The 1,153,433-nt window shown below is 40.9% G+C and overlaps 7 protein-coding genes, 4 long non-coding RNA genes and 2 pseudogenes across 14 annotated transcripts; 7 read left to right on the forward strand and 6 right to left on the reverse strand.

Moving 5' to 3' along the window:
* The first annotated feature begins 11,087 nt into the window (after window positions 1-11,087).
* Window positions 11,088-19,509, forward strand: LOC134291912 (cytochrome P450 9e2-like). The gene is made up of 2 exons (XM_062860319.1): window positions 11,088-11,111; window positions 18,943-19,509. Exons 1-2 carry the CDS (start codon window positions 11,088-11,090, stop codon window positions 19,507-19,509), a joined length of 591 nt encoding a protein of 196 aa, XP_062716303.1.
* Window positions 19,510-20,203: 694 nt separating this feature from the next.
* LOC134291915 (neurofilament medium polypeptide-like) lies at window positions 20,204-46,824 on the reverse strand (annotated as a pseudogene).
* Window positions 46,825-47,184: 360 nt separating this feature from the next.
* LOC134285673 (uncharacterized) lies at window positions 47,185-50,696 on the forward strand. 2 transcript variants are annotated; one of them, XM_062846918.1, is made up of 3 exons: window positions 47,185-48,033; window positions 48,094-48,274; window positions 48,337-50,696. In XM_062846918.1, the coding sequence occupies exons 1-3, from the start codon at window positions 47,544-47,546 to the stop codon at window positions 50,642-50,644; spliced, it is 2,979 nt and encodes a 992-aa protein (XP_062702902.1). In that variant the 5' UTR covers window positions 47,185-47,543; the 3' UTR covers window positions 50,645-50,696. The 2 variants fall into 2 exon arrangements, with proteins under 2 accessions (XP_062702902.1, XP_062702901.1); XM_062846917.1 differs by having other exon boundaries at window positions 47,185-48,274.
* Window positions 50,679-53,925, reverse strand: LOC134285675 (cytochrome P450 9e2-like). The gene is made up of 2 exons (XM_062846919.1): window positions 52,401-53,925; window positions 50,679-51,094 (listed from the first exon to the last, which is right to left on the reverse strand). Exons 1-2 carry the CDS (start codon window positions 53,601-53,603, stop codon window positions 50,717-50,719), a joined length of 1,581 nt encoding a protein of 526 aa, XP_062702903.1. The 5' UTR covers window positions 53,604-53,925; the 3' UTR covers window positions 50,679-50,716.
* Window positions 53,926-74,780: 20,855 nt separating this feature from the next.
* On the reverse strand, window positions 74,781-76,902 carry LOC134287541 (cytochrome P450 9b2-like). Its single transcript, XM_062849452.1, has 3 exons — window positions 76,508-76,902; window positions 75,292-76,454; window positions 74,781-75,232 (listed from the first exon to the last, which is right to left on the reverse strand). Exons 1-3 carry the CDS (start codon window positions 76,726-76,728, stop codon window positions 75,099-75,101), a joined length of 1,518 nt encoding a protein of 505 aa, XP_062705436.1. The 5' UTR covers window positions 76,729-76,902; the 3' UTR covers window positions 74,781-75,098.
* Window positions 76,903-183,989: 107,087 nt separating this feature from the next.
* LOC134285678 (uncharacterized) lies at window positions 183,990-654,585 on the forward strand. Of its 2 annotated transcripts, none has more exons than XR_009996532.1 (3): window positions 183,990-185,566; window positions 208,795-209,942; window positions 653,249-654,585. It is a non-coding gene; the product is annotated as an uncharacterized LOC134285678 (long non-coding RNA). The 2 variants fall into 2 exon arrangements; XR_009996533.1 differs by lacking the exon at window positions 653,249-654,585 and adding an exon at window positions 293,875-294,150.
* Window positions 482,467-493,116, reverse strand: LOC134285676 (uncharacterized). The gene is made up of 2 exons (XM_062846921.1): window positions 491,634-493,116; window positions 482,467-491,573 (listed from the first exon to the last, which is right to left on the reverse strand). Exons 1-2 carry the CDS (start codon window positions 492,273-492,275, stop codon window positions 491,208-491,210), a joined length of 1,008 nt encoding a protein of 335 aa, XP_062702905.1. The 5' UTR covers window positions 492,276-493,116; the 3' UTR covers window positions 482,467-491,207.
* Window positions 654,586-697,921: 43,336 nt separating the features above from the next.
* Window positions 697,922-700,949, forward strand: LOC109429226 (probable cytochrome P450 28a5; annotated as a pseudogene).
* A 54,195-nt stretch (window positions 700,950-755,144) lies between these two features.
* LOC115259710 (dopamine receptor 1) lies at window positions 755,145-1,060,975 on the forward strand. 2 transcript variants are annotated; one of them, XM_062846922.1, is made up of 7 exons: window positions 755,145-756,013; window positions 877,389-877,554; window positions 878,039-878,218; window positions 900,484-900,613; window positions 1,001,418-1,001,672; window positions 1,041,179-1,041,701; window positions 1,060,797-1,060,975. In XM_062846922.1, the coding sequence occupies exons 1-7, from the start codon at window positions 756,002-756,004 to the stop codon at window positions 1,060,833-1,060,835; spliced, it is 1,305 nt and encodes a 434-aa protein (XP_062702906.1). In that variant the 5' UTR covers window positions 755,145-756,001; the 3' UTR covers window positions 1,060,836-1,060,975. The 2 variants fall into 2 exon arrangements, with proteins under 2 accessions (XP_062702906.1, XP_062702907.1); XM_062846923.1 differs by lacking the exon at window positions 1,060,797-1,060,975 and having other exon boundaries at window positions 755,151-756,013; window positions 1,041,179-1,049,862.
* LOC134285679 (uncharacterized) lies at window positions 774,444-794,295 on the forward strand. Its single transcript, XR_009996534.1, has 2 exons — window positions 774,444-774,624; window positions 793,075-794,295. It is a non-coding gene; the product is annotated as an uncharacterized LOC134285679 (long non-coding RNA).
* On the reverse strand, window positions 879,584-889,066 carry LOC134286031 (RNA-binding protein 12B-like). The gene is made up of 3 exons (XM_062847622.1): window positions 889,054-889,066; window positions 887,219-888,226; window positions 879,584-879,591 (listed from the first exon to the last, which is right to left on the reverse strand). The coding sequence occupies exons 1-3, from the start codon at window positions 889,064-889,066 to the stop codon at window positions 879,584-879,586; spliced, it is 1,029 nt and encodes a 342-aa protein (XP_062703606.1).
* Window positions 1,060,976-1,067,856: 6,881 nt separating the features above from the next.
* On the forward strand, window positions 1,067,857-1,068,539 carry LOC134287543 (uncharacterized). The gene is made up of 2 exons (XR_009997368.1): window positions 1,067,857-1,068,009; window positions 1,068,086-1,068,539. It is a non-coding gene; the product is annotated as an uncharacterized LOC134287543 (long non-coding RNA).
* Window positions 1,068,540-1,071,582: 3,043 nt separating this feature from the next.
* LOC134287547 (uncharacterized) lies at window positions 1,071,583-1,072,762 on the reverse strand. Its single transcript, XR_009997369.1, has 2 exons — window positions 1,071,943-1,072,762; window positions 1,071,583-1,071,847 (listed from the first exon to the last, which is right to left on the reverse strand). It is a non-coding gene; the product is annotated as an uncharacterized LOC134287547 (long non-coding RNA).
* Between the last annotated feature and the right edge of the window lie 80,671 nt (window positions 1,072,763-1,153,433).

The following is a 1,153,433-nucleotide window of genomic DNA, read 5'->3' on the forward strand; positions in this document are numbered from 1 at the left end:
ACTTATATTTTTTTAAAAGAATCATGTTAGGGTGATCCATGAAATTCAGTTTTCTTGCAATAACTTTTAATCCAGTTGTTTGTCGTAAAAACTTTGTTGCGAGCACTTTTAGTGCTATCAATGACGCATATTTTTTTTAAATAGCTCAATGTTCTATCACTCATAGTTAAAAAGATATTGGCTTTTTTCATCAAAAAATCACTTTTTTTGAAAAAGTCATATCTCAAAAAGGAGCAAATGGATTTTCAATCGCCGAAATGTATTGAAAAACCCGTACTCTGTTCTATTGATGGTGAAAAAGTTGTGAGTACCTTTTTTGTTTGAAGCTTTTTATTGAATTTTAAAAATACGGTTTTTACATAGAAAATCAGTTGTAACTCTTAAAATCGATGAGATGCAAAGTTGGCGTCTTCGACAATATTGTGAGTTTTTTTATGCTCTGAAAGTGCTCAGAACAAAGTATAGCGAAAAAATTAACGCATAAAATTGTATTGAATAAAAACGGATTTTCATATGGAAACGAAACAATTCAAGCAAATTTAACTCTTCTTTGCTAGATAGATCAAAGTAGCTTGATAAATGGTCATCAATTTCATTTTAGAACCAATGTTGATTTATACTGTCATCAGCATTAAGTCACAATGTTGGTAAGATATCGCGAATTATGTATCTTTGATAGGCTTTTATGTTAACATCAATATTTGCCAGTGATTTACATTTTCGCTATCCATGAATTAAAGAAATAAAATTAAAATTTAATTGACGGAAATCAGCTAAAAATCACTTTTTAAGTTAAGTCTATTGACGGAATGTAGAATATAAACAAGTTTAAACTTTTTCGACATGGTTACTTCGATCTATCTAACAAGAACGATTTGAATTTTCTTGAAATGTTTTGTTTTCCATATGAAAATCCGTTTTTATTCAATATAATTTTATGCGTTGATTTTTTTTTGCTATATTTTGTTCTAAGCACTTTTAGAGCATCTAAAAACTCACAATATTGTCGAAGACGCCAACCTTGCATCTCATCGATTTTAATAGTTACAACTTATTTTCTATGTAAAAAACCGTATTTTTAAAATTCAATTAAAAGCTTCAAACAAAAAAGGTACTCACAATTTTTTCACCATCAATAGAACAGAGTACGATCTTTTCAATGCAATTCGGCGATTGAAAATCCATTTCCTCCTTTTTGAGATATGACTTTTTGAAGAAAAAAGCCAATATCTTTTTAACTATGAGAGATAGAACATTGAGCTTTTTGGATAAAATATGCGTCATTGATAGCACTAAAAGTGCTCGGAACAAAGTTTTCACGAGAAACGAATGGATTAAATGTTATTGCAAGAAAACTGAATTTCATGGATCACCCTAACATGATTCTTTTAAAAAAATATAAGTTAGGATCCATAAGAGATAGAATAATGGTTTCTTCGGCAAACTTGCTCCAAACAAGATCTTTTACAACTTTGTAGAACATTTTGTAAACGTACATAAAACTATTAAAAAGCAGATGTTTGGATCAGCTAAACTAGAGGGACCACCCTAATTTCACAATAATGAGAAAAAAGGTCGAACAATATGAAGAAACTTTCCCAAAGACATCATGTATCAAAAACTTATGGTTTAGGCACAAACATTTTTGTCTCCGTAAATGCGGCTCTGGACCCATTGTGCAGTGCGAGTGCGGTGCAGTTTCGGTTGCTTCGGCTGCGTCCTGGAAGGTCAAGAAATACCTGGCTGATGGAATATCTAGGAAAGTCTTTGGAAGAACCGGTAGAGGTATTCTGGAGAAATCCATTGAGGAAGCCCTGGAGGAATCTCAGGAATTTTTGGAGAATGGGCACGACAAGCTCCTCAACAAATCCTATGAGAAATTACTGCAGGAATCCCTGAAAATTTCGTTTTGAATGAATTCCTGAAGGAATCACCGGAACTTGTGGAAATATTTCAGAGATAATGTCATGAATAATCCCAGCAAGAACTCCTGAAGGAATGCCACGAGAAATCTTTATAAAAATCCATAGAAAATGACATGAATATATTACAGTAAGAAGTTCTTTGGGAGTCCTAGGATGAATTGCTGGTAGTTGCCACAGTTGCAATTGCTTGAGGGATACCAGCTGGAATTTCTGGACCAAATCTATGAAGAGAATCTTGGAGGAATTTTCAGAACTTGACCTCGGAACTGGATTCCGCGAAATCTATAAACGATTCCAAAATGGTCCAGATGTAGTTTAGACATAGTTCGTTACTATGACTTTTTGTTTTGTGGAATGTCTTACAGATTAAAAAACCGTTCCGTTTCATTCGTCCTGATGACCATTCAGCCTAATGACCATACATATGGCCTTATAATCATTCGGCCTAACAACTGAGCCTCTTTCATACATCTTCTTAGAATATTAAGATTCTAACTAGGTATTAAAACAAACAAACAAATTGGTGTTTGTTTAGGAGTTACTTTTTTTTCTTTGTAATAAAGTTGTTCTCCATAACACCGTGGACTGACTGAAAATATGCGAATATACAGAATGGCGTATTCGCAAAGGAAGCTGGAACTGCAGCAGCAGTTGCTCTGGCAGTGCAGCTCATGCACTGCCAGTAGTGCATTGATCGGTATTTATCGTAAACGGCGAGAATTAAATTAATTCGAACAATTTTCTGCACAGTCAGCGATTTTCACTGCCATTCCACTGCACTGACTAGTACATATGTATGTAGTTGACTGTCGAGGTTGGCGGGAGGGGGCATGTGAGCGAGTTTCAATAAACGGACACTCGGTCTGCTGCGGGACGATTGAGGATGGTTTGTGTAAACAGTAGTGGAAGATGCAACAACGCGCCCCGGAGAGCTAGTTTTAGATTGGAAGTTTGTGGGATGGAAAACTGAACACGCATAACTAGTGTGCAGTGAATCTTGGTTGGGAGATGTGGGTGACCAACGACGGGGTGAGATGCTCGGTCGGATGCTTGTTGGGGATAAATAATAGTAAAATTTTATTGCGGTCATGAAGTAAATATGAAGTGTTCTCGGGAAGTTGTAGCATGTGGTGAAAACTGTTGCCGCAGATTGTCGGTTTTGAGAGGTTGTTTAGCATCGAGTGAAGATGATACAAATTGCTTATGGGCGGTCGAGCAGAATGCATAGTTCAAACGTTCCGTTGTTGCGATGCGGTGGATGTTTTTGTTTTAGCAATGTTTTCGTTGAACAATGAACATTTTTAAAACTTGGGAAAATTTCCGTCCTTTATCGACTGTTAATTGTCACACGAGCGGAGATTTGATTAAACTAAGGATAATATTGCTAAGCCAAAAAGCAAAATCGAGGATAATGCTCGCGAAGCTTAGAGTTAAAGTATTCCATCTTCACTATTCGACTATTCTTCTTCTTATTGCCGTAGCATCCCCATTGGAATAAAGCCTGCTTCTCAGCTTTGTGATCCATGAGCACTTCCATGATTCTTAACAGAAAGCTTCCTCTATCAAATACCATTTTACTTGTCTACACATATCGTGTGACGGACACGAAGATTCTCTATGCCCAAGGAAATCTACGAAATTTCTGTTAAAAATTTACGGCTGTGATCATTCAAGGGTTTTTAGCTGCAGATGTCATTCTTAGCTGAGTTGACATATTTGCTTGAAGACGTTTTCATCTATTGTGCTTGTGCAGCTTCTTTTCCGCTTTTCTTTCTATTCAATTTCTTCCATTTTCGTACACCAGAACCTCCATTTGGGTAACGAGTCGGGACTGTCTAAATCGTATTTTTACCAAAATGGATTTCAAGGTTGCATAGAAGTTTGAGAGAGGCAAGTGGATTGCCGATGCAAAGGGGGAGGTCAAGGCTTTCAGATGTAAAGAGGGGAGGGTCAGAGAGATTGCAAGGGAGTTTTTAGGGGAGGGGGGAGTCAGAGGCGTTTCCAGGCGTTTTAGGGCGTTTCAGGGCGTTTCAGGAGGTTTCAGAGGGCTTCTAGGGGGCTTCATATGCTTCACGGGAGTTTCAGAGCGTTTCAAGGCGTTCCAAAGTCTTTCAATGCGTTTCAGGGTGTTTCGGGAGGTTTTAGAGGGTTTTAGGGGGTTTCGGAGGCTTTCAGGTGCATTTAACATGGATTACATTTGTGTTTCAGAGGTGTTTCAAGGCAGTTCAGGGGGTTTCAGAGAGGTTTTATGGGGATTCACAAACTCTTAGGTGAGTTTCACGAAGGTTTTATGAGGGTTTCAATGCGATTCAAGGGCGATTCAGAGTGTTTCAATGCGTTTCAGAGCGTTTCATGGCCTTTCAGGAGGTTTAGAGGGGTCATATATGATAATAACATAGAAATGGCTGTATAAATTCACTCATTCGATAAAACAGAATACTGTCTTCGGCAAAATTGCTGCAAATTATGTCCTCTATTAGGAAAAAATTCATTGTCAACCTAGAATATCCTGAACACCATGCTATTTGGAAAAACGAAATAATTGACATACCAGTTGATCTGAAAGCTGATGTGGGTTACGTTTATATGTATTCATTTTACCTTCGACAAGAATATAAAAAGGTGTGTTGTATTCAGGAATGTTCTAGGTGTTCCAAACTGTCCTATAGTGAAGTCCTTCAAATCTACAAGAGTATTTTTTATGAATTTTCGCCACAAATAATAGCACTGCATAACCTACTGGGATCCGTGATGCTCTTGACATCTACAATGTCATTTAGAGACACTACAGGGATATTCCAGGCCAGCCAAACGGCCTTGAAGTTCAGAACTTCAGGTCTACACTCGTAACAAGAGTCATATCTGTTATACTGAGTAACGTTGCAGTAACCCGCAGTTAATGAAGTAATTTGCAGTCTTCTAGCTTATTACAAACCTTTGGGACATTCAGATTTGTCCAAACTGTTCTATAATAAAGTCCTTCAAATCTACAAGATCAACTTTCTGTGATACCGTCATAAATAAGAGTATTGCAAAATCTGCTGGGATCTGCGAAGCTCTGAAAATCTCAAATGTCATTAAGAGACACTACAGGGATATTCCAGATCAGCCAAACTACCTTGAAGTTCAGAGCTTCAGGTCTACACTCGTAACATCAGCCATATCTGACATACTGAGTAACGTTTCATAATCAATCGCGGTGACAGGACCAACCTGATGTCTGCTATATATTATTATGAACCTTTGGGACTCTGAGAGTCGTCCAAACTGTTCTGAAGTTCAACTCTTGATAGTAACAGTAGTTATTCTCATATTAAACTTAAAACTGTAATCTGTAACTGCTTTTTATAATGAAAGAAGTTACCGTTACACCCGCAGACTTTAGGATCTAAACTCAAGAACAGTTTGGATGACCTAGGATATCTCGAGTGATCTGATACTGTCTATTAAAATTTCAGAAGACTTACTGGACATGATAGATTACAAATCGTAGCTTTGTATAGTGAAAGTAGTTTCCGTTACATCCGTAGACTTTAGCATCTATAACAAAAGTTTAGATGACCTAGGATATCCCGGCTGATCTGATACTGTCTTTTGAATTTTCAGAAGACTCACTGGTTATGATAGATTCCAAATCGTAGCTTTGTATAGTGAAAGAAGTTACCGTTACACCCGTAGACTTTAGGATCTTAACTCAAGAATAGTTTGACTGACCTACGATATCCTTACAGGTCTGATACTGGCTATTGAATTTTCAGAAGACTCACAGACTTTGTATAATGAAAGAAGATACCGTTACATCCGTAGACTTCAGGATCTAAACTCAAGAACAGTTTGGATAACCAAGGATATCCCGACTGATCTGATACTGTCTATTAACCTTTCAGAAAACTTGCTGAACATGATTGATTACAAATCGTAGTTTTGTATAATGAAAGAAGTAACCGTTACACGCATAGACTTAAAGATCTAAACTCAAGAAAAGTTTGGATGGCCTAGGATATCCCGACTGATCTGATACTGTCTATTGATCTTTCAGAAGACTCACTGGACATGATAGATTACAAATTGTAGCTTTGTATAATGAAAGAAGTTACCGTTACACCCGTAGACGTTAGAATCTAACCTCAATAACAGTTTGGATGACCTAGGATATCCCGACTGTTTTGATACTTTCTATTGTACTCTCAGAAGACTTACTGCACGTGATAGATTACAAATCGTAGCTTTGTTCAATGCAAGAAGTTACCGTTACACCCATAGACTTTAACATAGACCCATAGACTTTAATTGACCTTTCAGAAGACTTACTGGACATGATAGATTACAAATCGTAGCTTTGTATAATGAAAGAAGTTACCGCTACAGCCGTAGACTTTAGCATCTTATCTCAAGAATAGTTTAGATGACCTAGGATATTCCAACAGGTCTGACACTCTCTATTGAATTTTCAGAAGACTTACTGTATATGATAGATTACAAATCGTAGCTTTGTATAATGAAAGAAGTTAACGTTCCACCCGTAGACTTTAGGATCTAAACTCTAGAACATTTTGGATGACCTTAGATATCCCGATTGATCTAATACTGTCTATTGATCTTTCATAAGACTTACTGGACATGATAGATAATAAATCGTAGATTTATATGCTGAAAGAAGTTACCGTTACATCCGTTGACTTTAAGATCTAAACTCAAGAAAAGTTTGAATGACCTAGGAAATCCCGACTGATCTGATGCTGTCTATTGAATTTTCAGAAAGCTTATTGGACATGAAAGATTACAAATCGTAGCTATGTGTACTGAAAAAAGTTACCGTTACACCCGTAACTCAAGAATGTTTTGGATTACCTAGGATATCCCAGGGCCCATATAGCCGAGGCGGTAAACGCACGGGTATTCAGCATGACCATGCTGAGGGTGACGGGTTCGATTCCCGGTCGGTCCAGGATCTTTTCGTAAAGGAAATTTCCTTGACTTCCTTCGGCATAGAGTATCTTCGTGCCTGCCACACGATATACACATGCAAAATGGTCATTGGCAGAGGAAGCTCTCAGTTAATAACTGTGGAAGTGCTCATAGAACACTAAGCTGAGAAGCAGGCTTTGTCCCAGTGAGGACGTTACGCCAAGAAGAGGAGGAGAGGAGGAGGATATCCCAACAGGTCTGATACTGTCTATTAACTTTTCAGAAGACTTACTGAACATGATAGATTACAAATACTCAAGAATAATTTGGATATCCAGAATAAATATACTGCATGATATTCTACTCTTTTTTTATGCTATTGAGCACCAAAATAACAGAAACAACAGAAAAGGTTCCAAAATAACGATTGAAAAAAATTCCCGTTTCAAAGGGTTAAGGTGCTTTCAGAGCATCGCAGGTGAATTTGACGGAGATTTCATAGAAGCATTTCAAAGCGTTTCAAGGCATTTCAGGGTTTTTTAAAGTGTTTCAAGGCGTTTTAGGAGGTATAAGGGGGATTCAGAGGCTGACAGGTGAATTTCACGGAGGTTTCATAAGGGGCTTCAGAGGAGTTTCAATGCGTTTCAGGGCCAGAAGGTGTCCGATGAATTGGAGGGGGCTTCAGAGGCTCGCAGGTGAATTTCACGGAAATTTCATAGAGGTTTAAGTGGCGTTTCAAAGCGTTTCATGCGTTTCAGGGCGTTTCAGGAGGTTTCATAGAGATTTTAGTGGTATTTCAAAGCGTTTTAAAGCGTTCCAAGGCCTTTCAGGGCGTTTCAATGCGTTTCAGGGCTAGAAGGTTTTCGATGAATTTAAGGGCGCTTAAGAGGCTCGCAGGTGAATTTCAAGAAGGTTTCATGAGGGTTTCAGAGGTGTTTCAAAGCGTTTCAATGCGTTTCAGGAGGTTTCACAGGGGATTTAGGGGGCCTTAGAGGATCTCATGTATATTTCACGGATGTTTCACATGGATTTCAGAGGCGTTTCAAAGCGTTTCAATGCGGTTCAGGGCGTTTTATGAGGTTTCACAGGGTTTTTACAGGGGACTATAGAGGCTCGCAGGTGAATTTCACGGAGGTTTTAAAGGAGTTTCAGAGGCGTTTCAAAGCGCTTCAAAGCGTTTAAAGGTGTTTCAAAGCGCTTCAAAGCGTTTAAAGGTGTTTCATAGTGTTCAATGCGTTTCAGGTTGTTTCAGGAGGTTCTTCTTCTTCTTCTTCTATGTGGCTCTACGTTCACACTGGAACTTGGCCTGCCTCGTTCTACTTCGTGTTCTTTGAGCATTTCCACAGTTATTAATTGAAGGGCTATCTTTGCCTGCCATTGCATTAATTTGTATACTGTGAGGCAAGGACAATGATACACTATGCCCAGGGAGTCGAGAAAATTTTCCCGACTGCAACGGGAATCGAACCCGCCGTCTCCGGATTGGCGATCCATACCCTAAACCACTAGACTAACTGGAGACCCCAAGAAGGTTCAAAGGGCCTTAAAGGGGCCTCAGTGGCTGGCAGGTGATTTCATGGAAGTTTCATGAATATTTCAGAGGCGTTTCAAAGCGTTTCAATGCGTTTCAGGGCGTTCTAAAACATTTCAGGAGATTTTCGGTGAGTTTGAGGAAGCTTAAGAGGCTCGCCGGTGAACTCCACGGAGGTTTCATGAGGGTTTCAGAGGCATTTCAATGTGTTTCAAGAGGTTTCACTGGGGTTTAAGGGGGCTTCAGGGGTTCTCAGGTGACTTTCAAGGATATTTCATAGCGGTTTTAGAAGCATTTCAAAGCGTTCCAAAGCGTTTCAAGGACTTTCAGGGAGTTTTAAAGCGTTTCAGGGCGTTCAAGGGGATATAAGGAGGCTTAAGGGGGCTTCAGAGGCTCGCAGATGAATTTTACGAAGGTTTCATGTGGGTTTCAGAGGCAATTCAAGGCCAGAAGGGTTCCGATGAATTTGAGGGGGCTGCAAAGGCTCGCAGGTGAATTTTAAAAGGGTTTCCTAGGGGTTTTAGTAGTGTTTCAAAGCGTTTCAAGGCGTTTGAGGGCGTTTAATTGAGTTTCTGGGCGTTTCAAGGCATTTTAAAAGGTTTCCGATAAATCTGGTGGGACTTAAGAGGCTCGCAGGTGAATTTCACAAAGAGATCATAGGAGTTTTAGTGACGTTTCAATGCGGCCCAAAGCGTTTCAAGGCGTTTTAAAGCGTTTCAAGGAGTTTCAGGGCATTTCTGGAGGTATAAGGGGGGCTTTATGGGGCTTCAGGGGCTCGCAGGTTAATTTCACGGAGCCACGGAGGTTTCATGCGGGTTTCATAGGAGTTTCAAAGCATTTTTGGGCCAGGAGGTTTCCAACGAATTTCGAGGAACTTCAGAGACAAGGTTTCATAGAGGTTTTAGTGGCGTTTCATAGCGTTACAAAGCGTTGCAAGGCGTTTCAGGGCGTTTTAATGCGTTTCAATGCGTTTCAGGGCATTTCAGAAGATTTTTGATGAATTTGAGGGGGCTTCAGAGGCTCGCAGGTGAATTTCACGGAGGTTTCATGGAGGTTTCACAGGCGTTTCAATGCGATTCAAGTCGTTTCAATGCATTTCAGGGCATTTCAGGAGGTTCCCGGTTAATTTGAGGGGGCTTAAAAGGCTCACATGTGAATTTCACGGAGGTTTTATGAGGGTTTCTGAGGCGTTTCAAAGCTTTTAAAGGTGTTTCAATGCGTTTCAGGATAAATTTTATTTATAATACTTAGCCTAAATTAAATGCGTTTCAGTATAAATTTCATTTATAATACTCCAGAGAGTCACTGGTTTAGCTTGTAGATCCGATGACCTTGACTCCATAGACTTCTCGAATACTTCTAAACAATCATAGAACCCACCACTTGATAGAACACAGATGCCTGAGGCTGTGGGAGAATAAACATCATTCTTAATTCTTTTGGATACACTTAGTAACCCTCGTAGATTCGATGACCTATCCTCAAGGAAGTTTTTGGAGATCCCCAAGCTGACGACAAACTCATCACTTGACAACACATAGTAACATGAGGCTGTGTAAGCATGAATTTCATTCATAATACTCTAATTGATCACTGATTACGCTTTTAGATCAGATGGCCCTAACTCCAGGGAGTTCTCGGGTACTTCTATACAATCATAGAACTCACCACTTGATAGAACATAGATGCCTGAGGCTGTGTAAGTACAAACCTCATTCTAAATGCTCTTATATACAACTAGTAGCCCTGGTAGATTCGATCACCTATACTCAAGAGAGTTCTTGGAGACCCTTAAATATTCTTTGAACTGAAAACTTGATAGATATAGTTACCTAAGGTTGTGTGAGTATGAACCTTAGTCGTAAATCTTTTAAAGACAACCAAATACGTTAGTAGATGCGATGATCTCAAGGAAGTTCTTGGAGATCCTAAAACTGACAACGAACTCACCACTTGCCAGAACATAGTTGAATGAATTTATGCAAGCATATATTTCATTCACAAAGCTTTAATAGATCACTGATTACGCTTGTAGATCAGATGGCCTTAACTCCAGGGGGTTCTTGAATACTCCTATAGAACCATAGAACCCACCACCTAATAGAACATAGATGCCTGGGGCTGTGGCTCATTCTAAATGCTCTTAGATACAACTAGTAGCCCTCGTAGACTCGATCACCTCTACTCAAGGGAGTTCTTGGAAACCCTTCAAGATTCTTCGAACTAAAAACTTGATAAATCATAGTTACCTGAGGTTGTGGGATTATTAACCTTAGTCCTTAATCTTTTGGAGACAACCAAACATGATAGTAGATCTGATGACCTATATTCAAGGAAGTTTTTTGGAGATCTTCAAACTGACAATAAATTCACCACTTTTTTATCTAGTTCATTTATTTGAGGCTCAATCGCATATAACGCTTTACGGAGCACATAATCAAATTCCATTTAGGTAACCTTACCTAAACGGAGGGTCCTAAATGGATCCTACCTAAATGGAGGTTTCAGTGTGTCTACATTCCCGTGAAGTCGGCAGTATTATCAGTCCCATGGTTCTTGCATGCAAATCTCGTAACCGTGCGGTGCATTATTCGTCTGTCTCAGTCGTCAGCATCATCAGTAGGTACGTATCCAGGAAAATAATGTTCTGCCCATTGAAAAAAAAAAAGGGAAGAAAGCATAAACACGTCCCTTCGACGACATCGAAATGAATTGAAAACGGAATGGAAACGAACGACGACAGCACGGTGAGTAGTGAAGGAATCCAGCTGCTGACAGCAAGTTATGCAAGTTGATTTACTACAGCCAGGTCCTCTCCAATCCTTGCTGTCATCCTCTTCGTTAGACTTGTGTTTGCTTGATCCAAATGGCACGTGGCTGCAGTGACGTCTGGAGATACAGCAGACGACAATAGAGGAACTGAATTTATTCGACAAATTTGTGGAAGCTGTACAATGAGGACAGTTGAGCTACACAAAGTGTGCAATTTTTTTTCCTATGTCTATGTCAGCTGAGATTCTCAACAAGTTGCGAACAGTTTTCCGAATAACACCCAGTCCAGAGGGTGAAAAATAAGAGAAACAGCAAGAAAATACCAAGGAAAGGCGTTTTCCTAGAATAACTACCAGTCGTTATTGTTGTTGTTGTTCTTGTTGTTGTGCACCCACCATGGCACTGCATTGTTCAAGGTGAATGAAGGCAATGAAGGGCAGAATCCTTAAAAAGGACCAGACGGATCTTGTCGGGTCAACCCACATTCACGACGCACGGTAGGAGGGCCGTTATGATGTAGGACTTCGCGCGTTTCTCCTCAACCGGGCAACGTGCAGGATTATTGAATGTTCATTCTCAGACACTTGTTGAAGTGGGTGCAACACTGTTGCAGCCGAGAGGAAGCGTATTATTGGCTGGGTGTTTTATGTAGCTTTAGGTGAATTTTAAGAGAAATGAAAAAAATAATTACTTTGGTAGTGATAAAATGCTGTTCTCATAGACACAATGCATAAACATACTCATTAGGGTTGGCCCACACTCATATGAAAAACAAAAATTTCGAAAAATGCCAGTCTTACCTCCTAAATTTGTTGTTTTGGACTCCCATAAGCTACGTTCAAAATTTGAGCAAAATCGGTTGAGCTTAGAGTGTCCATTTCCCGGCCAATTTTCGTGTCCCGGGATTCGGGACAAAATACTTAGCCAGTCCCGGGAAATCCCGGGATCCCGGGATTTTTTAAAATTTCAATAAAACCCAGAAAATTGATTTGTCTAGCTTTTGTGCAGTTGAAATATTCATTTTTTAAGTTATGGTTATTTCTGTATCCATCACAAGAAGTATTATAAAATGTCTATACAATGTACTGCACTACTACTTGATGTACAAATGTCAATAACGAAATACATATAAAAGTATCAACGTTATGTTCGCCAAGAACAGTCTGTTTTCAACTGTTTAGTAGTTAATTTATTGCAAGCAATTTTCTACCGATATCTAATAGTTTAAGAGAAATCATTATCATAATCTGTATTATATCGCTACGGAAGATGTTTGTATTGTTGATATGTATCGTACAAATCGCACTTCAATATAACTTTAGAGTACCTTTTGAACTCTTAGTTTCCGAATATTTCAATACAAAAGGTTGGACTCTTTTTGCAATTGCGGTTTTCCATAATTTTAAAACTTTTGTACTTGTCATTGAGATTCATTAATTCTCTTCTGAAAAATTCAAATTATTTACATAATATAGTAAAAGTTTGGTCTCAGATTTCCAAAATGACAATGTAATATGGTATGTGGGCTATGTCCAGTTTGTTCTTGCTGCTACTGAATAAACCAATAAATAGAAAAAGATTAATGAAATGCATAACATTATACCAAGTTTATCATTAATGATTGATTTTTTTTTTTTCAAGTATGACCTAGTGTCCAAAGCCCGATGATGGTGTGTGAGAAAACCGCTCATATTTCGATAGTGAAAATGGCCAGATAAAGTTTTTGCCTTGATATTTGGCAGTTTTATCTACAAATTGTCTTCATCCCGGGATTCCCGAGATTGTCGGGATTTCTGAAATGATATCCCGGGACTCGGGAAATCCCGAAATCACTCAAATCCCGGGAATTCTTGTCCCGGGATGTCCCGGGAAGGACACTCTAGTTGAGCTTAAGGGAGTGCTCAAAACGCTTAAAGTTTGTATGGGAAAACTTGGCTAAATGTATGCAGAAATTTTAAGTTTTCGAATTTTGCCGCTAAGTGGTGCTGTAAGCGTTCAATAAATAAATCCTTTTGTATTATTGTAGGTGACTATAAGCCAAAAAACTTTGTCGAAGACCGCGAAGTGATCCGACGGCTGTGGAAAAAGTTATACCCTAGGCAAATGACGCGAAATCGGAGAAATTTTAGCAAATAACCTTAAAATTTCGTCAGTTTTGTGCTTTTAAACATAAATTAGCTGCGTGAAAGTACAGTGTAAAGTTATTTACGGTTCAAAATGTGGCAAAATAAAAATTGTATGCATTTTACATCTACTTATTTTCAGATTTTTCATCATATTTGTTATTTTCTGTAAATTTATGATTATGCCACACAAAATCCAACTGAATTATTCATTTAGCGTTCAAACTTGAGGTTTTCTTCAACGATACGGCCAAACATATGGTGTCGGGAACACCGCCAGAAATGCCTTTGGGGATTCTATCAGAATTATGTTCAATGACTACTATGTGTTTCCGCAAACACTTCTCAAGGAATTCCTCCAGGTATAATATCAGAATTTTTTTCTTGAAAATTTTCCAGGAATTTATCTGACAATTTCTCAAAAACAAAATTCTTGGAATTTGTCAATAGGCTTCCCCAGAAATGACTGCAAAACAATTTTTTTAAAGATGCAATTCCAGAAGATTTTTTTTCACAAGGATTCGGATACCGTTTGGGGTTTATGCACCTTTTCTATGCTCTTAAAATTAAGGAAAGCTGAGGGAGAATCAGTATTATGCATACGAAAATGCAATAATGATGGTAACTATTTATGACAGGGACAAGAGGACAGGGATAGGGACAAAGCAAAGGCAGGTTTCAGGGGCGTTTAAGGGTGTTTTTTTTATCTGAGATTTTTAGCCCTAAGCTAGTTCATCTCGGGACCCATGCTTTACTTCCCTTCCGAAGGAAGAACTCACATTTTGCGAGTTTTGTCGGGAGTTGGATTCGATCCCAGGTCCTCGGCGTGATAGTCAAGTGTTCTAACCATCATACCAGGTCCAGGGTGTTCCAAGGGGTACCAAGAGAGCTCAGAAGCGTTTAAGGGGTCTCAGGGGACACCAGGGGAGCATCAGCGGTTCTCAGGGGCGTTTTATTGGGTTTCAGGGGTATTTCAGGTGGTATCAGGGTGTACCAGGAGGTCTTCCGGGCGTTGAGGAGGGTCGCAAGGGTGTCTCAGGGGTCCCAAGCGGTTCCAAGTGATCTTAGGGGAACTTTAGGGGATCCAAGGAGGTTTCAGGTGATACCTTGAGCTCTCCGGAGTACTTTAGAGGGCTTCCAGGAGGTCTTTCGAATTATGATGCAGATGGTCTCAAAGGGGTCTCAAATCCGTTTAAGAAGGTCCTAGGGGCGTTTCAGGGGATCCGAAGGGGTTTTACTGGAGATTCAGAGGGTATCAAGGGCATTCCTGGGGCTTCCAGGGACCTGGAGTTTCAGTCAGTGGCTCCGAGCTAGGATGTTCGAAAAACTGCGATAAGGTAACTCGGAAACCGGACGTTAGAGAATGTAGTGACATTGATTTTCAGGGAAGGTTTCAGGGGAGTTTTCGGAGGTTTTGGAGACGTTACAGGTGCGTTTTTGATGGCTTCGAAGGGTCTTGTATGAAGTCCAAGGGAGTTAAGACGAATTTCAGGGAGTTACAGAGAATTTTTACCGGATTTCAGAGGCATTACTCCGGAGTAATCGAGGGTGTCAGAGGATCTCAGGTCCTTTACATTGGATCCGGGCATTTTGAAGGAATTTTAAGAAAATTCAAAGTATTTTCGGCGAGTTTCAGATGCGTTACGGAGGCATTTATCGGAGGGTCTCAGGTGCGTTACAAGAGGTACGAGGGGGTTTCGTAGGCATTTCATTAATTTTCAGAGGCGAATCGGCTCAGCTGCGTTACATGAGGTCCGAGGAGGTCATATGGGGATTTCGGAGGCATTTCAGGAAGTTTAAGACGATTTTCAGCTTTGTTACATGGTATCCGAGGGAATTTTACGGGAATTTCAGGAAGTTTTAAAGCATTTTTGGCAGTTTTCAGAGGGTTTAAGGGTTTTGGATGCTTTTCAAGAAGTTCCAGAGGATTTTCGGCGGATTTTAGAAGCATTACGCAGGAGTAATCGAAGGTTTCAAAGGAATTTCAAAAAGCTCCAGAGCATTTCGGCGGGTTTCAAATGCGTATCGGAGGCGTCTTCTGGGGTTTCGGAGGGTCTCCAGTACGTTACTCGGGACCCGCGTGTGGGGAGGTAGGGTTTTAGGGGGATTTCAGAGGCACTTCAGGAAATTTAAAGGCATTTTCGGGGGTTTTCAGAGGCGTTACGCAGGCGTATTCGGGGGTTTCGGAGGTTCTCAGGTGCGATATATGTGGTTCGTAGGGGTATTTCGGATGCTTTTTAGAAAGTTTCGGAGGATTTTCAGCCACCCCTTCGCGAAAACACTTGAAATCCCTCGAAATCCCTTCTAGTAGTTCTCAAGTGCGTCACAAGGGGTTATCTATTCTTTGGCATTTTGAAGAAATATCTTCATGAATATCTGTAGAGGGTTTTCCAGGTATTTTTACAAACATTTCTTCAAAAATTTAATTTATGTTTCAGAAATTTCTTCAGTGTTTATCTTAAGAACTCCTCCAAGATTCTATTGGAATTTTTGATAACGTACTAACAGCCGCGTGCAGCATAGTTGTCCCATGTTCATAGAGATTCCCATAGAACATGGGACAACTATGCTGCTCACGGCAGCTAACCCCTTCCGAAATTCTATAACAAATTCTTTTAAGAATTTCTCCTCAAATATCTCCAGAAGCTCTTTCAAGGATTCCTTCAGAATTTTATTGAGGGATTTCTTCAAGGAGCATCACCACAAGCACCTTCATTTGCCATTTCTGCATACATTTTTAAGAGATTCCTTCTGAAATTCCTATACAGATTTCGCCTCCAGTCTCAAGCACTTCCAATGTTCCTCCACAAGCTTCTCATGATTTTTTTCGTCTAGGAATTGAGGACGTATCTGCAGAAGTTACTTTTGATATTCTCTCAGACATTCATCCCCGTTTTCTTAGATAAGGGAACGTCCATAAATTACGTCACGCTTTTAGGGGGAGGGGGGTTCAGTGAAGTGTGACAACTCATACAAAAATTTCAGAGGCCTCATACAAAAAGTGTGACATAGAGGGGAGGGGGGTTGAAAATGGGCAATTTTTGCGTGACGTAATTTATGGACGCTCCCTTACATGAGAAATTGCTACAGGTATTTTCGTCCAGAAACCCCTCAAGAGAAATTTAACGAATTTCTTCTAGAAGTCTCCAAAGCTATCTCCAGGAATTTAAAAAAAATATACATTCGGACATTCATTCAGGGATTTCTTTAAAAATTCCGTCAGGGGTGCTTTCAAGAATTCTTCCAGTAATGTTCTGTGTAATTTCTGGAAGAACATCTAAAAAAAATCCGTGGAGGAATATCTGAAACATTTGCTGCAGAAATCTAAATAGAAATCCCCTTAAGTATTTGTAACGGAACCGCAACAAAATGCTTGTAAGACTTTCTGCAGGAATCGCGGATAGTATTTCTACAGGAATTCTGAAGGATTAACTCAAGGAATTCTTGGAGAAATCCTTGAAAGAAATTTTCGTAGGAATCACTGAAGGATTTCTGAAGATTTTTTTTGAATGAATTTCAGAAAATTCAGAAAAAGGAATCCGAATAAGAATTTCCGAGAGAATTCCTGAAGGATCCGTTGAAGAGATCTCTAGTAGAAGCCATGTAGAAAATATTCTTCGATGAAACGCTAGAGAAATATTCGAAGGAATCCTAGGAGGAATTTCTAATGAATTTACTGGAGAACCTCCTCTTGGTGAAATTTCTGGAAAAAAATGTTGAAGATTTTTTTTTTTTTGAAAATTTCTGTTTAAATTTTTTAGTAATATTCTTGGAAGATGACAGCATTCCAGAAGCCATCTTTGGACGTGTTTCTAGAGGAATTAATGCAGGAAAAATGACTGAATCACTAAAAGTAATAATGCAAGAATCTTCTCAGAAATGTTTGTAGTATTTTCTTGATGAATCCCTGTAGACATTTCCAGACACATTTCCGGGGCAGTGTTCAATAAAATCCCTTTTTACAGAACAAATATTTGGTGGATGTTTGAAGAAATACCTGTACGAAGTTCTGAAGGAACTATTGGAAGAATTTATGAAATTGAAACTATGAAACAAATTCTGAAAGAATCGCTATAGAAAACCCTGGAAAAAATTCGGAATATTTTTTCAAAAGAATTCCTAAAAGTATTTTTAAAGTAATAACCGGCGAAGTTTTTTTTATCTGTATACACGAGATTTTTAGCCCTAGGCTAGTTCATCTCGGGACCCACGCTTTACTTCCCTTCCGAAGGAAGACCTCACATTTAGCGAGTTTGTCGGGAGTGGGATTCGATGCCAGGTCCTCGGCGTGATGGTCAAGTATTCTAACCATCGCACCAGGTCCGCTCCGCACCGACGAAATTGCTGAAGAAAACATCAAAAGAATTCTTTGAGAAATTACTGGAGAAATTCTTAAGGGAATATCTGAAGAAAGTTCTGTTAAAATTTCTTGAAGAACCCCTGAAAGGATATCTGAAGAAACCCCATTAGGAGTTTCCAGAAATCCCTAGAGGAATTTAGTAATACCCGGAGAAACTCCTCGGCAAACGCATGCTGAAATATCTGGAAAGGTTTATTAAGGAATTTTTAAGAAAAAATCTTGGAGAAAGCTTCGGATAATATTCATGGAGATTTATTTACTGTATCCTGTGCAATCTGTGGACGTCTTTCTAGAGGACCTCATGCAGAAAAAGCCGTAGAAACGTTCATACAAGCTTTCCTAAAAAATCCTGGAAAAACTATATATATAAAAAAAGTTCTAAAAAAATTATATAGAAAGTCATAGGAAATGTTTTAAATATATTTCTTAAATGATCTATAGTGAAATTCATAGTAGACTTTGTGGTGAAATACGTTGAAGAATATCTGAAGAAAATTCCGAAGATATCTTTGAAGGAATTACTGCCTGAATTACTGCAAGTAATAGTAAAAGAATATTCTTGTATTTTCTTCGTGAAGCCCTGTAGACATTCCTAGTCATAGAGCAATTCATGAACAAATCTCTGGTGGACTTTCACGAATTTCTGATGGAATCACTGGAAGAATTTATGAAAGAACCTTTGAAAAAAAAAAATCTGACGGAACCCCAGTTGAAAGCCTTAAAACAATCCCTGGAGAAATTTCCGAGGAATTCCGAGTTTCTGGAAAAAAAAACCTTGGTAGATTTTTAAACCGAATTCCTTGAATGATTCCTGAAGAAATCCATGTAGCAACTTTGGAAGGAATCCGTAAAACCATTCTTAATCCTTAATCCTTGGACATCTTCTTCTTCTTCTTCTGTATGGCTCTACGTTCCCGCTGGAACTTGGCCTGCCTCTCACCAACTTAGTGTTCTTTGAGCACTTCCACAATTATTAATTGGAGGGCTTTCTTTGCCAGCCATTGCATGAATTAGTAATATTGTGAGGCAAGCACAATGATACACTATGCCCAGGGAGTCGAGAAAACTTTCCCGACCGGAACGGGAATCGAACCCGCCGTCTCCGGATTGGCGATCCATAGCCTTAACCACTAGGCAAACTGGAGACCCCAACCTTGGACATATTTGGGGAATTTCTAAATGATTTCCAAGAAGAATCCTTGGACCCATCTCAACAGATATTTCTAAAGAAATCCCTAGAAGAATTTCTGAAAGAAATCTGAACTTTTCATTTTTGGAAGGAATTACTGAAAGCGATTCTTAAGGAATCTGTGGATAATTCAGTTGCTGATATTGGCTCGACGCGGGAGACTGGAAGATGACAAGGATGTAACGGAAGAATCGTATGCAGCTGCTGAGGACCACTACAATGCTGAGACTGGTACTGGGAGTAGAACTTGGAGTGACGACGAGTTGACAGCTCAGGACGTGATATTCTTCGCAGCAGGTTTTGATACCACATCGACGCTTCTCAGCTTTACACTGATGGAACTTGCCCTGCACCCGGAGATTCAGGAGCGGTTATTCGAGGAAATCAATACGTTAGATCGTCCTTACTCAGAAATTACTTACGAACAAATTCAAAGCCTTGAATACCTGGATGCAGTGATATCGGAATCACTGAGGAAGTGGCCTCCTCTGCCCGCAACGGATCGGAAATGCACGAAAGACTACACCATGACCAATCCAGATGACGGCAGTCCCATGTTTTCCATAGAGCAAAACTACTCAGTGTGGGTTCCAATCTATTGCTTTCACCATGAACATCACACTCATCGCGAATCTGCTGGGAAGTTCATCTGCTCAGTGGAAATCATGTTCTCTCGTGACTCTGTGGATGTTCGCTGTTGATGCAGCGCATTGGTACGCTCTCGGGACTCCCACAATCGTGGATGTAACAGAGCGTTACAGTTCGATCGTTTGAGTTCTTGCTCCTTCTGTGCTGTATATTGCTTGGAAGTCCCACCCAAGGATCGATATATTCGCCTCACTCCATTCATATTCACTCCTCTTTGCTGAAGCGAATCGAGAAAGATGCAGCAAACGGATCGTCGTGATCAAATACGCAACCCCATCACCAGTGGGAAGCGATGAGCTAGCTGCTTGACATGAATATTCGTTGCCATTCGTCGCAGTTTGGATCGCAAGCGAATGAATGAATGGCGAATGGTGAAGAATGCTGGTGAGCGATCGAAGCGGCTATTATCATAAGTAGAAGAGAATTTCTGCATGTAATGCATACATTTTTACTGTATTGTTGTTGAAATGCTAGATTAGCAAAGAAAATAATTCGAAAACATCAAAAATTCGTATGCACAATATCAATCGCATCACTCACGAATCGCATTCGCTTGCGATGCGAATGTTGACGAATGAGTAATTTCCAAGTGTGGCTTCCCACCGTTCACCGGAGTTTGCTGTCGTCGCTGACAAGCATACACACGAACTAATGCGACAACCGTTCGTTGCTGACTGTCTTCGAATGTGGAAGAAGATAAAAAGGGGAAATCAGGAACCCTGGTCCCACCAAAGTTGAACGACTTCATCAGCTGATAAATACTTCGACAAACTTTTGCTCCAAGTTTGTACTGTTCACTGACGGAAGCAAGAACGCTTCCTCATGGGCTGAGTCAAGTTCGACAGAACGTTTCCGACGGCGTCGCGTCGACGGTACATCTGTTCAACGTAAGCTTCCGACGAATCTTTGCTCATGTCCTCGTCGGACAATCCCAACGATTGACCTAGTTCTGGCGATGCTCCTAACGAATGATCCGCTAAACTTTCGTTGCTTTCTTCGGGATTCTCTTCATCCTCTCCACCACCTTCTCCATCATCCGTGGCTTGTTCGTCGTACTCCACCTGTCCTTAATCTCCTTCCACCCCTTCCTCTCCTTCCTCCCCTTCAGTTTCGTCACGCAAGCTACTGCCATCCAATTCTCCATCCTGTCGCTTCACTATCGGAACGCTTATCTTGATGGCCTCCTGTATCTCACTAACCTCCATCAGCTCTCGATTGATTGAGTACACTTTTGGCTGCTTGGTCGCTTCTTCCAGATCATTCAGTAGTATTTGTCGGTGAACGGACTCCGCCACTTCCAACTTCGGCCGTGGCATTGGCTGTTCTCGTATGTACGCGATCTCCGGCATGACGAATCTCAAATCCTTTTCCGAAGATGACATCCCCCGAGCAGAGGAAAATATCAAATTAATAACTACGAAATCACATAACCTGTTTTTATATCTTGTTTTGTTATTATTTAATTATCAATACATAGCTTTTCAATAACAAATTTTGTTGAACAATCTAATCTTGTTATAATTTAGCAATTGATATACATTCAATCAGGTACATTTCAATAACATATTTTGTTGAACTACAAGTTTTGTTATTGTTGTACTATTGTTGAACTTATTGACAATAGCACAGCAGTAACAAGTTTTAAAACCAAAGCAACAATTCGATAATAATTACCTGTCCTTTTGTTTTGTTTCATTTTTGCATACAGTTAAGACGGAAATTTCTGAACGAATCCTCTGAAAATTCCTTAAATGATATTCGAAAAAACACTTCGAAGTTCTGGAGAAAGCCTTCGATACCCTGAACAAGTCTTCAAAAGAACTCCTGGCGCAATCTTCTTAGAAATTCCAAAAGTAATTGTTCTGAGCTATTATTAGAATTGTTGGCAAAATCTTTTGAAAAACTCCTGCAGAATTCTTCAGAAAAAACTCCTGGATAAATTATCAAAGAAATTTTCAGAGATATCTAAAGATGAAATTCGGGACAAATAATGACGGGAAATTCTGAAGAAACCCTTGAAGGGATTCTGTTCATAATTCTGGAGGAATTTCTAGAGGAGTCTTTGAAAAACTGTAAATGATTTCGTGGAAGAACTCTCAAAGAAATTTCTGGAAGTTTTGTTTACATTCTTTTAAAATGAATAATTTAATCTGATTCTGAATATGAATATAGTATTTTTCGATCATTTGATACTCATGTTATTGGTGGGTTTGTGAGACATAGTGAATAACTTTAAATAATAAGTATTATAATTTATTTAGTTACGATTTTGATACCATAACAAATTTTGCTTTCCGATTATTATCAATAACATATTAATATCTAAATTTGTTATTGAAATATTTTCCAAATTCACTGTTATTAAGTTGTTATTGAAACTAACAAAACAAGTTATTAAAATGGTTTTCCCAGAACATTTTTTTGTTATCATATTTGTTATTTTGCCGCTTATGACAGACAAGTTTATAACATAATATGTTATGTTAATAACATAAAAATCATCGATTCTATTATTCAGTTATTTTACACAAATAACACAGCTCCTTATGCTGTTGTTATTCCCTTCTGCTCGGGCCCCTTCGACGTTTTCTTCTTGCGATACTTTTTCCGGCTTTGTCTGATTGGCGCTTCTTCGATCGATAGTTCCTCCTCTTCTTTCCCCTTGGAAATTACCAGATGAACGTCACCTTGAGGAAAGCTTGATCGGTTCACTTGCTCTTCGTAGCTTTCTCCAAATACGGGAGGGTGGTTTACTGCTTCTGCCAGCGACGAACGCATCGTCTTCTTTTTTGCGTTGAGCTTCGATGGATTGGCACATCGTTGACGCTTCCGAGACTGCCGTTTCCCTCGCTCTCACAGTGGCCGTCGCTGCTGCTTGAGCTGTCGGCGATCCGCTCGCTTCTCCTTTACCGTATCGTGCGCTCCTTTAACCGATAGTTCAAAATTTGCCTTGGTTCCCCTTTTTCTTTCGATCCACGCTTAGGCTTGGTGTCCTGAAGCTGCCTTGCATCATCCTCCATCACCTGTATCACATGCACCGATCGCTTACGGCGGTGCATCTAAGTGATGTCCTGCTGTCCTGCGCGTTCTGCAATTAACTCCTGCAGCAGTTGTTCCACTGAGTTTTCCAGCACTGTAACACTTCGAGACACCTTCGTTCGGAGGTCTTGGTAATCGTCAAAGTACTCTCGCAAACTTAGATTTGGGACAACCGAAGGCGATTGTCAACGATGGAATGTTCAACTGTAGTCCTTTGAGTATCGGTCGAACTTTGGCGGAAGGTTCCAAGTGAGCTTTGAAGTCGAAGGCCTCGTCGTTCAGCAGAATTCTTCCGTCGACGACAGTTACCACGTTTTAATACAGACAAAAAAAAAGTTACCACGTACTGAAGAACTTCCGCTGAATGCGGCTTCGATGTGAGCTTGATGTCGAACTCGAAGTCTTCCGAGTGGTGGTTGACAGCCATGATGGTGAGAGAGCCATTTCCGACGCGGCTGCAGTATGCATAGATTTGAACGTCATGCTCGGTGATTTGTGGCACTTCGAACAGTTTTGTTCCAACCGTCGACTTGTGCAGCAGAGCGATGAGATATACCAAACTGTATGATTTAACGATTTGAGAAAACAATTGGAAGCTTTTCAAAAGGAATTCTTGGAGAACTCTCCCGGGGGTCCTCAAAAGGAAATTCAAGAGGAATTTCTAACAGATTTCCTGGATGGTTTTTTAAAGGAACCCCTTGAGCGGTTTCGGAAAAAAGTCAAATAAAGGTTTTTTTTCTGAAAGTGTTATCAAATTAATTTCTTTGGTTATCTCTTGAAACTGGAGAAATTTCTTAAGGAAACTAAACATTGTTTAAGAGATTCCTGGAAGAATTCCTGAAGGAAATCTCGAAGAAATCTTCGTACGCATTACTGGATGATTTTCTTTAACGCTGGAGAAATTTTTGAAAAAAAAAAAAAACAGAAGGGTAAGTTACATAAATCCACGGATGAACTTCTGAAGATATAAATGCATATTTTAATAAATTTCTGTATAAACCGTTCAAAGTATGAACTTCTAAAAAAATCTTAGAAAGATTTTTGAGGAACTTCTTGGAGGAATTCCGGTAGTAATCCAATAATAAATATTTTGAAAATTTTTGGAGGAATGGCTAGTGAACTATTAAAATCATTTCCTGTAAGACACAGCAGAAATCACAGAGAAAGTTTCCAAATGATACATGAATAAGTTTCTGAAGAAATCCAGGACGAATTTCTGAAAGAAATTCTGAAATATTTCTTTTATTTAAATGGATATCTAAAGGAATCTCTAGAAGAAGTTCATTCACGATAATGTCAATGCTTCTGAAGTGTGTGCTCAACAAGTGAATGCAAATTCTTCCAAGCAATTAAACAAAAACTATGCTTCTAAATTCAATTCTCTCACCCACCTCATTCGAAACTCCAGTGGACCTTTATTAAACGATTAATCAAAACCAACGGTGGTGGCAGGCAGCTCGTGTTCAACCCGCAAACCGCAACTAATTGAAAGTGCTCCACGAGGCCTTTGGCCCTTTGGATATACTGTGAATGCGCTCTCACTCAGCCACTTTATGATAGGCAACAGGTGTGCTTCACCGCAGCTCTACTCGGAATTGAACCCGTTCCCGTGGTCAAAGTTAATTCCCCAGACAGCAACCAGACGGTTGATATACCTAAATGTATGAATACATAATTGAGATATGGGAGCGCAATAATCCGACATCTCAAGTGCATGATTCTGCTAAATCATCCTCTACTGCCGTGCCGTGGCCAGAGTGAAATCTGAACGAACACTTTGCCTCTGATGGACCGCGTGCGTGGTGGAGGGGCGTCGAGGAAGGTGAAAAGCGATAAATCTATGTTTGGAGGTAATTATCGATGGAAACGCGGACGATTTCAGAATGGTGTTGCCGGCGTGGCAAATAATGGACTGGTAAGATTGAAAACTCACACCAGACACAGAAGGAGGCGAACTGAGTCTGAGAAGTTCTAGACTCCGAGTTGGTCTTATTGGCATAACGTTCCAACTGGGATAAAGCCTGCTTCTACGCTTAGTGAGCTATTAGCACTTCCACGGTTATTAACTGAGAGCTTACTCTGCCTATGGTCAATATGCATTCACCGCAACGTGTGACAGGCACGAATACTCCATGCCTAAGGAAGTCCAGGAATTCGCCACTACAAAAAGTTTCCGGGCTAACCGGGAATCGAACCCGTCACCCACAGTCTTGACAAATACCCGCACGTTTACCGCTTCAGATATGTGGGCACGAAGTTCTAGACTTCTGGTGTAAAAAAGCGAAAGAGATAAAATTAAAATAGATCGTGGAATAAAATGTGCGCTCTCGATTGTGGCGTAGAAAATTTATGGGAATTATTTATGGGTGGGAAACAGTCAATATCACATTTGTGGAAAAAATGGAAACGAATCAAGGGCAGCTCTGTAGTGCATACGTTTGGAAAGTTGCACACTCATTCATTCATCATATATTTTGCAGAAGAAAAATGGTTCTTGCTGCAAAAAAAAAAAATAAAAGTCGAAAGAAGACAAAAAAAACGGTAAACCCCGCACAACTTTTGCGGGTTTTACCGGCTTTTTCGTCTTTTTGGGATATTTCGGCTTGGAAAAACTAGTGTCACCCCGCTGGATCGTGGACATTATCACGCTTATATGAAATGCTTTAACCCTTTGGATACGAACGGGTCATATTAGCTCAGCCGTGAATATCGAGCTTTACAAACGTAATCAACTAGGTAATCAAAGGTATTCCCAAACAAAGTAATCATGAGTAATAAGTTGTATTCATATGAAAATCATAGGCAATCTGAGTAATCAGTAGTAATCTTGAGTAATCAATAGTAATCTTGGTAATCTATAAGTAACCAAGATAATCATAAGTGATCATGGTAATCAGAAGTAATCATTAATAATCGGAGTAATCCGTAGTAATATTGAGTAATCAATAAGTATTCAAGGTAATCACAAGTAATCATGGTAATCAGAAGTAGTCAATCATAATCTGAGATAATCAATTTTAATCAGATGTAATCAACGGTGATCAGATGTAATCAACTAGGTAATCAACAGATAACCAAACAAAGTAATCATGAGAAATTAGTTGTAATTACACACTTTGTCAGAATTGGAATCCGTAGTGAATGTATTAAATGTATCAAAACATATTCATTACTCAATTCATATAACTACAATGATAATCAAAGGTAATCTCAGTAATCAGTAGTAATCTAAACTAATCCATAGTAATCTTGGCAATCAATAAGTAATCAAGGTAATCACATGTTATCATGGTAATTAAAAGTAATCTGTAGTAATCTTGATAATCAATAAGTAATCAATAATCATAGTAATCACAGTGATCAATGAGTAACCAGAGTAGTTTTTAAGTAGTGACAGGTAATCAATTTTTTTGGAAACCCCTTGCAAACAGGACTTCAGTGTTCTTTTTTTATCTTCATTCGATCAGGTACACTCTGCCTGACCTGTTAAACCGTTCGTTGGGTGCTTAACTTTATGCAGCATCACATTTTTCAATTTGTCGTGCAACATCGTTAAGCGTTTGCATCTATCAAAGACCCAAACCTTTCATGCTCGAGAACACAGTAAATCGTTCCTACACAAACAGCTGAAATTTGGTTCTCGTTTATGGAATGAAAAATAAAATTAAAAGAAGTAAAAAGATAGAATTGTGTTCATGTAGTTAGCTGAGACGTGATTTGATCTGTAAAAAAGTGAACTTTCGTGTTACTAGAGAGAGTCATCCATGTAATACAGGGTAAAAAAATATACACGGAACCAGAAATCAACCCAAACATTATTCACTCATATCGGCTCATCCGTGCGAGAACCCAAATTTGGTTACACCGCGTTAAAGCTCTGAGTGAGTAGTTTCCGTTCTTGATCCCGGTAGAAAATTGCGACCCATCGCAAAGTTCTTTCTACCTAGCGTTGACTTTCAAAGTACCCTAGTGGGTTGAAATAAACCTACTTTTGGGTAAAGGGCAAAAAAAAACAAATTTAGCTTCTCGCACGGACATAATCGGCTAGGTAGCTCCTTTTCGCTTTATTTTTGACAACATTGCGAGCGGGAGAGCGAGGAAACAATCCACTGCTGGGTAAAAAGTTCAAGCGGTTTACTTATTTTAACGTATTTTATAGGTAATCTGTTTTTTTCGTGTAAGCTGTTTGTGTTCTATTTTGCAAACTTCGACACTGATTTTTTATTAGGGCCTAATTGACATTTTTGAATTCTCTTCATCGCTCCTCTCTTTGTGTTATTGTAGAATGTATATTGAGTTTTCCAAAGATTTTTTGGTTGAAATGCGAAGAAGACAACTACATCTTGCTATAGAAACAAAAATAATAATGATTTTGTTTGTTTTGATCCAGTTATTAGCGAAAGAGAGAGTCGACGAAGAGAAATCGATCAAGTAAGTTAGGCCCTTATGAAAAACCATTGTCGACTTCATCGCTGTGTTAAAATATTTTACTGTGCGTAGTAAAGTACACACACAGAAAAAAGTGCCAAAAATCTGTTAAAATTAAACCACTTGAAAAATATTATAACGGATTATCCAATGACGAGCTACAACCGGAAATGTTTATACTGTGTCACTTTGATGGACTTACTCAAAGACCAATAAGCATTTTCATATTTCTGATTCAGATTCAAACTTGATGGCTGAGTAAAATACTCTCAGGGTGTACAATTATTGAGTGGTATTTTTTTTTACCGTGTATGCGTTCGTACACTCATGCACGTTAAGAAAAAGGTACTCTAAAATAAGCAATATTCACACAAAGTTCATCGAGAAGTTGCTCTGCGGATTTCTTTAGAAAATCATCCACAGACTTATTCAGAAATTCTTACAAAAATTCCTTCAGATATTGTTCTAGGGGTTGTAATAGAAATTACCTGAAGATTCCTTCAAATTTCCTAATGAGATTCATTCATACATTTGTCCGAAGATGCCAAGTCCAAGGAAATCTTCTTGGGATTTGTTTTTTTTTTAATAAATCCACATTGGCGTAGCTAGGGGGGGTTCCAGGGGTGCCTGGCACCCCCTAGAAGAAATTTGGCACCCTTTAGAATTTTTTCTTTGACAGTCACCTAAAATTTAAAATTTCATACAATAAATTTCAATATTTATTAAAGGCACATTTGAATAAAACTTAAACACACCCGGAATTATTTATACACCTGTTGCACGTTTTGGCGTTTTGGATATTGGTCAGAACAATCAACAGACTTCTCCATGGATTCCTCCAGTAATACCTTTATCTATTCAAACAGTGATTTTTCAAGGCTTCCTTTATGGATTCCTCCCGATATTTCTTGAATAAACTTCTCTCAGGATTCTCCAGGCAGTTCAGATGGGGTCGTACATACTAGACGTTTCAGAGAGATTGATCCAGTAACTTCTTTTAGTATTTCTTTCGAAATTTTTACTATGGTACTTCTTGGAATTCTTCAAGGGATTCTTCAAAAAAAAAATATCTTGGGATTTCCTCAGGAATTCCTGGTGGAATTATTCAGGACAAACTTCCTGGGATTCTTTCAGAAGTTTCTTCCGGTGATTCTTCCAGGAATTCCTTCAGAGATTTTATTCATAGATTCTTCCAGAAATTTCTCATGAAATTCCTCCAGGAGCTTATATTGGCCTTCCTCCGGGAACTGTGGCTAGGATTCCAGCAAATTCTCTTAGAACTCCTCCAATAATTCTCACTGTGATACCTTCAGGAATTCTACTAGGGAAGTTCTTTCGGAAATTCTTCCAGAAAATCATCCTGGCATTTTTCTAAAAATCCCTTCGGTGATTCTTCCAGAGATTTCTTCAAGAATTTAACCAGGACTTCCTCCAGAGGTTATTCCAGAAATTCCGCAGGAAATTTCTCCACGAACTTCTATTGGCCTTCCTCCATGAATTTCGGCTGGAATTCTTCAAGCAATTCCCATTATAACTCCTCCAGAAATAAATACTTCTAGGGATTTCACCTGGCATATTAACATGCTGCAATACTTTCGGGAAATCTTCCTGAGATTTCTCAAAAAAATCCTCCTGCGATTCTATCAGGGATTCCTCCAATATACTTCTACCGATTCTTTCAAGAAGAACTTTAGGTATTCCTCCGGGCACTTGGAAGAGGAACTTCTTTTAGGATACCCCCCATTCCTGATTTAAGGATTTCTCTAGAAATTACTTCTATGATACCTCCCTGAATCATAGAATTCCTCCAGATCCGCGCTTCCCAAACTCCCAAGATCCGCTTCCCAATTTTGGGAAGCGCTGCTCCAGTTATTCCAGCTGGGATTCTTCTGGCAATGCCTGCGGTTCTTCCAGCTATTCTTCCTTAATACATTCTAACTATAGTAGTTCAGAAATTATGCTACGGATTCTTCTTGAGCGTTCTCTTGGCTTTTTTTTTCTGGAATCTTTCCAGGTAATCTTCCTGGAATTTTTACAGAAATTTCTTTGGTTGTCCTACCAGGGATTTCTCCAAGGACTAATTCAGGAATTCCTATTGAAATTCCTCATGGAATTCCTGCAAAAAGTCCCTTTGGCCTTCCTCCAACAATACATCAGACAACTCCTCCTAAGGTTCTTCCAGCAATTTCTTCAGAAATTCTTACTATACGTCCCGATATTCTTCTTGTGATTCCTTTACGAATTTATCCTAGCATTATAGCTGGAATTCTTCCGAGAAATATCGTGATATTTTTTCAGAAATTTCTCGTGATTCCCTTAGGACCTTCTCTAAAGGTTCTTCCAGAATACCTCTACCGGTTCTTGCAGGGACTTCTCTTGGCATTCCAAGGATTTTTTCTTTGGATTCCGCCAGGCATTCCTGTTTGGGTTTATCTATAAATCCTGGTATAGTTTCTTCCAGTAACACCTCCTACGATTTCTGCTGAGATTTCTACAATGATACACCCCTGAATCCTCTTGAGATTTTTCCTGAATACCTCTTGAGATTTTTCCTGTGATTTTCTTCAGAAGCTCTCCGGTGATCCTCCAGGCATTTTTATGGAAGATATTTTATCCAAGGATTCTCTCAAAAATTTCTCATGGGATTTCTGCAGGAACTCCACTTGGTCTTCCTCCAGGAATTTCAGCTGGATTTCTCAAGCAGTTCATACTGTGGTTCCTCCAGCAATTCCTCTTAGGACTCCTCCAGAATTTCTTATTGTAATATCTCCCGGAATTTTTCTAGGAATTATTCTAAGAATTTCTCCAGGGATTTCTTCAAAACTTGCTGGGATTCTTCAAGGCAATCTTTCTAGGAGCATTGCAGAAGTACCTTCAGTGTTTCCTCCTGGAAATCCTAAAGGTTCTCCTGGAATTTCTCCAAATATTTCTTATTGGATTCTTCCAGGAAATCCTCTTGACTTTCATCCAGGAACTCCTCCTGGGATTCCATAAGCGATTCCTACTTAAGTGTAGAATTAGCACAGGTTAAAATACACAATAATAAAAAAAAAAAAAAAAAGATTCCTGCTGTTTCTAATGTTTCAGGAATGCCTCCTGTAGGTCTCGTCAAGAAATTCTCACGGTGATACCTGCAAGAATCCCTCTTGGGATTTCTCCTGGCTTTCTAGCTAGGATTCTTCTAGGCAGTGTTCCTAGGATACTTTCAGAAATGCCTTTGATCCTTCCAGGGATTTTTCTAGAGACTTCCAGGAATTATTCTAGAGTTTTTATTTGTGGATTACTATAGAAATTAATCACGGTATTACTCCTGGAACTCTTCTTGGGCTTCTTAGAGGAATTCCAGTAGAAATCTCTAGAGGAATCCCTAATCGAATTTCGGGAATAGTTGGAATTTTCAGAGAAATCCTAGAAGGTTTCTACTAGAGAAATCTCTAGTGAAATCCTGTAGGAATGTACGGGAAGAAACTTGTTATTAATTAGAAGGCACAGAATGTTACTAATTGACAAATTGAGAGATAAATTTGCGAAAAAAATCGCGTTCTGGTGGGATTTGAACCTACGACTCCGTATTCGCTATACCGTAGTATCCCATGCAACACAAATGTTATAATAAAGTTACGACAGCGCAAGTTTTGGTTGTATAGATGTTTTTGGACGTAATTTTCACATTGTGTTTAAATAACGTAAAATAAACCTCTATGCAACCAAAACTTGCGCTGCCGTAACTTTAATATAACATGTGTGTTGCTTGGGATGACCATTTCTTTGAGGATTCCTTCGACATTGTTATTGTACTTTTTTTTTTAATTTCTGCGATAGTTTCATTAGAATTTCATTAGCAAATTCTTTGGATTTTTTTTTGCTTAATTTCAATTACTATTCCTATGAAATTATATCAGCAATTTCTTTTTCAGTTATTTTGCGGATTTATTTGGCAATTATATTGTGAATATTTTTGAAATTCTTTATGATTTAACTGTATTTATATTCATTGCTTCCAAAAGTTGCTGAATTGGAAAATCTAAAATTCTCAACTGGTCTTGGTCAAAGAAAACCCCATGCAATTCACGAAAAACTTACTGAAGAAATTGTCGGAAAAAAAAATCCATCAAAATTACATTAGAGCTTTCAAAGTAGTTGCCAAAAGAATTCATATAAGAATTACCAGAGGAATTCCTGAATAAAAAATATTAAGACCTTTTAAGGAAATTGGCCAAACCAATCTCAAAATAAATTGCCGAAATATCCTATGTATTCTAACAACAAGACTTTCCGAAGGAGTTTTCGAAGGAATTAGCGAAGGAATACCGGATAGCAAAATTAATAAAAGTCCAAAAATTGACGAAAATAAAAAAAGCAGAATGACTTGCCGAAGATATTAAAAAAATGTGTATTTCCAGAGTCATTGCCGAATGGCTTCACTAAAAGAATTCCCTAAGGAATTACCTGAAGAATAATTTGAGAATTTTTAAAAGCAAATATCAATAGAAGTGCTGACATTAACAAAACAAAGCTTGAAATACTATTTAAAAAATCAGCTTTATACAGCATTCCATTCACCAGATATATTAATATATGGTAATTACCAATTCAGTCAAAATCGGAATTTGGTGCAAACATCAGGATCCCGATGAGAAAAATCGAAGTTCGCTCGCACCAAATTCCGGGTTTCAACTGGATTGATAATATGTTAGTGACGCTTCAGAACGGCACTCAGGATAATCGAGTGGGAATTTTGTAGTTTTGAGCATCATACTTACAATTTTTCTGTGAAAGTATTTTCGTGTGGTAATATTCAAGCAATTAAAAAACGCATTTTAGCCATTAATTTTGTGGCCAAACCAAAAATGCAAATATGTATTCTGATTTTGAAATTTTAAGTATTTATATTTCTTAAAATTGTTCTTGAAAGCTATTTTTATAAGGGTTGTTATCATGCAATAAAACAAAGAGGATGCCACGATGAATACAAGTTACACGCAAATTTGTGGATATTTTATAGTTTCCGAAATTTACACGTCTAATAATTGCTTCGAAAATGTATTCTAATGGACCTGATTGTTTTCAATCCACAAAACATGGGTTGTCGCGATGATTGTTAAGTATTTAAGTTCAAACTGAAAATACAAATTCTATTTTCCCGCGACGCAGTATATCATTATACTAAGAAATTGAGGTCGGATCGGTATTTCCTTAAAAAAATCCTGAGAGCCACTGAAACTGGCACCCCCTAGGCACCCCCTAGGAAAATATCCTAGATACGCCAATGTAAATCCATAGATTCCTTCAGAAATTATTAGAGGAATTCAATCTTAAAATGTACCAAGGTTTCTTTCAAAAACGCCTCTGGCGTTCTTTTTTCAAAAATTATCCAGCGATTGTTTAAGAAATTTCTCCAGGGATTCCTACAGATACCGAAGAATTCCCTCAGAAATTTCTCCAAGCATTATTTCATGTAAATTTCTATGGATTCCATCTGAAACTCCAAATGGAATTACTTGGTTTTTTAAGGGATTCGCTTAAAACTGTATCGGAAATTTCTTCAGGGATTCCTGAAGTTTTTAATTTCAAAGCTTCTTTCATAAGTTCGTACAGTGTTTTTTAAGTTATTTATAGATATTCGTTTTGGCAGTCAATTAAAGATTTGTCAGGAATTACCCTAGGGAATCCATTAGAAATTCCCGCTTGAATGTGTCCAGGAATTTCTTCAATGATTTAAGCGGTCTTCTCACTTTACCGGGCCGGGACCGTGTCGGGCCCCGGCCGTGCCCCGGTCATCGATTTCTTTCTAACGATATTTATGACGTGCTTCTCACTAGCCCGGCCGGGGCTCGACCGAGCCCCGGCACGGTGTGATGTGAAACACGCCATAGTATTCGCAGTAAGAAATCGATGACCGGGGCACGGCCGGGGCCCGGCACGGTCCCGGCCCGGTGTAATGGGAATAGCCCTTTATCCAGAACATTCTACAGGAATTTCTCCAGTGATTCCTGCAGGAGTGCATACAGAGATTCTTCCATGATGCCCTCCAGGTATTGTTTTATGTATTTCCCCAGAAATTTATTCGAAATTTTCTTTAAGGATGACTTTAATATTTATTTCACGAATGCTTAAAAAATATTCGAAAAACTTCTGTAAGAATTTCTACAGAAACTCTTTAAGAAATATCGCAAGAGATTCTACTAAGGATTTCTTAAGAAATTCATTCAGAAATTTATGCTAGAATTCCTTCTGGAATTCCTTTGAGGAGATATTTTAATCTCCAAGATTTTTAACAGAATTGTACGGATTTCTTCAGGAATTCCAGCAAAAGATTTCTTTAAAAGTTTTTCCATGGAATTTATCAGATTTTCTTCTGAAAATTGCTTTACCTATTCTAAGATTCACGTTGTGTTGGTTATTTGTTGGACTTGTTTGGTCAAATATTTGTCATCATAGCAAACAGTCTAATGGCACCTTTTGAGATATGCTTTCTGTGATCCCTGCAGAACCTCCAAAAAGATTTTATTGAGAAAACACTTCTGCGTTTGCAACAGAAAAAATCTCCTGGGATGTCCTTAGTGATAGGGTGACTGTACCAATTATGGCAGTACCTAAGAAAAACTATTTATACAAAAATAACAAGAAGACCAATGAATGCCACCAATATGTTAAAAGATACTTTAGTGTCCATACTTTGCAGGAAAAATATAAAGACGGAGCCATAACTACTTTTAGTATTTATTACAGCGTGTGCCAATGATAGGAACCCTGTACCAGTTATGGCTACATTTTTTAACTTCGGTTCCTTTTCGCACTATTTGCATGCATTTCTTATGGGATTAGCCATAATTGGTACACTATGGCGTAAAAGGGTGCAAAGAAGCCGAAATTTTAAGGAAAATGATTTATTTCTACCATAATTTGAGCAAAATGTGTACTTTAAATGAGTGCAACCATCTTTTGTGAACGTGATCTGTTGTTCACATTTTTTTTATTGTTGATATATATATATATATATATATATATATATATATATATATATATATATATATATATATATATATATATATATATATATATATATATATATATATATATATATATATATATATATATATATATATATATATATATATATATATATATATATATATATATATATATATATATATATATATATATATATATATATATATATATATATATATATATATATATATATATATATCGTTAACGGGTGAAAATCAACTATGGCGAAGAATTGGTACTATAGCCATAATTGGTACACTTACCCTACTTGCAGAATTTATTCCGATATTCCTCTACAATTTTTACCATAAACTGCACAAATATTACTAAATAATTCGTTATAGACTCCCTGAAGTAATTTCAAAGAAATCCCTCGGGGATGAACCAGCCTCGGGCTGAAAATCCCCATAATAAAGAGCCAATAATAATAAAAAAAGAAATCCCTGAAGGATTGTCTCAAGAAATCACTTAAAAATTCCGGAAGATACCTTTGGAAACTACTAGAATAAATTCTTGAACATTCTCTGAAGGAACTCCTGGATAAAACTTCCTGAAACAATACCGAACTTCAGGAGTAATTTTTGGATGAATTCCAAAAATAATACCTTAGGAGAGTACCAGAAGAAACAATACCTTTCGATAATCTAAGGAAAAATGCTAGAGGAATTCTAGGAGGGGTTTAATGAAAAATCCGTTAAAGAATTTCTGAAGAGATCTCTTAAAAACGACTTCACAAATCGTAGACCTGTTAGAATTCTTGAAGAAGTCCCACAATAAACTTCTCAGGGATCTCTAAAGGTTTTCTGGAGCAATCCTTGGAGAAGTTCATGGAGATATATCTAAGGTTTTTTAAGGAATCACTGAAATAATATCTGGAAGAACTGGAGAACCCTTTGCAGGTGTTCATGATAGCATTTCCTGAAAAATTCTTTGAAAAATGCTGGAGAAATTTCTTTAATTATTGTTGAGAGAATTTTTGAAAAAAAAAATTGAAAGAATCCCTGAAGGAAATTCTAAATAAACCAGTGAAGAGAATTGTCAGATAAAAGAGGCACAAAACAAGCAACAAAGAAGGTGCGATGATTACTCTTTATCCCTACTGGTAACAGATAATGACATGATCTCGATTTTTTTTGCAGACAAAACGGAAGCTGAATTTGTTTCGTACTTTTCAACTCGTGAATTATCAATTATTGCTAACCCAAAGTCGAAACTGTTTGATGATAGAGCTTCGCCAGAGTTGCAGTGTTTACCGACTCGAAGTTACCGCTCGAAAATTGCAATGCAAGGCTTAAAAATCCCTAAACTCGTGGTGTACGATGCTAATCCCATTATTTTCAAGTTGGGACAAACTTATGTTGCATGGGTTTGTTTGTCGCAACAAATACAGGTTGCGACATTGTCATTATTGTTGCGCGATGGTTGAATTTTGATTCACTGAAATAAACCCAAAGCAATGCCTACAAGAAAACCCGAAGGAACTTTCAGAAAAACCTATGGGAGCGTGCATTTATGACCTAGCTTTTTTAAAGCGATTTTTAAAACCCCTTTCCCCACTCGTAGCATTTCGTCACAAATTTAGATACCTCGCTCTATAAATGACGTAGCTTGTTAAATAACCCCCTCAAGCAAAAAAAAAACTCGAACTTTGCTCCGATTTAAATTTCAACTTGTATGTTTATGAAATATTTCAAAAACAACAACAATAGCAAGAAAACATTGCCGACTGTCAGGTTCAGATCGCCGACATCAAGACCATGGGTGCATCCAATGGGAAATATCACCAAAGTTAATGACTTTGTCACGTCGTTCTGCTTAATGACTTTGACACGTCGTTCTGCTTGATGCCGAAGAACAGGAAATTGATGATCTCAATACAGTTAAATAAGCCTAAGAGCTCTTCCAAAGATATTAGTTTGCTCACTAATAAATCTATTAAGAATATCAAATTGGTTTCATTTGAATAAAATGCATCACGACATTCGAAGTACTCTGCAGGAGTTTTTTTTCTGAAACTCTTTCGGCAGTTCATTTTGGAATTTCTCAAAGAGCTTTTTTTGGGATTCCCCTTTTTGAGAATTTCTCCCTTTTTAATTCCTCCAGCAATTCTTTCTGGGATTTCTCCAAGAATTTCCTTTAGGATTTTATTTGATAATTCCTCCTTCTTGTATTCCTTCAGGGGTTCCTTCGGAGATCCCTCCAAGAATTCCTTCCAGAGTTCCTTCTTAAATTTCTCCAGGAGTTTTTTTCTAAGGTTTTTCTAAAAGTTTTCTTCAGGACTTCTTTCAATATTTTCTTCTCCTCTTTTCCACCAGCAATTTCTTCGGACATCTCTTTAGGGATTTTAACCGGAATTTCTTTTGAGATTACATCAGAACTTCTTTCTGGGCTTCCTAAAAAAGTTCATTTCGGGATTACTTCACGAATTACTTCTTGATTTCCTTCAAGAATTCACTTAGATATTCATCCCGAGTTCTCTGCAGGAAATCCCTCCGACATTCTTTCAATTCCTCAATGATTTTCTTTTTTTTGGTTTTACCAGGAGTTATATCCAGATAATCTTCCGGGATTCCCCAAAAGTTATTTTCGGTATTCCTTCAGAAATTCTTTCTGGAATTCTTTAAATAATTTCTTCCGTGTTTTCTTCAGAGCTTGAACTAGGAGTTCCTTTTGAGAATCTACAAATATCTCTTCTGAGATTCTTCCAGAAGTTTATTCAAGATTTCTCCAAAAGTTCCATCTAGAATAGCTCCAGGAGCCCCCAGGAGTTCCTTCTGAAATTCTTTTGGAAGTTCCTTCAGAGATTCTTTCTGAGTTTCCTCATGATCCTTCTGGAACATTTTCAGAAGTTTTTTTTTCTGGGATTCCCAGTAGGAATTCTTGAGGAAATGTTATCCTTCTGTTGGGGAAACCTATAAAGAACACCTTGAGAAATTCCTTACAAAGTTACTAGAGGAGCTCCTTCAGAAATTGCTGGAGGAATTCTTCGAGGAAGTCCTATAGAAAATATATTAAGTAGGAACTCCTGGATTAATGCCATAATGCCAAAAACAAACTGTTGGTCGTGAGAAGCATTTGAGCGAAATTAATTTTTGTCCGCATACACAATACATTATTCTTTACACAAGATTTCAAAACCATTTTCTTAGATACAGTTGTTGCGTCAGATAGCTGCATGTCTTATGAAATGAAGCCGGTATTTATTTCCATGATTTGTTATTTACTTTCACGTGAATGAAAAAATAAACATGCATTTTTTTTGCATTTACTGGATAATGATACTTAATTCAAGAAAATTGTTTAATAATTACGTAATACTTTTTTTCAATAGGCTAAGTAGGAAGTTACGTAGCATATCATAAACCCCTACCCCCCTATCGTCATACTTCGTCACAAAATCACAAACAATGAAACAATGAAGAATTGAGAGAAATTTCTGAAACAATCTATTCAGATTTTCCTGAAGATATTTTCGGGAAATTTTGCGAAGAAGCCCCAATGAAATTTCTATTTAAATCTATGCAGGTATTTCTGAAGAAATTTCTGATAAAAAAATCGAAGGAATCTGCGAAAGGATTCCGATGGGATTTACTGAAGAATTTTCTGAAGGGTTTTTCGGAAGTTTTTCTGAAAAAAAAAAAATCGGAAGAATTACTGTATAAGTGTATAGAGGACTCTTTTGCAGAAACCCCTCAAACAGTTGCGTCTTTCACAGCCTGAGGGTTAATTTGAACAAGCGACACCACGCTTGTGTATCACAGGTGCGTTTTTATGTAGCTTGTACTCAATACACGGCGCGACCGCTCCCGGGATAAGTCAGGGCTTAGGAAACTCAGCTTGCGAGAACAGGTGTTGCTCGTGGGCATTTGAGATGGGGCCAAGGTTAGTTCCCGGAGAACCTGAAATCCGACCGTGGTGCGCTTTAAAACGCCTCTGAAATCTCCCTGAAGCTCAACTGAGAGCAGCGATCCAAAATGTATTTGCAAAATCTGTAGGCCCCTTTAACCCGCTCAAAACCTCCAAATCTTCTTGAAATGCCTCGAAAACCCCTCTGAAACTTCCTCGGAACCCATGTAACGCATCTGAGACCCTCCTAAACTCTTGAGAACACCCCTGTAATGTATCCCAAACCTACAGAAAATCGTCTACAATTTCCTGAAATCCCTTTGAAACCCCACTGAAACACCGTCAGATTGTAAAGCACCTTAGATCCTTCGAAACCCTCCAAAAAGCGCTCCTGAAGCCATCTGATAGGCCTCTACCCTTTGAAGCCCGAATATTCCCAAACGTTCGAGTTTTTTCTACGTATTTCTGTAGTTTTGGTGCTCAACAGCATTAAAAGGGTTGAAAATGATGCAGATCATTTTTTTTTTCTGGATATCCTAGGTCATCCAAACTATTCTTGAGTTAGATCCTTAAGTCTACGGGTGTAACGGTAACTTTTTTTTTATTACACAAAGCTACGATTTGCAATCTATCATGTTCAGTTAGCCCTCTGAAATTTCATTAGACAGTATCAGTTCAGTCGGAATATCCTAGATCATACAAACTGTTCTTGAGTTTACATCCTAAAATCTACGGGTGCAACGGTAACTTCTCTTATTATACAAAGCTACATTTGCAATCTAGAATGTCCAGGGGGAGAATACATTACAGTTGGATGTGTAATGTTACAGTTTATTGTGAGAATAACTACTGTTACTGTCAAGAGCCAAATTTCAGGACAGTTTGGACTACCCTTAATGTCCCAAAGGTTCATAATAATCTACAGTAGACTTCAGGTTGGTCAAGTGATCGCGATTGATTATGCAACGTTACTCAGCATATCAAATATGGCTGCTGTTACGAGTGTAGACCTGAAGTTCTGAACTCCAAGGAAGTTTGGCCGACTTGGAATATTTCCTTAAGTGTCTCTAAATGGCATTTGAGATTTCAAGAGCTTTACGGACCCCAGCAGATTATGCAATGCTATTAATGTGGGCTTAGCGGCATCAATCGTTTAGGTGTCTCGTAAGCCTCGGAGTGTGGGTTCGATTCCCACTCCAGTCGGGAAAAATTTTCGTCAAACGGAAAATTCTTCACTGGGCCACTGGGTGTTATATGTGTTGTCCGTTGTCTAATGTTCAATCTGTAGTGGCCGCAAGGGCGAAGACGGTGTTATTGCCTTTTAATTGTCTAAACATTGTGTAAACACATACAGTTAACACTTATTGGTTATTGGTACATAAAGTTATTCTTGTAAATTTGAAGGACTTCATTATAGGACAGTTTGGACGACCCTTAATGTTACAAAGGTTCATAATAATATCAAGTATACTTTAGATGCGTCAGTAACCACGGTTGAATATACAACGTTACCCAGTATATCAGATATGGCTGCAGTTACTAGTGTAGACCTGAAGTTCTGAATTCCAAGATAGTTTGGCTGATCTGGAATATCTCTATAGTGTCTCTAAATGACATTTGAGATTTCAAAAACTTCACGGACCCCAGCAGGTTATGCAATGCTATTATTTATGATAACCTTCAATGTCCCAAAGGTTTATAATAGTTTCTAGTAGACTTCAGGTTGGTTCAGTTACCACGGTTGATTATGCATCGTTACTCATCATATCGAATATGGCTACAGTTACGAGTGTAGACCTGAAGTTCTAAACTCCAGAGTAGTTTGGCTGACCTGTAATATCCCGAGAGTGTCTCTCAATGACATTTGAAATTTCAAAAACTTCACGGATCCCAGCAAATAAAACAATGCTATTATTTATGGCAAAAACACATAAAGTTATTCTTGTAGATATGTAGGTTTTTATTATGAAACATCTTGGACTACCCTGAATGTCTCAAATGTTTATAATAATATCAAGTAGACTTCAGATTGGCCCAGTAACCGCGATTGATTATGCAACGTTCCTCAGTATAACAGATATGACTACTGTGACGAGTGTAGACCTGATGTTCTGAACTCCAATATAGATCCTTCAACTTTACTAGCACATGTTGGAACACCTAGAACATCCCAATATCCCAGAGTATACAACACCTCTCTATATTCTTGACGAAGGTTAAATAAATACACTTAACGTAACGCATATCGAAATTCAGCTTTAAAAACGATCAGTATGTCAATTATTTCGTTTCTCTAAACTTCGGGATGTGTTCAAGGATGTTCAGGATGTTCAAGGTTGTCAATTAAGTCTCAAATACAAATACACTAAAACCTCTTTTTATGCATGTTTTTTTATGCACTTTTAATTTATGCACCTTTTTTTATGCCCTGCATAAAAAGAGGAAGAGCTACTCAGAACCAATATTGTGCATAAGAATATTTAAAAATGCCAGGAACTATTGCAACGGCGACCAGAGGGTATTTACAGATGAGAGCAAAGGAAGGTTACAGGTTCGTTTTTGGGTGTGTCCGAAGGTCTCATGTGCGTTACATGGGCTCCGAGTGGGCCTTAAGGGGATATCGGAGTCATTTCGGGAGTCTCAGCATTTTAGGCTGGTTTCAAAGCCGTTAAGGAGGCGTTTTTAGGGGTTTTGGTTTAGGAGGATTTTTTTAGACATTTCAAGATGTTCCAGATAATTTTTGGCGTGATTCAGAGGCGTTACGGAAGCGTTACGGAGGAGTTTTCGGGGTGTTCGGAGCCTCTCAGGTGCGTTACATGGGGTCCGAGGGGGTTTAAGGGGGATTTCAGAGGCATTTCAAAATGATTCAGAGGGTTCTACCCCATTACCCCGAATGCCATTACCCCGAACGCCATGACCCCGAACGCCACTACCCAGAAAGCCATTACCCCGAATAGGCCATTACCCCGAAAGCCGTTACCCCGAATGGGCCATTACCCCGAACGCCACTACCCCGAATGGGCCACTACCCCGAACGCCATTACCCCGAAAGCATATTTTTAGATGGGTTATTCTGATGATGGGTATTTTATTTTTTTATTAATTTAATAACATTACTGACAGCTTTAATACCAGAAGATATCATTGTAAAGAATAACCTTAAAACAAAATAATGGAGTAATACGTATTAGAGATGATCTTGTATGAGATAGAGCTGTCAGCAAAGGTCCTTCAAATACTGGCTATCGATATTGGCTCATTAGGCCGAAAAGACATTTGGCCAAAGTATCACTAATAAGTCTAATGATCATTAGGCGAGATCAAATAATACAAATTGCAAAATAGGCCCGGAAAGAACATTTTATTGTTAGAAAAAGAAAAAAATCTTTTAAGGAGGAATAGACGATTTGATAATAAAACTCTATGACAGTGTAACTTAAAAAAAACATTTCTTAAATGTGAAAAAAAATGATTGATAGGTTGGCCGCCAATAAGGTCTGCAAGGATATAACAAGAAAGAACAGCATATAAATTAAAGAAGGGCAAATCTCCTATTAGACCATTCATAAACTACGTAGACCGAATTTTGGTCACCTCGGTCCTCTCCCCCTCCTCATCGTAGAATTTTAAAAGACAATTACACCGTCTTCGGCCAGAGGCCGCACAGACTGTACATGTACAATACTGTACTGTACTATAGACAATAGACAACACGTATAACACTCAGTGACTCAGTGGAGTATTTTCTGTTTTGACGAAAAGTTTCCTCGACCGAAGCGGGAATCGATCCCACACTCCGAGGCATGCGAGATACCTAATCGACTAACGCTGCTAACCGCTCGGCCACGAAGTCCACGATTTGTTCATACAAAAATTTGAAAATTTGTATAGAGCTTAGAATTTAGATAGACCCTCTCCTACTTACATAGTTTATGCACGGCCCCTATACATACATCTGCACAGGGAAACATGGCTACCAAACAACTCTGTAACAATATAAGTCGAAAGAACAGCCCAACTTTAAAAGAAGGAAAAACACCAGATGGAATTAATAGAGATATGTCACCAATCAACCCGGTAACGACGTAACTAGAAAGAACAGCCTATAAATTGAAGAAGGGAAAATCTCATATACAGTAAGCAGCTTTCACTCCCAGTAAACTATATAAGTGCAGCTAGAAGAACAGCCTTTCATGAAAAGAAAAGCTACAGTTTTGTCGCCAGAAAAAAAAAATAGGTAATTTGGTCCAACGATGCTGGATCTACCTTGCTAAGTGAACTGAACTGAATATCTGAAATTCAGTCCAGTACTACAAACTTGAAAAAAATATTCAGAAAACAATTTTAGGGCTTGATGTTTTGGAAACTGATTATCAAAATCAAAAGAAAATCAAAAGAAATCTAGTTGCCAGTTTGGTCGCAAGTCAATTCTGAAAAATTTTACTTGAAAGAATTGCCTATTATTCAAAGAAGATCAAATCCGCTATGGAGTTAGTTATTCATCTGCAAATAAACTACATAACACTCAAACTCGAAAGAACAGCTTCTGATAAAAAGAAGGAAACATTTCTATAAAGAAATTAACAGTTTGGCTACCAAACAACTCTGCAATAGTACACGGTTGGCAACTGCAAACTCAAAAGAACAGCCTATTTAAAAAAAAAAGGCAAATATTTGGAGAAGTGTAGTTTGATAACCAGCACAATCGTTTGCCACCAGTTTACAATCGTGCTTGACGCCAACAAACTTTTAAAAGAAGGGAAAATGTCAGTTTGAAATACTTGTAGTTTTTATAGCCATAGCTATAAGTTCAAAAGAGCAGGCTAAAAGCTAAAAGTTCAAAAGAGTGTAATTTACATTCACTTCGTGGAGAGTTGCCTCTGCAGCTCCCTCACGATTTCGGTATGCGTGTGCGACCCATGCTCTATTCGGCAAAGTTTTAGAAGAAATCACAAGGTAAAAGTCGTCCATACATTGTTTCTTGATTGCACGCTTCTGAGTTGAGAAAACTGCAAGTGAGTGTAACTCTTTCCAAGTGAGTGTTCCCATCCTTGAGAGCAGCTAGTTTAAAATATGGAAAATTCGTCTTTACTTGTCTTCTTAATTTCATTGCGTTTGCTGCTTTCGTTTTCACGAACCTTACTTTAGCATGAAGCACAACATACGGAAACCTAAGAAAAACGGAACCTATTTTAAACAATGTGCTCCCATTGTCATGCTTTCTAAAACGAAGTAAATAAGAGCTATTTGATTTGTGTTTTATTTTTATATTTTTACTAGCTGTACCCGGCAAACTTTGTCTTGCCTACTGCGTTTTTTTGACGTTTCGAGTCCCTAGCCAAGCGCCCAAGTCCCCGTTCAAAATGTATGAAAACCCGATTTTCAAAAACTCTCAATTTTCCCATGTTTTGTGCCTCATAAACCTTCCTTGGGTGAAATCTAACAGAACAAAACTTAGACCACCCAAATCGGACCACCCGTTCGCAAGTTATGCGCGGTCCCATGTATGCCACTGCATTTTTATATATATATAGAATAGATTTACTCGTTTCAAAAAGAAAACGGAAAAAATCGGTACCTAAATCGTCTGTTTAAGAATAGAATTAACATAGGGGCATAAAATGGAGAAGAGTATTCATACCTACACTAGTAACTGATTACCCTTTTCTAACTTATAACCATCTTCATCAACTTCTAATCGGTCACCACTTTTTTGGTGATCTCCTGAACGATTCGGGGTAATGGCCCTTTCGGGGTATTGGCTTTCGGGGAAATGGCTTTCGGGGTAATGACCCATTCGGGGTAATGGCTTTCGGGGTAGTGGCGTTCGGGGTAATGGCGTTCGGGGTAATGGGGTGGAGCCGATTCAGAGCATTTTCGGCGTGATTCAGAAGCGTTACGGAAGCGTTACGAAGGAGTTTTCGGGGTGTTCGGAGCCTCTCAGGTGCGTTACATGGGGTCCGACGGGGTTTAAGGGGGATTTTGGAGGCATTTCAAGACGTTTCAGAGCATTTTCGGCGGGATGTAGGGGCGTTACTTAAGCGTTACGAGGAGTTTTCGTGGGGTTCGGAGCCTCTCAGGTGCGTTACATGGGGTCCGACGGGGTTTAAGGGGGATTTTGGAGGCATTTCAAGACGTTTCAGAGCATTTTCGGCGGGATGCAGAGGCGTTACTTATGCGTTACGGAGGAGTTTTCGGGGTGTTCAGAGCTTCTCAGGTGCGTTACATGGGGTCCGACGGGGTTAAGGGGGATTTCGGAGGCATTTCAAAATGTTTCAGACCATTTTCGGCGTGATTTGGAGGCGTTACGGAAGCGTTACGAAGAGTTTTCGTGGGGTTCGGAGCCTCTCAGGTGCGTTACATGGGGTCCGAGGGGATTTAAAAGGGATTTTGGAGGCATTTCAAGACGTTTCAGAGCATTTTCGGGGGATTCAGAGGTGTTACGGTAGCGTTACGGAGAAGTTCTCTGGGGTTTTAAAGCCTCTCAGGTGCGTTACATGGGGTCGCCGTGGGGTTCAAGGAGGATTTTTTAGGCATTTCAGGAAGTTTTAGAGCAGACTCTGAAATACCTTAAATCACCCCTCAAACCTCATGCACCCTTTAAAGTCTCCTGAGATCCCTTGAATTGCCCCTAAAGCCCCTTGGAACGCCCCTGAAACCCACTTAATACTATTGAAATACCCCAGAATTCTCCGTAATCCAATGAAAACACCAAAAAATCTTGACAGAACACCCTTGTAAGGCTCCTCAAACCCCCCAAACAACCCCTTAAAACGCCCCTGAAGCCCCTGAAGCCCCTTGGAACCCCCTTTTTGGGCTCTCTGGGAACATTCTCGAAACCCCCTTAGCCCCACCTCATCTGCCCAGGAGCAAGATCTGTTCTCGCAAGCTAGATTTTCTAATTAAAGCCCAAACTTAATTTATGCATAAATTTCCCTCTTTTTATGCCTTTTTTAATTTATGCACATTTTTAATTTATGCAGTCCCAGCCATGTGCATAAAAAGAGGTTCCAGTGTATTCCTATTTTCCTTTAATAGAGGACTCAATTTGCAACAAGTTTGCCGAAGACAGTGTTCTGTTTTATTGAATATGTGAATTTATACAGCCGAAAATTAAACTTAAATCTAGGCGATTGGGCTCAGATCCAAACTGAGGTCATGAACTGATATAAATAATCGTTTTATTTAGGCAGTCCCGATTCATTACCTCAATGAAGGTTTGGCTGTAGTATGAAGCACCTCCAAAGACCCAACGGAACTCCCCCTCTCTTTAATCTCCCAGAGATCCCCTAAATGCCTTTGAAACCCATGGAATCCCCTTGAGATCCCTTAAAACGTTCCTGAGACCCCCGGAACCTTTTAGCACCCTAATATACCCGTGGAACCCCCCATGAAACCCATTGAGACCCCTTGAAAAGCCCATGAGACCTCCTTCCACTTCCTGAATCCCACTGGAATGCCCCTGAGACCTCTAGGTACCACACTGAAACCAATTTGTACCCGCTGGAAAGCTCCTGTGATCCCCAGAGACCCCTGAAACCCGGTGGAACCCCCTGAAACGCTGCTGCATATCCCTGAAAAGTACCTGTGACTCTCCGAAACGCCCCTTATACCCCTTGAACTCCCCGAAACCCTCTGAAACCCTCTGAGGCTACCTGAAACACCTCTGAAGCGCTTCTGAAACCCCTTAAGGGCGCCCGGTCGAGGAAATATCCGCCATTGCTCTGTTGCAACTAAGATGGTAATCTCAGATTCTACTTCATATTTTGCAACAAAACCCTATCATTGTGCATGCTCACTTGCAGTGTATATGCTGATTGGTTTTGAGCATCTTCAGTGTGATAGAACTCGAGATTACCATCTTCAAAATCGCGAGGCAAATTTTTAGAAAGAGAGGCAAGATAGGAAAAAATAACACGGCGTCCCGTTTCACCTTAAATACCTCTGATACTCATTGAAGCTGTCAGAGACCTCCTGAAACACTCCATGGAACTCTCTGAAACCCCTGGACCCCTGAAAAGCTTCTATAACCTCCTAAAAATGAAAAATCTGGCAAAACCGACATTTTCTGTTTAATTTGTTTAAAACTACAGATTTCAGGTACGAGGGGCATGAGCATTGGAATCGTCAATTTGTTAAATATTATCACTTTCTTTGGATAGCATATCTGCTTGTTTGCGACAATAGTAAGCATTGGTGTAGGAGGTATTGCTTAAGTTTTCGCTATGAGCAAAAGTCTACAGTACATTAACATACAGTAGCATGTCCTCAATGTTCAATAAGCGCAAATAGATTATTTACAAGGCTGTTTTAAAAGAATAACAGTTCTCTAATATCTTTTGTCTAATGATTTGAATTTTTTTTTTTTTTTATCCTAATCTTTATTTTGAAGGCTCATGCGCCCAAGAGCATACGGAGCCGAATCATCATTTTCTTACAAATTTGAAATAAAATCTTTACATACCTAGATTGTTACTAATTTGATCATGTGGACTATTTTTGTCCGAAAAACCTTTTTTCTCTGAATAACTATCAAAACACGATTGAGAGTTATCCACAGATGCCTGACTCGAACACATCTTTTTGCGTTCATTTGCAGCTAGCCTGGCCGATCGCCGTCGCTTGTTGGTGGCTTCGATGCTATCTGTCGATGAGCTATCGGTTGCGTCGCCGTCGTCGTCATCATTGGCGTTATTGTTCTTGCTCGTACTGCTGGATGCTTTCTGTTGTTCGCTTGCCGTAGGTACGATTGTAGAATCGCTTCGATTCTCCTGCGGCGGTGCTATTGGAAGCGGCGGTGCTGAGTTGATTGGAGGGAAGTCATCAGGATTGAACAGTGAATCATTCTCATTGTTCAGAGGAATTGCTTTCGGTGAAGATTGCGAGGTTTGTGGTTGGGTTTGGGTTTCCGTTGTTTTGTTGCACTTTTGTCCAGGGTGCGCCAGCAATTGACACCACCTACAAGTCTTCTGCTGTCCTGGGTACGAGATGGTTGTTTGATGTCCCGAATGATTTGAATTTGATGTCTTAATTGTGTACATTGATCGCTGCATAAATCAAATATTCAATCAACCTTATCTCAATTTCTCATAAAATGGTGAAAGTTTGAAGTTTGTCCAGTCAAATTCCATAGATTTGGTGTTCACCGTGTTTACAACAGAGACATCTCGATTAAATTCTCAGACCAAAATCTTTTACTCCAGAAGAATGTAGAGAGTAAGGTCACCATATGTTATCAAACAATTCGGAGTTATTTTCTATGCCCACACATGTATGCAGGGTTCAAGTAGTAACCAAAACACCACCGCCACTGGTGGTGCAGAGCTCAGCAAAACAACCAACAACCAGTGTCCCGACCGTGAAGTGCGGTCACAGCTTATTTTTGCTGATGCGAACCGTTTAACCCGGGAGCGGTCGCGTCGTGTACTGAGTACACGCACCATGAAAAATACACGCTTTTGGTACATAGCGAGAGCGTGGCGTCGTTGCAGGTAGTCAAAGACGCGACTGCTCGAGGGTTAACTGTTATGAACTCTCGTACCTACACAGACGACACGATACAGCTAGACTCGTCCATTCGTCATTCATCGCATCGTCGTAGCATTGGCATTGGTCGGATTGGGGGACACACCTGGGCAAGTGGAAAAAAGTTTGGAAACTTCGGAGCTACCGCGACGAATCTACCCGGTTCGCTGATGGTAGCTAGCAACCGTCAGTATTCGACGGGAGTTCAACGTGACCGTAAGCTCAGCTGAGAACAATGGGGTGGAATTGTGTGGCGGTGCTTGCACTGCTAGTGGTGCTGGTGGAGTTCTACGAAACCGGCGCAGAAGATCCGATGGCCAGTGTGATGGTGAACCCGCGGAAAGTGATCAACCACATTGCCAGGGAATTTGTGTGTTTTTCGGCGAAACCGCGCAGTGTGTTTGAGGATTCGCTGAATCCGGTCAGTGAGACGACCTTCCAGATGGCGAAGAAGTTGAGTCCGATGTACATGAAGGTTTACGGCGATTCGAGCCAGTTGGAGCTGCAGATGGATGGGTTCGTGGTGAAAGAGGACGATTCGGAGCTGGTGCAGATTACGCCGAATGGGTGGCGAGCGTTTGACAGGTGGGCGCAGGAAGCTGGGCTGGTACCGGTGTTCGTGTTGGACTACGGTGAACACAGCTGGAAGCCGAGAAATGCGCTGAAAGTGTTGACGGTGGCGAATAAGCTGGGGATTACGAACTGCTTGTGGCAGTTGGGAGTTGGTAAGGAAGTTTGGTGTACTCAGAGCAGAGGGGCTGTTCTTAACAAGAAGTTTTTTTTAGGAAACATCACAAATGCTGTGAAGTACATCGAAGATCTTCGGGCGTTCAGGGCAATTACCAAGGCGTTCAAGTATAAAGGAATCGTTGCTTGCGATGTAGACCCGTTGACAGTGGGAGTTGACCAGACCCGTTATTTCAATCTAAACGTTGATGAACTTGCAGACGCCGTATCAGTTATCTAGTGAGTCACGTATTTCCTTATCGAGTCATTCTACATCTAATCGAAAACATTTCTCTTCGCAGTAACCCATCTGTAGCCAACAGTCGCCTGAAGGAGTTTGTTCTGCAACGGGAGTCATACGTCAAGGGTCCCGCTCGTTCTCACCTTCCAATATGGTTGGACGCGAGGGCAACACCGACTGCTACTTCGTCTGGCGAGAGTTGCGACGAACATTGTCTATGGAGTGGCCTTCACTACGCGACGCTTCTAGGAGACGCTGCCCGCAATGGATTCAACACAGTTTTCAAAGAACTATCGCGCCAAGAAGTTAAATCGTACAGTTTGGCATATCTCATCGCTCTGCTGCACAAGTCGACGGTTGGAACAAAAGTATTCGAAGTGCCTCAAATCACTGAGCATGACGTTCAAATCTACGCGTACTGCAGCCGCGTCGGAAACGGCTCTCTCACCCTCATGGCCGTCAACCACCACTCAGAGGACTTCGAATTCGACATCAAGCTAACATCGAAGCAGCACTCCGCGGAAGTTCTTCAATACGTGGTAACCGTTGTCGACGGACGAATTCTACTAAACGACGAGGCTTTCGACTTCAAAGCTCACTTGGAACCTTCCGCCAAGGTTCGACCGATACTCAAAGGGCTACAGTTGAACATCCCATCGCTAGCAATCGCCTTCTGGGTTGTCCCAAATCTGAACTTGCGGGAGTGCTTTGACGATTACCAAGACCTCCGAACGAAGGTGTCGCGAAGCGTTACAGTGGTGGAAAATTCGGTGGATCAATTGCTGCAGGAGTTGATTGCGGAACGCGCAGGACAGCAGGACATCACCCAGATGCACCGCCGTAAGCGATCGGTGGATGTAGAACCAGTGATGGAGGATGATGCAAGGCAGCTTCAGGACGCCAAGCCAAAGCGCGGACTGAAAGCGAAAGTAAAACGGGAACCAAGGCAAACCTTGAACTATCGGTTGAAGGAGCGCTCGACACGGATGAAGGAGAAACGGGCGGAGCGTAGACAGCTCAAGCAACAGCGACGGCCACTGAGGGAGCGAGGCAAACGGCAGTCTCGGAAGCGTCAACGATGTGCCAATCCTTCGAAGCTCAACGCAAAGAAGAAGACGAAGCGTTCGTCGCTGGCAGAGGCAGTGAACCACCCTCCCGTGTTTGGCGAAAGCTACGAAGAGCAGGTAAACCGATCAAGCTTTCCTCAAGGAGACGTTCATCTGGTGATTTCCAAGGGGAAAGAAGAGGAGGAACTATCGATCGAAGAAGCACCAATCAGACAAAGTCGGAAAAAGTATCGCAAGAAGAAAACTTCAAAGGGGATGTCATCTTCGGAAAAGGATTTGAGATTCGTCGTGCCGGAGGTCGCGTATATACGAGATCAGCCAATGCCACGGCCAGAGTTGGAAGTGGCGGAGTCCGTTCACCGACAAATACTACTGAACGATCCGGAAGAAGCGACCAAGCAGCCAAAAGTTTACTCAATCAATCGAGAGCTTATGGAGGTGAGTGAGATACAAGAAGCCATCAAAACTGGCGTTCCGATAGTGAAACGACAGGATGGAGAATCGGATGGCAGTAGCTTGCGTGACGAAACTGAAGGAGAGGAAGGAGAGGAAGGGGTGGAAGGAGATGAAGGACAGGTGGAGTACGACGAACAAGCCACGGATGATGGAGAAGGTGGTGTAGAGGAGGAAGAGAATCCCGAAGAAAGCAACGAAAGTTTACCAGATCATTCGTTGGGAGCATCGCCGGAACTGGGTCAATCGTTGGGATTGTCCGACGAGGACATGAGCGAAGATTCGTCGGAAGCTTACGTTGAGCAGATGTATCGTCGTCGCCGTCGGAAACGTTCTGTAGAGCTGGAATCGGCGCATGAAGAAGCCTTCCTACTTCCTTCAGTGAACAGTACAAACTTGGAGCAAAAGTTTGTCGAAGTATTTAACCAGCTAATGAAGTCGTTCAACTTTGGAGGGGCCTCCAAGGAAAATACGGCTCAGGAGGAGCAAGGACAGCAACGATCGAAGCGTAACGCCCTGTTACATCCACGATCGTGGGAGTCCCGAGAGCGTACCAATGCGCTGCATCAACAGCGAACATCCACAGAGTCACGCGAGAACATGATTTCCACCGAGCAGATGAGGGAAGTTCAGCAGATTCGCGATGAGTTGGCAGCTAGTAGGGTTGACGAACGAAGTACAACCGAAGTTAGCGAAAGGAATACGACGACTTCGAGTCAGGAGGAATCTGATCGACCCGGATTACTGATGATGCGAACCGTGTCTCAGCTCGTCAAAAGTGTGTCTACCGAGATAAGTCGCGTTCTTTCGATGTTTACGTCGAAGAACAAAAAGCAGAAGGATATTTAGGGTAGATGTGATTAGACTAAGTACATGTGTTGCGTAAGTAGTAAATAAATCGTTTATTAAAATCGTTAAAGCTCAAGCTCTTCGTTTCAAGTAAACCCAGTGACCTTTCTCCAACGTCATGTTCATCTTCGTCTTGGACAGCTGTAGCGTCGTATCGGTTTTCGGGCAGACTTCCACGCGGAAGCTGCGTAGCAGCCGGAAAAGTATCATCTTGGCAGACATCAACGCGAAGCGAGATCCAATACAGTTACGAGGTCCGACACCAAATGGCATGTAGGCTGCTTGAGTAATTTGTTGGCGAGTGTTGCGATCGAACCGGTCGGGGTTGAACATTTCTGGGTTTGGGAAATACTGTGGATCATGGTGAAAGCAGTAAATTGGAACCCACACCGAGTAGTCTTGTTCTATTGAAAACATGGGACTGCCGTCATCTGGATTGGTCATGGTGTACACACTTAATCTCCGAATTTGATCTCGGTAAATACGAATGACGAAATCAATCGGTAAAGCTTATTTTAACTGAAATGTCGTTGAAATTTGACAGTTCATCAAAAATAACTTGTCAAAAATAACGAAATTCGGTAACGTACGTTCGTTACTGATTATATCGGCAAACTTTTTTGCCACAGCAATCGGCAATCTAATCATTTCGCTGAATTTCGGTAAAGCGCATCTGTCAAAAATGAAAACGCACACGTTGTCGTCTGGGCGCCATCTCCAAAAAAAAATAGAAGGATTTTTTGAAGCGAGGAATATCTTTCATCGATGGAATTTGTACATAACTCGTAAGTAAAGCAATTGAATTCGCTCTAAGCAAATGCTGTGCATGCTTTTGATATGAATATTCAATAAAAAACCTCTCTTAATTATTTATCTTTTCAGATCGTTGGTTTGGCGAGGAAGCGCTGAAGGAGGAGTGTTTTCTGGTGCTGTTTGTTTGCTGCCGGGATGCTACTTCAATCGTCATGAAGGAGGAAAAGCTCCCAGTAAGCAGTCACAAAGGCCGCCCGCTCGGCCGCCCGCAAAAGTGTTCCCTCGACCGACGCAGTGAAGAAGCCGCATTGTTACCACTCGAGAACGGTAGCGGTAGCTCTGCGAAAAATCCGTCGCTGCTGAAAGCCCACCGAGTTGCTGATCCGTAAGTTGCCGCTCCAGCAGTTGGTGCGTTAAATTGCGCAGGATTCCAAGCTGGATCTGTGCTTCCAAAGTGCCACCGTAGCTGCCCTGCAGGAAACCAGCGAAACGTATCTGGTCAGATTGTTCGAGGACACCAATCTGTGCGCGACCCACACAAAGTGCGTCACAATCATGCCGAAAAATATCCAGCTGGCCCGGCGCATCCGTTGCGACAGTGTTTAAGGAGAGTTGAGGATGTTATCCCGAGGGAAAGTGTGAAGCTCGGAGTGAAGTTGTGTTTTTACTATATTTTTTTTTGTTATTAAAGAGACTTTCAGCCTTTGGTTGGTTCATCTCTGAATAAAATTTTTAACCTAATTATCATTTTTTGTTTCATTTTACTTCTTCTTTTTGATAACAATGAAAGAAAATAAACTTTTACAGTATCTCGGTAATAATGTATGCCGAAATTTTCGGCAATTTACTACCGAGCCACTCGTTAAAGTTTGACAGTTGATGTTTGTCAAGTTTGCAGCCTAGTCGGCAATTTGAACTTTTACCGAGATTTTTACCGAGCTCTCAGCTGTTGGATTCTCGGCGATTTATTTTGCCGGCCTCGGCAAATTAAATTAAGTGTGTAGTCCTTCGTACATTTTCGATCTGTTGCGGGTAGCGGAGGCCACTTCCTCAACGATTCTGATATCACTGCATCCAGGTATTCAAGGCTTTGAATTTGTTCGTAAGTAATTTCTGAGTATGGACGATCTAACGTATTGATTTCCTCGAATAACCGCTCCTGAATCTCCGGGTGCAGGGCAAGCTCCATCAGTGTAAAGCTGAGAAGCGTCGATGTGGTATCAAAACCTGCTGCGAAGAATATCACGGCCTGGGCTGTCAACTCGTCGTCACTCCAAGTTCTTCTCCCCGTACCAGTCTCAGCGTTGTAGTGGTCCTCCGCCGCTGCATACGATTCTTCCGTTATATCCTTGTCATCTTCCAGTTTTCCGCGTCGGGCCAACAATAGCAACTGAATTAAATCCGGTCGACTGATCCCGTCTTTCTCCCGGTTCAACATCGTTTCACTTACCAATCTACGGAACAACCTCTTGTACTTCTCATCGAACAGTTCCATCCCAAAAGCTTTGCAAATCTTCGGCAGCACCATTACCAACAGAAACCTCGCCACCTTCCTGATATCCGACTGACTCATCAGATACTTCGCCGCCCGGTCGAACTCGTTTTCCGGATCGTTGAACGAATCCACCTCGATCCCGAACGCACACGATCCAATCACTTCCACCAGACACTTCGCCAGCAGCTCTCTCACATCCCATTCCACATCTTCCCTCTCCTTTTCCACAAACCGACACAGATCTTCCGCGCACTTCCCCACCAGTGGCACCATCACCCGTATCTTATTCCCGGTAAACATTGGACTCAACATCGCTCTCATTTCCCGCCACTTCCCGCCCTGCAGCGAAATCAACCCATTACCCAGAATCGAATCCATCTTCTCATCAACCGGCGCCATATGGTTCGTAAAGTGATCGAAATCCTTAATGAACACCTGCTTCACAACCCGCAAATCGCGCAGTATAATCGTCGGCCTTCGGAATTCGTAGAATCCGTACACTTTCTCGCTTTCGAACTCCCGGTACAGTTCGGTCAGGTTCGCAACCGGGGTGGCCCGCTGGAACAGTATTGGGCCGAAATTGCCCAACAGGAAGGTCGGCTTCCGGTACCGGATACCTCGCCGGTCAAAGTAATCGGCGAAAGCGGTGGCGTACCGGTACAGGAGAACTAGGGCTCCCAACAGGGAGGTTATCAGGAGGAACGCTTCCATCGTGAACGATTGGTTCGGTGTTGATGGATTCGAGCACGTTCGAACACTGAACGAAGAGAATCGTTCGTGTTGTGTTTATGAATTGCAATGAATTTGAAATTTGGGTTTCGTCACAAGGGGTAATGCTTTTAGATTGGGAGTAGGGTATTGAATGTTCCTGGTTGCTTTCACGCTTGGTTCGAGCCAGATGCTACAATTGTCGAAACCGTTCGATGCCTTGACTCGACTATCTTGGCGGTTTGTTTTCTTCAATGGTATGTTTTGTTTATCTTATCTTCGTTCGGCTTAGAGAGAATTTTCGATATTAGTTGAGAATGAGAATGAGTCTCGCTTCAAGTTGAAACATGTTATGGGGACTGTCGATTATGTTGATATACACTCAGCCAAATAACCTTAAGATTTCCATAAGGCCCAACTTATGAAACGGCCTTTAAATAATTCATAATGTTTCGGATGAATTTCATAAGGTCACTCTATGACGTAAAATCGTCTCACAGCTTGGCTTTTATTCATGTTTAGCAACATGGTATTCTCAAGCGTCGGTAGCCGCGTGGATAAAACACGGGCTCGGTGATCCCGACGTTAATGGATCGAATCCAGTCTGCATCATTTTAAGATTTTCTTGTTCTTTTCATAAGTCTATCTTATGAAATTTGTCATAGCAAGCACGATCATTTTTCATAAGGTATTCTTATGTCATCCATAAGAATAAGTTATAGCAAATTTTCATAAGGTATTCCGATGAATTTCGCTAGTTTTTTTCGCTGAGTGTACCGCAAACAAAACCAAATGTGCGTTCAAGGTATACACCACAGGCACGCATGCACAGGGGAGATCGGAGTAAGACGCTTGATTTTGATCATGATACATAAAAGTGTCCGATATAGGGTTTTGACGCAAGTAATGGAACCTTTTAGTGACTGAATTTAACTCCTACTGCATTTTAGTAATATTAAAAAAAAATAATTGTCCTAATCAAAATAATTGATTTGGTTAAACAATAGGGTGGCCTACACTTATATGAAAAACAAAAATTTCGAAAAATGCTAAGTCTTACCTCCTAAATCAGTTGTTTTGAACTCCGAGAAGCTACGTTCAAAATTTGAACAAAATCGGTTGTAGGCGACTATATGCCAAAGAACTTTGTTGAAGACCGCAAAGTGAGGCAAAGTATTGAGATTTCATTATTGATATTATTCCTTTACATGTATTGGAAAAACAACAATAAAGTTTATCCTCACTTTACCTAGGGTGTAACTTTTTTTCACAGACGTTGGATCACTTTGTGGTCTTCGACGAAATTGTTTGGCATATGGACAATAATACTAAAGGGTTTGATTATTGAACGCTTGCAGCGCCACCTAGCGGCAAAATTTGAAAACTTAAAATTTCGACATACATTTGGCCAAGTTTTCCCATACAAACTTCAAGCGTTTTGAGCGCCCCCTTAGGCTCCACCGATTTTGTTCAAATTTTGAACGTAGCTTCTGGGAGTCCAAAACAAGTGATTTAGAAGTTAAGACTTGGCATTTTTCGACATTTTTGTTTTTCATTTAAATGTGGGCCACCTTATTAAACAATCTTCGCCTTATGGTACCGCAGAACCTACGCCTATTTCAAGTGACCAACAAGAATATTTTCTGGATGCTCACATCAGCTTTTTTCTTCATACTGCTCAAATACTGTTGGAAAACACAGAAAAAGTTTTTTGCATAATGCTTTTGTAGCTCCGAAGGGGCCCCCATATTCGTTCCGGCCCCATGCCTTTACAACCCTTAATCCGGACCTGAATATTGAACATCACTATGTGGATGAATACTTGAAAAGTTTCAGAATTGTGGAAGAGGCCGTCCAAGTCGTAAATAAGATTAATCTCGTTCAATCATGGGGCGGATTAGAGATTCACAATTTGCTATGCAATAAGGGCAAAGTACTGCGGCTTACTGAAGGGATCCAACCAGATTTGTCAAAGGAATTCAACCTCATACGAGCAGAAACAACGGTATCAATGCTGGGAATGAAATGGCTCCCTGAAGGTGATGTGTTTCACTTACTTTACTAAAGAATTATTGGAGAAGGTTCAAGTCTGAAGATCCTCAAGAGGCACGAAGTTCGTCTGGAATAGAGATTGTCAGCACGCTTTCCAAAAAATCAAGCGCATGTTTCAGTCTTATCTTCTGCTCTTCCACCACAAGCGATTATCGTAGCGGGAGATGCTTCCATAATAGGCTTCGGTGCGGTCGTTCTGCATCGTTTCTCAAACGGCTCCATATCGTGGCGGTATCACACGCATCAAGATCACTATCCGCAGCAGAGCAGAACTACACCCAGCTTGCACAAAGTTCCACCGCATGTTGTGGGGTCTTCGTTTCACATGCAAACGGACCATCAGCCGTTGTTGCGAGTGTTCGGATCCAAGAAGGACATTCCCATGCATTTCGCACGACTTCCAAATTCAGTAGTACGTGGCAACGCAAGACTTCGGCTACGCTGACGTGCTGTCTCGACTGATTATCAATCACTAGAAGCCCGAAGAAACATTAGTAATCGCATCAGTTCGAATGAATCATTAAAATAATCAAAACGGCTGCTATGAAATGAACAGATAGCGCAGGACCAAGGTTGTTAACCGATAAATTATCGACAGTTAACTCAACGCAAACTCGATAACGATAAAGGTTGCTCGATAATTTCTCGATAACGATAACCAAACGATAAATCAACGCGAAGATCAACGTACCTTCGATAATTTTGCGATAAATATAGTTACCCTAGTGACGGCATCAACAACGGTTCAGATCGCGAAGAAAATTTTTCGGAGACGTTATCGAGTCGTTAATTTCCACAGTTAACTGTATCGCCGATGACGTTTGCGCCTGAAGACGTTATCGTTATCGACGATAAACGATAACAGACGTTAACTTTATCGGCGATAACGATAATTTATCGATTAACAACCTTGCGCAGGACCCCTTTGAATGAAAGTCGAGCGGAAGAGGAAGAAGAAAAAAAACACAAATCGATAGGATCAGAAACGCCAAACCAAGAAGGCGTGGAAGAGCAGGTGCCAAGTGCGAGAAAAGTGACACGCTCGTCATCAAGACCGAACAGTAAGTACTCAAACGTGCAAGCTCGTGGATCTGGGTGCCGACGTGCGCAGTATTAGACGTACTCGTACGGGTGAAATGATCCTAAAGCTCAAGCGCGATAAGGAACGCAAGGGCGCTGCCTACAAAAGTCTGGTGGAAGAGGTCCTTGGAAAAAGGGGTCGAGGTGAGGGCTTTTACAGCAGAGGCAACTCTGAAGCTGAAGAACCTAGACGAGGTCACTGAAGTGGAAGAGCTCATCACGGCTCTGTAGCAACAGTGCATGGTACAGGTAACTACCACAGCCGTTCGATTATAGCGGGGCCGGCAGGGACACGATACAACTACCTGTGGTGGACGCCAACAAGTCCGTTAAAGTAGGACGATCAAGATGCGATGGTTAGTATGCCATATGATCTTTCATGAGCCCCCGGAGGTTTGCATCAGGTGTCTGGAACCAGGACATAAGTCATGGGACTTCAGAAGCAAGTTGTACAGGAGATGCGGCGCCGAAGACCATAAGGCACAAGGCTGCACAGTCCACCAATTTGTCGCATTTGTACCCGGAAATCCGTGGACAACAAACACCTAACGGGTGGTCCAAGGTGCCCGGTCTTCAAGAAAGCCGCAGTGAACAAATCACAGCGCAAGTTTTTTTTTTTATAGGAAAACAAATCTGAATTCCAGATCGGCATCTTTACAATTGTTGGCTGGATAAACAACCAAGCATAATTTGGCGGGTCACGTCATCAGGATGTCGGATAACAATCCGACTATAATGGTTCTCGAGAGCAGGCTTGATAATCCTCCTCGAAAGCAAAAGAGTTTTGCAATTTGCTCTAGAGCGGTGTTTTGCTTTTGCCTCGCCGCGAGGGAGCGAACGAACCCCAAACAGAGAGGCAATAAAAACTGAGCGAGGAAGAGGGGAACGAAAAAAGAGCCGATGATTATTTCGGGTTTTTGAGTGCGATTTTTGCCTCGAGAGTCTTTCTTTGTATGGGAGTGGAACTCGCGAGAGCTTTTTGAGTGTGAGTGGACGTAAGAAACACAACAAGAAATTATGAGTGTTGGACGAACTCCTCGCTGCACGGCAAGCTCGCGCTCGGTGCTGTTGAGGATTTGTGTTGTGATTTCTGAGTTTTATTTTCCCTCCTCAGAAAATCGCCAAAATCGCTTCCTCATTTTCTCGCGAGGGAGTTTCTGTCAAGCCTGCTCGAGAGTCATCCGACCGGTACAAGAAGACGTGGAGCGCAGCCAGCTAGGTTGGTCGACCAAGTGGAGGATGATCTGCGAACCCTAGGCAAAGTGCGGAACTGGAGACAAACAGCCATGGACCGAGTGGAGTGTAGACGGCTACTATGTACAGCAGAAGTCAACCCGGCCTCAGCCTGATCGGTAAGGTAAGTAAGCATAATTTATTCTGGCGATCAAAAATTGATAGTGAAAAATAAGCAAAACAAATATTTGAAAAGTCAGAAGATGGTTTTATTTAGAAGGTGGCATCGGGGATACGATGAAACTATGATACAACCCGTAATCCTAAGCCGGTTTGCATACGAAGTCCTATAGATCATAATAAGATTGGACCAACTAGCCAGAACGTGGGCCATAGGAAGCCTATGAGAGCTCGAGAGGACTTTCAAGCCGGCATCAATGGTTTTATGGCTAGGCTTTTTGAATCGCTAAAAAACTTCGATAAAATCAAAATTGTTACTTGGGAGTGCAGGTAACGCAGCTAAACCTGAATCACTGTGATGCAGCTCAGCAACTGCTTTGTCAGGCGGTTTCTGAGTGTAGGATGAATATCGCCATCATAGCGAACCCATACCGAGTACTCGCCGGCAACGAATGGGTCCAGAAAAATGACGGCGATACGGATGTCGGGTAAATTCCCCGTCCAGGAGTTGGTGTCTACTGCCAACAAGGGCTTCGTGGCTGCCAAAGTAAACGAGGTCTTCTTCTGTAGCTGTTATACGCCATCCCGATGGTCAATCGAGCAGTTCACGCAGATGCTGGAGTGTATGACGACCGCGCCGACAAGGCGAAGGCCAGTGGTAATAGCGGATGACTTCAATGCCTGGACCGTAGAATGGGGAAACCGTTTCCCGAACCAGCGGGATCAGTCCTGCTGGAGTCACAGGCTACTCTAGATGTCAACCTGGCTAATGTCGGTACCAAAAGTACCGTTAGTCGGAATAGAGTGGAATCGATTGTTGACGTTATCTTTCGTAATCCTGGCCTAACAAGTAGTTCGAACTGGAGAGTCGACGATGACTACACTTACAGCGATCTCCTGACAGTTCGCTATAGTATCGACTACAAGAACAGCAGACAGCGGATAGAGGAAGAGGCGACGAGCTGGTAGCGGTGCTCTCGCGTGCGTACGATGCGACGATGCTTAAGCAAATGTACCCTAGAAATGAGTTACCATCGGCTTACTGGTGAAATCACGCGAGTGCGGCCCTGCGCCACGCCTGCCTACGGGCTATAGCCTATAGGCGGCGGTCGCAGCAAGCAGGAACTGAACGGCAGGTGGTGTTTGCCGCTACCAACGTTGCACTGAAGACTGAGATAGAGGCAAGTAAAAAGGCCTGCCTTGAGGGTCTCTGTCAGAGTGATGGCCGAGACGAGAGGTTTTATGGTTCCTTCAGAGCAGTCTCCAGAGATGTTGGAGGAGTCATCGAGAGGCTTTTTCCTCATCAAAATCCTAGTGCTTGGCTTTCTTTCGTAGGACATCCGGGGACTGGAGCTGGTGATGATGAGAGAGTTACCCATGTGGAACTTTCAAGGATAACAAAGTCCCTTTGCGTAGGTAAGGCCCTTAAAAGTAGCAGCTACAGAGACTCCCAAGATGTTCAGGTCTGCTATGCAGAAATGCCTGGACGAAGGAGTTTTCCCAGAGCTTTGGAAGCGCAGAGCCTGGTTCTTTTGACCAAAGGCGGGGAAACCACTCGGAGTCCCGTCGGCATATAGACCAATATGCTCGATCAACACGGTACGACACGGAAGAGGAAATTGACTGTAGACGCTATCCTGTCGGTTACAAAACCGCCGAGATAGCTCTCCAGAGAAAGAGGAGACTACTGCTACAGTGCAGTAGTGACTCTGGATGTGAGCAACGCGTTCAATAGTGCCAGTTGGGTGGCAATCTCGAAAGTGATCATAATAACGAGTTAACTTACCCTTCCAGATATCAACAACATCGATCAGCCGGTGGACGAGCGTCGATATTTGTTTTGGTCGCAGAAAATGGGAACGTTCGGCGTGTAGCTTTGCCGCGCAACGACGTCGTCTGCTTTCATGCTTCCGATTGACTGCGCGCAACTGGAGCGGAGCTGCACGTAACTGCCAGGCACGTAAATTACGCGACGAAAAAAAAAACTTCACAAAATATCCGCAATAAGTTGCTTCTGACTTTCGGGTGTGTGGCTCGTGTGTTGCTATTGCTTATTTAAGTTCCAACACATTTACAACGAATCTGTTTGTTTTGATTTTAGTTTTATTTTGTTTACAACTTTGTTCGATATTAAGCGTAGCAGCGAAGTAGTGCCGATGTTTCTAGCTCTTTTTGCAGCAAATTAAGCAATAAAAAATGAACAACATCGGACGCCATGTTGTTTACAATACTGGGAAGCTGATACTGGACCATTGCTTTGTCATCACTGTAGTGTATAGATGTTGAATAATGAAAAATTAATAAAACATGAGATAAAACAAGTTTTGATTTTGGAGCATTTGTTTAATCGGGATGCGCATCATGCAAGGGCCTTGCATGTGTATGTAAATCATCAATCATTATCGAACAGGCGGCGTGGTGGCCGACGAAGCGGAGGCCGAAGAAGCGGCGGCCGAAGAAGTGGCGGCCAACGACGCGCGAGCAGTTCATGATGGGCTTCAGCGATGCGCATCCCGATTAAACAAATGCTCCAAAATCAAAACTTGTTTTATCTCATGTTTTATTAATTTTTCATTATTCAACATCTATACACTACAATCACTTGTTTTTCTCGGCGTTTTTCTTTCAGTCTATCAAAGTTTTTTTTTTCGTGGAGATATGCCAGTTTTTTACTGGATACATTCAGGAGTTTCTACCAGCTTCACTGAATCAAATTTCAACCATCGTGCAACAATAATTACTATGTTGGAAGCAGGGATGGGAACACTCACTTGCAGAGAGTTACACTCACTTGATGTTTTCTCAGCTAAGAAGCGTGCAATCAAAAAATATTATATGGACGACTTTTGCCTTGTGGTTTTGTCTAAAAGTTTGCCGAATAGAGTAGGGTGTAACGTTTTGACGTTTTTATTCTGTTTAAGTAAAATAAAGTTTGAATTCAGTTTAATAAATTTGGATAAATACGTTTTTTTTAAATATTTTAGTATTTTAATTCAAAGTTCGTTTCTTTAAATTATTACTATTTTCGTTAATTTGTAGTTTTTGACGTTTTTATCTTTTTCAAGTAAAATCTCATTTGAATTAGATTCGTTGAATTTGACTTTGAGTTTGAACCGTTTCCATTAGTAGAGATTATCCGATTCATGTAAGGTTTGTGTCTAGGCTAAGCTAATGACGATTCATGTTATGTATCTTATAGGGTTTTTTCGATGGCGCAAAATAGGTTTGCAGCCATGTGCGAGTTGAATTTGGCGCACTTGTAAATAATTGTTTGTACATTCAATAGACGACTGCTTCAATAGCAGGAAATTTACTTGACTAGAGAAATCGACTTGACTCCATCACTTTTAGTTTGAGTCGGCTGGAGAACAGAAGTGAGCTTCGGCGACCTTCTGCCAGTTTTAAGTCTTGTAAAGGTGTGTAGTGTTTCTTAGAAATGTAGTTTCGTGAAGTAGTGTCATTTGAAGTGAATTTAACGTTAATTGTCTTTGTTTTTCATTCTGTAGTGACTTTAATTTTGGATTTTGTCGCCAGGGGCAGACACTCTGTTTCCTGTGCGTTTAATTGTTGTAAAAAAGGTATTTATTGGAATTGAATTCGTGTTTAGTGTATGTTGCTTTAATTTTGTGTCTCGTCTTTGGACCTTAGCGTCCAAGAGGCTTTTTATTTTGGACCAAGTCATTTTCGCTGCTCCTCGCCCGCCAAAACTGGCAGCCAAACGGAGCAGGGATCACATCCGGCCTACCCGCGTACGGTTTAAGTACGATCGGGCAGAGTACCGGACCGCCGACGCTCCCCCTCCGCACCTTTAATCCGGCGAACGATAAGGAGAGCGTGACGTCGACGATTGGCCACGAAGATAGCACCGTAAATGACCAAAAACCTGCGCAGGTACGTCAATCATGGCCATGATCATACACACACACACACACACACACACACACACACACACACACACACACACACACACACACACACACACACACACAACACACACACTTGACGAGCTTTGTAAAAATAATATATGTACATTTTAAACGAATTCGATTGTTTGTTGTTCTTGGTTTTATGTTTTTTTTTTCATTTGTTTAATCCATTTAAATAAATTCACTTCATTGATTCGAAATTGTTTGTAGTTTATTCAGCTTCTAGTCTGTTTTTGTGTAAATTTCCGTTATTGTTTGAGTTTATACGTTTTGTATATTAGCTTAGTTCATTTTGAGTTTTGAGTCGGCCGTTCGAGAAAGCCCTTGAGATAGGAGTCGAGTAAATAGTCGGGCAAATCGAAAATGAACCGGTGGTCTCTCGTACGCGAGAGTGGCGCAAAAGCCACCGCGTTTTAGAACATCTCGAGCAAATTCGGCGAACGGTTACAAGGGGTCGCACACGCACATCAAAGTCGTGACAGAGTTGTGAAAGCGACTCTTCACGAGGTGAGTGTAATTTACATTCACCTCGTGGAGAGTTGCCTTCGCAGCTCCTTCACGACTTCGGTATGTGTGTGCGACCCCTACCCCAGCACGGAGGAAGTTAGGCGTTCGACAATGTTAGGCATTTGTTAGTTATGTTGCTCATCGAAAAATTTTCGAGAGCATAAATCATAACCCCGAATTTATGCTGAATGTTCGATTTTTTTCGCGCGTCATTGACAGTTGAGCAAATGGCAGTGGAAAAAAACTTTGTTAGTTGCGGCAGTTTAAAAATCGCGTTCGTCGGTCGAGAAAATGAGAAAAATTTGCGGTCTCAATTAGTTTAAACTCGTAGGAACCATTTCAGTCGTTCCGTCGTCCAACCAGTCAGTTCCTCGTCGCTGCTGCTGGCCAATAAGTTCGGTTCGTTCTCTTCGCACTGTCGCCGGAACCAGTCATCACCAAAACAGTGTCCGATTCCGTTAAGTTTGTCCTCATCGTGTCGGTGAGTCACTTATATTTTAATTTCATTTATTTCTAATTCAAATTTAATTTAATGTAAATTTAATTTTAATTAAATTTTATTAAAATTTCGATGAAATTTTAATAAAATTTTAATTTAATTTCAATAAAATTTTAATAATATTCTAATTCAATTTAATCATAATTTGATTATAATTTAATATTAATTTAATTTTAATTTAATTTTAATTTAATTTTAATTTAATTTTAATTTAATTTTAATTTAATTTTAATTTAATTTTAATTTAATTTTAATTTAATTTTAATTTAATTTTAATTTAATTTTAATTTAATTTTAATTTAATTTTAATTTAATTTTAATTTAATTTTAATTTAATTTTAATTTAATTTTAATTTAATTTTAATTTAATTTTAATTTAATTTTAATTTAATTTTAATTTAATTTTAATTTAATTTTAATTTAATTTTAATTTAATTTTAATTTAATTTTAATTTAATTTTAATTTAATTTTAATTTAATTTTAATTTAATTTTAATTTAATTTTAATTTAATTTTAATTTAATTTTAATTTAATTTTAATTTAATTTTAATTTAATTTTAATTTAATTTTAATTTAATTTTAATTTAATTTTAATTTAATTTTAATTTAATTTTAATTTAATTTTAATTTAATTTTAATTTAATTTTAATTTAATTTTAATTTAATTTTAATTTAATTTTAATTTAATTTTAATTTAATTTTAATTTAATTTTAATTTAATTTTAATTTAATTTTAATTTAATTTTAATTTAATTTTAATTTAATTTTAATTTAATTTTAATTTAATTTTAATTTAATTTTAATTTAATTTTAATTTAATTTTAATTTAATTTTAATTTAATTTTAATTTAATTTTAATTTAATTTTAATTTAATTTTAATTTAATTTTAATTTAATTTTAATTTAATTTTAATTTAATTTTAATTTAATTTTAATTTAATTTTAATTTAATTTTAATTTAATTTTAATTTAATTTTAATTTAATTTTAATTTAATTTTAATTTAATTTTAATTTAATTTTAATTTAATTTTAATTTAATTTTAATTTAATTTTAATTTAATTTTAATTTAATTTTAATTTAATTTTAATTTAATTTTAATTTAATTTTAATTTAATTTTAATTTAATTTTAATTTAATTTTAATTTAATTTTAATTTAATTTTAATTTAATTTTAATTTAATTTTAATTTAATTTTAATTTAATTTTAATTTAATTTTAATTTAATTTTAATTTAATTTTAATTTAATTTTAATTTAATTTTAATTTAATTTTAATTTAATTTTAATTTAATTTTAATTTAATTTTAATTTAATTTTAATTTAATTTTAATTTAATTTTAATTTAATTTTAATTTAATTTTAATTTAATTTTAATTTAATTTTAATTTAATTTTAATTTAATTTTAATTTAATTTCAATTTAATTTTAATTTAATTTTAATTTAATTTTAATTTAATTTTAATTTAATTTTAATTTAATTTTAATTAAATTTTAATTAAATTTTAATTTAATTTTAATTTAATTTTAATTTAATTTTAATTTAATTTTAATTTAATTTTAATTTAATTTTAATTAAATTTTAATTAAATTTTAATTAAATTTTAATTAAATTTTAATTAAATTTTAATTAAATTTTAATTTAATTTTAATTTAATTTTAATTTAATTTTAATTTAATTTTAATTTAATTTTAATTTAATTTTAATTTAATTTTAATTTAATTTTAATTTAATTTTAATTTAATTTTAATTTAATTTTAATTTAATTTTAATTTAATTTTAATTTAATTTTAATTTAATTTTAATTTAATTTTAATTTAATTTTAATTTAATTTTAATTTAATTTTAATTTAATTTTAATTTAATTTTAATTTAATTTTAATTTAATTTTAATTTAATTTTAATTTAATTTTAATTTAATTTTAATTTAATTTTAATTTAATTTTAATTTAATTTTAATTTAATTTTTAATTTAATTTAAAATTTAAATTAAAATTAAAATTAAAATTAAAATTAAAATTAAAATTAAAATTAAAATTAAAATTAAAATTAAAATTAAAATTAAAATTAAAATTAAAATTAAAATTAAAATTAAAATTAAAATTAAAATTAAAATTAAAATTAAAATTAAAATTAAAATTAAAATTAAAATTAAAATTAAAATTAAAATTAAAATTAAAATTAAAATTAAAATTAAAATTAAAATTAAAATTAAAATTAAAATTAAAATTAAAATTAAAATTAAAATTAAAATTAAAATTAAAATTAAAATTAAAATTAAAATTAAAATTAAAATTAAAATTAAAATTAAAATTAAAATTAAAATTAAAATTAAAATTAAAATTAAAATTAAAATTAAAATTAAAATTAAAATTAAAATTAAAATTAAAATTAAAATTAAAATTAAAATTAAAATTAAAATTAAAATTAAAATTAAAATTAAAATTAAAATTAAAATTAAAATTAAAATTAAAATTAAAATTAAAATTAAAATTAAAATTAAAATTAAAATTAAAATTAAAATTAAAATTAAAATTAAAATTAAAATTAAAATTAAAATAAATTTAAATTGAAATTAAATTTTAAAAAATAAAAAAACGGGCTCCGATTTTTTTTATTGAATATGTTTCGTCCAGGTTTCATTCGAGGCAGAAGTGCGGTTGTAGTAGTGAACGCCGATAAAAGTTCACTACTACAATCACACTTCTTGCTCGGATGACAGCTGGAATGAAAACAAGCAGCATAAAATCTATGCCTAACATTCGCCTAACAGCCCATACTAAAACATGTCTAACGTTAGTCTAATGTTAGACTAACAAACATGTTTCGAATTTGCAACATGTCTAACAAAAGTGTGTCATATCTGTCTAATTTTAGACTAACATTAGGCAAAAGTGAGACAAAAAGTTAGCCTAACATGCTGGCCAGTTAGTCTAACATTAGGCTAATGTTAGGCTAACCCTCCGTACTGGGACTCTATTCGGCAAACTTTTAGACAAAACCACGAGGCAAAAGTCGTCCATACATCATTTCTTGATTGCACGCTTCTTAGCTGAGAAAACATCAAGTGATTGTAACTCTCTGCAAGTGAGTTTTCCCATCCTTGCAGTTGGAAGGAGGTATCCATAAAGTACGTCACGCTTGGAGGGGGGGGGGGGGATTCTGAAAAATGTGACAAGTAATATATTAAATATAGGGAAAACCCATACGAAAGGGAGAGGGACGGTTGAAATTTCCCATTTTAGCGTGATGTAGTAAATGGATGCCCCCAGCCTGCATTTGTAGTGACAATCCACCCAATGCGACCAACCAATGCCAACTTGAACAGAATAGGATAAATATTGTACACCACGAGTTTTGAGATTTTTAAGCCTTGTTTTGCGGACGGAATCAATTATGTCTCTTGCTAGTACATTGTTCTGCAAAGTTTCAGGTAAAACAAAAATGAAGAAGTATTCCATACATTGATTTTTGCTAGGGGCAAGACACTGTGCAAACGAGAGCAACTCTGAGAGATTCTGAGTTACTCTTTTTATCGATGATCGACGAAATTTGTTGAAAGACATCCCTAAAATTGCAATTTTCATTCAGCACACGCAACACTTTGCAGTTTGACATTGGTGCCAGATCACACTTTGGCATAAACGGGAGAAATTCTGAGAAACTGTGAGGAAATCTGAACAATACCTCGAGCACTGATTTGCTCACGTTAGATCTGTCCGGAGGAGAACGTACCTCTAGAGCCGACCTACTGATACCTGATAGATCTGTCCTGCCCCTAGGATTTTTGCTACGATGTTTCTGAAGCGAGTTAACACCAAGTGAATGTAAGTGATTGCAAATGAATGATCCCATCCCTGGCAATGATAGACCTACAGGTCAGTCCAAGATCGCTCGCTATATTTGAAATTTGCGACTTTGAAAACTATGAGAGTTGCTGCTAAAAATGTGGAGCCAAGGCAATTTTCTTATGCGAACGGAAATAGAGAGTTGTCGTGAGGATGTCAATCGCGGGTGCAAACATGCATTATGTACGCGTGTTCGACCTGCCACCAGATGCTGATTTATCAACGGTTCTTGGAAAGCTTGGAGAAATAGGGTCTGGGACCATTTGGGCAGGAGCACCTATTTTGGGCACTTGCTGCTATAACTCAGTCAATTTTGAACCGATTGGATTGATTTTTGAGACACGATTAGCTAGGCACAGTAGCTAGTGTACTAGATTTGGAGTTCTCTTCAGAGTAAAGTGTACACCCGTTAGCTGTTGGGCTCGGAACCAGAATGATTTATTCAATTTGCTTTTCATGGCAACCGACCAACGCTCGGTGGCGTATGGTTTATTCTGTTGTGCTTAGTTGCACGATTAAGCAGGCCACACAAAGTGCATAGCCTGTTTGATTGTTATGATACATATAAACATCCGCGTGGACGTTTATTTAACTTTGCCGATTCATCACACTACACCTTCCCCCTTTTGGAAAAGAGTGGCGTGAGGATTCAGACACTCGTATTAATTTGGAAAAAAATGGATTTGGAATTTTCATGACCTTGAGCGTTGTTCGGTTGCTTGCTTAGATTATTGGTTACAATGAATTTCGTCGTATGACTATAATTGAATTGACAAAATATGATTAATTTATAGTTTGACAATGTTCTGTTATTTTATATTTGATGTACTGGAATTATTTAAACAATTATAATATAAGTTGGCTGCCTTCCCATTTTATTTATTTATTTTTTTTTTTACATCTTTATTAATCTATTTTTATGAACTTCTATTTTTTTTGTTTTTGCAAGATCTTCTATGACGCAGTTGCTATTTTTAGTTTCTATAACTTTATATGGTCCTGTATAAAACGAGTCTAATTTTTTCCTGTTTTCCTTGGTTATGTAGACTAAATCTCCTAATGAGACGTCGATTGGGTTTAGATTGATATTTAGGTCAGCAGTTCTTTGAATTTTCTCTTTGATCATATGTTCCCTTGCTATAGTTTGACTTTTTTGTAATTTAAATTTCAATTCATTCATGTATTGCTCAATATTATAAACTGGTTCTATAGTTCTGTTGTTCATCAGATCTTGCGGTAAATTTGGTTTCCTTCCATAGACTAATTCGAACGGTGTAAGATTAGAATTTGTATGCGGGGTTGTATTGTATACAAAAGTGTAGAAGCCAACCCAATCATCCCAGTCGTCATGGTGTTCATTTGAGAATGATCGCAGATACTCGTTTAGGCATCTGTGATTTCTCTCCAATGCACCGATCGTCTCTGGATGATAGGCGGCTGAAAAGGTTTGTTTGAAATTTAAAATTTTGCTGATCTGCTGAAGAACTTCGTTGCAATATTCGGTTCCTCTATCAGATCTTAGCTCCAAGAAGTTACCATATTTAAGGATAAAATCTTCTACTAATGCACGAGCAATAGTATTAGATTCTTTATTCTGTATAGGGATTATTATAACGAATTTCGATAAGTCACATTGTAAAGTGATACAGTAACGATTATTCCTGCTTGTTTTGGGTAACGGTCCGACCGTATCGATAGAGATCACATCGAATGGTTTCTGAGGTGTAGATGTGATAATAGATGCTTCTTTTGTTCTTTTACTGACTTTGTTCTTTCTGCAAAATTCACAGGCCTTTATGAATTTTGCGATAGAACCTTTCATTCCTCTCCATTGGAATAGATCTCGTAGTTTTAGGTACAATCTATGCTGTCCTATGTGGCCTCCAGTTGAGCTATTATGAAAATCATGCAATATTTTTTCGACTTCCATTTTTGACTCTATTTGTCTTGGAGGTTTGAAGAGTAAAATTTCAAAACTATTTATAATTTTTGTAGCAATTGATTTAAATTGTTCTACTGTGATTTGCGAGAATAATGGATCGCTCAATGATAAGGCGATTTGTTTTATCTTTAAATTTGTCATAACTTCATTCAATTTTGAAAGAGCAGACTCGAGTGTCTGACTTTCATTTTTGTAATTGAATTGTATTGCTGCATGCGTCTTTTTATAATTCTCGCTTTTTATTTGGAATTCCATTATATTGTTACTGAGATTTGTTGTTAATTTAAAAGAATTTCGAGCTTCCTTTAAAATGACAGCTTCGCTAACTAGAAGTTGATCAGGCTTCGTGTATGTGGAAACGTCATCTTTGGCTTTAGCTGATTTCTTTTTAGTCATGGATCTGGTGTTAACCATGAGTATTGTTCTATTTTTTAGGTCGTCAGATGACATTTATCTAGATAATGCATCGGCGCCTACGTTATTTGTTCCTTTAATATGTTCTATTTCAAAGTCATAGTCTTCGAGATCCAGACGCATTTGTGTTAGTTTTTTGGTTGGCTCTTTCATACCAAAAAGGAACACCAGTGGTCTGTGATCTGTTCGTACTATAAACTTCCGTCCATACAAATATGGCTTGAAATAATCGATAGCCCAACTATTATACCTTCATTGAAATTGTCTTCAATCATTACATTTACTTCTGCATTGTTAAAATTAAAACTTAAAATCCAATATTCGTAGTTTATTGTGCATTTATACAAGGATAGAAAGTCTCTTCCCAATATTCCATCGGTGAATATTGGGAATTCGTCACCTACTAAATGGAATTCGTGATGCAATGTGAGGGTATTTGAAAATGTCAATGCCGTAACTGTTGTTGCCAGTGTTTCAATTTTTTCACCGGAAATTCCGGAGATACTGCATTTTCTATTTACATCGATTTGATTACTTCGAATTTTGTGTCATCAGGAAGAATTCCCTGATCTGTAATTTTGTGTCCTAAATATGTTACTTCTGTTTTGAAGAATTGACATTTTTCGGGGTTTAATTTTAGATTGTAATGCCTCAATCTTTTAAAGACATTTATCAAATTTTTGATGTGATGCTCTGCTGAACATCCTATTACGACAATATCGTCTATGTACACGAACGCGCACTCAGGTGTTAAACCTGCCATAGCAATTGTCATCATCCGTTGAAAACTATTTGGACTCACATTAAGTCCAAATGGTAAACGGGTGAAGGCATAGTGCCCTGAAGGTGTAGAGAACGCTGTATACTTGCGGGACTCTGGGCTCAAAGGAATTCTGCCTCCACGATAATCGTCGTGGCGTTGTCCGTAGTGATTCATATTGAAATTATTTCTGCCGCGATTGTTATGTCCGCGGCGTGAAGCGAACATTATCGCGTTAGTATTAGGTGTTGCTGTTGTAGCCTCGTTGCTCAGTGTTTTCTCTATTGCTGCGGACAATGTTGCAAATTGTCCGGCTTTTAGAATGAGCCTCGTATCGGGGTTACGAACGCCGGTACTAAGAGCCTTCACTCCTTGCTTTATTGCCATTTTGTTCGCCACATCAACCGGAATTTGCTCCGTGATGTAAGCCTTTTCTAAAAGGAAGGTCAAATTTTCGACCTCCGTGGTGAATTTGTTGACATCACCAGATTGTTTCAATGCTCCTAATTTCGAAACATATACGTCTGAAGACATTGCCAGACCGCATCTATTTTTTAAGTGGTTTAATATTTCATCGAGATCTGCCGGGTTCTCGCCTACGGCCGATCTCGCTTTTCCAATTAGTCTGGTCATCACGAATTTTTTAACGGTAACATCTGCGGCTGTTTTTTGGGCTGCTGTTGCCGTTACAAATTCCGCTTTGACCGTGTCTACGAATAAGCCAACTGAGTCAATAAATGGACTCAGGCCTTCTTGGCTTCCATCATAAACTTGGACCACTGCGGTTCCAAGTTTAAGGTCCACCTTCAGAGTTGTCATCTTGTTATTGCGGTATAATTTTTCGACAATAATGATAAGTTTTACAATTGTTTTAAAACGTATGAGATGTTTGGCCTTATCAAGTCGCACGTCGATAAAAATTTTAATTTCACTAAAAATATCTCTGGATTTTCTTAAGAGGATTTTTTGATTAGAACATTCGAATTCGTCTAAGAGGTATAAATTTGCTTCATAAAGATTACGAGCCTTTACTAACTTGTCTACTAGTGTTTTCCTCAAAAATTTCCTGTTTGGTGCCTTCCTCAGATTTCTCAAAGTAAGTGCAAGTTGTTCTATATTTTTGACAACATTTTTTTCCATTTAACTCTCTTCTTTTTAAAATCGGATGAGGTCACTGTTAGGCTTCCGGATAATTAATTCTCGTACAGGATTTATGAGATTTGGTAATTTACTTTCAAACAAGATCTTTCAGTAAGTCACACATTTTTGAATATTACAATGTCAAACACCACTTGAATACACCATTTTAACTAAATTGTTTCGGTACTTATTTATTTTTAACTATTAAATTAAATCATCACTCACGCTAGTATATCATCTGCAAGTCTCAGCAGCAACGACGAAGCTACGTTGGGGTCGCTCCATGTTGCGCCCTTGTTGGGGTCGGCTCCATGTTGCCGGATGACCCGTTTGTTATGTTGTTTCTTCGTCTGCACTGCCACTAGTAGTGTTCGATTTTCCACATGAGTATGTCCACTATGTCATCTCGAAGTTCCACAATCGAACTCCTGGTGTTCGTTTGCATTCCGTTGGAGATCGCTGCTGCTGCTGCTACTTGGAATAGGGCGTTGCTTGTTGCTCTTCCTTTGAAAATCCTCGGTACGCTCTAGCTTCGAGCTTGGTTTTCACCTCGTACATTTGTGTGTAACACAATGTGAACACTAAACTGTTTATCTTGTGTTCCGTCATTGTATAGTTACTTAGTCACTTGCACTTAATGTTTCCAATAAAAATGTTATTATTTATTTCAACTACTCCACACAGTACAGTAAAGTTCGACACTTCCTTATAACTGTTAGATTGGATGGGCAGCGGCTCGTCGAGCGGCTCTTTCTGCCAGCCGTTCCGTGTGTGATTTGTGCAACTTCAGTAGTAGTTTTATTAGCACGTACGCACCCGCGATAACTGTTAAAATGCAAAGCGCAACCGCTTGTGTTTGATGGTGTTCTTCACTGGGTCCCATTTGATTCGTAGTGACGATCTCGTCACTTGAAAACCAACCCATTTTCAAATGTGATTGGAATACACTTTACCGAACTGTATCACTTTCACACTTTTGCTGCGGAGAAGGCAAAACCTGTCTTAGGTAGCCATGTACTAGATTTGGAGTTCTCTTCAGAGTAAAGTGTACACCCGTTAGCTGTTGGGCTCGGAACCAGAATGATTTATTCAATTTGCTTTTCGTGGCAACCGACCAACGCTCGGTGGCGTATGGTTTATTCTGTTGTGCTTAGTTGCACGATTAAGCAGGCCACACAAAGTGCATAGCCAGTTTGATTGTTATGATATAAACATCCGCGTGGACGTTTATTTAACTTTGCCGATTCATCACACTACACTAGCCATGTTTCAAAATTCAAGTCAATCGGTTTGAAATTGACTGAGTTATAACAGCAAGTGCCCAAAATAGGTGCTCCTGCCCAAATGGTCCCAGACCCTACAACATGTGGAATGGGAAAAGTTGCCACCAGACATAAGCCTGGATCATTATTTTGTACACTGGAATGTGAGGGGTTTAAAAGCGACTATTCCGTCAGCGATAGTTGTCGGTAATATGAAGGCCAGGCTTTTCTACGAGGCTCTGGAAGATACTTTTTTTCTGTGTCATGGATTGGGTCATCTGGACTCTTGCCCTCAACGCCAAGGCCGGAATAAGAAGGAGAAGATACAAGTAAACTTGGGATCCAGTTCATGTGCTGACATCGTTTCTGGGAAAGGCATTACTTCGGATGAACAAAAAATTGTAGAAGTCACGGAGGACGACATCATTGAAGTTCTGCAAGAAGATGATGAGGAAGATTTTGTTAACCACACGCCGCGGGAGAAGATCAGATGCAGAAAACCGTTTTCAATACAGAGGTCGTTTCTGAGAAAGAGAGGCGGTGTAAAGAAGGCTTGAAACACTGGAAGAGGTTGCCAAAGCTATCACGACAACGATGTTATACCCACAAGCCAGCCAACGGCGAACGCAATTCGCACGATCTGATTCTGGCTCCGATTCCGGGCCCAGGATGGGACGAAAGTTCCCTGTCGGACTCAGTACTGAACATGTTTTGATAATTTTAGAACAACAAATTGTTATCTAGATTTTCGGCTCAGTAGAGTTTTTAGTAAACAAGTTAACCCATAAAATAAAAGAACTGGCAAAAAAAGAGTCATTGCCATGCCTTCTTTGTTGCTTGTATTGTGTCTCTTTTGTTCGATTCTTTTCTTCGGCCAGATTGTTATTTATTATCGTCATTATTATTTTGTTATAGAGATTTTCAGCCCTAGGCAGGTTTATCTCTTCTTTCACTGATCAGATTCCATCCAGAAGTTTGCCTGAATTTGCTCTTGAAATACGACTGTATGGTTGACTCTCTTGGTTAACAGCTACGCAGTCGCCAACAACCGTTAAACTAAAAGTGATTCCGAAGTCATGTACCAAAAACGGCACAAAAAGAGACAGTTACAGTTGGACAAAACAAATGACAAAGAACGATAGTAATTATGTTTCCCCTGAGGAAGACACTATCCCCGTGTCGAAACGTCGGGTGAATAAAGCAGCTCGTTTTTAAATCCCAAGACTGCATAGCCGTTAACCAAGAGAGTTGTTTTTATCTGAATTTTCTCCCAGTGTTCCTTGTCCTTCCAAGATTTCTGAGAGCTGTTGCTGGGATTTGTGCAGGAGTATTCCATAGGTTTTATGAAAATTGCTCTGGGTGGTTTTACGGCAAGTCTTTTCAATAGTTTTTTTTTTTTTATTTTCGCGAGACTTCTGCATATTTGCTTCAGTATTTTCCAGAATTTCTAGATTTCTTGAGTTCCACTCAAGATTTCTCTTAATATTTCCTCCTGGAAATTTCCTAAGACTCTGCAATGGATTTTTCCGGAGTCTTTCGCATGATTACACCTAGATTACGATGTTTCTTTGGGAATTTCAAATATTGAGACATTTCAAGGAAAAAAAACTACTACGAAAATGCAAGAACTTCCTGAAGAAAAATCACAAAAAGGAAATCCCAGATTCCTGGGATAATTTCCAGTGGGCATTCCGGGAAGAAGTTTGAGAGCAATGCCGGAAAATCTCTTAAAAATCTCCGGAATATCCAGGAGAATTAAAGGAGAAGGATACTAAGGGAAATACCACACAGAAGAAACCCTGGAAGACATTCCCAAAGGTATCTGTAAGGAAATGCCCTATTGTCTATGTCACCAAAAGGCCTATAGCTACCACCGAGAGCAAAACAGAGGTGAGTCGAGTCCCACTTTACAAAAGGGCGGACATGAAATCTGCAAACAAGCATTAGACTGGAACTTAGCACAATATCGTATCAAAGGCAGACTCAGAAGCTCATGGAGGCGATAAAACTACGAAGCTCATGGAAACGTCGACGAAAATTTGACTTGACAACTATGGGTGTGCTGGAGTTACATACTTCAGAATGAATTTTTGAAACATCTTTTGAAGAAAATTGCACAAAATATTTGTTAAACACCCTTTTGTTAATCGTACTGAAATTTGTCCAAAAACCTGCTATAAGTTTCTTCAGAAATTACTTCCAAAGAAAGAAGAGATTTTTCCAGTGCTTCAAAGGTCTGACGGACATTTTAGATGAAAAGTTTCAGCAAAAATTAAATTTCGTCTAGAAATTTTAACAAACTCTATTCTTTTCCAAAAATTCTGCCATAATGTTTCTTGCTGTTTAGTAGGGTTCTATGATTTTTTTCGGAACTTAAACGAAGGTCTTCATTAGAAATGCTTTAACAAATTCACTTAATAACGCCACGCAAAACCTACTATTTTCATTAGAAAGTGTGGTATGACATAATCTCTACATTCTTTATTCTGACATAATCTATCCATTAGAATTCTGGAAGAATTTGAGTAGATGACTTCCAGCGGTTTCAATCCTGATTCAGTTACTGAATCTCGAGGTTTTCGGTACATATTCGTGTACAGGATCAGCCATGATACAATAAAAACAAACTCTATTTTAAAGTAAGTACGCTTTCGACGATATACAATCTATTCTCTATCGCAGCTTTGAACCTAATCTGTACTGATTCCCCAGTCATCATCGCGGCGTCATCTTCAGCCAGAACCCATCCTCCGGTTCCATGGTTCCATTCCTTGATCCCAATTCGAGTTGGAAATTTCTGACTAGATCCACCAGGGTGACCTTCGTCACCAGGGATGCCAGACGAGTGCCTGAAAATATCAATTCCTTACTTGTTTTCCACCAATATGACGACGACCACTATTCTTACCAATACAACCCCTCGGTCCAACTCCATACGGCATATAGGTGAACGGTTTGATGGTCGGCTTTCTGGCCTCGCTGAATCGCTCCGGATCGAACCGCTCCGGTTCCGGGAAGTTTTGCTCGTCCCGGTGCAACGCCCACACGGAAACCCACAGGGTGTCACCCTTTCGGAACTGCACTCGGCAACCGCCATCGTCCAGCAGGTAATCCTGGGAGCATTCCCTATCCAGCGAAGGGGTTGCCGGCCACTTCCGAAGTGTTTCGGCGACCACCATTTCGAGGCAGGGCAGTTTTTCCACGGTTTCATACACGACCGGACTGTCCTTGAGGGTCTTCTCGATTTCGGAGAGTAGTTTCTGCTGGACGTCGGGGTTTGCTGCCAGTTCGTAGGTAGCGAATGAAAGGAGGTTGATTAGTGGTTCGAATCCACTTCCGAAGAACGCGACGCACTGTGCGATCAATTCCTCTTGGTTCCATTTGCGTTTGGAGAAGTCCTTCATCTGGAGGACTTCGTCCTCTTGGCCGGTAGGTTTCAGTTCTCCTTTGTTCGCTTGGTGTAGCATTTGGATAAGGTCTGGACGGTTGAGGTTTTTCTTCTCTCTCTCGGTGATGGTGGAACCAATGAGGTTCGTAAAGTAAGCGGCATGTTCGTCTTCCATTAGACGGACCTTCATTTGAACCATCCACTTGGGGAACAGATAAAATAGCATTGTTTTCAGTGTTTGCACGGGATTGTTTCCATAAACTAGCGCACATCCATAAGTGCAGAACTTGTCGGACTCATCTTTGAAGGTGTTTAGCTCCAACCCAAAGGCACAGTTTGCAATGACATTGAAGGCGTACTTCTGAAAGATGCCTTTGAACTCCAGTTCCGGATCGACGGAAGCTTTTAGATGGTCAATCAGATCCAGTGAGTTGGTCCGCACGAGAGAACTCATAAGACTAGCACTTCGACCTGAAAACACCGGAGTAAGAGTATGTCTTATTTGTCGCCACTTTTCGTTCTTTAGCAGATGTAGCTGGTTCCCGAGAATCGGGTCTTTGCTTTCGTCGAGGAAGTATGGATGGTTGGCGAAGGCGTTGAACTCTTGGACCCACAGTTTTCTTATCAGTTCTGGGTCACGGATGTAATACACTGGACTGAGGTAGTTGAAGAACCCGAATAGCCTGCAAAGTTTGACTTTAGTAACAGATTTCTCCACATAAACAATTTCACCTACCTTTCATTCTCGAATCTCTTATAGAAACCAGCTATCATTTCCAGCGGTGATAGCTTACCACTTGTTACCTCACCCAGATTCCCGTAGATGAAATGCGGCTTCTCGAAGGGAACTCCTCGGACGCGGAAGAAGTTCCTATTCTTGGTCATCAATTTAAAGGTAAAGAACCCGACAATTGTGACCAAAATGAACGAAAACCAGTACAAATCTTCGGTTTCCATTGCAGCGAGCTAGTTTACATCCGATTTCCTCCAGAAAAATAAAGCTGCAAAACTAATCACGAGAGCAGCTGACAACGACAAACACGAGGTATACCTACTCTCGTGCAAGGTACGGAATGCGTTGATTGAGGAAAGTAGCACCACCAAAAGAAGTGATAAACGGACCAACCATTTCGATGCGAGAGAGAGTTTTCTCTCTCTCAATCTCTTACACAGAATTGCAACAACTCCGGCCGGGAGCGTAGATGCCAACCGATGAACCGATGTACCCCGTAGGGTGTCCGAAGCATTGTTGAATCGTCTCCTGCCGAGGTGGCTGAGAACACGTGATGTATCCTATCACTGATGTCAACACTAGCAGTGGTTGGTTTGTGTTGTTTAGCGTACCGGCATATGCCTCAGCTGAGACTTATCGAGGTATGCATTATCACATGACTCGAAAGAGAATGGAAGAGCAACAGTGAGCAAACTGATAAACGATAAACGCATGATGCAGAGAAATGTCAGTATCCCCTCTCAGGCTCTCAGGCTTATTTCCGAAGCAATAGGGTTGTTAATTTTTAAAAATTTATTTCGTCCAACAACTTTTAGATATCTGGATTGTATTGCTTATAATTATTGGGATTTTTGGTGGTAAAATGAGAATTAGTGACACTCAAGATGCAGAGAGTGAGAAATAGGAACCTCCACACCACCGATTTTTTTTTATTTTACCGTTGATTTATTTTGAACTAGCTGTCCCGCCAACGTCGTTCTGCCTGCCTACTATGTTTTTTGACATGCTGCCCCAAGGGGCCAGACACATATAATTCTTGGCATAGTATATTATAGTATACTAAAATAGATTAGTGCGTCGTAGCAAACTCTGCGGTCGATTTTTTCGATAAACAACGTTTGTTTTTTGATTCATCTGTCACTGCCTTGATTTCAGCCAGTACGATTACTTTGATGGTAATACAGTAATGTACAATAATATACAATAATACATTAATATACCGCAAATATATTAATATACCTCTAATACACTCATTATGCTAATACGTGTCTAGCCCCTTGTGCTGCCCTGAAGAAATTACATGCCCCGCAAAATAGAATTTCAAACTTTCTCGTTTTCGGTGCGTTCTCGGTTGATTTTCATAATTATTTTTTCGTACGAACACGTCGGAGCCCTGCACGAATGAACCACTGAAAGAATGATATAGATCTGTTAGCCCGTTCCAGAGCCCATTTGTGACATACAAACACCATTCCATTTTTGTTTATATAGATAGATAGATGAAACAAAAATGTTGATGAGAGATTCGAGAAGATCTGTTTTTTAGAAAATAGAGAAGTGGAACCATCTCGGCAGGGGTCCTATTTTGGGCACTTTTCTGCTATAACTCAGCCAATCCTGAACCAATTGACACAATTTTTGGAACGCGATGTGATACGTATAGTATCTGGCCGTGTACAAAATTTCAAGTCAATTAGTTTGGTAGCATTTGGTGTACAAAATTTAAAGTCAATCAGTTTCGTAGCATTTCAAATTCACGGTATGTTTTGATCAACAGGCATCATAACTGCTACATTATTGCCATGTAACTGCTAAGAGAGATGAGTGATCCTAGAACCACAACACATTTCTACTTTCTAATTTATATGCCACGGCTGAAGAAGGCATCATCATTCGCATGTCCAATAAATAATAGGTAACAACGAATAAAACCAATGGGAAAACATGCTTTGGCATATTAATTCCACGGTTGGTTTCCTGTGATCGATTTTATTATCATCACCTGCCGAGCTCATAGCATAACGAAGCAACTGCCGGTGTAATACTTACGCCTTAAACAGATCAAAAATCCAACGTACTTTATCTTATAATCTATAGCTTACCCTGTAGCGCGGTCCAGCACCAACGTCGACCCGAGAATCCAGGGATCGAATCCCAATTTGATTGAAAACAGCAAAGAAAAAAAAAACAGCAACAGCAGTTCAGGACATGCCCCAAGCGTCAATAGTTCGACAAGAAAGTGAGAAAAAAAAAAAGGGAAGCCGTAAAATGGACAGGGGAAAATATTTATTTTTATTTTTGACAATCTGGGGGGTAGGAGGGATAAGCATTTAATCAGCCTTATATCGGGCCAAAACCTGCATTTAATGAACACTAATGGAGCATATAAGGCATATTAGCATTTAATGAGCTGCTGTAAAGGCGCATATAGTGCCGCATTAATACCATTTCAACTGCTTATTGGTTACCTGGGAATGATTGTGGATCTCCATAAAGCTTCTAGGTACTTTGTATTTCTGGAATAGTTTACAATGAATTCTAAGGGATGAGGTATGAAGAAATATCTATGTTCATAATATGTCAACAATTGAAAAAAAACCTTGCTGAGCTTGCATTCAGTCGTCGAGAAGCCATGCCTCGGCTATCAGGAAAACGTAAATTATCGGTCTTCCACTGTGTAGGGACTTATAAAGAAAGACGTGCAGTTCATACTCCGGTGTTCTTTATTATGACAGTTTATGTAACGGCAAGGCCTACTACAGTTCGGCCATCTTGATTTTTCGAATCGTCCTCGATATGCATGGCTGCTTCAACTATATTTTCCTTTAAGCTCCAACTCGTCGACAAAGTCTTCGATGTTGTAATGCATCACTTATGCTTACACCGTGTCCAAAAAATTCTCATACAACATACAAATTTAGAAAATATCATTTTATTTCGCATATGTGATTCATATTTTTAAAATGAATACATGTATCGAAAGGCCACATAATACTGATTAAATAAAGCATACGGATTAGAATAACTTTATTTTCTATTTGTTTTTGTAAGCCTAGCATTACGCTTCCGTTTTATGAAATTTGTTTTCTCCGGCACGCAAGAAAAATGTTCGAAAAGTTTTTCATTCTACGGTAGCGAAATCGAGTCCATAAGGATAAATTTTTAATTTGTATCCCAAGTTATATACTAAATGGACATACTAAGGCTAAAAAAACACAGTTTTACTTATGATATGGTAAGAAATTTGCAAGTAAGCTCAACTTGGGTTGATTTTCATGAAAATAACCCTTATATCAAAGATAAATATCATAAAACGTAAATTTTGGACAAAATTTACCACAATAGGAATACAAGCATGTTTTATAAGTGAGAATGGTGTGAATCAACCAGATAAGATGCACCCCCCGCCTTTAACATAACTAATCTCATTAAAACAGGAAAATGGACATTTTTGTTTAATTCACGATATATTTTGTACAAAATAAAACGGCTTCGTACTTTACGAATACAGGATCTCATATTTTTTCTCTTCTGGTCATAGTTGCTACTAGCAATGGGGAGAACGTGAACCTAATTTGTTTTAACTTAAAATCTCTACTCGTTTAAATACGACGAAATTCCAATGAAATGGCGTGCGTGCCAGCTGATTTGGACTTACGACACATAAGCGATCAGCAGAGAAGGATAAAGGACAGTTAGTTCCAAAACATATGCTGTATTTTGTGTGTGTTAGTTGACCTTTCAATAAATAAATTTACTTTGGAAATTCTAATTACAGATGCGAAATAAATTGAATTTGATTTTGTATGAGAACTTATTGGACACGGTGTAAATTTTCTATATCATCCCATCCCGTAACTACGCTCGCCGACATCTTCCGAGAGTAATTGCCAGATAAGATCCGCTTCTAGATCCACTGTCGCTTCGCAGGCATATTACTTATCCATAGGTAATTGTAGATCTTCAAGATTTCGTGATAATTTCTTGAAAGGCAAAATCTAATTTTGATGAACTAGTTCCAGAACGTTCACGGTTTCATCCCACTTCTGAAATGTAGGGACTTATAAAGAAAGACGTGCAGATTCGTTTGAAGATGAAATTTGCCAGAGTAAATGAGTCTCTCATGACATCGCTCAATCCTAGGGTCCATTCTCCAAAATGAAACCCACAGATAACTGACGGTACAGGTCCTTCTATCATCCTTCTCTTACTTTCAGTGGCACCGCGATTTTCAAATTGTCAAGACCGATGAGGATTTTGGACATAACGCGCACATAGTTATGCATCGATAAAGCTCATAGGTACGGGCATCCCGGAACCAACTCCTCATAATCCATGAACTGCGACGGTATTTCATTAATTTCATTAATCTCCCGCACTCTCGCGGCCTACGCCTCCAATATCAACATTATAAAAACAATACGCGCACACTTGTTGTTCGTAGGCCGCGAAAGTGCGGGAGATTGGCATCTAAGAGCCGAAAGAGAGATAAAGTTGTGAAAGATGGACCCGGTTTAGGGTGGTGCTTCGAATCCAGTTTGATTTTCTATTCTGCAGAGTTGTTACTTGTTCTGTAGCTTAGTTGATTAAAGCGCCAGACTAGCGATAACGGAGTCGTGGGTTCGAATCCCTCCAAAACAAGTCGTAAATTTTTTCACAAATGTATCTCTCAATTTGCCAATTTAACGTACTTTGCCTAAAAATACTTCAAGTTTTTACGTCCATGTTCTTGGTCTTTGTATTTTTTTATCTTTATTATCTAGACTAGTTCGTCTCCGCATCTTTGTGGTGTTAATCGTTAGTTCAATCCTCGCAATCTTCCTTTTTAAAGGTATGAACGCCACTTTAACGACCCGACGGTCTATCCCGATGATGTCAATATCATCCGCGAAGCCCTGGAGCATATGTGATCTTGTGACAATGGTTCCGCTCCTTTGGACACCAGCTCTCCTTATTGCTTCTTCCGGCGCAATGTTGAACAGTAAGTTCGAAAGAGCGTCGCTCTGCTTCAGCCCGTCTATGGTTACGAACGATGACGAAATTTCTAACCGTCAAGCATCGCACGAATCAGTCTAATAAGCTTCGTCGGAAAACCATGCTCGATCATAATCTACCATAACTCGTTTCTCTTTACTGAAACGTACGCCGCCTTAAGGACAGACTTGTTAGAATCCCAAAATGGCCGACAGAATGGCCGATTTTGGTACCTACTCACGATTTCGAGGGCACAAATCTCTTCGTAAACAAAACCAGCACACCTGAGCTTCTCATTTTAAGCTTATTACAAGTGAGCAAGAACAGAATAATAAAATGCACTGTTGTTTGAAGCTTGCTTTTTGAGATTTGTGCGTTCGAAGTTCTGATGCACTTTTGAAGCGGGATTTTAAGACGTTTGTCCTTAAAAAAGGAGGTGCGGTTCAAACAGCGTCTGCTCTGGCATCCAGCGATTGAATATGAAATCCTGTATCGTGTCAGCTATACCTAAGGTGGCAGCCCCACCAACGTGATGTATGCAGCGCGACCCCGGTAAGGTAGCCTGTCGAAGCCTACACCATCACGAGAAATGAAAATACCGCGATAACCGCGAACACGTTGACCTTGCATTCATTCCCGTATAAGCTGACAGGTATGGCGTGGTTCTGAAGAGTGGACCACTCATCGGTTGAAGTTCTGCGTAATGATATGATAGCCACATTTGACAGTCCACTAGTAAGATGAAGCTTGCCCTCTGCGGTATGTGAATACCACAAGAGGAACCTCTTGGTGGAACTCTGATCTGGCGAAGCTCAGGAAACAATGTAGTTGGAACAGACAACGTTCGGGCTGGATCGGAGGCTTTCAGGTCGGCTCGCAAGGCCTACCAGAAAACTCTAAACAACTGTTGTTCATCCAATATTGGCCTATGGATGCCTTGTGTGGTGGCAGAACGGCGAAGTGAGAACGATCAATGAAAATTAGGACATCTCCAAAGGATGTGCTTAATGGCGATGTCTGTATGCCTTGGCCCGTGGCGTAGTTGGTCACACGTTCGCTACAAATGAGGACCCCCAATCGGACTGGAAAGGAACAACGGCCATCCATCATCCCTTGTGCTCATCATTCTACCATGTATAGAGTAGAAAAGTGAAAGCAGCAGAAAGGCAACCAGTTCGATAAAGTATAATAGAAAACATCTAGGCGCTGTACAATCTGTAGGTACAGCTGTCAATTGAAATCGCTCACGTAGTGCCCTAGTGGACAATAGAGCTGTAAATTAGGTTAAGTGATTAAGAATAAAAATGGCGATGTCTAGAGCGTTCTCTTCAACTCCTTGGTACGGCAGCGCTCGAAGTTCTCTTTGACGTTGCCCACTACACATTCATCTCAAACAAGAAGCACTTTCTTGCACTTATCGCCTATGGGTACTCGGTTTACTAGAGGAAATTCCTGTGATCCGCAGTTCAACACACACCTCGTTGTTTCCACTTTTGATGAATTGGGATAACGTTGTCCCTGCTCCAAGTGATCTAACAATTGCTTGTAATTATCCATATAGGACATTTTGTCCGGAATTCCCTTCTCGGGATGAGTGGACATCTGGTTATCAGGAGAGAAGTATTTCAGACAGCATCGAGCATGTGCTGGTGTGCGCTCTCGTGAGCTAAGGCTAGGCTAGGGTTTCATTACAGCAATAATCAAAACTCGCAGTTTTATGACTGCTTTTATGAAAACCATTGATAAAATGTTTTATAGTATACTTGAAGATATCCATAAAGACATATTTTAGGAGTAAACAAAACATTCCGATTTGTAAACCTTCTGGCAATCATTATTACCACAATAAAACTGTTAAAACTCTCAACAGATGGCGATCCGTTCGATTAGTTACGACATCTGTTGCAGGAAAAGCAGAACTACGACATTTCTAGGTTAATTGCGGTCATCACAAAAGTAAACTTGCTTTCGTTTTATTTTCGCTCATTATGGTTGTCGCCATATTGAAGAATTAGCTATCGTGAATGGAGAATAGTTAATTTTGCTCAAATTAGCAATGAATTGATAGTTTACCACCATTCCCATAACATGCTCACATAAATAAACTCTATCTGCTGAGTTTTCTTGTGATTCGAGACAGTTTTACTAAATGAACAAATTGATTTATTTCATTCCAAGATGATAATATTCGCTATTTTTGAAGCGCATTAATTTTATGATTTTGTCACCTCAATATTCATGGTAAAATTGAATGCGCATAAGCCTACCAACACAATAACAACTAAAATATTACTTTGAAATGACCGCTTCTACATACGAATGATGCATCGTCCTGAACTTTACGTGCCAACGAAGAAGCTTCTTTGCATCTTGAGCTGTCATAATTTTTGTTGAATAAAAAAACAACAACAATCGAGAATGGGATTTTTTTAACTAGGTTTTAAAACGGTTTTATTGCTACTTTTAATGCGGTTTGCATAGCCTCTCCGAGAGTAGTCCAGTTAGCCGGAAGATGCTCTTAAAGAGGTTATCAAGAGGTTTTGATGTATAAATCAGTTTTATTGCGAGTTTTATAAAATTGGTCATGAAGATCTCTTGTAGAGCTGAACAAAACTTAAAATGTTACTTGGGCAGGCTGCTATTAAAGCACTTGCTTCGTCCAACTCCAGGTCGAAGATAGTTATCGCTTGTCGAACTCAAATCGAGAAGCTGAATTCAGCAAACGCTGTTCATCTTGTATGGGTACCTGGTCATTCTTTCATCGGTGGAAATGAGTTAGCTCGCACTGGAGCATCACATGACTTCATTGGCCCTGAGCCAGCTATTCCGATATCGAAGTGTTGGGTAAAGCTTCAGATTGACACCTGGGCTGTCACTCAGCACAAACAATATTGGAATAGTTTGAAGTCATGTCGTCAAACAAAATTGTATTGATCTGAGCCATCTCCAGGGGTGGCGAAGTATCTAACAAATCTGTCAAAGTAGAATTGCAGCATTCTGGTCAAAGCATTGACTGGCCACTGCAGACTCAGCTACCACATTGCGAATATTCAGCAAGCTGGTTCATTTGTATGTGATAGCTGTGAATCCGATAATGGAACTTCGCATCATTTGATATGTAACTGTCCAGCTTTTGCGCAACTGCGTTTCCGAGTACTCGGTAAATACTTGTGGTAAGGAGCTATAGGCTCTCTTTACACTTTATGCGTTATCACAGTGCCCTTTACCAGGGCGCTGTTTGAACCCATCAGAAGGCTGGCTCAAGAGGCACGTTGTCCTCCATTTGGGACATTTGTGCCATTGTCCTTTTTTCCTTCCCTTCTTCCTTAGGTAAATGATGAATAGGCACGTGTTCATGGCGATGCAACACATTTCCCAAATGGAGGAGAACGTGTGAGGCATGTCGGACTTCGGATACAGAGATATATCTTCACAACGCGACTACTCGGTGTGGAGTTACGAATAGGAATGAATTTTATTTTACTTGACACTTAAGAACTAAGTTTTGAGTACAGCAGAAAATAGGAAGTAGGTAGGTTAAACAAGAATGGCAGAACGACGCGCTAGAGTTGTTTGGTAAACTACTCGAGTCTTGCATATGCGTGTAATTTATTGCGCGCATATGGAAGCACTTTAAGAAGGTTATGGAAACAAGGAAAAGGTTTCGTTACTGACTGCATGTTTTGGTAGGCAAAGAATTTGGATGGAGGTTTCGGGTTTTTTGTGTCACGCTGAGAAAGTGTTTAATTTATGACGGAAAGTTATATTGTTTTATGATGAAGTCCGAGAAATGTTGAAACGAGATTTGTGGGAGAACTGTGCCACGACACCTCCCTCCTTAGGAAGAATGGTGTAACCATTCTAAATTTTGAGACAAATTATAGGCTTTATGCGGTCGTTTTAGCATTCTGTTATTCTTGATTTTTCAGGATTTTTGCTTAATTAATCTTGTTCGATGGACTTTCAAAATATTAGCAGTTGTTTGATGTTTTATAGTAGCATTTGATTCATCTAGATCTATTATTATATAGGGACCATCTTGTACAATATCTAATTTTCTTCTATTTTCCAATTTTAAATACACTTTATCTCCAATGCTCAATTTTGTTGGTGTTACATCTTTATTTGCTTCTTCTGTTCTTGATAGTTTGACATTCTCGATTTTTCTTAGGATTTCATTGTGTATAAACTGTAGTTTATATCTTATTTCATTTACGTATGAGTCGTGGTTATAAATAGGAGTGATTTGGTCTAGATTTATCTGATCAAATGTATTTACGGGCTTTCCAAATACTATTTCAAAAGGGCTGTAATTGTGTTCCGAGTTGGGAGTAGTATTATAACTAAAGCAGTAAAAAGATAACCATTCATCCCAATTATCTTTAAGATCGTTGACAAAGATTCTCAGATATTCGTTTAAACATCTGTGATTCCTTTCCAACGCTCCCAAAGTTTGTGGGTGATATGCTGTTGCTAGAATGCGATCGATATTGAGCAGTTTACAAACTGATTCAAAGATACCTTTGTACTCTGTACCTTGATCTGTTCGAATTGCTTTCATTGGTCCGTATATCAAAATACATCCTTCCACTACTGCTCTGGCAATCGTGTCAGCTGATTTATCCGGAACAGGTATAGCTATGACGTATTTACTCAGATCGCATTGTATAGTAACTGCGTATCTGTTTCCTTTGCTACTCATTGTGAATGGTCCAATCGTATCTATTGCAACTATGTCGAATGATTTGCATGGAGTTGAAGTTTTTATCATTTTACTTTGAACCGACGAAAAATGTTTGTTCCTTTTACAAATTTCGCAGGATTTGACATATTTAGTAACTAAATATTTCATATTTGACCAAATATATAAATTTTTCAATTTTTTGTACAATCGGTTAATACCAACATGACCTCCGATTGGTGTACTATGGTAATGTTGTAAAATAGCTTGAATTTCGTTTGGGTTGTTTATTTTTCTAGGAGGATGATAAATGATAATTTTAATATTTTTCAAAACTTGATTTCCTATTGTTTTGAAATCATTGATACTTATATAATTAAATATGGTATCGCTAGTCGAAATAGCAATACACTCATTTTCGATTTTATTTTGTTTCATTAATTGTAGGGTACCCTTTTCAATCAGCTTAAATATTTCTGGCAAGTTAACATTGTTAATTGTGAGACCTAACGCTAGAGTTAGACTCGTTTTGAAATTTTTTTCGAGAAGAATTGCCATAGTTGATTTATTTTTATTTTGATGTAATGAAAATTGCAATTTTTTTTGTTTATGTATTTGTTCATTGCTAACTGCTTCATACACGTGGAGTTGATCAGGCTCCGGTAATCTGCTTTGTATGTTATTGTTGACTAAACAAGGTTTGCGTAGCATTGACCTGGTCTGTACTTGTAAAATGTTAATTGACTTTAATTTATCTGATGTAATATTAATTCTAGACAATGCGTCAGCCACAACGTTACTTTTACCTGGGACGAACTCTACTTCAAAGTCGAATTCTTCGAGATCAATCCTCATTCGCGTCAACTTTGAAGAAGGGTTCTTCATTCCAAAGAGGTAAACTAACGGTCGGTGATCAGTACGCACCAAAAATTTACGACCTAATAAGTAGGGTTGATAATGCATGATAGCCCAGTGAATAGCGGCTAATTCTTTCTCAATGATGTGCTTATTTGCTTCGCCTTTTGTAAACGCGCGACTGGCGAAAGAAACAGGTAGATCATTGCTTCCATGCATTTGGGACAAAACTGCCCCGCAAGCGAAATCTGATGCGTCTGTAGTCAATATAAATGGTTTTTGATAATCTGGATACTGTAATATTTGTGGTGAAAGTAGCATAGTCTTTAATGTTTCAAAGGCGGACTTGCATTGTTCTGACCACACAAAAACTGTATTTTTTCTTAATAATTTGTTCAAAGGACAACAAATATTTGCAAAACCAGGAATAAATCTCCTGTAATAATTACACATGGCTACAAAACTTCGAACTTGGTCTGCGTTTTGAGGTTGTGGGTAATTTTTTATTACATCAAATTTTGAATTATCAGGCAAGATACCTTTATCAGTGATTTTATGACCTAGAAATGTAACTTCTGCTTTGAAAAAATTACATTTTGAAGGGTTCAGTTTCAGGTTTCTTTGCCTGAAACATTCGAAAACATTCCTCAAGTTTTTCAGATGGTGTTCAATTGAACAACCTACGACAATAACATCGTCAATGTACAAGAATGCACACTCGGGACTCAAGCCACTGAGTGCTATTGACATCATTCGTTGGAAACTGTTTGGGCTTATATTTAGTCCAAACGGCAATCTTTTATACTGAAAATGTCCACGTTCCTGCAACGAGAACGCGGTGAACTCTCTGGAATTTTTCTCGATCTCAATCTGGTGAAAACCTGACATGAGATCAAGCGTCGAAAAATATTTGGCTCTGCCAAGTTGATCGAGAATATCGTCAATCCTTGGAAGAGGAAATTTATCCGCAAGCAATTTTTTGTTCAATTGACGAAAATCAACTACTAATCTCCATTTCTTTTCGGAAGTAGTTGACTTCTTGGGAACAAGTAATAATGGTGAGTTGTAACTAGACACCGAAGGTTCAATTATATCGTTTGCAATTAAATTATCTACTTGACGACAGATTTCTTCCTTGTGACACTGTGCATTCCGGTAGTTTTTAATGTATACCGGTGATTTATCTTTTAGGCTAATTTTTTGTTGATAAAAATTGTTACACGTTAATAAATCATCCTTTAAACTAAATATATCATTGTATTCGTGACATAATTGTTGTAAAGATTGTTTGGCGGATGCAGGTATATCGTTAAAATTTAGTTCTGCATTCAATTTTTCGATTCTATCTGTATTATTACAGTCAATTTTAGCTATGTAAAAGTCGTTAAGATTGGAAGTTTTTAAATTAAAATTTGCAAGTTGCACAGGATATTCATTAGTGTTTATAATTTTAGCATAAGGTGCGGAACTATTCACAATGGCGTTGGCACAAAACACGCCTGGTGCAAGCTCAGCGGAATTAATTATGACATCTCCATGAACATTAAAATTGTTTATCAATCTAAATACTTCAGATCTAGCTGGTATCCACGCAGACCCATTTAGATTATTGCAAATTGGGATTTCAAGTCGGATGTTATTTACGTATGCTGCTAAAATCCACGTATCGTAATTTATTTCACATCGGTATGTAGTAAGGAAATCTCTTCCCAGTATACCGTCAGTTGGTATCGGGAAATCGTCTTCTATCAGATGAAACAGGCTATTCACAGCTGTATTTTGTATATAAGAAAAACAATTGATTGTTCCTCTGCAAGTAGCTTCACCGGGTGTTATTCCGCGTAAAACGCAAGTATTATTTTGATTAATTGATATTGGACGTGAGATACATCGTGTTTTCAATAATGAAATGTCTGCTCCTGAATCTACCAGGAACGAACAGTTTTTATTAGATACGCTAATTGGCACATTAATGAAATTGGAGGCAGCTACATTGATTGTGTATACTGCCCTACTGTTCCAAAAAAAGGTTGATTTGGTTGAGTCATATTCGGTGGTTGTACTGTATTAGCGTTTGCGAAATGCTGACCTTGGCTTTGCACGCCCGGGGGCGGATTGGGAAAAACGTTTTGCATTGGTGAGCTCGATTGATTGTCAGCAAAATATATTCTGTTAAATTGTCGCGGATAACCGCGTGCATGACCACGGTTGTCTGTTCGGTAACGGTAGTTGTTGTTATTTGGGAACGGTCTACTTTGATTGTTATTAAAACGTATCGGGTATGATCCGTAACGCTGATTACTTTGATGGGAACCACGAGGAGCAACATTATAGTTCCCTCGGTACTGAGTTTGTCGTTTTTGCATGATTCTTTTTGAATTTACGTGGAATACACGATTCATGCTGTTACTGGACTCGACACTATCCGGTAGCTCATTTACTTTCTGGATTGCCTCTTCGATTGTCGAAAATGTTCCTGCTTGCAGTATTATTTTTTCTGTCTCGTTAGATGTACTGTTAATCAAAGTTTCCAAACCTGCTTTGGTGGCTAACTTTTTAGCGGTCGCGTGAGGAACATTCTCTCTCACGTAAATATTGGTAAGCTTATTGCAAAGAATTTCCACTTCTTGACAATATTGTTGTTTTGACAATCCGCGTTTGACTGATTTAATTTTTGCCAATATCTGTTCTGCAGTAGTTTTACTTTCACAGGCAGATTTGATGAGATCAATCATCGCATCAATAGTAGTCTCTTGGATATTGTTAGGTAATGCATCTCGGGCTTTACCTGAAATTCTCGTTAAAAGGAATAGCTTTAACGTTCCGTGTTGTGCTTGGGTATACACCTTTTTCAAAAATTTTACACCGTCAATGAAAGCGGAAAGTTTTTCGGCATCGCCGTCGAATGGCATCAAGACCGATGCAGCTAGCTTGGCATCAAAAGGATTTTCGGTGGCCATTTCCACTTGTTTTAAATTATTAATTTTGGTTACTCTCCTAACTCGGACACTTTCTTTAATATATTCTATTGCGTTTCTTGATTGTCTAGTAAAAGTAAAAAATTCTTTATCTGGAATTTCGTCTTGGTTTTCTAAAAGAAGCTCATCTATTTCAGCGAATAAAATGATAGCCTTATTAAAATGTGCGTCAAGAGTAGTACTGGAAATATTTTGATTTATAGATTTTCTAAAATGCTGTTCTATTTTTAGTAGAATTCCTACTTTTTCAATAATGACCCTTTTCGGCATAACATTAGGAGATTTATAAAGATTTGTTCTACTTATCGTTTACTGACAGTGTCCATCGCCACCTGTTGTTTCGCTGCATGTGCTGGTTCTGGAAGAGCGGCGGTTTCAGCTGACATCGGCATAAGTCTGCTCTTGGTCAATGCTACCTTTCCGATGCTTCTCGAGCGGTTTGACACACACGCATTGCACTATGTTCGGGTTCTGGTTGTGTAAATGTTCAACATCGTAAGATGTGAATGTCACTAAATTCTTCCTTTAGGAATACCCACAGAAGGTATCCCACTATTAATGATGTTAGCAAAATTGCTACGCTTAGCCAGATCTTCATCTTTTCACTCATTTCGTCTTATGTTGTCAGTTCACTTAAATCGTTCTTCTTCACTCTTCACTAATTTGACTCCCTCTATGTTTAGCGTCTAAATGTTCGCGTACTTTTGTCCACTGTCTGTTCTTGTTCTTCGATTAATGCGCTGGTGCCGTAGATGTGGTGACGTTATTTAGGCTTATTGCCCGATCAACGACCCTTTGATTTTTGATTCGCTCGTACTTGACGATGAGTCGATACACTAGGAACAAGGTGGCTACACATATCACCGTTAGTAGAATGTATGCGATTAATTCTACCGATTTGGCGGTTTTTTCACTATGCACTTTTTCTTTTACGTTGCTGGCGTTGATGATACTCACGATCTGCTCGTGAGTCACCGGTTTCGGGGTTGACGATTCGTTTCCCATAGCTTAAGCTGCACTTTGACGGCTATTATTTTTGGACGACTTTTGCACTTCTGTCGCATGGATTTTATACGAAGGCGCACTTTAATCACTTATCTCTCGTCACGGTCAGCCATGAGGCATGTCGGACTTCGGATACAGAGATATATCTTCACAACGCGACTACTCGGTGTGGAGTTACGAATAGGAATGAATTTTATTTTACTTGACACTTAAGAACTAAGTTTTGAGTACAGCAGAAAATAGGAAGTAGGTAGGTTAAACAAGAATGGCAGAACGACGCGCTAGAGTTGTTTGGTAAACTACTCGAGTCTTGCATATGCGTGTAATTTATTGCGCGCATATGGAAGCACTTTAAGAAGGTTATGGAAACAAGGAAAAGGTTTCGTTACTGACTGCATGTTTTGGTAGGCAAAGAATTTGGATGGAGGTTTCGGGTTTTTTGTGTCACGCTGAGAAAGTGTTTAATTTATGACGGAAAGTTATATTGTTTTATGATGAAGTCCGAGAAATGTTGAAACGAGATTTGTGGGAGAACTGTGCCACGACACGTGCCTCTGGAGCCTACCTACGGATGCCCTATACCTACACCCCGTTGATCCTTGCTATTGCGACGCCCTCGTTTGACGATTGCTTTGCCTAATCCGCCACCCAGTGCTCTTTGTCGGGTCGGGAGGGATGCGGTATTGGTCCAACAGCACGTACTTGACTCCGACATTGACTGCCACAGCAACTGTTGTGTGGCCTCAAAGTGGCTCAGGTTTAGCTGCGTGGCCCACGCCTCTGGTGGCTCATACATGCTGATCGGGCACACCGACTTGCCAACTCTAATCATGACGACTGCAGTCGCCTTGTTCACCTCCCCTTCTGGGAGCTTCGTCGTGGCGATCAGCGTGTCTGCCAGGTCTTTTTACAGGCGGATCGATGAACTTGGTGCTCCCTCACACTGTTGCTTGAGGGCGGCTGCGAGCTCCTTTGCGTCGGTAATTTCGCCCAAGTTTTTGCACTGGAGAGTCGACTGGGCACTTACCTGCACCTACAGTACCTGCTGTGTTAGTGCCATGTTAGCCGTCATGCAGCTCGAGTCGTGGTGCCTTCTCCTCTACGGCTCCGGCGAGTTGCATGATTATACGCGCCATCGCGATGCATCGTCGCGCTGCCAGCAAAGAAGAAGCTGTCCGTTTGAGGGGACAGCTCTTTGATTGTGGCAAATACGGTTATCGTAGGCGTCCGTGGTACGAGCTGCACATGGGTTGGTGTTTTGGCCTACCTCCCCGAGGTGACCTAATGAGTTTAAAACATGACTCCGTGTTTAAACTGACCTGATCACGATAGCAAGATACGTTAATGCAGTACTGAACTTCGCCAACCAGAGACCACAGACTAACATAACTGTCGGAAGATTCCATTGGCGGTGATACAAATCACTAACATGCAACGAAATTGCTTGCCTAAATTGAACCTTGAAAGCAAAATACTAGTGATGCACATTTCCTAGATATGTACTCCTTCCATCCCGTGTAATTTACTTCGAGAAACAGTTCCAGGGATCCACTAAATTTATATTTATATACAATTAAAATGCATCCCACTAGCAATTCACGATGCATCCGCCTTGCCCAGTGAACAACCGGAGCGCTGCTGCTGCCAGTTGTCAATAATTACCCAATTTACATGCAATCCATCACACCCCTTGTCAGTTGAGCACACGCATCATCTTCGGTGCGCATCAAAGTGCAAACCCTTCACTCTAAAGATGTTCAAAGTTCTCACAGCGAATGTGTAGTGTCCGCTAGTACAACCACTTGCCTATTTCCCCCTACCCCACCGCTCCTCACCAACTGCCCATTGATGCTCGCAATATTAATCAGAATCGACACGAGACGTGGCGAGTTACAATTTGGTGCAAACAATCTGTACATTTTCCCATCCATCCAAAGCACGGGGATAGTCGGAAGCGGGACAGGTGGAGACAGGGGAATGTTGTGAAATCCTACACGTCGTCGTTGTCATCATCCCACTATTCTGCGACAGTCGGTGCGCGCGTTTGAAGGCGAGTGGCACGTTCCGGACCTAATAGCACAGAGAACAGACGTCTATCTTCGCTTTCTGCCTTGTGTAAAACTTTGTAACGGTCATTTCAGAGTATGTGGTTATGCTCCCGTTGCGCGGCGCTAGCGTCCTATCACTTACATTGTTGTGTTGTCAAATTTGTTTCCAGTGCTCGCCGTTTTCAGCCGTTTGGCGCTCGTGTCGCTTTGTGGGCTAGTGTATTTTAACGATGAACACTGCCATCGTGGGGTCAAATCGACTTATTATGTGGGGCAGTCTCCGTTGGTGGCGTTGAAGTACACTTAAATCCTTTACACACGATTTCGACGTACTTTTGTTCGAGCTTAAATGTCTGTTCTCTGTGCTAATAGATTCACAACATCATCATCGTCATCGCCGTGTCGTCGTCAGTCAATGCTCCAGGCCAGTAGATTGCCACACTATACCTACTTCAAAAGCATGTCGATCAACCGTGCAGTCATGTAAACATGCGTAGGACTTGGAGACACGCGTACGTCTCCGTCCGTCTTGCTTGCATCTTCTTCGGAACATGCTTCCGGGGAGCAGTAGCAATCAAGCTGAATCCTTCAGGGTGGGGAATAGGGAAACGGCGATGGTTCACCTGGGAATTGGGTATTGTTTTCGATCAAAATCATGGTGCGGATTTCCCTCTCTTGTTTGGCAGTTTGGTCGAAGTTTAAATCGAAAACATCCTTCTTGGAATATTCTTATTCGGTATTGCCGCAGCATAACGATTGGCGTTTAACAGAAGTTCGCTGAGGAGACCTATGGTAGATACAGCTTTTGGAATATAGTATCGGATGTTAAAGCGTTTAATAAAACAGTAAGGCAGGATCCATTTATTACGTAACGCTAAAATCGACATTTTTGACCCCCCTGCCCCCCTCCGTAACGCTTTATTGTAGGAAATTCCTAAAATTTTTGTATGGGCCGTAACGCTACCACAATAGATCAATTAATGGTCGCAGTGGTTGTGTACCCCTACAGGGAAAAAAAACGCTCGGCCGTACTCCCCCCTCCTTCTAGAGCGTTATATAATTTGTGGATGGCGCCTAAGTTACATGGTTTATCATTCACAATATCTGTTTTGCCAGGACCATTCACATTAAAAGGCGATACAGTTTGAAAACTCTATGAACATCTGAAAACTCAATAATTATCCGAATGCACAAGTATAATCAAAGTTAGAATCAGTCACTCGAAACCCTATTCGGGTAGAATCTATTTAATTCTATATAGAAACCTCCATGCCATATGAGGCTCATGGAAGTTACCCAGTACCACACCAGCCAGTAAACAACCTTGTACTAAAACTTTTCAGTACATGAACTTATCCAGTACCACACCAGCCAGTGAGTATATATGAGCTAGGAAATCTACTTTTCAAGCATTCCAAGCGTGGAAAAAAGATTTTCCGACCAATTTTTCCACAACTAGCTGGTAAAAGGTACCAAATAAGCAAAAGTTGAATTTTCTCTAGAGAACTACTCATTTCATTGAATAAAAATTAAAAATCAATTAGCCGTGGAAAATTTCGCCGGAAAACTGCTCAAGTATGTCAGGAAAAGTGTCCGTGAAAATTCCAGATCACTGGGTTAGATAAAACTCCCAGCCAGTAAGATAATGTGCGCTTATTACTAGAAAAGTTAAATTGTCACACGCCTTTCTTGCTTATTTGGTACCTTTTACCAGCTAGTTGTGGAAAAATGGCTAAAATATAAACGACTCATAGAAAATTCATCATTTTCCATACCAAAATCAGAAATTGCCAATAAAGAAGTAAGGGTGGAAGCAATAATAAACTATAAAATTTCCATAAACAAATCAAAAAGAGCATAAATAAATCAAAATTTCCCATAAATAATTGATTTTCGAGCAATAAAAAATGTCGGAATTTCCACAAATAATTCAAAAATTTCAATAAATAACTACATTTTTTCCACCAGAAAAGTTTAAATTTTTCATAAATAAATCTGATTTTTCCATAAATAATTCAAAAATTCCCAATTGAAAAACATCAAAAAAGCAATTGAAAATTTAGCAATATATACGAAACAATGTGTAAAGTAAAAGTTTCGGCCGAGCCATGCGGCGAAGCCGCATAGAGGATTGAGGAACTGAGGCGGCAGAAGGCCGCCGAAGTTTCCGAAATCCGACGCGCCGTAGCTGCGTCGATTCGGATCTAGGCAATCCACAGATCCAAGAATTTGCCCGGTAGAATGCGAACAGAGATGTTATCCCTCTTTAAAGTCCGACGAGCGCTAGCGAGTTCGGACAGCAAGCGATTGTCTGTTAAATTGCACACATAGTTTCAGTCTTTCTAGCATAATAGTTCTGTGATGTAGTATGTTCGAAATTTTTTGTTGGAAAAAATGTAGTTTTTTATTGCAATTGTTGATTTATTTGTGGAAATTCTGGCATTTTTTATTGCTCGAAAATCAATTATTTATGGGAAGTTTTGATTTATTTATGCGCTTTTTGATTTGTTTATGGAACTTTTATAGTTTATTATTGCTTCCACCCCTATTTATTTATTGGCAATTTTCGAATTATTTATGGAAACTTTTGAATTTATTATGGGGCGTTTAATTGGCTGCCGTGGAAAAATTGGCCGGAAAATCTTTTTTCCACGCTTGGAATGCTTGAAAAGTAGATTTCCTAGCTCATATTATACTCACTGGCTGGTGTGGAACTGGATAAGTTCATGTACTAAAAGTTTAAGTACAAGGTTGTTTACTGGCTGGTGTGGTACTGGATAACTTCCATGAGCCATGACTGTTTATTTTTATTTGCATTCCATATATAATATGTGTAAGCAATTAGACCTGTGCGCCGCCGCGCCACGCCGCCGCCGCCGACAGTTTTTGTCCCACGCCGACGCCGACCGAGGTATCGGCGGCGCGCCGTACGCCGCTGTTTGTCACGCCGCCGCTTTTCATTTTTCGCGCCGATGATCAGTACATGAACAAAATTAAGTTTATATAAGTTGAGATAAAAAAAATCTCACAATCACTATCGTAAGAGATTGATCCTCCTCTCCTCTTGTTGGCGTAACGTCCTCACTGGGACAAAGCCTGCTTCTCAGCTTAGTGTTCTATGAGCACTTCCACAGTTATTAACTGAGAGCTTCCTCTGCCAATGACCATTTTGCATGTGTATATCGTGTGGCAGGCACGAAGATACTCTATGCCCAAGGAAGTCAAGGAAATTTCCTTTACGAAAAGATCCTGGACCGACCGGGAATCGAACCCGTCACCCTCAGCATGGTCATGCTGAATACCCGTGCGTTTACCGCCTCGGCTATATGGGCCCGTAAGAGATTGATCACAATAATTAATTTCTCAAAACACACATTCACATCTCTCCAGAAGTTTCTTCAGAGAATCTTCCAGAAGTCTTCAGCGGAACAAGGATTCAGTGATGCCTCCTGGAGATCCATCTCGGATTCCTCCAGAAATTTGTTCAGGGATGTCTCCAGGATGATTTTTTTTTTCAGAAGATCTCTCAGGAAGATCTCGACAGGAATACTTTCAAAAATTATTTCAGGAGAATTCTGGGATGCATACTAGAGATACATCAGAGATTCATCCAGAAGATCCTTCAGGAATGCTCATAGGATGCCCCTCCAGAGATTAGCCTGAGAGTCTTTCATTAATTCCTTCAGAAGTTGCTTCAGGAGTTACTCTAGGATCTACTCCAGGAGTTTCCTCAAAGATTTCTCCAGGAGATCCATCAGAAATTCCTGGAATTTGTTCAAGAATCCCTCCTGAAATTACTTTGGGGATTCCTCTTGGAATTACTTCGGGATGCCTCAAGAAAAAAATGCAGAGATTCTTTCAGGACTTCTTCAAGGATTGTTCCAGAAGTTCCTTCGGTGATCTCTCCAGGAGTTCGCTCAGGGGTCTCCCTAATAGCTCCAGGAGGATTCAGGGATGCCTCCATGTGTTCATAAGGAATTCCTTCAGAAGTTCCCTAAGCTATTTCAACGAGAGTTCGTTCAGGTATCCTTCCAGAAGTATCTATAAATATTCTTTCAGAAGGATTCATAAATGCCACCATCAAGAATCCAGCAACACTTCACGATGCACTTCCGAAACCTAACCCAAGTAAACCATCAGCTTTAAGTTGCATTTTTAGTTTTAATTTTGATGATTGTTGTTTTTCCTCTTTTGTTTTGTAATTTGCTTTTATCTATGTATGTGTTTTTCTACATCATTAAGACATAGTCAGATGAAGATTGGTATTAAATAAATGAATAAATAAATCCCGTGAGAAGTTTCTTCAGGAATTCCTGCAGGAGGTCTTTAGAAATTAGTCTAGGAGTTCCTGCAGGGATTCCTTCTGAAGCACCATTAGAAATTCCTACAGCAGTTCTTTCTAGGAGTTCCATCAGAGATTCCTCCAGGAATTTCAGGGATTCTTGGGGTTCTTTCAAATTGCAGATTGAGATTTTTTCAGGAAGACCCACGGATGCTTTCAGGAGTTACATCAGAGATTTCTCCAGAAGCTCATTCAGGTCTTCCTACAGGAGTTCTTTCAGGGAATCTTGTAGGAGTTCCTTCAATAACTCCCTTAGGATTATAATCAGGCATATCTCAAGGATATTTTCGAGGGATCTATCATGGAGTTTCTACAAGAATTCTTCAAGCATTTCCTTCTGGAATTCTTTAGAGAATAACTCTTGCAAATCCTTCCCCCTACCCGAAACATCCTCTGGATCTCACTTTTGAGGATTCCGCCTGAAAATTTTGTGGATATTCCTACCGGAATTCTTTCGAGCATTCCCTTGGAATCCCTGCAGGGATTTCTACTGTAATTTCTTCGGAGATTCCTCCTAGACTTCCTTCAGGGGTTCCCCTGGACGTGCTCCAAGGATTCCTCCTGGCTTTTTCCTGGAATTCTTTCAGAGATTCCTCTTGGAATTCTTCCGGAGATTCTTCCTAGATTTTATTTCAGGGTTTCCTCCTAGACTTGCTTCGAGGATTCCTCCTGAAATTCTTTTGGGGATTCCTTCTGATATTCCGTCAAATTTCTTTGGTGGTTTCTCTTAGAATTCTTTCGGAGATTACACCTGGAATACCTCCAGGGATTTCTTCTGCATTTCATATAGGGATTCTTCTTGTATTTCCTTCGGGGATTCCTCCTAGAATTCATTCTGCAATGTCTCCTGGAATTCCTTTGGGGATTCCTTTTGGAATTCCTTCGGGTATTCCTCCTAGACATCCTTCATGGATTCTTCCTGAAATTCTTTTGGGGCTTTCTCCTGATATTCTAACGTGGATTTCTTATGAAATTTCTTCGGGGTTTCATCCTGGAATTTCTTTGATGATTTCTCTTAGAATTCCTTCGGAAATTCTTCCTGTATTTTCTTCAGTGATTCCTCATGGAATTCCTTCAAGAGTCCTTCTGGAATTCCTTTGGGATTTCCTTCTGGAATTGCTTCAGTGATTTCTCCTATAATTCCTTCAGAGATTTTTCTGGGACTTCCTGTGGGAATTCCTCTTGAAAATCCTTCGAGTATTCCACTTGGAAATCCTTCGGAGAATCCTCCCAGAATTCCTTCAGGGGCTTCCCTTTGAGATTCTTGCAGGGATTTCTCCTTTCATTTCTTTGGGGATTTCTCCAGGAATTGCTTCAGGAATTTGTCTAGGAATATCGTCGAATATTCCTGCTGGACCTCCTTCAGGGAATTCTCCTGGACTTTCTTCGGGGCTTCCTTCTGGAATTAATTCGAAGATTCCTCCTTAAATTCCTTCGAGGATTCCTTCCAGAGTTCCTTCGGGGATTTCTCCTGAAATTTGTTAGGGGATTTCTTCTGATATTCCGTCGGGGATTCCCCTTCGATTTTTTTTTTGAGATTTCTTCTGGAATTACTTCGGGGTTTCCTCTAGGAATTCCTGCGGGAATTATGTCAGGGGTTTCTTATGGAATTCCTACGAGGATTTCTCCTGGATATTTTTCGATGGCTCCTCCTAGAAATACTTTGAGGATTTCTTCTCGAATTCCTTAAAAAAAACTGGAATTTCTTTGGGGATTCCTCCTGGACTCCCTTCATTAAATTCTCCTGGTATTTTTTTCGTGGTTTCCTCCTGGAATTCCTTCGGGGTTTCCTTCTGGAATTCCTTTGGTGATTCGTCTTAAATATCCTTCGGAGATTCTTCCTTTCTTTCTTTCAAACAATCCTCATGGAATCACTCCTCCTGGAATTCCTTCGGGATTTCTTTCTTGGTTTTCCACGTTGATTTCTCCTAGAATTCCTTTGGGAATTTCTCCTGGTATTCGAAGATTCTTCCTAGAGTTCCTTGGATTTCCTTCGGGGTTTCCTCTTTGAGGAATCCGCTTGTAATTCCTTCGGAGATTCCTCCCGGAATTCCTTCGGAAGTGACCTCTGGGGTTCCTGCAGGGATTTCTTCTGTAATTTCTTCGGGGATTCTTTCTAGACTTCTTTCGCGGATTCCTTCTAAAATTCATTCGGGGATTCCTCCTGATATTTTGTCGGGGATTACTCCTGGAATTCCTTCTGGGTTTGTCATGGAATTCCTTTGGTGATTTCTCTTCAATTTCTTCGGAGATTCCTGCTGGAATTATTTTGGAGATTCCTGCTGGAATTCCTTCGGGAGTCCTCCTGGAATTTCTGCAGGATTTCTTCCTGGAATTCCTTCGGAGATTCTTCCTAGAATTCTTTCAAGAATTTCTCCTGGAATTCCTTCGGAGATTCCTCCTAGAGTAATTTCGGGTATTCCTTTTAGAATTCCTTCTGGGGTTTCTTTTGAGGGCCTCTTCCTTCAACAATTCTTCTTAAAACTCCTTCGGAGATTTCTCCTGATATTTTGTCGGGGATTTCTTCTGGATTTCTTTCGGGATTCCATCTTGAAACTCCTATGGTGATTCTTCTTCGAATTTCTACGGAGATTCCTACTAGAATTCCTTCGGGGAATTCCTCCGGAGTTGCCGCTTAGAATTCCTCCGGGGATTCTTCCTAGAATTCCTTCGAAGGTTCCTGCTGGAATACCTTTTGGGATTCCTCCTGAAATTCCTTCGAAGATTAATAATGGAACTCTTTCGGAAATCCCTCCTAGTATTCTCTTAGGAAATTCTGCTGGAATTCCTACAGATTCTTTCTCGATATTTTTCGTTGATTCCTCCTCGAAATCCTTTGGAGATGCCTTCTCGAAATCCTTTAGAAATACCCGCTAGAATTCCGTCGAAGATTCCTCCTAGAATTCCTTTGGAAATTCCTGCTTGAATTCATTTGGGAATCCTCCTGAAATTTCTTTCGAAGAATCGTCCCGGATTTCCTTCTAAAATTCCTCGAAAACTTCAATCAGGGATTACTTCAGAATTTTCTGCAGGGATCTCTAAAAGAGATTCTTGAACCGCCAGAGATTCCTGCAGAAGTTTTTTAAGGGTTCCATACAGCAGTTCTTACATAGATTAGTCCAGAGTTTTCTTCTTGAATTTCTTTTAGGCTCCTCCTAGGATTCTTTCTGAGATTCCTTCCTGAAATCATTTGGAGATTCCTTAGTGTAAATAGTTTAACTATATTATTAAGTTTGATAGCTTCTGAAGATCCTGAGAAAACAAAACAAAAATCTGTAACAAAATCAATATTTAATTGCCCTTTCCAATTATTAATATTTGTTATCCCTAACCTCGAAACAGCCGCGAGTACTTCGGCTTTCCAAACTAATATAGTGTTAAGGCAGTTAAAAATTTAAAAAAATGTAAACAACGTAAAAACAAAAATATACCTATCATTTCGTCTCATTTATGCCCAACCCAACAAACATTTTAGCTGTACAGGAATGGAACAAAAATGAATCTTGAGCCAACTTTAGTTTAAGAAACTGTTATTCAACTAGTTTTGTTTCAAAGGTAATTTGGGTTCTAACGTAAAAGATTATGTCATTAATGGTCATGAAAAAGCTCAGACTACAAATTCAAGAGCGCGTAATGACAACTTCTTTGCTTCGCGAATGTTGAAATTATGGTCAAATTTTGGTCACGCCGATTCACGCCGCTGCCGCCGCCGCCGCCGGTCAAAAATGGCCCTCACGCCGCCGCCGAGCAAAATATAGTCGGCGCACAGGTTTGATGTCTTTAATTTAACGTATTCAAGAATTGTTTTTATATAAAAATGGTATATAAAGTTAACACATTTCACCACATTCCAAAAAATGAGGCAATTTTACGTTAAGTTTTAGTACGTTAATTTTCACATATATGTGTGGTTTAATGTCTATGCAGTAAGTACCATTCTTTATATTTCAAATAAGCTAAGAAGAAATGAAACTGAATGGAAGACGACGAAGATATCAACAAATCACTTTTCCATGTTTTACGATAGTGACCCCAAACTTTTGAGCGGTGACCCCAAACTTTTGGTCGATGACATCAAGATTTAATTTACCTGAATGTTATTTTCTTTCTAGGTTCTTAGCAAAGCTCGGTAAAAAGTTGTTGAAAGCATCTTAAAATTTAATCGACCTTATTTCCAGCGACACTGCCGTAAGTGCATATTCATTTTTTAGAAAATTTGGCAACTTTAACTTAAGTTTACATAAGAACATTTTTGAAAAATTTTCATTCAAATCATGTCAAAGTTTCTTAGACTTATTATCTTTTGAATGAGATCTTCGGTTTTGCAATCGGATGCAAATTGGCTGAAATATGGGCCTAAAAAATGACATGTTTTTGAGGGAGTGACCCCAACTGATAATACGTCAAGTTTTTCTCTGTTATACAGGCCTAACGTACTCAAACGCCTTGCGATTTTGAAGATGCAAATATCGATTTGCACTGCACTGACCCCTGGAAAATTAATCGATTGTGCATCGCCAGTGAGCAAAAGAATGATCAAATTCCGAGTCAATACTATGAAGTAGAAGTTGAGACTTGCATCTCACTAACAACAGAGCAATGGCGGACGATTCAACCTCCGGTCTTAGACTTTGAAATACCTCCAAAACTCCTCTCGAGACCACCGCGGGTTTGCGGTGTAATTTTTTAGAATTTCTAGCAGTCTCCTAAAGCTCACTGAAACCTTTTCAAACCCTATTTAACTCAATGAAACGCCTTGAATAACCTTAAAATCTCACCAAACCATTCAGATATCGCAGGAAATTATTCTTAAACCTCTGCAAACTTCCCTGTCCCCTGAAACTCACAGAAATGCTTTAAAACCATCCCCTCTGAGAAAAATGCCTAATACTTTTAAAAACTCTCCTGAAGCCCTCAATGTGAATCCCACTAAAATACCTTAAAACTCATCTAGAAACTTCTCAGACCCCAATACCTCCTTTAAAGTCCTCGAGAGCCATCCTGAAACTTCTGAGAATTACACTAAATCTGCCAGAAACGCCTTGAAGTACATTAACTTTAACTTGATTTATCGTGGAGCGGGGAAAAGCCTGGGCTGCAAAACGGTGAGTCGATAAGGAGAGCGTCCAATATAGCTCTGGTCCTCACAAGTTCCTACCTCATGCTTCCACGGGTCAAGCGATGACAAAGACCGCCAGCTAAGAGTTGTGTGCTTAGTTGGTAGTGCAGCCTGGGCACTGTTGTCCTTCTGACTTCAGCTAGATTGAGGAGGTACGATTCGAGCGTTTGTTCACCAAGGAGGTGCGGCTCAAACAGCGTCTGTTCTGGCATCCAGCGGCTGAGTTAGAAACGCTGCACCACGCCCAGCTAGATCCAAGGTGGTAGCCCCATCAGCGCGGTCGTCCTAGTGTTGGTTGGGACGTTAAACAGAACTGGCACGATGGCCCTCCAGCGAGACAAGAGTGTTGACGTAGGCCCAATAAGCCACCCGTAAAAATCCCCATTGCGAATAACATTGGAGAAAATACGACTCGATTCAATCGGCAAAGACCCACGCGACGAAATAAGGACTACGATTGGAAACTTGGAACATGGAATTGCAAGTCACTAGGTTTCGCAGAATGTGACAGGATAATCTACGACGAACTACATCCCCGCAACTTCGACATCGTGGCGTTGCAGGAACTTTGTTGGACTGGACTGAAAGTGTGGAAAAGCGGGCATCGAGCGGCTACCTTTTACCAAAGCTGTGGCACCACCAATGAACTGGTAACAGGATTTAAAGTGTTGGGCAAGATGCGACAACGTGTGATCGGGTGGCAGCCGATCAATGCAAGGATGTGCATGTTGAGAGTTCTTCAACTACAGCATCATTAACGTCCACTGCCCACACGAAGGGAGACCTGATGACGAGAAAGAAGCGTTCTACGCGCAGTTAGAGAAAACATACGATGGTTACTCGCCGCGTGATGTGAAAATCGTTGTCGGCGACATGAACGCGCAGGTAGGAAGGGAGGAAATGTACAGACCGGTAATCAGGCGAAACAGCCTGCACTCCGTATCGAATGATAACGGCTAGCGATACGTAATCTTTGCAGCCTCCCGTGGTATGGTAGTCCGAAACACCTTCTTCCCCGCAAAGATATCCACAAAGCCACCTGGAGATCACCCGACCATCAAACAGAAAACCAAATCGACCACGTTTCAATCGACGGTAAATTCTTCTCAGATATAACCAACGTCCGCACATACCGCAGTGCGAATATACACACCAAAAATCGATTGAGGGTTTCAGCAAAATTTTGCTGAATTTTGCCGAGCTGAAGGTTTCAGTAAACATTTTGCTGAAATTCAGCAAAATTTTGCTGATTTGTTCAGTAAACTCCGCTGATCACCAGTAACGTTTTGCTGAAATTCAGCAAACTTTGCCGAAAGTTCAGCAAAAAATTTTGCTGAACCCTTCAGCTCGGCAAAATTCAGCAAAATATTGCTGAAAGCGTTTGGTGTGTAGATTTGGATCACTACTTAGTCGCTGTATGCATACGCTCAAAACTTTCGACAGTTATCACCACGCGTCGAAGTCGAACGCCGCGGCTCAACATCGAGCAACTTCGTAACGTAGAAGTGGCTCAAGACTACGCGCAGCAGTTAGCAGTGGCCCTACCAACGGAAGAGCAGCTTGGCGCAGCTAAACTTGAAGATGGCTGGAGGGGCATCCGATCCGCCATAGGTAGTACCTCTGCTACAGCACTAGGCTTCGCGACTTCGAATCACAGAAACGACTGGTACGACGGCGAATGTGAACATTAAAAAAACGGGAAGAATGCAGCATGGGCGAGAATGCTGCAACACCGTACGAGAGCGAATGAGGCACGTTACAGACAGGCGCGGAACAGGCAGAACTCAGTCTTCCGAATTAAGAAGCGCCAGCAGGAAGAACGATCGATGGAAGAGCTGTACCGCGCTAAGGAAACACGAAAGTTTCACGAGAAGCTGAACCGCTCGCGCAGAGGCTTTGTGCCATAAGCCGACATGTGCCGAGATAATAACTGGAATATTCTCACGAGCGAGCGTGAAGTGGTCGAGAGGTGGCGGCAGCATTACGATGAGCATGTTGCAAGTACCGAAGGTGGCGTGGTAACAGATCTAGGAGTATGTGCACAGGACGAAAGACTTCCGGCCCCTAACCTACAAGATATTGAGGAGGAGGTTGGCCGGTTGAAAAACAACAAAGCCGCTGGAGCAGATCAACTACCAAGCGAACTTCTAAAATACGGTTCAGAAGCACTGGTGAGAGCACTACACTGAGTCATTACCAAAATTTGGGAGGAGGAGCTAAGTATTACCGGAGGAATGGATGGAAGGTATCATGTGTCCCATCTACAAAAAGGGCGACAAGATGGATTGCGGGAACTACCGCGCGATCACATTTCTGAGCGCTGCCTACAAGATACTCTCTCAAATTTTATACCGCCGTCTATCACCGATTGCAAGAGAGTTCGTGAGGCAATATCAGGCTGGATTTATGGGTGAACGCGCTACAACGGACCAGATGTTCGCCATCCGCCAGGTGTTGCAGAAATGCCGCGAATACAACGTGCCCACACATCACTTGTTCATTGATTTTAAACAGGCGTATTATACAATCGGTCGAGATCAGCTATGGTAGATTATGTACGAGTACGGATTTCCGGATAAACTGATACGGTTGGTCAAAGCGACGATGGATCGAGTGCTGTGCGTAGTTCGAGTATCAGGGACACTTTCGAGTCCCTTCGAATCTCGTAGAGGGTTACGGCAAGGTGATGGTCCTTCGTGCTTTCTGTTTAGCATTGCTTAAGAGGGTGTTATAATAAGAACGGGAATAAACACGAGTGGGACGATTTTCACGAAGTCCGTTCAGCTGCTTGGTTTCGCTGATTATGTTGATATTATAGCTCGTACATTTGAGAAGATGGCGGAAACGTACATCCGACTAAAATTTCTTAAAAGTGAAGCCAGGCGAATCGGATTAGTCATTAATGTGTCGAAGACAAAGTACATGATGGCAAAGGGCTCCAGGGAGGAATTACGGTGCCCGCACCCCCGAATTTATACCGGCGGTGATGAAATCGAGGCGGTTGAAGAATTCGTGTACTTGGGCTCGCTCAGGCCCGGATTAAGGATTGTGGGGGCCCGGGGCCCGAGCGGATGCGGAGGCCCCTTGGCGAAGGACATAAACAAAATTTCTTCGTTTTCAAACAGTATTTGAGCAATATGAAACAAAAAGTTGATGTGTAATAACCAAAAAAGGTCTTTGTGGGGGCCCCTAAAATGTGGGGCCCCCCGTACATCCGGCCCTGGGCTCGCTGGTGATCACCGACAACGATACTAGCAGATAATTTTAGAGACGCATTTCGGCAGGAAATCGAGCTTACTTTGCACTCCGCAGAACTCTACGATCTAATAAAGTTCACCGTAACACGAAGTTAACTATCTACAAAACGCTGATTAGACCGGTAGTTTTCTATGGGCACGAAGCATGGATCCTACGTGCAGAGGACCAACGCGCCCTTGGAGTTTTCGAAGGGAAGGTGTTGCGTACCATCTACGGCGGAGTGCAGATGGAAGACGAATGAATCGCCCACACCGCGAATATCGGGAGGCTATGGTGGGCGGGTCACGTCATCAGGATGTCGGATAGCAACCCGGATAGCGACCGGTACAAGAAGACTTGGAGTGCAGCGAGCTAGATGGGTCGACCAAGTGGAGGACGATCTGCGGACCCTACGCAGAGTGCAGAATTTGAGACACACAGCCATGGACCGAGTAGAATGGAGACGGCTACGATGTTTTTGGTAACTTCTGGTAATTGTGGTTCTAGAGCATTCTGCGAATAAATATTCAGAATTTAATATGTTATTGTGATTATGTGCTTCTGTACAGTATCTTTGAAATCAATCCCCATTATTATAATCAGTCTAAGCACCTACCTATCCACCAACATTGAGCTTTTCATCTCTAGACTGTTCTAGATAAATTGATTTTATCCTAACACGTGATTACAATCATTGCGCGCCCACACGATGAGGTACTGCGATGATTTTAATTAAATTTCGGTGCAACCAATCACCCATATCATACCGGTCTCCCGTACATACCAACATAATACATGTGTTGTTGGCGTTGAGGTATGCAAAGCCTGCCGCCACTCTATGATGGCTTACTTTGTGGTGGCCAAATAAATAATGCTGACCTCCATGTGCTGGGGGACCACCAGCTCAAAAATTGCTGACGACCATGATGGTGCAACAACATCAACAACAACGGCAGCGTTTAGTTGAGCCAATTGAGCGTGGAAATTGATTCTGGCCTGCCAAAGCTGGCGGTCCCTCTAGGTCTGATACTGTGCGTTTCCACTACCTACCTACATATTTATAATCCTTTGGCATGAATGGCGAAAAGCGAATTGTGATGGCTCCTGTGTGGGTAGAAAATTGGGCTTGTTAAAAGCAATTTATTTCGGGGCGATTGTATAGTGCTGTGATGATGGAGGCTTCGTGCGAAATAGATGAGCATTGATTTTTGAATTTTAAAGGTTGAATAGCTGGAAGCGCGTTCCAAATGCAGAAACGATTTCAATACTTCCTCTAGAATGCCACCAGAATGGCACTGATTTTTTGCCTTTCTCGTACACAAAGTGTACTGGGAAGGCTATATGTTCACTCCAAAAACGACTTTTTGATAGAAGGCTTGGAGGGTCAAGTCACATATACCAATCAACTCAGCTCGACGAATTGAGGTGATGTCTGTGTGTGTGTGTGTGTGTGTGTGTGTGTGTGTGTGTGTGTGTGTGTGTGTGTGTGTGTGTGTGTGTGTGTGTGTGTGTGTGTGTGTGTGTGTGTGTGTGTATGTGTGTGTGTGTATGTGTGTGTACAAATAAACTCACATCACTTTTTGGCAGTAAACCTCAACCGATTTTAATGACCGACGGTTCATTCGACGCGGAATCTGGTCCCATTGTTTCCTATTGAAAATGGTACCCTTGGAAGGGGCCATACATAAAAATGTAACAAACACATACATGCGACACATCAAACTGCAGCATTTTGGATAACCTGATGAACAGTCAGCAAGAAAACAGTCTCAGACCATATCTGAGCCGGTAGTGTTCCGGATCCGGTTCCGGGAGTTCCACCGGAAGTGGCCGAATATAAAAGTGAACCTAATCCATGCATGCGACACATCAAATTGCGACATTTTGGATAACCTGATGAACAGTCAGCAAGAAAACAGTCTTAGACCATATCTGAACCGGTAGTGTTCCGGAACCGGTTCCGGGAGTCCCGCAGGAAGTGGCCAAATATAAAAGTGAACCAAATCCATGCATGCGATATATCAAAGCGCGACTTTTTTGATAACCCAATGAAAGGTTGACATAAAAAAGACTCAGACCATATCTGAACCGGCAGTGTATCGGAACCGGTTCCGGATGTCCCGCTGGAAGTGGTCATATATAAAAGTGATCCAAACCCATGCATGCGGCACATCAAACTACGGCATTTTCGATAACCTGATGAGCAGTTAGCAAGAAAACAGTCTCAGACCTTATATGAACCGGTAGTGTTTCAGAACCGGTTCCGGGTGTTCCGCCGGAAGTGGCCGTACATAAAAGTTGACAAAACTCTTGCATGCGGCAAATCAAATCACGGCTATTTCGACAACTTGATGACCGGTTATGGAGGAAGTAGGCTACCCGAGCAAAGTCTGATAGCAAATTGAAAACTAATTTTGATGTTGTGATATTGAAAATTTTGATAACTCAGGGTGTTATCGATTTGGTCGTTTTAACGGTTGAAACATCAAAAATGAGAGCAGGAAAATGTTCCTGTGACAGCAAATTGAAAACCATTCCTGCTATCGATGATAGCAAATTGATAACTGTTTTTGTTATCAGCGCAAGAAAATTGAAAAATCGCTAAATGTTGAGTTTTTCGATTGATATCAAATCCTAAATGCAATAATACAGTTGCACTAATGGTATATCCCTAGAATTACTTTACATAGTTTATTTAAAGATTTAAAAACTATTGTAACGCTAAATATTTAAACTAGTTTAAAATGACAGCAAACCGAAAGCAAAATTTGAAATCAAATTAAGTAAAGATAAAATGATATCAAAATGTGATATCAAATTGTTGCTGAATACAAATCATGTTTTCGATTTGCTCTAATTTTGTTGTTGGACTTTGCTCGGGTAAGACCACATTATGGACTGTCAGTAGTGCCGAAACTAGTTCCCTCCGAAAGCGGCTAAATATAAAATTTAACCAAACCCATGGCTTTTTTGATAACCTAATAAACTTTAGCAAGCAAATAGGCTCAGACTATTTAAGAGACTATCGGTAGTGTTTCGCAACCGGTTCCGGGCCGGAAGTGACACCAAACTCATGCATGCGATACTTCAAATCACGGCTTTTTAGGAAACATGATGAACAGTTGCAAGAAAATAGACGCAAGCCGTATCAGTGTGTTACGGAACTGATTACGGGTGTCCCGCCAGAAATGATCAAATGTAAAAGAGAACCAATACATGCGACATATCGATGACTTATTCAGTAACAAGATAAACGGTTAACCAACAAATAATCTCTGACCATATTTGGGAGAACCAGTAGTGTTCCAGAACTGGTGACAAGACGAGTAACGCGTCGGAAGTGGTAAAATATAGAAAGGAACTAAACCATAGCGGCTTTTTTGATAATCTGATGAACGGTCAACAAGAAAATAGTCTCAGGCCACAGTAGTTCGGAATCGGTTGCGGGTGTGATTTGATAGAAGTGAACCAAAACCATGCATGCGATACATAAAATCGCGGCATTTTCAAAAATTTGCCGAACGGTTAGCAAGAAAATAGCCTCAAATCACATCAATTTCCGGCTTTTCAGGTCACGTAATGAACAGTTGACAAAAACATAGTCTAATACCATATTTGAGACAACCGGAATCAGTTCCAGGTGTCCCGCAGGAAGTAGTCAAACGTAAAATTTAACCAAACCCATGCAAGCTGCACATCAAATAGCGGAATTATAAAGGTTAACAAAATAAATGTCAAAGCGATAAATCAAATTGTGGCTTTTTTGATAGCATGTAAACGTTGGGTAAGATTATAAATGAAGAAATGATCAAAGTCTTCATATATGTGAGAGAACGAAATCGTGACCAAAGCGATCTCTTCAAATCACACCGTTTCAGATCCCTGCGGTGTAAATGTATAGTAGGATGGATCAACGTTTTATATAAAAATATAATTTAATCGCGTCAACCTTATACAGTTTTTCAATCTCCAATCTCCTTATGCTTCTAAAATTATTGCTCACAATTTGGGTGCTGCTGGTTGAGCCCTCACTCTTCTCATTGCGATTGACATTTGAATGGAAAATCTACATTTTCTGCATTTTCCTCGTAGGAAGGTCAAATTTTACATGAATCGTGTTCCCAATGATAATAAAATATAGCCTAAAGTGTGCTGAAATAAACATTGGCGAAGATCACAAAGTGATCTGTGATTGTGAATAAAGTTAACCTTCTTCAAGCATTAGCTGACGCTCACCCCGCTGCCGTAGTGGATGGAATGGGGTCACAATGACCCCAATACACGACTAGGGTTAAGGTGGTCAAGCAGTCAACTGACAGGTCTGATCTATTTCTGCTCTGTTTTGTTGTTGAACATAACATCGGAATAAGTTTCGAAAATCGATGATGGCTTTGTTAAAATTGTTGCTAATGTGTTTTCAGGATTCAGGAACATTTTGGCTAAAGTCGAAGAAAAGTTTATGAGTACATATTCGACGAGAAAGGCACTATCACCACTAGGTGGATTAATCTTGTTTTTTACAAAGAGTTTCACCTTGAACTTCACCAGTAAATCTGCCAGAATTTAAATCAGGAATTCCTTCAGGAACTCCGTCTACAATATCATTAAGAAGATGAACGGAAATTTCTTTAAATTAAACCCTTTTCGCATTATCAGATTCATCTGCCAACCAGCAAGTTCCGGTGCTGCAGGTTTAAATACATGAACCACCAATCTGCTACTACATGAATGATCCAACCAGAACTACATCACAAGCAATTTAGTGGAGCTCAGGAGCGGACTAGTGCATCTTTGCACATGTTGCCTTCTAGGGTAAGTCCCAGTCAGTCAGTCAGTAGATGTGCAGTGCATGTAGGAACAACAGCTGCCGATGACAAGCTTTCACACATTGTGTCTCAAGATCTTCCTCTGCGCCATTTCGGAGCTTGTCGTCTCCAAACGAGAAGACGAGCTTTCGTGCCAATCTTGCAAAACATACGTATGATGCAAACTAGAGCCGGGGGACCTGAGGGAGCAGCTTTCAGGGGTGGTGCCTGTGGCAATATTCAGTTTTAAATGAACTTGTTAAATGTAAATCCCAGTGCAATCACTAGAACATGTAATTTTGATTTGGTGCCAGGGATGTCGAGTCAAACTATATGTAGTTAGGAAATGAAGAAAAGAAATTTCTTCTATTGCCCAACTCCTTGCTTTTCCCACTCTGATTAGCCGGTTCGCATTCATTTGCTCACGAAAATGAAGACGTTGTACGCGCAGATCGTACATCACGTTGAAATTAATTAATGTTGATGGTTGGTTCACTGCTGCAGTAGGTATCTACTTGTAGGAACCCCAACAGAAGAGCGCAGATGGGGTGCTGAAAGCGGTGTTATCCACATGTGTATGGTTTGGGGTATTGTTGTGTGCGACGACGTGCCACAGAGATGGGAGATCACTGGTAGATATCCTGGGGAGCTTTCTGGCATCTTGTTATTCAGAGATTTCGCCAAGTGTAGTTTCCTTTATATAGATGTACTACTTCCATTAGCGTTTTCACCAGGAATCACAATATTAATTACACCAGCAAATCTACTAGAAAATTCGTCACGAATTCCAAAAAGTATTCTAACAGGAATTCTCACAACAACAAAACATAATTAATGCCAAAAAAATCACCAATACATATACTATAAAAAAATCACCAGAAATGTCCAGCAGGGATCACCGAAAGAATTCCAGGAGGAATCCCCGAAGGAAGTCCAGCAGGAATTCTACGAGAAATCCCCGAAAGAATTTTAAAAAGAATCACCAAAGGAATTCCATGATAAAACTGCGAAGGAATTCCAGGTGGAATCGAAGACGGAATATCAGCAGAAATCCCCGAACGAATTTCAGAAGGAATCCTGGAAGAAAATCTAGGAGGAAACTCCGAAAGAAAATCCTCGAAGGATTTTAAGTGGAATCACCCAAATGAAATCATCTTGAGAAGAGGGAAGGATTTGCAGTAGGCTTGCCAGCTCCTGAAGGAATTCCCGTAGGAAATCCTGGTGGAACTCTTGTAGAAACTCCATGAAAGATTCCTCAAGAATATCCTGGAGACGTGTCTGATTATAATCCTAAGGAAATTATCGAAGGAGCTCGTACAAGTTTACTTGTAAGAATTTCTGAATGAGCTTCTGGAGAAAGCTTTGATTAAACTCCTAAATGCATCCGTGAGTCCTCCTGGAAAAATCCCTGGAAGAACTCCAAGAGCGATCCCTGGAAGAACTCTTGGAAGAATCCCCAGAGGAACTTCTCGAGGAATCCCCTTAGGATATCCTGAAGGAAAACTAGAAGGAACTCTTATATAGGAATCCTTGAATAAATTTCTGAATAAACCGGCTCGTATGGTATACAGTCGTCAAGCTGCTTGCTGGGAGAGTCCCTGAATAATCCTGTAGATATCCTTGGATCCTACTGTAAGATTATCTGATGGAACTGCTGGAGAGATTTCTGAAGTAAGTTCTGTAGGAATCCATGTGGAAAGAAACATCTGCAAGAACTTCTGAATCTCCTGGTGAATCTCTGAAGCAACTCCTGGACATTTTTTTTGGAAAAACTCCTGTAGGAATTCCTGCAGGAAGTCCACCACAAGCTTCTAAAGACCTCCTGAAGGAACTTCTTACGACATTCTGGATGGATACCCTGGATGCATTTATGAATCCTCCTTAAAAAATCTCTGAAGGAACTTCTGGAAGGATTCCTGAGTGATCTTCTGTTGGATTAGCTTAGGGAACTTCTGAAGGAATTCCAAATGGACACCAGATGGCATCCTTGAGTCCTCCTGAATAAACCCCTGGAACTGAGCTCATGAATAAATCCCTGTAGGAACTTATATACGAATATCTGAAGGAACTCCTAGAAAAATCCCTAGAAGAACTTCTGGAAGAATCTCTGAAAATTATGCATAAGGTATCCCGAAAGAATTCCAAGAAGAATCCCCGAAAGAATTTCAGCAGGGATCCTTGAAGAAATTCCAGGAGGGGTGCAAGAAAGAATCCTGTATGAACTTTTGATGGAACTTCAGGAGTGATCCCTGGAGGATCTCCTTGAGCGATCCCTACCAAACCTCAGGAGAAATACCTTGTTGAATTTCTAGAGGAACTCCTGCAGAATCTCCTGGAGGAGTGTCTGAGGAAACTCCTGAGATAATTCCTGACGGAACTTCGGAAGGAAATTATGAAGAAACTCTCAGACTAATCTCTGAAGGACCTCGTATGGGAATCCCTGAACGATCTTCTGGACAAATCTCTGATGTATTTGTTGAAGGCTTCCCTGAATCCTCCTGAAAGAACTTGTGGAGGAATACTTTTCCTGAAGGTACTCCTGTCGAGATCTTCCTGAGAGATTTTCTGAAAAATCAATGGAAGCATCCCAGGCGATTTTTTTCCTGGAGGTATCACTGAATCCTTGTGGAAGAATCTCTGAAGAGAAGTCTGAAGAGTGTAAGTGTTCGCAGTTCAGTGTGGAGTGTTTTTGGGATTTTGTTGAAATTTGTATCGTGTTTGGTTATAAAATAGTGCAGGTAGTGTCCGTGAGTTTCGTGCAGTTTTCTCCGTCAGTTACTGTAAGTCCATAGTTTAGTAGACTACCGTTTTACGCCACCATCAACGCCACTTCCGAAACCCACCACCAGAGAGAAATCGAAATCCTTTTGGTAGCCTGAAAGGGGTGGCCGACGCTGAACCAAGATGGAAGGATGACTGCACATGAACGGGTTAACGGACACGATAATAGCAGCGATGTCCCGGGTCACTGTCCCGAGAAGAAGGGAATACCTTACAAATATCATGCAAAGAACAACCTGTGCTCTAATACCTAAAAGTGATATTATTGAATTATTTTACAAAATTTTATGAGAACATCACAATAACATTTCGAGGTATTTGAGCAGAGTTTGGTATTGTTGTGATATTTGTTGATTTGGCAGTGATTTGACTGAAAAACATGTTTTGCTATTACATCATGGAGCTATCAAACAAATGAACAATTTAATAACAAAACATGTTATTGCTTTGTTATTCAATACCTTATGGATAACAAATACAGCATTCTTAATTTTAAGTATGCATTCATTATTGAAATAACATTACTTGTTATTTTCTAGGTGTTATTCACACAAACTTGTGGTATTCGTTTTTGTTATTTTGCCTCTTATGTCCACCTAATGAAAGGCATTTCAAGGTATGATAGTATTTAAGATTAATACCTTGATGTGTTATTCAGTTGCTATTTCTTTCTGCTCGGGGTCCGAACACCACCCAGACAACCAGGAGTCGTATAAGAAACCACGTTGTACATCGTATAAAGTACTATTTTAAGTCACTATCACATATATGAACGGCTGTCTGACAAATTTCATCGCATATGATGTTATTTTTTGAACTTATTACGATGTATCAGGTAAAGTCATATAAGAATACAAATAAACTTTTATAAGGTATGAGCACATCGTAGTAGATGATATTCTGATGTTTTATTGCGATGAACTTTACTTACTCGCAAAAGCGTGCGAGCGAACTCGCAAAGTGTCAAATGAATTCGCATAATTGCGTACTGCGATGATTATACGACTTCGCTTGGTACTTTTCTTGTTGTGTCAGTTTACCTCACATTCGTGTATGGATGAAATCGCTTAAAAGTACAAATAGACTCGTTGAAGTGTGCATACAAACTCGCATAAGCAGGAAGCGTTTATGTTGGCATTACGCGATTTGATATGTGTAGTCAATGTGAATCCTAATACCATGTCTCGGATTCACAGAACCCCGCTATTTTTGGTTAGAACTTCGGTTCTGACTGCTGAAGGATTCCCCCCCCCCCTACGTTGGAGCAGTCCCGGCAAATCCCGTCGTAACCGAGTCCGGAAACATACTCGGCAACCCAAGACTACAAGGGCCTTTGAAAGTCGCTATCGCTACCCCGAAGGACGCCAAAGCGCAACATTTGGAAGCCCGCCATCGTAGAAGATGTGGTGGAAGCTGGTGGTGAAAGGTGGAAGGTAGAAGGGGCCCCGATAAGAAAAGGAAAGATCAGGTTAGAGTAGATATAAGAATGTGGGAAAGAGGAAAGTGTAAGAAAAAGAAGAGGCCGGACTAGTCCGGAAATAAATGTGTAAAAATGTGAAGTGACGTGAGTTTTTCTGTTCGACAGTGCGAAGATTCCCTGTCCGCGAAATACGGGTCGAGAAGCATGCCGACCCTGAGGTGTTGTTTCAGGGAGTCTCAGGAAGGCTCCCCTCTTGAGCTAGTCGGCAGTTACAAGAGATGTAAATGGTTAATAATGAATGAAATCTAATGAAAAATGAAAAAAAAACAAGTGCCTAGAGTTTCGTATTTGAATGAACACTCTGAAGTTCCATTTGAATTTTTTCAGAAGTTATGAATACGAGTTTTCTGAGGAGTTTGCCTGGGTGTTCCAGGAGTATTCCAAAGGGATCTCAAGGAGTTTCAGAAAGGACAAGGACATTCTAAAGGGTTACAAGCGATTTCAAATGAGTTCCAGGGGCGTTTTATGGGTGTTTCAAGGGCTTGCAGGAGCGTTCCATGGGAATTCCAAGTTTGTTCCAGGCTGTTTCAGGGGGTTCCGGGAAGTTTTGGGGATCTTCCAGGGATGTTATAGGGGAGCCAGGGGTTTGCAGGGGCGTTCCAGGAGATTTCAGGGTGGTTCTGTAAGCGCAAGAAATTTCAGGTGGTTTCAGAGCCGTTTCAGGGGTTTTAAGGAGTTTCAGGAGTGTTGCATAGAATATCAGGGGGTTCCAGGAGTCGTTAAGGGAATTCAAGAGCGTTTCAGAGGTTTTAGGGTCGTTACGGGGGATTTCAGGTAGTGTCGCGGGTGTTTCATGGAGTTTTAGGGGCATTCCATGTAGTTTCAGGCACATCTCAGGGGGTTTCAGCGGCGTTCCAAGAGGTTTTGAAGGAGTATCAGGAGCTTTCCAGGGGATTACAGTCGGTCTCAGATAGGTTCCAGGGTTTTTCAATGGCTTCTGAAGCGTTCCAGGGGTTTTCAGGAGGTTCAGGGGTCTTAATGGCATTGCAGAGAATTTTAGAGGCGTTTCAAGGGTTTTCAGGGGTGTTTTAAATCCCTGACGAGCTAACATAATTCTACAGCGAACCTAGCGTCCGGAAGGTCACAAAAGCTAAAACGATACGACGGGCGAGGCTTGTTGTAAGAATACCGTACAACAACCCTGCAAATCTGCTGTTCACAAGAGATCCGGATGATACAAGAAGACCTGGAAAGCAGCGTGCAGAATGATTTGGCAAATCTGGGACGCGACCGAAGATGGACTGGCGTTCTTCTGCAAAATGACGTAAGTGAAAATGACAATTTTGGGACATATTTGAATGTTATTCATCAAAGTCTTAGTCGTTTTCACATTCCAGGGGGTTCCAGCGGCGTTTCAAGGGATTTTTAAAGAGTTTCAGGAGCATACCAAAGGGTTTCTGAGGCGTCACGTATAGTGTCATGAGAGTCTTGTGGTTTTCAATGAGTTTCTGTGGTGTTCCAGAAATTTTTAGGGGATTCAGTGGTTTAAGAGATATTCTAAGGCATTTCAGGGGCATTTCAGGGTCTTTCCAAGGGATGTCAGGTGCATTTTAATGACTCGCTGCATCCGGAAGTTCGTCCATCGATAGATCAAATAACATAGAGAAAAAGATAGGAAAAAAATACAGAAAAAAAATATTATAATCCTAAGAAAGGATCTATAGAGAATAAGAAGTTTTCGAAAAAGAAAGGTGATCTACATGGGAATTAAAAGATAATTATTATTAAAGACTAAGATTACCAAAATCAAATTATATAGGAGAGAAAAAAAGAAAAAGAGAGACGAAAAAGAAAGAGAAGATAAAGAAAACGATCATTCAAATACAAGATTTGTCCAGGAATGTAGGTAAGCAGCGGTGCATCGTATAGTATTACGAAGACAAAACGGCGGTGAAGACAATATAAAAAAGACAAAAAGAAGAAAAGAACTGTTGAATAAGATACAGTAAGCGTCAAAATAAAATTCGAAGTAAAAACATCAGTGTAAGAAGTAGTACTAGCAGTAGTAGTGGCGGAAGATGATGTACAAGATTGAGAATAAAGAGGAAGGAATTGTCCGGAAGTGAATGTTGGTGATTGTATGCAGAAGAAAAGGAGAAATCGGAAAACAAGAGGATTTTTTGCTTATAAAGTTCAAGATAGAGGTGAATAGTTGAATATATAGTGAAAAATAAGATAATAGTGGAGAAGTATAAGTAAAAATAAAAATAGAATCAACAGTTACGTAGTGAAACAATTTGAAGTAGAAATGGAAGTACATATTTACAAGATCAAGTAGAAAAAGATCAAGAAAGAGAAGGAAAAAGAACAAAAACGAAAAGAAACAGAAGGAATGAAAATAGTAGAAATAGAGGTAATAAACAGGAAGATGTTAAAAATAAACACATAATCAAATAGAGTCATGTTAAATATTGAAAATGATAAATTATCAACAGTAGATCTTAACATTGAAAATCTGCAAAACGTAATAACGCAAATCATCCTGGGAACTCAAAAGCAAAATCTCATCAGATCCCATCCCATCTAACCTGTATGCCACGTGCAACCGCATCGACGACGCTCGGCTGTAGGTCAATGCTCGCAGCGCTTCCCAGCTACGAAATCCAGTCTGAAAGGAACCATAAAACGCAGGAGTAGATAGGTAGGCTAGGTAGGTATCTACGGCTGCCACACTTCATTTCCTGCTTTCCGAGAAAAAACAGAGGCTGCCAAGCGAGCTCATAACGCAGTACACATTCTTTCGACGAAGTTTGGCGTGCTTCTATCTTGTGGATACGCAGAGTGCCAGTCGGTGTGATTATGAGCGGAGTGTATATTCGGAGCTGTTTGCCGTCATCTTTGTGGAACAACCCATTACCGGCCGGAGAAGCCCCCGAAATTTCCGTACAAACAACAAAAGCGTTGCTGTGCACCGGCGATAGATGTTTGTAGCTAGTACGACGAACGACCGGGAAAAGGCGTTCTGGCAGGGAGCTTTTTATAAAGTGTACTGAACCGGGAAATAATTTGTCAAAACGGTTTCTCTCCATGTATGGTGTATCTCTAGGGAGCTTGTTGAACGCGAAGCATACGCATCTAGGCTTAAAATGCTGTAGCTACCCTGCCATATCAGCTTGATGGAACGAGGAGTCTGAAGAAATTTTTCACATGAAAGGATTTTCCGCGCGTGTGTCTGTGTGTATGTGTGTTCACGCACGAGAATAAGTGTGATGGATTTTTGGGGCAAGTGAGTGGATAATTGAATCATTTCTTATTTGAGAGGGATTGCTTTAATGGGATTACAGTGCCATGCTCTGAAGCTGTTCAGAAATTGGAGGAGAGTGGAATGATTTCAATTTCCGACACGATTGGCACTAGAAACTTTTCAATCGAGACCCATTTGCATCGTCCCTGAGAAGTGTCAATTATCGAGGGAAAATTGCTAAACATCACAATGATCAGGCACAGTTCATCACCACCACCGACAGATTTGAATAACTTTGAAGGGAAGAAATTGATTACTGCGAAACAATGAAGATGAAGGACAGCTCACTCAATTTCCTATTCCGAGACAAACCCGCAAACTTTGGTGCCAAAAACGGGATTATGTTTCATCATCATTGCATAATTTATCATCTGGGTCCGTCGACGTGTTGTGGGCTTGTCAGACGACGATGGAGCTGTGCTTAGAAAAAGGCGATCCGTTCGTTCCAGAGTGTATGTCAAGGTGACCGAAGATTGAGGGCTACGTAGATAGAGCTTGCATTTCTACTTAAACTTGTTTGAGGGTTTTCTTTAGAAAATCCTGTAGAGATTCCTTTTAAGAATTTCGTTAAAATTTCAACCAGGATTTTTTTTTACAAATTATTGAAATAAAAAAAAAATCCAAAGATTGATTCGAACATTTCCCATGCAAATTGATTATGGAATTTTATAAAAATCCACTAGAGATTGTTCAAAAAAATTCTTAGCGAATACTTTTAGTAAACCTTGCTATGAATGTTTCTTCAAGAGTTTTTTCAGAAATTCCTCCAGTGTTCTTTTATCAATTTCTCTACACAGATATTATTCTTTTTTTTTTTAATCTTCCAAAAACTGCATCAAAAGTTTCTGAATGGATTCCATCAGAATTTGTTTTCATTAACTCGAGGATTTTTTTGTTTTTCTTCTTAAGCAATCAAAAATTCATCCATAGAATCCTTCTGAAATTTCACTTGCACGCACAAAACAAATTTCAACGATTTTTTTAAATCTTTGGTTAATTTTTATCTCGATGTTTCTTTTTTTTATTAAAATTATTTCGAGGATTGCTTCAGAAATTTAACGAGGCATTCAACAATCTTGAATTGACTATTACATTAATTGTTCCAAAAAAATATTCATAAATCCTCTGCGAGTTCCTTCAGAATTTCTTCAAGGGTTCTTTTACATTTACTTCGCAATTCCTTCACTACTCTTAATTCCCCTCCGAGGATTCTTCGTGAATCGCTCAAGGGATTGTTTTGGAAAATCTTCCACGAATTTGTTCAGAAATTTCTACAGGCTTTAGATTTTTTTCAGAGATTTGTGGCTCAGCCTTAGGTGGATTTTTTTGTTTTCTGACACTACTTACTTTGAAAAATCATAACTCAAGAACGAAGCATCACAGAAACAAAGTTTTTTTTTTTTTAGAAAATGAAAGCAAATTTTCTCAGAAATCAAAAAAAAATATGAACTGGAAAAAGTATTCCACAAAATTTTCTACAGTTGAGAAAATTTGTAGAAAAAAGCCGGAAAAACAATGCCTGAACTCGTGGAAAATTTGAGAAGGTTTCTTCACAAGCTTTACTCGCTGAAATTTTTGGAATACATTTTTTTTTCGTTTTTGAGTTATGGTCAATTTGGCCGAAGGGTCTCAGATTTTCATGAAACTTTTATTACAAAAAAAAAATGAAAAAATCAGGGTCGCCTATTTTTCCGGTAAACCCAGTCGGATTTTTTTATGTTTTCTCCCGACACTACTAATTTTAAAAACCATAACTCAAGAACGAAACATCACAAAAACAAAGTTTTTTTAGAAAATGAAAGAAATTTTCTCAGACATCCAAAAATATGAACTGCAAAAAAAATACCACACTTGCGAAAATTAAAAAAAAAGCCGGAAAAACTATGTCCGAACTCGTGAAAAATTTTCTTAAAAATATTTTTAAGAAGGTTATTTCATAAGCTTTAATCGCTGAAATTTTTGTAATGCATTTTTTTTCGTTTTTGAGTTTATTGCCAATTTTGTTGAAAAATGCCCAATTGTGCCATATAAACATTTTCTATGAAAAATTGTAACTCAAGAACGAAGCATCGTAGAAACAAAAAAAATTAATGAAAATGAAAGCAAATTTCCTCAGGACTAAAAAAAAAATATGAAGTGGAAAAAGCTTTCCAAGAAGTTATCCACCGTTGAGAAAATTCATAAAGAAAAGCCGGGAAAACTATGCCCGAACTCGCGGAAAATTTTCAAAAAAAATTTTTTGAGAAGGTTATTTCATAAGCTTTGATCACTGAAATTTTTGGAAAGCACATTTTTACTTTCCTGAGTTATGGTCAATTTTGTGAAAAATTGCCATGTACCGTCTTACCCCGTTGGTTCGACACGTTTTAATGCGACACTTTTTAATTCGTACCCCGCTTATTCGACATATGTATATCGAATTTTCTCTGTTCGGAACATAAACCACTGCGACCAATATTTGATCTATTGTGGTATATCCCGTGCCATTTGTATAGTGCATGTCGTATTACTTTATCCCCATTGAGAAGTTATAAAGTATTCGGTTTTATTACAGTACCCAGTCAAATGGAAGCAGGTACACATATGGTCTCCACTTTAGCATCCTATTCAACATCATATAAGACTTTGTGTTAGCTGGGTAGTCATTTTCAACTTCATCGCAAGGGAAGATTCTGATTGATAGGTTCCGCTTTGAACACGCTCCTTTTTTAGTCAAAATCGGATCCCCTAACGATAAAGTCAAGAAATGATACCGATATTGACCATGCATCGGAACCCTAGTCCTTACTGTTTCAAACTAGTGAACACCGAATAAAAGATTAGGAATACTAATCCATTTGTCCCTGTTTCAAGGTCTATCTCGGTCACACCTAAAACCGTCTTAGGTCTTATCACTTTCAACAAGGTGTAAAATGTAATAAGGACCAAAGTGTTTTCCTTTGATTTCTAAGTTATGCTGTTCCACTAGTTGGAAGCAGTTAGGACTAGGGTTCGGTTTGGTAGATCTTTCACCGCAACGAAACCCAAAAAGGCGACCTACCCACGCTACGGGCTCCGTTAAAGATCGTGCATATTTTAAACCCCCTCAACCATTCATCCCTCAGCACGGGTCGCCTGACACCTTGGATTGGGGTTACCTGTTTGGTGGACTTTTACAACCGTAGTGCTATTCTAAGCCGGCAGCTACACGGGCAAATGTCGAATTAAAAAGTGTTCAAATGTCTCAGCGATCTACACTGTAAATGCAAAAGAGTTTGATATTGCGCTTATACTAGCACCCGCTAACACTTGAAGCCGCTAATTCCGGAAGTTCTGAGTTGGTGCTATTCGACACCCAAACTGCCTGGAGACCAACCAGAATTAACTAAGGATGGCAACAATCGTAGAAAGAACTAGTGTTTCATTCGTACCACCGCTATATCTGTTGAAATTATGATTCACAATAAATCTGGAAATCAAAACAAAAACAAAAATAGAGTTGCAAAATTTCAATGCGCAAAGTGGTGTCGGGTGACCAGTTTGTCGAATTAAATGTTTACCCCGGTTGTTCGACAACAGTCGGTGTCGTATTAGCGGGGTAATACGGCACGCATATATAATATGGTCATCCTTCACATAATTGGCCATAACTCAGGAATGATAAAAAAGTGTATTCCAAAAATTAAAGATTAAAGCTTATGATATAACCTTTTCGAAAATATTTTATGAAAATTTTCCACGAGTTCGGCCATTGTTTTTTTCCGGCTTTTTTGTACAAATTTTCTCAACTGTGGAGAATTTTGTGGAAAACTTTTTCCAGTTCATTTTTTTGGATTTCTGAGAAAAATAATGCTTATATGCCACGTATAACTTGATTTATGGGATACTGGCATACATTTTTTGACGAGAATATTTTGGAAACTGTTTCAGCTTTTGTTTTGAAAAAATATTTTACAATTTCATTGATAAATTTTCAATATTTCTTTCAGAAATTCCACTACAAATTTCTTAAAAACATTTCCTTCACAATTCTTTTAGATCAGAAATTTTAGAATTTTAGGGGCAATGACTCGGAATACTCCTTGAATCAAATCTTGTTGGAAATCCTTTGGTAGTGGCTTTAGGTACTTCTTCAGAAATGTCTGAAAATTTCTTTAGGAATTCCTTTTCCAATTTGCTTTCGTTTTCCTTAGTGTCTTAGACAAATCTTTTAGATTTTTTTTTGGTAATTACGTACTTTGTGAGTCACTCCGACACTCTTCTTCGCCAATTCCTACGGGAAATGATGGGGAAACTCTTTCGGCATATTCTTTGCAAATTGATTAGGAATTTCTTTGGCAATTTTTGGATTTATTTTTAGTAATTCCTCCGAAAATTAGTTAGGTTTTTCGTTTCAGAATTCCGTATGTTATTAATTTAAAAATTCAATAAAATTGAAAAAAAAAATCCAAGACGTAACAATGAATCAAAATCGCCGAAGAAAATTTCAAAGGAATTTTCAAAAAAAAAAATAATTTGCCGAAGAAAATCACAGCAATTCCAAGAAAACTTTCGCATGGCACTCTACCGGTGAACTTTTCTAAGGAATTGTCAAAAAAAATGCCAAAAGATTCTTTTCAAAAAAAAAAAAAACAAATACCGTTCCCAAAGGCATTTCCAAAATTCCAAAATATTTTGCTGAAATAAGTCTTAGAAGACAGGCCGGAATAATTCCCAAAGGAATAGCCGATGAAATTTCTAAAAGAATTGTAGAAGACATTCCTAAAGGAATTACCGCACGTAAAATGTACGCATATCGCCTCCACTTTAGCATCTTATACAACATCTTATACGATGACTGGTTGACTGGGTTTACTGTCATCTATCAGTCAATTGTTAAAAAAACATATTTTAAATAGAATGATAATTCACATTGATGAAAATTCTATTTTCGGATTTCGCCAAGGACATTCGACTACTCAACTTTAACGGGTAACACATTAATGATTAATTTAAAGGGAAAATATCTCCCCTGGGCTTGGATTATATCTTCCAGGAAGCTTTGATTTCAGGCATGTGGTCGATGGCCTTTGCAGTAATGATTAGAATAGCTGAATGTATAATCAATGGCAAACAATTCTGTAAGAATCAGATCTCCAAGTCATCTGATATAGTTATACTGATCATGACGCTGCATAGTATATCGAACATTTGTCGAAGTCATTTATGTGCCGGGAAAATATAATTCCAAGTTGGAGAGAATATTACAAACTGAGGGAGGGTAATAGGCCCAGTCAGACCCCTGAATGGGCAATGTGGGTTAGTTTATGGGAATGCCATTGAAGGTTTGTAATATTCTCCGAGGCTTTCGAAATCCAACAGGGCGCGTCCCCGGGTTGCGGATAGGGGGAAAAGGAAGATTTTTCACATTTGTACTGTAATCAGCCAATGTGGTATTATCTCCTATGGTGTTGTAGTGCGAATGAATGATCTCATTTTATGGGAATTCGAACCTTGTAATGTATTGTTTATCAACTTCAATTTTCTAAGCTTGATAAGGTTTTGAAGACAAACATGAGATGAGAGAATTGCCTAATAGGAAAGTCACATCAGCAAAGCTTTTACATATGCAAATGCTATCCATGGGGTCATGTCTAGCATTTAATATGTATGGCAATGACTGATTCTTACCTAGCAGGGGTACTACAAGACCACGCGGACAATTCGATTAAAGGCTTAATTGGGGATAATATATTTTCCAGAACTGAAGGGACATTTTTTCCGGGGTGACTGGCGAGTCGGAGAGGGTAGAAATTTCCGTTTGTTATAATTGACAAAATAAACAATCGGGCGCTTTTTCTTTCTATGACTTGCTTGGTATTTTGTGGATTATTGTTTTTTGGTTTTGGAAGGTATGCGATTCACTATTGAGCCTTAAAATTATTTTGCATCTGAATAGCATTGATATCGTCAAGTCTGCACCAACACCCTAATCCCACACCAAAATACCCTTTTCCTATCCCATGGCGTTTATGTGGTCAGCAAAGACTATTCAGCCATTACCCCTCCTTATCATCGGCTTTGGACTGACTTGCGCTCTCATTGCCCCACCAAATGCTGCAAAATGAAAATGAAAATGAAAATGAAATTTAAAGGGAAAACATCTCCAGAAGCTTCCTATTCATTTTCATTTCAAGTTTTCTTGTATTTTTGATTAATATGGTGAATTTGAAATTATAAGGTTTCCTTAAATTGTTAAGGTTATGCTGTATTTTGAAAATGGGGAGACTTGATCCCTCTTTTTATGGTGTGTAATAAAATAACAATTATCTGACACGTTTTATCATTGAATATGCTAGAATTCCGAGTAAAAAGAGGCTTCCAAATGGAATTTTATTTTTCACATGTATAATGTGTGTGTAATCCTCGAGGGATCAAGTCTCCCCATGTCACTGTTGTATATACCAAGCTGCACTTATTAAAATATTTATATAACAGCCTTATTTGAATAAATACGTTTGATAGTAGTTTATTTACATTATGTGCTGTAAAATTTTTACACGATTTGGTTCAATTTTTACATTGTTATTGAAATTTTTTGGAATCGCCTAAAAGATTTCCGAAGAACTGAAAACAAACTATCAGCCATTAAAAAATAATGCAATGCACAATCAAAATCAATTATTACCAAAACATTGTCGTCTGTCAAGATGTAGTTTTGGAAAAAATATGCTAGAAGAAAACTGTTTTTGATTCCGAGAAAATATGGGGGGAACAAGTCTCCCCAGGGATCAAGTCTCCTCAGTCTTCCCTACCCGTTAAGGCTTGTTCCACAAGGCAGCATACTGGGACCAACATTAAAGAATATTTTTACTTAAGTATTGATATATTGCTAATAATCGTTCAAAATTCCATTTAATTTGGTTCACTGATTTCCGAGACATGATAGTTCAAAAATTAGTTGTCTAAAAAATAGCTGTATTTGTTCCAAAGATGCACATATAATAGGTTGATAAACAGTCAAAATTTGAGTTTTTTTGATGCACTCTATAAAAAGTTACAGCTTGTTGAACTTTATTATGAAAGAAAAAAAAGTTGCCTATCTCAAACATTCTGGTCACCCTCTGTATCTGAAAGTATTATCGGAAGAGTATTTGGAATGACTCCTTGAAAAAAAATAGAGAAATTAGAGGAACTATTGTAAAAATGTTGCATGAATCAGTATGTGAGTTCCTAGGAAGATTTCTGAAGGATTTTTGAAAGAAGCTCGAAAAAATCCTTCTAGAAATAAAAACTAAAAAAAAAACCTTCACGAATCTTTGGAGGGCTTTGTTGTGGATTTTCAAAAGGAAGTGCTGGAAGAATGTTTTTAAGAATTCTTGAACGAATATTTTGTAGAATTACAGATGAAATATTTAGAATCATTCCTGAAAGAATTCGTATAACAAAATTGTGGTGGAATATTTGCAAGGAAACCAAGGGGAACCTTTGAAAAACATACCCTGAATATTTTCTTGGCAAGTTTTATGAGCAAATCTTAAGAACTATCCAAGGAATCCCTGGAAGAATTTTTGGAAAAATCTTTCGAATAATGACTTGATTTTCGACTGGAAATTAATTGATTATTCTAACTTGTTTTCTAAGTCTGGGGAAGTTCAAAACGACTTGTTTTGTATTGCCCTACGTTTCGACCTTGTGTATTAGTCCTTTTAGAAGGATAAAACTGTCTGTAGTTCTTCGTTACATTGATAAATGCCGCAATTTTCATTTTGGGCTTCTGTTTTTTTTTTTTTATTCTTAATCACTTAACCTAATTTACAGCTCTATTGTCCACTAGGGCACTACGTGAGCGATTTCAATTGACAGCTGTACCTACAGTATTGTACAGAGCCTAGATGCATTTTATTATACTTTATCAAACTGGTTGCCTTTCTGCTGCTTTCACTTCTCTACTCTACATGGTAGAATGATGAGCACAAGGATGTTAGGTGGCCGTTGTTCCTTTCCAGTCCGATTGGGGGTCCATTATGAGTAGCAGTTCGCCGATGTCCAGGTATCCGGGTCCGTTTGAGCCATGGGGTTCAGAAGAGGGTCAGTGTCAGCCACTCTCGGTGAAGAGCAATTGACGAAAAATTGCAAGTGCCGGAGCTGGGAATCAAACCCATGACCATCCGCATATGAAGCGAACGTGTGACCAACTACGCCACGGGCCCCGGCATTTTGGGCTTCTTGTATGCGAAATAACTATTTGTTGATTTTTGTTTGGGGACACTCGACTGGACACACCTATCATCAACAACCTGGACTGGACAGCATCGAATGATTCCTAGAAAAAGTTCCCGATTGCGGAAAAAAAACTATGGGAACATTTTGGATAACATACTAAAAGAATCCTCAACAATCAATTAAAACCGGCTACGACCAAATTAGTTTCCCCCTGAAGAAGAAACTAACCCTGTGTCAAAACGTTGGGCAAGTAATAAACATCGTTTGTTAGTTCAAGACTGAGTAGCCGGTTTTAATTTATTAGGAAAAAAGCTTTGAAAAATTACGAAAAAAAAACCAGATTAATCCACCTAGTGGTGATAGTGCCTTTCTCGTCGAATATGTACTTATGAACTTTTTGTCGACGTTAGCCAAAATGTTTTCTTGAATCCTGAAAACACTTCATATAGTAAAGCAACAATTTTAACAAAGCCATCATCGGTTTTCGAAACTTATTGATGATACATATTCCGATGTTATGTTCAACAGCAAAACAGAGCTGAAAAATATCAGACCTCTCAGTTGTCTACTAGACTCAAATTTCAATCGCAATGAGAAGAGTGAGGGCTCAACCAGCAGCACCCAAATTGGGAGCAGTAATTTTAGAAGCATAAGGAGATTGAAGATTTAAAAACTGAATGTGTTGATGCGAGAAAATTATATTTTTTCCATAAAACGTTGATCCATCCTTCTATACATTTACACTGCAGGAATCTGAAATGGTGTGATTTGGTCACGATTTTGTTCTCTTGCAGAAATGAAGACTTTGACCATTTCTTCACTTATAATCATACCCATGCTATCAAAAAAGCCACAATTTGATTTATCGCTTTGTCATTTATTTTGTTCACCTTTATAATTCCGCTATTTGATGTGCAGCTTGCATGAGTTTTGTTAAATTTTACGTTTGAACACTTCCGGCGGGACGCCTAAAACCGATTCCGGTTGTCTGAAATATGGTCTGAGACTATGTTGTTGTCAACTGTTCATCGGGTTACCTGAAAAGCCGAAAATTAATGTGATCTTAGGCTATTTTCACACAGAGAGCAAGGCTCCTGAAGCTCTTCATCGCTTACATCACCTACATTAACAACGTTAACGGCAGAGTTGATGTGCAATCATTAGATTTCTATTTGGAATGTGAAATTTGAATTATAATCCTATAATTATACTTTTAGAATTGCCACGACCATTAAATGTTTTAACAAAAAACCCTAATTAATCCACCTAGCGGTGATGGTGCCTTTCTCGTGCTTTAAAATATCCTTTCAACAAAACTCGAGCGACATGTAGATGACATTGACATAAATACAAAATGAAAACTGCTTGCTAAATCTACTCAATATGGATACATTTTATATTAGCATAACATCCAATATTCAGAAAATATAAGACAACGATCCAAAACTCAAACCAAACAAGTGTCATGAAGCCGCAAAATTTTGAAACGTCATTTTAGATTTTCCGGTCATCATTTTATGACTCCGGATATCTACCCCAACTAAACTAACTTGAACATTGAGAGACCATCTTGGATGTTCTGGTATTCATTTTTGGACTCTGCACCTAAAATTACATAAAATAGTCACCGTATTGAATTTTGGCATGTCGTTTATGATTTTCTGGTTACCAGTTTTGGACGAAGACCGGCATTCTTCCCCATTTAAACTATAGTCATAATGCAGACCTTGTGAAACAGCGCACAGCTTGGGTTTTCGGATTACAAATTTTGAATTCTGGACATATTTTCATACAAAATATGCCCATAATGCAAGAATTAAAAATCCTATAAAATAGGCACTAGCTTGAATACTGGGCTATTATCTTGGACTTTGGACCGCTATTTTGGATACTCTGGTGGACTCCAAACAAATTTCCCATACCAAATACACTTATTTTACATAGTTTTAGAGCTCAAAAATCCTTAAAACAGCCACCATCTTCTGTTTGCGCGATCAAATTCTTATTTTTCCATTCAACGTTGACCAATCCTGCTATAACTTTACACCTTAGGAATCTGAAATGGTACGATTTGATGAGATCGCTTTAGTTTTGTCTATATTTTGTTCTCATATATGAGAACTTAGACCTATTCGTCACTGTTGTTCATACCTAATGTTTATCAGGCCATTAAACAAAACCACGATTTAATTTTTCACATGAACGTTGGTTCTGCTACACAACAGCTAGTCTCTAATGTGATCTAAGGCTATTTTCTTGCTAACCATTCATTAGATTATCAAAAAATATGCGATCTGATGTGTCGTATGTATGGGTTTGGTTCATTTTTATACTTGGTAATTTCCGGTGGGATAGCCGGATCTGATTCCATGAGTCATGGACCATGACACTACCGGTTGTCCCAATTATGGTCTGAGAATATTTTATTGCTATTTATTCACCTTTACCTAATCACCGCGATTTGATATATCGCATGAATGGGTTTGCTTCACTTTTACTTCTAACCACTTTCGCAGCCACAGCTGAACCCGCAACACTACCGGGAATCTAATGTGGTCTGACCCTATTTTTCCATCAGGTTGTCGATAAGTCGTGATCAGTCTTCGTTCTTACTGCTCGTGTTGTGTGTAGGTAAGAGGTAACGATAGCGCACGAATGTAACAAAGCCGACTGACACCCGACTACGGCAACGAAATGAAGGTAGTAAAAAGTGTCGAATGCCGTCAAGACTGGTCGTGATTTGATGTACCGCATCCATGGGTTTGGCTAAATTTTACATTTTACTACCCTGATCTGATTCCGGGTAACTACCGGCTGAACCAAATATGGTCTAACATTATTGTCTTGTTAACTGCTCATCGATTAACCAAAAACGCTGCAAATTGAAAGTGTCACATGCAGGGTTTGACAATTTCGACGGGACTCTCTGAACCAATTCCGGACCACTACCAGTGACGTAAGGCTATTTTCTAGCTAACTGTACATCAGGTTATCGCAAAAGCCACGATTTGATGTGTCACATGCCTGGATTTGGTTTACTTTTACATTTGGCCTCTTCCGGCCACTCAAAACCGATTCCGAAACACTTGCTGACTGTTCATTAGGTAATCTAAAAAGCCGCTATTTGATGTGACGCATGTACGGGTTTGTTTCTCTTTCAGATTTAACCACTTCGGCGGGAACCCCGGAACGGGTTCCGGAACACTACCGGTTCAGATATGATCTGAGATGGTTTTCCTGCTCATTGTCCATCAAGTCATCGAAAATGCCGTGGTTTGATGTGTCGCATGTATGGATTTGGTTCAATTGTATATTTGGCCACTTCCAGCGGGACGCCTAGAACCGGTTCCGGAACACTACCGGTTCAGGTATGGTCTGAGATGATTTTCCTGCTCATTATCCATCAGGTCATCGAAAATGCCGTGGTTTGATGTGCCGCATGCATGGGTTTGGTTCAATTGTATATTTGGCCACTTCCAGCGGGACACCTAGAACCGGTTTCGGAACACTACCGGTTCAGATATGATCTGAGACTATTTTTCTGCTTACCGCTCATCAGGTTATCGAAAATGCCGTGGTTTGATGTGTCGCATGCATGGGTTTGGTTCACTTGTATATTTGGCCACTTCCAGCGGGACGACTAGAACCGGTTCCGGAACACTACCGGTTCAGATATGGTCTGAGATGATTTTCCTGCTCATTGTCCATCAGGTCATCTAAAATGCCGTGGTTTGATGTGTCGCTTGCATGGGTTTGGTACAATTGTATATTTGGCCACTTCCAGCGGGACGCCCAGAACCGGTTCGGGAACACTACCGGTTCAGATATGGTCTGAAACTTTTTTCCTGCTTACCGCTCATCAGGTTATCGAAAATGCCGTGGTTTGATGTGTCTCATGCATGGGTTTGGTTCACTTTGATATTTGCCACTTCCGGCGGGACACCCGGAACCGGTTCCGGAACACTACCGGTTCAGATATGGTCTTAGACTATTTTTCTACTTACCGCTCATCAGGTTATCGAAAATGCCGTGGTTTGATGTGTCGCATGCATAGGTTTGATGCATTTTCATATCTGGTCCCTTCCTGGGGTACCGTTCCGGAACACCTAAATGGCCATATCTCCGGAACGGCTGAACCGATCCGAACCATTTTCAATAGGAAACAATGGGATTAGATTCTGCGTCGAATGAACCGTCGGTCATTGAAATCGGATGAGGTTTACTGCCAAAAAGTGATGTGAGTTTTTTTGTACACACACATACACACACACACATACACACACACACACATACACACACACAGACATCACCTCAATTCGTCGAGCTGAGTCGATTGGTATATAAGACTTGACCCCTCCGGAGGCTCTATCAAATTTTCGTTTTTGGAGTGAACATATAGCCTTTCGGTACACCTTGGTGTACGAGAAAGGCAAAAAAAAAAAAAAACCATTCGGCATTTTTTTACAAAAGCCGCGATTTTATATATCGCATGCATGATTTTGGTTCACTTCTATTAAAACACCCGCAACCGATTCCGAAATACTATTACAAGTTCTAGATGTGGCCTGAGACTATTTTCTTGTTGACCGTTCATCAGATTATCAAAAACGCCGCTATGGTTTAGTTCCCTTCTATATTTTACCACTTCCGACGCGTAACTCGTCTTGTCACCAATTCTGGAACACTACCGGTTCTCCCAAATATGGTCTGAGATTATTTGTTGGTTAACCGTTTATCTTGTTACTGAATAAGTCATTGATATGTCGCATGTATTGGTTCTCTTTACATTTGACCATTTCTGGCGGGATACCCCTAATCGGTTCCGAAACACACTGATATGGCTTGCGTCTATTTTCTTGCAACTGTTCATCATGTTACATAAAAAGCCGTGCAAGCTATCACATGCATGGGTTTGGTGTCACTGCCGGCCCGGAACCGGCTGGGGAACACTACTGATAGTCGCTTAAATAGTCTGAGCCTATTTGCTTGCTAAAGTTTATTAGGTTATCAAAAAAGCCATGGGTTTTGTTCAATTTCATATTTAGCCGCTTTCGGAGGGAAACCCGGAGCTTGTTTCGGTACTACTGACAGTCCATAATGTGGTCTTAGCCTACTTCCTCAATAACCGGTCATCAAGTTGTCGAAAAAGCCGTGATTTGTTGTGCCGCATGCAAAAAAAATTGTCAACTTTTATATACGGCCACTTCCGGCGGAACACCCGGAACCGGTTCAGATGTGGTCTGAGACTATTTTCTTGCTAACTGCTCATCAGGTTATCGAAAATGCCGCAGTTTGATGTGTCGCATGCATGGATTTGGTTCACTTTTATATTTGGCCACTTCCGGCGGGACACCCGGAACCGGTTCCGGAACACTACCGGTCAGATATGGTCTGAGACTGTTTTCTTGCTAACTGTTCATCATGTTATCTAAAATGCCGCAGTTTGATGTGCCGCATGTATGGGTTTGTTACATTTTTATGTATGGCCCCTTCCAAGGCTACTGGTCCGGAACACGTAAATGGCCATAACTCCGGAACGGCTGGACCGATCCGAACCATTTTCAATAGGAAACAATGGGACCAGATTCCGCGTCGAATGAACCGTCGGTCTTTAAAATCGGTTGAGGTTTACTGCCAAAAAGTGATGTGAGTTTTTTTGTACACACACATACAAACACATACATACACACACACACAGACATCACCTCAATTCGTCGAGCTGAGTTGATTGGTATATGTGAGGAGGAAATTCCGAGTGAATCTTCGAAGGAATTCCAGTAGGAATCCTAAAGGATTTTCAAGAGAAATCCACGAGGGGTTTTCAAGAAAAAGTCCCCGTACGGGGATTCAGGGGAAATCATTTCAGAAGGATTTCAAGAGGAAATGCCCGAAAACTTTTCAGGAGGAAATCGCGAAAGAATTTCAGGAGGAATCCTCGAAGAAATTCATGTAGGAATCCCTGAACGAATTAGAGAAGAAATCCTCGAAGAAATTCAAGGAAGAATTCCCGATGGACTTCTAGTTGTAGTTCTCAATGGAATTCCAAGAGAAATCTCCGAAGGAATTCTAGGAGGATTTCCTGAAGGAATTCCAGGAGGAATTTTCAGCAGACATTGCTGAAAGAATTCTAAGGGGAGTCCCCGAACCATTTCCAGGAGGAATTCCGGAAGTAATCCCCGAAGAAATTTCAGGAGAATTCCCAGAAAAAAATCCAAGAGGAATCCCCGAAGAAACTCCAGGAGAAGAATCCCTAGAAGCAATCCCGAAGGAATTCCAGGAAGAACCCTCAAAGGAACTACAGGAAGAATGTCAAAGAATTTCAGCAGGAATCCCCAAAGGAATTCCACTAGGAATCCTCGACCGAATTATAGAAGGAATATTTGCTGGAGTTCTATGAGGAATCCCAGACAGGATTCCAGGAGGAATCCCAGAAGGGCTTTTAGTTGTAGTCCCCGAAGGAAATTTAGAAGGAAGTCGCTGTTGGAATTCCAAGAGGAAAGAATTCCAGGAAGAATGGAGTTTCAGGAGTATGCCTTGATGGAATTCCAGGAGGAATCCCCGAAGAAATTTCCGGCGGAATACCCGAAGCAGTCCCAGAAGCCATCCTCGAAGGAACTTTAGGAGTGAATTCCGGGATGATATACGAAGACCTTTATGTACTTGAGACTTAATCTATTTTAGAGGAAGATTTGTAAGCACTTGGAGTGATGGGTACGAAATGAACAGGTGGCATGTGCTCTTTTGATGAAATAAACCACGAGCTCTCAGTGCCCTAGGACGAACTCAGCACCCAGAAGGTTTTGTAAAAGTAGGAACAATACGATGGACAAGGCATGTTGCAAGAAAGCCGCATAGCAACTGTGCAAACATTGTGTTCAAAAGAGACCCGGATGGTGCAAGACGACACGGAGTACAGAGCAGACACAGCCAAGTTCAGAAATAGCTGACGCATTCCATACTCAAGATCCAGAACATTCAGTTATTCAAGTTGGAGCTGGGACGCCACGGAAATTCTACGAGAAGCTGAACCGCTGGTGCAAAGCCGACATGTGCCGAGACAATCACGGGAATCTTCTAACGAACTAGTGTGTGGTGGTCGAGAGGTGGCGGTAGCATTCCGATGAGCACCTCAATGACGACGTTTGCAGGCACCAAAAGTGGTGTGGTAACATATCTAGGAGTACGTGCGCAGGACGGAAAACTTCCAAGAAATTGAGGAGGAGGTTGGCCGGTTGAAAAACAACAAAGTCGCTGGAGTAAATCAACTACCAAGCGAGCATCTAAAATACGATGGAGAAGCACTGGTGAGAGCACTACACTGGATCATTAGCAGGATTTGGGAGGAGGAAGTATTACCGCAGGAATGGATGGAAGGTATCGTGTGTCCCATCTACAAAAAGGGCGACAAGTTGAATTGCGGCAACTATCGCGCGATCACACTACTGAGCGCTGCCTACAAGATACTCTCTCAAATTTTATGCCGCCGTCTATCACCGATTGCAAGAGAGTTCGTGGGGCAATATCAGGCTGGATTCATAGGTGAACGCGCTACAACGGACCTGATGTTCGCCATCTGCCAGGTGTGGCAGAAATGCCGTGAATACAACGTGTCCACGCATCACTTGTTCATCGATTTCAAATCGGCGTCTGATACAATCGATTGATAACAGCTATGACAGATTATGCACGAATACGAATTCCCGGATGAACTGATACGATTGATCAAGGCGACGATGGATCGAGTGATGTGCGTAGTTCAAGTATCAGGGATACTCTCGAGTCCCTTCGAATCTCGCAGAGGGTTACGGCAAGGTGATGATCTTTCCTGCTTGCTGTTCAACATTGCTTTAGAGGGTGTAATTAGGAGAGCGGAGATAAACTCGAGTGGAACGATTTTCACGAAGTCCGTTCAGCTGATTGGTTTCGCTGATGATATTGATATTAAGCTCGTAAATTTGAAACAATGGCGGAAACGTACATCCGACTAAAGAGTGTAGCCAGGCAAGTCAGATTAGTCAGTAATGTGTCGAAGACAAAGTACATGATGGCAAAGGGCTCCAGTAAGGAATTACCGCGCCCGCCACCCCGAATTTCTATCGACGGTGATGAAATCGAGGCGGTTGAAGAATTTGTGAACTTGGGCTCACTGGTGACCGCCGACAACGACACCAGCAGAGAAATTCAGAGACGCATTTTGGCAAGAAATCGAACTTACTTTGGACTCCGCAGAACCCTACGATCGAACAAAGTTCGCCGTCACATGAGGTTAACTATCTACAAAACGCTGATAAGACCGCTCGTCCTCTATGGGCATGAAGCATGTACTCTACGTGCAGAGGACCAACGCGCCCTTGGAGTTTTCGAACAGAAGGTGTTGCGTAGCGTACCATCTACCGCGGAGTGCAGACGGAAGACGGGACTTGAAGAAGGCGAATGAATCTCGAACTGCATCAGCTGCTGAGAGAACCAACCATCGTCCACACCGCGAACATCGGGAGGCTACGGTGGGCAGGTCATGTCAACAGGATGTCGGATTGCAACCCGCCTAAAATGGTTTTTGATGGTCATCCGATAGGTACAAGAAGACGTGGAGCGCAGCAAGTTAGGTGGGTCGATCAAGTGGAGGACGATTTGCGGACCCTTCGCAGAATGCGGAACTGACGACACATAGCCATGGACTGAGTAGAATGGAGACGACTCCTATGGACAGTAGAGGTAAGTAAGGTAAGCTACGATGGCTTGCATTGTGGCAGCCTGTTTCAGGAGGAGCAGTTTAGAACGGTTGACACTGTTGTGACAGCTTTTCAAAAGAGTTTGGAAGTGTCGCGATAGCTCGGTAATTTTGAAAGAATTGTCAACCAAAAATGAAGAGTGTTCAGGGTTTGAACTCCAAAATGCTACTACTTATTTTTCAAATCGTATACATAATGCAATCTACCACTATAAATCAACTTCGATTATGCGTGTTGTTAACACTAAAATAATCAGCGATCAAGGTCAAAAGACAGTTCCGTCATATGTTGCAAACTGTTGCTTCCCAACAGGTTTGTCTTCTCAATAGTAACAATTCATCGGAAGATGAACGCAACACCCGTTCCGGTGAATTCCTCTTTACGCCATATGAGTACCCGCCTTCCAAGGCATGCGCATTACCCCATGCTCACAATTTCCCATCACGTCTTCTCAACCGCCACCGAGATTTCTCTCCGAAATCAGTCCACTCCGTGCTTTCCTTGGATGTGGAACCATTGTTCAAGCTCCGTTCGCATGTGCTACACCAGAACCAACCCAGAACACATCAAAGACATCTAGGTACTGGTTGGCAGCCTTCCGCCTTTGTTTTGGTTTGTTCACACAATTCACCTGTGCGCTGGCTGTGGCACTGTGGTATGGTGGTCGGAAGGATTCAACCCGACCTGCGAACTTCTGCCTACCCGGCGATGCGATGCGATGGGATGATGAATGTGTTCCTCATCGTGTTAGAATGATGCTATTGCCTATTTTTAGAAGACGTCGTCGTCGTCCGTGTCTAACCAGTAGCAGCCTATCCTCGTTGAAGTCCATGACGGACGGGTGGGTAGTCGGACGAACGGTCGGACGGACGGACGACGACGTCGGGTTGCTCAAACCGACCGGAAGTAATGGGTTTCCTTTATGTCATGTTGTTCCCAGGACCGGGGCACACAATGCTGGGACCCGAAAGGGGTGATTTACGTGTTTGTCGGTGTGTTTGAGTGTGTGTGTGTGTGTGCGCGCGTGTTTTCATGAATGTAATTTTGTGGGTATACCTGTTGTTACTGTCGAGGATTGAGAACATTGGCGTGTTGTTTTTTTCTTCTTTTTTTCATTTCAGCATCGTTGACTTAGAGGTAGAGCCACTGAATTGGGAAAGACAAACTCTCTTGAAATAACCGACCAGTTAATGGGAGTTTGTTGGAGGTTCGGTGGCGCGAGTAAAAGCGAACAGCGTAACCGAAATGGGTCACAGGGGGATAATTTTGGGTGATAAAAGTGCATTCATGAATCTCGTCGGATTGGGTAGATGGGAAGTTAATGAAGCTTCATATCAAGGGGTATTTTGTAATGGCTTACGATGTGTGAGAAGTGCTTTGTATATTTTTTTCCCTCCTGGCTCTACCATGGAATAGGCTGTCTTTCATTTTATTGATACTGTTTGAGTTTGTATAATGAAACTCTTAAGGATTGTTCATTAGATATAACGCATCAGAAGGTTGGCTTTTTCATTTGGGAAATTCGTGTCATCATCATACAAAGCCATCCATCACTAACTCTGCATTTTGGCTTAGTCGAGTTTATCGTCAAGCCTATTTTCGCCGTCTTTTTCTACTGACCTGAGATTGACGTTGATGAGATCAATATTTCCGAGGAGTATGAGCGACCGTGTCATGACAGTTTCATCCTTCTGCGCAATGTTGAACAACATATTTGAAAGAGCACTACATTGCTTCAATTGCTAAGGTAACAAACGAAGTGGAGACATCGACTGCGATCCGAACACTTGAATTTGAATCATCCTGCGCTGCACATACCAGTCCCATTAGTTTACTCGAAAAACCATGTTCTGAAGTTATTTCCCAGAGTTATTTTTTTATACTAAATCGTACGCTTCTTTAAAATCAATCAACAGATGATGAACCTGTAAGCCATACTCCCGAAAATTGCCTAGGATGCTCCGCAGGCTAAACATTTGATCCGTCAATGATCGGTTCTCATAAACGCCAGTCTGATATTCTAGGGTAGCAGCAGCGAATGTCAAAAGCCCCAGTCCATTATTTTTGGCGTAACGTCGACATCGGAACAAATCCTGCTTATCAGCTTAGTGTTCTATGAGCACTTCCACAGTTATAAACTAAGAGCACTGGGCAGCAGGAAGTCCAAGGGCCTGACGATAGACCGCCCTCCCTCAGCTTCGATACAGCTGGCAAAGAATAGGCCTACTAACCCCAATTCAAGTTGTTAAGGACAAGGTATTTGGAGTACATTGCTCGAAATTTCAAGAGCACCGTTTTTTAGAACCGTTGAACGGATTTGGATTAAAATGCATCACGCTGTTGACAACCACTGAACAATTAGCGTGATGCATTTTCATCCAAATCCATTCAACGGTTCTAAAAAACGGTGCTCTGGAAATTTTGAGCAATGTACTCCAAATACCTTGTCCTTAAGCGACCCGCGCCGAGGAATGAGTGTGAGACTAAAAATGAGCTAACCTAAAAATAAAAAAAAATAAAAAATAGTGGTACAAGTAGTGGTGAGACACACCCCTTCGCGAGAAGTGGGTTGGTTATGTCTTCGTTAAGGACGAGGTTGCTAGAGTTACAAAATGGCAGGCGGTATGGCGCCCACTGACACCTGCCTTCCTTCTTCCCCTAGCCCTAACCTTGATCGGGTACGGATGTCGACGAACAAATGCATTAGATTTAGCAAACTTACCTGCATAAAATGCAATGCAATTGCTACTGGTGCTACATAAATAGTTTTCTTCTCCAATAACTAAATCTTCATTTCAATATTAACTATTTTTTCACAGATTCGTGTAAAAACGTAGCACTCAAAGCACTATTTTCGTCCACGGGCGCGTACTGCATTTTATTCAAATGATGCTTAAATGCACTTCTAAATACACTAGCACTTCAAGAATTTGATCGAATATTGAAAACACTTTCCTTTTTCATTTGACACACAATTTGTCACCCGAAATCGGTTATTTTTTAACATTCGTGGTCGAAAACCCAATTCCATTTCGATCGGGGTAAGAAAAGCAACAAGAGCGAACTGAAAAGCGTACCGTAGAACTAAGTGTCGTTGTTCAACGCTGCATGAAATATATCCGTTCGATGTCAACGTTTATCAGATAAAACAGCTATCTTTGCCAATGATTGCATATATTTAGAACATTACGTTCAAAGTACACGCGAGCACGTTGTAAAATTGGAGAAGAACAGTTAATTTGCTGTTTGTGCATTCATTTTTGCATTGATCAATATCACCCCGTATCACGGTAGAACGGTTCGAGAGAGACGCAGCAAGAGAGAAATCAGGATTGTCAAAACATGTAAATAAAACGGCGCACAGTGCGATAAGTGCGTTGAATACTGGACCACAACAAAAATTAAAAAATATTTTTGTGAACCCGGTCGTGCTCAGTTATGCGAACGAGTCCACGAAGCCAATATAACGTACGTTAAACTTCTAATATGAAAAATTAATACTAGTAAATTAATCAAAATGAATTTAGCCGAGATTTTCTTTCGTGTTTTTGGCCACCGTATACTACTCTGTGCGCCGCTTGGTTTGTTTTGTTTGAGTGGGTGGTTGGGAGGGTGATTCGAAGGGAGACAGAATGTTTGTTATGATCTGCAGGGAGCTTCAAAATCAGATCGAAAAAAGAGTGTAAAGTTCTGTGACAGATGATGCACATGATTGGAGCGTGGGATATCGGGAGCAGGCCGTTAGGCCGAATGCCGTTAGGCCGAAGGCCATTAGGCCGAATGCCGTTAGGCCGAAAGGGTCGTTAGGCCGAATAGGTTATCATTATATGTGTCTACTGATTTTATCGTTTTATATTGCACAAAACGAAATAAACTTAAGAAAAGTCGACGTCATAGGGGAACTGTAGGGGAAATCAATTTTGAGGCGAAGTAGAAAAATACAGCATCTTGAAAAAGCTTATTTTTAGCCAGAAACAAAGAGTTATGATGAACGGGCACAACCAAAGCTATAGACAGGATAAAGATATTCAATACAGTAACAATGTCAACATAATTATACTACTTGCAAATGAATGTAATACAAATCAAAGAGGCTATAATACCTAACCTAAAAGCATCAACATCATCGTGCTTATCATTCTACCACGAGCAGGATACAAAAAAGGAAACAGCGCAAAGGTAACCAGTTCAATAGAGTGAAATATAATACATTTAGGCGCAGTACAACGTGTAACTTCAGCTGCCAATTGGAATCGCTTACGTAGTGCCCTAGTGGACAAAAAAGCTGTAAGCATAAGTGGTTAAGAATAAATATAGCATTTCGGCTATTAAATTTATCATCGGGGATTTTTCCTTCTTTTAAACATAGGCTGTTCTTTGTAGTTCAACTTTCTACTCATTATATGTATTTCAGCCATAAACTTTTTCATAAGAGTATTTCCTTCTTCTGTATATAAGTTTTCTTCTAGTGTAACAGTTGTACTCACTATAAACATTACAGCTTTTAAATCTTTCATCGGAGATTTTTTCTTCTTTTAAACATAGGCTGTTCTCTCTAGTTTTAGTGTTCTACTCACTATGAGCATTACAGCAATTAATTTTTGCATCAGAGATTTTCCCTTCTTTTGAAAATAGGCTGTTCTTTCTAGTTTAACTATTCTACTCATTATAAGTATTACAATCATTTATTATTGCATAAGAGTTTTTCCTTCTTCTGTTCATAGGATTTTCTTCTAGCCTAACAGTTATACTCACTATAAACATAACAGCTATTAAATTTTACATCGGAATTTTTTCCTTCTTTTGAAAATAGGCTGTTCTTTTTTTCATTATAAAGATTACAGCCATTAACTTTTTCATCAGAGTTCCTTCTTCTTCTGAACATAGGCTGTTTTACTCATACATATACATATTATAGCTATCAACTTTTTCATCTGAAATTTTAATTTTTCTAAACTCTTTCTAGTTTAACTGTTCAGTTTCACGGCGGTAGTCTACTGCTGCTCTTTCTAGTTTAAATGTTTTACTCATTATGAGGACTACAGCCCTCAACAGAGTTTTTCCTTCTTCCAAACATAGGGTATTTTTTCGTAATTTTACTTTTATACTCATTATAAGCATAACGGCTAACAACTTTTTCATCGAAGATTTTTCCTTCTTTTAAACATAGGCTGTCCTTTCTAAGTTTTAGAGAACTCGATTCAGTTGCACTTAATCTTGTTATTATGTTCGTTCTGAAACTCTGAATTTGTACCAGGTGTAACTATAATTTAGACTTTAAAACGCGAAAAACTATTAGTGTGTTTATTAAATTAACCATTCAAAGCCAACCAAAATTTCAAGGTCGAAGACCGTTTCCATGAAACATTAAGGACAGTCGTCTTGAAATCCCGCTTCAACAGTGCATCAGAACTTCGGACCCACAAATCTCAAGAAGCAAGCTTCAAATAACAGAGCATTTGATTATTCTGTTTTTGCTCACTTGTAATAAGCTTAAAATCAGAAGCTCAGGTGCACTGATTTTGTTTACGAAAAGATTTGTGCGCTCGAAATTGTGAGTCGGTGCCAAAGCCGGCCATGGTGGCAGCCATTAGGGGCCGTCCATATACCACGTGGACAACTTAGAGGGGGGAGGGGGTCTGAGAAAAGTCCACGCTTGTCCACGGAGAGGGGGGTAGGGGTTTGTCAAATGTCCACGTGGACAATATTGATTTAAGAAAAAAAAAAAGATTCATCAGTGTAACAAATTATGTTGTATTATTGATGTGATTCTACTTCATGACAGTTATCTATTATATTATATTTATTAAATAACTTTTTTTTAGTTCGCGACGGCTACTCATAGGATAAAATCATAACTTTTAAAACCAATTTTGAAATTATAATGGCAACATGAAAAATTATCAGGATTCCAAACTGTCTAGTGTCTAAAGTTTTCGTTAAAATTGATGATGATGATGATGATGATTGTGTACCCACCATCAGCGCAAGGATTACCTATGGCTGCAGAGTCATACCGGAACGGAATGATCTACCTGATGGTTTGTTGTAGCAGGGTAAGCTAAATTCACTGGAGACCTTCGGAAAACAACATGATAATTGTTATCTCGTGACAAAGTCTGGCCACCCCACGAACATTTGCCCGGAAACCAGTTCATTTAACTTCCTTAGGCTACCCCTCCGAAATCCCCATATATGTCATGTTCAAATATAAAAAGTAATAAGGAACGAACTCACCGGGTAATCCTGACCAGCTGGTTTTCTATATTTGGCTTTGGTCTCAGCATGCAAACGGTCCAACCATATTAAATGTGCACTCGTTCACACCACTCGCTGATTCTCCGATCGTCCATCGAAGAATCCGAAAAAAATACATAAGCGAGAATACCCGACGCACTGAAAAACAATCTCTTGGATACTAGCATTTCCGAACTCGGAATAACGACGAATACGAGCACCACGATGCGGGCAATGTGGTCTCTTGCCACCGAGCCATCGTCGATCGTTTACACAAAGTGCGAACAAAAAACACAAAGAAAAATGCAAAAACGCGGGAACGACGAAATGCGGCATGTTTCAGCCTCCGCGCCCTGCTGCTGCTTGTCACTGACGTCTAAAGTTTTCGTTAAAATTCTATATAAAATATTTTATAGAACATTAGGTCCAAAATCATATCACTATGAATGAGTTTTGAAACTATACTATGCACTTTCAAAATGTTGCTGTAATAAATGTTTTTCGGCAATGATCTAAAAAATACAATCTTTGATATATAGTATCATATACAGGGTGCGGCAGGAAAAAATGCGAAAAGTTCAAGGCACCATTACACGCTAAATATGGGATATGTATGACTATTTTTTCATGACAGTGTATCAGTCAATGTCTATATTCTAGCACTGAAAAATAAAAATGAACATATTTGATGTTTAACATGTGATAATGTAGGCCTAATAAGCGGATATCAATAAACTGCGCGCCCAATGGTCATTAAACAAAATGACTATAACAGTAACAAAATTACTTCAAATTCGATGAACAACCAGACCACACTGATCCAGAGCCATGTAGTTTCCCATACCAGATGAAATAAGTACATATATTTGATGATATTGTAGAGAAAATCAAAAATTTTGTTTTATCAGATGCGAAATTTAGCGACCTGTGCGATTTTCTGCGGTTTGAAAATTCTGTTTGTCTTTATCTTCAGGCGCCGCCCTGTAAAGGTTAGTGACCAAAATGGGAAATTTTTTAATTAACTTTTCAGAAAACTAGCCTATTATAGATCATGGAACGTTGAAACATAGTTTGGTTAATGTCAAATGGACGAAAATAAGGTTTGAAGTTGAAAAACACTTTCGCATTTTTTCCTGCCGCATACTGTATATAGTATAGTAGTATATAAAAGCATAAAAGTCATCTAAATATATGAGAAAATCATGGGTTGAACATTCAGAGAGCCATAGTAGTCTATGTAGATTATTTGTAATACGAAAATATTCGTAATATATAAAATAAAGGAAAATATTTTATTCATTGCATCATTTTCAGAAAAAAAACTATAAAAATTTGAAAATCACTGTTTTTTTTTTTTCAAATAAAAAAAACAAAATATTTTTTTTTCTGAAGTCCACGTGGACATTAGGGGAGGGGGGTAGGGGTCAGTGAAAAGTCCACGCTTGTCCACGGGGAGGGGGGAGGGGGTAAAAAATCACGATTTTTCTGTCCACGTGGTATATGGACGGCCCCTTATGGGGTTCTAACAAGTCATCCAGTTGCCTAAGCAAACCGTTTAACCTTACCATCCATTTGGCCTAGTGACCAGTTCGGCCTAACGACCCGACCCATCTGGCCTAATGGCATATTCGGCCTAACGATCATTTCGGCCTAACGACCCTTTCGGCCTAACGACCCTTTCGGCCTAACGGCATTCGGCCTAACGGCTTTCGGCCTAACGGGGTAGAACCATCACTGAAGTTTACATGACATATCATATAAAGATCATAAAATATCATGTAAACTTCCATTATATGTCATGGGTCCTCGAAGTCTAACGTTAGCAATGACCTCAAGTAGGCCCCGTTGTGACTTCGTTAGTCCATGAAGGAAGCTAATGAAGACCACGAGAATCTCCTGAAAACTGTTGCAGCGGCAGAACCGGCGAAAGTAAGGCTGCGGCCAGAGTGGACGCGTCACGCGACGCGACGCGGTGCGGCGCGTTTTTGACGCGGCTTCCAACGCGGCTTGATAGCCACAGTGAACGCGGTGCAAAGCGTCTGTTCGTAAAGCAAACTGAAAAGTTTTCATAATTTCCACTACCTTTGCACATAAATACTGACCATAACTATTTTATTTATATAGATTATTTTATTAAACTCACCATAATTATTTTATCTTTCAAATTACAACAAACGGTGAGAAGTTTTGATAAGATTTTTTAGATATTGGAACACTTCACACCATCAATGTATAATTTCTAACTCTGGTTGCAGAGACAGTTTGTGACAGGTTCGCCTTGACAACCAGTAGCACACAATCAAAGTGAGCTGTCTCCTCTCTATCGGTTTAAAAGCCATAACATTTCAACAGTTTTCTAGAGTTATCTGATGAAAGATTTCCAGGAGATAGGGTATCGGGATGCTTCGTTGGCATAGTCCTCTCGTTCGGCCTATCTCAACGTAAACCAAAAACTCAAACAAAAACGCATAAGTAGATATCGGAAAGGCTATGCGCCAAACAACAGTAACCTTTCGTTTCAATTTTAGCATTTTGGAGCATTAAAATTTAATGAAAATGTCACTTCGTTTAGCTTTTGTAGACGCCTTGATTTTTCGGCTTAGTGGGAAGTCTATACACATGATCATAAATTGCATGATTCTGGAACATTTCGAATTGACTTTACAATAACTGAACATTTGATGCGACGGTTAAAGACGCTATTTTGAGCTTGTGTAGTTGTTTTCAACGAATAATAACTATTTTACAAATTGAATAGGGGCCGAATATTGAGGACATTTTTTTTCACCATGTACCCAAATCTTGGCCCATCAGTAAAATGATGTCATAACACCGATAAAAAGACGTCAACAACATTTCTTGCGTAAGAACCAGAAAGAACGAACAGGAAGAAAGATTTTGTGTGCGGTGACTGTAAAAATATAACACAATAATAGGGTTGCGTTGTTTTCGTTACTAAATTAAGAAAGAACTTTAGTTTAAGTGATTTATTTAGAGTTTTTTGAAAATTTAGCTTCGAAAACGTAATTTGAAAGTAAGATTGGTGAACAAACAGAGATAATGCTTCAGCAGAAATATTGAAAAAATGAGATATTAGTGGTTCTAGTGCATGGGAAGCAATAGGCCAACGTTGTATCCACTAATAGGCCAATTTTTGTACCATAGACCAACGTTGCATACCATCGCATCGAATCTTTTCAACTGAATTAAATAAATTATTGAATATTTACGTAAGTTTACTTCCAATTGATGAACCATGCATTGCCTAGAGTGTGTAATAGGGTCAACATTATATTTCTAGTGCAATTAATTCATGAGTTATGGTCAAAATTGTCAAGGCGGCTTGCAAATTAGGCCAAGGAATGGTACATATACCCTATGTGATTATTGTGCTCAACCTAAAATTAAAAATGAACCATTTATCTAAATCCAGCTTCAACTGCTATTTATTTCAGATGATTCAGAAGAGGTATACATTTGGGATAATGGTGATTTCCTAACCTCAAATCTACCCGCCCTACAGGTACAAATTTTGAAATTTTATGAACAAGTGAGCTTGCAGTCAGAGCTACCACAGGGTTGTATACGTAAAAAATGGCACCCCTTCGTTTATTTTTAAACAGCAATGCAATGAAACAAGTTGGTAACTCAAAAATAGTATATTTTTATTTTGAAACTATTTTTTAAGCTTACAGCCCTAGTAGAATACTTTGAGATAGTAAAATAATCTAGAGGGTGCCAACCGTTTTTGTGCATGAAACATGGGTAGGGGTAATGTGAAAGCTCTGCTTGTAATGGATGTAGAATGACAGAGATTTCGATTATTTCCGTTAAGTCTTTAGTCATAAATTTGAAGGAATTACTTATTTTGATTCGCAAAATAGGTGAAAAGTGAGGTTACGAGACGCCACCGGATAATAAACATGTGATATTATTCATGTTAATATATTTTACATTCACATTTGAATACATTTGAAAAACAATTTCGTAAAATTAGCGCCATGATTTTGTAAAAACGGACGAAATCCACACAAAAATACAAAATTATCCGCGCGAACCGCATGACTTCCGCATCAAAAACAGTGCATGCACTGTTTTGTCGTGCGTCGCGTGGCTAAACGCTTTCCGCTTCGCATCGTTCCGCGCGCACTCTGGCATGTTATGATTGTTTTCCAAGGGGTAGCCACTCTACACAGTGTGCCTTGGGCACATCGGGCACACCAGTGGCACCGGCTGGCACATAATCCCACATTGAACTGAAATTATGAGAAAACCATCACAGCAAACTTTGAAACCAGGAAAAATGTCCAGCTGTCAAAACGAAAAAATTGCTTCGGCAAGAGTTTGTCTCTATTTTTACATTTCCCATTGATCATTTTACATTATTTTCTTCATATTTTAGGTTCAAAAACGTAAATCAACATTACGGACTGTTGTCTTTATGGGTTTGGTGATATGTATTTGTCAAACGGTCATCATATGAAGACTACGTCGTAGCACAAGTCGTAGCAATAAAATAAATCGTCTTGATCTCAGAAATGATGATCAGGATATTTTGAGTTTGGAGAACAATTATTCCCAATGATAATCAAGTCAAAACCCCGAAATACATTATCATTTCATCATTTGATCTAAGGTTCACCTCGAAGGACTACCATCTGTTTTATCTTTAAAGATTTTTACTCGTTACTCAGTTCTAATACCCTTTGAGGTCATAGTAAAAGTAGTACTACTCCACATCTGCCCTAGAAACCTTTGCGAGAATAACCTGTTTTGTATTCAGCAGATTTTCGTACTTAAGTATTTTTGACAGTTTTGTTCTCTTTGTCATGTCTGGCTTGGGTAATTAGGATCAAAATTGGCTTAAAAACTGAGTGTCGCGGACTGACTCAATATGCTCGCTCAGCGGGAGCCAAACATCGGGAGCCAAACATTGAAGATTGAGGTTATGTTAAACCTTGTTGAACCTGTGTGATTGATTGAAGAGTATTGTTATCTAGGCGCTGCGGATGTAATCAAAACTGTTGCCACGATATCTCCATTTGCCGCTGTCAAGTCGTTGGAAAACGAGGAGAAGGATAAACACCCGCATAGAGAAATACAATTTGTCTTAAACTCCAAACAATAAATTTCTTCTCTCTGATAGGGTTAGTCTATGTCAAATTGTTACTTTGGTGTTGAATGACATGAAACTTAAAGCACTCAACTATATATCACAGTTTAGGTAATTCATACCAAGAGGGAACTATGTACTATAAGGTGCAGACTTTGTTGAACGGTAGAAAGATTGAGACTTAAGCGGGAAACGCAATGGGGCCGGCAACGGAACGGCAACGGAATGCGGAAGCGCTGCGGTATGTACTAAAAAATAATCCGCAACTCTGCCGCTGCGGCAAAACGCAATTAGCGCGGATTTCCTGCGGTAAATTTCAAAACAACTTCAGTTCTGTGAATATGTTTTTGTTTTCGAAAAGAAGGGAATTATGACGAATTTCGCGCCAACTCAACCAGTGGTTGGCAACACCCTCTCAGAATCGAATGAAACTTGGTGGGCATAAAGACTAGGTTTTTATAAGCAACTTTGCATACTTAAATTTTCGAAAATTTTCAAGAGTAACATTTGAAGAGGGCCTAACTTTTTTTCGAAAAATTTTTAAAAATCGATGTAACTCAAAAATGACAAGACCTATAGAAAAGTGTTGTATGGGGGACTTTTAGAGAATTGTCCAAGCTTTCATGAAAAAATATTTTAAAAATTCTAAATACATTTTTACACGCTAAAAAATATATTTTTAAAATTCAAAGTCAATTTACAGAAAATGCCCACTTTTTTATGTTTTGAAATTTTTTTTCCAAGAAAGTCAATATTGTTGCCTAACTTTCCTCCATACATCACAAGATGGGCACTTTTAAGGAAAAAAAGTTTTTCTAACAAAAACTTTTTCATGTTATTTTTTTTAGCGTGTTGCGCATTAACTCGTACAGGATGTATCAAGAATCCTTATACCCATTTAATAACACTCAATGGGCATTACAACTTTGTTTGATTGGGTGCCTTCTTTTTCTTGGCGTTACATCCCAACTGGAATAGAACCTGTTTCTCAGCTTGTTTTGATATCTGAATGCTTAAAACAGCATTCTGTTTGCTGAAATTGTATTATTGTGTGCCTAGAACCAGTGAACTAACATCATTATTAGAAGCGAATGATAAAGAATCGGTTTTATTTCAACAATGGCTAACCACTGATCGATGCAATTTGGAAACTATTACTAAGACTATAGACGAGTTTGTTCCGTATTTTGTAGAAAAAGTTGATAAGCTTATAACTCATGATTTCATTTATAAAGAACAATCCTCATTTTTGCGGGATAAAAAAGAATCTCTTAAACAGGGTGAAGTATTAACAATTTGTGACTTTTCAGAAAATTATTCATTTATCATTCAAAATTCAGCTCAAGGTTATCATTGGAATAATTCTCAAGCTACCATTCACCCCTTTGAAGTGTACTACAGAAAAGAAAATAAGTTGGAAAACTTGAGCTTTATAATAATATCTGAAGTACTTACACACGATACAACAGCAGTTCAGTTATTTATATCAAAACTGCTAGATTTCATTAAACAATCGATTGATTTCTCAAAAATTACTTTCATGTCAGATGGAGCAGCAGCTCATTATAAGAACAAAAAAAAAATTGCCAGTTTGTGCAGTTTTCGGTCCAATTATGGATTGGAAACAGAATGGCACTTCTTCGCAACTTCACATGACAAAGGTCCATGTGACGCTATTGGAGGTACTCTCAAGCGAATGGCAAAACGAGCAAGTCTTGCTCGAGATTATGGAAACACAATCACAACTCCTCGAGAACTGTATGACTGGGCAGTTAAACAGTCAGATATACATATAACAAAATTGAATTTCTGCTTTATTTCAAATGAACTATATGCAAAAATGACGGATGAACTTGAAGAACTATACACATACAGTCACGTAAAAACAATACCTGGTACACAAAAATTTCATTCATTTGTGCCAATTTCTGAAAATCAAATTGAAGCGAAGAAGTTTTCGAATTCAAAAGATAATCCAAAAAAGTTTACTTTGTTTCAGATAGACTAAAGATCTAATATTCAAAAAAACGTTTCAATAGAATGTATAAAAGAAGGATGTATATATTGTAGAAAAAAAAATAATTGAATACACATATACATATGTACATATTTCATCAATACACAAGCGTTTTCATTGATATAAAACCCTAAAAGCAAATTTGTCTTGAGCCCTTTCCAATATCAAGCACGTTTTCAATGTCAAGCACGTTAAGATATTAAAAAAGTAGTTGAGCCCATTGAGTTTTAATGGATTGTCATTAGGATTCTGGATACATTACTGTACGAGTTAATGCACAACACGCAAAAAAAATAAAATGAAAAAATTTTTTTTAGAAAAATTTTTTTTTTCTTAAAAGTGCCCATCTTGTGATGTATGGAGGAAAGTTAGGCAACTATATTGTCTTTCTTGGGAAAAAAAATTCAAAACATAAAAAAGTGGGCTTTTTCTGTAAATTGACTTTTAATTTTGAAAAGATATTTTTTAGCGTGTAAAACATTTTTTTATATTTTTTAAATATGTTTTCTTGAAAGCTTGGACAATTCCCTAAAAGTCCCCCATACATCACTTTTTTGTACAACTTATCATATTCGAGTTATATTTTTTGTGAAAAAAACGGCTAATGCGCAACACGCTAAAAAAACTAACATGAAAAAGTTATTGTTAGAAAAACTTTTTTTCCTTAAAAGTGCCCATCTTGTTATGTATGGAGGAAAGTTAGGCAACAATATTGACTTTCTTGGAAAAAAATTTCAAAACATAAAAAAGTGGGCATTTTCTGTAAATTGACTTTTAATTTTAAAAATATATTTTTTAGCGTGTAAAAATGTATTTAGAATTTTTAAAATATTTTTTCATGAAAGCTTGGACAATTTTCTAAATGTCACCCATACATCAATTTTTTGTATATCTTATCATATTCGAGTTATTTTTTGTGAAAAAAAAATGGTTAAAGAACTTTGACTCTTCTTAAATGTTAGTCTAGGTTAATTTTGAAAAAACAAAATACGCAAAGTTGCTTGAAAAGGTAAAGTCTTGAAACCTACAAAATTTCATAACATTCTGAGGGGGTGCTGCCAACCCCGAAGACGAGTTGGTGCGAAATTCGTCTATGTAAAAGTCTGCAGCATTGCTCTTGGTATGTCTTGATAAATAGAAAGAAATCTGAGGTTTCCTAAGCGGAGGGTAATTAGAGCAAATTCATGAGATATAAAGAAAAGTAATACGGAAGGAAATTCCAAAAAAACCTAAAGGAAAATTATGGTTCTGTGGGATTCTGGGTATTGTTCGAGATTCTACAGGATGCCGGAAATGCTATTTAAATAATAGAAAAGATGGTGTTTTTGAGTTCCTCATGAACATAGTTCTTAATTCCCGGATCAAGCTGACTAGTTCTCGGGAATTCCTAAAAGAGACCCTTCAGGAGTTCCCCGATAATTTCTCCAGGATGTTCACGGGAATTCCTCCAAGAGATCCCCGGAAATGTATATGAGTATATCCAGGTGTTCCCCGGAAATCCTTCCAGGAGTTCTTCGGGAAATTGCCGAAGAATTCTTCTAGGAGTTCATCGGGAAATTGTCAAGGGTATTTTCGAGAATTTCTGCAGAGGTTCCCAATGAATTCATGTAAAAATATCCCGGGATTTCGTGGAGAAGTTTTTCTGGAATTCCCCAATGAGTTTCCATGAAATTCTGCAGAAGTTTCTCCAGGAATTTCCCAGGAACCCATCTAAAATATCCTCCGGAATTCCTCCAGAAGTTCGCCAATAATTCCACCAGAAACTCTCCAGAAAATTTTACAGGAATTCCTCTTAAATTTCTCTAGAAATTTCTGTGAAATTTTTCCAGATGTTCATAGGGAACTACTCCAGGAGATTTTCGAGAATTTATGCAGGAATTCCTCGGAGGTATTCCTGGAGAAATCTTCGGATGAATTCCTGGAGAAATCCCCGGAGGAATTCCTGAAGGAATTCGCGATATAATTTTTGGAGGAATCCCCGAAGGAAGAAGAATTCCTCCGGGGATTCCTCCAGGAATACCGCCGGAGTTTTCTTCAGGAATTCCGCCGGAATTTCCTCTAGGAATTCCTCCAGAGATTCCTCCAGGAGTTCCAACGGAGATTCCTACAGAAATTCCTCCGGAGATTCCTCCAGGAATTCTTCCAGAGATTTCTTCAGGAATTCCTTCGGGGATTCCTCCAGAAAATCCTCCGGGATTCCTCCAGGAGTTCCTACGGAGCTTCCTCCAGAAACTCCTTCGGAGTTTCCTCTAGGAATTCCTCCGGAGATGCCTCCAGGAGTTCTCACGGAGATTCCTTCGGAGACTCCTCCAGGAATTCCTCCGGAGATTTCATCAGGAATGCATCCAAAGATTCCTTCGGGGATTCTTCCAGGAAATCATTCCGGAATACCTCAAGGAATTCATTCCGGAATACCTCAAGGAATTCATTCCGGAATTCCTCCGGAGATTCCTCCAGGAAATCCTTCGGTGATACCTCCAGGAAAGCATCCGAAGATTCCTCCAGGAGCTCCTATAGAGATTCCTCAAGAAATTCCTCCAGAGATTCCTACAGAAACTCCTCCGGAGATTCCTCCGGAGATTCCACCAGGAATTCTTCCAGAGATTTCTTCAGGACTGCATTCGAATATTTCTTCAGGAATTCCTTCGGGGATCCCTCCAGAAATTCCTCCGGGATTCCTCCAGGAGTTCCTACGGAGCTTCCTCCAGAAATTCCTCCAGAAATTCCTTCGGAGTTTCCTCTAGGAATTCCTCCGGAGATGCCTCCAGGAGTTCTCACGGAGATTCCTTCGGAGACTCCTCCAAAAATGCCTCCGGAGATTTCATCAGGAATGCATCCAAAGATTCCTTCGGGAATTCCTCCAGGAATTCATTCCGGAATACCTCAAGGAATTCATTCCGGAATTCCTCCGGAGATTCCTCCAGGAAATCCTTCTGTGATACCTCCAGGAAAGCATCCGAAGATTCCTCCAGGAGTTCCTATAGAGATTCCTCAAGAAATTCCTCCAGAGATTCCTCCAGGAATTCTTCCGAAGATTTCTTCTGGAATGTATTTGAAGATTACTTCATTAATTCTTTCGGGGATTCCTCCAGGAATTTCTTCGGGGATTCCTCCAGGAATTTCTTCGGGGATTCCTCCAGAAATTTTTTCGGGGATTCCTTCAGGAATTCCTTCGGGGATTCCTCCAGGAATTCCCACGGAGATACCTCCAGAGATTCCTCCAGAAATTCCTCCGGAGATTCTTCCAGAAATTCCTCCGGAGATTCTTCCAGAAATTTTTCAGAAATGCATTCGAAAATTCCTCCAGGAATTCCCACGGAGATACCTCCAGAAATTCCTCCGGAGATTCTTCCAGAAATTCTTCAGGAATGCATTCGAAAATTCCTCCAGGAATTCCTTCGGGGATTCCTCCAGGAATTCCTTCGGGGATTCCTCCAGGAATTCCCACGGAGATTCCTCCAGAAATTCCTCCGGAGATTCCTCCAGAAATTCTTCCGGAGATTTTTTTCAGGAATGCATCCGAAGATTCCTTCGTGGATTCCTCCAGGAATTCATTCCGGAATTCCACCAGCAATACTTTCGAGGATTCCTCCGGAGATTCCTCCAGGAACTCCACCGGAGATTCTTCCAGGAACTGCTACGGAGATTCCTCCCGGAATTCCTCCGGAGATTCCTCCAGGAATCCTCCGAAGATTCTTCCAGAAATTCCTCTGGAGAATCCTCCAGGAATTCTTCCGAAGATTCCTCCAGGAATTCCTCCGGAGATTCCTCCAGGAGTTCCCACGGAGATTCCTCCAGAAATTCCTCCAGAGCTTTCTTCAATAATGCATCCGAAGATTCCTCCCAGAAATCCTTTGGGGACTTCGTTCGGGGAACCGGAAGAATTCCTGTAGGAATTTTTGGCTGAGTCTCCGGAAGAATTCTTCCGGAGATTCCTCCAGGAATTCCTCCGGGGATTCCTCCAGGAATTCCTTCGGGGAATCCTCCAGGAATTCCTTCGGGGATTCTTCCAGGAATTCCTTCGGGGATTCCTCCAGGAATTCCTTCGGGGATTCCTCCAGAAATTCCTTCGGGGATTCCTCCAGGAATTCCTTCGGGGATTCCTCCAGGAATTCCTTCGGGGATTCCTCCAGGAATTCCTTCGGGGATTCCTCCAGGAATTCCTTCGGGGATTCCTCCAGGAATTCCTTCGGGGATTCCTCCAGGAATTCCTTCGGGGATTCCTCCAGGAATTCCTTCGGGGATTCCTCCAGGAATTCCTTCGGGGATTCCTCCAGGAATTCCTTCGGGGATTCCTCCAGGAATTCCTTCGGGGATTCCTCCAGGAATTCCTTCGGGGATTCCTCCAGGAATTCCTTCGGGGATTCCTCCAGGAATTCCTTCGGGGATTCCTCCAGGAATTCCTTCGGGGATTCCTTCAGGAATTCCTTCGGGGATTCCTCCAGGAATTCCTTAGGGGATTCCTCCAGGAATTCCTTCGGGGATTCCTCCAGGAATTCCTTCGGGGATTCCTCCAGGAATTCCTTCGGGGATTCCTCCAGGAATTCCTTCGGAGATTCCTCCAGGAATTCCTTCGGAGATTCCTCCAGGAATTCATTCGGGGATTCCTCCAGGAATTGTTTCGGGGATTCCTCCAGGAATTCCTTCGGGCATTCCTCTAGGAAAACCTTTGGGGACTCCTCCAGGAATTTCTTCATGGATTCCTCTAGGAATTCCTTCGTGGATTCCTCTAGGAATCCCTTCGAGGATTTCTCCAAAAATTCCTTCTGGGATCCCTCCAGGAATTCTTTCGGAAATCCGGAGATTTCCGGGAGGATTCCTGGAGCAATCCCCGAAAGAATTCCTGGAAAAACCAGCGGAGAAATTCCTGGAGGAATTTCCAGTGGGATATCCGGAAGAATTTCGTTATGAACTACTGGAAGGGTTCCACAGTTGGGAACTTGTTGGAAAAAGTTCCTGTAGAAATTCCTGAGGAACTTCTGGAGGATTGCGCGATTAACTCCTGAAGGAATTCTGGAGTATTTTCTAGAGAAATTTCCGAGGAATTCCTGGAGAAATTTTGCAGGAGTTCCTGAGGAACTTCCTCCAGGAATTCCTGGAAAATTTCCGAGTAACTTTTGGAGAAATTCCCGAGAAATTCCTGCAGAAAATCCCGAGGAAATCCTGACAAAATTCTCGAGAAATTCCTGGAAAAATTCTCGAGGCGTTCCTTTAAAAATTCCCGAAGAGTTCCTGGAAAACATCCCGAACAGTTCCAAAAAAAGTTCCTGAGAATCTTCTCGAGAAACTCCAGAGGAACTGCTGAAGAAACTCCCTGGGAAGTGCTAAAGAAATTTTCGAGGAGTTCCTGGAGAAATTCCCGAAGAGTTCCTGGAAAATTTTCCGAGGTGTTCCTGTAGATATTCCCGTGGAACTCTTGGAAGAATTTCCAAGGAACTCCTGGAAGAATTCCTGAGTGTATTCTTGAGAAATTACCGAGAAGTTCCAGGACAAATTCTTCGGGGATTCCTCCAGGAATTCCTTCGGGGATTCCTCCAGGAATTCCTTCGGGGATTCCTCCAGGAATTCTTTCGGGGATTCCTCCAGGAATTCCTTCGGGGATTCCTCCAGGAATTCATTCGGGGATTTCTCCAAAAATTCCTTCGGGGATCCCTCCAGGAATTCTTTCGGAAATCCGGAGATTTCCGGGAGGATTCCTGGAGCAATCCCCGAAAGAATTCCTGGAAAAACCAGCGAAGAAATTCCTGGAGGATTTTCCAGTGGGATATCCGGAAGAATTTCTTTATGAACTACTGGAAGGGTTCCCCAGTTGGGAACTTGTTGGAAAAAGTTCCTGTAGAAATTTCCGAGGAACTTCTGGAGGATTGCGCGATTAACTCCTGAAGGAATTCTGGAGTATTTTCTAGAGAAATTTCCGAGGAATTCCTGGCGAAATTTTGCAGGAGTTCCTTAGGAACTTCCTCCAGGAATTCCTGGAAAATTTCCGAGGAAATTTTGGAGAAATTCCCGAGAAATTTTTGCAGAAAATCCCGAGGAAATCCTGACAAAATTCTCGAGAAATTCCTGGAAAAATTCTCCAGGCGTTCCTTTAAAAATTCCCGAAGAGTTCATGGAAAACATCCCGAACAGTTCCAAAAAAAGTTCCTGAGAATCTCCTCGAGAAACTCCAGAGGAACTGCTGAAGAAACTCCCTGGGGAGTGCTAAAGAAATTTTCGAGGAGTTCCTGGAGAAATTCCCGAAGAGTTCCTGGAAAATTTTCCGAGGTGTTCCTGTAGATATTCCCGTGGAACTCTTGAAAGAATTTCCAAGCAACTCCTGGAAGAATTCCTGAGGATATCCTTGAGAAATTACCGAGAAGTTCCAGGACAAATTCTCGAGGTATTCCTAGATAAATTCCCGAAGAAGGTCTGGAGGAATTCCCGAGGAACTCCTGGAGGAATTCCCGAGGAACTCCTGGAGGAGCTCCCGAGGAACTCCTGGAGGAATTCCCGAGGAACTCCTGTAGGAATGCCCGAGGAACTCCTGGAGGAATTCCCGAGGAACTCCTGGAGGAATTCCCGAGGAACTCCTGGAGGAAATCCCAAGGAACTCCTGGAGGAATTCCCGAGGAATTCCCGTGAAACTCCTGAAGGAATTCCCAAAGAACTCCTGGAGGAATTCCCGAGGAACTCCTGGAGGAATTCCTGAGGAACTCCTGGAGGAATTCCTGAGGAACTCCTGGAGGAATTCCTGAGGAACTCCTGGAGGAATTCCCGTGGAACTCCTGGAGGAATTCCCGAGGAACTCCTGGAGGAATTCCCGAGGAACTCCTGGAGGAATTCCCGAGGAACTCCTGGAGGAATTCCCGAGGAACTCCTGGAGGAATTCCCGAGGAATTTCTGGAGGAATTCCCGAGGAATTTCTGGAGGAATTCCCGAGGAATTTCTGAAGGAATTCCCGAGGAACTCCTGGAGGAATTCCCGAGGAATACTCGAGGAACTCCTGGAGGAATTCCCGAGGAACTCCTGAAGGAATACCCGAGGAACTGCTGGAGGAATTCCCGAGGAACTCCTGGAGGAATTCTCGAGGAACTCCTGGAGGATTTCCCGAGGATCTCCTGGAGGTATTCCCGAGGAATTCCCGAGGAACTCCTGGAGGAATTCCCGAGGAACTTCTGGAAAAATTCCCGAGGAACTTCTGGAGGAATTCCCGAGGAACTTCTGGAGGAATTCCCGAGGAACTCCTGAAGGAATTCCCGAGGAACTCCTGGAGGAATTCCCGAGAAACTCCTGGGGGAATTTCCGAAGAAATCTTAGAGAAATTCCCGAGAAGTTCCTGGAGAAATTCTCGAGGATTCCGGAAGAAATACCCGAAGAGTTTCTGCAAAAATTCTTCCGGAGATTCTGTAACTCGCTAGCTCACAGCATCGGGGATGTGAATCTATAGGGTCATTTAAGGACATTGCTATCACACACATACTCAAGATCTGGATTATCAATCAACAGGAGCAGGTTACACAGATACGACGGGCAGGCAAACCAGAAGCTAATAGGAGGTAGGGGGTGGGGGCTCTAAGTACAACAATGATCCTAGAGGAATCTTCGGAGAAATTCCTGGAGGAATCTCCGGAGGAATTCCTGGTGGAATCTCCGGAGGAATTCCTGGAGTAATTCCGGGAGGAATTTCTTGAGGAATTTCTGAAGGAATCTCGGGGGGAATCTCCGGAGGAATTCTCAGAGGAATCTTTGGAGAAATTCCTGGAGGAATCTCCAAAGGAATTGCTGGAGAAATCGCCGTAGGAATTCCTGGAGAAATATCCGGAGGAAATCCTGGAGAAATCTTCGGAGGAATTCCTGGAGGAATCTCCGGAGAAATACCTGAAGGAATCTCCGGAGCAATTCCTGAAGGGAATTTTAAAGGAATTCCTGGAGGGATTTCCGGAGGATTTTCTGGGGAAATCTACGGAGGAAATCCGGGAGGAATTCCGGGAGGAATCTCCGGAGGAATTCCGGGAGGAATTTCCGGAGAAATTCCGGGAGGAATCTCCGGAGCAATTGAAGGAGGAAATTTTAAAGGAATTCCTGGAGAAATTACCGGAGGAATTTCTGGGGGAAACTGCGGAGGAATTCCAGGAGGAATCTCCGTAGGAATTCCTGGAGAAATTCCGGGAGGAATTTCTGGAGGAATTCAGGAAGGGATTCCTGAAGGAATCTCCGAAGAAATTCTTGGAGGAATCTATGGAGGAGTTCGTGAAAGAACTTTAAAGAAATTCCTGGCGGAATTTCCGGAGGAATTCCTGGAGGAATCCCTGGAGAAATTCCTGGAGGAATCTCCGAAAGAATTGCTGGAGAAATCTCCGTAGGAATTCCTGGAGAAATCTCCGGAGGAAATCCTGGAGAAATCTTCAGAAGGATTCCTGGAGGAATCTCCGGAGGAATTCCTGGAAGAATTTCCGGAGAAATTCCTGGAGGAATCTCCGGAGAAATTGCTGGAGAAATCTCAGTAGAAATTCCTGGAGGAATCTTCGGAGGAATTTCTGGAGGAATGTCCGGAGGAATCTTCGGAGGAATTCCTGAAGGAATTTCTGGAGGAATTTCTGAAGGAATCTCCGGGGGGAATGTACGGAGGAATTCCTGAAGGAATCTTCGGAGAAATTCCTGGAGGAATCTCTGAAGGAATTGCTGGAGAAATCTCCATACGAATTCCTGGAGAATTCTTCGGAGGAATTCCTGGAGGAATCTATGGAGGAGTTCGTGGAAGAAATTTAAAGAAATTCCTGGAGGAATCTCCCAAAGAGTTGCTGGAGAAATCTCCGGAGGAAATCCTGGAGAAATCTTCGGAGGGATTCCTGGAGGAATCTCCGGAGGAATTCCTGGAGGAATCTTCGGAGGAATTCCTGGAAGAATCTCCGGAGGAATTCCTGGAGAAATTTCTTGAGGAATTTCTGAAGGAATTACCGAAGAAATCCTCTGAGGAATTTCTGGAGGAATCTCCGGAGAAATACCTGAAGGAATCTCCGAAGCAATTCCTGGAGTTAATTTTAAAGGAATTCCTGGAGGGATTTCCGGAGGATTTTCTGGGAAAATCTACGGAGGAAATCCGGGAGGAATCTCCGGAGGAGTTCCGGGAGGAATCTCCGGAGGCATTCCGGGATGAATATTTGGAGGAATTCCGGGATGAATCTCCGGAGGAATTCCAGGAGAAATCTCTGAAGAAATCTTCTGAGGAATTCCTGGAGCAATCTCCGGAGCAATTGCTGGAGGAAATTTTAAAGGAATTCCTGGAGGAATTTCCGGAGGAATTTCTGAGGGAATCTACGGAGGAATTCCGGGAGGAAACTGCGGAGGAATTCCTGGAGGAATCTCCGGAGGAATTTTGGAGAAATTCCGGGAGGAATTTAGGGAGGGATTCCTGAAGGAATCTCCGAAGAAATCTTCTGAGGAATTCCTGGAGGAATCTATGGAGGAGTTCGTGGAAGAAATTTAAAGATATTCCTGGAGGAATCTCCGAAAGAATTGCTGCAGAAATCTCCGGAGGAAATCCTGGAGAAATCTTCGGAGGAATTCCTGGAGGAATCTCCGGAGGAATTCCTGGAGGAATCTCCGGAGGAATTCCTGGAGAAATCTCCGGAGGAAATCCTGGACGAATCTCCGGAGGAATTCCTGGACGAATCTCCGGTGGAATTCCTGGACGAATCTCCGGAGGAATTCCTGGAGGAATCTCCGAAGGAATTGCTGGAGAAATCTCCGTAGAAATTCCTGGAGGAATCTCCGGAGGATATCCTGCAGAAATCTTTGGAGGAATTCCTGGAGGAATCTCCGGAGGAATTCCTGGAGGAATTTTTTGAGGAATTTCTGAAGGAATTACCGAAGAAATCTTCTGAGGAATTCTTGGAGGAATCTCCGGAGAAATACCTGAAGGAATCTCCGAAGCAATTCCTGGAGGAAATTTTAAAGGAATTCCTGGAGGGATTTCCGGAGGATTTTCTGGGAAAATCTAAGGAGGAAATCCGGGAGGAATCTTCGGAGGAATTCCGGGAGGAATCTCCGGAGGCATTCCGGGATGAATATTTGGAGAAATTCCGGGATGAATCTCCGGAGGAATTTCAGGAGAAATCTCCGAAGAAATCTTCTGGGGAATTCCTGGAGGAATCTCCTCAGAAATACCTGAAGGAATCTCCGGAGCAATTCCTGGAGGATATTTTAAAGGAATTCCTAGAGGTATTTTCGGAGGATTTTCTGGGGAAATCGTCGGAGGAATTCCGGGAGGAATCTCCGGAGGAGTTCCGGGAGGAATCTCCGGAGGAATCCCGGGAGGAATCTCCGAAGGAATTCCGGGAGGAATTCCCCAGAGGGGAACTGCTGGAGGAATTCCCCAGAGGGGAACTGCTGGAGGAATTCCCCAGAGGGGAACTGCTGGAGGAATTCCCCAGAGGGGAACTGCTGGAGGAATTCCCCAGAGGGGAACTGCTGGAGGAATTCCCCAGAGGGGAACTGCTGGAGGAATTCCCCAGAGGGGAACTGCTAGAGGAATTCCCCAGAGGGGAACTGCTGGAGGAATTCCCCAGAGGGGAACTGCTGGAGGAATTCCCCAGAGGGGAACTGCTGGAGGAATTCCCCAGAGGGGAACTGCTGGAGGAATTCCCCAGAGGGGAACTGCTGGAGGAATTCCCCAGAGGGGAACTCCTGGAGGAATTCCCCAGAGGGGAACTCCTGGAGGAATTCCCCAGAGGGGAACTCCTGGAGGAATTCCCCAGAGGGGAACTCCTGGAGGAATTCCCCAGAGGGGAACTCCTGGAGGAATTCCCCAGAGGGGAACTCCTGGAGGAATTCCCCAGAGGGGAACTCCTGGAGGAATTCCCCAGAGGGGAACTCCTGGAGGAATTCCCCAGAGGGGAACTCCTGGAGGAATTCCCCAGAGGGGAACTCCTGGAGGAATTCCCCAGAGGGGAACTCCTGGAGGAATTCCCCAGAGGGGAACTCCTGGAGGAATTCCCCAGAGGGGAACTCCTGGAGGAATTCCCCAGAGGGGAACTCCTGGAGGAATTCCCCAGAGGGGAACTCCTGGAGGAATTCCCCAGAGGGGAACTCCTGGAGGAATTCCCCAGAGGGGAACTCCTGGAGGAATTCCCCAGAGGGGAACTCCTGGAGGAATTCCCCAGAGGGGAACTCCTGGAGGAATTCCCCAGAGGGGAACTCCTGGAGGAATTCCCCAGAGGGGAACTCCTGGAGGAATTCCCCAGAGGGGAACTCCTGGAGGAATTCCCCAGAGGGGAACTCCTGGAGGAATTCCCCAGAGGGGAACTCCTGGAGGAATTCCCCAGAGGGGAACTCCTGGAGGAATTCCCCAGAGGGGAACTCCTGGAGGAATTCCCCAGAGGGGAACTCCTGGAGGAATTCCCCAGAGGGGAACTCCTGGAGGAATTCCCCAGAGGGGAACTCCTGGAGGAATTCCCCAGAGGGGAACTCCTGGAGGAATTCCCCAGAGGGGAACTCCTGGAGGAATTCCCCAGAGGGGAACTCCTGGAGGAATTCCCCAGAGGGGAACTCCTGGAGGAATTCCCCAGAGGGGAACTCCTGGAGGAATTCCCCAGAGGGGAACTCCTGGAGGAATTCCCCAGAGGGGAACTCCTGGAGGAATTCCCCAGAGGGGAACTCCTGGAGGAATTACCCAGAGGGGAACTCCTGGAGGAATTACCCAGAGGGGAACTCCTGGAGGAATTCCCCAGAGGGGAACTCCTGGAGGAATTCCCCAGAGGGGAACTCCTGGAGGAATTCCCCAGAGGGGAACTCCTGGAGGAATTCCCCAGAGGGGAACTCCTGGAGGAATTCCCCAGAGGGGAACTCCTGGAGGAATTCCCCAGAGGGGAACTCCTGGAGGAATTCCCCAGAGGGGAACTCCTGGAGGAATTCCCCAGAGGGGAACTCCTGAAGGAATTGTCGAAAAATTCTGGAGGAATCCCTTAGAAACTTCTGAAGGAATTTTTAGTAACTAATCCAAAACTTCTCGAGAAACTCCTGGAGGAATTTCTGAAAGAATTTCCGAGGAGTTTCTGGAGGAATTCCCGAGAAACTCTTGGAGGATTTCCCGAGAAACTCCTGGAGGAATTCCTGAAGGAATTTGCGAGGAGCTTCTGGAGGACTTCCCGAGGAAATCTTTGAGGATTTCACGAGAAACTCCTGGAGGAATTTCTGAGAAGCTCATGAAGAAATTTTTCAGGTTCTCCTAGAGATCTTTTCGAGGAACTCCTGGAGGAATTTCTGAATAACTCCTGGAATACTTCTCGAGGAACTCCTGGAGGAATTTCAGAAAATTTTCGGGGAACTCCTGGAGGAACTTCTGAAGGAATTTCCGAGGAACTTCTGTAGGAATTCTCGAAAAACTCCTGGAGGTTTTTTCGTGGAATACCTGGAGGATTTCCTAGAGGAATTCCCGATGAACTCCTGGAGGAACTCTCGAGGAACTTCTGAAGAAATCCTCGAAAATCTCCTTGAGGAATTCCCGATGCGCTCTTGAAAGAATTCCCGAAAAACTTCTGGAGGAATTCCCGAGGAACTTTTGGCGAAACTTCCGAGGAACTTGGAGGATTTCCCAAAGAAATCCTTGAAGAATTTCCGAGGAACTTCTTGAGGAATTATCGAAAAACCTCTGGAAGAACTCTCGAGGAACTTTTGTAGGAACACCCGAGAAACTCCTGAAAGGATTCTTGCGAAGCTCCTGGAGATGTTCCCTGGGAATTCCTGGAGAAATTTTCGTGGAGCTCGGCACTGGAGGGATTCATGCATAAATGCTGAAGCACTTCTTGGGCATATCCATAAGGGAATTTCCCAAGGACCTTCTGGATGCCTTCGCACAGCTACTTCTTAAATACTTTTTGAGGACCTTCCAGAAGAACTACAAAGCATCAGCAAGACTTCTCGACGAAATGTCTGCAAAATAGTAAATATTGGTGAAACAAGAACGAATTCCTTAATTAAAATGTGGAAGCGTTCCTAGAAGAACTTGTGGAAGAATTGCTATAAAATCTACTGGAAAGAGGAACTTTCGGGCTATCAGAATTCCATCGTCCTAGGGTATACACTACGGTTCTCTTTAAATTTTAAGATCGCTTCACTCCCGCTCCCAGGAATAAAAATCTTTCTCGGATATCCCAACTTTCCTAATTACCATCTTGCTTCGGAATCTTCCGAGCTTCCTTAAAAAAGGCAGCAAAGAATCCTTCTTCCTATCAGCAACCTTCTGTAGTTTCGGCTTCCGCCCAGAATCGGTTCCGGAAAATCCATCTCCTCCTCGAGTTCACAAGGTTTCTTGATGATGCTTCCATCACAAACTCATTAAATGAGTTTGTGCTTCCATGTCATATTTATCTCGATGATCACTAGCATGCTTCGGATATCAGGAATACGGATTTTTTTTTGGAAATTTCTGCCTCCTTCAACAATTTCGATCTCTCTGAACAACCTTCCGCCCGGAACGCACAAATATATTCAGAATCAAAGTTCCAGCTAATGTGAAACATAAACAAAAACAAATCTCATTGGCTTTCCGCATTCCGCAATCGCAGATTTTGAAAATTTTCAAAATTGGATGCGGTTTTAGTACATTCCGCACTTGCCGTTCCGCACCATTGCGTGCCGTTTCATACACGCTCATGCATTCAAAAGTGACAGCTGCCGCAACCGCACCGTTGCCGTTCCGCAACCGGCCCCATTGCGTTTAGCCCAAGCTGCTTTTGAGACGGTGCTGAAATAGCTGGAGGAGATCTTGAGGAAACCGGTTTTCGTGAAAGGGGTGGCGAATCATGTGCAGTTGAAGTGTGTGAACGACGACGAGGAAATCCGGGAGTATCCACCGACAAGAAGCCCAAAAAGCACAGCCGGGAAGAATACGCGGTCGAAAAAATTTGGAAGTTGGAAAAGGTTATACCGGTCCTACAGTGTTCCTTGCCGGACGACAAAACAAGTTTTCCAGGAATTCGAATTCGCATGCAGACGTCCGGTGTTTAGGAGAGAGGCGACCAATTCGTAGTGAAAGATCATAGTGCTATTTATCATTTGATTCGATCTTTTCCAAACTAACAATGTAAACAAATAATATTTCAATTCAAAGTGTCATTAATATTGCTATTCGTTTTTTTTCTTAAGAAACTAAAGCATCTTGCTGTATTTGAGTAATTGCTTTCACAAACAAACAATTTTCCTAATATAAACTAAACAAGCAATTTTATATGCAAACATTATAATCCAGCTTTTTACGCTTGATGAGGGGTGATTATTTTTTGACGGATGTTGCCGACAGCCCATGCAGCAACACAGTAGCCAAAAATTTCCCGAATTGTCAAAAATTTTCACTATGAACTATTTCAGCTAGTAGTAACGTTTGTAATGAATAAAAACATTATTTCTTTTTAGGATTGTGATCGTTATCCGCCACATTCAACCGTAGAATCAGTTGATACCGAGGAACTGCAATTATTCTTTGTTACGCCCGCTCAGTCCCATGAACTCCCAGGCGCAAACATTCCACCGAGGCTTCGCGAGAAGAGTGAAAACAATGAATTACGATTGATGGCTTATATTGGGAGAATTCTATCGTCCCTACGTGCCCATGTCCGCGCTATTACACCTTTAACTACGGGTAATTCGTGTATGGTGTCAATGTGGAGTAGGGCAGTTCAGATTTCAAACATGTTGAAAATTCAAAGCTCCCATATGTTCATTACAATCCTTAGTGCGAAACTAGAGTCCTGTCAAATTTTCAGCCATTTCGGTGGTGATTTAATGGTGGCCCAAGAGCAAAAAAGGTTTGTATGGGAATTACTATGGAGAATTTTCAAAAAAAGTTCTCCACGTTGTACAACATTCACACATGGATAAAGTCATAGGGTCAAAGTCAACTTGAATTCTTCAGATATCAATGATGAATGTTGCCGAAGACCGGAACTTATTTCGACAATCGGCAAAAAAGATATTTAACAATTTCTCACTCGAATGCGCATCTTCATACACGATGTCCTGTAAGGTGTGCAAGAAGCTAACACGCATACTATGATTGCGTGTCAAGCGTGTCGGTCGAGCTGTGGTCTTCTGTTCAATCATGCATGGATGAATATTGATTAATAACTTCTTTTTCGTGAGTCGAAATGAGTTGCGGTCTTCGGCAACATTCATCATTGTGATCTGAAGAATTCAATTTGACTTTGAACCTATGACTTTATCCATGTGTGAATGTTCTACAACGTGGAGAACTTTTTTAGAAAATTCTCCATAGTAATTCCCATACAAACCTATTTTGCTCTTGGGCCACCATTAAATCGACACCGAAATGGCTGAAAATTTGACAGGACTCTAGTTTTGCACTAAGGATTGTAATGAACATATGGGAGCTTTGAATTTTTAACATATTTCAAGTCTGAACTGCCCTAATGTGGAGCCCTGACGATAATATCTGGTGCCCTGCCGCCCGGTCGTCCAAACTTCCGTTGGGCCCTCGTGGAGTGACTTCACCGTCCGGAAATGAACGAGAGGCTCTCGGCCTCAGCTGTCGACGTGGCTGGCACGATTTGTCCACCGGGCTCACATACGGATACGGGAGATTTTTGCTTCACATTCTACCAGGTTCTCTTCCGAAACCTGAACTTTCCTTCAGTTTCCGTCTTAGGTTGTGGGTGTGTAGTCTCCGAACTCAACTCAGGAGTGTTTAACCTCGCCGTCCGTATAAGATTTCTTTAGTAATTTTAGTAATGATCCAAGAATTTCCGACGTTGTTCTGGGAACTACCACCGAGGGAATCCGGTGGAAATTCCCGGAGTAATCATCGGTGGAAATTCCTGCAGTAATCGTTGGTTTGACTTCCTGATTAAATCATCGGTAGGAATTCCTGGAGAATTCTCCGCAGGGAATACCCGGTGGAATCTCCGGTGAAAAAACTGGGGTGGAATTCCTTTAGGAATTCCTGGAGTAGTCTCCAAAGGGAACTTCTGGAGGAATAATTCTCACTGAATCCTACAGTAGTTTCTTCCAAAAATTTCACCCACTGCCAATGAACCAAAAATCATCAAACAAGTCATTTTGGAGAATCTTTCTTACTGGAGTATCCGCCAGAAGTTGCTTCTGGGGAATCCTCGAGCAATTTCTCCTTAAGCAGTATCTTCTGGTCAATCTTCAATCAGATCCATCCAAAAATCTGCTGGCGATCACTTCCGGGAGATGTTTACGAGGCAATCCCTTTAATGTATTTATACATAATGTTTGTTGTGGCGGTAGCAATGGTAACAACAGGTGAAAATTTTTGACAGATCTGGAGCAGTGAACTAAAATTTTCGGCAACTGTGATGCTGCAAGGGCTGTCGGCAAGAATTGTCAAAAATGAATCACCCCTCACCACAGCGTAAAAAGCTGGATAGCGTCATGCTATCTAATACATTTTTTGTAAATTATTATGGAAATTGTTGGCTTGTGAAAACATTTACTCGAGAACAGTAAGTTGCTTTATAATACGATAACACCATATTCCCGAAAATATAATCAAACAATACAGTATGCTGTTAATTATAACGTAAAGGACAATAAATGAACATTTTCATTGGTAGTTACAATTTTCTTTTAAATTTATGGTTCGACGTCTTTGCAACAACTTGATTTATTGTATTTGTTGCTGAAAATGAACTATATGTCTACAACACAGCTTGTTGTTTTGCGAAAATTTTGTTCGAGAAAAATGCCGATTTTTTTATTGTAACCTAACTTAACCGCCTATTCGCCATATTGTGAATTGGGTTTTTAAATTAAGAAAAATGTATCAATTTTTTGATTTTATACAAAAGAGCACTTTTTTCTGAGCCTCTATGATTTTTTTCAGATTTTTAGAACTTTATTTTGGTACCTAAAATCAATTTCCAAGAGATTTTCTGAAATCACCTTTTGACAGCTGGGTAACTGTTTGACAGCTCCACCCAGTACAAAATGCGACGAGGGGTGATTCGACAAATCGCTCCCATACAAACTTCAAATTGATTTTTAAATGGGTTCCTGGGCACCAAAATTCATAAAAATTTGGATTTCGGCTTAGTTTTGCATGCAGATTCAGAATATGGAATTATCTTAACACCGCTAAAGAAGCCAATTGGCCCATTACAACTTGCCAAATGGTATACTACAATATACAAACATTATTACTTGATGTGCTGCCGGATAACATGTGAAGTTGTGCAGGCATAGTTGTAAGTGGTTGTTAACAATAAGCGACATAGTACGCTTGCAGTTTTCAACTATGCGGGCACTGTTTTGAGCCTATTTCAGCTAATTTTTTAACAACTTTCCATCAAAATTTCCATCGCGAATTGAAAATAATAAACTTTTAACACGAGAACAAAATTGGAATAATGGTGGATTGATCATGTTTACCATTTCCGGACAGCGTCGCGACGGCGTGTTTGACAACCGCACTGAGAAAGGTGGTTGCAAGAAAATTGAACGCTCGTGCGTGTTTACAAGCTGTGTGCCGGGAGTGTGTAGGTGTGTGTTGGCTAACTTGAAAAATAAAACCGTTTCTATTCGCACCACTCAGCTTAAAAACATTCCCAACCTAACTGAATTATACGGACAAGTACAAGCCAAGTACCAGAACATTTGGCCGACAAACTCCCTCATGAGAAAGAAATCAAAACTACCAAAAAAACTCAAGTTCTATCCTCCCAATTAGTTTGCCCTAGGACAAAGGCATTTAACCGGGCCGTCGTGGGTGTAATGTAATTCTGCGAATAAGTTTGTATTAATTACGATGTTTAGTTTCGAAAATATGTATGTTTTATCTCCAGAAGTGAACACCAGACCATGTAAGAGAAAGTTACGGTTTCAGCAGTTTCTTTAACGTATTTTATTCATAGTCAGGAGGGAAATGTAGTCTTTTTTTTGCAAGAAATAAACTTGTTTGTGAAAATGGATCTTCGAAACAATTTTCACGAGTTGGTTTCATATATCGGGGTTAGATTGACAACAGTAATATCACCCTTTATGCATTATTGCTATGATTCTTCTCAATTAACGCCAACAGTGGATTCTAGGGGTTTCATGCTATAGTTATGTGCACCGCTCCTGAACCTAAAATATAAAATAATAATTTTAATTGGAAAATCCAACATATTACCATAAAAACTTGCGGAAGAGATTTTCACGATTTTAATGACAGTGGACATTTTTTCCTTCAATTCAGTGTTTGCTGAGATTGTTTTATTATGTTTTCAGTCCAGTGCATCCGCCATAATGACAAGCGTGAAAATCTGGTCCTAGGTCCTCGGCACTTCGGCACACTAGGGCACACTTGGGCACACCAGTGCACAACGTTGGCACAAATGAAGTGTGTAGAGTGACTACCCCTTGTTGTTTTCCCTGTATTCTAATGAACGGAGTTCTGCCGCGCGTCGACGCGCGACCTGTCAAATGCCGCATTGCACCGCGCCGTGCCGCGTGACGCGTCCACTCTGGCTGGCACCTAAAGGTTACGACGTCTACCCAGACGAAGGTCTTCGCTTTCGCAGCTCGCAGGTAGCCCAAAGAGTATGGCGGATGCGACAGTTTTTGATAAGCACTCGCTGCAGCGGGTGAGGCAACCGTCAGGTGAGGAGCTGCCTGGCGTTGCTCGCAAGGCTCGACGGTTATCCCCGAAGTAAGTCAGACCCCACTCAAGCGTCCCACCCAACAAACATATTAGCTGTAGAAAAGTTGTACAAACAACTCATAAGCAAACTTCAGCTTAAGAAACTGTTATTCAGCTATCTCTGTTTCTTATGTGAAAAGCTGGGAGGGTAAGGCCTGAAAAGGCTGACTCGTCCCGGATAGAAGGGAACAGGAAGTTGCGACCATTGTGAGGACCTTACCAACCACAAAGTAAGGCGGACCAGGGAGCGCCCACTAACAATCGCAGGCCACAAACATGCATGCATGCTGAATTGTTGCTTTATAATAGTAATGATAGCTGAACTAAAATTATGATGTACATTATGATGTTTTTTTAATTATGATGTACACATTACTGTACATATGTTGTTTCAATTGAAAAAGTAGCCAATGTACAAACTTCCGTATCGGTATTAGCAATGATAATATGAAACACTTTTCAAGAGTTTAATAAGTTTTCCATTTAACATGCAGTAATTCCTTTACAAAATAGTTTAACAAGACCTTTTTCTGCTACTTGTTAAGTTAATGTACTGTTACCGTTGCGATTATCTGCGTTTGTTTATTTGTATTTTTCAATATATTGTTAGATTTGATGTTAGTTATTGTTAGTTAAAAATATAATAAAGTATACGACTTTTGATTAGTTCTTCATGTTAATTGTTAGTAAAATTATTATTTGATTGTTAAAGATTGATAAAAATTGTTAATATAGTAAAACACTCCGAGAAAGCTAGAGGCAAAATTTGTTAACTCATGGAAACACATTCAATACTCCATACACCAAAATGTACGGAGGGTTCGAAAAAAGGGGATAAGAAAGTTGCCATATGTATAAGTCACGTAAAAAAAAAAATAAGTAAAAGAGTCCAATGCGGGAAAAGGAAGGAAAAGCGGGGAGCTGGTTATTGGGTCGAATAGTGCTAAAGCTAAAGCCTATCAAAATCTTGAGCTCAATGCGAACAGACACGGAAATCTTACCACCGCATTAAAGTGACCGTTACAGTTTAGTCACAGACAAACAGACGTAACACTCTGATAATTCACATCGTACACCAATTTAACGGTCTTTTCCAAAATTTGATAATTGGCCAACTGCCCAATCGTGGCGCTCGCATCGTTTTTGTTCGAGTTTGACGTTTGCTCACTACCGCCACCTAGTTGGTGATCGGCCAAACATAGGCCTTTTAGCATTGGGCGAATATGTTTTCGTGACTATGATTTGAATCGAAAAATGTTCGAAGTGTCTGTTTGTCTGTGGTTTAGTTGTTAGTACTTGAAAAGTTTTAGTATACCACCTGAATGGAATTCGAAGTTGAAATCAGGTATGGTAGCCGGAAGATAACAGTCATAAGGACCTCCATCAGTACCCAGTAGCCCTCTAACGTTCTCATCCCGCTTCAACAGTGCATCAGAACTTCAGACGCACAAATCTCAAGAAGCAAGTTTCAATCAACATAGCATTTTATTATTCTGTTCTTGCTCACTTGTAATAAGCCTCAAACGGGAAGCTCAGGTGCGCTGGTTTGGTTCACGAAGAGATTTATGCCCTCGAAATCATGAGTATCTGCCAAAGTCGGCCATTGTAGCGGCCATTTTGGGATTCTAACAAGTCTGTTCTTAAATGTTTTCCTAACCTCAATATTAGGATCCATTACTGTTGGCCAGCTAAAGGTCTACCACGAGTCGCCAAATTCCGTGAAGAACCCCAGGAAGTAGGCTAGAAGGTCCGCTTTAGGGCCTCCGTCTACCAAGTGCCTCGTACGACGACCCGTTTTTGAGTCTGTAGCGTCCTCTGACTCCTAGCGCAACCCTGGAAGATTCCAGTATTCCGCAGCATCGGCCTCGATGGTCAAGCCGCGCCCCGGATGACAGTTTAGTGTTCTTCGAAGACTTCAGGGACCAGCGAGGACATCCTAGACCCGTGGACTACCCGAAGCCTCACCATAACTTCCAGAGCCCCTCCACGTACTGCAGTTCCTCCGGCCGGCCGCATCGAGTACACGCCACACCTCCTACACTCACACACCTCGTCAGTTAAAAAAATCAGTTAGAAAGAAGAGTGTGTTTTCTTGGACCCTTGACGAGCTCACGCCGACCCTAAAAGTCTCTCGTGCTAGGGTTGGTCCATCTGACCCGCCGAGTAACAGTACAAATTAGCACATGTACACTCCCGATCAAAAGTTTGGGGTCACCCTCTCAAAAACATGTCATTTTTTTGGGCCCATATCTCCACCAATTTGCGTCCGATTTCAAAATCCTAGGTCTTATTCGAAAGATAATAAGCCAAAATAACTTTGAAGATTGAAGGGCCCATATAGCCGAGGCGGTAAACGCACGGGTATTCAGCATGACCATGCTGAGGGTGACGGGTTCGATTCCCGGTCGGTAAATTTCTTTAGTAAAATTCTTTAGGTAAATTTAGTCGCTAAAATTCGTAAAGGAAATTTCCTTGACTTCCTTGGGCATAGAGTATCTTCGTGCCTGCCACACGATATACACATGCAAAATGGTCATTGGCAGAGGAAGCTCTCAGTTAAAAACTGTGGAAGTGCTCATTGAACACTAAGCTGAGAAGCAGGCTTTATCCCAGTGAGGACGTTACGCCAAGAAGAGAGAGAGAACTTTGAAGATGATTTCGGTGAAAGTTGTTCAAAAATATTTGTATGTAAACTTAATCCAAAGTTCCAAATTTTCTAAAAAATCAATATAAACTTACGGCAGTGTTGCTGGAAATAGGGTCCACCAAATTTTTAGATGAGAGCAGCAATATAACCTATTTTCTATTGGCTTTCAACCGATTTTTTACCGAACTTGGCTAAAAAATCTAGAAAAAAGTTATTAAGTAATTTAACCCTTGATGTCATCGACCAAAAGTTTGGGGTCACTATCGTAAAACATGTAAAGGTGATTTGTTGATATCTTTGTCATCTTGTCATTTTAGGAACAGTGCCTAACCAAGACAGATCAAGTAGAGCTAGCCTATGACCGCCACAGATAAAGACATCACCTTTGGATTCATTCTGCAACGCAGCCTAAACTATGGTGAGTTGCGAGATGTGGCTGGAAAGTCAGTGCACTTCCGTCAAACAATAGAAATACACTAGAACTCTAATGGCGCTGTAGTCACTTTTCTCAATTAATTATATCAATAACTTTAATTGCAATAATTCACTATTTTCAAGTGCCCTTCTTGTAGAGGATCTTTTGTTTTGGTAAACAAAATTAACTTGACACTTCTAGTACCGCTGCTGACGCTGTAAGGGCGTGGCAAACTAGATGTTAGTCACACGAACAGTCCCGACATTGAACTTCTGTGGCTAGTTATTCTACTCGTCAAACTGTCGGGAACTTCGTCCTGCCTCAGAACTAATTCGTCATTCTGCTGACCTGCCTAAACTCGTGGCCTTTGACGCCGAGCCCGACCAATCTGTATGTCTTGACGGTGTTGATACTAGGCCAGTACCTCGTGCACCGTCCTCTAGCTTGCTTCCCTGAACCCGAACTATCTGAGGTACCGCGAACACGGCGTGATCGCTATCAAGAGAACCAAGAACTCCTCCGGTGAATCTGGAAGTGGTGGCCAACTGACTACCTATCTGGCCTTCATCCCCGGACCAGATGGACTTGTTTTCGGGACAACGTCGCTGAAGAAACGATGGTTATGCCGAAAGAAGACGACATTCCGGAGACAGTAGAACTACGGAAAGATTACCAATTTACTAGCTGCAAGCTACACTCTACGGTGAATCCAGCATCCAGAAGGTCGCCGAAGCTGGAAGGATACGGAAGAGCATATTGCGAGAGTGCTGGAGAACAACCTTGCAAAGTAAGTATTTACTACTAATCCGATTTACACCAGAAGGCGTGGAGTACATAGAGCACGATGGCCAGACCAGGTGGAGCGTGATCTGGCAACCGTTGGACATAAATGAAATTAGACATCTGTTATCGTTACTTGATGTATGTAGAACTAGGTACAAATCGGTCTCAATTATCCGGAGTCAGGTTTTGTGGCTTTCCACACATATATCTGAAGAACGGAATGTTGTAAGAAGCTGAAATTTTTACATTCTGTCAAGCCAAATTTGATTGATAACCAGTTAAAATTTTAGCATTGTACAGTATTCCGTTCCCCAGATTATATGTTTGAATAGCTTCAGAACTCGACTACAGATAATCAAGTCCGACCTGTATCTAAAACAGTAGCCATTACTGTATTGGGGAATGTCTCACACGTCACAAACGAAATCATTCAGTAGCAGAAACCGATTTCGAGAACCTTTCTCTTATCTATTCTTACAGTAAAACAAAACAACTTTATCACTTTTCAGCATCTGTTTCTATTGTCGCATACGCAACAAAACATTCTTTCCTTTATAGAACAAACCATCACCAACCGCTTCTACGAATCGCAACTTCTTATCATCTGTAACGTAGCTGATAACACCTCGTTCTCCGCCAGCAGAGTTCTTCCAGTTGCGATTGCGACCGTGGTAGCAGATCCATCCCATTCACAGCTTGTTCATCATCCGGTTCTGGTACTTCAGCTCGCTTATATCATCCCGGAAGCCATCGCCGGCCTGTTTCGCATGCGACCGATTCAGGTTCACGTTCGCTCCCCTGGGGTACTTGCTGTGCTCGAAGTCTCGTGACACGCTGCGCCGACTGCTGTTGTTGCTGGTGGTGTCTTCCGCGTCGAAGCTGTGCTGCTGCCGGAGGCGGTTCTTGAGCTGCTGCTGCAGCTTCCGGTGGATGGTTTGGTCCAGTGGAGTTGGATGGTGATTGTTGGCGTGGTGGTTTGTGGTCTTGGGTCCGAATTGTTCAAGGATCGTTCGACTGATGAGGCGACTGTTGGTGTAGATGTAGATTCCGGACGCTACCGTTAGTAGGAATAGGGTTATGAAGACGCCCGTTAGGATTATCCAAATGGCGTCTGAGCGGGGTTGCGCAATAGGTAGGGGATTCGGGATGGATGTTGTAGGTTCTTCTGTAGTGGACTCCGGTGTGATGGGTTGACTAGTAGTGGTTTCTTGCTGCAAAGTTGTTTGCATTGTCGTTGATGTTGTAGTTGGCGGTGTGGGAGTTGTTACAGTAGCTGTTGAAGTTGGACGAACAGTTGTGGAACTAGTCGTAGTAGTAGTGCTTGTAGTGGAAGTCGTTGGAGCGACAGTTGATGTTGTAGATGGCCTAGGTGTTGTGGATGTTGTAGTGGTAGTTGCTGGTGCAATAGTGGTTGTTGTTGTTGGCATTGGAGTTGTTGTCGTCGTAGTAGTAGTTGGTTGAGTTGAAGTCACCGTAGTTGGTCTCTGCGTAGTAGTAGTAGTAGTACTAGAAGTCGTAGTTGGAGTCGTCGTAGAATCTGTTGATGGTGTACTATAGAATTCATCCAGTTCTTTGCAAAACTGTTCCTGAACCAACGAGTTGAACACTGTGACATACTCAATGGCCACGTTTGCTCCGCTAGTCATGTATACTTCGATTTGCAACTTCGCTCGGCGAATTTCCCGCTCCACTCGTCCGACAAACAAACTCCAGGTATTGGTCGCTTGCTGCGAACTCCAGCGCTGCACTACCATCGGTTCACCGTCCTCCAAATGATCCATATCCAATATTCGAAGCGTCAATGTAGACGTCGTCAGGAACGTCAACTGATAGATCAATCGTATTTCCGTGAACTCATGCATGTAGAAAACATCTTCCGTTTCGCAGCAGCTGATTCCAAAAACTTCATTGCTCAAATAGTAGATAATGTTGTCTCGGTAAGGTTTAAATATTTGTGAGTTGGCGTACGTTTTCAACCGAAAAATCTCGTGATCAGTTCCCGAGCACTTCTGCACTTTGCTTTGCGAGATGTCATTGAAATCAATGCGCTCGCAAATGGCATCCAATGCCGAGACGCAAGTCACTTGCCAACTAATTAAAATTGCAAACAATCCAAATTGCTTCCTGTACATTTCGATTCCTTCCGAACCGGGCAAATTTCCCGACGAAACTGAGTCGCAACCGAGCGGATACGCAGCTCGTATCTTGTCCACCTTCTGCCATTCAGTGTCATAGATCTTATCGATCTTCGAGTACGACACGCCCGAAGTGAGCGCGAAACGGTGATAAACAGTTATGTTCTACACAATGGATAGCCTCTGGAGAACAATCATAGGGGGAATTTGGAAGAACAGTGTTGTCTGGCCAAGCAATATGTATGTGTGGAGGATTGACGGACAGGAGAGTGATAGGTGCCAAATTTAGCCGCATTTTGAAGTTTGATAACGGAGATATGCGATGTATTGCGATCGATTCAGATTTTTTTTATCTTTTTTGTTTAGAAATGGCAGAGTGTGTACTGCACCGTGCCTCTTAGAATATGAGCTGTATCCTAACGAGGAAGGACGTAAGCTCTTCTACACGCAGAAAAATGGCGCTTGTTTAAAACAATAAAACGCATGGTTGAATTACAAACTGAGAATTTACTTATTCCAAAGTTATATTGATTTGTTTTCAGTTAGAGTTTATCATTAAAAACAACCGTTTACCATCATTTCATATAATGTCAAAAATTTCATTTGTTTCAACAAAATAAAAACCATAAACATGGTCCGAAAGCACTCACACATCTATAAAATGCTAACCCCAACATCGCCACAACACGCAGAAAAATAAATTGTAAACACAATTTAATTCTAGTTCAAATCAACCGATTTTTCAGTTTACTATAGCGACAAACTAATTTCTAGTTTAAACTGAACTTTTCTATTGTTTGATAATACAAATATTTTCATTTGTCGAAATTTTTGACAGTTTGTTAAAACAAACAGATATGGTATTTTCAACATGAAATAATGGATTGATTCAAACGACTGCACTTTTGCCATTAACAACCCCGGAATGTGATTGTATTGGTGACGGCAGCAACTGCGGCAGCTCGAAAATCTATTTTTAGACCGTCGGTAAGCGGATGGGGAGGAGAATGACTGAAAAAAAAGACAAAAAAGGCGAAACCAATCAACTTTTGTGGATGCTGTCGTGAGTACCTGCGCGGTATCCATCACGGCCAAAGCTGCACTAGGAAGTTGGCGTGATGGATTTGCTACACCTTCTTCGTTGTGGCGATGTTGGGATAAGCACTTTATAGATGTGTGAGTGCTTTCGGACCATGTTTATGGTTTTTATTTTGTTGAAGCAAATAAAATTTTTGACATTATATGAAATTATGGTAATCGGTTGTTTTTATCAATAAACTCTAAATAAAAACAATTAAATATAACTTTGGAATAAGTAAATTCTCAGTTTGAATATCAACCATGCGTTTTATTGTTTTAAACAAGCGCCATTTTTCTGCGTGAACGAAGAAGGTGTAGCAAATCCATCACGCCAACTTCCAAGTGCAGCTTTGGCCGTGATGGATAACGCGCAGGTACTCACGACAGCATCCACAAAAAGTTGATTGGCGACTTTTTTGTCTTTTTTCAGTCGTTCTCCTCCCCTTCCGCTTATCGCTGTCGCAGTTGCTGCCGTCACCAAAACAATCAGATTCCGGGTTTGTTAGTGGCAAAAGTGCAGTCGTTTGAATCAATCCATTATTTTATGTTGATAATACCATATCTCTGTTTGTTTTAACAAACTGTCAAAAATGTCGACAAATGAAAATATTTGTATTATCAAACAATAGAACAGTTCAGTTTAAACTAGAAATCAGTTTGTCGCTATAGTAAACTGAAAAATCGGTTGATTTGAACTAGAATTTAATTGTGTTTACAATATATTTTTCTGCGTGTATGAGTTTTAAAAGGATATCTCACCATCGCACGCTGTTTCCAAAGACCTTAAAAAATAATTAAGAGGACATTTAAAGAGGATATCAAAGAGAGGTTGTAACACCGTACCTGTCCAAGTAAGATTTTGCTAACCAATTAATCTTGTAGAGGTTTTGAGACCCTCCATAAAACCTTATATCTTTCATTTCGGTTTTACGATGGTTCTAATGATTCTAACTTCTTATAGTCGATTTGACTAAAAAATGTTGCTTGGAAGGAGGTCCCAGGGGGTTCAGAGGGTACCAGGAGATCTCAGGGGCTTTTCAAGAGCGTTCCAAGAGCATTTGATGGATATGGCTATGGGGTATGGCCACTCGGGGTGATATTCTCAACTGGATAACGTGCACTAGTAACGAAAGCGTCCTTTGGAACCGCAAACTCTAACATCTCCTAGCGTTACCCTTGGTCTATTCGGTGTGTTGAAGATTGCAGTTGGCATCCTCTGGGGGATACTTCCTGCCCCGCTGTTTTCTTCCTCAGTTGGTGACTTCTTCTATTGGTGACTTGCCTTCGCGCTTCCGCTGTTCGACTTGTCTCACTGGCAGTCATGGCTGATGAGAGTTGCATCTCAGCTTCTTCGGCTCTTTCTGCCGTATTTATTTTATTTTTCTACTTTTTAACTGCCGATCCAAGAGCTCCTTGGATCATAATGGTCCACTGCACGAATTTATTCTGGCCTGCTTACTCTCACAGAAAATTGGAGTTTGAGAGGTGTCGACACCACCCAAACGTCAAAATTCGTGTGAGAGTAAGCAGGCCAGAATAAATTCGTGCAGTAATCCATACCAAGGTTATTGTGCACGTTGCTTCTTTTATCGACGTATTCGTGTAGCTCATCTACCAGTTTTTGGCTACCTCTATGCTCTGTTCTCCTATTAATGCCTGCTTAATGCCAACTTATAATTGGACCAATGTCCTTTGCGTTGAACACTCCAGATGTTCGGGCTAAGGCACATAGGAAACGGTACCAGGTTTTTTATAGAGACCCCACAGATCCCAGAGTCTACTGTTGAATTCCCGCCACATCCTATGCATCCTTTGCTTGGTCTGTCTGAAAGCTGGACGCTCAGTCACTCGCCGAACGAAGAAACAAAGGGGGTAATTCACACGAGCTTCCCAGCTTCCACCGGTTCTATAACATTTACCCGAAAACCATTTACCCGAAAGACACTTACCCGAATGACATTTACCCGAACGTCATTTACCCGAATGCGACAAATACCCGAATGCGACAAATACCCGAATGCGACATTTACCCGAATGCGGCATTTACCCGAATACGACATTTACCCGAATGCGACACTTACCCGAAAAATAAAAAAAATATGGGGATCAAATATGATTTGTCAATAATAAATATGTTATGGCCCGGTATCATACACTATCAATCCTGAATTGCCTGTTCAGCACTTTTTTTGACGAAAATAGTACAGCAGAACTATTTCGGTAGCTTTGGTAATCGATTTTACTGAGGCTCAGTACACCAACTGCCAAAACTTGGTGCAAAAGGTAAACAATGCAGTACAGCTGTATACAGCTGTTCTATTTTCGTCAAAAATTTACTGAACACGGTATTCCAAATTAAGTGTGTATAGCAGGCTTTGGTTAGACCTAAAAATCATCAGACTGAGTGATCATCAAGCAGTCTAGTACAGGACTAACTGGCCGTCACAATGCTATTTTAATGAAAGGATTTTTGTAAACATGCTGTTCTTTTACGGCTCCATCCAATTAACCCGAACGCCAATCCGAATCAATCAGGAGGTCGCCCAAAAAATGCTCACTGTGAATAGCTTATTAAAAGTTGATGAAACTTAATCAGTTAGAAAAGGGTAACCCTTGGGGAAATCTGTTACAACGTTGTCTTTCATGAACAAGAATGGTTTGTGAAAACGTAAAAAGCAAATGCAATGCATTTAAGAAAACTATGACGAAGGGAGCGGTTTCAAATTCAAACAATTTCCCTAATGTGATCTTTTAAAATTTGCTTGAACATTTGCTGTTTGCGCTGATCACAAATCATATTTAAATAATAAAATTTCCCTTCTTTTTATCATTGGCTGTTCTTTGGTGCTGTAAAATGCTGTTGCAATATAGCTGTAAATATTTATTTAGAATTCTCCTTCTCAAGATATGGCTGTACTTTCGAAATTGTAGTTATTGCTATAAAAATCAAGTATTTAAATCTGAAATGTTCCCTTCTTTCAAATGTTGACTGTTATTTTCATCATAATTCATTTGTTACGGAATATTTGCCCCAGACCTTGTCAACTGGCTGGCTTTTTGATGAATGAGAATGAAAAAAAAATCGTCCAGCCATTCGGCCAAAAAATATTCAGGTCGAAAGTCATGAGGATGAATGCTAAATTGTCATTAAGAATTATGGAATGTTCTTAGCATAACTGAAGAACATCTGAATGTGAGTACTTTTTCATTACCAAGCTATCACATTTTTTTTAACTCAGGCTGCTTTGAGCTACTTATATAAACTTATATACACGGTCACAAACTGGCAGCCATACCGCAAGTATTATCCACTTCTTCTAAGATTTGCCTTCTTTTAAAAATAGGCTGTTCTTTCGAATTTACATTGTCCACCCGTGAACTGTTGATGAGTTGGTCGGCTGGTACTGACTAAACTGATAATTTTTCCATTGAATTTATTCCTTCTTTTCATAAGAGGCTACTTTTTTGAGTTGGAGTTGAAATGTTATATAGTTAGTTGCGGACGAACAACTAACTCCATAGGAGACCCGTGAATCCATCTTTCTACCTATATCCTTTAGGGAACCCATTCGGGGAAATGGCTTTTGGAATAATGTCCTATTCGAGGTTATGATGGCATTCGGGCCATGGCATTCGGGGTAATGGGGTAGAGTTTCTTTTACAGACATAGTATCACTGTGTTGTTTGGTGGCCAAACTATTACCTATCTTTCGAAGATTTTCCCTTCTTCTCTTTAAAGGCTGTTCTTTCGAGTTTCACTGCTGCATATTTTGTTGGCGTTCGAACTAATAACTGCACAACAAACATTGTTGCTGTACAATAGAAGAATAAGCTTAATTTTTGAAATTTTGCTTGAATAAGCTGTTATTCAGCTACCATTGTTAGTTGGGATGCATATAAGTTTTGACCTTCTTTCGATTATATGATGTTCTTTTAAACAAACAGAGATTTCCCCTTCTTTAAATCATAAATTGTTCTTTGCTTATCTAAAGAACAGCTTATACATCAAAGAAGGGTAAATATCTAGAGTGAACGCTAACAGCGTAAACACAACAAATGTAAGCTGCAGTGATGAGTTTTATTCAAGCATATGCCCTGTGAATTCCTATCGCGGATCATTTCAGAGAAAATTTGATAAAATGGGTTCTTGGGGAACTTGATATTCAAAATGCTTTTCTGATCCACAAAACAAAATAATACATGTACTTTTTAAATTGTACAAAATAAGTGAACTTTATTCACAAAATCATAATTATGCATAATAATGAACTATTCGGGTAAGTGTCGCATTCGGGTAAATGTCGCGTTCGGGTAAATGTCGCATTCGGGTATTTGACATTCGGGTATATGTTACATTCGGGTAAATGGATTTCGGGTAAATGTCTTTCGGGTAAATGGTTTTCGGGTAAATGTTATAGAACCGCTTCCACCCGTCTCGCAGAATACGCCTGTACCTCTGAGATCCCAGGATTGCTCATGGGGTACCAGAAAGTCTCAGTATCGTTTCAGAAAGCCTAACAGGTGAGTTTCAGGGTGTCTCTGGGGGATTCTCGGGGATCTTTAAGGCGTTTCAGAGGTCTCAGGGCAGCTCTAGGAGGCCAATAGGGCACTTCAGAGGGTCTCAGGGGCAATCTCAAGGGGGTTTCGGAAGTCTCAAGGGGTTTCAAGGAATCTCTGCGGGACTCCAGGGGGTCTTAAAGGTGCTCAAAGGAGTCTCAACAGCGATTCATGGGTCTTAGGGGCGTTTCAGAGGGAGGTTAGGGGAGCTCAGGTTGTTTTAGAAGGTATCAGAAGATTGAAGAGGGTTCCACGGAGACGGTGCCTCAGGAGCTTCAAGAATTCTCCAGGGGGTCTCAGGGGTATTCCAGGGTGTCTCAGAAGGGCTTTAGGGGGTCTCAGGGGCGATTTAGGGGTTATCAGGAGATTTCAGGGGGCTTCAGGAGCTTGAGTCGCGTTTCAAGGCGCCCCATATGGTTTCAGGTTGTCTCTCTGAGGAATTCCAGAGGGTATTTAGGGCACTTCAGCGGGTCTCAGTTCAGAGGTCTCAGTAGGGCTTCAGACATCATACTTCAACGACGAGGTATTTAGGGAGGCGCTCCGTCGCGAGCGATACCTACTCGCTTCAACCCTCGATCGATCGCGCTGTTGTATTTTGTACAACACGATGAAAAAATCTCGCTTTTTGTATTCAGCATTAGCGTGGTGCTGACGTTGGTGTCCAACCGCGCGAGCTACGGAAGGTTAAACGGAGACGAGCTGATGGCGGTGCTCTCGCTTGCATGCGATGCGACCATGCCTAGGCGGGTCCACCCTAGAAATGGGAGACCACCTGGTGGACTCAAGCGATTGTGCACTTGCGTCGCTCCTGCGTACGGGCTAGGCGGCGGATGCAGCGAGCACAATCTGAGGAAGAGCGAAACGAACGGCGGATGGTGTTCGCCGCTGTCAATGTCGCGCGGAAGACCGAGATATGGGCAAGCAAGAAGGCCAGGTCTCTATCAGAGTGCCAATGCGAATCCGTGGGGTGATGCCTACAGGATCGTGATGGACAAGACGAGAGGTGTAATGGCTCCTACAGAACAATCTCCACAGATGTTGGAGGCGATCATAGAGGGGATGTTTCCCTCCATGATCTTAGCTCTTGGCCTTTATTCGTAAGACTGCCGGCGACTGGGGCTGGCGATGAGGAGAGGGTCACCGATGTGGAACTTGCGGGGATAGAAAAGTCCCTTAGCGTAGGTAAGGCCCCAGGTCCGAACGGAGTTCCGAACCGGCCCTTAAAAGTAGCTATTGCAGCTGCTCCCGAGATGTTCAGGTCTGATATGCAGAAATGCCTGGACGAGGGAGTTTTACCAGAAGAGGCACAGCCTGGTTCTATTGCCAAAGGCGGGGAAACCACCCGGAGACCCGTCGGCATATAGATCAATATGCTTGATCGACACGTTATGTTCAACTCAGGAATCACAGAGTGGCTGTGATTAGAAAGTGTCTAACTGAAAATGTATAAATAGCAAAATCAGCCCCGTTAAGCCTTCTGGCGCATGGGCCTATCAAATAAAGAAAATATATATAAAAAAATACAAAAACCACGACACAAGAGGCGTACGCAGGACTGCCAGGATGACCTCCGTGGTCAAATGGCAGCGCGCGTGGGACAGTTCCACCATAGGAAGGTATGGACCCATAAGTTGATGCCGAGAGTATGTATTTGAATTAACAGGTGCCATGGGTAAGTAACATTCAACCTGACATGCTGATTCTTCCGAATGTTTGGTTTATGCTGGTTTAGAGGAAACGGCGGAACACGTTTGGTTCGTGTGCCCTCGTTTTCGCCCAATGTGTGACCGCATGCTTGCCACATGCGGGGAGGACACAACTCCGGACAATCTTGTCCAGAAGATGTGTGGGGATGAGTTTGGCTGGAACGCCGTTTCAACGGCTATCACCCACATCGTCTTAGAGCTACAGAGAAGGTGGCGCGTGCACTCGGAGAACCGCTAGTTCAGATGCGGTACAATAGGTGGTTCAGCGGTTGGGAGTCGGTTTCGTAGGTCATACTGGTGTCCTGCGGTCGAAATCGACCTTCGATTAAATGGCCGCGGAGAGAAGATCCTAGTAGCGTTGCTGTCGTACCGTCGGTCTACTGGGTTTGATCCGAGCCCGCGGTTGGAGATGGGTCCCCGGCAAGGGTCGGGGCAGGTGATACCCTACTGTTTGCAACCTTCGGGTGCATCTGATAGGCCCTGAAGGGTAGTGATACCCTTCCTTACGGGCAGGTCAGATCGGGTTGCACGTGGGCATCAGTTCTTGATGTCTGCCAAGCAGTTGGGTGCGGGCGGAGTTGACCCTGCCCGCCTTCCGAGGACAAAGGGAGTGGCGAGGACCACTCGGGAAACTGGCTAAGCGTCAGCATGTTACCGTGATGGGCTCTTCAGAGCGAGTCATCGATGTTCGTTGCTGCTAGGCTACGCAGCTGACCTTGAGGGTGCGATGTGCACTAGCTCCTCTCTGAAGCAATGCCTTCTTGGTGGTTCCGGAGAGACGAAGGGTTTGGCGACCATAGGAATGTGTTTTAGTGGGTCGAGGAGAGAGTAGTCCTGGCTTTTACTTTGTTGTAAAAGATTGCCTTACTACCGTAACCTTCCTGTTAGGGCGACTGTTGTTCTGTGGAATTCATTACCAAGCTACATGAAAAATCAACGGTCTATATTTGTGTTCAAGAAGCAATGTCAAGAGTATTTTGATTAGTCAAGATTGGATAAGGTAAGAAGAAAGTGTGTATTTTAATGTGTTATTTTTATTATAATTATGATCAAATTAGTGATGCCCAAATCCATGCCAAAAAGCTGTGTAGCATTTAAAAGACTTTAGTCTTAAGCTATCGGAGAATAAATAAATGAAATGAAATGAAATGAGCAGATTTTTCCTCTTTTGGTTTAGAAGGAAAAAAAAGTCATTTCCGGGGGTATCTAAGGGGATTTCAGAGGGTCTTCAGGTCGCCTCAAGTGGTCTCAGTGGCATTTCAGGGGTCTCAGGAGCAGGGATGTTTTGTATCCCATACAAAAATTGGGTGAAAAATCTGTATCCCATACAAAAATAAAAAAGCCCGCCTAGCTCAAAAATCTGCATTTCATATAAAACGAAATCTGTACGGATGCTCAAAAATCTGTATAATACAGATAAATCTGCTCAGGAGGGCTCCATGAGATCTCAGTGCCGTTTTGGGTGGTCTCGGAGGAAGTTAGAGGGGCCCAGGTGGTTTTAGAAGGTATGTACCAGGAGATCTCAAGGGCGTTTCAAGAGGATTCCAGGGGGTTCAAGTAGGCTCCAGGGGTCTCAAGAGCATTCCAGGGTGTATCAGGGGAGTTGTGAGGTCTCAGGGATGTTTCACATGCGTTTAAGGAGGTACCAGGAGGTTTCTGGGGGTACCTGAAGTTCTCAGGAGCGGTTCAGGGGTACCAGGAGGTCTCAGTCGCGAAACAGGGAGTCTCAGAGGATTTCAGGATGTCTCTGGGGGATTCCAGAGGGTCTTTCGAGCGCTTCAGTAGTTTTTAGTAGTAAATTTGAACCAGGGTTCCTGATTTCCACTTTTCATCTTCTTCCCCATTCGAAGACAGTCAGCAGCGAACGGTTGTCGCTTGAGTTCGTGTGTGTGCTTGTCAGCGACGACAGCAAACTCCGGCGAACGGTGGGAAGCCACACTTGGAAATTATTCATTCGTCCACATTCGCATCGCAAGCGAATGCGATTCGTGAGTGATGCGATTAACATTGTGCATACGAATTATTGATGTTTTCGAATTATTTTCTTGGCTAATCTAGCATTTCAGCGACAATACAGTAAAAATGTATGCATTACATGCAGAAATTCTCTTCTACTTATGATAATAGCCGCTTCGATCGCTCACCAGTATTCTTCACCATTCGCCATTCATTCATTCGCTTGCGATCCAAACTGCGACAAATGGCAACGAATATTCATGTCAAGCAGATGGCTCATCGCTTCCCACTGGTGATGGGGTTGCGTGTTTGATCACGACGATCCGTTTGCTGCATCTTTCTCGATTCGCTTCAGCAAAGAGGAGTGAATATGAATGGAGTGAAGCGAATATACCGATCCTTGATTTGAACAAATTCTAATTTTTCACACACTTCAGTAGGTCTCGGGGGCAGGGCCGTGCACAGAAATGGCGCCAAGGGAGAGGTTTTTCCTAATTTCGGCAAAAGGCGAAGGGGCGCCTTACAGAGGTCTCAGGAGATCTCAGGGGGTTTCAGGGGAGCACATCCTGAGTTATGACTGATAAGGCCTTACTTGCGGGAAGTTTAAATTGCTGTGCACGCGGTATCGATTCTTGATACTTGTGGTGCAGTTGGAAGCAAGTGTGGTGTCGACCCTGTCTGCCTTCTGAGAGAAGTGGTAAAGACCACTTGGGAAACTACTTTGGTGGACTCCCCAAAACGTGTCATCGATGTTCATTGCTGCAGTCTCTGGGGTGTTTCAAGGGGGATCCCTGGGGGTCTCATGGGCGCTTCAAAATGTCTCAGGGACGGTTCAGTGGATCTCAGGCGGGTTTTGGGAGTTTCAGGGGCGTTTTAGAAGGTCTCAAAGTCTTAGGGGGTTTTATGTTGTTTCACGGACGTTTCGGGGGCTCCCAGGGGTTTTCAGGGGGGGACTACGAGGTCTGAGAGCGATCTAGAGGGCTTCAGGGGAGTAGTAGGGGAGCTTCTGGAGGTCCCAGGAGCGTTTCATGGGGTCTCTGGAGGTTTCCAGGATGGTTCCTAAGGATCTTAACGGCATTTTAGAGGAAGATCTCATGAGCATTTCTGGTAGGATATTACGAGGTCTCAGAAGGGTTTCAGGGAGTTTCAGGGGGTTTCAGATGGGTCCAAAGCGTCTCAGGTGCGCTTCGGAGCACTTAACAACAAACGTCCCAGCACACCATGCACTAGAACTTCAGATGCACTATTTTAGAAGAACTTCAGATACACGTTAGAAGAGGTTAGAGAGTAGGTGCAAAAGTCGGCTATTGTGGCGGCCATCTTGGGATTATAACGAGTCTGTCCTTAAGAGCGTTTCGGGGGGCTTCGAGAGCATTTGGAGGGAGGGGTCTCAAGGGTATTTCAGTCCCGTAGGGTTTCAGAGGGGTACCTGGAGGGCAGTTATCATTTCAAGGGGATTTAAGAGGTGCCATCAGGAATCAGGAGGTCTCAGGTGCGTTCCAGTAGTTCCAGCAGGGCTCCAGGGAGTCTCAGTCAGAACGCCCTCAAAAGTTCCTGAAACCCTCAAGTGTAAAATCAAACTGGGATTTCAAAACGATTGTTCTCAATAGGACGCTCAGTAGGTTCCTCAATATATTTCATCATCAAATTGTTCATGTTTGTGTATCATAAGAACCGTGACGTAGATAAAATCGCGCCTCATAATTTGGCATGTTCGCAGAAGCTCTAATGCTCCTAAATGGGTATGCAAATCCCAATCCTGCTGACAACCATTGGAACGTGATCCATTTTCACGCTTTATTTATTGCCCAACTGTTGATCGAATGACCTCGTGCAGGTCAGGATCCAAACTCTGGAAATACTTCCCCTCCAGAGTACGTGACCATCCACATCGAAATATCCTTAAGGTATATCTCACTCTCACCTCGATTCTCTTCTTAACTTCTCGCATATTCATTTCCCGCGCTTACTTCCAGCATAATCATCAGCAACCATCATGACTGTAATCAGTGCTCAGACGGGGTGGAAAACAGCTGGTCCGTTCATCGTTCTACACAGCAACAGAGCAGCAACGTGCAGTCAGTCAGTCAGTGGGGCGTTCTAGGTCGGACTCGCTTTCCCGGAGAGGCGTCCGCTCCGACGAGAGCGACGATGATGCAATTCACAGACTGATTCCATCCCCCTGCTGCTACTGAGTGGTGGAACCCCACGTTTCATCCGACGACGACGACGGATCGCTCCCAGAACCGGGTCGGTCGGGGGGATGTTCGATGATGATGCTTCCCAGCCCCGACAGGAACCGTTTGGCAGTCAGTCAGCTTCAAGCTTTCGGTGGACGATGTTGCGCGCCCTTCTCGGTGGGACCCCAAAGTGCCCAAGGTGCTACTTGCTACTGCTGCTGCTGGTGCTAGTACTACACACCTCCACAGTCAGTGGGGTGCCAGTCAGAGTCAGTGTGCCCGTTGGTAGTGCCGTCGCGGGGTAGGCCGTGTGTACGTGCGTTCCGCTCTTTGGCACCTAATTTGAGGCCAGGAAAATCGTGGAAAAGCGAAGAAGAAAAACGAGTTTAGGAAGGATATTGCTGTATGGCGGCAGCCCACCACCTCAGTCGAGAAAAGGATAACTGTTGCGCCATCGAAAAACGTGGCGGAAGGAATGTCCACGAAATTCTTTTTGCACTGACTGTGGAACCGGAATTTGGGTACCGGGCGAGCCGAGAGACGCACGAGTGGCGCGATTTTTTGCCTCCAGTTCTAATTCCGGTGGCGGATGACGGCAACGGCGGCGGTGCGTGGCAATTAGAGGGAAGAATGTTGCCGATTGCTCCCAAGCGTGTGACTTTTTCGCACTGTGCGGTTCATTTGCTTCGAGGGGTGTTGATTTGAATGTAATGAGTGTGGGTCGAGCCGTCGGTCATCGAGCGGCGGGTGGTTGTCGAATTCTGGTTGCGATGGCGTGGGAAAATCGCGATTAGTTGCCGGCGGTCAACGGCGGACGAGCTGAGCTTCTGACGAGTGCTGCTGTCGAAGGCGTGTTAATTGATTGGTGATTTGTGACACGGGAAGATTGTTTTTGATGTGCAATAGTTTAGATCGTTTGAGAATAAGATGTTTAAATTCAATGTTGAAAATCGATATCAATTTATTGTGGAAGTAAGTGTAAGCCGTTGATGTTAAATGTTGATGTAAGAGTTCTATCACGCAATCATAAATATCTAAGTATTATATATTACCGGAAGCCGGTTTTGATGGAAGAAATTGTGTAACTGTGAAACAAACTTAAGAAACATATAGACATCGTACCAACAGAAAAATGTGAGTATTCATTTTTAAACTAATTTTGAGTTTGCATCACGAGTGGAATCTAGTCTTCAACACATAACTTTAATTTCTACATACATTGAAAATGTAAATCAATATTAGAGAATATTTAAAAACGCAAAAAAACTTTTCAAAACTAGATGATGATAACATGTGATAAAATGGAAGTACAGGCATGTTCCTAGCTAACAAATCCGTCAAGTGTTTTGGTTCATCCAGTAGGGTAAAAGCTCCCTTAGTGGAGATAGTACCAATAGTGGTGGTAGTGCCAATTTAGCACTATTTCGAACAAAAAGCTAGCAAATGGCATTTTTAATAGATGCATTATAACTAATTAATAACATTAATTCAGTTTTGTGTTCAGGATTTACCGAAAACCCTATTTTAAACAATTATTTTCCTTAAATTTTTTACTCCTTTGCACCTATAGTGGTGGAAGTGTTCCTATTGTGGTGGGTCCCATAAGAATTCAATGGGATGCGCCACTATAGGAACCAATGTTAAATTTTACCTCCATAATAGGAACCGTGTACCTATAGTTGGTGCAAGTGATTTATTAGCAAAAACTGAAATAAACAATGGTTTTTACATTTTTCCTAGCAAATTGAGGTGAAAAACTACCGATTAACGTTTTCAGACTTTTTATTTTGTGGTAATATCAATTTTATTCAATTATTTTTCTACAAGGAACTACTAATAGCACCACTATTGGTACGTTTACCCTAATGAACTGATCAAGAGTTTTATTTTACATATGAAGTTCTAACTATTTTCAGAACTTATTTTTCTTATTTTTATATGGTGTTTTTTTGGTAACCAAATTCATTTCCGAAGCTACCACAGCTGCCAGGCTACTGGTTTTTACCGAGGTATCATCGATCTGTTCAAGTGTTGGCCATCTATTCAAGTGATATGGTAATTTTGATGGTTGCCATGGGGCTGCGATTGAAGTTCGCGGCTACCGCAGAGTGATTGCAAATAATTTGATAAATAATTTCGAACGAAATTCCTGAAAAAGATGCATTTAACAAATTCCATGCACAGATGTTGTAGATATAAGCAGCATATTTGCAGTTGTTGTTCCTAGGTTGTAATTGTATAGTTTGTCAACTGTAAGTAGGGTGTAATTTTGGACTACACACCTAGAAAAAATCATGTAATTTTAGGTGTCCTGAACCTGACATATACGAGCGTCTTCAAAGACACAAATTCAGAGGTCAAATCATGTAAATTTACGTCTTCCAGGACTTATATTTTCTTAGCGTCTAGCAATCGCTAAAACCGATCTGATAATAAATCATATAAAAAAATTGACATTCCTGGATTCGAACTCAGGATCTTCTGATTGTGAGCCACGTCTCTTACCTCTCGGCTATTTCACCGAGTTAGAAGGTTTCAGATGAATATGATACTGATTCTACGTTTCTGATAAAGTGGATTTGTTGACATCTAACGAAACCAAACAGTACTTACATGATGCGCGTAAAATTAAGTTCAATTTGTGATTCAGTCTTGAAAATGTTTACGTTCTTTGCTGTTTCTGTCTCGTGCAAATTTCAGAATTTCTAAGTTTGTACTTATTTCAGAATTTTCAGATGAAAAAGTTGGAGCTCAGTAACTCCAGAAAATAACTCGAATAAAAACTCTTAGAAAAATCCAATTACAACAGAAGCCCTTGGTGGAATTACAATGCATCTCTTGGGAAAAAAGCTCTAGGAAAAATTAGTGGGATATTTTTGGTGAAATTTGAAGGCAAAAAAGAGCAAAATTTGTCTAGACATTTCTAGAAAAAAAAAAAGCGAAATCGCTAATCTGGGATCTTTTCTGAGAATGCTTCGAAGAGAAATCCCTGTGATAATACTGAGCCAAGGGCATTCTTTTGTACAATTTTCATTTATATATCATGATTTTCTAGGGTGATAAGCAATAAAATACAAGAACGCAAAAGAATATTTGACAAAATTCTGAAATTAAATTCTGTCTGAAGCTCATTGAGAAATTAAAATTCTACATGTTATTTATAACAAAAATTTTATTGGAAATAGTTTTCAATAGTCTTCCTACCAAGTTTCCTATGAAAATACAAATACCACAAAAATAGCAGACTATTATAAGATTTCCTTTTTTGTAAATTCTGTTAAAATCTCACAAGTTTAGATTTATACAAGACTTCTGATTCGAAACATGCTACAAGTTTGATGAAACATACATAATAAATAAATCGAGTAACAACGTGGGTAACTGATGGCAACGTCAAGCGAAAATCCGGCCAAACATTTCAATTGGTCCTATCTGCATTTGAGAGGCTCTCTTGGATCACTTTCTCTTTCAATTATTGCAATGTTGTACTTTTGCAGTACAAATCAAAAGACGATTGTTTTGACCATCGTTCAATGCAAGGAGACAATCATAATACAAATAAACAGCTGTGATATTAACGAGGAGGAGAGGAAAACCAAAGAGAGCCTCTCTTCTGCAGATAGGACCTTTAGACATGTTTGGCCTGAAATGGCATTTGAACTAGTTCTACACAGACAAAAATAATATGGTTTACACGTCATGTAAACTTCATTTTAGTCATGTAAACTTAGTGTTATGATGGTTTACATGATATATCATGTAAATTTGTGTTATATGCCATGTAAACACACAGAGTCATGCTGAATTACATGACATATAATGGAAGTTTACATGATATTTTATGACTTTTACATGACATGTCATGTAAACTTCTGTGATATCCCACGCTCCAATCATGCGCATCATATGTAACAGAATTTTACACTCTTTTTTCGATCTGTGTAGATTCGGACACTCACTTGGTGTTTCACTAACTTCTCTCACAATCAAGCACTGATGTTCGATTGTTGTGTTTAATTAGATCTAACCTCATTAGCCAGCAATAAAGGTACCGAGAAGCTTCAAATCTCTTTAACCGTTCAGGATGCACGCTGTTGTAAAAAGTACAAGCCTACCAGAAAACTTCGGTCGTCATATAGCGTGGTGCTGTTAAAGGATCGAACAGGTGCGCGCCCTGAAAGATTAAATCACACAGTACTCAAAAGACGCGATTGGACTTGGAACACTTTAACTCGGACAATGTGTTCACCGACTCGAAGACGAGTACCTGCTTGTCATCAGGTCTCAGGTTTCGCTTAGGGATGTAAATGTCCGCCTTCTCGTGGGAACTTAGCTTATTATTTTCAGGTTATGATTAGTTGGCGATTCAGTCATCAAATGGATTGAAAACGATGATTAAATTTTCATCCAATGTTTCGCTTGACACAAAATCAGATAATTCATGCAAAGTAGACCCTATAAAATTAGTGCTTTTCGTAATGCTACCACCCCCAAAAGAAATTACTCAACAAATACTGACATTTCAACGTTTAACAAATCGGATTAAACGAAAAAACGATACAATTCGAGTACCTGAAGAAGTTTCCATACGAAGCGAAACGTTGTATAAAAATTTAATCTTTTCAATCCATTTGATGACTGAATCACCAACTAATCATAACCTGAAAGTACATCTACAGTCGTTCAAAATCATAGAATCTTAGATTATTATTCTGAAATCTTGGAAGGATTCATACCTTTGTTGTCGCCGCTGAGAAACTTTCATCCTTAGCGCAGCATCAAGTTCCGGGTACCGTCGTGCGGGGTGTCATTGGGCCAAAGTGGGGTGACATTGGGGCACTATTCCGCACGTTTAGAATACGAAGGGAATGCATATTGTGTGCTAGACTACTAGAATACATTATTCTAAGATACTTTGCATCTACCGTCGGATTCTCTGGCTTACACTGAATCCGTGGGATCGATGGACCAATGTTACCCTCTAGGCCCAATGTCACCCCGAACGACGGTACACGAAGTTTGTCTTCAACTCGCACACCAGGTGGTTTCAGTTTATTGAACAGATTCTTAAAACTCGTTGAGTCCCATTCCTTCGTCATCCACAATTCTAATTGGCCACCCGTTGGCCCGCTGGTAGTAACCGGTGATCTCCACCGATGCTAAGCTCCCCGGCTGATGTGGAAGCGTGAAATTCGGAAGAGTAGGCTGTTGATAAAAGTGTTGGGAATTGAGCGAAGCTCCGAGATTCTCAAAACTTTTAGAATTACTTTTATACAAAATTGACAAATTTTACGATATGGTTCTCGGTTTCTAGATATCTGATTTAGCTGAAATTTAGACAGCCAATACCAAATTTGTATGATGGTTATTTGTAGTTAATTCAGTAAAAATGTCCCCAAGTTTAAATGGTATCCTTAATTTTAGTACTTGTTTATCAATCATCGAAAAACAGATACTGTCATGGATCCTTTGGTAATGGCAATCTGAAAGTGATCCTACTATTTTGTCGTTTGTAACTTGTGTAGTGAACAGAACTCAACCAATTAAATACTGTTAACTTGTCAGGACGCGCGCCATGAAGCAGCTGAAAGTGTACCGCACTCGTGCTGTATACGACGAGCGAGTTTTTTTTTGTACTTTTTACAACGGCGCGCGTCCTGGAGGGTTAATTAAATCAAAATTTACGTAACTTTATGGCGACTATCAAAATTTCAGCCAAATCGGTTCACTAGAAACCGAGCATCACATCGTCAAACTTGGCCATTTTGTATGAAAAAATGGCTGGTGGTCTTATTGTTTTGCACGACACTGTATCTGCATTGCGGGAGTCAAAACGTCTTTGGAATGGTTGGTTGGGTAGTTCAAAATTCTTACCAGAAGTATGCTTCTGCAGGTTCTCCGGAGAACCCAATCCTTCTAACGCTTATGATCAAGATTGTTTTATTGATGTTATCCTGTAGCTCAGAAATCTTCTGGCGAAGTGTTTGCACTTCGCGATAAGTTTTCTGTGGTCCGGATGCAATGGTGCCACTGTACGCAAGGCCGTTACCTTATTTTCGGTCTACATCTTTAAGTTTAGTCCACTCTAGATGCAGTTCTAGTTTCGCTTTGGTTGACCTATACTTGGGTCCTTTTGATCTTCACCCTTATGTCAAGTAAAACATCGCAAATTACTTCGCCTCATTGGAAGTTGATTAATTTTCGGTGAAACATCCTTTTCCGCGGCAATTTGAGCAAATAACTCCTCCACATCATCTTATTTGTCTTCCTCGGTTGGCGTGAGTGGTTGCTCTAAATCAGTGATTCCCAAAGTGGGCGAAATCGCCCCCAAGGGGACAATTTGAAAAAGAGAACTAATATTAAGGAGCGAAAATACTAAAAAAGGGGATTTTTTCAAACGATTGAAAAATTTCAATAGTATTAAAACACAAGTCCAGAATTTAAACTAAACTATGTAAACTCCCAGACATTTCAACATGTTTTGTTTCTAGGATTATTGGAATAATGCCGCTTCTAATCATTCTTAGAAATCAATTGAATTTTACAGAATTTTTGTTCGTCAAGTGTTTTTTTTTTCGCAAAACTCCTAAAATTACTTGGCAAGAAAAAGTGAGACTGTTAAACGAATTTCCCATGGAATTCCTATGGTTTCTGGTTCAAGTATTGTATATTGAGAAACCTCTATTGAAAATTTGTGATTGATTTTCGTCAAAATAATTGTAGAAAAAGGTTTTATGATTTAATTTGATTTGGAATGTTTATATTAACCCTCTAAGACAACATCGCCTTTAGACGGCGGCTGATACTTAGGACTGTTATGTATATCTCAAAATGGTTTTCGGTGTCTTCCAAAGCGTATTTACATTTTTTTTAAATCATTGAAAAATTGATGTTTTAGTCACCTTTCAGAAGTCATTGATTATTTTGTATTGAATCGCTATAAATAACATATTTTATTTTTTTTCCAAATTTATCTATCATAGTAAAATAGTTTATGGGAATCGAAAACACTCTAAAATAGTTTTCCTTAAAATTACACGGAAAATATTTTTTTTTGAAAACAATTTAAAATAAACATAATTCAACAATAATCACAAAATCTCAAAATGTTTTCGTCTCAAAAAATCCTTTTCCCAAATATGCTTCCAGGAAAACATAAAAAATGTCGGTATACTCAAAAGTAAAAATTTGAAAAATCAAAAAATTAAATTCACAAAATCGAGAATTAAAAAGAATCATTTTCCAAAACATGTAAAAATAGATTTTAGATGACGAAAAATGATATTTGGATCAAAATAAAAAATTTGGGTATTAGAGGGTTAAAATCATGGGCAGATTTTTTTCACGAAATTTTTAATCGAAAACTTTATGTTCAGAAAAGTTTCAGATCACTTTTTGGATGAAATTCGTCATACATTCATAGACAATATTTTAGAGAAGCTTCCTGGAGGAATTCCAAACTTTGCTTTAGAGTCAATTTGGAAACTTTCCAGGAATTCGGCATTGAATTTCATCAAAGCCGAGTCATGATTACTGAATTTCAGCAAAATATTGAAAAAATGAATATGATGGAAGACAGTGATGGCATTTCACTAGAGTTCGGCACTGACGAGCGAGAGAACCGGCCTCTCTGAGGATGCATGTACCGTATCACCAGGGAGACAAAGAGAATGTTTTCACTGGTAGTTGAAACTATTCAGTGCGAGAGAGTGCCGGTAAAGCAAAGCCATAGAGCGAAACTGAACTCACCACCCAAGAGAAATATCTGGACGAACATTTGAAAAGGGCCTATCTGCTTTTTGTAAACAAACATGTTTCTGTCTCTGCAGGGCTTATCTGCATCCACCCACGCACATCAACACCCTTAACAGATAGCTTGAAGAACACTCTTTCTGATAAGGGTGTTGATGTGCGTGGGTGGATGCAGATGGGCCCTACAGAGACAAAATCATGTTTGTTTACGCAAAGCAGATAGGCCCTTTTCAAATGTTCGTCCAGATATACTTTCTGCGCACCTCAGTTCTCTCACACCAACCTACTTATGGGATCACCCACACGCGCGTGTACACTGTAGTGAGCCCACTCCAGAGCATCACTCTGAAGAAATTTTCTCTGGTTGGTGAAAGCAAAGCAGCGAGTGCAGTTTGTTTGCAAGCATCCGCGGCATTGTAGATTCCTGTTGCATGCAAAACGAAAAATGGCGGAATAAAAGAAGCGCGAGGATGATGTGGGAATCTCGGATACTTATTCAAAACGACGTATCAACATAGGGTTTGCGTGTATTATACGTCGTTTTGAAAAAGTATCCGAGGAATGTTTTTCAGCAAGTAGAAAATGGTTGATGATGCTGAGAAAGAAATTAGTATTTCATTATGCATCCTCTGTGGAAACGCACGGAAACCGTTCAAAAGCGAAACCTCGTATAATTTGTTGGCACACAAAAACGAGTTGAGAGGGAACGTGCGTACGGCAGTACGACGTTGGTCGGGACATTGTTTCATTTTAAATGTATTTAGGTGTATTTTAATTCGGGCTAATTCTACACTTTTTTACCGGTATTTAATAAATAATATTATCAACCCAATCGTAATTCGGAATATGATGCGAATAAAAATAGTTTTTTTTTCATATCGCGCTATTTAGCGGTCTTGATGAATTACGTAGCGCACCACTTCCAAAGTTATGTCCCAGGGTTATGAAAAAAAAAATCGATTTTCGCTCGCACCAAATAGCGAGTTTCGATTGTATTGATAATACCAGTTCAAAATGGCAGGTATATTACAAGAATCACTTTATGTAAAATAGTCCAATCTTGCCCAAATATGCACTGAACAAACAATAAAAAATCGGGTGTTGGTGCATTTTATTCATTATCAAACGCCTACAACCCACCGCAAAATCATTAGCGTGCAACGATCGACGCGCCAACATCTTTCGAATGATGGAGGGCATAAGGTACTACATTCTTCGCTTCGTTGATGCTAATTTAAATTCGATTGAGTCAAACCAGTTGTTTGAGCATTGGTTTGTTTTTGGTAAAATATTTGATCCTGTGTAGTACATACAAGCGTCATTACTTTCGGGAAACCGCAAACAAAAGCATCAACTTGTTAGTCGCGAATTTTTGGCACAACGACGACGACGTAAATGTCGGCACGCTGCCGAAGTTATGGTTCGTTTCGTAGAGAAGAAAACTACAATGCTTTCACCACGATAAACCATGCTTCCCGATTCTCGTCAGTGCGCACTGCAGATCGCTCTCTCCAGTGTTCTTTGCCAGAGTTAACTAGGGTGAACGAACACTTGTCCACTCTAGAGAATCTTGGTGCACTCATTTCTCTCTGAAGATTGTAGTCGGCTGTGGTGAGTTATTCCTTTTCTCGCATCACCGATCGTCACAGCTCTCAGCGAGCACGTATGGTGAACGCAAGCCAGTGTGTGGCGCTCTGGCTGGGAGAAAAGAAATGTGTGTAGCATGACACTTGCTCTTTTGTACACAGAGGAAAATGTCATCACTGATGGAAGACATTGCAATACTCTAGTAAGCATTTCTGAAGTTCCATGGTCTTCCGAAAAAAAATGTGTAGAGTGGATTTTTCAATAATTATTAAAGACAAATTCTCCTTCAAGTTAAAGCCGCACAAAAAAAACAAAACGTTGCGAAAAGAAAATTTGGTAAAATGACTACAAGCGTTTCATAGTGTTGTTTTAAGGGTTTTCAGGATTATTTTGTGGACATTTCAAGGAGCATTCCAGTGCTCTTGAAACGCCTCTGACAACTCCTTAAACTTCCTGAAATCACCTTAACGCCATTCCTAAAACGTACCTGAGATCCACTGAAACGTACCTGGAACCCTCTGAAACCCTCTAAATGTACCCACAAACCAACTGAGACTCTCTGAAATCCCTCTGAAACCCCTCTGAGGCTACCTAAAATGCCCCTAGAGTTTCCCTAATACGCATCATCTGAAACATTTAGTGGGCCCAAACCCCTCAGTGCATTTCAATCCTCCTGAAACCCCTTTGATGTCCCTGGGACTTACAGAAATATACCAAGAAAAGCCTCTAAACACCTAGAAAATCCTTGTAGACCCACTGAAATGCCTGTGAAACCTCACGAGGTCTTCTGAAGCGTCTTGACATGTCCCTGAAAATCCTCAAAAATTCTCCTGAATCTTCCTGAAATGCCTCTGAAACCACCTGAAACATCAGATAACATTTAAAATCCACCCTGAAATTCTTATTTGCACATCGTTCAAGTTCAACTAGTTCACTCATTCGCCCCTTCATCCTTTGGGCCTTTCAGAGATCTCTTTAAAACGCCCCTTGGGCGGTTTTGCACATAATAGCGTCATTCTGGAAAAACTTGTAATTAGAAGGCACAAAATGTTGCTAATTGACAAATTGAGAGATGAAATTTGTGAAAAAAAAAATCGCGTTCTGGTGGGATTCGAACCCACGACTCCGTATTCGCTAGACCGGCGCTTTAACCAGCTAAGCCACAGAACAGGTAATATGTCTGAAACATACTGGAAAAACTTGTAATTAGAAGCCGAAAAGAGAGATGAGTTTGTGAAATAGGAGTGTTCACGGTGCGGCTTCGGAGTCAGTTTGGCTTTCTATTCCGCAGAACCATTACCTGTTCTGTGGCTTAGTTGGTTAAAGCGCCGGTCTAGCGAATACGGAGTCGTGGGTTCGAATCCCACCAGAACGCGATTTTTTTTCCACAAATTTCATCTCTCAATTTGTCAATTAGCAACATTTCGTGCCTTCTAATTACAAGTTTTTCCAGACATTCCACACATATTGTAATAGTGGGAAGGCTATCAAAAATAAGGTAATTTTGATGGTACGTAATTTGTCAAACCTACATTAGATAACACATTGTCTCAGCCATCAACTAATTGCCGAGGAAGACAACTGTTCTAAACTGGATGACTGAACAAACACTTTAAATTTTCAACTTAGCGAAAAGTTGTTAGGACACAATTCGAACGCATGATTATCTCATTATTAATTACACGTATAACGACCCAGGTCACGATAGGTCCCAACGTATTCTATTTATCTTTTTTTCAGAGTGCATTACGTTATTATGAATGTTTTCTCCCTTTAGAAGGAACTTGAGAGATGAATCTGACAGGTGATCCAAAATATGTTCCCATCTGATTATGTTGAACATATTTTGGCCAAACCTCAAACCATCATTTTAGTAAATATTATCGAGCCACCGAGCTTAAGAACAGATCTGACAAGGCCCTCACTACATTCACATGAAATAAATGTTCATTTCTAAAATATAATACCTCTTCGAAGCTGTTTACAAATTTGCCACTTTCCTTGTTTTTCCGTGCGTTTCATTGGAAATGAAAACATTTTCTCTGTTTTTTATACTGAACAGCATATTTAGCTGACATCCAATATAAAGCTCACTACATTTTGAATACTTCGCGTTCCAATAAAAAAAATACCAATATTTAGAAGAGATTATAAAATAAATGTATAAATGTAATAAAACTCCCTGTGTTTATTTATTTTTTGTCACTTCTTCTAGAGAGTCGTTCATAAATGACGTAGCATTTTAGGAGGGAGGGGGAGTGTCTGAAATTACTACGATTCATGTATTAGGGTGTTGCGGTTGCGGGAGGTGGTGACGAGATCCGACTCTTTCAGCAGAAAGGAAACATGTCAATTCTCCTGCGATCAGCTATAAAGCTAGAATAATATTTTTATTAATAAAACAATTTATAATATGAACAAATAATCTTACAATTTTGGTGCTTCAGCTCCTTCTACCACCTCTTGGCTGAAGCTACTCATCTTCACTTCTGACTGTGATTTTGTTACTCTTCGCTCTTCAGAATTATTCGTTACACTAGGGGTGCTTAAGTTAAATATAATTAGGATTCTACCCCATTACCCCGAAAGCCATTACCCCGAATAGGCCATTACCCCGAAAGCCACTACCCCGAATAGGCCATTACCCCGAACGCCATTACCCCGTAAACATATGTTTAAATGAGTTATTCTGATGATGGTTTATATATATTTTTCGTAGAGGATATTGAAAGAGAAGCCATTGTTGAAAGAAGAAATAATTCAATAACATTACTGACAGCTTCAATACCAGAAGATACTGTTTGAAAGAATAATCTCAAAACAACATAAAGGAGTTATGCGTACTCTAGTGTGCGCAACTTTTCTTTGGGCTGAAAGTCTCTATTATAAAGATAAATCAATCAATCATTCAACTTTTCTTTTTTTCTCTTTCACTCTCGCAAACAAACACGAGAAAGAAACAGATAAAAGAGGGGACATTTTGCCTCTTCCATCTCAATCTTTCTTGAGTATATCAAAGAGAATGAGCGAGAAAAAGGAAAAAATATGCGCACGTAAGTGAATGCGTGTTAGAGCTGATCTTGCATGAGATATAACGGTCAGCAAAGTTCTGTTAAATACTGGCTGTCAATAATGGCTCATTAGGCCGAAAAGACATTTGGACAAACTATCACTATGCCAAATGATCAAAAGGCTAGATCAAAATAATACCGATCGAAAAATTGGTCTCGAAAAAACAGCCTATACCTAGAAGAAGGGAAAATCTCTTAAGGATGAATAGACAGTTTGGTAATTAAACTCTGTAACAGTGTAGCTTAAAAAAACAACAACACATTCTTAACAAGAGGAAAAATGTGGTTAATAGGTTGGTCGCCCACAAGGTCTGAATGGCTATAACTAGAAAGAATAGCCTATAAATTAAAGAAGGGCAAATCTCCTATGGGTTCATTCATAAACCACGTACACACTTAAAAATGATTCTTGAGCTCGGCAGAAAAAAATGCTGATTTCAATCGGCAACTCAAGATTTTGCTGATACTTCAGCAAATAACTCGCTTTTGCCGAGATTGTCCAAAACGTTTTACCGAAATATCAGCAAGTTGCTTGAAAACTACGAAAACTGACAGCATTTTTTGCTGAACCTTTCGGCAAACACAGATTTTACTGAAATCAGCAAACGAGATTACCGAATTTCAGCAAGACAACTGTCAGTTTTGCAGCCTTCCAGAAAAAAAAAACAAAACCGTGTTACGTGGTGCTGAAGGTGCTACATGAATAATAAATGAAGTAGTGATCTTTCAAACGAAGTGAAAATTTGTAAGAATGTAAGAACTTTCTGTAAGTAACTTATTGCTATTGAATTTCATATCCCCTCAATCTATTTTAGGACCTTTTTGCTGCTGCCCTTCGAGGAGCTGTTCGATTTTGGGAGTTGCAGCTGGGAGTTCAGTGTGTTTGCTTATGGAAGAGAATGAAACCACCAGCAACCAATTGATTATTTTGAAAAACATTCTCTTGGAAAAAAAAAAATGTAAAATACATATACGAGGATAAAACTTCTCTACTGTGTTTCTTTGTGAGCTAAAAATATTCTTTCTATACTGAAAAATAAACAAAAAAAAATGCCGAGATTCAGCAAATTTATTCCCACTGAAAATTTTATTTGCCGAGAATTCAGCAAATATATTTGCTGAGAATCTCGGCAAAATATTAACAGCTGTCAATTTTTGTGATTACCGAGGTTCCCGGCAAATTTATTTTTTGCCGAGATGATTGCCGAGCACTCAGCGGTGCCAATCTCGGCAATCAGTTTGCCGAGATTCGGCGAAAAAATCTTAGTGTGTAGACCAAATTTCGGTCACCTCAGACCTCTTCTCCTCCCTGTCATATAATTTTGTCCATACAAAAATTTTGAAAATTGTATGGTGCGTAGACTATGGATAGACCCCTTCCTCTGAAACTCTACCTAAAAAAAAAGAAAATCGCATTAAGTACTGTTCCTTTGAATTCCACTAAGAATTTGCATCCTTTGACAGATACGTATTCGACCTCAACTGTAAGGTCGTATTCAGTGTCTTGTACTTGACTCGAAGTCGAAGGTCGAAGGTCGAAATACGTATCTGTCAAAGGATGCAAATTCTTAGTGGAATTCAAAGAAACAGTACTTAACGCGATTTTCTTTTTTCTTACTGATATTCCCCTAACAAGCCCAGGTTAATCATCATCAACTATACCTAGTTTATGCACGGCTTCTATACATAAATCTATACTATCTATACTATCTATACTAAATGTAAACGCTGACTCCTAAATCTTGTTCAGGACACGTTTATTTATTTTGTACAAGCCTCTCGTGTCCCATCATCTATATCTAATGTTAGAGCCATTACGGTCGTCCGTGAGAAACTTCCCAAGCACAATATCACGAACCAGGATATCACTCAGCTCCACTTCATTGCTGGCATCCCACGGTCTTTTTTTTTTCAGCAAACGAAATGCGTAAAAGGGACTCCTGTAAAATTCAACTCTGGAAACTTCAAACGGGGTTTATAACTTTCAAGCTGTTTATTTGTCGCTTTACCGGTGATCGAGTGAGAATAACAAGAAATCCAAAGCATATTCATCTGAGATATGGCATCACCACGTTTAAGGCAAATAACTCTCCTTGAATAGACAACCCGCTGACTTGCACGCACTTTGCATCGCAGCGACATTCACGCTGGGTCAAGAAGTTGCAAACTACGAACAAAACCACAATACCCATGCTCCTCTTCTGGGTTGAATGCAACGGATAATCCATCGTACCACCATATCAATCTCGAGCTGTTATCTTCTTTTCTCTCTTTGCTGACTGACATTGTCCACCCGTAGTGTGCATTTGAGTTACAATTGGACACGTTCAGGTGTAACCACCATACATGTGGAAAACCCTTGAATCACGAACGAGCGACATCTCTGACTCTGCAGCGTAGCCTTCGCCAAGCCTTTACTCTGTTACCACGTTTCTCGTGTTTAACAGTTCAACGTCTCTACCAGCACTCCAACATAAAAAGTATCTGCCAGGTTTCCTATACTATTGCACAATCGAATCCTTCATACCTCTCATACACTCACGCCGTGTTCTGGTCTATGCTTGGCCATGGCCACCAATATCTGTCTAGCAAACGTCTCTTTATACTCTACTGCTACTACCATACGCATTTAAAAGCCGACAGAACAAAACATTTTAAACCTCAGATGACAAGGTTGTTTGCATACGAGACCATTATGGAAGTGGGCAGAAAACGACTCCACCTAAACCGACGTCTAATACCACCCTGTACCACCTAGGCATAATACAGTGATCTCACTCTAAGTGGCCCCAGCAACCACAGAAATGTCAATTCGAAGCAGCTTTTTGGCAAGGGCGAAAAGCGTATTCGACGTCCTGGTCATAACAGCCTCAGCCTTCATTTCCGAGAATTTAGCCAGCGTTGAATCACACCCCAATGTATATTTAACGATCATTATTAAGAAACGATTTAGATACGACATTTCACGAACATTTCTCAATGGCCGCTTTATACAAACAATTCTGAATCCAAACACCTGCAACGCATACAACCATCCTACAACCATTGCTGATGACACGAGACAGACTGTCCTTCCACTGTAGCAGCATCGACCTGAGTTTCACACCTGAAGCTTCAAACTACCAATATTGTTTGATATTGTGGATAACAGCATCTTAGATCCAATAGACGTTCCAAGTCTGAGTTCCGCAGCTTTAGCTTCCCGAAACAGCTGTCACGATGCGGCAGCCGTTGGAAATTGATCAACTTTTTTTCAGCTTCCTGTTGAAAAGTTTAAAACGACGCGAGAACCATATATAATTAGCATGAGAATAGTGTAGAGTTCTTCCCAAATCCTTGGTGATCGACACTCTGATTGAACGAGAAATATCATTTTAGACAATCAATGTACATGGTACTGTACCTCTTGGTGCTGAAATTTGCATCCGCTGACGTAGAAAGACGGGCAGACAACGGCCAGTGTATGTTTCACCTCTCTACATGTTCAATCACAAAGTAGAGACACTGTGCCATGCCTCTTCTCATGGTTGCAATCAGCCATCTTCAAGATTTCCAACACAATCACACAAGATTCATCGTCACGAAAACATAATCGTCCAATGTCATTCATTCTGTGGCCTAGAGTACACGGGGTCAAACACTTGACAAGGAATGAACTCAAGAACAAACATCTGTTTGCAACTAATGAAAATTCGATCTAGTCAAACCAGATATTTGCGCATTGGTTTGTTTTTTCTCAAATTTTACCGTGTGTACTAGTGGCTTATGTTTCACAAAGCACCAAACGCAGTAGTGAGTAAACGTCATACTGGAGCAGAAACCCCGTTCATATAGCAAGTACTTCCGCATTCTGCATCAGACCTACACAATATGTGACAACGATGATTAGTTATATCCAAAGCGGAACATCTACCACTGGCTGATGAAATCAACATCCCGCCTTCTGAGCCAAAACTCTGATATCTCTGCAATAATGTAGATAATCTTTATGGCTTCATCAAGGTTGCGACGCGGTCGTTTCAGATCCTCACGAAATAACCTTGTCCTTGACTGCAACTCTACAGCATCGTTGTTCGGCTCGACAAAAAAATCATCCCTCTGCTACCCTCTTAACAGAAAGCCTTCGATGGGTTCATCATCTACTGCAGACATCGACCATGAATGAAATCGCTCAAAACCCCTGTTTCAGAAACATGTTCAGAAAGCTTCTGCTTGTCTGCCCACTCGGATTATGGCCGTCGCTTTTAAATATAATACATGTCAGCTCAACGAGTGCCGTAACAACCTTTGTATTAACTCCACTCCTCCCGTAGCAGCACTTGAGCTTTGAATTTTTTTTTTCGATAGCTGATACTCCTTGCGTTCATCGCACTTTCGAACCATTGAATCCAAATAACTCATGTATTTCATATCTCAGAAAGCGAAAGTGAATGTGACCTGCGGTGGATTGTTGAATGCCGAACTGAAAACGGGTGTCGGTAGAACGTCAAGTACGTCTTCTTTCGCTGACGAATCCATTCAATGAAAACCAAAAGAATCACAACGAACTTACCAGATTATTCTAACCCAATTTCGTACCTCAACTCAAAACACCGCCATAGAACATCTTCTATTGAACTAGTGAATTTAATCACGTTTCCACTTCTTTGCTTAAGTATCTCGTTTATTCATGCTCGTTTAGTGAATCCAATCACTTTTCCACACACCTCAGTGAATCAAATCACATTAGGGCCTGTCCATAAACTACGTAGACTCTTAGGGGGGACGGGGGGGTCTGGCCAAAGTCTACGCTCCATACAAATTTCGAAAATTTTGTATGAACAAAAGTCTACGAGGGGGGAGGGGGGGGTCTGAGATGGCCGAAAAAAAGTCTACGTAGTTTATGGACAGCGCCTTATCTTTCTTATACCTCTCAGTGAATCAAATCACGTCACCTCAAATTCGTCAGTGAATTGAATCACTACACAATAGACGGTCAACAGGTCCAAGACAACGTTTTTTTTCCGCAAAAGTGGAAACGACTAAACCTCAACGACCGGTGAATCAAGAATATTAACATTAAACACTTCTCGTTTTTTTTCGGTGTAATAAATAAAAAAACGAAAATATGCTGCATTTCTGGATCGTCAACCTTATCATAGGCTTTGAAGAAAAACGCTAACTAGCCCATTCTTGCGTATCACTCCAACGTTAAACGCAGCATAGAATGGAAGAAAACTCAACATAGCTCTTGGACTGTTATGATGGCCGCAGAGCGACATATGTATGACCGCACAGAATGGTAAAAGCAAAGCAGATGTACTACCTTCCCGCTACAAACTTAGGATCTACTTCTTTACTAGCGAACACTCACTGCACATTCAAGGCTAACACGCATCATCACATCGGCGCAACACTATCTCCTCCCTTCTCTCACCACAGTGAATTCAATCACGATGACCCTCAAAAACGCATCTTTCGTTCCAATTGGATTTGCTTCCCAGCGTCTAGCGCTTGGTCTCGCCAGCAGGGTGCAAAATGTTCATAGTCATTGACTGAAAACAGCACGAATTTGAATGATTCTGCACTGAATATTCAAAACAAACAAATTCATTTTCGCTCTCCCTCTTCACATAGTCAGTCAATTCGTAGTCATTGAACATGAAGCCAATCGAGAAACATCTTCATAATTATCTACGTTTATGGCTACAATTCCTTCCAAAAACACTCCACAACAATCAAATGGGAAAAGATCTGTGTAAAGCACCGTTGAATGTAATCGAAACGTTAATATATTATCAGCAATTTAACACTTTGTAAGATGTTTACAAATATTCATTGACTTTCATTCAGTTGACAAACGAGTATCGAGCAGCTGAATATGAATATACACGGTCAGAAAATTCACTCATTTTGGAGCTAAAGTGGGACAACTCAAAATTGAGTAAATTTTTCTTCCAGCGATAGCGCTGGCCCAAGTGCGAAAATCTCATCAGTTTAAGTCGTATAATATTCTTGCCGATGTGAAGAATATTATACGGCCTAAATTGGTTGGAGTTTTACACTTGGGCCAGCGCTATCGCTGGAAATGCAATTTACTCATTTTTTGAGCTGTTCCAGTTTAGTTCAGTTTTGTGTGAATCTTACTCATTTTAGAGTAACATTTTCTTAGCGTGTACAGGCAAGTGAATGAAAATTGCCGCACGGTGAACCTCAACTCGTCTGCTCGAAAATTTTTGCGCCCTGCTCGCCAGTACAGTACGGTGACGGAATCACACGCACCCATTTCAAACTCTCACAAAAAATCTTTCACTCTGCAGAGACATGTCTCTGCTCGTTTCTCCGTCGGCTTCTCGCCCACCGAGCAGCAATACCAGTAGGTGGCTACCAATGCACGCTTAGCAGCACCGCAAACACGTTGGCAGGCTGCGCGGACTGGGCGCGCGCACATTTTTTCATGTGGTGGTGCAGACGCATACGCTTAAATAGGTGCGTTTGAGGACCGATAGAGAGGCTAATGGTCACCAATACCTTATCTGTTCTCATTTACACACTATCCATCGTCTCGATCCGTGGCTAAATAATAGAACGCCATTCCCCTCTCCTCAGAAATGACGCCACGAAAGAAAACTTTTGCTATGTGTCGCCTTCAAATACGAAATAAAAAAGGGTACATACCTCAAAATCAGCAAACATCGCTCAACACCCCCACAGGCTTGAACCAGCTTACCAGAACATCCACCACAACCAAAAATTTCGCTGACTCGGAACAGCCGCATGCGTTTCTCTGCATCCAACCCCATTAATCACTTTCAGTCGCTTCATTCGCCATTTCATTCACATCACAGGGCAAACAACACGCTAACGCCGCTCAGCACTAAAGTGCATAATTTCCAGACTACACCAAAAATGTGTAACCCTTGCACATTCACAAAATCAGCTCCTGAGTCCGCAAAATCGTTAAATTCGCAAAAAAAATTATACAGAAATCTAGCTAGGTTTACTAGTGACCTTGGAGAACAAAAAAACTATCGACATTTCGCATCTAGACGAGTGTACGAGCTGTTTTTGAGAATGTGTAACTGTAACACATTTTTGTGTGGTCTGGAAATTATGCACTTATGAGTAGGGCTTACACATTTTAGTGCTGAGCGGTTTTACTGTGAAGTGAGCGTTTTCTTTAATTTTCTATCACTTCTTTTTTTGACGGGTATATATTTTTTTTTTCATCATTTTTCACTTTTCCAAATATGGCCGGTCGCAAGCGTGGTCGACCAGAATCACTTTCTTCTCGTAGGCTTATTTTTTCATTTTCACTTTCATTTATTATTTATTGCCCGGACACTCAAATTTCTTCTCGTATTTCCATCAATAAATTTGCACTTGAAACTTAATTTTTCACTCCCAAACTATTTTTTTTTCACCCTCGTCGCCAACTTGTGGTACCGAGAACCGAAGCACACGCGTCTAAGTATCAAACTGAATGCATACGGTTAGTCGCACCGTCGGCAGCATGAATGTATCACCAATACACATGCGGCACATTCAAAGCGTAGAACATACTTACGGTTTGAGCTGTCTACCACAAACTGCCAGTAAACTATGTAAGTGCACCTAGAAAAACAGCCTTTGACGAAAATAAAAGCTACAGTTTAATCGCTAGACAAAAAAAGTCCATTTGGTCCAACGATGCTGGATTTACTTTGCAAGTACTGCAAGTACTAAAATCTTGAAAATATTTAAAAACAATTTTAAGGCTTGACGTTCCGGAAACTGATCATCAACTGATACAATTAATTAAAATAAGAAACAAAATATCAGATCATGTTTAAATGTACTAAAATTAATTAATATAATGATCTCAGGTTTTCTTTGAAATATTTTTTTCGAAAAAATGTGGCATTCTGGAAAATAGTATAGAACCAATTCATCATAGTAGGGCCACAGCCAATGCATACTGATAGACTCAATCAAGTTAATGAGTTTATATGTCAACTGAACCGCTTCATTCTAGCATAGCCATGAACTTTGAGGCCGAATAAATTATAGATCGACTGAAGAGCAGGCCTCGGAAGAACAGTCTATCGATCCTCATAAGAGAAAAAAAAAATGGACCAATTTGGCCGCCACTTAATTTTCAATAACTTAATTTGAAAGAACAGCCTATTATTCAAAGAAGAACAAATCCACTATGGAGTTAGTGGTTCGTCTGTAAATAAACTATATAACATTCAAACTCTATAGAAAATGTCTATAGATAAATTAACAGGCTGCCAAACAACTCTGCAAAAGTACACGGTTGAACTCTGCAAACTCAAAAGAACAGCCAATTTTTTAAAGAAGGCAAACATTTGAATAAGTTCAGTTTTACCACTATAGGGAAGGGTGGAGAAGAGTATTCATACACTTGTTACTGATTAGCGTTTTCTAACTTATAAGCATCAACTTCTAATCGGCCATCACTTTTTTGGTGATCTCCTGGATGATTGGGGGTTTCATATGCAACATAGGGTATGGCAAAGTAACCTAGGGAGTGTTGAAAATTGGCCAAAAAATGCTGCATCATTTATGGACAACTCCTAGGAATACACTGAAGTTTTTTTTACGCTGATTTTTTTATGCGGTACCGCGTAAAAAAACCGGAATATTTTTGAAAACTCTTCAGTAAAAATGACAATTTCTTTAGAAACATCCAGGAAAACTCCTACGCCACTTCCTGTGGAAATTAATTACGTAACGTGTTATATTCGTTTCGGCAATTCGTTAGTCATTGTTCTTAAAATTTCATAAGAATTGCCAATTTCTTGTAAATTTATCTTCAGAAAATACTACAATGTTTTCAGCAATTTTTAGATTTTTAAAAAATTGTTTTGGCAAGTTTAGTCGAAAATTTTCTTGTCATTTCTTGGATTTGCTCATTTCCCCACTAACAAATGTAGCAGTATAACAGCCTACGGGACGAACGTTTTTGGTCGAAAATTATCTTAAAGTCTTAAGCTGCAAAAAAGTTAATTGGATTGGCTGTTCCTTTAGAAATGTTGTTGTTTTGTCAATTAATTTGAGCATTATAATTTTTTTAAATGTTGTTTCATTTTATTCGACAGATCAGTGGATTACAATTTTACTTACAATTTGTTCATATCTATTCTTATGTTACGTGTGTCAAAAAAAAAAAAAACAGATGTATTTTACAACTCAGAACTCGTAGTTCAATTGAAGATTTTTGGGATATTTTATCCAGATTTTTTGACACGAGTTAAACATTTTAAACAAAGCAATATTTACATATAAGTGTACAGATGATAATGGCTCAGTTATGGGCATGCAACGCGCGAGCCTTAAAATATTCTATTTGGGCTATCCTCCGATGTTTTTTTTTTTTGAAAATAGTTTCGAAATTTTTCAGTTGCGTTTTTTGGAAACTCCTTCGAAAATTTAGTTGGCAGTTAATCCGACAAATCTTTATTTTTAATCAGGATATCATTTGAATTTTCTTTAGCAAATTATTTGAGAGTACCTTCAGCCATTTATTTGGTCAAATCCTCTGGGCACATTTTTCGTCACTTACTTGGGGAATTCTTTCTGAGAATAGGTTGGAAATTTATGAAACAATTTCTATAATTTTTTTCCTTTAAATAAATTCGCAAAATGTTTAGGCAATTTTTTTTGTTTTGTCAATTCTTCTGCACATTCGATTGGAAGCAATTGCAGACAATTAAAATAAGAATTCATACGAATGTTTTACCAAATTTCTTTGGTAATTCATTCTGCAATTTTGTTGGGAATCCCTTCAGGAACATCTTAAGACATTTCTTAGAAAATATTTTTGAGATTTCCTATGTTGAACTCTTGGAGGATGCGTTTCATTGAGAAGTTCCTTTGGCAATTTCTTCTTTATATTTTTCCGGCTATTAAATAGAAAATACTTAGTAATTAGTTTAGAAATTATTGCAGGAGTATCTGAAGAAAGTCCTTTGGCAATTTTCATTCTTCAAGAATTGGTTTTTTACTTCGTGTGGTTTTCTTGGTTATTCATTCGTGTATTTCTCTGGGCATTCTATCGAAAACTTAAGAGCACATTCAGTAAGCTATTTATTTTTTTTTCGTAGTCGTTTGGCGTCAATTTATCAAGCCTTTTATTCGACATTTGGTTACCCCTCTTCCTCTGGACATTATATCTTTGGAGATGTCTTCGTTAGCCTTTGCAAATTCCTTCAGCAATTAATTTGATAATGTTTGCGGTAATACATTCATTCATCGACATTTTTTTCGGAAATATCTTAAGAAACTCCTTTGCCATTTTTTATTAGGGAATTACTTCTATCAACTTCTTAATATTTTTCTTTGCATACCGAAACTGCTTCCCAAATTTCTTTGGGTTTTCTGTTCATAATTCATTTTCAGTTTCTTCAAAAATATCTGCGGAGAATTTTCGATATTTTTTTGAAATATTTTTCTTAAATTTCTTCAGTTATTCAATCGGTAATCCACCGGTAATCGGAAATCGCCCAAGGATTTCTTCAGGAAGACTTTCAAGGACTCCTTCAGGAATTCCTCTAAGGATATCTTCGGGAAGATCCCCAAAAATTTCTGCTGGAAACCCTCCAAAAAATTGTGCAAGGATTCCTTCACAAAACCCTCCAAGTCTTTCTTCAGGAAGTCCTCTAAAGATTCCTTCAGAAAGTTCTCCAAGGATTTTTTTCAAAAAGCCGTCCAAGGAATCCTTCAGAATGCCCTCCAAGGCTTTCTTCAGGAAGTCATCTAAGTATTCATTTAGGAAGTTCTCCAAGGGCTTTTTTTCGGAAATTCTCTAAGGATTCTTTCAAGAAGTCCATCACGGATTCCTTCGGTAATTCAGAAGAATTTCAGGGGGTTTTTAAAAGTGTTGAAATGCTCAAATAACAACGCACCCTCTATGAAACATTAGTGAACTAAAATGCGAAGTGGCACCACCATAATTGATTATCGATTATACCGGTAAAATAGTAATCCAACAATAGTAGTGCCCTAGGTAATGCCCCTTTCCACTTTTATGATGACTTTTATGATTTAGATGCGGTAATGCATGTTAATACAGGCCGGCCTTGATTATTCCGGAGATCTGATTATTTCCATACAAATATCTGTCGAACGGTATGCTGAACAAAGCTTAAGTTTTGGCATTTTGTCAAACCGTTGGGTTTCAGAGGGCTTCAGTTCAGTAGGAATTCAGGGTGCTTCAGAAGAAATTAAGGAAACCGTTGGAGAGGGTTCTAGTAGGTTTCGGGGGCTATGAGCGATATTCAGAGGGCCAGCCGAAGTTTTCGAGAAGTTTGTAGGAGCTTCAGGGAGGTTTTATATGAGGTTCAAAGCATTTCAGGTGTGGGAGTTCATGGGCCTTACGGGTTATTTTAGAGGCTTCAGGAGTAATTTAGGGATCTTCCAGATAGATTAAAGGAAGTTTCAGAGGGCTTGAGGAATTTTCAAGGTTTCCCGAAGGTTTGGAAGAAGTTTCAATCTTGAAGTGTTTTCAAGTCACATCAAGGCGTTTCAGCTGGTTTTAATGCGCTTTTTGAAAGTTTAAGAAAAATCTCACTGGTCACAAAAAGAAGTTTGTGTAACTATGATTTAAGGGGTTAAAGGAGGCTTTCAGAGGAGTTACAATGCGTTTCATGCGACTTTCAGGAGATTTTTAAGGGGGTTTCAGGGAGTGTTCAGAGGAAACCAAAAACCAAATCCCAAATAATTGAGTACTTGAGTGCTCTCACATAATGCAATGCAACACAAAAAATAACTATATCTGGAATCTCTGTTTGGAAATGATGCTACCACCCCGGCGCTTCTCGGTATAATTCAAAATGGTGATGATTTCAAAAAACAAAAAGTAATTGTTTTTGGTTGAAATGACAATTTGACTCAAAAGGCAGGCAAACTAATAACCGTAAAAATCAATCAAACAGAACTTAATGGATTGAATTGATTTTTCTCTTTCAGATTGACACCACGCTTCATCGGAACCCATTTGTTCGCTCGATTCGACTTTTTTTGTGAACACCAACGATCATTTAAATCCCGCGGCAAAACTGCCAACCAGGAGTTATCAAAGCAATATCACAAACATCAGCTCCCCAGAAAAGCCGTTCTCACATTCGGGAGTTCGGGAAAAGGGGGAGAAAAAGTTGTTTCAGCAGGAAGCTGAAATCTGAAATGCACCGACACCAAATCAATCGGGTCAGAAAATTGCAATTGTACAATTCTTCACCGCACCAAAACTGCACAAAAACAGTGTGTTGCTCGATTTCCGGCGGGAACAGGTCGAATCCCATTTGAAGGACACCGACGACGACGACGACGACGATCGACCAACCTGTCCGATGTGCAAGAAAAGTTTTAATTGAAGAAGGAAAATTTTATCCTTCTTGGGCGCACACAGCAGCAGCAGTGCGCCCAACAGTAGTGTATTCGGTGCTTCCGGTGAAGCTTTCTGTGAGTGGAGCAAAAAGAAGAAAATCGTTTGAAAAATGAATTTCAATGTCGACAACTTTGACGGACCATCAGCAGTTGGACCGCAGTCCTTCGTCGGCAGCATCAGGAAGAACTCAAAGTGATAACGATCATCATCATCACCGGAGTGAGAAGTTGATGCCAAATAGGAGAAGTTTTTTTTCCTGGTTCGAAAGTTAGTTCGGTGGTCTCCCGAGTGGGGCTGGTGGGTCTCAAGACCCGGTTTTTTGTGCGTTTCTGAAGATTTGCTCACGTTGTGAAACTGGCACTTTGTTTGGGTGCGATTTTTCCGGTTCAGTGGTTGTCCGGTCGGTGAGTTTAGCGAAAAAAAAAGTTTTGTGCTTTTGTGCCGGGGAAAATCCAAAGGACAACCAGAAGAAAACCAGAAGGCCCCTGATTTGCATCGGCTTTCGGTGAGAGTTTTCGTGTCGACTGCAGCAGCTGAAGCGGGGCATCATCATCAATTCAGAGTAACAGCTGGTTAGAGAAACTTGAATTGGATTGGAAATTGGAGTTGTGTGGTGATTAGTGAAAGTTTTTCCAGCGTTTTCCCGGTTGGCGCGCAGAAGCGGGCTCACAGAATGGACATGGATATCATCGACATCCGGACGTTGGGATATCTCTCCAGCACTAGCACGGTAATTGATTTTCTGGTTTTGGGGGGTTTGGAAGTAATTATTTATACATTCGAAATAGTTCGTTAACTGAGAGAAGACATATCATGTGAATGTCGGCATAACTCCTATTTGGGGGTACATTTTAGAATAATGAAGTGGAAAATAAATCAGCACCACAGTTATCAGTGCCTGTAGACCCTTTCAAGTTTAACTGCGTAGACGCTACCCTTTACTATTAAAATTAAATTTTTGCAACATTTTTTATCTACGAAAGAAGCGTATGATGAGCTTGATTGAGGTGGTCTAGTGGCAGAAGGTCCTAGGTTCAATCCCTGGCCTGTCCCTTTCAATCTACTTTGAACCTTTCTACCGTATACTCCCGTTGGTTTGAACGACACCTCATGGGTTCAATATTAAATTGAACTTCTAGTAACCCTGTGGGCATCGAAAAACACACTGATGGTAACCCTTTTTGCTCTACATATACATATAGGATAATTCGCTAATTGTTGAACACCACCCAAATGTTGAACAGTTTCTGAAAATTTTATTATAAATCTAATATAAGTAATTTTCGCTCAACGTAAACGTATGATGTAGATGCGTATACATGTGTATCACGTTATAGATCCAATTATGTTACAAAATTATACATATTTTACGTTAACAATATTGATTGCAAATTTTGTACCGCTGATGATACGAAAACTGCACAATTCTTAAGATTAATTTTAAGAAATTGCTCTTAAGAAATAAGCTTTGCTGGCAAATTGACCACAAATATCAAAGTCACACCATAGTTACAAGAACTGGAAGGATGTCCTTAACAGTTTAACATTGTTTAGAATCACATTTTCATTGTAATTTCATTAAAAAAAAAAACATTTTTTTTCACACCATCATTATGCATCTAGGATCCAAACGTGTTAGCATGACTGCCAGATTTTTTTCCACTTTACCTATCCGTGCATGTCATGGGGTTTCAAGGGCGTTCCAGGGATGTTCCAGGGGTGTTGCAGAGGGCTTCAGAATGGTTGTAGGGGTTTTCAATGGGTTTCAAGGGTGTTCCAAAGTGATTCAGAGTGTTAAGGTGGTCCCAGAAGTATTTCAGGGCGTTGCAGAGGGATGCGTTCCACGAGTTTGCAAAGGATTTCAGAGTCATTGCAGGGGTGTTCTAGGGGGTTGAGTGGTTCCCATGGATAATGGGAAACCCAGGAGAGTTTCAGGGGCTTTCAAAGGCGTTCTTTTCTTCAATCGTTTTTGCTTCTAGTCAAATCTTTTCAGTCATTTTTTACATCTAATCTAGTCATGTTTAAAACGATTTCAGTCCACTAGAGCTCTTTACAATGAGAAGCGATTCCCTGTCATTTGAATAAATTGCCACACAAATGACTTACTGGCCACAAAACACGGAAAACCCGGAAAAATTCCGCCAGAGTGAAAAATTATCGGATGTCCGGCCAAAGTCGGGTCAAATTTTATCGAATGTTGGACCACTGTTGGACCCACATCGGATAACTGTAGGGTGTATGTTGGGTTTGGTAGCCAAAATAAAACAGGTCAATGATGGGTTGATGTCGGGTTATACGTCATCAATTGGTCGGGGTTCTGCTAAACCGAACCAAAGACCATTTTTTGAAAAGTTAAGCTTTCTTTACCATTGGAAGAAAAAATTGATGATCCTCCTTCCATGTAAAAATGCAGTAATTCTGACAGCTCTTCGTTGAGTAAATTCAAAATTTCTATTGGGCAGAACATACAAAAAATAAAATTGCATCCAACCAGAGTGAACTGTAAACCATTCCATAGAATCAGCGAAATGTTTTAGTGTTGGTTCAGATGAAGAACATTTTAAGTTCTGCTCATCGCCGTTAAATTTCTAACTTCCAACCGACTCATAGTAACAATCTGTGAGAGAATTGAACACATTATTAGAAATACGGATGTTGGAGGATATAATTATGTTTTGATGGCGCTGATCAAATTTTTTCCAGATTCAGCCAGACCGAACCAAGTCCACAGCATTTCAAAATCTATTTATTCTCAACAATACAAGAATCAACTGGTTATAAATACCTACGTTATGTTTATACACCTCATACTGATAATTTAACACAGAAGCCGTCATTGAACAACAAGGCTAATAAGAATAATGAAGCATGAAAAAAAAAAACAAATACTTGGCTCGCTTTGGCTGATCGAAAAATGACATTTTCACGAAAACCATGCTAGAGAAGAATGTTTAGAACTTGATTCAGACTTAACGACTGACCTTCAGCTAGGCAAAATGACCTAGAGGTAACGTGCTTGGTTATCAGATAAAGGATCCAAGTTCGAATCTCTCTAATATTTTCGATTTTTTTGTCTTAGTTCACTTTAGCAGATCATTTTCATGGTTTTCTTCGATCAGTATAAATTTGAATTTGCTCCACTTTCACATCTCAGGAACTCAGGACATGCAAGGACATCATTTTACATAATCACACTTGCTCTGTGCCTGCACATGCACCGCTTATAACAAAAAATATAGGTGGGATGGGCAGAGCTGGGAGGGCTTCCGCCGTTCATATTTCAAACTATTTTGAGACCTCCGTGCTACCATACCGCTTCCTCTTTGATTCATGTAAAGGATTGTGAGTGATATCGATTTCAACTTCATAGACGATGAAAAATCGAGTTTTTTTCACAATCCTAATGGTTTTCTATGAAACAAAGAAACACAGTCAGCCACACTGAACTTTAAACCATATTCCAATGTTTTTGTTCAGCCAGAGTGAACTGAGTGCGAAGTACTGAAAAATTAAATGTAATCATATCAATGATTTCAAATAATTTAATGTCGACGATCCGTCGCAAGTAACATAGAACAGACATACGGTTCATTTCGTTCAACGGTGTACAAAGATGAACTGTTAGGATGAACTATATAGCTAGAGGTGTGATAAGCAATTCAAACTGCACGTAATGTCAGTACTAAAATCGACTAGGCTTTATTGTAATCGCTAACATGCATTCTTCGTCTCTGATGGTTAATAAAGGCTTGTTAGTTACATGTATATTGGACTTTAAGCTTTATTATCTCGGAATAAATTTTTTGGCGCTTAGTTCGGTTTAGCAGAACCCCGGCCACATATCATTAAATTGAGTCCCAGCTTAGGAAGCATAATTTGTGGAGTTTTGGGTTCAAAGCTTTTACCATCGTTGATGACGTCAAACCCGACATGAACCACCAAACCCAACAAAGACATACCAGATGTTCGATATTGGTCCAACAGTGGCCCAACATTCGATAAAAATTGACCCGACATTCGACAATTTTTCAGTCTGGCAGAGTTTTTCGAGTTTCGAGCTTAGCTATTCAAATGAGTGATCATTCATTCAATTGACAAGGGTTCGCTTCTCATTTGATAAGTGCTCTGACTGAATGAAATCGTTTTTTACCATAAATATAAGGAAAAATGACTGAGAATATTCGTTGGTTACTGTTCAAATGTATAAGGGGCTGTCCATAAACCACGTGGTCATGAGGGGGGGTTCGGCCAATGACCATTTTGTATGAACAAATAAAAGAATTTGTATGGACAAATGACCACGCGGGGGGGGGGGGGGGGGTTTTGAAAAGTCTCAAAAAATGACCACGTGGTTTATGGACAGCCCCTAAGATGATTGTTTGCAACACTGACGAGCGATCATTCAAGCTTGAGCTTCAAGCTTATCTGAGAAAGAAGCGTATAAAGAGAACCCTTTGGCATCGCATGGGCCTTCATTGTGTACAACTCAAAAAAATTTTTTCTCGATTTCCAAGCAAAATAAATCAGTCTTTATTATAAAATTGCACTCATAAAAGAAATCGTGTTGGAAGTGGTAGTATAGAAAAATCAGAAGGCCGGTTCCAGAGGCACGTTATCCTCCATTTGGAACATTTGTGTCATCGCCATAATAAAAGCCTATTTCATCATCCATCTAAGGGAAAAGGAAGACAATAAGGAGTAGGAGAGGGATACGGACAGGTAGGGAAATAGGAAAATAGAATAGAAAACAGAATGGACAGGTACCCATGCAAGGTGAACAGCGTTTACTGAATTCAGCTACTCGATTTGAGTTCGACAAGCAAAAGTGCTTCTTGTTTAAACTGAATATGTAATGGGGAAACTTCAAAGAGAACTTCGAGCACTGCCGTGGGAGTTGAAGAGAACCATCCAGGTATCGCTATTAAGCACATCCTTTAGAGATGACCTAATTTTGATTGGATCGTTTTTACTTCGCCATTTTGCCACCACACAAGACATCCATAGGCTAATATTGGCCGAACAACAGTTGTGTAAATCCATTTGATATACCGTTCCTGAAGGTAAAGGTTGGGTATGCTTCGCAATTCAGATCCCATTGTGATCCACTAGCCTCTGCCCAGCAACACCTATCCTTACCTCCTCCTGGTACCGGCCGGAGACTATGAGCAACCCTAGGGAAAGATCGGGACCCCGGTGAGAACTTTGGTCGTAGGCTGACAGGGAAGGGGGGGGGGGTTTGCTTCGGCAAACCTGAGCGTCTGTTCTCCAGGAGGAGCGGCTCACAACAGCTCCTGATCCCCATGTTAGGGGCGGCTGATCTACGTCCGAGTGCCAGGAAAGGACTCTAAGCTCAACTGTGCACTATCGTCCTCCGGAAAGTAGGGAGTTGTCAGGCCCTACGAGTCAGTCGTAAAAAACCATTGTAACGGAAAATCAGCAACAGAATTATACGAACCGAGACAAACGGCAACGACCCCAGCGAACAAAATGGATCTGCGATTGGAAACTCGGTACGTGGAACTGCCGATCTCTCAGCTTCATTGGTAACACCCGCATACTCGCCGATCTACTGAAGGACCGCGGGATTGGCATCGTAGCGCTGCAGGAGGTGTGTGGGGCAGGATCCACGGTGCAAACGTTTAGAGGTAATCATACCATCTACCAGAGCTGCGGCAACACACGCGAGCTGGGAACAGCTTTCATAGTGATGGGTGATATGCAGAGGCGCGTGATCGGTTGGTGGCCGATCGACGAAAGAATGTGCAGGTTGAGGATCAAGGGCCGATTCTTCAACTTCAGCATAATAAACGTGCACAGCCAACACTCTGGAAGCACTGATGATGACAAGGACGCATTTTACGCGCAGCTCGAACGCGAGTACGACCGCTGCCCATGCCACTACCTCAAGATCATCATAGGGGATTCAAACGCTCAGGTAGGCCAGGAGAAGAAACTCAGACCGACGATTGGTAAGTTCAGCGCCCACCAGTAGACGAACGAAAACGGCCTACGACTAATTGATTTCGCCGCCTCAAAAATATGGCCATACGAACACAACCTCCCTTATCGTTACACCTGGAGATCACCACAGCAGTCGGAATCTCAAATCGACCACGTTCTGATTGACGGACGGCACTTCTCCGACATTATCGACGTCAGGACCTATGGTGGCGCCAACATCGACTCCGACCAATATTTGGTGATGGACAAACTGCGCCCAAAATTCTCCGTCATCAACAATGTACGGTATCGGCGACTGCCACGGTACAACCTAGAGCGACTGAAACAACCGGATGTCGCCTCAGCATACGCGCAGGATCTCGAGGCCGCGTTGCCAGATGAGAGCAAGCTCGATGAGGCCCCTCTAGAGGACTGCTGGAGTACAGTGAAAGGAGCCATAAACGACGCAGCCGAGAGCACCATCGGGTACGTGGAACGGAATCGACGGAACGAATGGTTCGACGAAGAGTGCAACGGTTTTGGAAGAGAAGAACGCAACGAGGGCGGTAATGTTTCAGCAAGGGACCCGACAGAACGTGGAACGTTACAAACAGATGCAGAAACAGCAGACCCGCCTCTTTCGGGAGAAAAACCGGCGCCTGCGAGAAGCGCTGCTGTGCCGTTCCCAAGAAACACGGAAGTTCTATCAGAAGCTCAACGCATCCCCCAACGACTTCGTGCCGCGAGCCGAAATATGCAGGGATAAAGACGGAGGTCTCTTGACGGACGGACGGACGTGAGGTGATCGAAAGGTGGAAGCAGCACTTTGATCAGCACCTGAATGGCGTGGAGAACGTAGGCACGGGAGACCACGGCAACGGAGGAAACGACGACGCCAGTGCAGCGAATGACGGAAATGAACCAACGCTGAGGGAAGTTAAGGATGCCATTCACCAGCTCAAAACCATCAAAGCAGCTGGTAAGGATGGTATCGCAGCCAAACTCATCAAGATGGGCCAAGAAAAGTTGGCCACCTGTCTGCATCGGCTGATAGTCAAGATTTGGGAAACCGAACAGCTACCGGTAGGTTGGAAGGAAGAGGTAATCTGCCCCATTCACAAGAAAGGCGATCATTTGGAATGTGAGAACTTCAGGGCGATCACTATTTTGAATGCTAGTTAGCACCACACCAGCCAGCACAGCAGTTAGCGCCAACACCAGCCAGTACAGCAGCACCCATTCCAGCTAAATTAAACAACAAAAGAAAGACTAAACACACAAATGGAATTCAAAACATGATAAATCAATAAAAGGGCAGAGGCTCGCCCGACACTGATTAGTCAGTGTTAGGTAGTTAATTAATTGAAGAGGTTGGTTGGTTATCCGAACGTCATTAGGTTTTTGTAGTTTCTTAATGTAGGTTTTTGTAGTTTTTTTAAAAAACTATTTTAAGTTAAAAATTTATTAACTGGCGCCCGAATAGGGACCAGCGCGAGTATCGTTTAATTCGTCGCGAGTGATACAACATCGTGAGTGTTATCCGAAAATTTCAACTTTACCGCTGTAAAAGTAGCGACCGCCACTATCACAGCAGCCGTGGAGAAGAGCGCCCCTAGTCACCAACCAGCATAGGAGAAACGGGAAGATCGCCGCTTCACCGGGACAGTTGAAGCTTGCGTCTGGTCGCCACAAAAAGGAGTCCCGACGACACTGGACGGAGACCCATCTGGAAGACGAAGTGCTCTCCGAAACAGGGCAGAGCATTCGCAGCAAGGAGTCCCGACGACACAGGACGGAGACCCGATTTCAAGACGAAGTGCTCTCTGATATAGGACAGAGCATTCGCATTATGGTTAAGTTTCTGTAAGTATTACCTAATAATTCATTTAATTTCAGAAAAAGTGTGAAGTTTAAAAAAAAGTTAATTAAGTGTTTAATTTCAGAAAAAGTGTGAAGTTTAAAAAAAAGAGTTACTTAAGTGTAGTGAAAAGTTAATTTAGTGAATTATTTTGGAATATCTTTCCCATTAAAATTCTGGATAATTTAATTAAAACATTCAACAAACTAAAGATTAATATGCCAAATAACGATATGCAAGATATATTAGATCGGCTCGATGCTCTGGAACAAGCAAATGTGATTCCACCGGAATTAGACTATGAAGATCCGATTCTTTATTATCTAAATCCAGATGGAACACCTGCTGATCCATCGTCTATTGAAAAAATTCCAGACTTAATAAACGGAATCCCAAATTTTGAGGGATCATCAGATGAATTGAGCAGCTGGATAAAAGATGTAGATACGTTAGTTAGAGCATATCAAGTAAATTCTTCCAGCAGTGTTGCACAAAAGAATAAGTTTTACGCAATCTGTACGGTGATAAGGAGGAAAATAAAAGGTGAAGCCAATACGGCTCTGGTTAATTCGGACGTGAACATTAATTGGAATCTAATAAAAAAAACACTCCTAACATATTATGGCGAGAAAAGGGATCTGACCACCCTAGATTACCAATTGATGAATATCACACAAGGCGGACGAAACTTGAAAACCTATTACGATGAAATAAATAAACTTCTTTCATTAATTGCAGGACAAATTAAGACGAACCAATCTTTTAGACACCCAGAAGCATCCAAAGCGCTGATTGGTATGTATAATAAAAAAGCCATAGATGCGTTTATTAGGGGATTGGATGGGGACATAGGTAAATTTTTGAAAAATTATGAGCCTGAATCATTAGCCAATGCGTATGCGTATTGCATAACATATCAAAACATTGAGTTCAGGAAAATGATGACCAAACCAAAAAGTCAAGATATGCCTTCAACATCTAAAAATTTCATGTCTTCAAAACTACCACCTCCGATTCCACCAAAAATACCATTTAGGATGCCAAATAGCATCAATGTACCAAGTTATCCATTCTCTAACAGGCAACCAATGATTCCTAACATGAAGCAGCCTTTACCTCACATGCAAAGGTATGTTACTAGACCGCAATTTTATCAATATCCCCAACAAACAATGTTTCCACCTAGAGTTATGCCTCAACCATTTACAAGAGTTCAATCACCACCTCAACAAATATCTCAACCTAAACCACAACCAGTGTATCAACCTAATCCCTTCCAACGTGGACAAGCTCCAATGGAAGTTGACTCCTCGCTTCAAACTAATTTGGTTAATTACGCCAACAGACCACGAAACTTCCATATTGAATCTGATGATTCAGAACAATATTTCCAACAACTTCCATATTTGACAAATAATGAATTCCCCGAAATGCCTTCATTTGAAAGGTATTGCGAAAACTTTGAATATCAACAACCACTTGAAGAACAGTCTGTTAATGATGAACCTATAGGCGAAAGTGAACTGAATTTTTTAGGATAAAATCATCATTACCATATTTTTTACATTATGGTAATGGTAAATTGGAAAATCCACTTCGAATTTTAGTTGACACCGGATCGAATAAAAATTTTATTCATCCAAAATTTGCTAAAATATCCCATGCGGTTCAAAGTCCCTTTTATGTCTCATCGGTAGGAGGAGATATCAAAATTGAAAGTTTTTCTCAAGGTAAAATTTTTGCACCATATTCAAATATCAATGTGAAACTTTTTCATTTGCCAATGCTAAAAACATTTGATGCAATAATAGGTCACGATACACTTAAGGAAATTAAAGCTGTAATTGATACATCAAAAGAAAAACTAATAATTGATTCAAAATTTGAAATCCCTTTATTGCAGCGTAAATTACAAATGATCAATAAAATAGATATTCGAGATGAACATTTGGAAACACATGAAAAGGAAAAACTGCATAATTTGTTAGAACAATACAAGGATTTATTTCAACCACCTAATGAAAAATTGACTTTCACAACAAAAGTGAATGCTGATATAAGGACAATTGATGATAATCCCATATATTCAAAATTGTATCATTATCCGCAAGCTTTGAAAAATGAGGTTTGTACTCAAATTGACAAAATGCTACAAGATGGGATAATAAGACCATCTAGATCGCCTTATAACTCTCCGGTCTGGATAGTTCCTAAGAAGCTAGATGCTTCAGGACAGAAAAAATATAGACTTGTTATTGATTACCGTAAATTAAATCAGAAAACCATAAGTGATAGGTATCCAATACCAGATACCTCCACTATTTTGGCAAACTTGGGAAAAATGAAATATTTTACTACTCTAGACCTTGCGTCTGGTTTTCACCAGATACCCTTGAATGGTAAAGATGTAGAAAAAACTGCATTTTCAGTAAATAACGGAAAGTATGAATTCGTGCGTTTACCGTTTGGTCTGAAGAATGCCCCGGCCATCTTTCAGCGTGTGATGGACGATGTGTTGCATGAATATATTGGTAAAATTTGTTATGTCTATATTGATGACATAATAGTATTCGGAGAAACTTTGGAAGAACAATTGAGCAATTTGAAAATCATTTTAGAAACTCTTCGTAATGCAAATTTTAAAATACAATTAGACAAATCTGAATGGCTAAAACCCGAAGTTGAATTTCTTGGATTTATTGTGTCCAGAAATGGATTGAAACCAAATCCAAAGAAAATTGAAAGTATCCAAAATTATCCAGAACCTAGTAGTTTAAAAGAATTACGTGCATTCCTTGGATTATCCGGATATTATAGAAGATTTGTGAAAAATTATTCAAAAATTGCAAAGCCATTAACTAAATTTTTGAAAGGAGAAAACGGCCATCGACAAATTTCTAAAAATGAGTCAAAAAATTTCAAAATATTATTGGATTATGAGGGAAAGAAAGCTTTTAAATTGTTAAAAGAAATCTTATCCTCAGAAGATGTTTTAGCGTTCCCCGATTTTAGTAAACCCTTTTTACTTACAACCGATGCTTCTAATAAAGCAATAGGTGCTGTTTTATCTCAAAATTTTAACGATGGAGAAAGACCTATTACATTTATTTCAAAAACGTTATCTAACACGGAGGAAAATTATGCAACGAATGAAAAGGAGATGCTTGCAATAGTTTGGGCATTGCATACTCTAAGAAATTTTATTTATGGTCATAAAATAATTATTTATACTGATCATCAACCCTTGACATATACAATTTCTCCGAAGAATAATAATGCAAAACTAAAAAGATGGAAAGCTTTTATTGAAGAGCATGACCATGAGATTTGTTACAAGCCTGGTAAAGCTAACATTGTGGCAGATGCTTTGTCACGTATTCAAATTAATTCCCTCACTGCGACTCAACATTCGGCAGAAGAAGATGACAGTTCCTTTATCCCTTCGACAGAAGCTCCCATAAATGTCTTTAAAAATCAATTATTCTTCAAAATTGGAACAAGATCCAGTTATGGCCTAGTAGTTCCTTTTGATAATTACAAACGACACATATTTATTGAACCAAGATTTTCAAGTGCATATTTAAAAGAACAACTAAAAAAGTTTTTAAACCCAAATGTTATAAATGGTATATATACTGATGAACCAATAATGGCAACAATACAGGAAATTTACAGAGAAATGTTCAATCCAAGATTAATTAAAGCTAGATTTTCCTAAAGCAAAGTCCAAGATTTGAATAATTTAGAAAAACAATTGGAAGAAATAAAAAAGGTTCACCAATTTGCCCACAGAAATTCGAAAGAAAATTCAGAACAATTGTTAAAAACTTTTTATTTTCCAAAAATGACTAGAATGGTAGAAGATTTTGTAAAAAATTGTGAGATATGCAAAACTGAAAAATATCAAAGAAACCCACAAAAGTTTATATCATTTAAAACACCAATTCCTAATCAACCTTGTGAAATTGTACATGTAGACATATTTACGTATGATCAAGATCATCTGTTTCTTACATCAATTGATAAATTTTCTAAATATTTGAAATGTAGAGCAATAGAAAGCAAATCACTTTTTGATATTGAAGATGCTCTATTGGATCTTATGCATGAATGGAACATACCTAGAATGATCATTATGGATAATGAAAGCTCATTTAATTCAAATGTAGTAGAACAACGTTTAAGAAATTTAAATATTGAAATTTATAAAACTCCGATAAACAGATCTGAAACGAATGGACAAATCGAACGTTGTCATTCTACTTTACGCGAAATTGCGAGATGTATTAAAAAAGAATTGCCAGAAATAGATGTTTCCCAATTAATTAGATCAGCTGTTCATAAATACAACAACACAATTCACAGTTTTGTCAAAAACACCCCCCACAACATTTATATTGGTGAAGTAAATAGAAACTTAAGTACACAAGAAATAGACAGAAGAAAAGCTAAAACTCATGAGAATGTTATAAAATTATATAAGAAAAAGAATGAAAATATACAAGACAAAAATTATCCCATTTACGAACCAGGATCCTATGCCTTTGAAAAATCAAAAGAAATTTCAAAAAGAAAAAGTAGATATAAAAAGATACAAGTTAAAGAAAATTTTGATACATTTATTATAGACAGTAATAATCGAAAAATACATAAAATGAATTTAAGAAAAAACTAACATACACATATATCAATTTACTCTATTTGCAGATTAATAATATGTTCCATGTTGTTGGTGCAAGGAGAGATACAAATTCATAACTTGAATAAAAATCCACTGGCAATAATTCCATTGGGAAAAGCAAAACTTACATTAGGATATGTGAGAATAATACAACCAATAGATCTTACGCAAATTCATGATATAATCACCAAATTTGATGAATTGGTAAGAACAAATGTTTATAATAATAACCTTTATAGACTGTTACAAAATAGAAACCATTTGCTATACCAAACATATTTAAAAATTGCACCACACAATAATTCACAATCTCGTATAAAACGATGGGATACTATTGGAAAAATCTTGAAATGGGTTGCTGGAACTCCCGACGCTGAGGATTTGAGTATAATTAACAACACGATGAACGCATTAATCGACAACAACAATCAACAAACCTTCATCAACGAAGCTATAAACTCCCGAATCAAACATTTGAATCAAGTCACCAACGAATTACTAGAACTGGACTTTAAATCTCAAAAACAACATGTTATTGAAATCAACCTTCTAACAATCTTGCTTAACCTGAATGCAGCTCAACATCAAATTGAAATACTTGAAGATGCCTTATTACTCGCAAAAAATGGCATTCCTAGCAGTCAAATCTTATCTATGAAAGATTATTCAAAAATAAAATACTTCCTACAGCAACAGAGCATCCCTGTTACGTCATTTGAAGAGATGTTGACTAAAACAAGTACACAAATTGCCATGAACAATACGCACGTGATGTATATGCTAAAAATTCCACAACTTTCAAACGAAACTTACAACTACGAATTCATTAGTCCTCTGATTCAAAACCAAACAAAAATACATATTGAATCAAGCTACATTATCACTAATGAATCGCATACTTTCGAAACATCTGCACCATGTAAAAAAGATTCCGAATATTTTTTATGTGAATCCAAGTTGATAAAACCTACAAGCCCATGCATCAGAAATTTGATTCTGTCACGACACGCAAATTGTACATTTGAAAAAGTGTATTCATCTGGAGTAATTAATAGAATCAATGATGCAACATTACTTCTGAATAATGTGAATATATCGCTATACACCAACTGCAGTAATTCAAGTAAACTATTGGAAGGATCGTTCCTAATTCATTTCGAACAATGTGAATTGTACCTCGACAACATTCGCTATACAAACATCTTCATGGAGACCCCGAAAACATCATTCAGACCTACAACAGGAATATTAGCATACAAAGAAAATATCATCGATGTTCCGCCACCAGAATATTTGGCAAATTTGACATTGGAACATAGAAGAATACTCAAACATGTGTACTTGCAAAATCATTCTTTCAAATGGAAACTGTACATATTTGGATCAATTACTATCACAACATTTACATTAATCATCGCAGCAATTATAGTCTACGTACTCGTACTAAAAAGACAAGCTAAAAAAACACAAATCGAAATTAATTTACATGAGCAAGAAAAACCATCGGCACCAGAAGGTATCCAAATCAAATCACCGTATCCTGATGTTTCCGATGAAAGACTTCAACAAATAAACAATTACTTGAGAATGCCAACAGCAGATCGATCCATACGACTTTGAGGACAAAGTCATTTAAAGGGGGAGGAGTTAGCACCACACCAGCCAGCACAGCAGTTAGCGCCAACACCAGCCAGTACAGCAGCACCCATTCCAGCTAAATTAAACAACAAAAGAAAGACTAAACACACAAATGGAATTCAAAACATGATAAATCAATAAAAGGGCAGAGGCTCGCCCGACACTGATTAGTCAGTGTTAGGTAGTTAATTAATTGAAGAGGTTGGTTGGTTATCCGAACGTCATTAGGTTTTTGTAGTTTCTTAATGTAGGTTTTTGTAGTTTTTTTAAAAAACTATTTTAAGTTAAAAATTTATTAACTTGCTGCCTACAAAGTGCTATCTCAAATCATCTTCCGTCGTCTGTCATCTAAAACGAATGAGTTCGTGGGAAGTTATCAAGCCAGCTTCATCGACGGTCGGTCGACAACGGACTAGATCTTCACCGTACGGCAAATCCTCCAGAAATGCCGTGAATACCAGGTCCCAACGCATCACCTGTTCATCGATTTCAAAGCGACATGCGACAGTATCGACTACGCAGAGCTATGGAGAATCATGGACGAAAACGGCTTTCCTGGGAAGCTGACTAGCTGATAAGAGCAACGATGGACGGTGTGCAAAACTGCGTAAGGGGGTGAACAATCCAGTTCATTTGAATCTCGCCGGGGGCTGCGACAAGGTGATGGACTCTCATGCCTACTCTTCAACATCGCTGTAGAAGGTGTGATGCGACGAACCGGGCTCAACAGCCGGGGAACGATTTTCACGAAATCCGGTTAATTTGTGTGCTTTGCGGACGACATGGACATTATTACCAGAACATTTGGAACGGTGGCTGAGCTGTAACCCGCCTGAAACGCGAAGCAGCAAAGATCAGACTGGTGGTGAATACCTCAAAACCAAAGTACATGCTAGTAGGCGGAACTGAACACGACCGGATCCGTCTGGGTGGTAATTTTACGATAGACGGGGATACTTTCGAGGTGGTGGAGGAATTCGTCTACCTCGGATCCTTACGGACGGCTGACAACAACGTGAGCCGTGAAAATCGTAGGCGCATCATCAGCGGAGGCCCGACTTCCCGACTACGGGCTCCAGAAGAAACTGCGGTCAAAAAAATCACCCATGCACCAAATGCACCATGTACAAAACGCTAATAAGACCGGTGGTCCTCTACGGATACGAGACATGGACCATGCTTGAGGAGGACCTGCAAGCACTCGGAGTTTTCGAGCGACGCGTGCCAAGGATGATCTTCGGCGGTGTGCAGGAGAACGGTGTGTGGCGGAGAAGGATGAATCATGAGCTCGCTGCACATTACGGTGAACCCTGCCTCCAGAAGGTGGCCAAAGCCGGAAGGATACGGTGAGCAAGACATGTTGCAAGAATGCCTGACAGCAACCCTGTAAAGCTGTGTTTGCTACTGATCCGGTTGGTACAAGAAGGCGTGGAGCGCAGAGAACACGATGGGCGGACCAGGTGGAGCGTGACCTGGCGAGCATTGGACGCAACCGAGGATGAAGAGCGGAAGCCACAAACCGAGTATTGTTGCGTTCCATTGTTGATGATGTCTTGTCTTAAATGTGATGTTGAACAAATAAATGTATGTATGTATGACATACTTGCCGTTAGACTATGAGGAGTCAGAAGCTTTGACTTCCAATCACTTCCTTTTGGGGAGCTCTAGTGGGGCTAGGCAAAGTAGTGTAGGCATCGAGGAATCGCATGGCACGTGGGGAGCAATACAGAGTCAGCTGGACATGTTTTGGCAACGCTTTTTGGTAGAGTATCTACCAGTCATAAGATGGAAGTCGAAATGTTTCAACGAAACTAGACCCCCTTGCAGGTTGGCGATCTTGTCCTTGTCGCAGACGGCGCTGGTGAGTGGATACGAGGCAAGGTTACGCAGAACTTCGAAGGAGCCGAAGGTCGAATTCGCCAAGCTCTTGTACAAACTCGTCAGGGAAGCTTCAGAAGACCAACGACTAGGTTGGGTGTACTCGACGTTCATGGACAAAGTGCTACCCCAGGACTCTAAGGGGAGCACCGGAGGGAGACTGTTATCGGTACCGTCGAGATGGGAACCCTATCCCAAATGGTTCAACCACTTCAGTGACAAGTCGTCATTGTTGGTATGACATCAAGGGCTATCAAGGGAAGGGGGTAAAAACAAACCTAAAAACGAGTTTGACAGTGCCAGGGTCCAAAATTGTAAGGAACACTGGAAAGTAAGATAACTTACTAATATTACTGAAACATTAAACTTAACTTAACTAAATTCACAGCTTTGAAGCGATAATAAATTAGCTGCAAAAATCAGGTCGTCGTCCTTTCTTTCCTGTCGGAACACCCTCCATTACGGAGATATGCAAATAGATGATCTCTCAACGACAACACTAATCACTATGCAAATCAATTCATCTTTAGGGTAAGGGAGGTATTTTGGACCGCTTTAGGAAGTGGATGAACAATTCAGCGAAAAAAGAAGGTCCCCACTTCTGAACATGGATAATTTCAGTAGGCATTACGTAGAGCAACATGTTTTCTGTCGAAAAAGGCCAAACAGAACTCAAAATTGTTGTAGTAAATACAAGAAATATCAAAACTCCTGAAGGATCTCGGGCTTCTATTTTGGACCACCTGACTTTATTTTGGACCACCAAGTGCACATATTTTGGCCCACCAAATTAAACTTCAATTGATTGATGAAATGAAAGCCACCTCAGCAAAAATTTAAACATTGTTAAAACTACGTGAAGATTACATCTTTTCTATTCATTTTTTGAAGCAGGGAACGTTTAAAAATTACGTAACGGTAAAAAAAGGTGAAATTTTGTTGCTATTGCCAGTTTTTACGCATTGTAGTATGATGTTTCATTAAAAATTTTACGCAAAACGTGTATTTATTAACTATTGCATGACGTAAGTCACCATGTATAAATTACGTAACACTTCATAGGAAGTGTGAAAGTCTAGTGATTTTGCTAAATATAAAGGTGATCCACACATATTGTAATGAGTGGAAAGGCCATCAAAAATAAAGTAATTTGAATGATACATAATTTGTCAAACATACATTAGATAACACAGTGTCTCAGTCATCAACTAATTGCCGAAAAGGACAACTTTTCTAAACTGGATGACTGATCACCTGAAAACTTCAACTTGTGGAAAAGTTGTTAGGGCATAAATTGAATCGAAACGAAACAACTTGGCGAAAATTTGTTAGAACAAATCGAACCCACAACAATCTCATTGTGAAATAAACGTATAACAACTCAGATCACGGGAGGTCCCAACTTATTCTATTCATCTGTTTTCAGAGTACATTACATTGGCATGAATGTTACTCCCTTTAGAAGGAACTGGAGAGATGGATCTGGCAGGTGGTCCAAAATATGTCCACATCTGATTATGTTGAACATATTTTGGCCATACCTCAAACCACCATTTTAGTAAATATTATCGCTCCACCGAGGTTAAGAACAGTTTATTTTGAGTTCTTACATGGCCCTAACTACATTCACATGAAATAAATATTCATTTGTAAAATTTAATACCTCTTCGAAGCCGAATACAAATTTGTTATCTCTTTTGTTTTTGGTGCTTTTCCGTGCGTTTCATTGGAAGTGAAAACATTTTCTCTATTTTTGATACTGAACAGCATATTTAACTGACATCCAAAATAAAAGTCATCACACAGTTGAATACTTTTCGTGTTCCAATAAAAAATTACCAAGATTTAGTAGAGATTATGTGATAAATATCATAAAACTCCCTAGGTGGGCCAAAATACCTGCCCGGTCCAAAATACTTCCACTACCCTAGTTCTCAATTCCACTCACTCCACTTATTTTTCTTCGTCCTATCCCAAATGAATACAGCCACAAGAGCCAGGTCACAGAGCAACATTTTTCGAGTGCAGAATTTCTAATGTTTTCCCAAGAACAACGAAACCATTTTCTCCGGGGTACTGCGGAAGCTTTTAATAATAAATGCTTATTAGTGTGAGATGAGTTTTCCATCACCCGTACCCCAAACCAGACAGACAGACAGACCGCACACCACAGCCATCACTTGGAAGCATGGTCCTAATCCAACTTTGGGTCAGGGCAATTTCAAGTGGCACTCGAATGCGTGAGCTCGCATCTCGGTCTCGCTGACGGTCGGGTGCCGGGCCGGGTGTCAGACGGGTGGATTACGGCACATTAGTAAGGTACCTACCGAAGGCGCAGCGCGCGCGGGCCAAGGGAAGGAAACGACAATGTTTGTGATACGAACGAATCTGCTTTTCTTCGTCGCCACGCGCTACTTGCAAAGGAATGGTGATGCTCCGTCTTCGTCGCCGTCGCCGTCGCAGTCGTTACTGATATAGCGAGCCTCAGATTAGCAGTGGGTCTTGGGCCGGCAGCGGCAAGCAGGCAAAGTTGGGAAATTTATTAGGAAAAGTTTCGATGTTTGCTTTGAGTGGATGTTTTTATTGTGCTTTTGCTTGTTTCGGGATAACACGCGGCGCAAAGTGTCAGAAGTGAAATCGCAGGAAGATTATGGGAAGTATAAGATCAATTACTAGGATTTGGGAGTATTACATTGTCCCTGAAGAATTGATTTCAGTCAGGTGGCACGTTGTGTCTCATAAGAAACAGAAACCAGAAGTTTGCCTTCTAGAATGGTTTTATTGGCAATCAGGCAACCAACCAGAAAAAAATGGAATAAAGGTTGCTTCCATCCAGATCTGTAGGCTTCTTTCGACCCTGCCACTCGTTGCTAATCGTAAAACAAAATTTCAAAAGCATAACTCGTTTAGAAACCGCGATAAAGTGTCCCGCAGCTGGTATCAAATAACGTCCCCAAAGCTATCACTCTCCTTTCTGTGGTAATGGTTATGGCAACGCACCAGGTATACGCGACTCTACCTAAATAGGGCAATTTGTTCGACACCGGGGATGGATTATTTATTACCGAGTGAAATCTGCGCAACTGTTTCATTTGAATCCACCGGCCCTGCTACCATTCCTTTACCCATCCGTCGCATCGCATCGGTGGCAGACAGATTAGTCATGAAAAAGCCACGACCACCACCAGTACATTGAGTGAGAGTGGGTGTTGGTTAGTTCCGCTTTTAGGTGGTAACAAACGAGAGCTGGTTGGAGCAGCCTATCGGGACCTTTTACCACTCACAAAATATTATCCAGCGGCCATGACAGACGATGGCATCGCGAGTGTAATTGATGGTAATGGCTGAGGTCTGGCACCTCGGTTAGTTATTCCATCAACCCATGCCGTAAAATTTTATGAATGAATTGTGCGGGGCAAGGTGAAATATTATTTACAGCCAGCCAGCTTCAATCTCTCCTCAATTTTGGGCTCTTGGAATGGACAACTTGTACAACCCGAGGAGTGTTATGTATACGACTACGGTGCAGATAGATTTGCCGAAATGGATAATAACACTAATTGGTCGGGAGAGATTTGGTAAGGTGATTGCAGCACGTCAGCACGAATAAATTTTACAAGATGGGCTTTTCACGGCTGTTCGAGTCCGTATGAAGTTGATCATCAATATTAACTTCTTTTCTCGATCAGCCTAGATAACTGTGTAGTGTCGGTAGCGATTGTCTCAATTGGCTAAGAATAACACTACGTACCGCGACCGCCTGTTCCGATGGTAAGAATCCACCAACAGGTGACCCCTATCTCATGGTGTAATGCGGCTTTATGCTTACCGTGTCTAGAAATAAATGGCTAGGGGGGTCTAATAAAAACCTAACCGCTAACGGAGCCTGTGGAGTACCAGGGCGCCCTCCACAGTATGTAGCCCTTACTGCGCTAACCGGAGCAATGGTGCAGTTGACCTTGTGTTTCTCCGAGACAATCAGCTGCCCTTCTTTAGTCTCACTTGAGGCTAAATAAGGGCGGGATTATGAACATGTTGTTAATTAGTTTAAATTTTCACCTATATGGTTTCGCATTATGCGATTTACACAGTGTATTCTGTGTATCCTCGCCTTTGGCGTTTTCCAATCGATACCGATTTGGTTTTATTGTTGCTGTTCTTTGTTGTGCTGCTGTTGCGAAGAGTTTAATCTTACCTAGTTTGGGTAGTGGCTACGGTTAGGATAGCTCAGATCAATCTTCAGCATAAAAGAACAGCAATGATCAATCTTTGCAGACTTATGCAAAATGGTACAGCCCAAGTGGCCTTGGTACAAGAACCTTACTTTCGTAAGGGAAATTTCTATCTAGGAAACCTTGTGAACCCGGTTTTTGCTACTTTCAGTAAACATGAAATGGCAAACTCGCGTGTCATGCCTCGAGCCTGTGTGCTTGTCAACAACGCAATAGTTGCTACACTCATCTCTGAACTAACCACTAGAGCTGTAGGGTCTGGGACCATTTGAGCAGGAGCACCTATTTTGGGCAATTGCTGCTATAACTCAGTCAATTTCAAACCGATTTACTTGAATTTTTGCACATTGCTAGATACTGTGAGTATCTGATCGTGTCTCATAAATCATGTCAATCGGTTCAAGAATGACTAAGTTATAGCAGCAAGTGCCCAAAATAGGGGCTCCTGCCCAAATAGTCCCAGACCCTATGTGCTATCACAATTGATGTATCTGTTGGAAACCTCAACAGGAAATACGTATATTGTTCGGTTTATTTACCGCATGATGAACCTACGGATGCTTTCAAACAAGTCGTCGCATACTGTACTTCAAAAGGCCTTCCGCTAATTGTTGGCAGTGATGCTAATGCTCACCATATCATCTGGGGCAGCTTAGACATTAACTTGAGAGGCTTCAGTTTGATGGAGTACTTAAGTAGTACAGATCTTGCATTACTTAACATAGGCAATCGCCCAATTTTCATGGTATCTGCTAGAGAGGAAGTGTTAGATACAGGGGATACTCAAAATAACTGGGACAGGTGAAATTTTCACTTTTCAAAAAATGTTCAACTCGCTGTAACTTTTCGAAAAGGGTATCAAATATTCTCAAATTTTTACTGTGAGTTCATCAACTAGTTGTGTATCAGTGGTCAAAATTTGGAAAAGATCGGGCCATTTTACACAAAGTTATTAAGGTTCTAGAAAAAGGTATAATTATCCAATAGCCAACTTTGAGCTGTTATATCTCCGGATTCAATGATCCGAATGCAATGAAATTTTGATCATTTATGACTTATATAATGAGCTATTGAAAACATTTGACTAAACTTAAAATTCTTCACACGAAAGAAAATTATTTCGATTAGTTTATTTTTCTAATATAACACCAATTTATCCAAAACTTCATCATCGTTTCAAAGTTCGAGATAGTAGGTAATTATAGTTCATTGAAATTTCTTCTTATTAAATTGAATATATTTATGTTTCAAAGGAAAGCAACCAAATAGCCGGCATTAAATTGAAAAAAGTAATGGGATGCATATAAAAAATAGATAAATTTACTGAAAAACATGGAATAAATGAAATCGCCATAACTTTTTTCTTATTAATAATTTCAAATTAAGTCAACTGTTTTTTAAAGTTCATTATATAAGTCATAAATGATCGAAATTTCATTGCATTCGGTTAATTGAATCCGGAGATATAACAGCTCAAAGTTGGCTATCGAATAATTATACCTTTTTCTAGAATCTTTATAACTTCGTGTAGAATGGACCGATCTTTTCCAAATTTTGACCACTGATACACAACTAGTTGATGAACTTACAGTAAAAATTTGAGAAAATTTGATGCCCTTTTAAATTTTACCTGTCCCAGTTATTTTGAGTATCCCCTGTATAACGCTTTGCTCTAGCAGAATTAGTCACGAGCTGACCAATTGGCATGTGTCAGATAAAGAATCTCTATCTGACCATCGTTTTATCTTTTTTGAACATTTAAATGTTACTTCGCAAACATTGCGTTTCAGGAATCCTCAGTCAACAAGCTGGGATCATTTTACTGAATTGGTTGCGGCCAAATTTCATGGATACTCACCATCCATTGACACTCCAAGTGATTTAGATGATGCCGTTGATACTACAACGGCCCTCATCATGGAAGCTTTTGAAGAAGCATGCCCTCTACGGTCTGTGAAGATCACAAGAGGAACCCCTTGGTGGAACTCTGATCTGGCGAAACTCAGGAAACAATGTAGAAAGAGTTGGAACAGACGACGTTCGGCTGGTTCGGAGGCTTTCAGGTCGGCTCGCAAGGCCTACAGGAAAGCCCTCCGGTCTGCTGAACGATCCGGCTGGAAAAACCTTTGTACAAATGTTTCCAGCTTGAGTGAAGTCAGTCGGTTAAACAAAATCCTTGCGAAATCTAAGGATTTCCGGGTGAACGGACTTCGATTGCCAAATGGCGATCTGACTTCCTCTGATGAATGCTTATTCAGCACACACTTCCCTGGATGTGTGGATATTACATCTTCGGATGAACCTGATGTCTTTTCTTGTAGTTATGATTCTTTAGCTTTGGCTCGGAGTATTGTAACTATAGAATCGATTGAGTGGGCTCTTAATAGCTTTGCTCCTTTCAAATCTCCTGGGGCAGATGGGATTTATCCTATTTTGCTTCAGAAGGGATTTGATTATTTCAAACATGTTTTGAAAAAACTACTTGTTTGCAGTTTTGCTACAGGGTATATTCCCAAATCCTGGCGGGATATTACTGTAAAGTTTATTCCGAAAGTGGGTCGTGCGTCGTATGAAGAAGCAAAGAGTTTCAGACCTATCAGTTTGACCTCTTTTCTTCTGAAATGCTTAGAACGCATTGTGGATCTTCACATCCGTGATGTTCATCTGGCTAACGTGCCTCTTCATGTGAACCAACATGCCTACCAATCTGGTAAGTCCACTGTGACTCTTTTACACAAGGTTGTTTACGATATCGAGAAAGCATTCGCACAAAAGCAATCTTGTCTGGGTGTTTTCTTAGATATCGAGGGTGCCTTTGATATTGGAAGCCGCACGGAGTCATGGTTTATCTCCAATGATTTCCAATTGGATTCATCAAATGCTCAAAAACCGACATCTCTTCTCGACATTGCGTCTAGCAGGGATTAAGAAATTGAGTGTTTGTGGATGCCTCCAAGGGGGAGTCTTATCGCCGCTTTTGTGGAATCTCGTAGCAGATACGCTATTGAGGCAACTCAATAATAGCGGTTTTCCTACTTATGGTTTTGCCGACGACTACCTAACATTGTTAGTTGGTATGTGCATCAGCACCCTTTTCGACCTGATGCAAAACGCCCTTCAGATAGTTGAGGGTTGGTGTCGCCAATATGGTCTTTCGGTAAATCCGAGTAAAACATCTATTGTTCTTTTCACGGAAAGGCGAAACCGTAACGGCGTTCGACCTTTGCGTCTCTTTGATTCTGAAATCGATGTGACTGAACAGGTAAAGTACGTTGGAGTCATTCTTGATTCCAAGCTTTCCTGGACACCTCACATTGAGTTCAGAATCAAGAAAGCTTGTATGGCCTTCGGGCAATGCCGGCGTACTTTTGGTACAACTTGGGGTCTAATACCCAAGTATATCAATTGTGGTTCGGCCAATATTGGCTTATGGATGTCTTGTGCGGTGGCAAAAGGGCGAAGTGAGAACGGTCCAATCAAAATAAGGCCATCTCCAAAGGTTGTGCTTAATGGCGATGTCTGGAGCGTTCTCTTCAACTCCCACGGTAGCGCTCGAAGTTCTCTTTGACGTTGCCCCACTACACATTCATCTCAAACAAGAAGCACTTTCTTGCACTTACCGATTACGGGTGCTCGGTCTACTAGAGGAAACTCCTGTGAACCGCACATCAACACACACCTCGTTGTTTTCACTTTTGGTGAATTGGGACAAAATTGTTCTTGCTCCAAGTGATCTTACAATTGCTTGTAATTTTTCATATAGGACATTTTTCACGAAATTCCCTTCCCGGGAAGAGTGGACATCTGGTTATCTGGAAAGAAGTATTTCAGACGGCATCGGATGAATTCTGCAAATGCTGTTCACCTTGTATGGGTACCTGGCCATTCTTCCATCGCTGGAAATGAATTGGCTGATGAGTTAGCTCGCAGAACTTAGTTGAAGACCGCGAAGTGATCCGACGGCTGTGAAAAAAGTTATACCCCAGGCAAAGTGAGGCAAAGTATTGAGATTTCATTATTGATATTATTTCTTTACATGTATTGGAAAAACAACATTAAAGTTTATCCTCACTTTACCTAGGGTATAACTTTTTTCACAGACGTTGGATCACTTTGCGGTCTTCGTCAAAGTTGTTTGACATATAGTCACCTACAATAATACCAAAGGGTTTGATTATTGAACGCTTACAGCGCCACCTGGCGCCAAAATTCGAAAACTTAAAATTTCTGCATACATTTGGCCAAGTTTTCCCATACAAACTTCAAGCGTTTTGAGCACCCCCTCAACCGATTTTGCTCAAATTTTGAACGTAGCTTCTGGGAGTCAAAAACAACTGATTGAGGAGGTGAGACTTGGCATTTTTCGAAATTTTTGTTTTTCATATAAGTGTGGGCCACCTTACCCGAGCAGAAGGGAATAACAACAGCATAAGAAAATGTGTTATTTTGGCAAAATAACTGAGTGATGAAATCAGTTATTTTCATGTTATTAACATAACAAATTATGTTATAAACTTGGCTGTCATAAGCGGCAAAATAACAAAAATCATAACAAAAAAATGTTCCTGGTAGACCTATTCAATAACATATTTTGTTGGTTTCGATAACAACATAATAACAATGAATTTGTAAAATGTTTCAATAACAAATGTTGTTATTTAACAGTTATTGATAACAATCCGAAAGCAAAATTAGTTATGATATCAAACTAATAACAAAGTAAGTAATGATGCTAGGGTCCTGTACCATTTGGGCAGGTGTACCTATATTGGGCACCTGCCGCTATAACAATAATAATAATAATAATAATAATTTACTATGATTATCAATACGTTTGAACTCTGAACTTGCCTCTGCTGCGACGTCCTGATGGGCTCCAGTCTCGCTTGATTGCAGATGTTATTCACGCTTTTGTTTCTGTCCTTATCGATTCTTGATGAGAGATCCAAGTTCTGAATCCAATTGTGAGCTCACTGTCGAAATTTGCGATTCGTCCTATTCCTCTATTCTACAGCCACCATGCACGAACAATACACCGCAGGCATCCAAAATCGCCCGCCATGATATGGGTCGATATTTCTTCAAAAATAAATCGTATCTAAAATTAAAAGAAGTTAATGGGCCGCACAACTCCACAAGCGGCCCGCATATTTTAGTATTATGTTTATAACGTTGCTAAAAATCACAGAGAGCCCAATTATCGCACATTAGGTTAGAGCATATGTGGTCAGCCGAGGGTTTCCTGAACTGTTACCTGATCTGTACCTGTTTGTTCATTCAAATCTTACTTCGCGCTTTCTTCACTTTATTGAATGAACAAACACTAACCATCACGATAATACTGAAGATCGTGACCAGATCGGAGGTAGAAACCACCTCAATATTGCAGTTTTTTTGTTGAGAAAATCTGAATTTATTAGCAATCCGAAGCGACCATTTTAGTACCGTCAAACGGGGTGATACTCTCACTACGACCATTTTGAATGGTTCAGATGCAGTTGAAAAGATCATCCCTGCTGACTAGTAGCGTTTATCGAACTCAATGGAAAGAAACACTTAAAATATACGAACACGAAGAAAGAAAAACCAAATGAACGAATATTCACTGTGTACAAACCGTTTGATGATGAAAGAATTTTAACAAAAAATGCCAAAAAAGTGGCTATGCCACCGCCCAAAAGCTTTACTTAGTCGGTAGCCATATTCCGTAGGGAACTTCCATAAATCACGTCATGCTTTGCTTGAGCAAAGTTCGAGGACTCTTATACACATTTCAGAGTTCTTATACAAAAAGTGAGGCATAGAGAGAGGACCTTTTTTTCGTTACGTAATTAATAGACGTTCTCCCTCATATTCAAATTTAATCCTCCCTTACTTAAAAACACAGGATCAAATATTAGGCAAGCAATGAGCTGTAGGACCAACATTTCACTAGCACTATAATGAAGATCTGATTGAGTCAAACCAGATGTTTGAGCATTCATCTGTGCTTGGTCAAATATTTGTACACACGCATTGTAGGGGCCATGCATAAATTATATTACGCTTTAAGGAGTAGAGGGTTAACAAAACATGACGACCCATATAAAAATGATGATGTCCCATACAGAAAGTGTGACATGGGGGGTGTTTGAAAACGGTTGATTTTTGCGTGACATAATTTGTATATCACCCCTTAAGATTTTTAGGGACATGTTATAAGTACTCACTCAAACTGCTTGAAAGCCAAATTCGATGCAAAAACGTTGATTTCGCCAACCCTCCACTGTCGCTTCCTGCCGTAATCCTTGAGCGTCAAAGTATGTATATTCATCCCGGTGCATTCCGAGAAAAGCCGAGTATGTATCGCGCCCGGAATCGCTTGCCCAGCGACTGCATTTCGTCTGCGCAATCGTTCGCCAGAATCTCCTCCAGGTCCATTTTCCGCCTCGGTTTACACTGTTCGAACACTTCCAGCTCCTTCGTGAACAGCTTCCCATGCTGAAAAATCGTCCCGATTATCCGTCAGATTCATCCGATCGATCGCCTTCTTCGTCTCGGCTTCTTTTTCTATGCCGGAACAATTTCGATGTCCGTCACACCTGGCAATCATCGATGTGTCCTGACACCGGCTGGCACCTGCCCCATCGCGGAACAAATGGCGTTTTGGTGGCCAACTTCCGATGAACCGTCTCCTAGTGATTCTTCAATCAGGCTTGGCTGTGAACAAACACCAACGTCAACAAAATCCTACAGATGACTATCAGCAACGACAACGACTGCATTTCAATAAATATTGCACTCGCGTAGAACTATCACGGCCGCAAGGTTTTCTTTTATAGTTTTATACTAAATTACTACTGAAAGAATGGTCCTAAAATACCTTACAGGCGATCGAAAATAATCAAAACAACGAGTTCGTCAAAACAAATAAACACTATAGATACTATAGATACCATAGACTCGCGGAAGCAAAAACAACTGAAGTCAAATGGACTGTCAGTTCGTGTAGCCGGTGTAGCCAAACGAGCATGACGTCACGTTTTGGGTTCGTTCAAATATTACGTAGGCGATATTTGATCTTTTTGGACCCCCTTCCTCTCCCACGTAACAGCTTTTGTATGGTAAGTTTTGTTGAAGATCAAGTAGGCATTGGTGATCCCGACATAGTTTGACACATAGTTTTTCATTTCACTTCTTGTTAAACCTCCAACCAAGTTAGATCAAATAAAGATTTGTTCCTTACGTATACCGAGATTCCCAATAGGTTATGGGCTCGACCAGTAAAGACGCAGCGGTTAACGGAATCCCGCAGTTCCGGGGAGGACCTGGGTTTCATAACTGGAGTTTCCGTGTGTGCGCTTACCTGGAAGCAATGGGAGTAGACCATACGTTGACGGAGGACCCTCCCGCGCAAGATGCTTTGAAGGCCAAATTTGCAGAGGCGGATAAGAAGGCAAAATCCTTGCTGATCGGATTCCTCGCTGATGAGTGTCTCGAAGTTATACGGGAGAAGAAGTCGACCAAGGCTATGTGGACAAGCCTGCAAAACACGTTTGCGAAGAAGTCCTTGGGAACGCAGAACCTGGTGCGGAAGCAGTTGAGCCGTTTGAAGATGAAGGAAGGTTCGTCGATGCGTGAACACCTGGTGGCATTTGAAGACTTGATCCGCCAACTACGTGTTGCTGGTGCCAAGCTGTCGGATGCGGATATGGTGGTATCACTGTTCGGAACGCTTCCAGATTCATACGACCCTCTAATCACGGCGCTTGAAAATCTGGGGGACGATGAAATAACGCTGGACCACGTGAAGCAGCGGCTGCTTGCGGAGGAGATGAAGCAACAAGAACGGCATCATGATCCATTTGAAGAGGTACCCACGGCGTTTTCTGGAGAAAAAGCTAGGCTCAAGCAGACGAAATTCGGTGGCCGGTGCCACAGGTGTGGAAAGAAAGGCCACATGAAAAAGGACTGCGAAGAAGAGTTCAGTTCGGAATCAGCAGCGGCAAACAGGAAGGCGGTAAGTTTCATGGTGGATCGGCACGGTGGTCAACGGAACGGCTCCAGCAAATTGACGTTCAGACTGGATTCCGGCGCGAGTGACCATGTAGTGAACGATTTGAAGGCATTTTCATCGGCAAGGCAACTGAGAGCTCCGATCATTTTCGACATTGCGAAGGAGGGACAGACTCTCGAAGCAGAAGCGGTTGGCGTTATTGACGGTCAGAGTAATAGAAGAGTACCACTCAACGTCAACCAGGTGCTCTATGTTCCAGAGCTGCGGGAGAACTTGTTGTCGGTTAAGCGTTTGACGAAGGCTGGCGTTACCGTAATATTTGAGGGAAGCGTTGCTGTGTTGAAGAAAGGCAATATTGTGATTGCGACGGCATTGCTGAGAGGAAATCTCTATGAATTGGACATCAAGATATCAAATACTAAGCACTGCGAGGATCAGATAAGCGAGCCAGAGGGGGAAAATGATGTCCCGCATGATGGAGATGAAGCTGAGAAGATTGAAGGCTGCATGGTTGATTGTCCGGATAAATTGAAGCCCTCTTCCCGGCTTCCGGTGATGCAGTGTGATAGGCGTGTGCAGCGATATCAAGATTGGCAAAGCGAAGGAACCGGTGACAAACCCAAGAAAGGCATACGACGTGTTCAAAAATCGAGCAGTGGTTTCCTCAAGAAAAGTGCTAATACGCAGCTGCTTGAATCTTGGAGGACTAATGCGAACTCGACCGTGAAACTTCGTGGTGTATGTAACCGGAGAGGAGCCTATGACCTGTCCAAAGGTGTCGGATCAAGAGGGGGTGTTGAAGATCAAGTAGGCATTGGTGATCCCGACATAGTTTGACACATAGTTTTTCATTTCACTTCTTGTTAAACCTCCAACCAAGTTAGATCAAATAAAGATTTGTTCCTTACGTATACCGAGATTCCCAATAAGTTTTGATATTTTGTATGAAGCGTAACACAGCGCTAGGCCCCTCCCACCCCTCAAGCGTTACTTAATATTTGAATGAACCCTAATAGCCACAATATGAGCCATTTTACGAGACGTTACAGATCAGCTGATCGCTCATTTTATGAATGAAAATTTGACAGGAGGTCGCGTCCAAGCCCGTGAGCGTGAATAACAATGAACCATTTTACGAGGCGCTTCGGATCAGTTGATCGCTCATTTCATGAATGAAAATTTGACAGGAGGTTGCGCCCAAGCCCGTGAGTGTTAATATCAATATCATCACTGTTGTCGTTTCGTAAAATAGACTATAGACTATGACACTATAGATTGCCATAGAATCGCGGAAACATGGTTGAGCAATGCGATTTTAGTGTGTTTTACCGTGAATTTAGAGTGTACCGAGCGAATATGACGTCACACAATCCATTGTCGCTATTGAACTGGTGACGTAATCCTCGTTTGGCTACAGTTGTCTTCGCCTCCGCGAGTCTATTGTATCTATAGTGTCTATAAGCGAGATATGTCTATCTATCTATCTATCTATCTATCTATCTATCTATCTATCTATCTATCTATCTATCTATCTATCTATCTATCTATCTATCTATCTATCTATCTATCTATCTATCTATCTATCTATCTATCTATCTATCTATCTATCTATCTATCTATCTATCTATCTATCTATCTATCTATCTATCTATCTATCTATCTATCTATCTATCTATCTATCTATCTATCTATCTATCTATCTATCTATCTATCTATCTATCTATCTATCTATCTATCTATCTATCTATCTATCTATCTATCTATCTATCTATCTATCTATCTATCTATCTATCTATCTATCTATCTATCTATCTATCTATCTATCTATCTATCTATCTATCTATCTATCTATCTATCTATCTATCTATCTATCTATCTATCTATCTATCTATCTATCTATCTATCTATCTATCTATCTATCTATCTATCTATCTATCTATCTATCTATCTATCTATCTATCTATCTATCTATCTATCTATCTATCTATCTATCTATCTATCTATCTATCTATCTATCTATCTATCTATCTATCTATCTATCTATCTATCTATCTATCTATCTATCTATCTATCTATCTATCTATCTATCTATCTATCTATCTATCTATCTATCTATCTATCTATCTATCTATCTATCTATCTATCTATCTATCTATCTATCTATCTATCTATCTATCTATCTATCTATCTATCTATCTATCTATCTATCTATCTATCTATCTATCTATCTATCTATCTATCTATCTATCTATCTATCTATCTATCTATCTATCTATCTATCTATCTATCTATCTATCTATCTATCTATCTATCTATCTATCTATCTATCTATCTATCTATCTATCTATCTATCTATCTATCTATCTATCTATCTATCTATCTATCTATCTATCTATCTATCTATCTATCTATCTATCTATCTATCTATCTATCTATCTATCTATCTATCTATCTATCTATCTATCTATCTATCTATCTATCTATCTATCTATCTATCTATCTATCTATCTATCTATCTATCTATCTATCTATCTATCTATCTATCTATCTATCTATCTATCTATCTATCTATCTATCTATCTATCTATCTATCTATCTATCTATCTATCTATCTATCTATCTATCTATCTATCTATCTATCTATCTATCTATCTATCTATCTATCTATCTATCTATCTATCTATCTATCTATCTATCTATCTATCTATCTATCTATCTATCTATCTATCTATCTATCTATCTATCTATCTATCTATCTATCTATCTATCTATCTATCTATCTATCTATCTATCTATCTATCTATCTATCTATCTATCTATCTATCTATCTATCTATCTATCTATCTATCTATCTATCTATCTATCTATCTATCTATCTATCTATCTATCTATCTATCCTTTCATTTGACACATTGGTAGTTTTCATGTGACTATTTTTATAAAAATGATTTCCCTTAGACTGGACAAAACCGGTTCCCGTACCCTAGGTGGCGGTAGTGGGCAAAAGTTAAAGTCGAACAAAAACGATGCGAGCGCTACGGGTGGGCAGTTGGTCAACTAACAAAATTCCAAATAGACCGTTAAATTTGTGTACGATGGGAATTATTGGAGTTTTACATTTGTTTGTCTGTGATAGCAGACTACCGTTGTCAGTAAAATTAAAATTACAAAACAATAAAAGTCAGTTCAGTGGTTAAAAAGTTACGATTATTTGAAAATTTAAGGAATTTTACGAAACGACAACAATTTTGATGATGATATTGATTTTCACGGGCTAAGACGCGAGCTCCTGTCAAAATTTCATTCATAAAATCAGCTCGTAAAATGGACTATGAGCCATTTTACGAGACGTTTCGGATCAGCTGATCGCTCATTTCATGAATGAAAATTTGACAGGAGGTTGCGCCCAAGCCCGTGAGTGTTAATATCAATATCAACACTGTTGTCGTTTCGTAAAATAGACTATTGGAAAATCTTGTTCTGGGCTACACTTTAAAACATTCCTAGACCTAAAGCCTGGAACACATACCTAGTGTCCGTTCCGTCGATGTCTGCGCTTTTTCACAGTTTTACCATGGAAAATCTATCAAACTACTGCCACGCACACGCAAATGTATGCATTGGGTGGAGCACTTAATCCTAATGACGAATAACAAAAATATAAGTCTAAGTATTTTTGCTGAACTACAAACTCATCAAGTAGAACAACATTTTTAGGTCAACTATATCGAATTGCTATGGAATAGCTACGAATATACGTAACTAAATACTAAAAAAAAGAAACATAAAACAAATCATAATTATCGAAGAGTTTATAAAATGATAAGCGCAAAAGCTCGTTCAGTTACAATTAGAATAACTAATTAGATGAACCGAACGGTATGCTGTAAACAATGTAAATCTTGAATGATGTAGTTTCGATTTCAAAACTTGTTATTGTTGTGCTATTGTATATTAAATATTTGTCAACATTATAATAATAACTACATTTGCTCGATAACAAAACCTATTATTAAAAGATTATTTTATGGGTGTATACCAATAGCTTGATCATAACAAAATAAGATTGTCAAACAAAACATGTTATGGAAGAGTAATGCCTTGATAAGTTAATAATAACAAAACAAGATATAAAAACAGGTTATGTGATTTGATAGTTATTGATTTGATATTCTCCTCTGCTCGGGTAACCCTCAACAGGATACCTAAAATAAAGGTCTGTTTTTGGACCCTGGGGTCTATTGGACCCCAACATATATTCTTGCGTCTCTCGTAATCCTTACTTTTTAAAAGGGTGATGTTTTCATCAAAGATGTTGGGTAAGTCAATGCCTGTTTAGTGATGAAAAATTTAGTTCGGGAAATTTCCGCCAGGCGGCGCTAGAGAGCATTCAAAGTGCCTCTAATCAATACAGTGGAACGTACCCAAGCAAGCGGAGAAGGTGTACATAACAATAGGGTAAATCGCACTTCTGTAGATGGGTACATATACATATATGTCTGTCGGCCCAAAAAGGTTCGTTCAAATATTACGTAACGCTATAAAAGAGCAAAGTCTAGCGCTGTGTTAACAAACAACAAACAAACGAACTGGTTCGTTCAAATATTACGTAACGCTATAAAAGAGCAAAGTCTAACGCTGTTTTAACAAAATTTCATAACTTCCTACACAAAACTTGATACGTGGGATACGCGAGAATATATGTTGGGGTCCATTGGATCCCAGGGTCCCAAAACGGACCTTTATTTTAGGTATCTTGTTGAGGGTTAACTATCCACCAAATAGGAAGTATTGGTATTGTTAATGTAAGTAAATATATTGTGTCAAGACATATTGTATCAAAACATTTACCTCAAAAGAAGTTTGCTTTTTGAGAAAGTTTGTATCTCGGGTATCTAGGATGCTGTGAAACATTAAAATAATTGTTATTCCCAAATAGTTCTTGAAGTAGGTATTAAACACTTTTGCCGAAGACACAAACATTCTATACATTCAGAATATCAAGATATTCAAGCTAAATATAACTTTCACTCCGTAATTTGAATGCACATTAGCGCCGTCTACTGGGCTAATTTCGATTCCAATGGACCCCAGGGGTACAAAATCGCCCGGTTCAACTTTGACATCGAAAATAATCCATAGTACGGCATAAAGCTATTGGTTTTTTTTTTGCACAAATAACTCATTGCGGTGTAGTTTAAAGATACTGTAAAAATGGGGCTGACACATCAATCCAATTTTTTTTGCGACCACGTCAAAGTGGCTCTGGGGTCCAATGGACCCCAGGTATCCATTAGAGGGTTAATGAACAGTGTTGCCGGTCAGCCGGCCCATCTTTCCACTCCAGCGCTTATGGAGGAACGCAAGCGGCTAGGAGAAAAAGCCCAAGAGGACATTCTCAAGAAGCCAGGGGCCAACCAGATTATAGAAGGTAGAGCCTTTTGATCACGGTAGGAAAGAGAAATGCATTAACCCTTTGGAGCCAAAGGGGACACCAATAAGAAGCGGCTGTATAAATTCAAACATTGAAGAAAACAAAGTATTGTCTTCGACAAAGTTGTTGCAAATTGAGTCCTCTTACAGGACTATTAAGGAAAAATGGTAATTTTTGTATTTATCCCTCAATTTTTTTTGTTCAATTGTCTAAAACTTGAATAATTGGACAACTTATTAAAACATATCGGAAACCGAATTTTGAAGATCCAAAGTGTATTTCAGAAACTGTATGCCCCCTAAACCGCCCTCGAAATCCCCGGTAACACCCTGAGACCCTCCAAAACCCCCGAAAACGCCTGCGTAACGCTTTTGATACTCGTCAAAAATTATCTGAGGCTTTCTGAAATGCCCGCGAAATCCTCCTAAAACCCCTTCGAACCCCATGTATCAGGTATCAGAAGGCCGGCTCCAGAGGAACGTTATCCTCCATTTAGGACATTTGTGCCATCGCCATATACATATAAGCCTATTTCATCATTTACTTGAGGAAGAATGGGACACGGGATGGGAATTAGGAAAGGGAAAGGTGATGAAATAGGAAACCCAAGAAGAGGGAATGAACGCATAAGCGCAACGAGAGCTCATAGCCCATACCACAATGGGTTTAATCAGTGCCCTGAAAAGGACATTGTACGCATAAGCGAAAAGAGTGCCCTTACAAACGTGTTCTAGACCGACGAGGTTGCATCCTGAAAGGCGAAAATACCGTCTCCAAAGGGTTAAAGCGTAAATAGTAGAGCATTATTAAGGATGCAGTGCACTCAGTTTGTGAAGATCGGAATTGCAAAGTTTTTTAAGCTGTGATAAGTTTGGAGTTACTATGTAATATGTAACAATCAATTATTTAGCAGTTTTGCAAAGTTCAGTGGTATCCAACCTAAGATCAAGAGCCAAACGGCATGATTTTTTTTCGCGATTCTACACCTTAGGGAGCACTTCTTACAATATAGTTGTGTTGCGAAGCTCAGTGGATCTCAGGGACACGGTATTCCAGGGGATCTCAAGGGCGTTTCAGTGAGTTTCAGGCGGTGTTCAGGGATCTTTGATGCCTTTCAGGAGATTTCAGGGAATTTCAGGGGGTTCCAGGAGGTCTCAGGGGCTTCAGGCGGCTGCGGATTGAGTCTCAGAGGCGTTTCAGGAGGTCTCAGGGAGATTCCCGGGCGTCTCCAGGGGCCTGCGGGAGCATAAAGGGGGGGGGGGGGGGGGTCCCAGGATTCCAGGGGAGGGGGGTAACCCCACATCAAGGGCGATTCTGGGGATCTCGGGGAGATACGAAAACCCCAAATTTCGAAGACACATTGTGTGTTTAATTGACAAAATGAGAGATAAATTGGTAAAAATTATCATCCTAAAGACGGATCCAGTGGTGCTTCGATCCCCGTTTGACATTCTATTCCGCCAAATCGTAACTACGAAAATTTTCTAAACCGTTCGGGAATCGCATGGCCATGCTGGATATCCACGCGTTTACCGCTTCGGTCGGGTCCTCAACAACAATGCGTGATGCCAGTATACCATATAAATCGCTGTGCATGCATGGTTTCAGCATTGCTTATTGAACATCAATGATAGACGTCCTGCTATATCTGATTGGTAGCTGCATAGGATAAGTTTTCTATCAGCTTCGCACAACTAGTAATATTAAGCTTCATGCCAATGAGCAACAGTGCCTGCTAGCTTCTGTATCTCTCTCTCTCTCTTCAATTTCGCTTTGTTACAATAAAGACCTGTGGCCATAGGACACCAACGTACAACTGTGTATCGACATGAACAAAACTTGATTACACCATACCGTAGCTGTGCTCCCCTAAAGCGAACATCAAAACAAGAACGCTCCCGATACTTCCCCTACACATCCTTCTTTTCTTACCCATTCGCACACTGATATCCTCACAAACGCACACACAAAGCGTTCCTGGTCAGTTGGAGAATGAATACACTTCGCAATTCTCCCCCAAGTAGATAAGCGAATTATCACTCCCATTGTAAGCACATTTACACCAAACTATGGCTCTCTGCTGTAACCGAGTTGCCGAGCTTCAGACTCTAGGTACCGAACCAACAACCGAAGTGCTGACGACGACGGCGATGGCAGTCCAAGTAGACTTGCAACAGTCTATTCTATTCAAATCAACTCAACTACCCCTAATGATAACGAACGACTTGGCTGAAACCTTATATGTGGTATGGGCAGGGGTTTCCAACCGAAGGGTAAATAACATCTGAAAATCGGATCCTTAGTAACATTTCCAAGTCTAATAGATTCATTGGAATCAATTGAAAACTACTTTAGGCTTTGTGATGGTTCTCAGAACCTTCTTAAAACTAGTTAGGTCTCAAATTAGTGTTTGGGATTGATCCTGTTTTAGGGCACTTGCTTTGGATACACTATCCGGACTCAGTTATTGGCATGGTTACAGTATAGTATTGACAACCACTGTTGCAGTGGTGAACACATGGTTCGAGTGTTCTGCCATGGTTGCACCTCGGGAACTTTGTTCCGAGTGAGTAAGCTTTAGTTGTGGAACTAAACAAGCGAAGAATGGCTCTTGCGTCGTCGTCCTCGCCTCTGTCGGTCGGACTAAGACTGACTCTCATATGTACACACGCACATACGTTTCACCAGCAGCAGAGATTCCTTTTTCCGGTGAACGGTGGATTTGAGGGAAAGAGAAATGCCTCGCAAATCGGAAGAAAAACGCACGGAAAATTGATATTCCTCTGAAGAAGCTAGCCAGTCATCCGGATACGACACGGCGGCCCCACGTTCTAGTGGGTAATCGTGTAGCACAATTATTTATTACGCTCGAGGAGAGCTGAGCAGTGAGCACTGACTGGTGGGGTAGGGATTTACTGAGAACTTGGTTTTGATGGGTTGAAAAAGGGGCGAAAAATGACCGACATCAATCTCAATAATAGTTCGCAACGGGATGGAAGGGATTGATGCTGGGGACAATACGAGAAACGCCACTGATTAAACGAGCTTGTGTTTTTGAAGTGGTTCCTTGATTTGTGCTCTCTCAATGGGAAAAGGTAAAATCTTTAAGGCATAAAACAACAAAAGCAGACACCTGGATTACAATCCACGCACATACGTTTCACCAGCAGCAGAGATTCCTTTTTCCGGTGAACGGTGGATTTGAGGGAAAGAGAAATGCCTCGCAAATCGGAAGAAAAACGCACGGAAAATTGATATTCCTCTGAAGAAGCTAGCCAGTCATCCGGATACGACACGGCGGCCCCACGTTCTAGTGGGTAATCGTGTAGCACAATTATTTATTACGCTCGAGGAGAGCTGAGCAGTGAGCACTGACTGGTGGGGTAGGGATTTACTGAGAACTTGGTTTTGATGGGTTGAAAAAGGGGCGAAAAATGACCGACATCAATCTCAATAATAGTTCGCAACGGGATGGAAGGGATTGATGCTGGGGACAATACGAGAAACGCCACTGATTAAACGAGCTTGTGTTTTTGAAGTGGTTCCTTGATTTGTGCTCTCTCAATGGGAAAAGGTAAAATCTTTAAGGCATAAAACAACAAAAGCAGACACCTGGATTACAATCCATGAGTTGCATCATCATTTAATTTAGCAGGGCTTGGTCACCCATCTTTTTACTCTTCCTTCGCTCCTTTCTGTCTACTTTCTCCTTCTTCCCTACGTATTCATCTTATAATGGATATATTCTTAGCCAGCGCTAAATCCAGAAATGGATTGAAAGGCCATTAACCTTCCTTCCAACTTTACATCACAGTGTCAAACAATCATATCAAGCCTACAAGTATGCAACGAACGATTTGTGCCACATCATCTTCATATTAATCAACATACAATTTATCACCATACGCCCGATATCCACACACCAACGTGAACCCTCTGCTACAAAGCCACATTCCAAATATAATCCAGCATCTCAGCAGGAAACTACGCAGGTGCAGTGAATTGCATTAACATTCCCTTTCTCATATTGAGTTGCGATCTGACGTAGCAGACGCCATTTTAGCTTAAAAATGGAAGACCACCTGCACTCACACACTAACAACGCCTGTTAGTACCACCTAAGCAGCTATCTCTTTGGTTCCTTATGGCTCAATTGAGAATGGCAAATGTTCCAGAACTAAAAAAGCACTTTTTCTCAAAATGATCAACAAATCGAAGAAAATTAGAATGTCCGATTATTTATTTGGTCAATCATGACAATTGGACACGCTGGTTTTGTTCGCTTTTTCGTCATTGTGGAGAAAAGTGCATTTCCAGATTTGGATTATATGCGATTTTCATTTGAGCCTTATGTGAGTGTAGCTAATCGAGCAGTCAATCAAGTTCATGCTCCAGCTAGAAAACTGTAAGTGATGCAAGATAGATACCGTTATTCTAAAAGCAGAACAGTAATGCGTACTTACATATCTCAATAAAAAGTCACTATATGCGAAGCTCAGTTTTCTTCAGAAACAGATGTTTATCATGGTGACAATAATGAGAAAAAAAACCCTAATTAATCCACCCGCGGTGATGGTGCCTTTCTCGTGCCTTCGGAAACACATTTCAACACAACTCAAATGAGTCCAGCAGCTTGGATATTCTGTTCGCTATTTTTGGACTCCAGACTTCTTCCCCATACCATCTTGAATTTTAAGACGCGATCTCGGATATTTTTGTCGCCATCTTGAATATTTTAATTGTCATTTTTGGACTCTAGACATCTTTCCAATACCAAATATACATATATTGCATTGTTTTAGAGCCTAAAACTCCATTAAACAGCCGCCATATTGAATGTTGAACCGCCATCTTGGATATTCTGGTCGCCATTTTTTGAACTCTGGACAAGTTCACCATACCAAATATACCCATATTGCTTGGTTTTAGATCCTAATACTCCATTAAACAGCAGTCATCTTGAATGCTGAACCACCATTTTGGATTTTAGACCGACTTGGATATTCTGGTCGCCATTTTTGGAGTATAGACTTCTTCCCCATATCAAATATACCCATAGTGCATGGTGTCAGGTCCATAAACTCCATTAAACAATCGCTATCTTGAATTTGGAGCCACCATCTTGTATATTAGACCGCCATCTTGGATATTGTGGTCGCCATTTTTAAACTTCGGACATCTTTTTCATACCAAATATATCCATATTGCATGGTTTTAGAGCCTGAAACTCCATTACACAGCCGCCATCTTGAATTTGGAGTCGCCATCTTGAATATTAGGCTGCTATCTTGAATTTTGGACCGAAATCGTGGAATTTCTCTGCCGTAATTCTGCAAAGTGACGTAAACGACATTCATAGTTTTGGCCCATTGTTTGGTTATTATGCATAAAACTCTTGCTCATTCTCTAAGTTTCTTTCCATAGATGATAGACTACGACAAGATCTTGCATTCTAATACTGCAGGCTTACCATGGTGTTATTTTTACACCAGATGTTAAATATAATATACCAAAAAATATCGAAATTTTGAATGGCGCTTACGTCACTTTGCAGAATTACGTCAGATTCTGGTCTTCAGTGTTCAATCCGCATAAAATTCGTAAACCATGCTAAAGGTTACAAAAATCGCCGCAGTTTAATGTGTCGCATGATACGTTGGTTCAGTTTTATATCGGCAGCTATATTATCGCTCAATTAAAAATTGGAAATTAGCAATAAACTTGAAAAAAATCGCCTAATACTTTGTATGGGCGAAGCAATAAAAAATCAGGATTTTGCTAGATTACTGGAAGACTTGTGGATATTTTTCAATAGTTTTTGGCGCAGATGATAAAAAGAAGGAACATCTCTCTGTTATCAAAGACTTTGATTGTTTTAATCATTATTTTCTGAGATATCGGCTATTGCTAGTTTTTGCCGTTTCAGTGCTCGTTAATATTTTAGTCGTCTTTATATCCCTTTCGTGACGAACCAGCGCAATTGTGCTGTTGAGCGGTAACATGTTTGCATATTTTTTATCTGTTAGGACTTTGTTTTAAGTTATGTTAACTGTTACAATAATTCAACCATTACTTGTATGTGTGTAAACAAACTTTTGTTTACGTTGCCTGTGGGATTTACCACAACAAAGTAAGCAAAAAGTGGACGAAAACCGTTAAACATGAAAAGTTTTATCTGTCGCATATTTTTTATTTCCGATTTATCTAGGTAGTCAAAGCAAGAAATCGAAAAATTCGTCAATGGGAAGTGCCTTAAAAATGAGTGAACTTTTTTGCGCACAGACACTCATACATACACACATACAGACATCATCTCAATTCGTCGATCTGGATTGATTAGTATATGTGACTTGACCCTCCAAGCCATCTATCGAAAATTGATTTTTTGAGTGAACATATAGCCTTTCAGTACACTTCGGTGCTTGAGAAAATTAAGATATTTAAGGCTCAAATGAGAATCGCATATTATCCGAAACTGAAAAAGCACTTTTCTCCAGAATGACAAAAAAGCGAACAAAACCAGTGTGTCCGATTCTTATAATTGACTAAATAAACAATCGGACATTCTTATTTTCTTTGATTTGTTGATCATTTTGGAAAAAAGTGCTTCTTTAGTTCTGGGATATTTGCCATTCTCAATGGAGCTTTAAGGACAGACTTGTTAGAATCCCAAGATGGTCGCCACAATGGCTGACTTTGGCAACTACTCACGATTTCGAGGGCACAAATCTCTTCGTAAACAAAACCATAGCATTTGATCTTCTTATTTTAAGCTTATTACAAGTGAACAAGAACAGAATAATAAAATGCACTGTTGTTTGATTTCAAGACGTTTGTCCTTAACTAAACCGATAGATTGAAAGATTGATAGCAAGTTCAATAAACTTTCGAATGACTCATTCAATGAGACAATGAGCAGAGATGGCATGCTCCTCTGAGTGCTAAGTGAGAAGATAAAAAAAAATACACATTACAAACAGCCTGCATGATGAGAAAGAGTGCGTGTAAAGAATTATCTTCTGCGTGGTCCGACTGCATGCGCTCGGCATCGTTGTCGCATCGCGCACGAAGTTGAGCGCAGGAAAGCAAGAAAAGGTACAGTCCAACACACAGCTCACATCGCAGCGCTGCGCTACTCTGTACTGCCGAGAGCCTATTGTGCCTTGCAAGATAAATCCGCAAAACGCGTTTGTCTTTTTCTTTTCCATCAAGTTGTCAAAATATGACCGCACCACTATGAGCGACCTGATGGTAAGAAATTCTGCATGCGGCGCTCATATCAAATTCACATGAGGCTGCGGCGATATGGCCGCGAAGAGATGCACGCGATACAGACGCAATGTGGAAATGGAAAAGATGAAGCCGCATCCTCCTGCAGCATCACTAATAATATCCCGATTATAAAAATACAAAGCCGACGAGGTGATGCGTATGCGTTTAGTGAAACAATATCGCGATAAATATTATTACGATTTCTGGCCACTTGAGATGCCATTGTACTAACTTTTGTTTTGGTATGAACGGCCTGAAGGCTGCTGCGATGCTACTGGGTGGGTGACAGTATCTGTTCGATTTTGACATTGCGTCTGTATCGCGGGAATCTCCTAGCGGCCATATCGCCGCCGCCCAATGTGGATTTATTATAAGTGCCGCAATACAACTTGCAGCTCAGACAGCGCAGATGTGTAGCACATTCCTAGAAATGAGCGAAGCTCACGCAGAAGAAGTTTGAGCTCTGCGACGTCTCGCGCAGCTGGTGTGGCAACTTACACATTCGCACTCTCACGCAAAGATTTACGACTGAGCGGTGTGTGTTTGTCGCCAGTCCACATTCGTAGCAAAACAGAGCGGCGCGCATTTGATTGAAGATGTGTACGCAGAGCTGTTTATCAGTGTATCATACACCAGTGACGACAATTGTCAAATTACGGTCGTCTGCACCGACGCCCAGTGGCGCCAGCGTCGATGATTTGTTTTTGTTTTGATAGTCGTCTTGACAACCCGAGCGGCATTCTCAGAAACGCATGCTTTCGAAATTCTTTTGACCGCTGTCTGCTGAACTTCAACAACCTACTGATACTCATAGTCAGTATTTTCAATTTCAACTGATTCGTTTTAAATAGGCAAGATGCAGAAGCAAGAAATGCATTTGTTGTGCATCACTCACCAAAAGTAACTATAATGCATGGAATTAAGGTAACATATCGGTATTTGCATGCCTAAAACCAAAATAAATTAATTCCAAAATGAAATATTCATATTCGAATTCATCGAGCTGAAGTTCAGCTGAACTGAACTTCAACTACAGTGGATGACACCACAAGACGCCGCTTTCGTTGCCTCGTCTCTTCTTTGTCATGTTCATTCTCGGCCTCGTGTCTATGGGTAACTGTCTTTGTTTTTTGTGTTCGTTTTCGCACAAATTGAACATCATTGTACTGATTTTTTTCGACACTGAGTGTATCTATGCCATCTCTGCGAATGAGGGTAAAAAAGCTGCGATAAGTTTTACCATTTTCAAGTTATAGCCAGTTCGAGGCAAGCAAAGTCAAAAACATGTAAAGTTCAATTACTACGTAACGGTTGAGATTTGACCATATGCGTTCACATTTTTTTCACCATCATCCCTTAACTCCTTAAAAAGTTTGCATTCTCCCATCGGGACCCCCCGGAACCGGTTCCGGAACACTACCAGTTCAGATATGGTCTGATAGTATTTTCCTGCTAACCACTCATCACGTTATCGAAAATGCTGCGACACATCAATTACATGGGTTTGGTTCTCTTTTATATTTGACACTTTCCGGCGGGACATCCGAAACCGGTTCCGGAACACTACCGGTTCAGATATGGTCTGAGACTATTTTTCTGCTTACCGTTCAACAGGTTATCGAAAATGCCGCGGTTTGAGTTTGGTTCTCTTTTATATTTGGCCGCTTCCGACAGGACATGCGGAACCGGTTCCAGAACACTACCGGTTCAGATATGATCTGATTCTATTTTCCTGCTAACCGTTCATCAGGTTACCGAAAATGCCGCGGTTTGATGTGTCGCATGAATGAGTTATGTTCAATTTTATATTTGGCCACTTCCGGCGGGACACCCGGTTCCGGAACACTACCAGTTCTGATATGGTCTTATACTGCTTTCCTGCTAATCGTTCAACAGGTTATCGAAAATACAGCTGTTAGATGTGTCACATGCATGGGTTTAGTTTTCTTTTATATTTGGCAACTACCGGCGAGACATCCGGAACCGGTTCCGGAATACTACCGATTCTAATATGGTCTGAGACTATGATGCTTACCGTTCATCAGATTATCGAAAATGCCGTGGTTTGATGTGTCGCATGCATGGGTTTGGTTCTCTTTTATATTTGGCCACTTCCGGCGGGACATCCGGAACCGGTTCTGGAACACTACCGGTTCAGATATGGTCTGAGACTATTTTCCTGCTTACCGTTCATCAGATGATCGAAAATGCCGTGGTTTGGTATGTCGCATGCGTGGGTTTGTTGCATTTTCATGTCTGGCCCCTCCCAGAGGTACCGATCCGGAACACCTAAATGGCCATAACTCCTGAACGGCTGGACCGATCCGAACCATTTTAAATAGGAAACAATGGGACTATATGCCGCGTCGAATGAACCATCGGTCATTAAAATCGGTTGAGGTTTACTGCAAAAAAGTGATGTGAGTTTTTTTTGTACACACACATACACACATACGCACACACACACACACATATACACATACATACACACACACATACATACATACAGACATCACCTCAATTCGCCGAGCTGAGTTGATTGGTATATGTGAATCGGCTCTCCGGGCTTTGTATCAAAAAGTCATTTTTGGAGTGAACATATAGCCTTTCCAGTACACGTACGAGAAAGGCAAAATCCACAGAATGAGTCTGCGAGATGAGAGCTGACGCAGCCTACGCACTTCGGTGGTAAATTTGCTGACATTTGGTGGAACTTCGTCAGAGTAAACACCGGTCATTTACTTACCGTGTGCAAACAAGTCGGTATCCACCAATGCTGATTCAGTTTCCAGAATGTTGTGTGGGACAATGAGAAGGAGGAGGAGGAGGAAAAGCGTGTTGCATGAGAAATGAGTTTTGTTGTGGTTGAGGAAGAAAAATCGGAATGATTAATTGCTGTTTGGGTGGCGGGTAAAATGAATGATGATTCTTCTGTTCCGACCGTTCCGACTAAAGGTGCTCGGGTACCAACATTAGCAAGGTGGACATCTAGCATAACCAGTGTCTCTAGCAGCATCTGATCTCGCTGGTTCCTAAAACGGCTTCCCCATTCCACGGCCCAGGCATTGAAGTCACCTGCTATTACAACCGGCCTTCACCCAGTCATCATGGTCGTCTTACTGTCCAGCATCTGCGTGAACTTCTCGATCGTGCATCGCGGGGGCGAAAGCCGCCTACAGAAGAAGACCCCGTTTACTTTGGCGACTACAAAGCCCTCATAGGTAGTAGACACCACCTCCTGGACGAGTAATTTACCCGTTATCCACATCGCCGCTGTTTTTCCAGACCCATCCTCAACCCAATTGCCGTTGCCAGCGGGTACGCGGTATGGGTCCGCTATGATAGCGATATTCATCCCTTACACATATATGTACTGCCTGACAAAGCAGTTGCTGAGCTGTGTCATAGTTGTTCAGGTTCAGCTGCGTTACCTGTACTGTGAATTGTCAGCTACGGTTCTTCTGAAGGCCGGGCACCTTGAACCAACCGTTGGATGCTTGTTATTTGTGGATTTTCCGGAGCAAATCAAACAGGCGGGTGGACTCGTGCAGCCTTATGCCTTATGGCTTTCGCCGCGGCGTCGTTTACACAGCTTGCTCCTGTCACGGCCTTTACAGTCCCATGACTTGTGTCCTGGTTCCAGAAACCTGAAGTAAACCTCCAGTGGCTCATGTAAAGTAAGTTGGGATACTGTCCATCCCACCTTGAGCTTCTCTTCTTTGGTGAACTTGTTAGCGTCCCCAACAGGCAACTGTACCAAGGCCACCTGTGTCCCTGCCGGGCCCTTCAGTAGCCGAACGGCTGTGGTAACCATCTGTATCTTCCACAACTTGCCACAGTGCAGCCGTGATGAGTTCTTTCTTCACTTACGCAATCTTGTCTAGGTTTTCTACCTACATAATCACAATCACAAGATCTTGGCGTCGTTCCTTGTCGCCTTCAGGACTTCCGAGTAGTTGAACTCTTTCTTGATGACAAGCGCGTCACCCTTCTCGCGTTCGGCACCAGCCCCTCTAGCTTTACTTGGCCCACTAGGGTCCGGCGGGCGTCTTTCCACTGATCCACCCTAACCTGTCGAGGCATAGGACCTACCAAAGGTCACAGCCCCCTGTTCCCTTCGATCCGGGAGGGGGCCGGCATTTTCAGGACCATCCTTCACAGATTTTCGGCCTGCGCTGGGCTGAGGTATAACTTACTGGCATTACTGCCCTTCATTCTAGGGGTCAACAACCTCCTAGCCTTGCAAGTGCCGCCTGATGGCTGCCTCAGATGCATCGGAGATTACCCGGCGTACTCTTAGGGCCTTGCAGGGCTATCCGCGAACATCTTGTCGGTTACAAAAACCGCTGAGAAAGCACTCGAGCCTAAGAAAAGGGGGATTCGCTACTGTGCAGTAGTGACTCTGGATGTAAGGAATGCGTTTAATAGCGCCAGCTGGTCTGCTATTGTCAATGCGCTCTTGCGTCTGGAAATACCCAGGTACCTGTATGAGATTGTCGGAAGTTACTTCAGAATCGAGTACTAGTTTACGACACAGAGGTGGGTCAGAAGTGCTTTCACCTTACCTCAGGAGACCCGCAAGGTTCCATCCTGGGTCCGGTGTTATGGAATGTCATGTACGACGAGGTGTTGAGTACCCGTTGATTGTCGGATTTGCCGACGACATTACGCTCGAAGTCTACGGTGAAACGATTGAGGAGGTGAAGTTTACTACCGACCACTCGACCAAGGCTGTGGAGGCGTGTATGTGGTCCAGGATACTGGAGTTGGCTTACCACAAGACTGAGGTGACGGTTCCGGTTAACAACCGGAAGTCGGAGTAGCAGGCAGTGATCAGTGTAGGTGAGTGCACTATCCCGTCGAAGCGCTCCGTCAAACACTTGGGCGTGATGATCGACGATAAGCTTACCTTCGGTAGCCGCATTGATTATGCCTGTGAAAGAGCCTCCACAGCTATTGCGGCACTGTCCCGGATGATGTCCAATAGCTCTGCGGTCGCGGTGTACGTCAGTAAGCGTAAGCTTCTGGCTAGTGTCGCTACGTCCATAGGTATGGCGTCCCGGCGTGGGGCACTGCGCTAAGTACTAAATGGTATCGACGGGAGCTGGAAAGTTCTTACAGGCTTATATGCCTGAGGGTTGCGAGCGCGTACCGTACCGTGTCACATGACGCTCTCTGCGTCATTACTGGTATGGTGTCTATCGGCGTCCTTATCAGTGAGACCATGGAGTGCTTCGAAATGCGCGGCACAAGAAGCATACGTAGGACTGCCAGGATGGCCTCTATGGTCAAAGGGCAGCGCGCGTGGGACAGATCCACCAAAGGAAGGTGGACCCATTGGTTGATACCGAAAGTAGATAGTTGGATTGATAGGCGCCATGGGGAAGTTACATTCCACCTGACACAGGTCCTTTCAGGTCATGGTTGCTTCCGACAGTATCTACACCGTTTTGGGAATGCAGATTCTCCCGAATGCCCAGTGTGCAATTGTTTAGAGGAAACCCATATCGTCTGGGAGCTACAGAGAAGGTGGCGCGTGGACTTGGAGAATGGCTAGTTTAGATGCAGTACAAGAGGTGGTTCAGGGGTTCGAAGTCGGCTTCGTAGGTCAAACCGGTGCCCTGCGATCGAGATCGACCCTCACAGTGATTAAGTGGCCGTGGAGAGGAAGTCCCGATAGCGGTGCTGTCGTGGCGTGGCGTCGGTCTACTGGTTTAGATTCGAGCCCGCGGTTGGAAAGGGATCCCTGGTAAGGGCCGGGGCAGGTGGAGACCCTGCTGTCTGCAACCTTCTGGTGCATCTGATAGGGCCTGAATGGTAGTGATACCCTTCCTTACGGGCAGATCAGATAGGGTTGCACGTGGGCATCAGTTCTTGATGTCTGCTAAGAAGTTGGGCGCGGGCGGGGTTGACCCTGCCCGCTTTCCGAGGACAAAGGGAGTGGTGAGGACCACTCGGGAAACTGGCTATGCGCCAGCATGCTACCGTGATGGTCTCTCCAAAGCGGCTCATCGATGTTCGTTGCTGCAGGCTACGCAGCTAACCTTGAGGGTGCGATGTGTACTAGCCCCTACTGAGAGCAACGCCATCCTAGTGGTTCCGGAGAGATGAAACGTTTGGCGGCAATAAGAATGTTGTTTAGGAGGTCGGGGAGATGGTAGTCCAAGCTTCTACTTTGGTTGTGGACAATGATCCCTAACCCCACACTACCTGAACCTCCTTGTTCAGGTGTCTGTTGAGCAGATTATCCGCCCATTGCATTGCTTAGAATAAAATCCTTCCTCTTCATAAAAAAGTTGGACGAAATATTTGAACGTTCCTTTACAAAAAAAAAAAACTAATGAATATTTAAAATCTGCAAGTAGAATAGGATATCCAGCTCTTCACATTAAAAGCCTAGAGAGGCTAAATCCATAAGTAAAATCACACAATCATGTTCCATTTCCAGTTTTTGGAAAAGAACCAGATGTGCATACATGAGCAAGGTGTCGATCCATAAATGCGACAAGGCAACGTTAGTGCAGTTTTTTCCAATCATCCACAGTCCACACTCAATGCGAATCTTCAAGCCACCAAGGAGAGCTACCACCATCAACCATCATAATGGATTATGGAATGGATGTAGCCCCGACTGACTGACTGAAAAAGCAGCAGATTTTGACGTTTTTTCTGTCGTTCCGCCCACCACCAAAGGCGGAATGGCCCTCGACAACTGAGCACCATTCCCCGTTCATCCGGATTTTCCGTTCACCCACCACCACCAGCACCGACTGACGGTGACGACGGTCGTTTCTTGTCCCCCGAAGCTGTGCGCGCATCATCAGGAGACGACAGCAAAGCCGTTCACTCTCCGGCACCGGCACCACTTCTGCTGACTGTGAGTGAGTGGATTGTATGTGAAGCCATGTGTCAAGGCGTCTTTTCGTTTCATTTTCATCTTTTTTTTGTTATTAGGACATTTTCCCGGCACTACTAACTGGGCTGACAAAGGAGCCACTTTCGACCGGCTGCTGGGGGGCTACGGACGGAGCATTGCAGCCAGTACATAGTGGCCATTCTTCCCTGAATGTTTGCTCTTTACAACTGAAAGTGTCGAAGAAAGCACACATCTTCTGAAGAGTTGACGTTGATGTAAAATGCTTCAACAGCCAGTCAGTGGATGCAAGTGGCCAAACTAAGATTGATACCCGCTTTGTGAATGGAATACTGAAGAGTGACAGTCGATTTTAGATATACATTTTTATTTAATGCCTGATTTGAAATGCATTGGACCATCTATGAGAGTTATGTCTATGTCGTTGATAAGACTCGCACGGTTGCGACTTAAGCGTACCACCCACCCACCATCTCAATCAGGGTGCTGATTGGTCCAATGATAAAAGTGCAGTGCCCAACCCTAATGAAAACGACATTTCACCGTGTTATCAACACGATATTAACAAGTTGATTAATATCGAGCCGTGATGAAGACTCCAACCACAAGATCGAAACGTAGGCAATAGTTTTTGAATAAATAACTCTTTTCTGTGAATGAATGCCGAAAACATACCAAGTTAGTGTTGATTATTTAGTGTCGCGTGCAGAGTTTAAAATTTTCATTTTCAAAGAATGAACATACATTTATTTGTATAACATCATTAAGACAAGACATTTTCAACAATAGTACGCCACAATACTCGGTTTGTGGCTGCCGCTCTCCATCCTCGGTCGCGCCCAATGCTCGCCTCGTCACGCTCCACCTGGTCCGCCCACCCGAGCAAAGGCGGACAACTAAGTGATATCACTTTGATAATAAACTATGTTATCGGTATTATCATCTTGTTATTTTTGTTATCATCTTTTCCAATTGATGATAATCAGATGATAACAAATTTAGTTATCAATAGTTTTGGTCTATCACGATAACACAAAAATACTAAATAATAACAAAATATGTTATCAGTTTCAGACGCACATTTCAAAGCTTTCCCGGAACTGAGGGTCTGGCGGACCTCGAATCTAAAAATAGATTCCGCTTTCCATCTTCAATGCGACTGCAGTACGAAAGCGTAGCCTTCAGCCACTCTCCCTCTCATTGAGTCCCGTTGGTATAGGGGCTATCGGCTGCGACCGATAATCACTCGATCAGGGTTTGAGACCCACTGGGCGCAATAGTTGAAAACATGGGTTATAGTTATAAGAAACTTTTTTCAAATGCAAACCATGTCGGTAAAGTAGATTTTTACTATTTTCGTCGATAAAATAGCTCGGAATGATAACTAAATGATAACAAAACCTGTTATCAATCAGCTGTATTTTTTCATGCTGGTAGCTAAATGTAATATTGAATAAAATATTGTATAACACAATTCGTTATCAACTTGAACTCAATGATAACCTAACTTCTTATCATTTTGGTATTCGTGGAGTAAATTTGAGTTATCATTTTTGTTATATTGGCTCTTAATTCAACCTAGATGATAACAAACTCAATTATCAAACGAATGATAACCAGGTAACAGAACTTGTTATCATTTTGTTATCCGACTTTGCTCGGGCATCGTGCTCTCTTCGCTCCACGCCTTCTTGTGCCAACCGAATGAGTTGCAAACACTAGCTTTGCAGGATTATTGTCCGGCATTCTTGAAACAAGTCCTGCCCACCGTATCCTTTCGGCATTGGCCACCTTCTGGATGCTGGGTTCGCCGAACAGTGCAGCGAGCTCGTGGTTCATCCTTCTCCGCCACACACCGTTCTCCTGCACACCGCCGAAGATCGTCCTTAGCACCCGTCGCTCAAATACTCCGAGTGCTTGTAGGTCCTCCTCGAGCATGGTACATGTCTCATGTCCGTAGAGGACCGCGGGTCTTATTAGCGTTTTGTACATGGTGCATTTGGTGCGTGGTTGAATCTTTTTCGACCGCAGTTTCTTCTGGGGCCCGTAGTAGGCCCGACTTCCGCTGATGATGCGCATCCGAATTTCACGGCTCACGTTGTTGTCAGCCGTCAGTAAGGATCCGAGGTAGACGAATTCCTCCACCACCTCGAAAGTATCCCCGTCTATCGTAACATTACTACCCAGACGGATCCGGTCGTGTTCGGTTCCGCCTACCAGAATGTACTTTGTTTTTGAGGCATTCACCACCAGTCCGACCTTTGCTGCTTCGCGTTTCAGGCGGGTGTACAGCTCTGCCGCCGTTCCAAATGTTATGGCGATAATGTCCATGTCGTCTGCAAAGCACACAAATTGACCGGATTCTGTGAAAATCGTTCCCCGGCTGTTGAGCCCGGCTCGTCGCATCACACCTTCCAGAGCGATGTTGAAGAGTAGGCATGAGAGTCCGTCACCTTGTCACAGTCCTCGGCGAGATTCGAATGAACTGGATAGTTCACCCGAAATCCTTACGCAGTTTTGCACACCGTTCATCGTTGCTTTAATCAGTCTAGTCAGCTTCCCAGGAAAGCCGTTTTCGTCCATGATTCTCCATAGCTCTGCGCGGTCGACACTGTCGTATGCCGCTTTGAAGTCGATGAACAGGTGATGCGTTGGGTATTCACGGCATTTCTTGAGGATTTGCCATACGGTAAAGATCTGGTCCGTTGTCGACCGGCCGTCGATGAAGCCGGCTTGATAACTTCCCACGAACTCATTTGTTTTAGGTGACAGACGACGGAAGATGATCTGGGATAGCACTTTGTAGGCAGCATTCAAAATAGTGATCGCCCTGAAGTTCTCACATTCCAAATGGTCGCCTTTCTTGTGAATGGGGCAGATTACCCCTTCCTTCCACTCCTCCGGTAGCTGTTCGGTTTCCCAGATCCTGACTATCAGCCGATGCAGACAGGTGGCCTAGGGGCGGGACAGCTCTAATATTCATTAGCGGTATTAAGCAGTATTAGAGGTATTAGGAGATATTAATTCCTGAGGAGATCCATTTTTGAACGAAGTAAGCCTTGAACTAGGCTGATTTAAAATTTCAAAAACAAGAAATGCGTGCTTTCATCGCGGATGATGAATGAATATTATCATAAAAGTAAATCGAAAACGGTGGCATATCTATGCTTTATTGTGGAACCTTGCACTTTACATCTACGTCCCAAAAGTGTGTATCTATAAGAACACAGACCATTCCAACTGATACCTACAATACCGTAAGTCCTCCTGCGGATCAATATTTGATGGCCAATACAAGCTCACCCTATAATTTGAAACTAACAGTGGCATCCAAGCTCAAAGAGGCATTGGAGTGAAAATTGTCATAGATAGCAATGTTCCCCATCCTGTTATTGCCTATTTTTCCCGTTATAGATTTTGATCAGCTCACACGATTGTCTAAGCGAAGCTTTTTTGCATAAGGTTTATTGGCAAACATTAGAACAAACCGTTATATGATAAACAGGAGTTTTAAAAATGTAGTCAACTGTTAATTTCAGTTTTTCCTTCATAGTTATCGAGTATCTACATTTGAAATTATAAGTTTCCACGAGCTATACGCCTTGAACGTATATTAAAAGCGCATCTAATAACATCTGCTGAAGCCTCCTTCTAGAGTTTTTCAACAGTAAGTGGCACGGTCTTTCGAAAGCCATCGTCTCTCTAGCGTATTTGAAGCTATTTTTTTCACAGCTGAAATAATCAACAGAAATTCTCGGATACTTTTTCAAAACGACGTATAATACACGCAAATCCTATGTTGATACGTCGTTTTGAATAAGTATCCGAGAATTAGAATTTTAAATTGAACATATTCGAGAAAATCAAACACAACCCGTTCTTTCACTTTTCGTGTTTGTGACAGTTGATTGTTGCATGAAAAGTCATGACATACTACACAATAAATGATTCGGTGAACGGAAATATTAGGAAACTAATATTTATTAGATGGTATTAGCGGCGGTATTAGGAGCTGTCCCGCCCCTAGCAGGTGGCCAACTTTTCTGGGCCCACCCTTACCAGCTGATTTGTTGGTTGCTGGTGAATGGCATCCTTAACTTACCTCAGCGTGGTAGTTGGTTCATTTCCGTCCTCCGCTGCACTGGCGTCGTCGTTCCTTCCGTTGCCGTGGGCTCCCGTGCCTACGTTCTCCACGTCGTTCAGGTGCTGATCGAAGTGCTGCTTCCACCTTTCGATCACCTCACGTCCGTCCGTCAAGAGGCCTCCGTCTTTATCCCTGCATATTTCGGCTCGCGGCACGAAGCCGTTGCGGGATGCGTTGAGCTTCTGATAGAACTTCCGTGTTTCTTGGGAACGGCACAGCAGTTCCATTTCTTCACACTCCGCTTCTTCCAGGCGGCACTTTTTCTCCCGAAAGAGGCGGGTCTGCTGTTTCCGCTTCTGCTTATAACGTTCCACATTCTGTCGAGACCCTTGCTGCAGCATTACCGCCCTCACTGCATTCTTCTCCTCCAAAACTGTTCTGCACTCTTCGTCGAACCATTCGTTCCGTCGATTCCGTTCCACGTATCCGATGGTGCTCTCGGCTGCGTCGTTAATGGCTGCTTTCACTGTACTCCAGCAGTCCTCTAGAGGGGCCTCATCGAGCTCGCCCTCGTCTGGCAACGCGGCCTCGAGATTCTGCGCGTATGCTGAGGCGACATCCGGTTGCTTCAGTTGCTCTAGATCGTACCGTGGCGGTCGCCGGTACCGTACATTGTTGATGTCGGAGAGTTTTGGGCGCAGTTTGACCATCGCCAGATAGTGGTCGGAGTCGATGTTGGCGCCACGATAGGTCCTGACGTCGATAATGTCGGAGAAGTCCCGTCAGTCAATCAGAACGTGGTCGATTTGAGATTCCGTCTGCTGTGGTGATCTCCAGGTGTAACGATAAGGGAGGCTGTGTTGGAAAAAGGTGCTACGTATGGCCATATTTTTGGAGGCGGCGAAATCAATGAACAGTAGGCCGTCTGCCGGTGGGCGCTGAACTTACCAATCGTCGGTCTGAATTTGTCCTCCTGGCCTACTTGAGCGTTCAGATCTCCTATGAAGATCTTGACAACGTGGCTTGGGCAGCGGTCGTATTCGCGTTCGAGCTGCGTGTAAAATACGTTCTTGTCAACATCAGTACTTCCGGAGTGTGCACGTTTATTATGCTGAAGTTGAAGAATCGGCCCTTGATCCTCAACCTGCACATTCTTTCGTCGATCGGCCAGCAACCGATCACGCGCCTCTGCATATCACCAATCACGATGAAAGCTGTTCCCAGCTCGCGTGTGTTGCCGCAGATCTGGTAGATGGTATGATAACCTCTAAACGTTTGCACCATGGATCCTGTCCAACACACCTCCTGCAGCGCTACAATGCCGAACCCGCGACCCATCAGTAGATCGGCGAGTATGCGGGTGTTCCCAATGAAGTTAAGAGATCGGCATTTCCACGTACCGAGTTTCCAATCTCAAGTCCTTTTTGTTCGCTGGGGTCGATGCCGTTGGTCTAGGTTCGTATTGTACTGTTGCTGATTATCCGTTACAATGGATTTTACGGCTGGTTCGTAGGGCTGGACACCAACCCCCTACTTTCCGGAGTACCATAGTGCACAGTTGAACTCAGAGTCCTTCCCTGGTACTCGAACGTTGGTCAGCCGCCCCTAACATGGGGATCAGACGCTGTTATGAGCCACTCCTACTGAAGAACAGACGGTCAGCTTTGCAGAAGCAAACCCCCCTCCCCTTCCCTGTCAGCCCACGGCCAACGTTCCCACCGCGATTGCTTACCCAACGAAAGCTTTATCTACGCAGTTCACCACTTTTTTAACGGGATTATTTCTCTCTGTCCAGATTGCTTCTGCTAAAGTTTTATCTGCTGTCATGTTTCCATTTAGAGGGAGAACGTGACTTCGATATGGTAGCCTAACAATTACAATAATATGGAATGTTACTAACGAAATACTTTTATGAAACTTATTTCAGGTACACAACTTGTTTCTTCGTCTGAATGCTGTAGGTATGAACAGCTCACCAGGCACCAATGGAGAATAGCTCCAAGTTGTTATTTTTGAACCCCAGCTGAAAAACGAACACACAATTTTGAAGCTGCCAGCATGATATCAACTAAACATCCCAGATCCAATTCCAAGAATGACACACTGCATACCAAATTAGAGGCCCGGCGGGGACAGGTCTCTATTATAGTGAAATCTTCCAGTATCTAAAGGACGGCAACAACGACGACGACGACGTCGGGCAGAATAAATTAATTCAGAAAAGCAGCCTTTCCAAAAGGTTTCACACACAATACGGCCGAGTTTGATAGTCGGAGATGAATCCATCCCAACGAACCGTTCACCGAGTTCGCAAAATCCCATTTCGCTCTAGCAATCCAGAACCCAGTAGCGCATTCAGAACTCGTCTGTTGACTGGTTGGTGCACACAACACAATACGCAATACTCTGGTGACATGGGCGCCCAATAACCCAACCATTAGCCGAAGGATGCGTTTGTCGGAATTTCCAAGCTGCATGAATGCAACAAACCCGGTTGGTGGTGATAGTTTCCAGAATGACTCTGGCTGGGAGCGATATAGAGTTCCCCGTACATACCTGTGCGCTGCTGGACGCTTTTTTACTGCTGTTTGTTGTTGTTAGGCATTAGGTGGAATCGTTCGGGCGAAACGACAAATAGGTGCACAGTGAAAAATAAAATAATATTGCGTTAATCAAACTACGACTAGACTACTTATGCAAAATAAAATGACAAACACTTCATGAAACTTGCTTTTAACAACTTTATGGCATAAAACATTGCAAACAATTGGGGCACCGTAAGGCATTGTAGCTACTGTGCCCATAAAATAGTCAAGTGACAGAACTTTCCCGTAGAGGCATGATGTTCAGTTACGAGCTTTTTTTTCTCCTGTGAATTTTCCAACTATTCATCAACGGTTGAGCACCCACTCCGATCGGGATTAGGAACAGACGGCTCAACAGACAACTGACTGGCAGACAACCACTGTGGACAATATGCGCGAATATTGTTGCAATCCTGGAAAAGCTTTCCCAAACTGGTCGCGTCGCGCTGGTCCACATGGTGGTGATGTTGATGATGATGTTTGTTCCATGGAGAAAATGCCAAAGAATTTAATCCTCTTTTCGCCCAAGTTGATGGTCCCCAAGCATGGGAATCCTTTCGGTTCTTTTTTTTTCCGAGGGTTTGTGAATTTTCCAACGGAGAGTATCGTAGTTTCTGCTGCTCGGTGAAAGCTGAGGAACTCAGGAAAATTAAATTCTCAACTTTACCACGCGCGTTGAGGGTTTCAAGAATGTATATTTTTTGTGTCGTGCGGTTACCACTGCGGATCATGCGGATTTAAATGCAGCTCGAAGAAACTCATCATCTGAGTATTTGCATAAAATGTGTACTTGGCAAGAGACGACTACGGCGATGGTGGCTTTGCTGTAATACGAATGTAAACTGGGTCATTAGGGAGATTCAAGAGCAGTGGTCGTTTTTCGGTACTGGTACTGGTTTTTGGTAGCTGATTGTAAGATGAGTTATAATGTTAACAAAATTCCAAGCGATATATATTTTTTTGTTTCGATAACTAATAAGAAGGCGAAAAACCCTGACAAAAACGGGCTTCCTCGGAAGCTAATCAGATAAAAACCAAGGTAAAGAGGAACGTTATGCATAAACGCTTTAGGGTTACGGGTAAACTATCAAGTTCATTGGGCTGCAAACTGGTAAGTCGACAATGAGCGTTCAAAATAGCTCTAGGTTCTCACAAGAACCCACATCATGCTTCCACAGATCAATCGATGACACAGATCACGAGCTAAGAGTTGTGTGCTTAGCTGGTAGATCAACCCAAGGCTCTGTTATCGTTTCAACTTCAGCTGGATTGAGAAGGTACATCCAGGAAGGAAGTTCGGCTCAGTGTATGTTCTGGCATCCAGCGGCTCAGTATGAAACGCTCCTGCGACGGAAGCTTTACTTAAGGTAACAGCCTTCTTCATAGGAAGATTTCCTGGAGGAGTTCCTGGAAGAATTTCTGAAGGAATTTCTGGAAGAATTTCTGGAAGAATTCCTGGAAGAATTCCTGGTAGAAATCCTGGACGAATCCCTGAGAAAAATCCTGGAGGAATTATTGGACGAATTCCTGGAAGAATTCCTGGAGGAATTCCTGGAAGAATTCCTGGAGGAATTCCTGGAAGAATTCCTGGAGGAATTCCTGGAAGAATTCCTGGAGGAATTCCTGGAAGAATTCCTGGAGGAATTCCTGGAAGAATTCCTGGAGGAATTCCTGGAAGAATTCCTGGAGGAATTCCTGGAAGAATTCCTGAGGAAATTCCTGAAAGAATTCCTGGAGGAATTCCTGGAAGAATTCCTGGAGGAATTCCTGGAAGAATTCCTGGAAGAATTCCTGGAGGAATTCCTGGAAGAATTCCTGGAGGAATTCCTGGGAGAATTCCTGGAGGAATTCCTGGAAGAATTCCTAACCGAATTCCTGGAAGAATTCCTAACGGAATTCCTGGAAGAATTCCTAACGGAATTCCTGGAAGAATTCCTAACAGAAATCCTGGAAGAATTCCTGGAGTAATTCCTGGAAGAATTCCTGGAGTAATTCCTGGAAGAATTCCTGGAGTAATTCCTGGAAGAATTCCTGGAGGAATTCCTGGAAGAATTCCTGGAGGAATTCCTGGAAGAATTCCTGGAGGAATTCCTGGAAGAATTCCTGGAGGAATTCCTGGAAGAATTCCTGGAGGAATTCCTGGAAGAATTCCTGGAGAAATTCCTGGAAGAATTCCTGGAGGAATTCCTGGAAGAATTCCTGGAGGAATTCCTGGAAGAATTCCTGAAGGAATCCCTTGGAAGAATTCCTGTAGGAATCCCTGGAAGAATTCCTAGAGGAATCCCTGGAAGAATTCCTAGAGGAATTCCTGGAAGAATTCCTAGAGGAATCCCTGGAAGAATTCCTAGAGGAATCCCTGGAAGAATTCCTGGAGGAATCCCTGGAAGAATTCCTGAAAGAATTCCTGGAAGAATTCCTGGAGGAATTCCTGGAAGAATTCCTGGAGGAATTCCTTGAGGAATCCCTGGAAGAACTCCTGGAGGAATCCCTGGAAGAATTCCTGGAAGAATTCCTGGAAGAATTCCTGGAGGAATTCCTGGAGGAATTCCTGGAGGAATTCCTGGAAGAATTCCTGGAGGAATTCCTGGAAGAATTCCTGGAAGAATTCCTGGAGGAATTCCTGGAAGAATTCCTGGAGGAATTCTTGGAAGAATTCCTGGAGGAATTCCTGGAAGAATTCCTGGAGGAATTCCTGGAAGAATTCCTGGAGGAATTCCTGGAAGAATTCCTGGAGGAATTCCTGGAAGAATTCCTGGAGGAATTCCTGGAAGAATTCCTGGAGGAATTCCTGGAAGAATTCCTGGAGGAATTCCTGGAAGAATTCCTGGAGGAATTCCTGGAAGAATTCCTGGAGGAATTCCTGGAAGAATTCCTGGAGGAATTTCTGGAAGAATTCCTGGAGGAATTCCTGGAAGTATTTTTTTTTTTTGTTTTTTTTTCTTTTTTTCAAAACATTTTACAATCAATATGCACTTCCAGTGAGGACAAATTCTCTTTTAAGGAAGTGCAACCAGTAACTACCAATTATATCAGCTTAAAATCTAAGTAACTTATACTAATTCTGGGATGATAGTAATTATTCCTTGGTGCCTGGTATCAAACACGCAAGACTAGTGTTGTTCCTTGGGTGCTGACAGGGAGACTGGCGCTGCTTCTGACCAGACGATGATTAGATGGGTTACCAGTGGTTTTGGGTCCAGCTGACGATTACTTTGTTCAAGACTCCCGAAACAATCCATGATTGCTGACCAAGCGTCCATTGAGGAGGCTAATCTGCAACGGTTATAATCTCCGTTACGGGCGTAGTATCATTGACTTCGGCCAGACATATACCCGGCCTTTCTTACCTGACAAGAAAATTGGTGTAGCTTCCGACCGAGTGATGGGTACGTGGCTTGTGGGTTGCGGTTATCTGACAAGGAAGCTGGCGTGGCTTCTGTCCGAACGATGAATACGTGGGTTGTGAGTTTGCAACGACGGGAGGCTTAGATGTATTTCTCCAGACTGACAGGGGAGATGAGGCTGATAGAGGGGCTAGCGTAGCTTCCGACCGAGTGATGGGTACGTGGCTTGTGGGTTGTAGATATCTGCAACGGTTTTGACCTTCGTTACGGGTGTGGCATCATTTGCTTCGGACAGACATATACCCAGTCTTACCTGACAAGGAAGCTGGCGTGGCTTCCGTCCGAGCGATGAATACGTGGGTTGTGAATTTGCAACGACGGTAGGCTTTGATGTATTTCTCCAGACTGACAGGGGAGATGAGGCTGATAAAGAGGCTAGCTTCCGTATTGCGACGAGTTATGTATAAGTTATCTCTACTTCTAGTCCTATGCAAGTGTCGAGATCGCCGTATGATATAGTTGTGATGAACCAATGGATTATGGAGAAGATTTTGCATAGTTACTACAGTTTGAAGCTCTCGTAGGGCCAATATGGGATTGATGGAATTCGCGGCGGTTTTATAAAGCTGCAATGTTGGATACAGACGATGCTTGCCGTAGATGGTTCTTAGGCATCGATTTTGCGCAGTTTGTAATGTCTTCAACACATTTTTTGATGCAGCTCCCCAAATGGATACTAGGTATTGCAATTTGGACTGCACAAACGCTTGATACATGATAATTAATTGTTTTAAAGGAAGTAACTTTGAGATTCTCCAGAAGAGCCCGCAGAATGAGCTGATATCGCTTCTAAGCTTGTCAACATGGGAGGTCCAGCTCAAGGTAGAATCAAATATCAATCCAAGATATTTATAGACCTCGACTTTCTCAACTACCGTTCCACCCACTATCAGGTCTGCATGACGATCAACTTTTTTTTGCCTCGAGTGGAAAATCATGTAGTTTGTCTTTTGAAGATTCAAGGACAAAAGATTTTCGGCGAAGAACTCTTGTAGCTTATACATATCTTCCTTCATGAGTATTATCAGGCGAGCAGGATCGGTTGTAAGGTACGTTACAGATGTATCGTCCGCAAATAATCGTGGTTTTCCATGCAAATGTAGTTTTGCCAGATCATTAATATAAAGCAAAAAGAGTAACGGCCCTAAATTGCTCCCCTGTGGAACTCCAACAGTGATTGCTCTCTTTGAACTTGCGACGCCATTGACTGAGACAAATTGGGTTCTCCCGGTTAGATAACTCCTGAATAGGGCATTTGCAACACCACGAATCCCATAGTACTCCAATTTTCTCATTAGTATATCGTGGTCTATGGTATCGAAGGCTTTCTTTAAGTCCAAAAACAGAACTCCTGCAACGTTACTGGTGTCCATAGCCATATAGATATCATCTACGAGTTCGCTGGCAGCTGTCCATGTACTGGAACCAGATCGAAATCCAAATTGGTGGTCGTAAATAACTTTTCTGTCATTCAGGAAGGTGGAAACTCTATCGGCTAAGAGTTGCTCGAATAGTTTACTCAAGACCGAAAGAATAGATATTGGTCGATAGTTATTCACTTCCGTTTTATTGCCTGATTTGTGAACTGGAACTACGCGTGCAACTTTCAGTTTCTCTGGGTAGCTACCCGATGCAATAGATTCATTGAAGATATCTGCTACCAGTGGTGCAAATATGTCATGGTGTGTCTTTACGAAGAACGCTGGAATTCCGTCATAACCGGGTGTTTTGTTGATGTTTAATTTGTTGATCTTAAGGATGACTTCTTGTACAGTAGCAGGTCGGAGAAATATTGACTGATTGACTCTTGTTAATGTTCCAAACTTATTGATGTCGCGGTTACTAGAGATAGAGGAGGCTAGCTGGGGTCCAATCGCACAGAAGAATTCATTGAACTTATCGGCAACCGCTGGTCCATGAGTCGTCAGTTGGCCGTCAATAGTCAATTCTATACAGTCGTCCCTTTCCGGTTTGCGCCCAAGGACATGATCAATATTACGCCAAACAGTTTTTTGATCAGCGTTTTCAAACAATTTGGAGTAGTAGGTCCTTTTAGCACGCAGTTTTTCCTCTTGGACTTTTCGTGAGATATGTGTCAATAGTTGCTTTAATCTTTCATCATTTGGTCGCCTTCGTGCACTTTTTAGTATGTTGCTCTTCATTCGCATAAGCTGCCATAGGTCAAAACTCATCCATGGACATTGAGATTTTACTCGTGCCGATACTGATATTGTTTTAGAGAAACGTTGCTTTAGAGTATTGTATGTGTCTATGACATGATTCAATTTTTCTTGGGATGGAACATCAATTGCATTTTGCATGACTGCTATGAATGTCTCGTTCAGCCTTGTATGGTTTACGATGTTTTTTTGTAGTTGCACAAGTTGTATTGGTTTGTTGAGCCGGAATGTTGAAAGAACAAAACAGTGGTCGCTTACTTCCGATGGCATTGTTTCATTCATTACGCAGTCTCTTAATGCCTCCGAACAAACAACGTGGTCCAGGATATTGACACTGGCTGGTCTAGTCGCAATTGTGTTCGTTACTGAGAAGTTATAAGAGTTCAACAAGTCCAGATATTCTCGAACAACTCTGGACTCACATTGGTTGACTGGTATATTCATATCCCCGACAATGACACTGGATCCGTTGGGTTTGAAATTCGAGCATATTGATTCCATCTTATCATAAAACAATGACTGGTGGTAGCTAGGTGGTCTGTAGACAGCATGTACATCGAATTCCGAGTCCTTAAGCTTTAAACACACATGGATATAATGGAAGCCTAGTTCGTGCATGTTGCTCATTTCTACAAAGCTGATGCCTTTCCGGACGTACACCACCAATCCACCTCCAGCGGAATCATTACGACAAGAAAAAGTAGCATTGTATCCTTCTAGCCCAAGCAATTGAATCCGATCCGACTTCAGCCACGTTTCACCAATTACAAGCACATCAACACACCCATTATATGAATCCAAAAGTACCTTCACTGCATCAATTTTCTCAAACGTATTCATGCCTCGTATATTAAGTTGCAAGATTCTCAAGGAAAAATGATTACTTATTCGACTAAAGTTTTTATTTAAAAGTTCAACATTTTCAACAAAAAAATTCTCCATTTCAATAATAAATTCAGATACATTTGATTACAATTCAATTTTAACGTGTACGCTTTGTTGGCTGATGGATCTGCGGTGACGTCCGAGGTGAAATCATCGTTGAAGAGTCTCCACAACCAACTGAAACATCTAGAGGGCGCTTTGCAGAGTTGCATGTTAGTTGTTCTAGTTCTAGCTTCGTTCCAATTTTTTCTACTTTGCCTCCCTCGTGACGTCTGATGAGAACCCTCCCGTTTCGTCCTGGCCAAACGTATTTGAAGCCTAGTGTAGTTTGTGCCTCTTTGGTGTAGCGCAGCAGATCGCGTCCGAAGGCAGTCATTTCATCTCGAACTGATACACGGTTAGCCGAATCACTAAACACTTCCGAGACGGTGGAGGCTTCCAGTACTCCATGTTTCCGCTTATGCTCAAAGAAATCTTCCTTGCATTTTTCTTCTCTGAATGACACCAGAATTGGCACACCTGTTTTGTTCGCAGTTTTTCCAGACATCCGTCTAGCAGAGGTGATGTCTGAATCCTTTGGTGAATAACCAACAGCGCGGCATATTTCATGGACAAGCTTGATGGTATTCTCGCATTCGGTTAGAGGTAGGCCCAGAACAACAGCATTCTTCGCTAATAGTTGGCGGTTGGCCTTATCCAGTTCAAACTCCAGGGAGTCTACCTTAGCTGACAGATCCTGATGCTTCGTTTGCCATCCCGCAACTTCACTGCGAATTTTGCAATTCTCCGTCTTCAATGCAGCCATATCATCCTTGAATTGTCGAAAATCGGTTTGAAGCTTATCGAATTGGTTCGACAAAAACTGTTGAGATTCCTCTATTTTGCCACTAGTTTTCACCAACGATGCCAGCTGAAGTCGTGATTGCTCCACAATGTACCGCAACTGAGATGCCTCCTTTCTCGAATCGTTCATACCTTCATTCTGAGCGTGTAGCTCAGCAACCACAGCATCTAGACTCACATTCTTTTGATTGCTATGTGAGCTCATCTCCGAACACTCGACCGAACATAGGTATGGTTTTTTCTTAACCTTTGTAATGACATTTCCAAACAGCTTTTTGCATCGGAAATGGGCAAACCTTCCACAATAAGCGCAAGTAACGAGTCGAGACAAATTTGGCTCCACTTTCTCGCAAACATAACAAACCGCATCATTTTCGAGATCAGACATGACCGGTTTCAACGTACAGAGTAATGAAGCAATGTTTTGATTGACAAAATTACCTCAAACACAATAGCTGTGACGACCGTTAGCACCAATCGATTCAGCAATTTATAGCACAAGAAACAATGTACGATAAATCGGCGGGGTACATTAGTATGACAGCTATTCTCACTTCTTTAAAATACGTATAAATTGAATTATACTTATATTTCTGATGCGATTTCCTTGTGGACCCCAGCGCACTTAGTTGCCATCCAATATGCCACCAAAATCAGCTATTCTACTTTGTTTTTCCGATCACAGAACGATTATTAAAAACAGGAGCTAAAACACCGTATTTTGGCTGATACAGTGCTGCCAGATGCTCATTCCTGGAAGTATTCCTGGAGGAATTCCTGGAAGAATTCATGGAGGAATTCCTGGAGGAATTCCTGGAAGAATTCCTGGAGGAGATCCTGGAAGAATTCCTGGAAGAATTCCTGAAGGAATTCCTGGAAGATTTCCCGGAGAAATTCCAGGAGAAATTCCTGGAGGAATTTTTGGAGAAATTCCTGGAGAAATTCCTGGAAGAATTCCTGGAGGAATTCCTGGAAGAATTCCTGGAGGAATTCCTGGATGAATTCCTGGAGGAATTCCTGGATGAATTCCTGGAGGAATTCCTGGAAGAATTCCTTTAAGAATTCCTGAAGGAATTCCTGGAAAAATTCCTGGAGGAATTCCTGGAAAAATTCCTGGAGGAATTCCTGGAGAAATTCCTGGAGGAATTCCTGGAGAAATTCCTGGAGGAATTCCTGAAGAAATTCCTGGAGGAATTCCTGGAGAAATTCCTGGAGGAATTCCTGGAGAAATTCCTGGAGGAGTTCCTGGAGAAATTCCTGGAGGAATTCCTGGAGAAATTCCTGGAGGAATTCCTGGAGAAGTTCCTGAAGGAATTCCTGGAAGAATTCCTGAAGGAATTCCTGGAAGAATTCCTGAAGGAATTCCTGAAAGAATTCCTGGAAGAATTCCTGGAGGAATTCCTGGAAGAATTCCTGAAGGAATTCCTGGAAGAATTCCTGAAGGAATTCCTGGAAGAATTCCTGAAGGAATTCCTGGAAAAATTCCTGAAGGAATTCCTGGAAGAATTCCTGAAGGAATTTCTGAAAGAATTCCTGAAGGAATTTCTGAAAGAATTCCTGAAGGAATTTCTGAAAGAATTCCTGAAGGAATTTCTGAAAGAATTCCTGAAGGAATTTCTGAAAGAATTCCTGAAGGAATTTCTGAAAGAATTCCTGAAGGAATTTCTGAAAGAATTCCTGAAGGAATTTCTGAAAGAATTCCTGAAGGAATTTCTGAAAGAATTCCTGAAGAAATTTCTGAAAGAATTCCAGAAGGAATTTCTGAAAGAATTCCTGGATGAATTCCTGGAGGAATTCCTGGATGAATTACTGGAGGAATTCCTGGATGAATTCCTGGAGGAATTCCTGGAAGAATTCCTGCAGGAATTCCTGGAAGAATTCCTGCAGGAATTCCTGGAAGAATTCCTGCAGGAATTCCTGGAAGAATTCCTGCAGGAATTCCTGGAAGAATTCCTGCAGGAATTCCTGGAAGAATTCCTGTAGGAATTCCTGGAAGAATTCCTGCAGGAATTCCTGGAAGAATTCCTGCAGGAATTCCTGGAAGTATTCCTGCAGGAATTCCTGGAAGAATTCCTGCAGGAATTCCTGGAAGAATTCCTGCAGGAATTCCTGGAAGAATTCCTGCGGGAATTCCTGGAAGAATTCCTGAAAGAATTCCTGGAAGAATTCCTGGAGGAATTCCTGGAAGAATTCCTGGAGGAATTTCTGGAAGAATTCCTGGAGGAATTCTTGGAAGTATTCCTGGAGGAATTCCTGGAAGAATTCATGGAGGAATTCCTGGAGGAATTCCTGGAAGAATTCCTGGAGGAATTCCTGGAAGAATTCCTGGAAGAATTCCTGGAGGAATTCCTGGAAGAATTCCTGGAGGAATTTCTATAAGAATTCCTGGAGGAATTCCTGGAAGAATTCCTGGAGGAATTCCTGGAAGAATTCCTGGAGGAATTCCTGGAAGAATTCCTGGGGGAATTCCTGGAAGAATTCCTGGAGGAATTCCTGGAGGAATTTCTGGAAGAATTCCTGGAGGAATTCCTGGAAGAATTCCTGGAGGAATTCCTGGAAGAATTCCTGGAGGAATTCCTGGAAGAATTCCTGGAGGAATTCCTGGAAGAATTCCTGGAGGAATTCCTGGAAGAATTCCTGGAGGAATTCCTGGAAGAATTCCTGGAGGAATTCCTGGAAGAATTCCTGGAGGAATTCCTGGAAGAATTCCTGGAGGAATTCCTGGAAGAATTCCTGGAGGAATTCCTGGAAGAATTCCTGGAGGAATTCCTGGAAGAATTCCTGGAGGAATTCCTGGAAGAATTCCTGGAGGAATTCCTGGAAGAATTCCTGGAAGAATTCCTGGAGGAATTCCTGGAAGAATTCCTGGAGGAATTCCTGGAAGAATTCCTGGAGGAATTCCTGGAAAAATTCATGGAGGAATTCCTGGAAGAATTCCTGGAGGAATTCCTGGAAGAATTCCTGGAGGAATTCCTGGAAGAATTCCAGGAGGAATTCCTGGAAGAATTCCTGGAGGAATTCCTGGAAGAATTCCTGGAGGAATTCCATGAAGAATTCCTGGAGGAATTCCTGGAAGAATTCCTGGAAGAATTCCTGGAGGAATTCCTGGAAGAATTCCTGGAGGAATTCCTGGAAGAATTCCTGGAGGAATTCCTGGAAGAATTTATGGAGGAATTCCTGGAAAAATTCCTGGAGGAATTCCTGGAAGAATTCCTGGAGGAATTCCTGGAAGAATTCCTGGAGGAATTCCTGGAAGAATTCCTGGAGGAATTCCTGCAGGAATTCCTGGAGGAATTCCTGGAAGAATTCCTGGAGGAATTCCTAGAAGAATTCCTGCAGGAATTCCTGGAAGAATTCCTGGAGGAATTCCTGGAAGAATTCCTGGAGGAATTCCTGGAAGAATTCCTGGAGGAATTCCTGGAAGAATTCCTGGAGGAATTCCTGGAAGAATTCCTGGAGGAATTCCTGGAAGAATTCCTGGAGGAATTCCTGGAAGAATTCCTGGAGGAATTCCTGGAAGAATTCCTGGAGGAATTCCTGGAAGAATTCCTGGAGGAATTCCTGGAAAAATTCCTGGATGAATTCCTGGAAGAATTCCTGGAGGAATTCCTGGAAGAATTCCTGGAGGAATTCCTGGAAGAATTCCTGGAGGAATTCCTGGAAGAATTCCTGGAGGAATTCCTGGAGAATTTATGGAGGTATTCCTGGAAAAATTCCTGGAGGAATTCCTGGAAAAAATCCTGGAAGAATTCCTGAAGGAATTCCTGGAAGAATTCCTGGAAGAATTCCTGAAGGAATTCCTGGAAGGATTCCTGAAGGAATTCTTGGAAGAATTCCTGAAGGAATTCTTGGAAGAATTCCTGAAGGAATTCTTGGAAGAATTCCTGAAGGAATTCTTGGAAGAAATCCTGGAGGAAGAATTCCTGAAGGAATTCTTCCAAGAATTCCTTCAGGAATTCTTCCAAGAATTCCTGAAGGAATTCTTGGAAGCATTCCTGAAGGAATTCTTGGAAGAATTCCTGAAGGAATTCTTGGAAGCATTCCTGAAGGAATTCTTGGAAGAATTCCTGAAGGAATTCCTGGAAGAATTCCTGGAGGAATTTCTGGAAGAATTCCTGGAGGAATTCCTGGTAGAATTCCTGGAGGAATTCCTGGAAGAATTCCTGGAGGAATTCCTGGAAGAATTCCTGGAGGAATTCCTGGAAGAATTCCTGGAGGAATTCCTGGAAGAATTCCTGGAGGAATTCCTGGAAGAATTCCTGGAGGAATTCCTGGAAGAATTCCTGGAGGAATTCCTGGAGGAATTTCTGGAAGAATTCCTGGAGGAATTCCTGGAAGAATTCCTGGAGGAATTCCTGGAAGAATTCCTGGAGGAATTCCTGGAAGAATTCCTGGAGGAATTCCTGGAAGAATTCCTGGAGGAATTCCTGGAAGAATTCCTGGAGGAATTCCTGGAAGAATTCCTGGAGGAATTCCTGGAAGAATTCCTGGAGGAATTCCTGGAAGAATTCCTGGAGGAATTCCTGGAAGAATTCCTGGAGGAATTCCTGGAAGAATTCCTGGAGGAATTCCTGGAAGAATTCCTGGAGGAATTCCTGGAAGAATTCCTGGAGGAATTCCTGGAAGAATTCCTGGAAGAATTCCTGGAGGAATTCCTGGAAGAATTCCTGGAGGAATTCCTGGAAGAATTCCTGGAGGAATTCCTGGAAAAATTCATGGAGGAATTCCTGGAAGAATTCCTGGAGGAATTCCTGGAAGAATTCCTGGAGGAATTCCTGGAAGAATTCCAGGAGGAATTCCTGGAAGAATTCCTGGAGGAATTCCTGGAAGAATTCCTGGAGGAATTCCTGGAAGAATTCCTGGAGGAATTCCATGAAGAATTCCTGGAGGAATTCCTGGAAGAATTCCTGGAAGAATTCCTGGAGGAATTCCTGGAAGAATTCCTGGAGGAATTCCTGGAAGAATTCCTGGAGGAATTCCTGGAAGAATTTATGGAGGAATTCCATGAAGAATTCCTGGAGGAATTCCTGGAAGAATTCCTGGAAGAATTCCTGGAGGAATTCCTGGAAGAATTCCTGGAGGAATTCCTGGAAGAATTCCTGGAGGAATTCCTGGAAGAATTCCTGAAGGAATTCCTGCAGGAATTCCTGGAGGAATTCCTGGAAGAATTCCTGGAGGAATTCCTGGAAGAATTCCTGGAGGAATTCCTGGAAGAATTCCTGGAGGAATTCCTGGAAGAATTCCTGGAGGAATTCCTGGAAGAATTCCTGGAGGAATTCCTGGAAGAATTCCTGGAGGAATTCCTGGAAGAATTCCTGGAGGAATTCCTGGAAGAATTCCTGGAGGAATTCCTGGAAGAATTCCTGGAGGAATTCCTGGAAAAATTCCTGGAGGAATTCCTGGAAAAATTCCTGGAGGAATTCCTGGAAGAATTCCTGGAGGAATTCCTGGAAGAATTCCTGGAGGAATTCCTGGAAGAATTCCTGGAGGAATTCCTGGAAGAATTCCTGGAGGAATTCCTGAAAGAATTCCTGGAGGAATTCCTGGAGAATTTATGGAGGTATTCCTGGAAAAATTCCTGGAGGAATTCCTGGAAAAAATCCTGGAAGAATTCCTGAAGGAATTCCTGGAAGAATTCCTGAAAGAATTCCTGAAGGAATTCCTGGAAGGATTCCTGAAGGAATTCTTGGAAGAATTCCTGAAGGAATTCTTGGAAGAATTCCTGAAGGAATTCTTGGAAGAAATCCTGGAGGAAGAATTCCTGAAGGAATTCTTCCAAGAATTCCTTCAGGAATTCTTCCAAGAATTCCTGAAGGAATTCTTGGAAGCATTCCTGAAGGAATTCTTGGAAGAATTCCTGAAGGAATTCTTGGAAGAATTCCTGAAGGAATTCTTGGAAGCATTCCTGTAGGAATTCCTGGAAGAATTCCTTTAGGAATTCCTGGAAGAATTCCTGTAGAAATTTCTGGAAGAATTCCTGTAGGAATTCCTGGAAGAATTCCTGTAGGAATTCCTGGAATGGATAAATTCCTGTAGGAATTCCTGGAAGAATTCCTGTAGGAATTCCTGGAAGAATTCCTGTAGGAATTCCTGGAAGAATTCCTGGAGGAATTCCTGGAAGAATTCCTGTAGGAATTCCTGGAAGAATTCCTGTAGGAATTCCTGGAAGAATTCCTGTAGGAATTCCTGGAAGAATTCCTGTAGGAATTCCTGGAAGAATTCCTGTAGGAATTCCTGGAAGAATTCCTGTAATAATTCCTGGAAGAATTCCTGGAGGAATTCCTGGAAAAATTCCTGGAGGAATTCCTGGAAGAATTCCTGGAGGAATTCCTGGAGGAATTCCTGGAGGAATTCCTGGAGGAATTCCTGGAGAAATTCCTGGAGGAATTCCTGGAGGAATTCCTGGATGAATTCCTGGAGGAATTCCTGGAAGAATTCTTGAAGGAGTTCCTGGAAGAATTCCTGGAGGAATTCCTGAAAGAATTCCTGGAGAAATTTCTGGATGAATTCCTGGAGAAATTCCTGGAAGAATTCTTGAAGCAATTCCTGGAAGAATTCCTGGAGGAATTCCTGGAAGAATTCCTGGAGGAATTTCTGGAAGAATTCGTGGGGGAATCCCAGGAAAAAATCCTGGAGGAATTCCTGGAAGAATTTCAGGAAGAATTCCTGGAGGAATTCCTGGAGGAATTCCTGGAGGAATTCCTGGAGGAATTCCTGGAGGAATTCCTGGAGGAATTCCTGGAGGAATTCCAGGAGGAATTCCTGGAGAAATTCCTGGAAGAATTCCTGGAGATCCTTGGAAGAATTCCTGGAAGAATTCCTGGAGGAATTCCTGGAAGAATTTCTGGAGGAATTCCTGGAAGAATTCCTGGAGGAATTCCTGGAAGAATTCCTGGAGGAATTCCTGGAAGAATTCCTGGAGGAATTCCTGGAAGAATTCCTGGATGAATTCCTGGAAGAATTCCTGGAGGAATTCCTGGAAGAATTCCTGGAGGAATTCCTGGAAGAATTCCTGGAGGAATTCCTGGAGGAATTCCTGGAAGAATTTCTGGAGGAATTCCTGGAAGAATTTCTGGAGAAATTCCTGGAAGAATTCCTGGAGGAATTCCTGGAAGAATTCCTGGAGGAATTCCTGGAAGAATTCCTGGAGGAATTCCTGGAAGAATTCCTGGAGGAATTCCTGGAAGAATTCCTGGAGGAATTCCTGGAAGAATTCCTGGAGGAATTCCTGGAAGAATTCCTGGAAGAATTCCTGGAAGAATTCCTGGAAGAATTCCTGGAAGAATTCCTGGAAGAATTCCTGGAAGAATTCCTGGAAGAATTCCTGGAAGAATTCCTGGAAGAATTCCTGGAAGAATTCCTGGAAGAATTCCTGGAAGAATTCCTGGAAGAATTCCTGGAAGAATTCCTTGAAGAATTCCTGGAAGAATTCCTGTAAGAATTCCTGGAAGAATTCCTGGAAGAATTCCTGGAAGAATTCCTGGAAGAATTCCTGGAAGAATTCCTGGAAGAATTCCTGGAGGAGATCTTGGAAGAATTCCTGGAAAATTCCTGGAAGAATTCCTGGAAGAATTCCTGAAGGAATTCCTGGAAGAATTCCTGAAGGAATTCCTGGAAGAATTCCTGAAGGAATTCCTGGAAGAATTCCTGAAGGAATTCCTGGAAGAATTCCTGAAGGAATTCCTGGAAGAATTCCTGAAGGAATTCCTGGAAGAATTCCTGAAGGAATTCCTGGAAGAATTCCTGAAGGAATTCCTGGAAGAATTCCTGGAGGAATTCCTGGAAGAATTCCTGGAAGAATTCCTGGAAGAATTCCTGGAAGAATTCCTGGAAGAATTCCTGGAAGAATTCCTGGAAGAATTCCTGAAAGAATTCCTGGAAGAATTCCTGGAAGAATTCCTGGAAGAATTCCTGGAAGAATTCCTGGAAGAATTCCTGGAAGAATTCCTGGAAGAATTCCTGGAAGAATTCCTGGAAGAATTCCTGGAAGAATTCCTGGAGGAGATCTTGGAAGAATTCCTGGAAAATTCCTGGAAGAATTCCTGGAAGATTTCCTGAAGGAATTCCTGGAAGAATTCCTGAAGGAATTCCTGGAAGAATTCCTGAAGGAATTCCTGGAAGAATTCCTGAAGGAATTCCTGGAAGAATTCCTGAAGGAATTCCTGGAAGAATTCCTGAAGGAATTCCTGGAAGAATTCCTGAAGGAATTCCTGGAAGAATTCCTGAAGGAATTCCTGGAAGAATTCCTGAAGGAATTCCTGGAAGAATTCCTGAAGGAATTCCTGGAAGAATTCCTGAAGGAATTCCTGGAAGAATTCCTGAAGGAATTCCTGGAAGAATACCTGAAGGAATTCCTGGAAGAATTCCTGAAGGAATTCCTGGAAGAATTCCTGAAGGAATTCCTGGAAGAATTCCTGAAGGAATTCCTGGAAGAATTCCTGAAGGAATTCCTGGAAGAATTCCTGAAGGAATTCCTGGAAGAATTCCTGAAGGAATTCCTGGAAGAATTCCTGCAGGAATTCCTGGAAGAATTCCTGCAGGAATTCCTGGAAGAATTCCTGCGGGAATTCCTGGAAGAATTCCTGAAAGAATTCCTGGAAGAATTCCTGGAGGAATTCCTGGATGAATTCCTGGAGGAATTCCTGGAAGAATTCCTGGAGGAATTTCTGGAAGAATTCCTGGAGGAATTCCTGGATGAATTCCTGGAGGAATTCCTGGAAGAATTCCTGGAGGAATTCCTGGAAGAATTCCTGGAGGAATTCCTGGAAGAATTCCTGGAGGAATTCCTGGAGGAATTCCTGGAAGAATTCCTGGAGGAATTCCTGGAAGAATTCCTGGAGGAATTCCTGGAAGAATTCCTGGAGGAATTCCTGGAAGAATTCCTGGAGGAATTCCTGGAAGAATTCCTGGAGGAATTCCTGGAAGAATTCCTGGAGGAATTCCTGGAAGAATTCCTGGAGGAATTCCTGGAAGAATTCCTGGAGGAATTCCTGGAAGAATTCCTGGAGGAATTCCCGGAGGAATTCCTGGAAGAATTCCTGGAGGAATTCCTGGAAGAATTCCTGGAGGAATTCCTGGAGGAATTCCTGGAAGAATTCCTGGAGGAATTCCTGGAAGAATTCCTGGAGGAATTCCTGGAAGAATTCCTGGAGGAATTCCTGGAAGAATTCCTGGAGGAATTCCTGGAAGAATTCCTGGAGGAATTCCTGGAAGAATTCCTGGAGGAATTCCTGGAAGAATTCCAGGAGGAATTCCTGGAAGAATTCCAGGAGGAATTCCTGGAAGAATTCCAGGAGGAATTCCTGGAAGAATTCCAGGAGGAATTCCTGGAAGAATTCATGGAGGAATTCCTGGAAGAATTCCTGGAGGAATTCCTGGAAGAATTCCTGGAAGAATTCCTGGAGGAATTCCTGGAAGAATTCCTGGAGGAATTCCTGGAAGAATTTATGGAGGAATTCCTGGAAAAATTCCTGGAGGAATTCCTGGAAGAATTCCTGGAGGAATTCCTGGAAGAATTCCTGGAGGAATTCCTGGAAGAATTCCTGGAGGAATTCCTGGAAGAATTCCTGGAGGAATTCCTGGAAGAATTCCTGGAGGAATTCCTGGAAGAATTCCTGGAGGAATTCCTGGAAGAATTCCTGGAGGAATTCCTGGAAGAATTCCTGGAGGAATTCCTGGAAGAATTCCTGGAGGAATTCCTGGAAGAATTCCTGGAGGAATTCCTGTAGGAATTCCTGGAAGAATTCCTGGAGGAATTCCTGGAAGAATTCATGGAGGTATTCCTGGAAAAATTCCTGGAGGAATTCCTGGAAAAAATCCTGGAAGAATTCCTGAAGGAATTCCTGGAAGAATTCCTGGAAGAATTCCTGAAGGAATTCATGGAAGGATTCCTGAAGGAATTCCTGGAAGAATTCCTGAAGGAATTCCTGGAAGAATTCCTGAAGGAATTCCTGGAAGAATTCCTGAAGGAATTCCTGGAAGAATTCCTGAAGGAATTCCTGGAAGAATTCCTGAAGGAATTCCTGGAAGAATTCCTGAAGGAATTCCTGGAAGAATTCCTGAAGGAATTCCTGGAAGAATTCCTGGAGGAATTCCTGGAAAAATTCCTGGAGGAATTCCTGGAAGAATTCCTGGAAGAATTCCTGGAAGAATTCCTGGAAGAATTCCTGGAAGAATTCCTGGAAGAATTCCTGGAAGAATTCCTGAAAGAATTCCTGGAAGAATTCCTGGAAGAATTCCTGGAAGAATTCCTGGAAGAATTCCTGGAAGAATTCCTGGAAGAATTCCTGGAAGAATTCCTGGAAGAATTCCAGGAAGAATTCCTGGAAGAATTCCTGGAGGAGATCTTGGAAGAATTCCTGGAAAATTCCTGGAAGAATTCCTGGAAGAATTCCTGAAGGAATTCCTGGAAGAATTCCTGAAGGAATTCCTGGAAGAATTCCTGAAGGAATTCCTGGAAGAATTCCTGAAGGAATTCCTGGAAGAATTCCTGAAGGAATTCCTGGAAGAATTCCTGAAGGAATTCCTGGAAGAATTCCTGAAGGAATTCCTGGAAGAATTCCTGAAGGAATTCCTGGAAGAATTCCTGAAGGAATTCCTGGAAGAATTCCTGAAGGAATTCCTGGAAGAATTCCTGAAGGAATTCCTGGAAGAATTCCTGCGGGAATTCCTGGAAGAATTCCTGAAAGAATTCCTGGAAGAATTCCTGGAGGAATTCCTGGAAGAATTCCTGGAGGAATTCCTGGAAGAATTCCTGGAGGAATTTCTAGAAGAATTCCTGGAGGAATTCCTGGATGAATTCCTGGAGGAATTCCTGGAAGAATTCCTGGAGGAATTCCTGGATGAATTCCTGGAGGAATTCCTGGAAGAATTTCTGGAGGAATTCCTGGAAGAATTCCTGGAGGAATTCCTGGAAGAATTCCTGGAGGAATTCCTGGAAGAATTCCTGGAGGAATTCCTGGAGGAATTCCTGGAAGAATTCCTGGAGGAATTCCTGGAAGAATTCCTGGAGGAATTCCTGGAAGAATTCCTGGAGGAATTCCTGGAAGAATTCCTGGAGGAATTCCTGGAAGAATTCCTGGAGGAATTCCTGGAAGAATTCCTGGAGGAATTCCTGGAAGAATTCCTGGAGGAATTCCTGGAAGAATTCCTGGAGGAATTCCTGGAAGAATTCCTGGAGGAATTCCTGGAAGAATTCCTGGAAGAATTCCTGGAAGAATTCCTGGAAGAATTCCTGGAAGAATTCCTGGAAGAATTCCTGGAAGAATTCCTGGAGGAATTCCTGGAAGAATTCCTGGAGGAATTCCTGGAAGAATTCCTGGAAGAATTCCTGGAAGAATTCCTGGAGGAATTCCTGGAAGAATTCCTGGAGGAATTCCTGGAAGAATTCCTGGAGGAATTCCTGGAAGAATTCCTGGAGGAATTCCTGGAAGAATTCCTGGAGGAATTCCTGGAAGAATTCCTGGAGGAATTCCTGGAAGAATTCCTGGAGGAATTCCTGGAAGAATTCCTGGAGGAATTCCTGGAAGAATTCCTGGAGGAATTCCTGGAAGAATTCCTGGAGGAATTCCTGGAAGAATTCCTGGAGGAATTCCTGGAAGAATTCCTGGAGGAATTCCTGGAAGAATTCCTGGAGGAATTCCTGGAAGAATTCCTGGAGGAATTCCTGGAAGAATTCCTGGAGGAATTCCTGGAAGAATTCCTGGAGGAATTCCTGGAAGAATTCCTGGAAGAATTCCTGGAGGAATTCCTGGAAGAATTCCTGGAGGAATTCCTGGAAGAATTCCTGGAGGAATTCCTGGAAGAATTTATGGAGGAATTCCTGGAAAAATTCCTGGAGGAATTCCTGGAAGAATTCCTGGAGGAATTCCTGGAAGAATTCCTGGAGGAATTCCTGGAAGAATTCCTGGAGGAATTCCTGGAAGAATTCCTGGAGGAATTCCTGGAAGAATTCCTGGAGGAATTCCTGGAAGAATTCCTGGAGGAATTCCTGGAAGAATTCCTGGAGGAATTCCTGTAGGAATTCCTGGAAGAATTCCTGGAGGAATTCCTGGAAGAATTCATGGAGGTATTCCTGGAAAAATTCCTGGAGGAATTCCTGGAAAAAATCCTGGAAGAATTCCTGAAGGAATTCCTGGAAGAATTCCTGGAAGAATTCCTGAAGGAATTCATGGAAGGATTCCTGAAGGCATTCTTGGAAGAATTCCTGAAGGAATTCGTGGAAGAATTCCTGAAGGAATTCTTGGAAGAATTCCTGAAGGAATTCTAAGAAGAGATCCTGGAGGAAGAATTCCTGAAGGAATTCTTCCAAGAATTCCTTCAGGAATTCTTCCAAGAATTCCTGAAGGAATTCTTCGAAGCATTCCTGAAGGAATTCTTGGAAGAATTCCTGAAGGAATTCTTGGAAGAATTCCTGAAGGAATTCTTGGAAGCATTCCTGATGGAATGCTTGGAAGAATTCCTGAAGGAATTCTTGGAAGAATTCCTGAAGAAATTCTTGGAAGAATTCCTGAAGAAATTCATGGAAGAATTCCTGGAGGAATTCCTGGAAGAATTCCTGGAGGAATTCCGGGAGGAATTACTGGAAGGATTCCTGGAGGAATTTCTGGAAGAATTCCTGGAGGAATTCCTGGAAGAATTCCTGGAGGAATTCCTGGAAGAATTCCTGGAGGAATTCCTGGAAGAATTCCTGGAGGAATTTCTGGAAGAATTCCTGGAGGAATTCCTGGAAGAATTCCTGGAGGAATTCCTGGAAGAATTCCTGGAGGAATTCCTGGAAGAATTCCTGGAGGAATTCCTGGAAGAATTCCTGGAGGAATTCCCGGAGGAATTCCTGGAAGAATTCCTGGAGGAATTCCTGGAAGAATTCCTGGAGGAATTCCTGGAAGAATTCCTGGAGGAATTCCTGGAAGAATTCCTGGAGGAATTCCTGGAAGAATTCTTGGAGGAATTCCTGGAAGAATTCCTGGAGGAATTCCTGGAAGAATTCCTGGAGGAATTCCTGGAAGAATTCCTGGAGGAATTCCTGGAAGAATTCCTGGAGGAATTCCTGGAAGAATTCCTGGAGGAATTCCTGGAAGAATTCCTGGAGGAATTCCTGGAAGAATTCCTGGAGGAATTCCTGGAAGAATTCCTGGAGGAATTCCTGGAAGAATTCCTGGAGGAATTCCTGGAAGAATTTCTGGAGGAATTCCTGGAAGAATTCCTGGAGGAATTCCTGGAAGAATTCCTGGAGGAATTCCTGGAAGAATTCCTGGAGGAATTCCTGGAAGAATTCCTGGAGGAATTCCTGGAAGAATTCCTGGAGGAATTCCTGGAAGAATTCCTGGAGGAATTCCTGGAAGAATTCCTGGAGGAATTCCTGGAAGAATTCCTGGAGGAATTCCTGGAAGAATTCCTGGAGGAATTCCTGGAAGAATTCCTGGAGGAATTCCTGGAAGAATTCCTGGAGGAATTCCTGGAAGAATTCCTGGAGGAATTCCTGGAAGAATTCCTGGAGGAATTCCTGGAAGAATTCCTGGAGGAATTCCTGGAAGAATTCATGGAGGAATTCCTGGAAGAATTCATGGAGGAATTCCTGGAAGAATTCATGGAGGAATTCCTGGAAGAATTCCTGGAAGAATTCCTGGAGGAATTCCTGGAGGAATTCCTGGAAGAATTCCTGGAGGATTTGCTGGGAGAATTCCTGGAGGAATTCCTGGAAGAATTCCTGGAGGAATTCCTGGAAGAATTCCTGGAGGAATTCCTGGAAGAATTCCTGGAGGAATTCCTGGAAGAATTCCTGCAAGAATTCCTGGAAGAATTTCTGGAGGAATTCCTGGAAGAATTCCTGGAGGAGTTCCTGGAAGAATTCCTGGAGGAATTCCTGGAAGAATTCCTGGAGGAATTCCTGGAAGAATTCCTGGAGGAATTCCTGGAAGAATTCCTGGAGGAATTCCTGGAAGTATTCCTGCAGGAATTCCAGGAAGAATTCCTGCAGGAATTCCAGGAAGAATTCCTGGAGGAATTCCTGGAATAATTCCTGGAGGAAATCCTGGAAGAATTCCTGGAGGAATTCCTGGAAGAATTCCTGGAGGAATTCCTGGAAGAATTCCTGGAGGAGATCCTGGAAGAATTCCTGGAGGAGATCCTGGAAGAATTCCTGGAGGAGATGCTGGAAGAATTCCTGGAGGAATTCCTGGAAGAATTCCTGGAGGAATTCCTGGAAGAATACCTGGAGGAAGTCCTGCAAGAATTCCTGGAGGAACTCCTGGAAGAATTCCTGAAGGAATTTCTGGAAGAATTCCTGGAGAAATTCCTGGAAGAATTCCTGGAAGAATTCCTGGAAGAATTCCTGGAAGAATTCCTGGAGGAATTCCTGGAAGAATTCCTGGAAGAAGTCCTGCAAGAATTCCTGGAGGAACTCCTGGAAGAATTCCTGAAGGAATTTCTGGAAGAATTTCTGGAGAAATTCCTGGAAGAATTGCTGGAAGAATTCCTGGAAGAATTCCTGGAAGAATTCCTGGAAGAATTCCTGGAAGAATTCCTGGAAGAATTCCTGGAAGAATTCCTGGAGGAATTCCTGGAAGAATTCCTGGAGGAACTCCTGGAAGAATACCTGGAGGAATTCCTGGAAGAATTCCTGGAGGAATTTCTTGGAAGAATTCCTGTAGGACTTCCTGGAAGAATTCCTGGTCGAAATCCTGGAAGAATTCCGGGAGGAATTCCTGGACGAATCCCTAGAAAAAATCCTGGAGGTATTATTGGACGAATTCCTGGAGAAATTCCAGGAAAAATTCCTGGAGGAATTCCTAAGGGAAACCAACCTAACTGAATTGCTAGAGGATACTCTAGAGAAATTCCTGGAAGAGTTCCTGAGGAAATTCCTGGAAAAAATCCTGGGGAAATTCGTGGAAAAATTCCTGGAAGAATTAATGGGAGAATTCCTGGAAGAATTCGTGGAAGAGTTCCCAGAAGAGTTCTTGTAGGAATTCATGGGAGAATTTCTAGAGGAATTCCGTGAAGTACTAATGGAGAAATTCCCAGAAGATTTCCTGGAAAAAAATCTTAAACGAATCCTGGGAGAAATTCCTTGGAGAATTCCTTGAGGAATCCCTGGAAGAATTCCTGGAGGAATCCCTGGAAGAATTCCTGGAGGAATCCCTAGAAGAATTCCTGGAAGAATTCCTGGAGGAATCCCTGGAGGAATTCCTGGAGGAATTCCTGGAGGAATTCCTGGAGGAATTCCTGGAGGCATTCCTGGAGGAATCCCGGAAAGAATCCCTGGAGGAATTCCTGGATAAACTACCCTAGGGAAAGAATCCCTGGAGGAACTCCCAGAGAATCCCTGGAGAAACCCGCGGTGGAATCCCTGGATGAATTCCCGGAAGAATCCCTGGAGAACCTCCCGGAGGAATCCCTGAACAAACACCCGTTGGAGTCCCTGGAGGAGCTCCCGCGGAGGAATCTCTGGAGGAACTTTTGCAGGAATCCCAGAAAGAACTTCCAGAGAATCCCTGGAAAAACTCCCGAAAGATTCGTTGGAGGAATCCCAGGAGGAACTCTCTGAAGAATCCCTTGAGAAATTCCCGGATGAATCACTGGAGGAACATCCGGAGAAACCCCTGGATGGGCTACCTGATAAATACTTGAATGATCACCCGGAGGAATTCTTGAAAAAAAAAACCTGGAGAAATCCTGGAAGAAGTCCTGGAAGAAACCCTGGTTGAGTTCCTGGAAGAATTCCTGGAGGAATTCCTGGAAGAATTCCTGGAGGAATTCCTGGAAGAATTCATGGAGGAATTCCTGGAAGAATTCATGGAGGAATTCCTGGAAGAATTCATGGAGGAATTCCTGGAAGAATTCCTGGAAGAATTCCTGGAGGAATTCCTGGAGGAATTCCTGGAAGAATTCCTGGAGGATTTGCTGGGAGAATTCCTGGAGGAATTCCTGGAAGAATTCCTGGAGGAATTCCTGGAAGAATTCCTGGAGGAATTCCTGGAGGAATTCCTGGAAGAATTCCTGGAGGAATTCCTGGAAGAATTCCTGGAGGAATTCCTGGAAGAATTCCTGGAGGAATTCCTGGAAGAATTCCTGGAGGAATTCCTGGAAGAATTCCTGGAGGAATTCCTGGAAGAATTCCTGGAGGAATTCCTGGAAGAATTCCTGGAGGAATTCCTGGAAGAATTCCTGGAAGAATTCCTGGAAGAATTCCTGGAAGAATTCCTGGAAGAATTCCTGGAAGAATTCCTGGAAGAATTCCTGGAAGAATTCCTGGAAGAATTCCTGGAAGAATTCCTGGAGGAATTCCTGGAAGAATTCCTGGAGGAATTCCTGGAAGAATTCCTGGAGGAATTCCTGGAAGAATTCCTGGAGGAATTCCTGGAAGAATTCCTGGAGGAATTCCTGGAAGAATTCCTGGAGGAATTCCTGGAAGAATTCCTGGAGGAATTCCTGGAAGAATTCCTGGAGGAATTCCTGGAAGAATTCCTGGAGGAATTCCTGGAAGAATTCCTGGAGGAATTCCTGGAAGAATTCCTGGAGGAATTCCTGGAAGAATTCCTGGAGGAATTCCTGGAAGAATTCCTGGAGGAATTCCTGGAAGAATTCCTGGAGGAATTCCTGGAAGAATTCCTGGAGGAATTCCTGGAAGAATTCCTGGAGGAATTCCTGGAAGAATTCCTGGAGGAATTCCTGGAAGAATTCCTGGAGGAATTCCTTGAAGAATTCCTGGAAGAATTCCTGGAGGAATTCCTGGAAGAATTCCTGGAGGAATTCCTGGAAGAATTCCTGGAGGAATTCCTGGAAGAATTTATGGAGGAATTCCTGGAAAAATTCCTGGAGGAATTCCTGGAAGAATTCCTGGAGGAATTCCTGGAAGAATTCCTGGAGGAATTCCTGGAAGAATACCTGGAGGAATTCCTGGAAGAATTCCTGGAGGAATTCCTGGAAGAATTCCTGGAGGAATTCCTGGAAGAATTCCTGGAGGAATTCCTGGAAGAATTCCTGGAGGAATTCCTGTAGGAATTCCTGGAAGAATTCCTGGAGGAATTCCTGGAAGAATTCATGGAGGTATTCCTGGAAAAATTCCTGGAGGAATTCCTGGAAAAAATCCTGGAAGAATTCCTGAAGGAATTCCTGGAAGAATTCCTGGAAGAATTCCTGAAGGAATTCATGGAAGGATTCCTGAAGGCATTCTTGGAAGAATTCCTGAAGGAATTCGTGGAAGAATTCCTGAAGGAATTCTTGGAAGAATTCCTGAAGGAATTCTAAGAAGAGATCCTGGAGGAAGAATTCCTGAAGGAATTCTTCCAAGAATTCCTTCAGGAATTCTTCCAAGAATTCCTGAAGGAATTCTTCCAAAGAATTCCTGAAGGAATTCTTGGAAGAATTCCTGAAGGAATTCTTCGAAGCATTCCTGAAGGAATTCTTGGAAGAATTCCTGAAGGAATTCTTGGAAGAATTCCTGAAGGAATTCTTGGAAGCATTCCTGATGGAATGCTTGGAAGAATTCCTGAAGGAATTCTTGGAAGAATTCCTGAAGAAATTCTTGGAAGAATTCCTGAAGAAATTCATGGAAGAATTCCTGGAGGAATTCCTGGAAGAATTCCTGGAGGAATTCCGGGAGGAATTACTGGAAGGATTCCTGGAGGAATTTCTGGAAGAATTCCTGGAGGAATTCCTGGAAGAATTCCTGGAGGAATTCCTGGAAGAATTCCTGGAGGAATTCCTGGAAGAATTCCTGGAGGAATTTCTGGAAGAATTCCTGGAGGAATTCCTGGAAGAATTCCTGGAGGAATTCCTGGAAGAATTCCTGGAGGAATTCCTGGAAGAATTCCTGGAGGAATTCCTGGAAGAATTCCTGGAGGAATTCCCGGAGGAATTCCTGGAAGAATTCCTGGAGGAATTCCTGGAAGAATTCCTGGAGGAATTCCTGGAAGAATTCCTGGAGGAATTCCTGGAAGAATTCCTGGAGGAATTCCTGGAAGAATTCTTGGAGGAATTCCTGGAAGAATTCCTGGAGGAATTCCTGGAAGAATTCCTGGAGGAATTCCTGGAAGAATTCCTGGAGGAATTCCTGGAAGAATTCCTGGAGGAATTCCTGGAAGAATTCCTGGAGGAATTCCTGGAAGAATTCCTGGAGGAATTCCTGGAAGAATTCCTGGAGGAATTCCTGGAAGAATTCCTGGAGGAATTCCTGGAAGAATTCCTGGAGGAATTCCTGGAAGAATTCCTGGAGGAATTCCTGGAAGAATTTCTGGAGGAATTCCTGGAAGAATTCCTGGAGGAATTCCTGGAAGAATTCCTGGAGGAATTCCTGGAAGAATTCCTGGAGGAATTCCTGGAAGAATTCCTGGAGGAATTCCTGGAAGAATTCCTGGAGGAATTCCTGGAAGAATTCCTGGAGGAATTCCTGGAAGAATTCCTGGAGGAATTCCTGGAAGAATTCCTGGAGGAATTCCTGGAAGAATTCCTGGAGGAATTCCTGGAAGAATTCCTGGAGGAATTCCTGGAAGAATTCCTGGAGGAATTCCTGGAAGAATTCCTGGAGGAATTCCTGGAAGAATTCATGGAGGAATTCCTGGAAGAATTCATGGAGGAATTCCTGGAAGAATTCATGGAGGAATTCCTGGAAGAATTCCTGGAAGAATTCCTGGAGGAATTCCTGGAGGAATTCCTGGAAGAATTCCTGGAGGATTTGCTGGGAGAATTCCTGGAGGAATTCCTGGAAGAATTCCTGGAGGAATTCCTGGAAGAATTCCTGGAGGAATTCCTGGAAGAATTCCTGGAGGAATTCCTGGAAGAATTCCTGGAGGAATTCCTGGAAGAATTCCTGCAAGAATTCCTGGAAGAATTTCTGGAGGAATTCCTGGAAGAATTCCTGGAGGAGTTCCTGGAAGAATTCCTGGAGGAATTCCTGGAAGAATTCCTGGAGGAATTCCTGGAAGAATTCCTGGAGGAATTCCTGGAAGAATTCCTGGAGGAATTCCTGGAAGTATTCCTGCAGGAATTCCAGGAAGAATTCCTGCAGGAATTCCAGGAAGAATTCCTGGAGGAATTCCTGGAATAATTCCTGGAGGAAATCCTGGAAGAATTCCTGGAGGAATTCCTGGAAGAATTCCTGGAGGAATTCCTGGAAGAATTCCTGGAGGAGATCCTGGAAGAATTCCTGGAGGAGATCCTGGAAGAATTCCTGGAGGAGATGCTGGAAGAATTCCTGGAGGAATTCCTGGAAGAATTCCTGGAGGAATTCCTGGAAGAATACCTGGAGGAAGTCCTGCAAGAATTCCTGGAGGAACTCCTGGAAGAATTCCTGAAGGAATTTCTGGAAGAATTCCTGGAGAAATTCCTGGAAGAATTCCTGGAAGAATTCCTGGAAGAATTCCTGGAAGAATTCCTGGAGGAATTCCTGGAAGAATTCCTGGAAGAAGTCCTGCAAGAATTCCTGGAGGAACTCCTGGAAGAATTCCTGAAGGAATTTCTGGAAGAATTTCTGGAGAAATTCCTGGAAGAATTGCTGGAAGAATTCCTGGAAGAATTCCTGGAAGAATTCCTGGAAGAATTCCTGGAAGAATTCCTGGAAGAATTCCTGGAAGAATTCCTGGAAGAATTCCTGGAGGAATTCCTGGAAGAATTCCTGGAGGAACTCCTGGAAGAATACCTGGAGGAATTCCTGGAAGAATTCCTGGAGGAATTTCTTGGAAGAATTCCTGTAGGACTTCCTGGAAGAATTCCTGGTCGAAATCCTGGAAGAATTCCGGGAGGAATTCCTGGACGAATCCCTAGAAAAAATCCTGGAGGTATTATTGGACGAATTCCTGGAGAAATTCCAGGAAAAATTCCTGGAGGAATTCCTAAGGGAAACCAACCTAACTGAATTGCTAGAGGATACTCTAGAGAAATTCCTGGAAGAGTTCCTGAGGAAATTCCTGGAAAAAATCCTGGGGAAATTCGTGGAAAAATTCCTGGAAGAATTAATGGGAGAATTCCTGGAAGAATTCGTGGAAGAGTTCCCAGAAGAGTTCTTGTAGGAATTCATGGGAGAATTTCTAGAGGAATTCCGTGAAGTACTAATGGAGAAATTCCCAGAAGATTTCCTGGAAAAAAATCTTAAACGAATCCTGGGAGAAATTCCTTGGAGAATTCCTTGAGGAATCCCTGGAAGAATTCCTGGAGGAATCCCTGGAAGAATTCCTGGAGGAATCCCTAGAAGAATTCCTGGAAGAATTCCTGGAGGAATCCCTGGAGGAATTCCTGGAGGAATTCCTGGAGGAATTCCTGGAGGCATTCCTGGAGGAATCCCGGAAAGAATCCCTGGAGGAATTCCTGGATAAACTACCCTAGGGAAAGAATCCCTGGAGGAACTCCCAGAGAATCCCTGGAGAAACCCGCGGTGGAATCCCTGGATGAATTCCCGGAAGAATCCCTGGAGAACCTCCCGGAGGAATCCCTGAACAAACACCCGTTGGAGTCCCTGGAGGAGCTCCCGCGGAGGAATCTCTGGAGGAACTTTTGCAGGAATCCCAGAAAGAACTTCCAGAGAATCCCTGGAAAAACTCCCGAAAGATTCGTTGGAGGAATCCCAGGAGGAACTCTCTGAAGAATCCCTTGAGAAATTCCCGGATGAATCACTGGAGGAACATCCGGAGAAACCCCTGGATGGGCTACCTGATAAATACTTGAATGATCACCCGGAGGAATTCTTGAAAAAAAAAACCTGGAGAAATCCTGGAAGAAGTCCTGGAAGAAACCCTGGTTGAGTTCCTGGAAGAATTCTGGGAGGAATTCTTGGACGGATTCCTGGACGAATTCCTGGAAGAGTTCCTGGAGGAATTTTTGGAGGAATTCCTCGAAGAGTTCATGCAGGATTGCATGGAAGAATTCCTAGAGAAATTCCTGGGAGAGTTCATGGAGGAGTTCATGGAAGAATTCCTAGAGTAATTCTTATAGGAAATTTTGGACGAATACCTGGACGCACTCCGGGTGAAATTCCTGGAAGAAATCCTGGAGACGTTCCTCGAGGAATTTCTAATGGAAACCCTGGCTGAACTCCTACAGAAAACCCTGGAGGAATTCCTGGACCAATCCCTGGAGGAAATCTTGAATAAATTCCTGTAGGGATTCCCAAAGGAAACTCTGGAGGAATTCCTGCAAGGATCCTCGGAGGAATCTTTGGAGGTTTCTCTGGAGGAATCCAACAATTCTCATACAAAAACAGTCAAAAAACATACAACAGAAGGCTCCAATCAAACCCACAGATTTACCAGTATGCTAAACATCCGTACAAGCATAAACTCCCCGAAACAACAGTTTTCAATGGGTGCTTAAAGTCCCACAAGGGTTCACCATTATTTTGCGACATCATCATCTACAGATCCAGCCCATCACCTATTCGTCGACATCCAACCGAAACACCGACCGAGCCGAGCAGCTCTAGGATGCTAGCTCAAAACCCACTCGACAGATTTATTTCCTGCTAACAACTAGAAAATTAAAATCTTCACTGCTTGTCACCTGTCCTCGAAACATGCATTCGAAAGTAAGAGGGGGAACTTGTGCGGAATGTCTCTCCATGGAACAAAAAAATGGAAGTCCGCTTAGTTTTGAAGAGGCAATAGAAGAGATCATTTCACTGAAAAGGCTTAGTTTTAGTTTTAAGAACTTCTTCAAGCTTAGAAACGTTCACGACCAATAGTGGTGCATTTGAGTCCATTATCCCCTATGAAATAGTAGTCACCCACATGCTGTTGTTGGTGTTTCACTCCATCAGAGTTGTAGATGCTGTGGGGCATGTCTCATCCTACTCCTGTCACCTTCGCTTTCACGACCGCAACCCCCCAAACTGTCCTTGGATAGAACGACATTGAAAATCCCCTGCCCAAGCTAGATTTACCGTACATTCCATCTTATTCCTCCGTGCACCTACCTGCTACATATCTAAAGTTATTTATGGCTTTGACCCCTCCGGCAATGCCAGCAGAGGCCTCCCTTTCCCATTTTGTCACCAACAACAACTACGTGTGGATACATTTCTGCATTGGTACCTACCTAGTGCTGCTGCTGGTCCAGAAGGCCAACACTTCACACGCAACATCAACGCTCCGACTGCTCCGTAGTCAGGACAGAACAGGACAGGACCCATGACTTGCAGAGTTTTCGTGGAATACATTGCCCAACTGCTCGGGCTGTACAGTACACGTCCCGTACCTATACTGTGAGGGAGGACGACATAAGTAAATAAATTTTGATGATGGAGATGATGTTGATGGGAACTGATGACCATATTGTTGGCGTTGTTGTTGCTGTTGTTGTAGCTGTAGTTGTTCTTTGGGAAGATTTGTTGTCTTGCGGGAAACCAGAGTCCACCAGCATTGCTGCGTTGCTGTGGAGATGGACGACATCAGGAAAGCCGAAATGAGCTTTCTGGTGTTGGCACGTTCGCATACACGTGGGCGTGCTTTTGTACTGACTGGATTGGTGTGGGTGCAGGGAAGGCCGGTGCGGTGGTGTGTTCTACATATTTTGACAATATTGGGTTGTTTTTGTTAGCACGTGTTATGAACAAAAAAGTGTTTGGGCCAGAAGAAACATGGCCTCTGGATTGCTTTTCATTGTTTATTAACTGAATGAGTTAGAGTGAGTACAGCTTTTTACTGGATTGAATAGATTTCTTCGAACAATACTGCTTGTCAAGTTATCTGAAGCCGACAATATGGGAGTTACTCTTTGTGGATTTTGTAAACATCCAAGCTATTTTAATTGAGCTGAGTTATGTTCATCAGAATCATAATAATGAATTATCGAAAAATAATACTCAACTAAATCAAAAATTATCAAAAACGAATGCACTTTATTATAAAATTGATTGTGACCACTTTATCACTTTTTTCTTTCTTCCAGGTAATTCATGAGTACGGATCTGCTATGGACAAACCTATATCAAATGCATTGATTGACTGTAGGTATTCATGATATTTTGAAGCCGATCGTTCGATATCCTCGCTCGAGGCCGTACTTACAAACGAGATATTAAAAACAATGTCTACCATTGTTGTGATACGGGCAGGTTTACACCTACATTGCCATTTTCTCCCTAAATCACTAGAAGAGAATCTTCTCAACAGGACTGGGGAAACTACGAAAAGCTCAGGTAGTGGACGACTAAGAGCAACTCTAACGCCAACGGAGAGACTACTTTTCCTACCTAAAACCTAAACCTTTCCCATCGTCTCTTAGGGACTACCAGAAGGTACTCGGTAAGGGACTAATGCAGTTCGCACCCTAGAGGTCAGTTGCCTAGTGTTGCAGCTACGAACTTCTACCCAAGAAACACACATGCCACACGAGACTCACGGCAGCGCAAGTTTTGGCTGTATAGAAGTCACAGTTACTATAGTCGACAGCATATACCAACGGGTGTCCGGGAAGTTTCCCCATCTTTGGCGATAGTACCAGGCTCCGCCGCTTGCAAATCTCTGGAAAGACTTCCTCGCCAGATTTCCGCTCCCACCAGAAGCTTTAACCTCTACACCTCATCTTAAATACATGACATTTCAAAACACCGGACTCAGGATGCCACAACGGAAATTCCGCTAGACTTCTGAATTATTTTAAAGCACTTCCGACCCATCTCTATGTCGAAAACTAGCACTCGATTCTGGAAGTAATGTCCGAGAATCTTGTGCAGGTATCCGTGTATCATGAACGCGTTTCTTGCATTCAGAGCCACTACAGCAAAGTAGCGAGTCCCCAACACTTTTACGCTGGAGTGTCATCTTGGCAGTTTAGGTTCCCCTTCCGAAAGACGAACTGATTGCTCGAAAGCTTATTTACACCCTCGTTGTGCCGCAGCGGGCTGTTGATGATGATATTCTTAAGGAACATCCCTGTTGTATCAATCAAGCATATTGATCAACATGCCAAAGGGGGCTCCGAGTGGTTTCCCCGCCTCCAAACCTTTGGAAAAATTCCTTCATCCAGGCATTTCTGCATAGCGAACTTGAGCATTTCGGGAGCCTTTGCAATAGTTACTGTGGCGTCACCTTTCCATTCTTCGGCTGAAGAACGGAGGGTTAGGTTCCGCGTATTCGGGGAGCTACTTACGCTGACGTCCTGTCCGTCCGATGGTCCGAGAAGTAAAGAGGCAGAGTCTACTTCGTGTGTATCCACGTGCCTCTGTAGACCAAACCGGAGAGCGAGAGAATGTGAGAGTGAGAGCCGATGGTGGTTGTCTTTCAAGAGTATCGTTCAACGCAGGGGTGGATAAAGGTAACATATGATATCCACGAGGGACTCTCACATGAACTCTCAATCATCAGGGGTGTTCATAATAATAGGGTAGTCCAATATCCCACAGTTACTTTTAAGGCCAAGTTCAGAATTCCGTTCGAACCTGGGGCCTTACCTACGCTAATAGACTTAAAATCTTTAAAATTTGTTTCGGAGCGGTCGAAGAGATACGTTCTTCGTAGCAGCAAACGCAGCTTTAAAGCTGTAAATATATTGGATTTTAGTATACACAGTAGTCTAGCATATTATAATTTCAAAGAGGTCGTACATTTTCGTACTTATCTCGATGCTACCTAAACTGTTTAATATCCTATTTGAACGTTTCTGTTCTGGGCACTCCTGGATATAACGAATTTGATCAATTTCAGTTCATTTTAGGTTTAGGTTACTTTAGGCTATAATTTACAACAAAAGAAACCGACGCAGTATGTCTAACAGCTGAATAGTTTAATAATTGGAACTGTAACAATTGTTAGGATAGATAAAGAATTACAAATTTGGGATAGCTAGTTTACCAATTATTTCACACAAACCCGAAACAGGAGAGAATTTTCAATAAAGCTCCCGCATCAATTTATACTCGATGGTTAGCTGGCTATACAATTCTCTACTACACATTTCAATTCCGCCTTCTCATTGTTGCTGACGTTTCTCATGCCGACGTCAAACGGACAGTAGCGGGTGACACTGAACTCACACAAAGCGTTACTGTATGCGGCTGCCCTGTAATTCCTTTTCATTCCCCCGCCCGTGAAGTTCCGAAGAACCTGCCTCTCTGGAGCCACCATCTCCCTGTTTGACGTGTACGTCCAGCAAAGCCAGCTTTACCGACGGCCGTATTCTTACTCCTTCCATAGTGTGGACCTTCGCACTTCTAACCTGTCCTTCCTTTCCTTGGGACACTTCGATGATGCGGCCTCTTATCCATCCGTTCCGTTTGCTCTCGTCTACAATGAACGCAAGGTCTCCCGGTTCTAACGGCTTCGTCGGTAGAAACCACTTAGTGCGTCTGCTTATCTTTGGCAAGCATTCACGGACCCATCGTTTCCAGAACTGATTTGACAAATATTGAGTGAGCTTCCAACTATCCCTCAGTGTCGAGCCCTCAGATAAGAACGCTGTCCTGGGTTGGACGATCCCTGGGTGCCGTACAGAAGAAAGTGGTTCGGCGTGAGAGCCTCTTGGTCTGCGTCGTCCAGCGGGATGTAATTTAACGGACGAGAATTAACAATAGCTTCGGCATCCAACACTACCGTCTCTAGTACTTTATCAGTGGGATGACGAGGATGCTCAGCGATGGCCGCCATAGCAGCTTTGACGGAGCGGACCATCCGCTCCCAATACCCACCCATGTGAGGCGCCGATGGTGGGTTAAAGTGCCAGGTTGTTCTAGCATTTGTGAAGGTGGCTGAACAATCCTGATGTATGGTCTGAACCTGTTCTACCAGCATATTACTGGCCCCCTTGAAGCAGGTTCCGTTGTCGGAGTAGAACGCCGATGGGGAACCTCTACGATTCACAAACCGACGAATTGCCATTACGTAAGATTGCGTCGACAGGCTGTGGACGATCTTTAGGTGTATCGCACGTGAAGTCAGGCACGTGAATAATACCACCCAACGCTTAAACAAGCACCGACCCTACTTGACCATTATAAGGCCGAAATAGTCAACGCCAGTGTAACTAAATGGACGAATATGAGGAATAAGTCGAACTACTGGAAGTGCTGACATCATTGGAATATCTTGGGAGTTATTGGAACATAAAGAGAAGTGGTTATTATGATTATTGAAGGATCGGTTTTAGACAGTCGTATAAGGATTCAGGTATTAGAGTTTGGTTATTGATTTTCTGCAGCAGATTAGTTTACAACTGAAAAGAGCGAATACATAGTACTACTGGAAGTCGTAGACGTCCCTCAGACTAGCATACCAGTAGGCTCCATTTCTTCTCTGGAGAACGTTAGGCGAAACATTTACGAAACAGGTAGCTAAGTACCTTCTGGCTTAGGGACGGTACATACACGGAACCGCCAAACTACCCAAAATTGAGTTCTTTTGAGGCAATTCCATAGTTCTGCCCAATAAGCCAAAAATTGAGTAAATCGATTAAACTCACGCTAGGTAGATTGCCTTTATCCCCAGCTAAAAAATATACTCAAGAGTAGGTAAATTCAACCTCAGACCCCCCTCATTCAACTCAATATTGAGTAAACCGACAATTACCCAAAATTGGCTTATAGGGGTCAAGAACCCCCTTTGGGTAGATGCATCTCTGTTTGTTTTTGACAACATCGGTGAGCCAGAGAGAGAAAACAATCTAATTTTGGGTAACGAGTTTATTCGATATACTCAATTTTGAGTAAAATCGACCCAAATATTAGGTAGTTTAGATTTTCCGTGTAGGGATAGGCAGTCATTTCCCCTTTATACGTTTGCTCAAATTCCACAAGTTTGATAGGGACGCTCTTTCTCTGGAAACCAAGAAACCTCTCGCTAGCAGCTGACTGTTACAGCAGCTGCTAGCGAGAGGTTTCTTGGTTTCCCGAGAAAGAGCGTTCCTAACAAACTTCAAGAATTATAGTCTGATGGTTGAAATTCTCGAGTCGCGATCCTCCTAACAACTGAACTACTGCTTACATGCTAAATGCTCATATGAGCTCAGAGGAACTCGGAGCTCACCATACACTGAAGGAAATTACGTAGTCTTGAATTTCCAACAACACAGGTACTCTTCGATATAACGTACAAAAGAAAATTCTCTTTCTGAGTTAAATCGAAGTGTACGATACATCGAAGCAGAGAAATAATAATATTTTTTATGGTTGTGTTGATGTGTTCGACGTGAAATTAACCCCAATTAATGATTTCGGGCTGCAAAACGATGAGTCGATAAGCAGAGCGTCCAATATAGCTCTGGCCCTCACAAGTTCCTTCCTCATGCTTCCACGGGTCCAGCGATGACAAAGACGGCCAGCTAAGAGTTGTGTGCTTAGCTGGTAGTGCAGCCTGGGCACTGTTGTCCTTCTGACTTCAGCTAGATTGAGGAGGTACGATCCGAGCGTCTGTTCACCAAGGAGGTGCGGCTCAAACAGCGTCTGTTCTGGCATCCAGCGGCTGAATAAGAAACGCTGCACCACGCCCAGCTAGATCCAAAGTGGTAGCCCCATCAACGTGGTCGTCCCAGTGCACAATGGGTCCAGAGCCGTGTTTACGAAGACAAAAATGTTTGTGCCTAAACCATAAGTTTTAGATACATGGTGTCTTTGGAAAACTTTTTTCTTATTTTTCGACCTTTTTTCTCATTATTGTGAAATTAGGGCGGTCCCTCTAGTTTCGCTGATCCAAACATCTGCTTTTTAATATTTTTATGTACGTTCACAAAATGTTCTACAAAGTTGTAAAAGAACTTATTTGGAGCAAGTTTGCCGAAGAAACCATTATTCTATCTCTTATGGTTCCTAACTTATATTTTTTAACAGATTCATGTTAGGGTGATCCATGGATTTCAGTTTTCCTGAAATAACTTTTAATGCGTTCGTTTCTCGTAAATACTTTGTTCCGAGCACTTTTAGAACTATCAATGACGCATATTTTTTCCAAAGAGCTCAAAGTTCTAACTCTCATAGTTAAAAAGATATTGGCATTTTTCTTCGAAAAATCACTTTTTTTCAAAATGTCATATCTCAAAAAGGAGCAAATGGATTTTCAATCTCCTGGTTGCATTGGAAAGATCGTACTCTGTTCTATTTATGGTGAAAAAACTGCAGGTACCTTTTATGTTTAAAGCTTTTTATTGAATTTTGAAAATACGATTTTTTTCATGGAAAAGCAGTTGTAACTTTTAAAATCGATGAGATACAAACTTGGCGTCTTCGACAAAATTGTGAGTTTTTGGCTGCTATAAAAGTGCCCAGAACAAAGTATTGCGAAAAAATCAACACATAAAATTATATTGAGTAAAAACAGATTTTCATATGGAAAGCGGAACAATTTCAGCAAACTCGACTAGTCTTTGTTAGATAGATCGAAGTAACCATGTCGAAAATGTTTAAATTTGCTTATAATCTATAATTCGTCAATGAACTCAACTTAAAATGTGATTTTGAGCTGATTTCCATCAATTTAATTTCAATTTCATCACTTCAATGTATGGATAGTGAAAATGTCGGTCACTCGTATATGTTTAAGTTAACGTAAAAGCCTATCAAAGTTACATGATTTACAATATCTTATCAACATTGTGCCTAAATGGTAATGACAGTATAAATAAACATTGGTTCTACAATGAAATGGATGACCATTTACCAAGCTACTTTGATCTATCTAACAAAGACGAGTTGAATTTGCTTGAAATGTGTCATTTTTCATATGAAAATCTGTTTTTACTCAATATAATTGTATGTGTTGCCTTTTTCGCAATACTTTGTTCCTGGCACTTTTATAGCAGCCAAAAACTCACAATTTTGTCGGAGACGCCAAGTTTGTATCTCATCGATTTTAAAAGTTACAACTGCTTTTCCATGAAAAAAATCGTATTTTCAAAATTCAATAAAAAGCTTTAAACAAAAAAGGTACCTGCAGTTTTTTCACCATAAATAGAACAAAGTACGATCTTTCCAATGCAACCGGGAGATTGAAAATCTATTTGCTCCTTTTTGAGATATGACATTTTGAAAAAAAGTGATTTTTCGAAGGAAAATGCCAATATATTCTTAACTATGAGAGTTAGAACTTTGAGCTCTTTGGAAAAAATATGCGTCGTTGATAGTTCTAAAAGTGCTCGGAACAAAGTATTTACGAGAAACGAACGCATTAAAAGTTATTTCAGGAAAACTGATATTCATGGATCACCCTAACATGAATCTGTTAAAAAATTATAAGTTAGGAACCATAAGAGATAGAATAATGGTTTCTTCGGCAAACTTGCTCAAAATAAGTTCTTTTACAACTTTGTAGAACATTTTGGGAACGTACATAAAAATATTAAAAAGCAGATGTTTGGATCAGCGAAACTAGAGGGACCACCCTAATTTCACAATAATGAGAAAAAAGGTCGAAAAATAAGAAGAAAGTTTCCCAAAGACACCATGTATCTAAAACTTGGTTTAGGCACAAACATTTTTGTCTTCGTAAATACGGCTCTGGACCCATTGTGCAGTGTTGGTTGGGACGTTAAACAGAATTGGCACGATGGTCCTCCGGCGAAACATGGAGTGTTGACCACCCGTAAAAATCCCCATTGCGAATAACATAGGAGAAAATACGACTCGATACAATCGGCAAAGACCCACGCGACGAAATAAGGACTACGATTGGAAACTTGGAACATGGAATTGCAAGTCACTAGGTTTCGCAGGATGTGACAGGATAATTTACGACGAACTACATCCCGCAACTTCGACATTGTGGCGTTGCAGGAACTTTGTTGGACTGGACAGAAAGTGTGGATAAGCGGGCATCTTTGCCGGGGCCCGTGGCGTAGTTGGTCACACGTTCGCTTCATATGCGGATGGTCATGGGTTTGATTCCCAGCCCCGGCACTTGCAATTTTTCGTCAGTTGCTTTTCCCCGAGAGCAACTGACACTGACCCTCTTCTGAGCCCCATGGCTCAAACGGACCCGAATACCTGGACATCGGCGAACTGCTACTCATAATGGACCCCCAATCGGACTGGAAAGGAACAACGGCCATCCATCATCATCCTTGTGCTCATCATTCTACTAGGTATAAAAGTAGAAAAAGTGAAAGCAGCAGAAAGACAACCAGTTCGATAAAGTAGAATAGAACCTAGGCGCTGTACAAAAATGTAAGTGCAGCTGTCAATTGAAATTGCTCACGTAGTGCCCCAGTGGACAATAGAGCTGTAAATTAGGTTAAGTGACTAAGAATAAAAAAAAAAAGCGGGCATCCAGTGGCTACCTTCTACCAAAACTGTGGCACCACCAATGAACTGGGAACAGGATTTATAGTGTTGGGCAAGATGCGACAACGTGTGATCGGGTGGCAGCCGATCAACGCAAGGATGTGCATGTTAAGAGTTAAGGGCCGTTTCTTCAACTATAGCATCATCAACGTCCACTGCCCACAAGAAGGGAGACCTGATGACGAGAAAGAAGCGTTCTACGCGCAGTTAAAGCAAACATACAATGGATGCTCGCCGCGAGACGTGAAAATCGTTGTCGGCGACATGAACGCGCAGGTAGGAAGGGAGGAAATGTACAGACCGGTAACCGGGCGAAACAGCCTGCACGCCGTATCGAATGATAACGGCCAGCGATGCGTAAATTTTGCAGCCTCCCGCGGTATGGTAGTCCGAAGCACCTTCTTCCCCCGCAAAGATATCCACAAAGCCACCTGGAGATCACCCGACCACCAAACAGAAAACCAAATCGACCACGTTCTAATCGACGGTAAATTCTTCTCGGATATAACCATTGTCCGCACATACCGCAGTGCGAATATAGATTCGGATCACTACTTAGTAGCTGTATGCATGCGCTCAAAACTTTCGACAGTTATCACCACGCGTCGAAGTCGAACGCCGCGACTCAACATCGAGCAGCTACGTAACGTAGAAGTGGCTCAAGACTACGCGCAGCAGTTAGCAGTGGCCCTACCAACGGAAGAGCAGCTTGGCGCAGCTACACTTGAAGATGGCTGGAGGGACATCGATACGCCATAGGTAGTACCTCGGCTACAGCACTAGGCTTCGCGACTCCGAATCACAGAAACGACTGGTACGATGGCGAATGTGAACAGTTGAAAAACGAGAAGAATGTAGTATGGACGAGAATACAGACAGGCGCGGAACAGGCAGAACTCAGTCTTCCGGATGAAGAAGCACCAGCAGGAAGAACGAGATCGCAAAGCCTAGGCGCGGAACGCCGATTTGAAATCGATGAACAAGTGATGCGTGGGCACGTTGTATTCTCGGCATTTCTGCAACACCTGGCGGATGGCGAACATCTGGTCCATTGTAGTGCGTTCACCCATGAACCAAGCCTGATATTGCCCCACGATCTCTCTTGTAATCGGTGATAGATGGCGGCATACAATTTGAGAGAGAATCTTGTAGGCAGCGCTCAGTAGTGTGACCGTGCGATAGTTCCCGCAATACAACTTGTTACCCTTTTTGTAGATGGGACACACGATGCATGGAAATTCCTCCGGTAATACTTTCTCCTCTCAAATCTTGTTGATGACCCAGTGTAGTGATTCTCTTCTGTACATATTTTAGTAACTCGTTTGGTAGTTGATCTGCTCCAGCGCCTTCATTGTTTTTCAACCGGCCAACTTCCTTCTCAATCTCTTGCAGGTTAGGGGCTGGAAATCTTCAGTCCTGCGCACATACTCCTAGATCTGTAACCACGCCACCTTCGGTGATTACGTTATGTTACGGTCACCTCTCGACCACCTCACGCTCTCTCGTGAAAATATTCCCGTGATTATCTCGGCACATCTCGGCTTGTGGCACAAAGCCTCTGCGCGAGCGGTTCAGTTTCTCGTAGAACTTCCGTGTGTCCTTAGCGCGGTACAGCTCTTCCATCGCTTCGCGATCTCGTTCTTCCTGCTGGCGCTTCTTCATCCGGAAGACTGAGTTCTGCCTGTTCCGCGCCTGTTTGTAACGTGCCTCATTCGCTCTCGTACGGTGTTGCAGCATTCTCGCCCATGCTGCATTCTTCTCGTTTTTCAACTGTTGGCTTGATGTTCTCCATGGTTCGGTCAGCGGACTTCACCAGAGAGAGATTTATTGCCGAAAAGTGCATTTGTTGATGTACTGAGATTTACTGTTTAATTATTTTAGGTAATATAAAATTTCCATCAGTATAGAAAGCTATCGTCCGCACAGCATGTCAGAGCGTTGAGAACTAAACTGTTGTGTTTATTAAGGTCGTTAAACGACCATAATAAGGTGCGAGGAGTTCCAGGAAATACTAATTAAAATCATCGCTCGACATTCCGCGAAAAATAGGTAACTGCTCCCCATTATTGTCAACGGCGATTTCTAAGATGGATCGTGATGTGGAATCGAACTTCGTCCTATAATGTTCTCAACCTCACTGATGGGCGTTAAAAACTTCGTTTATTATTCACAACCAGAAGTCCCATGTGTTCCACTTTTCACCATTCTCATTAAAAGTGGGCCAAAAACTCCCATCAAACTATGGCACCGACGCGACGGCCATTTCCGTCATAATTACCTTCATACCGAAGTGGGCGGCCGGTGGGCCCTGGTGTACCGAAGATGGCCAAGGCGGCAAGGTGCACATAATAATGTTCAACTTTCGCTCAAGTGTGCTAATGAACAGAAACAACTTTTCCAGGCGAAGCTCTAAAGAAGGGGCTGCTGCATCAAGAGCAGCCAGCCAGCAGCGCATCAAAGCTCGGAACCTGACCGTCCGGTCCGGTCCGGTCCTCGATGACGGCGATGGAAGAACAAGTATCCCTCCAGAACAAAAGGAAACAACTTTCCGTCTGGCATTATGTATTTATATCAGCGGCAAACTTTCTTCCAGGTGAGGTGCTCCGGATGTTTTGCATTGCACTCTCCGTCCACTTTTTCTTTCTGTTTGAATAGTTGCTTTTCGGACGGGCCGGCGGCGGCCTGACATGCTCAGCTTTTCGGACGGTTTCGCAAGAACTCAATCGAGTAACTTACGCTCCAGCTCTAGCAGCAGAAGGTGAGCTTAAAATTCTGCAAATATTTTGAGCGGCTTGGTTATGCTTACAAGCCCGCCGAGCCACAATATTCTTGACTATGTCGGATATTTAGGTAAGTACTTCGTGCTGCTGCGATACAAGGTCAAGGGGTGCCTGCAAACTTTCTGTGCCAGGGGAGATGAAATACGTTTGTATCGAATCTCGGATCTGCTGGATTCAGCAGACTTGGAGCGAAGTTTTCCACAAAACAGGAAGGGGGCAACGTGTCAAGATGGAAAAGAGTAATCAACAGCGTTAGATGGCATGCTTTGCAATCAAGGTTGGCATGAGGCAGGCGGAAGCGTTGTATTTCCAGCAGTAGTTGCAGCTGGTTCCCTCCGGCGAACATTTTACAAAAGCCGTTGAAGCGATGTAGTTAGGTGGGTTTCCTGGTGGATGCCTGTGGGGTATGTTCTAAGTAGTGATGGTTTCAAGGCTGTAATGAAGATACACCGTGTCCAATAAGTTCTCATACAAAATCAAATTGAATTAATTTCTCATCTGTAATTAGGATTTTCAAAGTAAGTGTACTTATCGAAAGGCCAACTAATATTGATCAAATACAGCATATGTTTTGGAATTAATTGTCCTTTATCCTTCTATGTTGATCGCTTAAGTGTCGTAAGTCCATTTCAGCTGGCACGCTCGTCATTTCATTTGTGATGATGATTAACCTGGGCTTGTTAGGGGAATATCTGTAAATAAAAGAAAATCGGGTTAAGTACGGTTCCTTTGAATTCCACTAAGAATTTGCATCCTTTGACAGATACGTATTTCGACCTCAACTGTAAGGTCGTCTTCAGTGTCTTGTACTTGACTCGACTTAACCCGATTTTCTTTTATTTATTTCATTTGTATTTTGTCTCATTTTAACGGGTAAAGGTTTTAGGTTGAAACAAATTAGGTTACTGTCCTCGCCATTGCTAGTAGCAACTATGACCAGAAGAGAAGAAATATAACATTCTGTATTGGTCAAGTACGAAGCCGTTTTATGTTGTATAAAATAAAACGTAAATTAAACAAAAATGTCCATCTACCTGTTTTAATGAAATTTATTGTGTTAAAGAAGCATGGCTGCATATTATCTTGTTGATTCACATTATTCTCACTTCTAAAACATGCTTGTGTTCCTGTTGTGGTAAATTTTGTTCAAAATTTACGTTTTATGATGTTTATCTTTAATATAACGGTCATTTTCAAGGAAATCAGCCCAAGTTGAGCTTACTTGGAAATTTTTTACCATACCATCACTGAAATTGCTTAAATTTAACCTTAGTATATCCATTTGGTACAATACAGGGGATACAAACTTAAAATTTAACCTTATGGACTCTATTTAGCTACCGTAGAATGAAAAACTTTTCGAACATTTTTCTTGCGTGCCGGAGCAAACGGATTTCAGAAAACGGAAGTGTACTACTAGGCTTCTAAAAACAAACAAAAAATATCGTTATTTTAAACCGTATGCTTTATTGAATCACTATTATGTGGCCCTTCAATACATGCATTCATTTTGAAAATATTAATAACAGATGAGAAATAAAATTATATGTTCTAAATTTGTATTTTGTATGAGAACTTATTGGACACGGTGTAGTTGAGGAGATATTTTTTTTTCAGTACAGTGAATATATTCAAAGATTGTCAGCGGTTTACTGGTGGAATCCCTAGATGTATTTCGGAGGAGAGTTCTTGGCATCACTGCCAAGATCGTGTGAATGTTGCGTAACTCACTGGAACAATTCGTTCCCATCTATCTTAGCAAACTACAGGAGAATTACTTGGGGCCTGTCCATAAACTACGTAGACTCTGAGGGGGGACGGGGGGGGGTCTGGCCAAAGTCTACGGTTCTTACAAATTTCGAAAATTTTGTATGGACGAAAGTCTACGAGGGGGGAGGGGGGTTCTGAGATTCCCAAAATTGAGTCTACGTAGTTTATGGACAGCGCCTTGACATGATGCGGGACCGCTCGATGGAGACGACTTGCTCCGCCAAAGTTCTATTCCTCAATGAGGTAGCATCACTGGCCACCTCGTCATGATGCTTGTTGACATAGACGCTTGCCACACGGAGAAACTGAAAAACTCAAAATTAGATACTTTTAAACTTAATTTTAAGTTCTTTTTCATCTTCCTTTTTATCCGCTCTTTCTATTATGCTTTTGGTCGAAATCCGAAGTGCCCAAACGTGAAAAAAATGATTTTTAACCTATTGCGACATTCACTGAGAGGAAATTTCATTTTGATTTCACTGGAAAAAGTCAAATAACCGTTCAAAAAACATTTTTTCAGTGAGTTCACATGAGTTAAGTGAAACCCGCTTGAAAGTATAGTGAATCTCTAATGGAAAGTTATTGGAAATTTCGCACTGTATCGTATAATAAATTGTATAAGGTTTTCAAGTGGATTTTACTGCAGTCGAAAGTATGCAAAATAGAAGCATGTAGCTGTCAGCCATCACTAACGAACCATGCATGAGTGTGATGATGGCAATATGTTCTGTGATCTGAATTCAGATGTTTCCTCTTTGTCAAGGGAATCATTTGGTGGTCTCTGATGGCATGGAGATGAACCAAATTTTTGAATTTACCTTCATATAAAATAATAATAAGAGCAAAAATTAGTGAAATAATACTAAAAAAATATTTTAGATTTATATGATTTGGCAGTGAAAAATTTCACTTAAATTTTATTGGATTTTTTCAGTAGAATATTTTCACTTACTAATCATTTAAGTTTCAAATGTTAAGTTAGATGGAAAAAATCCACTTTAGATTTCCAGTAGAATTTAAGTGAATTTTTCGCTCAGTGTTTGCACCCATTTAGACTCGGCCGAAATTCATTATCATCACAGTCGAATTTCACACACGACTTCGCAGCGGCTGGCATATACATGGAAAGATCGATGTACACAGAGCAAGGAGTAACTTTCACGCAGCGATCGAAAAGACAAAAGAATTCATGCAAACTTGTGTGAATTTTCACGCAAATTTGTGTAATACCGGATCGGCACATTTTTTGTGCTGATCCAGTCGTACGCTAATATGAGTGAAAAATCCTTTGTCTTTTCGCAAGTTACTCATTCGCTGTGTACTTTCGTTTAAGGGTGTACACTAGTTCGGTTGAGTTCATCACAGGAGCGTCGGATACACAACAAGTAAACAAAATAAGTTTGATTAGTGTGAAGTGTCGCTGGGGAATGATGATTCAAAGGATTCTCAAATTATCACAGTAGTCCAAACATTGATGAGAAACCTAATACTTAGAAATGTCGCAACTCAATTTGGATGAGTGCATATTGTACACTGAAATAAATTTTGTTGTGGAAACTACCGATTCCATAGTAAAATTACTAACCGTACCTATGATCCTCAAACGATAACAATTTCCAATTAATTCCACTAAAACACTGCCAACTTAACTAACAGTACAGTTAACATTACCAAAAATAATCTTAATTAAACAAATGAGCATTGTATTTTTAACCATACTGTGTTGTAAAATGTCCAGGAAAAAATAACAATGTTTTGTTGTTGAGACGACTACGCTTTTAGTTGAATTTACTACAATGCATAGTAATTTCAAGCATATTTCAGTTACCTTAACAGATTTTGTTCTCGGTTGAGAATCATAGGTACGGCTAGTAATTTTACTATGGAATCGGTAGTTTCCACAACAAAATTTATTTCGGTGTAGCTTTTAATTAACTTAATGATGCGCAACAGAAAAAAAAATTCATATTTACTTCGCAGCTGTAAAGGCGACGACTTCGATTTGGTGATGCGACGATAATATTGTTGTCAGAGAGTGAATAGAGAAACAGCCCAACTTTTGCAGTTCGAGTGCGTTATCCCAACACTGAGTTTCTACACACTTAGAAATTCTGAAATTTGCACGAAACGGAATCACCAAAATACGTAAACGTTTTCAAGACTGAATCACAAATTGGACTTAATTTTACGCGCATCATGTAAGTGTTGGTTGGTTTCGTTAGATGTCAACAAATCCGTTACACCAGAAACATAGAATCAGTATCACGTTCATCAGCCACCTTATATCTCGGTGAAATAGCCGAGAGGTAAGAGATGTGGCTCACGATTAGCAGATCCGGTGTTCAAATCCATGCATGGCAATATTTTACTTTTCTATGTTTTATCAGTCAAATCGGTTTTAGCGATTGCTAGACGCTAAGAAAAAATGCGTTTTATTTTGGGGTGTCTTGAAAGACGTAAATTTACATGTTTTAACCTCTAAATTTGTGTTTTTGAAGATGCTCGTATATGTCAGGTTCAGAACACTTAAAATTACATGATTTTTTCTAGGTGTGTAGCACAGTACTCAAATTTGAGTGAATACAACCTAGTCGGAATTTCGGTTGGGTGAAAAAAAACTTTAAATAAGCTATTTTTTTTACTTAGAAGCAACATCAGTAGGTCGGCTCTAGAGGCACGTTCTCCTCCATTTGTGAAATTTGTGCCAAAAGCATAAAGCATAGAAGCAAGCATACATAAACATCGAATCCATCAACTCAGAATTGGTTTGACGCACGTAACCTCGAAGTTGGATGGAAAGAACTCACTTTTGGGTAGTTTCGTTTCTCAGTGTAGGGGAAGGACACGCAAGGGTAATGTCACTAATCTTTGTTCACATCCCACAGATCGGTTGTGTAATTCCGAGTGTTACGCGAAAATAAAACCTTTTTTATTGGTAAAATTTGTGTGCGGATGAATTAGAGTTGCACCGATCGATGATGTATTGCGTTCGGGAAAAGTGATGGAATACATGGGGTGTGAACAACGAAACGAGAGTGTTATTCTCCTTACTTGCCCTTCCCCATGCCCTAGTATCAACCATCAGTAACAACCCCTAGTATCCCCATCAGTAACAACCAGGGATGTCAGATGTGAAGACATGTCTTCAAATTGAAGACATTTAAAGTTCCGAGAAGACATTTATTTTTGTGAAGACATATGGAAGACATTTCAAATTTTGTGAAGACTTTTTGAAGACTTTTGAAATCTGAAAAATAATATTTATTAATGTTGATAATCTGTACCTACCAATAATTCAAATCTTGGAACAATTTCAGATGAAATGCGTTTCAATTTTCGTAGATAAAATTTTAAACTTTTAAAACCTTAAACTAACAAATTCCTAATTTTTCGGTCTTCATATTGGCGGAAATTTAGAAGCAGTTTTTAGTTAAAATACGAATCAAATTATATGACCACCATTTCATGGAAATTTAAGGAAGCATGCTGATCTATTGAATTAATTATTCATCAGCAATTGTTTATAGAAAATAAAATTTTCATCAACAAAATTCCTCTGGGAATTCAACTGAGTATTCTATTTTATTCAAAAATCTCCAAAAACAGAGGTTGCTTCTAGAATATTGTTTTTCGGATGTTCTCCCCAGAACTTCGTTTGAATTTTTAACAGACGAATGTTTTAAGCAAACTTTTCCGAAAATTTGTCCAAGCCTTTTAAGATTTCTCCGGTAGTCCCTCGGGAATCTCTCTAGAAGTTTCATTGGAATTGCTTCAGGATTTCATCAGGAATACCTTCAAAAGTTTGTCAGGAATTCTTCTAGGTACTCCTCGGATATTCAACCTGGAGTACCTCAGGAATTCTTTCAGTTCCATGGGAATTCCTCCACGAGATTGCCGATTTTTTTCCAGCAGTTCCTGGGGAATTTCTCCAGGAGTTGCTCGGGAATTCTTCCATGAGTTCCTCGAGAAATCCTTTCTCGGGAATTCCTCCAGGACTTCCACGGGAATTCATCCTGGAGTTCCAAGGAAATTTATGCGGGAGTTTCTCGGGAATTCCTTCAGAAGTTCCTCGAGAATTCTCTAAGGTGTTCATCGAGAACTATTTTAGGAATTCCTCGGTATTTACTGAAGCAGTTCCTCGGAAATCCAGGAATTTCTCGGGAATTCCTCCAGAAGTTCCTAGAGAATACCTTTAAGAATTCCTCGAGAATTTCTTCAAGGAATTCCTTGGGAATTCCTCTGGAGCTCCTTGCGAATTCCTCTACAAGTTCCCCGGGAATTCCTTAAAGGGTTCCTCAGTTAATCCTCCATGAGTTCCTCAAAAATTCTCCCAAAAGTTTCTCGGGAATCCATCTAGAAATTGCTCGAGAATTCCTCCAGGAGTTCCTCGGGAATTCATTCTGGAGCTCCAAGGGAATTTCTCTGGTAGTTCCTCGGGAATTTCTTCAGAAGTTCCTCCAATAATTATTTCAGGAGTTCCTCAGAAATTCCCCCGGGAGATCCTCGATAATTCTTCCAGGAGTTTCTCGAGAAATCCTTCATAAATTCCTCAGAAATTTCTCCAGCAGTTCCTCGGGAATTCTTCCAGGAGTTCCCAGAAAATTCCTTCATGTATTCCTCGGGAATTTCTCCTGGCTTTTTTTATTGAGATACCTCCAGGAGTTCCTCCAGGATCCTTTTAGCATTTTCTCGGGAATTCTTCCAGAGCTCATCGGGAAATTCTTCCGGAGTTCCTCCGCAAATCCTTCAAGGAGCTCCTCGAGAATTCTTCTGGAGCTCCTTGGGAACTCCTCAAGAAGTTCCTCAGGAATTCCATCAGAATTTCCCCAGGAATTCCACTGGTTGTTTCTCGGGAATTCATTTTGGAGTTCCAAGGGAATTTCTCCAGGAGTTCCTCTAAAATTACTTCAGAAGTTCTTCGAAATTTCATTAGGAGTTCCATGAGAAATTTTTTAAGAGTTCCTCGGGAATTCTTACAGGAGTTCCTAGATTTTTTTCCAGGAGTTCCTCGAAAAGTTCTACATAAATTCCTCGGGATTTTTTCCAGGAGTTTGCCAACAACTTTTTCAAGTGTTCCTCAGGAATTCCTTTATGAGATCCTCTAGAAGTCCCATAGGAATTGCTAGAAAATTCCTCTGAATTATTCTAGGAGATTTTTTTCGTAGAGTTTTTTGGGGATTCCTCTAGGAGTAACTCGGAAACTCTTCCAGTGTTCCTCGGGAATTTATCCTTCAGTTACTCGGAAATTCTTCAAGAGATTCTCCTGTACGCCTCTAGGAGAATACCTCTAGAAGTTTCGGAAGTTCCTCCAGGAGTTTCTTGATAATTCTCAAAGGAGTTTTTTTCGGAAATTTCTCTAGGAACTCCTTAGAAATTCCTCCAGAAGTTCATCGAGAATCCCTCTAGCATTTTCTCGGGAATTCTTCCAGAAGATTCTCGGGAAATGTTTCGGGATTTTATCAGAAATTCATCTGGATATACCTACGAATACCTCCAGGAAATCGTCGGGAATTCCCAGGAAGCTCCTGGAGTAGGTTTTCTGGATACCAAGAGTATATCCCGAGGATCTGCCGGAAAAGAACCTCGAGAAACTATGAAGAACTGCTCGTGGAATTCTTGGAGGGATTCCCGAGAAACATGTAACTCCTCAGAATATTCCCGAGGAATGCCATGCGAAATTTTCAAGGAACTCCTGGAGGTTTTCCGGAGAAATTTCTTGAGGAATTCCTGAAGTAATTGTCGGTGAACTTCTGGAGAAATTCCCGAAGAACTCCTGCAAGAATTCCCGAAGAACTCCTGGATGGAATTTACCGAGGATCTCCTGTAAAAAAAATCCTGAGGATCTCTTGAAGAAATTCCTGAGGGTCCTTGGATGAATTCTAAAGGAACTCCTGGAGGAATTGATGAGGATCTTTTGGAGAAATTCTCGTCGATTTCCTCCATGAATCTCCTGATGGAATTTCCGAGAAACCTCTGGAGGAATTTTTGATGATCATCTGAAGGAGTTTTCGAGGATCTCCTGGAGGAATACTCGTGGAACTCCTGGAGGATTTACCGAGGTTCTCCTGCAGGAGTTCCCGAAACTCCTGGAAGAATTCTCGATCCGATTCGATTTCGATTCGATTCGACCTCCTAGAGGAATTCCCGAAGAGGGCCCAGAGGAATTTCCGAGAAACTCCTGTGGGGGCATCCATTAAGTACGTCACGCTTATAGGGGGGAGGGGGTCCTGAAAAGTGTGACATACAATGTGCAAGGTATACAAAAAACCCGTACGAAGGGGGGAGGTGGGGGGGTTCAAAAATTCCTAAATTTTGCGTGACGTACTAAATGGATGCCCCCTGTAGGAATTTCCGAGGAACTCCTGGAAGAATTGCCAAGGAATTCCTGGAGGAATTGCCGATAAACTTCCGGAAAAATCCCGAGGAAGTCCGACAGAAATTTCCAAGGAACTTCTGTAAGAATTGCCGAGGACTTCCTGGAGGATCTCCAAGGATCTCCTGGATGAATTCTCGATAAACTCCTGAAGGATTTTTCGAGGATGTTCTGGAGGAGCTCCCGAGGATCTCCTGGTGGAATTCCTAAAGAGCTCCTAGAGGAATCCAGGATGAACTCCTAGAGAAGTTCCCGAAGATCTCGTGGAGGTATTTCCTAAGGAGGAATTTCCGAACAGCTCCTGGAGGAATTCTCGAGGAACTCTTAGAGGAACTTGTAGAAGAATTCCTGGGAGAATGCATGGAAGAAAACATTAATCTGAAGGGAAAAACGAGGTTAGGACCGCTCAAATGTTAATGGATTTAGCTGGACATTTTATCAGAGTATCATGGCGTCGTTAAAAATTAAATGAGAAGGAGCCTATCGAATTTATGGACATGTGCGTTTTTTTTTGTCATACAGGCGTGAACCGGGATGGAGAGGTATCCCCGGAATAATTTCTTACACTGTAATTGTGTTGCATTTAGTCGGTTGGCTCTGTAATTTCGGAATATTTTACTCATCAGGTGATTGTTCCACTGTCCACATTACACAAAATAAATTATTGCAAAAGCTATATCCGGGCGCAATGAAGTAGAAAAATAATATGCCTTCATGAAATCATCACAGTGAGGACACAGCAACACTTTTCCAACAACTTGTCAATCGATTACATCCAGCAGTTCCAGAGTCCAGCTATCATCTCGGCTCGCTATACAGGGAACTGCGGTTGGTAATGGTGACCAAAGCAAGCACTAGAGCTGAAATGATCGACACACCCGTCAACAAGCCTGCAAACACCACTTGGGCTAGTGCGCACACGTCCATCCATAGGCAGCATGCTACCGGCCGCAAAATCATCTCATCACCGACTGGTACCGGGCCGTGTAATTCAATTGAAAAGCTATTTTCACACCCAACAGCTACGCTACGCAACGCATCCTGCAATGGTGCTGCCCGAGTCGAAACTGGCCGTGTTTGTCGACCACCACTATCCAGTACCAGATGGTAAGTGGAATGACCGCTGAGGGCTCTCACAGCATGCGGAAGGTCTGGGATCCGGTTGCGATTGCGAACATTTTCAGAACCGACCCCGATCCCATTTCTCCGGACAACAACAACCAGCACGGACTGACTGATGCCTGTCGAACCCCCGGACGTTATTAGATGGCGATGCACGGTGTCAAAATTTTGATTATTATCGAACTTTCATGTACCTCGGATTTTTCTTCATAGAATGTTAGAATTTCGGCTATACTGTATAAATGCAAAATTTGAAAATATTCTATCGGGGAAAATTTGAGTTAGGTGAGTTTTTGGCTATTTTCCTTACTAAAAATCAATAACTACTATTTTAGTCCAAAAAACGTCCCATATAAAATGTATGGAAAAATTTTCGCCGAAGAAATATTTTCTAGTTGTCCGATTATGACTATATAGCCCAAAAACTAATCATTTTCGAAGAAAAATCCGAGGTACATGAATGTTCGATAATAATCGAAATTTTGACACCGTGCGATGGTGGTGGAATACGATTGCCCGGCCATCAAAATTTGATCGAATAGCCTGGTTGGCGTGGATGCCTACCGAGTTCCCATGGCTGGCTTGTTGGTGGTGGACGGAAGTGGAAAATCATTTCGGTGTGAAATTGTCCCGGCACGTGCGACTGCCCCCGAGGCGATGAGTTTGGCAGCCAATCAACAGGTTCTAATCGAAAAATTTCAATATATGTTAAAATGGAAGCGTTCAGGGTGCAGGGACAAGTACGCTGTGCTGGCTGACCGCGTTTAGTGAACGAACCTCGCGGCAGCAATTGGGAAAAAGGCAATAACATTGGAGTGTTCGGTTTGCTAGGAACATGCGTTTGTCGTGTCGAGTAGCAATTATTTTCCGGAATGGTGTTTTCCCACGGAATCGATTTGAGGTCTCAAATCAGGTAATGTATATTGATGGGAGAGTTCTATTTACCGTGGGAAGGATCAGCTTTTTGAGGTGACTTAAATTATAATTGGTTTGTTATACTAAATTACAAAGTTTTACCTACTTTTATATGTTCAAGCATTCAGAAAACAAATGTTTTCCAATCAAATGCCTTTTCTAGTATTGGCGCAGTCTTGTACCGCGCACCATTGGCAGTTGTATAAAACCTGCGCATATCGTGCCGATCCATGCTTTGTTGCGTTTTAGCAATTCCACTGTACCGCTTTTTGTTGAGCTAGTTACTGGCGACATTTTTCTCGTTTTTTTCTCGTTACGTACCAACTACGTTCAATCGGTTACAGTCCACTCCCTCTTTTTGTGTGTAACGACTGACTGAATGAGGTTGTCCAAAAGTCGATTACTGTCACGCAAATTTTAATTATCTGATAACAGCTCGCGGCTCAAACAACGGAAGATCTAATTTACCTCGTCAGCCATGAAGGAGGGAGCTCATCAATCACTATCCCAAGCCATGAAAAAAAAAACCTGTTCAATCACTTCTAATCAAGCTCGGAGCAAAAATCTTAATCGAGAAAGCCATTAGGTCCATGCGCCTCTCGCGCCCAAGTCTCCCACACCCTCATTCCACTTCCAGAGCTGTGCTAATTCTTCAACAGCCCCCTCCAAAAAGTCACCCAACGTCGGGGAAACCGTTTATGATTGATTATTTTTATGTTGCCCACAAAAACCAAGTACAACAAGTATTCGGGCGCCGCACAGGGTGATGGGTGGCAAGCTGTAAAAGATTGCTCGAACAATTTTCGACAAGAAATGAAATATTTTCCAGACCACATCAAAACCAGCAGTAGCGAGCGAGCGAGCGAGCGTTGGCAACCAGTCAGGGTTCGTATGTTCGTACATACTCTTAGGAACCGTAAGTTGATTGCAACAACATCATCGCAACGCCACCCGCTTTCGGGTGCTGGAGGAAATGACGACGGCGTCGTTCATTGGGGAGTCTTAAAACATCCTAAGTAAAAAGCAAATTTATCCATCACACTTCCACGTTTTTCCCACCGCTCGCGGTGTTTTTGCGCCGCCACAACAACTGCAGCTGGCTGCCAGGCTGATTCTCTCGTTTCATGCAGTATTTAGGTACTTCAGCAATCAACCTCGAATGTCAAAAGTGTGGAGGGAGGGCATGTCGTTCAAATAAACCTTTTTGTGCCTGTTTCCCACACAGTTTGGCCCATTTTCCAGTTGGCATGTGTGGAAACTGGCATTGAAAGAGAAGGCACATAACGAGTAACGGTGGTAATTTAAATTTACACACAGAACGAAAACGACTGCATTGAATTAAATGGTTGCCATTACAGTTAATGTGAACCAAGAAAGGCTTCGACGTCAGCATGACTTTTGGTCATCGCGGCTCGCGGCACGAAGCTGTCACAGGATGCGTTGAGTTTCTGATAGAACATCCGTGTTTTTTGAGAACGGCACATCAGTTCCATATCCTCGCACTTCGCTTCTTCCAGTTGGCGCTTTTTCTCCCGATAGAGACGGACCTGCTGTTCCACTTATGTTTGTTCCACGTTCTGCCGGGTTCCATGCTGCAGCCTTACCGACCGCGCTGCATGCTTTTCCTCCAAATTCGCTCTGAACTCCTAATCAAACCATTCACTCCGTCGACCCCGTTCCACGTATCCGAAGGTTGATTACGGAAAGTTTTGAGCGCAACTATCACCAGGCCACGATACACCTTGACGTCGATAATGTCGAAGAAGTAGGCAGTCTCTTTCGGGGGAAAAAGCGCCGCCTGGAAAAAGTGAAGTGCGAAGGAATGGAACTGATGTGCCGTTCCCATGAAACACGGAAGTTCTACCGGAAGCTCAACCCATTCCGCAACGACTTCCTGCCACGAGACGAAATATGCAGATAAGGACGTGGGCCTCTTCACGGACGGACGAGAGTTGATCGAAAGGTGGAAGCAGCACTTTGATGAACACCTCAATGGCGAGGAGATCGTAGGCACGGGAGACCACAACATCGAAGGAAACGACTTCGTCAATGCAGCAGAGAACAAAAAATGAGCGAAGTCCCAAGCTAAGAGAAGTTAAGGATGCCATTCACCAGCTCAAAGCCAACAAAGTAGTAGCTGGAAAGGATGGTATCGCAATTGAAATTACCAAGATGGACCCAGATAAGTTGGCCAATCTGTCTGCACCGGTTGATAGTAAGGAGCTGGGAAACCGAACAGCTACCGAAAGAGTGGAAGAAAGGGATAATCAGTCCCATTGACAGGAAGGCGACCATTTGGACCTCCAGAAATGCCGTGAATACCAGGTCCCAACACATCACCTGTTCCGGTTTCAAAGCGGTATACGACAGTATCGACCGCACAGAGCTATGGAAAATCATGGACGAAAACGACTTTCCTGGGAAGCTGACTAGGCTGATTAAAGCAACGATGGACGGTGTACAAAACTGCGTAAGGGTTTCGGGTGAACTATCCTCTTCATTCGAATCTCGCCGGGAACTGCGTCAAAGTGACGAACTCTCATGCGTTCTCTTCAACATCGTTCTGGAAGGTGTGGGTATTGCGACAAGCCGAGGTACGATTTGCACACAATCCGGTCAGTTTGTGTGCTTCTCGGACGACATATAGACATTGTCGCCAGAACATTTGGAACGGTGGTAGAACTGCACACCCGCCTGAAACGCGAAGCAGCAAACAAGAAGTTTCTTCAAAGATTCTTTCAGAAGATTCAGTGATGCCTCCAGGAGATCCTCCTGGGATTCTTCCAGAAAATTTATCAGAGACGCCTCCTGGAGTTTTATCATTTATTTTAGTTTCAGTAGATCTCTCAGGAAGATCTCGACAGGGAAAACAGAAGGTGTTCCTTCAGAAATTCTTTCGGAAGGTTTCAGGGATGCCTCCTAGAGATACATCAGAGATTCATCCAGAAAATCCTTCATGGATTCTCATGGGAGGTCCTTCAGAGATTAGTCTGAGAGTTTGTTCATGGATTCCTTCTGAAGTTCCTTGAAGAATTCATACAGGAGTTTCTCCAGGAAATAGTCCAGGAGTTTTCTTAGAGATTCCTTCAGGATATCTTTATGAAATTCCTCTAGAAAGCATTTTCTCTTGACGTTTTGTAGGGATTTTTCAAGAAGATCCTTCAGGGATCACTCCGGGAGTTTCATCAAGGGTTTCTACAGGAATTTCATCTACCATCCCTCCTTGAATTTGTTCAAGAAACCCTCCTGAAATTCCTTCGGGGATTCCTCTTGGAACTATTCCGGGATGCCTAATGAAAAATTTTCAAAGATTCTTTAAGGAGTTCTTTCAAGGATTGCTCCAGAAGTTCCTTCGGTGATCTCTCCAGGAGTTCGTTGAGGGATCTCCCCAATAGCTCAAGGAGGATTCAGGGATACCTCCGGGTGTTCATTAGGAATTCCTTCAGAAGTTCCCTAAGTTATTTTAACAGGAGTTCGGTCAGGAATTCCTCCTGAAGTCCCTTGAAAAATTCCTCAGGAGGATTCATTAATGCCACCTGGAGATCCATCAAAAATTCCGTGAGAAGTTTCTTCAGGAATTCTTGCAGGAGTTCTTTAGAAATTAGTCCAGGCGTTCTTGCAGGGATTCCTTTTGAAATTCCTTTAGATATTCCTAGAGGAGTTCTTACAGAAATTAGTCTAGGAATTCCATCAGAGATTCCTTCAGAAGTTGCAGGGATTCTTGCGGATGTTTTTTCAGAGATTCCTCCTGAATTTCTTCAGTGATTCCTACAGAAGTTTCTTGTGAAATCTCTACAGAGTATCTTATAGGAAAATCCAAGAATAATTCCAGGAGAATTCAGAGATTCCTCCAGAAGTTTATTCAAGGAATTTTAAAGGGTACAAGACTTTGCCCACCCTTTAAAATTCTGCTCTAATCATCGCCACATCATCCACATAAAATGGAGTTTGTATGTAGAGGGCGAAAACTAGAGCAGTTGCAAAGTCTAGTGCTTTCATCCTACAAGAGTTCCTTCCAAGATTTCTTCAGAGTATCCTTAGGGGATTCCTCGACAACCCAAGCAACACACATGTTATAATAGAGTTACGACAGCGCAAGTTTTGGTTGTATAGAAGTTTATTTTACGTAATTCTAACATTGTGTTGAAATAACGTAAAATAAACTTCTATACAACCAAAACTTGCGCTGTCGTAACTTTTATATAACATGTGTGTTACTTGGGAAGTTTCTTTAGGGATTCTTCCAGAAGTTAATCAGGGGATCGCTCCTGGGGTTCTTTCAGATTGTAGATTGAGATCGAGATTTCTCCAGGAAGACCCACGGATGTCTTTAGGTTACATCAGAGAAGCTCATTCAGGAATTCCTTCAGGGAATCTTGAAGGAGTTCCTTCAATAATTTCTTTAGGATTATAATCAGCCATATCTCCAGGATATTCTGGAATTCTCCCCCCTATCCAGAAATTTCCGCTGAAAATTCTTCAAGAATTCCGCTTGGAAATCATTTGGATATTACAAGCGGAATTCCTTCGTGCATTCCCCTGGAATCCCTGCAAGGATATCTCTTGTAATTTCTTCGGGGATTCCTCCTAGACTTCCTTCAGGGGTTCCCTTGAAGTTCTTTCGGAGATTCCTTTTGGAATTTCTTTGGTGATTTTTCTAGGAATTCCTTCAGGCGTTCTTCCATAAATTACGTCGGTTATTCCTTCTGGACTTCCTCAGGGATTCCTTCCTGGCTTACTTTTGGGGATTCCTCCTAGAATTCCTTCGGGGAATCCTCCTAGAGTTCCTTTGAAGGTTTCTCCTGGACTTTTTCGAGGCTTCCTCCTGAAATTTCTTCAGTGATTTCTTCTGGAATTTTTACGGCGATTCCTCTTGGAATTCTTTTGGTGATTCCTCCCAGGGATGTTTTCGATCACCTGGCAATCGTTTGACTCATTTGTCCATAACTCAGTTTAGAAACCCAATATTGAAATGTGGTGTTCGACAAAGTTGTAGATTAGTGTTTTTCCTACACTTATCACTAAAGACGCCATATTCTAACTATAATATAAACGGCGCTTGAGCGCTAGTATCACCTACTCATACTAAACGATCGAAAAATCCGACCATTTAGTATGAGTAGGTTGTACTATCGCTTTAACGCGGTAAATATTGGAGTCAGAATATGGCGTCCTTGGTGATAATTATAGGAAAAACACTAATCCACAACTTTGCCGAACACCATATTTCAGTATTAGGTTTCTGAACTGAGTTATGGACTAATGAGTCAAACGATTGCCAGGTGATCGGAAACATCCTCGATTCCTGCTAGAATTCCTCCTGGAACTCCTTTAGAGATTTCTTCTGAATATTATTCGTTGATTTCTCCTAGAAATTCTTCGGGGATTCTTTCTTGAATTCATTTGCTGTAATTTCTTTGGGATTTTTGCTGAAATTCCTGCTGAAATTTCCATGTTATTTGTGCTGGAATTTTTTTGGGACTTCCTCTTGGAATTCCTGCGGGAACTTGCCTTGGTATTATTTCAGAGGTTCCTTATGTCACTCCTACGAGGATTTCTCCTGAATGTTTATCGATGGTTCCTTCAAAAAACTTTCTGGAATTTCTTTGAGGATTCCTTCTGGACTTCCTTCATGAATACCTCCTGGGATTTTTTCGGAGATTCCTGTTTATATTCCGTCGTGGATTCCTCCTGGAATGCCTTCGAGGTTTTCTCCTGAAATTTCTTTAGTAATACTTTATGGAATTACTTCAGGATTCCTCCTGAAATTCTTTCAGGGATTGCTCCTGATATTTTTCCTAGAGTTCCTTTGAGGATTTCTTCTTGAATTACTTTGGAGATTCCTCCTGGACTTCCTATGGGGGTTGCTGTTAAAAAACCTTTGATGCTCCGCTTGGAATTCCTTCAGAGATTCCTCCCGGTATCTCTTCGGTGGTGCCCCCTGGGATTCCCGCAGGGATGTCTGCTGTAGTTCCTTCGGGAATTCTTTCTAGACTTTCTTCGAGGATTCCTGCTAAAATTCATTCGGGGATTTTTCCTGATGTTTCGTCGAGGATTCCTTCTGGATTTCTTTCGGGATTCCCTTTTGGAATTTTTTTTGGTGATTTATCTTCAAATTCCTTCGGAGATTCCTCCTGGAATTCCTCTGGGAGTCCTCGTAGAATTCCTGTGGGGTAATTCTTCCTAGAATTCTTTTGAGAATTTCTCCTTGAATTCTAGCGACGATTCCTCTTGGAATTTTTTCGAAGATTTCTCCTAGAGTTCGGGGACTCCTTCTAGAATTCCTACGCGAATTTCTCCTGATATTTCATCGATGAATCCTTTTGAATTTCCTTCGGGATTCCCTCTTGGAAGTTCTTTGGTGATTCCTCTTCGAATTTCTTCGGAGATTTCGCCTGGAATTCCTTAGGAGATTCCTCCTGAAATTCCTTAGGAGATTCCTGCTGAAATTCCTTACGGGATTCCTGCTGGAATCCCTTACGGGATTCCTACTGAAATTCCTTCGAGGATCAACGAGGAAATTCCTCCTAGTATTCTCTCAGGGATTTCTCCTGGAATTCCTCCAGAGATTCCTCCTGGATATTTTTCGTTTATTCCTCCAAGAAATCCTTAGGGGATTACTTCTCGAATTCCTTTTGGAATTCCCACTGGAATTCCTTAGATTTCCCCTGGAATTCCTGCTGTGATTCCCTTGGGATTCCTTCTTGAATTCGTTTGTGGAATCCTCTTGGAATTTCCTTCGAAGATTCGTCATGGATTTCCTCCTGAAATTCCTCGAAAACTCCAATCAGCGATTTCTAAAGAACTTTCTGCTGGGATCTCTCCAAGAGAGATTCTTGATCCACCAGAGATTCCCGCAGAAGTTTCTTCAGGGTTTCACGCAGCAGTTCCTACAGAGATTAGTCCAAAATTCTTTTCATGAATTTCTTCAGGAGTTTCTTCAAGGCTCCTCTTGGAATTCCTTTTGAGATTCCTTCCCGAAACTAGCCCTAGGCTAGTTCATCTCAGGATCTACGCTTTACTTCCCATTCGAAGGAACAACGCTACATACTTCATGGGAGTCAAGCATAAGTAAGCTGGATGAGTTGCGGCAGCTTTTCATCGATCAAACGTTCCAGGCTTTAATCGACCGTGGAACGATCGAGGATGGTATAGAGTTTCGCTACATTTCGGCAAGATCTCTCAGTTTCGGTGGTCTTTGGGAGACCGCCGTGAAGTCCTTCAAGAGTAATTTCTAGCGTACCATTGGAGGCCGTGTGCTGCAGGATGACGAGATGATCACCGTGATGGCACAGATTGAAGTGATCCTCAATTCACGACCACTCACGCCGGTTAGTTACGATCCGTCAGACTTTGAGGCGTTGACGCCAGTTCACTTCTCGGTTCAGTGACCGTTGACAGGAGTTCCAGTGCCATGCCTATAAGACCTGCATCGGAATCGTCCTTCAATGTGGCAGCAAGCGCAAGACTACGTCTAGTAAATCTGGACCAAGCGGTCCACTCAATACCTGTCCAATTTCCATAACCGGACCACATGGACCCGGAAACGGGACAACGTCTCTTTTGGGACTTTAGTCCTACTCAAGGAAGACAAGCTCCCGCCAGGAAGGCTCAGAGGCCTCCACTACTCCAGCATGTCATTTTATGCTTGGGTTATACTGGTGAAAAAGCACCCTCTCATCTTTCAAGAAAGCCTTCCCATCGTAGATCTGACCGTTATGATTGTACCGTTCATGAGTCCAAGAGATCGCCGGCGATTTGTCTGTGGGACACCCATCCAGTAAACTCACGTCCGGTCACCCGTGTGAAGCAACCACAACCGTGGTACATAGTCAGTATGAGATCTCGAGCGTATCCGTGTTGACAGAACCGTAGTAGGTAGAAGGAGCAGCAGCAGTAGGTATTCAGCAGTTGAGCAATCGTCAAGCATCCGTAGCAGAAATACCCTCCAGTATCGTTATTCGGTCATCGGTCTCCTGACCATTGGCGGACAGTACCAATAGAAAAAAGTGCAGCCGTCGGTTTTGCGCCGCAGCACCGGTGTCGTCGTCTTGGGCGTTCAGTGCCTTTATCCGAAAATCGGTCGAAGTTTGTCCTATCGGAACAGTACCATAAAAAATCCTGGGAGGGCAACGAAGATAGGTTTTAAAAAATAGCCGTACTAGCGTGACTGTAGTGTTTGGCATCAAAATAGAAGTTAGGTAGGCTTAAATAGCGCATCCAATAACTCGGTCATACCTGATTTAACTGCAATAATAAGCAGCATTTCTGGAATGATTTTTGGTCCGTTGTTTTAGATTTTTCGATCACAAAGTTTATATAAACTTAAGATAAAAGCAGCATTTTTGCCAAGTGGATTGAATAGGAGGGTTTTTCAGCCCACATGCTTTGCAGAAAACTTCTTCCAAATTCAAGAATTTTTCAATATATTTCTAATTTTTCTGTAATGATGTAACGGTATCAATATTACACAAAATACTATTCGGTGCTCACTCGTAAGCCATTACCGCGCTATCGATTTCACTGACATTGTTGACATCATTGCAGAAACTAACTGCCACCAAAGCTTGATGCAAGTAAACCTTTTGGGAAATGCATATCCCAGCATTCGCAATTTCATTCCAACATACACGCACACCGCTAATATGCACACGCTTCAATGAGCACGCATTTTTGCGCTTCTACATACTACCTACTCTCTGCGTTAAGCTCGGCGGAATGATGCCATGCGAGTCCTGGCACGCCTAGCTCGGCGGAATCGGTTGCAGCAACTATTGCAAAGTGCAATTTGTGCTTATTCGTCGTATGCTTTGGAAACATATTTTCCGACAACTTGATTGGATTGTGGGCTTACACACTATGTATATATGAACACTGGGAAAGAGTATGTATACTGTCAGATTTAGTACCTATTCCCTATTCCCGATCAAAGTATGACGAGAGTAGTTGACGGCATTAAGCAGCAACATTGATCGTTGGTTTAAAATTGGCTGTTATTTGATTGATGCTCCAATAGTTCGATTGAGCTGAGCTTTTGAAGTAAGGATAACTAACATGGGGTAAACGCCACCGTGTTTCAACCCGAAACGAATGTGTCATATTATATTCACATTTACTTGTGGTACATATTATGCATACTGAGGATAAAGCAAAATTGTCCTTGTTTAATCTCACCACAAAATTGACTGGCAACAGCGTCAGCGCGAAAACGAAGACTAACTTGTCAGCTGCAGCAGAATAATGGAAACGGAAAATATCTGCCAGGGACATTAATGGACTTCCGTGAGCCATAGAGCCCAAGACATACACATAGCCATGGCGAAAGAGCATTGACGTGGAATGTCCAAGGTCCTTCAGTATTCTGCTAATGGGTCAGAAAGCGTAAATGACAGAATTGGCAAATCTCCCTCTAAATGTATTATGGTCATTAGATAATGTCTGCCATCATCGCCATCGGGGCATCGTTGGGAAAATGAGGAAAGCTATTAGAGATAATGCACTTGTTAGAAATGCGGTCAGATGGGTTTCCCTTAGGAACAAAGGAGAGCTGCTTTCAATGACATCCGACTCTAGTTTAAAACATCAAAAGCCAGGAAAATTCACAAACCTTTTGCAGAGAGAATAAGGAATTCCCCCCACCTTCGATTGTATTTCAGTCCCTAATTGAAATTTCCACGAAACTACTACAGCAACCGCAAGTCGCGTAAACTTCATCAATCCCGCATTCTCACCGGCGGGATGTCACAAGCGCACTCACTAACGATGATCGAAAGCGTCGAGTTTGCGTCACGTTCGTTTCGATTTCAGTATGTCGGTCGGAGAGCATAGCTTTCCGTTCGGGATCCGGCAGGAGACGCATCCGCTGTCAACCACCGACCGTCAGTCAGTTTGATGAGGATGCTATTTCCTTCAAACAAGTACGCGCTAAGCGAAGACGACGACGAAGGTTTCAAGACGTTCTTCGAGCACGATTTCAAGTGCTGGTAAATGGCTAGTAGCTCGCACCCGGAATGTTGAGAATGCTATTTGCAAACCCGGTTCCGTTGCTCACCGATGAAGGGTGTACCTGCACGAAAGGGAGTTGATGGTTACAGTGGTATAACAGCCACGTTAGATAATTGCGGGATGCTTATTCAGAGAAATGGAAAAAGAAGAAAACAAGAAGACAAGAAGACCAGAAGACCCAGAAGACCCAGAAGACCCAGAAGACCCAGAAGACCCAGAAGACCCAGAAGACCCAGAAGACCCAGAAGACCCAGAAGACCCAGAAGACCCAGAAGACCCAGAAGACCCAGGAGACCCAGAAGACCCAGAAGACCCAGGAGATCCAGGAGACCCAGAAGACCCAGAAGACCCAGAAGACCCAGAAGACCCAGAAGACCCAGAAGACCCAGAAGACCCAGAAGACCCAGAAGACCCAGAAGACCCAGAAGACCCAGAAGACCCAGAGGACCCAGAAGACCCAGAAGACCCAGAAGACCCAGAAGACCCAGAAGACCCAGAAGACCCAGAAGACCCAGAAGACCCAGAAGACCCAGAAGACCCAGAAGACCCAGAAGACCCAGAAGACCCAGAAGACCCAGAAGACCCAGAAGACCCAGAAGACCCAGAAGACCCAGAAGACCCAGAAGATCCAGAAGACCCAGAAGATCCAGAAGACCCAGAAGACCCAGATGACCCAGAAGACCCAGAAGACCCAGAAGACCCAGAAGACCCAGAAGACCCAGAAGACCCAGAAGACTAAAAGTCCAGAAGACCAGAAGATATTTTTGTGGAACGTTATATACTGGATTCAAAAAACTCGCAAAATCTTGTCAGTTCGAGACCATTTTTTTTTTTCAAAAAATTCTGTTCATGAAATCGACCTTTTTCGATAAATAATAGGAAGACAGTAGGAAAACAATTAGAGAACAACAAGAATACATGACAACTGTAAATAGCAGAAAGATAGCACGAAACATCATGAAGACAGCAGAAAAACAGCAAAACAGAAAAAGATAGCTGATGAACAAGAAGAAGACATGAGAACAATAGAAAGACAGAAAGACAGAAATATAGCAGGAAAACATCACAAAAACAGCAGAACAGCAGGAAGACATAGGGAACGCAGCATGAAGTCAGTAGGAAAAAAACAGGAAGACAATATGAACACAGTAGGAAGACAATAACAACAACAGGAAAACATCTAGAAAACAGCAAAAAGACTGCTGAACTGCAGAAATACAGCAGGAAGACCACAGGAAAACAACAGGAAGGCAGTAGAAAGACGGTAAGAAGAGATAAGGAAGACAGAAGGAAGATAACAGGAAGCCAGTATTAAGACTGTAAGAAGACACCAGCAAAACAGCTAGAAGTCAGCAGAAAGACTACAGAACAGCAGAAACACAGCAAAAAAAAACTACAAGAAGACATCAGGAAAACAGTACAGAGATAGAGAGAAGGCAGTAGACAGACAACAGGAAGACAACTGAAGAATAGTAGGAAGACGGTAGGAACTTGGGAGACAGCTGAAAATCAACAATAAGACAGAACAGCAGATACACTAAAGGAAGATAGTATAAGGATAGCAGGAAGACAGAAGGAAGACAACAGGAAGTCAGCAGGAAGACAGTAGAAAGACAGAAAAAGGGCATCAACGAGATAGTAGGAAGAGAACAGGAAGACAGCCGAAAAACAGTAGGAATTAAGAAGTCAGCTGAAAATCAACAGCAGGAATGGAGCAGGAACAAAGCAGGAAGACCACAGCAATCCAGCAGAACAGCAGGGACACAACAGGAAGATGTTATGAGAATAGGAGGAAGATAGAAGGAAACAACAACAAATCATCAGGAAGACAAAATAAAAACAGTAGAAAGACAGCGGAAAGCAGCAGGAACATAGCAGGAAGACAGAAGGAGAACAGCAAAAAACAACAAGAAGACAGTAGAAAGACAACAGAGAGACAGTAGAAAGAAAAACGAAGACAGAATGAAAACAATTGAAAGACAGTGGAAAGACAGGGGGTAGTCAGCAGGAATAAAACAAGAAGGCAGAAGGAAGACAGCATTAAGACAGTAGAGGAACAGTAGGAAGACAACATGAAAACAGTAGAAAGACAGTAAAGATACAGTAAGAAGACAGGAGAGAGGGAGTAGAAAGCCAGGAGGAAGACAGCGAAAAGACAAAAGAAAGACAGAAGGAAGACATAAGGTAAACAGTAGAAAGACAGTAGGAAGAGAGTGAAAACACAGCAGGAAGACGGAAAGAAGGCAGTAGAAAGATGCGGGAAGTTCTGTCATACAATAAAAAGACAGTATAAAAGAAGTAAGACCATAGGAAGACAGCAGAGAAACAGAATGAAAACTGCAGCAAGACAGCGTGGACTAGGCAGCAGAAAGAAAACAGGAAAACAACAGCAAAACAGCTGAAGATAGTAGCAGCAGGGAGTGTGAAGAATTAGCATTAAGTTAAAATTCACAAATTCAAAGAAAAAAAAAAGCAGCAGGGAGAGTGCACAAAAGCAGGAACGCAGCAGGAAGGCAGTAGGAAAACAGCAGAAAGACTGTATGGAAATATCAGGAAGACAAAAGTAATACAGTAGAAAGGTAGTAAGAAGAAAACAAGAAGACAACAGGAAAATAGCAGGTAGTCAACAAGAGCACAGCAAGAAGATAGCAGAACAGCAGGAACACAGCAGGAAGGCAGCAGGACGACATACGAAGACAGCAGGGAGGCAGCTGGAGGACAGTAGAACAGCAGAAACACAGCAAGAAGACAACAGAAAAATAGCAGAAATACATTAGAAATACAACAAGAAGACAGTAGGAAGTCAGTGAGAAGATAGCAGGAATCCAGCAGAAACACAGCAGAAAGCCAGCTGAAAGAAAGCACAAGGACAGCAGAAAGACAGCTGGACAATAGCAGGAAGACAGCAGGATCAAAACCAAAAGGCAGTAAGAAGACAGCATGAGAACAACAGAAAGACAATAGAAAGATAGTAGGAAGATAGTTGAAAGATATCAGGAAGGCAACAGGAACACAGTAAAAAAGTAGAACAGCACGAAAACAGCAGAAAAACAGCAGTGAAACAGAAGAAAGAAAACAAGAAGACAATAGAAAGATAGCAGAAGCATAGCAGGAAGATAGCAGAACGACAGCAGGATGACAACAGGAACACAGTAGGGTGACAAGAGAAAGAGAGCAGGAAGACAACAGAAACACAGAATAAAAAACAGCAGTATGGTAGCAGATCAGCAGGAACATAGCTGGAAGTTAACAGGAAGACAGCAGAAACCAGCAAGATAGCAGGTAGAGAGCAAAAGTCAGCAGCAGACAGGAAGATAGGAAGACAGGAAGACAGGAAGACAGGAAGACAGGAAGACAGGAAGACAGGAAGACAGGAAGACAGGAGACAGGAAGACAGGAAGACAGGAAGACAGGAAGACAGGAAGACAGGAAGACAGGAAGACAGGAAGACAGGAAGACAGGAAGACAGGAAGACAGGAAGACAGGAAGACAGGAAGACAGGAAGACAGGAAGACAGGAAGACAGGAAGACAGGGAGACAGGAAGACAGGAAGACAGGAAGACAGGAAGACAGGAAGACAGGAAGACAGGAAGACCAGAAAACCAGAAAGAACAGAAGACCAGAAGACTAGAAGACCGGAGGACGAGGAAATCTTAAATGCCATTCTGTCTCCCAGCGTCTCAATTCGAGACTACTTTCCACCTTCCTAATGCATCCCGGCGAAGGAAGTCATAAGTTTGCTGTCACACACGTCTGCGTTGTCGTCGTCATCGTCACCATCCTCTTCATATCTTCAACCACAAAATGAGAACGCTATTAGCAGCCGTTTAGAAAGAATGTTGTGCAGCTCCGGCTCTCGGTCGGTGCATGCACGCAGCAGCAGCCCGGTAGAATCGTAAAACCACAATCAACTCGGAGTGCTAGAATTTACAAGGGCGCATAAATTCTCGAGGATTCGACCACACCGAAATGCCTCTGACTTTGTCACTCACGACCACAGCAAGGCAACAGCAACGCGTGCGACGTTTGCATTTGTCAGACCTCAACAATGGCGGAAATGCGAATGCGGTTTCGGACCAAGAGGATGATGGTTTCGAACCAGCTAGGAGAATCTTATTAATGGAACCCGATTAGGAGAGGGAAACAATATTCAGAACAGAGATTACATTCAAGAACTCTGATTAATCCACTTTGCTGTGATGGTGTCTTATATGTGCATCTTGATAAAAAACAGTAACCGAATTTGAAGATTTTAGTTCGAGTCATGCGTGCTAAGGACGATCACCATGTCATTCCTTCCCAATCGGGAAACTCATCACATCTGGCAGTTATGAACGGACAACAAGTTCACCAGAATTTATGTTCGCGTCCTTGTCCCGTACATTCCTCGAACAGTGGCAACAAAATTCCAAATTTGCACAACACTTGCGCATTTTCAATAGTTGCTCATCGTCGTCATCGTCGTCGTCATCGTTGGATGTCATGGGTCGACCGACTGCCACAAAATCCCACTTCATTGAACCCCCTATTGTTTCGTTCAATTAAACACGACCTCATCCAGCCCGTCAGCATCGCAGTCGGTCGGTAGTGAGTGCTCTACCATACCAACAGAGACCTCAGAGCACCAGAAAGCAGCAGAAGGAGACGACGACATGCATTCCAGTGCGTGTGGGAAAGCTGAGCTGACACAAGTCCCTCGATGCTTGCACTTATAGCTGTCTGGATTCTGTCGACTCGGATGCGTATGTCGAAAGGCTGCCTTTCTATTCCCTCTGTCTCTCGAACGATGTTCGGATAAGGACCCAACAAGGGCTCATTGCTGCTGCTATTGCTGCAGCAGAGAGTAGCTCTGCTCGTTCGAAGCTGCTCAAGAATGTGCAATAAATTGATAAAACTGCATTGATCCGGACAAACGAGGATACATACATCCACCCACATCGGTAGCGTTGTTTCGCACCCATTAGGGTGGATAAAATTTGCACATTGTCAGGAAGCATGGGGCTTAAATTCTACCTGATAGATACAAACATTTTTGAACTGCTCCGACTTTCGATTGTTCACAACTTCCACCTCAGTTTTGTGGAGAGCCAACTTCAGTTTCCTGGATCTCATCCCGAGCAGAAGGGCATACCTTACAAATACCATGCGAAGAGCAACATGTGTCCTAATACCTAAAATTGTTATTGCTGCGTTATTCTACAAAATGTTATGAGACCATCACAATAACAGTTGGAGGTATTTGAGCAGAGTTTGGTATTTATGTAGTATTTGTTGGTATAGCAGTGAAAATAACCCAAGAACAAGATTTGCTATTACATCATGAAGTCATCGAACAAATGAATCATTTAATAACAAGAAATGTTATTAGTTTGTTATTCAATAACTTTGGGATAATAAATACAGCACTTGAAATTTTAGGTATGCATTCATTATTGAAATAACAAGACTTGTTATTTTCTAGGTGTTATTTATACAAAATTTTGGTATTCGTTTGTGTTATTTTGCCTCTTAGGGGTCGTACACAAATTACGTTACGCTTTTAGGGGGGAGGGGGGGTTTTGCAGAGCGTGACGACCCTTACAAAAAATATTGAGGTCCCATACAAAAAGTGTGACATAAGGGGGAGGGGGGGGGGTGTTGAAAAACGTCGATTTTTGCGTGACATAATTTGTGTATCACCCCTTATTACCACCTAATGAAGGGCATACTAAGGTATGGTAGTATGTATTTAAGATAAATACCGTGTTATTCTCTTGTTATTTTCTTCTGCTCGGGATCCACGCCTCCACAACCTTGATCGAGTGTACAGGTACCCGGGCATCCCCAGACGCAGGAGCGCATCGGCAATAGCCAGCCAACTGGCGCTATTGAACACGTTCCTTACATTCAGAGTCACTACTGCACAGTAGCGAATCCCTCTTCTCTTACGCTGGAGCGCTATCTCGGCGGATTTTGTAATCGACAGGGACAGGACGTCTACGGTCGACCTCCGCTGCCGGAAGCCGAATTGGCTGCTCGAGAGACCATTTACACCCTCAGCCCTCAGTGTACCTCAACAGTCTGCTGAGGATTATCTTTACGAGCACCTTCCCCGCTGTATCGATCAACCCGAGCAAAGGCGGATAACAAAATGATAACAAGTTCTGTTACCTCGTTATCAATCGATTGATAATTGAGTTTGTTATCATTTAGGTTGAATTAAGAGCCAACATAACAAAAATGATAACTCAGATTTACTTCTCGTATACCAAAATGATAAGAAGTTAAGTTATCATTGAGTTCAAGTTGATTACTAATTGTGTTATACACTATTTTGTTCAACATTACATTTAGTTATCAACATGAAAAAATACAGCTGATTGATAATTGGTTTTGTTATCAATTAGTTATCATTCAGTGCTATTTTACCGACCAAAATAGTAAAAATCTACTTTACCGATATTGTCACCTATTGAAAAAAGTTTCCTATAATTTACAACCAATGTTTTCAATTTTTGCGCCCAGGCGGTTCTTGAACCCTGATCGAGTGATTGTCGGTCGCAGCCGATAGCCTCTATACCAACGGGGCTTATTGAGAGTGAGAGTAATAAAAGGCTACGCTTTCGTACTATAGTCGCATTGAAGGTGGAGAGTAAAATCTATTTTTAGAATCGAGCTTCATCAGACTCTCAGTTTTGGGAAAGCTTTGAAATATGCGTTTGAAAACCGATAACATATTTTGTTATCATTTAGTATTTTTAAGTTATCGCGATAGACCAAAATTATCGATAACTAAATTTGTTATCATCTGGTTATCATCAATTGAAAAAGATGATAACAAAAATAACAAAATTATAACACCGATAACACAGTTTATTATCAAAGTGATATCACTTTGTTATCCGCCTTTGCATGGGAATCATATTGATCTCTATGCCTTCGAATCAGATCAGGATCTCCGGGTGGTTTCCCCGCCTTTTGCAGAAGAAAGAGGCTCTGCCTCTTCCATACTTCTGGGAAAACTCCCTCGTCCAGGCTTTTCTGCATAGCAGACCTGAACATCTCGGGAGCCTCTGCAAGGCCAGGTTCGGAACTCCGTCCGGATCTGGGGCCTTACCTACGCTAAGGGACTTTGCTATCCCTGTAAGTCAAAACAGAGTAAGTTTCGCTCACGGCGGAGCGCCTCCCTAAATACTCCTTCGTCAAAGTATGATGTCTTCTACTTGCGAGGACTTTGCCTAGTCGCCTCTACAGTAGTCGATACTGTAGTGAACCACCAGATGATCGCTGTGAGTGTCTACTCTCCAGTTCAAAATACTTGTAAGGCCTGAACTACAAAAAGTAACGTCAATAATCGGTTCCACACCGTTCCGAATAAAGGTACTCTTGATACCTACATAAGCCAGGTCGACATCTAGTATTACCAGTGTCTCCGGCAGGATCTGAGCCCGATGGATGGTGAAACGGCTTCCCCATTCCACGGTCCAGGCATTGAAGTCACCGTTGTTACCACCGGCCCTCGACCTGTAAGCACGGTCGTCATATGGTCCAGCATCCACGTGAACTGTTCGATCAGCCACCGCGGAGGCGCATAACAGCTACAGAAGAAGAACCCGTTTATTTTGGCGACTACGAAGCCCTCATAGGTAGTAAACACCAACCCCTAGACGGGGTATTTACTCGTCGTCCATCCGAGACTCAATACCCGTTGCGGGCGGGTACCCGGTGACTGAGCTGCGTCACAGTGGTTCAGATTCAGCCGCATTACCTGCATTGTGATTTGTTCACTGCGACTTTCATGAAGGCCGGGCACCTTGGACCACCCGTTGGGTGTCTATTGTTCACGGATTTCCCGGAACAAATCAGAACTCGTGCAGCCTTGTGCTTTACGGCCATCGGCGTCGTATCGCCTGCACAGCTGGCTTCTGTCAGGGCCTTTACAGTTCCATGACTTGTGTCCTGGTTCCAGACACCTGAAACAAACTTCCGGAGGCTTTAACGGACTTATTTACATTTGCTACAGGTAGCTGTACCAAAACTACCCGTGTCCATGGCGACCCCTTCCGTATCATAACGGCTTCGGTGGCCACCATCACCTCGCAATGTTACCGCAGTGCAGTGACGAGCTCTTCCGCTTCAATGACCTCTTCTAGGTTCTTCACCTTCAGAGTCGCCTCTGCTGTAAGAGCCCTTACCTCTACTCCTTCACCAAGGACCTCTTCCGTCAAATTTTTGTAGGCGGCGCCCTTGCCTTCCTTGTCGCGCTTGAGCTCTACGATCATTTGATCCGTATGAGTACGTCTGATACCTCAACTAGCGGTGTTTTCTTCATCCTCTTCCACTCAACCTTCATCCAAGGGTGAACCTTGGTTCACTCCGAGGTTGCTGAGAGCCTAACAACGGTCGCAACCCCCTCTGTTCCCTTCCATCTGGGACGGGCCAGCCTTTTCAGGCCCCCCCATCCCAGCTTTCCGAGTCGTCTGGCTGGGGTCCGAATTGACGGCATTACTGCCGACCTTCGGGGCTAGTCGAAAGCAGTCGCATCCGCCACACCTTTTGAGCTTCCTGCGAAAGCGAAGGCCTCCTTCTGGGTCCTTTCGTGACCTTTGCTTTCGAAGGTTCTGCCGCTGCTGAAGTTTTCACGTGTCTTTCGTGATGTTGCTTGGCATCGTCCATCGACTTATGAAGTCTCAATAGGGCCGTTATAAGGTCCCTGCTTATGTTGGACTTCGTGGACGCGGATAGCTTGACACCTTGAATTGGGGTTAGTAGTCCTACCCAGGTAACAATTTGATGCTGTGCAAACGATTTTTCTACTATTTCAAAGCAGCCTTTATTTGAACAAAAGCTGAGCATAAGAGGTGCAATTCTCTGTTCAGCTTTTAAACATCTAGTTTTGGTAATTTTATTCGATCTTCAACTGATTTGTAGTTCATTAAAGGCCGATTTAAGGCTTAATGTGCGCTTAACCAGTCAAAAAATAAAAATAATGAACACTTTTGTAAGCATTATTTACCATTTGTGCGGCTTTCCATTTCCAGAAGAGATGTTTTGGAATGTAAGAATTAATCTATGGAGAAACTGGGAATTGAACTCGCACCTAGTGATTTATAGTCACTCACTTAACCACCTACACCACACCCAATTGTATACATATAATCGAAAACGTGAGCAATTGAGCACTACTTGTAAGGTCTAAAATATCAATATCAATTTGCAACATACTATAAAATATGAATGTGTAAGACAGTGTAGATGCAAATAGGGACGATTTTATTTTAAGATAAGAGCAGTAATGTAGCTTTCCACCAATTCTTAAAATTCAGATTTTTTTTGAAATTTTAGAATCGATTTTGAAATATGTTAGGTAGTGCCTTCAGGCATTATCGATTTTTTTTAGTGTAGCCACTGTCATAAATTTTCAATATTAAGGTGAATTTTCTCACTTTTTGGTTTTTGATTTTCTATTAAATAACGAAGCAATATTTTCAAAATCAGTTTTCGTACACAGTTAGAGGAAGGAACAAGGTATCTCCTGATTTTTTTTTTCAAATGGAAAATGTTTTTCAGTTTTCAAGAAACCATTTTTATATAAAATTTCAAAAAAATATGGATTTTGAAAAATTTGTCAAAGTTTTACACCTGAAAAATTCAGGAGATAGCTCGATCCTTCCTCTAACTGAGTATGAAAACCTATTTTGCGAATATTGCTTCGTTAAAAATCAAAAACCAAAATAAAGAAAAAATGCGTCCAGTTTTGCCTTAAATAAAGTATTCAGAGAACTCTTCTAGAGAGTTTCTTCGAGAATGCATTCAGGAGTTTCTTTACGAGTGCTCTCAGAAGTTAATGAGGAAATTTTTCCTGAATTTATTCTTAAAACTCTCCCGCAAACAGTGCAATAGCTGTTTTTGGTGCCGTTAAAAGACTGCCAAGGCAGAAAAGACCCCCTCTGCCGGTTCTATCAGAAAGTCATGAAGATATGCATGCGAAAATTCTCCTAGAAATAGCAGAAGATTTTCCAGAAATCCATAAAGACATTATTTCCAGAGTTTTTCCAGCAGATCTTCAAGATATTTTGTTTTTCAAATATTCCGTGAATTATTTCAGAAACTTCTCGGAAAATTCTGGAGTTCTATAAATTCTCTGCTCCCCTGAAAATTGTGCAGAACGTAGTTTCGGGAGTCCTTCCATCAGTTGCTCACGAATATCTTCCGGAATTTTCTGGGAATGCTTCCAAACGTTCCTCAGGCAGATCTCTCGCCGGATATTCTTTTAAAAATTCAACCAGTATTTTCTTCGAGAGTTCTTCCGAATGTATTTTTCTTGAATGCCTTCAAAAAGTCATCGATTTCGAATTCTTCAAACAATTTCTCCGCAAATTTTTCTAGAAGTTCCTCTAGGAATTCTCTGGAAGGTTTTCTGAAAACAAAAAAAAAATCCGGAAATTACCTGATCATTCTATCGGAAATTTCTCACCGAAGTTCCGTCGGGAGTTTATCTAATAGCTCTTCCGAGAATTCTTCCAATTTTCCCACTTCAGAATCCCACTTCAGAAGTTTCTGCGGGAATTCTTCACGATTTTTCTCCGGAAATTCACATAAGAGTTTCTTCGGAAAGTCTGCTTCGAATTCCATTTGAAATAATAAAAAAAAATCGAAAAATAAATTTGAAGAACAAAAAAAAAATCCTAAAAAATAGAAATACTGCTATTATTTTGATTATTTTCACAAAGTACGTAATTTTTTGCAAGAACTTCGAAAAAATCTCAATTTTGCTCTAACAAAATTGGCCATATTTATAGTTCGCTGTCAGTTTTTGGTTCAATCGGTCATAGAGATCCAGAATGTCAAAGTTGGCTATTTTGTATGGCAATTGACTTCCACTGCTTTATCATGAACACAGCTGTAAATTTGAAGACTTTTTTTAGATTTTTTTTTGTAAATCCTCAAATAACTCCTATAGGAAGTCCTTCAAGAGACTTTTTTGGGAGCATCCATTTAGCACGTCACGCAAAATTTTGTATTTTTCGACACTACCTCTCCCCCTTTTTGTTTTTTTTCTTCTTTTCTTTTTTATTTTTTATTTTTTTCCCTTCGTGCGGGTTTTTTTGTATACCTAATGCATTGCTTGTCACACTATCCACAACCTCCCCCCTTCCCCCTTTGAGCGTGACGTACGTAATGGATGCCGCCTTTAGGAATTAAAAAAAATCTACTTATTCTTTTTATTCCTCCAAGCAATCCTCTAGGACTTTAGGCGTCCTTGAGAAAAATATTCTGAAAGGAGTTTTTCCAGGAAATTTTCAATGCATTTGAAAATAAATGTTTCAAAACATTTTGCCGATTTCCCTTCGTATTTGTTTGACTATTTCCCCACGATTCCCCCATAAATCCTTTCAAGGATTACCCCAGGTTCCAAGGACTTCCAAGAGTTTCTCCATGTATCCCTCCAAGTATTCCTTCAAATTTGTTTTCGCATTCCTTCATAAAGTTTGAAATAAATATCCCACAGGAAGTCCAAGGATTTTTTTTTCAAGAAATCTACCAAGGTTGCTCCTAAAAACCTTTTAAAGGATGCAGAAATTCCTCTAAGATCTACGGATTTCTCCATGAATTCTTCCATGGATTTCACAAGAAATTCCTCAAGGATCCCTCCAGACATTATTCAATGAATTCCCCCAAAAGTTCATCCAAGGATTTTGGGAAATGCTTCTTACACTTTGGAGCAAATTCCCTCAGCAATTCTCCTACAATTAAACTCCATAAATTCCTACACGGATTCCCTCAGAACTTTTTTGAAGAATTCCTCCAGCAACATCCCCAAAGATTGTAACGAAATATTGTTCCACCCTAATATTCAGCCGTTTTAGTTCGAAAATGCACAACCTGAGCTTTCGGTAAGTTGGTGCTGCCATCTAACGAATACTAGGAAAACTCTGATAGCTTAAATTTCGTGCACTTTTATCGAGTTCCACTCACATTCGTTCATTCATCTACTCGATCGTGCGATAGCACCCGATTTTGAAGTTTATTCGATTGTGCTCGAACAATATGGGTTGTGTGGAGCGATCGAATGCGATTATTTGAATTTTCAAAGGAAACTTTTCATGCCTGGGAAACCCGAGTAGTTTTCCACTCCGGATTGAAAATCAATACCTTGTTGGGTACAATAGGTCTTTTGATTGGACTAATGCGCCATTTGAGCAGAGTGCTTAGTTAAAGACAGACGTACTATTGTGATTTTTAAAAGATAAGTGAAGCCACTACATATTGTATGTACTTCAAACTAGATTGCAACGAAACTCGTTTGTAAAGTTGTGAAACTAAGTAAGTGATAATATCAATAGTGCCGTTAAACCATTTGCTAATGCCCAATATCGTATTTGCAATAGATTCGAGAGTTAGCATTGAAGCACATGTTAGAGCCCAGTAAAGCCTAGTTGTGAGTAAGATCAGGGCAGGCTTAGGTAAGCATAAAGCATTACTCATAATGTTCAAATTGGCTGAAAATATCCCGTTGAACAGGATTCCCTACTCAACGTGGGGTGTGGGTGTAGGCTCAACTTTTGGTGATCACGTGCTCCTCCGTCAACCAATTTGGGCACAGTTCGACGAGCATTCAACGTTGTCTCGACGATAACGACACGGTGCTTAATCCCAATTGCCCCTCTGTGAATCAGTGCTCGAATTTCAACGTTTCGGCTGCCCACTGGCGGGTTCATTTCAAGCTATACGCATACGCAGCCCGGCCACTCAAGAAAATCTGCTCGATTGAAAGGCGTCATCAATCTGCCTTTCGTGGCGTTCATTGGCGCAGCAGCGAAACCTTCGAGCACCGGGGAGTTTGGGTCGAGATGTTTTCCTAGTGAATGCGGCGTCGAGGTTTGAAAAGCTGATGCTGCCCGAGCACGTTGATCCACCCACCGGAAACATTGTTATGCGATCGCCAACGAGCAGTTTCTACCGACACGTGCAACGCTTCGAGGGAGCTCCCGTCAGCCAGGTATAGGGAAGAAGATCAGGTAGGAGTAGATTACCTAAAACGGCCCCTTTACGAATGTATCCCCTAAAATAGAAAGCAAAAATTAATATAAAGCTGATTTTTTTGGGTTAGTCTTTACATAATTTCCCAGTTCTAATGGTATCATTAGTCCTAGTTTTTTTAAATTTTCGTTTGTGCGGTTTGTTGATGAGTAATTTCCAGTTGGGTTTTGAAAGGTTTCGCTACATAACTTGCTTCGTGATTTGGGTGTAGCCAGTGAACGAGAGTGTTTGAACCACTTTAACCCGCCTTAAGATTGGAGTCTCAGCCGGACTCAGACGCACGTCGGCAGTCTTCCTAGTTCGGGAAGTGGCGCTTAAGCTGCCGAACGGTTGTGAGTACATACAAATTCGTTACAAGATAACTTGGAATATTTTACTAGGAATTCTTTTAAGGATTCTTCCAGGAAGTATTCTAATGACACCTGCATAGATTTATACGTGCTAATCTTCAAAAACTCTTCCTATAATCCTTCTATGGACTCCTCTAGAATCACATCAAACGATTTCTCCAGGAATTTTTCCAAGGATTTCGCATAGATTTTTTAACATATTCCTTCTGGATTTTTTTTAAAGAAATCATCCGGGAACCTTTTATGGATTCCTCTAGATAATTTTTCAAGAACTTTCTCAAGATTCTTCCAAGGTATTTCAAGATCTACTGTTAAAAGTGTCATCGGAGTATTTTGAAATGATTCCTTTAGAAAATTTTCCGAGAAATCCTTCACAAAGTCCATGATTTTTTTTCCATCTCTTGCAATGGTTATTACACTTTCATTTCTTCAAGGATAGGTTTTTGCGACTAAAAACTTGATGGAAAGGGGGATGGCTTTCTCAGTCTTCGAATCAAGAACGATTTTTATCTACATTCCCGACGTTTCGATTTGGTCTTTTTCAAGGGTCGTAGTGCACACCGTCTATCGTTTACCCCGTAAAAGACCAAATCCCTAGGCCGAAACGTCGGGAATGTAGATAAAAATCGTTCTTGATTCGAAGACTGAGGAAGCCATCCCCCTTTTCTTCAAAGATCCGTCCCTGGCTTGCACTAAAAACAATCAACTTGTTCACTGAATCCCCATAATTCTTTTTACATCACTAGGTTTTTTTTATTCACCAGCTTTCACCTATGATCATCCGCTGCTTAAAAATATCCCATAAAGCTTATATCGTAATGCAGTATTTTTTTTCTCTTCAAAAACCAGCTTTTTTCCGGAAATTTTATATGGATAAACTGGATCTCTTTCCATAATGACCAAATGCCCGCAAAGCTGCAGCATCTTTCAAGCATTCATGGATTCTCTCTGGATACACTGGATTTTCTTCATAGTTAATTAGTTAACTTCCAAAGTACATTATCTTTCCAATTTCGTATATTCGCGTTATGAATTATTTTCAGAAACTGCCGACCCTATAACGTTTCCCGCACCAGGGGTTTCAAGAAGTGGCTTCATGGTCGTTTTGGGGGAGGGGTTATGATTCGCTTTAGGGGCTGCATGGAGTTCCAAGGGAGTTCAGTGGACTTCAAGGAGTTTCGAAATCTGTTTAGCAGACATTAAAAAAGTTTCAAGAGAGCTTTAGGGGGTTCAGAGGAGCTTGAAGGCGTCGCGAAGGAAATATTTCAGGGCATAACAGGGATTTTTTAGAGGATTTCGGGGCATTTTTTTATCTGTATTGACGAGATTTTAAGCCCTAGGCTAGTTCTTCTCGGGCCCCACGCTTTACTTCCATTGCGAAAGAAGAACTCACTTTTTGTGAGTTTATTGGAAGTGGGATTCAATCCCAGGTCTTCGGCGTAAAAGTCAAGTATTCTAACCATCCCACCAGGTTCGCTCCCTTCAGGGCACTTTCAGGAGAGCTACAGGGGTTTCAGGGGGCTTAAAGGCGTTACAACAGGTACCAGTTTATTTCAAGGAGATTCGAGAATGTTTAATAAGGTTTTGGAGGTTTAAGAACCGGGAGTTTCAGGAAGGTTATAAATAATTTCAAGAAGTTTCAGAAGCTCGAACCCATTGGTCAAAAGGGGTTCCGTGCCTTGATGTTCAGGGAGTTTCAAGTGGTATCAGAGTCTTTTAATTTGTTTTTTTCACGGAATTTTGTTGTTTTCGGGAGCGAATGTGACCTACATGATGTTGGCATTGGAAGTGCCATGAAGGAGGTGGGTCTTCACAGCAAGAGAAAAGAATTTCTAAAATGAATGAGAAAATAAATATTTCCAAAAAATACAATAATTTCTAACTGAACCTGTCAGAAATTAATAGAAGATATATGTGCCCAGAAACCAGAAACCTTAAAGTTTTATGACGTCGTGTGAAACGCTCCTATAATTTCTTGAAGCATCTTGAAACGCTTCTAATACCTTGTGATATTTTGTGAAACCCCTAAAACTTAAAAAATACGTTACTCATTGAGGAGGAAAAAAATAAACTAAAAAAATGAATAAATAAAAACCCCTAAAAGCCACTGAAACACTCTGAAATCCCTCTAAAGTCACCCTGAAATCCTCCATAAACCTCTGGCTCCTCTGTAACCCTTTGCAATCCCTGTTGGGAAGAATAGGATCATATCACCTCTAAAATATGAACTACTGTGATTCTCCTAAAAGGCTTCTGAAATTCTGAAGGCTTCTTGTGTTGTGTGCCTATCACGAATTGTACGTCTTTTTTGCCCTGCTGATTGCCAGCTAATTACTGTTGACTGTTATCGCGGAAAATAGTTCTATGTGTTCCTCGTGAAACGTTGTCAATCCAAGAATCCGCTTGTGATAAAGTTAATTTGTTAAAAAGCTCTGAAGAGTCGTTAAATCTACCGAATAACCGAAATTATTCAGGCCGATAATTGCGCCAAAAGCCATTACACTTTGTGAGTGGCAGTCATGGAGTGCAACAAGTGTACACTCGCAATCGATCGCAAAAATGATCGGTACACAATTTGTGAAGGAAAGTGCGCCAAACGTTTCCACGCTTCATGTGTGGGATTAGCGGAGCCGACTATGTGTGCATTGTTCACGAACAATATTTTGTGGATGTGTGATACTTGTTTGGATCATTATTGCGCGACCCGTGATGCAGATAATTCCATATCAGCAGAGATCGATGACGACGCAACTAGGCCAAACAATCAAATTGAATCGGATATTGCGGACTTGAAAGCTAAAGTGGAAGAAATCTTCGACACCCTTGCTACATTAGGACCACATCATCAAATGCAGCTCAGCGAGAAACTGCACTCAACTGCTGTATCATCATCTCCGAACGCAAGAACTAACCATAGTTGCAAACGAAATGATACGTTTTCTCTGTTTCTTACTCATATCGATTGTCGCGCAACGGATGAGGATGTAATTCAACTTGTATGTGAATGTCTTGATATCAGTGATAGGAGAACTGTGAAAATAAGGAAATTGCTACCCAAGGGATGTTCAATGGATGATTTAGATTATATTTCATTCAAAGTTGCACTCGTAACCCCTTCAAAAAACACTTCGTCCAGCCACAAAAAGACGCCGCACGGAGGACAGTGCATTGGGAGGGCACATCCATCCTCCGTCAGCATTGGATGGTGACTGAGACAACTGACCCTCTTCGACGACAACAAGCCTGATATACGATTCACGGCAAACGAACCCGCGGCACACACAATGGACTGGATGGAAATGTATTGGAACCACACGCTGCTGTAGCACAACCGTAGCGACAAGTACGGCATGAGATCTCTCTCCTACCTACTGCGAGGACGGTAGATATAGAGGCACAAGCAATTGTCAATAGAACTAAAAATAGACTCTGTATCAAAGTGTAGGAGCTTAGGAAAGATATAGATAAACTATGGTAATCGGCACAGTAGAGGCCTAGGTGCACAGGGTGCCTACAAAATAAATAAATGGATAAAAAAAAAAAAAAGTTGCACTCGATTCAAAACACAAGTGTTTGGCAATGGATCAATCAACTTGGCCTGTAGGACTTACCCAAGTAACACACATGTTATATAAAAGTTACGACAGCGCAAGTTTTGGTTGTATAGAAGTTTGTTTTACGTTATTTCAACACAATGTTAGAATTACGTAAAATAAACTTCTATACAACCAAAACTTGCGCTGTCGTAACTCTATTATAACATGCGTGTTGCTTGGGTAAGTATCGTGAATTTGAGAACCGTTTCACTGTTTGGGCACCAGAATAATAATGTAAAAAATGTACCTAATCGAATATGCTGCTGACCTCACTTCTTTGTTTTTGTGTTGTAAATTTACGATTGTTGATTGTTAAATTAAGTTTGTCCGCGCGTTGTAACGATGTTTGTTTCCGAGTTTAGTATTATTGATTCAAGTAATGATGTATTAGTCCAGTCCAATTAGTTATAAGTATTTCAATGAGACCAGGTAAGTCAGTTGAAATTAAATAAATAAATAAATAAATAAATAAATAAATAGTCTGAAATCGCCCTAGAACCCCAAATGATACCCTGGCTCTAAAGCATCACACTCTATTTTTGCAAATCTCCTGAGCAACCTAACGCACCTTGTCAATCGTTCCAACGCAGGAATTAGGGTAAATAGTCAATTGTTGCACAGCTTAGAACACCTCATAAGAAAAGCATGTGCAACAGTTGTCGATTTATCCTATGTCACTCACTGCTAGATGACTGCCTCCAATTATGCCCAAATAAAGGTCAATTGGTCAAGCGGCTGGGTCTCCAGTTAACCTAGTGGTCAAGGCTATGGATTGCCAATCAGGAAACGGTGGGTTCGATTCCCGTTCCGGTCGGGAAAATTTTCTCGACTCCCTGGGCATACACGCAACCTGAGATTGGCAGATTCTAATACAATTGGGTATGAAACATATACAAATATTGTATTAGGGCCTTGCAAATACAAAAATTGGTAGGTGGCAGTATACCAAAAATTGTATTGGCTTCCTAGAATCTGGAAAAGGAAAATTTCGCATGTGTGCGTGTGCTCTGTCGCACTGGTTTCTCATTATTTGTTCTATTTTTAGACTGATCATGGTAGCAGCGGCGGCATCAAATACCAATACATGTTTAAAAAGAAATACGGGCGGCGGCGGGAATCAAACCGAGACACTATCATGGTGATACACGGTATCCTGCGCTCTAACCAGCACGGCTATAACTGCACACGAATATATAAGAGGCTGAAAGCCATCATCATCAACACAAACGTGGCTTGGTGATGGAAGTGATACAGCCGCCACACTGCACAATGGGTCCAGAGCCGTATTTGCGAAGACAAAACTGTTTAAGCTTCAGCTTTAAGTTTTTAGACACATATTGTGTTTTAGAAAGTTTATTTTCAATTGTTGACCCTATTTCCTATTATTGTTATGTTAGCGTGGTTCGTCTGGTTAAACTGATTCAAAAATCTGCTTTCTAATAATTTTATTTGCGATGCCATGATGGATGGTGATGGATCGTTTAATTAGAAATTCCACCAATAATAAACGGCAAATTTTAAATTTCATATATCTCAGGACTCTCACCACTTAGAAAGTTGGTGTCTTCGACAACGTTGTTAAGTGAGTCAAGGGCTTACAGTTAATGGTCCACTAGGTGACGCTAGTTACACATTTGCAAAATCATTCAAATGATTGATATTTTTTCGTGAAGTAATCAACAAGCTGTAAGTTTGTTTTCTTTGAACGTGTCTAAGTCAAGTCAAAGGTTTTTCAAAGAGCTATGTATTAGTCATAATTGTGCAATGTCGCATTTCATTCGATTCACTTGATCCAGAGATATAGCAATTAAACGAAGAACACTCAAATATGAACTACTTTATTAGAGTTGTTCCAATTTTATGTAAAGTTATCCAATCGAGCCCAAACTTGTACCGTTTATAGCTTACTAGTTGGGCAACTGGCAGGAAAAAAGAATATTTGGTGCATTATTGAAAAAGTTACAGCTTGCTGAATATATTTGAAATAATAAATAAAAGTTGCATGCTTCAATTAATTCGTAACTAGCGCCGCCTACTGACAGAACCTTGAACCAATCAGCTAATCAACTGAGCGGCCGTAACCAATCTAACAACATCGCCGAAGACATCAACTTTCTAAGTGATCTGAGTCCTGAGATATATGGAATATAATATTTGTTTGCTCACTAGCGCCGCCTAGTGGTGGAATTTTGAATCAAACGGCCCATCATTTGTTAGTTCTTGACCAGCCAAATAATATTGCCGAAGACACCAACTCCCTAAGTAATCAGGATGATGAGATATTTGGTATAAACATTTCATCAGTGTTACGTCTGTTTGTCTCTGGTATGACAGATATCACAGACAGCAAGACGTAGCACTGGCGAAATTTCCATACCGTACATCTTAGCACCATGATTACTTAAAGATTTGGTATACTTGGCAAAGTTGTTAGGCCAGCCAAGGTTTTACTGGTGATGGGCCGTTTGATTCAAAATTCCACCACTAGGTAGCGCTGACGATAAATTAATTATTATATTCCATATATCTCAGAACTCTGATTACTTAGAAAGTTGGTTTCTTCGGCAATGTTGTTTGGTTTATTAAGGCGTTTCAGTTGATTAGCTGATTGGTTCAGGATTCTGCCAGTAGACGGCGCTAGTTGCAAATTAGTAGAAGCATGTATCTTTTACTTATTATCTCGAATATATTCAGCAACCTGTAACTTTCTATAATGTGTAGGGAATATTCTCAAATTTTATCTGCTAGTTGTACAACTAATTAGCTATAAATGGTACAAATTTGAGCTCGATTGAATAGTTTTACTTGAAGTTGGAGCGACTCTAGTAAAATGTTTCATATTTGAGTGTTCTTCGTTAAACTGCTATATGTCTGGATTAAGTGAACCGAATGAAATTATATTTTGCACATTTATGACTAATATATAGCTCTTTGAAAAACCTTTGACTTGACTTAAATATGTTTAAAGAAAACTAAATTACAGCTTTTTGATTGCTTTACGAAAAAACATTCATTTCCATAATTTTGCAAATGTGTAACTTGCGCATCCTTGTGACAAAATTTCGAAACAAGTGGACCATTAACTGTAAGCCCTTGACCTACCAAACAACATTGTCAAGGACACCAACTTTGTAAGTGACCAGAATTCTGAGATATATTAAATTTAAAATTTGCTTGACCTCTAGCACCGCCTAGTGGTATATACAAAAGCATGCTAAGTTTTAAAATTTGCCTAAAACATTTTTAGCAAGTTGTATCCTTTTATAAAGTCCACCAAAACTATTCAAATTTTGATTACTTGTTCCTCAACGAGTTTTATTTAATTGGTGCAAATTTGGGCTTGATTGATTATTCAACTTTACACGAAATTAGAGCCCTTCTATCTATATCTAGTTTTTGACTTCCGTTTATCAAATTACTGTACCTTAGGACTAAGCGAACCGAATTAAATTAAATTTTGAAAGTTTATGACTAATGTATTGGTCTTCATGTATCGTCGGACTCGACTAAAATATGACCAAAGGCAGAAAAGTTGCAATTTATTGAAAACTTTTCGAAAAGTTCTAATGATTCGAATGTTTTATCAAAGGGCTGAAAGTCTCTTTAATAAAGACAAATCAATCAAATCAATCGAATGTTTTATTTTTGAAAATTTGCTATAACTTTGTAAAACATTCTGATATTGTATAGAGAATAATTAATCAGCAGATTTTTGGATAAGCCACATTTGATTGACCGTAATCATTTCACAATAATGAAAATAAAAGAAATGGCAGAACTTGACAGAAACATTTTTGTCTTCGTAAATACGACTCTAGACCCATTGTGCACTGAAAAGCCCGCATCCAGCAGGTTGCTGTTTGCAAGTGGAAAATTCCATGTAGACAATAGGACGCGAAGCTCAGCAGCGAAGCGAAAGTTATTTTTAGACGCAACCCGGTTCAACTTCTCGGGTTTGAATGGAGGTGTTTGTGTGTAGTGGTATGGAAGCTATGGAACCGTGTAGCGCATCTTAATACAACGAATGGATTATGATTTATCACACTTTCTGTACGTTTTTAATACATAAATTGGTAGAAAAGGCATATCTCAATTTTTGGTAGCTTTTCTTGTTTTGCGTGTAGTGTAGTCCTCCAATTAATAACTGTGGAAGTGCTCAACACTAAGTTGGAGAGAGGCAGGCCAAGTTCCAGTGGGAACGTAGAGCCACACAGAAGAAGAAGGATGGTTAAGCGGCGGTCCAGTTACAACGTAAGGCATTATTTCTGATTTTTCAACACACCCTACCCTTTGGATTTTTCAGAACAATTCTTCCCCCCATAAACCCTTACGTATCCAATGAACAGCCCCTAAGTTGTGTTGCAAAACGCAACAAACACAAACATTGCACGCCGCATGGATATTTTTTTTTATTATTATAGAGGTTTTAAAACCGCATGGATATGAGTGTGAGACGTAGAACAAAAAATCAAGCAGTCTGAGCTTCGTGTTTCATCGTGTGTTTCAAGAAGAAGAGACCAGAGAGGCCCATATAGCCACAGCTGCAGAGGCGTGGGTATTCAGCATGACCATGCTGGGGATGACGGGTTCAATTCTTGGTAGGTCCAGGAACTTTTCGTAAAAGAAATTGCCTTGACTTTCTTGGGCATGTATCTCGTGCCTTCTTATTTTACAATTCATCACCCTAATACTCACTCAGTGTGGTAGCTCAGCTACGAAGAACAGAATGTATGTAGCTTGGGGTTTGCCAACAACGACTGCATTGTACGACGACGACGACGTCGACGATGACGAGGATGATGATGATGATTATGAGACTTGTTCTTCCGTCGTTGTAGTCGTCGTCATTTTGACCAGGGACGCTGATAAAGCAGATTTTCTTCCCTTCGGACACAGTCAATCATCACTGTAGTACCGATGGACATCGGACATGGGGGATTATCTACCGAAAGCAGATGATATGGTTTCGAATTTGTATGATAAATGTGTTTCTGGTAATTGCACTTTAGTCCTGAATTAACAGCTTTATACTGCAGTTCCAGTTGCTGCTCTGAGAGGTGATGACTGTTACCTATTGTTACATATTCCAATTAGTATTTAAATAATAACGAGTCTTAATTTGAACCCTACAGTCCAAATGGGCAGTATGTTCCAAATTGTTCCAAATTGTCAGTCTTACTCACAATAAATTGTTAGATATTTTAGTTCTTATACCTATGATCATAAATCAAAACTTCAAGATTTTCAGATTATTAACAAAAGAATATCTTTCTCTTTTCAGGTAAGCAGTAATGGTTGCGTAACGGTTAACAAACAGCACAGCAGAAGAGTAATTCATCTGTATCACGGTACAAAGTTTCAGCTCAAACAACACACAATTCCCAAATTTCTTAATCTCGCTTCATTGCTTTGTCAGCAAACTAAATTAGTTCTCATCGTTTGTAATTGAAAAAAAAAAACGGAAAAACTGCAACAAACACAAACCAGCAAAACAATCCACCAGCGCATGGAATCACCCAACCATTCTCGAAGAGCAAAAATAACAAGGTGAGAAAACACAACGGACGCAGTTCTGTAACGGGAGCCCAGCAAATGCAATGTGTGAACTCATCAATCTTCCCTGCTAATGCTAGGCAGAGACTGGGTGCTGCTAGCTTTGCTTTAGCCTTTTGGCTAGTTGCAGCAAGAGCTTGATATCACACGACGACGATGTACGGCTCCCTTACAGTTTTACTACCAATCAGCCCAACCCAGTCAGTGCTGTTATTGTTGGTTGCACAAACGCTGTCAAAAGCACTCGACGTAGCCATTGTGCACAATTCTGTACCGTGCAGTTGGGGCATGTTTGAATAGGGTGATTTTTTTTATTTTGAGGAAGCGGAGCGGACCTGGTGTGATGGTTAGAGCACTTGACTATCACGCCGAGGACCTGGGATCGAATCCCAATCCCGACAAACTCGCAAAATGTGAGTTCTTCCTTTGGTAGGGAAGTAAGGCGTGGGTCCCGAGATGAACTAGCCTAGGGCTAAAAATCTGGTTAATACAGATAAAGTAAAAATAAATTTAAAAAATATTTTGAGAAAGTGGCTAACGGAGGTTTTAGAAAGTCGAGGTTTCAGGAAGACTGAAATGGATCCTAAAGGGATTTCATATTTGTTGTAACGGGGTTAGAAGCCCGGCGGTATTTCATAAGGATTCAAGGAGCCTTAGAGCAACATAAAATCTTAAATCTACCCGTGACCTCTGAAAATTTAAAAAATCGGAAATAAAATACCCATAAACAGACCTTATGCTCTCTCCTGTCCGAGAGGCACCTGAAACCCCCTTCTGAAAACATCCTGAAACCCCCTAGAGTTGAAACCCTAGCCCTGAAATACCCAATGAAAACACCCTGAGACACCCTGAATACTTCTGTAACCCACAAGTATGCCTCCAGAACCCCCTGAAACCCCCTGAGAACCACCCCCCCCCTTCCGGATTTCTTTTAAAACTCATTTTAACCTCCGTGTTTAATGGTATCTTAGTGGGGTTTATGTGACCCACTTAGATATCCTTTAACACCCTCGAAACCTGCCTTAATCTCCCTGAGACCCCCTGAAATATATTGTAACTCCCCTGAATCGCCAACAAAACTTTTTGAGAACCGCTGCTGCAACGCCTTTGAAACTCCCTGAGAAATTTAATGATTAAGCATCCTTAACCGTTCTGCATTCCCCTGGAATCGATTAAAAATTCTCTTTGAGACATTTTGGGACTCTCCCCATCATAAGACCAACTAGTTCTTCCATTTTCTCCACCCTCCCGTAGATCTTTCTGACACTGCTTTTTGGTCTCTCCTCTTGAATTTTCCCGGGGGGGCTGTTGCAATGGAGGTCATTCATAAACTGAAATTTGGATATCTCAGACCACCCATGTCAGCACACATGTGTTGAAAATTTACAGAGCTGATTACTAAAGAATTTTCACATTTTCTTGGATTGATTTCTGGAGGAATCCGTGAACGATTTTCTGAAGGATTCCCTGATGAAACTTCTAAAGAAATCCATGAAGAAGTTTTGGAAGAATGTCTAAAAAAATCCATGAAGATATCTCTAGCGAATATCATAAAGCAATTCTTTGAGGTATTTTTAAAAGATTCTATGTAAAAGTTTGGAAAAATTTCATAATAAATCCCAGTAGGATTTTCTTTCTAATCATTGGAAGAATTTCTGAAGAAACCAGATTAATGTGAACATCTGATTTTATGGAGGAATTGCTTGAGGACATTGTGAAGGATTCCTAGGATAATCTTCCGCAAGAATCCCTAGAGGAATTTCAGAAGCAGTCAATGGAAGATTCTTCTAAAAAATGCTTGAAAATGTATAAAGAAATTCATTCTGAAAATGTTTGTTCGAATCCGTACAAGATTTTGTGGAAGGAATCAGTGAAAACAATTCGTGACACATTTCGTAAGTTTTTTTTTACAGAAATTTCTGGAGAAGGAGAAATTTATAATGGTATCCCTCGAAGATTTTGTAAATAAAATCTCTGGATAAATTTCTTAGGGAATCCTCTGAGGAATTCCTTACGCAATCTCAGGAAGATCTTTTTCATTGAAAATTTGCAGAGATACCTAAAGGAATCCAAGGAAAATTTTAAAAAGTAATCCATAGAAAAAAAAATATAACCCATCCCTGGAACTCACCTCTGTATACCTCCTGAACCCCGTAAAGTCTCTCTGAATCGCCCCCAAATACAAAGATTCGGTAGATAATTTTATTGCCTTTTACCGGCTATACCAGTCGGCTGGTATGTCTGGAATAGACGAAAAATTAAAACTTTTTCCAAGCCACAGTGTGTGTTTAATTAACAAATTGAGAGATAAATGTGTGAAAAAATTGTCACTTGTTTTGGTGGGATTCGAACCCACGACTCCTTATCGCTGGTGCGGCGCTTTAACCACCTAAGCCAGTCTTGTAATGTCGTGGTAAATCCAGAGCTCGTTATTCTAGGTCTTCAAATTGTCCTGGATTGGTTTCTGGAGTAATCTGTGAACGATTTTCTTTGAGAACCCCTGCCTCCATGAAGAAATTTCCAAAGGAATCCATCACTTTTTGCTGACATAACAGTCAAATTTTCACTGCCTCACGCTCGGCAATGCAAGTTTCGGCAAAATAGTGCAAAAAAGTCAATCTTGACTACGCGTGTAGAGGAATGCTTGAAAATAAAAAAAAAACTGAAGAAATTCATGGAGGAATTTCTGAATCAATCTATGCAAGTTTTTTTTTTCTAGTATCTGGTAAGTTTTTGGTCGACACCTGGCAAGATTTTCCGAAAGGAATTATTGAAGGATTTTCTGAAGGAATCTGTGCTACGATTTTGAAAACAGTTCGAGGCAGGTTATCTGAAAAAATTCTTGGAGAAGTTTTTGAAGGAACCTCTTGGGACATTTATAGTGAGAAATGACTAAAATATTAACGCGCACTGAAACGGCAAAAAATAGCAATAGCCAATATTTCACAGAAATAATATTAAAAACTATCAAAGTCTTTGATAACAGAGAAATGTTCCTTCTTTTTATCATCTGCATAAATAACTATTGAAAAATATCCAAAGGATTGCCAGTTATTCAGCAAAAACCGAAATTTTTATTGCTTTACCCATACAAAGTGTTAGGCGGTTTTGATCAAGTTTATTGCTAATTTCTAATTTTTAATTGAGCGATAATATAGCTGTCATAGTGAAATCGCTAGAAGAGTTTGTAGATGAATCCCAGAAGAAATTTCTTAAACTATTTCCTTGAGTAATCTCTGAGAAAAAGTTGAAAATAAGCTTCAAAGAAATATCTAAATGAATTCTTGTAAAATTTAAAAAAGTAACCCCTGAAAGATTTTAAGGGAATCGCTGGAGACTTTTATGAATTAATCCGTGACGGATTTTTCAAAACAATCCCTTAAGGTATTTCTGAAGAAATCGTAGTAATATTTTCTATAGGAATCCATGTAGGAATTTATGAGAAAATCTTCGGAGTTCTTTCAATGGAATTCTAGCAGAAATATCTGAACTTCCTGAAGGAATTTTTGGAGGGACCTCCGGAGGAATTTCTGTAGTAATTCTAGAAATAAAAATCTGAAGCACCCCAAGGAAGATTTTTAAAAATAGTCCCTCGGGAAACTACAGAATTTCTTGGTATTGAGGTATTTCTAAAATAATCCCTGTTGAACATTTTCGAATCCCTGAAAGATTTTTTTAAGAATTCCTGGCTTCGTGGCCAAGCGGTTAACGGCGGCAGTCGTTTAGGTGTCTCGTAAGCCTCGGAGTGTGGGTTCGATTCCCGCTCCAGCCGGGGAAAACTTTTCGTCAAACGGAAAATTCTCCACTGGGTGTTACATGTGTTGTCCTTTTTTTGTAATGTTCAGTCTGTAGAGGCCGCAAGGTCGAATACGGTGTAATTTTCTTATGTTTTTCTAAAATTCTAAAGGAATCTTCGAAAAAATTTCTTGAGGAATAATCGGAGAAATTTCACGAAAATGTCGTGCACGATTATCTAAAAATGGGATCCATTAAGTTTTTTTTAAGAAAACCATGAATTGTTTTTCAAAGAAATCCTGAGAAAAACTGCTGGATGAATTCATAGAAGAATTTCTGGATGGATCATTGGAGAAATTTCTGAATAAATCCATATTTTCAAGATTTTTCAAAAGATTTTTAATTGAAATTTCTGTAGGAATCCCTGAAATTTCTGAAGCAGACTCTAGAGGAACTTCCTAGAATATCGAGATTATGCCCAACCGAATCCTTTTAGGAGTTTTACATGAATCCGTGAAGGAATTTTTGGGGAAAATTTCTGCAGATACCCTTCTCGAAATATCGAGAGGAACCCTTGAAGAAATTTCTGCAGGAACTTTTAAAAGTATTTCTGAAGAAAAAAAACCCAGATTTATCCACCTAGTGGTGATAGTGCCTTTCTCGTCGAATATGTACTCATGATCTTTCCGTCGACGCAATCAATCTTGCCTTAGAGTCAGTAATCAGCCTAAAATCTCTGTTCTTTGGTAATGAACGAGAAGGGGGAAATGCTCATAACAGCGATCTGGGACTTAGCGATCTTATTTAGAAAATCAAGAATTTTATCAAGGTCATCATCGAATTGGGGCACTTGTGACTTTATGTTCAACGTATGGGCCTGAAAGTATCAGTACTTTCAGTTGACTGCTTGACCACCTTTCCTGGAGGCTGATTCACACCAAGATGGCAATTACTAGCCAGGATTAAACTTTTTCCACAGAACACTTTGACAAAGTTTTGTCTGCACATTTTATGCTATATTTTATTATCATTGGTTGCAAAATTCATGTAGAATGTGTAATGTAGTAATTTGAATTGCCAATGCTATATCACATTCAAATATCAACCACATTACAGAGCTCGCCCTCCAGCCGCATCAAAATTTTGCGTAGTAATTTTAGACGCAAATAAAGATTTAAAAGAATGTTCCGGGCTGATACGCTTAAATTTTAATTTTTCCATACAACGTTGATCCATCCTACTGTAAATTTACGTCTCAGGAATCTAAAATGGTGTGATTTGATGAGATCGCTTTAGTTTTTTTTTAGGTTTTTGGTTCTCTTACACATAGGGTCTTGTACCATTTGAGCAGGTGTACCTATTTTGGGCACTTGCCGCTATAACTAAGTCAATTCCAAACCGAATGATTTGAAGTTTTGTATAGCGTTAGGCACGTACAGTATCTAACTCTGTACAAAAATTCAAATCAATCGGTTTGGAATTGACTTAATTATAGCGCCAAGTGCCCAAAATAGGTACACCTGCCCAAATGGTACAATACCCTATCTAGCGCTTGCATTCATTTAGTTCACTTTCGTAATTTCGCTAAAGCACCCAACGCTGCTTCTTCAACACCACCGGTAGCCTCTTATGTAATCTGAGTATATTTTGTATTGCTTACGAGACCCCCGGAAATGATTCCGTAACACTACCGGTATATTCAAATGTTATCTGAGTTTATGAAAACTGTTAATCAGGTTACCCGGAACTAAAAACACTACCGGTAGTAACTTCTGTGGACTGTGCCTATTTTCTTATCATCCATGCATCAGGTTACTGACAAAAAAGCGATTTGATGTACCGCAAGCATGGGTTTGATTCACTTTTATGTATGTCCACTTCCAGTGGGACACCCTTAACCGGTTCCGGAAAATTTACATGGTTCATTTTTACATTTGACCAATTCCGGCGGGACACCGGTTGTGGAATACTATCGGTGGTCTCTAACGTAATCTGAGCTGCTTTTCTTGAAAACCTTTCATCAGCTTATCGAAAAAACCGCGGTTTGATGAAGCGCATGCATGGAGTTGGGTTCCCTTCTACATTTGACCACATCCAGAGGGACACCGGGAACCGGTTCCGGGATACTACTAGTTTTCCCAAGCATGATCTGAGATATTTTTTCTTGGTAACCGTTCATCAGGATACCTTAAAGGCCATTTGATGTGTCGCGAATATTTTTTTGGTTCTCTTTTACATTCGGCTACTTTCAGCGAGATACCTCAAATCGATTCCGGAACACTATCAGTAGTTTCTAATGTGGGCATAGCTTATCTTCTTACTGATCGTACAAGTTATCGAAAAGGCCATGATTTGATGTGTCGCATGTATGAATTAGGCCACTTCGGGCGGGACACCAGGAACCGGTTCCGGGATGCTACCGGTTCAGATATGATCTGAGACTATTTGCCTGCTTACCGTTCCTCAGGTTATAGAAAAAGCGGCGATTTGATGTGTCGCATGCATGGGTTTGGTTTACTTTTATATTTGGCCACTTCCGGCGGGATACCCGGAACCAGTTCTGGAACTCTACCGGATCAGATATGGTCTGAGACTATTTTCCTGTTAACCATTCATCAGGTTACATAAAAAGCGGTGATTTGATGTGTCGTATGCAAGGGTTTGTTTCACTTTTACATTTGGCCACTTACAGTGGGACACCCGGAACCGGTTCCGGTATGCTACCGGTTTAGATATGGTCCGAGACTATTTTCCTGTCTACCGTTCATCAGGTTATACAAAAAGCTACAATTTGATGTGTCGCATGCATGGGTTTGGTCCACTTTTATATTTGGCCACTTCCGGCGGGACACCCAGAACCGGTTCCGGAACACTACCGGTTCAGATATAATCTGCGACTATTTTCCTGCTTACCGTTCGTCAAATAATCGAAAATGCCGTGGTTAGATGGATCGCATGCATGGGTTTGTTGCAATTTCATATGTGGCCCCTTCCTGGGGTACCGGTCCGGAACTCCTAAATGGCCATAACTCCGGAACGGCTGGACCGATTCAAACCATTTTCAATAGGAAACAATGGGACAATATTCCGCGTCGATTGGAAACAAAAGCGTTGAAATCGGATGATATTTACTATCCAAAAGTGAGGTGACATTTTTGTACACATACACACATACACACGCACACACATACATACACACAGACATCATCTCAACTCGTCGAGCTGAGTCGATTGGTATATAAAACTTGGCCCTCCGGGGGTTCTATCAAAATTTCATTTTTGGAGTGAACATATAGCCTTTCGGTACACCTTGGTATACGAGAAAGGCAAAACGCAACAATTTCTGAATAAATTTCTGAAAGGGTTTCTGAAGACATCATTGGCGAAATTTCTGAATAAATGTCTAGAGGAATTTGTGAAGGTATCGCTGGGCGAATTTCTAAACGAATCCTTGGAGGAGATAGTGAAAAAAATCATGAAGGAATTTTCGCAGCAATCCAATATTATTGAAAATAGTTTTTAGAATTTATGGGGAATTTATGAAGAATTTTTTAGAGAAGATTATAGTGCAAGTCCTTAACTACATGTTTTCGAATTATTCCATTGAAAAGTTAAAAAAAAACTTTTAAATAATAACGTGGGGCGGGATGGTTATTCTAGAGGAATCCTCGGACAAATTTTCAAAGTAATTTTGAGAATTTTCTGAAAAACCCTCGAAAACATTGATGTAGGTTCCTTAAGAAAATCGTACATCAAATTTCTCATCACTTTCCTGCAAATTTTATCACGGGTTTAAAAAAAATACTTCCAAGAATTTCTTAAGAAATGCCCCCACAAATCTATCCAAGGATTCTTATAACCTTTCAGGATGCGCGGCATCAAGCAACTGAAACTGCACCGCGCTCGCGCTGCATACGGCGAACGAGGTTTTTTGGTAGTGTTGCATTTTCTACAACGTCGTACTTCCTGAAGGGTTGAGCATTCTTCCAAAATTGCCTCATGGATTCCTTTAGACATTCCTCCAGGGATTCTTACAGAAAATATCTCACGAAGATTTTTTCAGTATTTCCTCTATGAATACCTTTTGATTTTCTAAAGGGTTTCATAGACGTTTGTTAGAATAAGTATTTAGAAAAGCTTCTGAGAAAATCCCAGGATGAATTTCTGAATGAATGCATGGAGGAATCCTGTATATTTTCATGGCATAATTCCATTTGTTTCAGGATTTTCTGAAAGTTTAATAAGTTTAAAGTGATGAAATTCTGAATGAATTTCTACATGGTTCTCTAAAGGGATCCATAAAAAAACTTCTGAGAAATTCGTGAAACGAATTCATAAACGAATCTTTTGAGAAATAAGTGAAGAATGTCTACGAGGATTTCCAAAGAAATCCCTGGAGAAATATCTGAACCAATCGTTGCAGGATTTTTCCCAAGAGTTCTTCGATAAAATTATGGAGGAATCCTTTGTGGTGTTTTTGAGGAACACCCTAGAGGAATTTCCTAAATTTTTTATATAACTTCCATATGAATCATTGAGGGAGTTTCGCTGAAAGAATCCTCAGAGAAGCAATTATATCAGAAAAAAGTCTAATAGAAATTTTTGAAAGGAATCTGTGGAAGTATTAATAAAAGCAACTTAGAAGATTCTTCAAAGGAGTCGCTGGTGATATTTCTGAAGTAATTTCCGGAAGAATCCTTGAATGAGTTCTGAAGGAATTCTTGTAGTTTTCTTAAGGAACTAAGGAACATTTTTCAACCTAGTCCTTGGATAAATTTCTGAAGGAATAACTAGAGGAATTTGTGAAGGAAACGCAGGAGCCATAGCCGTAGTAATTCTCACAGGAGTTTTTTAGGCGACCCAAGTAAAATTTTCTGCAACAGCCTCTTGAAAAATTTCAAAAGAACCCCTGGATGTATTTGTTAAAGAATTACTGGTGAAAATTTCCGAATTCAAGAAATATTTTTTGAAAGAGTTCCTAGAGGAAATTCTTGAAGAATAAAATATAAAAGCAAATAATTTGCTAAGATACATTTCGTTAGACTTATTTCTTATGAAACACATAGAAAACTTTCTAACAATCTTTTTTTTAAGAATTTCTTACAGCATAAATGGAATTATTTTGAACTCCCTGACAGTTATAACTAATCAAATAATTATTAATCGACTTTTGCGCCTTAATCAGCCGAGTGGAAGTTTCACTTAACTTCAAAATTTTGAAACGCGCCTATCTAGTGAGTAGGAGTCGTGAGTTTGAGTCTCACCGAGAGGACGAGTAACTTTTTCTCCAGTATTTGTTAAGTCTAGCTTTCGGAATCCCTGTATGATTTCCTTCGCGAAAGTTCTGGGAAAACCTCTTGAAAAATTCTGGAATTCTTGGAGAAATTTCTGAACAAATCATAGATTCATATCTTAAACAATTCACGCAAGACTTTCCAAAAAAGTTCTTCAAGAAGTTTCTGAAAGAATCCCCAGTGAAATTTCTGAAGAAAACCCTTGACGAACTTCTGAAGTTTTTAGGATAACGTTCAAATGAATCCTTGTAGGAATTTTAAAAGAAACTTCTGAATGTAGCCCTGGGCGAACTTCTGAAAGAATCTCAGAAATAATTTGTGAAAATAATCATGGAGAAGGTTTTGCATCAATCGAACCTTTTCGAATAATGCTCACCAATGACGCTTCGCTCGTCCAATGCTCACCAGATCACGCTTCACCTGGTCCATTCATCGTGCTCTCTGTGCTTCACGCATTCTTATGCCAACCGGATCAGTGGCGAGCACCAACTTTGCAGGGTTGTTGACCGGCATTCTTGCAACATACCCTGCCCAAAGTATCTTTCCGGCTTTGGCCACCTTCTGGATGCTGGCTTCACCGTAAAGTGCAGCCAGCTCGCCATCACCTCAAAGTATCCCCGTCTATCGTGACATTACTATCCAGATGGACCCAGACATGTTCGGTTCTACCTACTATAGTATGTACTTTACTGTTGACGCATTCATCACCACTCTGACCTTTACTGCTTCGCGTTTCAGGCGAGATTCAAATGAACTGGGTCATGCAGTCGCAATCCTTACACAGTTTTGCGCATCGTCCATTATTGCTTTGATAAGTCTGGTTAGCTGCCCGTTTTTGTACATGATTTACCTTGCATTCCGTTTATTTCAGGCGTCGTTCTTTTTTCTCTCCGCTTTTGTTTGTATCGTTCCATATTCTGCCGGGTTCCATGCTGCAGCATTACAGCCCGCGCTGCATTCTTCACGTCAAATATCGCTCTGCACTCCTCGTCGATCGCCGGTACCGGACATTATTGATACTGAACTTTCCAAACAGGTCTCTTGTGATGAGTCTGTCTTTGATGGTAGGTAAGAACGAAGTTTTGAGTAAAAAAAATGCAACATAATCTTGAACAGTTGCTTATAATTGCAGGAAAGTTGATCCAAAAGAACAATCTCCCCACAACTGACGGTACTCTCACCCACGGCTGATTGGCTGCTGCCTGCCAGAGAACGAACGTAAACGCAAACCCTCTCGTGCACCACATCAGACTCACATACGTGGATGTGTGCAATTTGTTACCTCGCCAATAAACGCAACGGGTTGTCGGATTGTGAGAACGCTGGGGATGGGAAGGATGAAAGCTCCGTCGGATCGTTGATGTTGTTGTTGGCCTAGTGCGATGAAAAATCGTTTGCTTCGTTACGAAGCAAATAAAAACTCTGCAACCATCGCATCGGGGGCAGGCGAGCTTTCTCTTTGCCCGAGTGAGATATTTATTTCAATTTGCGAATCGTCCGTCGTCGTCGTAGTCCCCGTATCTGGTTCCGATGAGTTTCCATGCGTATATACCTACCTACTGGCTGGGGTGTAGTAGACCAAAGTTAAGCGATTTGTTGTGCTGCAATGGTTTTCGTTTTCCGGAAAGAGATATCAATTTGATGCAGCTTTTCTAGCGACCAGCCCAGCAGAATCGATCGTTTATAGTCACTTTGTCGGTAGTTTGGTTCTATACCTTCTATGCCGGAGGTAGTTGGTTGGTATTATCTTTGCCAGTCAGTCAGTCAGTTAGTCAGTCGTTGTTGGAAGCAAATGGAGCCATTTATGTCGGATATTTCGCTGTATCATCACTTTATTGCTGTCATGACTTGGCTAAGAGTGATGCATCTTGCGACTTACAATGGAACTTTAGGAGCAAGAATTGGAGTTAAAGTCGAAGCGCTTTCATGGATGGATGCAGTGTCTTGCATAATGAATGCAATTTTGTGCATTGATTGGATATTTATTGAAGGGTAGGATGGATCACCTAGAACCGTACATATGTTGCTAGCCAAAGACAGGAACAACGAATGGATACATGAATGATAATACATTGTTAGTACAATAGCAAGTCGGATCATATACAATAAGATAAGCACTGAAATGTTCGACAGGAGTTTTGCAGAACATTTATGAGATATCAAAATATTTCGCAGATTATTGCATTTTTTTTCTGGTAAAATGTGTTACTCCCCGAAATTTCCCTGGATTCAAACATTTAGAGGGTTAGAAGCAAAGGAGATTAAAAGAAAATACCCACTTTCAAGTAAATTTCAATAAATTACAGAAGATTCTTCCAAGAATTTCAACAATTGCTCCGACAATTTCTACGAAGATTGTTTCAGAAGTTCTTTTCAAGATTTCTACAAAAAAATATACTAGGATTCCTCCAGAACTTCCAAGTTTTACCCAATAAAATATGCTCGTAGAAAAATGACGCTTGTTTAAAACATATGGTTGAATTTCAAACTGAGGATTTGATTATTCCAAAGTTATACTCCAATGTTTTTACCCATAGTTTATCGATAAAAACAACCGCCCGAACAACACACAAGTCATATGAGAGTTACGGCAACGCGAGTTTTGATTGTATAGAAGTTCATTTGGCGTTGTTCTAGCGTTGTGTTAGAATAACGTCATATCAACTTTTATACAACCAAAACTTGCGCTATCGTTACTCTTATATAACATTGGGGAATCTCTGCTTCTAACCCTCTAAAGGTCTCGCTCCTCCTCGTGAGCGTACAGTTCCGCTGCAGGATTCGGCTGGTGTGCTCGGAAGTGTCCCTCCGGACACTGCACCGATCAACGACGGAACCGCAACGACACATGCTGCCTCTCCACTAGAGCTCCCAACCAAGTGTTGACGTCTGATAACGTGATCCTTTGCATTGTTTGTCGATGTTTCGCCCAGTCTAGTTTGACAGTTGGTGGTAATCTCTCAACAAGGTGTTTCGGGTGAACCACGTTGCAAAGGTGCTCGTTAACTTGAGCGTAGCCAGAGGGGGCCAGGGGGGGCGTGACTCTTCCCCCGGTCACCAGATTTATTTTTTAATCTCGAGCCAACTCAAAGATTATCCAAAGATTATTCCGAGTTCCAGAAAAAAAATATCTCAAAAATTTAATATTTTAATATTTTAATAATTAAGGTTTTTATCCACAATTAGGCCGGAACAAATCTCATTTTCTTCTTTTGTCACTTTGCTCGTTGACTCGTCAAGGGGGGGGGATTATAAATAATAAATGTATTTCATGAAAAATTACCCAAACAATTAGGCAAATCATAAAACTCATCGGATTTGTTAAGAAATTTTTTCGGCGACTCTAATTTCACTTTATTTTTTTTTAATTTCTTGAATAATTTATTTGTGTCCCCCCTCAAAATGTCGAATTCCGACAAAATTTTTCCGAGGGGGGGGGGGGTGACATTAGAGAAAATCGAAATTTGTGTCAGCCTTATTAAACGAATTCAAACCTTTTTTACTCGAGAACCACACTAAATTTCGCCAAATATTTCAACCACTTCAATCTTATCTTAAATTTTTTACCAAATAACAAGCTTGGTTGAATGGCTAAATTTTGTGATGCTTATTTATGGAATACAAAAACAGCATGCCACATTTTCCAGATATGCCGGAGCCGGTTCCGGTAGGGAAAAGGAAGGGCTTTGTAGAACCATATGCTGTTATAGAGTGCAGTTATGTGCTACTGCAACACGAATTTTCACTAGTATTCAATTCAAACAAACGTCATGCTAAGAGTAAAATACCTGGGATTTCTTTACGAATACTTTCAAGGAAACCTTCAGAAATTCTTTTAGGCATTTATTCAGGAACTTCTTTAAGAAATTCCACAAGGGACTTTTCCAGGAGTTTCTCCTTCGTGAATTCTTCAATGGGCACCTTCCCACGATTTCTTCAGATTATTTTACAGATACTTCTGCAAGGATGCATCGACGAATTCCTCCAGGATTTTTTCTATAGCTTCCTTCAGTGATTCCATCATAGATTGCTCCAAAAATTTTTTCCAGAATACATATTTTGGTTTCACCCAATATTCCTCCGGGAATTTATCCTGGGATATCTATAGAGGTTCAGAGCAGCAATATCTATCAGAAACCCTTACAGGAAATTTTATCAAAGATTAGCTAAAAAATAATCCAGGAGTTCCTTAATACATTGTACAAAACAATCTTTTTTGAGTCCATGCAAAGATTCCAACAATAATTCGACCAAAATTATTGCAGACATGGCTTCTTCCATATTTTTTCCAACAGAAATTCTTCCAGGATTTCCTAAGAAAGTTTTCCTGGGAGTTTCTAAGCAATTCCTCATGCTTCCGAGATTCCTCATGGGTTTCTTCAGGAATTCCTCCATGTTTTCTTCCAAAAATTTCTCCAGAGATTCACCCAGGAATTTCTTCTGTGTTTCTTCCAGGAACAATCCCACAACTTATTTTATAATTCCTCCAACGATTCCCTCAGGAACACTCTTTAAGGAGTTCCTCTTGGAATTCTTTCAGGAATCCCTCCAGGAATTAATCCAGTAGTTCCTCCAGGGACTGTTTAGGGATTCCCTTAGGAATGCCTCTAGGCAAGCCCGTGCACAAGGGGGGGGGGGGGGGGGGGGGTTTGGGTGTTAAACCCTCCCCATTACCGACGCTTCATACACTACGCGCCCCTCCGCCTTTTGCCGAAATTGGCAAAAACCCCTCCCTTGGCGCCACTTCTGTGCACGGGCCTGCCTCTAGGAATTGCTTTCGGGATTCCTCCTGGGATTTCTTCAGGAGTTCCTACAGGGATATTCCTTCAGGAACTGCTACAGGGATTCCTGAAGAAGTCCCTCCAATGAATCTTCTGGGAATTCCTTCAGGTTTTCCTCCAAGGATTCCATCTGCAATTTCTGCAGGAATTCTTCCTGGGATTCCTACAGGAATCCACGAATTTCTACAGAGATTCCTCCAGAAATTGTTTCAGGGATTCCTCTGGGAATTGTTGCAGAGATTTCTCTAGAAATCATCCAGGGATTCCTCCAAAAACTCCTCCAGACTCTCCGTTAATCCCTACAGACATTTCTCTAGGATATCCTCCAGGGATTCCACCATGAATTCCTAAAAGATTCTCTGCAGGGATTAACTCGGGAAATCCTTCTGTGATTCTTTCTGGAACAACTTATTTTAAAAATTCCTACAGAGATTCTCCCAGGAACTCTTCTTAAGATTCCTTCAGGAATTCCTTCTTGTATTCTTCTTCCTCCAGGAAACAATTCAGTACTTCCTCCTGGAACTGTTTAGGAATTCCCTTATGAATTCCTTCTCTTCTAAGGATTCCTCCAGAATTTCTCCAAGAATTCCATCTGCGATTTCTTCAGAAATTATTCCTGGTATTTCTCTACGATTTTTCAAAAAAGATTCATCCACAAACTTCTTCAGGAATTCCTCTAAGATTTTTCCCAAGGGTTCCTTTGGGAATTCCTGCAGGGGTTTCTCTAAAATTCCTCCACGAATTCATCTAGCGATTCCTCCAGAAACTCCGCCAGGAAATCCTGTAGAGATTTCTCCAGGAGTTCCTCTGGAGATTCCTTCAGGAATTCATTCAGACATTCTTCTAGGATATCCTCCAGAGATCCATCCAAGAATTCCTACAAGATTTTTTTTTCAGAGATTCCTCCAAGAAATTCTCCAGGTTTTCCTCAATGCATTCCTTCAGGACTTCCTCCAGGCATTCCTCCAGAGATTCCTCTAGTAATTGCTTCCGGGATTCTTCCAAGAATTCCAGCAGGAATTAGTACAGAAATTTATCCAGAAAATCTTCAAGGGATTCGTCCAGGGATTTTTCCAGAGACTCCTTCAGGAATTTATCCAAAGATTTCTCCCGGAATTGCTTCAGAGAATCCTCCAAGAATCCCACCAGGAATTCTCCTAGGCATTCTTCCAGGAAATTTTCCAGGCATACTTCCAGAGATTCCTCCTTGGATTCTTGCAGAGATTTCGCCAGGATTTTTTTTTCAGCGATTCCTCCAGGAATTCCACCAGATATTCCTCCAGGAATTGCTTCAGGAATTCCTCCAGGAATTCTCCAGGAGTTTCTCCTGGAGTTCTTCCAGGAGTTTCTCCTGGGATTGCTCCAGGAATTTTTCCTGGGATTCCTTCAGATATCCACACAGGATCTTCCAGGATTTCATCTAGGAATTTCTCCAGGGTCTCCTCAAGGAATTTCTCCATGAATTTCTTCAGAGATTCCTTCAAAAATTCTTCCAGGATTTGCTCTAGATTTTTTTTCCGGAATTCCTCCAAGAATTCTTGTAAATTTCCCCTCAGAAATTGCTGCATGGATTCCTCTCGGAAATCCGCTAAAAATTTCCCCAGGAAGTTCTACAGGGATTGTTCCAGGAATTTCTCCATTAATTACTTCAAGAATTCCTCCAGAGATTCCTTCAGAAATTCTTTCGAGGATTTCTCCAGAAATTTCTCTAGAAATGCCTCCAGAAAATTCTCAGGGGATTTTTATAGAAATTTCACCCAGAGTACCTCTAGAGTTTCCCTCAGAAATTCATCCAGTAATTGTTGCAAGAATTTCTCCAAAGATTACTGCAGGAATTTTTTCAAGGATTCTTGCAGCAACTCTCAAAGGAAAACCTTCAGGAATTCCTCCAGGATTTAATCCAGGAATTTCTCCAGGAACTCCTCCAGGAAATTCTCCTGGAATTACCCATGGAATTACTCCAAGAATTTCTTCAGGAATTCGTCCAGTAATTTCTCAAGGAATTGATCCAGGAATTGGTCCTGGTCATCCTTCAGACATCATGTCAGCAATTTCTCCAGGATTCCTTGATGAATCGCTGCAGGGATTCCTCCAGAGATTTCTCCAGGAATTTTCCCAGGGGTTCCTTCAGGAAATCCTGCAGAAGTTCTTCCAAGGATTCATCCAGCAAATCCTACAGGGGTTTCTTCAAAAATTCTTCCAGGAAAATCTCCAGAAATACTTTCAGTTATTTTTCAGGGATTCCTTCAGGTGTTCCTCCAGGAATTTCTCTAGAAATTCCTCCAGGAATACCACAGGAATATCTCTAGGAATTCTTCCAGTCATTCCTCCAGGATTTTATCCAGGAATTTCTTCAGGAACTCCTCCAGAAATTCATCCAGTAAATTTCCTGAGGACATCCTTTATAAATTTTGTTCTAGGGATTTATCCAGGAATTTCTTCTGAGATTCCGTCAGGAATCCCTTCAGGAATTTCTCCAGCGATTTCTGTATGAATTTCTCCAGGGATTTTCCCATGGATTCCTCCAAGAAATCCTTCGAAGATTCCTCCAGGAAATCCTCCAGAAGTTCCTCCAAGGATTCTTCCAGGAAATCGTCTAAGGATTTCTTCAGAAATTTAGCCTGAAGGAGAACTTTTTGGAATACCTTCAGGAATTTTTCTACAAATCTCTTCAAGGATTCCCGTTAAGATTTCTTCAGGGATTCCATCGAGGATTTCTCCAGGAATTCCCCCAGAAATTCCGCTCCAGGAATTTCTCAAGGGATTTTTCAGATCTAGAAATCTCCCAGAATTTCTCTGGAGATTCCTCTAGAGATTCATCCAGTAATTATTTCAAGAATTTCTCTAGAGATTCCTCCGGCAATTCTCACAGGAATACCTTTAGGCATTTCTCCAGGCAATCCTACGCGATTTTATCCAAGAATTCCTGCAGGAAATACTCCAGGATTTTTTTCGGGAATTCTTCCAGGAAATTCTCTAGGAATTGCTCCTGGACATCCTTCAGAAATTATGTCAGCAATTCCTCCAGGAATTTCTTTAGAAAATCCTTAAGGGATTTCTTCGGAGATTCTTCCAGAAAATTCTCAAGGAATACTATCAGGAATTTTGCTGGGATTCCTCCCAATATTCCTCCAAGGAATCCTCCAGAAATTTCTCCAAGGGTTCTTCCAGGAAATCCTCCTAGAATATCTCAAGGGATATTTTAAGGAATTTCTCCAGCAATTCCTCCCAGAAATCCTCTGGAGATTTTCCCAGTATTTTTTCCAATGATTGCTCCAAGAATTCATCCAAGAAATTTCCTTTAGTAATTCTAGGAAGGTTGCCTCTGATTTTTTTTAGGGAATTCCTCCAAGAATTTCGCCAGAACTTTCTCCAAAGAATCCTCCAGAAATTTATGTAGGATTTCCTTATGAGACTCTTCAGATATTTTTCAAGGTATTCGTCCCACAATTTATACTGGAATTCCTCCAGGTATATTTTCAGAAATTTCTCCAGGGATTCCCTCGGGAATTCCTTCAGGGATTCTACAGAGCTTCCTCCAGGCATTTCAGTAGGAATTGCTCCTGAGGTTTATCCAGGAATCTTCCAGAGATTGTTCCGCGAATGCCTCAAATTATTTCTTCAGAAATTCCTCTCAGGTTCTCTTCAACAATTCATTCAGGAGTTTCCTAGGAAATTTTAGAAATCCTTCAATCTTCTTTTTAGGGATGTACCTAAAAACCAGGTTTACCTGATGATATTTTTTAATTATTTTTAAAATTTCAAGAGGAATTCCTCCAGCAAATTTTATTGGAAGATAATTTAAAAAGGACTAATACAAGAACCAGAAAATTCTAGTCATAAAAATCCTTAATCTTCCAGAAATTGCTCACCGCTACCACCACCACGTTGACAAGGCACAAATTTGCTAAGGGTGCTTGCTAATGTCAAATACATGGTTTTAGAACAATTTTATATTTGGCCACTACCAGCGGGACACCCGGAACCGGTTCCGGAACACAACCGGTTCAGATATGATCTGAGAATATTTTCCTGCTTACTGTTTATCAGGATATCGAAAAAGCCAATATTTGATATGTCGCATGCGTGGATATGGTTAACTTTTATACTTGGCCTCCTCCACCGGGACATTTGGAACTGGTTCCGGAACACTGCCTGTTCCGATATGGTCTGAGAATGTTTTCCTGCTTACTGTTCATTACGATATCGAAAAAGCCGCGGTGTGATATGTTGCATGCATGGGTTTAGTTCACTTTTATGTTTGGCCACTTCCGGCGGGACACCCGAAACCGGTTCCGGGACACTACCGGTTCAGATATGGTATGAGAATATTTTTCTGCTTATCATTCATCAAGTTATCGAAAATGACGTAGTTTGATGTGCCGCATGGATGGGTTTGTGGTGTTTTCATATCTGGCCCCTTCCTGGGGTACCGGTCCGGAACACCTAAATGGCCATAACTCCGGAACGGCTGGACTGATCCCGCGTTGAATGAACCGTCGGTCATTAAAATCGGTAGAGGTTTAGTTCAAAAAAGTGATGTGAGTTTTTTTTTGTCCACACCCATACACACATACACACACACATACGCACACACAGACATCACCTCAACTCTCGAGCTGAGTTGATTGGTATATGTGACTCGACCCTCCGGGCCTCCTATCAAAAAGTCATTTTTGGAGTGAACATATAGCCTTCCCAGTACACTTAGCGTACGAGAAAGGCAAAAAGAAATAGACTTGTCGATTTTCATCAAGCTTTCGAATTTCAAATCAGCCATCAGCGTTCCTCATAAGCTTCTCAACTTGTGCCAAAACAACGAATCAAAACCTTCCTTAGAGGGCAAACCCCTTCAAGAAATGCACTTTCCTTCCGCCATAGTTTCAATATTGCAAGAATAGCTGCAACACCGACTGGTACAAACACGAGAAGAAAAGTGGAGCACTTTCAGCGCCGGAAATGGGTGGCACTTTGCTCGAGCTGTCGTCGTCGTCCGATGGAAATGATTGTAATTCCTTACGCCAGACGACGACGACGACGACTGGCTTTGGCCTGCCAGCAGTCCTTGCGCTTGGATGGAGGCCAACTGTGACGACGCTGGCGCTGGCTGCGCTACTAGCTGCTAGGGGACAACCCCAGCTGTAAATAATTTTCTTATCACGCGGCACTTTTTGCAACCATTTAACACGCCTTGCCTTCTGCTTCGTCCTTCTCGGCGGGAGTTCGTGGCGGGGGTGAGTTCGAACAGGAAAAAGGACGGTTCGATTAACACAAGTAACAATGATAGCTGAATAACAGCTTATTCAGTCAAAATTTTTGAAATCAAGCTTAAGAGCGGTTTATTCAGCCATTGTACAGCAATAATGTTTGTTGGGAATCCACGTTTGGGAAGTTTTTTTCTCTCATCAATTCAACAAGTGGTCGATTGCGTATTTCTCATTTATTGGAGAACACCAAGATCAGGCCTTTCGAAAATTATTCTCGTAAGAAAAGTAAAACCCCCTCCGGAGAAGTAAGGATGCTGTTGTTTGCTCGCTGCAAAAAAGCGGTCATAATCGGAAACATGCTTTTCCGGGACGAAACGACACGATGATGGCAGCATGAAGAAGTGACTTGAAGAAGTAGACGGACGACGACGACGACGGTTGAGCTTTTAGCGATCACGATTCGCTTCCTTCGACGGACGACGGTTGGGTTTTAGGCGATTCCACGTTTTTTGCGCTACCCGAAATGAGTTTTGAATTGATTTTCAGGCTGCTTTTTCCGCTCTGCCTCGGATGACTGAGAGTTGTACGTGATTATTCGCTAAGATGGGAGGCTACACGGCTACGGCGGCGGCGATGGAATAAAATAAATGCAAATGAAGGCTCGTTATAAATCGGTCCGGAAATTTTATGAGATCAATAAAACAGGCCCATACGATTATTGGTGGGTTGTTGGGGAAGCAATTTTAATGATGAGATGGGAAATTTCTCAATTTTTGTTACTTTGGCATCCGCTGAAAGGATGCTGAAATAAGCGACTTCAGTTTTCAACGGATCCTTTCAAGAACATATTTAAATTTAAATTCCTCTTCTTCCATATTTTTACATCTCCAAGATGGAGCTGACCAGATTGACATTGGAAGAGCTTCAAGTTTGAGGCGGGAATCAAAGCTCAAACAATGGCGTATCCAGCTTTACGTTCAGGAAGGGGTGGTCGATATCTGAACAAATCTTTAGAGCAATTCATGACGGAGTCCCTTAAAGTATCCCTACAGGTATTCTTGAAGGAATTTCTTAAGGAACATATGGAGGATTTCCTGATTTTTCCCAAAGGGAATCCTGGAGGAGTCTCTGAAGAAATACCTAGATGAATTCCTGAGGAATTCCCTGAAAAAAAAATCTGGAGGAATTCCTGGAGGCATCTCCAAAGAAATTCTGGAAGGAATCCCTAGTGAAATTTCTGAAGAAATCCCTACAGGAATTCATGCAGGAATCCCTGGAGGAGTTCCTGAGTAAATTCTTGGAGAAGATACCGTAGAAATTCCTGGAGGATTTCCTAAAGCAATTCCTCGAGGTATCTGTGAAAGAACAACTGAAACACCCCGTGCAGAAACTCCTTGATAAAATCCTGCAGGAATCCCAGGAGAATTCTTGGCACAGTTCCTGAAAGAATCTCTGGTGGAGTTCCTGAATGAATGCCTAGGAGAATTACCGGTGGATTTTTGGAGGAATGCCTGGAAGATTTCATAGAGGAATTCTAGAAGAATATCTAGAAGAATCCTTGGAGCGATCGCTAGAGGAATTCTTGGAGAAATCTCTGGAGGAGTTCCTGTAGAAATACATGGAAAAATCCTGAAGAAATTCATGGAGGAATTTCTGAAAGAATTGCTGGGAAAATCCCTGAAACAATTCCTGGCCAAGTTCCTGGTAGAGTCCCCAGATAAATTCTGGAAGGAACTCCTGTAGGAATCGCTGGAGAGAGCTCTGGAGCAGCTTCTGTTGTTCTCCATAGAGGAATCCCTGGATGAATTCATGAAGAAACTCCCGGAAGAATGCCTGAAGGATTGCCAGGAGGAATTCTTAGATAAATTTCTAGACGAACTCCTGGCGGATTCCCTGGAAGAATTCTTGGTGGAATCCTTGGAATAATCGTAGCAGAAATCCCTATAGGAATCCCTGAAGGAATTCTTGGAGGAATACCTGAAGGAATTCTTGGAGGAATACCTGAAGGAATTCCTGAAAAATCCGTAGAAAAATCCCTAGAGGGTTTGAAGGAATGCCTGAAATTATGCTTTGAGGAATGATTCCTGAAGAAATTTCTGGAGGGAGCCCTTGAGCAATTCCTGGAAGAATCTCTAGAGAAATTCCTAGACACATGCCTGTAAGAATTCCTGGAGGAATATCTACAGGAGTTGCTGGCGTAATTTCTAGAGTAATTCCTGGAGGAATCCCTAGGACAATTCTTAGAGGAACTCCTGGAGATGTCCCTGAACGAATCTCTAGAGGCATCCGTGGAGGATTATGTAGACAATTTCCAGAGGAATTCCTCGCAAAATCCTTTCAAGAAGCTCTGGAAGAATTTTTGAGTTTCTCAAAGGAATCCCCGCAGAAATTTCCAGAGGAATCCCTGGTGGGTGTGGCATCCTGCTAAATGATACACCCTATTTGGGGGGTTTTAAGTCAGTGTGTACGAAAACGTGAGAGAATAAAGCGTTGGGTTTTGTAGCTCCCGAGTTATTATAATTAAAATACAATTTCATATTAACAAATATCACATTGGCGATCCTGCCAAAATCTAGCAGGGTAGTGATAGTGAATAGTGTTATTTTTTTAAATGAAAGGTAAGGAAGTGGCTCGTGAAAAAGTAAGTATTGTTGTGGTTAAAAAAAAATCATCCATGTTGAGTCGGTGTCAGACCATGACCAACAAACTTTTGAGTCGGTATCACCCCATGACCAAAGAGAAAAGAAAACGTTGAGTCGGTGCAAGACCATGGCCAACAGTTCTAATTGGTTCCGGAATTTGCGAGAAAGATGTTGAGTCGGTAGAAGACCATGGCCAACCCGTTCAAAATTGGGATGCAGGATAATCAATATGGATAGTTGAGTCGGAGAAAGACCATGACCAACAATAATATTGAAAAAAAAACTGAAAAAAGTTGAGCTGGTAGAAGACCATAGCCAACACGGAAAAATATTTTTTTTTGTTTTTGAGTCGGGAAAAGCCCATGGCCAAATTACTATCAAGTTTTGTTGAGTCGGTGTAAGACCATGGCCAACGCATCGAATAATTGAATTGCAGTACGAATTATGGCACTTAGTTAAAGTTTTAGTGTGAATTATATTTAAAAAAAAATAATAGGTACATGTTCCTATAATTGAATAATTTATCATTAACACAAGCCCGCGAGCAAAATTTATCAAGTGCAATTGTTGTTACTGTTTTTAGCGTGTGTTATTTTTTTTTCTGAAGGGCATACATGAATGATGGTTGATATGTCAGACGTATGCGAAGACGTATGTCTGTTGTTAGTTTCGCTTGCCAGTTGTCCACTGTTTTAAAGCATCTGAAACACATACTACTGCAAATTATTTACTTAGATGAGAGTTTTGGTTGAGCTTGCGGGAAGGGCTGTTTTTGTTTATTATTTTCAACCAGAATATCTAATTGATGCAACATATGTAAGTATACTGTACCAATAAGAACAGAACAGAAAATTGTTAGCGGCAGCCATTGTAAGGAGCAAAAATTGTGCATCAATTAATTTAGGAAAATAATCGAAAAAATTATGATTGTACAGGAGATGAGCGGCATCTGGTACGAGAGTGACGTTTCGGCGGAGTATTCATTGGAGGACCGCAATAAACCTGAAGAAAATAACCCGGCTTCGGTGGACAAATGGCAGCAGGCGCATATCGTCACTTGTTGCTCACCCGAAAACGGCGCCAAGAAGAGGACGGAATGGCTCTCGGGTTCGTGGCCATTGAAGGCATTTGACGGGACACTACCCACACATAAACGGAAGGCGGAGTGGGTGCGATTCCGCGACCAATTCGAGCGCATCGTTTCGTGCAAAGCTGCCGTTGACTCGGTTACGAAGCTAACTGGTATGAAGATTTTTGCTGGTGATTACCTACTCAACATCATTGAAATGCAGGAGAAGCTGATTCCAGAGCAATCGAATGATGTTTACGAAGATACGATTAAAGCACTGAATAAATTCTTCAACCAGACTTGCGATACCACCAAAGAGCGGATGATATTTCGAGAGATGCGTATGGATGCTGAAGAAGCTTTCGTCGACTGGGTGCTAAAATTGGAGCTGCAGGCAAAATTTTGTGAGTTTGGCGTAGAGCAACGTAAAGAAGAATTCGTGCAAGCACTGATAAGGCGGTCTGTTCCAGTAATTGCCGAGAAGCTCTACGAGATGTCACACATCTGGGACAATGACATCGAGAAAATCATTAGCTATGGCAAGCATTTGGATTATATGAGAGCCGAGGCGAAAGAGGCGAATGATAAGGTGAAGACCAGAACAGCTTTACCTGAAACAGCAGAAGACGTAACTGGTGGGGAGTCCCAGTATAAGGTGGTCAACGCTCTGCACTCACGAAAGCATAAAACGTTTTCGAACAGATTTGAACCGTACCAGCGGAGCGACGGTAATCGTTATGCATCCCGCTCGCGACCGGATGCTCATCCTCCACAATCTGGACGCCGGAGTGGATTCAACTGCCACAAATGTGGGACATCGCATGGTCCAAGGGACTGTAAAGCGTTCCGAGCCAAATGTTTCAACTGTGGGATAGTTGGACATTTTTCCGAGTTTTGCCGGGCGCCACGCGGTAACCACGGAAAACCAGGGAATTCGAGGCACAACGATCTGAATGGCAACGTTAAGGAACAGGCCCGAATGATCAATCAGGTATCTTTTGAAAACACAGACGACTAACATATATAATCACACACACGCATCAACATTCAACTACACATTTCTTTCGTTTCTCATTAAATAATTATCACTATGGCTGAAGTTCGTTTAAATTTTGGTCAAATAAACCGCGGACAATAAAACGTATTAGTAAATTTTTCTATTGATTTTTTTCTAAATCCTATATTATTTTTCTATTGCAATTTACAGTTATTTACTAGTGATTCCGTGTCTCAAAAGAGCCAAGACCCCAGGTTTGTTCAGTGCACTATTGGGTCCGAGAGATTTCAGTTCTTGATTGACTCCGGTGCTACTGTTAATACCCTTACGAGCGAGAATTGGCGTACAATCAAGCATAGATGCCCTACTGTAATCCATGACATAATTATCTATCCTGAAGAAGTTATTCAAAGTTACGCCAGCCATCAGCCGCTGGACATAGAATGCTCGTTTGGGGCATACGTTGGAGTAGCGGGTGATACGAAACCAATGCGGCTGGCCAAGTTCTTTGTGATAAAAGGTACACGGTTGTCTCTACTCGGTTACGACACGGCACGCGAGCTTAATTTGATACGCATTGGGCCATCGGAAACAGTAAACTCCTTGAATCTGAGTGAGAATACTATTCATTCGATGGCATTCCCCAAAATTCCTATGAGTGCGTTGAGATTCAGGGTAGACGATTCCGTTTCACCAAAGCAGATTATCAGGTACAATATCCCGAAGGCGTTTGAGCCTACTACGAACATGCGATTGAGAACCATGGAACAACAGGGAATTATCGAGAGAGCAGATAAGGACCAAGACGTGATCTCTTTTGTGTCTCCTCTTGTGTTAGTGCCAAAGGGGCCTAAAGATTTTCGCATCGTCGTCGATTACCGGGCAGTCAACAAAGCCATTATCCGCGAGCCATACCCAATGCCGTGCCTTGAGAAAATTTGGACTGCTATTCCAAATGGACAAGGGACACTTTTCTTCACTAAGTTAGACTTGAAGGATGCATATTATCACATTGAACTGCATGAACAGGTTCGTCATTATACTACTTTTATGACAGCCAATGGTTTGATGCGTTTCACTAGATTACCTTTCGGCTTATCCTGCGCACCGGAGCTTTTCCAACGCACAATGGAAAGGTTGTTGAGCAACTGCAAAAACATCATCATATACCTGGACGATATTTTGGTATATGGTAGAACGTTGGAAGAATTAAGGGCCTGCGTAGCTGCGGTCAAGGAAGTTCTCCGAAACAACACGTTGACTATCAACGAAGCAAAATCCGAATACGACCAAACCCAGGTTGATTTCCTCGGTTTTACTATCGACGGTCGTGGAATTCTACCTATGAAGAAGAAGATCTCGGATATCAAGATGTTTGAGCGGCCCAAGGACACTTCCGAGGTGCGTAGTTTCCTGGGGATGCTGACATTTATCAGCCCCTTCATCAAAAACTTCTCCCACAAAACTAAACCGCTCCGTGAACTTGTAACTGGGAATTCGCGATTCAAATGGGAAAACTGCCACCAAGAGGCGTTCGATAATTTGAAGTTTGCTGCCGAGAACCATCTGATTAAACGGGGATATTTTGATGATAAAGACAAAATCATCTTGTATACGGATGCTTCGCCATGGGGCTTGGGTGCAGTGTTGGCCCAAGAGAAAGATTTCCCGCATGAGCGTCGAATCATCGCTTGTGCATCGAAGAGCCTAACAGGAGCAGAAAGCCGCTACCCGCAGCTACACCGAGAGGCGTTGGCGATAGTATGGGCCATGGAAAGGTTCTCGTATTATTTGCTGGGACGAAGGTTTATACTACGATCAGACAGCGAGGCCCTCTTGTTCATGACCAAAAGCGATCAAAAGGACATAGGGAAGCGGATACTATCAAGAGCTGAGGGTTGGCTACTGAGAATGGATCATTTTCAGTATGAGTTTCAGCATGTTATGGGGAAGGACAATATCGCGGACGCCGCTTCTAGAATTGGTGCCAAAAGAGAAGATCAACAGTTTGGGGCGGATCAGGAAAAACATGAGCTCTGCGTGGTTACTGCAAGCCTTGGGGAAATCAACGGCCAGTTATTAGCTTTGACAAACGCTCAGGTAAAAGAGGAATTTTCCAAGGACCTTGAACTGCAAGATGTTGCGCAGTGGCTGGAGAAACCGGAAAAATGGCCTACTCATATCGCGAAGTACCAACCTTTCCAGCAAGATTTGTATATTCAGGACGGGCTCTTGATGAAACGGGAAAAAATGGTTTTGCCATTCAAGCTGCGTAGCCGAGCGCTTTCACTGGCCCACCGTAGTCATCCAGGAATGTCTACCATGAAACATTTTCTCAGGCAGGGGCTTTGGTGGCTGGGCATGGACCGTGAAGTCGAAGAGTTTGTAGCGAGTTGTCCGGAATGTCAACTGGTTGTAAGAACGAGCAAACCACTCCCAATTAAGATAACAGATCTACCGAAGAATCCTTGGGAGTACGTATCTATGGATTTTGCATCCGCTTCGGACTCGCATAATTGGAAAGCGTTGGTGATGACAGACAACTATTCCCGGTTTCTCGTTGCGATACCGATGGAGAAAACCGATACTGAGGCTGTAAAGAGGGTGCTTAGGAGAGTGTTCAACACCTATTACATCCCACGAACTTTGAAGGCTGATAACGGACCACCTTTCAACAGCGTGGAGCTTGGAGTGTGGCTAAAGGACGTATGGGGTGTGAAGCTTATTCACAGTACGCCACTGAACCCTACTGAGAACGGACTCGTCGAAAGAAGCATGCAAGGTATAAATAAAATAACGGCTATTGCAAATGTTCGGAAGGATAATTGGAAAGAAGAGCTTGCGGATTATGTGGCGGCTTATAACTCGTGGCCTCATCATGTCACCAAGATACCACCTGCTGAGATCATGTTTGGTAGACCCATCAGAGGTTTGCTACCAAACATACGTACGGATCAACAACAAAGAGAGGACGACGAATTACGTGAGCGTGATCGAGCAGCAAAATTCATCCGGAATGCAAGAGAAGATAGCAGGCGAGGTGCAGGAGATCCACAAATAAGTGTTGGAGATATGGTCCTGGTATCACACCCGAAGCGCGATAAAGCGGACACTGTTTACAAGAATGCGCTGCATGAAGTAGTGCAAATTACTGGAGAAGGAAGATCTACTCTCAAGGACATGACATCGAGTAGATCGTTTGATCGAAATGTTAAACACTTGAAGAGATTTGTAGAGAGAGGTCCGATACAGGAGGTAGTAGACGGTGAAGATGAGGGTAAAGACTTCGAATGTTGTCTTATTGTTGTATATAAATGATGTGTTTCTAATATATGTTTCCTCTCTATTAGCATCATCAAGGAGTGACCTGACAAGCTCAAAAGGACAGCAGAATAAGGGGCTGCCGACAGCAGGAACTACTGGCGATAGGCACAAGGAGAGTGGAGCTTCGATGAGTGCTGAGCCCATCCCTAAACGACGAGCAACCAGGATTATAAAACGGCCACAGCGATACATAAACAACTTGGAATATATCGATTATCAGGAATAGCTACGAAATCATAACTAAATTTCCTTTATTTTGTGTAAGGGGAGGATGTGGCATCCTGCTAAATGATACACCCTATTTGGGGGGTTTTAAGTCAGTGTGTACGAAAACGTGAGAGAATAAAGCGTTGGGTTTTGTAGCTCCCGAGTTATTATAATTAAAATACAATTTCATATTAACAAATATCACAGTGGGATCTCTGGAGGAATCCTTTGAGGTATCCCTGAAGATTTTTTTTTGTAGAAATCCCATGAGGCATTCTTGAAAAAATCCTTTAGCAATCCTAATTCGTGGAGGAACTCCTAGAGGAATCCCTGTAGCAGTTTCTGAAGGAATTTCTAAAGGAATTCCCAAAGAAACCCCAGGATTAATCCCAGAAGCAATCTCAAGAAGTACTCCTTAGGAAATTCCTTAACAATTCCTGTAGAAACTGGGAATTCCAGTAGGAATCTAAAAAAGGGTTCTAGGAAAAATCCATGCATGGTTTTTCAATCCCAGGAGTTGTTCCTGAAAAAATCCCAGAACAATTTCTCGAGTGAGTCCCTGGATGAAATTCTGAGGAAATCTATGTAGGAATCCTTGAGAGAAATTTTGGAGGAAGCCTAAAAATACCTGAAGAAACCCCGGGAGGAATCACGGAAGCAATCTTATGAGGAATTTCTTACAAAATCGCAGGAGAGCTTTCTAAATGAATTCTAGGATGAAATTCTGAAACCAGTCGGCTGGTATGTCTGAAATAGACGAACAAATCTCAAACTTTTTCGAAGACACTGTTACAAATTGTGAGATAAATTTGTGAAAAAAATTCAAACTTGTTTTGCTGGGATTCGAACCCACGACTCCGTATCGCTAGTCTGGCATTTTAACCAACTATGCCACAGAACAAGTTACGATTCTGTGAAATAGAAAGTCAAACTAGATGCCAAGCACTACCCTAACCGGATCCGTCTTTCACAACTTTGTCTCTCTTTCGGCTTAGATGCCAATCTCCCACACTCACACAGTTGCGCTTTTGAAATGATGAGCGCGAGCGAATTGTTTATACGATGAGATTTCATGTTTTTCTCAGAGTTTTTCTGTAGGAATCCCTCAAAAAACAAAATCAGATGGAATCCATATCTGTAGTAACTTCTGAACGAACTCTTAAAGGAATCCTTCGATAGGTTCCTACAGGATTTTTTGTCCCAAAAAATGACCACGTGGTTTATGGACAGCCCCTATGGGAAAATCTCTAGAGAAATTATTTGATGCAACCTTGACGAAGTATAGTAAAAATTTCTGAAAAAAAGTGTGCGGAGTTCTTGAAGCATTTCTTGGAACAAGCTCTCGAACACTCACTATCGGAACTACCAAACCTACCCCCCCCCCCCCCCCCTCTGCAGCCGACATACTGATACTGTTTGCTTTTCAAGAGTAGAACAAACCACCAACCAACCTGCTACTAACTGCAACTTAAGAAAATGTTTATCAGCTAGTTCTGTTTCCTGGGTAGGTATATCACTCTTTATCCGACGTTTCGGTATTTATTACTCCATCTTCAGGGAATTAGACCTCGTAATCGTTCTCGTTCCGCAGGCTCGATTCATGATATGTCTAAAATTTTCCGATATGGTGTTGGCAAAAATCTCTCTGAATGAAAAAAAAAAACCTTTATGCAATTCAGTATCATAATTTATATTTTATACTACTCATTTCAGTATCATAATGATTTACTTTTTCGTACCGTTTCATTACACAGCGCAACATGTTTTTGTCTCAAGAGCAAACTTATGTGTCTCTGGGCTAGTAATTTATAAGTTTATTGACCAATTCAGTAACAAATTTTGCAAACGACGTATAATCAATGGTGTAGCAATGATTATACGTCGTTTTCAAAATTTGTTACTGTATTTATCGTTTTATTGCTCATAAAATATATTTCCATGCCTCATGCACATAACATAAGTGGAACTCTGGCTCAAGAAGTTGATGCCTTTCCGATTTCGTACACTGGTATACAGGGCATCGAAATGTCAAATGCGTTGGATCAGCTGTTTTTTGTTTTCAAAAATAAATGACATTTCGACGCCTTTTATAAAAGATATAACAGTATCACGTGCTGGAAAAGGATACAACTTTTCCCTTCGCTTTGACCATGGAGTTCCACTTATGTTATGTGCTTAATGGCTTGCAGTCAGAAAAGCCCAAATCGCATATTTTGCCCTATAAATTGAGGTATAGCTCAAAATTGTGAGGTGCTGGAGCAAATCTGAGCCCGGATTCGGATTCAGCGGCCAAAATCCGTCAGAGAAACATAAGTTTGTTCTTGAGACAGACACAAAGTTAATTTTTGTTACGCTGTGTTATGCAACTGACATGAGTTGCATAATGTTCATTACCCAAATAATATTTTATGTTTTGTTCGGCTCTATAAGAGATCTTCATAACCAATTTCATAAAACTTGCAATAAAACTGATTTATACATCAAAACCTCTTGATAACCTCTTTAAGAACATCTCCCGGCTAAGTGGACCACTCTTGGAGAGGTTTTGCAAACCACATTAAGAGTAGCAACAAAACTATTTTAAAACCTAGTTGAACAAATTTCCCTTCTCGCAAAAGAGGTTATGATGATTGTTGTTGCTTTTCTTTTATCAAAAACTTTGGCAGCAGAAGATGCAGAGAAGCTTCTTCGATGGCACAACAAGTTCAGGAGGATACATCCATTATTCGTAAGTAGAAAGCGATCATTTCAAAGTAATATTTTAGTGATTATTGTGTTGATAGGCTTATGCGCATTCAATTTTACCGTGAATATTGGGGTTGCAGAAACATAAAATTAATGCTCTCCGAAAATAATAAATATTATCATCTTGGAATGAAATAAATCAATTTGCTAATTTAGTAAAACTATCTCGAATCACAAGAAAACTCAGATGAGAGAGTTTATTTATGTGAGCATGTTATGGAAATGTGCGGCAAACTATCAATTCGTTGCTTATTTAAGCAAAATTTACTGTTTTCCATTTACGTCAGCTTATTTTTCAATATGGCGATGACCATAATTAGCGAAAATAAAACGAAAGCAAGTTTACTTTTGTGATGACCACAATAAAACTAGTACCGTAATCCGGGGTCAAATAGATCACTTTAAAACAACTTTTGCGGATAACATCAGTACCAATTCAAATATTGCCAAAAGATTTTCTGTAAAACCAGTACCCTGTAGATCTCCATGGAACCATGTGGCAGAATTTTGTTCAACAAACTTAAACTTTAAGTTAAATAACTCCAAATATCAAAAAATTGGAATTGCCACTTTGGGGCGAAATTGATCAGTATACAACTAAGCATCGGTTGGGAAGGAAAATTTCCTTCTCCGCTTAATATTGCTCTTCTTAAACCGAATATTGCGTTTAAAATCTTACAACTAGTGACTTTAATACTTTAAATGCAAAATTAAATTTTGAAATTTTCCCTTAAACGCCTAACGGTAGGCAATTTAATTTGAAATAAGTTATTTCTATCACAATAAATGACTATTTCATCATAAAATGAACATTTTTATAACTATTTCATGTTCTGATTAGCTACAAAACCAAGGTTCCACAAAAATGTTAAAACAGAAAGTTTACTGGAAGTCCTATTAGCAATCGATTGTTTAGTAGCAATGATTTCAGCTAAATGAGAAATACATTGCAAATTACTTAAAAAATTAGGCAAAACTAACTTTTTTTCTAAAAAATTAAAAGTTACACTCATCTCTAGACAGCTACGAACCAGATGACGTAAAAAGTTTAAGATCATCACGACGCTTAAGAGTGCCTAGTATGGAATTACAATGTAGAACCCGAATGATCAATTTCACCCCGCTGATCGATTTGACCCCGGTTTACGGTAGTGTCGTAGTTTCTGCTTTTCCACCAACAGATGTCATTACTAGTCGAACGGATTGCCATCTGTTGAGAGTTTGAACAGTTTTATTGTGGTAATAATGAATGCCAGAAGGTTTATATATCGGAGCGTTTTGCTTACTCTTGAAATCTGGCTTTATGGATATCTTCAAGTATACTATAAAACTTTTCATCAATGGTTTTCACAAAAGTAGTAATAAAACTGTGAGTTTTAATTATTGCTGTAATATAATCCTAATAAAAATCAAACAAACCACTCCAACAGCAACTCATTCGATTTGCTTTATCATCATCAAATCAATGCATGCAATTTTGTATGAAACTCGTTGCATAACACGATATTTTCAACACTCTCCGTATTTATCCTCGACAAGCCTCGTTGGATAAATGAACGACTCGTGCTGAAAAATCAACTTTTTGCAACTCGTCACATAAATAACTATTTTTATCAATATTTGAAACACCTTTAGCAGATTGCCATAACCTTCAATTTTCATAATCATTTACCAGTGATACTCATTACGTCTGCCAATGTCACCACGGAACAACAACCTGCTTGTTGACTTCCCAGGAAGAAAAAAACACCCCAATACTCAAAAAAACTCCACATTCCGCCTCTGTCGGAATTGTTTGCTACCGTCACAAAAATTTATTGCCACTCGAGTACCAGTGTCATAAATATTATTTTTAATTTTGTTGGTGCAAATTAAAAGGGGCGGCACCGGACAAATTGCACTTAACAAGCACAACTTTGAGCCGCGCCGGTGTGTCGTCCGTCGAGCGACAGGGCGATGACGATGTTTTCACGAGCCTCCCGCTCTCTGGCCCGAAAGTTCGTTTTGTTCTCAGTTAATTAATTTTTCTGTAACGATTCCAAATAGCGAGTGATAAATAGCAATTTAATTATATCGCTCCCATTCAGAAACGAGCAGCGCGCGGTCGCTGCGATACCAAAATGGTGCGGGATTCCAGCAGCCCAGCAGCTTCTTTACGGCGACATTGAATGGATGTGTGTGAGCTGCTGCGCTACATAATTGTAGCATTTGACGTGCTTCCGTGTTCGTCTCGTGAGGGAAGACTTCACAAGACGAAACAGCATCATCATGAAGGAAAAACAGATGTCAATCAATCATCGTCTTCTAGCTTCTAGCTCGTGAATGGAGAATTTTCCTGGAGATGATGGTTTTCTGCTTGGATGATGTGTTCTAGAAAACAGTACCATCGTAATCGCGGAAAATTTTATGCGGACGATTTTTTATCGATATCAGAACCATTTCTTAACGTTTATAAGTATGTTATGTATAATACCGTAAGGTGGTTCGTGATTTGACGCTTGTAAATGCCACTTCGCCATCCGCCAGGTGTTGCAGAAATGCCGCGAATACAACGTGCCCACATCACTTGTATGGCGAATCAGATTAGTCATTAATTTCTCGAATATGAGGCATATGAATTTTGTGAAGTAATTTATTTTTGTAAAAACGTTTGAAGACATTTGACTGACTGCAAACGAAACTTCTTTTAGGAAACATAAAATTGTAGAATTTCCAGAAGAAGGTGAAGTACACACCGAAACGTAGGACAGTAGATGCAAAAGGCTTTTAGCTGCTTAATAAGGTCTGAATCTGGTTTCAGAAAGAAGTTTTTCTTGAAGTCGAAACGGAATCGTAAAAAGAACAAATAGTATCAGTGCTTGGATGTATTTGAGAAATTACTGAAAAATTATGTAAAACAAAATGTCTATTGTGATAATATTAGCGAACTTTTGCAAATATGCAAATATGCATGACTTAAGTCACTGTTTTCCCCAAACAAATTTCACGCAGAAATGTAATATTCAGGAAAGAAAACTTCCATCCAGTTCTGCATTGCATTTCCAAGGAGCTTGTAAACTGATAAGGTCTTTATCTGAATATTTCCCCGGGAGATCGTCTTGAATCCTACTTTAAGCTTCTCTAGGAATTTCACAAAACATTTTTGAAAGAATTTGAAACACTTGCTCCTGAAGTTTTTCAGATTTTCAGGCAATTTGATCAGATACTCTTGAAGGCATTTCTGCTCAGAGTCATCCATATTAATTTATTTTGAGATTTAAATGAGAAACTTTCGGAAAATATTCAGGGAGTATATCTTGAGATTTTTCTTTGAAAACTTTGCCTTTGCCTAGATTTTGATTTTCAGAAACTTGTCAGAACTATTGCTACAATTTCTTAAGAAATTTGGGTTAAAGTCCATTTATTCTTGAATTTTCTCATACGTTTATTTGGAAATTTCCTTTAGTTTCTTATGAGATTCTTCGGGAAGTTTATCCAAAGGTTTCTCCAGTAGTTCATTCTTCGAGGCATTACTTCGAATTTATTCACACTTTTCTTCAGAGATTCAAGATTTTTTTCCACATATACTCCCAATTCCTACAGAAATAACTCCAAAATCTATTCATCAGTATTTTTTAATGAATTTTTCAAGATTTTTTTCTACAGTGATAGACATTCGTTTAGCCGAGGCTAAAAAAAATTCTAAGAAGTGTCAGGAAACTCATACAAAAGATTTTATGATAAAACTTTTTTATCGTAGTGATAGTATATCTAGTACTGTTTTATAAAAATGTGATACATCACACTTATATATACACTGAAACAAAAACGAGGGTGAAAACCCTTCAAATGTCATTTTTTGCCTAGACATTCGTTTAGCCGAATTGTACAATTTTTAGAATTCCATAATAAAAACCATCAAATTGCGAAAAATATTCAACAAAGTCATTTTGTATGGTGATCTGCATTATAGATCGACTTGTAAATCATGATTAGATCGTTTTTGCAAGTGTTGCCATATTAATTTTGCATGCATCTCATAATATATCATAATATAGAAAATGTTTCCAAATTGAAATTTGATGTAATTATTTTAATTGGAAGTGTTTCAAAAGAATCTAATGAAAGTTTCATGACCGAAGTAGGTTGAAAATTTACGAAAAACAATGTTTTTAACAGAAAAAAATAACGCAAACCATCAAAAAATCACGTATTTAAGTATTGTTTTGGTGAATAATGATGGTTTCACTTGCATAAATCAAAGCGTTTACTACTATTACGTCTTTTAATAGCTCCCAATATCTTCTAGACTGTTTTCTGGCTAAAATAGCATACATTGAACGGCTCATATATCGAGAAATGGCACCGAAAGTATTAAAATTTCTAGCATGAACTCCTTGTTTCATAATTTAGACATTCTTTTCAAATAAAACATGTTAAAAATGAATGTGGTTCACAATTAAGACTCATTTATAATATATTTCTTCAGATTGAATGAAATAAGCCAATTGTTTGACCATATCTTGCATTTTTGTATGAGCACCTGCTTTTGAATAAACAGGGTACATACAAAAATCTGACACTTCTTGCAGTTCTTTCACTTTGCAGTCTTCTAACTCATGTAGTAATGCTAGTATCAAACAGGTATACTCCACAGGCATTAGGGCACGTCTTTATTTCAATGCAGAACTATTTATTTTAGCTTTTATCAATCCCATTTTAAAGCTTAACCAACCAAAAACCAATATACTTAATTTTGTCATGACATTTTATGCCATAATTTGAACATTTCTTACAATAATTCTGTGCCATATTTTCAAAACTGCTAATCTAGCTTACGTTTGAGTGTTTACAGAAATCATTTTTCTAAAATAAATTTGTTTATCGTCGTTTCTCCTTATCGGGACATTTTTTCATAATATTTCTCTGAATTTCACAAATAAATAAACTTTTAAGGTCAATTATCTTGCTAACACGTCATAAACTAAATGCCTTGGAGTATATCCTCGAAATATACTCATGAAATTGCAAAAAATCTATTGAAAACCAATTTTTCATTTACCTCGGCTAAACGAATGTCTAGGCAAAAAATGACATTTGAAGGGTTCTTAACATCGGTTTTGTTTCAGTGTATATGTAAGTTTATGTACCACATTTTTATAAAACAGTACTAGATATACTATCACTACGATAGAAAAAAATTATCATAAAATCTTTTGTATGAGTTTCCTGACACTTTTTTTGGTCTCGGCTAAACGAATGTCTATCACTGTATAAATTATCTCCAGGTATTATTTCAAAGATTTTTTTCAAAATATTCGTTTTCAGTTTTTCCAGTTTTTCGAATTTTGCAGTTCTAGCAGTGCTCGCAGAAGCGAATTAAATTCTTCCAAGTTGTTATTTTTTTTTGTTTCTGCGGGATTTCCTTTCGAAATTTCTCCAGGTAGTCTAGGGATTTTTGTGTGAAAATCCTTTTTGAGATTGTATTATAATTAGTCCAGCGGTATCTCCAGGAGTTCTTCCAAGGATTTCCTCAGAAAATCCTCCAGAGAAATTTATGAGGGAGTTTATTCAAGAATTTCACCAGCACATTTGCCTGTGGTTTGTGAAATAATGTTTTCCTTGGAATTACTTGCAGAGTAACTGCAGAAGTCTCTCATGATTTTTTTTTTCTGAGAATGAAGGGGATATCGTTAAGCGTTTCTACAGGTATTCTTCTATGTTTCACGCTAGGATTTTACCCAGGAATTTCGTATTTTCTCCTATGTTATAGGGTATCGCGCCACTTGGGCGGTGGCTTCTATATTCGTCTGTTTTCTACTATAGCTCAGTCAATTTTGAACCAATTGACTCTAAATGTTGTACACGGGTAGATACTATACCTATTTCACTGCATTCCAAAAAGTGTGTCAATTGGTTCAAAATTGACTGAGTTATAGTAGAAAACAGACGAATATAGAAGCCACCGCCCAAGTGGGCGGGTGGCTTATTGGGCATACACTAACACTCCTGTCTCGCCGAAGAGCCATGGTGCCAGGCCTTTGTTTTTTTTTTTTGCATCTGTTTTATCGAAACAAAAATACATGCGTAGACTCAGCTTGCAATCGTCTGTAGAATAATCGTAAATCGTCTATATGAAAATATTCTCCTGGCATCCTTCCTCATTGAAATAACCGGTGGATGGTAGATTTATTGCAGGGCCTGCAGCGCGGGTGCATGCACGCACATTGTTGAAAATGACGTTTGGTCGGAAGTAGTGACGAGATTGGGTTTGAACAAAATCAACGATCAGCTCACCTAACGCTTGAAGCAATAAATAACATCCTTTAAAAATTGTTTGAGTATCCTCAAACTGATTTCTTGAAATTAAAAAAAAAAAAAAAAAAAACCCAAATTAATCCACCTAGAGGTGATAAAGCCTTTCTCGTCGTATATGTTCTCACGATCTTTCCGTCGACGTAAGTAAAAGTGTTCCTGACTCCTGATATTTTTTAAGAAAAGCAAGTATTTTATTAAAGCCATCATTGAATTGACTGAAAACTTATTGATGGCACATACTCCGACGTTGTGTTCAGCGTAAAAGCAGAGGTGAATAATATCAGATTTCTCAGTTGACTGCTTGAGTACCTTCACTAACATTGGGAGCTGATCAATATCAAGACGATACTATCAAGCTAAGATATAACTTTTTACACATTCACAGATCACTTTGCGGTCTTCGATAAAGTTTTTTCTGCACATTCTAGGTTATATTTTATTGACCGTTAAAAACAAGAACGTAGTGAGTATCATGAGACGTCTGTATGTGGGTTTAATATGTCAAGATTTTGTTCTCTTACACATATTTATCGCTTGCATTGATTTTATTTACTTTCGCAGTTCCGGCGAAGCATCAAACGCTGGTTGTGCAACCCTACCAGTAGTCTCTAATGTGGTATGAGCCTATTTTCTAGTTAACCGTTTCTCAGGTTATTAAAAAAGCCGTGATGTGATGTGTCGCATGGTACATTTGGTTACTTTCCGGAACAGGTTCCGGAGCACCACCGGGTCTCTCAAATATAGTCTGAGGCAGTATCATTGCTAACGTACATCAGGTTACCTAAAAAAAACCACGATTTGATTTATCTTATGCATGGGTACAAATCACTTTTACATTTGACCACTTCCAGTGGGACACCCAGAACTAGTTTCGGGACACTACCGGTTGTCAAAAATATGGTCTGAGGCTATGTTCTTACGAATCGATCATCGTGTTACCAAAAAAGGGTCTCCAGTTGGCCTAGTGGTTAAGGCTATGAATCGCCAATCCGGAAACGGCGGGTTTGATTCCCGTTCCGGTCGGGAACATTTTCTCGACTTCCTGAGCATAGTGTATCATTGAACTTGCCTCACAATATACAGTGATAGACATTCGTTTAGCCGAGGCCAAAAATTTTTCAAAAAAGTGTCAGGAAACTCATGCAAAAGAATTTATGATAAATCTTTTTTATCGTAGTTATAGTATATCTAGTACTGTTTTATTAAAATGTGATATATATAACTTACATATACACTGAAACAAAAACGAGGGTAAAAACCCTTCAAATGTCATTTTTTGCCTAGACATTCGTTTAGCCGAATTGTATAATTTTTAGAATTCCATAATAAAAAACTAACAAATTTCGAAAAATACCCAACAAAATCATTTTGTATGGTGACCTGCATTATGGATCGGCTCGAAAATCATGAATTTGATCGTTTACGGAAGTGTTGCCATATTAATTTTACATGCATCTCATATAAATATGTCAAAATATTGTAAATGTTTCCAAATTGAGATTTGATGCAGTTATTTTTATCGGAAGTGTTTCAAAAGAATCTAATGAAAGTTTCATGACGAGTGCAGGTTGAAAATTTGGGAAAAACAATGCTTTTTAACAGAAAAAAATAACGCAAACCATCGAAAAATCACGTATTTAAGTATTGTTTAGATGAAATATGATGGTTTCACTTGCATAAATCACAGCGTTTACTACTAATACGTCTTCTTATAGCTCCCAATATCTGTATTCTGGCTAAAATAACATACATTGGACGGCTCACATTTCGAGAAATGACACCGAAAGTATTCAAATTTCTAGCATGAACTCCTTGTTTCATAATTCAGACGTTCTTTTCAAATAAATCATGTTAAAAATGAATGTGGTTCACAATTAAGACTCATTTATAATATATTTCTTCAGATTGAATGAAATAAGCCAATTGTTTGACCATATTGTGCGTTTTTGTATGAGCATCTGCTTTTAAATAAACAGGGTACAAAAATTCTGACACTTCTTGCAATTCTTTCACTTAGCAGTCTTCTAACTCATTTAGTAATGCTAGTATCAAACAGGTATACTCCACAGGCATAAGGGCACGTCTTTATTTCAACGCAAAACTATTTATTTTAGTTTCCATCAATCCCATTTTAAGGTTTAACCAACCAAAAACCAATATACTTATTTTTTTTTCATGACATTTTATGCCATAATTTGAACATTTCTAACAATTTTCTCTGCCATCTTTTCAAAACTGCTAATCTAGCTTACGTTTGAGTGTTTACAGAAATCATTTTTCTTAAATAAATTTGATTTTCATCGCTTCTCCTTATCGGGACATTTTTTCATAATATTTCTCTGAATTTCACAAATAGATTAACTTTTAAGGTCAATTATCTTGCTAACACGTCATAAACTAAATGCCTTGGGGTATATCCTCGAAATATATTCACGAAATTGCGAAAAATCTATTGAAAACCATTTTCTCATTTACCTCGGCTAAACGAATGTCTAGGCAAAAAAGGACATTTGAAGGGTTTTTACCCTCGTTTTTGTTTCAGTGTATATGTAAGTGTGATGTATCACGTTTTAATAAAACAGTACTAGATATACTATCACTACGATAAAAAAGTTTTATCATATAATCTTTTGCATGAGTTTCCTGACACTTTTTTGAAAATGCTTTGGCCTCGGCTAAACGAATGTCTATCACTGTACAAATTCATGCAATGGCGGGCAAAGAAAACCCTTCAATTATTAACTGTGGAAGTGCTCTAAAGAACACTAAGTAGAAGAAAGGCAGGCCAAGTTCCAATGCGAACGTCGAGCTATAAAGAAGAAAAAGAAGTTATCAAAAAAGCTGCTATTTGATGTACTGTCAAACCCCGCGTATTCATCACTCTTTAACCCTAAAAGGGAAACCTTCATGGCCTCAGTTTCGTCACCTCGCTGAGTGTGTTCCATCAAAGACGAGCTCTGAAAGGCGCCTGGGGTCCAATGGACCCCAGGTAACCCTTTTAGGGTTAATAAGACACTTTTTAACTTGTACCCCGCTCATTCGAAATTTGTTGAATTAAAAAAATGATCAAATGTCACAGTGTAATACACTGTAAATACGAATGATACGATATTGTGATGTTACTTACACCCGCAGCGGCTCCTCGTGCAGCTGCTACTTCCTCCTCCTCTTCTTGGCGTACCGTCCTCACTGGGACAAAGCCTGCTTCTCAGCTTAGTGTTCTATGAGCACTTCCACAGTTATTAAATGAGAGCTTCCTCTGCCAATGACCATTTTGCATGTGTATATCGTGTGGCAGGCACGAAGATACTCTATGCCCAAGGAAGTCAAGGAAATTTCCTTTACGAAAAGATCCTGGACCGACCGGGAATCGAACCCGGCACGCTCAGCATGGTCATGCTGAATACCCGTGCGTTTACCGCCTTGGCTATATGGGCCCTATGTGGCCCTATATGGCTGCTACTTCCGAAAGTTCTAATTTGGTGCATTCCGACACCTGATCCGTTTGGTGATCAACCGCAGTGAACCTCGGAAGCCAACAAACGTAAAATGTACAAGCTATCAATTCGTACCACCACAATATCTGTAAGATTTGTGTTCAAAAACAAATCATACAATCTAAACAAAACTAAAATAAAGTTAGTTTATCGAATTGAAAGTTTACACAGGTAATTTGACAGCAATCATTGTTGAATTAGCGTGGTTTTATGGTACGACACGAATGGATTTGATTCAATTTCACATTTACAACTTTCGGTTCACATATTACCACTTACCGATTGTCCCTGATGTGGACATAGACTAGTTTCATGCAAATTATTAATCAGTTTTCCTAAAAAGTCGCAAATTGATGTAATGCATGTATGGGTTTGGTTCATTCGTGCATTTCGCCAGTTCCGGCGAGGCACTCGAATCTGGTTCCGGAACACTACTGACCTGAGACTATTTTCTTGCTGACCGTTCTTCGCGTTATCGAAGAAGCCGTTATTAATTGTGCTGCGTGTATGCGTTTGGTTTTTTTTTATATTTGACCACTTCCATCGGGGCACCTGGAACCGGTTTCGGCACACTGTTGGTTTTCCAAAGTATGGTCTGTGATTTTTTTTTGTTAACCGTTCATCAGCTTACCTAAAAAGTCATTAAATGTGTCGAATTTATGGGTTTGGTTCTCCTTCACATTTGACCACTTCCGATGGGGCAACCGCAATCGGTTGCGGAACACTACCGGTTGTCCCCAATATGGCCGGAAACTTTTTTTTGTCAAATCAAGATGCCTTAAAATCAGCGATTTGATGTGTCGCTTGCATGGGTTTGATTCCCTTTTATATTTGGCCATTTCCGGCGGGACGCCCGAAACCGGTTCTGGATCACAACCGATTCAGATATGTTCTGAAAATATTTTCCTGCTTACTGTTCATCAGGATATCAAAAAAGCCACAATTTGATATGTCCCTTGCATGGGTTTAATTAACTTTTATACTTTGCCACCTCCGGCGGAACATCTGGAACCGGTTCCGATATGGTCTGAGAATGTTTTCCTGCTTACTGTTCATCAGGTTATCGAAAAAGCTGTGGTTTGATATGTCACATGCATGGTTTTATTTCAATTTTATATTTGGCCACTTCCGACGGGACACCCGGAACCGGTTCCGGGACACAAACGGTTCGGATATGGTCTGAGAATATTATCCTGCTTACTGTTCATCAGGATATCAAAAAAGCCACTATTTGATATGTCGCATGCATGGGTTTGGTTAACTTTAATACTTGGCCACTTCCGGCGGGACATTTGCAACCGGTTCCGGAACACTACCGGTTCAGATATGGTCTGAGAATGTTTTCCTGTTTACTGTTCACCACGTTATCAAAAAAGCCGTGCTTTGATATGTCGCATCTGTGGGTTTAGTTCACTTTTATGATTGGCCACTTCCGGCGGAACACCCGGAACCGGTTCCGAGACACTACCGGTTCAGATATGGTCTGAGACCATTTTTCTGCTTACCATTCATCAAGTTTTCGAAAATGCCGTAGTTACATACAAACATACAAACGGACGTCGCACTATACTCACTACCTATCGCTCTTGTTTTCAACGGTCAATAAGATATAGCCCAAATGTTCGAAAAAAAATTTTGTGATCTGTGATTGTGTAAAGAGTTATAGCTTAGCTTGTTAGTATCGTCTTGATATTGATCAGCCTCCAGTGTTAGTGAAGGTGCTCAACAAACTGCTCAAGCAGTCAACTGAGAAGTCTGATATTTTTCAGCCCTGCTTATACGTTGAACATAATGTCGGACTATGTGCAATCAATAAGTTTTAAGTCAATTCAAAGATGTCTGATAAAATGCTTGCTTTTCTATAAAAATATTCGGATTCAGAAACACTTTGGCTTACGTTGTCGTAAAGATTGTGAGAACATGTTCGACGAGAAAGGCACTATCACCACTAGGTGGATTAATTTGGTTTTTTTTTTATTCGTCTCGGGACCCACAATTGACATTTTGCGAGTAGGTCGGGAGTGGGGTTCGATCCCAAATCATCGGCGTAAGAGTCACGTGTTTTACCCACCACACCGGGTCCGCTCCACGTTCTTCCGATTATTTCTCTAAACATTAAATATTTCAAAAATTCCTCAAGACATTTTTTTTAACAATGTATTCAATGATATTTCCAAAAGCAGAAATTCCCCAAAGAATCCTTTGAAAGTTATTCTTATAATACTTGCAGTACCTTGATGGATTCCCCAAGAATATCTCCAAAGGTACCATTACAAACTCCTCAAAAAAATATTTTGGGAATTCTCGCATATCCCGGACTTTTTTTCTGAAATTTTTCTACGTATTGATAACTATATCTTCGAGTAATCAATCAAAATCTCAAGATACAATTATGTTCCGATTTGATCACGCCCTCCGCGCGCCAGTCCTTCATTTTTCATTAATTTACTGTTACAGTTGACTCTCTACATCTCGATATTGAAGGGACCATCAAGATAGGGAGAGATCGAACTCAAGAACCAATTTGTAATTGACACTAGATTGAAAAATCGTCCGTTACTAGGAAAAACCGTCAACAAACAGATGTCACTTCACCTTCCCTGAATGTTTTGCACCTAATAAACGAGATCTAGCAACCTGTAAAAATGGACATATCGACATATGGAGAGAAAATCTCGAACAAAACCACATGAGATCGCATCGAGATAGAGAGATATCGAGATAATGAGATATCGACATGTAGAGAGGTAAAATGTATGCAGATTGAAGGGACCGACCCAACCATCGAGATAGGGAGAGATATCGAGATGTAGAACATCGACATGTGGAGAGTCGACTGTACATTTGGAAGCAAGTGTTTCCCCTTTTCTTCAAGATGAATGCTGAAGGTGCGTTTTGCAACTTTAAAAATATTGGAACTGCAAATAGGTTTTGAGGAATATTTAAAAGCGTTTTTGAAAAGGGGCGTGATAAAATCGGAACAATACTGTAATTGTGATAAAAGCTTCCATGAAGCAACCCAGGAATCCTTGGAAGAATGCCTATGAACACTTTCGACGGCATTCCTTAAAACTTTGAGGAGACGTTTCTTGGCACAATCTGAAAAATGTTCCAAACGAACGGTTTACCCCTGGAAGAAACCGAAAATATTCGTGGAATTTTCTGGTAAGATTCTGAAATAAATTCATAAAAGATTACCAAAAAAACCCTAATTAATCCACCTAGCGGTGATGGTGCCTTTCTCGTGCCATAAAGTATCCTTTCACCAAACACAAGTGATAAATGAAGTCCACTCAATATGGATATATTTTATATGAGCATGATCGAAATTCCAATTGTGGTTTTTTATAATTCCGAATATCTTCCCCAACTATCCAAGGAGAATCATTTTACTTGGTTTCAGAGAATAAATTCTAGAAAACAATCGCCGTATTTAATATTGAGGTATCATATAGATATTTAAGTAATCATTTTTGAAATCTTGACACATTTTCCATGCAAAATATACACAGCAGATAAATTTTTAATATCCTCTGACGTAATTTTTGGCATTTCCGAACGTAATTTTACCTGTTTATATCGTCGGTTTCCAACAATTATCACACTCATCATGTACACCCTGTTTAGCACCGGAAAATGTCAACGAACCTGTTCCAGAAGATAGGGTAGTGGAGGTAATTTAGCCCACCCTGAGTTTTATAATTATCTCTACCAAATCTTGGCAAATGATTATTGGAAGTTCCAATAATCATTTGCCAAGATTTGGTAGAGATTATATGATAAATGTAATAAAAAACCCAGGGTGGGCCAAAACACATGCCCAGGCCAAAATACCTCCACTACCCTACTCGCTTATTTTCGAATAGGATGAATATGGGAGCGTAAGATTACTAATGATGGAACACACATCCTATATGAATTGTCTGTCGGTTTCATTCTAGCGATTGCTAGAACGCGACTTAAGAGTGTACACTGAAAATAATCGACACGCCTCATCCATGTTCTTTTTCACGTTAATTTATCGTTTAAAACAGCAAGCTACACTGAGCGAAAAATTCACTTAAATTCTACTGAAAATCTTAAGTAGATTTTTTCCATCCAACTTAACATTTGAAACTTAAATGATTAGTAAGTGAAAATATTCTACTGAAAAAATCCAATAAAATTTAAGTGAAATTTTTCACTGCCAAATCATATCAATTTAAAATATTTTTTAAGTATAATTTTACTAGTTTTTGCTCTTATTATTATTTTATTCTAAGGTAAATTCAAAAAATTGGTTCATCTCCGTGCCATCGGAGACCACCAAATGGTTCCCTTGATAAAGAGGAAACATCTGAATTCACTGAACATATTGCCATCATCACACTCATGCATGGTTCGTTAGTGATGACTGACAACTACATGCTTCTATTTTGCATACTTTCGACTGCAGTAAAATCCACTTGAAAACCATATACAATTCATAATACGATACAGTGCAAAATTTCCAATAACTTTCCATTGGAGATTCACTATTCGCGACTACGAAGGTTGATGAGCCGGGAAACACTCTTTCTTCCTACGGGGTTTCTTATGGGTGTATGAGTGAAAAAAAAGCAAAAAATCTTCCCTCCTTCACTTTCTCACAGAAAACCGCAAACAAAATCATCACCTTCGTAGTCCCCAATACTTTCAAGCAGGTTTCACTTAACTCATGTGAACTCACTGAAAAATTGATTTTGGAACGGTTACTTGACTTTTTCCAGTGAAATCAAAATGAAATTTCCTCTCAGTGTATATTAATGTGTAATTCTTTTGAATCGGATGTTGAATTGCCCATTGCACGGTGACGTCAACAAGAAATCACTCTTTTTCTCTCCTACGGGAAATTAGAAAACAACAGGACCAACACCTGTCAAATTTGACAGGTACTGGTCCTGTTGTTTTCAAACTCTCTGAAGGAGCAAAAGAGATAGAATTTCGCCGTGAGGTGGTCTATAGGGCTCTGTATTGTTTTGATTTTGTATGGGGTTTTGACGTTTCTTGGCCTTGTTGTTTACACAATTTATGTAAGAGTGAAGGAGAAGGAGAGAATTTCATGCAGTGCCCAATAGTTTAGGTTCTGAACCACTGTCTTTTACACATGATTTTATCGTGTTTGACAGTGTGTTAATGTATCGATAATGGACATGGTTCGCCTATTACTTAACGTACATCAACAGAATAGTCCTAGCATACTTCAGTTTTTGGTGAACAGGGACCCGCAGCTGGGTACCTGTTATTCAAAGCAATTTGACATTTATGATGCCAAACTACATAACGTGTTTTACACATGATTTCGAAAAGTAGATTTATACATAACTGGTTTGGACACGTTAAATTCAGATGTTTCCCAAGTGGTGAAAATTCATGCTTGAAACATGTGGCTCGAACGTGTAGAATATTTTCAGTGTACCATTAAGCTCGGTGAAATAGCTAAACGGCGGCGGCTAATTTGCTGCATTGAATGTAATTTTTTCATCACTACGTGAGTGATGTACAGCTTAAATAATGTGGTATCTTAAGAATATTTTTGTAACAATATTACCTGGTTTACCACTCCTCCTTTGGCATTAGGGTCAATTTGACCCAAACCGTACCCCACACAGCAAATAATTTTGTAATTTCCAGGCGCGTAATTTCTGGCGATGTATCCATTTTTTGATGTAATTTCACTCGGTTACATCGTTTTCCAACAATTTCACAATCTCCATGTACATACTGGTTGACACCGGAAAGTGTCAACAAACCCATTCCAGCAGATACCTAGAAGCAGTATCTTATTTATCATCCATCCTCCAACTCGGAGGAATAGCCGAGAGGTAAGGGATACGCCTCACTACCAGCGGATCAGTGTACGAATCCATGCTAATATTTTTCTTATATTTTTGGAGCTCGATTTGAATAGGTCCTATGTGGTTTTGTCGATATAAAATTCGATCAGTTTATTTTAGTCATTGTAGCAATATGACAGATATTTTGCAAACTTTTAATGATGGAACAGAGAGCCTGTTTTGTGAGAATTCTGCTGTATGTATAAACTTTGCTCAATTTCAACGGTTTTCGCAATAATAAGCGAATCCAACTGATCGATTTTTTAATCGACAAAAGCACATACGACCTATTCAAATCGAGCTCCAGATTTGATCTTTCCGTCACTCCAGTTCTAGCGATTGCTAGACCAACTTTCAAGCTGGGCGGCTATTTTGCAGCGTGGAAAGAATGTAATTTGTACATCACTTTTACCACGCGACTGATGTGCAACGAAAATGATGTGATATCACAAGAATTTTTTTGCTGCACGCCAGCGACTTGTTCCCAACGTGATGCAAAAGGAAGGTTAAGAGCTTAACAAGGGAAGGTTACGATGGTGTCCTCCGGGGATTTCAACCGGACTATTTTTGTTGCAATCTACATCTGGAAATATGAATAAATCCAAAGCCTTTCGGGTGATGGGCCAGTAGTCAGGAGGGGCCCTCATAGGGGCAAATTAGGCAAAATATAACACTATTGAAAATGCTCAAACGTCATCAAAATGTAAATTTCACAATGTATTGAAGTATAGACAGGTAGAATATGCATGACTACATGATTTCGTATCAAATTCAATTTACCATAGGCGTTGCCAGGGTAAGAACCAGTTGAAGTTATTTTAATAAAAATGTATCACCTTGTTTATCACCCATCTCACCCTGGCAACGCCTATGGTAAATTAAATTTATTATGAAATCATGTATTTATGCATATTCTGCATTACATTTTGAAATTTGCATTTTGATGACGTTTGGGCTTTTTCAATAGTGTTATATTTTGCCTAATTTGGCCCTTTGAGGCCCCTGGTGACTACACCACTGGCCCATCACCCGAAAGGCTTTGGATTTATTCATATTTCCACATGTAGAATGCAGCAAAAATAGTCCGGTTGAAATCCCCGGGGGACACCATCGTAACCTTCCCTTGTAAGATCAGTTTAATACGCGCTACCGAGGTACAAAGACCCACCTTAATATCTCCCTGATAACATAATTTTTCATATGACATGTTTACACTAATCGATAGCATTTTTAATTTTCTATCTTCTCAACCAATAAAACTTGGAATTTTACCAACTAATAAAACATTAAAATTAAAAACCGATTTCAGCCATTTCTGATGTAAGAATGCGAAAAGTTTTTCCGCAGATTTGCAGATCGAAATGGAGCAAAGTTGTAAAACTTGCTTGAAAACTTGATGTGAAAATCTCTTTGCTTACTCGCAAAATTTATGATTTGTGCAAGAAGGGCCGTTTTAAGTGTAAGAATGCGTATTTTGTAGTCCAAATTCGCGAGTACTTTTGGGTCAAAATGCGCCGGCCTTCGCCGTAACTCCAAAACAGCCGCTGGCGTTTGAATTATGACTACAGTAACACAGAGACGAAAATCAGAACCTTTCAAATGTGCATTAATTGCGTTATTAGCTGCAGCACTAACGTCGAGTAAACGCCGTGATGCATGCAACACTCAAACCACGTTATTTCTTGGCGTGTTACATTTCGTGGCGCATTTTTCCCGTAAAACGCCTACCCCGAAAAACTGAAAAACACATCTCGCGCTCAGTATCATACGGGCGTATCTACAATGATCGATTTCTCTTCATCGATTTTCTCTTCGGCTTATAATTTGGCCTGCAAATAATTTTTGGTTGTTTTTGTTGTGTTAGATGCTAGTCCTAGTCGTCCTTCACCGAAATACACCGAGAGATCATTCGAATATTGGTCGTATTTTCCGGAATAATCCGAAGAGAAATCGACCATTGTAGATACGCCTGTATGATACTAAACGCGAGATTTGTTTGTCAAGTACATAGCAGAAAGTTGGAATGTACTTTCTGCAACAGTCGTTGAAAAATTCGCAACAATAAATATTTGATACCTAAAACGTATGCGACTCACTGAAAGCTGCGCGAATGCTATCGATCGCGGTTACCAAGACAATCTTCGTTTGTTATTTTGCTCATATTTTATTTATATCCATCAATCTAATTTATTCGTTTCGGTCCATCCGAATGGTCCACTGCACAAATTTATGCTGGCCTGCTTACTCTCACGCGAAATTTGACGTTTGAGCGGTGCCGACACCGCTCAAACGTCAAATTTCGCGTGAGAGTAAGCAGGCCAGATTAAGTTCGTGCAGTGGACCATGGCGCGGCACCACCCAACAACCACCCACAGCCACCCGAACCGAAACCCAACCCAACCGCGCATCACCGCTGGCTGTGTGCGTTATCCTGATCCTGCCCGCGCGCACCAGACTTTCGGTGGGCAAACAACATCATTCGCGAGTGACAACCCTTTCGCTCGCTATCCCAGCATTGATGTTGCATTGGTGCCGGTAGTGGGATGCAAGGTTTATATATATTGTAAGGTGACGTTTAGTTTGTGGAGAAAAGCAGAGGAAGCGAAATTTCAAAGGAATTTGAGGTGGCGGGGGATTTGTTTTCAGAATTTCTCACGGTGAAAAAATAATGGCCGCTTAGCCAGTTTTGACTTCTAAGACTGCCTTAGAATATGTAAATACCTTGGTGGGATCGGGATGCACTTCAAAACTAGGCCCAGTTTCGCGACGAAACGCGGAAAGGCAGTATCCGCGATCAACTATAGTAAATATCCTATAGGAACGTAATTTAAAACGAAAACCTTCGGCTGCCTCTCGTCCGTCACTTAGCATCGCCATCGCTATCGAACCATGAATGGCAGTGAGGTGGGGTGCTATGCTCGGTCAGCACCCTGATCGGACTGATTCGTCATTCCGAAGGGCCTGTTCATAAACCACGTATACCAAAATTTGGCCATTTCAGAACCGCCCCCCGTCCCTCGTAGACTTTTGTCCATACAAAAATTTTTGAAATTTGTGTGGAGCGTAGACTTTGGCTTGACCCCCCCCCTTCACGTGGTTTATGAACGGTCCCAAAACACGATTTTTGAGAATTGGGGCGGGCTGGATGATCTCCCTAATGCTTCCCCTGTTAAAAAGGAAATTTTGGAATATCAGCGTTGCCATCATCACACTCATACGTGGTTCGTTAGTGATGGGTGACAACTCTAGGCTTTTTTTTTGCTTATATGTATAGCACGTTCGCGCCGCTCTTTCGTCGTCGTCGTTTTGTCTCACATTCTCTCTTACTTTCGTTCTCGTGAGTCGTGGTGTGCTGCGGGCTGCGGTGTCCGTCGTCGCGGTCGTCGCGCACCAACTTAAGCAGGCTGCTACACCTGTCGCTCGGGTGAAAAATGCTGGTCCGGATCACTTAATTGGCCATAACTTCGAAACGCCTTGACCGATCCGAATCATTTTTAATAGCAAACAATGCGGTAAAATTCCGGTTCGATTCGAGCTATAATCCGAAAAATCGGCCAATGGGAAGTGCCTTAAAAGTGAGTGAACTTATTTTGTTCACAGACACACATACATACACACATACAGACATCATCTCAATTCGTCGAACTGAGTTGATTGGTATATGTGACTTGACCCTCCGAGCCTCCTATCGAAAAAAAATTTTTTGAGTGAACATATAGCCTTTCAGTTCACTTAGGTGAACGAGAAAGGCAAAAAGTATCAGAGGAAATAATGAAATAATGAGTTTGAAAATCTCAGAAGCAGAAATGTCTTAACACATAGTGAAATCTTTCTCTCTAAAAACTTCGCGTTTCATCATGCCCCAAACCGTTTCCAACTATAACATAACAAAAATAACATTCCCATATATGGGAAAACATTCCATAACTTTACTTCTCAACAGATATTCCAGGAATATCCAGATAATCCGCCCTCCCGAACCCAGGTCAACACGACCTGTGAACGCTGTGTCAGAAATCAGGGCAAATTTATTTAGCAAATTGACAGGATCTAATCTTTCCATCACTACCCCGCCCTTATTTCCGATGCTTCCGGTAAACGGAAAAGAGTGTGTTTTTGCTTGCACTGGAAAAAGGGGTCTCGTAATTTTGATCCTTTCATTAGATTGGTTGTACCTTTTGGCAGCACAGGTGGAGGTGCAGAAGAAGGCGAGGGCCGCAAATGTTTGATCAAGGAAAAAAACTTTCTCCTGCTGCAAAAATCTTCAACAATCACTTCGCTTCTTTCTCTGGCCGGTACACGCCATGCTAGGGGGGCTGCCCGGCAATTCGCGGAAGCTCTTAATTAAAGGATTAAAAAGCAACTCGGTGAAAACGTTGAAAATGACCGAACTGAGCAGATGCTAAGAGTGAACCTATTCATCGCCGAAGCGGGAACCATTTCTTGGCTTCTGACGAGTAGCGTGGTGCCGCCGCATCTTTCACAGGTCAAGCAAGACAGACAGGCAGGGTTTGATAAAAATGACCTTTCCGTTTTTTGAATAGGTGACCGGATGAGATGAAAATAATCGTGATGGGAAAAAGTGCAATATGGCGAGGACGCGGGGATACGTTCTTGCCATCAACGGCGGCGGCGATGACGAAGGACAGCTGCCGCTGCCGGATCATTCTTTGCTGGTCGTCTGGACTCCAGATGGAGGTGGAGCGGAAACGAGCCGAGGCGATCCGGAAGAAAGTGTAATTAAAAAGTTTCTCTTTCAGTTAGTTGTTTTGCTTTGGCGTCCGTCGTCGTTTTCCTGCAATTTCCGGTGCAGTTGAAGCACTTGATAGTGAGGGACGGAAGATGCTATTTCTATTTGTTTGTATTATTGGTAATTATTTTTAACGTGATGCAAGAATTGTGTCCTGTAGTGTACTGGAACAATATCCAATTTTGGTTATTGAAACCAGGGTAATTGCTTTGAGTTGCTTGTTTATAGAAAATGAATAACATTTCAATAGCTCCCATTTTTATTTTCAGTTTTAATTCTTCAATCACTTAACCTAATTTACAGCTCTAGGGCACTGCGTGAGCGATTCCAATTGGAAGCTGTACTCATACTTTCTACAGCACCTAAATGTATTCTATTCTAACTCTACTGTATCGAACTGGTTGTCGTTGCGCTGCTTTCACTTTGATGAGCACGCGGCTCTGTTGTTTGTTCCTTTTTCAAGTCCGATTGGGGATCCATTATGAGTTGCCGTTCGCCGATGCCCATGTACCCGGGTTCGTTTGAGCCATAGGCTCAGAAGAGGGTCAGTGTAAGCTGCTCTCAGGGAGGAAGAGCAACTGATGAAAGTGCCGTGGCTGGGATCGAACCCATGCTATCTGCTTATGAAGCAAACGTGTAACCAACTGCGCCACCTGCCCCGGCCAATCCTATTTTTTTATAGTGAGAAAATTTACTGATCCTAAGAGGTGGTTCCTTGAGTTATGTGGGGATCAACATACTGCAACTAAATTATGTATAGGGTCTTGTACCATTTGGGTAGGTGTACCTATTTCGGGCACTTGTCGCTATATCTAAGTCAATTTCAAACCGATTGATTTGAAATTTTGTAACTAACTCTGTACAAAAATTCAAATCAATTGGTTTGAAATTGACTTAATTATAGCGGCAAGTTTTTTTTTATCTGTATTAACGAGATTTTTAGCCCTAGGCTAGTTCATCTCGGGACCCACGCTTTACTTCCCTTCCGAAGGAAGAACTCACATTTTGCGAGTTTGTCGGGAGTGGGATTCGATCCCAGGTCCTCGGCGTGATGGTCAAGTGTTCTAACCATTACACCAGGTCCGCTCCACATATATAGCGGCAAGTGCCCAAAATAGGCACACCTGCCCAAATGGTACAAGACCCTATATTGATATAATTATGTTATGTTCCTCTAGTCGGGTAGCCATTCAGAATATGTCCGGGCTGGCCTCGAAGGCCGTCTGGATGGCTACAGTCGGAATACCGCCCTGACCCGGAGCTTTGTTCAACTGAAGCGACTTCGCTATCGCGATGACCTCGGCGTTCGATACCGGGGCGACCTCGCTTTGGCCGCTTTGGCCATAGGGAACGGAGGCACATGAACGTGTATCGTAGGGCGGGAACAATGTTGCCATGATCTTCTGCAGCATCTCGGAGGATCGTTGTGGGGGTGCTGACACGCCTTTCGTTTTGGCCATGAGAAATCTGTAGGCATTACGTTTGTGCTGGCTGCCAGGCAGAGATCTTCGAAGCACGCCCGCTAACGCATCTAATCTCTTTGTTCAGTGCCAGTTTAGCCAGTAGGCATCTCTTAGCTCTACTCTGCGCTCATCGGTGGCACGCGTCGTGTGACACGCCCAAGTAACCAAAAGTTTCGATTTCCATGACAAAATGCACTTTCAAGTTCCGCGAAGTTCAGATAAAGTTCCAAATGAAACTTTCTGGCTGCTTTGTGGCTGTCCATAAACCACGTGGTCATGAGGATGAGGGGGGGTGGTTCGGCCAATGACCATTTTGTATGGACGAATAAAAAATTTTGTATGGACTAATGACCGCGCGGGGGGGGGGGGGGTCTTGAGAAGTCCCAAAAAAAATGACCACGTGGTTTATGGACAGCCCCTTTAAAGGCTAACGATGAGCCTTGCTGGAACGTCGGTCACAAGTTGCCTTGCCGGAACATTGTTAGCCTCTTAAGCAGCCAGAAAGTTCCATTCGGAACTTTATCTGAACTTCGCTGAACTTTAAAGCTGCTTGAGATGCTCTGTCGGAACTTTTAAGTTCATAGAAGTTCAGTTCAGTAGCATACACGAATAAAAGACAAATATAAATTTATCAAATCAATGATGGCTTGAGCAAAAAAAAAATTGCCGATCTTCGGATTCGAACCGATAGTCGCTGCGTGAGAACCCTACGCTCCACTACAGTACTACAGTTGCGTTTGAGTGAACAGCAGCTGAAGTCTGACTTGAATCGATTTTCTGTCGGCAGCTAGTTTTGCCCATTTACACAGTAGTGAAGTTGTCAAGTGTTTTCAGCAGCGCAGCGGTAAGTTGACAGGCTATCACGCAGGAGGATCCAGTTCAAATCTACATCATCCGGGACAGTACCGCAATAGTTGTGGAGGCTCTTTTACAGGCAAAATCAACGTGGCTATCGAAGGTAAGCTTATCAACGATCATCACGCCCAAGTGTTTGACGGAGCGCCTGTACACGGAGAAAAAAATAAAATCAAGTAAATCATATTGCGGTTCTAAACAAACATATTTGTGCACTGACTTTTATATAATCCTATTTCGAGATTGTATTGCGCATATTATAATAGGTCGAAGAATAATGGAAGCTTGAATTAAGCAGAATTGATGATCTCTTCAGAACAAGAAGTATGGTTGATTCAATCATAATATGCTTACATCAACAATATTTATGGTTGATGATTTGACAGTTCACTTATTGTCATGGTAGATTCAAGCATGTTTATGTTTAACTTGACCCTTAACTTGAGGCTTGAACTCACTATACCAGATGATTGATTTAAGGTGCGTCAAGCATACACAGGAAATCGCTGTAATTTCATTAAAAAAATAATGAAAATCTTCAAATTTTTGCATAAACGCTTCCATAATAGTAGTATGTGGGTGCAATATGTTCTAACAAGTCTATTTAACGAAAGCTTACGCTCACTTCAACAACAGATAGCAGGAAAATGGGAGAATCTTGTTGAAAGAATGACTTCGTCAAAAAGGCCCTTTCTCCGTTGCAAAGACCACTTTTATCACTTTTTTCTTATCGAAATATGTACCTCAGAAGATGAAGCAAGTCATTTCTTAATATAAAAGTAAATTGTCTTCTAGTTGTGTTTGAATCCGATAGGTACTTGGAAAAAAATGGGGCAAAACTTGAACTTATTTTGGGAATGAAAAATTAAAATTCGATGTATACAAACGATTAACTTTGACTTTATCTCACCATCTCACCTACCGTTTCTACAATGCAGGCGTTTCCTAATTGACATAATAAAATATACATATTGCACTGAAGCTCCATATTAGAGAAACGTTTACACAATTAGCACAACCTTGGAGAACATCGTTGTTGATACTTTCAATTGACGCCGCCATGATGAATCCTTGTGGCTGAGTAGATAGCAGCCAAAGTAATGACATATATGCTTGGTTTAATTGTATTATGGTTGGTATTCACAATTGTTGAATCAAACAAAACTTAAGCTTAAGCTAATAGGTTATCGTATTGCTAATAAATTACAATTACAATTACAAAACTTATGCTTACTATAATCATCAATAATGAAATAATTATACCTAGAATATCAGCGATGCTTAGGCGAACTATCAAAAAAGTTATAATAATTAGACGATATTTCTGTCCGTGTAGTCCCATGCACGGGCAGCGAGCTCCCAGGAGCTCTGTACATTTTGAGACCGAAAGTTGTGCGCCTCATTTTTCTCAAGATGTGTCTCATGAGCTTCGTCTCATGTGCTGATTAAATTAGAAAATTTCACGACAAAAACTTCTTAAACGAACGAGAATTGAAACCTTTACCTTTATATTGAGAGTCTCTAGTCGTATCGTGCAGACCAACCAGACACTTGAGTTGTGTACGGAAAAAAGTTGTTAAGGTTCTTCGTTACCAAGAAGTTGCTTTTCACCTTAGATACCAACAGCTCACGCAGCGCATCAGACGAGCTCCCCGGGAGCTATGTGCCTAGCTCGCACCCACCAGATTTTCGTGAGCCTTCTAGAGGGGCAGCACACTGCGATTTTGAAGAGCTGGGAGACAATTTGGTGAGAGACACGCTGTCACATTTATGTACACATGAGCAATGGGAAGCTCTGGATATCAGTACGTGCTCATTAGGAGGGTGACGCTATTAATGACGTCACAAAACTCTAACGAATTTATAATATTGTGTTTGCTTACCAGCGATCGTTAGGAGATTGTCGAATCGCATCGTCTATTTCAATCTCGAGTGAAAGTAATAGCAACGCAATCGTTCCGGATGCACACCGCGTTCCTGCACGCCGAACAGGACGGAGACGTGGATCGTTTCTGTATGTCGATGATCCGATTCTTCCTCAACATCGAAGATGATGTGTGAGGGATTGAAGAGTTATACAGACAAGGTTGTAGAATGCAATTTTTACTCGGCTCCGTTATGCCAGGTGTGCTTGAGCTTGTTAAATAAAAGAAAACAATTAAATAAATTAATTCCGAGGATGCAAAGCAGCTTAAGAAGGGCGAGTGGTTTGGAGATTTGAACGGAGTCATGCGGGATTTCAGAGGGCTTTCAAGGGAGTTTCACGAGAAAGGGGGAGTCAGAAGCGTTTGGAGGTGTTTCCGAGGGTCTCAAATGCTTTATAGGGGGTCCGGATGGTTTTCGGTGGTATTTTAAGAAGTTTCGGAGAATTTCCTGGGCATTCCGGAGGCGTTACGGGAACGTTTTTTGGGGTTTCGGAGAGCCTCAGAATATGAGTTCCAGGGAGGTTTAGATAGCATTTCAGGGAGTTTCAAAGGATTTTCAACAAGTTTCATAGGCGTTTTAAGGGGTTTGGGAGGATTTCAGGAATTTGAGGGGGTTTTCGGTGATATTTCAAAAAATGTCAAAGGATGTTCAGCAGATTTCAGAGGCGTTATATAGGTGTTTTCGGTAGCTCAGGAAGGTTTCAAGGGCGATACAGGGGTTTCATTGGGGTTGTTGATGGCATTTCAGGATGTTTCAGGGGGTTCCGAAGGCGGTACTGGAGCGATTTTGGAGTTTCGTAGGGTCTCAGTTGCGCTGCATGGGAAAGGGGGGTTCCCGGAGGCAGGTAAGCGAGCTTCAGAGGCGTTACAGAAGCGTTTTCGGATTTCATAGGTTCTCATGCGCGCTACAGGTGACTCGAGGCAGTTTCAGTAGTGTTTGAAGCCAGCTCTGGATGCTTCATAGTATTTTCAGTCGATTTCAGAGGCGTATTGGCGGATTACGGAGGATCTCAGGGGGGCGTTACAGGAGGATTTAGGAGGGTTCAAGGTGGAATACAATCTATGAAAATATATTTGAAATCGCTGCTCTCAGGAGAGCTTCAGTAGGGATTTCAAAGGCGTTTTAAAGCGTTTCATTAACGCTTCTTGCGGAATTCAGAAGAGATTCAGAAAGTTTCAGACTGATAACACTTGTAGATCCTTGGAGCTCTGGGAGATTTTAAAGAAACATTGAACTCACCACTTGACAGAACATAGTTCCATCCCAAGCAACCATCATGGTTACAAAACAGTGACGGCAGCGTATGTAGTAAGGGTTGCGCAGCGCAGTAAGTCACAGTGACTTCTGTGTAACCCTTACATACGCTGCCGTCACTGTTTTGTAACCATGTGTGTTACTTGGGATTAGGCAGTGCATGCCTACCAATATGTGAGTAAACCTAAATTGACAGCCCATATCATAACGTCCAATCCCACCAATCGTTGCTAAATCGGTTTGGAAATGACAACTTACCTTCTCGGTGAACAGTGCATTCATATATTTGGCAACCCAACGCAACCGTTGCTATCTTGGTTGCTATCACCTTCTTTTTGTTTTGGATCTGGACATCAAAAGAAAAACAATAAGTCGTTCAACAAGTAAAACAAAAACGTTGTCGACTAGCTTCCGATACCGTTGTTCCGTCCTGCGTTGATATTGGCGTTTGTCCAATTCGTTTGCCAACAATTTGCAATTATACGTGAAAGACGCGAGAGAAAAATAGAACCTATACGGAAGATGAAGTTCTATGCCAGACATGGTTGGAAGTGTACCGAAACTCGATTGTCGAAACAAAATTAACAACGGAAAATTGAATATTCTAGAAGTTCCTTGAAATATGAACCGAAACAACATCACTGGCGATCCTAAAATGCGTTCCTCAAGCGCAATAAAAAGGAACAGGTATTCTTCCAGAAGTACCATCAGGAGATGCAGTTGACTCAAGGATTTCTCCTGAAATTCCTCTTTGATTCTTCAGGATCCGTTAAAAGCTCCGTCAGAATTTTGCTTCAGGGTTTTTTTAAGCTCTGTCAGGGGTTTCTCCTGGAGTTCATTCAGAAATCTCTGCAGAAAGTTGTTCAATGATTCCTCCAAGAGTTCGTTCAGGAATTTCCACTTGTTTAGAAGTTCCTAAAGGTCCCCAGGAATTCTTTGGGTAATTTCTCATGATATTCATTGGAGGATTTTTTCTGGAATAGCTTGAGGAATTTCTTCAGGAGCTCCTGCAGATATTTCTTCATCATAGCAACATTGTTTAGTTAAATAGACTAGAAGAGGTTCTTAGAACCATCATACCATCAAAATAAAAGGTATTAGATTTTATGACGGTTCTTAAAACCTCTACAAGACTAATTGGTCATGAAAATGTTACGTGGATGGGACTCTTCCAGGGATTTCTTCATGAACTCCTAGAAGGACTCCTCCTAGATCTCTTTCAGAGATTCATCCAGGAACTTCTTGAAGATTTTTTTCCCAGGAATTCCTAGAGGTATTTCTCCTAGAGTTCCTTGAGGCATTATCTATATATATAAAAATGCAGTGGCATACGTGGGACCGCGCATAACTTGCGAACGGATGGTCCGATTCGGGTCGTCTTAGTTTTGTTGAATTAGTTTTCATCCAAGGAAGGTTTATGAGGCGAAAAACATGGAACATTTTAGAGTTTTTGAAAATTAATCTTCCATACGTTTTGTGACCGCGGACATGGTCTTGGATAGAAACTTGAAACGTCAGAAAACGCAGTAGGCAAGACAAAGTTTGCCGGGTACAGCTAGTTTTTTCTAAAATTTCTTGCGGGATCGTCTCTGGTACTCAGGGATTTCTCTAGGAGTTTTTTTTATGGATTTATCCAGGAAGTTCTATGGGCATTTCTTCTTGAAATATTTCAAGAATTTATTCTGCAATTCTTCAAGAAATTTCTACTGAAATTGCAAGGAACTCATTCAGGGATTTCATTTAGAATTATTTGTGGGATTTTCCTTGCAATCTTAGACGGATTTCTTCATAAACTTCTTCTGTGATTATCCCAGGGTTTTCTGTCGTAATTATTGCAGGAATTTCGCGGGAATTCCTCCAGGAATTTCATCTCGGATTTTTCATGGAATTCCGTGAGGGTTTTTTTTCCTGAATTTGTTTTAGATATTTCTTCAGGATTTAAGGATTGCTTCAGGAATTCCTTCAGGAACTTCTTCAGGAACTCCATTCTGGATTTCTGCAGGTGCTCCTTCATTAACTCCTTCTGTGATTCTTCCATGAATTTCATTGAATTCTTTGAGGGATTTCGCCTGGAGTTCCCTGAGGACTTTTTTTCTGGAATTTCTTGAAGGACTCCTCCAGAAATTCTTTCAAAGGTTCCTTATGAAGCTTATCTGAATAGCTGGTTGAACTTTCTTTTGTGATTGCTCTAGGAACTCTGCCAGGGATTCCTCCAGGAGTTCCTTCTATGATTCCTCCATGAGTTCTTTATGTGATTTCTCCTGTAATTGCTCCAGTGATTCCTCCAGGAGGTTTTCCAGGGAGCTCCTCAGGAACTCCTTCAGAGATTCTCCCAGGAGTTCCTTCAGGAGTTCCTCCAGGAGCATTTTTCAGCGATTCTCACTCTCAGTGATTCCTCTAGGAGTCTCTTCGGAGACTACTCTAGAAGTCCTTTCAAGAATTCTTTCAGTGTAAATTGCATTGGTTCCAATTTTTTCGGAGCATGTGCCAATACCTGTCCGCGAGTGCATTCCATCGTTCCTTGGGCACGGAATATCTCGAAGTCAGAGCAAGTCTTGACGAATGCATGTTCAACTATCAATATATACTGCCGTTATTCTGCAAAGTGACGTAAGCGCCATTCAAAATTTCGACATTTTTTGGTATTTTATATATAATTTCTGGTGTAAAACTAACACTGTGGTATGCCTGCTGTATTAGAATGCAAGATCTAGTCGTAATCTATCATCTTTGGAAAGAAACTTAAAGGATGACCAAGAGTTTTATGCATAGTAACCAAAAAAATGGGCCAATACTATCAATGTCGCTTACGTCACTTTGCAGAATTATGGCAGTATAGCACTACCGAAAATATGCCTCTATATGAGCACTGCTTACTTTATGAAGAACTACTACCAACCACCAGTGGGGAGATAAGGTAGTATTTTACCAACGCTGATGTGAACGCGTGGTGTGAAAACGGTTGGGTATCAGAAATACAACCGGTTTACATACCTGATACCTCTACTACTCACCGACTTACTACGCGCTGATGGGGATAGTCTAAGAAAGCTTTTAGGGAACTTTGAATAGTCCCAACCCCTCCTCATCTGCCACCCCTGAATACACTCTAAAATCCCTAAGCTCCACTCGCTTCTTCTTCCCCATAAACCATTCTTATCCCTTATCTTAAGCACCCTAACTCTTATTAACACAACTGAATTCCATTTAGGTAGTGTTAGGTAGTGGAGGTGCCTAAATTGATTTTACCTAAATGGAGGTTCCAGTGTACAAATGAACAGTTACTGCTGTAGAATATTCTCCTAAAAGAAACTCCATCTAACCAATACTTTGTCTCTCATTCGTGGCTTCCACTGATTGCCGCAGCAACAGCACCCATCGGAAATTGGAAATGCGGGAAGAAGAATAAATTTAATATTACGATCGATGCGTACCCGGCGGAGAATATGAAGTAACAACCATTCGCTTCCATCATCTTCCGCTCAAACAGGCTCCACCGCTTTATTGGTACAACTTCTACACCAGAAGAACACGTATGATTTTGTAGCAATATTTAGGCGCGCACTTCTGGAAGTGAGAAATGGCGTAAAATGTATGCACTTCGGAATGTAGCCTCGAGTTTGGTCTTAAAATATAGGTGCTTTTTTTTCGTTTCATCTCATCACTGATTTGTAAGTAAGACGGGCTTGGTGTGGTCTAATAGATGCCGCATCTGATTCGTATGCAGAAGGTTCTGGGTTCAATCCCTGGCCCATTCCTTTCCTCGTACTTTGTAACTTTCTCTGTACTTTCTCCCCCTTTCTTCATATAGAACTCATGTAAATTCATATGTTTGGTCATAGCCATCGCTAGGACCAGAAACGGAGTAAAAACCTGTTTCCCTTCCTTCCAAACTTTCACAGCACCAATCTATCAGATAACGTCTACGAGTTATGCAATCAAGCGAACTGTGCCGCATTATCTTCAGAACACACAATTCTATCATCTCACGCCTGACATCTACGCACCAATGTGTGAACCCTCTGCCAACCCTATCCCACCAACACTCCGACATCCACATGAATTTGTGCAGACGCAGAGGTATATTCGGTCTCTTGTGGTTGCAAACGATTGCAGTCATCACTTCCTTCCTCTTCCCCACATTGACCAGCAACCTGTTGTGATAGGCGTCATTGTCGTCTAAAAATAGCAGATCACACACTGAAAACGCCTGCTAGTTGCCGTCAGATATCTCATTGGTTCCATTGTGTGAGTGTGGCTGGTCTGGCGATTCTGAAGTAGCATCCACGGGCGGTCAATCAAGTTCAAGCTCATCCCAACTGATTTTCAAGCACTGTGTTCTCCTCTGAACCCTGCCACAGTAATTTACCAAGCAATTGATAAAACATACAATCCGAAAAAGTTCTCGCCTGGAGCAGGATTCAAACCCAATCACCCCCAGCGAAATATTACTGAATCTTGTCTCTACGTCCCCACTGGGACATGGCCTGCCTCGCTTCAACTTAGTGTTCTTTGGGCAATTCCACAGTTATTAATTGAAGGGCTTTTTGGCCTGTTATTGCATGAATTTGTATATTATGAGGCAAGTACAATGATACACTATGCCCAGGGAGTTGAAAAAATTTTCCCGACCGGAACGGGAATCGAACCCGCCGTTTCCGGCTTGGCGATCCATAGCCTTAACCACAAGGCTAACTGAAGACCATTTTATAACAGTTGATGCTCAGAATCGATTGCACCGAATTTCCCTAACTGACTCATTTTACCCCGATTCTTCCCAAGTCCTGACTGCTGTATGTTGCTCAGAGAAGAAGGTGCTAGCGCTAGTAAATATCCATCTGGGGTAGACAGACAGGCATCCGCAGCATCTGACAGGAAGGCACGTACAGGAATGCCCGAAATTGGGACGTTGCGTTCGTTGCTCTCCGCTCCACTGTTGGGAGGTTCACACTCACTGGTGGCTTCCTTGACGGTGGCGCAGGGACGAAGGATGCGCACGAAATTGATAAGGTTTTGATAAACTTTTACAACCTGTGTGGGAAGGATGTGGTAGCGCGCTGCCTGTTTGGTTGGTTGGTTGCTCGGTGCAGGCCGGAATGGGCGATTGATTTAAAGCCGATAGCAAGGCTGTGTTGTGTGCTGGGTGGAAAGTTTTACTTTACGAGAGGGATTTCGTCGGTAGCGGATGGTGAAATTTGGCCTTGCGGATCGTAAAGATGATGCGTGAACATCATCACTGTATGAAATGTATATATTTTCCTGTAATTGGGGCGTTATGAATATCAATAACTTACTTGTATCGGTTAGCTGAACGCTCTTTTGCTCCAAAATGGTAATCGAACATTCTAACCTGAGTAGAGAAAAATGGCTTAATAATAGTATATTTTGAAACTAAGATGATATTTCTTGCTATGCACTAGGGTAACAGGAAAAAATTTATGTTATGTGTTGTTTATGATCATATTCTTCTTCTTCTGTCTTCTTCTTTATGGCCTGCTTTTTTCCAACTTAGTGTTCCTAGAGCACTTTCACAGTTATCAATTGGAGGCCTTCTTTTGCATGAATTTGTATATCCCTCTAATACCCAATCACGCCTTTAGACGGGGTATAGTTTGAGCATTTTTGTAATTTTTGTTTCGTGGAAAATCATTTTTTTATATTTTTGGCTGATATTTAGGACTGTTCTGTACATCTCAAAATAGTTTTTGATGTATTCTAAAGCGTATTGAATTTTTTTAAAAATCATTGAAAAATTGATGTTTTAGTCACCTTTTAGAAGTCATTGTTTATTTTGTATTGAATCGCTACAATTAACATATTTAAAATGTTTCCCAAATCATTCTATCCTTGTTTAATAGTTTAAGGAAATCGAAAACACTCTAAAATTATTTTCCCTAAAATTACACGGAAAATAAAATTTTCTGTGAAAAATATTTAAATAATTTATTTTAACAATAATCATAAAATCTCAAAATGTTTTCATCTCAAAAAATCCGTTCCCCAAATTGGCTTCCAGGAAAAATATAAAAGTTTGGGGATGTTTAAAAATAAAAATTAGAAAAATCAAAAACTGAAATTCACGAAATCGAGAATTAAAAAGAATCATCTTCCAAAACATGTTTAAATCGATTTTAGATGACGAAAAATGATATTTAGATCAAAATCAAAAATTTGGGTATTAGAGGGATATTGTGAGGTAAGTACAATGATACGATATGCTCAGGGAAATCGTGAAAAGTTTCCGACCGGAACGGGAAGCGAATCACTGTCTCCGGATTGGCGATCTAAAGCCTTACCACTAGACCAACTAGAGACCCCATGCGACCATATGTGGTATCAAATATATAAAATCCCAGAGTTGTCTGTCCTTCCGTCACGCTTTGAAATGTTTCATCGAAATGTTTCATAGAATGAAAGCTTTAATAATCATTGCACTGCAGTATTGTACCTGTGTTACATGATTAATGAAAAAAGAAAAGCGAACTTTTTGAAGTAGAGCCACTTGGGCTACACACGCTTTTTACGCTGAAAATTGATCTGAGGTTTCCTAGCCGTAGAAACAAGCACAAAAAGGAAACATCAACGACGAACCAAATCGGTGTCAATTGAAAAACGCCCATGGCGAAACCGCAATAAGCGAAGCCATATAAGTAGTAATGTAAGCTAATTTACAACATTTGAATGATCCCGCCCTTATTTAGCCTCAAATTTGAGACTTAAGAAGGGCAACTGATTATCTCGGAGAAACGCAAGGTCCGCTGCACTATTGCTCCGGTTAGCGCAGTAAGGGCGTAATACTGTGGAGGACGCCCTAATTCTCCACAGGCTCCGTTTGTAGTTAGGTTTTTATTAGACCCCCCCCCCCCTAACCATTCATTCCTTGGCACGGTAAGCATAAAGCCGCATAACACCTTGAATTAGGGGTCACCTGTTTAGTGGACTCTTACCAATGGATCAGGCCAATTGAGACAATCGCTACCGACACTAGCGATCTACACTGATCGGGAAAATAAGTTAACCCGTTAACGCCCAAGGTGTCTCACAATTTATATCTTCAAATTCATTTGTTATCAAAGGTCTAGTTCCAATAAAATAAACATGTTTTGACGAAAAAAATGGAAGTCTATGGTGTAGTTCCAAAAAATTCTTCATTGTAGGTCCTCAATATTTGATAATTTTCTCGAGTTCTTTTTCAGCACAAATTCTACGCTATCGTAATATTTTGATCCGTACAGATACAATACAGCTCTAAACAAACGAGAGAGATGATAACCACTCAACAACAATTGGGGCAGAAATATAACCCGATACACGCTTAAAAGTATGCAATGCATGGTTCTTGTAATTTCGACATTATTCAACATGTGTTCAACATTTCTCATTTTTTTTAAACAAAGAGAGCTCACTATGTGTAGCATAATCAAACGTTAAAATACTGTAGAAGTTGGATTTTACAGAGATAATACTGAAATACTGTAGAAGTTGGATTTTACAGAGATAATCATTTCTAATAAAGTAATTGAGTTTTTCCTTCAGCACCCCACAAACTCCCTTTACGTACTCACCATACGTAAACTTTTCAGAAATTTTGCATGTTTTAAAAAGAAAATCGTGTTAAGTGCTTTTCTTTTTAATTTGTATCCTTTGACAGATACGTATTTCGACCTCAACTATAGGGTCGTCTTCGGTGTGTCCTACGTACAGGTATTCAACTTATACGCCCAGGTTCATCATCATTCCATGTTTTGATATAAAATTTAAACCAGATATACTCTACAAGGGCCCATATAGCCGAGGCGGTAAACGCACGGGTATTCAGCATGACCATGCTGAGGGTGAAGGGTTCGATTCCCGGTCGGTCCAGGATCTTTTCGTAAAGGAAATTTCCTTGACTTCCATAGAGTATCTTCGTGCCTGCCACACGATATACACATGCAAAATGGTCATTGGCAGAGGAAGCTCTCAGTTAAAAACTGTGGAAGTGCTCATTGAACACTAAGCTGAGAAGCAGGCTTTGTCCCAGTGAGGACGTTACGCCAAGAAGAGAAGAAGAGGAGGATACTCTACACGGCTTCTCCACTTATGTTTGTACTACTCCATGATTTTTCATTCGTGAACAATGTGTGGGTTTTATGGTATTATTTTGGGCACTATCAAAGTTACATCGAAAAGAAACTGTGTCTTTCGGCTACATGAAAAATGATAAACTACCCAAAAATTCAATTTTATTCGATCTACCAATTGAGAACATTCCCGGTTGAAATCCTCGAAGGAATCCCGGTAGGATATACTGAAGTAATTCTGAGAGGCATATCTGATAAGAGTTCTGAGGAATTCTCAGCTGAAAACATGGTAGGAATCCCTGAAATAATCACAGATGAAATCCCAGGAGGAATTACTGTATAAGTACCGAGCGAGGATCCTGGCTCGTAGAAAGAATTCCATTAGGATTCTCTGAATAGAGTGTCTCAGTGAGATGAGTGTGCTTGCTGTCAAATCCCATATAATGGGATGGAATTCTATTGGATTTGGTGACGCTGTTATGGTTACTAAGTGTCGCGCTTATTTCAGAAGCCGAAGGCAGATTATCGCCATATTCTGATTTTTTCTCGAGAGGCATAATATATTTTTTTTTTCCTTCTAAACCATAGGGGGATAATCTGCTCAACAGACACCCTAACAGAAGGTTAGGGTAGTGTAGGTCTGACAGGCCGTCTTCTACAACAAAAGTAAAATCCAGGACTACTCTCTCCTCGTACCCACTAAACCATTCCTATGGTCGCCAAACCCTACGTCTCTCCGGAACCACCAAGAAGGTATTGCTTCAGAGAGGGGCTAGTGCACATCGCACCCACAAGGTTAGCTGCGTAGCCTGCAGCAACGAACATCGATGACTCGCTTTGGAGAGTCCATCACGGTAGCATGCTGGCGCTTAGCCAGTTTCCCGAGTGGTCCTCGCCACTCCCTTTGTCCTCGGAAGGCGGGCAGGGTCAACCCCGCCCGCGCCCTACTGCTGAGCGGACATCAAGAACTGATGCCCACGTGCAACCCGATCTGACCTGCCCGTAAGGAAGGGTATCACTACCCTTCAGGCCCTATCAGATGCACCCGTAGGTTGCAGACAGCAGGATCTCACCTACCCCGACCCTTGCCGGGGACCCCTTTCCAACCGCGGGCTCGGATCCAACCCTACTGGGTCTACTAGACCGACGCCACGACAGCACCACTACCGGGACTGTTGTAAGGGTCGATCTCGACCGCAGGGCACCGGTATGACCTACGAAGCCGACTCCGAACCCCTGGACCACCTCTTGTACTGCATCTGGACTAGCCATTCTCCGAGTCCACGCGCCACCTCCTCTGTAGCTCCCAGACGATGTGGGTAATAGCCGTTGAAACGGCGTTCCAGCCAAACTCATCCCTACACATCCTCTGGACCAAGTTGTCCGGAGTTGTGTCCTCCCCGCATGTGGCAAGCATGCGGTCACGCATTGTGCGAAAACGCGGGCACACGAACAAAACGTGTTCCGCCGTTTCCTCTAAACCATTGCACACTGGGCATTCGGGAGAATCCGCATGCCCGAAACGGTGTAGATACTGTCGGAAGCAACCATGACCTGTAAGGACCTGTGTCAGGTGGAATGTGACTTCCCCATGGCGCCTATTAATCCAACTATCTACCCTCGGTATCAACCTATAGGTCCACCTTCCTTTGGTGGAACTGTCCCACGCGCGCTGCCATTTGACCATAGAGGCCATCCTGACAGTCCTGCGTATGCCTCTTGTGCCGCGCATTTCGAAGCACTCCATGTCCTCACTGATAAGAATGCTGATAGGCACCATACCAGTAATGACGCAGAGAGCGTCGTGTGACACGGTACGGTACGCGCTCGCAACCCTCAGGCACATAAGCCTGTAAGTACTTTCCAGCTTCCGTCGGTAGCATTTAGTACTTAGCGCGGTGCCCCACGCCGGGCCGCCATACCTAAGTATGGATGTAGCAACACTAGCCAGAAGCTTGCGCTTACTGGCGTACACCGCAGAGCTATTGGACATCATCCGGGACAGTGCCGCAATAGCTGTGGAGGCTCTTTTACAGGCATAATCGACGTGGCTACCGAAGGTAAGCTTATCGTCGATCATCACGCCCAAGTGTTTGACGGAGCGCTTTGACAGGATAGTACAGTCTCCTACACTGATCTCCGTCTGCTGCTCCGACTTCAGGTTGTTAACAACCGTCACCTCTGTCTTGTGGTGAGCCAGCTCCAGTTTCCTGGACCGCATTCACGCCTCCACAACCTTGATCGAGTGGTTGGTAGTCAACTTTACCTCCTCGATCGTTTCACCGTAGACTTCGAGCGTAATGTCGTCGGCAAATCCGACAATCACCACTCCCACTGGATACTCTAACCTCAACACCTCGTCGTACATGACATTCCATAACACCGGACCCAGGATGGAACCTTGCGGGACTCCTGAGGTTATGTGAAAGCACTTCCGACCCACCTCCGTGTCGTAGACTAGTACACGATTTTGAAAGTAACTTCCGAGAATCTTGTACAGGTACTCCGGTATCCCCAGACGCAAGAGCGCATTGGCAATAGCAGACCAGCTGGCGCTATTAAACGCATTCCTTACATCCAGAGTCACTACCGCGCAAAAGCGTATTCCCCTCCTCTTGGGCTCGAGTGCTTTCTCGGCGGTTTTTGTAACCGACAAGATAGCGTCTACGGTGGACCTCCCCTTCCGGAAGCCGTACTGGTTACTCGAAAGACCATTTTCGCCCTCGGTGAACCGCAACATTCTATTGAGGATGATCTTTTCGAGCACCTTTCCCGCCGTGTCAATCAAGCATATTGGTCTATATGCCGACGGGTCTCCGGGTGGTTTCCCCGCCTTTGGCAATAGTACCAGGCTCTGCCTCTTCCAAGCTTCTGGGAAAACTCCCTCGTCCAGGCATTTCTGCATAGCAGACCTGAACATCTCGGGAGCCTCTGCAATAGCTACTTTTAAGGCTAGGTTCGGAACTCCGTCCGGACCTGGGGCCTTACCTACGCTAAGGGACTTAGCTATCCCCGCAAGTTCCACATCGGTGACCCTCTCCTCATCGCCAGTCCCAGCCCCCGGCTGTCCTACGAAAGGAGGCCAAGGACTAGGATCATGACGCGGAAAAAGTCCTCCAATGATCCCCTCCAACATCTCTGGAGATTGCTCTGTAGGAGCCATCACACCTCTCGTCTTGGCCATAACAATCCTGTAGGCGTCACCCCACGGGTTCGTATTGGCACTCTGACAGAGACCCTCAAAGCAGGCCTTTTTGCTTGCTCTTATCTCGGTCTTAAGCGCGGCTTTTGCAGCGGCGAACACCACCCGCCGTTCGTTTCGCTCTTCCTCTGATCGTGCTCGCTGCATCCGCCGCCTAGCCCTTAGGCAGGCGCGGCGCAGGTCCGCAATCGCGTCGGTCCACCAGTAAGCCGGTGGCCTCCCATTTCTAGGGTGGACTCGCCTAGGCATGGTCGCATCACACGCACGTGAGAGCACCGCTACCAGCTCGTCGCCGTCTAAACCGATTAACACTCCCACTGCCATGCTATAAATCACTTACACCAACTGCCATGCCTCAAAACAGTGGGAACGGTATTTTTCAACTGCTAATATCTCAGCCGTTTTTTATCCGATTTGCAAAATTTTTGAAGCTATGAATTTTCCCAGCCTTCTAGATGAATATAAAATTTTCAAACTATGGATTTGACCAATGTTCTATTTTTGAGTACTCAAAAACTCGGAGCAAGTACCTTAAAAAATACTGTTTTTCTGGAGCCATTCCGAATGTAAATTAGTTTCCACGTTTATTTTAATGTTGAATTGCCCATATTAATAAAGCAAAATTATTGCAAAGAAATATATGGAGATACTCATTATTTAAGACTATAAAATCTTCACAAAATTACGTACAATACAGAAAATTTGTATATTCGATTTGAACTTTGTATTCATCGCGACAACCCCTGTGTTTTATTGCTTGAAATCAATCACGTGTACATGAGAAATCTTTTTCCAAACGATTGTGAAAAGTATAAATCTCAGAAACTACAAAATTTTCATAAAATCACGTATAATACAGGAAATTTATCTTTTCAGTTTGAACTTCACGTCTATCGCGACAACCCTTGTGCTTATTGTTTGAAAACAATCACGTGCACATGAGAAAGCTTTTTCCAAACGATTGTGAAAAGTGTGTGTTTTAGAAACTACAAAAGTTTCATAAAATCACGTATAATACAGGAAATTTTTGTTTTCAGTTTGAACTTTACGTTCGTCGCGACAATCCCCATGTTATATTGCTTGAAAATAATCGCGTGTACATAAGAACACATCTACAGATAAATGGGGACAAGTGTGAATCATAAAATTACAAAATCTTCACAAAATTACGTATAATACAGAAAATTTGTATATTCGGTTTGAACTTTACATTCATCGCGACAACCCCTGTGTTTTATTGCTTGAAAACAATCACGTGTAGATGAGAAAACTTTTTCTGAACGATTGTGAAAAGTGTGTGTTTTAGGAACTACTACATTTTCACAAAATCATGTATAATACAGGAAATGTGTCTTTTCAGTTTGAACTTCACGTCCATCTCGACAACCCTTGTGTTTATTGCTTGAAAACAATCACGTGTACATTAGAACACTTCTTCCAATCGATTGTAAAAAGTGTGTGTTTTAGTAACTACAAAATTTCCACAAAATCACGTATAATACAGGGAATTCGTATTTTCATTTCGAACTTTACGTTAATCGCACAATCCTTGTGTTTTATTGCTTGAAAATAATCACGTGCACATAGGAAAACTTTTTCAAAGCATTTGTGAGAAGTGTGAATCATCAAAACCACAAAATCTTCACAAAATTACGTACAATACAGAAATGTTGTATATTCGGTACGAATTTTACACTCATCGTGACAATCCTTGTGTTATATTGTTTCAAAGCAATCACGTGTACATAAGAATAAATTTACAGATCACTGCCAACATGGAAACATGGATTCCTACAATTTTTTTTTCTTCTAGGCAGTCCTACAGAAATTGTTTCAAGAATTGTTGAGAAACTTTCCTGGGATTTCCTAAGTAATTCCTCGGACCTGGTGTGATGGTTAGTTAAAGCACAGGCATTTCACCCCGAGGACCTGGGATCAAATCCCACTCCCGAAAAAACACACAATGTGAGTTCTTTCTTCGGAAGGGAAGTAAAGCGTGGGTCCCGAGATGAACTAGCCAAGGACTAAAAATCTCGTCAATACAGATAAAAAAAAATTCCTCATGGGATTGCTTATGAGATTCCTCATTGAATTTCTTCAGGAATTCATCCTGAGATTATTTCTTCTGTGTTTATTTCAGGAACAACTGCAGGAATAATTTTAAAAATTGCTCCAAGAATTCCCCATGAACTCTTTTAAGAATTTCTTTAGGATTTCCTCTTGGAATTCTTTCAGGAATTCCTCCAGGAATTAATCCAGTACTTTCTCCAGGAACTTTATATGGATTCCCTTAGGAATACCTCTTGGAATTGCTTCCAGGATTCATCCTGGGGTTTCTACAGGAACGCCTGCAGGGATTCCTTCAGGAACTGCTACAGGGATTCATCCAAAAGTTCATCCACTCTTTCTAGAATTACTTCAGGATTTCTCCAAGAATTCCATCTGTGATTTATTCAGGAACTTATCATGGGATTTCTCCACGAATTTGTTCAGGAATTCTTCTAAGAATTCTCCCAGTGATTTCTCTGGGGATTGTTTCAGGGATTCCTCTAAAAACTCCTCCAAAGAATCCTACTGAAATGCCTCTAATTTTTTTTATCATATTCCTCTAGGAATTCCTTCAGAAATGCTTCCAGGTATTCTTGTAGAGATTCCTCCAGGAGTTTCTCCAGAGATTCCTCAGGAAATCCCTACACGCTTTCCTCTAGGGTATCTTCCAGAAACTCCTCCAGGAATTTCTCCAAGGCTTCACTCGGGAATTCCTTCTGTGATTCTTTCTGGAACAACTTTTTTTAAAAGTTCCCCCAGTAACTTTCCTTAGGATTCCTTCAGGAATTTCTCCTTGAATTCTTTAAGGAACTCCTCCAGGTATAAATTCAGTACTTCCTTCAGGAACTGTTTAGGGATTCTCTTGGGAATTCCTTGGGATTCTTCAGGAATTCCTCTAGAGTTTTCTTCAGGAACTGCTATAGGGATTCCTCCAAGAATTCCATCAGGAGTTTCCCTAGGAATTCCTACAGGATTTTTTCCAGTAATTATTCTGGGGATTCCTCCAAGGGTTTTTCCAGATACTCCTACAGGAATTCCTCCAAAGCTTTCTCCAGGAATTTATTCAAGGGTTCCTCCAAGAATTCCACTACGAATTCTCCTCGGCATTCTTCCAGGAATTTATTCAGGGATTTTCCAGGGATTCCAACTTGGATTCATGGAGAAAATTTTCCAAGGTTCTTTACAGCGATTCCTTCAGGGATCCCTCCTGATATTCCTCCAGGAATTCATGCAGGCATTCCTCAAATATAAGAAAATTCTCCAGAAAATTCACCAGGAATTGATCTAGAAATTCCTCCATAAATTCTGTCATAAATTCATCCAAGAATTTCTCTATGAAATCCTTCAGGGATCCCTTCAAAAATTCTTCAAGGATTATCTCTAGGAAGACCCTTTGAAAATTTTCCAGGGATTCCTTCAAGAATTCTTCCAGATTTTCCTCCAGTAATTGCTGCAACGATTCCTTCAAGAATTCTGCAAAGAGAATTCTTCCAGAAACTTCTTCGGGGATTTCTGCACGAATTTCTCTAAGGATTCCTCCAGGGATTTTTCAAAAATTCCCTTGAGGATTTCTTCATGAATTCCTCCAGAAATTCCTCTAGAAATTCCTCCAGGAACTTTTCAAAATTTTTACAAATTTTTACAAAAAAATCTCCCTGAGTTCCTTTAGAGATTCCTCCAGAAATTCATCCAATAACTATTTCAATGATTCCTCTAGGGGATTCCTCCAGGTAATCTTCCAGATATTCCTCCAGAAATTCTCACAGAAATATCTCCAGGAATTCCTCTAGGATTTAGTCTAGGAATTGATCCAGGAACTCGTGCAGGAAAATCTCCAGGAAATGCCCCAGGAATTTCTTCAGGAGTTGATACACAAATTGCTCCTGGACATTCTTCAGGAATTATGTCAGCAATTTCTCCAGGAATTTCTCCAGAAAATCCTTTAGGAATTTCTTCAAAAATTCTTGCAGGAAATTCTCCAGGAATACCTTAAGGATTTTTTAGGGAATCCTTCAGGCATTTCTCCAGGAATTACTCCAAATATTGTTTCAAAAATTGTTTCAATGATTCCTCCTGAGATTTCTCCATGAATTTCTCCAGGGCGTTTCTCAAGAATTCCTCCAGGAAATCCTTCGAAGATTCCTCCAAGAAATACTTCAAAGATTCATCCAGGAAATCGTTCAGAAATTCCTCTAAGAATCTTCTAGGGATTTTTTCAGAAATCCTTCGAGGATTTTTCCCAGGGATACTTTCAGGAATTCCTCTAGAAATTCCTCTAGGAGTTGCTTCAGGAATTTCTCAAGGGATTTTATCAGAAAAATAAATTTTCCAGATTTCCTTTAGAGATATCTCCAAAAATTCACCCAGTAATTCTTTCAAGAATTGCTCTAGAGATTCATCCAGGAATTTCTTCAAGGATTCCTCCAACACTTCTCACAGGAATACTTCTAGGAATTCCTCCAGGCATTCCTTCAGGGTTTTATCAAGGAATTTCTCCAGGAACTCCTCCGGGAATAACTCCAGGAATTTCTTCAGGAATTCTTCCAGGAAATGCTCCTGGACATTTTGCAGATTTCAGATTTTTCCAGAGATTCTTCCGGGAAATTCTTCGAAAATTCATCCAGGAAATCCTCCAGCAATTCCTCTAAGGATTCTTCCAGGAAATCCTTCTGAAATTTCTCAAGGGAGAATTCTAGAAATTTCTCCAGAAGTTCCTCTCAGAATTCCTCTGGATATTTCACCAGGAGTTGCTCCAAGAGCTCCATCAGGTATTTATCCAGGAATTGCTACTGGGTCTTATCCAAGAATTCCTCAGGGGGTTACGCCAGGAATTCATTTACAAGTTGCTCCATGCATTCCTTCAGGATTCTTTCTAGAGATTTTTTCAGGAATTGCTTCAGACATTCCTCCAGGAATTCCTTCACGGATTACTCCAAGAATTTCTTCAGAGGTTCTCTCAGTAATTCCTCCAAGACTCTCTCTAGGAATTCCTTAAGAGATTTCTTCAAAAACTTTTCTAGGAATCCCTCCCATAATTCTTTCAGGATTTTTTTAAGAAATTACTCCAAGGAACCCTCATGAAATTTATATAGGATTTCTTCTAGGAATTCCTCAAGAGATTTCTTCACAAATTTCTCGAAGGACTCCTCCCAGAGTTTATCCAATAATTTCTCTTGATATAGTTTTAGATAATACTCCAGGGATTCCTTCGGAAATTCTTACGGCATTTTTCCTGGATGTCTTCCAGGGGTTGCTCGTGGAATTCTACAAGTGATATCTTCAGAAATTCCTCTCAGGTTATTTTCAAAAATGTAATAAGAAGTTCCTTCAGAAATTTCAGAAATTCTTCAATCATCTTTTGCAAGGATGTACCCACGAATTTCTACAGGATTATTTGATATTTTTTTTATTATTTCAACAATTTCTGGAGGAATTTATGCAGCGAATAGTATTGGAAGATATTTTAATAAAGATGCATACAAGAACCAGGAAATTATCCAAGGATTCTTTCAGTAATCCCTCCAGCAGTTTCTTCAGAAGTTTACTCTGCGATTTCATTAGTAATTCTTTCAATAAGCGAGACTATTAGTCCTCCAGGGAATCTTCCAAGCAACACACATGCCACAAAAAAAATCACGGCAGTGCAAGTTTTGGATTATGCATAAGTCACAGTGACTTATTATAAACATCTAGATACATACATGCTAAAAGTGCTTTCATACATTGCTCCAGGGAATCCTTCAGGGATTCACCCAGGAAAGACTCTTTCGGAATTCTCCCATAAATTGATCCCGAAATTTCTCTCAAAAATGCAGCAGGAATTTCTCCAGGAAATTCTTCTCAAATTCTTCCAAACATTTTTCTTTGAATAAACCCTAGGATTTTTTAAATTCTTCTAAGGATCCTTCTGGAAATACGTTCTTTGACATTTCTGTAGGATTATGCTCTGACATTAGTGCATGCAGTATATGGGTATATAATACCACCTTTAGAGAGATTTCAGCGAGGATGTACTCGGAACAATTAGACTGAAGGTCATTTCAAAATACACCTAAACCTTGATTTACGTCCACTATTGGCTTAGCGAAAAAAAATTCTATCGACAAAATAATGATCAAAATACACTTTTTTATATTTTTGTACACTTCTCCTAATCACGAAGATGTTTTATAAAATATAAAACTATTGAGTTTGCTCATTGTCTTAGCGGTAGAATTTTTTGTCGCTCAGCCAAGCATGGACGTAAAAAAAGGACAAGGTGTAATTATACAAAGAGGGTGTACACTCTCAGAAAAAATCATGTAAATTTAAGTTCACTTGAATGCACATAAAAGGAGCGGCCCGTTTGACACTAATTTACGTCTTCTATCACAAATAAAGTCGAGCTAGCAATCGCTAGAGCTGAAGCGAGAGATAAAACATGTGTAAGTAAAACCCTGTATTTCACGTATTTTATTGAAGATTTTGTAGTTTTCAAGAATCATACTTATCATGCGCACACAGCAAAAAAAATCTTGTGATATCACATCATTTTCGCTGCACATCAGTCACGTCGTAAAAGTGATGTACAAATTACATCCTTTCCACACAGCAAATTTACCGCCGTAGCTTGAAAGTGAGTATAGCAATCGCTAGAACCGGAAGGATAGATGATTCATATATAAGTAAAATATTGGCATGGATTCGTACACTGATCCGCTTATTGTGGGGCATTTCTGTTGCCTCTCGGCTATTTCACCGAGTTAAAAGGTGGATATTTAATATGGTTCTATCTAAAACTTCCTGAAATGCCTCAAAAATCCCCCTTGAACCCCCCGGCGACCCCATGTAACGCACCTGAGAGGCTTCGAAACCCCATAGAACTTCTCCGTAACGCTACCGTAACGCCTCTGAATCCCCCGAAAATGCTCTGAAACGTCTTGAAATGCCTCCAAAATCCCCTTTAAACCCCCTCGACCCCATGTAACGCACCTGAGAGGCTCCGAACCCCACGAAAACTCCTCGTAACGCTTAAGTAACGCCTCGGCATCCCGCCGAAAATGCTCTGAAACGTCTTGAAATGCCTCCAAAATCCCCCTTAAACCCCCTCGACCCCATGTAACGCACCTGAGAGGCTCCGAACACCCTGAAAACTCCTCCGTAACGCTTCCGTAACGCCTCTGAATCACGCCGAAAATGATCAGGAACATCTTGAAATGCCCTCCTAAACCAAAACCCCTAAAAACGCCTCCATAACGGCTTTGAAACCAGCCTAAAATGCTCTGGGACTCCTGAAATGACTCCGAAATCCCCTTAAGACGCACTCGGAGCCCATGTAACGCACATGAGACCTTCGGAAACACCCAAAAACGAACCTGTAACCTTCCTTTGCTCTCATCTGTAAACACCCCCCGGTCGCCGTTGCAATAGTTCCTGTCATTATTAAATATTCTTATGCACAATATTGGTTCTGAGTAGCTCTCCCTCTTTTTATGCAGGGCATAAAAAAAGGTGCATAAATTAAAAGTGCATAAAAAAACATGCATAAAAAGAGGTTTTAGTGTATTAGAATGTTATCAACGTCACCCCGAATTGAAAGTTTTCAAATTTCGACAGAATCCGAAATTTTTCACTTAACACAATTTAAGGACGGTTGTCGATGTTTGAGGTTAAAGAAGGTTAGACCCATGGTTAGACCAAATCTGTTCTTCAGTTATTGAAAATCAAGATGGCTCGACTACCTGCTGATGATAGGTTGGTGACAATTGTATTGGATATTATCCAGCGATTGACCTATGTTGCCAATGCGAAGGTTGACTACTTTCAAGGGTTTCCAACCAAGGTCGGTAATAAGGGCAACAGCCTTACACAAAGAGCAAATAGTTAAGTCAATCAAGTCTGGCTTCAAGACAGCAATTGGCTATTTTTTCAAAGCAAGTTCTTGGAATGCCAGTAGATTGAAAGAAATAGTCAACGAAGGACTCAAACTGGTGACTGAGACAGGGCTCATACCCAAAATCATAACCTGCGATCAGAATAGTAGCAACAGAGCACTCTTTTAATCTTTTAGGGTCACTGACGAGCAACCATGGTTTGTGTACCAGAAAGAAAGGATCTATTGTGCTTTCGATGCTCCACACTTGATCAAATCTACCAGGAACAACTTATTGAGGCACAATGTATGTTTGATCTCGCACTGTCGCCGGCGTCGTCGTTGGCTGCTTCTATCATGCAGAGCGTGTGCAGAAGCAGCCCATTGAAGAGCCACCGCTTTGACACCGCAGCAGCCTGATCATGCGTCGGGCTCCCTATATGCAGCAGAGCAGCGCACGGCTGCTATTCTTCTATTCACTTGATTTGATTTGTATATTGTCCGTACTATCGCTGTCGCCTATAAAAGCGACAGCGTGATCAATGTAACTTTAGTTGTAAGCAATAGAATCACCACAGAGCAGGAGCACTGCCTCTCTGTGGTGCGCAATAAATCTGGAGTAATCAAGAAGAGTAGTTCGTTCTTCTCCTTATCCTCCGGGAGGAAAATACACAACGTGGGGCCCAGTCAACCGCTGGACGAAACATTGGTGCCGTGACCAGGATGAAGGACACCCCGGAGGACCGATTGGATGGACTATCTTCGACGCTGTTCTACAATCAACAACTCGTTATGGGCCGAGCCGTCGCCCACCGGATCGAAGCATCCGCTTCTTGGACCGTAGCGTCCACTGTTGGGCCCCTGCGTCCCCCTGTCGGACCCCTGCGTCCACCCGCCGGACCGTAGCGTCCTCCACCGGATCGTAGCATCCACCCGTCGGACCCCGAGTGTCCACCCGCAGGCCGCGAGCGCATCATCGCCCTGCCGAATTATCCACCGCCGGAAAATTGCCGTCCACCGTCGGACCACGAGCGTCCACCCATGGGACCCCAGCGTCCACTGCAGGCCGCGAGCGTATCATCGCCGCCTGTCGAATCATCCACCGTCGGACCCCGAGAGTCCTCCTGCAGGCCGCGAGCGTATCATCGCCCTGCCAAATCAAGCACCCGTCGGACCCCTGCGTCCACCAGAAGGATCACAGCATCCGCCCGTAGGACCCCCAGCGTCCACCACCCGGCCGAAGCGCCATTCCCCGGACCGTAGCGTCACCATTGGACCATCAGCGTCAACCTCCCAGGCCGTAGCGCCAAAGATTTGGACCCGAGCGTCATTCCCATTCCTCCAAGCTTCATTAATCAAGCCCTCCGTCGTCGCAAATCATCGTTCACCATACGCATTAATTAATATCCGTGCATCAGCCAGACCGGAGCAAGCAGAATTGAAGCAAATTGAATCATCTCCAAGCCACACCACCAGCCAGCAGCGAGCGCATTATCGCAGGTAGTTCAGCACACACATTCTACCTACAGTGCCCGATCGATCGACGAACGCCGCAGCCCGCTCGGCGCAGAAGCAAATTGGAAAACAGTCGTTTTCGGGCGGGAGTATGTTTGATCTCGCACTGTCGCCGGCGTCGTCGTTGGCTGCTTCTATCATGCAGAGCGTGTGCAGAAGCAGCCCATTGAAGAGCCACCGCTTTGACACCGCAGCAGCCTGATCATGCGTCGGGCTCCCTATATGCAGCAGAGCAGCGCACGGCTGCTATTCTTCTATTCACTTGATTTGATTTGTATATTGTCCGTACTATCGCTGTCGCCTATAAAAGCGACAGCGTGATCAATGTAACTTTAGTTGTAAGCAATAGAATCACCACAGAGCAGGAGCACTGCCTCTCTGTGGTGCGCAATAAATCTGGAGTAATCAAGAAGAGTAGTTCGTTCTTCTCCTTATCCTCCGGGAGGAAAATACACAACGTGGGGCCTAGTCAACCGCTGGACGAAACAATGTATTATTTGAAGGTAAGATTTGTTCTTTTGAACACATAACCCAGCTGTTCGACAAAGACATTAAACATATTCCGCGAAGTGCACCGAAGATTTCATATGACCACATTGAATTAGCTCCTTTCACCGAAATGAATGTCGAAAAAGCTGCTCAAACTTTGAGTTAATCAGTCAGTGCATCAGTACGTGCATACAAATAAGTTGTCGCCCGCATGTATCAACACTGCCAACTATTGCGAAAGTTTTGACAAACTTTTTGATTGCGCAAATTCGATAACATTCAAAGAAATCAAGGTAAGACGTTTACCTATAAACCTTACGATTAGCATAACATATACACAAACAAATATTTGATTATATTTTAAAACTTCAAGAGAGCGTTACATGAAAACTCACCGCATTGGGATTTCATGCGATCAATGAAACAACGGCTAAAATCTCTACGATTTATTTCGAATGATTGTTTCGATTTAACAAAAGTAACTAATATGCCATGCACCAGCGCCTCTGGTGGAAGGATCGCGGAAATCAAATAAAATTTAAATTGATCGTTGAGTGCGTGTGTTAAGCCGTTTTGAAGAGTGTTACGTCTGTTTGTCTGTGGTTGAAGTCAAGGCTCATAACCACAATGTCCGAAGACCTACAAGACTTTTTTTTTGCAACCGTTGATCCCAGGGCATTTCTTGGTGGGAAGAGTACTGACTGATCGCACTTCCGGGCGTTTTTCTGTCTACCTCCGTCCGAGCTCACGAGTTGTTCTAGAAAATTGGAGTGTTCGCCGAAGATATTCGAAGACCAGTTCGCGGATCCGTGTTACTGAATCGGAGCCGGTAAAACTCAAACGTTTCACATAACACCATCATCCCCTTGATATTTTCGAACGATACTTATAATGTAACTTCGTTGAACAAATAAATGTATGTATGTATGTAATGTAACTTCGTGAACATGTTGTGCCACTGATGCAAAGCGCAAAACTAGGTTTTAAAAAGCAAAAGCTGGGTTTATAATGAAAATATGCTATTGAAAAAGAAATAGATCTTGGTTGAAGTCGCAACGATGACCTTGATAATACATCCAGTTCTAGATTGTTTGTATTTCAGTGTATGTAATGAAAACATTATTACTGCACATCCACATTTCAGTAGCTATCCGCTGAGCAGCGACATACATACTTTGGACCATTCCACAAAGGTCACATTAAACGGCCTTAAACTTCAACTAAAGTGCGCGTTTTTCCATGGTACTAGTCGGCTGAGACAGCTCCCTACAACAGAATATTGAATTCTGCATAGTCCCATCTCCAGGGCAAGCCAATAGCACAGCAGCAATTCCAGAAACTCTAGAGAATTATTCAACACAAGAAAGCATCCCTTCCCAGAGGGAGATGATTGGCAGTCGGTGGTAGTACCTAGCACCTCCCGCGTCTTGTTTTGGTCCAATTATCTTGGCATACATTTTTAACGAGTTGAAATGACTTCTGTGTGTCGGCTTCCCACTTTCCTGTTTTGTCTTCTTGTTTTCCGCTGCAAGCAGAGCAGAAGGTGTTCCAGCAGGTCTGAGACTTTCTTTGAATTCCATTTGCATGTTGTGCGTCGTGGAGAATCAGAGGAGAACTTGTGAAGGTTATATGGAGCAGTTCAGCAGAGTACGTTTAAATTTTACTGTCGTAAAGGAACTATGTCATGATCATTTAGGTTCATCATCTATTTTTCGGCCAAACGGCATTTGGAGTTCAGTCAAATTACCTGGCATCTCTATGACGAGACGTTATGTTTTCATGACCGAACGTCATATTTCCTTGACTCAACGTTATGAGATTTATGAATATAGGAATGACCTTGTAATAACACTGCTAGCATTCATGATTTTTGTTTATAGAAATTGGTTCATGAACATCAGAAAAAAAATCTACGCATCATAATATCACAAACTATAGTCATGATATCATGAAGCATGTAGTTTAGAAGAATAAGATTATTATGAATAATCCAGTATTAAATGTTTTGTATCAATTTTGTAAATTCCATGTTTTTAACAAATACCATTCCGATTGTGAACTATCTTCAAACAACTCGAACGGAAAAAAACTCAAACAGTAAGAGTCCATGGACAACGTTCACTCTCGGAACGACCAGACCAACTTTGTCCATTCAGTGTAGTGGGACGCTTTTCCTCCCTCTTTCCATTTCAATTGTCTCCTTATTCTGGTCAAGGTCATTGTTGCATCGACTGCCTGCATACTGCTGTGTCAGTTCCGCCGAGGGCTGCACAATGTTTATGGAATACCGTTCGGACTTGTTTGGTCCAGATGCCACCATTCTGTGTCATAGACGACACAGACAGGCAGTCGAGGATGCCATCAGTCACTCCATCGACGGACGAGGACCAACTTTGCTAAGCTCTGACCTGAAAGTTTCTACGACTGAGGGTCTCGGTACCAGCCCAGCCGGTTGAAGTGGTTTGTCCCCCAGTCCTTGCAGATGAACTCGCGTAGGTGGTTTATGATGTACTACTCTGTACACCTTCCCGTCATTTGTACGTACCTATGACTGTGCTGCTGCGGCCACCACGTACTTGCATACGGTGCACACAACATATGGCCGGCCTCGTCTCTCGGCGACGGCTGGGTCTATGCTAATTCTTGGCTGGCGCTGACCAACAACCGGAGGGAGTGTGAAAAGTTGTTTTACTCAGGAAATTCCCTAACTGGCTCACGCCAACAACCGGCCATCTGGGTACCTACCCACCTACGAACTGACACACTACAAACAGCCAAACAGGTGGAAAGGGTCTGTGCTAGGTATTTACCTCGGCAGACTCATTATTCATTCGTCTAATTATTTGAAGTTGAACACCATTACGAGTGCCTTCGGTGGGGTCGGTCGGTCGGTCGGTCGTCGTTGGCGCTGGATAGTCTCTAGAGTTCGGGGCAAGTGCAAATGTTATTCGACGTATCCGTCAAAGTTACGGCGCAGTCATTGCAGATAGGTGAACAAAAGTAAAGAGGTGGAAAATGACCGTTAGAAACTAGAGCAATGTGGGTTTCAGCAAAAATAAGTCGGAGTGGTTGAATGCATTGTAACAGGCCCGTGCACAGAAGTGGCGCCAAGGGAGGGGTTTTTCCCAATTTCGGCAAAAGGCGGAGGGGCGCCTAGTGTATGAAACGTCGGTAATGGGGAGGGTTAAACCCCCAAAACCCCCCCCTTGTGCACGGGCTTGCATTGTAATGTTGCAACCCATGCACTTTAACTCTTTATTTATTATGAGCAGTACCACTACCACATGTTCATTAGGGTACACTACCAAAGCATTTTCCAACATTGATCATTATCATTTGATAATGTTATTAGTGAATTGAGCATGAGCTGAGCATAGATGAGCGCAAAATTCTAATTCTCAATGTACACAGTTCGAGAACTCCAAACTAGAGTAAGGACAATGACGGTCAATGAGGAACCAAAGTGAGGAACATCTAGAAATTTCACCAATAATTCTTCAAGAAAACCTTCCATGCTTGAGAAATTTCTCCGAAGATTATTTCTGAAATTTCAGAGGTGGGTTTCATTCAGAAAAATAACTAAGGATTCCAGAAAGTATTATAGTGATATTTTTCTCAGAAAATCAAAACTGTAGAATTATTTATGAAACTTCTCCAGGTTTTTTCTAATCTTCCGAGCATTGTTTAAAAAATATTTCTAATGGATGACATAACATCCTCTTTATTTTTTTCTAAAGAATGTCAGAAGAGAACCTTCCATGGATTCTTTCCCTGCTTTCTACTCTCCATGCAAGACACACTTTTAGCATGGGACATCCGAAATTTGTTTATGGAGTTATCACACTTTGATGAACTCCCTCTCTTTTCAAAGCATAACTTCCCAGGGGTTTCAGCAAAAAATTCTCCAGAATGTCTTCCTGAAATTCCTCCAACGGTTTTTCAATAAAATATTACAGGGATTTCTTCAGTAATGCGTACAGATACATTATTCACGAACTTCTCCAGAGATTTATTCAGAAATTTCTCCAAGGACTCCATTGAAAATTCTCACAAGAATGTCTCCATGTATTCACGGAAAAAAATCCATTCCCCTAATCATGAATAAAAAATCATGTTCTTATGATGTCTGCCAACTCATAATATCATAATTAAAATTCATAATATCATGAATGAGTTGGCCAGAAATATGAATAGAAACAAGCATTTTCATAAATTATATTCATGGTCGCTTCCTAGCGTTACATTTATCTGCCATATGCAATTATATAAATCGCGCGGTCGTCCAGCACAGACATGTGGAAAAAGTTGAACCTGCTATTTTTGCAAAGTTTTTATTTGGTTAGAGTAATAAATGTGCATATATGAGGAAATGGAACATCGAAACAGTGTGCCCGTAAGATTCGGCAGGTTGTTGGGAGTTGATTGACTAAAAAGTAAACGCGCAAAAAGTAAACAGTGCCTAGTTCGCGTTTTCGTTGTGCCATCCGCCGTAGCTCCGAGTTTATGTACGGAGGGTGAAACAAAGTGAGAATCGCGCGTTAATTTTCGGTAATTCTCTCTATTTTTTTGGTTTATCCATCGTTTGACGAGTTCGGAGACTCAGCAAGTGATGTGAACTAGTGAACAATTGATGTGGTTTGGAGGGCATCCTTAGCCTGTTGGATGTAGGTGCCAAAGACAAAAATAATAAACCAGCTAAATATGATTATCCGGTGAGTTCGATCATTGTTGTTCTCTTTTATATTTGAACATTACATATCTTCACTAACAAGAGGCCAACTAAAAAGTGCTGCTTGCTCATAGAAAAAAGGATGATGAATAGGTCCCAAAATCATAGAAATGGGCTCTGATATCACGTATTTTATTTTCTTATGATTTTAGCTTGCATCGTTTTATTAATCTAATTAAAAGCATTTGGGACCGACGACGACGGAATCATAAAAGTAATTCTTAATTCCATGAATTCTATGCATGGTTCCATCTCCCTCAACCATGATTTTATGAATTTGACTGAGAAACATTGAGGTCCGACGACGACGGAATCATAAAAGTAATTCTTATTTCCATGAATTCTATGCATGGTTCCATCTCCCTCAACCATGATTTTATGAATTTGACTGAGAAGCATATAGGTTCGACGACAACGGAATCATAAAAGTATTTTTTGATTCCATGAATTCTATGCATGGTTCTACCTCACCAAACCATAATTTTATGAATCTGGTGGTAAAGCATCAGGATCTGCATCCAGGTTTATGAAAATTATTCTTGGCTTCATGAATGCTACTCATGATCCCAGCTTATTTAATCATAGCTTCATGATTATATTTTCCATTTTTGGTCGTCGAAAGCCAAAACAATAACGGGTGCATAGCGTTATGGTGAAATCAATCATAAGATCATAAAATTTAATCATGGTGTATATTTATAACATAAAATCATAAAAATATCGGGAAACTATGAGTCATATTCATGGTCTTGGGAATGGATTTTTTTCCGTGTTCCTTCAGAAGTTCATGCATGTTTTTTCAGTGATTTCAGCAGGAATTTATCCAGAGATTCCTTCAGAAGTTCCTCCAGGAATTCCTTGTTGTATTTCCTCTTCCAGGACTAATGCCAAATATATCTTAAGGAAGTTTTAATCGGATTCGTAAAGAAATTCTGAAATTTCTTCAAAAAACATAATTCCTAGAAACTTTTACAGAATTGTTTTTGAAAATTTCTCACGAAAGCTTTCTAGAAATATTTACAGGAGTTTAATTACTTCTTTAGGCATTCGTCCAGGGATTTCTTCTAAAAATAAGTTCACGAATTTCCCTGGGATTTGTTTAAGAAAATCCTCCATTAGTTTTGATAAGAGTTTTTTTCAGAAATTTTTCTACACATTTATTATAAATTCTCATAGAAATTCCTTTAAGGGTTTCCTTCAGTAAATTCTTCTAGAATTCCTTCAGAAATTTTCCTGAAATTCTTTCAAATATTTTTCCAGGGATTTTTAAAGGATATCACCAGGGATTTCAACAGAAATAAGACAGAAGATTTCTTCAAAAAAAATAATACTATTAAAAAAAAGTATTCCATTAAAATTCCTTTCAAAATTGCTTCATGCTATCTCCTGATACTCCTTCAGTAGTTTAAGGATTTCTTCGTGAATGTCAACAAGGAAAAATTCAGATAATTTGGTCATGGATTTTTCTCAGAATTTCATCCATTTTTCTTTAATTTCAGCTTTTTTTTGAAAATTCTTCATCGGGCTTCTCCAAGAATCCCATGCAAATTTCATCAGAGGTAACTGAAAACAATCTCTCAAAGTTTTTTTTTGAATTTGTCTTGCGGTTTCTTCAGAAATATCTCCTGAGATTCCCTCAAAGATACCACTACAAATTCTCACGGATTTTTACAGAAGTATTTTTTTTAAATTACATAAGGAATACTGGAGAAATTCTTCCAGGATTCCCTGAAGAAATTTCTAAAGAATACCCTGGAGAGATTTTTTGGAGGAAAATTTAGCTGCAGAGATTTAAAACAAATCTGAAAGGATTCTTGAAGGAATTACCAAAATAGGTTTTTAAATAAATTGCACTTTTTATGCAATTTCTGAAGGAATGCCTGGAAGGATTCTCTGCAGTAATTTCAAAAAATAATGTTTTGAGGTATTCCCAGAGAAATACCAAGAAATAAATCGTAAAGGGATTTTTAAAAGACTGCATGGAAAATCTTTGAAAGGAATCCTGAATGATTCATGAGATAGTTTCTTGAAGAATCCCGGAATCCCAAGAGAAGTTTATCCCCAGAAGGAATATCCGATGAACTTAGGAAACCCGTCCGAGAGGAGCTTCTAAAAAAATCTTCTAAGATTTCTGAAAAAAAAAAATACCTGAAAGCATCACAGAGGAATTCCTGACAAAAACCCTGGAAGAATTTACACAGAAATTCTTGAAGAAATCTCTCGAGGAACTCCAACAAAAATTTAAGAAAGGCTTGCTACAAAAAAAAAGAATTTCTGAAGTTATCAATTGAGGATTTAAGGGATAAATACCTGGAGGAACCTTTGGAGAATTTCCTGTAAGCATCTCTTGAGGAATTCCTTAAATAATAACTGGATCAATCTTTGAAGAAACATCTGAACTAACCGCTATAGGTACTCCCTTTCAATATGCTTAGGAATCTCTGGACGATTTGTTTTTTTTGGGGATAGTTTTTATTGATGTCTTTGATTTCCTTACGTTCAAAATTATCCCACAAGGATGGCAACAATCGTGCTTTGGGTAGAGGCGTGGCGTCAGTCATCGAGGCGATTCGTAAGCCTCGAAGTGTGAGTTCTATTCTCGCTCTAGTCGGCTAAAACTTTTTGTCAAACGAAAAATTCTCCACTGGACCACTGACAGGGTGTTTCGTGTGTTGTCCGTCGTCTCATGTTAGTGATCGTGTTCAACCTCTGGTTGAAGACGGTGTGTGTCTTTTTTACTTCGTCCTGGCGTACTTCGACCCAACGTCCTTGGGCTCAATGATTTGTACCATTCCAGGGGGTCCCAGAGCGTTTCACAGGTTTCTAGAGGTTTCAAAAGAGTTAACACTGAGCTACAAGGGCTTTAGAGGCAGTCCAAAAGTGTCCCAGAAGATTTCATGGCCATTCCAAGGGGTTTGAGAGGTATCGAAGGCGTTTCAGGGGGTTCCATGAACGTTCCTAGGAATTTAACGAGGTATCGGGAGTGCTCAGGTAGTGACAGGCGTTCCATGAGGTTTCCTGAGGTTCATGGCCATAATATAAGGTTTTGGAAGGCTCATGGGCTTAACATAGTGCTTCAGGAGGTTTTAGAGGCAGTCCAGAAGATATCAGGTGTACTCCATAGTGCTTCGGAGTCCCAGGGAAGTTTACCGGGGTTTCAAGGGGTCCCATGTTCATTCCAAGTGTGTGGATCTCAGAGTTGTTCTAGGTCAGAGGGGGCTGCAGGAGCGTTCCATGCGGTTTCAAGGGGATTTTAAGGGCATTTCATGAAACTTTAGGCAGTTTCAGGGGCGTTACAGGAAGTCTTATGGAATTTCAGGGATGTTTCAGGCGTTTTCAAGGGATTTCAGAGATGTTTCATGTTCCAGGGAGTTTCAAAAATGTTTCAGGGAAATTCAGGGACATTCCTATGGTCCCTGGTACATATTATAGGGTCCCCAGGGCATTCAGGGACGTTCCAAAAAGATTCAAGGGGTTTTTAATTAAAAACCCAGATTAATCCACCTAGATTAATCTTGCCTTAGAGTCAGTGATCAGCCCCAAAATTTGGGGCCCAAATCTCTGTGCTTTGGTAACGGACGAGAAGGAGGAAATGCTCATAACAGCCATCTGGGACTGTACCACCTACGAATTTCTGAATCATGAGAATACTTTATTTAGAAATTCAAGGTCATCATCGAATTGGGGCACTTATTCCTACGTTATGTTCAACGTATGGGCAGAGCCGAAAGTATCAGACCTTTTAGTTGAGTGCTTGATAATCTTCACTGGAGGCTGATTCATACCAAGATGACAATTACTAGTCAGGATTTAACTTTTTCACAGATCATTTTGACAAAGTTTAATCTGCACACTTTATGCTATATTTTGTGATCATTGGTTACAAGATCCATGTAAAATTTGTTATGTAGTAATTTGAATTGCCAATGTTATATCACATTCAAATATAAACCACATTACAGAGCTCGCTCTCCAGTCGCATCAAAATTTTGCGCAGTAATTTTAGACGCAAAGAAAGATTTCAAAGAATGTGTATCCAAGGGCTGAAAGTCTCTTTAATAAAGACAAATCAATCAAAGAATGTTCGGGCTGATGCGCTTAAGTTTTAATTTTTCCATATAACGTTGACCCATCCTACTGTAAATTTACGTCTCAGGAATCTAAAATTGTGTGATTTAATGAGATCGCTTTAGTTTTTTCTAGGTTTTTGGTTCTCTTACACATATCCATCGCTTGCATTGATTTAGTTCACTTTCGTAATTCCGCTGAAGCACCCAACGCTGCTTCTGCAACACCACCGGTACTGGTAGCCTCTTATGTAGTCTCAGTCTATTTTGTATTGCTTACGTGACCCCGGGAATGATTCCGGAACACTACCTTATGTTCACTAATTTATGAAAACTGTTAATCAGGTTACCTGGATTTAAAAACACTACCGGTGGTAACTTCTGTGGACTGTGCATATTTTTTATTATCCACGCATCAGGTTACTGACAAAAAAGCGATTTGATACCGCAAGCATGGGTTTGATCCACTTTTATATATGTCCATTTCCAGTGGGACACTCTTAACCGGCTCCGGAAAATTTACATGGTTCATTTTTACATTTGACCAATTCCGGCGGCACACCTGAAACCGGTTGTGGAACGTAATCTCAGCTGATTTTCTTAATAACCGTTCATCAGCATATCGAAAAAAACGCGATTTGATGAAGCGCATGCATGGAGTTCGGTTCCCTTCTACATTTGACCACATCCGGAGGGACACCGGGAACCGATTCCGGGACACTACTAGTTCTCCCAAGCATGGTCTGGGATATTTTTTCTTCGTAACCGTTGATCAGGATACCTTAAATGCCATTTGATGTGTAGCGAATATTTTTTTGGTTTGTTTTTGCATTCGGACACTTTCAGCGAGACACCTCGTACCGATTCCGGAACACTATTCGTGGTTTCTAATGTAGGCTTAGCTTATTTTCTTGCTGATCGTACAAGTTATCGAAAAGGCTACGATTTGATGTGTCACATGTATGAATTAGGCCACTTCCGGCGGGACATCAGGAACCGGTTCCGGGATGCTACCAGTTCAGGTATGATCCGAAACCGGTTCCGTAACACTACCGGTCAGATAGTGCACTACTATTTTCCTATTTACCGTTCATCAGGTTATAGAAAAAGCTGCGATTTGATGTGTCGCATGCATGGGTTCGGTTCGCTTTTATATTTTGCCACTTCCGGCGGGATACCCGGAACCGGTTCCGGAACACTACCAGATCAGATATCAGACACTATTTTCTTGTTTACCAATCATCAGGTTACAGAAAAAGCGGTGATTTGATGTGTCGCATACATGGGTTTGTTTCACTTTTATATTTGGCCACTTCCAGCGGGACACCCGGAACCGGTTCCGGTATGCTACCGGTTTAGATAAGGTCTTGACTATTTTCCTGTCTACCGTTCATCAGGTTATACAAAAAGCTGCGTTTTGATGTGTCGCATGCATGGGTTTGGTACACTTTTATATTTGGCAGCTTCCGGCGGGACAACCGGAACCGGTTCCGGAACACTACCGGTTCAGATATAGTCTGCGACTATTTTCCTGCTTACCGTTCATCAGATGAACGAAAATGCCGTGGTTTGATGGGTCGCATGCATGGGTTTGTTGCAATTTCATATCTGGCCCCTTCCTGGGGTACCGGTCCGGAACACCTAAATGGCCATAACTCCGGAACGGCTGGACCGATTCAAACCATTTTCAATAGGAAACAATGGGACAACATTCCGTGTCGATTGAAACCTAAAGCGTTGAAATCGGATGATATTTACTATCCAAAAATGAGGTGACATTTTTGTACACATACACACATACACACGCACACACACACACACACACATACATACATACACACAGACATACACACACACAGACATCATCTCAACTCGTCGAACTGAATCGATTGGTATATAAGACTTGGCCCTCCGGGGGTTCTATCAAGATTTCATTTTTGGAGTGAACATATAGCCTTTCGGTACACCTTGGTGTACGAGAAAGGCAAAAACACTAATTAATCTGCTTTTCATGTCCTTCGATAACCCATTTCAACAAAACTCAAGTGACATGTTGATAAATATCGCACTTTCTTACGTTTAACAAAAAACCATTTCATGGCTTTTGATGTTTGAGCCTGAAACTCATGAAAAAGCCGCGATCTTGAATTTGAGGATAACGTCGACTCTGGATTCGACCTTCTGAATCTTTAATTTTGAGCCACCATTTTGGATTTGAGTCCGCCATCTTGAAATTTCTGGTCGTCATTTTTAAACTCCGAACACCTTTTACATATCAAATATACCCATATTTCATGACCCTTAGCCTCCATTAAACAGCCGCCATCTTGAATTTTGAGGCGCCACCTTGGATATTCTGGTGGCCATTTTTGAACTCCGGTCATCTTCTGCATATCAAATATACCCATATTAAATGATTTTAAAACCTAAAAGACAATTGAATAGCTGCCATCTTAAATTTTAGTTCGCCATATTTGATTTTAGACCGCCATATTGGATATTCTGGTCGCCAGTTTTGAACTCATAGTAAGTAAGAATTTATTTGTTAGAAGTTCGCCACAGCGACTTTTGCGCAACAAAACCTGCGCCACCGTGACTCTTCTGTGACAGCAACGCACGTCACACTAACATTCCTTCCCTTCTTTCGATAACCGTTAGGTCGTGGCCGGTGCCATTATTGACTCAATAAAGCTGGAAATTCTCGAAGGTGCACATTGAGAACGGTAAGCTACTCTCAAACTCCGTGTGTTGGTACCTTGTGCAATTTTTATTGTACTGGGTAATCACGGAGAAGCAACTACGAATTGTACGGTCATCTATGCTCATGCTTTTGAGCATAATGAAAATGAATTCTTCAACGAATAGTTTGTTGAGGACACATTTGGACAACAAAAATATCTGCAAAAGCACATTAAAAGATTCGAAATTGGTCAAGTACTTGAAAAATTATCTTAGAACTCGAAGTTGAAATTTTGAGTAAAGTAGTTTTGAGTAAGCCCCATTTTAATGGAAAGGTATGGTAAACTTTTTTATAGAAATAGAGGATCGTTGTATCTTCACGATCTCAGAAAAAAACCTGACGGACTTTCGCCCAACGTTCTTCGGCCCGGTGACCTGATGCCGTTCGAAGGGGTTAGGGGGGTCCCAGGGACATTCCACAGATTTCTGGGGGTTTCAAATAAGTTTTCACGGAACTTCAGGGGTTTAGAGGACAACCTGGTGTTTGACAGAGTTTCAGGGGGTTTTGAAGGCGTTTCAGGGAGTTCCACGAACGTTCCTGGAATTTGAAAGGGATATAAGGAGTGCTCAGGGGATGTCAAGAGGTCCTGAGGGCGTTCCACATGTTTCTTCTTCGGAGGGTTTCAGGAACACTCCTGGGGTTTTATGCGCTTTCCAAGAACAAGGGCTAGCCATGAACGTTTCTGGCATTTTTTTTTGTGGTTTCAGGAGTTCCAAAAGTGTTCCATGGTAGTAAAGAATTAGTAATAGCTAATGTTCACGAATAAAAAGAAATTAATATAGTGTTCCATGGGGATTCGGGAGGTTCATGGGTATAACATGGTGCTTCAGGTGGATTTTGAGGCATTACCCAAGGTTTCAGTGGTGGTCCATAGTACTTCAGGAGGTCCCAGGGGCGTTCCATAGGGTTTAAAGGGGCCCCAAGGTCGTTCCAGAGGTATTTTGTAGATAGTAGAGGTTGGTTCAAGAGCGTTCCATGATGCTTCAGGCGATTTCAGGGGGTCTCAGGACCGTTCAGGCATTTCATTGGGCTTCAGGCGGTTTCAGGGAGTCCCAGAGGCGTTCCAGGGATGTTTCAGGGAGTCTCAGGGGATTTCAGAGGTGTTACATGTTCGATGGAGCAAACGTGCAAAGTAATGCTGCAGCATGGAACCCGGCAGAACGTGTAACTATACAAACAGAAGTGGAAACAGCAGACTCGCCTATTTCCGAATTCAACAGAAAACGCCAGAAGCTGTGTACGAGGAAATGGAACTGCTGAGCCTATCTCAACAAACACAGAAATGCTACCGGAAGCTCAAAGTATCCCACAACCGCTTCGCGAGCCGAAATATGCAGGAATACCAACGGGAGCTTCCTGACGGACGGACGTGAGGTGATTGAAAGGTGGAAGAAGCACTTCGATGAGCACCTCAACGGTGTAGAGAACATGTGAGCTGAGGGCCAAGGTAGCGAAGCAACTTATATCGGATTATATCGCAGCTGAACTCATCAAGATGGGTCCAGAAAAGGTGACACCTGCCAACTTCTAATCTAGTTGGCTGTTAGTCACTGTTAGTCTAGTCACTGTTAGTCTTAATCTAGAAAACTGAATAGGTACCGGATGAGTTGGAAGGATGGGACAATCTGCTCCTTTCACAAGAGAGGCGACCATTTGAAATAGAATAGAATGGATCTTTAAAGATCACTATTTTGAATGCCGCCTGCAAAGGGCTGATGCAGATCGTCTTCCGTCGTTTGTCACTTAAAACGAGAGATACTTACTGAGAAAAACTTCAACATTAGAAGACACAGAATGTAGAATGTTGTGTCTTCTAATCGACCCCAAAAAGACCCCCCCCCCGATCAGAAAGGCATAACAAAATTATAATTGATTGAGTTATTTATTTCAAAAAATTTTCATAACAGAATGAGTTATAAAATTCGCCGGTTAGGTGTTAAAATAACAAAAATTTTATCAAAAATTGCTACAGCCATAACATAATTATAACAGGTCTTGATACAATTTTAACAAATTTATAACAACGTGAGATATAATAAATCTTGGAATGATCGAAAAATTATAACACATGTTGTTATAAATTAGATATAAATATATTGGGTAAAAATTGAGTTGGGTAAATTTTAACTCATTTTTTGGTTAATTTTTATTAAGAGTGTTATTTATTTTTAGCGAAAAGTTTTTTGTATAAAAAACTTGCCCCACACCCAGACGGGAATCGAACCAAGGACGCCAGCCTTCAACTACAATCCGGCGTCTTTATCCATGAGGCCATTGCAGCACTTGAAGTGAGGGGAGGTTTAAGATCAAGTGGTTCTTCGTTTTGGTGGCTGGTCTATAAATAGACTCGTTTGTCCAACGCACAGGCGAGGGAAACTATGACGTCACATAAAAGTATTCTTGATACAATTGATCGCAATTACGTCATCTTAGGATATAATAACAAAAGTGGATATAATTTAGTTACAATTGTAACTCAAGAATGTGCTCTGCATTTTAGCATGTTTTGTCTCGTGATTCAGACCAGAAATAAATGTCGTATCTTCTTTAAAGTGGTAAAGATAGTCAATGGCTCTCAGACATTGAAAAGAGTGGTACAGTAATGTTCCGATTTTATCACCCCCTTTCCATAAATGTTTTCAAACACTGTAAAAATCTATATGCGTTTTCAATATTTTGAACGTTGGAAAGCACGCATACAAACTTCATCCTGAAGAAGAGGGAGGAGATTTTCCCTAAAATGTAACAGGGCATTAATAAAAAATGAAGGTCTGACGCGTGGAGGGGGTGATAAAGTCGGAACATAACTGTATACAATTTCACCTTTTTTTGGCGCTAGCGAGATAATTATCTAATGTTTCTCACCATAAAGGAAGTTCCTGCCTAGCAAAGTTATGCAGTAGTCTTGTGATTGGAAATTACATCACTTCGTGGCGTTAGTATGCATTCCTGGAGATTGTCAGATTTAGGTGGCTTGTGAAATAAAAAAATAAGTGTTTAAAGCCCAATTTAAACATTATATGGTACAAGAATTGACATACTAAAGCAACTTTGTGAGTTTTGCTTTGCCTCGTGATCTCATATAATGTTTTTATTTTCAGCAAAAATACTCACAACAAGCAATTTCCTCAAGTATTCCAAGCTACTAGGTACTTCACTAAATACTAAGTATTCCAACTTCGAACTTCGGTATTTGCCTTGGCATTTGCTCAATATGCATAACGATGTCCATCAACATATCGATAATATTCTGCTATTGATTGGTTTTTCAAAAGCTTTTAACAGGGTTTCTCATTTTGAACTGCTGCAGAGATTATCACATCTATTTGATTTCCGTTGAGATTCTGTGTCACTGAGTAAATCCTATTTGAATAACCGCTTTCAAATAGAGGAAGTTAAAGCAAATCATTCTAGCCCGATCGGTATTCCATCGGGAGTGCTACAAGGATCGGTTTCAGAACCATTGCTGTTAGCCTTATGTGCCAACGGCCTTCCATCATCTTTGAAAGTATGTAATATCTATATTAGCTCAAAAAATCGTTTTTGCTCCACACTGCTTACTGGGGGAACAGGGTCGTTGAAATATGATGAAATTGGAGTCACGTAAAAATCACCAGTTGCGACGCCCTGATTGAACTATTTGATGGGCATCACTGCAATAAGCAGTGAAACATAGTAGCCATGATTTCTGTGTTCTATCTTTGGACCCATATACAGCAGCAATGTTGCCTGCTGGGAAGCTGGAGGATCACTGTTAAAGTTTCTCCAGTTCGATGAAAATCGATAACTAATTAATTAGCCGTCCGATTTCAAAGCGGTCTTCGGCAAAATTGTAGCTAATAAAGTTGCCTATGAGTATCAGGGTTCAATTAATCATCTTAGACAGTTGGGAAAATGTTACGGTCGATTGAATGAAAAACGTCGTTTTCCCGTAGTAATTCCCATATAAACTTTGAAGGGCTTGTGCAGTCTCAATTTTCAACCAAATTAGCTCAAATTTTGGGAGGAGACATAGATTCTGGTTACAAATCGAATAAGCGGTGTGGAGCAAAAACGATTTTTTGAACCATGCTAATCTACATGTTTGCAGATGATCAGCAGCTGTATTTCTACTGAATTATTATGAACGTTAATTGTATGGCATATATTTAAGTCATGTTATTTTACAACGAACATTCACGATAAAATAATAGCATGAAACCAGCTCACCCATTTATGCGAATATGGCTTTGCTGCTGCCGAACCACCGCACACTACTCTATCAAAGTTTCTAATGGTAAACGATTGCAAAAATTATTACATCAGTTTGATTTCAGTAGAGATTTTGTATCATTGCTTTAATCCTATTTGAATACCGCTCTCAAATTGTAAGTGGATGTTAAACGAAATCATTCAAACATGATCAGTGGAGGATTGTGACACTTAAAACTTATTACAGGAATGTTGACAGTTTCGATGAAAATCATCCTTTTCAAATCCCTTTTGATGCCTCACTTATCATATAGATTGGAATTAATATTAAACGCTGCTGTAGCTGCATATAATTGTTTGAGATGTGTCTAGATACTCTAGTACTACTAGTAGCACTCGTGTCCTGAATAAAGGTAGCCAATATCAGTGGAGCACGCTTAATTTTTTTAGCACTAATATATGTGTAACCCTAATAGACCAAATCCGTGGCGCTCAACGAGTGAGTAAGACTTACATAGATCGAAAATCAGCTCGTGCAACCACTTACGCGAATATTTTGCAATAATTTCGGCATGGGAACCACGTTTGGTTTACAAATCACCTTGGAATACCAAAACATGTTGGTATTTGACAAAAATTGACGACAAACATGCCTAAAGGTCCAATCTGCAAAAGAGAGGCTCTCTTTGTTCTGATTCTCATTAAATTATCACGATGTCACATTTTTACAATTTGTTATGTGTAGATCAAAAAAGGGTTGCTTTATCTACCTTCTGACATGAGAAAAATCCAAATTCATAAATACAAGTACGTTGTAATCAAAATAGAGGAGACTTAAAGAGAGTCTCTCATCTGCAGATAACCCCTATAGGCATGTTTGTCGTCAAATGGGAGCGTACGAGTAATTTTGAAAAGCTGAGAAGCTGGATTTGACCCAGTGGGGACGTTACGTCAAGACGAAGAATTAGTATGGGAGTGAAGAGTATGGCTGTACACCACAGAGCGGCGAAATTGCGCACCAAACACCACCTGTAACATATTCATTTGACATACACTTCATTTCCAAAACTATAACTGAGTTTGTTATAATGTTGATATAAAGATGATCAACATGAATTTATTTTGATTATAACTGATCTTGTTATAATTCTGATATAATTATATCAGGTTTTCAGATCAAATCTGTCAAATATATCTAAATATAACAAACGTTGATATATATATCAACCGTTGATATAATTTTGTTACATTTTTGTTATGCCTTTCTGATCGGGCCCCCTCCCGAATGTTGTTGTCTTCACAGCACGAAAGTACGGTACAAAGTAATCGATTTTCTTACGTCAGTTACGCATTTCACTCTATCAATCGATCCATCAACTTTGGTTTAGAAAAAATCCCTGGAAAATGCCAAACTTTTCACGAAGGGTAATCCATTTCTGATTGTTCGTCATACCATCATTAAATCACGGCGAAACCCCCACAGGAAGTGCAGTGCACTGCACCCAATCCAGAGTAATGATAACAATCACGAGTCTGATAACACAGGAAGGATTCAAAAATTTGCATATTTTTCACCCAGCTGCAACGCAAAGGAAAAGCTTGCCATCACCACCTCTCGGAAGGAACGAATCATTTCCCACAATTGCTACTACCAACTAGGGTAACGGTTGAATTTTGGACCCCTAGAGGACATTGGTTTGAATTTAATTCAAAATCAAACAGATTCAGAGGGTATTCACACATAATGATGATGTTAGTATGTTCGTAAAAGCCTCCACTGTCCGTTAAAAATACCCACAAGGTCATTTCTGGCTGAAAATTTGATGAAAATAACTGATTTTTGAAGCATCAGTTTTCACTGTTTTGGACACTCCAATATATTTTGGACCCTCTTCAGTATATATTTTGGACACCCGGTGTTTAAACTCGTTTGAAACTGTTTTGGAAGAATTTGCCGCTTGAATATGTTGGATCACATCCTAATTACTTGATTGACAAAGGCTGATTAGACGAACTTTGCGAAATTAATGCGCTAGAATGATAAACGTTTTTGTTTACATCTGCAAGTTTCCTCAGCACCGCATTCTCTTTTTGTAAACATGATGCGACACTCGTACGGATGACGAGATTGGCAAAAATTAATTTCAAGGCAAATAAGGATATTTCCAGTGAGGAAATGATTGCTGCCCGTGCAGAGCGATCTTATTTAGCGAATGATTCTAAAAATTTCCGTCATCTCATCATTAAACCTGTGTAAGTTGTGATAATAGGACAAAGGGGGTCCAAAATATATGGGGGTCCAAATTATATTGGTTACCCTACTTACCCTCGGAACTGCTACTGAGACTGCACCATCCACCGCAACTACCACCGCACCGCCTCCACTACTCAGGGTGGCGCTGCGCTGGCTGGTGCAGTAGTGCATGCACCACAGCACACTTCAATGATGCACTTCAAACACAGCGCCCTCTCGAACGGGAAACGAAAGCACCCGGCTCGGCTGGATTGGTGTAAGGGTGTAAGTTGCACTGCTGCACAGTGACTGCATTTTCCTTCCAAGACCAACAATAATGGAAACAAATGGCTCACCGACGACGACGACGACGATGACGACGATGCGATGATGAGGATGGCGTTGGCGACTACTGAGAAGGATGCGAGCTGCATGATTATGCAATTTTAAGCTAATATTTTTCTTACAAGCAATTTGCATTTCGATACGATGCTTGCATTTGCTGTTAGTGGGTGCTTGGTGCATTGCTCGATTCTTTGAAGTGAGATGATTGACAGGGGAGGATGCGAACGGGAGTTTTTACATTTTTATGGAGTTATTGATGTTAAATAATGTTGGGGGGAATGTGGCATTTGATGATTTTACGAGTTTTTCATCACGGTTATTCCTCTCATGAACATAATAAATTGGGAATATGAAGTACAAAAATAACAGTGGGTCACTGAATCCATTTCAGCGTTCTTAAGATCCTAGTACAAGATCTGTTCCCTGCATGGTTAAACAGATCTCGCTGAGTGCCGTGGCTCAATCGAGCAGGTTGGGCTGACGTGTTTCTTCTGGACCCTTTCCAGTTGCTTGTTGAAAACAGAATTTGCCGGCGGCCTTAGACTTGGTGAGTCAAGAAGATAAACTTCACTTGACACCGATTGTGGCAGATTCCAAAAACTCTACACTCTCTCGGTGGCGACTTGAAAGTGGCTCAGAAGATTTCACACTGTGTTCTTGTGTTCTTATGACTTCATATAGGACCGACTGGAATGCCTCTTCTTTTGGAATGCCTTTCTGCCATTGGCAGGTGTACAAAACCTCCGTTCCGATCCTTGCTTTTCTGCGCTTCAGCCACCACACTCTTTACGCACTGACGTTTTTATCTGCCCTTGGCACCTTATAACGCTTTCTGCTGAGCCGAGTTTTCGTTCGCAACTCGTTGCGTTGGCACTGTTAGTATAAACTCCGATAAACTGTTGGCGTCGTCAGGTCCGTTGATCTCTCATGTGTCTCTTGTGTAGATTATGATGGTAACGTTTGTACTCCCTTTGGCTGATAAGCTCTGAGATATTGAAATGCATGGTTCGATAGCTTAGACGTTGGATAATCGTTCCCGGATTTTTGGCGACCACAAGATAATGATCCGAGTCAATGTTTAGACTTCTGTAGGACCTCACATCTATGACGCCCGAAGAATGTCCTAGCGTTGCCGGGTGTGTTTTCGGATATTCTTACGTGTGAATTAGATACTGCTGATTGCTATCCCTTTGCACTAGCAAACACCACAAGTCACTGATTATAATTGTTGGTAACGCGTTATGAGCATTATCGTTCGTTGGCACATGGGTGCTGACTGTAGTTGAAGAATTTGTCGATATAGATTTTTGATACTACAAAAATACTTATCGCCAGAATCACGTGATTTTTTTTGCGAAATTGATTATGCTGGAGGGTGCCAGGCCCTCTGGCCACTTCCTATTTAAGCCAATGGTTGCAGGATGTTGAATTACGAGTAGACTTAGTTCGCTTCATCCAAAACGGCTTTTAAAGCCCTGCCATTGACTCCAATGATTTTCAGAATTGAGCGATTCTGTCCCTCAACTTCCTCGTTAACTTGGGGCCAGTATATGGTAGTATGTTCGAGCTTGATGCCCAGCTCCCTTCAAAAATCTTTTATATGATTACTCGAGAAATTTTTCGCATTATGAGAAATTAACACTGCCGGTATGCCCATCCTATAAAACGTACGCCTCAACTGGTCGATTATGTCCCTATTAGTAGTGGTCAGCATCATCTCTGTGGGGCGAAACCGGCTCTGCAAGTCAATGAGTACTAGAATCGACTCATTAGAAGATAGCGGATCTAGCATATCCATGGATAATGTATGCCATGGTTGATGTTGTAATTCCCTTATTCGGCTTTGGAGGTACCATCGAACTTACCAACTGACAATCGAAACATGATTTCACCGTTTTTTGGCATCTCTACCGACTTTCGGCCGCCAAACCTTGCTGCGAAGACGTTGGTTGGTTTGCTCGATTCCAGGATGGCCGATGTGAGGGAGCAGAAACTTTTATCCTTCTCGTCTCATCGACCGGTGTTTACCACCTCCTTCAATTTTACCATTCCGGAATCGTTCAAGGTTTTCTTCATAATATCTTTCACGGAGATTCCTGTAGGCTTAGCGGACTCAAGAATACTGAGCAGCATTGCTTTGCTATCTTGATCATAAAAGTTGAACATTTTCGGAAATGAGGTAGCATTGACAACGGATCGGCGATGTTGGCTATTCCGTTGACGTGCACATGCATACACAACATCGTTGTTGCTGCCTTGCTTTGGTCTAACCACAACACGTGAGAATCCACGGAGAATCTCGTCGAGTACTCTTGATGACGCCCTCCTCCAGCAGTCTGGTTATCACCTTCTCGAACTGTTGTTGAAGAGGAATTGGGATACGGTCGATCTGAACCGTCACTACAACTTCTTTAAGATTCTGAACATATAAAAGTATCATTCTTCAGGATTCCCAATCTGGTACAGTCATGACTCGCTGGTTGGGGGCTTAATAGTTGGGTGGCTTTTTAGTTGGGGCCCCGTTAGTTGAGCTGTCAGCCAACTAAAAAGTACCTGGATGTCATAATTCAATGTCAAACTGAAAATGACAACCAATCTGTAATTGAGAGGGGAGAACTAATGAGTTTTTGGATTCTTAAACTTTACTGATAATCGAGAAGAATTTCTATTTCATATTTCTTAAAAAAAAGAATATGTATAATTAATTACCTGCATCGGCTGTTTTCCTACTCTCCGCATCGACCAATGTGGCGCTAGCTTCTATGCGCGAAAAATCGCTAAAAGTAAATCGCAAAAATATTGTATGGCGAATACCATCTAAAGGCAAATTCTTCAAAGTGGAACACATTATTCGAAAAAATATTTGGTAGTGGTTGTGCACAATGGTGACCATTATTAAGCCTACCAAATATTTTTGCGGGAAAAGCTTTGTATTTCAAGTAATTCAAGTTTAGATGCATTTCGCCATACAAAATTAAATTGATTTACTCCTGCTGATCAACTGTGGCTGCGCGCAAAGCGGGTAGTCCATTACTTCGAAACAAATGCAAAACATCGACAATCTTTATTTTATCGATCATTGAAAGTGTTTTGTGCTTGCTTTTGGTCCGGGTGGTTTCATAAACATCTATATTTTCACATCACCGACTGAAAATGGGTAAAAATAATTATTTCTCGCATTGGCCATATATGTATCTTGCAAAACGTATCAGTTTTGCTCTAAATGTGAAACAAATTGAAAATTTTTCCTTCTTGCTTCCTACCTAAACATGATTTAAGAAAAAACAATGCGCACGCCCCTTGTGCTGCTGTCACTTCACCCAACTAGCGAATCGAATTCGTTGGTTGGGTGGAGGTTGTTGCTCAACGAGCTGGTTCCAACTGTAGCTACTTTGCAACCCAGTAGATTTGAACCTGGTTCCTTCACTACGAAGATCTTATCACTGAGAGTCGACTGCTTTGTCGCAATGTCAGCCACAAACATACCCACTACTCAGTACATTGAGCTGGCAATTTCTGTATGCCAGTGGCCTTCTCTTGACTTTGTTTGTTTGATATTGCACCTTTTCTTTTTGGATCTTCAGATACTCCCACGTAGACTGACTGATAGCGTTGACACACGCTCCTGAGTCCATCATCCACGTTAGCTTGATTCTTCCAAGCTTGCAAGAAACGTTATCGCTGCCGTTCGGCGTTACCGCGAAGACATAACTGACGCTTAGCTCCTCATCGTCGAAGGAATCTTCTTCGTGATTCAGCGGGTCTTCTTCCGACGGACTGAACTATGCAGGTTTCGCGCACTTCAAAAAATGTTTCCTTTTTGTTTTGTTTTGAACGCATTATTTACAGCGATAATGTCTCTACTCACATCTCCAATTTATTCACAGTCTAATTCGTGCAGTTCGTCATTCGTGTTATTCCTCCACCATTTCTTCGGGCACTTTTCCTCCCCCAAATACTGTTCACATATCTCGCATTTTCTTCCGAATGCAATTTTCGCAGTCTTTTCCGACAGAACTTAATCAACAACTCGTGGACCCTATTTCAGAACACTTTTGCAACCATCCTCGTTGCCAAATTTTACATTTAGGGCTTCGGAATTTGGAAACGAATTCCATCAAAACGCACGCGTTTACATTGCTTGACTGCTTATTTATTTCTGTTTTCTTTTCCCGTCCCTACCACCCAGTGTTCCTAGTTCAGTTTATTTTTTTTTTTCAATATAACATGCCGTATCGCCGTTTCTATAGAATTGCATATTATAATTATTCTTATCATTGTTTCTGCTGAGTATTGGGTTTCTCATTAATGTTTAGACTACTGTGATAATTTGAGAATCCATTCAATCATCATTTCCCAGCGAAATTTCACATTAATCAAACTTATTTTATATACCTGTTGTGCATCCGACGCCCCTGGCATGAACTCAACCGAACTTGTGTATGCCAGCCACTGCGAAGTCATGTGCGAAATTCGGGTGCAAATGTCGCAATACAACTTTTCTTCATCAATTTGTGGTTTTAAAACAATCTCCAAGAATACTTGCGAATCAGTGCATAAAACCACAGACACAATAAGAACTATTGACCTTAAAGTCAGTTTTAAGAGGCTTTCGGAGTTATCTTTAATTTTTAGTCGTTCTTGAGCAAGATTAACTGTTCTCGAGTAAGAAGAGTTTGGTAAATTAAACAAAAAAAACTTCATCAGATTCCAAAAGTCGTCGATCCACTAATGCATCCGTCCCGCAACCCGACCCTGAAGCGGTGCATTGCCAAATTTCTTCTTTCAGTATCCAAAAGAAAGATGATTTGGGTATGGGACGTCGATTTACGCTTTTAATTCTTGCTTGAGTTGAAAGGAATTCAAGACGATCTTATGGTGATGTTGATTAAAACCAGCAAAATTTATGACGTCTTCGTGGATTTCATCGGAAGCTATGTTGAGAAAACTTATGAATGCTCTCGTGTCTTGAAATGAATACCAATTCGCCAAGAAGTACAACAGTTCTCTAACACTATCTTAGGATGGGCGTCTTTCGTCTTATGGCGGGTTTATCATTGTTTTGACATAGTTATGTAGAGTAATTTGGTTTATATACTTGGTTTTAAAGAAAAGGTGTTGAAAAAGCATTATAAAATTATTTTTGTTACTTGGGAATGCACCCTGATATGGGCGGCGATTTCAACGCATGGGTCGTTGAATGGGGCAGCTGGCAAACCAACGCAAGAGGTTACAATCTGCTCGATGTTCTGGTACTGCTGGACTCGATCAACTTGATGATCAACGATGATGTTCACTGTTGATCGAACGATGTGTCACTTTTCTTGTGAGATAGAAGCCCTGACCAATTATTCCACGAGGAAAAGCGACATTGCAATGACCCGAAAGGTTCACGCTGCTCGGGTACTGTACGAGATGTATACAACATCCCGCGGATACTGTTGAATTTGTACTAGATGAAGTTGCTTCCGAAATCTATTCCCAATTTTGGAACCATTACAGGGACTGCGCCGTCAGCTGTCGCCGGAATGGACTACTGGATCAGATGCCGTGACTTGAAAACTGAATGCGGAGAGCAACACTGTTTTTTAAAACGAATGCCGATATGTGATTAGCACAACCCAAGAAACATTTTAAGTTTTGTTTGGCTCTACAAGAGATCTTCAATCTTCATGACTAATTTTATAAAACTTGCAATAAAACTGAATCATACATCAAAACCTCTTGATAACCTCTTTAAGAGCATCTTCCGGCTAAGTGGACCACTCTCGGAGAGGTTTTGCAAACCGCATTAAGAGTAGCAATAAACCCGTTTTTAAACCTAGTTGAAATATTTCCCATTCTCGATTGTTGTTGTTTTTTTTTCAACAAAAACTATGACAGCTGCAAAGAAGCTTCTTCGATGGCACGTAAAGTTCAGGAGGATACATCATTCGTAAGTAGAAAGCGATTATTTCAAAGTAGTATTTTAGTAGCTATTGTGCTGGTAGGCTTATGCGCATTCGAATTTACCGTGAATATTGGGGTTGCAGAATCATAAAATTAATGCGCTTCGAAAATAGTGAATATTATCATCTTGGAATAAAATAAATCAATTTGTGAGTTTAGTAAAACTATCCCGAATCACAAGAAAACTCAGCAGAGAGTTTATTCATGTGAGCATGTTATGGAAATGGATGCAAACTACCAATTCATTGCTAATTTAGGCAAAATTAACTATTTTTCATTCACGTTAGCTAATTCTTCAATATGGCGACGAAAATAAAACGAAAGCTAGTTTACTTTTACGATGACCGCAATAAACCTAGCAGTGTCGTAGTTTCTGCTTTTCCACCAACAGATGTCGTTACTAATCGAACGGATCGCCATCTGTTGAGAGTTTTAACAGTTTTATTGCGGTCATAATGATTGCCAGAAGGTTTATATATCGGAAAGTTTTGTTTACTCTTAAAATCTGTCTTTATGGATATCTCAAAGTATACTATAAAACATTTTATTAATGGTTTTCATAAAAGCAGTCATAAAACTGTGAGTTTTAATTATTGCTGTAATAAAACATTAATAAAAATCAAACAAAATCAATCAGCGATGGAATTGTTACTTGGGAAGGGAGGGGTTTTGGGGGTTAAACCCCTCCCTTGCCGCCCTTCATGTGCACAGGCCTGGGTTTACAGGCTTTGTTATTTTTAGAGAATACTCCCACGAGTTAATACGGAAATTCCTACAGGAGGTTTTTCTGACAAACCATCAAAAGCTTCATCTAAGATATCTGCAGGAGTTCCTTCGGAAATTGTTCATGAGTTCCCGAGCAGAGGTCAAGTACTGACGATCAAAATGTGATATTGGTTTGTTTGAGATAAGAGGTAAAAGTACTGAAAATAATAGCAAAAAATTGTTCTTGAACCATCTAACCAATAGCAAAATTTGATATTCGAAGATCAATAAAATAGCTCCCTGCTATTGGTTAGATCTTACAAAGAGCTAAATGTGCTATGATGATGATGTTCCAGGAGTAAAATTGAGATATTTTTTCAGTACTTTTACCTTTTATCTCAAACAAACAAATATGACTTTTTGATCTCCGTATCAAAATATGCTATTATTGAGCTATTTTACTCTGGATTCCTTAAGAAGTTCATTAGGGAATTCATCAAGGAGTTCCTTATGAAAATTCTCCAAGGGCACTTTCTGGCAACCTCCAAGAGTTTCTGCAGGGATTTTTCAATACATGTATTTTTTCCGGAATTCCTCCAGACCTTCCTGCTGGGATTCTTCCAGAAGTTTTATCTGGCAATTCTATGCGTTTTATTTGCAATTCCATGCGTAATGCATCCTTCAGGAGCTCTTTTTACAGCTCCTCCACCTACTGGAGTTTTTATTTTTGAGCTTCCTCTAGGAATTTCTCCGCGAATCCTTTAGAATTTCCTGTTGGGAATCCTTCTGTGCCTCCAGGAGTTACTTCCTGGATTCATCCATGAGTTTCTTGCGAGATCCTTTCTGAGATTCATTCACGAGTTCCTGCTAGGTTACCTCTAGGAGTTCATTTATAGAATTGTCTGTGAAATTTTCTCTTGGATTCCTCTAGGAGTTTCTTCTTGGATTTCTCCAGAGATTCTTCTAGGATTTCTTAATAAACTTTAGGAGTTTAATCTGAGGTTCCTTCGGGTACAATTTCCAAAAGTTGCTTTTTTTTATTTCAATTTTGGGTTCATCCAGCAATTCTGGATTCGTCAAGTACTCCAACTAGGATCTGCTGATATTCCTCCAGGAGTGTCTTCTGCGATTTTCGTAAAAAAATCGATAAAAAAATCCATTAGAAACCCCTTCTGAGATTCATTCAGGATCTTCATCAGAGATGCCACATATACATATTTATCTGTATTATACAGATTTATGAACATCCGTACAGATATCGTTTTACATGAAATACACATTTTTGAGCTAGAGGGGCTATTTTATTTTTGTATGGGATACAATTTGTCCACCCAAATTTTGTATGGGATACAGGTAAGGGTATGCGGTATACCGAAAAGTTTCGCCAAATACACCTCGAAACGAAATTCCGCGGATTTCCACGGAATTCAATCAGGCGAAATTTATGATTTTGAATTTCGTTTCGTTTCGTCAGATTCTAAAAATTTCGCCTTCAAAAAATAGATTTTGACGAAATTAAACGGAATTCCGCGGAATGTCTAATACATTTCAAAAACAAGTTCATTGTGTAAATGCCCTTTTTGAAATAGTTAAAATTTTTAGTGGAACTCTTGAAAAGGATTTACCATTACATCTGCATGACCAGGGCTGGATGTACGGGGGTGGTTATTCGGGCTCCGGGCCCCCACATTTAAGGCCCCCCTACAAAGACATTTTTTGGTTATTATACATCCACTTTATGTTGCATATTGCTCAAATACTGTTTGAAAACAGAGAAATTTTGGTATGCTCATCACCAAGGGACCTTCGCATCCACTCGGGCCTCGGGCAATCCTTGATCCGGGCCTGTGTATGACGAAACGCTATTCACGGTTAAGCTCTTATTTCTTTCGTTAATAAGAAATCCTGTAGAAGTTTCTGTAGGGTATTTTCTGATAAATTCAATCATCTATCATTTATTTTAAAGTTGTAGATTTCAAGCTTTCTCTAGCTTCATTGGTAAACATCTAGTCAAGGGGGAGTCGCTGAGCACATCTTTACTTGCACCAATTATTTTCAGTGTGCCACCGGGTATTGAATTGTGCCTCAGTGTGCCCCGAAGTGCCACTGCTTGATGATTCAGATTTTGCTTGGCAACTACCAAGACAACCAACTGTTTGTTTTCATTTTGCAGGTCAAATGCACATGGTTGCCTAGTTTTTTCACCCAAACTCAAGTGTCAAAGCCCCTTGCATCTAGTAGTTGATGTTTCCACATCATATGCTTCATGTTTCTGATAAACAATCGATATTAGATCATCTCACAGAGCTACTAATTCTGGCACTGCAGTCTTGGGGAGTTAAATGAAAGTTTTAGATAGGGTATCGTGCCACTTGGGCCGTGGCTTCTATATTCGTCTGTTTTCCACTATAACTCAGTCAATTTTGAACCGATTGACTTGAAATGTTGTACACGGGTAGATACTATACCTATCTCACCACATTCCAAAAGTTGTGTCAATTGGTTCAAATTTGACTGAGTTATAGTGGAAAACAGACGAATATAGAAGCCACCGCCCAAGTGGCGTGATTCCCTATTTCCCAACGTTTCGACTCGTATTATAGTCTTCTTCAGGGGATAATTCTGGAATTTTTTTTTTCTTTTGGGATTGCATTGAACCAGGCACATCTAGTCGATTGGTTTGAAGATTGTGGCTTATTTGTAGTTCAAGCATCTTATAGCATCATCACAATGATGCAACGCATTGGTGTGATCTTAAGCAATTGGAGTAATCTTATTCGGTTATTGGTGTAAATTTTGAAATATTCAATATGTGTTGCTAAAAATTTAAAAAAAATATCTGAGATCATTTGGGCATTTTGCGTTCTAACTCAGTCAATTTTGAACCAAATGACTTGATTTTTTTACGCAGTTAGATGTGCAAAACTCCAAGTAAATTGCTACAATATTGGCTGACTTACAGCTCAGTGGTCAGAATCGGTCCAGAGCCCAAATGGTTCTCCACCCTTGTCACGCAAAGTTGGGTACTTATCTGACATGTTTAGACATTTCAAATTATATTTGAACACCTCTAGTCATTCATTCTGCATAAGATGCATGCTAATAGGAATTCAATTGTTAGTTTTGTGAGGAGGATTATTAGGAAACATTAGATCACCGAATTTGTGAGTAGTTCTATTTTTCATGTGTATGTTATTATTTTAGCATTTAAGCTTACCGAACACAAATCCAATGTCGGGTTTGATGTGAGAAACGGTAGAAAAACGGCAGCCCCAGCAACAAACCTAATTGAGCTGTAGCAAATGAAGTCTTGAAGACGAGACTAAACGGAAACACCGCCAAGTCACCGCTAGAAAAAAAATGCAAACACGCAGCATCCATTTCCTGGTCAATTTGATATATAAGTGCAAAATTCCGCGGAACTTTTTCGAAAATTTCGTTTCGTTTCGAAAAATACCGAGTGAATTCGGATTTCGTGTCGATCTCACGAAACATTTTTGAATTTCGTTTCGTTTCGTACCGCATTGCATCAGAAATTTCACATATCGTTTCGTTTCGTTTCGCTTTGAAAAAATCCCATACCGCATACCCTTAGATACAGGTTTTTGGAAAGAGCAATACAGATTAAAATAATCATCTGGCATCCCTGCTCTCTACAGTATTCTGCTAGGAGTTACTTCTTAAATTTTCCCAGGAATTCGTTCTGGGATTCTTCCGGGATTCCTTGAAAAACTCCTCATGGGATTCCTCAAGAAATTCTTCCTTAGATTCCTCCACAAAGTCCTTTAATTCCTCCAGGAGTTCTTCCTGGGAAACCTCCAAGAATTCCTCGAGGAATTCCTCAGGCAATTCCACAAAGAATTCTCCATGGATTCCTTAGGAGATTCATCCTGCGATTCCTCCAAAAGTTCCTTCGGATATTCCTGAAGGAATTCCCCCGAAAGTTCCTCCTGTAATTTCTCCGATGATTCTTTCAAGAATTCTTCCATGAACTCCACACTATTCGCCCAACAATGCGATGCAATTTTGTTATTGTTTGTGACAAAAAGACGGAATGCTTCGGTGGGTGGCAGTGCAGTGGTAGGTAACTAACGTCCATGTCACGGTTGCAAACAGTCAGTGCTTATGTAAAAAAGCCAATTCTGTCTTCCTCCAGAGAGGGGACTCTGATTTCCCAGACTGGAATTGATTGCATGTGGGAGCACAAAGATTTGCCAAGGGCATTCGATGTGGAATTTTACTAGACGGTTAGCTCGATGCTACAACTACATTATTCTGAACTTCAACAAACAGTCATTCCATCTCAAGAGGAGTCTCATTTTCAACCCTCTTATCACGAGCTCAAAGATTAGCATCAATTTCCGACCCAGATGAAGATTCCGGAATCGTCCAATAAAGAAAACTCTTTATTAACGCCCAACCCAGCCCAGATCCTTAACCTTGTTAAAAGGCTGGCAGGCAGGCTAACTCCACTAAATGAATGAGGGTCTGCCGCCACCGCACCGGAAGAGACAATGGAAGCAACAAATGGTCGGGTCCGTTCGACCCAGATCTCTGCACCCATGGAAAGTGAAATCTTAAAGTATTGTTCCTTATCATCTTCCTGTAGCGTGGCGTTGGCGTGGGTGGGTGGCTCTCGAGTTGACAGCTAGAGTGTGGGAAAGGATTCTAAACACTTTTGCACCTTGGAGAGCTAGAAGGCACATGGCCAAGTGCGATACCGCAGTGTCAGTAGTGAGACAGACGATGAAAACGACTAGTTGAGGGGACACGTGGTCGAAGCATCACGAAGGAAGCAGACGACCCTCAACGGATTTTATTGCCGGATGCCGGGAAACATTGTTGTCACCCCCAGGACAGCAGGGACGGACACCCGATGCGATGGTGTGACTTACCGGGTTAAAGATAAGAGTACCGCTGGTGAATGCAAGATGAGGATGATTACGATCAAGGGCAAGAAGTTCTGGTGCTAGCGCTTTATTCTTTTTGGAAACGGGTTCTGCTTTAAACTAGAGTTTTGATGAGAGCGTAAATTAAGATACAACTAGAGGCAAAGTCATTGATGGAGTTTTGAAGAAATATTGACAATTGGGTTTCTCATTAACGCTTCGACTTTTGTGATAATTTGAATATCCACTGAATTATCATTACTCAGCTACATTTTCACTCTTATCAAACTTATACCTGTTGTCAATATGCAGCAGACGACTCTGTTTCAATGCTTAAAATGTTATTTCGACATATGGTCGGGGTTCTGCTAAACCGAACCAAAGACCATTTTTTGAAAAATTGAGTTTTCTTGACCATTGGGCGAAGAAAATGATGATCTTCCTTCCATGTAAAAATCCAGTAATTCTGACAGCTCTTCGTGGAGTAAATTCAGAATTTCTGTTTGGCAAAACATACAAAACATTATTTTGCATCCAACCAGAGTGAACTGTAAACCATCCGATAGAATCAGTGAAATATTTTAGTTTTGGTCCAGGTGATGAACATTTCAAGTTCTCCTCATCGCCGTCAGATTTCTAACTTCTAACCGACTCATAGAAACAATGTGTGAGAGAAATGAACACGTTATTAGAAATATGGGTGTTGGAGGAACCAATTATGTTTCGATGGCGCTGATTACCATTTTTCCAAATCACATTCAGCCAGACCGAACCAAGTCCACAGCATTTTTGAATCAATTTATTCTCAACAATAAAAAAAACAACTGGTTTTTAATACCAGCGTTATGTCGATACACCTCATACTGGTAATTTAACACAGGAGCCGTCATTGAACAACAAGCCTAATTAGAATAATAAAGTTTAAAAAAATGCAAACACTTGGTTCGCTTTGGCTGATCGAAAAATGGCGTTTTCACGAAAACCTTCGTTGAGAAGAATGTTTAGAACTTGATTCAGACTTAACGACTGACCTTCAGCAAGGTAATATGACCTAGAGGTAACGCGCTTGATTTTCACTCAGATGATCCAAGTTCGAATCTCTTTCATATTTTTGAAAACTTTTTTGTACTTAGTGCACTTTGGCAGAACTATTTCATGGTTTTCTTCGACCAGCATAAATTTGAAGTACACGAATTGCTCCACATTCACATCTCAGGACCTCAGGGCATGCAAGGACATCGTTTGACATAATCGCTCTTGCTCTGTGCCTCCACATGCACCGCTATGAAGAAAAAGCATGAGTGGGAAGGGCTGAGCTGGGAGGGCTTCCGCCGTTTATATTTCAAACTATTTTGAGACCTTCGTGCTACCATACTATACGCGTCCTCTTTGATTCATGTTAATAATTGTGAGTGATATCGATTTCAACTTGATAGACGATGAAAGATCGAGATTTTTTTCACTATCCAACTGGTTTTATCTGAAACAAAAAAATACATTCAGCCAAACTGAACTATAAACCATTTTCTAATGTTTTTAATCAGCCAGAGTGAACTGAGTGCAAAATACCAAGAAATAAAATGTAATTATATCAATGATTCCAAATAATTTACATGCATTCTTCGTTTCTGATGGTTAATGTAGGCTTGTAAATTACATGTGTGCGGAAAAGTTTCAAATAATCTTCGCGGTTGTTTATTTGTGAGTGGTTGAACTTTCAGCTTAATTATCTCGGAATTATCTTTTTGGCGCTTAGTTCGGTTTAGCAGAACCCCGGCCATATCTAAATTCGACCACCTACACCTCATTTTAGAAGTTGAATATGAGAAAATGGTTTATGAAAAACTTTTGCGGCTAGACCAGTTCTTCAAGAAAAACGCTCTTTTTCGAGTATTTGAAGTAAATGTTTTAGACTACTTTCGAAAAATGCCATTTAATATTCACCATCAGAGTAATCTTTCAGAAAAGAGCTCCTTTAGGTATCAAGGATTTAGTTTGGCATCCAGGAATTCGATCTCGGGATTTCTCCAAGAACTCCTGAAGGATTCACATAAGAAAGAAAGGATTCTGAAAAGAAACTCTAAAAGGAATCCCAACAATACTGAAGGTTTCCTACAAGGAACTCCTGGAAGATTCCCATAACACCTGGAAGATGTCTATAAGAAACACCAGAAGGGAGGCAGAGATGCCAGATGATTTACCATTTAAAGCTATATGGCGTCAAATATAGAGCCTATCAAAGGCGTAATGGGAACCTCTCAGAGAGTGTGTCTCCACATTGGAGCCTGTCAAGCCTTGGGTGGTTGAGCTGGGGGTCCCATGAGATAAATTTGATCCAGGGTTGAAGTTAAGGGTGGTTGAACATGCCTCAGTCCCGAACAATGGGTATCTCCGGTGTATTTCAAGAGGTCTCGGGGTGTTTCACGCAGAGTTGTCAGATATACAGATTTTTCGGTATTATACAGATTTTTAACCTTCTATACAGACAAGATACAGAGTACAGAAAAAATACATATTTTTGAAGTATGATACAAATTTCTCCAGAAAGCAATTGAAGTTATTTTCAATAAATTCAATGGGAACTTTATAAATTTCTGCTTAAACTTTAACAAATTTATGAAAATTTGTACATTTTCACACATGTTTTAGAAAAATAAAAACCAGTAAAAATTTGAAACCGTCAAAAAGTAGTACATTCTTGTTAGTTTCTTTTGAAATCTAGGACTCTCGGTGTCTGCTATACCCTGAAAAACGGCGATACAGAAAAATCTGTATTGATACAGAATTTTGATAAAAATAATCTGACATCTCTGGTTTCAGGGGCTCCAAATCATTGCAAATGTTGCATACTGCCGTCACACACACTGCATTCATGCTACATTGGATGCATACATACATACATACATACATACATACATACATACATACATACATACATACATACATACATACATACATACATACATACATACATACATTTATTTGTTCAACATCACATTTAAGAAAAGACATAATCAACAATAGTTCACCACAATACTCGGTTTGTGGCTGCCGCTCTCCATCCTCGGTAGCGCCCTATGCTCGCCAGGTCACGCTCCACCTGGTCCGCCCAACGTGCTCTCTGCGCTCCACGCCTTCTTGTGCCAACCGGATCAGTTGCAAACACCAGCTTTGCAGGGTTGTTGTCCGGCATTCTTGCAACATGCCCTGCCCACCGTATCCTTCCGGTTTTGGCCACCTTCTGGATGCTGGGTTCGCCGTAAAGTGCAGCGAGCTCGTGGTTCATCCTTCTCCGCCAAACACCGTTCTCCTGCACGCCGCCGAAGATCGTCCTTAGCACCCGTCGCTCGAAAACTCCGAGTGCTTGCAGGTCCTCCGGCTCGTCGAGATTCGAATGAACTGGATAGTTCACCCGAAATCTTTACGCTGTTCTGCACACCGTCCATCGTTGCTCTTATCAGTCTGGTAAGCTTCCCGGGAAAGCTGTTCTCGTCCATAATTTTCCATAGTTCTGTGCGGTCGATACTGTCGTATGCCGCTTTGAAGTCGATGAACAGATGAGGAGTTGGGACCTGGTATTCACGGCATTTCTGGAGAATTTGCCGTACGGTGAAGATCTGGTCCGTTATCGACCAGCCGTCGATGAAACCGGCTTGGTAACTTCCCACGAACTCATTTACTTTAAGTGAAAGACGACGGAAGATGATCTGGGATACACTTTGTGGGCGGCATTCAAAATGGTGATCGCTCAAAAGTTCTCACACATTAACTTGTCGCCTTTCTTGTGGATGGGACAGATTATCCCTTCCTTCCACTCCTCCAGTAGCTGTTCGGTGTCTCAGATCTTGACTACGAACTGGTGCAGACAGGTGGCCAACTTTTCCGGGCCCATCTTGATGAGTTCTGCTGCGATACTGTCCTTACCAGCCGCTTTGTTATTTTTGAGCTGGTGGATGGCATCCTTAACTTCCCTCAGCGTGGGAGTTGGTTCGTTCCCGTCCTCTGCTGCACCAACATAGTCATTTCCTTCGCTGCCTTGGTCCTCCTTGCCAACATTCTCTTCGCCATTCAGGTGCTCGTCGAAGTGCTGCTTCCACCTTTCGATCACCTCACGTTTGTCCGTCAGAAGGCTCCCGTCCTTATCCCTGCAGATTTCGGCTTGCGGCACGTAGCCTTTGCGGAATGCGTTGAGCTTCTGGTAGAATTTACGTGTTTCTTGTGAACGGCACAGCAGTTCCATTTCCTCGCACTCCGATTCTTCAAGGCAGCGTTTTTTCTTCCGGAAGAGACGGGTCTGCTGCTTCCACTTCTGTCTGTATCGCTCCACATCTGTCGGGTTGCATGCTGCAGCATTACCGCCCGCGCTGCATCCTTCTCCTCCAGAACCGTTCTGCACTCCTCGTCGAACCAATCGTTTCGTCAACTCCGTTCTACGTACCCGATAGTGCTCTCGGCTGCATTGTTAATGGCTGCTTTGATTGTACTCCAGCAGTCCTCTAGAAGGGCCACATCGAGCACACCCTCGTCCGGCAACGCTGCCTCGAGATTCTGCGCGTATGTGGTGGCGACATCCGGTTGCTTCAGTCGGTCTTGATCGTACCGGGGCGGCCGCCGGTACTGTACATTGTTAATAACGGAGAGTTTTGGGCGCAGTTTAACCAGCACCAGGTAGTGATCAGAGTCGATATTAGCGCCACGATAGGTCCTGACGTCGATAATGTCGGAGAAGTGCCGTCCATCAATCAGAACGTGGTCGATTTGAGATTCCGTTTGTTGTGGTGATCTCCAGGTGTAACGATACGGGAGGCTGTGCTGGAAGAAAGTGCTACGAATGATCATGTTCTTGGAGGCGGAGAAATCGATGAGGCGTAGGTCATTTTCGTTCGTCAGCTGATGGGCGCTGAACTTTCCAATCGTCGGTTTGAATTCCTCCTCCTGGCCTACCTGAGCGTTTAGATCCTCTATGATGATCTTGACGTCATGGTTTGGGCAGCGGTCGTACTCGCGTTCGTGCTGCGCGTAAAATGCGTCTTTGTCATCAACAGTGCTTCGGGAGTGAGGACTGTGCACGTTAACTATGCTGATGTTGAAGAATCGGCCCTTGATCCTCAACCTGCACATTCTATCGTCGATCGGCCACCAACCGATCACGCGCCTCAGCATGTCGCCCATCACTATAAAAGCTGTTCCCAGCTCACGTGGGTTGCCGCAACTCTGGTAGATGGTATGATTACCTCTAAACGTTCGCACCATAGGTCCTGTCCAACACACCTCCTGCAGCGCTACGATTCCGAACCCGCGGTCCTTCAGTATATCGGCGAGTATGCGGGTGCTCCCGATGAAGTTGGGAGATCTGCAGTTCCACGTACCGAGTTTCCAATCGCAAGTCCCTTTTCGTCGCTGTGGTCGTCGCCATTGGTATCGGTTCGCATTCTTCTCTTGTTGATTTTCCGGTGCTAGTATTTTTTACGGCTGGCTCGCTGGGCCTGACACCATTATACAACTCATTTCAGTTGCATAATGGACCAGTTCGGAAAAATTGACCATTATGATACCCAAATGAGTTATGTAAATAGAAATTATGATACTGAATTGCATAACATATTTAATATGGTTAAGCAGATCGTGCATCTGAATTTTTAGTTTATGCGTAACTTACTCAAGATTTTCCTATTTTTTTGGTTTCAGGTATGTATGCGCTCCGTCATTATCCTATCCCAACGACAATTTACAGAGCCATAACCAGTAAGTAATCCTGTTATAAGATTAGCGCTAGAATTAGCACAGTATTGGAAAACAAGTTGCTTTTACTACTTCTTTATCGCTCTACGGCCACTGGAACTTGGCCTCCCTCTCTTCAACTTCAACAATTATTAATTGAAGGGCTTTCTTTGCTTGCCATTGCATGAGTTTGTATATTGTGAGGCAAGTACAATGATACAATATGCCCAGGGAGTCGAAAACGGGAATCAAACCCGCCGTCTCCGGATTGGCGATCCATAGCCTAAACCACTAGGCTAACTGGAGAACCAGGCCGAGCTGGTGCTGATGCCTAATTTCGTAAGCTAAGGCTACATCATTCTTACTCACTTGGTAGGTAGACCTTTTTTCAGGCCGAAATCCATGCTCTTGTGAGGAGTGCAATCAGTACTTCAGCATCACGTAATGGGCAAAGTAATATACTTCTGTTAAGATAGCCGGCTAGGCAACTCTAGGTTGAAGTTAGTTGTCAGCCGTCTGATACCTAATACTATAAGATAATTTCTAAGCTTCTAGGACACGATTGGCAACCGAATAACACATTGACTTGAAAAAGACATTTTCCTTTTGCCAACGCACTTCTCGCTTCGGAAGCAGTTTCAATCGCTCCCTGAAAATAGATTCACTGGTATCCAAGACCAGCAGTCTACCGCGCCTTGTTCGCTCGCTACGCTCCGGTAAGCATTCTGAATTCACTTATTGATGATAATCGTTCAAAAACCCAGAAGAAATACGAATACGGCTGGCTGTTAGATAGCACACCGCTGGAAATAAACATTCCTCAGAGCTGCCAGTCGTCGTTGGGTTGGGTTAGGCAGGTACCTACATAAAACGTTTATCGCTGGAAGCCGCCGCCGCTACCAGACACACGGACGGAGACACCCACATCCGATTACGGAGCGGAAAACGATTACGGGCAAGATAAATTTATCTTGCAAAGCTCGTGTGTCAACCGGCGTGGGCCACCCCCTCTCTCTTTTTCAAGCACATTTTCCCACAGAGAGCTACGATACGAGGAGTCAGGAGGGCCTGTGTGTGACTAGTACTAGGTACCTAGTGAAGGTTGCGGTCCTCGTCGTCGTCGTCCTCATCGAACGACTGTGAACTGAATTCGAAAGATTCCCGGATTGGCACGCTTTGATGAACTTCGGTTTCTGATTACAAGGATGACGAGGACGACGGCGCGGCGTACCGAGAGGAGAGTGATTGCAATCTGGGCGGGAAAGAAGGCGGAGGGATTTTATCGAAAAGGCTGTCATATTCCCAGAGGTTGCTCTTTGGTGTAAGGTCCTGTGGTTTAGGGAATCTGTCAGAGCTAGTCGTGGTGTCTCGGATATGGGAAAAGATGAATTTATAAAGTGAAAACTGTGGGATGATGAACTAGGCTAGGATATACTAAGCTAATGTTTGAACTTAACGGAGATTGCAGATTGAAATGAACTGATGTTAAATCGTATTAGGATTAACAGTCGGCTGAATTAGAACTTTGCTTAGAACTTCTTAACAGCCAATCCTAAGCAGAGCACGAAGGTGCTTTGTGTCCACGAAAGTCAGAGAAAATTTTCTTAAAGAAAAGTTCCTGGACCAACCGGAAATCGATCCCATTAACCTCAGCATGGCCACGCTGAATATCCAAGCCGAGCAATCAACTATTCAGAGAAAATTCAAATCTACAAGAAGGAGAACTCATATTTGCCGTAACACAATTAAATTAGTACAAATTTCTGTCTGTTGTATATGGATACAAAAAAGCGTCTCTTTTAACGCCATCAAACCTATCCCACTTTCACAAACCCCACTTCAAATTGTGTTAAAACGAAATTCGATTTACGACTCCCCTCGGTTCAAATCTTGATCCGACCAACCTCAAATTATCTCCGTGGAATTCGATTCTACCGTCCCGGGAAGGCGGCTTTAACTTTTCACTTGGCTGCTTCCAAGACAAGGGAACTGCTATCAGGTGCGCTCCAGAAAGGATCCCCGCAAACAAGGTGAAACGATAAAAAGCCATTCCGTCCTCTGGGATGACGACGACGACGACGAGTGACGAAAGCCCAATCGAACACAACAGTAGACTTTAAGGTCTTACACGCGACACATACGTACTCATGATGAAGAATACCCTCCTTCAAAAAAGGTAAAGAAAGATCCATCCGCTCTTCAAGATTCAAGTATGATTAGCCGCGGCACCGTTCACACCAATCCGGTGAGGGGTGCTTCTTTTTTCCGGCTTTCCATTTGACTTTGTCTTTCCCCCCAACCCGGTCATGAAGATAAGCAACAGTTCCACTTCATATCCTCGTGCGAGTCGAAGACGACGACAATGACGACAACGACGACGACGCGACGTGGGATGACGATGATGACAATGGGAATAAACTCTCGAAAACTCACTCAAGTTCGCACTCGAGTGGTGGGTCGTTTGAAATTGGAACGCCATGAGGTAGAGGCTAGAGAGCCTACTCTCTAGAGGCAACGAAGGATGAAATAGGCCTTTTTCGGGATGAACCGTGACGTGCCGACAGGTTCAAGATGACAGGTTAATGACGGAGATGGCAAAGATGGTTTCCTGATAAAGCTACTCAATGTCATATTTTTATGATAGTGTTTTCGATCCGCTATCTATTATCGTTTTCTTTACTTTACATGTACTTCTGCCTAACACGATTTTTCATTTATTTAATACTAGCTGACCCGGCAAACCATGTATTGCCCATTTTAATTGTTGCTCTTGCACAGTTTTTCTAATGTTTTTTGTTAATTTTCTTAACTTGTTCTACATACGAACATAGCCACCCACCATGAGGACAAATTGATCCATTCAAAAATCTTGTTGATCATTTCATTAAATAATTAGTTGTATGGCTCCAAAGAGTATGTAAACTCATTTGTATAAACAACGGAAGCCCGGCTCCAGAGGCACGTTGTCTTCCATTTGGTACATTTGTCTCAGATAAAGAATGCTGTTTGCTAACCAACTTTTTATTAATGTAAATTAAACGGAAAAATCGACCATAGAATTTACAGTTCAACTGCCATAAACTACACAACAGCGCCATTCGAAAGAAAAACCTTCGATAAAAAGAAGGATACATTTAGATATGTTGTAAATTTTAGCAGTTGGTCCATAAAGAAAATGGAACAGTGTGACTTGAAAGTTATCTGTATGGGAGCCTCCCGTTCCAGAAACCGCATAAGTCTCACACCAAGCTAAGAACCTTCCCCGGCCCAAAAATATCTACCTACAAAATTTCACACCGATCGGATAAGTAGTTTCCGAATGCATAAGGGTCAGACAGGCAGACAGCGCGAGTAATAAATTCCTAGAGAAATTCCCAGAGGTATTTCTGGAGTAATTCCATGAAGAATTCTTGGATGAATATCTGGATGGATTACTGGAGGAAGAATCTTTAGTGGAATCTCTGATGGTATTCCTGGTAAATTCCTCGAGAAATTACTGGAAAAACCTGGTGGAATTACTGGAGGAATCCTTTGAACCAATTCCTGGAGGAATCCCTGGATTCTTGGAATAATGGGTGTATAAACTCCGGGAGGATGATTTCTTGGATAAATTGCCGTTGTAATTTCTGAACGAATTACTGCTTTAATTTCTTTGGGAATTCCTGAAGTAATATCTGCAGGAGTTCCTGGGGTAGTTTCTGGGGCAATTCCTGGTGGAATTCTTAAAGGTATTCCTGGAGAAGTCCCATAATCAAATGCTGAAGAAATGCCTGGATGAATCCCTGGAGGAATGCCTATGAAAATCCCTGGAGAAACTCCTGGAGTAATGCCTGGAGGTATTCCTAAAAGTATTCCTGGAGGAATTCCTAGAGCGATCCTTAGTGGATTCCCTAGAGAAGCTCCTGAAGGAATGCCTGGAGACATGCCTGTGCGAATTTCTGGAGGAATATCTAGAGAAATTCCTCGAAAAATCTTGAGAAGAACTCCTGGAAGAATTTCTGGTAGATTTTCTCGAAAAATCGTTGGAAAACTTTCAGGTAGAATCCCTGGAGAAATCCTTTAAAGATTTTCTGGAGAAACTCCTCGAGGAATCCCTTGTAGAATTTCTACAGGAAGTTCCTGAGGTATCTCTAGAGAAATATCTGGAAAAATTCCTCGAGGAATCCTTGAGAAATCTCCAGAAGAACTTCTGGAGGAACCCCTTCAGAAATTCCATTAGCAAATTCCAGATTAATGTCTGGAGAAATTCCAGAAAAAAAAACTTGGAAGAACATCTGGATGAATTATTGGAGGAATTATCGAAGGAATTCCTGGAGAAAATGCTGGTGGGATTTGTGGAGGGATCCCATGAATCAATTTCTGGTGAAATCTCTGGAGGAATCCTTGGAAAAACTCCTCAAGGAAACTCTGGAAGAATTCCCGGAAAAAATCCTGAAAGAATTACTGAAAAAAAATCTTAAAATAATTTCAAAAAGAAATTCGTGGAGGATTTTCTGGATCAATTCTTGGGGTGATTCCTGGAGGTATTCTTGGTGGCAATCCTGCAGGAAATGCCTGGATGCAATCCAGAATTCCTGAGGTAAATTCTGCAGGAATTCCTGAGTTAATATCTGCAGGAATTCCTGGTGGAATTCTCAAATGCATTCCAGGAGGAGTCCCAAAATTAAATCCAGAAGGAATGGCTGGATGAATCCCTGGAGAAATCCCTATAGAAATCCCTGGAGGTATTTCTAAAAGAATTCCTGGAGGGACTCCTAAAAGAATTCGTGGAGGAATTCCAAGAGCAATCCCTAGAGGAACTCCTGAAAGAATGCCTGGAGGAGCTTCTGAAGGAATTCCAGTAGACATACCTGAGGGAATTTCTAGAGAAATTTCTTGAGCTATCTTCTAAGGATCTCATGGAGAAATTTCCAGAGAAATCCCTAGAGGAATATCTGGAGGGTTTCCTTGAAGAATCACTGGAGAACTTTCAGGAAGAATCCCTGGAGGAATTCTTTGACAAATCCCTGAAAGAATTGCTGGAGAAGTTCCTGGATAAACCCCTGGTGGAATCTCTAGAGAAATTGCTTAAGGTATATCTAGGAGGAAGTTTTAGCGGAATCTCTAGCGGACTTTATAGAGGAATTCCCTGTAGGAATTTTTAGACGAATCCCTGAAGGAATTCACAGAGGAATCCTGGAACAACTCCTGAAGAAATTTCTGGAGGAATCCCAAGCCGAGTGCTTGAAGTCATTTTTGAAATAATCCCGAAAGGTTTTGTACCAGGAGCCTTTGCCACTCTTGTATTGTGGTCACGTGAAATAATTGCCCACCTGAAGTTCGTCTGGAGTCCCGTTGCATTCTGGGCTTTTAGCAAATAGTTTGTCTGGAAGAATCTATGCCTCGTGTTGTCCAGAAGTGCAACCTACAGCACCAGACCATGTATTCTGCCTCGAGTCCAGAGGAGTCCAGCATTGTCTTCGCCGGACCGTCTAGTTCTACGTGGTGCCAGTTACTGGACTGTGGTATAAATCTTCCAACCGGCAATGTTGCTTTCGCAACATTGTATTTTGAAACAACGTTAAGCTGCTATGTTTTAATTCGTTGGTCCAAACAACCGGCACGAATGTAAACATACGCAAGCACTTTTAATCAGGTCACCCAAGTTGACGACCACCCGAGTGCTGTGTTCTCTATGGGTCTCGCGGACTTTAAGCGAAGGAATAAAAATCAATCACCAACTTCACGCCATCGAGTATAGTCGTGTTGAAAGAAGTCCACTGCTTAGAATAAGTGTAAAACCTACGACAGGACACCACTTGACGCCACGACGCTACCACCTATAATATCTGTCACGTCGCATTACCCCCCCCCCCCTTTCTGTTAAAGAAGGGATAGGGATTGTATATCCGGACTACCTCCTTTGAGGTAAATCTGCAACAGCCTCAACCCCATTGGCGGAAAATTGTTATCCACTTTAGGACCTCGTATCCGTTATAAAACGGTCACACATGGCGACTCGGGAGTCGAGATGGCTCCCTAGTCTAATAGCAAAAGACCCGCCATCGTCTACTGTAAGACGATTGCCTCAGGCCATTGGTCTTAACCGTAAAGAAGGGACTCTTCTCGGCACGGTCGTTCCGGTCTCGTCCTGGGTCGGGCCATCCTGGTCCGACAAAGAAGCAAGACGCCTGATACCCGGATCCATCCAGCAACGCCCGCTGGTCCCCGTCGGTCGAGCACTGACCCAACAAACCTGCCATTCCATTCCCGAGCTGCCCCGGCGGTGAAATTCCGGCCACACGGTAGTGTAGCGGCTGCTCCACTACCCAAAGGCCAAAGCAATGAGGCGGTATTCTTCAGCAGCAGGGAGTATTTATAATCTCGCTTACACACTTTTGGAATTTTGATTGTAAATACATAGCCGTCTCGGCAAACGTCGTACTGCCTACTGCCTGCCTACTGTGTTTTTTGACATTCAGTTCCATAGCGAAGTGCCCCGCAAGGTCATTTGTATGGGAGCCCCCCGTTCCAGAAACCGGAGAGGTCTCACACCAAGCTAAGAACCTTCCCTGGTCCCAAAAATACCCACACACAAAATTTCACACGAATCGGTTCAGTAGTTTCCGAATCCATAGCGGTCAGACAGACAGACAGACAGACAGACAGACAGACAGACAGACGGACGGAAATCCATTTTTATATATATAGATTTCCTACTTTCTATGTGTTTTTACGCCAAAAGTCGAATGCTAGTAGCCAGTATCCGGCGCAACACAGAGCGGAAGATGAAAAGGATATTATTGCTGAAATGCAGGAATGCATGGATAGGAATGATATGCGGAAGTATAAAGCAAATGTTAATGGCGCGTGGCACAAGACTGCTCCAGTAATATTGTGGTGGGAACGCGTGGCAAGATTTTCTTTTTGGATTGGTTAAGTGAGGAAAAATGTTCGAGATTATCGTGTTGTTCTTTGCTGTGCATGCATCACTCCTGTATGGAGTGAGTATCGCAGCATAATCGTCCGCGTTCGCAATTATCTCGCGCGAAATCGAAAACATTAGATACGCGGGTGTTTAGTATTATGTTGTAACATGTGATAAATGCATATGGTTTGGTTTATTGATGTGTCTTTTGTTGCGTTCAGTTTATTCCTGCGTAGAATGGTCTTAAAATTTCTACTCCCTGATGGGGTGGAGACGCGCGGCAAGAAAAGTGGACAATTGTGCGCGTAAGTTAGTGTTTATTAATCGATTGTCAAATTACATCACCAACCATAGGTGACTCCAACATTGACAATTTACCCTACCCTACTATTCTATTCTATTCTATTCTAGCGCTTGCACAGCCAGTATTGAAAAGCATTATGGAAATACCAAATGTTTTTCCGGGATTTTCTTGTCAGCATTGATATTTGCAGCATATCAGCGATATCATACAAATATTAAAATGGCCAGGCCCACTGTGCAGACTAATTGGGTTTGAAGGTTGTTCAAAAATATACGGCAATCAGATTGTCCACGTATTAATAGTATGATTGACGTAATGTTTTGAATTTGTTAAAGGAAGAAACGGGGACAACCGTACCAACCGTTTCATATTAAGGGAATGGAGTTTGTACATACAGTGATAGACATTCGTTTAGCCGAGAACAAAAAAAGTGTCATACAAAAGATTTTATGATAAAATTTTTTTATCGTAGTAATAGTATATCAAGTACAGTTTTATAAAAATGTGATACATTAAACTTACATATACACTGAAACAAAACCGAGGGTAAAAACCCTTCAAATTTCATTTTTTGCCTAGACATTCGTTTAGCCGAGGTAAATGAAAAAATGGTTTTCAATAGACTTTTTGCAATTTCGTGAGTAAATTTTGAGAATATACTCCAAGTCATTTAGTTTATGACGTGTTAGTAAGATATTTGACCTTGAAAGTTTATTTATTTGTGAAATTCAGAGAAATATTATAAAAAAATGTCCCGATAAGGAGAAGCGACGATAAACTAATTTATTTAAGAATAACGATTTCTGTAAACACTCAAACGTAAGCTAGATTAGCAGTTTTGAAAATATGGCACAGAATTATTGTCAGAAATGTTCAAATTATTGCATAAAATGTCATGAAAAAAAATAAGTATATTGGTTTTTGGTTGGTTAAACTTTAAAATGGGATTGATAAAAGCTAAAATAAATAGTTCTGCATTGAAATAAATACGTGCCCTAATGCCTGTGGAGTATACCTGTTTGATACTACCATTACTAAATGAGTTAGAAGACTGCAAAGTGAAAGAACTGCAGGAAGTGTCAGATTTTGTGTACGCTGTTTATTCAAAGGCAGATGCTCATAGAAAAATTCAAGATTTGGTTAAATAATTGGCTTATTTCATTCAATCTGAAGAAATATATTATAAATGAGTCTTAATTGTGAACCACATTCATTTTTAACATGATTTATTTGAAAAGAATGTCTAAATTATGAAACAAGTAGTTCATGCTAAAAATTTGAATACTTTCGGTGCCATTGCTCGAAATATGAGCCGTCCAATGTATATTATTTCAGCCAGAATACAGTCTAGAAGATATTGGGAGCTATTAGAAGACGTAATAGCAGTAAACGCTGTGATTTATGCAAGTGAAACCATCATATTTCATCAAAACAATAATTAAATACGTGATTTTTTTATGGTTTATGTTATTTTTTTCTGTTAAAAACGTTGTTTTTCGCAAAATTTCAACCTGCTTTGGTCATGAAACTTTCATTAGATTCTTTTGAAACACTTCCGATAAAAATAACTACATCAAATCTCAATTGAGAAACATTTAAAATATTATGACATATTTATATGAGATGCATGCAAAATTAATATGGCAACACTTCCAAAAACGATCTGGTTCATGATTTACAAGTCGATCTATAATGCAGATCACCATACAAAATGACTTTGTTGGATATTTTTCGAAATTTGATAGTTTTTTATTATGGAATTCTAAAAATTGTACAATTCGGCTAAACGAATGTCTAGGCAAAAAATGACATTTGAAGGGTTTTACCCTCGTTTTTGTTTCAGTGTGTATGTAAGTGTGGCCCATATAGCCGAGGCGGTAAACGCACGGGTATTCAGCATGACCATGCTGAGGGTGACGGGTTCGATTCCCGGTCGGTCCAGGATCTTTTCGTAAAGGAAATTTCCTTGACTTCCTTGGGCATAGAGTATCTTCGTGCCTGCCACACGATATACACATGCAAAATGGTCATTGGCAGAGGAAGCTCTCAGTTAATAACTGTGGAAGTGCTCATTGAACACTAAGCTGAGAAGCAGGCTTTGTCCCAGCGAGGACGTTACGCCAAGAAGAGAGAGAGAGAAAGTGTGATGTATCACATTTTTATAAAACAGTACTAGATATACTATCACTAAGATAAAAACCCAGGTTAATCCACCTAGTGGTGATAGTGCCTTTCTCGTCGAATATGTACTCAACATTTTTTCCGGCCATAAGCCGAAGTGTTCCTGAATCCTGAGAATACTCTAAAACGGAATAAATCTCATTTTCTTCTTTTGTCACAGTGCTCGTTGACTCGTCAATGAGGGGTGGAGTTGATAAATAATAAATGTATTTGATGCAAAAATTCTTTAAAAAATTAAGAAAAACCGCTTAAGGCGAAACTGGAAGCATTTCTTATTTTTTTGGTTTTTGATTTTTTATAAAATAACGAAGCAATATTTTCAAAATCGATTTTCGTGCACATGTTGAGGGTATATTCTGATTTTGTTACGCGGCATAAAATGTTTTTCGTTTTTGCAGAAACCATTTTTTGTGAAATTTTGTTCAAACATGGTTTCTGCAAAAACGAAAAACATTTTTTACCGCGTAAAAAAATCAGAAGATACCCTGATCCACACTCTACATGTGCACGAAAACCGATTTTGAAAATATTGCTTCGTTATTTAATCCAGCTTTTTACGCTCCAATGAGGGGTGATTCATTTTTGACGGATCTTGCCGACAGCCCTTGCAGCATCAAAGCTCATCAAAGCAACCAAAAATTTCAGTTCAATGCTTACAAATTGTCAAAAATTTTCACCCCACCTTTAAACGTTCTCAAAGCTATTCATTTGAATGAAAACATTGGATACGATTCTAATTTTGTTTCTTTTTAAGTTGTGAATGTGTTCCAGGTATAACAATTAATTACGTGTACCAAGAGAAACCGAAATGATTGCCATTTGTTCAATCAGCTCGAATGCCCGGTAGTAAAAACATTTGCTGCATCAGTTCCGAAGCTGCCCGTCTCCGATCAAGCTCGGTTCAGAGTGCATTGTTTTCTGAACGCCGTGAACTCATTACATGGTTAGCAGATTCTAGGTCATACATATAAAGGATTCAGCTTAGAATTTTTGACAAAATAATGGATTTTCGTTACGATCTTGGTTGAACTTCTGAAGAAATCCTTCATAAATTCCTGATGGAGTTGTTTCTCCCATGTTGCCACCCAATTCTTATAAGTATCACGTAAGGGCTCGCCCATAAATTGCGTTAATTTTTGAGGATAGGGGGGGGGGGGTCATAAACTTGTACGAGAGGGAGAGGGGTCTGAGATGGCCAAAAATAAGATCTGTCTACATTTCCCACTAATAATTCTGTTATATCTATGGTTATGTCAAACAATTGAAAACCGAAATTTACGATGAAATCAAGTTTTCTCCCGAACCGTAAGTCGGGCGTACGTCAGGCATAGAGCGCTGGATGAACGACGAGATCCGCTGTCCAGCGTCCGACGTTGCTTCATCCGATATTTGAATAAAAATCGTTTGTCGCGTGTGAGGAAACTTCGGGTTTCAAACTCGAAGGCAATCACGACATTAACTTTCAACGTCTCAAAGTTCCTCAGAAATTATTTACAGAATCATGAGATTTGGTTGTTTCCTTAGTTATTTCAAGCATCGAAAAGAAAAAGCAGAAACCTACAAAGAAAAAAACATTAGAAGTTTCAAATAACAACAAAAAACCAAACCAGTTGCATTTCTGGCAACGATAACAATGGTTGCAATGGTAACATTACTAGGTGAAAATTTTTGACGGTTGAAGAGCAGTGAACTGAAATTTTCAGCTACTATGATGCTGCAAGGGCTGTCGGCAAGATCCGTCAAAAACGAATCACCCCTCATCGTAGCGTAAAAAGCTGGATAGTACATCAAAAACCAAAAAATGAGGAAAGGCTTCCAGTTTCGCCTTAACTTCTGGAAACTTCTGGAAGACTCTAATTTCACTTTAAAATTAATAAATCTATTGGTTTATTTATTTGTGCACTTCTTCAAGATGTTGAATTCCGACCAACATTTCCAAGGGGGGACCCCTCTGGACTTAAAAGAAAATCAAAATTTGTGTCAGCCTTATTCAGAAAAGCAAGAATTTTATCAAAGCCATAATTGAATTTGGAAACTTATTGATGGCTCATATTCCGACGCTATGTTAAACGTAAAGGCCGAGCTGAAAAATATCATATCTCTCAGTTGACTGCTTGACCACCTTCACTAGTACTGGATGCCGATCATTATCAAGACATTTCGGCAATTTTTTTTCTGCGCACTTTAGCCTATATTTTATTATCATTAGTTATAAGATTCATGTAAAATTTGACAAAAAAAAAAGTGCAAGCAATCGAAATTTCCCCTATTAAAGCCCATTCAAATTTCTACCGTGTTACAGAGCGCGAGGACTCAACCAGTTGCATCAAAATAGTTCGCAGTAATTTTAGACGCAGAAGGGGATTGGTGCTATAAAATTTAAATTTTTCCATGCAACGTTGATCCTTCCTACTGTAAAATAACGCCTCAGGAATCTAAAATGATGTAATTTGACAAGATCGCTTAAATTTTTATCAAGATTTTGTTCTTTTACACATATTAATCGCTTGCATCGATTTTGTTCACCTGCGTAATTTCAGCAATGGATCCAACCCTGATTCTGTAACACTGCCGGTAATCTTAAGTGTGGTCAGAGACTATTTTCTTGCTGCCCGTGTAACTGGTTAACGAACATTTTGATGATTTGATGTTTCGCATGCATGGGTTTGGTTTTGTTTTTTAATTGGTCACTTCCGACGGGACACCTGGAACCGGTTCCGGAACACAACCGGTTTAAATACGGTATGAAACTGTTTTCTTGCTTACCGTTCATCTGGTTATCGAAAAACCCCGCTCTTCCATGTGTCACATGCATGGGCTTGGTTCACTTTCTTAATTGACCACTTCCAGCGGGACAGCTGGAACCGGTTCCGGAACACAACCGGTTCAGATATAGTCTGAAACTATTTTCCTGCTTACCGTTCATCTGGTTATCGAAAAAGCCGCTCTTTGATGTGTCGCATGCCTGGGTTTGGTTCACTTTTTTAATTGGCCACTTCCGGCAGGACATCCGGAACCGGTTCCGGAATACTACCGGTTCAAACATGGTTTGAAACTATTTTCCTGCTTACCGTTCATCTGATTATCGAAAAAACCGCTTTTTGATGTGTCGCATGCCTGGGTTTGGTTCACTTTTTTAATTGGCCAATTCCGGCAGGACATCCGGAACCGGTTCCGGAACACTACCGGTTCAAACTAGGCTTGAAACTATGTGTCTGCTTACCGTTCATCTGATTATCGTAAAAGCCGCTGTTTGATGTGTCACATGCCTGGGTTTGGTTAACTTTTTTAATTGCCCAATTCCGGCAGGACATCCGGAACCGGTTCCGGAACACTACCGGTTCAAACAAGGTTTGAAACTATTTTCCTGCTTACCGTTCATCTGGTTATCGAAAAAGCCGCTTTTTGATGTGTCGCATGCCTGGGTTTGGTTTACTTTTTTAATTGGCCGCTTCCGACAGGACATCCGGAACCGGTTCCGGAACACAATCGGATCAAACATGGTCTGAAACTATTTTCCTGCTTACCGTTCATCTGGTTATCGAAAAAGCCGCTCTTTGATGTGTCGCATGCCTGGGTTTGGTACACACTTTTAACTGGCCACTTCCGGCAGGACATCCGGAACCGGTTCCGGAATACTACCGGTTCAAACATGGTCTGAAACTATTTTCCTGCTTACCATTCAACTGGTTATCGAAAAATCCGCTATTTGACGTGTCGCATGCATGGGTTATGTTCACTTTCTTATTTGGCCACTTCCGGCGGGACACCCGGAACCGGTTCCGGAACACTACCGGTTCAGATATAGTCAGAGACTATTTTCCTTCATCCCGTTCATCAGATAATCGAAAATGCCGTGGTTTGATGGGTCGCATGCATGGGTTTGTTGCATTTTCATATCTGGCCCCTTGCTGGGGTACCGGTCCGGAACACCTAAATGGCCATAACTCCGGAACGGCTGGACCGATCTGAATCATTTTCAATAGGAAACAATGGGACAATGTACCCCGTCGAATGAACCATCGGTCGTTGAAATCGGTTCATATTTACTATCTAAAAATGAGGTGACCTTTTTGTACACATACACACATACACACGCACACACATACATACACACACACATACATACACACAGACATCATCTCAACTCGTCGAGCTGAGTCGATTGGTATATAACACTTGACCCCTCCGGGGGCTCTATCAAATTTTCGTTTTTGGAGTGAACATATAGCCTTTCGGTACACCTTGGTGTACGAGAAAGGCAAAAAGTTTTATCATAAAATCTTTTGTATGAGTTTCCTGGCATTATTTTGAAATTTTTTTTAGCCTCGGCTAAACGAATGTCTATCACTGTAGAATCGTTGGAAGTGTCGTCGCTAAGAAGGATAATGCACACTCCTTTCTTGCTGGTGGTTCTTCTCCTGGGATGGGATACAGGTATTTTGGTCATATATCCTGGCTATAAAGCCTAGGGTTGAGCGCCTATGCTCGCTCTCTGAAATGAGATTGAAAAGAACAACTTAAACACACTCTAAACGAAAATATGAACATTTTCAAGAGTATGATCTTTGCATAGAAACCCCAAAAGCAATTAAAAATGATACAAAAATGGCAACGTTTTAAAAGAAGTGTACTACAATATGATTTTCAAATACTATCTTAATACAGGAACGAACTCACCAGCTATATGAAAATGGTTGAATCATCCGAAGAGCAAACAAGTGACTTCCATCACAATAATCTCCGCACAAGCCGCCAACTGACTCACGCACGGAAGCAGATGTACGATGAATTACACAAGTTTACAAAATAAAACGAAAGTCGTGAACTTCTTTCAACGACCAAAATTTTTGAAGCAGAATTTAGTGCTGATTTCGAAACCGTGCTTCAAAAAATTTTAAGTAGAACAGTTTTCGAGTTTTAGCTCAATATCGAGTTTTACAACTTTTTAAAATATGGAATTTACTAAAATTCAAATATCTTGCGTTTTGTTCAACCAATTTAAAATCTTTTCCCATAAATTAAAAGCTGAATATAATACCATTCGATCATCTGAATGCAGGTTTTGCGACAGATTGATGAAATTCAAGATATTGGCGAGTTTTGAGCACGGTCTCCTTAAATTTTAGCAAATTTTCCAAAAATATTGGAAGAAATATATATTTTTTAATAAGAAAAAAACAATTCAAAAATTCTTTCTCAACGTTTAATTGATATGTAGGCGAATTACAATAAAAAATTCAACTCAATCGGAGCATTGATTACGGAGAATGAGATGTGTGCAGTGAGCGACTTAGCTTAAAAATAGAACAAAAATCGATTTCAAATCATCAACTTTGTATGGAAAGTCGAAAAAATGTCCGCTCTACTGTAATTTTTTTCCTTATCGTTTTAGAACTCAGGGCATGATTCTACACCAAAAATGATCATCAGCTTACCGAGTTCAAAAATGCTGTAAACTAGTGTTATTTGTTATACACATAAAATTTTCACAATATGTTTGTCAAAAATCATCACGAATATCACTCTTTCTTCTATTATTAATTCAAGAAATCATTTTACACGACAACTTCGAGAAAGCGCTATGAAAACCAATCCACTTGGTCAATTCATTTTTTCACCAACAAACTCATTTCCGCTGTCCAAATAAATTCCTCCCGTGAATATTTTTTTTCGTACTTGATGTTCCTAAAGCCGTTTCCACTAATTTATCACTTAAAGTTTATTATTTACAAGTAAATTTTAGATATTTTCATTTTCACTTTCAGTTTTGTTCAATGCCACCGTCCAAATCTCACATCGCCCCATGATGGAACGCTCCTAAGTTATCAGCCAAAATCTTCATTTTCACTAACACCACTTGCGCTGGATTATAAATTGATTGTTAAAACAGATTAAAACTATTTCTCAATTGACTCTATTTCAGCCTGTTCACCATTTTCACAACATTATAATTTCGTATACTCTGACAATGAACCCTACCCTACTAACAAAAATTCCTTCCCATTGGCGCATCTAGGATTTTTTCCTAGGGGGTGCCTTGGGGGTGCCAGTTTCAGTGGCTTCCAGGTTGCTTTGCTTTTTTTTTTTGAAAAAGTTAATACCGATTCACCCTTAATTTCTTTTATGAAATAATGATATATGTAGGGTGACATTGGGTATTATCGGCAGGTTTGTTCTCTTCGTCATATAAGATTTTTGTTGGCGAAATTTCCTGAAACTTGGTCTTTACTTGCTCTTGGGTTTCTTTAAAAATTTATTTGGTAATACGTTTGGAATTTGATACTGAACACCTTTCACGCATCCTCTTAAAAATTCATGGGAAATTACTTTGAAGATTTCTTCGACAATTCCTTTAAGAGTTTATTTGGCTATTTTACTGTTTTCTCGGGAGTTCCTTTTCCAATTTTTAGTAGTAATGTAAGCATTGTTTTGTTAATGTCAGCAATTTTATTGATATTTGCTTTTGGAAATTCTCCAATTATTCGTCAGGCGATTCTTTTGGGAATATTTTTAATAAAGCCTTTGGTAATTCATTCGACAATGACTCTGGGAATTTCCTCACAATTTTTTTTTTGGATATGTCGTCAGCACTTTATTCTATTTTTTTTGGGATTTTAGTCAATTTTTTGGACTTTCATTATCCATGCTATTTGGTATTTTTTCGCGAATTCCTTCGAAAACTCCTTCGGAAATTCTTTTATAATCCGCTTTTATAATTTTAATGAAAATGATTTAGACAATTTCTTCTAGATTTCTTCAGTAATTATGTAAGGAATTTCTGTAGCAATTCCGATTGGATTAACTTTCGACGATTCCGATGTTACTTGCATTGAAAATTTATTTAGGAATTTCATCAGCAATTCCTTTGGAAATTTTTTCAGCAAAATTCTTAAAGATTTCTTTCGAGAATTTATTTGAAAAAAATCTTTGGTGGTTCTCTAAAACTTCTGTTACTGTGATACCACGGAAATTACTTTTGGATTTTTTTCTAAATTTTATTCAGAAAATCCTTTGATGTTTTCGAAAAATTCTTTGAGAATTTCTTAGAAATTTGTTTCGTGAATGTTTATGGAAATTTTTATTTTTTTTTTAACCAGTTCATTTATTTGGGGCTCAATCGCGTTTAACGCTTTGCGGAGCCAAAACTCATTTTTTGTATTTTATGTACAAATTTGATTCTTATACAACATAGTTAGTACGGGACGGAGCCAGGATACTCGTGGCAGCTCGAGATTAGTGGGTCACATATGCTTTTAGGATGGGCGTGGTAAGGACTGGGGGTAAGGGTTCTCTGAAGCTCATCCGGGAGGTATAACGTAATGGCGTGTTCGTTGTCTTCATAGTGATTCAGCCCCAGATTGTAGCGGGCTTTTCATCTGCCGGATGGCCAGGAACAACACAAAGACGAAAAACGGAGAAAAAAAAACTGGGGGAGAAAACACAAGAGAATTAAACCTTTATACAAGACAAACGAAGAAAGTCGTAAATGCATAGCATATAAGTGACATCGCGAGTGCCCAACACGTCTCGCACAAGAACAAAGGGTTGTCTACCTCGGGCCTCAAGGGTATCCAAAAGTAGTGCTCTGGAGGCGTCATTATCCGGGCATTGCCAAACTACGTGGTCGATGTCATCATAACCGGAACCGCACTTAGTACAAACATTGCTCAACGCGAGGTTAATCCTGTGTAAATGCGCATCTAGCGAGTAATGGTTGGACATAAGCCTTGACATTACGCGAATGAAATTTCGACTTACATCCAAACCATGCCACCACGCTCGCAAGGAAACATTAGGAATAATGGAATGTAACCACCGTCCCAGCTGGCCATCTCGCCAATCATTTTGCCAACTTTGAAGAGAACTCTGGCGAACAAAATGGAAAAATTCATCATGTGAAATTCTTCTATCATAGATCTCACCTTCCTGTGCGCCCACCTTTGCGAGAGAGTCCGCCTTCTCATTGCCATAAATTGAGCAATGTGAGGGGACCCATACAAAGGTAATCTTGTAGGATCTTTCGACCAGTGCACCCATCTGCTCCCTTATTTTTGTAAGAAAGTAAGATGGATGTTTAACAGGTTTCATCGACCGGAGTGCCTCAATCGAACTAAGGCTATCCGAGAAGATGAAGAAATGGTCTACGGGCATGTTGGAAATCATCCCCAAAGCGAAGTTGATTGCTGCCAGCTCAGCAACATAAACCGAGCAAGGTTCCTGAAGTTTGCGGAAGGCGGCGAAATTTTCATTGAAGACACCGAAACCAGTGGATCCATTTATGCGAGACCCATCAGTGAAGAATCTCTTACAGGAATTGACATTTTGGTACTTTTCGTTAAAAATGCGAGGAATAGATACACATCGAAGTTGATCTGGTATTCCCTGAACAGCTTGTTTCATGGACAGATCGTATTTAACAGAGGAACTGTCATTGGTGAAGTGTACACGAGGAGGATTATAACCTGGGAGGCTAATTTCAGATGACATGTAGAAAAGATAGATTCTCATGAATTTTGACTGAGTGTTCAGACTGAGCATTTCTTCGAAGTTTTCAATAACAAGTGTGTTGCTCACTCCACACTTGATAAGTAACCTTAGCGAGAGCTCCCAGAAGCGGTTCTGGAGAGGTTTCACCCCTGCCAGGACCTCTAGGCTCGCATTATGCGTTGAGTGCATGCAGCCGAGGGCAATGCGCAGACAACGATATTGAATTCGTTCCAATTTTATTAGGTGGCATTTTGCTGCTGAGTGGAAACAGAAAGAGCCATACTCGAGAACCGAGAGAATAGTCGTTTTGTAAAGTTTTATGAGGTCTTCCGGGTGAGCACCCCACCATGTTCCGGTAATTGTGCGTAGAAAATTGATCCTTTGCTGACATTTTTGCACCAAATACTTAGTTTGGGTACCCCAAGTGCCTTTTGAATCAAACCAGACCCCAAGGTATTTCGAAGTCAACGATTGGTCGATTTCTATTCCCAAAAGATTGAGTTTCAGTTGGGCTGGGTTCCGCTTTCTGGAAAACACAACCAATTGAGTTTTTTGCGGAGCAAACTCGATCCCCAAATCTCTTGCCCAAATGGACAGATTGTTTAAGGAACTTTGCAATGGTCTTTGCAACATTTCTGCATGAGGGCCTTTTAGAGAAACCACAGCATCATCTGCAAGTTGTCTTAGCGTGCATTGTCCTTCCAGACAACTATCAATGTCTTTCACGTAAAAATTATAAAGCAAGGGACTTAAACATGAGCCTTGGGGTAGGCCCATGTAACTAATTCTGGAAGTTGTCAGTTGTCCGAGATTGAAGCTCATATGTTTTTCTGACAACAAATTATACAAGAAATTGTTTAAAAGTCCGGGTAGTCCACTATTGTGCAGTTTTTCTGACAATATTTCTATGGAAACTGAATCAAAAGCGCCCTTAATATCCAAGAAAACTGAAGCCAATTGCTCCTTTTCCGCAAAGGCCAGTTGAATATCTGTTGAAAGCAACGCTAGACAATCGTTTGTTCCTTTGCCCTTGCGGAACCCGAATTGTGTATTTGAAAGCAAGTTATTCGATTCAACCCAATGGTCGAGTCGCGATAGGATCATTTTTTCCAACAATTTCCTTAAACATGATAACATAGCAATTGGGCGGTATGAATTATGATCAGACGCTGGTTTACCAGGCTTTTGAATAGCTATTACTTTGACCTGTCTCCATTCATGCGGAACGATGTTGTCCTCCATGAATGAGTTGAACAGGTCTAGTAATCGTCTTTTTGCGATATCTGGGAGATTCTTAAGAAGATTGAACTTTATCATATCGCGTCCCGGAGAAGAATTGTTTGATGAAAGAAGAGCTATAGAAAATTCCAGCATTGAGAATGGTCTGTCCAGAGAACCGTCTCTTGAGATTGATTCCCAAGAAATTGGTCGTGCTGGGACTGAGTCTGGGCAGACTTTTTTCGCGAAACTGAATATCCAACGGTTGGAGTATTCGTCACTCTCATTAGAAGATGAGCGGTTTCGCATGTTGCGAGCCACTCTCCAAAGCGTTGTCATCGAAGTTTCTCTTGAGAGACCCTCAATGAAGTGTCGCCAATAACTACGCTTTTTCGCTTTTAGCAAGTTCCTCAGTTGTCTTTCAAGTTTTTCGTATTCTTGATAAAGATCCGAGGTGCCATGCCTACGAAAAGCTTTGAAGGCATCAGATTTTTTAAGATACAATTGAGTGCAATAATCATCCCAGCCAAGTGTGGCTGGTCTTCTTTTGAAGGTTGCACTTGGAACGCGTCGTTTTTGTGATTCTAATGCACTTCTGTAAATCAGTTCAGACAGGAATCGATACTCATCCAAAGGTGGGAGAGGATTGGATGATTCAACCCCAAAAGATACCGCTTCTGCATACTTTTGCCAATCGATATTCCTAGTGAGGTCAAAAGGAACCTGAATTGGCTCGTCTGACCTTTCGCAATTATGATTTATGGTGGTTATAATGGGCAAGTGATCACTACCATGAGGATCTTCGATCACCTTCCACGAGCAATCGAATGATAGTGAACTTGATCCCAAAGAAAGGTCAAGCCGACTTTCTCTACCGTCGGATGCAATGCGTGTCACTTCACCTGTATTCAAAACGTTCAAAGTGAAATCGTCGCACAAATCATAGAAAATAGCCGCTCTGCGATCGTCATATGGCTCGCCCCACCCAGTACCATGTGAATTCATATCACCCAGAATTAAAACTGGATGTGATAGTGCAGAAACTGCATTCCAAAGATGACGGCGGTTAATTGAAATACCTGGAGGAATGTAAACGGAAGCTACGCAAAGATCTTTACCCTTTACGTTTATTTGGCAAGCGACAATTTCTATGCCAGGATGAGTCGGTATTGGAATTTTATAAAATGAGTAACATTTTTTGATCCCCAAGAGTACTCCCCCGTAATGGTCATCTCTATCCTGGCGAATTATGTTGAAATCGTGGAAATTGAGTTCATCTTCAGAAGAGAGCCATGTTTCACAAAGTGCAAATATATCACAATCTGAGTTGTGAATCAAAAACTTAAACAGGTCTAATTTAGGTTTTAAACTATGACAGTTCCACTGTAGCACAGTGATCATATCTTGCACCTCACTTGATGAATTAGCCATCGAAAGATATGAGCGAAGCAAGGAGGGGCCATGATTGTGTCAAATTCCGAAGATATTCTTCTACTGTTGGGATAAAAATATCAATAATGCCTCGAAGTGTGTCCGGAAGGCCGATGGCATCATATAAGCGATCCACAAGAACCCTGAAAGTTAGCAGTCCTCTTTTGGGTTTGGAAGGTTTAGTTGAAGTTCGAGGAGCTTTCGTAGCCTTTTTCTTGCTACTTTGTCGAATGCTTTTTTTTGAAGTATACTTAACAGTCGGAGGCGGATTCACTGGGTCTTTACTGCAGCATGGAACTGAGTAATCAGGGGCCTGTTTGTTCGGAGTTTTTAAATTTACTCCGCCTCCTTTTGTATTAGGCAAACTTTTGAGGGAAGATTTCAAAAAGACTTTTCGGCGCAATCCCGGGGAAGATGATGACTTCCTTTTTCCAGGTGCGTGTACCTCCTTAGAAGATCCACCCTCATCAGTTTCGTCATCGTCCTGATCATCAGAAGACAACTCGTGAAAGGGATTTTCAACTGGGACAGCTGATTCAGACACGGATTCTGGTGTTTTAAAAGATTTCACCATCTCCGCATATGTCTGTTTGGAGCGCCTTATGATAGAGCGACTCTCATTTTTAATGCGTCTTTTATAGGCCGGGCAATCTTGCAAGTCATGTGGATCTCCGCCACAGTAGCTACACTTTTCAGCTTCCTGTGTGCAAGAGTCCTCTAAATGAGCCTGGTTGCATTTGCCACAACGGGGCTTGTTGTCGCAAAAGCTATCACTGTGACCAAACTGCTTGCATTTGGTACAATTGAATACCTTCGGCCTAAAAAGACGCACTGGGTAAAAAGCACCATCAATGACTACAAATTCTGGGAGGACGGAACCTGGGAAGGTCACTCGAAAAAACGCTGATGGCGAGTACACTTTCTTACTCCCTTCAATGGAAGCCTTAGACAGCCGCTTACAATCTAGGATTGCCACATCGGGGATAGATCTATTCTTAAAGCGTCCGAATCCGCTCTTGATGTCATCGCACGTCAGCATTTCGTCGAGGATCTTCCCCTCCACCTCTACTTCTCGTGCCGGCACATAGATCGTATATTCACAGCTAAACGCTTCGTGCTGAGCAATTTCATTTGCTGCTTTGTAACTAGGTGCAGTTACACGCAGCTTGGTCTGTTTCACTTGGTGAATAACAGTCCCAGGATACTTACGCGTCAGATCTCGAGAGATTGAGAGTACATTCAACGGTTTGTTTTTGCGCCGGAAATAGACAACCCAAGGACCAGGCGAAGATGGTTGGTAAAATCGCGTTCGAGCAATGAGATCTTTAGGAGGCGTTTCGCCTCCATTCGAAACGTCCATGCGGGAAAAGTCTACCGCAGATATATCAGCAAGTGAAGAAAAAAAAATATATATATATATATATATATATAAGAAAAACAAAAGAAAAATGGAAAAAAAAACTTATCTAATGCACCCTACTTGGGTTTAAAACTAAATCGAAAAAAAAAAACAACTATTTTCAACCTAACCCGGTTTTTATCTTGGCGCACCTTAATGCGCAACTGGGAGAGAGACAGAAGAGTGGACAAAAAAACAACCTTGAAAAATAGGCAGTTGGTTTGCAAGCGCAAAGCAAAGAGGAGATGAATAGGTAATAAAACCGTGCTACTTAGCCGTTATTGTTCAGCCGTTCCTGCTGCTGCAGCTACCAGTCCACGGCCGGGGACAACAAAGACGGCAAAATCACCACACTAATTGATGCTTGCGGTGTGCGGTTCAATATGAAGTCGTTCACTTTGATAATTTTAACGACTTATTTCGCGGTGGGACAGTCAAACTAAAAGTTTGCTGCTTCCTTCGGAGAGGCGGTTACCTGGGCACTTTCGGGACTAACGCGTGTCGAAAAAACTACCGTCCGGTAGAGCAAAAAAACGACCGAAATTGCGAATAAAAGCGCCGCGTAACGAGACTGGGAAAACGTCGACCAGCTCACTCAAGCACTCAACAAGGAATGTTGGAAATTTTTATAGAATATATTTTGTAAATTTATTTTGATATTGGATTTGACCAATTTCTTTGAAAAGCCTAAATATTTTCTTCAGGAATTCCATTGGTAATTCTTATGTAAATTCTTTTGGCAACTGCTTTGAAAGTTCTCGGACATATTCTTTGGGAATTTGTCAGGAATTCCATAGATAGAACTTTTTTCGAGCAAGCCCAGTTTAGAATTTCTGAATTTCCAATTAAGCCATTTTCGGAACAATAAATATAAATACAATTAAATCATAAAGAATTACAAAAGTAATCACGATAAAATTGTCTGAGTAATTTGCAAAATAACTGAAAAAGAAATCGTTGAAATAATTTCAGAGGAATAGCCATTGAAATTATAGAAAAAAATCCAAAGAAATTGATGATTAAATTCTAATTAAACTACCACAGAAATTAAAATAAAAACCATGCCGAAGGAACCCTTAAATAAATGGTCATACTGTGGTCTAACGAATACGGAGTCGTGGGTACGAATCCCACCAGGACGCGATTTTTTTTCTTTCAATTTGTTAAATAGCAATATTCTGTGCCTTATAATTAATTACAAGTTTTTTTTTGTATATTCCTATCTCTCTCGTTTGTCGGGTGAAAATCACTGCGTCCAGATTTTAGAACTATTGTGATATACCCTTTTGCTGTGAGGTACGCAAGTTATCTCAGTAACATATTTGTCACTGAGATACCTTGGTATCGACTGAACTCAAGACCATCTATTATTGATGAATAGAGATCCTGAGTTACAGTATGTGACTCCCCCATTCTGGCGAGACTAGCTTTATGAAGCCAACCACGTCCTTGGGAGATAAGATCCATATGTCAGCAGGCCCTAAAAAGGGCTTGCTGAGAACTTTGAACCTACGTTGAGTGAGTGCACTGCAATAGCAGAGGATGTGTTCTGATGTTTCCCTCTCCTCGTCACAGAAGCGGCAATTTGAGGTTTGGATTGCTCCGATCTTTTGTAGATGGTATCTGCAGGGGCAGTGTCCAGTTATTAGACCGGTGTAGATGTTGAGATCCCTTTTGTTGAGACCTAATAGTTGTTGGGTTTTCTTGGGGTTTATCGTTACGAGCCTTTTAGATTGGCTCGTATGGGGAAGTGCATTCCAGTTTGATGTGATTTGACTGACCATATATTTGTTCAGTTCCATTTTTACAGAGCAGTCTGAGATCCCGCAGAAGGGCTCAGGGCCAATGAACCTTTCATTAGATCCATTTCTGGCTAGCTCATCAGCAATCTCGTTTCCCTCTAGACCCGTATGTCCTGGGATCCAATATAGGTAGACTCGATTGCGTATGGATAAGTTTTTCAAAGCCAGAATGCATTCCCACACTAGCTTTGAGTTACAAGTGTAGTTATTAAGCGACTTAAGTGCCGCTTGGCTGTCAGAGAAAATACATATTTTTGCAAACCTATACTTTCTCCTCAGGTATAATAACACGCATTCTAATATTGCATATATTTCCGCCTGAAATACTGTGGGCCACTGTCCTAAGTGGACAGAGATTTTTGTTCTAGGGCCGTAGATTCCGGAGCCTGTCAGATTATTCATTTTCGAACCATCTGTGAAGAAATTTATACAGCCAGTTGGAACGCTGGGTCCACCTCCTTCCCACTCCTGGCGGGAAGGAATGAGCACATCGTAAGGTAAGTCATAATTGACTACCGTTTCCATCCAGTCACTACAAATTCCTATTGCGGGATTTATGGCAAATTCATTTAATATGCTGAGGTGACCCGTAAGGTCTCCCGACAGCAGCGTTTTTGTTCTCTTTAACCTTAGAGCACTTTTTTCCGCTTCCAGCTTTATGAATTGCTCTAACCGGGGCAGGTGAAGCATTGCGTTTAGGGCCAAAGTGGGTGTACTACGAACTGCACCAGTGATCGCTATGCAAGCGGTGCGTTGGATTTTGTTGAGCTTCGCCCTTGCAGCAGCCTCATTAGTTTTAGGCCACCAGACAAGGGAAGCGTAAGTAGTCCTGGGACGAACAATGGTTTTATATATCCACATGATCATACTTGGTTTTAGGCCCCATCTTTTACCCAGGGTTTTTGAACAAACCCAAAGTGTATTGAGACCTTTCTGCACAACTGATTGGAGATGAGAGTTCCAATTCAGTTTTGCGTCGAGTATGACACCTAGATATTTTAATTCGCTTGAATAAACTAGTTGTGTATGATTCAAGAAAAGGGGTTTCAGTTGGACCTTCCTCCGTTTGGTGAAAGGGATAATGGAAGTTTTTGTAGGATTTATGTATAGTTGTTCCTTATGACACCAGGAAAAAGTGTGATTTAGGGCAGATTGCATTCTTTCCACGATAACACTTTCGAATTTGCCTCGTACAATAATGACAACGTCATCAGCATATCCAACCACTTCGAAGCCTCTTCTCTCTAAGCTGTCTAGAAGCTCATCCACCACCAGTGACCACAACAAAGGAGAAAGCACTCCGCCTTGCGGACATCCCCTTGTTGCTTTAACAGTAATGTATGAACCGCTAAGCTCAGAGGAGATTTTTCGATTAGCTAGCATAGCATGTACCCAGGTAACAATGCATGGGTCGAATTTTCTCCTCAACATTGCTGACCCTATAGACGAATAAGAAGCGTTATCGAATGCGCCCTCAATATCAAGAAATGCTACAAGAGCAATTTCTCTTGCATTGAATGTTTTTTCGATCTTTTGAACTACCGTACGTAGTGCCGAGATCGTAGATTTTCCACTTTGATAAGCGAATTGGTTTTTTGACAAAGGCATTGCTTTCATAAATTTGTGATTTATGTACTCGCATAGTACCTTTTCCATAATTTTGAGCATTACAGAGGATAAACTTATCGGCTGTTCGAATCCGTATGAAGTTGATCATCAATATTAACTTCTTTTCTCGATCAGCCTAGATAGCTGTGTAGTGTCGGTAGCGATTGTCTCAATTGGCTAAGAATAACACTACGGACCGCCTGTTCCGGTGGTAAGATTCCACCAACAGGTGACCCCTAATTCATGGTGTGATGCGGCTTTATGCTTACCGTGCCTAGGAATGAATGGCTAGGGGGGTCTAATAAAAACCTAACCGCTAACGGAGCCTGTGGAGTACCAGGGCGCCCTCCACAGTATGTAGCCCTTACTGCGCTAACCGGAGCAATGGTGCAGTGGACCTTGTGTTTCTCCGAGACAATCAGCTGCCCTTCTTTAGTCTCACTTGAGGCTAAATAAGGGCGGGATTATGAAGATGTTGTTAATTAGTTTAAATTTTCACCTATATGGTTTCGCATTATGCGATTTACACAGTGTATTCTGTGTATCCTCGCCTTTGGCGTTTTCCAATCGATACCGATTTGGTTTTATTGTTGCTGTTCTTTGTTGTGCTGCTGTTGCGAAGAGTTTAATCTTACCTAGTTTGGGTAGTGGCTACGGTTAGGATAGCTCAGATCAATCTTCAGCATAAAAGAACAGCAACAATCAATCTTTGCAGACTTATGCAAAATGGTACAGCCCAAGTGGCCTTGGTACAAGAACCTTACTTTCGTAAGGGAAATTTCTATCTAGGAAACCTTGTGAACCCGGTGTTTGCCACTTTCAGTAAACATGAAATGGCAAACTCGCGTGTCATGCCTCGAGCCTGTGTGCTTGTCAACAACGCAATCGTTGCTACACTCATCTCTGAACTAACCACCAGAGATGTATGTGCTATCACAATTGATGTATCTGTTGGAAACCTCAACAGGAAATACGTCTATTGTTCTGTGTATTTACCACATGATGAACCATCCCCTACGGATGCTTTCAAACAAGTCATCGCATACTGCACTTCAAAAGGCCTTCCGCTAATTGTTGGCAGTGATGCTAATGCTCACCATATCATCTGGGGCAGCTCAGACATTAACTTGAGAGGCTTCAGTTTGATGGAGTACTTGAGTAGTACAGATCTTGCATTACTTAACATAGGCAACCGCCCAACCTTCATGGTATCTGCTAGAGAGGAAGTGTTAGATATAACGCTTTGCTCTAGCAGAATTAGTCACGAGCTGACCAATTGGCATGTGTCAGATGAAGAATCTTTATCTGACCATCGCTATATCTTTTTTGAACATTTAAATGTTACTTCGCAAACATTGCGTTTCAGGAATCCTCGGTCAACAAACTGGGATCTTTATACTGATTTGGTTGCAGCCAAATTTCATGGATATTCACCATCCATTGACACTCCAAGTGATTTAGATGATGCCGTTGATACTACAACGACCTTCATCATGGAAGCTTTTGAAGAAGCATGCCCTCTACGGTCTGTGAAGATCACAAGAGGAACCCCTTGGTGGAACTCTGATCTGGCGAAACTCAGGAAACAATGTAGAAAGAGTTGGAACAGACGACGTTTGGCTGGTTCGGAGGCTTTCAGGTCGGCTCGCAAGGCCTACAGGAAAGCTCTCCGGTCTGCTGAACGATCCGGCTGGAAAAACCTTTGTACAAATGTTTCCAGCTTGAGTGAAGTCAGCCGGTTAAACAAAATCCTTGCGAAATCTAAGGATTTCCGGGTGAACGAACTTCGTTTGCCAAATGGCGATCTGACTTCCTCTGATGAGGAAGTTCTGGAATGCTTATTCAGCACACACTTCCCTGGATGTGTGGATATTACATCTTCGGATGATCCTGATGTCTTTTCTTGTAGTTATGATTCTTTAGCTTCGGCTCGGAATATTGTAACTATAGAATCGATTGAGTGGGCTCTTAATAGCTTTGCTCCTTTCAAATCTCCTGGGGCAGATGGGATTTATCCTATTTTGCTTCAGAAGGGATTTGATTATTTCAAACATGTTTTGAAAAAACTACTTGTTTGCAGTTTTGCTACAGGGTATATTCCCAAATCCTGGAGGGATATTACTGTAAAGTTTATTCCGAAAGTGGGTCGTGCGTCGTATGAAGAAGCAAAGAGTTTCAGACCTATCAGTTTGACCTCTTTTCTTCTGAAATGCTTAGAACGCATTGTGGATCATCATATCCGTGATGTTCATCTGGCCAACGTGCCTCTTCATGTGAACCAACATGCCTACCAATCTGGTAAGTCCACTGTGACTCTTTTACACAAGGTTGTTTACGATATCGAGAAAGCATTCGCTCAAAAGCAATCTTGTTTGGGTGTTTTCTTAGATATCGAGGGTGCCTTTGACAACGTGCCTTTCGATGCCATATTGGAAGCCGCACGGAGTCATGGTATATCTCCAATGATTTCCAATTGGATTCACCAAATGCTCAAAAACCGATATCTCTTCTCGACATTGCGTCTAGCAGGGATTAGGAAATTGAGTGTTTGTGGATGCCCCCAAGGGGGAGTCTTATCACCGCTTTTGTGGAATCTCGTAGCAGATACGCTATTGAGGCAACTCAATAATAGCGGTTTTCCTACTTATGGTTTTGCCGACGACTACCTAACATTGTTAGTTGGTATGTGCATCAGCACCCTTTTCGACCTGATGCAAAACGCCCTTCAGGTAGTTGAGGGTTGGTGTCGCCAATATGGCCTTTCGGTTAATCCGAGTAAAACATCTATTGTTCTTTTCACGGAAAGGCGAAACCGTAATGGCGTTCGACCTTTGCGTCTTTTTGATTCTGAAATCGATGTGACTGAACAGGTGAAGTACGTTGGAGTCATTCTTGATTCCAAGCTTTCCTGGACACCTCACATTGAGTTCAGAATCAAGAAAGCTTGTATGGCCTTCGGGCAATGTCGGCGTACTTTTGGAACAACTTGGGGTCTAAAACCCAAGTATATCAAATGGATTTACACAACTGTGGTTCGGCCAATATTGGCTTATGGATGTCTTGTGTGGTGGCAAAAGGGTGAAGTGAGAACGGTCCAATCAAAATTAGGCCATCTCCAAAGGATGTGCTTAATGGCGATGTCTGGAGCGTTCTCTTCAACTCCTACGGCAGCGCTAGAAGTTCTCTTTGACGTTGCCCCACTACACATTCATCTCAAACAAGAAGCTCTTTCTTGCACTTACCGGTTACGGGTACTCGGTCTACTAGAGGAAACTCCTGTGAACCGCAGTTCAACACACACCTCGTTGTTTCCACTTTTGGTGAATTGGGACAAAATTGTCCTTGCTCCAAGTGATCTTATAATTGCTTGTAATTTTCCATATAGGACATTTTCCACGAAATTCCCTTCCCGGGAAGAGTGGACATCTGGTTATCTGGAAAGAAGTATTTCAGACGGCATCGTATGTTACACTGATGGCTCCCTTCTCGAAGGTCGAGCAGGTGCTGGTGTTTATTCTCGTGAGCTAAGGCTGTATCAGTCTTATTCACTTGGTAGACACTGTACCGTTTTTCAGGCCGAAATCTTTGCTCTTATGTGCGGAGTGCAATCAGCACTTCAGCAGCACGTAATGGGCAAAGTAATATACTTCTGTTCAGATAGCCAGGCTGCTATTAAAGCACTTGCTTCGGCCAACTCCAGGTCGAAGATAGTTATCGCTTGTCGAACTCAAATCGAGGAGCTGAATTCAGCAAACGCTGTTTACCTTCTATGGGTACCTGGTCATTCTTCCATCGCTGGAAATGAATTGGCTGATGAGTTAGCTCGCTCTGGAGCATCACATGACTTCATTGGCCCTGAGCCAGCTATTCCGATATCGAAGTGTTGGATTAAGCTTCAGATTCACACCTGGGCTGTCACTCAACACAGACAATATTGGAATAGTTTGGAGTCATGTCGTCAAACCAAATTGTATAGTGCTGAGCCATCTCTACGGGTGGCGAAGTATCTAACTAATCTGTCTAAGCAGAATTGCAGCATGCTGGTCAAAGCATTGACTGGCCACTGCCGATTCAGCTATCACATGGCGAATTTTCAGCAAGCTGATTCATTTGCCTGTGATAGCTGTGAATCCGATTATGGAACTTCGTATCATTTGATATGTAACTGTCCAGTTTTCGCGCAACTGCGTTTCCGAGTATTCGGTAAACACTTATTAAGTGAAACTGACTTCAGAAACCTGAATCTTCAGGATATTCTGTTGTTCTTAACCCGCTGTGGTAAAGAGCTATAGGCTCTCTTTCGCTTTATGCGTTATTACAGTGCCCTTTTCAGGGCGCTGTTTGAACCCATTGTGGTACGCTTGTGCGTTAGTACCCTCTTCCAGGGTATTTTTCCTATTTCCCTACCTGTCCCTATCCCCATCCAAATCCTTTTTCCTTCCTTTTCCCTCAGGTAGATGATGAAATAGGCTGTTATTTTGGCGATGGCACAAATGTCCCAAATGGAGGATAACGTGCCTCTGGAGCCGGCCTTCTGATACCTGATACCTTTTCCATAATTTTGAGCATTACAGAGGATAAACTTATCGGCCTGAATGCTTTGGGGTTGGTTTTATCCCTCTTTCCTGCCTTCGGAATGAAGACAGCCCGGATTTGACGCCAATCGTTGGGTATATGCCCCAAAATCAGACTCGCCCTAAAAATCTCAACCAAGGGTGGAACCAGTGTTTTCTCCTCTTTTTGGATCAACGCTGGGAATATTCCATCCATGCCAGGAGACTTAAATGGCTCGAAAGATCTCACAGCCCTCTCAACCCATCCGTCTTTCGGAGGCTACCCACACCATTGGAGTGGTCTTTTGAAAGAGTTTTTTTGTAGTCTGGCCACTACGGGTGTATTCTCTATGCTTTCACACATTAGAATCCACGATTTCCGTTTGGCTGACCTTATTTCTTTGTTGTAGTTCGTCAGGGCCTTTCTGTATAGGCTCCAATCGCCGGTTCGCTTGGCACGATTGAATTCCCTACGCGCAGTTTTCCTAAGCTTCTCAAGAGTTTTATTCCACCATGGAACGTCTCTGCTCGAACTAATTTATTTAGTTGGACAGCTCTCTTGGTAGGCATTAAGGATTTTGTTTTTAATGGATTTGGACGCATCTTCCAATTGTGTAATGGACTTGATGTGACTTTCTATGATGTACTCTTCAGATTGTAGGATAGCTGAGTAGGATTCCCAATCAGTTTTCTTAGGATCTTTAAACGTTTTTTCTATCGTTAGACCCCCTTCCCATTCGAAGATGATGTGTTTGTGGTCTGACATTGATATTTCTTCAGAAACATGCCAGTTTTTTATTTTATCAGAGATAGACCGACTACATAGAGTCAAGTCCAAAACTTCCTGACGAATGAGGTTTTCAAACGTGGGCTTGTCACCAACATTACAAATGTCAATGTTCTTGGAAGAGAGAAACTGTAACAGGTACTCACCTCTGGTGTTTATATTTGTACTTCCCCATACGGTGTGATGTGCATTTGCGTCACACCCTATGACGAAGGGGATGTTGTGTCGGTGGCTGTAGGCTACGAGCGCAGCTATTTCTGGAGGAGGGATTTCGTCCACGTCACCTGGGAACTATGCCGAGACCATCAAGATCTCTCTACTCCCTCTAGCGGAAGGTACCTCCATCCTGACAGCTACGATGTCCCTTTTTATGAATTCTGAAATTGGAAAGTATTTACAGTTGTTATGTAATAAAATAGCCGCTCTAAGAGAAAGCTGGCTGTCATCATCAGCGATGCCAGATGATTTTCTGTATCACTCGCTCAAAAATCTGTATCCCATACAAAATTTGGGTGGAAAATCTGTATCCTATACAAATGTAAAATCTGTATTTCATATAAACGCCATCTGTATAGATGTTCAAAAATCTGTATAATACAGATAAATCTGTACATATGGCATCCCTGGTCATCATATACCAACTTACATGAGTGTTGTGGAATACCTTGTATTCTGGATTTATTGACCCATGACTCTTGAATGAGGGCCACGGTTAGATTCTCTTTGGTGAACCTCCGACAGAGCACACCCGTGGCGCTCTCAGCATGGTGGAGGTTCACTTGCAGAACTTTAGTCGCCATTTCCGGGGTTACCGCTTTTTTCCGGACGACGACTATCCGGCTTTGGATGTTGCGGATCATCAGGGTGTCGTTTCCCGAGCAGAAGAAAATAACAAGTGAATAACATACCAAGGTATTTATCTTAAATACTACCATACCTTGATATGCCCTTTATTAGGTGGTAATAAGAGGCAAAATAACAAAAACGAATACCAAAATTTTGTATAAATAACACCTAGGAAATAACAAGTATTGTTATTTCAATAATGAATGCATACCTTAAATTTCAAGTGCTGTATTTGTTATCTCAAAGTTATTGAATTACAAACTAATAACATTTCTTGTTATTAAATGTTTCATTTGTTCGATGACTTCATGATGTAATAACCAATCTTGTTCTTCGGTCATTTTCACTGCTAAACCAACAAATACTACATCAATACCAAACTCTGCTCAAATAACTCCAGCTGTTATTGTGATGTTCTCTTAACATTTCGTAGAATACCGCAGCAATAACAATTTTAGGTATTAGAGCACATGTTGCTCTTCGCATGGTATTTGTAAGGTATGCCCTTCTGCTCGGGTTGGTGTTACAGTTTGAGTTGTTTCTCTTCCCTGTAGCGACCTGGCCCGCCAGTTTCGCCTCTGTGGTCAAACTGTCGCTTTTTGCACTCCCTTTGCCCTGTTTAGATACCTTTGGTTTGGTACCACTAGAGCAGGGAGTCGCATGTAAGCTTCGAGCTTTTCCTTTAGAGGCGGACTGACTAGCCTTTATGGTGCTTTTGGGGTGAGATTTACTAACCTCGCCCGAACCGGAGGCTTCCTCAGATTTTTCTTGGGTCGGCCTTCCAGTTAGCCGAACCTTGCCCGAACAGGAGGCCTCCTCAGATTGCTCTTGGGTCGGCCTTCCAGTCGGATTGGCGGTATCGGCAGTCGGTTGATCTGTAATCTTCCTTAGTTGGATTTCACCAAATCGGTAGTTGAGGGTGTATTTGGACTTCTTCAACTTTTCCATCGACGCACCCTCTACTGTGAAGATCCATTCGACATGAATGTCTTTCAGAATGGATCGTTTCACAATACGCCAATTAGTTGTTGTGATGTCATTTTGGCTTTCTATGAGAGCCTTTATTCGGTCGTCGTCATAGCTAGAGCTTTGTGGGAAGAATACTCGGATCATCTCTGGACGTGGAATCGCCACTTCGTCCATTGCCATCAGCTCTGCACCTTCCCAGGGTTTCATGGATGGGGATATTCTCTTTAACCACTCAGCAGTCTCTTGATCCTTACAGATTAGAACCATGTAACCGGACTTGTAGATGAGGTTGTTGAATTTGGGTTTTATTGGCTCGTTTCGTTGTTGAACTACTCTGAGCAGGAGTGCTTCTTGTAGAAGATCTAGCTGGGCTGTAGTGAGTTGGACGGTGGGAAAGTCTTTGGGTATTATCCCGACCTTCACGCTTTTGGCCATATCACTGTAGCTGATACCAGCTGTTTTCCTCATGGGTGGGTTTTGTTGTCCAGACACGTTTTTCTGAGGCGCGCTGTTTGTGGACTGTTGGGCGCGCTCTCTCGGATCCAGATGGTGCTTCACCCTTTTTTTGTTTGGGGTCCTCTGTGGCGGATTTGTCTAGGTCGTTTCTCGAGCGTTTTGAGGAAGTGGGCTCGCTCTCCTTATTCAGGATTATGGACAAGGCCTCATTCCGGTCTTTTCCCTTCTCCCGGAGAGTTCTAAGCTGCTTCCTCTGCGAACGTGTGAGTGTGGGGAATTTCTTACTCGGAGCCCCCTTGGCTTCCGTAGAACCCTTGTTATCTTCGGATCCTTTGCTACTTGCTGAAGATTCTTGGGGGTTGATGACGATCCGTATACCATCATCTTCGTTATCTTCCATGTCCAGCAGGTTGGAGTCGGTCGATGAGGGGTGTTGTAGATCTGGATCAGCTTTGTCGAAACATGTGCTGCTCCGGGAGGTAGGCGTTGAGGGGCAGGATATTTCCATCTTCTCCTGCGAACTACTGAGTAGCTGGTCTTCGGTAAGGCCAAGCTGACTCAGAGTATTCTCCACTTCGCTCTCACACGACTGAGAGAGCCAGTCGTCACTTTGAAGGTTGTTTGTAAAATTTGTACACCTAAACCTTGATTTACGTCCACTATTGGCTTAGCGAAAAAAAAATCTACCGACAAAATAATGATCAAAATAAACATTTTTATATTTTTGTACACTTCTCCTAATCACGAAGATGTTTTAAAAAATATAAAACTGTTGAGTTTGCTCATTGTCTTAGCGGTAGAATTTTTTGTCGCTCAGCCAAGCATGGACGTAAAAAAAGGACAAGGTGTACTCATTTTTGGTCCCACGAGTAGCTAGGGAAATAAATGTCCGCTGCACCAGTGCCCCGCCGTAGTGCAGTAAGGGCTGCTTACTGGGGTGTTCGCCCTGGTGCACCCCAGGCTCCGTTCGCGGTTGAGCATGTTTAGAACCCCCTCAACCATTCAGCCCTCGGCACGGGTCGCATGACACCTTGGCATTGGGGTTTATCCATTTTTTCTTTACACGATGGCCAAGGATGGGAACACTCACTTGCAAAGAGTTACACTCACTTGCTATTTTCTCAGATCAGAAGCGTGCATTCAAGAAACGTTGTATGGACGACTTTTGCCTTGCGGTTTTGTCTAGTAGTTTGCCGAATAGAGTAGGGGTCGCACACGCATACCGAAGCCGTGAGGGAGCTGCGAAGGCAACTCTCCACGAGGTGAGTGTAAATTACACTCACCTCGTGGAGAGTCGCTTTCACAGCTCTGCCACGACTTTGGTATGCGTGGGTGACTCTTACTCTATTCGGCAATGTTTTAGACAAAACCACAAGGCAAAAGTTGTCCATACATCGTTTCTTGATAGCACGCTTCTGAGCTGAGAAAATAGCAAGTGAGTGTAACTCTTTGCAAGTGAGTGTTCCCATCCCTGACGATGGCCATGAATAACAGCCATCGCAACCTTCCTCCTTTACCAGGGCTTAGGACCTGTAGCTCAAGTTCTCAATAGTTTCACGATCTTTCGGACATGCAACTACGGAGAACCATCATTGCTAGCGGAGTTTATTCCTATATGATTTAACTAGAGATTTCTCTAGTAATACCTCCTAGCATTTCTCTGGAATTTCCTACTATTCCCGAAACTCGTTTAGGAATTCCTCTAGAGATTTCTATTGGGATTTCTTTAGCTGGAATTCCTTAAAAAAGGCCAAGAGGAGTTCCGGGAGTAATACTAAGATTAATTTCTAGAGTAATCCATGAATTAAAACTCTAGAGGAATTCCTGGATGATTCTTTAGAAAAATCTCTGGAAGAATCAACAGCATTTTTGGAAGTATCCTAGGAAAAATGCCTAGAAGAATCCCAGCAAGAATAGCAGGAAAAAAGCCTGGAGTATTCCTGAAGGTATCATAGTAAGAATGTCAGGATGAGATCCAGGAGGCATCGCTGAAACATTACAAGCAGCAGCAGCCGCTTATGGAATCCCAGGAGGAGTTCCTGGAGGAGAAATTTATGAAAGAATCCTTGGATAAAATATTTTGGATAAAAATTTCTGGAGGAATCACCGGAGAGCTTCTGAATAAATCACAGGAAAAAACATCAGAAGGTATCATTAGAAGGATTCTGGGATGTATCATTGTAGAAGCCTCAGCAGAAATCCTAGAAGGAATTGCTGGAGGAAACTATACAGGAGTTTCTAGAAAAACCTCATCAGGAATGCCTGGGGGAATCCAAAGAAAAAATCCTTGAAATACCTAGAAAAGTTCCTGCAAGAACCGGTAGAGGTGTTCTGGAAGCATCTATAGCGAAGGCGCTGAAGTAATTGCAGGAGGAATTTCTGAAGGAACCTCAGGAAGATTTCCCGGAAGACTTTCAGTTGACTTCCAGCCACAATGGTAGAATAAATTCGTATAGGAATCACTAGAAGAATTTCTGTACGTATCATAGTAAGAATTTCTGCAGGAATTGCTGGAAGAACCGCAGGAGATGGTGTTTGAGGTATTCTTGGAGGAAGGCCAAAAGGAATTTCTGGACGAATCTTTGGATAAAATCTCTAAAGAAATTCCTGGATGAGTCTTTGAAGAAATCCGTGGTAGAACAATCAAAGGAATTTCTACAAGAATTCCAGGATGTTTGCCTGGAAAGATCCCAGCAAAAAGCTAGGAGAAAGCTCTAGATGAATCCGTTGCATAATTTTTGAAGTACCACAGTTTAAATTTCTGGAGGAAGAATAACTGGAATAAACGCAGGAATTGCTTGAGGAATCCCAGCTGGAATATCTAGAGGAATTCCTATAATTCCGGGAGGAGGAGTAATTTCTAGAGGAATCCTAGAATCAGGAATGCCGGAGGAATATGTACAGCTCTCCTTGAAAGAATCGGTAGAAGAATACTGGAGGAATCCCTGATGGAATCGCAGGAGGGATTTCTGGAGAAATTTCAGGAAGATTTCTCGAAAGTATTGCAGTAAGTAAGTATGCCAGGAGAAATCCCTAGAAGTATTTCTGAAGGAGTCCTAATGAGAATTGCTTGAAGAATTCCAGCTGGAATTCATGGAGGAAGGTCAATAGAAGTTTTTGGAGAAATCCCCTGTGGAATTTTCGGAAGAATCTCTGGAGGAAGTCCTGGATAAATCCTTGAAGAAATCTCTGGAATCACCGATGGGATTTTTGGAAAACCCCGGGGAGATTTTCCGGAAGAACTTCCCTAGTAGAATACCTGAAGGTACCACAGTGAGCATTGTTGGAGGCGTTCTAAGAGAAATTGTTGGAAGAATAGCAGCAGGAGTTGCTTGAGGAATCCTAGCAACAATTCTCGGAGAAAGGCCAATATAAGCTCCTGGAGGAATTCCATGAGAAATTTCTGGAAGAATCTTTGAATAAAATCTCTGAAGAAATTCCTGGAAGGATCACTGGAGGAACTTCTGAAGTTTGTCTTGAATGATACCACCAGTACATATTTCCTGAAGTAATCCCAAGTATCAAAGTAAGGATTTTCAAACAAATCCTTTGAGAAATCGCTAGACCAATCTTTGTAACAATTTTTAATATGTGCAACCCCATCTGGACTGCCTGGAGAATCCTAAGGGAAGTTTATTGAAGAAATATCGAGAGGAATCCATTCAGCAAGCCTAGAGAAATCACTGTATGAATAGATAGAGGTATTTCTGAAGGAATCCAAAGAGAAGTCTGTTGATTGTTTCTACCAATATGTATTCAAAACACTAAAGTGTGCTTAAGGTTTGTTCAAATGTGCCATTTAATAATATTAGTATTATTGTATTAAGTTTTCTAAATTTTAGGTGACTGTCAAGGAAAAATTCTAGGGGGTGCCAAATTTGTTCTAGGAGTGCCAGGCACCCCTGAAACCCCCCCCTAGCTACGCCAATGTTCCTTCCTAAAACAAACGTGGAGATGCAGCGATTCGCGGTTTTTATAACAACGTTTGTCTTACTAACATTCCCTCCCATTCTCGTTGACCGCAAGGACGTGGCCGGCGCCGTTATTGACGTTACTATAATTGAGAGCTCTCGAACTGTGCACATTGAGAATAGTAAGCTAGTCCCAAGCCCTATTCATTGGTTCCTTGTGCAATTTCGATTGCTTTGGTCAATCACGGAGTAGCAACTACGAATTGTGCGGTCATCTATGCTCATGCTCATGCTCAAAATTTGGGGGCGATTGGTTGCTTCCCCGTATTGCGATTGAAATTTGTACATATGGAATTTAGTATGGGAAAACGTGCATTTTTGCATTTTTCTCATAAATTGAAATTTTTCGTCTAAAACATTCTAACCAATGATGGTAAAGTATAGCCTAGGATATGCCGAGAAACTTTGCCGAAGACCACAAAGTGATCCGACACTTGTGAAAAAAGTTATAACGTACAGATTTCCCAGTGGTGCTTAACATTTAACATGTAAAGGAATAACATCAATAATAAAATCTCAACTTTTGGCCTAAGTTACCAGGCGAAAAATTTGTTTCACAAGCGTTGGATCACTTTGCGGTCTTCGGCAAAGTTTTTCGGCATATCCTAGGCTATACTTTACCGTCATTAGTTACATGGTATTGGACAAATGAATTCAACTTATGAGTAAAATGCAAAAAAGTACGTTTTCCCATACTAACTTCCATACAAATCTCAATTGAAATGCGGATTGTCGTCGCCGTCGGCGGATTGTCGCCGGAATTTCTCTAAGACTCCCATCAGGAATTCCTCCGACAGTGTTCCAGGAAATCCTCCGGATTTTCTTTCAGGATTTCCCTGGAAAGTTCACTGAAAAGTTCCCCCGGAACTTCACCATAAGTTCCACCGGGATTTTTTCCATGAAATCCTCCAAGAAATTCTTCAGGAATTCCTGCAGGATCTTCTACAAGAATTCCTTCAGGAATTTCTCCAGGAATTTTTCCAGGAGTTTCTCCAGGAATACCTCCAGGAATGTCTCCGCGAATGCCTCCGGGAATTTCTTCAAGAAAACTTCCGCTTTTTTTTTTTTCAAGAAAATCCTACGGGAATTTCTCCAGGAATCTCTTCAGGAAGTCTTCCGTGATTTTTTTTTCTCAGAAAACCCTCTTGGGAATATCTGCAGGAATTCCTCCGGGAATTCATCCTGGGATTCTTTCGGAAATGTCTTCTGGAATTCCTCCATCTATTTTTCCAGGAATTCCTCAAGGAATTCCTCAGTTAATTTCTCCAGAAATTTTGCTAGGAACTTCTTCAGTAAATCCTTCCAAAATTTCTCTTGGAATTCCACTGGGAATTCCTTTAGAACTTCCTCCAGCAATTTCTCCAGGAATTCCTCTAGGACTGCTATCAGGAATACCTCCGGTGATTCCTCCAGGAATTCCTCCGGTAATTCTCCAGGACTACTTCCAGGATTTTTTTTTTCCAGGAATTCCACCGGCCATTTCTCCAGGAATTTTTCCAGGAATCTCTTCAGGAAATGTTCCGGTATTGTTTCCCGGGAACTTCACAGAGCAGGAATTATTCCTGGAAAATCTCCGGGAATTTCTCCATGAGTTCCTCCGAGAACTTTCTCAGGAATTGCTCCAGGAATTCCGTCAAGAATTTCTCCAGGAACTCCTCTGAGAATTTCTAAAGGAATTCTTCCGAGAATTTCTCAAGGAATTCCTCCAGGAGTTTCCTTGTTTTTGGAATTTCGTCAGGAAATCTTCCAGAAAATCCTCCAGCAGTTCTTCCAAGAATTCCTTCAGGAGTTAATCCGGGGATTCTTCTGAAATTCCTCCGGTAGTTTCTTCAGGAAATCTTCCGGGATTTTCTCAGGAAATCCTCTGGGAGTTTTTCCAAGAATTCCTCTGAGAATTTCTCTAGGAATTCCTCAGTAAATTTTTCTAGCAATTCCGCCGGGAAATTCTCCAGCAATTTCTCTGGAAATTTTTTCAGTAAATCTTCCTTCCTGTCTCCGAGAAAATCCTCCAGAAACTTCCCCGAGGTTTTCCTTAATTATTGTTTTGGGGTTCATCTGACTATTTCTTCTGAAATTCCTCTAGAGAGTAATCCCAATAATTCCTATAGAAATTCCTGTAGATATTCTTTCCGGATTTTCTTTAGAAATTTTCCAGAAATTTGCAGAAAGTTTCCAGGGATTCTTTCAAGAATTCTTCCTAGAAGGTTTTTTTGGGAATTCCTACAAGAACTCCTCCAGGGATTCTATCAAATTTTTCTTGAGGGAATTTTTAGGAATATTTCCAGAGAAAATCTTTCTGGAAATCTTGCAGATATTTTTCCAGGATTTTTTTTTCTAAAGATTGCATCATGGATTCCTTTTGGAATTCCTTCTTGAGTTTCCCCAGAGTTTCCTTCTCAATACAATCAGCGATTCGTTCAGTATTTTATCCAGGGATTCCAAACGGAATTCCTCCTTCTTTCATAAATTTCTTCAAGTGAACTCTAGGAATTTCCTAAGGTCTGTTTTCCAGATATCCTTTTAGGAATATATAAAGAATTCTAAACCGATTCTTCCAAAAAAGTTGTCCAGAATTTCTCTGGAGATTCCTACTTTTTTACATAGTAAAAATACTCAGAAACTTCATTTTAATGTTTTGTACATTGTCTCGAAGCATAATGCACGTTACATTGAATTCGTGATATCGAGGGACCGTCATTTCAAAGACTACCTGTATTATGGTTTACCTCAAAAGTTAAAATTTGATTCCAACCAGTTCACGTGCTATTACTTTTTCTCGTTACCAGGCGGAATCGTGTCGTGTCAGAAATGCAATTTCACCTGTTCCGGAACGAACTTACAAATAATGGAGTTTCATTCTTTTCTCCCACAGCTCATTTTTTTTCTCGCATCTCGCGCGCCAGGTGTTCGAGTTATTAAGTTTCTTATGTTGTTTTCCTGTCCTGAGCGGGAAAAGAAAAGAATGCTGTGTTCTATTGTTAGTATTCTGTTTTGTTTTCCATCAGCAGCTGGAGTTCACAGGAACCACCAAGCCCAGGCTGAAGTTAGCAAATTGAATCAGTCAAATTCAGATGAGGTTTTACTTTTGACTTGGTAGGGGGAATGTCTGTTTGTATGAGTATTTTTTTTTTTTTATTTTAAATTATTCTAGATACAAGTTTGGCTAATATTTTGTGATTGAATCAGTTACATTTCGGATAGGTTTTGAATGGTCTTCCGGAAATATCAATACAGTTTTATCTCATGAATTTCGTTCCTCAGCTGATAAATGTGACCTATCGAACATCCATACTTGAATACAATTAGTTTCTTCAAACGTTGTTTCTACTTCAAACTCACCATCGTTATCGGAAGCCAATACCAAAATGCGAAATAAACCCCCCATTAGTGTCGCTCGATTTCTCCCACCTAATACCTACTCATTCAGCAGCACGTCTCTATTCCAGCGCAAAGTGGCGACACCTTCTACTGAAACCTCGCCGCATCAAAAGCCACTAACATCGTGTTGTCGGTCGCATTAATGAGTGTTAATGCTAATGACACGTCCCATTGCTTTCACCCGATCATCGGTAACCCACCACCTCTCTACGCAGAGACATCCACAGGCTTCCGTTTGTCCATTTTTGAGCTGGAGCTCACCGACCAAGAACATTTGTCCATTGCCATTGGGCACGTTGAAAATAATGGCTAATGCTGTTTTGTAGACTCTCTTGGTCTTGATGTTAGTAAGGGTATGCGGTAGGGTGAACTCAGAAAACTAAAAAAATTATAAAAGTACATAATGAAATCTAGAAAAAAAATCATAACGAAATTTTAAGACTCACGCTTGGCTCCTCTTTGGAGCCACCATCTCAAATGCTTTTGAATTCACTGATAAAGCTAAGCCGAATAAACTGAGAAGCTGGTACATGTACGTTTTCATATTTTTTAAGTCAACGTTTCCTAAATTAAGTCAATGTTTCTTAAATTCGTTTTGCTTCTTGTTTAAATCCCACGACATATACCCTTCCGCGTTGTTGGACGCGACATGCCCCGGGAAGCCCCTTAAAACCAGCACTGTATCAGGCTGCTGTGCTGTGGCTGCTAAGTGATAATGAAAATGACACTCGCATAATGAGTCTGACGAGGCTCATTAAAAATTAACACTCATCGCTACTGGGTTCGCAGCAGCAGCAGCAGCAGCTCCAGAATCAAGAGGCGCAAAAGAAGTGTTGCTCCTATACTTTCTAGGAAGAACGTGGACGACTTGCTACTTTCTAGGACGACTTGGGGAAGGATACGGACGGAGCTCGCCGCCACCAAGATGAGAGTCTTTTGCAGGTCGTTTCTTCTTGTGTTGAGCACGAGACCATCAGGAAGCTATTTTCCATGCTAATGACTTTCCTCGGGGGAACACGATAATCCTCGGACCAACTAGAAGGTGCCTCCAAGCTGCTGCGTGATTTGCTGGAGCAGAGATTGTTTGGTTGTTTTTCTTTCGCAATCGTTAAAGTACGGAACGAGGGCTTTAAGGTCAGAATCAGGGCTTAGGATGGATCCGAACCACCAACCAATGACCGATGATGATTCCCTAAGGATGACAAACGATAGTCTTCTTGTTTAAATACTGAAGAGAAATGCCCACAACATGCAAGAGCACGAATAAATAATGCATTCAACAAGGGAGAAATATCTTCCACCTAGAGCCAGGTCGGAACTCATCTCTGATGCCACTCTCGAACTGAAGTGCACAGTGGGAACGAACCGGAAATGTGACGGAGAAAATTTCTTGGTAAACGTTTGTGATTTTGAGAGCAATTTGCTTCATTGCGTACTCCTGATACTACAGTTTGAGGAAGTGTTTAAGCCAATGGTTCCCAAACTTGTCGGAGCAATCGCCCCCTTGAAGCTGTTGAAAAAAATTTTCGCCCCCCCTAAGTCTGCATTTTTTGAATAAGATTAAAAATTTTGGAATTGTATTAAAATCTACAAATTTTGTCTATTTCGTAGGTTAATGGAACAAAGTTTTCTTATTTTCACTATATTTTTTTGATTTTTTGAAAATGTTTTGACGCTCCAACAAATTTTATTACATTTTCATTCAACTTCCAGTCTATGATTTATAAAACAGAATAGTGACTAAATAACTTTATATTTTATTTATATTTTTGGAGAATTTTAAGAAAATGGAACTCAATATGATTATTTTGAAATATCGAAGAAAGAAGATTGAAAGTAGGGATTCAGCTTTGTAAGTCGTCTTGGTTTTGCTGACAAAAACTTCAAAAGTTCGGCAAAGATTGAAATTTTACCGAAAATTAGATAATCTGTAATAAATATGCCAAATAACAAAACAAAAACCTTTCAAGTAGAGTGGCAAATATAAGCAATTTAACCAAATATGTAGGAGTAAAATGTCATCTTGAATATCAACTTCGAATAGCAACAAATTTGTAAAATCAAACCTGAAATAAAATCATTAAGTTTCGAATTTTGTTTAAAATTCTATCACAAAATCTCAGAATACATGAAGCTTGAAAAACTCTGGTAAAATCAAGATACTTTCATAGTTTTCCTATATCCTGAAATATATGAAAGCTTTAAGAAAAAAATCACGTTTTGAATTCACACCTGAGACAAATCAAGGACAGACAAGTTTCGTATTTCTTGATACATAAGGAATCTATAAAATAATTTTGTTGCAAATTTCCATAATTACTTCATTTTCAAAAAATATCAGATAACAAAAGTGTAACATGCTTTCTCACTACATGAATGGTAAAATTTCAAACATGTATTAAGTATTAAGTGCATTAAGTAGATTTATTATTTTAAATCAGATGATATTTGATATGTTTCCAAAAAAAACAAACAAAAAATTTTATTTTAGGATAGAACTGAAGAGCTTCCACTGAATGGCTGATGACTCAAAAAAAGAACATGATTGAATTCTCTGAAATAATTGGACTTTGGTTGAGATTTGATTTTCAAAGTGATTTTTTCTATAAACAATTATAAACCCTTGAAGGGGAACCTATTCAATTTATTGATAACTGTGTTCTATTCGTCATATATTAAGCCTGTTGAATCCAAAATTGACATAAAAATTTTCCCAATCGAGCTGAATTATTCGACCAAGGCTCGGACAATTCTAATGACAAAAACTACTCTTGACGAAGAGACCAAACTGTCAAAAAATACCTGAAATCACTCTAAATGAAATGGTTTGTGGAGAATCGCCCCCTTGTTGGATTTTTCGCCCCCCAATTTCTAATTTTAAAATTTTCGCCCCCTTTGATATCGTTTTCGCCCCCTAGGGGGCGATTTCGCCCACTTTGGGAATCACTGGTTTAAGCAGTTCAGATGTTGGATTACATAACATAGGCTGTTATGGCACAACTTTCATGGGATCTTCTGGATACGAAGTTTGTAAGAAAAGTTTCACATAACGCTCTGCTCAAGCAGGAATAGTCACGAGCGACCGGTTGACCTTTCGACACATGCCAGATGAAGAATCTGCATCTGATAACCCGATACGTCTTTGGTGAACACTTGAATATTACTTCGCAAGTTTAACGTTTTAGGAATTCCCACACCATCCACTGACACTCCAAGTGATTTAGATAATGGTTTTGCTACTATAGCATTTTTTTATGACAGCTTCTGAAGAAGCTTGCCTTCTGCATTCACTGAAGGGTAGAAGGAAAACACCTAAGTAGAATTTTGGTTACTGTTTCCAGTTTGATTGAAAACAGTCAATCAAACGAAATTCTTGCAAAATCTATGGATTGCTGAGTACAATAAAAATACACTAGAACTTCAATGGCGCTGTAGTCACTTTTCCTATTTAATTTGATTAAATATTTTATTTGTAATAATTAATTGTTTTTAAGTGTTCACCTGGTAGAGGATCTTTTGTTTTGGTAAACTTTTTTTTTTATTTTTTTTTTGACACTTCTGGTACCGCTACTGACGCTGTAAGGGTGCGGCGAACTAGATGTTAGTCACATGAACAGTCGCGATATTGAACTTCTGTGGCTAATTATTCTAATCTGAGTACTCAAACTACTGTCGTCGAATGGCTAATTTCTCTAGCAGGAATGAATAACTGACACATAACTGCAGCATACCAAAGTCAGGTATCATACCTAGACAAGGTATTGGTCGGTTACCCAGATATTGAAAATAATTTATTTTGATATTTTGTAGGTATTGATAAAATACCTCAACGCATTATTGGTTTAGTGTTGAGGACTGCTTGAGGTATTATTCAATTATGGAAAAATCGCTATTTGTAAGGAAAAATCGCCGATGATTGTCATACCTAATATCATTATTTACGTGTATTGCACAGAATACACACCAGTAGGCGAATTCCGGCGCACTTTTTCTTCGAAGCGAAGAAATATTTCTTGCTGGTGGGCAATGGAAGAAAATTTCTTCTCTTCAAAGAAAAAGTGCGCCGGAATTCGGCCATAGTTTTGATATCAGGTAGTCATCTTTTATGCATGACTTTTCAATACCTCATTCAGGTTGTAGGTTTTCGGTTTTCTATACCTGAGTTTGGTATTCTTCAGCTATTTTCTCCTGCTTGGTTTAACTTCTTTCGACGACGAAGTTCTGAAGGCTTATTCGGATGTCTGGATAGAAGTTGATGGGTTTTATTTAATTTATGATACTCTGGCTTCGCCTCAGAGTATATTCTTTTTTGTTGTGGCTTCTTCAGTTCAATTTAGACTAGGGACCTCAGGAGAGATTTATGGGCAACCCTGGCTGTCGAAGGGATAAACGGAACTATAAGGAAGTCCTCCAGTTGTCATACCCGCTATAAATCCTACTTCAGATCGTGGTACCGTTCTGGATGGCTACCATGAAACCTTCTTTTGCGAGAAGAAGTCTCACCCCGCACCAGTCACGCGTTCGACGCCGCCTTAAGGACGAGTGTGTCCCATCCAACTTCTATTGGTTCTTCCACGTCACGATCATCTAGTCGACTGTCTTGATATCGCGATGGGGCTGTTACTCTTTCTTTGCCAGATGCACACAGCTGCTAGTTCTGAAAGGGACATAGTACCTAGATAACCAGGTAACCACTAAGCATTTGGATAAGCCGTACTCGAGCAGAAGGGCATACCTTACAAACACCGTGCTAAAAGCAACCTGTGCTCTAATTTCTCAAGTTGGTATTGTTATATTATTCTACGCAATGTTATGAGAACATCACAATAACAATTGGAGGTATTTGAGCAAAGTTAGGAATTGATGTGGTATTGTTGATTTAGCTGGGAAAATAACTGAATAACAAGATTTGTTATTACATCATGGAGCTATCGAAAAATATTCAATTCAATAGCAAGACATGTTATTACTTGGTTATTTCATACCTTCTGGATATCAAATAGAGCACTTGAAATTTATAATATGCATTCATTATTGAAATAACATGACTTGTTATTTTTCAGGTGTTATTTATACAAAATTATGGTATTCATTTTTGTTATTTTGCCTCTTATGTCCACCATATGAAGGGCATATCGCGGTATAATGTTATTTAAGATAAATACCTCGATATGTTATTTTGTTGCTATTCTTTTCTGCTCGGGTAGAGCAGACCGTAGTAAGCATTTGAACTGCTTGCTGCCCTACATAAGCAGCTCGAATGCATAGCTGCCTTGAATTAGCATAAGCTGTGCTGCTCAAAAGCTTTTTGCTGTTAATTAGCATTTCAACTGCTTGAGGTGTATTCGCCTGGAAGCATTCGGAATGCTTTTTAACTGCTCTTCAAATGCATGAGCAAAGAGTATGGAAGATATGTTACGTATTTGATAACGCGAGTTGTCTTACGTAGCCTATGCCTCTGTTGACATATTTGTACATCTGAGTTCCTTATTCATTTTTCCATTGGTTTTTCCCGTACTCAACCAAAAGCTCCGCAGCAAACATTGCTGCAGATGGTTCAGATTAGGTACATGGATCTAACAATTACTATGTATCATTTTGTCGAAAAGTATATGTACCGAATCAGTGAATGCTTTAGCGGATCATAAAATTATGCGGAAGAGTGAATCATATGCTAGATTGAAGAGGGAATGAAAATGCTTTATGCACAGAAAACAAGTTTTGGGTGTTGGAACTGAAGCTGCTGTCGAATCATTCTTTATCTTTGGGGCTAAATCAGCGCACGCCATCGTAATAAAGCCTGTATCCGCAATAATCGGGACACAGAAATATAGCTGTTACTCTGCAATAGATAAATTAAAATTGCCTAAATTTGACCTGATAATATCTTAAGATGTGTTAATTTCACCGGCAAAATTTCATGTGAATCGGTGCAGTACGTTTTGTTGTAGCAATGAAACAGTAGAACGCGTGCAATTGAATTTTGTACAGCCCCTGGTTTAGCTTGTCAACGCTGTAACTTTTGAATTTGATAAAGGAAATGATTGAAATTTTGAACATAAACCTCTCAATCTACTTTACTTCCATAGATAAAATTTCAGAAAAATCGATGCACTATCAACAATTTTATAGTCGAAACATATAATGGGGCCAAACGTGATTTTAGCCCCTCAGACTACAATTAGTCAGCAGCCCGTATTGTTTTGATTATATTGTTGAAAGTACTCTACCAATAATCATCAAATTTTTCAGGCATAATACACACATAATCAACTACCTTCTGTGAAAATTTCATGAAAATTGGCAGAGACATTCAAAAGTTATGAATGGGCAAACATCGCACATGAAAAACATGAAACATGTTCACTGACACTACCCCCTATCAACAACTACCAATCCAATTGATAAAATTTGATGAAATTTTGCAAGAAAGTGTCTCTATGAGTATCATAACTGCTTACGAAATTTCGAAATTATCCTTACAGAACTTTGAATTGTAGCCGAAAAGAACCACCTATTATGCAAATGAAATTTGGTCATGATTGTACAAAATCTTAAAAACCACGTCTGTTTGTTTCTCATCCACAGTTAAAAGTAATGCATCGATTTTTATGAAATTTTGCACAAATAATAAACATACATTGAAGAGTTCTCAGTTTATTTTTGGCCAATTTTTATCGATTCAGTATAGAGTTACTGCCGTTCTTCTGTGTCCCGATTATTGCGGATACAGGCTTTAGCTGTGGCATATCGTGTAGCGTGGAACAGAAACTTGACCAATAAACATGGACGAATAATCTGTGGATCGTAAGTTCAAATCCAAATAACTAATAAAATATGCAAAAAAGTACTATCTATAAGCGAAGAGCGAGGAGCGGACGTAAATCTATTTTTGTTTTGTTTTGCTCGACGAGGCGTTACGCTTTCTTGACATTTTGATGCAACGTTCCTAAAGGCGCTGCATTGAGACAGCCCGTTATTTTGTCAAAACCTGCTGGCGCATATACGACAAATTAGCATTAAATGCCTTGCCCTACTATAATGCTGGAGTAATGCTATTTAAAATGCTTACTGGTTACTTGGGTATCGAAGACGTATTTTCCTCCTACTGTGTGTAGCAGAGTGACTTTTTATGGGTGATTTACCGTGGTACATTCGGCGCTTGGTGCACACCACTTTTTCTCCTCGATGGTAATCTTGGTTCACTGAACCACCCCAAAGCTGTACAGCAAACGTGTTGATCGCCTTCACCTTGTGGTCAACCGACGGAAAGCTCCTCATAACACAGTTGATAGGATGCAAGAACTTGTACTGCATCTGCTTTGTGATCGCTGTGTGAGGAATACCTCTAAATAGCAGGAGTCCAAAGTATTTGTACACCTCGCCATCATCCATATTCAAAACTCATTCTGTTCGTTGGCGTGGAAACAGCTGACATCTAGGGTATGTGTACCATCTAATAATCTCACGCTCCTATATTCATCCTATTCGAATACGAACGATTACGGCACCGATTGATTCCGTTCTCTTCGTTTTCGTGGGTCCTTACTTCTACAAAAAATACAAAAATAAGAAACAAAACAAACACGCTAACGCCGCTAGGCACTAAAGTGCGTACTTTCCAGACCACACCAAACATGTGTAGCCCTTGCACATTCACAAAATCAGCTCCTGTGTCTAGCTAGGTTTACTAGTGACCTTGGAAAACAAAAAAAATATCGACATTTCGCATCTAGACGAGTGTACGAGCTGTTTTTGAGAATGTGTAACTGTAACACATTTTTGTGTGGTCTGGAAATTATGCATTATGAGTAGGGCTTACACATTCTAGGTGCTGCGTAGTTTTAGCGTGAACAGCGCTTAAATCCTTTGTTTTTCGTAGGATGAAAATGGGAGCCACATGCTTAATGAGAGAACCAATACCATACTACTTGTCCTCGGCGAAGAAAGAAAGGGTGGCATTTTTCCACGATCCAACTGGATGTCGTTGCTGAACACCGTCACAAGTTAAAACAGCAGCCTCTATTCTGATTCCGCATGTCATCCATGAAGAAAGTGTGGGTTATTTTTGTACTTCTTCTCCCACTTTTCAACGGATAGCCACAGTTAGCATTGGTAGCATTGCAAGGCAGAACCATAACGGACTGAAGGTATTGCTGTGTGCGTTCAAGATGCAAACGGTGCCCAAATGCGCTTCAAACGCGGTAACACATGTTACCAAAGGCAACGTAGCAACCATAGCCAATATCACCGCCAACCTAGGATTCGAAAGCTCCCACTGACATCGGGTTACTTGTTAGAAAATCTTACCGCATTTGGTGCTCCCGCATTTGATATTTGCATTTTGAACGCACACAGCAATATTGCCTTGGAGTTCTTGTTACTAGAGAACAATTCCTGTCTAGAGTGCTGAGGCCAGAAGGGCCCTGACACTCGGAATCCCCTGGCTTCTGGTCCAGCCGCGGAAGCCGTCCGGGGTGGGCTAAACCCGCCTCTTCTCAGGGTCGGCTTAGACAACGGATGTGAATGATGGCTGATCAAAAAGCAACACAACTTGATCGGTCTTTTCTGTACACTTTATTTTCACTGTACTAACGCTACGTGTGTGTGGTGTTTTTTTTTTTCCTTCTAAACCATAGGGGGATAAATCTGCTCATCAGACACCCTAACAGGAAGGTTAGGGTAGTGTGGGGTTGAGGCCGTCTTCTACAATGCCAGTAGAAGCCAGGACTACTCTCTCCTCGACCCACTAAAACACATTCCTATGGTCGCCAAACCCTACGTCTCTCCGGAACCACCAAGAAGGTATTGCTTCAGAGAGGGGCTAGTGCATATCGCACCCTCAAGGTTAGCTGCCGTAGCCTAGCAGCAACGAACATCGATGACTCGCTCTGGTGAGTCCATCACGGTAGCCTGCTGGCGCTTAGCCAGTTTCCCGAGTGGTCCTCGCCACTCCCTTTGTCCTCGGAAGGCGGGCAGGGTCAACCCCGCCCGCGCCCTACTGCTGAGCGGACATCAAGAACTGATGCCCACATGCAACCCGATCTGACCTGCCCGCAAAGGAAGGGTATTGCTACCCTTCAGGCCCTATCAGATGCATCCGTAGGTTGCAGACAGCAGGGTCTCACCTACCCCGACCCTTGCCGGGGACCCCTTTCCAACCGCGGGCTCAGATCCAACCCAGTAGACTGACGCCACGACAGCACCGCTACCGGGACTTCCTCTCCGCGGCCACTTAATCGCTGTAAGGGTCGATCTCGACCGCAGGGCACCGGTATGACCTACGAAGCCGACTTCGAACCCCTGGACCACCTCTTGTACTGCATCTGGACTAGCCATTCTCCGAGTCCACGCGCCACCTCCTCTGTAGCTCCCAGACGATATGGGTGATAGCCGTTGAAACGGCATTCCAGCTAATCTCGTCCCTACACATTCTCTGGACCAAATTGTCCGGAGTTGTGTCCTCCCCGCATGTGGCAAGCATGCGGTCACGCATTGTGCGAAAACGCGGGCACACGAACAAAACGTGTTCCGCCGTTTCCTCTAAACCATTGCACACTGGGCATTCGGGAGAATCCGCATGCCCGAAACGGTGTAGATACTGTCGGAAGCAACCATGACCTGTAAGGACCTGTGTCAGGTGGAATGTAACTTCCCCATGGCGCCTATTAATCCAACTATCTACCCTCGGTATCAACCTATGGGTCCACCTTCCTTTGGGGGAACTGTCCCACGCGCGCTGCCATTTGACCATAGAGGCCATCCTGACAGTCTTGCGTATGCCTCTTGTGCCGCGCATTTCGAAGCACTCCATGTCCTCGCTGATAAGAATGCTGATGGGCACCATACCAGTAATGACACAGAGAGCGTCGTGTGACACGGTACGGTACGCGCTTGCAACCCTCAGACACATAAGCCTGTAAGTACTTTCCAGCTTCCGTCGGTAGCATTCAGTACTTAGCGCGGTACCCCACGCCGGGCCGCCATACCTAAGTATGGACGTAGCAACACTAGCCAGAAGCTTGCGCTTACTGGCGTACACCGCTGAGCTATTGGACATCATCCGGGACAGTGCCGCAATAGCTGTGGAGGCTCTTTTACAGGCATAATCGACGTGGCTACCGAAGGTAAGCTTGTCGTCGATCATCACGCCCAAGTGCTTGACAGAGCGCTTCGACAGAATAGTGCACTCTCCTACACTGATCTCCGTCTGCTGCGCCGACTGCATATTGTTAACAACCGTCACCTCTGTCTTGTGGTGAGCCAGCTCCAGTTTTCTGGACCGCATCCACGCCTCCACAACCTTGATCGAGTGGTCGGTAGTCAACTTCACCTCCTCGATCGTTTCACCGTAGACTTCGAGCGTAATATCGTCGGCAAATCCAACAATCACCACTCCCACTGGGGAATCTATGACAAAAGGTCGAAAGACATAAGGTCGAAGGACAAAAGGTCGAAGGACAAAAGGTCGAATGGACAAAAGGTCGAATGGACAAAAGGTCGAATGGACAAAAGGTCGAATGGACAAAAGGTCGAATGGACAAAAGGTCGAATGGACAAAAGGCCGAATGGACAAAAGGTCGAATGGACAAAAGGTCGAATGGACAAAAGGTCGAATGGGACAGAAGGTCGAATGGACATAAGGTCGAATGTACAAAAGGTCGAATGGACAAAAGGTCGAATAGAACAAAAGGTATAATTGACAGTATGGAAGACATGATAAAGTGGTCAGTAAAACGACAACTAGCTTATATGCAACTATTTACTACCGCGTTGCAATTCGAAATAGATGCCTAGAATGATAGAAAGTAGAAGCCAATGAGCCATTTTACGAGACGTTTCGGATCAGCTGATCGCTTATTTCATGAATGAAAATTTGACAGGAGGTTACGCCCAAGCCCGTGAGTGTTCATATCAATATCAACACTGTTGTCGTTTCGTAAACTATACTATAGAAGGATATAAAGTAATGTTATTCATGAAAGTGAAATCCGCCGAAAATGCTTTGAAGCTCTTTGGAATGCCTCCAAAATCCCCCTTAAACCCCCGGAAACCCCGTGTAACGCACCTCAGACCCTCCGAAACCCCAGAAAACGGCATGTAACGCCTTCGTAACGTTTATGAAATCCGCCGAAAAATGCTCTGAAGCTCTTGGGAATGCCTCCAAAATCCCCCTAAAACCTCCAGAAACCCCATGTAACGCACCTCAGACCCTCCAAAACCCCTGAAAACGGCATGTAACGCCTTCATAACGTTTCTGGAATCCGCCGAAAATGCTCAGAAGCTCTTTGGAATGCCTCCAAAATCCCCCTTAAACCCCCGGAAACCCCATGTAACGCACCTCAGACCCTCCGAAACCCCAGAAAACGGCATGTAATGCCTTCGTAACGTTTCTGAAATCCGCCGAAATATGCTGTGAAGCTCTTGGGAATGCCTCCAAAACCCCCTAAAACCCCCAGAAACCCCATGTAACGCACCTCAGATCCTGCGAAACCCCAGAAAACGGCATGTAACGCCTGCGTAACGTTTCTGAAATCCGCCGAAAATGCTCTGAAGCTCTTTGGAATGCCTCCAAAATCCCCCTAATACCCCCAGAAACCCCATGTAACGCACCTCAGACCCTCCGAAACCCCAGAAAACGGCATGTAACGCCTTCGTAACGTTTCTGAAATCCGCCTAAAAATGCTCGGAAGCTCTTTGGAATGCCTCCGAAATCCCCCTAATACCCCGAGAAACCCCATGTAACGCACCTCAGACCCTCCGATACCCCAGAAAACGGCATGTAACGCCTTCGTAACGTTTCTGAAATCCGCCGAAAAATGCTCCGAAGCTCTTTGGAATGCCTCCAAAATCCTATAATGAAAAAAACTATACGGTTCACGGGCTGGGAGGTATGGCTTTCAATCTTTGGAGGAATAACTTATGAAAGCTTAAGAATCCGTTTTTGAGTTATTCTTGCAAAGACTGAACGCCATATCTCCCAACATAATCATCAGCAGTCGAAATTCGAAGAAATTATTTATACTTATACAGTGTAATTCGTCGGAACTACCTATAAATCCAAGAGGGGATGAATCATCCCGGATAATCACTTATCACAAGTAGTAATTTTTTCTGCAGTAGAGATAGAAAGAACAGCTATTGAATTAAAGAAGGCAAAATTTCTGATTAAATTATAAGTTACCTAAATAGTCGATAAATTATTCAGTAACAAAACTTAAAAGAACAGCCTATAAATTTAAGAAGGAAAAATTACTGAACAAAACATCAAACTAAATTGCCATTAAATACTACACCAACACAACTTGAAAGAATAGCCTATAAACAAAAGAAGGAAAAATTTCCTATAGAAATGTCAGTGGCTGAAATACATATGATTACTATAAAAGCACCATAATGTTTCTCTCAATGAGCAAGAACATGAACCATTCGACCTTTTGTCCCATTCGACCTTTTGTCCCATTCGACCTTTTGTCCTATTCGACCTTTTGTCCCTTCGACCTTTTGTCCATTCGACCTTTTGTCCATTCGACCTTTTGTCCATTCGACCTTTTGTCCATTCGACCTTTTGTCCTTCGACCTTTTGTCCTTCGACCATTTGTCCTTCGACCTTCTGTCCTAAAGCCCCCACTGGGTACTCTAACCTCAACACCTCGTCGTACATGACATTCCATAACACCGGACCCAGGATGGAACCTTGCGGGACTCCTGAGGTTATGTGAAAGCACTTCCGACCCACCTCCGTGTCGTAAACTAGTACGCGATTCTGGAAGTAGCTTCCGAGAATCTTGTACAAGTACTCCGGTATCCCCAGATGCAGGAGCGCATCGGCAATAGCAGCCCAACTGGCGCTATTATTGCTGTGTGCGTTCAAGATGCAAACGGTGCCCAAATGCGCTTCAAACGCGGTAACACATGTTACCAAAGGCAACGTAGCAACCATAGCCAATATCACCGCCAACCTAGGATTCGAAAGCTCCCACTGACATCGGGTTACTTGTTAGAAAATCTTACCGCATTTGGTGCTCCCGCATTTGATATTTGCATTTTGAACGCACACAGCAATAAATGCATTCCTTACATCCAGAGTCACTACCCCACAGAAGCGAATTCCCCTACTCTTAGGCTCGAGTGCTTTCTCGGCGGTTTTTGTAACCGACAAGATAGCGTCTACGGTGGACCTCCCCTTCCGGAAGCCATACTGGTTGCTCGAGAGACCATTTACGCCCTCAGTGAACTTCAACATTCTATTGAGGATGATCTTTTCGAGCACCTTCCCCGCCGTGTCAATCAAGCATATTGGTCTATATGCCGACGGGTCTCCGGGTGGTTTCCCCGCCTTTGGCAATAGTACCAGGCTCTGCCTCTTCCAAGCTTCTGGGAAAACTCCCTCGTCCAGGCATTTCTGCATAGCAGACCTGAACATCTCGGGAGCTTCTGCAATAGCTACTTTTAAGGCCAGGTTCGGAACTCCGTCCGGACCTGGGGCCATACCTACGCTAAGGGACTTAGCTATCCCCGCAAGTTCCACATCGGTGACCCTTTCCTCATCGCCAGCCCCTGTCCCCGGCTGTCCTACGAAAGGAGGCCAAGGACTAGGATCATGACGCGGAAAAAGTCCTCCAATGATCCCTTCCAACATCGCTGGAGATTGCTCTGTAGGAGCCATCACACCTCTCGTCTTGGCCATAACGATCCTGTAGGCATCACCCCACGGGTTCGTATTGGCACTCTGACAGAGACCCTCAAAGCAGGCCTTTTTGCTTGCTCTTATCTCGGTCTTGAGCGCGGCTTTTGCAGCGGCGAACACCACCCGCCGTTCGTTTCGCTCTTCCTCTGATCGTGCTCGCTGCATCCGCCGCCTATCCTGTAGGCAGGCGCGGCGCAGGTCCGCAATCGCGTCGGTCCACCAGTAAGCCGGTGGCCTCCCATTTCTAGGGTGGACTCGCCTAGGCATGGTCGCATCACACGCACGTGAGAGCACCGCTACCAGCTCGTCGCCGTCTAGACCGAGTAAGTTTCGCTCACGGCGGAGCGCTTCCCTAAATACCTCTTCGTCGAAGTATGATGTCTTCCACCTACGAGGGCTTGGCCTTGGCCTAGCCGCCTCTTCTTCTATCCGCTGTCTGCTGTTGTTGTAGTCGATACTGTAGCGAACAGCCAGGTGGTCGCTGTGAGTGTAGCCATCATTTACTCTCCAGTTCGTACTACTTGTTAGACCAGGACTACAAAAGGTCACGTCAATAATTGACTCCGCTCCGTTTCGACTATAGGTACTCTTGGTACCGACGTTAGCCAAGTCGACATCTAAGATGGCCAGTGTTTCTAGCAGGATCTGACCCCGCTGGTTCGTGAAACGGCTTCCCCATTCCACAGCCCAGGCATTAAAGTCACCCGCTATTACCACCGGCCTTCGCCCTGTTAGCACGGTCGTTAAGCGGTCCAGCATTTGCGTGAACCGCTCGATCGGCCACCGCGGAGGCGCATAACAGCTACAGAAGAAGACCCCGTTTACTTTGGTGACCACGAAGCCCTCATAGGTAGTAGACACCAACTCCTGCACGGGGTATTTACCCGTCATCCATATCGCCGCCATTTTCCTGGTCCCATCCGAGGCCCAGTTGCCGTTGCCGGCGGGTACTCGGTATGGGTCCGAAATGATGGCGATATCCGTCTCCCACTCAGAAACCGCCTGACAAAGCAGTTGCTGAGCCGCATCACAGTGGTTCAGGTTCAGCTACGTTACCTGCACTGTGATTTGTTGTTCACTGCGGCTTTCTTAAAGGCCGGGCACCCTGGACCACCCATCGTATGTCTGTTTCTCGAGGTTTTCCCGGTACAGATCATACAGATGGGTGGACTCGTGCAGCTTTGGGCCTTATGACCTTCAGCGCCGCATCGCCGACACAGTTTGCGCCTGTCAGGGCCTTTACAGTCCCACGACTTGTGCCCTGGTGTGGGACGTGTGTGTGGTGTGGGAATGTGTGAAGTGTAGTCCTGCTGGCCGGCTGGCGTGATAGATCGGGAACCTCTGGGACGCTGGATCGGACATCGACGAGTGCTCTCGTCGGATGAAGAGAAAGGGGCCTCTCCGGGAGGCTCGGTCAGTGCCGGACTCTCTCGTTGGATCGATGCTTATCGGCCTTGCTCCAATCGTCGCTCGACCCCCACGAGGAACCCACGTGCTCAAAGGGGTAGGTCGCAGCCGAGATTCGTCACTTGATGTGCACGGCTTTAGCACCGTCCAATTCGAACTAGCCGACGGTACTATGGGACCGGCGAGTGCTCAACGCTAAACAGCGAGGTCTTTAACCAAATGGGTCCTAATTTAACGAACGACGGCTTACTTAGACTGCACAAATTAGGGCAAGCATCTATTGGGTTTACCTGATTCAGTTTGTCTTCCGAGTTCCAAACACTTTTCCACTTTCGAAAACTTTAATCGTTGGATACTCCAACGTGGCTTGATCTTGAAGGCTTCTTAGCTCAGCACTTATAAAACTTTTTGGGAAAAACGACTGTCTTGGCTCACTGTCCGTGTGGAAAAGATCTTCTAGTTTCGTTACAACCCAATAGATACCTTCGATCTTCCCTTTTTTTTGAGTCTAGTTCTTTTCGTTCGTCTTTCCTCGTGAAAATCCCCTTTAATCCGATCTAGTTGGCAATATTTTGTATGTAAAGTGTACCTAGTGTTTAACAAGCTGTGTTCTGTGTTCTTTAATTTGACCGTTGCTTTAGGAGTGTTTTACTCAGAGGCATGCCTAGCTTTTAAGTTTACTTTTAGGTTTAAGCAGATGATTTAGGATTTATTGGAATAGTATTCTTAATCTAGTACATCAAACTCTACATAAAACATAATTCTGATTGGAAAAAGAACATAACATAAATATATCGTTTATAGCACTTGTACGTAGCCGTGCGAAAATAGTTCATACCGAACAGCAGTATGGGTCTATCTGCTTGTTCTCTCTGCCTGTTCTCTCTGCCTGTTCTCTCTGCTGCTCAGAATTTGCTATAGGGTAAACCACCCAAATGGTAACATTCTGGACCGCAACACAGCTGCTCCGTCAGTAATTTGAAGGGACTTACGCTACAATCCAATCACGTGCTGTATTAGTCTGATGACATTCACATCTACCTTGAACAACTACAGTACCTTAAGAAGGTACGAGTGTGCTACTGAATCTTACTTCTTCTTGTAGTCGGTGTAAATCATGCTCATGTTCCTCTGCTGTCCACAATAGTTACAACCCCGTCGAGTCAAGTACTAGACACCAGTGCCTGCAAAATTCAGCCCAATGATGTTCAATCAGTACGAAAACTAACACAAATACACGAACGCAGTTACCCACCAGCATGACGCCGAGAATGAACATGACAAAGAGAAAGTAAGACAATGAGAGCCACGCCTCGTAGTGTAATCAGCTGTAGCTGAAATTCAGTTTTGATCTTCAGCGCGGGCTCGGTGAATATGAATTTGACTTTTTTAAATTGGAATTGAATTTTTGTGATTTTAGACTATTTAAGGCACGCAATTGTCGATATTTTGTTCTAATTTTATTTAATATGCTTGCCTTAGGTTAATTATATGCACCAGCAGCACTTTTTGCTTTTAAATAGTGCTTAAAACAAAAAAATATCAATTGAAGATAAATCAAGAGATGAATATGCAGACTTTGAATATCAGCGGGTGGTTGAAATTCAGCAGGCAGCGAGGTAATGAATTTTTCATCGCTTGAACTTCAGAGAGTGGCACATAAGTTGTCGAGACGATAATCAAAACAAAAACAAATCTATGACGCAGCAGCCACTGGGCGTCGGTGCGGATGGCTGTAATTTGACAAATTAAGACACTGCTAGACACTGAAGACTACCGTACAGTTGAGGTCGCAAACCCCGTGTCGAAACGTCGGGAAAATAAAGAACGTCGTTTGTTCAATAAATGACTGCGTAGCCAAACATAATCAATTTCACCAAACAGTCGATTTATCATCAGAATAACTACATATTAGGCGACCTGATCACAAGGCAACAATGGTGTAATTTTGCGACTTTTTGTTCTTTGGTAACCACGTTGTTAACATTGCAGTGGATTTGTATCCTCGTCGCTGTTACCGATGACAGCACAGGTTTGCCCTGAACTGTGTGACGTTGCCAATTTCGTGAAGAATTCCTTCGAAATAAGGCATACCAATTCGGGTGTATAGTTAGGTTGAATATTCCGTTTTATTCCTTCCGCTTCGAACTGTAACAATAAATAAAATTTTCCATAACGCCGTAATCGTTTCGCACATGAGTGACGAGGTTCTCCGTAATGTTGAGTTCTTTGAAGTCCTGGGGTACTGCATTTATCGCTTCTCTAAGGACACGGTTTGAATGCTCCGAGATGAAACAGTGCTACCATCTTCCTCTGGTTCTCTACAAGTAGCCAATTGCGTGATAACACAGTGACATGGTTGCTTTATATCAAAAAGGGAGGAATCCTGCTTCCATGCATGCCAATATGTTTGCAGGGTTTGATGCAAAAAGACGGGGCAGACGATAGGATCTTAACGAGGTCGTCGTTATAGCGTCGTTCCGAATTTTGCCAAAACAAGCCAAATGCATCCCCGGCTTGACAGCAGAACGGTACGTATGCTGCTTGTTATCCAGTATCAAGTTTTTTCAAGAAATCCTATCAAGCGAAGATTCATAATTTCTTCACCTTCACGCAACTCGTAAGGCCAATATTAGACTGACGGCGTCAGATGCAGATCTTGTGTCCCGTTAGCACGTACGCTTCAGCTTTTGCTTCCCATTTTTGGTGCGCGTGCTTCGGAGTGTGCGCCATTATGGCCGTACAAAAACTCGGTTTTGGGAAAGAGTGGGCTTACGTTTCGTCTAGCGTTCTTTCGGCGTTTTATCGTTACCGTTGGTTGGCGACCTATTAATGGGTTGGACAGCTATTGTCACGGCTTTTGTCAGGAACGATTTGAACAGCTTTGCTTTGTAAAGCATGCGTTCCCCTTTCGGCTTTATTTAGCCGAGTGGATAACCTCGAGTTTTTCCTTGACTCGCGTACCAACGTGGTAGTATGGTAGAAATGAAGCAAGTCGGAAAGTTCGCTTCTTCCTAGCTATCTTGCTTTTCAGCAGGCTTGTCCGCACTGAGCGCATGAAAATTCTGCTCTTTGGATTTACACCATCAAGCACATCATAAACTAGAAATCTTTTCATCTTATCAGATAGAAAGATGTTGAAATATTGTAAATGTCATTTCGAACTGTCAAAAAACCGCACCGCAACGCCGTATAAATTCACTAGAGTGTTTTCACCCGGGTGTTCTTTCGGGAGTTCTTTAAAGTTACATTCACGAGTTTCTTCATGGATTCCTTTAAAAGCTTCGTCAGATGTTTCATCTGGAGTTCTTTATAAGTTCTTCCAGAAAATTCTCCAGGATTTCCATCAGGATTTAATTCTGGAAGTTTTTCATGGTTTCCTCGAGGCATTTCTAGGTTAATTCCTCCAGGAATTTGTTCCGGGATTCATTCAGTAATTGTATCAGGCATTTTTCTATAAGTTCCTACAGGGATTCCTTCTGAAGTTTATTCAAGGATTCTTGAAGAAGATTCTTTGGAGATTCCTCCAAAATTTTTTTTCTTGAATTCCAGGAGTTCATCAAAGAAGATCATCTTAGTCCCTTCCAGAAATTTGTCCAGGAATACCTTCAGAGATTTGAACTGGAATTCTTTGAGGAATGTCTCTTGAAGTTCCTTGAAGGACTTATTCGGGAATTCCCTGAGGGTTTTCTCAAGTAACTTTGACAGGGATTTCTCCTAGAATATGGGTTTTTTTCCTGGAATTCCTTGAAGGATTTCTTCATAAGCTTCTCCAGGCATTTTCTCGGCACTTTTCCAATATTTTGTGCAGGAATTTTTACAGGAGTTTTGTTGAGACTCCTCCAGACATTGTTTCACGGATTTTTCATTCTGGAATTGTTGCAGAAGTTGCGTCATGAACTCCCTCAGGATTTTTTTTCTCAAATTCATTCAAGGGCTTCTCCAGGAACACCTAAATTTATTTCTACAGGAACTCCTTTGAATATTTCTGCAGAAGCTTTTTCGTGGAATCCTTCTGGATTTCCTCTAAGAATACTTTGAGGCATTTTTCTAGGAATTCCTTCAGAAAATCCAAAAAAATCCAGAAAATTCAGGGATTTCTTTAGGAATTTCTTCATGGAATCTTTCATAGTTTTTTTTTCTAGAATTCTTTGAGAGATTTCTTCTGAAATTGATGGAGAAATTTCTTCTGTAATTGTTGGATTTCTTCAAGAACTCTCTCTAAATTATCCCTCTACAATTGGCTTTTAAGTCATCATTTATCCGGATGACATGTGTCGAAACGTCGGATGTAATAGAATCACCCCGCTCATAATTTATCCGGACTGAAAAGCCAATTGTAGAGGGATAATTTTGCCAATCAACCGATCGTTTCCACAATGAACTCTCTCAAAGATTCTACTAGGAACTCCTCTAGTGGTTCTTTTGAAGATTCGTCGAGCGATCTTCTGGTTTTTTCCTGGCATTCCTCCTGAAATTGCTAGAGAGGTTTCTGTATAGTACGGGATTTTCCATGTCTGAAATTGACGTCGGCCCTGCTTGCTCGGGTATCGAACGAAACAACCCAACCGCGCTACCGTCGAGTACGGCAGCGAGGTCACGTCATTTAGCATAATCGTCGGTTACAACCGGAGCGTGCCTGGCCCACTCAGGGAGGGTCCGTAATGCCAGGGGACCCAAGTCCAGTAGTTGTCTTTCCCGCCGAGAGGGAAACCGACCGACTCGCTGGTGTAGTGTACGACAGCGAGCTTGCATGTCACCCATTGTCGTCGTCACCCAGCCCTGATCGACACCATCGGTCGGTAGGTACGGGAATATGTCCATGCACAGTGCACACAGCCAGTGAACTGCGCTTCACTCTGTTCACACCCAATCCACCATGATAGATTAATCAAATATTCCTCCTGGAACTCCTTCAAAACTTCCTTTCAGTACCTTGAGTTTCGAAATATGTACGAATATTTAAAAAAAAACGATTCAAAACTCTCAACTAGTTTTTAAGGTATCGTGATCACCGTAAGACGCTGTTCATGAACTATGTAGACTTTTTAGGCCTTCGCAGGCCCCTCTTTGTACCCTCGTAGACTTTTGTCCATACCAAATTTTCGAAATTGTTTGTGCGTGTGTAAGTGATTCAACACCGGCAAGCGGTTGAAATGACGGTTGTTTTAAGAAGCGTTAGGTTCTAAGGCAGCATCCATTTATTACGTAACGCTAAAATCGACATTTTTAGACCCCCCTCCCCCCTACGTTACGCTTTTTTGTATGAAAATCCCAAAAAATTTGTATGGATCGTAACGCTCGGCCATACTCCCCCCTCCCCCTAGAGCGTTACGTAATTTGTGGATGGCGCCTTTTATCATGCAATATGGGTATTAGTATGGGACAAACATCAAATTCTCGCTCCAGTCGACTTTTTAGATTCCATTTAGGTCCCATATGAACTGTACAAAATTTCAGCGCAATCGGTGAAACTATAATTTAGCGCAAGCGGTTCAAAGTTTTCATACGATTTACTATGAGAAAAATTACACTTTCAGATAAAAAATCCCAGAGGTTGCCCTCTGTCTCCTTAATTCAAATCGATCAACGCTTCTTGTAGAAAAATCATTAATGAAACTTTCCTTCGAAGACCATAAAACGATTGAATGCTTGTGGAAAAAGTAATTGATTTATTACCGATTAGTGATCCTACGAACGGGTTTTTGTTTAGTTTTATCAGCAGCACTGTAGCCTCTGCCTTGGCTGCTGCTGTTTCTGGGGGTGGTGATGCTTTCCCCATAGTAAATCCTATGCAAACTTTGAACCGCTTGCGCTAAATTATAGTTTCACCGATTGCGCTGAAATTTTGTACAGTTCATATGGGACCTAAATGGAATCTAAAAAGTCGACTGGAGCGAGGATTTATTCTTTCCATACAAGCGTGTCCCATACTAATGGGTATATTGTTATGGAGAAGATATCCGGAGTTCAAAAATGGCGACCAGTATATACAAGATGGTGACACAAAACCACAAACAGTGGACCAAAATTTAATTTGGCGGTAGTTTTAAGAGGTTCAGGCTCTTTAACCATGCAGTATGGGTGTATTTTGTATGGGGAAAATGTTTGATGTTCAAAAGTAACAACGAGAACATTCAAGATGGTGGCTTAAAATTCAAAATGCGGAGTTTTACCTCTAAAACCGTGCAATATGGATATACAGTAGTGTTCCAATTTGTTCACTGTCTTTGCGCAATAGACCTTAATTTGAAGATAAATCTCTTCTCAAGGCGAACGTATAAAGCGCGTTTTGCAGCGCTAAAAGTATAGAAAACGCGTCGAGATTTTGCACAATGCTCAAAAACTTCAAATAGATTTTGTAATATGTTCCCAAGAACCAAAACTCGTCTAGGACAAAGCGGTCTAGGACTGTACCACCTACGAATTTGTGCGACTCGCTTAATGCTAATGCTAATGTTCCCGAGAACCAAAACTCATGAAAAAATGGATTTCAGCACATTTTGGCGTGCAGGTTTAGAATTGGAAATTAGGCTGACACAAATTTCGTTTTCCTCTCCCCTTTGGAAATATTGGTCGGAGTTCGGTATTTTGAGGGGAGACACGTATAAATTTTTCAAGATATTTATAATTTTAAAGTGAAATTAGAGTCATCGAGAAAATTTCGTAACAAATGCGATGAGTTTGAAGATTTTGCCTAATTGTTTACTTTTATTATTTATCATTATCAGCGGGTAGGATAGCGCTGCACTTCCAAATAACAACTTGGGAGGAATCATGTGTAGTACCTTTCCATCAATTACTGGCCCTCTGTTTCGTTGTTCATCCCACTGTGCACCACCGTCGTCGTCGATTGGATACAAATGTGTACGAACTGAGAAAAAACTCTAAAACCAACAGGACCAACGACAAGCAGAAGGAAGCATAGACTTCATGTTTAATTCAGTGGAGGTCTCGTTTCGTGTGCTTCGTGCTTTCCGTGGTCGATTACTTTCTGTCGTTTTCCGGGTTGAGCCGGGTTTCTCACTCGCAGCCACACTCCGCAGCAGCCATCTCGTGCTTGTCGTGGTCGTTCGTATCGCTGGCCAGCACCGAACCAAACACCACTTCGAACTGACGATAACTGAAGTGATCCGCATAGAAGGTCGGCCAGACAGTTAACCGGAAAACCGAACAACCGTGAAACGGTAAACCGGTCTGACACGTTTGTTCACTTGGCGGCTGCCAGCCAGGTGATGCGTTCCCGGAAGCGCTTTGAAGGGCAAATGGGCCCGATGATGGTCGCCGGCTCCGCACACTTTACGGTTGTAAACATTGTAAAGATGCGGAGAAATTTTCAATGGAAGTGGCTGTATTGCGTTGCGAGGAAATTTCTCGCATTCTCAGGAAAGCCATTTGCCACCATCGGAAATTTCAAGATCGTAATCGCATGAAAATTTGCTGGAATTTTAAAGGTGTCAAATTGACGACTGGTAGCTTCACGCCTTCAAATCAAGTGGTCTCAAAAGTTTCACAGCACATCATAACACAGCGCAACATTTTTTTTTGTCTCAAGAGCAAACTTATGTGTCTCCGAAGGATTTTGGGCCGCTGAATCCGAATCCGGGCTCAGATTTGCTCTAACACGTCACAATTTTGAGCTATACCTCAATTTATGGGGCAAAATATGCGATTTTGGGCTTTTTTGACTGCAAGCCATTTAGCAAGGAAATATTTTTTTAAGTAATCAAAAGGTTAATTGGTCAATTAACATCTAAATTAACGACTCATGCAAAATATTTCGTTTAACCTAATCAAATTTGATAGATTTAAGCATTTTATGTTAGTATGAAAACTTGCATGCAACTTCTGGAGGGTGACTTGTATGGGAAATATCGTACCTAACATAAATCGCTTAAAACTATCAAATTCGATTTGGTAAAACGAAATATTTTGCATGAGTCGTTAATTTAGATTTTAATTGACCAATTAACCTTTTGATTGCTTAAAAAAATATTTTCTTGCTTAATGGCTTGCAGTCAAAAAAGCCCAAAATCGCATATTTTGCTCTATAAATTGAGGTATAGCTCAAAATTGTGACGTGTTAGAGCAAATCTGAGCCCGGATTCGGATTCAGCGGCCCAAAATCCTTCGGAGACACATAAGTTTGCTCTTGAGACAGACAAAAGGTTATTTTTTGTTACGCTGTGAATTCATCATCAGCAGCTACACTACGTCAAGAAGTTCCACGCTTCGTACTAGAAGGATCCACCCTTGCATTAATGGCAATCTTCAACGTGCTGAGGTAAGACACATTTCCGCTGAAGCGGCTGCTGAGAAAGGAGATAACTATCGGTCTTGTGCCTGCAAACGCAACAGATGCAGCAGCGCGGGTAATCGGGTAACGGGTTTCCACTTGACTAAAATGTACCTACTTTTTACGGTGTGCCAGTCGTAAAGTTACGCTTCCTTCGTGCGGAATTTCCACACGACCAAGAAGATGATGGTGGACGGAGAGAGAACGTTTTTAGCTTGATTTTTCTAATGTTCCATAAAAGTGGGACCTCCGGTGGTGGAGGTGGAATATTGGAGGGGGCGGCGTGGTCGGTCGTGGCTGATGATTCTTCAAGCGTAAGTTGATAATGACTTGAGAACGCTGACGGCAATAAAAATGAGGTTTAGCGCCATTAAAAGTGCATATCTTCAGTTAAATCTATTACATTATTTTACTTATTCTTCTTCGTCATAGCTAAATGGCACTGCAGGATATTTGGCTGAAGGTTCTTGTACCACAATCTTTTGAGTATTCTCAATGACTTTTAATAAGACCTTTTACCAATGTTATTTTCTATATAAAGTCGTCATTTACATAAACTACCTTTTATTTGAGATCCAAACTGATTTTGACCACTCTTTGGATGAAGCAGTCCAGACTCCCAAAGTTTTGTCGCGAGGCAGAACGAAATCATTTCTCTCCACACCATAAATTCCGCTGTGATTATGAACTTTTTCCGGTCACAGATTTTCCAATTTGTCACACGTTTCCATCGCAGCGCCACGTTGCTACCTACGTTGTTCATCTGAATGACGTTGACCTAAATGATTTCCTCCACCCAGTATCAGTAGTGTGACGGATTAAACTTTTTTCTCCTACTCCAATAGTAGCTATAGGTAGGAGCAAAACGTGCGGAATTGAACAACAGAACCATGCCGGCAGATGCATCAAACAGAAAACTCGTTAGCGCAGGTTGCTTTTCAGATAGGTCTTCTCCGAAGGACGACTACCGCCGACGTCCTGTCAGCTTTGCATGCTGATGTAGAGAAAGTAAAGGTCACAATATGCTATTGTTTTTTTTTCGGTCCCTAATGATGGGCAGGATGTTGGATGCTGAGCCGTAGGAAGTTTTATTGTTATGCAGTGGGAATTATTAATGCTGCAATATTTTTGTTTCACAGTGTCAATGGCAATCGATTTTGACTTTCTCGTAGATTATGTGCTCTGCAAACGCCATACGTTGGCTAACAACCTAATTAATCCACCTAGTGGTGATGGGGCCTTCAGGAATCAGGTACCAGAAGGCCGGCTCCAGATGCACGTTATCCTCCATTTGGGACATTTGTACCATCGCCATAATAAAAGCCTATTTTATCATCTACCTGAGAGAAAAAGGAACGAAATAACGATAAGGATGGTGATAAGGATAGGTAGGGAAATAGGAAAAAAATACCCTGGAAGAGGATACTAACGCATGAGCGTACCACACTGAGTTCAAACAGAGCCCCGAAAAGAGCACTGTAATAACCCATAAAGCGTAAGAGAGCCTATAGCTCTTTGGGGCTGTCCATAAACCACGTGGTCATAGGGGGGGTTCGGCCTATGATCATTTTGTATGGACTAAATAAAAAATTTTGTATGGACTAATGATCACGCGGGGGGGGGGGGGGGGTTTGAAAAGTCCCAAAAAATGACCACGTGGTTTATGGACAGCCCCTTTACGACAGCGGGTTAAGTACAACAGAGTATCCTGAAGATTCAAGTTTCTGAAGTCAGTTTCACTTAATAAGTGTTTCCTGAGTACTCGGAAACGGATTCACAACTTCATCATCTTCTTCTTCTTCTTTATGGCTCTACGTCCCCACTGGGACTTGGCCTGCCTCGCTTCAACTTAGTAATCTTTGAGCACTCCCACAGTTATTAATTGAAGGGCTTTCTTTGCCTGCCATTGCATGGATTTGTACAATGTGGGGCAAATACAATGATACACTATGGCCAGGGAGTCGAGAAAATGTTCCCGACTGGAACGGGAATCGAACCCGCCGTCTCCGGATTGGTGATCCATAACCTTAACCACTAGGTTAAGGTTCACAGCTATCACATACAAATGAGTCAGCTTGCTGAATATTCGCCATGTGATAGCTGAGTCGGCAGTGGCCAGTTAATGCTTTGGCCAGAATGCTGCAATTCTGCTTAGACAGATTTGTAAGATACTTCGCCACCCTTGGAGATGGCTTAGTACAATACAATTTGGTTTGACGACATGAGTCCAAACTATTCCAGTATTGTCTGTGTTGAGTGGCAGCCCAGGTGTGAATCTGAGATTCTATAACATTTACCCGAAAACCATTTACCCGAAAGACAATTACCCGAAAACCATTTACCCGAATGTAACATATACCCGAATGCCAAATACCCGAATGCGACATTTACCCGAACGCGACATTTACCCGAATGCGACACTTACCCGAATGCGACACTTACCCGAATGCGACATTTACCCGAATAGTTTATTACTATGCCCAAATTATGATTTTGTGAATAAAGTTCACTTATTTTGTTCAATTTAAAAAGTGCATGTATTATTTTGTTTTGAGGATCACAAAAGCATTTTGAATATCAAGTTCCTCAAGAACCCATTTTATCAAATTTTCCCTGAAATGATCCGCGATAGGAATTCACAGGGCATATGCTTGAATAAAACTCATAACTGCAGCTTACATTTGTTATGTTAACGCTGTTAGTGTTCACTCTAGATATTTACCCTTCTTTGATTCATATGCTGTTCTTTTGATAAGCAAAGAACAGTTTATGATTTAAAGAAGGGGAAATCTCTGTTTGTAGGCCAAATGGTCATTAGGTCGAAACGATTAGGAAACAGCCCTCGGAAAATCAACATATCATTAGAAAATAATATTTGACAGAAAAGTTTGCAGATTGTTCACCAAACAGAACATCCCATTATTAAAGGAAGGAAAAAATCTTAGATGTAGACTTGGAATCCATCACTCAATCATGTAAGAGTGTAATTTAAAAGAACATCATATAATCGAAACAAGGACAATAATTATATGCATCCCAACTAACAATGGTAGCTGAATAACAGCTTATTCAATCAAAATTTCAAAAATTAAGCTTATGAATGGCTTATTCTTCTATTGTACAGCAACGATGTTTGTTGTGCAGTTAGTAGTGCGAACGCAAACAAAATATGCAGCAGTGCAACTCGAAAGAACAGTCTTTGAAGAGAAGAAGGGAAAATCTCCGAAAAATAGGTAATAGTTTGGCCACCAAACAACACAGTGATACTATGTCTGTTAAAGAAACTCTACCCCCTTACCCCGAATGCCGTCATAACCTCGAATAGGACATTATTCCAAAAGCTATTTCCCCGAATGGGTCATCACCCCGATAGTAAGTATAATAGTTCCCTAAAGGGTATAGGTAGAAAGATGGATTCACGGGTCTCCTATGGAGATAGTAGTTCGTCTGCAACAAATTAAATAACATTTCAACTCCAACTCGAAAAAGTAGCCTCTTATGAAAAGAATGAATACATTCTATGGATAAATTACCAGTTTAGTCAGTACCAGCTGACCAACTCATCAACAGTTCACGGGTGGACAATGTAAATTCGAAAGAACAGCCTATTTTAAAAAGAAGGCAAATCTTAGAAGAAGTGGATAATACTTGCGATATGACTGCCAGTTTGTGACCGTGTATATAAGTAGCTAATTTTGCATTTTTTGGGCGACTTCCTGATTGATTCGGATTGGCGTTCGGGCTGATTGGATAGAGCCGCAAAATAACAGAATATCAACAAAAAAATTTTGATTAAAATAGCGTTGTGACAGCCAGTTAGTCCTGTACCAGAGTGCTTGATGATCACTCAGTCTGATGATTATTAGGTCTAACCAAAGCCTGCTATATGATACCGGGCCATAACATATTTATTATTGACAAATCATATGGGGATTAAGTACATATTTTTTTTTTCGGGTAAGTGTCGCATTCGGGTGAATGTCGTATTAGGGTAAATGCCGCATTCGGGTAAATGTCGCATTCGGGTAAATGTCGCATTCGGGTATTTGTCGTATTCGGGTATTTGTCGCATTCGGGTAAATGACTTTCGGGTAAATGGTTTTCGGGTAAATGTTATAGAACCGAATCTGAAGCTTTATCCAACACTTCGATATCGGAATAGCTGGCTCAGGGCCAATGAAGTCATGTGATGCTCCAGAGCGAGCTAACTCATCAGCCAATTCATTTCCAGCGATGGAAGAATGACCAGGTACCCATAGAAGGTGAACAGCGTTTGCTGAATTCAGCTCTTCGATTTGAGTTCGACAAGCGATAACTATCTTCGACCTGGACTTGGCCGACGCAAGTGCTTTAACCCGTAAACACCCGGGACGATCTACTTTTGGTAGAAATGCAATATCTTCTTTGTTTTAAAACATTTTACCCCGGATTTTTTTTATAGTCAAGGGGAATAGTTGTGCTAAGAAATGCATGGTACCTCCCCCCTTTGCACCCTCCCCCCTTTTGCGGGGAGCCGAAAATACGTGGCTTTTTTTTTGTATTTTTTATAAATTCTGCATGTTTTTGCTCAAATTTCATTGTTTTGCTAATCATCAATAGTTCTCACTGATCCTAGACATGCAATGTATTACTACCCATCATAGTCTGTTGAAGTTTTGATCCCAGAGCTGTTCTAAGGCCTCCAAAATACTCCGAAGTTTGTGACACAAATGTAACATTCTCAACCGAATTTTATGCACGATGAACGATCACAGAACATAGTCTACGGTACTCAAAAAGCCTCAAAGCACCCCTAGTAAATTCACGGTTCATGACTTGGGTGATCTAGGTCATCCAAACTACTCTGGAATTCATTTTCTCAAGATCTGAGACATCTACCATCGTTTGTGTTCACTCTGTTCAAGAAATTTAGTCACGTTGATGTCCATTAGACCTCACTATGCTATGAGCAACTTGATATTGTGGTAGTTGGACATTCCGTGAAATACAAATGGCCTCCAATACACTTTGAAGTTTGGGTTACGATATCTACACACTGTACCATGCTTTAGTTGTGAAAAATATTCGTGGAATGTAGTCTATACTGATGATGGAACCTCATTGCACATCTATAATGCTTGTGGTACACTCATGGGATATTCCAGGCTTTCCAAACTATTCTGGAGTTAGGAACTTCAAGGCCTACAGGCTCTACTCTTGTTTTTCTTCACTCTAACGGCATAATTCTTTCACGATTGTGTCTGTTGCACCTTATTATATTACGTTTGTTGTTATTTGGGTGTCTGCTGGCATACAAATGGACCCAATGTATTTTGAAGTATGGGTCGCAATATCTGTAAAACTTAGGATATTTTTATTGTAGCGAATGCTCGCGGAATATAATCTCCGCTACTCCACAGAGTACAATTCTGATAACTTAGCAACAGTCACTTGGTGATCTGGGTCATCCAAACTGTTCCTGAGTTGAGACTTTCAAGCTCTACAAGCTCTACTCTTGTATTTCTTTACTTTATCGATGTAATTCTTCCACGATTACCTCTGTTGTATCTCATAGTATGTTTAGTATTTTTTTGTATTCCTTGTGCATCCACTGACATACAAATGATCTTTATGGTATTTGGAAGAGTCGGAAATTACCCAAGAATTCCTCTAGGCGTTCCTCTGAAATTCCTCCAGAAGTCCATCAGAAGTTCATCGTGATGTTCTCCGAAAACATCTACGAGTCCCTAGGGAATACCTCAGGACTTCTCGTGAAATTCATCAGGAGTTTCCCAGCAGTTTCTCGAAAATTTCATCAGGAGCTATGCTGGAATTCCTTCAGGAGTTCCTCAGAAATTACTTCAAGAACTTTTCGAAAAATCCTGCAGGAGTTCCTCGGGGATTCCTCCAGAAATTCCCCGAGGAATCCACGGGAGTATCCCAAAGATGTCCCCAGGCATTCCTTTAAAACTTCTCAAAGAAATTTTCTCGAGAGTTCCTCCAGAAATTTCTCCTGGGATTCCTCCAGGAAGTTTTCCAGGGATTCCTCCAGGAATTTCCCTAGGAATTTCTCCAGGGATTGCTCCAGCGATTTCTCTAGAAATTCTTCTAGGGATTCCTTAAAGGATTCCATCAGGAATACCTCCAGAGATTCTTTCGTGAATTCCTCCATGCACTCATCAAGGAATTCATTCAGGTATTTCTCCAGGAATTACTATCCGCTCCTTCAGTAATTCATCCAAGTTTTCCACCAACAACTAATCCAGGGATTTCTTCAGTATTCAAAGGATTCTTCCAGAAATTCTTCCAGGGATGCTTCCAGGGATGGAGTTTCCTCCAGAAACTTTTCCAGGGAATACTTCAAGAATTTCTCCAGGGAATTTTTCCGGGTTTCCCGGCTAATTTCTCCAGAAATTCCTCCAGGAATACCTCCAGGAATTTCTTTTGGAATAACTGCTGAATAATCTATGAATTCATCAAGGGATTCCTTTAGAAATTCCCCCACGGTGTCCTCCACAAATATTTCCAGGAGTTCCTCCAGGAATTCCTCCACAAAATTATCCCAGTATACCTCCAGCAATTCCAACAGGGGTTCGTCTCGGAATTTCTCACAGAGATTCCTCCTCAGTCTTTCAAGAATTCTATCAGTCATTCCTCCAGGAATTCTTACTGGATACACTCCAGGATATATTTCCGAAATTCCTCCAGCAAATACTCCAGGAGTTCCTTTAAGAATTACTACAGGAAATCATCTAGGAATTGTTCCGGGAAGCACTTCAGGAATTGGTTCAAAAAATATTCTACGAACTCCTCCAGGAATAACTGCAGGAATAACTGCAGGAATTCCTACAGGAATTGCTGTAGGAATTACTAACAGGAATTTCTCCAGAAAATCCCTCAATTCCAGTTCTTGCGGGAAAAACCTAACGTGTATTCGGAATTACTCTATGAATTCTTACAGGAAATAATTCACGAATTCCTCCAGAAAATAAAAATTGAAAAACATAACTTCAAAATTTTCTCGCAGTTCAAGGAAATTGTTAGGAATTCCTCTAAGAATTTCCATGGGAAATTCTTTGAAGAATCCTTCATAAATTACTGCATGAATACTTGCAGAAAGTACTCCAGGAATTCCTTCAGGGTATTCTCCAGACATTTCTTCAAGAAATTATTGAAGAAATTCCTGGAAGTATTCTTGTAGGAATTCTTGGAGGAATTCCTGAAAAAATCTTCAAGGAATTCCTGGAGAAATTCCCAGAGAGATTCTTGGAGGAATTCTTGAAAGATTTCTTAGAGGTATTGCTGAAGGAATTCATGGAAAGGAATTCTAGAAGGGATTGTTGGAGGAATTCTTGGTGGATGTCTTGGAGAAATTCCTGGACGAATTTTTGGAGGATTTCCCGAAGGAATTCTTAGAGGAATCCCTGGAGGTATTTCTGTAGGCATTTCAGGAGGAATTTCTGAAGGTATTTATTGATAATCCCTGGAGGAATTTCCAGAGATATTTGTAAAGGAATCCCTGGCAAAATTTTGGGACAGATTGTTGGAGGAATTTTGACATAAATATTGGAGAAAGGTCTTTAAGAAATTTTTATTAGAGTTCCTGCTGAACTTCTTAAAAGAATTCCTGGAAAAAATCCTGGACGGATTCTTGAAGGAATATCTGGAGAAATTCCTGGAGGAATTTTTGGAGAATGTTTTGGAGGAATTCTTGAAGTATTTCCTTGAGAAATATTAGAGGAATTCTTGGAAGAAGTCTCGGAGAAGTTCTTGGAGAAATCCTTACAGTTATTCTCGGTGGAATCCCTGGAGTTGCCCCGGGAGTATTTTCTTGGGGAATTTCTGGAGGTTTCCTGAAGAATCTAGGAGGTTTCCTGAAGAATCTAGGAGGTATTCATAAAGAAATTTCTAGAAGATTTTTTAAATGAATTTTTGAAGAAATTTCTTGAAAAATCCCTGGAGAAATTTCTGGCGAAATCCCTGAAAGGATTAATGGTAGAAATCTTAGAGGGTTCTCTGGTAAAATTCTTAGGGAAGGTCCAGTAGGAGTTTTTGAAATTCTTGGAGGTATTCTTGGAAGAATTCAAGGGGACTTCCGAGGAATCCTCGGGAAATTTTCGGAGGAATTCCTGAGGAACTTTTGGAGGAATTCCAGAATACCTCCTGATGAAATTTTCGAGAAACTGCTGGGAATCTCCTGAAGAATTTCACGGGAAGTCCTGAGACATTCCCTAAAAACTCGTAGAAGTATTCTTGGAGAACATCACGATGAACTTCTGAGGAATTTCCGAGGAACGTCTAGAGGAGTTCTTGGGTAATTTCCGATACTTCCAAATACCATAAAGATCATTTGTATGTCAGTGGATGCACAAAAAACACAAAGAAATACTCAACATATTATGAGATACAACAGAGGCAATCGTGGAAGAATTACATCGATAAAGTAAAGAGATACAAGAGTAAAGCTTGTAGAGCTTGAAGGTCTTAGCTCCAGAACAGTTTGGATGACCTAGATCACCAAGTGACTGTTGCTAAGTTATCAGAATTGTACTCTGTGTTTCTAAGAGTAGCGTTCGCTACAATAAAAATATTCTAAGTTTGCGACCCATACTTCAAAATACATTGGGTCCATTTGTATGCCAGCAGACACCCAAATAACAACAAATAGAGATGCTTGTAATATAATAAGGTGCAACAGACACAATCGTGAAAGAATTATGCCGTTAGAGTGAAGAAAAACAAGAGTAGAGCCTGTAGGCCTTGAAGTTCCTAACTCCAGAATAGTTTGGAAAGCCTGGAATATCCCATGAGTGTACCACAAGCATTATAGATGTGCACTGAGGTTCCATCATCAGTATAGACTACATTCCACGAATATTTTTCACAACTAAAGCATGATACAGTATGTAGATATCGTAACCCAAACTTCAAAGTGTATTGGAGGCCATTTGTATTTCACGGAATGTCCGATTACCACAATATCAAGTTGCTTATAGCATAGTGAGGTCTAATGGACGTCAACGTGACTAAATTTCTTGAACAGAGTGAACACAAACGATGGTAGATGTCTCAGATCTTGAGAAAATGAATTCCAGAGTAGTTTGGATGACCTAGATCACCCAAGTCATGTACCGTGAATTTTCTAGGGGTGCTTTGAGGCTTTTTGAGTACCGTAGACTATGTTCTGTGATCATTCATCGTGCATAAAATTTGGTTGAGAATGTTACATTTGTGTCACAAACTTCGGAGTATTTTGGAGGCCTTAGAACAGCTCTGGGATCAAAACTTCAACAGACTATGATGGGTAGTAATACATTGCATGTCTAGGATCAGTGAGAACTATTGATGATTAGCAAAACAATGAAATTTGAGCAAAAACATGCAGAATTTATAAAAAATACAAAAAAAAGCCACGTATTTTCGGCTCCCCGCAAAAGGGGGGAGGGTGCAAAGGGGGGAGGTACCGTGATTTCGGGTGAAATTGATCAGTGGGGTGAAATTGATCGACGAGAGGTCCATTTTTATTTGTTAAAAATAACGTTTCAAACCCAAAACAATTTGTGGAAAATGGCCATCATCTGGCTCAAGGGTTATTGAATGATGAGTTAACATGTTTTACAGCCAATTAGTCACATATTTTGTAAGAAATTCAATATTTTCCGAAACTGCCTGTCAGGCGAACTTCAAAGACACTTTCAAACTTTTGTTACCGTAGCTGTATCGCTAATGTAATAAATATTCGAATGAATGTTTCTAGCTGCCAGGTATTCACTAAACCCGATTTTGTCATCAAAAGTTCTATAAATATTGAAATTAATGCATAAAATTGTACTTTTCCGAAAGTTATAACATATTTAGTATGGAAATTGTATACTTTCAGGCGTTTTCTTAAGATTTATTAAACTTTAACCTTAAATATTTAAAAAATTAGTGAACTTGTAATAATTTTGCTTAGCTTTTCGCATTCCGGGGTGGTTGATTTAGGAGGGAAAAATATGTTTAGCACTTACAAAAACATTTCACTGACTGATCAATTTCACCCCGAAATTAAAATTTTTGATTTTTTATTGCAAATGATGTTTGTTGTAATAAAATGATTTGCAGTAGAATTTTTAACCTCGTTGACTGATGAAAACCATGGTCGTACTTGTTTTATTGCATTTAATTTAATCATATCGATAAGTATTCAAAAATTATTCGTCAAAAACTATGAAAAGTGATCAATTTCACCCGAAATCACGGTACCATGCATTTCTTAGCACAACTATTCCCCTTGACTATAAAAAAAAATCCGGGGTAAAATGTTTTAAAACAAAGAAGATATTGCATTTCTACCAAAAGTAGATCGTCCCGGGTGTTTACGGGTTAATAGCAGCCTGGCTATCTGAACAGAAGCATATTACTTTGCCCATTACGTGCTGCTGAAGTGCTGATTGCACTCCGCACATAAGAGCAAAGATTTCGGCCTGAAAAACGGTGCAGTGTCTACCAAGTGAGTAAGACTGATACAGCCTTAGCTCACGAGACTAAACACCAGCACCTGCTCGACCTTCGAAAAGGGAGCCATCAGTGTAACATACGATGCCGTCTGAAATACTTCTTTCCAGATATCCAGATGTCCACTCTTCCCGGGAGGGGAATTCCGTGGGAAATGTCCTATATGGAAAATTACGAGCAATTGTAAGATCACCTGGAGCAAGGACAATTTTGTCCCAATTCACCAAAAGTGGAAACAACGAGGTGTGTGTTGATGTGCGGTTCACAGGAGTATTCTCTAGTAGACTGAGTACACGTAACCGGTAAGTGCAAGAAAGTGCTTCTTGTTTAGGATGAATGTGTAGTGGAGCAACGTCAAAGAGAACTTCAAGCGTTGCCGTGGGAGTTGAAGAGAACGCTCCAGACATCGCCACTAAGCACATCCTTTGGAGATGGCCTAATTTTGGTTGGACCGTTCTCATTTCGCCCTTTTGCCACTACACAAAACATCCATAGGCCAATATTGGCCGAAAAACAGTTGTATTAATCCATTTGATATATTAGGGATTTAGACGCCGGCATTGCCCAAAGGTCATACAAGCTATCTTGATTGTGAACTCAATATGAGGTGTCCAGGAAAGCTTGGAATCAAGAACGACTCCAACGTACTTTACCTGTTCAGTCACATTGATTTCAGAATCAAAGAGACGCAAAGGTCGAACACCATTACGGATTCGCCTTTCCGTAAAAAGAACAATAACTGTTTTACTCGGATTAACCGAAAGGCTCAACTACCTCAACCTCAACTACCTGAAGGGCACTTTGCGTCAGGTCGAAAAGGGTGCTGATACACATATCAACTAACAATGTTGGGTAGTCGTCGGCAAAAACCAAAAGTAGGAAAACCGCTATGATTGAGTTGCCTTAATAGCGTATCTGCTACGAGATTCCACAAAAGCGGTGACAAGACTCCTCCTTGGGGGCATCCACAAACACTCAATTTCCTAATCCCTGCTAGACGTAATGTCGAGAAAAGATATCGGTTTTTGAGCATTTTATGAATCCAATTGGAAATCATTGGAGATTTACCATGACTCCGTGTGGCATCCAATATGGCATCGAAAGTCACATTGTCAAAGGCACCCTCGATATCCAAGAAAACACCCAAACAAGATTGTTTTTGAGCGAATGCTTTCTCGATATCGTAAACAACCTTGTGTAAAAGAGTCACAGTGGACTTACCAGATTGGTAGGCATGTTGGTTCACATGAAGAGGCACGTTGGCCAGATGAACATCACGGATGTGATGATCCACAATGCGTTCTAAGCATTTCAGAAGAAAAGAGGTCAAACTAATAGGTCTAAAACTCTTTGCTTCTTTATACGACGCATGACCCACTTTCGGAATAAACTTTACAGCAATATCTCGCCAGGATTTGCAAAACTGCAAACAAGTAGTTTTTTCAAAACATGTTTGAAATAATTTAATCCCTGCTGAAGCAAAACAGGATAAATCCCATCTGCCCCAGGAGATTTGAATGGAGCAAAGCTATTAAATGCCCATTCAATCGATTCTAAAGTTATGATACTCCGAGCCGAAGTCAGAGAGTCATAACTGCAAGAAAAGACATCAGGTTCATCCGAAGCTGTAATATCCACACAACCGGGGATGTGTGTGCTGAATAAACATTCCAAAACTTCCTCATCAGAGGAAATGAAATCACCATTTGGCAAACAAAGTTCGTTCACTTGAAAATCCTTAGATTTCGCAAGGATTTTTTTTCAACCGACTGATTTCACTCAAACTGGTTTTTCTAGCCGGATCGTTCAGCAGACCGGAGCGCTTTCCTGTAGGCCTTGCGAGCCGACCTGAAAAGCCTCCGAACCAGCCGAACGTCGTCTGTTCCAACTCTTTCTACATTGTTTCCTGAGTTTCGCCAGATCAGAGTTCCACCAAGGGGTTCCTCTCGTGATCTTCACAGACCGTAGAGGGCATGCTTCTTCAAAAGCTTCCATGATGAAGGTCGTTGTAGTATCAACGGCATCATCTGAATCACTCGGAGTGTCAATGGATGGTGAGTATCCATGAAATTTGGCCGCAACCAAATCAGTAAAAAGATCCCAGTTCGTTGACCGAGGATTCTTGAAACGCAATGTTTGCGAAGTAACATTTAAATGTTCAAAAAGATGTAGCGATGGTCAGATAAAGATTCTTCATCTGACACATGCCAATTGGTCACCTCGTGACTTATTCTGCTAGAGCAAAGCGTTATATCGAACACTTCCTCTCTAGCAGATGCCATGAAAGTTGGGCGGTTGCCTATGTTAAGTAATGCAAGATCTGTACTACTTAAGTACTCCATCAAGCTGGAGCCTCTCAAGTTAATGTCTGAGCTGCCCCAGATGATATGGTGAGCATTAGCATCACTGCCAACAATTAGGGTAGTGGATGTATTTTCGGGTAGGTATTTTGTCTCCAGGATTTCCAGGGATTCCCCCAGGAATGTCTCCAGGGATTCCCCCAGGAATGTCTCCAGGGATTCCTCCAGGAATGTCTCCAGGGATTCCTCCAGGAATGTCTCCAGGGATTCCTCCAGGAATGTCTCCAGGGATTCCTCCAGGAATGTCTCCAGGGATTCCTCCAGGAATGTCTCCAGGGATTCCTCCAGGAATGTCTCCAGGGATTCCTCCAGGAATGTCTCCAGGGATTCCTCCAGGAATGTCTCCAGGGATTCCTCCAGGAATGTCTCCAGGGATTCCTCCAGGAATGTCTCCAGGGATTCCTCCAGGAATGTCTCCAGGGATTCCTCCAGGAATGTCTCCAGGGATTCCTCCAGGAATGTCTCCAGGGATTCCTCCAGGAATGTCTCCAGGGATTCCTCCAGGAATGTCTCCAGGGATTCCTCCAGGAATGTCTCCAGGGATTCCTCCAGGAATGTCTCCAGGGATTCCTCCAGGAATGTCTCCAGGGATTCCTCCAGGAATGTCTCCAGGGATTCCTCCAGGAATGTCTCCAGGGATTCCTCCAGGAATGTCTCCAGGGATTCCTCCAGGAATGTCTCCAGGGATTCCTCCAGGAATGTCTCCAGGGATTCCTCCAGGAATGTCTCCAGGGATTCCTCCAGGAATGTCTCCAGGGATTCCTCCAGGAATGTCTCCAGGGATTCCTCCAGGAATGTCTCCAGGGATTCCTCCAGGAATGTCTCCAGGGATTCCTCCAGGAATGTCTCCAGGGATTCCTCCAGGAATGTCTCCAGGGATTCCTCCAGGAATGTCTCCAGGGATTCCTCCAGGAATGTCTCCAGGGATTCCTCCAGGAATGTCTCCAGGGATTCCTCCAGGAATGTCTCCAGGGATTCCTCCAGGAATGTCTCCAGGGATTCCTCCAGGAATGTCTCCAGGGATTCCTCCAGGAATGTCTCCAGGGATTCCTCCAGGAATGTCTCCAGGGATTCCTCCAGGAATGTCTCCAGGGATTCCTCCAGGAATGTCTCCAGGGATTCCTCCAGGAATGTCTCCAGGGATTCCTCCAGGAATGTCTCCAGGGATTCCTCCAGGAATGTCTCCAGGGATTCCCCCAGGAATGTCTCCAGGGATTCCCCCAGGAATGTCTCCAGGGATTCCCCCAGGAATGTCTCCAGGGATTCCCCCAGGAATGTCTCCAGGGATTCCTCCAGGAATGTCTCCAGGGATTCCTCCAGGAATGTCTCCAGGGATTCCTCCAGGAATGTCTCCAGGGATTCCCCCAGGAATGTCTCCAGGGATTCCCCCAGGAATGTCTCCAGGGATTCCCCCAGGAATGTCTCCAGGGATTCCCCCAGGAATGTCTCCAGGGATTCCCCTAGGAATGTCTCCAGGGATTCCCCTAGGAATGTCTCCAGGGATTCCTCCAGGAATGTCTCCAGGGATTCCTCCAGGAATGTCTCCAGGGATTCCTCCAGGAATGTCTCCAGGGATTCCTCCAGGAATGTCTCCAGGGATTCCTCCAGGAATGTCTCCAGGGATTCCTCCAGGAATGTCTCCAGGGATTCCTCCAGGAATGTCTCCAGGGATTCTTCCAGGAATTTGTCCAGGGATTCCTCCAGGAATGTCTCCAGGGATTCCCCCAGGAATGTCTCCAGGGATTCCCCCAGGAATGTCTCCAGGGATTCCCCCAGGAATGTCTCCAGGGATTCCCCCAGGAATGTCTCCAGGGATTCCCCCAGGAATGTCTCCAGGGATTCCCCCAGGAATGTCTCCAGGGATTCCCCCAGGAATGTCTCCAGGGATTCCCCCAGGAATGTCTCCAGGGATTCCCCCAGGAATGTCTCCAGGGATTCCCCCAGGAATGTCTCCAGGGATTCCCCCAGGAATGTCTCCAGGGATTCCCCCAGGAATGTCTCCAGGGATTCCCCCAGGAATGTCTCCAGGGATTCCCCCAGGAATGTCTCCAGGGATTCCCCCAGGAATGTCTCCAGGGATTCCCCCAGGAATGTCTCCAGGGATTCCTCCAGGAATGTCTCCAGGGATTCCCCCAGGAATGTCTCCAGGGATTTCCCCAGGAATGTCTCCAGGGATTCCCCCAGGAATGTCTCCAGGGATTCCTCCAGGAATGTCTCCAGGGATTCCTCCAGGAATGTCTCCAGGGATTCCTCCAGGAATGTCTCCAGGGATTCCTCCAGGAATGTCTCCAGGGATTCCTCCAGGAATGTCTCCAGGGATTCCTCCAGGAATGTCTCCAGGGATTCCTCCAGGAATGTCTCCAGGGATTCCTCCAGGAATGTCTCCAGGGATTCCTCCAGGAATGTCTCCAGGGATTCCTCCAGGAATGTCTCCAGGGATTCCTCCAGGAATGTCTCCAGGGATTCCTCCAGGAATGTCTCCAGGGATTCTTCCAGGAATGTCTCCAGGGATTCCTCCAGGAATGTCTCCAGGGATTCCTCCAGGAATGTCTCCAGGGATTCCTCCAGGAATGTCTCCAGGGATTCCTCCAGGAATGTCTCCAGGGATTCCTCACAGGAATGTCTCCAGGGATTCCGCACAGGAATGTCTCCAGGGATTCCTCACAGGAATGTCTCCAGGGATTCCTCACAGGAATGTCTCCAGGGATTCCTCACAGGAATGTCTCCAGGGATTCCTCACAGGAATGTCTCCAGGGATTCCTCACAGGAATGTCTCCAGGGATTCCTCACAGGAATGTCTCCAGGGATTCCTCACAGGAATGTCTCCAGGGATTCCTCACAGGAATGTCTCCAGGGATTCCTCACAGGAATGTCTCCAGGGATTCCTCACAGGAATGTCTCCAGGGATTCCTCACAGGAATGTCTCCAGGGATTCCTCACAGGAATGTCTCCAGGGATTCCTCACAGGAATGTCTCCAGGGATTCCTCACAGGAATGTCTCCAGGGATTCCTCCAGGAATTCCTTCGGGGATTTCTGCAGGAATTTCTTCGGGGATTTCTGCAGGAATTTCTTCGCGGATTTCTGCAGGAATTTCTTCGAGGATTCCTGCAAGGATTCCTCTATCCCTGGAGGAATTCCTGGAGGAATTCCCGGAGGAATCCCTGGAGGAATTCCTGGAGGAATCCCTGGAGACATTCCTGGACGAATCCCTGGAGGGATCCCTGAAGGAATTCCTGGAGGAACCCCTGAAGAAATTCATAAAGGAATCCCAGAAGGAATAAACAGAAGAATCCCCGAAGGAATTCCTGGAGGATTTCCTAGAGGAATTTCTGGAGTAATCCCAGAAGGAATAAATAGAAGCATCCCTGCAGAAATTTATGTAAAAATCATAGAAGTTATTTCTGGGGATGCCCCCAGATAGAAGCTCTGGGTGAATGCCACAAGGAGCTCCTAGAAGAACATCGAAAGGAATTTTGGGAGGAACCTTAGATTGAAGTCCTGGAGGTATATTCCAAGGAATTCCAGGTAAAATCCCACTAAGATATTCTGGAGGAATCCACGAAGGCATTTCTTGAAGAAAACCAGGAGGAATTTCGGAAAGAATTGCCTGAGTAATCCATGATTTAGTTCCTGGAGGAATCCCAAAAAGAAGCTTCTTGTGGAAGTCCTGCAGGAGCCCTAAAAGGAAATTTCTTAATCTTATTCTTGAGGAGCCGCTGGAGCACCTATATGAATTTCAGACGGAAGACTAGAATGAATCCCTGTAAGAGTTCCAATCATTGCACAAATTCGAAGCATCCGACCATGGCTGCGTTGCAGGCAAGGGTACTGGTGAGTGGTTCGTAACGGTCACTAGCAAAATAGCTCACCTTTATACCCAATTGCGTCCAGTCTCGGGAAACAATCAGGCAGGAAAGAGCTGCTCCAATGAAGTTGTACAGCGGATGCCGATAGTCCCGGGTCCAAATCAGTCAGTCAGATTGTTGGTGAATAGATTATTATTGTTGGTAAACAAATTGTTTCGTCGATTTTTTTTTCTCAAGATCGACTGCCAAAATGACTTTGGAAAAAATGCCCTTTTTCCTAGATCTCATTTTTTGCCAGCTGAGTACTAGGCTTAAGGCTCACCGATTGGAAACCGCAGACAGTTTCTTCAAAACATACACACTAAACATAATCAAAATAAAAAAAAATGTGTGTCACATGATACGGAATGTTTATGTAAAACTTATGTTTTCAACCAGTACCGGAATCATTCTCAAAATGTTTCGAATGGAACCGTACCTGGTCAGTCATAGTTTTTAGTCACTCCATATTATGTATACTTCTATATTCTGTACAAAAAACTATGAAGTTAGATACGTCAAATGATATGATTCGTGCTGAACGGGTATACAGTAGACGTTCCCACGGTGCAAACGCTTTAACTGCAATGCTTTTCAACGGTAAGTCCGCCAAGTGCAACAGTTTTGCAGTTATCGCACCGCTATCCGTCAAAACGAAATGTCAACAGCGATGCGATGTTTTTCGCATGTACTTTTGTTGCAGTGCGATGTTTTTCGTATGCACATTGGCTGCATTCTGCAACAACTGCCAATTCTTTGGCGTCTGTCAGCTGCTGCAGTTATCGAATTTCATTCGCTAAGTGAAACGTAAACATGTTGTAGTTATCGAACGTCTACTGTACGTGAAATCATAATTTTGAGTAATGTATTTACATAAATTTTCCCGGCTAGGCGACATGTTTTTCTGATAAAACTCTGTGTTCCTGACGATTTCTACAGTAGGGCTTACAGTTTTATCACAGCATTTCATGGACTATGTTACGGCCACGAATTCTTTGTTGGTTTTAAGCATTGCCTCACAATTTTGTATATTTGTTTACAAAAAAAATCTCTCCGACAACAACCTGAAACGCAAGTTTTATTGAAATTGTATATAATCAGTGATAAAACCAACTCATGACTACTTGCAAGTCTTTAATTGAAGATGCTTTTAGCAGAAGTTATATGATAGTTTTATGGAATGCCAAAGGTGCAAAGTAAAAAACTACCACATAAAACTAATATAGAACATCTAGATTTTTGACATGCTCGTATAAAACCAGGATAAAACTTGTATAAACCTTCAAGGCATGCTGAATGTTACTTGGGAGCTATCTAGGCTGATCGAGAAAAGAAGTTAATATTGATGATCAACTTCATACGGACTCGAACAGCCGACAAAGTTCATAATTCATTTTCGGCCAAACGGCATTCGGCCAAATGATCCGGAACCTTCAATCCATGGACTGGTGTGTTTATACTGACCAAATGACTTGAATGTCCACTTGAATACTCTTGAATGCATCTCAGCTGAAACAAGTGTTTACATGGTCCAACTCGTGGGTCTCCGGTTAGCCTTGTGGTTAAGGCTATGGATCGTCAATCCGGATACGGTAGGTTCGATTTGCGTTCGAGGCGGGAAAATTTTCTCAACTTCCTGGGTATAGTGTTTCATTTTACATACTTCACAATATACAAATTCATGCAATGGCAATTTAATAACTGTGGAAGTTCTCAAAGAACACTAAGTTGAAACGAGGCAGGCCGAGTCCCAGTGGAGACGTAGAGCCATAAAGAAGAAGAAGATGGTCCAACTCGTGCTTGAAGTCATCTCGCGACAGGTTACTTGAATTCAACTCACACGAATGGCGGGTTTAGACGAGCCAAGTGAGATGCTTTTGTTTGACTTAAAAAAAACAACGTGTTTAACTTTCGTTCAAGTCAAGCGATTTCCTCAATTGAGATGATTAGTGGTGTTTACACATTCAATTCTTATTCAATTGGGCATTTCCATTGGCATGAATCATGTCACTTGCATCATGTAAACCAGGTATAAGACACATTCCACACACTTCTACACCGCGGTTTTTGAACATCATTGAACGATATTTCCGGGCTCTTGCTGTCGATTTTGATTCTTTTTGCACCAAAATGAAGATAGTTACTTATATTATTTGAACAGTACCTGAAACTTTGAAAACTGCTTCAAAAAGTAGCAGATTTCTTGTGGTTCGGTCAAAATTCTTCATTTCTTTCGATGGTGTCCCATTACGCTGTATTTCCTAATTTCTTTCGAAGTACAAAGGTCCAATTCCCAATTTGAAAGCATAAAATGAATCTTCTATTCAAATCTGATCTTTTGATATGCTGGTTAGCATGTATTTAACAACATAACATTTTTTGGAAGCAAAAGTTTGATTCTAGCGCAAAACGTAACGCGTGGAATGTGTCATAAGAAAAAAAAACATGACTGCAAAGAGAGGTCTCAAGTTAACCTAGTGGTTAGGGCTATGGATCACCAATCCGAAGACGGCTGGTTCAAATCCCGTTCCGGTCCGGAAAATTTTCTCGACTCCCTGGGCATGGTGTATCATTGTACTTGCCTCACAATATACAAATTCATGCAATAATGGCAGGCAAGGAAAGCCTTCCAATTAATAACTGTGGAAGTGCTCAAGGAACACTAAGTTTGAGAGAGGCAGGCCAAGTTCCAGTGTGAACGTAGAGTCATACAGAAGAAGAAGAAGAAGATGGCAGCAAAGAGAGACCAGAACGCAAAAGCTGATTACCCAAAGTCCCAATCAAATTCCGTAATCAAAATAGGATTTATTGGTTGGAATGGGAATTTGCTTTCCCTGTAATTTCACCATTTTTTATTAGCTATTCGCGAATTGCTTTTTTCATCTGCTATCAGATTGCATCTAGGTATGCCCTGAGAAAAACACACAAAAAATCACGAACAATCCTTCCACAATCCCAATTCAATCGCTTTTCCATCACTGCACTCTGGCTCGGTGCGTTCAAACGATTCTTCCTTCACCCGGGTGCTTGTCCAGCTAACGAAGCGCGAAGCTTTCGGTCTGAACTCCGAGTCCATGCACCCGAGGCCCGGTGTTCTTCGTCTCAGCCCCCCTATAAACGCGGGTTTGGCGTAATTTAAATTTATGCAGTTGAGTGCATTCACAATTTCCCCCCGGCAATAATGGCGACGACCGATGACGACGACGACGACGACGCGACGGTTGCTCTGAACTGTAGATGGGGGTTGCCGCCGCTGCCCCCGCTGTGGATTCGAATTCAGTGAGAAACGACGTCGGACGTCCTGGTTGAACCTGATGGAAGTGATGGCAGCAAAGTGCAACCAGATTACCAGAGGGACGATAACTGACGGAACGGCGGAGAAACACTGAAACATTGAAAAAAAAAAGAAATCGCGAATAAAAAACACGAGAACTCTGCTTCCGTCGACGCCACTGCACTGACGAACCCTCCTTGGTCGGACAGTGCCGGATGCTTGGTCGACCAAGTGTGAAAAGAAAGTGCACTTGGGTTTGGATTGACGAAAAAAAAACGTTGGAGGAATCCAGTTTGTTCTTTGCTTATCCAGAAGAAAGTGGAAGTAGGTAAATTCGGAGAATTTCACTCAAATGGAAGAACTTCCCTACAAAGGGAAATCAAATAAAAGAACTAACCGGAATTTTGACATTGTATGATTTATCCTGATTTAATTAGTTTTTGATCCACTGTTATGTAGAGCAATCACATAGCCTGGGTTTCTGTTCTTTAACGAAATTAGAGGTCATTTTTTAACTAAGCATTTATACAGACTTTTGGATATTATTGCAGAGGCTACCCCATTTGACATAATGCCATTTGGCATAAAAGCCATTTGGCATAACGTCCATTTGGCATAATGGTATAACAATTATTATGCACATTCTTATCAAGAAGGCAGTTCTTCGTGTTATGCCAAACGCCATTATGCCAAATGGGTTAAAACCCTTAGTGTAGTGAATGTTGCATTACTCCATTGCAAATTAAGGGCAATAGATTCTTCTGGACTAATATCTACAGGAATGTAACCCTCAAGAAACTTTTCCAGGAATCTCTGGTGGGTCAAAAATCCCTCTTAGAGAAATCTTTGCAGAAACTCCTAAAGAAATCCCTGATCGAAATTTTAGAGGAGTTCAAAAGGAAATCGTGGAAGAATCTCCGAAGGAATTACAGCGGGAATTTCTAAAGGAATTTCCAAAGAAATGCCAGCTGGAATTCTGAAAGCAATTCCAGAGGAAATATCTAAGAGAGTTCGAAAAAGAGTCCCCAAAGGATTTCTAGGAGGAATCAAGGGAGAACATCCAGGAGGAATCTCTGAAGGAGTTCCAGGGAAAATCCACGAGAGAATTCAAGAAGGCATTGCCGAAAGAATTCCACAAAGAATCCTTGAAGAAATTCCAGGAGGAACCTCCGAAGGAATTCCAGCAGGAATCCTCGAAGAAGTTCTAGGAAAAATCCTTGAAAATTTTTTAAGAGGAACCCCAGAAGTTACGGTAGGAGGAATCCTCCAAAGGACTTTAAGAGGAATTCTCGAAGTAAATCCAAAGAGAATCCCCGAAGGAATTCCAGCAGGAATCCTCGAAGGCATTCCAGGAAAAAAAAAAACCGGAGGAGCTCTAGTAGAAATCCCCGAAGGAATTCTAGGAAGAATATCCAGCGGATTCCAGGAGAAATATCTGAAGGAAGTCTACGAGGAATTTCTGGAGGAACTACAGGAGAAACCGTTGCATGCATCTCAGGAGAATCACCGAAGGAATTCAAGAAGGAAATCCCGAAGGTGTTCCAGGAGCAATTTCTAAAGGTGTTTCAGGACGAATCTCCGAAGCAATTCTAAGAGGAATCACCCAAAGAATTCCAAGAGGACACCTCGATAGAATTTCAGGAGAAATTCATAAAGGAATTTCAGGAGTAACCCCTGTATGAATTACCGTAGGAATTCTAGGAGGAATCCCCGGATGAATACTCGAAGGTGATTAAGAAGGGAACCCCGAATTCTAAGAGGAATCACCGAAAGAATTCTAGGAGGACACCCCGACAGAATTTCAGGAGGTATCCATAAAGGAAGTTCAGGAGTATCCCCTGTGAATTCATACAGGAGAAGGAACTCTAGGAGGAATACTCGAAGGTATTTTAGAAGGAAACCCCGAAAGAGTTCCAGGAGGAATTCTCGTAGGAATTCCATGAGAAACCCCTGAAATTTAGGGGAATGCCAAGAGAAATTCACGAAAGATTTAAAGCACAAGTCTCAAAGAAATTCCAGCAGAATTCTTAAAAAGAATTACGGTGGAAATTTCCAAGGGAATTCGAAAAAGAATTCTTAAACGATATCTAGGAAGAATCATCGAAAAATATCCAGAAGGATTCTCTGACGGAGGTCCAGGTGAAATTCCTGAGGAAATCGGAGGAACTCTAGGAAAAATTTCCGGAAGGATTCCAAAAGGAACCCCGTAAAAAGTGGAATTCCCAAAAAAATTTCAGAAAAAAAAATCCGAAGGAATTCAGGATGAATCATTGAAGGAATTCCAGAGGGAACCCCGAACAAATTCTAGAAGGAATCCCCAGAGGAATTCTAGGAGGGATTCCCGAAGAAATTCGAATAGAAAACACCAAAGAAATTCCAAGAGGTATCTCCGAAGAAAATCCAGGAGAAATTTTCATAGAAATTTCAGGAGGAATCCCTGACGAAATATCATAAGGAAACCCCGATAGAATTCTAGGAGGAATTCCTGAAGGAACTCTCATCGAAGGAATTTCAAAAGGAATCCCCGAAGTAATTACAGGAGAAATCCCTGCAGGCATCTCAAGGAATTTTGAGAGGAATATCCGAAGGATTTCCTAGTGGTATACTCAAAGGATTTTCAATAGGAAACTTCGGCGGAATTCCAAGAGGAATCCCTATGGGACGTCCAGGAGATCTCCGAAGGGAATCCAGATGGAATACCCGAAGGAACTCTAGGAGAATTCATCAAAATAATTGTATAGGGAAACCCTGAAGGAATTCCAGGAGGACTCCTGTAGGAATTCCATGAGGAATCCCTGAAGGAAATCCAGGAGGAATCTCCGACGGAACCAAAGAGAAGTCATCAAAGAAACTCCAAACAAAGGAATTTCAGGAGAAATCACCGAAAAAATTTCAGGAGGAATCCATGAAGGAAGTTCAGAAGGTATCCCCGAAGGAATTCTAGAAGAAATTACAGAATGTGTTCTAGAAGGAATCTCCGAAGGAATTCCTGAAGGAATCCCCGAAAACGTTCCATGAGGAACCACCGAAGGAAGTCCAGGAGAAACCTCTTAATGAAGTCCAGGAGGAATTCCATGAGGAATTTCCGAAGTACCTAATTTCTGGAGGAATCTCCGAAGGAATTTCAAGAGGAATCCTCGAAAGAATTCCAGAAATTCCAGGAGGTATTCCCGGAGGAGGTCCAGGGAACCCCTGAAGGAAGTCTAGTAGGAATAACCGTAGAAATTACAAGAGAAATCGCTGCAGGAAATTCAAAAGGAGTCCCGGAGGGAATTCCGGTAGGTATCTCCGAAGGATTTCCGGGCGGAATTCTTGAATATTTTTCAGCGAAATCTCCTGAAAGTAATCACCACAAATAATAACATTGCATAACCTACTGGGATCCGTGATACTCTTGCCATCTACAATGTCATTTATATACACTATAGGGATATTCCAGGTCAGCGAAACTACCTTGGAGTTCAGAACTTAAGGCTTACACTCGTAACAAGAGCTAGATCTGTTTGATATACTGTGTAACGTTGCATAATCAACCGCAGTTACTGGAACAATCTGAAGTCTACAAGCTTTTACATACCTTTGGGATATTCACTATCGTCCAAACTGTTCTATAATGAAATTTCAAATTTGCAAGTAAAACTTTATGTGTTTTCGCCATAAATATTAATATTGCATAATCTGCTGGGATCCGCAAAGCTTTTGAAATCTCAAATGTCATTTAGAGACACTACACGGATATTCCAGGTCAGCCAAATTACAGTGACCCCACAGTTTATGTGTTTTCACCATAAATAATAGCATGGCATAATCTGCTGAGATACGTGAAGCTCTTGAAATCTCAAATGTCGTTTAGAGACACTATGGGAATGTTCCAGGTCAGCCAAAGTATCTTGGAGTTCAGAAATTCATGTCAACATTCGTAACATCAGCTATATTTGAGAAAGTAATGTTACACTTTTTTTGATAATTTAGCTGTTTCGTAGTTTCTGGTATTGTTCTGTGAGCTCCAGCAAGTATAATATATTATGCAACATAACTCTATGTAACCAAAAAAAAACTTCAATTGCTGTAGATGCTAGATATGAAACATCATAATAGTTGGGATGGCCCCGGTTGTTCTTATGATGTCCAATGAACATTCAGAAGATTTATAGGACATGATATATTACAAATCGTGGCTTTGTATAATGAAGGAAGCTACCGTTACACCCGTAGACTTTGAAGGGTAATCTCAAGAACGGTTTGGATGACCTGGGATATCCGAACAGATCTGATACTGTCTATTGAACTTTCAGAAAAGTTGCTGGACATGATAGATTACAAATCGTAGCTTTGTATACTGGAAGATGCTGCCGTTACACCCGTAGACTTTAGCATCTAAACTCAAGAATAGTTTGGATAACCTAGGATATCCCAACAAATCTGATACTGTCTATAGAATTTTCAGAAGACTCACTGGACTGGACATGATAGATTACAAATCGTAGCTTTGAATAATGAAAGAAGTTACCGTTACACCCGTAGACTTTGAGATCTATACTCAATAACAATTTGGATGACCAAGGATATCCCAACTGATCTGATACCGTCTATTGAAATTTCAGAAGACTTGCTGGGCATTATCGTAGGTTTGTATATTAATCAATGTTACCGTTTCACCCGTAGACTTTAGGATCTAAACTCAAGAATAGTTTGGATGAAAAAGGATATCCAGAAAAAATATTTTGCATGGTATTGTACCCTTTCCATGCTATTGAGCATCAAATCAACAGAAAAAACGTAGAAAAAGTTTAATAATAACGCTTGGAAAAACTCCGGCTTCAAAGGGTAAAGAAAACTCCAATAAGAATTGCTGAATGAGCTTCTGGAGAAACCTCTGATGTAACTCCTGGAGGCACCCGTGAGGCCTCCTGGAAAAATCTCATTCTCAATCTACAATGTGAAAGTACCCCAGGAGTGATCCATGGAAGAACTACTGGAAGAATCCCTAGATAAACTTCTCAAGGAATCCCCTAAGGATATCCTGAAGGAATCTTGGAAGGGACTCTTATATAGGACTCCCTGAATGAACTTCTAGGATCTAGAATCGCTGTTTTCATCTCTTTGAGGTATCCTTGGATCCTCCTATGAGATTCGCTGAAGGAATTCAGGAGGGATCTCTAAAGAAACATCTGCTAGAAACCCTGAAACTTCTGGATGAATCTGTTAAGGAGCTCCTGGACTAATTTCTGTAAGAACTCATGTAGGAATTTCTAAAGGAACTTCCGAAGGAATCCCTGCAGGAACTCCTAGTCTAATTAAAAGACCTCCTGCAGGAATTCCAAAAAAAAAAACTTTCTACGGAATTCTTGATGGATCTCCGGGGGGCTTTTTCCTCCTGAAAGAATTTCGAAAGGGACTTCTGGAAGGATACCTGAATGAACTCCTGTTGAAATAACTTGGGGAAGTTCTGATGGAGTTCCTAATGAACGCCTGGAGGCATCCTTGAATCCTCCTGGATCTATAAGGGAGATAACTGAACGAAATCCTGGACAGATCACCAAAAGAACTTCTGGAGCAAACCTCTGAGGAACTCCTGTAAGAATCCCCATAGTAATTCCAAGAGGAATTTCGGAAATGATTCTTGAAGAAATTTCAGGGGGATGCTTGGAAGAATTTCGGTAGGAACCCTTGATGAAACTTCCGGAGTGATCCCTGAAGGATCTCCCAGAGAAATTTCTACAGAACGTCAGCAGAAATCCTCTAGGATTCTAGAAGATCTCCTGGAGGAATCTCTGAGGAGACTCCTATAGGAATTCCTGAAGAAACTTCAAAAGGAATTCCTGAAGGAGCTCTCAGATTTATCTCGGAAGGATCTATTATGGGATCTTTTTAATGAATTCTTGATGTATTTCTAGGAGGCATCCCTGAAATCTCCTGAAATAATTTCGGAAGAAAATCCTGGAGTTTTCCCTGAAGGTACTCCTATCGAGATCTACTGAAAAAAAATCAATGATGAAACTACTGGAGGCATCCTTGCAAAATGTTTTGGAGGAATCCCTGGTGGATCTCCTAGAGGCATTACTAAATCCTTCTGGAAGAATCTCTGAAGAAACTTCTAGTTAGATGTAAATTATGAATAATTATTGAAATCTAATGAAAAAATACGTAAAAAAGTTTTAAGAAAAACAAATAATAAAAAATGGACAGACCAAAGTTCCTATAACTTGACTTCAAATTGTAAGAAGGGTTCGAAAATTTAGCTTTGCCAACGATGATGGCCTTCACAAATTCCAAAGGTTTATCCTGCCATTGGCATTGCCACCACAATCCGTGAATGGAAAGAACCCATCAACTTTCCCATCAGCTGAACTGACACAAGTTTGACGAACGTGTGCTTGCCATCATGCCATCCGCGTACTTCTAGCGAAGCGAAAGACAGCGGTCGACCCGAAATATCCGCCGGATTTTCCGTGGCCTCTGTGATGTGGTTGTTTGTTTTGGTTACAAAGCGTTTGTTCGCGTAGCGAACTGCCCTGCGGGGTGGCGAGCGTGATGGTAGGATAGGTAGGCCGCTCGGTGTGTAAGCCTTTGGCAATTTTCACTTGTTACGTAATGCCTGGAAAGTTTCCGAATCCAAATCTGCTAACCGAAATGGCTCGTTTTTTTTGCTTTCGTCGTCAGAGGTCACATGCAACACACGTCAGTTCAAACATAGGCCATCTACTGCCACCCGTCAATCACACACGGGCTAGCTCTAGCTGGCTGACTGGGTGGTTCGTATAAAAGTGCAAACGATGTTGTAGGAGTAATAGCTGCTTTTGGGGCTGAAAACGTTCTATGCTTTGAATGAGAAAAAACTGGTACGGTAGATGACTTTTCTTTCGAAGTATTTTTTTTTAACAAGCACTTTCGTTAAAACTTTGCGTTTTGATTCGCCTGATCAACGATGCGCAAATGTTGTGTAATAAACTTACAATAATAGTCTTTCGAATTCATTTCGACTTGGACGCAATTTCTTGTCATAACATTTCTGTGTACAATGAGATGAGGCACAATTACTTGTACTGTTGTATATCTAGTGTATTACTGGTGTATACACGGAAAATCCAAACTACATAATATTTGGGTCGATTTTACTCTAAATTGAGTATATCGAAAAAACTCGTTACCCAAAATTAGGTTGTTTTCCCTCTCTGGCTCACCGATGTTGTCAAAAACAAACAAAGTTGCATCTACCCAAAGGGGGTCCTTGACCCCAATAAGCCAATTTTGGGTAAATGTCGGTTTACTCAAAATTGAGTTGAATGAGGGGGGTCTTAGGTTGAATATACCTATTCTTGAGTATATTTTTTAGCTGGGGGTAAAGGCAATCTACCTAGCGTGAGTTTAATCGATTTACTCAAATTTTGGCTTATTGGGCCGAACTATGGAATTGCGTCAAAAGAACTTAATTTTGGGTAGTTTGGCGGTTCCGTGTAAATTCCGTGCATGCAATTATCTTCTTCTCTTTCACTCTTAGGGGAAACAGGTATAATATGCCCCCCCTAAGCAGAAATGGCAATATATCTGAAACTGGTGCCTTATTCCATCTATTGTTCACTGCAAATCGTTGTTACTAAAGTTAGTGAAGTGTTGCATGCGAACTTTGCCTTTACAGAGGTGGCTATGGAAGCTTTGAAACGTTTTTCGAAAACGTTCCAAAATTTGCCTTTTCAAAACAAACGGGGCAATACGCCCCATCAAAAGAAAAACGTCCAGCCCCGTGATAAAACTGCCCCAGGGGATAATTCCACCACATGCTTATCCTAGGAGGGTCTTTCAACAAGTGTTTAACTGCATAAAAGTTGCAAGGTAACACAAGCGAATAGAACTAGCTTCGTTTACAATGAAGTCAGCTCAAAAGAGGTAAAATATTACGCCAAAAGCCTCGATTTCAGACTTTTTGATATTTTTATTGCTTTTTTGTACCAATCCACTAACGGACCAGCTTGATGGCAATAAATATTCAATATTTGAGATTTCTAATCGATCACGCATGCGAAAAGTGCTTGAATCGCTAGAAAATGAAGAGGGGCGTTTTGCCCCGGTGAGGCGCATTATACCCTTTTACCCTACCTACATTTTGTAAACAACAAGGCCAAGAAATGTCAAAATCCCATACAAAATCAAAACAGTGAAGTGCCCTATAGGCCCTGGGATCCACTTAACAGCGTAAACTGATTATACTCTATTAAACTGATTAAACGTCGCGATCACCAAGGCAATCTTTGATTATTACATTCGTAAAATAATGAAACATTTCAAATAAGTAGAAAATCATGGCTTACGCAGCAATTAAATCTGTTTAGTGAGTGCAGCAGAAGATTCTGCGGGAATTTAGTTGATCAGTCATTGCACAAGAGGGCGACGCCTTCGTGTCTCCGATTTCAGCACATCAGGTTCTACTTAATATTGACGTGACATACCAACTGGGACAAAGTCTGCTTCTCAGTGTTCTAAAAGGAAGGGACTACCCAACAAACAGATGAATACTTTTAAGCTTGATTCTGAAATTTTTGGCTGAATAAACTGTTATTCAGCCGCCATTGTTACTTGGACAAGATACTCAATGCACAGAGAACAGACGTCTATCTTTGCTTTCTGCCTTGTGTTAAACTTTGTAACGGTCATGTCCGAGTAAGTCGTTATGCTCCCGTTGCGTGGCGCTGGCATCCCATCACTTATACTGTCGTGTAGAGTGACTGGAAGGGAGAGTGGCGTCATGTTCCAATTTTGACAGGTCTCCTGCTCGTTTGGAACGGGAATTTGTATGGATTTGACAGATGATCGCTGTTCCAATTTTGACATTGACGCCACTCTCCCTTCCAGTCACTCTACTGTCGTGTTATCATTTTTGTTTCGAGAGTTCGCCGTTTTTGGTACTTGAGCGCTCGTGTTGCTTTGTGTTCTCTATGCTCAACATCGAAGGAAGTCAAGCAAATTTCCATTACGAAACGCTCCTACACCGATTGGGAATTGAACCAGCATTGTTTTGTTAAATACCCGCGCGCCTACCGCTTCGGATATACATATAGGTCCAGGTAAGATGGCTTAGGATTAATAGGTTTAGGGACTAAAAGAAAATCCAATTGACATTGACTGCTATAAAATCCATTAAGTTAGAATATACTGGGCATGCCATATACGTGGATTCTTCTGGCATTGTTTGTGCTTTTGTTATGCTACGCCGCCGTCCAACTAATAAAAAATGTAACCCTTATTTCCAGCCACACAATAAATCCCTTTGTAATTATGAACGCTTCCGGTCACAGATTTTGCAATTCCGTCGTCACTTGCTGTCTGTGTAACGGGTACAATTGGATGACCAGGCAAAAAAGTTGTACGTAATGCAGCAGAAGGCAATAAGCAACACTTTTTCTCACATCCGTCACATCACAATCGTGAAACGTGAAATTGAAAAACAGAACCCTGCAAATAATTGGTTTTTAGGTTTGCTGCGAAGGACGTCGTGTCTACTCTGATTAACGAATGCTGATGCAGATAAAGTAAAGGTCACAATTTGCTTTTTATCGTTGTCCTCCCTTGATCAGAGAGTAAAAAAAATCGAAGATTGAAAGTGAAGATTGACATTCTCATTTTTTCATTCGAGTTTGGCCACATTCATTGTCAGCTGAATGCCTCTCTTTTTTCACTCAATTCTCTGTCACGAATATTTTTTCGCACGTCGTAAAATGTCCAATTTCTATTAACAGACGCACAATCCGACTTAGTGGACAAACAGAGAACATAATAAATATTCTAATTAACTACTATACACAAATTTTGAGGTGATTGGAAGCATGATCGGGAGTTACGGTCCAGTTTTATTTCTCAGTGAAAATTGTCAGTAACAGAAAAATGAATGAATAAGGTATGCGCACAGCAAAATCTGGCCAAATAAAATCAAGCAGTGATAATTCATTCCAATTTGTTCCCAAACCAAAAGCAATTCATCATAAAAAAGCATTAATTTACTTTAAATCAACATCAAGACATTGCTGATTTGACTTGTTATATCCGTCATCTCGAGATTTGAGCTTAAGTCCTTCCGTAAAGTTTTGCACAGTACCTTCGACCGCATGCCAAGAAATTTTTACCACCTTTGTGTCAAAATCAATCTTATTTTTCGATGAAAGCTGTCGTTCTTGACATTTTTTGAAGGTTCCAATTCACGGTTACTCAATATTTTTCAATTGGGTTGAGTTTTGAAGTGTATGAGATTTTACGTTTTTTGGAAAAATGCAGTACAATTTCTACATAGTTTTCTGCATACAAACGCAAGCATTCTCCGCCAAAAACAGGGAACAAAAATCAATTCAAATCAATACGTAATATCTAAGCTTTTGAATAAGGGATGCCAGCCATTTTTCCCGACATTTCCCGTAGTGAAAAAGATGATTTGCTGTACATGTATTTCTAAAAGTTCGGTTTTTCAAACCACAAATTCATATTGTTGACCAAACTATGTATTTCTTGCCAAACTTCGATTTTTTCTTACTCTTAAGTTGATCTGCAACCTTTCCAGGTTGTAATGATGTATAGAACCGAATACTTGAAAGCTAACTTAGGTCTGCGGGGACGGTCGCTTTAATGTACATTGTCAGATTTTCAGCACGTTTGTGCAAAAACTTTTCGAGGACTTCTTGTTCCCTTGACTCTATTTTAAACACAATGTCAAAATATATCCCGAAGTAAATATTTTTCGATTCCTTACACAATAAGCTTTCATTTGCGCCAGAGATTGCCACGATTCGTTGAAAATGGAGAAATTTCTATCCAAAATGCGGTGGCTAGATTTTGCTGTGTGCATACCTTAGGTGAAAAAAATCATTCACCAAAATGAATTTTATTTTGACCCCGTAGTTGAGAATTTTCAAAATAACGGTGAATTTCACTCATTGAAAATGAAATTTTTTAACTCTGCCCTTGATATCCACAGTGACAGACGATACATTGTTGTAGAAAGTTTCACCGGAATGCATCCAAGTATTACCGGAGCGTTTTCCTTCTATTCCGTGTTGTCAAAGGCAATCATTCATCTTGTCGGGTGGTAAGGCGATTTTTTGGTTTGTTTGTTTTGGTAAGAAAGTCAACATGGTTCGAGTTTGCTTCTTTCATTAAAAAATGTTATGTATCGGTGTCAAAAATAAGCTATCTGCAGAACGACAGAACCAATAATGGAATGAACCCAAATTTATGCATTTTTCATTGTTTCTAATTTCAGGTATGTAATCGCATCTACCCGAACTCGACATCGTGATTTGCTTGTATATGTTCAGTAAGTATTGATGACTACTGTAGTTCTAGACAGGAATTGGACCCGCCGTCTCCGGATTAGCGATACATAGCCTTAAACACTGGGGTCTCCAGTTAGACTAGTGGTAATGCTTTGAATCACCAATCCGGGTTCGATTCCCGTTCCGATCGGGAACTTTTCTCGGCTCCCTGGGCATAGTGTGTCATTGTATTGCTGTGTGCGTTCAAAATGCAAATATCAAATGCGGGAGCACCAAATGCGGTAAGATTTTCTAACAAGTAACCCGATGTCAGTGGGAGCTTTCGAATCCTAGGTTGGCGGTGATATTGGCTATGGTTGCTACGTTGCCTTTGGTAACATGTGTTACCGCGTTTGAAGCGCATTTGGGCACCGTTTGCATCTTGAACGCACACAGCAATACTTGCTTCACAATATACAAATTCATGCAATGGTAGGCGAAGAAAGCCCTTCAATTAATAACTGTGGAAATGCACAAAGAATACTAAGTTGAAGAGAGGCAGACCAAGTTCCAGTTGGAACGCCGAGCCAGAGAGACGAAGAAGAAGAAGAAGCCTTAAACACTAGGCTGACTGGAGACTAGGGTGGCCCACACTTATATGAAAAACAAAAATTTCGAAAAATGTCAAGTCTTACCTTCTGAATCAGTTGTTTTGAGCTACTAGAATCTACGTTCAAAATTTAAGCAAAATCGATTTAGCCTAAGGGGGCGTGTTGACGCCGAGGATAGATGTGACCGTACTCGGGCCTTCTCACAGTAGTATCGGTATGAAGCTGGACCGATAAGGTGCGCGGGCGCGCGCGGGGCGCTGTACAAATGCGCTTTTACGACCTATCCGTATCGGCGATCAACTTTAGTACTGACTAGATGTTGTGATGTTTCAATTCAATCTCAGTCAGTAGAAACCGTAGCAACTGTGATAGAAACGGTGGGGGGGGGGGGGGGTCTCTCAGCTGGAGGTTTTGCTGAGGTGTATGAAAACCACTACTCTGTCTCGTAGTAGTGTACTGGATACGGCAGGCACGGCAGATGTAGATATAGTTCTGCATCAAAATCTGTTGCGAAAGAGCGTGGAAGCAATAGAAAACAGGCGGTTATTGTTTCCATCGACCGTGTATTATCAGCTACTCAACAGCAGACTGACCGCAGCAATCACTGCAGGACAGTATTATTTGCACGCAGGGGACGCACTTTTTGCAAAAAGGAAGCGGCTACTAGTCCACAGTGGTCAAAACACATTTTATGGAGCATAGTTCACGTTTGGCGTGAACAGGGCGCTCAAAACGCTATATGGGGAAACTTGGCCAAATATGCATAAAATTTAAATGTTCGAATTTCTCCGCTAGGTGGTTCTGTAAGCGTTCAATAAACAAACCTTTTGGTACTATTGTAGGTTGTCGAAGACCGCAAAGTGATCTAAAGTCTGTGAAAAAAAAGTTATGCCCTAGGTATATTGAGGCAAAGCATTATTGTTGTTTTCCCAGTACATGTAAAGGAATAATATCAATAATGAAATCTCAATACTTTGCCTCACTTTGCCTAGGGTAGAACTTTTTTCACAGACGTCGGATCACTTTGCGGTCTTCGACAAAGTTCTTTGGCATATACTCACCTACAATAATACCGGAGGGTTTATTTATTGAACGCTTACAGTGCCTTCTAGCGGCAAAATTCGAAAACTTAAAATTTCTGCATACATTTGGCCAAGTTTTTCCATACAAACTTCAAGGGTTTTGAGCGCCCCCTTAGGCTTAATCGATTTGCTTAAATTTTAAGTCCAAAACAACTGATTCAGGGGGTAAGACTTGACATTATTCGAAATTTTTGTTTTTCATATAAGTGTGGGCCACCCTACTGGAGACCCTAGCAGTATGAGAAGAATTTTCTGACTGAGGTGTAAAGCAGTATGAATAGAATGACATGTATAATTTCTACAAAACTGTCAAACTGGTTTGCGGACCAAAACTACGCTGTATTCCGTCATGTACAATGACCGAAAGGGTAACTTGCTGACAAATGTAACTATGGTAGTTTCCACTTCGAGACAGTAAGGCTGCCTGGGGCCCATATAGCCGTAGCTGTAATGGCGTGGGTATTCAGCATGACCAGCAATTCTAACCGGTGTTCCTTCATGGAATATTCTAGGGATATCTCTTGGGATATCTCCGGGCATTCTCGCTGGAATTATTTCGCTGGAATTCTTTCTCTGGAGGAATTCCTGAATCTAAAGACTCATATAAATCTCCGGGAGAATCACCAAAGGCATTTTTGGAAGTATCCTAGGAAGACTGCTCGGAAGAATTTCAGCAAGAATGCCAAAAGAAATCCCTAGAGGAATTCCGGCAGGTATCACAGTAATTTCTGGAAGTATTTCTGGAGGAGGCCTAGCAGGCATTCCTAAAAGAATCACAGTATGAATCGCTTGTCGAACCCCTGCTGGAGCTCCTGAAGGAAGGCCAAGAGGAGGTCCTTGTTTTTTTAGGAAATACCTGGATACCTTGATAAGTCTCTAGAAGAACCGGTAGAGGTATTCTGGAGGAATTCATAGAGAAGGCCCTGAAGGTATCGTAGTAGGAATATCTGAAACAATCTCATGAAGAATTCCCGCAAGAATGCTATTATAAATTCCTATAGAAATCACTGGAAGAACGCCTGGACTTCTGTGGGTACCATAGTTAGAATTTCTGGAAGATGAATTTTTGGAAGAATTGCTGGAGTACTTTATCGGCACTGCTGTCTTGGGAATCAAAACGATTGTTTTAGAAGAAGTCTCGAAGAAGACTCAATACAGAGTCGAAACGTCAGGACAAATCTAAAACAGTCGTTTTGATTCCCAAGACTGCAGCGCTGATAAAGTAACTAGATCACGCATATTAGTCGAACTCTCTTAAGTACCATTGCAGGAGTAGTTGTTTCAGGAATCTATGGAGGAAGGCCAAGAGGAGCTTCTGGAAGAACAACCGAAGAAATTTCTGCAAGAATACCAGGAAGATTGCCTGGAACGATCCCAGTAAAAAAGGCAGGAAAAAGCTCTAGAAGACTCCCTAGCAGAATATTAGAATTCTGGAGGAGTCTTAGCCAGTATAGCTGGAAGAACCGTAGGAAGAATTGCTTGAAAAATCCCAGCTGAAATTTCTACAGAAAGGTCACGAGGAGCTCCTGGAGGAAACCCATGAGAAATTACGAAACGAATTCCAGGATAAAATCTCTAAAGAAAATCCTAGAGGTACACCGGAATTCCTAGAATTAATCACCTTGAAAAAAGTACAAAATATTGCCATGAGTATTCCCAGCAAAAATTCCTGAACAAATCCCAAGAGATATCTGTAGAGAAATCCCCAAAAACAAAACTCCTTAAGCTACTAATGAAGGTAAGAATTTTTGGAGGAGTCCCAGGAGGAATTGTTGGTAGAACCACAGTTTTGATTGCTTGAGCGATCTCAATTGGAATTCCTGGATAAAATCTCTGAAGATGTTCCTGGAGGAATCACTGGAGGAACATCTTGAGTAATCCATGGAAGATTGCCTTGAATGGTCTCACAAGAGTTCTTGAAGGAATTTGCGGAGGAATTCCTAGAATTCCGGGAGGTTTCATACAAGTAACTTATAGAGAAATCCTAGTAGGAATTGCTGAAGGCATGTCGATGGAATATATAGGGAAGTGGAACCATCTCGGCAGGGGTCCTAATTTGGGCTCTTTTCGGCTGTAACTCAGCCAATTCTGAACCAATTGACACAATTTTTGGAACGCGATGAGATACGGTTAGTATCTAGCCGTGTACAAAATTTCAAGTGAATTGGTTTGGAATTGACTGAGTTATAGCGAAGAGTGCCCAAAATACCGGCCGCTGCCCAAGTGGTTCGCTACCCTACCTGGAGGAATATCTAGTTCTCCTTGAAATAATTAGTAGAGGTATTCTGGAGGAATCTATGGAGGCGTCCCCGATGGAAAGAGGCGTTTCTGAAGGAATCTCAGGAAGATTTTCCAAAAGTATTGCGGAAAAACATTATGCCAGGAGAAATCTCAAGAAATATTCCAGGAAGAATCACAGTAAGAATTTCTGGAGGAGTCCTTATAGAAACTGCTTGAGAATTCTCAGTTGGAATACATGCTGCAAGGCCAATAGGAGTTCTTGAAGAAACTATATGAGGAATAACGGGACTGACTGGGTTTAACGGAAACTTGGTGTTTTTTCGGCTTTCAGTCACAGAAAAAGCGTAACTCCAATCCGGTAAACAAGAACAGAAGTGTTCCCAAATGCCAAGTGTTGCAACTCGAACGGTTAAGCGTACCACCCACCCACCATCTCAACCAGGGTGCTGGTTGGTCCAATGCTACAAGTGCGGTGCTCAACCCTCATGAAAACGACCATCCTCCGTGTGATCAACACGATCTTTACAAGTTGATACATATCGAGCCCTGATGAAGATCCCAACCACACGATCGAAACGTAGGCAATGATTTGAAACAATCTACGCTTTTTCTGTGACTGAAAGCCGAAAAAACACCAAGTTGCTATATGAGGAATATCTTAAAGAACTCCTGAATGAAACCTCAGGAAGAATCACTGAAGGGATTTTAGAAATATTTCAGGAAGAATCCCAGCAAGTATGCTTGAAGAAATCTCTAGAAGAACCTCTAGAAGGATTCCTGAAAGAACCGCAGTTAGAATTTCTCGAGCTTGCTGTAAGAACCGCAATTAGCGGCTATAATTCCCGGGGAAGGCCTAATGAGGAATTTTTGAAGGAATCCCTGGATAAAATCTATGAAAGAATTTCTGGAAGAATCATCGGAGAAACTTCTTAAATAATCCCAGAAAGATTGTCTTGAATAATTCCACCAGAAATTCCTGAAGGAATTCCAATAGAAATCCCTAGTAGAATTCCGAAAAGTATTAAGAATTCTTAAAGAAATCCTAGGAAAAATTACTGGAGGTATATGCAGAAATTTCTAGTGAAATCCCATCGGGATTGCCTGGAGAAATCCTAAGATTAGTTCATAGAAAAAAATACCTAGAGTATTCCATAGAAGAAATACCTAGAGAAATCCCTGGAAGAATTCTATAGAAGTATTCCTGGAGGGAGAAATACATGGAGCTAAATGATGTATGTTGAAAAACCACGAAATCTTAAGTGCCACATTATGGTATTTCATTAACATCCGAAAAATGGAAGCCGGAACCGCTAGAACTAATTCCCGGTAATCAGCATGTCAGTTCCAAAATAGACAGAAATATTTCATACTACGCCAAACTAGCACTCGATGGGGTGTTTTGAAAACTGGGATGTCTGAAATGCCGCATGGCAGTATTGTACCATTTTGTAAACCTGATCTGGGAACTGGATTCCAGAAAATCAGTAAAATATATTCAAATATATTCTGAGTGACCAATCATCGCTATAATATGCTATGAATTCCAAAATTATGAAGTTTGATATGTCGCATGATGATGTTTATTCATCTTAAATGAAACCCGGGAACACCGGACCCGGTTCCCGTGAAATCCGCCTATCGGTTCCAAAATGGTCAAATGTATTGAATCTTGAATCACATTAAAAAAATTGACCCCGGAACCGGTTTACCGGAACATCCGTAAAACTGATTCTAAGACATTTGGTGACCAGGAAAGTTCACTTTTTTCCAATTTGGCCAAGGAACGCCCTTAAATTACGTCACGCAAAATTGGACAATTTTTAACCCCCCTCCCCCCTATGACACACTTTTTGTATGAGACCTCTGAATTTTTTGTATGAGTTGTCACAGTTTACTGAAACCCCCCTCCCCCCTAAAAGCGTGACGTAATTTATGGACGTTCCCCAATCCCAATGACTCATTTTGATTCCAAAATAACTCCGCAACTAGGTGGCCATTACGAAAATCCCTAGCAAATCGCTAAATTATATGCATATGCGTTTCTTGTGTAAAAATTTGGTTGAAAAATATTGAAAACCAAATAAGCTATAACGAAAAAAAAGTGTTTTTCGCATTCTTGTTAGGGGGTACTACACGTCTGGACAGTTATCAAATGACCCGGCCTACCGGTTGAAACGCTGGTTCAAGCTCTTTAGAAACCTTTTTCAAGTGTCGGTCACGCCATCAACACCTCAGCATGATCCGCCAAGGGTTCGACGCATTACACGTGTGAACACCGAAGCTTTATCAGTGCAGGAGATAGAAACAGCCATCCATGAAATCGAACAGGGCCCCAAAGGTAGATTGCATATCAGTTGAGATGCTCAAAGCTGACCCCGTAGTATCCGCACAACTACTGCATCAATTATTCTGCAACATACATATGGGAAAACGCGACATTTCCGGCTGACAGGATGCAAGGCGTCTTAGTGAAGATACCCAAGAAGGGTGACCTGACTGTATGCGATAATTGGCGGGGCATTATGTTACTGTGCATCGTTCTCAAAGTCCTCTGCAAAGTGATCCTTAACCGGATACAAATGAAGATTAACGCAACTCTCCGACGAAAGTTAACAGGATTCCGTGCCGGACAATCCTGTATGGACCATATTGTCACCCTCCGTATCATCCTGGAGCAAATAAATGAATTTCAAGAGTCTCTCTAACTGGTGTTCATTGATTACGAAAAGCTTTCGACCGTCTCAATCATGGAAACATGTGGGAAGCCCTCAGGCGCAAGGGCCTCCCTGAGAAAATCATCGGCCTCACTGAAGCACAGTACAGGGCATTTTCGTGCACAAGGTGTTTGGCCCGATCCCATCCGGGTCGTTGCTGGAGTGAGCATGTATACTATCACCGCTACTGTTCCTCATCGTAATCGACGACATCCTGGTAGGTGACGTTGCTCTCCTAGCTCAACGACGCTCTGATATGCAGAGCAAGCTCAATGGTCTAGCCAATCGCTCCTCAGCGGCAGGTCTTACCATCAACGTCAACAAGACCAAATCGTTGGATGTAAACACAGTCAACCCTTTCAGCTTTACGGTAGCTGGGCAATCAGTGGAGAATGTTGAAAGCTTCCAATATCTTGGTAGCCAAATGGCGGTCGATGACGGCACCAAGATCGACATAGGTGCACGAATCAAGAAGGCGAGAACTGCTTTTGCGTGTTTAAGAAATGTATGGAAAAACAACCGGATCAGTCGACGCATGAAAATCCGAATTTTCAACTCGAACGTGAAATCTGTGCTGCTATACGCCAGTGAAACATGGTGTGTATCAGTGGAGAACACTCAACGGCTGCAGGTCTTCATCAATAGATGCCTGCGGTATATAATTCGTTCATGGTGGCCTCACAATTGGATCTCCAACATGGAGCTCCATCGTCGATGTCATCAAAAGCCCGATAGCGACAGAAATTCTGAAGCGAAAGGGGAGGTCGGTCGGCCACACTCTACGTAGAGGCGGAAATGAAATCTGCAAGCAAGCGTTAGATTGGAACCCAGCAGGACATAGCAGCAGAGGCAGACACAGAGGCTCATGGTGGCGCAGCCTCAATAACGAAATCAAGCAAGTCGACAGAAATTTAACCTGGCCACAGGTCAAGGCGATGGCTGGCAATCGCCCAGGATGGAAATCTTTCAATTCGGCCATGTGCACCACCGTGGGTGTCCAGGACTGAAAGTAAGTAAGTTAGTTAGGGGGCGTTGGTAACAGAAGGGTCAAACGATGTACCTGCAAAATGGACATTGGCAGAGGAAGGTCTCACTTAATAACAGTAGAAGTGTTCGTAGAACAATAAACTGACAAGCAGGCTTTGTCCCAGTGGGGTCATTACGCCAAGAAGAAGACAGGTCAAACATGAGCAAGAATGTCAAATGCATTGAAAACTGTCAAACATTTTTAAGGTTAGGTTGAATGTTGTAAATAATTATTGCGGTGACGCCCGTGGAGGTTAATCGGTTGACCCAGAACTGTTCTGATTTGGCATCTTCTTGCCATATCTCTTGTGCCTAATTAAAATCCAAACAATGTCCAGCATCATATATTTTTTTTTTAATATTCTATGCGATTTTAAAGTTTGATTTCCGAATATTTTGCCAACTTTCCTTATTTGGAAAACATCAACCGTATCCGCATCCATTCCAGCTAGCTAAAGCAACTTTTGAAATGAGCTTTAAAGTTTGCCCATTCCTTGCCTCCGTACACTTGAACATCATCCCTAGCTAAATATAGGGTGCTAGGGCAAGTGCACTCGTCCCCATTTCTGTTTTATGTGGTCCATCAGAGACTCTCTTCCAGTTTCCGCTTTTGCTGCAAATGTATGAGAGCTACTGGTGGTAACAAATGTACATGTATGTTAGTGTAATAAATTTTGCACTTTCTCCTGCCAACTGTTACAACGGATCTTCGCCGCCGCGTCGCCATCACCACACTTACTCCCGCAAGGGCTCCCATATTTACTGCTAGACTGTAAGAACACTATCCATATCCACAAACATCATCGCTCCGCACCAAACAAGCACAGGAACCGACACCGCAGAGTACTTGGTTCCCAGTGAAACATTGCGCCATTTCAACGATCCGCGTCCAGCCGACGGCGGTGGTTAGATGAGCTGGGTCATGTGGAACAACACTGCTGGCTGGCTCGGCACATTAGCGGTTACGCCTCGAAGAGCTGTCGCTCATCCGTACCGCCGACCAACAGCACCAGCTTTTCCGATACCCACGGAGAAACCAGCGCGCGAGATTCGAAAATCGATACATTGATGGCGTGAAATGAAGGTTCGAAAGCAGACCGCGGAACGTACCTACCTACATCTAGAGAAAACACAATGGACGACGACGACGACGACACAGTAAAGGATAAGCACTAAGGCAGCGAATGCAAAACCCTTTGAAAATTACCCCACAGCCGATAGCTAGTTAGCATCAACAACGAACGGCTGATGAGTAGACAACGGGCTCTGATGACGTCCGCAAGCTTGTGCTCGGCCAAGTGCCAGTTTGCCCTGGCCTGATCGGAACAAAAACTGATATCCTACGGGTTAGCTCACGGGTTAACCGCGGCTGCTCGCTGCCTGCGCGGAAGGGTGGAGCTTGTCCAGCGAATTTTTGGACGCAAGTGAAGTGGTCAGGTTAGCCAGTATCGCCAGTCAATCATGGTTCACGAGGCGGGCTATTTTGGTCGTTTGTTGATCCAACCTGATTGATGGGAACGCGATACCTTGGGAATGTGGTAAGCTAAATTGGTAGTGTTTTCTTGGAACGGTGAAACGATAGGGACCATCTTGTGCAGCAATTTGATTGCTTTCATTTTGGCGTTTCTATTATATTCTGATTTTCGATCAGTTGAAAATTGTTTGCACTTTTGTTCATTGAAGTCACAGAGAACAGACAAACTAGGCTTCGTGGCCGTACGATTAGTGGCGCGAGTCGTTAAGGCGCCCTAGAGTGTGGGTTCGATTCCCACTTCACTCGGAAAAAACTTTTTGTCGAACGAAAAATTCGTATTGTGTTGTCAGCACAATAGTTATAGTGCAGTCAGCACTATAGTTATAACTTGAAGTTCGGAAAGCTAGACTTACATACGATGTATAATTTGGATTACTTGCAGATCACGCTCCACCTGGTCCGCCTATCGTGCTCTCTGCGCTCCACGCCTTCTTGTATCAACCGGATGATTAGCAAGCACCAACTTTGCAGAGTCGTTATCCGGCATCCTTGCAACATACCCTGTCCATCGTATACGTCCAGTTTAAGCCAATTTCAGGATGTTGGTTTCATAGTAGAGCACAGCGAGCTAGTGATTTATCCTTCGCCGCCACACACCGTTTACCTGCACGCCGCCGAAGATCGTCCTTAGCATGCGTCGCTCAAAAACTCCGAGTGCTTGCAGGTCCTCCTCGAGCGCATGGTCCATGTCTCGTGTCCGTAGAGGACCACCGGTCTTATTAGCGTCTTGTACATGGTACATTTGGTGCGGGAGTGAATCTGTTTTGACCGCAGTACGTAGTACGACTACCACTGATGATGCGCCTTTGTATTTCACGGCTCAGATCATTGTCATTCGTCAGCAAGGAACCAAGGTAGACGAGTTCTTCTACCACCTCGAAAGTATCCACGTCTATCGTTACATTGTTGCCAAGGCATATCGTGTCTCGTTCAGTCCCATCTTCCATCATATACGATGTTTTGGACGCATTCACCACCTCTGCTGCTTCACGTTTTAGGTGGGTGTGTATAGTTCGGCCACCGTTCCAAATATTCTGGCAATAATATCCATGCCATTCGCAAAACAGACAAATTGGTCGCATTTCGTGAAAATCGTACCCCGGCTGTTGAGAACGGCTCGTTGCATAACACCTTCCTGAGCGATGTTGAAGAGTAGGCATGAGAGTCCGTCGCCTTGTCGCAGTCCCCGGCGAGATTCGAATGAACTGGATAGTTCGCCCGAAACCCTTACGCAGTTTTGAACACCGTCCATCGTTGCTTTAATCAGTCTAGTCAGCTTCCCAGGAAAGCCGTTTTCGTCCATGATTCTCCATAGCTCTGCGCAGTCGATATTGTCGTATGCCGCTTTGAAGTCGATGAACAGGTGATGCGTTGGGGCCTGGTATTCACGGAATTTCTGGAGGATTTGCCGTACGGTAAAGATCTGGTCCGTTGTCGACCGGCCGTCGATGAAGCCGGCTTGATAACTTCCAACGAACTCATTCGTTTTAGGTGACAGACGACGGAAGATGATGTGGGATAGCACTTTGTAGGCCGCATTCAAAATAGTGATCGTTCTGAAGTTCTCACATTCCAAATGGTCGCCTTTCTTCTGAATGGGGCAGATTACCCCTTCCTCCTCCGGTAGCTGTTCGGTTTCCCAGATCCTGACTATCAACCGGTGCAGACAGGTGGGCAACTTTTCTGGGCCCATCTTGATGAGTTCAGCTGCGATACCATCCTTACCAGCTGCTTTGTTGGTTTTGAGCTGGTGAATGGCATCCTTAACTTCCCTCAGCGTGGGAGTTGGTTCATTTCCGTCCTCCGCTGCACTGGCGTCGTCGTTCCCTCCGTTGCCGTGGGCTCCCGTGCCTACGTTATCCACGCCGTTCAGTTGCTGATCGAAGTGCTGCTTCCACCTTTCGATCACCTCACGTCCGTCCATCAAGAGGCCTCCGTCTTTATCCCTGCATATTTCGGCTCGCGGCACGAAGCCGTTGCGGGATGCATTGAGCTTCTGATAGAACTTCCGTGTTTCTTGGGAACGGCACAGCAGTTCCATTTCTTCACACTCCGCTTCTTCCAGGCGGCGCTTTTTCTTCCGAAAGAGGCGGGTCTGCTGTTTCCGCTTCTGTTTATAACGTTCCACGTTCTGTCGAGTCCCTTGCTGCAGCATTACCGCCCTCGCTGCATTCTTCTCCTCCAAAATCGGTCTGTACTCTTCGTCGAACCATTCGTTCCGTCGATTCCGTTCCACGTACCCGATGGTGCTCTCGGCTGCATCGTTGATGGCTGCTTTCACTGTACTCCAGCAGTTCTCTAGAGGGGCCTCATCGAGCTCGCCCTCGTCTGGCAACGCGGCCTAGAGATTCTGCGCGTATGCTGAGGAGACATCCGATTGCTTCAGTCGCTCTAGGTTGTACCGTGGCGGTCGCCGGTATCGTACATTGTTGATGACGGAGTGTTTTGGGCGCAGTTTGACCATCACCAGATAGTGGTCGGAGTCGATGTTGGCGCCACGATAGGTCCTGACGTCGATAATGTCGGAGAAGTGCCGTCCGTCAATCAGAACGTGGTCGATTTGAGATTCCGTCTGCTGTGGTGATCTCCAGGTGTAACGATAAGGGAGGCTGTGTTGGAAAAAGGTGCTACGTATGGCCATGTTTTTGGAGGCGGCGAAATCAATGAGTCGTAGGCCGTTTTCGTTCGTCTGCTGGTGGGCGTCGGTCTGAATACCTCCTCCTGGCCTACCTGAGCGTTCAAATCTCCTATGATGATCTTGACGTCGTGGCTTGGGCAGCGATCGTACTCGCGTTCGAGCTGCGCGTAAAATGCGTCCTTGTCATCATCAGTACTTCCGGAGTGTGGGCTGTGCACGTTTATTATGCTGAAGTTGAAGAATCGGCCTTTGATCCTCAACCTACACATTCTTTCGTCGATCGGCCACCAACCGATCACGCGCCTCTGCATATTACCCATCACGATGAAAGCTGTTCCCAGCTCGCGTGTGTTGCCGCAGCTTTGGTAGATGGTATGATTACCTCTAAACGTTCGCACCATGGATCCTGTCCAACACACCTCCTGCAGCGCTACGATGCCGAACCCGCGGTCCTTCAGTAGATCGGCGAGTATGCGGGTGCTCCCAATGAAGTTGAGAGATCGGCAGTTCCACGTACCGGGATTTCCAATCGCAAGTCCTTTTTGTTTGCTGGGGTCGTTGCCGTTGGTCTCGGTTCGTATTATTCTGTTGCTGATTTTCCGTTACAATGGTTTTTTACGGCTGGCTCGTAGGGCCTGACACCAACCCGCTACTTTCCGGAGGACCATAGTGCACAGTTGAGCTTAGAGTCCTTCCCTGGCACTCGGACGTAGATCAGCCGCCCCTAACATGGGGATCAGACGCTGTTGTTAGCCGCTCCTCCTGGAGAACAGACGCTCAGGTTTGCCGAAGCAAACCCCCCCCCCCCCCTTCCCTGTCAGCCTACGACCAAAGTTCACACCGGGGTTGGTTACCTGATCTTCCCTAAGGTTGCTCATAGTTTCCGGCCGGTACCGCGTGGAGGTAGGGAAAGGAGTTGCTGGGCAGAGGCTAGTGGATCACAATGGGGTCTGAATTGCGTAACATACCCAGCCTTTACGTTGCCAAAAATGTGCGATATTAAGAGTATAAAACCCATATTAATCCACCTAGTGGTGATAGTGCCTTTCTCGTCGAATATGCAACAAGATTTTTCCGTCGACGTACGCCGAAGTGTTCAAAAATCCTGAGAATACTCTAGAACGAAACAAATTTCGTTTTCTTCTTTTGTCACAGTGATCGTTAACTCGTCAATTGGGAGGTGATAAATAGTAAATGTGTTTGATGAAAAATTACCCAAAGAATTAATCGCTAAACTCATCAGATTCTTTAAGGAATTTTCTTGGGGACTGTTATAGGGAAGTGGAACCATCTCGGCAGGGTTCCTATTTTGGGCACTTTTCTGCTATAACTCAGCCAACTTTACACCAGTTAACACAATTTTTGGATCGCGAAGAGATACGTATAGTATCTAGTCGTGTACAAAATTTCAAGTCAATTGGTTTGGAATTGACTGATTTATAGCGAAGTGTGCCCAAAATACCGGCCGCTGCCCAAGTGGTTCGCTACCCTATTACCTTTAAATTTTAAAAATTAAGGATTTATTTATTTGTGCTCGTCCTCAAAATGTCAAATTCCTACCAAAATTTTGCTAGGAGAAAAGGGGAGTTGACATACGAGAGAATCGAAATTTGTGTCAGCCTTATTCAGAAAAGCAAGAATTTTATCAAAGCCATAATCGAATATGGAAACTTTGGCTTATATACCGACGTTATGTTAAACGTACATTAGAAGAGCTGGAAAATATCGAAGTTCTGAGTTGACAGCTTGACCACCTTCGCTACTGGATGACGATCATTATTAAGACAATTCGACATTTTTTTTTTCTGTACATCAATCTGATCAGAGACTATTTTCCTGCTGACCGATTATCTGGTTATCGAAAATTTTGGATGATTTGATGTTTCGCATGCATGAGTTTGGTTCACTTTTTTAATTGGCCACTTCCGACGGGACACCTGGAACCGGTTCCGGAACACAACCGGTTCAGATATGTTATTATGTGGATTTATAGGCAATTGTCGGTGCCAAATAACTTAAATAGCTTGTATAGCGTGACGCGTTTCGACCAACTATTCTTCGGTCAACATCAAACGCTTTCAGCTGGATTCAGCCCTTCAACTTCGTCAGTTTTATATATAAGCGGTTCAGATATGGTCTGAAACTATTTCCCTGCTTACCATTCAATTTGATATCGAAAAAGCCGCTATTTGATGTGTCGCATGTATGAGTTTATTTTATTTATTTATTTTATTTATTTATTTATATAACGAATACTTGCTAAGTAAGGTACAACCTTTTAAATTTTAGCAATCAGAATTCAACATTATTCATAAATCATTATTTTTAACTTAACTATACAAACTTTAGTTTAGTTTAGTTCACTTTTATATTTGGCCACTTCCGGAAAAACACCAGGAACCGGTTCCGGAACATTACCGGTTCAGATATGGTATAAAACTATTTTCCTGGTTATCGTTCACTAGGTTATCGAAAATGCCGCGGTTTGATGGGTCGCATGCAAGGGTTTGTAAAATTTGCATATCTGGCCCCTTCCTGGGGTACCGGCCCAGAACACCCAAATGGCCATAACTCCGAATGGATCGATCTGAACCATTTTCAATAGGAAACAATGGGACCAGATTCCGCGTGCAAGTATTGCTTTCATCGTTTAACATACCATGATTTGATAGAGAATTTATCTTTTCATGTGAATTTCTTAGACTTTCAAACTGATTTTTAAAATTCTCACATGGGGTTTGTCTATAACTTTCGGAAATATGTTGTGGTATATTCTAGATTAATTAATACATTTCAGCACTGTCTCATTTTATTTATTTTGCTTCTTCTTTATGGCTCGTCGTCCCCAATGGGACTTGGCCTGCCTCTCTTCAACTTAGTGTTCTTTTGAGCACTTCCACAGTTATTGATTGAAGGGCCTTCTTTGCCTGCCATTGCATGAATGTGTATATTGTGAGGCAAGTACAATGATACACTATGCCCAGGGAGTCGAGACAATTTTTCCAACTGGAACGGGAATCGAACCCGCCGTCTCCGGATTGGCGATCCATAGCCTTAACCACTAGGCCAACTGAAGACCCCATTTTACATAGTATGCAATATTTTGCTGGAAAACAATTTACTTCGAGCAACAAGAGTCTCACATTCACGAAGTGACATCACATAAAAACAATAAACGCAGCGTGATACTTGCTTATGATTTAACGATGTAAAATAGAGACCACTGGCTCGGTTTGACGACAGCGCTCTGCTTTTTTTTTGTTTAAACGACGTGCTGTTGCATGAGTTGTTTGGAGCCCACGGGTGGGATTAGTCTTAGGGGAGCTTTGTTCCACTCTTGTACAGCAAAAATGTTTGTTGGGCAATCAGTACTTTTATCGGAGGGTGTGACTTGGCGTAATTTCTATGGGAAACTCCTTGTTCCTCATCCAAAACACTATTTCAGTAGAGCTACACTGCTTCTCAGACGCCTCTTAACCTTCCAGGACGCGCGCCATCAAACATCCGAAACTGCACCGCGCTCACGCTGTATGTGACAAGCGAGTTTTTTTTATTGTACTTTTGACAACAGCGCGCGTCCTGAAGGGTTAAAAGGCTTGTGGTGGATGCGTTTAAATCAGAAGCTAATATTCAAACGGATCAACTCAGATACGTTTTTCATCTTGATCGAAGGTGACTCCACTCAGATGACAGTCGATCCCAAGACTTGAATAAAGTGGTGCACTTCTCGCCCCACCATTATTCGAGAACGTCAGCGATTCTCTGTATGGTGCACGGTATCAAGAGCTGGTCAATACACATTGGTAAGAGGTTACCGATACAGCCTTACGTGGGCTGTTGCGAGGCTCTACTTACATTTAAAAAGCTTATGATATACACCTCACTACAATTCTTGGCAATTGCCTTGAGGAGCGGGCAAGGTGTGATGGTTCTAGTGCTAGACTTTCACCGGGATAACCGATGTTCTGCGCTCTTCAGATGTTTATCAAACTGTTGCTTCCATCTTTCAATCACTTCACTCAGTTTGAAGAATTGAGATGTCTGTATGTGTGTATGTGTGAATGTATGTGTGTGAGTGTATGTCTGTGCGCAAAAAAAAAGTTTATTCTCTTTTAAGGCCCTTTTCCCAATGGGCATTTTTAAGGGTTATAGCTCGAATCGAACTGGAATTTTACCGCATTGTTTGCTGTTGAAAACAGTGCGGATCTGTCAAATCGTTCCAGAGTTTTTTATGGCCATTTTGGTTATCCGGACTAGCATCAGCACCGGTGAAATGGTCATTTACAGAACTGAAACTGAAAATACTATCACGCGACACATAAAAGTGCGCCGAATTTTGTAAAGTTTAGCATGGTTGCCAAATTCTCTGCGGAATTCATCTATGGAAACCACAAAACCACGATGTAGGCCAAAAATTTAAGATAGCGGCCTCAAATCCAGGATGGCGGCCCACAACTAAAAGAGACGGCTGTTTTAAGGAGTTTAAGGCTCTTTAACCATATAATATGGAAATATGTTTTATGAGGAAGATGTCCGAAGTCCAAAAATAGGAACCAGAATTTCCAATATGCCACCCAAAATCCAAAATGGCGGCTCAAAATTCAAGAAGGTTATGCAGTTTAAGGTTCTAAAACCATACAATACGGATATATTTGGTATGGAGTGGTTTGTTTGAGTTTTAGGCTTTTGAGCCATGCAATAATGGGTATATTTAAAATGGCAAAGAAGTCTGGACCCCAAAAATGGCGACCAAAATATCGAAGATCGTGGTCTAAAATCCTAGATGTTGGCTCCAAATTCAATATGGACTCCAAAACTGGCGATCAGAATATTAAAAATGACGGTCTAAAATACAAGATTTCGGTTCTAAATTCAAGATGGCGGCTGTTTAATGGTGTTTAGGCTCTTAAACCATGCAAAATGGATATATTTGATATGTGAAAGATATCTGTACTCCAAAAATGGCGACCAGAATATCCAAGATAGCGGTCTAAAATCCAAGATAGCGGTTATTTAATGGAGGTTTAGGCTAATAAACCATTCAATATCCAAGATGGCGACTGTTTAATAGTTTTAGACTAAAAAAATATTCAATATGGGTAAATCTGGTACAGAGCAGAAGTCTTCTTCTTCTTCTTCTTCTTCTTCTTCTTCTTGTGGGCTTCGTGGTCGAGCGGTTAGCGGCGTCAGTCGTCTAGGTGTCTCGTAAGCCTCGGAGTGTGGGTTCGATTCCCGCTCCAGTCGGGGGAAAATTTTCGTCGAACGGAGAATTCTCCACTGGGCCACTGGGTGTCATATGTGTTGTCCGTTGTCTAATGTTAGTTATGTTCAGTCTGTGCAGCCTCTGGCTGAAGACGGTGTAATTGGTGGCGGCTCAAAACTCATGATAGTGGTTTTTCAAGAGCTTAAAACTCAAACATCAAAAGCCAGATAAACGATATGGTTTCTGGTGTCTTTAAATGGATTTTGTTATTATTATTATTATAAATGTATGAAAGTGCGATATTTATCAACATGTTACTTGAGTTTTGTCGAAATTCTCCAGAAAGAGACTGTTTTGCCAATTTCACTTCCGTTTGTAAAGTTTCACGTTCGACAGAGCTCCTGCAACATGAAAACTGAGAGAAAAACTTGCAAAACATCCATCCCAAAAAAAAACTAAAACTTTTGATCATATCCATACCATCCAAAATCTCCCTACAAAATAAAAGTTCGCTGCTCAAAAATGTTCATCCAATCGTTCAAGCGGTCATTACACCGAACTGCACAGAGCAGTTTCCTGTTCCCTCCCCAGGTCACCATTCAACCGAAAGGATTGGAAAACAGTTGGCCGGAAGTCATGGTCCCCAGGGCTGTGTCCGATTGCCGTGTCGGTATTAGCATTTCATTTAGAAAAGCTGTTGCGATTCCGCCTCGTTGGTTATACCATCCTACCTAAATGCCTACCCCACCTACCTACATAACAACGTTGAACGTGGTTGAACCGTATAAAATGTCAGGAACAATCCATTCTTCGCGCGACCTAGTGCCCCAAGTTATGCTGGGAACTGTGTGTGTGTGTGGGTGTGTGGTATCATTGTTGCACTTCCTGACACGATGATGACGGCGTGGCCCGGCGGCTGTAACGTAACGATGATGGCCGTGCATGGATGGCATAGAAAAAAACAGTCAATTCCAATGGCGGCGATGACCCGAAAATAAAGTGATCACAAAATTAGTATTTGAAGTTGTTATGAGAATGTGTTTTCAATGCACTAGGTAACCACATAGTTCAGTTGGGGTCTAGGTTCAGGATATTTTGCTAATTTATACATCCTGAAAGTTCTTGGACAAGGAGTATATTCGTGCCTGCTATACGATATACGATTGCAAAATGGTCATTGACAGAGGAAGCTCTCAGTTTATGAAGTGCTAATAGGACAGCTGAGTAGCAGGCTTTTTCCAGTTGAGATGACACGCCTTTATGCTGAATTGGAAATGATCACAAAAGATGCTACCAATGATATTTTAATGTGTAATCCTCTTCTCCTCGGGACCCCACGATGCAAGCAGATTTCGTCGAAATCGTGCATCGAAATGTGTAGAAAGTAAAAATAATCTCTTCTGTTATAGTTACGAACGGAAGTGGAAAGTATAAAACCCCTCATCGGCGCAAATATTTCCACTGTCGGCATTCAGGCATTATTGTGTGCGCCAGAGTGTGGTTGTTGCTCAGATAAACGTTTTCCTTGAAAAGTACCACAGGACCACCATCATCGCATCCCATCGGCAGTGCAATGTTGGAATAACTATATGCGAAAGTGACTGTAATTAACGTGCTGGGGTTGAATTAATGATGCCAAGCCCGGACTCGCTCGTCCCCAGGGGAAACCGTCTCGCCGCCTTTTGGGGGAAGAATTCCAACTACTCCCGAGAGTGGCACACTTACATAGACGCACACTGCACAGCACCGCCCCCGTCAAACTAATAGTACAATCACTTAACGGGATCCTCGCAGGAACGTTGCACAGCGACGAGCACAGTTTCGATGCAGCTTCTTCAGCGTTTGGGAGGAAACTTTCTCTTCGCCTCGCGAGGGAGTGCTTTTCGCTGGATGAAGCATACAGGAAGGATGCCCAGCATCCTTAGGGATGTAGTGAATAGCGTAAGGTGGGGCCACATTTCAAACAAAGTTTGATAACGGGTTCTCACCTTATGAGGGTACTTGAATATGTAAATGGTTCGAGAGTTTACAAGATACATACTCATTTGTTTATTGATCAGATGAAATTCGCTACTTGTGATATAGGGTTTTTGCCATAACTCATTTCTGTGCTCTGAAACTTACGACGCTTCGAAATCAATGAACAAATGATAAGTCTGCAATGCATACTCCCCGAATCAATCATAGAATAGTCGGAAAGTATACATTTGATTCATCGTTGATCGGCCCTAACATTAATCAGATTGGTTTTCGCTGGACAATAACTCTTGCAGTAGTCTCAATCGATTGTAATGTAAGAAAGTTCCTCGATTATAAACGCTCTCTCTAGCCTTTGTCTATTTTTGTACTTACTTAACTACTTACTTCAAGTCTTGTGCACCCATAGTGGTGCAGAAGGCCGAATGGAAATATCTGCCTCCTGGGCGATTGCTCACCATCGCCTTAATCTGTGGCCAGGTCAAACTTCTATCGACTTTCCGTGTTAATGCTGCTCGGCCTTGAGCTTCTGGGCCTGCTACTGCTGCGTTATGCTACTGGGTTCCAATCTGACGCTTGTTTGTAGTTTTGCGCTTCCCTGTGTAGAGTGTGGCTGACCCAGCTCCACTTCCGGTGCCGAATTTGTTTCGCTATCGGGATTTGAAGACTTCGACGATGGAACGATGGAGTGTGAGGTCACCATGCACGAATTATATACCACAGGCATCTATTGATGAAGACCTGCAGCCGTTGAGTGATACATTTCAAGTTTCACTGACGTACAACAGCACAGATTTCACGTTTGAGTTGAGCATGCAGCCCTCGCCTTGCGACCCTTGCGTCTATCTTGGTGCCGCCATCAGTTTTCATTTGAAGATATTGAAAGATTTCAAAATTCTCCACTGCTTGCCCAACTACCGTAAAGCTGGAACGACTGGTAGTGCTTACATCCACCGATTTGGTCTTTTTTAAAGATGATTGCATGACCTATGGCCCAGGATCGATCGACAAGATCATCGAGCTTGTTCTGTATATCATAGAACTCTTGATGGCAGTAGCTCCTCTCTGGAGCCACCATTTGTTGGTGCGAGCACAATATTTCATTTGGCAGCATGATTGGTGTGGTGTTCCTATTGCGGTGGGACTAGACCAAATACTTACTGAAACCAGTAGCACTCTTGTCCTCTATTGCGAAGATTAATCGACGATGATCAGGATGACGAAATCCACAATCGTTCCACGGTACCGTTGCGAAGGGACACGAAATGTGCGCCAACCAACAGACTAGATGCAACGCGTTACTTTCGAACACCAATACTATTCACTCAGAGAAGGAGATTCGATAGGGAAGCATAATTAAAATCGATACGTCCAAATCGTTTGGATAACATTTTGGCCTTTCTAGACTCATGCTAACGTTCTGGCATTCGAAACTTTAGCTTGCCAGAGTGAGAAAAAGTTTGATTGATCCAATGGTTTTTGACTTCCACGATTCTAAGTATCAACGCTTTTGAAGGTTTGAATCAATGCTGCGTTGGAATTGGTTCGGTCCTTTCTGGAGTTGAGAAATCCTAGGGTGGGATACCACATTAGTGGTAGAAACCAAACTTGATGTTTGTTCATTACAACAAGCTCTTCTTCTTATGCCTTATGAACATACCCTTTGCGGATGTATTTGTTTATTTGATTGTGTATGTTCGATCTTAACTCAGGTTTTTTTTTGTCAAATTCATCTCAAAACTTTGTGGACCAAGGCATGGACATAGCCATCGGACTACTATCTGGCAGTTGTATGTTGTCCGACTTACACAACCGTCCAGTTTCAAATCTCTCGTCAACTTTCACCGTTTTTTTCGCATTTTTCGAGTGCGTTTTTCTTCCGCAGGTTCTGACAACAGAAAAGACAAAACCCTCAAATATTTGTCACCATCACACCCACATCTATGAACGCTGATCATTCCAGGGATAACAGAACCGGTCGAGATCGGACCGTAGATTGTCCAACCTAGAAAGCATCTAACTTCAACATTCTAGAAGCAAGAACAGCTCAATATTATCGAGTCCAATCAGAACCTGTGGAAGAGCCTTTTCGATCGGGGCCACTGGGACCTCGCGCAGGTAGGGATATCGTTCATGCAGATTCTCTATCGGCAGACTCGGACAAGGTAGATTGAGAGAGCCTACGATGTGGGCTTAATTTAAACGGTAACACCTTGTTGGCCTCTTGCTGGTGACGACTACCCAACTTACAATCGCCAGCCGCAAATAAGCATGCATGCTGAATTGTTGCTTTATAATAGTAAATATAGCTGAACTAAAATTATGCTGTACACATTACTGTACAAATGCTATTTCAACTGAAAAAGTAGCCACTGTTCAACTTTTCGTATTGGTATTAACAATGATAATTTCAAACAATGTTCAAGCGTTCAATAAGATTATTATTCGACTCGCAGTAAATCCTTTACAACATAGTTAACCAAGACTTTTCATTATACTTTGACTCAGAGTACATGATAAAAAACACGTGTTTTTTACTGAACAACAGCTGAATTAACCTATTGTTCAGTCGTTAACCATAATGTTGTGCTAATTCTCCACTGCTGAATAGGAGTCGAAGTCTGATCATTGTTAAACCACGAGAAGTTTATGTTTTGATTCGAGCGCTGCAATTCATCATCTCTAGGATGGCGCAGATAGGAAGCATGCGGCTGGCAATCGTCGGGTCTCGAGTTTGAATCTGGATTTAGGTAAATTTATGTGTAGTTATTATTTCACAATATTTGTTCACAGCATTAAGTTCCAATCATCCAATCATTTTTGCTGAAGCTGAACAACAGCTTTACTATGTAGTTGTAAAACGGTTTAACAACAAACAGTTTAGTTGGTACACAACACTATGCTTTATAGTTTCTCCAAATTTGTGTGAACAAAATCCGAACAAAGGTTGTGCCTGAAAGTTATCCAAATGTTATTCAGCATCATGCTGAATCAATTCGTCATAAGGTGCTTATAAAACGAGTGATTATTAGTTGGGTATGATTGTACGTTGTGAAGCGTACTGCATTCGTCCAATGTGCGATGTCCATTTCAACTCCAGGGGTTCCGGTACGCCTTCAATTCCTAGCTGATGTGTCAAGCTGTCTTCTACCAGTGTTATGTTAGAGCTTTCATCCAGAAATGCATACGTATCGTAACTGCGAAAACCGTGATGCAGCGTTAGTGGTATGATCCTGAAGAGCACTGATTTTTTCGATCGTTCGTGAATTTGCACGACACTCTGCGAAAGGATGGTCGATCTGTGCAGTAACGGATGGTGTCGTCCTTGGCAATCATTCACATCACAACGGATTTTTGAACAGCACTCCATTTGCCATGATCATGAAGGCGTACGTTGCATAACTTCCATCGTTCGACCACCTTAGCCTAGTTGTCTACGTTCGTTTACTGATATTTGTCGCAATTCCATGGTCGCAATTCCATGATCAGTTTCGGCGCATATTGGACGAGGTTGTCTCTCGAAACTGTCCTAATGCTTGACGGTGGCTGTTTGTCCGATTTAGACGGTCCTTGATTCGGTTGAATCAGACAGAGTGGTAACTTTCACCACTCCATAATTTCTCCACTAGTTATTCAAGGAGTGTGGGGTTGAACAAGTTGTAGTATATAGAACCTAATTGTAGAGTAATTATAAAAATATACGTAAGAAAACAAATGCCAAAAAATTGGTTCGGAATTGCAGTTTTATTTCAGTGCATTTACTAGCACTGACAGCCGATATAACACTTGCACTGGATTGACAGATGTGTTGAATATAAATCGACAAAGCAGGCGAACCTTCAAACTTGTTCGGCTTTGGCTTGGTCGGTCTTCTTTTGGCGGATTTGGAGACGAACGGACGTGTCCGTGTCACGCTTTTTACTGGTAGAGGCCTCTACCACCGGTGATTCGAAAGTAAAATTCTGATCGAAGAAAAGATTGGCTTCATTTGGATATTTGGCTTCCGGGCGGAACGGATATTCACGACACAAGTGTCCTTGCAGATTAAATAGCAGCTTCTAGATGCTGCTAAGTGGCCATTCTGAAGGCCATCAAAGTGTCAAGCCTTTTCAGTTTAGGTATCTCCAAACGTCCGTCGCACTTTCCGTAAGAGGTTTTCCACGAGTAGCTCTGGCTCTCCATATAAACAGCGTAGTGTTTTCATGATCGAATGGATACTGTGAGGAAACATAAGCTTCGTCAGGACTGCTTCTTGAGAGGGATCACGAAGGCATTCTAGTAGTCGAATCAGGTCACAACGACTCAAAACTGCTATAGAACAGCGGCTAGTCTTCTGGATCTCCAGAAAAACTCGATAACTTCTTAAGCACAGATCTTGCCATAGCTGCCGATAGCTGGCTCGACTGTGGGCCCTACTTTTCTCGGTACACTTCTTGCAACTGTACCAGCGAAGCTAGGAGGTCCTTGGCCGAATCACGGACGCAGGTCCTCCTGTTCTTTTTCGCGTTCGGATCTTCCTTCGAGGTTCCGTTGCTCAGGAACAAAATCGGGAATCGCTGATCGTTTCGAACTTGATTCAGAACATAGATCGTATTCTATGGCACCTTCAAGCTTGTGACCGGCTTCGGTTCCTTTTTGTCCTCTGGCACCTTTAAACCTGCACCAATCTTCATCTGATTCGCTTTTAGCCAATCGTTAACTCGGGCCGGCGGCGACACTGAGAGGGGCACTACCGTCTTCTTCCGCAAGGCGCCTGCCTTTCTAGCTCAATTTTCGCTTCGACGAAGTGGTTCTCACAGACTTCGCTATGCCGACATCCTGTGCTGGGTCTTTCTGGTTAAACTCGGCACTTTTTAGCGGAGTTTTCTTTTAGCAAATATGTACATTCTGCGAACACTTTTTCCTTCGTCACCCTTTTAACCAGTTGTGGCGGTTTAGGGGTTCTTCCTGCTCGCTCCGGTGTTGAGTGGAGTCGTCCCGAGTGGGGCAAGGCAGGTTTTACACTTCCACGGTCGATTGGCTACTTCGAGAGATACTCCTGCGCAAGACTAGGGTAATTTTCCAATTGTTGCACGGCTAAAAACTCGCCTATTGTTGCACACTCCATGTTATTCTTATGAGGTGTGCAACAATTGGCGAATTTTTAACCGTGCAACAATTGGAAAATTACCCTAGTGGAATCAGACGCAGCAATCATCACATAAATACTACCATGCCCGCATCTGCAGCATTGGGTTTTTTACAGCCATAACAAGCCTATAAAGGGTGTTATAAGGGGTTCCAGGGGCGTTTGCGGGGATTTATGGGCATATGGGTATTTCAGAAAGTTCCAGAGTGTTGAGCAACGTTTTAAGGGCGTTCCAAGAGCTTTGAAAATGTTTGATAGCACTTCAGGGGCGATTCAAATTGATCGTGATGGTATCAAAGTCGTTTCAATGGGATTACGGAGATTTTAGGGGCGTTTCGAAGCATTTCAGATTAGAGTCGTATCTACGGATATTAAGAAATACTCAAATCAAAAGGGTTTCAAGGGTATTTTAATAGGCTTACCGATGTTTCAGGGGTGTTTCAAGGCATTTCAGGGTCGTCCCAAAAAGTTCAAGGGTTTTTGTGAAGAGATCTCAGGAAATCCTGTGCAACTTTCTGAAATTACTCCGAAATCCTCCTAAACTCCGTTGAGTCCCTTGCAACGCACCTGAAACGTTCAGATACAATCGTAATCGCCGTAATGTTTGACATAACTCCAAAAACTCACTCAGACCCCCGAAAACGCCTATGAAACCTCCTCTGAAAATCAATATCCCCACATTCTCACACTTCCTGTCCTCGAGTTACCCGCATGACTCTTTCGAAGTTCTCGGAACCTCTGCAATTCCAGGTGTGCATTGCGACACTGCCATTTCATACTGAAATCATCTCGATTTTTCTAGCAATCATGGTGCCATATGCTGTATTCAAGGCAAACCACATCCATGCATCGAATGTAGCATGAATGTGGTGTGTGACAGAAGTATGCAACATTAGCCATTATGGTAAAAGCGACTATAGTGGTAACAAAGTACTGTGCGACATGGTGCCTGAAAAGTCCATGAGGCCCCTCAAGGTGCACCTGAGAGCCATGAAATTTCCAATAGAGCTTCTGATACCCTCCTAAAGAAAATATCAATTCTGATAAGGGTCATGCTCCACGTTTATGAATTTCACAACTACTTTTTATTTAGAAATACAGTTGTGGAGTGTGAACAACGATAGTGTAATTCCCCTTACCTGCCCTTTCCCTAGAAGAAAGTAGCATCAGTGCCAGCAAGCATCAAACCGAGGTTGTCAGTGTGGTGCTGCCTCATTGAGGAGTGGAGCTTTGGTGGAATAAGTCGCCTTGATTGTGAGATCAGTACATTGCCAAGCAATAGTACTGCAGTTTGATAAGATGGCTGGGAACGAATTGTTCCGGTGAGTTACAAAATATTCACAACAGTGTTAATCAATCCCTGACACTAACGCACTTTACAGTGTAAAGTGTCATAATAAATAAATAAAAACACTGTTGATCAGGCAATGAAATAATCGATCATGATCGCGATTATAGAAAACTCTCTCACACGCATTATCGACGTAAAAAGACATGCGATAAATTCAGACCCTGGTTTCTCTCGATAATATGTTCTTGCACGTCCCAGCTTCCAGCTTTCTGCTCTTTCTTCGTCTTTCCGTGTTGACGTCGTTACCGTCTGTAGCTTTTATGTATCATATTTCATTACCCTCTTGAGCAGCTTTTGTGGCCGCGTGGTTATGGTGCGCGGTAAGCCATTGTAGAGGGTCTAGGTTCGACTCCCATTGGCGGCATTTTTTTTTATTCAGTTTCTGCTTATTATCGAGGAAGCTTTGCAGGCAATAAAGTTGGATAGCGAAAATAAGAGAGCGATTTCGTACAATTTCTCACAGGAAAAGTTGTAACAGATATGATTGGTTCCTGGAAAAACGCCGTTTTTCGTATCAATTTGCTAATAATTTAATTCCCTGGTGTTGCACTACCTCGAGCCCCAAGCTACACTATCCTTTGGTTACACGCCGCGAAGAATTAAATCGCGCTAAATAAATAATGCACTAATGCGTTTCCATTCCCCTTTCGGGATACAACCATGCAATGGTAAAACTTGTCTCGTTGGACTGGAACTCCAGGCAAACTGATTAAGTTGAAAATGAAGTAAAACGTTTGGTGGAATTTTGGATTATGGTGCACGGATGAAAGAATTTCTATTCGATATGACTTGTCCTGTCTGCTGTTTGAATACCATGAATACTATGATAGAGGGCCCATATAGCCGAGGTGGTAAACGCACGGGTATTCAGCATGACCATGCTGAGGGTGACGGGTTCGATTCCCAGTCGGTCCAGGATCTTTTCGTAAAGGAAATTTCCTTGACTTCCTTGGGCATAGAGTATCTTCGTGCCTGCCACACGATATACACATGCAAAATGGTCATTGGCAGAGGAAGCTCTCAGTTAATAACTGTGGAAGTGCTCATAGAACACTAAGCTGAGAAGCAGGCTTTGTTCCAGTGAGGACGTTACGCCAAGAAGAGGAGGATAGCAAAAACTGAAAGTTGGTTCTATATTGTCCTGAAAGTATATTCACATCAATCTCACTGACTTTCACGTGCGCTCGGAAATAGTGTGATGATTATTCAAATATTCAGGGTTTTGTAGGTATAATCTCAAACTCCTCTAGAGTCGACACTCTTTTCCGAAGCTTCGCTACAAAACTGCTCGTCCAAACTCGGTTTTTCCCATCCACGGCGTTTCGGGTTCAACAGGGTTCAATCCGGGGTTACAACTCCCCCATCCAGCAAACGCATTGTTGTCCAAAGTTTGCGGCTGCCACGGCTGAACAAAAGGTTTGAGAAGGTGGAACATTCCCCTTATCTTCCCTGAATCCGTGTGTTGCAACAAAAATACGTCATCTTGTATCGCTTCCTTCACCTCATAGGGACCTTCGTACACGTCCAGGAACTTTCTGATTATGGCCTCAGCTTCAGATGACATAGGATTAGCCTTTAACAACACCAGATCTCCAGCATGGAATCGTACTGTTTGCTTCTTCGTCCCCTTATTTCGCTTGTCCGCCTTCTTCTGCAGCATGATGCGAACCTGATCATAATCGACGGCCTATGTATCTGAAGATGGAAAGGTGAACAAGTCCTGCAGCGCATCCTTTGCCGATTTGCCGAATTGTAGCTCATACGGGGTTGCACCCGTAGACTCGTGGTAGGCACAATTAATCCAACGGCTGAACATTTGCAGATTTTTCGCCCACGACCGATGATTATTTCGGCAGTATGCTCGACACAGCCTAGACAACTCTCTCATGGTTCGCTCCACTGGGTTGGCTTGTGGGAGGCGCACTGAAGTAAAAACACAAGCTTGATGTTTTGAGTCCTCAACATCCTTACCCAATATTTTGCGGTGAATTGGGTCCCTTGATCACACAACACCGTTGATGATTTTCCTTAATTCGTTTTTCTAATTTTCCCCAAAGCACACAGACTGTAGGCTTTTTCACTGCGTCCAAAGTTACGTATTTGGTGAACACATCATCAATCATAACGAATACATAAGGGACGCCCGCTGGTCCAGAGGGAAGCGGACCAAACAAATCCACTGATAACAGTTCATTTGGTCCACTAGGAAGAATGCTACGTCGAGTACCGTGAAGACGTGAAGTCGGGGGTTTTGAACGTTGGCAGGTGAAACAGGCTCGTATGTAATCCTTCGCGTCCGCCCGCATGCCTCTCCAGTAGACTACCTTGTTCATTGCTTGCACTGTTTTTCATAACCCGTAATGTCCGGATTGGTCATGGTAGAAGCGTAAAACAACACCCACCATATTTCGAGGAACGGCTATCTTCCAATCCGCTTTCCGATGATTTTTGACGAAGAGCACATCGTCGACCTTCGTGTATTCTCCGGTTCCAAAGCCATGAATTTCAACATCAGTTTTCAGGTAAATGTTGTGCAAATCTTTATCTGCGTGCTGTTTCGAGGGTAATTCTCGCATAAATTGACGAAAAAGTTTTTCCTCCGGTGTCCATCGGGCCAGAACGAATTGCCTGTTTGGACGAAGCGACGTAGTGAGACTTTCTTCAGGGTAGCGTGATAAGGCATCCGCTATTTCGTTGTCCTTTCCCCGGCAGTACTGAATGTCGAAATTAAAATGCTGGAGGAAAAGTATCCATCTTGTTAGCCGACCGTTGAGTAGCTGACAACGTTTGAGGAAGACTAGGGCTTTGTGGTCGGTGTACACGGTGAAGTGGGTCCCAAGTAGATACTGTCGCCATTTGTTTAGCGACCACATTACCGCTAAGGCTTCCAGTTCAGTAGCAGTGTAATTTTGTTCTGCGGCTTGTAACAGACGACTGGCATAGGAGATAACCATTCGGTCGTTTTGATTATCCCATTGAAACAACATCGCTCCAAGCCCTTGATAGGAACTGTCAGTTTGTACGCAGAATTCTTTATCCATTGATTAGAGGTTAACGAAGAGTCGTGTGGTGCAAGAAAAGAAGTTTCACAGCACTGAAAGCCTCTTTTTCTTCTTTCAGCCATTTCCATCCAACATTATCACGCAGAAGAATATAAAGTGGCTTCACAATCGCGGCGTACTTGGGAGTAAATCTCGAAACATAACTGGCTAAACCCAAGAAGGATTTTAGGGATCTGCGGTCACGGGGCTCAGGAAACTGCTGGATGGCCGACACTTTATCCGGGTCGATGCTAACTCCATTTTGCCCAACGATATGCCCCAGAAATTTGAGCCTGGTTTTACAGAACTCACTTTTCGACGCGCTGATCGTCAATCCGGAATTCCGAAGTCGCGTGAATAATTTTCGGAGATGTTCCAGGTGCTCGTTAAATGACCTGGATTTCACAAGCAGATCATCCACAGTAGTGCATAATTCAAATGGAAGGACGTTGAACACGTATGATTTTGTTTCGAACAGGAATCCCGTGAACTTCCGGTGACCTGGCTTGATTGGTATTTGCCAATATGAACTGGTAAGGTCTATTAAGGAAAAGATGAGCGTGTCGTTGAACTTCTGGACTATCTGTTGCACATCCGGAGGTTTCTCGTTGTCTTTCTCCATGACTGCATTCAGACGGCGAGCATCCAAACATACTCGGACTTCCCCAGACTTTTTCATTGTGACTACTAACGGGTTGACATAAGGAGTTGGTTCTCGAGAGATGAGGTAGCGGAATGGAATTGGATATTGTTTCTGGTATCATGGATTTCATGCTCGTATTCTGTTGTGAGACCAGGCACATCCGAAAATATATCCGAAAATTCTTCCAGAAGCGAATCAAGTTTCGCCTGCTCTTCTTCGCTTCGGATGAACTCTTCGTCCAGAGGGAAGTCACTCCCGGAGTACTTCGTAGATGGTTCGCGATCCTCCCCCACTTCAATACGGCACAGTGGAACGGACCCACGGTTTCGGTCCCAATCTCCAGCACAAAATGGTAATACGATCTCGTTCCCGTTCAGCGTCAAACAGACCTCACGACGTTGAAAGTCCATCTGAGCCTTCAAGTAATGCAGAGTATCCATATCCATACCGAATATCAACGGAGTACAAAGCTCTTCGACTACTGCCAGCGCCAGGCAAACGTTAACAGTCTCGTTCTGGATATCTACGGGAACAAACACTTGATTCGATATGGACATGTTTCTTTTCCCAAACGCTCCCTGTATGGTAGTGTTCTGCACTGGAAACTCTCCCAACGGTATTCCCCTTGATTTCAGCTCATGATAAAGTGCCTTATCGATGTAGCTTAGCTCGGAACCACTGTCCAGCAAGACTAGCTTTACCAAACTGTCGATGCGTGCTTCAATCAGTGGTGATTTATCATGTTTGGGCTGACCACTCACATCGTCTTCGGCGAGCAGTTCATCCGAACCGACAAATATATTGGCAACCGAATGAACGTCAGCCACTGCCTCCTCTTCAAGCTCGACTACTGTAGCTCGTACATTGCGATTCCATTGTCCATCATTGTTATTCTGCTGACCTCGCCAAGGCCGGTTATTGGTTGCGCTGTTTTGCAATTGACTTTGTTGATTTGCATCGGCTCGGCCTCTCACGACATTTCGGTTGTAGGTGTTGTTATGATGATCCTCCGTCTGTAGTAGAGTATAAGCGGATTGTATATCCGAGCAATTACTTAGTCGTGCGCCGACAATACGAGGGAAGTGTTGTGTTAGGTGCAAAACTAGCTCTAGCTCGCACGGAGCCGTGTCCAGATGGCGCGCTTTAGTGATCAAAGCTAGGAAATATTCCACCATTTTCGAGGGAGTTTTCGCTGTATAGTTTCCGTACATAATCTCTTCACGAACTAGTCTCTGAACGCGTTGTCCCCAATATTGCTGAAGGAAATGGAAGCGAAAGTGGTCGTAGTTCACCAGCAGGTAACCGAAACCTCTTGCCCACGTCCTAGCTTCTCCTTCTAGATAGGATAGGATGAAGGGTAATTTGCAATTTGGGTCCCACTGTACTGACTCTACATATGCGCCCCGTAACGTGGGTAGATCACCTTATAATGGTGCGTTGCGGTGTAAGATCTACCAAATCAAATTTTGATCTTGATATCTTGATATCAAGATCAAAGTTTGATGCACTTTTTGTGTTTTGTAGTTTATTTTGTTTCAATGTACTGCTAATTAACATTTTATTTCAGCAGGATTCAGGTAAATTTATCGCATGATATAAAAAATATTGTAAAATATGTAACTGTGGCGAGCGTTTAACTAATATGTAGCTTATTTGACGTACGATGGTAATATTATTTTATATTTCAGATTATCAATCGAAGAATCTAGTAATTCAACCAAATGCCATCAAGATGACGAGGAAAACAGGATGATTCGGGCAGACAACTGATTCTAAGAAGTCCAACTACGGTGCGCCTGAACGTTGACCAAGCGTATCCTTTGGAGTTTACCCTTCCACTAACAACACCCAAGTTCCCGTGACACCTAGGCCTGAGAGATCGTACACAGCAAAAAAAATTCTTGTAATATCACATCATTTTCGCTGCACATCAGTCGCGTCGTAAAAGTGATGTAAACAATTACATCATTTTTATGCAACAAATTAGCCGCCGCAGCTTGAGAGTGGGTCTAGCAATCGCTAGAACCGGATCTTTAGATGAATCATATTTAAGTAAAATATTGGCGTGGAATCGTACACTGATCTGTTGATTGTGAGGCATATCCCTTACCTCTCGTCTATTTCACCGAGTTAGAGGGAAGGTGATAAATATGATACTGCTTCTAGGTATCTGCTGGAATGGGTTTGTTGATACTTTCCGGTGCCAACCAGGGTGTGCATGGTGAGTGTGATAATTGTTGGAAAATGATGTAACCGAGTGAGATTACGTTCGAAAATGAATACACCACCAGAAATTACGCGCCTGGATATTACAAAATTATTTGCTGTGTAGAGCTGTCTACATCTTTCATAGGTGTCCAAAATTAACCATCCTTTCCCATCCCTCAGCAGTCGCAAGGACGTGGCCAGGGCAGTTCTCGATCATTGGATGATTGCGTCAGTCTTGTCTAAGAGTCAGAGATTAGTCCCAAATCTTTGTGCTTTGGTTCGGACGGGAAGGAGGCAACCCTCATAACAGCGGTCTAGGACTGTACCACCTACGAATTTGTGCGACTCGCTTAATGCTAATGCTAACTGTACTGACTCTACATATCGATCGACGTCTTGCAGAAATTCGACTGGGTGACTTTGTTCCAAATCACCCTTGAAGGAAGGCTTCGGAACGTCAAAAGTTCTAGAGGCTGTCTAGCCAACGTTTGGAAGTCTGGTGCTGTGTGGAGCAGTGTTAACACCCGGGCTCGCATAAACGTTTTGTCCCATATTATTACCAATCTACGGTCTGGCATTGTTTCCGTTGAGCATTGCTGGTGGAAAAACTGCCCACTGAGCTTCGTGCTTAACATTGGCCACCGGCGGTGGCGCTGCATTCCCTTGGCCTACACTTGGTTGTTGAAAAATGCTCAAGTCGTTCCATTGATCGAAACTATTAGGGCAAGGGACCGATGTTGGAGGCTGTCCCGCTATTGAAGGGGCCCAATTCTGCTGCATGCGCTGTAGCTGATTTTGTTGTGCTTGCTGTGTACGCTCCATCGAGTCCAATTTATTATGGAGCGCGTCGACTGCACCCAGCAGATTAGAAAGGGTCTGACCCAGACTGTTTTGTTGAAGATCTTCTGGCGGTGGTGGCTGCTGTCTTTCTGTAGCAACATTCTCGGCCGATGGATTATCGCCAAACTCCTGTTCGTTTGGCACGGACGGACCAGAGTACACCTGCTCCGGCTGCACCGGCGGCGGATTCGCTTGTTGCTGGGTGATCGGTGGCTTGGCGGGTCTTCTGATCGGTGTAGACCCTACGATGCTCGGGATAGGGACTGGAGGAACAAGTAAGGGCATCCTTGGTGGGTTCATGGCTTTAGACGAAAAAATTCGGCTTCCTACAAAGACTAGCGACTGTGATGTCCAATTAAACGATTCTTCCTCGCTCTGCAAGCTGTCTCACATCCGTCGTGTGCGGTAAGATGATTCTGGTGAATAATAAGACCAGGTAGGTCCCAACAACTTAGGTAATATTTCAGCAACGTTACTCACCTATTCAAGGCTTTCGCATGCCTTGTATATAATAAATTATTGAGATGGAACTGTTTGTAGATCCATTCCGCAATCAAACGCCTTCAACATCTCGACTATTTCCATTTATATTATTTCCAGAAAGTTCTTATTCTTCGGAGCATATTTTCGTTTTTTGTCACCACTGCCGCGCACTATTGTTCTCAGGAAAAAGGTTAAATCGTTCTTTTTTCATATATACGGCTTCGGGAGATATAGCATCAATCCCGGTTGAGCCCCCACGATGTGATGATTATTCAAATATTCAGGGTTTTGTAGGTATAATCTAAAACTCCTCTAGAGTCGACACTCTTCTCCGAAGCTTCGCTGCAAAACTGCTCGTCCTCGGTTTTTTTTTCATCCACGGCGTTTCGGGTCCAACAGGGTTCAATCCATGGGGTTACAAAAGGTACACTTCTTCTTCCACTTCTTGGCGTAACGTCTTAACTGGTATAAAACCTGTTTCTCAACTTCTATGGGAACTTCCACTGTTATTACCATTAAATCCATTTAAGTATTGGACTGCTTCCTTTCCAGTAAAAATTAAATTTGTTCAATCCTCACCAAAGTAATGGAAGTTTGGGTGTAATCATTATTGTTACTCCAATTATTCTATCTAATTATCTCATTTTCCGCTTATAATAGCTTGGCAAATGGCTAATCACTTCCACCAGTTGACTGAGTGATTATCGTCTAAAAGTTGCATAAAAACAAACACAACTTAATTGCCATGTCGTTCCATTTCTGTGACGCGATAAGAATCACGAACATGATTCGTTTTAATGAACGACACGCACTCAATTTCCCGGACCAAATAGAACAAAAAAAAAAACTTGGAAACCTAGCAAAACATTCATCGCGGTGCTAATGGCTTGATTTACATTAATGTTGCTGGTACATAACATTTTTTACGAGGACTGCTAATTAATGTAAGTCGATTAGCAAGAAATTCGCTGTAACCTATGATGAATCACTGCCGTGACCACTTGATGAATTGCGTAAGTGCATTTCTGTCCAATTAACCATTGGATCCCCAACGACTGGCTCCAAAATGCCCATTCATTATCCAAATCCTGTACAACCTCAATAACTACCTACTTGATGTGACATGGCCGCAACGCAGTGATTCCACGACACTCAGCGTACAACTTGACTAATGGTACGATAAATTATTCATATTCACACGTATTCTACAGAATTCCGTGTATAGAATATGCTATTTAGTAGCACCGAGAAATGCCATTCATTCTATTTATTGTATGTGTCCGTGGTGGTCGTAACCCCTCGCCACCAATCAATCCACAGTCCACACCCATCCCTGGCGTCGTCGATTGTGGTCAACCACAGTGTGAAAAGCGATGGGTGGCTGTAGTACACTAGTACCCGCAATGGCATCGAATTGTTCATCAAACGAAGCCAATCTGCAGAGAAAGCGAACCGAGGAGCTTTCGAAATGGGTGACCTCGGAATTTCCATGACTGCAGAGGTATTTCTTCCGCATTTCTTGACGTAGTGCGTGCGTGCTTGTGGCTTCGTGCCAGAGACCAACCAAACTGCAGCAAACTACTTTCAAATCAACCCTTCAATGTCACCCGCACAGCCGCCACAGGATAATGGCAGGGAGAACAAGGTGTGACTGACCACCAGGAATCAACCACTATATCTGGTTCCGTGTTCGCCCGGCTCGAGTCTAGTCTGGTCTGGTCTGGTTGTGAAGTAAACAAATTCCCGGACCAAACCAGAGTGAGTGCACACGCTATTGCACTGAATGTCGAACAAACGGAAAACTATGGTGGTGAGTGAGTGTCCTTGAACCACAGTTGTTCGGCAGGCAGCTGTTCTGTTGGTTTGCTTTGGCTGACTTGAGTGCTGACTGCTAAATGCTGGCTGGTCTTGACGTTAAACACGGAAGGTGTGCAGCACGATGATGATGACATCAGTGAGTGAAAGGATCGATTTTTTAGTCTGGTGGCGATGGTAGTGGTGTGTGGAAACTTCCTGAATAATGGATGGGACAGACGGGAACGTGTTTTGGTTTTGTTTTTGATGGAAATGACGAACACATCGATATGGGAAAATTTGGAAGCGCATTTAAAGATACTAGAGCAGTTTTGATTTTTAATTGTATCTACGAAATCGAATTCGATTTGCTATTCATTATACTGTCTTTCCAGTAACAGGTCGAAACGAACGAACCTTGATGACCAACAAATCGAAGCGAAAGGTATTTTTTTTTTTCATCTAAATCATGGGAAATATTTGCTCAACAGACAACAGAACAAGGAGGTCCAGATAGTGAGGGGTTAAGGACCGTCTTCTAGAACAAAAGTAGAAGCCAGGACTACTCTTTTCTCGACCCACTAAACAACATTCCCATGATCGCCAAACCCTTCGTCTCTCCGGAACCACCAAGAAGGTATTGCTTCAGAGAGGGGCTAGTGCACATCGCACCCACAAGGTTAGCTGCGTAGCCTGCAGCAACGAACATCGATGACTCGCTTTGGAGAGTCCATCACGGTAGCATGCTGGCGCTTAGCCAGTTTCCCGAGAGGTCCTCGCCACTCCCTTTGTCCTCAGAAGGCGGGCAGGGTCAACCCCGCCCGCGCCCTACTGCTGAGCGGACATCAAGAACTGATGCCCACGTGCAACCCGATCTGACCTGCCCGTAAGGAAGGGTATCACTACCCTTCAGGCCCTATCAGATGCACCCGTAGGTTGCAGACAGCAGGATCTCACCTACCCCGACCCTTGCCGGGGACCCCTTTTCAACCGCGGGCTCGGATCCAACCCAGTAGACCGATGCCACGACAGCATCGCTACCGGGACTTCCTCTCCGCGGCCACTTAATCGCTGTAAGGGTCGATCTCGACCGCAGGACACCGGTATGACCTACGAAGCCGACTTCGAACCCCTGGACCACCTCTTGTACTGCATCTGGACTAGCCATTCTGTAGCTCCCAAACGATATGGGTGATAGCCGTTGAAACGGCGTTCCAGCTTACCTCATCCCTACACATCCTCTGGACCAAATTGTCCGGAGTTGTGTCCTCCCCGCATGTGGCAAGCATGCGATCACGCATTGTGCGAAAACGCGGGCACACGAACAAAACGTGTTGCGCCGTTTCCCCCAAACCATTGCACACTGGGCATTCGAGAGAATCCGCATGCCCGAAACGGTGTAGATATTGTCGGAAGCAACCATGACCTGTAAGGACCTGTGTCTGGTGGAATGTAACTTCCCCATGGCGCCTATTAATCCAACTATCTACCCTCGGTATCATCCTATGGGTTCACCTTCCTTCGGTGGAACTGTCCCACGCGCGCTGCCATTTGACTATAGAGGCCATTCTGGCAGTCCTTCGTATGCCTCTTGAGCCGCATTTCGAAGCACTCCATGTCCTCCCTGATAAGAATGCTGATAGGCACCATACCAGTAATGACGCAGAGAGCGTCATGTGACACGGTACGGTACGCGCTCGCAACCCTCAGGGACATAAGCCTGTAAAAACTTTCCTGCTTCCGTCGGTAGCATTCAGTACTTAGCGCGGTGCCCCACGCCGGGCTGCCATACCTTAGTATGGACGTAACAACACTAGCCAGAAGCTTGCGATTACTGGCATACACCGCAGAGCTATTGGACATCATCCGGGACAGTGCCGCAATAGCTGTGGAGGCTCTTTTACAGGGATAATCGACGTGGCTACCGAAAGTAAGCTTATCGTCGATCATCACGTCCGAGTGTTTGACGGAGCGCTTTGATAGGATACTGCACTCACCTACACTGATCTCCGCCTGCTGCTCCGACTTCCGGTTGTTAACAACCGTCACCTCAGTCTTGTGGTGAGCCAGCTCCAGTTTCCTGGACCGCATCCACGCCTCCACAACCTTGATCGAGTGGTCGGTAGTCAACTTCCCCTTCTCAATCGTTTCTCCGTAGACTTCGAGCGTAATGTCGTCGGCAAATCCGACCATCTCCACTCCCACTGGGTACTCTAACCTCAACACCTCGTCGTACATGACATTCCATAACACCGGACCCACGATGGAACCTTGCGGGACTCCTGAGGTTATGTGAAAGCACATCCGACCCACCTCCGTGTCGTAGACTAGTACACGATTCTGAAAGTAACTTCCGAGAATCTTGTACAGGTACTCCGGTATCCCCAGACGCAAGAGCGCATCGGCAATAGCAGCCCAGCTGGCGCTATTAAATGCATTCATTACATCCAGAGTCACTACCGCGCAAAAGCGAATTCCCCTCCTCTAAGGCTCGAGTGCTTTCTCGGCGGTATTTGTAACCAACAAGATAGCGTCTACGCTGGACCTCTTCTTCTGGAAGCCGTACTGGTTGCTCGAAAGACCATTTTCGCCCTCGGTGAACCTCAACATTCTATTGAGGATGATCTTTTCGAGCACCTTCCCCGCCGTGTCAATCAAGCATATTGGTCTATATGCCGACGGGTGTCCGGGTGGTTTTTCCCGCCTTTGGCAATAGTACCAGGCTCTGCCTATTCCAAGCTTCTGGGATAACTCTCTCGTCCAGGCATTTCTGCATGGCAGACCTGAATATCTCGGGAGCCTCTGCAATAGCTACTTTTAAGGCCAGGTTAAGAACTCCGTCCGGACCTGGGGCCTTACTTACGCTAAGGGACTTTGCTATCCCCGCAAGTTCCACATCGGCAGCCTCAGTCCCCGGTTGTCCTACGAAAGGAGGCCAAGGACTAGGATCATGATGCGGAAAAAGCTCCTCGATGATCCCCTCAAACATCTCTGGAGATTGCTCTGTAGGAGCCATCACACCTCTCGTCGTGGCCATCACGATCCTGTGGGCGTCACCCCACGGGCTCGTATTGGCACTCTGACAGAGACCCTCAAAGCAGGCCTTTTTGCTTGCTCTTATCTCGGTCTTAAGCGCGGCTTTTGCAGCGGCGAACACCACCCGCCGTTCGTTTCGCTCTTCCATCGGATCGTGCTCGCTGCATCCACCACCTAGCCCGTAGGCAGGCGCGGCGCAGGTCCGCAATCGCGTCGGTCCACCAGTAAGCCGGTGGCCTCCCATTTCTAGGGTGGGCTCGCCTAAACATGGCTGCATCTCACGCACCCGAGATCACCGCTACCAGCTCGTGACCGTCCAAATCACGTAGGTTTCGCTCACGGCGGAGCGCTTCACTAAATATCCCTTCATCGAAGTCTTCCACATACGAGAACTTGTCCTTGGCCTAGCCGCCTCTTCCTCTACCCGCCGGCTAATGTTGTTGTAGTCCATAGGTTCCCAAACTTTCAGGTGCGCGACCTCTTTTGGCTAGCTACCCACCATATAAATTCTCTCATTTGCTGTCTATAACAGTAAAATATTCCAACTGTTCTTCGCGACCCCCTGGGTGAAGGCCGGCGACCTTCTAGGGGGACCCACAGTTTGGGAAATCATGTTGTAGTCGATACTGTAGCGAACCGCTAGGCGTTCGCTGTGAGTGTAGCTATTGTCTACTCACCAGTTCGAACTACTTGTTAGGTCAGGACTACAAAAAGTAACGTCATGAATCGATTCCGCACCGTTCCGACTAAAGGTATTCTGGGTACCGACATTAGCCAGGTCTACATCTAGTATGCCCAGAGTCTCTTGCAGGATCTGACCACCGGTCTTCGCCCCGTTAGCATGGTCGTCCGTCATGCAATCCAGCATCTGCGTGGACTGTTCGATCGACCAATGCGGAGGCGCATAACAGCTACAGAAGAAGACCCCGTTTACTTTGGCGACCACAAAGCCCTCATGGGTAGTAGACACCAACTCCTGGATGGGGTATTTACCTGTCGTCTATATCACCGCCATTTTTCTGGACCCATCCGCGACCCAACTGCCGTTGTCGGCGGGTTCTCGGTATGGGTCCGCTATGATAGCGATATCAATCACCCATTCAGAAACCGTCTGACAAAGAAGTTGCTGGGCTGCGTCACAGTTGTTCAGGATCAGCTGCATTACATACACTGTGAATTAACAGCAGGTCCAAGGGGCTGTCCATAAACCACGTGGTCATTTTTTGGGACTTCTCAACCCCCCCCCCCCCCCCCGCGTGGTCATTAGTCCATACAAATTTTTTTTTATTCCATACAAAATGGTCATTGGCCGAACCCCCCCCCCCCCCCCCCTCATGACCACGTGGTTTATGGACAGCCCCCAAGCTGTGTGGTATATGAGCGCTTGCACGCTGACGTCATCATTGTCTCCTTCTCTTTCTTTCCTTCGGCGTCGGTCCATAATGCCGTCCTTGCCCTCAAAAAAAACTTGAGGGCAATGTTTACAAATCGTATGAGAATTCGATGAGGTTAGGTTTTTGCTGCAAGCCTCTATGTCTGACAATGATCATCTCTCAGTGTGTTTAGAGTCTTGTCCCTCAATATGATAACGCACGCACATTGTCCACCCGGGGTAATACCTACGCTATCGACTGACAGCTGCTGACGAGATCATAGCAGGCCACGGCTCTGACTCTTCTTTCGGTTAGCGTTCGACCACGTTGGACGTGCATCAGGTCGCTGCTCTGGGCGATTCTCATCGAGAACCACAATCCAAATTCCCACACAAGTTTTTCTGAAGACCGGGCACCTTGGACCTCCTGTTGAATGCTTGTTGATTGCGGATTTCCCGAAACAAATCAAACACGTGAGTGGACTCGTGTAGCCTTGTGCCTTGTGGTCTTTGCCACCGCATCACCTACACAGTTTACTAAATACTGTCAGGGCCTTTACAGTCCCATGACTTGGGTCACGGTTCCAAACACTAAAGACACTGTATGCTAAAGACACGAAATCTGATGATTGTTGCTGTTGATGATGATTGGCGCGTCATGACGATGATGCTGTCGAGCAATGCTTTTAAAGCGCGTTTGACAGGTCTCCTGTTTGATTGGAATGACATTGACAGCAAATTAGGAATTCCAATTGGAACATTTCGTGTCTTTGCATATAGTGTCTTTACCAAACACCTGAAACAAACCTCCAGTGGTTCATGCAAGGTCAGTTCAGGGATACCATAAACACAGATTTATCTGTATTACACAGATTTTTGAGCACCTGTACAGATTCCGTTTTATATGAAATACAGATTTTCTTTTGTATAGGATACAGATTTTTCACCCAAATTTTGTATGGGATACAGATTTTTGAACAAGTGATACAGAAAATCATCTGGCATCTCTGGGTCAGTTGGCAGCCCACCAGCCCACCTTGAGCTTCACTTGGTGATCTAAACAAGTTTTTTTTTGGACGACTCCATAGGCATTTTTGGGGGTTTCGGAGGGTTTCAGTTGCGTTACATGGGGTTCAAGGGTTTTACGGGGATTTTTAAGCCATTTCAAGAAGCTTCACAAGTTTTTCAGCGGGTTTCAGATACATTACAGAGGCGTTACATAGGCGTTTTCAGGAGTTTTGGAGGGTTACTATGGGTTCCAGAGGGTAACGCAGCTGAAAATACCCTCTGGAATTCCCGAAAACGCTCCTGAAGCCATCTGTAATGCTTCTCAAATCCGCTGAAAATCGTCTGGAACTCTCTGTAATCCCGTCGGACCCCTTGTAATGTTCCTGAGCCTCTCTGAAACCCCAAAAAACACCTCTGAAGCTTCATTATCCCCCTAAAACTCCCTCGGACCCATGTGTGACATCTCAAAAACCCACCGATAATCTTCTGAAAGTTCCTGAAATGCCTCCAAAATCCCCATCGAACCCCATATTACACCCTTGAAACTACTGGAACCCCCTAAAAGCTCCTAAAATGCCTCTGAAACCTCGCTGAAACGCCCTGTAACCTCCTGAAACGCTCCTAGAAGCCTTCCTGAAACCCCTGAAGGCTTTCCACATCTACCGTGACTAGATTTTTCTACGCAGTGTGGTACCGTCGTAAAAACAACTTCAGTGTAACAACGTTTACCAATTTTCCTAACATACGAATATGATAAATATTGTCACCATTATCGTATGGCGTACCATAATTAATTATCCGGTTAAGACATAACATACAGTTGAGAATATTTTTTTTTGCGAATCAGTTTGGAAGTACACCAACTGCCTCGTTGTGTATTTTTGATGGTGCGTGTTCGCAGTACACGACGCGACCGCTCCCGAGTTTATCAATTTCTGATTCTGGAGATGACCTTCTCTTCTCTTGTATCGCCTTTCTCACGCTTGGCATCTGTCGCATATGTTTCCTGGTGTCCCTATTTTCCTGCGGTTTCTGCTTCTTGTTCTTCTTCCGCTCAACTATGGTCCAGAGGGCGTCATTTGCCTGACCAGCCCTACTTGTGGTTGCTGAGAGCCACTCAGTGGTCGGAACCCCCTGTTCTCTTCGATCCTGGACAGGCCGGCCTTATGAGGCCAACTCTTCCCATCTTTCCGGGACGTCTGCCCGGGGTCCGACTTGCTGATATTACTGCTGACTTTCGGGGTTTATAGCTACCTAGCCTTGTGGGCGCCAACTGGTAGCTTCTCACCTGATGGCTACTCGCTAAAACTAGGGCCTCCGCCTGGGTAGACTTCGAAATCATGAACTTTACGGGCTCTGCCGCTGCCGCGAGTTTCTCATGGTCTTGCTTGACTGACGTCATTTGCTTTTGAAGTCTCAGCAGGGCCTGCTAGAGGTCCTTGCTGATGTTGGAGTTAAAGTACACAAAGTCCATAATAAAGTCAAGCTGCTGCGCTGTCACCTCCTTGTGGATTTTACAAATATATTTTCTATTTAGTCCTTTCATAACTTAAGTATGTACTGTCCGCACCCAATGCAATTTCTGGAAAACTCATTCTAGAATGTCGTATATACTTGTTTCAACAAGTAGGTCGCTAGAAATCCTTCTAGAATCACTTCAAGGAAACGGCTGTAACATAGTAATAATTTATAAGACCCCAATTGCCACAAATCAACAGCATGGCATAAAAGATAACTCCGGCGGCCGCCTTGGAAGTTGCCATTCCACAGCCGTACAGCTTCAACTTCGTCTGGGTCGACTCTCCACATCGCATCGGGCTAATTAGATTCACCCAGGAAACCTCACGAGAGCTTAGTTTATTATGCATTCACACATGTGCTTTCGGTTAGTTTTTGCTCCTTTGGAACTGCCACCGTCCGGTCCGTTTCCCACTGAATCCCGTTTTATTTACTTTTAACCAAGTTCCACACACGGCGGACGGACACATAACTTCCTACTTCCCACGGGAACTACACGTCCACTGGCTGTATGAAGTGGACAGCAGGAACCAGGTAGCTGTCGTCCTGCCAAGGTGTAGTGGATCGTTGCCACTTCCATATTTGCATAATTAATAGTGCGAGATGTGAGCGGAATAATGCGACGCAATGTGCTTTACTGGAGGACAACCCAACGCCAGCTGTATCCAAATGGCGGCTTCGAAGGCCAGGAGAAGAGTTCGAACTGACAATTTGAAAGACATTTTTTTTTTTTAACAATATCCAGCATAAACTTTCCCTATGTTCATGGCATTTTGAACGAATTTTGAAACATTCTCTAGAATACAGACTGCTGTACTCTAGTGAAACGTGGTGTGTATCAGTGTGAAACATTCACTGTGGTATATTTCAAAAGTGCAAGACCGAAATCTGCATACAAGCAGTTCTGCAAAGCTACATTTTTTAAGCATTACTTCCTGGATGCATAGTCATCATAGATTGAGAACCACTGGTGTCGGGCCTACCAAGAGAGAGAAAAAGGTGCCACCTCCGGAAGGAGTTCCTTTTTGTCTACACCGAGCACGCCGCAAGAGCAGGTTGTTGATGGCAGCATTTAATCGTTATTTTCGAAACTTTTACAAGCAGACTTACCAGAACTGTTGTTTGTGAGAGTACCCAAGTTATCGTACAGCGAGCTTTTTTCCTTTTTCTTTCATTTTTCTTAACTGAACGTGCAAGGTTTATGCTTCGATAGTCGTAAATCTGGTGAGTAACAATTTTGGTGGAAACTCTAAAGGAAAGTTTCAGAGACGTTTCAAAGGCGTTTCAGAGTGGTTTTAGGAGACTTCACAGGCGCTCAAGTGATCTTCTCAGGGGGATTACTAGGTCCCTTAAAGTCGTTTCATGGGCGTTTCCAGAAGGGCTTCTAGATATTCCAGACTGATTACATGCGCAGATGCGATGACCTCTATACTTAAGGAAGGTCTTCGAGATTCTCAAACAGATATTGAACTTGCTACATGACAGCTAATAGACCAGCACGTGCGGCTGAGAACAAATTTTATTTTATTTTTTTTTCTAATGTCAGCTTACCTGCCCAGGGGGCTTACCTCCCTCCGCCCCTCGTGATGTATGTAAGCATCCAATACACTGTAGATACATTTATTATATCAGCAAGTACAGTTTAGCTCTGCATGCCTTAAAACTCTCACGAATAATAAAAAAAATGTGGGTTTTCGTTGTTGCAAATTTCACCATAAACTGATCCGAGGCCTGCCTACTCGGATCAGTTTATGGTGAAATTTGCAACAACGAAAACCCACATTTTTTTTATTATTCGTGAGAGTTTTAAGGCATGCAGAGCTAAACTGTACTTGCTGATATAATAAATGTATCTACAGTGTATTGGATGCTTACATACATCACGAGGGGCGGAGGGAGGTAAGCCCCCTGGGCAGGTAAGCTGACATTAGAAAAAAAAATAAAATAAAATTTGTTCTCAGCCGCACGTGCTGGTCTATTAGCTGTCATGTAGCAAGTTCAATATCTGTTTGAGAATCTCGAAGACCTTCCTTAAGTATAGAGGTCATCGCATCTGCGCATGTAATCAGTCTGGAATATCTAGAAGCCCTTCTGGAAACGCCCATGAAACGACTTTAAGGGACCTAGTAATCCCCCTGAGAAGATCACTTGAGCGCCTGTGAAGTCTCCTAAAACCACTCTGAAACGCCTTTGAAACGTCTCTGAAACCCCCCGAGACTCCCGTTAAACTTCCGTGAAGCTCCCTACAACCCTAATGCAACCTTTTGAAACGGCCTTAGATGCCATTAAACGAAAAATTATCAGACCCTCTAAAACCTCTCTGAAACCTCCTGAAATGCCCTGTAATATCTCTGGAATCGCCCTGAAACCCCCATGAAGCGCATTTGAAAGTCCTTTTGAAATCTAAATCGCCCCGAAATTCCCTGAAATGCACTGAAACGCATTGAAACGCCTCTGAAGCCCCTGGGGAATCTCGACTGCTTCCACCACGATAACGAAAGTTACTCTACGACAGCTGCCCGAGTAGCAAGCCATTTGGAACAGTACTGCTTAACAGTATCCGAGGGAAGGCGGGATCAGATATTTTTGTCTGGCAAATATCGACAGCGTCGACTAGGATTTAACCTAGACCACTCCAGCGCAGTTTCCAGGGGAGTAACAGAGGGTCTCTGGGGCATTTTAGAGACATTTAAAGCGATGTTAGGAAGTCTCAGGTGAATTTCAAGGGGTTCCTAGGAGGTTTCAGGTATACGAGGAGGTTTCAGAGACGCTACAGGGTTGTAATAGGTCTCAAGGGGATTCTAGGGGGCTTCAGGAGCACTTCTAAGCATCTCAGGGGGGCTCCATGCGATTCCAGTGGCTTTAAGGAGCGCTCCAGGGGCCTCAGTGCAGTTTCAGGAGGTTTCAAGGGGGTACCAGGAGATCTCAGGGGCGTTTCAAGGGGATCTTGGAGGATTTCAGAGGGTACTATTAGGTCTCAGGGACGGGCATAGGGACCTTCAATCGATACCGTGAGGTTTTGGAGACGTTCAAGGGGATCTCAGGGTTGCCTTAGGCGATCTTAAAGGCGTCTCAGGTTCAGGAAGCAGCAGTAAATCTCAGAAGCTTTTCAAGGGGCCCAAGCTGTTTCAGGGGCATACCAGGAGATCTCCAGCAGAGTTGGTAAACTCACACCCAAAGTACACTCATGAGCTGCTCCTGCGTGAGCAAACTCGTGCGCGATTCTGAATCGTTTTCTCACGTGCGAGTTCTTTCGCTCCCACGAATCAAACGTTTGCTTGTAAAACGAATTCAAATCAATTTGAACGACATTCAATGTTGTTGTACGCTAGATTTGCTTTTGTTCTATCATGCAATTCTAAAAATTTCGATGTAGACAATAAGAGCACCAAAAAATAAAGCAATGAGTTAAATCACGAGTCAACTCATGCATGATTCTTTCAGCGGTGAGTTTGGCGAATCAACACTGAGCTCCAGGCCGTTTCAAGAGGGTCCCCAGGGGTGTCAGTATCTACTGGTACCTCCTGAAATCCCCTAAAACGCCTATGAGAACCCCTGGAAGATGCCTCTGAGACCTTTCGAAGCGTCTCAAATGCACTCTGGAACCTCCCTGAGACACACTGAAATGCCCCTGAAAACCTCAAGATTCCTTTTGAAACCCCCTGGGACTCCCTTAAAACGCGCCCAAGATCACTTGGTAGCCCCTGAAACGCCCTAAAACGCCCCTGAAACCCTGTTAAACGCCACTGAGTCTATCTGGAACATTCCTGCAACTCTCTGAAGCCCTTTAAAGCACCCCTGAGGCCCCCTAGAATCCACCAAAGACCCCTTGGAGGGCCTCTGAGACCTCCCTTTCCCCTTGAAAGCCCCTGGAATCTCCTTGACACGCCCCTGAGATAATATAAGAATAGGATCTTTTTGAAACGCTTCTGCTGGAACCTCTGAAATTCTCTGAAGGTGAATATATAACGAAGCCATCCCTCGAATTTTCAAGAGCACAAATCTAAAGAACCAAATGATTGATTGTGCTGAAAAGTTGATCGATTGGTCACCACCAGCGGGTGACTAATCGATCAACTTTTCAGCGTGGTGAGACATTTGGTTCTTCAGATTTGTGCTCTTGAAAATTCGAGGGGTGGCTTCGTTATATATTCACCTGAAACGCCCTAGAGATTCTCTGGGACGATCTTGAAACTATCACAGATCTTTTGAAGCGGCTCTAAGGGAACCCCCATAACACCCCATGAAAAGCCCTTTAGAACTACTGAAGCACCCCTGAGACTCCTTGAGCCCTCCCAAACTCCCTGGGACTCCCTTGAAACACCTTTGACATATCCCGCAACTCTTCCTGAAACCCCCTGAAATGCCCCAAAGACCCCCTGCATCCCAACTGAGAACCCCTGTTACCCCCTAAAGCACTCTGATATCCCTAGAGTCCCCTAAAACCCCCATGAAGCTTCCTGAAATGCTCCTGAGATACTATGAAGCGCCAATCAGACTTCCTGGTACCGCTTGAAACGCCCTGGGACCCTGTTGACACACTCCAGAAATCTCCTAAACCCCTTCGAAACGTCTTTGAGCCTCCTAGAGCCTCCTGGAACTTTCTAATACCCCATGAGACGACCCTGAGTCCCCTTGAAACGCATCTGAAATCACATGGTATCCCCCTGAAACCCCCTGGGAGTTTTTGAAACGCACTTGACATCTCCTGGAATCCCTGGGGTAACGCCCTTGAGGCTCCCTGGATCTTCCGCGAAACATTATGGGACCCATTGAAGCATCTTTGAGGCCCCTAAAACTCGGTAAACACCTATGCGCTCTACAACCTCCTACAACCATCTGAAACTACATGAGGCTTTAAGACGACCCTGATACTCTTTAAACGCCATTGAGTTTTCATGTGGCCCTCTGAAACGCCCTGGGGATTTCCTCGACCCTCTTTTAAACGCCATGAGATCTGCAGGTGCCTCCTGAAACTCCCATGAAGCCCTCTGAAACCCCCTGAATGGCCTCTGCGATACCCTGAGCACCCTTGAGACGTCTTGCAACCCCCTGGGACCCTGTTGACACACCGCTGAAATTTCCTGGAACCCCTTTGAATCGTCTTTGAGACCCCATGGAGCTCCCTTGAACTCTCTAAAACCCAATGAGACGACCTTTTAACCTTCATCCAGCCAACGTACATTTTCCACCTTCGGAAAAGCACAAAAATGGTCATAACTTTTTTGTTTTTCGATGGATTTTGATGAAATTTTAACAACTTCCCGAAAAACTCTTCTAGTTTATTATGCCGGGGACATGGGTGCCTGGTCCACATGGTTCCGGAGTTATTCCGGATTGTCTTGGGGTACCAAAATTGGCCACATACTTTGCGCAACATATATCTCAAGATCCCGATGAGATAGAAGTATAGCGTCTTTGGCGAATTTGTTCAGCAGGTTAAGAACTAACTGGCAATGGCGACTTTGATTCGCGATTCGGCCGCTAGGCGGCGCCAGTGGCAAAAATGTTCAAATCCTCATATCTCAGAAACCTGCTAAGATAGAATGATGCTGTCTTCGGCAAAATTTATCAGCAAGCTCCGAACTATCTGATAGTAAAGTCTTTGGTTTGGGATTTATCCGCTAGGTGGCGCATTGTGTCTGAAAATTTCAAACACGTTTATCTCGATACCCTAATGAGGTACCGTAATCCGGGGTCAAATTGATCACCTTAAAACAACTTTTGCGGATAACATCAGTGCCTGTTCAAATATTGCCAAAAGAATTTCTGTAAATCCAGTACCCAGTGGATCTTTATGGAACCATGTGACAGAATTTTGTTCAACAAATTTAAACTTTAAGTTAAATAACTTCAAATATCAAAATATTGGAATTGCCACTTTGGGGCGAAATTGGTCAGTACACAATTAAGCATCGGTTGAAAAGGAAAATTTCCTTCACTGCTTAATTTTGCTCTTCTAAAACCGAATAACGCGTCTAAATTCTTACAACAAGTGAATTTAATACTTTAAATGCAAAATTAAATTTTGAAATTTTATGAGATTAAAGTCGCCATTGCCAGTTAGTTCTTAACCTGCTGAACAAATTCGCCAAAGACACTATACTTCTATCTCATCGGGATCTTGAGATATATGTTGCGCAAAGTATGTGGCCAATTTTGGTACCCCAAGACAATCCGGAATAACTCCGGAACCATGTGGACCAGGCACCCATGTCCCCGGCATAATAAAATAGAAGAGTTTTTCAGGAAGTTGTGAAAATTTCATCAAAATCCATCGAAAAACAAAAAAGTTATGACCATTATTGTGCTTTTCCGAAGGTGGAAAATGAACGTTGGCTGGATGAAGGTTAAACGCCTCTGAGACCACATGTTATCACCTGAAAACCCATGGGAATCCTTTAAACGCTCTGACATGTCCTGGTATCTCCTGAAACGCCCTTGAGGCTCTCCGGATCTTCCATGGAACACTATGATACCCATTGAAGTGAACCTGAGGTCTCTGAAACCCCCTAAATAAACCCTGAGACTCATGAAACGCCCCTTAGACCCCCTGTAACCCCCTTAAACCACCTAAGACGACCGTGAGGCTCCCTTATATGTTACTGAGTCCTCATGTGACACCCTGAAACGCCCTTGGGATCCCCTGGAGCCTCCTTGGAACTCCCTTGAGATCAGTAGGTACCCCATAGAACTCCCTGAAACGTCCCGAAACTCCCTGGAGCGCCCCTGAGACCGATGACATATTTTATACTATGCCAGCGAACTGTTCCCCATATGAAACATTAGGAAAGTTAAACGCCCCTGCGTTCTCATGTGACCTCCTTAAACCCCCTGGTACCCCCTAAAACGCCTCTAAGAACTCCGGCTACCCCCCTGAAACCGTCATAAACGCCCATGAGACTCCTTGAAAGATTAATGATATCCTTTGACGCGGATACGCCCTTGAAACCCTGTTAGATCTCCTTGGAGGCTTCAGAATAACCCTTGAAATCCCCTGAGATGACCCTGAGATCACTTTAAACATCCCTGAGACCTCCTGCTACTCCTCGAAACCCCATGGACCCTCTTGAAACGTCTCTGAGATCCCCTGGTACCTGCTTAAACTCCTCGAAATGCCCATGAGACCTACAGGTACTCCTTTGAAACCTATTGGGACTTCTCAAAACGCCCCTGAGATTTCCTGGTACTCCTGCAACCCCTTGAGACCCCCTGTAACGCCCTTGCAACCTCCCTTTGCTCTCCGCTATAAATGACTCCTGGCTACCGATGCCCTAGTTACCATCACTACCCCGTAATCCAACTGAAGCGCCAACCAAACCTGCCAAAACGTCTGAAACGTCCCTGAAGCTCCTTGGAACGCCGTTCTCATGGATTCTCTGGGAACTTCCCCAGCAAGGTGCATAAAAAAAGGGTCCAGTGTAATGAAAATTTGAACTTCTATAACTTCAAAAACCTATGAATCCTCTTGAATAAACCGAAATCACTATCGCAAAATTCTGTGATTTGATTACAATCAACCTGCGCCAATTGGGTCTTCAGATAGCTTAGTGGATCATGTTTTGGATCTTCAATTCGGAAACGATGAGTGAAGATCATTACCGACTTCCTGGTGATAGTTTATCAATATACTTGCCACACAATATACAAATTCATGCAATGCTGGATGAGCGCGACTGTAAATCTGTTGCTGAGTGCTGTGAGTTTTGCTTTGCGCAACGTTTCGGCACTTATTATTGGGCAGGAAACTCCTGTATTTCCTAAATGTAGAAGTGCTCGAAGAATACTTGAAGAGAGCCAGATAAAAGTTCCAACAGGAACGTAAAGCCAAAACTAAATAGGAAAAAACCATCACCAATAACGCAACGACAAAGCTATGCACCAATTTAATCGAAATTGATGGCCGTGGCCACAGCAAGAGTAATGAAAAGCTCTCATCCCGCCGTCCGTGCACTTCAATAAAGCGGAATTTACGTAGCCAAAATTCGATTACAAATCAATATTGTTTCCGGAGATTTGGATTGGATTTTTTTTCTCTCGCTTTCCCTGGTGCCACGCACCTGCCAAACACAAAAAAAAATGGTTGTGTATGCGTGGATTTCGCCTCAGCCAGACACGCAACAATATTCCATCTGCCGGGGCAGTCAGTGAATAATCCCACATGAGAGTTGGGATTTGGTGAGCGCCCGCCTGACACTGGCCTCGGCAGCTGAATCCATTGTTTTTTCCCCAAGCTCGTTTGTTTGCCGGCTTCACGGCGACTGCCACACCGCACGCACGCAACCCATTCATTGTAGTACCGCACCGCACGCCGTAAAATGTGGCAAATGAATGACTCTTGTGACTACATTCAGGCGTTTTTTTGATCACTGGAGTGTCGTCAACCAACAGATGGCACTTTTACAATTTTGCTGGCTCCTCCAAATATTAAAAAGCGATGCCTACAACACGGTGTACGATGTGACGAGCGCAGAACCGCGGAATGGAGAGTGGCACATTACCGGAATGGAGGACCACTGGGAATTCCTCTGCCTTGTGGCGAAAGCTTACGAACGAATACGGTGCACGATGGTGCGGTGATGGATGGCGAAGAGGGCAAACCGGAAGCGGAACCACGGACTGACACTTGGTGGAACTGATCTCAGTGATCCGTCGTCGTCGTCGTAGTCGGTGTAATGAATTAACTTCGCACTAAATCCGGTGGATATTCCCGGGGCTGTGAGCTGTGAATGATGGCAATAATAAATTGCGCCAAGACGATTGCTTTCCGGTCTTGGAAGCTGCCCCGCTTCACGCTACGATTCGCCGTGAAGCGGAGCAAGAGCAGCTAGGGGAGCGTGGGATAAAGTACGTTCTCTTGGATGAGATAGCTGCTTGGGAGTAACAGGCATCTTCAATGTGGGAGTATTGGTGATCTTCTATAGTGAGGCGAGAATGGCGCCTACGTCAGGCTGCAGTTTGCAGCCGCTTGTCCAAGGCACCCAGACAACCAGGAATCACATAAGGATGCACGCTGTACATCGTATAAAATACTATTTTTAGTCACTATCGCATATATGTACGGCTGAGGGACAATTTTCATCGCATATTATGTTATTTTTTGAACTTACTGCGATGTATCTGGTAAAATCATATAAGAGTGCAAATTAACTTTCATAATGCATGACTACATCGTAGTAGACGATATTCCGATGTTTTGTTGCGACGAACTTTGCTTATTCGCAAAAGCGTTCGAGTGCACTCGCAAAGTGTCAATTGAATTCGCATAATTACGAACTGCGATGATTATACGACTTCGCTGGGTGCTTTATGAATTATGTCATTTTAACTCGCATTGGTGTACAAACTAAATCGCATAAAAGTGAAAATAAACTCGTTCAAATGTACATACTAACTCGCATAAGCTAGAATCGTTAACGTTGGCATATTGCGATGTGATATGTGATAACAATGAAAGAGGTGCTGTTGGAGTGCCAAAAAGCTAAAAGAAAATGAGAAGCTATCATTATGGATACAAAACAAGTTATAAAGTCATCAGTTTTGTTTTTTTTGACCTTATAATTAACAAGGGGTGGTGCTAGCAAGAGAGGAGAAGTGGTAACTGTGCGGGAAATCATGCAACGTCATTTTGATTTCCAAAGAGCTTGCCGAACACGTACAGCGCACGGAAACCAAGTGCATTCCAACAAGCACTGAGGCGAGTTAGAATATCATGACATTTAATCAGTGTGTTTCATAAGTGGTGTTTGGTGCTAAGTGTGAAGCGCGTCTCAATAATCCAAAGGTTATTAGTTCGATGCTTAGGTGATTTTTTTATTTCGAATATTTTTAAGTCGCATAAGGTGCTATATTACGTCGCAATAGTGCATACCGTACATCGCATAAGATATCGCTTCAAGTCATATAGCGTCATTATTTTCCCGTCAATGCGCCTCCACTTTTGTACGCACAAGGCACTTTTACTGCATCTTATGCGATGTGACTTTACCGCATAAAAGTACGTATAACATGAATATGAACTTCATTATACGTGCAAATTGGTTGTCTGGGCAGACGGTAACACCACTACTGCGTCTACTGAAGTACACATGTTTAGACAAGGATACCGGAGTGATTTGGCAAATAAATGTTTTGTGTGCCAGAGGGTTCACGTTGGTGTGTGGATGCCAGGTAGATTGAGTGGAGATTATTCAAAATGATGCGATGACGCGGCACTGTTCGCTGGCTCGGCCTTTTCAACCCCTTTCTGGTTCTGGCCATGGCCTTGCACATATGAAACACACTGTAGTTGTATACGTAAAGAAGAGAGAGAATGAAAATAGAAAGATATCAAGTTGGAGGAAAAGGGTAGTCAGGGATTGAACCCAGAACCTACAGCATACGGTAACCACTGGACCACTAAATCCGTCTCCGACGTTCGGGTTGACGTGCAGTTCAGAAGAAAAGTCGATAGTTCCATCTCAAAAAATCAGAAAATAGCATGATTTCATACCAAAGGCGCACTTTAAGCCATTTTCCCTTCCTTTCCTGGAAAATAAAAATCTTAGAAGGATAAAAACAAACCTTGATGAAGAGCATTCACCGGACTGAAAAGCACTGGGTGCAATTCATTATTCGATTCCAGGGTCTCGACACTTGAGTGTTTCTTTTATGTGATGCTTTTTTGTAGCCTTTCTAGTGGACTTTTCTTATTGATATTGTTGTTTATTTCATGGTTGTGTTAGATTTATGCAGTGAAAACGAGTTCTAGCCAGCAGCGACTGTACTCAACTGGATGCAATGTTACAGAACTTCCATTCAAGAATGCTAAGCTCACACGCAGTTTTTTTCCCACAACTAGCAATACATAGATAGTTATGACTATAAAAAAAACAAAACAAAGAAAACAAAAACTGGAATGATTTCCGAAGCAATTCCTGGAAAAAATTTTGGAGCTAAGTCTAATGGAATTCCCGGATAAATTCTTGAGAATTCTCTTAGAAATTTCTGGAAAAAATAAAAGGGAATTCCCGAAAACATCCCTGGAGGTCTTCTGGCTTCAATTCCAGGCGAAATTACCGGAGGCACTATTGGGCGAATTCCCGGAGAACTTCCTGGAAGAATTCCCGGAGGACTTCCTGGAGAAATTCCCGGAGGACTTCCTGGAGGAATTCCCGGAGGACTTCCTGGAGAAATTCCTGAAGGACTTCCTTTAGAAATTCCCGAAGGACTTTCTCGAGAAATTCCCGGAGGACTTCCTGGAGGAATTCCCGGACGACTTCCTGGAGAAATTCCCGGACGACTTCCTGGAGGAATTCCCGAAGGACTTCCTGGAGGAATTCCCGAAGGACTTCCTGGAGAAATTCCCGGAGGACTTCCTCGAGAAATTCCCGGAGGACTTCCTCGAGAAATTCCCGGAGGACTTCCTGGAGGAATTCCCGGAGGACTTCCTGGAGGAATTCCCGAAGGACTTCCTGGAGAAATTCCCAGAGGACTTCCTCGAGAAATTCCCGGAGGACTTCCTCGAGAAAATTCCCGGAGGACTTCCTGGAGGAATTCCCGGAGGACTTCCTGGAGGAAATTCCGGAGGACTTCCTAGAGAAATTCCCGGAGGACTTCCTGAAGGAATTCCCGGAGGACTTCCTGTAGAAATTCCCGGAGGAATTTCTGGAGAAATGCCAGGAGGAATTTCTGGAGAAATGCCAGGAGGAATTTCTGGAGGAATTCCAGAAGAAATTACTGATGGAATTCCTGGAGGTATTCCTGGAGGAATTTCTGGAGGAATTCCTGGAGGAATTTCTGGAGAAATTTCTGGAAGAATTCCCGGGAACTTCCTGGAGGAATTCCCGAAGGACTTCCTGGAGAAATTCCCGGAGGACTTCCTGGAGGAATTCCCGGAGGACTTCCTGGAGGAAATTCCGGAGGACTTCCTAGAGGAATTCCCGGAGGACTTCCTGAAGAAATTCCCGGAGGACTTCCTGTAGAAATTCCCGGAGGAATTTCTGGAGAATAGCCAGGAGGAATTTCTGGAGGAATTCCAGAAGAAATTACTGATGGAATTCTTGGAGGACTTCCTGGAGAAAATTCCGAAGGACTTCCTGGAGGAATTCCCGGAGGACTTCCTGAAGGAATTCCCGAAGGACTTCCTGGAGAAATTCCTGGAGGAATTCCTGGAGTAATTCCTGGACAAATTTCTAGAGGAATGCCTGAAGAACTTTCTGGAGGAATCCCCGGAGGACATCCTGGAGGAATTCCCGGAGGACATGCTTCTAGGATTCCTGGAGGACTTCCTGGAGAAATTCCTGAAGGAATTCCTAGAGGAATTCCTTGAAGACTTCCTCTAGGAATTTCTATAGGACTTCCTGGAGATACTCCAGGCGGAATTCCAGGAGATACTCCCGGCGAACTTCCCGGAGGAACTCCCGGCAGACTTCCTGGAGGAACTATCGGCAGACTTCCTGGAGGAACTCCCGGCGGACTTCCTGGAGGAACTCCCGGCGGATTTGCTGGACGAATTTCCAGGGGACTTCCTGGAGGAATTCCCGGGGGGCTTTCTGGAGGAATTTCCGGGGGACTTCCTGGAGGAATTCCCGGGGGACTTCCTGGAGGAATTCCCTGGGGACTTCCTGGAGGAATTCCCGGGGGACTTCCTGGAGGAATTCCCGAAGGACTTCCTGGAGAAATTCCCGAAGGGCTTTCTCGAGAAATTCCCGAAGGACTTTCTCGAGAAATTCCCGAAGGACTTTCTCGAGAAATTCCCGAAGGACTTTCTCGAGAAATTCCCGGAGGACTTCCTGGAGGAATTCCCGGACGACTTCCTGGAGGAATTCCCGGACGACTTCCTGGAGGAATTCCCGGACGACCTCCTGGAGGAATTCCCGGACGACTTCCTGGAGGAATCCCCGGACGACTTCCTGGAGGAATTCCCGGACGACTTCCTGGAGAAATTCCCGAAGGACTTCCTAGAGGAATTCCCGAAGGACTTCCTGAAGAGAAATTCCCGGAGGACTTCCTGGAGGAATTCCCGGAGGACTTGCTGGAGGAACTCCCGGAGGACTTTCTGGAGGAGTTCCCGGAGGACTTCCAGGAGGAATTCCCGAAGGACTTCCTGGAGGAATTCCCGAAGGACTTCCTGGAGGAATTCCCGGAGGACTTCCTGGAGGAATTCCCGGAGGACTTCCTGGAGGAATTCCTGGAGGACTATCTGGAGAAATTCCCGGAGGAATTCTCGAAGGACTTCCTGGAGGAATTCCCGGAGGACTCCCTTGAGGAATTCCCGGAGGACTTCCTGGAGGAATTCCCGGAGGACTTCTTGGAGGAATTCCTGGAGGACTTCTTGGAGGAATTCCCGGAGGACTTCCTAGAGGAATTCCTGAAGGACTTCCTGGAGGAATTTCCGGAGGACTTCCTGGAGGAATTCCCGGAGGACTTTCCTGGAGGATCTCCCGGAGGAATTTCCTGGAAGAATACTCCACCACCCCCCCCCCCCCCCCCCCCCTTTAGGAATTCCTGAAGGAGTTCCTGAAGGAGTTGCTGGAGAAATTCCTGGAGTAATTCCTTGAAAAATCACTGAAGAAATTCCTGAAGAAATTCCTTAAGGAATTCCTGGAGACATAACTAGAGGAACTTCTGGAGAAATTCCTGAAGGAATTCTTGGAGACATTCCTGAAGGAATTCCTGGAAATATTCCTGAAGGAATTCCTGGAGAAATTCATAGATGAATGTTTGGAGAAATTCCTAAGAGAATTCCTGTATAAAGTTCTAAAGGAACCCTGAAGAAATTCCCGGAGGAGTTCCAAAAGAAATTTCCAGAGAAATTCCCGGATGAATTCCTGCAGGGATTCCCGGAAAATAAAATCCAGGAGGAATTTCCGGAGAAATTTTTACAGAAATTCTTGCAAGAATTCCTGGGAGAATTCCTGGTGGAATTCTCTGAGGAATTCCTGGTTGAATTCTCGAAGGAATTCCTTAGGGAATTCCCTAGAGGAATTCGTAGTGGAATTCCTAGAGGAAAGTCCTCTAGAATTTCTAGTGGAATACCCAGAGGAACTCGCAGTGAAATTACCAGTTCTATTTCCAGTGCATTTTCCAGATGCATATTTAGTGAATTTTCCAGGGGAATTCTTAGTTTAACTTCCAGAGAAATTTCCAGTGGAATTTCCAAAGGAATTCTCAGTGGAATTTCTAAAGGAATTCCCAATATTATTCTTTGGAATTAATAGAGGAATTCCAAGTAGAATTCTTAGGGGAATTCTGAGAGGAATTTCCAGAGGTATTTTAGTAAAATTCTCAGTGGATCCTCCAGAGGAATTCCCACAGGAACTCCCTTAGGAACTTCCAGTGGTATTCTCAGTAGAATTCACAGATGAAATCGCAGTAGAATTATCAGTGGAATTCCCAATGGTATTCTCAGTGGAATGTCTAGAAGCATTTTTAGTGGAACTTCCCTAGAAATTCCCAGTGGAACTTTCAGAGAAAATTCTATAGGAACCAATGTTAAATTTTACCTCCATAATAGGAACCGTGTACCTATAGTTGGTGCAAGTGATTTATTAGCAAAAACTGAAATAAACAATGGTTTTTACATTTTTCCTAGCAAATTTAAGTGAAAAACTACCGATTAACGTTTTCAGACTTTTTATTTTGTTGTATTATCATTTTTATTCAATTATTTTTCAACAAGAAGCTACTAATAGCACCACTATTGGTACATTTACCCTATCAGTGTATCGGATGCAAACATCATGAAGGGCGCGAGGGTGGACATTGGAAAAACTTTTAAATTTGTTTTCAACCTCATATGCTGTCTTTTAGCTGTCAAGTGTCAAGTTCAATATCTGTTTGAGAATCTTCAAGACCTTCCTTGAGTATAGAGATCATCGGTTCTGCACATGTAATCGGTCTGGAATGTCTAGAAGCTTTTCTGGAAACGCCCATGATTTCCTGGAGGAATCCCCGGAGGACTTCCTAGAGGAATCCCCGGAGGACTTCCTAGAGGAATCCCCGGAGGACTTCCTAGAGGAATCCCCGGAGGACTTCCTGGAGGAATCCCCGGAGGACTTCCTGGAGGAATCCCCGGAGGACTTCCTGGAGGAATCCCCGGAGGACTTCCTGGAGGAATCCCCGTAGGACTTCCTGGAGGAATCCCCGGAGGACTTCCTGGAGGAATCCCCGGAGGACTTCCTGGAGGAATCCCCGGAGGACTTCCTGGAGGAATCCCCGGAGGACTTCCTGGAGGAATCCCCGGAGGACTTCCTGGAGGAATCCCCGGAGGACTTCCTGGAGGAATCCCCGGAGGACTTCCTGGAGGAATCCCCGGAGGACTTCCTGGAGGAATCCCCGGAGGACTTCCTGGAGGAATCCCCGGAGGACTTCCTGGAGGAATCCCCGGAGGACTTCCTGGAGGAATCCCCGGAGGACTTCCTGGAGGAATCCCCGGAGGACTTCCTGGAGGAATCCCCGGAGGACTTCCTGGAGGAATCCCCGGAGGACTTCCTGGAGGAATCCCCGGAGGACTTCCTGGAGGAATCCCCGGAGGACTTCCTGGAGGAATCCCCGGAGGACTTCCTGGAGGAATCCCCGGAGGACTTCCTGGAGGAATCCCCGGAGGACTTCCTGGAGGAATCCCCGGAGGACTTCCTGGAGGAATCCCCGGAGGACTTCCTGGAGGAATCCCCGGAGGACTTCCTGGAGGAATCCCCGGAGGACTTCCTGGAGGAATCCCCGGAGGACTTCCTGGAGGAATCCCCGGAGGACTTCCTGGAGGAATCCCCGGAGGACTTCCTGGAGGAATCCCCGGAGGACTTCCTGGAGGAATCCCCGGAGGACTTCCTGGAGGAATCCCCGGAGGACTTCCTGGAGGAATACCCGGAGGACTTCCTGGAGGAATCCCCGGAGGACTTCCTGGAGGAATCCCCGGAGGACTTCCTGGAGGAATCCCCGGAGGACTTCCTGGAGGAATCCCCGGAGGAATTTCCTGGAAGAATTCCCAGGGGAATTCCCAGTGGAACTTCCAGAGAAATTTCCAGTGGAATTTCCAAAGGAATTCTCAGTGGAATTTCTAAAGGAATTCCCAATATTATTCTTTGGAATTAATAGAGGAATTCCAAGTAGAATTCTTAGGGGAATTCTGAGAGGAATTTCCAGAGGTATTTTAGTAAAATTCTCAGTGGATCCTCCAGAGGAATTCCCACAGGAACTCCCTTAGGAACTTCCAGTGGTATTCTCAGTAGAATTCACAGATGAAATCGCAGTAGAATTATCAGTGGAATTCCCAATGGTATTCTCAGTGGAATGTCTAGAAGCATTTTTAGTGGAACTTCCCTAGAAATTCCCAGTGGAACTTTCAGAGAAAATTCCAGTGGGATTCATAAAAGGAATTCCCACAGAAATTCCCAGGAGAATTTCCATTTTTATTCCCAGTGGAATGCTTAGAGGAGTTCGTTGTGGAGTTCCCAGAATTTCCATCCATAGAATTCCTAGAGAGATTGCCAGAGAAATTCACAGAGGAATTCCCAAAGACATGCCCAGAGGAATTTCCAGTGGAATTCTCAGTAAATTTCCCAGTGGAATCATGAGAGGAATTTCCTGAGGAATTATCAGAGGTATTCCCAGTGGAATTCCTAGAGGAATTATCAATGGAATTCCCAGAGGAATTTTAAGTGGGATTCTCAATGGAATTCCTAGTGGAATTCGCAATGGATTTCCTAGTGGAATTCCGAGAGAAATTCCCAGAGGAATTTGCAGTGGAATTCCCAGAGGAATCCCCTGTGGAATAGGCCGTCCCTTATTTTGCAAAATTAAGAAATGTTATAAGTTCGTTAGTGGAAAATGATCGTTTTAGCTAAAAAATGATCGTGTCAAAATTTGAAGTCCGTATCTCAAGGCTAAGTGGTCCCTCAAGGGGCCTAAAGTTGTCAAAAATAGTATGGGACCAAAAAAACATGAATTTTTTTTCGACAAAACAAATACGCTATTCCACTAAAACCGGTGATTTTGGGACCCTACAGGGCCAAAAATGTGCTTAGATTTGCGATATCTCTACTCGTTCCCAAGATATTGACAAAAAACAACTGAGAAATCAGCATTTTTGACCATTTTTTTAGATTCCGAAGGAAACTTACCCTATTTTGTTCAATAACTCAATTTTAGTAGAATAGCGTATTTTTTTTGTCGAAAAAAATTTCATGTTTTTTTGGTCTCATACAATTTTTGACAACTTTAGGCCCTTTGAGGGACCACTTAGCCTTGAGATACGGACTTCAAATTTTGACACGATCATTTTTTAGCTAAAACGATCATTTTCCACTAACGAACTTATAACATTTCTTAATTTTGCAAAATAAGGGACGGCCTACTGTGGAATTCCCAGAGGTCTTCCCAGTGGGATTCCTAGAGAAATTCGCAGTGGAATTCTCAATGGAACTCCCAGAGGAATTTTCAATGGAATTCTCATTGGAATTCCCAGTGGAATTCACAGTGGCCCAGTGAAATTCCAAGAGGAATTTACAGTGGAGTCACCAGAGGAATTCCCAATGGAGTTCTCATAGGAATTTCAAGTGAAATTCAAAGAGAAATTCCCAGAAGGAATTTACAGTGGAATTCCCAGAGGTTTTCCCAGTGAAATTCTTAGAGGAATTCTCAATGGAATTCCCAGAGGAATTCTGAATGGAATTCCCAGTGGAATTCTCAGTGGAATTCCCAGTGGTGTTTCGAGAGTAATTTCCAAAGAAACCACCACAGGATTTCCCAGAGGAATTCCCGAAGGAAATCCCAGTGCAATTCTTAGAGGAACACCCAGTGGAATTCTCATAGGAATTCCAAGTGGAATTCAAAGAGGAATTTCCAGATGGAATTTGCAGTGGAATTTCCAGAGGTTTTCCCAGTGCAATTCGTAGAGGAATTCTCAATGGAATTCCCACAGGAATTCTCAATGGGATTCTGAATGGAAATCCCAGAGGAATTCGCAGTGGAATTACCAGTGGTATTCCTAGAGGCATTTCCAAAGGAATCACCAGAGGAATTTCCAGTTACCAGAGGATTTCCCAGTGAAATTCTCACATAAAATCCCAGAGAAATCCCCAGAAGAATTTATAATGGAATTCCCAGAAGAATTACCTGTGGAATTCACAAAGGAATTCCCTGTGGAATTTCCATAGCTCTTACCAGTGAAATTCCCAGGAAAATTTCCAGAGGAATTCATCAGGGAATTTTCAAAGGAATTCCAAGTATAATTTGTAGAGAGATTGTCAGAGGAAAGCATAGAGGAATTCCCAGAGGAATTTCTCGAGGAATTCCCAGTAGAACTTCCAGTTGAATTCCAAGAGGAATTCCCAGAAGAATTCCTTGAGAAATTTCAAGTGAAATGTCCTGAGGAATGCCCAGTGGGATTTTCAGTGGAATTCCCAGTGATAATCCTAGTGGAATTCTATGGGGAAGAATCAGTGGTATTCCTAGAGAAATTCCCAGTTGATTTCTTAGAGAAATTGCCAGTGAAATTCCCAGAGGAATAGCCAGTGGAACTCGCAAAGAAATTCCTGATTATTATTATTATTATTAATATTTTTCTTTATTATCGAGATTTTCAGCCCTCGGCTGGTTCATCTCATAAATTCCTGATGGAATTTCCAGTAGAATCCACACTGAAATTCCCAGAGGAATTCCTATTGGAATTCACAGTAAAATTCCCACTGAAATACCCAGTGAAAATCTAAGTGGAATTCCCAGAAGACTTCCGAGGGGGATTTCCAGAAGAATTTACAGAGGAATTCCCATTGGATTTCCTTGAAAAAATCCTAGTAGTATTTCCAAAGTCATTTCAAGTGAAATGACCAGTGGAATTCTCAGTGAAAATCTTAGTGGAATTTTCAGATAAATTCCGTGTGGGATTGCTAGAGGAATTTCCTAAGGAATTCCTAAAGGATTTCTCAGTAGAATTTCCAGAAGAATCCTTAGTGAAAATCTTAGTGGAATTGCTGTGTATTACCAGTGGCATTTCCAGTGAGATTTCCAGAGGATTTCTCAGCAGAATTTCTAGTAGACTATCTAGTGGAATTCGTACTGGAATTCCCAGAGAAATTCGTAGAAAAAAATTTAATAATATTTCCAGAGGATATTTCGTTACAACTCAAATGAATTCCTTAAGGATACTTTATGAAAATCCTCTAAAATTTTTATGTTTTTTTTTCAGGAATTCCTGTAGCATAATTTCCACATTTGTTTGCACATTTTCAAGAGGAATTTCTGTTTTTGTTCAAACATGTTCCGAAATTGGGGAAGAAAAATCCGAAAGCAGCAACCTGTTGAACCAAATAATTAAACTTAATTACCATCAGCGAAATTTTAATGTCACGAGTCCCGTGAACCCTTGGACCGAAAATTGCTAATTGCAAATGACGATGCTGACCTGATTACCGTAAATGAGTATAATTATCGTGGTGACCGCAACCAATCAATCAGAACCGATTGATCGAGATCAATGATGATGAAACGTTCGAACTCGGGTAATTTTACCCGGAAAAGGTTTTCATCCAAATTCATCAACGAGCCGTGCCGAGCCGGAGCCGGTACAACCAAACTATGAGGTGGAATGATTGGATTTAGTAATTTCTCACACTTCAACGATAGGATTGCCAATTCGCGCCAGGCCTGTGAATCAATCATCAAATCAAATATGTGCTCAAGCCAAAGCGATTTCAGGTTTCGAACCTAGAAGAGGAAAAAAAACATCAATCTGGTTGGAAATTTTTCATCACTTGAACAATGGGTGGGTGGGATGAAGTTTCCTTGCTAAAAGATACAACGAACGGGTTAAAATTTGCTTTCTCCCTCTGCTCTTGGACAAATTGTTCTACGTTCCGTACCTGCGGAAAATGAAAACAGTATTTCACATTCAGCAGAATAAATTTGCACATTTTATTCAATCCACTCGGACGTCCATCATCCTAGTTTGATTTTGTTAGAAGTACAGTATGCCTTTCTCCTGTAGGGTAAATATAGGTACCTTGTACGATCCAACAACGATTATAGCCGCATCGCTGAAACGATTGCTGTACATACTTCATAATTGTAGGTGTGAGCAGGTGGTTTGAGGTTCACCAATCCGATCGTCACTCCAAACCCGGATTTCCATCTCTGTCGACTAGATGACAGCTCTTTTTTGTCACTCCCGTAACCGGAATGGAAACCGTAGAACCGTAGAATGATAAATTATTATTCCACACTGCAACCTTCCCTGACCTATCTAGAGAGAGAGGCAACGCATTCCTCCGGAACGGGCGTAGCTAGCATATACTCTTTAGTGTTCACCAAAGCCAAGATTAAACAATAAACATAAACCACGTAAGCCACTTTCCATCTCGAGTCGGGTCACCCAGGCCATTGCGGATCATAAAATCTGCTTTCCTCTAGTCCACTGGGATCAAACTGGACTTTAGCAGGCAAGCCACCCCTTCCTCGCTTCGGGCACTTCACCACGCTATATAAGTTGTTTCATGTAAACACTCCGCCCTGGAAACACACTGCTACGATGGAACCCCCTTAGGCCACACTGGAATCTCCCTAATCCGAGGAACCGTTTTGCTCGCAATAAACATTCCCATTATCATGCTTACTTCCTTCTCCTTTTCGGATGGCTTCCGTTCTCGCTGGGAAAGCAGCAAAGAAGAGTGATTTTCTTGCGATTGTGTGGTTTTGTATACATACCGTACCACAATGTTGCAGTGTGGAAGGACGGATTGTTGCTTGCGGGCAAGTACCTACGCATCGCAGCATATCAAGTTTGCAAGCAGCAAACGAAGACAGACGTTAAGCAGGAGGCGAGTTTCGCACACTGACTGCGGAAATAGATCCCAAAATCGGAAACAGATCGAAACGAGTAGACTGGTTCGAAATCTGTAATGCTGGGGTTTCAACAAAAATGTTGGCCATTTTGCCACCAACTATTTAAGTATCACTAATTCAGATCATGGTACAGACCAAGAGTTCATAAGCTACTTAGCAGCTATTCCTATCTCTACCTCCTTGTGCCACCGGCCAAGCCGCGAGCAACCTTACAGAAAATCGGGTGGCCAACCTCGGTTTAGCGGTGGCTGCCAGGGAAGGGATAATGGGCTTGTTTTTGCAAACCTGAGCGTCTCTTCTCCAGGTTGGGAGCGGCTCAGAACAGCGTCTTTTCCTCACCTGCCAAAAGTATTCGTCATCAGCAATGTACGGCACCAACGATCGCCACGGTGCGGTTGAACCTAGAGCGACTGGCACTTCTCAGCAAAAATGGCTGAAAATTTTCACTTACCCCGGGCAATCGAAATGCCAACGAGGATTAGGCTCTGTGGATCGCATTGGCCGGTTTGCTTGTATCCTAATGAGCCTGCTTCGGATGTCAGTTTTGATAATTTAGGAACCACCTAACTACACTACAACTTCCAAGAATCACCGCTTTCAGGATGCTTTTCAGGTCCTTCTTAAATTCTTAAATTCAGCTCGTCTAGGGACCTTAGGAGAGATTGAAGGGCAACTCCGGTTGCCGAGAGGACAACCGGAACTACATGGACGTCCTCCAGGTGCCACATCTGCTTCAAATCCTCCACTAGGTCGTGGTACTTAATTATCTTGCCGGAGAACGTTGATTGGACATTATCGTCTCAAGGTACAGCGATGTCGATGAGGGTTACCTGCTTCATCCTTTTGTCGTAAACCACAATGTCGGGCCGGTTGGCGCGAATGAGGACGTCCGTAAAGATCTCGCGACCGCAGTACAGCTTTATGCAACTATTTTTCAGAACCGGGTGCGGCTGGTACTTGTAGTAGGTTACAAATCTGTCGACCAAGTTGTGCTTTAATGCAAGCTGTTGGTGCACAATCTTGGCAACTTCGTTGTGACGATCGAGGTAGAAGGATCCAGCTAACACTGAGCAGCCTGCAGCGATATTCTTGATCGTTTCCCCTACTGAATTGCACTTCCTACAGTGGTTTTCCACCTCTTCGTGCAATATTTACCGCCGATAGTTCTTCGTCGCAATTACATGGTCCTGGATGACTGCCATGAAACGTTCTGTTTCCGAGAAGAGGTCACCCCGCACCAGCCACGCATTCGACACCGCCTTATCGATGTGCTCGAGCTCCAGTTGATGGGGGTGCGTCCCATGCAACTCATTATGCTTCCACGCTACGATCATCTCGTCAATGGTCTTGATGTCGCAGTTCAGCTGGTAATCCTCCTTCGTCAGATGCAGGGCGCTATAAGCGCCATACAGTGCGATACATTTCATGACGGTTCTGGCTTTCTACGAAATATGCCCGCAACTGCAGGATCTGGTAGACACAAAGTTTCTGGATATCGGTGACGCCTCTTCCTCCTACTGCGCGTGGCAGGGTGACTCACTCGATGGACAACTCTGTATGGCGCATGCGGTGCTTGGTGACCGCCACTCGTACTGCTCATTCTAACGCCTCGAGGTCAGTTTTGGTTCACTTTACCATCCCAAAGCTGTAGGTCAACAGGGGCACAGCAAATGTGTTGGTCGCCTTCACCTTGTCGCCGGCTGACAGAAAGCTCCTCAGAACATAGGTGCAAGAACTTATCCTGCAGTTCCTTCTTGATTGCTGTGTGGCAGGAAGCCGAGGTATTTGTACGCTTCGCCTTCAACCATATTCCGAATCTCCTCCTGCTCATTGACGCGGAAACAGTTGGCGTCCACTACTTGACCCCGGTGAAGATGGACTGACCGACATTTGTCAATTCCAAACTACAACCGGATTTCGTTGCTGAACACTGTCACAAGCTGCAACAGTTGATGCAGCCTCTGTACTGGTCTGGTAGCTGCGTGAAGTCTTCTAGCACCATGTTGAAGCATTCCGCCATCCGCCCGTGAATCGTCGTGAGTTTTTTATACCAATATACGCATATCCTGGGCGGTAACTACGACCGCGGTCATGTTGCCAAGTCCGTTACAGTGTCGCTCTTCTTCTGCCAACGACATCCCATTGTCGCTGTTCTGTACAGGGTGTCGAGGATCTCCGTAATGTTGACTTCTGTGAGATCTCGGAGCTCTGCGGGCTTCACAATTTCAGCAACATAACGAACTAGCCTCGTTGATCGATTCCCCCTGCTTGTACTGTGTTAATCGACCAATCTTGATCCGGTTCTCCAAACGTCACATCCACGCGGGTTTTTGTGTACTGGGGCGTGTGCGACCTTCACCGTCTGCTTACGAGCGCGTCCGTAATCCCAGCGTCTTGACAATAGCCACCTGAGCTGAATTCACCGTAAACTGCAGATCCTCGAGGTTCTGTACGGCCTCCAAGTACTGTGGCAAAATATCCTGGTTTAAATAGTGCTAGCTGGACTGCCATAAAGGGTGTCCCGCACCAAATTGCCCCACCGAAAATAGTGCATTTCTTAAATTAAATGGCTGATTTCTTCAACCAGCAACAGTATATTATGTGTAGTGAGTATTGTGTTGATCCTTGCTGTGCATGCATCGTTCCTATATGGAGTGAGTATCCCAGCATATTCGATCGCATTCGCTATTGTCTCAAAAGCAGCGTACGATTCAGTGAAAAGAAATGAGCTTTGGCAGATAATGTCAGAACATGGTTTTCCGGCGAAACTAATTAGGCTGATACGCGCAACGCTGGATGGATCAAAATCAAGTATTCGGATCGCGGACGAAGTGTCTACGTCGTTTATTTCGTCGTTCGTTTTTATTTTTACCGAGATTTCGGTAAACCATTACCGAGTCTCGGTGCACTTTGCCGAAATATCGGTAAAATGTTGGATTATCGAGATCTCGGCGAAGTTTTAACGACATCTCGGTAAAACTTTTACCAAGATTCAGTGAAAATTATTACAGGATTGTCGGCTGTTGGATTCTCGGCAATTGGTTTGCTGAGATCGGCGATTTAATTTAAGTGTGCAGGCTTGACGATTGACTCTACCAAGACGAAGTACGTGATAGCGGGTAGAGACAGAAGCAGGCCTAGTGGTGTTAGTGCTAAGGTGGGGATGTGTTTGAACGATAAATCGATACCGGCGCATAGTAACACCGACCATCGAACGCAGCTCAGAACAACCAGGCCAGTTGTTGAAGAATTTGTTTATCTTGGAACACTTGTGACATGTGACAATGACGTTACCCGTGAAGTGAAAAGGCGTATTGCAGCTGCGAATAGGGCCTTTTACGGACTGCGTAGCAAGCTTAGGTCCCGTAAGTTGCAAACGCAAAAAAAATCGCTTTGTATAAGACGCTGATTCTTCCAGTTGCCTCTACGATCACGAAGCGTGGACGTTAAAGGAGGTAGACCAAAAGGCTTTTGAAGTTTTTGAGCGCAAAGTGCTGCGGACAGTTCTCGGTGGGAAACAAGAAAATGGAGTGTGGCGCAGACGCATGAATCACGAGTTGCACCAAGTGTACGAAGATGCGAATATTGTGAAACGTATAAAATACGGCAGACTTCAGTGGGCTGGGCACGTAGTGCGAATGTCGAAGAAAGAATAGTGAAAACAATATTCAGCAGAGAACCCGATAGGGGTAGGCGACTTCGTGGGCGGCCGCGAACTCGCTGGCTGCACGCGGTTTAAGAAGATCTACAATTCCTGCACGTTCGGGGAAACTGGAGGAACATCGCCCAAGACCGACGAAGATGGTGCTCTACTATACGCTCGGCGTTGGAGTAAAGTTACTTTGTAGCCAACAAGGTATCACCACAGACAAACAGACGTAACACTTGCGAAATTCCCATCGACCACGCTTTTAACGATCATTTTAAATTTGCATAGTTGTGGCTGCAGTGTAGAATTAGCATTTAAGTTAAAATACAACGTGTATTTTAAAAACTAAAAAAAAAAGTTGTGGCTTTCACAACCAGAGGCGCGCGCATCGTTTCTCTATGCGTTTGACGTCTCACACTAGCGTCTTCTTTTGACGATATTGCACAACACAGTGGTTCGTGCAACTTTTCCACCAGGTGATGGTAGTGTGAACTGGGCGATGGATTTCCATGAAAATCGTTCAAGATGTTACGTCTGTTTGTCTGTGGCATCACTATTGTCTCGCGCGAGAAGGCAAACAATAGATGCGCGGGTGTTCAGTGTTTAGTATTGTGTTGTTCCTTGCTGTACATGCATCGCTCCTGCATGGAGTAAGTATCCCAGCATATTCGATCGCGTTCGCTTTTATCTCGCGCGAAAACGAAAACAATAAATGCTCTGGTATTTTTTTTAGTATTGTGTTGTTCCATCCAAGTATGCATGTGGATTATTAATGTGACCTTTGCTGCATTCAATTCATTCCTGCATGGATCGGGCTAAAAGTTTCTGCTTCCTGATAGTGTGAAGACGCCCGACAGGATTTCTTGTATTAGATATATTTCGTATTGAAAAGTGGTTGATTGTGCGCGAAAGTTAGTGTTCATTGATCCATTGTGAAATCATATCACCAACCATAGGTGACTTCCAGACTGACAATGTGCCCTACCCTACTAACAAAAAACCCTTACTGAGACAAGCGTGGGGATGCAGCGATACGCGGTCTTCATAACAACGTTTGTCTTACTAACATTCCTTTCATTCCTCGCTGACCATAGGACGTGGCCGGCGCCGTTATTGACCATTCTAAAGTTAAAAACTGTGTACATTAAGCTCTCGAACTGTGTACATTTAGAATAGTAAGCTAGTTCCAAGCCCTAGTCATTGGTTCTTTGTGCAATTTCGATTGTTCTGGTCAATGACGGAGTAAAGGGTGTTCCGAATCAAATTGCACCACGGAAAATAGTGTATAACTTTTGACATCATGCATTAAAATGGCTGGGAGGTGGAAGCACAGGTAAAATATTATCTCCTGGGCGCCCATTAAAAACACCACCCCCGGCGAAGACTGGCGCTTGAGCCTAGCTATTTACGACTGTAGTTGGAGGAAATGCCAATGCAGAACCCGTAGCTTCCGGGAAGGTAAGCCCAGCTCCCTGGGTTAGTTGGCTGGTGTCAGGCCCTGCGAGCCAGCCGTAAAAAAGACTAGCACCGGAAAATCAACAAGAGAAGAATGCGAAACGATACCAATAGCGACGACAACAGCGACGAAAAGGGACTTGCGATTGGAAGCTCGGTACGTGGAACTTCAGATCTCTCAACTTCATCGGGAGCACCCGCATACTCGCCGATATACTGAAGGACCGCGGGTTCGGAATCGTAGCGCTGCAGGAGGTGTGTTGGACAGGATCCATGGTGCGAACGTTTAGAGGTAATCATACCATCTATCAGAGTTGCGGCAACACACGTGAGCTGGGAACAGCTTTTATAGTGATGGGCGACATGCAGAGGCGCGTGATCGGTTGGTGGCCGATAGTCGAAAGAATGTGCAGGTTGAGGATCAAGAGCCGATTTTTCAACATTAGCATAATAAACGTGCACAGCCCTCACTCCGGAAGCACTGTTGATGACAAAGACACATTTTACGCGCAGCTCGAACGCGAGTACGACCGCTACCCAAACCACGACGTCAAGATCATCATAGGGGATCTAAACGCTCAGGTAGGCCAGGAGAAGGAATTCAGACCGACGATTGGAAAGTTCAGCGCCCATCAGCTGACGAACGAAAATGGCCTACGCCTCATCTATTTCGCTGCCTCCAAGAACATGGATGGCCATTCGTAACACCTTCTTCCAGCACAGCCTCCCGTATCGTTACACCTGGAGATCACCACAACAAACGGAATCGCAAATCGACCACGTTCTGATTGATGGACGGCACTTCTCCGACATTATCGACGTCAGGACCTATCGTGGCGCTAATATCGACTCTGATCACTACCTGGTGATGGTTAAACTGCGCCCAAAACTCTCCGTTATTAACAACGTACATTACCGGCGGCCACCCCGGTACGATCTAGAGCGACTGAAGCAACCGAATGTCGCCACCGCATACGCGCAGAATCTCGAGGCCGCGTTGCCGGACGAGGGTGTGCTCGATGTGGCCCCTCTAGAGGACTGCTGGAGTACAATCAAAGCAGCCATCAACAACGCAGCCGAGAGCACTATCGGGTACGTAGAACGGAGTCGACGAAACGATTGGTTCGACGAGGAGTGCAGAGCGGTTCTGGAGGAGAAGGATGCAGCGCGGGCGGTAATGCTGCAGCATGGAACCCGACAGAATGTGGAGCGATACAGACAGAAGCGGAAGCAGCAGACCCGTCTCTTCCGGGAGAAAAAGCGCCGCCTGGAAGAAGCGGAGTGCGAGGAAATGGAACTGCTGTGCCGTTCACAGGAAACACGCAAGTTCTACCAGAAGCTCAACGCATCCCGCAAAGGCTACGGCCGCAAGCCGAAATCTGCAGGGATAAGGACGGGAGCCTCCTGACGGACAAACGTGAGGTGATCGAAAGGTGGAAGCAGCACTTCGACGAGCACCTGAATGGCGAAGAGAATGTAGGCACGGAGGACCAAGGCAGCGGAGGAAATGACTATGTTGGTGCAACAGAGGACGGGAACGAACCAACTCCCACGCTGAGGGAAGTTAAGGATGCCATCCACCAGCTCAAAAACAACAAAGCGGCTGGTAAGGACGGTATCGCAGCGGAACTCATCAAGATGGGCCCGGAAAAGTTGGCCACCTGTCTGCACCAGTTAGTTGTCAAGATCTGGGAAACCGAACAGCTACCGGAGGAGTGGAAAGAAGAGATAATCTGTCCCATCCACAAGAAAGGCGACAAGTTAATGTGTGAGAACTTTCGAGCGATCACCATTTTGAATGCCGCCTACAAAGTGCTTTCCCAGATCATCTTCCGACGTCTTTCACCTAAAGTAAATGAGTTCGTGGGAAGTTACCAAGCCGGTTTCATCGACGGCCGGTCGACAACGGACCAGATCTTCACCGTACGGCAAATCCTCCAGAAATGCCGTGAATACCAGGTCCCAACGCATCACCTGTTCATCGACTTCAAAGCGGCATACGACAGTATCGACCGCACAGAGCTATGGAAAATTATGGACGAGAACAGCTTTCCCGGGAAGCTGACTAGACTGATAAGAGCAACGATGGACGGTGTGCAGAACAGCGTAAGGATTTCGGGTGAACTATCCAGTTCATTTGAATCTCGACGGGGACTACGACAAGGTGATGGACTTTCCTGCCTACTATTCAACATCGCCCTGGAAGGTGTTATGCGACGAGCCGGGCTCAACAGCCGGGGTACGATCTTCACGAAATCCAGCCAATTTGTATGTTTTGCGGATGACATGGATATTATTGCTAGGACATTTGGAACGGTGGCAGAACAGTACACCCGCCTGAAACGTGAAGCAGCAAAGGTCGGACTGGTGGTGAATGCGGCTAAGACAAAGTACATGCTGGTAGGTGGGACTGAGCGAGACAGGACAAGCCTTGGCAGCAATGTTACGATAGATGGGAATACTTTCGAGGTGGTAGAAGAATTCGTCTACCTCGATTCCTTGCTAACGGCTGACAATAACGTGAGCCGTGAAATACGAAGGCGCATCATCAGTGGAAGTCGTGCCTATTATGGGCTCCAGAAGAAACTGCGGTCAAAAAAGATTCACCCCCGCACCAAATGTACCATGTACAAGACGTTAATAAGACCGGTGGTTCTCTACGGGCACGAGACGTGGACGATGCTCGAGGAGGACATGCAAGCACTCGGAGTTTTCGAGCGACGGGTGCTAAGGACGATCTTCGGCGGCGTGCAGGAGAACGGTGTGTGGCGGAGAAGGATGAACCACGAGCTCGCTGCACTTTATGGCGAACCCAGCATCCAGAAGGTAGCCAAAGCCGGAAGGATACGGTGGGCAGGGCATGTTGCAAGAATGCCGGACAACAACCCTGCAAAGTGGGTGTTTGCTAACCATCCGGTTGGTACAAGAAGGCGTGGAGCGCAGAGAGCACGATGGGCGGACCAGGTGGAGCGTGATCTGGCGAGTGTTGGGCGTGACTGACGTTGGAGAGCTGCAGCTGCAAATCGAGTATTATGGCGGCAAATTGTTGATTCAGTATTATCATGTATTTGATGTTAACTAAATAAATGAAATATAAATTATGAAACAAGTAGTTTATGCTAGAAATTTGAATACTTTCTGTGCCATTTCTCAAAATGTGAACCGACCAATTTATGTTATTTCAGCCAGAATACAGTCTAGAAGATTGATTGATTGATTTGTCTTTATTAGAGAGACTTTCAGCCCTTGGAGTCTAGAAGATATTGGGAGCTATTGAAAGACGTAATAGTAGTAAACGCTATGATTTATGCAAGTGAAACCATCATATTTCATCAAAACAATACTCAAATACGTGATTTTTTTATGGTTTGCTTTATTTTTTCTGTTAAAAACATTGTTTTTCGTAAATTTTCAACCTGCACTCGTCATGAATCTTTCATTAGATTCTTTTGAAACACTTCCGATAAAAATAACTACATCAAATCTCAATTTGGAAACATTTACAATATTATGACATATTTATATGAGATGCATGCTAAATTAATATGGCAACAGTTCCAAAAAGATCTAATTCATGATTTACAAGTCGATCTATAATGCAGATCACCATACAAAATGATTTTGTTGGATATTTTTCGAAATTTGTTAGTTTTTTTTTATTATGGAATTCTAAAAATTGTAAAACTTGGCTAAACGAATGTCTAGGCAAAAAATGACATTTGAAGGGGTTTTACTCTCGTTTTTTTGCAGTGTATATGTAAGTGTAAAGTATCACATATTTATAAACCAGTAATAGATATACTATTAATACGATAAAAATTTTATCATAAAATCATAAAAGTTTCCTGACACTTTTTTGAAAATTTTTTGGTCTCTTCTAAACGAATATCTATCACTGTATATGGATTTATGTGGATGGCGTTGCCCCTACAAAAGAAACTAAACCTAGGCTCAAGAAGACAATGAATAAATATTTTCATGAACACGCACTTCTACTTTCCAAGAACCAGTCTAGCCCTCAATCAAAAAACAATGCGTAGGGCTCACTTCCTATCCTTGGTTAACATTGAAAACTGCATCGTAGGGAAATGCGGGGCATAAAGCCCCTTTTTCTTTAGGCAATCGGAGGACATTCTTATTTTTTTCGGCTTCTTGATCATCAATGCTTTTTTGCAGCAACGGAGGCGATGGAGGCGCGTGGTAGACCAATACCATAAAACCTGACCGAAATATCTCGTGCTCTTCAATGTAGAAGATCTTTCTGAATGTTCGTTGTCCAGGCCTTTCGTTCTAATATTCCACCAGCTGTTCTCAGACTGGACCTGCCCAACTTTAGATCTAGCGCTTGATTGAATCTGAAGAACGTGTCTTCAATATGATGCAGTAGCGTGAAGGTGTCTTGCCTCCGGGGGACTTCATTTCCCCTCATTCCCCTAGTTATCGTCGTCTTCGTCGGGGAAAGCTTCCTCTCGGCAAGCATCAGACCGGGAAAAATCCTACCGAAAGCTAAAATCACCGTCGGCGCCCGTCAAGCTGCACAGGACTTGGTACGTGTGAGGATTTATGACGCTGAATCGCTTACCTTCACATTTATCAGCTTTCACTTCGCTCCCATACTGCTACTGCTTGGGGGCTGTCCATTTATTACGTAAGGGAATCTTCGTGATTTTTCAACTTCCCTACCCCCCTTCGTAAGATTTTTTGTATGAGATCTCAAATATTTTTGTATGGCACGCAAGATTCCCAAATTAAACCCTTAGGTAATTAATGGACAGCCCCTTGCTGCTAGTGGATGGTTGGATTCAAGCTAAAGCTGCCTAACGAAGAACGAATGAACTCGAGTCTGGGAGCAGGCAGACTCATTCGTAAGTCGTCGTCGTCGTCGTCGTCCTGGCTCGAGCTGAGATGGAAAGCACCACACCGTTCCGTTCCCGTTATGGTAGCCCGCGAGGCATTTTCCGGGATTTATGCGAACCGAGAGAAGGGTTGTCGGCTGCTGAAGAAGATGCGTTCCATAACACAGAGTTAGTGAAATGGATCGGTTCGTTATGATGAAAAGTGCGAGCGAAGGTTTTATGGAACTTTTCGAGTGGTGCCGTGGCCGTGGCGCGTACGGTGGATTACTTTCACGCGATTCTGCAACTTTTTTATCGCATTGTTCTTCGGGTGGAGGGGTAGGAGTAATGGAGGGCTTTGGGGCGAGAAGAGGAATGGCTCGATTCACTTATGATATTTGTAGATTGCTCACATGAAGGATGGGTTTCTGCTGGAAGACAAATGATGGTTGGTGCGGGAGATTATTTAATCTCAGCGCTCGCAGGGATTCACAGATGAGAGAAACTTTTTGAATAATTCATTCAAAAGTATGATAAGTGGATAATGTCTTAATGAAGAAATTTCTGTTAGCAGGCTACGAGAAATTGCTTTGGAAGCAGCAATGAATCTCCTGTTTAATTCCAATGTAGGAAAAAAAATCATTTTTTAATTCAATACCCATGTTCATGTGAGTAATAGCTAGTGGCTTTTTTTGAACAATTTAAGAAATGTGTAACAAAATCGATTGATCTTAATATAAGTTAACCTTACCCTACCTTACCCTTGAACATAACAGTGGTTTTCCTCTCGTTGTTTTAAGATTTTACATTTCTTAGTATTTCAATTCACCGGAAGCTACATTTGACACTGGTTCAATAGGACAGATCGGTGAAGTACTAGATTTGTAGTAATGAGCTGAATTTTAGTATGGTGAGAAGGTCAATTCTCCGTTTCTGCAATGAAAAGGTGCAAAAAGCGTGGGTATTATGGTTCCTTGCCTAATTTGATGCTGTCTGAGCAAAACTTTGGGCAACAGTGTTGTTGTTTTCTCCATTTCTTCCAACATAAACAACATAGTTATCCAAAGTTTTGCTCAAACAGCATTAAATTAGGCAAGGAATCATAATACCCACGCTTTTTGCACCATTTCATTGCAGAAACGGAGAATTGACCTTCTCACCATACAAAAATTCAGCTCATTACTACAAATCTAGTACTACACCGAAGGTGCCCCATTGAGTGCTTTAATTTATTTCACCGGAACTGAAGCCAATTTTCCAACACCACAGTGTATACTTTTTCATGAAATATTAATCAAAAAGCACTTCCCCCATCGGTTTCTTTCCATTCAGCAATCTTGAAATCAATTACCGCTAAAAACTCTTGACACTTTTTTGACGACGGGCAACGTGTCGTCGGTTCTCGCAATCTGCCGCTCCTACCAGTTGTGGTCGACCAGAACCAGCGAGGCTCTGAACCGAATCGTTATCTTTATCTTGATTTTACGCTTCGACGTTTTTCTGCGGAAAATGAGCTGCGACCGCCCTTTCAACTGTACTCCCCTTGGCCTCGTAATCACTTCGCATCTCGACGAAGTGCCTAAGTGAAACATAAACAACCGAGCAATTAACGAGCACTTTTCTCATCGAATGGTTGGTTGGGAAATTTACAAATGAAAGACAAAACACTTCTCGGTTTCATCAACCGGAAGCACGGGCGCACTGTGGTCGGCTACAGGGCAGGGTAGTGGTCAAAAGATATAGTTCTGCATTACTTATGAAGTGAACGGCACCAGATACAGGATTCCAGAGGGTCTGAACCAGCGTTTAAGCTGGGACAGTTAACAACTATTCACGTTGTTACCATACGGTAACTTTGAGATATTATTTATGGTGGGGGACTGTAGGGAAAAATATTGTATAGCGAGTCAACGATCATTTTAAATGAGTACGTGTCGGCCCAACGCGCGAAACCGTGCGCCAATACGCGCGGAAAGGGTGGTGAGTTTCGCTAACCGTCTGAAGTGGGCGGAAGCACGGCGAATCTCGGAGAGAATATCGAGCGATGGGCTACGAGATAGGGCACGACGGATGATCGGGATCAGTCTTTTGGTGGCTTGCCCAGAAGAAAGAAGTGTCGGTTTAGCGAGTGTCATTTTACCACGTTTTGAGGTGTGCGAGAGCGATTTTTGCACGTTTAAGAAATTGTGTAGAAGAAGTATTTATTCCGATTGTACATCAGTGCCATCCTTTTTCTCGGCTGTTCATCGGAAGTCTGGGTATTTGACGCCTCAAGACTTTGCACCGTGCACCGGCCCGCACCACCTCTACGACAACCCGCGGAGGCCCCAAGCCGGTCCGCCATCTACAATTCTCCTGCGACGAAATCAACACTTCCCGTCCGAATTTCCAAGCATTGGAGGGCGAACCCGCCCGAAGCTGAAGACCGAGGTTACTTCCGCCGGCGACACAACCGGAATCCGACGTGACACGTGTACCTGTGCAGTGCACCACCTCCAGCTGCTCGACGCCACTCAAGGAAGAATAAATTTGTTAAAAGGTGATTCTAATCCATTTTTTTAGGACCGACCCCACCGAAAGCTCCCCCATCCGAAACGCCCTGGGACCCGGGAGTCGGAAGACCTTGAGTGCCCACCCCAGAAGCTGCCGTTGGCTTGACCAGCAGCTTGGGGCTTAGGCACGTCCCCTTCAGGGACGGCGCGAATAACTCCCGGGGTCAAATAAAGTTTCAACGTGTTTCTCTTAGTATCTCGTGGATTTTCTGTATGTAATGACTGTTTTCTTTGTAGCCATCTTAAGTATGGCTTCCGGAAGGAGGGGATTTCATATTCAGCGGCAGAATACACCTTTTTATCTCTTTATCTAGGGATTTTCTGCCGTAGACAGGTTCATCCCGGGGAGAATACACCTCCTGAGTCTTGCTGCAGAATGAACCTCCTTTTTTTCTAAACCAAAGGGGGAGAATCTGTTCAACAGACACCCGAACAGGACGGTTCGGGTTGTGTAAGGTTAAGGTTGTCTTCTACAACAAAAGTACTTAAAAGCCAGGACTTTTCTCTCCTCGACCCACTAAACACATTCCCATGGTCGCCAAGCCCTACATCTCTCCGGAACCACCAAGAAGGCATTGCTTCAGAGAGGGGCTAGTGCACATCACACCCTCACGGTAAGCTGCGTAGCCTCCAGCAACGATCATCCATAACTCGCTTTGGAGAATCCACCATGATAGCATGCTGGTGCTTAACCAGTTTCCCAAGTGGTCCTCTCCACTCCCTTTGTCCTCGGAAGGCAGGCAAGGTCAGCCACCACGCCCTGCCCCCGGCCAACTGTTTTACAAGCATCAAGAACTGATGCTTACGTGCAACACCATCAGACTTACTGAAGGCAAGGATATTACTATCCTTCTGGCTCTAGCAGCTGCACCAAAAGGTTGCTGACAGTAGGGTCTCCACCTACCCGGTCTTTATCGAAGTCCTCCTTCCAACCGTGGGCTCGGATCCAACCCAGTAGACCGACGCCATGATGGCAACGCAACCAGGATGTTCTCCCCGCGGCCACTTAGTCGCTGCAAGGGTCGATTTCGTTCGCAGGGCATCGGTATGACCTACGAAGCCGACTACCAACCCCTGGACCACTTCTTGTATCGCGTCTCCGAGTCCACGCGCTATCTCCTCTATAGCTCCAAGACGATGTGGATGATAACCGTAGGGACAGCATTCCAGCCAAACTCATCTCTACACAACACATACTCTGCACAAGATTGTCCGGAGTTGTGTCCTATCCACTTGTGGCAAGCATGCGGCCACGCATTGTGCGAAAACGCGAGCACACGAACAAAACGTGTTCCGCCGTTTCCTTCAAACCAGTACAAACCGGACATTCGAGAGAACCCACATGACCAAAACGATGCAGATAGTGCATAGCCATATCCATAGCCATGAAGGCTATAGCGAGGCTAGCTCCGTCGGTGACCGTTTCTTAATAATTAATAAAAAGAACACAAGACACCTTCCATCAAACTAGACGGCTGCTGACTGATACCTCAATCGGCAACAGACACACTCTTTATTCCATTCAACATTCTTCTTTTATAATAATATACTTCTGCCATCTCTCCAACAATTGTACCTACCAACAATACTGCCCGGATAAAAACTAACCATAGGGTGTTTGGTGAAAACCATTCCTGCACCATACAGTGTACCAGCTACAATAAAGTGTATTGTAATGAAATGGTTCGCTATACTATACATTTACATTGGATTTTTATGTAACAATATATCATACTGTTTTTCTTACGTTTGAACCATTCACTTTTCCAAAACATTATTTTTCCGTGAATTTTTAATTATTTATTCGGTCTAAGATTTTTTCCGTGCTTTGTTTTGTTGATGTTTGTGACTTTTTTGATGCAAAGGAAAGGAAAGAGAAAAAAGTGAATAAGTTGAAACATCAATTTAAAGTCAATAAGATGTTTAAATCAGTGGTAAACCAGATTTCCTAAGAACTGCAGGTCCAAGCAGGGGTCCAAGAGATATGGCGGGCTAGATGTGTAGAGTGCGATGAGAGAAATACGAATGTAGGCCAACTCGGAAAGATTCAGGTCAGATTACCGTAAATCAGTGGATGAGTTCAACACCATTCTTTCGGTATTTGCATTAAGGGGAGTTTTCTCCCCTTCTCTCATGTGAACTTGCCTTCGACCACAATCGAATCAAATGCGATTGACAAACTCTTTGACGTAGAGCCATCTTTAACACATGGACTCGACTGATCACTGAAATGACTTCTAATATAGGTTCGTCTGCGGGTTCGCTTTGTAACCTAACTTATATTTGAATCGAACTTGACAGTTTTCTCATGAGTCGTTATGTATTTCAAACTTTAGTCAAACTGGTGCCTCAATATTGCAATAACGGTTAAGCACGCTGTAATGATACTTATGTACCTCGTCACCCACTTCATGCAACTACATTAGTGGTCTAATAACACTTAGCGCGCTCGGCATAGTTCCATCATGCCGCTCAAAGTGTTGCCACAAATAATGCTAAGTTTGCAAAACCCGGTTATCTGGCTGGTGGGGCATGGGAGCCTAAGCTTCAACTGTTAATGCAATCAGAGACTACTCAGACTTAGACGTGGGCGATCCTATATATGAAGGGTTATCCAAAACGCTCTGGAGAATTCCCAAAGCGCATTCTAATAAATCTAATAAGCCTAAGATGCCATTAACAGGAGGAAAATGGCAAGATAATATAACAATATATGGTTTGTGTAATGTAAAACAATTCAACATAACAAAAGAGAACCATTCCAAAACCATTTGATTAAATGTATAACCAGTAGTAAAATTACAATTAAAAACAATTTATTTACGGTACATTTTATTGTTTGAAACCATTCATGTACCATACAATGTACGGTATATTTAAACCCACGTATCAGTATTTTGAACAATTCATTAACAATAAAATGTATGGTTTTGCAAAAAAATATATATGGAGAAAAATATTTTTTTATATTGTTACGATACTTAACAACCTGTATAATATATTGTAAAAATCTTATTTACAATTCACGGTATGGTGTCCTACATTACATCTTATTGTTTTTGTATTTTTATTTTTACAGTGGTGTCTATTGTAAAAATATGGTTCTAAATTGTACTGTTACAATATAACGTTCGGTTTTACTTCTGTATTTTTTATTCGGGCACTGCGTCCAATAGGCTGAACTTTTGAACAAACATCTTACTGTGTTTGTATTTTTATTTTTACAGTGATGGCTATTGTAAAAATATGGTTCTAAATAGTACTGTTACAATACAACGTTCGGTTTTTCTACTGTATTTTTTATTCGGGTGCCACTGTATTTTTTACACGGGCGCTGGAGTATCTCACGCACACTTATTCATCATGTTGTTTTCTAGAGTCGTTCGCGGCGCTAGTGTGCTTGAAGCTCCCAGAGTATATGGAGCAAGAGGGTAGATGTTGTTATTAGCCGTCATCGACGCTACCAACTTCCAGCAGTTTCTCCGTCTTTGACAACAGAAGCAGGCTTTGCCTCTTGCTTACTTTTGGGAAAACTCCCTCATCCAGGCATTTCTGAATAGCAGGCCTAAACATCTCGGGGCCTTTGTAATAGCTACTTCTAAGGTCAGATTCGGAACTCCGCCCGGACCTGGGGCCATTAGCTACGCTAAAGGACTTTGCATCCCCGCAAGTTCCACATCGGTCCTCTCTATTAATTTGTTTATTTCGACATTTGAATTATCACTTTTCCAGAAAACATTGTTTTGGATTTGAAACAGCAGCTTGATATTGACATTGACATTGACATCGCCAGCCCCAGTCTCTGGCTCTTTCAGAAATTTTGTAAACAACAAGGCCAAGAAACGTCAAAATCTCATACAAAATCAAAATAATGCAGTGCCCTATAGTGATGGTTTCAATGATGGTTGTAAAACATTTTAAATAAGGTCACAGTAGGCTGATTTGTAGATGTAGCACTAGTCATTTCAAGATTGCTGTTTTAAGTTGTGTTTTTACTTCGCTTCCTAGATAAATAGCCCAACACAACTCGGCACCAAAATACTTGATTCGCACGGCGAACAAGGGCCACATGACGGGCGGGCCTAATTGCCCAGACACTCGAGGAGGTCGAAGTTCAAAACGATAATGCAGGTTACACAACTAAACCTGAACCACTGTGGATCGTGAATCTGCACAGCAGTTGCTGTAGCAGTCAGTCTTAGAGTCAAGTACAGACATCGCCCTGCTAGCTGATCCTTACCCGAAAACGGGAATTGGGTAGCTGATAAGGCTAAGCTAGCGGCGATCTGTTCAACCAGTCGTTTCCCGATCCAGGAAATAATTTCCAGGTCACACGAGGGCTTCGCAATAGCGAAGATCAATGGGGTGAATTACTGTAGTTGTCATGCCCCACCCAGATGGCCGATGGACCAGTGGTCATCGGCGGAGACTTCGACGTCTGAGCAATTCAGTGGGGGTAGCCGATGAACTAACGCGAGAGACTGGGCACTACTCGAAGCCATGGCGAGACTGAATGTGGATATCGCGAACGTATGTAGGTGAAATCATGACCTACAGCAGGAATGGTGCAGAGTTCATCATTGACGTGTCCTTCTGGAACCCGGGTTTGAACCCTAGCTCAGACTGGAGGCTCGACGATGGGTACACGCAAAGTCATCACCTGGCGGTACGATATAGGGTGGAACATGGTAGAAGGACGACGCAGCCGAAGGTCATCGAGGATGGCTGACCTCGCGCTTCGATAAGGCGTCATTTGTCGCCTCATTTTGCTTATGGAGGATAACACCGACGATCTGTCCAGTGAAGATCTAGTCGGATCTTGAAGACGTGCGTGCGATGCCGAGATGCCTAGGCGCGCGCTATCCAGAAATGGACGGAAGGTGATTTGCCTGAGAGCTAGGAGGAGGAAGCAAAGAGCTCGTACCGATGAGGGTAGAGTGGAAAGACGAAGTGACGCCTATAGGGCGGCTAAACTGGCACTGAACAAAGAGATTAAGGCACGAAAACGAGCGTGCTTCGAAAATCTCTGCCAAGCAGCCAATACGACACCCTGCGGTGATGTCTACAGAGTAGTCATGGCCAAAACGAAGGGGACGTCAGCGCCCCCGGAACGCTCATCTGTGATGCTGCAGAGGATCGTGGAAACGCTGTTCCCGCGCCACGATACAAGACCATGGGCTGTCACCCCCCCCTGGCCGAACCGGGGGAGGTAGGCCCTGTGACGAACGATGAGCTCATTGTAGTTGCGAAGTCACTCAAGTTGAACAAGGCACCGGGTCCGGACGGTAGCCATCAAGTCGGCCATCGAGGCATGCCCTGATATGTTCAGAATATCTATGCAGATATGTGCCTGGACAGAGGCAAATTTCTGGAGAAGTGGAAAAGGCAAAGATTGGCTCTGTTGCCCAAACAAGGGAAGACATTCGGCGACCCGTCGGCATACAGACCTATCTGCCTCCAGGAAACTGTTGGAGCGAATCATTCTGTCGAGGCTAATGGTCTATACCGAGAAACTAGACGACTCTTGGCTCTCGGATAACCAGTTTGGCTTTCGTAAAGGTCGTTCAACGGTGGACGACCGGAACGGCCAGGATAGCGCTCCAGAAAAAGCGTAGAGGAATTCGTTACTGCGCGGTAGTCACGTTGGATGAGAAGAATGCATTCAATAGCGTCAGCATGGCTGCCATTGAATGCGCCATTTACCACCTAGGAGTCCCGGATAGCTTACGCCGGAAACTGGAGAGCTATTTCCAGAATAGGGTGTTAATCTATGACACTTAAGAGGGCGATAGGAGCTACAAGATCACCGCAGGGGTACCTCAGGGCTCCATCCTGAGTAATGAGACTCAAACTTCCTCCAGGCGTCCAGCTGATAGGCTTTGCCTATGATATTACCCTCGTGGTATACGGCGAGTCGATAGAGGAAGTGAAACTGACAGCAAGCCACTCAAATGGTATAGTGGAGGACTGGATGCGGTCGAGACAGTTGGCACTCGCGAACTACAAAAATTACCCTGAAACTACAATTTTAGAGGCAAATCAGAGAGATCAGAGCATTCCACAAAGTTTCAAAAGGGTTTCAAGAGACTCCAGGAGTTTCAGGGGTGTTCAAAGCGTATCAATACAGCTCAAGGAGGTTCAAGGAAGGTTGCTGAAGGGTCAGTTCAGGGGTATTTCGTGACGTTCCAAACAACTTACGAAAGTTTCAGGGAGAACCAGATGGATTAAGGAGGTAAACACGGGTGTTTCAGGAGGTCTCAGAAAAATCTACAGCAAAAGGAGAAAAAGGTCAAAAGGCCCGAAGAGCAGAAGACAAATTACAAAAGGTCAAAACGAAAAGTTATATATGAATGAACAAATGGTCAAAAACTTATTTTGAAAGAAGCATGTATTTCTTGGAGCACATTTAGACAAAAGTTTTGCTTCACAGAAATTCATCATTCTTTGAAAATAAGTTTTCGACCTTTGTCCCTTCTATCTTATATTTCTAATACATCGCAGGGTGTTGAAGGTGTATTACAGAGTGTTTCAGCGGATCTCAGTGGCATTTCAGGGACTTTTTAAGAGGCCTCCTGGAGATCTAGGGTGGTTTCAGATGTTTCAAGTGTTCCAAATATTTGCAGGGACGTTTCATGTCGTTTCGTGAGGTATCTAGGATATTAAGAAGGTTTTCAGAGGCGTTTCATTGAACCCCAGAGGTTTTATGGTTATTCCGGGGGATCTTATGATCAACGCCTCGGAAACCAAGATGTTTCATGGGGATCCAGTAGGGTCTTTGAGATGTTTCAGGATTTTTTAGATGTTCTCAAGGAGTTTTAATTTCAATGGAGTTTTGCAGAGCAATTTGAGAAGCGTTTCCAGGAACCTTTCATGGGTTTTCAGTGGCTGTTCATGATATCCTAGAGGGATGCAGGGTTGATCCATAAGGTTTCTGGTGCGTATCCGTAGGTTACAAGGATTTTCAAGGGTTTCAAGTGTTCCAGGGACATTTCTAGGCTTTTCAGATGGTAATATCATTAGAGCCATTTTCAAAAGTTCGAAGGACGTTTCAAAGGGTTTCATGAGCGTGTCAGGGTCGTTTCAAAAGGTATTAGGAAGTTTTCAAGTGCGGTCATGGAGCGGCATGATTCCAATTTCATCTCTAATATTCTTTGAATCTCTTTTTCATTTATTTATATTAGTGTATATTTTAACTTAAGCCAATTCTAAACTCTTTTGAAGCGCCCTAAAAAGGCTTTAAACCCCCTTAACATTTCTGAAACCATCACAGAAGCTAAAACAGCTCTAAAATTCCGCGGAATCTCCCTGTAATCCTCTGAATAGCTTCTGAAATGTCCAAAACTACCTGAAACCGTTCAAAACACTCTCAAATGCTTCCTGCAACAGCTCTTAGAGCCTCCAAAAAATTTCTGGAGAATTTATGGAGGAATGTTATGGAAATTTCAGAATAGTATTTCATCTGATTAACGCTTGAAAGTTACCGGCTTAGTCTGAACCCCTAGCCGATCATAAAATAAAATGCAATAGCATCGACTTTTTTTGTCCACCCATTATACTATAGTGTCGGACGTGCAACCGCATGGAAGAGAGGTGGGTGTCGGAGGGGCTATTAAAATTCATTGGAGCTGTCGAAAAATTGACTAGATTATTAACAATTATGAATATTTCAAGTTGCTTTCTTCACGCTCCGACGGCTTTCGCGCCGCAGTGACTAAACTGTAGTTGAAATTATTAAAGTTTGACAATCCACGACAGCATGCCGACGACGGCGGACGGCAAATGATACCGCGGCCTTCGGCAAACGAAATGGGTTGAGGGGAGTTTGGCGAAGTCGAAGTTTTCCTGATCACAGCGCGTTAATTAGGAAAGCACTGATGATAGGTTTGCCCGGAGGCGACGAAAGTCGACCCCGGTCCGCCTAATACCGACGACGATGACGACGACAGAGTTAATCACTGTTGACAGAGTTGAGGGCATTCGGCGGGACCGACTGGATGCCGGCAGGATCTTCGTGTCGGAACAAATGTCGAACAAGTGTTGTGCTTAGCTACATTCCGTTGCGTTGCGTTGGAAGGTGGTGTAGGGCCTTGTCGGGATTGAACTTGCCTAGGAGTGCGATTTCGATAGCTGAAGGATGATGATGGTAGGCGTTGTTGCTTGGCTGTTGCTGTTAACTCACACCTAATTGGATTAAATGAGTCAGGTCAAGTTTCGGTTCACAGTAATTAAGAGTGATCGGAGTTGACAGCTGGTTGAGGGTGGGGATGTGTCTGGCCTGGAGGGTAATTTTCAGTTTTGAAAGATTTCAAATTTAGATTCGTGATTAATGTCTGTCAAATTTAGCTAATACAAGCGTTTTCATCTTCGAGTCATTTCAGAGGTAAATAAACCTAGTAGGATGTTGGGGTCAATATGATCCAGACAGGCACGCTGAACGTGCACTATACTACCGTGGTACGAAAAACTTAACATCTTAGGAGGGTTAAAGCCTCTAGGTATAGTAAAAACAAAAATCATGCCACTTCAATTAATTTGTTATTGGTCGTTCTATGCAAAAAGTAAACAGTGCAAATGATCTGATAGTTCCCTGGAGTGCATTATTTGGTTCCACCCCATTTGGCATAATGCCATTTAACATAACAAGGATTATGCACATTCTTACCAAGAAAGCTATTCTTCGTATTATGCCAAACGGCATTATGCCAAATGGCCGTTATGCCGCATGGCCTTTATGCCAAATGGCATTATGCTAAACGGCGTTATGCTAAATGGAATTATGCCAAATGGGGTAGAGCCCATTATTTGGCGCACGACTGTGAAGTAATAGCAGCGTGGGTGCGATCACTCGACGAGTTGAAATTTGGTGAGCAGTTTCTAATTTGTTCTATTTTGTTTTGTCTTTATTAACGAGATTTTCAGCCCTAGGCTGTTCTATATTGTTGTATGACTATTGTAGATTGTAGTAGAACCAGCAATGGAAGTTCATTCACCATTTGTAAAAGTGAGCATACTATGCTATACTAATTTCTATCATTTTTCATCAAACTGTGCAAGTTGGCATGCTTAAGCTCGATTAACGTATATCAAAAAATAGAGTTTATAGATCGTTTCAACAGTTTTAAAGCTTCGGATACATCTTGAATAATAGCAACAATTCTCGCAAAATCTCATTTATGATAGCAAAACAAGTTTATTCCAGTCAAATCAATACGACACCAAAGCTCCACACCGTAAATCTTTCTATTCCGATCATTTTTCTTCCGAAACTTTTGATGGATTTACCGCACCTCCAGGGCGTGCGTTCCACATTACCTATGCCTAGTAGGAACCTAGGCAGGCACGCACCCATAGATACATCGCCGACGGAAGGGGGTTACCACAAAAAGTCAATCAAAAAGGAATTATGTTTTGATCCTCTTCTTGGGGGCAGGGAGGGGAAGGAATTCCTACCGAAAAAAGGAAGTCCGTTGTCTAGGAATCACAACACCCCCTGCGCACTGTCCCCTCACCATCCATGGTAGCCCCCATCAGCATCATCATCGTCGTTTGTCCAACGCGTACACGTACGGTACGGTAGACGACAAGACGATGATGTGCGCGAACCGTAGGGTGCGGATACGATTGCGAAAATAAGGCAATATTGTTATAGGATGCTGCTCTCCTTTTTTCTTCTTTCCCAATCGACGCGACGGGGTATCCACGGTGAAAAAGTTGTTGCGGTTGTTGAAATACTAACGTGCACCTCAACAAAATAAAAGGTTACATGATGAAAATTGGGACGTTATGGGAGACTAAGAGCAATCAAGCGATTTAACGCAAAACAGAGCCCCAAACTTAGAAGCAACCCGCATTGTTTGAAGGACCAGGTAATAAAGGCCTTAAGCTCCCAAGGAAATGACTTCACTATTGCGCTTAATTACGAATTATTTCAAGAAAATTCCTCCTTTCATTATTATGTAACGAAAATATCTTGTGATTATCGCAGAAAATACATTCGTGCTGGAATTCCTATTATGAGTTCATCGAGAACTCTTCTAAAAATTTCTAGAATATATTCGAAGATTATTTTCAGCGACACCGCCAGAAATTTCTTTACACAGAATTCACTCATTTTCAAACTAAAGTGGGACAGCACAAAAAATGAGTAAATTGCATTTCCAGCGCTGCTAGCACTAAGTGCGAAAATCTCTTCAGTTTAAGCCGCATAATATTCTTGATAATGTCTACTTTAACTGATTAGATTTTAGCGCAAGCGCTGGGCTAAGTGCGCTGGAAATACAATTTACTAATATTTTGTGTTGTCCCATTTAGCTCAGATTTGTGCGAATATTACTCATTTTAGAGTAGAGTTTATCTTAACGTTTAGGGACTCAGGACTTACCAAAACTTTACTGGTATTTTCACAGAAAGAAGATTCTCGTAGGATATCCTTTAATTGCTCTAGCGAAAATTTCTCTAAAGATTCCTCTAGACCTATGCCTTTAGAATGTATTGCTGTCCATCCATTTTATTGAAAATTTCAGCTATTCCTCAAAGAATTTTCATTGGGATTTTTTCAAGTGTTTCTTAAGAAATTTCTCAAAAGATTAACCTTGAAACTGGTCCACGGCTTTCCTCAGAAATTCTCTCTGGCTGTTTTCTTGGAAAATTCCTTCAATGATTGTATTCTTCCATGTATTTCTTGAAACATTTCTAAAAAAATCTTCCACAACGATTTCTAGAATTTTCTCAAAAAAAACTTCGAGGAATTTCTAAAGGGGTTTCTCCAGGAATTCCTCCAAACGATTCTTTTCTTTAAAAGACGCAATTACGGAGGTATTACTCCATTTGTTCCGAGAATTTTTTGGGCTTTTTTTTTTGAAATTACTTTAAAAAAAATTTATGGGTTCTTTTAAAAGTCCCCCCATTTTCACAACAAATTCCTGCAGAAATAATCCCAGAACTTATTTGTTATTAGCCATTTTCAAGGTTTTTTTTTTAAGAAACTGTTCAGTGAATATTTGCAGAGAATTGTTCAATTCTTCCAGGTATTCGAGGATTCCTTCCAAAATATTTTTTTTTTCAATTTCGTCAGTTGTTCTCTAAAGATTTTTCCAGGGAATATTTTCTTCGTTTCTGTAGATTTTTTATAGAAATTCCTTCAGATGTACTATCTGAACGAAAAATTTTCTGAGCTCTCATGAAAAAAAAAATCGCGCATACATACATATTACATATAATAGAAATGTTTTATTTATGTTTATATTGTATCATTTCTCAAATGGCATGTTGAGTGTGAGTTTCATACTAAGAAAAAAATGGAAAATTTATAAACTGATGGAAAAAATGAGAGCGATATGAAAGGGCCCTTCTGTCACAAATTATGTGATGTTACAGACATCTGTGTAGTGCAGGGATTTTTTCTGTATAATTTCCAGGAGTTCTTGCTAGGATTTATTCAGAAAATTCCCTCAGAAACTAATTGTGGAATTCATTAAATAATTTCACTACATAGCATATTTATCTTCGATTTTTGATTTATTTTTTATTTTTTTGGACTTCTCCAGGACTTTTCCCATAAATATCTCACACAATTTATGCCTAGAATAACTTGTAGATTTCTTCCAGAAGCCCCTCATGGATTTTCTCTAAGAGTTTCTTCGAGTATTCTCAGCGGTATTATCCTAGGAATTGATTCAGGATGTTTTTGTCCAGGAATTCCCCCAAGAAAATTTCGAGAATTTCCTCTAGGAATTTGCAAAGGTATCTCCAACAGTTTTTTACTGGATATCTTGAGACAATCCTCCAAGGGTTTGTTTAGATTTTTTCAGGCATTTCTAAAATAATTTCCCAGCAAGTTTTCTGCAATTTCTGGAATAACATCTGGAAAAATGCTGAAGTAATATCTAAAGAAGTTTTGCAGCGATGTTTAAAGAATTTCCAGGACACATTTCTGTTGGGGAGGCAATTTTCACAAAAAAAACCTTGAAGGAAACTCTGAAGAAATTTCTCAATGAATTCTGGTAGAAACTCCATGAGGAATGATTCTTCCATGATTTTTTCACTTTTGGAAAAAAAAAACTAAGGAATCTCTCAAAGATTTATAAATTTATTTTTAGAACAATTTCTGAAAAACCTTATGGAAGAACGTGTCAAGAAATCCATTGCTGAAACTTCTGAAGAAATTTAGGGAAATTGTTTCTGAATGTAAAAATATCTCCATGAAAAATTTTCAGAAGATCCCAGGAATCTATGAAACAGTCCCTGCACGAATTTCTGAACATATCGACAGTGGAACTCCCGTAGAAATTTGAGGAAGTACTATTAAATGAATCTCTGGAGGAATATTTGAAGAAATCCCAAGGAAATTTTTAAAGGATTCTTAACCCTCTAATACCCAAATTTTTTATTTTGATCTAAATATCATTTTTCGTCATCTAAAATCGATTTAAACATGTTTTGGAAGATGATTCTTTTTAATTCGCGATTTCGTGAATTTCAGTTTTTGATTTTTCTAATTTTTATTTTTGAACATCCCTGTTGAGAATTCGGATGGTTTCGGGGCAGGTGTGGACACTTCTGTTTAGCAGTTCATACAGAAGCAGCTCAAAGCTGTAATTTATTAAAGATTTTATAAAGTTGGGTTGGAATACAATAATATTTGTGCACTTACATTCAGTGTTCTACTGCCAAATTTGTCGAAACCTCGACCCTCAACTATTTTCATTCGAGCCGGCGAATGTTCGTTACACCTAACAAATGCATGTATATATTTTAGTTTATTTAAGAGAAATTTTAGCATGATCGATATAAGGAACATTTTAACTAGGATTTCAATTAGGTAAGTAAGTTTTAACATAGGGTAATTCAATTTAGGCTTAGGTACAACGGGTTCTACTCACAAGTCTAGGCGTAAATCCAAAACACGCAATTTGACCTGTCTGTATACTGAATTCAACTATTTCGGCAATCACTGTAGCTGTACGATGGCTTTTGGTTCCTCGAGCGACTCCTGGGAAAAGCATAGAGGTCGCTAGGTTAATAAAACACCGGTTCTGCAGCTCAATGCCCGGCATCTACGATCGCTAGTAAGTTGGCTTACCGTACGGATCGTATTTCGTGGGTATCGGCACAATTCACCCGTATTATCAGCTTGGAGGAACGCGGAGGCACATGAAAATATATACGGTTTTCGCACAATTAGCTCAAACACGCACCATCACTTGGCGAACAGTCGACACATGTGATCGATCATGGCGTTCGTTTGCTATTGTCAGCTATTGTCCGTCGCTTCAATAGTTTTTGCGATGACTGACAAGGGGACCGTCCGGAATTCACACTACTCTCTGCAGTGCTGACAGATTGCCGGTTTTCAACAATCCCCACACTTTTATATTTTTATTGGAAGCCAATTTGGGGTACGGATTTTTTGAGATGAAAACATTTTGAAATTTTATGATTATTGTTGAAATATTTTAATTTTTTTGTCATAGAAAATTTTATTTTCCGTGCAATTTTAAGGAAAATAATTTGAGAGTGTATTCGATTCCCTTAAACTATTAAACTAGGATAGAAGGATTTGGGAAAAATTTAAAATATGTTAATTGTAGCGATTCAATACAAAATAAACAATGACTTCTAAAAGGTAACTAAAACATCAATTTTTTAATGATTTTTAAAAAAATGTAAATGCGTTTTAAAATACACCAAAAACCATTTTGAAATATACAAAACCATCCTAAATATCAGCCAAAAATATAAAATATTTGATATTCCACGAAACAAAAATTACAAAAATGCTCAAACTATACCCCGTCTAAAGGCGGGATTGGGTATTAGAGGGTTAGATGAAGAACTTCTTGGAGAAATAACTGGATTTTTTTTTTCGGGAAACCCCAGGTGAAAGTCATAGCATAGTTTATTCCTGCCTGAATCACTGAGAAATAATGCAAGAATTTCTGGAGGAATACCAATTGAATTTTTGAATCCTGAACAAATACCGGAATGACTATCTGAAGGCATGCCTGAAAAGTTTTTTGAAGAAACCACCATCCCTGGGGAAATTCTGAAGGAATCCCTAGAGAAATTTTCAAAAAAAAAATTGAACGACTCCCTTGAAGACGAATTTGCGGGCACTTCTCTATGGAGCTGTTTATCAAAAAACACAGTAGGTAGGCAGGCAATACTTACGACGTTTGCCGGGACAGCTAGTTCCCATATAAACCTATTTGCGCTTGGGTTTTTTTTTTCCTAGAAAATCAATAAAACAATTTCTTAAAAAAAAATCTTTCAAAATTCTTAAGAAATCCTTGTAGAAGTCTTCGTAGATATTTCTGATGGCATCTAAATAGTATTATATTCAGACGGAATTTACAAATGGATTTTTATAAGAACCTGCAAAACCATCTCTGAAGGATTTTCTTGTTGAATTCCTCTGTTGAAGGGCTCTGGAGGCATAGCTGAAATGATCCAAGAGATTTCTTTTTGAAAACCAAAAGAGTATTTTCAGAAGAAATCTGTGGAGCAGAACCTGACGAAATTCCTTGAAAAACTCTTGGTGGAATTACTCTGGAGAAATTCCAGAAGGGTTTAATCGAGTAGTCAATGATAAAGTACTTGTATGAACCGCTTCATAGCATCCTTTGAAAGATATCTGAAAAAATGAAATAATGGAATAATCCTTGAAAGATTTCCAAAACGAATACCTATGAAATTTCATGTACGAATGCCTAGACTTTTTTTTTATAGAATCCATTGAAGACTTCTTGGAGGAATTTCTGAAAAAAAAATCGCAAGAAAAGTTTCTGATGTAACCAGTAGATGAACTCCTGACAAAATTTTCGGAAGATATATGGATAGAATGCATGAATAAAACCAATAATGAAACAATCCATGGACGATTTTTAGAAAAAAAAAATACGAGGAGATTTTTGAAAGAGCTCATGGGAGAATTTTCAAGGAAGTTCATGTAATGTTTTCCAGAGGAATACTTGGAAAATATTTGAAGAGATCCCTGAAGAGACCTGGAAGGAGATTAGGCTGACGAAATTCACGAAGAAATTTGTAAACTAATCTATGCAAGAAACTCATGAAGAATCCTTGAAGAAAGCTCCCGTAGCTTTTGAAGATTTTGGGAAGCAACCTCTCCATGCAGCAATTTCTGGAGCAATTCGTGAAATATTTTCTTCTAACTCTTGGAGAAATTTCTAAATGAATCCCAAGATAAAAAAAAAATCCTAGAAGATGAAAGAATCTCTAAGATTGCTTGATTGTTTTTGGAAATCTCTATATGAAGTTTGAAGAAATTTCTGAAACTGCTCAAACATCCCTGGAAGAAATTTGGAAGTAATATCAAGATAATTTTTTAGAAATCCGAGAAATTTCTTCAAAAATCCTTGAAAGATTTTCAGTTTACGATTTTCGGTGGGATCTTCCATATGGAATACTTTTTAAAAGAACTAGAGGAGGAATTTCTGAAGCAACCCATTGAAGATTCTTTTAAAAAAATCTCTAGAAATTTATAAGAAGAACCATGAAAAAATTCTGAAAAAAAAAACATTTAAAGAATATTGAAAACATCTGCGATGAAAATTTAAAAAATCAACCCCTAAGAGTTTGTTTTGAAGAATCTCTGAAGAAAATTCCTCAAGGAATCCATGACAGATTTTAGAGTGAAATACTTGCAGAAATATAGGGAGGAACCTTCAAACATTTTTCTGAAGAAATCTTTAGAGGATCTTTGTGAAGCCTCGTAGCCGTGCCGTTAGGATCACCAAGCTTCCAATAACGGCACCATGCTGTGGGGTAAGGGTTCGATTCCCGCTCCAGGAATGAAACTTTTCGTGAGAAAAGTTTCCTCTCCGAATTCACTGACTGGTGCATGCTTTGTGTGATCCTTGTCCAGTGGAGACGGTGTACGTGTCTTTTTTTTATCTGGCATAATTTCCAAAAAATAAAATTCTGTGGTATACTAAAGAAAAGTATTGAGGAATTTCTGAAGAAAAAAAAAGTGAAAGGTTGCCTCAACGCATCCATCGGGAAGATTCAGGTGAATTTTCTGAAGAAACAATCTGAAGGAAGCCCATGATCACTTTTAAAAGACAAATTCAGAGAGGTACTTCTGAAGCAATCCATACCAGATTCTAAGAAATCTCGGTAGAAATCCCTGGTAGGTTTTCTGAAGGAATCCCTGGAGAAAATCTCCATTATAATCCTAAAAGCGTGGTTTTAGGAATTCAAAAAGGAATTCCTGTAAGATTTTCCGACGGAATTCTTTTAGAAATTCCCGAAAAAAGTTTTGGAATATTTTCAAAAATCTACTGAAGGTATTTCCTTAATTCTGAAATTTCTTGAAAAATATAAGGAGAGGTTCCTAAAAATGCCTAGAAAATTTTCAGAAAAAGAAAACTGGAGTGATTTCTGAAGAAGTAGGTAAGTGAAAGAAATGCTACATTTTATAAAGAAAGAAAGACAAATCATTTCCAGTAAAATTTCTGAAAATATTCCTGGAGGAATTTTCAAAACAATTCCTGAAGAAAATTCTCAGATAAATCCCTGGAACATCTGGAGTAGTGTGAATTTCTAAAGAAATCCTTGGAAAATAATTGCGATTGAATCCCTAGAAGATTTTCTGAAGAGCTTTTAAAACAATCCCTGGAGAAATTTGTGAATAAAAGGCCAGAGTAATTTCTGCAGGTATTGCTGAATAAAAAAAAACCTGAACGAATCCCTACAGGAAATTCCGAGCACAGAGATTTTTTGTATTTGATTTTTTGAGATATACTCTATGCCCAAGGGAGTGACGGAAATCTCCTCTACGAAACGTTCCTGCACCGACCGGGAATCGAACCCGTCATCTATCCAGCATAGATATTAGACATGCTGGATATCCACGCCTTTGCAGCTGTGGCAATATATGCCGACACTTCTCGGACGTTATTGCTGCTAGAACTTTCAGGAGTGCCAACATTGACTCAGATAACTATCTCGTAAGATGTAAGATTCGACCTAGATTATCAACCTTGTCGAACTCTAGAAACCGGCGATCGATGCATTTCAACATCCAGCGTTTTTCAGCAAACGGTACTCTAGTAGATAGCTGATTATCATCAGAGGCTGTACGAGCGGATAAGTGTAATCAATAAGAGCGATAATCTCAACACTCTGAGTGGGAGTCTACCCACGGAGCGATGAGTATGGTAGCGTGGAATATGATAGGCGCTGCCTAAGAAAAATAGCATGACTAAAATGTGATTGCTGAGATACAAGAGAGTATGGAAGAGAATGGTATGCGGAGGTTTTACGATACTGTGAATGGCGTGCAAAGAAACACTGCGCCTTCACCCGTCATGTGCACTGTAGAGATCACTATTGTTGAACGATGGGAATGGAAGAGTGACAGAACCTTCAAGGCAGTAGAACAACATGACTGCGGTGAAGGACGAACTCCCGACCAAGCTTCCCAAGCACGGTAGTGAGCAGCCGTATCAACTCTTTCACCGTATTATATTCAAGATATGGGATGAGGAAGAACTGCCTACTAGTTGGTTGGATGGTCTCATTTGCCATCTATACAAGAAAAGGCATCAACTGGAGTGCACGAACTACAAGGAACAACACTACTCAATTCAGCTTACAAGATTTTTTCCGGAATTTTGTTTAAGGTTGAAGGATTTGTAATTAATTGAGTCAATGACGATGACTGTCTGCTTCTTATTCTTCTTCGTTCATTGGGAAAGCTAATTCACGCTTTTTATGAAACATACGTGAACTTACCTTCATCTGAACATATTCAGTGGATAGCAGGAAAAACCACCAATAATTTTTCATGACATTTTCCCTCGAAAATGCCTTTAAATCACAGAAAACTGCTAAAATTCATAAACAGTTTTCTTCGCTGCTATCACCACTACCAACTTGACACTGGCTAAAGGCACGCACACATTCTCATAAAATCCTCAAAAACCCGAAACTCAAATCTTTTTCAATGAAAAAATCACTATTATGCACATTTCTGTAGTTTTAAAATGCATTCATTGCACCCAGCAGTAATTTTCACACAATACAACACTCACTTTTTGCCCACCGAGCACCTTGTTTCTTCAGAAACTGCTTTTGAAATATCAACATCGGCAGTGAAACTAAAACAGTGTATCGGCATTTCATTTAAATCGCGCGATTGAGAAAATCGTTAAAAAACAGCCGCGCACTAAGCAATAACATCAAGATATACGCGATCCATTCAAACTTTGGGAATCAGAACAATAATATTCGTCCTGCAAACAGCACACTCACTACGGCAGCACAGCCACAATCCAGACGGTGCATGCACTACGACCGAACCAGGGAAGCATCATCAATGTGAAGTTGCCAGTTCAATGTTTTGATTTATTTAAACCAGTTTTCTAAAGTTATTTCAAAAACGGTGAAAAGTTGGCTTAATAATTAAACGTGTCATCTAATTTAGTTTTATATTACATATCAATTGAAGTTGAGCATTACAATTGGTTTAAATGCTTCGAAAAATCTCCTACAAAACAGGACACATTTTTATTTGCTTCATTATTTGCCCTGATTTGGCAACAATGCTCATCAGCTGATATTTTCATTCCACCACATTTTGTTCGATTATTTTGTAAACAAACTTTGTGCAGCTTGAGCGTGACTTTCAGTTTGAGATGAAACGGTTCTAGCTGAGGAAGTTATATGCCCCAAAAATGAACAACCGAAAAAGTTGGCAAGGGAGCTGATGATGTTGTAGGGTGCGGGCACCGGTTTTGGCCAGTCTAAGGGAAATCATTTTTATAAAAATAACCAATAATTCTATGAAAACAACCAATGCGTCAAAAGAAAGATTTCAATCTATATTTTGAAGGAAAAATGCAGAAATCATGCCAATACTTGATTTTTGTATTGAAAGTGGCACTGGCCACAATAGACGCTCTGCCGCAGTTTTGGCCATATTCTTAAGTTTGGTTTCTATTTTGGCCAATCACGTGTATTTCTTATGGGAGTGGCCAAATTAGAAGCACCCTGGCCAAAATAGATATATGGGAGCAGATTTTTTAAGGAAATATATTTTTTTCTTCCAGTTTTTAATCAAAATGTGTAGTTTTCACAGCTGTAATCATCATATTGTATTAGGATCTACTAGTAAAAAATAAATTTACGCCGATTTAGATCGCAACAGGCTCAATACTACACTATGGCCAAAACTCAGGACTGGCCAAAACTGAAGCTTCTACCCTATTTGTTAACCGTGTGGCATATTCGAACATACCAATGATCTGAGAAGGCAGAGAATGAATCTGGATGTCCATCAAATGCGTCTGATTAAAAATTTTGTTTTTTGCTTACTAGCAGTAAATACTAAATTGAGTAGTCGAACTGAAGCTGCTGTTGGATTTTTAGATTTGGGCTCGTGAAAAGATTATGCAAATTGCATTATTTGGAGTGTTATTGTTTTCTTTAAGCTTAATTTCATTGTCACAAGATTACTGAGCCGAGTGTAACTAAACGGACAACACATTCAATGTTAATTATCTTGCAGTCATTAACGCCGCCAATAAAATTGATTTTTGCTTTCCCTCACTTTTTTAAAAGTAAAAACACTGAGAAAAAATTATAACAAGGATTTCAGAAAACGTCCAACTTCCTGTGGGAGGGAACAAGACAGCATCAAAGGGCGCAAACTTTTTTGAAATCGAGTGTTTCACCGTTTTTGGAAGTTATTAAAGAAATCTAGTTTAAATGTTTGCTCTGACGTCGCTTGTTACAGTAACTAGCTGGTTCAAGTCCTCGTTCAAAATATATGGAAAACTGATGTTCAAACAATCACAATTTCTTCAAGTTTTTTGCCTCAACTAAGCAAAGACAACCAAAATCGGACATTCCGTTCGTAAGTTATGCGCAATCGCATGCATGCCACTGCATTTTATAAAATTTCAGAACATACGATTACAATACTTCGCAAAAATAAAAACGTATCCTGAACCGAAGCACGTGCTATTGTGTCACACATACTATAAAGCAAATTTAAAATTCAAAAGCCGGTCAATGATTGTTTTGAAAAATAATATGAAGAAGAACTGAAGATCATACTGCCAACTTCTTCAACCTTAAGGCCCCTTAGCGTGTCAGCTCAAATTTTACTCTTCTTATTTGATTCTTATTCCAAACAATCATCAAGCACGATAGTAGTTGTGAAGCCTTTCTATACCATTTCCATAAACAAACAAACAAAAATATCACCTCTTTGTCTCGGTACCTCCAATGTAAACATTTCGAGAATATGAATCGTTTGAAAGCAACTCAGGCAGTAAACTACTCTACTTCAATGAATAACAAGGAAACATATCCAAATGTCACGAAAAATGTTAAATTTTTTATGTAACAAGCTAGAAATGATCGAATTATTTTGGTACGCTCTCCCACTGTTTATGTTTGCTGCAACAGCAGTGCTGGCGGACCGCTTGGTGAAGATTTCATAAATTATAATGCTTTTCTTATTTCACTAACAATTGTGGTAAAAAAGTTAAAAAATAATCACCCCACAAATTATTTTTGATTTTATGACGCATAACCAATGTGTTTGACTGGATTTTTCAATTGATTTTGATCAATTTCATTGATGCTTTGGCCAGCAGGATCGACATCACTGCGTGCAATGATCGATGATTGTGCGCGCCAAAAAACACCACCGCGCTGCCGTCGTCGTCGTTGGTACTGCGGTGGGTGGTAAATACCGCCAACCACAGTTTTAGTGCGGTCGAAACAAATCGTTAAAAATTGCTACTTTCGAGTGAAATAATGCTTAGAAATCGTGATTACTTGGAAAGGGGCTTGTATTTGAAGTAGTGTGAATACATTTTTATGCCGAATATCTCGCGTGAAATTGATTATTTTATAGAATAATATACGTGTCGATTTTTTACAAATATGTATTGGTGCAATGTTGTGTAAAGTTGATTTCGGTGAATGATTTTCAAGAAGCCATTTTGCGATGACACGCTAAGGGGCCTTAAGGACAAACGTCTTAAGATCCCGTTTCAACAATGTATCAGAACTTCAGATGCACAAATCTCAAGAAGCAAGCTTCAAACAACAGCGCGTTTTAATATTCTGTTCTTGCTCACTTGTAATAAGCTTAAAATAAGAAGAACAGGAGCGCTGGTTTTGTTTACGAAGAGATTTGTGCGCTCAAAATCGTGAGTAGGTACCGAAGTCGGCCATTGTGGCGGCCATTTTGGGATTCTTATAAGTCTGTCCTTAACAGGCTGAGGAGACCCATTGAGGAGCCCTTCGTCGGCGAATATAAGCGGGTTTTCGTGAGGACCGATCAACGACGGATCAGATGTTCACCCTGCGGAAGATTCTCGATAAATTTCGGGAGTACAACATACAGACCCATCATCTGATTATTGATTTCAAGACGGCACGTGATTCAGGGAATAGAAACAAGCTATGGCAGATTATGATCGAACATGGTTTTCCGGCGGAACTGAGAAGACTGATTCGTGCACACCTTAGACGGAGTGAAGCAGGGCGATGCTCTTTCGAACACACTGTTCAACATAGCACAAGAAGGATCGATCAGGAGAGTTAGTGTGCAAAGGAGCAGAACCATTGTCACGCGAATGCATACGTTCATTGGCTTCGCGGACGATATCACCATCATCGGGATTGACCTTCGGCTCATGGAAGAGGCGTTTATAATTCGGCTGCGAATCGGGCTTTTTCGTTTTGTGAAACCAGCTGTAGTCTCGTAGGCTGCGAACGAGATATTAATCGTGTTGCGTCATGGACGTTTATAGAGGTTGCTCGGAGAGCCTTTGGATACTTCGAAGGCAAAGTGCTGTGACCAATACTCGGCGGTATACTGAAGGACAGTATCTGGCGGCGTCACATGAACTACGAAGTGTACCAAGTATATAAAGTGATGGTTATAATGAAGCGAATAAAACACGGCAGGCTGCGGTGGGCTGGTACGTAGTTCGTATGCCGGAGGAGCGACAATCCAAAACCATAATCAGCAGAAAACCAAAAAGGGGTAGTTGGCTTCGTAGGCCGCGGACATCTAGGCCTTTTGCAGTTGAGGAGAACCTAAGAACTCTAAATGTTCAGGCCCAAGGCTGGACCAGTGAAAGCGAAAGCTTCATTCATTCAAGTATCGCACATTCTGCGTATTCTATGGGAGCACCAATTAAGCGACCCAACTTAACATTGCTGACCGTGTATCCCACACCTCAGCACCGGACCACCGCCATTCGCCGTCTTTATGCTCTCAATTTCAGAACCATTTGACTTTATTGTGCCCACCGTCACGTCGTCAGCTCCGCAGTAGCTTAGTTGATCTCCTGGTTCTCGCTCGCTCGCTAGGACATCATATCAACTGTAACAATAAGCCCATCGGGGGTCATATCAACAACGGCGTTGGTCGTGGCTCGGAGGAAGTTCATCGGAAACATGGTGCCCGGCCAACCGACAGACAGACGACGCTAGTGTTCTTTTTCAAGAAGGCGTTACTAGATCAGTGGGACACTTGGAGTCCACGGAGAAAGCTGGTCCGTAAAACGGTGAACTCGATGAGAGTTCTCCCGGAAAAAGGCTTACTTTACCCCGTTCCCCTCTACCACCAACCAATCAACTATTCAGTAAAAACAAGAGACGCCAGTAACGCACAAAAGCTACACTAGTTTACAGCATTTTTGAACTCGGTAAGCTGATGATCATTTTTGGTGTAGAATCATGCCCTGAGTTCGAAAACGCGAAGGAAAAAAATTACAGTAGAGCGGAAATTTTTTCGACTTTCCATACAAGGTTGATGATTTGAAATCGATTTTTGTTCTATTTTTAAGCAAAGTCGCTCACTTCAAACATCTTATTCTCCGTAATCAATGCTCCGATTGAGCTGAAATTTTTACTGTAACTCGCCTACATATGATATGTCAAATAAACGTCGAGAAAGAATTTTTCAGTTGTTTTTTTCTTATTGAAAAAAATACATTTCTTCAAAAATTTTTGGGAATTTTGCTAAAATTTAAGAAGATCGTCCCAAAAACTCGTCAATATCTTGAATTTTATCAATCTGACGCAAAACCTGTATTCAGATGATCGAATGGTATTGTATTCAGCTTTTAATTTATGGAAAAAGATTTAAAATTGGTTGAACAAAACGCAATATATTTGAATTTTAGTAAATTACATATTTTGAAAAGTTACAAAACTCGATATTGAGCTAAAACTCAAAAACTGTTCTACTTTAAATTTTTTGAAGGTCGGTTTCGAAATCAGCACTAAATTGTGCTTCAAAAATTTTGGTCGTTGACAGAAGTTCACGACTTTCGTTTTATTTTGTAAACTTGTGCTACCCCTTCCATGGTAAGCGCAATGGTGACGAGACGATGACTATAATGCTGAGTGCCCTGCAATAACATTTAAACGGTAATAACATCGTCGCCAGAGTACAAATACCTATCCGAAGGCACTAGATATACCGGTCTTGTAGGAGCAGAGCCGGAAGTAATTCAGCTGGGAGGGATCATTGGAAAATCGTCCAATAAACAAAACACTTTGAAGAGCCATTGTCTGATCCAGGCAGTGTTCCGGCCGGCCGAATTCAGGGAAGCCATCCAATTTTGGGCGAATGTGCATGACGACGAAACCCTCCGAAGCATCGAACAACAAGAACAAGCCGGATAAAAATTCGATCAACGTGTGGCGGCGATGGACCGAAATGCGATTCGGTTCTCCGTTCAGGCAGTGAGGAGGAGAAAGAGGCTCATGTGGGTGGAGAGATTTATTGGCCGGTATCATTTGGAGAAGGGTCCATCGACCGAACGAAAAAAAAAATCGTTCAAACTAAATTGAGCTTTATAATGGAATTGAGACGAAGCCGAGGACCAGACGAGACGAGGGCTTTATTGAACAGATTGTGGGGATTTTTTTTTTGACGGATCTTCAGATTCTATTATGGCGACGGGAGGTCGTTTCGATGAGGCCAAATTGTGTGGTTGTCAAACATTGGTGGTGAAGATATCGTTATGATTGAATGTTGTCATAGAGACATTGAGTTTATTATGGTCTTCTGGTTCGAGTTTACTATTTCGATATTTGAACGGTTCCATCTTTAGAGGAAATGAATTGATTTCTTTGACCACCTTCCTTGCTTAGGCCCATATATAGCCGATGCGGTAAACGAGCGGATATTTAGCAAGAGCATGATATGGATGACGAGTCCAAATCACAAACTTTTCGCTATGGATATTTCTCAACTTATACTAATATATTGCTATTTTTCTGTTTTTTTTTCAGGTAATAAATCCAAATGGTACAAGCAGGTTCAATGGCCTCCTCAAAATACAAAAGACTTTCGAAATGGTATGATATTCGAAAACTAAGTAAAAACGTCACTAACAACCCAAGTAATCAATAAACACTTGAATGCAGCATCCTAACTGCAATATGTGCGCGTACAATTCAATCATATAGTGCAACGCTGCTCTGCTCTGCTCTGCTCTGCTCTGCTCTGCTCTGCTCTGCTCTGCTCTGCTCTGCTATGTTCCTCCCCCCTTTGCACCCTCCGCCTTTTGCTGGAAGCCAAAAATACGTGACTTTTTTGAATTTAAAAAAATTGTAAATGTTTTTGCTCAGATTTCGTAGTTATGCTTATCATCAATAGTTTTCACTGATCCTTAATATATATTATATATATGTATAAGAATATATTCTATGTATTACAACTGATCTGTTGAAGTTAAGATCCCCAAGCTATTCTAAGACCACCAAAGTACTCCGAAGTTTGAGTCACAAATCCAACATTCTAAACCAAATTTTATACACGATGAATGATCACAGTCTCAAAAAGCTTCAAAGCACCCCTAGAAATTCATGGTACATGAAATGGGTGATCTAGGCCATCCCAAACTTCTCTGGAATTCATTTTCTTAAGATCTACAACATCTACCATCATCTGTGTTTACTTTGTTCAAGATATTTAGTCACATTGATGTCCATTAGACCTCGCAATGCTACGAGCTACTTGATATTGTGGTAGTTGGACATTCCGTGAACTACAAATGGCCCCCAATACCCTTTGAAGTTTGATTTACAATATCTGCATACTGTATCATGCTTAAATTGTAAAAAAAATATTCGTGGAATGTAGTCTATACTGCTGATGGAACCTCAGTGCACAACTATAATGCATTTGGTACATTCATGGGATATTCTAGGACTTCCTAAATATTCTGGAATTAGGACCTTCAAGGTCTACAGGCTCTACTCTTGTTTCTCTTCACTCTATCGGCATAATTCTTTCACGATTGTTTCTGTTGCACCTCATAATATTACGAGTGCGTTGCTATTTGGGAGTCCACCTGCATACAAATTGACCCTAGAATGGGCCCAATTTATTTTGAAATATGGGTCGCAATATCTGTAAATCTTAGGATATTTTTGTTATAGCGAATGCTCACGGTATATAACCTACGCTTCTCTTTGAGCCTCAGAGTGCAATTCTGATAACTAAGCCACATTCACTTGGTGATCTAGGTCATCCAAATCGTTCTGGAATCAAGACCTTCAAGCTTCACAATCTCTACGTTTGTATCTTTTTATTTTATTGGTGTAGTTCCTCCAAAATATCCTTCGGGAATCTTTCATTGGTTTTGATCACCGTTTACTTTATTTGTTGGTTTTAATTGGTTGTTGAATGTCATTTAAAAAACATTTAACGTTTCAACCTACTTTTTTATTTTTTCGGTCATCATCAGAAAAATTCCGACGAACGGGCGGCGGAATTTTTCTGATGATGACCGAAAAAATAAAAAAAGTAGGTTGAAACGTTAAATGGTTTTTTAAATGACATTCAACATCACCGAGAAAAACCAATTAAAACCAACAAAAAAAAAAAAAAAAAAAAAAAAAAAAAAAAATCCTTCGGGAATTTCTCCCTGAATTTCCTCCAATAATTCCTCCAAGAATTTCTCCAGGAATTCTTCAAGAAATTCCTCCAGAATTTTTCCAGGAATTTATCCAAGAATTCTACCACAATTTCTTTAAAGAATCCCTCCAGAAATTTCTCCAAGCATTCCTTCAATAATTTCACTAAGAATGTCTTCAAAAATTTCTCCACGAATTCCGCTACGACTTCTACCAAGAAATTTCAGGCATTTCTGCAGGAGTTCGTGAAGAAATTTTTCAAGGAATTCCAACAGAAATTACTTCAGGAAGTCCTCCAGGAACTTCGAGGAATTCACTCAGGGAGTTTTTAGGATTTTAGAATTCAAGATCCTTTAGGAAACCTTTAGCAATTCATCAAGAAAATTGTCCTGGTATCAGAAAGTCGGCTCAATTGGCACGTTCCCCTCCATATGGGGGATTTGTGCCTTGCCATGATAAAGCCTTTATCATCAGTTATCTGTGCAAATAAATTGAGCTTAAAATAACGTAATCATATTAAGCTTCCAACGGATTCGATGCACTGATACAAAAATATGCCCATAGGAGGTTGATCTCTATCACAGCAACATTTAATTTCCAATAGAAGAGATTACCATGAGGATCATCTACCTACCTTCGACCGTCGTCACAAAGCCTGTTCTCTAACAGCAGCTGCTAAAACATTCGCAACAATATTGGACATATGATATGAGATGATTATCCATACTGGTTTCCATAACGGTGACTAAAAATTATTCGTAATTGTTCCAGTAAAAGCTCAAGTTTTATTTCAGATTTCACATTTATTGAGTTCAGCTACAAAATAAAACATGTTCATCAATTAAATTCGCAACAATGTTTATGATTATCTTGGTGATCATTCATTTTTTGAATAAACTTTAACGTACACTTGGGAAAGAGAATAATAGATTTTGCACGATTGTTTTTCAATTTGATTTACGGATTTTTCGTCGATACCGATTATTACGGAATACTTTCCGTTCGTGAGAGGTAAGATTTTAATAACTTTCCAAAACTTGGTGTTTAAGTTACGATTTAGTCGAGATATTGTTTGAAGCACCACACTGGCGCCATTTTTACCCAATCGTGGAATATTAGGTACATTCACAATTGCGCGCCGAAGATGGAGAATAGGTATGAAGGCCGATACCGTAAAATCAGGAACAGTTCCTGATTCTTGAATTATCTTCAATGAATGGTTAAGCCACACTAGACTATTGCTATCAGCAGCATGAAACCAGCCTACTCCTAAGGAGTGTCCTGAGCCTTTGAAGCATGGCTGAGTTTCATGTGCTGGTACTAAGCACTGCATTTTGCTGAGCTCTAATAACAACTTCTCGAAAAAATCGGCATCAACATCGTCTACAACACGTTTGATCACTATCTTTAGCTCATTTCCTGTTCCATCGCTAGGTGCTTTTCCCTGACTAGAAGCCGACGAGCTTGATTGTTGCTTCGAACACCCATGTGAGGGACTTGCAAGGAGAGCATCCTCAAAATCGTGGTCCATGTTGGCCTACCAATTAAGAAACTAAACGTTAATTCAAGAATTACTATGAAGTGTTATATTAACTTACCATTTATATTGATATATATCACAACGGATAGCGTGGCAGAGATCACAAGAAGAAAAAAAAATCTTTAGGAAACGACACCAGTGATGTGCACTTGACGAGCTATACGCACTGAAAGATCGAACGACTGCGCGGCAAAATGAAAAGAGTGGAGATGAATAGCAATTGAGTATAGTGTAGAATGTATTTAGACAATAGGCCGTCAGGTTTGTCGACTCAAATGATGTGATAGTGGTGTTTAGCAAAATTGCCATAAAAAAGGTAAATGTACCTAAAGTAGTCTGACAGAGCCGTTCTAATAGTTTTAAGAACAAATTTTATGCAAGTAGAAGTGTTAGATAGTGTCAAAAAAAAATGGTTTATGTCCACGATGAAATCGGTGTATCAAAATTTATGGCATATATTCGGTACTAACACAATTTTATGAGTCGTTTATATACATGAGTATGTGTACATGTAATACAAGTAGATATATACGATGTGCAATATACTCATACAAGTTTTCACTTACACAAAACTGTTACAAGATAGACAGAGAAAACAACATTGAAAGATAATTGAATTAAAAACAAATTAACATATCCGCTCCATATATGTTAATTGTGCATCCAAATACTCACCAATTCAACATACCCGCTCCATATATGCTGATGCTTAGAACGAACTTACCGAATATACCACGATTGGGCGCATGATTTTATGCAACACAAAAAATAACTGTCCTAATTTTACACTTTACACGCTCTCACAGAGCCTTATCAACATTTCTTATGCACAATTACATGACAAGGACGACAAGAACATTTAGTATCCAAAAAAAAAGGGTTTATGTACACGATGGAACCGGCGCGGTGTATCCAAATTTTATGGCATATATTTGGTACTCACACAGCTATCTGAGAGTCGATATACGTGATGTACAATACACTGATACAAGATTTCACTTACACAAAACTGATACAATGATAAAGAAAACAATATTGAAAGATAATTGAAATAAAAATTAACATACCCGCTCCATATATGTTAATTTTTCATCCAAGTACTCACCAATTCAACATACCCGCTCCATATATGCTGATGCTTAGAATTAACTTACCGAATATGCCACTATTGGGCGCATGAAGCAATTATAGGATTAAGCCATTTGAGCACAAATGAAAAGCAATGGTACAATATACGCAGACACTATTGATACACAGAACACAGGTCAACAACAAATTGCATCAAGAAAAACTTGACAATACAGCACGATTCTATAACTTTCACAAGAATCAGATAGTACAGTTTCAAATTGATAAGTATGAACACTAATTATGAGTTTCAAACACGACGACAATCAATAAAAAACTAATTTTGTCAGAGCAAACGATAATTCGCACACTTTCGGCGCCATCTTGGCAAACTCAAGAAAATTGTCCTGGGATTACTCTAAGAATTCGCCCGAGAATTCCTTCAAGGATTTCCTCAGAATTTCCTCCAAAAAAATTTTAAGAAATTACCAGGAACTTCTTCAGAAATTCCATAATAAATTATCTTGGAATTCCACTATGAAATTCTGCGGAAATTTCCCCAAGAATGGCTCAGAAAATTTCTTCAGGCAGTCCTCAAGGAATTCCTCTTATAATATCTTTAGGAATTCCCCCCAAGAATTTCTCCAGGAATTCCACCAATAATTCCTCAAGGATTTTTTCTAAGAAATCAACCACGAATTCCTCCAAAACATCAGCCTAGAATCCTTTCAAGAATCCCGTCAAGAATTTCTCCAAAAATTGCTACAGGAACATTCCTAAGAATTTTACCAGGGGTCTCTCTAAGACTTCTGCAAACAAACTCTTCAGGAATTTCGCCAGAAATACCTTCAGGGATTTTTTCAAAAAATCCTTCAAGAATTCATTCAAAAAATCCTCCAGAGATTCCCTCATGAATACCGCCAAAATTCTTCAGGAAACCTCCAGAAATTCCACAAGAAAATACTTCTGGGACAACTCCAGGAATTCCTCCGAGAATTACTCTAGGGAATTCTCCAGGAACTGCTCCGAGACTTCTTTCTAGAATTTCTCCAAGAATTACTCCAAGAATTACTCCAAGAAATCTGTTATGAATTCCTCCAAAAATCCCTTCGATGAATTCCTTCAGGAATACCTCCAATACTTTTTTTTTTTCAATATTCTACCAAGAATCTCTCTAGGAGTTTCCCCAGGAATTCCTTGAAGTATTGTTTCAGAAATTCCTCCAAGAATTCTTACCAGAATGCTTCCAAGAATTTCTTCAAGAGTTTCTTGAAGAAACTTCTGGAGAAATCCTGGAGGAATTGCTGGAGTAGTTTCTGGAAAAATTCATGAAAAATTTGTAAAAGATTTATATATAATTTTCCGGGGGAATTTTTAGAGGGATTCCTGAAGGATTTCTTGATAAATTCCCAGAGAAATACCTAGAGGAATTTATTTTTATTTTTATTTATTGGAGGAATTCCCAAAGTATTTCATGGAAAACTTCCTAGAGTAATTTCTGGAGTATTTCTCGGAACCTTTCCTCTAGAAACTCCTGGAGAAATTCCTGGAGTAATTCCTGAAAGTATTCCTGGAGTATTTGCTGGAGGAATTTTTGGAATATACCCTTGAATTCCTGGACGATTTTTTGGAGGAATCCCAGGATGATTTTTTTGCGGAATTCCTGGAAGAATTTCTTGAGGAATGACTGATGGAATTCATGGAATAATTTCAGGATGAATCCCTGTGAAGAATTGCGGAAGGAATTCCGGGATGGATTTGTGGAGGAATTCATGGAGGAACCCCTAGAAGAATTTCAGAAAGAAACCCTTGAGCATTTAGCAATTATTTCTGGAGAAAGTCCTGGAGGTTGCTAGAGGAAGTCAAACAATTCCTCTAAAAATTGCTGCAGGAACATTCCCAAGATTTTACCAGGGATCCCTCTAAGAGTTCTGCAAACAAACCCTTCAGGATTTTTGCCAGAAATACCTTCCGGGATTTTTTTTTCAAAAAAATCCTTTAAGAATTCATCCAAAAAAATCTCCAGAAATTCCCTCATGAATACCTTCAAGATTCTTCTGGAAACCTCCAGAAATTCCTCAAGAAAATACTCCTGGGACAACTCAAGGGATTCCTCCGAGATTTCTTCTTAAGAGAATTCTCCAGGAACTGCTCCGAGACTTCTTTCAAGAATTTCTCCAAGAATTTCTCCAAGAATTTCTCCAAGAATTACTCCAAGAAATCTGTAGAGAATTCCTCCAAAAATCCTTTCGATGAATTTCTTTAGGAATACCTCCAAAACTTTTCTCATGTATTCCACCAAGAATCTCTCTAGGAGTTTCCCCAGGAATTCCTTGAAATATTCTTTCAGAAATTCCTCCAAGAATTCCTACCAGAATGCTTCCAGGAATTTCTTCAAGGATTTCTTGAAGAAATTTCTGGAGAAAGTCCTGGAGGAATTCCTGGAGTACTTTCTGGAAGAATTCATGTAGTAATTTGTATAGGACATATAAAAAATTTTCCGGGGGAATTCTTAGAGGAAAATTGAGAAATTTCTAGAGAAACACCTCCAGGATTTTTTTTTATTTTCTGGAGGAATTTCTGAAGTATTTTCTGTAAGAATTCATTGAGTAATTCCTGGAGGAATTCTTAGAATAATTCCGGGAGAAATTTACGCGAGGAATTCCCAAAGTATTTCATGGAACACTTCCAAGAGTTATTCCTGGAGGATTTTTTGGAAGAATTCGTGGAGTATTTCCTGAAACAATTCCTAGAGAAACTCCTGGAGAAATTCCTGGAGTAACTCCTGAAAGAGTTCCTGGAGTATTTGCTGGAGGAATTTCTGGAACATACCCTGGGATATACCCTGGAGGAGTTCCTGGAGAAATTCTTGCAGGAATCTCTGGAGATTTTTTTTTTTTTGAAGAATTCCTGAAGGAATCCTTTGAAGAATTTCTTGGGGAATAACTGATGCAATTCCTTGAAAAATTTCAGGATGAAATTTCATAAAGATTTCCAAGATGGATTTGTGGAGGAACTCATGGAGGAACCATTAAAAGAATTTCTGGAGGGATTTCTGAAAGGAACCCTTGATGAAATTCTGGATGATTTAGCAGTTATTTCTGGAGAAAGTCCTGGAGGAATTTCTGTAGAAATTACCCGGAAAAATTCGCTGGAGCCCGGGTAGACGAGAATATCTAAATCATATCTCGAATCGAACACTTTTTGCTGTCATAGCTCGATGTGATATTGATAAGTTATTCAAAAATCTAATGAATATCGCACGAATAGCTCAAAGTGATATGATGTCAGTTTTTGTTTTTGTCGAAATAGCTGAAAATTTCTACATAAGAACAAGTTTAGCTCTTCTGCACGAAATGGAACACATACACCCATAGAGATGGCTCAATGTTAGTGAAATGCCATGCGCCCCTTTCTGAGCTGTGAAAATGAAGAACCGCATGCTCTTATTTTTATGTTATTTACAACAGCGAGCCACAGTTGAGTGGTAAGCATCGCCGCCTGTGAATCCTAAGGTCGTAGGTTCGATGCTGCATGCTGACATTTTTTTATTTTTTTTTCCAGGAAAAAGTGACAAATCTTGTCTGCTATTATTTTGATCTTGTAATATCTTAACGAGCTATTATTGAGTAGTTCACCATATTCGATTTTGCTATTATTTCTGTTCTTTTACCTCTTATATCAATCAAACCGATATCAGTTTTTGCTCTTCAGTAATTCAATCTATCATAGCAGAATATGCTATTCATCAGATTTTTCCACCTACTCGGGAGGACTTTCTGGAGTAATCCTTGTATGAATCCTGGAGTTATCCTGTATAACTCCCAAGCAACACACATGTCATATAAAAGTTACGGCAGCACAAGTTGTGGTTGTATAGATGTTAATTTGACGTAATTTCAACATTGTGTTAGAATTACGTCAAATTTACTTTTATACAACCAAAACTTGCGCCGCCATAACTCTTATATGACATGTGTAATGCTTGGGACTCTGGAGGAATCCCTGGAAGAAACCCTTGAGGAATTCATGAAGAAATCCCTAGAATAGTTGTTGGAGGAGATCCTGGATAAACTCCTGAAGGAGCTCTGGGAAAATTCCTAGAGGAATACTTAAAAATATTCCTGGATGATTCCTTGGAGAAATCCATGGAGAAATTCATGAAAAAATCCCTGGAAGAATTTCTAAAGAAATCGCTGAACGACTTTCTTGGGGAATCCCAGGAGAAATGTCTGGAGGAACTCTTGGGAAAATTACCCGGAGGAGTTTTCAGGGTACGCCAGGAGAAATCTTTGAGGAAATCCCGTCGATCCTTCGGGGAACTTCCGGAGGAATTCCCGAGGAACTGCTGCAGGATTTTTCGAAAGGTTCTCGAAGTAATTCCCGAAGAACTACCTGAGAAATTTCAGCTAGCGTCTGAAGGAATTTCCGAGGAACTACTGGAAAACTCGTGAAGGATGGGAAGTCCTGGAGGCATTTCCTAAGAACTCGTAGAGTTATTCTCGGAGAACATCTCGATGAATTTCTGAGGGACTCCTGGAGGAATTTCCGAGGAACTAATCTAATTCGATTTCAATTTCTGTCATATTCCAGAGTGAAAACTTATTGAAATTGAAAACTTAAACAGCTAGTACAACAGTAATCCGCTTCACTGCTCAACAAAATGTCATATGTGTCACATCTCAACGGGATTCAATAATTCTATCATCCAAACGGCTATACAGTCAGGGAGCTGCGACGGAACGGCACACCGGGGAGCTGGGAAACTTTTCCGAACAAACAACATCCGTTTGTGTGCCGCCCCACCACTGGCCGCCACCATCCAGTAGAGTCTCTTCATTAACTCGAGTGTCATAGCGCAGCACTTGATGTTTGTTGGTTCGGTTGGTCGTACATATAAGTAGAGATCGCACGAAATGTCCCCTCTCAAGTTTTCCTGGGTCGGGGGAAGCATCTTTGACTCCGGAAGGGTGGGGTCTGCGCCTGCGGGGACCCCAAGTAGAATGGGACCCACTTGACGATGGAGCGCAACAATGGTGCCACTTATCCGGAGAGGGCGCTTTCAATTAGTTTTGTTGGATGTTGGATATTGAAATTGATATGGACCGAAAGACGACACGACTGGGTTGACTCCGCACAGAAGCTGTGAAATCAATTTGATTCGAATGGTTTACGTACGTACACGGACGTGCTGAGCCGAGCCATGAGGAGGAGATACTCAATATAGGTGAACCCAAAACCGTGTACAACCATTGCTGCCATTGCATTGTTGATCTGAAGTGGCTCCAGGAAGTTATTTCGAACGTGTTGTAAGCGGATTGAATTGCCGGTTCTTCGTGCACAGGAAAATTGAAGTTGAAGAGCACAAATATTAGTTTCAATAGTCTCAATTGATGATGGCGCCTGCTGTGAAAGCCGATTCACTATTGGGAAGCTAGTATTACGTGCTGCTCGGTGGAAGTGAACGTTGTTGATGTCGATTTGATTTACGGTGGTTACGGTTATTGCCTTCTGGGGTTTTTGGCACTGTAGGTTGAAGGGAATGGCATGGGAATTGTTGCTATCGCTTCCCTTTTCCTGGAATTGCAGCTCAACAGGAAGTTGAGTAGTTACTGAACCAATAAATCGTAAGTAATAATTACACCACGAGATTGGTGGGATAGTAGCTACCGCCGATGAATAGTATGCCCAATATCCTAGGTTCAATCCCTGGCCCGTCTCTTTCCTGCTACTTTGTATCCTTCCATCTAGTTCATTGCTCTCATCTACATTTACAACTCATGTAGGGTAGGTATATACATAATATGCTCATAGCCATCGATAGATCCAAAAACGGGTTGAAAAGGCCACAACAAAATGTCTATCTAGCAACGCCTGAAAGGTATGCAGCCAAGCTAACTATGCCGCATCACCTTCTGAGTTATCAATACACAATCGACTTCGACGGCTGGTAGATACTGATACTCGGAGATTTCAGCTATTCGGTCTTGTAAATTCAAACAGTAGTTTGTCAACTATCCGACGTTTCGGCTGTGTTTGACAGCCTTCTTGCAGGGTAAATTAGGTATAATTCCCCTAGAGGAAGGTTTCCAAACACAGCCGAAACGTCGGGCAAACTAAAGGGTGAGTGGTTAATTATTGTGCCACCCTACTTTCAACTGATTCGCAAAATGTCTACAGTTAACGAAATGAAACCAAATTTTTACAGTAGTTTAGTATATGTATGTTAGGGCTGTCCAGCTTTTCAAAAATGTTCTCTGATTCTTAAGTCCACCCCCATATTTTGATTGACATCCTAAAAGAAGTAACTGGTCAAAATTTCAGCCAAATCCATTGAAATTAAGTAGTGCATCAAATCAATTTTGTGTTTTCGACTATTTTTGAGCTTCAAAAAATCATAACTACACTAAAACTTGTCAAAAATTTATTCTATCGGCAGAAATTGAAAGCTATACTTGTTTGCTACAACTTCTCCGAACAACGTGTGCCGATAAAATTGAAGGAAACATGTGTAATTATCACAATTGTGATCAGAAAACCCTTAAAAAGTTGATTTTTTGATAGATTTCGTTCTGGAACACCCTAATATACGTAATATGTTTGATATTTTAAAGCGGCATCATATTCTCTCATGTTTTTGGGTTATTTGCTTCTTTGACACCAATGCTGTAGGAGTTGAGCAAAAAATATTAAAATTCGTGAAAGCCAAATGTGGCCTAAAAACTAGCTTTTCGGGTGCAATCACGTTTTGGCACGCAAAAAGTGGCATCGCGTCAGCACTGATATGATAGCCAACACCTGTCATCACGCTTGTTTGTTATCACCCGTGGTAGAGGGTAGCCAAGGCAAACTACAAGGAAGCAAAGCTACTACGCTCAGTACAATTTCGCGCCACAGCGTGATTGCCTCCAAAAAGCTAGTTTTTAGGCCAGATTTGGCTTTCCCGAATTTTAATATTTTTTGCTCAACTCCTACAGCATTCGTGTCAAAGAAGCAAATAACCCAAAAACATGAGAGAATATGATGCCGCTTTAAAATATCAAATATATTACGTATATTAGGGTGTCCCAGAACGAAATCTATCAAAAAATCAACTTTTTAAGGTTTTTCCGATCACAAAAGTGATAATTACACATGTTTCCTTCAATTTTATTGGCACACGTTGTTCGGAGAAGTTGTAGCAAACAAGTATAGCTTTCAATTTCTGCCGAAAGAATTAAGTTTTGACAAGTTTTAGTGTAGTTATGATTTTTTGAAGTTCAAAAATAGTCGAAAAACTCAAAATTGATTTGATGCACCTCTGAATTTCAATGGATTTGGCTGAAATTTTGACCAGTTACTTCTTTTAGGATGCCAATCAAAATATGGGGGTGGGCTTGAGAATCAGAGAACATTTTTGAAAAGGTGGACAGGCCTAATGTATGTATTTCAACTTTTTGGTATAGGTTCAAATTTAGGATGCGTTTTAATGAAATTTAAGACATTTTCAATTAACGCCCTCCATGTGGACATGTTCAGGCTCCACTTGAAACAAATAATTAAAGCTCTCAGGTTTGTTTATGCGCAACGTGCCTGGTTTTCACCCGGCTCCAAGCTTATGTTTCACTGACAACCTTTCCTGAAACCTATTGACGAACATTAAGATGATCCGATAATGTATAATCATTAATTGTTCCAAGGCGTGATACCATGATTTTTGATTTTAGCATAAGATTGTACAACATCTTTTTTAGAACTGTTAACTAAATTTATTCTACATCGACTGGAATCTCACTGATAACTGCTCAATTCATTATATGTAAACAATAGACTATAAGAAAAAACTGTGCAAAATTTGGTTGATTTTAGTGAAGTAGGAAAAAAGTTACGTTAGTTTGAAAATGGCACAATAATTATCGACTCACCCTTTACCCTTTGAATTCTCAACACTGAATAGCCGAAACCTCCGAGTATTATAATTATAAAAAACAGACTATCGAACCAAGGACTAGCAAATCTACGGATCAATTATCCAGATATTCCGGAACCAATCCTGGTAGGCAATGAGGAGGGCATTTGAAACGATGTTTTTTTTAAAGTATTCTGTTCATGAACTATTCCGAAAAAAAAACCCTTGAGACACTCTTTTCAATTTTTTTCTGAAATTATTGGAGATGAAGTATACTAGCAACTATAACTTTAATGAATTCAGCAAGTCCTCCAGGTATTCTTTTAGAATGTACTCCTGTTCAAAAATTTCTCTCAAAATTTCGCCAGGAATTCTTTAAAAAATTCTCCTTGGGATTCTTTCAAGAATTTCGTCAAGGATTGTCTCAAAATATCGTTCATGTGTTCATTCAAAAATTTCTGAAGCAACTTTTCCAGGAATTTTTCTTTAGAAGTTCTTTACGATATTGTTCTAGAATTTTTTTAAGGAGGTTTTTTTCAGCAGATAATCCAGAGATTCAGGCAGGAATTCTTCAAGATACTTCTGCAGCAGTTTCTTCGAAGATACATTCGAAGTTTCTTTCAGGGATTTCTCTTGGGATTCCTTTTGCAATTTAGAATTTTTCCACGAAATCCTTTAGAAATTCTTGTTGGAACTCTTTCAAAGGCACCAACAAGTATTTCTCTACATTTTTGTGTATTCTTTGAATTTTTTTTTTTCAAAATCTTCTGCCACTTCTCAAGCAATTTTTCTAAAAGTTTCTCCGGAAGTCCTTAAAAGATTGCTTCTTAATTTATTTTTAGATTTTTTTTTGTTTTTTAAGATTATTTCAGAAATTTTCCTGGTGATTTTTCATTAAGATTCTCTTTGAAATTTCTTTTTAAAGTTAGTTAGGGATTTATTCCTTGGCATTTCTCCAAGAATATTTCAAGATTTTTTTATAGGGATACGTACTGATGGTTCTCCATTTACTTCAGGTATTCATTTAGATCTTCCTTCGAAAATTCCATATCAACATGAATTTCTACAGTAATTTTCTCAAGAATTTATCCAGGATGAGTTTTTATTTCTGCAGAATTTCTTCAGCGATTCTTTTAGGCATAACTGCAAAAAATATTTCAAGAATTTTTACCTTCTATTTCCTTCAGAAATTGTACAATAATTTTAACTAACAATGTCTGCAGATGTATCAGCAAGAGTTCTTCTAGGGGTTTCCTTAGAAAATCCTTCGATTTTTTTTAGACAATTATTCAGGCATTGCTTTATGATTTCCTCTTGGAATCTGGAATTTCCGCATGAATTCAAGCAGAACTTTGGGGATATTTTTTAGAAATTTTACGAGGGTGTCCTTCAGAAATCCCATCAAGATTTTTTTAACTCCTCTATTAAACATTACTTCAGGAATTTCTCCAGATATTTCTCCACGCATTTTTTCTTAAAATTTTATTCAGAGCTCCGCCAGAATTTTCTCACGACATTATTCTAGGAATGTACTGATTTATCGACCGTATTCTATAATTAACTTGATGATTTTGTGGCTATATCGGTCTCTTTCTACTCATAAGTATAAGGGAGTAGAGATCAAAGTGGATAATGAAATGATAGATATGATAGAATTCGCTAGGTAGCGAACAAGTGTGAAAATTTTATAGAAGGTGAAATTAGGCAAGTAGGCCATGTATTGAACGAATACATCGAATGCGTGAAACTTCTGCCGTGCGACCTGTGCTTTTAAACAGATCGGCTTGGTTGGTAGTTCATACCACCTTACCAAGACTGGCAAAAGTTTCAGGCACTCGACTGCCTAATGTATTGTTCTGTTTTCATCACAAATTCTATCGATCGGTAGCTTTTTCGGAATTCTTTGATCTCTACTCCCTTATACTTATGAGTAGAAAGAGACCGATATAGCCACAAAATCATCAAGTTATTCTAGGAATTTCTACAAAAACATCTCAAAGAGTTATGTCAGGTTTTCTTCCAGGAATTTCTTCATAAATTTCGTTAGAAATTGCTTCAGGGAATCTTTCCCAGAGCTTTCAACATCAACCAAGAGTGCTTCCAGAGATGGTTTTTCAAGAATTCCTTCAGTTTTTTTTTTTTAATATCTCTAAGAGCATCCAAAAAACCCTCAGAGAAATATCCGGAAGAACTTCTGGAGGAATCAGTAAAGGAATCCCTGGAGAAATTTCTGACGGAACCACAAGAGAAATTTCGATTTTTTCCGTACGATAATTGCTGCAAGAATTCCCCGAGAAATGTTCTCAATGAAGTTCTGGAGGAACCGTTAGAAACAAAAATCGGAATAATCTGGAGGATTTTTAAAATGAATTCCTAGAGAAATATCTGAAACAAATACATGGAAGAACTATTAAATAGAAACCCGTAATATTGCAGATTTATTATAAGAACTCCTTAAAATACTGAAGGAGTCTCTGAAGATATTTCTGATAGAATGAGTGAAGAAAATTAAGAAAGAATTTGTTAAGAAATCCCTGAAAAAATCCTTAACCCTTCAGCGCGCGCGTTGTTGTAAAAAGTACTACACCACCAAAAAACTCTCTCGTTGTATACAACGCGAGCGCGGTGCAGTTTCTGTTATTTGATGGCGCGCGTCCTGAAAGGTTAAAGAACTTCTAAAGAAATCTTCGGTTGAGTTCCTATAGAAATCTCTAGAGGCATTCTTAAATGAATATCTGGAGGCATCATTTATTCTCAGAAAATGATTTGGAAATTATTCTCAATGATTTCCTCAACGAATCCATGCAGAAGTTCCTACAGGATCTTTCATGATTTCTATTTTTTCCTGGTAAAATTTCTGCGAAAATACATGGAAAATACACGAATGAACAATTAAAGGAATATCCGTCTTAACTTTTGCAGGTATCTCTTGAGAAAGTCTTGCATGAATCACCGAAGACATTCCTGTAAAAATTTGCAATAGAATCCCTGGAGAAGTTCTTAAAGATATCTCTGAGAAGTTTACGATAATTTTCATGTACGAATGCCTTAGGGAATTCTTTTAAGATCTCGATCGAAAAATTTCCGAAATAATTTTTGATGGAAACATTGAAAAATTGTCTAAAAAATGTTACGGTTGAAGAAGAGCTTCTATTCCAAGCACAAAATAATCCACACTTTGCTTTTCAGGATCAATTCAGGAAAATTCATTTACATTGACGTACTTAATCAATTATATTTCCACATATTGCTCAACCATATAAAACTAATCCAATTGAAGCGTTTGGTACGGTATGTCCTCGCAACCTCCTTCCCCTGTAGATTCTAGAATTGCCTCGAGTTTGAAGATTTCTCACTAAAATCTAGACAGTCCTAGAATCATCTTTGCGGTAAACACGACGCAGTAGGCCTGGCCGCTTTGATGCTTGTATCATATTTTTGATATGCTGAAAACATCAATACTGACAAGAAAAATTTTTGGGCGTAATCTAACCCAAAAATTTTCCAGGATGCTTTCTCGTACTGGCTGCGTCTGCGTTAGATTAGAGATTAGATTAGATTAGATAAGAAACATTGAAAAATTGTCTAAAAAAATCTCTACATGAATTAATGAAATAAACCATGGCAGACTACTATGTGGATTCCATGCAAAATTATCCATAGAAGAGAATATGCTATTCCCGTGGAAGGGAATCCCATGAAAGGGAGTTCAAAAAACTTCCCATGGAATGGAATGGAATGGAATATCTGAATACTTGGAAGAATTTCTCAAATAATGCATGGATGAGTTTCTTAAGAAAATACCAGAACAGTTTCTTAAATATTTCCTGAAAGAATTAAAAAAATGAAGATTATTTTTACGCAATAGGGCACGATTGGTGAAGTACTATAATTCTAGTAATGAGCTGAATTATTGTTTGGTGAGAAGGTAAATTCTCCGCTTCTGCAAAGAAATCGTGCAAGAAGCGTGGATATTATGATCCTTGTCTAATCTGATGCTGTTTGAGCAAAATATTGGAAAACTGTGTTGTTGTTTTCTCCATTTCTTGTCTCTTCCACAGCACAATTTTCCAAAGTTTTGCTCAAACAGCAACAAATTTGACGAGGAATCATAATATCCATGCTTTTTGCACAATTTCTTTGCAGAAACGGGGAATTTACCTTCTCACCATACAAAAATTCAGCTCATTACCACACATTTAGTACTTCATCAATGTCCGCTATTGGTAATACGTCCTTTCAAATTATTTTAAGGATACCCTGGAAGGAAGTTGGTGCAGGAAAATTTTAGGGAATTTTATCAAGGTCCCTTGGTAATTTTTCTAAAAGAATGCTCTAGAGAAATTTTCGAAGGAAATTCTAGAAAAAAAAATCTGGAAAAAGAAATAATGGAGAAATCTCTAAAACAATCCATGGACGATCAAATGATCTTCTTCTTCTTCATGACTCGACGTCCCCACTGGGACTTGGCCTGCCTTGCTCCAACTTGGTGTTCTTTGAGCACTTCCACAGTTATTAATTGAAGGACTTTCTTTGCCTGCCATTGTATGAATTAGTACCCGACCAGAAACTCCTAACAAGATTATAACAAAATTATTACAACCGTTGTTAGAAATAACACAATTTGATATAATTTTGTTGGAAGGATTCGTATATGTGAATAACCATAACACAATTGTAACAAAATTTGTTATTATTTTAAAAACAAAACTAGAACAAAACCTGTGTTATTTATTCAAACAGATATATAACAGCATTTGTTACATTATGCATATCAAAATAATTGCTCATAACAAAATATCGTAACACATTTATTGTAGTATTTGCTACATTTTTTGTAACAAAATTATTTCAAAATGTGTTAGGTTTTTTTATATTGACGCGAAATAGTTTGATCATTTTTGTAATACTGACCACTCGAGTCAAAATCCATAAAACAAAACTTATAGCATTCGTTAAGAATACAGCGCTAAAATCGTCATGTTTTAACACCCCCCTCCCTCTTCCGTTACGCTTTTTTTATGAAAGTTCCAAAATTTTTGTATGGACCGTAACGTTCGGTTGTACTTTTCCTCTCCCTTGAGCGACGCGTAATTTGGGGACGGTGTAATATTTGTTTCAAAAAAAAAACTGCAACAGAGTTATCAGTTAGTTATAATTTGCCAAATTCTTCCCAAACCAGCAGTGCTTTGTAGCGTTTTAAAGAACATACTTTCTGCTGGAAGCTGTGGCGCAACAGCACAGTATTTTCTAGAATCTAGATTATGTTGGGTTAGTTTTGTGGCTAAGTCTTGTCTGGTGCAAAACAAATCAAGAATACATTGACAATCATCCCCTCTATCAGATCATTAGCTTTTCTTTCTTCTCGGTTAACCTTAGTTTTGTATTCTTACGTGATAGGTAGTCGAGTAAACAACGTGAAAAAAGGTTTGGAACTTTTTATCAGACCGTTTTCAAATTTTAGTAGGATATCAAAGATACAGTAGAGGTTCGATAACTGCAACATGTTTACGTTTCACTTAGCGAACAAAATTCCGATAACTGGAACGCCTGACAGTATCAACAAACCATCAACTGACGTTAAATGAACGTGAACTTAATCCGTCTGATCATTTTGGCCAACATGGCGCACCATTTTGACATTTGTAGGTGCTTGCAGTTAAAAAGCATTGCAGTTAAACCGCTTGCACTGACCGAACGTCTACTGTAATTACCGTTTCCGAGATATTCGGAATTTAACTTTATGAGTCTCTCAATATGTAAGAAGATGCGCTATTTTCATAAGTTATTCGATGCTCCATCAACAACATTATGTTATTTCCAAAACATTTGTATATCCTAAAAACAATCACTCACTTGATTAGACGAACAGTTCAAAAGTTATAGGAAGATTGTGAACTTCATTTTGTAGAAACAATTGAAGTTTCTAACGTGAAATGATGATAGTGGGTTGTTTTTATCGATAAACTCTAAGTAAGAACAAAGAAATACAACTTGGGAATAAGGTAATTCTCAGTTTAAAAATCAATCATGCGTTTTATTGTTTTAAACAAGCGTCATTTCTACGTGAGCATCCCTATCAACCAGATTCGGATTTCCTTTATAGTGCTTTATCTGACGATAGTGTTCGCCATCGATTCAATACAAATAGATATCCATCGATATTGAAAATCTCTCACTGGTTGACCGGGATGTTTCAGGCAATTTGGCCGATAAAACCCTCAAGACGAATAGAACAATCCTGTCGATAATATCCAAAGTCATCTTATCTAAAACGACGGATATTGCATGTGCTGCAATTTGCGACCGGACGGACGAACAATGTTTCCGTTACATGGAACTACGTTTTGTATGCCTTCCAATACTTTTGAGTTGAATTTTGCACTAATGACGTACCTTTACACGCGAAAACATTAGATCGATTACAATAAATACCAAAACAGTACTGCTGTCTAATTTCGCCAAAAAGTCTACCAAGTAGTGAATGTTATTGAACATGGGGAAAGTAAAAGTGGATCTAAATAATTATAACATGGGATTGTTTATTCTACCTATTTTGCTTCGACCTTAGGGAGCATCTGTTAAGTACGTCACGATAAAATTGGAAATTTTCAACCCTCCCTGCCTCCTCCAAAACTTACGATAAAGTTAATGGATGACCCCTTATGTGATAAATTCCATTTCGTTGCTTAAAATTAAAAAAGTGGAATATAACTAAACTGTAGATTCTACAGCTGTTATCATATCTGCATATGATATAATTATGATAGATTAAAACAAAATCACTAACGACAAATCAAGTCTATTATACGTCAACGAGCTCAATGTGACGTCATACTACCTCGCTCATGTGCGTCTGACAAACAAGGATTTGAATGAGGAAACTGGAAATACGTAGAACCATTAAAGCTTCTATCAACGCCCTCTTCAAGTGTAGTGATGGCCTCATTGGCAAAGGTGTCAGATCGCTACCGATGAAAGGTGTCCTGGTTCGAATCCCGTTCGGATCCGAAAATTTCATAACGTACTGGAAACTTGTTTTATGTTACCTACTTTTTCTAAAAATAGAATAACACACTTAAAAATATTTACCCAAAAAATGAGTATAAAAATAGTTTTTACCCTAAAAATTGCCAAGGAATCATAACACAATTCGTTATAATTTTGTTAAATTCTATCATATTTCATGGAACAAATTTTGTAATATTTTTGTTATGTTCATAACAAAAGTTATTACATTTTTGTTCTTTTCTTGTGGGAGCTTTGTTAGAATTTTTGTTATTTTAACTACTAACGGTACATGTTTTATAACAAACCTTGTTATAAAAAATTATTGTAACAAAATAACACAGCTTGTTATAATTTTGTAATATCCATCTAGTCGGGTATATTGTGAGGCAAGGACAATGATACACTATGCCCAGGGAGTCAAGAAAATTTTCTCGACCAGAACGGGAATCGAACCCGCCATCTCCGGATTGGTGATCCATAGCCTTAACCACTAGGCTAACTGGAGACCCCAACGATCGAATGTATGAACCATTTTTATTAGTTTTCACAGAGAAATACCTTGGGAACAGCTCAGATATTTTATATCTCCATGGATTTTCTAGAGGAGTCTCTGAAGAAAAAAAAAATCTTGAAGAAATTCTCAGAGAAATCGCTGAAAGATTCCCTGGAAGACTTTTAATGAGATCCATGGAGGATTTTCTGAAGAAATCAATTATGTAATAGATTTCTGAGTGTGTTTTTGGAGGCAAAGTGGAAGAGCCGCTTTTTCATGTGTCGGCGCTAGTTTCCAATGAACATTTAGTTGATAATAAATAATTTTCTTTCATTTTTTGCATGTACACAAAAATTTGAATGGTTCGTCATCTTCGGTGTCGACATTTGTAATATTTTAGTCAAAATGAACAAATGTTTTGACTCAAATAAAGGTTGCATGAATCACATCACTTACCAAAGTGAATCCCAATCACATGACTCTCCCCCTCCCCACTAACAAAAACTCCTTCCCGTGACAGTCGAGGAGAAGATGAAGTGATCTCGGTCTCTAGTAGCAACGTACGTCACACTAACATTCCTTCCCTTCCTCGATGACCGTAAGGACGTGGCCGGCGCCGTTATTGACTAATAAAGTTTAGGGTTCTCGAACTGTGCACATTGAGAGCGGTAGCTACTCCCAAGCTCCGTTTATTGGTTCCTTGTGCAATTTCGATTGTTCTGGTCAATCACGGAGTAGCAACTACGAATTGTACGGTCATCTATGCTCATGCTCATGCTCATGCTGAAATCAATTATGTAATAGATTTCTTAATTCAAGAAACCTTTAGGAATTCCTTACCCAAATAACAAAATAAATTTTATAATGCTTTTGAAGTATTCTTCGACACCTGTTCTTTAAAACCATGCATAAACCAAATTGCTCTGCAACACGACATCAACTCAACCATAAACCCGCCATAAGACCAAAGAGGCCCATCCTAAGATGCTCTTGGAGAGTTGTTTTTAAATTTCTCTTAAAACTTGTTGTACTTCCCAAGTTGTCCTCAAGGCGAATTGCACTCTTCTTGTAGAATTCTTCAAGTGCACGATAAAACGATAATAAATTTGTCAGTGTTGTTGCTGATGCAGCTTTTATGTCGACAGAAAAGTTTGGTGAATTAAAATGAAATTAAAAACACAATGAAAATGACACATTATTGTAATCGGGATTAATTTATTACACAAATTGGAAATATTTCCGTGGTGTAACAAGGATGCCAAATGCCAAGCGAAATTCATCGTATATATGTTGCAAGATACTTCCAAAAATTGCAACGCGCTTCCATTATAACGCACTAATAAAATATTTAAAAATATTATTCCTGGTCCTGGTCCTGGTCATGCGAACATTGCTCATGAGTTTTCTCAACATGGCTTCCATTGAAATCTAGACCGGTGGTCGGTCCATCATCGATGGTTTTAATCAACATCATTATAAGATCGTCTTAAATTTCTTTCAACTCATGCCAGAGCTAAAAGCATAACTCAAGAATACTAGGATTTATAACGTTCTCAATGCAGCCTGGTTGGCCTCCATCCAGAACGCCTTAAATTTATTTCATCTTATGCAAGGGTAAGAAGTATTACTCAAGAGTACTTAGGTTTATAACGTTCTTGACATAGGTTTATGCAAACTCCGCCAAGAACGACATAAAACATGTACGCCAAATTGTAAACAAACAATAAATTATCGCACCGCGGTGGATTTTGTGAATCTTGTCCGATGAATTTATTTATCAGCCCGGTACCGTTGCCAACCAGGCAGACCTTTTTCGATAACCGGCCTTAATGCGGTGCAGTGCCTCATTCCTCCGGTCAGCACTTCCAACAGGTAAGTAGTTGTTGATTTTGAAGATCGATGATTGGAACCCCGATTGCACGGGAAACGACGTCCTAGATGACCATACCCACCTCATTTCGAATGCTGCAACCGCAGGAACTTGGCACTGCACCACGTTGCGGTTGGGTTTCCGGGTAGGTGTTCTTGATTGGCAGCAATAATGGAACGATGAGAATCAAAATCTGATGCTTGAGTTTTTTCTTGTGTTTTTCATGTACCAAACTGTTCTTATGCGAGAACAGTTACTCTTGATCAAGAACGGATGATTGAAGATAACTACAAGAACCTTATAAAACTGAAAATAAGTTCAACAGTTCTTGTTGTGTTTATGGTTTTATGAACTGAACCTCAAGTATTCTTGGAGGTGTTTTTAAAACCACATATTGACGAAGAATAGTTGTGCTCAGCTGAGACTCCGATAAGATCAACTAGAATATGCAATGTTCCGATAAAACTATCATAAAAACAAATAAAACCAAATAGAATTTGGGATTGTTACTTGGGAATTGTTACATAAATAACTATATGTGTATAATTTCATCAGAACTTGTATGAGAAATTTTTCTAAGTACTCCTCCAGAGGTATCTCCAGGAGTTCTTCCAAGGATTCCTTCGGAAAATCCTCCGGGGATCCTTAAGAAATTAATTGAGGGATTCCTTTAAGAATTCCACTAGTAGCTTTGTCTGTAGTTTCTGCACTGCAGACATACTCAAGAGATTCCTTCAGAAAATCCACCACGGATTTCTTCAGGAATCCCTGGATTTTTTTAAGAAGTTACTATCAGAGTTCTTTCAGAAGTTTCTAATGTTTTTTTTTTTTTAGAATTTAAGGAGGTTTTTTTAAGTTGCTCTTAATATGCTCCCAAGGATTTATTGGAGAATACCTCATGAGATAACTTCATAAAAGAATTTCTTCTTGAAATTTCCGAAGGATAACAAGGAGTTTTAAGGGATCCCTGCAGACAATCATCCAGGGATTTCTATAGAAATTTCTAAAAGGATTTATTCACGAATTCTTCCAGTTAATTTTTGTGCAATTTCTGAAAAAAAACATGGAGAAAAATCTGAGCTCTTGAGATCTCTCAGAAAATGCTTTGGGCAACCCTTGGAAAAGTTTCCAGAGCTTTCTCTGATGGTTTTTGAATAAATGTTTTGAGGAATTTCTGAAAAACTCCATGGAATAACTTGCTGAAATTCCTGATAAAATCCATAAACTTTTGTAGAGATCTTTTGAGATATTTTTTAAGGTGTCCCTGAAAAAATATCAGAAGGAATCCGATAAGGAATTTCTGAAAGAATCTCTGAAGAAATTTCAGAAGAAATCTCCTGTAAAATCTCTGTAGAAATCTCTGCAAGAACTCACCAACGAACTTCTAGAGCAATATCTGAAGAAATTCAATTGAAATTCGTGAAGAATTCCAAAATTGAATTTCTGAAAAACTTCCTGAAGAAATGCTTCGAGAAACTCATAGGGAATCATTTGTAAAGATCATAAAAGAGTTTTCAGAAAATTCTTAAAAAAATCTTTAAATAAGTTTATTGAAAGTAATCCTGGAGCAATCTTTGGACATATTTTTGAGGAATTTCTCTAGGGAAAACGCCTAGATAAGGTTCTGTCAAAATCTCTAGTAAAAACTCCTGAGATATTTCCAAAAAAAATCCTGTAGAAGTTCCTATAAAATATTAATAATGAAGTAATCCCTGGTGGGGTTTTAAGAAATCTACCTGAAATTATTATTAGATAATTTCTAAAGAAATGCTTGATGAAAGTCAAGAAGAAATTTCTAAATGAATCCCTGGGAGACTTTCTGAATGAAAACTTGGAAAGAATTATGTGGAAGAAATCCTTAAAGAAATTTCTGGTGGATTCCTGAACTTTTGATTTTCAAACCCCAGAAATCCACGGGGAATTTTCTTTGAGAATTCTCGTACGGATTCCTGAACAAATCTGTGGAGGATTTTTTGAGGAAAGTCTTGAAGAATTTCTTGAGGAATCTCTGAAACAAATTCTAGCAGAAATTTCGGAGATTTCCTAGGAAGACTTAAAAAAATGTTTGGAGGATTTTTCAAAGGAATTAATTGGGCAATTTTCGAAGGAATTTAAAGAAGTTTTCTTAAGGAGTTTTCAAATTTTCTAATTGTATCCTTCGATGATTTTTTGAACTAATCCTTCTCTCAAAGAGTTTTTGGAGAAATTGCTAAAATGATTTCTGAAGAAATTCGTGGAGGAGTTTCTGAAGCAATCAAGGAAAGATTTTCGAAAATAATGTTTTGAGAAATTTTCAAGTAATAGCAAGTGAAATATCTGAATTAATATCTGCAAGAAACTTAACATGGATTTAGCCCTTAAGGCGAAACTGGATCCATTTCCACATTTTTTTGGGTTTTGATTTTTTATAAAAAGCAATATTTTAAAAATCAGTTTTCATACACATGTAGGGTATGGATCAAGGTATCTTCTGATTTTTTTTTTCGTGGTGGAAAATGTTTTTCGTTTTCGAAGAGTCCATTTTTAAACAAAATTTCACAAAAAAAAATGGTTTCTGCACAAATGGAAAACATATTCCACCACGAAAAAAAAAATCAGAAAATACATTGATCTATACTATACATGTGTACGAAAACTGATTTTGAAAATATTGCTTCGTTATTCAATAAAAAATCAAAAACCAAAACATTTCTTCATTTTCGCCTTAAGAAAATTTACAAATTGATCATATAAAAAAAATCAAAGAGCACGTAGAGGGAATTGAGGTGGAATTTGTGGGGTGATTCTTGAATATTTTTTTGAAAAATTTCCGGGAAGAATTTCTATAAGAATTTAAAAAGAAAGCTTTTATAATGTGGCTCTAACATATCAAAGAAGCGATTTTCTTATACTTAGAAAAGTGAAAAAAAAAACCACCCTCCATGAAGAAGCGTGTGGCGCAAAAATAACATTTCCTCATATTTCAGGGGAGTGAAAGAAAAATCACAGTATTTTTTACTAATGTGAGGGCACAAAAACTTGAAAATTATTATATGGGCGATTTACATAAATTTGGGATGCCGTAGAACAATTTTCAAAACTTTTTAAATGAGACACAAAGGTTGTTCATTCCTACCAGTAGTGTCTAATGTGGTATGAGCCTCTTTTCTAGTTAACCGTTCTTCAGGTTATTAAAAAAGCCGAAATGTGATGTGTCGCATGGTACATTTGGTTACTTTCGATGCGGTACCGAAACAGTTTCCGGAGCACTACCAGATCTCCCAAATATAGTCTGAGACTATTTTATTGCTATAGTTCATATGGTTACCTAAAAACTACGATTTGATTTATCTCATGCATGGGTATAGATCACTTTTACATTTAACCACTTCCAGTGGGACACCCAGAACCAGTTTTGAGACACTACCGGTTGTCTAAAATATGGTCTGGAGCTATGTTCTTACGAATCGATCAAAGCTGCTATTTGATGTATTGTCAAACACCGCGTATTCATCACTATTAAATTCGACACTTTTTAATTCGTACTCCGCTCATTCGACATTTGTCGAATTAAAAAATGTTCAAATGAACAAGCTATTAATTCGTACCACCACCTGTAGGATTCCTGTATTCAAAAATTAGAGGGGTGTGTACAAGACACAACCGCATGACGTAAACTACGTAAAGCAGTTTGTTATGAACGACAAATGACTACTACGCAATTTCTTTGGATCAACAATAGAATTTGTAGTGGTTCATAGTTTTGAAAATCGTTAATTTTAACAAGGTAAATTCTGCAAGATTATGGTGGATTCTGGGGACTTGTGTTGGAAATATTTAGAAGAAAATTTGAAGCATAAGTAAAGCCTGAAGAAATTCCTTCATAACTATACACTGTACACACTAAAAGGAAGCGTACTCACCAGATTCGGTGACACGGCCAGGTGATAAGACAAGCTGTTGCATTTAGTTTAGGAGTAGGTTTCAAAATTTGGCGGTTTTGACACTTATGTGACCAGCGTCACTTTGTCAGAAAATCTACCGTTTACTCCTTCTGAAAACTGCTGATAAAGCCCTCAAAAGGGCTGTTTGAACCAGAATTTGTTAAAAATATTGCACGTATGATCAATAATTTCGTTGTTCTGGCAGCAAATATCAGAACAGCGACGATGATAGGCTTTGTAAGAACAATTGGTTTGATAGTTTCAATTTTCAAACACTTGTTATAATGAAAAGGAATGCAATAGGGTTTCGAACTACTTGGGCACCCGCGTCAATTCCCGGCACCTCACAGAAAAACAAATAAAAATATCACTTGCCGCATATTTTCCAATCACACTTCCGTGGGTTATCTTCTCCCGCAACATTTCCACAACGGGATCAGTCAATGAGCTACAATTTCACTCTGAAGCCGCACAAGTGCTCAAAACAAATATTACACGCAGACGAGTGCACTTCGGCAGCACAAAGATGGGTGCCGAAGTGATTCCCCATTTGATTTTGCTGGAAGTTCGGCACTGGTGCCGAGAATTGGCGCTGGACTAGGTGCAGTTAACTCGTTCAAAATCAACTTTCCGGCAGAAAATCTTCACAACAATCACTGCTAACAACAAGTTCACGAAATAAATAAGCTAATTCAGATGGAAGAAGTGGACGAAAACGGTCGTTTCGATGTGAATTTAGGCAATGCATAATTTTGTTTACCTGTTGTGCCGGGAATAGGATCGAAACCCCTAGTTCAATTGACGCACTAGTGAAATGTTGCGATTGCGACAAGATGTGGTTTGATTTCCACAGAGTGCTGTTGATGTACAGTTGACTCTCTACATCTCGATATTGAAGGGACCATCGAGATAGGGAGAGATCGAACTCAAGAACCAATTTGTAATGCACACTAGATTGAAAAATCGTCCGTAACTAGGAAAAACCGTCAACAAACAGATGTCACTTCGCCTCCCCAGAATGTTTTGCACCTAAGAAACGAGATCTAGCAACCTGTAAAAAAGGGTACATCGACATATGGAGAGAAAATATAGAACAAAAATGAACGAGATCGCATCGAGATAGAGAGATATCGAGATAAGGAGATATCGAAATATAGAAAGGTAAACTGTATGCAGATTGAAGGGCAGAGATGGAAACAACTCGCGAGTGTAAAACCAACAAATGGTTTACTCACGGTGCCGAGAGTAAGCCGTGTGGGAGTTTATTCGCACCCGCTTGCTTCACGAGTATGAAGCAAAACAAAAACAAAAACACTCATGAATTTTTATTCGCGAAGAACAAGTGGAGATGCGGAAATTGCATTTTAGTGCGTTTTTAATAGCAAAACAAGTAATTATCCATCAGATAGTAGTGTTTTGTGCTTTATTGTTCCTGAAAAGTAAATCTGTCGGCCGCTTAAATTCGTTTTTTTCACAAAATTTAAAAATGTTCAGAGCTGCTTCGCGAATCAATCACGAGTGCGACCGGCTTCGTTAGCTCGCGAGTGAAGGAAGTGCGAATATATTCTGGCTTCTGTTGTTCACGAGTAGGATAGCTTTGCGTTTGTGTCTGCTCAGCTGCATTCCTCACAGTTTTCCATCACTGTTGAAGGGACCGACCAAACCATCGAGATAGGGAGAGATATCGAGATGTAGAACATCGACATGTGGAGAGTCGACTGTAGTTGGTTTCAAATTCTTGGGGGTAGCAACTTTCTCGGAAAATTCACCGTAATCTCTTTCAGAAAATTGTTGGCCCGAACCAATTTTACAGAAAATTGAGCTCCTATACGACAAAACATGGTTAAATTTCCGCGCCGCGCCTTTGATGCAGTTAATTTTAAATTCTCGGTGGTTTCGACACTTTCACAACGCACACCAAATGCTTTCGAATAATTATCTCATTAAACATTTGCAAATCGATAGGTATGATTCAGCACAATTATAAAGTTAAACAAATAATTTCTAAAAATCATGCAAATTTTTCGGCAAAATTGTGAAGATTAATTATTTTTGCGAAGACTTACACACATTGAAATATGGCAACACTGCAAAATGAAACTTTCTTCATCATCTGAGAAGAAGAAAACGTTTTCCGAATTGCCAAATAGCACAGTTTTCACAAATTTGAATTGAATGTATCATGGTTGCGACGGAGCGCTATTCAATTTTCACACAGCGCTTATACTGCCGTAATTCTGCAAAGTGACGTAAGCGACATTGATAGTTTTGGCCCATTTTTTGGTTATTCTGCATAAAACTCTTGCTCATCCTCTAAGTTTCTTTTCATAGATGATAGATTACGACTAGATCTTGCATTCTAATACAACAGGCATACCACAGTGTTATTATTACACCAGATATTACATATAATATACCAAAAAATATCGACATTTTGAATGGCGCTTACGTCACTTTGCAGAATTACGGCAGTATAGTGATTGACACTTGTGTCCCGGGCTATCCTCCTAAGAAAATTATTCTTTCACTTTCACATTCGTAGCCCTTGCAAGGGCTGTTTTGTTTTACTTGCAGTATTAATGCAAGCGCATTCCATAGCTTTGTTAATTCCGATGTTGGCTTGTGCTGCCCGGACGTCCGATAAGCCAAAATGAAGAAAGTTTTCGCAGCGATCTTACCCGGTGCGAACTGGTTGGCGGCCCCACTGGTACCGCGCACGGCGATGCGACGACGACTGGCAAGGCAAGTGGCAACAGCCGACGACCATCACGCTCGGCTAGCCAAAGCATACTGAAGGGAGAAGCAAACGGAGAAACTGGCTAGCAGTCCTCCGATGCGTTCCCCTCGAGGTGTCGCGGAAGAATGATGGAAGATGAGAAGAAGACAATAACTTATATACTAGGCGACAAAACCCAAAAAATGTGCTCGCACGTGATTGGCTGAATAAAATTAAAACATGGGTTCACTATTTCCAAATTTTCAATAGTTTACTGTTGAAAATCAATAGTTACCAATTGTTCATTGAACGCGTAGATAAATTTCCGACCTATCTGTACAAAAATTTTGAAAATCTCGTGGAACGGCTGAGTTATAAGCGCTTCAAAACCTATCATTTTTTCGTGACGGTCGCAAAATTTTAGATTTTCATTTTACACCCAGTGCCGTGGTACAGTACCGTAGCTTCCCCTAGACGTAGTTTACGTCAAAACATATCCTACAATCTAAACAAAAACTAAAATAGAGTTAGTTTATCGAATTAAAAGTTTACCCAGGTAATGAGACTGCAATCAATGTCAAATTAGCGTGGTTTAATGGTACCACACACATGGGTTTGGTTCAATTTCACATTTTACCACTTAGCGATTGCCCCTGATGTGGTCTTAGACGAGTTTCATGCAAATTGTTGATCAGTTTTCCTGAAAAGTCGCGAATTGATGTATCACATGCATGAGTGTGGTTCATTTGTGCATTTCGCCAGTTCCGGAGAGAAACTCGAAACTGGTTCCGGAACACTACCGGTAGTCTTAAATGTGGCCTGAGGCTATTTTCTTACTGACCATTCTTCGCGTTATCGAAGAAGCCGTTATTCAATGTGCTGAGTGCATGCGTTTAGTTTCGTTCTACATTTGACCACTTCCGGCGGGGCACCTGGACACACTATTGGTTTTCCAAAGTATGGTCTATGATTTTTTTTTCTTGTTAACCGTTCATCAGGTTACCTAAAAAGTTATTTAATGTGTCGCATTTATGGGTTTGGTTCTTCTTTATATTTGACCACTTCCGGAGGGGCACCCATAATCGGTTGCGGAACACTACCGATTGTCCCAAATATGACATGAAACTATTTTTGCCAAATCAAGATACCTAAAAATACGCGATTTGATGTGTCGTATGCATGGGTTTAGTTCACTATTATGTTTGGCCATTTCCGGCGGGACACTTGGAACCGGTTCCGGATCACTACCGGTTCAGATATGTTCTGATAATATTTTCCTGCTTACTGTTCATCAAGATATCAAAAAAGCCACTATTTGATATGTCGCATGCATAGGTTTGGGTAACTTTTATACTTGGCCACATCCGGCGGGACATTTGGAACCGGTTCCGGAACACTACCGGTTCCGATGTGGTCTGAGAATATTTAACTGCTTACTGTTCATCAGGTTATCGAAAAAGCCGCGGTTTGATATATCGCATGCATGGGTTTAGTTCACATTTATGTTTGACCACTTCCGGCGGGACACCCGGAACCGGTTCCGGGACACTACCGGTTCAGGTATGGTCTGAGACCATTTTTTGCTTACCGTTCAGCAAGTTAACGAAAATGCCGTAGGTTGATGTATCACATGGATGGGTTTGTAGCGTTTTCATATCTGGCCCCTTCCTGGGGTACCGGTCGGGAACACCTAAATGGCCATAACTCGGGAACCGCTGAACCGATCCGAACCATTTTCAATAGGAAACAATGGGACCAGATTCCGCGTCGAATGAACCATCGGCCGTTAAAATCGGTTGAGGTTTACTGCCTAAAAGTGATGTGAGTTTATTTTGTACACACACATACACACACACGCACACACACACACACATACACACACACAGACATCACCTCAACTCATCGAGCTGAGTTGATTGGTATATGTGACTTGACCCTCCGGGCTCCCTATCAAAAAGTCATTTTTGGAGTGAACATATAGCCTTTCCAGTACACTTAGTGTACGAGAAAGGCAAAAAGGTGAATCCCCTTTAGATGCTTCCCGAGTAAAAGGATGTCGGCGGTGGTGGAACACACGATCTTCTTCCTGATCCAGCACAGCTTGAACACATCTTTGGAGCTGGTGGAGATTGGAGGCGTTTAGATCCACCGGGTCGATGATGTTCTTTCTTGAACATGTGGAGCCACCTTACCTTTCTTAAATCCTACCACCCACTTCATAAAGTCTTGTAAATATCACCAATCGAATCCACCGTATCTAATGAACCGCCTCTGTTCAATCTGTTGCCACAAAACAGCTCCCCAAATAATTCCAAAATAAATATGTTTGCTTGCCATTCACTCGGTTCATTGAGCAATTTGTGCGGCGCGAGATAGCAAACATACTAAAAGAATCCCGATCACCACACTGACAACACAAATCACCGAAATCGACTCACGTCGCACGTCCACCATGCGTCGCCGATTGGCTAAGGGTGGGCCGTCAAATTTTTATCACTATGAGGTACCTACATCAGCAGCGGGCGCGCGCAAACATCGTTTTGTCGTGGTGGACTGAAAGAACTGTTACCAATAAAAACGCCATTCAATTTTATCGTCGTCGTCCTCTGGCGGCGAATGTTCTCCCATATGTATGCTGCATTCGAACGAAAAAATCTCCGCTCCTCCTCGGGATGGCGATTGCATGAGGTGAAGGATGGTAGGATGGTGCAGATGGAAAAAGTTGTAAGTACGCGTCATCCTCCGAATGTTTATGTTCTCTGACACGTTCGATTTTACCGCATGAAATGTTTTCATGTCATCGGATTGCTCGTCGTTTCGTCGATTCGGCGTGTTGAAGTGTTGAAGCGTACCGAAATCGAAATCATTTTGTGTATCGGGATGGTAGATTGAAACAAATTGTTATTTTTTTTTCTTACTCGTATGATGCAGTAAAGTGCCATTGAAAGGTTATGGTATCACTGTGAATAAAACTACTTTTGTTTAAGTGCAGCTAATCTGGAGATTTTACAGAAAGCACAGGAAGGCATGCATCGGAACGATATGCGAATGCTTTTTGTGATGTGTCAATGGTGAGCCGCAAAAGGTTGCGCCAGTGCTCACCATGTGCAAATGACCGGAAAGGAAAAATGCTGCCTGGAAAAAAAAATGGAGCACTTCGATGATAAATGATGATAAGATAAGAAGACTCTTAACTGATAAACAATACAGGTATACCTCGATTCAGTGGACCCTCGGTTATATAGACGCTCGACTTATGTACTTATGTACTTCGATTTTATGTACATTTTACATCAATTTAATGTACATTTTTAATGGTAGAATTTTTAATATCCAATCAATTTGTATTATGATGACTTATAATGCAGGGGTTTTCAGCTTTTTGACACGTGGAGCACATCATATCAATAAACGCCTTTTACTCTTACAGAAATTTTGTAAATAACAAGGCCAAAAAACGTAAAAATCCCATATAAAATCAAAACATGCAGTGCCCTATACTGTCGTAATTCTGCAAAGTGACGTTTCGAAATTTCGATATTTTTGGTATATAATATCTGGTGTAAAAATAACATTGTGGTATGCCTGCTGTATTAGAATGCAAGATCTAGTCGTAATCTCTATCATCTACGGAAAGAAACTTAGAGGATGAGCAAGAGTTTTATGCATAATAACAAAAAAATGGGCCAAAACCATCAATGTCGCTTACGTCACTTTGCAGAATTACGGCAGTATAGCGCCAAAGCATACCTCATGACATACTTAGCTATATACACTCCCGTTCAAAAGTTTGGGGTCACCCCCTCAAAAACATGTCATTTTATTAGGCCCATATCTCCGCCAATTTGCGTCCGATTTCAAAACCCTAGGATTCATTCAAAAGATAATAAGTCAAAGAAACTTTGAACATGATTTAAAAGAAACTTTTTCAAAAAAATTTGTATGTAAACTTAACCCAAAGTTGCCAAATTTTCTAAAAAATGAATATAAACTTACGGCAGTGTCGCTGGAAGTTGGGTCGACCATATTTTAAGATGTGAGCGGTAATATGACCCATTTTCTATTAGCTTTCAACTGCTTTTTACAGAACTCAGCTAAAAAATCTAGAAAAAAAGTTATTAAGTAAATTAATCCTTGATGTCATCGACCAAAAGTTTGGGGTCACCCCTCAATATGATGTTTCAGCCAAAAGTTTGGGGTCATTATCGTAAAACATGGAAAAGTGATTTGGTGATATCTTCGTCATCTATAGTTCAATTTCAATTATTCTTGGATCATTTCAAAGATAATTAACCAAATTTACGTTTGATGTCTTCAACTTAACGTATTTAACGATTTTTGTATAAAAAAAATGTTATGTAAAGCTAGCACATTTTACCACGCTTCAAAAAATGAGGCAACTTTACGTTAAGTTTTAGTATGTAAATTTCAACAAATATGTGTGGTTCAATGTCTATGCAGTAAGTAACATTCATTTTGTTTCAAATAAGCCAAGAAGAATTAAAATTGAATGAAAGATGGCAAAGATATCAACAAATCACTTTTCCATGTTTTACGATAGTGACCCCAAACTTTTGGCCGATACAGCATTTTGAGGGGTGACCCCAAACTTTTGGTCGATGACATCAAGGATTAGTTTACTTAATAACATTTTTTTCTAGATTTTTTAGCTAAGTTCTGTAAAAAGCAGTTGAAAGCTAATAGAAATGGCTAATAGAAATTTGGTCGACCCAACTTCCAGCGACACTGCCGTAAGTTTATATTCATTTTTTAGAAAATTTGGCAACTTTGGGTTAAGTTTACATACAAATTTTTTTGAAAAAGTTTCTTTTAAATCATGTTCAAAGTTTCTTTGACTTATTATCTTTTGAATGAAACCTAGGGTTTTGAAATCGGACGCAAATTGGCGGAGATATGGGCCTAAAAAAATGACATGTTTTTGAGGGGGTGACCCCAAACTTTTGAACGGGAGTGTATATTTACCTTAATCTCATACTTCCTTTTTTGACCTAATTTAAAATTAATATCTCTCACTTGGTCGATTAACATGATGAGAGGAGTATATGGGATGATTCTCTGGCGATATTTTTTTACAGATCCCTTAGCAATGACACAATTTTTGGCGGATGCATGCAAACTGCCCATTCGCCTGGAAAAGTCAAAGCTTTCTAAAACTTCTTTCAACATTTCTTATGACATCCTCACTGATAATTGTGATATTTTTGGAAGATGCCCTATACCATCTTGGCGTGTACTCAGCTAATTGAATTCCAAAATTTGTAGAAAATTCCATAAAAAAGTCATTGTAATGCTTCGGTAGATTACTGACAAGATGTGTGATAAATTATTTCCAGTGCTGTCATGGTAAAATCAGAGCTAGTTAGTCAAGGTTCCCCGATTTCAGTGCTCTTTCATTGGTACATTCCCATGCATGAATTACTGGAGGAATCTCTGAAGGAACCGCTTGAGCAATTCCTGAAGGAACTGCTGGAACAACTTCTGAAAGAATCAATGGAACAACTTTTGAAGAAATCCCTGCTGAAATTTCTGAAGTAATTCCAGGAATATTGAAGAAGTCTCTAGAGATATTTCCGAAAATATCACTGAAGAAATTTCAGAAGGAATTGGAATAAAAATTAAAGAAAATTCTAAATGAATTTCGGAAAAAAAAACAAGAATATTTTAAGAATCCATAGATGGTTTTTCGAAGAAATTCCAGAAGGAATACCTGAAGAAACACCTGGAAACCGCTGGTGGAATACCTAACAAAATCTCTTGAGATATTTTTGGGGAAAAAAAAATCCTAACGAAATCCCATATTTAAAATCCTAAACAGTTTTTAATGAATTTCTGGAGGAACCCATAGGGAAATACCTAGAGGTACGCTTGGAGGAAATCATGGAGGATTTTTTGAGAAAATACATAAAGAAATACCCGGCGGAATTTCTGATGAAATCTCTGTGTGATTTTTTGCAGGAATCTCTGCAAGAATGTCTTCCAGCCTTTCCACAAGAATCCTTATAAGAATTTCTGAAAGTATCTGTTGAAAAAAATCTGAAAAAAAAATCCTTGGAGGAATTTCTGGAAGAGAAATGTCTTGAAGGAATATCTAAAGGAATGTGAAGAAATCTTGGGAATTTACAGAATAATCTATTTTAGAATTTCTAAAGCAATCCTTGGAGTAAATTCTTTAGAAAGCTTCTGTGAAAATTTTGATGGAGTTCCGAATTTCTTATTCTCAATGTATCCGTGAATCATTTTCTAATTTCTAGATGAATGCTTTGTACATTTTCTGGAGGAAACTTTATGAAAAAAATCTGAAGAAATTCGAAGATGAATTTCTGGACCAATCTATACAAGATTTTCTGAAAGAAATTCTTGAAGTATTTTCTGAAGGAATCCATGCAACATTTTTTGAAGCTATCCGTGCAAGACTTTCTTGAGGAGTTCTAGGAGAAATTTCTGGAGGACATTGTAAAGTCTAAAGGAATCCCTAGACGATTTTGTGGAAGAATTACTGACTGATTTTTTTGGGATTTCCTGGATGATTTTTAAAGTTAATCTACTAGGAGTTTCCAAAGGAGTCCCTAAAAGATGTTTTTTAAATAATCCCTGGGAGATTTTTTCAGGAGTTCCTGAACGATTTTTTAAATGAATCCTAGGATGGATTTCAGCAAGTTTCCATGAAAGAATTATCGAAAAATCTGTGAAATGTTTTTCAGGGTTCTGCAAGCACCCGCCCTAACCTCACTTTGTGTGACAGTTCAGCAACAGCTCACAAGGTGTTAGAATTTGGAACAAGCGGCCAAATATTAAATTCACGTTTTCTGTCCCGAAATCACAGTAATACGTCAACACGAATGCCACTCTAGGGGTAAAGTGTCTTTAAAAAACTAACAATAATAATAATAATTGTAATACGGAAATCTCGATTATATTCAACTCAACTCATACAAAATCAAGCGTACAATTCCCGTTTTTGTGAAATTCTATCGAAAAACAGTTTACGGTATCCTATGGAGACAAATAGTTGATTCAGTTTTATAGCAAAGCAAAGCAAAGCAAAGCAAAGATAACCGTACACATCGTAGTTGCTACTCCGTGATTGACCAGAACAATCGAAGTTGCACAGAGAGCCAATGAATGTGAAAGCTTGGGACTAGCTAACCATTCTCAATGTGCACAATTCGAGAGTTCAGCTATTTAAAGTCAATAACGGCGCTGGCCACGTCCTTACGGTCATCAGAAAAGGGAAGGAATGTTAGTTCGACAACCGTTGCTACTAGAAACCGTGGAATCCACAGCATCCCCACAGTTGTCACGGGAAGGAATGGTGGTTAGTAGGGTAGGGTAAGGTGTGGATCTAGGAGCCACCTATGTTAGGTGATATGATCCACTAGTTATATGGAAATACACGTCGCGGTCTTCATCACGATTATGATTTATTTGATCACGATGACCACTGATCCCGGATTTCGTGCTCGCGTTTCCATCGCCCTACCGTGGAAACCGACTGATCTACGATTATTGTAGCGCGATTCTGAACCCGGATTTTTCACTCGCACTTCCATCGCCCTACCGAGAAAACCGACTGACCAACGAATATTGTAGCGCGATTCTGATCCCGGATTTTTCACTCGCACTTTCATCGCCCTACCGTGGAAACCGACTGACCCAAATAGTTGATTCAGTTTTATAATGATCAAACTGGCTGTCTCGGCAAACGTCGTACTGCCTGCCTACTGCGTTGTATGTTGGTGGAGAAATGCCCCGAAAAATGAAGTTTCGATTTTTTCTGTTTTCATTGTTTTTACGGTCGATTTTCACAAGGCTACGGTGGCGCTATCTGTTCATTTCATAGCGGCTGTTTTAGTTATTTTAGTGATCCATTGTGTATTCAAGCGAACGCCGAAGATTACTGCAGTAAGTACCGAGCAGTTTGATTCCATTTTTTACACGCCACCCATAATGTCAGCCCACACGCCACAGAGTAGGGTAAATAAATGAAATGATTTCCAGACTATGTCACGCGTCTCTTGCTATACCTAGTTTGCAGTGAGCTAGTTACACTTCATGCACTGCGCTGCATTGCACATGTAGGGGAGATCGGGGCATAACGCGCCCCCTAAGAATTGACTCGATCTTAGCCATGAAACACACAATAATGTCCATTCTAGTTGCTGGCATCCTAAAGTTCAATGTGTTTTCTTCCAATTATTGAAAACGTTAAATAAAATAACGTTGTAGAAGCTAAACTATGATTTTTTTTTGAAAAATTGTGGTCTAATATGCGTTTTTCATTTTTTCGGGGTAAATCGCGCCAACTTTTTTGCGGGCACTTTTTTCGCGCAAATCATAAATTTTGCGAGTGAGCAAAGAGATTTTCATATCGAGTTTTGCAACTTTGCTCCATTTTGACCTCCAAATCTTTTCCAAAGTTTTCGTATTCTTAGAACAAATATGGCTAAAATCATTTTTTAATTTTAATATTTATTAGTTTGGTAAATTCCAAGTTTTAATGATTGAGAAGATAGAAAATTAAAAAATGCTATCGATGAGTGTAAACATGTCATATGAAAAATTATATCATCAGGAAGATATTGAGGTGGGTCGTTTTACCCCGGTGGCGCGTATTTAACCGATCCCCCCTACGCTTTGGGCTCCAATTGATTCGAGTGGTTAGTCAACAAAGGGTTCACCACCGTCGTAACCAAGTATTGTTGTATACTCTTTGGTGCATCTTTATACTTAAAGGAACCAGTACATATGGACAAATATTTGGCATAGCAAATCAATAAAATCTCAAGGATGCTATGACTTGCTCTATGTTGAACAATGGTACGACTTGTTTTGCCAACTATCTGTCTGGTGTAATAGATCCTTAATAGTCACAAATACCCGAGTGAAAATTGATACTGTTACTCGTTAGTGCAAATTAAATTATTTAATATTTCACTCACTAACTTTTAAGGTCGCATTAGATATGACAAATAGTACGCCAAACAAAGTCCAACAGAAGGCAAACACAACGCGAATCGTGGCAACTTTGGATCCATGTCAAACTACATTGGCAAATAAATTAGCATGTCTGATCGACATGGATATGGACATATATTTGCCATTGTAGTCCGACATTCATTTGGTCGATGCTTACGCACAGTTACGCACTAGGGGAGACTGGGGAGACTTGATCCCTTTTTCTTAATTTGCCTGTAAAACACAAAACTTGATCTGTTTTTCGTACAGAATGGAAGGTAAACATCTATTTCTAGTTTATACACAACAGAAGGACTTTAAATTATTGTTAAAGTTTTCAAAACTGTGTTTTTATGGAGGCAAGTCTTATGATGTATTTTTTAAAAATGGGCCACAATTGATCCCCTTTTGAGCACATGGTTAATTTAAAGGGAAAATAACCCCAGAAGCTTCCTATTCATTTTCATTTCAAGTTTTCTTGTATTTTTGATGAACATGGTGAAATTAAAATATTTCCTTAAATTGTTAAGGTTATGCTGTATTTTGAAAATGGGGAGACTTGATCCCTCTTTTTATGGTGTGTAATAAAATAATAATTATCTGACATGTTTTATCAATGAATATACTAGAATTCCGAGTAAATAGAGGCTTCCAAATAGAATTTTATTTTTCACATGTATAATGTGTGTGTAATCTTCGAGGGATCAAGTCTCCCCATGTCACTGTTGTATATACCAAGCTGCATTATTTAAAATATTTTTTTTTTTTACTTATTCGTTTATTTGGAAGGCTCGGGCGCCACATGGGCATAACTGAGCCGAAATCTTTTGTTTTTACATTGATTTTACATTTTACAATTTATTACTGCCTTAAGACTATGTTAGTTTGGGAAGCCGAAGTACTCGCGGCTGTTTAGAGGTTAAGGATTGAAAAAAAAATAAAATAAAATTGGGAAGGACGGGTTTATGGGTTTAAAACTAAATTATTTGCTAACTTATACTAAAAACATTGATGAGACAAATTATCCATATCTGTAACGGAACCAAAAAGAAAGGACTTTATTGGTAGACAACGACAAGAAGAGGACAAACGGAAGGGGGGCGACGACAGATAGGGTCGAACAACAAAACCAAAAGGCAGACAACGAAAACAAGGAACGTACTACATCAAACTCTGACATCAACACGTTTCAAAAACTGGTAAATCAGGTTCATGTACCGTCTTACCCCGCTCGTTCGACACGTTTTAATTCGACACTTTTTAATTCGTACCCCGCTTATTCGACACATGTCGAATTAAAAAGTGTTGAAATGTCACAGCGATGTACACTGTAAATGCAAAACAGTTTAATATTGCGCTTATACTCGCACCCGCAGCAGTTCCTCTTGCAGACGCTAATTCCGGAAGTTCTGTTTTGGTGCTATTTGACGCCCAAACCGCCTGGAGATCAACCGGAATCGACTGAGGATGGCAACAATCGTAAAAAGAACGAGCTTTTCATTCGCACCACCGCAATATCTGTTGAAATTATGTTTCATAACAAATCCGGAAATCAAAACAATAACAAAACTAGAGTTGCCAAATTTCAATGAGCAACGTGGTGTAGGGTGACCAGTTTGTCGAATTAAAAGTTTACCCCGGTTATTCGACAACAGTCGGTGTCGTATTAGCGGGGTAATACGGTATTCCAAATCAAGTCCTGCCAACACTTCTCTAACGGGTTTCTGTTGTTTTCCTCGGACCCGGAGAATTTCATGCAGCTCAGATCTGACCACACGATACTCATTGCATCCCCACACGACATGTTCGATATCCTGGTAAGCTACGCCACAGACACAGAGATTGCTTTCTGAGAGCCCAATACGGAAGGTATGTGCATTCAACAAAGAGTGGTTGGACATCAGACGAAGATAAATGTTCAACCGTTGTTTGAAAGAATTTTCGTCCAAAGGATAAAATGATTATAATATTGAAAGGTGTTAAGCCATAGCTTCCCAAACATCATATTGCGATCGTGGATTAGAATAGTGACCAGTTTTACTATTGCTGGCAACGATGCTCTGTCTTTTGCTTTTTGGTTGCACTACATCTCGATCGATGTTGGAAATTATCCAATTAACTCTTGAGGAATCATTTTCGATGGTCCTGAAAAGAACCGGTTTGAATAATGGACTATTATGATGCATTCACCATGCCACGCAATGCGTGTTGGTTTTCTCTGCGGAGAATGCTGGACGCCGTCGAAAATTGGCCCACCGCTCCGCTGCCATGGATGCGATTCCTGGTGCTATCATTAGCACGATAGCCGAGAGTAGTCGCTGGGTTGGTGTACTGCTGCCTTGCTGGAGGTGACATCCACCTCCAACCTTCTTGACTGAACCAACGAAAATGACGAAAGAAAACAGAGAACACTGCTTCTATACCCCTAGATTAGCAGATGATGCTCCTCCCATTTGGCTGGCTTTGTAGTTTATTCCGTTTGCATGACCCGTCCCGCATGCTCCAGACGCTTCAAACGATTAATCAACCAAGAAATGAGAAAATTTTCATTGAACGACTGAAGTAACCAAAATATTGGATGGTTGCACCACACTTTTCTCGTTCGATGGAATGAAATTATCTAAATCACAACTCTTGAGGAATAATTTTTGGTGGTCCTGTAAAGGACCGTTTGATTAATTGACGATTTTAGGAAGGAAGTGGCATGAATTCACCATGCCACGCAAGGTGTGTTGGTTTTCTCAGTGCTGAATGATGGACGCCACCTGAAACTGCCCCGCCGCTTGCTGCTGTGGATGAGATTAATGACCGGCTTCACTCTTGCTGGCAACGAAGTACACCTTTCTCGATCGAGGGTGGAAATTTCTCCAATTAACATTTGAGGAATCACTTTCGATGGTCCTGAAAAGGACCGTTTGAATAATGGACGAATTTGGTGAATTCATCATGCCACGCAATGCGTGTTGGATTCCTCCGCGCTCAATACTAGGCGCCGTCGAAAACTGGTCCGCCGCTTGCTGCCGTGGATGAGATTCCTGGTGCTATCAGCCGAGAGTCATCGCAGTCGATATGCGGCTGCTTGCTGGAGATGACATCCTACCTCCTTGGCCGATCCAACGAAAATGAAGACAGAAAACAGAGGGCACAGCTTTTATACCCCTAGATTAGCATATGAAGCTCCTCCCATTCGGCTGGCTTTTCAGTTAATTTCGTTTGCATGACCCGCCCCTCATGCTCCAGACGCATCAAACGATTAATCAACCGAGAAATGAGAAAATTTCCATTGAACGGATAATGTAACCAAAATATTAGATGATTTAGATCATTTTAATTTGAATAAAGTTAGAATTGAAAAAATTTTCACGCAAAATGGTCCGGATATGATAATGCGTTGCCAAAGTCCACTGGCGGTCAAACTCATAACTCTTTTGGAAAGATTTTATTTGGTCCTGAAAAGGACCGTTTATATTATGAACGATTTTGATGAATTCACTACGCCATGCAATGCGTGTTGGTTTTCTCCATGCTGAATGCTGGAAGCCGTCGTAAACTGACCCGCCGCTTGCTGCATTGGATGAGATTTCCAGCCGAGCCGAGCCGTCGTTGGGTTGGTGTGTACTGCTGTCGTACTGGAGGCGCCACCAACCTCCTTGACTGATCCAACGAAAATGACGAAAGAAAACCGAGGACAGCTTTTATACCCCTAGATTAGCAGATGAAGCTCCTCCCATTTGGCTGCCTTTCCAGTTTATTTTGTTTGCATGCCCCGCCCGCATGCACCCAGACGCTTCAAACCATTAATCATCCCAGAAATGAGCCAATTTTCATTGACAATTGTTTCAGAATGGTCTTATTTAGAAAATGCGTTGTGGAATTCCAGGTGGAATCATTAGTGGCCGGCTTTATCACTGTTGCTGAGCCATCAAGCATTCAATATTTCACTTTTTTGTTGCACCACGCTTTTCCCGATCGATGGTATTAAGCCTGGAATCTGGAGAAAATTACATGAATTCACCATTTCACGCAATGCGTGTTGGGTTTCTGCGCGGTGAATGCTGGATACCATCGAAAATTGCCCGGCTTCACTGTTGCTGAGCAACGAGTATACACGCTTTTACTATTTGGGTCCACACCACTTTTCTCGATTTATGGATGAAAATAATCCGATTTATAACTCTTGAGGCATCATTTTCTGTGGCCCTGATAAGGACCGTTTGTTCATGAATTCACCATGTCACGCGATGCGTGTTGGTTTTCTCCGCGCTAAATGCTGGGCCACCGAAAACTGACCCACTGTTTGCTGCTATGGATAAAATTAATGGTCGGCTTCACTTTTGCTGAGAAGCGGAGCTGTCTTTCACTTTTGATTCCACTAAACTTTTCTCGATCGATGGAGGTCCAATTCATAACTCTCTCTGTAGGAAAGATTTTCTGTGGTCCTAAATAGGACCGTTTGTATTATGGACGATTTTGATGAGCTCACTATGCCACGCAATGCGTGTTGGTTTTCTGCGCGTTGAATTCTGGATGCCTTCGAAAACTAACCGGCAGCTTGCTGGATTAGATTCCTGGCCGAGCAGAGAGTCGTCGCTGGGTTGGCGTGTGCTTCTGCCGGGCTGGAGGTGACACCAACCTCCTTGACTGATCCAACGAAAATGACGAAACAAAACAGAGGGTACAGCTTTTAAACCCCTAGATTAGCAGATGAAGCTCCTCCCATTTGGCTGGCTTCCAGTTTATTTCGTTTGCATGCCCCGCCCCATATGCACCAGACGCTTGAAACGGTTTATCAACCGAGAAATGAGAAAAGTTTCATGTAACGAATAAAGTAACCAAAATATTGAAAGATTTAGATCATTTTAACTCGAAAATGCTATAATTAAACAATGTTTCACGAAAAATGGTCCAGGTAGGATGAAGTGTTGCTAAATTCCGGATCGAACCATTGGTGGCCGGCATCATCATTGTTGCGGGGCTGCCACGCATTCAATCTTTCACTTTTCGGTCACACCACACTTTTCCCGTTTTATGGAATGAAATAATTATCTGATTCACAACTCTTGAGGAATAATTTTCGATGGCTCTGAAAAGAGCCGTTTGAATATTGGACGATTTTAGACAGAAAATGACATGAATTCATCATGCCACGCAATGCGTGTTAGATTTTTCCGTGTTGAATGTTGAACGCCGTCGTTTGCTGCCCTGGATGCGATTACTGATGCTATTAGCAATGCGCCGCTGTCAATCAATCCGTGAAAGAAGCCCCGACGCAACTCGCAAATTCATCCGTCACGGCGGATTATTCATTAGAATTTTCTGCTGCCTCTGCCACCACCGTCGATCAATCCGATTTTCGAAACACTTCCTTGGTCTGCCGCGGTAGAGGGTTAGAAGGTGAAAGTGCAACAGCACCGCGATGCCGCCAACCACCGACACGACCGACACCGAGCCGACACGGCCGCCAAAGAATAATGAGCGAAAACGTAAACGAAGAAAGTGGGCAGCTCTCGTTCGATGCGTTCACCTCGAGACGACAAAGACAAATGAGGGAAGATGCGAAGAAGCAGTAGCTTTTATATTCGATGGGAGCATCCAAAATGTGCTCGATCGTGATTGGCTGGAATAAACATGGGTTCACTTTTCCCAATTTTTCAATAGTTTGTTATTGAAAAACAGCAAATATTATTATTGGACATAATTGGTGTAAAGATTTTCAATCGATTGGTGTCTAAATTTTGAAAATTCAACGAGAAATGGCTGAGTAATTAACGCTCAAAATCTCCACTTTAAACGTAACGCGGCCGATTTCTGAAAATTTAGAATGACACCCGGTATAGAAAAGAGAGACGTAGTCCTACGTCAAAAACTGCTTATATACCAAATTAAATCTAATCAAAGAGTCAGTGGAGAGGGGGGAACAACGAGGGGTAACTTTGAATACTTAGCTTTGTGCTCTGTTTTGCCACAGGCTCGACGACGGCAGGTCCAAGCGATGGGTTCGCCCGCACTGGGAGGAGGCGAGCGGTGTGCGGCGGTTGAACGCTCTCTGCTCTTCTCTCGGTGGGCTGCTGCTGTCGACGACGATGAGCTTGGGTAGGTACTCACTGGAAGAACCCGATCACGGCCGCGCGAGCGGCGCGGTATGCGGGGGGTGCTGCACTGCTGTGCTCGATAATCGGTCAATGCGCCACGTGATATAATGAAAACGTGAACTTTACTCAAGCCAAACGAACTTTTGCGGCAAAATTTGTGGCCTAGCCAACTGCACGCGTCCCACTAGGGATAATCACTTGATAACTTGATCACTCGGAAACACTAGCACGAAAATAGCCACCGAACTGAAAAGTATCGGGGACAAACCGGACGAACGAAAAGTTGCGACTGTCTCGCACGAACGCTCGTGATTTAAAATATTTATATAACAGCCATATTTGAATAAATACGTTTGATAGTATTTTATTTACACTATGTGCTGTAAAATTTTGACACGATTTAGTTCAATTTTTACAAAGTTTTTGAGATTTTTCGGAATCGCCTAAAAGATTTCTGAAGGACTGAAAACAAACCATCAGCCATTAAAAAATAATGCAATGCACAATCAAAATCAATTGTAACCAAAACATTGTCGTCTGTCAAGATGTAGTTTTGGAAAAAAATATGCTAGAAGAAAACGGTTCCGGGTCATTTGGCCGAACGCCATTTGGCCGAAAGGGTCATTTGGCCGAATGCCGTTTGGCCGAAAAATGAATGATGAAGTCAAGTGACAATACCACTGTTCCCCGTTTCAGTATAACTCGCAAGAACAGCCTATGATTTAAAGAAGGAAAAATCTTTGATGATATACTGGCAGTTTCAACGCCAACTAGTCCCTGAATATTAAAACTAGAAAGAATAGCCTATGATTAAAAGAAGGAAATACTTCTGATAATCATATTGGCAGTAAGAATGTCAAAAACTTTCTCTGAATTCTTTTGATCATGATTCGGCCAAACGACCCTTTCGGCCAGATAGCATTCGGCCAAATGGCGTTCGGCCAAACGGCATTCGGCCAAACGGCATTCGGCCAAATGGCCGGACACCGAAGAAATCTGTTTTTGATTCCGAGAAAATATGGGGGGAACAAGTCTCCCAGGGATCAAGTCTCCTCAGTCTCCCCTACTGTTTAACAACGGGATCTCGATCACAGGCTACACCATAACCTACCTGATCGAAAACAAAACTGCACTGCCGAGCATGGATGGTCGCCCGTGGTTCCTTCTGATGCATGTTTGTGTACCGAGAAAAGATCATACTGAATGTGTATTTCTCGTAATTTCAAAAAAAAAATGTATTAATAACTATTTCAGAAACACGTTTTATATTAAAGTGAGTAATTGTTAAAATAACTTCATCACAATCAATGAAGCAGTGTTTATTTGATGAAATTGCCGCTGGTTGATATAGCAATTACTATCGTTTACAGCATTTTTGAACTCGGGAAGCTGACGGTCATTTCAAGTGTAGAATTGTGCCCTGCAAATATTGCAATCTCCATTGCAACTTATAACTCTCGTGCTCGCACGCGTCGCATCAGTTCGCGTTTGTCGGTTCCGTAGAGAGGTGGTGCTTGTTTGAGGTAATAAAGAATGATTCTAACAATTAGCTTGATCGTGTCGGCAGTATCAGCCATATATCTTTATCTCACGTGGAACTACAACTACTGGAAGAAACTCAATGTTCCTGGTCCCAGTCCATTACCTGGACTGGGAAGCTTCCCGTCATTTTTGCTACGAAAACGTCCCGTCTCAGATGAGATGGATGAAATATACAGGTGAGTGAGTTGTGCGAAGACACGGTTATATAGTAAAAGGTCTCGTTCCAGTTCCCTTTTTGTATTCCATTATGGTCCCATATTGCCTCTCCAAAATTTCAGCTCAAAGTTTACGTAGGAGTTATTACTATGGTGGGTGTTATCTCTTTAAAGAAACCCCACCCCGAAAAACAAACCATGGTACGGTGCACGCAAAAGAAACAAACCTACCTACGTAGGCCGCATCACGATCCGATGATCGTGAAGAAAGTTATTCAATCAGAAGCTAAAAATAACAAACACATACAAACTCTGTTATTCATTTTACGCGTTAAGCAAAAGTGCCTTTATGATTGACTTTGGTCGGATTGTTTCGTGGTCTCTGAAAATCTAATTCCTCATTAAATTATTACATACGTCATACCTTGGTTTATTTTTGGGAGTTACTCGATCTATAACGATTTTTTTTTCCTAATAGTAAGTCCAACGTTAACATTACGCTTAAATTCAGTTACTCCGATGTAGTAGAAATACAGCACACAGCATATATGGAACCAATTAGAATTCAGAACGTGACCCGGAGTAGTAAAAATATGTATTCAATCAACACAATTTAAATGCAAATGATCTTCCAGGGAATACAAACAGAAGTACAACTTTGTCGGTGTGTTCAACAATCGGTCGCCGAGAATTATGATCACGTCATCGGAGGTAGCAAAAGACGTGCAATCGAAAAATTTCAAGAACTTTCACGATAACGAATTTGGCGGAATGACAAACAAAGATATCGATCCGTTGTTCGCGCGCAATCCATTTTTGTTGACTGGCGATGAGTGGAAGGTGAAACGTGCTGAAATTACACCCGCGTTTACGGCGTCTCGAGTGAGTTATTGAAAATTCTGGACCAACATGCAAAAAAAGCGGAACAACCATTGCAAGCCCTAGTTTCTCTTATCCCTCCTACCGGTAGGTCGGCTCCAGAGGCACGTTCTGTTGTCTCGCCGAGGTGTATTTCAATTCTCGCGTTTAACGGGCGTATCAACAATGATAGATTTCTCTTCATCGATTTTCCCTTCTAACTTTTCTGGGAAATACGACCAGTATTTGGATGATCTCTCGGTGCATTTCTAGGACTAGCTACTACAACAACAAAATCATCCGAAACTGTTTTGCCGGCCAAGATCTTAACCAAAGAGAAAAGCTATGAAGAGAAATCGATCATTGTAGATACGCCAATATGATACTGAACGCGAGAATTTATTTATGGAAACTTTTTCTTTTATCAGATAGTCTGCTCTATCTGTTACAGGAGGGAAGGAACGGGAGAAGCAGAAATTTGCAATAGTTATTACGCCCTCTTTACATGCTAGTCTACAATTGTTAGTTTGTTTTGCTGCTTCTTGAATAATGCTATTTATACATTTGCAGATAAAGGCGCTGTTTCCGCTGGTGGAGGATGTATGCTCCAGAATGACTAAATATGTGAAGGAAAATCGGGGAACTGTTCAAGATGCCAAAGAGCTGTCAGCTAAATTTACTGCGGATGTTGTTTCCAGCTGTATATTTGCTTGTGATGCTCAATCGTTTACCAGTGAAAAACCAGAAATTCGAGAACAAGGACGGAAGCTGATGGAGCAATCATTTTCTTCGTTTCTGATCATTATATTTATCACGAACTTTCCTACCTTGGCGAAATTGTTTCAAATTGGTATAGTTTCAAAGTCGATGGAAAAATTCTTTACCGATTTGATGAAAAAAGCTATTCTCCATCGTGAAGCGAGCGAAATCAACAGAGTAGATTATTTGGACTTTCTCATGAGCTTGAGAAACAAGAAGGAAATATCGGAGCTTGATATGGCCGCCCACGGAGTGACATTCTTTCTCGATGGCTTTGAAACATTTCGTTCATGCTGTATGAAATCGCAAAGAATCCCGAGGTACAAAAACGATTAAGACAAGAGCTTCTGAAGGTCACTACTGACGAAGGAACGGTGTCCTATGACTCCCTTTTCGAACTCTCCTATCTGGAACAAGTTGTCAACGAGAGTCTTCGTCTATGGCCTCCAGTAGCATTCATATCTAAGAGGTGCACAGAACCCATGGAGCTGCCCCTAACGGATTCACGAAATGTGACCATTGGAAAGGATGTATGCGCCATCATCAACATCTGGTCCATGCATCGTGACCCGGAAAACTACGACGATCCCCTAACTTTCAATCCGGATCGGTTCAGCCCAGAAACCGGAGGAACCGGCCCTTACCGAGAAAAGGGATGCTTCATTCCGTTCGGCGATGGACCTCGTCAATGTCTGGGAATGCGTTTTGCCCGCATGCAAGTGTATCGTTGCTTGTACGAGCTGGTTAGACATTTCAAAATCACGGTCAATCCCAAAACGAAAGAACCCTTGAAGTTGGACCCCAAGCAATTCCTTATCATGCCATTAGGGGGCATTTGGCTGGACTTTGAACCGATTTCTAAGTAAAACAGTAATTATATTCGGTCTGCACCCCCGAGTAGTTCAAGATCATCTCCTGAAAAACGTACGATAGCTTCGTACAGCCAACCGACATGTGCAGAGATAAAGATGGTAACTTTTTGATGGATGGACGTGACGTGATTGAAAGGTGGAAATGGCACTTCGATGATCACTTGAACTGAGCGGAGACCGCAGACCAAGGCACCAGAGATCAATATATTTGAAAGAAATAACTAAATTTGTGCAGCAGAGGATTGACAAACTCATTTTATCTCCAATATTTATCCAATTAGTAAAATATATTTTATGATACAATTTTAAGCGTAGTGTAAATCTTTTTATTTAGGCTACTGAATTGCGTGCGCATTCAACGTTAAATAAATGGCTGCGTTAGGGAGCTTACTGTGGCCGATGGGGCAAGGTAGCACTGATTTGGCTTTTTTTTCTTCTGGTATGTGTTCCAGTATGGGGGGACTGTGAACAACCGCCTTCACGAGATTTCATTATATACATTATAAAAACATTCTTCCAGGTGCAAGAAAACTAGATCTAAAATTATGCAGGCTTAGCCAGAGAATGGCTGGCATATTCTAAAGAAAAGCATGGAAAACGACGATTTTCGACATTTGTAAAGCTTATTTAATTTACAGAAGACAGAATTTAAGCGATTGATGGCTGGATTAGAGTCTTGTACAATTTATGCAGGTGTACCTATTTTGAGCACTTGACGCTATAACTAAGTCAATTTCTAACCAATGTAAACGTCCATTTTGAACGTAAACATGTGACATAACACTTATCATCATTTCACGGTGATGATATCAATATGAAATCTAGCCCCTTCGGGACGGAGCGCAAAAAAGTGAAATCTCCATACAAATGGCTCAACTTTGGCTCTCCAGAACTCATAGATTCCCCAATAAAACAACAATTATTTTTCCTCATTTGAAAGAACTACTATTTGTCTTTCGATTTCTAGCTTTGACTACCGTCGTTTGGGGATGAGAATGGGTCAAAAATGCATACTTCCACATTCAGTGTCAAACAACTTTTGCTTTTTTGCATGAAAAAGTCCTTTGATGGCCGGAATGTGATCTTTGGTAATGCATGCACAAATCATGAAATTATATTTGGAGTTTGGCAATTGAGGGGGTTAGAAGCAAAGGGGTGTAAGTGACAAAAACCAACTTCCGAGTAAATTAGGTTTAAAGTTTTTCGCCAATTTTTCATCCCATACAAAATGTATGGAGTTGTAAAATTGACCTAATTTTCTCCGATTTATTGTATTTTTTCTAATCATCGTAAAAACAAACTTAAAAAAGTTCCTGAAAGCTTGAAATCGGAAGAATTTTATGATATGCTCAGCTCAAAATCGACAAAATGGTCACTTACACCCCTTTGCATCTGGGGCCCTCAATTGTCCTTAAAACTACAAGTGTATGAAAATTGACCCATTCTCATAAGGGTATGCGGTATGGGATTTTTCAAAGCGAAACGAAACGAAACGATCTGTGAAATTTCTGATGCGATGCGGTACGATACGAAACGAAATTCAAAAATATTTCGTGAGATCGATACGAAATCTGAATTCACTCGGTATTTTTCGAAACGAACGAAATTTTCGTAAAAGTTCCGCGGAATTTGACAGATATATCATTTTTTTTGGATATTGATGTTGCGTTTTTGCATTTGTTTTTCCAAGCGGTGGCGCGAATTGTGTTTTCGTTAGGACTGTCATCTCCTAGACTTACAGTGCCATTTGTGGGGTATTAGACCATTTAGACCAGTTTTGGGCATTTTGAGCTGTAACTTGTAGGCTCCACCCCATTACCCCGAACGCCATTACCCCGAATAGGCCACTACCCCGAAAGCCATTACCCCGAGTGGGTCATTACCCCGAAAGCCATTTCCCCGAAAGCCATTACCCCGAAAGCCACTACCCCGAAAGGGCCATTACCCCGAATCGTTCAGGAGATCACCAAAAAAGTGGTGACCGATTAGAAGTTGATGAAAGTGGTTATAAGTTAAAAAAGGGTAATCAGTAACTAGTGTAGGTATGAATACTCTTCTCCATCCTATGCCCCTATGTTGATTCTATTCTTAAACAGACGATTTAGGTACCGATTTTTTCCGTTTTCTTTTTGTAACGAGTAGAAAAATATAAAAATAAAACACAAATCACATAGCTCTTATATACTTCGTTTTAGATAGCATGGCAATGGGAGCACATTGTTTAAGATAGGTTCCGTTTCCCTTAGGTTTCTGTATGTTGTGCTTCATGCAAAAGTAAGGTTCGAGATAACGAAAGCAGCAAACGCAATGGAATTAAGAAGACAAGTAAAGACAAATTTTCCATATTTTAAACTAGCTGCTCTTTTGAGCTTATAGCTATGGCTATAAAAACTACAAGTATTTCAAACTGACATTTTCCCTTCTTTTAAAAGTTGGTTGGCCTCAAGCACGATTGTAACTGGTGGCAAACGATTGTGCTGGTTATCAAACTACATTTCTTCAAATATTTGCCTTCTTTTAAAAATAGGCTGTTCTTTTGAGTTTGCAATTTCCAAGCGTGTACTATTGCAGAGTTGTTTGGTAGCCAAACTGTTAATTTCTTTATAGAAATGTTTCCTTCTTTTCATCAGAAGCTGTTCTTTCGAGTTTGAGTGTTACGTAGTTTATTTGCAGACAAATAACTAACTCCATAGCGGATTTGTCCTTCTTTGAATAATAGGCTGTTCTTTCAAGTAAAATTTTTCAGAATTGACTTGCGGCCAAACTGGCAACTAGATTTCTTTTGATTTTCTTTTGATTTTGATGATCAGTTTCCAGAACATCAAGCCCTAAAATTGTTTTCTGAATATTTTTTTCAAGAATGTAGTACTGGACTGGATTTTAGATATTCAGTTCAGTTCACTTAGCAAGGATCAAATCAACTATTTTTTTTCTGGCGACTAAACTGTAGCTTTTCTTTTCATGAAAGGCTGTTCTACTAGCTGCACTTATATAGTTTACTGGGAGTGAAAGCTTCTTACTGTATATGTGATTTGCCCTTCTTTAGTTTATATGCTGTTCTTTCTAGTTACGTCGTTACCGTGTTGATTGGCAACATATCTCTATTAATTCCATCTAGTGTTTTTCCTTCTTTTAAATTTGGGCTGTTCTTTCGACTTATATTGTTACAGAGTTGTTTGGTAGCCATGTTGCCCTTTGCAGATTTATGTATAGGGGCCGTGCATAAACTATGTAAGTAGGAGAGGGTCTATCCAAATTCTAAGCTCTATACAAATTTACAAATTTTTGTATGAACAAATCGTGGACTTCGTGGCCGAGCGGTTAGCGGCGTTAGTCGTTTAGGTATCTTGCATGCCTCGGAGTGTGGGTTCGATTCCCGCTCCGGTCGAGGAAAACTTTTCGTCAAAACAGAAAATACTCCACTGGGCCACTGAGTGTTATACGTGTTGTCCATTGTCTAATGTTAGTAATGTACAGTCTGTGCGGCCTCTGGCCGAAGACGGTGTAATTGTCTTTTAAAATTCTACGATGAGGAGGGGGAGAGGACCAAGGTGACCAAAATTCGGTCTACGTAGTTTATGAATGGTCCCATAGGAGATTTGCCCTTCTTTAATTTATATGCTGTTCTTTCTAGTTATATTCTTGCAGACCTTATTGGCGGCCAACCTATCAATCACATTTTTTCACATTTAAGGAATGTTTTTTTTTTAAGTTACACTGTTTTTGAGTTTTATTACCAAATCGTCTATTCCTCCTTAAAAGATTTTTTTTTCTTTTTCTAACTATAAAATGTTCTTTCCGGGCCTATTTTGCAATTTGTATTATTTGATCTCGCCTAATGATCAGTAGACTTATTAGTGATACTTTGGCCAAATGTCTTTTCGGGCTAATTAGCCAATATCGATAGCCAGTATTTGAAGGACCTTTGCTGACAGCTCTATCTCATACAAGATCATATCCATTAAGATAATGGGCAAATACCTACAATCATAATAAATCAAATCAAATACGTATTATTCCATTATTTTGTTTTAAGGTTATTCTTTACAATGATATCTTGTGGTATTAAAGCTGTCAGTAATGTTATTGAATTGATAAAAATATAAAATACCCATCATCAGAATAACCCATCTAAAAATATGTTTTCGGGGTAATGGCGTTCGGGGTAGTGGCCCATTCGGGGTAGTGGCGTTCGGGGTAATGGCCCATTCGGGGTAACGGCTTTCGGGGTAATGGCCTATTCGGGGTAATGGCTTTCGGGGTATTGGCGTTCGGGGTAATGGCATTCGGGGTTATGGCATTCGGGGTAATGGGGTAGAACCAACTTGTACAATATTGTACCAATTTACTTTAAATGTTGTACGTGACTAGATATTGTACACATCTTACTGCGTACAAAAAGTTAACTGGTGCAAAATTGTCTGAGTTAGAGTGCTAAGTGCCCAAAATAGGCCCTTCTCCCAATTAGTCCCAGATCCTATTATACAATTTTAGCGACAGATATTGCAAATTTCAACAATTAGAGCAATAACCTAATAAGATTGCTTCAATGACTTAATAAGGTAACACCAATGCGTTGCATAATTACGATGATGCTATAAGATGCTCGAACCACAAATTACCATTTTCAATCCAACTGATACCATTACCAGATGTGTAATGCAAAGACATCGATTGCTACATTCACCTTCTGGCAGTCGCGCGGTTGGCCACCCCGACCAGCACCACGCTTATGCTGAGTACAAAAAGCGAGATTTTTTCAACGTGTTGTACAAAATACAACAGCGCGATCGCTCGAGGGTTAAGTAAAATTAAGAAAAAAATCCGCTACATTTCATTTAATTTTCAAAAAAGTTTAGACACCGACAGTTCTATGTCACTCCAAACGAAAAACGAATAGCCAGAATGATCCCCTGAAGAAGACTCTAAACGTTGGGAAAAATCTAAAACTTTCGTTTTAATTCCCCGAAGTTGCAGTGCTGAAATAACAAGCTCTTCAAGATGCTCTAATGCCGATTGTTTATTAGAATCCTGAAGCATATGGTTAGGAAACATAAACTAGATGATCACCAATCAAACTCTATTGACTAGCATAACTTCCGGATATAGCCTGGAGCCTAAAACCTTCAAGGAAATTGATAGATGTTTGAATTTATCAGAAAATATCCAGTGAAACTCGCATTCAAATGGAATAAAATGCTTACGAAATATTTGCAAATGGTCCCAAAATAAACTAACCAAGGGCTAAAAATATTGTTACTACAGATGGAAAAAATAAAATAAAAAACTCAGATTAATCCACCTAGTGGTGATAGTGCCTTTCTCGTCGAATATGTACTCAAGATTTTTCCGTTTTCCTGAATCCTGAGAATACTCTAGAACGGAATAAATCTCATTTTCTTCTTTTGTCACACTGCCCATTCGCATAGTTGACGTAAGCACCACTGTAGTTTTCAGCACACTTTTGAAATTTTAGCAATCATTAATTCGAAGTTCAATATTTTATTCACGTTGACTTCTAACTATAGGTTAGATCTAGTGTTGTATTGAATAAAACTTGTCACATACACGCAGATACATCAGATATGAGCTTGTGTATGCGGGACTTTGTCAATGGTGGTTACGTCGACTATGCGAACATAGGCAGCACAGTGCTCGTTGACTCGTTAATGAAGGGGGTGGAGTTGATAAATAATGAATGTATTTGATGAAAAATACACAAACAATTAAGCAAAACTGCTTAACTCATCGGATTTGATAAGAAATTTTCAGGAGGAATCTCATTCCGGAACACAACCAGTTCAGATATGTTCTGAAACTATTTTCCTGCTTATCGTTCATCTGGGTATCGAAAAAGCCGCTCTTTGATGTGTCGCATGCCTGGGTTTGGTTTACTTTTTTAATTGGCCACTTTCGGCAGGACACCCGGAACCGGTTCCGGAACACTACCGGTTCAAAAATGATCTGAAACTATGAAACAAATGAAAGATTAGTATTACATTCAGATCCGTAGGGTAGGGTCACCCTTCGTCAAAGGCGCTAATATTTGAGGGGGTTAGAAGCAAAGGAGTGTAAGTGACAAAAACCCACTTTCGAGTAAATGAGGTTTAAAGTTCTTCACCAATTTTTCATCCCATACAAAATGTATGGAAATGCAAAATCGACCCAATTTGTGTCCGATTTATTGTAATTTTTCTAATCATCGTAAAAACAAACTTAAAAAAGTTTCTGAAAGCTTGAAACCTGAAGAATTTTGTGATATGCTCAGCTCAAAATCGACAAAATGGTCACTTACACCCCTTTGCATCTGTGCCACTCATTTGCTGTACCGACTCAGAACCGAACCTGTCACCCTCAGCATAGTGTAGCTGAATATCCGCTAGTTTACCACTTCGGTTGTATGGGTACGAATCACAAATTTCCCAAACGGAAATTGGCACAAATTTCCCAAATGGAGGAGAACGTGCCTCTGGAGCCGACCTACTGATGGGTACGAATCGCTATGAACTCATTTATTGAAATCATCATCAGACCATCGTCTGTGATAAGACGATTCATGCACTAACTTTCAACTCTACACGTTGCAAAAAAATACTTCGGAAATGCGCTAAATTCATCCATAACCATCTACGAACAAACCAACGACCTTTTCAGGGCCACCGAACATTTCGTATAAGAGTCAATTTTGAAATTCGTATAAATACTGCCGTCCTTCGCATGATTGTCCCATGTTATATGGGAATCATTGGCGGAGCCAGCATTTTCTTTCTTCTTACTCACTCTCCTAAACGTACACGAGAAAGAGAAAGATGGAAGAGGAGGCAGCTTGCCCCCTCTTTCATCTCGCTCTTTTGCTTGCATGTTTGGGAGAGTGAGTAAGAAAAAAGAAAAAACTGGATCCGCTAATGATGGGAATCCTATATAACATGGGTTAATTATGCGTAGAACGGCAGTATAGCAAATTGATGCACACACTAACATTTTATTCCGCTTGTTTACGCGTCCGTAATAGGGTACTGCAAGTACCTGATCTAACCTCACTTTGTTTGACAGTTCAGCGATCTGTTTACAAGGTGATAGAATTTTTAACGAGCGGCGAAAATAAAATTCGCGTTTTTCGTCCCGAAACCATTATGATACAGGAATATCGATTATATTGAACTCTACTAGTACAAAATCAATCGTCTAACTACCGTTGTGCTGAATTTATATCGAAAAACAGTTTTGCCGGATCTCCGCCAGAGACTAAGTCCTTTTAAACAAGCTCGCTGAACTGTCAGTGCACGACTTCGTGACGTCATCGTGCAGTATCCTCATAGGTACCTATACATCAGCAGCGGGCGCGCGCAAACATCGTTTTGTCGTGGTGGACTGGAAGAACTTTTACCAATAAAAACGCCACTCAATTTTATCGTCGTCATCCTCTGGCAACGGATGTTCCCCCATATGTATGCTGCGTTCGAGCGAAAAAATCTCTGCTCCTCCTCGGGATGGCGATTGCATGAGGAGTGGAGAAGGATGGTAGGATGGTGCAGATGGGAAAAGCTGTAAGTACGCGTGATCCTCCGAATGTTTATGTTCTCTGACATATTCGATTTTACCGCATGTCATCGGATTGCTCGTCGTTTCGTCGATTCGGCGTGTTGAAGTGTTGAAAGCGTACCGAAATCGAAATCATTTTGTGTATCGGGATGGTAAATTGAAACAAATTGTTATTTTTTTTTTTTCTTACTCGTATGATGCAGTAAAGTGCCATGGAAAGGTTATGGTATCACTGTGAATAAAATTACTTTTGTTTATGGGCAGATAATCTGAAGATATAACAGAAAGCACAGGAAGGCATGCATCGGAACGATATGCGATTTGTTTTTGTGATGTGTCAATGGTGAGCCGCACAAGGTTGCGCCAGTGCCCACCATGTGTAAATGACCGGAACGGAAAAATGCTGCCTGGTAAAACAATGGAGCACTTCGATGATAAATGATTATAAGATAAGAAGAGTCTTAACTGAAAAACAATACCAGGTAATCAATTTGTATTATGATGACATATAATGCAGGGGTTTTCAGCCTTTTGACACGCGGAGCACTTCATATCAATAAATTGTTTTGTAAAGCACCCATAACAACGTCAAGGAATATTTCATGACATACTTACCTTATTTATAATTACTCTAATATTTCTAATATTTCATGACATTTACCTTATTCTCATGCTTCCCTTTTTTTATTAATTACTCTCGCTTTTTTTTAATAATATCTCTCGATTGGTCGAAGATCACGATGAGCGGAGTATATAGGATGATTCTCTGGCGATTTTTTTTAATTTGTAGCAAGTTCCATAAAAAAAGTCATTGTAATGCTTCGGCAGATTACTGACAAGATGTGTGATCAATTATTTCCCGTGCTATCATGGTAAAATCAGAGCTAGTTCGTCGATTTCAGTGCCCCATTCACTGGTACATTCCCATGGAGGAATTCCTGGAGGAATCTCTGAAGGAACCACTTGAGAAATTTCTGAAGGAACTGCTGGAACAACTTCTGAAAGAATCCATGGAACAACTTTTGAAGAAATCACAGCTGGAATTTTTGAAGTCATTCTAGGAATATTGAAGAAGTCTCTAAAAATATTTCCGAAAATGTCGAAATTTGAAGAAATTTCAGAAGGAATTTTAAAAAAGTTCGACGAAAATTCTTAATGAATTTCTGGAAAAAGTTCTGAAAAAACAGGAATATTTTAAGAATCCATAGATACATTTTCTGAAGAAATTCCAGAAGGAATACCTGAAGAAACACCTGGAAATCGCTAGTGGAATACCTAACAAAATCTCTTGAGATATTTTTGGGGGAAAACCCCTAAAGAAATCCCCTATTTAAAATCAAAAACAGTTTTTTAATGAATTTCTGGAGGAATCCATAGGGAAATACCTAGAGGTACGCTTGGAGGAAATCATGGAGGAATTTTTGAGAAAATACATAAAGGAATACCCGGCGGAATTTCTGATAAAATCTCTGTGTGATTTTTTGCGGGAATCTCTGCAAGAATGTCTTCCAGCCCTTCCACAAGAATCCTTATAAGAATCTCTGAATGAATCTGTAGAAAAGGATTTTTTAAGACTTTCTTTAGAAATCCTTTGAGTCATTTCGGAAGAGAAATGTCCTGAAGGAAAATCTAAAGGAATGTGAAGAAATCTTGAGAATTTCCTTAAAAATCTCTTGTATAATTTCTAAAGCAATCCTTGGAGAAAATTATTTAGAAAGCTTCTGAGAAAATGTTGAAGGAGTTCTGAATTTCTTATTCTCTTTGAGAAAGTTCATGGAAGGTTTTCTAGATGAATGCTTTGAAAAAATTGTGGAAGAAACTTTATGAAAAAAAAAGTCTGAAGAAATTCGTAATTCATCTACAATGGAACAATCTATGCAAGATTTTTTGAAAGGAATTCTTGAAGTATTTTATGAAGGAATCCATGCAACATTTTCGGAAGCTATCCGTGCAAGACTTTCTTGAGGAGTTCTAGGAGAAATTTCTGGAGGGCATTGTAAAGTCTAAAGGAATCCCTATACGATTTTGTAAAAGAGGTTCTGACTGATTTTTTTAGGATTTCCTGAATGATTTTTTAAAATAAATCTACGAGGGGTTTCTAAAGGGGTCCCTGAAAGAATTTCTTTAATAATCCCTGGGAGATTTTTTCAGGAGCTCGAGAGAGATTTTTTAAATGATTCCTAGGATAGATTTCAGCAAGGGTCTATGGAAGAATTATCGAAAAATCTGTGGATTTTTTTTTCAAAGTAATCCTTTGATAAATTTGTAAAAAAAATCTCTGTAGGAAAATCTGGAGATATTTTTGAAGCAATTATAATAAAAGCCATGGGAGATTTTCTGAAGGAATCCCTCGAAAAATTTGTGAAGGAAACTCAAGAGAGGATAATAAAGGAATCCCAGCAGAAAATTCCTGAATAGATATCATTGTTTAAAGAGTTCCTGGAGGAATTTCTGAACGAATCCTCGGAAGATTTTCTGACAGATATTCAAATTTTCAAAAAAAAATCCCTGGAGCAATTTCAAAAGTATACCTTGGAGAAAGTTTTGGAATAAATCCTTGGAAAATCGTTTGAGAGAATACTTGAAGAAATTTCCAAAGTATTTTTTGGAAAAAAAATCTAAAAAAGTCATGAAAAAATTGGGCAAATCTCTGAAGGATTTTCTAAAGAAATCCCTGGAGGAATTTCTGCAGAAGCTCATACACAACTTTCTTACACAACTCTTTGCGAACCTTGGAGGAATCCCTATTGATATTTCTGGATAAATTGTAAGTTGCTGTGGGAAATTCTGGTGAAATCTTTGGACGAATTGATTGATTGATTGATTTATCTTTATTATAGAGACTTTCAGCGCTTGGCTGGTTCGTCTCTTTTGGACGAATTTCCAAAGTAACCCCAGTACAAATTTTTGAAAGAACTTTTGAAACGATAATCTCTGTATTAGTTTCTGGAAGCATCGCAGAAAGTTTTATTAAAGGAATCTCTTAAGAAAATTCCGAAGGAATCTTTGAACGATTTTTTGAAAGAATCGCTTGAGAAATTTCTGCTCAAATTCATGGATAATTTTTTGGTAAAAATTGATGAATTTCAGATGAAAATCATGCAAGATTCTTTGAAATAATTTTTTGTGGAATTTTTAGAATGGGATGAAGATTGTTTTAATAAATCCGTGAGGAATTTTTTGGCCGAATACTTTGACACATTTCTAAAAGATTTTTTCAGTTAGACTTTTTAGAAGAATTTCTGAAGACATTTTTGGTAGAAGGCATCTCCAATCTTCAAACGATAAAAATACATGATTTCGGATGAGCTTCTTAAGCGCGAGAACAGCTGCTCAATCGATACACCAGATTCTTATACAAGATCGGCGTACAAGATATTGTCGCGTATTCTGTTCAACAGACTCGGACCACTTGAGCAGTGCTTCGACCAGACTTTAGGAGTTCTTCGAACTGACGAAGATGAAGCTCTGCTATACGTTCGGGGCGCCAAAGTAACGACACTGCCATTAAAGAAAAAAAGAGAGAAAATCATGCTGTAAAACAAGGTCCCATTTTCTCTAAGTGAACCAATCAGATTTTTTAAGGGTTGTATGTTTACATCCTTTTAGGTCCGGATCACCACCCCTTGATTGAGGTCATAGAGAAATATTTATGGATGGAAAATGCCAATAAATATTAAATGGGGTGTTATTGCAAGTGCTCTCCGGTCTGGTATTGGCCGCACTTACGACCTGAAGTGCGTATACAATGTTTCGGAATCAAAATAAATGAAATGTTATTATGTTAAATGTTTTCAGAGCCACTCGAAGCTTGATTCCCGCTTTTTATTGAGTAAGTGCCATAAACATATGTATGACCCGTCGATTAATTACCAACGTTCAATGATTCACCTGTAGGCAATCAGCGCTTCCGTGGAACGTCGCAGGGTTTGACCGTTTGACAAACACAACATTCAGGCAATTATTCATTCGATTACCGACCGATGACAACATGAAAATGAACGGATTACCAACGGGATAAACACGTTATCGTTTTCACTGTCCTTCAGCATCCTAATCATCGTCGGCCGTGCAGCCGTACTATCTCATTTATGCATCAATTTGAGAACGAGCAACTATCGCAGGATCCTGCGATGCTGACCTGGATTGCCGCCGATGTTCCTCTTAATTACGGTGCAACATATAGCACGATGCCATCAGTTCAAACGGTAATCAATTATTGATCCGATGACAGGAGGGCGGTTGGGCAGATGGCAGAGTTTATCCCGAAATAACGTCGAACAATAGGTGCCTCCATAAATGTGGAACACTAAGTGTTCAATGTACATGAATTCGACTTACTCAGTTTTTCGACGTTATAATGATATTTGTTTTCTTGTTTTAAATCCTAACTCACCTAAACTAACACCTAACTCATTTCATCCACCCGCATGGTTCGAATCGGGCAAGTGAAATGGGATCATGAACCACCTTAAACCAATCCATTTATCATTTACCTATGGGCAGGCGGCTGCAACTGTGTTTCGGATATGGATCCGAAAAATACGCTGTACAATACTCTGATTGATGATATATTCGAAACGTAGAAGCAGTTTGAACTTCATCAATTCGGCGGTGACCAATTATTCCCCTTTGTCATCTTGTCACATTGAGTGACATCAGTCGTTGAATTTGGCTAACAGATCTTCAGATAAAGTCATATGTCCATAGGCGCCAACTTAGGGGGGGGGCATGCATGGTTTTGCCCCCCCCCCCCAATATTTGACGATTTTTCGAGTTTCCCATACAAAAAATCAGAAAAACCAGGCTTTGCCCCCCCAATAATTTGACCAAGTTGTCTACTGAAATAATGATTCGTAATGAGAATGCTTTGATTTGCTTGATTTCATGAATAGTGTAAGTGGTTTATAATGTGTGATGTGAGTACTTCCTTGGGCATAGCATTTCGAATAAGCTTAGAAAATGAATTGCTCCAAAGATTGTTCCTGGGATTGTTTAAGAAATTCTTTCAGATTTCCAGCAAACGTTTTAGAATTTCTTCTAGAGATTCCACTAGAAATATCGTAAGTGATATTTTCATGAAATATTCTAAAGATTCCAGTGGGAATTTTTGCAGAGATTTCTTAGAAGACTGCACTACAAATTCCTTTAAGAGTTTTTTCATAGATTCCACCAAGTATTCCTTCGGAAGTTCCTCCAGAGGTACCTTCATAATTTCACCCAGAGCCTCCAGGAACTGTTCCAGAGGTTTCTCAAAAAAGTCATCTAGAGATTTCTGAATGCAGGTAGCACACAGATAATTAACTATGAATTTTCTTAGGCAATTCTTCCAGGAATTATTTCTGAGGTATTTTTTTTCTATTCTTAACCGCTTAGCACCGCGCTTCCCAAACTCTGTTTTCGCGGCGCACCAGCCTCTTACAGGCTCGCCGAAACGAGTAGAAAAAGCGAGCCTGCGACGTGTTGGGGCGCCGCGAAAACCGGGTTTGGGAAGCCTTAGCCTAATTTACAGCTTTTTTATCCACTAGGTTGCCGTTGTGCTGCTTTCATAATAGAATAATGCCTTTAATTTGAAATTTCAATTGTTTCAAGGCATTTTTTCGAAATCATTGAAAAGCAGATGGTCCGGTCTGACTTAACGCCGACCAGATGATGATCTGATAGATTCGTCTTCGCTGAACTCCTCTCGTCTCGGATGTCCAAGTGATCGCGATAGGTCAGAGGCGTATCGTGGGGGCTTCAGGGGCGTTTCCGGGGGGTTTCGAAGGGTCTCAGTGACGTTATATGGGATCCGATGGGATTAGAGGGGGATTTCGAAGGCTTCAGAGGATTTTTGGTGAGTTTCAGAGGCGTTACGCAGGCGTTATGTAGGCGTTTTCGAAGGTTTCTTAGGGTCTCGGGTGCGTTACATGTGGTCCGAGGGGGTTTTAGGGGAATTTCGAAGGCATTTCAGAAATCATCAGAAGATTTTTAACGAGTTTCGGAGGCGTTACTCAGGCGTTATATAAACGTTTTCGGGGGTTTCTTAGGGTCTCAGGTGCGTTACATGGGGTCCGAGGGCGTTTTAGGGGAATTTCAATGGCATTTCAGGAAGCATCAGAGGATTTTTGGTGGATTTCAGAGGCGTTGCGTAGGCATTTTCGGGGGTCAATGAGGGTCACAGGTGCGATACATAGGGACTGAGGGGGTTTTAGGGGAATTTCGAAGGCATTTCAGCAAGTTCCAGACGATTTTTGGCGGAATTCAGACTCGTTACGCAGACGTTATGTAGGCGTTTACGGGGGTTTCTGAGGGTCTCAGGTGCGTTACATGGGGACCGAGGGGTTTTAGGGGGATTTCGAGGGCATTTCAGAAAGGTTCAGAGGATTTTTGGCGAGTTTTGGAGGCGTTACGTGGGTGTTTTCGGGGGGTTCGTTAATAAAAACCAAAAAAAAACATTCGCTAATTGTGGCGCAATCGTGACCCAACCAATGAATCCCCGCTGTACAGACCATGGGGCGTCGTTATTCGTAGTCTAAGATGGATTGAAGCTGGATCAGAACCGAATTACAGTCAAGTTTTTTTTCACGCGGTTTTCATTTACGCGGATTTTTGAATTAACGTGAAATATATTTGTGCAAATTTGCGACACTGAAAATTATTTTCGACATATTATTTTTTATTTCTTTCAAAACAAAACGGTTGATGTTCTGATGTTTTCGGCTTAAGGACAGAAGGTCGAAGGACAAATGGTCGAAGGACAAAAGGTCGAAGGACAAAAGGTCGAATGGACAAAATGTCGAATGGGACAAAAGGTCGAATGGGACAAAAGGTCAAATGAACAAAAACTTTAGTAGACTAAGTTACCAGCTGGCGTGTCTCACTTATAAGAATAAAAAAAATTGATGCGTCTTTGTTGTTACTCATTGAGAGAACATTATATGTAGTGCTGTTAAAGAAATCATATGCATTTCAGCCACTAACATTTCCATAGGAAATTTTCCCTTCTTTCGTTTTTAGGCTGTTCTTTCAAGTTTTTTTTTTTTTTTATTCTTAATCACTTAACCTAATTTACAGCTCTATTGTCCACTGGGGCACTACGTGAGCAATTTCAATTGACAGCTGCACTTACATTTTGTACAGCGCCTAGATTCTATTCTACTATATCGAACTGGTTTTCCTTTCTGCTGCTTTCACTTTTTCTACTTTATACCTAGTAGAATGATGAGCACAAGGATGGCCGTTGTTCCTTTCCAGTCCGATTGGGGGTCCATTATGAGTAGCAGTTCGTCGATGTCCAGGTATCCGGGTCCGTTTGAGCCATGGGGCTCAGAAGAGGGTCAGTGTCAGCTGCTCTCGGGGGAAAAGCAACTGACGAAAAATTGCAAGTGCCGGGGCTGGGAATCAAACCCATGACCATCCGCATATGAAGCGAACGTGTGACCAACTACGCCACGGGCCCCGGCATTTTTTCTTTCAAGTTTTGTTGATGTAGTATTAAATGGCAATTTAGCAAGATTTTTTGTTTAGGAATTTTTCCTTCTTTAATTTATAGGCTGTTCTTTTAAGTTTTGTTACTGAAATAATTATTGACTCTTTAGGTGCTTATATTTCAATCAGACATTTTGCCTTCTTTTATTCAATAGCTGTTCTTCCTAGCTTTACTGCAGAAATATTTATTGACTATTTGTGCTTAGTGATCATCATCTCTTGAAATGATAGGTAGTTCCTATCAATTGCACTGTATAAGTAAATAGTTTCATTTTGTTTGCTCATATATTACCCAGCGATTTGTCCTTCCCTAATAATTTATTATCCCTAGTAGAATGTTGGAGTCGATACGGCCCAGCCCAGACAGGCACGCTGAACGTGCACAATGCCATCGTGGTGCGAAAAGCCTAGCATCTTTTGTGGGTTAAATCGCTGTAATGATTGGAGTTTCAAATGACAATATTTCAATCAATGATGCATCGTTCTTCTACCCATAAGCTGCTCTTTCAAGGAATAGTGTTGTCCATATTTAACTCCAATGAATAACATTACTTTCTATTATTTATTGACATCCTATCTTTCCTGTCCTATCTTTTAATAATGTTTTTTTTTATATGAAGTTGTTGAATAGTTTTGGAATCACCGGTTCTATTATTTTTATTGGAATTTTAGTTGTCGTTTTTCTGTCAAATTTTGATCACTTTTTCATGTCTTCAAATTTGCTTTTGTCTATTTAACCTTTTGTCCTATTCGACCTTTTGTCCATTCGACCTTTTGTCCCATTCGACCTTTTGTCCCATTCGACCTTTTGTCCCTTCGACTTTTTGTCCTTCGACCTTATGTCTTTCGACCTTTTGTCATAGATTCGATGTTTTCATGTATGTATGACTATCCAGTAAGCTGATTCCCTTGGAGAAGTTGTTATTTTTTTTTGTTGATTTTGACACCAAGTTTGCAGCATATCAATCATAATATTTTTATCAAATTAGATATTTAGCGTAAAGTCTTGAATTCGATGTCTGACGCCATTTTGAAATCCAAGATGGCGGCCATCTATTGTGCTTAAAATTATCCAATATGAATTTGGCGTTTCGATTTCCGGAATAGAGAAAAAGTATATACTCTCCGAGTCTATTTGTCTGGGATTCATGTGATATCAGAGAATAATAGACGTAACACTGACAAATTTCCATACCATATATCTTAGAACCCTGATTACTTGGAGAGTTGGTGTGTTCAGCAAACTTGTTTGGCTTTCAAGAACCTACAGATGATGGGCCGTTTGATTCAAAATTTCACCACTAGGCGGCGGTAGAGAGCAAACATTTTTTTTGTATTTCATATATCTCAGGACTTCAATCACTTAGAAAGTTGGTTTCTTACGCAAAGTTGTTTGGTAGGCCAAGGACTTACAGTTGATGGACCATTTATTCCGAAATTCTGCTACTAGGAGGCGCTAGTTACACATTTGCAAAATCATTATAACGATAAAAATTTAGCTGAAATTATTCAACATGTTGTATTTTTTTTCCTTTGAACATATCTAAGTCGAGTCAAATGCTTTTCAAAGTCCAAAATAATAGTCATAAATGCCCATAATTTCATTTCATTCGGTGCACTCAACCCTGAGAAATAGCACTTTATCGATCAACATTCTAATATGAACCATTTTACTAGAAGCGTTCTAACTGTATGTTAAGTTATGTAATCGAGCCCAAATATGTATCATTAATAGCTATCTAGTTTAGCAACTAACAGTTAAAGTTTGAGAAGTTTTGGTGAATTTTATAAAAAGTTACAGCTTGTTGAAAATTATCTGAATATGCATTAAAAGTTGAATGCTCTTGCAAACTTGCAACTATCGCCGCCTGGCGACAGAATATTTAACCAATTGGCTAATCAACTGAGAGGTCTTGATCAACCAAACCATATTGCCAATACCATCTTTCTATGTAATCAGGATCCTGAGATACATCAAAAATTAAATATGGTTGCTTTCTAGCGCCGCCTGGTGGTGTAATTTTGAAATATACGGCACATAATCCGTAAGTTCTTAACCAGCCAAACAATTTTGCCGAAGACACCATCTCTCTAAGTAATCAGCATCGTGATATATATCGTCCCCTTAATGCTAGAACTAGGTAACTGGTTTTGTTTATATCTGAACGTACACCACAATAAACACAAGTTTGTCAATTGAAAATCCGAAAACACATATTAATTCAACTTTTAAGACCAACAAAGAGTTTGTTTTATACCAGGATAAGTTTTACCAGCCATTTTTATCCGCACTTTCCAAAACGAGTTACCTAGTTCTAGCATTAAGGGGGCGATACGGTATGGGAAATCAATCAGTGTTTTGTCTGTTTGTCTATGACAAAAAAAAGCAAAACACTAGCGAAATTTCCATACCTTATATCTCATTGTCAGCACCCTGATTACTTAGAGTGTTGGTGTGTTTGGCAAAGTTGTTAATTTGGTGAAAGACTCACTGGTGATGTGTCGTTTGATTCAAAGTTCCACCTCTAGGCGGCGCTAGAGAGCTAACAAACTGTGTATTCTATATATCTCAGGATCCTGATGACAAAGAAACATGGTGTCTACAGGTCGGTAGATTAAGGGCTCTGAGTTGATAAGCCGATTAGTTCGAGATGACTGCCACTAGGCGGTGCTAGTTGCAGTCATCTAGAGGGGCGAAATGAATTTTATGATTTTTTGTTTGAGAAAACAAAGAAATCAACAAAGAAGGGGTAGGGATTTGTCCAGGCCCGTAGCGTGCGATTGCTCAGGCTAGCCCTCGCCAAGGCCGCCAGCCTCAGAGTGGCGCCGAAAATGTCTAAGGCTAGAAGAAAACAGAACGATGCTATTGTTTCTTTGTATCTTATAAAGATTTCACTAATTTCTAAGATTGCTCGATCATGTATTTTTTTACGTTTTTAGTATTCTCAAAAAAAAAAATCTCGATTAAATATTTTGAATATTTATCATGATGGAAACTAAGCTACTTTTTATTTTGAGAAGCTATTTTACTTTTTTTAATGAGCAAAGAAAAATCAAAAAGTTTTCGAACTTTTTTCAGCACTTTCAAAGGCATTTCACTGACTGATTAATTTTACTCTGAAAGTTTTTTTTTATTATTAATTTAAATGATTTTTATTATAATGAAATGATTTGCAGTAAAAGCTCGATGACTGATGAAACCCATGGTCGTACTTGTTTTAAAGCATTGAATTTAACCATGTCGATAAATAATCGAAAACTAGTTGCCAAAAACTGCAAAAAGTGGTCAATTTCACCCGAAAACAAGATACCTTTTGAAATTATCCGATGCTCACTAGAGATTGATCGATACATTTCTGCTAGAATTCCACTAGATTTTTTTTCATAAATGTCATCATCAGGGATCGGATCATTCATTTGCAAAGAGTTACATTCACTTGCTACTATCTCAGCTCAGAAGCATGCTGCCAAAAAAACAATGTATAGATGAAATTAAGTTAGTAGTTTGGACTTTGAGTGAGTGTTCGAACAGTTTTCAGTTTGGTGACAGTTCTTGTGATGGACGGACGTCTTCAAACACACAACCGTCCGTCACAAGAACTGTCACCAAACTGACTACAATGACTTACGCAGCAATTTAAACTGTTTAGTGAATCCCCTAATTGATTTTTGTTACAATATTTCTGAAGTGAGTTAACAGCAAGTGAATGTAATAGTTTGCAAATTAAGATCCCATCTCTGGTCCTCATAAATTCCTCCAAAAAATTATAAATTTGGAATTCATTCAGAAATTCTCCAGGTATTCCGTTAGAAAATCTGACATTGATTTTATCCAAAATTTCGCCCGAGGTTTCTTTTGAAAGCTTTTCATGGGTTCCCACAGCAATCCATCCACAATGCTTCTAGGGTTTTTTTTAATCCATCAGAGATTCCTTATAAAACTTTTTCAGAGATTTCTTCAAAAATGCTTCCAAGTATTTTTTTAGAAATTATATCAGAGATCATCCACACACTATTACGGGCATTTCATCAGGCATTTATACACTAACTGCTTCAGGAATTCCTGCAGGAATTACTCCATGAATTCCATTTTAAATTCTTGCTTAAATTTCTCCTCGATTTCTCCCAATTTAACCTATTGCCGTAAATTGGAAAAATATGTAAATCGTTTGCGGATTCCTGGAAACCCCTGAAACGCAATGAGATATTTTTTAAAAACAAAATTCGTTTGAACAAAATGATTCCGAAAAGAAAACAAAAAAAAACTTCAAAAACTTTGAAAAAAAAAACATATATAACTATGCTCAGTGTACCAGTTATGGCTATAGTACCTCAAATTCGCAATAGCTGATTTTCAACCTTTAACGATGCAAATCAACTAGAAAAATTTTGTGAATAAAATATCATGTTCATGAAAGATGATGGCACTCATTCAAACTTCACAATTTGCTAAAACTATGATATAAATAAATCATCTTCCTTAAAATTTCGGCTTCCTTGCACCCTATTTCGCCATAGTGTACCAGTTATGGCTAATCCCATAAGGAATGCATGTAAATAGTGCGAAGTGGAACCGAAATAAAAAAAAATGTGTCCATAACTAGTACAGGGTTCCTATCATTGGCACACGCCGTAGTAAATACTAAAAATAGTTTGGGCTCCTTTTTTTTATATTTTTCCTATAAAGTATGAAAACTAATCAATCATTTGACATATCGCAACATTCGTCGGTCTTCTTCTTATTTTTGTAAAAAAAAAAGTTTTCCTTAGCTAGTGCGATAACACAGCGCAACATTTTTTTGTCTCAAGAACAAACTTATGTGTCTCCGAAGGTTTTTGGGCAGCTGAATCCGAATCCGGGCTCAGATTTGCTCCAACACGTCACAATTTTGAGCTATACCTCAATTTATAGGGCAAAATATGCGATTTTGGGCTTTTTTGACTGCAAGCCATTAAGCTTGGAAATATTTTTTTAAGCAATCAAAAGGTTAATTGGTCAATTAACATCTAAATTAACGACTCATGCAAAATATTTCATTTTACCTAATCTAATTTTATAGATTTAAGCATTTTATGTTAGTATGAAAACTTGCATGCAACTTTTGGAGGATGACTTGTATGGGAAATATCGTACCTAACATAAATCGCTTAAAACTATCAAATTCGATTTGGTAGAGTCGTTAATTTAGATGTTAATTGACCAATTAACCTTTTGATTGTTTAAAAAAATATGTCCTTGCTTAATGGCTTGCAGTCAAAAAAGCCCAAAATCGCATATTTTGCCCTATAAATTGAGGTATAGCTCAAAATTGTGACGTGTTAGAGCAAATCTGAGCCCGGATTCGGATTCAGCGGCCCAAAATCCTTCGGAGACACATAAGTTTGCTCTTGAGACAGACAAAAAGTTATTTTTTGTTGCGCTGTGTAACTGGTGCACGCACCCTATAAGTTTAAGCAAATTAACAGTGCCTAATTGTCGTGGGGCGCCAACATGGATGCTTGCCAAGGGCGCCATGGGATCACGCTACGGCTCTGGGTGTGGCAAATCATGCATGCCCCCCAAAAGTTGGAGCCACTAGGGGCTGTTCATAAATCACGTGGTATTTTTTCTGGAAATTCCGAAACTAGATATGCATCACCAGTAGGCTGCGGCTTATTTTTCAAAAGTTCTTTTGGATTCAAATGACATAGAAAGAGAAATGTCTGAGTTTCAGCAAAAATATTGAGATTTAGAGATGGCGCAATCGCCTCAAAGGTGTCGCAGCTTTTTGTTGCGTAGAAGTCACTGTGACTTACTTCTAGCAAGTTAGTATTTATTTGTAAGAAGGAAGTCACAGTAACTGCTGCACAACAAAAAGCTGCGCCGCCGTGACTTTTCTTTGTCAAGTGTGTTACTTGGGTAATTTAGGTATATTTTTCTTCTTTTCACAGAAAAGAATCGTAGTAAGCTGTGCGCGCGGATGGACGTGTTTTCGATTAGTTGTCACGTTTTTGCTCGTCTCCGCTGAAAATTCAATTCGGCCGGTGAAAAGATTCCGCGTGTGATACCGAAGAGGATCAGTGAGGTGTGCTCTTTTTCTGTGATAATGTATGGCGACTTAGTGGAGATGGACGTGAACACTTTTAGTGTGTCAATTTGTGCATTTAACTGTTCAGAATTTGGAAGAATCGTCTTCGTTTGAAGATGTGTGTTTCGGATGTCGGATCTCGGAGACGGGTCCGGAAGAGATCGATTTCAAGCAGATCAGTGGACTACGCGGAACTTGGTGAGACCTTTCTGATTACACTCTTTATACTTTATATTGGCATATAACTACTTGTAAGTTGAAAATTCGCTATTTTCAACATCCTTTCATCTATTGGAAGCTGCTTCAGTTCTGGGCTCTTTCTAAGTTGATGAAGGGATTTATAAATGCTTGCAAGGACTTGGCCAGGTGTGTGGAGCTGAGTGGGTCTATGACATTGTAGATAGTAGCGACATCAGCAATGTCAATGGATATATTCAACTTTGCAACTCCATCCAAGATTTGTGCAAGTATTCATGCTATGCTATGCTATGCTATGCTATGCTATTTTTCTTCTTTTCACAGAAAAAAAATAACATTAGGGCCCGATAACTTTTTAACCGCTTGACCAATTTCAAATCTTTTGCGTGTTTTTGTAGTTATTTCTGATGCCTAAGAATGCTGTGAATGGGCTGTACCTTAAAAAAAAATTAACATGGATAAATATCAAAACCCGTACAAAAACATGTATTTTACGAGAAAAATGAGAATTTTGCCAAAATTGTATTTGTTTTCATGCTTAGTTTCCGTCCTAAGGATGAGCATGAGCATAGAGCATAGATGACCGCACAATTCGTAGTTGCTACTCCGTGATTGACCAGAGCAATCGAAATTGCACAAGGAACCAATGAATAGGGCTTGGGACTAGCTTACTATTCTCAATGTACACAGTTCGAGAGCTCTCAACTTTAATAAGGTCAATAACGGCGCCAGCCACGTCCTTACGGTCATCGAGGATGGGAGGGAATGTTAGTAAGACAAACGTTGTTATAAAGACCGCGAATCGCTGCATCTCCACGCTTGTCTCAGGAAGGAATTTTTGTTAGTAGGGTAAGGTACATTGTCAGTCCGGGAGTCACCTGTAGTTGGTGATATGATTTGACAGTGGATCAATATACACAAACCGCCGTTAACAACCGACCACTTTTCGACGCAAAAACTAGCCAAAAGAAGATTCTACCGCGCATCTCCACTCCACTAGGGAGCAGAAACCTTTAGTCTATTCCACACAGAAATACACAGAACGCGACTCACTTGTCGGCGCCCGGATTTTTTCTCGACCGGCGAGCCCGAACCAACACTTTTCACTCTTTTGTGTAAATGCAAAAAATTAAAGAAAATATGGATTATCAACTTAATGTGTATTGTTAACTAGCGCCGACGGGAAGCGAAAAATTCGGAACCGACTCGATCCACGACGCGTCCACCGCACACTCCAGCATTTCGACTTTGCCTCCAAAAACACACTAAACTGCCCCGTACGAAGACGAGTACTGTGAAATAGACGACGACGACGACGCGCTCGCGGCCGAATCAAATGAAAAAGCGGCATTTCGACTTTGCCTCCTAAAACACACTCTTTTCATGCTTAGTTTCGGTCCTAAAACCAAAAATTCACTCTAAATAATCATAAGGAAGTCTGAACTTCAATTTTTGGAGTGTTCTGAATTAAAAAAAAATCAGAGTGTGATTTTGGAGGCAAAGTGAAGAGACCGCTTTTTTCATACGGGCCGGCCGCGTCGTCGTCGTCGCCGATTTGACAGTGCTCATCTTCGTACGGAGCAGTTTAGTGTGATTCTGGAGGCAAAGTGAAAAAGCCGCTTTTTTTCACTCGGATCGGCCGCGTCGTCGTCTTCGTCAATTTGAATGTGCACATCGTTGTACCCGTGTATAGTTGTAGCGGTTAAGTGTGATTTCGGAGAAGAGGCCAGTTAGTGGAAGATGCTGCAGCACATACGCACTGGACACTTCGAAAGATGTTTATTGGTGAGCTCGTTCCATTTTATCATAATAATTAATGCTAAAGGATGTATAAAATTCTGCTCTGGTTTTTGTGTATTTATCTAACAAATATTGAAAAGTTCGTCACGTCATGTGTCGGCGCTAGTTTTCAATGCACATTCAGTTGATAATAAATATTTTTCTTTCATTTTTTGCATTTACACAAAAATTTGAATGGCTCGTCATCTTCGGAGTCGACATTTGTAATATTTTAGTTGATGATAAATATTTTTCTTTCATTTTTTGCATTTACACAATAATTTGAATGGTTCGTCATCTTCGGTGTCGACATTTATAATATTTTAGTCAAAATAAATAAATGTTTTGACTCAAGTAAAGGTTCCATGAATCACATCACTTACCAAAGTGAATCCAAATCATGTGACTCTCCCCCTCCCCACTAACAAAAACTCCTTCCCGTGACAGTCGTGGAGAAGATGAGGTAATCTCGGTCTCTAGTAGCAACGTACGTCACACTAACATTCCTTTCCTTCCTTGATGACCGTAAGGACGTGGCCGGCGCCGTTATTGACTAATTAAGTCTGGAATTCTCGAACTGTGCACATTGAAAGCGGTAGCTACTCCCAAGCTCCGTTTGTTGGTTCCTTGTGCAATTTCGATTGTTCTGGTCAATCACGGAGTAGCAACTACGAATTGTACGGTCATCTATGCTCATGCTCATGCTCATGCTCATGCTTATGTTCTGAATTAAAAAAAAATCATGTTCTATATGCAAGGAAATTTGTTTTTTTTTTTTAATTCTCCATTGTGTTCCATATCCCTAAATATGATGCTTAGTTTTTGGTTTGGTGTAAAAACTTGCAAAAAATCGTCCTAAGCTCAAATTTTACGGCATGTTTTGGCTCCAATTTTACGGCTTGTTTCGGCAGTTTTTGGTGAAAAGTATTGTGGTATTGTGCACTAATTTATTAAAAACTCACTATCGTATAATTAATGGGAAGTTATTTATTAAACTACTTGAAGGTGTTGTAACAGTACACAAACGGACCACGCGTATGCGTGTGCCCGCAAACGAACTCTCTGATCAACTGCCTCTCTGAACGGTAGGCTTACTATGATTATTCGGAATCACCACATCTCCCTTTTTCTTCTAGTTGATCGACGCAGTAATCTCGGTGCCAGGATGGTCGATTCATCTGACGAGAAGGACGACTTGTCAGTGCCTGACTTTGGTCTTGAATGGGGTTGTTTGTGTTATCCGTGACGGATGGAGAGGTTCCCTCATTGGATGTTGCTTGCGGACTGTGAAGCTTCTTGAGGTGGGCGACATTTCTTTCAAGAACGCTTCTCGATAAAGGATCAACAATTTTTACACGGCTTCTTCTTCTCTCCATGACTTGGTATTCCGTGTCGCTGAATGTTGGAGTGACTTTTTCGGACGATACAAGATTTTGTAACAACACGCGATCTCCTACTTGAATATCAGAGGGTTTTGCATGGCGCCTCATGTCTTCTCTTTCTTTTCCCCTATATTTCAGAACTCTGTCTCTATCGTGAAATTCAGTATCCATAGGTGGTGCCGTTTCTATATCACTTATTGATGGAATTTTGGAACGAATCACACGGTTCTGTAACAAAACAGAAGGAGCCTTACCTGTGACGGAATGAGCAGTGGTGTTATGTACATCATAAGGTAGTGAAGCAAATCCGTTTTCCAGTCACGGTTCATCGAATGACTGATCTTGAGCCGCTTCAAAAGTGAACTGTTTTGCCTTTCGACTTCACCATTCGCCTGCGGCCAATATGGAGCAGTGTGGTTCAGAGCTATATTTCTTGAATGACAATATTCTTCGAATTCTGTACTTATAAATTGACGACCATTGTCAAGAGTGATCGTTCTTGGATAACCCAGTCGGACAAAGATTGGTTCTACCTTCCTGATGGTCTCTTCAGATGTAATTTTCTTCATGATGCACACTTCTTTGTACCGACTGTAGTAGTCTACAATCACTAGGAGGTCCTAGAAAATCCATCGCGACGTCTACCCAAGGTTCTTTTGGCATTAGACGACGGCGCACGGGTCGGGTGCTGAGGGCCTGCTTACCAAATGACAACCTTCGCAGCTTCTGACCGTCTTTCTTGCATCTTCATCCATGCCTGGCCACCAAACCCTGTCACGTAGACGCGATATCATCAATGTCTCCCCTGGATGGCCTTCGTGAGCCAGCTGCAGCATCATAGCACGTAGATCTTGAGGAATGACGATTTTGCATCTACGGACAACGTAGCCTTCGAGGAGAGTTAGGTCATTTTGAAAGGGTATGTACTTCTTTGCACTTTGAGCTTCTGACAGCATCATCAGCCCAACCCGAAGTCAACAAAGCATCATTGACGAGAAGAAGTTCAGGGTCTGTTTCAAGTGCATTCTTGATCTCCGACACATCTACAGCTACAGATTCTGTTATAGCGCTTATGTACATTTGATCATCGCATTTGTCTACGTCTTCGTTATCTGCCGTCAGAGAGAGACGAGATAGTGGATCTGCTAGGTTTTGCTTTCCGGGCCTATATACAATCCTAAATTTGTAAGGTTGTAGTCTAAGCACCCATCTTTCAATGCGGCCTGGAGGTAGTGACGTCGGCTTGAAGACGGCGGTTAACGGACGATGGTCGGTTTCGAGTTCGAAGTCTCTTCCAAGTAAGAATAACTTGAACTTTTCAACGCTCCAAGGTCGAACTCGTCTTCTTCATCCTCACTAGTTCCTCGGTTATCCTCGGGCAGGCTCTCATACACTCGCTGGAGTTCACGCCCAGCCACGGCAAGAAATATATTTTTCAGCTTCTTCTTTTTCGTCTTGCTCATGGCGGCAGCGATGTATTCGAACTGCTTCTTTTAGTCGAACCATTTGTTTCTTAGCTCCGTAATTGAAACACTCTCGCATTCAAATGGGGGTAGCTTGAACAGTTGCTCTTCCATTTCTGAGGAATTATTAAATAATTATATTGACAGTTCCACTCAAACATTGTTTCTTACAAATTTTGGGAAACCTCAAATTTTTCGTTTTTTACCATCTGATTGATACCATTAGTAACAATGTTTGTTATTTGTCTAACCGCAGAAAAGGTTGCTATGGACCCAATATCGGGTTGCTATGGACTACCCATAATTGCCTGACTCAACGAAAAAACGATCCTGAGGCAGTCCACCTGTGGCGTGAACTTATAAATTTTGTCGCCTAACGCAACGGACAGAATCCATTCCTGAGGCAGTCCACCTTTGGTGTGGACTTGAAAATATTGTCGCCTAACACAACGGACAGAATCCGTTCCCGAGGCAGTCCACCTTTGAGGTGGGCTTCATATCTTTCGCCTAGCACATCGGATAAAATCCGTAAAAAAAATGTTGGATTGTACTTACTGAATATTTCCAAACGCTGCTGGTTCGTCTCGTCGCCAAATATGTGGTATTGTGCACTAATTTATTAAAAACTCACTATCGTATAATTAATGGGAAGTTATTTATTAAACTACTTGAAGGTGACGTACACAAATGGACCACGCGTATGCGTGTGCCCGCAAACGAACTCTCTGATCAACTGCCTCTCTGAACGGTAGGCTTACTATGACTATTCGGAATCACCACAAGTATCATAAAAATTAATACTTTGACGAATAGTTCTTTCAGGACAAAGATATGCAACAGAAATATCTATAAAAGCACGCAAAACACATTTGAAATTGATCAAACGGTTAAAAAGTTATCGAACCCGAAAGTTTTTTTTTGTAAAAAGAAGAAAAAAATAAATTAAATCTATGAAAGCTTATATTTTTGACTTTGAAAAAAAAAATACTACAAGTTTATTCGAAAGTTAGTTTACGAGAGATTCATAAAAAAATGAATGAAAGTTGGTTGAAAATTGAAAAATTTATGGCACTTGAAGTAAAAACACCTTTTTATTACTCGAAAATTCAACTTTGAGGCGATTGCGCCACCTCCAAATCTCAATAATTTTGGCTCAAACTCAGAGGTTTTTCTTTTGATGTCATTTCAATTCCGATAAACATAAGAATTCCTGGTTTCAAAAATAAGCCGCAGCCTAATCACCAAATATACTAGGCAGGTTGAGTTGGGCTGGTTTCATCGCAAGGATGCTAGAATAACGATAGGCAAAGTTTGTAAGTGCAGTGTATCAAACAATTGTCCGTACAGCAATTTTTTGGTCAAAATAATTTTCATTCTAATGTTAAAACTTTTTTATACGTCAATCAAAAACGCTGAAATTTTGACTAATCATCAATCATATAATAAAGTTCATTCCCAGTTGTGCATTTGGACGAGTCGGACGTGTGCTCCGTATCTCACCACGCGATAGACCTCGTTTAAGTGGAGTTTTTTCCCCCGCAAGTGCGGAAGGTTTTTTATATCGTACGTTTTCCTGCTTGTGCGAAGTGTAGTGTCGCAAGGTGGTATCCAGCGCAACCCGGGAAGCGAGGTGCTTGCATCATCGTACATCAAAGAAGAAGCATCGCATCCAAGAAAGTCATCTTTATCGCCATCATCAGCCCCTCCGTCATCGAAGAGGACGGCGGCGACGGGTGCGAAGGCAGACGCGACGGACAGCTTTACCATCGACCTGCCTGTGATAAATATCTACCTGCTTCGGTCAGATAAGTATCACTCTTTCGATACACTCTTTTGTCCGCCCAATTTGTTTTGATCGCTTTTGTCTATTGTATCCCCAGTCCACATTCGACCACGTGTTTTTTTTGACATCCATAACAGTGGTTCCCAAACTACTGTATACGGGTAAGGGTGTACAAACTGTAAATAACGGACCATTTTTCTTTGTTTTTTTTTTTTATTAGCTATTTTTTCTTTTTTTTTTCAATACCGTTTTTTTGCATCCTACAGGGTGCGCTAAAATAAACATAAGAATTGAATTCGTATATTATTAGTACAAGTTTTTTTTTTTTTTTTTGCTTTATTTTTTTTTCTTCTATATATTATTAACATTATTTGGTTTACAAACCAAACAGTTGTCGTCCTAAGGAAGAAAGTGCACTGTAAATACTTTAAGGTTTTTCTCTTCCTCTTTTGCACTTTTGAGTTATTTTCCATAAATTTGTTTCCACATGGACGATTCGATTGGAGGCGAAACGCCTCCTAATGATATCATTGCTCGTACGCGGTTTTATCAGCCATCTTCGCCTGGACCTTGGGTTGTCTATTTCCGGCGCAAATGCAAACCATTGAATATGCTTTCGATTTCTCGAGAGCTGACGCGTAAGTATCCTGGGACCGTTATTCACCAAGTGAAAGCATCCAAGCTGCGTGTTACCGCACCTAGCTACAAAGCAGCAAATGAAATTGCTCAACACGAAGCGTTTACTGTTGAATACGCCGTCTATGTGCCAGCACGAGAAGTGGAGGTGGAGGGGAAGATCCTCGACGAAATGCTGACATGTGAGGACATCAAGACCGGCTTTGGTCGATTCAAAAATAGGTCAATTCCTGATGTGGCTATCCTAGACTGTAAACGCTTATCTAAGGTTTCCATGGAAGGAAATAAAAAGGTGTACTCGCCTTCAGCGTTTTTTCGAGTGACTTTTCCAGGTTCCGTCCTCCCGGAATTTGTTGTAATTGATGGTGGTTTTTACCCAGTGCATCTTTTTAGGCCGAAGGTTTTTAATTGTACCAAATGCAAGCAGTTTGGTCACAGTGATAGCTTTTGCGACAACAAGCCCCGTTGTGGCAAATGCAACCAAGCTCATTTGGAGGACTCTTGCACACAGGAAGCGGAAAAATGTAGCTACTGTGGCGGAGATCCACACGACTTGCAAGTTTGCCCGGCTTACAAAAGACGCATTCGAAATGAGAGTCGCTCTATCATAAAGCGCTCCAAACAGACATATGCGGAGATGGTGAAATCTTTTAAAACACCAGATTCCGTGTCTGAATCAGCTGTCCCAGTTGAAAATCCCTATCAGGAGTTGTCTTCCGATGATCAGGACGATGGCGAAACTGATGAGGGTAGATCTCTTTCGGAGGTACACGCACCTGGAAAAAGGAAGTCATCATCTTCCCCGGGATTGCGCCGAAAGGTCTTTTTAAAGTCTTCCCTCAAAAGTTTGCCTAATGTTAAAGGAGACGGGGTAAACTTAAAAACTCCGAAGAATCAGGTTCCTTCAGCTTCAGATCCATGTTGTAGCAAGAACCTGTCACCCCCGTCTCCGCCTGTTAAATACACTTCAAAGAGAAACAATCGACAAGGTAGCAAGAAAAAAGCTACCAAAGTTCCTCGCAGTTCAAACAAGCCTCCTAGACCCAAGCGAGGACTGTTTACTTTTAGGGTTCTCGTGGATCGCTTATATAATGCCCTCAGCCTTCCAGAAACATTTAGAGGCATTATTGATATGTTTATACCTACAGTAGAAGAATATCTTCGGAATCTGACACAATCATGGCCCCTCCTTGCTGCGATCATATCTTTCGATGGATAATTCATCAAGTGAGGTACAAGATATGATCACTGTGCTACAGTGGAACTGTCATAGTCTAAAACCTAAATTAGACCTGTTTAAGTTTTTGATTCACAACTCTGATTGTGATATATTTGCCCTTTGTGAAACATGGCTTTCTTCTGAAGATGAACTCAACTTCCACGATTTTAACATTATACGCCAGGATAGAGATGACCATTATGGGGGAGTTCTTTTGGGGATCAAAAAGACTTACTCATTTTATAGAATTCCAATCGCGACTCATCCTGGCGTAGAAATCGTCGCTTGCCAAATAAACGTAAAGGGTAAAGAACTTTGCGTAGCTTCCGTTTACATTCCTCCAAGAATTTCAATTAACCGCCGTCATCTTTGGAATGCGGTTTCTGCACTATCACATCCAGTTTTAATTCTGGGTGATATGAACGCACATGGTACAGGGTGGGGCGAACCATATGACGATAATAGAGCGGCCGTTTTCTATGATTTGTGCGACGATTTCAATTTGAACATTTTGAATACAGGTGAAGTGACACGTATTGCATCTGACGGCAAAGAAAGTCGTCTCGACCTATCACTGGGGTCAAGTTCACTATCATTCGATTGCTTGTGGAAGGTAATCGAGGATCCTCATGGTAGTGATCACTTACCCATTATAACCACCATAAAGCATAATAGTGAAAGGTCAGACCATCCAATTCAGGTTCCTTTTGACCTCACAAGGAATATCGATTGGCAAAAGTATGCAGAAGCGGTATCTTTTGGCATCGAATCATTCAATCCCCTCCCACCTTTGGATGAGTATCGATTCCTGGCTGAACTGATATATAAGAGTGCATTAGAATCACAAAAACGACGTGTTCCAAGTGCAACCTTCAAAAGAAGACCAGCCACACTAGGCTGGGATGATGATTGCACCCAGTTGTATCTTAAAAAATCTGATGCTTTCAAAACTTTTCGTAGGCACGGTACCTCAGATCTTTATCAAGAGTACGCAAAGCTCGAAAGACAGTTGAGAAACCTGCTGAAAGCAAAGAAGCGTAGTTATTGGCGACACTTCATTGAGGGTCTCTCAAGAGAAACTTCAATGACAACGCTTTGGAGAGTGGCTCGCAACATGCGAAACCGCTCTTCTTCTAATGAGAGTGACGAATACTCCAACCGTTGGATATTCAGCTTCGCGAAAAAGGTCTGCCCAGACTCAGTCCCAGCACAACCGATTTCTTGGGAAACATCCCCAAGAGACGGTTCTCTGGACAGACCCTTCACTATGCTGGAACTTTCTATGGCTCTTCTTTCATCAAACAATTCCGCTCCGGGACGCGATATGATCAAGTTCAATCTTCTAAAGAATCTCCCAGATATCGCGAAAAGACGATTACTGGACCTGTTCAACTCATTCATGGAGAACAACATCGTTCCGCATGAATGGAGACAGGTCAAAGTAATAGCTATTCAAAAGCCTGGTAAACCAGCGTCTGATCATAATTCATACCGCCCAATTGCTATGTTATCATGTTTAAGGAAATTGTTGGAAAAAATGATCCTATCACGACTCGATCATTGGATCGAATCGAATAACTTGCTTTCAAATACACAGTTCGGGTTTCGCAAGGGCAAAGGAACAAACGATTGTCTAGCGTTGCTTTCAACAGATATTCAACTGGCCTTTGCGGAAAAGGAGCAACTGGCTTCAGTTTTCTTGGATATTAAGGGCGCCTTTGATTCAGTTTCCATAGGAATATTGTCAGAAAAACTGCACAATAGTGGACTTCCAGGAATTTTAAATAATTTCTTGTATAATTTGTTGTCAGAAAAACATATGAGTTTCAATCTCGGACAACTGACAACTTCCAGAATTAGTTACATGGGCCTACCCCAAGGCTCATGTTTAAGTCCCTTGCTTTATAATTTTTACGTGAAAGACATTGACAGTTGCTTGGAAGGACAATGCACGCTAAGACAACTTGCAGATGATGCTGTGGTTTCTCTAAAAGGCCCACATGCAGAAATGTTGCAAAGACCATTGCAAAATTCTCTAAATAATCTGTCAATCTGGGCAAGAGATTTGGGGATCGAGTTTGCTCCGCAAAAAACTCAATTGGTTGTGTTTTCTAGAAAGCGGAACCCAGCCCAACTGAAACTCAATCTTTTGGGAATAGAAATCGACCAGTCTTTGACTTCGAAATACCTTGGGGTCTGGTTTGATTCAAAAGGCACTTGGGGTACCCAAATCAAGTATTTGGTGCAAAAATGTCAACAAAGGATCAATTTTCTACGCACAATTACCGGAACATGGTGGGGTGCTCACCCGGAAGACCTCATAAAACTTTACAAAACGACTATTCTCTCTGTTATTGAGTATGGCTGTTTCTGCTTCCACTCAGCAGCAAACTGCCACCTAATAAAGTTGGAACGAATTCAATACCGTTGTTTGCGTATTGCTCTCGGCTGTATGCACTCAACGCATAATGCGAGCCTAGAGGTCCTGGCAGGGGTGAAACCTCTCCAGAACCGATTCTGGGAGCTCTCGCTAAGGTTACTTATCAAGTGTGGAGTGAGCAACACACTTGTCATTGAAAACTTCGAAGAAATGCTCAGTCTGAACACTCAATCAAAATTCATGAGAATCTATTTGTTCTACATGTCATCTGACATAAGCCTACCAAGTTATAATCCTCCCCGTGTACACTTCACTAATGACAGTTCCTCTGTTAAATACGATCTGTCCATGAAACAAGCTATTCATGGAATACCAGATCAACTTCGATGTATATCTATTCCTCGCATTTTTAACGAAAAGTACCAACATGTCAATTCCTGTAAGAGATTCTTCACTGATGGGTCTCGCATAAATGGATCCACTGGTTTCGGTGTCTTCAATGAAAATTTTACCGCCTTCCGCAAACTTCAGGAACCTTGTTCGGTTTATGTTGCTGAGCTGGCAGCAATCAACTTCGCTTTGGGGATGATTTCCAACATGCCCGTAGACCATTTCTTCATCTTCTCGGATAGCCTTAGTTCGATTGAGGCACTACGGTCGATGAAACCTGTAAAACATTCATCTTACTTTCTTACAAAAATAAGGGAGCAGATGGGTGCACTGGTCGAAAGATCATACAAGATTACCTTTGTATGGGTCCCCTCACATTGCTCAATTTATGGCAATGAGAAGGCGGACTCTCTCGCAAAGGTGGGCGCACAGGAAGGTGAGATCTATGATAGAAGAATTTCACATGATGAATTTTTCCATTTTGTTCGCCAGAGTTCTCTTCAAAGTTGGCAAAATGATTGGCGAGATGGCCAGCTGGGACGGTGGTTACATTCCATTATTCCTAATGTTTCTTTGCGAGTGTGGTGGTATGGTCTGGATGTAAGTCGCAATTTCATTCGTGTGATGTCAAGACTTATGTCCAACCATTACTCGCTAGACGCGCATTTACACAGGATTAACCTCGCGTTGAGCAATGTTTGTACTAAGTGCGGTTCCGGTTATGATGACATCGACCACGTAGTTTGGCAATGCCCGGATAATGACGCCTCCAGAGCGCTACTTTTGGATACCCTTGAGGCCCGAGGTAGACAACCCTTTGTTCTTGTGAGAGATGTGTTGGGGACCCGCGATGTCACATACATGGGATGTATTTTCGACTTTCTTCGCTCTGCTGGTATAAAAGTTTAATTTGCTTGTGTTTTCTTCTCCAGTTTTTTTTCTCTGTTTTGTCCTCTTTGTGTTACCAAGCTGCTCCTGGCCATTCGGAAAACCAAGTCCCACAACAAGTTGGTACCAACACCACAAGGCACCGAATACGCTAGCAAGATGCGATTCACCCCCGGATGAGCAGCAGTGAAACCTTTGGCCCAATCCTTACCCTGTCCATCCCTCAAAATGTGACCTTCTAACCTCGAGCTGCCACGAGTACCCTGGCTTCCACCCATTACTAACAGATATCATTAAAAAGTTATTACTCTGTATAATGTATACTATTAAGTACAAAGAAAGATCCTCGGCTCCGTAAAGCGTTATACGCGATTGAGCCCCAAATAAATGAACTAGATAAAAAAAAAAAAAAAATCATATAATAAAGCTCCATTTGTCAAATTTTAAGCGAGATCGAATAAGCTTTCTGAAAGTTATAGAACTTTTAGAAAAACTTGTGAGATTTTTGAACACATTTTTAAAACATTATATCTCAGTATGTACTCTATGAAACTTTTTCAATATTTTTTGTGTTACAGCTGATACCTAAGGCTTACATATGCAGCTTCGTTTGAGGTTTTATATTCACTACAAAAAATATGAAAAATGTGCTTATGTAGTTGACGATGTTTAAAAATTTACCATATTTTGCACATATAATCTGCCAAACGGTTTTCACCAATAAAAGTGCATTAACTGTTTAGTAGGTCCTGTATAAAAATATAACATTAAGAGAGTTTAAAAACGTTGAAAACACTTGGCACTTTTATTGATCAAAATATGATAAATTTCCAAATGACGCTCTGAAAATATACAGATTTTTCATATTTTTTGTAGTGAATAGAAAACCTCAAACGAAGCTGCATATGAAAGCCTAAGGTATAAGCTGTATCAGAAAAAAAATGAAAAAGTTTCATCGAGTACACACTGAGATATAATGTTTTAAAAATGTGTTCAAAAATATTATAAGTTTTACTAAAAGTTCAATGTATAACTCTCAGAAAACTTATTCGATCTCGCTCAAAATTGTACCAATGAAGCTTTAATATAAGGTTCATGATTGATAAACATTTCAGCGTATTTGATTGATGAATAAAACAGTTATGATTATTTGAATGAAAAATTATTTTGACCAAAAAATTGCTGTACGGACAATTGTTTGATACACTGTATGTATAGCTATCTCGTTCTAAAGTATATTTATTTAACAAATTATTTTTATTCCTCTGACTTTTACTGCCAATTTGGCTGCTCTCTCCATGCACCGCATTCAACTGCCACTTTCTGTAGGTGCTTGTACAGTGTACTATCCTCACCGACAACATTCGTCGGAGCTGCCCCTTCTACTTTGACCAGCGGGCGCTGGCGCTGCGTAAGTCATTCGCAGCTAGATTCTTTATGATATCTCTACAGGCGTCCATCTCCGGCTCCATGGGATACCCGAGTAGGTGAGAAAATCTAACGAAAAACACATTCAGTTAATAATCATTGAATTACTGAAGAACAAAAACTGATATTGGTTTGATTGAGATAAGAGGTAAAACATCAGAAATATTATCAAAATCTTGTATGGAGAAGTGCTCAATAATAGCTCGTTAAGATATTACAAGTTCAAAATAATAACAGTCAAGATTTGTCGACCTTTTTCTTGAAAAATATTGCCAACATCCAACATCGAACCTACGACTTTGGATACACAGGCGGCGATGCTTACCACTCAACTGCGGCTCACTGTTGTGAGTAGCATGGCAAAAAGAGCATGAGGTTCTTCGTTTCCCCTGCTCAGAAAGGGACACATGGCATTTCACTAATATTGTTTCATTTCGTGCAGAAGAGCTAAATTTGTTCTTTTGTAGAAATTTTCAGATATTTCGACAAGAACAAAAACTGATATCATATCACTTTGAGTTGGTGCGATATTCTTTAAATTTTTGAATAACACATCAAAATCACTTCGAGCTATGACAGCAAAAATTGTTCGACTTGAGATTTCATTTAGATGTTCTCGTCTGCCCGGGTAGGACGACAAGCATCAGTTGACTATCATTACAAAATAACACCGGCACTTATCCGTCGTCGTCGCATACGTTGGTGTGGGCAAACTCTCCAGGGGAGATCCCTCGATGGACCGGACAAATCTCTCACGTGCATCAAATCGTTCTCGGAACAGAATCATACTCAGACCTTAGGGGCGGGTGGGTCTTATTAAGAAATAGCATAGCATAGCATAGCATAGCATGAATACTTGCACAAATCTTGGATGGAGTTGCAAAGTTGAATATTTCCATTGACATTGCTGATGTCGCTACTATCTACAATGTCATAGATTCACTCAGCTCCACACACCTGGCCAAGTCCTTGCAAGCATTTATAAATCCCTTCATCAACTTAGAAAGAGCCCAGAACTGAAGCATCTTCCAATAGATGAAAGGATGTTGAAAATAGCGAATTTTCAACTTATATGCAATTATAAAGTAAATATACTGAAGTAGAATTATTTATAAATAAATAATATTGGAAAGATCTCACCAATTGTTGTGGGGTTTATGTGTGGTTCAATGCCGATCATCTAATTGTCTTGATTAATGTTTTTCTCTGTAAAGAACAACACAATACTGAACACTAAACACCCGCGCATCTATTGTTTTGATTTTCACTCGAGACAATAGCGAACGCAATCGATTATGCTGCCATACTCACCCCTACAGGAGTGATGCATGCACAGCAAAGAACAACACAATACTGAATACTAAACACCCGCTCATCTATTGTTTTGATTTTCACTCGAGACAATAGTGAACGCGATCGATCATGCTGCCATACTCACCCCTACAGGAGCGATGCATGCACAGCAAAGAAAAACACAATGCTGAATACTAAACACCCGCGCATCTATTGTTTTGATTTTCACTCGAGACAATAGTGAACGCAATCGATTATGCTGCCATACTCACCCCTACAGGAGTGATGCATGCACAGCAAAGAACAACACAATACTAAACACCCACGCATCTATTGTTTTGATTTTCACTCGAGACAATAGCGAACGCAATCGATTATGCTGCCATACTCACCCCTACAGGAGTGATGCATGCACAGCAAAGAACAACACAATACTGAATACTAAACACCCGCGAATCTATTGTTTTGATTTTCACTCGAGGCAATAGCGAACGCAATCGATTATGCTGCCATACTCACCCCTACAGGAGTGATGCATGCACAGCAAAGAACAACACAATACTGAATACTAAACACCCGCGAATCTATTGTTTTGATTTTCACTCGAGACAATAGTGAACGCAATCGATTATGCTGCCATACTCACCCCTACAGGAGTGATGCATGCACAGCTAAGAACAACACAATACTAAACACCCGCGCATCTATTGTTTTGATTTTCACTCGAGACAATAGCGAACGCAATCGATTATGCTGCCATACTCACCCCTACAGGAGTGATGCATGCACAGCTAAGAACAACACAATACTAAACACCCGCGCATCTATTGTTTTGATTTTCACTCGAGACAATAGCGAACGCAATCGATTATGCTGCCATACTCACCCCTACAGGAGTGATGCATGCACAGCAAAGAACAACACAATACTGAATACTAAACACCCGCGAATCTATTGTTTTGATTTTCGCTCGAGGCAATAGCGAACGCAATCGATTATGCTGCCATACTCACCCCTACAGGAGTGATGCATGCACAGCAAAGAACAACACAATACTGAATACTAAACACCCGCGAATCTATTGTTTTGATTTTCACTCGAGACAATAGTGAACGCAATCGATTATGCTGCCATACTCACCCCTACAGGAGTGATGCATGCACAGCTAAGAACAACACAATACTAAACACCCGCGCATCTATTGTTTTGATTTTCACTCGAGACAATAGCGAACGCAATCGATTATGCTGCCATACTCACCCCTACAGGAGTGATGCATGCACAGCAAAGAACAACACAATACTGAATACTAAACACCCGCGAATCTATTGTTTTGATTTTCGCTCGAGGCAATAGCGAACGCAATCGATTATGCTGCCATACTCACCCCTACAGGAGTGATGCATGCACAGCAAAGAACAACACAATACTGAATACTAAACACCCGCGAATCTATTGTTTTGATTTTCACTCGAGACAATAGCGAACGCAATCGATTATGCTGCCATACTCACCCCTACAGGAGTGATGCATGCACAGCAAAGAACAACACAATACTGAATACTAAACACCCGCGAATCTATTGTTTTGATTTTCGCTCGAGGCAATAGCGAACGCAATCGATTATGCTGCCATACTCACCCCTACAGGAGTGATGCATGCACAGCAAAGAACAACACAATACTAAACACCCGCGCATCTATTGTTTTGATTTTCACTCGAGACAATAGCGAACGCAATCGATTATGCTGCCATACTCACCCCTACAGGAGTGATGCATGCACAGCAAAGAACAACACAATACTGAATACTAAACACCCGCGAATCTATTGTTTTGATTTTTGCTCGAGACAATAGCGAACGCAATCGATTATGCTGCCATACTCACCCCTACAGGAGTGATGCATGCACAGCAAAGAACAACACAATACTGAATACTAAACACCCGCGAATCTATTGTTTTGATATTTGCTCGAGACAATAGCGAACGCAATCGATTATGCTGCCATACTCACCCCTACAGGAGTGATGCATGCACAGCAAAGAACAACACAATACTGAATACTAAACACCCGCGAATCTATTGTTTTGATTTTCGCTCGAGGCAATAGCGAACGCAATCGATTATGCTGCCATACTCACCCCTACAGGAGTGATGCATGCACAGCAAAGAACAACACAATACTAAACACCCGCGCATCTATTGTTTTGATTTTCACTCGAGACAATAGCGAACGCAATCGATTATGCTGCCATACTCACCCCTACAGGAGTGATGCATGCACAGCAAAGAACAACACAATACTGAATACTAAACACCCGCGAATCTATTGTTTTGATTTTTGCTCGAGACAATAGCGAACGCAATCGATTATGCTGCCATACTCACCCCTACAGGAGTGATGCATGCACAGCAAAGAACAACACAATACTGAATACTAAACACCCGCGAATCTATTGTTTTGATATTTGCTCGAGACAATAGCGAACGCAATCGATTATGCTGCCATACTCACCCCTACAGGAGTGATGCATGCACAGCAAAGAACAACACAATACTGAATACTAAACACCCGCGAATCTATTGTTTTGATTTTCGCTCGAGGCAATAGCGAACGCAATCGATTATGCTGCCATACTCACCCCTACAGGAGTGATGCATGCACAGCAAAGAACAACACAATACTGAATACTAAACACCCGCGAATCTATTGTTTTGATTTTCACTCGAGACAATAGCGAACGCAATCGATTATGCTGCCATACTCACCCCTACAGGAGTGATGCATGCACAGCAAAGAACAACACAATACTGAATACTAAACACCCGCGAATCTATTGTTTTGATTTTTGCTCGAGATAATAGCGAACGCAATCGATTATGCTGCCATACTCACCCCTACAGGAGTGATGCATGCACAGCAAAGAACAACACAATACTGAATACTAAACACCCGCGAATCTATTGTTTTGATTTTCGCTCGAGGCAATAGCGAACGCAATCGATTATGCTGCCATACTCACCCCTACAGGAGTGATGCATGCACAGCAAAGAACAACACAATACTGAATACTAAACACCCGCGAATCTATTGTTTTGATTTTCACTCGAGACAATAGCGAACGCAATCGATTATGCTGCCATACTCACCCCTACAGGAGTGATGCATGCACAGCAAAGAACAACACAATACTGAATACTAAACACCCGCGAATCTATTGTTTTGATTTTTGCTCGAGACAATAGCGAACGCAATCGATTATGCTGCCATACTCACCCCTACAGGAGTGATGCATGCACAGCAAAGAACAACACAATACTGAATACTAAACACCCGCGAATCTATTGTTTTGATTTTCGCTCGAGGCAATAGCGAACGCAATCGATTATGCTGCCATACTCACCCCTACAGGAGTGATGCATGCACAGCAAAGAACAACACAATACTGAATACTAAACACCCGCGAATCTATTGTTTTGATTTTCACCAATGACCATTTTGTATGGACAAATAAAAAATTTTGTATGGACTAATGACCACGCGGGGGGGGGGGGGGGGGGTTGAAAAGTCCCAAAAAAATGACCACGTGGTTTATGGACAGCCCCCTACAGGAGTGATGCATGCACAGCAAAGAACAACACAATACTAAACACCCGCGCATCTATTGTTTTGATTTTCACTCGAGACAATAGCGAACGCAATCGATTATGCTGCCATACTCACCCCTACAGGAGTGATGCATGCACAGCAAAGAACAACACAATACTAAACACCCGCGCATCTATTGTTTTGATTTTCACTCGAGACAATAGCGAACGCAATCGATTATGCTGCCATACTCACCCCTACAGGAGTGATGCATGCACAGCAAAGAACAACACAATACTGAATACTAAACACCCGCGAATCTATTGTTTTGATATTTGCTCGAGACAATAGCGAACGCAATCGATTATGCTGCCATACTCACCCCTACAGGAGTGATGCATGCACAGCAAAGAACAACACAATACTGAATACTAAACACCCGCGAATCTATTGTTTTGATTTTCGCTCGAGGCAATAGCGAACGCAATCGATTATGCTGCCATACTCACCCCTACAGGAGTGATGCATGCACAGCAAAGAACAACACAATACTAAACACCCGCGCATCTATTGTTTTGATTTTCACTCGAGACAATAGCGAACGCAATCGATTATGCTGCCATACTCACCCCTACAGGAGTGATGCATGCACAGCAAAGAACAACACAATACTGAATACTAAACACCCGCGAATCTATTGTTTTGATATTTGCTCGAGACAATAGCGAACGCAATCGATTATGCTGCCATACTCACCCCTACAGGAGTGATGCATGCACAGCAAAGAACAACACAATACTGAATACTAAACACCCGCGAATCTATTGTTTTGATTTTCGCTCGAGGCAATAGCGAACGCAATCGATTATGCTGCCATACTCACCCCTACAGGAGTGATGCATGCACAGCAAAGAACAACACAATACTGAATACTAAACACCCGCGAATCTATTGTTTTGATTTTCACCAATGACCATTTTGTATGGACAAATAAAAAATTTTGTATGGACTAATGACCACGCGGGGGGGGGGGGGGGGGGGGGGGGTTGAAAAGTCCCAAAAAAATGACCACGTGGTTTATGGACAGCCCCCTACAGGAGTGATGCATGCACAGCAAAGAACAACACAATACTAAACACCCGCGCATCTATTGTTTTGATTTTCACTCGAGACAATAGCGAACGCAATCGATTATGCTGCCATACTCACCCCTACAGGAGTGATGCATGCACAGCAAAGAACAACACAATACTAAACACCCGCGCATCTATTGTTTTGATTTTCACTCGAGACAATAGCGAACGCAATCGATTATGCTGCCATACTCACCCCTACAGGAGTGATGCATGCACAGCAAAGAACAACACAATACTGAATACTAAACACCCGCGAATCTATTGTTTTGATATTTGCTCGAGACAATAGCGAACGCAATCGATTATGCTGCCATACTCACCCCTACAGGAGTGATGCATGCACAGCAAAGAACAACACAATACTGAATACTAAACACCCGCGAATCTATTGTTTTGATTTTCGCTCGAGGCAATAGCGAACGCAATCGATTATGCTGCCATACTCACCCCTACAGGAGTGATGCATGCACAGCAAAGAACAACACAATACTAAACACCCGCGCATCTATTGTTTTGATTTTCACTCGAGACAATAGCGAACGCAATCGATTATGCTGCCATACTCACCCCTACAGGAGTGATGCATGCACAGCAAAGAACAACACAATACTGAATACTAAACACCCGCGAATCTATTGTTTTGATATTTGCTCGAGACAATAGCGAACGCAATCGATTATGCTGCCATACTCACCCCTACAGGAGTGATGCATGCACAGCAAAGAACAACACAATACTGAATACTAAACACCCGCGAATCTATTGTTTTGATTTTCGCTCGAGGCAATAGCGAACGCAATCGATTATGCTGCCATACTCACCCCTACAGGAGTGATGCATGCACAGCAAAGAACAACACAATACTGAATACTAAACACCCGCGAATCTATTGTTTTGATTTTCACTCGAGACAATAGCGAACGCAATCGATTATGCTGCCATACTCACCCCTACAGGAGTGATGCATGCACAGCAAAGAACAACACAATACTGAATACTAAACACCCGCGAATCTATTGTTTTGATTTTTGCTCGAGACAATAGCGAACGCAATCGATTATGCTGCCATACTCACCCCTACAGGAGTGATGCATGCACAGCAAAGAACAACACAATACTAAACACCCGCGCATCTATTGTTTTGATTTTCACTCGAGACAATAGCGAACGCAATCGATTATGCTGCCATACTCACCCCTACAGGAGTGATGCATGCACAGCAAAGAACAACACAATACTGAATACTAAACACCCGCGAATCTATTGTTTTGATTTTCACTCGAGACAATAGTGAACGCAATCGATTATGCTGCCATACTCACCCCTACAGGAGTGATGCATGCACAGCAAAGAACAACACAATACTAAACACCCGCGCATCTATTGTTTTGATTTTCACTCGAGACAATAGCGAACGCAATCGATTATGCTGCCATACTCACCCCTACAGGAGTGATGCATGCACAGCAAAGAACAACACAATACTGAATACTAAACACCCGCGAATCTATTGTTTTGATTTTCGCTCGAGGCAATAGCGAACGCAATCGATTATGCTGCCATACTCACCCCTACAGGAGTGATGCATGCACAGCAAAGAACAACACAATACTGAATACTAAACACCCGCGAATCTATTGTTTTGATTTTCACTCGAGACAATAGCGAACGCAATCGATTATGCTGCCATACTCACCCCTACAGGAGTGATGCATGCACAGCAAAGAACAACACAATACTAAACACCCGCGCATCTATTGTTTTGATTTTCACTCGAGACAATAGCGAACGCAATCGATTATGCTGCCATACTCACCCCTACAGGAGTGATGCATGCACAGCAAAGAACAACACAATACTGAATACTAAACACCCGCGAATCTATTGTTTTGATTTTCACTCGAGACAATAGTGAACGCAATCGATTATGCTGCCATACTCACCCCTACAGGAGTGATGCATGCACAGCAAAGAACAACACAATACTAAACACCCGCGCATCTATTGTTTTGATTTTCACTCGAGACAATAGCGAACGCAATCGATTATGCTGCCATACTCACCCCTACAGGAGTGATGCATGCACAGCAAAGAACAACACAATACTGAATACTAAACACCCGCGAATCTATTGTTTTGATTTTCGCTCGAGGCAATAGCGAACGCAATCGATTATGCTGCCATACTCACCCCTACAGGAGTGATGCATGCACAGCAAAGAACAACACAATACTGAATACTAAACACCCGCGAATCTATTGTTTTGATTTTCACTCGAGACAATAGCGAACGCAATCGATTATGCTGCCATACTCACCCCTACAGGAGTGATGCATGCACAGCAAAGAACAACACAATACTAAACACCCGCGCATCTATTGTTTTGATTTTCACTCGAGACAATAGCGAACGCAATCGATTATGCTGCCATACTCACCCCTACAGGAGTGATGCATGCACAGCAAAGAACAACACAATACTGAATACTAAACACCCGCGAATCTATTGTTTTGATTTTCACTCGAGACAATAGTGAACGCAATCGATTATGCTGCCATACTCACCCCTACAGGAGTGATGCATGCACAGCAAAGAACAACACAATACTAAACACCCGCGCATCTATTGTTTTGATTTTCACTCGAGACAATAGCGAACGCAATCGATTATGCTGCCATACTCACCCCTACAGGAGTGATGCATGCACAGCAAAGAACAACACAATACTGAATACTAAACACCCGCGAATCTATTGTTTTGATTTTCGCTCGAGGCAATAGCGAACGCAATCGATTATGCTGCCATACTCACCCCTACAGGAGTGATGCATGCACAGCAAAGAACAACACAATACTGAATACTAAACACCCGCGAATCTATTGTTTTGATTTTCGCTCGAGGCAATAGCGAACGCAATCGATTATGCTGCCATACTCACCCCTACAGGAGTGATGCATGCACAGCAAAGAACAACACAATACTGAATACTAAACACCCGCGAATCTATTGTTTTGATTTTCACTCGAGACAATAGCGAACGCAATCGATTATGCTGCCATACTCACCCCTACAGGAGTGATGCATGCACAGCAAAGAACAACACAATACTGAATACTAAACACCCGCGAATCTATTGTTTTGATTTTCACTCGAGACAATAGCGAACGCAATCGATTATGCTGCCATACTCACCCCTACAGGAGTGATGCATGCACAGCAAAGAACAACACAATACTGAATACTAAACACCCGCGAATCTATTGTTTTGATTTTCGCTCGAGGCAATAGCGAACGCAATCGATTATGCTGCCATACTCACCCCTACAGGAGTGATGCATGCACAGCAAAGAACAACACAATACTAAACACCCGCGCATCTATTGTTTTGATTTTCACTCGAGACAATAGCGAACGCAATCGATTATGCTGCCATACTCACCCCTACAGGAGTGATGCATGCACAGCAAAGAACAACACAATACTGAATACTAAACACCCGCGAATCTATTGTTTTGATTTTCACTCGAGACAATAGCGAACGCAATCGATTATGCTGCCATACTCACCCCTACAGGAGTGATGCATGCACAGCAAAGAACAACACAATACTGAATACTAAACACCCGCGAATCTATTGTTTTGATTTTCGCTCGAGGCAATAGCGAACGCAATCGATTATGCTGCCATACTCACCCCTACAGGAGTGATGCATGCACAGCAAAGAACAACACAATACTGAATACTAAACACCCGCGAATCTATTGTTTTGATTTTCACTCGAGACAATAGCGAACGCAATCGATTATGCTGCCATACTCACCCCTACAGGAGTGATGCATGCACAGCAAAGAACAACACAATACTGAATACTAAACACCCGCGAATCTATTGTTTTGATTTTTGCTCGAGACAATAGCGAACGCAATCGATTATGCTGCCATACTCACCCCTACAGGAGTGATGCATGCACAGCAAAGAACAACACAATACTAAACACCCGCGCATCTATTGTTTTGATTTTCACTCGAGACAATAGCGAACGCAATCGATTATGCTGCCATACTCACCCCTACAGGAGTGATGCATGCACAGCAAAGAACAACACAATACTGAATACTAAACACCCGCGAATCTATTGTTTTGATTTTCACTCGAGACAATAGCGAACGCAATCGATTATGCTGCCATACTCACCCCTACAGGAGTGATGCATGCACAGCAAAGAACAACACAATACTGAATACTAAACACCCGCGAATCTATTGTTTTGATTTTCACTCGAGACAATAGCGAACGCAATCGATTATGCTGCCATACTCACCCCTACAGGAGTGATGCATGCACAGCAAAGAACAACACAATACTGAATACTAAACACCCGCGAATCTATTGTTTTGATTTTCGCTCGAGGCAATAGCGAACGCAATCGATTATGCTGCCATACTCACCCCTACAGGAGTGATGCATGCACAGCAAAGAACAACACAATACTGAATACTAAACACCCGCGAATCTATTGTTTTGATTTTCACTCGAGACAATAGCGAACGCAATCGATTATGCTGCCATACTCACCCCTACAGGAGTGATGCATGCACAGCAAAGAACAACACAATACTGAATACTAAACACCCGCGAATCTATTGTTTTGATTTTTGCTCGAGACAATAGCGAACGCAATCGATTATGCTGCCATACTCACCCCTACAGGAGTGATGCATGCACAGCAAAGAACAACACAATACTAAACACCCGCGCATCTATTGTTTTGATTTTCACTCGAGACAATAGCGAACGCAATCGATTATGCTGCCATACTCACCCCTACAGGAGTGATGCATGCACAGCAAAGAACAACACAATACTGAATACTAAACACCCGCGAATCTATTGTTTTGATTTTCGCTCGAGGCAATAGCGAACGCAATCGATTATGCTGCCATACTCACCCCTACAGGAGTGATGCATGCACAGCAAAGAACAACACAATACTGAATACTAAACACCCGCGAATCTATTGTTTTGATTTTCACTCGAGACAATAGCGAACGCAATCGATTATGCTGCCATACTCACCCCTACAGGAGTGATGCATGCACAGCAAAGAACAACACAATACTGAATACTAAACACCCGCGAATCTATTGTTTTGATTTTTGCTCGAGACAATAGCGAACGCAATCGATTATGCTGCCATACTCACCCCTACAGGAGTGATGCATGCACAGCAAAGAACAACACAATACTAAACACCCGCGCATCTATTGTTTTGATTTTCACTCGAGACAAAAGCGAACGCAATCGATTATGCTGCCATACTCACCCCTACAGGAGTGATGCATGCACAGCAAAGAACAACACAATACTGAATACTAAACACCCGCGAATCTATTGTTTTGATTTTCGCTCGAGGCAATAGCGAACGCAATCGATTATGCTGCCATACTCACCCCTACAGGAGTGATGCATGCACAGCAAAGAACAACACAATACTGAATACTAAACACCCGCGAATCTATTGTTTTGATTTTCACTCGAGACAATAGCGAACGCAATCGATTATGCTGCCATACTCACCCCTACAGGAGTGATGCATGCACAGCAAAGAACAACACAATACTGAATACTAAACACCCGCGAATCTATTGTTTTGATTTTTGCTCGAGACAATAGCGAACGCAATCGATTATGCTGCCATACTCACCCCTACAGGAGTGATGCATGCACAGCAAAGAACAACACAATACTAAACACCCGCGCATCTATTGTTTTGATTTTCACTCGAGACAATAGCGAACGCAATCGATTATGCTGCCATACTCACCCCTACAGGAGTGATGCATGCACAGCAAAGAACAACACAATACTGAATACTAAACACCCGCGAATCTATTGTTTTGATTTTCACTCGAGACAATAGTGAACGCAATCGATTATGCTGCCATACTCACCCCTACAGGAGTGATGCATGCACAGCAAAGAACAACACAATACTAAACACCCGCGCATCTATTGTTTTGATTTTCACTCGAGACAATAGCGAACGCAATCGATTATGCTGCCATACTCACCCCTACAGGAGTGATGCATGCACAGCAAAGAACAACACAATACTGAATACTAAACACCCGCGAATCTATTGTTTTGATTTTCGCTCGAGGCAATAGCGAACGCAATCGATTATGCTGCCATACTCACCCCTACAGGAGTGATGCATGCACAGCAAAGAACAACACAATACTGAATACTAAACACCCGCGAATCTATTGTTTTGATTTTCGCTCGAGACAATAGCGAACGCAATCGATTATGCTGCCATACTCACCCCTACAGGAGTGATGCATGCACAGCAAAGAACAACACAATACTGAATACTAAACACCCGCGAATCTATTGTTTTGATTTTCACTCGAGACAATAGCGAACGCAATCGATTATGCTGCCATACTCACCCCTACAGGAGTGATGCATGCACAGCAAAGAACAACACAATACTGAATACTAAACACCCGCGAATCTATTGTTTTGATTTTTGCTCGAGACAATAGCGAACGCAATCGATTATGCTGCCATACTCACCCCTACAGGAGTGATGCATGCACAGCAAAGAACAACACAATACTGAATACTAAACACCCGCGAATCTATTGTTTTGATTTTCGCTCGAGGCAATAGCGAACGCAATCGATTATGCTGCCATACTCACCCCTACAGGAGTGATGCATGCACAGCAAAGAACAACACAATACTGAATACTAAACACCCGCGAATCTATTGTTTTGATTTTCACTCGAGACAATAGCGAACGCAATCGATTATGCTGCCATACTCACCCCTACAGGAGTGATGCATGCACAGCAAAGAACAACACAATACTGAATACTAAACACCCGCGAATCTATTGTTTTGATTTTCGCTCGAGGCAATAGCGAACGCAATCGATTATGCTGCCATACTCACCCCTACAGGAGTGATGCATGCACAGCAAAGAACAACACAATACTGAATACTAAACACCCGCGAATCTATTGTTTTGATTTTCACTCGAGACAATAGCGAACGCAATCGATTATGCTGCCATACTCACCCCTACAGGAGTGATGCATGCACAGCAAAGAACAACACAATACTGAATACTAAACACCCGCGAATCTATTGTTTTGATTTTTGCTCGAGACAATAGCGAACGCAATCGATTATGCTGCCATACTCACCCCTACAGGAGTGATGCATGCACAGCAAAGAACAACACAATACTGAATACTAAACACCCGCGAATCTATTGTTTTGATTTTCGCTCGAGGCAATAGCGAACGCAATCGATTATGCTGCCATACTCACCCCTACAGGAGTGATGCATGCACAGCAAAGAACAACACAATACTGAATACTAAACACCCGCGAATCTATTGTTTTGATTTTCGCTCGAGACAATAGCGAACGCAATCGATTATGCTGCCATACTCACCCCTACAGGAGTGATGCATGCACAGCAAAGAACAACACAATACTGAATACTAAACACCCGCGAATCTATTGTTTTGATTTTCACTCGAGACAATAGCGAACGCAATCGATTATGCTGCCATACTCACCCCTACAGGAGTGATGCATGCACAGCAAAGAACAACACAATACTGAATACTAAACACCCGCGAATCTATTGTTTTGATTTTTGCTCGAGACAATAGCGAACGCAATCGATTATGCTGCCATACTCACCCCTACAGGAGTGATGCATGCACAGCAAAGAACAACACAATACTGAATACTAAACACCCGCGAATCTATTGTTTTGATTTTCGCTCGAGGCAATAGCGAACGCAATCGATTATGCTGCCATACTCACCCCTACAGGAGTGATGCATGCACAGCAAAGAACAACACAATACTGAATACTAAACACCCGCGAATCTATTGTTTTGATTTTCACTCGAGACAATAGCGAACGCAATCGATTATGCTGCCATACTCACCCCTACAGGAGTGATGCATGCACAGCAAAGAACAACACAATACTGAATACTAAACACCCGCGAATCTATTGTTTTGATTTTCGCTCGAGGCAATAGCGAACGCAATCGATTATGCTGCCATACTCACCCCTACAGGAGTGATGCATGCACAGCAAAGAACAACACAATACTGAATACTAAACACCCGCGAATCTATTGTTTTGATTTTCACTCGAGACAATAGCGAACGCAATCGATTATGCTGCCATACTCACCCCTACAGGAGTGATGCATGCACAGCAAAGAACAACACAATACTGAATACTAAACACCCGCGAATCTATTGTTTTGATTTTTGCTCGAGACAATAGCGAACGCAATCGATTATGCTGCCATACTCACCCCTACAGGAGTGATGCATGCACAGCAAAGAACAACACAATACTAAACACCCGCGCATCTATTGTTTTGATTTTCACTCGAGACAATAGCGAACGCAATCGATTATGCTGCCATACTCACCCCTACAGGAGTGATGCATGCACAGCAAAGAACAACACAATACTGAATACTAAACACCCGCGAATCTATTGTTTTGATTTTCGCTCGAGGCAATAGCGAACGCAATCGATTATGCTGCCATACTCACCCCTACAGGAGTGATGCATGCACAGCAAAGAACAACACAATACTGAATACTAAACACCCGCGAATCTATTGTTTTGATTTTCACTCGAGACAATAGCGAACGCAATCGATTATGCTGCCATACTCACCCCTACAGGAGTGATGCATGCACAGCAAAGAACAACACAATACTGAATACTAAACACCCGCGAATCTATTGTTTTGATTTTTGCTCGAGACAATAGCGAACGCAATCGATTATGCTGCCATACTCACCCCTACAGGAGTGATGCATGCACAGCAAAGAACAACACAATACTGAATACTAAACACCCGCGAATCTATTGTTTTGATTTTCGCTCGAGGCAATAGCGAACGCAATCGATTATGCTGCCATACTCACCCCTACAGGAGTGATGCATGCACAGCAAAGAACAACACAATACTGAATACTAAACACCCGCGAATCTATTGTTTTGATTTTCACTCGAGACAATAGTGAACGCAATCGATTATGCTGCCATACTCACCCCTACAGGAGTGATGCATGCACAGCAAAGAACAACACAATACTAAACACCCGCGCATCTATTGTTTTGATTTTCACTCGAGACAATAGCGAACGCAATCGATTATGCTGCCATACTCACCCCTACAGGAGTGATGCATGCACAGCAAAGAACAACACAATACTGAATACTAAACACCCGCGAATCTATTGTTTTGATTTTCGCTCGAGGCAATAGCGAACGCAATCGATTATGCTGCCATACTCACCCCTACAGGAGTGATGCATGCACAGCAAAGAACAACACAATACTGAATACTAAACACCCGCGAATCTATTGTTTTGATTTTCACTCGAGACAATAGCGAACGCAATCGATTATGCTGCCATACTCACCCCTACAGGAGTGATGCATGCACAGCAAAGAACAACACAATACTGAATACTAAACACCCGCGAATCTATTGTTTTGATTTTTGCTCGAGACAATAGCGAACGCAATCGATTATGCTGCCATACTCACCCCTACAGGAGTGATGCATGCACAGCAAAGAACAACACAATACTAAACACCCGCGCATCTATTGTTTTGATTTTCACTCGAGACAATAGCGAACGCAATCGATTATGCTGCCATACTCACCCCTACAGGAGTGATGCATGCACAGCAAAGAACAACACAATACTGAATACTAAACACCCGCGAATCTATTGTTTTGATTTTCACTCGAGACAATAGTGAACGCAATCGATTATGCTGCCATACTCACCCCTACAGGAGTGATGCATGCACAGCAAAGAACAACACAATACTAAACACCCGCGCATCTATTGTTTTGATTTTCACTCGAGACAATAGCGAACGCAATCGATTATGCTGCCATACTCACCCCTACAGGAGTGATGCATGCACAGCAAAGAACAACACAATACTGAATACTAAACACCCGCGAATCTATTGTTTTGATTTTCGCTCGAGGCAATAGCGAACGCAATCGATTATGCTGCCATACTCACCCCTACAGGAGTGATGCATGCACAGCAAAGAACAACACAATACTGAATACTAAACACCCGCGAATCTATTGTTTTGATTTTCACTCGAGACAATAGCGAACGCAATCGATTATGCTGCCATACTCACCCCTACAGGAGTGATGCATGCACAGCAAAGAACAACACAATACTGAATACTAAACACCCGCGAATCTATTGTTTTGATTTTTGCTCGAGACAATAGCGAACGCAATCGATTATGCTGCCATACTCACCCCTACAGGAGTGATGCATGCACAGCAAAGAACAACACAATACTAAACACCCGCGCATCTATTGTTTTGATTTTCACTCGAGACAATAGCGAACGCAATCGATTATGCTGCCATACTCACCCCTACAGGAGTGATGCATGCACAGCAAAGAACAACACAATACTGAATACTAAACACCCGCGAATCTATTGTTTTGATTTTCACTCGAGACAATAGCGAACGCAATCGATTATGCTGCCATACTCACCCCTACAGGAGTGATGCATGCACAGCAAAGAACAACACAATACTGAATACTAAACACCCGCGAATCTATTGTTTTGATTTTTGCTCGAGACAATAGCGAACGCAATCGATTATGCTGCCATACTCACCCCTACAGGAGTGATGCATGCACAGCAAAGAACAACACAATACTGAATACTAAACACCCGCGAATCTATTGTTTTGATTTTCGCTCGAGGCAATAGCGAACGCAATCGATTATGCTGCCATACTCACCCCTACAGGAGTGATGCATGCACAGCAAAGAACAACACAATACTGAATACTAAACACCCGCGAATCTATTGTTTTGATTTTCACTCGAGACAATAGCGAACGCAATCGATTATGCTGCCATACTCACCCCTACAGGAGTGATGCATGCACAGCAAAGAACAACACAATACTGAATACTAAACACCCGCGAATCTATTGTTTTGATTTTTGCTCGAGACAATAGCGAACGCAATCGATTATGCTGCCATACTCACCCCTACAGGAGTGATGCATGCACAGCAAAGAACAACACAATACTGAATACTAAACACCCGCGAATCTATTGTTTTGATTTTCGCTCGAGGCAATAGCGAACGCAATCGATTATGCTGCCATACTCACCCCTACAGGAGTGATGCATGCACAGCAAAGAACAACACAATACTAAACACCCGCGCATCTATTGTTTTGATTTTCACTCGAGACAATAGCGAACGCAATCGATTATGCTGCCATACTCACCCCTACAGGAGTGATGCATGCACAGCAAAGAACAACACAATACTGAATACTAAACACCCGCGAATCTATTGTTTTGATTTTTGCTCGAGACAATAGCGAACGCAATCGATTATGCTGCCATACTCACCCCTACAGGAGTGATGCATGCACAGCAAAGAACAACACAATACTGAATACTAAACACCCGCGAATCTATTGTTTTGATTTTCGCTCGAGGCAATAGCGAACGCAATCGATTATGCTGCCATACTCACCCCTACAGGAGTGATGCATGCACAGCAAAGAACAACACAATACTAAACACCCGCGCATCTATTGTTTTGATTTTCACTCGAGACAATAGCGAACGCAATCGATTATGCTGCCATACTCACCCCTACAGGAGTGATGCATGCACAGCAAAGAACAACACAATACTAAACACCCGCGCATCTATTGTTTTGATTTTCACTCGAGACAATAGCGAACGCAATCGATTATGCTGCCATACTCACCCCTACAGGAGTGATGCATGCACAGCAAAGAACAACACAATACTAAACACCCGCGCATCTATTGTTTTGATTTTCACTCGAGACAATAGCGAACGCAATCGATTATGCTGCCATACTCACCCCTACAGGAGTGATGCATGCACAGCAAAGAACAACACAATACTGAATACTAAACACCCGCGAATCTATTGTTTTGATTTTCACTCGAGACAATAGCGAACGCAATCGATTATGCTGCCATACTCACCCCTACAGGAGTGATGCATGCACAGCAAAGAACAACACAATACTGAATACTAAACACCCGCGAATCTATTGTTTTGATTTTTGCTCGAGACAATAGCGAACGCAATCGATTATGCTGCCATACTCACCCCTACAGGAGTGATGCATGCACAGCAAAGAACAACACAATACTGAATACTAAACACCCGCGAATCTATTGTTTTGATTTTCGCTCGAGGCAATAGCGAACGCAATCGATTATGCTGCCATACTCACCCCTACAGGAGTGATGCATGCACAGCAAAGAACAACACAATACTAAACACCCGCGCATCTATTGTTTTGATTTTCACTCGAGACAATAGCGAACGCAATCGATTATGCTGCCATACTCACCCCTACAGGAGTGATGCATGCACAGCAAAGAACAACACAATACTAAACACCCGCGCATCTATTGTTTTGATTTTCACTCGAGACAATAGCGAACGCAATCGATTATGCTGCCATACTCACCCCTACAGGAGTGATGCATGCACAGCAAAGAACAACACAATACTAAACACCCGCGCATCTATTGTTTTGATTTTCACTCGAGACAATAGCGAACGCAATCGATTATGCTGCCATACTCACCCCTACAGGAGTGATGCATGCACAGCAAAGAACAACACAATACTGAATACTAAACACCCGCGAATCTATTGTTTTGATTTTCACTCGAGACAATAGCGAACGCAATCGATTATGCTGCCATACTCACCCCTACAGGAGTGATGCATGCACAGCAAAGAACAACACAATACTGAATACTAAACACCCGCGAATCTATTGTTTTGATTTTTGCTCGAGACAATAGCGAACGCAATCGATTATGCTGCCATACTCACCCCTACAGGAGTGATGCATGCACAGCAAAGAACAACACAATACTGAATACTAAACACCCGCGCATCTATTGTTTTGATTTTCACTCGAGACAATAGCGAACGCAATCGATTATGCTGCCATACTCACCCCTACAGGAGTGATGCATGCACAGCAAAGAACAACACAATACTGAATACTAAACACCCGCGAATCTATTGTTTTGATTTTTGCTCGAGACAATAGCGAACGCAATCGATTATGCTGCCATACTCACCCCTACAGGAGTGATGCATGCACAGCAAAGAACAACACAATACTAAACACCCGCGCATCTATTGTTTTGATTTTCACTCGAGACAATAGCGAACGCAATCGATTATGCTGCCATACTCACCCCTACAGGAGTGATGCATGCACAGCAAAGAACAACACAATACTGAATACTCGCGGGTGGGTCTTATTAAGAAATCTGCAAAAATAAGGCTATGTCTGAACTTTAAGGTATACGAAGATAATAATATTCGAAAATGTTAACATCCAATTTTTACTACTATTCCGCTGTACATTTTCCTGAATCAGCAAATGGATTATTAATTATTGGTGAGCTCGTTCCATACTATTTTTGTAATAGTAGCTTTGTGAAGCCGACCTGGTGTGATGGTTAAAGCACGTGACTATCACGCCGAGGACCTGGGATCGAATCCCACTCCCGACAAACTCACAAAATGTTAGTTCTTTCTTCGCAAGGGAAGTAAAGCGTGGGTCCCGAGATGAACTAGCCTTAGGGTAGAGTGACTGAAGGGAGAGTGGCGTCATGCTCCAATTTTGACAGGTCTCCTGCTCGTTTGGAACAGGAATTTGTATGGACTTTGACAGATGATCGATGTTCCAGGCTCGTTAATACAGATAAGAACAAAAAAGGTAGCTCTGATTTACCACGCAGTGTTGTTTCCATGAAGTATTTTTAAAATGGTCAAAACGCTCAACATAAATGGGAAGCATAATCAATCCCCCTAAACCCCTAAATCCAATCCTGCCTACAACGTGTCTTTTTCCATCTATCAACTCTTCCTGCTCGATGCGGCATCGACACGGATCGTACAAGCACCTACCCAGCCAGGTTCTTTTTCAATGGCTTGAGTAGGGATAGCAAACCCACCTTTCGCCTGTTGAATCGCAATTGATAACCTCGTTATCCAATTGAATCCAACGAAGGGACGGGACGGAACGGAAGCTGGGCTTGGACGTGGACACCGCCGAAGCACAATCCGCTCTTATCCAATTGAAATATGTTGCTGCGACAGCAATAGCACCGACCGGCTCGGCGCGGCGGCAGCAGCAGCATGAATGGCATGTGTGAATTGATAAGATCGGATTCTCAAGTGGCAGTCGGCGCGGCGCTGGCCCCGCGTGCCGGACGAAGATCCACCCATCCATCCGTTCATCCATAGGGCCATTTCGATGCCGCACAGGTTTGACCCAGATGGGACTCGGTGCCGTGTGCCAGTTTTGTCCAACTCGTCGTCGGTGGCAAGATAAGCGTCGTCGTCATCGTCGGGACGATTTGCGGAAGTAGTGTCCGTAGTTTTTTTTTTCTTTCTCGTTCGCCGTTTATTCATACACGTTGGTGTCAGGGATTGTGACGATTAATTGAAAGTGGCATTATGGTGGTTCTTTTTTTTCATGCTTTACTGGTGTAGGTGAATAATTGATTCATGCATGTGATAACGACGTGACGATGAAGCGACACTATATGGACGTGCTATGAATAATCTGGTAGGTTATTGTGTCTTACAGCTGATTTTTTTTTACATTTTACACTATAGTGAGGATTAGAATTCTATGGCTCTATTCGAGGTTAACATTGACAGATGCTTAGAGGCATTCTTTAGCACTAGATAACGTGCACACCTAAGAGGTCCCTCATATACACGCTTCGAAAGGATCATTTGAAAGGTCTCCGGTCGGTCCGTTCATGATCCAGCAATTGGTACCTACTTTACTGCCCAACTCTTTGGAGCACGTTGTGGATCCAAATACCTACATCTTCTGTTTTTAACAAGTTTGTTCCCTATTGAGTAAGAAAAAAAGTTGGCTGGAAAGGCAACATCTGGTACATCAAAATTTACTGACAGGCTATAATTATATTGCAATATTATTTTCACTCGTAAAACGAATGTTCGATACTTGGCTTGGAGTATCGAGTCACATATACCAATCAACTGGTTACATGACAGACCATCTACACCCTCGGAGCAGCTCAATAGTCTTGATCCTCCCAAGCACCTTCCCTGTCGTGTCGAGCAAGTATATTGGTCTACATGCTGATGGGTTTCCCGGTGGTTTCCACACCTTTGGCAATAGTACCAGGCTCTGCCGCTTCCTACCCTCTGGGAAGACTCCCTCGTCCAGCCCAAGTAACACATAAAACATCTTTCAAAATCAAAACTTCAACAGATGTTTTATAGCTGTAATATAAGTGTATTATGAAGCATATTGTGTTATTATTAGGCTTTTATAATGTTGGCCAAATACAAACAGCAAAAACCCTAATTAATCCACCTAGCGGTGATGGTGCCTTTCTCGTGCTTTAAAATATCCTTTCAACAAAACTCGAGCGACATGTTGATGACATTGACATAAATACAAAATGAAAACTGCTTGATAAATCTACTCAATATGGAAACATTTTATATTAGCATAACATCCAATATTCAGAAAATATAAGACAACGATCCAAAACTCAAACCAAACAAGTGTCATGAAGCCGCAAAATTTTGAAATGTCATTTTAGATTTTCCGGTCATCATTTTATGACTCCGGATATCTACCCCAACTAAACTAACCGCCATCTTGAACATTGAGACACCATCTTGGATGTTCTGGTATTCATTTTTGGACTCTGCACCTACAATTACATAAAATAGTCGCCGTATTGAATTTTGGCATGTCGTTTATGATTTTCTGGTTACCAGTTTTGGACGAAGACCGGCATTCTTCCCCATTCAAACTATAGTCATATTGCAGACCTTGTGAAACAGCGCACAGCTTGGGTTTTCTGATTACAAATTTTGAATTCTGGACATATTTTCATACAAAATATGCCCATAATGCAAGAATTAAAAATCCTATAAAATAGGCACTAACTTGAATACTGGGCCATTATCTTGAACTTTGGACCGCTATTTTGGATACTCTGGTGGACTCCAAACAAATTTCCCATACCAAATACACTTATTTTACATAGTTTTAGAGCTCAAAATTCCTTAAAACAGCCACCATCTTCTGTTTATGCGATCAAATTCTTATTTTTCCATTCAACGTTGACCAATCCTGCTATAACTTTACACCTTAGGAATCTGAAATGGTACGATTTGATGAGATCGCTTTAGTTTTGTCTATATTTTGTTCTCATATATGAGAACTTAGACCTATTCGTCACTGTTTGTTCATACCTAATGTTTATCAGGCCATTAAACAAAGCCACGATTTAATTTTTCACATGAAGCTGCTACACAACAGCTAGTCTCTAATGTGATCTAAGGCTATTTTCTTGCTAACCGTTCATTAGATTATCAAAAAATCTGCGATCTGATGTGTCGTATGTATGAGTTTGGTTCATTTTTATATTTGGTAATTTCCGGTGGGATAGCCGGATCTGATTCCATGAGTCATGGACCATGACACTACCGGTTGTCCCAATTATGGTCTGAGAATATTTTATTGCTATTTATTCACCTTTACCTAATCACCGCGATTTGATATATCGCATGAATGGGTTTGCTTCACTTTTACTTCTAACCACTTTCGAAGTCACAGCTGAACCCGCAACACTACCGGGAATCTAATGTGGTCTGACCCTATTTTTCCATCAGGTTGTCGATAAGTCGTGATCAGTCTTCGTTCTACTGCTCGTGTTGTGTGTAGGTAAGAGGTAACGGTAGCGCACGAATGTAAAATGTAACAAAACAAGCTGACACCCGACTGCGGCAACGAAATGAAGGTAGTAAAAAGTGTCGAATGTTTACAAGACTGGTCGTGATTTGATGTACCGCATCCATGGGTTTGGTTAAATTTTACATTTTACTACCCGGATCTGATTCCGGGTAACTACCGGCTGAACCAAATATGGTCTAACATTATTGTCTTGTTAACTGCTTATCGGTTAACCAAAAACGCTGCAAATTGAAGGTGTCACATGCAGGATTTGACAATTTCGACGGGATTCTCTGAACCAATTCCGGACCACTACCAGTGACGTAAGGCTATTTTCTAGCTAACTGTTCATCAGGTTATCGCAAAAGCCACGATTTGATGTGTCACATGCCTGGATTTGGTTCACTTTTACATTTGGCCTCTTCCGGCCACTCAAAACCGATTCCGAAACACTTGCTGACCGTTCATTAAGTAATCTAAAAAGCCGCTATTTGATGTGACGCATGTACGGGTTTGTTTCTCTTCCAGATTTAACCACTTCGACGGGAACCCCGGAACGGGTTCCGGAACACTACTGGTTCAGATATGATCTGAGATGGTTTTCCTGCTCATTATCCATCAGGTCATCGAAAATGCCGTGGTTTGATGTGTCGCATGTATGGGTTTGGATCAATTGTATATTTGGCCACTTCCAGCGGGACGCCTAGAACCGGTTCTGGAACACTACCGGTTCAGGTATGGTCTGAGATGATTTTCCTGCTCATTATCCATCAGATCATCGAAAATGCCGTGGTTTGATGTGCCGCATGCATGGGTTTGGTTCAATTGTATATTTGGCCACTTCCAGCGGGACGCCTAGAACCGGTTTCGAAACACTACCGGTTCAGATATGATCTGAGACTATTTTTCTGCTTACCGCTCTTCAGGTTATCGAAAATGCCGTGGTTTGATGTGTCGCATGCATGGGTTTGGTTCACTTGTATATTTGGCCACTTCCAGCGGGACGACTAGAACCGGTTCCGGAACACTACCGGTTCAGATATGGTCTGAGATGATTTTCCTGCTCATTGTCCATCAGGTCATCTAAAATGCCGTGGTTTGATGTGTCGCTTGCATGGGTTTGGTACAATTGTATATTTGGCCACTTATAGCGGGACGCCCAGAACCGGTTCGGGAACACTACCGGTTCAGATATGGTCTGAGACTATTTTTCTGCTTACCGCTCATCAGGTTATCGAAAATGCCGTGGTTTGATGTGCCGCATGCATAGGTTTGATGCATTTTCATATCTGGTCCCTTCCTGGGGTACCGTTCCGGAACACCTAAATGGCCATATCTCCGGAACGGCTGAACCGATCCGAACCATTTTCAATAGGAAACAATGGGACCAGATTCCGCGTCGAATGAACCGTCGGTCATTGAAATCGGATGAGGTTTACTGCCAAAAAGTGATGTGAGTTTTTTTGTACACACACATACACACACACACACACACATACACACACACACACACATACACACACACAGACATCACCTCAATTCGTCGAGCTGAGTCGATTGGTATATAAGACTTGACCCCTCCGGAGGCTCTATTAAATTTTCGTTTTTGGAGTGAACATATAGCCTTTCGGTACACCTTGGTGTACGAGAAAGGCAAAAAATATCGAAGATTGCACCAAGTATTAAATAACAACATTTTACTAATATATAACAATAATACAACATCATGGAAATCACTCATGAAAGCAACAATGTTTTATTTTACAAAAGCATCTCATTTTGGGTTTGCCGAATTTTCATAACCGCACAATTCAACACAGATTAAACCATAGTTTTCATGGCCCATGTTTAGGTCGGTAGTGGGCAGAAAGATCTCCGACGAGGACGATGATGTCCAAACATGTACCGAGAAAGATTTGTGTTTTCTGTCGAGTTCATACAGGGCGTCGAAGATGACTACCACAGAAAAGATTGATATGGGTTATTATCGTTGATACCGAATTTCGGGACGCAACTCGAACGCCTGTGTACGGCCGAATAGTAGCTGCTCACATATCGTTCTGGACATCTTCAAGTACGATCCTAAGACCTCTCGGCAGCAGCTGGAATTATTCCGAATCAGATTACGATTAGTTTGATTCCCGAATTTCCAAAAAACAACTCAGATTCAGCACCAACAGCAGAGCGAAGAGAACAATGACAATGTTTACGTTTACATTTTGACAGATTCAACCATGCTGAAATTAAGTTGTAGTATAGGGGCTGTCCATTAATTACGTAAGGGTTTTTGGGGGGAGGGGGGGTTTGAGAAATCTTACGCGCCATACAAAAATATTTGGGTTCTCATACAAAAAATCTTACAAGGGGGGGAGGGGGTGTCGAAAAATCGTAAAAAATCCCTTACGTAATTAATGGACAGCCCCATAGTTATTTCAGAGTTTAAATTTAGGCCTCAGAACATAATTATAGCTCAATAAAGCGTTTGTTGTAAGAATGTTTTTAGTTTGTATTACTAACGTAATTTGAACGCAAGGTCTTCACATATAGCGTCTTTTCCAAAGCAAATTCATCCAAATTACAGTACCTGTCAAAAATGTGCATGCATCAATAAAAATATGGAAATTAATTGGATATTTTTTTATTCTATTCATTATAAATTTGGAAACGAAACAATTTTTTGATTTCATATTCCTCTAAGCTCACGAGTGTTATAAACAGTGATAAATCTTACACACTAAGATTCTGATTTTCCAGCTCAGTAAATTTTTCGCTGAGTTCTGTATTTTTTTATCTTTTTACTGAGTTCTCAACAGCAGATTTAACTCGGTACACTCGGTAATCAATATTTACCGTTCATCAGTAACGATATTTACCATTAATCTGTAATTTTTGACAGTTCATTTGCAGAGCTCGTTAACTCATTTACAGAGTATTCAGTAAAAGGGATAACCGAGCGTGCCGAGTTAAATCTGCTGTTGAGAACTCAGTAAAAAGATGGGGAAAATACCGAGCTGATCTTAGTGTGTATGCTCAAAGACAATAATTATTATAATGTGGATATTTGTTTATATGTATGTACGACACTGTAAGCTTCATAGAGAATCAGCCATGTTGATTCTTCATGTGGAGTCTAGAAATTGATAGAACAACACAATTTGGTTGGCTTATTTTAATGGTCATGGTTGGCTTTTTTAATTGAACCCTGCAGCGCTTGAAATTTGGGTGAGCAAAATCGGCAGTTTCACCATAAATTTCGATTCGCATGTGAAATAGCGCTACCATCATTGAGCATAAACCATGTCTTAATTAGCTATTCAAATAATCTACAAAAATTATTGACTTCATAACCTTTTTCAAATTTCATGTTCATGTGGTTGAAGAAGCCAGATATATTTATAATTTAATTATTTTGTTTCTGTGTTCTGACATTTTTTACGCTACATATGTACTCAAATATTGTTGGATATATTATTTACGTAGTATAAATGCTTTCTATCAGTTATATAGCTTAAGGATAGCTAAATTCCAACCTGTACAAATAATGTGTAATATAAATGTTTTTTACACGTTATTTTACTACCAAAATGTATTATTTGAGCTTATGAATGTTATTGTTTTAAATGTGTATTTTTCAAGTGATATTATTGATAAATATTTGGATACATATTTGGAAGTTGGAAGGTATGTTCTATATATCATTTTTAAGCGATATAAATATGTTGAGATACATCTTATATTAAATGTAAGATGTTTTATAAGCCGCCATTTTTTGCGCTGTTTTGATTGTACAAGTGTTCAAAATTAAGTAAATAATACAAGAAAAATACACTACGTTTTGTATGAATAGTGAACTTTAAACACTTATATAGCTTGTTGTGTTGCTTGGGAGGCATTTCTTCAAAGCAGATTTGAACATCCCGGGAGCCTCTGCAATAGCTTCTTTTAAAGCCAGGTTCCGAACTCCGTCCGAACCTGGGGCCTTACCTACGCTAAGGGATTTTGCAGTTCCCACCCACAAGTTCCTCATGGGTGACCCTCCCCTCATTGCCAGCCCCTATTCCCAGCGGTCCTACGGAAGGATGGCAAGGACTCGGATCATGACGCGGAAAGAGCCCCTCGTTGATCCTCTCTAGTATCTCTGGAGATTACTCGGTAGGAGCTATTACACCTCTTGTCTTGGTCATCACGACCCTGTATCACCCCATTGACTGGTTAGTACTGGCACTCTGACAGATACCCTCATATCAGGCCTTTCAGATTGCCCTTATCTTGGGCTTGAGTGCGACTTTGGAGCCGAGAGTGCTATCTGTCGTTCTTTCTGCTGCTCATCAGTCCGTAGACAGACGTGGCGCTTGTTCGCAACACCTCGAGTCCACCAGAACGCCGGTAGTCTTCCATTCCTAGGGTGGTCGTGCCGAGTCATGATAGCATCGTTTACACGCGGGAGCACTGCTACCAAGTGGAGTGCCTCTCTAAATATCTCGTCAATGAAGTAGGTCTTCCACCGACGAGGGCTTCGTCTTGAGCTTCCTCCGCCCGCTGCCAACTGTTGTTGTTGTCGATACTGTAGTGTTGCTGCAGTGCCGCGATGAGCTCTTCCCCGTCAGTGATCTCGTCTAGGTTTTCACCTTCAGAGTCGCTTCCGTTGTGAGAGCCCTCCCCAGCCCTGTCGTCCTCCTTAGTCACGGTTAGTCGACGACTAAGGGGCTTTATTTTTAAGTCAAAAAAGATTTTTCTCAAAATAACCATGTAAAATGGTTAATGTGATTTTTACCACCATCCACGTGGTGCACATCTTTCAAAAAAAATCACTTCACTTCACTTCACGACCACCCCCTCAGGAGGCAAAATTTAATAAAACGTTATTTTTGACCATTTTGGTTGTACACTGTTGACGCCCTGACCGTACCAGATTGAGTGTAAATGGGATTTGGCAATAGTCGGTACCCACGACCACCCCCTCAGGAAGCAAAATTTAATAAAACGTTATTTTTGACCATTTTGGGTGTTCAGTGTTAACGCCCTGACCGTACCAGATTGAGTGTAAATGGGATTTGGCAATAGTCGGTACCCACGACCACCCCCTCAGGAAGCAAAACTTAATAAAACGTCATTTGAGAGCATTTTGGGCAATTCAAATTGACAAAAAAATTTGATCAGCCCTGTCGTCCTCCTTAGTCACGGTTAGTCGACGGCTAAGGGGCTTTATTTTTAAGTCAAAAAAGATTTTTCTCAAAATAACCATGTAAAATGGTTAATGTGATTTTTACCACCATCCACGTGGTGCACATCTTTCGAAAAAAAATCACTTCACTTCACTGAACTGAACTGAAACATAATTATATTATATATAGTAAAATCACACCCTGCGTACTCCCCATACATGCTCATGTTACGTTTGCGATACTGTCGCTTGATTGGATATATTTCTCTTTATCTTATAACATGTATACGTTTGATTTCTTGTGCATACATTTTGGCGTTTTAAATTCACCGAGAAAATTGTCTACTCAGTGACTGAGTTGGTCTTACTCTGAAATCACCACTGAGTAGAATTTTTTCTCGGTGTTTGTTTCTTTGTGGCCGTAATTTCCAATCAGAAAGATGTGCACATTTGCATTGTTCCAGTTTATACAAGTCCGTGACAAATAAAAAAAAAACAGTTGGAAACTGCAGCACACACTTATTCTGGGGTAATACGCACCAGTTAAGGAAGATGCGTCCAAATGCATATAAAAGGGCATTAATTTATTGTTTTATTGCATTTATTGCAAAAAACTTGCATTCTAAGCGATCTCAAACAAAACTTCAGCCTTAATATAGCTCAGCTTTGGAAAATAACGATTTTTGTGAAGACCACCATTACGGCTTCGTATATGTATGCGGGGCAGTATGCACCCATGCTCGGGGTAAAGTGCACTACAACAATGGGGCAAGACGCACCACAACATTGGGCAAAATGCACTGTCGAGTTTATAAATCTTTTCCCTTTTTAGAGAAAATGCATGTTTTCTGAGGTTTTAAGACGAATAATAGCTCAATTTCGTTTTCGATTACTTACAAAGCAATCATAGATATTATTACAGCTTGTTTTCTATAGGTGCGTTTTGCCCCATCACATGGAGTGCATATTGCCACAACCAAGAGTAAAAAATAAAATTGTTTAAAATATATAATTCACGTACATTACTGTTTAAGTTTTTTTTTCTTACGCTTAGTATTACCCTCAATTAACTTAATAAATACAACAGCTTAAGGTATTTGGTCTGTTTTCACCATCAAATCGTCCGACAAACGATCGGGAAAATTACATCAGAAACCTGCTTTTTGATTTTATTCATTTTTCTCACTAATTACGTAACGTAGATATGTAAAATTTTCCAGGTGCTCTTTTATAAGGACGTTCTATTAGACTGACAAGGTTTCAAAGCTCCAAAACCAATAATTCCTGAAAAATCAAGGGGGTGCGTTTGCCTCAACAGTGCATATTACCCCAGATGCCCCCAAGCACAGTGCAACATATTTCTTGATCATTTGTTCAAGAAATGTTACACTAATTGACAATAATTGGGCAGTGTCAAAGTTCGTAATATTTATTCGGGTAAATAGTATGAAATTTGGGCTGTTTTGGATAAAGCTGTGGCTTTGCCCGCATGTGCCTAAAACAATTTTGGCATTCGATTTGAATAGGTCGAATCTGCATAGAAATAACAGCACCTTTTCAGCGCCAGAATTATTTAAGAAATACTTAACTACCAATTACCGAAGTTAATGGCTTAAATTTTTACTCTCGATTCTGAACTGCTTGGCCAAAGTTTTGGAAGGTCTACTACATGACTTGGTGTACCCAGTAGTTCAACCTGCGATATCGAAATTTCAACATGGATTCGTGAAAAAACGCTCGACCATATCGAACTTAATGGCATTCACCAGCACCGCTACCAACACCATCGAGAAGCGGCATCAAGTTGATACTATATATGTTGACTTCTCCAAGGCTTTTGACAAGGTTCCACACGATCTCGCCGTCGCAAAACTGAGAAAACTAGGGCTTCCTTCATGGATAGTCACCTGGATTGATTCGTATTTGTCCTCCAGAAAGACCTTTGTCAAGATCCGCAATACCAGATCCGACGTTTTTGATATTCCTTCGGGTGTACCACAAGGAAGCCTCTTAGGGCCTCTAATTTTCATTCTATTTATAAATGACGTGTGTGACCATTTGTGTTCCTGCAAGCTGTTGTATGCTGATGACCTAAAAATTTATCGCATAGTCAAATCAGTGCTGGATTGCTGTGCTCTTCAGTCTGATATTGACAGATTGACATCGTGGTGTCGAATGAATGGAATGCAGACAAATCCATCAAAATGCAAAGTCATCACCTACACCCGAAAGCATGAACCGATACGGTTTGAGAACTCTATGGACTCTGCGATGCTGCAGAGAGTTTACTCCATCAAGGATCTTGGAATAACTCTAGATAGCAAACTGAAGTTTAATAAGCACATTTCCAAGACCATTGCCAAGGCCAATTCAATGCTTGGATTCTTGCGCTGTAATACCGCTGATTTCGATGCCATCTACGCCCTAAAAGTATTGTATTGTTCGCTGGTTCGCAGCGGCCCTGAATATGGAGTTCAAATCTGGGTCCCGTATCGCGGTGTTCACGAACTACGAATCGAAAATGTTCAGAAACGGTTCGTCCGATTTGCATTACGCCGACTGCCCTGGATTGATGCCCGAAACCTACCACCGTATGAACACAAGTGCGCTCTAATTGGACTGCAGACTCTAACGGAACGACAAACTTTCCTGCGGAGAATGTTTATTTTTGACATGCTGACCAACCGCATCGACTGTAGCTGCTTGCTCCAAAGAATCAGTTTCCGTGCACCCAACCGACAACTCCGCGTTGCTAGCCTTTTGTGGATTCCCGGACATAGAACTGATTATGGACGTAATAATCCTCTGGACAGGTCTTGTGAATTATTTAATGCTGTTTATGACGAATTTGATTTTAATGTTAGTATCAGGTATCAGGTATCAGAAGGCCGGCTCCAGAGGCACGTTATCCTCCATTTGGGACATTTGTGCCATCGCCAAAATAACAGCCTATTTCATCATCTACCTGAGGGAAAAGGAAGGAAAAAGGATTTGGATGGGGATAGGGACAGGTAGGGAAATAGAAAAAATACCCTGGAAGAGGGTACTAACGCACAAGCGTACCACAATGGGTTCAAACAGCGCCCTGAAAAGGGCACTGTAATAACGCATAAAGCGAAAGAGAGCCTATAGCTCTTTACCACAGCGGGTTAAGAACAACAGAATATCCTGAAGATTCAGGTTTCTGAAGTCAGTTTCACTTAATAAGTGTTTACCGAATATTCGGAAACGCAGTTGCGCGAAAACTGGACAGTTACATATCAAATGATACGAAGTTCCATAATCGGATTCACAGCTATCACAGGCAAATGAATCAGCTTGCTGAATATTCGCCATGTGATAGCTGAGTCGGAAGTGGCCAGTCAATGCTTTGACCAACATGCTGCAATTCTGCTTAGACAGATTAGTTAGATACTTCGCCACCCGTAGAGATGGCTCAGCACTATACAATTTGGTTTGACGACATGACTCCAAACTATTCCAATATTGTCTGTGTTGAATGACAGCCCAGGTGTGAATCTGAAGCTTAAACCAACACTTCGATATCGGAATAGCTGGCTCAGGGCCAATGAAGTCATGTGATGCTCCAGAGCGAGCTAACTCATCAGCCAATTCATTTCCAGCGATGGAAGAATGACCTGGTACCCATAGAAGGTGAACAGCGTTTGCTGAATTCAGCTCCTCGATTTGAGTTCGACAAGCGATAACTATCTTCGACCTGGAGTTGGCCGAAGCAAGTGCTTTAATAGCAGCCTGGCTATCTGAACAGAAGTATATTACTTTGCCCATTACGTGCTGCTGAAGTGCTGATTGCACTCCGCACATAAGAGCAAAGATTTCGGCCTGAAAAACGGTGCAGTGTCTACCAAGTGAGTAAGACTGATACAGCCTTAGCTCACGAGAATAAACACCAGCACCTGCTCGACCTTCGAGAAGGGAGCCATCAGTGTAACATACGATGCCGTCTAAAATACTTCTTTCCAGATAACCAGATGTCCACTCTTCCCGGGAAGGGAATTTCGTGGAAAATGTCCTATATGGAAAATTACAAGCAATTGTAAGATCACTTGGAGCAAGGACAATTTTGTCCCAATTCACTAAAAGTGGAAACAACGAGGTGTGTGTTGATGTGCGGTTCACAGGAGTTTCCTCTAGTAGACCGAGTACCCGTAACCGGTAAGTGCAAGAAAGGGCTTCTTGTTTGAGATGAATGTGTAATGGGGCAACGTCAAAGAGAACTTCTAGCGCTGCCGTAGGAGTTGAAGAGAACGCTCCAGACATCGCCATTAAGCACATCCATTGGAGATGACCTAATTTTGATTGGACCGTTCTCACTTCACCCTTTTGCCACCACACAAGACACCCATAAGCCAATATTGGCCGAACCACAGTTGTGTAAATCCATTTGATATACTTGGGTTTTAGACCCCAAGTTGTACCAAAAGTACGCCGGCATTGCCCGAAGGCCATACAAGCTTTCTTGATTCTGAACTCAATGTGAGGTGTCCAGGAAAGCTTGGAATCAAGAATGACTCCAACGTACTTTACCTGTTCAGTCACATCGATTTCAGAATCAAAGAGACGCAAAGGTCGAACGCCATTACGGTTTCGCCTTTCCGTGAAAAGAACAATAGATGTTTTACTCGGATTAACCGAAGGAATGCTTCCTGAAAACTCTTTTAGAAATTTCAATAGAAATTCATTGCCGCAATTTTGGAAGGATTTTGTTCACAAAGATTCACACATTGTTTGAGAAATTCATCTAGGGGTTTCTTTTAGAAATTCAGTTTGTTTTCAGGCACTTTATCAGAAATTATCACATTTTTTTTATAGGTAGGTTGCATCAGGTATTACTCCATATATTCAGAGATTTTCACGGGCATTTGCGTGGAAATTCTTCTAGAAAATTTCCAAGAGTTTCCTCTGCAAGTTCACCCAAGGGTTTACGCAGGTGTCCCTCTAGGCATTGCTTTGGATTTATGCAGACCTTTCTTCAGGGTTTTTTTTTCAAAGATTCTATCAACAATTCCTGCAGAAAAAAACTTCAGAATTCAGCATTTTATGGAATTTATCATAATTTTTTTCTATAAATACAGGGGATAGACAAAATGATCGGGACAGGCAAAATTTTCACTTTTCAAAAAATGTTCAAGTGGCTGTAACTTTTCGAAAAGTGCATGAAATGTTCTCAAGTTTTTACTGTAAGTTGATTAACTAGCTGTGTATCAGTGGTAAAAATTTGGATTGGACTATTCTGCATGAAGTAATAAATATTCTAAAAAAGGTGATAATTATCCGATAGCTAACTTTGAGCTGTTATCTCTCCGGATTCATTGAACCGAATGCAATGAAATTAACTTAAATTTTTTAACACGGATGAAAATTAAAACGATTAGATTATTTTACTAATATAACACCAAATTATCCAAAACTTCAATATCGTTTCAAAATTGAAGGTACTAATTATAGTTCATTTAAATTCCCTTTAATTGACTCGGATATAAATATGTTTTGAAGAAATCTAACAACATAGCCGGCAATAAATTGAAAAAAAAGTAATGGAATGCATATTAAAAATAGACCAATTTACTAAAAAAACATAAAATAAATTAAATCGCTATAACTTTTTCTCTTATTAAAACTTTCAAGTATAGTAAAACGTTTTTCAAAGCTCATCATATAAGTCATAAATGGTCAAAACTTCATTGCATTTGGTTCATTGATTCCGGAGATATAACAGCTCAAAGTTAGCTATCGAATAATTATACCTTTTTCTAGAATCTTTATAACTTCGTGAAGAATAGTCCGATCTTTTCCAAATTTTGACCACAGCTAGTTGATCTATTGACAGTAAACATTTGAGAATATTTTATGCACTTTTCGAAAAGTAACAGCTACTTGAACATTTTTTGAAAAGCTCAAAATTTGCCTGTCCCGATCATTTTGTCTATCCCCTGTACATGCAGAGGATTCTCCAGTTCTTCCAGGTATTTTTCCAAAGAGTCCAAATTCATTTTATTGATGCCTTCAGCGGTTCTCTAAGAATTCTTCAAGAATTTTAAAAATGTTTCTGCAGGATTTCTTTAGAAAATTGCTCCAGGAGGTATAGTCTAGGACCATTTGGGCAGGGGGACCTATTTTGAGCACTTGCTGCTATAACTCAGCCAATTTTAAACCGGTTTTCTTGATTTTTGGAACACGATCAGACACTTACAGTATCTAGCTATGTTCCAAAATTCAAGTCAATCGGTTCAAAATTGACTGAGTTATAGCAGCAAGTACTCAAAATAGGTATCCCTGCCCAAATGATCGCAGACCCTAGTTTAGGAATTTTTGTATAAAATTCGTTAAGAAAATGTATATGAATCTGTTCTGAGAACTCCTTCAGAGGTATCTACAGAATTCCTCCAGAAAATCCAGAAATCCAAGGATTCTTCAAAAATTTATTGAATTGTATTTTCCTACGATGTCCACAGTTATTTTAAGAGAGATTCCTGCAGCATTTCCCTGCGGATTTTTTCAGAAACCCTTCCTGAGGTTTCTCAAGCATTTTTCCTTGCTGATTTCTTTCATAAATTTCCATTGATTTTTTTTCTCAGAAAATAAAAGGGGTATCCTGTTTCTTCCGATATTCTTCTAGATTAGCTTAAGAAATAGCTGCATGAATTTTTTGTCCAGAAATTCCTCCAAAATATTTAAAAAATTTCTCTTAGGGATTTCAGAAGGTATCTTCAGGAGTTTTTATGGGATTTTTAGAGACAATTCTACAATGACTGCTTAAAAATTCCTTGATTTTCAAATAATTCTTCATCAATTCTTGTGATGTTTCTGGAAGAACTTCTGAATAATCACTGGAGGAATGTCTGAATAAATTCTCAAGGGATCTCTAAAAACGTCCCAGAAATTTTTTCTTATAGAACCACTAGAGCAATTTCTAGAAAAAAAATCATTTTAAGTATTTTTTGCAGAAATCACTGAGGATATCTCGGAGAAACCCTGGGAAGAATTTCTGAAGCAATCCCTTAAGGATTTGTAAAGAAGTTTTTAGAAGAACTTCTGAAGTACTTTTTGGAAGAACTTTTGAAACAATCTCTTGCTGAAATTGCTGAAGAAATCTCTGAAATTCTGAAGAAGTCTCTGGAGATAAAAATATCTTTCCAAAGGAATTTCAAAAGGAAAGCCAGCAGGAATTTCTGAAAGTAATTCTGAGCAGTTCCGTGAACTCTCCTCTGAAGTGTCAGTACGTATTAGTACACTTCAGCGAAACTCCACACTCGGGGCAAGAGTAGTGAAGAAATCTTCAGTTGAACCCCTGCAGAAACCATAACAAATGCTTTTGAATCATTCTCCGGAAGAGCATTTGAAGAAATCCCAGGTAAATTCTTAATTATATTTATAGGAAAATTCCTGGAGAAATCATTTATTGAAATTGTTGGAGAATTTCCTGAAAGTACAGTGTCGTTTCGGTTTTATCACTAGTCGTTTTAATCACTACTCGCCCAAATTCACGGTTTTCTGTTCGATTATATCACGATTTTCATTTCGTTTTTATCACACTTGTTTTAAAACATTCCGAAATCAATATAAAATCAATACAGCATTGTCCAGTCCACCAAAATAGTTAAAAAGTATAAGCTACGACTTATATATTTTGCAGCTAAACGATTTTGGATAAAAAAAAATACATTTATGTCTCGTTTCGCTAAATTCACGGTTTCGTTTTTATCAAGGTAAATTTTTTTTTGACCGTGATAAAACCGAAAAACCACTGTATTCCTGAAGAAATCTGTGAGCGAGTTTCAAAAAAAAATCAAATACCTGAAGAAACTGCGTTGTGAAGCATCTGCAAATATCCCTAGAAAAAACTCTTGAGCTATTTATAAAGGAATTTCTGTTTAAATTCCTAGCAAATATTTATTTGCTTTATTTATCCTTAAAGAAAATGCCTTAAAGAAAAGTCTGAGGTAATGCAATAACTGGAGGGAATCCTGAAGGAATCTCTGTATGAACTCCTGCAGGAATCTCTTATCGTACAGATTCCTGGTAAAATCTATGGAGGATTTTTCAAGGAAAACCATGGGAAACTTTTCTAGAGGAGTTTTTGGGAAATTTCTAGAGGATCCTCTAACGACAACTCCGAAGGAATTTCTAAGGGAAATTCTGAAGCGATAAAAGGAAGATGATCTAAAGTACTTTCAAAAGAAATCTTTGAAAGATTTTCCGAATGTAATTCTTGGTGGATTTTTATAGAAATCCACGGAGTAATATGGGAAGGACTCCGGGGAAGATTTATTTCTGGTAGCCTGCAGATAACTTTGGAGAAAATTCTAAAGAAAACTAAGATTTTTTGAAGGAATCAATGCGGAAGGACAACATTTCGAAAAAAATGGCACAGGTAACTTTTCTTATATCTTCAGCCGTGCACAATTTCGTAAAAAAATCACATGAGCTGTCACTAATGACAGTATAATAGACTCTATCGCCTTCCAAAATATTAAAGCTCCTTTTTTCTTTCACGACAAGGTATTGGAGCATAAACAAAATTTTAAATATCATGAAGGAAGTTTTTTTTTGTAAGCGCAACAATATCGAAAAAATCAATGAAATGATACTTATATACTTAAAAATGGAAGAAAAATTCCAAATTCCCAATTCCGTAAAAGAGTTTCTTCACACCTTCTCTGGGGCGCTAAAGCTTTGGTTATTACTAAAGGCAATTTTACACATGAAAAACCACATAAAGTGATTTTTTTTATATTTGGGAGAGTGGATGAAAAATATTTGATATCACAGTAGTTTTTACAGATATAAAAGTGTAAAACCATACAGGTGATTCAGAGTACATTTTAATATCATAAATGAGACTTTTTTACGCGTCTATAAGTGTAAAAAATGCAATATTGACAAAGTTAATTTTGCTGATATTTGAAAGGACGTAAATCATCTAAAATCACATAGGCAATTCTCCAATATTAGACAGAGCGCAAGAAAAAAAATCCAATTTCACAAAAGTTCATACAACTATTTGAGAGCAAAACAATAAAAAAACATTTTTTTCTTACATACCTAAACCAGGGCAGCGAACTTTTACGCAAGGGAGTGGTTTTGGGGGTTAACCCGTCATATTACCCAAGTTCCATATAGTAGGTGCCCCTCTGCATTTTATTGAAAATACGAAAAAAATCCTTATTTGCCGCCTTTTCTGAGCACTAAAATTTTCAAAATCACTAAGGCGATTTGCTCAAAAGCTGTTTCAGAAATTATAAATACACAAACGATAGACTGTCATTTCAATGTGAGCTTAATAATCAAAAAAGTTAGCTCTTATTATAGTAAACATTTTAACGAAGCAAATAATACCAACTTTGTTGATGTTGTTGTACAAGTAAAAAATAGAGCTCTGTAAATTATATGATTAAAATGTGAAGTTGCACAAACTGGTCAAAAAATGTAGCATAATGGGAAAGAAAAAAAAAACGCGTAAAAAAATATTCAATTTCCAAACACAATGAAAGTTACTGTATCGATAAGAAAGATATTTATAGATTGGTAAAAGAAATTTTCACTGGAATATTTGATCAAGAACCATCATTACAAATCTTCTTAATGAAAACAATTTTATTTGAAATTTCTCAACAATACGGGTAGCAACGAACGTTAAGCAAACAAATGTCTTAATTACTGCTTATTGCATTTGTTTTTATGATATGACAAGCTTTGTCATCGGAAGGGTCGAATGAGCTAAAACAATAAAATAGTTCAAACTGAATGCGTTCAGAAAAGATAAGAAACTGTATGGTAGTTCTGATGTTCCCTCTTAGACCTTAATAAATAAGAAATTTTATGTCAGAAAAAAAGGTTGTGCAAACGTCTTTATCGATTTTTTCCAGGATGAACGCATTTCCTAGACAACTTATTATGAAAGCGAATATAATAAAAGGTAAGACAATTACTGGTATTTTGTGATACATTATGTTGAAATCATTACAAAAACACCTTTGGGCGAAAGAAGTTCATTGTTGGAGAAATAGACTGTTCTTCAAAATATCATGTCAATTGGAAGGACATAAAAAATAGGAGCACAATTTGTTGCATTCTGGAAGAATTTGGCGAAAATCACCAGAACAGTTTATTTTATTCAATAAACAAAAAATATTTATAATTTCTTAAACAGTCTGTACATAAGGTGACGAAGGGTTTTATCAGCAAGTTTGTTCTCTTCGTCATGGGGCGTATTTGTCGGTCAGATTGCCTGAAATTTGGGCATGTAACTCAGCTTGGTTTGGAAGGATTCGAGGTCATCATTGAGTTCAACAGGTTTCAAAAAACCCTAAGACGAAGAAAATAAAACTGCCGAAAAAAAGTAAGTTCCCCAAGTTGTTTTTCTTATTTGCGAGGGCGCTCATACTCAAATCTATATAATTTGCCGCCATAATACCATATGTCCCAGTTGCAGCTATCCACCGTCAGCACCCTAGCCGCCCATCGTACTCTCGGTATTCCAAGGATTTTTGAACCAAGCGAATCAGTAGCGCACACTAATTTCGCCGTGCTTTTTCGGCATTCTCAGAGTGCAACGAGCTCGTGGTTCATCTTTCGCCGCCACACACCGTTCTCCTGCATGCCGCCAAAGATCGTCCTTAGCACTTGTTGCGCAAAGATCCCAAGTGGTTGCAGGACCTCCTCGTCCTCGAGCATGGTCCAAGTCTCATGCCTGTATAGCTCCACTAATATTATTAGCACCGTTTATGGTACATTTGGTACATATTTGTTGAACGCAGTTTCTTCCAAAGACATTCGTAGGAACGACTTCCACTGATGATGCGCCTTCGTATATTGTTCGACCGAGGTATACCACTTCCGCCCTATACCCAATATTATTATCAAAATTTTTTTTTAATAATTGCTATATTGTTAAGATATTGTATCGCTTTATATATTTCCTGTCAGCATACTATACACTTAAAATAGTAATTATTGTGTTTAGCAACATTTCTATCGGATTTGCAATCGCTGGCGCCCTTATCAACTGTGTTGTGTAGCAGCGCCCACCCCACCATCAAACGACTAAGAAGCTCGAATTTTACGACGACAGGGCTGGCCCTCCCCTCGACACCCTCGCCAAGGACCTCTTTCGCTAGATTCTTGTGCTCTTTGTCACGCTTGTGCTCGAGGATCATTTCACCTGTACTAAAGCCTGTCCACGTTAAATTTCGGACACCTAAAAACGGCAGAATCTCAAAAACTATGTTAAAACCGTCAAATAAAACACTAATCAAACATGAAGGTGAGTTCGTAGAAAAATAGAAAAATATACATTACATATACTGTTAGTTTCTGGCATCAGAAGAGACATTAGAGTGAACTGTGCGAAATCTCAAATTTTAGGGTCTTATTTTCCATGTTTACTAGCCGATTCTCACGGCCATGCGTTTTTAATCATGTTTTTCATTCTTGAATGTTTCTTATAACATCTACTTTTGATTTCAATCGAAGGAATTCCCACAAACATTTGTTTTGGTTTAATTGTGCACAATTCGAAATTCATGAAATTGGAACTTTTCCACTCATAGTACAATAGATTTACGTAATTTGCTAGATTTTTGAAAACTCACAACGATACATCAAAACATGAACATGTTTCGTTACAGAAAGGCTGATGCTTCTTCAAAGTAGCAACTTTTGGCCCTAGAAACTCATATTCTGACCATTTCATCTCTGGTTTGAGAGGCATGCGAAAAATATCTTTCTTTATCATAATTGATGTGTGAAAAATCTTGCGAATCTCGCCTCGAGCATCTTCTATCTCGTAAGTAATTCGTCTGGACCAGTACGTCAAAATAAACCCACTTCAGAAATAGTTGGTGAAACAATACAGTTTATTTTTGATGATACAAGACTGCACTTTCTTATATTTTCAACGCATTTTTACAAAATCCATTTTCATCACATTTTTTGAAAAAGTCATAACTTTGCCGAACATGAACAGATTTGAATGAACTAAAATTTGTTTTCTAGATTAAGGTCTAAGCTAAAAAGAAAACACCGACATTCGCATGTTTTTCCACTGAATTGTTCGCATTACTAACGATTTGGTGTCCGAAATTTAACGTGGACAGGCTTTAGTATTTAGGTTCAATACTGCGCACGTCGGATCCAAAATCCACGAGCTTGGCGTCGTTCCTCATCGCTTTCAAAACTCCCGCATACGCGTCTACTTGTGACGTAGTTGGCGGGGGGGGGGGGGGGGGGGCAAGGCCTCTCAAACCCAATAAAATACTATCAAAACCGATGCTGTTCATCCAAATTAGGCATATTCACGTGAAAGCCGAAAACCGAAAAAAGTAGCATTTTGTTCAATTTTGAGGAGATTCGCCCCCTAACTACGTCATAAGTTTTCGCGAATATGTACTTCCGAGTACCGTAATTTGGGGGGTAGTTGATCAGCTGGGTGGAGTTGATCACGATGGGATTCACGTCCTTCAACCGTTGAGGTCGCTACAATTCTCTTTCAGTGGAAGAATTTTTGACGTACACTCCCGATCAAAAGTTTGGGGTCACCCCCTCAAAAACATGTCATTTTTTAAGGCCCATATATCCGCCAATTAGCGTCCGATTTCAAAACCCTAGGTCTCATTCAAAAGATAATAAGTCAAAGAAACTTTGAACATGATTTAAAAGAAACTTTTTCAAAAAAATTTTATATGTAAACATAACCCAAAGTAGCCAAATTTTCTAAAAAATGAATAAAAACTTACGGCAGTGTCGCTGGAAATTGTGTCGACCAAATTTTAAGATGAGAGCGGTAATATAACCCATTTTCTATTAGTTTTCAACTGCTTTTCACAGAACTTTGCTAAAAAATCTAGAAAAAAGTTATTAAGTAAATTAACTCTTCATGTCATCGACCAAAAGTTTGGGGTCACCCCTCAATATGATGTATCAGCCAAAAGTTTGGGGTCACTTTCGTAAAACATGGTAAAGTGATTTGGTGATATCTTCGTCATCTATAGTTCAATTTTAATTCTTTTTGGCTTATTTCAAAGATATTTTACTAAATTTACGTTTGTTGTCTTTAACTTAACGCATTTAACGATTTTTGTATATAAAAATGTTATGAAAAGTTAACACATTTCACCACACTTCAAAAATGAGGCAACTTTACGTTAAGTTTTAGTATGTAAATTTCAACAAATATGCGTGGTTCAATGTCTATGCAGTAAATATCATTCATTTTGTTTCAAATAAGCCAAGAAGAATTAAAATTTAATGAAAGATGACAAAGATATCAACAAATCACTTTTCCATGTTTTATGATAGTGACCCCAAACTTTTGGTCGATGACATGAAGCGTTAATTTACTTAACAACTTTTTTTCTAGATTTTTTAGCTAAGTTTTGTAAAAAGCAGTTGAAAGCTAATAGAAAATGGGTTATATTAGCGCTCTCATCTTAAAATTTGGTCGACCCAATTTCCAGCGACACTGCCGTAAGCCTCGGAGTGTGAGTTCGATTCCCGCTCCAGTCGGGGGAAATTTTTCGTCAAACGGAAAATTCTTCACTGGACCACTGGGTGTTATATGTGTTGTCCGTTGTCTAATGTTAGTAATGTTCAGTCTGTAGAGGCCGCGAGGCCGAAGACGGTGTAACTGTCTTTTAATGCGGGTCATTCTGTAACTTATAAAACTTTTTTTTTACAAAATGTTACAGTTTCCTGTAAGAATTTCCTTTACGAAACTTGATACAGGTCCACCCAGTACATGTTTTGAAAATATTTGTTTGGAACCATGTGCATTGTACTTGATTATATTGAAAAGATAAGAGGAAATGTGATCAAATTCCCCCAGATTACGGTACTTGGACTCTTCCGTATTGAGGAGCGCGTCACCCCTTTCGCGCTTGGCACCTGACCTCCTTCCTTTCTGTGGCCTGCACTGTGGCTGATTTCGTCATTTTAGCGCGCTTAATTAATAACTTTTTAACAATGACATTTAGCGTCATAGTGCCTTCGAGAAAGTTTTTCACTATCACAAGGAGCTTTTTTTGAACTATTGTGAAAATTGATCAACCCCCCTAAAAGTGAGATAGAAAATTTATTTTTTGAATTTTTCGAGATACAAGGTTGGCGTCTTCACAGTTGTAGAAAATATTGTTTGGAACAACTTTGTCGAAGACGCCAAGTTTGTAACTCCGTTACTTTTCAAGATACGTTACGTTTTCTATCATCAGCCCCTTGAAAAGGGTTTTTTTTATAATCGATTCTACATTTTTCTCATGTTCTACAAAGTTATAGAGAATGGTAAAATACACAATTCTGCCGAACATGACATCCCGCTAATTTCAAAAATAAAATAGTTATAACGGTTTTTATGGTTTTTTGGCCATATTTCAAGCATAAGTAACTTAGTTATAGGCAATTATATGCAATTTTTTTATGCATGTGAAAGTACAAGTAATTGTCTCTCTTAGAAAGCCAAAATCATCGAACTGTTAGAGACTGTAAGATGGTTTTTGTATGGAAATTTATAACCATTTATGTTACTTTTACATGGGATTTATTTATATCTTCAACATATTTATTTGACAGTTCATGTCAGCTTGCATTTTTTTTTGTTATTGTAAGTGTGTGTGAATGTATAGAAAGGTTTGTGGTGTATTCTGGAACATTCATGAATTACGTTACATGAAAAATTACCATCTACTTCTATTTACTTACTAAGTGCTTCGCGTATTCCATGAAAAGAGCGAACGAAGCGTCCTTTCTTCTCAAATTCCAAACTTGCGCGTGACATATGTTGTGAATGCTCCCACTAGTACATGTCTTCATTGGTGATAGTAAATAATAAATCTTATTGTACTTTAAACTACCCATAATCGCATAGTCGATGTAAGCGCCACTGTACTTTTCAACATACCTTTGGAATTTTAACAATGAATAAATATAAAGTTCAAGATTTTTTCCGTGTTGACATCTAACTAAGGGTTAGATCTGGTGATCTTTTGAATAAAACTGGTCACAAATATGCACACGCGTTAGATATTAGCTTTTGTACGGTAGCATTACCAATGGTGGTTACATCGACTATGCGAATATGGGCAGTAAAGTAAACTGCTGTTAAATTGTCATCTGACAAAAGAAGTAACACTTTATGCGTTCTACGTGGAGCACTGTGAGTTAGTAAGAAAACAGAAGTAGATGGTAAGTTCTCATGTAACGTACTTCATGAATGATCCAAAATACGCCACATACCTTTCTATACATTCACACACACTTACAATAACAATAAAAATGCAAGCTAACATGAACTCAGAAAATATGTTAGAAAATATGTTGAACATATAAATGAATCCCATTTAAAAGTAACATAAATGGTTGTAAGTTTCTATACAAAAACGAACTTACAGTCTCTAACAGTTCGATGATTTTGGCTTTCTAAGAGAGATAATTACTTGTACTTTCACATGCGTAAAAAGAAATTTGCATATATTTGCCTATAACTAAGTTACATATGCTTGAAATATGGTCAAAAAAAATATAAAAACCGTTATAACTATTTTATTTTTGAAATTAACGGAATGTCATGTTCAACAAAATTGTGTATTTTACCATTCACTATAACTTTGCAGAACATTAGAAAAACGTAGAACCAATTATTATAAAGTTATTGCGAAAAAAAACTTTTCAAGGGGCTGATGATAGAAAACGTAACGTATCTTGAAAAGTAACGGAGTTACAAACTTGGCGTCTTTGACAAAGTTGCTCCAAACAACATTTTCTACTACTTTTGTGAAGACGCCAACCTTGTATCTTGAAAAATTCAAAAAATATATTTTCTATCTCACTTTTAGGGGGATTGATCAATTTTCACAATAGTTCAAACGAAGCTCCTTGTGATAGTGAAAAATTTTCTCGAAGACATTATGACGCTAAACGTCATTGTTAAAAAGTTATTTAGCGCGCTAAAATGACGAAATCAGCCACTGTGGCCTGGTGTGCCTTCGCTCCTGTACCTTTGTTTTCTTCTTTTTTTCCTGCCCACTAGGGTCCAAGGGGCGTCTTCCCCCTGACCCGCCTTAACCTGTGGCTGAGGATCTACTAATGGTCGCAGGATCTATGACAAAAGGTCGAAGGTCATGACGTCGAAAGTCGATAGGTCGAAAGTCGAAAGGTCGAAAGTCGAAAGGTCGAAAGGACAAAAGGTCGAAGGGTCAAAAGGTCGAAGGGTCAAAAGGTCGAAAGGTCGAAATAAAAAAATAGCAAGGACAAAAGGTCGAAAGGTCGAAATAACAAAAAAATAACTAGGACAAAAGGTCGAAAGGTCGAAGGGTCAAAAGATCGAGAGGTCAAAATAAAAAAATAACAAGGCCAAATGTCGAGTGGAAGAAGGTTGGAAGGTCAAAGGCTCGAATACTGTAGTTGGTAATTCAACTGAAAGGAAAAAGGTTTAAAATTGGTTGAACAAAACGCAATATATTTGAATTTTAGTAAATTACATATTTTGAAAAGTTGTAAAGCTCGATATTGAGCTAAAACTCTAAAACTGTTCTATTTGAAAATTTTTTGAAGGTCGGTTTCGAAATCAGCACTAAATTGTGCTTCAAAAATTTTGGTCGTTGACAGAAGTTCAAGACTTTCGTTTTATTTTGTAAACTAGTGTAACCAATATAAGTTTTTGGATGGAATAAAAAGAAATGGTAAAAACGAATTGAAAAATTACGTATAAAGTATCAAAAATGCAATGTCTAATAAGTACATTAAACTAGAGGTTATTAAAAAAATAAAACGTAACGTTGATCTTCACATCTTTTGATATTTATGTAGATCTTTGTAGGAGATCTCTTTGGACATATTTAAAATCAAATTTAAAATTATCGCTGTGATAGTATAACTAGAAAGAACGACCTATTTTAAAAAGAAGGAAAAATATTATACACAATTATATTATTAGTAAGTACGCCAAAAATTATCAAAAAGCATTACTAAAAAGAACAGCCTATGTTCAAAAGAAGGTAAAATTATATAGGAAACAATAATGGTACTTACGCCAATAGCTGTTAATATGTTACTACAAAAAAAAAACAAATAAAAAAAACAACATGAAAACATGATTTGAAATAGTTTACTTATTTATTGAATTCATTGCTTCATATAGTAATATTTTTTATTTATTATTTTTTTTTTTTTTGAGGCTTTAAATTTATTAATTTTAATTCATTCGCCTCCAGGATATAGTAATATCTATGCTAATTTAAAAAACTCTTAAGGACTAAGGGGCTGTCCATAAACCACGTGGTCATTTTTTTTGGGACTTCTCAACCCCCCCCCCCCCCTGCATGGTCATTAGTCCATACACAATTTTTTATTCGTCCATACAAAATGGTCATTGGCCGAACCCCCCCCCTCATGACCACGTGGTTTATGGACAGCCCCTAATGTGATTTCTATTACATAATCTGAAATGTTGCTGGGCGAGTACTTGGACAGCCTATGTTTAAAAGAAGGCAAAATTCTATTCAAAAAAAATTATAGTAATAATGTCAACAACTGCCAAAAAGCATTACTAGAAAGAACAGCTTATCTTTGAAAAAAAAAGGCTAAATTCTATAAAAGAAATTAATAGTAGTAACGCCAAAAATTGTTCAAATGAATCATGCATTCTACAACAAACTAGTACTAGGAAAACGCCAACTATTATAAAAACCCACTGTAATTGAAGGATGGATTGCTGTTCCGGTCAGGAAATATGATCGACTTCTTAGGAATAGTGTATGCTTGTCATATAATATAAAAATTCATACAATGACAGGCAAAGAAAGCCCTTCAATTAATAACTGCGAAAGTGCTAAAAGAACACTAAGTTGAAAAGATGCAGGCCTAGCTGCAGTGAGAATGTATAGTAAGAAGGAAGAGGAAAGAAGAGATTTATAGTTATTTTGATCTTCTGTATCATCGTCATTGTTCCCCTTCATCCATTTTTCAATTCGACCTTTTGTCCTAGTTTATTTTTTTTTTTCAATTTTGACCTTTCGACCTTTTGACTTCGACCTTTCGACCTTTCGACCTTTTGTCCTTGCGACCTTTTGTCCTAGGTATTTTTTTTATTTCGACCTTTCGACCTTTTGACCCTTCGACCTTGTGACCCTTCGACCTTTTGACCGTCGACCTTTTGACCTTCGACCCTTTGACCTTCGACCTTTTGTCCTACAACCCTCTTAGGGCTACCCGTAAAATCGAATTTAGGGGGTTTCGGAGGGTCTAAAAGCGTTACATGGGGTTTCTGGGGGTTTTAGAGGATTTTCAGAGGCATTCCAAGTAGCTTCAGAGCATTTTCGGCAGATTTCAGAAACGTTACGGAGGCGTTACATTGCGTTTTAGGGGGTTTCGGAGGGTCTAAGGTGCGTTACATGGGGTTTCTGGGGGGTCTTAGGGGGATTTTGGAGGCATTCCAAGAAGCTTCAGAGCATTTTCAGCGGGTTTCAGAGCCGTTACGGAAACGTTACATGGCGTATTCGGGGGTTTTGGAGGGTCTGACGTGCGTTACATGGGGTATAAGGGGAATTTTGGTGACACTCCAAGAAGGTTCAGAGCATTCTCAGCGGGTTTCAAAGACGTTACGGAGGCGTTACATGGCGTTTTCGGGGGTTTCGGAGGGTCTGAGGTACGTTACATGGGGTTTCTAAGGGTATGAGGGGGATTTTGGAGGCATTCCAAGAAGCTTCAGAGCATTTTCGGTGGATTTCAGAAACGTTACGGAGGCGTTACATGGCGTTTTTGGAGGTTTTGGAGGGTCTAAGGTGCGTTACATGGAATTTTTGGAGGTTTAAGGGGAATTTCGGAGGCATTCCAAGAAGCTTCAGAGCATTTTCGGCGGATTTCAGAGACGTTACGGAGGCGTTACATGGCGTTTTCGTGGGTTTCGGAGGATCTAATGTGCGTTACATGGGGTTTCAGGGGGTTTAAGGTAGATTTCGGAGGCAAGAAGCTTCAGAGAATTTTCAGCGGATTTGATTTCAGAGCTGTTACAGAGGATTTCGGAAGCCCTCAGTAGTGCCCTCATATTGTACCCGAAACCGCAAGCGCCATATTTAATTTAAATATGGCCTTGGATATCGGATTTCAACATCAACTCAATTAGCCAGGTCCGAAAATATCACCATGGCATGAGTCGTTTTGATGTGTTAGACGTGGGCCATAACTATTCAGTTAGAATGTGGCCAGCCTGTAAGTATAGATGCCCTATATAACAGCAGAATGAGAAGAATCTCCTTCCAGATACATGGTCCAACCGGGCGAATAATAAAATCTACAACACTCGTTAAGATTTCTTCGAGATGGTTTGTAAGAATTGAAGCGCGTCAAATCCATCGAAGCTGTAGGAGTTAAAGAATCCATCTGCAAGGGTGAATATTTTCTCCTTGCTCTGGCAGGCGATCCACTCCTACATCCGGATACAACTGATGAAATATAATATTGAAATACGGTACATATGATCAAATAAATATGGGATATAACTGGAAAATCAATAAATAATTTAGAAATTACCAGCTTCCAGGAGTCCTCATAAAAACGCATTGGCTAAATTACCCCAACTCCTTCTAGTATGTAAAGAAAAAATCGGAATGATCTCACTCAGTTCCATGTCGTCGAATGACCACAACCACTCTTTGACTCCTTCAATTTTCTGCAATACCGTTGGCTACCAAGTGTGATCGCAACTGCCCCAAGCACGCGTCACTTTAAGTTTTTTTTCCGCCGAACAATGCGACCCGGTCGAGATCCCCATCGCAACTCAATTCGTTTAAATCTATCAAGACTGTGTAGCCGAAAAACTCGAATTATCAAAAACGATCACGTCAGGTGTACTTTTCGAGCTGTACCCGCGAATGCGAAAGCCTTAGTCTGGGTAGATTTCGGCATTTTCAGCTTCGCGTCGCGGACTCTTCTGCTGCCGCAGTTGTCAAGATCCTGGAGGAAAGTTCGATTCGTGCGTAATCGATCACTGCATTAGGTCAGGTTTTTCTGTGTTACGCAGCTTCCTCGTACAGGACGAGCTATCGCGTGTTCCCTTTGAAAGGCGTTGGATTGGTCTTTGGAAGTTGCAGTGATTTCTGGCAGCTCTGGGCTGGATGAATCGAAGAGTTTCTCTGCGATGACCTTGACCTTCAACTCATGCCGATTGTGGAGACTTCCAAAAATCCGGCATTCTCTTGGTTGCCACTTATCGAGTTGGTACTACCAGCCAACGCGTGCGAAAAGCTGCTCTATCCTTAGCAGCGCACCATTTTGCAGCCGGTCGAAGTCCAACTGCAGCTGATACTGCTTTTTGAGCTCCAATGCCGAGATGCGGTCCAAGACGTATTCCTGGTAGTATAGGTCTAGCTTCTTCTCGTACGCTCGGAGGAATGAAGCGATGATCGTACCTTCAACAGGTCGTGACTCGCTTCCACCAGGATTACAATTATTTGCTGGATCTTTCGTGTGACCTATTCATGGAGGTGGATGAGTCACTGGGTCTGATCCGTGACGGGTTTTTCGAATTGCGATGTGTAGTAGTTCACACTTCGTGCTACCGATCGTTCACTGATCGGTGTGATTCCTCGATCGTTTGCCTTAGCTAGAGGAACAATTCGTTAGAGATCATGGCGTAGTTGATCGGTGGGAGATTCTGTAGTTATCATGCTTCTACGAATCCCTCGTTGGTCAGTAAAGGGCTCGTTGGGACCGATCCCCTCGTTGATCGGTGGATCGGTGTCTTTGGCGGCGGTATTTGCCGTCGTTTTGTTGACTTGTGACAATGATTGACTGGTGCCTCGTTAACCAGGGGAATGGTTCTGTTTCCACTGATCCCTCCTTGATCAGCAGAAGGCATCGGCAGTATCGATTGTCATGATGATCGCGAAAAGGGTACCATCGGCTCACTTAATGCTAGAAACTCGTTGTCTTGGTGGTCTGACCGGCGATATAAATCAGTAGTTTCGCTTATGTACAAAAAATGGGAGGGATTCCTCGGCTGATCCACGGTCTCGATGACCAGCAGGATACTTCGGTGGAGAACTGGGGATTGCAAGTCGGCTCTACTCCACAGGTACTGAATCCGGTTCAAACAAAGCCTGATTCAATCTATCTAAGGTTACGAAGGACATCGAAATCTCATCCGCAACTCTACAGCGACAGCTGTCAATAACACTTTATACAGTGCCTGAAGATATGTTATTCTACTAGAACGAATTGATAACATTTGTGTTGCTTCTTTTTTCCGGTTTGATTGAGCAGCTGTCATTCGCCAGGTTCTTCAGAACCATGGGTTCAGAAAAGAGTCAGTGGCAATCGCTGTCATGGGAAAGAGCGACGGAACAAAAATTGAAAGTTTCGGGGCTGGGAATTAAACCTTTGACCATCCGCAAATGGAACAAATGTGTAGCCAACTACGCATGGGTGACCCAGCTACGCCAGCCGAGAGTATTGTTAGTTTTTTCTTCTTTCTTCATTTTTTTTGTAGTAATTGAGATCAATCATCGTACTTAATAAACATTATGTTCGTGATTCAATTACTGCTGTACTTATTTGAACAAATATTGAAATGTATGTCTACACATTTCCGATATAAAGACATGGCTAATCCTTTTTGTGGAAATCACTTCCGTACAGGATATCCTCTTCCACTTCCACACACATACACACCATTCATTTCCGAGCTTGAACTCGATTCAGCCCGAATCGAATCTCCATCAACATTGGAGATTGATTTACTCCGTACGCTTCATCAAGTTTACAAATTGAAAACGAATTTATCCCCCTTTCCTAGACCTTCCTAACATCCTTACCCATCCCTCCCGCTGCTTCGTTTAATCGAAGGAACACTTCTTATGGCATGTGGAACCGGGGAAAACCAAAGCGTTGTCGACAACGAGCACAGACTTACACACTCTCTCTCTCCATCGCATCGCTGCTGCTCCTCATCCTTCTGAACTCAGTCAATTTGTCAATAAATCAATCACTTAGCAAACGCTTTGGAGCCCAAAGGCAACAACCGACATAATACATGCTAAGCCCAATCTTCTTTCTGGCTGGAAATAACGCATTACGCAAAGCACTTCCTCTCTGTGTGTGTATACTTGCCGTCGGAGGAGGCCCTCCTTACCTTCTTATTCTCGTCGCCATCCATCAGTCAGCTCTGATTGATGATTTTCGCAAAGTCGATTGGCACTGTACTAGGGGGACTAGCTTGGACGTTTCCTTTGGTTTATCCCTTGTCGACGCATGTACATATTAGTTGGGACGGATGTAGTTGTTAAGAAATAGTTCAGAACGGTTTCCCTCCTCTTGTTTGCAGATTACTGACGGCTGTTTGGGGCAGTATGAAGCTGATCATCGATATTGACTTCTTTTCTTGATCAATTGAGATAGTTGTGTAGTGCAGGTAGTAGTTATCACAACTGGCTAAGAATAACACTACGGATCGCCTATCCCAGTGGTAAGAGCCCACTAAACAGATGACCCCTAAGTCATAGTATGATGCAGCTATATGCTTACTGTACCTAAGAATGAGTGGTTAGGGGAGGGAGGGGGTCCAAAAAAACTTCGTCGATAACGGAGCTTGTGGATTACTATGGCACCCGCCTCTTCAATATAACGCCTTTACTGAACTGACCAGAACAATGTTGCAGCTGACCATGTGTTTCTCCTCAATTATCAGCTATCCTTGCTTAGTCTCAAACTGAACGCTTAATAAGTGTAGGATTATGAGTGTGTTGTTTGTAAGTTTTAGTTGTTCCCATTTCGAATTATACCTTTTACACAGTATACTCTGTGTATTTTTGCCTCTGGCGTTCTTCAGTCGATACCGATTTGGCTTTACCGTGTCTGTTCTTTTGAGTGATTGCAAAGCGTCTAGTCCGGCCTAATTAAGGTAGTAACAACGGTTAGGTAAGATCAATCTTCAATCCAACATAACAGCTACATATTTATGAAAAATGGTACAATCCTAATGGACTAATGTCACAGACCAAGAACCTTACATGAATGAGTTGACCTTCTATCTTGGCTACCTCGTGAACCCGGTGTTTGTTACCACAATACAATAACAAATGCGCGTGCCATGCCTCGAGCATGTATGCTTGTCAACAAAGCAATCATTGTTGCAGTCGTCTCGAATCTAACTAGCAGAGATATATGTGCCGTCACAACCAAGATTTTTATATATTGTAAGGTTGAGCATGACGTTTAGTTTGTGGAGAAAAGCATAGGAAGCGAAATTTCAAAGGAATTTGAGGAGGCGGGGGATTTGTTTTCAGAATTTCTCACGGTGAATTTCTCACGGGTCAAATGGCCGCTCAGCCAGTTTTGACATCTAAGACTACCTTAGAATATATAAAACCTTGGTCACAACTACTGTATCTGTTCGAAAGCCGAATAACAACTTACCTTACCGATCAGGCTAAGGCCGCGGTGGCCTCTGCTGTACATAGTAGCCGCCTCCATTCCACTCGGTCCATGGCTGTTTGCCTCCAGTTCCACACTCTGCGTAGGGTCCGCAGATCGTCCTCCACTTGGTCGACCCACCTAGCTCGCTGCGCTCCACGTCTTCTGGTTACCGGTCGGATGACTCTCGAGAACCATTTTAGTCGGGTTGCTATCCGACATCCTGATGACGTGACCAGCCCACCGTAGCCTCCCGATTTTCGCGGTATGGACGATGGTTGGTTCTCTCAGCAGCTGATGCAGCTCGTGGTTCATTCGCCTTCGCCAAGTTCCGTCTTCCATCTGCACTCCGCCGTAGATGGTACGCAACACCTTCCGTTCGAAAACTCCAAGGGCGCGTTGGTCCTCTGCACGTAGGGTCCATGTTTCGTGCCCATAGAGGACGACCGGTCTAATCAGCGTTTTGTAGATAGTTAACTTCGTGTTACGGCGAACTTTATTCGATCGTAGAGTTCTGCGGAGTCCAAAGTAAGAACGATTTCCTGCCACAATGCGCCTCTGAATTAGTCTGTGTCGTTGTCGGCGGTCACCAGTGAGCCCAAGTACACGAACTCTTCAACCGCCTCGATTTCATCACCGTCGATATAAATTCGGGGTGCCATCATGTACTTTGTCTTCGACACATTAATGACTAATCCGATTCGCCTGGCTTCACTCTTTAGTCGGATGTACGTTTCCGCCATCGTCTCAAATTTACGAGCAATAATATCAATATCATCGGCGAAACCAAGCAGCTGAACGGACTTCGTGAAAATCGTCCCATTAGTGTTTATCCCCGCTCTCCTTATTACACCCTCTAAAGCAATGTTGAACAGCAAGCACGAAAGACCATCACCTTGCCGTAACCCTCTGCGAGATTCGAAGGGACTTGAGAGTGTCCCTGATACTCGAACTACGCACACCACTCGATCCATCGTCGCCTTGATCAATCGTATCAGTTTATCCGGGAATCCGTATTCGTGCATAATCTGCCATAGCTGTTCTCGATCGATTGTATCATACGCCGATTTGAAATCGATGAACAAGTGATGTGTTGGCACGTTGTATTCGCGGCATTTCTGCAACACCTGGCGGATGGCGAACATCTGGTCCGTTGTAGCGCGTTCACCCATAAATCCAGCCTGATATTGCCCCACGAACTCTCTTGCAATCGGTGATAGACGGCGGCATAAAATTTGAGAGAGTATCTTGTAGGCAGCGCTCAGTAGTGTGATCGCGCGGTAGATCCCGCAATCCAACTTGTCGCCCTTTTTGTAGATGGGACACACGATACCTTCCATCCATTCCTCCGGTAATACTTCCTCCTCCCAAATCTTGGTAATGACCCAGTGTTGCGCTCTCACCAGTGTTTCTCCACCGTATTTTAGAAGCTCGCTTGTTAGTTTGTCTGCTCCAGCGGCTTTGTTGTTTTTCAACCGGCCAACTTCCTCAATCTCTTGGAGGTCAGGGGCCGGAAGTCTTTCGTCCTGTGCACATACTCCAAGATCTGTTACCACGCCACCTTCGGTACTTGCAACGTCGCCATTGAGGTGCTCATCGTAATGTTGCCGCCACCTCTCGACCACCTCACGCTCGCTCGTGAGAATATTCCCGTGATTATCTCGGCACATGTCGGCTTGTGGCACAAAGCCTCTGCGCGAGCGGTTCAGCTTCTCGTAGAACTTTCGTGTGTCTTTAGCGCGGTACAGCTCTTCCATCGCTTCGCGATCTCGTTCTTCCTACTGGCGCTTCTTCATCCTGAAGACTGAGTTCTGCCTGTTCCGTGCCTGTTTGTAACGTGCCTCATTCGCTCTCGTACGGTGTTGCAGCATTCTCGCCCATGCTGCATTCTTCTCGTTTTTCAACTGTTCACATTCGCCGTCGTACCAGTCGTTTCTGTGACTCGGAGTCGCGAAGCCTAGTGCTGTAGCCGAGGTACTACCTATGGCGGATCGGATGTCCCTCCAGCCATCTTCAAGTGTAGCTGCGCCAAGCTGCTCTTCCGTTGGTAGGGCCACTGCTAACTGCTGCGCGTAGTCTTGAGCCACTTCTACGTTACGAAGTTGCTCGATGTTGAGCCGCGGCGTTCGACTTCGACGCGTGGTGATAACTGTCGAAAGTTTTGAGCGCATGCATACAGCTACTAAGTAGTGATCCGAATCTATATTCGCACTGCGGTATGTGCGGACATTGGTTATATCCGAGAAGAATTTACCGTCGATTAGAACGTGGTCGATTTGGTTTTCTGTTTGGTGGTCGGGTGATCTCCAGGTGGCTTTGTGGATATCTTTGCGGGGGAAGAAGCTGCTTCGGACTACCATACCACGGGAGGCTGCAAAGTTTACGCATCGCTGGCCGTTATCATTCGATACGGCGTGCAGGCTGTTTCGCCCGATTACCGGTCTGTACATTTCCTCCCTTCCTACCTGCGCGTTCATGTCGCCGACAACGATTTTCACGTCACGCGGCGAGCAACCATCGTATGTTTGCTCTAGCTGCACGTAGAACGCTTCTTTCTCGTCATCAGGTCTCCCTTCGTGTGGGCAGTGGACGTTGATGATGCTGTAGTTGAAGAAACGGCCCTTAACTCTCAACATGCACATCCTTGCGTTGATTGGCTGCCACCCGATCACACGTTGTCGCATCTTGCCGAACACTATAAATCCTGTTCCCAGTTCATTGGTGGTGCCACAGCTTTGGTAGAAGGTAGCCGTTCGATGACCACATTTCCACACTTTCTGTCCAGTCCAACAAAGTTCCTGCAACGCCACGATGTCGAAGTTGCGGAGATGTAGTTCGTCTTAGATTATCCTGTCACATCCTGCGAAACCTAGTGACTTGCAATTCCATGTTCCAAGTTTCCAATCGTAGTCCTTATTTCGTCGCGTGGGTCTTTGCCGATTGTATCGAGTCGTATTTTCTCCTATGTTATTCGCAATGGGGATTTTTACGGGTGGCTTATTGGGCCTACGCCAACACTCCTGTCTCGCCAGAGGGCCATCGTGCCAGTTCTGTTTAACGTCCCAACCAACACTGGGACGACCACGCTGATGGGGCTACCACCTTGGATCTAGCTGGGCGTGGTGCAGCGTTTCTTACTCAGCCGCTGGATGCCAGAACAGACGCTGTTTGAGCCGCACCTCCTTGGTGAACAGACACTCGGATCGTACCTCCTCAATCTAGCTGAAGTCAGAAGAACAACAGTGCCCAGGCTGCACTACCAGCTAAGCACACAACTCTTAGCTGGCGGTCTTTGTCATCGCTTGACCCGTGGAAGCATGAGGTAGGAACTTGTGAGGACCAGAGCTATGTTGGACGCTCTCCTTATCGACTCACCGTTGTGCAGCCCACTAGTTTACTACTAGTTTTTGGTTAATTACACTAGTTTACAAAATAAAACGAAAGTCGTGAACTTCTGTCAACGACCAAAATTTTTGAAGCACAATTTAGTGCTGATTTCGAAACCGTACTTCAAAAAATTTTAAGTAGAACAGTTTTGAGTTTTTGGTCAATATCGAGTTTTACAACTTTTTAAAATATGGAATTTACTAAAATTCAAATAAATATCTTGCGTTTTGTTCAACCAATTCTAAATCTTTTTCCATAAATAAAAAGCTGAACATAATACCATTCGATCATCTGAAGGCGGGTTTTGTGTCAGATTGATGAATTGCAAGATTTCGGCTAGTTTAAGGAACGATCTCCTTAAATTTTAGCAAAATTTCCAAAAATATATGAAGAAATGTATGTTTTTCAATAAGAAGAAAACAATTTAAAAATTCTTTCTCGACGTTTATTTGACATATCATCTGTAGGCAAGTTACAGTAAAAAATCAGCTCAATCGGAGCATTGATTGTGAAGAATGAGATATGTGAAGTGAACGACTTTGCTTAAAAATAGAACAAAAATCGATTTCAAATCATCAGCCTTGTATGGAAAATCGAAAAATTTTCCGCTCTACTGTAATTTTTTTCCTTCTCGTTTTCGAACTCAGGGCATGATTATACACCAAAAACGATCATTAGCTTACCGAGTTCAAAAATGCTGTAAATTAATGTTATCTTTTTCTTCTTCTTCTTCTTCTTCTTCTTCTTCTTCTTCTTCTTCTTCTTCTTCTTCTTCTTCTTCTTCTTCTTCTTCTTCTTCTTCTTCTCCATCTTATTCTTCTTCTTCTTCTTCATTGCTCTACGTCCGCACTGGGACTTGGCCTGCCTCGCTTCAAGTTAGTGTTCTTTGTGCACTTCCACAGTCATTAATTGAAGGACTTTCTTTGCCTGCCATTGCATGAATTTGTACAGGGAATGGCCAAAATGTTTGGGATAGGCAACTTTATTTTCTCTCACAAAAAAATCAACAAGCTATAACTTTTCATAGAGCGCATCAAAAACTCTCAAATTTTGACAGTTTGTCAACCTATTATGTGTGCATCATTGGTAAAAATTTGAGCTCGATTAATTAATATTTCGCAAAGTTAGAACCGTTCGGGTAAAACACTATTTTTCAAACAACTCATTTTTGAGGTGTCATATCTCCGAAACCAGTGAACCGAATTGAATGAAATTTTGAACGTACACTAACAATATGTAAATGCTTCAGAAACTATTAAAACATAGGTACTTTCTAAACGTTGAAAAAAGTTATCATGGATTGACACTTTTTGGATTTTTCGCGAAAAAATGTATTTTTTTTACATTAATGTCAATAAATTTTAGTGTTGATATCCAAAGATTTTCCACTTCTGTTCTCAAGTTATCTCTTATCAGATATATTAGAGCCTATTTAGATTGAAGGAAGAACACATTTAGTAATTTTTGTGTGGTATTGTAAATTTGACTTATTTTCCTTTACATGGGTAAAACTTTCAATCCGGTATAACTTAATTCGCCGTGAGAAAATATAACACTTTATAACGTCGTATTAAGTATCAATATATTGTTGATAAACGTTATAAAATTTATTCAATTCGGTTCACTGGTTTCCGAGATATGACAGTTCAAAAATGAGTTGTCTAAAAAAATAGTGTTTTACCCAAACGGTTCCAACTTCGCGAAAAATTAATCAATCGAGCCCAAATTTGTACCAATGATGCACGTATAATAGGTTGACAAACAGTCAAAATTTGAAATTTTTTTATGCACTCTATGCAAAGTTACAGCATGTTGAATTTTTTTGTGGGAGAAAAAAAGTTGGCTATCCCAAACATTCTGGCCATCCCCTGCATATTGTGAGGCAAGTACAATGATACTCTATGTCCAGGGAGTCGAGAAAATTTTCCCGACCGGAAAGGGAATCGAACCCGCCGTCTCCGTATTGGCGATCCATAGCCTTAACCACTAGGCTAATTGGAGACCCCCACAGCCGTACTTCTGTGTCCCGATTATTGCGGATACAGGCTTTACGGTTATCTTTGCTTTGCTTTGCTATGTTTTGCTAAAACCATGGTATATGGGAACATTTGGTGTGGGATTAAAGAAAAGAGTAAAGAAAAGACCAGAATATCCAAGATGGAGGTCTGCAGTCCAAAACGATGGCTGGAAATTCAAGATGGCAGCTGTTTGAAGGAGTTTTAGGCTCAAAAATCATGCAACGAGGATATATTTGACATAGTGAAGCCCAAAAATTACGACAAGAATAATCAATATGGCAGTCCAAAATCTAAGATGGCGTCGCAAAATTTGAAATATCAGCTGGTTATTGTAGATTTAAGCATTAAAGCCAAGCAATATGGGTATTTTTGGTATGGAAAAGATGTTTGGAGTCCAAAAATAACGACCAAAATATCCTGCAGAGCGGTCTAAAATCCATGATGGCTGCTCAAATCCATGCAATATGGGTACATTTGGTAAGAGCGAGATTTCCGAAGTAAAAATAATAGCGACCAAAACATCCAAGGCGGCGGTATAAAATCCAAGATGGTGGCTGTTTTATAGAGTTTAAGGCTCAAAAAAACAGATAAACGATATACATGATTTCTGGTGCCATGAAATGGATTTTTGTTAAACGGATGAAAGTGCAATATTCATCAACATGTCTCTTAAGTTTTTTTGAGGATATGTGAAAGGCGCCTTTAACGCTAGGAGGATTTAATAGGGTTTTTCATAAATGATTCATTTCTACGAAACCTCCAAAGGAACCATGTAATTTACCCACCCATTTACCCCAATAATATCTGCATTAGTATCCGAGAAAATTTTACCTAAGTACCAATGTTATTCCAAGATAACGATACACAACAGCTAACGGTTTTCACCTACCCTTTCTCCGTTTTATTTTCAGGTATGCACGATTTAATCTTCAACCATAAGGTTTCAACCACCCTATGTACATGGATTAGTATCATCGTTGGCTCTGATCGTAGGCCAATAATATATCCGATCACAGTGAGTGACCTCCCGGATGAGAGACCTGAGTAACTATCAGTTTGATTAAAACACGGTTCAATTCGTCTTCAGGGGGCTGTGTTTATATGTAAAAAATGCGAAAATCAATTTAAAAAGTAGACAATTTTTGAAAGTACTAACATTGTTATGACCTCAAAAGCTTCAAAAATTACATTAACAATTCGAAAATGATTTTTCATTGGGGCCGAACTGACTTGATCGATTTTTCTTCATCGATTTTCTCTTTCGCTAAACAAAATAAATCATTATTCTTCAAGTTTGTATAGAAAGCAGTAGTTGTCTACTTCGTGTTTTAACCAAAAAACGCAAAACACGTTCTATGTTTAATAACACAAAGAAAGGATCGTTGAAATCCACAATGTCAGTTGGACCCTAATAAAAAATCATTGTCGCATTGTTACTGGTGTTTTCAATTTCATAAGAATAATTTTCTCAGTGTAGGTAAAAGAAGATTACCTTGGTGCCACATCTAGAGAACAACAGAAAGACTCCAGATGCATTTCAACATTTCCTCGTTGGGAAACGTTCACTGATATCTCGAAAGATGGAAAAATAAACCAAATGAATAATGCAGGCAACTGTCTCAAGACAACCAATTAATACTTTATGTGCCTCCTTTGGAGATATCCCTTCCACTAACAACACCCAAATTCCTGTGACACCTAGCCCTGAGGGATCGTAGAGCTGTTTACATCTTTCATAGGTGACCAAAACTAAAATTCTCTCCCATTCCTCAGTAGTCGCAAGGACGTGGCCAGGACAGTTTTCGACCATTCGAGGATTACGTCAGTCTTGTCTATGAGTCAGAGATTAGTCCCAAACCTTTGTGCTTTGGTTCTGACGGGAAGGAGGCAACCCTCATAACAGCGGTCTAGGACTGTACCATCTACGAATTAATGCTAATACTAACTGCTGAGGCGGAATTCGTTGCCATTTCGGAAGCCACACTGGAAATGATGTGACTGAAGCGTCATCTGAAGGACTTCAACGAGGATTAGAGGCCACGTGTTGAGGAGGAGTGTTCGTGCATTCTTTATTGCATTGCTTTATTACATTGCCGGTTTCCTTTTATAAGACATGCAGCTATCGGACGCAACAGCTGTATTTATTTGTTATAGTTATTTGAGAAAATGGTTTTGAAATCCTGCGTAATGAATAATGAATAATGAAAGAATATGAAAATCAATTTCGCTCAAATGCTTCTCACGACCAATAGTTGGCTGCTTGCTGTAGGGCACTGCACGCCGCTTAGGTTGCAAAGGTAACATTTTCTAAGTTTTTGGCATTATGGCATTATTCCAGGAGTTCCTCATATAGTTTCTACAGGACTTCCTCGAATTATTCCTCCATCAGTTTCTTAAGGAGGTTTCTGAAAACATCCCAAAAGGATGTGGAGGAATCTCAAAAGGAATCTCTCCAGGAATTTCTAGAAGAAATTCAGAAGAAACACCTGGAGGAATCTTGAAAGGAAATCATAGAGAAATTCCAAAAGAAATACCGTGAGGAGTTCCTGGAGCAAGTTTAAATGAAACTTTTGGAGAAGTCTAAAATAAACTCCTCTCAGAAGGATCTATTTGTAGAGTCTCAGAAGGAACTTCTGGGTAAATCCTGGATCAATTTCTGAAGAAAACACGAAGAAATTTTTGAAAGAACCCCTAAAGGAATTTCTGAAAGAATCCCGAAAATAACTTTGTGGAACTCCGGAAGACATTCAGATAGTATTCCAAGTGAAATCTAAAAAAGAAAATCCCGGAGGAATCCCAGAAAGAGTGATTTTCCTGAGTGAAAATTTCCTGGAGGAGTCCTGGGCAAGAAAACCTGGATAAATCCTAGAAGGAAGTCCTCGCGGAATCCCAGAAGAAACTCCCAGAAGAATCCAGGAAGGAACTCCTGGGGGGGGGGGTTGGAGGGTGTTGAAAGAATGCCGGAGGGGTTTCCAGCAAAGATCTCGGAATGAATATTTGAGTGAATTCCTTGAGGAAACTATGAAGGAACTTCTGGAGAAATCCTGGAAGGGGCTTCTTTAGGAAACCCAGAAAGAAGGTCTGATGGAATCTTAAAATAAATTCCGATAAAAATCCCCAAAGAGATGTCCGAAGTAACTGCTGGTGGAACAGAGGAGAAGAAAACCATGAAAGAACTCCCGAAGGAAACCATGGATAAAGTTTTAGAAAAACCTTAGAAAAAAAAACTTCCGAAGAAGTCTCAGAAAGAACTTTTAGTGGAAATTAAGAAGGAACTCCGGACAAAGTTCTTGGAGGGATCTCTGAAGGTACCCCTGAAGGAATACAAAAAGGAGGAAATCTCAAATGGAATCTCAGAAGGAAGTGTTGGAGCAATTAAAAAGAAAGGAATTCTCAAAAATGGGAATCCAAAAAAAAAAAACTCCTTGAGAAATTCCAGAATGAACAGCTGAGAAAATTTAAGAAGAAACTCTTTCAGTGTCCTTCAAATGTCGTGGTGAGTTTTATTCAAATGAAGCCAAATTGATATTTTTAACAAACTTATTAGTGATCTAACTAATATCTTCGAAAGAGCTCCTAGGCTACAATCATATTGAACTGTCTTGGGAGCATCAACTTCCTGTTCTTCGGTAATAAGCAGAACGATGGGTGATATATTAAGTCATTAGCTTTGGTGATACCTCTGGTTGCACCTATGGTTTTGATGTTGGCGATCTGAACCTGGCAGTCGGCAATGTATTTTTTCTTTCTACATTAACGCGATTTTTTTTTTTCTTTGTATTAACGTGTATTTTAACTTACACATTAACGCGATTTTTAGTCCTTGGTTCATCTCGGGACCCACACGCTTTACTTCTCTTCCGAAGGAAGAACTCAGGGGGAGTGGGATTCGATCCCAGGTCTTCGGCGTGATAGTCATGTTCTTTAATCATCACACCAGACCCGCTCCATAGTCAGCAATGTTTTCTGTTGTTGTTTTTTCAATATATTCGTTAAACATACAAGTTAAAATTTAAATCAGAACTAAGTTTCGAGTATTTTCGTTACTTGCTTAATGACAATTTTGTTGAGGGGGGGGTTGCTTAACAAGCTACGTCATTTATAGGGGTGGTATCCAAATTTGTGACGCAATGCTACGAGGAGGAGAGGGTATTAAAATCGCTTAAAAAGTTACGTCATTTATTGACGCCCCCTAAGGAAGTCGTCTTTCAAAAGACCTAAAACACCCCAATATAAGTAACATAGAACGAGCTCACTACCTCATCTAGATTTTACTCCTCTTAACGAGTATCAATTCGATAGCATCCATATTGCTGGCATTCTTTCAGAGATTTTGCCTTGGATTTCTCTAGAAATTGAAGATATTCCAGAAGCAATTCCTGACAGAAATCCAGAAGAAGTAATTTCCGGAAGAATTCCTGAAAGAGCTCCCGAAAAAAGTCTGGAAATAGTTCCTAGAGGAATTTCGGAAGCAGTACCCGGTGGAATTACCATAAAAATTCCGAAAGGCAATCTCAGAAATCGTTCCTGAATGAGTTACGGAAGAAGCTATTGCAGGGATTCCGGAGTAGACTGAAAGAATTTCGCGTCAGCGTTGAATACTGAATACCTGAATGAAGAAATCCCTGAAGTAATTGCAGAAGGAATCTCGCATGGAATTCTAGGAAGGATTCCTTCAGAAATTGCTTTCGGGCTTTTCGTGGAGTTTCTTCTTAGATCCTTGAAGAAGTTTCGTCTGGAATTCTTTCAAGAGCTCTTGCCCGCAAGATATACACGAAGGAGTTCTTAACGAAATTCCAGATGCAATTCCTGACAGAAACCCCGAAAAAAATCCCGGAGTAATCCCAGAAGGAGCTCCCGAAAGAATCCTGGAAGAGGTTCTTGGAGAAATCCCAGAAAAAAATCGCGGTATAATTATCGCAGATATTCTGGATGGATCCCAGAAGTGCTACTGAAAGAATCCCGAAAGAAGCTCCAGGAGAAATCCTGAAGAAGTTTTGGGATAAATACTTGAAGAAAATCTTGTAGGATTCCTGGGAGTATCTCATAAATGATTCTGAAAGAAATCCCAGAAAGAACTCCGGGAGGAATCTCGCGCAGAATTCCTGGAAGGAATCTCCGACAGAATTTTGCAAGGAGTTTCTAAAGGATTCTCGGAACGAATTCCTGAAGAAGAAATCTGGGATAAAATAGCTGGAATATCTAGTGGAAGTAAAAAAACTAGAAGAATCTAAGATAAAATTCCTGGAGGATGAAGGAATTCAGAAATTCCTGGAGTAATCTCAAAAGGTATTCCTTAAGAAATCCCAGAAAAAAATCTCAGGGAGAATTTCGGAAGTACTTCCTGGAGGAGTACCAGCAAGAGCTTTTGAAGAAATCACAGACGAAATCTCGTTAGGGATTTCAGAAGGAATTCCTGGAAGAATCCCATAGAATCATCAAGAACTCCCTGGGAATCCCACACAAAACTCCTGGAGCAAATTTGTGGAGAAACCACGAATGATTTCTCGGATGGAACTCCTGTTGAATCCCAGAAGGACCTCTTGGAGCAAGTCTTGGAGGGTTGCAACCGTGCCATCGTCAAATCACAAATCAGCACTCTATACCACGATATGCTAGCTGTACAGCAACGTAAGGATTCATATATAAAAGTTGGTGAGCTCGTTTCATGAAACTATTTTATTTTTGAAGTTTGGTGAAATAACATACACTCGATTTTTGTTTTGGTCAGGTCATTCTACGGTTATAACTGAGTCAAGTTTAAATCGTTTGTTTTTTTTTTCTTGTGCTATGTTAGCTACCGTAATAATGAAACATTTTTTTTGCTGTTGTTGAGTGACGTGTAAATTAAATGGTTGACACTGCTCGATCACTTTTCCACATTTTAAAGGTCTTGTCATGCCCAGACATGTGAACGAAAATATGTTGTATTACGTACACGCAAAATTCAACAAATTTGTAGTTCTGTATTAAAAATTAAGCTCAATCCACCAACGCAAACCATAGTTACAAAATCACAAAGTTGGCCATTTTGTATGAAAATCGGCGTTTGTCCAATCAATCATTATCACAATGTAAGTAAGTAAAGCAAAATTTGATTCAGCACTCTACTGCCCATAACTGCATAATTGTAACATTTGCAGTTTTTGCCAATATTGAGTTAATACTGGGGATCATCTCCTAATCATCAGAACTTTCATCCACCCAAATGAACTTACCAAGTCGTTTTGTCTCATTAGCTAATATTCATGAATGTAACCGCATAACAGTCACACTGGAAATACTCACTGGCCTCATAGCGTACCATCAATCATATTTAGGTCTGATTATTTTTTTGACTGTTCGGCCTGCAGAACACAAGAGCTGTAGAAAATTTCATTGCAATAGGATACATTTTGAATTATTGTCAAATTTTTGAAATTTCGTTTCGTCTCCATACTAGCGCATGTTGCAAACTTTAACCTCCATTTTCTCCCATGCCTACTTTTGTCGAATGTGACTGTTATGCAGTTATGGGCAGTTAGTTATTCAACTGGTCCACACTCCACTCCTACTCCTCAGATGCTTGTCATATCTTTTTGCAACTCGTTGCAATCATAGCTTTTTCTTTTTCTTCTTCTTTATGGCTCTACGTCCCCACTGGGACTTGGCCTGCCTCACATCAACTTAGTATTGTTTGAGCACTTGCACAGTTATTAACCTTCCGTAACTCGCGCGGTTGACAACCGTAATCCGGGATCAAATTGATCACTTTAAAACAACTTTTGCGGATAACATCAGTGCCTGTTCAAATATTGCCAAAAGAATTTCTGTAAAACCAGTACCCAGTGGATCTCCATGGAACCATGTGACAGAATTTTGCTCAACAAATTTAAACTTTAAGTAAAATAACTCCAAATATCAAAATGTTGGAAATGCCACTTTGGGGCGAAATTGATCAGTATACAATTAAGCATCGGTTGGAAAGGAACATTTCATTCACCGCTAAATTTTGCTCTTCTAAAACCGAATAACGCGTCTAAAATCTTACAACTAGTGAATTTAATACTTTAAATGCAAAATAAATTTCGAAATTTCCCCTCAAGCGCCCAAAGGTAGTCAATTTCATTTGAATTAAGTGATTTCTATTACAATAAATGACTATTTCTTCATAAAATGAACTTTTTATAACAATTTCATGTTCTGATTAGCTGCATAACATCCCAACCAAGGCTCCACAAAAATGTTAAAACAGAGAATTCACGGGAAGTTCTATTAGCAATTGATTGTTTAGCAGCAATGGTTTCAGCTAAGTGAGAAATACATTGCAAATTCCTTGAAAAAATAAGGCAAAACAAACTTTTTTTCTAAAAAATTAAAAGTCTACACTCATCTCTAAAAAGTTAAAGATCATAACGACCGTTAAGAGTTCCTAGTATGAAATTATAATGTAGTACCCAAGTGATCAATTTCACCCCGCTGATCAATTTGACCCCGGTTTACGGTACCTGCGTCAGCACCACGCTAATGCTGAGTACAAAAAGCGAGATTTTTTCATCGTGTTTTACAAAATACAACAGCGCGATCGCTCGAGGGTTAAATGAAGGGCTTTCTTTGCCTGCCATTGCAATGCGTTGCATGAATTTTTATATTGTGAGGTAAGTACAATGATACACTATGCCCAGGGAGTCGAAAAAAAATTTCCGACTGGAGCGGGAATCGAATCCGACGTCTCCGGATTGGCGATCCATAGCCTTAACCACTAGGCTACTGGAGAACTGCAATCATAGCTACATATTTAAAATAGCTCAACGAACATGCAGAGAGAGCTGCAATGGTAAACAAATAACTTCCAGAGTTCAGTTAACGAACACCCGCTCAAGGTCACAACAGCGATTCCACTAGATCCTAATTTTAGTCAGAATCGAAAGTTACTACTGTTCGGAACATACAGCCAGCTGCATCACACCATTATCAAGTTACCCAACCGTGCATGTCGGTCGCACTCTAAAATTGATGACCCTTTTAAGCAGCTGTTTGGGAAAATTCCGTTTCCTTCTGCCAAAGGAAATAAAACCGAACCAAATGCCGGTAACTAGAAAGTTACTGTGTAGAGAAGGAAGAATCCACAAAATCGATGCAATTAGGAAGCTTTATGATCCCCCCGTCCCCCTCTCTTCCCAGAACGGTATGTAATGCTGCAGAAGTGAAATTGATTTCTAAGCTTTCCACTTGAGCGGGGACGAAGACTGGGAATGGGAAACCGAAGAACCGAGGTGGAAGGAACTGTTCTGCTTTCGCCGACGTTCTGTGTCGTCTTGGTCTCGGTTGGTCCCTCCTGACGACAATCGATAGAGCGTGGAGCATTGCCAATGGAAGCCAAATGAATGCAATATTTCATTATTTTCGAATTCTTTGTGCTGTGTATCACTCCTGCACCAACACACAGTCGCTTTCCTGAATAGGAGGTATAACAAATTTGTGATCGAATTATGTCACCGGGTGCTAATGTTTAACCTTAAATGATTATTAGTTGTTTTGGGTAGGATTGCTCTAAGTACATTCTATGAGCGTTTCCATAATTATTATCTGAGAGATTCCTCTGTCAATGATCATTTTGCATGTCTATATAGTTTGTCAGACATCAAGATATTCTGTGTCGGAGAAAGTCAATGATATTAACATTTCGAAAAGTTGCTGGACAGACTAGGAACTGAACTCGTCATCCTCAGCATAGTCTTCCTGAATACCCGTATGTTTATCGCTTCGACTAGATGGGCTCTATAAACTTACTCGCTCTTGTGGTTATAAAGTTTCATGAAAATTACTACTCCGGCTGTTATCCGAATTTGTCATTTCCCTGTGATCAAGTTGCTTACTGGCAGTGTCGGGTGTTGCAGCAGTTCCAGGTGCAGGAAGTGATCACATCTGTGGCTGTGCCAGAAAGTTGTGAGACCGAATCGAAACCATGTATGTATGAACCGAACCATATCTACTAACTGTATGTGCAGAAGTCTCGCTCCACAATATACGTGTGCTTTCGAGGGTATAAAATGCGACACCAAATTGGCAACAATAGCAGATGAGACTGCGGGAATCGAACCATCTAATCGGTACGGTGCGCTTGAAATTGGCACCAGTGGGTACCTTCTGTGCCAGGCAAGAATGGAAGTTGTTTCCGTCCCGGTTGGTATAAATTTATTGACCATTTGATCATGATTCGAACGAATTGTCGGTATTTTGCGGAACTGACTAATTAGGGCCAATTTGCTCTATAACGATGTCCATTTGGTACGGAGATGTAAACTCGTTCTAAAGCTTTACTGCAATTGAATTTCCGCTGTAAGAAAAACATTTAGTGAATCGTATTATTTATCCATTACTGTTTGTTGAACGATGTAGGGCGCTTCGGCTGTATGGATCGTCAATTATGAGGTATTCATGCCAATGTCTCTCAATTCAGTGGAAGTTTTGTGATAATTATTCTCAAATTATATTTTTCGTTTTGTTCTCTATAAGATATTTACGTAAAAAACTACAGACATATGTAACTAAATTTATAGATAGAATTTGAAAAACAAATCAAATAGTACAAAAGAAACATGGTGTGATCATATGCATTACACTTTAACCATAGTCCTCATGAAACATCAAACATAACATACGTCTACAGCAAGACTGAATCATATCTACTGACTGGAAAGCACTGCCTTTCCCCGCACTCACTCCACACACATCCTGGAAGTCCTCTACCACTCAGTGCCATGGCCTGGCCGCCAGACTGCCAGTGCCGAGATTTTCAGCTTTTTGTTTTCGCCCACTGAATTTCATTGCCAGGAAAGAAAAAAAAAATGCCCAACGGCAGGCAGCGTGGGAAGAAGATAAATGCTGTAGCGTGAAAAGAGCATTTGGCTAATAAAATCACACTTTCTTTGTTCATACTCCCGCTCTTGTTTCGTGCTGCTGGTACGACTAGACTCTGCCACGACCCGCCAGCCAGCCATTGCTAGCGACGGACTGAACTGGACGTCTCCTTTGAGGCAATCTGCGTTGTCGTTGACATTGTCATTTGTTCATTTGATGGATATATTTTTGGCCTTCCGGGGGTATATTTTGTGCTTCCGTCAGACATTCTCTTTTTTTTTTCAGGCTAAGAGCTATAAGGTGTTACACAATGTCTAAAGTTTGTTTTGGGAATATGATGTCAGTGAACCTTACCGCACTTAATTTCGTCTACCAATACGTACTTTGTTTCAGTCAGCCCGCTGCCCAAGACGACCTGAACATATACGTTAAACATGAGGAGGAACCAGCAGACGAACGAAAACGACCTGTGATTTTGCCGCCTCCAAGAATTTGACAATTCGAAGCCCCTTCTTCCAACTCAGCCTCCTTAATCGTGATACCTGGAGATCACCACAACAGATGGAATACCAATTTAGCCACATCGACTCTTTTTTTGCCTTCTAAACCGTTGGGAATAATCTGCTCAACAGGTACCTGAACAGGAAGGTCCAGATAGTGTAAGGTTAAGGACCGTATCGGAAATAGGTTCGGCTGTGCAGTCTTATGTATTGGAACAAACTATTAAACAAACTATTTGTCCGACGTTTCGACCGTCTTAAGTAAAACTAGGACTACTCTTTCATCGACCCACTAAACAATATTACCATAGTCACCAAACCCTACGTCTCTCCGGAACCCCCGAGAAGACATTGCTTCAGAGAGAGGCTAGTGCACATCGCACTCTCATGGTAAGCTGCGTAGCCTGCAGCAACGAAAAGCGATGACACGCTTTGGGGAATCCAGCAAGGTAGCATGCTGACTCATAGCCAGTTTCCCGAGAACTCCTTACTACTCCCTTTGTCCTCGTAAAGCAGGCAGGGTCGACACCATGCCTGCTACCAGCTGCATAAATGATACCGTACGCACAGCGATTCGACCTCTCTGCAAATAAAGTCCTATCAGCCAGCACACAGAAGGACGTGTCGACATGGGGCCTCCACCTGCCTCGACCTTGCTGGAAACCCCTTCTCCAACCGCGGGCTCGGATCCAACCTGGAAGACTGACGCCACGACAACAACGCTACCAGGATATTCTCTCCACAGCCACTCAATCGCTGTAAGGGTCGATTTCAACCGTAGGGCATCGGAGTGGCTGATAGCAGTTGAAACGGCATTCCAGCCATACTCATCGGTACACACCCTCTGAACAAGACTGTCTGGAGTTGCGTCCTCCTTGCATGTGGCAAGCAGACAGTCACACATTGTGACACACAACGTGTTTCGCCGTTTTCTTTAAACCAGCACAAACTGGACATTCGGAAAAGCACATACATATGACCAAAACGATGTACATACTGCCAGAAGCAAGCATGGACTGAAAGGACATGGGTTAGGTGAAATGTTACTTCCTCATGGCACCCGGGATCAACCTGTGGGTTAACCATGGAGACCAATCTTGCAGTCCTGTCTATGCCTCTTTTGCCGCGCATTTTGATAAGGATATCTATAGACACCATACACTTTCAACGAACACGGTACGGTACGAGCTCGTAACCTTCGAGACGAGTATGCACGAGGCGACACTAGCCAGAAGCTTGCGCATGCTGGCATGCACCGCAGAGCTATCGGACATCATCCGGGACTGTGCCGTTACAGCTGTGGAGGCTCTTTTGCAGGTGTATGTAACGTTTTGACGTTTTTCATCTTTGTAAGTAAAATAAAGTTTGAATTCAGTTTGATAAATTTGGATAAATCTGTTTTTTTATTATTTTAAATTTCTATTTCAAAGTTCGTTTCTTTAAATTATTACTATTTTAGTTAATTTGTAGCTTTTGACGTTTTTATCTTTTCAAGTAAAATCTCATTTGAATTAGATTCGTTGAATTTGCCTTAGAGTTTGAACCGTTTCATTTAGTATAGATTATCCGTTTCATATATGGTTTGTGTCTAAGCTAAGCTAATGACGATTCATGTTACGTATCTTATAGGACTTTTTCGATGGCGTTAAATAGTTTTTACGCCATGTGCGATTTAAATTTGGCGCACTTGTATATAATAGTTTGTAAATTGAATAGACGACTGCTTCAATAGCAGGAAATTTACTTGACTAGACATTTCGACTGACTCCATCACTTGATAGTTGAGTCGGCTGGAGAACAGAAGCGAGCTTCGGCGACCTTCTGCCAGTTTTAAGTTTTGTTAAGGTGTGTAGTGTTTTGTAGTAATGTAAATTTATTAAGTAGTGCCGTTTGAAGTGAATTTAAGATTAATTGTCTTTGTTTTTTTCGTTCTGTAGTGACTTAAATTATGGTTTTTGTCGCCAGGGGCAGACGCTCTGTTCCCTGTGCGTTTAATTGTTGTTAAAAAAGGTAATTATTATAATTGAATTCGTTTTAGTGTATGTTGTTTAATTTTGTGTTCGTCTTTGGACCCTAGCGTCCAAAAGACGCTTTTTATTTTGGATTTCAAGTCATTTTCGCTGCTCCTCGCCCGCCAAATTACTGGCAGTCAAACGGAGAGTTGGGTTTTCTTCCGGCCTACCTGCGTGCGGCCAACGTACGATCAGGCAGAGTACCGGACCGCCGACGCTCCCCCTCCGCACCTTTAATCCGGCGAACGATAAGGAGAGCGCGACGTCGACGAGTGGCCACGAAAGGCACCGACGACGAACAAAGCCTGCGCAGGTACGTCAATCATGGCCATGATCACACACACACATACACACACACACACTTGACGAGCATTTTTGTGAAAATAATATACATTTAGAATGAATTCAATTGCTTTGTTTTTCTTGTTTGTATTGTGTTATTTTGTTACTTCTATTTTTGTTCAAAGAACCGTTAAATAAATTCATTTCAGCGACATTTATTAGTTTTGTTGTTTTCAACTCCGTTTTGTTATGTAAATTTCCGTTATTGTTTCAGTTTAAACGCCTCTATAACCTTGATCGAGGGGGCAGTAGTCAACTTCACTTCTTCGATCGATTCACCGTAGATTTCCATCGTAATGTCGTCAGCGAAGTCGATGATCACGATCCCCACCGGGAACTCTAACTTCAACACCTAGTCGTACATGACATTCTGTAACACCGGAACCAGGATGGAAACTTGCGAGTCTCCTGAGGTTATGTGAAAGCACATCCTACTCACCTATGTGCCGTAGACTAGTACTCTATTCTGGAAGTTACTTCCGAGAATCTTGTCCAAGTACCCGGTATCCCCTGACACAGGAGTGCATCGACAATAGCCGTCCAACTGGCGCTATTGAGCACGTTCCTTACATCCTCTTCTTACGCTGGAGCGCTATCTTGGAGGTCTTTAAAATCGTCAAGAAAGCGTCCACTGTCGACCTCCCCTTCCGAAAGCGGAATTGGTTGCTCGAGATATCATTGACACCCTCGGTGTGCCTCAAACATGATGATCTTTTCAAGGTCATTCCCCGCCGTGTCGATCAAGTCTATTGGTCTATATGCCAACGGGGCTCCGGGTGGTTTCCCCGCCTTTGGCAATAGAACCAGGCTCTGATTCTTCCATACTTCTGGGAAAACTCCCTCGTCCAGGCAGTTCTGCATAGCAGACCTGAATATCTCGGGAGATTCTGCAAGTTCGGAACTCCGTCAGGACCGGCGGCTTCCCTACGCTAAGGGACTTTGCTATCCCCGCAAGTTCCATATCGGTAACCCTCTCCTCATCGCCAGCCCCAGTCACCGACTTTCCATGATCATGACACGGGAAAAGTCCTTCTATGATTCCCCCCAAACATCTCCGGAGATTACATCTCTTAAGGCATCACCCCACGTAATCGCATTGGCACTCTGACAGAGACCTTCGAAGCAGGCCTTTTGGCTTGCGCCCTTATCTCGGTCTTCTCGGCGGCTTTTGCAGCGGCGAACATCACCCGCTGTCGTTCGTTTCGCTCTTCCTCATATCGTGCTCGCTGCATTCGCGCCTAGCCCTCAGGCAGAGGCGGAAGAGGTCCGCAATCGCTTGAGTCCACCAGTAGCCCGGTGACCTCCCATTTCTAGGGTGGACTCGCCCAGGCATAGCCACATCGTACGCACGCGAGAGCACCGCTACCAGCTCATCACCCTCTAAACCAAGTAGGTTTCGTTCACGGCGGAGCGCTTCCCTAATTACTCCTTCGTCGAAGTATGATGTCTTCCACCTGCGAGGGTTTGGCTTTAGCCTAGCCGCCGCTTCCTCGACCCGATGCCTGCTGTTGTTGTAGTCGATACTGTAGCGAACCACCAGGTGATCGCTGTGAGTGTAGCTATCGTCTACTCTCCAGTTCGAACTTCTTTTTAGGCCAGGACTACAAAAATTCACGTCAATAATCGACTCTGCACCGATCTCTAGTATGGCCAGTGTATCTAGCAGGATCTTACCCCACTGGTTCATTAAACGACTTCCCCATTTCACGGCCCAGGCATTAGGAGGCACGCGCTATCACCGCCGGCCTTCGCCATGATAGTACGGTCGTTATACAGTTCAGCATCTGCGTGATAGATCCCCGTGGAGGCGCATAACAGCTACAGAAGAAGACCCCGTTTACTTTGGCGACCATCATATATAGTAGATACCAACTCCTGGACGGAGTATTTACCCGTCGTCCATATCGCCGCCATTTTTCTGGACCCATCCGCAACCCAATTGTCGTTGCCGGCGGGTATCAGTAGGTCGGCTCCAGAGGCCCGTTCTCCTCCATTTGGGAAATTTGCCGGCGGGTACTCAGGATGGGTCCGCAATATCCGTCCCCCACTCAAAAACCGCCTGACAAAGATGCTGTGCTGCGTCACAGTAGTTAGCTTCAGCTGCGTTACATGCACTGCAATTTGATCACTGCGGCTTTCTTGAAGGCCGGGCACCTTGGACCACCCGCTGGATGCCTGTTGTTCACGGATTTCCCGGTACAGATCAGTCAAATAGGTGAACTCGTGCAGCCTTGTGCCTTATGGCCTTCGCCGCCAGTTGGCAAGGTCAGCACACTGATCTACCCTCACGGTGTGTCTGGTGGAGAACATTAATTTAAAAAAATCGGTATCGCCAAGACACCCACCAAGCGAAAGCTAAGGGTCCCCCCTTTCATTTGAGACTTAAAGGAGAAAGTTCTATCGGCGGGTCTAGAACAATTTTTTTTTTTTTTTGAAAAAATATGATATTTTTTCATTTTTTTCGAAGAATACATTTATGACAAAACACTGTTTTTCCATTGCAAACATGATTTTGCGACGATATATTTTTTATATTATGTTTATTATTCTTCACATAAAAGCACAATAGTCCCATGGGAATGGGAAATCCAGCAGATGACAGTTTTGTGTTTATGGACAGTGTGGTGAAAGTACTAGAACAGTGAGTATAAAATCGAGTTATATGCTGTTCCTTTGAATTCCAATCTAGATTCCAATAATGTGTTTGCATCCTATGACAGATGCGTATACGTCTTTAGGGTCTCATATTTGACTGGCACCAGCAGGTCACCAATCGATCTCCTTTACAGCATATGCCGTCATTTGGTTCTTCAGATTTGTGCTCTTGAAATTTCGGGGTGTGACTTCGTCATATATTCTTCTCAAACAGCTTCTCAACTTCAATGCGCGCCCGGTACTCAAGACACAATGTCATGTTTTCTTTCGTCGTCTTCTTCTTCTTCTTCTTGGCGAAACGTCCCTACAGGGACTAAGCATGCTTCTTAGCTTGTTCTATGAGCACTGTAGGAGATGTAATAAGAATGAAATTGTTTGATTTGTTTGAAATTTTCTTATTTTATCTCCTACAAGCACTTTCACAGTTTTTAACTAAAAACTTCTTTTGCCGATTACTATTTTGCATGTGTATAGCGTGTGACTTGCACGAAAATACTGCATGCTCATTTAAGTCGGGGAAATTTCCTTCACGAAAAGGTCCTGGACTGACCGGGAATCGAACCCGTCATCCTCAGCATGGTTGTTCTGGGTACTCACGCCTTTGCAGGTGTGGCTTTATGGGCACTTTTTGTTATCAAAAACAAATCATCGGTGAACAAAATCGGTTTACTGTTCTGGTCACTCGTTGACGCCGGTTTCCATCTAGATGGTAGTTCATGAATATTTGAGAGTTTCATCTGATCGCCTGATCTCTGGGTTTTGCCCGCAAATATTCAGCAACCTCAGCAACTTTATGAGAAGTCTGAATGATGTTCAAACAAGTTTCAATGTACTTCAGCCTTTGATCATCTTCCTGTAGCATCTAGAACACAACTGCAACGAGCAATTTCTTTCTGCGTCATCGGTAGTAGCGCTAGATCTGCCACGTTTGCCCTTTATGAGAAGTTGTAGTTCTTGCAGAACTACATATTTCACAAACAAGGGCCGCAACTCTATGTAGAAGGTTTCAAATAATATGTAAGCTCATAGAGAGTAAATCTAATGGGTATATTCGCCACCATCGAATGAGATAAATTTAAATGAGCAAGTCCGAACTTTTTTGTGGGGTAGTACTAACTGCTATCTCTGATATCTTTCAGAAAAAAATTTCATAATATCAACAACCTGCAAGTAGAGACAAGAACAAGTTAAGACATTTTCAATCCGATCTGATTAATATGTATGTGCTCAGACATATGGACTTTAAGGACATATATGAGCGAATCCAAAGATGGCCGTCACCGAAAGCACGGATCTCGTCATCTAAACAACAAACAGAGCTGAAAAAGCAATGAGTAGCCTTGCTCACTCGTGATAAACATTGAGTAGCATTTTCGTTTTCGGGCGTTTTGTGGTGCTCTCAAAAATGCGAGTCAAAAATTCACCTGGACGCTCTCCCATTTCACCTTAATGTAAAACATGTGTATATGTCAATAAAGCTGTAAAATTGAATGAAAAGTTGCTAACTCGTCTATAATGCCATGATGCTAGCAGAAGATGTGGAGCGGACCTGGTGTGATGGTTAGAACACTTGACTATCACGCCGAGGACCTGGGATCGAATCCCACTCCCGGCAAACTCGCAAAATGTGAGTTCTTCCTTCGGAAGGGAAGTGAAGCGTAGGTCCCGAGATGAACTAGCCAAGGGCTAAAAATCTCGTTAATACAGATTTAAAAAATAGCAGAAGATCAAACTGTTGATAACCGACAGATTAGCACATTGTTCTTACTACATACATATATCGTTAGACATGTAGCATTAATTATTCTGTGTTTGTCAGTTGAGTAAGGCTACCTGTTCACAAAGATATACTGTTACCAATATTTTTTATGTCTAATTACCCGTTATTAGATTATTTTACTAAACAAATCAGAAACAGTGAATATTAACTGCTTTCGATGATAATTGTGGTGGAAAAACACTTCTTCAAACACAAAACGTACTCTTTGGTTTGGTTTTCCTCGTCACTTAGGGGGTTCTTGTCGTAGTTGTGCCTTTGAAAGTAAGGAGCTATACCTAACTGCAATAGTCTAAATTAACTAAAAATGTTTAAGTCTTAGGTACCATAAAGGTGCACAAATTGAACAAATACCGGCATGTGATAATTCTATCCGAGCCACGGCATACAATTATATCCATCACATTGATAAAATTGGTATGGAGTTCTAGATCGTTTTATTCATGCCTTTGAACGATTTAAATTGCATCATCAAAAAACTTTCAATTTTCCGAAATGGATTACCTTCCAAATGTTGTGCCCCGTTATCCGAGCTACTTTGATGTATGTTCTATTTTTGTTGAAATTACTCGGCCTACTTTGATCGTAAAACTGTTAAATCATAAGACACTGTCAATAAAAAATAAGAAAATTGCAGCCGCAATAACTACTTCCACATAAAAGGCGAAGTTTATTTGTATATTTGCCCAGATACTGCTGAAATTCTATTCAACCGCTTTATTTTTTTTTGCACTTTATGTCTAAGCAATATTTTGTAAAGAAAATTTTTAATTTTTGATTTGACCCGTTTACTCTTTTAAAAGGACACGTTACTAATGGGCGACCTCATTCAAGCCCATTTGGCTACACTCAAGGTTGAAAAAAAAAAACACAAGCCTCAAAGATAGTAATATTTGAAAAAAAAAATTGTTCTAGACCCGCCGATAGAACTTTCTCCTTTTAGTCTCAAATGAAAGAGGGGACCTTCAGCTTTCGTTTGGTGGGTGTTTTAGCGATACCGATTTTTTTAAATTAATTTTGTTCTACCAGACACACCGTGCCTACTCTAACGAACTTGTTAGCATTGGCCACAGGTAGCTGTACCAAGGTCACCTGTGTCCATACCGAGCCCTTCCATAGTCCGGCCACCTGCACCACGCACTCTTACCGCAGTGCCGTGACGAGCTCTTCCGCGTTAGTGATCTTGTCTAGATTTTTAACCTTCACAGTCGCCTCCGATGGCTGTAAGAGCCCTCACCTCTACCCCTTCGCCAAGGACCTTTTCCTCCAAAATATGTATAGGCGACGCCCTTGCGCTTCTTCTCCCGCTTCAGCTCCAATAATATCTCGCCCGTACGAGTACGTCTGATACTGCGCACGTCGGTTCCCAGATCCACGAGCTTGGCGTCGCTTTGCGTAGCCTTCAATATGTCTGAGGATTTCGCCTGTTCGGTCTTGATAACGAACGCGTCGCCTTTCTCTCGCTTGGCACCTACTCTTTTATGCTTTGGCTTGACATACCTAGCTCCTCTTTGGTTTTTATTATTCCTGTCTTTTCCCATGAAGAGAGATATTTTAGCCATATGTGTATGTCGTAGGGTATCGCGCCACTTGGGTGATGGCTTCTATATTCGTCTGTTTTCCACTATAACTCAGTCAATTTTGAACCAGTTGACTTGAAATGTTGTACACGGTTAGATACTATACCTATCTCACCGCATTCCAAAAATTGTGTCAATCGGTTCAATTTTGACTGAGTTATAGCGGAAAACAGAGGAAAATAGAAGCCACCGCCCAAGTGGGGCGATTTATTAGATTCAACTCGCACAAATAAACCAATAATAATCGGAATAATCTGAAATCATGCGAAAAGCTATAATTAGATAAATGTCATCATGTCAGACGACATTGATATCATCCGTTTTTGCATGAACATTGATCTTTGTTCTACCGCTCTTGTTGTGTGTAAAAGGTAACGGTAGCACACGAGGTGTCAGGCCATTCGGCCGAAGGTCATTAGGCCGAATGATCAATAGGCCGAATGGTCATCAGGCCGAATGGTCATTGGGTCTTCTTCTTGCTGTTACGTCCCCACTGAGACAAAGCCTGCTTCTCAGCTTAGTGTTCTATGAACACTTTCACAGTTATTAACTGAGAGCTTTCTCTGCAAATGACCATTTTGCATGTGTGTATTGTGTGACAGGCACGAAGATACTTCATGGATGCTGAATCTACTGATATTTTACCCATTAATTTTTCCTTCTTTTAAATATACGCTGTTCTTTCTAGTATCATTGCTAAAATAGTTTTTGGCGCTGAAACTGCTGATATTCAATTCATAAATTTTTCCTTCTTTAAAACATAGGCTATTCTTTCTAGTTTCATTGTTAAACTAGTTTTTAGCAAAAATTGTTGGAAAAGGTAAAAACAACGGCTAACTTTCAATTCGTCCTGATGACCATTCGTCCTAATGACCATTTGGCCTAATGACCCAGCATCGCACACGAGTGTAATGAAGCAAGCTAACACAGCTGACCGCGGCAACGAAACGAAGGTAGTGAAAAGTGTCGAATGTTTACAAGACTGGTCCAGGGGGATCCCAGGAGGCTTCATGGATTTCAGGTTTCAGGTAGATGAACCAAAATTTGGTCTACATGGTTCATGAACACATCCATACTATACGCCAAAAAGATCGTCCTAGGACTTAAGGTTTTTGAGAAATGATCATGGCCCGTTACTCCACATTTGGAACCACAAAGCTTTGCTACACTACAATTTTATGCTGCTTGTGGTGCATAATTTTAAAACCATTTTCACTTTCTCATCGTACTTGAGATTCTTGAGAAATTTGCATTGCCAGTGTCCCCATATTGGAAACCTCTGAGATTTACAACATCAGTATAGGGTAATAGGTACTCCTTGAGACGTATAGTTCTAAAACATTCACACTTTCTCCTAAGACTTTCGGTTCTTGCGAAATCAGCATGGCCCGTAACACTCTAGCTTGAGAACCACTGAGTTTTGAAGCGACACTTTATTGTAATAATTGCTTCATGAGACGCAAAATCTGTAAACCATAAAACTTTTCAGATCAGATCAGATCAGATCAGATAAACTTTTTTTGCATACTGAATGGGCGTAAATTTGGGAAGCGCTATTTGGGAATTAGTGCGTAAATGGGGGTTAATTGGGGGTTTAGTGTACTGTCTATTGAACTTTCAGAATAATTACTAGACATGATAGAATACAAATCCTAGTTTTGTATAATGAAAGGAGTTACTATTACAACCGTAGACTTTAGGATCTATGCTCAAGAACAGTTTGGATGACCCAGGATATCCCGACTGACTTGATACTGTCTATTGAACTTTCAGAAGACTTACTGGACATAATAGAATACAAATCTTAGCTTTGTATAATGAAAAAGGTACTATACGTAGATTTTAAGTCTAAACTCAAGAACAACTTGGATGACCTATGATATCCAGAAAAAAACATTTTGCATCATATTCTACCCTTTTTATACCGTTTAGCACCAAATCCACAGAAATACGTAGACAAAAAACTCTATAATAACGCTTGGAAAAATTCCGGCTTCAAAGGGTTAAAGCTTTTCCAGGACAGCCGACCGATTTTCCACTTCGGATATACCTAGAACAAGAAATAGGGGATCTTCCATCCAGGGCACCCTTCATTCATTCGATAGGATATGATTTATCGTGAAACACATAAATCATGATTTTCAATGTAATACTCAACATATTACCATCCTCGAGCCAGGAAAAGAAATAGTAGGTAGGGCATCGGTTCCCTTATTATCCATACTGTTCCTAATTTATTTATTTATTCCAACGTCTTCAACAATGAAGTTGTACAGACTGAATTACTTAATATCTAGTTAATACCTGAATCTAAAAAACACAACATTATAATCGGTGTTTACAACATTCAAACAAATTCAATGTTACATTCAATAACCAAATTAAATCAACATAACAACATCACATGACACAAATCATTCACGGTTTCCAAACGTTTCTCTGCCGATGACGAAACTCTCTAAATTTGATTCCATCAGGCCATGTTGACACGCGCAGGGCAGGATCTTTATATTCCCATTTCAGGACAACTTGAAAAGAAATGTAGTCCAAAAGCCTGCAGTTCGTACGACTCGATACTAATTTTACAATTCTTATACAGTCTCCAGTTGATGCACCTAGACATCGACACACCAACCTTTCAATATCGCTTTCGGTGGTGGCATTGTCGATATTGGATAACAGCAACGAAAAAGAATGATCGTTTGATTCGGCATGCAAACACTCATTTAACTCAGGCTGATCATGGTCAGTAGCATTGGCATTGTCATCAGTTGGTTTACGTTTTATTGAAGCAGGAACAACAGGAGTGGAATGATGCACAGACATATTCGGCGAAAACGATTCGTTCGGGATAAAACGCTGTAGGGTGTCCACGATGAGAGATACTTGAGATTTCAACTCGGCTATCTCGGTGTGAAGGATTGTATCATTCGGCGTTTCGGATTTATGATAAGACTGCTTCCATTCAATAAATGCGTGCGAGCAATCGCCACACATCCACATGAAACCTCGTGATTGCGCCCGAAGATCCTCCTCTCTAACACAAGCACATGATACATGATAGGCTTTTGCACACGGTCCAGCACACACTAGTCCAAGTTCAGTGTATATGGCAACTGAACACTTTTTGCACAGAACCAATTCTTCGCCGATTGTAGAACTTTTCTCAGTCATCTTGCAGACGGTAGATTGCAGATTGCGAAATTATTTATTCGGAATTAGTCGGAATAGGAGCTACTTCACAAACGGAACGCGATTTCAGCAATTGTTTCGCCACTATACTTGAGAAAATCACGGATATATTCGGCGGGAATGCATTCGGTGACACAACAGCTCAACACGTCAACAGCGTTTTGCGTCGAGTATGACACTGCCATCATAATCAAAATATGAGGGATTACATTGCTTTTTTTTGTTTCTTGTTTTTGTTTTTTTTTTAGAAGTGAGCACACATATATAATGGAATTAATCGGTGCCGTTATTGCTTGTTTTGGAATAAGATGAACTTGGGAGCGTTAGATTACTAATAGTACTGTGACCCTACGCACCTCTGCAAACAGAAAGAATAAGCCCTACCGAACCTGACACCGAAGGTATGAACTTCCCCGTCATGAAACGACATGATTGAATCAGCTTTCTCTTTGTTCAGCAGACAGCTGCAGCTGCAAGATGTAATATTTCTCGGGTTCTGCTTCCCACCGCTCTGGGCCATCCATCTCTGACCGCGGCGTCGTCCTCGTCAATCCATTCGGTCACACGATTTTAAATCGAATTCGTATTTTCCGCTTCGGTGAATCTGTCTTGTTTCTTCAACCCTCTGGCCATGAGAGGGAACATCCCGCCCGTCGATGCTGATGCTTCCGTGTTCCATTGTGTTTGGTCTTGTTTCAATTTTGTGCACTTTATTCAAAAGTTTTGTTGCGTTTTTTTGTCTGGATTTTCCTACACCAGGTCGTAGTAAATTTATTCTGGCACCACCCGCCGGCGAACTTGAGCAAACTTGCTCTTTCAGTGGGGATGGTAAGAATTGGTATGGCTGGAAGCTACCCATCAAGAAATGTAGAATGGAACTGAGGATGAGGAAATCTAGACTTGCTATTAGTGGTTCACTCTGATTTTCACAAACGATATTCTTTTGAATCATTAAGAGAAAAATTTACTGAATTGTATTGTTTACAGGATTCCACAGTCAAGAGTTTTCATGTGGAACCGTATTGACATTATGAAAATAATGAAACTGTTCAATAAATAGTCATTCTGGCTCATTTTACTGTTCCAACCTGTTCAAAGTTCGGAGTCCGAACAGCAAAAGAAATAAAGACTATCAAACAACAGATAATTGAAATGCAAATTCCATCTCGCACCAAGTTCTTTTGCCCCACAGCCCGACTCGCTTTCCGTATAATTCGGTGCGGGTTATCGCGTGTTGTACACAATCGTTTCCATCACCACTCCCTCGATACAGCGGGGACCGGAAGATCCACGGAAAAGTTTGCCACTATTTCTGGTTAGGTTATCCACTCTGACAACGATGTCAACTGCAGCAGAGCTATTCTTAATCGCGAAATTGTCTCATGTGATACCTTAGTGTTTCAAATGTACCTTATGAATGTAAACCTGTTTAGCGATATTTTTTGTTTGTTGCTTAAAGTTCTAACATAAATCGACGTAGGGAATCGCGCCACTTGGGCGGTGGCTTCTATATTCGTCTGTTTTCCACTATAACTCAGTCAAATTTGAACCAATTGACACAACTTTTGGAATATGGTGAGATAGGTATAGTATCTACCCGTGTACAACATTTCAAGTCAATTGTTTCAAAATTGACTGAGTTATAGTGGAAAACAGACGAATATAGAAGCCACCGCCCAAGTGGCGCGATACCCTAATCCTTTACTTCCGTGTGAGACAGGAATGCCTTTCCAGACGGAAAATTGCGTGGGAGAAAACTTATTTTCTCACATAAATGTCAGAGCCCTGTCTGCTGATCCCATGAAAGTTGTGCAAGTTTTTGCACAGCTCTCGCGCGAGTGGCCAACGGCATTGCTGTGGATATACATAGTTTTTTTTTCTCTTTATTGTGCAAACTTAAGTCTGTTGAAGCCGCCGCGGTTTATACCGCAAACCGATTTCCATCAAAAGTTTGTACATTGGGTTGGTAGGTCATCGGGGGTACCGTAGAACACGTGTTGATTGGAAAGAAGAACATCGAATGGATGTGAATTAGAGAAAGTTGCCTGATAATGGGAAATGTTGACAATAATACGAATTTTAGTGGATCTAAAAGTTCATTTCAGAATATACTTGTGTTTATATAATGTGCAAGCGACAAACATTCGAGATATCCTGTTTGCAACACTAATCGACAATTATAACACCACCCTGGAACACCACAATACCTCCAGCAGAAGGTTGTTACCCCGATGCAATACGACCTTAATCAGTTCAGCACATTGGCTTGGTTTGCATAATACATCACTCATAATGTCATGTTCAATGAAACCCCTAATTTCCATCTAATATATCCAACATCCGAGGATGTACACTATGGTCATCGATACAGCCAGCCAGCCATGTCTGGATGGAGCTCATGTTTTTTTTTTTTTCCTTCTAAACCATAGGGGGATAATCTGCTCAACAGACACCCTAACAGAAGGTTAGGGTAGTGTAGGTCTGACAGGCCGTCTTCTACAACAAAAGTAAAATCCAGGACTACTCTCTCCTCGTACCCACTAAACCATTCCTATGGTCGCCAAACCCTACGTCTCTCCGGAACCACCAGAAGGTATTGCTTCAGAGAGGGGCTAGTGCACATCGCACCCACAAGGTTAGCTGCGTAGCCTGCAGCAACGAACATCGATGACTCGCTTTGGAGAGTCCATCACGGTAGCATGCTGGCGCTTAGCTAGTTTCCCGAGTGGTCCTCGCCACTCCCTTTGTCCTCGGAAGGCGGGCAGGGTCAACCCCGCCCGCGCCCTACTGCTGAGCGGACATCAAGAACTGATGCCCACGTGCAACCCGATCTGACCTGCCCGTAAGGAAGGGTATCACTACCCTTCAGGCCCTATCAGATGCACCCGTAGGTTGCAGACAGCAGGATCTCACCTACCCCGACCCTTGCCGGGGACCCCTTTCCAACCGCGGGCTCGGATCCAACCCTACTGGGTCTACTAGACCGACGCCACGACAGCACCACTACCGGGACTGTTGTAAGGGTCGATCTCGACCGCAGGGCACCGGTATGACCTACGAAGCCGACTCCGAACCCCTGGACCACCTCTTGTACTGCATCTGGACTAGCCATTCTCCGAGTCCACGCGCCACCTCCTCTGTAGCTCCCAGACGATGTGGGTAATAGCCGTTGAAACGGCGTTCCAGCCAAACTCATCCCTACACATCCTCTGGACCAAGTTGTCCGGAGTTGTGTCCTCCCCGCATGTGGCAAGCATGCGGTCACGCATTGTGCGAAAACGCGGGCACACGAACAAAACGTGTTCCGCCGTTTCCTCTAAACCATTGCACACTGGGCATTCGGGAGAATCCGCATGCCCGAAACGGTGTAGATACTGTCGGAAGCAACCATGACCTGTAAGGACCTGTGTCAGGTGGAATGTGACTTCCCCATGGCGCCTATTAATCCAACTATCTACCCTCGGTATCAACCTATAGGTCCACCTTCCTTTGGTGGAACTGTCCCACGCGCGCTGCCATTTGACCATAGAGGCCATCCTGACAGTCCTGCGTATGCCTCTTGTGCCGCGCATTTCGAAGCACTCCATGTCCTCACTGATAAGAATGCTGATAGGCACCATACCAGTAATGACGCAGAGAGCGTCGTGTGACACGGTACGGTACGCGCTCGCAACCCTTAGGCACATAAGCCTGTAAGTACTTTCCAGCTTCCGTCGGTAGCATTTAGTACTTAGCGCGGTGCCCCACGCCGGGCCGCCATACCTAAGTATGGATGTAGCAACACTAGCCAGAAGCTTGCGCTTACTGGCGTACACCGCAGAGCTATTGGACATCATCCGGGACAGTGCCGCAATAGCTGTGGAGGCTCTTTTACAGGCATAATCGACGTGGCTACCGAAGGTAAGCTTATCGTCGATCATCACGCCCAAGTGTTTGACGGAGCGCTTTGACAGGATAGTACAGTCTCCTACACTGATCTCCGTCTGCTGCTCCGACTTCAGGTTGTTAACAACCGTCACCTCTGTCTTGTGGTGAGCCAACTCCAGTTTCCTGGACCGCATCCACGCCTCCACAACCTTGATCGAGTGGTTGGTAGTCAACTTTACCTCCTCGATCGTTTCACCGTAGACTTCGAGCGTAATGTCGTCGGCAAATCCGACAATCACCACTCCCACTGGATACTCTAACCTCAACACCTCGTCGTACATGACATTCCATAACACCGGACCCAGGATGGAACCTTGCGGGACTCCTGAGGTTATGTGAAAGCACTTCCGACCCACCTCCGTGTCGTAGACTAGTACACGATTCTGAAAGTAACTTCCGAGAATCTTGTACAGGTACTCCGGTATCCCCAGACGCAAGAGCGCATCGGCAATAGCAGACCAGCTGGCGCTATTAAACGCATTCCTTACATCCAGAGTCACTACCGCGCAAAAGCGAATTCCCCTCCTCTTAGGCTCGAGTGCTTTCTCGGCGGTTTTTGTAACCGACAAGATAGCGTCTACGGTGGACCTCCTCTTCCGGAAGCCGTACTGGTTACTCGAAAGACCATTTTCGCCCTCGGTGAACCGCAACATTCTATTGAGGATGATCTTTTCGAGCACCTTCCCCGCCGTGTCAATCAAGCATATTGGTCTATATGCCGACGGGTCTCCGGGTGGTTTCCCCGCCTTTGGCAATAGTACCAGGCTCTGCCTCTTCCAAGCTTCTGGGAAAACTCCCTCGTCCAGGCATTTCTGCATAGCAGACCTGAACATCTCGGGAGCCTCTGCAATAGCTACTTTTAAGGCCAGGTTCGGAACTCCGTCCGGACCTGGGGCCTTACCTACGCTAAGGGACTTAGCTATCCCCGCAAGTTCCACATCGGTGACCCTCTCCTCATCGCCAGCCCCAGTCCCCGGCTGTCCTACGAAAGGAGGCCAAGGACTAGGATCATGACGCGGAAAAAGTCCTCCAATGATCCCCTCCAACATCTCTGGAGATTGCTCTGTAGGAGCCATCACACCTCTCGTCTTGGCCATAACGATCCTGTAGGCGTCACCCCACGGGTTCGTATTGGCACTCTGACAGAGACCCTCAAAGCAGGCCTTTTTGCTTGCTCTTATCTCGGTCTTAAGCGCGGCTTTTGCAGCGGCGAACACCACCCGCCGTTCGTTTCGCTCTTCCTCTGATCGTGCTCGCTGCATCCGCCGCCTAGCCCGTAGGCAGGCGCGGCGCAGGTCCGCAATCGCGTCGGTCCACCAGTAAGCCGGTGGCCTCCCATTTCTAGGGTGGACTCGCCTAGGCATGGTCGCATCACACGCACGTGAGAGCACCGCTACCAGCTCGTCGCCGTCTAAACCGATTAAGTTTGGCTCACGGCGGAGCGCCTCCCTAAATACCCCTTCGTCGAAGTATGATGTCTTCCACCTGCGAGGGCTTGGCCTTGGCCTAGCCGCCTCTTCTTCTATCCGCTGTCTGCTGTTATTGTAGTCGATACTGTAGCGAACCGCCAGGTGGTCGCTGTGAGTGTAGCCATCATCTACTCTCCAGTTCGAACTACTTGTTAGGCCAGGACTACAAAAGGTCACGTCAATAATTGACTCCGCTCCGTTTCGACTATAGGTACTCTTGGTACCGACATTAGCCAAGTCGACATCTAAGATGGCCAGTGTTTCTAGCAGGATCTGACCCCGCTGGTTCGTGAAACGGCTTCCCCATTCCACGGCCCAGGCATTAAAGTCGCCCGCTATTACCACCGGCCTTCGCCCTGTTAGCACGGTCGTTAAGCGGTCCAGCATTTGCGTGAACTGCTCGATCGGCCACCGCGGAGGCGCATAACAGCTACAGAAGAAGACCCCGTTTACTTTGGCGACCACGAAGCCCTCATAGGTAGTAGACACCAACTCCTGAGCATGAGCATGAGCATGAGCATGAGCATAGATGACCGCACAATTCGTAGTTGCTACTCCGTGATTGACCAGATCAATCGAAATTGCACAAGGAACCAATGAATAGGGCTTGGGACTAGCTTACTATTCTCAATGTACACAGTTCGAGAGCTCTCAACTTTAATAAGGTCAATAACGGCGCCGGCCACGTCCTTACGGTCATCGAGGATGGAAGGGAATGTTAGTAAGACAAACGTTGTTATAAAGACCGCGAATCGCTGCATCTCCACGTTTGTCTCAGGAAGGAATTTTTGTTAGTAGGGTAAGGTACATTGTCAGTCCGGGAGTCACCTATGGTTGGTGATATGATTTGACAATGGATCAATATACACAAACCGCTGTTAACAACCGATCACTTTTCGACGCAAAAACTAGCCAAAGAGAAAATTCTGTCGCGCGTCTCCACTCCACTAGGGAGCAGAAACCTTTAGTCTATTCCACACAGAAATACACTAAACGCGACTCACTTGCCGGCGCCCGGATTTTTTTTTTCTCGACCGACGAACCCGAACTAACATTTTTTGTGCAAATGCAAAAAAAAAAAAAATGAAAGAAAATATTTATTATCAACTAAAAATGTATTGGGAACTAGCGCCGACGGGAAGCGAAAAATTCGGAACCGATTCGAGCCACGACGCGTCCACCGCACACTCTGAAATGCGTGCGAAACAGAGGCCAGAAAAATGAACGACGACGACGCGAACAGTAATCGAACCATCCCTTCCGAAGCTCTTCGCACTGACTGATGATGCCGCTTCTCTTTTCAACATCTCACACCGAAACGCGCGCGAAACAGAGGCCAGAAAAATGAACGACGACGACGCGAACAGTAATCGAACCATCCCTTCCGAAGCTTTTCGCACTGACTGATGATGCCGCTTCTCTTTTCAACATCTCACACCGAAACGCGCGCGAAACGGAGGCCAGAAAAATGAACGACGACGACGCGAACAGTAATCGAACCATCCCTTCCGAAGCTTTTGGCACTGACTGATGATGCCGCTTCTCTTTTCAACATCTCACACCGAAACGCGCGCGAAACGGAGGCCAGAAAAATGAACGACGACGACGCGAACAGTAATCGAACCATCCCTTCCGAAGCTTTTGGCACTGACTTAGATTAGAAGCTTGGTGATCCTAACCGCACGGCTACGAGGCTCCACAAAACTTGCATGATTTTCATTCTAAGATCCATCATTCAGATTCTCGTGTTAAGTACTGTTCCTTTGAATTCCACTAAGAATTTGCATCCTCTGACAGATGCGTATTTCGACCTCAACTGTAAGGTCGTCTTCAGTGTCTTGTACTTGACTCGACTCATCCATATATTGATCCAAGTACAAGACACTGAAGACGACCTTACAGTTGAGGTCGAAATACGTATCTGTCAAAGGATGCAAATTCTTAGTGGAATTAAAAGGATCAGTATTTAACACGATTTTCTTTTTACTTACAGATATTCCCCTAACAAGCCCAGGTTCATCATCATCATTCAGATTCTGCTTGTTTTTTCTCCACCTTTACAATTCAACCTGGTGCCGCCTTAATAGCATTTTTCATACTTATTAACTCTTTTGTATATTCATTGATACAGGGAAGCAAAGGAAGCCAAAAAATGAATCCACCACAAAAAAAACAGAGCATGAGAAACATGTGATTGCCCAAGCGCAAGACAATATGGAACAGAATGTTATGCGGAGGTTTTACGGAACTGTGAATGACTTACGGAGAAAAAACAGCGCCTTCTCCCGTCGTGTGTAACGACCGTAATGGCAACTTGCTGGCGTAATGGAAAACTATGGTGGCTCCAAGGAGGAGAGCACTTCCAGGAATTGATCAAGGCTGTGGAACTAGGGTGAGGCTTATTTTGAAAAATCTCCCCGGGAAATGATTTCCCAAGCAGGCTAACTGGAGACCCACCGTAGTCTGCCGTGTATTATTCGCTTCACTATAACCATCTCTTTCTATATTTGGTACAATTCGTAGTACATGTGACGCCGTCAGATGCCGTCCTCCAGTTTAAGGCCAAATATCCATCAAGTTTTACATTAGTCAGTCGAAATAACTTCGTCAGAACATCAAGTTCTCGAAAATCTACCGCAAGGTGAACATCTGATTTGTCATTGATCGGCATTCAGCATTCAGCATTCCTGAACCAACTGTGTGGGAAGAATTGTGACCTTGGGAACACTTTCATCATATACTCTTTCGCATACAATTACTTTATTGTACCTAAAACAATGCAATGCCTTTGTTACATACATACATTTATTTGTTCAACATCATTAAGACAAGGCATAATCAAAAATAGTACGCCACAATACTCGGTTTGTGGCTGCCGCTCTCCATCCTCGGTCGCGCCCAATGCTCGCCAAGTCACGCTCCACCTGGTCTGCTCATCGTGCTCTCTGCGCCCCACGCCTTCTTGTGCCAACCGGATCAGTTGCAAACACCAGCTTTGCAGGGTTGTTGTCCGGCATTCTTGCAACATGCCCTGCCCAGCGTATCCATCCGGATTTGGCCACCTTCTGGATGCTGGGTTCGCCGTAAAGTGCAGCAGCTCGTGGTTCATTCTTCTCCGCCATACACCATTCTCCTGCACACCGCCGAAGATCGTCCTTAGCACGCGTCGCTCGAAAACTCCGAGTGCTTGCAGGTCCTCCTCGAGCATGGTCCATGTCTCGTGCCCGTAGAGGACCGCCGGTCTTATTAGCGTTTTGTACATGGTGCATTTGGTGCGTGGGTGAATCTTTTTCGACCGTAGTTTCTTCTGGAGCCCGTAGTAGGCCCGACTTCCGCTGATGATGCGCCTCCGAATTTCACGGCTCACGCTGTTGTCAGCCGTCAGTAAGAATCCGAGGTAGATGAATTCCTCCACCACCTCGAAAGTATCCCCGTCTATCGTAACATTACTACCCAGACGGATCCGGTCGTTTTCGGTTCCGCCTACCAGCATGTACTTTGTTTTTGAGGCATTCACCACCAGTCCGACCTTTGCTGCTTCGCGTTTCAGGCGGGTGTACAGCTCTGCCACCGTTCCAAATGATCTGGCAATAATGTCCATGTCGTCCGCAAAGCACACAAATTGTCCGGATTTTGTGAAAATCGTTCCCCGGCTCTTGAACCCGGCTCGTCGCATCACACCTTCCAGAGCGATGTTGAAGAGTAGGCATGAGAGTCCGTCACCTTGTCGCAGTCCCCGGCGAGATTCGAATGAACTGGATAGTTCACCCGAAACTCTTACGCAGTTTTTGCACATCGTCCATCGTTGCTTTAATCAGTCTAGTCAGCTTCCCAGGAAAGCCGTTTTCGTCCATGATTCTCCATAGCTCTGCGCGGTCGATGCTGTCGTATGCCGGTTTGAAGTTGATGAACAGGTGATGCGTTGGGACCTGGTATTCACGGCGTTTCTGGAGGATTTGCCGTACGGTAAAGATCTGGTCCGTTGTCGACCGGCCGTCGATGAAGCCGGCTTGATAACTTCCCACGAACTCATTCGGTTTAGGTGACAGACGACGGAAGATGATCTGGGATAGCATCTTGTAGGCAGCATTCAAAATAGTGATCGCCCTAAAGTTCTCACATTCCAAATGGTCGCCTTTCTTGTGAATGGGGCAGATTACCCCTTACTTCCACTCCTCCGGTAGCTGTTCGGTTTCCCAGATCCTGACTATCAGCCTATGCAGACAGGTAGCCAACTTTTCTGGGCACATCTTGATGAGTTTAGCTGCGACACCATCCTTACCAACTGCTTTGTTGGTTTTGAGCTGGTGAATGGCATCCTTAACTTCCCTTAGCGTGGGAGTTGGTTCATTTCCGTCCTCCACTGCACTGGCGTCGTCGTTTCTTCTGTTGCCGTGGGCTCCAGTGCCTACGTTCTCCACGCCGTTCAGGTGCTGATCGAAGTGCTGCTTCCACCTTTCGATCACCTCACGTCCGTCCGTCAAGAGGCCTCCGTCTTTATCCCTGCATATTTCGGCTCGCGGCACGAAGCCGTTGCGGGATGCGTTGAGCTTCTGATAGAACTTCCGTGTTTCTTGGGAACGGCACTTCACACTCCGCTTCTTCCAGGCGGCGCTTTTTCTCCTGAAAGAGGCGGGTCTGCTGTTTCCGCTTCTGTTTGTAACGTTCCACGTTCTGTCGAATCCCTTGCTGCAGCATTACCGCCCTCGTTGCGTTCTTCTCCTCCAAAACCTTTCTGCACTCTTCGTCGATCCATTCGTTCCGTCGATTCCGTTCCACGTACCCAATGGTGCTCTCGGCTGCGTCGTTGATGGCTGCTTTCACTGTACTCCAGCAGTCCTCTAGAGGGGCCTCATCGAGCTCGCCCTCGTCTGGCAACGCGGCTTCGAGATTCTGCGCGTATGCTGAGGCGACATCCGGTTGCTTCAGTCGCTCTAGGTTGTACCGTGGCGGTCGCCGGTACCGTACATTGTTGATGACGGAGAGTTTTGGGCGCAGTTTGACCATCACCAGATAGTGGTCGGAGTCGATGTTGGCGCCACGATAGGTCCTGACGTCGATAATGTCGGAGAAGTGCCGTCCGTCAATCAGAACGTGGTCGATTTGAGATTCCGTCTGCTGTGGTGGACTCCAGGTGTAACGAATAAGGGAGGCTGTGTTGGAAAAAGGTGCTACGTATGGCCATATTTTTAGAGGCGGCGAAATCAATAAGTTGTAGGCCGTTTTCGTTCGTCTGCTGGTGGGCGCTGAACTTACCAATCGTTGGTCTGAATTCCTCCTCCTGGCCTATCTGAGCGTTCAAATCTCCTATGATGATCTTGACGTCGTGGCTTGGGCAGCGATCGTACTCGCGATCGAGCTGCGCGTAAAATGCGTCCTTGTCATCATCAGTACTTCCGGAGTGTGGGCTGTGCACGTTTATTATGCTGAAGTTGAAGAATCGGCCCTTGATCCTCAACCTGCACATTCTTTCGTCGATCGGCCACCAGCCGATCACACGCCTCTGCATATCACCCATCACGATGAAAGTTGTTCCCAGCTCGCGTGTGCTGCCGCAGCACTGGTAGGTGGTATGATTACCTCTAAACGTTCGCACCATGGATCCTGTTCAACACACCTCCTGCAGCGCTACGATGCCGAACCCGCGGTCCTTCAGTAGATCGGCGTGTATGCGGGTGCTCCCAATGAAGTTGATAGATCGACAGTTCCACGTACCGAGTTTCCAATCGCAAGTCCTTTTTGTTCGCTGGGGTCGTTGCCGTTGGTCTCCGTTCGTATTATTCTGTTGCTGATTTTCCGCTACAATGGTTTTTTACGGCTGGCTCATAGGGCCTGACACCAACCCCCTACTTGCCGGAGGACCATAGTGCACAGTTGAGCTTAGAGTCCATCCCTGGCACTCGGACGTAGATCAGCCGCCCCTAACATGGGGATCAGACGCTGTTGTGAGCCGCTCCTCCTGGAGAACAGACGCTCAGGTTTGCCGAAGCAAACCCCCCCTTCCCTGTCAGCCTACGACCAAAGTTCCCACCGGGGTTGGTTACCCGATCTCCATTAAGGTTGCTCATAGTTTCCGGCAGTTACCGCGTGGAGGTAGGGATAGGAGTTGCTGGGCAGAGGCTAGTGGATCACAATGGGATCTGAATTGCGCAGCATACCCAACCTTTACCGTGCCGCAATGCCTTTGTTATGTCTGCTATAACAGACCTTGCGTCCCCACGATCGGTATCTTTTGCCGGTCAACCACACAGTAGTAAGGGGGCATCCATTTAGTACGTCACGCTAAAATTGGGAATTTTCGACCCCCCCTTCCCCCCTTCGTACGGGTTTTCCCTATACTTAATACATTGCATGTCACACTTTTAAGAACCCCTCCTCCCCCCTCTAAGCGTGACGTACTTTATGGATGCCCCCTAAGTGCAGTTTAGTGAACCAGTGCAATCTATCAGTAGATATTCGAGGAAGTCCGGTGCAATTCTTTCCATCCGACATTACAGTCAGATTGCTCAGCTAGCTGATTTTTACAGGTGTATTATTAAACTGTAGTTACATGGCTTCTGCGAACCGTAAAATGCAAAGGAAAATAGCCCTTTCGATTCAACCATACACGAGAGTAGAGACCAATCGACCTAAGGAAGCAGTTGATTGAAGAATTTCATTGGAATACCTACACATTCAGCTGTGTTCTTTTCCAATCCCTTCGGTCTGGTTGCAACCGGTGGGTTTTTTTTTATTCCTCGTATTTTCCAATGAATGAATATCGCCAGCAACTGGTTTCACTTGCTCTGCTTTCCGTAGGGTGACATTGACCATTCAACACCAACAATTTGCTTGCTTTTATCAAGTACTGTACTGCTTATTGGACAACACAAGAAAGAGCGGGATCCAACAGGGGGCAAGTGCCCCCTCTTCTATCCTTCTCTTTCTTGTGTTTATTTAGGATTGTGGGTAAGAAAAAAGAAAAAGCTGGTGACCCTATTATAATGTGGCAGTTAGAGCACATTAACTGAACAATTGCTCACCGGTTTCGTCGAAATATAATACTATTTTTAAAGACCAATGCCAGAAAAGTTCCATGTACCTAACAACATAAAGCACATCATTAAATTCTAAAACGCAAATTTACATCAGCCAACAAATTCGGGAAATTCTGGTTAGTGCAAGGTTAGTGGAGGAGAACGTGCCGCTAGAGCCGACCTACTGATAGTGCAAGCTAACATTAGACAACGAACAGCACATATAACACCCAGTGGCCCAGTGGAGAATTTTCCGTTTGACGAAAAGTTTTCTCCGACTGGGGCCGGAATCGAGCTCACAACTCCGAGGCTTACGAGACACCTAAACGACTGCGGCCGCTAACCGCTCAGCCACGAAGCCCACAAATTTATTTGATAATTTTTGACGTCTCATTGCAATATCAGTTGGGAAGCACTTTTGCCTTAGCTTGATGCTTGCCACTCATCAATCGAAGTGCCATGTGCCAAGTTAGTAGAAAGGACAACAACCATAGCACACAACAATCCTTTCGACTTGTGTTCCCTCCCATCGTAACGAATCCGTTGTCGCAGAGTCTGGCTGCCATGCCATGCCAATATACCGCTTGTTTGTTGCCTCGTGCTTCTAATTAAATACCGTTCGATGAGATTGTCGATTAACAACAACAGCTCAGAAGAACAGTGAAAACATGGTGCCACTTTATTGCCATTCATTGGCTCATTGTAAGCCAGAATCAAATGATAATTATAATGGCTTCTGCTGCTGGGTGCCTTCAAGAAGACGTGTGCGTGTGTGTGCGTCGATCAATTGACTTGTTGTATTGAGAATGGCAGGATTTAAAATAATTGACTCTGCCCTTGTCTGAGCTGGCAATTATCGGCCGAGAGCGGCGACGACGGCACTATTCATCGGTTGATGTTTGATTTTACAATCCACTTTGTCCGGAGAAGCCTAATCTGCAAGCCGTTTGTGCATGTTTACAGTTGTGGTCAACAAAGTTACAACACAGATATTTTTCAAATAATGTGGTCAAACTTGAAACAATTTAAACAAGCCGTCATGACTTTTGAATTACTAAATAAATGTATCTGTGCCGCCGAGATTTGCCATTCAGAATGGAACATCAAATTGTTGCGAATATACTGACCAATACTGTACGTACATATTGGCCATTCATCGATGAAACTAAAAATACAGTATCATCATTGTATTTAACAGCCAAACAAAAGCGTCTCATGAAGTCACGTAAGGAAAACCTTCAATCATAATGTGGTTGGTGTCTGGTAAATAGGGTGGCATGGCATATCACTTGTGCATCAGCACCGAGCGTGGACTTCATAATATACCTACCATGCCATGAAGGAGACCTTCCGTCTACTACGTATGTGATCGAATTGTCCCGTGAACTCCTACACTCAATCGATGAACGGAATTCTGAGTTTACTGCAGTATCAAATCTCGAGCAGAAAAGTGTTACAACTAAATAACATAGAAAGGTATGTTTCTTGATTACTACCATTTCTCGATTTGTTCTCCATTAGGTGGTAATAACACAAGTTTACAAGATAAAACGAAAGTCGTAAACTTCTGCCAACGATAAACATTTTTGAAGCACAATTTAGCGTTGATTTCTAAACCGACCTTCAAAAAATTTTAAGTAGAACAGTTTTTGAGTTTTAGCTCAATATCGAGCTTTACAACTTTCCAAAATATGCAATTTACTTAAATTCAAAAATTCTGCGTTTTGTTCAACCAATTTTAAATCTTTTCCCATAAATTAAAAGCTGCATACAATACCAATCAGCCCATATAGCCGAGGCGGTAAACGCACGGGTATTCAGCATGACCATGCTGAGGGTGACGGGTTCGATTCCCGGTCGGTCCAGGATCTTTTCGTAAAGGAAATTTCCTTGACTTCCTTGGGCATAGAGTATCTTCGTGCCTGCCACACGATATACACATGCAAAATGGTCATTGGCAGAGGAAGCTCTCAGTTAAAAACTGTGGAAGTGCTCATTGAACACTAAGCTGAAAAGCAGGCTTTGTCCCAGTGAGGACGTTACGCCAAGAAGAGGAGAGGAGGATACAATACCATTCGATCATCTGAATACAGATTTTGCGTCAGATTGATGAAATTCAAAATATTGGCAAGTTTTAGGGGCGATCTCCTTAAATTTTAGCAAAATTCCCAAAAATTCTTGAAGAAATGTATTTTTTTTTTTCAATAAGAAAAAAACAATTTAAAAATTCTTTCTCGACGTTTATTTGACATATCATATGAAGGCGAATTACAGCAAAAATTTCAGCTCAATCGGAGCAATGATTACGGAGAATGAGATGTTTGAAGTGAGCGACTTTGCTTAAAAATAGAACAAAAATTAATTTCAAATCATCAACCTTGTATGGAAAGTCGAAAAAATTTCCGCTCTACTGTATTTTTTTTCTTTCGCGTTTTCGAACTCAGGGCATAATTCTACACTAAAAATAATCATCAGCCGAGTTCAAAATTGCTGTACACTAATGTAAGAGGCGAAATAATAAAAACCAAAATCATAATTTTGAAATAATATCACCTAGAAAATACCAAGTCTTTTTTTTAACCCATATCCGCCCAGCGTCCTATTTATACACGCTAACCCCCAGCTACCCAGATTGATGTCAAAGCGACCCAGATCGAGCAAAACTGCAGTTACTCTAAAGTGGGTAAAGGTATCTTTACTCAAATCTGGGTTGCCGGTATCGGCTGCAAAATCTGGGTAATGGCTACCCTGATTTAGAAGTTTCTCATCAGGGTATTTTCTACCCATTTTTACATAAATGAGTAACCATGCACGAAAGGGATGCCTCATAGAACTGTTGTTTTCCCGGTTACAAAAACTCCCAAAATAAAATACATAGGATTTATTTAAGTCTTAACAAATAAAATTACATTAGTATAATATTTATATTGACGAATAAATTGCTTGCAAAGTGATATGGTGATCCTACGTTCATTATCGTGCTCCGGATTTTGATGACCAGCCTCGCATGTATCGCCTGTATTATTGTGTAGATTATGTGCAGTTTCTTCAAGTTGGGTCGGCCTTAATTTATGGGAAAATATAATTAGTTATTGAATGATTCGATTAGCAGATGTACAGAAACCTACCAGTGATGTTATGACTGTTGCAGAAGGCGAGCAACAAGTTTGCGTTCCACGCGCCTACATCGGGCTCCTTCGCCAAAGATGTTGCAGCTGGGGAAATTGCAAAAATATCTGGATAATAAATTTAATTATAAATACAAGCATAATATCATGGAGAATACGGATTACTTACCAGTTTGCAGCTTTCGCAATCCAAAATTTGCAAGATTTTCCACAGGCGCTAATTTTTCGGAACACGTTGCGAACAATGTAAACGTTTTGACAAATGCCACTTACCCAGATGTTTACCCAGATTTAGCCATCAACATACAACCAGGAAAAGCTGGGTATCGGGATTTTCGCAAAGACCCGTCTACCCATAATCAGAGTAAAGATGACTCTTTTGTTGCGAGATTGATTACCCTGATTTTGACAACTTCTGATAACATGAAAATCCGGGTAAGATCGACCCATGCGATGGGTAGTTTCAGGTAAGCGTGTAGGACAGATGCCCCGAACGCCCAGCGTCCTATAAATAGGACAGTCCTTTGGATGTGAATATCTCCAGAATTATGCAAAATTTTAGAATACTTTCTTCAGAGAAGATGTTCTTCACACCCATACCTTGCTCATAGTGGACAATATAGTATGTGACTGGTTCACTAGGTGGCGTAAACGATTCTGCAAAGAATGCATATTGTCACGATCTGTGAGCATCATCCCAAGCAATCCACATGTTATAATAGAGTTACGTCAGCGCAAGTTTTGGTTGTATAGAAGTTTATTTTACGTGATTCTAACATTGTGTTGAAATAACGTAAAATAAACTTCTATACAACCAAAACCAGCGCTGTCGTAACTTTTATATAACATGTGTGTTACTTGGGATTTCCAATGCGAAAAAAAAGTTATTTCCCTGGAATCTTGACAATGGTTAATAATTTACAGTTCATTTCTTCGGCAGAGTTGTTAATCAATACATACAAAAGTCGATGGTAGCAAGGATATTTAAATTCAAGATGGCGGCTTAGGTTCCAAGATGGCGGTCAAAACTCCAGAATATATGCTTTTTAACGACAATGCTGCTTCGGATACTATGCAATATGGGTATCTATCGATCGGGCTTCACAAGTAGAACTCAAAAATGAATATCCGACGCCATTTTGAAATCAAAGATGGCGGACCATATCCAATATGGCGGCCATGAAATGGCAGTTTGATCTATAATACCATGCAATATGGGTATCTATCGATCGGGCTTGATGAGTAGAAGTCAAAAATCGATATTTTACGCCATTTTGAAATCCAAGATGGCGGCCATTTCCAAGATGGCGGCCACGGAATGGTAGTTTGAGCTATGATATCATGCAACATGGGTATCGATCGATCGGGCATGATGAGTAAAAGTAAAAAATCAATATTTAACGCCATTTTGAATTCCAAGATGGCGGACCATATCCAAGATGGCGGCCACGGAATGGTAGTTTGAGCTATGATACTATACAATATGGGTATCTATCGATCGGGCTTCATGAGTAGAAGTCAAAAAACTATATTTGACTCTGTTTAGAAATCCAAGATGGTGGTCCATATCCAAGACGGCGGCCACAGAATGAGAGTCCGAGCTATGAAACCATGCAATATAGGTATCTATCAATCGGGCTTCATTAGTAGAACTTAAAAATGAATATCCGACGACGTTTTGAAGCCCAAGATGTCGGACCATACCCAAGTTAGTGGCCACGGAATGGTAGTTTGAGCTTTAATACCTTGCAATATGCGTATCTAAAGGGTAGATGATAGGGTAGCGGGTAAAATAAAAGGTGGAGCAGACGGTCGGGTAGAGGGTTTGGGTGAATGATAAAGTAGAGGGAGTGGAGTAGAAGGTTAGGGTGGAGGATAGGGTAGACGGTAGGGAGAAGGGTAGAATAGAGAGTAGGTTTGAGGGTAGGAAAAATGTTAGGGTAGAGAGTAGGGTAGACGGTACGATTAAGCACAATATAGACTAGAGGGTACGGTAAAGGATAGGGCAGTGGTTATAGTAGAGGATAGTTTAGAGGGTAGGGCAGATAGTAGGGTTGAAGGTGATGATATAGCGTAAGATAGAGGGTTGGAATAGAGGGCAAAGAAGACAGTAAGGTAGAGGCTAGAGAATAGGGTGAAGAATTGAGATTAGTTGAGCTGAGGTTCTTTTTTGAGATACCTTCAGGCATTCTTTCCAGGATTTCTTAAGGCCTTCCTTTCGAAAATCTTCTCAGGTTTATTCCCGAGATTCCTGTAGATATTGCTTCCGAGATTGCTGTATGGATTGCTCCGGAGTTTTCTTCAGGGATTTTTGCAGGTGTTGTTTTGAAAAATCCTGAAAGGATTCTGTTAGTTTTTCTTTTCTGCATTCTTTCAGGGATTTGTGCTGGAATTCCTTCAAAGATTCCATCCATGATTCCTGCTGTTATTCCTTAAGGGATCCCTCTCGAAAAAAAACTTAAAAAATATATGTTTCTTCCAAGATTGTTTTCAGGCAACCCTAGATCATAGAGACATCTTCTATGGTTCTTGCAGGATTGCTTGCTCAGCTTCTGACCGGCATTCCTGTCATGATCTCTCTAAGGAATACATCAGGTATTCTTTACGGGATTCCTTCAGGAATAACTTCAGGGATTTCTGCCAGAATTGCTTTAGAAAATCCTGAAAGGATTCTTTCAGAAATTTTACCCAGCATTCTTTCACGGATTTCTTCTGGAATTGCTTCACAGATTCTTTTTTGGTATGCTTGCAAAGTGTTCTGTCGAAACATATTCAGAGAATCCTAATGGATATCTTTCTATGAGCCGGGATCCTCGCTCGGGATTTACACAGCAATTCCTCCCGAGATTTCTTCTGTGATTATATCAGGGATTCCTACCAAGCTTTCAGTTGAGATTCCTAGAGTACTGAGGGATATGACTCTCAGAATTCCTTCTGTATATCCTCCCGGGATGCATTCGGGGATTTCAAATTATCTTTTCGATGTAACTTTGGTAGTGCCCAGAATAACACCATAAAATTCACATATTGTTCACGAATAAATAATCATGGAGTAGTACAAACATAAGTGGAGAAGCCGTGTAGAGTATATCTGGTTGAAATTTTGTATCAAAACATGAAATGAAATGAACCTGGGCGTGTTAGTAGAATACTTGTAAATACGAGACACCGAAGACGACCATATAGTTGAGGTCGAAATACGTATCTGTCAAAGGAGACAAATTAAATGGAACAGTACTTGACACGTGCTGAAGGAAAAACTCTTTTCCATTATTAGAAATAATTATCTGTGTAAAATCTAACTTCTAAAGTATTTTAACGTTTGCTTATGCCACACATAGTGAGCTCTCTTTATTTGATTTGTTAAAAAAATGAGAAATGTTGAACACTGCAGTCGAAACTACATGAAATTACAAGAACCATTCATTGCATACTTTTAGGCGTTTATCGGGTTATATTTCTGCCCCAATTTATAAGTCTTTTTTCTATTGTTTTTGAGTGATTATCATCTCTTTCACTTGTTTAGAGCTGTATTGCATCTACACGGGTCAGAATATAACGATAGCGTAGAAGTTGTACTGAAATAGAACTTGAGAAAATTATCAGATATTGAGGACCTACAATGAAGAATTTTTTTGGAACTACACCATAGACTTCCATTTTTTTCATCAAATCATGCTTATTTTATTGGAACTTGACCTTTGATAACAAATTTATTTGAAGATTTTAATTGTGAGACACCTTGGGCGTTAACGGGTTAATAACGAATGCTTTTGTTATCCAAAATGTATTGAATAACAAAGTAATAACATTTATCACTCATTTGTTCACTGTCTGCAACATGTGAAATCAAAGCTTTTTTTTTTTTATTTACGTGTATTCGAAATCAAAGCTGGCCCTTCGTTATTTTCACTGCTAAGCCAACAATTACCACATTTAAAGAATTTTGAAGGCGTTCCAAAGCATTTCAGAGAGTTCCAGGGAGTACCAGGAACATTTCATGGGAATTTCAAGGTATTAGGGGCGTTTGATAGAATTTCAGAAGTTTTCAGGTTGCTTCAGGGAGTTTCAAGATCCTTTCAAAGCCCTACCTTAGAAGTTGGGAGGCATTTCAAAGTAATAAAGGGATTTCAAGGACGTTTAAATGGGATAATGAAGATTTCAGGGGCGTTTCGAGGCATTTCCGGATTTTTCTGAAGGTGTCTCCGGAATTGAAGGGAATTTAGGAGTATTTCAAAAAGATGTCATCCCTTAGTATCCCCCTGAAACTCCCATGAAATCTCCTGAAACACCTCTGAGACCTTCTAAAACGCTCCTGAAACCCCCTGAAGCGTCCCAGAGAGCTCCCCTGAAACGCGTTTGATACATCCTGGATCCCCTAGAAACACCCTGGATCTCTCTGGACTACCCCTGGGATCTCCTGAAGCACCCTTGATACCCACCAAACCCCCTGTAATGCTCGGGCGACCTTCAGGTACCCCCTGAAATCACCTAAGACTCTCTGGAACGCCCCTGTAGCATCCTGAAATACCTCTGAAACCCCCTGAAGCGCTCCTGAGACTTCACGATATCCCCTTGAAACCCCCTGAAGCACCCATGAGACCCCTTCAAACGTTTCTGAGATTTCCACCCCACCACTACTAAACCTTCTGGTACCTCTACTAATACCCCTGGAAGGGGGTTGGGAGCCCCAAAACGTGCCTGAGACCCCTTAGAACACCTTTGATATCCTCCAAAGCGCTCCTGAGATGCCCTGAAGTGCTCCTAAAACCTCCTGGTGCCCCCGGAAACTCTCCTGAAACCTTCTGGTACTTCCAGAAACACGCTGGTTTTCCTTAAAATGCCTATAGATCGCCCCTGAGACCCTCGAAGCGCACATGAGAGCCCCTAAACCTCCTCTAAAACTGTAACCCCTTAAAACGCCTCTCCTAGAAGTGCTTGCAAGGTTAGAAGCAGTACAACGAAGGTTTGTCCGATACGCCCTGAGGAATCTGCCTTGGCGTGATCCGTTGAACTTGCCACCCTATGTTCAACGTTGTACCTTAATGGGACTCGAACCGCTGTATGTCCGGCGCAGAATTACTAGAGCTGTGTATGGTGTGAAGATAATTCGGAACGAGATTGATTGTCCTGCTTTGCTTGAGCGCGTTCAACTGTATGCTCCGGAGCGTGTATTACGGACAAGACAACCTATACAGGTAGCATCGAGGAATACTGATTATGCAGCGAATGATCCGATAAACTCGATTTGTAGTGATTTCCGTCTAGCCTATAATGTTTTTGATTTTAATTTTTCAATTGACTCCTTCCGACAACGCTTGAGCAGAATCCATATTTTTAATTAGCACCTAAGACCTAGTATTAATCTATTTCATTTAGACCCTGTTGTCCGATGAAAACAAACACAATAAATGATAAATGATAAATGATAAATGATGCTCCAGAGACTTGCTGGAGCCTTCCTAAAACGCTCCTAAGAGCTTCACCTAAAACCTCCAAGAAACCCTTGAAACCCCGAGTCTATTCGTCTATTTATTGTTTTCGTTTTGCTTCTTACTCACGAAACAGGCGGGTGCGAATAAACTCACACACGGTTTACTCTCGGAATCGTGAGTAAGCGTTGTGTTGACTTTTCACTCGCGAATTGCTTTAAAATGAGAGTAATTCCATCACTGCCTGGAACCCCTGTGAGACCGCTTGGGAACGCCTGAAACCCTTCTGAACCCCCTGAATCGCCCTAAACCTGTGATCTCTTGAAATACTTCTTAAACGCTTCTAAAACGTCAAGATACCACTCTGAAACGCCCTAAACACCATTGGTCTATATGCCGACGGGTCTCCGGGTGGTTTCCCCGCCTTTGGCAATAGTACCAGGCTCTGCCTCTTCCAAGCTTCTGGGAAAACTCCCTCGTCCAGGCATTTCTGCATAGCAGACCTGAACATCTCGGGAGCCTCTGCAATAGCTACTTTTAAGGCTAGGTTCGGAACTCCGTCCGGACCTGGGGCCTTACCTACGCTAAGGGACTTAGCTATCCCCGCAAGTTCCACATCGGTGACCCTCTCCTCATCGCCAGCCCCAGCCCCCGGCTGTCCTACGAAAGGAGGCCAAGGACTAGGATCATGACGCGGAAAAAGTCCTCCAATGATCCCCTCCAACATCTCTGGAGATTGCTCTGTAGGAGCCATCACACCTCTCGTCTTGGCCATAACGATCCTGTAGGCGTCACCCCACGGGTTCGTATTGGCATTCTGACAGAGACCCTCAAAGCAGGCCTTTTTGCTTGCTCTTATCTCGGTCTTAAGCGCGGCTTTAGCAGCGGCGAACACCACCCGCCGTTCGTTTCGCTCTTCCTCTGATCGTGCTCGCTGCATCCGCCGCCTAGCCCGTAGGCAGGCGCGGCGCAGGTCCGCAATCGCGTCGGTCCACCAGTAAGCCGGTGGCCTCCCATTTCTAGGGTGGACTCGCCTAGGCATGGTCGCATCACACGCACGTGAGAGCACCGCTACCAGCTCGTCGCCGTCTAAACCGATTAAGTTTCGCTCACGGCGGAGCGCCTCCCTAAATACCCCTTCGTCGAAGTATGATGTCTTCCACCTGCGAGGGCTTGGCCTTGGCCTAGCCGCCTCTTCTTCTATCCGCTGTCTGCTGTTATTGTAGTCGATACTGTAGCGGATCGCCAGGTGGTCGCTGTGAGTGTAGCCATCATCTACTCTCCAGTTCGAACTACTTGTAGGCCAGGACTACAAAAGGTCACGTCAATAAATAATTGACTCCGCTCCGTTTCGACTAAAGGTACTCTTGGTACCGACATTAGCCAAGTCGACATCAAAGATGGCCAGTGTTTCTAGCAGGATCTGACCCCGCTGGTTCGTGAAACGGCTTCCCCATTCCACGGCCCAGGCATTAAAGTCGCCTGCTATTACCACCGGCCTTCGCCCTGTTAGCACGGTCGTTAAGCGGTCCAGCATTTGCGTGAACTGCTCGATCGGCCACCGCGGAGGCGCATAACAGCTACAGAAGAAGACCCCGTTTACTTTGGCGACCACGAAGCCCTCATAGGTAGTAGACACCAACTCCTGAACGGGGTATTTACCCGTCGTCCATATCGCCGCCATTTTTCTGGTCCCATCCGCGACCCAGTTGCCGTTGCCGGCGGGTACTCGGTATGGGTCCGATATGATGGCGATATCCGTCTCCCACTCAGAAACTGCCTGACAAAGCAGTTGCTGAGCCGCATCACAGTGGTTCAGGTTCAGCTGCGTTACCTGCACTGTGATTTGTTGTTCACTGCGGCTTTCTTGAAGGCCGGGCACCTTGGGCCACCCATCGGATGTCTGTTGTTCGAGGATTTCCCGGTACAGATCATGCAGATGGGCGGACTCGTGCAGCTTTGGGCCTTATGACCTTCAGCGCCGCATCGCCTGCACAGTTTGCGCCTGTCGGGGCCTTTGCAGTCCCACGACTTGTGTCCTGGTTCCAGACACCTGAAGCAAACCTCTGGTGGCTCGTGGAATGTCAGGTGACATACACACCAACCCACCTTTATGCTCCCTACTTTAACGGACTTTTTGACGTCCGCCACAGGTAGCTGAACCAAAGCTATCTGTGTCCCTGCTGGCCCTTTCCGTAGCTTAACGGCTGCGGCGGCCACCTGCACATCGCACTGTTGCCGCAGTGCCGTGACGAGCTCTTCCACTTCGGTGATCTCATCGATGTCCTTGACCTTCAGAGTCGCCTCATGTGTCAGAGCCCTCACCTGCACACCCTCACCAAGGACCTCTTCTGCCAGCCTCTTATAGGCGGCGCCCTTGTGCTCCTTCTGGCGCTTCAGCTCCAGGATCATCTCGCCCGTACGAGTACGTCTAATACTGCGTACGTCGGCTCCAAGACCCTCAAGCTTGGCTTCGCTTCGCATCATCTTCAAGACGTCCGAGTACTTGGACTGTTCCGTCTTGATGACGATAGCGTCGCCTTTCTCGCGCTTGGCACCTGCCCTCCTACGCCTTGGCTTGGCGTCCTGCGCTACTACCTGCGGATTCGCCTTCTTCTTCCTCTTCCGCTCTACCTTCGTCCAAGGGGGGTCCTCCCCTTGGATCGCCCTACTCTGTGGCTGTTGAGGGCCCACTAGCGGTCGCAACCCCTTGTTCCCATCGTTCCGGGACGGGCCAGCCTTTTCAGGCCCACCCTTCCCAGCTTTCCGGGAACCCTGGCTGGGGTCCGACCTTCCGGCATTATTACCGACTTTCGGGGTAATGATTCGCCTGGCCTTGCGGGCACCGCCAGACAGCTCCTCGCCTGACGGTTGCCTCGCCCGCTTCTGCGATTGCTTGCCCCGTTTGTCGCGAGCAGTCGCTTCCGCCTTATTCGGACTTCCTGCGAAAGAGAAGGCCTCCGTTTGGGTAAACTTCGGCACTTTCTCATTTGCAGGCTCCGCTGCTGCAGCAGTCAGCAACGCGAGTGCCGCGTGCTCCTGCTTGGCATCGTCGATCGACGCCCTAAGTCGAAGCAAGGCCGTTTTCAGGTCCTTGCTTATGTTCGACTTAGTGGACGCAAAGTCGATGATTTTGCCAAGCTGCTGCTCAGCCACCTCTATTGCGGACCGTCCTTTGGATCCTCGGTTGACGGCCCTCAACAACCACGCTCCGTCCATAACCTCCACCGGCTGGCTTGCCGGGAAGTGGACTGGAGCACCCACGCTTGAGCTGCGTACGCAACTCCCAGCGCCTATCTCCTCACTTCTCCTTGTCGGAGATCTCATCAACCCGCTTCTTGCGAAGGGGTTGATCCCACCACTATTTCCACCTAGATTCTGATTTTTATTTGACTTCATGATTAAATCCCACGAGTAGCACGGGAAAGAATGTCCACCACGCCAGAGCCCTGCATTAACGCGGTAAGGGACAGCTTACTGTGGGGGGTGCCCAGGTACCCCACAGGCTCCGTTAAAGATCGAGCATCTTTTTCACCCCCTCGATCACTCATTCCTCAGCACGGGTCGCTTGACACCTTGAATTGGGGTTAGTAGTCCTATTCTTAGCCGGCGACTACGCGGCTGACTCGCAAGCGGGGGGGTGCGTCAGGCCCCAGGACTTTAGTCCCTGCTGGATGGAGCTCATGTGAGTCAACACTTCTGTACTTCGGAAATTATACATATTCTGCAAATGGTTGTTGCCATATCATCGTTCATCTTAATCAATTCTCGTGGACGCCATAGGCATGCCGGTCCGTCTATCCACCACCCAACTAACACCACCGCACTGCAAACATAACCTAACCTACTAGAAGCAGCTTCGATCCGTCGGAGTCGAACTGATTAATTGCAGATTTGTGCCTAACCGCCGCTTCAAACACGGCTCTGTTTCTTATGAATGAATTCGTATCTCATATGAGAAATACCTAATCACGCAAAACTATCTGAAAGGAGCGAAAATTCAAAATTTGTTTATTTTTCAATTTCAGCAAAACTTAATTGATTGTTCAGTGAACAATTTTAAATATCAGCACTATATACATACATATGTGATTTTGGTTAAAATCTTCATAGGTTACTCCCAACCTAAACTCGATTGATGCATTAAGTCTAGTATAAATTGAACCAGAGTTCATGTAGCATTTGGCCGACTGACCCTGTACATATCGGCTTTCACACCATCATCTCTCAAAGTTCAACCCTTCGAAGGTTCGGCTTTTTGTTGGCTCTCAGGATAAGTGTGTTACACAATAAAAAAAATACGACAACACTTCTCTGTGAAAATTTTGCCGCTTCACTTGGCGCTATTATGCTTGAAAAATTACCAGTTATATTCGTGTCTTCAGCAAAGATTTATAAAAAGCTGACGCCTCACAAAAAGTGTTTTTCTTTTCATTTTTTATACATCACCAGCTGAAGCGATTGCCCATCATACCCCCGCTTCCCAAACGTATGTACATCGTGCTCCATTTTCCCTTGTACGCCGTGGAATCAGGGATGTCAGATGTGAAGACATGCCTTAAATTTGATGACATTTTAACATCTATGAAGACATTTATTTTTGTGAAGACATATTAAATTGTATATGTAAAGACTTGTGGAGACTTTTGAAAAATTGAAAATTTTGGATGCTTTTTCGGCGGAAATTTTCGTAATTTAAAATACGATTGAAATATGAAGACCACCATTTCTTGGAAATTTTAGGGTATATGCTGAAGTATTGAGTTGTTATAAAATTGCAATGTAAACTTGCAACGATTCTAAGAGCGCCGTACAAAATACTACAGTTTCTTCAGTTACTTGTTTTCTACCGGCAATTATGGATAGAAAACATTCTTTTTTTTTTGGAAACAACCAACACAAAGTGTATAGGTTAGTAAAGATAAATTTTATTCAAGAATTTTTTTTAATGTCATCGAAGTTTCAAAAAGGTCTATTAATGATTTTTTTGAGATTCCTCTGGGAATTCATCTTAGTATTTTCCCATTGTTTCTTCGAAAGTCTTTACAAAACAAAGGTTCTTTCTAAATGTTTTAACAAGATTTTTTTTTGGAAATTCCCACAAAAACTTCGTTAGAATTTCAGATAAGAGCTTCACCCAGAATTTTCCGTAGATTAGTCCAAAAATGCCTGGTAAGATTTGTCCCGAAGTTCATCGGAAATTCCTCCAGGATTACCTCAAGAATTCCATCAGCAGTTCATCGGGAATTCCTCCAGGAGTTCCTCGGAAATTGTCGCAAGAGAACGGCGAGAATTCCTCCAAGAGTTTCTCAAGAATTCCTCCAGGAGTTCCCCGTATTTTTTTCCAAAAAATCCTCGGGAATTCCTTCAGGATTTCCTCGGGATTTTTTCTTGAATTTTCTCGGGCATTCCTGCAGAAGTTTTTCTGGAATTTCTATTGATGTTATTTAAAAAAAAAATCAGGAGTTCTTCGGGAATTCATTAAGGAAATCCTAGAAAATTTCTCCATTACTTCATCGGAAATTCCTCCTGGAGTTTTTCGGGAATTCCTCTGGAGGTTCTTCGGAAATTCCTCCAAGAGTTTCTCTAGGAGTTCTTCGGGAACTCCTCTAGGAGTTCTTCAGGAACTCCTCCAGGAGTTCCTCGGGAGTTCCTCGGGAGTTCCTCTATGAGTCCCTCGTGTACTCCTCTAGGAGTTACTTGGGCAGTCCTCCACGTCCTCTCCTCTCCTCTTCTTGGCGTAACGTCCTCACTGGGACAAAGCCTGCTTCTCAGCTTAGTGTTCAATGAGCACTTCCACAGTTTTTAACTGAGAGCTTCCTCTGCCAATGACCATTTTGCATGTGTATATCGTGTGGCAGGCACGAAGATACTCTATGCCCAAGGAAGTCAAGGAAATTTCCTCTACGAAAAGATCCTGGACCGACCGGGAATCGAACCCGTCACCCTCAGCATGGTCATGCTGAATACCCGTGCGTTTACCGCCTCGGCTATATGGGCCCCTAGTCCTCCACGTGTTCATCGGGAATCGCTCCAGAAGTACCTCGAAAATTCCTCGAAGAATTCCTTCAATAGTTTCACGGGAATTCTTACAGGTGCGCCTTGGGGATTCTTTCAGGAGTTTTTTGAAAATTCCTCCAGGAGTTCCTCGGAATTTCCTCCTGGAGTTCTTCAAGAATTCTTCCAGGAATTTCTTCAAGAGTATCATGGGAATTCTTACAGGTGATCCTCGGGGTTTTCTCCAGGAGTTCCTTGGGAATTCCTCCTTGAGCTCCTCAGATATTCCTCCTGGAGTTCTTCGGGAATTCCTCTAGGAGTTCCTCGGCAATTCCTTCAGGAAATTTTCCAGGAGGTTTTCGGGTATTTCTCCAGGAGTTTCTTCAGAGATCCTCGCAAATTCCTCGAGAAGTTTCTCGAGAGTTCCTTCAGAAGTTCCTCAGGAACACCAAGAGTTCCTTGGGAATTCTTCTGGGAGTTCCTTATACATTCCTCCAGTAGTTTTTCGGGAATTCCTCCTAGTGTTCTTCGGGAATTCCTCCAGAAGCTCCTTTAGAATTTATCCAGGAATTCTTTCAGGAGTTCCTCGTTAATTCCTCCAGTAGTTCCTCGAAAATTATTTCAGGAGTTTCTCGGGAATACCTCTTGGTAATGCTTAAATGATTTCTACAATGATTCTTTCTGAATTTCTTATTTTCCTATAATTCATGCAAGAAGCTAGTTCTGTTGAGGTACATCCAGAAGTTGCTCCATTCATCCAGGGATTCCTCCAGAAAATTCATTTGGAATTTAACGCAGGATTTCCAATGATGCCTCTTGAGATTTTCAACAGATTTCTCAAGGGAATCTTCCTGCGAGATACTTCCATTTTTTTTTCAATGGATTCCATGGAGTTGCTTACGGAACATCAAACGATATTGCACAGAGAACCAATGAACAGGGCTTGGGACTAGCTCACCTTTGCCAATATACGGAGCGGCTGTCCATAAATGTGGTATTTTTCTGGAAATACCGAAAACTGCCCCCCTGGCCTTTTTTCATACGATTTTTTTTGTAAATTTGAATGTTCAAGTGCTAGCAGCACTGCTTATTTGAATAGGAATTCGATTCAAGATACTCTCCGATCGGATTTACATTATTCGAGCTTGCAGTTGAACTGATCCGTTTCGGGCATCTTCACTCCTGATGATCGAAGCGGTTTCTTGAAGCTTTGTTGGGAAAGATATTACTGAGGAGACCGGTTTGTAAGTTGTCATGAGACTGGCATGTCTGATCGAGGTTATTAATAAATATCTCCCGCAGCTTATAGAACTTAGCACCAAACAAAATCGTGCGATTCTTTTAAGAGCTCCGAAAAGTCACCCGACAAAGCTTTAAGAAACCACTTCGATCACCAGGAGTGAAGATGCCCGAAACGGATCGGTTCGACTGCAAGCTTTGTCGGAGGTCGAATAATGTGAACGATATGGTTTTCTGTGCGGTGTGCAAAGAATGGTATCACTACCAGGGGGCATCCATTTAGTACGTCACGCAAAATTTTGGAATTTGAAACCCCCCCCCTCCCCCCTTCGTACGTGGTTTTCGTATACCTAATACATTGCTTGTCACACTTCCGGTAACCCCCCCCTCCACCCTATGAGCGTGACGTACTTTATGGATGCCCCCTGAGGAGTGACATCAGCGGTAGCCAATGAAAGCTGGATTTGAGCACAGTATGCGGCTTTGCCATCGTCCGCTAGGATCGGCGAGATATACCGAAGCGATCCTGTGTTTCCAGTTACTATAATCAACGTTCCATCACCTAGGACCACTGAATCACTGTCGGCCGTTGCTTCAGCTTCCTCCATGTTGTCGCTCGGCTCAAATGCTGGACTTGCGTTGGCCACATCAGCGGCGTTATCAACTGTATCTTCGACTATAGTTCCAGGATTTTTGCCGCCAGCTGTCGCTGGGCCGTCCAGGACACCTGCGACGATGACTACAGTTTCTAGGACTAGCTATAGCCAATCTCTGCTGACGGAACAGACGCGAGTGAGCCTGCAAAGGGTTCAAGAGTATCGAGCATCTCTACTACCACTGCTGCTTGGAGTGCTTAGGCAAATTAGTGCGCATTGATAGGTTTGGGGAATGCAAGTCTGACTAACGTGGTAACGGCCTGCCCAACGGCTCCAACAACGCTAATTCCGCAGACATCGGGGTACAGGGGGCTATCAGGGAATGCAAGTGTACCCAGAATACATCCAAATCCCAGCGTTTCACAATTTCTAAAGACGGGTATTTTCCAGTGAATTCGCCCCAAGTAAAATACCTGGTGGGTCCAACGCAACAGCAATTGTTGGCGAGACAAGTGATGCCAAGAGACCTCCCGGATTTCCGGGGGGATCCTGAAGATTGGCCGCTGTTCTGCGACGCATACACCAAGTCGACGGTATGCGGGTACACCAATATGGAAAATGTTGCTTGGCTTCAACGGGTGCTGCAATGCAAAGCTTTCAAAGCAGTGAAAAGCCGTTTGGTTCTTCCAGCGTGCGTCCCTCAAGTGATGTCCACTCTGTACATGCTGTACGGCAGACCAGAACTTATCATCCAGACATAATTAGACAAAGATCGCGATACTCCAGCACATAAGGCGGACAGGTTGGAAACGCTGATCACCTTTGGCATGGCGGTTCAAAACCTGTGCGACCATATTGAAGCAACTGGGCAAATAACATATCTGTGAAGCCCAGTTTTATTGCGAGAACTGGTGGACAAGATTCCCGCTCAGCAACGCTTAAACAGCGCCTATTGTGCTACGACCGATCTAAGTACCTTTGCTGGATTCATGTTCACGCTAGTGGCAGCAGCCTCGGACGTCACATTCACTATGTATTCGAAGCTGTCGCAGTTGAAACGAGGAGAGCGTAATAGAGACAAAAGCTTCCTTAGCACTCACGCTGCCAGTGAGCCAACCACGAGGCAAAATGAACTAGAATATGTACCGAAGAAGTTATAGGTCAAAGAGGTACTGTGTGAAAGATGGTGTCAGGCCATTCGGCCGAAGGTCATTAGGCCGAAGGCCATTCGGCCGAAGGTCATTAGGCCGAATGGTCATTAGGCCGAATGGTCATTAGGCCGAATGGTCATCAGGCCGAATGGTCATTGGGTCTTCTTCTTGCCGTTACGTCCCCACTGAGACAAAGCCTGCTTCTCAGCTTATTAACTGAGAGCTTCCTCTGCAAATGACCATTTTGCATGTGTGTATCGTGTGACAGGCACGAAGATACTTTATTGATGCTGAATCTACTGATATTTTACCCATGAATTTTTCCTTCTTTTAAATATAGGCTGTTCTTTCTAGTATCATTGCTGAAATAGTTTTTGGCGCTGAAACTGCTGATATTCAATTCATAAATTTTTCCTTCTTTAAAACATAGGCTATTCTTTCTAGTTCCATTGTTAAACTAGTTTTTGTCAAAAATTGTTGGAAAAGGTAAAAACAACGGCTAACTTTCAATACGTCCTGATGACCATTCGGCCTAATGACCATTCGGCCTAATGACCATTCGGCCTAATGACCATTCGGCCTAATGACCTTCGGCCTAATGGCCTTCGGCCTAATGACCTTCGGCCTAATGACCCAGCATCGTGAAAGATTATTAGTCGGGTCAATAACGGCACCGGCCACGTCCTTACGCTACAATCGACCACTTTTCAATGCGGAAACAAACAAAATCAAAAATGTTATCGCACGGCTCTACCTCACCAGGAATCAGAATCGTTCAGTCCACTGCAAACAGAAATAAACTGAAGATGACACCTAGCTTCACTGAGACGTTCTTAGGAAGGTAGGATTCACCTACATAAGTGATATAACCTTTCGGTTTTGAATCACATCATGCAGTCTGCTGCGTCATTACTTATTTCACGCATGAAGCAAACAATCGATCATCTTCGTCAAATGGTTGCTCAATGTTAACTCTCAAAACTAAATCTAGTCTGTGTAGAAATCATGAATTTGAAGTCAACGCCTTTACCTGAACTAACGAACTAAGCAAAGTGTGTTTCAAAGAATACAAAAAACAATCTACTATTATCACAGTAATATTACTTACAACTTCATGGACATTCTTAAGATTTTCCCATCACAACAATAGCATGAAACGAGCTCACTTATTTATGTACCTACATCCATCTCTCCATCGCCAGTGCTTGAATATGAGTGAATATGAAAAACACGTCCAGTTTATCAGTGCAAGCAACCGCTACGAAGGAACACGCAAAGAGAGCAAAGAAAAACCGAACCAACTGCGACCGCTGTTTTACATCGGTCGGTTGGCTTGTGAAGCAAACTGGCTGCTGATCATTCATGCTCATTTGCTGCGGCGAGTGTGAAGATGCGGAAATAATTCAGAACAAAAGTTATAAAAATAATCACTTTGTTGATCTGGGAATGTTGTTCGTGACTGTAATAATCATTTAAATTTGAGTTTATTGTAATGAAGGGATAAAAATCAAGTATACTGCCGTATACGCTGGCGAAGAGAAAGATTCAGAGAAGTACCACGTTACTGAAAAGCCGTTTCTCACCCTCAATAATAAATTTGATTCAAAAAATGTTCAAAAGCTTCTTAAATTAATCCCCAAGGGTTTGTAAAACAAACCCTCCAAGGACTCCTTTAAGAATTTCTCCGAATTTTTATTTATGAACTTCTTCAAGGATCCCTACAAAAAGTGATCAAAGGATTCCTCAGAAATTTCTTCATCGATTTTTTTAAAGGAATTTCTCTATTGATTCATTAAGGAAATCGTACAAGGAATTCGTCTTAGAATTCCTCAAAGAAGTTCAATAGAAATTCCCCCCAAGAATTCCAAAAAAAAAATCTTCAGAAATTCCTCGAATAAATCCATTTGGGAATTGCTCTGAGGATTTTTTTTTTTTTTAAATCATCCGAAGGATTCCTTCAGGTGAGATTGCAACTGTTCTTTCGGAAGTATGTTCGTAAATTTTGCCAAGAAATATTTTAACGTTTTTTGGACGGTACTTTGAGTATATCTGCATTTATCCTTTGAAAATTCATCCACGAATTCCTTCAAAAATTTCGCAAAGGATTTCTGCAGAAATTCCTTCAAAGGTTCGTTTACGAATTTCTGCAGAGATTTTGTGGAAATTATTTTAAGGATTTCTGTAAGAATTTCATAAAAAAATACCTTAAGTTATTTTTTCCAATTTTGCAAAAAAGCATCCAATGATTCTTGCCAGAATTCTTTCATGAATTATGTATAACAGAAATTGCTGTAAGAACTCCTTCAAGAGTTTATCCCAGGATTTCGTAGGGAATTCTTCTAACCTATTTGTTTATTTGACCTATGGGAGTCTTTCCAAGATTTTCTTCGTGAAATCCTTCAAAAAATCATTTGAGGATCTCCCAAAGGATTTTTACACAATTGTCTTCTAGGATTCAATCAGAAAATCCTTCATTCCAGGAAGTCCTTCGATGATTCTTTAGAAATTTCCTCATGGATTCATTTGAAATTTTCTCCTAATATTTTCTAAAAAACGCTTCAAGGATTTCCTATGCGATTCCTCCAATGGCTCCTTCAGAGACTTCCCTTAGGGAACCTTCTGAAAACTTCTCATGCATTGTTTTTGGGAATTCTTCTAAAGATTTGTTTAGCAATTCCTCCTATGGTTCAGCAGTTTCTCCAGAGACTTTTTCAGGAACTCCTACAAAGACTCCCTCAGGAATCCCTCCAAAGATTGCTTAAGATACTACTTTTAGGAATACTTCCAATAGTTCCTGCAAGAATTAGTCTATGCTCTCTTTCAGAAATTTCTCCAAAGATTTCTTGGTATTTTCTCTAAGTGCATCTCGAGCGATTCAAGTAGGGACTGCTCCACTTATTTCTTCAAAGAAGACTTCCAGCGATTTCTAAAAATTCACCCATGTATTCCTTTAAAACATTTTCCAAGGGCTGTAGCAGTAATTCTTTCAGAAACTCCTCCAGGGATTCTCCAAGGATTTCTGCAGAAATTTGCCCAAGGATTTTCAAAAACAACTACAAGGATTTCTTCAGGTATTTCTCTAAGAAGTAATGCAGAAAATACTGCGGAGATTGCTTCAGGAATTCGTTCATGTAATTTTTATGGAATTTCTTTAAGATTTTTTTAAGAAATCGCTCCAAAAACTTATTCAAGATTTATCAAAAGATTCTTACAGCTACCTCTTCAGTGATGAGTAATTCTTTCATAGATTCAGTCAGGAATTCCTCCAAGGGACCTTTGAAAAAAAAAAATCATCTGAGGATTATATCGGGATTTCTTCAAAGGTTGGCTTCATGGTTTCTTTTCAGCATTCCTTTGATTAATTTTCCAAGGTTTTTTTTTTAAATTCCCCCAAAAATTCCTTAGAAAACTTTTGTTTAAAATAATTCTGGGAGCAACAGGAAGTTCCCCAAAGATTTCCTAAGGAGATACTTCAATGATTCATTTATAAATTCTTTCAGGGTAACCGCAGTAATTCCTTCAAGTTTTTATACAGAAATTTCTCCAAAAATCCCCTGGTCGGTTTTTTTTTAAATTCACCCAAAAATAACTTCTGGTAGTTCTCCGGAGTTTCTGTCAGGAATTTCTTCTTAAAATTTTCAGACTTTCCAAGACTTTCATTGGAAGATTCTTTCAGGAACTCCTGATTAGCCATGGGAATCAGAGTTTCTCCTAATAGGAATTTATTCAAAGATTCCATCAACAATTTCTACAAAGATTGTATGCAAGATTTTTTCAAGGATTCCTCCCGTTCGTTCAATGGATGCTTCAAGAAGCTCGCCAAAAAGTTGTTATTTTTTACAATTTTTCCAAGGATTTTTTTAAGAATTCCATCAGAAATTTCTACAGAGATTCTTTTAGGATTCCTTGAAAATAACTATTAAGGATTTTTCCAATGTTTCCTACATTGAACTCTCTATAAATTTCCTCAGAGAATCCTCCAGGGGCTTCCTCAAAGTATTCCACTTTGGCATCCTATTCAACAACCTATTCAGTATACTACTTTTTGTTAACCTTTCTGATACTGAAAGTCTCTTAAATAAAGACAAATCCATCTATAACCTTTCTGAAAATACCAATATTATACATACATACATTTATTTGTTCAACATCATTAAGACAAGACATAATCAACAATAGTACGCCACAATACTCGGTTTGTGGCTGCCGCTCTCCATCCTCGGTCGCGCCCAATGCTCGCCAAGTCACGCTCCACCTGGTCCGCCCATCTCACAGTGGGATCATTCTGAAAAAAGACGATCAAAACCTCTAAGAGCCGTTAGATGACATTTTAGCATATAGGTGTCTTTGGAAGATATTTTCAGAAAAATCTTCTCTATTTTTATGCATATTCACTGTATGGTAAAACTGTAGGGTAAACCCGAGCAAAAAAATATTTTTTCAAAATATTTTTTTAGAGGGTAGATGTCTTCAGCAAAGTTGTAGAACAAGTAATTTCAAGTAACTTTGCTGAAGACATCATATAGCTTAGACTTCAGTTTTAGAGAGAAAATATGAAAGTTTAAAAAACAACCTCAAAATCAGTTTTTTGAACTTTTCCATGATTATATCGTAAAATTTCAACGTGATATGTTCTACAAGTTTGTAGGTACTACTGGAATACACTATCTTGCCGAAGACACCAACTCTGTAAAATTGAAAATTGCTCCAGTAAACCAATTTTTTGAAATTTTTTCACTATTTTCACTATTGAATATTTTTTGAATAGGCACTTTTCGGCAGCCGTGCTATCAAAATTTCAATGCTTTATCATGTCCAGAATAGACCAAAAGTGACTTAACAATCGGGTCTGATAAGGCACTTTGATTTCTGATGCTATTTTAATAGTCATTTTTCAAAGAAAATATTCACAAATTTCATACAAATCATTTAATACAAACTGAAAACTCACGAAAACTTTTCGACATTAATATTTGTTAATCAAAATAGTATTCTTGTTGAAATAGTCTCCATTTCTAACACTGTGGTTGACTTTACATTGAATACCCGGCTAAAAATATCGCTTTTCAAATTTTTAGATGAGTTTTTAATACCAATTAAAAACTGTGTTTTTCATCTAATTTTTTATTGTAATTCCCAATGCATTTGTTTATGTTAAAATACATACATTAATCAATCAACTAAAACAATGATAACATTTTTTTTTTCATTTGCTATGTTAACATTATAACTTCGGTTAAAAAACTAAAAAGCCGAAAATATAATGAATGACTCTACAAGTTTTGTGTTGAAAATAAAAAAAATAAAATAAAACGAGTGAAACGTTGTAACATCACATTAAAATAGCCAGTATCTGTTAGAGATATTCTAGGTTGTAAATCTTACGTCATGATGAAAATTCTTCACAGATATTTTATCGAAATTGGTTATGCTGTTTGATACTCTTTAAAATTTATTTTTTCCAGTTTTCAAAAACTGCGTCCGTTAGGTCGATTCCTGTCCATGATTTTCAAAATTCCTTCGTCGTAGATATATTACCTTGGTTCATCCCTTGACAAATCCGCATCAAGATCATGGCTCGATTATGGATACTTTTCCGGAGGAGCCTTTAGTTTTTAGTTTATATTATAACGATTTTTTGAAAAGATAAAAAGGTTTTGTGGCTTTTTGAGAAAGATTTCGTAGATGAGGAAATCATTCAAGAGGCTTTTCCCTCTTTCAAAATTTGTAGTTCAAAGTAAATGACACTAACAGTTGAAATAGTCTACATTTATTTAACTTGTTTTTTTTATTCAGAATTACTACTTATATGAGCTAAAAATAATATCGAAAAGTTGTATGAGACTTGTGAATATTTTCTTTGAAAATTACTATTAAAAAGCTAAAGATATCAAAGTGCCTTATCAGACCCGATTGTTAAGTCAATTTTGGTCTATTCTGGACATAATGAACCATAGAAAGTTTGACAGCACGGCTGCAAAAAAGTGCCCACTTAAAAAATATTCAATAGTTAGTTAGTTTTTAACTCATCTAAAAATTTGAAAAGCGATATTTTTAGCCGGGTATTCAATGTAAAGTCAACCACAGTGTTAGAAATGGAGACTTTTTCAACAAGAATACTATTTTGATTAACAAATATTAATGTCGAAAAGTTTTCGTGAGTTTTCAGTTTGTATTAAATGATTTGTATGAAATTTGTGAATATTTTCTTTGAAAAATGACTATTAAAATAGCATCAGAAATCAAAGTGCCTTATCAGACCCGATTGTTAAGTCACTTTTGGTCTATTCTGGACATGATAAAGCATTGAAATTTTGATAGCACGGCTGCCAAAAAGTGCCTATTCAAAAAATATTCAATAGTGAAAATAGTGAAAAAATTTCAAAAAAATTGGTTTACTGGAGCAATTTTCAATTTTACAGAGTTGGTGTCTTCGGCAAGATAGTGTATTCCAGTAGTACCTACAAACTTGTAGAACATATCACGTTGAAATTTTACGATATAATCATGGAAAAGTTCAAAAAACTGATTTTGAGGTTGTTTTTTAAACTTTCATATTTTCTCTCTAAAACTGAAGTCTAAGCTATATGGTGTCTTCAGCAAAGTTACTTGAAATTACTTGTTCTACAACTTTGCTGAAGACATCTACCCTCTAAAAAAATATTTTGAAGAAATATTTTTTTGCTCGGGTTTACCCTACAGTTTTACCATACAGTGAATATGCATAAAAATAGAGAAGATTTTTCTGAACATATCTTCCAAAGACACCTATATGCTAAAATGTCATCTAACGGCTCTTAGAGGCTTTGATCGTCTTTTTTCAGAATGATCCCACTGTGCATCGTGCTCTCTGCGCTCCACGCCTTCTTGTGCCAACCGGATCCATTGCAAACACCAGCTTTGCAGGGTTGTTGTCCGGCATTCTTGCAACATGCCCTGCCCACCGTATCCTTCCGGCTTTGGCCACCTTCTGGATGCTGGGTTCGCCGTAAAGTGCAGCGAGCTCGTGGTTCATCCTTCTCCGCCACACACCGTTCTCCTGCACACCGCCAAAGATCGTTCTTAGCACGCGTCGTTCGAAAACTCCGAGTGCTTGTAGGTCCTCCTCGAGCATGGTCCAGGTCTCGTGCCCGTAGAGGATCACCGGTCTTATTAGCGTTTTGTACATGGTGCATTTGGTGCGTGGGTGAATCTTTTTCGACCGCAGTTTCTTCTGGAGCCCGTAGTAGGCCCGACTTCCGCTGATGATGCGCCTTCTAATTTCTCGGCTCACGTTGTTGTCAGCCGTCAGTAAGGATCCGAGGTAGACGAATTCCTCCACCACCTCGAAAGTATCCCCGTCTATCGTAACATTACTACCCAGACGGATCCGGTCGTTTTCGGTTCCGCCTACCAGCATGTACTTTGTTTTTGAGGCATTCACCACCAGTCCGACCTTTGCTGCTTCGCGTTTCAGGCGGGTGTACAGTTCTGCCACCGTTCCAAATGTTCTAGCGATAATGTCCATGTCGTCCGCAAAGCACACAAATTGTCCGGATTTTGTGAAAATCGTTCCCCGGCTGTTGAGCCCGGCTCGTCGCATCACACCTTCCAGCGCGATGTTGAAGAGTAGACATGAGAGTCCGTCACCTTGTCGCAGTCCCCGGCGAGATACGAATGAACTGGATAGTTCACCCGAAACCCTTACGAAGTTTTGCACACCGTCCATCGTTGCTTTAATCAGTCTAGTCAGCTTCCCAGGAAAGCCGTTTTCGTCCATGATTCTCCATAGCTCTGCGCGGTCGATACTATCGTATGCCGCTTTGAAGTCGATGAACAGGTGGTGCGTTGGGACCTGGTATTCACGGCATTTCTGGAGGATTTGCCGTACGGTAAAGATCTGGTCCGTTGTCGACCGGCCGTCGATGAAGCCGGCTTGATAACTTCCCACGAACTCATTTGTTTTAGGTGACAGACGACGGAAGATGATCTGGGATAGCACTTTGTAGGCAGCATTCAAAATAGTGATCGCCCTGAAGTTCTCACATTCCAAATGGTCGCCTTTCTTGTGAATGGGGCAGATTACCCCTTCCTTCCACTCCTCCGGTAGCTGTTCGGTTTCCCAGATCCTGACTATCAGCCGATGCAGACAGGTGGCCAACTTTTCTGGGCCCATCTTGATGAGTTCAGCTGCGATACCATCCTTACCAGCTGCTTTGTTGGTTTTGAGCTGGTGAATGGCATCCTTAACTTCCCTCAGCGTGGGAGTTGGTTCATTTCCGTCCTCCGCTGCACTGGCGTCGTCGTTCCTTCCGTTGCCGTGGGCTCCCGTGCCTACGTTCTCCACGCCGTTCAGGTGCTGATCGAAGTGCTGCTTCCACCTTTCGATCACCTCACGTCCGTCCGTCAAGAGGCCTCCGTCTTTATCCCTGCATATTTCGGCTCGCGGCACGAAGCCGTTGCGGGATGCGTTGAGCTTCTGATAGAACTTCCGTGTTTCTTGGGAACGGCACAGCAGTTCCATTTCTTCACACTCCGCTTCTTCCAGGTGGCGCTTTTTCTCCCGAAAGAGGCGGGTCTGCTGTTTCCGCTTCTGTTTGTAACGTTCCACGTTCTGTCGAGTCCCTTGCTGCAGCATTACCGCCCTCGCTGCGTTCTTCTCCTCCAAAACCGTTCTGCACTCTTCGTCGAACCATTCGTTCCGTCGATTCCGTTCCACGTACCCGATGGTGCTCTCGGCTGCGTCGTTGATGGCTGCTTTTACTGTACTCCAGCAGTCCTCTAGAGGGGCCTCATCGAGCTCGCCCTCGTCTGGCAACGCGGCTTCGAGATTCTGCGCGTATGCTGAGGCGACATCCGGTTGCTTCAGTCGCTCTAGGTTGTACCGTGGCGGTCGCCGGTACCGTACATTGTTGATGACGGAGAGTTTTGGGCGCAGTTTGACCATCACCAGATAGTGGTCGGAGTCGATGTTGGCGCTACGATAGGTCCTGACGTCGATAATGTCGGAGAAGTGCCGTCCGTCAATCAGAACGTGGTCGATTTGAGATTCCGTCTGCTGTGGTGATCTCCAGGTGTAACGATAAGGGAGGCTGTGTTGGAAGAAGGTGCTACGTATGGCCATATTTTTGGAGGCGGCGAAATCAATGAGTCGTAGGCCGTTTTCGTTCGTTTGCTGGTGGGCGCTAAACTTACCAATCGTCGGTCTGAATTCCTCCTCCTGGCCTACCTATGCGTTCAAATCTCCTATGATGATCTTGACGTCGTGGCTTGGGCAGCGGTCGTACTCGCGTTCGAGCTGCGCGTAAAATGCGTCCTTGTCATCATCAGTACTTCCGGAGTGTGGGCTGTGCACGTTTATTATGCTGAAGTTGAAGAATCGGCCCTTGATCCTCAACCTGCACATTCTTTCGTCGATCGGCCACCAACCGATCACGCGCCTCTGCATATCGCCCATCACGATGAAAGCTGTTCCCAGCTCGCGTGTGTTGCCGCAGCTCTGGTAGATGGTATGATTACCCCTAAACGTTCGCACCATGGATCCTGTCCAACACACCTCCTGCAGCGCTACGATGCCGAACCCGCGGTCCTTCAGTAGATCGGCGAGTATGCGGGTGCTCCCAATGAAGTTGAGAGATCGGCAGTTCCACGTACCGAGTTTCCAATCGCAAGTCCTTTTTGTTCGCTGGGGTCGTTTCCGTTGGTCTCGGTTCGTATTATTCTGTTGCTGATTTTCCGTTACAATGTTTTTTTACGGCTGGCTCGTAGGGCCTGACACCAACCCCCTACTTTCCGGAGGACCATAGTGCACAGTTGAGCTTAGAGTCCTTCCCTGGCACTCGGACGTAGATCAGCCGCCCCTAACATGGGGATCAGACGCTGTTGTGAGCCGCTCCTCCTGGAGAACAGACGCTCAGGTTTGCCGAAGCAAACCCCCCCTTCCCTGTCAGCCTACGACCAAAGTTCCCACCGGGGTTGGTTACCCGATCTTCCCTAAGGTTGCTCATAGTTTCCGGCCGGTACCGCGAGGAGGTAGGGATAGGAGTTGCTGGGCAGAGGCTAGTGGATCACAATGGGATCTGAATTGCGCAGCATACCCAGCCTTTACCGTGCCAAATATTATATCTGTTCCGAATCACGAGGAAAGTGAATTTCGTGCTACTTGGTCGGTTTGAAGTTCATCGAAAATAATTTGACCCATTTTTTCGGTTTTGAGCTGAGCATATTGAAAAATTATTGAAATTTTAAGCTTTTACGAACTTTTTCAAGATGGTTTTTACGATGATTAGAAAAATTACAAAACATCGAAAAAATGGGTCGACTTTGGAACTGCATACATTTTGTATGGGTGGGTTTTTGTCATTTACATCCGTTTGCATCTAACCCTTCCATTTATGATTCTTTTCCAGTTTTTATTTTATACTTCGAAAGCTTTGGGAAGTTACGCCTGCGTTTTTAGCAGGTCTCCAGATACCTTAGTGGTTAAGGCTGTGGATCGCCAATCCGGAGACGGCAGGTTCGATTCCGGTTCCAGTCGGGAACATTTTCTCAGCTCCCTGGGCATAGTGTATCATTGTACTTGCCGCACAATATACAAATTCATGCAATGGCAGGCAAAGGAAGCCCTTCAATTAATAACTGTGGAAGTGCTCAAGGAACACTAAGTTGAAGCGAGGCAGGCCAAGTTCCAGTGAAAAAAAGAAAGTGAGCCTGCGTTTTTTTTATTTCACTATATTTTTTACTGTGCACTTTGCTGACGCTGCCTAATGATTTACCGCCTTTCTGAAAGATTTCCTCAAAGCGCGGCTGGTGGCGGCGCATCGGCGCCCCCTGAGACTGACCTTCATGAACACATATTCGGTTCGAACCGTTTACCACCAGCGTGTGGCCCGTAATGGGCTGGTGCGGCAGCTAATGTGGTGGTCAGACTCTCCGGATTTATTAACGAGCGCATTCAGTCGAAACGGCGCGGCTGCTGTGGCGAATGTAATGGAGAACGGTCAGCTGCTGCTGCTGCTGCTGCTCCGTTTTGGGAATATTGATAACTACATGCCAACCCGACTGAGAATGACCGCCAAATTGTGGAGAAGCTTTTCGCGCGCTGGAAAGTGGCCAACATTAGGACGGAAGTTTTTGGCTTGTCTGTCGGGTCGGTAGTAAATTTTGAAGTGGGAAATCGTGCACTAACCTTGACCGTGATTTTCACGGTTGAGTCACCTAATTGGTGAGAGATAAGGAATAAGAAATGTTTAACTCATTCCTAAGTGGTATATGTGCCAATCACAGTAGCAATTGTTTCTCCGTGATGAAACATAATTGAAATGAAATGGATCTGGAATGGAACTGAATTGGAACTGTATTGGAACTGAATTGGAACTGAATTGGAACTGAATTGGAACTGAATTGGAACTGAATTGGAACTGAATTGGAACTGAAATGGAACTGCAATGGATCTTGAGTGGAACTGAACTGGAATGAATATTGAATGGAATGTAATCCAACTCTGAATGAATCCATTCATAAATAATAATCGTAAATTTAACTACTTTTGGAAACCCGGAATCTCCATCGCTCATTCGTTTTCCCAACAAAATAATCCAATCCATTTCATCCAGCAGCACACCGTGAAATATGAAAAAAATGATACCACCGTATCGTTTACTACAGTGTAGGTTCTATGAAGAAAATACTCGCAAATAGCCAACCCCGAACAAGAAGGCGATAATCCTCCTGTAGATTAGATATCAGCATTCAGGAGTGATAGCACCAGTTTGCTGCTGCTCTTTCCGGTTTCCACAGAATAAACACGGGCCTCTATTTGGTTGCCTCCGAATGGGAACGAGCCCCCACCCATCGATAAGGGATGCCATATCATTTATTACGAAAGTCTAACCTGAAAAATTTGATAGAAGGCTCAAGATAAGACAGGAAGATATAAAATACATGACAAAAAATATAAGGCTGAATAAAAATAGTAAAATATAAGCAAAGATCCTGAAGGTAGACAATTCTAGTTATAAGATGGAAACTGGAAGATATGAAATAAAAAATGGCAGAAGTAAGGCAAAAGTATGGAAAATATAGATAAAAAGAATATATAGAATATAAGAAAGTAGATAAAGGAAAAAAGATAGAAGACGGATGATAGAATATAAAAGATAAAATACAAAAGACAGAAACATTGGAAGAAGATAATAAATGAAGGTTAGAACTTATATGTCAAAAGCAAAAGACAAGAGCATAGATTTAAAAAAATCTTCGCGTTTGGTCTCACTGCCATCAGTTCCCCTTCCAGTAGCCCCGGCGATAGGAGATAGGAATTTCAATTTTCCCATGGCTATTTTGTTTCTTTTCCTGTGCTTGCCCTACTCATCCCATGACCCACCGCCGGAATAATGGATTCGACCGTTTTCTTGGGAAACCAATCGACAACACTAGAGAAACAATATCTGCTAGCAGTCAGTTCAGTAGTGGTAGGTACGAGATGCAATACATAATTGTTAGTTTTCCGGTCAGGTAATCGATCGGTCCCTGCGGGAGCCATTTGCCTTCTTGCACTTCGGTGTAAGGACCACCCAGCAGCCCGGCCCGGAAAGATGATATTGAAGGCGGTATTGTTCCTATAGGCACGGTGGCGAGGAGGTAGATGGGAATAATTAATTCCCGGCTTCATTCGGAGAGCAGAATCGGCCGAGGCCATTTGTCAGCTCGTACGGTAAACGATGTGATTGGCCAGTGGCAATTAGTTGATGGTTACGGTATACATCAGTTAAGGGCTTGCTGGAGTAAGATGTTTGTATGCTGTATGTGTGGGTTACTTTTGATGGGATGTACTTTGTCGATTGTTTGAAATTATAATAGCTTGCATGAATCAATCTGTTTATGGTTCACCAGTGAATTCTGGCCAGTATGCTCTGTTGAACATGTTTCATCAAGATATCTTTTCAATCAAAACATATAAAAACAGTCGGCTCAAAATAACATTAGCAGAATAACCTTTACGTTTTTACCTTCAGGTGGGAGTCCAGGATTCTTTACTAAGGTTACAAGTACAGATAGTCAACTGTTTGATAAGGAATGAATTGTAGGACCAGCATCTGTTTGGCACTGCTGAATTCAGATGGACTCAAACCTGAAGTTTGAGCGTTTATCTGTACTTGGTCAAATATTTAACCCTGTGAACTTGCATCTTAGGCAAAAATCGACCTTTTTCAAACACTCCCCTTTTTGTATAGCACCTCAATATTTGTGTTTGGGTCGTCACGTTCTGCCAAACCTCGCTCTCTCCCCTAAAAGCGTGACGTAATTTGTGAACGGCCTCTGAGCACATTTTCATGTCCTGCATAAAATGAAGGACAGCTATTTAGATCAATATTGTGCATAAGGAAATGCAATAATGATGGATACTGTGGCAACGACGGCCAGTCTCAGGGGCATTTCAGATGGTCCCAGGATGTGTCATAGGAGATACCTGGTCTCAGGAGCGTGTACCTGGAGGTCTCGGGGGCGTTTCAGATTGTCTCACAAAGTTTCAGGGGGGTTCCAAGGAGTTTCAGGGAGTCTCAGGGGCACTTTATACTATTGAAATACTCCTGATATTGTCCTAATCCCTTTGAAATATCCCTGAGCGCCCTTTAACTCTCAAGATAACTCCAGAAAAACCAAGAGCCCCTTAAAACGCCTCTAGAATGCTTCTGAATAACCTTCAAAACTCTAAATCCCATTGAAACGCCTTTGAACTCTCCGTTAAATTTGAAATATCTCTGGAACCCCTTGGAAGACCTTTAAAAGGCTCGAGAATTCTCTTGAACTGCACCTGAAAGCACTCCTGAAATGCTAACAAGCACCCAACAAAACTCTCGGAAGTTCCTTAACATGTTCAGGAATCCCCCTGAAATTCTCTGATATGCCGCTGAAATGTTTGGAAACGCCCCTGGAACCCCTTGCGGCGCCCTTTAAAGGCTTCTGATCCCTCTTGGAAACCGCTTTTTTGGGCTCTCTGGAAAGCTCCTGGAAACCGCATGGGTCTCATTTCTATTGCCCAGCAGCAAGACCTGTTCTCGCGAACTAGATATTCTTTTTAAAGCCTTAACGTAATTAATGCACAATAATAATATATGCAATACCACTGAACGCCCTAGAACTCCTGAAACCTGTGAACCCCTGAAATGCTTCTGAACGTCCTTAAACCCCAATATTCACACATTGAAACTATCTTGAAATCCACGTATTTAATTTGAAATGCCTCCAAGAGCCCTTATAGTGAGTTTCAAAGACTCCAGAAACCACCTGAAACAGATCCAAAAACCCCTTGAAGTGCCCCTAAAGTGCTATCAAACGCCCCTAAAACCTTTTGGAATACCCTTAAAACATTTCCAAAACTCTCTGAAATCATTTTAAATGCCTTACAACGCCCCGTAAACTTCCGTAACACTATTGAAAAGCCCCTGAAATCTCCGTAATTCAATTAAAACCCCAACGAAACCTGTTGGAATGCCCTTAAAAGGTACCTCAAACGCCACTGAACCCCCTTTTAAAGGATGTCAGGAAACTTCCTGGAAACCTCCTGAATCTCATCTCAAAATTCCCTCACATTTTGGCACAAATATCCCAAATGGAGGATAACGTACCTCTGGAACCGGCCTTCTAATAACCCCAGCTCATGGCATAAAAAGAGGTTCCAGTGTGTTCTGATTAACGGATCATTAGCGACTACTTCATTGGCAAAGAAGTGGACCTGGTGGGATGGTTAAAGCACGTGACTATTGTACCCAGGACCTGGGATCGAATCCCACTCTCGACATACTCCATACTGCATACTTCCTTCGGAAGGGAAGCTAAGCGTGGGTCCCGAGATTAACCTTCACGTATCCGACCCAAGACAACTCATGTTCAAAGTGCTGGCATCAGTGGCGTAGCAAGGGGGGGGCGGAGGGTGCGGTCCGCACCGGGCCCCCGAATTCAGGGGGCCTCCAAATCAGGGAAGGTTTCTTAAACTAGTTTGAATAAAGTTCTTTAAAAAGCGAAAGTTTCCCATACGTATATGTTCAATACTTTGCAGGTCTGCTGATACATAGTTATAAAGGGGCCCTTCGTAATTATCAAGGGTTTTTGGAATGGGACACACAGATGGCTTATTTGAAGTCCACTTATTAACAATTGTAGATAACACCATTTATTCAAGAAGTTTAGTTAATTTACTTTCAACTAGTTTGATAATTACTCTTTGTACCTACAGGGGCCTCGAAATTACAGGAAAAAATATGTTTGAAATCAAAATTGAATTTCACGAAATTCAGTACCGATATGGAAGTAAACTTGTGTAAACCTCCCTAATATTCTAACCACAGGACCAAACACAGGACTTTTGACTTAGATTGAATTTAGCAGCTGAAATTCAGGGGCCCCATTTATGAAAATAACATGTTACATGTAATGTTACGTCAAAACCGTAATACTAATAGTTTGTCGATTTTTTGCTGCCTGCTCAGCGTATTCCAAGTATTCCTTGAAGGGTTTCTGCGAGAATTCCTCCGGGCAAGGTAAATTCACCTTGCCTACGGGATATGTTTAACGATTTATCTAACAGTTACTTCAAAGATGTCTACAAAAAAATCTCTAAGAATTACTTCAGAACTTTATTTAGAGATTGCTTCAGAAATTCTTCCAAGCATTGATTTAAGAATACTTACAATGATTCCTTAAGGATCACTTCAAAGCATTTCTTCGTGATTTTTTTTCAGAAATTTATCAAGGAATCCTTCAGGAATTCTTTTGAGTTTTTTTAGGAATTTCTTCAAGCATTCCTTTAGGAATACCTCTTCGGATTCCTTCATAAAGTCCTTCAAGGATTATGACAAGAAGTCCTTCAACGAGTCCTTTAGATGAATCTTAAGGAATTTCTCTAAGGATTCTTTTAGAGATTTCTCCAAGAAGGAATCTTGCTGAAGCTCCCCATGGAATTTTTTTTGATGAATTTCTGAGATTATGCTTGGAACCATACCTGAATGGATCCTTGGGTGGTTTTCTATCGGAATTTTGGAAGAATTTCTAAAGGAGACCTTAAAGAATCTTATTTATAAGATGTATTCAGGAATAATCATTGGGTTGCTTGTGGAGGTATCTTCGATAAGATTATTGAAGATTTTTCAGTATTATGCAGTAGTACAAGAAGTGCTAGAAGTATTATGAGAAATTGCTTAAAAGATTCCTGAAGAAATCTTTAAACCAAAGGGATTTTTGGTAGAATAAATTATGAAATGCCTAGATTATCTTTCAAAGAAATCAATGGCTGAAACCCCAAAATATTCCACTCGAAATATTTGATTCAATAAAACAATCTTCAAAAGATTTCTTATAGACTTCCTTGGATAAATTTCTGTAAGACCCCCTGGGCAATTTTTTGCAAGAATCTTTTGGAGATGAATGTGTTCATCCTTGTAAGATTATCTGAATTAAAATTTGAAAATCTGAGAAATCCCTAAAGGAGAAAAAGAATAAATCCTTACTGGAATTACTTGAAGGATTCTTTAACGAATTGTATATGAGGATTTGAAAAAAGTTGCGCAAGGAATCTGTGGATGATTTCCTACATAAATTATTGGAAGGATTTCTGAAGAACTAAAGAAATGCTTAAACTAATTTGTAAGAATTCATTGAAAGGACATCAAGAAAACAATGCAAAAAGAACCCTTTAAGAAATTTCTTTGAAAAATAGTCTTGAAATAATTTCTAAAGAATTCCTCTGGGAAAGCGCTTACGCCTAAGAGACTCTTTATGAAATTTTTGAGAATACATGTTACTAAAGAAATTCCTACAGAAACGCTTGGAAGAGTTTCCGAAGCAATCGATGTAGCAACTTTCGAAGAAAATCTTGAAGGAATTTGAAAAGAAGTTCTTGAAGAAATTCCTAGATGAATCGTAAAATATATCCAAAAAGGAGTTCCTCATTTGAAACAAATGCTTGATGAAATCGTTAGAAAAATTTCTTAGAAGTTTCGCCAAGGAAATCGGGACGAAATAAGTGTTATCGCTAAAGAGATCTTTAAAGGTATCAATAGAAACATTCCAGATGAAAACCTTGAAAGAATACTTAAAGGATTCATTCAAGGAATACCAGTAGGAATTTCTGTTAGAACTCTTGAAAGAATTATAACATTTTTTATTTGAATTTCAGAAGTATTTCTTCGGAAATTTCTTTTGGATATTTTACAGTGATTACTTTGGAAATTCAACAATTCTGTAAGGAATATCTTTAAAAATTTATTTGGAAAACCTTTCGGTAATTACTTTGAAAATTTCCTTTGGAAATTCCTTAAGCATTTTTTTTCTAATTTCATTATATTTGAAAATTTTCTTTGACAATTCTTGTGGAAATTGTCACAGTTAATTTAAAATTGAGTTCGCAATTCCTTTGGTAGTTTTTTTCCAAGGAACTCCGTCAGAAGATGATGATGAACCTGGGCTTGATAGTGTAATACCTGTAAGTAAAAAGAAATCGGGTTAAGTACTGTTCCTTTCAGTTCCACTAAGAAATTGCATCCTTTGACAGATACGTATTTCGACCTCAACTGTAAGGTCGTCTTCAGTGTTGTGTACTTGTCAAGATACGTCACCTTGTCGAGTCAAGTGCACTACACTGAAGACGACCTTACAGTTGTGGTCGAAATACGTATCTGCCAAAGGATGCAATTTCTTAGTGGAACTGAAAGGAACAGTACTTAACACGATTTTCTTTTTGGTTTCATTGAAAATTTCTGCAGCAACTCTTTTGAGAAATTGTATGGCAATTCTTTCAAAAAGTTCTTTAATCAGTTCCTGACAATGCTTCAGCAATGGCTTTGCGAACTTCATCAGATTTTTCTTCTACGGAAATTTCTTTGAAAATTCTGTCTGCCACTGCTCGCTGGTTTATTTTTCGACCACTCATTTGAAAAATCCTCTGGTAATTACTTTGGGAATAACTTCAATACTTTTCCGGGATTGCGGGATTACGGGATTTGATAGAATAATTCATATGGCATTTACCGACTTTTGAAATTCATTCGGCGAATTTCCTGTGAATAACCCTATGAAAATCTTTCATATAACATTTGGCGAAGTTTTCGACAAATCCTTTTTGTAATTGTTATTCCTATAAGATTAAGGGGTTTTCTTTGATATTTTTAAACTATTTCGGCAATTTCTTCAGGATTCGGTTCGGTAACTCTTATGGAAATTTTTTGGCAATTTAGTTCGAAATAAATTTTGGTTTTTATTTTTGAAAATATCTACGGTTTAAGTTTTCAATATTCTTTGGGCAATTGCTTCGAAAATTTATAAGACAACTGCTACGGAATTTCTTTGAACAATTTCTTTGGAAGTTTCACCGGCAGTCCCTTTGCTAATATACCTGACAATTACTTTTGTAATTATTTTAATAATACTTTAGAAATTCATCCGGGAGGTACTTTGAAAATTCTATAGTTAATACGTTTGTAAATTGTTTAAAAGTCCTCAAAAGTCCTCAGAAAATTCTTCTGGATATTTCTTTTGATAATTCCTTACGGAGTTAAGTCTATTCCCAAGCAGCACACATGTCACAAAGTAGTGTCGACAGCGCAGATTTTTGGTCGGACATGAGTCATTTTCAAGTTATTTTTCCTTTGGGTTAGAATAACTTGAAAATGACTCATGTCTAACCAAAAACCTGCGCTGTCGACACTTCTTTGTGACATGTGTGCTGCTTGGGTTGTCACTATTGTAGTTCTATGAGATACACTCCCGCGAATTTAAAAACAAAACCAAGAATTTACAACGGAACGGTCGAAAAAAATCTCATAAGAATTACCTTAGAAGTTTCCAAAAAAAAAAATGTGATTACCAGAGAAGTGAAGGGCAGAGTGTATCATTGTACTTGCCTGGCAATATACGAATTCATGTAATGGCAGGCAAAGAAAGCCCTTCAGTTAATAACTGTGAAAGTGCTCAAGGAACATAAAGTTGGAGAGAAGCAGGCCAAGCTCCAATTGGAGCATCGAGCCAGAAAGAAGAAGAAGAAGAACCAGAGAAGTTCACAAACAATTTCCAGGAAAAATCACAAAGCAATTCCTAAAATGTTTAAAGGAATTGCAGCAGCATTTCTAGGAGGATTTTTTTGTGAAATTCTTGAAAGATTCCTTACATTTTTTTTAAAAGAATTTCTAAAGTATTCATTAAAAAAATTCTTGAATCCTTGAGAGGCTAATTGGAGGAATTTCTAAAGCTTTTCTATTGAAAACACTTAAGAGATCTTCCGGAGGAATTCTTATAGAATATCTTGGAATAATTTGTATAAGAATCTTCTAAAAAATTTATACCTATAAATAATGTAAAAATATTCGTAAAATACCTGGGAAAATCAGTTTAAGAATGAATTGATGAAATCAATTTAAGAAATTTAGAAGAAAATTGTATTAAATTCTAAACGAATCTATGGATAAATCCCAAGTGAATTAATTGAATGAACTACTAAAGAAAACTTTAGAAAAATTTCTACGGGAATTTGGGAGGATTTCCTAAAGAACTCTTTGAAGGAATTCCTTTGGAATTTCGAATAAAACTTAGTTAGAGTTCCTTTAGTGTTAGTGAATAATGTTGATGTGAGACTGACTTAATCGAGGTAGGCAATGACATTGATTAGGATGACAGTTTGTTAGAATAAAGATCATTCTGTAAAAGCACTTCAAAGAGAACAGTTGTATTTATTGAACAAGCCTATATTTCCACAAATCAGAAGTGGGATGTTGCTGCGTAGTCAGAAGACTTCGGATGAACTGGATTTTTCCGAAACCCGGCATCCTTCGCATGAAAGAACCAACCGAGAACTTGAGGCTGAAATTGCAAGAGGATCTGTAGGAATCGTTGCAGAAGGCACTATGAATGCTACAAATTTGTCGATGCAAAAAGGTCAAGTTCGCTCAAGCGGTGGTCGCGGTGATGGAGTGGAAGAACATTCGTTTCTGGAGAACAACGCAAACCATAATCAAGGGATCAATGGTCGTGGTTGTCGAGAACAGAGGAATGCTGCAGTTCCAGGGTTAGTGATGCCAAGAAACACTTTCCGACTTGATGAAATTGCTGCGTTTCTGCCGTTTTTTGCCGGAGAAAAGGATGAAGATGTGGCTCATTTTATCTCTATAATTGAAAATACGAAGCGAGCTTTGGAAATAGACGATCAAACAATGAAGCTGGTGCTCATCAAACAACTGAAAGGAAATGCAAGAGTTTGGTTACATTCGCGGGCAGACTTCATGTTAAGAACTTTCGAGGAAACACTGGAAGATCTTCGTCAAATGTTTGGATCAGTTGAAAGTGGATTCGAACTGCGGAAGCGCTTGGAACAGATACGATGGTTTGGACGAGAGCCGTTCGCTGATTACTGCCAGTCAAAAGGGATAATCGCCCAAAAGCTAAATTTGAAGGAAATTGAACTTGTCGAGTACATCGTGGAAGGAATAGCTGATTCTACGCTGAAAAATCAAGCAAGAATCCAAAACTTCAAGACCGTTGCCGACATCAATCAAGCATTTCGAATGATAAAAGTGGATGATAGAACAACTTCGCGGAAACCAGTCGTTTGCTATTCCTGTAATCAACCAGGTCATTTTGCTGCCAATTGCAAGAACAACTTGGATCGGAAGAAACCAACATTTTGGAAGCCAAAGGATGGAATGCAGCGGCAAGAAACAATGGGCAGACCAATCATCAATGCAGTTTTGAATGACGGACATTCGGAGGATGACGTAGGCTTAGAAGGACATGATGGACTGGTAGAATTCAAACTTTTTGATTTTATTAATTCTTATAAGGCTTTATTTGATACTGGCAGCCCTATCTCACTTATACGCCGTGGTATCGTAGATAAAGAAAACATAACAAAAAATCGCAAATTGAAACGCTACCAGGGTATAGGTGGGAAACGGCTAAAAACATTAGGAGAAAGTATCAATATTATTCACGTTCAAAAACTTTCTTTCAGAATTAAGTTCGTAGTGGTGCCAGATAAGGTGCTTGGTCCTGTCGATGCAATCATTGGACGGGATGTTATTATGCATTCAGCAATTAGGACAATAATTCATCAAAATATTCGGATACATTCAATATGTCGCGATAATATCTCAAAACTTGAATCTGAATCGAATAAAAAGGTAACTATTTGCAATATCAATCCTTATGTTTCTGATGTTATTAGAGAAAACATTGGGGATATAACGAACGATCAATTGGCACAATTTTTGAACATTTTTGAAACGTGTTATGTTTATTCCAATAAACCCCAAATTCCTGAAACAAAATATGAAATGGAAATAAAATTAAAAAAAGGAGATCCATTTCATTATAAACCTCGTCGTTTATCATTTGATCAAAAAAAGAAAGTCGAAATTAAAATTAAAGAGCTTTTAGATGCAGGCATAATCAGAGAGAGTAATTCACCATTTGCAAGTCCGATCGTATTAATACCAAAGAAAAATAATGATATACGAATGTGTGTTGACTTCAGAAAGCTCAATAAAGACACAATTCGTGACAATTTCCCTTTACCGATTATTGAGGACATATTTGATAGTTTAAGAAATAAGAAATTTTTCACTATTTTGGACCTAAAATATGGATTTCATCAAATAAAATTAGCAAAAGAGTCAACTAAATTTACTTCATTTGTGACCCCAAATGGGCAATATGAGTATTTAATAGTTCCATTTGGTTTGTGCAATGGCCCGGCTGTTTTTCAGAGGTTTATAAACAAAATTTTCAAACATTTGATTGAGAGTGGAAAATTGGTAGTTTATTTGGATGATATTTTAATAGCTAGTGAAACATTTGAAGAACATTTGGAAATTTTACAACAGGTTTTTGAAATTTTGAGCAAAAATTTACTTGAATTAAATTTAGGAAAGTGTAAATTTATATTTGAAGAAATTGGATATTTGGGTTATACATTTAACAAAAACGGTAGAAAAATGAGTAGTTCTCATATTGAAAGTATTTCTAAATTTCCTATTCCTAAAAATTCCAAAGATGTTCAAAGATTTTTAGGACTAACTAGCTATTTTCGTAAATTTGTTAAAAATTTTGCAACAGTTGCACGACCTCTTTACAACCTTTTGAAAAAAGATTCAAAATTTCATTTTGATAATGAACATCTTCAATCTTTTGAAAAACTCAAACAAAAATTAATATCAGCTCCAATTTTGGCAATATATAATCCTTCAGCAGAAACGCAACTTCATTGTGACGCAAGTTCTTATGGTTTTGGAGCAATGCTGCTTCAAAAACAATGTGATGGCAATTTTCATCCTGTCAGTTATTTTAGTAAAATAACTGACAATTACGAATCAAAACTACATAGCTTTGAACTTGAAACACTAGCTGTTGTCCATGCCATCAAACGCTTCCATGTATATTTGTCAGGCATACAGTTCAAAGTGTTTACTGATTGTAGTGCATTGGTTCAAACTTTATCCAAAAAATAATTGAATCCAAAAATAAGTCGTTGGGCGTTGTTATTGGAAAACTATAACTTTGAGCTTGAATACAGAGAAGAGGCTAAAATGAAACATGTTGACGCTTTGAGTCGACAAAATATGTCAAAAAACTGGGTGGACAAGCCAGCTTTGAATACGGAAACTATTAATGTACTTAATGAATCTGAAGTAGAAAATAACATAATTTTAGCGCAAGAGCAAGATGCAAAAATCATGAACATCAAACATTTATTAGAGAGATCGACATTTCCAAACTTTTTATTAATAAACGGTGTTTTATTTAGAAAAGATGACGATAAGAATTTATTAGTTGTTCCAAAATCAATGATAGATAATGTGATAAGATTACATCATGATAATTGTGGTCACATAGGAATTGAGAAAACAATTCACGAAATAAGAAAATATTTCTGGTTCAGTAATATGAAAAAAAATGGTACGAAAATACATACAAAATTGCCTTACTTGTATTTTTTATAGTCCGTCTGAGAAAAAAGAAGGCTATTTGAAAGTAATTGATAAGGGAAATCAACCTTTTGATACCATACATATTGACCACTATGGTCCAATTCAGCTGCCTTCATCAAATCGACAAAAATATGTTTTAGTTGTAGTTGATGCTTTCTCTAAATTTACTAAATTTTTTCCAACTAGAACAACAAATGTTGATGAAGTGATAAAAAATCTAAATAATTATATAAATTTTTACAGTAGACCATTGCGGATTGTAACTGATAGAGATTCATGTTTCACTAGCAGTAAATTCGAAAGTTTCGTTAAATCGAACTGTATACATCATGTTAAGGTGGCAGTACGAACACCTGAATCAAATGGTCAAGTGGAACGATTGAATAAAACGTTAACTCCAATGTTGGCAAAATTGTGTGATGAATCAAAACAAAAATGGGATAAACTACTTTACAAAATAGAATATGTCTTCAATAATACTTTCCACAGATCAATTGATAACTATCCAAGCGTTCTATTATTCGGAAAGCTACAAAACTCCATAGAAAATGGAAACTGCAATATAGAACGTTTTGTACAAAATAGACAATTTGATACAGAAAAAGAAAGTATCCAGGTCATTCGTAAAAATGCTGAAATTAAGAATAGAAAAGTTCAAGAATATAATAAACGGATGACAGATAAAAAAAGAGTTAAATGTACAAATTATAAAGAAGGAGATTTTATCGTTTTAAAGGTGAATAATTCAAATAAATTAGATGCGAAGTTTAAAGGACCATATCAAATTAAAAAAATTTTGCCAAATGATCGTTTTGTAATTTCTGATATAGATGGTTTTCAAGTTTCGAGTATTCCGTTTGATTCAGTTTGTTCTCCAAATAATATGAGAAAGTGGTTGCATAATGATATTCCTGATGATGATAATATCGATGAGGACATCGGTTTTGTCAGGATGCCCGAAAGTTGTAGTGAATAATGTTGATGTGAGACTGACTTAATCGAGGTAGGCAATGACATTGATTAGGATGACAGTTTGTTAGAATAAAGATCATTCTGTAAAAGCGCTTCAAAGAGAACAGTTGTATTTATTGAACAAGCCTATATTTCCACATTTAGCGATCTCTGAAAAAAACCCAAAAGTAATCATCGGTAGAATTGTAAGAAAAAATATTATAAAAATTATGCAAGGAATGCTTCATCCAATTAGGTATCGGACCCTTGAAGAAATTCTGAAAGAAACTTTGAAGAATTTTAAAGAGTTTTTGTTTTGAAGAAATATTTAAGAAATCCTTGGAAAAAATCCAATTATAATTATGAAGCGATTCCTGAAAAATTTTCCGAGGAATATCCTCTATGATTTGAATTAATCACTTAAAGGATGCTTCAAGACATTTTTGAAGAATTCTTGAAGAAATTGACAAAAATGTTTTAGGAGGAATCATTGGAGAAACTTCTGAAGAAACTATTAAATTTGAGAAGATAAGAGTATCTGCTCCTTCAATATTTAAGGCGAAACTGGAAGCATTTTCTTATTTTTTCGGTTTTTGATTTTTTATTAAATAACGAAGTTATATTTTCGAAATCGGTTTTCGTGCACATGTAGAGTATGGATCAAGGTATCTTCTGAATTTTTTGGGGTGGAAAATGTTTTCCATTTTTGCAAAAAAACATTTTTTGTGAAATTTCGTTCAAAAATGGTTTCTGCAAAAAGTAAAAATATTTTCCACTACAAAAAAAAAATCAGAAGATACCTTGATCCATACTCTACATGTGCACGAAAACCGATTTTGAAAATATTGCTTCGTTATTTAACAAAAAATCAAAAACCAAAAAGCGAGGAAATGCTTCCGGTTTCGCCTAAGCATATAGCTCATCCCATTTTTATCGTACTCAAGACAAAAAATAAAGCGCGTTTTGTTTTGTTTCTTATTTTTTGTATTTTTGTGAGACGAAGCACGAATGGTAACAAAAATTGCGTGAACGGTCAGTGTCGTAATCGCTTTGTATTCTAACAGGATGAATTTGGGATCGTAAGATTATTAAGGACACGTTGACCGTACCAGGAATCTTCAGATAATTTTTCGAAAGATTTTTTGGAGAAATAATTACTAAATCCTAGAGAAATTCTTGACTGAGTTGCTTGATGAAAACTTTTTTTCAAAAGATTTCTCGAAAGAATTTGAAAGGAATCATATAAAAAATCGCAAAAGAATTTTTAGGTAGAAGATTTCCCAGAGGAATGCTTGGGGAAAATCCTAGAGTAGATGGATATTAAAGAGTTCGTTGGAGGAATTCCAGAAGGATTTTTCGAAAGAATTTAGAATACTTAGAATACAGAATTGAGAATATTCTCAGATGAACTTGTCTAGAGATTAATCAATGTATTCTTTGAAAATTTTCTGGAGGAGTTTTAGGATTGATAGGGGGATTAGGGGCATAATGGACACCCTAAGCAAATGAGTATGTTAAGCCTGTATAACAGACAAAAACTTAACATATTATCAGTTGGCTTACAACTTTAACTTGTTTCCTACGTATTTCAATCATTTACAGCTGGTAGAATGTCATTATTGTGAAGAAATAATGAATTGAAAACCGTGTGTTTTTTGGGGCTGGCAGGGAAGGTACGGGGCGAAATGGACACCCATCGGGGCATAATGGACACCCCTGCATATTTTATGCTGTATCTTTGGGAATATCGACCAGTTAAGTAATTCGCCAACGGAGATCAATACCACAGATATAATACTCCATCTTAGACGAGTTTATATAACTTCAAAGTTAATTTAATCAATTTTAGACTAAAATAATCGGATTGATTTTTTCCAAACTCTTTAAAACGCCTAACACTATGCAACGCGCGTACATCCATTCATAATTGTCAGTGTTCATTTCGCCCCGAATAGACTACAACATTGAAATTGCTTTTTTCAGTGTGTTCTGATCAAAAATATGATGCTTCATCCATTGCTAAATCTACGTATACATGTAGATAAGCTAACAATTCACTTGTTTGTATGGTGGACACACTGAATCACTCGTAATACCTTATTTGCTACTGCTTCGAAATTATAAGAAATCCACCATATGAAAAACATACTTCAATTTCAATGATATTTTGGTTATATTGAAGGAATACAAAAGGTACTTTTGAAAAAATAGAACAATGACTTGTTCCTTTACACTTATGCATTGAAAGTTTTATATAAAAGTCAACGGTTTCGGCAACAACAGGGGTGTCCATTTCGCCCCGGGTGTCCATTATGCCCCTAATCCCCCTATATAAGTAAAATCTCAGAGAAACTTCTTGCAGAGATTTTTTTTTGAAACAAAAGCATTGCAGTAAGTCTTGAAGGAATCCTTGGAAGAAATTCTTAACAATGATGATTGCTTGAGGAAATTCCAAGATAAAATCTTGGAGATTTTTCTGAAATAATCTGGAATAATTGAGAAATGTGTGGAGATACACTTGACTAAAGTAGTAAAATCATTAAACGAATATTTATAGGATCGCCTAAAAAATAACATGGAAAAATTCTAGAAGAACTTCTCTTCATCCGGCGGAATTCCGCTGTAATTTCTTGGAAGAATATCTGGTTCCGAAACAATCATTGGAGAATTTGCAGTGATTTTTTCTGGAATTTCTCAGGAGTTCTTGGGGGGATCTTATAGATGAATCCATATACATATTATTGATAGAATCCAATGTGGACTTCCTGAACAAATATTTGGAAAATTACTCGATGGAGCCTTTGCAATTAACCACTTAAAGGAATCATGAAGATAAATTATTCTTCAAAAAATATTTCTCAAAGAAAATGGCAAAGAAATCTTGAAAGGAACTTCTAAAGGATTACTTGGTGCCTTTCTAAATAAATTGGTCAACATTTTTTCGACAATATTTCTCAGAAAAATATTACGCTCATTGATGGAATTACGGGATGTATCCTTGCAGAATTCCCCGAAGAAATTCACAAAGGAATACGTGGGGGCCTCATTTTCGGTTCCGCACCGGGCCCCCAAATTCCTAGCTACGCCACTGGCTGGCATTTCGTCAATTTTCATCCAATTTCTTTGAAGTCGCTTTCAATCGATCATAAATTGGTGCTAGTTTAACATACTCAAGTGGCCATGCAATATCCGGAACCATTCCGGGGATATTCGAAAAGATTGACGAAATGCCAGCATTTTGAAAATGAGTTGTCGGGTACGCGAAGTACAGACAAAAAAAATCATTGGGAAGAGGGGTCGACTTTAAGGGGAACCCAACAGGTATATGTACGTCAATATTACGCCTCGCAAAAAAAAACCCTCCCCCTGTCACACTTTTTGTATGAGACCTACAAAATTTTTGCATGGGTCGTCACACTTTGCTGAACCCTCTCCTCAAAGCGTAACGTTATTTATGGACACCGCCCATGACTTCTAACAAATCATATTCAAAAGAGGCCTCGAGTGATGTGGTAGAGGGAGCGACTCTTATCTCGTTCGCGAGAGGATGACTGGTGAGATCGCAACCAAGAGGGATGAGGCGGAAGCTGGAATACCCACATCAGTTTACTTGTCAAGTGGAGCAGGAGAAGGAAGTGATGTTGCAATCGCTTGCCTATTTTTTAGAATAAGAAAATCTGCTGATCAGATACCCAAGAGGAGCTTCTGTGCGGTAGTGACTCTGGATGTAAGGAATGCGTTTGATAGCGCCAGTTGGTCTGCTATTGCCGATGCGCTTTTGCGTCTGGGGATACCGGGGTACTTGTGCAAGATTTTCGAAAGTTACTTTCAGAATCGAGCACTATTTTACGACACGGAGGTGGGTCAGAAGTGCTTTCACATAACCTCAAGAGTCCCGCAAGGTTCCATCCTGGGTCCGGTGTTATGGAATGTCATGTTCGACGAGGTGTTGAGGTTAGAGTACCCAGTCGGCGTGGAGATTGTCGGATTTGCCGACGACATTACGCTCGAAGTCTACGGTGAAACGATCGAGGAGGTGAAGTTGACTACCGACCACGATCAAGGTTGTGGAGGCGTAGATGCGGTTCAGGAAACTAGAGCTGGCTCACCACAAGACTTAGGTGACGATTATTAACAACCGGAAGTCGGAGCAGCAGACGGAGATCAGTGTCGGCAAGTGCACTATCCTTTCAAAGCGCTCCGTCAAACACTTGGGCTTGATGATCGACGATAAGCCAAGTCGATTATGCCTGTAAAAGAGCCTCCACAACTATTGCGACACTGTCCCGGATGATGTCCAATAGCTCTGCGGTGTACGACAGTAAGCGCAAGCTTCTGGCTAGTGTTGCTACGTTCATACTTAGGTATGGCGACCCGGCGTGGGGCACTGCGCTAAGTACTGAATGTTACCGACGGAAGCTGGAAAGTACTTACAAGTGAGGACATGGAGTGCTTCGAAATGCGCGGCACAAGAGGCATACGCAGGACTGCCAGGATGGCCTTTATGATCAAATGGCAGCGCGCGTGGGATAGTTCCACCAAAGGAAGGTGGACCCATAGGTTGATAGCCGAGGGTAGATAGTTGGATTAATAGGTGCCATGGGGAAGTTACATTCCACCTGACACAGGTCCTTACAGGTCATGGTTGCTTCCGACAGTATCTACACCGTTTCGGGCATGCGGATTCTCCCGAATGCCCAATGTGCAATGGTTTAGAGGAAACGGCGGAACACGTTTTGTTCGTGTGCCCGCGTTTTCGCACAATGCGTGACCTCGTGCTTGCCACATGCGGGGAGGACACAACTCCGGATAATTTGGTCCAGAGAATGTGTAGGGATGAGGTTAGCTAGAACGCCGTTTCAACGACTATCACCCATATCGTCTGGGAGCTACAGAGGAGATGGCGCGTGGACTCGGAGAATGGCTAGTCCAGATGCAGTACAAGAGGTTGTCCAGGGGTTCGGAGTCGGCTTCGTAGGTCATACCGGTGCCCTGCGGTCGAGATCGACCCTTACAGCGATTCAGTGGCCGCGGAGAGGAAGTCCCAGTGGCGGTGCTGTCGTGGCGTCGGTCTACTGGGTTGGATCCGAGCCCGCGGTTGGAAAGGGGTCCCCGGCAAGGGTCGGGGCAGGTGCAGACCCTGCTGTCAGCAACCTTCTGGTGCAGCTGATAGGGCCTGAAGGGTAGTTATACCCTTGCCTTCAGCAGGTCAGATCGGGTTGCACGTGGGCATCAGTTCTTGATGTCTGCAAAGCAGTTGGGCGCGGGCGGGGTTGACCCTGCCCGCCTTCCGAGGACAAAGGGAGTGGCGAGGACCACTCGGGAAACTGGCTAAGCGCCAGCATGCTACCGTGATGGACTCCCCAGAGCGAGTCATCGATGTTCGTTGCTGCTAGGCTACGCAGCTAACCTTGATGGTGCGATGTGCACTAGCCCATCTCTGAAGCAATACCTTCTTGGTGGTTCCGGAGAGACGTACAGGGTGCGGCAGGAAAAAATGCGAAAAGTTCAAGGCACTATTACACGCTAAATATGGGATATATATGACTATTTTTTCATGACAGTGTATCAGTCAATGTCTATATTCTAGCACTGAAAAATAAAAATGAACATATTCGATGTTTAACATGTGATAATGTGGGCCTAATAAGCGGATATCAATAAACTGCGCGCCCAATGGTCATTAAACAAAATGACTATAACAGTAACAAAATTAGCTCAAATTCGATGAACAACCAGACCACACTGATCCAGAGCCATGTAGTTTCACATACCAGATGAAATAAGTACATATATTTGATGATATTGTAGAGAAAATCAAAAATTTTGTTTTATCAGATGCGAAGTTTAGCGACCTGTGTGATTTTCTGCGGTTTGAAAATTCTGGTTGTCTTCATCTTCAGGCGCCGCCTTGTAAAGGTTAGTGACCAAAATGGGAAATTTTTTAATTAACTTTTCAGAAAACTAGCCTATTATAGATCATGGAACGTTGAAACATAGATTGGTTAATGTCAAATGGACGAAAATGAGGTTTGAAGTTGAAAAACACTTTCGCATTTTTTCCTGCCGCATACTGTAGGGTTCGGCGACCATAGAAATGTGTTTAGTGGGTACGAGGAGAGAGTAATCCTGGCTTTTACTATTGTTGTAGAAGACGGTCTCAGCCGAACACTACCCTATCCTTGATGTTAGGGTGTCTGTTTGCAGATTACCCCCCATTCCCCAAGCAACACACATGTTATATAGCAGTTACGGCAGCGCAAGTTTTGGTTGTATAGAAGTTTATTTTACGTAATTCTAACACAATGTTGAAATAACGTCGAATTAACTTCTATATAACCAAAACTTGCGCTGTCGTAACTGTTATATAACATGTGTGTTGCTTGGGTTATTTCATTTATTGAGTATTACATCAAATTCAAGATAAAACCGAATCAACAATATTTCTCCATAACGGTTCGTGGCTGCCGCTCTCCATCCTCGTTCGCGCCCGATGCTCGCCAAGTCACGCTCCACCTGGTCCGCCCATCGTGCTCTCTGCGCTCCACGCCTTCTTGTGCTAACCGGATCAGTTGCAAACACCAGCTTTGCATGGTTGTTGTCCGGCATTCTTGCAACATGCCCTGCCCACCGTATCCTTCCGGCTTTGGCCACCTTCTGGATGCTGGGTTTGCCGTAAAGTGCAGCGAGCTCGTGGTTCATCCTTCTCCGCCACACGCCGTTCTCCTGCACACCGCCGAAGATCGTCCTTAGCACGCGTCGCTCGAAAACTCCGAGTGCTTGTAGGTCCTCCTCGAGCATGGTCCATGTCTCGTGCCCGTAGAGGATCACCGGTCTTATTAGCGTTTTGTACATGGTGCATTTGGTGCGTAGGTGAATCTTTTTCTACCGCGTTTCAGGGTATTTCAGGAGGTTTCACAGAGGTTTTAGGGGGCTTCAGAGGCTCTCATGTGAATTTCACGGAGGTTTTATAGGTGTTTAAGAGGCGTTTCAAAGCTTTTCAAGGCTTTTCAGGGCGATGACCTATACTCAAGGAAGTTCTTGGAGATTCTCACCACTTGACAGCACATAGTTGCAAAAGGCTATGCAAGCAAGAATTTCATTCATAAAGCTTCAATAAGTCACTGATTACAATCATAGAACCCACCACTTGATAGAACACAAATACCTGGGGCTGTGTGAGTATAAACCACATTCTTAATTCTCTTAGATACAACTAGTAGCCCTCGTACATTTGATGACCACTCAAGAGAGTTCTTAGCGAACCTTAAAGAATCATCGAACTCACAATTGATAGATCATAGTTACCTGAGGTTCCGTGAGTATGATCCTTAGTCATGAAGCTTTTAGAGATAATCAACTACGTTGGTATATCCGATTACCTATACTCAAGGAAGTTCTTCGAAATCCTCAAACTGACAACGAACTCATCACTTGAAAACACATTGCTACATGAGGCTGTGTAAGCATAAATTTCATTCATAATGCTCCAACAGATCACTGATTACGCTTGTGGATCAGATGGCCTCAACTTCAAGGAGTTCTCGGATACTCTTAAACTTTTAATCCTTAAACACTCCGTTAACGTCCCTTAACTCCTAATTCTGCTTTTTTTTCTCCATAAACCAACTTAATCTGTAATCTTGAGTACTCGAACTGCTCTGAACACAATCAAATTCCATTTACGTAACGTTACCTAAATGGATCCTTCCTAAATGGAGGTTTCAGTGTATAAAACACGAATAAATTCAATATCTCTGCTCGGAGTGGATGGATTCGAATGAATTTTTGACACAAACTGCGAAAATCTCGATAGTTTCAGATACGGAGGGTGTCATTCACCGCACGATGCTGGAAATCAGTGTATCGGACCCGTTTCCTGAAATGCAAAATAAATTATTTATTCAATTCGTGTTTGTGCAAAAATTTCCGTAGTATCGAATGGAGCTGGTTTGACTCATCGCACAGCCCTAAAAATTGAAAAATCTTCAAATAACCCCGATATCCCATATTTATTTAAACTTTCACATGCATTTCCACCCGGAGTGGAAGGCAATCAATAAGAGCAAGACCAACATTATGTCAAATTTCTGATACTATGGAAGTTCTTACACAAATACGAGTTAAATAAGTCATTTATTTTGCACGTCAGTCGGGAATAGATGAGGATTTTTTTTTAAAAGGTGTTAGAGAGAAAGAGCGCGGGGTAAAACGAGCTCGATCTTGAGCTCGATACACTGATTTCTAGCATCTTGCGGTGAATGACATCCTCCTTTTCTGAAACTATTGAGATTTTTGCAGTTTGTGTCGAAAATTCTTCCAAATCCATCCGCTCCAAGCAGAGATATTGAATTTATTCGCTTTTTATACTTATTTTTCCCACTGTGCATTCGTTTATGTGCGAGGGTTTTTTTTTGCAAATTTTAGCTCAATATAAACGTTATTCATTGACTTCCGACACTTAAATTGACCATTATCAAACAAAGATTGTATGATTCAAATATGGCAGCCACAAAAGTCAGTGTTGTAGTGTAGGGTAACGTGGGACGCATGTCAATGTTTTCAAATCCGGAAAATCAATGGAATCTGCACTAAAGCTGAACTGTATTGTAAAGTTATGGCATCTGGATACACACTAGCGTTGGACACAAAAATACATTTTACTCCTGTACACTTTTTGAGTTCCATTTTGGTCCCATATCAACTGTGCAAAATTTCAGATCGATCGGAGAAACTATATTTTAGCGCCAGCCATTTTAAGTTTTCATACGATTAGTATGGGGAAAACCACTTTTTCAAAGAAAAATCGCCACAGGTTGCCCCTTAGCCCCTAAAAATAAATCGATGATTGTTTTCTGTTGGAAATTTTACGAGGTACCAACCCTCCAAAGACCGCAAAGCGATCTGAGGCGTGTTGAAAAAGTTATTGACTGAAAACCGAATGGCATGCAAACGCTGTTTAACATGTAAGGAATAACAATAAATAATAAAATCTCGTTATTTTATCAATCGGGTGAGGCCTAATAACTTTTTCCACGAACGTCGCATTGATTTGCTGTCTTCGGAGGTCTGATTCCTAGTAAAGTATTCTACAGAAATCATTCGTCGACTTATTTTTAGGGATCTAGGGGTGACTCCTAGCGATTTTTCTTTGCAGGAGTAAAATTTCCCCATAGTAAATCGTATGAAAAACTAAGAATGGCGGGCGCTAAAATATAGTTTCTCCGATCGATCTGAAATTTTGCACAGTTGGTATGGGACCAAAGTGGAACTCAAAAAGTATAAAGGAACTTGAGTTTTTCCATTATTTGTATTTTCCCATATAAACCGTGTACTGTGTAGTCTTCTATTTGCTCACTCACTTTGATCGGCGGTGAAAAACCGAGTCCTTCAAAAAAAAATCTCCAGCTCATGAATTTCCAGCTCACTAACCGGGAGATTGTTTTCTGTTTATTTTTATCCGCAGGTTGTGTCAGCGACTACCATATGCAGTAACCTGACGGCGGTGGCAAACCAGACAGACGGTCCGGGCGATGGCGGAGGTAGTGGTGGTGGTGGCGGTGGCACAGGACATGACGATGGCGACGATGACGACGTAGACGCCTTATCGCCCCTGTCGATGTCGTGTCTTGGTAAGTTGGAGGGGGAGGCGGTCTGGTCACATCTGGTCTGAGGTTATCAGTGGCGGGGCTAATATGGGTGCCCTTTCCTTACGCAAATCAGCTGCTTAGAAGGCTCATTGTAAACTTTGTTTTGAACACCTCGTCAAGTTCATAGTGAACCTTTAAGTAACAGGTTTCTGAGTTCACATTTTAAAAGTTTACCGGCTGATACTGACGACATCGTCTAGTCACGCCCATGGCTTTCCCATTCGCGTCACGATGGCAATCGTCTGGCGGAATTGGTTTTCAAGTACAAACCGCTGAAATTTGAATAACCTTTAAAAGCAAATCCACCGCTATGAATACGATTGAGTTTTCGGTGGCGATGTCGTCGGTTTCAGTCTGAAGCTCAAGCTCACACACCCACGCACACACATACAAACATTCAGATTCACAACAACTTCTAACCGCGTTTTTCTTCTGCTTCCCGATTTTCCCACCCTCTATTTCGCAGGTGTATTCCTATCGATTGTGATATTTCTCTCCGTAGCCGGTAACATCCTAGTGTGTATAGCAATCTACACCGAGCGCAGTTTGCGGCGGATCGGGAACCTCTTCCTGGCGTCGTTGGCCATCGCCGACCTGTTCGTGGCGTCGCTGGTGATGACGTTCGCCGGTGTCAACGATTTGCTGGGTAAGTTTTGGGAGTAGGGGGACAATGCAATTTCAATAGTTTTGGTGGTTGGAATGTCGGTTTTTAATGCAACTGATTTGAATCATATTGGCCAGCACAATATTATATAAGGTTGAAGTCTCTTGAAGAAACTTCATCCTGCTCTTACCTATTTGTCAATATATGTGCAAGAGCAGGAAGCATCCACTTCAGAAACTTCAACCTACCTACACTGATCTGTCTAATTAGTCAGCTTAGCAACATTAGGCTATTGTTAGCCACGGAATTTGGGTTCGATTCCCGCTCAAGTTGTAGAAACTTTTTGTCGAACGGAAAATTCTTCATTGGGCCACTGGGTGTCGTATACCTTATGTTTTCCGTTGTCTAGTACATGTTATGTTATTGTTCAGTCTGTACAGCCTCTGGCTAAAGACGATGTGTAGTATCTATTTTCCTCTGGATTCCCTATCCTATTCTGTTTTCTTTCAGCTTCCTCTGTTTTTTCTGTCATCTCATGTCTTCTTCTACTCTCCTCTGTCATCTTTGAATTTCTTCTGTTTTCGTCAGTCTTCCCAATTCCTTTCATCTAACTTTGTTTTCTTCGGTCTTTTTTCTATATTCCTCTATTTAACTTTTTTCTGTTTGTCTATGTCTTTCTCTAGTTTCCTCTCTTATCTCTAGCTTATTCTGTATTTCTCTGTCTTTCTCTCTCCTCCTGTTCTCCTCTGTTCCATCCCTTTTTTCTAATTTTATCTGTATTTCTCTGTTTTTAATTGATTTTATATATATTTCTCAGTCTTCTGTTTTTTTCTAGTTTCTTCTGCACTTCTCTGGTTTTTTTTCACTCTCACTTCTGCAATTCATTCTATAGTGCAATCTCATAAAAGTTTTTTTTCCTTTATTTTTGGTTTTATTTTATGTTTGTTTAAATTTTTTGGTTCATTTTTTGTTTTTCTTTTATATGATCGAAAGATATATACCCTCGCTCGGCTAGGTGGCATTTGGCCAGATGGGGTCCAATTTTTATCTGGCAATTGTCCAATCGCCTATTGGTTATCTGGTTCTGGTAATCTTGTTGCACTATTTATGGTAGTGCTAGTTAAGTTTTCTGTGTCTTCTGTTCGCCTCACGAAAAATTTCTCCCAGTTTTCCTGTCGTTGATTGATGATCTTCCGGCCATTTCCTTGAGGACCTCTGAATTTCCTTTTTAAAGTTGTTTCTATCCAATACCTCGTCGTACTGTTGATGTAAATAATGTCGTCTGATCTTCTAGTCGTTGTCGTCCGGTCATCTGATCATCTAATCTTCCAGTTTTCTGGCCATCTGGTCTTCTTATTTTCTGGTCCTCTGGTCTTCCAGTCTTTTTATCTTCTGATCTTTCTGATACTATATCTCTGGAAGGTGAAGGATGTCCTAGTATAAACTCTTCGGAGTCAACTAGGACAATAAACACCACCTCAGATTTAGCTGATGAAATCTTCACGAAGGCCAGAGTGGAAAATGCAATTAGATCTTTTCAGCCTTTTAAATCTGCAGGAGTTGATGGAATATTTCCAGCACTGATTCAAAATGGAGAAGCGGTGTTGGTACCATCACTAATTGAGATGTTCAAGGCTAGTTTAAGATTGAATTACGTTCCATCAAAATGGAGACTTGTAAAAGTTATCTTTATACCAAAAAAGGGGAAGCGAGACAAGACGCATCCCAAAGCATACAGGCCAATTAGTCTTTCTTCAGTTTTGTTGAAGACTATGGAAAAGGTTTTGAAGGATTTTATCAATTCTTCTTACATAAAAGACCATCCCCTATCTGACTTCCAGTTTGCTTATCAATCTGGTAAGTCAACGGTTACAGCACTTCATTCGCTAGTAACAAAAGTGGAAAAAACGTTTTCAGCAAAAGAAATAGCTCTATGCGCCTTTTTAGACATAGAAGGAGCATTTGATAATGCCTCCTATTCATCTATGAAGCGTGCCATGGAGAACAAAAACTTCGACCAATGTATCATACATTGGATTTATACTGTGCTTGCAAAAAGAGAAATCACCTCTGAGCTGGGAAGTTCTTCTATAACAGTAAGGGCAACGAAAGGTTGCCCTCAAGGAGGAGTCCTCTCACCACTATTGTGGTCCTTAGTTGTAGACGATCTTCTAAGAAGCTTGAAGGAAAAAGGTTTCGAAGTTGTGGGCTTTGCAGACGATATAGTCATAATAGTGAGAGGAAAGTATGACGAAACTGTTTCGGAGAGAATGCAAAGGGCCCTAAACTATACACATTCATGGTGTATTAAGGAGGGCCTTAGCATCAACCCGTCAAAAGCCGTAATTGTCCCTTTCACTAGGAGAAGGAAGATCAACCTAAAAGCTTTTCGGCTTGGAGGGATACAAATTCATCCTAGTGATCGAGTCAAATACTTAGGTTTGATACTGGATGCTAAACTGAACTGGAATGCTCAAATTGAGTCCGTGATCGGTAAGGCAACAAGTGCGTTCTGGTTAAGCTCCAAAACTATTGGCAGGAAGTGGGGCTTGAAACCAAAAATGATAATGTGGATTTATACTGCCATAATCCGCCCAAAAGTGACGTATGCTTCGTTTGTCTGGTGGCCAAAAACGAAAGAGGCTACCACACAAACAAAGCTTGCGAAAATTCAACGTCTTGCGTCCATTGCTGTTACAGGAGCGATGCGAAGCACTCCATCAAAAGCTTTAGATGCGATTCTCAATCTGCTACCTTTGCACGAGTACGTGCAATTAGAAGCAGAAAAGGAATTGCTGAGACTTGAACGAGTTGAAATGTTTATGCCAGGTGATCTTGTAGGTCACCTGAGCATTTCACAATACTTCCAAAATAGGCCAGTAATGAAAATGATTAAAGACTGGATGAAACCTGTGGAGAACCATGATGTTCCTTACAAGTTGCACGAAACAACTCGTGCAGATTGGGAAGTCGGAGGTCCCACTGTTCGTCAAGGGTCAATCAAATTCTTCACAGATGGCTCAAAAGTTGGAATAAAAACGGGAGCGGGAATCTACGGCCCTGGAATACAAATTTCAGTGGCGATGGGACACTATCCTACGGTGTTTCAAGCAGAGATTCTTGCTATTTTGAAATGCGCAAATATCTGCCTTGAGAGAAAATACAGATACGCAAATATTTGTATTTTCTCAGATAGTCAAGCTGCACTAAAAGCATTGTGCGCTTACAAATGTACTTCAAAGCTTGTCTGGGAATGCATTCTTTCACTGCGCAGGCTGTGCCAAGGGAATTCAGTAAACTTATACTGGGTTCCAGGTCACTGTGGCATTGAAGGAAATGAAATGGCAGACGAGCTTGCTAAAAGTGGTTCCAATTTACAGTTTGCTGGTCCAGAACCATTCTGTGGTATATCAAACTGTACAATTAAAATTGACCTGAAACGCTGGGCTGAGCAGAGGGTGATATCAAATATACTATATTAACAATATAGGTCACTCTTACGATTTTTTGGCGACACCTTTTTAGTGAATGTGGCGCCACCAAGCGTCAGAAGAGGTACTACTACACACTAAATGCATGCGCTATCCGAATGACGTTTATTCTGTCGAACTGTCATTGCCTGATGGGGATGTCCATTTCTTCTGAAATAATCGATTAACATTAATCGATTTTTTTTTCAACTACTCAAATTAGAACAAATTTAATTCACTCTTCTTAAACAATTTTTGGCGTATATTATCGTTGCAGCACCAAATCGAAGTCGCGACTCGCGCGACATGCAAAATAACTTTCAACTGATAAACGTACATAACAGACTAAAACACAGAAGACCTTAAACGAGCTTTCCGTTAGCGAGTTATGAACGGTATTTTCTCCGGAAATTACACAAGAATTTCCTTGTGGGATCGCTTTAAGAATTGCACCCTGGATTATTTTTCTCCAAGATTCCTACAGAAGCTCTTGGGTGATTCCTCCTAGAAATAATTCTGGAATTATTTTAGGAACTCCTTTCGGGATTGCTTAGGAAGAGCGTTCCAGCGTTCCTCCTCCATCCTCCAACATTTTTTTTTTATCAAATTTCTCCAGAAGTTTTGAAAAAATCCTCCAGATATTCGTTCTGGTTTTTTTTCCAAAAGTTCCTTCTGGGATTTTTTATTTATTCCTGTTCGGGTTTGTCACTGCGACCAGTTTTTAGATCTATTGTGACATTACCCGTATCCATAGTGTAGTGCATGTCGCATTACTCAATTGCCATTGAGGGGCAATAAAGTATCGATTTTGATACAGTTTTTGTTTTGTTTTCTTAGAAAATAAAACAAGAGTACTGATATTGGCCATGCATCGGAAACCCAGCATCACCCTTGGTTCACTGCTAAATTCTCCCCAGTAGGAAATTTAGGACCCAGGTTTTAACATTAGCAGCAATATCATTCCAATAATGGAGCATGTGTTCAGTAATAAGGATTCTAGTATGTTCCTTGCGTACTAGCACTTTCCAGTCCAGAGTTAGTACATACATGGATCCCTAAGGGGCTGTCCATTAATTACGTAAGGAAATTTTAGCGATTTTTCGACACCCCCTCCCCCCCTTGTAAGATTTTTTGTATAAGAACCCTAACATTTTTGTATGGCGCGTAAGATTTCTCAAACCCCCCCCCCTCCCTCCATAAACACTTACGTAATTAATGGACAGCCCCTAACCCAATTTGATTCCCTTTGCATTGAGTTTAGCCTCAGATGGTGAGGTTTTTAACTATATGCAAAGTAAAGTTGGTAAACTCAGTTTTATTCAAAAACTGGAAGTCACCAAAACACCAGTAGTAAGGACTAAATACTATAATTCCTTGAATTAAGAGAACACATATTCCAAAATTGAAAAATAGGACGATACTAGATTTCGGATTGGTAGATCTATCACCGCAACGCAACCCAAAAAGGCGATCTACCCACGCTACGGGCTCCGTTAAAGATCGAGCATCTTTTAAACCCCCTCAACCATTCATCCCTCAGCACGGGTCGCCTGACACCTTGGATTGGGGTTACCTGTTTGGTGGACTTTTACCCCCTTCACGCACCCCTTTCACGCAATCAGTGAAGTACTAGATTTGTAGTAATAAGCTGAATTTTTGTATAATGAGAAAGTAAATTCTCCGTTACTGCAATAAAATGGTAACTGCAATAATGGTAATAAAAACGCAAGGGTTTTATGACTGCTAGACTGATTTGATGTTGTTTGAGCAAAACTTTGGGTAACTGTGTTGTTGTATTCTCATTTATTGCAACTTCAACAACATAGTTCCCCAAAGTTTTGCTTAAACAGCATCACCGTTTGAATGCAGTAACGGAGAGTTTAGCATCTCACCATACAAAAAACCAACTCATTACTACAAATCTAGTATTCACTTATTCCTTCTGGGAATCCCTGATAAAGTACTTCTGAAGACATTTCAAATTTATAGAAATCTCGGAAGGAATTACAAAAATAATTCTTGGAGGATTTCTGATACTTCAAAGAGAAAAATTCTGAAGGAATCCTGAAAAGATCCCTCGAAAAATATTAATTAAATTGTTCATATAAAATCGCGTTGGAGATTTACAGAGTCACTTCATCCCTGAAGACCTTGTGGAAATCCTTAAAGGACGGAGTGAATTCCAGAAGGAACTTTTGGAGGAATACTGGTATAAATCCCGGTTGAAATTCCCATAAGGAGGAATTTTTGAAGGAACTCTTGGATAAATCACTGAAACAACTCCTGGCCATTCTTGGAAAATTTTGGAGGAATTCAAGAAGGAACTCCGGGAGGTATTTGTAAAAAAAAACTCCTGAGGGAATCGTTGAAGGAGCTTCTGCAGGAATCCAAGAAAGACTCCAAGAAACTCCTATAAGGAAATCCTATAAGGAACTTCTTAACGAATCCAAGAAGAGAATTCTTGAGGATTCCTAGAATTAATTCTTGAAGGAACATCAGAAGAAATTGCTGGAGTAATTTCAGTAGGAAATCCTGGGGGTCCCTCGAAGAACCTCTGGAGAAATTTTAGAAAAAAAAACTTTAAATCAATCTCTGAAGGCACTCTTGGATGAATTTCAAAAAGAACTCCTGAATGAATCTCTAAAAATAAAACTCTAGGAGGAAACCAAGGGGAATGACATATCTAAACAACATATCCATACGAGACAAAAGGCTTATTTATTTTTTGTAAGCACGGAATGGATGCAATGTCTTGCACTCTGTCACAAGAAATTTGACGTGCACTTCTCGCGCTTAGTATCATACGGGCGTATCTACAATGATCGATTTCTTTTCATCGACTTTCTCTTTGGTTAATAAATTGACCAGCAAATCATTTTCGGCTGTTTTTGTTGTTTTAGATGCTAGTTGTAGTAGTCCTTTACTGAAACACGCCCAGAGATCATCCGAATATTGGTCGTATTTCCCGGAATAATCCGAAGGGAAAATCGATGAAGAGAAATCGATCATTGTAGATACACCTGTATGATACTAAACGCGAGACTTGGTTGGTGATCTTCCGGATTTTTTGTAAGCTATCCAATCCGATGTATGTATGTCAGCGTGGACATTAAGAAAGATGATGTCAAAGGAAAATAGCAACCGCCAGGGCAAAATATAAGTTAATTTTGTTGGAGTAAAGTAGTAACAGACCCCTTGTACTAGAATTGTAATAACGATGAATGATGATGACTGATGAGATCTGTCTGAGTGTGTATGTGTACGAGTACCGACGAAGCATATTGCTGAATTTGTCCTGTAATTGTGTTGATTGTTTTGTTTTTATCATTAGTCCGTACTAGCCCGTTGGCAAATAAACACATGTAAAAACGCACTCTGATAGTTAATCAATTTCTTCTTGGTTACGCGAATCCCGGGACGGTAGTGATGTGATAGATCGGTTGGAATTACAGTGACGATTCGTTCGTTGAGAGCTCGTTAGATGGGCTGTCTCGATGGTTGAATGTTCACTGGTTGGGGCAAAACCCAACTAAAAAGCACTGTCAATGTCAAAACAGATGTCAAAACGAGTCAAACCGCCATCGCATCACAGCTCCTGTATACAGAACGTTTACGCAAGTAGGTGAGTGTTCCGTGACGTATTTCTCGTCACTTGCGTGTGTCTAGAGCATTTTGATCAGTTGTCAGTTTCCCCAACGAACGAACACGATTCGCTAATCGGGGCGCAGTCGTGACCCAACCAGCGAATCCGAACTGTAACCGTGTCCACTGCGAGGCCAAGTTCAAAAAATTTTGAGGGTGAAAATTTTAAACTTCGAAGTTAAACGATTTTGGTGACTTTACAATGAAAGAGCATTTAAATTCTTCTACAGATATTGAGTATTTACAGCTAAGTAGACTATTTATATTCGTAGATGTCATCTAATGAAATATTATTTTGTTTGTGTACCTATATTGTAAATCGATTATTTGAGAACAAAAAACTTAGACACCCCTAACATCTTTTTTCGAGAAATGTCATTTTGCACGGTAAACTAAAATTGATCAAAATTCAATTATTGACTTTTTCTGACAACAGGTGGTGCTGTAATTATTCGTAAACGGCGTCTCCATGTCGTTGTATGTGGAAACACGAAGTGACCTATATTGTTAATATAGTATATTTGGTGATATCCAATTGGATGGACGTCAAAAATTGCAATCAGTCAAAACGATTTATAACACCAAATGCTTCTAAAACCAAAAAGCTCTTAGAGCTCAACACAAGAGCTCTATGTACATACACTGGCCTAGTAACTGGACACTGCCCGAGCAGGTATCACTTGAAAAATATTGGCCATATTCAGAGTGATATCTGTCGTTTCTGTAATACGGAACGTGAAACCTCGGAACATCTGCTTTGCAGTTGTGGTGCTTTATACACGCGCAGGCAAAGATTTCTAAATAGTGGTTGCATGCAACCCAGTGAGATCTGGTCTGCAAAACCTGGGAAGGTCTTGGAGTTTATTAATTCCATTGCACCTGACTGGGAGACGACGCGTCGTGGCAGTAGCTGATTCTTGACACATGGTAATTAGCTGGCTAGATGCGAATATCAAAACGGGACATGCCACAAAAGTTCAGCCTATTGGACGCAGTGGCTTAATTTCCCCAACAGGGGAGGAAAAAAAAAAAAAAAAATCTTCTGATCTTCCGATCTTCTGGTCATCTGGGGTTTTGCTCTTCTGATCTTCTGGTCTGCTGCTCTTTTGGTCTTCTGGTCTACTAGTCTTTTGCCCTCTGGCCTTCTGGTTTTTTGGTCTTCTGGTCTTGTAATCTTCTGGTTTTCTGATCTTCTGGTGTGGTCTTCTGGTTTTCTGATCTTCTGGTATTCTGGTTTTCTGATCTGCTGGTCTTCTTTTCTTCTGGTCTTCTGGTCTTCTGGTCTTCTGATCTTGTAGTCTTCTGGTCTTCTGCTCCTCTGGTCTTCTGGTCTTCTGGTCTTCTGGTCTTCTGGTCTTCTGGTCTTCTGGTCTTCTGGTCTTCTGGTCTTCTGGTCTTCTGGTCTTCTGGTCTTCTGGTCTTCTGGTCTTCTGGTCTTCTGGTCTTCTGGTCTTCTGGTCTTCTGGTCTTCTGGTCTTCTGGTCTTCTGGTCTTCTGGTCTTCTGGTCTTCTGATCTTCCAGTCTTTTTATCTTCTGATCTTCCGATCTTCTGGTCATCTGGGGTTTTGCTCTTCTGATCTTCTGGTCTGCTGCTCTTTTGGTCTTCTGGTCTACTAGTCTTTTGCCCTCTGGCCTTCTGGTTTTTTGGTCTTCTGGTCTGCTGCTCTTTTGGTCTTCTGATCTACTAGTCTTTTGCCCTCTGGCCTTCTGGTTTTTTGGTCTTCTGGTCTTGTAATCTTCTGGTTTTCTGATCTTCTGGTCTTGTGGTCTTCTGGTTTTCTGATCTTCTGGTATTCTGGTTTTCTGATCTGCTGGTTTTCTGATCTTCTGGTATTCTGGTTTTCTGATCTGCTGGTCTTCTTTTCTTCTGGTCTTCTGGTCTTCTGGTCTTCTGATCTTGTAGTCTTCTGGTCTTCTGGTCTTCTGGTCTTCTGGTCTTCTGGTCTTCTGGTCTTCTGGTCTTCTGGTCTTCTGGTCTTCTGGTCTTCTGGTCTTCTGGTCTTCTGGTCTTCTGGTCTTCTGGTCTTCTGGTCTTCTGGTCTTCTGGTCTTCTGGTATTCTGGTCTTCTGGTCTTCTGGTCTTCTGGTCTTCTGGTCTTCTGGTCTTCTGGTCTTCTGGTCTTCTGGTCTTCTGGTCTTCTGGTCTTCTGGTCTTCTGGTCTTCTGGTCTTCTGGTCTTCTGGTCTTCTGGTCTTCTGGTCTTCTGGTCTTCTGGTATTCTGGTCTTCTGGTCTTCTGGTCTTCTGGTCTTCTGGTCTTCTGGTCTTCTGGTCTTCTGGTCTTCTGGTCTTCTGGTCTTCTGGTCTTCTGGTCTTCTGGTCTTCTGGTCTTCTGGTCTTCTGGTCTTCTGGTCTTCTGGTCTTCTGGTCTTCTGGTCTTCTGGTCTTCTGGTCTTCTGGTCTTCTGGTCTTCTGGTCTTCTGGTCTTCTGGTCTTCTGGTCTTCTGGTCATCTGGTCTTCTGGTCTTCTGGTCTTCTGGTCTTCTGGTCTTCTGGTCTTCTGGTCTTCTGGTCTTCTGGTCTTCTGGTCTTCTGGTCTTCTGGTCTTCTGGTCTTCTGGTCTTCTGGTCTTCTGGTCTTCTGGTTTTCTGGTCTTCTGGTCTTCTGGTCTTCTGGTCTTCTGGTCTTCTGGTCTTCTGGTCTTCTGGTCTTCTGGTCTTCTGGTCTTCTGGTCTTCTGGTCTTCTGGTCTTCTGGTCTTCTGGTCTTCTGGTCTTCTGGTCTTCTGGTCTTCTGGTCTTCTGGTCTTCTGATCTTCTGGTCTTCTGGTCTTCTGGTCTTCTGGTCTTCTGGTCTTCTGGTCTTCTGGTCTTCTGGTCTTCTGGTCTTCTGGTCTTCTGGTCTTCTGGTCTTCTGGTCTTCTGGTCTTCTGGTCTTCTGGTCTTCTGGTCTTCTGGTCTTCTGGTCTTCTCGTCTTCTGGTCTTCTGGTCTTCTGCATCTTGCGAAATATTTTAATTTTATAATTTTATGAATACTATTCCCATATTTGAGACTATTTAGACCGTAAAGAACAATCGCGTCCTATTTGGCCTCGTCATATTCTTCTCAGCAAGGTGACAAAATCGATTTTTCTTCAGCCGACAGCCTGCCACGTGGTGACAACTCTCCGAAACAGCAACCGGGTGGTGCTAATGGGAACCGATCAATCAATCAATAGAGCTTTGGTGGCATCCTTATGTACGACCGTCACCGCGTGCGCGCCCGTCAATAATGTACTTAATGTTTTCCATTATTTTCGCTCCACTGAGGCACACGAGTCACCTCGAGTACAAGATTTTCCCTTCAAGACTGTTGTATGGCATTAAAACGACGGAGCGGGGACGGAGACAGTCGAACGACGAACTGACCGACCGTCTTAGGTGGTCGTTCGGTCGGTCGGTGACAAAAACTCGGCTGGACGTTGAGTGTATTGGGAATAAAGCTTTGAGAAATAATCAACACCCCGAGAAGCAAAAACCTGTTTCTTTCGGAAGCTTTGATTGAGCGTGGGACTTGCGGAAATTGAGGGTGAAGTGATTTCGGAAGCGTGAAAAAATGAAACTGGGAACAGGATTACACCAGTGCCGTGCCGGTGGGAGCTCGGACAAATCAATAGCAATAAGCTGTGAAGCTTAAAGTAGCCGTTGAAGCGTACGTAATACGTCACGCTTTAGTATTTCTTTCTGAACCGTTGTCAGATTTATCGTAGAAACATTTCCGAAAGATTCATGCTCTCAGAAATTTAAACTGAAACTTCCTCTTTCAGGCATCTGATAGGCTACTCACATATCGTTAGCATAACTATTAATCATTCCTGTATCCAATTTTTAAAACGCAGCTCATTGAAAGTGTACCTTCATCCACCATTAGGAACTAATCCTATCCGACGAAACTGCATCATCATCATCGTCATCGTTCGAGATAAGTGATCCAATTACCAAATTGCATTTCATTGCTTTTGCTCTTAAGCTGTAGTGCAAAGTCGCCTAACTTTCCTCATGGCAATTTCGTGAGCTCCACGTTAGATCCAAGCATTCAATCTGGTTCGACCATCGCAGGGCTAGTCACCGCCGCCCGCCGTCTTCTGCTCGGCATGGGAATTTTGAAACTTTCCACCAACCAATCGGCCAAATCCATTTTCATTATATCGTCATCATCATCATCATCGTCGGCGAGTCAACCAAATACGCCAACAACGGTGAGAGATGGATGAGCTCGGTATGGGCGTTTGCTTTTTGGCAACGAACGTGGGTTATAATGGACCCAGATAGCTGCCAGGCATCCGAGGACCTGTAATGTAGCAGTCATGACGCCCCCCACGAAGAGTTATCCAGCACGGTTGGTCGGTCGTTGTCGTCGTCATCTGGTAGGTACGGTATCACGCGAGCACGCGGAAAAGCTCTTTCGCTTGTAATTATCGAAACTATTTTGGTTGGGTCTGCCTACCAAGTCTGCAGGCAAAAGCGTGAGGGAAAGAAATCTTTACAGTTTTCGGTCACCTCAAATAATGGTAAATGGATTCCGCCGTAAACGATTTTGGCGGAACGTGAATGATTGAGCCTACGCAACATTGACATTGACCATTTTAGTATGAATTGACGCTTTGCCGGAAGAGAAGGATTGTTGGAGATAACAGTGTAAATTCTGGGAAAAAAATCCAGAGAAACTTCAAAAAAAACTCCAAAGGAATTTCAACAGAAATTTCAAAGAAATATCACCACTAATTTTAAACGATTTTCACCAAAAATTCCAAAGGATTATCACCAGAAATTCCCGAAGAATTTCACCAGTAATTCCCAAGGAATTTCACCAGAAATTCCCAAGAAATTTCACCAGAAATTTCCAAGGAATTTCACCAAAAATTCCCAAGAAATTTAACCAGAAATTCCCAAGGAAGTTCACCAGAATTTCATCACAAATTCCCAAGGAATTTCACAAGAAATTCCCAAAAAATTTCACCAGAAATTTTCAAGGAATTTCACCAAAAATTCCCAAGGAATTTAACCAGAAATTCCCAAGGATGTTCACCAGAAATTCCCAAGGAATTTCACCAGAAATTCCAAAGAAACTTCACCAGAAATTCCCAAGGAATTTCACCAGAAATTCCCAAGAAATTTCACCAGAAATTCCCAAGGAATTTCACCAGAAACTCCCAAGGAATTTCACCAGAAACTCCCAAGGAATTTCACCAGAAATTCCCAAGGAAGTTCACCAGAAATTCTCAAGGATGTTCACCAGAAATTCCCAAGGAATTTCACCAGAAATTCCAAAGAAACTTCACCAGAAATTCCCAAGGAATTTCACCAGAAATTCCCAAGGAATTTCACCAGAAATTCCCAATAAATTTCACCAGAAATTCCCAAGGAATTTCAACAGAAATTCCCAAGGAATTTCACCAGAAATTCCCAAGGAAGTTCACCAGAAATTCCCAAGGAATTTCATCACAAATTCCCAAGAAATTTCTCCAGAATTCCCAAGGAAGTCCACCAGAAATTCACAAGGAATTTCACCAGAAATTCCCAAAGAATTTCACCAGAAATTTCCAAGGAATTTCACCTAAAATTCCCAAGGAATTTAACCAGAAATTCTCAAGGATGTTCACCAGAAATTCCCAAGGAATTTCACCAGAAATTCCAAAGGAACTTCACCAGAAATTCCCAAGGAATTTCACCAGAAATTCCCAAGAAATTTCACCACAAATTCCCAAGGAATTTCAACAGAAATTCCAAAGGAATTTCACCAGAAATTCCCAAGGAAGTTCACCAGAAATTCCCAAGGAATTTCATCACAAATTCCCAAGAAATTTCTCCAGAATTCCCAAGGAATTCCACCAGAGATTCACAAGGAATTCACCAGAAATTCCCAAAGAATTTCACCAGAAATTTCCAAGAAATTTCACCTAAAATTCACAAGGAATTTAACCAGAAATTCTCAAGTATGTTCACCAGAAATTCCCAAGGAATTTCACCAGAAATTCCAAAGGAACTTCACCAGAAATTCCCAAGGAATTTCACCAGAAATTCCCAAGGAAATTCACCAGAAATTCCCAAGGAATTTCATCACAAATTCTCAAGGAATTTCACCCGAAATTCCCAAGGAAATTCACCAGAAATTCCCAAGGAATTTCATCACAAATTCCCAAGAAATTTCTTCAGAATTCCCAAGGAATTTCACCAGAAATTCTAAAGGAATTTCACCAGAAATTCCTAAAGAACTTAACCAGAAATTCCCAAGGCATTTCACCGGAAATCCTTAAGGCATTTCACCAGAAATTCCCAAGGAATTTCATAAGAAATACTCAAGGAACTTTACCAGAAATTCTCAAAGGAATTTCTCCAGACATTCTTTTAAGGAATTCCATCAGAAATTCCCAAGGCAATTCACCAGAAATTCCCAAGACAATTCACCAGAAATTCCAAAGGAATTTCACAAGAAATTCCCAAGGAATTTCACCAGAAATTCCCAAGGAATTTCACCAGAAATTCCCAAGGAATTTCACCAGAAATTCCAAAGGAACTTCACCAGAAGTTCCCAAGGAATTTCACCTGAAATTCCCAAGGAAATTCACCAGAAATTCCCAAGGAATTTCATCACAAATTCCCAAGAAATTTCTCCAGAATTCCCAAGGAATTTCATTACAAATTCCCAAGAAATTTCTTCAGAATTCCCAAGGAATTTCACCAGAAATTCTAAAGGAATTTCACCAGAAATTCCTGAAGAATTTAACCAGAAATTCCCAAGGCATTACACCGGAAATCCTTAAGGCATTTCACCAGAAATTCCCAAGGAATTTATTAAAAAATACTCAAGAAACTTTACCAGAAATTCTCAAAGGAATTTCTCCAGACATTCTTAAGGAATTTCACCAGAAATTCCCAAGGCAATTCACCAGAAATTCCCAAAGCAATTCACCAGAAATTCCCAAGGAATTTCACAAGAAATTCCCAAGGAATTTCACCAGAAATCCCCAAAGAATTTCACCAGAAATTCCCAAAAAATTTCATCAGAAATTCCCAAGGAATTTCACCAGAAATTCCCAAGGAGTTTCACCAGAAATTCCCAAGGAATTTCACCAGAAATTCCCAAGGAATTTCACCAGAAATTCCCAAGCAATTTCACCAGAAATTCCCAAGGAATTTCACCAGAAATTCCCAAGGAATTTCACCAGAAATTCCCAAGGAATTTCACCAGAAATTCCCAAGAAATTTCATCAGAAATTCCGAAGGAATTTCACCAGAAATTCCCAAGGAATTTCATCAGAAATTTCCAAGGAATTTCACCAGAAATTTTCAAGGAATTTCACCAGAAATTCCAAAGGAATTTCACCAGAAATTCCGAGGAATTTCACCAGAAATTCCCAAGGAATTTCACCAGAAATTCCCAAGGAATTTCACCAGAAACTCCCAAGGAATTTTACCCGAAAATTCCAAGGAATTTCACCAGAAATTCCCAAGGAATGCCACCAGAAATTTCCAAGGAATTTCACTAAAAATTCCCAAAGGAATTTCACAAGAAATACCCATGGAATTTCACCAGAAATTCCCAAGTAATTTCACCAGAAATTCCCAAGGAATTTCACCAGAAATTCCCAAGGAATTTCATCACAAATTCCCAAGAAATTTCACCAGAATTCCCAAGGAATTCCACCAGAAATTCACAAGGAATTTCACCAGAAATTCCCAAAGAATTTCACCAGAAATTTCCAAGGAATTTCACCTAAAATTCCCAAGGAATTTAACCAGAAATTCTCAAGGATGTTCATCAGAAATTCCCAAGGAATTTCACCAGAAATTCCAAAGAAACTTCACCAGAAATTCCCAAGGAATTTCACCAGAAATTCCCAAGAAATTTCACCAGAAATTCCCAAGGAATTTCACCAGAAACTCCCAAGGAATTTCACCAGAAATTCCCAAAGAATTTCACCAGAAATTTCCAAGGAATTTCACCTAAAATTCCCAAGGAATTTAACCAGAAATTCTCAAGGATGTTCATCAGAAATTCCCAAGGAATTTCACCAGAAATTCCAAAGAAACTTCACCAGAAATTCCCAAGGAATTTCACCAGAAATTCCCAAGAAATTTCACCAGAAATTCCCAAGGAATTTCACCAGAAACTCCCAAGGAATTTCACCAGAAACTCCCAAGGAATTTCACCAGAAATTCCCAAGGAAGTTCACCAGAAATTCTCAAGGATGTTCACCAGAAATTCCCAAGGAATTTCACCAGAAATTCCAAAGAAACTTCACCAGAAATTCCCAAGGAATTTCACCAGAAATTCCCAAGGAATTTCACCAGAAATTCCCAATAAATTTCACCAGAAATTCCCAAGGAATTTCAACAGAAATTCCCAAGGAATTTCACCAGAAATTCCCAAGGAAGTTCACCAGAAATTCCCAAGGAATTTCATCACAAATTCCCAAGAAATTTCTCCAGAATTCCCAAGGAAGTCCACCAGAAATTCACAAGGAATTTCACCAGAAATTCCCAAAGAATTTCACCAGAAATTTCCAAGGAATTTCACCTAAAATTCCCAAGGAATTTAACCAGAAATTCTCAAGGATGTTCACCAGAAATTCCCAAGGAATTTCACCAGAAATTCCAAAGGAACTTCACCAGAAATTCCCAAGGAATTTCACCAGAAATTCCCAAGAAATTTCACCACAAATTCCCAAGGAATTTCAACAGAAATTCCAAAGGAATTTCACCAGAAATTCCCAAGGAAGTTCACCAGAAATTCCCAAGGAATTTCATCACAAATTCCCAAGAAATTTCTCCAGAATTCCCAAGGAATTCCACCAGAGATTCACAAGGAATTCACCAGAAATTCCCAAAGAATTTCACCAGAAATTTCCAAGAAATTTCACCTAAAATTCACAAGGAATTTAACCAGAAATTCTCAAGTATGTTCACCAGAAATTCCCAAGGAATTTCACCAGAAATTCCAAAGGAACTTCACCAGAAATTCCCAAGGAATTTCACCAGAAATTCCCAAGGAAATTCACCAGAAATTCCCAAGGAATTTCATCACAAATTCTCAAGGAATTTCACCCGAAATTCCCAAGGAAATTCACCAGAAATTCCCAAGGAATTTCATCACAAATTCCCAAGAAATTTCTTCAGAATTCCCAAGGAATTTCACCAGAAATTCTAAAGGAATTTCACCAGAAATTCCTAAAGAACTTAACCAGAAATTCCCAAGGCATTTCACCGGAAATCCTTAAGGCATTTCACCAGAAATTCCCAAGGAATTTCATAAGAAATACTCAAGGAACTTTACCAGAAATTCTCAAAGGAATTTCTCCAGACATTCTTTTAAGGAATTCCATCAGAAATTCCCAAGGCAATTCACCAGAAATTCCCAAGACAATTCACCAGAAATTCCAAAGGAATTTCACAAGAAATTCCCAAGGAATTTCACCAGAAATTCCCAAGGAATTTCACCAGAAATTCCCAAGGAATTTCACCAGAAATTCCAAAGGAACTTCACCAGAAGTTCTCAAGGAATTTCACCTGAAATTCCCAAGGAAATTCACCAGAAATTCCCAAGGAATTTCATCACAAATTCCCAAGAAATTTCTCCAGAATTCCCAAGGAATTTCATTACAAATTCCCAAGAAATTTCTTCAGAATTCCCAAGGAATTTCACCAGAAATTCTAAAGGAATTTCACCAGAAATTCCTGAAGAATTTAACCAGAAATTCCCAAGGCATTACACCGGAAATCCTTAAGGCATTTCACCAGAAATTCCCAAGGAATTTATTAAAAAATACTCAAGAAACTTTACCAGAAATTCTCAAAGGAATTTCTCCAGACATTCTTAAGGAATTTCACCAGAAATTCCCAAGGCAATTCACCAGAAATTCCCAAAGCAATTCACCAGAAATTCCCAAGGAATTTCACAAGAAATTCCCAAGGAATTTCACCAGAAATCCCCAAAGAATTTCACCAGAAATTCCCAAAAAATTTCATCAGAAATTCCCAAGGAATTTCACCAGAAATTCCCAAGGAGTTTCACCAGAAATTCCCAAGGAATTTCACCAGAAATTCCCAAGGAATTTCACCAGAAATTCCCAAGCAATTTCACCAGAAATTCCCAAGGAATTTCACCAGAAATTCCCAAGGAATTTCACCAGAAATTCCCAAGAAATTTCATCAGAAATTCCGAAGGAATTTCACCAGAAATTCCCAAGGAATTTCATCAGAAATTTCCAAGGAATTTCACCAGAAATTTTCAAGGAATTTCACCAGAAATTCCAAAGGAATTTCACCAGAAATTCCGAGGAATTTCACCAGAAATTCCCAAGGAATTTCACCAGAAATTCCCAAGGAATTTCACCAGAAACTCCCAAGGAATTTTACCCGAAAATTCCAAGGAATTTCACCAGAAATTCCCAAGGAATGCCACCAGAAATTTCCAAGGAATTTCACTAAAAATTCCCAAAGGAATTTCACAAGAAATACCCATGGAATTTCACCAGAAATTCCCAAGTAATTTCACCAGAAATTCCCAAGGAATTTCACCAGAAATTCCCAAGGAATTTCACCAGAAATTCCCAAGGAATTTAACCAGAAATTCCCAAGGAATTTCACCAGAAATTCCAAAGGAATTTCACCAGAAATTCCCAAGGAATTTCACCAGAAATTCCCAAGGAATTTCACCAGAAATACCCAAAGAATTTCACCAGAAATTCCCAAGGAATTTCATCAGAAATTCCCAAGAAATTTCACCAGAAATTCCAAAGCAGTTTCACCAGAAATTCAAAAGCAATTTCAACAGAAATTCAAAAGGAATTTCACCTAAAATTCCCAAGGAATTTCACCAGAAAATTCCAAGGAATTTCACCAAAACTCGCAAGGAAATTCACCAGAAATTCCCAAAGAATTTTACCAGAAATTCCCAAGGAATTTCATCAGAAATTCCCAAGGAGTTTCAAAAGAAATTCCCAAGGAATTTCACCAGAAATTCCCAAGGAATTTCACCAGAAATTCCCAAGCAATTTCATTAGAAATTCCCAAGGAATTTCACCAGAAATTCCCAAGGAATTTCACCAGAAATTCCCAAGGAATTTCGTCAGAAATTCCCAAGGAATTTCATCAGAAATTCCCAAGGAATTTCACCAGAAATTCCCAAAGAATTTCACCAGAAATTCCCAAGGAATTTCACCAGAAATTCCCACGAAATTTCATCAGAAATTCCCAAGGAATTTCACCAGAAACTCCCAAGGAATTTTACCAGAAATTCCCAAGGAATTTCACCAGAAATGCCCAAGAAATTTCACCAGAAATTCCCAAGGAATTTCACCAGAAACTCCCAAGGAATTTTACAAGAAATTCCCAAGGAATTTCACCAGAAATTCCCAAGGAATGCCACCAGAAATTTCCAAGAAATTTCACTAAAAATTCCCAAAGGAATTTCACAAGAAATACCCATGGAATTTCACCAGAAATTCCCAAGGAATTTCACCAGAAATTCCCAAAGAATTGCACCAGAAATTCCCAAGGAATTGCACCAGAAATTCCCAAGGAATTTCACCAGAAATTCGCAAGCAATTTCACCAGAAATTCGCAAGGAATTTCACCAGAAATTCGCAAAGAATTTCACCAGAAATTCCCAGGGAATTTCACCAGAAATTTCCAAGGAATTTCACCAGAAAATCGCAAGGAGTTTCACCAGAAATTCCCAAGGAATTTCACCAAAAATTCTCAAGGAATTTCGCCAGAAATTCCCAAGGAATTTCACCAGAAATTCCCAAGGAATTTCACCAGAAATTGGCAAGGAATTTCACCAGAAATTCCGAAGGAATTTCACCAGAAATTCCCAAGGAATTTCACCAGAAATTCCAAAGGAATTTCACCAGAAATTCCCAAGGAATTTCACCAGAAATTCCCAAGGAATTTCACGTGAAATACCCAAGGAATTTCACCAGAAATTCAGAAGTAAAATCGCCAGAAATTTCCAACGAATTTCAGCAGAAATTTCCAAGGAATTTCACCAGAAATTCCCAAGGAATTTCACCAGAAATTCCCAAGGAATTTCACCAAAAATTCCCAAAGAATTTCACCAGAAATTCAGAAGGAAAATCGCCAGAAATTCCCAACGAATTTAATTCCCAACGAATTTCAGCAGAAATTCCCAAGGAATTTCAGCAGAAATTCCCAAGGAATTTCAGCAGAAATTCCCAAGGAATTTCAGCAGAAATTCCCAAGGAATTTCAGCAGAAATTCCCAAGGAATTTCAGCTGAAATTCTCAAGGAATTTCAGCAGAAATTCCCAAGGAATTTCAGCAGAAATTCCCAAGGAATTTCAGCAGAAATTCCCAAGGAATTTCAGCAGAAATTCCCAAGGAATTTCAGCAGAAATTCCCAAGGAATTTCAGCAGAAATTCCCAAGGAATTTCAGCAGAAATTCCCAAGGAATTTCAGCAGAAATTCCCAAGGAATTTCACCAGAAATTCTCAAGGAATTTCACCAGAAATTCCCAAGGAATTTCACCAGAAATTCCCAAGGAATTTCACCAGAAATTCCCAAGGAATTTCACCAGAAATTCCCAAGGAATTTCACCAGAAATTCCCAAGGAATTTCACCAGAAATTCCCAAGGAATTTCATCAGAAATTCCCAAGAAATTTCACCAGAAATTCCCAAGGAATTTCACCAGAAATTCCCAAGGAATTTCACCAGAAATTCCCAAGGAATTTCACCAGAAATTCCCAAGGAATTTCACCAGAAATTCCCAAGGAATTTCACCAGAAATTCCCAAGGAATTTCACCAGAAATTCCCAAGTAATTTCACCAGAAATTCAGAAGGAAAATCGCCAGAAATTCCCAACGAATTTCAGCAGAAAATCTCAAGGAATTTCAGCAGAAATTCGCAAGGAATTTCAGCAGAAATTCTCAAGGAATTTCAGCAGAAATTCCCAAGGAATTTCAGCAGAAATTCCCAAGGAATTTCAGCAGAAATTCCCAAGGAATTTCAGCAGAAATTCCCAAGGAATTTCAGCAGAAATTCCCAAGGAATTTCACCAGAAATTCTCAATGAATTTCACCAGAAATTCCCAAGGAATTTCACCAGAAATTCCCAAGGAATTTCACCAGAAATTCCCAAGGAATTTCACCAGAAATTCCCAAGGAATTTCACCAGAAATTCCCAAGGAATTTCACCAGAAATTCCCAAGGAATTTCACCAGAAATTCCCAATGAATTTCACCAGGAATTCCTTGGAAATTTCACCAGATATTCCCAAGGAATTTCACCAGAAATTCCCAAGGAACTTCACCAGAAATTCCCAAGGAATTTCACCAGAAATTCCCAAGGAATTTCACCAGAAATTCCCAAGGAATTTCACCAGAAATTCCCAAGGAATTTCACCAGAAATTCCCAAGGAATTTCACCAGAAATTCCCAAGGAATTTCACCAGAAATTCCCAAGGAATTTCACCAGAAATTCCCAAGGAATTTCACCAGAAATTCCCAAGGAATTTCACCAGAAATTCCCAAGGAATTTCACCAGAAATTCCCAAGGAATTTCACCAGAAATTTCCAAGGAATTTCACCAGAAATTCCCAAGGAGTTTCACCAGAAATTCCTACGGATTTTCAATAGAAATTCCCAAGGAATTTCACCAGAAATTCCCAAGGAATTTCACCAGAAATTCCCATAGAATTTTACCAGAAATTCCCAAGGAATTTCACCAGAAATTCCCAAGGAATTTCACCAGAAATTCCCAAGGAATTTCACCAGAAATTCCCAAGGAATTTCACCAGAAATTCCCAGGGAATTTCACCAGAAATTCTCAAGAAATTTCACCAGAAATTCCCAAAGAATTTCACCAGAAATTCCCAAGGAATTTCACCAGAAATTCCCAAGGAATATCACCAGAAATTCCCAAGGAATTTCACCAGAAATTCCCAAGGAATTTCACCAGAAATTCCCAAGGAATTTCACCAGAAATTCCCAAGGAATTTCACCAGAAATTCCCAAGGAGTTTCACCAGAAATTCCTACGGAATTTCACTAGAAATTCCCAAGGAATTTCACCAGAAATTCCCAAGGAATTTCACCAGAAATCCCCATAGAATTTTACCAGAAATTCCCAAGGAATTTCACCAGAAATTCCCAAGGAATTTCACCAGAAATTCCCAAGGAATTTCACGTGAAATACCCAAGGAATTTCACCAGAAATTCAGAAGTAAAATCGCCAGAAATTCCCAACGAATTTCAGCAGAAATTCCCAAGGAATTTCACCAGAAATTCCCAAGGAATTTCACCAGAAATTCCCAAGGAATTTCACCAGAAATTCCCAAGGAATTTCACCAGAAATTCCCAAGGAATTTCACCAGAAATTCCCAAGGAATTTCACCAGAAATTCCCAAGGAATTTCACCAGAAATTCCCAAGGAATTTCACCAGAAATTCCCAAGGAATTTCACCAGAAATTCCCAAGGAATTTCACCAGAAATTCCCAAGGAATTTCACCAGAAATTCCCAGGGAATTTCACCAGAAATTCTCAAGAAATTTCACCAGAAATTCCCAAGGAATTTCACCAGAAATTCCCAAGGAATTTCATCAGAAATTCCCAAGGAATTTCACCAGAAATTCCCAAGGAATTTCACCAGAAATTCCCAAGGAATTTCACCAGAAATTCCCAAGGAATTTCACCAGAAATTCCCAAAGAATTTCGCCAGAAATTCCCACAGAAATTCCCAGGAAATTTCGCCAGAATCTGCCAAGGAATTTCGCCACAAATTCCCAAGGAATTTCACTAGAAATTCCCAAGGAATTTCGCCAAAAATTCCCAAGAAATTTTACCAGAAATTTCAAATGATTTTTTTGCTCAAGGAATTTTCCAGAATTTCCAAAAAATCTCACATCAATTTTTCCAATTATTTCTGCAGAAATTCCCCAGGAATTCAACCAGAAATGACCAAGCAATTTTCCAGAAATTCGCATGGAATTTCACCTGAAATTTTCACGGATTTTCATCAAAAATTTCTCAAGAATTTCACTAAAAAAAACTAAGGAATTTTGCTACAAATTCACTCGAAATTTTACCAGACATTCCCAAACAATACCGGTAGAAATTTTCGCGAAATTTAAAAAAATATTTCGAGAAAATTTCACTCGATGTTGATTGAAAACCTTAAGAAAAAATCAACATTCCTTGAAAACCTTCTCCAATACATTCATTTAACTCATCTTCATTTTTCCCATTTTCCCTTCAGGCTACTGGATTTTCGGGGCCCAGTTCTGCGACACCTGGGTGGCGTTCGATGTCATGTGTTCAACCGCTTCCATCCTGAATCTGTGCGCCATCTCGCTGGACCGGTACATCCACATCAAGGATCCGCTCAGGTAAGTCCTCCTGCTGACATACATACCTACAATCTTCATATGAAAACGCAGCAGCTGTACAAATAGTGGTGGAACATCGTCGGTCGGTCGGTCGGACGCAAGGACGACGGTGACGGTATGGTAAGCCTATTCCGAAAACACTTCATAAAGGCATTAATCTTCGTTCTGTCTGGTGCTGGTGCCGGTGCCGGCCCGATCGGGCATTCCGACGGCCAACATATGTAGGATAGCTGGATGGGTCTTAGCTGGAAAAGCCGGCTGTGGAATTGTGGATCCATCCGCATCCATGTATACGTTTCAGTTTGTTGGGATATTGGAAGATACCTAACGGGAAAAGAGTTGAAATGTGCAAAGACTACCTTTCATTCCTATACTCCGAAGGGAAAGTGTTGGAAATTTGGACCTATAGCACGGTTGCCGTTTTCACCGGTGATTTATATGTCTGGCATAGTTGGATGATACTGTGGAAATGTATGGAAAATTGAATTGATATGACGGAAGGATGATATACCAGTTCATTTGGTTGGGCATGATGTCCTTGAACTTTTGTATTATTCAAGATTGTCAGAAAGCTTTATGAAAATTGATTTGTTGTTCTAGGTAAACGATTTTGATTTGGATTGGATTTGGATTGGATTTGGATTGGATATGGATTGGATTTGGATTGGATTTGGATTGGATTTGGATTGGATTTGGATTGGATTTGGATTGGATTTGGATTGAATTTGGATTGGATTTGGATTGGATTTGGATTGGATTTGGATTGGATTTGGATTGGATTTGGATTGGATATGGATTGGATTTGGATTGGATTTGGATTGGATTTGGATTGGATTTGGATTGGATTTGGATTGGATTTGGATTGGATTTGGATTGGATTTGGATTGGATTTGGATTGGATTTGGATTGGATTTGGATTGGATTTGGATTGGATTTGGATTGGATTTGGATTGAATTTGGATTGGATTTGGATTGGATTTGGATTGGATTTGGATTGGATTTGGATTGGATTTGGATTGGATTTGGATTGGATTTGGATTGGATTTGGATTGGATTTGGATTGGATTTGGATTGAATTTGGATTGGATTTGGATTGGATTTGGATTGGATTTGGATTGGATTTGGATTGGATTTGGATTGGATTTGGATTGGATATGGATTGGATTTGGATTGGATTTGGATTGGATTTGGATTGGATTTGGATTGGATTTGGATTGGATTTGGATTGGATTTGGATTGGATTTGGATTGGATTTGGATTGGATTTGGATTGGATTTGGATTGGATTTGGATTGGATTTGGATTGGATTTGGATTGGATTTGGATTGGATTTGGATTGGATTTGGATTGGATTTGGATTGGATTTGGATTGGATTTGGATTGGATTTGGATTGGATTTGGATTGGATTTGGATTGGATTTGGATTGGATTTGGATTGGATTTGGATTGGATTTGGATTGGATTTGGATTGGATTTGGATTGGATTTGGATTGGATTTGGATTGGATTTGGATTGGATTTGGATTGGATTTGGATTGGATTTGGATTGGATTTGGATTGGATTTGGATTGGATTTGGATTGGATTTGGATTGGATTTGGATTGGATTTGGATTGGATTTGGATTGGATTTGGATTGGATTTGGATTGGATTTGGATTGGATTTGGATTGGATTTGGATTGGATTTGGATTGGATTTGGATTGGATTTGGATTGGATTTGGATTGGATTTGGATTGGATTTGGATTGGATTTGGATTGGATTTGGATTGGATTTGGATTGGATTTGGATTGGATTTGGATTGGATTTGGATTGGATTTGGATTGGATTTGGATTGGATTTGGATTGGATTTGGATTGGATTTGGATTGGATTTGGATTGGATTTGGATTGGATTTGGATTGGATTTGGATTGGATTTGGATTGGATTTGGATTGGATTTGGATTGGATTTGGATTGGATTTGGATTGGATTTGGATTGGATTTGGATTGGATTTGGATTGGATTTGGATTGGATTTGGATTGGATTTGGATTGGATTTGGATTGGATTTGGATTGGATTTGGATTGGATTTGGATTGGATTTGGATTGGGTTTGGATTGGATTTGGATTGGATTTGGATTGGATTTGGATTGGATTTGGATTGGATTTGGATTGGATTTGGATTGGATTTGGATTGGATTTGGATTGGATTTGGATTGGATTTGGATTGGATTTGCATTGGATTTGGATTGGATTTGGATTGGATTTGGATTGGATTTGGATTGGATTTGGATTGGATTTGGATTGGATTTGGATTGGATTTGGATTGGATTTGGATTGGATTTGGATTGGATTTGGATTGGATTTGGATTGGATTTGGATTGGATTTGGATTTGGATTGGATTTGGATTGGATTGGTCTTCCTGTCTTCCTGTCTTCCTGTCTTCCTGTCTTCCTGTCTTCCTGTCTTCCTGTCTTCCTGTCTTCCTGTCTTCCTGTCTTCCTGTCTTCCTGTCTTCCTGTCTTCCTGTCTTCCTGTCTTCCTGTCTTCCTGTCTTCCTGTCTTCCTGTCTTCCTGTCTTCCTGTCTTCCTGTCTTCCTGTCTTCCTGTCTTCCTGTCTTCCTGTCTTCCTGTCTTCCTGTCTTCCTGTCTTCCTGTCTTCCTGTCTTCCTGTCTTCCTGTCTTCCTGTCTTCCTGTCTTCCTGTCTTCCTGTCTTCCTGTCTTCCTGTCTTCCTGTCTTCCTGTCTTCCTGTCTTCCTGTCTTCCTGTCTTCCTGTCTTCTGCTGTCTTCCTGTCTTCTGCTGTCTTCCTGTCTTCTGCTGTCTTCCTGTCTTCTGCTGTCTTCCTGTCTTCTGCTGTCTTCCTGTCTTCTGCTGTCTTCCTGTCTTCTGCTGTCTTCCTGTCTTCTGCTGTCTTCCTGTCTTCTGCTGTCTTCCTGTCTTCTGCTGTCTTCCTGTCTTCTGCTGTCTTCCTGTCTTCTGCTGTCTTCCTGTCTTCTGCTGTCTTCCTGTCTTCTGCTGTCTTCCTGTCTTCTGCTGTCTTCCTGTCTTCTGCTGTCTTCCTGTCTTCTGCTGTCTTCCTGTCTTCTGCTGTCTTCCTGTCTTCTACTGTCTTCCTATCTTCTGCTGTCTTCCTGTCTTCTGCTGTCTTCCTGTCTTCTGCTGTCTTCCTGTCTTCTACTGTCTTCCTGTCTTCTGCTGTCTTCCTGTCTTCTGCTGTCTTCCTGTCGTCTGCTGTCTTCCTGTCGTCTGCTGTCTTCCTGTCTTCTGCTGTCTTCCTGTCTTCTGCTGTCTTCCTGTCTTCTGCTGTCTTCCTGTCTTCTGCTGTCTTCCTGTCTTCTGCTGTCTTCCTGTCTTCTGCTGTCTTCCTGTCTTCTGCTGTCTTCCTGTCTTCTGCTGTCTTCCTGTCTTCTGCTGTCTTCCTGTCTTCTGCTGTCTTCCTGTCTTCTGCTGTCTTCCTGTCTTCTGCTGTCTTCCTGTCTTCTGCTGTCTTCCTGTCTTCTGCTGTCGTCCTGTCTTCTGCTGTCTTCCTGTCTTCTGCTGTCTTCCTGTCTTCTGCTGTCTTCCTGTCTTCCTGTCTTCCTGTCTTCCTGTCTTCCTGTCTTCCTGTCTTCCTGTCTTCCTGTCTTCCTGTCTTCCTGTCTTCCTGTCTTCCTGTCTTCCTGTCTTCCTGTCTTCCTGTCTTCCTGTCTTCCTGTCTTCCTGTCTTCCTGTCTTCCTGTCTTCCTGTCTTCCTGTCTTCCTGTCTTCCTGTCTTCCTGTCTTCCTGTCTTCCTGTCTTCCTGTCTTCCTGTCTTCCTGTCTTCCTGTCTTCCTGTCTTCCTGTCTTCCTGTCTTCCTGTCTTCCTGTCTTCCTGTCTTCCTGTCTTCCTGTCTTCCTGTCTTCCTGTCTTCCTGTCTTCCTGTCTTCCTGTCTTCCTGTCTTCCTGTCTTCCTGTCTTCCTGTCTTCCTGTCTTCCTGTCTTCCTGTCTTCCTGTCTTCCTGTCTTCCTGTCTTCCTGCTGTCTTCCTGTCTTCCTGTCTTCCTGTCTTCCTGTTTTCCTGTATTCATGTCTCCCAAGTAACATGTTGTATTCAGAAAGATAAATAGAAGATGCTTTTAGGACCATCATAAAACCAAAATAAAAGGTATAAGGTATTATGACGGTTTTCAGAAAAAAAAAACCTTTATAAGGCTAATTGGCCACCAAAATGTTGCTTGGGCTGTCTTTCTGCTGTCTTTCTACTGTCTTTCTTCTCTCTTTCTACTGTCTTTCTACTGTCTTTCTACTATCTTTTTACTGGCATTCTACTGTTTTTTAACTGTATTTCTACTGTCTTTTTAATGCCTTTCTATTGTCTTTCTACTGTATTTCTACTGTCTTTCTACTGTCTTTCTATTGTAATTCTATTGTTTTTCTACTGCCTTTCTACAGTTTTTCTATTATCTTTCTACTGTCTTTTAATTGTCTTTTTATTGTATTTCTACTGTCTTTCTACTGACTTTCTATTGTCTTTCTACTGTTTTTCTACTATCATTCTACTGTCTTTCTACTGTCTTTCTATTGTCTTTCTACTGTATATTTACTGTCTTTCTACTGTTATTCTACTGTCTCTCTGCTGGCTTTCTACTGTCTTTCTATTTTCTTTTCACCGTCTTCCTGCTGTATTTTTACTTTATTTCTACTGTGAATCTGTTTGTTTTCTACTGGACTTTCTACTATATTTCTACTGTATCTCTACTGTCTTTCTATTATCCTTCTACTGTTCTCCTGTCTTCCTGTCTTCCTGTGTTCCTGTGTTCCTGTCTTCTTGTCATCCTGTATTTCTATTCTCATGTCTTTCTGTATTCCTTTCCTACTGTACTTGTGTCTTCCTGTTGTTCTCTTGTGTTCCTACAATTTTTTTGCTGTCTTTTGCTGTCTTCCAGCTATTTTCCTGCTGTCTTCCTACTGCCTTACTGTCTTTTTACTGTCTTCTGCTACCTCCTTGTTGTTTTTTTTTTGTCAATCTTCTATGCTACTGCTGTCTTCATACTGTCTTCCTGCTGCCTTCCCACTGTCTTTCAACTGTTTTCCTGCCTTCTTCCTGCCATCTTTCTGCTATCTTCCTGCTGCCTCCCGGCCGTCTTCTTTTTTATCATCCTGTAATGTTCCTGTTGTTCTGCTATTTTCGTGCTACCATTCTACTGCCTTCTTGGTGTCTTCATGCTATCTGCCATCTGTATACTGTTGTTTTTTTTTTCTGTCTTCATATTGTCTTCCTGCTGTCTTCTGGTTGTCCTTCTGTTTTCCTGTTGTCTTTTGCGGTCTTCCTGCTGTATTCATGTTGCCTTCCAGCTATCTCTTTGCTGTCTTCCTGTACTTTTCTACTCTCCTTCTAGTATCTTTTAACTGTCTTTCTGCTGCCTGCCTGGTGCCTTCTGTTTTGTCATCCTGCTATGTTCCTGCTGTTCTGACAACTTTCTGCTGTCTATCTACTGTCTTCCTGTTATCCTTCTTTTGTTTTCCTGCTGTCTTCGTGTTGTCATCGTACTGTCTTTCTACTTTTTGATGCCTTTTGTTGACTTCCTGTGGAATTCCTGCAGGTTGCCGACTGGTTTCCTGCTGGCCTCCTGCTGTTTTCTTTCCGTCTTCCTGCTATATTTCTGTTGTTTTCCTGCTGTTTTCCTAATGTCTTCATGCTGTCTTCCTTCTGTATTAGTACTGCATTCCTGCTGTTATATTGCTTTGTTTCTACCATACCTGCTGTTTCCTGCTGCTTTCCTTCTATCATCCTGCAGTCTTTCTGTTGTTTTCCTGTAGTCTTCATGCTGTCTTCCTGCTGTCTTTCCGTTGTTTTCTTTCTATCTTCCTGCTGTCTTCCTACAGTCATCCTGCTGTATTTCTGCTGTCGTCCTGCTGTATTTGTTTCGTCTTCCTGCTGTGCATCTACTGTCTTTCAACTTTATTTTTGCTGTGGTTCCTGTTGTCTTCCTCCTATTTTTCCTATCTCTTCTTGCTGTTTTACTGTAGTGTTCCTTCTGTCTTTCTACTGTCTTTCTGCTGTGTTCCTTTTATTTACTGTTGTCTTCATGCTGTCTTTCTGCTATCTTCCTGCCTTTTTCCTACATTCTTCCTACTGTCCTTCTACTGTCTTTTGACTGTCTTTCTTATGCCTTCCTGCTCTTTGTCCTCCTCTCTCCTCTTCTTGGCGTAACGTCCTCACTGGGACAAAGCCTGCTTCTCAGCTTTGTGTTCTATGAGCACTTCCACAGTTATTAACTGAGAGCTTCCTCTGCCAATGACCATTTTGCATGTGTATATCGTGTGGCTGGTACGAAGATTTTCTATGCCAAAGGAAGTCAAGGAAATTTCCTTTACGAAAAGATCCTGGACCGACCGGGAATCGAACCCGTCACCCTCAACATGGTCATGCTGAATACCCGTGCGTTTACCGCCTCGGCTATATGGGCCCTCCTGCTGTTTGTCTGTTTTGCTATTCTGCTTTGTTCCTGGTGTTCTGCTATCTTTCTGTTGTCTTCCTACTGTCTTCCTGTTGTCTTCCTACTGCCTTCCTACTATCTTTCTGCTGTTTCCTGCTGGCTTCCTGTTGTGATCTTTCCGTTATTCTTGCTTTCTGCTGTATTCCTTCTGCCTTCCTGCTGTCATCCTGCTGTCTTCCTGCTGTTATCCTATTATGTTTCTAACATACATGCTGTTTACTGCTGCCTTCCTTTCATTCTCCTGATGTCTTTCTATTGTTTTCCTGACGTCTCCATGCTGTCTTCCTACTTTTTTCTTCTGTCTTCTTCCTGCTTCCCTGCTGTCTTCCAACAGTCATCCTGCTGTATTCCTGCTGTCGTCCTGGTGTTTCTATTGCCATCCTGCTGTCCACCTACTGTTTTTCAACTTTTTTCCTGCTGTGGTTCCTGTTGCCTCCCTGCTGTCTTTGTGATGTCTTCTTGCTGTTTTCCTGCAGTCTTCTTTCTGTCTTTTTACTGTATCTCTGCTGTGATCCTGTTGTTTTACTGTTGTCTTATTGCTGTCTTACTGCTACCTTCCTGCTGCCTTCCCGCTTTCGCCTTCTGTTATACTATTGTCTTTCTACTATCTTCCTTCTGTCTTCCTGCTGTGTTCTTGCTGTCTTCCTATAGACATGCTGCTGTCTTTCTGCTATTATCCTGATATCTTTCTGCTGTCTTCATTCTTTATTCTTGCTGTTTTGTTGTGTTTCTTATGACTTTATGCTGTCTTCCTGCTTTTATGTTACCTCCCTGCTGACTTCCGACTGCTTTCTTGTATTCCTACTGTTTTCCTACTATCATCTTATAGTGCAACTGCTGTTTTTCTACTTTCATCATGCTATCTTTCTGTTGTATTCTTGCTGTCTTCCTGTTATTTTTTTTTTGTTATGCTATTTTTCTGTTGTGTTCTTACTGTCTTCCTGTTATTTTCAGCAGATTTCCTGCTGTCTTCCTGTCTTTCTGGTTTCCTGTCTTTAAACACTCTTTTCGGAATAGAGTTTTACAAAAGCTTTTGTCATAATCAAACTGACAAGACTTTGATAGTTTTGAATCCAGTCTATATGCAGTCCTAAAATATATCCTAAAGTTCTAGAGAAACCAATTGATTCATTAACGTCTTCTCAGAGAACTGATTACATCCGTGCAATTGCTCGATTAATACATCTCGCCCTGGTAACACACGCAATAACCATACGGACGTAGGAGGCAAATCTCGAATTGATTCCTGTTTGATCGGATTAGCATCCTACTACATACCCTACTGGGTTACCGGTTCCCCTCCTTCGGCTACAACGAGAGGGTGTCTGCCAAAGCAGCCGAACAAATAGCCAGAAACCATGCAAAGCATGATTCCAGCAAATGTTACTTGAGCACAATCACCGACTGAATTGAGATGGTGATTTGGACTTCCAATAGTACAGTTACTGCTAGAGCATTCCGATGGGAAGTTATTCACTATACACTAGATTATGGATTCCGGTATCCCTACACAGAATCCGACTTGCAAAAGGAAACCATACCGGGAGGGTGTGCGATGTGCGTATGTGTGCCTGGACGTAAGATTATCGCACAGCATCGTGTTCAATCGAGTGTCTAACACGGAAAGGCAACGACTTCGTTACTATGCAAAGCTCCAATCAGGAGAATAACAACGCGCACATGACGAGATTGCCAGCAGAATGACAATCACTTTATGGTGTTGAATCTTGGGAGGGCACAGAATAAATGCCAGAATCATTCCCTGCCCTGCCCTGCTGTCGGTAAGGATTTGGGAGGCGCTGCACGAAACTACCCCACCCGAGAGATGACAAGGAAATTCCTTAAGCCATGTTAAAGATTTCCCTGTTCTATTTTTAGACGAAATCTTCTATTTCCCCTTGGAGGCATTTCGCGTCGTGGAATGACGACGACGACAACGACAACAAGCAGGGAGAAAGCTGTTACAATGGCTGATTGAAAGAAATTATCCCAATTTGCATAAATAATGTCGCCTCCGAGACCCTGGAGGGCAGATGAGGCAAGTCGGTATTTTAGGAATTCTCATTTGTCAAACGAACTTGCGTGTCTATTGCTTTAATAACTAAGTTGAGCGAGGCAGTGAAGACGATTCTCGGGGGTTGTTAAAATTGGAAGCAGATGAAAATTGGCTTTTGATATGATTTTTTTTATAATAAAGACTCTTGTAGGATTCCTTGGAATGGTTTCAGCAAGAACTCCTCCAAAGATTCCCCCTGGGACAACTTTAGAATCGATTCATGTCCTTGTATTTCTTTTAAAATTTCTTCTGGGATGTCTGCAGAAAATCTTTCAGGAATTCCTCCAGGGAGTATTCCTTGGGATACTTCAGGAGTTTTTCTAGAAATTTCTCAAAATATTTATTTTGAAACTGGTTCACAGGCTTCTTAAGATATTGCTCACAAAGTTTCTTCAAGGATTGCTACAGAAGTTTGTGCATGTATTCGTTCCAGTACTTTTTTCGAACAGTTTTGAAGGAATTTTTCCACGAATATTATCAGAATTTTGTCGAAAAGTTTTTTTTTTTGAGTTTCCTTCATATATCTCTGTGGAGCCTCGTAGCCGTGCGGTTAGGGTCACCAATAGACCGATGCAAATTTTGAAATTTTCGCTCCCCTATGCTTAAACGATCACAATTTGGGTTATGATTATCCTGCCAAAATTTGAGATTTTTTGGATCAAATTTGATTGAGCACACGCCATATGAAGTTTGCATGGAAATTACTATGGAAAATGGAATCTTTTATTTGCACAAGCCGAAATATCTTTTCATGATATCTTAAAAATAAAACCGATATGGATTCACATAGCCTAAACATAAATCTATCAAAGTGCCGAAGATACATGACACGTAAAACCTATAGAAAAATTGTTATTCATTTAAATTTTAATTCAAATCTTTAGTAATGATGTTTTACTTTTCGTCTTGGGAACACTGCGTGGAGTAAATTATGCCTAGTAGGCAAGGAAAATTATGCAACGCAGTGTGTCAAAATAAAAACACAATTCGCTGCAGCTAGAGCGGCACCAAGAATGTTAACTGCTAATAATCATCCGTTCTACTGCCACTTCCTCAAGTTGTGTTTCCGCGGACCGAGGAAGGAGTCTAACAACTTCCGTATTCTCTGGACTGACGACTGTAGGGTCAAAAAACAACATTGCATTGGGTTGTCAATAATCCATTACATTCGGTGCCATGCACGGCAACCACCACCATGTACCTTGTACCGACTTTTTGAGCCCTCTAAGCAGAATACCCTCTTCGAATGAGTGAAATCAGTTTTGTACACTCGTTCGGGTACCACCACAGACTTAAATTTTATCCTACTAGATTTCAATATGACATTGGAAAGACATTTCTAGGAATAAATGAGCAATTTTCTGGGAAAATTTAATGATTGTATTTATTTGTCTAGCCATAAAATGTAATGAAAGTGTCCTTTGAATTTATGTATCGGCTCGTATGTAGTTCGGATAGTCTGTGACAGGGAACGTTATCCCCTGAAGTTCAATTGTTGAAATGACGGCCGTTCACTTCCAGATTAAGATTCAGATTGAGTTGTCAAGCGTTAACTGTAAGATGAGCCAATATCGTATTCCCGAGTACCTGGAAGTGGAGGAGTATTCTTATCATCAATTTGCGACTGTTTGTCTCCATCCTAAGCTGCATCCTGTTACTCCTCGACCAATTTACCATCACGAAAAAAAAAACAAGAGTAGCAGTACTCGCTGTTGCTGCACGCCATCGCATTCCCATTTTGACATTTTGCTTTGTAAAATTTTCATTTGGCCTACTAGGAAGAATTTTGCTCTCGCAGTGTTCCCAAAAGTTAAAGTAAAAGAGCATTGATAAAGATTTAAAATCAAATTTTATTGAATAACAATTTTTCTATGGGTTTTACGTTTCATGCATCTTCAGAACTTTGATAAATAACTGTTTAAGCTATTTGAATCCATATCGGTTTTATTTTTAAGACATCATGGATAGATACTTCAGCCCGTGCAAATGAAAGATTAGCTTTTCCATAGTCATTTCCATGAAAACTTTAAATGGCGTGTGCTCAATCAAATTTGAGCCAAAAAATCTCAAATTTTGGCAGGATGATCAGAACCCTAATTGTGATCGTTTAAGCATAGGGGAGCGAAAATTTCAAAATTTGCATCGGTCTAGTCACCAAGCTTGTAATCGCACCATGCTATGGGGTGAGGGTTCGATTCCCGCTTCGGGCGTTGAAACTTTTCATGAGAATAGTTTCTTCCCCGTTTCCACTGGTGCATGCTCCGTTGTCCGTTGTCTAATGTTAAGTTTAAAACAGTCTGTACAGCTGAAAGCTGAAGACGTTGTCTGTGTCTTTTTTTTTTAAACATACAGTTCCAGAATTTTTTTTACAAAGATTCGAAGATTTTTATAAATTGCTCTTGGATTTTCCAAAAAAAAAAACAATTCTTGTAATTCCACCAGGGATTTTTTCAGCATTGACTCCATATAAATATTCAGGAATTCTCTCAGGTATTTATAAGGAATTCGTCTAGAGAATTTTCAAGAGATTCTTCCAACAATTTCTCTGGTGATTTCTCCTGAATTTTCCCCATTTAAGCATTGCTGGATTTTTTTCTCTTTCTTCAAGTTTCCTTTCAGATTTTTTTTCCAATAATTCTCCAGGTATTCTTTCAAAGATTCAAATAAAAAATATTTTAATTGTATGGTATTGTATTTATTTTACGAAACGGTAACATGTTAGTTTTAATTGTGTTCCTGCAGAATTTACTTCAAAAATTTTCTAAGACAGTACTTTAGGGATTTTGTGTACTAATCTCTTCTGAACTTGTTTAAGGAATTCTTCTACAAATTCCTCCAGAGGTATCTCCAGAAGTTCTTCCAGAAATTTATTGGAGGATTTCCAATACCTTTGTCTGCAATTTCTGCAGAAATTCCTTCACTCCCAGAGTTCTTACAGAGGAATCTCATGATTTTTTTTTTCTAGAAGTTAAGGAGGTATTTTTAGGTTTATTTTTCAGGTATCATCAGAGAATTCCCCAAAGATAACTTCAGAAACTCTTTAGGATTTTTTGTTCTAGAATCTACAAAGAAATAACTAGGAGTTTTCAAGGGAAGTTTTAAGACAATCTTCCAGGTATTTCTTAAGAAATTCCTCCAGTGATTCTTTTAAGAATTCAGCCAGTTATGTTTTGTGCAACTCCTGAAAGAATTTCTGAAAAATCCCTGGAGGAATATCTGAATCATGAAAGAATCTCTCTTAAAAATCTTGAGAAACCCCTTGAAATAATTCTCCAAAAAATCTCTCTGAGATTTTTAAAGAAATGTGTAGCAGAATTTCTGAAAAAAAAATTCTAAAATCCTGAAGAGATCTCTTCAGATATATTTGAAGGAATTTCAGAAGCAACACGATTAGGAATTTCTGAAAGAACCCCTGAGGGAATTTCAGGCAAACTCTCCAATAGAATTCCTGAAGAAACCTCAGGAAGGAACTCTTCAAGGAATCTCTAGAATAATATCTAGATGAATCCCAAGTACGTTCGTGAAAGAATTCCAGGAGGAATTTCTAAAGAACATTCCCAAAGAAATAAATGAAGAAACTGTTTGTGGAATTCCTAGAAAAGTTTATTGAGAAATTTTCAGAAGAAATCTCTCAATAAAATCTTGGAGCAATCTGATGACGTATTTTTGAAAACACTTCTGTAGAAATTCTTGTAGAAACACCTAGATAAGCTTCTGTAAAGTTCCCTAAAAGAAAAACACTTGAAATATTTTTAAATGAATTCCTGTGGAAATTCATAGGAATTATTTCTGAACACATGCCTTTTAGAAGCCGTGGATGAACTCTAAGAGTTGTCTTCAGAGGAAATACCAAAGAAGTTTCTGAAGAAATGTATATATGAATATTTGGAGGAAATTCTGAAGCATTTTGTCAGTTAGAACTCCTTCAGTAATCTCTAGAGTAGTTCTCGCCTGAGCTATTGAACATTGGACATATGTCATGGGAATTTTCAATCGAATCCCTAAGAGCAATCCTTGAACAAGTTTCTGGTAAATCTCTTGAGGAAAAACCTGTACACATTTCTCTGGAAAACTTGCAGAAGAAACTGCTTAAAGATTTTTAAAGAGAAGCTTTAATAGAATGTCTGAAGGATACCCTGTAAAAAATTCTGAAGGATTCGTTGGAGAAATTTAAGAAGGATTTTCTAAACGAATCCTTGAAGAATTTCTAAAGTAATCCCTCATACAGTTTTGGAAGGAACCAGATAGAAGGACCCAAAGACATCTATCTCAAAGAATTCTTGAAAAAAAATCTGGGGGAATTCTTGAGTGAGTATCTGAAAGAAGCCCTGGAGAAATTTCTTATGAAATCCCTGGAAGAATTTCTGAAGGAAACATTGGAAGAATTTCTGAAGGAATCTTTGGAAAAATTTCTAAAGGAAACCTTGGAGACATTTCTGGCGGAATCCTGAACTTTTGATTCTCTGTAAAAAAAAAAGCTGAAGGCATTTCTGAAGAATTGCGATGCCTTTAAGGATTCTCATACGGATTTCTGAAAGAATCTTTGAATATCTGGGGAAACGCATGGAAGTTTTTCTACAGGAATTCTTAGAGAAATTTGTGGAGGATCTTCTAGCTAGAGGAGTTTCTGGAGCAATCCATGGAAGATGTTCTCAAAAAGCTTTCAAAAGGGATTCATGATTTATGACAGTGTGGTATAATTTTCCTTTAGAATTTTCTTCCATTTTCACAAATTTTTTTGCGCAATGTTTTTCGAGAATTTTTTTTTTCAGAAACTCCTTTAGCAACTTTTTCAGAAATTTCATTAAAAGTTCCTTATGCAACTTTTTCAGAAATTCCTCTCACATTTACTTCGCCAGTTCCTCCATCAAATTATACAGGAATACCTCCGGCAATTGTTTGTTGGAATTTTTCTAGAAAACCCTTCATGAAGTCCTTGATGACCACTTAAGAATTACTTGGACTTTTTCTTTTGGAATTTACTTTGATGATTTCTTGAATTTCTTCGGCACTTCTTCTATGAATTACAATTTGAAAAATTCCTTTAATATTCGTTAGTAATTCCTCATGCTACATTTTCAGAAATGCCTCTAGCAATTTTCTTTCTTCTTTGACATCCACTGATGTCTTCTGATAATGACTTCCCCGTATTTTCCTTCACGAATTGCTCAGGGAATTACTATGGATTTTTTTAGCAGTTTCTTGAGAAATTTATCCGATAATATATGTTAAAATTCCGGCAAATTCCAAAACACTTCATTCTTAGTATATTTAGATTTTTGACATTTTTATTGTCACTTTGAAATTTTTATTGCTACTTTTAGTGACTTGCTAAACTTGTTTTATTTTTTTTCTCTAAAATACATAAAACATTTGTATCTTTTCAAAAAATCATTATAATTTAAACTTAAAATTAAAGGCTCCTGCGGAATAGTATCCATAAGATACTTGACATTTTTTTAAGATAACATTTTCCAGATCCCTATGGTATTTTCTTTAGAAACTTCTACGGCCCATATCTACTGTTTTTAAGTACCCTTCAGGAACTTCAAGAAAAAGTTTAAAAATCCACCAGTTTTTTTTCTGGAACTTTCCCAAAAATAGCATAATAAATTCGCAATTTCTTAATGAATGATTTAGGCAATCCCATGAATTATTTCAGAAATTTTGTTTTGGAATTTACCCGACAGTTTCCTTTCCAATTTCTTCAAAATTTCGAAAAATTTCCTTTTTTCAGAAATCTTTATTGAAATACTTAAAGAAATTCTCCTAGTTATTTCTGCAGCAGATTCTAAGATACTTGTTCTAGAATACGTCCAAAACATCCCCAGGAAACTCGCTCACAAACTCCTTCAAAAACTTGTCCTGGGAATTTTAAGAAGGTTTTTTAGTTGATTTCATCCAAGATTTCACTGAAAAAATATCTAAAACAAAGAAATTGTGAGATTTGCTAAAATGAAATGTATTGATGATTGATTCCCAGAAGAGCTTTTGGAATCATCCCCGGTGAAACTTCTTGAAGAGTTTTGGAAGAATTTGGGAAACCTCCTGAAAGAAATTCTAAGATGGTTTCTTGAAGATATTCATGGAGCAATTTCGAGAGAATTCCACAGAAGGTTTCACAAAGCAGTTCTTGAAGTAACTTCAAGGTTATCTCTAGGAAAATTTGGATAAAATTATAATGGAAACTATGCATTTTCTAATGATATCCTGAAGGAATTCCCAGATAAATCAATGAAGGCATTCCTAGCAGCATTTTTTTTTAAACATCCTTGGAAAATTTTCTGCAGGAATCGCTTGGAATGATTGATTGATTGATTGATTTGTCTTTATTTAAGAGACTTTCAGCCCTTGGCTGGTTCGTCTCTACCAAATCGCTTGGAGGAATTTCTGAAGAAGAAGGATTTTTTGGGATGGTTATTTAAATGAATCCTCTGATGAGTTTCTGAATGAACCCTGAAATCAACTCTGATGAAAACAGCAAAAGGTTTCTGAAGAAATTAATGGAGAAATTTTTGAAGCAATCGATGCAAGATTGTCTAAAATAATGTTTTGAGAAATTTTGGCAGAATTGCTTATAAAATATAAGAATTAATCAAAAATCCATTGATAAATTTTCCAAATAAATGTTTGATTGATTGTTTTGAGATATTTCCGGGAGAATTTGTGGGGTGATTACTGAATAAATTTCTGGAAAATGCCTGGGACAAATTTCTGTAGACTCGCTAAAATACTTCTTTAACTCAGAAGGATTTCCGGGGAGACCCATCATCACAACATGTTTTTGCACATATTTAATCATTTCCCTGTTTAAAAAGGTTAACTTTCTTAAAAATTGGGAGACTTAAAATTTTAAAGAATGCCAAAGTTAGCTTTCTAATATTCTTTTAAGAGAGCAAATAATTTCGCACAAAAACATATAAAATAACACAATTCCTTCAGGAACGTCTACGACAGTTTCTTTTGAAATTTTTCCGGTAATTACTCAAGGAACTTCTCTGGAAGGAAAATTCCTAAGGAAATACTTCAGAAATTTCTTTAACAATTTCAGTATTTCTTTAAGTTATATTTCTGGAAAGTTATATTATATTTTTTTCTCATGTTCTGGTTGAAATTCATTCCACAACTTCTGCGGAATTCTCAGAAACTTTATTTTAATAATCCTGGCCATTTTCCACAGCTTACATCGGCAACTTGCTGAGATTTTTTTGAGAAATACCTTCTGCAATTCCCTGACTTTTTTTAGTTCCTCCGCTAATTCGATAATAAATTGTGGCTTCGTGGTCGTGCGGCTAAGGTCACCAAGCCTTCAGTCGCATCGTGCTAAGGAGCGCGGGTTCGATTCCCGCCGCAGCTGTCAGGAAAAGTTTTCGGCTGTGCCACTGGGCGTTGCATGCTAGTCCGTTGTCTAGTGTCGTGCTTCCTTCAAAGAGCAAATAGCTCACTGGGAGCATTAAACGTGTCCGTGTCTTTAAAAATTCCTTCGGTAATCTTTTTCAATGTTTCTACTGTGATTGTTATCTATGACACATTTTTCATGACTCAGTTTTTTTTTTTTTTTTGAGAATTATCCGATATATTTTTTGGGGATTTCTCCGATAGTTTCTTCTGGAGTTCCCTTAGAAGCTCTCCTGGCTGTTTTTTCTTAACCAGATCCTCCAGCTTTTTTTCCGGAAATTCCTTTAGATATTTCTTATGCAACTTCTTAAGAAATTCCTCCGGTTTTTCCTCTGCCAATTTATTAAGATTTTTTCGGCCTTTTCTGAGCGGCGGGCCTCACGGGCCTACACCACCGGTACCAAAGACCGAAGACCACAGCAGACAGCAGCAAGAACAAGTGAGCAAAACCGATGAAATGTAGTTACCTCTCTTTGGTGGCCCCCTCTGGGCCCCTTACACTCACAATGATTTGTAGTACTTGACAGCTTTTGTATTTTTTTTTTTCCAGGTGAGCCCTTCTGGCTCACCTTTCCCAAGAAAGAGACGAACCAGCCAAGGGCTGAAAGTCTCTCAAATAAAGAAAAATCAATCAATCAATCGGCCTTTTCTTCGGAATTTCTTCTATCAAATTATATGGGAATATCTCTGACAACTGTTTTTTTTTTTTAATTTTTTTTTCCAGAAGTCCTTGACACGTCCAATCAAGAAATAGTTGGAAATTTGTTTGTTTACGGAATTCACTATGATATTTTTTGATTTTTTTTTCGGCCGTTCTTTTAGGAATTGTAAGAAATTTACTCAAGTAATTCTTCCAATAATTCGTTGAAGAATTCCTGGGGTTTTCTTTCGTTATTCCTCAGGCAATATCTTCCGGAATGCCTCTTTAGGGATGGCGTTATCCATAAATTCTTCAAATAATTTGTTCTGAATTTCTAAAAGAAAATCCATAACAAATTGTCAAATGAGTTTCTAAAAAAACTAGTAGAAGAATTTTCAAAGAAATTACCAAACGCCACTCTAAAACAAATGATTGGAATTTCGCAGGTAATTTCTTTACAAATGCTATCTGAATATTCCTGTTATTTTTTTTTTTCTTCACTTTTTGAACAGTTGGCATTTGCATTATCTGGAAAGAAGTATTCCAGATGGCTTCTTATGTTATGGGTCCCTTCTGTGTCTTCTTTAAAGGAAACTGAATTCTGTATTCCATTTTGAGTGTGCTTGTACTATTGCTACAATCGCATTCAATTCAACTGTGAGATATCCGACAAGTGCTCATGTTCATGGGTAATCAAACCATGCAAATGCCATAATGACATAGAAAATTTGCCTTGGAAGGTGACGGAATGTTGTAAACACAACCGAAAATTTGAGATAGCAAATGTACCATCATTTCCCGACGACATGCCATAACATTTGATAGCAATGGCCACATCTGTAGAAGTGGCACTCTATCGTACCGGTTTGGCCCGAATTCTTCTCCAAACCACCACCAAATGTCCTGGAATCGTTCCGTTCCAAAACACGATGAATACCTACGATGAAATTGTGCTGCCATGCGACACGTAATTATCATTATTGAAGCCGAGTTAAAGTTGTTAAATTGTATTGAATTGTAGCGCCCCGAGAAATGCTGGTGTTTCGCCCACCAGCAGCGTGGACTAACGATTTCGGTGTGGTGATGGATGCTCTGCCAGCCATCATCATTTGTGTGATCGCCATTATCATCGTCGGAATTATCACGAATTCCATATCATACCGACGATGAGAGATGCATGAGTGATGGTCGTTCTGCACCAGGTGAATTCCGTTTCGGTTGTGGGAATCCGGTGGCACTCGGAAAGCTTAAGTGTAGGTTTCCGCCAATTGTGTGGTTATGTTGAGGATTATTTTGGTGGAATATTTCGTCACAGAGCAGTAAAGCTAGATCAAATCTAATTTATGTCTTTTGCACAGTGCTCGTGGATTCGTTAAGGGGAAGTATGGTAAATTATGCACTGATAAATTTAGATATTTCACTTGATGTTCCCCCGAAGTTTTGCATAAGAGCATTATAAAACATAATGCGTAGATTGCTTTAAAAACTCCTCTTTGAATTTCTTCTGAAATCTTTCAGTTATTTGTTCTAAAACTCTTTGAGAAATTTATCGATGGATTCATTCAGCACACCATCCTTGAAAGCTTCAGAAATTCCTCCATGGATTCTTGTTAAAAAATTATAAAAATTCCTCCAGCGACTCCTCCAAGGAGTTTTTAAGAAATTCTGCCAAGAATTCTTCCAGGGGTTCCTGTGAGGAGTTCCCTTTAGAATTTCTCCAAGTGCTTCTAGAAATAACTCCAGAAGTAAGTTTCAGAACTTCTTTATTAAACCTTTTTTGTATTCCTTCGGAAGTGGATCTATGGATACCTTTAGAAAATCATCCAGGAGTTCTTTTCAGAAAAGTTCACAATTTCCTTGTGAAAGTTCTTAAAGAACATCTTCCATGTATATCCCCAGAAATTCATTTCAGTCATCCGTGCGTAGAGTGTTCCAGCAAATCATCCATGAATGTTTTGAGCGATTCCTTCACAAAATCAAAAAAAAAATCAGAATTCCTTCAGAAAGTTCAGTAAGCATTGATTTAGAAAATCTCGATTTTTTTAAATTTTCTTTCAGAAATTTTTCTAATGATTGCCTTTTGAATTTCTCTGAAAATTTCTTCATAGATTTTCATGAGATTCTTCCTGGAATGTTTCCAAGGATACCTTTAAGAAATCTTCTATGGATTCCTGCCAAGATTGTCCCATGGTTTCCTATAGAAATTTCTCCATGAACACGGTTTTAAAATCTTCCAAGAACTTTTTCATAAACTCCTTCATCGGTTTCTTCCGACATGCTTCCAGGAATTTTTGAGGAAATTTCACTAGAGTTCCCTTCAGATATTCCCTCAAAAATTTTCTATAAAAAAATCTCCGAAAACTCTTTTAGGTAAATTTCTGTTGGCTTGTTCTGAAACATCGCCAGGAATTACTTTAGAAATTATTCTAGAGTTTCAGAGAATTTTACAGGTATTGCTTCATAAATCCTTTCAATGATTCTATCATAAACTCTTCCAGTGGTTTCTTCAGAAAAGCTTCCAGAAACTCCAACAGGAATGCATACAGGTATTTCTTAGAGAAATACCCCTGTCATTTGTTCAGGAATTGTTCTATGGATTCCATTAAAAACTCCCGCAGGAATATGATTTTTTTCTGAAATTCTACCAAAAGTCCTACAGAAATTACTAAAGGGATTCTTACCTTATTATTCCAGTAATTTAGGCAGGAATACCTCTAGAGATTCCTGCAGGAGTTCACACAGAGATTCTTTCGAAGCTTCCCCCATGTTTTCCCACAAAATTTACCAAGTATTTAAAAGAGACGAACCAGCCAAGGGCTGTAGGTCTCTATAACAAAGACAAATCAATCAATCAATCAATCCGGTATTTTTACTAAGGATAACTATAAGAATTGCTCCACGAATTCCTTAAGAAATTATTTCAGAAATTGTTCTTACGCAATTCTACAGGAATTCCTTCAGAAATATGTCAAGAGTTTTTTCTAAGGAGTACAGGTGTTCATGTAGGCGTGTCTTAGGGAATTCCTCCAGATATATGGCCACCGAAAGCACCAGGAATACTTTCTGAAATACCTCTATGTTTTTTATCGAAAGATTTCTCCTGGAATTTTCCTAGAAATTCCTCATTAAAGTTGTCTGGAAAATCCCCAATGTTTTCTGACGAGTTTCTCCAATTATATCCCCAGAAAGTGTTTTGGGAATATTTCCTAGGATTCTTTTATAAATTTACATTGGACTTCTTCAATTCTACCCTTGGAGATTGATTCAAGAACACTCTTGAATTTTTACATGTATTCTACTGATATGTAGTTTCTTTAGAAAATCCGCCATGAATTATTTCAAGAATTTCTGCTTGGATTCCTTCTAAAATTCCTTCAAAAATATCTCCAAAAAGTTTTCCAGAATTGTAGGGATTTGTTCAGGAATTTCAGCAAGGGGTTTTTTCAAAAGTTCTTCCATGGAGTAGTTCATAAAAATTCTCTAAAAATTTCTTAAAATTCCCTACAGATTCTCTTTAAGAAATTCTTCCAAGGATTCTTACTAACATTATTTTAGAAATTAATTCAGGATTCTTTTGAGAAATAGCTTCTGCAGTTCCGTCAGAATTATCTTCTTCGGAGATTCCTGAAGGATTTTTGCCTTTCTCGTTCACCTAAGTGAACAGAAAGGCTATATGTTCACTCAAAAAACGAATTTTCGATAGAAGGCTCGGAGGATCAAGTCACATATACCAATCAACCCAGTTTGACGAATTGAGATGATGTCTGTGTGTGTATGTGTGTGAATGTGTGTGTATGTATGTCTGTGTATAAAAAAGTTTACAAACTTTTAAGGCACTTCCCATCGGCCGATTTTTCGGATTATATGTCGAATCGAACCGGAAATTTACCGCGTTGTTCTCTATTAAAAACGGTTCGGTCAGGGCGTTCCGGAGTTATAGCCAATTGAGTGATCCGGACCAGCTCCGCGGTGCACCGGTAGAACTGGCCGTATATGAAACTGAACCATGTCCCTTCACGCGACACAACATCAAACTGCGGAGATTTGTGTAACCTTTAGCATGGTTGACGAATTCTGTGAGGAAATCAACGCTGGGGACCGTAAATTCCACGATGTCGGCTCAAAATTCAAGATGGTGGTCTAAAATCCAATATGGCGGCTCCAAATTCAATATGGCGACTGTTTAATGGAGTTTTAGGCCCCAAAATCATGTAATATGGGTATATTTGGTATGAGAAAGATGTCTGGAGTCCAGAAATAGCATGATGGTGGCTCCAAATTAAAAATGGCGGCTATTTTATGAAGTTTTAGGCCCTAAAATCATGCAATATGGGTATATTTTGTATGGGAAAGATGTCCGGAGTCCAAAAATGGCGACCAGAATATCAAAAATGGCGGTCTAAAATCCAAGACATTCAAGATGGCGGCTATTTATTGAAGTTTTAGGCTTTAAAACCAGGCAATACGGGTACATTCGATATGGGGTAGAGCTCCAGTCCAGAAATGGCAACCAGAATATCAAAGATGGCCACCCAAAATTCAATATGGCAGCTGTTTAAGAGAGTTTTAGGCCCCTAAAACCATGTAATATGGGTACCGTGATTTCGGGTGAAATTGATCACTTTTCACAGTTTTTGGCTTCTAATTTTTGAATAGTTATCGATATGGTCAAACTCATTGCTTTAAAAGAAGTACAACCACGGGTTTCATCAGTCAACGAGGTTGAAACTTTTACTGTAAACCATTTTATTGCAATAAATATCATCTAAAATAAAAAATCAGAAATTTTAGTTTCGGGGTGAAATTGATCTGTCAGTGAAATGTCTTTGTAAGTGCTGAAAATAAATTTTCCATCTGAATCAATCACCCCAGAATGCGAAAAGCTTTGTAAAACTTATACCAGTTTAGTAAAATCTTAATTATTTAACTTTAAAGTTTATTTAATCTATAGAAAACGCCTTAAAGTATGCAATTTTCATACTAAGCAAGTCAATACTTTACCAAATGTATATTTTTATGCATAAATACCAATATTCATAGAACTTTTGATGACGAAATCAGGTTTAGCGAACACTTAGCAACTATAAACATTCATTCGAAATTAATTCCATGTGCGATACAACTACGGCAACAGAAGTTTGAAAGTGTACTTGAAATTCGCCAAACACGCAGTTTCGGAAAATATTAAATTTAATTCAAAAATATGTGACTAATTAGTCGTAAAACATGTAAACTCATCATTCAATAACCCTTGAGCCAGATGATAGTCATTTTCTACAAATTGTTTTAAGTTTAAAGCTTTATTTTGGACAATTAAAAATGTCCTCACGTCGATCAATTTCACCCGAAATCACGGTATATTTGGTATGCAGAAGATGCCCGGAGTCCAAAAATGGCTACCAGTATATCTAAGAAGGCGGCATAAAATCCTAGACGGCGGCTCAAAATTTAAGATAGCGACTATTTAATGGAGTGTTAGGCCCAAAAACCATGCAATATGGGTGTATTTGATAAGGGGAAGAGGTCTGGAGTCCAAAAATGGCGACCAGAATATTCAAGATTGCGGACTTAAATCCGAAGTGGCGGCTCAAATTTTAATATAGCAGCTTTTCCTTAAGGGTTTGAGGCTCACACATCAAAAGCCAGATAAACGATAAATTGTAGAATTAGCCTAGGTTTAAATATACAGAAATAAAAACTTAAAAAAAGATGAACGGAATGATTTATGGTGCTATGAAATGGATTTTTATTATACGCATGAAAGTGTGACATTCATCACCACGTCACTTTAGTTTTGTTGAAATGGGGTTTCGAAGGCACGAGAAAGGTACCATCACCGCTAAGTGGATTAATTAGTTTTTTTTTTCATATATATTCATAAATTCCTTCAGGGATTTTTTTCAGAAGTGAAAGAATTCTTAATTTTTTGGAAGAATAAATTCTTGAAACATTCTGACGAGATTCCCGAACAAAAAGTCATGAAACAGTTTCTGACAATGATTTCTGGTGGAATACCTGGAAGAATACGGAAGCAATGTATTGTGGAAGGTATATTTCTTCTGTTTCTTCTTCTTTCTGGCCAATTAGCACCATTCGGCACCAGTTGTGTTTTTGCGTCGGCTGGGTCTAGGAGCTATGTTTCAAATTCTGCGCCCAGGGAGACAGCAATCACACCTGGGACAATTCATCAAGAATTACTAAGATACTCGTTTTAGAAATTTCTGAAAGAATTCCTGAAAAGAGGTGTGATTTTTTTCTAAACAATTCCAAGATGGAAACTTCGGAGTTACCCCTGGAGGAACTTTCAGAAGGATCTAGTGTTTTTTTGTTTAAGAATTCCTGAATAAATGCCTGAGAGAAACCCTTTCTGAAGCTATTCATAGAAAAGTTTCTTGAAGAAATTCTTGAAAAATGCCACTGTTCCATGGCGTTTTTCAAGAAACTTTTCTGGAGTAGAAAGAGCTACTGAGATAATTTTTGGGAAAAACTCTTGAAGCAGTACCGGTAGAAAATCTGGAAGAATCCCTGAAGAAAGTTTCGAATGTATTCTAGGCAATTTCTGGTGCGATACCTCATAGAACATCTGGAAAAAAACGCTGGAGGAACTTCAAGAAGAATCTCTTGAGTATTTTCTAGATGAATAACTAAATAAATGCGGGAGAGAATCCCTGAATATGTGAAGTAATAAATGAACGAACCTCTGGAGTAATTCCAACAATAATTTCTGAAGTAGTAAAAAAAATCTGATTTTTGAAAGGAGAACGCTAGAGAAATATCAGGAAGTATTCCCGAATCTCCGTGGAAAAAAATCCTGGAATCACATCTTTTAAATAAATCTTCGGAAGAATTACTGGAGAATGGAGTTAATGCTGAAAGAATCTCTTGAGAAATTTTTAGATAAAAACTTCTGAAGAAATCCAAAAGGAACACTCTTGGTGAAAATCTGATAATATTCCTGGAGGTATTCTTTCAAAAACGTTTGAAGAAAACCATGCAGGAATGCATGCACTAACTCCTGTATCAATCTTGGAAAGAGTTTTCTAAAGAATCCCTGAAGGAATCTGAGGAGGAATTTCCGAAGGAACTCTTGGACTTGTTTCACCGAAAAAAAAGAAGGAATTCCTGAAAGAATCTGGAGGGATCCCAAGGAAATACAAGGACAGAAATGCATTCTATAGGGATTAAAAGAGGTATATGGAGAGCAACTTTGCTTAAATCATTTCAAAAATCTTGCAAATGTCTTACTTCTATAAAAAAAACCGTACATGGTTTGGTGAATCCTGAATGAACGCCGAAGGAATTGCTTGCTATGTTCCTGGAGAAAATTCTTAATAAATATATGGGAAGGAATACATTCTAAAAAAAAATCTCGGAGAAATCTCTGGGAAAATTATTGCCGAACTCATAAAACTCCTGCATAAATGCTAAATCCGTGATAATTATTGAAAAAAAAATTAAAAAATAATTCTTGGATAACATTTCCATAATAATGTAGTAATTTCCTTTGAGACGTACCATTACCTTACCGGTCAGGCTAAGGCCGGGGTGGCCTCTGCTGTACATAGTAGCCGCCTCCATTCCACTCGGTCCATGGCTGTTTGCCTCCAGTTCCGCACTCTGCGTAGGGTCCGCAGATCGTCCTCCACATGGTCGACCCACCTAGCTCGCTGCGCTCCACATCTTCTTGTACCGGTCGGATGACTCTCGAGAACCATTTTAGTCGGGTTGCTATCCGACATCCTGATGGCATGACCCGCCCACCGTAGCCTCCCGATTTTCGCGGTATGGACGATGGTTGGTTCTCTCAGCAGCTGATGCAGCTCGTGGTTCATTCGCCTTCTCCAAGTCCCGTCTTCCATCTGCACTCCGCCGTAGATGGTACGCAACACCTTCCGTTCGAAAACTCCAAGGGCGCGTTGGTCCTCTGCACGTAGGGTCCATGTTTCGTGCCCATAGACGACGACCGGTCTAATCAACGTTTTGTAGATGGTTAACTTCGAACTTTATTCGATCGTAGAGTTCTGCGGAGTCCAAAGTAGGCACGATTTTCTGCCACAATGCGCCTCTAAATTTCTCTGCTGGTGTCGTTGTCGTCGGTCACCAGTGAGCGCAAGTACACGAATTCTTCAACCGCCTCGATTTCATCACCGTCGATATGAATTCGGGGTGGCGGGCGCGGTGATTCCTCCCTGGAGCCCTTTGCCATCATGTACTTTGTCTTCGACACATTAATGACTAATCCGATTCGCCTGGCTTCACTCTTTAGTCGGATGTACGTTTCCACCATCGTCTCAAATTTACGAGCAATAATATCAATATCATCGGCGAAACCAAGCAGCTGAACGGACCTCCTGAAAATCGTCCCACTCGTGTTTATCCCCGCTCTTCTTATTACACCCTCCAAAGCAATGTTGAACAGCAAGCACGAAAGACCATCACCTTGCCGTAACCCTCTGCGAGATTCGAAGGGACTCGAGAGTGTCCCTGATACTCGAACTACGCACATCACTCGATCCATCGTCGCCTTGATCAACCGTATCAGTTCATCCGGGAATCCGTATTCGTGCATAATCTGCCATAGCTGTTCTCGATCGATTGTATCATACGCCGATTTGAAATCGATGAACAAGTGATGTGTGGGCACGTTGTATTCGCGGCATTTCTGCAACACCTGGCGGATGGCGAGCATCTGGTCCGTTGTAGCGCGTTCGCCCATAAATCCAGCCTGATATTGCCCCACGAACTCTCTTGCAATCGGTGATAGACGGCGGCATAAAATTTGAGAGAGTATCTTGTAGGCAGCGCTCAGTAGTGTGATCGCGCGGTAGATCCCGCAATCCAACTTGTCGCCCTTTTTGTAGATGGGACACACGATACCTTCCATCCATTCCTCCGGTAATACTTCCTCCTCCCAAATCTTGGTAATGACCCAGTGTAGTGCTCTCACCAGTGCTTCTCCACCGTATTTTAGAAGCTCGCTTGGTATTTGATCTGCTCCAGCGGCTTTGTTGTTTTTCAACCGGTAAAGTACCAGTAAAGGCAATTTAAAAATCTTGAGTAATACCCTCTGATTGTACCATGACCGCACTGCAAGCGGGATATGAAATTATCGATCACGATCGCGATCATAGGAAAGTCTCTCACACGCATTATCGGCGAAAAAAGACGTGCGATAAATTCAGACCCGGTTTTGTCCCGAAAATGTGTTCTCGCTCGTCCCGCAGCGCCGAAAATGGATTATCACCAGCAATGAAAAGTTGACTGGTTTGCTCTCTGCGCTTTGTTCGCATTTCCGTCTGGCCGTCGCCACCAAAGGTAACTTACATACATACATACATACATTTATTTGTTCAACATCATTAAGATAAGACATAATCAACAATAGTACGCCACAATACTCGGTTTGTGGCTGCCGCTGTCCATCCTCGGTCGCGCCCAATGCTCGCCAAGTCACGCTCCACCTGGTCCGTCCATCGTGCTCTCTGCGCTCCACGCCTTCTAGTGCCAACCGGATCCGTTGCAAACACCAGCTTTGCAGGGTTGTTGTCCGGCATTCTTGCAACATGCCCTGCCCAACGTATCCTTCCGGCTTTGGCCACCTTCTGGATGCTGGGTTCGCCGTAAAGTGCAGCGAGCTCGTGGTTCATCCTTCTCCGCCACACACCGTTCTCCTGCACACCGCCGAAGATCGTTCTTAGCACGCGTCGCTCGAAAACTCCGAGTGTTTGTAGGTCCTCCTCGAGTATGGTCCATGTCTCGTGCCCGTAGAGGATCACCGGTCTTATTAGCGTTTTGTACATGGTGCATTTGGTGCGTGGGTGAATCTTTTTCGACCGCAGTTTCTTCTGGAGCCCGTAGTAGGCCCGACTTCCGCTGATGATGCGCCTCCGAATTTCTCGGCTCACGTTGTTGTCAGCCGTCAGTAAGGATCCGAGGTAGACGAATTCCTCCACCACCTCGAAAGTATCCCCGTCTATCGTAACATTACTACCCAGACGGATCCGGTCGTTTTCGGTTCCGCCTACCAGCATGTACTTTGTTTTTGAGGCATTCACCACCAGTACGACCTTTGCTGCTTCGCGTTTCAGGCGGGTGTACAGTTCTGCCACCGTTCCAAATGTTCTAGCGATAATGTCCATGTCGTCCGCAAAGCACACAAATTGACCGGATTTTGTGAAAATCGTTCCCCGGCTGTTGAGCCCGGCTCGTCGCATCACACCTTCCAGCGCGATGTTAAAGAGTAGACATGAGAGTCCGTCACCTTGTCGCAGTCCCCGGCGAGATACGAATGAACTGGATAGTTCACCCGAAACCCTTACGCAGTTTTGCACACCGTCCATCGTTGCTTTAATCAGTCTAGTCAGCTTCCCAGGAAAGCCGTTTTCGTCCATGATTCTCCATAGCTCTGCGCGGTCGATACTATCGTATGCCGCTTTGAAGTCGATGAACAGGTGGTGCGTTGGGACCTGGTATTCACGGCATTTCTGGAGGATTTGCCGTACGGTAAAGATCTGGTCCGTTGTCGACCGGCCGTCAATGAAGCCGGCTTGATAACTTCCCACGAAGTCATTTGTTTTAGGTGACAGACGACGGAAGATGATCTGGGATGGCACTTTGTAGGCAGCATTCAAAATAGTGATCGCCCTGAAGTTCTCACATTCCAAATGGTCGCCTTTCTTGTGAATGGGGCAGATTACCCCTTCCTTCCACTCCTCCGGTAGCTGTTCGGTTTCCCAGATCCTGACTATCAGCCGATGCAGACAGGTGGCCAACTTTTCTGGGCCCATCTTGATGAGTTCAGCTGCAATACCATCCTTACCAGCTGCTTTGTTGGTTTTGAGCTGGTGAATGGCATCCTTAACTTCCCTCAGCGTGGGAGTTGGTCCATTTCCGTCCTCCGCTGCACTGGCGTCGTCGTTCCTTCCGTTGCCGTGGGCTCCCGTGCCTACGTTCTCCACGCCGTTCAGGTGCTGATCGAAGTGCTGCTTCCACCTTTCGATCACCTCACGTCCGTCCGTCAAGAGGCCTCCGTCTTTATCCCTGCATATTTCGGCTCGCGGCACGAAGCCGTTGCGGGATGCGTTGAGCTTCTGATAGAACTTCCGTGTTTCTTGAGAACGGCACACCAGTTCAATTTCTTCACACTCCGCTTCTTCCAGGCGGCGCTTTTTCTCCCGAAAGAGGCGGGTCTGCTGTTTCCGCTTCTGTTTGTAACGTTCCACGTTCTGTCGAGTCCCTTGCTGCAGCATTACCGCCCTCGCTGCGTTCTTCTCCTCCAAAACCGTTCTGCACTCTTCGTCGAACCATTCGTTCCGTCGATTCCGTTCCACGTACCCGATGGTGCTCTCGGCTGCGTCGTTGATGGCTGCTTTCACTGTACTCCAGCAGTCCTCTAGACGGGCCTCATCGAGCTCGCCCTCGTCTGGCAACGCGGCTTCGAGATTCTGCGCGTATGCTGAGGCGACATCCGGTTGCTTCAGTCGCTCTAGGTTGTACCGTGGCGGTCGCCGGTACCGTACATTGTTGATGACGGAGAGTTTTGGGCGCAGTTTGACCATCACCAGATAGTGGTCGGAGTCGATGTTGGCGCCACGATAGGTCCTGACGTCGATAATATCGGAGAAACCAAAGGTAACTTATATGAATCAAATTTCTTCCTCCTTTCGAGCAGCTTCTGTGGTCGCGTGGTTATGGTGCGCGCTAGGAAACATTTTTGTCGAGGGTCTAGGTTCGAATCCCATTGGCGGCACAATTTTTGTTATTTGCCTTCTGATAATTATCGCGATAGCCGGCAAGGCGATAAATTTGGATAGCGAAAAGAGCAAGAGAGATTTTCAGTTTTCGGCTATCTTCGGTCGTGGACAACAGCAGCGAACGATAAACATTTCTCGCTGGAAAAAGAATCGTTGAATTGTTCGGTTGCTCGGAAAACGTCAATTTTCGTCTCAATTTGCTGATAATTTCATTCCCTGACTGCAAGAAATGGTTCCATGTGTCGTAGGACTAAGCGCATGTTCAACTCTTCTTATTAGCAAAAACTCTTTTCTGTGGCAACTGTAAGATATTCTTAGTATCTAGTAACAACACGTAACAGTAGGTAACAATGGACGTAATACTTACATTCCATCCTTTATCCAATGGTCGTAATGACGTAGCCGACGTCATTGTTGACTTTATCTAGATTGGAAATCTCGAAAATCTCGATATGGGTGATAAGCCACACCCTGGCTCCATCTGTTGGTTCTTTAAGCAATAATGAAAGATTAAATACTCGGAGAAAATAATCACAACGGATGTGACAGTTACCTATATGATCAAGACTCGTAAAAACTCATTAACAGAACTGCGACAGGAAGCATTTAGTTTGCCTGACATATCCTAAAAACTCATTTCCTATCCAATGCAAAACTTTAATCTGCTACATTGCATACACATAAGTATGGGGCTTCCTGCAGCATCCCACATCTGCTAGTGCTCCGCTTACACCTTACACCACCTTCATCCCCCCCCCCCCCCTCCGCACAGTACAACATATGGCTGCATGAATTTTGGATCAGTGCCATAAAATACCTACATGCGCTCCCCCATTCATTGCTGCGGCAAAGAGCAGGGAAAAAGCAGTAAACGATGTATTTTTCAATAGTTTCACGAAAAACCATCGCAATGGATGCTGGGCTGGGCCAGGTAAGTCCGGACTCCGGAGAAGCAGGAGGGTGAAACATTATCATAAGTTTGCAGTCACTCAAAGAAATGGGATATCTGTACACTGTTTGTACTTATATTTGGGGGCGCATGAAAAGACCTTTGGAATGCTTCAACGTTCACCCGCCTTTAGTTTGCCTTTGAAAGCGAAAAGTTTTACATTTTTTTCCTCTCGTTGAGGCGTATCAGCATCCAGCTCTGTACAAACCGTTTTTCGACAGTTTTTCTTCTTTCGGTTGAAAGGTGGACGGACATGTCTTGCTGCGGGGTAAAAAGATTTGCATTTTATAAAGAGGAAAGTTTCGGTGCAACCCAACCCTTGCCGTCCGATCTGTTTCGTTGGGGAGATAGAAAACTTTACCTACAGTTTCAATGTCAAGGAGTGCTCTACTTAAAGAGATGCACATAGATAGAGGCGGAACTTTTTAAGGCAAAGATCATTCAAATTGTGAGCTTGTTGGGTCAAAGTTGATGGATGCATTGAGTTGAAAAAACAAATATTATTTCTCAGGATACTGACGATAATCCTCTCAAGATTCTGACGAGAACCTCTGAGGATTCTGACGAGAATCCTCTCAGGATTCTGACCAGAATCCTCTCAGAATTCTGATCAGAATCCTCTCAGGATTCTGACAAGAATCCTCTCAGGATTCTGACAAGAATCCTCTCAGGATTCTGACAAGAATCCTCTCAGGATTCTGACAAGAATCCTCTCAGGATTCTGACAAGAATCCTCTCAGGATTCTGACTAGAATCCTCTCAGGATTCTGACTAGAATCCTCTCAGGATTCTGACTAGAATCCTCTCAGGATTCTGACTAGAATCCTCTCAGGATTCTGACTAGAATCCTCTCCGGATTCTGACTAGAATCCTCTCCGGATTCTGACTAGAATCCTCTCAGGACTGTCATGATTATGTCGAGAACTCTCTCATGACCCTGTCGAGAATCTTCTCCGGATCCTTCCAAGATTCTGACGAGCATCCTCAAAGGATTCTGACGAGAATTCGCTCAGGAAGTATCCTGAGCGAATTCTCGTCAGAATCCTGTGAGTTTTTCTTTCAGTAGACGAGAATCCTCTCAGGATTCTGAGGAAACCCTCTCAGGACTCTGACAATAATATTCTCAGGATTCTCACCAGAACCCTTTTTTTTTATCTGTATTAACGAGACCGGGACCCACGCATTAATTTCTTTCCGAACGAAGAACTCCCATTTTTTGTGGGTATGTCGGAAGTGGGATTCGATCCCAGGTCCTCGGCGTGATAGTCACGGGTTTTGACCATCACACCAGATCCGCTCCCACCAGAATCCTCTCAGGATTCTGACTAGAATCCTCTCTAGATTCTGACCAGAATCCTCTTAGGATTGTGAATCTCTCAGGATTGTCAGGAGAATTCTCTCAGGATTATGTCGAGAACTCTCTCACGATCCTGTCAAGAATCCTCTTAGGATTCTGTCGAGAATCCTCCCAAGATTCTGACGAGCATCCCAACATGATTCTGAAGAGAATTCTCTCAGGAGACTGACAAGAATCTTCACAGGATTGTGAGGAATCCTCTCAGGATTCTGAGGAGAATCCTCCCAGGATTCGGACGAGAATCCTCCCAGGATTCGGACGAGAATCCTCCCAGGATTCGGACGAGAATCCTCTCAGGATTCTGACGAGAATCCTCCCAGAATTCTGACGGGAATCCTCTCAGGATTTCGACGACAATCCTCTCAGGATACTGACGCGAATCCTATCAGGACTTTGACGAGAATCCTCTGATAAGAATCCTCTCAGGATTCTGACGAGAATCCTCTCAGGACTTTGACAAGAATCCTCTCGGGATTCTGACGAGAATCCTCTCAGGACTTTGACGAGAATCCTCTCGGGACTCTGACGAGAATCCTCTCAGGATTCTGACCAGAACCCTCTCGGGATTCTAACGAGAATCCTCTCAGGATTCTGACGAGAATCCTCTCAGGATTCTGACGAGAATCTTCTCAGGATTCTGACGAGAATCCTCTCAGGATTCTGACGAGAATCCTCTCAGGATTCTGACGAGAATCCTCTCAGGATTCTGACGAGAATTCTCTCAGGATTCTGACGAGAATCCTCTCAGGATTCTGACCCGAATCCTCTCAGGATTCTGACCCGAATCCTCTCAGGATTCTGACCCGAATCCTCTCGGGATTCTGACGAGAATCCTCTCAGGATTCTGACGAGAATCCTTCCAGGATTCTGACGAGAATCCTCTCAGAATTCTGACGAGCGTCCTCTCATTATTCTGACGGGAATCCTATCAAGATTTTGACGAGAATCCTCCCAGGATTCTGACGAGAATCCTCTTAGGATTCTGACGAGAATCCTCTCAGGATTCTGACGAGGATCCTCTCAGGATTCTGACGAGAATCCTCTCAGGATTCTGACGAGAATCCTCTCAGGATTCTGAAGAGAATCCTCTCAGGATTCTGAAGAGAATCCTCTCAGGATTCTGACGAGAATCCTCTCAGGATTCTGACGAGAATCCTCTCAGGATTCTGACGAGAATCCTCTCAGGATTCTGACGAGAATCCTCTCAGGATTCTGACGAGAATCCTCTCAGGATTCTGACGAGAATCCTCTCAGGATTCTGACGAGAATCCTCTCAGGATTCTGACGAGAATCCTCTCAGGATTCTGACGAGAATCCTCTCAGGATTCTGACTAGAATCCTCCCAGGATTCTGACTAGAATCCTCCCAGGATTCTGACTAGAATCCTCCCAGGATTCTGACTAGAATCCTCCCAGGATTCTGACTAGAATCCTCCCAGGATTCTGACTAGAATCCTCCCAGGATTCTGACTAGAATCCTCCCAGGATTCTGACTAGAATCCTCCCAGGATTCTGACAAGAATCCTCCCAGGATTCTGACAAGAATCCTCCCAGGATTCTGACAAGAATCCTCCCAGGATTCTGACAAGAATCCTCCCAGGATTCTGACAAGAATCCTCCCAGGATTCTGACAAGAATCCTTCCAGGATTCTGACAAGAATCCTTCCAGGATTCTGACAAGAATCCTTCCAGGATTCTGACAAGAATCCTTCCAGGATTCTGACAAGAATCCTTCCAGGCTTCTGACAAGAATCCTTCCAGGCTTCTGACAAGAATCCTCCCAGGATTCTGACAAGAATCCTCCCAGGATTCTGACAAGAATCCTCCCAGGATTCTGACAAGAATCCTCCCAGGATTCTGACAAGAATCCTCCCAGGATTCTGACTAGAATCCTCCCAGGATTCTAACTAGAATCCTCCCAGGATTCTGACTAGAATCCTCCCAGGATTCTGACTAGAATCCTCCCAGGATTCTGACTAGAATCCTCCCAGGATTCTGACTAGAATCCTCCCAGGATTCTGACTAGAATCCTCCCAGGATTCTGACTAGAATCCTCCCAGGATTCTGACTAGAATCCTCCCAGGATTCTGACTAGAATCCTCCCAGGATTCTGACTAGAATCCTCCCAGGATTCTGACTAGAATCCTCCCAGGATTCTGACTAGAATCCTCCCAGGATTCTGACTAGAATCCTCCCAGGATTCTGACTAGAATCCTCCCAGGATTCTGACTAGAATCCTCCCAGGATTCTGACTAGAATCCTCCCAGGATTCTGACAAGAATCCTCCCAGGATTCTGACTAGAATCCTCCCAGGATTCTGACTAGAATCCTCCTAGGATTCTGACTAGAATCCTCCCAGGATTCTGACTAGAATCTTCCCAAGGCTGAACAAAATCCTCCCATGATTCTGGCGAGAATGCTTCCAGGATTCTGACGAGAATCCTCCCAGGATTCTGACAAGAATTCTCCCAGGGTTCTGACAAGAATCCTCCCAGGATTCTGACAAGAATCCTCCTAGGATTCTGAAAAGAATCCTTCCAGGATTCTGACAAGAATGCTCTCAGGATTCTGACTAGAATCCTCCCAGGATTCTGACAAGAATCCTCTCAGGATTCTGATGAGAACCCTCCCAGGATTCTGACTAGATTCCTGCCAAGGCTGACCAGAATCCTTCCAGTATTCCAACGAGAGTCTTCTCAGGATACTGACAATAATTCTCTCAGGATTCCGACGACGATTCTCTCACGATATTGACGAGAATTATCCCAGGATTCTGACAAAAATCCTTCCAGAATCCTTCCCTCTTCGTCCCTGACGTCATTTACGGATGACCATCTTACGGCAAGTGTGAATCATTTGCTCTGCTCGCACAGATAACCAGAGCAATCCGTCAGACAAGAAATAAATCGGTACGGCAGCAGCAGTCATACAGGTACAACCTGTCGACTGCAATTATCATTATGCATTGTCACACGCGCCCGCACGGGGGAGACAAATGAGCGTTTTATAAACCCACGATCAGGACGACAAATGACAACGCAACCAACGACGGAAGAACGGAAACAACTTCGCTCAAATATGATATTCTCCGCGTGCTGAACCATACCACGCGATAGTCCCTCCAATAACTGCTGGTTGACTGACTGGCTGTGCTGGTTTGTGTGTGCCTTACACATCGACCGAATTGTGCTGCCGTTCATCGCGCGCGCCGTTCTCGCTACGTAGGTACTGGATGTGCGGATACGGATACCGCAAATGATGATGGTAACGAACGATGATGATGGGTTATACCTCTCTTGCCGTCGTACGTACGTACGTCGTTCGTTGATCCTCTGTGGATGATGGACTGTGGATCGAAAGCCTCTTCTTCCCTCAAATGGGTGGTTCACCTCAAACGGATAATTATCATAACCGTCATCCTGCGACGTGGTCGTCGTCGTCGTCGTTGACAGTGTTGGACGGAACGGTTATTGTGGCAGAATGCTGGGTGGCTTTATTGATTTCAGGGAGGAAAGATGTGCGTGCACTAAAAGGAGATACGTATGACGAACCATCGCATTTTTTAGGGAATCTAAGATTATACTGACAAAATTTGCAATTAGAAGCCACAGAATGTTGCTAACTGAGTAATTGAGAGATGAAACTTTTGAAAAAAAAAAAACGCTTTCTGATGGGATTTGAACCCACGACTCCGTATTCGCAAGACGGACGCTTTATCCAATTTTTCCACAAAACAAGTAGCGATTCTGTGGAATAGAAAGCCAAAACGACTCTGAAGCCAAATCATAAACATTCCTTTTCCACAAACTCATCACAGATCCGTTGATACAAGGGTTCTGACCATAACTGAGTGTTTCTTTCTTTAAATGTTCGTTGATGAGACTGCCTCAGATTGAAAGCTGTACCAGACAGATACTGTGAAAGAAATAATATCTTAAATTCTTGAAAGTAAAACATAACGAGAACGATGAAAGGCGATTCATCCTCGTTCTGAAGCTTGATTGACGCTCTTAACCTGGAAGCATTCCACTAAATGAGTCGAGGTCAAGTAAATGGCGAACAGAGAAGACTTCCAGCCAGCGCACCAGGTATCATTTCTCGGAATGTAACCGCTTAGTGATTCAAATTGAGACAACTTCACGAGTGCAATTCTCAGATTTACCGGAGGGCATCGCGCCATACCTACCTATTTCAGCTTAAGGAGCCGCAAATCAAGTGGCGGTTGGTCGGGGTGCTACCTCGAGGGGAACCGCGCACTCCATGGGACGAGATTGTTCCTTTGAAGTTGAAGACCGTAGTCGTCGTCGTCGGCGTCGTCGTCATCATCGTCAATGAACAGGTATTTTGATCCACTTCCAGCTCTTTGGCGCAGTGAGTTGGGTACCACCGATGAAATCGACGGACGAACGATAAATGAAGTCAGTTGTATGGTCCTTTTTTCCGAGAGCTTTACTGGGCAAAAACGAGGAAAATAAGGAAATAAAAATTAGGATCAAACGACATCAGCTCCAATCAGGGACTTGATTTCACGGGGCCACTTCTGGGTGCAGAATGGTGTGAAATGAACAAAGTATGAAAAAGTGGAAAAGTGTACGGCAATATGGGGAAGCGAAGGTGGCAGCCACTTTGTAGCGTTTGAGGTTGTTTCGATTTTCTCACTTCCGTTCGTAGCCAATAAGTTTGTTATTTATTGGCTGTTATCGGTGAAGTAGCTTTGTACCTGTTCGTAATACGTAGGTGAAGGTAGAAACGAATGGCGTTGCATTTTGAATTGAAAGCGAGCGAAATTGCATTTCGAAGATGACGAAGGGAATTTGTGGATCGTAAATTTTTGGTAAGGTATGTGTAATCAGTATGTTCGACCGAGATTTGTGAGACTTTTGCGATGTAATGTTTCATTTTTATGTTAAAAAGTAAACCAATATCAAGAGAAGCTTGAATATTAGCAGAACATCATGGACTCCAACCCAATGCCCACTAGACAGGTATTAACTATAGGGCACTGCACTGTTTTGATTTTTTATGGGACTTTGACGTTTCGTGGCCTTGTTGTTTACAAAATTTCTGTAAGAGTGAAAGAGAAGGAGAGATTTTCATGCAGTGCCCTATACCACGAAGTTCTGCTACTCACCAGGCAGCACAAGGCTGAAGGAAAGGGCGGTCATTATGAGTGGCGTATAAGGAGTAAGATGAACTGGAGAAATGCAGGAAATGCACGCTTAAGGCTTTTAAAGAAGATCCATCATTGATCTCGATCTGTAAATATCAACAATTTGTATAGAAACGGGTGAAAACGTAATCCGGACTATTCCGATGGATACTCTGGAGAAAACTTGTGATCTCATGAACTCTTTCTGTTATTAGGATTTCTGTGGGGTGTGAACAATGATTAGTGACATTTCTCTTGGGCGTTCTTCTCCTAGCAAGCATCATGTCAGAGAAGAGAAAGTCATCTCCGGAGTCAGAAATTAATAAATATTTCATGCTTTTGGTCGCGACACGTAGCGGTTGAAGTCACACTTTTTACACGGAAAATTTCAACCGTGTTGACATGAAAGAGCAAAGTATTTCGGAGGCAGGTATCAGTATGTCGGCTCCAGAGGCACGTTCTTCTCCATTTGGAAAATTTGTGCCATTAATGGGTACGCGATATAATAGTGGTGGAAAAATGTATATGTAATATCATTACGGTGATTAACAAAAAATGGTAAAACTCCATTTTTATGCTTTATAACAGTCTGCAATTGCAAAAACATTTTTGGTGCGTCTACCACATTATTGCAATTGTTGTCAAAACAACAATTGATATGCTCTCAATGGAACAAAATTTCGAAAAATAAGAGAAAAAGTTATCTAGATGACGTCATCTATTCATTAATTTTGATAATACCTGAAAGTAATAACACTTTGAGCAATGCAGTTGTTTTGATGTTTATAGACGATGGAAACGAAATGGCCAGAAACAAAATAAATCGAGTCAGTTTTTCACGCCCAAAATTTTTCATTTTTGTGTAGTCGGTTTGAAGATGCCCTTCTCTTCTCTGACCATGTCGAGGTATGCATTGTGATGCTACCTCATTGAGGAGTGAAGCTTTTGCGGCGCAAGGCAACTGCATCGTGAAATTCCGTATCCTGCCAAGTGATTCTACCCAAGCAACACACATGTTATAATAGAGTTACGACAGCGCAAGTGTTGGTTGTATTGAAGTTTATTTTACGTTGTTCTAACATTGTGCTGAAACAACGTAAAATAAACTTCTATACAACCAAAACTTGCGCTGTCGTAACTTTTATATAACATGTTTTGTGCTTGGGTACTGTAGTTTGCTAAGATGGCTGGGAACCGGTTGTTCCGGTGAGCTACACAATCTTCACAATTTCCTTCAGGGAATTGCTTAGGGATATACTTGAAGATCTATTCAGAAATCGTTCGTGAATTCGTCCCGCAATTGCTAGCAGGATTTCTTTTTTTGAATTCTCGACGGGATTTCTCCATCGATTTCTACCGCAATTCCTTCTTCGAATTTGTACGCAGTTCCTACTGAATTCTTGTTTCGATCTCTCTAGAAGTTCTGTTTTGAATTCGTTGAGGTTTGTTGGAGTTTCTTTCTAGATTTTTTCTAGAAGTTTCGTCCATACAGAGTTTGTCTGAGATTTGCTCCCAAAGTTCTTTCCGAGATTTTTCCGTGTATCTTCCGGTTTTTATTTGACTGACTGTTAACGACTGTAATTGACGAGTATTTCGCTAGTTGGACGGTTCTTTCAGTCTATATTAAGCAGCTAAAACGTCTTTTGTATCTACTGTCCTACTAGAGGCTGCGCAGCCTTTAATTTCAAGAAGAAGGTGAAATACCGAAACGTAGGAAAGCAGGTACAAAAGACGTTTTAGCTGCTTAATATAGACTGAAAAAAACCCGTAAAACTAGCGAAATACTTCCGCATTTTTTTTTTTTTTTTTTTGAGAATTGTTCCTGGGATTTCTACCAGAGCTCCTGCTGGGATTTCTACAAAAGTCTTCCGCAGGATTTCTGCAAGAGTATTTTTCAGGATTCCTTCCGTAGGTAGGCCCAATCAAATTCATTCAAACTTCCCTCGGGAATTTCTCTTTGAAGTTTTCGTCGGCTTAACTTTCCTATATTATTTTCGGGGTTTTTCATGATATTTCCGTTAAACTTCTTCCAGTGTTTTCTTTTGAAGAATTTTCCGGGTTTATTTTGTAGTTTAACGCCACATTTCTCCCGTCATTCCTCCAGAAGTTTTTCTCTAACATTTCCAATCTCAAAATGTCTCAGGAGGAAGGGGCAACTTAACAATCCAAAGAGTCATAAGGAGGAGCAATAGGGGGACGCAGAGAGGATTGAATCTGGTTTCGGGGGGGTACAGGGGCATTCCAAGTAGTCTCAGAGTGATTCAGGGGCATCTGATGAGGGTTTCAAGGGATCTCAGGGGAGTTTTAGGGAGGGGCCTCATGGGGATTTAGGGGATTTTCAGCAGAATTCAATCGAGGTTCAGGGTATTTCTGGAGCTTGTCCAGAGGCTCACTGGCACTTCAAGGGGCTCTAGGGAATTTCTGGAAATCTCAGAAGCGTTTTACGGAGCTCCAGGTTTCAAGGTATTTGAAATGTGCCACGAAGGTTTCATGGGTGGTTGAGGTTACTTTATGGATTTTCAGAAAGTCTCAGGGGGTTCCATGGGGTGTCGGGGCTATTAAGGGAGTATAAAGTGTATTCAGAAGTGTTTCAGAGTAGTTTCAGGGGATCGCAGGAGGATTGAGGATTGCTTAGAAGATTCGTGAATTTCTCTGAAATGTGTCTTAATCTTTCGGAAAGGCATATGAAAGGGCTTTAAACCCTATAAATCTAAAAAATAAACCTGAAACTCCTGCAATTCTAGAATATATGAATGTTTCTGAAAAGATTCCAGTGTTAGCTGAGAAAAACTCATTGACAGTTTGGGCTGCAGCTCCTGAAGTATTAGAATGCCAACCCAAAAGAATCCCGGGATTCCAGGCAGGGATTCTGTGAAGAATTTGGAGTAATCCTGGGAAAATCTATTGGAGAAATCTCAGGAAGATCACAGCATGAACTACCGGTAACAACGACGTGGAAAAGCCTGTAAATATCACAGAAAGAAATCAAGGAAAAAAATTCATGGGAAATATTAACAATAACTCCTGCAGAAATCTAAAAAAAAAACTTTGAATAAATCCCTGGAGAAATCTTGTGAGGATGTCCAAGATAAGTTGAAAAAAAACTCTGAGAGACATCCCACCAGCACCACTGGAAGGAATCTTCCAAAATGAAATCCGGAAGAAAGTGCGAAGAACATCTAAGGGAAAATTCAAGGAGAATGCTTTGAGGAACTTTCCCAAGGATAACACTATAGGAAAGCTCACGATAATTTCTTAAAACAAAATTACAAGCTGAACTGTGGAGGAAATCCTGGAAGGGATCCTGAGAGTGATACCGGGAAAACCTCAGGAATAAATTCTGGGATGAACTATTGCATAAAAATTATGAAAAAAAACAAAAAAAAATCCTGGCAGGAACTTTTGTAACTTTTGAATCCCAGGAAAAACTCCTGTTAAAATTCTGGGAATAATTTATTAATTTATTTTTTTATTTATTTCATTTCGTCAACCGACGTAAACTAGTACATTATACATATACATATTTTTCTAATTTCCTAATATTATAATTATGAAATACATTGAAAAATATATTTAAAAAAAATAAGTTAAGTAGTGTTTTGTTTTTTAAGTGTTCCTATTTCTAATGGTACGAAAATATGTTTTCAAATTTTGCCTTGATATGGTAAAGTCAATCGTTTCGCAATGTTTATTATAAGCAATCATCATGCGATTTATAGGCCCAAATTTGGCGTAGTTTGTTCGGTGGTGGTTACTTGCGAAAATATTTCGACTTCTTAATTGCCGAGCAGGTATATAAAAATTTAGTTTTGATAAGATTTCAGGCGAGTCTATACGATGCGAAACGATATCGTTTACGAATGAAATCATTGCGATTTCACGCCGCTTTTGCAGAATTTGTATGTCAATAAGCATGCAGCGTGCTTTGTAAGACGGAAATTTCCACTCGTCCAGCCTAATTTACGAAGAGCAAACAGTAGAAATTGTTTTTGTACTGATTCTAATCTTTCTTCGTGCGTGGTTGAAAAAGGAGACCATACAGTGCTGCAGTATTCTAAAATAGATCAAACATAGGCAATATAAAGTGTTTTAATTGTATATGGGTCATGGAAGTTATAGCAGAAGCACTTAATGAACCCTAGCATATTAATAGGCTTTTGTTGCACCATGTGTAGAATATGTCTATTTCATTGCGGAATACATTGATGTCATCATCATTTCTTATGTCAAAAAAGTGCTTCATGTCGTCGGCATAAATTAACAGTTTTAATTTCTTGAGAATGAAGGAAATGTCGTTTACATAAATAATAAAAAGAAGAGGTCCCAAATGAGAACCTTGCGGTACACCAGAAGTGACTTGAATTGGTTTTGATTTGTATCCATCAAATTTAATTATTTGTTGGCGGTCAGTCAGATATGATTCAAGCCATTTCAGGTGACCTGGTTCAATTCAAATTTTTTGCGATTTGAAAAGCAGCATTGGTATGTCGATGCGATCAAATGCCTTACTAAAGTCCGTATAAAGAGCTTCCGCGTGGTTTCCATTATCCATTGCATTCAATATATAGTCAACAAATTGAAGCAAAATTGTTGAAGTTGATCGACCTTTAAAAAAGCCGTGCTGCATGTTAGTTCTGTTTTTGATTTGTAGAAATAACTTTTTGTTGACAATTGCCTCAAATAGTTTTGGAATGCAAGAGATAATGGCTATTCCGCGATAATTACGTACGTCTGATTTACGACCAGATTTAAAGGTAGGCACCAAAAAAAAGCTTTTCCATACTTTTGGAAAGTTTGCAGTAGCGAGTGATATTTTAAAAAGCCAAAATAAAGGAGCAGTGAGCTCCTTAGCTAAATTTTTCAGAAATATTGGAGGAATTTGGTCAGGACCATGTCCCTTAGAGGCGTCTAAGTTCAAAAGTACTTCAAAAATGTCATTTGGTTGAATTTGATTCACGCCAACATTCCTAATAAAATCAGGGTAGAAAGCAAAGTAATCGCGGTCACGATCATCTTCCGAAAAAGTTGTATAGATTTCTTGGAAAAAATCTGCAAATAGATTGCAATTTTTTCCGGGTTGTCCCCGAATTTTTCGTCAAGATGCATTACGGATGGAAAATTGTCAGATTTTAATTTGGTTTTTACGTAATTAAAAAAGTTCTTTGGGCAGGACTTTATTTCGAGTTCAGTTTTCGTATTATATTCTTCAAATGCATTATTAATTTCCAAATTTAATTGGTCGCATATGTTCAAATATTTAGCTAAATTTTCATCAGTTTTATATTTTTTGTAAATTTTATGCGCTTTTTGTTTGCGATTTTTCAGATTTTTGATTTGTTGATTATACCAGATTGGATATTTTGAATTTATATGACGACGTTTTTATTGGAGTTTCTTGCCCAATAATTTCATTTAAAATTTTGTAGCATTCTTCTACGGCAGATTCGACATTTTCTTCATTCTTAAGAATAGCTTGCCAATCTACACTACTTAATTTACATTTAATATTTTCGTACTTCGCTAATTTGTATTCAAACACTTCACTCATGTATGAACAAAGAATATTCGATTCGAAAGCTCCATTTTTCCATAATGGAGGCAATGATTCGCTAACACAGAAGTCGTCAAAGACATTCGTTAATAAAAAGTCAAGGCGGTTTTTTATGCGATTAATTTGGTTTAGACCTAAATTTGCAGTTTTGTCAAAAATAAATTGCAAGGTTTCATTCTCCCCAACGACTGGGAGTAAAATACTTTCATTTTCAGAGTCCAGAAAAAAATCAGCATTACGTTGATTAAAGTCCCCATATATGTGGACCTTAACTTCGGGAGGAAGTTAAGACATGATTTGTTCAGCACATTGAAAGAAGTTTTCATATGTATTTTTATTCACATGATCTGGTGGAAAATACACTGAGGCGAAAATATGTGTTTCACCTGCTATGTGAGATTTCACCCAGACATGCTCGATTTTTTTAAATTTAGATGTGTTAATGATTTCTGAATTAAAATTGGCCAAAATAGCTACAATTGTCTGACAATTTCTGGGAGAAATCCCTGGAAGAACTCTTGAAAAAATCCAGCAAGGAAAACCGGAAAGAACCGTGGAAAATAATTCAAGAATAATCCTGGGACTTTTGGGAAAACTCTAGAAGAAACCTCGCGACAACACTTGAGAAATATAATAAGAGAAAGTCCTGTAGGAATCTTGGGATAAACTCTGAGAAAAATCGAATAAAAAATTCTTGGACAAAACACTAGAACATCTCTGGACGAAATCTCGAGAGGGAATATACCTATTAAAGGAACCCTGCATCCGTGTAAGTTGCGCATGCGAAATCGGTCAGAACTCAGGAATCCTGGAAGATTCTATCGGAGGGATTTTGAAAAAAAAATGGCTGCTATATGGTGAAAATGCTAGCAGGAATCTGGACGAATCTTCATAAGAAATTTACCGTGGAACATTGAAAACAAAAATATCGTGAAAAGGAAGGAATCTTTTGAGGATTGCTGGAAATCATTTAAAAAGATATCTCCAAATGACTTCCAGAAAGAATCCCTATAAAAATTATTTATTAGAAAACATTGTGGAGGCATTCCTGCTGTTTTCAGAACGGAAGGAATTTCTAAGCCTACTTTGATGCATGGGAATATCCTTGCCTGAATTGCTCAAGAATCGTTCAAAAAGTTTCTTGATCGATTTCTGTTGAACTCGAAGCTGGCTTAAATGCCGCGTACATCTAAAATTTGTCGCCTCCTACCGATATTGAGGGCTTGCCTGAAAAGTCTGCTTGATTTATGACTGCACATCTTGTTCCACTAGTACACATAGTCAGATTTTTCTGGATTCCACTTACTTTCCGAACAATAATCCAAATAAGGCGAGGGCTTGGCCTTGGCCTAGCCGCCACTTCCTCTACCTGCTGCCTGCTGTTGTTATAGTCGATACATTAGTGATCACTATGAGTGTATCCATCGTTTATTTTCCAGTTCGAACTACTTGTTAGGCCAGGACTACCTACAAAACATCTAGTGTGGACAGGGTCTCTAGCAGTATCTGACCCCGCTGGTTCGTAAAACGGCTACCTTATTCTACGGCCCAGGTATTGAAGTCAGCACGGTCTTGATGCGGTCTAGCATTTGCGTGAACTGCTCGATCGGCCACCGCGAAGGCGCATAGCAGCTACAGAATAAGACCCCGTTTACTTTGGCGACCACGATGCCCTCAAAGGTAATAGACACCAACTCCTGGACGGGGTATTTACCCACCGTCCATATTGCCGCCATTTTTCTGGGCCCATCCGCGACCCAGTTGCCGTTGCCGGTGGGTACCGCGTCACAGTGGTTCAGGTTCTGCTGCGCTAGCTGCACTGTAATTTGTTTACCGCGGCTTTCTTGAAGGCCGGGCACTTCGGACCACCCGTTGGATGTCTGTTGTTCACGGATTACCCGGTACAGATCATCCAAATGGGTGGACACGTCCGGTATTGAGCACCACATCTCCTACACGCTTTGCGCCTGTCAGGGCCTTTGTAGTCCTACGACTTGTGTCCTGGTTCCAGACACCTAAGCAAACCTCCGGTGGATCGTGGAATGTCAGGTGACATACGCACCAGTCTACCTTGATCCTCCCTACTTTAACGGACTTTTTGACGTCCACCACAGGTAGCTGAACCGAAGCGATCTGTGTCCCTGCTGACTCCTTCCGTAGCCTAGTGGCTGCGGCGGCCACGCAGTGCCGTGACAAGCTCTTCCACTTCGGTGCCCTCGTCTATTTCCTTGACATTCGTCGAGAGCCCTTCACCTCTACTCCCTCGCCAAGGACCTCTTCCGCCAACTTCTGGTAGGCGGCGCCCTTGTGATTCTTTTTGCGCTTCAGCTCCAGGATCATCTCGCCCGTACGAATACGTCTAATACTGCGCACGTCGCGTCGGCACCCAGACCCTCGAGCTTGTCGTCGTTTCGCATCGCCTCCAAGACGTCCGAGTACTTGGACTGTTCCGTCGCCATTCACGCGCTTGGCACCTCGCCTTCTGCACCTTGGCTTGGCGTCCTTCACTTCTACCAGCGGTTTTGACTTCCTCTTCCTCCCCTCCACCTTAGGAGGGTCCTCCCCTTGGTTTGCCCTACTCTGCGGCTGCTGAGGGCCTACCAACGATTGCAACCCCATGTTCCCATCATTCCAAGACGGGCCAACCTTTTCAGGCCCACCCTTCCCAGTTTTCCGGGAACCCTGGCTGGGGTCCGACATACCGGCATTGCTGCCGACCTTCAGGGTTATTATACGCCTGGCTTTACGGGCACCGCCAGACAGCTCCTCACCTGACGGCTGCCTCGCCCGCTTCTGCGAGTGCTTGTCACGAACATTCGCATCCGGCACTGTTCTTGGACTACCTGCGAAAGAGAAGGCACTCCGTTTGGGTAAACTTCGACACCTTCTCCTTTACAGGTTCCGCCGCTGCACAGTGGGAAAAATCGACCCAAAAAACGGATCTTTTAACGCCGCTGGTTTCGGTACGTGAAGTTGACCATTTCTGACGTAAAAAATTACGAGAAAACGATTGGTGTTAATTTCATTCACCGCACGGCACGGAAAGTGGTCCATTTTGCCCCATTTTTCCCTTTTTCATACAAAAAGAGAATCAAAATGTACTTTCAAACAACTAACACGACTGTGGATCATTGGAAATAGCTGCAGGTGTAATGAGAGGTTATTAGAAATCATAAACATGTATGAAAGATCAATTTAAATGCTTATATTGCCCCATATGCCCCAACAACTGCTAAAATTGTGAATTTTACATGATTATGAATGGATTTTTAATGTTACTGATTTGAATTTCTTTTTTGTTTGCATAAACAAAAAGCGCTAGATCTGTTATCACCAGAATCATCTTCAGTAGTTGTCCAATTTGCCCCATTTTGCCCTATTATCATAGAAGAATGAGATTTAAAATGTATTTATAAGAATCAGATACTGTAATGGCACGTTGAAATTAGTTTAAGTTACAATTGGAAGCTAACAGCTATCATGCGCATAAATGGAAGATATTTTCCCTATTTTGCCCTACATGCCCCTAAAACTGCTGAATGATGACATTTTTTCTATTGTTTTGTAATGTCACTGGTAGCAGTACATGAAGCCCTTGATAATTTTTTATATATACAAATACAGTTTATCGATGAGGTTTAGAATCATTCACGGGAGGGTACAAATAGCTGTCCATTTTACCCCAATTTGCCCTGATTTGTTGTCGCCTCATGAATTAATTGATTTCCCCCATTTGCTTATGTCCGAATTGATGGACTTTTGTTACTGAAGCCAATGTAATCGAAAGGACAGTTAAAACATATGACTTTGGTGGGGAATTCAGGGTATAATAAGCATTAACCCTAATCTTAATTTGTGGCAAATATGCACACAACTGATTAAATGAGGCATCTTAAATATATATACATTTGGTGCTTTGAGACGCCCTATTTAATCAGTTTAGCGCTCATTTGACATATTTTATAAAATGCTTATTATGCCCTTAGTTCCCCATCAGAAGCTGAAATTAAAGAAAAAGTCATATATGTCTTTTTGATAACATTGGTTTCAGTACCAATGCTAAAAAGGGAAATTAATTTATTCATTACATGACAAAAAATCAGGGTAAAAGTTCTGACAAAAATCGGGGCAAATTGGGGTGAAATGGATAGCTTTTTATACCAATCCGAGAATGATTGTAGTATTATTCGATAATCCGCATTTGTGTGTATCAAAAATGATCCAGGGCTTCATGTTTTGCATCCAGTGACATTACAAAACCATACAAAATATGTTAATATTCAGCAGTTTTAGGGGCATGTAGGGTAAAATAGGGAAAATATCTTTGATATATGCGCATGATAACTGTTACCTTCCAATTGCACCTAATACTAATTTCAACGTTCTATACCAGAATTTGTTTTTCATAAATACATTTTGAATCTCATTTTATCATGAAAATATGGCAAAATGGGGCAAATTGGACAACTACTGAAGAGGATTCTGATGAAAAAAGATCTAGTGCTTTTTGTTTATGCCAAACAAATCAACTTCATGTCAGTAACATTAAAAATCCATTCATAATTAGGAAAAAATGTGAATATCCGAAGGTTGTTGGGGCATATGGGGTGAAATAAGCATTTAAAAGACTATTCCATGTATTCTTATGATTCCTATTAACTTCCAATTACTCCTGCAGCTATTTTCAATGATCTACAGTCGTGTTAGTTGTTTGAAAGTACATTTTGATTCTCTTTTTGTATGAAAAAAGGGCTAAATGGGGCAAAATGGACCACTTCCCGTGCCGTGCGGTGAATGAAATTAGCACCAATCGATTTCTCGTATTTTTTTACGTCAGAAATGGTCAACTTCACGTACCGAAACCAGCGGCGTTAAAAGATCCGTTTTTTGGGTCGATTTTTCCCACTGTGCGCTGCTGCACACATTACCGCAAGTGAAGGAGCGGAAGGAGGAAGGGAGGAGGGGGTGAAGGGGCTGGCGTAGGATTCCCCGATGAAGAAGGTTCTCCCGGTGAAGAAGCTTCCTTGCGGAAGGAACAGAAGGGTGGGAAGAGGGCGCGGAAGGAGTGTAAACCTCCCACACCTAAAATCCTACTTCATCGGCAAAAGCCCCTCTAGCACAAACACCTCCCACGCTGCCTAAAAAGCTCCCACGCTTACAATCCTACTTCATTAGAAATCCAAGATGGCCGCCGGGCCAAAACCGGGACCAGAACACAATTCTTCCTGCACCTAAATTCTTATTTTGATTTTTAGAAGTTTTCATGTTTAAATCCCACGAGTCGCACGGGAAAGAAGGTCCACCACACCGGAGCCCTGCATTAACGCGGTAAGGGACAAATTACTGTGAGGGGTGCCCAGGTACCCCACAGACTCCATTAAAGATCGACCATCGTTTTCACCCCTTCGATCATTCATTCCTCGGCACGGGTCGCTTGGCACCTTGAATTGGGGTTAGTAGTCCTATTCTTAGCCGGCGACTATGTGGCGGACTCGTAGGCGCGGGGGGGTTCGTCAGGCCCCAGGACTGTAAACCCTGCTGCCCCAAAACACACATACCTACACCCATGTAACCAATCATCTGCAGTCGAGATCCAGTTGTTCGTCAGCATCAATCGGTGCATCTGACAGCGGAAAACCGATCGGAAAGCTTTCCTGCCATCCACCTTAATCGACACAAACGAATGAATCAAATCTGCTCTTTCTGCAATCAATGCGGAAAGACAATTGAATTAATTAAAACTTTCTTCCCACCAGTCAATTTCGCTCTTCATTCTTATGAGCTCGCCCGTCCCTCCACATCAAATTGAAGTTAAGAAACTATTCAAGTGGCACTGCTCTGTAAGCCCTCAAACTTAAGCCGGTGTCGGTCGGTGTGCTTCCGAAGCAGCTGACTGTCAAAGTACTAACTGCTCGTTCCGATTGAATTCGATTCGTCCTCACCCGACCCCGGTTTCGACTCACATCTGACTTTTGGCACAAACGTTAACCACGACGGGCGTCAAAGTTCGATCCGTTATTGATACCGTCATCGGAAAACAAAAAAAAAAAAAAGTGAAAATCTGTCTCCTGACTTCAGACTTCAGAGTGGCCAATTTTACTTTTCCGGATGGAGACGAGGGTCGAAAAGTTGCCAACGATGATATCACTGCTACAGCAGAAGGAGTTGGAAAAGATAACGGATTAAGACACATGGCTTCTGACTTCAGAACCGAAACGGAAAGTTTATGTGGTTCGGTGTCTTCTGGCTTTTCTAGCTCTGCCAACTAAACTTGAGCTAGGATGTGACTGTGACAACAACGAGAAAGGGGTGGTACGGTGGTGGAAGGACATGGGAGTTTCGGTTTGATAGTGATTCATAAAAGATAACTTCTGCTGCCCTAGTTCTGGAGGTGGGGGAAAACTCCGGACAGGCCATGTGTGTTTGTGTCATGTGGTCGACCACCATCAGACAAGGGATCGGGTTCGGATAACTTTTCTGCTAGATTCAATCGATTCCGGGATAATGGGGCTTGTGGTTGAGATTAGCAGCAACGAAAACAGATTTGTGGTATTTTATTGAATTGGAAATCGTCTTCAGAGTGTGTCTATGAATCTCGTGGGAATCTTAGTGGTAATTTACTAGATAAATCTGCTAGATGTTCCTCTTTAGGTCAATACGATGTATGGAGATTGCAAATCGCCACCTGAGTTACGGGAGGGGGTGTATTTGCTACAGCTTTTAACCAGCCTACGACAGGCGGTTTGTAATATAGGATTTGGTATGGGAAAGATGTCCGGGTAAATGCATAACTTCGGATAAAAATCCAAGACGACAAGATGACAGATGGTTTAGGTATGGGCCTGTCCATAAACTACGTAGAATCTGATAAGGGAAGGGGGGGGGGGGAGTTGTTCTGACCAAAGTCTACGGTCCATAAATTTGTTTCAACTTTTGAATTAACGAAAGCCTACGGTGGGGGAGGGGGTGTGGTCTGAGATGACTAAAATTGAGTCGACGTAGTTTATAGACAGCGCCTAGGCTGATTCACCAATTATTGAGCACAAAGGCGATGCCCACCAATACGTGAGCAGCACAGTGATAATTCCCTAGAAGAAAATGTACCAATCTTCCTGGAATTTCTTAAAGAATTTCTCCAGCAATTTCTCTAGATTTCTCCAGAATTTCCATCAGGAGGTTTTACCTTGGGTATTACTGAGTTATTCCAAGGATTTATGTAGTAGTTCCTCCAGGATTTCTCCAGAGATTTATCCAGTTCATTCAGAAATTCCAGCAGAAAGTTCTTCAATGAAAGCTCCATCAGAGATTAATTCAGGAAGTTCTTCAGTAGTTCAGGAATTTATTCAGGGATTCATTCAAGAGCTGCTTCAAACATTTCTCTAGAAGTTCTGTTAAAGGTTTACCCTGGCATTAGGATTCGTCTTTAATAGGAGGCAATCAGTGAAGTACTAGATTGAAAGTAATGAGCTGGATTTTTGTATGGTGAGATGATCGATTCTCCATTTCTGCAATGAAATGGTGCAAACAGCGTGGGTTATATGATTTCTTGCCTAATTTGATGCTGTTTGAGCAAAAGTTTGGGTAACTGTGTGGTTGAAGTTGCAAGAAATAAATAATACAACAACACAGTTACCCAAACTTTTGCTCAACCAGCATCAAATTAGGCAAGAAATCTTATATCCCACGCTGTTTGCACCATTTCATTGCAGAAATGGAGAATCGATCATCTCACCATACAAAAATCCAGCTCACTACTTTCAATCTAGTACTACACTGATTGCCTCCTATTATCCTCAGAGATTCCTCCTGAAGTTTTTTCCTGAATTCCGAAAAGTAGTGATTTCTTCATGGTCTCCTCCAAAAATATCTTCAGTTATTTCTCTATTAGCTTCAGGTTTCGCCCAGGAACTTTTCAAGGATTGCCCGTAGAGAGTACTCCTGGTATTCTTTGAGGTATTTCTGTTGAAGTTCATTGAGAGATTTCTCCGGGATATTCTTGAGGTATTTCTCCGCCAACTTCTTCAGGGCTTTCAAGGTACTCCTTTAGAGATTTCTTCACGGACATTTCCAGGGATTTCTACAGGAATTTGCCCTAGAATTCTTTGTGGGATTTTTCCTGGAATTCCATGAGGGAATTCTACATAAATCTCTTCAGGAACTCATTCTGTGATTTATACAGAGATTTCTTTCTTGAATTCTTCTCGGGATTTCTTTAGGATTTACCTTGGAAATCATTAAGGATTTTTTCCTGAAAAAAAACTGGAGAATTTCTCCAGGAACTCCATAAAGAATTTTTCCATGAACTTCTTCAGGAATGTCTTTTCAAATTTTCCATGCACTACTTCAGGGAATTCTCCAGCAATTCCTTCATAGGTTTGTTAAGGGCATTCTCCAGGAGCTTTTCAGGGATTCCACCAAGAATTCCTGCAGGGATTTCTCCTTCTTATTAAAGTTTAATCTGAAGGAGCTCTTTCCGTGATTTACCCAGAAATAATTTCAGGTATTTTTCGGAGAATCCTCTACGAATTCCTTTTTGGATTCATTTAAAAATTTTATCAGGGATTTTTTTCTGGAATTTTTTAGGGATTTTTCCTCCAAAAGCTCTATCAGGAACTCCTTCAGGGATTTGTCCTCATGTTTCACCAACAATTTCAACATAATTTTCTGAAGGTAGAGGGACACTTCCTAGAACTCTATCTGAGATTCCTCCAGGAACTTCTTGAATTATTTTACCTTGAATTTCTTCAAGAATTTTTCTTGGAATTCTTAATGGTATTTCGCCTACTGTTCTTTGAGGGATTCTTCCAGAAACTTCTTTTGTGATTTCTCCCGGACTTTATTCAAGGATTAAGTAAGCAAAAGCTACAGAATTTTCTTTGTTTTAAACCGTCAGGGATTTTTCTGGAATTATTCGAGAGATTTCCCCTGAAATTGTTTGAGAAATTTTCGCAGAAATTGCTGGAAAGATTTCTCAGGATCTTTTGCAGGGTTTTCTTTCGGAACTCCCTAAGAGATTTCGTCAGGAACGTCTACAGAGATTCCTACGGGAACTATCTCAGAGTTTCTTCGGAGATTCCAGGAATATTTTTGGAGATTTCTCCGAAAATTGTTGGAGAGATTTCTCCTGAAATTGGTGAAGAGATTTCTCCAGCAATTAGGGATTTCTCCTAGAATACCGTCAGGGAAAACTCCAGTAACATCTTCAGGGATTTATCTACGAACTCCTTCAGGGATTTCTCAAGGAATTTCTTCAGAGATTTGTCCAGCAAGTTCTTTGGGAGTTTCTTCAGGGGATTCATTCACGAGTTCCTTGAGGGATTCCTTCAAAAGTTCCGACAGGGCTTCCTCATGGAGTTCATTCAGAAATTCCTTTAAGGATTCCTTCAGGAATTCAACCAGGGATTCATACGGGCAGTTTTTCAGAGATTTCACCTGAAATTTCTCCAGGGAATTCTCCTGAAACTGATGGAGTGATTTCTCAAAGAATTTCTTCAGAGATTCTTCCAGGAACACCGTCAAGATTTTTTCTTGGAATTTCAGGGACCAGAATTCAGAAATCCGTGGGGATTTTTCCGGGAATTCTTTTGAGGATTTTTTTCTCCAGAAACTAATTCAGAGATTTTTCCAGGAAATCCTTCAGGATTTTTTACTGGAACATCTTCAGGCATTTCTCCAGGAATTTTCTCTTGAAAATCATCAGCAATTTCCTCGGAATTCCTTCAGGACTTTCAGGGATTCCCTTAGAAAATACATTGCCAGTTTATCCTGTAGTTCATTCAGGGATTGTTTGAGATGTTTACCTTTAGAGAAATTCCTCTTGAAATTGCTGGAGAAATTTCCCTTGTGATGCTTGAGAGATTTTTCCGGCAACTCTTACATTGGGAATTCCTCCAGAGATTTCTCAGGGTTTCCAGTTAGCCTAGTGGTTAAGGCTATAGATCGCCAATCTGGAGACGGCGGGCTCGATTCCCGTTCTGGTCGGGAAATTTTTCTCGACTCCCTGGGCATAGTGTATTATTGTACTTGCCTCACAATATACAAATTCGAGCAATGGCAGGCAAAAGCCCTTCAATTAATAACTGGGGAAATGCTCGAAGAACACTAAGTTGAAGCGAGGCAGGCCAAGTCCCAGTGGGGACGTAGAGCGATAAAGAAGGAAGAAGGAATTTCTCTGGAAACCCATTCCAGGGACTTCTTCAGGGATTCTTTCAGGAGTTCCTCATAAAATTCATCTCGTGAAACCAACTACATTCTTTGTGATTTCTCTAGAAGTTCCATCAGGGATTCCTCCATGAATTCGGAATTTCTCCAGATCCAGATAAGCCCAGCTTTCCTGTTGTATTGGGGTCAAGAAATTCGACCAGAACACAGAATACCTTCGTGCCTGCCTCACGAAAAACACTACACCTGCATAATGATAACTTGCGAAGGACGCTTTCAGTGAATTACTGTGGACGTGCTCATTATCAACAATCAAGATATTCCGTACTAGGGAAAACTATCATTTGAACGATGTTGACTTTCATTTGCCTATCTATGTAGTCTATTTACGATATGAAGTACTGCTACCAGCCACCGGTGGGAAGATAAGGTAGTAGTTTACTAAAGATGATGTAAACATAGAATTTGATGAAGATAGAAGAAAGTTTCGGAGAGGTTCTAGGTGGTTACAGGAGAGCTTCAGGAGGTTTGGTGTCGATTCAGGAGAACTCAGGGGATCTGCCGTTGCAGAAGCGATTTATGAAGTTTCCGGGGGTCTTAAGGGGTGTCACGGCGACTTTAAGTGGTTTCAGGAAGCTTTTAGGAGGCTTCCAGGGAGCTTCCAGGGGCTGTCAGGAAGGAGTTCAAAAAAGTTTCAGAAGGTTTCTGGGAAGTTTTGGGGGCTTCAAGAGAATGAGTTTTATGAGGTTACATGAGAACATCATGAAAGTCATCCTCCTTCCCCTAAACCACGCTGAACTCCAAATTAAACGCCTGTGGAGCCCCTTAAATTCTCTTGAAACTCCTTGAAACTTTCTGAAATCTTCCTGAAGTCCCCTGAAGCGGGCGGAAACTTACTGGAACCACTCTGAAAGCACGTGGACTCTGCAGCCCTCTGAAACATCCCGGATAGCTCTTTAATATCCCCTGGAACTGGAACCCCTCCCAAGATCCCTGCATCCCCTTGAAACGTCTGCAAAATCTCCTAGGCATCTCCTAGAAATCTCATTTGAATCCCTCTGTGAGCCATTTTAACCCCCTAAAATACCTCAGAAACGCCCATAGAAACCTCTGTTACGTCTCTAAAACGCCGTTGAAAGACCTCTAAATTCAGTAAAGTCGAAAAATGTATTAAGAGTGTTGGTGAAGCCAATGCAACTGCATACAGATATGCTTACGCATGATTGTGTCACCTTCGACATAGTGGCGTGATAAATAAGATAACTTTTAATAGTTATTCGTTTGGTAGTTTAACAAAAATGTGTACAAAAATCCAAAAACCAATATTTTATAATACAGTAGTTACTTGTACTTCATTTTTAAACATTCAATGATTGCAAATAGATTTACCCTTCAACCTTTGGATCTGATGCAATACACCAAACTCTACTGGTATTGACCAAATCATTGATTTCAATTCAAAATCCCCAAAATTAGGCTTCATTTTGCGCTATGGATCCAACTCTGCTTCTATTTATAAACCAGATCGCCCATCGCCATTATATATGTGACTGATTCGCATGGAAAGTGCTCCAAAGCTCTCCGGGAATAGGACAAACTGTGGAACCCAACGAACCGTGAACTCATTCCACTGCTGGGTGCTCCTCTGAGTTAGCGGCTTATCGATCGTCCCAGTAACCAAGGTAGATCCAAACATCTCTAGCTACACATAGCTCCTCCCGGCCAAGCGAGGCCCTAACCACTATACCTACGGCAGCCGTGTATGGGCATCAACATGGACCAGATTCCAGCAAACCCAAACCCAAGTTGCCAAGGTGAAACAAGCAAACGGAGCATCATGTTCCCGAGCCTGGCTGGGACCTACGAGTGAGACAGAAAAAACTTTGCCTACGTCACCCATAGCACCCTTGTCGTTTCCCCGTATCACCGGATATCGACACGTATCCAGCACCAGATGAACTTATTTGAATCATCTATTTTTAAACGACTGCCAATGGAGCAGCAGTCTCGTGTAGATACCACACCGCACCGCCACAGCACGCCGGATAGCATGGGAACCATTTTCCACACTCGGCAAATTTTACACCCGGAAAGTTCAAATCAATCGATAACCACCGCCACTACTGCTTGCTGCACTGAATGGGTTTACATGTGGGAGAATAATCAAATGAACTGCACCGTACAGGTGTATGGACGGCGGTGCGAAAGGCATATGAAAATTATGTGTCATCCCGATAAATATTGGTGATTCGGGGAATGCTGGCAAAAAAGAAACACTTGCCTAACGGAATTTGGCATTTCGATGTGGTCAGCCACACTGCTGTTTACAATTTACGTCGATTTGCTGGACTGGTTGTACAACTCGCAGCGGGTGCTTGAAAATTAAAAGCAGTCTGACCGTGTCAGGATCTTGTTTTAAATTATTGAGTGTCATGTATGTGCTACCGTGAGTCGAAGCTGCTTTACTCTTTCATTTCTTCAATCCTTCATTCCTTCATTCCTTCATTCCTTCATTCCTTCATTCCTTCATTCCTTCATTCCTTCATTCCTTCATTCCTTCATTCCTTCATTCCTTCATTCCTTCATTCCTTCATTCCTTCATTCCTTCATTCCTTCATTCCTTCATTCCTTCATTCCTTCATTCCTTCATTCCTTCATTCCTTCATTCCTTCATTCCTTCATTCCTTCATTCCTTCATTCCTTCATTCCTTCATTCCTTCATTCCTTCATTCCTTCATTCCTTCATTCCTTCATTCCTTCATTCCTTCATTCCTTCATTCCTTCATTCCTTCATTCCTTCATTCCTTCATTCCTTCATTCCTTCATTCCTTCATTCCTTCATTCCTTCATTCCTTCATTCCTTCATTCCTTCATTCCTTCATTCCTTCATTCCTTCATTCCTTCATTCCTTCATTCCTTCATTCCTTCATTCCTTCATTCCTTCATTCCTTCATTCCTTCATTCCTTCATTCCTTCATTCCTTCATTCCTTCATTCCTTCATTCCTTCATTCCTTCATTCCTTCATTCCTTCATTCCTTCATTCCTTCATTCCTTCATTCCTTCATTCCTTCATTCCTTCATTCCTTCATTCCTTCATTCCTTCATTCCTTCATTCCTTCATTCCTTCATTCCTTCATTCCTTCATTCCTTCATTCCTTCATTCCTTCATTCCTTCATTCCTTCATTCCTTCATTCCTTCATTCCTTCATTCCTTCATTCCTTCATTCCTTCATTCCTTCATTCCTTCATTCCTTCATTCCTTCATTCCTTCATTCCTTCATTCCTTCATTCCTTCATTCCTTCATTCCTTCATTCTTTGGAGATCCTTCTTCAAAAATCCTCTTGCAAGTCTTCCAGGGGCAACACCGGAAATCCACCGGGAGTTCATCAGAGACTATCCAATTTTATGTATTAAATGAACATTACCATTTACATACTAGTGCAGCAAGTTTTCCTCCAGTATTTGAGGTTCCACTAGGAGTTTTTTTTTCGGATATATATCTCTCCAGGACTTTAACCCATTTTCATCTGAGATAACACCAGGCGGCCTATCTGGAATCCCAACTGGAATTTTATTCTGGATATCTCCCTGAATTTGTTTCTACGTAATTGTTTAAGCCATTCCTTCCTTGATTTCTGCCGCACTTCCTGCTGGGATCCTTTCAGATGTCTTCCAGGACATCAATTCAAGATTCTTTCTGGGACTAATCCAGGAAATCCCTCCGGGGTTCCTCCAGGAATTTCTAGCCGGATTTCGTCAAGAAACACGGCTTAGGTCTAGGAACTCCTTCTGATAATCTTCCAGCAACTTATTTTGGAATTCATTCGTCAACTCCTTCTGTAATTCTTCCAGGAACTTCTTCAGGGATTCCTGCAGCAGTTACCTATGAAGTTGCTCCAAAACTTTTTGGATTCGACTGCGATAGGTTTTAGCTTGAAAATGGCTCTGCCAGTCTTGACAAAATTCAAATACAGCTTTTTAATCTTGTCCAACGTTTCGGTCTCATTTAGGTCCCTGAGGAAGGTCCTAAATGAGACCGAAACGTCGGACAAGATTAAATAGCTGTATTTGAATTTTGACAAAATTGGAAGTTTCTCCCAATGTTCATCCTGGAATTCTCTCAAATTTTCCTCATGGAAATCCTTCACGAGTATTTTTTTTTTATTCTACATATATGGAAATATTACATCTGGAATTCTCTCATGACTTTCCTATGAAATTCGTAAAGTATTGCTTTGAGAAATTCCTCTAACACATCTTGAGGAATATATCCAGCATTTTTAAGGAAATCTCTACAAGATTTCCTTTTGAGTTACCTCTAATAGACACACTCCACAGGGAACTGATAGAATCTAAGAGAAGAAAGAATTCCTACAGGAGATTCATAAGTAACTTGTGGAGAAGAATCCCCTAAGAAACTTCCAAAAACAAATTTTGAATAAACTCCTGAAAAATTCCTGAAAGAGCTCCCTGAGGTATCCCAGAAAGAACTCCTATAGCATTCCTGGATAAATTTCTAGTTAAAACATGCAAGGACTATCTAGAAGAAGAATACCAAAAAGAAATCTTGAGGGAGTCTCAGAAAGAAGAAGGAGTTTCTCAGAACGAATACCTTTAGGAATATCGAAAGAAGTTGCTGGAGTAATCCATAGGAATCAAACTCAGGAGAAAGCTCTACTCAAAAGGAGGAATCCCAGAATCAGATCTTGGAGGCAGCTCGAATAAATTTTTGGAGCGGTTTTGAATGGAATGCCTGGAATAACCCTGGAAGATGTTAATGAGAAATCTAGGAATGAAAAACTGGAATAAATCCCGGAACAAGCTTCTGGAGAAAAACAGGAAGAAGAAATGCGGTTGAAATTGCTGGATAGATACCGACTAGATGGTAAAAACTAAATTATCGCCGTTAGTAGTTAAAATAACAAAAAATCTGACAAAACTCGTTCCAATTAAAATAAACATATTACAAGTTGAAATATAATCGTAACAAGATTATATCAAATTTTGATAGATTAAACTTGTGAAATTATATCAAAATTATAATAAGATCTGTTGTACATTTCAGATCAAATTTGTTTCAAGTTTTGTTATAAATTTATTGGCACGAGTAACCAAAATAACAAAAAAATATCAAACTTCTCCCGACAATACAAAAATCTAATACATTCTGGAATAATTTTGTTACAAAAATATAACAAAGATTGCAATAAACTTGTAACGAAATTATGTTATAGACAACTATATTATAATGCATACCCGACTAGAAAATTATATCAAGTTTGTATCATATTGTGTTATGATGTTATAAGATTTTTTTTCTAACTTATTATGTTATAAACTAGCTGCAGGATGATGTTAAAATAACTAAAATTGTAACAAAAAGTACACTAGCCTAATCAAGATTATATCTTATTTTGTTATAATCATATCAAAATTATAACAAAATGTGATATGAATTTTAGCCTCTGGATTACTGGTTTCTATCATAATTTGGTATAATTTTGTTACATTATTTCCCAAATGTCGAAGACTCAAAATTAAATTATAATACAATGAGTTATGAAACAACATTTATAACATAATGTGATATAATTGAGTTATAATATTTTGAAAACACCAAGAATGTTGAACATGATTATATCACAATGAGTTACAAATATCATGATTTGTTAGGATTATGTTATATTTTTGTTACAATTTTCTAGTCGGGTAATATAACAAATGTTGTTCTACATCTGTTTGAATAAATAAAACACATTTTGTTATAATTTTTTTACATAAATTATAACAAATGATAACATAATTTCCATCCAGCCAAGGGCTGTAAGTCTCTTTAATAAAGACAAATCAATCAATCAATCAATTGTTATGCATCTTCACATGAAAAAAACCATAAACCGAATTATATCAACTTCTGTTATTTCTAACAACCGTTGTCCTTATTTTGTTATGATCTTGTTACGTGTTTCTGGTCGATATCTGGCAATACGGTGGCCAGCTATTCCGGTGGAATATTAGATGGAACCCTGGAAGAAACCGTAATGGAATTTCTGGAAGAACCCATGGTAGGCACCGTGATAATCTTCACTGGTTGCACCTACGGTTGATCAAGCAAAAGAGGAGTCTGAATGGCGGTGATCTGGTTCTGCCAGACGGCAATGCTGGTCTCACATTTCTTTGATTTTTCCGGGAACCTGTTTCACCTGACGTTCAATGAGAAAATTCTTAGATCCAGAACGGTGGTATCGTCAGGGTTCTTCCGTAGCAGCGTTGGCTTGCCACCATTTATGTTCATTTGCATAATGCACACCCCAAGTGCGCGATAGCAACAGTTGATTTCTTCGATCTATGCTGAATAAGTGCTTTGAAGACACCGAGTTGAATGGATGCATTCGCACACTTTTATTTACGCTTTGACACTCATGAAAACTTGTGCTGAACCATTATGGATTCCACAGGAATCCCAGTAATCTTTCTCGGTTTCTCCACAAATTAGTTCCAGAACTCCTCTAGGAGTTTTTTGAGGGATTTTCAGGGACTTCTTAATAAGATTCTTCCGGGGATTTATTTAGGATACCTTCAGGAGTTCCCTCTGGGGTTTTTCCAGAAGTTTCTTCAGTGATTGCTTCGAAGTTTCGTCTGGGATTCCTTCAAGAGCTCTGGCCAGGATTCTTCCAGGAAGTAAAAATGGAATTCTACCAGAGATTCTTTCCTGGTTTGCTTGAGGAATACCTTCTGTGAATGTTTCAGATGTTCCTAGTATTATTCCTTCCAAGATTACCCTAGCATTTTATCCTGCGAATCGTCCAGGAATCTTTTCCGTGGTTTCTCCACAATATTTTTAGGATCCTTCCACTATTTCCTTCTGTGATTCCTCAGGGAGCTTTACCTGAGATTATTTTTGGGGCTCTTTCGGAAGTTTCCTCTGAGGTCTTTCCAGGAGTTTGTTCTGAGATTCCTTACAGGTTCTATCTCAGGAACTTCTTCCGGGATTCCTTCTGAGATTCCTTCTGGGATTTCTCATGAAGTTCCGGAAATCCTCCAGTAATTCCATCCGAGATTCACCTAATAGCTTCTGCGGAAAACCAGAAGAAACTTGCTGGAGTATTTACTCAAGGAAATCCTGTAGGAACTCCTTGAGGAGTTCTACAAAAATTGCAGGAGGAATTTCTCAAAATACTTTCTATTCCTGAAGGATTTCTATTACAATCATCTGCAGGAATTCCAGAATGAACTTTCAGAGGAATTCCAGCAGGATCTGCACTGCACTAACTCCAAACAGAACTCTTTGAGAAAACCAGATAAGAGTTCCTAGATGAATCCTGGAAAGAGTTCCTGAAATTCGCAGAGGAACCCCTGATGGAGCTCCTGAAGGAATCCCGGAAGGAGTTCTAGAAAGAATCCTGGAAGTCGTTCCTGGAGGAATCCCAGAAGAGGTTCTTGGAAGAAGCCTTGAAGCAATCCCAGAAGTAGTTCCTGAAAGAATCCCGGGAAGAGCTCCTGGAAAAGCTCGAAAAAGTTTTTCGAACAATACTGAAAGAAGTTCTTTTAAAAAAAAAAAAAAACACGGACACGTTTAATGCTTCCAGTGAGCTATTCGCTCTTTGAAGGAAGCACAACACTAGACAACGGACTAGCATGCAACGCCCAGTGGCACAGCCAAAAACTTTTCTTGACAGCTGCGGCGGGAATCGAACCCGCGCTCCTTAGCACGATGCGGCTAAATGCTTGGTGACACTAGCCGCACGACCACGAAGAATTCCTGGATGAATCTTATAAAGAATTCCCGATGAAATAAAAGAAAGAGATCCGGGATGTCTCTGGCGTAGAATTCCTGGAAGAAAACCCTGACAGAGTTTTAGAAGTAGTTTCTGAAGAAATTTCGGAACGAATTCCTGAAGCATTCCCAGAGAGAACTCCCGGAGGAATCCCGAAAGAAATCTCGGATAAAATTGCTGAAATTCCCAGGAACATCTCTGGAAGTAAAAAAAGTCTTCTAGGGTCATTCCAAAAGAAACTTTTAGCGCGCTCTAATACACATATTAATTTAACACTCCAAGTTCTCCATACAAACTTCGGTCATAAACTGTGAAGGCCCGGTTCAAAATCTTTCATACTAGAGCGGACCTGGTGTGATGGTTAGAACACTTGAATATCACGCAGAGGACCTGGGATCGAATCCCACTCCCGACAAACTCGCAAAATGTGAGTTCTTCCTTCGGAAGGGAAGTAAAGCGTGGGTCCCGAGTTGAACTAGCCCAGGGCTAAAAATCTAAAAACTAAAAAAAAAATCGTTCACTATGACACTTCTAGGGTCCCTAATCCCTGTTCTTTTTTTCTCATCCCATAACAACATTTAATGTTGAACGGTGTTATTATTATAATAAGCAAAACAACAGCGAAATGTCCAAACAAGAGACCATATCAAAGTAACATCCACTTTACGGTACTTGAATTTCAATTGTCTCGGCGTCTGCTGTGCAGTGTACGCCATCTCCCAGATGGAGTCAGATGTGAAGCCAAATTTCCTGTATCAGCCCAATATAATACTCGCTACTGGCTATCGAGTTGAGTGGAATTGGGCGCACGCGGGGGTACTGTCTCCATTAAAGGTAAAACCGCTCAATATTTCTTGGTAGGTCGCCAAGATTCTACGACGCTTAATTGTAAACTACTTAAAAAGTCTGCGTTGCGGTGAAGTTTCAGTTGAGAATTTTGGTAAATATGACGAATATCAAATCGTCTACCCGTCTACCCTACATGACATTAAACCCATCGCCGTAACGTTCAGTTTTCATCCAGAGGCATGATAATTATCAGCAGCCTATCCATCGTTGAAGGTTCGGAGATATTTACTCGCTCGAGGTTGAATCCAGAGCACATGCAGCAGATTAATTGAAAACATTGACCCGATTCATTACCGGGAGCGTGAAGTCAACTGAATAATATTTTAAAGGTCGTCGGTTGGTGCTGGAATTGAATGTTTCACTACAGCATATCAGGTTGGCAAAAATAGGAATTGTGACTTTCACTGATTAATGTTGGGTATAAAGAATTATAAGAAATGATGATGATTTAACCTAATACTAGGGGCCCTGGAAGATTCCCATTGATAATGGTAAGCCAACCCCAGGCTGCATTGGGTTTATGTGCAATTTTGATTGTTCTAGTTAGTCAATCACTAAATAACGAATTGTGTGATCATCTATGATGCTTGTCCTGACAGCTTTCGACTTCCTGATGATGTCAAAAACTCAACCACTTTCCCATATAGAATGACAGCACTTTTTTAGCTTCCTGTCGTCGCTACACTCCCATCTACCACGGAAGAAGAGGAGACGCTCTGTGAAGCACGTGTTAAGAAACCATAAACCTCATCAGAGTGTCATGAATATGGGAAAAACTTTCACTCATCTATGCTCAACCAACGAACAGTCCGACCGAAGGATCTGCTTTCTGTTCTATAGAAAAGTTGGAAGAAAACAGCACCCCAAAACAAAGCTCGTAAATGAGAAAACTCGATGCAACACTGAGCTACACTCGCTCGCTGTCTCCGGGTGCAGACAGCTACGTGGTTCTACTCAGACATCAGTGACTCGCAGATTGGGGACCGAATCCGAACACAATCCTATAGGGGAACAAAGCCCAAAATGCCAAGATGGGGTAAAATGAAATGTACTTACTCAATAAACCATATAAATAATATTTAAAATGGGCCAACTCATAAAATCATTCCTCAGTGTGATTTGACCATTACTATAGGTGAATGGTTTCAAGATATCTATACAAAAAACATTCTTCTGGAAGCTAGGCCGCTATACCCACGGAAATTTTTTTGATTTCCCAATGAAAACTGGCAACTTTCGGTTTTTCGTGCTTGCACTTAAGGTTTTCTGGTGATTTTATTACCAGCTAAGTGTTTCCAAGCAGATTGAGACACACATGGAGACGCATGGTTGTTCATGTCTGCGCCTTCCATGTTAGGGATCATTCAAATATAACGTCCACCGTTTGGCGGGGAGGGGGTGACACTTCATGTATTGAGCTTACGATAAAAGCGGGACAGAGGGGGCAAAAGGAGTTGCAAATGCCCGAAAATGATGGACGTAATTTATGAACGTTTTCATGAAGTGTCGTTTACGAACCAGTTTTCAAAATCGCTAAAAATCGATAAAAATGGGTTAGTTTAGTGAATATTATTGCTGAAGTATCAAGCAAATATTGTCTAGTTCATGGTTTCCCAAACTGCGGGTCGCCGGCCTTCATCCAGGGGGTCGCGAAGAACAGTAAAATATTTTACTGTACGCGAAAACTACCTGTGTCGACAAAAGGGGGCCGCGCGACATGAAAGTTTGTGAACCTATGGTCTAGTTGCTGTTACCACTTTGAAAGCCTAGAAATTGAGGCTATTTATCATTGAAAACGATGAAAGTTTGAAAAATGGCATCTTACCCCACTTTCCCCTACCTCTAACAATAACAACCAAGCCAACCAAACTGGCTGACATCTGTCGTTGGAGGTGGATATACCAGCTGATGCACTTTTTTGCACACACCTGAAATTGGTAGTGAAATATGTGGACGGGATGATAAATTTTGGTTCGTATTCGATTTTGGTGAAATTGAATTTACTGCGTTTCAGATGTTTCTTCAATTCAGATGGATTCGACTTTCATATTAAATCATATTGAATAAAGTTGAAAAACCCCTATCAACCGTAAGCTCCATATAATGTGTATGGAATGAAAAATTGGTATATGACCTGATGTATGGCTTAAGCTGGCAGGTTGCCGTATTATTTGAACAATAAATGTAAATGTTGAAGAAATCGACACCAACATTTCAAAAGGGCGTAACTGCTTTTGGAATCATCACCTTCTTTTAAAGATGTGGATCATGTGTTATGATTTCCATGTTTTTCACAACAAGTACCAGATGGGAAAAACTCTCCTCTTTCCGACTACCACGGTGGTCTGAGTGTAAGGGAAGCAGTACGACCTACAGCTTTGAAAGAAGGTATTACTTCCAAATGCAGTTACGCCCTTTTGAAATGTAGGTGCCGAAATGTTTAAAACTATAAACCTAATTTACTCGAAAGTGGGGTTTTGTCCCTTATACCCCTTTGCATTCAACCCCCTGTTTCATCGCCCAATGCTCCCAACACAAATAACTGTGGTTCCGTTATCCAACCCAAACTGCAAACCAACAATGAAACAAGAGTTTCCTATTCGTCTAACCAATATCAAAAGTGCTTCCAAGAGTGGAATCCGGAAGAATTTAATTAAAATTTACAGCAATCTAAAAAAATGGGTACAATGGGCGAAAGCGTGCAAACATATATTACACTGGAACCTCTTGTACCGACTTTTCGAACCCTCTAAGCAGAATATCCTGTTGAGAGTAGATAACTGACACTGAGGAAGATTATAAGTGAAAGTCGAAATACGCGTATCTGTCAAAAGATAAGCAACATAGGGCGGAATTAAAAGGTACGAAACTGATTACACTCATTAGAAAACTGGAACCTCTTTTTATGCCAGCCATGTGCATAAATTCGACCCTTATGTGGCCGGCAGGGTACCCGGGTACCCAACACCCATTTAAAATACACGGTGTGGAAAAAAGCAAAAAGTTTGCCGGACACATAACGGTTGAAAAGGCATAAAATGAGGGTAATTTGTGCATAAATTAGGCACGGCCTTGAATGAGGGAATCTAGTTTGTGAGAACAAGTCTTGCACCTGGGCATCCCCCTAGAAACCACATTAACCCCATGTAACGTACCTGAGACACCCCGAAACCACCGAATTCCGCCAAAATTGCTCCGAAACATCCTGAAATGCCTCCAGAATCACCCTAAAACCCCCTTGGACCACATCCCGACTAGAAAGTTCTAACAAACATATAACATAATTATAACAAAACATGATATTTATAACTCATTGTGATATAACCATGTTAAACATCCTTGGTGATTTTGAAATACTAAAGCTCAATTATAACACATTATGTTATAAATGTTGTTTGACAACTCATTGTCATATAATTTAGTTTTGATTCTTCTACATTTGGACAATAATGTTACAAAATTTTATCACATTTTGATAGAAACTAAAAATCCTGAAGCTAATATTCATATCACATTCTGTTATAATTTTGATCTGATTATAACAAAATAGGTTATTATCTTGATAAGACCAGTGTGGTTTTAGTTAACACCGCTAGCCATCATGGTTTCCCATAGCGGAAATCATCATGGTTACAGGTCGCAAGCCCTGGTAAAGTGTGGAACGTTTTGATGGCTGTGATCCCTGACCATCATGTAATCAAAATCCCAGGGATACTCAAGTGACCATACTGTTAGGTTGTGTGGGTTGCGTGTGTGGGGTGTGTGGTGACGAGTGTCTTATCCACACACCTTTATACATTGCAAACGTGTGCATACATGCAACTGTGCGACGGCGACGGTCGGTACATGCTTTGCTGCGCAGCAGCCGAATAGTCAGTTCGTTATACACTCTTGTGCTTATCACACGCGGCTACCACAAGTGGCGACGAGGATGAAAAAAAAAAGTTGAATGATTTGCGGATAAAGCAGATCTTATTTATTTCGTTGATTAAATTTCGTTTGAGTATCGGTCAATTAGTAATTTGTAATTTTATTGTTAACGTCAATGCATCAGTGAATTTAATAATTTTCGTTATATTCTGTGTTATATTCAATGGAAGCTGTTTAATCAAAGAAAAATTGAATGAAGAAAGAAATAATGTTGTGCTGGTGTTGACGCAGTGGTGCAGTTCTGTTGATCATTGATTTTAGTGAAAACAAATGCGAATAGAGCAAAAGAGAAAATCAATATTTGAAGAAACAGAAGATTTTGATTTGCTTCACAGTGAACAACGGAAAAGTGGTGATACGACGCCGCGACCGCTTTGTGCCGGCTTTGTGCGAAGGTGGTGACCTTGACGCATTGTTTTCTGCATGCGGTGCCGAAAAAAAAGCGTTCTATAGTGAGTGTGTTGCATTGCGGGTAAGCAGGTGAGCGAAGAAACGGCGGATGGGATGGCTGTTATGTGTGAATTGCAGGTAATGCAAAGTGATTTATTGGGAAAGCGTTGTGGCTTTGTGTAATAATGGAAAGGTGAGTAAAATAAAATCTTTGCGTTGATGTTCCTTCGATACACTGGCGTAAAGCCGTGTTGAAAGTTGTACTAAAAGGTTTGTATGCAAAACCATTTTAATACTGATTGATTTTATTATGGCTACTTGGTTTCCAAAGCTTTCCGAGATTTGTTTTAAATGCATTTGGAATACTTTGTAAAGTTGTAGTTTTAGAAATGTGAGATGCTGAAAATTATGTCGTATCCATGTATCACGAGAGAAATGCAGATAAACTTGCAGATGTAGATTAGCATTTTGAAATAGGAATAGACATAGTAACGCAGTGAATAACGCATGACAAAGTGATTAATGTCATGAAGAGCTTCGATGGTATCGTGATTAAATTCACTTAAGCTGTAAAAAAATCTGAATGTGAGGAAATGTGATTGAATTCACTAATGACATCGATAAACTTCTGAAAGGATTAGCTTAAGAGTGGTTTTACAAAAAACTGCTACTGTCGAGCATTCTTTGCGAATGTTACAGAATATTCAAGTCATTGTATCCCAGGGGGATGACGAAGGGCCAGAATCATCTACCCAGCATTCAATTCAACATGGCGTTCAATGTTTTGTTTTGATTGCTTAATTCATGGAAAAAATGCGCTGGAAACATCGACGCTGCTTCGCTGCTACATATAATATCGTGCAAAGTGATAAAGAAAGAGAAACAATCATCAAAAACAATGATTTCGTTTAAAATGTGTAATTTCTGAAATAAGCACTAGCAACACACGAGACACACACCCGAAAATCAAGAGCAAGTTAGAGTAAACCGACCAGAAAGTGGGTACCAAAACGCGCCGTACCAAAAATGATGATGGGTGGAGCAGCGATGTACCGAGTTTGACAGCCGTGTTACCCCACTGTTGTATCCTACCAGTTTTGACATTTACTGGATGCTGTGTTCATCGTACATCTCAGCGGCAGCGGCCGTTCTCCTGCATACCTTTTAAGATAGTCATGAGCATGCGGCATTTAGCTACATTTTACATTTCCGAGCGTGGACAAATTCAAAGGTTCGTGATAAATATGTACATGTGTGTTCTATGTAAGACATTTGCTAGGTTAACTTAAATCCTTTTTGAATTGTGGTTTCTTCTGAAGGTCATGATTCGCACAACCGTTGAATATATCGTTTCATTGGACGAATAACGTTAATGATCGAGATGCTAATCGTTTCGAAAAAAAACTCCACTCCTCCCCTACGGCTTTTCGGGTCAATATCGTTCAACGCCATAAATGGGACAGCGCACACAATGATCAGATATTCACGGTATTTCTGAAACGTTTTTTTAACAAATCTGTTGTGCTGTGCTGTTATTTTATGTACTGACGTTGGATCAAGCTTTCAATTCTTTCAATCTCAGTCCTTATTTAATTGATGGATTGGTTACATAAATTATGGTCGCTTTTCCCAAATCTTCTTTTTTCGTAATAATAGAAAAATCGTGTAAACCACTTTAACTAATGCTCGTTGAGCTATGTTGCTAGGACTGTCATAAGGTATAGTTGCCAAAACAGATGCTGATGCAGAACTGATACACCTCTTCCATCTCACTGAAATTAGAATAACATTTCTTAGGGTGCAGCACCAATTAAACACCTACGCAACACTTAGCTGGCAATCATTGTTATCGGCTGACTCGAGATATAGGTACAAATAAAAAAAACAAAGCTATGGACGCGCTTTTCAGTGTGTCGATTTCAATTTTGCAGTTTTGTCTTTTCATAATGATGAACTTCGAAACATCAACAGTGCATGGAATGGGTTTTGTTCGAGTTGTGATTAAGTTCACTGCTCAAAAAGACACGGTGATTACATAACCAAAGGCAGTTAGAGATTACTGTGATTGAATTCACTCGGAGACTACGGTAACATATGTGATTAAATTCACTGATAATGTGAGGAACAGAATGTTACAGAGAGCACATTGAGCTGTGATTGAATTCACTATAAGTACGTGGAAGATACTGTGATTAGATTCACTTGTAAATGACAGGATGACATGTGATTTAATTCACTGATGGTGTGATGAAAGGGAATTCATTAAGGCAATGGAAGTGCATGAAGCAGTTGTGATTAAATTCACTGATCAGCTTAGTCCAACTGACTGATAGAGTACATAGAACGGTGTGATTAAATTCACTAAAATACAGAGAAGAATACTAGTGTAAAAAATGAAACGTGATTGTACTCATTTAGAGCGTACTGCAAGAACTGTGATTAAATTCACTGAGAACAAATAGAAAGTTGTGACTGAATCAACTGTTACATGAAAAAAAAATATGAATGCTTCTGTATAAAAATAATTTACATTGGATGCCGCTGTAAAAAAAAAGAGTTTCTAAACAAAATAAGGAATAGCCTACCAATTCTCATTATTTTATCTACTCCCTTGTACAGGTAATAGAACAGTAGTATGACAGCCTCGAAATCGCTTTCTATTATTCAACTATATTGTCGTCATAAATTGGGTATGAGGTATTTCTACGCAAAAAAATACTTAAACTTCATTTATATACAACTATAAAAAAAAATGCAACATATTTAAGGTATCAGACAAAGCATAAATGTTTTGTGTTAATATCAACCACTAATATTGTGTAAAGTTTTGTGCAATACGTTCCTTATGAAAAGGCTTCAATTCAGTTTGAATCAGTCTCAAGTTCAATATATTTTTTTTCTGAAAAAAATGGAACCTTTTGGTAGATGTCCGGGTTTTTTTAGTTCGTCTATAAGATAAAGTTTTGGTTCGTCAATTCAAAGACAGTTCGATTTCCGTTCCGGTCAGGACTCGACTTTCTGGACATAGTATATCGCTATGCCTGCTAAATAATATATAAATTCTTTCAATGGCATACAAAGAAATTGTTCTCCTATTAATAACTAAGGAAGTACGCAAAGAAAACTAAGTTGAAGGGAGAGAGGCCAAGTTCTAGTGGAAATGTAGAGCCGAAGGACGAAGGAGAAGTATTCATTTTTGCAGTGTATTGAAAAATTGTGATTAAATTCATTGGCTGAGAGTATGAAAAATACTGAAAGCATACAAGAAGCGCTGGCTGTAATTGATTCCACTGTTCAGAACAAATTAAAAGAATAATTGCGATTTGTGGATCACCTGGTTTGTAGTAGTGTAGGTGGATGAACTCATAACTATAATGTGAAATGGAGCTTGATTTACTTAGAAGGGTAGCAAAGGAAACAAAATCCCAAAGGATGCGTCAGCGAGGATGCCTACATGGATTCTGTAGAGATGAGCTAGTATAATTGTCAACATCGAAACACTTGGGTTATTAAGATATTATATAACGAGACTAATACGACAGACTGAGTTTTTTAGAATGATTACGCTATAACGACTCCGAGGCAATAGTCAATATATAGGACTATCAATTCATAGCAGGCTGCACTTTTTCTTGGAGTTGAGAAGAATTCAAATGCACTTGAATCTTCAGACGACTGGAAGCAGTTTACCGACATGTTGGACGTGAGAAATTATAACTTGTCAAATATAACTGCTCGGAATTTGATAACTGTGGAAACTAACGAATAGTGTACAAGACGAACTCGAGTGAATAAATCCTGCATTGACAATATACTATCAAATAATAACAGTCCCGAGTAAAGAAGACAGGTACATACTAAATAGAGACAAGCATAGATAATTGCTTTTACTGCAAACCATGGGCTTCGAGACTTTGCGGCTAGCGGCGTCAGTCGTCTAGGTGTGTGGGTTCGATTCCCGCTCCAGTCGAAGAAAACTTTTCGTCAAACGGAAAATTGTCAATCGGGCCACTGGATGTTATATGTGTTCTCCGTTGCCTAATGATAGTGCTCATTCAGTCTTTACAACCTCTGGTTGCAGACAGTGTAGTGTCTTTTATATGCTGTTGAAAAAAAAAATCCTGAATGTTCTGACAAAATACACAATCAATGTTTCGCGATCATGCGGTCCGAGAGAAAACGTAAATTGCAGGTTCGAGTGGACACATAAAATCCTTTCATCAATACGGGAAGCAGTGACCTATTGCAGAATGCAGTCCACTTATACGTACCTAACAGTGAGTCAATGGGGAATGAATGAATCGATGTTGATTGGAGTTCTTCCATAAATGCTACGATTGCTTTTGGATGTAAGATCCCATCTTGGAACAACTTGTCCAGTAAGATAGATTTCATTTTTATAATGCATTTGAGCGTGCGAGTTTAACCGAATATTCTGAGTGCTCATTAATGGAGAGAATTGTAGTTATTGTATCAGTGGGTGTTCCTGAGCGATTCCAAGCAACAGCATCAATATTAAGGAAATTTTTTAATTCATGATTTTCTATTGAACTGAAACTTTGCACAGTTTTTCAGTTCCATCTAAATCGCCATTTTTCGATATAAAATTTTTATTTTGAGTCACGACTAACTTTTCAAAAGGGGGTATGTGAAAATGGTTCAAAAATATTCAAAAATCTGCACAGCCAAAATGGTTCGTTCGATTGCTATGAATTTTTTAGCGAAGTTAGATAACTAAATGGTGATTCTTAAGAAAATATACACTGTGAAAAGAAATCTTTTTTAACATGAAAAAATATAATTTTTGCCACAAAAACTCAAATAACTCAAAACCCTATCTTTTTACCAACGTAATTTTTTTAGGGAAGACGGTCCATTGTATTAGCAATCTACCATAAAAATTTCGTGATGGTAAACTAATAAACAAAAAAGTTATAACATTTCAAGCATTTCACAATGTTCACATTTGGTAAATATTTTTTTCTGTGTAAATTATTTCGGTCAGAAATCGCAGTTTTATGCTGATTTTATTGTTCAGCAAAGTTAGATAACTAAATGGTGATTCCTAAGAAAATATACACTGTAAAAAAAAAATCTTTTTTAACATTAAAAAATATCATTATTGTCACCAAAAACTCAAATATCTCAAAACCCTATCTTTTTACCAACGTATTTTTTTGAGGGAAAACGGTCCATTGTATTAGCAATCTACCATAAAAATTTGGTGATGATAAACTGATAAACAAAAAAGTTATGACAATTCAAACATTTCACAATTTTCATATTTAGTAATAATTTTTTTTTAGTGTGAATTATTTCGGCCGGAAAGCGCAGTTTGATGCTGATTTTATTGTTAATGACCTTGCGTGAGTAAAACAAGCTGTTTTTATTATGTATTATGTATATTATATGTACAGTCAGTAATGTTCCGATTTTATCACTCCCTCCGCGCATTAGTCGTTTATTCATTAATTTGCTGTTACATTTGAGGACAAGTGTTTTCTCTCTTCTTCAAGATGAATGTTGAAAGCGTGTTTTGCAACGTTGAAAATATTGAAATGGGTATAGATGTTGAAGAATACTTCAAAGCATTTTTGAAAAGGGGCGTGATTAAATTGTTTAAACAGATGTCGCTGATGGTACGGTGGCATGACTCTCTGCACTTAGCACTTCTGGCAATTTCTCAGTTGTTGTCGTTTTCGAATGTGGACATTTGGGCATAACCACCCAGACAACCAATTTTCACGTATAATGAAGCTTATGTTCATGTTGTACGTACTTTTATGCGTTAAAGTTACATCGCATAAGATACAGAAAAAGTGCCTTATGCGTATAAAAGTGGAGGCGCTATACGTGCATTGACGGAACAATAATAACGCTATATGACTTGAAGCGATATCTTATGCGATGCACCGCGTGCACTATTGCGACGCAATTTAGCATCTTATGCGATTTAATAATATTTAAAACAAAATTGTCAGCTCGATATCGAACTAATGACCTCTTGATTGTCGAGCCACACTTCACACTCATCACCAAACGCTACTTATGGAACAAGCGGATTAATTATCATGATATTCTAACTTACCTCAGTGTTTGTTGGAATGCACTTGGTTCACTTGCGCTGTGCGTGTTTGGCAGGCTAAAAACGATTTCCCGTACAATTTTTACTTCCCCTCTCTGGCTAGCACCTCCCATTGTTGATTATCAAGCCAACTAAACAAAAAATGATGACTTTGTAACCATAATTATGGCTGTTCACTTTCTTGTAGCTTTTGGGCACTGCATCCCCAGTGCAACAGAAACTTTTTAATTGTTATCACATATCAAATCGCGTAATGCCAACATAAACGCTTCTAGCTTATGCGAGTTTGTATGCACACTTCAACGAGTTTATTTGTACTTTTATACGATTTCATCCATACACCAATGCGAGGTAAACTGTCACAACAGGAAAAGTACCAAGCGAAGTCGTATAATCATTGCAGTACGCAATTATGTGAGTTCATTTGACACTTTGCGAGTTCGCTTGCATGCTTTTACGAGTAAGAAAAGTTCATCGCAATAAAACATCAGAATATGTGCTCCTACCTTATAAAAGTTTATTTGTATTCTTATATGACTTCACCTGATACATCGTAATAAGTTCAAAAAATAACATCATATGCGATGAAATTTGTCAGTCAGCCGTACATATATGCGATAGTGACTTAAAATAGTACTTTCTACGATGTACAACGTGGTTTCTTATGCGACTCCTGGTTGTCTGGGCAGTCTCTTTCAGTTTATCTATGGTGCTTTCGGTGAGATTTCGTAACTCTTTTGAACATTTTTTTCATCAAACGGTCTACAAGAGAGCCTTGAGTTGAATACCTTTGAGAAAGCGACTGTTCATGTTGTTCGTTAGATAATAGTAAACAAAATCACTTATTAGTTTTAACTGACAAGTTTGGTGTTGTTTGCTTGGCTGAAGAAAAAATTAACTATAATTTTTTTAATATTCATAGCGGTAGTATTTTTTTTGCTTTTTCGTGAGCATTGTCATGGTATGTATACAGACAAACAAACGTAACACTGACGAAATTTTCATTGACCACGCCTTCAACGATCATTTTGAATCTTGGTTGTGGCTTTCATAATCAGAAGAGCGCCCATCGTTTTTCTTCGCATTTGACGTTTCACACTAGTGCCTTCTGATGACGATATTGCACAACGCAGTGTTTCGTGAAACATTTCCACCAGGTGGTGGTAGTGTGAACTGGGCGATGGATTTTCACGAAAATATTTCTAGGCGTTTCGTCTGTTTGTCTGTGATATGAACCTCTCATGCATTAGTTGTTGTTGAAGTTACTCGCATTCTTCCGATCATAAAGTCTGTTCTCTAAGAGATATTTTTTTGCAGATAAACTAGACGTATACGCGTATATAAAACTTTTGTTATACAGCTTTTGTCTTAAAAATAAGTTTAATTCCATTTTTCTTATAATCAACAGCTTTTCAACACTATCAAGGGATTTTTTCACCAGTCACGTACAATAAAAAGTATGACACTCTCAATATTTTTGATCACAACACTGGATCGCGTCTAAGTTTCAAATAGATACTATAGTCATTATGAATAATCAAACAAAAATATCATGAAAACAACTTGTTTAATTCAGGCGGTAGCCTTTACAATAAAATCAGCATCAAAATATAATTCACGAAATAATTTACACAGAAAAAAAAAATTTTGTTACTAAATGTAAAAATTGTGAAATGTTTGAAATGTCATAACTTATTTGTTTATCAGTTTACCATCACCAAAATTTTATGGTAGATAGCTGATATAATTGGCCATTTCCCCTAAAAAATTGACGTTGGTAAAAAGATAGGGTTTTGAGATATTTGAGTTTTCGTGACAAAGATCATATTTTTTCAAAGTAAAAAAAGAAATTTTTTACAGTGTATATTTTCTAAGGAATCATCATTTAGTTATCTCACTTTACTGAAAAATTCATAACAATCGAACAATCCGTTTTTGCTGTACAGCTTTTATAATATTTTTGAACTATTCTCGCATACACCCTTTTGAAAAGTTAGTCGTGAGTGAATATGAAGGTTTAATATCGAAAAATGGCGATTTAGATGAAATTGAAAAACTGTGCAAAGTTTCAGATATATTTGAAATGGTCGCTCAGGATCGACTGACATGACTCCGTGGAATTCCTCTTATGCGAATAGGGGCAGTACTGTAGCCGGCTCGAGCGGCTCAGTTAAACGATCTACTAGGTGTCCGAAATTGTTATAACAAATGGCTTAAGCGCCACCTCCTAAGAGGACCACTTGTCGTTGTATTGCCCGGCAAACTCAAACCTCAGGGCGAGTTCTTTTATAGTCAATAGACCGAACGTGTTAGCAGATACTCTGATTCAATTAGTACTCGGAACGCAACTCCTAACCAACCCGAAAAGCAATACAGAGCTCGAATTCCTACCAGAACGAAAGCACGTGGTCGACCAGTTTTCATCACAGGCCAAGTTCTTCCTAAAACCCTCTAACCCTAACGCTTCAGACACAAGAATGGGGGACTGAGATTCCCAAGCAGTCCACACTTGGAGTACATCAACAAAACTACAACAAAACGGAACGAACGAAACGTGAAAATACCTTCTACACCAGTGCAATCATCTATCGGAAGTTCTAACTCAACAAGATACTCATAACTTTAAGGAAAACGCAAAAACATTTATTCAAACTACATTTAGAACCTTCACTTTTATTCGGGTACCCTATTCATTTTACTCTCTCGCTCTCTTCCTTCTTTCCTTCCTCTCCCTTCTATCTACCTAACTGTGCGGATTTCTTGCTATAAAACCTTCAAAGCTTTCTCTACCTTCTTCGCTTTAAGCACGCTCACACAACATTTGTAGTTCTCCCGCAGGAGCTTACTCACGGTTTGACTCTTCCTCTCGCGTCGCGTCGCCGCGCCGGCGTTGGTTCACCACAGTGAACAATGGCGCGTCGCAGAAATGACTCACCCAACTGTCTGTCGATTTGGTGGGCGGCAAATGAATAATTCCCCAATTGGCGAGGGAATCAGGCTCTTCCGGAGTGCAGTATTGGCGGTTGCAACTCCCTTCCAACTCCGGCCGGACGTTGGGGACCTTTAATGCTGGCACGTGGGGTCAGGATAGAGGTATATCGCTTGAGGGGCGCGGTGTGCCGAGCGGGAGGTGAGGCGGCGTGCACAAAGAAAAACTGTAACAAAAAAGCCGTTGGACGGCTACACCACAGTGTGAGCGTTTTGTCGCATATTCTAAAGCGATCACCTTTTACCTTTTTGTTTCCTTAACCGAAATCACGCACAGTACCGCACTTGCTTTTTCTAGCTTAATAGCACTACCTAAACGGGAGGGAAATCTAACATTAAATCACACTGAACATATAAGACACTTTCACGTTTAACAAACCTCCAAAATCACACCGCGAAACTAATTAAAAGAAACTTCCCAGTCCTGCCTCTTCCACGGGTCAGATTAAAGTGGCCGAGTCTGAACTTGAAATCCCTCAGATAGGTCGCGATTTGAGTTTTGGCCTTCGTTCCGGAAATCGGAGTCCGATCTTATCAAAAGACGAGCCCCGATCACCTTTCGAGCCGATCAGTCATATTGTTCCTTTCCCTCTTAAACCGTTCACATCTAGCTAACCCATTCTGGTCCCTAAGCTCATTATTCAATTTCTTATTCTTAACTTATATAACGACAAGGGATCCAGTTGGGAGATTTGACTCAAACCAACGGACCCGAACGCATGCTCAGTGAGATGATTTTTAATCTGCGCGCCAAGTGAGTGAACCGGCATTAAATTGAGTGAACTTTCATGCAGGATTTATTTACAAGTTTTTATGGATTCATTTTGCATGCAAGAGGATTCATTTATCCTACTGTTCGTTCTGAACAGCTAAACTTTTATTGAAATTGATTTTTAATTGCACAGACGTGCTGATTCATTTTTACTATTTCGAATACCGCTACATAACATCGGACTTGTTTTACGAAAATTTGGTTGTAGGAGTACAACCAAATTTTCGTAAGGGCAAGCCTTACTATATCACAGAAATTAATAAAAATAAGACTACCATACATTGTAAATAAAATATTCAAACATTTACACAAAAATCTTCACACAAAATAACGTTGCAAAAAAATCGCAACAAATAAATAAATATATAAATAAATAAATAAAATAAAAAAATAAATAAATAAATAATTCAATAAATACATAAATAAATAAATAAATAAATAATAATAAATAAATAAATAAATAAATAAATGAATAAATAAATAAATATGCACAAAACAATCAAAATAATCTAATAAACTAATCAACAACTCAATAAATAAATAAATATGAGTAGATAAATAAATCTGTACAAATGAATAAATAACTAAATAAATTTAAGCAAAATATTTACAATGAATGAAATCTCTAATTTATCACACTAATAGTACGGTTCTTTGGTTCATCGGAGTTATCAATTCTCATTTTCAGTCATGCTCAAAACGTAACGGCTTTAATCTCAACATCGCTGATATTGACTCAAGCCAACTGCATCATCCTGACTGCAAAAACGTAACGAAACCGGCTTATCCAGTAATGAAGCTACTTCATACCTAACGATGAATAACCCACTTCATTCTGAATTTGCCTCACTGTTTGTCTTCAGATCGATCATCAAGGCTATCCCCTGACACAAATCCTCTCTAAAATACAAACGTAATAACATAACCCCTAAACTGTCTATGATCATGCATCGTCTTCAACGCCAAAAGTATTGGCTAGGAAGAGAGCACTTTCATAGCAAAAACACCTTCCCACATACGAAATATGTAGAATCGGTTTCTCTAACCACTTCTCTCATGTTTCTCACGTCAAACTCAGAGCTCGACTCATCGAAACATGTGAGAAATGAACATCACTCAATCTCATGAACCTTGAACGTGTTCATTGATCACTCGCAATGAACCACAGAAACGTCAAAATCGAGTGAGCTGCAGCAGAAGTTTGTTGATGGTTGATATGTGGAACTATTTGTTCAATAAATTGTGGAAAAAAAACTGTATTTTAACGTGCCAGATCAACGAAAGTACGAAAAATTTCTTGGATTTCTTAAGGTATGAGCTAATCTATTTGGGTTTTTATTTATTCAGGTAGAAACGGACATTCAAGGACGCGGAGCCAAACAACAACAGTGACGACTACCCGCTTGAAGGATGATGGACGAAAACGACATTATTTTGAAGAGAATGCAGTTTTGGCCAATCTGGACGGTTTTTGCGAGGACATCGGATGGATTTCATATTCAGATAAGTTGGATTCCAGTTACAGATAAGTAATTAACCCAGTACTAATTTTCTTTTCTTTTTTAGGAACAATCAGAAGGCAAGCAACAGATACAATTCGGTTCTATCGATGTATAACCGATCGTGATGACTCAAGGCACTAGACGACGTAGCGAAACGGAAATCTCAGCATGCAATATGCCTCAATATACACAGCATAATACATGCAACAAAAATAGCCAAATAAATAAAGCATCCAAATAAATAAAAATAAATAAATCATCCAAATAAATAAATAAGTAAATAAAGCATCTCTTAACGCTATAAATAGTTCATCTAAATGTAAATAAACCATCTATAATGTGTATATACATTAAACATCTATCGAATAAGAAAATAGAATCTAAGGTAAATAAACAATCTAATTAATAAATAAATAAATAAATAAATAAACAAATACGTAAATAAATAAATAAATAAGGGACACAAATCAACAAAATATGTACATTGAACACAATAAAGTCTCTATAGCCATAAGTACTAAAATAGCCTTAAGACTCGATGTGCACTACTTGCTAACATACATCGTACGAAAGAAATACCCTAAATTGGTCACAATATTTACATAATTTATTGAAAAAAAGTCACGCTTGGTCATTTATACGATCTTGAAGATTAATTTCAACGGGAAAAGCCTTTTAAAACTAGTTCCTTAGTATTTGAAATTCTATTTGCAATATTGGTTGTTCTGTTAGCTCGATTAACTTAATTTACTCTTTCTGGGCGATCCATTTCTGGACGTCCTGTGAGTCTTGAACGCGATCAGCGTCTGAGCATCCCCGATCTCAGACTCCCGCTTATACTTCCCTTTGAGGTACTCCTCGTCAACGCTTTTCAGCTCAGAGTTTCTGGTTTTAAAGCTCATCGTCCCGATGCATTCATCAAGGACTCGCTCTGTTTTCTAGTCGAGGGGATAGGCATTAAACAGAACCAACCAGATTGTAAAGCGAATTTGTTATCCTAAGGCAGTCTAAACAGTAACATTGACCAGCTCATCTGTGAAGTTTCTTCTTGGGCTCAGGCGATTGCCCTTGCCCAAGGATTCCCCCAGTAAATAATGTTGTTGTGGGGGCGGCATCAGACTAGGTCTGATGCTAAACTTCACAAATGGCGGCAAAGCGTGTTCGCTGCAACCAGAGCAAAAGCATCATGGCGCAATTGTCACTACTCAACAAGATGAGAGCTACATAGCTTGACGAACTAGAAATCAGCTCTACTGAACTAATTTCTTTAAGAATTTGCAATTGAAAATGCCTAGCCTTTTCCCATTGAGGTCTTCAAGATCATAGCAGTGGCTTCCAACTACTCTCTTGACCACCGCTTGAACATATTTAGGTGCCAATTTTGAGCAAAATTGTTGCCCTTTATCTGATTGTTCCGTGTTCTTTTTAAGGACCTTTTCTCCTACCACGTACGTTGGGCAATTTGTGTTAGAGCGCAAGTTGTAGTACGAGGAATGCTTTTCATATGCTTTTTTCAAATTACTCCTGACTTCTTCTAGCAGTTTCTCTCTTTCTTCTTTATCGAGTTGATAGTCGCCAGGTGGCTCTATGTCACGTAATTTCCTATACTCCCTGCCATCTGAGACAATGTTACGTCCGAACAGGATAAAGTACGGCGTGTAGTGTGTTGCTTCATGCACCGAATTACGAACTGCATTTGCTATCTGCTGTAAATTGTTTGACCACTCAGTGTGTCCTTTTTTGATAGATGCACGGATAGCCGTAGTGATGACACGGTTCACCCTTTCCGTGTCATTTATCTGTGGATGGTAATTCGGTGTTCGCCAGTGGTTAACATGGTACTTGGCTAGCAACGATTGGAACTGTTTAGAGGTGAATTGCGTTCCATTGTCCGAGAGAATTACCTCTGGGACTCCGAATAAAAGGAAGAGAGAATTTTCAACAAATTGGACTAGAGAATCTGATGTAGCCTGACGAAAAGGTTGGACAAGGACGAATTTGGTGAACAAATCAGTTACAACTAATAGGCACGTGTTTCTATTTCGGCCAGACGCTGGCAGTGGGCCTACATAATCCATGGCCAAGAATTGCCAGGGGTATTGGACTACCTTTTTCTGTTCGGCCATCGGTGGGGTCGTATTTTTGTTTGTGGCCTTACTTTTTTGGCACTGAAGACAACTCCGGCAGAACTTCTTAATTTCTATTCCCATTGAGGGCCAAAAATATCGCTCTTTAACTGCTGCTATCGTTTTTTCCGCGCCTAAATGAGCCTGTTCGTGTATCTTCTTGACAATATCTACGCGTTCTGATTTCGGAGGGTATAACTTCCAATGGAATCGACCATCCTCTAACTTCTTGGAGATTTTGACGAATTTATAAATTTGATTATCAACGATCCTGAAGTCTGGGTAGTTCATGGGGTCTTGCTTTATCTTTCCTAGTAATTCCTGATACTCCGAGTCTACTGGTATCGTATATATTGCGTCTAACGACCTAGATAGACAATCGGCTAATATATTGTTCTTGCCCTTTCTGTACTCTAGTTCAATATCGTACGATTGGATTTTTAAAGCCCATCGTAGCAATTTTGAATTTCCCGATTCTACTCCTATGGTGAATAACCACAAGAGACTCCTTGCATCAGTGACAACTTTGAAACGACTTCCTTCCACATAATGACGGAAATGTTCAATTGCTAGAAGGACGCCTAAACATTCCTTCTCAACACTAGCGTATTTCTTCTGCGTGCTACTAAGCTTTTTGCTAAAATATGCAATGACTTTTGGCTGACCGTCTTGGTGTTGAACAAGGGCCGCCCCTACCGCATTATCAGACGCATCTGATTCAATAACAAAAGGGCAGTTGAAATCGGGATTACCTAGAATAGGGGCTGATACCAAGGCTGCCTTAAGATCGCCGAAAGCTCTCTCTGCAGCCTCTGTCCAGATAAATTTACCTTTCGTCTTTTTAAGCAGGTCCGAAATAGGAGCTACTATCGCACTGTAATTGCGTATAAAACGCTGGTAAAACCCTGCGAGTCCAAGTAGCCGTCGAATGTCTTTGACATTCTTGGGACGAGCATAGTCGAGAATGGGAGAGATCCTGGAGTTGTCGATGGACACACCCTCTTCCGTCAACAGGTACCCAAGGTAAGACACCTGCTTACGGCAGAATCTGCTTTTGTCCAGCGAAATTGTTAAATTTGCTGCTTTCAGGCGTGCAGCCACAATTTTTAAAAGCCTGATGTGGTCTTCAAATGTATTCGTCGCTATAACTATATCATCTAGATACACAAACACGTTGGGTTCTAGATCGAAACCGATTACGCGATCCATTAATCGGCACATCGTAAAGGGTGCATTAGTAAGGCCGAATGGGCAGACTTTAAAACGAAACAGACCTTGTGGGGTCCTAAAGGCTGTATAGTCTCGAGATTCCTCTTTAAGAGGAATCTGAAAGTATGCATCTTTAAGATCAACCACTGAGAAGAACTTTGCACTGCCTAGTCGATGAAAGATTTCTCCCATGTTGCGCATGGGGTACGAATCTTTCTTTGTCCACGCATTAACTCCTCGGGAATCCAAGCAGACTCGTAGTTTTCCATTCACTTTGCGAACTGGCACTAGAGCGCTGGCCCACTCGCTAGTGCATTCTTCAATTGCGTCCATTATACGGTACCTCTCAAGTTCCGCCTCCATCTCGGCCTGGACCGCTGGAGAAGACCTGTATAATGGCTGTCGCCTAGGTTTTGCTCCCTCTTTCAATACGATCTCGTGTTCTAACAAAGATGTTCTGCCTAGACGATGTTCTGTTGTGCAAGGAAATGATTCGACTGCTTTTACTAATTCCGTTCTTTGTTTAGCGGATAGCACATGCTCAGTTTCGACTGTCTCAGGTGTGGTTTTCGACGCTTCCGGTAATTCCAATGCTGGAATATCTAAAGTCTCATCTGGTTCAACTTTCTTAATAATCGGTAGGGTTTCAATGGGCAATAGTGAGAACTCAATCGTCTCAGTCGAAAGAGAATCTACCTTAGGTTCTACAGTAATGGTAGCTACCTGTTCAAAACCATTTTGTCCTTTCATCATTGGTTTGATCTCAAAAATATCCCAGAAATTGCATCCTAAGATCAAATCTCTGGCAATTTGAGGTACTATTAAAGTTGGTATGATTTTGGTCACTCCTCGGAAAATTATGGGAAGATTAACATACCCAAGACATTCATGGGCTGTTTTGTCAGCTGTGACAATTTGAAAAGGACTTTGGTGTAGTTTAAGGCCGTGTTTGAGGGCAATATCTGCAATGTTGGTAACACTGACGCTTGCACCAGAATCGAGCAACGCATCGTATTCTTTGTTAAAAATTTTAACGGTTACATGAGGACAACTACTGGTATGAATTTTCACCTCACAAATTTGCATGAAAGGATCTTCGAAAGCTTTAAGGCTGGGAACACTTTCTTCCTTTGGAGTGTTCTGGTTCCCAATTCTACACTCCAACCCTAGTTTCCCGAATGTTGAACCGATGATTGTCCACTGTTATCGCGAGCGTGATTCGCGCATGAAACGGTCGTTTTACCTGGATTGCCGCAAGCGTAACAAAAAATCCTTTTTGGCTCTTTGCAATATCTCCACAGATGCCCATTTTTGTTGCAATTCCAACAGAGTGGTACATTCCTGTCCTCTAAATTTTCCTGTGCGACCCTAGATTGTTGGCCTGTTGGAGCTCTACCCGAAGCACGTTTGTTCCTATCGAATTTCCTACCAATCTCATTCACTTCTTCTGTTTCTGAACCGGAGGAGTATGATTTTTCTGACTCTGCATTTACCTCAATGTTATGAACAGTATTAACTACTTTGGTCGGACCCTCACGTTGTCGTAGAGATGGATCATTCGCGTCAATCCGATAGGCATAATACTCCAACATATTCAGATCTCTAACGGTTATGCAGGCCAACTTGGACCTGTAATGTGGGCGCATGTTGTCCCAAATAATTTCAAAAAGTCTACCTTGGTCCAGTGGAGTCGAGAGCAGTTTATTCAAACGTTCAAGCTCCATTTTGAAAGCCAAGAACGTCTCATTACGTTGCTGCTTTCGTTCATAAATTTTTTGACGATTTCCCTGATCTTTATTGGGGTTCCCGTACATATACCTAATGCGTTCTTCAAAATCTTCCCAATTTACAAACTCATCAGAGTAGCACAAGTACCAATCATATGCTTCTCCTCTTAAAATGGTATGAATTCGTTGGAGTAAAATGTTCTCGTTTATCCGATCCATACGTGCAAGTCTACGAACTTTATGAAGAAAATCTTCCAAAGATCGTTGGCGTGAATCTCCACTGAATGTTAAATGCCATTTTTCCATCCGCCTATCAGCATTGACAATTTCAATTTCATTAATCGGACGCCTAATAGGTTCCCTTGGGGTGTATTCAAAATCATTTCCCTCTCCTAAGAACTCCAAACTATTCCGAAAGTCATTTCTTCTACTGAAATTTCGCTGGGCGTGTCCTGGGCTAACTACTGGGGTCCCTCTATCATTGTTTTCTCGAACCTGACTAAAACCGATCTCGCGAACTCCTCTATCGCTGTGCTCCGACGGTTCATATCTTAGTTGATTCCTGCTAGTCTCTCTGAAAAAGTCTTCGTTACGACGGTTCTCGAATTGATCATTTTGACGAGTACGTGAAAACGCTGGATTCGGAACATCCAAACTAAGTCTACGTCCTTGAGATATTCTGTTATCTACTTCCCCATTTCGGTACTCTCTTCTAACAGGTTCTGATGCTCTGTAATCTCTATCCTTTTGTGATTCTCCCCTCAATGAGTTTCGCCTACTAGAGTATCCCAAAGGTTCTTGTTCCTGGCAACCGATTTCCATGGGATTGGCGGTATACTCCCTTCTATCACTCACGATCTGCTCTGGACAATTTTCAACCGAACTCTGAGTATTGAGAACAATCTTTGCTAACTGTTTTTCCAGCATATAAATTTTGTTTTTAAGGGCCTCGTTTTCTAGTTCTAAGTCCGTCTGAGATCGTTGTTTTTGCAGCACTGAGTCCGTCTTTGCAATTGCTCCTAAAGAGTTCCTTGAAGCATTGTTTTGGAATGTGCTTAAGGAATTTTCTTCATTACGTGTGTATTTGTCTTGATTACTATCACCCACTCTATCTGTATGTTCACTAATCTGACTAAAAACCTCTTCACCTCCTACCGCTCCACACTCTTGCTCCAACTCTAACGTTTCTTTGGTAGGTGCATCCTTAAATGAAAATCGATTCAAAATGGTTTTTATTTCCTGACTCAACTCATCTCGCAACTGTAATGATCGAGGATCCTCTGCAACACAACGTTCTACTCGCATCAAATAATGTTTAAGTCTTGAAATACTTTTATCGTCCAGACCTTTCTGCAATCTTTTGCCAAGAACATCAAGTTTACTAGCAATATAGTCGTACTCTTGGTCCATCGTATAACGGGAAGTGTATGTTTTTTTCTCCCTCACATCTTCAAAAAATAAATTCCTGAGCAATCTATGCTTGGCATTTAACTCATCCTTAGTCTCGTCTCTTTTACCACGAATAATAAGCTCATAGTCAACCTCTTCGTTCGTTAAATGATCTGCACGAGGAAATTTTGCAGCCATTTTTATGTAATATAAGGTAATACTGTTCCACAAACCACACAAACACTCTAACAGTCACAAGAATATATGTAAATTATAAAAAGCGGTTTAATTTAACTTCAACTTCAAAATCAAACGAAACAAAACATGCAAATACTCAATACTAACAACAAAAATATAACTGAATTTGAATCCTGCAGTTGGGCGCCAAAATGTAGCCGGCTCGAGCGGCTCAGTTAAACGATCTACTAGGTGTCCGAAATTGTTATAACAAATGGCTTAAGCGCCACCTCCTAAGAGGACCACTTGTCGTTGTATTGCCCGGCAAACTCAAACCTCAGGGCGAGTTCTTTTATAGTCAATAGACCGAACGTGTTAGCAGATACTCTGATTCAATTAGTACTCGGAACGCAACTCCTAACCAACCCGAAAAGCAATACAGAGCTCGAATTCCTACCAGAACGAAAGCACGTGGTCGACCAGTTTTCATCACAGGCCAAGTTCTTCCTAAAACCCTCTAACCCTAACGCTTCAGACACAAGAATGGGGGACTGAGATTCCCAAGCAGTCCACACTTGGAGTACATCAACAAAACTACAACAAAACGGAACGAACGAAACGTGAAAATACCTTCTACACCAGTGCAATCATCTATCGGAAGTTCTAACTCAACAAGATACTCATAACTTTAAGGAAAACGCAAAAACATTTATTCAAACTACATTTAGAACCTTCACTTTTATTCGGGTACCCTATTCATTTTACTCTCTCGCTCTCTTCCTTCTTTCCTTCCTCTCCCTTCTATCTACCTAACTGTGCGGATTTCTTGCTATAAAACCTTCAAAGCTTTCTCTACCTTCTTCGCTTTAAGCACGCTCACACAACATTTGTAGTTCTCCCGCAGGAGCTTACTCACGGTTTGACTCTTCCTCTCGCGTCGCGTCGCCGCGCCGGCGTTGGTTCACCACAGTGAACAATGGCGCGTCGCAGAAATGACTCACCCAACTGTCTGTCGATTTGGTGGGCGGCAAATGAATAATTCCCCAATTGGCGAGGGAATCAGGCTCTTCCGGAGTGCAGTATTGGCGGTTGCAACTCCCTTCCAACTCCGGCCGGACGTTGGGGACCTTTAATGCTGGCACGTGGGGTCAGGATAGAGGTATATCGCTTGAGGGGCGCGGTGTGCCGAGCGGGAGGTGAGGCGGCGTGCACAAAGAAAAACTGTAACAAAAAAGCCGTTGGACGGCTACACCACAGTGTGAGCGTTTTGTCGCATATTCTAAAGCGATCACCTTTTACCTTTTTGTTTCCTTAACCGAAATCACGCACAGTACCGCACTTGCTTTTTCTAGCTTAATAGCACTACCTAAACGGGAGGGAAATCTAACATTAAATCACACTGAACATATAAGACACTTTCACGTTTAACAAACCTCCAAAATCACACCGCGAAACTAATTAAAAGAAACTTCCCAGTCCTGCCTCTTCCACGGGTCAGATTAAAGTGGCCGAGTCTGAACTTGAAATCCCTCAGATAGGTCGCGATTTGAGTTTTGGCCTTCGTTCCGGAAATCGGAGTCCGATCTTATCAAAAGACGAGCCCCGATCACCTTTCGAGCCGATCAGTCATATTGTTCCTTTCCCTCTTAAACCGTTCACATCTAGCTAACCCATTCTGGTCCCTAAGCTCATTATTCAATTTCTTATTCTTAACTTATATAACGACAAGGGATCCAGTTGGGAGATTTGACTCAAACCAACGGACCCGAACGCATGCTCAGTGAGATGATTTTTAATCTGCGCGCCAAGTGAGTGAACCGGCATTAAATTGAGTGAACTTTCATGCAGGATTTATTTACAAGTTTTTATGGATTCATTTTGCATGCAAGAGGATTCATTTATCCTACTGTTCGTTCTGAACAGCTAAACTTTTATTGAAATTGATTTTTAATTGCACAGACGTGCTGATTCATTTTTACTATTTCGAATACCGCTACAGTACATGTATTTTGAAAGTTTCAAGTAGTGTAAAAATTTGATATGAAACTTCGAAAAATTCATACAGAACTTCGATGAAAATTTTCTGACTGAAACACTAACATTTGTATGGTCTACACTCCATTTTAAATCTCCAGAATATTCCTCGATGAAGAAAACTAAGTAATTATAAATTCTGATAATTTAAAACAAATTAGTCTATAAATCAATACCATGATTTTTTTCCTTGACTTACAAGTAAAAGACAATGTATAATAAAATAAAATGTATGAAAGCACTGTTGAAGAGAATCTCATCAATAATGCGACATAATTTGTTTCCTTTGTCAATGTTGTCCACGTGGACATTTGACGAACCCCCACCCCCCTCTTCGTGGACAAGCGTGGACATTTCGCTAACCCCCTCCCCCCTCCAAGCTGTCCACGTGGTATATTGACGGCCCCTTATACCACGCACAAACTTTGGGAAGAGGGACTGCTTTGTAATGCAAGAGAGGGATTTAAACTCTGCGTTACGGGTTGGGGGAGATCATGCAGATAGAAGCAACCCAGGTGACCGTGCGGCTCGGGTCGTGATGGATGCATGAGTGCAGTGTGTGTGGGGTGCGCTACCCTGTGGGTGCAGTTGAGTCCGGGTTGGAGTGGAAAGAGACCCTTCTCTACCCTAGATCGGTTTCGGTTGTACGGGCGGGGTAGTGTTTGTCTTATTTGTGACGTGTTGTGCGTGATTTACGGCCCGAGCTGCGTGGTTACTTGGGAAGTATTGTGCTCTGCAATCTAGATTTTGGTTTTAAGGTGAAGCTATGGCTGGGCTGTGCCTCGGATATGTTGGGCGCAGGTCGGGAGAGTGGAGGTGGTTTGTGCTGGAGGGTTTGCTCGATTGGTCATTCACTGGTTGTGGTCAGTCGATCGACTGTTCACGCAGCCTGTCATTTGGTTCTTGGGGTTTGTGCTCTCGAGGTTCGGGGCGTTGCTTCATTGTATCTTCGCTTTAATACTGATATTCCTTGTTTGATTGACTGACTATTATGTACAGGCGCTTAACTCATTCTATTTCATAGATTGCCAGATTTAAGGGTAATGGTTCAATAGGGTGTTAGCAATCAGAGTGGATTAGAACGAGTTGGCGCCTACAATACACCAACACTAACACACATACACCAATACTTACACGCACACATGCACCTACAACTAGCTGTAAAAGACCAGTGGGCGGGACAATGGTGCCTACCCAACAGTTGTAGGTGGGGTGTTTGGCTTAGCTACATGACTTGGTCCGGCAAGCCCATAAACATCAATTGGTAGACGTATTGCCTAGTGAAAAGACAACGCAGATGGGCGAAAGCCAGGGGATGCGTTGATAATTGCAGAATAGCAGAAGACCAGTGTGGTTTTAGTTAAAATTTTAGTTATTTTAACATCATCCTGCATCTAGCTTATAACACAATAAGTTATTGAAAAATATTATAACACCGTAACACAATATGATATAATCTTGATATAATTTTCTAGTCGGGTCGGGATGTACCGCACCTGAGACGCTCCTCCGTGACACTTTCGTAACACCTCTGAATCCCGTCGAAAATGCTCTGAAACTTACTCAAATGCCTCCAAATTCCTCCTAAATCCCCCTCGGACCCCATGTAACGCACCTGAGACCCTCTGAAATCCCCGAAAACGCCTCTGAATATCACTGAAAATGGGCATTGCAGAAGGTTTCAGGACCGATCCAGGGGTTTTCAAAGAATTTCAGAGGCGTTCCAAGGATGTTTCAGAGAGTTAAGAGGATCCCATAGGTGATCCAGGGGTTTCCAAAAGCCTTCCAGGGTGTTTTAGGGAGGTTCAGGAGCATTTCTAGGGGTTCCCAAGGGTGTTCCGGGGGGGTTCATGGGCGTTCTATGATGTTTCAGGGGCGTTCCAAGGGGATACCCTGGGGTTTCAGGAGCTTTCCATGGGGTGTTCCCGGGAGTATTAGGTGGTTTCAGGGGCGTTCCCGAAGATTTATCCTTGATATCTTATGAAACCCTGAAGCAGCTTGACCCCCTTTTCAACATTTCCTGCCAAAGTGTTAAAAACTCTAAGATCCAAAGTGAGCATTGGCATTTTCCTTTTTTCATCCGCGTTTCGTTGCATTCATTTTCAGTTGAAACAAATAACAGATATGTATTTCGGCCTAATGAAAAAATGGATCATACAGTAATGATTCCAATTGATCACCATAAGTAGAATTCGTGGTGACTGGAAAATTTCTGAATATTGGGTTAGAGTCGGGCCAAATTGTACCGAATGTTGAAACACTGTTGGTCCACATCGGAAAACTGTTGGGTTTATGTCTGGTTTGGAGGCCAAAATAAATACAGGTGAATGATATGTTTGTGCTATACATCATGAGCGTGATCATGAGCATTGGTCACCGTACACTTCGTAGTTGCTACTCCGTGATTGACCTGAGCTAGCGAAATTGCACAGAGAACCAATAGGTTAGGGCTTGGGATTTACCACCATCCTCAATGTACACGTTCCGAAAGCTCAAACTTTATTGGGTCAATAACGGCTCTGGCCACGTCCTTACGGTCTACCGGGAAGGGAAGGAATGTTAGTTCGACAACTGTTGCTACTACAGTATGCGGCAGGAAAAAATGCGAAAATGTTTTTCAACTTCAAACCTCATTTTCGTCCATTTGACATTAACCAATCTATGTTTCAACGTTCCATGATCTATAATAGGCTAGTTTTCTGAAAAGTTAATTAAAAAATTTCCAATTTTGGTCACTAACCTTTACAGGGCGGCGCCTGAAGATGAAGACAACCAGAATTTTCAAACCGCAGAAAATCGCACAGGTTGCTAAATTTCGCATCTGATAAAACAAAATTTTTGATTTTCTCTACAATATCATCAAATATATGTACTTATTTCATCTGCTGTGTGAAACTACATGGCTCTGGATCAGTGTGGTCTGGTTGTTCATCGAATTTGAGTTAATTTTACTACTGTTATAGTCATTTTGTTTAATGACCATTGGGCGCGCAGTTTATTGATATCCGCTTATTAGGCCTACATTATCACATGTTAAACATCAAATATGTTCATTTTTATTTTTCAGTGCTAGAATATAGACATTGACTGATACACTGTCATGAAAAAATAGTCATATATATCTCATATTTAGCGTGTAATAGTGCCTTGAACTTTTCGCATTTTTTCCTGCCGCACCCTGTAGAGAGTTTTTTGTACTAATGGACCCTCCACAGTTGTCACGGGAAGGAGTTTTGTAAGTATGGAGGGATTGATAGTTACATAAATCAGGGATACACTTTGGTAAGCGATGCGATCCATGCAACCGTACAGTATACATACAAATGTGTCACCTTACAATTTGGAAGAACGGTGAGACCATGAAAATTTTAAATGAAAATTTATGGAATGAAAAATATTTTTTGCAATTTTTCATCGTAATAGGCTGTTTTACCTCACACATATCTGCCAGGAAAAGGCCTACTTTCCCACACTAAATTAACAGTGCGGTAATGGTTCATTACAGCACTGATTTGCGTTGCGTAATGAACCATTACAGCACTGTTTTCAGTTTCGATCAACTTCTCGATGCTTTCTGGACTCAAGTTTGAAAAATTGTGACAACTGCACAGTATAATTTACTATGATCAGACTTCCATAAACATGGCTATGGACATCAGTGTGCAGTTTGATGAAAAAGTTTTGTTAAAAACTATCATCAAGTGGTAATTTATGAAATTGCAAAAAACGTTGTACGCAACTCGATGCAGAACTCGATTTCTACAGCACTCGTCGTAATTATCCAACTCGGCAAGCCTCGTTGGATAAATGTACGACTCGTGCTGTAAAAATCTTCATTCTGCACCTTGTTGCGTAAACTACTATTGCGTCACCTCGTAATTGGGAGGATTGGTAAACCGTAAGGTGCCGGACTGTACAAAAATACAGGAGAATTTATTTAAAATATAACAATTTTATTGAAAAATTTGGCCGACACTTGAAGTGACGAACTTTGCAGTTCTTGTTGAGTAAATATATGAAGGATGATTTTGAACTAACAGATATATTTACGGCATTTTTCAAAGAAAAACAAGGAACAAGCTCACCGATCATCAATCATTCATTCGAGCACCCGTCGACCTATCACTAAAACGATACAATCGTGCGACACTACTTTTCGACATTCGCATGCACAGCAAAGAACAACACAATTGATATGTTTGTGCTATATATCATCTTTAAAAAGTCATGAAAAGATTCTTTCAAGTATTCTAGTTTAAAAAAAACGGCTGATTTGAACTGGATTTTAATTGTGTTTACAGTTTATTTCACTGCGTGTATCATCGCTTTCGATGATGTCGATGAGCTTATCACGAAGCATCGCTGGAGGGAAATCGCCGTAGCCTATACAACCAACCCATTCGATGAAGTTCGGCTGCTTGGGCGCGCGAGTGGTGGCACTGTCAGATGTTTACAAAATCGCGTGCGAGTTACATCATGCTCGTTTTGCCACCGCTTTGCTTCTAATCATCAATTACAATTGACAAGTTGTGATAAACACTTGGGAGGTGGAAATTTGCTACATTGTCTATGGTATTCTTTCAAAGATTTCTGAAAAGATCTGAATTCATCTAAATAAGGTAAAATGCTTTTAGATAGTTTAGTTCTTTTGGATATACGAGCCGGGATTACAGGTATTCCTTGAATACCTTCCCTGGATTTTTTCATTAATTCCTTCCGAGACATCTTCTGTTAGTCTTTCAGGGATTCCTGACGAACTATCAGCCGGGATTCCTCTTAGGATTCTTCCAAATATTCCTCCTAGAATTTCTGTAGGGAATCCTCTCGGGATTATTTCGTCAAAAGAAGAAGAACATCAGAACAGAGCGTTAGTTAGAGCTAATGAGCGTAGAAGAGAAAGAGAAAAATAGAGAAACAAATATAAATAGGCTGTTTGATACACCTCGATATATCTTGTGAACCTTGATATTATCTAAGAATGAAAGTCATGAAAAAACAGGAAGAAAAAGGATAAAATGCAATATTCAATTTCATTTCTTAAATTGTACAAAAACAACTGATACTCGGCAACTTCTACCACTGTGATTTGCAGAACTGCCCTAAAACCGTTCCCACTTTGAGCGTAGAACTGAACTCCAATTTGTTTAGGCATGTTGAAGAGTGCGATGCATCTCATATTCGATGGGTTTTCCATAGAATCGAATATATGGGCTTATGCTATTACCCTAGTGATCATCATCGAGTATTGCAGGAAAGTTTCCAGTGTTCATTGATGCGAAACTAAACCCGGTCTCGTTTGCAACGTTCAACTTTGCAACTGTCGTTGTAACCCGAAACTATCCGTGATGTTTCAAAATGGTGTGTAACAACTTCTACCCGTTAACCCCGATGGACCTCTTCTATACCCAAGCTCGTCCTAGATAATCCATACGGCTGACCTGTGATGCAAATTTTACAAACCCCACCCCGTGTGCCATTGCATTGTTGTGAAAATCAATTAACAAGTGTGGTCATTTTAAGCTGATCAGGGTGGTGAGGGGAACGTTAGTAGGTATGCCATTCCAGCTGTTTCCTGTTCCGTGGTTTGTTTCCCTCTTCAATGTGATGTAAATTCAATTATTTAACCCGCGCGTTTGGCGATGGCTCGAATGTTATTTTTTCCTGTCGGATCAGCACGAAAACCCCTATCTTTGAAAGTGACATCATCATCAGCGTAGTGTGCCGGTTTGTGCAACGAAAGTGGATAAGGGAATCTGTTGCCAAAGCAGGGAATTTGGCCATCGGTCAAATCTGGATTATTTAATTATTGATCGATGCACTCATTGTAATGCATTTGCGGGAAATCGAGTTTTAAAGTTAGGTTATGTGAATTTAAATGGCAAAAAAAGCTGTAAATATATGGCAGCATACTGAAGTTTTGGAAAGCATATTTTTGTAATAGGATGATGAGAGTTTTAAACGGTCTGGAGCAAGATCTCAAAGTGAGTAGTTGGTTGCAGTACTGTGTCTTGATGAATGCATACGAATTGCCTGTAGAGCTAAGATATGAACCAACGAATGTTAAAAACCTCTATAATAAAGAAATAATAATAATATTTATAATAAATTTCTACGCTTTACAACTGACCAAACAAATACCTCGAACCCCATCAAGAATTCAACATGCAACCCATTCAAAACAGTGAATATATTATGTACAACCAAGCAGAGTGTAGACAACCAAAGCTCACCTGTTACGTATTTCGAGTGGAATAAATTCCGAGATTTACATCACAAATTACGTTTCCGTCACTTTATCTCTAAACTTCCCAGCAACGTTAAAGTTATTCTAGACAAGAGTATGCTCATTTATATTCAGTTCAAATGTTACTCTTGTGCCTATCATGTCGCTTCTTTGCCCATCGTGGGTGTAAAAACAACAAATCCCCTCGAGTGGGACGAGACAACATTATTTCTCCGACCGTCGTCGTCGTCGTCGTCGTAGGTAAAACTGCCCTGCCATCAACAAGTTGAGGCGCGAGAAAAGTCGGATTCTGAGTGAAAAACAAGCATAAAATTGCATTGTTTATGTCACTTGGTCATCCATGTGGAATCTTCTCCGTTTCATTCCCACTGACAGGCAATTTAGATGCGAGAAAACTGTTGCTTCTTGGAAGGATGTGTGGGTGGTTTGTTTAGCAAGCTGTCCGTGAAGGTGTTTCTAGTGAATCAAATAGTTTAAATTTTGCAGGTCTATAAGAGACAAGCTGAGAAGTTATCGTTGGTTAATCGCATAATTTCTTCGCTTAATATTCGCAATACACTGCATACTAAAAGTCATTCTATAAAACAAGCTTCCATTAGAACTAAAAACTTAATTGATAAACGATTATATAACGACAATTTTCTACCAGAATAATTGCAGTAAGAATCCCTGGAAGAATTCCAGGGGAATTCCTGGAAGAATTCCAGGGGAATTCCTGGAAGAATTCCAGGGGAATTCCTGGAGGAATTCCAGGGGAATTCCTGGAGGAATTCCAGGGGAATTCCTGGAGGAATTCCAGGGGAATTCCTGGAGGAATTCCAGGGGAATTCCTGGAGGAATTCCAGGGGAATTCCTGGAGGAATTCCAGGGGAATTCCTGGAGGAATTCCAGGGGAATTCCTGGAGGAATTCCAGGGAAATTCCTGGAGGAATTCCAGGGGAATTCCTGGAGGAATTCCAGGGGAATTCCTGGAGGAATTCCAGGGGAATTCCTGGAGGAATTCCAGGGGAATTCCTGGAGGAATTCCAGGGGAATTCCTGGAGGAATTCCAGGGGAATTCCTGGAGGAATTCCAGGGGAATTCCTGGAGGAATTCCAGGGGTATTCCTGGAGGAATTCCAGGGGAATTCCTGGAGGAATTCCAGGGGAATTCCTGGAGGAATTCCAGGGGAATTCCTGGAGGAATTCCAGGGGAATTCCTGGAGGAATTCCAGGGGAATTCCTGGAGGAATTCCAGGGGAATTCCTGGAGGAATTCCAGGGGAATTCCTGGAGGAATTCCAGGGGAATTCCTGGAGGAATTCCAGGGGAATTCCTGGAGGAATTCCAGGGGAATTCCTGGAGGAATTCCAGGGGAATTCCTGGAGGAATTCAAGGGGAATTCCTGAAGGAATTCCAGGGGAATTCCTGGAGGAATTCCAGGGGAATTCCTGGAGGAATTCCAGGGGAATTCCTGGAGGAATTCCAGGGGAATTCCTGGAGGAATTCCAGGGGAATTCCTGGAGGAATTCCAGGGGAATTCCTGGAGGAATTCCAGGGGAATTCCTGGAGGAATTCCAGGGGAATTCCTGGAGGAATTCCAGGGGAATTCCTGGAGGAATTCCAGGGGAATTCCTGGAGGAATTCCAGGGGAATTCCTGGAGGAATTCCAGGGGAATTCCTGGAGGAATTCCAGGGAAATTCCTGGAGGAATTCCAGGGGAATTCCTGGAGGAATTCCAGGGGAATTCCTGGAGGAATTCCAGGGGAATTCCTGGAGGAATTCCAGGGAGAATCCCTTAAGGAATTCCAGGGAGAATCCCTGGAGGAATTCCAGGGAGAATCCCTGGAGGAATTCTAGGGATTCTCCCTAGAATTCCTCCAGGGATTCTCCCTAGAATTCCTCCAGGGATTCTCCCTGGAATTCCTCCAGGGATTCTCCCTGGAATTCCTCCAGGGATTCCTCCTGGAATTCCTCCAGGGATTCCTCCTGGAATTCCTCCAGGGATTCCTCCTGGAATTCCTCCAGGGATTCCTCCTGGAATTCCTCCAGGGATTCTCCCTGGAATTCCTCCAGGGATTCTCCCTGGAATTCCTCCAGGGATTCTCCCTGGAATTCCGCCAGCAAAACTCCCTGGAATTCCTCCAGGGATTCTCTCTGGAATTCCTCCAGGGATTCTCCCTGAAATTCCTCCAGGGATTCTCCCTGGAATTCCCCCAGGGATTCTCCCTGGAATTCCTCCAGGGATTCTTACTGGAATTCCTCCAGGGATTCTCCCTGGAATTCCTCCAGGGATTCTCCCTGAAATTCCTCCAGCGAAACTCCCTGGAATTCCTCCAGGGATTCTCCCTGGAATTTCTCCAGGGATTCTTCCTGGAATTCCTCCAGGGATTCCTCCTGGAATTCCTCCAGGGATTCCTCCTGGAATTCCTCCAGGGATTCCTCTTGGAATTCCTCCAGGGATTCTTCCTGGAATTCCTCCAGGGATTCTCCCTGGAATTCCTCCAGGGATTCTCACTGTAATTCCTCCAGGGATTCTCACTGGAATTCCTCCAGGGATTCTCACTGGAATTCCTCCAGGGATTCTCACTGGAATTCCTCCAGGGATTCTCACTGGAATTCCTCCAGGGATTCTCACTGGAATTCCTCCAGGGATTCTCTCTGGAATTCCTCCAGGGATTCTCACTGGAATTCCTCCAGGAATTCTCACTGGAATTCCTCCAGGGATTCTCACTGGAATTCCTCCAGGGATTCTCACTGGAATTTCTCCAGGTATTCTCACTGGAATTTCTCCTGAGATTCTCCCTGGAATTCCTCCAGCGAAACTCCCTGGAATTCCTCCAGGGATTCTTCCTGGAATTCCTCCAGGGATTCCTCCTGGAATTCCTCCAGGGATTCTTCCTGGAATTCCTCCAGGGATTCTTCCTGGAATTCCTCCAGGGATTCTTCCTGGAATTCCTCCAGGAATTCTCCCTGGAATTCCTCCTGCGAAACTCCCTGGAATTCCTCCAGGGATTCTCCCTGGAATTCCTTCAGGGATTCTCCCTGAAATTCCTTCAGGGATTCTCCCTGGAATTCCTCCAGAGATTCTCCCTGGAATTCCTCCAGGGATTCTCTCTGGAATTCCTCATGGGATTCTCCCTGGAATTCCTCCAGCGAAACTCCCTGGAATTCCTCCAGTGATTCTCCCTGGAATTCCTCCAGGGATTCTCACTGGAATTCCTCCAGGGATTCTCACCGGAATTCCTCCAGGGATTCTCACTGGAATTCCTCCAGGGATTCTCACTGGAATTCCTCCAGGGATTCTCACTGGAATTCCTCCAGGGATTCTCACTGGAATTCATCCAGGGATTCTCACTGGAATTCCTCCACGGATTCTCACTGGAATTCCTCCAGGGATTCTCACTGGAATTCCTCCAGGGATTCTCACTGGAATTCCTCCAGGGATTCTCACTGGAATTCATCCAGGGATTCTCACTGGAATTCCTCCAGGGATTCTCACTGGAATTCCTCCAGGGATTCTCACTGGAATTCCTCCAGGGATTCTCACTGGAATTTCTCCTGGGATTCTCCCTGGAATTCTTCCAGCGAAACTCCCTGGAATTCCTCCAGGGATTCTCTCTGGAATTCCTAAAGGGATTCTCCATGGAATTCCTAAAGGGATTCTCCCTGGAATTCCTAAAGGGATTCTCCCCTGGAATTCCTCCAGGAATTCCCCTGGAATTCCTCCAGGGATTCTCCCTGGAATTCCTCCAGGAATACCCCTGGAATTCCTCCAGGAATTCCCCTGGAATTTCTCCAGGAATTCCCCTGGAATTTCTCCAGGAATTCCCTAGGAATTCCTCCAGGAATTCCCCTGGAATTCCTCCAGGAATTCCTCCAGGAATTCCCCTGGAATTCCTCCAGAAATTCTTCTGGAATTACTCCAGGAATTCCTCTGGAATTACTCCAGGAATTCCTCTGGAATTAGTCCAGGAATTCCCCTGGAATTTTTTCAGGAATTCCCCTGGAATTCCTCCAGGAATTCCCCTGGAATTCTTCCAGGAATTCCCCTGGAATTCTTCCAGGAATTCCCCTGGAATTCTTCCAGGAATTCCCCTGGAATTCTTCCAGGAATTCCCCTGGAATTCTTCCAGGAATTCCCCTGGAATTCTTCCAGGAATTCCCCTGGAATTCTTCCAGGAATTCCCCTGGAATTATTCCAGGAATTCCCCTGGAATTCTTCCAGGAATTCCCCTGGAATTCTTCCAGGAATTCCCCTGGAATTATTCCAGGATTTCCCCTGGAATTCTTCCAGGAATTCCCCTGGAATTCTTCCAGGAATTCCCCTGGAATTCTTCCAGGAATTCCCCTGGAATTCTTCCAGGAATTCCCCTGGAATTCTTCCAGGAATTCCCCTGGAATTCTTCCAGGAATTCCCCTGGAATTCTTCCAGGAATTCCCCTGGAATTCTTCCAGGAATTCCCCTGGAATTCTTCCAGGAATTCCCCTGGAATTCTTCCAGGAATTCCCCTGGAATTCTTCCAGGAATTCCCCTGGAATTCTTCCAGGAATTCCCCTGGAATTCTTCCAGGAATTCCCCTGGAATTCTTCCAGGAATTCCCCTGGAATTCTTCCAGGAATTCCCCTGGAATTCTTCCAGGAATTCCCCTGGAATTCTTCCAGGAATTCCCCTGGAATTCTTCCAGGAATTCCCCTGGAATTCTTCCAGGAATTCCCCTGGAATTCTTCCAGGAATTCCCCTGGAATTCTTCCAGGAATTCCCCTGGAATTCTTCCAGGAATTCCCCTGGAATTCTTCCAGGAATTCCCCTGGAATTCTTCCAGGAATTCCCCTGGAATTCTTCCAGGAATTCCCCTGGAATTCTTCCAGGAATTCCCCTGGAATTCTTCCAGGAATTCCCCTGGAATTCTTCCAGGAATTCCCCTGGAATTCTTCCAGGAATTCCCCTGGAATTCTTCCAGGAATTCCCCTGGAATTCTTCCAGGAATTCCCCTGGAATTCTTCCAGGAATTCCCCTGGAATTCTTCCAGGAATTCCCCTGGAATTCTTCCAGGAATTCCCCTAGAATTCTTCCAGGAATTCCCCTGGAATTCTTCCAGGAATTCCCCTGGAATTCTTCCAGGAATTCCCCTGGAATTCTTCCAGGAATTCCCCTGGAATTCTTCCAGGAATTCCCCTGGAATTCTTCCAGGAATTCCCCTGGAATTCTTCCAGGAATTCCCCTGGAATTCTTCCAGGAATTCCCCTGGAATTCTTCCAGGAATTCCCCTGGAATTCTTCCAGGAATTCCCCTGGAATTCTTCCAGGAATTCCCCTGGAATTCTTCCAGGAATTCCCCTGGAATTCTTCCAGGAATTCCCCTGGAATTCTTCCAGGAATTCCCCTGGAATTCTTCCAGGAATTCCCCTGGAATTCTTCCAGGAATTCCCCTGGAATTCTTCCAGGAATTCCCCTGGAATTCTTCCAGGAATTCCCCTGGAATTCCTCCAGGAATTCCCCTGGAATTCTTCCAGGAATTCCCCTGGAATTCTTCCAGGAATTCCCCTGGATTTCTTCCAGGAATTCCCCTGGAATTCTTCCAGGAATTCCCCTGGAATTCTTCCAGGAATTCCCCTGGAATTCTTCCAGGAATTCCCCTGGAATTCTTCCAGGAATTCCCCTGGAATTCTTCCAGGAATTCCCCTGGAATTCTTTTAGGAATTCCCCTGGAATTCTTCCAGGAATTCCCCTGGAATTCTTCCAGGAATTCCCCTGGAATTCGTCAATGATTCCCCTGGAATTCTACCAGGAATTTCTTTGGAATTCTATCAGTAATTCAACTGGAATTCTTCCAGAAATGCCCCTGGAATTCTTCCAGGAATTCCCCTGGAGTATTTCCAGCAAATCCCCTGGAGTCCTTCCAGGCATTCCCATGGAGTCCTTCCAGGAATTCTCATGGAGTCCTTCCAGGAATTGTCCTGGAATCCTTCCAGCAATTATCCTGGAAATCATTCAGGGATTCTCCCTGGAAATCATCCAGGGTTTCTCCCTGGAAATCATCCAGGGTTTCTGCCTGGATATCATCCAGGGTTTCGCCCAGGAATTCATCCAGGGATTCTCCCTGGAATTCCTCCTGCGAAACTCCCTGGAATTCCTCCAGGGATTCTCCCTGGAATTCCTTCAGGGGTTCTCCCTGAAATTCCTCCAAGGATTCTCCCTGGAATTCCTCCAGGGATTCTCCCTGGAATTCCTCCAGGGATTCTCCCTGGAATTCCTCATGGAATTCTCCCTGGAATTCCTCCAGCGAAACTCCCTGGAATTCCTCCAGGGATTCTCCCTGGAATTCCTCCTGGGAATCTCCCTGGAATTCCTCCAGGGATTCTCACTGGAATTCTTCCAGGGATTCTCACTGAAATTCCTCCAGGGATTCTCACTGGAATTCCTCCAGGGATTCTCACTGGAATTCCTCCAGTGATTCTCACTGGAATTCCTCCAGGGATTCTCTCTGGAATTTCTCCTGGGATTCTTTCTGGAATTCTTCCAGCGAAACTCCCTGGAATTCCTCCAGGGAATTCTCCATGGAATTCCTAAAGGGATTCTTCCTGGAATTCCTAAAGGGATTCTCCCCTGGAATTCCTCCAGGGATTCTCCCTGGAATTCCTCCAGGAATACCCCTGGAATTCCTTCAGGAGTTCCCCAGGAATTTCACCAGGATTTCCCTAGGAATTTCACCAGGAATTCCCTGGGAATTCCTCAAGGAATTTCCCTGGAATTCCTCCAGGAATTCCCCTGGAATTCATCCGGGAATTCCCCTGGAATTCCTCCAGGAATTCCCCTGGAATTCCTCCAGGAATTCCCCTGGAATTCCTCCAGGAATTCCCCTGGAATTCCTCCAGGAATTCCCCTGGAATTCCTCCACGAATTCCCCTGGAATTCCTCCACGAATTCCCCTGGAATTCCTCCAGGAATTCCCCTGGAATTCCTCCACGAATTCCCCTGGAATTCCTTCAGGACTTCCCCTGGAATTCCTCCAGGAATTCCCTTGGATTTCCTCCAGGAATTCCCTTGGATTTCCTCCAGGAATTCCCTTGGAATTCCTCCAGGAATTCCCCTGGAATTCCTTCAGGAATTCCCCTGGCATTCCTCCAGGAATTCCTCCAGGAATTCCCCTGGAATTCCTCCAGGAATTCCCCTGGAATTCCTCCAGGAATTTCCCTGGAATTCCTCCAGGAATTTCCCTGGAATTCCTCCAGGAATTCCCCTGGAATTCCTCTAGGAATTCCCCTGGAATTACTCCAGGAATTCCCCTGGAATTCTTTCAGGAATTCCCCTGGAATTCTTCCTGGAATTTCCCTGGAATTCTTCCAGGAATTCCCCTGGAATTGTTCCAGGAATTCCCCTGGAATTCTTCCATGAATTCCCTTGGAATTCTTCCATGAATTCCCCTGGAATTCTTCCATGAATTCCCCTGGAATTCTTCCAGGAATTCTTCTGGAATTCTTAAAGGAATTCCCCAGGAATTCTTCCAGAAATTCCCCTGGAATTCTTCCAGGAATTCCCTGGAATTCTTCCAGGAATTCCCCTGGAATTCTTCCAGGAATTCCCCTGGAATTCTTTCAGGAATTCCCCTGGAATTCTTCCAGGAATTCCCCTGGAATTCTTCCAGGAATTCCCCTGGAATTCTTCCAGGAATTCCCCTGGAATTCTTCCAGGAATTCCCCTGGAATTCTTCCAGGAATTCCCCTGGAATTCTTCCAGGAATTCCCCTGGAATTCTTCCAGGAATTCCCCTGGAATTCTTCCAGGAATTCCCCTGGAATTCTTCCAGGAATTCCCCTGGAATTCTTCCAGGAATTCCCCTGGAATTCTTCCAGGAATTCCCCTGGAATTCTTCCAGGAATTCCCCTGGAATTCTTCCAGGAATTCCCCTGGAATTCTTCCAGGAATTCCCCTGGAGTCTTTCCAGCAAATCCCCTGGAGTTCTTCCAGGAATTCTCATGGAGTCCTTCCAGGAATTCCCATGGAGTCCTTCCAGGAATTCCCCTGGAATCCTTCCAGCAATTCTCCTGGAAATCATTCAGGGATTCTCCCTGGAAATCATCCAGGGTTTCTCCCTGGAAATCATCCAGGGTTTCTACCTGGAAATCATCCAGGGTTTCGCCCTGGAATTCATCCAGGGATTCTCCCTGGAATTCCTCCAGGGATTCTCCTTGGAATTCCTCCAGTGATTCTCCCTGGAATTCCTCCAGGGATTCTCCCTGGACTTCCTCGAGGGATTCTTCCAGGGGATCCCTGGAGGAATTCCAGGGATAATCCCTGCAGGAATTCCAGGGAGAATTCCTGAATGAACTCCAGGGAGAATCCCTGGATGAATTCCAGGGAGAATCCCTGGATGAATTCCAGGGAGAATCCCTGGATGAATTCCAGGGAGAATCCCTGGATGAATTCCAGGGAGAATACCCGGGTGAATTCCAGGGAGAATCTATGGATGAATTCCAGGGAGAATCTATGGATGAATTCCAGGGAGAATCCCTGGATGAATGAAAAATCCTTGCAGGGATTGTTCCTGGAATTCCATCAGGGATTCCCTCGACTTCCCTGGACTTCCTCGAGGGATTCCTCCCTGGAATTCCTCCAGGATTCCTTATAATTCATTTAAGAGCACTGCGTACAGTGCCTATTAAACAGTTATTCAGTTACAAAAAGAGTTGCAGGTACTTCCTGCCTACGCCGACAGAAAGCAAGACAAATGATGCGACTTCTGGAAAAAAAACTTGATTTGGCGATAAAATAAACCGGCTTCCCGTTCCACCAATCGAAAGCAAAAGGCAGGAACTTCAGATCGATATACCGGTGAGAAGCCGGTAGATCAATTTCCCAACAATAAAAGATAATAAATATTAGTTTGTCCGGAAACATCCCAAGAATTTATCATCTCTAGCCAAGCCATACTGTGAGATGGGGATTCGCAGCTCAATATCGCAACCAATCCGATGACCCTCATCGTTTCACTTTTCACAACGAAACCTTTTTTTTTTGTCTCGCTCGTAGGACATCCACCTTCCAGTCAGTCCCGCAGTCGAAATATGATTTCCGGTATTTCGGCGCGTGTTTGCATCACACAATGCCCGACCGGTCGTCCGGCCGACGAAAACCTTTTTGTGGATGACGTTGAATGGATTTCGGTGGGACGGACTGGTGTCACTCTGGGGGCTGCGTCCGTCATTCCTGTGTTGACTTGGGAAATGCCTGGGAGGTATTTTCCACCTTTCTGGGTAGCAGTTCACTTCCCCTTCGTACCGTTGTTCCATGAGTGGAATTGGAAAGATGGAAAAACGGAGCCAGGGGCATCCCTCTGTGACACTTGATGAGGTGACTGTCTATGTGTAAGCTAAGACGGGCAGTTCAGAAGGAGAAAGTTTTCCAATTCTTAAGAAAATGTGTTGTCCTCAAGGTGAACCGGAGGAAGCTTGGTAGTCAAAGTTCCGAGGCTGGCACAAGATAGATAGCGTTGTCGGTAATGGTGATGAAAACAACCATTGGATGAAGGAAGATAAATGTTTATCTTGTCATTTGTTGGAATAGGACGTTATAGGAATCGCATTGATGTTCCAACTCATTGATGGCTGAAATTAATATCGGACTTGGAAATATTGCCATTTCCTGGCGGTAACTATATCACATTATCACTGTTTTGAGGAGTCAATGTTGCTTTAAACATATTATTGTTAATCTGATAATAGCATTGGTATCAAGTCAAGCTTGGTTTCCGAATTGGTAGTTGATTTAATTTTGTTGTTTTTCCTAACAAGCATTTTCCTCGAAGTCAATTCAAATTATTTCGAATTTACGTTGAATTTCAACGATATAAAAAAAAAAACATTATAATTTGAGTCGGTTTTCCAGTTTCCGCAACCATAAAGTATCGCTCTCAAGGCAATCCATTTTTCACTCAATGCTGTACTCCATTCCCGGAGAGGATCGCAAATGCATCCATTAATCCCACCTCGTTTGCTCATTAAAAAGTAATTACAATCGGAAATTTATCCTTTACCAATGATTATCCATTTTGCCATATCGTCCACCGGCCGCCGTGATGATGCAAGCGTTCTGCCACCCTTTAAAGTACTCGTACCCAATTGAAAGCTTCCGATTAAATTTTGTTACGTATTTCTCTTCCCTTTCTCCAGATACGGCCGCTGGGTGACGCGGCGGGTTGCCATCGGGACGATCGTCGTCATCTGGCTGCTGGCAGCGCTGGTGTCGTTCGTGCCGATCTCGCTCGATCTGCACCGGGACAAGCGGGACGAGACGGACACCTCGCTCATCATCAACGGCGTCAAGTACGAAACGTGCGCCCTGGACCTGACGCCCACCTATGCCGTCGTTTCTAGTTGTATAAGTTTCTACGTACCTTGTATAGTAATGATCGGGATCTACTGCAGGTGAGTGTGCTGGCGCCGGGGGAAGTTTATGTGGTTTGGGAATGCATCCCGAATAATTAGGTAAGCGGTATTCATCAAGATCATTACACTGAAACCTCCATTTAAGTCGATGCATGGCTGATCGAAAATAATTTTTACCGTGCCGGCAATGACTAAACTATACAGTTTTATATTTTTTGACAACTCTCCTTTGTCATGCGAAGTGTTAAAAAATATAAAAGTCTATAGTTTTGTCATTGCTTGCACGGTAACAATTATTTTCGATCAGCCATGCATCGACTTAAATGGAGGTTTCAGTGTATAGGCATAGAATATCTCCGCGTACGCTCAAATTCAAGTTTTCTGGATTCTGCGCTCCCTCATGTGTGAAAAGCTCCTTTATTTTAGCATTTTTTCCATTAGTCAGGATAAAAGAGAATCACCTATGTGAGAAACATTGATTCTGTTATTTTGTTTTTACATAAGATTTTAAAATAACTTCTTTCGATACTGGGATATGTTTGTTTATATCAGTAGTCTGCACCCATATAGCCACAGCTGTAAAGGCGTGGGTATCCAGCATGACCATACCAGGGATGACGGGTTCCATTCCTGTTCGGCTTTCGTAGTGGTCCTTGACTTCCTTGGGCATAAAGTATCTTGGTAACTGCCACTCAATATACATACACATGCAAAATGGTCATTGATGGAGGAAGCTCTCAGTTCAAAACTGTGGAACTGTGTGCTCAAAGAACACTGAGCTGAGAAACAGGTTTTGTCCTTTATGGCATTGGAAGCTTCTCCAAACGTTTACGCAAATCTTGCGTGATTTACTTAAGAAACTCCCACAGGAGTTCGTATTAAAAATCCTCTAGAGGTTTGTTCTGAATTATTTTTTCAGCAATTTTAAAAATATTCCTTAAAAAATCCTATTTTGATTGCATTGGAAATTTCTCCCCAGACTCACGCAGAAATTCCCACAAAGATATCATCACGGATTTTTTTACCCTCCTTGGATATATTTGGAAATATTCTTCAGACAATGTCTAAGAAATTCCTTCATGAGTTCCAAAAAAAAAATTCACTGAGATTTTTTTTAAATTATTTTGGAGATTTTTTTTAGAAACTTCAGTAATTCTTGTTTATGAATTCTTTAATAATTTGCTTTGGAGATTTCTCAGATTTTTTCCGGGGAATAACAAACTTTTTCAGGAAATTATTTGGGCTTTATTTTATAGAAATTTCTCCACAAATTTGACCAGAAATTCCTCTAAAGACATTGCCATAATTTTCTTTAATCGCACCTTAAGAAAAAGTTACTCTAAAATGAGTAAGATTCGTACAAAAATGAGCTAAACTGGAACAGCTCAAACAATGAGTAAATTGCATTTCCAGCGATAGCGCTGGCCTAAGTGCAAAAATCCAACTGGTTTAAGACGTATAATATTCTTCACATCATCAAGAATATTATACGGCTAAAACAGAGATGTTTTACTCAGTTTTAGAGCACAAAATTCTTTTAGTTTATGGAATCGGGACCATGGTTCTGTATTTTACCATTGTTCCAGATTTATGGCCGGAAAAGTTCGACCCTAGTTTAAATTTCAATTAAATTAAAGTAACGCTAAATGTCTTTTCAATTTTGATTTAGGTACAACCAGTGCTGAAAATTTCATTTCGTCATATCAAAATTCAACCACCTACAGCTCATTTTAGAAGCTGAACCTGAGAATATGGTATATGAAAAAAATGTGCAGCTAGGCCAGTTCTACAAGAAAGTCACGGAAAAACCGCTTTTTTTTTCAAATGTTTAAAAATGCCAATTGATATTCACCGTTAATACCATTGGCATTTTTTTGAAGGTAGACCGTGACATTTACCTTAAATAGGGTAAAAACACTAGACTTCGCCCCCCTAAAATTCTGCACTAATCTTTGCCACTTCCTATATAAAAAATAGAATTTGTATGGAGGGGGCGAAGACTAGAGCAGTGGTGAAGTCTAGTGCTTTTAACCTATTTGGAAAAAATAGCGTTTTTTCATGACTATCTGGCAGAACTGGTCTAGCTGCACAATTTTATCATAGACCATATTCTCAGGTTCAGCTGCTAAAATGAGCTGTAGGTGGTTGAATTTAGATATGACGAAATGACTTTTTCAGCACTGGTTACAACACGTTGTACATGTGTGCGTCTCATTCAAACTCGTGCCGCACCACTGGAACAAAAGCTCAAATCTTGTGTTTGCCTAATTTTGCTGACCGTAGCACAATATTTTGACACTGGAGTAATAGGAATACCTTAACCCTCTAATACCCAAATTTTTGATTTTGATCTAAATATCATTTTTCGTCATCTAAAATCGATTAAAACATGTTTTGGAAGATGATTTTTTTTAATTCTCGATTTCGTGAATTTCAGTTTTTGATTTTTCTAATTTTTATTTTTGAACATCCCCACACTTTTATATTTTTCCTGGAAGCCAATTTGGGGAACAGATTTTTTGAGATGAAAACATTTTGAGATTTTATGATTACTGTTGAAATATCATTATTTTAAATTTTTTTCACAGAAAATTTTTTTTTCCGTGTAATTTTAAGGAAAATAATTTTAGAGTGTATTCAATTCCCTTAAACTATTGAACAAGGACAGAATGATTTGGGAAAAATTAAAAATGTGTTAATTGTAGCGATTTAATACAAAATAAACAATGACTTCTAAAAGGTGACTAAAACATCAATTTTTCAATGATTTTTAAAAAATGTAAATACGCTTTAAAATACACCAAAAATTATTTTGAGATATACAGAACAGTCCTAAATATCAGCCAAAAATATAAAAAAAATGATTTTCCACGAAACAAAAATTACAAAAATGCTCAAACTATACCCCGTCTAAAGGCGGGATTGGGTATTAGAGGGTTAAACCAAAATAAGAGACCAAATTCAAGTTCTTTGCAATCCCAATCTATGCGTTGGAAGGACCATCGCAAAAAAACATTTTGATCGAAAACCAACATTTTGTCATAACTTTTCTAAATATCAATCAATTTTCATAATTTTCTGAGTTAAAGACTCTTGTTCAAAAAGGCTTCGAACAACCTTGACACCCGAAAGAAATAATTTCAATTAAGCTCAAAAACTCAAAAAGAAACTCTTGCCCCACTCTACTCTACTGGGGTAACCTCCTTAACAGGTAGTGGTGCAACCTATAATTGGTCAGAACGGTCTACAAGATTTTTTGGGCAGATAAAGATAAGATAAAAAAATTCTATAACTCTGAACCTTTCGACGTTATTTTGATGTAGATGTTTCATTACAAAAAATAATTATAGTATTACAGAAAATAATGCACGCAATTCGATATCTAAGTTTGCAGCACTTTTTCTTAAAATCATTGAAAAGCAGATGGTCCGGTCTGACTTAACGTCGACCAATTTGTCTTCGAAAACAAGCTTGCGACACATCAAACTTTATGATTTTGCAAAACTAAACGTTTCTAGATATTTTGAGTACACTAACCCCTTCTTCGGATGTTTCGGAAACATAATATCCCAAGGAAAGTGGCCACATTATTTTTTTTATCTGAAACCTAGCAAAAAGTGGTCACTTACCTGGGGGCACCAGGTTTCTAGAACATCCGAAGAAATGGCCAGGGTTCTCGAAATCTCTTGAAGAAACATGTTCCAAGATCTAAAAAATGATCAAAAAGTGGTCACTTCCCTGGGGGCACCAGGTTTTCGGAACATTCGGAAAAGTGGGCTGTTTACTCGAAATCTATTGTAACATTTTGCACAATACTCTTATTGTGCAAAATCATGGAGTTTGATGTGTCGCAAGTTTTTGGTTATATTTTGATTTTGGTTTGTTTGCATTAACCATTTTAACATTAACACATTTTACTAACAAAGTTTTTGAGTTTTTACAACTGTAGGTTAAGTTTTACCCTATCTTATTAAATGAAACCAAAAATCAATATAATTTTCATCATATGGTGGTCTATTGTTCCGACCATTACAATTTTCAAACTACGCGCATAGCACTATTTAGGAATAAGTTGTGAATAAAGAGAGAAATCCTGGTCAAGTCCAGCCTTTTATAAGAAATCCACTTTATCTGAAGGTTGGATTTGACGTATATGTTTTATATTGAATTTTGGCAACCATGTTTCACCTATGGCCCATGTCACAACTCCAATGAATTAAAGACTAATTGTAGTTTAGGTTTATTTTAGAGATGGTAAAACTAGTTCAACTTTGAGAGTGAATCGCTTCCGACTCACTCTAAAAAATGAGTCGACTCTTTTGATCGATTCAGTAACTCATTTCGGGATTTGAAGAAAAATATCGATTTTCGGTGTGGGCCGACACCTTTTTCGCACATTTCTATACAGTTTTCAAGAAAATCCGCTTGCATGGTGCGCCTTGACAGTATGCACAAATGTCTGAGCAAAAATTACCATAATACAGGGTACGCAGATCTAACACCAAAGAATCAAATCACTTTTGTAATCTGGCCACATGTGCAGTGCACAATATATGAATGAATAAATGATCAACGGCAAAGACTTCAAATAAAATGAATGCTCAGTCAAGCTAACACTTTTCAGTGACTCGTTGGCATTGATTTTAACATTAGAGAATCGTAACTCTTTTGAAAAGAGTCATGGTTCACTAATCCGGTTTCGCGAATCGATTCTTTGAGTCGATTCGCGAGTGAGTTACCCATCTCTAGTCTATTTACTTCGGTGGTTGGAACAGTAATAATTGTAGAAAAGTATAATGTCAAACAACTTAATTCCTATCGTATAAGGGTGTTCATCTCAAATCGCATTTTCATTCATTAAAAATCTGAATCGCATATAATACTAAACATTGGGCACAGGCACGTACAGTATCTAATTCTGTACAAAAATTCAAATCAATCGGTTTTAAATTGACTTAGTTATAGCAGCAAGTGCCCAAAATAGGTACACCTGCCCAAATGGTACAATACCCTATTTCACTCAGTCACATCACTTTGATTCCGCACCGAACGTCGTTTGTTTTGACTGGCAGACCAAGTGGCGAGAAGAATCTGTGTAAACTGACAGATCATATATGTATAAGTCCAGAAAAGTTTCAAACGGAATCGCAATGACTTAGCAATTTTGCACAAGTTCTATGCCCATTTGATGGTCAGAATATAAGGAATAACACCAAAGGCTTTTTTCCTGCATCTTTCAAGAAAAAGCATTTGGTACAGTGGTAAAGGCTTTGACTCTGCTTGTCGAGGTCCTATGTTCGATACTGGTTTCTACAATATATTTTTTTTTATTTTGACGAAATATGTGACATCGTATTAATGATCATCCGAAGTCGGAAAATGTTGGCTGAAGTGTGTATATAACCTCCACTATGGTACCCATATAGCAGTTCTGTGCATTTTATACGACTTAATCAGTTCTTATATAATGATGTATATCATCAATTATACGGACCAAAATGTTCACTGGGATAGGCTTCTTTGATCATGGCTTCAGGCCATTCCTCTATAACATCTCCCCCTTCAGGTCATATGGTGAGAGCCACGAAGGAAGCCTTCGGTTTCGTATCGGGTTGTTAGCAGGTTCGGGTTCATTATCATCAACATTGTCTGCAGGAACATCTTCTTCAATAAACGGAGGTAGCATTTCTTCAGGTTGTATATCTTCGGGTGGCAGTTCTTCGGTTGGTTGTTGAACCTCCACCGGATTCTGCGGATGTTCATCGATTGGATCATTGCGGTTGATTGGACATGGAATAGGAATACTGAATTCTTCAAGTAGTATGGCCCATGGTAGCTGATGATCTGCATCGACATCTTCGAAGGAAGTTTCCAGATGACATCCTCTCAATAGAGAGCGGATCCCGACTAGAAGATTCTAACAAAAATATAGCATAATTATAACAAACCATGATATGTATAACTCATTGTGATATAATCATGTTTAACATCATTGATGTTTAAATATCAATTGTATCATAGTATGTTATAAATGTTGTTCAATAACTCATTGTGAAATAATTTAGTTATGATGTTTTGACATCCAGAACATCATTTTACACAATTGTATCAAAATATGATAGAAACTAGTTTTCTTGAAGCTAAAATTTATATCATATTGTGTTATAATTTTGATCTGACAAAATAGGTTATTATTTTTAATAAACCGGTGTACTTTTTGTTACAGTTTTAGTTATTTTAATATCATCCTGCTCCTAGTTTATAACAAAATAAGTTATAGAAAAAACTCGTAACATCATAACACAATGTGTTATAAACGTCATATATTTTTCTAGTCGGGATAAGACGACCATTGTCCAGAAGTATATTGTAGTTCACAGAACCTTTCCTCTCAATGATCTTGCCAGGAACCCAAGTGGTCACATTTCGAAGGTGAATCTGCGCATACACCAGATCGTCAGCAGAAAACTCTTTTTCACGATCCCATGACGTCGATTGTTTTACTTGTTTTACTTGTCGTTCACGGCTACGGCGGTAGTTCTTTTGGGCTTCAGCAAATCTAACTGTGTAGAGACAGTTCTTCTAAGGAAAATCTTTGCAGGTGACTTGCCATTAAGTGCGCTTCGATTCGGGGTCGACCGGTAGACGGACAAGAATGTTTGAAGATGCTGAAACGTCGTGGTTTTACCTCCTTCTCGAAGCTTCTTGAGTCTTCTCTTAAAGGTGTCTACGAAGCGCTCAGCCTGTCCATTAGACTGTGGATGGTATGGTGCAATTGTCAAGTGCGTTACACTCAAACCTCCATTTAGGAAGGATCCATTTAGGTAAAATCTATTTAGGTCCCTTCATTTAGGTAACGTTACCTAAATGGAATTTGATTGTCATTGGTCATCATTGATGACGTCAAACCCGACATCAACCTATCATTAACCTGTTTTCATTTTGGCCGGCAAACCCAATATAGACCCAACAGTTGTTCGATGTTGGTCCAACAGTGGCCCAACATACGATAAAAATTGACCCGACATTCAACAACTTTTCAGTCTGGCGGAATTTTGCAGAGTTTTTCGTGTTTCGTGTCCATCTAGTCATTTGAATGACAAGTCTGACCTGAGACCCTCCAAACCCCCGAAAATGCCCCTAAAGCCCCTCCTTTCCTGAGACTCCCTTGAAAGTCCTCTGAAACTCCGCATGACCCCTTTAAATCTCCTAGTCAATCTCCCTTCTTGAACTTATTTTCAACCTTATACTCCATTTAGGTAATAGACTGAATCCATTTAGGTAATGAATCCATTTAGGTATAAATTCTATTTAGGCAGTCCCGACTTATTACCTAATAATCAAGTGAGGATAAACTTTATTGTTGTGTTTCCAATACATGTAAAGGAATAATATCAATAATGAAATCTCAATACTTTGCCTCACTTTGCCTAGGGTATAACTTTTTCCACAGCCGTCGGATCACTTCGCGATCTTCGACAAATTTCTCTGGCATATAGTCACCTACAATAATACCAAAGGGTTTGATTATTGAACGCTTACAGCGCAACCAAGCGACAAAATTCTAAAACTTAAAATTTCTGCACACATTTGGCCAAGTTTTCCCATACAAACTTCAAGCGTTTTGAGCGCCCCCTTAAGCTCAACCGATTTTGCTCAAATTTTGAACGTAGCTTCTGAGAGTCCAAAACAACTGATTTAGGAGGTAAGACTTGGTATTTTTCGAATTTTTTGTTTTTCATATAAGTGTGGGCCACCCTAGTATACATACCAAATAAAAAGTTATTCCGATTTCAACTGCATTTGTTATTTAACAAACAATTTTTGAGTGTCCTTTTTTGACCCATTCTTACCCCCAACGACGGTATGCAAAGTGGCTTATCTAGCACTAGCGTGCACAGGGTTCTTGCTTAGGGGGGGCACTATAATAATGGTGCAATATATGTATGATCATGGTGCAAAATAGGATAATGGTGCTACATGTAATATGAATTCTCAAGTAGGGGTTTCAACATGTTGTGGTGCTAACATCGCCAAGTACTTAGTATTGGGAATCTGAAGAAGGCTTCGGATGATGATGATTTCAAGGCAATGCGGAACTTTAATATGTAGTCATTATCTCGACTCTTATAAAATTTTATAAACGTATCAAATACAATGGAGAATATCAAGAAAATTATCAAATATAGAAAAAAAATATTGTCGTTGTGAAGGAATTTTGATCCTGGACAATTAGTGTTGCTAGAATTGGAGTATGTCAGAATTCCTAGATAGAACATTTTGATCGGAATCCTTGTTGCAATCTACAGAGATTCCTCCAGGATTTCTCCAAAGATTTGTGCATGAGTTCCTTCAGGAATTCCCTCAAAAAATCTTCCAATAATTCCTCCAGGAAGTCTCATATATTTCTCCAGAATTTCCTCAAATAATTCCTCCAGGAATTCCTCCAGTAAATTCTCCAGAAATTCTTCTAAAATTACCTTCAGGAATTCCTCCTGAAATTTCTTGAAGAAAAAATCCTCTAGGAATGTCTGCCAGAATTCCCCCAATATTTCCTCCAGGGATTTCTCTACGGAATCCCCAGAAAATCCTAAAGGAATTTCTGAAGAATACCTTCCTTGTATTCCTCGAGAAGTTCCTCCAGGAGTTCCTTCAGAAAATTTTCCAGGAAATTCTCAACGAATTTCTTCAGGAATTCCTTCAGGGATTCATCCATAAATTATTTCAAAAAATCCTTCTAAAATTCCTCAACAAATTCCTCCAAAAATTCCTTCAGAAATTTCTCGAAAAATAACGCCAGAAATTCCTACAGGAATTCCTCAAAAAAAATCCTCTAAGAATTACTCATGAAAATCCTCCAGAGATTTCTCCAGAAAACCCTTTAGGAATTCCTGCCAGAATTTCTCCAGAGAATCCTAAAAGAATGTCTCCCGGAACTCTTCCAAAAATTTCGCGAGGAATCTCTACAAGAAATCCTCCACAGATTCTTCCAGTAATTTTTTCAGGATTTTTTTCAGGATTCAATCATGAATTTCTTCAGAAATTTCTCCAGATATTCCTTTAGAAATTCGTCGAGGGGTTCCTTCAGATATTTCTTTAGAAATTCCTCCAATTTACAACCAGTGATTTCTTACAGGAATTCCTCCACGTATTTCTGCAGAAAATCCTCGAGGAATTTCTTCCAAAACTCTTCCAGGAATACCTCCAGGGAATTTTCCACGAAATCCTCCAGCAATTTCTTTGGGATTTTTTCCAGAAATTTCTTCAGGAATTTCTCCAGGGATCCATTACTGAATTTCTTCTGTAGTTCTTCAGAAATTTCTTCCAGAAATTCCTCCAGGTAATCCTTCAGAAATTCCTCGAGGAGTTCTTTCAGACATTTCTCCAGGAAGCCTCATATATTTCTCCAGAAATTCCTCAAATAAATCCTCCAGGAGTTCCTCCAGTAAATACTCCTAAAATTCCTCGAGAGATCCCTCCTGACATTTTTCTAGGAAAAACCCAGAATGTCTGTCTATCAAAATCCTCTAGGAATTTCTGCCTGAGTTCCCCTAGAATGTCTCCCGGAACCCTTTAAAGAATTCCTCGAGGAATTCCGCATGGAATATGTCCAGGAAATCCTCCACGGATTCCTCATGAAATTTCTTCAGGATTTTTCCAGCAATTTATCTAAGAATTCCTGCAGAAATTCATTCATAAATTTCTTCAGAAATTCCTCAAAAAATTTCTCCAGGTATTCCTTCAGAATTTTCTCGAGAAGTTCCTTCAGACATTCCTCCAGAAATTCCTCCGAGATGACTCCAGGGATTTCTCCCCGAAATTCATCCATGGACTCCACCAGAAAATCCTAAAGTAATTTCACCCGAAACTCTTCCAGGAATTCCTCCAGGAGTTCCTCGAATAATTCCGCGAGAAATTGCACCAGGGAATCCCCTAGGAATTTCTCCAGGATTTTTTCCTTAATTTTCTTCAGGAATTCCTCTAGGGATGCAATAATGAATGTCTTCAGAAATTCCTCCAGATATTCTTTCAGAAATTCCTCGAGAAGTTCCTTCAGACATTCCTCCATTATTTTTTCCAGGAAGCCTAATATATTTCACCACAAATTCCTCAAATAATTCCTCTGGTAAATACTCCAATAATTCCTCCAGAGATTCCTCCTGAAATTTTCCTTTAGGAATGACTGTCAGAATTCCTACAATATTTCTTCTAGGGATTCCTCCAAGAATTGATCCTCGGATTCCTCCAGATAATTCTAAATGAATTTTTAACGGAACTCTTCCAGGAATTCCTCCTAGAATTCCTCGAAAAATTCCCTCAAGGATTCCTCCAGGAAGTTCTCAAGACATTTCTTCAGGAATTCCTCCATGAATTTCTTCAGAAATTCCGCAAAAATTCCTCCGGGAATTCTCTCAGAAATTTCTTAAGGAAGAACGCCAGAAATTCTATTAGGAACTCCTCCAGGGATTCCTCTAAAAAATCCTCTGGGAATTTTCACCAGAACTACAGGAATTTCTCCTTGCATTCCCCAAAGAATTTCTCAAGAACACTTTCTAGGAGTTTCTCAAGGAGTTCCTGCAGAGATTCTTTAAAAATTTCTTTACAAATTCTTAAAAAAAATCCTGCTGAAATTCCTCCAGAAATTCCTCGAGGAGTTCCTTCAGAAATTTCTCCATGAAGCCTCATATATTTCCTCAGAATTTCCTCCAGTAAATACCCCAGAAATTTCTTCAGAATTACCTCCAGGAATTCCTCCAGAATTACCCCCAGGAATTCCTCCAGAGATTCCTCATGAAATGTCTTCTAGAAAAAATCCTCTAGAAATGTCTGCCAGAATTTCTTCAATATTGCCTCCTGAGATTCTTCAAGGAATTGCTCTACAGATTCCTCCAGAAAATCCTAAAGGAATTTCTCCCGGAATTCTTCCAGGAATTCCTCCTGGAATCAATCGAGCAATTCTTCCATGGATTCCTCCAGGAAATTCTCAAAGACTTCTTCAAGGATTCATTCCTTCAACGATTTATTCATGAATTTCTTCAAAAATTCATCCAAAAATACCTCCAGGAATTACTCCAGAAAATCCTCTAGGAATTTCTGTCAGAATTCCTCCAGAGAATCTTAAAGGAATGTCTCCCGGAACCCTTTCAAGAATTCTTTCAGGGATACCTCCATGGATTCCTCCAGGAATTTCTCCAGGATTTTTTTCAGGAATTCCTTCAGAAATTCCTCCCTCTTGGATTCCACCAAAATTCCTCCAATATCGTCTTCAGGGATTCTTCCAGAAATTCCTCGACTAATTCCTCCAGAAAATCCTAAAAAATTCTTTTTTACCGGATCTTTTCCGGGAGTTTCTCTAGGAATTCCTCCAGAGATTTCTTCATGGATTCCTCCCAATTTTTTTCGGGAATTCATCCATGAGTTTCTTCAGAAATTGCTCAAAAAGCCTTCATTAATTCCTCGAGGAGTTCCTCGAGGTTACCTCCAGGAAGCTTTAAATATTTGTCCAGAAATTCCTGAAAGAATTCATCAAGGAATTTCTCTAGTTATACCTCTAAGAATTCATAAATGAATTCCTTCAAAAAATTCTGGAGGAATTTATCCAGAAATACCTCCCGGAATGCAAACATGGATTCTTCCAGAAATTTCTCCTACCTCAAAGAATTCTTTCAGGAATTCCTCCAGGAATTCCTCCATTCATTCCTTCAAAAATTTCTTCGGTAACTCCATCTTGAATTTCTACAGGGATTACTCCAGGAATTTCTACAAGGATACCTTAAGAAATTCCTGCTCGAATTTCTCCAGAAAATCCTGAAATTTTTTTTCCCGGAACTCTTACAGGAATTCCTCGAAAATTTTTTCCAGGGATTTCTACAGAATTTTTTTCAGGATATTTTTTTCTTGATTTTTTCTAGGAATTTCTCCAGAAATTTCTCCTGGGACACCTAAAAAAAATTTCTATCCTCTAAATCCTCTAAAAAATTCTTCATGGATACCCCCATGGGCTTCGTGGCCGTGCGGCTAGAGGCGTCAGTCATCTAGACGTTTCGTAAGCCTCGGAGTGTGGGTTCGATTCCCGCTCCAGTCGGGGAAAACTTTTCGTCAAACGGAAAATTCTCCACTGGGCCACTGGGTGTTCTGTGTGTTGTCCGTTGTCATATGTTAGTGCTTGTTCAGTCTGTACAACCTCTGGTTGAAGACGGTGTAGTGTCTTTTTTTTTAAGAATTCCTCTAGGTATTCCTCCAAGAGTTCATCCACGGATTTCTCCAGAAAAAAACTTCTCCCGGAACTGTTAAAGGAATTCCTCGATAAATTTCTTCAGGGATTCCTCCATGGATTTCGCCAAGAATTCCACCAATGATTCCTCAAAGAAGAATCATTGGTGGAATTCATTCAAAAATTCCTCAAAAATCCCTCTAGGAAATCTTTCAGAAATTGCTCGAGAAGTTCCTCAAATCATTCCTTCAGAAAGCCGCAAACATTTTTCCAGAAATTTTTCAAAGAATTCCTTCAGGAAATCCTCCAAAAATTTTTCCAGGAATTTCTTCATTTTTTCAGGAATTTCTCCAAAAAACCCTTTAAGGATTCTTCCAGAAATTTCTCCAGGGATTCATCTTGATTCCTTCAGGAATTCCTCCTAGGATTACAGCAAAGGGTTTTCCCGGATCTTTTCTGGGAATTTCTCTAGGAATTCCTTCAGGGATTTCTCCAGGAATTTCATCGGAAATTCATCTAGGAGTTCATCCATGAGTTTCTTCAGAAATTACTCAAAAAAATCCTTCACAATTTTCTCGAGGAGTTCCTCTAGATATTCCTCCAGGAAGCCTTAAATATTTGTCCAGAAATTCCTTAAAGAATTCGTCAAGGAATTTCGCTAGTTATTCCATCAAAAAATTCTTCAGGAATTTATCCAGACCTCCCGGAATGCAAACGTGGGTTCCTCCAGGAATTTCTCCAGAGATTCTTCAAGAAAATCATCCAGAAATTTCTTCAGGAATGTTTCGCAAAAAATACTTCAAATAATTCTTTCGGGAATTCCTCCATTATTCCTTCAACAATTCCTTCGCTAATTCCATCTTGAATACCTCCGGGAATTTCTGCAAGGACTCCTAAAGGAAATCCTGCTCGGATTTCTCCAGAAAATCCTGAAGAAATTTCTCCCGGAACTCTTCCAGGAATTCCTCGAGAAATTTCTCCAGAGATTTCTACAGAATTTTTTTCTGGAATTTTTCAAGGAATCTCTCCAGAAATTTCTTCTATGGCAACTGTAAAAATTTCTCTATTAATTGCTCCAGAAAATCATCTAAAAATATTCATGGATTCCTCCAAGAATTCCTCTAGGTATTCCTACAAGATTTTATCCACGGATTTCTCCAGAAAAATACTTCTCCTGGAACTGTTCCAGGAATTTCTCGAATGAAAAAAAAAAATCTTCAGGTATTCCTCCATGGATATTGCCAGGAATTTCTCCATGAATTTCTTCAGAAATTCCTCCAGGGATTCTTCAATGGATTTCTTCAGATATTTCTCAAAAATCCCTCTAGGCATTCTTTTGCTCGAGGAGTTCCTTTAATCATTCGTCCAGGAAGCCGCAAATATTTTTCCAGAATTTTTTCAAAGAATTCCTTCAGGAAATCCTTCAAAAATTCTTCCAGGAGTTCCTACATTTTTTTAGGAATTTCTCCAGAAAAACCTCTAGGGAAATTTCTCTAGTAATTCTCCAGGGATTCATCCTGGAATTCCTTTACGGATTCCTTCAGGAATTCCTGCTAGGATTACAGCAGGAATTTCTCCAAGAATTTTCCAAAGCTTTCTCTAGGATTTTCTCTATGAATGTCTCCAGGGATTCCTCCAAGTACTCCTCCTGAAAATCCTCCAGAAATTCTTCGAATGACTCTTGAAAGAATGCCTCCAGAAATTCCTTCACGAATTTTTTCACGGATTCTTCCAAAAATTCCATCAGGAATGCCTCCACTGATTCCTCCAGAAATTGCTCCACAAATTCCACCAGAGATTTCTCCAGTAATTTCTGCAAGGATTCGTCATTGAATTCCTCGAGTAATTCTTCCACAAATTCATGCAGGAATTTTTCCAAAAAATCCTTCAGGAATTCCTCCAGCAATTCATCCTGGAATTCCTCCATGAATTCCTTCAGGCATTCCTCCAGGGATTACATCAGGGACTTCTCCAGAAATTTCTCATAGCTTCCTCCAGGAGTTCTTCTAGAAATTCCTTCAAATGTACCTCCAGAAATTTCCTCAGGGATTCCTGCAGAAATTCCTCCGGACATTGTTGCAGAAGTTCCTCCAGGAATTCTTACAAGGAAACCTCCAGGCATTCTTCCAAGGATTCCTTCAGGAATGCCTTCACAGGAACTTCTCCAGGGTTTCTTCCAGGAATACCTCCAGAGATTACTCCAGGAAAATCCATCAGGGCTTCGTCAATGAGCCCCTGCTGGAACTCACCAAGAAATTTGTCCAGGAGTTTTTCGAAATATTTCTCCAGAAATTCCTCCATGAATTATTGCACGAATTCCTCTAGGGAATTCCTTCAATTCTACAGGAATTTCTCTATGCTCCTCTTCCAGTTTTTGAGAGCTTCTTCAAGAATTCTTTCAATCACATCTTTAGTAATGCCTTCAGGGATTCCTCCTGAAATTCCTCCAGGGATTTCTCCTGGAATGCCTCCTCGGATTCCTCCACATATTTCTCGATTTGGTAAAACGATTCTCAAAATGATCCACGGAATGCTGTTATTACTAAAGCTTTTAATGCGTAATCGTGGCGTGATATAGTCTAGGCATCTATTGCACCATTATTATTGTATGAAGTTTCGTACATCGAAATAGCATTTTTTGTACGATCAAATCATCAAATCACAATCGTATAAGAAATGCTATTTCGATGTACATAACTTCATACAATAATAATGGTGCAATAGATGCCTAGATGATATAGTGAACGCCACGATTGCGCATTAAAAGTTTTAGTAATACATGAAATTAAACGATGGTGCAAGATTTCGCAATAAGACACATATTTGATTCAAAGATGGTGCGTGAGATGGTGCCTAGATGATTCTGTGAACATCATGGTGGTGCATGATGTCAGTATGGTGCATTAGCTTCACCATGATTCTGTTATACTCGTCATGTTTCATATTAAGATGCACTTGCAATTCGTGCAAAGGTGCAGAAAACTCATTGTGGCACAGAAATCAACATAGTCCAGGTTCGTGAAATACTATTTTGTATACGAAATGCCAAAATAGTGCATCAAATTCAAATGTAACCCACATCATAATGGTGCATAAGATGCCTAGATGATATAGTGAATGCTAAAATGGAGCATGGAAAGCTTTGAAAAAGGCGCATGATGCTAGTGTGCTGCATTAGTTGTCACCGTTATTCAAAGATTATCAATATGTTGCATGGTTAGGTGCACGAATTGCAAAAATGGTGCATAGAATACAAAATAAAAGTATTTTATGTGATGCTCACAACATAATGGTGCTTCAGATACCTAGATGATATAATAAACGCTGAAATGGTGCTTGGAAAGCTTTGATGGTGCATGAAATTTAATGATGGTGCATATCAGTATGATGCATTAGATTCCTAGTTGATTAAAAGATAATGCATGAGATCAGCATAATGCGTGGATACCTAGATCATTCTGTGGACAGTTTGAAGAAGGTACATGATATTAGTGTGCTGTATTAGTTGTCACCGTTATTCAGCGACACTCGGCATTGTGTATGGCAAGGTGCACGAATTGCAAAAATGGTGCTTGGAATTCAATGTGGTGCCGAAGTCACCATGGTTCATGTACATGGATTACAGTTTTGGAACACGAAATGCCAAAATGGTGCATGTTATTCGAATATGGTGCTGACATCACTGATTAGTTAAAAGATGGTGCGTGAAATTAGCCTAGATGATTCTGAGAACATCATGGTTGTGCATGAGATACTAAGAAATTGTATGTATTAGTGGTGCATTTGTTGCCATCATGATTCAATGATTCTCAACATTGGGTGGTTAGATCCAAAATGCATGAATTCCAAAAATGGTGCATAGAATTTAATGTGGTGCGGAAGTCAACATGGATCAGGTACATGAAATATAATTGGGTGTACGATATGGCAAAATGGAGCTTATGAAATTCAAATGTGAATTAAATGCTCAGATGACGCGTGAGATGGTGCTTAGATATTTATGTGATCATCATGGTGGTGCATGGAATGCAAAGGAGCTACATGATGTCTGTATGGTGCATTAGTTTTATCATGATTCAGTTATACTCAACAAATTCCATAGGTGCACGAATTGCAAAAATGGTGCAGAAAACTCAATGCGGCACAGAAATCAACATAGTCCAGGTACAAGGAATGCTATTTTGTATGCGAAATGCCAAAATGATGCATCAAATTCACTTGTGAACCACATCATAATGGTGCTTAAGATGCCTAGATGATATAGTGAATGCCAAAATGGTGTTTGGAAAGCTTTGAAGAAGGTACATGATACAAGATGATTTAGTTGATACTAGATGCATTAGTTGTCACCGTTTTTCAAAGCTTATCAATATGTTGCATGGTTAGGTGCACGAATTGCAAAAATGGTGCATAGCATACAAAAAATGTATTTTTTTTACGGTGCTTTAGATGCCTAGATGATATGAAAAACGCTGAAATGGTGCTTGAAGAGCTGTGATGGTGCATGACACTTCATGATGGTGCATATCAGTATGAGGTATTAGATACTTAATTGATAAAAATACATTTCATGTGATCATCATAATGCGTGGATACCTAGATCATTCTGTGGACATCATGATGGTGCATTGAAAGCTTTGGAGAAGGTGCATGATATTAGTGTACCGTATTAGTCGTCACTGTTATTCAGTGATACTCGTAATTTAGTATGGCTAGGTGCACGAATTGCAAAAATGGTGCTTGGAATTCAATGTGATGCCGAAGTCACCATGGTTCACGTACATAGAATACAGTTTTGGAATACGAAATGCCAAAATGGTGCATGTTTTTCAAATGTGGCGCTGACATCACTAATTAGTTAGAAGATGGTGCGTGAGATTAGCCTAGATGATCTGAGAACATCATGGTTGTGCATGAGATACTAGAAATAGTATGTGTCAATGGTGCACCATAGCTCAGTGATTCTCAATATTGCGTGGTAAGATCCAAAGTCCATTTTCGCTGAACATCAGTCGCGTCGTAAAACTGATGTAGGGTTTTTATCTAACATCCGTCTTCCAAAGTACCGATTAATAACACAGCACAACATTTTTATGTCTCAAGAGCAAACTTATGTGTCTCTGACAGATTTTGGGCCGCTGAATCCGAATCCGGGCTCAGATTTGCTCCAGCACGTCACAATTTTGAACTATACCTCAATTTATAGGGCAAAATGTGCGATTTTGGGCTTTTTTGACTGCAAGCCATTAAGCATGGAAATATATTTTTTGAGCAATCAAAGAATAAATTAAAGGTCAATTAACATCTAAATTAACGACTCATGCATAATATTTCGTTTTACCAAATCAAATTAGTTAAATTTAAGCATTTTATCAGTTGATTAGTAAGAGGTATTGGTCATCCCTACAGAGTATATTGCTTATTTCCCAATCTCCAAAACAATTACAATTCTGATCTTCCACTACCAACCCATAGGGTGAATTGGGGCAAAACAAATCTTTTCGGCAATTCGACAAGTTTTGTCAATCTATTAGGAGAAAAACAAATGTAAGAAACTACTCTACTCGATACCACCATGTATTATTCAATTAGTTTTACAATAATTTCCACAATGGTCACGTGCATTTCTTCATGCCCACCGCTCAAGTTATGATCTTATTGTTAATCTTCCTCGTGAATTTCAACTCATGACGTTCTTGACAGGTATCGCTATGTCTCTCTTTTTTTTTTTTTTTTTTTTTTTTTTTAATAATCTTTATTAGTATCTCAATCAATTTTTACATTCTTCAACTTAATCTAGGTGTTCTGTGTGTTATAACACACTATCATCCTAATTTGGTGAAATAAATTTAAGCTATTATCAATACTAATTAATAACATATTACATTTCATTTGCTGTAGCAGTTAAGATTTTTTGCAGGCTTTATTTTTCACCTGCTTGTCAGAAATACATTTTTTTTCAATTTATCCTAACCCTAACCCACCTTAAACTAATTATACAAAGAGCTAATCGTAGCAATAGAAGACTGCAACGATTTTTGACGAAAGTTGGCAATGATTTTAGTTGACATCTGTTCCAATGTTTCAATATTAGACATTTGATGCAACTCATTAGTGCTATACCAGGGAGGCAACTTCAGAATCATTTTCAAAATTTTATTTTGAATCCTCTGAAGTTGCTTCTTTCTGGTATTGCAACAGCTCGACCATATTGGGACAGCGTATAACATGGCCGGTCTGAAAATTTGTTTATAAATCAAAAATTTGTTTTTGCGACAAAGTTTTGATTTTCTATTAATAAGTGGGTATAAACACTTAATGTATTTATTGCACTTAGTTTGAATGCTTTCTATGTGGTTTTTAAAAGTTAAGTTTTTATCTAGTAAGAGCCCTAGATACTTAACTTCTTCCGACCAATTTATTGGAGTTCCCCTCATAGTGACAACATGTCTACTTGAGGGTTTCAAATAAAGAGCTCTTGGCTTATGTGGAAATATGATAAGTTGAGTTTTGGAAGCATTTGGAGAAATCTTCCATTTTTGCAAATAAGAAGAAAAAATATCTAAACTTTTTTGCAATCTACTACAAATGACACGCAAACTTCGCCCCTTGGCTGAGATACCCGTGTCATCTGCAAATAACGATTTTTGACATCCCTGTGGCAAATCAGGTAAGTCGGAGGTAAAAATATTGTATAAGATTGGTCCCAGTATGCTGCCTTGTGGAACACCAGCTCTTACAGGTAATCTATCTGACTTGGAATTTTGATAATTTACCTGAAGTGTTCGATCCGATAAATAGTTTTGAATAATTTTAATAATATATAGTGGAAAATTAAAATGTTTCAATTTTACGATCAAGCCTTCGTGCCAAACACTATCGAATGCTTTTTCTATGTCAAGAAGCGCTACACCAGTGGAGTAACCTTCAGATTTATTGGAACGAATGAAATTCGTTACCCGTAAAAGTTGATGAGTAGTCGAATGTCCATGGCGGAATCCGAACTGCTCATTGGCAAAAATAGAATTTTCATCAATATGAATCATCATTCTATTTAAAATAAGTTTTTCAAAAAGTTTACTGATAGATGACAGTAAGCTAATTGGACGATAACTAGAAGCTTCAGCAGGATTTTTGTCAGGCTTCAAAATTGGAACAACTTTAGCATTTTTCCATTTTTCAGGAAAATATGCTAACTGAAAACATTTGTTAAATATATTAACCAAAAATGATAAGCAACTTTCTGGAAGTTTTTTGATGAGAATATAGAAAATTCCGTCATCACCCGGAGCTTTCATATTCTTAAACTTCTTTATAATAGATCTCACTTCGTCCAAATCAGTGCCCAATGAATTGTCGAAAATGTTCTCATGATTGAGAATGTTTTCGAATTCGCGGGCAACCTGATGTTCTATTGGACTAGTGAGACCTATACTGAAATTATGCGCACTTTCAAACTGTTTGGCAAGTTTTTGTGCTTTTTCAGAATTAGTTAATAATATTTTGTTATCCTCTTTCAGCGCAGGAATAGGCTTCTGAGGTTTTTTCAAAATTTTTGTCAATTTCCAAAACGGCTTAGAGCCGGGGTTTAATTGAGAAACTTTATTTGCAAAATTTTTGTTTCTCAATTCGGTGAAACGTTTTTTAATTTCCTTCTGAAGATCCTGCCAGATTACTTTCAAAGCAGGATCTCGAGTTCGTTGGAATTGTCTTCTTCTCACGTTTTTAAGACGGATCAGAAGTTTCAGATCGTCGTCAATAATAACTGAGTCGAATTTGACTTCACACTTTGGTATTGATGCGCTTCTAGCTTCGACTATAGTACTAGTCAAAGTTTCAAGGGCATTGTCAATATCAAAATGTGTTTCCAATGAAACATTAACATCTAAATGGCTATCGATGTATGTTTTATATGTATCCCAGTCAGCTCTGTGATAATTGAAAGTAGAGCTGATGGGATTAAAAATCGCTTCATGGGAAATTTGAAATGTTACAGGAAGATGGTCAGAATCAAAGTCAGCATGAGTAATCAATTGGCTACAATGCTGACTTGAGTCAGTTAAGACCAAATCAATTGTTGAGGGATTTCTAGCAGAAGAAAAACAAGTGGGGCTATCGGGATATAGAATAGAAAAATATCCTGAAGAGCACTGATCAAATAAAATCCTGCCGTTTGAATTGGACTGAAGATTATTCCACGAACGGTGTTTCGCATTAAAATCACCAATTATGAAAAATTTGGACCTGTTGCGAATTAATTTTCGCAAATCAGATTTAAGAAAATCTATTTGCTGGCCAGTGCATTGAAAAGGCAAGTAGGCCGCAATGAAAGTATGTTTACCAAAGTTTGTTTCAACAGAAACACCCAAAGTTTCAAAAACTTTGGTTTCGAATGATGAAAAAATTTGGTGCTTGATGCGCCTGTCAACGATGATAGCAACTCCACCACATGCTCCATCTAGGCGATCATTTCTATAAATAAAATAGTTTGGGTTTCGTTTGATTGAAGACCCAGGTTTTAGATAAGTTTCAGTAATAACTGCAATATGCACATTATTAACTGTTAAAAAATGGAATAGCTCATCCTCTTTGCCATTTAGAGAACGAGCATTCCAATTTAAAATGTTCAAAAATTTATTTGGATCCATTACCAAAACGTAATCCAATTACTATTTTATTTGTAAATTTAACTCCAACTTGGACTGCTTCAGCCATAGTTTGAGTTTTGAACATTGCATCAATCATTTGTTGCAATTGTTCAGATAAAAAGTCAAAATCGGAAGCAGACATGCCTGAATCACGTGCATTTTCCGAATTTGATGTTTGGTGATAGGAATTATTTGAATTTTGCTTACCCGCAGCCACATGGGCATAGGTAGCTCGATTCGTTTGAACAAAATTAGAAATATTACTCACTCCACTGCTGGAGGGTAGATTATTCGCTCGAATGTTTGTTTGGTGGTTAACTACCTCTAGCGAATAGGTACGAGCGGTATGAAAATTATTCAACCGATCGTTGATGGAAGAATTTGTGTTGTTAGAAATTCTACCTGCAGAGTTTCGGGTACGACTAGCGTTCCCATTCATCTGCCGGGCACGTGATTCGACAACTTTTTTGCGGATAGGGCAATCCCAAAAGTTTGACTTATGGTTGCCACCGCAATTCGTACATTTAAATTTTCTGGTATCTTCCCTTACCGGACAGTCGTCCTTGGCGTGAGAAGAACCTCCACAAATCATGCATTTAGCATCCATGTGGCAATGTTTCGTTCCGTGCCCCCAACCTTGGCACTGACGGCACTGAGTTGGGTTCTGGAAATTTCCCCCAGGCTTACGAAAATGTTCCCATGTCACTTGGACAAGAAACATTTTCTTCGCCTTTTCCAAATATTTCAAGTTATTTAGATCACTTTTGTTGAAGTGAACTAAATAAAATTCTTGAGAGATACCCTGCCGAGGATTCTCAGAGCGGGTTCTCTTTTTCATTTTTATTACTTGGACTGGAGTGAATCCAAGTAATAAGTTGAGTTCAGTTTTGATCTCATCAGGTGATTTGTCATCACTAGAGAGACCTTTTAATACGACTTTGAACAAGCGTGCAGACCTGTCGTCGTATGTGAAAAATTTATGCTTCTTCTCAGTAAGGTACTTGAGAAGAAGATCCCGATCTTTCAGGGTTTCCGGCAATACGCGGCAGTCTCCTTTCCTGGCAATTTGGAAGGAAACCTTGATTCCCCTTATGGAATTCAAGATCTCCTGCCTAAAACCAGCAAATTCACAGACGCTGACCACGATTGGCGGCACCCGTTGTTTTTTAGCAGAAATTGAAGTACCTGGGCTAGAGGCATCATCAATTTGCTGTTCCGAAAAATTGTTCAGCGTTTCATAAGGATTACTCATTTCAACGAAATTTTCATCCGAAACAATTGTTTTAGTAGAAGGAACCGGAGAAGCTGAAAGTTCTCCTTTCCTTCTAACTTTGCCGCGTTTAGCGACAGTTTTGAAACCGACTTTTTTGGAAGGAAGCGGTGAATTCAAGGATTCACCCTTCCTTTTGTTCGATGATGCAACCATGATTTAATTTGAAGCGACCTTCCAGGAGGTTTTTTCCCTAATCGGTGTCCAAGTAGGATTACCACCGTTTCACGGAATTTGACTTCCGTAAACGGGTCCAACGAATAATCGAAGGCACGGGTCCAGGCAAGGATCGAAAAGGAATCAGTAGGTATAAATTTAGCGCTGAAAAGTGCTATTGTAGGTAGTACTGAGAAGTACTGTTGAATTGCTTTAGGTAGTAAAACTTCCTGCAGCAGAGAGAGCTTACGTCCGCACAGCACAAGAGTACGATGCGAACTGCTATGTCTCTCATTCTTCGGGTTGTCATCGTCCTTGCTCAGCTCAGCAGTGGTACCAGAACAAATTATAACATGCAGATTAAGAAATCAAGGAAATACCTTTTTGGAACAAGCAGGCTTCAATTTTCTGAAGATTATACATACTGAATAGTGCTTGAAACCGTTCACGTATTGTTCAATTATGTTGTTTCAACGATCATCGACCCGCTTGAATACATATATCACTCTTGTCATGTGAGAAGGGTGATTAATTGTCTTCCCCAGAAGCAAGCGCATTTTGCACTTTATATGACAACCCAATTATTACTATTATCACCCGCCCATTAGTAGGCAGATAATTGGGAACCCGACCCAACCCGATCAGCACACCAAACATTCGGTTCCTTCTATAGGATAACACTTCCACAAAGTGCTGTTGGAGATTAGTTGCCATAAATTTAATCTTCCAATTACGATCCGTTCGTTGTTTGTCGGTTGCCGGGCCGGGCCGGTCTGGACCGTAGACAACCAAGGCGGCTCGACTCGCACACACAATTGGCTCACATTTTCATTTCTGAGCCAAACAGACAAGTTTAATCATCGAGATTTTCTCATCCTTTCGGATCCCTGCCCTTCATGGTTTAGCTTCTATGGCTTGAACCATAGAGCAGAGGGAAGAAAACTCGGGGACCAGTAGTCTTTCAGATTTTAAACCCTTGTCTTCGCCGGATTTGTGCTATGGTTCACGCCCCTGCAATAACCCTCCCATCGCCGTCGCATGACATGGCTGCGCTACCCACGACAACGAGCTTACATGGGTCGTCCTACACGAAGGCTTTAGGGATATGAGAGGTGGTAGCCGGTGCACAGTGGTTGAAAATGAGTCGATGGCTGAAATTTATTGCGTCTATTGATATATCTTTTTTACAATGTTATCATTTACCCAAGCAACACACATGTCATATATAAGTTGCGGCAGCGCCAGTTCCGATTGTATAGAAGTTATGGTGACGTTATTCTAACAAAATGTTTGAATAACATTAAATAGACATCAATTAAGACTAGAAGCTCCATAAAATTAGGTTATCAGCCCATTTTTACCAACTGTGTTGACCCACAGGCGGAGAACCATTGCTGAGACGTGTTATACTGGAAAATTCAAATCCCTTCTCCACCATATCATCGTCCTTGGTTTTCCTCTGGAGTAGGGACGAGTATTGAGACAACACTGAGGCTTCTGAGAAGGTCGTAAATTTAAAACACAACGACTCTGACGACTGTCGGGCATGCTTTATGCAGACAGTTGGGGATATTGTTCGTTAGCTGGCTGGTGAATGGGGTGGCTGGTTTGTATCGGAGCCGCCTTCCGGGCTCTCGACGACGACGACGACGTATCGCTCCTGAGGCTACTTTCTAAGCTCATCACTTTCTCACTTACGGGTTGTTAAAATTTTACGGTGCTGATTATCAATTTGTTTAATATGCTTGCAAACAGGTTGATTGCTTGCTGAAGATAATGATGGGTGCTTCCAAGAAAATGTGATGTCTTGAAGAAGCTCAACGTGTTTTGCTTTGAATGGTGAGTTTATGGGATTTCCTTCTTCCTTAAGAAACTTTTCCATTTCAATAATGTTTCGGAATTGCTCATCAAATTATTATGAATTGAAAAGTCAGTTTACGAGGTCAGTTTCAATATGGAATTTTGACTTCACAAACGTCTTCTATGGAACAATGTAAATTTCCACTCTATTCTTTCGAAAGAATGTGACAAAAGTGGAACTTTGAAGCGGAATACAAATGTCTTATTTATTCCTTCCCCCTTGGTATCATGTGTCTATTCCATTATTTTCCTTTTGGGAAGTGCAATCCAGTCAATACCCTGCTCTAATGCTATAAAAATCAAATCTATTCACGTTTATTTTACTTCTCTTTTCACTGAAATTTCACGTATCGTTTTGCCCACGCATGAGAATCCCTTAATACATCCTAAGGCCCATCCCAGTCTGCCAATAAAGCCATTTCATGCATTCTTCTAGTATCACCTTACTTTTACGATTATATGCTACCCTTTATGTAGTTTGATTATTCGCTTCATGCAATACGGTCCATTAGGGCCCATATAGCCGAGGCGGTAAACGCACGGGTATTCAGCATGACCATGCTGAGGGTGACGGGTTCGATTCCCGGTCGGTCCAGGATCTTTTCGTAAAGGAAATTTCCTTGACTTCTTTGGGCATAAAGTATCTTCGTGCCTGCCACACGATATACGCATGCAAAATGGTCATTGGCAGAGGAAGCTCTCAGTTAATAACTGTGGCTGAGAAGCAGGCTTTGTCCCAATGAGGACGTTACGCCAAGAAGAGAGAGAAGAGAGAGAGTATACGGTCCATTCTAGAATGGAAAATACGTCATGGCAGATATGCTCCAAACGAGCGATGCAGATGATGGCAAATCCATCCGTCCGTCCGTCCGCTCGTCGGTTGGATAACTTTTGTGCTTCCAGTCGAAAGTTGTCCATTTCAGGTGAGTGAGTGAGAATGCTAACTGGGAAAATGTTTATTGTTATGGCGTATACTTTCTCTTCTGCTCGATGGAGGTCGTCAAAGTGCAAAATTGCGGCAAGTGTCATATTTTAAACCAGCCAGCGTAATGGATTATGAATGGCATTGTGAGGCAATTTGGTTTTTAATTGAATCTCTAAGCAAACATTTCAACGAGTAACAGTACCTCAGAACCATCATGAAACCAGAATAAAATTACTGGATTCTGGGTTTTATTACGATGAGGAACCTCCAGATCAAATAAGAACTAAAAGAACTTCGAATTGTAGCTTCAGTTAACGGCTGGCTTCTATCTTTTAGCTTCTAGTTTCTATCAGGTATCAGTAGGTCGGCTCCAGAGGCACGTTTTACACTCAGAAATAAAAGTATACACGGAATTACTATTATTTATGCATTTTGTATCCGCATCTCTCTCACTCTCTTCCTGTTTTCATGCTATCTGGTAGAGTATCGGGATGCTTCGTTGGCATAGTCCCCTCGTTTGGCCTATCTCAACGTAAACCAAAAACTCAAACAAACACGCATAACTGGATATCGGAAAAGCTATGCGCCAAACAACTGTAACATTTTGTTTCAATTTTAGCACTTTAGAAAATTAAAATTGAATAAAAATGTCACTTTGTTTAGCTTTTGTAGACGCCATGATTCTTCAGCTTAGTGGGTAGTCTATACACATGATCATAAATGGCATGATTCTGGAACATTTCGAATTGACTTTTCAATAACTGAACATTTGATGCGACGGTCAAAGACGCTATTTTGATCTTGTATATTTGTTTTCAATGAATATTAACTATTTTACAAATTGAATGTGGGCCGAATATTGAGGACATTTTTTTCACTATGTACCCAAATCTTGGCCCATCAGTAAAGTGACGTCAAAAATACCGATAAAGTGACGTCAACAACATTGCTTGCATAAGAACCAGAAAGAACGAATGGGAAGAAAGATTTTGTGTGCGGTGACTGTAAAAATATATCACAATAATGGGGTTGCGTTGTTTTCGTTACTAAATTAAGAGAGAACTTTAGTTTAAGTGATTTATTTATAGTTTTTTGAAAATTTGGCTCCGAAAATGTAATTTAAAAGTAAGATTGGTGAACAAACAGAGATAATACCTCAGTAGAAATATTGAAAAAATGAAATAATGAGTGGTTCTAGTACATGGAAATCAATAGGCCAACGTTGCATCCACTAATAGGCCAATTTTTGTACCGTTGACCAACGTTGCATACCATCGCATCGAATCTTTTCAACTCAATTAGGTAAATTATTGAATATTTTCGTTAGTTTACTTCCAATTGGAGAAACATGCATTGCCTAGAGTGTGTAATAGGGTCAACATATTATTTATAGTGCTATTAATTCATGAGTTATGGTCAAAATTGTCAAGGCGGCTTGCAAATTAGGCCAAGGAATGGTACATATACCCTACTTCACCTGGGTTGACGAAACACTTCTCTTCAACCCAGGCTAAACGGCAGATAGCATGAAAACAGGAAGAGAGTGAGAGAGATGCGGATACAAAATGCATAATTAATAGTAATTCCGCGTATACTTTTATTTCTTAGTGTACCCAATTTCAGACAATTGTGCCATCGCCATGAACACGATCCTATTCATTATTTACCATTGGGAGAGGAAAAGGAAGGTAAAAGAATAGCATTGTCATACGCATTAGCATATCACAATGGGTTCAAACAGTACCCTGAAAAGAGCCACCCAGCAATTCCTATCCCTACCTCCGCGTTGTACCGGCTGGAAACTACGAGCAACCTTAGAGAAGATCGGGTGACCAACCCCGGTGGGAACTTTGGTCGTAGGCTGACAGGGAAGGGGGGGGATTTCTTCTGCAAACCTTTGCGTCTGTTCTCCAGGAAGAGCGGATCACAACAGCGTCTAATCCCCATGTTAGGGGCGGCTGATCAGCGTCCCAGTGCCAGGGAAGGACTCTTAATTCAACTGTGCACTTTGGTCCTCCGGAAAGCAGGGGGTTGGTATCAGGCCCTACAAGCCACCCGTAAAGAACCATTGTTACGGAAAATCAGCAACAGAATGATACGAACCGAGACCAATGGCATCGACCCCAGCGAACAAAAAGGACTTGCTATTGGAAACTCGGTACGTGGAACTGCCGATCTATGAACTTCATTGGGAGTACCCGTATACTCGCCGATCTATTGAAGGACCGCGGAATCGGCATCGTAGCGCTGCGGGAGGTGTGTTAGACACGATCCATGGTGCGAACGTTTAGAGGTAATCATACCATCTCCCAGAGCTGCGGCAACACACGCGAGCTGTGAACAGCTTTCATCGTGATGGGTGATATGCAGAGGCGCGTGATCGGTTGGTGGCCGATCGACGAAAGAATGTGCAGGTTAAGGATCAAAGGCCGATTCTTCAACTTCAGCAAAATAAACGAGCACAGCCCACACTCCGGAAGTACTGTCGATGACGCATTTTACGCCCACCTTTTTCCAAAACAGTTTCCCTTATTGTTACACCTGGATATCACCACAGCAGATGGAATCTCAAATCGACCACGTTCTGATTGACGGACGGCACTTCTCCGACATTATCCACGTCAGGACCTATCGTGGCGCCAACATCGACTCCAACCACTATCTGGTGATGGTCAAACTGCGCCCAAAACTCTCCGTCCTCAACGATGTACGGTACCGACGACCGCCACAGTACAACCTAGAGCAACTGAAGTAACCAGATGTCGCTTCAGCATACGCGCAGAATCTCGAGCCCGTGTTGACAGACGAGGATGAGCTCGATGAGGCCCCTCGAGAGGACTGCTGGAGTACAGTGAAAGCAGCCATCAACGACGCAGCAGAGAGCACCATCGGGTACGTGGAACGGAATCGACGGAACGAATGGTTCGGCGAAGAGTGCAGAACGGTTTTAGAGGAGAAGAACGCAGCGAGGGCGGTAATGCTGCAGCAAGGGACTCGACAGAACGTGGAACGTTACAAACAGAAGCGGAAACAGCAGACTTTCGGGAGAAAAAGCGCCGCCTGGAAGAAGCGGAGTGTGAAGAAATGGAACTGCTGTGCCATTCCCAAGAAACACGGAAGTTCTACCAGAAGCTCAACGCATCTCGTAACGTTTTCATGCCGCGAGCCGAAATATGCAGGGATAGGGACGGAGGACTGTTAACAGACGGACGTGAGGTGATCGAAAGGTGGAAGAAGCACTTCGATCAGCGCCTAAATTGCGTGGAGAACGTAGGCACGGGAGACAACGGCAATTGATGGAGCGAAGATGCCTGTGCAGCGTAGGACGGAAATGAACCAACTCCCACGCTGAGGGAAGTTAAAGATGCCATTCATCAGCTCAAAACCAACAAAGCAGCTGGTAAGAATGGTATCGCAGCTGAACTCTTCAAGATGGGCCCAGAAAAGTTGGCCACCTGTCTGCACCGGTTGATAGTCAGGATCTGGGAAACCAAACAGAAAAAAAACACGGACACGTTTAGTACTTCCAGTGAGCTGTTTGCTCTTTGACGGAAGCACGACACTAGACAACGGACTAGCATGCAACGCCCAGTGGCACAGTCGAAAACTTTTCCTGACAGCTGCGGCGGGAATCGAACCCGCGCTCCTTAGCACGATGCGACTAAATGCTTGGTGACACTAGCCGCACGACCATGAAGCCACACTGGCCAGTTACTGGAAAAGTGGAAGGAAGGGGTAATCTGCCCCATTCACAAGAAAGGCGACCATTTAGAATGTGAGAACTTCAGAGCGATAACTATTTTGAATGATTCCTATCTCAGATCATCTTTCGTCGTCTGTCACCAATACGTATAAGTTTGTGGGAAGTTATCAAGCCGGCTTCATCGACGGCCGGTCGACGGATCAGATCTTTACCGTATGGCCTATTCTCCAGAAACGCCGTCCCACAATGGTTCAATTATTTAAAAAGCTGGCAGAAACTCAACTTTTGAACATCTCTTAAATGGCTTTACTTGTTGGGTTTAATCACCGTTAACTAGTATATATCTATTTTATTGATATTTATCGGTGAACAAGTAAAACAATATCGTTTTTTGCGTGACGTTTCGGCCTAATCACTTTTCAGCCATCTTCAGACGCAATTTGATCGCCGCAGCTGATGCTACCTCCTATCCAGCTGGGAGATCACGTACCACGGTATATATATATCTCTTAAATGGGTTTCAGTATATCGACCATTCATCTACAATATCAGAAGCGTTGACTGTCCTTTAAATAAATTTGAAATCATGAGTTTGTATCTTTTTACAGCGCTAAATGCTGATGGAAAATTTGCTGATTTTTTGATAAAGAACACAAGCAAATTCAACCACTCCTCTCTCCTCTTCTTGGCGTAACGTCCTTAGTGGGACAAAGCCTGCTTCTCAGATTAGTGTTCTATGAGCACTTCCACAGTTTTTAACTGAGAGCTTCCTCTGCCAATGACCATTTTGCATGTGTATATCGTGTGGCAGGCACGAAGATACTCTATGCCCAAGGAAGTCAAGGAAATTTCCTTTACGAAAAGATCCTGAACCGACCGGGAATCGAACCCGTCACCCTCAGCATGGTCATGCTGAATACCCGTGCGTTTACCGCCTCGGCTATATGGGCCCTAAATTCAACCACTGCAAAAGTCTAATAATATAAGTAATTCAATGACTTCCAGAAGTTTATTGGTAAGTTCTTGTGTATATTATGCACCTGCAATGGAAAAAGAGATCAAAATAACACTTTTGGCTACAAAATTAACATCACATATTATTAGTACGAGAAATTCTTATACATAACTGACCCGATTTTGTCAGCCCCTTTTCCGGAACACATGTTTTGCTCTCTACAAAAACTCAAATAATTTTACAAACTTTTTATCCCATTATGTTCTGCATCTCAGTGGTAGGTTGCTGATAAACAATAATAAATTAATAAAAATTTGATTGTAAGATAATGAGAGCGAAAAGTTTGTCGCAAAATGGGGCTGACAAAATCGGGTCCTTACTGTAATTCAACTTTAAAGTGTCTTACAAATCGCTCTCACCTACTGCCCACGCAAATATTCGGTGCAAACGCTCGTCTAAGTTGTAATTTGTTGTTTATTGGGTACGTTAGCCTATTAGTTTTACAAACCATGTATCAGGTCAAGGAAACAGATATGAGAAAATATACATAGGATCCAGAAACAAACCTAACAAATTGACTAACAATAAGTTAATACACATTTCTAAAAGTCTGATTTTGTAAATGAGTTTACGCTTCTATTTAATCTTACGATCGCCGCTTTGAAAGCAGCTAGAGTGGACTTCAGCTTCACTTCCAGAGGTAGACCGTTCCAGCAGGAAGCTCCGGCAATCCACTATGGGGCGGCTCCATACAAAGTGGTGGCCAAAAATATTTTTTTGGTTTTTCCGCATTTTTTGGAAGTATTCTAGTAAGATTTGCATAACATTAGTCAAATTTATGTATTTTCATCACATCTGGAAGCTGTAACTAGTATTTAACCCAGGAACTACTTATTCCTGAACTATTACGTTAAACGTTTCTTTTTTATTTTTGAGGCAATTCAAATGCAAATCAAAACTAGAATAAGATTGCCATGCATAAGATAAAACAGGAGAGGTGGAGGTGGAAGCACCCCCCCCCCCCCCCTTCGATGCAAATCTGACCCCCCCTCCCATTTTTCAAATGTTATATAAGAGTATTGTTTTATCGAACATGTATTTTGGTAAAGAATTGTTTATCTGCCAAGAGCCCCCCTCCAATCTGCCACCACCTCTACTGTAATATTTGTTCAAACTCGTCGAAAGGTTACTTTTTTAATATGCTTCTATTATTTTACTGAACACATATCAGCTTCAATAACTAAGTTGATGATTTGTCTCCATGTTTTATACTGCAGGAATGAATATACTGCTAAACAGAACATCATTTTCATTGATAAATTTCCATCACAAATTTTATTAATTAAGTTTTAAGAGACAGAGCTTAATCAAATTCACAAGCAACTCATTTTTCTGTTCAGGTGACATCATTCCATTTAATTTTTTGGAAAATGTAAACATTTTAGATTCACTTTCACGATTTTTGAGAAAATGGCCAATCAAATTCACCATATTTGAATCGTTATGTCTATATGCAGTTTTTCTATAGTGTCCACATTACCGCCAAACATAACATCGTTTCCAAGTTCCGAATAAGCGTCGCGCCAATAGTAATTTTATTTTTCAAAGCTTTTTTTGTGTGAGCCTTTTGCTATGCATTGTAAAAATATTGTGCTACGTACTTCAACTTTTGAGGTACAGTAGACGTTCTGTAACTGCAACATGTTTGCGTTCCACTTTACGAATGAAATTCGATAACTGCAAAAACTGGCAGATATCAAAGAGCTGTCAGTTGCTGCAGAATGCAGCCAATATGCATTTGAAAAACATCACATTGCAGCAAAAGTGCATGAGAAAAACATCGCATCGCTGTTGACATTTCATTATGACGGATAGCGGTGCAATAACTGCAAAATTGTTGCACTTGGCGGACTTGCAGTTAAAAAGCATTGCAGTTAAAGCTTTTGCACTGAGCGAACGTCTACTGTAGTCGTTCTTCTTTAGCAAGATCAAAATTATATTTTGCCTTGATATAGTCAAATACTTTTCTTGCATTAAATATTTGAGATTTTTTTTAGATTTAAAGTAACACCACAGATAAACAGACGTCTCACTCTACGCAGTTCCCATCGTTTCCCTTTTTAACGCAATTAGCATTGGACGATTATGTTTTCGTGATGATGATTTTTATCGAATTTTGTCCCAAGTGATATGTCTGTTTGTCTGTGGTAACACGATGCTCCTATGTTCCATATTACCACAAACAATTATTTTCAGATTTGATTGCGTTGAATTAAATACTGTGCTATATTCACGTTGCTAGCGTTGTGATTGAAAACGAACTTATAAATTGAAAATATTATCCTCGTCTTTTAAGTACAAGTAGGTAGTTTTTAGTAAAATTAATTTATAAGATGTGGTGTTTCTTTAAACAAAATTTTCGTGAACAAAAGAAGTATTTCAGTCCAGATGGGTTGATACAGTTTATATATGGAACGATAATTGTCGGTCAGTTTTTACCCATTTTTAACATAAAAGTAATTAAGTGTGTAACATTTTCAAGACTTAATTTTACAATTAACAGTACCACCATTGAAGCACTGTTTAATTTGTACGATTTTTTTTGTATGTGCTCGCATAATCAATAATCATAGTTTACAAAAAAAAAAAACAAAAAAAATCAATTTTTTGGGCTTGGGCCAAAATGACGCTCATCCGCAGCTATCCGCAGCTGGATTCGCGTTCCGCAGATACTATAGACCCCATACTAAACTGTGGAGGCGGTCTCTTGAGACTGCTCGACCCTGCTTGTTAGATATAGACCAACCTAGGCAAAAAATGTTGTTTTTGTCAATAATTACTCATTTTTTACTAATTTAAATTAATCGTGTAACCCCAACAACACACCCATTTTAAAGTTCAGACAATAACATTTCCATTGGTGGATTCAAATCCAAAATTAAACCGTTTTTTCACTGAGAAAACTGCATTTGTTTAAAATGCATTTTTTTTTAATTTTCACTATTTTCCTAAGTCTGATATCTGTGGCGCAATGAGTTTCCATCACAGAGGGCTGAAATTTTGGGAATCTAGGTTTGAACTATCTGGCTCTCGAATGGTATATAAGACACGTCATTCAAAGCAAGTCAATATTTCGATTTTTGGCCACCACTTTCCCCATAGTGCAATCATCACGCTCTTACCACTCGCTGTCGTATGTCTGGGGATGATGAACGACCGTGTTCGTTGCTGCTGCCCATGAGCTAGGTGATTCTGGAGGTAATCGGGCAGGCTGCCATCATACCCCCGTTTCATGAAGCTGCAGGTACGTAGATGGTAGTTGGTCGGTAGGTCGTGGCCCAGAATGGTGTTTCGGACGGCAGCTGTAGTATCCCGACGTCGCAGACCGTAGACAAACCGTACAGCCGATTTGAAACACCGATGAAGCTGTTCCTTAAGCGCTCCAGAAAGACCGTGATAGTACACTATATCACAGTATGTGAATATAGGCATAATCACGGCCTGAACGAGCTTCCGGTGTGTTTGCGTAGAGAGAACTGAAGCAAATCGGCGGAATGTTCTTAAAGTATTATATACATTTTGTGTCACATTATTGATTTGGTGAGTCCAAGTCATGTGTTCGTCCATTTCTAGACCGAGATTAGTGACTTTTTCTGACAGTGGCACAACTTGCAACTAAGTTTGCAGAATTGATTAAAGAAAATTGCAGCTGACAAGAGCTGCCAAAACATTAGCGCCATAATGATATGTATATAACCAAATTGTATGGAAAACAGCAATTTGTTCGGAATTCGTTCGAAGAAATCGACAAATAATGAAAATTCTATTAATATGAAATTGAGAGCTCAATAATGTTTCAGTATATTCATTTAGGCTAAAACTAGCAGACTACTATGATTTGGAAATTTTTACCTCGTATTTTCAAATCTGAATCACTGTGCGTCCCAAAGCATCACCTGTTCATCGACTTCAAAGCGGCATACGACAGTTAATATTGATGATCAACTTCATACGGGCCCGAAAACCAGCAAAAGAAAATGTTGAATTTCAGCATCATTTTGATGAATGTCAGCTCAATGTTGCTGACCAACTGTCAAAATTTCTGGATGATTCAGCAAGCAATAAGCATAAAAAAATCAGCAAAGTTTGCTGAATACCAGCAAAACAAATTGCAGTGTAGTTTCTAGCTTATAAATATGTTCTATCTTTTACCTTCTATAGAAATCAACATCGAAAATTCAAGAAACTTGATTTCTCAAAAGTTGAATCCTCATTACTTTGCTTTATTTGCGTCCTGCGTGTTCAATAATTAAAGGGTTCGAGATACTGCGATTCATCCTGCCTGATTAGTCCGTTCAACAACCCATAGCCAAACACATCGAACATGCATCCGGTGTGTAAGGCTTTTCACTGGAACACGACACGGCAACAACGTGTGTAATGCGTATGCCTGTACGGTGGAGTATAAACCTAATTAAGGGTAAAAATGTTTCCTTTTCACATCCAGTTGTTGAAGCACAATACAGTAGATACCGGCGACCTTCTCTTCTCTTCAGCCGACAACACATGAGCTGCCAGTCTGCCACCGATTTTCCCCGGTGAAAAGGGTTGACAGCGATATGCTCTATTTGCCTTACCTATTATCGTGGTGTTGTGTTGCTGCTGTGCTTTGCTCTGGTATGTCTTCAGTTGGTAGACCAATGAAACCACTTTCCGGCATGGATTTTACGGGAACGGGACATGTTGTCTGTTCGTCGAACAATGGCGGGTGGTGGCCTATCTCATGTGAATCCATTTTGTATAAGTTCTACGATGAATCTCATGTACTCGTCTGACGGGTGAAGTTGGCAGATTGGGGAGGAGAGACGACTCAGAAACTCGTCTGTTTATTTGTGTTGGGACTTAGCACTCGAGAGAGAGAGAGGTGTTCCAAAAACAACAGACATTTCGGTCTGTTGTGATGATAGAAGGACTCGGTATGCTTTGCCGGTCTAATTAAAGGAAATTATAGGAAGGTTGTGAATCTCTGATGATTTCTTGGTGTAATCAACGTTTGTGGTAGGTACTTATCATCGGATCGGGATAAAGCTTTAACAAAAGATACACAAACGAAAACCAAATATTTGTCGTAGATGTTATCTTGCGATGCTTTCGAGTAGCAAATGGGAATTAATTTGTGCAAACAAAGTGCAACTACGTTGCACTATGAATAGACAAACATGTTTTGGCTGTTTATTGCTCTTATCAGAATTAACCAATATCCTCCCAACAGCGTCATACAAGGTTCGTTAGATACAAACCCATTCAACTCGTGAATGTACAAGCCGGAATGAATTCCGAGTTTACTGTCATTTCTTCCATGAATTCGATGTTCTCCGAAATCATCCGATAAGTATCAAAATGTAATCCTCCCACATTGAGCTAAATCCCTTCTATTTACCTACTCTCTAATCTTCCGGGTGGTAACGCTTAGACCACACAAACCAGCCAGAAAAAAGAACCGCCACCATCTATCCAGTAGCGTGAAGTGAATGGTCTTTTTACTTCACCTACTTTTTTAATTGAAACTGCTTGGTGGGTGGCAATGAGGGCGACGGCTGTGCAGTGGCAACTTCCTTCCCCGCGGACTGAAAAGTCCCGGAAGCCCGGAAGGAAGCGGTAGAAAATGGTCGGTAATCCGTTTTCCCACGATGATGGTGCCGGCTGGCAACCGCCAACTAGCGCAAAAACTTCCACTTAGTGGGTTGCTTAGGGCGGAGGGACCTACTTGCTATCCCATCGTATTAAATGTTTTAGATAAGGTGTACACAGTAAATAAGATTTCAAAAAAAAATGGTGTCGTTTGTATGCTGTTAGACTCTCAAAAGTACAACTCGTATCACGTTTTTTTTTCTGACATAACAAATTTTGATGGAAAAACATAAGCAATTTTTCATAACGCATGTTTTTTTTAAACTGTGTAATTACCTGAACGTGAGAAAAAACAACGATAAAAGGTGTGATAATGCTGGGTTACATTCCTTACAGTATTTCCCGGCTGCGTTTTAGATTTTTCGCCGTTTCGAGATGAACGGGTGGATGAACAGACGAAAAAAAGGTGTCGGGAAAAACAAGACCCGTAAATCCATAAGCTTAGGGAATGAACATTTAAAGCGCATCAAACACGTCGTTAATTGCGCTTTAAACAATTAAGGCACCTTTGTGTGTCATCTCAAGATTTGCACACCTTATTTGATTCTTATTCCAAACAATGATCAAGCACGATATTAGTTGCGTAGTTGTGTCGTTATGTATAGCCTTTCTGTATCTATTCTATGAACAAACAAACAAAAATTGTAGCACCTCTTTGTCTCATCCAAATGTCACGATAACTGTTAAATTTTATATGCATCAAGCTACTGTATTTTTCACGAATAAACAGACTTTGATTTTGAACGAATTTCGACGAAATTGAACTTGCTCTAATATGGTACTAACAACTTTTCATTTATGACACCTATTGGCACTCTTTCCCCAATTCAGGCGAAAGCAACTGATTTTGTTTATGAAAACAAAAACAGCCGATTGCTGAGAACAATGAGGATGAACGTAAACATCGGTGAACCAGCCGGCTGGTTTTGTTGTATAAACATAACCAGCTGGTGGATCGAGATCAAAAGAACTCGTTTTGAAGTCGGCGTCGGTGGTGTAGTGGTAAACGTGGTTGCCTCTCACCCCAGTCGGTCGGGGTTCAATTCCCGTCGACGCCGATGGAATTTTCTGAGACATAAAATCCGTGATCACGCCTTTCCTCGGATAGGAAGTAAGGCCTTAGGTCCCGGCCCATGTGTTGATGGGTATGATACGTAGAGTCCTCAGGTGTGGTAGCTGTCTCCATAGGGCGTCAGAATTTAAGGCTTAGCTCCTAGCCCCAGCCGACGTAAAACACAACTAGCGCCGAACGGTGCTAGTTAGCCAGAAAAAAGAAGAAGAAGAAGAAGAAGAAGAAGAAGAAGAAGAAGAAGAAGAAACGTCTTGAAATTCCGGTTCAACAGTGCCTTCAGACGCACAAATCCCAAGAAGCAAGCTTCAAACAACAGTGCATTTCATTATTATGTTATTGCTCACTTGCAATAAGCTTAAAATAAGAAGATCAGGTGCACTGGTTTTGTTTACGAAGAAATTTGTGCGCTCGAAATCGTGAGTAGGTACCAAAGTCGGCCATTGTGGCGGCCATTTTGGGATTCTTACAAGTTGTCCTTAATGGTAAACGGCCGGCGAAAACTATCACATTGTCGAGGGAGTTGCCAAAACTCTGTGACCCGGAACACACAGCGTCTGTTCCGTCGAGGTTTGCGTTTTTCTTTTTTGACAGTTTCCCCATGAACTTAACCACCGTGACGTCACACTCGGCAATTGCAATGTAGTTGCGTGCAATGTTTACATACATATCTTCCGGAAAGACGAACGGATGAATAAAAGTGAAGTGCGTGAGAATTTTCCTCGATTTTCGTTACTCTTTTAGAAGAATGACTAAGAAGTGCATCGTATTTAAGTGCTAGTCGCCTCCAAAACAGCCTCCAAGGAGCACGATTCTTTCGTTTCCCACATATAAGGCGAAGAACAGCAATGGACCTGTCGAAGCGTAGACTTCACGAATGGCTGAATGTTTTCGGATTCAGGGACTGCTTCAATCCAAAGGAAAAATATATTTGTGGAATACATTTCATTTCTGGTAAGTTAATACAAATAAAATACCCGACCCTAAAATGGAAAAAATATCCATCACTGATGTGAATAGTGTTGATTGGATACCATCAATCAACATTGCAAATTCAGACGAATCAACTAATGGCATCTACCAAGCTGACATGACCTACCATGGGGGCTTTGAGTCATTCGAGGAACATATGCGTAACTACAGCGTATTTGGCCCCTCAGCTCCAATGTCATGCACGCTGACTGTAGTGCATAACAAGCGAACACGACATCGTTCTAAATCTCGCAGATCTTGAAGACTGCTCCCACGGAGTGCAACGTTGAAATTTCCTTGCAGCAGTATGCTTTTGTTCATGATAATGTTATCGAGAACGTGATCGTCTTCGCAGTTCTGGCACGAAAAGTTGACACCATCACAAATCGTGTTCAAAATGACATTCATTTTCTTCTCTCAGCTTCCTTAGCATACTGTTGAAATCATCTCTCGTCTTACTAGCAATCGCATCATAATAATATTTGGAAGTCTTCCCGTAACTACACTGAACGGAAACCCCATCCCGAATGAAAAAGGTCGATTTTTACGTGACATAATTTGTGTATCACCCCTATGAAAAGTTTCTATATCGACTGGGAATCGAACCCGTCACCTTCAGCATGGTCTTTCTAAATGCTTGTGCGAATATTGCCTCGGCTATATGGACCCAATAAACATATACCATCCGAAATATTGAAAATAAATTTTGTTACGCAATTTCATACAACGAAAGAGCATCGAATCAATGCTGCCACTCAACTGAAAAGCGTTTATCAAATTCACAACTCAACGCACGTTCCGCCCGTCTAATTTGTATTGATAATATGTACAACAAATCAAAAGTAAATTGAATTTTCTCCGGAAATTGAAACCTGTCGTCAACCACCATATCATTTCTCATATGAATCAAGAATAGTCGATATATACACAGGTAGGTAGGCACAACCGAGAGGAAAAACAACAAAAAAAAAATCACACAGGAAATGATGATGAAAACAATATCAAGCATTCTTGCTCTGTGTCACCGCTGACTGACTGACTGAGCGTACGACGAATGTCTGTGAAATGATAGGTTCCGTAGACGGTGACACACACGTGAACTAGGAGGAATGTTGAAATGAGTTCGAATTCCTGGCGCGTCTCATAAATCCCGTATTCACAATTCCTGTCACGGAGAAGTCGTCACCGTTCACATATGCTGGATGCTGGATGACTGCTGCCGAGTAGTAGGTATTCGATTACTTACCTTTCCGAAACAGTCGTCACCGTCGTCGTTGGACCATGAGGGCGGAGTTTGATATTTACGTTTATTCTGCCTATCGAAACAGTAGAACACTAAGGACGTAGTCAGGATTCTCCTGTGGCAAATTGAGTCGGAATTTCAAGCTATTGTTCAGGTCAAATATTCTTTTGGTGTTGAAATGGAATAGGGCGAAAAATAAAACAAATAAACTTTCTCACAAATTATTAATTTTTTTAATGACTTGAAAAACCTCACCATAAATCAATACTTCAGAACCAATACCACAATGCCTGCCTCTGTCTCTACCCGCAATCATGTCCTCCAAGATGAATTGCTGAATTGTAGAAAGCTACCGTTGACACTGTGCAATTGTAGAAGATATCTACGTTGCTAAGTTTCTGTCTTGTTCACTGGCCTTGAAATTTGCGGAGGTCCTAGTATTTAACTTAAGTAAATAAAAAAAATTCTTAAACAATTAGTTTCACTGACTTCAGCCCTGAATCTTTGGTATGCCAATTTTCCTTGTGGCAGTCTAACGAAATCGACCCACTGCTACTGAGAGTTATGTATTGTAAATGTGCTTTTGTGGTACTGCTATTGTTACCGTTCCAAATATTGAATTCGGATGTTAGATTTGTCATACCAATTCAAGATAAGTGCAACCTTTTCTTTTCGAAAAAGCACGTTTCACAGTTCCTGAAAGTGCTTTCCCATTTTCGTTCAGATCCTTATCAACTTATTGCGTATATTGCCTTGTGGGAAAATATAGGCAACTCTTCATTTTGAATCAATCGTCCAATAACCGTTTCTCTTTTTTCCCTTTCTTTCCCGCCCACCAGACTCTACTGCTACGCCCAGAAGCACGTCAAATCGATACGAGCGGTGACGAGGCCGGGCGAGATCAGCGAGAAGCGCTACCGCAGCATACGGCGGCCCAAGCCGAGCAAGAACAAGCTGAAACTGCGGCAGCTGGCGCACCACGCGTCCTCGCCGTACCACGTCTCGGACCACAAGGCGGCCATCACCGTCGGGGTCATCATGGGCGTGTTCCTGGTCTGCTGGGTGCCGTTCTTCTGTGTAAATATCATCGCCGCGTTCTGCAAGACCTGCATCGGGCCGCAGACGTTCAAGGTGCTGTCCTGGCTGGGCTACTCCAACTCGGCCTTCAATCCGATCATCTACTCGATCTTCAACACCGAGTTCCGCGAGGCGTTCAAGCGGATCCTGACGACCCGGAGCTCCTGGTGCTGCGCGCAGGAGATGGGCAATATCTACCCGCGGCACAGCGACCGCTACGTGACGGACTACGCGGCCAAAAACGTGGTGATGAACTCGGGCCGGTCGTCGGCCGATCTCGAACAGGTATCCGCCATCTGACCTTACTAGAACAACATCAACAACACCGAGGTTTAGGGATAGAGGGACGAGCTTGCCACGGCTCGCTCGTCAAAGGGGCTGCCAGCTGCTCACCACCGCACATTAATTGCGCACTTTTTTCAGTAGAAGGTTGTTTTATGTTGTGTGTTTTGTTCGGAGGAGGTAGGATGTAGGTTAGACAATTTATTTTATGTTGATGGGACGTCCGTCTGAAAAGTATCGGTGAATGGTTGGTAATGGATTTTACTAAGATATGATTGGCTTTGAAATGCTCAAATAATGATTTCCAGTGAAAAATTAGTAGTGGATAACTGGCACTAAGGAAGGTTACAATCATTTCATTTATTTAGTTAACATCAAATTCATGATAAAACTGAATCAACAATTTGCCGCCATAATAGTCGATTTGCAGCTGCAGCTCTCCAACGTCGGTCACGCCAAACACTCGTCAGATCACGCTCCACCTGGTCCGTCCATCGTGCTCTCTGCGCTCCACGCCTTCTTGTACCAACCGGATGGTTAGCAAACACCAGCTTTGCAGGGTTGTTGTCCGGCATTCTTGCAACATGCCCTGCCCATCGTATCCTTCCGGCTTTGGCCACTTTCTGGATGCTGGGTTCGCCGTAGTGCAGCGAGCTCGTGGTTCATCCTTCTCCGCCACACACCGTTCTCCTGTACGCCGCCGAAGATCGTCCTTAGCACCCGTCGCTCGAAATCTCCGAGTGCTTGCAGGTCCTCCTCGAGCATCGTCCATGTCTCGTGTCCGTAGAGAACCACCGGACTTATTAACGTCTTGTACATGGTACATTTGGTGTGGGGGTGAATCTTTTTTGACCGCAGTTTCTTCTGGAGCCCATAGTAGGCACGACTTCCACTGATGATGCGCCTTCGTATTTCACGGCTCACGTTATTGTCAGCCGTTAGCAAAGAACCGAGGTAGACGAATTCTTCCACCACCTCGAAAGTATCACCGTCTATCGTAACATTGTTGCCAAGGCTTGTCCTGTCTCGCTCAGTCCCACCTACCAGCACGTACTTTGTCTTAGCCGCATTCACCACCAGTCCGACCTTTACTGCTTCGCGTTTCAGGCGGGTGTACAGTTCTGCCACCGTTCCAAATGTTCTAGCAATAATATCCATGTCATCCCCAAAACAGACAAGTTGGCCGGATTTCGTGAAGATCGTACCCCGGCTGTTGAGCCCGGCTCGTCGCATAGCACCTTCCAGGGCGATGTTGAATAGTAGGCAGGAAAGTCCATCACCTTGTCGTAGTCCCTGTCGAGATTCGAATGAACTGGATAGTTCACCCGAAATCCTTACGCTGTTCTGCACACCGTCCATTGTTGCTCTTATCAGTCTGGTAAGCTTCCCGGGAAAGCTGTTCTCGTCCATGATTTTCCATGGCTCTGTGCGGTCGATACTGTCGTATACCGCTTTAAAGTCAATGATCAGGTGATGCGTTGGGACCTGGTATTCACGGCATTTCTGGAGGATTTGCCGTACGGTGAAGATCTGGTCGGTTGTCGACCGGCCGTCGATGAAACCGACTTGGTAACTTCCCACGAACTCATTTACTTTAGGTGAAAGACGACGGAAGATGATCTGGGATAGCACTTTGTAGGCGGCATTCAAAATGGTGATCGCTCGAAAGTTCTCACACATGAACTTGTCGCCTTTCTTGTGGATGGGACAGATTATCCCTTCCTTCCACTCCTCCGGTAGCTGTTCGGTTTCCCAGATCTTGCTAATAACTGGTGCAGACAGGTGGCCAACTTTTCCGGGCCCATCTTGATGAGTTCTGCTGCGATACCGTCCTTACCAGCCGCTTTGTTGTTTTTGAGCTGGTGGATGGCATCCTTAACTTCCCTCAGTGTGGGAGTTGGTTCGTTCCCGTCCTCTGCTGCACCAACATAGTCATTTCCTCCGCTGCCTTGGTCCTCCGTGCCTACATTCTCTTCGCCATTCAGGTGCTCATCGAAGTGCTGCTTCCACCTTTCGATCACCTCACGTTTGTCCGTCAGGAGGGTCCCGTCCTTATCCCTGCAACTTTCGGCTTGCGGCACGTTGCCTTTGCGGGATGCGTTGAGCTTCTGGTAGAACTTACGTGTTTCTTGTGAACGGCACAGCAGTTCCATTTCCTCGCACTCCGCTTCTTCCAAGCGGCGCTTTTTCTTCCGGAAGAGACGGGTCTGCTGCTTCCGCTTCTGTCTGTATCGCTCCACATTCTGTCGGGTTCCGTACTGCAGCATTATCGTCCTCGCTGAGTTCTTCTCCTCCAAAACCGCTCTGCACTCTTTGTCGAACCATTCGTTCTGTCGATTCAGTTCCGCGTACCCGATGGTGCTCACGGCTGCGTCGTTGATGGCTGCCTTCACCGTACTCCAGCAGTACTCTAGAGGGGCCTCATCGAGCTCGCCCTCGTCTGGCAACGCGGAACCGAGATTCTGCGCGTATGCTGAGGCGACATCCGGTTGTTTCAGTCGCTCTAGTTTGTACCGTGGCGGTCGCCGGTACCGTACATTGTTGTTGACGGAGAGACTTTTAGGCACAGTTTGTCCATTACCAGATAGTGGTCGGAGTCGATGTTGGCGCCACGATAGGTCCTGACGTCGATTATGTCGGAGAAGTGCCGTCCGTCAATCAGGCGGCATCCATTTATTACGTAACGCTAAAATCGACATTTTTCGACCCCCCACCCCCTCCCCCCTCCGTAACGCTTTTTTGTATGAAAACCCGAAAAATTTTGTATGGGCCGTAACGCTTGGCCATACTCCCCCCCCCCTCCCCCTACAGCGTTACGTAATTTGTGGATGGCGCCTCAGAACGTGGTCGATTTGAGATTCCGTCTGCTGTGTGGTGATCTCCAGGTGTAACGATAAGGGAGGCTGTGTTGGAAAAAGGTGCTACGTATGGCCATATTTTTGGAGGCGGTGAAATCAATGAGTCGTAGGCCGTTTTCGATCGTTTGCTGGTGGGCGTTGAACTTACGGTCTGAATTCCTCCTCCTGGCCTACTTGAGCGTTTAAATCTCCTATGATGATCTTGACGTCGTGGCTTGGGCAGCGATCGTACTCGCGTTCGAGCAATGCGTTCTTGTCATCAGTGCTTCCGGAGTGATGGCTGTGTACGTTCATTATGCTGAAGTTGAAGAATCGGCCCTTGATCCTCAACCTGCACATTCTTTCGTCGATCTGCCACCAACCGATCACGCGCCTCTGCATATCACCCATCACGATGAAAGCTGTTCCCGTGTGTAGCCACAGCTCTGGTGAATGGTATGATTAGCTCTAAACGTTCGCACCATGGATCCTGTCCAACACACCTTCTGCAGCGCTACGATGCCGAACCCGCGGTCCTTCAGTAGATCGGCGAGTATGCGGGTGCTCCCAATGAAGTTGAGAGATCGGCAGTTCCACGTACCGAGTTTCCAATCGCAAGTCCTTTTTGTTCGCTGGGGTCGTTGCCGTTGGTCTCGGTTCGTATTATTCTGTTGCTGATTTTCCGTTTCAATGTTTTTTTACGGCTGGCTCGTAGGGTCTGACACCAACCCCCTACTCTCCGGAGGACCATAGTGCACAGTTGAGCTTAGAGTCCTTCTCTGGCACTCGGACGTAAATCAGCCGCCCTTAACATGGGGATCAGACGCGGTTGTGAGCCGCTCCTCCTGGAGAACAGTCGCTCAGGTTTGCCGAAGCAAACCCTCCTTCCCTGTCAGCCTACGACCAAAGTTCCCACCGGGGTTGGTTACCCGATCTTCCCTAAGATTGCTCAAAGTTTCCGGCCGGTACCGCGAGGAGGTAGGGATAAGAGTTGCTGGGCAGAGGCTAGTGGATCACCATGAGATCTGAATTGCGCAGCATACCCAGCCTTTACCGTGCCGTGGATTAATCACAGAGGTACTGATTATAAGGAACGAATTTCTGTAAAACAACTTACCGCTGGGATCAGTGCTTGAGGCCCAGTATGCAGTGTGTGGCAGGTTCCTTCGAAAATAGTGTCCTGTTGCCACATCCGGCAGTTTTTGCGTTAGTTTAGGCAATTTATCAGCGATGTTTGATGGTAGAGGTGTATGTTTTGATGGAAATGATGTGAATATAGTTGCAAATCATAGTCGGAGCACGCTGATTGATGTATCTTTATTTGAGAGACTTTCAGCCCTTGGCTGGTTCGTTTCTTCTCTCGGAGCACGCTATGCAACGAGAAGCAGCCCATTTGATAAGTGTCTGACCCAATGACCCACTGACAGAATTTCTTCTGTGATCTCTTCAAGAATTTCTTTAGGATTTCTTCCACGATTTTCTTCTGAGATTCCTTCCTAGATTCTTCCAGTAATTCTTTCCTGAATTTTTTCATAGTTTTAATCAAAAGTTTCTCCAAGAGTTTCTCCTGGGATTTCTTCAGAAATTCAAATTAAGAGTTCTCCAGGAAAGCCGTTCTTGATTCCTCAGAGAAATTCATGCGGGATTCGTTCAAAAATTTCATCTGAAATTCCTCTAAGAGTCTCTACCAGGATTCCTTAACGACTTTTTTCGGGAATCCTCCAGGATCTCTCTCTCAAATTGATTTTCTTGACTCCTCCCGTTATTTCTTCAGACTTCTGCAAATTGTTCTGACATTGCTTTAGAAGTTCATTTTGGAATACCTTCAGATGTTTCTTATTAAAATCCCAGAAAGTCCTCGAGGTGTTAATTTCGGAGTTCCTTAGCCTTCCGAAACACGCGTGATTGGCCACCGCCGCCAGCACCACGCTTATGCTGAGAACAAAAAGCGAGACTTTTCAACGTGTTGTACAAAACACAACAGCGCGTTCACTCGAAAGTTAAGTTCTTCATGGAATTACTTATGGAATTACTCCCTAGTCCAGGCGTTACATATGGAATTCTTTCCTGAGATTCTCATGAAATTCTTACAGGAATTCCTTAAGTATCTTCTACTAAATGTTTAAATGAGTTCCCAGAGGAGTCGCTTCTGCGTTTGCTCCAATAGTCGTGACAATGTGTTTCATTCTAGAAATCCCGGAAAACAACTTTTGAAGACATTGAAAAGGAAGGAAACTCTTATAGGATTCAGTACAGAAATCTTAGAAGGACCTCTCCGGAAAGTATTGCTTCCTGGAGCTACTGGAGGAATTCCAGAAGAAATTCCCAGAGAAATTCCGTAAAGCATCTCTGAAGAAATCCCGCGAGGAGTTCCTGCAGGAATCCCGGAAAGATCTCATGGAGGAATCCCACATGGAACCTCTTTATGAATCTTAGAAGAAACTTCTGAAAGAACCTGCAGCAAACTTCTGAACGAAACCTCAATAAATTCCTGAAAAAAATTGGGTTACTCTGGAGTCACGATCAAAATTCCTAGCAGGTTCTAGCAAATTTCCCAGAACGCTTTAAATGAGCCTCACCTGAAAATCTCGGATTGGGCGATATTTTGGCCAGGAATTCAACAGCTCTAAGAATTTCGATGCTTTTCGATACAGATGTTTTCCATAAAACAACACGCTTGACTTGATAGCTTAAGTGCTTGTAGGATGTTCTCTCATATACATTAGAAGACACACAGTCTGGTCTGAATTAACATCGACTTATTACAACCTGAATCTCAATGATTTTCCCTCCAGTTATACTAGATCCCAAATCCCAATCTTTTCAAATTCTTTCATAATAACCAGTTCTATAATAATGATTTCAGATGCTGCATTCCTAAGAATTACGTCATAGCAAACGGGTGGTGGATTCGACTGATTTAAGTACAGAGAACAGATAAATATGCTGTAACCAAATTTTCGGTAAAGGTAAAAAACCACAGTATCGAAATTAACGATGACTTCTTCACTTAAAAATTTGGTTCGGCATTGATTTACCAATACGCAGTCAGTGGTTTGTGTTTCAACTGATTCTTCCTTGATATTTATGCAACCCATTCCCAAGCAGCACACATTTTACAAACACGTGTCGACAGCGCAAATTTTTGGTTGCACAGTAGCTACATTCGTGTAATGCTAACCCAAAGGCAAATAACTTGAAAATGACTTGTGTCCAACCAAAACCCTGCGCTGTCGATACTTGTTTGTAAAATGTAAGCTGCTTGGGTTGGCCATGGTGTCACTGCATGAGCTTGGACGTCTGTTCTCTGTGATTTAGACTCACTATGAGTAACATAGTCGACTACATTTAAGCAAAATTACTTGCAGAATTGGACGAGAGCAGTTTGGATCGCTGCACGATTCTCTGGGCTTTAGTACTGCCAATTTTATCCAGATTCCCCTTAAGTGAAATAATCAAACTCATGTTTCTGCTTGGATTGTAAAACAGTTGAATTTTTTTTACTTTTTTTAAGTAAATCAAATTGGATGACTGCACGTTTCTGTGAACAGATATGCTGCTTGTCACGTATTTCTGCTTGGATTGTAATGTTTCGATTATCAACTTATTTATGCGATACTTTTCTGATTAACGGTCCTGAAACACATCGTTTTAGAGTAGAAATCGTGGAAACTACGTATAGGAAAAGCTCTATTAGCGCAGTTCCATAGAACTACCCAAAGAGCTGCGAAACAAGCGGATTAAAAAGCAATTTAAGATCTAAGCTAGTCAAACCAAAGAGTGATTTCAAAACTCTTTACGTGCACATACGAAGCCAAAGTATTAGCAGTAGAACACACTTGAATGCCGCGTCGCAAAATTGCAAAATAAGTAGGTTAGGATAGCTAGGGAAGATTTCTTTCTTCATTTTCTCATTTCATTCTAGTTCAAAACGGCAATTCTTCCATGATTCGAGAAACTCAAAATCCAGCTATTGTACATAATGAAACCTTCACCCACGCGAGTTCGAGTAGCTGACAGTTCAAAAATGTGTAAATGGGGGAAACAAAAGTGTGAAATCCGAAAATCCCCGTCCGAAGAAACAAATTTGTGTCATCGCTGTTGTTGATGTTGAGCCCCGTGATCGACGGGCTAGACCAAGTCGATCAAACCAAAACCAAATAGATATTACCAAAAAAATAATAACCTACTAGAACTAGGTGATTAGTGATATGGAATCAATTTCCCCTCCCTCCGTACTCGTAAGTTAAGTCCTGTGAATCATTAGCGAAATGTGAAACACTCCACATATCCTTAGCAGCTAAAACCGTTCCTTTCCTTGATAAATGTGATCACAGCAAGAGTAAAACAAACCAAACGCTTAATGTTAGAAGCAGAATAAATGACAATTTCCTATTGTTAGAGTCTAGAAAAAGAGAGAATAATTGTACTATTTAACTTAAAATAGGAAAAATTGCAACTGGTAATAGTTATCAGTTCAGAGTGCTACGTTTAGGTGTTAAGTTTTAAGTAACTCAATTGAAACCAAAATCAACCAAACCGACTAAATACATTCCGAGGAAGATTGACACAGATTCTCGATGGAGCCAGAGAACACAACTAAATAGTTATGCGAAAATAAGACTGATTATTGTTTATTTGATATGTGTGACGGAAATCATGCGAAGCGAAGCAGAAAGTCCAAGACTCGTGTCGGACGGTCAGACGTACAAGCGCAGGGTGCGAAGTATCGAAGGCACAAAGATAAAATTAATTTTCGATGGTATTTGAAGAAGCATGCATGGTTGATGAGAAACCCAAAAGCAAATAATTCATTCATAATCGAACCGATCGAATCACTCTTGCCCATATCTTATGCTCACTAACACACACAAAACAAGACAAAATACCGAACAATCCTGATATAAGTCAGATCTATTGTTATACGACTACTGGTACCTCTCCCCGATAGTTGAAAGACACTTTCTTCTCCATTCGTTATTAATCTTTGAAACAAAGACACACAAAGAAAGTAAAAAAAAATGGTGCGTGGAAACAACAAACAAGACGAAAATCCTAGTCAAATATGAATCTCTCTATTTTGTACAGAACCTACACTCACACACACGAGAAATTAAAAACAAAACTGAACCACTACCATTGTTAAAATGGAAATGGGTTGATACTACCCCTTCAAGAAGGAGAAGACATCACAGATAAACAAAATAAAACAGTAGGTCTATGATTGTTCTTTGTTGTGAATAGTTTAAACAACCGTACGAGGTGAAACATGACAGACAGCAAACCAAAACAGAGCAAACTGAAAATACAACTCGATTTAAAAGAAAGTATTGTTCAAGTGGTTTTATTTCTTGAGAAATCGAAAGAATGGATTAATAAATCAGGTTGTTGTCACTCCAGAAACAGAGGTAACAAATTAGAGTTCCACGAAACAAATTTGAAGGAAATAAATCACAATCCAGTGTCATCTTTCATCCTCTCGCAGCCAGTGATGGTAAGGAAAGTTTCCCGTAAACAGATTACCCCCAATTTCAATCCAACAATACCAAACCTGAGTGCCACTGAAGCCCGAACGATCCATCATCATCCTGCTGCTGCAGGCCATGGCCCTCAACCCATTCTACTGATTCCGAAACTACTGCTGCTGATTTTACTGCAGTCACTCAAACAAGGGGCTGCTCGCTGAAGACGTGAAACAGTTTTCACGGTTTTCAAGCGTAGCCAAAGCATACCTAACATTGATGTGATTTTCTAAAAGTTCAAAAATTCTTCAGTGACGTGGGAAAAACCCGAAAATCTCTTTTCTTATTATTACGTAATTATTGGATAGCCCACCTGCAACAAAGTGACGCAGAGTGAAGTGATTCGGGTCAGAGTTTCGTCGTCCTCGTCGACGTCGGTCGTCAGATTGACTAATTGCACTGACAGCCAGATGTCTGATGTGTCATTTACTTTCCACCGTAACCGTAATCTATGTGGCTCTTTTTATAATCCGCTAGATGCGCTAATTCTCGTTATATCAGACCAAAAACAGCCAATAAATACAGATATTCCAACTTACCGTTGTCAATGGCTCATCAAATCAGAGGAAGCTAAAAGATGTACTGGAGTGTATAGCACTGGAAATGGAATAAATACGCGAAATTTCATGTTTCAATTTCATCCCACTTACTAGTTGAATTTTTTACTTGTTTTGCGTATGACGAAGGAAACCGTACCAGCCGAAATCACAGAGGTGCGCTAGTACAATATTTCTTTAGTAAGCGCCATCATGATGTCGAAACGAGTTTTTAAGTGGGAAAGTCACCGTCAATGCCGCTATTGAGCTTGTTTTATTTTTCTTGACACAAGCTTTTCTAGCAATTTTGTTCGAGCATGTTCGTCTGTTCTCTGTGGTCCACGTATTAACCGAAGACCACTTTATCAAGAAGACTAGCAGCACTGCTGAAAATCGGAAGTCACTGTTAGCAGCGCCACCAGGGATGAAGTTGGCACTATCACGATAGTGTGTGTAAATCTTCATACCTACCTTACCTTGATACCTTGTTGGCTACAAAGTAACTTTACTCCAATGCCGAGCGTATAGTAGAGCACCATCTTCGTCGGTCTTGGGCGATGTTCCTCCAGTTTCCCCGAACGTGTAGGGATCGTAGATCTTCTTCAACCGCGTGCAGCCAGCGAGTTCGCGGCCGCCCACGAAGTCGCCTACCTCTACCGGGTTCTCTGCTGAATATTGTTTTCGCTATTCTTTCTTCCGACATTCGCACTACGTGTCCAGCCCACTGAAGTCTGCCGTATTTTATACGTTTCACAATATTCGCATCTTCGTAATCTTCATACTCGCACCAATAAACTCTTACACTTTTATACAAAAGTACCACCTTAGCTCAACAGGCGGCGGCGCCGTCGGTGACGCTTGCCCTAAGTATGGGAGAATAACAGAGTGCCATGTCTTCTTGATAAAGTAGTCTTCGTATTAACTCAAATTTGGAAAAGAACTTTTTAATGTTGAGTCATATGCGATCACGTTCTTCAGCAAAGTTGTAGGCAATGGTATTGCGAGCATTTTTGCCGAAGACACCTTTTATTTAGCTCCTAATTTGAACGTAGTACATCAATTTTAAGTTATGACTTAGAGTGACCCCTCCAAAAACGCTTTTTTACAATTACTTCGTGAGTTTTGAAGCAGTTATGACGCATATTTGTTCTGAACATTTCATGTTGCTACACACTTAAATTGAATCGCCGACCTCAGCAAACGGATTGCCGAGAATCCAACAGCCGAGAATCCGGTAATAATTTTTACTGAATCTCGGTAAAAGTTTTACCGAGATGTCGTTAAAATTTTCCCGAGATCTCGGTAATCCAACTTTTTACCGAGGTTTCGGTAAAGTTTACCGAAATGTCGGTAAAAATTTTACCGAGAATCAGTAAATATTTTACCGAGATATCAGCTGTTGGATTCTCGGTAAACCGTTCACCGAGATCAATTTCTGAATTTAAGTGTGTAAGTTTTATCATTCACACGTTATGGACAGTTTTGACTTAAAATCAACGATGTCTTGAAATGCTTCCCAAGTAAACATGGCATTAAGTCGGTTCTATAGTCGAATATAGTTCATTGCTAAGAGAGTTGATAGGTTCTATATCTTCTGATAGGGCTGGTCAAAAGCCACATTTGGCGAATTATTCAGCTGATTTAGGGCCTTCCGTAGCTAGTCTCTGGAGAAATGACTGTCAAAACTAAAAGAAATAGGCAACCTTGGTTAATGACTCCAGCCGCCAGCATAAATAATTTCACACACAAAAGAGTAAATGATTGAATCCGATCGATCCAATGCGTGTGGATAATAGGATGTTGTTATTGAGCTTCTGGAGATTGGAACAGAGAAATTAGGTGATGTAGCCCTGGCTGTAGTCAAGGAGAGAAATCAGAAACAACAAACCAGAATTTTAATAAAAAATATCCTCCGGGGCACAGGTAGCGGCTTCTGTAGTCCAACTCATGCTGCTTCTTTTAAAGCTTTTCTGCAAATAAACATCTCTCTGCAGAATTTATCCTCGGCGGAACAGCTAGCAAATTCTATGATCCACTAAATGCTGCCTCTTTAACATCTATTTACTCCCAGACATTCCTGCTGTTTTCATGGACGTTCATCGTTCTTTTGTTATTGAAATCTATGTTGACTGATAAATGTCATGCATATCAAGCCGTATAACAGCACTGACAGCCATCTTACTCAGCCCATAGGCACAGGACCTGCAAGCATTAAAAGATAGCGTTATATACCCATAAACGGCCTACTTCAGTGCTTACGATATATAGGGCCTATAAGCATTATAAAACCTTGTATAGAGCCAATTGGCGCTGAAAAACCGATGGATGACCTTTTTAATGCCTATAGCAATGCTTAGTGGTTACCGGTAGTATGCGTGGAGAACTCGGCGCGGTCGGACGCTCAGATGACCGAACTGCGCCATGTGACGCAAGCAAGGGTCGTACAATGACACATAGGAGTGTTCACGGTACGGCGTCGGAGTCAGTTTGGCTTTCTATTCCGCAGAATCGTTGCTTGTTCTGTGGCTTAATTGGTTAAAGCGCCGGCCTAGCGAATACGGAGTCATGGGTTCGAATCCCACCAGAACGCGTTTTTTTTTTCACAAATCTTATATCCCAATTTGTCAATTAGCAACATTTCGTGCCTTCTAATTACAAGTTTTTCCAGTATGCTCCAGGAGATTCTTCAGAAATTACTCTAGACTTGCAAGATGGGAATTCCCCTGACATTCTGTTGTGATCGCTCAAGGAGATTCTTTCAGGCCCAAGTAACACAGAAAACATCTTTCATACTCGAAATTTCAAAAAATGTTGTATAATTGTAATATAAGCGCATCAGAAGACTTCTTGTGTTATTCTCAAGTTATAATTATGTTGGCAAAATACAAACATCGTAAATATTATTTTTTTCTCGTATCGTCTAAGCCATGTTGAAAAAATGTTCATTTTGCAAATATGCTACATTAATAGACCATCAAACGTACAAGTCAATAATGACAACATTCTCTGATAACGCTTCCACAACTCAAAATTTAATTACTTTGCATTAAAACTTCTTACTTGTCATTTGTCTTACAGAATTTGTGGCACCAGAGTTATTCAAGGACGAACCAAAGACAATTTACATCTGGATCAACATTCGCAATAACCGGTGCACTGAGCGCTTTACTTTATTGCCAAGACCAAACAGCCAGAGCCCTACACTATTGCCCTCTCAGTCTTAAAACTAGATTTATTTACCTCTAAATTGTGCTGACCGGCATGCATTATAGGTCACTGCTTGTTTACCAACATTCTACTGCCGTCTAAACCAATTTTCGGACATTCTTACAGCTGATGGAGGTAGATCGTAGCTCCTAATCAATTCCCGGTGAAAAATTCTGCCTCACATAATTACATACAATTGTCATAATCAACAACACTACCTAATTTTATTAAAATTCATACCCGTGAACTCTTCGCGTATTGTTCCCGATACGTTACCACATAACTTATTCACGAAATTTAATAAAAAATCGGAATTCTCCGAGGATAATCTGAACTGCACAGCAAGCGCAGCAGTTTTTTTGGCGTTACTTTTATGTTGTAAAATAAAAATATAACTTATGTGTCAGTAAGTTGGATGGATGTTTTTTGAACGTTATTTATAAGTAATTCTGATAAGGAAATTGTAGAAATGATTGCTTTCTAGAAAAACTGGTAAGGTAACAGTACCGAATAAAACTTTTAATACAATAATAAAAAATATGACATTGACAATATTATTTCCTCTACATCGTTGTAATCATTCTGAAAAAATAAAATAAAATTTCAGTTCAGATGAAATATTCCTAAACTGTTATTTTTTACCCCTTGAAAAAGATTTTTGAAAGAGCGATAGATTCAATTATATCTATGCTTAAATTTCAGTTTTCTTGATATTTTCTAACGGCGCTGTAAAATTCACAATGCATCTGCCATATTGCTTTTACGTGTGGATTATGAAAATAATATTCAAGGGAGACAATTCTTGGTAGATTATGTTGCAATATTAATTCACCTCTAAGGCGCTTGAAATACGAGTAAGCAAAAACCAAAGTTTCACCAAAAATCTCGAGCCGCAGGTACATCATGTCTATCCTTATGCCTACCATGTCACCCAGAAAGGACCATCTCATAATTTTTATATCGAGAAGTTTACAATTCACTTCATGCCTTGGAAATTCATTTTTATGTAGTACCGGCCGAGTGTGATTATAAACACATTATTTTTATTTATTTATTTTGTTTTGACGGTTCTCCTGTTCGCGTAATGGACCTCTCATTTGTTTGTTATAATTGTGAATTCTGTAATGATTATCCTTCTTATATAACTTAATTCCAACCAATGCTTATACTGTGTATTATTTGTGTTTTCTATAAGTTATACCACTTTGAAATAGCTTTATTACAACCAATGATTTGGATCACATTATAAAAGTATTTTGCAAGTTGTTATGGTTGTTTAATAACATGATTAGAGCTAATGGACAGTCATGTCTAAAATTATTAGCACTACAAGTGTATTATAATACATCTTATACAACCTGCAAGATGTTTTATAAGCCGCCATTTTTTGCGCTGTTTTGAGTTTATAGGTGTACATTTTTGTATCAAAATTACAAGAAAAATACAACCAGTAATGTATGAAAACTAAATTTTAAACTCTTATATAACAAGCTGTGTTACTTGGGGGAGTTCTTTGATAGATTGCTCCAACAGTTCCGGTGATCTCTTCAGGAGTTCTTTCAGGGTTCTTCCTAATAGCTCCAGGAGGTCTACCTCCAAGTGTTTATTAGGAATTACTTCAGAAGTTCCCTAAGCTACTTCAGAAGAAGTTCGCTAGGGTATCCTTCCAGAAGTTCCAGTTTTTTTTTCAGGAGGATTCATTAATGCCTTCAGGAGATCCATCTAGAAAACTGTAAAAAGTTTCTCCAGAAATTCCTGCAGAAGGTCTTTAGAAATTAGGCTAGTAGCTTCTGCAGAGATTCATTCTGAAGTTCCTTTATAAATTTCTACAGGAGATCTTACACAAATTTGTCCAGCAGTTCCATCAAAGATTCCTCCAGGATTTTCAGGGATGCTTGCAGATGTTTTTTTTTTCTGAAATACCTCCTGAATTTATTCAGGAGTCCTACGGAAGTTCCTTCAGAAATCCCTCCAGGAGTTCCTTCAGAGAATCTTTAATGACGATCCAAGGATACCTCCGGAAAAATTCAGAGTTTCCCCCTTAAGTCTATTCAGAGATTCCTACGTAAGAGTTCCTTCTAAGATTATTTCAGGTATCCTTAGGGATTTCCTCGTGAAGTTCCTTTAGGAATTCTTCCAGGAATTCCTCCATGGATCGCACCTGGGGTTCTTTCAGATTATAGATAGAGATTGAGATTTTTCCAGGAGGCCTCATGAATGCCTTAAGGAGTTACATCAGAGATTTCTCCAGAAATTCATGTAGTAATTCGTACAGGGGTTCCTTCAGGGAATCGTGTAGGAGTATCTTCAATAATTTCCTTTGAATTATAATCATGCATATTTCCAGGATGTTCTTGAGGGATCCTTCACGGAGTTTCTACAAGAATTCCTCCAGGAATTCTTTTGAGGATACCTCCTGAAAATCCTTCCCCCACCCGGAAAGATTCCCTTTGAGAGATTTCGCTGAAAATCCTTCGAGGATTCCACCTGGAATTCCTTCGGAGATTCCTATCGGAAATCCTTCGGGTGTTCTCCCTGGAATGTATACAGGGATTTCTTCTGTTATTTCTTTGGGTGATTCCTCATGGACTTCCTTCAAAGGTTCCCCTGGATTTCTTTCGCGGATTCCTCTTGGAATTCCTTCGAGAATTCTTCCTAGATATTCTTTCAGAGTTTCCTCCTAGACTTCCTTCGAAAATTCTTTCTAAAATTCTTTTGGGGATTTCTCCTGATATGTTGTCGTGGATTTCTCCTGAAATTCCTATAAATTTTCCTCTTGGAATTTCTTTGGTGAGTTCTTTTAAAATTCTTTCGGACATTCCACCTAGATTTCCTTCAAGTATTTCTCATGGAATTCCTCCAGGAGCCCTTCTGGAATTTCTTCGGGGATTCCTCCTAGGATTCCTTCGAAGATTTCTCTTGAACTTCCTATGGAGTTTCCTCTTGAAATTCCTTCGTGGTTTCCTCTTGAAAATACGTGGATTATTCCGCTCGGAAATCCTTTGCAGATTCTTCCCAAAAATCCTGAGAGAATTGCCCCTGGGATTCCTACAGGGATTTCTCATCTAATTTCTTCTGGGATTCCTCCTGGAATTAATTCGAAGATTCCTCATAGAATTCCTCCGAAGATTCTTCCTTGAATTTCTTCAAGGATTCCTATTGGAGTTCCTTCGGAGATTGCTCCTTGAATTCTTCCGGAGATTTCTTTAAGAATTCAATCGGGGATTCCTCCTAGAGTTCCTTTGGGGATTTCTCCTGATTTTTTACGGGGATTCCTCCTAGAGTTCCTTCGGGGATTCTACGTGGACTTCCTTAAATTCCTCCTGAAATTTCTTCGAGGATACTCCGTAGGGGATTTCTACTGGAATTCCCGTTCCGGTCGGGAAAATTTTCTCGACTCCCTGGGCATAGTGTATCATTGTGTTTGCCTCACAATATGTATACAAATTCATGCAATGGCAGGCAAAGGAAGCCCTTTAATTAATAACTGTGGAAATTATCAAAGAACACTAAGTTGAAGCGAGGCAGGCCAAGTCCCAGTGGGGACGTAGAGCCAAAAAGAAGAAGAAGAAGATTCCTCCTGGATTTCCTTCGGGGCTTCAAACTGGAATTCCTTATAAAATCCCTTATGGGATTTCTTCTGGAATTATTTTGGGGATTCCACTTGGAATTCCTTCGGTGATTCCTCCTAGAATTCCCTAAGGAATTTCTTCTGGAACTCCTTCAGAAATACACTCTGGATATTTGTCGATGATTCCACCTAGAAATCTTTGGGGATTCTTTCTCGAATTCCTTTTGAAATTCCCACTGGAATTCTTTTGGGGAGTCCTGTTGGAACTCATTTGGGGTTCTCACTGGAATTATTTCTGGATTTCCTCTTTAAAATTCTGCGGGGATTCCTCCTAAAATTCCTTCGAAGATTCCTCTTCAAATTCATCCCGGAATTCCTGATGGAATTTCTTCGATGATTCCTCTAGGATTTTTTTCGATGGTTCCTCCTAGAAATCTTTTGAGGGTTCCTTCTCAGTTTCCTTTGAAAATTCTTTCCAAAATTTCTTTGGGGATTCCTTCTGGATTTCCTTCATGGATTCCTCCTAAAATTCTTTCGAGGTATCCTCTTAGAGTTCCTTCGAGGATTTCTCTTCAAATTCTTTCCGGGATAAAATCAAGGTTTCTTCCTGAAATTTCATCGGGTATTCTTACTTATATTCCGTCGGGAATTCCTCCTGAAATTTCCACAAGAACTCCTCCTGGAACTACTCTGGAGATTCCTCCTTGGATTTCCCCTGGACTTTCCCCTTGGAATTCCAGTGGTGATTCCTCTTCGATTTTTCGGGTGTTCCTGGAATTCCTTCGAGGATTCTTCGTGGATTTTGTTCGCCAATTTCTCCTAGAAGTTTCTAAGGTATTTTTCGTTGATTTCTTCTAGAAATCCTTTGTGAATTATTTTTCGAATTCTCTGGGCAACTCTCACTAGCATTTTTTTTGGGATATTCCTCCTGGATATTTTTCGTTGTTTCCTCCTAGAAATCCTTAGAGGATTCCATCTCGAATTCCTTTAGAAATTCCCGCTGGAATTCCTCCTGGGATTCCAACTGTAAATCCCATAGGGTTTCTGCTTCAATTCATTTAGGGAATCCTCCTGGATTTCCTTCTGAAATTGCTCAAAAATTTCAATGAATATTATGGTCATATTTTGGTCACGCCGATTCACGCCGCCGGCCAAAAATGGCTAGGCTAGCACTCAATCCCAACCTAACGAAGGGAACGAGCAAAGTGACCGAACCCAAATGGTTGGGAAACTTCTACAAATCCAATGACGGACAAGTGACAGGTTTGGAAATCGGTACTACTTATGTCTCGTAGGTACGAGGCACGTGCTCCGTCCATTTGCGTAGACCTGTTTCATCGAAAAAGCTCTCTCGTCACGTGTGCATTAGTATGGGACAATTATCAAATTCTCGCTCCAGTTGACTTTTTTGATTCCTTTTAGGTCCCATATCGACTGTGCAAAATTTCAGTGCAATCGGAGAAACTATAATTTAGCGCAAGCGGTTCAAAGTTTTCATAGGATTTGCTATGGGAAAAGTTGCACTTTCAAATAAAAATTTCCAGAGGTCGCCCCTTGTCTCCTTAATTCAAATCGATCAACGCTTCTTGTAGAAAAATCATTTATGAAACTTTCCTTCGAAGACCGCAAAACGATTGGATGCTTGTGGAAAAAGTTATTGATTTATTACCGATTAGTGATCCAACGAACGGCTTTTTGTTTTGTTTTATTAGCAGCACTGTATCTGCAGCCTTGGCTGCTGCTGTTTCTGGGGGTGGTGATGCCTCCCGCCACCCCATGCTACAACGGCAGCAGCAGTGCTGCTGATAAAACAAAACAAAAAGCCGTTCGTTGGATCACTAATCGGTAATAAATCAATAACTTTTTCCACAAGCATCCAATCGTTTTGCGGTCTTCGAAGGAAAGTTTCATAAATGATTTTTCTACAAGAAGCGTTGATCGATTTGAATAAAGGAGACAAGGGGCGACCTCTGGGATTTTTTATTTGAAAGTGCAACTTTTCCCATAGTAAATCCTATGAAAACTTTGAACCGCTTGCGCTAAATTATAGTTTCACCGATTGCGCTGAAATTTTGTACAGTTCATATGGGACCTAAATGGGATCTAAAAAGTCGACTGGAGCGAGAATTTATTTTTTCCATACAAGCGAGTCCCATACTAGTGTGCATGAATGATTGGGAAGAAGGTTTCCAATTTCCCATGAAGGTTATTGTATTGTAAAGGGGATATTTTTGGGATGTTTTAAATAATTTCGTTTGGGTTTTCGTTCGAACGAAAATGGGTTGACGTATTTTATTCTGGAAACGTGGTGGAGCAAATCGAATTCTATTCGTCGTCGGCTGAAAATCTGATTGAAATTCACATCTGTCCTCGGTAAAGTGCGAGAACGTGGCCTGTGCAATAAAATCACTGAACATAAAAAGCTTCTTGGAAAATATATACATATAACTTCTCAAAATCTTACTGCTCTGGTATAAAAAAAAATCACTCTCAAAAATTTTGATTAGGACTGCCACTGAAAAACGAACTCATCTCCTAGTACCCGTTCAGTACGTCAGAAAAATGACACCATTGAAAATTTAATGAACGTCATTGTGCAAAGCACCCCGCAGACGATCCCTGAATTACTTCTTACCTAAAGATAGCAACCGAGTCCTAGGAGTTAAAAACACTTTTTGGCATCCACGTCACCTAGCAGTTACACCACCACCGAGAGTACTCATATTTCGCACTGTCCTACATAATTTTAATCAAAATCTTCCCCGGCACACTTCGTCGAAAGCAGCCAGCAGCGCAGCGCCTTACACTGCAATGTCTTCCGCAGAGCTACTGCTGTTGCTGACTCTACTGTAGGTACATGAATAGACGCTCTTAATTATGACGGATCACACGCAATCTATTACGACTTGGAGGACTTTTCCTTGCTTCCCTCATCCGGACCGTCTTCAGTTACGCCGGCTCAGCTTACTGTTCCGAGATGATCCTTCAGCCAGCAGCCAGCCGAGAGACACACGGATGGCAGATTGAAAATAGGCAAAGCAAAACTTTTACTCTCAGCTTTCTGCTGACAACGAACATGTTGGGAATTGCCAGCTTTAAGCACCACATTGCCACCACCAACAACCAGCCATCAGCGCCAGCCAGCGTCTTGTTGAGGATAGGAATCTTGTTGGGCAGCAGTCGCCTACGAGTGATAAAAATGGTGCAAATTAGGGGCAACTGTTTGCAAGTTTATTGCATCGTAAGAAGGATGGTGGAGGTCTAATTCAGTTTTGTGCTAACAGTTGAATGTTTTATTTTGGGGATGGAGTGGTATCTGGAGCAAATTGCACTTTATGTGGACATGCGGCTAAAAACTTTAATGTTATTAGAGAAAGATAACATTATCCAATCAATCGTTTTATTCTTATTATTTCTCTTCACAGGATGACCAGGAAGACCAGGAGTATTTTTCCATTTTTTGACATGCTGCGGTAAAGTTTTGGGTGGACATTAATTGCAATGGCATGCGGAATTATTTACAATATGACGATAATTAATATTAATTTGGTTTTAAGTTTCATTAACTGGTGAATTCTATTCAATGCAATTGATTTGATAAGTGAAGAACCTAAAATTAAAAATCAATCAAAAGTTGTGTTTGTTGTGTTGTTTATTATTGACTCAATCTTATAACTTCCATATATGGTAACTGATATCAGAAATCAGAAATCAGAAATCAGAAATCAGAAATCAGAAATCAGAAATCAGAAATCAGAAATCAGAAATCAGAAATCAGAAATCAGAAATCAGAAATCAGAAATCAGAAATCAGAAATCAGAAATCAGAAATCAGAAATCAGAAATCAGAAATCAGAAATCAGAAATCAGAAATCAGAAATCAGAAATCAGAAATCAGAAATCAGAAATCAGAAATCAGAAATCAGAAATCAGAAATCAGAAATCAGAAATCAGAAATCAGAAATCAGAAATCAGAAATCAGAAATCAGAAATCAGAAATCAGAAATCAGAAATCAGAAATCAGAAATCAGAAATCAGAAATCAGAAATCAGAAATCAGAAATCAGAAATCAGAAATCAGAAATCAGAAATCAGAAATCAGAAATCAGAAATCAGAAATCAGAAATCAGAAATCAGAAATCAGAAATCAGAAATCAGAAATCAGAAATCAGAAATCAGAAATCAGAAATCAGAAATCAGAAATCAGGAATCAGAAATCAGAAATCAGAAATCAGAAATCATAAATCAGAAATCATAAATCAGAAATCAGAAATCAGAAATCAGAAATCTGAAATCAGAAATCAGAAATCAGAAATCAGAAATCAGAAATCAAAATAAAAAATCAGAAATCAGAATTTAGAAATCAGAAATCAGAAACCAGAAATCAAAAATCAAAAATCAGAATTCGGAATCAGAAATCAGAAATCAGAAATCAGAAATCAGAAATCAGAAATAGAAATCAGAAATCAGAAATCAGAAATCAGAAATCAGAAATCAGAAATCAGAAATCAGAAATCAGAAATCAGAAATCAGAAATCAGAAATCAGAAATCAGAAATCAGAAATCAGAAATCAGAAATCAGAAATCAGAAATCAGAAATCAGAAATCAGAAATCAGAAATCAGAAATCAGAAATCAGAAATCAGAAATCAGAAATCAGAAATCAGAAATCAGAAATCAGAAATCAGAAATCAGAAATCAGAAATCAGAAATCAGAAATCAGAAATCAGAAATCAGAAATCAGAAATCAGAAATCAGAAATCAGAAATCAGAAATCAGAAATCAGAAATCAGAAATCAGAAATCAGAAATCAGAAATCAGAAATCAGAAATCAGAAATCAGAAATCAGAAATCAGAAATCAGAAATCAGAAATCAGAAATCAGAAATCAGAAATCAGAAATCAGAAATCAGAAATCAGAAATCAGAAATCAGAAATCAGAAATCAGAAATCAGAAATCAGAAATCAGAAATCAGAAATCAGAAATCAGAAATCAGAAATCAGAAATCAGAAATCAGAAATCAGAAATCAGAAATCAGAAATCAGAAATCAGAAATCAGAAATCAGAAATCAGAAATCAGAAATCAGAAATCAGAAATCAGAAATCAGAAATCAGAAATCAGAAATCAGAAATCAGAAATCAGAAATCAGAAATCAGAAATCAGAAATCAGAAATCAGAAATCAGAAATCAGAAATCAGAAATCAGAAATCAGAAATCAGAAATCAGAAATCAGAAATCAGAAATCAGAAATCAGAAATCAGAAATCAGAAATCAGAAATCAGAAATCAGAAATCAGAAATCAGAAATCAGAAATCAGAAATCAGAAATCAGAAATCAGAAATCAGAAATCAGAAATCAGAAATCAGAAATCAGAAATCAGAAATCAGAAATCAGAAATCAGAAATCAGAAATCAGAAATCAGAAATCAGAAATCAGAAATCAGAAATCAGAAATCAGAAATCAGAAATCAGAAATCAGAAATCAGAAATCAGAAATCAGAAATCAGAAATCAGAAATCAGAAATCAGAAATCAGAAGTCAGAAATCAGAAATCGAAAGTAAGAAATCAGAAAGCAGAAATCAGAGCTCAGAGGTAAGAGATCAGAGTTCAGAAAACTGAAATAAGGAGTTGTTATACTGAACTAAGACATCAGAAGTAAGAAATCAAAAATCTGAAATCAGAAAGCAGAAAGCAGAAATCAGAGTTTAGAAATCGGAAATTAGAAGTTATAATGCAGAACTTAGACATAAGAGGTAAGAAATCTGATGAAGAAATAAAAAGTCATAAATCATCACAAAATCGAAACTAGTCTGAACTGACCTTTTGCCCACGAAATGCCCTAGGTTTTTCAATTCCCAGCCCAATCATCATTTCCAAGATTAAAACTCTCGAAAAACAAACACAAAAGTCAAACGGCAATTAGTACCTAACGAGAAAAAGAAAAACCGTTTGTAAAACAAATTAACCCTCGTTGTCGTCGTCCAAATCCGTCGTCCGATTTTTGCGCGACCTCACAGCTTCATCCTTTCCGCCTAACCAATTGGAAGCTTTGAAGCTCTTCCCTCCAAAGTGTGTCAACAGTCGAGGTAGTAGTCAGTCAACCCGTCCGATCCGATCCGATCCTTCTTCGTTGATTTCGGACGAAACCGAAGATGCAATTGCTTTGATTTCAGGATTTAATTAATTTTCCTCGGAACGGCGGGAATGCCAATTTCGCCTTTTCATATTGCCTTTTGCAAACAAACAAAGCAAGGACACGACGACGACGACGCGAGCGCGATTTCACATCCTACGGGAAACTTGTTGATTTGTCGAGGAAAAACAACGGAGTTTAGGGTGGGTGAACCAATAGCGGACAGCTGCTCTAGTAAAACCGTATTTAATCTAACACATCCCAAGTAACATGTATTTCTCAAATAGACTGGAAGAGGTTCTTGAAATAATCATGAAACCAAAATAAAAAGAATGCGGTTTTATAACGGTTTCAAGATCCTTGGGATATAACCAGTCTTGTTAGAGATCACGTTCATTTGAACCTTTTCGTCGATATTCGGCCTCCTTTGTCTCTGACACTCGCCACACAAGCAATTAGACTACTGTACGAAACAAAAATGTCAAATGAATGCACTCCACCACGATAGCGTCTTCGGGAGACGGTTCGGCTTTTGTTATTCCTGTATTCGTCCATAATGAGAGCTGTGTTGGCCAAATGTGTGTCGTATTCAATGCAACATGCAAGAATAAACTAATACTACCATTCATAATCGGAATTGGCTGCAAATCTATGCGAAAAGCTTGAATTAGTCAAATGTCACCGTGTCAGACGATAATGATTTGACGCTTTCTTGTGTTTATTGAGCTTCGTTCCACCGCTCGTGTTGTGTGTAAGAGGTAACGGTAGCGCACGAATGTAACAAAGCAAGCTGACACCCGACTGCGGCAACGATATGAAGGTAGTGAAAAGTGTCGAATGTTAACAAGACTGGATATAACTAAAAGATGCCTACTTGAGATTTATACGCATTCATATGCATTCATAACTTAAAACTGGTGAACTATTTACCAACTAGGGTATCGCGCCACTTGGGCGGTGGCTTCTATATTCGTCTGTTTTCCACTATAACTCAGTCAATTTTGAACCAATTGACTTGAAATGTTGTACTCGGGTAGATACTATACCTATCTCACCACATTCCAAAAGTTGTGTCAATTGGTTCAAATTTGACTGAGTTATAGTGGAAAACAGACGAATATAGAAGCCACCGCCCAAGTAGCGCGATTCCCTATATTTAATTTGTTCTAATAACGCATAACACAAACAATCAATGAAAATTTTCCGAAACAAATAGGTTCAAAATGTCACAATTATTGGTGAACTGACTCTACGCAGGAAGGTTGCTTCAAAAAGAATGCAATCAAATTAAGATGTCCACCAGACACGGTTCGATTGAAACGGTTTCTTCGATCACTCCTCTCTCTTTCTCTCGGCACGGATTGGAAAGAATTCCAATTCAAGTTGGTCGTAAATAGTGTTCCAGCAAATCATTTGGTTGGCACGGTTGGCAGTTCGTCACTACATAGTACTGAAATTGTTTGGAATCATTGGAAAGATTTCTCTTACAGTAAGTGTCATCAGGCCGAAGCTTGCGCTCTACCACCAACTAAATACATTGTCATGCATTATAACTATATAAAAATAACAAAATTTGATTAGAATTTATTCTGGAAATTATGCTGTTTTTTTTTCTAAATAATGAGAGTATAATTTGTTCAACAGACACCTGAACAGAGAGTTCCAGATAGTATGGGGGTAGGGGCCGTCAACTACAACCACCAAAGTAGAAGCCAGTAATACCATTTCCCTGACCCACTCAACAACATTCCCATTGCCGCCAACCCTTCGTGTCTTCGAAACCACCAAGAAGGCATTGTTTCAGAAAGGAGCTGATGCACAAGTTTAGCTCCGTGACCTGCAGTAACGAACATCGATGACACACTTTGGGGAATCTACCAAGGCAGCACGCTGGTCCTTACCACTTCCTTTGCCCTCGTATACCAGTCAGGTTCGACACCACGCCTGATTCCAATACCGTGTATACAGCGATTTGACCTTCCCGTAAACAAGGCCCTATTAGCCAGCACACAGAAGGACGTGCTGACATGGGGCTTCCACCTGCCTGACATTGCCGAAGACTCCTTTCCGTGGGCTCGGATCCAGCCCAGTAGACCGATGCCACGACAGCAGGATGTTCCCTCTGCGGTCACTTAATCGCTGTAAGGGCATCGGTATGACCTACAAGCACACTCCGAACCCTAGGATCACCTCTTGTATAGCGTCTGAACTGAGCATTCTACGAATCCACGCCCCTCCTCCTCTGTAGCTTCAAGACGATGTGGGTTCATTTTTCATTTCATTTGAAATAAAACTGATTCAACAATATTTCTCCATAATACACGGTTCGAAGCTGCCGCTCTCCATCCTCGGTCACGCCCAATGTTCGCCAAGTCACGCTCCACCTGGTCTGCCCATCGCTCAGCCAGCAATTTGGTTGCTATATCAAAATTGCAACTGAACTAGTCACACATACATAGCACCAAAGAAATCGAATTCAATGCACGAAACAGGCATATACATACTAAAGTGGAGGCCATATCGAAATATATATGCATACGATTACTGCGATTCCATCCAACATAATTTACGATTTATCAAAAAATGTTTACGATTTCGCCGATTTTATCTGTCTAAGGCTGTGAACCGTTTCGCTAGTTCGTTTAACTTTTAGTTAAAATTTGACACTTCGATAGTTATTTTGAAAATAACCCTACTCCCGAGCAGGGTTAGTGTTGACAGTTCGATAGTTATTTTTTGTTCGCAATGATTTGGCTGCGTACTGTATTTTGTTCCAAATTACTACTCGTCTGTCAAATTTCAAATGGGCCGCCGTCGTGGTTATTTTTTAACTTTTCGATGGCAAATAACTATCAAAGTGTCAAATTTTAACTAAAAGTTAAACAAATAAGCGAAATGGTTCACACCCTAAATATACGATTGTGCAAGATCTTATTACGATTGAGAGTACCAATATACGACTCAAGATTTTTAAATTAAAAAAAAAAACAAATGATGTTCAGTGGGAATCGAACTTAGGTCCTTTGATTGAGAACTGCGCGTTATCTTGTAACGTAGTTACAGAAGGTCGACACAAATATAATTTTAATCCAAACCTAATCGCCAAGTAAGATATTTTTCAATTTCAAAATATGGGACCAGCGAGGGTTATCGATTACCTTTTAGTAACACGAGAGCCCCTGGTGGTGGGATTTAGAACCACCAATTTAAACCTATCATGCAGCAAGCTTACTGGGAGGATCTCATCACTAAAACTAATGACGATTAGCCTCATCAGTTCATACGGGAACTGAAATGTTGTTTTTCTCAAAAGTACAAAAGAAGACTATTGAAAAGAGGGCGTCGCGTGGGTCTAGCATGGTTGAGTCATCCGATGATCTAGTATTCTCAAATCGATCGGTGAGCCAGTTAGAAGTGTCTAAGCAAATTAGAGAAAATCAAGTGTAATATACAGGGGATGGCCAAAATGTTTGGGATAGGCAACTTTTTTTCTCCCACAAAAAAATTCAACATGCTGTAACTTTTCATAGAGTGCATCAAAAAATCTCAAATTTTGACTGTTTGTCAATCTATTATGTGTGCATCATTGGTACAAATTTGGGCTCGATCGAATAATTTTTTTTTTTAGACAACTCATTTTTGAGCTGTCATAACTCGGAAACCAGTGAACCAAATTGAATGAATTTTTTAACGTTTATCAACAATATAATGATACTCAATACGACGTTATAAAATGTAATATTTTCTCACGGCGAATTAAGTTATATCGGGTTGAAATATTAACCCATATAGAGGAAAATAAGTAAAATTTACAATACTAAACAAAAATTATTAAATGTGTTCTTCCTTCAATCTAAATAGGCTCTAATATATCTGATCAGAGATAATTTGAGAACAGAAGTGGAAAATCTTTGGATATCAACACTAAAATTTATTCACATTAATGTAAAAAAATTACATTTTTTCGAAAAAAGTCCAAAAAGTGTCAATCCATGATAACTTTTGTCAACGTTTAAAAAGTATCTATGTTTTAATAGTTTGTGAAGCATTTACATAATGTTAGTGTACGTTCAAAATTTCAATCAATTCGGTTTACTGGTTTCCGAGATATGACAGCTCAAAAATGCGTTGTCTAAAAAAAGGTGTTTTACCCGAACGGATCTAACTTTGCGAAATATTAATCAATCAAGCCCAAATTTGTACCAATGATGCACATATAATAGGTTGACAAACAGTCAAAATTTGAGATTTTTTTATGCGCTTTATGAAAAGTTATAGCATGCTGAACTTTTTTGTGAGAGAAAAAAAAGTTGCCTATCCCAAACATTTTGGCCATCCCCTGTAGCAGTAGTGATTGAAGGTCGATCGAAAAGTTTGTGTAAGCCCAGATTGTGACTATTAAGAGAAAATTCTTTAAATCTAAATTGTAATTTCAGTTTGAGAAACGTAAGGTGGAATTTAAGAAAGCAAAAGTTGGCCCGGTAGCAAAAAGTTTTAATCAGACATTGTGAGTGACCTAGGACTGAAAAGTGTACAAGTACATAATTGTTCAATCTGTTTCCTATTTTTAACAATTCTCGCAGAAGAAACCTGGAATTAAATGGTCTGAAAGAAAAAAAAAACTAAGAAAAGTGTAGTGCGGAATACTGCACGTGTAATACCTCCCTCGAGGCTCAGGTAATGAACCGTTATAATGTAACTGTGACCACATGTGAATCCTAGTAAGACAACCGTTGTTAATGCGAACGTTTATTATATCTTTTTCCTTGAAGGACACTACTATCCTTCAAGCGAAGGTGCTAGTGTAGGGTGTAGGGGATAGCGACCAGCCACGCTGTCTCTAGGGACGAGTCAGAAGCTCGGCGACTTGTAGGCTCGCCTCGTCGTCCGCGCCAGTATTCGACCCTCGCGCACCCTGGGCCGAAGGAATCCACGCCTTCCGGAGGAATTCGGACGCTACTAACCGAATATCGCTCCATCGGTCTCGAAGGGAGATTCACACCACGTGAGCGCATTGGCACCGCCCATCACCACCCCGCTTGTCGAACCCCATCGATCGGTGTTAGCAACACGAGAACGGCTCGTAGCCACGCGTGATAAGCACAGATGGTGGTGTGATAGCCCGTCATCGTAGTTCGACTGACAGCATCCCCGGTCGAGCGATCGGACTGCTCGAATTACTTCGCTAGCCGAGAGCCGACCCCTCTCCGACCCGGCATCACGAGTGAGCAGAGAGACGGTACCGCGCACGGTGTCACGTGTACGGATCGACCGGTAGTCCACCGGAGTGACGGCGACATCGCAAGGATACAGCCAGGACCCTCACGGCTGCAAGCAGGTCAGATCGTTTTGGTTTTTTTGTATATGATAATCGTTCGCATTGAACCCCCATAGACCCATTTTTGGTCGAAGAAGCGTGCACGCATTAGGGAATAAGAGATAACTAGAGTGTAAGATTTTATTGCCCCCTACCTCATTATAAGATCTTTTCACCCTGAATAGATTTAGAACCGTTTTATGGCACATACTAGTAAATTAATCGAAAGAGGAGAGAAAACTTGATCATTGGTTCAGTTGGTTTTCGTCAGAGATTTGCCCCATCGTTCGTTGGTTCTGGGTATGCGATTTGAACAGTTGACTGTTGCACGGTAGGTTCGGAATTGATCTTAACTTGTGACAAGGACTCGCCTTGAGGAGTCTGGCCGGGATACTCAAGCTGATCCACATGCAAGCCGATTGGAAGTGCTTGCTTGGCGCTTTAGTGGATGCAGTTGATACCAATCTGACTTCGTAACACGAAACCGTTACATTTTGGCGCCCAACGTGGGGCATTTGGAAAAATTAGGGCGAAAGAACCAATTTGGATCTCTAGATGCGAATTGCGACAAATTTTGATTTTTAGTTGCGAATCTCAATAATAGGGCGATTAGTATCAAATAGGTTTTGTTTCCATTCAATTTCGATTTTTCTAAGAATCATTATTTAAGGGTCTATACTCACATGAACTCTTAAAAGTAGGTTTGTTGCAATCGGGTTCGAACTCGTTAGCGTCGGTCGGTTGAATTTACCTAAAATAGTAAACAATATCAATAGGCGGTAAGAAATTTTGAAGGGCTGATCTGTTTATTCTCTTATTATAATTAGTTTTTTTTTTTTTGATTTGAACAACCTTTATTACCTTTAGTATTTGATAATGGTTACGGAATCTTTGAATTTTGAACTGACCTGTCTGAAAATAATTAACGATGGCTTACTCCCTCAACCATGTTGGGGCGGGATCCTACATCAACCCGAACGATTTGTTACCAGATGAAGTGCAATACGAACTGGAAATACGAAATATTAACATGACTAATGCTCCACTTGAAGAACAAAGAGGAGAATTGAATACTTTACCACCTCCACCTGCGAATTTACCACCAACCTTTCGGTTAACAGCCGAAAGCGCAATGTAACGGTTTCGTGTTACGAAGTCAGATTGGTATCAACTGCATCCACTTAAGCGCCAAGCAAGCACTTCCAATCGGCTTGCATGTGGATCAGCTTGAGTATCCCGGCCAGACTCCTCAAGGCGAGTCCTTGTCACAAGTTAAGATCAATTCCGAACCTACCGTGCAACAGTCAACTGTTCAAATCGCATACCCAGAACCAACGAACGATGGGGCAAATCTCTGACGAAAACCAACTGAACCAATGATCAAGTTTTCTCTCCTCTTTCGATTAATTTACTAGTAGGGGGATTAGGGGCATAATGGACACCCTAAGCAAATGGGTACGTTAGACCTGTATAACGAAGAAAAATTTAGCATATTATTAGTTGGTTTGCAACTTTAGCTTGTTTCCTACGTATTTCAATCATTTACGGCAGGTAGAATGTCTGTATTGTAAAGAAATAACGAATTTGAAATCGTGTATTTTTTAGGGCTGGCAGGAAAGGTACGGGGCGAAATGGACACCCATCGGGGCATAATGGACACCCCTGTATATTTTATGCTAATTCTTTGATTACATCGATCAGTTAAGAAATCTGCCTACAGAGATCAATGCCACAGATATAATACTCCATCTTAGACGAGTTTACATTACATCAAAGTTAATTAAATAAACTTTAAGCTTAAATAATCAGATTGATTTTTTCCAAACTCTCTAAAACGCCTAACAGTATGCAATGCGCGTACATCCATTCGCAATTGCCAGTGTTCATTTCGCCCCGAATCGACTACAACATTAAAATTGCTATTTTAAGTAAATTTTTAACAAAAATAAAATACTTTATCCATTGCTAAATCTTCGTGTACATGTAGATAAGGTAACGATTCACTTGTTTTTATGGTGGACACATTCCAACACTCGTAATACCTTATTTGATGCTGCTTCGAAATTATAAGAATTTCACCATATGAAAAACATATTTCAATTTCAATGATATTTTGGTTATTTTGGAGCAATATAAATGGTACTTTTGAAAAATAGAGCCATGACTTGTTCCTTTACACTTAGACATTAAAAGTTTTACATAAAAGTCCACGGTTTCGGCAAAAACAGGGGTGTCCATTTCGCCCCGGGTGTCCATTATGCCCCTAATCCCCCTATGTGCCATAAAACGGTTCTAAATCTATTCAGGGTGAAAAGATCTTATAATGAGGTAGGGGGCAATAAAATCTTACACTCCAGTTATCTCTTATTCCCTAATGCGTGCACGCTTCTTCGACCAAAAATGGGTCTATGGGGGTTCAATGCGAACGATTATCATATACAAAAAAACCAAAACGATCTGACCTGCTTGCAGCCGTGAGGGTCCTGGCTGTATCCTTGCGATGTCGCCGTCACTCCGGTGGACTACCGGTCGATCCGTACACGTGACACCGTGCGCGGTACCGTCTCTCTGCTCACTCGTGATGCCGGGTCGGAGAGGGGTCGGCTCTCGGCTAGCGAAGTAATTCGAGCAGTCCGATCGCTCGACCGGGGATGCTGTCAGTCGAACTACGATGACGGGCTATCACACCACCATCTGTGCTTATCACGCGTGGCTACGAGCCGTTCTCGTGTTGCTAACACCGATCGATGGGGTTCGACAAGCGGGGTGGTGATGGGCGGTGCCAATGCGCTCACGTGGTGTGAATCTCCCTTCGAGACCGATGGAGCGATATTCGGTTAGTAGCGTCCGAATTCCTCCGGAAGGCGTGGATTCCTTCGGCCCAGGGTGCGCGAGGGTCGAATACTGGCGCGGACGACGAGGCGAGCCTACAAGTCGCCGAGCTTCTGACTCGTCCCTAGAGACAGCGTGGCTGGTCGCTATCCCCTACACCCTACACTAGCACCTTCGCTTGAAGGATAGTAGTGTCCTTCAAGGAAAAAGATATAATAAACGTTCGCATTAACAACGGTTGTCTTACTAGGATTCACATGTGGTCACAGTTACATTATAACGGTTCATTACCTGAGCCTCGAGGGAGGTATTACACGTGCAGTATTCCGCACTACACTTTTCTTAGTTTTTTTTTCTTTCAGACCATTTAATTCCAGGTTTCTTCTGCGAGAATTGTTAAAAATAGGAAACAGATTGAACAATTATGTACTTGTACACTTTTCAGTCCTAGGTCACTCACAATGTCTGATTAAAACTTTTTGCTACCGGGCCAACTTTTGCTTTCTTAAATTCCACCTTACGTTTCTCAAACTGAAATTACAATTTAGATTTAAAGAATTTTCTCTTAATAGTCACAATCTGGGCTTACACAAACTTTTCGATCGACCTTCAATCACTACTGCTATATTACACTTGATTTTCTCTAATTTGCTTAGACACTTCTAACTGGCTCACCGATCGATTTGAGAATACTAGATCATCGGATGACTCAACCATGCTAGACCCACGCGACGCCCTCTTTTCAATAGTCTTCTTTTGTACTTTTGAGAAAAACAACATTTCAGTTCCCGTATGAACTGATGAGGCTAATCGTCATTAGTTTTAGTGATGAGATCCTCCCAGTAAGCTTGCTGCATGATAGGTTTAAATTGGTGGTTCTAAATCCCACCACCAGGGACTCTCGTGTTACTAAAAGGTAATCGATAACCCTCGCTGGTCCCATATTTTGAAATTGAAAAATATCTTACTTGGCGATTAGGTTTGGATTAAAATTATATTTTTGTCGACCTTCTGTAACTACGTTACAATCTCTGTTGGCTATATTGCCAAGTTGAAAAAAGAGAGTGCCGTGCAAGAGGCCCGGAATTCACATCTTTGTTGGAGTCTATACATCACTTGAGGGGATTAGAAGCAAAGGGGTGTAAGTGACAAAAACCCACTTTCGAGTAAATGACGTTTCAAGTTTTTCACCAATTTTTCATCCTATACAAAATGTATGGAGTTCCAAAATCGACCAAATTTTCTACGATTTATTGTTATTTTTCTAATCATCGTAAAAATAATCTTAAAAAAGTTCCTGAAAGCTTGAAATCTGAAGATTTTTTTGATATTTTCAGCTTAAAATCTACAAAATGGTTACACCCCTTTGATTCTGGGTCCCTCACTTATTGTAAATCATCTGCTAGTATGAAAACCTATATATTTGGTTGAAATTATTACTACCATGGTTGGAATGTGTCAACAATAACAAAAATACAAATTTGGGATGAATACTATTTTTTTCTTTTTCTTCATCATACAAATATGTAAACAAAATCATTTACGATTTCCGAGATTAAGATTCGACTAAGGACTGTATCGGAAATTAACTATAAACGTTCACAATTGCCTGAAAAATAATCTGTTCGATATAAACATAACTTTGTTTTTGGAGATACTATAAAAATCTCTCAAATAAAGAATGGCAGTTCTGATTTTCAAAAAATAATCATTTGACTTGGGCCCATATAGCCGAGGCGGTAAACGCACGGGTATTCAGCATGACCATGCTGAGGGTGACGGGTTCGATTCCCGGTCGGTCCAGGATCTTTTCGTAAAGGAAATTTCCTTGACTTCCTTGGGCATAGAGTATCTTCGTGCCTGCCACACGATATACACATGCAAAATGGTCATTGGCAGAGGAAGCTCTCAGTTAATAACTGTGGAAGTGCTCATAGAACACTAAGCTGAGAAGCAGGCTTTGTCCCAGTGAAGACGTTACGCCAAGAAGAGAGAGAGAGAGAATCATTTGACTTGGACTTTTATCTGAAAGATTGCACATATGTTTTTAAAATTTTGGACATCTCCTAAAAATTTAAAATTGCGAAAACTGTGGGAAAATATTCAATTATTTCTCTTATTTTTGCGCAAATATATTCTTTTCCAGAATGCTCATCATATAGGAAAATTTTTTTCATCAAGAAAAATTCCCTCCGCAGTTTAGGGCACTTCTTAAAAATGAAAAAAAGCCATTTTTCGACAAGCTCTTTTTTTATGCGTCTTCAAAGAACGATTACGCAAATACAAAATACATAAAGTTGAAAATTTGCATTTTTTTTTTTCGAATGGGTATGTATTTAAATGTGTTGCAGAGGTAGTTTTACCAGAGAACGGAGTTTAATAACCTCTAAAGATACTTAAAACAGAGCGTCAAAGTTCGACCAAAATGTATGTGTTTTTTTTGCGATAGACCATATTCTTAATGTTGGAGGTTTTTCTATCCAAAATAAGAATGTTAATAGTTGGTTTTGAGTGATATGTTATGTGTACATAACTGCTAGTAATAATCATTATTTTCCAGATTTTTTCCCGTACAAATTTTTTTCGCTACAAATGTTTGAAACGTTAAAAAAATTTAAAAAAAATGCAGTTTGCAGATTGCTATTTTTTGTGGTATACTCATAGAACCATATTTTCAATAATGCTAAACATTTTCCAAATTTCTTCAAGCTCTTCTAAATTTCATTATGTTTTGAAGATTTCATAGAATAACCGGAATAAAAAGACTAACCGTGTGTCGAGATAGACCATTTTGAATGTTTATAGTCAATTTCCGATACTTGCAGGTTGAAGGCGTTGAACGTATCTTTCCTCGTAAATCTGGTTCGTGGACCATTGTGCATTGTCGTTATGTCGCTTTGAAGTCGATGAACAGGTGATGTGTTGGGACCTGGTATTCACGGCATTTCTGGAGATTTGCTGCCGTACGGTGAAGATCTGGTCCGTTGTCGACCGGTGGTCAATGAAGCCGGCTTGATAGATTTCCACGAACTCATTAGTTTTAAGTGACAGACGCCTAAAGAAGATCTGGAATATAAATTTGTAGGCGGCATTCAAAATAGTGAACGCTCTGAAGATCGCACATTCCATCCAAATGGTCGCCTTTGTTGTGAATGGGGAAGTTTACTTTTTCTTTCACTCTTCTCCTGCTGTTCGGTTTACTAGATCCTGACTATCAACCGGTGCAGGCAAGTGGCCAACTTTCTGAGCCCATCTTGATGAGTTCCATACCATCCTTACTTGTTTAGACTTAGAAATCCTGCATAGGTGAATGACATCCTTAACTTTCCTCAGCGTGTGAGTTGGCTCATTTCCGTCCTCTGCTGCGTTGGCGTAGTCGTTCCCTCCGCTGTCCCCCGTGCTTACGTCCTCCACTCCATTCAGGTGCTCGTCGAAGTGCCGCTTCCACCTTTCGATCACCTCACGTCCGTCTGTCAAGACGCATCCGTCCCAATCCCTGTATATTTCGGCTCGGGGCATGAAGCCGTGACGGAATGTGTTGAGGTTCTCATAGAATTTTCGTGTTTCATGGAAATGGCACAGCAGTCCATTTCCTCGTACCCCGCTTCTTCCAAGCGGCACATTTTCCCCCGAAAGAAGTGGGTAGTAGTCAACTCCGCTTCTTCGATCGACTCACCGTAGACTTCCAGCGTAATGTCGTTAGCAAAGCCGACGATCTCCACTCCTACCGGAAACTCCTCAATAGTTTGTCGTACATGACATTCCAAAACATCGGACTCAAAACCTTGTAGATGAAGCATATTGGTCTATATGTCGACGGGTCTACGGGTGGTTTCTCCGCATTCGGACCAGGCTCTGCCTCTTTCATACTTCTGGGAAAACTTCCTCGTCCAGGCAATAATGCATAACAGACCTGAACATCTCGGGAGCCTCTGCAATAGCTACTTTTAAGGCCAGGTTCGGAACTCCGTTCGGGAGTTTGCTAAGGGACTTTGCTAAATATTCTCGCAAGATCCACATCGGTGACCCTCTACTCATTGCCAGGCCCACTCCCTGGCTGTCCTACGAAAGAAGGCCAAGTACTAGGATCATGGCGCGGAAAAAGCCCCTCGATGAGCGGAGCCTCGTTAAATACCCCTTAGTCGAAGTATGATGCCTTCCACCTTCTAGAGCTTGGCATTTTCCTAGCCGTCTCTTCCTCTATCCGCTGCCCGCTGTGACTAAAGGCACTCTTGATAAGGCTTCCCCATTCCACGGCCCAGGCATCAAAGTCACCCACTATTACCACTAGCCTTCGCCCTGTTAGCACGGTCGTCATACAGTCCAGCATCTGCGTGAACTGCTCGATCGGCCACCGCGGAGGCGCTTAACAGCTACAAAAGAAGACACCGTTTACTTTGGCGACCACGAAACCCTCATAGGTAGAAAGACACCAACTCCTGGACGGGGTATTTACCCACATCTATATCGCCGCCATTTTGCTGGATCCATCCGCGACCAATTGCCGTTAACGGCGGGTACTCGGTATGGGTCCGCCATGATGGCGATATCCGTCCTCCACTCAGAAACTGCCTGACAAAGCAGTTGCTGAGCTGCGTCACAGTATTTCTAAGCTATCTTAGCTTAGCTTAGACTTACTTTACATATCAATGGTTGCTGCTCCGGGACCGGGATTGATCTAAACTGGTATGAATTGCACTGAGGTCCAACTGAATAAGGGTCTGGGACACTCCACTTATTTTCAAAGTTCAGTTTAAGCAGCTCATACTTTTTTTGCTGGAGCGGACCTGGTGTGGTGGTTAGAACACAAGACTATCACGCCGCGGACCTGGGATCAAATTCCACTCCCGACATACTCACAAAATGTGGGTTCTTCCTTCGGAAGGGAAGTAAAGTGTGGGTCCCGAGATGAACTAGCCTAGGGTTAAAAATCTCGTTGATACAGACAAAAAAATTAACTCATTTTGAAAAAATAGCGGAAAAAAACTATTTTTTTAGAACATACTACATAACCTGAAAATAGTCTCTGAAAAAAAAAACATACAACCAGAGTTGCGCAATATCAGTCTTATCAGGTGACTACTGATATTGCATAATCGTCACTATCACTCCAGGCCGTTCAATATCAAAAGGACAATGACAGGGTACGACCTGATATTGACCCGCACTCTAGATCACAATCATTGCAACTGTTGTGATATTTTAGTGGGTTTCGCCAAAACTCCAACATGCACCAACATGCAAAACTTGTTATTTTGTAACACATATTAAAATATCATCTTGGTAAATCTTCATTTGGACTTTAAAACGAATTTTAAAGATAGTGATCAGTGTTTTCCACACACCATCACAGCTATCACATCAAGGCTATCTGAAGTTTGATCATCTTTCTCTTTTTGGCTCCCAGAGAGTATAGGTTTGTTTTCATTGGGAAACGTTTCCCTATCAAAAGATGAAACAATAAAAAATGCTTTTCACGACTACGTAGTTGAAAGAGATCCGAACTCTTTGTCGCACTAATGAAAAACCTCGTAAAGAACTGTCAGAATGTGCGTGAAAAAAAAAAAACAAAAAATATTTCCCTCTCGTTTTTTTTTCTCACGTAAACCTTCACGCACATTCGACAACTTCAAAGTCACGAAACTCTGCTGTTGCTTGAGAGAGAAGGATGATAAACGTCAGAGCGCCTTATTAAGGTTGAAGGATTCGTCAGTGATATCACCGTCATCATTGAAATTCGGAAGGCAATACTCTCTTTCAAGGCATCAATATTTACAATGAAAATGTATTCAGTGTATTCCATTCTCCATCTGGAATCCAGTGAATGCATTTTCATAGCGAACATTTGTGTTTTCACAAGGATAAATTTCATAAATTCCACGTTTCACAAACTTTTTTCACGAGAAGAAACGCACACACCGGCATAACTGGTCACCCCGCAACGACTTTGGTGAGAAAAGCAGAGTAAAGGTCGAATAGGAGATTTGTCAGATAAAGAGGAATCAGGGCATAATTGAGATATAATCAGACAATTGCTCATTTGTGACATTTCTCGACGTGAAAATACTGTCTTTGCGAGGTTTCTTATTCATATGGGACAGTTATGCGATCACAGGTAGTACATATCAGACAAACGGTTGGTCAAACCTGGCCACACGACCGACCAAATCGCACAGACCTGTGCTATGTTTGATCGTTTGTGACAAACATTGTGTCAATCGGGGCGAATTGGTCGTTCGTGTGGCGAAGTTTGGCCAACCGTTTGAGACGGGTGCACTTATCGTCACACTTTTCAACCATCACTCTTTTATACTGTGCAGTTCGATGTGGTGTAAACAATGCAATACACATTTTTTTTTCCTCAAGAAAACAGTTTTCAGTTATCGGAAAGCTGCCAGTGGGTTAGAACACCTCTTTTAGCAATCACCTTGATGGAGGATTTTTGTTTACATTATTAGACGAGTTTTTTGTCTAAGTTCATAGGATTCAAAAAAATTAACAGTGTAGAAAGCTTGACTTTCGCCACCAGGACCGCTAGTGTTGCGTTTCCAAATCAGCAAAAAGTTTTATAAGGATCTTGTATATCTGTTCTGTGATCACAGTCAATCCAGTTCTGATGGAACAAGAAAAGTGACGGTGACTCAATAGAGCGCACGCTGACTTGGATCGTAGTCGGCCTATCAATATCAGCGATTTGCTTACCATAGGTCACTGCATGAAAATCTCACCTTCTCTTTCACTCTTACAGAAATGTTGTAAACAACAAGGCCACGAAACGTCAAAATCCCATACAAAATCAAAACAGTGCAGTGCCCTATTGACAGTGACAGAGTGCAACTCTGCACACAACAGTATAGCGCATTTAGTTCACTACTGGACTATCGCACTAGTTTTTACATGCGCGAAAACGCCAATAAAGTGCGCGATTGCATCAAATCAACTCGGTTTCTTCAGAGCACTTATCCAGCATAGATTGAAGAAGTTATGCACCGAAGACATCAACTTGATTTGATGCAATCCCGCACTTTTATTTACGTTTTTGCACTTATGAAGACTGAGTGCGAAGTCTAGTGGTGAACTAAATGCGGTACCGTCGTTAGGGGTGAGAATGGGTCAAAAAAGGATACTAACAGATTGTTTGTTAAATAACAAATGCAGTTGAAGTCAGAATAACTTTTTATTTGGTATGTATACTCTTCTATATGGTAGTAATAGCTTAGCAAGAAAGTATCACATTACATGAATTGTCTACCACACAACAAATGATTGGAAATTGACCCAATCTCACCCCTTAGAGGTGGGTGAGAATGGGTCAAAGTTTTTGAAGTCGCCTATCTAAGAATACAAGTTAATTTTATTGATCATATCTAATTAACCTACTTATAAAACAATGTAACCATGATGAAAAAAAACTTAAGTAATTTTAAAAGATGATTAATCCACCTAAAAGGGCTAATACAATCGAAAAAATGGTTGAAATTTGATAGAATAAAGTTTGTATGTTGTATCGTCATTTTTAGCCACCATAATCATCCTCATTTAAAGTTTCAATTTCCATGAGTGGAGGGGAGGGGGGGATTACAGTGAATAAGAGGCGCATAGAAATATTTACTGAAAAAAATCATGATATTTTCCAACGTTCGTTCGTTTTCCGAAATTTTGTCATGTTACCGGTTTTACGGGCCCGATAGGGTATCGCGCCACTTGGGCGGTGGCTTCTATATTCGTCTGTTCTCCACTATAACTCAGTCAATTTTGAACCAATTGACTTGAAATGCTGTACACGGGTAGAAACTATACCTATCTTACCACATTCCAAAAGTTGTGTCAATTGGTTCAAATTTGACTGAGCTATAGTGGAAAACAGACGAATATAGAAGCCACCGCCCAAGTGGCGCGATTCCCTATTTCCTGGATGCCACTACCGTCTGGTAGTTTCACGATATTTCCTTTAAAAAATGAGCGAAGAAGAAAAACGCTATCAAGTCTATTTTGTGAGCTTACGATATTGCAGAACACTACAGATCAACTGATGGTCAGAGAAGCTGTCCAAACGCGTGGGTTTATTGTTATTAATGATTTTAGGCACTAAACGTATGAACACACTCGCTTGACACTTCTTCGACATATTTTCGAAAATAGGGTGCTTTTATGAAAATACGGTAAACATGGCACCACTCTAACGTCAAATGGGGACTGGATCAGTGATCCAAAATGTACTGTCAAAAACTGTAGTTTGCATGATAATCGTGGATGTATGCTCTTGACTATCATGCAACAAAAACATTCACGTATGACCAGATGAAATATTCATGGGTGACTGTGAGATTTTTTTTAATCACGGCAAAAAATGTAGTGGATTTTCAAATTGAGTGAACTAATGAAATACCAGTGGTTCCGAAAACTGCGAATGGGACATGTGTATAACTTAGGAACTGGAAGTGTGAAGAAGCGGAGACAAAGATTTTCGGATTGTGCGTTCCGAGGGTCATAACCACCAATGGAGCAGGGGAACAAAAGTCAGTGGCTCCCAACTGAGTAGTTACGGCCCACGTCTAACAAATCAAAAAGTCTCATGCCATACGGATATTTTCAGACCTGGCTAATTGAGTTGATGTTGAAAAACGATATCCTTGGCCATTTTGGAATTAAATATGGCGCTTGGGGTTTCTGGGACAATATAGGGACACTACTGAGGGTTTCTGCCATCCTCAAAAACGCCTTTGTAACGACTTTGAAATCAAATCCACTGAAAATGCTCTGAAAATTCTTGGAATGCCTCCAAAATCCCCCTAAAACCCCCAGAAACCCCATGTAACGCACCTCAGACTTTCCGAAACCCCAGAAAACGCCATGTAACGCCTCCGTAACGTTTGTGAAATCTGCCGAAAATGCTCTGAAGCTTCTTGGAATGCCTTCAAATTCCCCTAATACCCCCAGAAACCCCATGTAACGCACCTCAGACCCTCCGAAACCCCAGAAAACGCCATGTAACGCCTCCGTAACGTCTCTGAAATCCGCCGAAAATGCTCTGAAGCTCTTTGGAATGCCTCCAAAATCCCCCTAATAGCCCCAGAAACCCCATGTAACGCACCTCAGACCCTCCGAAACCCCAGAAAACGCCATGTAACGCCTCCGTAACGTTTCTGAAATCTGCCGAAAATGCTCTGAAGCTTCTTGGAATGCCTTCAAAATCCCCCTAATACCCCCAGAAACCCCATGTAACGCACCTCAGACCCTCCGAAACCCCAGAAAACGCCATGTAACGCCTCCGTAACGTTTCTGAAATCTGCCGAAAATGCTCTGAAGCTTCTTGGAATGCCTTCAAAATCCCCCTAATACCCCCAGAAACCCCATGTAACGCACCTCAGACCCTCCAAAACCCCAGAAAACGCCATGTAACGCCTCCGTAACGTTTCTGAAATCTGCCGAAAATGCTCTGAAGCTTCTTGGAATGCCTTCAAAATCCCCCTAATACCCCCAGAAACTCCATGTAACGCACCTCAGACCCTCCGAAACCCCAGAAAACGCCATGTAACGCCTCCGTAAGGTTTCTGAAATCCGCCGAAAATGCTCTGAAGCTCTTTGGAATGCCTCCATAATCCCCCTAATACCCCCAGAAACCCCATGTAACGCATCTCAGACCCTCCGAAACCCCAGAAAACGCCATGTAACGCCTCTGTAACGTTTCTGAAATCCGCTGAGAATGCTCTGAAGCTTCTTGGAATGCCTCTGAAATCCTCCTTAAATCCCCTCAGACCCCAAGTAACGCCCTTGACACCCTCTAGCACGAGTTATCCGCATTTTTCCTTCGCAGTTTTCGGAACCACTGGAACTCCAACTCTACATTTCAAAACTGTCAATTCGTACTCCCATCATCTTGATTTGTGTTACAATCAAGGTGCCAAATGCTACATTCATGGTAGACGACATTGATGCATCGACGGCAGCATGAATGTAGTGTGTGACGGTAGTATGCAACATTAGTCATGACGGTAAAGGCGTTGCGACGATAATGAAAAAAATGTACTATACGGTTCACTGGACGCATGGTATTTGATTTCTACATAATCTGAACAATCTAACTGAACAATCAAATTCGATATATTATCTCAAGACCGTGTTGATCGATGTTTGGTAATATATAGTGTTGAAAGTTGCAGAGATAATTCTGAAGAACCAAATCTTACAAAGACAAATACTCAAGGACAATCTAGATGACTTGCTTATAATGTGTGACGTTACTTCAAACTACAATGATTATAAACACTATCCCAATTGTAGTGAATTACATATTCAGATTTTTATTTACAGCTCAGCAGTGGTGACAGCTGTCAAAAACAAACTTGGTTTTATCTATGCAACATAAAATTGCGTTTGACATCTACTTTATTAAGCTGAAGCTAAAGAGCTAATACTGGTTGGCCTTTGTTGTTCCTTCGAACATAACTGAACTTACATGTGTATATTGAGAAAACTATTGGATGATTGAATTGGACGTTAAGTGCCTTTTATATGGGCTTATTATTGTTCTGTACATTTGAGGAAGGGATCATTATAACTTTTTTCTCGTTTCAGAGAGCGAGCAATGGCGCTTGAGCTTTGGCTTTGAAGCCAGGACACATGGAGGAATACCTGTGCCCAGGAGAAGGCACGCAAACTATAACGGAGTGTGCTTTAGCGTTCTTAGCAGTACCTCCCCATGCACCACCAACGTGTTCATACACCATTCCCCTAAAACGAAACGGTTGTCTCCGTTTCTTCCTTTATTCAATTCAGGTTTGTCAATCATGTTATACATAAATGGATAACCTAATTGCCTTAAGTTTTTTGAATTATCTTCAAAACCATTAGTCTGCATCTGCACAGTGGGCCAGGCCGTTTCATTATTTTATGCAATTCAGTATCATAATATCCATTTTATAGGACTAATTTTGATATCATAATAGCCAATTTTTCCGAACTGGTTCATTATGCAACTGAAATGAGTTGCATAATAAAAAAAATTGCATATTGTTCATAATGCAACTCATTTGGGTTGCATTATGAACATTATGCAACTCAAATGAGTTGTATAGTGAAAAAATCATTGCATACAATTTTTTATGCAATTCAGTATCATAATTTACATTTTATATAACTCATTTTGGTATCATAATGGCCAATTTTTCCGAACTGGTTCATTATGCAACTGAAATGAGTTGCATAATGAAAAATAGTTGTATAATGTTCCTAATGCAACTCATTTGAGTTGCATTATGAACATAATGCAACTCAAATGGGTTGCATTATGAAAAAATCATTGCATAAAATTTTGTATGGAACTCGTTGCAAAACTCGATTTTTTCAGCACTTTTCGGCAAGCCTCGTTGGATAAATGTACAACTCGTGCTGAAAAAATCAACTTTTTGCAACTCGTTACATAAATAACTATTTTGTAACATCTCTGAAATACTGCAAACATTAATGCTGACAAGAAAATATCAGAAGAAATTTTGATATTTCCAGTATGCTTTTCAATATTGGCTGTGCAAGTACTAGAATAGAATAGACATGATTGAAATGGACGTTAATCTAAATTTTGGACGTACAAAAATGGACGTAAATCAATTCGGCGTAAAATAAACGGACTTAAAATAAGGTCAGAGAATAACCCGTAGGGAACGGGGCTTATTGAAAATTTTTAAACCATTAGCAAAGGCGCAAAAATCAACTAAGAGCTCTTTTGTCAATGATAATTTTGCACACTACCACTGCACTGATAATTTTTGAAAACAAGGCTCACAATAAAAGACAAAATGTTCTAGCATTTATAGGCTTACAAGTAGGTATGCATTTAAGATAGAAGAAAGAAAGCCTGCAGCATTATTTCTGAATGATCCTTGTTGACATTCAAATTTCATTTTAACGACGAAAGTACCAAAATCACTCACCATGAAGGACTACCAAAGTCTTATTAACGTCCAAACTATGACCGAAGTTTTCATCCTTTCTCTTTCAAACCCCAAAGGCAGTCACTTTCGCCCAACTTTGGCTTCCTGTCTCGTCCGAAGGTAAACAATTCTCGATTGTCCTGGAAGGAGAAGAACAATCAAACAATCAGACTTCTTGTTTATGCTTTCGGAAGTGATTTTTTTATTTGAATCAAAGTAGTGCTTTTGCAAAGATGGTTAGCTATCCTAACTTCCGACTAACTCAGCGAACATTTGTGAACGAAAAAGCATCAAACATACCATATACCATATACACATACCTTGAGCGAGCATGTGCCCAACAACAACGGTACCGAAAGGATTTTGAATCCCAAATAAAACCGTCGTCGACGACCGGTTCGTGGAAATTTTGAATAGCAGGGTACTTTACTTACCTGCTTCAAGCTTCAACCCCGTTGCGGTGTGATGGAGTGCAATCGAGTGGAAAACAAAGTATACCATACCATGAAAAAATCATGCCGTCGTCGTCGTCGTAGCCAGCGTCCCATGAACTGGATTTGTACGCTGCCATCGCGTCGTCGTCGTCGTCGTTGGGCAAAAGAATGGAGTAAGTTTTGCATGAGCTATTTTTGGAACCTCACGTACAGCGGAATTGATTTTCGTTATTTTTTTCCTCGAAGCACCGATGGGAAAGGAGATGCAGTGCAAGGCATTTACTATAGTTTAGTTCTTCTTAGTTTGCATTTGAACTAAAGATTTCAATGCAGATAGGAACTCACATTTCTTTATTATTTCTATTACACTTTATTTTTTTATAAGTTGAAAATTCGCTATTTTCAACATCCTTTCATCTATTGGAAGATGCTTCAGTTCTGGGCTCTTTCTAAGTTGATGAAGGGATTTATAAATGCTTGCAAGGACTTGCCAGGTGTGTGGAACTGAGTGAATCTATGACATTGTAGATAGTAGCGACATCAGCAATGTCAATGGAAATATTCGACTTTGCAACTTCATCCAAGATTTGTGTAAGTATCATGCTATGCTATGTTATGCTATGCTATCACAGTTGGGAAAATCAGGGAAATATCCATTTCACAAACGAATTTTACAAACCACAGACAAGCCGCACTGGGTCCATCGCTGGAACCGGTGTCTTTCAACCACGATTAAAAAATAAACAGCAAAACCAGGAACCGCTGCGAATGGCGAGATGGGCAACCATTCGAGCCCTCAGGCAATCATTAGCGTTACAATTGGTGTTGTGTCCCCGAGCATTTTGTGTTTATCTGCCAAGTGCTGGATGAGTGCTACACTTTACACCACAATCAGCTCCAGGGCAAACCTTGGTGCATAATTTTTCCCGTGAGACCGCACACCTATCGAGATGCAACCGACCAAATCCCTACGCACCAGGAGAGGGGTAACGCATCCACGCAATTGTCGTGCATTTACCATTTGACATAATCATTAGCGGAAGCCAGGACCGGACCAGTAGAAAGTTCAAAAATAAAGCACATGTTGCATTGTTACAAGACCATGATAAACTCATGGCACTGTTACCATTGCCGGCAGAACACGTGAAGTCGAAGGTTCTGAAGTCTACCCAGACGGAGGCCTTCAGTTTCACGGGTAGCCCCGAAAGTGTGGTGGATGTGATTGCTTATGACAAGCAATCTCAGAAGCGTGTGAAGCAGCCATCAGGTGAGGAGCATCCAGGCGGCGTACGTAAGGCTAGGCGGTTAGTCAACTCCGGATGTAGACAGCCAAGCCGGTAAGTCGGACCCAAGTAAGGCGTCCCGGAAAGCTGGGAAGGGTGAACCTGAAAAGGCCGGTCCGTACCTGATTGAAGAATACAGGAGATTGAGACCAATGATAGGTCCGCAGCAACTACAAATTAGGGCGGGTCAGGGAAAGGACGCTCTCAGGATCACAGTTGAACGGAAGAAGAAGAAACAAAACCTTCAGACGTGTAGTATTGGCACCGGACTTAAGAAACGTAGGAGGGCAGATGCGAATCGCGAGAAGGGTGGATGTGCTCGTCATCAAGACTGAAAAGTTTTAGTAAATACTCGGAAGTCTTGAAGACAATGAGGAGCGACGCCAAGCTCGTGGATCTGGGAACCGACGTTCGCAGTTCTAGACTTCTCTTACAGGTGAAATGAACCGCTCAAGCGTGACTGTTGAGCTAAGAGGGTAACGTCATCAGCCAGTTCGAAGTCATTAAGGTGCTCCATGGTAATAAGATGCCACAGCAACCCACTATTTGGTTCATGATCAATCGAACCTATCAGGATCTTGTCGATTACGATGAGAAACATCCGATACACCTGGCTTCACTTTTTAGTCGGATGTACGTTTCCGCAATCGTCTCAAATTTACGAGCAATAATATCAATATCATCAGCGAAACCAAGCAGCTGAACGGACTTCGTGAAAATCGTTCCACTCGTGTTTGTCCCCGCTCTCCTTATTACACCCTCTAAAGCAATGTTGAACAGCAAGCACGAAAGATCATCACCTTGCCGTAACCCTCTGTGAGACTCGAAGGGACTCGAGAGTGTCCCTGATACTCGAACTTGTTACCGGTTAATATCCATCACAAGGTAGAATAATCAAGAAGGTAGGGCTCTAGTGTGCGTTAACAATAATCTAAAGTTCATTTAAATCTTCACAGAAGTTAGCAAACTTTGAACAGGCCTAGTAATTATATTCAAAAAGGTTTTATAGCATAGCAATCCCCTCGCACTATAAAAAAACGACACATCTTTTGAGCTCAAAATAGCGATAGGGTAACACTTTACTTGAATCAATAGAGAAGAATAACAGGCGCAGAGGGATGGAGGATAGAGGGTGAAGGAAGGGAAGGAAAGCAGGGGATGGTGAGCGAGATGAGCGTGGAGTTGAAGAAAGGCTGCCAAACGAAGCAGAGGTGGATAGGCTCGGACGAAATTTGATCGCGGGAACCAGGCCGATAATCCAAAAGTGATACCTTCGGGTTGTGCTGGTGCAAATTGCCGTTTATCGGACATAATCAAAGCCGTATCGACGATGTTTTGGGAGAGTGAGGAAGACTGACCCCCTCCTATCCATGAGTCGAATTTCCTGTCGGTGACGCCATCTTGACTACAAGGAGTCCACACACGTGATGGCTCCGACATGCTCGGAGTTCTACGGCGGTCATCTAGATAGTGGCCGCACTTTCCTGTTGAGTTCGAGCCGCCCTCAGCCACCGGAGTGGATCTATTGGTCGTTGAGTAGCCCTGAAGCCACAATTCCGTCATCTGGAGGTCGTCTGCGGTTCAATGGACCTTCCTCAACAACTACCCGGCAATCCGCCGGCCTACCGTTCTCGGGTCGCCTGCCATCACCTGGCTACCCACTGTTCGAAGGCATCTCACTGGTCGACAGTGCGTCGTACGAGGAGCCAACGCTGTACGGTGGTTCAACGATAGTTCCCAATACTCTTTATGACGAGCCGCCGGGAGGAAATCCCCAAATCTCCGGCAGTCTGAGGTTTCCGAACCTGCCATCGCTAGGGTGCCCAACGTTCTTGGGTATCAGCCATTCGGAAGGCCGACATTTGCAACCCCTTCATTCAACCGCAAACCGCCGGATGCATTACATAAGGATCCGGAAAGCTCATTGTCCATCGAAACCCCCCCCCCCCCTCCACGGGCGGCCAGTGTCCGGAAGACCACCGACCGGAGAGATTCGCCGTGGGGCATTGTCTCTACAAAGGACCTGCCTGGAAATGGGCAAGTAAACACCGAATAACCAAGGTATGAATTCCTGTATCATCCGTCTCGCCCCCCCCCCCCCCTCTCTGCACGTCAAGGGCCCCACCGGTTCTTCAAACGGCCGCAACGAGCTCTCTATATGTTTGTAAATATTAAGTTAATAAAACTGTTTATGTTAAGTTATGAATGATGTGTTTGTCAATCCTTCCATTATGTCCTTGATTGTCCTCTATTTTGTGATGGTTCGAGTAGTGCGATGTCCACGTCATTGGTGGGGTGAGTGATCCTTTTGCAAGCTGTCGCCGACCCTGAGAGGGTATAGCCACGGGGCTAGTCGGAAATTACAAACTACGCACATCACTCGATCCATCGTCGCCTTGATCAATCGTATCCAGGCATCAAATTTCTCACTCACGTGATCGGATTCCTCGGATTTATCCACCTAAGCGATCATGATTTTTCACTGCATGGGGTGAAAAATAAAAGTCTCTCACTCCAGCGCTCGCGATAATTCTCTTTCTCTCCATGTGCAACTCACGGATAAACAACAAAGCTTCATTTTTTTCACTCCGTCTCCGAGTCACATACCGTCTCCACCGATGCACGTTTTGACATTTAGTACTGCCGTGTTTACATAAATTGTTCTTGTTTTCATGACCATCTAGATAATACGGAACCGCTCAGACGCCAACCGGGTGGAAACATGGGTTGGTGCAGACTTAGCAACCACTTTCTTCTGCGAGAACAAACGATTTGTGAGTGAGCACTAGTTGGAGAGAGCATACTTTTATCACGCCAAGAAACCGGAGTGAGAGCCTTCTCGATCGGCTATGGGTGCAAGGAAAATATCACAGGCTGCTTTATCCGGATAATATCGCCGTGTGATAGATCGTTACTCGCGTGAGTGAGGGAAAAATTTGGTGCCTGATCGTATCAGTTTATCCGGGAATCCGTATTCGTGCATAATCTGCCATAGCTGCTCTCGATCGATTGTATCATACGCCGATTTGAAATCGATGAACAAGTGATGTGTGGGCACGTTGTATTCGCGGCATTTCTGCAACACCTGGCGGATGGCGAACATCTAGTCTGTTGTAGCGCGTTCACCCATAAATCCAGCCTGATATTGCCTCACGAACTCTCTTGCAATCGGTGATAGACGGCGGCATAAAATTTGAGAGAGAATCTTTTAGGCAGCACTCAGTAGTGTGATCGCGCGGTAGTTCCCGCAATCCAACTTGTCGTCCTTTTTGTAGATGGGACAGAAGATACCTTCCAACCACGCCTCCGGTAATACTTCCTCCTCCCAAATCTTGGTAACCATCCAGTGTAGTGCTCTCACCAATGCTTCTCCACCGTGTTTTAGTATCTTGCTTGGTAGTTGATCTGCTCCAGCGGCTTTGTTGTTTTTCAACCGGCTAACCTCCTCTTCAATCTCTTCGAGGCTAGGGGCTGGAAATCTTCCGTCCTGCGCGCGTACTCCTGTTACCGCGCCACCTTCGGTGCTTGCAACGTTGCCATTGAGGTGCTCATCGTAATGCTGCTGCCTGTTCACATTCGCCGTCGTACCAGTCGTTTCTGTGATTCGGAGTTTCGAAACCTAGTGCTGTAGCCGAGGTACTACCTAAGGCTGATCGGAAGTCCCTCCATCCATCCTCTAGTGTAGCTGCGCCAAGCTGCTCTTCCGTTGGTAGGGCCACTGCTAACTGCTGCGCGTAGTCTAGAGCCACTTCCACGTTACGCAGCTGCTCGATGTTGAGCCGCGGCGTTCGACTTCGACGAGGTAGTGATCCGAATCTATATTCGCACAGCGGTATGTGCGGGACATTGGTTATATCCGAGAAGAATTTACCATCGATTAGAACGTGGTCGTTTTGGTTTTCTCTTTGATGGTCGGGTGATCTCCAGGTGGCTTTGTGGATATCTTTGCAGGGGAAGAAGGTACTTCGGACCACCATACCACGGGAGGCTGCAAAGTTTACGCATCGCTGGCCGTTATCATTCGATACGCACGGTGCCCCCACAGACCGTTATTATAAAATAAAAATGTCCATCAAAACTAAGTTCAGGGATCGAATCCTGGTGCCATTCTGCACCTCTGGGCAATTTTTTAAAATAATCCCTAGGAGGAATCTCGAGAAATCTCGATTTGATGTTTTATACTAAGAAATTTCAAAGAAATCCATGTTCAGATTGGACAATATCGCTTAAATACCTACACAAACTTTCCCTAAAGTGTTCAAAGTTGTTTCAAACCCGTATTCATTTAATAACGTAACTTCAATTATACATATTTACTACTCATCTAAATCAATTAACTGATTAAACTGACTTACCAAACATTTGGCAGTGTACAAAAATCTGAAAAAAAGATGCAAAAAAAGTTGCTTGTCATGTGTGCTTTTGATTACCCTAGTTTACAGCATTTTTGAACTCGGTAAGCGGTTGCGATGGTGTAGAATCATGCCCTGAGTTCGAAAACGCGTAGGAAAAAAAATACAGTAGAGCGGAAATTTTTTCGACATTCTATACAAGGTAGATGATTTGAAATCGATTTTTGTTCTATTTTTAAGCAATGTCGCTCACTTCACACATCTCGTTCTCCATAATCAGTGCTCCGATTGAGCTGAACTTTTTACTGTAACTCGCCTACATATGATATGTCAAATAAACGTTGAGAAAGAATTTTTAAATTGTTTTTTTTCTTATAGAAAAAAATAATTTTCTTCATATATTTTTGGAAATTTTGCTAAAATTTAAGGAGATGGTACCCAAAACTCGCCAATATCTTAAATTTCATCAACCTGACGCAAAACCTGCATTCAGATGATCGAATGGCATTATATTCGGCTCTTAATTTATGGACAAAGATTTGAAATTGGTTGAACAAAACGCAAGATATTTGAATTTTATTAAATTCCATATTTTAAAAAGTTGTAAAACTCGATATAAAGCTAAAACTTAAAAACTGTTCTACTTTAAAGTTTTCGAACCACGGTTTCGAAATCAGCGCTAAATTATGCATCAAAAATCTTGGTCGATGACAGAAGTTCACGACTTTCGTTTTATTTGTAAACTAGTGTTACCCACGTTAGGGTTAGAAAAACTGGAGCAGGTCTTTGAAGGCAGTTTTCTTAAAATGAATAACGTTCTCAGTCACAATAGTCGAAAACAAATTTATACTTTTTTTCGATATTGCTTAGCATTTTGAACAGGGGCGTTCAGTGTTTAGCAATCGTATTGTTCCTTGCTGTAAATGTATCGTTCCTATATGGGGCGATTATAACACATAATCGATCCGATGACCGTAAGGACGTGGCCAGCGCCGTTAATGACTTTCAAATGTCGAACTTTCGAATTGTACACATTGAGAATGGTTAGCTAGTCCCAAGCCTTGCTTTCATTGGTTCTCTGTGCAACTCTGGTCAATCACGGAGTAGCAACTACGGTGTGTACGATTATCTTCGATTTGCTTCGCCTAGAATTTTGAACATTTTTTTGAATGAAAAGTGCTACATATTCTTGCACATGAACACTAGAAAATTACTGAGAAATATGTGTTAAATAAAGATCTAATAGTACACCAGTTTTGGAAGAACAGGAAACTACGACTTATATGTAATAACATGGGACACGGTTTATATGGGAAAATATAAAAAAATGCAAAAACTCTAGTTCTTGTATACTTTTTGAGTTCCATTTTGGTCCCATATCAACAGTGCAAAATATCAGGTTGATCGGGAAAACTTTTTTTTTTGCGCCCGTTATTCTTAGTTTTTCAGACGATTTTATGAGAAAATTTACTTCTTCAATGAAAAATCGCTTAGGCTCACCCCTTGGTCCCCAAAAATAATTCGATGAATGATTTCTGTAGCAAACTTCACGATGAATTAGACCTCCGAAGACCGCAAAGCGATGCGAAGTTCATGGAAAAAAGTTATGAAGCCTTACGCGATCGATAAAATGACGAGATTTGATTATTTATTGTTATTCCTTACATGTTAAACAGCGTTTCCTTGCTATTCGGTTTTCAGACAATAACTTTTTCCACATATCTTAAATCCCTTTGTGGTCTTCTGAGTGTTGGTTCCTCGTAATATAGTAAACATGTTGTAGAATTAGGGAAAATTTTAATGTATAACACTGGGATGTGTAATATGTTCATAAAACAATAGAGAAAAATCGCTTTTTAATGCTTACGTTAAAACCGATGCATGGCTTGGAAAAACATACTTATGTCAGTTTAATCAGTTAATTGATTTAGATGAGTAGTAAATATGTATAATTGAAGTAACGTTATTAAATAAATACTGGTTTGAAACAACTTTGAACACTTTAGGGAAAGTTTGTGTAGGTATTTAAGCGATATTGTCCAATCTGAACATGGATTTCTTTGAAATTTCTTAGTATAAAACATCAAATCGAGATTTCTCGAGATTCCTCCTAGGGATTATTTTAAAAAATTGCCCAGAGGTGCAGAATGGCACCAGGATTCGATCCCTGAACTTAGTTTTGATGGACATTTTTATTTTATAATAACGGTCTGTGGGGGCACCGTGATACGGCGTGCAGGCTGTTTCGCCCGATTACCGGTCTGTACATTTCCTCCCTTCCTACCTGCGCGTTAATGTCGCCGACAACGATTTTCACGTCACGCGGCGAGCAACCATCGTATGTTTGCTCTAGCTGCGTGTAGAACACTTCTTTCTCGTCATCAGGTCTCCCTTCGTGTGGGCAGTGGACGTTGATGATGCTGTAGTTGAAAAAACGGCCTCTAACCCTTAACATGCACATCCTTGCGTTGATCGGCTGCCACCCGATCACACGTTGTCGCATCTTGTCCAACACTATAAATCCTGTTCCCAGTTCAATGATGATTCCACAGCTTTGGTACTAGGTAGCCGCTCGATGCCCGCTTTTCCACACTTTCTGTCCAGTCCAACAAAGTTCCTGCAACGCCACGATGCCTAAGTTGCGGGGATGTTGTTCGTCGTAGATTATCCTGTCACATCCTGCAAAACCTAGTGACTTCCAATTCCATGTTCCAAGTTTCCAATCGTAGTCCTTATTTCGTCGCGTGGGTCTTTGCCGATTGTATCGAGTCGTATTTTCTCCTATGTTATTCGCAATGGGGATTTTTACGGGTGGCTTATTGGGCCTACGCCAACACTCCTGTCTCGCCGGAGGGCCATCGTGCCTGTTCTGTTTAACGTCCCAACCAACACTGGGACGACCACGCTGATGGGGCTACCACCTTTTTTTTTTTTTTTTTTTTTTATAGAATGAGGAAACCTGTTGGTTAGCAACACCGTAGGAAAACCACATTCTGCACTACCTGACCTTGCTCCGCGGCACGCCCGTTAGGGATTACTTCGTAGAGGAGGGGGGGACTGTGCTTTCGCACTCTCGCTCATCTGTCAGCCATCACACTCGGCATATCTCTAGGGGGCCAACTCGACTAACTGTTGGTCGGCCCGCCATTTCCTTTGGAGGTGGAGCACGATTGTGGATACCGTGTTCGACACGACATTCCACTCGTCCACCCCCGTACACATCCTCTCAATAATGTTATCGGGAGTAGTATCCCTGCCGCATACCTCTAACATGCTCGACCTCTGCTCCGCAAAACGCGGGCACTCGAAGAGTACATGTTCCGCCGTCTCCGCCCTGCTTGCACACTCCGGGCATGAGGGTGAGTTTGCATGCCCGAACCTGTGCAGGTACCACCTAAAGCACCCATGGCCCGACAGAAATTGTGTCAGGTGAAAGTTCACTTCGCCATGGGGTCTACACGCCCACCGGGACACGCTCGGTATGAGCCTGTGTGTCCACCTACCCTTTGTTGAAGAGTCCCAGACTCTTTGCCATTTCACCATAGACGAAGTTCTGGCGTTTCGTCGCGCACCTCTCGTACCTCTTTCATCGTAGCACTCAACATCCTCGGCCAACACCAGTGCTATCGGCATCATGCCCGCTAACACGCATACCGCGTCTTTCGAGACAGTCCGGTATGCACTGGCCACCCTGAGGCACATCAGCCTATGTACACTCTCTAGTCGGTCAACATTCCTCTGCAGCTTGAGCGCGTTCGACCATGCGGCGGCGCCATACCGTAGTATGGACACCGCGACTGACGCGAGCAGCTTCCGCTTACTCGAGACAACTGCCGAACTGTTTGACATCATCCTAGACAATGCCATAACCGCTACACTCGCCCTCTTACAAGCATACTCGACATGACTACTGAAGCTCAACTTGTCGTCGACCATGACTCCAAGGAGCTTCAGTGAGCGACAGGACTCGATCGAGCACCCGCCCGTGGTGACCACTGCCTGCTGTGCAGACTGGCGGTTGTTCACCACCACCACCTCTGTCTTGTGGTGTGCGAGTGTCAGTTGCCTCGACCTCATCCAGCCCTCCACTATGTCAATCGCATGCGCTGCCGTCAATTCCACCTCTTCGAGCGACTCACCGTATACCACCAGGGTAATGTCGTCGGCGAAGCCAACCAACTTTACTCCCGGTGGTAGTGCTAGCCTCAGTACTCCATCATATGCCGCGTTCCACAGTACCGGACCCAAGATGGATCCTTGCGGTACACCTGCAGTGACATTGTACTGTTTTTGGCCTTCCTCGGTGTCGTAAATCAGCACCCTGTTCTGGAAGTAACTACCCAGAATACGCCTTAGGCCAGCCGGGACCCCTAAGCGAGATATGGCGCTCTCTATGGCGGCCCAGCTTACACTATTGAAGGCGTTTCTAACGTCTAGCGTTACGATCGCGCAGTACCGTATGCCTCTCCTCTTTTTCTGCAGCGCAATTTCGGCCAATCCAGTCACCGACCTAATGGCATCCACTGTCGATCTACCTTTGCGAAACCCGTACTGGCTGTCTGATAGCCCCGCGTTGTCCGACCTCTCGGTATAGACCAATAACCTTGACAGAATGATCCGCTCCAGGAGTTTCCCGGCCGTGTCCAGGAGGCAAATTGGTCTATAAGCCGACGGGTCGCCTGGTGGCTTCCCGTGCTTGGGCAGTAGAACCAACTTTTGCCTTTTCCACCTCTCCGGAAACTCGCCTCTATCCAAGCATCTCTGCATAGCCGATCTGATCATGTCAGGGCTAGCCTCGATGGCCGCTTTGATAGCCACCGTCGGAATGCCATCCGGGCCCGGGGCCTTGTTCAGCTTAAGTGATTTCGCAATTGCGGCTAACTCCTCATTCGTCACTGGGGGAACCTCACTCGGACCAGGATGGTCTTGTGGTGTGGGTGCCCATGGTCTCACCTCGTGGTGCGGGAACAACGTTTCCACGATCCTCTGCAGCATCGCGGGAGAGCGTTCCGGTGGTGCAGATGTGCCTTTCGTTTTGCACATGACTACGCGGTACGCATCACCCCAGGGGGTTGTGTTGGCCGTCTGACAGAGATCGTTGAAGCACGCCCGCTTACGCGCCTTGATCTCTTTGTTCAGTGCCAACTTTGCCGCCCTGTATGCCACCTCTCGCTCCGCTCTCGACTCATCGGTCCGGGCTCTCTGCATCCTTCTCCTTGCCCTGTGGCAAGATGCACGGAGCTCCGCGATTTCTTGACACCACCAGTACACCGGTCTTCGTCCATTCCTGGGTATGGATCGCCTCGGCATTGCCGCATCACACGCTCGTCTCAAGGTACCAACTAGACCGTCGCTAGACAAGTAGTCTGTATTCTGCTCCATGAGCATCCACTCCACAAATGCTGGCTTATCGAAACTCGAGGTTAGCCATCCTCGGTGAGTGTCGGTTATCCTCGACTGCTGCCGTCTACCGCCCTGTTCGATACTGTATCGAATCGCCAGGTGATCACTATGCGTGTACCCGTTATCAACTCTCCAGTCTGAGCTAGGGTTAAGCCCTGGGCTCCAGAAGGTCACATCAATGATGGACTCCGCACCGTTTCTGCTAAAAGTGCTTACACTGCCGACATTCGCGATCTCAACGTTCAATCCCACCATAGCTTCGAGTAGAGCCCAACCTCTCTCGTTCGTAGAGCGACTGCCCACTCGACCGCCCACGCGTTAAAGTCCCCACCGATGACCAAGGGGCTCAGTCCAGCTAGAGCGCTTGACAGCGAATCTAGCATGGACGAGAACTGACCTATCGGCCACCTAGGTGGGGCATAGCAGCTGCAGTAGTAGACTCCGCCGATCTTCGCAATCGCGAAGCCCTCGCACGTCGTGGAGATTATCTCCTGGACCGGGTACCGACCGGTCGTACAGATCGCCGCTTTCTTGGCCTTATCCGCAACCCAGTTCCCGTTATTGGGGGGGATGCGGTATGGGTCCGAAAGAAGCGCGATGTCTATACTCGACTCCGAGGCGGATTGCCACAACAGCTGCTGCGCGGCTTCACAGTGATTCAGGTTCAACTGCGTGACTTGCGTCATTTTCGGCCGTTACGTCCACTTATGCTTGGGCACTTAGGCCCACCCGTCACATGGCCCTTGTTCGTCGTGCAAATCAGACACTTTGGCGCCGATTTACACTCCCTGACGAAGTGGCCTTCTACTCCGCATCTCCTGCAGAGCTTGCTCCTATCCGGGCCTTTGCATGCCCACGACTTGTGGCCTCGTCCGAAACACCTGAAGCACACTTCCGGCGGCTCACATACACTGAGCGGGCACTCCGACCATCCGACTTCGACCATGCCCTTAGCAGTCGCTTTCTTCGCTTCCCCGACTGGAAGCTTGATCGTCGCGATCTGCATACCTGCTGGGCCTCGCCTCATGCGGATCGATGCGCATGGCGCGTCCACATTACACTGCTGTTTAAGAACAGCAGAGAGCTCCTCCGCGGTGGTGATCTCATCCAAGTTCTTACACTGGATGGTCATCTCCGGCGTCAGAGCCCTCACCCGCACTTTTTCACCAAGCACCTCCTGCGCTAGAGCCGTGTAGGAAGAGCCCTTGTTAACGGCATTCTTCTTCAGCTCTAGCATCATCTCTCCAGTCCTAGTGCGCCGGATGCTTTTAACATCCGCACCTAGTCCCGAGAGACGAACCTCGCTCCGCATAGCCCGCAGCACCTCTGCGTAGCTATTGCCCTCTGCTTTGAGCACCAGTGCGTCGCCTTTGGTACGCTTACGCGCAGGCTTCGCCTTGGTTTTGCTCAAAACCTTCTCCCTTTCTACGCGCCCGCGCTTGCCAACCGTGATCCAAGGGTTCACCTTCCCTTGGACCGGTTGGTCACTGCTACCGCTCTTAGCAGTCTCGCCTCGGGGTTTCGGCTCTTTGCCCCGAGCCCGTTTCGCGACCGGCTTGGCGTTGCTCGCACTACGCGGGCGTTTGCCACTCACCGGCCGCTCCTCGTCCATCGATCTCGGCCGTTTGGTTTGGGCCGAGATTTTTCCGCTCTCTGCAGCCCCACCTGGCTGCACCTTGCACACACTCTCCGTGGAGGAGCGGTCCGTTTGCGTGGACCTCTCCTCTCTACCCGCACTACGATCAAACAGGAGATCGTACTCCCTCCGGGCCTGGGCGACCGAATCGCGGAGCCTCAGCAGACCTTTTTTAAGGTCTTTGCTGATGTTGTTCCGCCCACTGGTGTATCCGATCAGCTCGTCGAGCTGTTCGGAGACCACCAGCAGCTTCGGAAGTCCATCCCTATTGCGAGTCAGCGCACGCGTGAGCTCGGCTCCACTCATCTGCGTGTCCTCTATTGCCGACCCGACCCTCGGAGTGCCGTACTCCGACACTTGCGGGGATTCTACCCACGACGCCTGCGTTGGTGATCTGACCAGTCCGCTTTTCGCGAACGGGTTGATCACCTCACCCTCCACGTTCTCAGATTCCCTAATTAGATACGTCTCCATCACTGCTGTAAGGGTCCCCCTTAGAGCCGCTATCCCTCACCGCCACTGAAGTAGTCGCCCAAGGATCCCGGTGGTTATCTATGCAAGCAGGGAGGCCACCCACGGGTTGGCACAGGCCCTTATGGGACCTGAGCTCAGAGCCAGGATCAGCGCAAATCAGGATACTTCAACTGAACCTACCTCCACCCAGTTAGTTTCCTAAGCTGGATACAGTTCGGGAACGTACTCTAAGGCCTTGCCAAGGTTTTATGGGACGGAAGGCGGCTCCGACATTAGCCCATCCGTCGTTTCAGGTCAGTGTCACCCGGCCCTACTAAGAGGATAGAATGCCGTCACCACCAGCACTCCTCTACTCCGCGGTCCTCTTAGAGTGTACCATCTCATTGACCAGTAACGTCGCGCGCCAGTATATCGTAATCAGGAGCTTACTGACATCGCTCCTGATGTGCCCGAGGCACCCCTGACTAGGCTGTGGCACTTTGGAAGCGGTGCCGGTTCGCTTGAACAGAGTTGATGCTTCCGGATGTGTGGTATTTCTGAAGAGGCCCAGCAGAGCCCACTGCTGAACCCCCGCCACGCCTAGGCAAACCCCGCTTGAACAGTTCGTGTGCAGCGCACATGATGCTCGGTCACCTTGCGATGCCAAAGGTGGTGAGTCCTCACTGATGTTAGAACATGCTTCGCCTAAGAAACGCCATCTTAAGCTCCCACCATCTTAAAAACGCCATCTTAAGGCTACCACCTTAGATCTAGCTGGGCGTGGTGCAGCATTTCTTACTCAGCCGCTGAATGCCAGAACAGACGCTGTTTGAGCCGCACCTCCTTGGTGAACAGACACTCGGGTCGTACCTCCTCAATCTAGCTGAAGCCAGAAGGATAACAGTGCCCAGGCTGCACTACCAGCTAAGCACACAACTCTATGCTGGCGGTCTTTGTCATCGCTTGATTCGTGGAAGCATGAGGTAGGAACTTGTGTGGACGCTCTCCTTATCGACTCACCGTTTTGCAGCCCATCATACCACGCCAATTATCTCATAAAATCAGGTCATCCCCTTTTTTAGCAGCTTTACTAAGACGCCTTGCATCCAGTCGACCAGAAATGTCGCTGTTTCCCATATGTTGCAGAGTAATTGATGCAGCAGTTGTGCAGATAAATCGGAGTCAACTTTGAGCATTTCGGCTGATATGCGATCGACCTGCGGGGCCCTGTTCGATTTCCTGCTACGGATAGCTGTTTCTGCAATGATGGAGCTTCGGTGTTGGCACAGGTAATTCGTCGAACGTCGAATACTTGAATACTTGAAAAAGGTTTTCAAACTGCTCAAATCAGCGTTTCAGCTGGTCAGCCGGGTCGGTCAATAGTAGTCCAAAAGTATCTTTCGCGAGCATCGTTGCATTTATTTAGTCCCACTAAGGCGACATGAGACACTTTCTCACCTTCGTCGGTTAGGGAGTCCGCCCAAGCTGTTTTGTCCCGCCTACATGAGCGCTTCACTTCCTTCCCGAGAGCCGAATACCGCTGATAAGCTACGGCTTTGGTTCCTCGTGTTTTCGCTCGCTCTATCGCGGTTTAAGCGTTCCTTTGCTCCTATAACTTCCTGCAGGTGCGATCTGCTTTCTCTGGGTGTGTAGCTTACTCAAATTATTCTCGCCAGTAGTGGTGATAAAGGCGTTCTTGATAGCGCTTCATTGATCTTCAACGGCTTCACCGTCCGGAATATCAGCAACATTGTTCTCCAGCTCCTCGACGTAGGATCTTTTCACCGCAGCGTCTTCCAGTCGGTGTGTGTTGAACCAGCACCCGATTTTCTCCTCCTGTCGATGGATCCTAGCAATGCACAGTCGGATCTCGTCGAAACGGCGCTACGTTTGTTCCGCACATCAAGAAGGCTTCGTCTCCATTTCTGGCTGATGCAGATGTGGTGGATTTGATTTTTCGTGAAGCCATCACCATGACGCCATGTCACTTTGTGCACTGGTTAATGAGGAAAGAGCGATCCCCCAATCACCATGTCAGTGTTCAGTTCGCTCTGTGAAGCTGTGCAGAACAGTCCTGTTTTCGGAGACATCGAGTTGAACTATTGATTCTTTTTCTTTTTTCGAGTGTCGAAATTTTTCTGGAGCGGGCTTCGATTATCTCCGCAGTGTGTGACAAAGTGAAGAGATTACAGTGGACTCGGATTAAAAGAAAAAAGAATATTTTTTGGATAACTGCCTTAATTAGTGCAAAACTGTCGGTAGGAACACGTGGTTCCGAACACACAAGTGTTTATTGTGCATCGAACAATAGTGAGAAATCGAATTGAGAGTGTGAGATACCTACTATTATTCTCTCGCTGGGTGCCATTCAAGTGAAGTGAGCGGCCTAGAGATGGCTTCGGGGCCATCTCAGGCGTACGGAGGTGATCCCTTCCCTCCCGACCCCTCAGGAAAAAAAGCATGGAGCAACGGGAACGCGATTTCTAATACGGTTGATGGTAGCTTTGCCGGCCAGAGACAACCAGAGTGGATGGATCCAATCGACGGCGAACTTTCGATCCTAGTAATGAAGCCTACCACAAACAGCACATTGCCCGATGACCCTTTCATTATTCGAATGTCCATTGAGGATGCTGTGGGTGCCATCGAAGATGCCCGCCCTGAAGCAAGAGGTGCTCGCTATGTTCTGAAGGTCCGACAGAAGCGCCAAATAGAGAAGCTATTGAAGCTACGTAAGCTGGTTGATGATACGGCTATCACAATTGAGTTCCATGAAACACTCAATATCAGAAAATGCACGGTGACCTGCCATTCTGGTAAGCACCTTTCTGACAGTGTCCTGACATCACGTCTAGGTTCGCAACGGGTTATCGATGTACGACGCTTTACCAGAAGAGATCCGAAGGATAAGAAGAAGTTTGTTCCAACAAATACCATGGTCTTGACGTTCCAGGGAACCACCGTCCCCGAGTACATCTACTTCGGGTATGAGAAAGTAGCCACTCGCCCCTACTACCCATCGCCTTTACAATGCTCCAAGTGCCACAGGTTCAGACACACACGAAAATACTGTACGGAGGCTGCATTGTGTGCGGATTGCTCTTCGGAGCACGTCGATGAATCAACGCCTTGCTCAGCTGATCCCCTCTGCATCAATTGCAGCGGGCCCCACAGCTCCAGGTCAAGGGATTGTCCAGTCAAAATCAGCGAGACGAAGATTGTTAAGATTAAGGTTGATCAGGATGTAACGTACGCGGAGGCTCGGAAGATCCATGAATCCCGTAAAGAACAAGGACCAACAATGAGCTCGACCGTCAACGATCTGCAGAAGAAGTTAGAGGAAAAGGATCAGGAAATTGCCAAATTGAGAACTCTGTTGCAGAATCTGATCAGGGAAGTTGCAGATCTCAAGAAGCAAAACCAACAACCAGCATCAACAGCCAAGGAAACAGAAGATGGTCAGAAAATGGACACAACCGAGGAGCAGAAAAATTCCAAGCGTCAACGAAGCAAGGATATTTCACCGAATAACTCATGCGACCATGGTAGGAATTCTCCGCCCATGAAGAAATCATCAGGTAAAAATCGAAACGCTCACTCACCGACCATACCAACCAAGGAACGCTCTACGGACCCAACCCCGGAAGACAGTATCCACAGCACATCATCGTTTTGCATCTCTCCCACTCACAGTGGGAGTGAGTCTGAGTTCAAGGAGCTTAATCTTTAGCTCCGCCCCGTGAGTTTGCCTGGTATAACTCTACTAACAACCATTCAATTCCAATCTTAACGACGATAATATTATGAATTCTTCAATATCTAACAACGCTAATAGTACTCACACAGGCATGCCACACTCAACACCTAACTCAAAGCAATCTTTCAAAAAGGTCACTGCAATTCAATGGAATTTGCGTGGCTATCGTGCACGACGCTCAGAACTTCAAATTTTAGCAAAATCTTACCAGCCCGATATAGTTTGTCTTCAGGAAACACTTTGCCAGCCAAATTGCCCATCGTTTTCGATCGATTACACTTTCTACTGCTTACACCCAACACGAATAACCGGTTGGGGAGGAGTAGCCATAGCAGTTTCAAAAAATATCCCTCACACAAAAATTCCCATCACAACAAGTTTACAAGCGATAGCTGTTAAAGTTAAATCACCAACCGAACGTACTTACGTATCCTTGTATATCCCTCCCTCTCATGACAACAACTCTTTGAAGGACGAACTTTTCGAACTAATTGATCAATTACCCAAGCCTTTTGTAATAATGGGCGATCTTAATGCTCATTCTGAGATTTGGGGTGGACGCAACACGGATCTCCGTGGCAGAACCGTGATAGGAATGATAGGTCATTATGAGTTAACAATTTGCAACGACGATTCAATGACTTTCTTTTGTCCAGCAAACGGAAGTCAATCTGCCGTAGATTTAACCCTCTCTTCTGATACTTTGAATAACCTTTGCTGGAGTGTCGATACTGATTTACGAGGCAGCGATCATTTCCCGATTTTTCTTTCCCCCTGTAGCATTAGCACTACAGACCTCAGAACACCCAAGTGGATTTTTGAAAAAGCAGATTGGGCCGAATACCAAAAAAGAATTGAAATGATTATTGACCCGGGAAAAAGCTATTCACCCAGTGATTTAACAAATTTGATAACAGACACAGCCTATTCCTGTATCCCTAGATCTACGGGACGAAATGGCCACAAGCGTGTTCCGTGGTGGAACGATACAGTTGCAGTATCAATCAAAAGTCGTCGCAAAGCCTTAAGATCACTTCGTCGGTTAGATAAAAACAATCCCATGTACCAGGAAGCCTTGTTAAAATTTCGAAAAGAACGTAATAATGCTCGAAAAGTTATTAACGACGCCAAGGAGTGCAGCTGGCAGAAGTTTGTAGAAGGTATAAATATTCAATCATCTTCATCTGAGTTATGGAGACGAGTAAATGCACTGAAAGGACGGCCTCAGAGCCCTAAAACTTTTATCAAAGTCAATGACGATATTTCGGATGATCCCAAGTTAATATCAGAAATTTTTGCTGACCATTATGAAAAGCTATCGGCCCAAGTCTCGACAGATAACCAATTGGACTTTGACATTCAATCTGATGATGGTCTTTCTACTGATGCTTACAATCAAGACATTTCTCTGAAGGAGCTAAATTGGGCTTTGAACAAATGCACCAGTAAAAGTACAGGGTTGGATGACATAGGTTATCCATTACTCAAAAATTTACCGGTTGTTGGAAAAATAGCCTTATTAGCATGCTATAATCTGGTCTGGAGTACAGGACAAATTCCAGACAGTTGGAAAGAATCCATTATTGTGCCCATTCCCAAGAAAATTAGAAAAGAAGGACATCCTGATGAGTATAGACCAATTTCCTTGATTAGTTGCATGGCCAAAGTCCTCGAAAGAGTTATCAACAGAAGATTAACAAGCTATATAGAAAACGAGAATTTGTTAGATCCGAGACAATATGCTTTCAGAGCAGGACTGGGAACAGATGTTTATTTTTCCGAACTTGAGGATTTTTTGGATAATCCTATCAAGCAAAATCAACACTGTGAGCTTCTTTCTATAGACATTTCCAAAGCTTTTGATACAGTGAGCAGGAAAGCAGTACTAAATTCCCTTGTTAAAATGAAAATCCGCGGGAGAATGTTTCAATATATTGTAAATTTTATGAACAACCGTACATTCAAAGTACGTGTTGGCTCTAAGCTTTCCTCAGCTCGATGTACGAGTCGAGGAGTTCCGCAAGGATCTACAATGTATGTAACATTATTTTTGATAGTCATGGACTCCCTATTTGCTTCTATTCCTTCTAATGTTCAAATTTTAATTTACGCTGACGATATTCTTATCGTAGCTTACGGCAAACAACGAAAACGCCTTAGAGCTAAAATTCAAAAAGCCGCAGAAAAAACAATCGAATTGCTTTCATCCATAGGTTTCAAAGTTGAAATCTCAAAGTGCCAATTACTCCATGCTTGCACGAATCGTCGAAATCGTGGTTCAGTTCCAGATGTCCATTTGGACAATATTGTTATTCCAACAGTTAAACAATTGAAGATTTTGGGACTAACAGTAGACCATAAATTCAATTTTTTGAAACATGCCGGAGAAAGAAAAAGTTCTGCTACTGGGGCCCTGAACATACTCAAGATTCTAGGAGGAAGGACAAGATGCTCGCGTGAAACTCTGTTAAAAATTGTTAAAACTCTGATAATACCTCGTTTATTTTATGCGTTCTCCTTCGCTAGCAGGAAAAAAGATTTGGTTCTTCCTATACTTCAACCGGTGTATAATAAAGCAATCCGGTTAGCTTCTGGAGCTTTTTCAACAAGTCCCATAGCAGCTCTTTGCTGTGAATCTGGCCAACTACCTTTTGAATATATTGCTCTATTGATAGAGTCAGTCACAGCTGTAAGAATGATGGAACTGGGGCGTACATCTCAAGATCTTGTATTGATACAAAGAGCTAAAACTTCATTTGAATCTATAACCGGAAGGGGCTTTCCTGAAATTATTCCATTATTTCGCTGGGGACCCCAAACATGGGATTATAAATCTCCGAAAGTAGACTGGTCCATAAGTCAAGAGATACGGGCCGGAGATTGCCCAGCAAAAGCACAGGCATGTTTTCATGAAATTTCATACAAATACGAAACCCATTACAAAATGTTCACAGATGGTTCGAAAGGCGACGGGAAAACCGGGTACGGAGTTCACTCAATAGATTATTCTGAGAAGGGCCGATTGCATGATGAATGCTCGGTATTTTCGGCAGAAGTAATGGCAATAAAGGCTGCCATCCAAAAATCACCCGATGATTGTAAAACCGTAATTTTCACTGATAGTGCTAGTAGCATCAGAGCACTAGAGAAAGGATTCTCAAAACACCCCTGGATACAACACTGCGAAGAAATGATTAAAAATAAACAAATTACGTTTGCTTGGCTTCCTGGGCATGCCGGAATATTGGGCAATGAAATGGCAGACAAATTGGCTAAGGATGGAAGATCATCTGACTTAACTGCTGGTAAACTTCCTGGAAGAGATGCTAGATTGTTTTTAACAAAAATTATTTGGAATTCTTGGCAACAAGAATGGAGTTCAGCCAATCCTGGTACTCAACTAAATGCAATTAAAGAGAGTGTTTTTAAATGGGAAGATCAAACAAATCAATATGATCAGAAAGTTCTAACCAGGATCAGGATTGGCCATACTCGCGTTACACACGATTTTCTTTTCACTCCGTATGCTGATACCCCTCTTTGCTCAACTTGTAACTGTAGACTAACTATAAAACATTTGTTATTGGATTGTAAAACATACGATAAAATAAGAAAATCTATCGGTATCTCTGGTACACTTAAAAATGTTCTGCAAAATGATAAAAGAAAAGAAGATAAAATTGTTCGTTTCATCAAAGCAATAGATTTGTACAAAATATTGTAAAAATAATTTATGTTATAAAACTAAAATGAATAAAGTATGACGCGAATGACCCACGCGGTTAAAGCGTCTTTAATAAAAAAAAAAAAAAAAAAAATGTCAGTGTTGCCACAAAACTTTACCGTTCTCGTTCATTTCTCCGAGACCATGGCGTCCCATGACGTGCTCATAGTCCGAGTTGTCGGAACCAGCCTTCGCGTTGAAGTCGTCCATGAGGATCTAGATATTTATCACCTTTTGGAATCTTATCCACGTCAACATTCAGTTGACTGTAAAAATTCTCTTTGTCTTGCAATTCAGCAGCGCAAGAGCGTCTCTTACAAAACAAGCCTAACTTTACCAAACACCGTATCCAACAAAATCCACGAGAGGAGAAAAGTGAAGGGGAAGTTCGCTGTTCCCATAGCAACTTATACAGTGAGCATCCCTGAAACGTGAAAAATCCGGATATTTTTTCACAAATCATCCCCGAAGGTGAGTGATACAACTAGTCATCAACGAAATTCAGCGCTTCATGTGAAAATATCTTTTTTGTTTACATATGTTACATACGGTGTTTGGTAAAGTTAGGTTTGAAAAGTCTGACGGGAGAGGTCCTTAACGACGGTGTCGAAGTGAGGGCTCTCACAGCGGAGGCGTCTTTGAAGGTGAAAACCCTAATCGGGATCACTGACGCGGAAGAGCTCGTCACGGCCCTGCGACACTCATAGCGATCACCTGATGGTTCGCCACAGTAACGACTTCAACAACAGCAGCCAGCGGGTAGATGAGTGCTTTGAGGGTCTCTGTCAAAGTGCCAATGTGCATCCGTGGGATGATGCCTACAGGATTGGGATGGCCAAGACGAGAGGTATAAAGGCTCCTACAGAGCAGTCTCCAGAGATGTTGGAGGGGATCATCGAAGGGCTTTTTCCGCGTCATGATTCTAGTCCTTAGTTTCCATTCGTAGGGCAGCCGGAGACTGGGGCTATCATGACGATGAGGAGAGGGTCACCGATGTGGAACTTGCGAGGTCCGGACGGAGTTCCGAACTTGGCCTTAAAAGTAGCTATTGCAGAGGCTCCCGAGATGTTCAAGTCTGCCATGCAAAAATGCTTTGGTTTTCCTAGTTGTTTGGAAGCCGCAGAGTCTGGTATTATTGCCAAAGGAGGAGAAACCACCCGGAGATCCGTGGGCATATACTTGATCGTCATGGCGGAGAAGGTGCTCGCGAAGATCATCCTCAATAGATTGTTGAGGCACACCGAGGGTGTAAATGGTCTCTTGAATAACCAGTTCGACTTGCGATGTAGCCCGTGTTCCAACCGGACCTGCACAATGTGCTTTTCATGCGTTAAAACATCATCACAGCTAAATATCTACCCACTTTATTCTGAATCAGCGGCTGAGGAGGCATTCGACAGTATAGGAAATTCTCTGCAAAGGTGCCATTTTCCTGAAATTTTGCCACATTCGCGTACCTAACCTAACACCGCTCGCTCCAAGTAAGCTGTAAGCACAGACAAATAGAAGTAACATTTAGAAGAATATACAGCTGAAACAGGGGAGGGAAAAAAGTAGGGTATGACGTCTGTTTCTCTATGCTACACGTTTTACGGCATATACTTTTGTCGTCACCACCGCAAATGGATTGTGGCAGCGGCAGCGGCGGCGTTAGCATCACACACGTACACATTACACATACATTAAATATTATACATTTATGCGGTTGGATTCTTGCACCTCGCTGACAGGGAAAGCAACAGCCCCCATGTGACGGGCAGCAGCAGCGACATCAGCAGCAGGAAGTTCCATTTTGGGAATTTAACCAGTCGTGTCGGACCAGCAGCAGCATCATCACCTACACAGGGTGGGGAATATGGATACCTACCATGAGAATTGAACCGAACGCATATGAATTCATATTTGGTTTGACTTTTGAATGGTTAGGTGAGTTAGGGAACTGTGTAAGAGTGTGGTTTCTGGCGGGGTGGACGAGGGATCGAATCAGCATATTCCATGTTTGCTTCTTTGTTCGGATGCACAATGGATTTCAACCTAACTCCAATCCGACAACGACAAGAACAACTTTGACAATGGGATGGAACTGTGAATATCTCGGTAATTGGCACCATTTTTGCAGGGAGGATTTTAGGAAATTCGGGAGATGTTAGACAGTGGAACCAATATCGGCTAAGTGAAAGTAACCAAAACTCGCACAGAGGCGTTTTAGGCAAGGTTCTTCGTGGCATTCTATGGTAATCAATGATGGTCCATTGTTGGTACTCCTTCTTCTACATAACGATGGGGTAATTTGTGGGAAGATACCATTCTACAAACTTTCATTGTTTTCAATGATAGATATCCTTATTTATTAGGCATTCAAGGTGGTAACTACAACAAAACAGTATTTGCTTGATACTTCAGCAGAAATATTTACAAAACGAATGCATTTTCATCGATTTTTAAGCGTTTTTTCAAAGTTGGTTCGTAAAACGGAAGCGGTGCAAACAGATCACACTAGTCGACAAAATTGAAACTTTTTTCACGCACTTTGACCATTTGTTCCATTTCTAATGGAATTTGGCCCGCTGATTTCAAATCTGACTTCAGAATTCCTGCAACACGTACAGTTTTTGAGAAAAATAGGGTTGTATTCACAAAATTTAATATGTCATAGAAAATAAAATATTGATATTTTAATTTTAAATTTTTCATCTGCTCATTATAACTAATATTTATATTCAACAGATTTTGATCCACTGATTCTTAATCTGACCTAAGAATTTCAGTAACACGTAAAATTTTTGAGAAAATACGGTTTTATTCACAAAATTTTATATTTTCTATTTTCATTGAACTATTGTCTTTATAATTTTATTTTTTTTATCTGCTTATCTTAAGCAACATTAATATTTATTAGATTTTCTTATACTGACTCGGAATCTGACCTAAAAATTTCAGTAACACGTAATTTTTTTGAGAAAAATAGGGTTTTATTAACAAAATTCATATTTTCATACAAACCAAATCTTTTTTTTAATTCTTAATCACTTAACCTAATTTACAGCTCTATTGTCCACTAGGGCACTACGTGAGCGATTTCAATTGACAGCTGTACCTACAGTATTGCACAGAGCCTAGATGTATTCTATTATACTTTATCGAACTGGTTGCCTTTCTGCTGCTTTCAGTTTTCTACTCTACATGGTAGAATGATGAGCACAAGGATGATAGGTGGCCGTTGTTCCTTTCCAGTCCGATTGGGGGGTCCATTATGAGTAGCAATTCGCTGATGTCCAGGTATCCGGGTCCGTTTGAGCCATGGGGCTCAGAAGAGGGTCAGTGTTAGCCGCTCTCGGTGAAGAGCAACTGACGAAAAATTGCAAGTGCCGGGGCTGGGAATCAAACCCATGACCATCCGCATATGAAGCGAACGTGTGACCAACTACGCCACGGGCCCCGGCGAAAAAAAACAAATCTTGTCTTTATAATTTTGAATTTTTCATCTGCTCATCATAACCAATAGTTATACTCAATAAATTTTGATCCACTGATTCAGAATCTAACCTAAGAATTTCAATAACACGTAAAATTTTTGAGAAAATAAGAATTTATTTACCATATTTCATATTTTCATGGAAAATAAAATATTGTCTTTATAATTATATTTTATTTCATCTGCTGGTCATAATCAATTTTTATTTTCAATATATTTTGATCCACTGATTCAGAATCTGAGTAAATAATTTCAGTAACTCATGAAATTTTTGAGAAAATAGGTTTTTATTCACAAAATTTCATATTTTCATAGAAAACAAACTATTGTTTTTATAATTTTCATTTTTTTTATCTGCTCATCTTTAGCAATATTAATATTTATTAGATTTTTATATATTGACTTAGAATCTCACCTAAGACTTTCTCTAACACGCAAAATTATTGAGAAAAATAGGGTTTTATTCCCAAAAGTTCCTATTTTCATAGAAAATAAACTATTGTCATACCATTTTTTTTATCTGTGAGTCATAACCAATATTTATATTCAATTGATTTTGATCCCTGATTCAAAATCTAACCGGAGAATTTCAGTAACAAGTAACTTTTTTGAGAAAAATGTTTTTTTTTCACAGAATTTCATATTTTAATTGAATATAAACTATTGTCTTTATTTTTTTTTATTTTTTTCATCTGCTCTTCTGAACCAATATTTATATTTATTAGATTTTTATATACTGACTCGGAATTCGACCTAAGAATTTCTGTTACACGTAAAGTTTTTGAAAAAAAATAAGGTTTATTAAAAAAATTTCATAATTTTGAGTTTTTCATCTTCTCATCATAATCAATAGTTATATTCAATAGATTTTGATCCACTGATTCAGAATCTGACATAAGAAGTAACAAGTAAAATTTTTGAGAAAATAGGGTTTTATGCACCATATTTCATATTCTCATGGATAAAAATAAAATAAAATATGGTCTTTATAATTTTATTTTATTTTATCTGCGGATCATAACCAATATTTATTTTCAATAGATTTTGTTCCACTAATTCAAAATCTAACCTAAGAATTTCAGGAACTCGTGAATTTTTTGAGAAAAATGTAGTTTTTTCACAAAACTTCATACTTTTAAAGAAAGTAAACTATTGTCATTATAGTTTTATTTTTTTAATCTGCTCTTCTTAACCAATATTTATATTTATTAGATTTTCATATACTGACTCGAAATCTGACCTAAGAATTTCTGAAACACGTAATTTTTTTTGAGAGAAATAGGGTTTTATTCACAAAATTTCATATTTTCATACAAAACAAAATCTTGTCTTTAAAATTTTGAATTTTTCATCTGCTCATCATAACCAATAGATTTTGATCCACTGATATAGAATCTGACCCAAGAATTTCAGTAACACGTAAATTTTTTGAGAAAATAGGGTTTTATTCATCATATTCCATATTTTCCATGGAAAATAAAATATTGTCTTTTTGATTTTATTTCATTTTATCTGCTGATCGTAAATATTTTTTTTCTTAAATTCATTGTTTTTCTTGTAAGAAATGTGTTTCACCTATTTTTCACAAAAACTGTACGTTTACAGAATTTCTGAGCAATAAATCTAAATCAGCTAATCAAATAATATTTTATATGAATTTTTGTTTCTATGAGCAGTAGATTTTAAAAATAAAGACTATATTTTATTTTCAATGACCATATCTCGCGCTTAGTATCATACGGGCGTATCTACAATGATCGATTTCTCTTCATCGATTTTCTCTTTGGCTAACAACTTGGCCTGCAAATCATTTTGGGTTGTTTTCGTTGTTTTAGATGCTAGTCCTTGTCGTCCTTCGCCGAAATACACCGAGAGATCATCCGAAAAATGGTCGTATTTTCCGGAATAATCCGAAGAGAAAATCGACGAAGAGAAATCGATCATTGTAGATACGCCTGTATGATACTAAACGCGAGATATGATGTTGTAAATATAATTCTATTTTTCTCAAAATCTGTACGTGCTACAGAAATTATACGGTATGATAAGAATTCAGCGAATTGTCCTTATTTGCACAGTCAGGTTTTTTTTCACGCCGGGGATACGTATCGCGCTAATTCGTGAACTCATTCCAAAAACTGTACGTGTTTCACAAAATCTTAGGTCAGATTCCGAATCAGTGGAACAAAATCGTTTGATTATAAATATTGGTTATAGTTAGTAGATAAAAAAATAATATTAACAACACAGTATTTTATTTTTATGAAAATATAAAGTTTTGCGAATTAGACCCCATTTTCTCATAAATTCTAGGTGTTACACAAATTCTTAAGTCACATTCTGAATCAGTTATTTAAAATTATAAAGACAAGATTTTATTTTCTATGAAAATATGAAATTTTGTGAATAAAACGCTATTTTTCTTAGAAGTTTACGTGTTACACACACTCTTATGTCAGATTACAAATCAGTGACTAAAAAACCATTAAATATAAATATTGTTCATGATGAGCAGATAATAAAAAAATAAATTATAAAGACAATATTTCATTTTTTATGAAAATATGAAAATTTGTGAATTATACCCAATTTTTCTCAAAAAAAAATACGTTTAACTCAAATTCTTATGTCAGATTACGAATCAATGGATCAAAATCCATTAAAAGTAATTATTGTTTACGATGAGCAGAGAAAAATTTAAATTATAAAGACAATATTTCATTTTTTTAAGAAAAAATGAAATTTTGTGAATAAAACCGTATTTCGCTCAAAAACTGTATGCGTTTCAGAATTCTGAAGTCAGATTCCATATCAGTATACGAGACTCTATTGAATATGAATATTGGTTAAGATGAGCAGATAAAAAAAATAAAACTAGAAAGACAATATTTTATTTTCTATGGAAATATAAAATTTTGTGAATAAAAATCCCTTTTTCTCAAATTTTTACGTGTTACAGCAATTCTTAGGTCAGATTACGAATTAGTGGATCAAAATCAATTGAATAAAAAAATATTGGTTAAGATGAGTAGATAAAAACTTCAAATTTAAAAAGACAATAATTTTATTTTCTCTGAAAATATGGAATTTTGTGAATAAAACTCCATTTTTCTCAAAAACTGTACGTGTTACTGAAATTCTAAGGTCAGATTCTAAATCAGTGGATCAAAATCTATCGATTATAAATATTGGTTGAGATAAGCAGAAAAAAATAATAATATAAAGACAATAGTTTATTTTTTATGAAAATATGAAATTTTGTGAAAAAAACCTATTTTTCTCAAAAACTGTACGTGTTACAGCAATTCCGAAGTCAGATTCGGAATCAGCGGGCCAAAATCCATCAGAAATGGAACAAGTGGTCAAAGTGCGTGATCCACTGTCGACCAGTGTCATCTGCCATGGAGTAAGACGATATTAAAAAATGACGTCCATCATTTTTCGAGCATTCCAAACCCTCTTTCAGCACTTTGTCATATTTTTCGTAAACTCAATACATCAATTTTACAGACCCCCTACTCCCCTAAACGACGGTCGTCAAGTTTGAATGACCTCTAACATAGATAGCGTAGGCTTCAACAACCATGCGCCTCCATGTATTTCTCAATACCTTTGGAAACACTTAGCTGATAATAAAATCACCAGAAAACCTTTGATTGCAAGCAATAAACCCCGGAAGTTGCCATTGATTGATTGATTTGTCTTTATTTAAGACGGAAGTTGCCAATTTTCATTGGGAAATCAAAAGAATTTGCTTGCCTGACTTCTATAAAAAAAAAAGTAATTTAAATTCATTGATACTTCATCAAGATTCTCACTCGATCAAGTGGAAAAATACTTGAAATTCATTAAAATTTTAATAACTAAGTCAATGTCATACCAATTGGTTTCAGTTTCTGTACACGGTTAGATACTGTACGCATCTCACCGTGGTCCAAAAAATAAGATATTAGTATAAAATTGATTCAGTTATAGTGACTAGTGCCCAAAATAGCTGTACCTACCCAAATGGAACAAGATCCTAGAATGTACAGAACTTTGTGTATTTGATGCATTGCGCGATAGACTTCATTGTAATTTAAGTTACTTTTGACGAAATTCTTGAGGATCAAATCCAATTTCTTGGGAAATTGTTTAAGATATTTTTTAGATTTTTTTTCAAGAATTCGATTAGAGTATTAAAATGATATTCTTAACAACTTCTAAATTTATAGGTTTTCCAAGGACTCAGCGATAAACCTTTTATCACTTTCACAAAAGAATTTTCCTAATGATTGATTCAAGAATTCCGTCAATTTTTTCAGAAATTCGCAAGACACTCTTCCAGAGATTCCTAAGCAATACTTCTAGAAAAAGTTACACAATTTCTTCAGACTAATTTTCCCAAAATCACATCATTTTTTCCTTAAATGTCTTCAGGAGTTATACATGCACTTTTTTTTAATCCTCTGAAATTCTCGTTCTTAAGATGTTTTTTTTTCAAGAAAGTTCAAATAAAAGTCATACAGGATTCTGGTAGGTATTCAGGTTCTGTTAGGAACTCTTTCAGACATTTTTACTGTACTTCTGCAGAAACTCATTCTACAGTAGGGGTTCTCATACTCTGTGTCGCAACCCATTTTCAATGATATGAATTTGGCGACCTACCTGCAACTAATTCTAAAAAAAATTATGAGGCACATTTTGAATTATGTGTTGAAGCAATTATATAAACCAAGATTAAAGTAAGATCAAACAAAATCATTTTAGCATTCCGTAAAGAATGCGGTCTAAAGAGATACACTGATTTATCTGGATTATACAGATCTTCGAGCATTCGTATGCATTATGTTTTGTATGAAATACAAATTTTTGGACTAGATATGACATTTTTTTGATAAGATACAAAATTTAAAAAAATATATATAACTGGCATACCTGGTCGTCAAAATTCTTCTGACACTGTTACGAACCTCTCTTCAATTTAAAAAGATCTTTAAACCTCTGTAAAAACGTTTAATTTTACAAAAACGTGAATCATGTAAAATTACGTGAGGATTTTTGTAGAAATTTTAAAAATTCAATTTGCATTTTTGAATTTCTGCTCTCAGAAAAGAGAAATAAACTAAAAATATTCATAGAGTCGAAACAAACACAAAAAATATATTGCGTAGTTTCTCATTAGAGTGCTATTATTAAGGAAACTCTAGAATATTAACTAAAGTATAATTAAGAGCAAAATGCCATTTTTTTTAAATATTGACAGTCTTTTACTCTAAAAAAATCAAAAATAAATTAAAATTAATGGAAAATTCACTCTTTCAGGAAATTTAGTCAAGGATATGTCAAGAGATCTCTTCGCTCTGAATTTTAGAAAGAAGAGCTCCTTCAGAAAAACTTTAGAAAAGTTTTCCAATGAATTTCCTCCTGGTTTGTTTCATGCTTTTTAGCAGGATCATCAGGGAATCCCTCAATGTAGTGCTTCTATAATTTCTACGAAACAAAAAGTCGTAGGGTTTGAATGGAATCCCTCAGGTGAATATAACTTAAGGAATGCTTCAAGGAAGATCCTCAAGAAAGAGGTTTCCAGAAGCAGTTTTTTAACGATTGCCTTCCAGGAATTACATACAGAAGCTTCTCCAGAAAGTTCTTAAGAGTTGCTCCAAGAGTTTCTACTAGAGCTTCTAGAATTATTTTCTCCTCAGAAATTTCTTCAAGAGCTTCTCAAAGAGTTTCTCTGGGAATATCTGGTTCTTCGTGAATGTCATGACTGTTCCAAAATATCTATAGATATAGTGCAAGTGAAAAAGTTCTTTTTAAATGTTTGTAGGATTTTATGAAAATTTTACTTTGACAAAGAGTTTCTGTAGGTATTATTGAGAAATTCTTTGAGAAAATAAGCTAGGAGTTCCTGTAGAAACTGTTTCAAAAGTACTTAGTTTACTAAATAGTTCGAGGTTCCTTTAGGAATTTCTTGCGGATTCCCTCCAGAATTCGATGTGAGAACTTTTATCTGTAAGAATTTCTCTAGGTTATCTTTGAACTTGCTCCAGCAGTTGGATCTTTTGTGGAAGTTTCTCAAGAATTTTTTCAAAAAAAAAAATGCGAAATTAACATCCAAAATTCTTCTTGGAGAGAAATTTAAAAAATAATAATTAAAAAAATCATCCTTGAAGTTTCTGAAAAGGGTTCCTGAAAAAAACCTAAACTACTGGAAAATTCCTGAAAGAGTCCTAAAACCTCTAAAGAGTATCTAATGTATTTCACTCCAGGAGCAATTGTTTACATTAATGTCTTAAAAAACTTCTAGAAATTTTTTTCATGGAATTTCCAGAGGGATTATTGAGAGAACTCCTGAAGAAATTTCTGAAGCATCATCTTACAGAACTTGAGAAGGAAATGCTGAAGAAACTCCAAAAGCCTAGCCTACAGCAGTTCCTGAAGGTATTATTGGAGGAATATCTACAAGAACTTCTGTGGATCAGTTTCTTGTACGTTGCGTTTATTAAATATTCACAGAATCGTTGAGCTCCATGGTACTGTGGTAGCCAAAGGCAAAAGGTTATTGCAACCCTTAACAAATTGCAAATGCTCCATAGAAAATCAAAAAGCGCTCCATAAAGAATGAACATACACTCCCGTTCAAAAGTTTGGGGTCACCCCCTCAAAAACATGTCATTTTTTAGGCCCATATCTCCGCCAATTTGCGTCCGATTTCAAAACCCTAGGTTTCATTCAAAAGATAATAAGTCAAAGAAACTTTGAACATGATTTAAAAGAAACTTTTTCAAAAAAAATTGTATGTAAACTTAACCCAAAGTTGCCAAATTTTCTAAAAAATGAATATAAACTTACGGCAGTGTCGCTGGAAGTTGGGTTGACCAAATTTTAAGATAAGAACGGTAATATGACCCATTTTCTATAAGCTTACAACTGCTTTTTACAGAACTTAGCTAAAAAATCTAGAAAAAAAAAGTTATTAAGTAAATTAATCCTTGATGTCATGTGCTAACTTTACATAACATTTTTATATACAAAAATCGTTAAATACGTTAAGTTGAAGACATCAAACGTAAATTTAGTTAATTATCTTTGAAATGAGCCAAAAATAATTAAAATTGAACTTAAGATGACGAAGATATCACCAAATCACTTTTCCATGTTTTACGAAAGTGACCCCAAACTTTTGGCCGATACATCATATTGAGGGGTGACCCCAAACTTTTGGTCGATGACATCAAGGATTAATTTACTTAATAACTTTTTTTCTAGATTTTTTAGCTAAGTTCTGTAAAAAGCAGTTGAAAGCTAATAGAAAATGGGTCATATTACCGCTCTCATCTTAAAATTTGGACGACCCAACTTCCAGCGACACTGCCGTAAGTTTATATTCATTTTTTAGAAAATTTGGCAACTTTGGGTTAAGTTTACATACAAAATTTTTTGAAAAAGTTTCTTTTAAATCATGTTCAAAGTTTCTTTGACTTATTATCTTTTGAATGAAACCTAGGGTTTTGAAATCGGACGCAAATTGGCGGAGATATGGGCCTAAAAAAATGGCATGTTTTTGAGGGGGTGACCCCAAACTTTTGAACGGGAGTGTATGTTCCATAAAAATGTGCAATGCTACCCATAAATAATTGAAAACGTTCCATACTTTGTTAAATATGTACCGGTAAAACATAAAATTTTCTCATTAAAATTGAAATTTTGCACCAATAAATAATACTGAAATGCTCCATAATGAAATGCAAATGCTCCATAGAAAAATGTAAATGCTCCATGAAAAAAATTGTACTCATAGAAAATTGAATATTACTTCATAGAAAAATTAAATTGTACCATCAAAAATTGAAATTGCACCATAGAAAATAGACAAATGCTCCATAAGTATTATCAAACTGCACCACATAAAATACTATTTGCTCCATAAAAAATTGAAAACTCTCCATAACTTTAAACATTTGCATCACCAAAGTATTGCAATGTAAAGCAATTCAGCCCTGTGGAATTAAAATATGAGAATATACTATCTATGGAGGATTTTCAATTTTTCATGGAGCAATTCATATGTTCTATGGAGCAGTTTGATAATGCTTATGGAGAATTCATCTATTTTCCATGGTGCAATTTAAATTTTTTAAGGTGCAATTTAATTTTTCTATGGAGCAATATTCAATTTTCTATGGGTACAATTTTATTTCTTATGGAGCATTTGCATTTTTCTATGGAGATTTTTTTTATTATGGAGCATTTCAGTATTATTTATTGGTGCAAAATTTCACTTTTAATGGGAAAATTTTATGTTTTACCTTTCTATCTTTTATAAAGTATGGAACGTTTTCAATTATTTATGTTTAACATTACACATTTTCTTGGAACATATGTTTTGATTTTCTATGGAGCGTTTTTATTTGTTTATGGGTGCAATAAATAAGCTGCCGGTAGCTAAATGATAGCTTTGGAAATTATGAATAACAATTTATAGTGTACTAAATCACCTGCTATGTTCAAATAATTTCATTAGTTTACTATTCAGGTTTCAGTGAACGGGATGATGCAAAGTTTCTGATCAACTTTCATTCTATTGCACTACTGCAGACAGACCTGCAGGCAACATGAAAACAATACTCCCATAATGCGTACCCAGCCCAGTTACAGAACATATCTGTGAACGGGATCATCGATGTAATACAGGGGATGGCCAAAATGTTTGCGATAGGCAACTTTTTTTCTCCCACAAAAAAAATTCAACATGCTGTAACATTTCATACAGTGTTTTTTCGATGCAAATTTTGACTGTTTGTCAACATATTATATGTGCATCATTGGTACAAATTTGGGCTCGATTGATTAATTTTTCGCGAAGTTAGAACCGTTCGGGTAAAACACTATTTTTTCGACAACTAATTTTTGAACTGTCATATCTCGGAAACCAGTGAACCGAATTGAATGAAATTTTGAACGTACACTAACAATATGGAAATGCCCCACAAACTATTAAACATAGAGTCATTTAAATTATTCCAGTATTATCCACTGAATGGTTATCATTGATATTATGTTTCTAGAAAAGTATTGAATGATCTTACATTGAGCCCTCCAATCATGCAATGATCGACTTATGATTACTAGTAATGTGATCATACCTTCAATAATCATCTTATAATATGTACGATACCATGTGTCATAAAAATCTATTCGGGTGATTATTTCGTGTGTTATTGTGTTTGAGAGGCCCCCGCGGAACCTGTTTCAGGTGTTCCAGAGCGGTCATATCAGTTGCTACATACTGCAGTCAATTTTTTCTGCTTCATTCTCTTGAAATCATTGATACGTCGCATGGCATGTTTTGGTTGCAAACCAGAAATGTCCCCGATGTCACCCCCCCGTGGAACCTATGCTAGCTGTTCCAGGGTGGCCATATTAATTGATACAGACTTCAGGGTAACGTTTCTGAATCAGTCATTCGAAATCGTGAAGTTTGACATGTCGCACGACATGTCTTTGATAAAAACCAGAAGTGTCCCCAATGAGGCCCTCGCGAAACCTGTCACAGTGATCCGGATGGGTCAACTTATTCAAATCTGATTATCGCAGTTGTGTATTATTGATCGCAATGAAAATTCAGCTGAAAATCGATAGTTCAAACACAATAACACACGAAATAATCATTTTTAGCCATTTCGGCACCCTCCCTGACCCCAATACAATCCAGAATATCTCCGAAATGGTTCCGGATATTGCATGGCCATTTGGGTGTAATAAAGTCGCACCAAATTAGGATCGATTGAGAGCAACTTCAACTTCTGGGAAAATTTAGAACTCCTGAAACAATCTCTGCAGGATCATTTCGAAGTTGATTAAATCAAATGAAATTTTCAATCAAAAATCCAGTTTATTCAGGGATTATTGATTAAACTCCAAAAGGAATTTCTGAACAAAATCCGGCAGTAATTCCTGAAGGTACTCATGAAGAATCTTACAGAAACTCCTAGGGAACTTCTTGATAGATTCCTAAAGGAACTTTTCAAGTAATTGCTGTCGCCATTACCAGAAGTATTATTTAAATAATTTTTACAGCAATTTGTAAAGCAATTCTTTGATGAGTACTTCCACTTCTGAAGGAATTTTCAGTTGAATTGAAGTGAGAACATAAGAATTCCTGGATAAACTGAAGGAAGGAAGATGAATTAATGTTCCAATTGGAACAGAGCCTTAATGTTTTATAGTTTGAAGTCATTTTACAGATTCATGTACGTTGCGTTTATCAAATATACACTAAATTTATATTATAAAGAGAATTATGTTTATGCTTATAAACTGCGGCAAATGAAATTTGCCGGTACTTTTGTTAGATTTTTCTATCTATCCACTATTTTTCATTTCTATCCATTTTATATTTATCCACCAATTTTTTCGTATCAAAAATACCTACATCTTCTCTCTCGGTGATCAGCTGCGACATTATTATGAATAGTCTTGTAGAGCATGCAGAAATAACAGCAGATCATAAAAATGGATCTATAACTTCAACTTAGTGCTGAAGTTACATTGAGTGTGAAGATATTTGAAGTTTTCGCCTGACATCTTCTGGGCATCGTTGTGCTCCATGGTACTCCGTAGTACTATGGTAGTCAAATGATAGCTTTCGGGGTTATGAATAACAATTAATAATGTACTAATTTACCCTTTATTTTCAATTTTTTTCATATTCCGTCGTTGGGGGTGAGAATGGGTCAAAAAAGGATACTCAAAGATTGTTTGTTAAATAACAAATGCAATTGAAGTCGGAATAACTTTTTATTTGGTATGTATACTCTCCTACGTGGTAATGATAGTTTAGCAAGAAAGTATCACGTTATATGAATTGCTTAGTAAACTACAAATGATTGAAAATTGACCCAATCTCACCCCTTAGAGGGGGTGAGAATGGGTCAAAGTATTCGAATTCACCTATCTAAGAATATAAATTAATTTTATTGATCATAAATAGTAAACACAATGTTATCATGACGAATAAAAGCTTAGGTAATTTTAAAAGATGATTAATCCACTTAAAAGGGCTAATACAACCGAAAAAATGGTTGAAATTTGATAAAATAACGTTTGTATACTGTATCATTATTAGCCATCATAATCATCCTCATTAAGAGTTTCAACCTCCATGAGAGGAGAAGAGATTACAATGAGGGAGGGGCGAAAAAGGAATGAAAGATTGATTGTAAAAAACATGCTAGTTTTTGTATACTGCATAAGAAATGTTTAACCAAACCCTCCGTTATAAACTCTTATGTACATGATCATTGGCCTCTATATTGCTAAAGCAAATCACTCCATCTCAAGATAGAGGGTCGTTCAAATATTATGTAAGTCTATTTTGTGAGCTTACGATATTGCAGTACACTAAAGATTAGCTGATGATTAGAGGAGCTGTCCACACTCATGGGTGTATTGTTATAAATGATTTTAGGCACTAAACGTATTAACATACTCGTTTGACGCTTCTCGACATATTTTTAAAAGAGAGCGTGCTTTAGTGAAAATACGGTACACATGGCACCACTTTAACGTCAAATGGGGACTGGATAACAAGTTGAATTTTTAGTTAAGGTTATGTGCACTCGATAACTTGCTTGACCCAATCTCACCCCCATTCTTAATATTTAGACATAGGGTCGAAAATATTAAGTTTTAAAATAAAAAGAGCAATGACAGCCCGCTTTTTTTATTACATCAACCAGGTAATACCTACAGCTAATAACTCATAACAAAATTTATGGTTAGGCACTTGTGTTAAACATAACGAAGGAGAAATTTTTTCAGAGTGATTTACTAGTAGTTTCATCATATAAGTTTAGCCACAAATTTAACAAAAAACGATTATTGCAAAACATCTTATTCTGCATCATGACGTGTGAAAACATCTCCCCTTTGAAATAATATAAAGTTTTCAATATAAATTAGCGATAGTAATTGAGCTATTTCAAATTTTATGTTTCTCCATTTTGACCCAATCTCACCCCCCAGACCCATTGTCACCCCCATCGACGGTTTTTAATTTTCTATTCGTTCTGTCTTATCACTCCGTAAATAGAAGTTTCAGTGAACGGGATGATGCAAAGTTTCTGATCAAATCTCACTCTATTCCACTACTGCAGATCTGAGACCTGCGGGCAACATGAAAACAATACTCCCGTAATGCGTACCCAGCCCGTAACATGTAACAGATATCCATTTTCAGCAGACACCTTAAAATCTGCATTCAATGGTGTTCAACGATGCAAAGTGAATCCAGTCGGATTGAGACGAGACTCATAATTGAAATTTTTAGAATAAACATATTGTGGTTGAACCATCCTGCCGCCCTGATAATAGATTTTTATTCTGTATAAGAGATACTTACCAATAAAACGTTAATGTATTTCTGAAGCTGCTTGGAAAATGACCGCAGACCCTACCCCGAAATGTGAACAGTCTAAAATTTAATTAAAATTAACTATCCGTTAATTTTAATTAAATTTTCTCAAACTATGGGTTTCTCAAACTATGGGTCGCGACCCACTGGTGGGTCGCGGGCCTGATTTTTGGTGGGTCGCGAAGGCTTGGGCAATATTGTAATAAATGTCTTATTTATCTTATGTCAGTTAGCCATTGTGTAATGTACAAATACTCCCTTGGAAAATCGACAGTTATTTTTAGAAGTGCGGCGTCTCTTTAATGTTATTCAAAATTGTGTATTATACGTCTTAGTTTGGAGTACATTTAATATTGGCTCTACTGTCTGTGTTCTGAAATCGATCCTGAAACTATGAGTTTTCAATCAAAAGGTTTTTTTTTTGTTGCTTTCAGTTTACATTATCAGTTAGATATTTAAATACCAAGTTCAGCAGTTAAAATATCAAGAAAAAATAGATTCATGAAAAACCAGCAAAAAATTACCAAACTTCGACAAGAAACCTAAACTTTACCGAACTTAAGTAAAGGTTAACATCGGAAATATTCTGATGAGTATCGATAATCCGAACATTTGCAGAAATCAGAACTGAAAAATGATTGCAATAAAAATATAAATAAAATAAGTGTGTCTGACCATCAAGCAGAAATATAATTTTGAAAATTCAACTTGATGTCTCATTTTGTCATTTTGTAGTAGATTTTAAAGTTCTACAGAAGTACAAAACTGCTACTACATCTTCAAAGAATTTATACAAATATTTTTTGTTTATTTTTAGAATATGTGAGAGAAAACCAAAAACCTGTTTTGTAGTGTTGCTTGAAGTCAGACTTGATTAGAAACTTGGAAACTTATCTCAAATTCTTTAGACTAAGAGTTTACCGAAACTGGACACTTGGGCACCTTAATTTTACTTAGGCTTTTCTAAAAAAAAACAGAAAGAGTACAATAGTTCAAAACAAACTATTTACTACTTACGTAACGTAAGTTGATTCAAAGCCTATGGAAGTGATAAAATGTATTTATTAAAAAATCAGTCCAAATTTATAAAAATGACGTATTTGGTGGGTCGCCAAATTCTTTAAAAATCGAAAGTGGGTCGCAAGCTGAAAAAGTTTGAGAACCCCTGCGGTAAGTGGTTCCGATCTGGGTGCAAAGATTACCCAGCAGCTCACAGGGTACATTCTAGTTTACTCCAAATAATTAGATTCAACCAGCGAAAGGAAGAGCTCAGTTCCCATTAGCACAGCCATTCAGCCGGAGATGATCTCAGCTTGTTCGGTTTTTTTTTTTCAACCCTCTATCACAACGACAAGACATACAGAGTAGAGCTCACTAGCCATGCGATTAGTTTCTCATTTCCGAAAACAATTTGAAGCTTATCCAATCCGTACGAAGTTGTAGGTAGCGTAGAAGTTTCCATTCAAAAGAAACTATCCCTTTGCGACCGGTTCCCCAGCAGTCAGCGCAGTCAGCAGTTGATCAATCGATTCCGTGCAAGGAAATGGAAATCCGGATGGTTTAATCCTTTCGGCAGAACTTTTCTTTTTTCCACCTCGTCCGGCTAACGTGACTGACACACAAGTCAGAAAATCGGTTCAGTAAGCAGGAACTGAGCTGGAAGTGCAGTGTTCAGCTGCCGCTGGGTAGATCTGTCGTATTGGTACATACATAACGACCGTTCCGTACCTACATGGAACTGCTCTTTTACCGGTGGTGCACCGTGAGATTTTTCACATACGCCGTCACACAGGAAAAAGATAGCAGTTGAAAGATCCGTTGGGTACAGTTTTTCCTGTGAGCGAGCGGTGGATAAGAAGTTTCCACTTTCTCTAGGTGACTGGAACAGCACAGACAATTGGACCTATCGCCTTGAACAAATTGCAATAAAAAACATAGTCACAGAAACGCAATAATGTTGTTCTAACCATGCTGTGTTCGAACAACACTAAGAAGCAGTAGTGAGAAAACATCAAACATCAAGTGACCAATCAACCATATACCGAATATTCAAATCAGCAATTTAAAATGTGATCGATGGAGAGTGAGTATAATGACTATTTCTCTGTGGTAACAGTTTGTATAGATGAATAAAATATTTTTTTTTTTTCAATAGAACAAGTTGCCTGTGCGCTAGGGAGATCGAGTTTTTACCGGAGAGAATCGATTTGAAAAATGCATACGTGCACATACAGCCGACCCAAACTTCGTTAAATATTTAGAAATACCATTTCTTTACAGTTTCTAAGGAACTTTTTACTTGAACTTGTCGTTTATCAACTGTAGTAAAAATACAGCAATTTAGTGCCATTTTGTGCATTGATTTTCAAAGGATTGTCCTGAGAGTATTCTTTTTTCAAACACGAACATGCTTAATGCTTCCAGTGAACTATTTGCTCTTTAAAGGAAGCACGACACGACTAGACTAGGTCAACTAATAACAACGAAGCATTCGGATAATGTTAACTAGGTACTACACGGTGTCTGTGATAAAAAAAAAACAATATCGAAACAAATTAGTATCGCTATGTCACCCATCAAAAGAAAGCTAAGGGCTTCCTTTTTCATTTAATGCTAAGAGGGAAATGTTCTATCGGGGGTCTAGAAAATTCACTTTTCACCCAAAATTTGTAAGGGAAAATGACCCCGATAAAACATTTCACACTTAGCACGAAATAAAAAAATAGACTCTTAGCTTTGGTTTGCTGGGTGACTTAGTAAGCGATACTAATTATTTTTTTCAGAAACGGGCCCGTAATTGGACTTATTTAGAAGCCGCTGGTTTCGAAACTCGATCTGATGCATTTCCCATGGAAAATGGGTCGATAAATCGAATGGTGATGGTTTCATCCTGTGCAGACCTCGGGAAGGGGTTCATTTTGCCCTATTTTACCCTAAATCAGCCGTTTTCAATGGGTATACTTCCATAACTCTACACGCCGCTGATTTTTTTGTATATAAATTGACGAATATGGTATTATTATGTTCACAGAATAGATTGATAAAGAGTTCATGCAGTGCTGAGCCTTAAAAGTGACCAATTTTGCCCTATTTCACCCTATATTTATTGTTTTTATGAATATATGCATGAAACTTCAATTCGTTCAGATTTTTTAGTACATGAATAAATAAATTGCATGCTATTATACCTACAAAATTGAATGACGATGACAGCATGCTATGCTCAGTCCAAGAAATGGCGTATTTTACCCCATTTCCCCCTATATTAGTAATATTGATGAATATAACTTCTATATCTTCAATATCAGTAATAATTTAAGCATATAATTGGACAATTAAGATGTAACCAGCTCTACAGGATTGAAAGTCATGCTGTGACAAGTCTGAGTAATGGCCCATTTTACCCCATTTGACCCTATATAAGTTATATCGCAAACAGATCTCTATAATTTATTTTGCTGCAGAATATTTTACTAACTAATCGACAAATTTTATATTATCATCTATTTTGAATTTAATAATAATGATGGCATGCGGTGCCGAGTTCAAAAAATAATCCATTCCACCCTACTTTACCCTATATTTATAATTAAAATTAAAATATTCCCCTAAATCCGATTCTGATGATTTTTATGTAAAGTGTAGTACAACATTGATGGTTTTAGCTTTAAAGAATTGGATGGTGGTGATGGAATGCGATGCTGAGTTCAAAAAGTGCCCCATTTTACCCTATTCCACCCTACATTTACAATTTTAGTGAAAATATCGCACAAAATTAGATTCTGATACTTTTTATTGTTCAAATTTGGCGTAATGTTCTACAGAATAGCTTCCAGGGAAATTTTGTAAAGAATTCCGGGGGAATCCTAATATTATTATGTATACAGAATAGACTGATAAAGAGTTCATGCAGTGCTGAGCCTTATAAGTGACCCATTTTGCCCTATTTCACCCTACATTTTTTTTGTTTGAATGCACATATGCCTGTAACTTCAGTTCATTCAGTTTTTCTTGTACATGAATGAAGAAATTTCATGCTACTATATCTTCAAAATAGAATGACAATGACATCATGCTATGCTTAACTGGAGTATATTACCCCATTTCACCCTATATTAGTAATATAAGTGTATATAACGTATATAGCTTCAAATACTGCAATAATTTAAGTTTATGATTGGACAAGTAATATGTAATCTCTACAGCATTGAATAATGAAGGAGCCATGCTGTCACATGTCCTAGTGATGGACCATTTTACCCCACTTCACCCTATCTTAGTTATTTCTTATAAGGCTCAGCACTGCATGAACTCTTCATCAGTCTATTCTGTATACATAATAATATTAGGATTCCCCAGGAATTCTTTACAAAATTTCCCTGGAAGCTATTCTGTAGAACATTACGTCAAATTTGAACTATAAAAAGTATCAGAATCTAATTTAGTGCGATATTTTCACTAAAATTGTAAATGTAGGGTGGAATAGGGTAAAATGGGGCACTTTTTGAACTCAGCATCGCATTCCATCACCACCATCCAATTCTTTAAAGCTAAAACCATCAATGTTGTACTTCACTTTACATAAAAATCATCAGAATCGGATTTAGGGGAATTTTTTCAATTTAATTATAAATATATGGTAAAGTAGGGTGACATGGACTATTTTTTTGAACTCAGCACCGCATGCCTTCACTATTATTAAATTCAAAATAGATGATAATATAAAATTTGTCGATTAGTTATTAAAATATTCTGCAGCAAAATAAATTATAGAGATCTGTTTGCGATATAACTTATATAGGGTCAAATGGGGTAAAATGGGCCATTTTTCAGACTTGTCACAGCATGACATTCAATCCTGTAGAGCTGGTTACATCTGAATTGTCCAATTATATACATATTTAAATTATTACTTTGGAGAATTTCTCGGCTTTTCAGTCCGATTGTGAGATCAAAAACACCTTATGTTCTCTTACTCCGACGTTTCGATCCGTAGACATACAGTAGCGAAAGAGGTCCGAATCCCGATCCCTAGTGATTTAAGTTACGGTTTTCCGGATGAAAACAGACGGGAAACTAGAACATCGAATGACGGTAGAAAGATTGAAAAATCTACATGACGAAAAAACGACCAAAAACTCGGTTCCTTGAAAAAGATCCGATACGGATCGAAACGTCGGAGTAAGAGAACATAAGGTGTTTTTGATCTCACAATCGGACTGTAAAGCCAAGAAATTCTCCAAAGAATACACCAAGAACAGTCGTAATCCATCAACGAATTAAATTATTACTGATATTCATTGGCGTATCTAGGATTTTTTCCCAGGGGGTGCCTAGGGGGTGCCAGTTTCAGTGGTTTCTAGGTTATTTTGCTTTTTTTGTAAAAGGAAGTACCGATCCACCCTCAATTTCTTAGTATAGTGATATACTGCGTCGCGGAAAAAATAGAACGTAAATTTAAACGCGCTATATTTTAAAGAACTGTTTTTTTTTTTTTTTTTGAAAATCCAAATCGTTGTACTGATGTGAGGTTTGGAAACTTGATTGCGTATAATAGGTACATGGAATTTGTATTTTAGAAATTGTTTTGCAATTTATTTCAACTAAGACTTCTTTTGATTGATTGATTGATTTGTCTTTATTAAAGAGACTTTCAGCCCTTGACTGGTTCGTCTCTAGACTTCTTTTGCAAATGTCTCAGAAATTCCTTTGGATTTGGCAAATTTCTTCGGCAATATCTTTACGAATTTATTTGGTAATATGTTTAGAAATTGACACTAAACACCTTTCACGCATCCTTCGAAAATTTTATCGGCAACAACTTTGAAAGTTTATTGGAAAATTCTTTTATAAATCGCTCCAATAATTGTAATGAAAATTCTTTAGAAAATTTCTTCTAGATTTCTTCTGTAATTATTTAAAGAATTCCTGCAGCAGATAGTTTTGGAATACCTTCGGCAATCCCGATATTACTTGCATTATTTGAAAAAAAAATCTTTGGTGATTCTTTAAAAATTCTGTCTCGGTGATACTACGGCAATTACTTTTGGAATTCTTTCAAAATTTTATTCAGGAACTCCTTTGATGATTTCTGAAAATTCTTTGAGGATTTCTACGATTTTTTTTGTGATTGTTTGTGAAAATTTTTAAAGAATATATTTCGGCAATTTATTTTGAGATTGCATTTAGCCAATTAAAAAAAAAGCCTCGATGTTTTCTTTAGGAATTCCACCGGTAATGAATTCCTTTGCAACTACTTTGAAAGATTTTTTTTTATCTGTAATAACGAGATGTTTAGCCCTTTTTTTAATTTCTGTGGTAGTTTCATTGGAATTTAATTTATTTAATTTCTTAAGTTTTTTTTATAATTGCAATAGCTATTCTTCTGAAATTATTTTAGCAATTTTTTCCAGTTGTTTTGCAAATTTCTCAGGCAATTTTATCGTGATTACTTTTGCAATTCTTTATGATTTAATACTAGTTCTATCTATTGCTCCCGAAAATTGCTGAATTGAAAAATCAGAAATTCTAAACTGGGCTTGCTTGAAGAAAATCCTATGAAATTCACGGAAAACTTAGAACTTTCGAAGTTGTGGAGTGGACCTGGATCACTTGACTATCACGCCGTGGACCTGGGATCGAATCCCACTCCCGACAAACGCACAAAACAATGTGAGTTCTTCCTTCGGAAGGGAAGTAAAGCGTGGGTCCCGAGATGAACTCTTCGTTTTTGGACGTGTACGAACAACGTACGAAAATCAATACAGTCAGTCGGATACATTGTCCTGTAGATGGGCTAGATCACGCCCGAAACCGGCAATTTTAATCTTTTGTTGATGATTGAAAGAACGATAAGTGTTATGTCTTGTCTCATGTCGTGTCTCGTGTGTGATGCTGAAGGAACTTGCAAAGAAATGGCCATACTGTGGTCTAGCGAACACGGAGTCGTGGGTTCGAATTAATTATAAGTTTTTCCCGTACATCCCTAAACGATTTCACTAGATATTTTTCTAGTAATACCACCTGGAATTTCTCTGGAAATTCCAACTATTCCCGAAATTCGTTTAGGGAATTCTGTAGAAATTTATATTGGAATTTCTTCAGCTGGAATTCCTTGAAGAAGACCAAGTGGAGTTTCAGGAGTAATATCATGATTATTTCTAGAGCAATCCATGAATAAAAACTCTAGAGGATCTCCTGGATGAGTCCTTAGAAAAATCCCTGGAAGAATCAATGGCATTTCTGAAAGTATCCAAGGAAAATTGCCTAGAAGAATCCCAGCAAGAATACCAGAAGAAATCCTTAGAGGGATTCCTGCGGGTATCACAATAAAAATTTCTGGAGGAGACCTAGGAGGCATTGCTGACACATTAGAGGCAGCAGGAATCGCTCATGGAATCCCAGGAGGAGTTCCTGGATGAAAGTCAAGAGGGGTTTCTGGAGGAATCCAATGATAAATATTTGGAGAAATCCCAGGCAAAAAATCCTTTAAGATTTCCAGGAAGAAACACCGAAGGCAATGCTCCTATGAAGATTGCCTTGAATAATCCCAGCAAGTGTTTGGAGGAATCCCTGGAGAAATTCTTAGAAGAATCCCCATAAGAATTCTTTGAGGTATTTCAGTAAGTATTTCAGGAGGAGTCCTAGGAGGAATTGCTGGAAGAACCACAGAAGGAATATCTTGAGAAATCCAGCTGAAATTCCTGGAGGAAAAGCATGAGAAACTTATGAGAGAATCCTTGGTTAAAAATTCCTGGAGGAATCACAGGAAAGCTTCTGAAGAAATCACAGGAAAAATCTCAAGAGGTATTATTTGCAGGATTCTGGGATGTATCATTGTAGAAATCTCAGTATAAATCCTAGGAGTAATTGCTGGAGGAAACTACACAGGAAATGCCTGGGAGAATCCAAACAAAAAATCCTTGGAATACCTAGAGAAGTTCCTGCAAGAACCGGTAAAAGTATTTTGAAAGAATTTATAACGAAGGCCCTGATTGAATCGCAGAAGGAATTTCTAAAGGAATCTCAGAAAGATTTTGCGGAAGAATTTCAGCCACAATGCTAGGATAAATTCGTATAGGGATCACTAGAAGAATTTCTGGACGTATTCTAGTAAGAATTTATGGAGGAATTGCAGGAAGAACCGCAGGAAAACTTGTTTGAGGCATCCTTGAAGGAAGGCCAAAAGGAGTTTATGCAGGAATTTCTGGAGGAATCTTTGGATAAAATCTCTGAAGGAATTCCTGGATGAGTGCTTGGAGAAATCCGTGGTAGAACAATCAAAGAAATTTCTGCAAGAATTCCAGGAAGTTTGCCTGGAAAGATCCCGGCATAAAAAGCCAGGAGAAAGCTCTAGAAGAATCCGTAGCATAATTTCTAAAGTTCCACAGTTAGAATTTCTGGAGGAAGAATAGCTGGAATAACCGCAGGAATAGCTTGAGGAATCCCAGCTGGAATATCTGGAGAAATTTTTAGAATCAGGAATACCGGGGGTATCCTAAAAGTAGTTCCCCTAAAAATGCCTGGAGGATGCCTGGAAATCTCAGGAGGATTTCCCGAAAGTATTGCAGCAAGTAAGTATGCCAGGAGAATCCCCTAGAAGTATTTCTGAAGAAGCTCTAATGGGGATTGCTTGAGGAATTCCAGCTTGAAGAAATCTCTGGAAGTATCACCGAAGGAATTTTTAGAAAAATCCAAGGGAGATTTTCCGGAAAAATTTCTGGAACTTCCCTAGTAGAATACCTAAAGGTACCATATTAAGAATTATTGGAGGAGTTCTAAGAGAAATTGCTGCAAGAATCGCAGCAGGAGTTGCTTGAGGAATCCTAGCCACAATCCCCGGAGGAAGGCAAATATAGGATCCTGAAGCAATTCCGTGAGAAATTTCTGGAAAATATCTGAATAAAATCTCTGAAGGAATTCCTGAAAGAATCACCGGAGAAACTTCTGAAAGGATCCCAGGAAGATTGTCTTGAATAATCCCGCAAGAAATTCCTGAAGGAATCCCAATAGAATTTTTTAGAGGAATCCCTAGATGAATTCCGAGAATTTCCTAAGAATTCCTAGGAGAAAATGCTGGACCAATCTCTGCAGAAATTTCTAGTATATACACGGGCTGGCCAAAATGTTTGGGATAGGCAACTTTTTTTTCTCTCACAATAAAGTTCAACATGCTATAATTTTTCATAGAGTACATCGAAAAATCTCAAATTTTGACTGTTTGTCAACCTATTATATGTGCATAATTGGTGCAAATTTCGGCTCAATTGATCAATCTTCCGCAAAGTTAGAACCGTTCCGGTAAAACACTATTTTCAAGCCAACTAATTTTTGAGCTGTAATATCTCGGAAACCAGTGAACCGAATTGAATGAAATTTTGAACCCTCTGTACAACCCCATCAGGACTGGAGCTGGAGAATCCTAAGGGAAGTTTATTGAAAGAAAAACCGGTAGGAATCCATAAGAAAACCTAGAGAAATCACTGTATAAATATATAGAGGTATTTCTGGAGAAATCCATAGAGAGTCTGTTGATTTTGACCAATAGCCGACAAACATATCTAAAGGTCCAATCTGCAAAACAGAGGCTCTCTTTGTTCCGGTTCTCTTTAAATTATTACGATGTCACTGTGAACATATTGACAATTTGAGATCGGCAAAGAATTGTTTAATCTACCTTCCGATGCAAGAAGTAAATCAAATTTAATAAATACAAGCACGTTATAATCGAAAGAGAGGTGACTTAAAGAGAGCCTCTCATATGCACTTAGGACCTATAGAAATGTTTGGCCTGAATATCCTAAACGCCAAAACGTACAACAAGTATTTAAGTAATTCTGAGTGTACTTAAGTTTTGTTGAAATGTGCCATTAAAAAATATTAGAATTATTGTGTTAAGTTTTAAATTTTAGGTGTCTGTCAAGAAAAGATTCTAGGGGGTGCCAAATTTGTTCTAGGGGGTGCCAGGCACCCCTGGAACCCTCCCTAGCTACGCCAATGCTGATATTGAAGATATAGAAGTTATATTCATCAATATTACTAATATAGGGGGAAATGGGGTAAAATACGCCAATTTCTTTATTCATGTACTAAAAAATCTGAATGAATTGAAGTTACATGCATATATTCATAAAAACAATAAATATAGGGTGAAATAGGGCAAAATGGGTCACTTTTAAGGCTCAGCACTGCATGAACTCTTTATCAGTCTATTATGTAAACATAATAATACCATATTCGTCAATTTATATACAAAAAAAATCAGCGGCGTGTTGAATTATGGAAGTATACCCATTGAAAACGGCTAATTTAGGGTAAAATAGGACAAAATGAATCCCTTCCCGAGGTCTGCACAGGATGAAAACATCACCATTCGATTTATCGGCCCATTTTCCATGGGAAATGCATCAGTTCGCGTTTCGAAACTAGCGGCTTCTAAATAAGTTCGATTACGGGCCCGTTTCTGCCCACTGTTATTGTTCGAAGGAAAAAGTGAAAAATGACGCGTGTTTGGGGAAGTTGCGATGGGGATCTCGATCGGCTTGCATTGTTCGAAAGAAAAGCTACACGTGTTTGGGCAGGTGCATATTGACCTTCTTCGTGAAGTGATAAAAATAGATGCACACTTGGTAGCAAATGGTATTGCAGAAAATTGAAAGAGTCAAGGAGTGGTTGCGGTCATCCGACGACATGGAACTGGGTGAGATCATTCCGAGTTTTTATTTTCTTTACATACTAGAAGAAGTCAGAGTAATTTCGCCAATGCGTTTTCATGAGGACCCCTGGAGTCTGTAATATCTGCAAATTAATCTTGTAGCTCCGGTGGTGGCCTAATATTGAAGCGATAAAAATGTTAGAAGAAAGTGATTGCAGTTCACAACAATCATTAAGCAAATTTAAAATAATCGGCATAATTACCTCAACGGCTGTCGATCACAGGGACTACTCTTAGCAAAATACATGATTCGAAAATAGCTATCAAAGCTTTAAAGTTTTATTCTCGATATACTCTAAGTTTAATACTGTGGGAAACGCGCAAGTATTTCCGTGAGTCGGTCGGTTTTCTCGGTAGGGAGATGGGGACGCAAGTATTGAATGCGAAATCAGAAGCGCGCGATAACTTTCCTGGGAAAGTCGGTTTTCACGGTTGTATCCTTCCCCTTTCCCGATGACCGTAAGGACGTGGCCGGCGACGATATTGACTTTAAAATATTGAACTCTATTCTTCTAACATGGACACCGTGACTAGCAAACAACCTGGACAACCTGGACTGGAAGGAGCATCCAGGTTTGGTCCTCACGAGTGTTTCATCCTTCCACGGGTCAGCTGATGAGAGTTCAGTGTGGTTCGCGATTCAGGATGCCAGCCATTTTCTGGACGGATCTTTTTTTTTTGCCTTTCTCGTACGCCAAAGTGTACTAAAAGACTATATGTTCACTCAAAAAACGAATTTTCGATAGAAGGCTCGGAGGTTCAAGTCACATATACCAATCAACTCAGTTCGACGAATTGAGATGATGTCTGTATGTGTGCATGTGTGAATGTATGTCTGTACAAAAAAGGTCACTCACTTTGAAGGCACTTCCCTCTCTCTCTCTCTTCTTGGAGTAACGTCCTCATTGGGGCAAAGCCTGCATCTCAGCTTAGTGTTCAATGAGCACTTCCACAGTTATTAATTGAGAGCTTCCTCTGCCAATGACCATTTTGCATGCGTATATCGTGTGGCAGGCACGAAGATACTTTATGCCCAAGGAAGTCAAGGAAATTTCCTTTACGAAAAGATCCTGGACCGACCGGGAATCGAACCCGTCACCCTCAGCATGGTCATGCTGAATACCCGTGCGTTTACCGCCTCGGCTATATGGTCCCACCCATTGACACCTATAGGCACTTCCCATTGACCGATTTTACGGATTGTAGCACGAATCGAACCGGAATTTTGCCGCATTGTTTGCTATTGAAAATGGTTAGGATCGGTCAAGGCGTTCTAGAGTTATGGCCATTTTAGTGATCCGGACCAGCACCGGTGGAACTGGTCATATATAAAACTGTACCAAGCCCCATCAAGCTGCGCCGATTTTTGTAACGTTTAGCATGGTTGACGAATTTTGTGCGGAAATTAATACTGGAGACCAGAAAATCCCCAATATCGGCCCAATATTCAAGATGGCGACCAGAATATCTAAGATAGCGGTCTAAAATCCAAGATGGCGGTTGAAAATTCCAATAGAAATACACTAGAACGCCAATGGCGCTGTATTCAGTTTTCCTATTTAATTATTTTAATAACTTTTGTTGTAATAGGTGATTATGTTTAAGTGTCCATTTTGTAGAGGACCTTCTGTTTTGCTAAACACAATTTATTTGACACTTATAGTACTGCTACTGACGCTGTAAGGGCGAGGCAAACTAGATGTTAGTCACACGAACAGTCGCGACATTGGATTTCTGTGGCTGGTTATTCTATATTTTGTATAGAGAAGATATCCGGAGTCCCAAAATGGCAGCCAGAATATCCAATTTGGCGGATTAAAATCCAAGATGGTGGCTCCAAATTCAAAATCGCGGCTCTTTAATGGAGTTTTAAGCCCCAAACCATGCAATATGGGTATATTTGGTATGGAGAAGATGTCCGGAGTCCAAACGTGGCGACCAGAATATCCAAGATGGCGGTCTAAATCCAAGATGGCGGCTCAAAAAAGCAAGATGGCGGCGTTTAAAGGAGTTTTAGGCCCTAAACCATGCAGTGTGGTTTTATTTGGTATGAGGAAGATTTCCGGAGTCCAAAAATAGCGGTCAGAATATCCAAGACGGCGCCGGCGGTCTAAAATCCAAGATGGCGGCTCCAAATTCAAGATGGCGGTTATTTAATGGAGTTTATGACCCTAAAATAATGCAATATGGGTATATTTGGTGTGGGGTAGGTGTTTGGAGGTGAATGGCTGTCTAGAATCCAAGATTCAACATTCAAGATGGCGATTGTTTAATGATGTTTAAGGCCCTAAAACCATGCAACAAGATGTCCGGTGTCCAAAAATGACTACCAAAATAATCAAGATGGCGGCTATTTCATGGAATTTTTGGCTCCAAAACCATGCAATATGGGTATATTTGGTATGGGGAAGATGTGTGGACTCCAAAAATTACGACCAGTATATCCAAGATGGCAGCTCAAAATTCAAGATGACGGCTGTTCAATGGAGGTTTAGGTCCTAAAATCATGCAATATGGGTATATTTGGTATGGGCAAGATGGCGGTCTAAAATCCAATATTTCGGCTCAAAATTCAAGATAGCGGCTTTTTCTTGAGATTATGAGGCTCAAACATCAAAAGCCATATAAACGATATGATTTCTGGTGCCATAATATGGGTTTTTGGTAAACATATGAAAGTGATTACCGATTTTGGCAACACCCGTTTTTGTCTATTTCCTATTTTGGCAACATTTTCTTCCCGATTTTGGCAACACCCGTTTATGGAAACAATTTCTTACCGATTTTGGCAACATTTTTTCACCGAATTTGGCAACACCCGATTTTGACAAAAATTATTTACCAATTTTGGCAACACAAATTTTTGATAAAATTTTTTATCGCCAAATCATCTTAAATACATTTTTTTAGCTTTACCTCAATTTAAAAAAAATATGAATTCATTAAGTTTTCAAAAACGACATTTTTTTAAATCATGACGTAATTTATGAACGTCACCTAAGGGGAGCGTTTTGTAACTTGTATATTGATAAATTGAGTCAAAATAACGCATAAAAGTTGTAAAATCACAATTTTTTACCGATTTTGGCAACATTCCATTTTGGCAACATAAAATTCACCTCGTTGCCAAAATCGGTAAGAAACTGTATTTATCAACATGTCACTTGAGTTTTGTAGAAATGGGTTTTCGAAGGCACGAGAAAGGCGCCAGTACCGTTAGGTGGTTTAAATTGGGTTATTTTAGATACCTTCCAACCATTCCTCAGGTTCCTACTCCCAAATCATTAAAATGACCCAGTGTAGTGCTCTCACCAGTGCTTCTCCACCGTAGTTGAATGTAATTAGAAAGGTAGTCAGAATGAAATTTGAAAGAAACCATCACAGGAATCCCATGTCATTTTGCGTGCAGGTCGATTCCCACCGCATCATCAATGGTCCGGTAAACCTGTAGGATATTTGAGGACAAGAACTATGTTGTCCTACCAATTTGTCAACTAACCGTTTTACACTCCAATTTATGGCTACCCTTTTAGAAATGTACCATAAAATGTAAGGGACGTGCTACATATCACCAAGGCCAGAACAGAAACACCAAAGTAGAAACCCATGACCAAAAAATAGCTTTTAAATCTTCATTACTAATCGATTGTCACGAACATTTCCGTAAACCTTTCTACCCAAAATAAATCAACCACATCTCATTTCACGTAACGAATCGTTGTCCATAAATCAACGATACATTGTTGAGTCCTACTTTTTTCTCTTACAACACACTGTCCCGTAGGCCCTGTCAGACATCGTACAGAACCACCCCCGAAACGTAGCCAAGAAAAAGATGATTCATGAAATTCATCCCCACCTACTCCGAACGATCCCCATGGGGAACCACTTTACCTGCATCGATAAACCCCTTTGACAAATTGGTTTCAAATGCGAATCAACGTTTGGAGCTTTTGAGTTTTTCCTTCCTTCAAAGTCTCCCTTCCATCCGGATGGAAATCTTGTCGACTTGGTAGTCTCGGGTTGTGTTGTGGGCCTACCGAAAGGATGACGTTATAAATAAAGACGCAGGCCAATTTTTTGGGCATATGTAGTCGTCGTTGTCATCGTTTGTATGTAGATCAGGGGGTTTCAAACAAGTTGATGACGAGTGCCTCAGCTCGGTGTTGAGTTTTGAAAACCTTAACCATCATCATTGCATAGTTTTAATTTAGCTTCAAAGTGGTTGAGGGTATCCAGAGGCCAAGCAAAGAAGATTAATTTGCACTTATTTATTACGTAAACGTTAAAAACTTTACAAAAAAAATCCGTTGAAAAGATTGAAAACCTCTGGTGTAGGGAACTGCGAAAGAACATCCAGCTTGGCCACATTGGATGTTGACGTGGGTTACCCAATACCCAGTTTGATGAATGGCGGTCGATTTCATGTGCGTATGTTTGATAGAGAGGTATACGACTCGATGACGCGACGGTGGTAAATACTCTGTGTGGGAACATTTGTCAGCGAAAATAAGGCTGCTCTACCAACCAGGGGACGACCCCGAATTTGTAGCTTTTTTCTATTTAGTCGTCGGGAACGCCAGGGTATAAGGGTTATTTGATTAACTCGAGCGTGCATGTGGTGGAAGGGCAACCGAGGGAAATATTTCGTTTGAAGTGGTCGAATGATGGAGTGTGCTATTTGACCATCAGGACATATGGTCACCGGAGCGCGATGGTCATATTTTTCGTTCATGTGAAGTATAGGCACTAGACAGTCAGTGTCAGTAGTGTTGACTTATTTGCTTTTCTTCTTGATAGCTGTTTTCGAGACATGTTGACATACGCCGTTGACAAACGAGGTTATGAGGTTGTTTCACATCGATATTGAAATGTCAGTTTAGCTATGCATAAACTGTTGTGGTTTGAGATTTGTGTAGTGGGCAACTGTTTTGTTAGTTTTTCGAAGGATAACTATTCGAGAGTGTTTGTTTTATTTCTTCTTTTCGCACGAAACAGGTTTTCAATATAAAATATGTTTTCGGGATGATTACGATTTGGCTATGATGCATAATATGTAACACAAATAATACTTCTGAAAATGAATTGCGATGGCAATCTTGACGAGGAAACACGCACAAGCAGTGTAATACTGGCGATATTCATATCTACCATATTTTCAACAATTGATTTTAATTTATGTCGCTGAAAATATCATGATCAGGGACATATATCAGAGCCTTCCGATCTTGCAATCCAAATCTCGTGTCACATCCCGGGCAGAGGTCAAGTACTGACGATCAAAATGTGTTATTGGTTTGATTGAGATAAGAGGTAAAAGTACTGAAAATAATAGCAAAAATTTATTCTTGAACCATCTAACCAATAGCAAAATATGATATTTGAAGATCAGTCAAATAGCTCACTGCTATTGGTTAGATCTTACCAAGAGCTAAATGTGCTAAGATGACGATGTTCCAGGAGAAAATTTGAGATATTATTTTCAGTACTTTTGCCTCTTATCTCAAACAAACAAATATCACTTTTTGATCTCCGTATCAAAATATGCTATTCTTGAGCTTTTTTCCTCTGCTCGGTATGCTCATCAGATGATAGAAGCACGAATGAGCAGACGTAACACTGGCGTAATGTTCTTCGACCATGGTATGAGATATGCTGAGACAATCTAAATCCAAACAAATTAATTCGGAACTTTTATTTTGAACGTTGTATCATCAACATCACCATACCCGAGCAGAGAAGAATATCAAAATAATAACAATGGAATCACAAAACCTGTTTTTATATCTTGGTTTGTTATTATTAACTTATTGAGGTATTACCGTACCATAACATGTTTTGTTGGACAATCTTATTTTGTTATGATCGTGCTATTGGTATATTTCCTTTAAATTAAATTCCAATTACATGTTTTGTTGTAGCATAAGTTTAGTTATTATTGTGTTATTGAGACTATACAAATATTTGATCATTCTTAGCACAACAATAACAAGCTTTGCAATCAAAACTACACCATTGAAGATTAACGTTGTCCACAGCATTTCGCGAGGAACTGTTTATATTCCTCTCTTTTGACTCTATGACATTTCCCCGAATTCCATTACCCCGAACGACCCATCACCCCGAATATTTTTTTTCTCTATTATTAATTTTATATTTGCTGAAATGAAAAAAAACCATGCCATTAACCCCGGAATGAACCAGCTTGGTTGATAATATTTCATTCTGCCTTTTAGAGAACTGAATCACTTAGAGGAGAGTATATTCAAATCCTGGAACACCAAAGAACGACCAAAAGCCACAAGAAGGAAAATATCATTATTGAACTTTTAGTTTCAGATCATATGATCGGAGAATAATAACGAATAATAAAAATAATAAACTAGTGGTCATGTCACTATTCTATATGACTTATACACCTTGAAAGAATAGCCGATGATTAAAAAAAGGAAAAATCTCTGATAAAAGTATCACCAGTTGAAACGCCAACAAATTCCTTGAAAGAATAACTAGAAAGAAAAGCTTATGCTTGATAGAAGGATACACATCTGATGACCACATTAGCAGTTGGAATGCCTAAAAGTTCCTCAGTAGTATTGCTAGAAAGAACAACATAGGCGCAAAGAAGGAAAATCTTTGTTGAAAATATGGCGATCAACTTCAAGCACCGTTAGTTACCCAGACCAGGTCTCCAGATATGCTTGCGGATAAATCATTCGGGGTAATGGGTCATTCGGGTAATGGAATTCGGGGAAATGTCCTAAAGCCGGGTACGAGTGCTTATATGCATCTATATATATAAAAATGAGTTTGACTTCCCTTTGAGGCAACAAAAGTCACGAACGGCTGAACCGATCAGAATTAATCTTGCTCGGTTCGGTTCGTATTCGTGGTGGCTGTGTTTATATGTACAAAAAGTTACGAAAATCAACTAGAAAAGTAAGAAAATTGAAAAAGTACTGATTATGTATGAGCTGGGAAGGAAATCAACACGATCAAAAATGAAACCAATCTAGAGTGCGGTGCTTTTTTGAGCCTAACAGTTGTCAAACCACCACAAGACGGCAAGACAAAGTTTGCCGGGACAGCTAGTAGTTCATATATAGTGCGATATATGTTATGTTTTGGATCAGCTGGAACCAGGATGAACTACACATTTCGGACAAAAATGTCAGAAAAGAAGTCACTTTCACTGCATCGAGGCCACTTTGATTTTGATATTATATTATAACTTATTTTGTTTTTCGCTTGTTATCAATAACTTATTCATTTCAAAATTTGTTATTGAAATATTTCACAAATTCGCTATTATTTAGTTGTTATTGATACCAACAAAACGTGTTATTTACCTGGTCTTCCAGGAACATTTTTTTGTTATAATCTTTGTTATTTTGCCGCTTATGACAGACAAGTTTATGACATGATATGTTATGTTAATAACATGAAAATAATTCTTCCCGCTATTCAGTTATTTTGCCAAAATAATATATTTTATTATGCTGTTGCTATTCCTTTCTGCTCGGGTAGTTATTCCATAGAATTCTGATCCTGTTCAATGAGAGGATCGTAGCAAGCTGTGCACGCAAAAGGTTGCATTTTTGGATTGTCCGTAAAATTTTTTTTGCAACTTCTCATCGTAATAGGCCATTTTACTTCACGCAAATCTGACAGGAAAAGGCCTACTTTCCCACACCAAATTAACAGTGCTGTAATGGTTCATTACAGCACTGATTTGCGTTGCGTAATGAACCATTACAGCACTGTTTTCAGTTTTGATCAACTTATTGATGCTTTATGGACGCAGGTTTGAAAAATTGTGACAACTGCACAGTATAACCTGCTATGATCAGACTTCCTTAATCATGGCTATGAACATCAGTGTGCAGTTTGATGAAAAAGTTTAGTTAGAAACTATCCTCAAGTGGTAATTTATGAAGGTGCAAAAAACCTTGTACGCAACTCGGTGCAGAACTCGATTTTTACAGCACTCGTCGTAATTATCCAACTCGGCAAGCCTCGTTGGATAAATGTACGACTCGTGCTGTAAAAATCTTCATTCTGCACCTTGTTGCGTAAACTACTAGTTCGTTTCCACGTTTATCAGTTCGGCCGTTGGAAAAAGTGTAAGAAAGCTACGTAAGAGAAGAAAATTATTGCTTTCAAAAATGATTATGCATGGTTCGCCATAACTTTTGATATCGTTTCAGAAAGCGAGTAAAGGCGCTTAAGCCTAGGCTTGACAGCCAGGGCATATGGCAAAATACCTTTGTCTCATCCCAGGAATCCAGATGACATCCCGAGTAGAGAAAAAGAACTCAATAATAGCATATTTTGATATGGAGATCAAAAAGTGATATGGGTTTGATTGACATAAGAGATAAAAGATCTAAAAATAAAATCAAAAATTTACTCCTGGAACATCATCATCAAATCACATTTAGATTTTGTAAGATCTAACCAATAGCAGCGAGCTATTCGTATGATCTTGAAATATCAAATTTTGATGTTGTTCAGATGTTCCAGGAACATTTTCCAGGTATTATTGTCAGATCTTTTATCTCTTATATCAATCAAACAAAAATCATGTTTTGATCGTCAGTATTTTACCTCTACCCGGGATGGAGTGACATAAACTTTCTTAGCAAAGTCACTCCCAACGTAGCAGTATATAATCCCACTTTTCATGGAACGGTTGGTACGAGATGTCCCCATTTCACTTTTTTGATGTGGAATCAAGTTCGGAACTGATTCTCACAGTAATGGCTAATAGCGCTGCACAGTAGGCCTGGCCGCCTTAATGCTTGCAATGTATCTCCGATGCACGGCAAGTATTTATTAATAATGACAAGAAAAAATATGGGAGTAGTCGATCCCATCATTTTCCATGATTCTTTCAATGAATGGCTGTGTACCTATATGTAGACTAGACTAGGCTAGGCTAGAATTCCGATCCCGTTCAAAGATTTCATTAAACTTACTTCTTTATGAATATTTTTGAAGATGTTTGCAATGAATATCAATAGCCATCTTTCTCGAAGAAGTTTTAATAAATCTGAAGTCTTGTTATATAAGATTGCTAAAGATTTTCTCGGAGGCACTACTGAAGAAAATCCTGGATAAAAAGAATACCCGCACAAACTAGGAAATAATGATGGAATTCTCGAAAGATCTTGGGAATGAATGTTTCAAATAACTTTAAAAAAAAACCGGGAACTCCAGAAGAGACTCTCAAGAAAATTCCAGAGAGCGAATTTCCGGAGGAACACCTGAAAGAATTACCCTCATGAGGGAATTCTCGAACGCAATGATGAAAAAACCTCGAGAAACTACGGACGGAATCTCCTTCGGGAGCTCCGGAAGAAATTCCGAAAGTTCTTCTCAGGGAAACTCCTTGAAATATTTCCCGGAGGAACCCCTGATAAAACTTTTGAAGGAATTCTTGGAAGAACTGAAAACTGAAGAAATTCAAGGCGAAACTTGCGAAGCAATGAAAGAGCTCCTGGAGAAACTTCTGGAAATATTTCCCGGGCAAAGTAGGAGAAAAAACTGGTGAAGTTTCGTTATAAAGTATAAAAAGGAAATTCCAAAGGAATTTCTTCTCCTGAAGAAATGACTAAAGGGAGCATCCATTAAGTACGTCACGCTAAAATCGGGAATTTTCGACCCCCCCCCCCTCCCCCCTTCGTACGGGTTTTTCCTATACTCAATACATTGCTTGTCACACTTTCACAAATCCCCCCTCCCCCCTAGGACCGTGACGTACTTAATGGATGGCCCCAAAGACCTTTCTGAAGGAATTCTAGAAGGAACGAAAAAGAAAACCTGGAGAATCTCCTAAAAAACCTACAGAACCTCCTGAAGAAACTCTCTGAGGAGCTACTGAAGGAATTCCAAAAAAAAAATACTCCGGAGAGAAATCAATAGGGATCAGGAATACCAGGAATCCCACAAATAATTCACAACAACGGTTTAATATTTTGCTTAGATTTATACCCACACTCTATCATGATTCACACAGTCTAATGGATTTTCTGATTTAATTTTCATTAGAATTTCCAATTAAATCACGTGAAAATTTTTCGAGGATAACTTGGAAAAATTATTTGCAAATTTCTATGAACAAATTATTAGCAAGGAATCTATGGATTTTATGAAACTTTTCTAAGTAATCTGCCGCAAACTCATGCAGAATTCCCTCTAAAAAAATGTTTCAATAGTCTTAGATTTGGGTCTGTCTAAGTAAAATCAAACCCAAGAGCTCCAAAAATGCTTCTGAATTTCAACAAAAATATCCTATAATTCTTTCAAGAACTCTGTGGAAAATTCTTCGAACCGTTTTCAAAAATTTAAACTAAAAAAACACAAAACAAATTCAGCTGTAATTTTTTACTCTTCAATTTACAAATTTTTGGAGTTCCTCTAGCGAATTCAGTCAGATTTTCTTCAGAATTACCAGTAATTTATCTTGAGTAACTCCACAAACAAAAATTAATGTAAATAAGTTTTAGAGAAAACTTCTCAAATATCATAAATCTGGAATCACAATATATCACATACATCTTGCCAGTAGTCAGTAATTTGTTTTTGGCCTAAGAAATCATCAAGAGAAGTTTTTTGCACTTATGTATTTTTTTCTTGCTTGACTTTTTTTTTCGTGAAGTGAAATTTTGTGGTGGCCAGGGGCTCCGGACCCCTGACCTCCCACCCTCACTCCAAATCCGGCACTGAGAAACAGCTACACGCATTCATAAAAACAGCTCGTTCACTTTTCGAGATGCAATGGTCTTAACGTAAAGTGGGATAAGATGACACTGTTTAAAACTTTCGTCGTTTTCAATTAAAAATATTCTCATGACTTACAAATTCAAAGTGTTGAGAGCAAATTAACAATATTTGCTTGATACTTCAGCAAAAGATTCGCAAAACTAATGTATTTTCATTGTTTTTTTTTTGCGTTTTTCAAAGTTGGTTGGACGTGGTGCAAAAAGACCATCTGTCATGGAGTAATGGATGCCACTTAACATGGTCAGCAGAGGGGATAACAGCCATGCGCCTCCATATTCATTTCAATCTCCTTGGAAGCACATGGCGAATAACAAAATCATCAGAAAACCTTAATTGTAAGCACGCAAAAAAAACGGAATTTACCAAAATTCTTTGGATAATCAAAAGAATTTCCGTGCATTTGCCTACTTGACTTCCAGAAGGATGTTTACCTATATGATTGGAAATGTTGGACCATTTTAACCTCCATCGAACTCTTCCCGAAATGAAGGAGCAGGGGACGCGTGGTGGTTTATTGGGTTGATTCAAATTAGATAACCTTTCCAAATGTGGAAAATCTTAGCCTCGCATGCTTTTCTTTCGACAATGTCAGCCGTTTTTGGGCTTGACATGCTAAGCTTTAGATTTAGTTTGCTTGCATCTTCACTACCCGTCATAAGTAATACAAAAATCGATAACTAATTAATGAGACGTCCGATTTGAATGTGGTCTTCGGCGAAGTTTTAGCTGATAGAGTAGCCTAGGAGTACCAAGGGTCAACTAACATTCGTGGGCACTCGGGGAAATGCTACGGTCAATTGAATGAAAAACGTCATTTCCCATAGTAATTCTAATACAAACGTTGAAGGGCTTGTGCACTCTCAATTTTCAATCAATGGGATGATTGCTGTTTACATTTTTATTGATTGCTCTCAGTTGGCGCCAGCAGTAAAAATTGCATGCAAGAACTTTTATAGCATCTAGTTTCCAGCGCTGACAGCCCGGCGGCGACACCATCGCTTGTATTCAATGCATCGACTGTGCTACTCTCGGTTTTCAACTTTCTCAAATTCTCACCTCAAGCTCACGGAAGCATGGTAGTCAAGAACTGTCAAATCGTATGGAAAAATCGTGAAAAACGTTAATTGTTAGAAAACGGGATAGATTTGTGAAAAGTTAGTGATTAGAAACCAACAATGGTTTCAAAAGGCAACTTTTAGTGTTTACTTCATGTCCACACGGTAAAAAATCTGCACGCTGGATGTAAGGGAAAAATCCCTTAACTATTTAACGTCCCAATCAACATGATTAGAAATTCTTTTCCTTTTAAATTGTAATGCTGTCAGTTTTGATTTGAGAACCAAAACAAACCCACCGGAGAAATCAACTGAAAATCACTTCGATTTGCACTAATGTACAAAGCAATACTATCCAAAGTGAAAAGCTTTTGATTTGGTAATGACTGTTTTGGGCATGAAAGTAAATATAGATGACAGGTGGTAGAAAGTGTTTCGCTTCGATTCGCACCTCATTATCAAATGTGAAGTAGTGTAGTGGTAAAGGAGAAGATCGTTACTCTCATGGTCAAGGTCCTGGTATCGAATCTTGGTGTTGCGGGGGTACACTTATTTTTATTTTTTATTTTGAAATCAAAACATTGTCAACAATGAATTGAAGTGCACTTCCAGTAAAACTGAAGAGGCATTGGATGTGATTTTTAGAATGATATTTAGATGATAACAAACTGATTGGACAGTAGTGCGAATTCAAGTGCCAATCTGTTTATATCAGAGTGCAGATTTTTTACCGTGCAGGAAAAACTTCTTCACCGAGAAAATTCGATTTTACTACCACAGAAAAAAGTATGTCGATGTATTCAGCTCAAAATTTGGGAAAAGGCATAGAATCTAGCTATAAATCGAATAATCGGTGTGGAGCAAAAACGATTTTTTGAACCACCTTAATAAGTATAGACTCACAAAAAGTATTGCAACAACATATTGCATCACTCTGACTCACCTCGATATCTCGCAAACCAGAAAACCTACAAAAATGCCGCCTTCACAAAAGTTGTTGCTTTTGGGCTCCTGAATAACTTTGCTGGAGACAGCATCTTTGAAGGTCCTCAGATATCGAGGAGATTCAATGTGGTGCAATTTTGTTGCAATACGTGGGTCTTTACTTATGACAAGTAGTGTAATAAAAACCTCCACAATGTGATAAAATCGCGTGTAGGCGTTTTGCCCCTGGGGGGCGTTATGCCCTCAGTTCCCCTTACGAACTTTCAACATTTCCAATTTTCACAAAATAAGGGACGGCCTGCTGAACAACCTTTATTCCAGGATATCACGAGCTGGTGTCAATATTCCCACCTTTTCAAAGACCTCGCGTCTCCACCAATGGGACAAGCGAATAGACTTCAAGTGAGTGAAGTGACGAACCCGATAGTTTTAAAATATTGTGAACCGTGCGCCCCCACTGAACGTAAAGATAGTGCTTTTCCCCTCTCATCCCCTCTCATCCCCTCCGGTCGCAGCTGGGTGTCGTGAATGAAACCAAACTGTTTCAAAATGCACACAATTTCGTAAACGAAACCACGAACAAAACTAATGTCGACCGTCCAACGCAAAGTAAGTCATCAAACTGATCTTTGTTTTCATTCTCGCGCAACGCCTATAGTAAATTAAATTTGATACGAAATCATGTATTCATGCATATTCTGCCTGTTTCTACTGCAACACATTTTGATGACGTTTGGGCTCTTTCAATAATGTTATATGTTGCCTAAATTGCCCCTTTGAGGGCCCCTCCTGACTACACCACTGGCCCATCACCCGAAAGGCTTTGCATTTAGAATGCAACAAAAATAATCCGGTTGAAATCCCCGGGGGACACCATCGTAACCGTCCCTTGTGAGATGGAAAGTTTGACAGCATATAATGAGTTGTGATACATTGTTTGTCGAAGATCAGTGGAAACTCTTAATGATTTGAGCAAAATCATGTGAAATTTATGAAAAATATGAAAAACAGTTAGGTACTTATTTAAGGCTACCATCAAAAGGAGGAGGCTGCAAAGGGGAGAGGTACCATGCATTTTTAGTACAACCTCTTCCTATTGACTATAAAAAAAGACTTCAGTGTAAAGTTTTTGAAACAAGAAGATATTGCATTTCTACCAAAAAAAGCCTCGCCCTGGGTGAATACGGGTTAAATCTTTCATTATCCGTTCGTCTTTCTTCGTAAATCATCAAACATTCAATATATCACATATTAATCAATTAGCTCTAAGAACATTCCATAACATCTGCTAAACTTTCGCACACCAAAGAACTTTGATTACTACTTGTGCGTTCTATTACATCCCCAACTACAAGAGCCCATTAATAACGGGAAATTAATTTTGTTCCACTAACGATTTGCTGCGCTGACTTGCTTTAGCATCCGCCCAAGCAACAGCTTCCAATATTCCGACGAAGATGACGACGACGAAGCAAGCAGCCAGCGCCCCGAGGATTAGTGGTAATCGGAATTACGCGAGAAGATAATTTTTCGGGCGCCCCCAACTTTCAACAGCACTTGGGAAGGCATGTTTCGCCCTTCTAGTAATATAATTAGCTGTAAATGAGTCAATCAACTTCTCCAACCCTAGCGCAATTATCGTCGAGATAGTTAACTTTCTAGGTTTTATGAAAGTGCGACTGTCGGTAGCAATTAGTGTTGGACATTGAATGCCGCTCTAAGGCTTTAGAGAAAATTTTATAGAAGAAGGGTTTGAAGAATCTGTTTCCGGGGTGGTTCGACAATATAAAAACTTCCACTAGGTTTATTGCTTGTTCCGGCAATTTAAAGCATCTCACCATCAAAGTTCTACATAATTATTCTCGGAAAATGTCATCATTTGCCACACAGCAGCAGTGCAGTGGGACAAACCCCAAACTTGCAGCAAGTTGCTGTTCATCTTGTTCCGGCTTCCTTCTGTGTGATGTCATTATTACTCTACCAACCAAACCAACCCCGGGGTGTACAAAGTTTCCAATTAATTCTAGCTTGCTCATCGTCACCCGATTGCTGCAGGCAGTCAGTCAGTCAGTAGTGCAGTACAGCCGTGTGCAGCTCAACCTTCTAGAGATGGTTTCAGCCCTGGCCTGGAACGCAGGGCTCGATGCACCAGATTTCTGTGCATATTTTAAGTATGCAAATGAAGTTGAACCGAAACTTGGCACGATTAATTGTGGAACTTTTCTGGAAGCTCATATTTTTTTCACCGTCTGAGTGTCAGCTGTCTCTTTAAGTGAACTTACGACAAATTTGTTCCCAACGGGGCGGCTTGGCTGAGCCAAGTTGGCTCGGCTATTGCCGAAATAATTTGTTGATTAAAATTGCTCTACTGTTCGTTTTTCTTGTTTAATCCATTATCTTCAATAATCTAGACGTGGAAAAGCGTCAGCAACTCTGAATCTTTCAACTGAAACCCAGCAGGAAATTCCATCAGAGGTGTGCATATGAGCTTAATAAAATGATAAATTGTTTTCGGGTTGAATAATTTGATAACTTTCTTGGATACTATCACAGCATATCACACCACGTGAAAACGTGATGTGAATGCAAAACTTTCCGACACTGCCAAAGCATGAGAAGAAAAGTTCAATAAAGAAATCACCGTTCCAATTAATGATCCATGCCCTTATGTGTGAGCACCCATAAAAGTTAATATTGCATCGTGATTCACCATTTCGTGAAACTTTTGCTTCAATGTTCAAGGACCCATGCCATCTGGATGTCTGGTGCAGCTGCGGCCCGTATTATTCTCATTAAAAGGCCCAAGTTCTGAGCACGTATTCGCAGCGCCAGTAGAAGCTCACACAACCACGAAACAAAGAAGCAATCCGCCCAAAAGATGGGTGCAGACAGACTTATTAAACTGCACGCAGAGCAGAAGAAGCAATATATTTCTATCGATCACGATTGGAGCATACTGGAACGTGCTGGGTCATAAATTAGCCATATTTTGTAAGTTGGACATTGATTCAATACCAACGGAAAAGCAAGGGTGGCATATTTTTTTCGCTTTTTACACGAGTTCACTGCATACTAAGCTCAAGCATAGATTTGTTGAATGTACAAAGTGAATCTGGGTTGCAAAACGGTGAGTCGATATGGAGAGCGTCCAACATAGCTCTAATCCTCACAAGTTCTTACTTCATGCTTCCACGGGTCAAGCGATGACAAATACTGCCAGCTAAGAGTTGTGTGCTAAGCTGGTAGTGCAGCCTAGGTACTGTTGTCCTTCTGACATCAGCTAGATTGAGGAGGTTCACCAAGGAGGTGCGACTCAAACAGCGTCTATTCTGGCATCCAGCGGCTGAGTTAGAAATGCTGCATTACGTCTAGATATATCCAAGGTGGTAGCCCCATTAGCGTGATCGTTCCAGAGTTGTTTGCTAAACAGAACTGGTACAATGGCCCTCCGGCGAGACAGGAGTGTTGGCGTAGGCCCAATAAGCCACCCGTAAAAATCACCATTACGAAAAACATACATAAGAGAAAATACGACTCGATACAATCGGCGCAAAGACCCACGCGACGAAAAAAGGACTACGATTGGAAACTTGGAGTAAAAAGTAAAAGTAAGAAATATGTACTTGAAATGTGCCTATTTTTTCTAGGTCATCAATATCTTTTGAAAGGAATGAAGTAGCAACATTCTCAGCGCACAAAAATGTGTGTTTTTTGTTTAGATCTAAAAATGGACAACTTTGATGAGAAATTTGAAACAAAAAATATAAAGCGTTTGAACTGTTTTGACCAAATTTGAAGCATTTTCCCATAGTTTTCATAGGGTGACGCTGGAACAAATCGTGTTATTGCTTTTTTTTTTTGTTTTAAATTTTCCGTTAAGGTGAATATATAACGAAGCCACACTTCGAATTTTCAAAAGCACAAATCTGAAGAACCGAGGGTTAGTTTTCGCTGAAAAGTTGATTGAATGGTCACCACCAGCGGGTCACCAATCGATCAACTTTTCAGCGTAACTCGTCTTTTGGTTCCTCAGATTTGTGCTCTTGAAAATTCGAGGTGTGGCTTCGTTATATATTCACCTTAAAGTAGTCTTAGAACCACTTTTAGAGCTCCCAAAAACGCGCATTTTCGTGCACTGAGAATGTTCAAAAGATATTGATGATTTTCTAGAAAAAAAAAACAGGCACCTTTCGAGTATTGTTTACTTGAGCTACAAAAATAACACCCCTTTAGTTTTTTTTTATATGTTTTATAACAACATTTCTTCCTTCGAATGCGAGCAAAAGATATGTTTTATGTTTGCCCCAACCCGGCATATCACCTTTTCCAAAAACTATGATTTTTAAAGAAAAACATCCGCAACTATTGAACCAAAAGAGATAACGACCATCTCAGCGCGAAACGACGCTTCTTTAAATGTATTACAAGTACTTCTTGAGCGACTTTTATGAAAATTTGAAACTGAAAAAGTTAATGCCAGAAGACCGGATTTTCTTGAACCACCCTAAGCTTAGAGGCTGTTTGCAGATCCGAAGGAATTTTTTGGCCTATGTTGATGCATGGCAAATTCCTTGCCCGAATCGCTCAAGAAATCGTTTTTCTTCGATCGCAGTACGCAGTTGCGAAGAAATGACAATTCAAATGGCACCCGAGCAGAGGGGAATATCAAACTAATAACTATCAAATTACATAATTTGTTTTATATCTTGTTTTGTTATTATTAACTTATCAAGGCATTAGTTTTCCATAACATGTTTTGTTTGACAACCTTATTTTGTTATGATCAAGCTATTGATATACACCCATAAAATAATATGTTAATCATATTTTTTGTTATGGAACAAATTCAGTTATTATTATACTATTGAGAGAGTACAAATGTTTAGTAAACAATAGCACAACAATAACAAATTTTGAAATTGAAACTACATCATTCGAGATTTTGTTTACAGCATACCGTGTGTATGATCTAATTAGTTCCTTTTTAGTTTATTATTTTATAAACACTTCGATAATTATGACCTCTTTTATGTTCCTTTTTTAGTATTTATTTACATATATTCGTAGCTATTCCTTAGCTATTCGATATAGTGGACATCAGAATGTTGTTTTACTTGATGAATTTGTGAGCAAGTCATGCTTTGGACATCTTACATTATTAGCAATTTTTTCATCTTGTATTTTTGGTTGTGTAATTTTCAATTGATTTTATATAATAACTATGTGTGAGGAGAGGTGGACCAGCGTCTGGCTGAAAGCCACTTTAATTAAAAAAAATAGCAATGATTTTTTATGCGCTCTAAACGCTTGTGTTGTTATTCATATAGGGCCTTGTACTATTTGTGCAGGTGTACCTATTTTGGGAGCTCTGTAACTAAGTCAATTTCAAACCAATTGATTTGAATTGTTGTATAGGGTTAGATACTGTACGTAACTCAACGTGTGCCAATTAGGTATAAAATTGATTTAGTTACAGCAGCAAGTGCCAAAAACAGGTACATCTGCCCAAATGGTACAAGACCCTAGCATTATTACTTACTTTGTTATTAGCTCGATATCATAACTAATTTTGCTTTCGGATTGTTATCAATAACTTTAAAATAACAACATTTGTTATTGAAATATTTCCCCATTTCATTGTTATTATGTTGTTATCGAACTAACAAAACATGTTATTAAATTGGTCTTCCAGGAACATTTTTTTGTTATGATTTTTGTTATTTTGCCGCTTATGACAGCCAAGTTTATAACATAATTTGTTATGTTAATAACATGAAAATAACTTATTTCATTACTCAGTTATTTTGCCAAAATAACACATTTTCTTATGCTGTTGTTATTCCCTTCTGCTCGGGCAGTCACTGTAGAAAGTTTCTGCCAGGAATCGGTCAAGAACTTTCTTGAGCGATTCCTTTTGAACACGAAACTTAAGGCAATCAGGTTATGCACTTATGAATAACATGATTGACAAACCTTTTTAAATTGAATGAAGGAAGAAACGGGGACAACCGTACCAACCGTTTCGTTTAGGGGAATAGTGTTTGTACAATCGTTGGGAGTGGTGCTGCTAAGAAAGTTAATGCACACTCCGTTTTAGGTGACGTCTCTTCTCCTGGGATGGGGCACAGGCATTTCTCCATGTGTCCTGGCTTCAAAGCCTAGGCTTAAGCGCCATTACTCACTCGCTCTCTGAAACGAGAAAAAAGTAAAATGATCCCTTTCCCGAATGTACAGAAAAATAAGCCCATATGAAAAGCACAACAAAAATGTAAAATTGCTACAGATATGCTATTCTTTCAAAAGAAATTTGATATGTTAATTTCAAAAAATAATTTAATGATTTACTTAAGGTGTCATGATGCATCACCAAGCTCTCATACGAATCATTGACTTTAAATTTGTAGAAGGCCATATTTGTCTAAAAACTCATTTGAAGGCGCTGACTGCACTTTTCCACGTAAATCTGGTTCGTGGACCACTGTGCAATGTTCGCACATGCCGCAGTGCCTATTGGATTCGGATCACAACCTAGTCGCTGCATGCGCTCAAAACTTTCGACAGTTATTACCACGCGTCGAAGTCGAAAGCCGAGGCTCAACATCAGGCAGCTGCGTAACGTAAAAGTGGCTCAAGACTACACGCAGCAGTTAGCAGTGGCCCTTCCAATGGGAGAGCAGCTTGGTGCAGCTACACTTGAAGATGGCTGGAGGGACATCCGATCCGCCATAGGTAGTACCTCGGCTACAGCACTAGGCTTCGCGACTCCGAATCACAGAAACGACTGGTACGACGGCGAATGTGAACAGTTGAAAAACGAGAAGAACGCAGCATAGGCGAGAGTGCTGCAACACCGTACGAGAGCGAATGAAACACGTTACAAACAGACGCGGAACAGGCAGAACTCAGTCTTCCGGATGAAGAAGCGCCAGCAGGAAGAACGAGATCGCGAAGCGATGGAAGAGCTGTACCGCGCTAAGGACACACGATAGTTCTACAAGAAACTTAACCGCTCGCGCAGAGGCTTTGTGCCACAAGCCGACATGTGCCAAGATAATCACGGGAATATTCTCACGAGCGAGCGTGAGGTGGTCGAGAGGTGGCGGCAGCATTACGATGAGTACCTCAATGGCGACGTTGCAAGTACCGAAGGTGGCGTGGTAACAGATCTAGCAGTATGTGCACAGGACGAAAAACTTCCGACCCCTGACCTTCAAGAGATTGAGGAGAATGTTGGCCGGTTGAAAAACAACAAAGCCGCTGGAGCAGATCAACTACCAAGCGAGCTTCTAAAATACGGTGGAGAAGCACTGGTGAGAGCACTACACTGGGTCATTACCAAGATTTGGGAGGAGGAAGTATTACCGGAGGAGTGGATGGAAGGTATCGTGTGTCCCATCTACAAAAAGGGCGACACGTTGGATTGCGGGAACTATCGTGCATTCACCCTACTGAGCGCTGCTTACAAAATACTCTCTCAAATTCTATGCCGTCGTCTATCACCGATTGCAAGAGAGTTCGTGGGGCAATACCAGGCTGGGTTCATGGGTGAACGCGCTACAACGGATCAGATGTTCGCCTTCCGCCAGGTGTTGCAGAAATGCCGCGAATACAACGTGCCCACACATCACTTGTTCATCGATTTCAAATCGGCGTATGATACAATCGATCGAGAACAGCTATGACAGATTATACACGAATACGGATTCCCGGATAAACTGATACGATTGATCAAGGCGACGATGGATCGAGTGACGTGCGCAGTTCGAGTATCAGGGAAAACTTGAGTCCTTTCGAATCTCGCAGAGGGTACGGCTTGGTTATGGTCTTTCGTGCTTGATTTTCAACATTGCGTTAGAGGGTGTGATAAGGAGAGCGGGGATAAACACGAGTGGAACGATTTTCACGAAGTCAGTTCAGCTGATTGGTTTTGCTGATGTTATTAATATTATAGCTCGTAAACTTGAGACGATGGCGGAAACGTACATCCAACTAAAGAGTGAAGCTAGGCAAATCGGATTAGTCATCAATGTGTCAAAGACATAGTACATGATGGCAAAGGGCTCCAGGGTGGAAACACCGGGCCCGCAACCCCAGATTTCCACCCAGAAACGGTGATGAAATCGAGGCGGTTGAAGAATTCGTGTACTTGGGCTCACTGGTGGCCACCGACAACGACACCAACAGAGAAATTCAGAGACGCATTGTGACAGGAAATCGAGCTTACTTTGGACTCCGCAGAACTCTACGATCGAATAAAGTTCGCCGTAACACGAAGTTAACTATCTACAAAACGCTGATTAAACCGGTAGTCCTTTATGGACACGAAGCATGGACTCTTCGTGCAGAGGACCAACGCACCCTTGGAGTTTACGAACGGAAGGTGTTGCGTACCATCTACGGCGGAGTTCAGATGGAAGACGGGACTTGGAGAAGGCGAATGAACCACGAGCTGCATCAGCTGCTGAGAGAGCCAACCATCGTCCATACCGCGAAAATCGGGAGGCTACGGTGGGCGGGTCACGTCATCAGGATGTCGGATAGCAACCTGACTAAAATGGTTCTCGAGAGTCATCCGACCGGTACAAGAAGACGTGAAGCGCAGCGAGCTAGGTGGGTCGACCAAGTGGAGGACGATCTGCGGACCCTTCGCAAAGTGCGGAGATGGAGACGCACAGCTATGGACCAAGTAGAATTGAGACGACTCCTACGTACAGCAGAGGATACTCAAGCCTTAAATAGTCTGACCGATAAGCTAAGACAAGGTCTTGAAGAAACAATAGCTCTACATGAAAAAATGTGAAGAACTACTCGGTAGATACTGAATCAATTACGTATACCCATCAATGGCTTCCTTTACAATTTGCTGCCATGAATGGTAACTCTAACCCCCGTAAATCCAAAACGCATAAATCATTTCCCCTATTAAAAAAAAGAACCCACACCTCAGTCTGTTGGAATTCAATTCTAGGGGCCGAGCCATCCCGTGCCATAGAACAACTTTCCGGTGCCCGTTGCTTGAGCTGGGATGATCCCATAACACTTTTTCCCCCCAGCTTAGTCTGCTCTGCACCGTCGTCATTTTGTTTCCAAACATATTTTGCCGCGCACAACTAGGTTAGAGCACAGTAAAAAAAAGCATGTAAATTTCTGCGAGAAATGCTCAGGGGATGCTGAATTCAGTGTAGATAAGCATAACATGCCATTTGAAAAAGCATCAAATACTATTATCCTGTAAATTTCCGTAAAATCGTGAAAGTGAATATTGGATTAGGTGAGGATTGGTGCTTTTTAACTGTGCGGAGTATCCAGCGGCGATGGCGAGAATATAAAACCGACTTTCCGACTGTTGGAATAAACTGCATCGTCGTATGGGGTACTACAAGCACATGATATTTCAACGCTATTGAAGTGGTGCCCACCAGCAGTAAAGCATTGT

Source organism: Aedes albopictus, chromosome 1 (assembly GCF_035046485.1).
Source record: "Aedes albopictus strain Foshan chromosome 1, AalbF5, whole genome shotgun sequence".
Lineage (NCBI taxonomy): Eukaryota > Metazoa > Arthropoda > Insecta > Diptera > Culicidae > Aedes > Aedes albopictus.

Bases quoted from the DNA above. Each gene is read 5' to 3' on its own strand.
- LOC134291912 (XM_062860319.1), top strand. From the start codon at position 11,088: ATGGAAACGAACGACGACAGCACG. The intron at 11,112-18,942 runs GTGAGTAGTGAA...TGGATAATTCAG, and splicing joins AAACGAACGACGACAGCACG to TTGCTGATATTGGCTCGACG.
- LOC134285673 (XM_062846917.1), top strand. From the start codon at position 47,544: ATGGGGTGGAATTGTGTGGCGGTGCTTGCACTGCTAGTGGTGCTGGTG. The intron at 48,275-48,336 runs GTGAGTCACGTA...TTCTCTTCGCAG, and splicing joins GACGCCGTATCAGTTATCTA to TAACCCATCTGTAGCCAACA.
- LOC134285676 (XM_062846921.1), bottom strand. From the start codon at position 492,275: ATGAGGAAAACAGCTGGTATCAGCTACAGTGATATGGCCAAAAGCGTG. The intron at 491,574-491,633 runs GTTCGGCTAACT...GGTTCGGGCGAG, and splicing joins AGGCCTCCTGTTCGGGCAAG to GTTAGTAAATCTCACCCCAA.
- LOC115259710 (XM_062846922.1), top strand. The intron at 900,614-1,001,417 runs GTAAGTCCTCCT...CCCTTTCTCCAG, and splicing joins CACATCAAGGATCCGCTCAG to ATACGGCCGCTGGGTGACGC. The intron at 1,041,702-1,060,796 runs GTATCCGCCATC...TTCTCTTCACAG, and splicing joins CGTCGGCCGATCTCGAACAG to GATGACCAGGAAGACCAGGA.
- LOC134285675 (XM_062846919.1), bottom strand. From the start codon at position 53,603: ATGGAAGCGTTCCTCCTGATAACCTCCCTGTTGGGAGCCCTAGTTCTC. The intron at 51,095-52,400 runs TACACACTTAAT...AGATTAAGTGTG, and splicing joins ATCGAAAATGTACGAAGGAC to TACACCATGACCAATCCAGA.
- LOC134287541 (XM_062849452.1), bottom strand. From the start codon at position 76,728: ATGGAAACCGAAGATTTGTACTGGTTTTCGTTCATTTTGGTCACAATT. The intron at 76,455-76,507 runs GTAGGTGAAATT...CAAACTTTGCAG, and splicing joins AAGAGATTCGAGAATGAAAG to GCTATTCGGGTTCTTCAACT. The intron at 75,233-75,291 runs GTAAGAATAGTG...TGATATTTTCAG, and splicing joins TGGACCGAGGGGTTGTATTG to GCACTCGTCTGGCATCCCTG.